The sequence below is a fragment of the Oryctolagus cuniculus genome, chromosome 18 (assembly GCF_051225735.1).
Source record: "Oryctolagus cuniculus isolate XC-2025 breed Fujian yellow rabbit chromosome 18, ASM5122573v1, whole genome shotgun sequence".
In the NCBI taxonomy this organism is placed as follows: domain Eukaryota; kingdom Metazoa; phylum Chordata; class Mammalia; order Lagomorpha; family Leporidae; genus Oryctolagus; species Oryctolagus cuniculus.
The window spans coordinates 66,043,179-67,081,726 of NC_142884.1; the positions used below are offsets into that span (position 1 = coordinate 66,043,179).

Genomic DNA, 1,038,548 nt, shown 5'->3' on the forward strand with positions numbered 1-1,038,548 from the left:
GAAGGAAGACCTTTCTCTCTGTTTCTCTCTCTCACTGTCTAACTCTGCCTGTCAAAAAAAAAATTAATAATGACACTCTCTTAGATAGCCACAATACAGTCATAAACATTAGGAAATTAACGCTGATAAGTTAATTGCACTAAACACAGACTTTTAATCCAAAGGGTCTTGTGTAGAGCCACATGGTCCATTAGTTAAGTTCCTTTAGTCTCTCCTTCTGGAACTATTTTTGAGTCTCTGAGATTCATGACCTTAGCATTTCTGATATCACAGGTCAGCTATTTCAGAGCCCGCCCTTTAGTTTGGATGTATATTTTATGATTCCTTGTGATTAGGTTCAGGTCATGCATCTCTGGAAGGTCTATCACAGAACTGAAGCTGTGTTCTTCCTTTTACATTTTGTTGTGAAATGGTGTCATTTGTATGTGTTCCATTACAATTGATGTTAACTTTGATCACTTGATTAAGCTGATGTCTGTCAGGTGTCCTTGGTGTGAAGTTACTCTTTTAGTAATTATTTCATAGGAGGTACTTTGAAAATATTTAAATATCCCATTCTTCATCATGCATTTTATTCATTTATTTGTATCAGTTCAACTCATGGATTCTCATTTTATTCAATAAGCTATATATAATCTATTATCATCATTTATTCTGATGTTCAAATTTCTCAGAAACCTGGGAGCCCCATCAATTTGGCTTCTACTTCCACGTGGCTTCTTTATTTGACCACTTGTGTGGTTTCTGGCTCAATATGTTCTAAGTGTATCTGTTACGTTCCTTGCCCCAACCTTTGACTCATCCATTTCTCCAAGGATTCTGGGCTCCTTTGAGTGGAGAATGGTATTTAGAAACCAAGGTCAGGCATTAACTGCCATTGGGGTATGACTTCTCCCAGACCCTCTTCTGGTCCCAGTAGATAGAATTAGAGGAAAACGTAGAAGTATGCATGGGCCTTATCTGTGATCTGATTCAAAAGAACCAATTGTAAAAAGACACTTTGACACAATAGGGGGAATCTGATGAGGACTGAGAATTAGATGATGTCAAGAACTTGTTATTTGTGAGAAAGGCATTTTAGGTGTGTTTTTTTAAAAATCCATATCTGAGAGAGGCAACTGACCTACTTAAAAGTGAACTCTGTACCTTCAACGAGGTTAAGTGAGATAATAATATAAATTACATATATGCATATATATTACATACATGTGTATATTTTTATAATTTGAGATTAAGCTGGAGCCCAGATTATAAGTATCTGGAATTTCAGCCCTCTTACGTGTAATGTTTAGAGCTCATTTAATCCAAATGCTCCCTGTTAATGTAAACTTGTACCACAAACCCTGTTTTATAAGACCCAGGAAGGTTCTAACCATGCCTGAGGATAAGACTTGTCTCTGACCTTCAATTTGGTCACATCTTATCCCAAAGATGGAGCTGATAATTTGGGACATCATAATGTATTCTTGGAATTGGCTCAGTTTATGTGATATTTAAAGATGACTTAAGACCAAAGACATTCCTGTCTGTGAACTGCTGCAGGTATGAGTAGAGGGGCCAATACAGACATCAGAACTTCTGTCCCTCACCAGGTAGGGGAGCTGGCCTTCAGCCCCGACAGCTGTTCCCGGCTGGCAAGGTCAGAGCTCATTAACATCCTGAGCAGCTGTGAGAGCAGGCAACTTAATGCAAACCAATGCATCAATTAATCTCTTTGTTGTTGGACAATTTAGATGCTTGTGCCTTCTTGAAGTGATTTGTGATTGTTACAGGCATACCTTAATGTTGGAGTCATCCTGCCTACCCTACCCGCAACCCACAGTGTGCTCTGGAGCCCAAAGGAGCAGGTGTTGAGAGGTGGGGTGGCAAATAGTCCTCTGTTACACACCTGCCACTCAACACGGACAGGACTCTGTCTGCCACCCAGGAACTGTATCCGACTGCAGTGAGCCAGACGTCTAACCTCAATCCTCTTTAACTGGAAGGAAAATACATTTTTCGAAAACTTCAATATTTGGAGCATTGCTAACAAACTTATGTCAGAACATCATGGTTGAGAGCTACTCTAGAGGACTACTTTTAATAAAGAAGAAAGTGAAAAACAATATCCACACACTTCCACGGAATTGTCCAGAGGCCCAGCTCTTGCCAAAGCTGAAAGATCCCTTGGAAATCTTCAGCTTCACACTTAATTACCACCTCCTTTGGCTGTTCCTCTTTTACCACATTTCTCTCCTCCCCCTGTGGTTCCCTTCCTGTTGCCAAACACACTTTCTCTCCCAGACACCATCTGCTTTCGGAATGCATTTGCATCTTCTTCTTCCTTCCCAAAGTGGCCCTACGTTGGGGCCTGTGTTTTCCCCTCACTGGGCTGCTGATGCTATGCTAGTGCATGGATTGGTGAAGGACAGCTGTGGCTGGCGGAAGTGAGATACGGCTGGGAACCCAACACTGACATTTTTTCCTTGACTTGGAAGTGAGTACCCTCTATGTTCCTGGTGCCCCCGCATTCTTCAGCACTTCAGGGCTTGGAGATTAGACTGCAGGATATCTTTAAGCTATTTTTGTTTGTTTGTTTCCACAGTGTGTAACAGTAAAACTGGAAGTCACTCTTCCCAGCACCGTTCACATTCCCAGAGGTAAGTGAACTCTCCAGCCACACGATCGACCCTAGTGACAGCTCACATCAACAGTGTGGTGTGTGTGCATGCTTCTAGCTGCTATGAATCCATCAAAATGTGTACTGTGAATCCGTAGAAAGACTTAAAACAAATCACATCTGCTAAATACAAGGGTATATCAAACAGATCTTGGAAAAATGTAATTAAAAGATAAGTTTTATCTTTTTTTTTTTTTTTGACAGAGTCAGACGGTGAGAGAGAGAGAGACAGAGAGAAAGGTCTTCCTTCTGTTGGTTTACTCCCCAAATGGCCGCTACAGCTGTCGCGCTGCGCCAATCTGAAGCCAGGAACCAGGTGCTTCTCCTGGTCTCCCATGCAGGTGCAGGGCTCAAGCACTTGGGCCATCCTCCACTGCACTCCCTGGCCACAGCAGAGAGCTGGACTCGAAGAGGAGCAACCGGGACAGAATCCGGCACCCCGACCGGGACTAGAACCCAGGGTGCCAGCACCGCAGGCGGAGGATTAGCCTAGTGAGCCACGGCACTGGCCAAGTTTTATCTTTTAATAAGTTTTTATCAAGCGTTTGGCCTAGCAGTTAAGATACCTGCATCTTGTATTTGAATGCCTGAGTTCAATTCCCAGCTCTCCTGATTCAAGTGTCCTGTTAATGCTCACTCCAGAAGTAACAGATGGGTTCCTGCACTCATGTGGGAGACCTTGACTGAGTTCCTGATTCTGGCCCTGACCTGTTGCACACATCAGGAATGAGGCAGTGGATGTGAACTTTCTCTCTTTCAGAAAAAAGTAAACAAATGAATATGTTTACTTTTATGCAACAGGCTTTTCTATTTATGTTTAGTTTTTCAATATATGGCATTTTCTGTGAAATATTTGAAGATCCTTCTGTCTATAATGTGATTATTATTTGAATTAAATATCCTGGGTATCTTTTCATGTCAGTATACAGAAATTTTCTCATTGCATTTAATAACTTGTGTTCCAAAGTATGACTGTACCGCAGTTTATTTACCTAATCCATTAATGATATATTTTCTGATTTATCATTGTTATTACCAATGTGTAACTCACTTTTTTTCATGTAAGTGCAACTCTGTAGGAGAGTTGGACATTCTCATTGATGTATAGATGGCCTCAATGGCCGGAGCTGAGCCGATCCAAAGTCAGGAGCCGGGAGCTTCCTCCAGGTCTCCCATGTGGATGCAGGGGCCCAAGTACTTGGGCCATCCTCCACTGCCTTCCCATGCCACAGCAGAGAGCTGAATCGGAAGAGGAGCAGCCGGGACTAGAACTGGCACCCATATGGGATGCCAACGCTTTAGGCCAGGGCCTTAACCCACTGTGCTGGCCCCATTGACCTACATTTTAAACACTGATAGACACTGTCCACCTCTTTCTACCTAATCACTAACAGGAGCACTACACTCTGTCCCCTGCAAATTCGTATGTGGGGATCGTTAGCCCTAATGTGATGGTGTTAGGAGGTGAAGCTTTGGGGAGTCGGTTAGGTTATGTGTGCAGAGCTCTCACAGATGGGATTAATGCCTTACTAAAGCAACCCCCAGAGAGCTCCCTCCCGGTTCCTCTGTGTGAGAAGATGGACATCAAGGAACCTGGGAGGAGGCCCCCACCAGACACTGACTGTGCCAGAGTCTTGATCTTGGATTTCCCAGCCACTAGACGACAGGAAGCAACTGTTTGCTTTGTAAGCCTCCCAGTCCACAGCATTCCTCTTGCAGCAGCAGCCTGCATGGGCTAAGACTGAGAAGTAACGTTGCCTCCATTTGTAGGTGAGGAAACCCATGCTCCTTGAGTCTGAGCAGTTTCCCAATGTCGCACAGCCTGGAAGTGGCAGAACTGGACCCCAGCCCCTCTCCTATCTCCCAGCATGAAATTCTTGGTCCTGCACCTACTGCCTCCTTGTGGAGGAATACCAAGCCATCCACTGTGATGGACTGAAGTTTTCTCAAAGGTGAGTCTCATCTAAAAATTCTTAACCCAGCTACCTAGGGAATAAAATTGCATCTGTCATATTATATAATGTAGACTGTTATAGAAACATGGATAACAATGTTTGTCTTGGTTTGAGAATTATTAATCTGCCTGCCTTTTCTCTCTTTCCCAAGATCCTGATTGATACAGCCCTACTCCCAATTACACAACAGCACTTTTTCCCTCCTGGAGTTTACCAATAGGGACTCCACTGGGGGTAGAGCTTAACTGTCTTCTTGTTTGGGAGACATCACGGATGCATCTGTCGCTTGATGTATTAACAAACCCCTCAGGATAGTGGCTTTGCAAGAGGAATTGTGTGCATCTTAAAAACAAAGTGATGCATCTTTCCTAACGGAAGGCATGAAAAATTCAAGTCAGTTTTGGACCAGAGGCCATAATAACGAGAAGGTTGTCAAAGTCATTCATCAGGAAGAAGCTAGGGGGAGGTGCGGTTGGATCCCTAAGTCTCTGGGTGCTCTCGCATCTTGGCGAAAGGATCTCCCTGCTCCTCTTGGAAATGACACATCTGAGCAGGGGTGGGAGCTGTCTGGGGTGGAGTCAGAATCCTCGCCTGGCTTCTAGTCTCTCTCCTTCAGTTTGCCTCAGCCCTGGGATCTGCAAAGAGAATCATTTATAGGGGAATTGGCCAGGAGAAGAAGCGGGTGTAGGGAAGGAAGGCAAATGGTGGGTCAAGAGTTTAAAATATTTGAACCTTCTAGAAGTTTCTGCCTGTGTCTGCACTTGAAAGGTTTCAGTGACCAGGGAACAATACTAATCATAACTTTGTGGATTGTTTACTGTGTGCCAGACATTGGTTTGGTACACATGAAACACTTGAACAGTGACTGTTGTCAAAAACAATAACCGGAGACCAAACTCCCGAGTTTCTGTGTGGCTAACTGGCTTCCAAGAGGACTGTGTTTCTGCCGTACGTTGTCTTCATTTTCTCAAAGAGAGTGGAAGCGTACGTGTCCATGGCCTTGCCCACGTCTTCCTGGCAACAACAACAACAACATGGTTGGTCAGTTATCTCTGTGGCTCCTCAGTTTCACTGCTGGAAGTCAGGCTGAAGTGCTCACAGGCAGGCTGGGAGCAGGGCTCCTTGCAGCAGCTAGAGCTGAGAGGACTTGTGCTGGAGGGAAGAAGTTACTCAGCAGATGTCACCATGTGCGCGCAGGTCCACAGTGAGCTCTGAAGCCGGCATGGGCTTTGTACCTTCGGGCTCTTGCGTGACAGGAAGCCTGGATGCTGCCAACTTTGGCTGCTGCCGCTTGAGAAACAGGTGCTAGTCTTCCTGTCTTGCCAAGAAAAGGGGGCTTTGGGACTTGATTCTCTTTGCCTTGGATGCATTGGTGGAGGAATGAGAAGGTACAGAAATTGGGGCATGTTTTTAATTTGGAAATCAGAGATGTAAGAAAATAGATAGAAGGCTACCATCCACTGGTTCACTCCCCAAATACAAGCAATGGCTGGGGCTATCCAAGCTAAAAGCTGGGAACTAGACATGCAGTGCAAGGCTCCCATGTGGATGGGAGGCACCCGATAGCTTGAGCTGTCACCTCTGCATTAGCAGGAAGCTGGAGTCGGGAGCTGGAGGCAGGAGTGTCATCCAGGTACCGTGATGAAGGGTGTGAGCATCTTCACTGGCACCTTAACCGCTGGGCTAAACAGAGCGTAGTTTTTGTATTCCCTCACCACAGTAGCGTTTCACTATCACCAGCCTGAGCCATAACAGTAGCCTCCTACCTGGTCTCCCCAGTTCTAGTTCTTCTCTTTACTAATGGACCAAGCAGGTGGTGAGACTCTGCCCGATATTCCAGCTGCCACAGCCTCAAACACAGTACACCGTTGAGTGTCACTGTGTTTTTGCAAATGCGAACTCCTCTGCTGAGAGTACCCCTTTCCCACTTAACATGGTGGCACACAACTACTTGGCTTCAATGTTCCAGTTCAAAAACTCTGTCCTTGGCGTTGTCCTCTCTCATGCCTCCCTGGGTGGAGTTCATTGTTTCCCCCTTACTGCTTCTCCAACACCTTTTTTCCTTTTCAACGCTTAACAGCCTGCTCTCATGTACACTGTGGTTATTTGCCATCCTCTCTCTCCAGTAGACTGTGAGCTCCTTGTGGGCAGGAGCTGTGACGTGCTCAATCTCATCTCCCTTGTATTGAACAGTACCCAGCTTGCCAGGTGTTGAGTGAATGTTGGATGAAGCCCCAAAGCACAGATGTTTGGGGTATGGGTTCACAGTGCCTTGGGGATCCCAAAAAGTCACCGGGAAAGCCACACACTTCTCAGGCCAGCTTTCCCCTCTCTCGTCCCATTACTGTCTCTCCCACAATGCCCTTTCTTGACCTTTCAGCATGAGTTCCAGAAACTCTATGAGGTACTTTTTCCATCACAGCTTTCTCATTGAGGGGGCTGGTGGCAAGCTGGTGTCATTATCATGATGTGGTCTGATACGTGATGGGGTATTTGTTGGAGGGCAACAAGAACTTACTTGTCCCTATGTGCTTCCACTCCTGTGATAGGTTAGTAGATATAAAAACTTCAGTAATAAAGCTTTAAAAGTAGACTTTATTTTGTGGAGTAGTTTTAGGCTTACAGAAAAATGAGTTCCTATTACACAGAGTTCCATGTGTCTTCGCCTTCACTCGCACCAGCTCCCCACCATTTCTCCTGTTATTAACACCTTGTATTATCAAGGTACCTGTTTTACAGTTAATGAGCTAGTCTTGACTGTTCATGTGTTCAGTTTATGCCTTTTTCATATTTTCTTAGATTTGCCTGCATTTTTGCTTTGCACGATCCTGCATCACATTACGTCACTGGGTCTCCTTGGGGTCCTCTGTGCTGTGACAGTATCTCAGACCTTCCCAGTTAGCCTTAATGGTGTTGAGCAGTACTGGACAAGTATGCTGTAGGGTGGCCCACTGTTGGAATTTCTCTGCTGTTTTTCTCATAATGAGACTGGGGTTCTGCTTATAGGAGAAGGATGTCACAGAGGCAAAGTGCCATTTGCATCATATCAGAGGGATAAACAAATCCTCTGATATATGAGAGTATTCTCACTCTATCCCTCTCTGCCTCAAACTGTGTTCCCTTCTGTATTTCAGTCTCAGTCAATGGCATTGCCTCACACACTTGGTCAAGAAGTTTGGAAACTGCATCCTCTTTTTTCCCCATTGGCCATGCAACTAGTCATCAGTTTCTGAGATCCACTACCCCTGTTCCTTTTCTATGCCCCCTCCTGTCATTTACAGCCCCTCTGGTTAACCCTGTGTCGTCTTTTCCATAAATGATGATCATGTTCCCCAACCTGGTCTCCCTGATTCCATTTTGCTCCCTCTCCATTTTATTCTTCCCAGTGCTATCAGTTGAATATGGTGAGACATCAACTCTGCCTTCAGAAGTCTCAGAATGGTTTCTCATCATGTACAGAGCAACATTCACATTTCTTAGGTAGTATTCCAGCTCCAAATGGCCTCACTTACTGAGGTAAATGTTGGTTCACTTACTCAATAGTTAGTGTTTTCTGTGAATTTATTTACTTCAAAAGGAAAGAGTCATTTTAATAGTATTTTTCCCCATAAGAATCAATGAAACTATGCTTATTGTTGTGTGTGCATGTCCGTGTGTGTGAGAGAGATGTGCAGACTTTACCAGGGTGCGTATTTCTTTCAGGGTCATGACTTTGGCCTGAAGTTGGGTGGCCAGATCCTGTCCACTCACTATAGTTTGTAATTGCCAGGAGCAGGCAATTCCCCTTATGGTTAGGATACCTGTCCCACATTGGAGTAACTGTGATTCAATTCCCCACCCTAGTGCCTGACTCCAGCTTCCTGCCAATGCAGACCCAGGGAGGCAGCAATGATGCTCTCATGTGGAGAGACCTAGGTTATGTTCCTGGCACCCAACTTCTGTCCCAGCCCAACACAGCTCAGGTCTTCAGAAGTATATCACGCAATAAATAACACTGTGATAACCTATAAAAATTCAGTAAATACAAGAGTGGTTGATAAGGGGAAGACTGTGATTGGCTAGAGTTGACAAGAAGGCTTCAGAGCTATTGACTGAATGATTCATCAAGTACTGTGTTCCACCCTTGCTCTGGCCACCTTACGGCCACTGAAGCCACTGAAGCCCGTGGCCCCTATATTTATTCATATAACAATTCCAACATCTAGTCAGGGAGCATTTATTGTATGCCAACCCCGGGGGATGCAACTGCAAACAAGCCAGAGCTCCAGAGAGCAGAGAAAAAGTTGAAAAAGATGACAGAAAGAATGAGTAAGGAGAAAATGTACTTGCCCAGAAGTGTGTGTGGGGTGCAACAAAGTCTCCTTTCTTCTTTTTTTTTAGTAGCTTAACACCAGAGCATCTTATATCCATCACTTCTGTGGTTCAGGAGCTGGAGAGACAACTTCCTGGGGTCCTCTGGCTGAGGGTTTCTCCCAAGGTATCAGCTTCTCCATTCATTTTTGCACTTTGAGCATGAACACTTGAAGAAATCTCAACTTCTTCAAACTTCTATAATGCAGATGGAATTCCTTCTTGTATTATTGTCTGTCACTGGATGTGAAAAACATCCATTTTGCTTGACTGTGTAATGTAGCTGTCCTAAATATTTAAAATTTACTTATTTATGTATTTGAGATTTGGGGTGAGAGATGGAGCAAGTGAATGAGCACACTTCCATCCCTGGTTCTCTCCCTGAGTGCCCGAGACTCAACCAAGCAGAGCTGGGAGCAGGAATCACAACCCAGACCGCCCGTGTGTCTGACAGAAACCCAACCATTTGAGCCATCACTGCCGCCTCCCAAATTCTGCCTTTGCCAGAAGCTGGAGCCAGGAGCCAGCGCTGGATGTGGAACCCAGGTACCCTGATATGAGATGGGAATCTTAACCACTAGGCCAAATGCACATCCCTGCCCTAAATTGTAACAAACAAAACAAATTGGCTTTCAGATTCCTTCTGCCACTTACTCATGCAAGTCCACATCTTCATCATCTTCATTATTAAGGCTAAGGCACACGAGAAATCTGTGGGATTCTTACAGGAATCCTGCTGAGAAATGCGAGAGCAATCTAGACCAGGAACCACTTTTATTCTTTGCTGCCCATTGCTAGACAAAAAGAAGAGCTAATTTGGGTGGGGAAACAAGCAGCAGGGGCAGGAACTCTGGGGCTGAGAGTTCTCAGGCAGGAGTTTGGATAAGTCGCTGGATTAATTCATCAGAAAGATGAATGCCATCTTTGTATATTTATGAATACAGAGCCATTAGCAGCTCCGTGAAGCTGTGCTAGTGTGGGTAAGAGCAGAGACTGTGAAGATTTAGAAACTGTTTCTTTTCTTGAGCTCCTAAATAACAAAATTATTTTCTGAGAGTGGATGTTTCCAGGATGGGAAACATCTACACATCATCTGACCAAATTATCAAATGTAATCAAACCGTTGGTGTTTTCATGATCTTTTAGGAATCCCATTTATCCATGAACATTTCACTCCCACGTGACTCGACTCTGGCAGTTAGAGTTGCCGGGAGCAGAGGTGAAGCACATTTATTCAGGGTTTAGTGGCAAGCATGGTGCAGACATGGGGAGACTGAGACAGTCGGTCAGAAACAAGAACAACACAGGACCAACATGTCATGTAATTCCATATTCTCCATGTGGATTAGGTTTATGTCCTCATCTTGGCTTTGAAGATATATGCATGCACACACACATACAAAATACATGCAATCACACACAGAGTCACTCACACAAAACACACAACACATGCTCACATACTCCTACATACAGCTGCGCATACACAACACACTTAGATTATACAGTCACAGCAAGCACTCAAAATACATAGTCACATACAGTCATTCAAACAACACACAAAGCACACACATACTTATGCCCATTGCATCACATAGATAACATAGTCACAAAGCACATAGGTATAAGACACACACACTCAGTCACATACACACAACACATACTAACAGTCAAAATACACATAGTCACACACAGTCACACAACACACCCTCACATACTCATATACACTCACAGCCGTACGTAAACAACACAGTACAAAACAGCACAGTCATACAGCACACACACTCAGAGTCTCACACTTACAGTCACACAGAGTCACTCACACACACACACATACTCATTCATACAGCCACACATATACAACCCACTAAGTCACAGAATACACATATGGTCACACAGCACACACACTCACATCTACACCGTTGTATACCCCGTGTGGATGGAAGCCTCTGTTCCTCCATTAGGCTCTCCATCTTGCCCTTGTTAATGGAACAGTAAGACTATTTTGAAATGCTCCTTTTGGTATTAGCCCTTCTGTGACTACCTTTATTAGTGCAGGCAGGCAGTATGCACATTGACTTAACACTCTACAGTGTTGCTACTGCTCTATTCTAACTTTTATTATTTCTTCTTTTATCTATTACTATAAAGAGGAGTTATTTTTTTCTTAAATCCTGACATAATTTTAGGTTTTACCTTGTGCATTCCCATCAAAAGTCAGTCCTTCATCTTTCAAAGTCATTGTCATCTCTAGAGGGTCAGCTACAAGGGCCAAGTCCTATCAGGGCCGACACTGGCTGCCATTAACCCCTCTAATATGTCCATCTGCTTTTCTAATGAGGGCAGGGACCCAAGGCCTCCCCAAAGTCTCAGGGTTGGTCTAATGGGGAGATGGGGCAATGGGGTGCTTTTGAGTTGGGCTTTTTCTTGTTCCCTCCTGATACGCAGCCAGGCCAGCATATGAAAGACCAGTGACTCAATGTCTGCTTCCATTCTGGCCCTTTCTCTGAAAGACTTAGCTTCATCAATCAACAAAATGGTCACCACATCTGGATAATGAACCCATGGTCAATCACGCCCCAGACAGCATAACCATGGGGCAAGATTCCCCGGGGGGAAACTTTGTGGTTCACAAAGTACTTCCATGCCCATGACCTCCTGTGAACTCAAGCAGATTCTGGTATAGAAAAGGCAGGTGTTACTAGACCTGTTTTTATAGACATCAGAACTGATGGTTAGGGAGGACTTGGTCCATAAGTAGTAGGACAGCCCTTGAAGGCCCAGGACCCTGTCCTCCACATTATGGCCCCTGGGGCAGGACTTCTCTGTCTTACTTACCTTTGTATTCCTAGTGCTTTTCTCAGCAACTAGGACTTGGGGGCACTCAGATAATATTGGTTGAATAAATGAATGGAGGGATGCATGATTCCCCACAGTGGTGCCTGTGAAAATCTCCAACCTGTTGAAATGTATTGTTGTAAACCACAAAAGCATCCCTGCAAGCTATTTGATTCTTCTTCCTTGTCCTCTAGGCTGGAGGGAGCCCAGGGCCCACAGAGCACATCTGTTTGTGCAGGAGTGCACCCTCCTCGGACAGAACCCTCCAACCCCCACTCATGCTTGTTTTGGTCCCATTGGAGCAGGACCGGTCTGTCTAGCTCAGTTTTGGAGAGTGACTCAGCAAGGAAACGTTCTCTGGAGTGCTTTGTTCATCTTTTTATCTCGGTTCTTAATGACTCTCTCCCCAGTGAGCTTTCTTAACTTGTGGTTGTTATTAATGAGGGAAGGCCATAATTCTTGGGACTCCCATTAGGTTAGGTCCCACTTAAAAGGCAGACTTGTTGCTCAGCATCATGTGGGTCAGGACTGTGTTCAATAAGTCATGAGCAGCTCCATTACTCAGGCTGTTGGAGTCCTCCTGTGGCCTCGAGACTTTCCTAGATGTGAAGTGTTATTTAAAGAAGGAAATGTGGAAGGGGCTGGCCTTTGGACCTGCAGACTGCAAATCCCACTTTGAGCTCCCCTGTGAAACGCTGCTGGGATTTAGTCAAGCCCTTGGTCCTCAGTTTCTCCACCTTTAAACCGGAACTAAAGCTGATTTGTTCCGCATTAACTTCTCGAGGGAATGGTAAGGATGACCTACTTTAGGAGGACAGCATAAACTGAGATAAAAATAAGGATGGGTGTCTCTGACGCTGTGGCCGTGTCACTCAAGCAGAGACTGTACCCCTTCACCTTTAGTCTAGCTGGAAAATACAAGGGGGTCTTCAAAAACTTCGTGGAAAATGCATATTATACAAACACTATGTATGGGTTTCAAAATGTTTTTGTACCTTAATAAACTTACCTTTCAATTCAGTTGAGCCCAAAACTTTGAAGTACCCTTATATGAATAACACTGAGAATTTTCCTCTCTGTTCCTAGTAACCCAGGTTACAGGTGGTACAGTCTTGACTGCCTACATGTGTGGGAGACAGTGCTTAAATGAGTGAATGGATGATTTCTTACATATTCTTCTATATTTCTATAATAAGATATTGTAATTATCAAAGAAAAAATTTATATGGACTCAATATTTCCTTCTCTTTGGAATCATTTTGTCTATGGATTTCACAAATCCTTGTTCTAGAAAAAAGAAAAAGAGAAATTGGGGTTTGTCAGACCCTCTTCCCTCTGAACTCAGACTAGGGGTCCATCTCCATTTTCTTCTTTATGTAGTCTATAGCTTTGTCACTCCCTCATCTTTCATTCCAAAGTGTCTAAGATTTTGTTTTGTCTCAGATATCATCATATTCACCCCAGTGAGTTGTTTACAGTTGTGTTTCGTTCTCCACCCCTAACTGGAGTCCGAGTTCCTCTGTTTCTCTGCTCTCTGGAGCTCTGGCTTGTTTGCAGTTGCATCCCCCGGGGTTGGCATACAATAAATGCTCCCTGACTAGATGTTGGATATGTTATATGAATAAATATAGGGGCCATGGGCTTCAGTGGCTTCAGTGGCCCTAAGGTGGCCAGAGCAAGGGTGGAACACAGTACTTGACGAATCATTCAACAATAGCTCTGAAGCCTTCTTGTCAACTCTAGCCAATCATAGTCTTCCCCTTATCAACCACTCTTGTATTTACTGAATTTTTATAGGTTATTACAGTGTTATTTATTGTGTGATATACTTCTGAAGACCTGGGCTGGGCTGGGACAGAAGTTGGGTGCCGGGAACATAACCTAGGTCTCCCCACATGAGAGCATCATTGCTGCCTCCCTGGGTCTGCATTGGCAGGAAGCTGGAGTCAGGCCGCAGGGTAGGGAATTGAATCCCAGTTACTCCAATGTAGGACAGGTATCTTAGCCATAAGGCTAATTGCCTGCTTCTGGAATGTATTTATTGTACACCAATATTTGCACATCTGTGCAATTTACCATCCTTTAATTATAAGCTCTATCCACAGGCTAATTCAGATTTTGTAGGGTTTAAGGTTTATATATATTTCCTTTTTGGGAAAAAAACATAGTGCATGTGTAATTGTATGCTCTGCATTACCAAATTCTTTCCCAACAGGAGGCTACTTTGCTTTTGTTTGCATGTTGACAAGAATGAATTCATCTTGTACCCCGTGATTGATTGGAATGAGCATTCTGGCTTCTGGCTCCACCTCCTTAGGGCTTCTTTACCATGCACTTCCAGTTTCAGAGCAGTATGACACTTTCCTATTATGAATTAATCCCTGATCCTGGGTTTTCGTGTCTACTGCTCTTTAAATTTTGCCTCATGGCCGTCAGACACAGCAAGTGTCTGGTGTCTCCCCTTGACAAGTGTTTCTCTCAGGCTTTCCTCTTGACAGTCCATCACCAGCCCTGCAGTCTTGCTGGCAGGACCAGATTTGCATCTTTAGGAAGTCTAGAACAGATTAAAACTTACTTTCCAACTCAGACATGGACTCCATTGATTAATCTTCAGGATGTAAAGTAAGATATATTTTCCCTCTACAAGCAAAACAGTGGATAATTAAACATGATGCCCACAGCTTTTGTTCCTAGGCCCTGGAAGAGCATTGCAATTAGTCTTTTCATTGTTGAGCCTGAGTCTGATACCGTAGCAGGAGAAGGCCAGTTCTGCAAAAGTAAGGAATAGGAATTATTGATAGCAGAGGGATAGGCATAAAAGACAGAGTGCTGCAATGAATTAGATGTCATTGAGGGAAACAGGATTGTGTAGACTTGGTTAAGACTTTAGATACAAGGGGCTGGTTCTGTGGTGTAGCAGGTAAATCTGCTGCCTACAGTGCCGGTCACTGGTTCGGAGTCCTGGCTGCTCCTCTTCTGATCCAGCTCTCTTCTATGGCCTGGGAAAGCAGCAGAAGGTGGGCCAAGTACTTGGGCCCCTGCACCCATGTGGGAGACCCGGAAGAAGCTCCTGGCTTCATATTGGTGCCAGGAGCTCCGGCTGTTGCGGTCATCTGGGGAGTGAATCAGCGGATGGAAGACCTCTCTCTCTCTCCCTCTCTCCCTCTCTCCCTCTCTCCCTCTCTCCCTCTCTCCCTCTCTCCCTCTCTCCCTCTCTCTCACTGCCTCCCTCCCTTCCTCCCTCCCTCCCCTCCTGTAACTCTGCCTTTCAAATAAATAAATAAATCCTTAAAAAAGAAAGACTTTAGATACAAGTCAGATAGACCTAAGCCCCATTCTGTGCTACCTGGGTGATTTGGGGGCAGCTCTGAGTTTTCTGAGCCTCTGAGTTCTTCATTTGTGAGATGAAGAAAACAATCCACGAGGGTAGTGAGGATTCCCTTCTCATGTCATTTTTGAGTATGCACTTCAGAAATGTCGGCTACCAGTCCTCACTTACAACATTGCTTTCTCTCTGGGTCTGTCTAGGTGTCTTTTGTCATCCTCGGTTGTATTAACCTTTTCCTAAAATTCATCCTCTTTAACTGTTTTCTAGACAAGTCTTTCTGACACCTTGGGCCAGAACTTGGGTTGTTTTCTGCTCATAGTTTCCACTAGAAGCTTTTCCCACATCGTAATCCCTCCCAGCTACCTCACAGTCTACTACCTACAAAGTATTTTCTACATCTCATTTCTCTGTCTTCAAAACTTCCCTGTGGTGACAACGTCACTTCCTGCTGCTGGGTGCTGCCTCTCTGTCCCCTCCCTAAGCTCTTGCCCGGCCAGTGGCCTGCCTACCAGTGGCTCCCTGGTCTGTGAGGCTCCCTCTGGCAGAACCATGGTGGCCCCAGCATCCTCATTCGGATCATGACTGGACCCACTCCAGAGTGTCCTCGGCCTCATTCCCCCAGACCTTCCCTCTCAGAGCATCCTGTTTTACTATTTCACAACACTTTTCACTCTCTGATAAATTACTTGTTACTTCTCTATTATTTGACTTCCTACCCTAGAATGGAAGCTTTGTGGGGACAGATATGCTGTTGGCTTGGTCTCTTTAGAGTGTGCCTTCTCAGTGGGAGCAATAGCACCCCTTTAGGGGTAAAAAGGGGTTGTTGATGAAGCAGAAAACAACTTTTCTTTTTATGTCTTAAGCACAGATATACACATGGGATGTAAACAGGCATACAGTATGTACATGGCATTAAAATCTGGGGTCCATATGAGAACAGAATGTTGTAAAAGGCTCCATAGGGGACTGATAATAGTCGGAAAGGTTTAGAACACTGCCTTACAATTTAGCGTGGTGATGAGAACAGAGTAGCCTCATAAAGAACATCTTCTAATGACAGAACCAGACCCTTTAAGAGCTGCAGAAGCTGAAATTCAGAGAGGTGAAGTAACGAGCCAGAGGATGTAAAATTCATAGATTACAGAACTGAATCTCAGACCTCGGTTTCCTGGGTCTTGTGTATTTTATTCCAAGCCACATACTGAATGCTCAATATATGCTTTTTGAATTGACTTCAGCATATTAGACATTCCCACAAGAGGAAGCAGAGAAAACATATTTTCTAAGTGACACAGCAAATGATCTTGGAAAGACATTTTATAGGAAAGAAGCCAGCTTATCCCCCAAGGGGCATTAATGATGCATTATATATGGCTCACCTTAAAAATGGGAGTCAGTTCCATCTCCTCCTCTCTTTAGAGTAGGATGGAGGGCCGGTGCCGCAGCTCACTAGGCTAATCCTCCGCCTTGCAGCGCCGGCACACCAGGTTCTAGTCCCGGTCGGGGCGCCGGATTCTGTCCCAGTTGCCCCTCTTCCAGGCCAGCTCTCTGCTGTGGCCAGGGAGTGCAGTGGAGGATGGCCCAAGTGCTTGGGCCCTGCACCCCATGGGAGACCAGGATAAGTACCTGGCTCCTGCCATCGGATCAGTGCGGTGCGCCGGCCACAGCGCACTGGCCGCAGCGGCCATTGGAAGGTGAAACAACGGCAAAAGGAAGACCTTTCTTTCTCTCTCTCTTTCTCACTGTCCACTCTGCCTGTCAAAAAAAAAAAAAAAAAAAAAAAAAAAGAATAGGATGGGAAGGTGAGTAGTGGTTTCAGTATCTTAGTGATTGTTTCATAATATTCAAGGGCCACAAGAAATAATGAATAATTCATTTATTAGGAAGTCAGATTCAAATAGCTGAATAAGAATTTATTTGCAAGTAATTTAGTGTCTGTTGGTCACTGTACATCTTCTCATGCTTTGCAGATTTTTTTGGACACCACCCGCTCATTTCTTGTTCCACACTGATTTCCTGTGGGCACTTGTGTTTTATCACTGCAATTGCTGTAAACACAGCTTGAACAGATTCAGTGTCATTGGAAGAAGTATAATAATCTAATGTTGAAGCTGTGAACTGTCTCAAGTTGGTAGTTTGCACAGCATCTAACAGATGTTTCTGTGATTCCCTTGAAAATTTAATATATCCCATGACACTCCTATGAGATGGCTGTGGCATCTGTGGTGTCTGGGTACATGGTTTGGTAACTGTGGCAATAGACCAAGGCAAGATAAGATGCTGGCTTAAGCTACAGGGCCAGCAGAGGAGTTGGAAAGGAGTGAGAAAACTTGAAAAGTGTTTAGAAATGAAAAATTATAAGCAGGGGAAACTGGTCCAAAAATGTTGAGTTAACAAGATGTGGAGATGGAGGAGAGAGGCTTGGAAAATATTTGGGACCTGGAAGCCTGGAGGACTCCTGTGCAGCAATTGGCTTTTTGAGTCCTTTCCCACACTGCTCCATTTTCTTCAGAACAACAAGTGTCCTCCATGTAGGAATAGGTGCTGGTAGCCACATACATCCCCTGTGATCCATGGTCATCCCAGGACTGGATGGGCCAGTCTAAAGGAATCAGATTCTCTTCCAGTTATTTGGAATTAAAACCTATGTTCATTTTATATGGCTGCTGCAACAAATGACCACAAACTGAGTGGCTTAAAGCAACAGAAATGTATTCTTGCACTGTTTGGGGGCTAGAAGTTAAAAAGTCAAGGTATCAGTAGGGCTGCACTCGCTTGTTCCATACCGCTTTCAGTTCCAGATGTTTCCTGCTGCTCGCTGCCTTGTGTGGCTGCATCGCCACAACCTCTGGCTCTGTAGACGCCTTTCCTCCTCCTCTCCATATGTCTGTGCCTTCCGCGCTGTCTCCAGCAAGGTCACTGGATTTAGGGTCCACCTAATAGATAATTCAGGGTGATCTCATCTCAACACTCATAACCCAGTTATGATTGCAAAGACCTCTTTTCCAAATAAGGGACATTCACAGAATTTGGAGTATTAGGACATAGACAGTTTTGGGAGGCCACCATTCAACCCAGTATACTTAGCAACTAAGAGATGCACAGGAGAGGATGGATATGAGGGGAAGGGAGATGATTCTTTTGTAAGATTTGGGAAGTTGAGAAAAACAGTGAGAAGAGGAAGGAGAAAAGTGTTACAGATGTAGAGAGAGAAGCAGAAATAAAGGAATGTTCAAGCCAGAGAGAGAGACATGAGCTGTGCTTTAAATCTCTGGTTGTTGGTATCACTCTCCCAAAAAGCCCGACTGTCTCAAGTTTACATGAACTAGTTGAATTTAATAAATTCTCTTACTTGCTAGTCTGAGTAGTTTTCTCTAATTTGCCACCAAGCACTTTAATTAAGAAAAAAATAGATGAGTGTTTGCTATGTGTTAAAAAAATTGCTTTGCTTTAGAAACAACACCCTTAACCTTTCTTTCTGGGTTTCTTTCTGTCATGTGTCCTTAACATCTGACTTTGAATAAGGGAAGGTAGGAAAAAAAGATTTAGAATATAAAAAAAACATGTCTTAGATCATAATTTGGAATATTATTCCACTACCTTAAGCCTTCATGCTTATAAAACAGGAAAAATCCCGAGTGTCATTATCACCTCTCAATAGAGTTTGCTATGTGAGAAGCTCCTGAGGCCAAATCATTTTTCTGTCTTGTTCAAACATCTTTTGGTTGAATCAGTTAAATAATAAACTGTTTCAAACAAACAAAAGAGTAGGGAAATTAGCCTTTTATTTGGCAAATCTTCTTAAGACTATGATTTATGTCACATAAACATGAACCAGACATTCTGAGGGAGGCTACTCATGAGGGTGATTAGAAAACATAAATGTTTTTGAAAAATATAAAACAAAAGAAGTCACCCATGCATATTTTCCTCACTCTCTCACAAAGTGAGGAATTAAATTTTTATTCTTACAACATTGCCATCCTGCACAATATGTGGAGCACTTGAGAAAGCTGCATTTCATTTTATGCAGTAATGAACGAAGGCATTGAGGCCAGCTGGAGTTTGTTCAGTGAATCATGACTCAGACCTAAAGAGGAGCAGTATTGGGCCTGGAGGTTAAGATGCTTGTGTCCCACATCAGAGTACCTAGGTTCAATTCCTGGTCCCAGCTCCTGACTTCAGCTTTCTGCCAGTGCAGACCCTGTGAGGCAGCGGTGAAGGCCCCAGCTCCTGCGGCCCACGTGGGAGGCCTGGACTGAGTTCCTCACCCCAGCTTTGGTCCTGGACATTGAATGCATTCGGGGAGCAAACCAGCAGATATGAGCTCTTTGTCTCTCTGCCTCCTCTCAAATGCATGAATGGACACATGAATATGATTAGATATATCATATGAAAATTATCTGATTTACAAAGTGTAATCTGAAAAATAGAGACCTAGAAGGCTGTGATGGATGGTTTTTCAATTTGAAGGACTCATAGAATTAGACATATTATTCTGAGTCACATTCTGGGTTAGTTAAGTGTTTCAAGAAATTGTGGCTTTTCAAATATGGAGCAGCCCGATGCCTGATCTGAAGTGTGTGATCCCTGGAGGGCAGGGGCTGTGTCTTGTTCTTCCTGGTATTTTCAGTGCACAACACTGGGTCAAGTGCTCAGCAGATTCTCAATCAAAAGTTTGATAAACAGAAGAATGTGGCCAGCACCGCAGCTCAATAGGCTAATCCTCTGCCTGTGGCACCAGCACACCGGGTTCTAGTCCCTGTCAGGGCGCCAGATTCTCTCCTGGTTGCTCCTCCTCCAGTCCAGCTCTCTGCTGTGGCCCGGGAGTGCAGTGGAGGATGGTCCAAGTGCTTGGGCCCTGCGCCCTCATGGGAGACCAGGAGAAGCACCTGGCTCCTGGCTTCGGATCAGTGCGGTGCGCCAGCCTCAGCACGCCGGCCTCAGCACGCCGGCCGTGGCGGCCATTGGAGGGTGAACCAATGGCAAAGGAAGACCTTTCTCTCTGTCTCTCTCTCACTGTCCACTCTGCCTGTCAAACAAACAAACAAACAAACAAAAAAACAGAAGAATGAAGAGCAGAAGTTTAAACAGAGGCTGGGTGACTTTTGAGGGTGATTGTAAAAAAGATAAAAGACCAAAGCATGGTGGAAAAGTTGGTCATGAGAGCTTTCATTTATTAAGCCCTGGGCTTATTCGTTATCTTATTTAATCCTCAACAATTCTGCTGCAGCAGAGAGGATGAGCTGCAGGCTGTAGGTGGCAGAACTGGAGTCACCCCTGATGGTAAGAAAAATCTCTTCTTGTGTGTTGAGCAACTACTGTTCTAAGAGTGTGGTACACTTTGATCTCAAACAGGTTTTACAGTGAGGAGTCTGATTTCTGGGTGTCTGCCTCCAAGGTTCTGCCCCGAGGCCCTCTTCTGCATGGGCAGCTTTGGGGGAATGGGGCCTTCAGGGTACCAGTCCTACTGAAACCTTCTGATGAATGAAGGTTCAGTCTTTACAATCTTCACTGCTCGTTGACTGAATTACCTACCCACTCACACCTTCCACAGAAGGAGGCCCCGGCCTCATCTTTCCTCCACAGCTCAGGTCGGGAAGTAGAAAATACCCTGGCTGGTGTCGAGACTCACTAGGCTAATCCTCTGCCTGCAGCGCTGGCACACTGGGTTCTAGTTCCGGTCGGGGCTCTGGATTCTGTCCCGGTTGCTCCTCTTCCAGGCCAGCTCTCTGCTGTGGCCCGGGAAGGCAGTGGAGGATGGCCCAAGTGCTTGGGCCCTGCACCTGCATGACAGACCAGGAGAAGCACCTGGCTGCTGCCTTCGGATCAGTGCGGTGCACTGGCTGCAGCGCCGGCCACAGCGGCCATTGCGGGGTGAACCAACGGAAAAGGAAGACCTTTCTCTCTGTCTCTCTCTCTCACTATCCACTCTGCCTGTCAAAAAAAAAAAAAAAGTGCCCTACAAGTTGGGCAGTCCAGGTAAGGCTAGAGAAGAAGTCTTCATGCTTTCAGTTAGTCTTGGTGCTGTTGGAGAAAAGTAATTTAACAAAAATAACTCCCAAAGTTGATTTACTTTTTTTTTTTTACTTTTATTTAATGAATATAAATTTCCAAAGTACGATTTATGGATTACAATGGCTTCCCCCACATACCGTCCCTCCCACCCACTACCCTCCCCTTTCCCACTCCCTCTCCCCTTCCATTCACATCAAGATTCATTTTTGATTATCTTAATATACAGAAGATCAGCTTAGTATACATTAAGTAAGGATTTCAACAGTTTACTCTCACACAGAAACATAAAGTGAAAAATAATAGATGATTTTTTTTAAATGATGATGAAATCAGATCAGACCTATTGTCATGTTTAATCCCAGTGAGAGTCAAGTTGGGAGTTGATAATTTCTTTTTTTTTCTTTTCTTTTTTTTTTTTTTACAGAGGATCAGTTTAGTATACATTAAGTAAAGATTTCAACAGTTTGCACCCCCATAAAAACACAAAGTGAAATATATTGTTTGAGTACTCGTTATAGCATTAAATCTCAATATATAATTTTTTTTTATTTGACAGAGAGAGACAGAAAGGTCTTCCTTTACTGTTGGTTCACCTCCCAAATGGCCGCTATGGTCGGCACGTTGCACCAATCCAAAGCCAGGAGGCAAGTGCTTCCTCCTGGTCTGTCATGCGGGTGCGGAGCCCAAGGACCTGGGCCATCCTCCACTGCCTTCCCGGGCCACAGCAGAGAGCTGGCCTGGAAGAGGAGCAACTGGGACAGAATCTGGCACCCATATGGGATGCTGGCACCTCAGGCAGAGGATTAACCAAGTGAGCCACAGTGCCGGCCCATTACCTTTTCTTTTAAATTTCAAAAGGAGAGAGAGAGAGATATCCCCATCCTCACTCCCTGAGTCCAAAACAGGGCTGGAGCAGGAGCCAAAAACTCAATCTGGGTCTCCCACGTGGGTGGCAGAGGCACAGCTACTTAACCCATCACCTGCTGCCTGCTAGGTGCACATTAGCAGGAAGCTGGAATCTGGAGTGGAGCTGAGACTTGGACCCAGGCACTCTTTTTTTTTTTTTTTTTTTACAGGCAGAGTGGACAGTGAGAGAGAGAGACAGAGAGAAAGGTCTTCCTTTTCTGTTGGTTCACCCCCCAATGGCCGCTGTGGCCGGTGCTGCAGCCAGTACACTGCACTGATCCGAAGCAGGGAGCCAGGTGCTTCTCCTGGTCTCCCATGGGGTGCAGGGCCCAAGCACTTGGGCCATCCTCCACTGCCTTCCCGGGCCACAGCAGAGAGCTGGCCTGGAAGAGGAGCAACTGGGACAGAATCTGGCACCCGGACTGGGACTTCTAACCCGGTGTGCCAGTGCCGCAGGCAGAGGATTAGCCTACTGAGCCAAGGCGCCGGCCACCCAGGCACTCTTATCAGGGATGTGTGGATGTCCCAAGTGGTGTCTTAACTGCTGTTCCAAACTCTTGCCTAGGGGCCGGTGCTGTGGTGCAGTGGGTTAACGCCCTGGCCTGAAGTGCCGGCATCCCACATGGGCTCCGTTTCTAGTCCCGGCTGCTCCTCTTCCGATCCAGCTCTCTGCTATGGCCTGGGATATCAGTGGAAGATGGCCCAAGTCTTTGGGCCTCTGCATCTGTGTGGGAGACCTGGAAGAAGCTCCTGGCTCCTGGCTTCAGATCGGTGCAGTTCCAGCCATTGCAGCCAATTAGGCAGTGAACCATCGGATGGAAGACCTCTCCCTCTCTGCCTCTCCTCTCTCTGTGTAACTCTGACTTTCAAATAAATAAATCTTAAATAACTCTTGCCTAGATTTACTTTTTAATAAGCCCTCGGTGGGCTCTCCACGTTCAGCTGAGTGGATTTTAACTTCTATGTTTACTTTCCCTCGGAGAGTTTGGCCTGGTACTTAGAACATTCGAGACTTCCATCATTGTGTGGCAGCTGCATGTGGACCTCTGAGGGGCAGCAGCACTGGCACTGGCTGTTGCTCCCAGAAGTCTCAGCAGTCCCTCGAGGATGGGGGATTAGGTGCTGGTCTTAGGTCCAAGGCTGATGTACTGTGTGACCTCAGATGCCCCCTCCCCAATAATATGCACTTGATCTACCTTCTCCCTTTCTGCACACCTCAAGATTAATACATTTCTGATTATGTTTACAGCCTGTCTCACATGCTGTAGACAGAAAGCAACTCGATTTTTTGTCTTCTCATCTCTGAACGTTCTCTGTAGGACAGGTGATCTCTGGGCTGGTGGGTGAACTCACCAAGACGTTTATGGCCCCTGTTAGGTGTCACAACATTGTTCAAATGTTCTATGCAAGATAGGTTATTAAAGCTCTTAATTTAAGGTTAGTAACCTTGAACTGATTAGTAAACCTTTTACTTTAAGGCTGTGGTTTCTCCTTTATCAGCTTGGGTCTGCGGCAGGCAGGAAGCCTAGTCGGGGAATGGAAGCAGAGTCCCCTTCTTTTTTCTGTTGTCTTTTCTTCAGGTTTGTTGATGTCCCTACACCTACACCCTTAGCTGGGAAACTGTTTTCTGGCCCCTCTTGGGTTAGTGGGTGAGAGGGAAGAGAGGAAAAGGCAGCGAGAAAGTCGGTGCTTGTCTGAGCACTAGGAAGCCACGCCTGAAGCTCTCTGAACAGAGTCAAATGCACCTCTCTTTTGCTTGGTCCTTTGCTGCTCCTTAGTCCTTCAGAACCTGAGAATGTTTGTGTCTTAACTGGTTTATGCTGGTATAACAAAATAGAAGAGAGTGGGAACTTTATAAAGACCAGAAATTTATTTCTCACGGATCTGGAGATTGAGAATTCTAAGATCAAGGCACAGGCAAGGTACTTGTCTGGTGAGGGTCAAGTCTCTGCATTCAAGACCACATCCTAGATACTGTGTCCCTGGAGGGGAGGAGTGCTGTGTACTTACATTGCAGAAGGAGAAAGGGCAAGATGGTGGACCCCTTCTGTGAAGCTCCTGCATAAGGGTACTTATTCCCAGTAAAGCAGGGGGAGCCCTCAGGACTTCATGACCCCTTACAGCCCCAGCTGTTACCATCGCGGCATTGGCCATTCAGGTTCATTAAGGTCTGGATGTGTCCCAAAATTCACGTTGAACCACTCAGCTCCCCTTTGCTGAGGTCTCTTTGTACCACCGAATGTCTGTCTCAGAAAAGACCTAAAGTGACCACCAACAATATCTCTTGAGTGGCCCACAAGTGTTCCATAGGAAACGTATACACAGCTTCTACCTTGGTTAATCCTGCAGGAAGAAGGTAGGTTGTTCCCAACAAGCAGTCCTGTTGCTCCACTGTCTGTCTACCTGTGGACCCGTTTCTTGTCCTTTAAAGTTTCCGGGTGAAATCCAGACACATGCCCATTGCTCCATCTGAATTGTGGATCACATGTTAAACTCAGAGTGACCTCCTCAATCTCTTTGCTTTGACCAGGAATTTGGAGGTGTAATTCACAGTTCAGCTGTCTTTAAAGAGAATTCCCTATAACTACCTACACCTGACTCAGACACCCAATCGTCAAAAGGTTCAAGAATTGCTTTTTTTTTTTTTTTGTAAATTCTTGGTCTACTTCAGCTATTTGAAATTTTCTGTTTATCATCCCACAGCTAAAATGTCTATTTAAACATCGGTAACTAGATTTTGTTTGTTTATCTAACTAATATTGTTTCCATTAGATCAGTGCCATCCAAAAGAAATATAACACAAAGCACCGAGGTAATTTAACTAACAGCCAGACTGAAATGAAGAAAAATCAGGTAAAATTACTTTTAGTAATAGTTCTTATTTGGCCCAAGGTATCGAAAACATTCACTTCAACGTAATATCTATTCTTAAAAAATTACTAAAATGTTTTACACTGAGTCATTGAAATCCACAACTTACACTTCTTATTCAAGTGCTCGATGACTCCAGCGACATGACAGCAGTAGTGGACAGCATGGCCGCTCACTAAGTTCATAGGCAAACTTGGCATCTGTCTTTGTTCTTTGCTATGATCTCATTGTCTGACATACAGCATCAAATACATACAGGCATCAAATACATACAGCATCAAATACATACAGGCATCAAATACTTGTGAAAGTGCACTAAAACATCATTTTAAAAAATTACCTGTATCAGGTATAGTCAGAATCATTCAGTTCTGCACACAAGTAGTTGCCCACTTAGTGACTCATTTATTCCACAAGTGTTTAAGCTTCATGAAGACAGAGGTGCTTGTGTGGTCCACCGTTTTGTCTCCATATGGTGGTGATTCATGGAGTCAGTAAGTACTAATTGAGTATCCATAGTGGGCCAGTAACTATTTTAGATGGCAAGGGTAACATGAAGTAGACCTAGCCTCTGTGCTCATGGAGTTCACAGACCATAAAAAGTCACAAGGACGTGAAAGAAGTCAGTGGGGTGATGTGATGGGCTGTAAAGAGGGGGAGAGAGCGGGGCTGCATGGGGAATGAGACATTCCGGGAGGAGCCAGGTGCAGGCATTTGATGAACTCTTGCCACAGCCCTCCTGGTTGCAGGCACAGTGGCCTCTCGTTATGGCAAACACGCCCCATTTAGTCTGCCGTGGACTTTGTGTCCTTTGCCTGTGCTGCTCTCTCCGGGGCTCTTCCTCAGCTGGTGTCGTCTTCTGTCTCACTTCCTGTGCCATCTCCTTTAAGAGGCTGTCGCTGGCAGCCCTGTCCACAATTACAACGCTCCTCCATCCCTCACAGTCTGTAAATGACCTGGTAGCCGTGGGGTGCTAAGGAGCTAGAGACTGTCTGGATCACTTCTATCGCTCAGTGCCTAGGAAGATGCCTCTACGACAGAGACTCGTCATTAGGGGCCAGGAGAGATTTATACACCAGCCAACAAAGGAGGGTCAGGAGCTGGTGTGTCCTTTGGGCGAAGTCGCAGGTGTGAGGGCTGGGAGGGAGCGCAGTGGCTGAGAAGGAAGACGGGTGTTGCCCTGGGTTAGGTTGCCTCGGGCACCCTTGGTTGTGGCTTCATCGGCTTTGAGACTCTGAAGCTGTGGACCATCTCGCCGAGTAAATGGACGTTAACTCTTGCGTTTAACTTAACGGAGCTCATGGATCTCCCGCAGCGGTCAGAGGACCTCAGTTTAAAAATTCCTGTAGAAATGCAGATCCCACCACCTCGTACAGCACCAGGGGGAGTGGGGGCTCAATGAGATAATGCTCGAAGCACCTTTACAAAATGATTTTTCTTACAGTATCACCTGATACTTTATCTTTCCATGTTAGTGTGACGTTAATACAAAGAAAACGGATTCAATGTAGTTCATAGATAAAATTCTAACAATAATTCTCACAACCTCCCTTCTTGCTTCCTTTCCCTTTTTCTTTTCTAGTTCCTGAGGTAAAATTTTTATTAATATTTATTTATCATTTATTTATATTTATTTATTACATCGGAACATCTTTAAAGAACTAGGGCAGGTGCCTGGTAAAGGATAACTTTGGGGAGGAGTGTCCCAGGCGTCCCTAGAAACCAAATTCTCCCGCGCTCAGTAGCGCGGCCCGGCGGTTGCTAAGGACGCTCGTCTTCTCCAATCATCGCGCGGCTTGCTTCGCTGTGCGGCGCCCCGTGGTTACCGTGGCAACGGATAGCAACGGCACTGGACGCCGCCGGCCGGAGACCCAGCGGCTTGCAGCGGGGTAAGCGGGTCGGAGGCGGGGTCCCCTCAGGGAAGGGAGTGTGGAATTGAGGCGGGAGCCGGGGTGCGCCGGGGTCGGAGGTCCTCGCAGAGATCCCGGGGTCAGTATGGAAGCGGGGGGCACGGGGAGGGGCGCCACCTTCCCTCCCGGCTCTGCGCCCCAGGGGCTCCTCACACTTTCCAGACCGCTTGCCATTTCTCTGGTCCCTTCCTCGCGGCCATAAAGGCCACGTGACCCTGGGTGTCCCTTCCTCAGCCAGGCAGGTGGGCAGGGGCCGGCGGCCGCCCGCAGGACGGAAGGCCTAGGTGCCGCCTGAGGCCGCGGGGGAATCATCTTCCGTGTGTCCTCAGCGGGAAAATGGCTGCCACGCCCCCTCCCCGCGCCTTCCAGGTGACAGAGTGGGAAACGCATGCCCCGGGCGTGCGCGGGCTCCTCTCAGCGCGGCGCGGCGCGGGGCCTGAGCAGTTACCGCGAGCATCGGGGCTCCGTGGCCCCTGGTCCCGGGAACGGGCGGCCGTGTGTGGGGTTCGGCCGGTGCAGGCTGCAGACGGCGCCCTGTCCTGTGTGAGTGTGTGTGCGCGCCCGTGTGGCGCGGGGGTCCTGCCCTGTCCTGTGTGAGTGTGTGTGCGCGCCCGTGTGGCGCGGGGGTCCTGCCCTGTCCTGTGAGTGTGTGCGCGCGCCCGTGTAGCACGGGGGTCCCGCCCCTACGGGGCCTTGATCTTTTCCTTCAGAACGCGTGTACCCAGGGTCTTGGAAGCGTTCGTGGAAGATGCATTACGGAAAAACTACGTATGCATTTCAAAATTATTTTTATCAAGATAAATATCTTAATATTTTAAAAGGTCAACTTTTTACCATTATGCTGGGCTTTACTCCTTAAACTGAGGTCCTACGTCAGGTCTGGTGCTTCCCCAGGTGTTTGGCGGGGAAGAATATTGTTAACACAGGATCCGTGTCCCTGATGAGCTAATATGGTAGAGGTACGTTTAACTCTGAGTTAGGTTTAAAAATCAGTGCTTACTTAAGGTTCACGTTGTACAAGGTCAACAATGTTCTGCAAAAGTCCCATACAGTATCCAGGAACAACCCATTCCAGAAATTGAACCACTGAAAAACTTTACTTCTTGGAATACCTATGCCTATTTCATCAAGTTGAATTCCCAGACGGTTCCATTTGTCACCAGCAGTTAGTAGAAGGCGCCATCAGTCAGTCCTGTTCCACCTTTGCCTGTCTAAGTCTTGCCCTGACCCTCATTTCACACGTGGGTTTTTCCTTGGGATTGTTGAGGAGGTCCTCACGGCTGGGGGCGGCGGAATCCTTGGTTCCTGCATGTGTCCCGTGGCTTCTCCAGGCTCCCTGCTGGTCCTGGCACTCACAGCTCACCTGCGTATTCTGCACCATCTCGCCTCATTCTGACAGGAATGGCAAAAATCATCTCTAAACTACGTAGAAGAAGCATATCTGTCTTCTGACTTAGTTGGTATATATAATATAGTTGAAACTCCGTCTTCCTCAATAATGCAGCTTTTTTGGGGTCTTATTGTAGAAGTTTAGCTTTCTCTGCATGCTCATCAGTACTTTGTACTATCCATCTTGTAAAATCTTTTTTGTCTTTCTAGTGGGAAAATAGTGGTTATTCTTTGTTATTTATTTATTTTTGACAGGCAGAGTTAGACAGAGAGAGAGGTCTTCCTTCTGTTGTTGCCCCCCCCCCCCCAAATGGCCGCTACTGCCGGCGCACCGGGCTGATCTGAAGCCAGGAGCCAGGTGCTTCTCCTGGTCTCCCATGAGGGTGCAGGGCCCAAGCACTTGGGCCATCCTCCACTGCCCTCCCGGGCCACAGCAGAGAGCTGGACTGGAAGAGGAGCTACTGGGACTAGAACCGGGGGTTCACTGCAGGCAAAGGATTAGTCTAGTGAGCCGCGGCGACCGGCCATCTCTTTGTTATTAAATTACTTTTTCCTGTTTAATAGCCAGGTGGAGCAGCTTGTGATTATCGGCTATTTATAATCACATCTCTGTGAATTGCCTGTATTCCTCTTTGCCCACTTTTAAATTTAGCTGTCCTTTGCTTACTGACTTACAGGATTACTGTACTGGATAGTGCTACTTTATATGCTATACTGAGAAATAATTCAAATTCTCTGAGAATTTCTTAAGTATTTTTAGCATGTCAGGTTTGTTGATATATACTATAGAGACAGTAAAATTCACCCCTTTTATATGATTTTGAAAAGTACATAATCATATAACCATCCCCACAGTAAATATATAGAACGATTCCATTAGCTCAGAAAGTTTTCTTTTTCTTTTTTTTTTTTTTTTTGACAGGCAGAGTGGATAGTGAGAGAGAGAGAGACAGAGAGAAAGGTCTTCCTTTGCCGTTGGTTCACCCTCCAATGGCCGCCGCGGCCGGCGCGCTGCGGCCGGCGCACCGCGCTGATCCGATGGCAGGAGCCAGGAGCCAGGTGCTTTTCCTGGTCTCCCCATGGGGTGCAGGGCCCAAGCACCTGGGCCATCCTCCACTGCACTCCCTGGCCACAGCAGAGGGCTGGCCTGGAAGAGGGGCAACCGGGACAGAATCCGGCGCCCCGACCGGGACTAGAACCCGGTGTGCCGGCGCCGCTAGGCGGAGGGTTAGCCTAGTGAGCCACGGCGCCGGCCGAGAAAGTTTTCTTGTATCTGGTTGTGGTCAACCCCTTTTTGCTACCCTCAGCTCACAACAACCAGTGATCTGTTTTCTGACTCTGAGAATGTTTTCCAGAGTGTTATATGAATGGCATCGTAGAATATGCAGTACATTTTGTCTGCCTTGCTTATTTAGTATTGCTTTTGAGATTTACCCATGTTATTGCATGTAACAGCAGTACATTCCTCTTTACTGCTGAATACTATTCCATTTCAGTGGGTGTTTCACAAATTAATGAGCATTGGTGTTGCTTCCAGTATTTTTGTGATTATGAGTGAATAAAACTGCTAAAACAATCACATACAGGTCTTTGTTTCAACACATTAAATTTTTTTATTTGAAAAGAAGAGTGACAGAGGAGGGAGAGAAAGGGAGAGACACAGTTCTTTCATCCGCTGGTTCACTCCCTCAGTGTCTGCAAAAGGCCGGGCTGAGGCCAGGCAAGAGGCAGGAGCTGCACTTCCATGCAGGTCTTCCCTGTGGGTGGCAGATGTCCAAGCATTGAGTCATCTTTCACTGCTTTCCTGGACACATTAGCTGGGGACTGGGTCAGAAGTGGATCAGCCAGGACTCCAAGTGGTGTTCATATGCAATGCTGGAGTTGTAGGTAGGGGCTTAACCTGCTGCACTGTAATGGTACCCTTGCCCACTTTGAGTATTTATTTTTAATACTTATTTATTTCTTTGAAAGACAGAGGCACAGAGAGATAAGGAGAGATAGAGACAGATCTTCCATCTCCTGGTTCACTCCCCATTTGGCCCCAATGTCCAGGGCTGGGCCATGCTGAAGCCAGGAGACAGGAGCTTCATCTGGGTGTCTCATGTGGGTGCAGGGTCCCAAGCACTTGGGTCGTCTTCCCCTACTTTTCCATATTAGCAGGGAGCTGGAAGTGGAGCAGCCAGGACTCGAACTGGCATCCATATGGGATGCTGGCACTGCAGGTGGCAGCTTGACTTCCATGCCACAGTGCCAACCCCTCATTTGAGTATTTTTAAATAAATACCAGGAAGTGGGGTGGTTAGACTCTATGGTAAGTGTGCGTTTAACTTTACAAGAAACTGGGAAACTTTTTCAGAGGTGTGGGGTGGGGGGAGGGGAGAGGGAGAGGGCTTCTATCCGCTGGTTCACACCCCAGATGACTGCAATGACTGGAGCTGTGCCAATCCGGAGCCAGGAGTCTTTTCCAGGTCTCTCAGCAGGTGCAGGGCCCCAAGGACTTGGGCCATCTTCTCCTGCTTTCCCAGGCCATAGCAGAGAGCTGGATCGGAATTGGAAGAGTCAGGACTCGAACCAGTGTCCATATGGGATGCCAGTGCTGCAGATAGTGACTCTACCCGCTACACTACAGCGCCAGCCCCGCTCTTCGTGTATCTTGCATATGTCTTATTCAGTTGTTTTCTTAATGATTTGTAAGAATATGCTTATGTATTAGAAAATGATAAATTGCTTTGTTTTGGCTAAACACAAGGTAACAGAATTTTCTCTTACATTTTCTTCTGGAAGTTTCATAGTTTTAGCTTTAGGTCAATAACGAATTTAAGTAACTTTTTGTGTATTGTGAGGCAACGGTGGAGGTATAATTTTTTTCCTATAGTGTTGTTTTGTTCCAGTTCCATTTGTTTAAGGAGATCTCCTCTTTCCACCAAATTACCTGAAACTTTTGTCCAGTCAATTGACAGTGTTGTACAAAAATCAGTTTTGTCTGGTTCTGGTTTAGCAGTGGAATAAATTAGTCTCCAATAATTTCAGTGATAAAATTTTTCTCCTCAGATGAACTGACAGTCACTGCAACGACAAAGCAGTGTCTTGACTTCTGTAGCTTTTTGGAGAGTTTCAAAGTCAAGTAATTTGAGTTGTTCTGCTGCTTATTTTTCACAGTTGATTTGGCTATTTTGATTTCTTTATCTTTCCATAAAAAGTTTAGAGTTAAGTTGCATATATATATATGGGTATGGGTGTGTGTATATACACACACACACACACACACACACACACCCATATATATATATATACCCTGCTGGGATTTTGATTGGATTGTGTTGACTTGTAGATTAGTTTGGGGAAAATTGATTGCTTTACAACATTGAATCTTCCAATTCAGATACACAGTACATTTCCTTTTATTTAGAGTTTCTTTGATGCCTCTCAATAATGTGTTGTAGTTTTCAGCATGCAGATTTTGCAGATGTGTTATTAGCTCTGTATGCAAGTTTTTGTTTTTATGCTATTGGGTATGGTATGTTTTAAAAAATATTTATTTATTTATTTGAAAGGCAGAGTTGCAGAGAGGGAGAGAGGGAGAAAGAGGTCTTCTGTCCGCTGGTTCACTCCCCAAATGGCCGCAAGGGCCAGAGCTGTGCCAATCCGAAGCCAGGAGCTTCTTCTGGGTCTCCCACACAGGTGCAGAGGCCCAAGCACTTGACCATCTTCTGCTTTCCCAGGCCATAGCAGAGAGCTGGATCGGAAGTGGAGCAGCTGGGATGCGAACCGGTGCCCATATGGGATGCCGGCACTGCAGGAGGTGGCTTTACCTGCCATGCCATAGTGTTGGCCCCGAGGGTACGGTATTGCTTTTAAATTTTCAGATTTCAGTTACGCATTGCTAGTACTGTTTGTAAAAGTGCAGGTAATTTTTGTCTTCTGACCTTGTATGTCACACCTTGCCATATTCACTTTGTCTCAGTCACTTTTATTTTGGTAGCTTTTTCATATTGTCTAGACAGATAAACATGTCTGCACATAAAGACAGTCCTGGTTTTTGTTTTTTTTTTTTTTTTTCCTCAGATGTCTGCTCTTCCCTTCCTCTTTTCCTCCCTTCCTTAAGACCTCCAATACAGTGCTTACTAGAAATTGAGAGTGGACATCCATACCTTGCTCTCAACCTTAGGGGAAAACGTTCCATCTTGCATTGTTAAGTATGACATTATATTAGGTTTCTCATGGATATTCTGTATTAGTTTGATGAAGTTGATCAACTTTACCAGTTTTCTGGGGGAGTTTATTCATGAGTAGATGTTAAATATTTTCAAATTCTTTTTCTGCATGCATGAAGAGGATCATGTGATTTTTCTTTTCCTGTGTGTTGATCTGACAGATTATGTAGGTTGTGTTTTTGAATGCTGAGCCTATTTTATGTGTTTCTTTTCCAGTAAGTACTCCCTGGTCATCATGTAATACTGTTTCATATATTGTTGGGTTACATTTGCTAACATTTTGATAAGGATTTTTATAAATGTATTCATGAGGGATATTGATCTGTAGTCTTACTTTTCCAGTAATATCTTTTCTATTTTGGGTGTTAGGCTCATTTTATGAATATGTCTCCTATATTTTGGAAGATTTTGTATAATTCTGTAAATGTTTAATGCTCATGTTAGGGACAAAAGACCGAAGAAACCAAATGGCACTCGAGGAGGCTTCGGGAGGAAAGGCATGGTTTATTTATGTATGCCAGCTTGATTAGACTCAGAGTCAAGTCCAGATCCTTTGTCTTCTCCTACTTTTACACCCTAAATTAGCAAGGCGGTAATCAGGCAGATGGGGGGAGCAGCACTGTCATTTTAGGCCCTCAGGGATTAACGAATCCCAACTGCAAGGTAAGATGGTTTTATGATACAGGAACTAGTAAATCATAACTTGCAGGCAATTTTGGGAGGCACGCAACTGTCTTAGGTATGTGACTAGGCCTTTGTGGCTGGTGGGGATCCAACCCAGTTTCTAACTCAGTACCGCTTTGCTTAGACTCAGCTGGCCCTTTGATAACAAGTGGGAGGAAGTGTGTAGCATTTTCTCGAATTAGATCCTTTACGGCAAGTGGGAGAGGGTTTGTAACACTCACAGTTTTTAAACTATATTAATGGCATTATTTTTTTAGGAAAAGTTTTAAATTTTCATGTAGCCAGATCTGGCAATCTCATTCTTTTGTTTATTAAAGAAAGTCTTTATTAAAATTATTTCTATATTTTGTTCAGTTTTCTATTTGCAGGTGATGTTCAGCTAACACAGCTAATGGGATCAGAGGTAACCAATCCTAATTAAGTCAGATTTATTTTTATTTTCCCCTCCAGGATTAGCACTTCTTATGGTTTCTTTAAAAATCCTTGCAGAACTCCAAGTTCACAAGGTTTTTTTTTTTTTTTTTTTTTATCTTTTCTTTGAAAATAGTATCGCTTATCATCCACATTAAGATATTTATTCAAGGCAAGCACTGTGGCATAGCAGGTAAAGCTGCTGCCTGCAGTGCTGGCATTCCATGTGGGCAGCAGAAGATGGCCCAAGTCTTTGGGCCCCTTCACCCGTGTAGGAAACCCAGAAGAAACTCCTGGCTCCTGGCTTCAGATTGGCACAGCTCTGGCCACTGTGGCCATTAGGGAGTGAACCAGTAGGTGGAAGACCTCCCTTTCCCTCCCTGCCTCTGCCTCTCTGTAACTCTGCCTTTCAAATAAATAAATAAATAAATATTTTAGAAGAAAAGATATTCAATCAGCTGGAATTAATTTTTATAGATGGTATAGATGGTAGAGGAATCTTGGTTACTTGCCCCGGTTGTTTAGCCCTCTTTACTGAAATGCTGCTGTTCTGGGGAATATGAAATTATTACCTCTTTATTGTAAAGATTTTAATGGTAAATGCTATGGATCTTAAAAAACTCAGGGAATACATGGCTTATGAAAAGAATCTGCATGGATTTCATGTTTTTGGATGAAAGTAAACTTAAACTAACTTTTCATAATATGTCTGAATGGTATGTACTTTGAGGCGCTAAGAAAAAATAAGTTTGGAGGGGCCGGCACTGTGGCGCAGTGGATTAAAGCCTGGGCCTGAAGCGCTGGCATCTCACATGGGTGCCGTTTCTAGTCCCGGCTGTTTCTCTTCCGAACCAGCTCTCTGCTATGGCCTGGGAAAGCAGTAGAAGATGGCCCCTTCACCCACGTGGGAGACCCGGAGGAAGCTCCTGGCTCCTGGTTTTGGATTGGCGCAGCTCCAGCCATTGTGGCCATCTGGGGAGTGAACCAGTGGGTGGAAGACCTCTCTCTCTGTAGCTCTTTCAAATAAATAAAAAACAAGTTTGGAAACAACCTCTCAGAGCAACATGAATTCTGCTAAAATTAAAGCAGGAGTGGACATCTAATTCTTCTGAAGCTTGGGTAGAAGAATAGTGAAACCATTGATGCTTTATTAAAAGTTTATGGGGGAAATTCCCCTAAAGAAACCATCAGTTCACAAATGGATACCCCGTTTCAAGAAGAAAAGAGACAATGTTGAAGATGAACCCCACAGGGGCAGAGGATCCAGATCAACTTGTGAGGGGAAAGTAATCATGTTCATGCAGGGATTGAAGAGGACCAGTGATTACTAGCAGAAAGAGCAGCCAACGCTCTGGACAGCTTAGTTGGTTATGCTTACGTAAGTCCGACCGAAAAATTAAAGTGGAGCAGACTGCCCTGAAAACTGTTGCACCCAGATCAGCTGCAGACAGGATAAAGTTTTCAACGGGAATTTTAGACAAATGGGATCAAGATCTTGAAGCATTTCTCCAAAGGATCCTAACACAGGATGAGACACGGCTTTACTAGTTTGATCCTAAAGACAGTGCACAGTGGAAAGCCATGGCTACCAAGACGTGGAAGTGAGGCAGTCAAAGAAAAAGCAGATTGGTCAAGAGCAGGAGTTGTGGCAACAGTTTTTGGGATAGTCAACTCAGTTTGCTTGTTAGCTTCCTGGAGGGTCAATAGCAACTGCCTAAAACAAGACTGTTCTGAGAAAAAAACACAAAGATTTTGCAGCAAAACTCCAGGGAAAGCCTCGCTCCAGAGTCCTCCAGCTCATTCCTCTCCCCAGGCAAGGGCAACCTGCTGAGACATTCTCAGTGGACATCATTAGGTATCCACCTGGAAGTCTTTTGAGTTCTGACTTCTTTTGTTTCCTAATCTAAAAAAAAATAAGAATCTTTTAAGGGCACCCATTTTTATTCTGTTAATACCATAAAAATGGCTGCGTTGCTGTGGCTAAATTCACAGGAGTCGTAGCTCTTTATAGATGGACTAAGTACCTGACATCACCACCTAAGTATCTGGAACTTGGCGAAGCTCATGTTGAGAAGTAATTGTCCATACTTCTATTTGATTTTGTTTTTCCATACACTTTTTGAAGCCCCCTTGGATTCCCTTCTGAGCATGCTCTGTCTGCACCCCACACATGATATATGTTGCATTTTTATATTCCTTCAGCATATTTTCTAATTTCCCCTGTAACTTCCTTTTTTATTAATAAGTTGTTTAGACTGTGTTTTTAAATTCAGCATAATTTGGAGAATTCTTTTATTATTATTTTTTTGATATCTAGCTTAGTTCTGTTTTGACCAATGAGGATACCTTGTCTGATTTCTGTTCTCTTAAATTTGTTAAGATTTGTTTTGCAGTTCAGGATATGGTCAGCCATTTTTTAAGCCTTGAAGAACTTTTGTGTTCCTTGTTGTGTAGGTATACCTGCAACAAATGCTTTCAGCTTTTGTTTGAGAAACTCCACTTTGCTGTTATTTTTGAAGGTTATTTTCACTAATTATATGTAAGTTGCCTTTTCCCCTACTTCAGAACTTCAAGGTTTTTTTTTTATGTATATAGTTTACTTTGAAAGTTACAAGGCCTGTTTGTTGAGTTTTAATTATAATTTAATTTTGCTTCTTGAATTTCTTTTTCTACATGTTTTTGCTTTTTTTTTTTTTTTTTTTTAGGGTGATTTTCCCACTCTCTTAGTGTACTTGTTTATTTTGATTGTGAGCCGTTTATTTTCTTTCTTGGAAAATTGCTTATGGTGAGTTCTTTGAGGACTAAGATGAAGGAGGATTTGCATTTGTCTCTGCCCGGTGCCTGGGGGATCACTGTGAGGTGGAAGCGCACCGTCAGGCATTTGGAGCTCCAAGCTGATGGGGATTCTGGCTGCACATTTATTAGAGCTGGCTTGTGATTCACACCTCTCAGGGGTTTTTGGCTTTTTACTCCCCTTCTGTGTTCACGGGGGAGGAAACTTCCCCTGCATTTAGCTGGGGATGAGGAAACAGAAAGAGTTTATTTTTGGTCCAATCTTAACAGGAAGTGGGGAGTCTCCTGTCACTGCCCCCCCCCCCAACTTTGAGTGGGTCCTGGACCCCTCCCCCAAGCCCTGCGAGGTAGCCACAGAGAGCTCACAGTCCTTGTCTAGGGAGTGATCTCATACAAAACTCCATTTCAGTGCTACACTCGCCTCTCTTGGTTCCTGCTTTCAATTAAATGTTAGCCAGTTAATTCTGTCTGGTCTTGAAAATATTTTAATCAGTATTTTTCATTGATTTCACTGGGAGGTTTGGTTCCACTAAGCTTACATCAAGAAATAATGTATTACCTTTTGATCTTAGTTTTTGGCATAATAGCTTACCCATTCCTTGTAAAAAATAAAGCCAAATGCCTTAGAAATTTAAACCTGGCAAGCCCCTCCTCCCTTTCTCCTCATCCAATCCCATTCCACGGAGGTACCCACTCTGAATGATTTGTATCTTGCTTTATTTATTGAGAGCATCAGAGCAAGTCTTCTGTGAAGTTTGGACATATTGGCATTTGCATAGGTTTACGTGTATGAAGAAGATGGAAAAATTCATGTTTAGCTAATGCCAGTTGAAGAGTATGTTATGTTCAAACTAGGGAGTTAAGTTTTTTTATATAAAATGGACATAATTATTTTATTGTATATTAAAGATGTGATAATAAATGTCTGAAGAACTTGAGAAAAATGATATTTGTAAGGTATTGATGCATTTCATATCTTGCATATGAAGCAAAGTTCGAGTTATTAAAAGGACAACACCTGTGGCTTGTGTGTGAGAAGGATTCATGGAGTTGCAAAGTAGGGGGAAGTTACTGGCCCTGATTAATTAGAGCTGTAGTTTCACAGACTTCAAGAATAGTTTTCAGAATGTTTCTCCACTTCAGCAGCAAAAACAATTAGAACATGAAAACTCTCATCAGGTTTGGAAGAAACCCACAGAGGCTGTTGGTATCGAAACCCTGTTTTAATTGGTATACATTAGGGACCCGTGTGAAGCAGGGATTCTTGACCCTGGGGGTGCGCAGCTTCTGAGTTGATGTTTATGCTCGTCGTGGGGCATCACGTTCAGAGCCTTCCTGATTCCCAGCGGCTCTTGGCCCACAAAGGTTAAAGATCACTGGCTTGATATGAGCTCATTTCAGAACGCAATGGACCGTAATAAGCTCCCTCACAGTGTCCGTCATTAAATGTGAAAACACAGCCCTTTCTGGAGGGCAAACTTTTCCTCTCAGATAATTTCTTCCAAGATCTATTTCCTCATTAACAGTGCAGGGGCACTTAGCATTTGGCTGTTCTTCATACAAATTGCCTTTCGGGCGGTAGGGGGATGGGGGGTTTGAAATGAGGCAAAAACAATGGTAGGATCCTGGCTGGGAGGACTTCAGGCTGGACAGCAGATAAGTGTGCAATTGACATATTGCAAAAATACTTCTTATGCAATTTAATTTGAAAACCTATGCAGGTCATCTTTTTCATTTCTTTGAGGATTTGAGGTGCTTTAGTTGTCTTTTTTTTTTTTTTTCAGGGTCCTGTTTATCCCTTGTGGTGGTGGGAAGGAAGAGGGGACTTGGCAAAAATGTTCTGTGCTTGATTGAAAGGCTTGTCAGAAGTGTACGCTGTTGTTAACGTGGTGATCTTCATCTTCAGATGAACACCAAAAAATTGATTTTTTTTAATTAGTGGGAAACGACTAAAACAGAGATCTTTCATAGTTTCACTGGCAATTCATACATCCTCTGTATCTTCTTGTTTGCAAATGGCATCTCCTTGCTTTAGTAAGCAATCTCAAGTGTCTTCACTGTAAGGTTGCTCTCATAACATTATGATCTGACTGCATCTGTGTCTGCTTTTATTTCTTTAAACTGCTATTGTAAACCCAAGTTAAACAACTTCGTCTAATTCTATGTTCCATACAGCTATGCTATTGGTGCTTGCTTTTTATTATAAACAATCCACCCAAGTTTACAACAGTGGCTTTGAAAAATCCCTAATTAAAATAAATTTCAAAGTTAAGCTATTTTTATTCATGCCTGAAGACAATTACCAATAGTGGTAGCTTTTAAAATAATAACAGTGTAGTAAGCATATTTCAAAACCAGAAAGGCAGAAATTTGTGTGTAGGAGAGCCAAAAATTAGTCTTGCAATGCTTTGGAATGTGCTGCATAATTAATTGTACGTAATGTCGTATATTATATGAAACCCCAAAGATTTCGGTGGGAAGTGGGGAGAAAAAAGGGCCTGCATGTATTTCATTTCTGATATAATCCCTTTCACTCTCAGAGGGAATTAAGGTTTAATAAAAAGGAATAACAGGGGGATGTAATCTAAGAATATTAATGAATAACTTCAGCTCTGCCAGAGTGAGGTTCAGTAATGAATAGTAGGTTGTCAGTTGCTAAACCATGAAATATTGCAGAGAGGGAAAAGGCAACATACTCTTTCGCAGTATGGCTCATGATGTTAAAACTGTTAGTGGTAGAGAATTCTGCACTTGTTAATCATCTGTGTTTTTACATCGCCCTTTGTAATTACAATTAAACAGATGGTTCAGGAAAAGATAGTGTGTTCTTAGCAATTAAAACCATAGCAAGCAGCTTTCCCTCTTCCCCAACATACAATTAAACTGAATAGAATCACAGAAGCCAGTGGGTTCTTCCGCGGAAAGGTTCTGTGGAGATTCGAATAGATGTGTTCTGCTCCCCAGCCTTTGATTCCTTGCCAAACTGAGTGTTTTGCAGCTGGCAGAGGTCTTGCAAACATGGGTTTTATGAAGTAGTTACCTCTTCTCTGCTTGCTCCCCAAAGCCTGTTCTTGCCATACATTGATTAGTAAAATATGTTTTAGACTAGCATCTCTAGTTTAATGTCTAGCCACCATTGGGTTATATCTAATATGGCTTGCTAAATTCTGGGAGCTCAGCTAATGCATGGAATTCCTCAAGGGCACAAGGAAATTAGTTCTTTTCTTTTTCTTATCAAAAAAGCTAATGTTGACATATTTGCTTGTGAAAAGAATTCTTTCAGAGTTTTGTATCAAAAGAATAAAGATTCCACGTTGGGGCCTAGGGAAATCACCTTATCTGCGGATTCCTATGACAACAAATTAATTAGATGAGATCTTTCAACAAGTATTCAGCACCCAGAGAAATATTTTACCGGTTGAAATGTGGCTTTGTGGCCAGTGGTCCCCACCTTTGAACTCCACCTTAGCATTTGAATGGCTCTTCCTAAAAACAGTGGAGTTGGAGCCTACTGTGCGGTCTCTTCACAGATGAATCCATGGAGATGTGTTTTGTCTTTATGATCATAAATAGGCCCAAGCTTCCCTTCAGTGATTTTAGGTGCGGGCTTTTGTGCCCACAAGTAAGCAGTTATTTGCTGGTGCAATTAACCATCTGCACCTTATTATGAGGGTGCAGCTGGCTAATTATGCTCAGCACCATAGGGCAGGTTCAACTTCTCATCTGTATGGGAACTGTATTTGCAACAAAGGACACTGACCTTTAAAAATGAGTGATTAAATGTAACCAGTTCGTATTTCGGTCACCACTCATGGATTTCTTGGGGGTTTTTGGTTTGTTTTTCTCAGAAATGAAATTCACATAGGGGTGCTGGATAATTTTTATTTGGATAATTAGCACAGACATTTAGAGTCAGGGACAATGAGCTTCCTGCTCTGATTTCTCATTTTGGAGCGTGCTGTGTCAGTGTGGCTGAGCATGAATTCCTGAATTTGTCTGAATGACGACCTGGAGCATGGCTGAGACATCAAATGGGGGTAAGTCTGTGGATTCGCCAGTTGAAAATAGTTCTTCGCAATAGTTGTATATTATACTTGTAATTTACTGGCTGGTTGTTTGAGAGAAGAACAGTATCATTTAACTGGAGACTTAGAAGGACTGTTCCAATAGGAACTTATAGTGATTGTTTCCCGTGCTGTAAGGTGTCCGGAGTGTAACAGATCTTCCCAGGCAGGCGAATCGATTCATTCACAGGCTTTTATTGGGGGTTCCGCTCCAGGGTGAGGTTCCCCGGTCCCAACAGAGCAACAGAGCGGGGGGCCAGGGAAGTCGCGCGTCAGAGAGTGGGAGTGCTCCTTTTATAGATTCAGGTCATGGGAGTTAAAGGTTGAGGCGGGTCTGATCCTCATTGGTTGACCTTTAGGCACCCGCAGGGACCTTGACAAGGACTTTCTTCCCGGGAAGTAGGCCTCTCCATTCCTGGAAGTGTAGGCCTTCCCTCCTTGTGGATCCCAAAGCTACCATGTGCCAGATTTCTAAGCCTGTAAAATGTAGGACAAGACTTCAGTCAAAAGGCAAAGGTGTCCAGTCTGCATGGGCACAGTGGAAAAAACCTTGGGCTGGGGATTAACAGGCAGTGGCCGCTCGGGTTCTGCCGCAGCCCACTCTTAGGTTAATTGCCTTAGGTTCTCATGGAGTCTGGACTTGGCCAGGGCTTCCCAGACCAGGGTACCTATTTGAAAATACCAATGCTCAGGACCTACCGTATCTGAATCTCTGCATGACCCTGAGCTAAGTCTACCTTTGGAAAAAATTTTTGGAGTGACTAATAAGTTTTAACAAATGTTTAATTTTTAAAGTAAACTTTCCTTGGAATTTTTAGTTGTTAAGTATAACATGCATATAAGTATGTGAAACATATATATCACATTTAATATATAAAGGGAACATGGGTATAACCACTACCTGAGCCAAGATTAAAACGTGGATATCAGGGGTGTAAGGTCCCGGGTTTCGGCACCAATGTAAGTCCGCCACAAAACACACCAGACACCGGAGTAAGGGAAAGGCTTATTGAGTAAAACCCAGCAGGCTGCTCAGAAGGGGTGAAGAAGGAAAAAGAGAGAGGAGAGAGTAAGAGAGAGAGAGACAGAGAGGAGAGGAGGGCAGAGAGCACAGAGAGCCACGTGGTGGTCAGGAATAGCTTCTTTTAAAACTTTGCCTGAGGGCGGGCAGGGAAGCAGGAGCATCGAATCCCATTAGGATGAGGGTGGAGCTTAACACCGGTGATTGGGCAATGTGGCCACCTGGCTTCCAGCAATGGCAGTAGGGGCTAGAACTTAGGATGGTGTCCGGGGATAGATCGCGCCATAGATAAAACTTCGCCATTTTCCTAACACGGGGCCAGTGCTGTGGTGTAGCAGTTAAAGCCACCGCCTGCAGTGCTGGCATCCCATATGGGTGCTGATTTGATTCCCAGCTGCTCCACTTCCAGTCCAGCTCTCTGCTGTGTCCTGGGGTAGCAGTAGAAGATGGCCCAAGTCCTTGGGCCCCTACACCTGCATGGTAGACCCGGAAGAAGCTCCTGGCTCCTGGCTTCGGTTTGGCGCAGCTCTGGCTGTTGTGGCCAACTGGGGAGTGAACCAGTACATGGAAGACCTCTCTCTCTCGTTCTCTCTCTCTCTGCCTCTCCTCTCTCTGTGTGTAACTGAAATAAATAAATCTTTAAAAAAAATCTGGGTATCCAAGAAAGCTTTTCGATCATATCCCTGACCACTACTCAGAGGTGATGGCTATTCTGATTTTTATGTTGATCCTTCTTGGTTTCTTATATAGCTTTAGAATTTCATATGCATTCCTAAAAATATAGTTCAGTTTTACCTTGGTCTGAACTTTGCAGAAATTGAAACACATGAGTTTTATTTAAAAATGCATGGAAAATGTACATTATCTTTTAATTCCATTTTCCATGAACTTTGGGAGGTACCCTCATGTGTATTCCTATTGTGTGTTACTTCTCTACACGTAGTGTAAAATTCATCTTTGCTGTTGATCTAGCTGCAGATCATCTTTATTGATTTATGATATTCTCTTACAGGATACGATTTATTCTGTGTACTATTGATGAAAACATAGGTTGTTTCCAATATTTCACTATTATGCATAACACTACTATAAATGGTTTTGCTCATGTAACTGTAGAACATGCATGAATTCATTTCTTTGGACTGAATACAGGGGTAAAACTGTTAGGTCACAGGACAGATATTTCTTTAAGTTTACCAGATAAAAGAAATTTGTTTTTTAAATGGCTTTTACCCAGTTACAGGATCACCAACAAATGTTTAGGATTTCCCATTACAGCAGAGAGGAGCCAGTATTCAGGATTATCATACTCAAATTTTGCTTATGTGGTAGATGTGTACAGGCATTCTGGGATTTTTATTTGCATTTTCCTGATTTTTTTCCATAAGATTGAACATAACTCACATATTTATTGGACATTTGAATATTCTGTAGTAAAATGATCATTCTTTTCCTTTTTTTTTCCTGTTGAGTTGTCTATTCAAAATTTTTTTATTGATTGATTTTCATTTTATTTGAAAGGCAAAGATTTTCATTCTGCTGGTTCACTCACCAAATGGTCAAAACAGCAAGTCTGGGCCAGGCCAAAGCCAGGAACCAGGAAGTTCATCCTGATTTTCCCACATGACTTACAGGGGCCCACATATTTGAGCCACCTTCCATTGCCTTCCCAGGTGCATCAGCAGGAAGCAGAATTAGAAGTGGAGCAGCCAGGACTTGAATGGGGACTTGGATATAGGATACCAGTGTTGCAAGTGGCACTTATCCCACTTCATATTTAGATTTTAATTCCATTTTCTATTCTTTTTCTTTTTCCAGTTTTTTTCAATTCACTTTTAGAATAAGCTAAGTCATTTATCCTGTAGAATTCCAACATTATTGTTTTAATTTTAAAAATTTATCATTTATTTGAGAGGCAGATAGAGCTCCCATCCACTGGCTCACTCCTCAAATGCCCCAATAGCGGGGGCTGGGCTGGGACCAATGCAGGTCCCCATAAGGGTGACAGGGACCAAACTATTTGAGCCATACTTGCTACCTCTCAGGGTCTGCATTGGTGGGAAGTTGGAACCAAAAACCAGCACTGGGAATTGAACCCAGGCATTCCTATGTGAGCCAAGAGTATCTTATTTGGTAGATCAGACACCTGCCCCCTGTATTTTTAGTTTTGTATCCTCATGGTATAATTTGTAATTTAACATTTCCCTGTACATTATTTTTTGTTGACTAGAATTAGATCTAAAGTCTTGATCAGATTCAAGTTTGATTTTTTTGAAAGAATAATTCATAGTGGTGTGTGCCTCCTATTCTGTCATATTAGGAGGGACATAACATCTAGTCAATTTTTCTTTTCATGATATTGAGATTGATTAGAGAGTTCAGGTGTTGTCAGTCAAGTTGACTAATCATGTTTCCTACTGAGATTTCACCTAATACCTTTGATATAAGGACTTAAATCCTTCCGGTAGGAGTGTCAATGTGATGATTTTCAAATACTATCATTTGTTGTGCATTCATCAGCTAGAATTTTTCTGTAGAGAACAACTGTTTTACTATTTTATTACCATAAAATTCATTTCATACAGGACAGGAATGATGAATTCTTAGTGTTTCCATCTATTCAATGCTCCCTTGGGTGTACCTGCTGTCTCTGTCCTCTTCCCTCTCTGTCCCTCTACCTCTGCTTCTCCCTCTTTTTCTCTTCAAAATAATAAACTGATGCTCCAGTGACCTTCAAAGATGACTAATGAGTTTCACTGTGAACTCATGAATTTGTTTATATTTTAGGTACGCCATTTTTAACCAATTGGAGAACCTTTCACATTGACCTCTACGCCATTTTTGTAGTCTTTGATCATTTCCTTACTTTCAGACAAGAGGAGGTGTTTCAGGCTTATCTTGTCTATTTTCTGCCCCAGACTTGTCTTTGTAGATGTTAATATATGGTGGAGCAGATCTTTCCACAGTCTTATTTTGGATTCCCCCAAGGAAATAGAGTCTTTGTTTAGGACTTGAGTGTTGTTGATTAGTTTTGGGAAATACTTGAAAGGGATAGAATTGAGATGGAAGAGTGAGACAGGGAAGGGGATAAAACCAGTTTAAGGCTGTGTTTGTAGATGGGTTACCACTGTGGGAAACCAGGGCTTTGTCCCACTAAGACCCTCTGAAGGGCTTATAGAATGTACCTTGAAATTTTCTGTCCAAATAATTGAGCTTTTATTCACCAATTTCTCTGTGTCTCCCACGATTCAAGCACTACCTCTTTCACACTTCCAAGGCTGCATTTGTGTGGGTGCTAGGAAGTTCCAATCAGAACCCCCAGGGCATAAAGTGTGAAATAACACAGTGCATCTAAGGTGATGTGCTTTAGGGTACATTGTGAGAAGCTCATGACAGACATGGAGGATGTGAGGACTGGCACAGAGGGTATCCAATATATTTTGCTTGTTCCTCTTCTTCAGTATAATCTTGATTATTCTTGACTGTTCTCATAAAATCTTAGACTCAGCTTATCAAGTGCCACCAAAAATTATGGAGTATTTTGGAGACTTGGAGTTTTAAAAAAATTTTTATTTTGATCATTTGAATCTGTAGATCAATTTGAGAAAAATTGATTTCTTTATACTACTGAATTTTCTAACTCATGAATGTGGAATATTACTCTACTATTTAAGGCATTTTAATCTCTCTTAATAATATCATTTTATGAACAGTGTAGCTTTAGGAATTTGAATTTAACTTTTTTTCATTTATCTGTTTGAGAGGCAGAGACAGACAGTCAAAGCTCCCATCCACTTGTCTACTCCTCAAAGGCCTTCAGTGACTTTTAGGTTGATTTTCTAATTTTTTGAGTATATAGAAAAGCAATTTTTGGTATATTTACTTTGTATCTAGAAATTTTGCTAAACTCTTATTGATTCTAATGCTTTTTGACAGTGATGAGCTTTTCTACAAAATTATATATTCATATTATTTGCTAATAATGATAACTTTGTTTCTTCTAGTTCTTTTAATTTTCTTTTAGTCTTCTAGTATTGGATAGGATATTAAATTTCTATTGATCGGAGTGATACTAAGCAGGTGTCTTTATCTTGTTCCTGATAGTAAGTGAAAATTTTTATGTTTTTATTGATTAAACATTAACCTGTAGATTTTTGTAATTTGTAGATAATTCATTAATAGATTATAGAAGCTACTTCTATTTTTAATTTGCTTGTAACTTTTTTAAGCCATGGCTTTAAAATTTTTTTAATTTTTTTGTTCAATAGGGAGAGAAAGGGAGAGAGGGAGAGAGAGAGAAGAAGAAGAAGGAAGAAAGAAACACTCCAATTCACTAGTCTACTTCTCGAATGCTTCCAGTGGCCAAGACTGGGTTGGACCCCAGCTGGGAGCAAGTGATTCAACCTAGGTCTCCCATGTGAGTGACAGGGACCTAATTACTTGAACCATCACCTCCTGCCCCATAGGGTCTGCACTAGCAGGAAGCTGAAATTGGGAGCTGGAATTGGAAACTGAATCCAGGCATTACAATATGAAATGTGGACATTTCAGCAAGTGGTTTTGTTCTAGGTATAATAACACCTGACCCTCTAATAACTTTTAAAAAGTCCTGAGTGGCTATTCAATTTTTATCATATTCCTTTTCTGCACTTATTGAGGTTATTATATGATATCTCTCTTCTAATATGCCAGTGTAGTGAACTGTATTAATTGATTTGCTAATATTAACTCAACTTTAAAGTATTTAGTTAAACACAACATATTTCAGTGTAGTCTTGCTGGATTAATTACTCCCTCATTATTCAATTTTGTCCTGTTATAGTTTGAACATTATCACTGTCATTCCATTTATTTAGCACTTCCCTTGAATCCAACATATACGTATACCTAACCAAGTCTACAATAAATGAATACTTATACCTTCCTCTTGGACTTTAGAGAGATTTCAGAACTTTTTTTTTTAAAGATTTTATTTATTTATTTGAGAGGTAGAGTTATAGATAGTGAGAGGGAGAGACAGAAAGAAAGGGCTTCCATCTGCTAGTTCACTCCCCAAATGGCCAAAATGGCCAGAACTGGGCTGATCCAAAGCCAGGAGCCAGGAGCTTCTTCTGGATCTCTCAGGAGAGTGCAGGGGCCCAAGACTTGAGCCATCTTCTACTGCTTTCCCAGGCCATAACAGAGAGCTGGATTGGAAGTGGAGCAGCTGGGACTAGAACCGGTGCCCATATGGAATGCTGGCACTGCAGACAGAGGATTAACCTTTTGCGCCACAGTGCCTGCCCCAAGAACCCTTTAATTATGTATATTCCCAGCTGAGTGACACATTGTTGATATTATTTATCTTAAATCTGTTTTAATCATTTCAGTTACTATTTATTCACTTACATATTTGAGAAGTAGAGAAGGACAGAGAGCGAGTGAGCAAGCAAGTGCTCTGATTTGCTGATTCACTCCCCAAATGCCTTCAGTGGTGAGGGCTCAGCCAGGGCTGAAGGCAGGAACCAGGAACCTGGAATGTAATCCAACTCTTCCACTTGGGTGACAGAAACTCGATTACTGGAGCCATCACTGCTGCCTCCCAGAGTCTGTATTAGTGGGAAACTGGAGTCAGGAGCTAGAGCCAAGAATTGGACCCAGGAACTCTGATTTGGGACACAGGTGTCTTAACCTTAAGTCCAAACCTCTGCCTCTGTTTTTTTATTTTTAATATTACAAACATTATTATTTTTAAAATCTATTTCAGCACTCATGTTCTTTTTTTTTTTTTTTTTTTTTCTTCACACTTGACTACCCCATCTGTTTCTTCTTGCATCCTTTTTTTTTTTCTGCCTTTTGGGGTCCCTTTCTTCTGCTTGAGTTGCATTCTTCAGATTTCTTTACTAATAAAATGCTAAGTCAATGTTCCCAGGTTTCTTTGCCTAAAATTGTCTTTAATTTTCCCTACTCTTGGAAGATATTTTTGCGGGCTATAAAATTAAAGGATAGAGCCTGGGGAGATTTCTGATGCCATAAACAAAGTGTGTCAAGTTGTTAAGTCAACAACAGGAGTCACTGTGTACTTACTCCTCATGTGGAATCTCTGTCCTTAACGTGTTGTCGAATGTGAATTAATGCTATAACTAGTACTCAAACAGTATTTTTTTAAATTTTTTGACAGAGTGGACAGTGAGAGACAGAGAGAAAGGTCTTCCTTTGCCGTTGGTTTACCCTCCAATGGCCGGCGTGGCCAGCGCGCAGGTGCTTCTCCTGGTCTCCCATGCGGGTGCAGGGCCCAAGGCCTTGGGCCATACTCCACTGCACTCCTGGGCCATAGCAGAAGGCTGGCCTGGAAGAGGGGCAACCGGGACTAGAACCCGGTGTGCCGGCGCCGCAAGGCGGAGGATTAGCCTATTGAGCTGCGGCGCCGGCCTCAAACAGTATTTTATACTTTGTTTTGTGTGGGTGCAAACTGATGAAATCTTAATATATACTAAATCGATCTTCTGTATATAAAGATAATTGAAAATGAATCTTGATGTGAATGGAATGGGAGAAGGAGTGGGAGATGGGAGGGGTGTGGGTGGGAGGGAAGTTATGGGGGGGGAAGCCATTGTAATCCATAAACTGTACTTTTGAAAATTATATTTATTAAATAAAAGTTTAAAAAAAATTAAAAGGATAGTTTTCCCCTGCCATTTTTTGGGGAGTCATTGTTGGTTTTTGTTTTTCAAGACATGGACATTTTTGAAGAGCCCAGTGGTTTTAGAGAATTTCTCTACTTTTCATAGACCCCTTTGCCCTGCAGATACCTTCAAGTTTGTGTCTTAGTACATCAAATGTAGTACACATAGCGTGTATCTACTAAGTTCTCCCTATGCAGCCCTGGGTGGTGGTTCTTCTACTTTTAGTTGTGATTTTGCTGATGGGGGTGCCTTGTTATTTTTGACTGGGTGCTGCCTCTGTTTGTTCTTGGAGTATTATTTGAAGAGCTTCTTGTTCTTTGAAATCTGGGGTAATAGTGCCCTCCCCTACAGGATATTTAGATTTGCTTCTGCCAGGACACCTCGGGATCTTTCAATCTGGGAGTGTGCTAAACCTAGTTCATGGCCTGAAGCTCTCTGGCAATTGAAGCGGTATGGACTTGGGTTGCAAATCTGAATCAAAAGTAACCCTAACATTCTGGGTGTGTGTTGCCTTCTCTTTATTTTTATTCTCTTTATTCTTACTTTGTGACAAGCTTTCCTGACTCCCCGGGGGTGGTGATGGGAGTGGCCAGCTTTAGTTTTGGTTTCTGGCCTCAGGCGCAGCAGGTTATTCTTCCCATCTGAGCAGGCCCTGATAATTGACTTGCAGGTCATTGTCCAGCGAAGACCACCGAAACCAAAGCCCACATTTTCTGGATCAGTAAATGCTCTAAGGGCAAAAGTGCTTTACTTACTTCTCTGGTGGTTTCCTTTAGGGTTTGATCTGCTAATTACTTGCTATCTTGATAGCTCTTTAATGCCTTTAAGGAGATTAAATTTTCTTTTTTCACCTAGAGCTTTTACTCATGTTCACACGCATGGCTGGTTCTACTATTACTTGCCATTACTGGAAATGGAAGTCCTCTTTAATTTTAGCGGAGTATTTTATTATTACCCTCATTAGAGATGTAGGCTATATGTGGATATTTTTCATGTCGTTAATGGGAATTGATGTGAGCATAGCCTGTGAAAGCAACATACTGCTCCCTAGTCAATATTTGCCAATGTGATAACTGAAGGAAGAAAAATGACCTTGTTGTGTGGCAGACAGCTCAAGTACAGTGTTTTGGCATGTAACCAGTCTCTGTCACTGGGTTTTCTTACTGCATTCAGTTATGATAGTCCATGAATTAAAAGAATTACATTTGACATTTTAATAAAAGGTAGACAAGCAGCATTTAACAAGTACTTGCTAGTGAGGGTGTGTGAGTGCAAGCCAGGTTCAGTGTTGGAAGTACTCAGTTAAGCTGGGCAAACTCACTTGCTGTTTGTTCACTTCTGGGAATTGCCACAGCCCCAATGGCTTGTATAGACTGATGAAAGTACAGGTTTCTTTCCCTGCTGATGTCATTGGAGCCATGGAAGGGTTAGTGAATAAATCAGAATTCGCTCTGAAGTGTATAGCTGGCTTTATCAAGGGATTTTAGATATTTTCTGAGAAAGCAAATCTGTTTTGTAGGAAGGATTTGATTAACAAGTAAGACTACTTTTTAAGAACTGCAAATAACTTGTAAATTCTTAGTACTTTGAGAAAATACATGTGAAACATGTATAGAATCTGAAACTGAAGTATTTCCTGTTACCTCTTCTGGACTCGCACATTCTAGCTAAGATTCTCGATCCCTGTGAGCTTCAGCAAAGACCTTGCTATGAGCTAGTTGTATTCACATATGGGCTTCACAAGAGCAGAATTATTAGTGTATAAAATCATCTGTCTTGGTTACTTATTCCAGACATCCATTTTTTTTTTATTTGACCGGTAGAGTTAGACAGTGAGAGAGAGAGACAGAGAGAAAGGTCTTCCTTCCGTTGGTTCACTCCCCAAATGACTGCTACGGCCAGCGCTGCGCTGATCTGAAGCCAGGAGCCAGGTGCTTCTTCCTGATCTCCCATGCGGGTGCAGGGCCAAAGCACTTGGGCCATCCTCCACTGCCCTCCCAGGCCACAGCAGAGAGCTGCACTGGAAGAGGGGTAACCGGGACTAGAACCCAGCACCCATATGGGATGCTGGCACTGCAGGCGGATTAACCTAGTGAGCCACGGTGCCGGCCCCTCATTGATTTTTCATAATTTCCAGATTGCTAATCATTATACAGCAAACTTTCCATCATCAGTACAAATTATTGTTATATTTAGGTACAGAAAGAATAAGCTTATTATCTCCTAACAGAAATGAGGCGTTTTCAACTTGCTTAGAAATAGCGACTCACACCATTGCATTGTGGTTATTTCCAAATATTTTTAATACACTCCAGAAATAAATTTCAAGGAAATATATATGCCTACAAATAGCATTTATCATAGAGAGTCCTGGATTCCAAGCGACAGAAATTTACTTCAATACAGTTTAATCAAAATGAGGAAGGGAGGGGTGGTTGTGTCATAGTAGGTTAAGCCATCTCTTGGGACACAAGAATCCCATATCAGAGTGAATGGTTCAAGTCATGACTACTGCATACTTTGGATTCAACTTTCTGCTAATACAGCTGGTAGTGGTGGGGTGTAAGGGTCAGCACATGATAGCTCAAGTCCTTGGGTCCCTGCTACCCACATAAAAAGATTCAGGTGGAGTTCCTACTCCTGGCTTCTTTCTGGCCTACCCCAGGCTCCTATGGGCATTTGGGGGAGTGAGCAAGTAGATGGAAGATATTTCTGTCTCCCTCTCTCTCTGTCACTCTGCTTTTCAAGTAAATATGTTTTTTTTTTAATGAGGAATTTATTAGTTATTTGGTTAGGATACAGGGATAGCCCACAGGATTAAAAAAGATGGCCTGTAGACCCGAGGGCTTTCCCCAGATTTAGAACTGTCTCAGTGCCTACCATGATTGACTCTTGTTCATCTTTCTTCCCTCTTCCACCTATTCACATATCATCCATCCTGCTCATATCTCTCCTTTTATCTGCTTGGCTTTATTTTATAGAAGGACTTCCCCAGACTGGTGCCGTGGCTCACTAAGCTAATCCTCCGCCTTGCAGCGCTGGCACACCGGGTTCTAGTCCCGGTCGGGGCACCGGATTCTGTCCCGGTTGCCCCTCTTCCAGGCCAACTCTTTGCTGTGGCCAGGGAGTGCAGTGGAGGATGGCCCAAGTACTTGGGCCCTGCACCCGCATGGGAGACCAGGATAAGTACCTGGCTCCTGCCATTGGATCAGCGCGGTGCGCCGGCCACAGCGCGCTGGCCGCGACGGCCACAGTATCCAGCTATCACTCAAGGAAATGGTTTTGATTACCATTATTTGGACCCCATGTTCACTCCCAAGATCATTCAAAGCAGAGGAAAGTAGGATACTTGGTCACATCCGCCAACTTCTATGGACAGGGAAGAATGAGAATGGGAGGGAAGAATTTATATTGGATAGTCAAATCCGTTCAGAAGAGTAGATTGTTGAAGAAAGGAGGGGGGGTGTTTAAAAGCTGTTGGAGTATTTCTAATTGAACATACCATCTTGAATCCAAGCAAGAGAAATAGATTTGAGAAAATAATACACTAAACTTATTTTAGGAATATGAGAAGTATTTTCTCTTGTTAGAAATTTCCATGAATTGTAAGAGTTGATACACCACAGGGACAAAAGTACGATTGAGTTAGTAAGTTTTAGGAAAAGAAATTAATGTTCCTTTGCTTAGTTTTTTTTTTTTCCCCACAAAGGGGCAACAAAGAATTGGTAGACTGCAGCTTCCTGATTCATTGATTGATTGCTCACCTAGCAGAAAGGACCATGATATCTATTCTTCATGTTAAAATGTGAATAAGCCCTCATTGATGTGATGGGTCCAAAGTAAGGAATTTTAGTTAACCATGAATGGTAATTTCAGTGTCTCCTTGTCATTGTGAGTTTCATTTTCAGTGAATAGCAAGAATTGCCTGACACTCCTATGCTTATAAAATAGATGACCCTGAGGTATGTGTGTGTGTGTGTGTGCATGTTTATGTGTCCTGAAGCAAATTCTCCAACTGAGCATTAATCATGTGTAATAGCTGTGGAAGCTGAAGGCATCCTCACTGTGTATTGCTGAAAGCTTACCAGCCTTTCAGGCTCTAATAGTAGCAGAATCAATGGCACATAAAATAGAAGTGACTACATTTTAGGAAGGCACACATTGCTTTAAAATAACTTATTTGCCATGTTTAAATTAGCATATTTGACAAATTGAAGAAGACCATCAAAGATTACTTTTGCAAGTTATGGTCCGCATAGCAGTTCGAGTCGTTTGTGCTGTGGTAATACATTACATATGATGGATGGATGGATGGTAGTTGTTTATGAAGAATTCACTTTGTCAGGAGAGAGTGGTCGTAGCATGCAGTTAGATGACACTTGTGTCAAAGAACATTAATTGTCTCTGATAACTGAAAAGGCTCTGGCTGGATCGAAGGATTCAAGTGATGCCATCAGAGCTCAGTCTCTTGGCACTGCTTTCGTTTGTGTGGCTTCATTCTCAGACAGCTCTGCCCTCCTGGGGGGAAAGATGTTTGCCAGGAGCTTCAGGCTCACAGCCCAGTTCTCAGCACCTCGATAGAAAGCATGCCTCATTTGCAGCAGCTCCAAGCTAATCAGAATTAAGTCTCGTTGGCTTTGACTGATTTGACTTGTGTTATGTGCTCGGTCTTGAACCATTCATTCACTGTTGTTAGGGAGGTGTAATATTGGAATAGGCCACTCCTGGATTGGAGTAAGGAGACTTTCCATAAGGAAAATCAGGGTATTCCAGAAAGAAGGAGGAATGAATACAGGTTTGTAAAGTGCAAAGAAAGAATCTACTAAATGATTCTTAACCATCTTTCTTGAGGGAAAATATAATAAATGGTTCAGTGATTCAACTGCAATTTAGTTATTCAACACATACTGACTTCATGCCAGGCGTGCGTACCAGACATGAATAAGACAGTTGAGGTCTCTGCCCTCATAGAGCTTGATCGCTGGTGGGGAAGGCAAATATAAAGTTGCACAGTTAATTTATGAAATGTGTCAAAAACGCATTGCTATGAAATCTTACAACAACAGGACTTTGAGAATCTCAGTAAAACTCTCTAGATTAAGTGATATTTCAACTGAGACCTGTAAAATTAGTCTAAGTAAGCATGTAGGGGGAGGAAGGATTGGAAAAAGAGAATTCTGAGCGTTTTGCCTCTAAATAGCCCCAAAGTTTGATCAACAGGGAAGCCTTAGAGGGAGAAAAGGGTTGTTTCAGAGACAAGTGTTATGCATATCACCATATTGTCAGGATGTCAATGATGGTGACTCTCATAATCCAGATGGATGCATGGACTGAGATTCCGATAGAAGATTAGGAGCCCAGCCTTGAACTAGATAAAGTTCAGGAGACTCTCAATTTTACTCTGCCTTTTCAAAAAAACATTATTTCAGGTTCTTCAAGTGAGAAGGCTGCAGTAAATGTGCCCTTCCTGACTTGTTTCCTGTGCCACTGAGGTTCTACAAGTTGTTACTCAGTGTCAACACTCTAAGTATCCACGTCAGCTAACATTAGTGAAGTAATTAAGATGGCAGAACATCAGGTCTACATGACTTGGGTTAGGTGGTGGGAATGTACTAATGTTAATGTTAATTTCAGACACATGAGCAATGTTGGAAGTAGATTTCTGCTAGTTCTGGATGCAGTTTTGCGCTTCATTTTTATTATCTTCAGTTAAAAAGATTTTTGTGTTTTATAAAGTTCTTTAGGCATTAATTAAGATCTCACCCCTTATGTGATCTTTACTTTATAAATCAGGGACTTTCTGCTTCTGGTAATGGTAAAGTAGGTTGTTCTGCTTAGGGCAACTAGAAAGGCTGGACAGATAATACACAAAAGCTTTCTTCGAGGCCATGAGGAATGACTTGGGCAAGTCCAGCAGAGGCCAAAGACCAAGGGAGATGGATCCCAAACTTAGAGCCTCATCTTTCCCTAAGAGCACATGGAAATTTAAACGAAGAAAAGAGAAAGAAAGGATTTGGGCAGCCTTTCTGGGCTAAGGCAATGGTTATTGATGACCAGATTCTGCCAAGGATAGCAGAAACCTCATGAACACTCCCTCCTCCTTGGGTTTGGGCTTTATAAAGAGTTGCCTCAAAAGGAGTAAGGATAAACTGAAAGTAGGCCCATGGAGCCACTTGAAATGTAAAACGAGCAAAAATAATGGGAAAATATATTTGCAGAAATGTATCGTTGACTTCTACCCAGAGTATCTAAAGGACTTCCACACATCAATAAGAAAAAAGACAACCTAATAGAAAAAAGTCTTGAGACATGAAGGTTTCACAAGGTGTTTTACAAAAGGGGACATCTAGATGACTAACAAGTATGTGAAAAGATACTTAGTCTCATTAGTAATCAGGGAAATAAAAATTAAAACTACAGTGAGTTATCATGGCACATCCACCAGATAATTAAAATTAAGATTTCTAATAGCAAGTGTTTGCGACGTTAAGAGGCAACCAGATCTCTCCTATACTGCTGGGAGAAATATACCTGGATGTAATCACTTTGGAAAACTGTCCAGTAGCATCTGCCAAAGTTTAAGGTATGTATACTAAGAAGCAAGTTACTGGTTTCTCTGAGATGATGAGATAGAATATTTGCACACAAGTTCCCTGAGGTGGGCTTGTTACTTATAGACAGGCATGAAGGAACAAAAGTCTACATTCGTTGTGAGCTAGTGCCCCATGGCTCAGGAAAGCTGCCCTGAGCAGATGGAGTCTCATCCTACATTACAGCTGAGGGACTCTGGAGAGCTAGCCTGCCCTGATTTTATACACTAGGGTCACAGGAATCACAAGGGTGAAGCATCGAAGGACATCTTGTACTTGGTGGGTAGGGGTCCTGGAACAGAGCCCAGGCTGTTTCTGTATGTCTCTCCCTGTCTCAGGCCATTGCATCCCAGGACCTTCTGCAGTTACTCTTGAGAACTAAAAATGGGAAGGAGGATAACTGAGTCAATGCAAGGCTATGCAAAGAGCTGTCCTGCACGTAGCCAGTGATCCAGCACTTCCTTTCCTAGCTGTAAACTCTGCTTACCTTTGCGTGAAGAGACATTTATGAGAGCATCCATGACATCATCATTCGTGATAGCCTCAGGTTGGAAACAACCCAAATGTCAGTCAATGGTAGAATGGATAAATTGCAATATATCCAAACAGCATACTATTCTACATTTATTACAAAGAACAGACTAAAGCTTTATGCAACCAAATAGACATATGGAGTAGATTTAAAGAAGCTACACACTAGAGAGTACATTTGTGTGATTGCATTCTACTCTGTTGCAAGACTATCATGCTTAGGTATGCATGCTTAAGTTATAAAACAGAGTCAAGTAAGTGATTACAAAAGTGAGGGTAGTAGTTCCCTTGGGGATAGGGGCAATGAGAGACCTTCTTAACCTCGGCGATTTTTACACAGGTGTTCACTATGAATTCCCATCTGAGAAAAGCAAACTATATTGGAACTATAATATTTGTTGATTCCTTTTTTAAAAAGATTTATTTATATATTTGAAAGGCAGAATTATAGAGAGGCAGAGGCAGGGAGAGAGAGAGAGAAGTCTTTCATCCACTAGTTCATTCCCCAGATGGCTGCAACGGCCAGAGCTGTGCCCATCCAAAGCCAGGAACCAGGAGCTTCTTCCAGGTCTCCCAAGTGGGTTCAGGGGCCCAAGCACGTGGGCCACCTTCTACTGCTTTCCCAGGCCATCACAGAGAGCTGGCTCAGAAGTGGAGCAGCTGAGACTTGAATCAACGCCCACATAGGATGCCGGCACTGCAAGTGCAGTTTTACCCACTATGCCACAGCGCCAGCCCCTATTTGTAGATTCTTGATGTAAGTAATGAAAATGATGTGGGAGGGGGCCAGCGCTGTGGCATAGAAGGTTAAGCCTCCACCTGTGGCCCAGTATCCCATATGGGTGCTGATTCTGTCTTGACTACTCCACTTTTGATCCAGCTTCCTGCTGATGCACCTGGGAAAAGCAGCAGAGGACGGCCCAAGAAGAAGCTCCTGGCTCCAGGCTTTGGCCTGGCCCAGCCTGAGCCATTTGGGGACTGAACCAGCAGATGGAAGATTTTCTATCTTTCACTCTCGCTCTCCTTTTCTCTCTTTATCTCTGCCTTTCAAATAAATAAAAATCAATCTTAAAAAAAAAAGAAAATTATGTGGAGTTCACAAATGGTAATTAGCTACCCCCCCCCCTTTTTTTGCAGCTGAAGCTTTCTCTGTTCTTGTTTGTTTTTTTTTTGTTTTTTTGTTTTTTTTTCCTACATGGCCCTTGGCTGGCTGTTTGACTTTTTCCCTGTCTGTGTTGAGTCTGTAGAACTGCCAATTTGAACATGTTTCTAGCACCTGATATTTTTCTGTGGAGAAGCAGCTATTTTGTAATTTGAACTGTTGGAAAAATTACTTACCACTGCATATCTGCATTTTGTTTTTCTTCAACCTGGGTCAAACAAGAGGATTCTTTTTGGAATTTGTCACTCTTGTCTACCTCAGATATAAGAAGTCACACATCCTGCAGAGGCACATTGCTTTCAAGCAATAATCCATGGGGAAGAGAGCAGAGGCCAACGTGAAAGCTATAAAATATAAAATAATCCAATTTAAGGGAGATCAAATAGAAAACCAAGGAGCACAGCAGCCAAGGAGACAGTAGAAAGTCAGAAGATGAAGCAGAATTATAAAATGAAAATTGATCCTTTTACTCAGTGGGTGCTGGAGAACTGTGACTGACAGCGGAAGTCCTGTTGCATTTCCTTGAGTATTTTCCTCATTATTAACTTGATATTTTCCTGATAAAGTGATATTTTGGAGTAAAAAACATTTATCAGCATCCTGGACGATGAGAGCCCCACCTTCACTGTTGCAGTTGTAGAAATTTCAGACTTGGACGTTGAGACAGTCAAGTAAATATACTTCCAGCAAGCAAGGTTCATTGAATGGAATTTCCTTCTCTTTAGTTTTTATTTTTGTTTTTGATCACACTTTTTATTAATATCTAGCACAATTGTATGCCAGATAGTGTACAAAGTGAAGCACTTAGCAAACCTCATCTTAGTTAATCCTGACAAAATTTATGAGATGAGTGGCAGATGGCTTTCAAGATGGCTCTCAGTCCCTGTCTTAAAGTTTATATGTTTGAAAGACAGGCAAAAAGAGAGAGAAAGACAGACAGATACAGGTAGAGAGCAAAAGTGAGCACTTGTTCCCATCTGCTGGTTTACTCTTCAAATGCCCCCAACAGATGGAGCTAGGCCAGGCTGCAACCAGAAGCTGGAAACCCAGTCCACGTCTCCCATATGAGTATCAGGGACCTGGGAACTTGAACTATCCTCTGCTGCTTCTTAGGGCACACCTTAGAAGGAAGCTGGATTCAGAAGTGGAGCTAGGACTCGAACCCAGGCCCTGTCATTTGGGATGCGGGTGCTGCATCAAGCATCCTCTCGCCTGCCGTTTTTATCTGTGTGTAGTCTCTCCCGTATCGAGCAGGACTGATCTGTGTGATTAGTATTGCTGTGTAAATGACAGCGTGAGACTGCTAGGTCAAAAAGGACATTGTAGCTTCTTCAACGGTCCCCTGGGCTGTCCACTCTGGAGGTATCCAGTCGCCAGTCATGATGCTTTGGGGACACTCAAGCAGCCCTGCTGAGAGGCCCCAGAGTGGAGCTTCGGCTCCTGCTGATAGCGAGGAGCAACTTGCTAGCCACTCGAGTGAGCCCTCTGGGAGGTCAGTGTTCCAGTCCTGGTCAGGCCTTCCGATGGCTGCAGCCTCATGGGATATGCCAAGTTGGGAATCACCCAGCCAAGCTTCTTCCAGGTTCTCCAGGCATAGAATGGAGAGAAACAAGCAACCATAAGTATTGGTGTTAGCCCCCAGATTTGGGGGCAATTTGTTAACATGGCTGGCTGTCATTGTTAGAGTAGACTCACTACTGCTTCCATTATTCAGATGAGGAAACTGAGGTATAGGAGGATTAATACCGAGGGCTGATGGAAGCAAGGTCCTTTCTAAGGATTTTGGTATATTACTGCTGACAGATTTTTTTCTGAAAGGAAAACAAATAAAAATTTAAACTGGGGGGGGGGAACAATTTTTATCAATCAAAATTTACGTATGTGTGTTAAAGGTATGCAGGCTACTGAATTGCATATGTAAGTGTGAAGTACGTATTGATGTCTTTTTGAGATTTGTTACATCTTGCACATTGCTCATTGGGTAGAAAGGATTTTGACTGGTTCTGAGATTTATTTGCTTGGCTTATCTGCAGAAAAAGTGGGGTTTCGAGAATGAAAGGACAGAGGACAGAGCACAAGGGAATCTGTTTGGAGACTCTCAGGGTAAAAGGGAAGTCAAGCGAGGTGGATAGCGCTGGGGATAGGGATGCGCCTGCGGTGGTCGTGGTGGTGACAGGCTGCTATGAGGTGAACGCCTCCCTGTAGCACCTGGAGGCTTTCTGCTTTATGCACTCTGAATGTTTATTTTTATTTTATTGAAAGAAACAGACTTTTCCATCCACTGGTTCACTCCCCAAATGCCTACGATAACTGGGGCTGGATCATGGCCAGAGACAGGAACCCAGAACTCCATCTGGGTCTGCCACATGGGTGGCAGAGACCCAGCCACTTGAGCTGTTGCCTGACACCCCTCAGGGCGTGTTGGCGTGGAGCAGGAGTCAGCAGCAGACTGGGACTTGAACCCAGACACTGCAGTGTGGAACGCAGGCATCCCAAACCCAATCAGCGTTCCGACTGCTACTGCAAATGTCTGCCCTGTAATGGGAACTCTTTTAGACTCAGCTCTCTTAGGAGTTCCTAGAGCTGAGTAGAACTCCATCCAGAAAATGAATTTTGTGCTTTAGAGGTTCTACGCCAAAACATTTCTTTAAAGAATCCAAAGGTGAGAATTGTAAAGGCAAAGCATTAATGACAAACCTCATCTTACCTGGTTCACCTTCCTAAGAGGTAGCTGAGGCTACGTTTGCCTGTCCTTCCTCATCACCATTTTCTGAAAGAAGATACTGAACACTTAATGTGGGCTCTGTAAGTAGAAACACCAGAAGGAGCAAAAGGTTGGCATTTAGATTAAGAAAAACAAGACAGAAGAGGGAAATAGTTCCTCTGAGAAGTATTGTGGCATAGAGAAAATTCCCTGTTAATGAGTGAGAGTTTTTTTTTTAACAAATTTATTTATTTATTTGAGAGGCAGAGTTACATAGAGAGAGGGGAGAGACACAGAGAGAGGTCATCCATTTGCTGGTTCACTCCCCAAATGGCTGCAACAGCTGGAGCTGCGCTGATCCGAAGCCAGGAGCCAGGAGCTTCTTCCGGGTCTCCCACATGGGTGCAGGGGTCCAAGCACCCGGGCCCATCTTCCACTGCCTTCCCAGGCAATAAGCAGAGAGCTGGATCAGAAGAGGAGCAGCCAGGACACGAACCAGTGTCCTTATAGGATGCTTGTGCCACAGGCAGAGGCTCAACCTGCTACACCACAGCGCCAGCCCCCAGCAAGTGAGATTGAATGCGCATTCAAGTCAACAAGCGTCCATGGAGCCCCTTTATGTGCCAGTCACCTGTGGTCTCTACAGGTAAGAAGCTTACTTTCTAGAGGTAGAGACAGGTTGGCAAGCAAATAACTCCAAGGTAGTGGTTTGGATGCATCCATTATTAGCGGCATATGCAAAGGACAGAGTGATTGATACTTGGACACATTAGAGAAAGCCTTGCTTCTGTATACCCTCAAGGTGGGCTTTGTAGGATGAATAGAAGTTTGCTAGGAAAGAGGGAATAGGATGTGAGAAGAAAGGATGAGCTTGTACAAAGATACAGAAGGAGGGAGACCCTGGTACATCTGGGGACTGTGGAAAACCATTTGTATGAATGAATTATTAGCTGAACATAGTTACTGTGAAGCTTATGCATCCATCCCTGTGCTGGGTGCTGGGAATACAGTGGCAGAAAACACGAAGTTCCTGTTCCCAGCAAACATCCCAGTGGGTGAGGAGATAAATGAATAACCACGATGCAGGTGTGCATGAGGACACTTGAGATCAGAAAGAAGGGAGCCTTGGGGAGTCCTGGAAGGCTTTCTGCAGGAGGTGACAGCTGAGTCCAGAGAGACAAATGGGAATTTGCTGTATTGGGGTGAGAACAGGGAAGGAGGGAGGGATTCCAGGGCTTATGAGCACGTGACACAGTCCGAACTGCAGGTTGAGCATAAAGCGCAAGGAGGCAGAGTTCCTGGGATGCAAGTCATGTTGAGGAGCTCGAAGGGTATTCTAGACTAAGGGGTGCTAGGCAGGGAAGTGGCGTGATCGAAGCCGTCCTTTAGAAGATCACTGTAGCTGTGTCATGCATAGTGGCTAGGGTACAGGGGAGAGCTGAGAGTAGGGCCTCCATGCTGGGGTCAGGGAGGTCAGTTAGAGGGTTGTTGCGGTCATGCAGGTAAGATGTGACAGTGACAGGTACAGAGGAGGGGCAGCAGGAATGGAGAGTAAGTAGATGCATTTGTGAGATGTCAGGGAGGTGGGGTCACATGGTACGGACAGAGTAATATAGTGACAGAGAGTGGGAACTTGATCCAGAGTGACGGGCTCTTCCTGCTGCGTCTACCCTTTGCTGGTGTAAGCTGTGGCGAGTTACTTGCCTTCTCTGTGCCTTCTATGTGTTGTGGGGAGAGTGATAATACCTGTGAGACCTTGGTGCATACTAAGTGTTTGATAATATTTAGTTATTCCATGACTGGTTCAAGCAGACAGAAACGTTGGAAGACAGCTGAACTTGGGCCCCAGCCAACTGGGTGTGACTGATAATCCATTGGCAGATGACATACAGGAGAAAGCAGGTTTGGGGGAGCATACTGGGCTTGGGGAGCCGGTAGACAGTTTGCCGGGATACCTTGTAGGCCCTGTGTGGACGGAGCTGGAGTCTGAAGGGCTAGGGTGGGGTAAGCTCTGGAGAATTCCTGCAGGAAGAGCAATGGAGGGAGGACCTGAGACAGCTGCTGGGAAGAGAGCTGAGAAGGGTAACACACAAGGTGGGGTGGGTGGCCCAGTGGAGGCTGGCAGCGAAATGTGCAGTGAGCTGTCTAGGCTGCCCTGTGGTTTTCCTGGCAGTTCCAACAGTCTGGGAGTAGGAGAGAAGGAGAGAAGGATCGGAGTGGCTGGATTGGTCCAGTGTTTGGGTTTTCCTGGCTGTGACAGCAAGACAGACTCAGGAGGGCAGTAAGCTCAAAGGCTGTGCGGCAAAATTCACTGAGAGATCTGGGCTGGAGGGAAAGGACCGTGAGAAGTGAGAGGGTCTGAGAGCACCAAGAGCGTCTAGGAGCTGAAAGGCCATGAGCAGGCTGCAATGAGCTGTAGTGGGAGGTGACAGAGAGACAGAGAGAAGCTGGAGGTGACTGCTTGTGACGTGCCCTCTCTACGTATCACACGGCTCAACTTTTTTTTTTTTTTTTAAATGTAGCACATGCTCCTTGTGGAAATTTCAGTTTCAAAAATCAAATCTGCTTAGCAGTGAAAGTCCCTTATAGTTCTAGTTCTTCGTTATAATTATTATTTTTGATTTTGTTCAGAGTTTGCTGTATATTCCCTGTTTTTCTATGCATTATTTCTTAGTATTATTTCAGAGATGGGATAATGTTGTAATACTGTTCCAGAGCTTGCTTTTCTTTTTTATTATACCTTGGATATAATAATTTCTTGTTACCCATAAATCTTTGAGAGTAGGATATTTAAACTACATGGCCAAGGCATCCTGGGGACATTAACGCGTGTGGTCTGTTTGCATTGATTCGATCCTTTGTTAGTTCTTGGAGCTGTAGACAAGGTGATTGTGATACTTCTCTCCCTTCAGCCCCCACTCCTGAATATTGACTCTAGTTTGCTGGTTCATTGGAAATTCACAGGAATCCATTATACACCCGGCACTGTGCCTTATAGTTTCTATGCCACAGAGTTTATAGTCTATTAAGATTAGAATAAGCACACACAGAACTGCCAAGTAGAAAGTTTTAGGTGCCATAAAAAAAGAAAAAAGTAAGGTCCTGGAAGGTCAAAGAGGCTGAATAATCACTTCCAGATAGGATCAGAAATTGCTCTGGTCAGGAAATGGCACTGGAATCAGGGAGGCATCCATGCAGGGAAGGAGGAAGGACACTGGAGTTAGGATGGACAGTGAGAGCAAAGTTTCAGGAAAAATAACTTCACCCTTATGGGTACAGAGCTGCAAAAGCACGATCCAGGTATAGCAGACGGGAATCACAGCATATGGGTAGTGTGATAAGGCACAAAGGAAAATGGTCAAACTTTTTTTATTTTAAAGATTTATTTACTTATCTGAAAATCAGAGTAACAGGGAGAGAGAAAGAGAGAGAGATCTTCCATCTGCAGTCTCACTCCCCAGTGGCTGCAACAGAACCAGGAGCTTTTTCTGGGCCTCCCACAGCTGCCCACTTCTGATCCAGCTCTCTGCAATGGCCTGAGAAAGCACTGGAAGATGGCTCAGGTCCTTGGGCCCCTGCAGCCTCGTGGGAGACCTAAAGGAATCTCTGGCTCCTGACTTTGGATAGGCGCAGCTCTGGCTGTTGTGGCCATCTGGGGAGTGAACCAGCGGATGAAGACCTCTCTCTCTGCCTCTCTGTAACTCTCCCTTTCAAATAAATAAATCTTAAAAAAAAAAAAAAAGTGGAGCAGCCAAGACACGAACCAGTGCCCATATAGGATGCCATTGTCACAGGGAAGGGCTTTACTTGGTATGCCACAACACTGGCCTCTAAACATGTTTTTATATGCTTTTCTCCATTTGTATATCCTCTTCAGTGAAATACCTCTTTATACCTTTTATTCATTTTCTAATTGGATTGTATACTTGGCAGAATAATGTCTCCCAAACATCTCACCACTACCACCAAATGTCTAAATCCTAATCCCTGGAACCTGTGATTGGGTTAATTATAGTTACCTGGGGCAGGAGAACTAAGGCTGGAGATGGTGTTAGCATTGCTCATCAGGTAACTTTAAGAAAGGGAGATTGCACTGGATTATCGGGGTGAATCCAGTGTTGTAACAAGGGTTCTTAAAAGTGTAAGAGGGAGGCAGAACTAGAGGAGGAAGTCAGAGTGACAGCCTGAGAAAGACTGCCTGCCATTGTTGACTTTGAAGGTGGGGGGAGGGGATCACAAAGGAACACAGAAGCCTCTAGAAGCAGGGCTGGCAAGGAAGCAGGTTCTCACCCACAGCCCCAGAAAGGACGCAGCCCAGCCAGCACCTGATTGAAGCCCAGTGGCACCCATATCAGACTTCTTACCTCTAGAATTCTAAGCTAATACATCTGTCTTGTGTGTGCCAATTTGTTGTACCAGCAGGAGGAAACTAATAGAAATGTGGGGTGTTCTGCTGTTTGAGTGCCTTTATGTATTGCAGGTAGGAGTGCATTGTCAGACCTGTGGTTTGCAAGTTGCTGCCCTTTCCATCTTAACAGGGCCTTTTGAAGTACAGAGGTTTTACCTTTTGGTAAAGTCTCCTTTATCAAACATTTTCCTTTCTAGATAAGGATTTTGGGGACATATCTGTGAATCTTTTCACAAACCCTAGGTCTGGAAAATTTTCTCTTGTTTTTCTTTCTAAAAATTTTATAGTTCTATGATCTACTTAAATCTGTGATACACTTTAAGTGAATTATGTATGAAGTGTGAGGTTTGGTTGAGGTTTAATTTTTGTTTATAGATATCCAGTTGCCCTAGCACCATTTGATTAAAGGCAACATATTTTTCCACTGAATTGATTCTGCATCTTTGTTAACAATCAGTTGGGCATGTTTGTTTGGGTCTATTTCTAGAGTTCTCTGTTTTATTCCATTGAGATATGTCTCTCTTTCTGCCAATAACACATAGTCTTGATTCTTCCTTCCTCATTCTTCATAAAGATTGTTTTTAACTATTCTAGGGCCAGTGTCTTTCCATATAACCTTTAAAATAAGCTTGCCTGTTTTTTAAAAATATTTGTTGGTATCATAATTGAAATTACACTAAGCCTGCACGTGAATTTGGGATTTAACATCTTGACTCCGACTGGACTTCCAGTCCATGAATACAGATCACTGCTGGGTGTGATGTTCTTTGACTTCTTCCATTAGCATTCTGTCATTTTTGGCATAGAAGGTCTATATATGTTATGGTTAGTTTATGCCTATTTCTTCTTAGAGGAGGATGAAATTTGTAAATGGTATTATATTTTAAATTTTGGGTTCTGCATTTTCATTGTCAGTAGATAGAAATATGCATTTTTTTCATTTTCAATTATCTTTATATACAGAAGATCAATTTAGTATATATTAAGTAAAGATTTCAACAGTTTGCACCCACACCGAAACACAACGTGTAAAATACTGTTTGAGTACAAGTTATAGCATTAATTCACATTGAAAACACATTAAGGACAGAGATCCTACATGGGAAGTAAGTGCACAGTGACTCCTGTTTTTGACTTAACAAATTAACACTCTTTGTTTATGGCATCAGTAATCTCCCTAGGCTCTGGTCATGAGTTGCCAAGGCTATGGAAGCCTGTTGAGTTCACCAACTCTTATCATATTTAGACAAGGTCATAGTCAAAGTGGAAGTTCTCTCCTCCTTTCAGAGAAAGGTACCTCCTCCTTTGATGGCCCATTCTTTCTACTGGGATCTCACTCGCAGAGATCTTTCATTTAGGTTTTTTTTTTTTTTTTTTGCCAGAGTGTCTTGGCTTTCCATGTCTAAAATACTCTCATGGGCTCTTCAGCCAGATCTGAATGCCTTAAGGGCTGATTCTGAGGCTAGAGTGCTGTTTAGGACATCTACCATTCTATGAGTCTGCTGTGTATCCTGCTTCCCATGTTGGATCGTTCCCTCCCTTTTTTTATTCTATCAGTAGTATTTGCAGACACTAGCCTTGTTTATGTGATCCCTTTGACTCTTAGACCTATCAGTATGATCAATTGTGAACTGAAATTGATCATTTGGGCTAGTGAGATGGCATTGGTACATGCCACCTTGATGGGATTGAATTGGAATCCCCTGGCACATTTCTAACTCCACCATTTGGGGCAAGTCAGCTTGAGCATGTCCCAAATTGTACATCTCCTCCCTCTGTTATTCCCACTCTTATATTTAACAGGGATCACATTTCAGTTAAACACCTAAGAATAATTGTGTATTAATTACAGAGTTCAACCAACAGTATTAAGTAGAACAAAAAAATACTAAAAGGGATAAAGTATTAAGTTGTACATCAACAGTCAGGACAAGGGCTGATCAAGTCACTGTTTCTCATAGTGTCCATTTCACTTCAACAGGTTTCCTTTTTGGTGTTCGGTTAGTTGTCACCGATCAGGGAGAACATATGATATTTGTTCCTTTGGGACTGGCTTATTTCGCTCAGCATGATGTTTTCCAGATTTCTCCATTTTGTTGCAAATGACCGGATTTCATTGTTTTTGATTGCTGTATAGTATTCTATAGAGTACATGTCCCATAATTTCTTTATCTAGTCTACTGTTGATGGGCGTTTGGGTTGATTCCAGGTCTTAGCTATTGTGAATTGAGCTGCAATAAACATTAAGGTGCAGACAGCTTTTATGTTTGCCAATTTAATTTCCTTTGGGTAAATTCCAAGGACTGGGATGGCTGGGTTGTATGGTAGGGTTATATTCAGGTTTCTGAGGAATTTCCAGACTGACTTCCATAGTGGCTTTACCAGTTTGCTTTCCCACCAACAGTGGGTTAGTGTCCCTTTTTCCCCACATCCTCACCAGCATCTGTTGTTGGTAGATTTCTGTATGTGAGCCATTCTAACCAGGATGAAGTGAAACCTCATTGTGGTTTTGATTTGCATTTCCCTGATTGCTAGTGATCTTGAACATTTTTTCATGTGTCTGTTGGCCATTTGGATTTCCTCTTTTGAAAAATGTCTATTGAGGTCCTTGGCCCATCTCTTAAGTGGGTTGTTTGTTTTGTTGTTGTGGAGTTTCTTGATCTCTTTGTAGATTCAGGTTATCAATCCTTTATCTGTTGCATAGTTGCAAATATTTTTTCCCATTCTGTTGGTTGCCTCTTCACTTTCCTGACTGTTTCTTTTGCAGTATAGAAACTTCTCAATTTGATGCAATCCCAAATGTTAATTTTGGCTTTGACTGCCTGTGCTTCCAGGGTCTTTTCCAAGAAGTCTTTGCCAGTACCTATATCTTTTAGGGTTTCTCCAATGTTCTCTAATAATTTGATGGTGTGGGGTTGTAGATTTAGGTCTTTAATCCATGTTGAGTGAATTTTGAAGGTAAAAGAAGAAATATGCATTTTTTAAAATATGTTTACTGTGTCGTCTACAACCTTACCAATTACTTCTAGGAGGTTTATTGTAGATTTGGAGGGAATATATTCATAGACAGTCATGTCACATGTGAATAGGGACAGTTTTATTTTTTTTTGCTCTGGATGACTCTCTTTTTTGTTCCTTGGTTGGTCTTACACTGTTGAGTAGAATGTACTGTGAGTGACAGCCATGATGAGAGTTGATATCCTTGCTTTTTTCCTAGTCTTAAGGGAAATACACTCTGTCTTTTGTTATTTAGGATGAAATTAACTATTTTTTTGGTATTTTTTATTAGGTTTCTGTATACTCCCAGTTTTCTGGAAGTACAGTTTTTAAAAATCCATTTATTTGCAAGACAGACACACACACACACAGATTCCATCTACTGGTTCATTTCTCCCAAATGCCCACAACAGCCAGAGCTGGGCTGGTCTGAAGCCAGGAGCTGGGAATACAATCAGGGTCTTCCACATGGGTGTCAGTGACCCACTTACTTGAGCCATTGCTGCCAGGGTCTGCATTAGCAGGAAGATGGAGTCAGGAGCTAGAGCTGGGTAGAAACCAGGTACTCCCATGCGGCCTGAAAGCACCTTAATCGGCACTGTATTCACTAGGCTAAATGCTCTCCCATCTGAGAACTGTTTGTTTAATCATGAATAAGTGTTGAATTTGTCCAATGCTTTTTTTGCATAAATTGATGTGATGCTATGATTTTTCTTCTTTAGCATGCAATATAATGGATTACAATACTTGATTTTTGAACAGTGAACTAGCTTTATGTCTCTAGAATAGATCTATTTGGTCATGGTATATAGTTTTTATATATTGCTAAGTATTTTTTTAAGAATTTAATATTTTGTTAAAACTTTTGCAGTTAATATTTATGAGGAATATTAGTTTTTACTTTTTGTTCTTTATTTGTCTTGTTTTATCTCAGGTTTAATAAAACGGATACTGAAGTGTTCCCTTCTCTTCTACTTTCTGGAAAAGAAAGAAAGATTGGTGTTAATTCTTATTTGAATTTTGCATAAAATTCTCCAGTGCAATTGTCTAGTCCTAGAGATTTCTTTTGGGGAGAGTTATAAAGTTATAAATTCTATTTCCTATTTGCTAAGGAATTATTCAGATTTTCTATTACACAGTGGATGAGTTGCTTGATTTTATTTACTTTTTCTTTTTGTGGAGTTAGGAACTTAGATGATAGATTTGAGACTTATTTTTCAATCCAAGCTTTTAGTGCTATAAATTTCCCTCTTAAGACTGTTTTAGCTTTAGTGGAAAACATTTTTGAAATGTTATATTTTCATTTTTCATTCAGTTTATTGTATGTTTTATTTCCCTCAAGACTTTGTATTTGATTTATGTGTTATTTAAAAGTGTGTTGTTTTGTTTACAAGTGTTCAGAGATGTTATGAGTTTTTAGTTTGAGTTCATTGTGATCAACCAGAATACTCTGTATGACTTCAGTTCTTTGCATTTTTTAAATATACACCTGAATACTAGACATTTGTGCATTTTCTTTTTTTTTCAAGATGTTTTTATTTATTTAAATGACAGAATTATGGAGAGAGGAGAGACATATTCCATCTGCTGGTTCACTCCCCAGATGGCTGCAATATCTGGGGCTAGGCTAGGCCAAGTCATGAGCCAGGATCTTCTTCTGGGTCTCCCACATGGGTGCCGGGGCCCATGGACTTGGGCCATCTTCTACTGCTTTCCCAGGCCAGAGCAGAGAGCTGGATCAGAAGTGGAGCAGCCAGGACTCGAACTGGCACCCATATGGGATGCAGGCACTGTAGGCAGTAGCTTTACCTGCTAAGCCACAGTGCCTTTATTTTAAAACTTATTTCTTTCAGAGGGAAAGAGAGAGAGGGAGGGAGAGGGAGAGGGAGAAGGAGGGAGGGAGGGAGGGAGGAGGAAAATGAACAAGAACACACTCATCCACTAGTTCACTCCCCAGATGTTCACGTGTTCACAATGGCTGGGACTGGACCAGGCTGGAACCAGGACCCAGTAACTAAATCCAAATCTTCCTCGTGAATGGCAGGGACCCAGCTTTCTGAGCAATCACTCCTGCCTCCCAGGGTTCATATTAGCAGGAAGCTGGAGTTGAGCAGAGGCAGGACTTAGCCCCAGGCATCTCCACCAGCATAGTAACTGCTATACCAAACACTGCTCCTGATTCACCCTTTTCTGTTACGTGATGTCCTTTTATGTCCCTGATAATTTTCCTTGATTTGAAGTCAAAGTTATCTGATATTACTATTGCTATTCCTGATTCCTTTTAACATTTGTATTATATACATTTTACATCCTTTTGCTTTGAAGCTACCTAATACCATTATACTGGAAATGATTTCCTTAGCACATAGACAATTTCCATTTAATGTAATTATTGATAAATCAGAGCCTGATTCTGCTATTTGTTTTCTCTGTTTTGTTTTGCCTTCCTGTTGGTTTCTTTAACATTCTTTGCAACTCCATTTTCATTTTATCTGTAGTGCCTTTCAACGTTTTGCCTTTTTAGTGAGTGTTCTAGGTGATGCATCATATACTCACACATGACTGGTGTCGACATTTTATCAGTTTAAGTGAAGGACAGAAGCCTCCCTTTATGTCACTTTATCTTCTCAATTTATTTTCTTGTTGTCTTAAATATTTTATCTATGTACACTTAGAGCCACATCAAAGAGCATTATAATTTGCTTCAACCATCAGAGGTAGTTTAGAAAACTCAAGAACAGAAGGAAAGATGATTGCATTTATACATACTCTTGCTTTTTCTATTATTATTTATTTCTTCTTGATTTTGCAGGATGCCTTATTAAAATTATTTCTGTTTAAAGGAATTTCTATTTTTCGGAATAGTTCTACTATTGACAACTTCCTTTGTTTTCCTTTTCTGACAGTGGACTGATTTTTCCCTTGATTCCTGAAGGATATTTTTGCTAGATATAGAATCCTGGGTTGTTTTTGAAGCAATTTTCTATTGAAACCTGGGCATTTGCAGTTTTAACGCTATGCGATTCTGGATCTTACTTGAATCGTCCATTATAGCGTCCTTACTCTGACGCTGCTTTAGTGGCAGAGGGTTGTCCTGTTTCTTCTACTGAGCATCTGTGGGCACGTGGGAATGGAAGGACTTCTTGTTACTGCCAGGTAGGTGGGAGAGTTTAGCTCCCCACTAGGCTTTTGCTGGTGCCACCTGGGCTCAGAGGATAGGTTTGCCTGCTCCTGTGGCTTCTGCCGACACTGCAGGGTAGAGAGGTGTTCTTGTTCCTGCTGGGTGACAGTATATACCCTGATTCTCCACCAGACTTCTCTGCACCACTCTGACACCACCCCATTGAGACAGGGGAGAGTTGCCTGGTTACCACCAGGTGGAGTGGCTGTCCAGCCTCGTCCATGGCCTCCACGAACACCATGGTGTGTGTGGGGATCATTCCTGTAACTGCCTAACAAGGGTGGAAGTCTGTACTCTTCACTTGGCCTTTTCTGATACCACGTAGGCAGAGGTACTGGGGCGCTGTATTACAGCCTGATGCCAGTTAAGGTCTAGGTTCCCAACTCTGCCTTTGTTGTTAGGGTTAGAGGTGTGGCTGTAATTTTCCTCTGGTCTGCAGCTTGAGTAGAATGGTTTTTATCCAATTAGTTTTCTGTCTTTCTGGGCTGCTGCTTTTCTGGTTTTTGGCTAGAGAGGGCATGATTTTCCTGTGATTTCCTGTGCGTTGTGCCTGTTTCCAGATGGCCGACTTGTCCAGAATCTAGCCTGGAGTATACGAGACAAACAACTCAGCATTCTGTTTCCTGGGTCTGAGAGTCTCCAACCGGTCTTCATTCTTCTCTCAACCTTTAAGTAATCTGTCTATTATCTGAGTGTTATTCATTTCTTTGAATCGTAATTCAAACAGGGTCCACCTTTGCATTTGTTTGGTGTGAGACTCTTAATTTATGAACAGTCCTCCCCACTCCATGCAGTGGAGCCATTCCACAAAGTAGGTCATTTTCCTTCAACACGTCCACGTTCTGGATTTGGATTGTTTCTTAGGAAAGAGATATACCTGTTTCTCCATTCACTCTTATCTCCTTGTAACCTGGCTGGCGGGTGTAGGGGCTTAGTTAGGTTTAGTTCTAGGTTTTTGCTAAGAGTTCTACGTAGGTGGCGCTGTGTACTGCATCACATCAGGAGGCAGATAATGCCTATTTCTCAATCTTAGCGCTAAGATTGATTTCAAGGGCTCAGGTGTTGTTAGCCCGACTGAGCCATTATAAAGTTACACAGTAACATCCTACCGGATTATTTTAGCATTGATGATCCTTCATTTCATTAGGAGCTGCAAAATAGTGATTTGCTTTTTTTTTTAATTCATTAGCTGGAAGTCTTCTATGAAGAATGATTTTCCTTCATCAACTAGTTGGTAAGTCTACAATGTAATTTTTTACCAAAAAAAAAAGTGCAGGATACATGATTGATTATTTCCTTTTATTATTTCCAAAATAGTCTATTGCCCTAGCAACTTCCAAAGATGACTAATGATATTTTTATTACCATTGAACTCAGATCTTTAACAATAAATCCACAGTAAACATTTTTATTCAATGCTCCGGTTGTCCCGTCTTTGACAAATCTGAACTCTTCGAGGTTGCTCTGGGTTCTTGACACAACTCTAGTAGCCTTTGTTGACTTCCTTGTTTCATGGAGCGGCAGAATGTTCTAAGTCATCTTGCACACTTCATGCCCTCAACCTCAGATTTCCCATTTCCCCAAGTCACCGTTGTTCCTTTTAGTGCTGCGTGATGTATGGGAACAGTGTAGCTCCCAGGACTGTCGTTACTGTGGGGCTTTCTCTGCTCTGGGCTTTTTTTGAGTGGGCTGGTTATTTAAAAAGAGAAAATCATCCTTGGCTTGCACTTATATTTTCAATTTAAAATTACAAAATTTCTTAATATAAAAATGTTTTTGGTTTTGTACTTTTAAAATGCTGAGATGCTTGATTCCTAACTATATTGATTGAACTACTTATTTGTTTAAAATAGTATTACGAATATTATGATCAGTGTTAAGACTATTCAGTAAGTGGTAAGATTTCTCTGCCGTTCTATATATTTTAACAGCATGTAACATTCAGGAAATACATCCAAAATACTATTTAAAGGTCATTTAAAAGAACTGTTTTTTTCTTTGTTGTTATGAAACCAACTTTAAATATAGCACAGTTATTTCAGTTTGTTTCTAATTTTTGTTAAAAGATTTATTTTTTTTTTATTTGAGAGGCTGCATTACAGAGAGAGGAAGAGATGGAGAGAGAGAAAGGTCTTGCATCTGCTGGTTCACTCCCCACATAGCTGCAATGGCCAGGGCTGCACCCAGGCTGAAGCCGGGAGCTTCTTCCAGGTCTGCCACGTGGGGGAAGGCACCCAAGTACTCAGACCGTCTTCACTGCTTTTCCCAGACCATTAGCAGGGAACTGGATAGGAAGTGGAGCAGCCGGAACTCGAACTGGTGCCCATATGGGATGCTGGCATTGTGGGTGACAGCCTTACCTGCTACACAGCACCAGCCCCTGTTTCTGCTTTCTGCTTTACTAAATTTTTCTCGTTTCTTTTTTTTTTTTTGATATATACAAAATTTCCATGGTTGAGAAGTCAACATTAGATAGCTACAGAGGAAACTTTCATCCCTCTCACATTTACCCTGATCTCTCACTCCTCCTATAGATCACCACTCTTATTGGCTATGTCTTTTTTATTTATTTATTTATTTTTATTTTTTTATTTTTTTGACAGACAGAGTGGACAGTGAGAGAGAGAGACAGAGAGAAAGGTCTTCCTTTGCCGTTGGTTCACCCTCCAATGGCTGCCGCGGCCAGCGCGCTGCGGCCGGCACACCGCACTGATCCGATGGCAGGAGCCAGGTACTTATCCTGGTCTCCCATGGGGTGCAGGGCCCAAGCACTTGGGCCATCCTCCACTGCACTCCCGGGCCACAGCAGAGAGCTGGCCTGGAAGAGGGGCAACCGGGACAGAATCCGGCGCCCCGACCGGGACTAGAACCTGGTGTGCCGTGCCGCAAGGTGGAGGATTAGCCTAGTGAGCCACGGCGCCGGCTGGCTATGTCTTATTTCATATTTTGGCCAGTGTATTATTTGGGTAGATTCCTAGAATAGGGATAACTGGAGCACATGAACATGCATATGTAGTTTTCATGACCTTTTAGCTCATGTTGTTGGTTAATAGAAGATTTTCAGATTTCCAAGTGAACAGGCCTTTTTGGTTTTTTGTTTTGTTTTGTTTTTAAAGATTTATTTATTTATTTGAAAGGCAGAGTTAGAGAGAGAGAGAGAGAGAGAGACAGAGACAGAGAAAGAGAGCTTTGATCCGCTGGTTCACTCCCTAAATGGCTGTAATGGCCAGGGCTGGACCCACCAAAACCAGGAGCTGGGAACTTCTTCTGGGTCTCCCATGTGGATGCAGGGGTCCAAGGATCTGGGCCATCTTCCGCTGCTTTCCCAAGCATTAGCAGGGAGCTGGATGGGAAGTGGAGCAGTCAGGACTTGGACCGACATCCATATGGAATGCTGGCACTGCAGGCAGTGGCTTTACCTGCTAAGCCACTGTGCTGGCCCTTACCTTTCTGATTTTTGTCTTGTTTTTAATTTCTGGTTTATTATATTGTGATCTAAGTATTATTTGTAATATTTCTAGGTTGTAGAACCAGATTTCTTTGTTTCCTAATATAACCAGTTTCTTGTGACTATGGTTGTTTTTGCCTTAAAGGAGGTATATTTTCTATTATTAGCATGTAATCTTTGATATGTGTTCCTAGACTTATTTAATGCATTATACTATTCAAATAAATTATGATTTTATTTATTTTTTGTCTACTTGACATATCTGTGCTGAGAGCACAGTAATATCAGGTTAAAAATCTCCTGTTATTTGTATATCCATAGCTCCTTGTAACTCCTGTAATTTCTGCTTTATATTTAATGCATATAAACTCATAACTGTTACATTTTTCAATTATAGCTTTTAGCACTATAAAATATTCTTCTTTGTATTGTTTAATGCTTATTTTAGAATTCTGATTTTAAATTAAGATCACAACCCTGCTTTTTAATTGCTTTTGTCATTGTCATCACTCAGAGATAGAGCAGACACTCCAACCAAAATTTGGTTTGGATTTCAAGGCTGATGATGCTACATGCACTTAAAAGATATGAAAAAGTTATTATTCACATAATAGGCTTGCTGAGGAGAACAAGGCAGGCCCCCAAGTAGGTTCAGAAATAGCTTGAGAGTACAGAGAAAGGATACTGGTTGACTTTTACCTGGTGCAGTCTGGACCTTGTGTTGTCAAGCTTCCCATCAGAGATGAAGAAAGGAACACTTAGGCATTCTTGGTAGCTTGCTCAGCTCGGGGAAGAAGGGAAAAGGTAGTGATGGAACTTGAAAGCTCTTAACAGTCAGATATCAAAAATGGCATCGGGGCCAGTGCAGTGGCGTAGTGGGTAAAACTGCTGCCTGCAGTGCTGGCATGCCAAGTGGGCGCCGGTTCAAGTCCCAGCTGCTCTACTTCCAATCCAGCTCTCTGCTATGGCCTGGGAAAGCAGTAGGAAATGGCTCAAGTCCTTGGGCCCCTGCACCTGCGTGGGAGACCCAGAAGAAACTCCTGGCTCCTGGCTCCTGGCTTTGGATTGGCTCAGATCTGGCAGTTGCGGCCATTTGGGTAGTGAGCCAGAGGATGGAACACCTCTCTCTCTCTGCCTCTGCCTCTCTCTAACTCTGCCTTTCAAATAAATCTTTTACAAAAATGGCATCAGACTCTTGCCTTTTCGGTCACTACTTTTAGGTGTGTCTGTGGTACAAGCCATAAAATTGGATTTTCCTTTATTCTTGAATTTGAAATATTTTCATTGTAACAGACAAGTGAAGCCCATTTGCTTGATGTTTTTGAAGTCTCAATTCAGTCATTATTTTGTATGGTAATCAAAGTGTCTGTTACATTTGATTTGTTTAGTGTATTTACATTTTCTAAAAGTTTCTTTTGGTATCTACAAAAGTTTGGTTTTTGTATATAAAGGATTTTAGCTGTATTTTTTATATATGTAGAAGCCCTATTTAGTAGTGTTTTTATTCATTGTCTAATGTTGCATAAGAAAGTACCTGAAATTGAGTATCTTAAAGTAGTGACTGTTTGTCTTGTCACAGTTTCTGTGAGTGAAGAATTTGGGTGTGATTTAACTGGATTCCTCCTGCCCAGGGCCTCTTGTAGGCTGAGTGAAGCGCTCTTCAGTCAATCACTCATAGGTTCAGTCATCCCAGGGTTCCAGAAGGGCCAGAAAGTTTTGCCTTCAAGCTAAGTCATATGACTGTTGGCAGTCCTCACAAGACCCACCTTCAAGTTCACTCACGCTGCTACCAGCAGACTTGGCTTCCTCACCACATGGACCTTTCTGTAGGTTTCCTAAGTACTCTCACTACATGGTAGCTGGTGATCTGAGAGAGGGAGAGAGGGAGAGGGAGGGAGAGTGCACACACATGCCAGAGGGTGTGTGTTTGTATAACCTAATCTCAGAATGACAGTCCATCACGTATTGCTGTATTTGTTAAAAGTGAGTACTTAAGTACAGCCCACACTCGGGAGGAATTATAAACATACATGAATTCTAGGAAACCGGGGTCCCTGGCTGCCATAGTGTAGGCTTTATACCAAAATGCCCTTAATCCTCCTTTATACTGTCTGGTCAGTTTGACTACTACCTGCTATATAGCAATAGTCAATGATCTTACTCTAGTTTTGGTTTGCTTCTCTTCTTTGATTTCTAAATTGTTATCTTTGTACTTTCTCAGAAAACAGAATGCTTGAATACTGTTTTCCTCATGCACTGAACTTCAGCTTAAACTTAGCTCTACAATTACATACATGAAAATATTTATTGTCAGATCTTTTGCTGAAATTTCATCTTCTTATTGGATGAAGTCTTACCTCTAGTAGATCCCTCAGGAAGGGAACACATTTATAGTATTCCTTGAGTTATTTCTGTTAACACCTTTTTTTTTCTGTTGCCTTAATAATTGAAGGAGAACTTTACTGCATATAAGAACATTGGCTTACATTTTTTAAGTTTGTGGAAAGTACTGTTCCAACATGTGGAACAATATTCTTCCATTTTGGGAAGTGTTTCTTAGATTACACTTATAAAATATCAGTTCCATTCCAACACTTTCCTTCATCGTGGGCTCCAATTATAGCATGTTGAATCTTCTTTGACTGTATTCTGTTTCATTGGTTGCCATCTTAAGACTTTCTACCATAAAGACCCTTTTTCTTGTCTTACAATTTTATATTCTTGGGTATTTTATTGATTTACTTCAGTGTACCATACTATGTTTTCATTCAAGTCTATTTTCCTTTACACAACTCTTGCTCCTGTGCTTTGATCTGGTACTGCTTTACTACCTTGTGAGATTTTTAATGGCTTCAGGATTTCTTACATGACATTTTGTCATGTACTTTTAATCGGATTTGTCTCTGTTTTGTTTTTCACAAGTGTTGAATAGCCTATCCTGCTACCAATAAAAACAGGAATCCTTACCTTGTCATAGATGGGCCCCTGAAGTGGCCAGTGTCCTTTCCAAAGGGAGATACTATATACCATTAATTTGGTTATATTCAGTGGCCATGTAGAGGCTTGTTTAAGAGGATGAGCTTCAAAAGATTTCTAGAAACTTCCTGTTGCCTATCTCATCTCATGCTACAGTTTTGGGGTCTCAGCTTTTTTTTTTTTTTCTTTTCTTTTGCCCAGTTTTTTGCCCAGCTGTGAAGGTCTGAAGACTGTTTATTCTGTTTGAAGAGTTGATTGTCATGAGACAGAACTCTCAGATAAGCATATAAATTAGTAAACTCTTTAGCATATCTCTTGGGCAGAGCTTGTGCCAATCATTGGGAAGATTTAAGTGGTACAAATGTAGGAGCAGCTTACCTTTTCCTGTCTTCCTGATTTTGGTCTAGAATCCATGATTCTGCCAATAGTGGATTCTAGAATTTGGGATAAAGATAAATCTAGACCAGTCACTGAATAGAATCCTTCATTTAGGATATTTGTTCCAAACATTTGATCTGTATTTTCTAAACCTTTCTGTATTTGGAAAATCTTAAAAATAAAAAAAAGTGACCTGAAGAATTAACTGTATTTGTTCTCTTCCTTTGTTTTTATTGTTTGTTTTCCTTATTTTTTTCATTTTATTTATGTATTTTAAAATTTTTTTTCCACTCTTAGGTGAGCAAGGAAAATAAAAATGACAAGTAAAAGACTTGAAGAGTCCATGGGGGCTGTTCAGATGGGGCTAGTCAAAATGCTCAAAGGATCTCAAAGCAAGGTTTTGCCACCCCTGAGTCCGAAGGTGGTTACAGAAGACGAAGTGAACCAAATGGTAATGTATCAGGGGGTTTCTATGTGAAACGCTTTGTGCAGTCTCCTAGGAAGATGATGGCTGCTACTTGGCATCCTCAAGATCCCAAACAGAATTACTGACTGATTACTATCAACTTACTTAGAATTATAGCTTGCTACGGAGCATAGGTACTTTTTAAAAGCCTGAGAAGTTTTGAAATTGTGGACATATTTCAAAGTAGAGGTCTGAATTGCTTAAATCCATCAGCTGAAATAAGACTGTGTCTCGGTCTGTTTTCTGCTGCTGTGGTAGAATACAGCAGACTGGGTGATTTATTTTGCCTCCCGGTTCTGGAGGGTGAGAAGTCCCAGATTGGATGACTATATCCTGGGAAGGCCTCATGCTGTGTCCTAGCATGGTGGGATAAGGAGGGAAACAAACAGGTTTGTGTGGAAAAAAGAAAAGGGGGCCGAACTCCCACAACAGCTAACCCAGTCCTGCAAGACAAGAGCAGTTCATTTATAAGGGCTGTGCTGCTATGGCCCCAGTGTCTTCCACTAGGCCCCAGCTCCCAACCCTGCTGCACTGAGGAGTTAAGGCTCTGACACAGGGACTTGGAGGGACACACTCAAACCATAGCACTAAACAAACTATTGAGGTTTTCTAAACATTACATACAACCATGTGAAACTGCCATTTGCATAATTCAAAAATAAAGATTAGAATTTCACACCATTCAGCCTAATAATTTATTACTTGTTGGTTGGCAAAAGGTATTTTTTGTATATACTTATAGAAGATAGAGCATTAAAATGACTGAATGGTACCTAGGAAAGTGACATAATTTTCTGTCCTGTTAAACACAGTTTATAGGGAGCAGACATTGTGGCACAACAGGTTAAGCTACTGCTTGGGACATCTGCATCCCATATTGAAGTGCTGGTTCAAGTCCTGGTTCCTCTGCTTTGAAACCTGCATCCTGGCAGGCAGAACTGATGGTTCAACTTTGTGGGGCCCTGCCACTCATGTGGGAGACCCAAAAGGAGTTTCAGGGTCCCAGCTTCAGCCTGACCCAGCTTAAATACCTGGCTGTTGCAGGTATTTTGGGAGTGAACCAGCAAATGGAAGATCAATTTGTCTCTGTCTCTGTGTCTCTCTCTCTGGGTCTTTCAAGTAGATAAATAAATAAGATTAAAAATAGAAATCTTTAGCGTTTTGATTACTTATTGATCATTGAATTATCAATCGGGTAAATGATATACCACTAAATATTTTTTAAAGTCTTGACATACACCTAAGCAGTATGTTGCTGCACAATGGTCACCTCACATATAAACTAGGCTTTGGAACCATGTGAATATTCTAGAACAACATTAACTAAGTATAGTGATTCATTCTGGTTAACCAATGTCTTATTGGGTTAGTCTTATTTAAATGATGTTGTTTTTTTTCTCATAACATTAGAAAATGTTAAAGCATTTTGTGTTCTTACTTGGCTGCTGGCTCTGATGATTAGAGTTCTTTCAAAACAAGGTCTAAATGTGCACTTTTAATTTCTGAAAAGCTCAAACTCATTTCTTTTTTTAAAATATTTTTTGAAAGATTTATTTATTTTATTTGAATGACAGAGTTATAGAGAGGCAAAGGCAAAGAGACAGAGAGAGGTCTTCCATCCACTGGTTCACTCTCCAAATGGTCACAATGGCCAGAGCTGAGCCGATCCAAAATCAGGAACCAGGAGCTTCATCCGGGTCTCCCACACAGGTGCAGGGACCCAAGGACTTGGGCCATCTTTTAATACTTTCCCAGGCCATAGCTGAGAGTGGATCGGAAGTGGAGCAGCAGGACTCCAACCAGTGCCCATATGGGATGCTGGTACTGCAGGCAACAGCTTTACCCACTATGCCATAGTGCCTGCCCCTCAAACTCATTTCTAAATATACAATCCCATTACCAAGATCTGTTACGTTTTGTACAGTTTCTATTTAACGTGGTAGTTAGGCACTCAAAAGTTTTGTGTGTTTTAACTTCAAAGTATGAGTTTTTCAAACTCCTTAGGTAAATGATTTTGCAACCTTAGAATTTCATGCTCAGATGCCTCTTTTGAGCATAAATACTAAACTCTTTGGACATGTTCCTGTGCAATTTCTTAATTTTTTTTCTCTAGGGTCCCTTTGTGTGATTCCTTCAAAATTATAAGGAAAAAGCAGCCACATGTCATTTTAAATTATTGTGCAAAGACCTCAAAAGTGCATGGGTACTTCTCTTGTATAATTTAGTTATTTTAAATATTTCATAAGGGAAGTTAGTGGCATTCCAGAATTATCCTGAAAGCTGAAAACACAAATTATTCATTGCTGGCACTTATGAACACTTTCTCAATGTAACCATTTATGAATCTTTGGCTCTTGTTCTTTTGAATTCTAGCTGACACCCTCAGAGTACCTGAAGGAAATGTCTCTCACCACCGAGCAGAGATTGGCAAATACACGTGTGATCTGCAAGCCACAAATCATCGAACTCTTAGATATGGGAGAAACAACACATCAAAAGGTAGCTGCTTTCTATCTACATTTAGTAGACCCTATAACATGCCAGAAGTTGCAGAACGATAATAACTAAATAGCATTATTGTTTCTGGGCTAACTCTTCACTGGGTTTGTTTTATACACTTCTTTTATACCTCTGTTGATCTTGAGATCTGTGATTTGATATGGTGAAAATTATAATTAATAAGTGCAAACCTCATTCAAAATAGCTTTTAGATAGTTAGACTTACTTCTTACCTACTTCTGGGATACTATTGACATTGTTGTTTACAGGTTTGAAGTAATTCTAGGAATTGTGTTAGCCAAGCCCAATTAAGCTATCATCTTCACATAAAACACAGTTATTTCTTACTTGAGAGGGAAAGAAAGGAAGAATGCATATTTTTAAAAATTAATTAGAAATTATTCTCTATTCTTGCTGATTTCTAATAACAATGTGTCCTTTTAGTCTCTATTTTAGAGTGTTCCTGTATTTTAATGTAAACTATATGTTCTAGGCTTTAGGAGCATATTTTTTTTTAAAGATTTATTTATTTATTTGAAAGGCAGACTTACAGAGAGGCAGAGGCAGAGCGAGAGAGAGAGAGAGAGAGAGGTCTTCCATCCACTGGTTCACTCCCCAAATGGCCACAACAGCTGGAACTGTGCAGATCCGAGGCCAGGAGCTTGGAGCTTCTTCTGGGTCTCCCATGTGCGTGCAGGGGCCTAAGGACTTGGGCCATTTTCCATTGCTTTACCAGGCTATAAACAGCTAGATCAAAAGAGGAGCAGCCAGGACTCGAACCGGTACCCATATGGGATACTGATAGTGCAGACTTCAGCTTTACCCACTATGCCACAGCACCAGCCTCAGGAGCATATTATTTAAGATTGTGTCTTCTATTTTTAAATTAACTTCTCAAATCATATGCTTCACTTATGTACAGAAATTATGATACAAACGTTCATCAGTTGGACTGATGGAGAGGAGTCCCCCTCTCAGAGGACTCCCCCATTCTTCCTGTTTTCTTTTTTTTTCTCAGAGTTACAGCCCACAGGAGAAATGAGTGCTCGAGGCCCTTTCACTCTCACTCCTACAGCCTCGTCTTCGCTGTCGAGGATCCGTATAAAACTCGCTTTTCTGAGCGTTGCTGGCTTTGATTATTGTTTCTTCCCTCTGCTACAACCACCCTGTAAAGTTGGGTGGAGGGAATGAGGCCTTTCCCAAAGCTAATTCATCCTAGTTAATGTTTATTTCATCTCTCCTGAGACCATAACAAAGACCAGACCATGAGTAATTTTCAGTGCATACTACTTGTATGTGTGTTTTAATGTGTGTGGACTCCTGCTGTGAAGCATGTCAAAATTAGGAGCTTCACAGTGTTAGATTACCTCTCCTCTTTCTTCTCTCAACCCTGTTGGTTAATTCTATCTCCGATTCCGGAGTTTTATCGTTTATATGTTAGGACAATTATCCTCTACTAATTTCTTCTACAAGAGCTTATGAATCTTGGTTTTATGTGTTTGATAATATTTGCATATCGCCTTTATACTGAAGTACAGATTTCTGGTCATTTTGTAATTTTCTTGCGGCTGTAAAACCTCTTTTTGGTAGCTGTAAAATTTCATAATTGTAAGATTATAGAAGCAATTTGAGCCCTGTGATGATGTTTTATTCCCCCAGATAAGACGCTTGTTTCTGCTAACACATGGGTACCAGCAATAACTTCTTTCTTTTTTTTTAAATATTTATTTATTTATTTGAAAGACAGAGTTACAGAGAGGCAGTGGCAGAGAGAGAGAGATGGAGGGAGGGAGGGAAAGAGAGAGAGAGAGAGAGAGAGAGAGGTCTTCCATCTGCTGGTTCACTCCCCAGATGGCCACAACAGCCGGAGCTGCACCAATCTGAAGCCAGGAGCCAGGAGCTTCCTCCGGGTCTCCCACGTGGGTGCAGGGGCCCAAGGACTTGGGCCATCTTCCACTGCTTTCCCAGGCCATAGCAGAGAGCTGGATGGGACGGGGAGCAACTGGGACTTGAATCAGTGCCCATATGGATGCTAGCACTGCAGGCGGTGGCTTTACCTTCTACACCACAGTGCCAGCCCCAGTTTACCCTTTTTCTGTGGTGCAGCCTTTTTTGGGTCAAGGAAGTGAGAAAGTCCATCAAAGCCCCTTGACAAGTCTTGGAATTCCAAACACTCTGTCTCTCCCTGGTCCTGCTATATTTTAAAAAATGCTATACTGGATCTTGGCCACCCATTCCTTTAATGCACAGAGGAAAAACTTTCCCAACTTTCTTTGTTCATTCCACTCCCCACCTGCATTTACTTGTTTTCTGCAGACTCTGCCATTGATTCTTTCCTATCTTGTTTTGCTCTGTAGTGCCTCCAAGCTGATAAATCTTGATACAGCTTTTCTGGTTATCCTCATAAGGGAGTTGGTCCAATTTACCTCACTCGCCATTAGTAGAAATGGCATTCTGGGGTTGATGTTCTTATTAGAATAAAAAAAACCGGAGACCTAAACTTCTTCTCTCTGTCATATTATAAAAGCTGATGACAATTACCTCGTAAGTTTTTTTTTTTTTTAATTTATTTGACAGGTAGAGTTATAGACAGTGAGAGAGAGAGACAGAGAGAAAGGTCTTCCTTCTGTTGATTCACTCTCCAAATGGCCGCTACGGGCAGCGCCGCACCGATCTGAAGCCAGGAGCCAGACGCTTCCTCCTGGTTTCCCATGCGGGTGCAGGGGCCCAAGCACTTGGGCCACAGCAGAGAGCTGGCCTGGAAGAGGAGCAACTGAGACTAGAACCCGGTGCCCATATGGGATGCTGGTGCCACAGGCAGAGGATTAACCAAGTGAGCTATGGCACCGGCCCCCATGAAAAGTTTTAACTACTAATGCTTACAGTAGTTTCTCTTTTTTGAGTGTTTCCCATGTTTTTTCTTAGTTTTATTATCCACAGGTCTGTATAGTATATTCTTACTGTCTCACTTGATGAATAATTTACCCTTTCAATTGCAGTTTTCAGGAATTGACCTGGATCAAGCATTGTTCCAGCCCTTTCCATCAGAAATTATATTTCAGAACTATACTCCCTGTGAAGTCTATGAGGTTCCACTGGTTTTGAGGAACAATGATACAGTGAGTACATTTGCCGGGGTAGGTGAACTTGTCCATGACGTATGAGAAGGGCTGAAGTAACACAGGATCCTGCTGGCTCTTAGAAGAGTTCTATAATTCAGCAGAGTTAGGGAAGTAGTATGAAAACTTGCTCTTCAGTTTTAAGCTTAATGAAAACAAGGATATGTATTTGTTGCTGTATGTTCAGTTCAAATGCTGTGTCCAATAAATAGCAAACTTCAGATATGTGTGCTATGTTCTTGTTGAATCAAGTGTTGACTAGATAAATGGTCTGGACTGCTCTCGTATGACCAGTTGGGCTGGGTTTTCATTTAAAACATGGCAATCACCATAAATGTTCATGTACTCTGCATTGGAGACACCATTTCTCTGGTTCAACTGTAAACTATCTTCATATGAATTACAGTTGTTGAGCATTTGCGTTTATTTTCTGCAAATTATATTTTTAAAAAAATATTTATTTACTTGAAAGTCAGAGTTACAGAGAGAGAGGAGGAGAGGCAGAGAGAGAGAGAGAGAGAGAGAGAGGGAGGGAGGTCTTCTATCTGCTGGTTCACTCCCCAATTGGCTGCAATAGCTGGACTGAGCCTATCCGAAGCCAGGAACCAGGAGCTTCTTCCCGGTTTCTCATGCGGGTGCAGGGGCCCAAGCACTTGGGCCATCTTCTACTGCTTTCCCAGGCCATAGCAGAGAGCTGGATTGGAAGTGGAGCAGCCAAGACTTGAACCGGCACCCATGTGGGATGCCCACACTGAAGACGGTGGCTTTCCTTGCGACGCCAGAATGCTGGCCCCACAAATTATATTTTTTGAAAACTTACTTTCTCATCTAAAAAATGTGAATCATTTTCCCCTTTTCTCCTCTCCTCCCTTCTGAATCAGACAGCCCCCAGATTTTGTCTGCGGGTCATTGTAGAAGGCTTCTCTTGCTGTCTGTACCTTGTTTCTTTATGACTGCATCTGAGAATTTCTTCTCCAGCCTCATGTCTGTTTCTTCAGAGATAAATTAGTGCTTGTTTCAAGAAAAAATATTAGATGCCTGAGGATTTCCTTGACATCTAACAACAGTGAAAGAAAGAAAAATATGTAAGGTCAGCTGGAAGCAGAGTTAAGTGTGGGGAGGAATCAGACGGGGAGGAAGGCATCTGAAGCTAGGTGGAAAGACAAGTGGGATTCCATGGAGGAGTCTAAGACTGTGGAGTCACGAAAAATCTGGCTAAGAGAAAAGAAGTAAAGACTATGCAAGAATCCAAAGCAAATGGGAAGACTTGTTATATTTGGTACAGTGCTCATTAAAGGAATCACCGATGCCTCTCAGAGATCAATAGGGTGATTTAGTGGCAGCGAAGTCAGACTCTGGAGAAAATGGTATATTTAGGTTTTGTTTTGTTTGTTTCTTGCTGCAGTTGTGTTAGCAAGAGAGCCCCGGGGCCGGAAGCTGAAAGCCTAGGCAGAGAGAAGGAAATCAATCAGAGGCACTCAGGGTTAGGTTCCCGGACCTTAAGCAGAGGCACTGGACATGAACGTTAGGACCTCTGTGCATTTACGGCTGCCGCTCAGTGCGGTTTCTCACATCTCATTCTCCTGTCCTTTTCTCTGTTACTTTTCGACTCTTGCTGCTCGGGTGTTTTTAGGCCATTAAAGCCAGAGAGGAACACACTCAAAGGCTGTTTCGGTCACTCCTCCCTGACCTTAGAAAAGATCATTAGTGGGCGCAAATGATGAAGTCCAGGGAAAGGGGTGTGAGTTCTGCCATGGGACGCTCAGTCCTCGCAGACAACCCAACACGTCTTGGTGAGATGCAGCCAGAGCACTGGCGCCATGGGAAGAGGTTCCCTGTCTGGGGAAGGTCTACCTACCAGCAGGTGCACAGCTTCCTCTAGGCTAAGGGTATTGTTCTTGGGTAGGCTGCTACTGGAGCCTCCCACTGGGTGACTGATGCGAGCCTGCTTGTCTGCTCCCTTAGTTCTCAGCATCATCAGGAACCACTGGGAGGGCTTCGGGGCACGGGGGAGGTCAGTGCTTTGTGTGCCATTCACCCTGTGTTTGTTTCCTCACTGGCACGTAGAGCAAAAGGTAGAATCTGTTTGGTCCTTTTTTTCTGTCTCTCACATACACATGTTGGGGAGAGTAAGCCATGAACACCCTATATGCTGCATTATCATTCTACTTGGGATACAGAATAAGCTCCCAGACTCCAGAATCAAACTGATCTGCATTCACATCCCAACCTTGCTGTCTCTACCCGGAGGCCTTGGGCAAGTCACTTCACTTCCCCAAAACTTGGGGACAGTAATAGTACCCCCAATTTCAATAGATTGTTTTGAATATTAAATGAGATAGTAGATATAAAGCATTCAGCTCTGTGCTTGTTATACAGTAAACAATAAACTATTAATATATTAGTGTTCCCTTTCTGGTTTTTGATCAGCAGTTATACTCCTAGAAAGCTTACACTGAATCCTTACGCACATCATAAATACCACTGCACAGCAAAGCCAGTTCTATTCCTACCAGATCTGCACACCTCTCTTTCTCATCTCCCGCCCGCCCCTGCTGTAGTCTTAAGATCTGTCTGAATCCTTTCTGCATTGACTCTTCCCTTCCCCACCCGGATTAGAGCTTTGAGAAATTTAGTGAGTTGTTCTTTCCTTATTTTTCACAGGAGATTTCTAGGTCCTGCTTTAACTGTAGTTAACTTTCTTTTGCCCCTTTGAGTCTTGGGAAAAAAAAAAATTCCCTTTTCCTTGTGTCCATTTTACCTTCACCCCCGACCACCTCAATTCTTCTTTATAATTGCATTTCTTTTATTTTCTGAGCGACCTGAGCTGGAATTGGGTATGGGTGGGGCAGACTGAGGATGGGAATAAGACTTTAAAAGATGGAAACTGCTTGAAGCTGCCCTGAGGCTGACCTGGGCGGTGCTGTACTGTTTTTAGCTCTGGCTTCATAGTGTTGCCTGTTTAGGACCGTCCCACAGCGAGGCCAGGGCTTGCCTCCGAGCGCCATTGTTTGGTAGGGCTGTGCCTTTTGGACATGCGTCTGTATCTTCATCTCCAGAAGGGGAGTGAGAACGAGGCACAAAGGTTGTGGGGAAGATAGAGAGACACGGCCACATGTCATGGATGGAGGTCCATAGAGGGCCATCAGTCGGCTTTCTATCCAGATAGCAGGTACCAGAGAGAAGCTTCTTATCACAGAAGGAGATTTATCTGGGTTCGTGCTTTGGTGGCTCACAGGCCAAGAGCAGGCAGGCCGCGTCTGTCTGACCATCTGGTGAAGCTGGAGGTTGGCAGTGGCAGAGCACACAGAGAGGAGCAGTCACGTGACGGGGCAGGGAGAGAAGCCAGGTCCAGCTCAGCTTGCTTAACCAATGTCCTCAATACTTCCTTGGCAAGGGAGACACCATGATCATAACCAGCGTCCTCCCAAGAACTACCCTCCCAGGGTCCTTCTTCAGGGACCTAAAGGCCTCCCACTGGGCCCACCTCCTGACACCATAGCTGGGTCAAGCCTCCACCCTCCTTGGTACCATTACGTTATGACTTTGGAAGCCTAAACACCTGCATGAGCTGAGAAACCAAATATTGTTCAAATTGTAGCAGAAGGGGTACAGTAAGTATGGTTGTTTTTTTTTTTTTTTTTCCCCAGAGCAGTTCTGAAGTGTTAGGAAATCCAGTTTAACTCCACTGTGTTGGTATGGTTTTAGCAAATTAAGTAGTCTTTGAAGATATTCACATTTAAATAATAAAATGAACACAGTTAAAATCATAATAAAAATAAGTAATGATAATAATGTTAATAAAAATTCAAGGTAAAGGGCTCATTTTGTGTGAGGCACTGGGATAAAGAGAGGTCCTGTCATCTCCTTCTACAGTCGAGGGAACAAGTTCAGACCTTTCCAAGGTCATGTGTCCAGTAGAAGTTGACAAGGATTTCAGTGTATGTTTAGTTCCAAAATCTGTGTCTTTTATTGTGCATTTTTGCAACCGCAGTGTCAGTGTCTTCAAATGTTTTTCTTACAGATTCCAAGGATGGTGAAAGTTGTTGAGGAAAGTTCACCTTACTTTAAAGTTATCAAGCCTAAAGAGATTGGCCACAAAGTGGCCCCAGGGGTGCCGTCCACATTCCGAATCCTCTTCAGTCCAGAGGAAAACAAGGTAAGAAGAAACCTGCTAAGAAGTTGGCAGAGTACGTGTCAGTAGCAGCCTGCGCCTCAGTTCTGAATACTCACGGGGGTGGTGGTGGTGTTGATATTGGCGTTGGTGCTGGTGGTTGTGTATACGGCAGTGGTGTTGCTGGCACTGATGGTGATGTTGCTGCCGGTGGTAGTGGTGGTGAGAGAAGTGCCCAGGAGTTGGTGAGGAAGGGATGGTGCACCATTGGGAATGAGGAAACAGTTGTCAAGTAGCGCTGAGGGATTTTATGAGCTTCAAGTAGCCAGTGTGTAAGGAAGGCGACCCATGCCTTACCCCAGAATATTTACATTTGAGTACGTAGTTAGAGGGACATCAAGAAGGAAAAGATGTAGTCCAGAGACAAAGGATAAAGATTAGAGATTCTTTGGAGTTCAGACCCTCGTTGATTTTGTCTTTCCTTCGCAGGGTCTAAGTAGTTTGGGAAAGAGACGTCAGACTCAAATGTCAATCACAGTATTAGCCTCATTAATTGTAAAGAATGTGACAAAGACCCAGGGCCCTGATAGGATCTCCTGCTCCCCAGTGACTAGCAGATAACTGGTCCCTGGTAAAGAGCTGACCTCAACTGTGGCCTGACCCAAGCATGAGCTGAGGGAAGAGACCATCCCAGTGTACTCACCCCTGTCTGCACGCAGGCAGCCTAGAAAGAGCCTGTGCTAAAAAAATTAGTGCCGGCGCCGCCATAGCTCACTAGGCTAATCCTCCGCCTGCGGCGCCTGCACACCGGGTTCTAGTCCCAGTCGGGGCACCGGATTCTGTCCCGGTTGCTCCTCTTCCAGGCCAGCTCTCTGCTGTGGCCCAAGAGTGCAGTGGAGGATGGCCCAAGTGCTTGGGCCCTGCACCCGCATGGGAGACCAGGAGAAGCACCTGGCTCCTGGCTTCAGATCACCGCAATGCGCCGGTTGCAGCGCGCCGGCCATGGCGGCCACTGGAGGGTGAACCAATGGCGAAAGGAAGACCTTTCTCTCTGTCTCTCTCTCTCACTGTCTAACTCTGCCTGTCAAAAAAAGAAAAAAAAACAATAGCAGCCATGTTCCCCAGAACCCCCTCCCCCACCTGTGGGCCCATTCTCAAACTCTCCTCAATATGGAAGTCCTAGCTCCTTCTAGAAAGAAAAAAGCAGGTGGGAAGGACTTCTCCTGACCCATCACCAGAAGGTCTGTACAAGGCTGAGAGGAACTTGAGGATGGGTTTCACAGTGTGAGTGAAGGAGTGAGAATAGAAAAGATTATATACAGTGCTACCAGTGTGCATCTTCTGTCCTGCGCTGGTGTGCTTGGGATCAGAACACAGTGGAGTCCCACGGGAGCGGCTCTGAGTCCTGGCCCATCTCCCGCACCTCTAACTCTGATCAGCTGCTGTTCATGTGGGGGTCAGTATTTCTTCTTGGCCTACTGTTATTACCGTTCTGGAAACAGGAATAGAGAATTTAAGGTGGTCTGCTAAGCATGCACTCAAGGTAGTGAGTGGTGAAAAATTCCACTGTTACAAAGTGGCTATGTTTCCCCCCTCTTATTACGGTTTATTTCCTAAGTTGTGTTTGCGAGGACACTACTGAAATAAATGAACAGATAAGCAGTTCCACATGCCGAACTTTTTGTTCTGTGTGGTTACAGCTGCTGGTTTGCTCTGGAAGTTCTCTGAGTGGGATCTGTGAGAGGAACAGTGCCTGCATTTAGTTTGGTATCAGATCCCTACACTGTGGTCCCTGCAGGAAGCTGATTATAAAGAGCCTTTGTGTGACCTGAAATGCAGAGTGTGCCCAAGGGGAGGCGCTGCTTTAACTTTCTTCTGTGAGAAAAACTGCCTTTTCTGTGGGATACTGTTGTGCCTGCAGGTGGTGTGGCTGAGGGAGGCACACACAGTGCTTTCTGAGGCGATGGATGTTCTATATCACGACAGGCTTGTGGATTATCACACGGATGGCTTTATCAAAGGTGTGCATTTAATATCTGTGATGTTGTGTATGTATATACATTTCACCTTAAAACTGGATACTAATAGGGGGAGGTATGGGTGAAGATATTGATTAAAACAGAGTGACAGAAAATAATTGTTGAATCTGAGCGATGAGAAAATCAACACTTATTTTACTACTCTGGTTTTTTCTGTGTATGTTTTAAATTTTTCATAATCAAAAGATAAGAGAAAAAGGTAGATTTTATTGCTGATTCTCCCTAGAGCAGATAAATAGTTAAAATGTGTGGTAGGTATTCTGAGGTCTACCTTGTAAATATGAACAGCTAACACTTCCGTTGAGGAGTCATGTACTTGACTGCATTTTATGGCTCTCTTCATACTTCTGTCTCTTTTATTTCCTCTTAGCACTCCATTCATCCAGGATTTCATGTCTATTGGGAAATTCCAATTTTAAAAGGAATAACTAGGTTAAGTCTTGTTGCACTGTTATTTCCTTCACCTATGTGAAAACTTATCAACGACTGCACACATATATGAGGAGACGTAGTAAGAATAATGGCTGCCTATGAGAAATTTATCCAGTTTTGGATGAATGAAGATTTTTGTATTAGATTTGGACCCCAAGCTGTGCTGTAAGCTCGAGAATTCATTTTTCCAAAGATAGAGTGGTTCTTTCCTTTTGCTGACTGAGACACTGTGCGTTTGGTATCTGCATTTGCCCTTGCTGCTGGAAAGCTGACAGGGCCGTGGACGGAATGATCGGCTAGGGTTGGGCATGCAGTCAGTGTTCCATGCTGGCCCAGAAAACAGCAGAGGAGTAACCAGAGCCAGATTTATTTTAGGAAAAATAAAAGTCAGTCATTCACCAAGTGTCGCTGTTCTTCAGTTGGCCAAATTGATAGCCAAAGTGCATGAGTATTCTTTCCTTCCCTATCCCCTGCTGATCTGAACGCACTCCATTCTCATTTACCCTCCTCACATCTGGAGGGTGAGATATGTAAATTGCAGCGTGCCACAGTTAATAAGCCAGTCCCCTTTCAAATGGATTTTCAGCACCCATGTATATTAGCATGTCGAAGATGATAAAGCAATTTACATTTTTTTCCCTGTCATCTATTGATTTGGCTTCCTGGGGATGGAACTTGTTAAAGATGCCAAATACCCAGATAACAGGTGCAGCAAATTCACTCTAGCTTCCCTTATCTCTCCTCACACAGTTTTTTTTTTTTAAATGATTGAATGTGTTATTAATGTAATAATTCTAGTGTGTATATCATGCACTATAGAAATAGAAAAGTCAGTGTTATCATAAAATAGCACTATAAAATTCTGGAGCCTGGCATTTTTCTTAACCTCTTAAATTTGTACCCTTACTATTAAAATGAGTATGAAAAATATTAGACTTTTATGGGGAAGCAAAACAGAGTACATTGTTGGACATCAGAGAGCATCAGTTTACGGTTGTCATATGGACATGGCAGTGATGCTTTGAAGAAAGGATACTGTGATACAGTTTTATTGCTTAACAAAATACCAAATTTATTATCAAAGTGGTTTTCCTGATTTATACTATGAAGTTTAAAAACCACAGCTCTAGAGACCCACGTGCGGGGCAGTGGGTTGAAGCCCTGGCCCTCAGCACCAGCATCCCATTTGGGTGCAGGTTCAAGTCCTGGCTGCTCTACTTCCTATCCAGCTTCCTGTGAATGTTCCTAGGAAAGCAGTGGAAGATGGCCCAAGTGCTTAGGCCCCTGCACACATGTGGGAGACCCAGAAGAAGCTCCTGACTTCAGATCAGCTCAGCTCCAACCATTGCAGCCATCTAGGGAGTGAACCAATAAATAGAAGGCCTCTTTTTCCGTGTGTGTGTGTCTACCTCTCTCTGTAATTCCATCTTTCAAATAAATAAATCTTCTTTTCTTTTTTTAAATTTTCTTTTTTTTTTTTTTTTTTTTTTTTTTAGAATTCTTTTTTTTTTTTTATTTATTTTTTTTTTAATCTTTTATTTAATGAATATAAATTTCCAAAGTACGACTCATGTGTTACAATGGCTTCCCCCCCATACCGTCCCTCCCACCCACAACCCTCCCCTTTCCCACTCCCTCTCCCCTTCCATTCACATCAAGATTCATTTTCGATTATCTTAATATACAGAAGATCAGCTTAGTATACCTTAAGTAAGTATTTCAACAGTTTGCTCCCACACAGAAACATAAAGTGAAAAATAATAGATGATTTTTTTTTAAATGATGATGAAATCAGATCAGACCTATTGTCATGTTTAATCCCAGTGAGAGTCAAGTTGGGAATTGATAATTTCTTTCTTTCTTTCTTTTTTTTTTTTTTTTTTTACAGAAGATCAGTTTAGTGTACATTAAGTAAAGATTTCAGTCGTTTGCACCCCCATAGAAACACAAAGTGAAATATACTGTTTGAGTACTCGTTATAGCATTAAGCCTCAGTGTACAGCACGTTAAGGACAGAGATCCTACATGAGGAGTAAGTGCACAGTGACTCCTGTTGTTGACTTTACCAATTGACACTCCTGTTTATGGCATCAGTAATCTCCCTATGCACCAGTTATGAGTTTCCAAGGCTATGGAAGCCCCTTGAGTTCTCCGACTCTTATCTTTTTTAAATTTTCTTTAAGTTATTCAAGTTTCATATATTTCATATATACAGATTTAGGAACATAATGTCACTATGTTCCTAAAATAAATCTTTTTTTAAAAAAAATTCAGCTTGAGAAGGATAGAAAATGTTCACATATATTCTCTAAGAGTACTATAATAATAAACTAGGTTGCCAGGGTTTTTAAAAAAATTTATTTAAGGTATACAAAATTCATGTATTTCATGTATACAGATTTAGGAACATAGTGATACTTCCCACTCTACCCTACCCTCTTTCCCAGCCCAACCCCACCATTCCTCCTCCTTCTTTTCCTATTCCCTCTCTTAATTTTTACAATGATCTACTTTCAGTTTACTTTATATTCATAAAATTAACCCTACACTAAGTAAGGAGTTCAACAAATAGTATATATTAAAAAAGCACTGTTCAGGCTGTGAACAATCATCAAAGCTTACAATGTCAATTTCATTTCTATACATTACATTTTTAGTACACTATTAATTACCACAGATTGAGAAAACATGTGGTATTTGTCTTTTTGGAACTGGCTTATTTCACTAAGTATAATGGTTTCCAGTTGTATCCATTTTGTTGCGGAAGACGGGATTTCATTGTTTTTTATGGCTGAGTAGTATTCTGTAGTGTATATACACCATAATTTCTTTATCTGGTCATCAGTTGATGGACATCTGGATTGATTCCATATCTTAGCTATTATGAGTTGAGGTGCAGTGAACATGGGGGTACAGATAACTCTCTCATATGCTGATTCATTACCCTTGGGTAAATTCCCAGGAGTGGGATTGCTGGATCATATGGTGGATTTGTTTTCAGCTTTCTGAGATATCTCCGTATTGTCTTCCACAATGGCTGTACTAGTTTACATTGCCACCAACAGTGGGTTACAGTTCTGAAATAAAGTATAGATTTGGAAAAATCCTCCACAACCTATCATTTTTTGTTGGGAACAATAAGGATAGGCTTTGTTTTCTTCCTGCCTGGAATTAGGCACCCCCATTCCTGCCTAGGTCATCCCGCAACCCAAGGCCTAGCATAGTGTCTGCCACATTCGAAGTATGCAGTACACATTTGTTGGGAGAGATAAGTAAGCAAAAGTTGATCTCAAGAACATACATAGAAATTTCTTCACCTTGAAGAAGCCTGCAGATGATAAAACAAGAACATATAAAAAGGGTTCACATATCTTCCAGTGTCGCAAATGTGTTAGATGTTTATTCTTGTTATTGTCACTTCATCCAGGTGAGGGACATCTGAGAAGCCTTCTCCCTAGAAGGGCCTTCCTCTCCATTGTGCATCATGTCCTCAGTGAATTATGTCACTACTTTCTCATTTTCTTGGCTTGATAAATGTCATTGATAAGAAGGTTCATGAGGATCTTAGAAATTTTCTCTATGAAAGACTTTAGATAGCTCAGGACTGAAATTAAGAACTAAGAATGAATAATATTATTTCACTCACACTATGCCAAGACCAGTTCTTTTTTTTTTTTCAAACCTTTCTCTCTGGCCCCTTCCCTCAACCTTTTCTTTTATTTATATAAAGAGAAAGGTTTCCTGTATTTCATATATATACTTGTTTATTTTTTTTTAAGATTTATTTATTTATTTGAAAGACAGAGCTACAGAGAGGTAGAGGCAGAGAGGGAGAGAAGTCTTCCACCTGCTGGTTCACTCCCCAGATGGCCACAGCAGCTAGAGCTGAGCCAGTCCAAAGCTAGGAACCAGGAGCTTCTTCTGGTCTCCCACGTGAGTGCAGGGGCCCAAGGACTTGGGTTATCTTCTACTGCTTTCCCGGTCCATTAGCAGAGAGCTGTATTGGAAGAGGAGTAGCTGGGTTTCTAACCGGTGCTCTTATGCAATGCCAACCACTGTAGGTGGCAGCTTTCCCACTACGCCACAGTGCCAACTCTCTTTTAATTTTTACAATAACATAATTTTCAATTTTCTTTATAATCATAAGATTAACCCTCTATGAAATAAATAATTCAACAAATATTAAGTAGAAAAACCATTGTTCCTCAAGAGTATAGAATAGGGCTTATAAACAATAATCAAACTTCAAATTGTCAATCTCATTCATATACATTACATCTTTCTGTACTCTGTATATTAGTTACTACAAATCAAGAAAAACACATTTTTCTTTTGGAGAATGGCTTATTTCACTAAGCATAAGGTCTCCAGTTGCAACCATTTTGTTGTGAAAGACAAGAGTTCATTCTTTTTTATGACTGGGTAGTATTCCATAGTGTATATATACAACAATTTCTTTATCCAGTCATCAGTTGATGGACATCTGAGTTGACTCCATATCTTAGCTATTTTGAGTTGAGCTGCTATAAACATGGGAATACAGATAATTCTTTTATCTCCTGATTTCATTTCCTTTGGGTAAATTCCCATTAATGGAATGGCTGGGTCACATGGTATATCTTTTTTCAGACTTCTAAGGAATCTCCATACTGTTTTCCATAACGGTTATAATAGTTTATATTCCCACCACCCATGGATTAGGATACCTTTTTCCCCACATCAGTATACCAGGGATAAACACAGATTTTTACTGGACTCATTTTTCAGCCTTCTGCTGCAGACGTCTAAGTGTTGGCCAATGAGGGATAAGCAGGACTTATGAGGCATCTGCTTGAATAGAGTTGAAATGGCAGCAGGGGCCCCATTTGCCCTTCTGCATTCCTCCCTCTGGCCTGCAGCTTGGCTATGAGAGAGAACAATGCCCCAGGAATTACGTGCTCACTCGCTCTCTCATGAGGTGACGTTGAGATTGGAACGTGTTATACTAGAGGTGTTATACTTGAATGGGGTAGAATAGGAATTTAGGAAATTGTGTTTCTGATGACACAGTTAAGCCACCCTACCAATCTTTTTTTTTTTTTTTTTTGACAGGCAGAGTGGACAGTGAGAGAGAGAGAGACAGAGAGAAAGGTCTTCCTTTTGCCATTGGTTCACCCTCCAATGGCTGCCACGGCCGGCACACTGCGCTGATCCGAAGCCAGGAGCCAGGTGCTTCTCCTGGTCTCCCATGCGGGTACAGGGCCCAAGCACTTGGGCCATCCTCCACTGCACTCCCGGGCCACAGCAGAGAGCTGGCCTGGAGGAGGGGCAAATGGGTCAGAATCCGGTGCCCCAACCGGGACTAGAACCTGGTGTGCCAGTGCCACAGGCGGAGGATTAGCCTATTGAGCTGTGGCGCCAGCCACCCTACCAATCTTACAGTACTAACTCTGTACTTGTTTATGTGGGAGAAATAAATCCAGTGAAAGCTGTTCTTATTTTATTCTTTTTCCTATTGTATGTTGCTGAACTGAACCCTGGTGATTATAGGAGCCAAAGACTGTTGCAATGGTTCAGGCAAAAGATGAAGATGGTTTGGACTAGGGTAGTGACAGTAAAGGTGATGAGAAGTAAGAGAAGTCATATATTTCTCATGGTAGACCTGCCAGAGTTTGCTGATGGATTGAAAGAAGGTATAAAAAAGAAAATATAGTTTGACTCCTGTGACTTTGGTCAGCAGCTGGCTAAATTGTGACAGCATTTACTGAGATAGCAGTGAAGGAAAAACAGATTTGCAAGACTGCAGGGCGGGCTAAGGTGAAGAATCAGGAATAAAATGGCATTGTGGAATTAACCATTGGATTTGTTAAAGCCATTAATCATCTTGTCCAGAAAAAATTTCTGTGGAATGTTGGACTCAGAATCCTGATGGGGTAAATTAAAGAAAAACTAGAAAGTAAGGAGGTGGTGAACATGAGTTTAAATAATACCTTTGAAAAATTTTGCTGTAAAAGGTGATAAGAAAAATAGGAAAGTAGCTGGAGGTGATTGTTGGGGTCAAGGATAGGGTTCTTTTTTCTATGTTTAAGATGAGTTTATTCCAGCATGTTCATAACCTGATGTATGCATGTTTGGTAAAAAGGAAAATTGGTGATTCAGGAAAATCCTGGAGTGAAAATGGTTGAGTTCTAGTGCATAGGGGAGGCTTTGGTCTTATAGGGATGGAAGTGAAGGCAGAGTATGTGGGTTATAGATGTGAGTAGCTCAGTAGACCTAAAGGTACCATACAAAGCAAAAAACAATGAAGAAGAAATTGATGATTTATGCATGAGTCATGAGTAATCACAATGAGTATCATTGTGTACTAAGCACAAAACGGCAGCCATTAATCTGGAACTCCCAGATCTTTCCTCATGCCAGAGGTCCATGGCCATTATCTTTTTAGATGGAGAAATGTAGATGTCACTAGGAATTGAGACCCCAACTAAGTGACATGAATAGCCATAACACTAGAGGAGAAGGCCTAGGACACTTGATCAATGTTGTATTGATGTGGATTGGAACTTCAGAACTGATTCTTCCCTTTGGAGGGTGAATTTCAGATTGAAAAGACATTAGCATGATAAATATTTTTAACTACTTAAAGAATTTAGAACAATTTCAGGATCACTAAACATTACAATTGCTGAGTCTTAATCAGATCTGGCTTCATCTGTTTGCCATTCCTTCATCAAGCTGAGGCGTGGAGAAGAGGCAGAAAGAGGAAGTGAGGGCTTAGCCACACCAGCCTTGCCCTTGATCACATAGAGAGTCGTTTATTGCAGTAGAAGACATTATTTTCCTTTGCCTGGGATTTTAAATGCAAAATTATTGCTATACTTGCTTTCTATCACAGGACTAATGTAAAATAGAGATTCATTCTTTTCACTTCTCAGAAGGATGAATCTGTAATTCACATCTTCTGCTGGTCTTTTAAAGTTTGGAGGATGGGCATATTGGAAGGAAGGCTAACAACGACAACAACAAATGGTTGGGAAATTTCATCTGGAGAGCATTGTTGTATGGGAGAACATTTGAGGATATAAAGTAATTCCTGGCTACGTCTGTAATAGTAGAGGGATGTAGTTCAGAATAAATAGATTTGCTTTGAATGGTGACCTGACTGCTCTGAATATTAGTACTGAAGGGAGTACATCAACTGAAGTAATTGCTTGGCTTGCAGGCTGACAGAGCCTCCAAACATCTGAATTAATTTTAAGTCAGTAGAGCAATATATAATAGCATATTACATAATCTAATATAGTCAGGCTAAATGCATAACTTCAGAGATTGGAATACATTTTTAAAAGAGTTGTTTAAAGAGCTTTCTTCATATTCCTAAATGGATATGTGAATTGGCTTTGAAAAAACATATAATTCTGATCAAATTTCAACCCCCCCTCATTTGGGAACTTGAAAAGATTTGAGAACATCCTTCACAGTATTCTAGTTATCTTCCTAAACTGTTTTCCATTGTCTTAAATTTCTTGTGGAACAAAGCAATGGATATATGGATATAGAACAGAATAAGGCAAAACACCTCAGGATCTCCTCCCATCCTAGATTCAGCAGCGTTTTTCATTCTTTCTCTCAAATCTTCAGTTAATAGTAAGTCTTCAGATGCGTCAGGTGCTTTCCAGTTTACAATCCCTAGCAAAGCCTTTGCTAACTGGGCTTGAGCCGAGAAAAAAAATGAACACAGTACTTATCTCTTCAGGATTCTGTTACAATTAGACTAGACTGTTGTCTCATTTAATTCTTTTTTAAATTTTTTTTTAAAAATTTTATTTGAAAGGCAGAGTTACAGAGAGGGAGGGGGGAGAGAAAGAGAGAGAGAGAGAAATGTCTCCAATTGCTAATTCACTCCCGAAATGGTGACAATGGCTGAGGCTGGGCCAGGCCAAAGCCAGGAGCCTGGAGCTTTTGCTGAGCCTCCCACATGGGTGCAGAGGCCCAGCAATTGGGCCATTTTACACTGCTTTCCTGGGCCATAGTAGAGAGCTGCAGTGGAGCAGCCCGGGTCTGGCGCGGAGGGCATCACAGGTAGAGGCTTAACTTGCTATAGCTCATTGCTGCCCCTACCTTGTTAAATCCTGTGCAGTTTTCTAACATCAAGTGTCTTTGTGCAGTTTGTGCTTACTTAGATATGGATAGTATCACTTTTGAACCTGATATTATCATTTAAAACCAGACTCAACTGCAGAGCTAAGAGTCCCATAATTCAGTTTTAATAAAATTTCATAAATACTGTCGATTAATTTTTATTGCTCACTCTTACTATAGGAGTTTTTTTTAAGATTTATTTATTTATTTGAAAGAGCTACAAAGAAGCAGAGAGAGAGAGAGAGAGAGAGAGAGAGATCTTCCATCTGCTGATCCACCCCCAAGACAGCTGCAATGGCTGAATCTGAGCCAATCCAAAGCCAGGAGCCAGGAGCTTTCTCCTGGTTTCGCACACGGGTGCAGGGCCCAACGACCTGGACCATCCTCCACTGCCTTCCCAGGCCATAGCAGAGAGCTGAGACTCGAACCGGCGCCCACATGGGATGCTGGTGCTGCAGGTGGCAGTTCCACCTGCTACACCACAGCGCCGGCCACACTATAGGACTTTAATGTTTGCAATTCCCCTAGCCAGGAACACTGTGTCCCTAGATCTCTCCTTGACAGTTCCTTTCATTGTTTCGATTTCTGTCCACAGATCACCTCAAGGAGGAATGTTTAGTTTGATCAAAATAAAACTTCCCCACATGATCATATTACCATATTTTACTTTCTTAAAATATATAAAATATATGCCACTTTGAAATTATTTAGTTCTATTATTTTATAATCATCAGTATTATTATTTCCCTAACAACAAGAGTATGCACATGTTGAATTTTATTCTATATGCTTTATGCGATTCACAGTGTTTAATTCAATAGTTTAGTAATAATAGGTACCATTTATTGAGTGCTTCCTACCCGCCAGGCACTAGGCTAAGCACTCTATTGCACCAGTCCACGTGGTATCACCATCTCTTGCCTAGGCTATTGCAATGGCTTCCTAATAGGCCTCCCTTTTCCCATTGTAGTCCCCTACTAGGCTCTGGCTCTCATAGCAGCTGGTGCTTTTCCTGAAACACTAATCAAGTTACATCAGCTCTCAGCATCGTGAATGCTTTCAGCCATCCTCCGGTCCTGCCAAGGGCTAGCAACATGCTGTGTGATGAGGCCGTATGTCTCACTTCTTGGCCATACGTCTCACCACCCTCTTTGCTCCCCTCTGGCCATAGCTCCGAAGACTGCCTCTCTGGGAGAACTGTCCGCACACAGATCTTCATTTCTCTCTCACTCAGGTCTCCACTGAAAGGTTGCCTTCTCATAGAAGCCCTTCCACCCAATGTAGAAAAGCTCTCAGGTCACTCTGTGTCCCCAGCTGTGCTTTTTCTTACTCACCACTACCCAACATTGTCTTATTGTCCTTCATGAGCGATGCTTACTGACTTCTAGGCCCTGTTGTAGGAAGTGAGGATACAAAAGTCGATAAAGTGGACAAAGTCTGTGCCCACAGAGCTCTTGAGGGGAGACAGACACCACATGCAATAAGTAGGTAGGATTCATAACATGTTACATGGCATTAGGGCAAACCAAAGCAGGAAGAAAGGCTGGGGAGCCATGCAGCAGGAGAGGGAGAATTAAGCTTAAAATGGGGCAGCCGGGAGAGGTCTTAGTGAGAGCAGACAATTGCATCAAGTCCTGAAGAGATGAAGGGGCGAGTGCTGTGAGAAAGCAGAGGGGAGTGAGTTTGGGGCAGAGGAAACCACCTGTGCAGAGGCTCTGCAGGGGGTCTGTAGCTGCAGAGATGAACAAGAGGGAGTGGAGGAGACTGGCAGGAGAGAGGACAGGGAGCCAGCCACGGAGCCCTCCTGTGCACGGCGGTTCTCAGAGCTGGGCGAGTCTGAGCAGAGAGTGGCCTGAGCTGGGTTACTTTTTGACTGGCCTGGCCTTTATTTGGGAAATAGACTTCAGGAAGAACAAGTGTTGAAACTGAGAATCCCTTTATCCCAGGGATAAAGTTGGAGTAGCTGGGACAGGGTGACATAGGAAGAGATGGCAAGAAGTGACCACAGTCTAAATATGTTTTGAAGGTAAGTCTTAACAAGATTTGCCAAGAAATTGAGAGAAGAGGCAGTCAATGATGTGAAAATCTATGGTTTCCAATCTAGGCCACTGGAATGGTGAAGCTGCCAGCACTGAGGTCAGGGTTGGGGTGAAGGGAAAGTAAGGGTAGGACCTTGGCTGGCTTGGTGGAGCCTTTGTGGGTGCTAGGAAAAGGACCCCTTCTGGGCTGATGCACAGAGTGAGTGGAATTGTATCCCTCATTCCTGCGCCTTGGCAGGGCTTCTGTATGTGTAGCTGCAGGCACTGGTATTCTTCAGGGGCTTTGTTTGGGGGAGGGTAAGTTACCATCCAGTGAGGGGCCAGTTGGGTGGAGTTCAGAGGGACACAGAACAAACTGCAATGTTGAGGCCAGGTCCTGAGCCTTCCTGGCTGTTTTACCTTTGTATTTATATATATATATATATATATATATATATATATATATATATATATATATATATTTTACCTTTGTGTATGTGTGTGTATATATATATATATATATAGGCTGAAAGAAACCCATGGCCATGGTTGCTTCCCACTCAGTAGTAGTTCTAGACCTAGCAGGGTACCTGGCACCTGGCCATGTAATAACTGTGATTGGATGAATGACTTCACTGGAGATGCCCTTGCTTCCTACCTGTTCTGTGGTTTTGTGAGCTCGAGTGCAGAGAGAGGTCTATAGGTCAGTCTAAGACAGGCGTTCTCATTCCTGCTTTACACCCAAAGCCCGAAGAGAGCTTTTTTTTTTTTTTTTTTAAATAAACCTCCACCACTTAATACCACTACTCCATAGTTACTGAAAGGAAATTTGAGTTAAAAGTGATTTTACAGTGATTAAGATCGCCTTGTAGCTAAAACACACGCCAAATGATGGGAAAGCATAAAATGGAGAAAAAAAAAAAAAAAAAAAAACCCGGATAGTTTCCAGGTCCCTTTCGTGGTTACCTCTGAGCTTCTGGCCTGTTTTGAGGGCACTGTTAACGTGCTCCTCATACGTTTAGTTGTGCTTGTAGCTGAGAGCTCACTTTGCAATGTTGCGGGCGAGAGTTCTATTTCTGTATTAAGAAACAACATAGGGACTTTGTTCCGTTTCATTTATACTGCTGACAGGGGAAGACAGATGCCTAGGACCTCAAAATTTTGTTTGGAGTTGTCAGTAATGGCTTTGCACCAGAGGTAGAGTTTAAACTGGGCTGTGTATCCACTATCGATTGCTGCGTAATCAAAGACTATCCCAAAACTCAGTGACTTAAATAATAAGCATTTATTACTGCTCCGGAAACCATGGTACAGCCGGGTGGCTCCTGTGCTCTGGACTGGGCTCATTCACACGTTGAGTAGGCAGCTAGGCTCATCTTGGCTGGGCTTCCTCGCATGTGTGGGATCAGCTGCTGTAGGGTGGTCTAGCATGGCCCTGGCTGGGCGTCTGTGCTTTCCTCCTGCAGTCAGCTGGACCAGGCTTGTTCACATGGCAGCTGCGAGTTTCCAAGAGTAAGACTGGAACTGACAAAGCTTCTCGAGGCTTCCCCTTGAAGCTGCCAGCTTCCATGGGTCAAAGTGAGGGGTGGAGAGACAGACGCCACCCTCGATGGAGGAGCTTCAGGGTCGCCTTGCGGAGAGTGTGGACATCAAGAGAACCTTCCTTGGCATCATGAGTCTGACACGTGGGTGGAACATGGACGTGAATGAATGGTGTGAATCTCCTTTGATCTAAGGACAACTCTTCCTTGACCATGCCCTAATATCTGGGAGATGTGTGAACGATAAAATTCTCTACTGGCTTGTAGGTTTGGACTGTTTGTCTCAGAGAATCTCCAGAAATATGGTAGGTCATTTGACACAGTGCCTGTCTGTTTGTCCTGCATAGTCATCTTGCCCATGCTGGGTTTTCCACACCTAATGATGGTGCACTTCCCTTGCAGGATTATGCCCATATGTTGACGTGCATCACTGACAGAGAAAAGTTTATTGTGCCCATCAAAGCGAGAGGCGCGCGAGCCATCCTCGACTTTCCTGACAAGCTGAATTTTTCCACTTGCCCTGTCAAATACAGCACTCAGAAGATTCTGCTGGTACAAAACATTGGCAACAAGGATGCTGTGTTTCATATCAAAACCCGAAGGTATGTGTTCCTTTGGCCCTAGCGTTGGATTGATTATTGCTAAATCTATTGAGCATAAGTAATTTGCTAGAATTGCATTCCGATGGAGCCGCTTGTTACGATTCTCAACTGCACAAGCTCAGAGCCCTCCGAGATGTGGGATAGTCTTCCTCTTCTTCCTAAGAGGAAAACAAAACTTGAGGTTTAATGTACTGTACGCATTTTTGACTAAATACTGTCACCTATTTGGTTTTTAGAAATGCTGGATGAAAATCCTTCTTTTAGTATAGGGAATGGTCCATTGGAGTTTACAAATAACCATAATTATATTTTGACTGAGAATGTTTATAACTGGTTGGTTAGTTTTATATTGCCATTGTGGCAGATTAGGACAACCTTAGTGCCTTGAAACAGCACAAGCTTATTATTTTACATTTCATCATGTCACCAGTCTCACCGAGCTGAAATCAAAGTGTCAGCAGAGCTGTATTCCTTTCAGATGACCTGGGGGAGTATCCATTTATTTGCCTTTTTCTAGCTTCTCTAGACCGTCCACATTCCTTGGGTCATGACCCTCAGTTTTCTTGTCTGAAAAATGGGGGAAAGTATAATAGCCACTCCCCAGGGTTATTGTGAGAGAAAAGAAATTAGTAAACATAAAGTACTGGCATACAGAAAGTACTACCGTGAAGTGTTTGTTCTCTAATTTTGTCTTCTATGAGCTAATACCAATGTAGTAGGCACAACAGTGGCTCCCAAAATATGTCCATGTCCCATTCCCCAGAACCTGCATCCGTGTTATATTACCTGGCAAAGGGGGATCAAGGTTGCAGTTGGGATTAAATGAAGGGGTTACCCTGGATTCTGTGGATGGGCCTGATGTAATCACAAGAGTTATTGCAAATAGATGGAAGTGAAAGAGTTGAGAAGAATGAGATGTTGCTGCATCTGAAGATGAGAAAATAGATGGCCTGAGAGGTTGTGTCATCTCCTACAGAGCACAGACCAAAGGAGTAGGGGCTTCATGTGAATATTTATGGAGTGGCTACAGTGTAGGCACCATGGGACAATAAAAAGCATGATGGACAATCCTTGCTCTCAAGAAGTTCTCTGGGGCCGGTGCTGTGGTGTAGCGGGTAAAGCCACACCTGCAGTGCCAGCATCCCATATGGGTGCCGGTTCTAGTCCCGGCTGCTCCACTTCCCATCCAGATCTCTGCTATGGCCTGGGAAAGCAATAGAACATGGCCCAAGTCCTTACCACATGGAAGACCCAGAGGAAGCTCTTGGCTTCAAATTGGCTCAGCTCTGGCTGAAGGGGCCAGTTGGGGAGTGAACCAGAGGATGGAAGACCCCCCCCCCCATCTCTCTCTCTTTCTCTGCCTGTCCTCTCTCTGTGTAACTCTGAATTTCAAGTAAATAAATAAATCTTTTAAAAAAAGTTCTCTGAGGAGATAGGAAGGAATAATTTGTTATGGAACATGTATGAGATTCATGGCTGATCCACCAGTGGGGCCTTAGCAACCAACCAGCTTGTAAGAAAGGAAGCAGGGAGTCAAATTCTTTTCTATCATTTTTAGAAAATAGCGTGTGCCTTGCTCTGGGTTGTCAGCTCATATTCAGAAGGGCTATATCTGTGGAATCCTCTGCTAATTTAAGGACATATCTCTCCAGGAATGATTAGTGTTTGCTTCTGCCTGGTTTCCCAAGGTCAGACCTCCCTAGAATATTCTCTCGGTAATGTCTTGGTTCAGACATTCCTGGGATGGCGTTATATATTCACACCACAATGCTGTATCGGATGCTAATTCCAAAGTTACATATTTCCTAGAGAAACTTTTTTCATGTTGCCAACAAGATAATGTTCTGGTAACCCTTCAAGCTCCCTTGGTTTATATGGTATTCGGTGCAGTCCCCCGACTTGATCACCCCAAGGCCTCGTCTCCTGACTCAGCAAGAAAAGCTTTTTATTTTTTCTTTTCAACTTTTATTTAATAAATAAAAGCATTAACAAAGAGCTTTTCCCCCCATAACCTCCCTCCCACCTGCAACCATCCCATCTCCCACTCCTTCTCCCATCCCATTCTTCATCATGATTCATTTTCAATTATCTTTATATACAGAAGATCAACTTAGTGTATACTAAGTACAGATTTCAACAGACTGCACCCACAAAGACACACAAAATATAGAGCACTTTTTGAGCAGTAGTTTCTCCATTAATTCTCATAGTATAACACACTAAAGGCAGAGGTCCTACATGGGGGGCAGGTGCACAGTGACTCCCGTTGTTGATTTAACAATTGACACTCTTATTTATAACGTCAGTAATCACCCAAGGCTCTTGTCATGAGCTGCCAAGGCCATGAAAGCCTCCTGAGTTCACCAACTCCAATCTTATTTAGACAAGGCCATATTCAAAGTGGAAGTTCTCTCCTCCCTTTAGAGAAAGGTACCTCCTTCTTTGATGGCCTGTTCTTTCCACTGGGATCTCACAGAGATCTTTCATTTAGGTGTTTTTTTGTTTTTGTTTTTGTTTTTGTTTTTCTCCCACAACGTCTTGGCTTTCCATTGCTGAAATACTCTCATGGGCTTTTTAGCCAGATTTGAATGCCTTAAGGGCTGATTCTGAGGCCAGAGTGCTGTTCAGGGCTTTTGCCATTCTATGAGTCTGCTTGTATCCCACTTCCCATGTAGGATCATTCTCTCCTTTTTAATTCTATGAACTATCATTAGCAGACACTGGTCTTATTTATGTGATCCCTTTGACACTTAATCCCATCTTTTTGATCAATTATGACATTAAACTGATCACTTTAACAGGTAAGATGGCATTGGTACATGCCACCTTGATGGGATTGAATTGGAATCCCCTGGTACGTTTCCAGCTCTACCATTAGGGGTAAATCTGAGTGAGCATGTGCCGAAATGTATGGCTCCTCCCTCTCTTATTCCCACTCTTATATTTAACTGGGATCACTAAGAAAAGCTTTTAAAAACCCAGGCTTTTAGGTCCTTGAGAACGTGGGAAGACCTAGTATTAACTCAGTGACTTAATTCTGTGGGCTTCGTTTCCTCCTTGTTTTAGAGTCCTGTGAGTCTTCCTTACTTTTGTTCATGCTCAGCTACACATTTATATAATGCATTATTACTAGGTATTTTCTGGTGGAATATTTTAGGCTATCTAGTCTTCCATATTCTATGTAGCAGGGATGCTGTATTTTAGGTTGTGGGCACATCCCTTCAAACAGAAATTGAATTTATTCTTCCACATATTGTGGGAATATAACAATATTCATGTTTGGTATATTTTATATTTGGTATAATATTTATGTCTGGTATAATATTTCTCCTGACTGAAAAAGTATCTTTAATATTACTTATTGCACAAGTCTGCTATAAATACTCTTTTTGTCTGTTTAAAGAATGTTTATATTTTTCCTTCATTTAAAAAAATATATTTATTTGAAAGGCTAAATGACAGGGAGAGACAGAGATGGAGACAGGAAGTTCTTCCATCTGCAAGTTCATTCCCCAAATGACTGCAACAAGCTAGGGCTGGGCCAGGCCAAAGCCGAGAGCCCAAACTCCATCTGGGAATTCCACATGGGCACAGGCACCCAAGCACTCAGGCCATCTTCCACTGCTTTCCCAGGCGCATTACCAGGGAGCTGGTCAGAAGTGGAGCGGCAGGTACTGAAGCTGGCATTCCTGTGTGGGATGCTGGCATCACAAGCAATGGCTTAACTGGCTGTGCAACAACACCGGCCTTCTTTGATTTTCGCAAGACGTTTTTCTCTACAGTATAGAATTCTGAGCCATTAATTATACACATATTTTTCCAGCACTTGAAAGAAGTCACTCAGTTGTCTTTGGCTTACATTTTTCTAATGAGAAGTCTAATATAATTCTCACCTCTGTCTTTCTCTATGTAATTATGTCTTTTTCTTGGGCTGATTTCAAGATTTTTGTCTTCATATTTGGGTTTTAGTAGTTTGAAAATGTTGTGTCTTAGTGCAGGTTTTCTTTGTTTTGTCTTTTGCTTTGGTTGGCTTTTGTTTTAATACTACCCAAGAGTCTGTGGGGGCCGGCGCCATGGCTCACTTGGTTAATCCTCCGCCTGCAGTGCCAGCATCCCATATGGGCACTGGGTTCTAGTCTCAGTTGCTCTTCCTCCAGTCCAGCTCTCTGCTGTGGCCCAGGAAGGTGATGGAGGATGGCCCAAGTGCTTGGGCCCCTGCAACCACATGGGAGACCAGGAGGAAGCACCTGGCTCCTGGCTTTGGATTGTCGTAGCTCTGGCCCTAACGGCCATTTGGGGGGTGAACCAATGGAAGAAAGACCTTTCTCTCTCTCTCTCTCTCTCTCTCTCTCTCTCTCTCTCACTGTCTAATTCTGTCAAATAAAAAAAAAAGAGGCTGTGAGCTTTCTGGATCTTTAATCATTTTTGGAAAATCGAGGCCATTATTTCTTCAAATGTCTCTTCTGCTCCATCTTCTCTCACATCTTCTGCTTCCTGTAGGAAAGCTCTGTGTACTGCAGTTGAAACAGTCTGCACAGGTCAAGTCTCCTCCGGGGAAGGGCATTATCTGTCTTTAGGCTTCAGGCTACTTGCCCTGCACCCTCAGTTGTCTGATGGGTTCAAGAAAAGTTGTTAACTTTTTGTTTAGTTTTTTTTTTTTCTTTTCATCCCAGCTTTCTGCCTCCTAGGTAGAAGAAAGACTGTCTCAACCACTTTAAATAAATCATCCATCAAAGGCATAGGCCTCATTCTTGAGGAAATCCATGTCCCCTGACATCACTCATAAGTGCTTATACAGCCTTTGTCATCTCTTGATGAGCCTCACATGTTTTGACTGAGGATGAAGGGAGCAGATTTTTCTGCTCCACTATGATATATAAAAAAATCCTTTTGTATTCTTTTTTAAAAGATTATTTATTTATTTGAAAGAGTTAGAGAAGGAGAGGCAGAGAGAGAGAGAGGTCTTCTATCTGCTGGTTCATTCCTCAGTTGCCACAACAACCAGAGCTGTGCCGATCCGAAGTCAGGAGCCGGGAGCTTCCTCTGGGTCTTCTCACTTGGGTGCAGCGGCCCAAGGACCCTGGGCTGTCCTCTATTGCTTTCTAAGGCCATAGCAGAGAGCTGGATTGGAAGAGGAGCAGCCGGGACTCGAACCAGCACCCATATGGGATGCCGGCACTGCAGGTGGCAGCTTTACCCGCTATGCCACAGCACCAGTCCCCCCACCTTTTTTTTTCAACTGAAAAAATCTTCCATTAACTATAGGTAATACATAATAAAACTTCCTGTTACATTGGTGATTTTTTTCCTATGGAGAATCCACCTAAGGTAGAAAAACAAGTGCAAGCAACATATCTTCTGGTATGTTTTGTCTGAATCTTTAAAATTAAGCTACATTTATGCATAAATGACAAATTCTTACATATTAGATTCATGTAAATGCAAAGCAAAATCACTTCAAATATTTAAAATAGTGTAAAATTACATGAAAAGATCTAAAATATTTCCTTTAAAAAAGATTTATTTATTTGAGAGGCAGAATTACAGAAAGAGAGAGGGAGAAACAGAGAAGTCTTCCATCTGCTGGTTCACTCCCTAAGTGGTTGCAACAGCCAGAGCTGGGCGGATCCAAAGCCAGGAGCTAGGAGCTTCTTCCAGCTCTCCCACGTGGGTGCAGAGGCCCAAGCACTTGGGCCATCTTCCACTGCTTTCCCAAGCACATTTGCAGGGAGCTGGACCAGAAGAGGAGTGCCAGCCCCCAATCTAAGTTATATCTATCTATAAAACTATGTGACTCATCATATTTTTCTAATATAGAAGAATTCTGATGCTAAATGGGGAACCAACTTATGAACTACCAAGGAATCATAAAGGTATGAGAGATTGGTCCAACATTCCCATTTTACAGATGAAAGAAATAAGGTCTGAAAACGGAAATGACTTGTTTAAGATCTCCCAGTAAGTTAACATTAAAACCTGGATTAGAATAAGCCTGGGCGAATTCTGGGTCTGTTTGCCCTCAGATCCGTTTGTCACCTTGCCCTTGATCTGCTCAGTGTCACTGTGGGGCTGTGTTAGTCTTCGTGGTCTCCTGGGTTGGCTGGATTCCATCTGACTCTGACCACTTGGGGGCACTAGAAGGAGACTGGAAGATAGGAACAAGCCAAGGTATTTGACCTCCTGCAGGGTCTCCAGCTGTGGCTGACTCTCCTCTGTGGCTCCAGCTATTCTCAGTTGAGCCTCCCATGGTTCCAACTTCTGCCAGCTAAGGCTCCTCCCCAGAATCTGATAACACGTCTGTCTTCTCCTTTTGCTTCCTGCTGAGGGCTGGAAATGGCTTACTGCTGTTATTAATCCTGGGCTAAATCCCCATCTTAAATTCAGTCTCTCATCCTTCCCATTTTCGGAGGAACCAAGTCTCTCAAATTCCCTGTTTGCAAGTAGGTTGGTTTTTCTGGTTAGACTCTTTATGAAAAAGTAGTCTTATGCTCTTTGCACAAAATGCATGCTTTCCAACCACGTTGTCAGTCATGAGAGTTGCCTCACATCCTTCCAGTCAATCTCTTTTTGAATTAGCCACAGCTGGCTTCAGATGTTTGCAACTGAGAACCCTGATGGCCACAGTGGGGAAAGGGCATAGCTGAGTATGTGGTCTTACCATGTTGAATCAGAATCTCTGGGGAGATCTTCTGATAATTATCCCCTCCAGAAACTGCACAGGACACTCTGTTGTTCCCATAGTGTTCTTCGGTTGATGTGACTGTTGTTGTTGTGTTTTTGTTGTTGTTTTTTACAGGCAGAGTTAGACAGTGAGAGAGAGAGAGACAGAGAGAAAGGTCATCCTTCCGTTGGTTCACTCCCCCCCAAATGGCTGCCACAGCCAGCGTGCTGCACCGACCCGAAGCCAGGAGCCAGGTGCTTCCTCCTGGTCTCCCATGCAGGTGCAGGGCCCAGGCACTTGGGCCATCTTCCACTGCCCTCCTGGGCCACAGCAGAGAGCTGGACTGGAAGAGGAGCAACCAGGACAGAATCCGGTGCCCTATCCGGGACTAGAACCCCGGGGTGCTGGCTCTGCAGGTGGATTATTAGCCTAGTGAGCCATGGTGCTGGCCTGGTGTGACTGTTAATAGACATGGTAGACTGGTGGACATAGTTGGAAATTTGGATTCAGAAGCCCAGGCTCTGCTTTTGGTCCTGGCATGTTTTATGTTAATATAGCTAGAAACAATATCTTCAAAGGAAATTGTTTTCAAAACATCTTTTATCTATTGAAGTTTTTTAATGGTTAAGTTCATAAAATAGGTTCATGTAAATTATAAAAAGCAGGAGGAAGAGTATATCATTATGTTCTTAGAATTGTATCTACAGGTCACAGTGAAACTGCTAAAAGCTAAAATAAGTTAAAATAATTTTTTTTAAAAATTAAACTTTATTTACACATCTGTTGCCTCCATTCGAATGTGAATATCTGAAATGCAAGGATTGTATCTATTTTCATTTGTATGTTTTCAGCATCTAGCAAAGTGTCTAGAATAAATAAGTACTCTAAATATTTATAGGATTCTTAGCCAACAGTATATCACAAAAGCAAAGCTATGACTGTAAACCTCTGCAATAATTTAAAATTTTTAAAATGCTCCAAGTACTATAAAATATGCATAATGTTTTACACTAATAAAAGGAGCTGCAATGTGTTATAAAAATATACAAAGAACGTAAACAGTTACTGTTCAACTTTATTACAGATTTGATCTAAAATTCTAGAAGGCATCAGAATGACTATAATTATTAAACAAGGATTATTTTTGTGAGGTGAAATAGAGAAGATTAAGAAATAATTTCCAAAATCTAAAATCTCAAGTTAGTAATTAGTTAAAAAATAAAGAGTATCTGAAGAAAAAATACCAATATTTGATATTTAATAAGACCAATATTTAGTCTTCTGATAAAATATTAAAGTATTTTGATGGGACATTTATAGTTCTTAAGAATAGCTTATAATTGGGCCGGCGCCGCGGCTCACTAGGCTAATCCTCCGCCTAGCGGTGCCAGCACACCGGGTTCTAGTCCTGGTCGGGGCGCCGGATTCTGTCCCGGTTGCCCCTCTTCCAGGCCAGCCCTCTGCTGTGGCCAGGGAGTGCAGTGGAGGATGGCCCAGGTGCTTGGGCCCTGCACCCCATGGGAGACCAGGAAAAGCACCTGGCTCCTGGCTCCTGCCATCGGATCAGCGCAGTGCGCCGACCGCGGCGGCCATTGGAGGGTGAACCAACGGCAAAAGGAAGACCTTTCTCTCTGTCTCTCTCTCTCACTGTCCACTCTGCCTGTCAAAAAATAAAAAAATAAAAAAATAAATAAATAAAAGCAAGAATAGCTTATAATTGATCAAATAAAACTCAATCTTTTACATAGTTGGTCTTCACAAAATCAAATCCTTTCATAGACAAGCTAATGAGGATGTGGTATCAAAACCAAACAATTTGATGGACAGAGCTAGCCTTATACTCTTGATGAATAATATCTTTTAGTTCTTTGTTAGAGAATTTTCTGATACTTGATGTTTTCTAGTCCGTTCAGCCCACTTTTACAAAAATGAAGCATAAAATCAAATTGTGGACAATGTTTAGGTAATAGAACGTAACACACTCTACCCAATTAACATCTGATTTATTGAGAAGGGTTGGGTAACTGCAATAGCAGTGGCGTTCCCAGATGATTTTTCTAACTACTGAAGTGATCTCAACCCAGCAATGAGCACAAAGACGAAGTACCCATTACCGCTCTGTGAAATTTCGATTCCTGCAGGTCCTGGAGATGGATGCTGGTGTCACTCCTCTATAGAAAATTAGCTTAGGTTTTGCTTTGTGACAATATCCAATGCCTTTCAAAACTGTTCTTTTGCTGCAAAGAACCACTTGAACAGAAAATAAAAGTATCGTATAGGATGAAAAGTACTAGGAAGAAAATACCACCGTGATGTTCCTGAAGCAGAAATCTAGACTCTTGTCCACTCTTTGGATTCTTACTGAGGCCAGAAGGAAGGAGAGTATGCTGAGACCAGGAGACTCACTGTCATCACCCATGAAGCAGATTCTTGAGATGGTAACAGTTGACTCCTGTTCTACCAAGATGTTTTAAAACATAATGAATGAATGAATACAGATGTTTCTATTTCCCTGTAAGGGTTCATTGTAATTCAGTTCTACAAGTTCTTCTGAAAGGTTCCTTTGACTAAAGAACCATACAGGGGTTGGTGAGAGACACAGAGGTGGATCTAACCATGTGGTTTCCATGTTCAAGGGTAGGCAGAGAGAACAGGAACTTGAAGGCAGGCTTCCTTCCCAGCCCCCTCACCACCCACTTGGTCAACTTCAGCCAAGTTGCCTTCCCTCTTGGAGCATCTGTTTTCTTATACACAAAATACAGATAATCCCTGCTTCCTCAGGTTTTTTCGAGAGTTCAAAGAACCAAGCTATGCAAAGCACCCAGCATAGCACTCAGCATAGAGTATCTGCCCATGAAATCTGTTTTTCATATACCCTTTACTCTGTTCTCAAAACTTGCTAGTGACTGAGAGAGGCGGTCATGAAAACTAACTGTAGTACAAGGTAAACTGTATGTAGAAAGAAGCAAAAAAGTTATGCCTCTGAGAGAAAGAGGCATGATTTATAAGAGGTAGAATCAGGACAGCTTTCTGTGATACAGGTGACCTGGGGAGGAGTGCGGCATGTGGGAAATGGTGAGTGTTCCCGTTCCACCTAGCAGTTCTGGACTGTCAGTGCTGGGGCTCAGTCTGGTTGGAAGGCAAAGCAGGTGCAATGGTGGGGGAGCCTGTGGGTGAAGAGACCAAGGCCCTCCCACCCTGTCCTATCCCAGCACTGACTTGGAGTATGACAGATATCCAGGCTATTTGGACAATGTATGTGTGTAGTCCAAATGTAGAACCTGGTCATGAACAGATTGTGTGAGACTTCAAATGCCTTGGAGTCTGAACTGCATTGCGTAGGTTATGAAAACCACTGAAGGTGTTGGAACAGGAGATTAATGTGCTATGATGAGTGTGTGTGTGTGTGTATGTGTGTGTGTGTGTTTTACAGTATCCCTAGAACAGTGTAAAGGACTGACGAGAGAGTGATAAAAAACTTATCTAAATATCCAAATTTATCCTCAGATTCATCTTCCAGTATCTAAGTGGCTACTAGTAAGGGAAAGAAAAAACAGAAATAACAAAAATAACAGTAAACACATGGATACCACTTGTTACATGCCGGGTGTTATGCTAGGCACTTCGCTTGTATCAACCCCCGCAGACCTCAGTTCCACCCCATGCAGTAGGTGCTGTCATTGCACTGATTTTACAGATGAGGAAACTGAAGGGTAAGTGACTTGCTCAAGGTCACAGCAGCACTGGTTTTGACCATATTCCATTGGCTGCAGGAGCCAGGCTGGCAAGCACCACCCCAGGTGCCTTTACAGAAATGTCCAGCGCTCACTGGAAGACGGGTACCATGGACAGCACACGGGGAAGGGGCAGAGGTGACCAAAGGAGAGAGGTGACCACAGTAGAGAGCTCCTGGTAGGAAGCACAGGAGATCCTGCACTAATAATCTCTGGTCCTGCCTAGTGCCACCCTTGCCAAAACTCTGTGCCCTCATAGCAGAAAGCTTAGGTTTTCTGAAATTTAATTCATCTAAAGGAAGATTTGATGCCTCTAAAAACTGTTGTGATAGAAGTAAATAATCAGAAACAGCTTAGCCTGCCAGATACATTGTACAACACATTACTTTGAAAAACTAGCAATTTAAAGAAGGGAAATGGACCATGAAAATAATTAAATGGGCTGGGTTTCCTATTTAGAAGGGAGAACTCTGTAAGTTATTTAAGGTACTCCATGATCAGATCCAACTTCTCTCCTCCTAATCCTTTGCAGGACAATTAAACTAAACTTTCCTGTTCCAAATACCTTGTTCCCCACAGTTTCTGCATCCCCAAATTCTATTTTCAATACACAGACCTTGTCCCCAGTTTGCTTTTCCAAATGCACTCTCTACCCTTCTCTAGCCTGCTCTCACACACCCTGGTGTGAGGATATGTCCCTCCCTCTTTCCTGTGAAACCCCAGGCTGGTGGCCTCCCTCAACTGAAGCTCCTTGCTCTTTTTTTTTTTTTTTTTTTTTTTTTTGACAAGCAGAGTTAGAGAGAGAGAGACAGAGAGAGGTCTTCCTTTCGTTGGTTCACCCCCGCCAAAAATGGCCGCTATGGTCGGCACGCTGTGCCAATCCAAAGCCAGGAGCCAGGTGCTTCCTCCTGGTCTCCCATGCGGGTGCAGGACCCAAAGACTCGGGCCACAGCAGAGGAGCTGGACTGGAAGAGGAGCAACCGGGACAGAATCCGACGCCCCAACCAGGACTAGAACCCGGAGTGCTGGCGCCGCAGGCAGAGGATTAGCCCAGTGAGCTGCGGCACGGCTGCTCCTTGCTTCTTCTAAGGCAGCCTTCTCTCTATCCTCTCATTGTGGATTTTATTTCTTTTTTTTTTAAAGGTTTATTTATTTGAAAGTCAGAATTATTACAGAGAGAAAAGGAGAGCCAGAGAGAGAGAGAGAGAGAGAGAGAGAGGTCTTCCATCCGCTGGTTCACTCCCTAATTGGCTGCAATGACTGGAGCTGCACCGATCCAAGGCCAGGAGCCAGGAGCTTCTTCTGGGTCTCCCCCGTGGGGGCAGGGGCCCAAGGACTTGAGCCATCTTCCACTGCTTTCCCAGACCAGAGCAGAGAGTTGGATTGAAAGTGGAGCAGCCAGGACTCAAACTGGTGCCCATATGGGATACCAGCACTGTAGATGGCAACTTCACCTGCTATGCCACAGCGTCGGCCCTCTTTGTGGGTTTTCACAAGTCACTCCCTCCCCAGGACTCTTTGAGCCCCAGTGGGTAATGGCTGTAGAGTAAGTAGCCAACTAACCTTGGGTGATGGCCTCATGGCTTGCAGTTCCCCTTTGCACTACCCACCTCTTTTAAATGGACTTTGTTAAACTGTCCTGGAATTACTTAGTGTGAGTATGTCATCACATTCCTTTTGGGATCCTCTTTTCCACTGTGATGCTGTCTCTCCCCTGAACTCTCCAAAACTTGATTTGTATTCCACTGAAGGCATTGTTTTTTCTGCAGATGACACTATTTGCCTACATATTTTAAGTCTGTCCCTAATGGGATCTCAGTGTGTTGAGGACAAGGTTAGATTTTATTCCTTTTTCGTCATCCTATCCCAGTGCCTGAGCGCAGCAGCTTCACCTGATGGACCTTTTTTACGGTCATTTTTAGAAGAGGGGCTGGCATCCTGGCATAGCAGGTTAAGTGTCCGCCTGCAATGCTGGCATCCCATATGGACGCTAGTTCAAGACCCAGTTGCTCTACTTCCCTGCTAATGCACCTGGAAAAGCAATGGAAGATGGCCCAAATGCTTGGGCCCTTGCACCCACATGGGAGACCCAGAAGAAGCTTCAGGCTCCTGGCTTCAGCCTGGCCTAGCCTTAGCTCTTGCAGCCAACTGGGGAGTGAACCAGCAGATGGAAGATCTCCCTCCCTCCTTCCCTCCCTCCCTCCTTCCCTCTGTGTGTGTGTGTGTGTGTGTGTGTGTGTGTTCTCTCCTCTGTAACTCTGACTGGGGGGGGGCATGAAGGGCAAGGACTCAAATCAGAATATTACTGAGTCATTTATGTTTCCCTTACACTCGCTGATCTATTACTGCTATTCTAATGTTAAAACTTAAGTTCTTTCACAGTAGGGAGGAAAGTAGGCTGCACTTCAAGGCCACAGAATTCTGGAGTTGGGCCTGAGCTGTGTGCAGAGCTAGAACCCTTGTCTCCTCCCCTCCCCGTCTCACCCTAGGCAGACATGAGCTCTGATGGAGCATCTCCATGTGTCTTGCAGGCCGTTCTCTGTAGAGCCAACTGTGGCTACTGTTAATGTGGGAGAGTCCATGCAGCTGGAAGTGGAGTTTGAGCCACAAAGCGTGGGCAATCACAGTGAAAGGCTGATCGTGCATTATGACACAGGTATGCTTTATTCTATGTGAAAGTTATACATGTTAAGAAAGATGATGTGTCACCGTCTTGGAGATCACCATGTGCAATGCAGACTCAGCCCTTACAGTATAAAAAGGACAACTCAGCCTGAGTGGGGGTAGTTCTCTCTCTTGAGGTTGCTGTATTCATACCTGAGTGTGTATTTATCCCTTCCCTTCCAGAAAATCCTGCTTTTCTGATCTTAATAAAAGAAGGAGGAGGAGAAGGAAAGACAGATCAGATGGGAAATATGATGAGGCTTAGTAGGAAATGGTTACTTGGGCTGCATTAGAGAAAGCTAAGATGCACTTGATAAAGAACCAGAGCATGAGCGCCTCCAATAGAGAAAGCACAGCGCCCAGGATAAAACTCATCTACCAAGTTCCTCAGAGTTAGAGAGTACGAAGAATATAGGGCTTAGTCACAATGATTGAGGTTATTTACATGTAAATGGAAACTTGAAGTTAGCAACCCCATGGGTTTTCCATTTGATTTATTGCTTAATTTATCTAGCATTTAAAAAATTTAAATCCACATTTGAGTGTCCTTTTATGTGCATGTTTACTAATCTAGGTAAGATCTGGTAAATACTTAGCACATGCAAATATCTTACATAACATTGCACATGAAGGTAGGATGGTGCCTGTTGCCACTAGCATTTTCTTGGAGGCCGTACCGTGTGTACTCATGAAAATTATACATTGTTTTTGCAAATTTTTAAATTATGTTTGTGTAGACAGCACATACATTATGCTGTCTCCAAGCTTGGTTTTCAGATTAATGTGTTACTACTGCCATTTATTATTTCATGATTCTTCTCATTTCTTTCTCACTTCTTTTTATCCACTTATATTGGTTGACCCAGATTATCTGGAGAAAGGCATTGTCAGGAGAAAAGAAGTGCATAGTCCGTGTAAGGGCTCTAAATGACATCTGCGTCACAGTTCAGGGTGGCCGACTTTGTGTATATGTATCTGTGCAGCCTTGCCTGAGGTTCTGTGTGTAAGTGGTCCTGGTTCTGCATTGCCCAGCATAATCCTAGCACAGGACCTGAGGCACAGTCCATTTATGTCTTATGTACTAATGTTTTCCGTAAGTCACTGGTTGCTAGCAAGAGAAAACTTATTTGAACTAGCAAAAGGGGGAACTTTCGGTCATGTAACCAAATGTAAAAACATAGCTCGTAGCACACCAACACTTTTCCAAGGTAGTTTTGCTGTTTTACATTCCCAAGAAAGGGTGTGAGTTCATTCCCAAGAAAGGGTATAAGTTCCAGTCACTTCATATCCTCATTTAGTATTGTTTTATTAGTTTTAGACGTACTAGTGATACAAAGTGATGTGTAACAGTGGTTTAATTCTCACTTCCTTAATGATTTGTGATGTTCAACACCTTTTCATGTGCTAGTCATATATATCTGTTGTTAAGTGTTTATTCAAGACTTCATATGAATGTTTTCATAGAGTGTATATATATTTTTATGACTTGATTATTTTACTCAATGTATATTTTTTAAGATTTATCCATGTTGTTGTATGTGTAAATAATTCCCTTTTTATTGCTGAATAGTGCTGCACTGTGTGGTTCTAAATAATTTATCCATTCTCCTGTCACTGTGAATTTCCATTGTTTGAAGTAAACTTTTTTTTTTTTTTTTTTGACAGGCAGAGTGGACAGTGAGAGAGAGAGAGACAGAGAGAAAGGTCTTCCTTTTGCCATTGGTTCACCCTCCAATGGCTGCCGTGGCCGGCGTGCTGCAGCCAGCGCACCACGCTGATCCGATGGCAGGAGCCAGGTACTTCTCCTGGTCTCCCATGGGGTGCAGGGCCCAAGCACTTGGGCCATCCTCCACTGCACTCCCAGGCCACAGCAGAGAGCTGGCCTGGAAGAGGGGCAACCGGGACAGAATCCGGCGCCCCGACCGGGACTAGAACCTGGTACACCGGCGCCGCAAGGCGGAGGATTAGCCTAGTGAGCCGCGGTGCCTGAAGTAAAGCTTTAATAATTATTCTTATCTATACTCCTGTGGATGGGTGGTCTTTCTACTTTTTACTTGTTGAACATTATGGTTTGTGCTGTGTTGAGGCTATGATTATAAAGTAAACTGAAAGTATGTCGTGAAAATTAAAGGGAAAAAAATGAAAGGAGGGAAAGAAGGGGGATTGAGAGAGAGTGGGAGGGAGAGAGGGAAATATGATTATCTTCTTAGAATTGTATCTATGATATCTTTTCTGTTTATATTAAAATTTTAAAAAGATGTACAAGGAAAAAGAATAATCATTCTTATGCAGGTTTTATGTGCTTGTACATAGGCACACATCTTTATTTAAGTTGGGTGAATATTTAGAAATAGAATTTCAGGGGCCAGTGGCATAACTGGCATAACTGCCTGCTGTACCAGTAGCCCAAATAGGCACTGGTTCAAGTCCCAGCCACTCCACTTCCAATCCAGCTCCCTGCTAATGGGCCTGGGAAAGCAGCAGTAGATGGCCCAAGTCCCTGGGTCCCTGATGAAGCTCCTGGCTCTGGCCTGGCTAGGCCCCAGCTGTTGCATCCATTTGGGGAGTGAGATGAGTAGATGGAAGATCTCTCTCTCTCTCTCTCTCTCTCTCTCTCTCTCTCTCCCTCCCTCCCTCCCTCCCTCACTCCCTCCCCCTCTCTCCCTCTCTTCCCCACCCCTCTCTCCCTCCCTCCCTCCCCCCTTCTTCCCTCTCTCCTTCTAACTCTGCCTTTCATATAAATAAAGTAAATCTTTAAAGAAAAAAAAAGAAATAGAATTTTAAATTTTTTTGTATCAAGATATACTTATCTTTGCTGGTTCACTCCCCAGTTGGCCACAACAGCCAGCAGTGGGCCAGGCCAAATCCAGGAGCCAGGAGCTTCTTCCAGGACTCCCACTTGGTGCCAGGGGCCCAAACACTTGAGCCATCTTCCACTGCTTTTCCCAAGCCATTAGCAGGAAGCTGGATTGGAAGAGGAGCTGATGAGACACAAACCAGCACCCATATTGGATGCCAGCCTCACAGGTGGTGGCTTTATCCACTATGCCACAGTGATGGCCCCTTTATGTACTGCTTAAAGCACCCTCATATTCCTAGATTTCTAAGACTTTTAATCTTGAATGAGCATTGAATTTTCTCATACATTTTCCACATTCTTCTGACATGGCAGTTGTTTTCAAATGCTAAATTCCTGCTACATTCTGGGATAAACTCAAGTTTTAAGTTATCATTTTAATAGATTACTAGATTAGATTTGCTAATATTCTGTTTGAGAATTTGGCACTCAATTTCATGTGAAAATTTGGCCAAAAATTTCTTTTCACATAATAGCCTTATTAAGTTTTGTTCTAACAAAAAATTATTCTCATCAAACAAGGGATTATTCTCTTCTTTTATTCTTTGGAAATTTTTTTTAAATATTCTTGTTATTTTTCAAGCCATCTGCCCAACCTAGCTTTCTTTTTTTAAGGAATATAGGTTTTTAATTTTCTTTAAGGTTTATTATTTATTTATAAGTCAGAGTTACAGACTGAGTGTGACAGAGAGACAGAGACAAAGGCAGAGAGATCTTCCATCCACTGGTTCTCTCCCCAGATGGCCACAATAGCTGGGGCTGGACCAGGCCAAAGCCAGGAGCCAGGAGCTTCATCTGAGTCTCCCACATGGGTGGCAGAGACTCAAGTACTTGGGTCTCCTGATGTTTTTTCCAGGCCATTAACAGGAAAATTGGAAGTGGAGTAGCCAAGACAGGAACTGGCACTCACATGGGCCTCACAGGTGATGACTTCGTCGGCCACCAATTTTGATCCAGTTTCTTACATTGTTTTTCAGTTATTTTTTTCTACTTAATCTAAAACCTTAAATTTGTCAACGTAAAATTTTTCAGAGTAACCATTCAGAATCTTTTGTGATGTCTGTAGGATCTTCAGTGATATCTCCTCTTTCATTATTGATACTGGTAATTTGGACCCCTTCATGTGTTTTGTTAATCTGTATTATTAGGACATTTTTAGTTACTTCCTTCATAGAACCACCTTTTAGTTAATTTTCTTTATGCTTTTTTTCTTTTCAGTTTTGTTAAATCTGCTGTTTGTGATTTCACTGCTCTACTTCTTCAGGTTTGACGTCTTCTAAATCTTAGAGAAATGCTTAGAGCATTCATATTAAACCTTTCTTATATGATATACACACTTAAGACAACAAATTTTCCTCTACAGCTTACCTTATCTTTTGCCCAAATATTTTTCATATTTCATTTTCATTAACACTTAATTGAAAATACTTTAGAATTTCCGTTTTTATTACTTCTTTGATCTTAGGCTATTTGGAAATGTGTTGAGTGGTATTCAAACACTTGGGAGTTTTCTGATTATCTTTTTGTTACAGATTTCTAGCTTAATTTCACAAATGAAATAAATCCTGTATGATTTCAGGCATAGAAATCAGTTGATACTAACATTATGGCCCAGAATATGGTATACTAAATGTGCCCTGCGTACTTGAAAAGGGTAAAATTTCCACAGATGTCAAATAGGTTAAGTTTGTTAATAATCACAGTGCTCAACCTCTATCTCTAACAAATTTTATAGCCTTGTCTTTATCAGTTATTTGGAAGAAGTTATTAAACCCCACAGCTGTGATTATGAACTTGCTTTTTCTATTTTTTGGATGCTAACAGATTTTTGTATTTTTTTTTTTTTGAGGCATGACAGTTGATGTATTGCATTTTGGATTTCTATAGCTTTCTGTTGAATTGTCCATTTTATCATTATGAAGCATCTCTTAATCATTAGTAAGATTTCTGACATTAAAGGCTGGGTGGTCTGATATTTGTATAGTATAGCAGCTTTCTTTTACTTAGTGTGGACGTAATACATTCTGTTCATCCTGATACTTTCAGCCTTTTTGTGTTCTCATATTTAAAGTGTGATGTGTGCAAATGCCACCCTTGGTTGTTCTATAATCCAATCTGGAGATATTTATCTTTTAATTTTACTATTCTGTCTTTTTATGTTGAGTGCAATTACTGAGATATTTGGGTTTCAATCTTCTGCTTGACTCTTAAGTAATTGTTACTATTATAGGGAAATCACTAGCTGAATGTCAACCAAAATCTTTGTGTTATTAGAGTTAATAAAGTCAGAGAAATATGAGTGTTAATAAACTCCATCTGTGATACATTTCTTTCATCTGGATTCCCATGTCTTTGTGAGAAATCATTTTTGTTTATGTCTATGTATCAAAAAATAAAAAAGAAATGTGGGCTTAGAATTGTTTTGGATTACCATATCACAAGATGTTAAACCAGCAATTTGAAAATGAATGAATGAGTCATAGTGAATCATTTTACTCTTGCTAAAATAATAATTGTTGGGAAATATTTTAAATAATACTTACTTTATTTTTGTCCCATCCTTTTTAATATTTTGGGCATATTTTTAATACATTTGACATAGGAATGGAACACTCTAGTGTGTGGGTATAATTTGTAAGTAAGCACATCTACACATGTTGGGGTATAATTTCAAAAATGTTTATTTTGTTGGGTTTGAAGATCACCTGGCTTAGAGCGCTCATAATCAATAGAGTCAAAACCTGTGAAAATACATCAGTGATAATCTGATCCAGTGCTTAGATATTACAGACAAGTAACTGAAGCCCTAAGAAATTAGGTGGCTGAAGACACTGTGGCAAAAAATGACCTACATGAAATATCTCTGTGAGTGAGATCCCGGTGGAAAGAAGGGGCCATCAAAGGAGACACCTTTCTCTGAAGGGAGGAGAGAACTTCCACTTTGCTTATGGCCCTGTCTAGCAACTATCAGAGTTTGTGGACTCAAGAGGCTTCCATAGCCCTGGCAGCTCATGATAAGAGCCTCAGGTGATTACTGACGTCAATTGTTACATCAACAACAGGAGTCACTGTGCACTTGCTCCCCACATAGGACCTCTGTCCTTAATGCGTTATACTATGAGAATGGTGCCGGCGCCACGGCTCAATAGGCTAATCCTCCACCTAGCGGCGCCGGCACACCAGGTTCTAGTCCCGGTCGGGGCGCCGGATTCTGTCCCGGTTGCCCCTCTTCCAGGCCAGCTCTCTGCTGTGGCCTGGGAGTGCAGTGGAGGATGGCCCAAGTGCCTGGGCCCTGCACCCCATGGGAGACCAGGAGAAGCACCTGGCTCCTGCCTTCGGATCAGCGTGGCGCGCCGGCCGCGGCTGCCATTGGAGGGTGAACCAACGGCAAAGGAAGACCTTTCTCTCTGTCTCTCTCTCTCTCACTGTCCACTCTGACTGTCAAAAAAAAAAAAAAAAAAGAATTAATGGTAAAGCTAGTCTTCAAACAGTACTTTATACTTTGTGTGTCTGTGTGGATACAAACTATCGAAATCTTTACTTAGTATAAAGTTGATCTTCTGTATATAAAGATAATTAAAAATGAATCTTAATGAAGAATAGGATGAGAGAAGGAGTAGGAGGTGGGATGATTTGGGGGTGGGAGGGTAGGTCTCGGGGGAAGAACCTCTATAATCCAAAAGTTGTACTTATGAAATTTATATTTATTAAATAAAAGGTTTCTATAAAAAATAAAAAAAGAAATTAGCTGACTGGCCTAAGGTCACATAAGTAGTCCAGAGTCCATTAAAACCCACGCTTATTCTCTTGGCTCCTACAAGCACTCTTTCCACCATCACAATGTCTTCCTAATCTCTTTTATTACTGCATATCTATTTTTAATTCCTTAATTCATTTGAAATGCCAGCTACATGCTACAAGTGGCCCTTGATCTGGATTTCACTTGTGTTCAAGAATTTGGAGTATGCCTGTACTTATAGTCCTGTGCTAAACCATGTTCAATATGTGTATTAAAATTTAATCATTCATGGAGAAATTGGTTCCCACACCCTGAGGTTCTGGTGTCAACTTTGGTGGATGGGTAGTCATTTTCTGAAGATTGCATGCAGAGGTAAACTCTCTGGGATTTTTCATTACAAGAAACAAACTGCTAATAAGAATGTGCCTCCATCTTTGTTGATACTCCTGAGTGAGAAGTTATCAATAATATTTCTTTTTTATTAATATAAAGAAAACAGATTTTATGCATTCCATAGGTACAGTTCCAAGAAGACAACCACACTTCCCTCATTCCCCTGCTTCCCCTCTAATCCCCCTACCTACCTTCCTTTTCTTCATTAGTTTTTTTTTTCATAATTGAGATTTTATTGGTGTTGAGAATCAGCACACACATTTTAATTTGTACACAATTCTTAACATACGTACCAAAAATCTAAAAAGCCATGAATTGTCATTCTTTTTTTTAAAAGTTATTCCAGTGACTTTCCAGCTTCAAATTTGGAGGCAACTCTTCCTTAAGAGGCTATCAAGTACAAGTATCTTCAAATGCTGCTGTTACATAAATCCCACCCATTCACAATATAATAGCATATACATGACACTCAAATTTTCAATCTTTCACGGCACATTAACAAAATCATTAGGAAAACTGGACTACCACAACCGAAGATGTTACAGAGTGCACATGGTTCTGACAGAACAAGGAGTGGTTTTCTGTAGAAAACAATTCTACAAAACACGGGAGAAGTAACTGAAAATATTCAAGACAGATTAAATGCACAATTGAGACTCCAAATCGCCATTTAGTATGCGCTGTACTGTAGGATATAAAAACCACCCCCACCTATGGAATGTTAAGCTGACACCCAAGACAGTCAAAGCCTCCCAGAATTCAATATGCCACTATTTTCTGGTTGTACCAAAAAATAAACAACCAGCAAATGATTTCACCTCTTAAAAAAAATCATTTACACTTAAAAAATGGGATGAGGTGGGCTTCCCTCCTTCTTAAAAATGTTTCTAGAGCTACTAAAAAACTTGCATTTACAAAATAGTTGATAAAAATATTCCTCTGGATTGTACAAGAAGGGAGACAGGGAGCACTGCTAACACATGGTGTATGGTATTAATCGGACTTGGCTTCTTTCTCTTCTGCTTCATCAGAGGCTGGACTCTCCTCGTTTTTCGTTTCTCCGTTTTCTGCAGGCAGGTCTTCTTTAGCTTCTTGGTTAGCCACCTCGGCCTGTTTTCCCTTTGCTCCTCTCTTCCCCTTTGCTTGCACTTTCTTGTCTGATGACTTATCCTTCCCGGCGGCCTTCTTGGGCTTCGCTTCCACCTTCGCGGGGGCCGGCTTCGCCGACAAGCGCGCCGACCTCCTCTTGGGCTCCTCCTTGGCCGCCCCCTCGGCAGAGCTGACCTTCCTCTTGGGCATCCTGGCGGCGCAGAGGGCGCGTGCCGGGTGCCTGCGGGCCGCGGCGCGCCGAGAGCCTTCGCGGAGCTGGGCTGCCTGGCCGCTGCCGCTGCTCCCGCCGCCCGAGCTGCTGGGACCTGCTCTTCATTAGTTTTTGCAAAGACATAATTTTAACCTGCTCTATATGCACAGGCTTAATTCACCACTAATCATAATATTCAAAAGTAAAAAGTAGGAAGACCACAGTTCCACAGGAGTATAAACAAGGGCTAAAAATGACATTCATATCCCAAAATGTCCGTTGCATCCCATATACACTTTTTGGTATTCTATATTAATTGCCACATTTCAGAGAAAGCATGATATTTGTCTTTTTGAGAATGGCTTATTTCAATAAGAATAATGGCTTTCAGTTGTATCCATTTTGTTGCAAAAGGAAAGATTTCATTCTTTATGACTGGATAGTATTCTGTAGTGTACATTTTCTTTAGTCATCAGTTGATGGACATCTGGATTGATTCCATTTCTTAGCTATTGTGAACTGAGCTGCAATAAAGATTGGTGTTCAAATACTCTTTCATATGCTGATTTCATTTCATGTGGGCAAATTCCCAGGAGTGGGATGGCTGGGTCATATGGTAGATCTATTTTCAAATCTCTGAGAAGTCTCCATATTGTCTTCTATAATGACTGTGCTAGTTTATATTTCTACCAATAGTGGATTAGGGTGCCTTTTTCCCCACAAACTCACCAGAATTTATTGTTTTTTGATTTTTGGATGATACCCATTCTAGCTTGGGTGAGGCAATACCTCACTATGACTTTTATTTGCATTTCTCTTATGGATAGTGATTTTGTTTTGGTTATAACTGCCCTATAATATGTCTTGAAGTCTCATATTATGAGGCCTCTGGCTTTGTTTTTGATTTGCTTTAGCTATTTGGGGTCTCTTGTGTTCCACATGAATTTTAGCTTCAGTTTTTCTAGATCTGAGAAGAATGTCCTTGGTATTTTTATCAGGATTGCATTGAACCTGTAAATTGTTTTTGGAAGAATGGACATTTTGGTGATATTCTTCTAATCCATGGAAGATTTTTCCATTTTTGGATCTTTTTCTATTTCTTTCTTTAATATTTTGTAATTTTCATTGTAGAGATCTTTCACATGCTTGGTTAAATTTATTCCAAGGCATTTAAGTTTTTTTAGTAGCTATTATGAATGGTACTGCTCTTACCAGTTCTTTCTCAGTCATTTTTTGTATATACAAAGGCTATTTAAACTTTACCAAATTCTCTTTTGAGTTTTAGTAGTCTCAGTGGAGTCTTGGTTCCCCTGTATATAGAATCATGTCATCAGCAAGCAGGGATAATTTGACTTCCTCCTTCTCAATTTGTATTGCTTTGATTTCTTCTTCCTGTCTAATGGCTCTGGCTAAAACTTTGAGAACTCTAGTGAATAGCAATGATGAAAGTGGGCATGCTTGTCTGGTTTTTAGATCTTAGTGGAAATGCTTCCAACTTTTCCTCCTTCAATATGACACTGGCTGTGGGGTTATCATATATTGCCTTGACTGTGTTGAGGAATATTCCTTCTATACCCAATTTTCTTAAGGTTTTTATCATGGAAGGCTGTTGTATTTTATCGAATGCTTTCTCTGCATCTATTGAGATAAGCATTTGGTTTGTATTCTTCAGTTTGTTAATGCGATATATCATATTTATTGATTTGCATATATTAAACCATCCCTGCATACCAGGGAGAAATCCCACTTGGTCTGGATGAATGATCTTTCTCTTGTGTTGTTGGATTCAATTAGCTAGTATGTAGTTGAGGATTTTTACATCTATGTTAATCAGGGATATTGGTCTATAGTTCCCTTTCTCTGTTATATCTTTTTCTGGTTTAAGAATGAAGGTGATACTGACCTCATAGAAGGAATTTGGGAGGATTCCCTCCCTTTGAATTGTTTTGAATATCTTAAGAAGAATTTAAATTAGTTCTTTTTTAAAAGTTTGGTAGAATTCAGCAGTGAAGCTCTATGATCCTGGGCCTTTGTTTGTTGGAAGCATCTTTATTACTGATTCAATCTCCGTGTTGGTTATTGGTCTATTTAGTTTTCTGTGTCTTCATGACTCAGTTTTAGTAGATTGTGTGTGTTCCGGAATCTGTTTCTTCTAGATTTTTCAATTTATCGACATATTATTGTTTGTAGTAATTATTGAAGATTCTTTTTACTTCTGTGGTACACATTGTTACATCTGCTTTTTCATCTCTGATTTTATTGACTTGGATTTTCTTCTTTCTTTGGTTAGTTGGGCCAGTAATGTATCAATTTTGTTTATTTTGTAAATCCAACTCTTTGCTTCACTGATCTTTTATATCTTTTTGTTTCAATTTTTAAATTTATTTCCTAATTTAATTTTTTCCCTCCTACTAATTTGGGGTTTGGTTTGTTGTTGATTTTCATTGTCTTTGTGATAGATCTTTTATTTGATGCCTTTCCAATTTCTTGATGTAGGCACTAATTGCTATAAGCGTCCATTTTAACACTGCCTTTTGTTGTATTCCATAAGTTTTGATGTACTGTATTGTCATCTTCATTTGTTTCCAGAAATTTTTTGATTCCCCTTTTCATTTCTTCTATGACCCACTGTTCATTCAAGAGCATGTTGTTCAGTCTCCGTGTATTTACTTATTTTCTAGAGTTTCCTAATTTGTTAGTTTCTAGCTTCAGTCCATTGTGATCAGAAAATATACATGAATTTGCTGAGATATGATCTATCCTAGAAAAAGTTCCATACACTGATGTAAAGAATGTGTATTCTGCAGCAATGGAATGAATGTTCTATAGGTATCAATTAGGTCCATTTATTCAATTGTGTATTTAGCTCTGTTGTTTCTGTATTGATTTTCTATCTAGTTGATCTGTCCATTGATGAAAGTGAGATGTTGAAGTCCCTCATTGTTATTTTTTTTGAGATTCATTTTTATTTATTTGAGAGTTAACAGAGAGAGGCAGAGACACAGAGAGAAGTCTTCCATCCGCTGGTTCACTCCCCAAATGGCTGCGATGGCTAGAGTTGAACTGATCCAAAGTCAGGAGCTAGGAGCTTCTTTCTGGGTCTCCCATGTGGGTGCAGGGGCCCAATCACTTGGGCCATATTATACTGCTCTTCCCTGCCATAGCAGAGAGCTAGATCAGAAGAGGAGCAACCGGGACTATAAATGGTGCCCATATGGTATGCTGACGCTTCAAGCCAGGGCTGTAACCCGCTGTGCTGGGGTGAGGGGGGCATTGTTATTGAAGTGGAATCTATGCCCCCCCCTTTAGGTCCATTAACATTTGTTTTATTTAGCTAGGCACCCTGGCATTGGGTGAATATACATTTACAATAGTTACATCTGCCTGTTGAATTGATCCCTTAACCATGACATAATGCACTTCATGGTCTCTTTTAACAGTTTGTATGTTAAAGTCCATTTTGTCTGATATTAGGATGGCTACTCACTAGCTTTTGCTTTTCATTAGCATGGAATATTTTTTTCCATCCTCTCACTTTCAGTTTGTGTGTCTTTGTTGGTGAGGTATGTTTCTTGTAAGAAGCAAATAGATGGGTCTGTGTCTTTTTTTTTTTAAGATTTATTTATTTATTTCAAAGTTATAGAGAGAGAGGAGGAGAGGCAGAGAGAGAGAGAGAGATGTCTTCTGTCCGCTGGTTCACTCCCCAAGCAGCTGCAATGGCCAGAGCTGTACCGATCTGAAGCCAACAGCCAGGAGCTTCTTCCAGGTCTCCCAAGCAGGTGCAGGGGCCCAAGGACTTGAGCAATCTTCTACTGCTTTCCCAGGCCACAGCAGAGAGCTAAATCGGAAATGGAGCAGCCAGGACTTGAACTGGCACCCACATGGGATACCAGCACTGTAGGCGGCAGCTTTACCCACTATGCCACAGCACCAGCCCCAGTCTGTATCTTTTTTTTTTTTTTTTTTGACAGGCAGAGTGGACAGTGAGAGAGAGACAGGTGAGAAAGGTCTTCCTTTTGCCGTTGGTTCACCCTCTAATGGCCGCCGCGGCTGGCACGCTGCAGCCGGTGCACCGCGCTGATCCGATGGCAGGAGCCAGGTACTTATCCTGGTCTCCCATGAGGTGCAGGGCCCAAGCACTTGGGCCATCCTCCACTGCACTCCCGGGCCACAGCAGAGAGCTGGCCTGGAAGAGGGGCAACTGGGACAGAATCCAGCGCCCCGACCGGGACTAGAACCCGGTGTGCCGGCGCCGCAAGGCGGAGGATTAGCCTAGTGAGCCGCAGCACCAGCCCCCAGTCTGTATCTTTTAATTGGAGAATTTAGGCCACTTACACTCAATGTTATTATTGCTAAGTAATGACTTGGTCCTATAATTTTCCATAGGATTTCTATTGTTTGATTTGTATTTCTGTTGTACTTTTAGCAGGAGTTTTTCTGCCTTTACCATCTTTCATAAGGATGACTGTTCTCTGTTTCTGTGTGTAGCACACCATTATCCTTAATTTTCACTTGTAGGGCTAGACAAATTCAATTTCTGGTTTTTTTGGAAGGTTTTTATTTCACTTTTGTTTATACATGAGAACTTTGCTGGGTAGAGTATCCAAGATTGACAGTTTTTTGTTTTAGGGCTTGGGCTGTGTCCCTCCATTCTTTCCTGGCCTGTAGTGTTTGTGATGAGAAATCAGCTGTTAGCCTAATTGGGGATCATCTGAAGGTAATCTGGCATTTCTCCTGTGCACAGTTTAGAATCTTTGTTTTACTGCTGAAAGTTTGACTGTAATGTGTTTCTGATCACATCTATTAGTTCAGTGTGCTTCGTGTACTTGAAAGTCCCTTTCTCCAAATTAGGCAAGTTTTCTGCTGTTATTTTGCTTAATAGACTTTTTAATCCATTCTGTCTTTCTATACCTTCAGGAATTCCTGAGAGAGATGTGATTGGTTGCTTGATAATATCCCATAAATCTTGAGCACCATTTTTAGGTTTTTCTAATTTCTTTTCTTTTCTTTTTTTTTGACTGAGATATTTCCAAGGATTTGTCCTCTAGCTGAGATATTCTTTATTCTGCCTCACCAAGTCTGTTGTTGAGGCTTTCCACTGTATTTCCTATCTGACATATTGAATTCATCATTTATAGTATTTCAGTTTGATTTCTCTGCAGTATCTCTATCTCTCAGCATTAACTAACTGGCATTAAGATGGCACTTTTCCCCTATTGGTATTTGTTGGGGGAGAGGGGGAATAGATGAGCTTTTCTTTTACTGGATTGATGAGAACCCTGTTCCCTTCTCCGGCCAGACTCAAACTGGCGTGGACCACAAGGTTCTCCCTCAGGCAATATCGCCAATAGCACATGGGTTGCCTTAGTCTGCTCTCACCTCACTCTCAGCAGCTGGCATCTGCTCCACTCCCCAGCTGCTGGAGTCACAGGAGGTATCTCCACCCTCTGCTGTGTGTTTGTACTGTCCACACGTCTCTCTTCTTCCTGTAGAATTTCCACTGCGAACTTCTCTCCAACTCTTCCCCTGGTAGTATACTTCCTCCACTTTTCTTCTGTTATCTTCCCCTGGTCAAAATCAGCACGTCTTTTCCCTATTTGGCCATCTTGGAATCCCCTCAATAAATTAATCATTCTGCTGGTGCAGCATAGCGCTCAGGTCTATGGACGCCACTGTTCCTCAGGCAGGATCCAGGCATTGATGGGCGGGTAAAGGGACCCAGTGGGGCCCTCAATCACATTCCTAGCAGTTGTGTCTGTGCCTTCTGTTTCTGCTCCCCCTCCCCAGATATATTGTTGATTGAATGCAGCTAGGAGATTTCTTTGCCTTCTTAACAACCATAGTCAGGTACAGTGCTCCAGCAGTTATGGTGGTTGAGTACAAAACTTCACCAATATCTAATAATTTACCCTTTAATGTGTTCCTGAACCAGAATTCTTCCCTTGTGTCCCCAGCTTATCCTTCTCCCTGTGGGTGCTGGTGAATAGTAAAATCAGATTTATTTAGGCAATTGATTTTACCCCAGAAATAATTTATTTACCTTTTACTTACAGTCTAAAACAAAGAAAGAGCTGAAGTAATGTGATACCTTTTACATGTTCATCCCCCTGGAAGATATTAAGGATATGACTATTTGAGGCTACACTGATGGCAACAAAACAAAAAACAGAATAATACCCCAGTTCTATCATTTCAGTATCCTGAGAAGTGAAAACACTATTTGACTCATAAGAGACAAATGGTCAACTGCTCAAGTCTTGCACTTTGCAACTAGAAATCCAAAGTTTCAAGAAGATATTAGTATTCAAATCAGATTTTTTTTTTTTAAAAAAAAGACATTCTTATTGAACCTTTTGTCACTTGAATGTGTACTAGGAACAGGAATGAGTACAGCCATTTTTTTTAGTGCCTGCTAAGGTTGCTGTCACCTTAGAGGTGACATTAACCACTGGCATAAACAGGAAATGGATATACTTATTCAGCATTTTTTAAAGTAATCTCTCCACACTGAGGAGGAGATATTTCAATTCAGGAGTCAGAAGTTGGCAAGTAGGCATTTTTTCCCCAAAGGAGTGCTGATGTATTGCTACTAAATAGATAAGCAATCACAGTATTAGTACTTCACAGGCAGTTTTATGGTCATTTATGTATTTTACTCTTAGTAAACTTCTGAAACCATAAAGTTTTTTTTTTTCTCATAAAGACCAATAGGGAATATCAAAATATAATATAGTAAGTAATTGAGCGAGTTATGGTACTTTGCAGTTGAAACTGCTAAATATCTATCTAAATGTATCTATGCAAAGTCACCCTCATCAACTGTTTCTCAATTGTGTGATTATTATTATATGAAATCTAAAAAACCATAATTATTGCAAAAGAAGCAAATATTTTAACATGGCTTTAGAGGCAGTGGAAACTTTCCCTGACATGACGTTTTTTTCTTTTCCTTCCCAGTGTATAGCTCAGAATAAGGGGAGTGTAGAATAATCCTGGTTGTCCAGGACTGTTTAAGGAGATGGGCTGAGGTTTCCATAAACCACCTGTCAAGAGAGAACTCTCGGTCCTAGGTGTTAGTGTTTAAAGGAACATTAGAGGATTTGTTTAACTCCTTTCCTTTTAGAGATGAATAAACTATGCCCAGAGCTGTTAAATGACTTCACACCTAAGTAGAGCCGGTGCTTGAACCCAGGTCTCCCAGACGCACTTCCTGCAGGTCCTGCGCTGCTTTCTGTGCGCAGTCAGTGGTACCTGTTCTGGTGTTGCCACTGGTAACACTGTGTGAACTCAGTCAAGTTGAATAACTTCAGTGTCCTGAACAAAGAATGAGCTCTTGCAAGGAAGTTTGGTTTAGCCATTCACTACTATGGCGAATTTTAAAAAAAAATTATTTACTTATTTGAAAGACATAATTACAGAACGAGAAGGAGAGACTGAGAGAGATCTTCCACCTGCTCATTCACTCCCCAAATGGTCACAATAGCCAGGGTTGGACCAGGCCAAAGCCAAGAGCCAGGAGCTTCCTCTGGGTCTCCCACATGGGTGCAGGAGCCCAAGGACTTGGGCCATCTTCTGCTGCTTTCCCAAGTGTATTGGCAGGGAGCTGGATTGGAAGTGGAGCAGCCAGGACTTGAACCAGTGCCATATGGGAAGCGGGCCTGGCGGGCAGCAGCTTTGCCTCCTATACCAGAACGTTGGCCCCACTACTGTAGTGAATTTGACTCTGCTATGACCCAGGAATGAAAACATTGTTTCCATCAGAAGTTCCCTGGAGAATCTGTGACTTCATGCTGTATTTTACCTCATGCCCTCTGTTGTCTGAAAGTACTGAAACCACAGTTTGGAATGTAGTATGTATACAGCTAGCTTCACATTTTTTTTTGTAAAATTAGTTTGTTCACAGTTGCTATTACTTGATTGATAGCAGCAAAACTGGCAAAAGGTAATGAGACCTTCCACAAAATGTATCTTTACCAGGACGTAATAAATGACTGTAGCTAACCTCATCTACCACGATTGCAGCATTCAGCTTCAGAAACCGAAAAGGAGACAAAGTGAGAACAGGAGCTTCTAGGGCACTGAAATGCTGGTATGGAGGCACTGCATCCTGGGCATCCGTGGTTGGAGTGGCACTTCTGTCGCTCCTCTGAGAAACCCTTTTCAAGATTGTCTTTCCACAAGTGGGTGTGAATTCCAAGTACTTCAGCAGCCTTGGGGATAAGAGAAGAGTTATTGCTTCCTCTGCTTTGTGGATATGATGGTTTTTGGAAGATAGTGGTGATATTAAATGGCTCTCCAAAAAAAAAAAAAAAGTAGAAGTAGCTACACTTCTTGAAGGAACACTTTTGCAACTCCAATTGATGACATAGTCTCTCTGACCTCTAGATTTGGGCGATTGTTTTAGGGTCTTTTTTTCCTTTAATTATTTTTAGTCAATGAAATATTTAAAATAATCATAAAAGCACAGCATCTGTTATGTTTAACATACCTCAAGTTGTGTGCCATACATATTTCTTTCAGAGGTTTTAATTTTTGGATAAGTAAAGTTAGATTTGATGCCATTTAGTTATCCTTTCCTAATCTAATTCCCATATCTTATTCCTTAGAGGAGCTGAGTTGGATGCATTTTAAAAATACTGTTCTTACAAATTTACTTGTCCATAACAATATATTTATATTATAATCTCAAGAGTTTTAGATTTCACATAAATGGTATCATCTTTTACGTACCATTTTTCCAACTTTCTTTTTTTCATTCATCATTATGTTTTGAAGACTTAAATATGTAGGTGCACATTGCTCTAATTCATTTTGATGAATGTACCACATTCCAGTAAGTGAAGTGACTACCACTTATCCACTCTCCTACTGAGTACTGAGGCGATTCCCGGTTTGTTTGTTTTTGTTTGTTTGTTTTTTTTTTTTTTTTTTTTTTTTTTTTTTTTTTTTTGCTATTACCAACACTTCTACATTAAACATTTTTGTGAATTGTCTTCTTTGTGGCACGCTGTGAGATTTTCCCATTGGGAAAATACCTACAAGTGCGCTTGCTGAGTCTTAGAGCAATCTTGTCCTGAACTTCACTGGATGTCAATTGGGTGTACCAATTTATACTTCCACCAGCTGTACATGAAAGTTTTTCTTTTTCCATAACCTCACCAATATATTGCCCAAATGATATTGTCGAGCTGATTTTTGTTTGCTAATCTGAGACTTATGAAATGATATCTTGGTTTTTTTTTTTAATTACTAGAACTATCTAGCAGTATTACAAGTTTATGGGAATCCCTACAACTCCTTTTTTACATTAAAGCTTCTGCATGGGTTGTGCATTGCTATGCTCAGAAATTAAACCAATGTTTTGAAAGTAGATATTGAAAGGTCTTGCTTCCATCCTGTCCCATTTACCCTATGCCATTCCCATTTTGTTAGTTTCTTGTGATTTTATACAAATAGATGCAAATATGAATGCATATTCTTATTTTTTCATCCTTACACAAAAATGACATTATATATAAATTGTTCTACATCTTGCTTTCTCCACTTATGTGCATCTGGGAGATCTTTCCTTGTCACTCACTGGGAATTTTTTTTTTCACACCTTCACGGTATTCCACATTTAGATAAAGTACAGGTTGTTAGCCAGCCTTCTCTTGGTGGATACTTTGACTTTTCCCACTCTATTGTAAGTAAGAATAATTTATTAAATTTACATTAAATGCATGCTCTGGCTCACGTATAGGATAAATTCCTAGAAGTGAGGCTAGAGAATGATGAGTAGCTTTGTCATTTTGATAGATGTTTTGATCTGTGCAACCAGATTTGTCCCATGAGGTTGGGAAGAGTGGTGCCATTTTCTGTTCCCACAGCAAATGTGTGCGACTGCCTTTTCCCCCACATTCTTGACAACAAGTTATGTTCTGAAACTTTTCTGACGTAAGGGGGAGTGACTTGTGTCTTTGTCTGCATTTCTTTTGTTATGAGTGAAGTTGAGCATGGTTTCATACAGATAGGGCCCCTTTAGATTTCTCTTTTTCCCTGCAGAATTATTCTATTGGATTGTCTTTTTGAGTTCTCAGAGTTATTTATTTATATATTTGTGTATTTAACCCCTTTTTCTTGGATAGGAATCGTAAATATTTTCTCCAATATTTTTTCTCTTGTTCTTTTGCTTATGGAGTTCTTTGGCATGCAGAATTTCCTTTTTAATTTTTATTTAAAATTAAATTTTATGTTTAAAATGTCTTCTTTGGAGGAATCTGGATTTAGAGTCATAGCTATAAAATTTTCCTCTCTGTTAAGTTATGAAGAAGTTCTCCTGTATATTTTTCTACTTTCATGGTTTCAAACTGAATATTTGAATATTTGATTCACTTGACATTTGGTTTGATGTAGGACAGGAGATATATTTTTCCATGAAGCTACAAAGATGTCTGAACACTCACTTTATTTTTCACAAAGTTCATCTTCACACCAATGATGCAGGTGCTGCCTTTATAATATATTAAATTGCTGTTTGTACAAGGGCTTTTCAGAAAGTTCATGAACATATTATGAAAAAGCTATGCATGGATTTTATTTTTTTGCACCAAAAATTTATCTTTTAATTCCATTTTCCATGAGCTTTTTGAAGTACCCTTGCATTGATCTGTTCTGATCAGTATTCTATTGGTCTGTCGCTTTATGCCCTGGTATTACACTGTTTTAATTACTAAGACTTTATATTTTAATACCATCAGTTTCTTTTTTTAATGAGGTTTACAAAGATTTATTAGAGTCAAAGACCTCCAGCCAGAGCAGCATGGAGGGGGGCTTCCAGGAGAGGAAAAAACCCAAAAGGCCCTGTAGTATTCAGGGTTTTAAGTACCATCTTGGGGACCAAACCCTCAGTTTCTATTTTATGACTTTTTAAAAATGTGTTTTTAATTTTGTCACACTCTTTACAGCATCAATGTCATCTCAGTTTTCTCCTTACATTTATTGCTACATTCATAGATTTCCTATTAGTAAGCCATCATTGCATTTCTGAAATAAACTCTACTTGGTTATGAAGTACCATTCTCTTAAAGTGGTGATATATTATGATTGACAATTATTTAATTAGGATTTTTACATTGATTTTTCAGCAGAACAGTTGGTGTACAGGTTGGCCTATTTTGTTTTATCTTAGTCAGATTATAACAATGTTATACTGAAAAATACATTGTTGAAGAGCTAGTTCTATGAGATTAACAGCACAATAAATACATCAGAAGACAGGATTAGTGAACATGGAAGCATGCCAATAGAAAATACTCATATTGAAGCTCAGCAAGAAACAGAAGGAAAAAAGAGCGAAAAGACAAAAAAAAAAGGCAGGGAAAGAATAAAAAGAACAGACAATAAAAGCATGTGGGACAAAATATCCTTTAAAAATTAAGACAAAACATGGGTATCTGCAGGCCAAAAAAAATTTCAAAAAACTGCAGAATTCTTGATGCATGTTATTTTCACATTCATCATATTGAAGAAATGATCCCCATTGTATTTTAGTTTCCATTGTTTCAATTGGAAAGTCAGTTGTGATTCCAACTGATGGTCCTTTGAAGATAATTTTTTTTTAAATTTTTAATAGAAAAATTTTATTTAATGAATTTAAATTTTGAAAGTACAACTTTTGGATTATAACAGTCGCTCCCCCATAACCTCCTTCCCACCTGCAAACCATCTCATCTCCTACTCCCTCTCCCATCCCATTCTTCATTAAGATTCATTTTTAATTATCTTTATATACAGAAGATCAGCTTAGTATATACTAAGTAAAGATTTCAACAGATAGCACCCACACAGAAACACAAAGTATAAAGTACTGTTTGAATACTAGCTTTACCATTAATTCTCATAACACATTAAGGACAGAGATCCTACATAGGGAGTAAGTGCACAGTGACTCCTGTTGATTTAACAATTGATACTCTTATTTATGATGTCAGTAATCACCTGAGGCTCTTGTCATGAGCTGCCAAGGCTATGGAAGCCTCTTGAGTTCACCAACTCCGACCTTATTTAGACAAGGCCATAATCAAAGTGGAAGTTCTCTCCTCCCTTTAGAGAAAGGTACCTCCTTCTTTGATGGCCCGTTCTTTCCACTGGGATCTCACTCACAGAGATCTTTCATGTAGGGTCATTTTTTGCCACAGTCTTGGCTTTCCATGCTGAGAAACTCTCATGGGCTTTTTCTTTTCTTTTCTTTTCTTTTTTTTTTTTTTTTTTTTTTTTTTTTTTTTGACAGGCAGAGTTAGACAGTGAGAGAGATAGAAACAGAAAGGCCTTCATTCCGTTGGTTTACCCCCAAAATGGCCGCTACGGCTGGTGTGCTGCAGCTGGCGCACCGTGCCAATCCAAAGCCAGGAGCCAGGTGCTTCCTCCTGGTCTCCCATGTGGGTGCAGGGCTCAAGCACTTGGGCCATCCTCCCCTGCCTTCCCGGGCCACAGCAGAGAGCTGGACTGGAAGAAGAGCAACTGGGACAGAATCTGGCACCCCAACCAGGACTAGAACCCGGGGTGCCAGCGCCACAGGTGGAGGATTAGCCTAGTAAGCCATGGTGCTTGCCTCTCATGGTCTTTTTAGCTAGATCTGAATGCCTTAAGGGCTGATTCTGAGGCCAGAGTGCTGTTTAGGGCATTTGCCATTCTATGAGTGTGCTGTGTATCTTGCTTCCCATGTTGTGTCATTCTCTCCTTTTTAATTCTATGAACTATCATTAGCAGACACTGGTCTTGTTTATGTGATCCCTTTGACACTTAATCCTATCTTTATGATCAATTATGAACTTAAACTGATCACTTTAACTAGTGAGATGGCATTGGTACATACCAACTTAATGGGATTTGGAGTTTCCTGGTACATTTCTAGCTCTACCATTAGGGTTAAGTCCGAGTAAGCATGTGCCGAACTGTATGGCTCCTCCCTCTCTTATTCCCACTCTTATTTTTAACAGAGATCATTTTTGAGTTAAATTTAAACACCTAAAATAATTTTGTGTTAATAAAAGTATTCAGCCAATGGTATTAAGTAGAAAAATAAAATAGTAAGCTGTTCCCTGACAGTCAGGACAAGCGCTGATCAAGTCATTGTTTCTCTTAGTGTAAGTTTCACTTCTACATGTTTCCTTTTAGGTGCTCAGTTAGTTGTCACAGAGCAAGGAAAATATATAATATTTGTCCCTTTGGGACTGGCTTATTTACTCAGCATGATGTTTTCCAGATTCCTCCATTTTGTTGCAAATGACTGGATTTCATTTTTTTTAACTGATGTGTGGTATTCTATAGAGTACATATCCCATAATTTCTTTATCCAGTCTTCTGTTGATGGTCATTTAGGTTGATTCCAGGTCTTAGCTATTGTGAATTGAGCTGCAATAAAAATTGAGGTGCAGATATCTCTTTTATTTGGCAATTTAATTTCCCTTGGGTAGATTCCGAGGAGTGGGAGGGCTGGGTCATGTGGTAGGACTATATTCATCCAAACTGACTTCCGTAGTGGCTTTACCAGTTTGCATTCCCACCAACAGTGGATTAGTGTGCCCTTTTCCCCACATCCTCAGCAGCATCTGTTATTAGTTGTTTCTGTATGTAAGCCATTCTAACCAGGGTGAGGTGAAACCTCATTGTGGTTTTGATTTGCATTTCCCTGATGGCTAGTGATCCTCAACATTTTTTCATGTATCTGTTGGCTGTTTGGATTTCTTCTTTCGAAAAATGTCTATTTAGGCCCTTGGTCCATCTCTTAAGTGGGTTGTTTGTTTTGTTGTTGTGGAGTTTCTTGATCTCTTTGAAGATTCTGGTTATTAATCCTTTATCAGTTGCATAATTTGCAAGTATTTTCTCCCATTCTGTTGGTTGCCTTTTCACTTCCCTGACTGTTTCTTTTGCAGTACAGAAACTTCTCAATTTGATGTAATCCCAATTGCTAATTTTGGCTTTGACTGCCTGTGCCTCTGGAATCTTTTCCAATAAGTCTTTGCCTGTGTCTTTTTCTTGCAGGGTTTCTCCAATGTTCTACAATAATTTGATGGTATCAGGTCGTAGATTTAGATCGTTAATCCATGTTGAGTGGATTTTTGTGTAAAGTGTAGGTAGAGGTCTTGCTTCATACTTCTGCACATGGAAATCCAGTTTTCCCAGCACCATTTATTGAATAGACTGTCCTTACTCCAGGAATTGGTTTTAGATCCTTGATCAAATATAAGTTGGCTGTAGATGTTTGGATTGATTTCTGGTGTTTCTATTCTGTTCCATTGGTTTACCCATCTGTTTCTGTACCAGCACCATTCTGTTTTGATTTTAACTGCCCCGTAGTATGTCTTGAAATCTGGTATTGTGATACCTCTGGCTTTGTTTTTGTTGTACAAGATTGCTTTAGCTATTCGAGGTCTCCTGTGTCTCCATATGAATTTCAGCATCATTTTTCCAGATCTGAGAAGAATGTCTTTGGTATTTTGATTGGTTTCACATTGAATCTATAAATTGCTTTCAGAAGAATGGACATTTTGATGATATTGATTCTTCCAATCCATGAACATGGAAGATTTTTTCATTTTTTGATATCCTCTTCTATTTCTTTTTTTTAAGTTTTGAAATTCTCATCATAGAGATCTTTGACATCCATGGTTAAGTTTATTCCAAGGTATTTGATTGCTTTTATAGCTATCATGAATGGGATTGATCTTAGAAGTTCTTTCTCAGCCATGGCATTACCTGTGTATACAAAGGCTGTTGATTTTTGTGCATTGATTTTATATCCTGCTACTTTGCCAAAATCTTCTATGAGTTCCAATAGTCTCTTAGTAGAGTTCTTTGGATCCCCTAAATAAAGAATCATACCAACTGCAAAGAGGGATAGTTTGACTTCTTCCTTCCCAATTTATATCCCTTTAATTTCCTTTTCTTGCCTAATGGCTCTGGCTAAAACTTCCAGAACTATATTGAATAGCAGTGGTGAGAGTGGGCATCCCTGTCTGGTACCAGATCTCAGTGGAAATGCTTCCAGCTTTTCCCCATTCAATTGGATGCTGGCCATTGGTTTTTCATAAATTGCCTTGATTGTATTGAGGGGTGTTCCTTCTATACCCAATTTGCTTAGAGTTTTCATCATGAAAGGGTGTTGTATTTTATCAAATGCTTTCTCTGCATCTATTGAGATAATCATATGTTTTTTCTTCTGCCGTTTGTTAATGTGGTGTATCACATTGATTCGCAAACATTGAATCATACCTGCATACCAGGGATAAATCCCACTTGGTCTGGGTGGATGATATTTCTGATGTGTTGTTGAATTCTATTGGCCAGAATTTTATTGAGGATTTTTGTGTTTTTGTTCATTAGAGAAATTGGTCTGCAATTCCCTTTCTCTGCTGCATCTTTTTCAGGTTTAGGAATTAAAGTGATGCTGGCTATGTAAAAAGAATTTGGGAGGATTCCTTCTCTCTCAATTGTTTTGAATAGTTTGAGAAGAATTGGGGTTAGTTCTTCTTTAAATGTCTGATAGAATTCAGCAGTGAATCCATCTGGTCCTGGGCTTTTCTTTGTTGGGAGGGCCTTTATTACTGATTCAATTTCTGACTTGGTTATGGGTTGTTTAGGTTTTCTATGTCTTCATGGTTCAATTTAGGTAGGATGTACGTGTCTAGGAATCTATCCATTTCTGCTAGATTTCCCAGTTTTTTGGCATACAACTCTTTGTAGTAATTTCTGATGACTCTTTATTTCTGTGGTGTCTGTTGTTACATTCCCTTTTTCATCTCTAATTTTATTAACTTGAATCTTCTCCTTTTTTTGGTTAGTTGGGCCAACGTTGTGTCAATTTTGTTAATTTTTCAAAAAATCAGCTCTTAGTTTCGCTGATCTTTTGTAATTTTTTAATTTAATTTTGTTGATTTCTTCTCTAGTTTGAATTATGTCTCTTCTACTAGTTTTGGGTTTGGTTTGCTGTAGTTTTTCTAGATCTTTGAGATGCATTGATAGCTCATTTATTTGGTGCCTTTCCAATTTCTTGATGTAAGCACCTATTGCTTTAAACTTTCCTCTTAACACTGCTTTTGCTGTATCCCATAAGATTTGATATATTGTGTTGTTATCTTCATTTGCTTCCAGAAAGTTTTTGATTTCTCTTTTGGTTTCTTCTGTGACCCACTGTTCATTCAGGAGCATGTTGTTCAGTCTCCATGTGTTTGTATATGCTCTAGAGATTCCTGAGTTGCTGATTTCCAGCTTCATCCCATTGTGGTCTGAGAAGATGCATGGTATGATTTTGATTCTTTTTAATTTGCTGAGACTTGCTTTATGGCCTAGTATGTGGTCAGTCCAAGAGAAAGTTCCATGTACTGCTAAGAAGAATGTGTGTTCTACAACTGTAAGATGAAAAGATCTTTGAAGATAATCTGCCTTTTTTCTCTGGCTGCATGTAGAATTTTGTCTCTGGTTTTCTTTAGTTTCACTATAATATATTTAGGTATGGATTTCTTTTAATTTATCTCAGCAGGCTTTCTGAAATGTGAGTTGATGCTTTTAATTCTCAAAAATTCTCAGCCATTATATTTTGAAATATTGTCTTTCCTTCATTTCACTTTTCTTTCCTTCTGAGTTTACAATTAAACACTTTAAGATCTTCTCACTCCTTCTGTTTGTCTCTTTTTAAAAGGTTTATGTATTTATTTGCTTGTTCACTCTGCAAATGACTGCTATAGCCCAACCTAGGCCAGGAGCCAGGAACTCCATCCTGGTCTCCCAAGTGTGAGCATGTGTGTTTTGTTGTTTTTTATTTGAGAGGCAGAAAGTGAGAAAGAAATAGACACACAGAGAAATATCCCATATAATGGTTCACTTCCCAAATTCCTGCAACCACGAGGACTGGGCCAGACCTTAGACGGGAGCCAGTGACTCAGTCAAGGTCCCTCACATGGGTGGCAGGGACCAAAGCCCTTGAGCCATTACCTGCAGCCTCCCAGAGTGCACGTTGGCCGTAAGTTAGAATTGAGAGTGAAGCCTGAACTCGAACCCAGGTACTCCGACATGGGACTCAGGTATCCCAGACAGTCTTTTTTTTTTTTTTTTTTTTTAAGATTTGTTTTATTTATTTGAAAGACAGAGTTACAGAGAAAGGTAGAGACAGAGAGTGAAGTCTTCATCCGCTGGTTCAATCTCCAGATGGCAACAATGGCCGGAGCTGCACCAATCTGAAGCCAGGAGACAGGAGCCAGGAGCCTCTTCTGGGTCTCCCACATGGGTGCAGGGGCCCAAGGACTTGAGCCATCTTCTGCTTTCCAGGGCCACAGCAGAGAGCCAGATGGGAAGAGGAGCAGCTGGGACTAGAACCGGCGCCCATATGGGATGCTGGTGCTTCAGGCCAGGGCTTTAACACTCTGCGCCACATCACTGGCCTCCAGACAGTCTTAATTCTATATAAATGCATTTCCTGTTTTGTTTTAATTGTGATTGTTTAGGGATTTGGTTCCATTTTAAAAGTCAGTTTTCTGTTTTTGGAGTTCTTGAATCTTCCTTCCTGACCCTGGTTCCAGATTGGACTTAAATCTTCTCAAGCTTGGCAGCTCTTCCCAGGTATACGTGGTACAGTCATTTTGAGAATGAGGAATCCAGCCCCTGCATGGGCTGAAGATGAGGCTTATGGTTGTAATCCTAGAACTCATTTGCCCTCCTGGTCAGACTGTAGGATTGAAAACTGTGAAGAAGAAAACATCTTGGAGCATCCCCTGCAGCCATGCATATTTTATGTATTTCTTACAACACCAAGCAACATCACTGCTTTTTCTACAACTGCTTCAAGAATATGTTTGCTGATCCTGTCTCATCTCTGGCTTGATTGGGGAAGTGGGTGGTCAGAGAAAAGCAATGCCTAATCTTGTGCAATATTCCCTAAGTTCAGCTTGGGTGGGGGGAAGTAGCCTAGAAGTATCATCCTAGAATAAATCTTAAAGTGTGTTTGTACTTTATTAATTCCTAGGTGAAAAGGTGTTCGTATCTCTCTATGGAGCTGCCATGGACTTGAATATAAGGTTGGATAAGAATTTTTTGACCATCGAGAAAACCTACATAACTCTATCCAGTCAGCGCACTATAACGATTCACAACCGCAGTAACATCATTGCCCATTTCCAGTGGAAGGTATTTGCTACCCAGGAAGAGGAGGAAAGAGAAAAGTATAGGTTTGTAACAAAAATCATTCCTATGCAGTCATTTGGGGGGAACGTAAAACTCGGTGATTATGGAAAATCAGTGACGTTTGTCACAAGTTTTTGACCAGCTCAGTTTTAAATTGTTATACCTCAGTCCCAGTGTATGATGTACTTTTGTAGAGGCGCATATAAATAATCTGAGCTGAGCTTTGTGGAACAGAATATCGCCCATCCCGTTATCCTTACCCTGGTTAGAACAGCAGTAACGGAGCACCTAGATTTTAAAGACTGAAAATACATCTTTCCTTACTGTTCTTTCAAAGCTAATCTGCATGTCTGTTTCTTCTTATAACTTTATCAAGTTTGATCAGTTTTCATGAAGTGTTTCTAAAAATAGTCTCTTTTGGATTGGCATCAATGTAGAACATCTTTTCAGTTAAAAGATATTTCCAAAAAATATGAAGAATGAGCAAAACGAAAGGCTTCAATATAATGGCGTTTATAGTCTTGGTTTTAGTAGTATTGTTCAATCCCTGCAAACCATGTAATTTAATAATGATTTCTTATTCGTATCACTAACCATCTGCTTTTTTAAAATGATACTTCAGGCAGTGGCGAAAATTAATAAAACGTGAAACCAAAATGTTTTAACTAATCTCATCACTGTTACATTTTGAATATTCCTTTTTACTGAATACACCCATGCCTCTTTTAAACTCGATTTTCATTTGATCTTCTCCCAGCCTCCCTAAATTAACACTTTTGCTGCTTTCATTGGAATTTATTTCAACCTTTTTACTTGCCTCTCCGTTTTCATTAAAGATTAGCCCTGGGAAGCTTCAAAGCTTTGTTTAAAACCAAGTTAGTGTGGGATAAAAATAAAAGTCTTAGGTGCTTGGAAACCAGGCAGAAATCCCCCAGTGTGCTCTTCCTAATTGAATCAGAAGGAGCCATGACAATGACAGGACACAGTGGGCCAGAGGCTTTGTCATTCAGACAATGAGCTTTAATCACTGGATCACCACTGTGCCATCTCTAAAGAGGGAGAAAAGAAAATCCTTTCCTGCCTACAAACTTCATTTGGCCTCATAGCATGGAAATGTCAGTGGCTCAAAAAAGCAGCTGTTCACTCCCTGGTTCATCTGTCATGATACTCCAGCCAATGTGTGCTTACCAGTGATAAGACTCACCTAAACATGCTTATAGCTAACATGAAAGAGTGGGCACAACAAAGAAGGTGAAGTAGTATTTCAGTGTTGCGTGTGTCCTGTGAGCGTAGGTTATAAGAAGGAACACCAGCTTTACCTTCAGCCATGTCTCCGTGTTGGACTCTACACACAGCATGTGACTGATGCCATGCCAGTGCCCACAAAGGAAGTTAATTTCAGCAAACTGAAAAAAACAAAGCAAATTGTTATTCGAGATGCTAAACCATACTGAATATAATCTCAGCCACACGTGAATGTCCATTTATTTCCTTCTTCTTCCCCATCACATCGCCTCCCCAGCACTCAAACCCCTGTCTCTTTCATGTTGTCTTTGCACTTGTATTTCTGTTGCATTGCCTCTCTTTTACTATCTCTCTTGATCTTTCTGGCATTTTTTTTGTAACAAGAGACAGCATAGCATAGCATTTACAGAACCATAACTGGGAGTCTGCCTTTATCATCTAGGATCATGTCCCTCTCCTAAACAATAAACTCGGAAAGGAGCTTCAGGTGGTTGAAGGAGAATGCCTGCCTTTTTCACTTTGGGTGACACACAGCAGCACAGCTCCTGTCTTCTCACACTGGGCTGATGAATCTAAGTAAAGACTCTGTTGAAGGCCAGGCATTTGACACAGCAGTTACGTCACCACTTGAAGTGCCTGTGTCCCATAGCAGGGTGCCTGGGTCCGAGTCCATGCTCCTCCTCAAATGCCAGCTCTCTGCTAATGTGCACCCTAGGAGGCGGTAAGTAATGGCTCAGGTACTTGGGTTCCTGCCTCCCTTGTGGAACCCTGCATTGAACTTCCAGCTTCTAGCTTCAGCCTGGCCCCGCCTTGGCATTTGGGGAATGAAACAGCAGGTAGAAGAGCTCTCTCTGTCTGTCTGTCTGTCTCTCCCCATCTGTCTGTCCCTCTGCCTTTCAAATAAATTGTTTAAAACATTATACAGAGTCTATTGAATGCACTGCCCTTTGCTTTCTTCCTTCTCGTCTCCTGAGTGCTGGATACCCAGGGCAAGATGGGAAATGGATGCCATTCTGCCTGACTTCTCAGTTGATTGGAGTACCTCTTCTCTCTGTTCCTCTCTTGTTCCTGCGTCTGTCCCCCAAGCAAGTCTCATGTTCATTTTACCAGCTGTGGGTTCTTGTCCTTGAAGTCAGTGCCATGAAATGCTCCCTCGCCAAACGCAAGGCAAGGACAGAGCTGGTTACACGTTACTAAACATTTAGCTCCTGTCTGCAGAGCTGCCCCTCCGCTGGCAGCCCTGCTCTTGCTGTGGGTATAGCCCCCTCCTCCTCCACGTCACAGATTCTCACACGGTGTTCCAGGTCCGCCGTCAGAGGCAAATGAAGCAGAATACTCTTTGACAACTTGTTTGTGGGCAGAAGTTTGCCCAGCCCTGAGAAGCAGCAGCAAGAGCTTTAGCTGACGGGATGAGCCCTCCCCTGAGCCCCCTGCAAGGCCTGTGCAGAATCGCAGAACTGTCTTCCCTGGGGTGGACTTGCTTGCTCACGATGGTAAGCTGCTGCTTCCTTTTCTCCATTCCATTCGGCAGTCTCTGTAATTAAAAGTGCAGAGAGAAAGGTCAGTGTTGGCCTGGGAAGAACTTGTTCTGAATTGGCTGATTCGCATTTCTGGAGACTCAGACTTCCCCCAGTTCCCCGAGTGTCAGAGACTGAACCTCAGGGTAGATGAGCAGGCGAGACTCAGGAGCCTGCCTGGAGCTCTGCGGCGATAACACGGTCCTGAGGCATTCATCTGCTGGTACGGAGAGGTACTCAAAGTCCCTTGGAAAATGCTGATGACTGACCAGTACCCCGACTCCTGTTCCAGCCATCTGCGTTTCTTGTCCTCCAGCACCTTGATGAGCCACGGTTGTGCTGTCTCTTCTCCCACTGGAGAAGTTTCAGCTCCATGGGGTCCTCTACCCTCTCGGCAGTTTATCATCTCGGTTCCAGGAAGGATGGCCGTCCTCCCTCCCTCCCTCAGTGTGCTAAGGTGAACCTCAGGACACCCGTCCACGTCCGTGCACACGGGGCTGTGTCTAGGCTCCAGACTTGGCAATGAAGATGCCCGCCCCCCTTGGAAGAAGTTCTGGGCTTCCCCACCCCCCATTCTTTGTTTCAGCTTTAGAATCAGAGACAGGGAGGGACCTTCAAAAAACTCTCTTTGCGTTCTCTTTCCTTCTTGATATTTATCTGGAGCTTGCAGAGAAATTAATCTCCTCAGAAATAGATTGCAGTCATGCTTACTTTCCCCCTCAGCCTTTCCTGAGGGATTTTAAGACAGTCCGCAGATTCTTCAATACGCATTCTCATCACGTTTACTGTATTCAGAGACTCCGCATGAGCTTTTAAGGATTTCTGCTCCCTGTTTCTCCAGCAAGGTCATGGCCAGCATCCCAATAGCAGGTGGCTCTAATTCTCGATTTACTCTTACAAACACTCCTAGAATCCTCAGTGGGGCTCCTGCAAAGTGGCCAGTATGGATTTATTTCACAACATTTAGGTAAAGGAAATTGTTGGTTTCTCTAAATAAATCAGTTTTAATTGGGCTTTAGGCCTGCCACTGGGTCATAATAAATCTGTCAGTTGTGTTTGGAAGCCCCTTCTTTTCCCTGAGGTCATATCAGAATCTGAAGACTAATGTGGTGCCTGGTAAACAGCAGGAGGACCTCCGTGCTCAGTTTATAGCAGTTATCACTGAGTTTCTCTCTGTCTAGGGTCACATGATCCGTTTGAAGGTGAATGGCTCCATTTGTTTCATGCCAGCTGTGTACCAAGGTATTTTTCCCAGCTCTAAAGGCTGTGACTCCTAGATTTTTTAATCTCCTCAGCGTCTAGTTACCACCCCTTGTGTGTAAGGGGTCAGGGTTCAGGCCTCATGCGCCCTAAAATAAGGGAGCATTACTTACTCAGTCCTACTGCACCTGAGGCTCAAACCTTTCCCACTGGCTGTGGTCCATTGACTGGTATTTGATGGCTGAACTGTCGCTCCCCCATTTGCGGAGGAACGACACAGGACCCTGTGCTGTTCTTTTGTCTGCTCGGCTCTTCCCGGGTTAGCTGCTGGTCCTTCCCGGGTTGGCTGCCGACCCCTCCACCTCCGTGGAGGGGCGGCTCCCCCTGCCACTTTCCCCCGCTTCCGCGGAGAAGCGGCACACCGCCGGCCGGCTCTCTCGGGGGCTGCTCAGGTGTTCCTTCAGGTGTTCCCTGGTGCATGTTGTCTCTCTCCTCCTTTATAGTCCTCTTCCACCAATCCCAACTCTGCTACCCACACGCCGAGCACGCTGCTCTCCTCCAATCAGGAGCAGGATCAGCTCCTGCAGCTTGTCAAACTGATGAGGCAGCTGCGTAGAGGTTGTTTGGTCTCTTTCTCTCAGCGCCATATTGTGGGAGAGCAGATGCATAGAATAAGTCTTAATTCCAGTAACTTAGTCTAGTCCGAGTTGCTCCCCACATGAACATTAATGGATATTGGTAGCTACCAGATCACTTATGCACCTGCATGGGAGACCAGGAGGAAGCACTGGCTTCTGGCTTCGGATTGGCGCAGCTCCAGCCATTGTGGCCATTTGGGGAGTGAACCAGCAGAGGGAAGACCTTTCTCTCTGTCTCTCCCTCTCACTGTAACTCTACCTCTCAAATAAAATATTTTTTAAAAAATTTTAAAAATGATTTAAGGCCACAGTTTTAGTGAAAGAGATGCTGGTCTGATGTTGTACTCAGTGGTAAGAGGCCTCCCCCTCTGTAAAACAGAACTACCCCCTGAGTATAAGAAACTGACTGTTAGCAGGACAAAATGGCAAATGCGTAGGCTGGGTAAGTTCAGCCAGCTGCAGGTGTTGTTGCGTATTTCCTCCTTGGCCTCCCAGTCCTGGCTTCTCTCTACCGTCAGAGAGCAAAGAGAAAGATACCAGCACATTCTTCCTGCTCTTTGCCTCCTACTGGTTGTTGCTGATTGGGAGTCTCAGTAGCACAGGAGAAGAGCAGCCGTTTGGGAATTTTGTTTTGTTCTCCTATTTTTCCAGTGCAAGCATTGAGTTACTCATGCTCCTCAATTCAGGGCGTATTATCATCCTTGATCCACAGAAGGCATCTCATTCTTTTCATCACATACACCACTTCTGTTAACTCCCCAAACACACCATTCTGATATTTTAATGTATGTCTTTTACTGTTGAATCTGTTCTTGTAAAATGTATATTGGTTTGCAAGATGGATGGATGTCATATTTTGTGTTCAGTTTTCTCTTTTTGTCATTAGGTTCTGTTTTGGATCCATTCAGTGTTGCTGCAGGTATATCTGGTCTGCAGCCTCTGGCAGCTGCAGGCTCCTTCCTGTTGTACAACTCCCACGCTTTACCTACGTCTTCCTCCAGGGACGGCATCCAAGGGCTCATGCTGATGTTTACATACTAGGCAACCCTGGAAAAATCTGTATTGCATCAGTCTGAGAACTGATTAACACTTAATTTTTAAAATGATCCAATTTCTGTTTTAAAAATGAGTACATTGCAAACTTTAGCAAAACTTGTGAATTTAGCAAAACTTGTGAATTTAGCAAAATTTGGAAAATAAAGAAAAAGCAAAAAGGTGAAAGTAAAAGCCAGTTGTAATCTTACAATCCAGACAAAGCCACTAATACTATTTTAGATTCTTTAAATATATTCTTTTCCCACTAAGTGTATTTTTTCTTTGCTTTTGTTTTTATGTAAAAATTGAGACTACTCTGTACATTGCATTTTAAATTTTTTATTTAAATATCTATTTGTTTATTTGAAAGTAGGGTGGGGGAGAGAGTGATATCTCCTATCTGCTGGCTCACTCTCCAAATGCCTGCAACAGCTCAGCGTATGCTATACATTACATTTTATTACCTGCCTTTTTATATTCAGATATTTCAGACATTTGGGGGCAGTCATTTGGCCTTGTGATTTAAGATGTCCACATCACATATCAAAGTACCTGAGTTCAGTTCTCATTCCACCTTCTGATTCCAGCTTCCTGCCCTTGCAGACCCTGGGAGACAGCACGTGATGGCTCCCGTGTTTGGGTCCCTGCCACTGACCTGGGAGAAACAAACTGAGTTCTTGGTTCCTGGCTCCAACCCTTCCCCCGCCCAGCCTTTGTAGGTGGACATTTGGGGAATGAACAAATAGATTGCAAATCAATCTCTCTTATGTGTGCTCTCTCTCGCTCTCTCTCACTCTCTTCTCCCTGCCTCCCAAATAAATAAATTAAATTTGTAAAAATACTGCAGTCATTTAAAAGTGCTATGAAATATTTTTCCTTACTATAATTTCAATAAGTGCTTATTATTCTGTTGATATAGAAGCATATTAGGAGCATAGTAGGAGACAAGGTAACTTACTGGCCAGCATCAGAGAATTCAAACTACAAGAGACCCAGTTGGCAATCCAGTCTCCATCTTTCAGCTGTGTGAGCTAAAGCAAGTTAATTAATCTTTCTGAGCCTTTGTTTAATGATCTGTAAAATGGGAATGATGTTAATAATAGTAATTACCTCATATGGTAGCTATGCGTATTAAATCACATGATGCATGTGAGGAGTTTGGCAAATGCCCAATAACTAATGTTTAATCAATCCGTCATTTTCTAACATCAGATTTACTCACTTTGATGTCAGTCCAGCACTTTAATAAACATCTTTGTAGCTGCATCTTTGTTTACAACCATGATTATTTCTTAGGATTTATTCCTTGCTAGTGAAATTTATTGTTTCAAAGGGTACATAATTTATAAGTCTCTCAGATAAGTATCAAATAACAAAATAAAAAGAAATAGACTCCTTTCTTTCTGCAGACTGAGCCATCTTTAATTTGCCCTGCTCTGCCCAGCAGTGTGGAGGGACTAGTGCAGATCGCCTTGGACGCTGCTTCCCACACAGCAATAAAAAGGAAGCACAGAGCGCTTTCTTGCTCGGAACTAGAACAACTGATCCCATTTCCTTGACTTCTTTATGTTTTGTAACCTGAATGCTCATTAAAAGGAGATATTTGACAATCCCAAGCATAGGAAAATGAGTTAGAAAATGAGCTGGGCCTGAGACAGGAATTCGACAACTTAGGCTCCCACTCTGCATACACGCTGCTCAGTGATTTGTTTGTCACCACTGGTAAATGAGGACAATGCTGGGGGAAATGGTCATTTGTTCCGGAGAAAGGTGCACACAGTTCCTGTGAGGGCTGGGGCAGGGCTGCCCCTTTAATACCGTGATGGATGTTAGAGCTAGGAAAGCGGGTGAGGAGGGGTCTTTAGGTACAGCTTGAACATTTCATGAGCTTGACAGGTTGGTAGTTGCCTGTGGTTGACACAGGAAGAAAACTGGTATTTATGGAGTGCTTGTTTTGTCCTGAGAACTGTGCCAGGTCCTTAATCATATTTAACCCGAACACATCTTTCTCATGGACAGACTCCTAGTGTCTCTGTTTTACAGAGGAAAGTTCCAACCCTTAGAAAAACCAAGCACCTTCCAAAGTCACAGAGCTAGTAGACAGATCATAGAATCAGTATCCAAGCCCAGTTCTTGCCAGCTCCAGATTCTATTTTCTAGGAAACTGTCAGATAAGAAAGAATTAAAATTAAGCAAGTTTAAAAGGCACCAACTCAGCATTGCAGTGTTAGAGGCAGGGTAGATGTCAAACATTTAGAAAACATAATCACCTAAAAGAAAATATCTGTCCAGATATGCATCGGGGCTCAGGAGCAAGAAACAAGTAGGAATGGAATCTGGGTGGGACTTCTTGAAGGGGTTCACTACAGAAGAGCAGGCTGCAGCTCTGAGACATCTGAGGACTGAGAGCATCCATCCAGCCAACCAGCATGTCAGACTCAGAGCAAGGAGGGTGCCCCCCGAGGGTGACAGGTGGTGAGGACATCTCCAGGAGGATGGAGGGGGGGAGGCGCGTCCCTTTACAGAGTTCTTCATGGAAATACCAACATGAGGCTCACCTTTCCTGTATCTGCTTTAGGAGATGTGATGATCTGATCAAGGAGGAAAAGAAAGAGACCGACATGTTCCTTGAAGAGTGCATTGTTGATCCTTCGCTCAGAGAACGTCTTTCCATCCTCTCCCGCACCTTCAAGAATCAGAGGAGGCTGGTCCAGGAAGACAGCATGTTCTTCCTGAACAAAATTTTCACGGTCGATCCCCTGGTGAGCACATAAGTAAAATCTGACCACACAGTTAAGCGTCAGTGGGAGTTGAGGGCTTGTTTTGATGAGAGTACTCTGGGACTGATGTAGTGGGCTTTGAGAGCGAAGATGCCGTCGTCCGTAGAGTCTGATCATCGTCATGAGACACTCAGTGAATGCCAGTGGTAAGAGTGCCCCTAGATCACGTTTATAGGTCACGCTTTCTATACACCAGTCACGGCATTAACCACCTGATGTGGATTAACCAGTTTATCTCATTTGTATGTCTGTTGTCTGATAAAAAGTCTACAAGATGGAATTAAAACCCCAATCTGCAGATGAGGAAATCAAGCCTTAGAGAAACTCCATTGCTTGCTGAAGGCCAAACAGCTGGCATCTGTAATTAGAAATTCATCCCTGATTAGCCTGATGGTAGAACAGGATTTCTCAGCCTCAGCACCAGTGACTTCTGGGGCTGGATAATTCTTTGTCCTATTCATTGTCGGGCATTTAATTCCATCCTTTACCTTTACCTACTGGGTATCAGTGTGACAGCTAAAACTGTCTGCACACACTGGGTCAAGAACTGCATTGTCCTGATTTCACTCAGTATGTATGTACTGACCGCTTGACCTGTACTGGGCAGTGTGTGCGAGGCAAGCACTGAGAAGTGAAACTTGGTTCCTGACCTCATGGTCACATCCAGTGAGAGCTGCCCCAGAATCCGAATGGGGTCTGACTCCAGGCTGGCTCGGTAACCACTCGGCACGGCTGCTTTAAATGAAAACAGCTAGCAGCTTGTACATTCACCGCGTGACAGGTGCTATGCTGTGAGCTTTCCGTGTATTATCTCATACATGGCAGATAAAAAGTGATATGAAGATAAAAGCAGTAAGAAGAGTCGAGAAAGCCAATAGCTAATCCAAACTGCCAAACCGTTGCCATTTAAACCAGTTGGAGAAAAGAACATGGGTACAAGGACATACTGGAATGCAGGGTCTCTTGTGGGAAATGCCACTGACTCAAGCAGAGCCACTCCCCGTTCACCTGCACCTCTGAATTGTGAGGAAGGCATGGAACATGAAAAGGGGGTTGCATGGCTACACGAGTTTGAGAACCGCGAGGGCCCATGTTGGTTGAAGGGTTTCTTGGCTGTTGGGCTCTGCCCAGTCTTTAGTATGCTAATGTGTGTTGTAAATCTCTGAGAGGAAGCTTTCCCCTTGAAGGCATCCCCTGGGACTCATGTTCTGCAGAGCCCGCTGTGTGAATCGCTGGTGAAGACAGGAAGTGTACGCCACTGATTTATTCAGGGGCTGCAGTGTTTCTCGCAGGCTAAGAAATTGCAGAAGACTTCTTGACAAGGGAACCTTGAACTGGATCTTACAGGACAAGACTTTTGGAGAACAAAACTGTAGGTGTGTGTGGCATGGTTCATCCAAGGCTGCATGTGTGCACCAGCCAGTTTGCTTGCCGTGAAGGGTCCATGCAGGAAAATAAAGTTGGATATGGGGATTGAGATAGAATCTTCTGTCATGCCAGAAGACTCTCCAGGACTCGGCTGAACAATGACATATCCAAATACAAGAGTTAGACCAGCAAGAGGTGAAGTTAAGATGAGGACCAAAAGAAACAATCAATCAAGCCCGGAGATGTGGAGAAGATAACAGGAAGGAGATCCTGGTGAATGCAAGCAGATGGCTGAGCTGGGCTGAGGCAGGGCAGATCAGTCAGTTGTGGTCGTCGTAGATGCATCCTTACGGTCCACAGAGTGTGAGATTCCTACCTGCCAGTGCGGGAGACGCAGGCTGATATTGCCGTCTCTGAGTGGATGGCCTTGGAAGCACAAATGTAGCGGCTGAGAGGAGGGGGTAGGAGGCCACAAATGAGCCTGTCCATTTCCTGTTCAGAAGCAGAAAGCCTAGGAAAAATCCCAGGCCTTCCTCTCCGTGTGCTTTCTGCCGTAACTTGAAATTTCATGCTGGAGATGTCCGTGTGTTAAAACATGGCATGGAATATGATTGCTTTTGAATTCCAGATAGGAAGTGAATTGGGCATTTTTATCACAAGACATCTTTTCACCACTCAGAAGAAAAATATCTTCTTTAAATAGCAATACATGAAAATGGTGCTTTTTAAATAATGAGATGAGTTTGTGTGTATTGTATTGGGGAAAATACCAGAAATAGGAAGGGAATAGCATTTATTTTAAATGATAGTGGCCTTACATTTTATGGAATCTATAATGAGTTTATATCATACAGTATTCAGTATTCTTGTGGTAATATGCACTAGCTCATTCTTGACAATTTTTGCAAAATGAAAATGAAAGCGTGAACCTTTCTAGCTGTCTTCCTAAAGTTACTCTGACTAAAACAGCAGAACTCAGTGTCAGTTGTGATACATTATTTATTGATGTTAAATCTTTTTTTCTACTTAAATATCCTGATAGCTTATATAAATATAGTTCTTGTTTGTGAATGTGATATCTTACCCTGTAAATTCCTTTTGAAAGTGTTTGATGGGTGGCTGGCGCCGCGGCTCACTAGGCTAATCCTCCACCTTGCAGTGCCAGCACACAGGGTTCTAGTCCCGGTCGGGGCGCCATATTCTGTCCCGGTTGCCCCTCTTCGAGGCCAGCTCTCTGCTGTGGCCAGGGAGTGCAGTGGAGGATGGCCCAAGTGCTTGGACCCTGCACCCCATGGGAGACCAGGAGAAGCACCTGGCTTCTGCCTTCAGATCGGCGTGGTGCGCCAGCCGCAGCATGCTGGCTGCGGCGGCCATTGGAGGGTGAACCAACGGCAAAGGAAGACCTTTCTCTATGTCTCTCTCTCACTGTTCACTCTGCCTGTCAAAAATAAATTAATTAATTAATTAAAAAAAGGAAAGTGTTTGATGGGAAGATTCTGCCATTTCACTAGCTTCTCGATGTGATTGTGAACCCTGACTATTTTATGCTGTTGAGGTTTGGATTTTCTGCTTCAGGTGAATGAATGCTACAGTAATTTCAGTTGAGAGATTTGTGTACGGATTTACGGAAGAGATGAGATCTGAATTGAATACTGGAGTTAGGATGAGATTTAATGAAGTAGAAAGGGAGAAAGACGATGTTTCCAGACGGGGAAATTAAAAAAACAAAGAAAAAAGGAATCTATTAGACTCGCAATGTGTTAGATCACGATGAATAGAACAGTTCTTCCTTGTTGGGAAGGCGAGTGGAGACCTGTGCTGCCTGGCCAGCTGTTGTGCATTGGCGTACAGCCCACTCTCTACCCCTGCACTGCTCAGCAAACACTGGACCTGAGAGGTGGTAGTGTATGTTTCTTGCAGTGAGCAAGAATGTGTTCAGGTGAGTTTGTGAAGTACTGGTTGCAGCACAGCGGTGGAGTGCAGCCAGCGTTTCCCTGGAACTACACACCAGCAATGGTGTTTTGCAGATCCGAGTTTGGCAAATGGTGCTGAAGGTGTCTGGAACCCACTGCAGGGTTCAGGGTGTGTGCATAACATGCTCAGGGAGATTAAGATGACTCCCTGACAGCCCTTGAAGAAGGGTGGACGGAAGATCAGACTGGTGGAGCAGCTCAGGCAGGGGAAGGTCAGGGCAGTGGAACAGCTCCATAGTCAAGGTCAGAAGTGTACGTGGAGGGTAGGGGGTACAGGGGGCAGGTGCAACACTTACCTGGAACAGCCCAATGGTGGCTGGAAAGGCAAGAACGTGGTGGATGGTTTTTGATTTCCTTGCCATTGAGGGTGAAACATCATGAGGAACCCTGTGTCTCTTCAGATCTGAACTGGAGTGACCGGCTTTCATTGGAATTACCAAGTTAGGAGTCCTAGGTTTAACTCCTGGCTTTGTCCCTAGCACATGTGGCCTTAAGCAGCCATTTGCTCTCCCTTGGCTCCAGTTGCCTTGCACACAGACAGAGTGAGAGTACTGTGGGAAGATCACTCTGATCCTTTCAACTCAGAAACTCTGCTCTTCTGTTTGGGACCCAACTCTGGGTTCATTAAGGTCAGAGAGAGCCTTATCCTTTTTAATTTTTTTAAAGATTTTTATTTATTTGATAGAGTACACAGAGAGAGACAGAGACAAATAGAGATCCTCCATCTGTTGGTTCACTTCCTAAATGGCCACAATGGCCAGGACTGGGCCAAGCAAAAGCCAGGAGCCAGAGGTTCTTCCAGGTCTCCCATGTGGGTGCAGGGGCCCAAGCACTTGGGTCATCTTCTGCTGCTTTCCCAAGCACATTAGCAGGGAGCTGGATTGGAAGTGGAGCAGCCAGGGCTCAACGCAGTGCCCATATGAGATGCCGGCAGTGCAGGGCACAACTTAACCTGCTGCGCTGCAACCCGGCCCCATGAGAGAGCCTTATCCTCATCTGTGCCTTGTGCTAGCCCAGTGCCAACCAATGGTTGAATCAGTGAGTGAATTTCTGTTAATTAATGATGATGAGTTTGGTTCTCAACTTTGAGATGACTGCTGATATCCCAAAAGTTTTGGAAATGTGGGACAAAAATTTGTGTGTGTGTGTGTATTGGAGGGGGGCAGGATTCAGGACTGGAGGCAAGAGATTTGTGAGTGTCCTGTGGAGGGTTTTGTTGAAGCCATGAAAAACTAATGGAAACTCTAAGGGCAAAGTGAAAAAGAAAAGTAGCAGAGCGCCCAAGAGGGCCTCAGGTGCCTGCATTACAGGCCCTGCAAACAGCGTTCAGCTCCCCGCCTGCTGGGAGCCTGTTAGGGCTCTCATCTCCTCCTAGACCTATCTTGCCTGGTTCTGCATCATTTTCTGCTGAAGGTCTCTTCTGAGTGTCACGTAATGGGTCACGTATGCCAAATGGTCACCACTTAATTTCTGACAGCTGAGCTATGCACCACTGATTAGCTTTCTCTTAGAGTGTTATTCCTGTTAATTAGCTTCCTGATATGCATTCAGTTCACAATGGAAGCAGAGAAGAATAGAACCAGGCAGTGTCACCTACTGATCTGATAACCAATCTCTAACTTATATCCTATTCAAAAAATAAAAATAAAATAAAAGACTGGTACAGGGGCTTAGGGACCATTTTGCTTTATGATAGACTCATTAGCTTCTCAGGAAGGAGCCAGCCTTCAAATGAGATAAACTCGACAAGAAAACACAAACCAAAGCACAGTTAGCCCAAGGTCTGAGAAGGAACACAAAATACATGCTTGTTCTTTCGGGCGTACTCTCTATGTCTTGGTTCTTCAAACACATCAGCCAAAACAGAAGGTTTGTGTAGCCCTGATGGTGTTCTCTGCACATTGAGCCTTTGATGGTGACAGTGTTCCTGTTTCAGAAGTTGTTTCAATTTAAAGCAAGGAGAGTCAAGATCAAAAGATGAAGGCTGTCCCTAAAGGGCCCGGAGGCCGTGCCTGGTTTGAATTCCAAGTCACGTTTTGCTGATATCATGTCCGAAGTAGTTTGATTTGGGGCTTAGGAATGAGAGACCCAGAATACTGGGACTGTGAGATCTTCCTCTGTCCTGCTGCCTGGTTAGTACTCCCACTGCCTTGGCTCACTGTCTTCTTGCACTCCTTGTGTAACGTGGCTGTCGGGTGTGTGGCCGGGGCTTTGAGAAGTTAGGCTCCGTTCGTCTCAGGTATTAATGTGGCCACAGTGTTCCCGGCCTGCTTGTTTCCATCAGTGTCTTGGTTTTGTTTGTTTGTTTTTGTTTTGTTTTGTTTTGTTTTTTGACAGGCAGAGTGGACAGTGAGAGAGAGAGACAGAGAGAAAGGTCTTCCTTTTGCCATTGCTTCACCCTCCAATGGCCGCCGCGGCCGGCGCGCTGTGGCCGGCGCACCGCGCTGATCCGTCCATCAGTGTCTTGTTATTTGAACAGAGGGAGGCTGGCAGCTGCTCCCAGAACTGTTCACTGGTGGAGGAGGAATGGGGAGGCAAGGACCCAAAGGGACCCTAAGGAGAAAGAAATTCAGGATAGAGGAATGGAAGGAATGTTGTTTTTAGCTTCACTTGTTAATTTAGTGGTATTCTAAAAGTGACCGGAATTGTTGGTTAGTCATTAAAGCATGAGGTGTGCTACTACTGTTTACAGCAGATTTCTCAGACGTCAGTTCTTCTGATAATATCTTGGAATATTGATGTCATTAGCCCATTTATGCCTTACCTAGGGAAGTTACTGTGTTCCGTAGAATACTGAACATTTGTCAAGCCGCCTGCTTCCATTTAGAGCCCCCCCCCCCCACACTTTGGAAAAGAACTGCAAAATCAAGTCTATTATGCATGTTTTCTGCCTTCCAGAAAAGCAAGTGAAATTGGCTACTTTCAGAAATAAGATATCCTACTGTACTAGATGGACCCCGGCTGTACAGGTTTTTCACATTCTCATTCTGTTATTTCCTCAGCTTAGGTCTCTTGGGTAACCTGAGAGAGAGTCAAAGACAAAAAAAAATAGTCCCGAGAATTGAGAGGCCAAAGAATATCACAAGGTAAAAAGAGAGAATTAAGGTTTTGCTTTCCACGGGCGTCTAGGAGCCCTCTGAGAAATCACAGCACAGATGTGCTGGCCTTGTCTCTGAACTCTGGTGCTGCTGGCTCAGGTCACACTTTCAAGATGCAGCAATTTTCTGAATGTTGAACACTTGATATTTTCTCAAAAGAGAGAGAGAGAGGAGAATCTAAAGGTATTTTCCTGAACTGGCCCTAGCTGATTGGCTGACGTTGGTGGGCAGGGAATACATTTCTGCTTCTGTTAGCAGGTGTCTCCTTCATCCAGGAAACGTTCATCCAGTGTCCCTGGGGAAGCTTAAGCTTAATTTAACTAAGCTTTAAAAAGGGAGAGAAACTTGATAATTTCTTTATCCCCGTGTAAGTAATCATAAACCATGCTTTGTCGTTATCTAAGCCTGCAGGAAACGTGCTGTTCCAGCAATTCAGACCTGGAGAGCACAGCTCAAATTTAGTTTACTTTCTCTTCTCCCAGTCCACATAGCATGTGAGCTCAGCAGAAGCGGGCTGGGTGGAAGCCCAGATGGCTACCAAAGAGGAAAGATCCGGTTTTGTACTGCATCCCCTTCTGCTTCTCATACCATTAGCCGTGAGTCGCGTTGCAAACACGTGGGCGCTGACTCCTTGGAAATGGACACCAGGAAGGAGAAAGGAGGACAGGGATCTGCTGAGAACAAACTGACCTTGAGTTGCCACTTCTGGGCCAGTGTGGTTTCCCTGGTCTTCCGTCTCGGTTCATTAGGACCGTCTGTTCAGACCTCTGAGCTCAGCCACACTGTCTCTCATTGTGCAGAGACTTTGGCTATTGTGCTGGAGAACGAGTGTAGGTGGAGGGAGGCCTGGGGATGTCTTAGAAACAGCAAGGTGCCTCGTGGCTCATTAAATAAGTTGCACTCCTGGGAAAGACATAATTCTGTTCTCTGCGGAGAGAGAAAAGCATGAGCAACACACAAGGCTGCCTTCTCTCTACAGAACCCCGGGGGAATTTTCACAGTATTTGGCTTGGAGGCGAGATCAAGATGGAACACACCCTTTGTGAAGTTTTGTCTGACAGATGGCCATATCTCAGAGCCCTGTTCCAGAAACTTTTATGTTCATTATTTTGAGAATCATAACTTTACTTGATTCACAGTTGCTTGTCCCAGGGGAAATAATAGGGTAGGAAAATCTCCTTGAATGTCAGGGGCCAATTTGATCTTTCCTCTCAGTGCTAATACTTTCTGCTTTGTGGCTTCCATTTATTTTCCCATTTCTCTTAGAGACAACTGCTATTTGCCCTGAGTGACATTATAGAGAGCTATGATTTATTGATCTGGAAAGATCTAGAAAAGCAACCATGAGTAGTGGAAGATTATACCTTCTGACCACTGGTTTCTTTTTCTTTTCTTTTTTTTTTTTTTTAAGATTTATTCATTTACTTGAGAGGTAAAGTTACAGACAGTTAGAGGGAAAGCAGAGAGAAAAGTCTTCCATCCACTGGTTCATTCCCCAGATGGCCGCAACTGTCGGAGCTGTGCCAATCCGAAGCCAATACCCAGGAGCTTCTTCCAGGTCTCCCATGTGGGTGCAGGCACCCAAGGACTTTGACCATCCTCTACTGCTTCCCCAGTCCATAGCAGAGAGCTGAATTGCAAGAGGAACAGCCAGGACTAGAACCGATGCCCATATGGGATGCCACTGCTGCAGATGGAGGATTAATCTACTGGCGCCACTGCCAGCCCCCTCTTGTTCTTTATTACTGTTATTCAGTGATAGAACTATTTTTTATAATTTATATAGAATTTATTTATTTTTAACTGTTATTTAATAAATACAAATTTCCAAAGTACAGCTTTTGGATTACAGTGGCTTCCCCCCCCCCCATAACCTCCCTACCACCCACAACCATCCCATCTCCTGTTCCCTCTCCCATCCCATAAATGATAGAATTTAACAGGGTGTTTTCACTTCCTGAGGAAAAATAATTCCTTATATTGATATTTCTATAATACTTTAAGGGACATGATAAGAAATTTTTTAAAAATGTGTTTATGTAGACAAGAATATGTCCATTTGGGTGAAACTGATGGAATTCACCACATATGATAGCTGCTTTTGTCATCATTGTTCTCCTACTCTGTTCTGAACTAACTGGGCCTTGACCATTGCCTAATCAGGGTTACTTAGCAGTGACCCACTGGTGCATGTCTCAGGAGCTGCGTAGTCTTAATGTTGACTATATTTGCTGAAAGATCCACTGGCGAGTCCTCTTCAGAGGTCCCTGAACTTGAGAGCACAGAGGCTGTCATGCTGTGAGTGTGTTCGCCAGACAGGGGCCCGGCATTGTCCCGGGGATGTCCCAGACTGCTTGTCAGCTGTAGTGGTTTTCAGTTTCTTTTGGACTTTTTTCTGACATCGTGAGAAAGGTGGAGCCTGACCTTCTGTTATTTTGTAACCTTAGCTCAGCCACTTACTCCCAGTCTCCATGAGTGAGATATGTATGCAGCTTCCTTTTGCCTTGACTTCCTTGACTTTAAAACAGAGATGGTACCACTTTACAAGGTTGTAAAGAATGAACCAGACAATGTGTGTAAACAGTTAACGCAGCACTAAGAACAGGAGCTTTCAGCAAATGGTTGCAAATATTATGATTTGGAGCTAGACACACTTGTCTCTTGTCAAATTAAAGTTTGATTAGAAAGTACAACATCTGAGTGGAAGAACCTTTGAAGCACTCTTCTAAATGTAAGTTAGAATTAAACTCTATTTTATTTGATAAATGTATGAATGAGTCCCATTGTAAACTACTTACCAGATAAACCAAGTAAATTAAATATGTATGTAATTCTCTGTTCTTGCACTTTGGAGTTTGATTTGGCAAGATTTGCTAAAGGGAGGGAAGAACAAAGGAAAGAAGGAGGTGGGGAGGGAGGAGGGAGAAGTTTTAAAAAGTTTCCTTTTTTATTTAAGGATTTTTGAGGTAGTTTTTTTATTTTGTTTATTTGAAATAGTTACAGAGAGAGAGTAAAAGACAGAGAGATCCACCATCTGCTGGTTTGCTACCCAGTGGCCATGATACCCATGGCTAGGCCAGGCCAAAGCCAAGAGGTTGGAACTCCATCCAGGTCTTTCACGTGGGTTACATAAATACAATACCTTGAGCCATGTTCTGCTGCTTTCCCAGTTGCATTAGCAGGAGCTGGATCAGAAGTGGGGCACTGGGACTTCAACTGGCACCCATATGGGATGCCACCATCACAGGCAGTGGCTTAATCTGCTGCAACACAATGCCATTACCAAGGGAGATTTTTTTAAACACTTCTTTAATGATTGCCAATATATTTTTAATATTTATTTTATTTATTTGAAAGAAAGTTACAGAGAGAGAGAAAGAGAGGTCTTCCATCGGCTGGTTCACTCCTCAAATGGCTGCAATGGGCTGGGCCGATCCAAAGCCAGGAGTCAGTAGCTTCTTCCTGGTCTCCCACATGGGTGCAGGGGCCCAAGGATTTGGGCCATCTTCACTGCTTTCCCAGATACACTATCAGGGAGCTGGATTGGAAGTGGAGAAGCCGGGACTTTAACCAGTGCTTATATGGGATTCCAGCACTGCAGGCTGGGTCTTTTTTTTTTCCCCAAAAAACCTTTTGTTTAATGAGTACAGATTTCATAAGTACAACTTTATAAATATAGTGATTCTACCCACCATACCCATCCTCCTACCACTACTCACCCTACCTCCTCCCTCTCCCATTTCTAGTCCCATTCTTCCTTAAAAGTCATTTTCAATTAATTTTATATACAGAAGATCAACTCTATACTAAGTATTCAACAATTTGCACGCACACACACACACACACACACACACACAATAGAAACCAAGAACAAGTTTTACAGTTAATTCTCATAATACAACTCATTGAGGACAGAGGTCCTGCATGGGAAGTAAGTGCACGGTGACTCCTGTTGTTAATTTAATAATTAACACTCTTTATGTATGACATCAGTGATGACCTGAAGCTCTTGACATGAGCTACTAAGGCTATGGAAGCCTTTTGAATCCATAATCTCCATCAGTATTTAGACAAGGCCATAAGCAAAGTGGAAGTTTTCTCCTCCTTTCAGAGAAAAGTACATCCTTCTTTGAGGGCCATTTCTTCACTGGGGTCTCTCTCATAGAGATCTTTCATGTAGGATTGATTGATTGATTGATTGATTGATTGATTTTTTGCCATAGAGTCTTGGCTTTCCATGCCCGAAATGCTACTGTGGGCTTTTCAGCCAGACCAGAATGCCTGAAGGACTGATTCTGAGGTCAGAGTGCTATTTAAAGTGATTGTCATTCTATGAGTCTACTATGTAGACTGCTTCCCATGTCGGAATATTATCTCCTTTTTTAATTCTATTATTATTATAAGATACTTGATCTTATCCTTTTAACACTTAATCCTATCTATATGATCACTTTAACACTTAAGATGGCATTGTTATCACCTAGCTCAATGGGATTTGGGGTCCCATGCAGGTTTTTAAACTGTACCCTCAGAAGTAAGTCCATAGGAATGTATGCAGAACTGTACAGCTTTAGTTACAAACTTCTTCCTCCCTCTCTTATTCCCAATCTTATTTTTTACTGAGATCTATTTTCTTTTCTTTCTTTTTTTTTTTTTTTTGACAGGCAGAGTAGACAGTGAGAGAGAGAGACAGAGAGAAAGGTCTTCCTTTTGCCGTTGGTTCACCCTCCAATGGCCGCTGTGGCTGGCACGCTGCAGCCGGCGCACCGCACTGATCCGAAAGCAGGAGCCAGGTGCTTCTCCTGGTCTCCCATGGGGTACAGGGCCCAAGCACTTGGGCCATCCTCCACTGCCTTCCTGGGCCACAGCAGAGAGCTGGCCTGGAAGAGAAGCAACCAGGACAGAATCCGGCGCCCTGACCGGGACTAGAACCCAGTGTGCCAGGGCCGCTAGGCGGAGGATTAGCCTGTTGAGCTGTGGCGCCGGCCATTGAGATCTATTTTCAATTGACTTTATACACAAAGGTTAACTCTACGTTAAGTAAAGAGTTCAACAAATAGTATGAAGAAAAAAAAATACTGTTCCTCGACAGTCAAGACAAGGACTGTTCAAGTCATTGCTTCTCAAAGTATCAGTTTCACTTATACAGATTTCCTTTTTTGGTGCTCTATTATTTATCACAGATCAGGGAGAACAAATGGTATTTGTCCCTTTGGAACTGACTTATTTCACTAAGTATGATGTCTTCCAGATTCATCCATTTTGTTGCAAATGACCAGATTTCTTTTTTTTTTTTTTTTTTTTTTTACCACTGTGTAGTATTCCATAGAGTACATATCCCATAATTTCTTTATCTGGTTTTTGGTTGATAGGCATTTAGGTTGATTCTGTGTCTTAGCTATTGTGAATTGAGCTGCAATAAACATGGGGTGTAGATAATTCTTTTATTTACTGATTTCATTTCCCTTGGGTAAATTCCCAGGAGTGGGATGGCTGGGTCATACAGCAGGTCTATATTCAGATTTCTTTTTTTTTTTATTTGACAAGCAGAGTTAGACAGTGAGAGAGAGAGACAGAGAGAAATGTCTTCCTTCCATTGGTCCACCCCCTAAATGGCCGCTACGGCCAGCGCACTGCACCAATCCGAAGTCAGGAGCCAGGTGCTTCCTCTGGTCTCCCATGCGGGTACAGGGGTCCAAGCACTTGGACCATCCTCCACTGCCTTCCTGGGCCACAGCAGAGAGCTGGACTGGAAGAGGAGCAACCAGGACTAGAACCCGGCACCCATATGGGATGCTGACGCTGCAGGCAGAGGATTAACCAAGTGAACCATGGCGCCGGCCCCTATATTCAGATTTCTGAGGTATCTCTATACTGTCTTCCATAGTGGTTTTTTCAGTTTACATTCCCACCAACAGTGAATTAGGGTACCTTTTCTCCCACATCCTCACCAGCATTGTTGTTTGTTGATTTCTGTTTGAAAGCCATTCTAACCAGGGTGAGGTAAAACCTCATTGTGATTTTGATTTGCATTTCCCTGATGGCTGGTGATCCTGAGCATTTTATCATGTATTGGCCATTTGGATTTCCTCTTTTAAAAAATGTCTGTTTAAGTCTTTTGCCCATTCCTTAACTGCATCGTTTGTTTTGTTATTGCAGAATTTCTTGATCTCTTTCTATATTCTGGTTATTAATCCTTTATCAATTGCATAGTTTGCAAATAAATTTCCCTTCTGTTAGTTGCCCTTCACTTTCCTGAGTGTTTTCAGTACAGAAGATTCTCAATTTGATGTAATCCCTTTTTAAATTTTGGTTTTTATTGCCTGTGCCTCTGGGGTCTTTTACAAGAACTTTTTTCCTGTGTCAATATCTTGCAGGGTTTCACAAATGTTCTCTAATAACTTGATAGTCTAAAGTCATAGATTTAGGTCTTTAATCCATTTTGAATGGATTTTTTTAAACTTTTATTTAATGAATATAAATTTCCGAAGTACAGCTTATGGATTACAATGGCTTCCCCCCCCCATAACTTCCCTCCCACCTGCAACCCTCCCCTTTCTCTCTCCCTCCCCCCTTCCATTCACATCAAGATTCATTTTCAATTCTCTTTATATACAGAAGATCAGTTTAGCGTATATTAAGTAAAGATTTCAACAGTTTGCACTCACATAGAAACACCAAGTGAAAAATACTGTTTGAGTACTAGTTATAACATTAAATCACAATGTACAGCACATTAAGGACAGAGATCCTACATGAATGGATTTTTGTGTAAGGTGTAATGTATATAAGAGTGGGAATAAGAGAGGGAAGAGATGTATAATTTGGAACATGCTCAAGCTGACTTACCCCAAATGGTAGAGTTAGAAACATACCAAGGGATTCCAATTCAATCCCATCAAGGTGGCATGTACCGATGCCATCTCACTATTCCAAGTGATCAATTTCAGTTCACAATTGATCATAATGAAAGGACTAAGAGTCAAAGGGAGCACATAAACAAGTCTAGTACCTGCTAACACTAACCGATAGAATAAATAAAGGGGAGAGTGATCCAACATGGGAAGTGAGATACTCAGCAGACTCATTGAATGGCAGATGTCCTAAATAGCACTCTGGCCTCAGAATCAGCCCTAAAGGCATTCGGATCTGGCTGAAAAGCCCATGAGAGTATTTCAGGCATGGAAAGCCAAGACACTCTGGCAAAAAGATCTCTGTGAGTGAGATCCCAGTGGAAAGAACAGGTCTTCAAAGAAGGAGGTGCCTTTCTCTGAAGGGAGGAGAGAACCTCCACTTTGACTATGACCTTGTCTAAACAAGATAAGAGTCAGAGAACTCAAGGGGCTTCCATAGCCTTGGAAACTCATGACTGGTGACTGGTGCATAGGGAGATTACTGATGCCATAAACAGGAGTGTCAATTTGTAAAGTCAACAACAGGAGTCACTGTGCACTTGCTCCTCATGTAGGATCTCTGTCCTTAATGTGCTGTACATTGAGGCTTAATGCTATCATGAGTACTCAAACAGTATATTTCACTTTGTGTTTCTATGGGGGTGCAAACTGTTGAAATCTTTACTTAATGTATACTAAACTGATCTTCTGTAAAAAAAAAAAAAAAGAAAAGAAAAGAAATTATCAATTCCCAACTTGACTCTCACTGGGATTAAACATGACAATAGGTCTGATCTGATTTCATCATCATTTAAAAAATCATCTATTATTTTTCACTTTATGTTTCTGTGTGGGAGCAAACTGTTGAAATCCTTACTTAATGTATACTAAGCTGATCTTCTGTATATTAAGATAATCGAAAATGAATCTTGATGTGAATGGAAGGGGAGAGGGAGTGGGAAAGGGGAGGGTTGTGGGTGGGAGGGACGGAATGGGGGGGAAGCCATTGTAATCCATAAGTCGTACTTTGGAAATTTATATTCATTAAATAAAAGTTAAAAAAGTGTAATGTATAAGTTGGTTGTAGATGCTTGGATAGATTTCTGGCATTTCTATTCTGTTCCATTGGTCTATCCATCTGTTTTTGTACTAGTACCAGACTATTTTGATTATAACTGCCCTGTAGTATGTCTTGAAATCTGGTATTGTGATGCCTCTGGCTTTGTTTTTGTTATATAAGATTGCTTTAGCTATTTGAGATCTCCTGTATTTCCACATGAATTTTAGCATCATTTTTTTCTATAGCAGAGAAGAATGTCTTTAGTATTTTGATTAGTATTGCATTGAATCTGTAAATTGCTTTCAGAAGAATAGACATTTTGATTATATTGAAACTTCCAATCCATGAACATGGAAGGAAGATTTTTTCATTTTTTGTATCTTCTATTTCTTTAATGTTTTATAATTCTCATTGTAGATATCTTTGACATCCTTGATTAAATTTATTCCAAGGTATTTGATTTTTTTTTTGTAGCTATTGTGAATGGGATTGATCTGAGAAACTCTTTCTCAGCCATGGAATTGTCTGTGTATACAAAGTCTGTTGATTTTTTTGTATTGATTTTATATTCTGCTACTTTACCAAATTCTTCTATGAGTTCCAGTAGTCTCTTGGTGAAGTCTTTTGGATCCTCTATAGATAGAATCATGTCATCTGCAAATAGGGATAGTTTGACTTCTTCCTTCCCAATTTGTATCCCTTTGGTTTTTGTGTGTGGTTTTTTTTTTTTTTTTTTTTTTTTTTTTTTTTTTTTTTTGCCTGATGGCTCTGGCTAAAACTTCCAGGACTATATTGAATGGCAATAGTGAGAGTGGGCATCCTTATTTGGTTCGGATCTCAGTGAGAATGCTTCCCAACTTTTTCCCATTCAGTAGAATGCTGGCCTATTGATTATGTTGAGGGGTGTTCCTTCTATACTCAATTTGCTTAGAGTTTTCATCATGAAAGGGTGTTCCATTTTATTAAATGCTTTCTCTGCACCTATTGAGATAATCATATGTTTTTTTTTCTTCAGTTTGTTAATGTGCTGTATCACATTGATTGATTTGCAAATGTTGAACTGTCCCTGCATGTCAGGGATAAATCCCACTTGGTCCAGATGGATGATATTTCTGATATGTTGTTGGATTTGATTGGCTAGAATTTTGATGATTTTTGTGTCTATGTTCATCAGAGAAATTGGTCTGTAGTTCTCTTTCTCTGTTGCATCTTTTCTGGACTTAGCAATTATGGTGATGGTAGCTTTATAGAAAGAATTTGGGAGGATTCCCTCCCTTTCAATTGTTTTTGAATAACTTGATAAGAATTGGAGTTAGTTTTTCTTTAAATGTCTGGTAGAATTCAGCAGTGAAGCCATCTGGTATTGGGCTTTTCTTTGTTGGGAGGATCTTTATTACTGATTCAATTTCTGTCTTAGTAATGGATCTTCTAAGTTTCCAGTTTGTTGGCATACAGCTCTTTGTAGTAGTTTCTGATGATTCTTTTTATTTCTGTGATATCTGTTGTTACATTTTCTTTTTCATCTCTAATTTTATTGATTTGGGTCTTCTCTGGCCTTTTTTTGGTTAGTTGGGCCAGTGATTTGTCAATTTTGTTTTTTTTTTTTTTTTCAAAAAAATCCATCTCTTTGTTTTGCTGATCTTTTGTATTTTTTGTTTCAATTTTATTGATTTACTCAACTAATTTTAATTATTTGTTTTATCCTACTACTTTTGGATTTGGCTTGCTGTTGTTTTTCTAGATCCTTGATATACATTGAAAGCTCATTTGGTGCCTTTCCAATTTCTTGATATAGGCACTTATTGCTATAAATTTTCCTTTTAACACTGCTTTTGCTGTATCCCATAAGTTTTGATATGTTGTGTTGTTATCTTCATTTGTTCCCAGAAGTTTTTTGATTTCTCTTTTGGTTTCTTCTGTGACCCACTGTTCATTCAGGAGCATGTTGTTCAGTCTCTATGGATTTGTGTATGTACTAGAGATTCCTGAGTTGCTGATTTCCAGCTTCATTCCATTGTTGTCTGAGAAGATGCATGGTATGATTTTGATTTTTTTTAATTTGCTGAGACTTGCTTTATTTCCTAACATATGGTCAATCCTAGATAAAGTTCCATGCACTGCTGAGAAAAATGTGTATTCTGCAACTGTAGGATGAAAAGTTCTGTAGATATCTGTTAGGTCCATTTGGTCTGTAGTGCCAGTTAACTCTGTTGTTTCCTTGCTGATTTTCTGTCTGGTTGATCTGTCCAGTGATGAAAGTGGGGTTCTGAAATCCCCCATTATGGAGGCTGGTGCTGTGGTACAGTGGTTAATGCCCTGGCCTGAAGCACCAGCATCCCATATGGGCGCCGGTTCTAGTCCCAGCTGCTCCACTTCTGATCCAGCTCTCTGCTATGGCCTGGGATAGCAGTAGAAGATGGCTCAAGTCCTTGGGCCCCTGCACCACTGTGGGAGACCCGGAAGAAGCTCCTGGGTCCTGGCTCCTGGCTCCTGGCTTCGGATTGGCGCAGCTCCGGCCATTGCGGCCATCTGGGGAGTAAACCAGCGGATGGAGGATGGAAGACTTCTCTCTCTCTCTCTCTTTGCCTCTCTCTCTAACTCAGTCTTTCAAGTAAATAAAATAAATATTTAAAAGAAAAGAAATCCCCCATTACTATTGTATTTGAGTCTATATGTGTCTCCTTTTAGATCCCTTAACATTTCTTTTAAATAGCCAGGTGCCCTGTAATTAGGTGCATATACATTTATAATAGTTACATCTTCCCATTGAATTGATCCCTTAATCATTACATAGTGCCCTTCTTTGTCTCTTTTAATAGTTTTTGTGTTAAAGTCTATTTTGTCTGATATTAGGATAGCTACACCAGCTTTTTTCTTGTTTTCTGTTGGCATGGAATATCTTTTTTATTCTTTTATTTTCAGTCTGCATGCATCTTTGTTGGTGAGTTATGTTTCTTGTAGGCAGCAAATAGATGTGTTTTGTTTTTAATCTATTAAGCTAGTCTGTGTCTTTTAACTGGAGAGTTGAGGCCATTTACATTCAAGGTGACTATTGATAAGTAACAATTTTGCCCTGCCTTTTTCCCATAAATATTCCTACTTTTTATTTTAGATTTCCTTTGTACTTTTACTAGATTTCCTTCTTTTACCTTCTTTCATACTGATGACCAGTTTTTGTGTGCAGCACATCCTTAAGCATCTTTTATAGGGCTGGATGGGTAGTAACAAATTCTTTCAATTTCTCTTTGTCATGCAAGATCTTTATTTCACCTTTATTCATAAATGAGAGCTTTGCAGGGTATAATATTCTGGGCTGACAATTTTTTTCTCTTAAGAATTGAAATATGCCTCGCCATTCTCTCCTAGGCAAGCTGGGGCTTTAATCTACTGCGCCACAGTGCTGGCCTTGCCAATGTAATTTTTAAAAGACCATTTTAAAGAAGAACAATTTTCTCGTAATCATGTCTTTCACCTCTCCTGGGCCAGTGGCTAGAGGTTCATAGACAGTTTTCAGAACAGTGGCCATCAAGTCACTTGGCTGTTTGTTCTTGTTCCAGAAAGAAACATGGAGTTCCATGTACAGAGATATTTAATATTTGGACAAAAGCCACTATATGGTAATTAGCTTTAGGCCTAAAAATTCAAAGATAATTCCTTCTAGCATATAATTTGATTATTTTACCTATTATGGATCTGAGGGAAGCACAAAATATTAACACCAAGAAAAAAGATATTTAAACTATAACTGAAGGCCATTTGGAAAACATTTTCAACAAGCAACACAATAGTATCTCACAGATTAAGTCCTATATGCTTGGTCTGTTCTTGGGAGCAGGAGCAGGAGCTGGGATGGGGGAGGGGTGATATGTGGAAGAAAAGCAGATGTCAAGGGGCTCTGGATGATGTGGCAGGTATCATAGTACTGTGAAGAAGGGGTCTCGACGTTGGAACCTGTAGGGAAATACTGCAGTGTTCTGGGTTTCATAAATGTTAGAACTGAACAATAATGAAAGAAAGCTCTTCTCAGAGACATAAATGACGTGGAAGTTAATTTCAGAAGTGTTGGAGAAGTAATATGAAATGGTCAAAGGCATACAGGTGAAAGTGGAGTCTTGTTGCTTGTTTCTGGGATTTGCTATGTCATTTGCTGAAATCGCTGTCTTGAATTGTTACTGAAGAGAAATAGAAGTCCTCTAACTTTTATTTGAACCACAATTGAAAATTAAAATGGTCGTGCATGTTCCTAACTCCCTCAAATGACCTGATGATAGCTTCTCTTCGTAAGCAGGTGAGTGGCCACGCTTCTGTGTTTAGAGATACTCGCAGCCCTTATAATACTCATGACCTGCTCCAAGCCACCAGGGGTTTAGAACATGGTTTGGCCTTGAGTTATCTCCTGTGCTCAGGAAATGCTGTATTACTAGCGGCACAATAAAACAGCTGCAGCCCTGTGGACTCAGACTTCCTGGTGCTGGTCTTCCCTCACAAAGCTGAGGGCCTCCCAAACCCCAAGGAGCCGCCACATCCATCGGAGGATCCTCTTACTGCTCCCATCCAAGCATCAGCACTCTCTGGAGTACGTCTGTCACCAGTCATTCCCCAGCCCGTCACTGCTGCTAATCAGCCCTCTGATGAACTTGTCTAAGAGTACTTCGGAGGTCGAACTTAAGTGTGTTTTCTTCTAATCTGCTCCTGGACCCTGGATTCTCTTGCTGGGATAATGCTGAGAGCAGTCTGGCCTACACCAACCTTGGACTTACCCACATGTACTGAGTTTATCTGATTCCCAGAGTTTGCTTTTGGGGACCACTTCCTACCATTCTGGTGAGACTTTTCTAGAAACCATTTTGTAGCATGGTTCCTCTGAAGATCCATGGTGGCCCTGGCCCTTTGGTCAGTAAATTTGTGCAGGAGTAGGCTAGCTGTGTCCATTGTATATACCTGAACCCCACCAGGCTCACATGAATAATAACCACTGGTAGACCATTGGCCTGCTGAAGAAGCAGGGAGTGAATGAGTCACCTTTTCTGCCTGGCCTCTCTGCTTAATCTAGCGATGAGAGTTCCCAATACTTGGTATCATTAGAACACCACCAATCAAAAGGAGCCAGGTCTTTGCCATTTATCACAAGGGAACAGGCTCTTTCTTTGAGGTCTGGAAAACCACCACAGTGAAACATCTGAGGACGTGAAAGTTCTTGGACTTCTCTCCTCCCTCCATGATCTCACAGGTTTCTTGCAGCTTGAAAACTGAGACTTCTTCTGGGGTTCCCGATTAAGAGAAAATAGTGGACATCTGTGGCAGGTATCTGACAATAATTATTCAGTGTACAAGCTACATAGATACTGGGGCTGGCGCTGTGGCTCACTTGGTTAATCCTCCACCTGTGGCACTGGCATGCCATATGGGCACTGGGTTCTAGTCCCGGTTGCTCCTCTTCCAGTCCAGCTCTCTGCTGTGGCCTGGGAGGGCAGTAGAGGATGGCCGAAGTGCTTGGACCCCTGCACCCGCATGGGAGACCAGGAGGAAGTACCTGGCTCCTGGCTTCGGATTGGCGCAGTGCACCAGCCATCCCGGCCATTTGGGGGGTGAACCAACAGAAGAAAGATCTTTCTCTCTTTCTCACAAACTGCCTGTTAAAAAAAAAAAAAAAAACTAAATAGATACAAATAGATATTGGGCAACCCACTAAGAGCCAAGTCTGGTTTGGGTGTGGGAATGGAACACTGCCTGCCCCCACGGAGTCTTCGTTCTCGCAGACTGATGTGGGGATGTGAGAGCCCCTAGGGCCCAGCTTACCTTCACTGCCCTCAATGCTACCTCTTGGAGCCTCTGCGTAGCCCCCTGTGGGAAGTCGGGAGATGCTGAGCAATGCACGGATCAGACCGACTGCTCTTAGAAATAAACCCACATGTGCTCTGGTTTTCTGTTTCCCTCCTCTTGTTTGATGTCTGCCTTTTAAGCCATTTTGTTCTCTTCTCAATTCTTTATTCCAGAAGTATGTTCATTTATAGCCAGGCTGGAAATAGAGTATACATTGGGGACTGTCTGAAGCTGAAGCCTAATTATTTATCAAGTTGTCTTGTCTTAGTTTTTCATTGCGCTGGTGGAACTGTTTATGGATTTTTGGATATGCTTATCGCTTAGACTCATTTGGCCCTGTTTACAAAAACCATAGAGAAAACACAAACATCCCCCCTCCCATTTTCAACACCTTCATCTTAGTCTTTCTGAGTGATGTAAAAAGGACATTGCTTGAGGTAAACAGTTCTTCACCGTGCTCTTCTATGCCACCATGGCAGCCCCTTGACTTCTGTTTTTGCAGTGTGTGGTGTCGATGTCTGTCTCAGTGAGGCCTGGCTTATGCAGGGCCCCTGTGTGTTTCCCCCACCTCCCTGTCCCCAGCACCATTTGTCACACGACAGGCACCCCACGAATGGTTTGAAAGTTGAATTTGCATTTCTCGATGTAATTGCTTTGCAAACTGCCTTTTGGCCTGTGCCTGTGGGTTATTTGTGCGGAATAGTCCCTGTAGCTCGTGACCCGTGTGATTTTGTCAGACCTTAGGGAACACTCTGAGCCAGGTACCATTTGCATCTCCTTTCACAGCCCTGAGAAATTAGTGCAGAGGCCCCAGATGACATGGTACAAATGTGTGTATCCAAGACAGCTGCAAAACCCAGTTTTCTTATCATGATTTTTTGCATGATTCAAGTTAAAGGGAAAAATATCACACTGGATTAGAAGCAGGGTTTGATGTGCCCATTGCTCTGCCTTGGCCATTGCTATGTTTTCATAGAATGTGAGTGTTTCATTATGCTGTCACCTCAAAAGCTTCTTTCTCTTTGGCCCTTCTGGACTTTAGATGGTAACATATATTATAAGATATTTGCGTACCTATTTATCATTGTGCTAAGCTGTGAGCCCCCTGCAGTACTAGCTCGCATCCTTTCTCTGCAGCCCTGGTACTAGGCATACATGGGGCAGACATTGAATGTTTGCTGAATTAAACATATTTTTTAAATGCTCTAAATATCCTAGTTTTCTTTAGTGACTTGTTAGATATTCATAGAGCCACTGAAATCATCTTGGAAGCTTTTTCCCAACTTGTACCACCTCGGAAGTTAACAAACAATACAAGCTTACTATCTTCTGGACAAAGTAATGCTTTCTTGTATTTGTTGTAAAAATATTTTCTTCAAATTTCTTGGAGTTGAACCCTCATACACAGTTGGTGGTAATGTAAATTGGTACCGCCACGATGGAAAACAGTATAGCATCTCCTAAAAAAATAAAAAATAAAAATAGAGCTACCGTATGATCCAGAAAGTCCTCCCTCTTCTGGCTATTTACTCGAAGGAAATCAGTGCACTCCCATGTTCATTGCACATTATTCAGAATAGCTGTGCTAAGAAAGCAGCCTAAATGTTCTTACAGATGAGAGGATAAAGAATCTGTGCTGTGTTAGTACAGTGGAGTATCATTCATCCTTACAGAGGAAGGAGATCTCGCCATTTGTAACAAAGATGAACCTGGGGAACATTATGCTAAGTAAAGTAAGTCGAACACAGAGAGACAAATACTGTATTATTTCACTTTTATGTGGAATAAAAATATAAGACTCACAGAAATAGAGTCAAATGTTGGATACCAGGGGCCAGAGGGTGGGAGAAATGGGAAGATGTAGACTAAAAGATTTAAATGTGCAGCTGTAACAAATCAGTTCTGGAGACCTGACGTGTAGCACGGTGCCTGTACTTCTAGTATTGTGTACTGAAAATCTGCTGCAGGAGTAGACTTCAGGTACTCTTCCCACAGAGACAGAGAGAGAACCTTGTGAGGAGATAGATATGTTAACTTGCTTGACTTTAGTAATCATTTCATCATATGTGCATCTGTGTGTATATATAAACATCACGTTGAGCACCTTAAACACCTATAATTTTTATGAAAAATGCTTCATGGAATTATAATTGCAGCATTTACAAGCAGTACCTTCCTTTCATCACGATGTTTTTGATGATTCGTGTTTTTCAGGAAGGCGATGTCTGGCCCAACTCATCGGCTGAAATCACTGTGTACTTTAACCCCAGTGAAGCCAAGCTCTACCAGCAGACCGTTTACTGCAACATCTCAGGTAGAGACTCTCCCATACAATAACCTCACATTACCAGGTGCCCAGAGCAGAAGCTGGGGTGTGTGTGTATGTGTGTGCGCACGCATATGCACATCTGTATATGCAGATCACAGACAGTGCACAAAATTAATAGCAAAATATTGAAACCAACCTATGCACCACTTGTTTCTTTCTAGAACAGATAAAACTTTGAACAGACTTACAGCGATCATTATGAGTAGGGGAATGGGAAACCATGAATCTAGTTTTTCTTGATGCTTCTCACAGTAAGACTATTACCTGTGACACATCCTTGCAGTGTTATTTTTTGTTCCTTTTGTAGTATTTGGCCACTGGTATTTTTCTTCTAAATTTTTTTTATAAATATTACATGTGCCCAGTAGTATGAGAAGGCAGCCTGGCAGAGCCAAAAGCCACACAAGAGGGGTGTCCAAGTAAGGTGGCAGATATGTGGCATCAGGAAATTGTAAATATACAGAGGAATTAGGTGAAAATGTAAATATATTGAGGATGATGGAAACCAGTATTTCTTGGAGGAGGGAGAAACAACTATGAAAAGAAGGAAGGCTATCAAGAGATGATCCCTTTGGTACTAGAATGGAAATGGTATGCACAGATAGATACAGGCCTGAAGAACTGAGCATCCATTTCCAAAAGACAAGATGTTCATCCCCAAATGCTATTAATAAATCACATTAAATATAATTCAAAGCTGTTAAATAGGGATGCCTAGGGGAATACTGATGTTGTTAGGAGATTCCAGGATGGCGGGCATATGCTGGGCAGGTGCAGCACACCTGGGCCCACCAGTGAGTGGAGCCATTGCTGATGCATCCACCTCTCTGAACTTCAGGAATGCAGTTGGTACTTTACTGCTATCCTATTATTCACACTGCTGATTTTCCCTTTTTAAAATTTACTTATTTTCATTTTACTTGAAAGACTCATTCACTCCCCCAAATGCACACAACAGCCTGGGCTGGGCCGAGGTCAAGCCTGGAGCCCAGAACTCAATCCAGCTCCCACACATGTGGGTGTCAGGGACTCAGGTATTTGAGCCATCATCTTCTGTCTCCTAAGGAGCACATGAACAGGCAGCTGGATCATGAGTGGAAGAACATGGATTCAAACCAGGCCCTCCTGTATGTGAGACGAGCATCCCGATCAGTGACTTAACTGCTGCACCGAACTCCCACCCCCAGTCTTCCCTTTAATACAGATAACCACAAACCCGAGTAGTCTTTGACTTCTGTTTTTTTGCCTTTGCTGCTGAAATTTCCCTTGCCTGTCTTGTACAGTCTCAAGAATCGCTTTGCCACAGTGGTTTCTTGCATTTTGGAACTTTCCTGCAGAGATACAACACGTCACTCAGAAACTTGGAATATCTGGGGTTTTCTTTTTTTATGTCTTGCAATCAGATGAAGCAGGATCATGCTTAGTTAGCATGTGCCAATCATTTTGCAGGAGTCTGATCTCAGTTTTTCCTGACATACTTCCTAGCTATCTTTTAATTCTACAATCATATTTTCAATTTCTAAGACCTCTTTTGTTCCTTATTCCTTTTCATAATGGCTGTTCTTTTATGGACAGTTTCTTCTCTCTGATCTGAGATTAATCATTTGAGCTTTCATTTATTTAAACAAGAGTATCTTACATTCTCTGAATCGCCTACTGCATCTGCTAGGTTTGTCATCCATTCATTTGTGGGATTCCTTCCAGTGCCTCTGATCCATGGCTGTCTGTTTGCATAGATGAATGAAAAAAAAAAAAAGTTGGTTTCATTTTGAAAGTAGCCAGTGCTCCTTGACTGATTGTTGTGTAGGTTTCCTAGGGAAGTATGGCTACTGTGGTCATTGTAAACTTGAGGGGAGAATGTAAGGGTACACAACGAACAAGTCCCTGGAAGCTCGAGAATCTCACTCCTCTGCCACATCTTGCATGTGTTCGGTCTATAGCTAGGCAGTTGTTTTCTTCATGTAAAGTCAAGTCACACAGTCTAAGAATTTGCAGAGGCACGGGCTGCCTGACTCAAGACTGGCTGCCCTCTGCCTCTCCCACTTACGTGTCCCATCCTGATGTTTTCCTCACCTTCCCTAGATACAGCCACACCTTTCATAATAGTCATTTTCTCACTTTTATATGTAGTTTTAGGACTTATGTACTCACTCCTAAGCAAAATAGTATAGTTTTGCCTGTTTTTGAAATTTATTTAAGAATCATATATCTTATGCTATTAGCACAAGAAAATGAAAGTATTCAATAAGTGTTGATTAAATGAATGAGAAAATAACAGAAAAAAGAATGAATGAATCCTATTTTTTTAAAGACTATTTATTTTAAAGGTAGAGTTACAGAGAGACAGAGACAGAGAGATCTTCCATCTGCGGGCTTACTCCCCAAATGGCCACAATGGCTGGAACTGAGCCAATTGGAAGCCAAGAGCTAGGAGCTTCTTCCAGGTCTTCCATGCAGGTGCAAGGGTCCAAGCACTTGGGCTGTCCTCCACTGCTTTCCCAGGCCATAGCAGAGAGCTGGTTTGGAAGAGGAGCAGCCAGGACTCCAACTGGTGCCCATATGGGATGCCGACACTGCAGGCAGCAGCTGTACCAGTTATCCCAAAGCACCAGCCCTGACTGAATCCTAGTTTGAGCTGGTTTTTTGCTTATGCATGAGTGTGGAATTCTCAACAACCCCCGGAATGAAAGCAATCTCTGAGTTTCTGGTTTGACTTAAGTCTGCTTTCACAGTTTAGACCAGCACCCTCCTCCCCGACTTTGTAATGCTCTTGAGGAAGTGCTGCTACATCAGTGTTCAGATACGGGCTGAAAATGCTTCCCTGTCCCCCTGTGCCACAGGTGGTGGGGCCTCCCTCCCATCTGCAGTTCCCTGGGGGATGTCATGCTTGGCGGTGGTCCAGGGGGTTGGCAGCTCTCCAGGAGGTTCCCAAACATAACCCAACTGCTCGTGTTTATCTATTGTTTCCTTTGCAGTTCTGAATTCTGCCACAGAATTCACATCCTGGGTAAACTGAATGGTATAATTTTCTATCTGCATGACATTCTTCTTTATTTTGTTAGTGGTTTATTAAAAGATACAGTTGCCAGGGAAGGGTCTTGTTTATGTAGTAATTCCATATTATCTTCCCTGTAAATTCCATGCAATTCTGTGTCTGTTTAAGAGCTGGTGATGATGATTCCTTACTGTTACCTTCAGTGCGTTGGCAAAACCTCCCTAGAAATACTTCTTAGGAAAGCTGCTTCCTGTGTTTTGTCTTGTTTTGACTGATAGATAGATATAGATATAGATATAGATATAGATATAGATATAGATATAGAATGTGGCAGCAAATACAAATAGATATGCTTCCCCTACATGTTAACATAATGGTCATATGCTTCATACAGTGGTGATAACATTGTTATTCCATGGCACTAACTCGTAGGTGTCATCCTGTTTCATGGTTGTATTGGAATCCATTGCATTTTTAGACCACAGTTTGATTCTAAATTTGTATCAGAATGAAGTAGAATGTAGATTCAGAAGTGTGCATAACACATACTGTGGTAGGCACAGTAGTAGACTCCCAAAGATGTCCACGTCCTTATCCCCAGATCCTGTAAGTCTGTTAGCACAGATGTATTACTTTACATGGTTAAGATGGACGAAAGCAGAAGATGGGACTAAGATGACTGGTGAGCTGACCTGAAGGTAGGGAGGTTTTCCTGGATCATGTGGATGGCTCAATATCATCACAAGGGTCCTTAAATGTCAAAGAGGTGAGCGAAAGTATCGGTCTCAGTATTGCAGTGGTGTGAGATGAGGTGGCTTCGCTTTGCAGATGGAAATGGCAAGGAATTCAGTCTTTGGAAACTGGGAAAATGGATTTTTCGCTAGAGCTCCCAGAAAGGAACACAGCCCCGCAGATACCTTGACATTAGCCCAGTGAATGCCACTTCAGACTTCTGACATCCAGAACTTTAAGATAATAAATGTGTACAATAAGTCATTAAGTTTGTAGTGATTTGTAGCAGCGATAGGGAACACACACACACACACACACAACAAATCATTACCCAATAATCACTGTGTCATTGCCACTGAGATCAACACCAGATTATTTCTAGTCCCCTGAATGTCCCTTCCCAGTCACACCTCTCTGACCCCAGCTGACTCTGAGACAATCACCATTCTGTCCTTTAGGCCCATCATTTCCATGCTGTCATTCGTAGCTTTTAACTCTGGTGTGAGTGTCCCTAAGCAATGCCTGTTTTGAAAAGTACATATTGGAATCGATCTTCATGTCTCATCCATGTTGTTGCTCTTGCTTTGTTGTATTTCATTTTTGCTGTACAGTGTTCCATTCTGTGAACATCCGTTCAGAGATGATAAATAGCAAGAAAGGCTACTGGTCTTGAGGGAAGCCTTGTGGGATGCATGGGATTTAAGATTTAAGATAAGAAGATTAAGATTTAAAATTAATACAACCCTGTTTTCTTTCAAAAGCTTTATATTTTAAGGATTTATTTGTTTATCTGAAAGGCAGAGTTACAGAGAGAGGTCTTCTATCTGCTGGTTCATTCCCCAGATGGCCACAATGACCACGGCTGGGCCAGACCAGGTCTCCCATGTGGATGCAGGAGCTCAAGCACCTGGACCATCCTCTACTGCTTTTTCCAGGCCATTAGCAGGGAGCTAGATCAGAAGTGGCGCAGCCAGGACTCCAACCAGCCCTGAAATGGAATTCTGACATCACAGGTGTCCGAATTTACTTGCTGTGCCACAGTGCCGCAGCCCCAATACCTTGGTATCAGGAGTACAAGGATGTACAAATGCACACTTCCCCTCCTCAGAAGGCATAGAGGTAAGTGAGGGAAACTGAAGTATACAGCAACAGCTACACTGCAGTGCTGCGCAATGAATGAATGAAAACCAGAAGAGAGAATACAGGGCACATATCTCAGTCTTGGGTTCAAGGAAGGCTCCTCAGAGAAAGTGACATAAGATCCCAAGTCCAAGAAAAAAAAAAAGGCTGGGCGTCAGACAGGGGCTACTTCGTGGAAATACACAGAAAGACACTACATGAATATACGTAGCAAAAGGATTAAATGTGAGGAATTACAAGTTCTTAGGGTATGACTGCCATTTGAACTGAGAGAGGGGGAGAGGCCAACAAACAGCTTTGGAAGAGAAAAGGCCATGACAGGAAATGAAGCTGGGGGCTGGGGTGCTAGGTAGGATCCAGTTCATAGAGGGATGCTCTTGAACGCCAGCCCGAGAATACTGGACTTGATGCTAAGTGCATCAGGAATCACCAATGTGCTCTCTTCTCATTCTCTCTGAACCGAATATTTTTTCTGCATTTAAAATCACTACAATTTTCTTAGAAGTAGTTAAATCTGTCTGTTAGATATTTATAAAGACTTACCGATGGTTTGATCTCTGTCTTGAAACTGATCTTTTGTCTGTTTTGACTTTGCAATGAAAAATGTGGAAAATCCTAACTTAATCATAAAGATTACCTTTTGAAAAAACACAAGGGAGGCTGGCGCCATGGCTCACTTGGCTAATCCTCCACCTGTGGTGCCAGCACCCCGGTTCTAGTCTTGGTTGCTCCTCTTCCAGTCCAGCTCTCTGCTGTGGCCCGGGAGGGCAGTGGAGGATGGCCAAAGTGCTTGGGTCCCTGCATCCACGTGGGAGACCGGGAAGAAGTACCCGGCTCCTGGCTTTAGATAGGTGCAGCGCCAGCCTTGGCAGTCATTAGGGGAGTGAACCAACAGAAGGAAGACCTTTCCCTCTGTCTCTCTCTCACTGTCTGTAACTCTCTCTCTGTCTCTCTCTCTCTCTGTCTAACTCTGCCTGTCCAAAAAAAAATAATAATAATAATAATAATCAAAAAACAAAAAACAAAACAAAACAAAAAAACACACAAGGGAAATCTACACAGACTAGTTTTGGGTCAGCTTCTGGGAGCTTCAAAAGGAAGCAACACTTTCTGATTTAAACTGTGGCACGTATCACTGGGTAACATTAACTGGTGCCGCGAAGTCAAATACAGAAAAGCAGTGTGATGGAAACAATTTCAGATGCTCCTGCTTCCTTTAAAGACCCGGTTAAGATGAAACCTCATTGTCCATTTTCATTCTCTGCATAAGTAGGGCACATCTGAATTTTTAGGACAATTCACAGTTTTTTATTTGATTTAATTTTTTAAATTTTTTATTTGTTTAAAGATTTATTTATTTGAAAGGTGGAGTTAGGGAGAGAGAGAGAGAGAGAGAGAGATCCTCCTTCTGCTGGTTCACTTACCAACTGGCAACATGGCCTAGGGCTGGGCCAGGCCAAAGTAGCTTTATCCAAGTCTCCCACTGGGGTGCACAGTCCCCAGGCATTCGGGCCATTTGCTGCTGCTTTCTCTGGGCACATTAGCAGGGAGCTGGATGGGAAGTGGAGCAACTAGGACTCAAACAGGTGCCCATATGGGTTGCTGATGCTGCAGGCGATGTCTTTATCCACTAAACCACAGCACTAGCCCCTTGATTTTTAATATTAATTGAACAATAGAATGAAGATTGAATTAGATTTAGGAAAGAGAAAACTGAACCATATCAATAATTTTTTAAAAAGGGGAATTTTCACAGCAATAAGTGAGTAATCCTCTATATATTGGCAAATTTTCTTTTTCAAAACTCATGATACAGGACCAGTGCTGTGGTGCAGCAGGTTAACACCCTGGCCTAAAGCGTCGGTATCCCATGTGGGCACCGGTTCAAGACCCGGCTGCTCCACTTCCGATCTGGCTCTCTGCTATGGCCTGGGAAAGCAGTGGAAGATGGCCCAAGTCCTTGGGCCTCTGCACATACGTGGGAGACCCGGAAGAAGCTCCTGGCTCCTGGCTTCAGATCAGTGCAACTCCGGCCATTGCGGCCAATTGAGGAGTGAATCAGCGGATGGAAGACCTGTCTCTCTCTCCTTCCCTCCCCCTCTCTCTCTGCCTCTCCTCTCTCTGTGCAACTTTGACTTTCAAATAAATAAATAAATCTATAAAAAATAAACAAAATTCATGATACTACAACCTCTTAAAAATAAGGTTTCTTAGTCCAATGAATAAGAAATCATTTCTTAATAATCTGTAGATTATATTGTTATAATTTATCAAGTATTTGAATAGGAAAATGTAAAGAATAATACATGAATATGTATGCATAATCTAGGTTTGAGAAGACTTGAACAGATGGAAAATCATGTCTGTGTTTTTGGTCAGGAATACCAACACTGTAAATAGATCAATTCTCCCTGTAAATGTAGAGTGCTCTCAGTGATAACATCAATACTTTTTTAAAACGAGTCAAATTGATTCCAGATTTCTTATGGAGAAAATAAATCAACCAAGATTGCCTAGAAAATTCAGAAAAGTGTGATTAATGTGGGAAGACTAGCTTAAAACTTAGTTAAGTATTAAAACTTACTGAAAAGCTTTAGTAAGTGCAAATGTGTGTGTAGTTCTGTGGCACATAAGACAAAATAGGTCTGGACTCTGTTCTCTTCGTCAGGCTTACTAAAGTATCATCATTGTCATTGCCGTCACCACAACCACTACCATCATCAACCTCAACATATCCCCTAAACCCTACCCTACAAAAATTCCTATGTCCCAATGTCACTGATATGTAAGCAAAATAAAACCCAATTCTTAAAGCCACCTTGTTTCTTTTCTCTATTGCTGTATAACCTACCACCCTAAATTTAGTGGCTTAAAACAACCAGCCGTCATTTGCTTTGTTCAACAAATCTGCAGTTTGGTCAGCAGTGAACAAGCACAGTTCCTCTTGTTCTATGAGGTGGCAGCTGGACTAGCTTGGAGGTAGAGGAGGTTGGTAGTGCTACTGGCGGGAACCTCACCTGGGGCTCTTTGCCAGAGCCCCCCTTCCCCCCCGCCCATGTTCTCTGCATGTGACTGCTTGCTTCCTCACAGCACAGTGGGCTGAGTTGTTGATATGAGAAAACTACTGTAGTCTAATTGCAATGTTTTTAGGTTATCTGTCTTTTCCCTCAGACTGATACTAAGAATTATTTATACTTTGATGTTTCCACAGTTTCATTGTGATGGATTTGCCTTTATCCTGCTTAATACTTGATATGCTTCTCCAAAACTAAAAGCTCTTCAGTTCTGGAAAATTCTCAGCAATTGTTTCTTTAGTTTTTTTTTTTTTTTTCCCTTTCATTAACTCGGTTTTCTCCTTCTGGAACTTTTAGATATATGTGTTTCCCATGGAATTTCCGTGCCTCTTAACCTCTCCTTTGCATTTCCAGTCTCCTTGACTCATTATGACACATTCTGGGTACTTTTCTAACAGTGTTTCTTCGAGTTTACTAATTTTCTCTTCAGCTGTATCTACTCTCCAGTGTATACATCTATTCAGTTTCTAATTTCATTGACTTGATTTTTTGTATCATAGGTTATATATAGTTTCAGTATTTTCATATTTTATTCATTCAGTATGGTTTCTACTCTATCATTTACCTCTTCAAAGATTTTACAAGTGCCATGTTAGAGTTTTTTTTTTTTTTTTAAGAATTTTCTATTATCTCAAACTCTTTGGGGCTACCTCACATATTTGTGATAACCACTGGATTTCTTCATACTGGATGGTTGCTTCTGATATTTGAAATGTTGTATTATGAGCTCATAATGGATCATGAATGCTCCTCCAGAGTAGTTTTTTGTATTTCTTTTAATTCTACAATTTTTATTTTCTAAGCTATGGTTCTAGTACCTATAAAAGAGTGTAAATCTGGATCCCAAACCTGTTTACAGGACTTTGATTTCTCTTGGGAGCCTCTTCTCCGCACTACCAGAGTGTGAGACAGAAGGTGGGATTTGTTACGGCTTCCTGAGGGCAATAAGCACAGTTTTTCTAGTTTCCTTTTTGGAAAGAGGCTGTCTTTCCAGAATCCTGGATTTATTCAAGGATCTTATTCAGTTCTCCTTTTCCAGATAGGAGCAAAACCGTACTTCCTCTCTGCGTATGGATTATAAACTAGAGCCACTAGACTGCAATGCCAGAGTACACTTCACCAAGCTCTGAGCCTTCTTTGGAACTCCTTGCTGGCTTATTATGCTGAGTTCCTTCTTTACTTCAAGTATTTCATTCCTTTAGTTTGAGCTTTGAACTTTATTCCACGTTTTTAATCCACCTTATTTTTCTTTTTGTATTTGGAGTTGAAAGATGGACGGAGTCTGCCATGTTGTCAGGTTAACGTAGTTAGCAATTTTCATTTGTTTCTCAAAATAATGTCCTTAGAGAATCTGTATCAGAATCACCCTAGCTACTGATTAAAAATGTAAGTTCTTGAATTTTATCTGCGTTTTATTGAATCAAAATATGTGGAAATGGTGCTGGAGAATATTCATTTTAAATGAAGTAAAAAAAGAACAAGTAACAATGTTACAGTATCCAATATCTATATTGAAGAAAATCGATTGTATTTCTATATACTAACAATGGGCAATGTGAAATTGGAATTTAAAAAGGCAATATCACAGTAGCATTGAGAAATATGAAATATTTAGAGATAAATTTGAGAAAAAGTGTGCAAGACCAGTATGCTGAAAACTATGAGATGTTGATGAGAGAAATTAAAGTCCTAAACAAATAGAAAACTATACCTTGTTCATGGGTCTGTAAATTTAATATTGTTAAAATGTGATTTCTCCCCCAAATTCATCTATATAGAACAATGAAAATAAATCCAGCTGCATTTTTTCTAGAAATTGAAAAGCTGATTCTAAAATTCATATGGAATACAAATAGCCTAGAATAGCCAAAACAACTTAGAAAAAGAATAAAATCAGAGGGTTACTAACACTAGAATTTAAGATAATTTTTAAGTTACAATAAGATCAGTGAAGGTACTTTCCCCATCTCAAAATTCTTCACCCCATCTTTTTAACATATGAGGTAATATTCACCCTTTCACTATAGAAAATAGTATTTATAGATTCAGAACTCAGGGTGTGAATGCAAGTATCTTCAGCGCCATTATACAGCCTACCACAGATCCTATGTGGATATCCAGCTGTCTTAACTCTTTTTTAAATAAAAATATTTATTTATTTATTTGAATGGCAACGTTAGAGTTACAGAGAGAAATGGGGAGAGAATGAGAGAGAGAGAGATTATCCATCCACTGGCTCACTCCCCAAATGACTGCACACGCCAGGAGCTTCATCAGGCCTCCCACGTGGGTGCAGGGGCCCAAGAATTTGGGCCATCTGCTGCTGCTGCTTTTTCAGGCGCATTAGCAAGGAGCTAGGTCAGAAGTGGAGCAGCGGAGAATCTAACCTGCATGCATACTGGATACTGGCATCACAAGCAGCAGCTTAACTTCACCACAACACCAGCCCACAGCTGTCTTAACTCTTAAAGCTGCACAGCGCATACTTCCTTGAAGGTACTCAACACCTACTCTCTCCTAAGTCAAATTTGCATATGAATATAGCTATATAAACACAACAACTTTACATATTAATTTCATTTGAGCCTCTCTAGCTCTTTGAGGTAAGCTGGAGTTCCCATCTTTATTTTACAAATGAGGACGTTAAAGCTTAGAGAACTTAGATGAGTGAGTTGCCTGTGAGGTTTCTGAATCCAAGATTTGAATCCTAGGTTATGACATGTGCTGCCCCCTGCCCTGTGCCACAGTACCCCATAAAGGCATGACTGCTGTGAAGTGGTGCAACTCATATTCTGTTACAGTCACTGGGGGAGATAACCAGGTCACCAGCCCGCTCAAAAACTCCATCCAATTTTCCAATGACATCTAAAAAAATCTGTGTAGCAACCCATCAAAGATTTCTGAATCATAGAAAGCATTTAAAATATACAAATTATTCATATAAAGCTTAATACACTTCTTAATGGGTATGTTGGTATATAGCATGTGACGCTACTAGACAATATTACGTTCAAACCGTCTCTTCATTTTACACTGCCAGAAATCTGAACTGTAACACAAACAGTGAGATAACATGTTAAAGATTCTTAAAGGACTAACTAAATTGGTCCCTGGTTGCCGGTTGCCCTGGGTACCGGATAGAAAAGAGCTCTGGGCCCCATGAAGTACTAAGGCACCAGGGGAGATGTGGGAAGACGAGTTGATAATGCAAAGCGCACAAGCAAGGGAAGCAGGAGACAAACCTGTCTTCTCAATAGAGTGAAGTTGGAAGATTTAACACACATTGTATTTTTTCACTGGAACCTAAGAAAACATAAAAGTGTTCATTTGTGCTTGCATACAATATGTATTATAGCATTATTTTTGTCTAGATTTCTGATCTGGGTGAAACAATTGATGTTGCATTACTGAATGTGAAAATTCTGTTAGAGATGGGAGATTCCCAGAAATACTTACATAGTAAATAATTTTGTGTCAACAACAATGAAATGCTTTTGTTAATGTCTGAGCAAGCTTTGTTTTGCTTTTAATTTATATTGAAATTATACTTAATAATATTTATACTATATAGGTAAAGGTAAGGATCTGTTAGTTTCCTATACGTGCCCTGACAAGTTACTACAAACTTGGTGACTATATCATAAAGATGTCAGCCACCCCACTGACCTGTAGCTGAAAAATCAGTGGTGCACTGTTAAATAGCAAGCTAGCTGGTAGAATTTAACAGAATTTGGTGGGTTTATTCTAAAATTTAAAGATAAAGTCAAAAGGCAAATAAATTTTGCAAATAATGGCAGTTTTTTTAATACCCCCCTTTTTATTATCTTACTACACAAGAATGTAATTCAAGCATTATATTAACCATCTAAAAAATCTTGGGTCATATCTTGGTCTGTTCAGGTTGCCATAACAAAATACCGTAATCTGGTTATTTGTTCCTCACAGAAATTTGTTCCTCACAGTCCTGGAGGGTGGGAGGGCTAAGATCAAAGCACCTGCAGGGCCTAGTGTTTCATAAGGACCCATTCCTCACAGACAGAAACTTCTTGATGTGTCCTTAAACGGTGGGAGGGATCGATGAGATTTCTTGGGCCTCTTTTATAAGGGCCCATTCATGAGGGCTCTGCCCATATTATCTAATCACCTCCCAAAGGCCCCACCTCTTAATACCTTCACCTTGGAGATTAAGATTTCTACACAGGGGGGTGGGCCTTTGGAGCAATGGTTAAGATGTCTGCACTCAAATCAGAGTGTCTGAATTCAAGTCTGCTCTTCTGCTGATCCATCCCCTGAGGGGCAGCAGTGATAGCCCAAGTACTTGGATCCCTATCATCTTCATGGGAAACCCTTATTGGGTTCCAGGCACCTGGCTTCTGCCTGGCCCGGTCCCAGCTGGTGCGGGCATTTGAAGAATGATCCACCATATTGGAGATCTCTTTCTCGCTCTCCCTCTCTCTCCTTCCCTCCCTTCTTCCCTTTATCTCTCTCCTTCCCTCCCTTTCAAATAAATAAAGTAAGTGTATTAAAAATATTTCAACATACGGATTTTAAGAAGGGATACAAACATTCAGATCCCAGGAGAAGGCAAGTCTTTGATGCCCATGGTTTGCCTTTCTGGAGTTTAAGGCAGTGGAATCTATTGCACTAAAGGATTTCAGGATCATTAAAGGGGCTCAGTAGTGCATCTTGCTGCTTCTCATGTGTGAAACCAGACACTGCAATCAGAGTTGAGAAACTACTCTATTTTTAAAATATTTCGTTATTTTTCTCTTCTAATAATGAATCTGTCCATAGAGCTTATTAGTACTTCATGTTTGTCTCTCTTGCTGTCTTTTGCCAAGACAAGAAAAATGTCTGCTTAGAAAACTTTTGGGAACTTAGCATTTTTAATGTGATCCTAAAATTTAGGTGTACTATTAGAAATTCAAGCCTGGGTGTTGCTTACTCGCATTCTTTCTGGGGTGAGGGAAGTGGCCAGCTAGAAACAAGACAAACTCCTTTGAGGTAATTAATAATTTCCAAAGAAACATTGGCTTACTGCTTTATTACAACACATCTCCATTTTTTTTAGGGAAGGCAGTCAAGGTAACAGATGGAGGAAGTTACAGGACTGACAGTTATAAATAGTCTTGCAGTTAATTCCGTGATATATTTGCCGTTCTCTTTCTTTGCCATTCTGAAAGCTGGATCTCAATCAAAATACTTTTACCTTGACCAAAGAGTGGAAATTATTTCCAGGAAATTAGAACTCTGAAATAGTAGAGTGTAGTGACCAACTTTTGACCCACTGAAAGTTTTTCTTATGCTCTGAAGTACTGTCATCACAAATACCCAAACTTTAGAGGAACCGCTTTTCTAGGGATCAGATAAAGTGGGGAAACCCCTTGAGTAAATCACCTGTCCCAAGTGTTGCTCTTACTTGTTATAATCAATGTACTGCAGTATTTGCCTAAAGACTACCATGTTGCCAAGCAGTGGAGGGGACAAAGGGACAAGTATCGCCATCTTTAAAATGACCGTAAAAATGTTACATACAGAGCAAATATATCCCATTCCCTTAAATAATTTGAAATTCAATTCGTAGAAATTTAATGAAAACCACCAAACTATTGGCATTGCAAAGGTGTGATATCCTTGTTGCTGGGGAGCTTTGTAGAGAAAGGAATCCTTCAATACAGTTGATGGTTGTGTGTATGTAATTAGTACAACCATTTGGCGGGGGGGGTGAGGTCATAAGACTATAGCTATCAAAATGTCAAAGGCACATCTTTTTGTTCTGGAAATTCTGCTTCCAATAATGACAAGGTAATCTAGATCAACTCTACCATTAAGAATGACTAGAAAAGCAAGGAAAAAAATATTTTTAAAACCTGTTTTGAAAGCAAAAGAGAACTGAACTACTTACACTATAAAGAATCATAGAGCCAAGATCCAGCAGGATAAAGAAACCAAAGCCATCAGATTTAGGGGCCACATCAGATTTGGGGGGACACGGCCTTGTGGATAGAAACGGCAGAGAGGCTGAAAGGAGAGTTCCGAGGTTGTTGAAGGAGGAAAGGCCCTGGTAATCCGCCAGGCTTCAGCTTGTGACCGGTGAAGCCCTCATAAAGACAGTAGCTCAGATTTGAATCACTTTTCACTAATTTATTTGAATTCAACAGTTATACTCCACTGGGGTTCCAAGAAGATAATTAACTGCTAATGTTCTAAGGCATCTATTGCTCACGAGGAATCACTTCTGCCTTTTATATCTACATGGTAGTAGCTACATAGCCTTTGGGAAGACTTAAGAAAAGAGTCACGGCCGGCGCCGTGGCTCAATAGGCTAATCCTCCGCCTAGCGGCGCCGGCACACCCGGTTCTAGTCCCAGTTGGGGCGCCGGATTCTGTCCCAGTTGCCCCTCTTCCAGGCCAGCTCTCTGCTGTGGCCAGGGAATGCAGTGGAGGATGGCCCAGGTGCTTGGGCCCTGCACCCCATGGGAGACCAGGAAAAGCACCTGGCTCCTGGCTCCTGCCATCGGATCAGCGCGGTGCGCCGGCTGCAGCGCGCCGGCCGCGGCAGCCATTGGAGGGTGAACCAACGGCAAAGGAAGACCTTTCTCTCTCTCTCTCTCTCTCACTGTCCACTCTGCCTGTCAAAAAAAAATAAAAACTAAAAAAAAAAAAAGAAAAGAGTCACTCAGATGATTTGCTGCAGGGATTAGTTATTTAGCAAAATCGTAGTTGAGTATACTTAAATTAGCTTATCTGAGATTGCTGATGTCCCTCGTCACCAAACAGAAGCTGAAGGAAGATATCTTCTTTAGGCTTCATATTATCCCTGTCAATTTTATATACACTGATCAGTACTCCAAATAACCAAGCTTATGAGGAAGTATGATAATCTCATCAAAAGCCAAGGTAAATAATAGAAAATAAATAAATAATGGAATTACCAGACAGATTTTTTAGAAGTTTTTCCAAATAAAAATCAAGCAGAGTTAAAAAGTATAGAAAATCTAATGTAAATTCTAGAACTGAAAAGTTAAGATAACAGATTAAGAACTCAATGGAGTTCTTAGATACAGCCAGAGATAAATCAAAAGAAAATATGTGAGAATCCTAAAGCATATAGAGACAGAAATCTAAAAACAAGAATCAGAGTCAGAAAGAAAGAGTATAGAGCAATATTTGAAGAACTAATGATTAGAAAAGTGTCCAAATCTGAAGAGAGGCATTCATCGACCCATTCAATAGGTGGTGGAACTCCAAGAAGGGTAAATCTGCCCACACCTGGAGCATCATAGTAAAGCTGCTGAAAGTCAAAGACAAAAAGCAGTCAGAGGACAAGACATTGCCTCAAATGAGCAGTAACGTTATCATCTCATTTCTTGACAGAAAAGGTGAAATTATATATCTTCTAGACGCTTGAAGAAAATATATGGAAATTGTTCACAGATACATGTTTGATTTTTGTAGTGAAAATTAAATATCCAATAAGAAGTTAAAAGAATATTTACCTCCCCTAGAGTTGACCATGAAATCATTAAGAAAGATAAGGGTGATTTTAGCTAAAGATATGTTAAAATGTTCCAAATGTACTGTTAGATGAAAAGAAAAAAGTATTATAAAATATTATATAGCATTACTCTGATTTGCATTAACAGTACTTTAATATAATTAACTGTAGAAGTATAGGCACCAACATATCAACACATTATCTTGAGGTGGTAGAATTAAGAGAGAATCTCCACATTCTTTGTAATTTTTTTATCATGATCATGTATTATCAAAGATTTTTCCATTGAAAGGGAAAACAAAGCCAGCCAGCAGTCCACAGTTATGTGCTCTGTGTAGACCCTGGGCCCGTTGTGCTGCGGTTATAACAGATAAGGATAGGTGCCTTCCAGCACCTCTCTATGGAAGAAACTCTGCAAAGTAAGTGTCAGGTAAGACCTCTAGACTCAGATCACAGGTCCTAGGCTCTCCCTAAATCTGGGAACTGTCTGTGTGGACAGTGCTCCTTGGAGCGCCATGGTGCTGTCCTGTAATAAGCACCCATCAGTGGCCAATCCATTTCTGATTTAGAGAAATTACTTACTTTTATTTTTTTAAAAAAACTGCAGAATAATGTTAAGAATTAGATTAAAATTCTCAAAATCTTGATTTTTTTCCCCATTGGTGCCAAGCTATGAGTAATTTGGCACAAGAAAGTCTGCATTGTTCTTGTAGGCCGAGAGATCCGTCTGCCTCTCCGAATCAAAGGGGAAGGAATGGGACCCAAGATTCACTTCAACTTTGAATTGCTGGATATAGGAAAAGTTTTCCTTGGCTCTGTACATTGTTATGAGGTAAGCATGAACTGAGGTAAGCATGAAGCAAGACCTTCCAGCAGGTCTTGGTTTTTCTATTTGTTTGTTTTATATGGTGTGTTTGTGTTTGATACAATGTACAGTCACATACATGTGCTAGCACCCATCTTTATTCAGACCCCCAAATGCTCTGTCTCCTCTTCTTTCTTAGCCATGTTGATAGGAGCGACTTTTTCCATATTCATCAGACCCCTCTAACTTTACCAAAAGCTAAAAAACATCAAGGCCATAACTTAATTAGTTTTACCCTCATCATTTGGTAGATTGCAAAGGAGAAAACCATAAATACATCTTCCCATCTGTTTAGTACTTGTTCTCTGAAAACATAAATCCTACAGATCAGGGGATAGAGAACGTTTTACATTTTCTAGAATGTCCTAATGAGGATAACTGTTTTCACACTTCAGAATTTTCCCCAAATGCACTAGTCTCCAGTCCATGTTTTAAAAAACCAATCATCTTGGCTTCAGAAAGAGTCCTCCCAACTTCTTCTTTTTCAGTTAAATGGAAAATGAAATTTTACAAGATGTACTCATGTGTTCTTCAAGATATAAGTTGCCTGAGGGTCACCTCATCACTGAGTTTGTATCCAGGGCACATTATTATATTCTATCAGACTGTAACCATTGAGACTTTGTTTTAGAAAAGTTCATAAATTATACATGTCTGTATTTTATAGAGGTAATAAAAGTAATTATTTAATGAGTGATGAATAGGCGTCAGTGCCTCATTGTATGTGCACTCTGTGTGTGTGTGTGTGTGTGTGTGTGTGTGTGTGGTTTCTAATTCTTCAAAGCTGTGAGCAATAGGCTATGTTGTACCTACTTCCCAAATGGAAAGAATGAGGTATGCAGAGGTTAATATCATCAATGACATTGCCCTTGCTATGTGTTGAGCACAGTGCTAGTTCTTTGACATATACTCCCTCACTTAGTCCTCACAAAAACCCTACAAGTAATTACAGTTATTATTTTCGTTTTATAGCTCTATAAGCTGAGGCTAAGAGGAGTTTTATTAAGCAAGGTTATACTAAATATATAACAAATAGATAAAATCTCTCTCAAGCATGACAGAGGTTTCTTCTCTTGCTTACATCAAGTCCAAAACAAAGATTCTCAATCAGAGGGTGCTCTAGCAGAGAATCTGGATCCAAGGCTCCTTCCTTTTTCCTTGGCCATTCCTACCATGAAACCTGCAAAATTGCAGTCTCAGCTGTGTCACATTGGCATAGAGAAAAAGAGTAGGGAGGGACTGGCCCTGTGGTGTAGTGGGTAAAGCCACCGCTTGCAGTGCCGCCATCCTATATGGGCAACAGTTGAGTCCCAGCTTCTCCACTTCTGATCCAGCTCTCTGCTATGGCCTGGGAAAGCAGTAGAAGATGGCCCAAGTCCTCAGGCCTCTGCACCTGCATGGGAAGACCTGGAGGAAGTTCCTGGCTCCTGGCTCTGGAATGGCACAGCTCCGGCCATTGTGGCCAACTGGGGAGTGAACCAGTGGATGGAAAACCTCTCTCTCTCTCTGCCTCTCCTTCTCTCTGTGTAACTCTGACTTTCAAATAAATAAATAAATTTTTTAAAAAGAAAAAGAATAGTGAGGTATGTACAGGATATCTTGAGAGGATTGGCACTGGCAGTGGCACACTATGCTGTTAGCTGACTGTGACTGCAATGGATGCTGGGAAATGTGGTCTAGCTGTGAGCACAGTAGAAGAACTGGGTTCAGAGAACTGAAAAGCTGACTGCGAGAAGAGGAAGGGAACTTGGCAAGGTGTTACAGCTTGTGAGTGTTAGTTACGAGACCTTCTATCCAGTTCTGGCAAGAGAAGGCCACCGCAGACCTCAGGCGCTCAGCATCCTACTCTTTGCCCTTGGGAAAATCCAGCCTACAGCCAACTCAGCTCTTAGCCCAGCCTAGACTGGCGTGAGGACAGTGCCCTTCATCCTCCCCTTCACCGGGGTAATTATGGCTCACATAGGATGATGGGAAAGGGAGGCAGAAGTGCTGATGTCGTGATGAAGGACTATACCGAGGCACACAATTTAAATAAAGAAATCAGTTACGTTTGCAGACTCTGAACCTTGCCAAGGTACTTAACTTTCCTCACAGTCAGCTTTGCTGTTCCCTGAACCCTCTTCTACTCTTACAACTAGACCATGTTTCCCAGCCTGCCTTGCAGTCATAGTCAGCCAATGGAACGTGCAATCAGCTACATGCTTGTTGTGCAATGCAAAGTGGCACAGCTGTGTTCGGCATTGTCTTGGATTGCATTTGCAAGAAGGGACACTTAGGGAAAGAAAGAAGAGGTACAAGGTTCTTATTAAATTGCTATCCTAGCTATATTTCATCCAGTGTGAATGTCACTCACATATTAAAGACTGTGTCTTATGGATGCCACTTCAGAAAATCAATTTTAGTTCTGATGCAAAATGCAGGTTTCCTTGAGTGTCCTAACAATTTTTTTATAATTTTTGTTTTTAATTTCAAAGCCAAAGAAACAAACACAGAGAGAAAGACAGGAATTCTTTGTCTGCTGGTTCGCTCTACAGATGCCCAAACGGCTGAGATAGGCAAGGCCGAAGCCAAAATCCCAGAACTCAATCTGGATCTCCCACATGGTTGACAGGGACCCAACTACTTGAGCCATCACCTGCTGCCTCCCAGGTTGCACATTAGCAGGAAGCTGAAATGGGGAATGGATCCAGGATTCAAAACTGAACACTCACCCTACTTCTTACAGATTTCACAGAAGCATCCTTTAGGTGACCACTTCCTACCCTCTCAGATGCTAATAGTAGAGCAAACCACAGCTAGCTAAAGAAATGCTGATGGAGCGATGCATCAGAGTGGACAGTTTTGAGAGCTGTGCCATGGCAGAGAAGGACATGGTAAGGTGCTTCTATGGGAATATTTTGCACTCTCTGCGTATTAAAATGCTGATGCCTCATTGCATCTCTCTTTCAATTTATTACAGTACCTACTTGAGACAAATTTGAGTAGCTAGCTATTGCCCTTAGTCATAGCTGAGCTTAGCAGATCCATAAAGAATAAACCAGAACCCCAAGAGTACACACTATTCCCCAGTGTAATTAAGAAGGAAAACAAATGGAAGGTGAAGTTCTATTATAAATGTTCTCTTCTGCAAGGAGTTGGACTGCAAGGGTAAGAGTATTACCAGTAATCAAAAGGACTCATAATCATGTTCCAAACGATTTGCTAGGTTCTGTATTCCTAAGTGAGTGCTCCTTTGTCAGGGGTAGAAGAATGACATGCATATTTTTTAAAAGATTGTTATTTATTGGTTGGTGCCATGTCTCAAAAGGCTAATCCTCCACCTGTGGCACCAGCACGCCAGGTTCTAGTCCCATTCGGGGTGCCGGATTCTGTCCCGGTTGCTCCTCTTCCAGGCCAGCTCTCTGCTGTGGCCCGGGAAGGCAGTGGAGAATGGCCCAAGTGCTTGGGACCTGCACCCGCATGGGAGACCAGGAGGAAGCACCTGGCTCCTGGCTTCGGATGTGCAGAGCGCCGGCCGTAGCGGCCATTTGGGGGGTGAACCAATGGAAGGAAGACCTTTCTCTCTGTGTTTGTCTCTCTCTCACTGTCTATAACTCTCTCTCATTGTTTAACTCTGCCTGGCAAAAAAAAAAAAAAAGATTTTTATTTATTTATTAATTTGAGGGGTAAAGTTACACAGAGAGGGAGAGACAGAAAGGTCTTCTGTCTGTTGGTTCACTCTCCAAATGGCCACAATGCTAGAGCTGGGTCTATCGGAAACCAAGAGCCAGGAGCTTCTTCTAGGTCTCCTACGTGGGTGCAGGGGCCCAAGCACTTGGGTCATCCTCCATTGCCCTCCCAGGCCACAGCAGAGAGCTGGATCGGAAGGTAAGCAGCCAGGACGTGTACTGGTGCCCTAATGAGATGCCAGCACTGCCGGCAGAGGCTTAGCCGCTCCTACACCACAGCGCCAGCCCCAACATTCATATTTTTGAAAGTGGGGGAACTGTCACCTTCTAGCCAATCTGGGTAAAATATTCCATATGATAGCAGCAGATTTTACAGATTGGGAAACTGGGGCCCAGAGAATCTAAGCTGATTGTGTTTACACAGCTGGTCTATAAGTCAATGGAAAAGCTGGATTTTAACCCAGGCAATTTCATTCCAGAGTCTCTGACCATAATCAGTTTTCTAAATGGCCTCTTTAAAAGGAATGAAGGGTGATGAGCCCTGCCACCAGGGCACTAATAATGAGGGAGATGGAAAATAAATATTAAATGATTAATCAAATAGCAAGTGACAATTATGTGTGTGTGTGCTCTGGTGCGCTGTGGCCATCTCTCTTGGTAGAAATAGTTGTCCTTGTCTGGACAGGCAGCTGGCTCTTTCTATCACACCTGTGCCCTTGATTCTCTCTTCCCTGCTTCTTGAGCGGCAGTTCAAGCCCATGAGCTCACAGAGACCCCATTCCCTTGGTCACCTCACCCCCTTCTCTGTTGACAATAACAAGGAGCTTCCCTGAGGCTGGGCTCTGAGTGTGCCCCATCTCATTTAATACAAATGACACCTAGTTTTCTCCAGAATACCTTCCCACCCCCTTGCCACTCCCATTCTCACTTTTCTCCTCAAATCTTCTCAAAATTAGGAGCCCAAAAGCCGTCAACTACTATTTTTTCTGCACCTGCTCCTTTCCTAAGCATTTGTCCCCTGGATTCTGCAATCAGACCCCATTGGAATTACTATCTTCGTCAAGTTCAGGGATGCCCTCTAATTAAAAACTAAATACCCATAAACTTCTCTCAGGGCTTGTTCCCCTGACCTTTATGCGTGTTTGACCTCCTCTGGGAATCCCCCTCCCTTAGTTAGCTTGCAGGTTCCTAGCATGGCTCACACTTTCCTGCCAACCTCCTGGATGTTTCTTTGAGGTCCCCCATCATGTGTGTCCTCCAGTGCCTGAAGCGTGAGTTGAGAGAAGCTCCTGTATAAACTGAGGGTACGTGACGTTCTCCCTTCTAGGTATAAGGACAACATTGGCAGGGAATAGAGCCGGTGTCTGTGAGGGCCGGGGTAGACCTATGTGTCTATAGTATGAGGTTAATGTGCAGGGGTGGGGTGGGGGGAGGGGTGAGAGTGCCTGGCTGAAGCCCACCGTGGAGGAGCTCGTCACATACACACAAAACCGGTGTGATTAGATGTGGGCAATAGCGTGATTCCAGAGCACTAGAGGAATACAGCTTTTCTGTAGTAAGAATTTCAAAGCAATCATTTATCCAGTGGAGTTTAAGATGAAAATACCCCGATAGGTTGAGACCCAACAGCACCACAAGAGAATCCTGATTGTCTGGAATCCTTAGTTTGGAGAGTTCTTGGCCCTCTATTCGGACTTGTTTTCTATTTCTTCAACTTTTCATTTTTCACTTAACCTCAGGCTTTTTGTGCATGTTTGGACTTTCTCCCACCTTGTGGGCTGACGTGATTACTCATGCCCTGAGTCTAACGCCCGGGCTTCCCCTGCTCACCTTGGGCCTCCCTGGAGCCAACGTGGGTAAACTCCAGTGCTCAGGCACCCTTCACACTTCTCAGCCATTCGGTTTGTTAGCATCCTGTTGGCCAAAGCAAGTCCCGTGGTCAAGCCAGGATCACAAAGGGAGAGGGAAGACCCATATCTCGCTGGAGGGAGCCAAAAGATACCGTGACCCATTTATTCCGGTGTTTCACAAGGACAATAAAAGAAATACCTACTTCCACCCAGTTACTTTATAGAGAGTATCAAAATCAGGTAATTTAAGCTCTTCATAAGTAGAGTCTGTTTTTAAAAAGGTCATTTATTTTTATGTTTTTACTTGAAATGGGGAGGGAGGGAGGGAGGAAGAGAGGAAGAGAGAGAGAGAGAGAGAGAGAAACTCCCTGCTGGTTCACTCCCCAAATGCCCACAACAACCAGGAACTGGCAAGGCTGAAGCCAGGAGCCTGGAACCCAATGCCGGATTCCCATGTCGATGTCAGGTACCCAAGTACTTGAGCCATCACCTGCTGTCTCCCAGGGTGCACATTAGGAACCTGGAATCAGGAGTAGAGGAGCTAGGATTCAAACCAGGCACTCTGGAATGGGATGCTGTTGTCCCAAACAGTGTTGTAAATGCTAATTAAAATGTTCATCCCTATGATCCATCCTTTTAACAAGAGTATAGTACATATAGCTAACTTCATTTTATTTTTTATAAAAATTTATTTATTTATTTTAAAGGCAACGTTACAGAGAAAGAGGGAGAGACAGAAAGAGAGAGAGAGAGAGAAAGATCTCTCTGCTGGTTCACTTCCCAGATGGCCAGGGCCAGGAGCCAAGCGTTTCATCTGGGTATCCAAGTGGGTGCAGGGCCCGAAGTACTTGAGCCATCTTCCTCTGCTTTTTCAAGAGCATTAGTGGGGAGCTGGATCAGACATGAGGCAGCCAAGAGAAGAACCAGTGACCATAGGGGATGCTGGCATTGCAGGAGGTAGCTTAACCAGTTATACCACAATGCCAACCCCTAGCATAATTTTATAAAGAGACAGGGCCAGCGCTGTGGCATAGCAGATAAAGCTGCCGCCTGCAGTGCTGGCATCCCATATGGGTGCTGGTCCAAGTCCCGACTGCTCCACTTCCGATCCAGTTCTCTGCTGTGGCCTGGGAAAGCAGAAGATGGCCCAAGTCCTTGGGCTCCTGCACCCACATGGGAGACCTGGAAGGAACTCCTGGCTTTGGATTGGCACAGCTCCAGCTGTTGTGGCCAATTGAGAAGTGAACTAATGGATGGAAGACCTCTCTCTCTCTGCCTCTCCTTCCCTCTGTATAACTCTGACGTTCAAATAAATAAATCTTTTAAAAAATAAAGAAGAGACTAAAAACATTAAATTACCTTCTGGCTCAGGTCTAATTGTCAAACTTTCAAGGTATCAAACTATATTCATTTCTCCCTGAAAGATGTTCTTAGTCCTAATTCCTGTAAGTTTCTCTGTGCTGGTGTTAATCAATACAGCCCCATGCTTATATGAAAATAGATCAGTGCCCCACTGACATTTTCATTCTTGCCTTTTGCTGGTGTAGGCGATACTGTACAACAAAGGCAGCATTGACGCCCTGTTCAACATGATCCCACAAACTTCAGCTTTAGGGGCCTGCTTTGTTTTCAGTCCCAAGGAAGGCATCATCGAACCGAGTGGAGTCCAAGCTATCCAGATCTGCTTCAGCCCTGCCGTCCTGGGGCACTTCGAGGAAGACTTCCTGGTTAACGTCAATGGGTCACCTGAGCCTGTGAAACTGACCATTAGGTGAGATACATTCATGACCAGTGTAGAAATTAACTAAAAGGTCTTCCTACTGCTTTCTTGAAGTCTGCTTCATGTCTTTGTTGTCCATAACTGTCTTTGTTAATATGAACTCATCACCATAATGGGGTGTGTTGAATTTCCACCAAGATTCCTGTAGTAAACATGTGTAACTTGCACTCTGTGTCTGTAATACAGATGCTATAGAAGTTGTAACCTTATAAAATAAGGACTTAAACCACCATCTTGTTTTTAGTTTGTCTCTTTTAGGGTATATATAGAAAATAAGTTACTGCAGTAACCTGAATAAAATCATCTTCTTGCCTGAGCTTTGGCTGTTAACCACTCTTGCCCTACCTTCATCTTTCATTTTTATTTTAAGGAAAATCTTTGAAAGATCTCAAGTATAATGCTTCCAAGCACTGGAAAAGAGTCCACTTACGGTGTCATTCAGCCAAAGCTAGACACTTGCAGTTTTTATGCTGGGAATCTTTTGATGGGTTCTCCAGCTGCTTGTGATAATTGAAAGTCATTAACAGTAGAGTTTGTCCCCAGGTTCTGAAAAGAACCTCCTTATTACCAACCAGTCGGGCAGACATGCAACTTTGATTCCTAGTGCTTAGAAAGACCATGCCTTTGGAATAGAAAGATCACATCTTCAGAACATATTGCCCTGGATTCTCACAGCAACAGGCTGTTAATTACCATGGAAGTCTGTTACTGGGACTGCTACCAGGGCCTCATTCCGTCCACAAGCTGAGGTCTCCCGTGGAATCTGGGGGTAAAAGACACAGATACAGGCTGCCTGAAGGATCCAAGGAAATGTATTTTTTTAAAAGATTTATTTTATTTATTTGAAAGACAGAGTTATAGAGAGAGGTAGAGCCAGAGAGAGAGAAAGGTCTTCCATCTGCTGGTTCACTCCCAAAATGATTGCAACGGCCAGAGCTGGGCTGATTGGAATCCAGGGGCCAGAAGCTTCTTCCAGGTCTCCCATGCGGGTGCCAGAGGCCCAAGCACTTGGGCCATCTTCTACTGCTTTCCCAGGGCATAGCATATAGCTGGGATGGAAGTGGAACATACTGGACTCGAGCTGGCACCGCAGACCGGGGCTTTAACCTACTGTGCTACAGCACCTGCCAGGAACTGTATTGATCCCATGATGTCTAGTGGAAATTCTGAATCTAAAGATCAGCTCAAAGTTAGTTTTCACTTGTTCTCAAACCCACCTAAGTACCTCTGTTACATGCTGAGCTGTACCCCTCAAAACTCGTATGTCAAAGTCCTAACACCCACCACCTCAGAATATGACTGTTCTTGGAATTAGGACTTTAGATAGGGAATTCAATTTGAGTGACCTGAAATCCAGTATGATCGGTGTCCTCATAAGGCGAGAAGATCATGACACAAACAGAGATGTGGAAAAAGACCACATGAAGACACAGAGAGAAGATGCCCGTTTCGTCACTGAGGAGAGAGGCCCTCCAGAAAAACCAGCCCTCCCAGCACCAAGCCTCCTGACAGCTATAGGAGAAATTTCTGTTAAGTGACCCAGGCTGCGTTACTTGCTGATGGCAGCCAATCAAACTCATATCTCCCCCTAACAGCCAAGGAGAGAGTCCTGTGGCAAGGCCAAGGCAGCCCGTCACAATTGTAATCCTTTTTTGTAACTCCCAAGATTTACCTGAAATATTTACAAGGTTACATTCTTTTTTCGTAATTCATCTGTGTTTATTGTAACAGAAAAAATGGGATCAGTCTTCAAATACTTAAATAACATTGACTTTTTTTTTTTTTGACAGGCAGAGTGGACAGTGAGAGAGAGAGAGAGACAGAGAGAAAGGTCTTCCTTCTGTTGGTTCACCCTTCAGTGGCCGGCGCACCGCACTGATCTGAAGGCAGGAGCCAGGTACTTATCCTGGTCTCCCATGGGGTGCAGGACCCAAGGACTTGGGCCATCCTCCACTGCACTCCCTGGCCACAGCAGAGAGCTGGCCTGGAAGAGGGGCAACCAGGACAGAATCTGGCGCCCCGTCTGGGACTAGAACCCGGTGTGCCAGCGCCGCAAGGCAGAGGATTAGCCTAGTGAGCCACGGTGCCGGCCAATAACGTTGACTCTTCAAGAAGTTGTATTGTATTTATTCCAGCCCTTGATTGACGTCCTTCAAGTATGTGTGCTATAGGAGAAGATGTTCTCTTTCTTTCTTTCTTCCTTTCTTCCTTCCTTCCTTCCTTCCTTCCTTCCTTCCTTCCTTCCTTCCTTCCTTCCTTCCTTCCTTCCTTCCTTCCTTCCTTTCTTTCGGCAGACAGTGAGAGAGAGACAGAAAGGTCTTCCTTTTTCCATTGGTTCACCCCCCAAATGGCCGCTACATCCGGTGCACTGCACCGATCAGGAGCCAGGTGCTTCCTCCTGGTCTCCCATGGGGTGCAGGGCCCAAGCACTTGGACCATCCTCCACTGCACTCCCAGGCCATAGCAGAGAGCTGGGCTGGAAGAGGAGCAACCAGGACAGAATCCAGCCCCTCAACCGGGACTAGAACCCGGGGTGCCGGCACCACAAGGCAGAGGATTAGCCTAGTGAGCCGCAGCGCCGGCCCGGATGTACGCTTTCACGCTGTATGAACTTCAGCCCTCTCCCCACCTGCAGCAAAGCTCATGTCTCATGACAAGTAGAGGTGATTACCTGGAGAAGCAGAAGGTGCAAACTTGCAAACGAAACATTTGCCTCCCATCCACAGATCATCTGGTCCCTTGAGGGCCCTCCACAAACCCCAGCAGGTTAATCCTGGAATCCTCTGAATCGAGCTCTTGACTCCTCAGCATCAGAAAGTGTGGCTGAGAGTCACGCATATCCTCCACAATATCCAGCATACAGGTTTCATCTACAAATGGGGAGATAAAACCGTGAAGGTCAGTTCTTACAGGCATTTGACATAAATCACCAAGAACCTTTATGAATATAGGCACAAAAATCCTCAACAACATAGTAGCAAACCAAATCCAGAGACCTACAAAAAGGATTCTATACCATGAACAGGTGAAGTTTATCCCAAGAATGCAATGTTGGCTTAACATGAAAATCAATCAATGTAATACAACATATTAATAGAATAAAGGACAAAGCCTACATGATTTGAACATCATTCAATAACTACATATATCAAAACTCCACATGGTACCCTATAAGTATGCATAAGTACAGCGTGTCAATTTTTATTTTTAAAAAAGATAATATTGCCGGCGTCGTGGCTCAGTTGGCTAATCCTCCGCCTGCGGCACCAGCACCCCAGTTTCTAGTCCCGGTCGGGGCGCCGGATTCTGTCCCAGTTGCTCCTCTTCCAGTCCACCTCTCTGCTATGGCCCAGGAAGGCAGTGGAGGATGGCCCAAGTGCTTGGGCCCTGCACCCGCACGGGAGACCAGGAGGGGGTACCTGGCTCCTGGCTTGGGATCAGTGCAGCGTGCCAGCAGTAGCAACCATTTGGGGAGTGAACCAATGGAAGGAAGACCTTTCTCTCTGTCTATAACTCTCTCTCACTGTCTAATATCCCTGTCAAAAAAAAAAAAAGATAGTGTTTGTTTATGTTGCTTGTCCCATTATCCACTGCTTTCTCAGGCATGTTAGCAGGGAGCTGGGTCAGAAGCACAGACTTGAATCTGCACTCCAATGTAGGATGCCAGTGTTGGAATCAGTGGCTTAACCGGTATCAAAATACCAGCCCCCCATGTCAATGGTTAAAAACCACATAATTATCTCAATTAATACAGAAGAAAGCATTTGCCAAAATTTAATACCCTGTTAGGGTGAAATAAAAACAATAACTCAATAAAGCAGAAATAGAAGGAAATTTCTCAACATGGGTCAAATGTAACCACTGAAACTATAAAATAGTTTAAGAAAAAAAAAACACGAAAGTATGAAGAGGACCTTGGATTAGGTAATGATTTCTCAGCTGTGAAACCTCAGCACAAGCAACCAAAGGAAAGTAAATTAGCCTTTATTAAAATGTAAAAAAAATGGTGCCAACGCTGTGGCACAGCAGGTTAATGCCCTGGCCTGAAGCGCCAGCATCTCATATGGGTGCTGGTTCAAGACCTGGCTGCTCCACTTCCGATCCAGCTCTCTGCTATGGTCTGGGAAAGCAGTGGAAGATGGCCCAAGTCCTTGGGCCCCTGCACCTGTATGAGAGACCCAGAAGAAGCTCCTGGCTCCTGGTTTTGGATCAGGCCAGCTCTGACCATTGCGGCCATTTGGGGAATGAACCAGCAGATGGAAGACCGACCAACCTACCTCTCTCTCTCTCTCTCTCTCCTCCCTCCCCTCTCTCTGTGTAACTCTGACTTTTAAATAAATAAATAAATCTCTACAAAATATAAAAAATATGACTCAAAGCACAATAAAGTGAAGATACAACTTACAGGATAGAATTTGCAGTTCATGTATCTTATAATGAACTTTTATGTAGTATATTTAAAGAACAGTTACAATTCAATCATAAAAAGCCAAATAGCCCAGATGGGACAGAGTGGGGCAGACCTTTAGCCTCGTAGTTCAGATACCCACATCCCACATTGGAGTACCTGGGTTTGATTTCTTACTCTGGCCTTTGACTCCAGCTTCCTGCCAGTGTGGACCCTGGGAGGCAGCAGTGATAGTTCAAGTAATTGTCTCTGTGCCATCCTTATGGGAAACCTGGATTGAGTTTTTGGCTTCTAGCTCTGGCCCTGGCCCCAGCCCAGCTCCAGCTGTTGTAGGCATCTGGGGAGTGAACCAGCGATGAGAGTGGTTGCTCACTCTTTCTTTCTCTCTCTCCTTCTCAGTATAAATTTAAAAATAAATTAAAACTGGACAAAGTATCTCACAGATGTTTCTGTATATACAAATGGCTCATTTCACATGAAGACTCTCAACATCATCAATCATCAGGGAGATGAGTCCACAGTAGCATTTTATATATCTAATGAATAACAAGAACTAGAAGAAAGGAGTTCAAAGGTTCTAAGAAATGATAATATGGAAATGCTAGCTACCCTTTGATCAGTACACATTGTATATATATGTTGAAATATTACACAGTACCCCATAAATATGTACAATTATTACATGTTAATAAAAATTTTTAAATAAGTATATTTGAACTCTTCCAGAGTAAAACACACACTCACACAATCATACACAATGAGGTTGCTCCTCACACCTATTGGATGACTATAATTTTTGAAAAATGAAAAACAAGTGTTGGTGGAAATGTAGAGGAATTGGCTCACAACAGATGATGGGAATGTAAGATATTGCAACCACTTTTAAAAACAGCTTGATAGGACCTCATATGACCCAGAAGTTCCTCTTCTAGATTTATATCCATGAAAAATGAAAACATGTATCTGCACAACAACTTGTATGTGAATGTTCATAACAGCATTATTCATAGTCAAAGATAAGCAGCATGTTGTATATTCATATCATGGAAGGTTATTTGACCATAAAATGGAATGAAAAAAGAGGGGAGCATTGGTAAACGTGATAGCATGACTCAGCGGACGAACTTTGCAAACACGACAGGTCAAAGAAGCCATTCACGAAAGACCACACATCACATGATTCTGTTTACATGACATGTCCAGAATAGGCAAATCTATATAGATTACAAGTTTATTGGTAGTTGCTCAGAGCTGGAGGTACAGGATGTAGAGTAACAGTCAAAGGGCATAGGGTTTCTTTTTGCAATAGTCAAAATGTTCTAAAATTGATTGTAGCAATGGTTTAGGTATTTAAAAATACAAAATCTATTGATTTTTACACCTTAAGTTGATGAATTTTATGATATTCAAATAATATATTAATCAAAGTATCATTTTTAAAACATTTCCAGGAGCCCGTAATATTAAATAATACTGTCATTTCCTGGGTGAATTTTTAAACTCTCTCTCTCTTTCTCTCCCTCCACCTCACCTCTCCTCTCCTCTCCCTCTCCCTCTCCCTCTCCCTCTCCCTCTCCCTCTCCCTCTCCCTCTCCCTCTCCCTCTCCCTCTCTCTCTCTCTCTCTCTCTCTCTGTCATTGCACATCACTAGCAATGTCTGGATAGGTTAATGTGTACACGGGTTCTCTCCTGTGAATGTAGGAATTTCCCAGGTTTCTGCTCACAGGTGAACTTGGGCTAGTTAAACTCCAGTCCTCTGTGTAGGTCATGTCTCTTGTTCTGTCTTTGGGACTTTCCCATTTGCCCAAATTCCCATACTGGGGCAGTGTTGTTGTTGTTGTTGTTGCTTTGTTTCAGTGGGAGGAGAGGGTAGTTTCTGATTTCTTTGAAAGGGAAAGGAAACTTGACTGTAGAAAGAATGCTTCTGGGGGCTTTATCCCCAAACCAGCCCCCAGTTTCCAAGAGAACTGGACTTGCCTAGGTTTCCTCATCCATTTCGTTTCCTTTAGAGCTGTGTCCAAAACTGTCCCAGCAATTCAAACCACAATCAGAACCTGGCAGACATCTCATGAATCAATGTCTCCTTGTAAAGGGTGAGGACACACATCTAATCTGTGTATGTTGTCTATAATATTGCACCATCTGTTCCCGGCCCCATACCTTAACACTGACTTCACGTAGACCTCGTCAGAAATACTCTCCTGAGCCTCATGGCCTAAGAAATGTCCGTAAAGTTCCTATTGTGGATTCTGGAATTGTGTTTCTTACTCTCTTATTACCAGCTACTCTTTCCTCAGAATTCCATAATTTGGGCTAGCTTGCCTCAAATAATCAGAATAAACATTATATTTTCATTTTTTATCTTTACTTTTCCAATGTTTTGTGACACAGTATTTTAAACAATTGGATAAATGACACTATAAAATTGTATGTTTTTTTGAAATTACCCATGAGCGTTTTGTTCCCTTTTAGCTTTGCATATGCCATGTTATAAAGTTTTAGCCATAGCACTGAAATATTTTGTATTCAACTTGCCTCACTTAGCATATGGTATTCAGTCATTCTTTTCGTCTGTAAATTATAATTGTAACAGGCCACTGCACTGATTCATGGCACAATCTTCACACAGGCTGTCCTAATAGAGTCCCTGTTAGAACTATTGTGACCATATCTAAGCCCAGATGGTATTATTCAGCCACAGTTCCCTCAGTTATTTGCACATTCGAACCAATGTGATTTCTATCTGGTTCTGTCTGCACTGCTTGAATGACTACTTTGTGCAGAATGATGAGCTTCTTTCCTGCTTTCCTTAGGCCGTTTGCGAATTTCAGACACTTTTGATCCACTTGTTACCTCGGCCCCAAAAAGCTGCTTTTCCCAGTCAAGGACAAAACCTTAGGCTTCTTTGACTTCGTTCTCAACCGGAATCCGAATTTCTTTTTTGAGCGCCAAACACTTTTCTTGAAACCACTTCGGATCATCAGATTGAAATAGATGTCTTGAGAAAACCCTTTTTTAAATACTTGAAACTTGCTACTCAGTGTCTGTGCTGTGGTCACTTGTCCCAGGCTTGCATCCATCTCTTGTCCCAGATGGTCAGAGCCGGAGCAGCCGGAAATATCACTCAGGTCCAGTGCACTCAGTGTGGCGTGACACACCTGCTTCACCACGTCTGCAGGGAGATTTGCCCTCGGTGTGCTTCCTGGTGTCTGTCTGTACCATCTGACACTAGAAGGGGACTGTTCAATTCTTACCTCTGATCTAAAGATCATAAAATACATGAATCAGGAAGAAAAATAATTATTACTTTGAAGGTAAATAAAAATAAAAACATGTGTTTCTTTTGTAATAGATTAATACAAATTTTATTTTTTAATTGGTGTTAAATATCTATCATGCTTTCTTTTTTTTTTTTTTTTAATTTTCAGCCTTTTGGCTAAGATCTAGTTCAGTATCTGTTTAGTACCACAAATTTTAGTAGCTTAAAACAACACATGGGTCTGAGTGGACTTACCTCGAGGTTCCGGCAAGGCTGTCTTCCTGGAGACCTTGGGAAGAATAAACTCTAACTTTTTTCAGGTTTTTCAGGCTTCCCGTAAGGCCGTGGCTCATGGTTCTTTTCTGTCCTCAAAGCCGGCAGTAGCTGGTTCAGTTCTTTTCACACTGCATCACTGCGACATCCTCTTGTGTCTCCCAGTTCTGTTTTTCCTTTAAAGATTCATTTATTCATTTGAAAGAGTTAGAGAGAAAGAGAGGACTGAGATCTTCCGTATGCTGGTTCGCTCCCCAGATGGCCGCAAGGGACAAATCCAGGAACCAGGAACTTCTTCTGGGTCTTCCACGTGGGTGCAGGGGCCTAAGGACTTCTTTAAAGACCCTTATGAGGCCAGTGCCGTGGCTCACTAGGCTAATCCTCCACCTGCGGCGCTGGCACACCGGGTTCTAGTCCCAGTCGGGATGCCGAATTCTGTCCTGGTTGCCCCTCTTCCAGGCCAGCTCTCTGCTGTGGCCCGGGAGTGCAGTGGAGGATGGCCCAAGTGCTTGGGCCCTGCACCCCATGGGAGACCAGGAGAAGCACCTGGCTCCTGCCATCGGATCAGCGTGGTGCACCGGCCACAGCGCGCCAGCCGCGGCGGCCACTGGAGGGTGAACCAACGGCAAAAGGAAGACCTTTCTCTCTGTCTCTCTCTCTCACTGTCCACTCTGCCTGTCAAAAAATAAAAAATAAAAAAATAAAAAAAAGACCCTTATGATTACATCTGTGTACCAGGATAATATCCCTACTTTAAACTGAATTATTTAGAGAACTTAATTCCACCTGCTGCCTTAATCCCCATTTGCCACATAACCTAACATAGTCAAAGCTTCTGAGGATTAGGCAATAGACATGTTTGGGATTCTACCTTCCATACCTGAAGTAAGCTAGAAGTTGCAGGATTCCCTTGTTACTTATTTTAGGGAGAGCATCTCTCCAAGATCATGAGGACTTGCACTGAGAATAAACTAGATTAACATTTAGAGGTGAGGATCCCTCAAGGTTTCCTAGTCCAGTCCTCTCTTTGATACATGAGGAAGAGATATGGGCTACTGGAGGTGAAGGTTCTGGCCAAGATTACAGCTGGATGCCAGTATGAACAGTGCCAGGTGGTAGGACAAATGAAGCTGCCAGGTGGTACGGATGGAATTAAGAGGGTGTTTGTTTGTTTGTTTGTTTTGACAGGTAGAGTTATAGACAGAAGAGAGAGACAGAGAGAAAGGTCTTCCATGGGTTCACCCCCCAGTTAGCCGCTATGGCTGGCACACTGCGCTGATCCAAAGCCAGGAGCCAGGTACCCTCTCCTGGTCTCCCATGCAGGTGCAGGGCCCAAGCACTTGGGCCATCCTCCACTGCACTCCCTGGCCACAGCAGAGAGCTGGACTGGAAGAGAAGCAACTGGGACAGAATCCGGCGCCCCGACCAGGACTAGAACCCGGGGTGCCAGCACCGCAGGTGGAGGATTAGCCTAGTGAGCTGTGGCGCCGGCCAGAATTAAGAGTCTTAAGAGGGGGGTGACATTGTGATGCAGCAGGCTAAGCCACCGCCTGCAGTGCCGGCAACCCTTTTGGGTACTGGTTTGCTCCACTTCCAATCCAGCTCCCTGCTAATGTGCCTGGGAAAGCAGGCCCAAGTGCTTAGGCCCCTGCCACATACATGGGAGACCTTGATGGAAGTACTAAGCTCCTGACTTTGACCTGGGGCAACTGTGACTATTTCGGGCATGAAGCAGTAGATGGAAGATCTGTCTCTGTCTCTCCTCCTCTCTCTGTAACTCTGCCTTTTGAATAAATAAATCTCTTTTTTTTAAGTGTTAGGAAAGCATGGATCATCAGGGATTACTCATATCATTGACCTTTGATGCTTCTCTGACCTATAGTTTTTATGTTTTCATGAGTTAATAACTTTACATGACATATGTCTCATGCAAATTAATGACATTTTGTGCCATTGGTCTGGCGATGTATCTGCTCAGCCTTTCCCCATTTTATTGGTAGGAATAAAGATGGGTTAACCACAGCATCATTGCTGAAGCCCGTGGTTTGAGTCTTGGAAAGTGATAAGAACCCCTGTGATAGAACGCCGCCTCATAACGTACATCCTGGATTCTGTAATAGATTTAATGCCAAGTTCTGGTTTTTAGTACTTACGCTCTCCCCAGTTCCTAACTGTTACCTAATTCACTAGATTCTCTCTCTGCTCTCCCGACTTGCCTTCCAGGGGCTGCGTCATTGGGCCTACCTTCCATTTCAATGTGCCTGCACTTCACTTTGGTGACGTTGCCTATGGTGAGTAGTTTTCCATTTTAAATGATTGAATAGGATTCTTTTGCCCTCTGTGTGGAAGAAGGAACATCTACAAAGAATTTCTCTCAGCCTTCTTAAGGGAATTAGCTGGAAGGGTTTAGAATTGTTCTTTCCTGCAACAGTGGCATTTTGGTGCCATTTTCTCATTGTTATCTGAAAGTGTGATCTGTGACCTGGGCACGAACAGCTCTCAGGCTGTCTCCCCTCTTCTAGCAGTAAGACAACAGGGAGCCTGGGAGCTTCACTGCTCTACGTGAGCCCTCTGCGCTGTATGTATTTGTTTGTTTAAGGTAGAGTTACACACACACACACACACACACAGGGGCAGGGAGAGAATCACAGAGATCGTCCATGTGCTGGTTCACTCCCCAAATGGCCAGCATGACCGGGGCTAGGCCAGGCCAAAGCAGGAGCCAGGAGCTTCTTCCTGATCTCCTGCATGGGTGCAGGGGCCCAAGGACTTGGGCCAACTTCTGCTGCTTTCCCCCATGCATTAGCAACAAGCTGTGCTGGAAGTGGCATCCAGGAATTGAACTGGTGCCTACAAGGGATGCTGAAGCCACACACAAGGACTCTATTAGCTAAGCAGCAGCGCCGGCCCCTCTGTGCTATATTTAAGTGCAGATTCTGACTTGACCATCTGGCTTCCTAGAGATGCTTTCCAGTTTGAGGTGAACTCAATGGTAGGTTGATCCTGGAGTTCTGTTGCTCCATATTGAAGGCTTTTATATGTTTCTGTGTTGAATTCTCATTCAGTCACTTCTCTGAGGCATTTCTTCCTGCCTAAACTTCCCCGGTAATAGAAATGATAACAATAGTAGCAGTAGAAGGTCCTTTTTTTTTTTTTTTTTGTTATTTCTTGTATTTCAGCTACTACTAAGTGAATTACATGTAGAACTTTATTTAAAACTTTGGTAATTCTGTGGCAAGGAGGTGCTACCTAATACCCCCATTTTAGAGATGGAAGTGTAAGCTTTGGAATACTCAAATAACTTTCTAAGTTCACACCGTAGTGGCAGAAGTAGTTTTTCAGTTGAGATGTATCTAAATTAAGACTGTCAACAGGGATGCTGTTACCCCCAAAGGGACGAAATTCATTCTTGATTGGTGAAAAAAACAGATGTACAATGGTTTGTCACCCTCCCAAGTCCCATCCTACCCAACAGAATCTTATTCTTTATCTGATACCTTTACTTAATCTGGAAAATTTAAGTCAACTTTACATCATATTAAATTAACTAATATGCTTTGATTTAAAATTAATTTAGCTCTCTTCTAGGAAGTAATAAATAAAAAATGTTGATAAATGCTAGCGTAAATCCATAGTCCATAATCCTTTCCATGTTGCTTCATTGCCACCCAGTTTTTTTTTTTTTAATTTGACAGGTAGAGTTATAGACAGAGAGAGAGACAGAGAGAAAGGTCTTCCTTCCGTTGGTTCACCCCCCAAATGGCCGCTACAGCTGGCGCTGCGCCGATCCAAAGCCAGGAGCCAGGTGCTTCTTCTTGGTCTCCCACGCGGGTACAGGAGCCCAAGCACTTGGGCCATCCTCCACTGCCTTTCTGGGCCACAGTAGAGAGCTGGACTGGAAGAGGAGCAACCGGGACTAGAACCTGGTGTGCCGCAGGTGGAGGATTTACCAAATGAGCCACAGTGCCAGCCCCGCTGCCCAGTTTTACTTTCGTTTCATTTTCACTAGGCCCATCAGTGTTGGGGGAGAATAGTTCCTTAGAAAAAAGAACTTGCTCATAATGCCTTTGTCAGTTAACATTTGAGGGTTCTATGGCTTTGCTTATTCAGCCCACATTTATTTATACAAAGCACCCACCCTTGTGTACATCATGTTGCATAACGTACATGCTGTAGGAAAATATGCATAAATGAAGTCAAATAGCTGTTGCTATAGAATATATAAATGGCTGATGGGATTTTTTTAAATGCATAAGGAATATTTGAGCAATAGACTCTTCTGAAGGAAAATGAAGGTGACCTTTAGCTTGAAAATCATCAGGTAGCCAATTAAGAGAGGCATGCTGACTGGAGGCAGCCGTAGCTGAGCACATGTGAGGCATGTTAGCCTACCCGCAGACCCACGCAGACACCCCCAATGCAGTTCACACTGGGACCAGGGAGGGGCACGGGCACCTGGTGCATGAGAGCAGCGTGTGTTCTGGAGTGTTGGAATGCAGGGCCTAGCACAGGGACATCAGATGAGGTGCCCTGTCTCCTGTTGCCCTGGAGGGCAAGCAGGTAACACAAGTCAGTTACGCCAAGAAATCTCACCCTACTTCATTGTCCAGAATCCACTCTGTTGTTCAGCTCTGAAATTTTTACTGTGAGTGTTATAGACCAACAGCAAGCCAATCATCGAGCTTCCAGAATTCTGAAACTCTTTTATCTAGACTTCAGACACTTAAGAACATCAGGGCCCGTAATGTACTGCATTTCACTGGAATATAGTACACAAGTGGACTTCAAAACCTTCTTGGAAAATTTGAATTAAAGGATATTTATTGGGGCCTGCATTGTGGCACAGCAAGTTAAATCACTGCCTACAATATCGGAATTCCTTCTATGTGCTAGGCTTAAGTCTCTGTTGCTCTACTTCCAATCCAGCTCCCTGCTAATGTGCTTAGGAAAGCAGCAGAAGATAGCCCAAGTCCTTGAGTCCTTGCACCTGTGAGGGAGACCCATATGGAGTTCCTGGTTTCTGACTTCGGCCCAACCCAGCCCAGGCTGTGGTGGCCATTTGGGGAGTGAACCAGCAGATGAAAGATATTTCTCTCCCTCCCTCCCTCCCTCCCTCCCTCCCTCCCTCCCTCTCTCTCTCTCTCTCTCTCTCTCTCTAACTCTGCCTTTCAAATGAATAAATACATATTTAAATAAATAAAGCATATTTACTATGGTGCAAAATTTTTGAAGTCTATGCATAATATTTTTCATAATAGACATTTTCCCTGAGATTTTTGAAGACTCTTTGTATGCCTGGATTTAAAAAATTTTTATACCAAAATAAACTTCTTTTAATTTCATTTTTCAATAAACAATTTTTGATGTCTGTTGTGTAGCCCCAAGAAACCAGTGATTTCCTTAAAATTCTGTGCTTTCAAGTATGTATGATTTCCAGTGACTGTCAATGACCATAAATATATCACAGAAAGGGGGCCTTCAAAGTACAGATTTCAATTTTTAGTGGGATTCCTTCTAACATGAATAATCTCATGTTAGTGTGAACCAAGCTGAGTAGAGGTCACTAGTGATTTCGAGGTCCAGTTTTAAGTGTTGGGAATAGAAGCTAGATTGCCATGTCAGACGTTACTCAGAGTGGAATGAGCATTTGGCCGGGTGGTTAAGACATCCACATTCCACGTCGTGCCTGGGTTTGATACCCGCTCCAGTGCCTGACTCCTGCTAATACAGACCCTATGAGGCTGTGGTGATAGATAGCTCAAGTTATTGGATCTCTGCCCCCCAGACAAGAGGCCAGGATTGAATTCCCTGCCCTCCAACTTTAGCCCCTGCTGGGGACAGTTGCAGCATTTGGGGAATGATAGTTGGGAGCTGACTATTTTTCTATCTGCCTCTATCTCTATGTCTTTCTGCTTCTCTTTTCTCTTCCTCTCAAAATAATTGATTATTTTTAGAAGATACTTAAAGCAATATATGTGTATACCTGAAATAGTGAAGAATTATTTTAAATACCTAGAGGGAAGACTGTGTTAATAAGAAATTAGCATCATTTTCATTGGTGTATTTTTAGGATATGCATTGAAAGAGAGGACAGTTACTGGGGAGTGGGTTTTTAGGGAAAGCTTCTTGAATTTATAGACAAGCTGGTTGTTGATAATATTTAGTTGTGTCTAAGTGAAGCAAAGTTGACTCAAAATGAGGAAACTTGTAATCACATGGCTCTTCTAGTTAGTATTTCCTAAGATGAATAGTCTATGAGCTAATCTGATCTGATGGCTATCAGAAATAAAGCTAAAACTCTTCACCAATGAACACCAATCTCCTCAGAGAGTTTGGCCAATTAAAGATTGATAATACTCTTTTGTGATCTACATTTCCCAAAGATTATGGATTGTAAAACTTTTTATCAAAGGCTTAACACATTCAGATTCTTTATAATTCTTCTAGTACAAGGTGATAGTCCCCAAGTGGGGAAGTTAAGTCTACAATTTCGCAGTCACACGATGGCGATAATCTTTCTTTATAGAAAGATTCAGATCAAGGCATAGCAGGCTAAACTGCCACATGCAATCCTAGCCTCCGATTTGGGTGCCAGTTGGAGTCCCAGTTGTTCCATTTCCAATCCAGCTTCCTGCTAATGCACCTGGGAAATTAGCAGAGGATGACCCAAATGCTTGAGCCCCTGCCACCCACATGGGAGACCTCCAGGCTCCTGGTTTTGGTCTCATCCAGCCCTGGCTGTTGCGGCTATCTGGGGAGTGAACCAGCAGATAGAAGATTTTTTCTGTCTCTCCCTGTCCTCCTGTAACTCTGCCTTTCAGATAAGTAAGTAAATCTTTAAAAAAAAATCCAAATCCATCTAAAGAACTTACATGTGATTACAAGCATATATTCTGAACTTGGTGATTTGGGCACAGTTCATCATGTCCCACTTGCACAGTGTTCCTAGAATATGACGGCAGGAGACCTATCCCCAGCTACAGAGGAAGAATTTTCCTATCAGTTCATATTTAGAGTTTGTCTTCTTTCTTTTGTGATAGAACTGTGGTATAACATTTTCATCAAAGACCATTTCAGATCTGGAGGCCTAGTTGGTGTTCCAGAAATCATGGGAGTGGGAAAGGTGTCCCCATTGTAGGCAATGTTTTCTTTCTAAATCTGAGGCTAAATTTTGTATGTCTAGAAAGGATTCTGTATATGTGTTTATTATTCCAAATTATTTCTGTGAAAAACTACAAAAACACCACCTGATTTGCACGATGATCTGTCAACACATTATCCTTTTGTTTGTGGAGATTTTTATTCCACTAGAAAAATTAAGACCATTGTCTAAAATATCCCATGAATACCAAAAAGTCTGTCAATTGTAATTTAGGTTTTGGTCTTGTATGTTGCTGGATCAACTCACTAGTCTCTTTGGTTAGGGAATATTCTTTGGAAGAGAGCTTGTGGCTAATCCTCCACCTTGCGGCGCCGGCACACCGGGTTCTAGTCCCGGTCAGGGCGCCGGATTCTGTCCCGGTTGCCCCTCTTCCAGGCCAGCTCTCTGCTATGGCCAGGGAGTGCAGTGGAGGATGGCCCAGGTGCTTGGGCCCTGCACCCCATGGGAGACCAGGAAAAGCACCTGGCTCCTGGCTCCTGCCATCGGATCAGCGCGGTGCGCCGGCTGCAGCGGCGGCCATTGGAGGGTGAACCAACGGCAAAAGGAAGACCTTTCTCTCTCTGTCTCTCTATCTCACTGTCCACTCTGCCTGTCAAAAAAAAAAAAAAAAAAAAAAAAAAAGAGAGCTTGTGTTCCAAATGATGTTCCAGCTTTTTAAAGAACTGGAATTTTTCCTTTGCGGCTTTATGATCTTTTTCTGTTCATTGCTTCAGGCCTTTTTAGGGACAAAAGGAAGCAGAATTGAACCCCTTGAGAATGTTGCCCTTTACCTCACTGTTTAAGTTCTGGGAGAAACATGAGGTGCCTTTGAGAATCCCTGAGACATTCTGCCCAATCATGTTGCTAATTACTCCAAAAAAAGGAAAGTCAAATATTGACTTTTTATCTAGTAGACAATAAAGGAAGGGAGCATAAAAGTCTAAAACTGTGAAATACTTGTATTTAGGTAGAATTGTAGATAGAATAGTCACAGGATTGGGAACAACCAGAAACCTAGGAATAACATTCTTATTAGTGAGCTCAGTCTTCAACAAACCAATATTCTCTTCCTTTTGGCTTCTTAACAAGCAGTATGGGGAATTACAGGTGCTAGTACAAGGGATCATTCTAACTAGTAGCTTATAATTGGCTTTATTCTGTGGAAAAATGAGCAAGGTTTGGAAGACCCATCTGAATTTTTATAGGGTCAACTTTCCATAATGCACCTTACCTTAGTGGAACATTTAATCCAAAAATGCCCAGAGAAAACACAGATGAAGCATGTGTAGTTCCAGAAGTCACTATTTTGCAAGTTCAGAAAAGTCAAATGGAGCGATTGCATGATTGTGAATCTGGCCTTTTAACAGTAATGCTGCAATTTCTAAGAATAACCTTTTAAGTACACTTAATTGGACAGTTATTCTCCTTTTTTAAAAAATTATTTTTGCTTGACTTACACATAAAAATTATTATACATATTTGTGGTATACATGTGATATTTTGATACATATAAGCATTGTATAATGTTTAAATCAGGGTAAACATATCTGTCTCCTCAAACATTTACCATTTCTTTTTGTTAAAAATATTCAAAATCCTCTCTTCTAGTTTTTTTGAAGTATATATCACTTTATTTGTATTGATTGTTATCCTATTGAAGTATGCAACACCAGAACTTCTTTCTTCTATATGACTATAACTTAATACCCATTGATCAACCTTTCCCCATTCTTTTTCCATAGAGATCTCTTCTGAGTAGGTTGGCAGATATGGTCTCACAATGGAGACTTGACTGTGTTTCCTCCCATGGTCCTAATGTGAAGACAAAGGCTGAGTGGTGGGGCAGAAGCAGAACAGTTCAAAATACCTTCTGCCATAACAGTCGTTACTCCAGTAGACCAGCATAGTTTATTGTAGCAGGGCTCAAGGTAGAGGTGCATCCAGTGTAAATAAGCATTTTTTTGTTGTTGTCTTATGGTTATAATAATTCTCCTTGCTCTGAAAGTGGCAGCAGATAAAATGACCGCCTAAAGAATCCAAGATCAGAGCTCAGTTGATTATTTGTCGGGCAAGGAAGATCCACATGTCTCAGGAAAGGAGCATGAGGCTCCCTGAACTGAATGCATGAGGGCTGATAGAACAGGACAAAGCAGCTTTGTCCGTGGAAGGCAAAAACCAAGGGCTTCGTTTCTGGTTGGCTTTGAGGCCAATGGTAAGACCTCTCTTGGGAGAGGCCATTATCTGATATTGTAGCATCAACTCTGAGGGCAGGATCTCAGATAGGTCCCGGACAGCTTCTGTCATGTCTTGGCAGGCTCTGGGTCACATGTCTCCTTCCACACCTGGCAAATAAAAAAAGCTCACATAATTTTGTGGGTTTTTTTAATCTGTGTTTTTATTCAGAAAAAGAAATGCAAAATATACTTCTGCAAGACAACTCAGCAAACTAATAATAAAGGCTGTCTCTTTGGAGGGGCCTGGGTGACAATCAAAGGGTTTGTTTTCTATCTACAGTTTAATCTGCTACATAGCAATTACGTAGTGTATAGTCACTGAATGAATACACAGCAAAAGGATGAGTGATGCATGTTATTGGAAACAATATTTAGTGCAAGTTGGAGTTAAACAGCATTGAATTGCATACAAAGTTTATTCAAGAGGTTTGGCAGTTACTAGGAGACGTTGAGGGTCAAGAAAAGCCCTCAGGGGACTTCTGTTTCTTACCTCATATTTGTTTTCCAGGGTTTTCTTACACTTTGATGTGTTCACTCAATAATACTTCCCTGGTTCCCGTGACCTTCAAACTGCGTATCCCTGGGGATGGCCCTGGCCGTCAGAGCATTTCAAATTGCGAGCTGTGCTCAGACAACAAAAGACCATCTTGGACCAAGGAAGAAGCACCCACCATGAAACCACAGGAATTCACCATCACGCCCAACTCTGGCACCATCCGCTCCCAGGGATTTGCAGCTATCAAGGTAAAGTGCGCAGCCTTCCCGCACACGTGTTACACAGCCAAGCAGCGGGACTGTGAGTCACTGGGATCCCCTCCAGCGTTCACTCTGTTAGGGCCAGTGTCAGGGGAAGGGAGTTCCTGTGAACTCAAGTGGAAAAGCAGTCCTGTAGTGTAAGAGAGGACTGCAGCAAAAGAAACCAGGCCCCCGTGCTTTGGGCCTAGAAACTGACTGCTCCAGTGGATGCACCATCTTCGCCGGAACAGTGGCTTCTGGGCATCTTGTAGTGAAAATGCTGCTCTCCACTGAGCACCCTTTGGTACTGATATGAAACAGATTTAAGAACTCAGTGATAAATAGGTTCTTCTCCGCTTCAGACTCAGATCCTTGAAACCAATAAATATCTGGATTTATGCAAAAGATGATATCCAGCTTATTACGACTGATTCTCCAGTTACGACAACTTTTAACACGAATCTAGGCTGTATGCTGAATACAGAGGGGTGATGCTAAGAGGGCTTTGTGCTTGGCTCCACAGGAAGGGCGGGGAGGAGGCAGCTAACTCCCCCTTCCATGCTGTGGCTGAAATCAGGACCTTGCAGTACCTTGGCCATGGCCTCACAGGGCTGCCAGCAGAATTATTTCACAGTTAACCTGGTTTTAGCTGTCTCCCATTACTTTTGCTCCTTCAAACAGTTAGGTCTAGCAATATTGAAGGCTACTAAATTGAAAAGATTTTATACTTTCTGGGAAAGAGAAAGAGATAATACTTCACAGCTAAGGTTAGTCATTTTCTCTTCAGTCGGTACCATCGAAAATTGAATCCAGTTATCATTTTGTCCCTACAGATTTTTTTTAAGGCTTTCTAATATCTCACCTCAAATCTACTCATCCTAAATCTCTCCTGGGAGATTCTGCTCTTCCAAGGGCGTCTCACAGGCCTGGTGAGGTTTGATATCCTCCTATATCACTCCAACTTCTCAAGACTGTCCACTGTGGCTCTCCTGATGAGTGCTGCGGCACTGAGTCTTTATTTTTTTACGCTCAGACTTATTGTCTCCTTTCTCCCCCACTTCTGGATGGCACAGGAAGATGCTAGAAAACATAGCATCTCTGGCAGCCTTGTTCCAGAACTACTTGTTGTTCTTCTAACCACAGCCCCGATATAGAAGCAAAGGGTTACAGCCACACTGGGATGCTCTCTATCCCTCCAAGCCTGGCCAGTTTTCTTTCCAAATCAATGACTTCATCTTCATTTTTCCCTTTATATTTGGAAAAGCTTTCTCCACGCTTCAGTTTTCCCCCTTGATCTGCACTTCAGCCAGGTCTGTGTGGACTCAGATTTGCATCCAATGATTCCCTGTGCAACCAAAACATTTTTAATTAGTATCTGATGCATAATTTATGGACAGAGAAGCCCTAACCCATGCCAGAAGCTGTTTTCTAGACTTACAAGTATCTCTTCCAGTACAAATCATTTCAGTGCAATTAAAAATTGTAACAAGGCTTTCAGAAGTCTCATAGCAGTGGATAAGAATGGAAGCGTGTTCTGGCCAGATGCTGTCTTCAGATAGGCCGTTCTTCAGCACTGCTATTCCCTGCTCTACTAATGAATACAGGAAAGGGGGCAAGATTTTATAAAACAGATTAATTGATTTCTTATGCCATCTTTCTGGAACCGACATGGTTATTTCCACTTATTTTTACGTAAGACAAGTTTCATTGTAGTGTTTTGTCAGTATATTGAGTTTTCATAATTCATACAGCCCAGAGGTATAAGGAATGATTAACATTATCATGATTAAAGTATGTGTAATCTTCTTGTTCTTCCCTGGTGGTTTTTCGTTTGTGCAGGTGGATGGCTTCTTTGATAAAATATCTCAGAAATGAACAAAGCTATTGTATGAAGAAGCCATTTGGTTCCTCACCTGGCCTTCGAAAACACTCAGCATGCCCCGACCCCACTCGTTCAACTGAAGCCATAAAAGGCCACGTGTCCAGAAAGCACGGGGAATCCACACTGACCATGGGGGACCTCCCCTGCTCCCTTCTCTCCTGTGTCGAGAGGGAGCTGGCCTCACAGAGGAACAACGCTTCACGTTTCTCTTTCCAGGTGACCCTGTGCTCCAACACGGTGCAGAAGTATGAGCTGGCACTGGTGGTGGACGTGGAGGGCATTGGAGAAGAAGTCCTGGCACTCTTAATTACAGCCAGGTATCACTCATCTGCTTTCTCTCTTCCACAGCCCACCCCACCCTGCCCCCACCCCAAGTCACCAGAAACGGGCCACCTCCCAGGAGGCAGCTCCCCTGTCAGCCAGTGCACATGGGCTTTTATTCTGCCTTCCTGGGAAGGGAAACTGAACCTGATATGCAAAGGACAAAGGTCCAAAGAGCCAAGGTTTCTAAAGCACCTTCCCTGGAGCTAAGAAGAGTCACGTGTGCTTTGATGAATGCTAAGAACAGTGCTCTCTAAGGGGTCTGACTTTCAAAGCACGGAACTGAAGAGGTTTTAGAAGGAAGAGAGAAAGAGTTGTTAGTTTTATTTTCTGCATAGCTCTCCAGAGTACACAGCAGGAGAGTGCTGCTGTCACTCCTGTAGTGGAGGATCCGTTGAGCCAAGAGGTTCCTGCTCCAGAATGCTCTTACTGTGACTGACATATCAGCTCCTCAGAACCACACCCACTTTTCCCGAGAGAGAGAGAGAGAGAGAGAGAGAGAGAGAGAGAGAGAGAGAGCATTGAGCTGTGCCATTTGCTCGCTGTGTCTCCTTGACCCCGTTACAATCTTGCCAATGGTGGTGACAAGGGCAGTGGTGTCACCCATTAATGATGACAGGATCCTGAATAAAGCCATGAGGCTACACTCTTCCCAAAGAAAACAGGGTCCAGATCTGGGACTTTCGAGTATGTGTATGAAAATGCTATCTATAGGAAACAGAGAAAATGACTTAGTAAAATTGAGAATGCTAATGTGTCAGTCTTGAACTCTCGAACTTAGTTCTTTCTTGAATCTTAGAGAGATATATCTTAAAGAAGGTACAGATAGGCTGCTTGGTGACAAGATAATAATTGTCACCATTTCATGTGTCTTAGGCTTCAATGAAGACAAAACATAATTGCCCTAAAAGAACTTGAGTTAGGGTTGGGAACATACTGTCTTGCTTTGACTTATTTAGTATTCCTTTAAGACCTAATTTATTTGTTTGTTTCCCTGGAAGGTCTTTCATTTGATCCTTTCCATATTCAAGTTTGCCTTTTACTCTAACCTTGTGTTTCTTTTCTCCATAGGCTTGTTCAGATACTTTCGATCCCCTTTCCCATACAGAAATCAGTAGGAAATCCTGAATTAAAAAAAAAAAAGACATAAAAAGGCCTACAAAAGCTATGGGTTTCCTACTAACATCTACTCTGTGACCTAAGTCCAATATTATAAACTCTATCAGTCACAGTGTTTCAAGCAGTAAAGGATTTGCTTTAGGAAGGGCATTGGGTCAACTGACAGTTTTCATTTTAGCTAAAAATGAACAACTCAACTCATTCTAAATCACAAACTTTGGGGACACAGAGAGCCTCTTTCATGAAATCACTTTTGGTATAATCTGTAGGAACTGCTGGCTGACTCTCAACAGAAGAGTTGCTTTTAGAACTTGGACCTGAAGTGACTTGAGAGAGCCCGCAGAGAGAGCTCATCATGCCCTCTGCCACAGGTTCACTTCCTCTTACTGAGTATTCACGTGGTGATGGGCCATGCCCTTCAATCATATTATCTCCTGGATTTTCCCCAATAACACAAGAAGAGCAAATTATGTTAATATTAATACCCAGAATTACCTTCATTTTACCTCTGGGGGAAATGAGACTCCAAGAGAGAGAAAGCAACTTGCCCAAAGTTGCACAGGTTGTACTGGTAAAGCCAACATTTGAGTGAGCTCCCTTGAATTCAAAAGCCAGTACTCTTCACCGTTGTGTTACATATTACAGCGATGACATACAGCAGGTTGGACACTGAGAGCTACAGACACAAAAGAAAACACAAGTCACCTAATCAAAGACCAACTGCAAACACAGGGCTGCAACTCCTGTCCTCCCTGCGCATGACTCCGCCTCTGTCACCCCCTGCCACACCCCCTCCTTATGGAGAACCACAATCAGGGTGCCAGTTCTGGGCCGAGCAGCTGCCTGAGCCTCCCCATCCAACACAGCTGTTGTGCATAGAGTTAGAATTATTACCATTATTTAGACAATGTGAACTGTTGCTAGTCCTTGGGGGACTTTCTGACTGCTCCAAAGTGTCACAGCTGGTGAGGACCTCATGCTGATGGCATTGGCCCTGTTTGACATGGATATAGATCCACTACTCTAAGGAACTTGCAACACGGGGGCCCCTTGCCAAAGGCCAAGTGTGAAAGAATGATGGAAATGTTAGTCATTACCCACCATACTCCATTTAAGGAGTCCTGCTTCTAGTCCTGTTTTGGTTAAAAAGTGGTGACTGGGTGGGGGTGAGGAATGGGGAGAGGGATGGCAAAAGAGATTTGAAAATGATTAATGTAGTTATTAAAGAAAAACTACTGTGTGACAGTGACAAATGTATCTAACTTGGGACTCCGCGTTCAATGTGTAAACAAGCTCTCTGTTTTGAATTGATGGACTCCTTCGAGCAGGTGTATTGTACCTACCCTCCGATTGGTTGATGAAGAGGTGGACTTTGGGCGCTGCTTCCTCAAGTATCCATATAAGAAAATGATTCAACTTGTCAATCACAATGATCTCCCAGGATACTACGAGGTCCTGCCTCAGGTGAGTCCTTGTTTTTTGGTGTTAGTGTTTCTACCATTAAACCCCTTCAATGAGAGTGATCTTTCTGAAGAGCCATGTTCCTGAACACATGACCTTATATAATTCTGATTTTTAACCCTCAAATAATGTGGGGATGGGGTTATAAAGCCACAGCTGGATTACCATCTGCATGAATGAACAGCTGCAGGTGTAAACGGTTGTTAATTTCCCAGGGAAATTGCCCTTGCTAAAGAAGGGAAAGTGTCAATTAAGCCAACAGGCAGAAATGCACCTGCAAATAATTGCCTATGAATTAACCATGCATGAGAAATTAGCTAGGGTTTTCATTTCTGCCCATGGCTGTGACTTGAACAGCAGCACTAAGATATAGCAATGCAATATTTATAAGTGGACTTGTTGGACCAAAAGGCTAGAGGCAATACAGGAATGAGAAAGGAGGAATTATCCTTTAACGTTTTATGAAATGTATCTCTGTCCCTGTGCCTTGCCACCTGGCTAGGTGGGAGACTAGGCAGACTAGGTAGAAGATTCAGAAAGCTCTGTACCCTCTGCAGTAATGGAAAGTTCCTAATGAGATACGGCTTACCAAGAATGCATTTGGGTCTAAAACTTAGTTGTATAAGTATAGTACTCTAACATAAATTCATGCAAAACAATCAAGTGGGGGGTTTTGTGGCTATAAATTCAATGTGAATTTAAAGAGCAGTATGGGGACTACAGAATCAATGCAGGTTTAGGCTGCATCACAGAAATACAGCTCAAAAAAGGACATAGCCACTGGTCAAACAGTCAGCATTTCATCTTTTCATCTTCAGTTCTTGTCATGACATTTTTATAACCAATTCAAGTTTTGAACCTGGACCCTGGAAGACTGGGATAAGATAACTCCCTTTCAGTAGTCAAAGGGCTGTTATGTAAAAGGAGTTAGAATTATTCCGTGGGCTTTTCTGAGGTAGACTCAGAAGCCAAGCGTGTAGCTGATGGAAACTGCATCCCACACTCAGAGCACGCTGGCCCTCATAGTCATCTCAGGATCTCAGAGCAATGCCGCCTCTGGTTTCAGAGCTGCAAAAAGGGTGAATTACTTGCCCTAAGTGGGGGATGTAAGGGAAAGCCAAGCACTCAGTAATCAAGATGCATAATATTTTCATGCCATAATTTAAGAAATTAAAATTAATCGAAAGAATGTATAATTAAAAAAATCATCAAAACGTGGATGTAGATGGGACCAGTATTACTGTTTTCTCCTTTTGCCACAGGCTTCAGTAGGGTTCGTGCTGCACAAGGTGGTCAAGTTAGATTAAGAATGTTAGGCCAGACCAGATGTGGAAAGGGCACAGGGTACTCCGGATGTGTGCAACCTGCATGCTGTGGCTTTGTCCCAAGGAGCTGAGGTACTCAGACATCTTTCTGGGAGTTGTGCAAGTTTATTTGACCAAGGGATGTTTAAAACTTCATTTGTTCTTGCTGCACAAATGCTAGTACTACACTAAAGAACACCTCTCCTAGGAACACACATTGGGAAGTGGTAGATGACATTCATTCATTCATTTCCTCATTAAAATACACACACACACACACACACTGAGTATATGCTTTGGGCTGGAAAGTGGGTGTATAGCGAGGAGAGGTTTCCGGCCCATGGAGAAAATGACTTGTGGATGGTTACAGTGTTGGTCCTCACATGCTGTGGAAAGAACTTCACAGGATGCTCTCTACCTCTACCCTGGAGCACTGATCACACCTGGAGGGGATCAGGATGACTGTGTCAGGTAGATAGAGGGAACGGACATTCTAGGAAGAGGGGCCACAGGTGTACATGGTTGGAGATGGCAAGCAATATATGTATTCAGGTCACCCCAGTGGCATCTGTTGACAGAATGCAAAGTGACAAGGTGGTGGGAAATGAAGCATGAAGGCCAGAGGCCAGGCTGAGAAAGTTGGCAGTGCAAGGCTACTGCCCTGAACCAGTTCACACTGTGGAGAATGTCTGCATCTTGAGCACTTTGGATTTTTGGCCTTGTGCACACTCCACTTAATTCTAAATGAATGAGTGTATTTGTTTTGTACCATGCGTGGCTTGCTCACCCCCTGGCTTGTCTCTCCCACCAGGTGTATGACAGTGCTCCTGGAGTGCTGCTTTCCAGTCCCACCCCTTGCGGGGTCATCCCTCCCCGGAGCACCATGCAAATACCGCTGATCCTGGAGACCCAGGTCATCGGAGCACACAAGTCCACAGTTTACATCTCCATCTTTGGGAGCCCAGACCCTCCTGTGGTGAGAACCAATTTTCTGAACTGCAGTTTAAGTTACTGGACGCTTTGTCAAACATTTTGAGCTTCCTAATTTAAGGCATGTGCCATATTCAAATATTCTGATTGCTTCTAGTTTTAAGTTTTACGTTTCACTCTTCAGTAGTAAAATGCAAGTGCTATATTACTTAGGAAATCTGTTTGCTGATACATCCAAACGTACTCAAACCCCACATGGCCATCCACGCATCCCATATACCTTAGCAGTGGGAAGGGATGTCACTTATCCTAAGAGGCCTTTTATGCCTCTGTTTTTAATGAAGGGGATAGCTGGAAGTTTCTATTGTGATTGATTTTAAAGGCCAGCCATTTTCACCTGTTCCTATATTCTTTCTCTCACGTGGAACACAGGTATGTTACTTGAAGAGTGTCGGGGAAGGCCCAGTTATCTACGTACATCCCACTCAAGTGGATTTTGGGAATATCTATGTCCTTAAGGACTCTTCCAGAATTCTCAACCTGTCTAACCAATCCTACATTCCCGCATTATTTCGAGCATGCATGGTGAGTGAGTCATGTAAACACAGTTTAGGCTTACGGGCAGTAGCCCAAATTTTGCAACAAGTCTTTGAAAATTATTATCATAAGCAGGGATTTGCAAGGTTAAACTGCATTAAACCATGACATTCGCATGTCTAATTCCTCTTTATTATGATCCTTTTGTTGATTAAGAAACACAGTGTGCATGTCTTTTGGTAAACAAGCAAATACTTTGCACATAATCCCAGTTTGGGAAGATGCTACAGAGGTCATCCAGCTTTCCTAATGAACTGTACCTTAATCTGATCCCAGCCCTCCAAAAATACCTCCTAAATATCTCTGTAAGAGTTTCCTTTCATTTGAATCCTTTGGCCACAAAATTGTGTGTTTACTCCATTTTTATTCTTTCTTCCTTCAAAGAGCATTTTAAGATAATTTGTGACTATGTATGAAATACAAGATAGTATTTGCCCAAAGCAGGGTTTAAAAAGCAAAGCAAAGATAGATACAAAAGGATCATAAAATGACTTTAGAAATGAGTTTGTCTCATTTCTGCATATTTCATAATGACATTAAGACCTGCTAGACTTCTATAAGCTAATTTTTTATTTTTTGTACCAGAATAGAAATAATATAGTCTTTTGAAGAATTTAGGAATTTCTAATATAGTAGTTCAAAGTATTCTTTCTTTTATAAATAGCTTTCTAAATTTAAATATAAGATTAAGTTGCATAGCCCTCCTGTTCTCCAATTGCTGAAATTTGAATGACAGCTAACATTTAGCATCAGCATTTGTCATATATTTCTGAAGAATCAAGTTATCAATTTTATAAAAGTCACTCTCAGGAGGAACAGGATTGTAGTTTTCTGATGACGTGTGACAGCTCACTAGAGACACTGGTCCCAGTTAACAGTCATTTGTCATTATCATTATTCACCTTTTATTATTTTTGTCACTCATGAAAGGTAGCCATTTTAATGTATAATCACTGATCTTTTTAACATATGGTTCTGATACAACCCCAATCTTGCTCCAGCACCCTGTGGATTTTGTTTAAAGAATATTATTTAATATTAATTAATTAATATTAATATAAAGAAAAATCCTACAGAAAGATACCTCCACTCGTCTTTATCATTAATTCATGTATTTTATGGAAAGTACAGGGTATTGGTGAAGAGTGGTTTCTTCCCGGTCCGGTACAGAGTCGATGGTGGGAAGGAAGAGTCAACCAACCCATGTAGCACAATGTGGATGGGCACAGGAGGGGCTGAGTGGATTTTGGAAGAAGGAAACAGGCAAAAATCACAAGAAAGCTTAAGGACAAACACAGCAACTGTTCTCAGCACCTCTACTTTCATTTTCAAGTTTCACCAGGTTTCCCTTTCTATGGCAACTTTTGGACTTTTTTTTTTTAATAAGCACATCACAGATCCATTGGGTTTTTTGTTGTTGCTTATTAATATAGTGTTTAACAAGGAGAAGTCAAAAGGTTTGTGAACAATTAAGTTTAAAGCTTATTTGGCTGCAAAAAAAATTCGAAATCCATGCATTGTTTTTTTCAGAATACACATTTTCTATGTGCTTTGTGAAGCCTCCTTGTATATTGAGTGACTCAGCTGGCCATTCACTGGGACTTTTTCTTTCCCACAAAGCTTTCATGATTCCATCCTTAGATACCTCAGTGTCACCTTAAGTCACCAGGCCCAGGGTCCAAGGAGCTAAATGTGTGATGTAATGGTCTACTGCAGGGTGTGTTTTGCCCTCAAGTTTCTCTTGAAAAACTGCTGCTCACTGAGTTGTGGCATAAAGTAGTTTCCGCTGTAGTTCTCATCAAACTCCTTTCATATTTCAGCCGGGCTTGCTGTTGGATTTCCTGGTAATTATGATATGTGTTAACATCATAGAAATTGAATTATGCTAACTTAGACATTAACTGCAGTGGAAAGAAACTGATACACCATTTATTACATTTCAACTTGATATATGGTCCCAAAGCTTCAAACTTGTTCTTACAGAAAGTGTTAAGCGCTAGGAAAGTGTTCCAATAAATAGTTGTTTGTTCTGTAGTTAAATCTACCACAAATTCAGACGCAGGAAGCTCTTCTCTTTCCTTGCTGGCTATCCTACAGCCGGGCTCACTGTCTCTCCACGCACGGCCACACGTCACGGTGACCACTGTGATGAGATTCTCCTTTAGCAGGAAACATCTGTGCATATCAGACAGGGGGGTTAGCAGACAGGAAGCTGAAAGCCCACCTTCACAGTGATGCTGGGGAAATAAATGACACTTGGAGGGATTCTGAATTTCTCCAAAATAAATGCTATGCAAAAAGATAAATAAATAAAAAAACAGACCTCTTCATATACTGTGGAATGAAGAATGAAGATGATATTTACTTTGTTCCTTTAAAGCCTAATTTATTGTAAGCATAAAAAAAGACTGATTATTATGAGAGAGTGATTACTCTGAGGAAGAGTGTCGTGTCCCTGCAGCAGTAGGTTCCCCTTTGCTCTGGGATGCCTGGAATACCAGCTCCATCCCCCCAAGATGTTCCTGGTGGGGGACTCATTTGGAAGGATCCAATAAATCAGCTCTGACCCGGGGGAGGGGCACAGCACAGAAGGTCAGTGGTGTGAGAAGAGAGTATAGCAAGGCCCATTAGACAGTGTGGGCTCTGCTGTGTGCAAGGGCTCTCTCAACAAGAGTTCTTGTGTTCTCCTTCTCCCCCTCCCTCCCTCCCTCCCTCTCTCTCCCTCTCTCTCTCTCTCTCTCTCTCTCTCTGAACAGTGAGAATGTGGCAGTTCCTTCTTTGATGGGTGCCTCTTGCTAGGTGGAGCAAGTGCGTTGCTTAGCACTTGTTTGGAAACATCTGGAATCCTCTCGCTTTTATTCTGGACTCTAATTGAGCCTTGGCTGCGTTAGCTGAAAGCCTCGTTATGGATCGTAGTGACACCTTGGGATTCAGTTGGCCCTCCGCCACCCCTGCAGTGCCTTGATCTGTGGGAAGAGGCCACCATCGTGTGACACTGAGAAGTCCTGGGCCCAGGAGGCAGGAATTGTGATGCATCATCCAAGCACATTTCTTTTCAAACATTTCTTGGTCTTGGTCACTTGCCATACATCATACAGTAATGTGGGAGCAAGGAAAGAACGGGGCTGCCGCATGTCCTTCAGACTGCCAGCCACTGGGTTCTTCCTCAGGTCCGTGGACTCTCCTTCCGTGTTTGTGTGTGGGTTCTGTCTCAGCCCTGAATTCCCAGCACCTAGCAGTGGGCTTGGTGGTTGTGATGGTGACATTAATTATAATTCACACTCACTGCTTCTGACTGTTTGCCACTTTATACACAGTATTGAATTTACGACAACTCAGTGAGGAAAAATGCTGTCTTAATCCCCACTTTAATGAGGCAGGAACAGCAATGGATACAGTTTAAGTAAGTCACCGCAGCCTGTAAGTAAGCACAGGCTTGGTTTTGGCCCTCTGGTGGTCTGAGAAGACCACGCTCTTTCCCCCTGATCGCTGGGTAAGGAAGCGGGTCTGTGAATGGGGAGAGGATGTGGCTTCATGTTCACTGTACTAGACAAGCAGGAGTTGCTGAAAGGCAGGGGACGAGCAGTAAGAAGCATTTCCCAAAGAGGTAAGATCACCAGATAGGCTTTGTTTTATTCCGAGATGTGTTCGTATGTACATATGCAAAGCATCCCCACTGTGTCACTTTCCAACCCACTGTAACTCCTTCAACTGTGTGTCTGAACCAGACTCATAGTCTACGTATCTGCTTTTTTTAAGCCTTTGTAATACAGTTCACATATGTAAATGAGTACAAAAATTCTTCACTACTGTTGCTCTTAAAAGAGTTTTAAAATTCAAAGTTATGCCCTTCTTTTAACAAAATAGAGACAGACCTGAAAGGAGATTGGTGGGCAGGCATTTCACACCCAGAGAGATTTCTCATGCTGGCCCGTGTCCATCTTAAGAGATACTGAAAGTGGTGACCATCACCAGGGAGCTCCTTTTAAACTGCGGGCTGCTGCTCTGTGGACAGCGGGCTCTGCTTATACGCAGCATCCTTCCCGCCTGCCTGAGCTCACACTGCAGACCTAAGAGGGGTCTTCTCCGGAGGGGCTGCGGGGGCTTCCCGGCCCGAAACCTTCTTTTTAATGATATTGATTGATTGATTGATTGACAGAATAGCAGAGAGGGAATGACAGAGTGAGATCCCCCCTACACACAGCCCCACCAAGGCCTTCTGAGAGATATGTCCCTGAGGTACCACACCCCATAGTGTGTGTAAAGGGAAGAGAGAATGAAGTGCTCCTCAGTCTGCAGTGGGTAGATTCGCTGTGTCCTCAAACTGAGCTGTTAGATCTGCAGAAGGAAATGGCTCAAAGAAATCGTGAGGACAAAGGAAAGAAGTGAGCACGAACCAGAGACAGTTACAGTTGTTATACTTCTTGTTTGTTTGTTTTGATGGGTTTTCAAAATTATGGCTTTGTTTACTAAGACATATATTTAGAAGAAAATACTTGCTTTTTGGTTCAAACTCTTGAGGACAGTATGATTTATGCAAAAGGACACTCTGTGTTCCTAACGCATATCCACCCACTTTGGGACTCCACTGTCCCCACTTAGCAGATCACATAACTGGGTTCTCTCAGTCCACGAGAACTGACCAAAGTCACAAGAGAAAAGTCTGCTGGCGCTCAGCGCCCTGAATTGTGGGCTAGCCTCTTTCTATTGCAGCGTGGAAATACCTGACTGTAGAGGTGGAGAACTGGGGCTATTTAACATGGTTTTAGTACAGAAGAATTCCAGAGATGCTTAACCCTACAATCTAATGCATAAAAATCAAACATTAACACAAACATTAGTCCTGTTTGGTCTCCTCACTGATCCATTCCTTTTCTCTCTGCACAGAGGCAACCATATCATGAATTTGTTGTTCTTATACTTAATTTAATGCCCAATGTTGTTTTTTTTTAAAGATTTATTTTATTTATTTAGAGAGGTAGAGCCAGAGAGAGAGAGAGAGAGAGAGAGAGGTCTTCCATCCGCTAGTTCACTCCCCAAATGGCCACAATGGCCAGAGCTGAACTGATCCGAAACCAGAAGCCAGGAGCTTCTTCCGGGTCTCCCACGTGGGTGCAGAGGCCCAGGCACTTGGGCCATATTCTACTGTTTTCCCAGGCACATTAGCAGGGAGCTGGATCAGAAGTGGAGCAGCCAGGATTTGAACTGGCACCCATAGGGGATGCCAGTACCACGGACTGGGGCTTTAACCCACTGCGCCACAGCACCGGCCCCTCAATATTGTTTTACTATAAAATTAATTAGGCCATGCTTTTACATTTAATCATACAATATATGAATTCCTAAAAACTAAATAGTGATACTTTTGAAGTGCTTAAAATATATATAAATAGGGACTGGCACTGTGGCATAGCTGGTAAAACTGCTTGCTGCCTGCAGTGCTGGCATCCCATGTGGGCACCTGTTCGAGACCCGGCTGCTCCACTTCCGATCCAGCTCTCTACTATGGCCTGGGAAAGCAGAAGAGGATAGCCTGAGTCCTTGGGGCTCTGCACTCACATGGGAGACACGGAGGAAGCTCCTGGCTCCTGGCTCCTGGCTTTGGATCAACACAGCTCTGGCCATTGTGGCCAACTGGGGAGTGAACCATCAGATGGAAGACCTCTCTCTTTCTCTCTCTCTCTCTCTCTCTCTCTCTCTGTGTGTGTGTATGTGTAACTCTGACCTTCAAATAAATATTTAAATATATATAAATAATTTTACTCTGTGTGATTCCCACAACTTATTTTTAAGGCTTTGTTGATAGGTGTGTATAAACTCATGCTTGCTGTTACTTATTGATATATTATTTGTTTTTTCACAATGTGTCTTTCATTTTAGTACTCATTTATGCTTTCTGACAAATTCTATTTTGCCTGATAATATTACTTCACTAGCTTTGTTTTAGTAGCTATTTTCCAGGTATCATTTTTCATTCTTCTATTTTTAGTTTTTATGCATATCATGTGTTTAAGATGAATCATTTTTAATTGAGGCTGGACTTTTTAAAATCTGATGATAATCTGTCCATCCATTGGCAGGAATATCTGTTTCCTGTGCTGCTGTAATTAATTTATTAGCTTATGGTGTGGGAGTCAGCAGTTCAAATGGGTCTTTTGTGAGAGTCTGGAGGAGAATCTGTTTCCTTGCCTTCTCTAGCCTCTGCAGGCCACCTGTGTTCCTCGGCTCATGTGCCTTCCTCTGTCTTCAAAGCCTGCGGCGTCATCTCTGCTCTGTGACCTGTGCGTCCAACCTTACACATTGTGTCTGACGTTGATCTCCCTGACTCCCTCTTACAAAGACTTGTTATGTATACAGCAGGACTTACCACCCCAAAACTCACGCAGGCGTTTGAACTCTGCTGTCTTCATGCCAGTGTTTGAAGGATTAAGGGTAGAGATTTGATCTAATTAATGGCATCTGCGATGTGGGTCTGATGGGAGGTCTTTGGATCACTGGGGATGTGCCCCAGTATATTGCCAGCAGGGTGATGATCTGGGTGAAGTCCTGTGTAGCTGTTCTCTCTGCTGCCGGTCTCACCGTGTGATCCTTCCTCTGTACCCCCTCTACCAGGGCCAGCATCCACCAGACAGTGGACTGTGGAGCTGCCCAATCCTGGGCTGTAACCTACAAAATGTAAACAGAAGTAACCTTCTCTTTCTCCAGAAGCTCCTTGCAGATATTTGAGTGAAAGTAACAAAAAGTGAACTAATGTAGGACTTTCATGATTACACTGGGCCCAGACCAAGAATCCAGGATAATCTCTTCATCTCAAGACACATAATTACCCCTGAAAGTCCCTTTCCACATGTAAGACAAAATATCCCTAGATTTCAGGGATTAAGACATGGATATTTATGGAGGGCCATTTTTTTTTTTTTTTTTTTTTTTTTTTGGACAGGCAGAGTGGACAGTGAGAGAGAGAGACAGAGAGAAAGGTCTTCCTTTGCCGTTGGTTCACCCTCCAATGGCTGCCATGGCCTGCGCACCACACTGATCCGAAGGCAGGAGCCAGGTGCTTATCCTGGTCTCCCATGGGGTGCATGACCCAAGCACTTGGGCCATCCTCCACTGCACTCCCTGGCCACAGCAGAGAGCTGGCCTGGAAGAGGGGCAACTGGGACAGAAATCCGGTGCCCCGACCGGGACTAGAACCCAGTGTGCCGGCGCCACAAGGCAGATGATTAGCCTAGTGAGCCACAGCGCTTGCTGGAGGGCCATTATTTAACCTACCACATTTAGACTAACCTTTTTAAATTTATTGTGATCATCACGTGTATATACTAATTACCCTATCACTTTGAGTATTTTTTGTATACTGTACTCTCCTTCACCCTCATTTTCCTCCTTTAGCACCTTGGTCTTTCTCAAGAATAACATAAGGGGCCGGCTCTGTGGCGCAGCGGGTTAACACCCTGGCCTGAAGTGCCAGCATCCCATATGGGTGCCAGTTCTAGTCCCGGCTGCTCCTCTTCCAATCTAGCTCTCTGCTATGGCCTGGGAAAGCAGTAGAAGACAGCCCAAGTCCTTGGGCCCCTGTGCCCACATGGGAGACCTGGAAGAAGCTCCTGGCTCCTGCCTTTGGATTGACGCAGCTCTGGCCAATGTGGCCATCTTGAGAGTGAACCAGCAGATGGAAGACCTCTCTCTCTGTCTCTACCTCTCTCTGTAACTCTATCGAACAAATAAAATAAATCTTTAAAAAAAAAAAAAAGAATAGCATAAGAAACCTATCATGCATTTAGTATTTCTTGACCTTTCCCCACCTCCCTCATTGTTTAAATTTAGTATAGAATTTGAATCCTCTCTACCACACACACACAAAAAATTGATTTTTGTCAGTGATTGATTACCAAAATAATTAGCTGACTTTTCCTTTTTTCTCTGCTTTCTTCTTGGTTTTGTTGTTTGTTTATATTTGTTTTTGTTAAATTATATCCTTTGAGGTGTTTGATAGAGGTCTTGTGATTTATGAGAGTGCACTCTGGCGTGATAGTTTAGCTAAGTATAAGATTCTTTTGGACAGAGTTTTATTTCCTTTATTTCCTTTCAACTCTTTGAAGATTGGCCTCTGGCATGAATTGTTGCTGTTAAAACTCCACTATTAGTCTTATTGTTCCTTCATAGACAGCTTGTATTTTCTCTCTAGTTTTTCTTTTTTTTTTTTTTTTTTTTTTTTTTTTTTTTTTTTTTTGACAGGCAGAGTGGACAGTGAGAGAGAGAGACAGAGAGAGAAAGGTCTTCCTTTGCCGCTGGTTCACCCTCCAATGGCCGCCGCTGCAGCCGGCGCACCGCGCTGATCCTGGCAGGAGCCAGGAGCCAGGTGCTTTTCCTGGTCTCCCATGGGGTGCAGGGCCCAAGCACCTGGGCCATCCTCCACTGCACTCCCTGGCCATAGCAGAGAGCTGGCCTGGAAGAGGGGCAACCGGGACAGAATCCGGCGCCCCAACCGGGACTAGAACCCGGTTTGCCGGCGCCGCAAGGTGGAGGATTAGCCTATTGAGCCACGGCGCCGGCTTCTAGTTTTTCTTAAGACTACATTTTTATCCTTGATTTTCCTAAAATTCTCTTTATTATATCAGAGAATTTTCCTCTTAAATGAAAGCTTTCAGTCATTATCTTTTCTACCATTCATGCTATTTCTTATTTTAAGAGAAAAAAATACACCTATATACAAACAGATCCCTGAATTTGTATAATTTGTATTTATAAATATACATATTTCTAATACTACTATTTGTACCACCCTACATGTCTTATTTTATTTTATTTCTCATACATATTTTCACTGCTCTATCTCTCTGCTGCCTTAGCACCTTGTCAGTAGTATGTCCTAATTTAAAAATTCCTTCTTTGATTTTGATAAGTCTAGGGTTTATCTCATTTATTTACATTTTCAGTTTAATTTCAATTATTATATTTTTAATACCAAGATTTATAATTAGTTCATAGCTACTTATTGATTTATATCTCAGTGGTTATTTTCTCATAATCTTTGTTTTATTTATATTATCATATTCTGCAGTTCTTTGAGGATTTCAGGTGCATTTTCTAATCAGTTTTAGTTTATGTATTGATTGCTTAAGAATTAAATCATTACCTGATTATTTGCACCTGTTCTGAGCATTTGGAATCTTAAGTAATAAATCCATCTGGTGTGGGGTGTGCTTTGACCTCATACTCACTGTTCACATGCCCCCTTTCTAGCATTTTTTACTTTTACCTTCACCCTGGACATAATCACTAGTCCAGAATCAGGTCCCATGGATAGTGGAGAAACCACACCTTCAGTCATTATGGCGGCTGGTGGCTTGGTCTTGTGTCTCCGCACATGACAGTTCCCATTTCACTGCTACCACATTCATCACTCCTGGCACAACTGTGATATGGATAAAAGATTCAGCACTATCACACCTTTGTTCAGCCTTCTGTTTTTTTTTTTTTTTTAAAGACATTTATTTGTTTATTTGAAAGTCAGAGTTACACAGAGAAAAGGAGGGGGAGGAGGGAGAGAGACCTTCCATCTGCTGATTCGCTCTCCGAGATGGCCACAATAGCAGTGGCTAGGCCAGTATGAATTCAGGAACTTCCATCTGGGTTTCCCATGTGTGGCAGGTGCCCAAGTGCCCGGGCCACCCTCTGATGCTCCTCCCAAGCCACTAGCAGGGAGCTGCCCTGGTGGTGGCCTTACCTACTATCCCACATGTCATCCCCACATTCAGCCTTCTTTCGCATACAGAGAAGTTGCCGTGGCTGGGGACATTGTCTGTCATCCTTTGCTTTCTGCAAGATCATTTTGGTTGCCATTTCCCATCCTCAAGCTGCCTCCTCTGATTTCAGAACATACAGGCCAGTAAGTCTGAGGCTTCAGGCCCCTTTTTATGTTCCAGTTATATTTCGTATGGTGTTTATTTTGTTTTTGAGTATACGGCTATGGGTAGTTTTTTTGTTTTTTCAAAATTTTATGTGTGTATGTGTTTGAATAAATGGTGTATTTTAATGTTAAGCTCATTGATTTATAATTAATAAACTTTTTATGGTGCTTTATGTCTTTTCACATGAGCACTTAACAAAGAGATAGTGAAATGTATTTTCAGTTGGCATAAGAGAGCACAGTTCTTTATCTTTACCTTAATCATGGAAAATCCACTAAAAGATACACACATGAAAAGGAAATAAGAAGAAAATAAAATTGTACTTTTATCATAATGGACATTTTTTCTTTTGCTGCATAAAACTCATGACCATTCCAAAACATAGTAGGCTCTTCCTGAGCCATCCTAGGTGACCCATTCAATGACCAGAGAATTTCAGAGGAAATACTATCAAGAGACTTCCAAAAACAAAGGTGTGTGTTGACAGAGAACTGGGGGCTTCCTACCCCAACCTCTTCTGAGAGCTATTTCCCTTTGGTAAAGCTAAATGTGAAATCTAGAAAATGGGTTCCACTAGGTCGTATTGATTATAAACCACACTGAGAGAAGGAAAGCTATTGATTGAACCTTAGTTAACATGATGGGTCAGCACCTTCCCTGAATTTAGAGTGACAGCTCTACTGGTCAAATGTGATTAGTCTGAGCATAAGCTAAAGTTAAAATGAAAGAAGGATATTTGGTTCCTTTATCACTAAAGAGATTTCCAGAAAACTGTCTTGGTTTTCTGCATGCTATGCAAACCTGTCCATCTTCATTCTGTCTGTCCCAGCTCTTAATTAGTTTTAGAAAGTTGTTTTTCCAAATTAATTATTATTCGGGTATATAATTATTACCTATCACCAAAGAAGGAGTTTAAGTTAAAACTTCCTTTTTCTGGGTCACATATGATTTTTTTCATTCAAATCCCACCTTCCCTCCTCCTCAAAAATTTATAACTTCTTCCCCAGCACTAGCATCATCATCAGCCCAACTCACATCATTTTTAACAGATGGATATTATTGTCATTATCAACTAAAGCTTTTACTTTGCCTGTTTTGTGCACTGAAGTAGATAGCCATATTCAATATTAATCCAGTACAAAATGAAATAAAAAATTTATATAGTGAACAAAAACAAGAAGTACATTAAGTAATGTAATATGGATGTTTATTGGTAGTATAAAACTTCCAACACACATCTATCAAGATTGTATGATTTTTATAGAGGAGAAAATTATTCTCTTCCTCAGTCCCTCTTCTCTGTCACAAACTAAAGAGCAAAGACCCCAGCGGTATATAGGATATGGTAGAACTCTATGCAGTGGCACTTGGAGTTTGTCTGTTTTTAATATCAGTGTGATGAAACTGTTCTATGCAATGAGTTTCATGCTTTTGAAAGAAAATTTTTTTGAAATATTAGGGAATTAAGTTGGGATGTAACTGGGAGGGAAGGATAAAATTATCTGAGGGAAACATGGTCATCTTCCATGCTTGGTTTTATTACACAGGACAGTCACTCAACAAAGCATTGTTGAATAAATGAGTGCTGATGTAGTAGTATTCTGTACCATCAAGATTAAGGTTGTCAGGACTAGCGCTGTGGCCCAATAAATTAAGCCACTACTTGTGATGTCTGCATCCCATATCAGAGTCCTGGTTGCTCTACTTCCTGTCCAACTTCATGCTAATGTGTCTAGGAAGGCAGAAGAGGATGACCCAATTGCTTGGATCACTGCCACCCATGTGGAAGACTAGGATGAAGTTTTTGGCTCCTGGCTTCAGCCTGGCCCAGACTTGGTTGTTGCAGACTTCTGTTGCAGCCATTTGGGGAGTGAACAAATGGATCTTTCTTTTTTTCTTTCTCTCTCTCTCCCCCCTCCCTCCCTCCCTCCTTCCTTTTCCTTCCCTTCCTTTCCCTTCCATCCTTCCTTTTTTCTTTCCTTCTTTCTTCTTTCTCTCCCTCTCCCTCTCTTTCTTCCTCCCTCTTCCCCTGGTCTCTCCCTTCCTCTCTACTTCCTTCCCTCTCTTTCTCCATTGCTCTGCCTCTCAAATAAATAAATCTTTAAAAAGAGAGTAAGAGTATTACATTCAGACAGATCTGGAATCAAGTCCTAGTTCAACATGTCCTAACTCTGGGAAAGTTACTTGCCATTCTGAGCCTTGATTTATATGTTTAAATGGAACTAATAGTGTCATCCAGAGGATGAACTATGGCAATATGTGTAGAAAATTCGTATTGAAAAATAAATGTTCAATAAATGATAGCTTTGGTTATCCATGTTGACAGACAAAAAGAGCCAGGTGAAATGGCTTGTGTTTAGACATAAATTCTTGCGACATTATATCTGAAGGTCTTTTATTTTTCATTCTTAGATAAAAGAAAAAATAATGGGAACTCAGAGAGGTCCTAATGTTTTGGAACCAATCCACACAGTACAGGTCTCTGTGGCAAAGGAACTCTAATGCTTCCCCCTACCACCACCCTGCCACTCTTCTTCACTTGTTTCTATAAACTTGTGGCAGTGAAGCCATCTGATAAAATATAAACATCTGTGTTAATGAATACAAATATGCCCTTCCCTATCAAAGCAAATAGGCTTCCTAGCAAATAAACTATTACATAACAATTTTTGTTCATTAGCTTTCTGGTTCTCTAATCTTCTTGAAGCATACTTATTTATTTGTACAGATGCCCCTCAGGACAGTGTAAATCTTGTGTGTGTGCCCAGAGATGTCCTATTTCTCTCTCTGCTACCTTATGTTTGATCTGACATCTTTCATTGGGTCTTAAGAAGGCAGCGACTTCCAGGAAAAATGTCTTAGCCTTTGTTCAAAGATGCCAATCTAGTAACCTAAAAAGATTGTTGCTACATACTCTTGAGAGCAATGTGAGTTACATATGCCTGCCTCCCTAGTACAATCAAAGTCAGTCAGCCTTAGAATTCTCAGGGACCTCTTTCACAAATAGGAAAATCAAGTATTAGATCAATTGCTTGACCAACAGGGACTCTCAGCACATCAGTGACTAAGCCTTTCCTATTCAATCTATCATTCCAAACTGTTTCCTCCTAAGAAAAACAAGAGAAAAGCTGGACAAAATATAAAAATCCTGAGGCTGGGGGAATCAGGAAGTAACCAACCCAGTGACGCCACAAAAGTAAAAGGAAGCGGGGGGGGGGGGGGGGGCAGCGCTGTGGCTCACTAGGCTAATCCTCTGCCTTGCGGCGCCGGCACACCGGGTTCTAGTCCCAGTCGGGGCACCGGATTCTGTCCCGGTTGCCCCTCTTCCAGGCCAGCTCTCTGCTGTGGCCCGGAAGTGCAGTGGAGGATGGCCAGAGTACTTGGGCCCTGCACCCCATGGGAGACCAGGATAAGTACCTGGCTCCTGCCATCGGATCAGCACGGTGCGCCGGCCACAGCACACCGGCTGCGGCGGCCATTGGAGGGTGAACCAACAGCAAAAAGGAGGACCTTTCTCTGTCTCTCTCTCTCTCACTGTCCGCTCTGCCTGTCAAAAAAAAAAGGAAGCGGGGAGATGTGTACCCAGCGTTTAGGGACTACTTGTCACATACAGTTCTAGAAGAGGTTGATTAGTTGGAAGTAGTTTCAAGAAAACTTACAGGTCCAAAGAAATGAAAAGTAGAAGAGGATTATCTTTGGTAAAACCCCTGGACTTGAGTGGGGACGCTGGATGGCCACACTCTCCTTTCAAAGGTGAACTAGAGCGGATTGTCAATCTAAGTTGTTTCAGTGCCTGCTCAGATAAAAGAGGTCCGGGATTGGTAGTTCCCCCGCAGCTTTCTTGGGTGCGATCGTATGTCATAACTGAAGGAAGAAGACATTATTCCAGAACTCAAAGTATACGTGATGTGCAGTAGTTAAACTGATCAGGCATATTGTGAGACAAAGCAACCTAGTAGAAAGCTAACTTTAAGCAAATAGAAGGCAAGATTTAAAATGTTGGTAGTTATTTAAAAATGGTTTTCACATCATGCCTTTTCTAGAGCCACTTGACTTTTTAAATTATGTGTGTGTATAAAGCTGATAAAAAAAACAACTCAAAGCACAATGCAGAATAGCATAAATAGTATGCTACCATTATATAAGAAAAAGTATATATGTGCAAATGTGCATTTTTATCTTTGAGTTGCAAAATATACCTGGAAGGATATGCAGAAAACTAACAATGGCTGCCTCTGGGCACACAGGAGGGTCCTCAAAAAGTTCATGGAAAATGCATATTCTGAACAAACTATGCATGGACTTCAAAGTACTGTTGCATCAAAATAAACTTATCTTTTAATTCCACTTTCTTTTACTTTGTGAAGTAACCTCATGTTATCTGTATTCTTAAGAAAGATTCTAGGAAAGAAAGTAATTGGGAATGAGGCTGAAGCAACAGAGCAGAGTTAAGATTAAATGGGTTCTACAGAGTGGCTATATCCTTTTACGGTGAATTATTTATTCAGTAAGTGTAAATGTGTATGTCTTTCATATAAATAAGATTCCCTTTTAGAACAAACAGAAGTTAAAGATAAAAGATCACTCACATCCCACCATGCAGTAACCACTATTAAATTTTTTGGTGTGTATATTCTGAATTTTGTTGTGTGTACATATGTATCTTTCTCTGTGTTACTGCCCCCTCCCATGAGATATTACTGCTTTCTTACCAGCTGTTTGCACTCAGCAGTGTGAGGGTACTTCAGAAAGTCCTTAAAAAATGGAATCAAAAGATAAGTTTATTTTGATGCAAAAAAAATTGAAGGGAGTCTAAAAAGTTCATGGAAAATGAGTACTAAAAAATCATGCGCAGATTTCTAAGTATTTTTGTATCCAAAAAATTGTCTTTTGATTCTATCTTCCCAAGAACTTCTTGAAATACCCTCATATATTATAGTCATTTTTATCATGGACTATGAAGGAACATTCCTCTACCAGTCTTTTTTTTTTTTTTTTTACCAATTTTATTACACTGTTTGACTCCACCATGTTGATTTGCCTAAATCCCTGCTAATGGATTGTTCCTGGTTTTTCGTTATTGTAAACAATACTCTGTCTTAATGATGGCTCGCAGCCTTAATGTTTCCTGGAAACACAGTTGCTGGGTCAAATGGCAGAAACATAACACAAAATATCGGTGTGTCCTGTGAAGTTTCCAGAAAATTTGTACCGATTTATATCTTGCCCTCCTGTGGAGCTAAAGAATGTCACACTCTCCCAGACCCTTGTCAACATTTTGCTTTTTGCTTTTGCCGTATCTGCTAGATGGGGAAGGGAGGTTGTGGTTATTTAAGTTTATGTTTCTTTGGCTTACCAATGAGGCTGAATATTCTTCATATGCTGAATATTTTTCATATATTTATTACCCAACAAATAATTATTATTATTGAGGCCTGTCTTTATGCCTCTCACTATGCTGACCTTGATGACAGACAAGAGGTAAGTAGAGTGGTTTCTTTCTTCCAAGAGTTTATACCATCACAAAAGAAATGAACGCACTATCAGTACAGCTGGGTTATAATATGTGAAGTTTTCTTAGGGTCAGAACATTGCAGACTTGAAAGCTAACAAGAAGGAAGCCAGAGATTTGGGGGACCATTTCCCAGGAGTAGATTTTTCCACACGGTGATGACCCTTGGTACACTTGGGAAGGGTACGTGTCCTGGTGCCCTGAATAGCAAGCCTAGAAAAGGCACTGGGGCCCTCTTAGGAAGATCTGGGACTGAAACAGACCAGATGCACATGTCTGGTCCACCAGTCTTTATTGCAGGCCGCCACGTTTGCCAGATGCCTGATTGACTCCGCAAGTGGACATGAGATCTTGCCACCTACCAACATTAACTCAAAATGCTGGATTCCCCAAACATAAAAAGTGAGTTCTCATCTGGAGCCAACAACAGAAAGGTGGGGAATGTCCACCACCATCTTGGGTGGTGTGTGTGGACCTGCATTTTTCTTTGAAGGGGTTTCTTGAATTTCACAAAGAGGATAAAAGATTCAATGCCACTGAGCCCAGAATCTTAAGGAAGAGCCATATGGAAACTTCAGCATCAGGAGAACAGGACAAGATCTATGAAGAGAGAATCCTATAAGCAGCACAGACTGCGGGGTGTTCCAGCAGGAAGAATTGGATGTGAAGTGAACACCACTTCCTGAGTATCTACTGTGCTGGACAAAGTGCTGGACGAGTGACACTCACTCCATTGACAAATAGCACATTTAAGTGATGAGGAATCTGGAATCCAGGTTAAAATTATCTTAGGCCGGCGCCGCAGCTCACTAGGCTAATCCTCCGCCTTGTGGCTCTGGCACACCGGGTTCTAGTCCCGGTCGGGGTGCTGGATTCTGTCCTGGTTGCCCCTCTTCCAGGCCAGCTCTCTGCTGTGGCCAGGAGTGCAGTGGAGGATGGCCCAAGTCCTTGGGCCCTGCACCCCATGGGAGACCAGGATAAGTACCTGGCTCCTGCCATCGGATCAGCGCAGTGCACCGGCTGCAGTGCGCTGGCCGCGGCAGCGATTGGAGGGTGAACCAACGGCAAGGGAAGACCTTTCTCTCTGTCTCTCTCTCTCACTGTCCACTCTGCCTGTCAAAAAATAATAATAAAAAAAATTATCTCAAGGTCACTGGTTACAAATGAGTCTGTGGTTGATCACCAGGTCCCAAGACAATGAAGTCCATACCTTTAATCATGACTCTTGACTTCTGCAACCTGTCTCCTGATTTTCTGTTAATTATTTTAAGCATTAGAAGGACGCATTTCAGAAAAGAGAACCATATGACCAGGGACACCATTTAGAAGATGAGAAGGAGAAGGGCCTTGGTGACTCTTCATTGTTATTGTTGCAAAAAAGAACTGGTCATCTGCTATGATAATATTGTAAATCCAGAGAAATCGCTTACTTCACAGGTTGGTTCCTGTTGTCATTTGCGTCCTCTTCATTCCATGGAAGGAAATTCTTGCAGATTTCAAGTGGAAACCAAGATATCTTGAAGAAAAGTGTGCAGTGTTGTTTTCTTCAGGTTGCATCATCATTAGTGCTGCGGAATAACAGGTCTTCTGAACATAGTCACACTCAGTTATCCCTGAAGTGACATGTGCTGTCAACAATAGCGTTCACTCTGCCTTTCGTGGCAAATATTAAATACACCATAAGAAAATGCTTGACAGCTCTGGCGGTTCTACTCGGGGGCCTGAGCACTGCATAAGGAGTCCACTGATGGCCTGTTGTCAAATAAAGATAGATGTTATCGTTAGGTATGTGAGGCCTGAGGGTAGGGCTTACCACTAGTCACCAGTGGTCATGGAATTCTGAATTGCAGAAGGTCACAAAGTTTCCATCTTTTGCACCTATCTGGAAGGGTATGCAGAAACTGCTAACAGTGGCTGCCCGTGGTAACGCAGGGGGACCTCAGAAAGCTCATGGAAAATGCATAGCCTGGAAACACTGCGTGTGGATTTCGAAGTACTTTTGCACCAAAAATAAACTTACCTTTTAATTCCACTTCCTTTTACTTTGTGAAGTACCCTCATGTTATCTGTGTTCTTAAAAGATTCTGAGACAGAAAGTGACTGGGAATGAGCCTGAAGCAAGAGAGCAGAGTTAAGATTAAACAGGTTCTAAAGAGTGACTGTGTCCTTGGAGGTGTCCACTTGCATGGACTTGCAGGTCTGCTCTGCGTGTTGTTCATGGGCTGCTGAAATGACTCTGGATCTTTGGCCTGAACTCACAGGAAAATCAGAGGCAGCTATTGGTGAAGTTTTCATAGACCATTTAAGAAGGCTCATTTTTATCATCTTTGAAACAAATATGTGGAACTCCCTGTTAGTTTTATTTTGCTGAGTAGCAAATAGCACAAATTTAGAGGCTTAAAATAATACTAATTCATTATCCCAGTCGCCATGAGTGAGAGATCTGGGCATGGTCTGGCTGGATCCTCTCCTTAGATCTCAGCAGAAATTAAGACGAGGACCCTTCTAGGCCCCTAGGATTTATTTCCTTGCAGCTGAGTGACAGGCCCTTGTGTACTTGCTGATATCAGCAGAGACTTCTTAGCTGCCACAGAGCCGCCCACAGTTCCCCACTGCGTGGCCCTTTCCGTGGGCCCTCCCGTGCTTGACACGTCTTCACTCAGAAGAGCCCAGACTGATTAAGTCAGGCCCACTGAGGATGACATCCCTACCTTGAATTCAGCTGATCGGCGACATGAACTGCGTCTGCACAATCCCTTCACAGCAGCACCCAGGTGAATGTTTGAGTAAACACCTGGGAGAAGGTCATCGTACCCCAGAAGAGGAAGATCCTGGAAGCCGCCTTAGACTTCCGCCAGCCACAGCCTCCCGTGGGTGACTTCTGGCGGCATTGCATGTTGAGTAAGCTTTCTTAGCACCCATCTACATTTGATCAATTTTGTAATATTTCCAGCAAATACTATTGAGTCCATAATTACATGTCACATGGGGCATTTCAGATTTTTGGTAAAATGATAACAGTAGCCGTTGTTTGTGAGAACTTTGTATGTGCCACACACTGTGCTGAGTTATCTATGTCCTACCTTGTTAAGCCATCACAAGTCTGCATGGAAAGTAGTATCCTCACCCTGAGCTACAGAGGAGAAAACAGACTTGGCACGGTTAAGTGACACGCCCAGAGCCCCACAACTGTAAAGTGGTGAGCAGGGGTCCGGCTCACCTCCCTTCCCTGCAGAGCCCTTCTCTCCATGAGCTGTTATCGTGTTTGCACTGTGATGCTGAAAAGTGATGAAATGTGATGTTTACCTTTGATCTATCCCTTCTTTCGCCAAACTTGTCATCTAATAACAGAAAACATCACAAAGGCCAAGTCCTCTTTAGAACCAAAGGACGTGCCTATAAGTCAAATACCAAAGCGACATCAGGGGGTTGGAGCAGTTTGCAGCCTGGCTTTTGGTAAGGATCATCCAGTACCTTAGCATCTGGCACTTCACTGTGCCTTGTTCTTAGAATCTATGATATATTTGGCTGTCTGGTTTTATGCCAAGCATTGATTAATAAGCTTCATCAAAAAGAAAACTCACCAACTCAGCCCTGGAAAGCAGCTCCAGGTCTTCTCTCCAGAAGAGCCAACCTGTGTCAGCAGGAATCAGAATAGAAACAGACACGTCCATAGAAAGCTAATGTCCCCTGACTCGAAATAGCACTCACGCTGGTGACACGCTCACTTCATTGTCAACAGAGGACTGACCTGTGCTAATGGCTAAAGGAGGAAAACAAATGGTTGGAACGGAAAAGATGACATTGACAGTATCCTCTCTGAAAGGCGTTTTCTTTTTTTGATAAAAAGGAGGACAAAATGACATTGATTTGTGCTTTAATTATTAACAGCCTCATAAATGAGCAAAGCCACATAGAAGGCTCCAAGGCCACAAGATGTGGAAGAAGGACCAACAGAATGAGATTTGCTTGCCTAGGACTTCCTTATTTTCTCTCCCAGCTGGGCCTCCATTTAATCTTAGCACCAGATGAACTTGGAATTCCCACAGGATTTGAAATGTCAAGTTGTTCTCCAGTTTCTGTGTTCTGATGGAATGAGCTGTTCGTCTTTCAGAATCTGAGGTCTGGAAGAGCTGAGGGAAGACCCAGGGATGTGGCAGTGGAGTAAACCAACAAGGTGGTGATGGCAGAGAACAACGAGTGGCACACCATGCCCATCTCCCTCTACTCGGACCCAGAGCTAGACTGCATTTCCCAGCCTCCTTTCAGGTCAGCTGTGGCTGTCTGATGGCGTTCTGGCCAGTGGAAGTGATGTCCCCCTCCCCAGGCGCAGTGCAGAAAATCCTAGCACCTGACCCTCCTTTCTCTTTATTCTCTCATTGGCCAGCTGGATTCCAGTGCCCAGAATATCTTTAGAAGCCACGAGTCAGATAGGTCAGAATCTGTTTAGCTGGGGTCCTTGGGTGATTGAATAGAACAGAAGCTCATCCTCACCCCGTCACCAGTCGGAATTCATGTGAACCGGAAGTAAGCTTCTATTGTGTGAAGCCGCAGAGTGTCAGAGGTCTTTTCTGTTACAGCAGTCACTACCATCTTATCTAAAATAATAGCCTGGAATCAAAAAACTTCAAGCAAGAAAGACAAGTAGTTCTAAGAAAGGAAAAAGACTGATTCTTCAAGCATGAGAATCCTATTTCCATGTATTGCTTTGATTGTGTAGGTCAGACTGGAAATGATATAAGTCAAAGATTTCTGTCTAGTGTAATAAAAATTCTACATGAAGTGAGCTAGCTGGAATCACTTTTAAATAGCTATAGAAAATTGAATTTACATTTATAGCTCTTTTAGAACTCATGTTTATGTCATTTTCTGTGATTAATGTATTAGAATATTTTAATATTTTCACTTTGGGACTATTAAAGTTTTGGGGTGAATTAAGAAGATACATTAGAAATTATTTATCTGATCTTAAATATGACAAAAATATTGTGACATTCAATTTGTGTAGTTTTTCCTGTCAATATTAATTGACCTATAATCCTACATTAGAAGTATCATTATCTTTTACTAAGATTTTAATATAAAATTATAAAAAATACAGACTAATGCTCTGGAAATTCATAGAATTTTCTTAGTGTTTACTTAATATTTTAGTACTCCAGTAGGACTAACTTAGTATAACTAGAAAGTTACAGAGAAAATTGACTCATAAAAGATTCAACTTTTTTTTTCCAGAAGTGTCCTTGAAATAGAGTCAATTACCATACAGATATCTCCACCCAGGTCCTAGTTTATATAATATGATATTTAATGTTTAATTGTTTTCTTCTATTTTTGTCCCTAAAAGTGATCCTATTCAAAGATCACAAGTAATAATAGGACTCTTTTTCAAATGTATTATTTATTTACTTGAAAAGCAGAGAAACAGAGAGATTGAGAGCGAGCTCCCAATGCCACAAGAGCCAGGATGAGGCCAGACAGTAACCAGGAAACAGGAACTCAATCCAGGTCTCCCATGTGAGTGGCAGGAACCCAATTACTTGAGCCTCCTAGGGTCTGCATTAGCAGGAAGCTGGCATCAGGAGCCAGAACTGGGTATCAAACCCAGGTACTCTGATGTGGGACAAAGTTAAGCACCTGTCCCCCAGGATTGTAACTTAATTATAGTTAAATCTCTAACTTAGTTATAGTTGAATCTATAATTTCCACAGTTAAAATTCCTTCATCATCATTTATCTACATCCTCATTATATGTATTTTATAATCTTAAAAAATGTTTTGCATTATTTAATTTAAATTTTGAAGTGCAATTTGTTTATTTGTCACATAGACTTTCAAACCAGGAAGGAAATGTAACTAGCTTTCTGATTTGTCTAACAAAATTTGTCCTCAGTTGTGAACTGGGAAGTTGACATATTGGTTTAAATATTAGATTCTTATATAAGCACCTTTGATCTTGTTCCTAAGAGAAGGACCATCAGGACCCACTGACCTCATCTAGTTTATGAACCTGCAACCGAGCAAAACCTGGATTTTGGTGACATTCCAACGCACGGCCACCTCGGGATGCAATTTCCCCTAGCTGAAATCCAATGACACATCTGCAGGGTATTTTCTTCCCACGTTCAAAGACCATCAGTGCAGCTCCACTCCAAGCGCATCCTGAGCTCGTCGGAAGTTTCTGCTTCACAGCCTACGCAGTGCCTGAGCCCCCACGGAGCTACGTGTGGTTTTGCCTTGCTCCTTTTCCCTTTTCGCTACAAGCACACCATAGAAATTATATGGGAGAAGGATAATTTTAGAGAGAATGTCCTCTAGAGTCAGCTCAAAGAGAAAATGTTGCAGTTGTGTTTAAATGTGTTGTTTCCCTCTGTGTGCTTGTCCTTGGAGGGCTGCTTCTGGGCCACTATGCTCAGAGGAGTCGGAGGAGCTAAGGCAGTAACCGAGGGAGGAAGTGAGCTTTTCCTCCAGCGACCTGCAGAGCTTGACTCTTCCTGTCAGTGTCTGTCCTGGAGGTTTCAGGATGACCACAACATCTCTTCTCTTTCAGCCTTTTCCCAATGCATTATATTGATAATTACTACATATTTTCCCTTAAGATTAACCCACCTGATTATTTCTTAGTGATATCTTTCTCAAAATCAAATAGGACTGTCAGAATTGATTCAAATGGCATAGCAATCAAAATAGGGAAATGGTGTGCTTTATTAATTTTTAGATACTTATATATGCAATTCGAGTAAATTAGAATTTTATTCATCAATAGCACAATACAGTTAGGAATCACACCACCTGTCAGTTAAGCCCGGTTTCACATTTGAAGGGAAGAGGGGATGTGTGTGGTGCATTTGCTTCAAAAGGATTTCAACATCCTCTGCTCTAGAAGAGCAACCTCGATTTCCCAGAGGCACTTTCACCGCAGCCTCCTGATTTGCATTTCTTGTTTACATGTTGATCTCCTTGAATGTCATTACTGCAGGATCCTTGGGGGAAGAAAATGTGCTTTGGGCACTTCAGTGTCTCCCACAACACCTAGCTTCAGAGTCATAAGTATTTGCTAGATTTACTGTACTTGAAAAGTCCTCAGAAACTTTTTCTCATCAAGTTAACAAGAGGGGACTAGGAGGAATGGCTAATAAAAAGTTGAGTGCCATAATCAGAATTATAAGGGCTCTCAAAAGACTGAAAACCTTATAAAAATAATCCAAAATACCAAGAACTGAATTCAAAATACAAAAACCAAAATTAAGAACATAACAGATGTGCTTTACAGCATAGTACATCCAGATGTAGAAAGAATTAGTGAACTGGAAGGTAACTCAGAAGGAACCATGCAAAATGAAGCAGAAAACAAAAGAAAATTCAGACAAGAGGCTAAGAGACGGTACAACAGGAAGTCACGCACATATATAATTGGAGTCCTACAAAAATAGGAGAGGGAGAAAGCAATGTTTAAACAGACAATGGCTGGGAATTTTTCAGAAATAAAAATATCAAACTACAGATTCAAGAAGGATATTAAATTCCAAGAAGGATGCTAAAAATAAACCCATGCACATAGATGGCCTTTTGGTGGACCTGTGCTGAAAACATTCGAAGACAGAAAACAAGCAGCCTGGAGAACTAGATTACCACCAAGGAAATGGAAGTTATCCTTAAAATGCCTATGCATGAGTCACTATATGGACACCTTAACCAAATTTTCAACTTAACTTTGGAGCCTCATTGTGCCATCTGAGATTTTCTTCTGAAGTCGGGAAGCAGGATTTTAAGGGCTACTAAGCAAAAGAGATAGTTTCAATTTTTCTGATATTGCTTCAATAGAGTAGAACAAATACTGATGAGTAGAATTTCCAAAGTAATAATAATAATTTGAGTAGGTAAAACCCAAGACAATTTACTACCATCAAAGGGTTTGATTAAAAGATATTCATTCAGTTACTAAATATTTATCAAGCACCTGCTATATACCAGGCATGGTTATAAATGCTGAGGACTTATGAGTAAACAATAGAAAAGGCAAAAATCCCAGAGCTGGTAGTCTAGTGCAAGAGACAGACAGTAAGCATGATGTATATTAAATGATGGGTTATGCTAGAAGATGCTGGTGAGGAAAGAATAGAATGAGATAAAGGTGACCAGGAGTGCTGGGGGAGGGTTTGCAGTTTGAAACATGATGGTTTGGCATGGGCATTTGACCTAGTGGCTAAGATGCACTCATCACATATCGGGGTTCCTGGGTTCAATAGTCTTCAGCTTCTGACTCCAGTTCCCTGCTAATGCGAACCCTGGGAGGCAGCAGTGGTGACCTAGGTGATCAGGTTCTTGCCCTGGATTGAGTTCCCAGCTTCTTGCTTCAGCCTCACGCCCAGAGCATTGCAGGCATCTGGGGCACGCGCCAGTGGATGGGAGCTCGCTCTGTCTGTTTCTCTCTCTCTCTCTCTCTCCATCTATCCCTCTCTGTCTCTCTACCTTCAGAATAAATAAAAGTTAAGTAAGTAAGTAATGAAAATGTGATGGTTATAGAAGGCATCAGTGAGAGGTATTATTTTGCCAAACAACTTAAGGAAGAAGGGAGGTGAGCTGTGAAGATCTAAGCAATTAAAAGCAACAGACTGGTGGGAGTCACTTCCTATCATCTAATTCAAAATAACCTTGGGATTTTAGTTAAGGAAATTCTGTTAATTATTTTGAAACTACAAATCAGGGTGACTCCCTGTATTGTGTTTATTAATTGAAGCTGGCTGTTTCTAAAACATTAGAAACTTTACATGTGAAAGGCATTTCTTTTAAAAATTTCAAATTCCACAGGGAAAAAAGCTACATCTTTTGTTGGTATCTCAGAATTTGGAGATTAGAGCAGATAATTAGTATAAGCTTGTTAGAGAACTGGGCTGTCATCTTGGGAAAGAGATGTAAAGAATCTTCAGAGAGCATTCAAAAGCAGAATCGTAGGTTTGCTCTTCAGAATCTGATGCCTTTAAAAAAAAAAAAAAAAGAAAGAAAAGAAAAGCCAACAAACATCCAGCTGCTTTGATTCAAAAAAATAGTGTTTGTCTCTGATGTTGAGTTCCGTGGTGCCAGGCATTTGAAGTGCAGAGGGCTTTGACATGTGCAGAATGGAGAGCCAGGAATATCTTCCCTGTTAACTTGCAGTCTTATGTTGCAGGCACACAAAAATTCCCTATGGACAGTTGAACCCACTGAAGGCACGGTTCCCCCAGAAGCTGATTTTCAACTGGCAGTGACCGCCAACCTGAATGACGTAATGACATTCAAAGACACAGTCATCTTGGACATTGAAAATAGCAACACCTATCGGATTCCTGTCCAGGCTTCAGGAATCGGTTCCACCATTGTTTCAGATAAGCCCTTTGCTCCAGAACTCAATTTGGGGGCGCATTTTAGGTAGGGGAATGTCGTGAACTGATTTTTAAAGATATGACACATGTTGCATAAGCTGGCCGCACCTCTGCTCTAAGTGACTAGGACTAGCTTCCTTAGCTCCTCTCCCTTTCCGCCCTCTTCTTCCCTCTCCCCGTTGGGTGCATCGGCCACAAGAAGGTATGTTCTGGTCATAGCTTGGATGTATCCTCCACCTGCATTCCTCTACCCTAGAAAAGAGATGGTTTGTGGGAAACTTACAGTGGTTCCCTGTGGCAAATTCAGAATCTCAACCACAATTTTCCTCTTTATTTCCAATATACTGCTAATCCCTCTGCACTACTGTAAAAAATGTAGGTATGAGTACATCTTAGTGGTAACCTTTCTCTCTCTCTCTCTCTCTCTCACTCTCTCTCACTGTCCACTCTGCCTGTCAAAAAAAAATTTAAAAAAAAAAAGAGTCATCAGTCATCACTAGTGACCCCTGAGGGTCAGTTAAATTTGCACAAATCTGTTGCAATGCAGTGAACAGATGTTAGAAAGGTAGCGTTCCTGCCTCACGGTGTAACCGGCCCTGAAGCCGAGTCAGGTGCAGTATGTGGAGAAGGTATGACCCGCACTCCACACAATCTCATGTGTGCCTCCTTTCTTCTGCTCTGTCTGTAGAACAGGGGGCTTGGCTGAAAACACCAGAAACCAACAGTGAATGAAGTACCAGACAAGCCAGAGAGTTGAACTGCATGTTTTTAGACCGCTGTATTTTTTGAGTCATCCATGCATAAAAATTCTCTCTGCCTGTCTCTTGGCCACAACTTAGGGCATTTTGTTTTTGTTTTGACAGGCAGAGTGGACAGTGAGAAAGAGAGACAAAGAGAAAGGTCTCCCTTTACCGTTGGTTCACCCCACAATGGCCCCTGAGGCTGGCGCACCATGCTGATCCAAAGCCAGGAGCCAGGTGCCTCTCCTGGTCTCCCATGCAGGTACAGGGCCCGAGGACTTGGGCCATCCTCCACTGCCTTCCCAGGCCACAGCAGAGAGCTGGCCTGGAAGAGGGGCAACCAGGACAGAATCCTGTGCCCCATCCGAGACTAGAACCCGGTGTGCCGGCACCATAGGTGGAGGATTAGCCTATTGAGCCATGGCACCGGCCAAGTTAGGGCATTTTGTTACTGCATACCAGTGCTTCTGTTTTCAAATTTCTTTAAGTGCACTCAAATACATTATAGAAAATGATATATTGCAAACTAGACCAAATTACATTGCTAATCTACAAATAGTGTCAAGTGGCCCCTAAAGAATGCTTTGACACTTGTCTGGAATTAAAGGGTTAGCTAACAGTTTTCTAGGAATGTATAAGCAAATGTGGCTTTTAGCTGCTAATTTTCCCTCTGCCTAAATTTATTGTTTGTTTGTTTACATAAAACCATGATGCCTGCATTAGCAGAAGAATCCTCAGAAGCAAGGGGTGGAAAATTTACAGCGCATTCTCTGTTTCTGTAAATAAACTTTTACTGGCACACAGTCAGTATGCCCACAGCTACTTTCATACTACAACAGAAAGCTGAGTAATTGTGATGAGACCAAGTGGCCCAAAAGGCCTGAAATATTTATCATTCAGCTCTTTACAGAAAGAATTTTCCAACCCTTGTCTAAAAAAAAAAAAAATACCTATATGCCACCCCTCTGATTACATATTTTTGGGCAATTCCCTTACATTATCAGGGCTTCTATTTCTTTACGTATTAAATGAGAGTAAATATACTTATGATGATGGAGTTGCTATAATTATTGAAAGATATACTTTGAATAAGCATACCTCATTAATAAGTAGCATATATTATACAAAAGCCTACCATTAGCCATGAAGTTAAACTGCCAGGAAAAGATACTCCAGTGAGTGTGCCCCTTGGACACATATTTATATAGACAGGGTTAAACCTGACAGCTGACAAATATTTCTTCTGATGATTTGTTTGATGCTTCCACCCATCGATTAGCTATAATGTGGCTTCCTAAAGAGGAAGAAATAGGATGAAATCTTAAAGCCTAATAAAATTTTTAAATAAGAAAACAGTACTAGGATGAATTGTTTTACCCTGAAAAAACTCAGCTTTTAAAAATCCCGGGGCCGGCCGGCGCCGCAGCTCACTAGGCTAATCCTCCGCCTAGCGGCGCCGGCACACCGGGTTCTAGTCCCGGTTGGGGCGCCGGATTCTGTCCCGGTTGCCCCTCTTGCAGGCCAGCTCTCTGCTGTGGCCAGGGAGTACAGTGGAGGATGGCCCAGGTGCTTGGGCCCTGCACCCCATGGGAGACCAGGAGAAGCACCTGGCTCCTGGCTCCTGCCAGCGGATCAGCGCGGTGCGCTGGCCGCAGCGCGCCGGCCGCGGCGGCCATTGGAGGGTGAACCAACGGCAAAGGAAGACCTTTCTCTCTGTCTCTCTCTCTCACTGTCCACTCTGCCTGTCAAAAAATTAAAAAAAAAAATTAAAAAAAAAAAAATCCCGGGGCCGGCACTGTGGCGCAGTGGGTTAACACCCTGGCCTGAAGCGCCGGCATCCCATATGGGTGCCGATTCAAGACCCTGCTGCAGCCGGCGCTAATCCTCTGCCTGTGGCGCCGGCACCCAGGGTTCTTGTCCCGATTGGGGCGCTGGATTCTGTCCTGGTTGCTCCTCTTTCAGTCCAGCTCTCTGCTGTGGCCCGGGAGTGCAGTGGAGGATGGCCCAGGTCCTTGAGCCCTGCACCCGCATGAGAGACCAGGAGGAAGCACCTGGCTCCTGGCTTCAGATCGGCACAGCGCGCCGGCCACAATGCGCCAGCTGTAGCAGCCACTGGAGGGGGTGAACCAACGGAAAAAGGAAGACCTTTCTCTCTGTCTCTCTCTCTCTCACTGTCTAACTGCCTGTCAAAAAAAAAAAAACAACAAAAAACAAAAAAAAAAAAACACCGTGCTGCTCCACCTCTGATCCAGCTCTCTGCTATGGCCTGGGAAAGCAGTAGAAGATGGCCCAAGTCCTTGGGCCCCTGCACCCATGTGGGAGACCCCTAGGAAGCCCCTGGCTCCTGGCTTCGGATCAGTGCAGCTCCAGCTGTTGCAGCCAATTGGGGAGTGAACCAGCGGATGGAAGACCCCTTCCTCCCTCCCTCCCTCCCTCCTTCTCTCTCTTGCTCTCTGTCTCTCTCGCTCTCTGCCTCTCCTCTCTCTGTGTAACTCTGACTTTCAAATAAATAAATAAATCTTAAAAAAAAATCCCAAATTAAAACATGGTTCAACCACCTCCAAGATCTTAAAATCTGTTTTTTTTTTGTTTTTTTTTTTGTTTGTTTGTTTTTTACCAAAGAGCCAGGCAATTAGGAGGTCCTTAAGTACTTGTAGAATAAACAATAGGTAAGTGAATGAATGCGCGAAATAGCAACAGCCTGAAAGCATATCAGTCCGAGAAGGTGGTCAGTTCGGATGTGCTGTTATCCCCTGATCTTTGGGAAGACTTAAAGAGTACCCTTTGTTTTTCCTCGGAGTGTCCTTTGAAATGAGTCTGCCTCACAAGGCACATCACTCACTCAGTAGAAATTCAGTCAACACAATTTGAACTCTGCTTCTCCTTCATTAGCTATTTTGCTTTCCTTTCACACCTCAGAACCGTTTCTTGTAAATCAGAGTGTTTATCACATGATCTGTGTCATATGTCCTGCGGTATGTTTGACCTGTTGGGGAAGACTGAGGATAGATGGGGTTGCTTTCCCATCACCCCTGACAGTGGCAATTCTAGGACCAAACTGAGGTTCAAGACTGCAAGTGAATTGGCCCCTTGAGTGGTGTCCACCTGTTCTATCAGTATGGCCATTCCTAGTGGCATCAGAGCCTTGTTTTCCTACATTGTTTAAAATGAATGTCTTACCTTGCTACTCGTTTCTAAATCACCTCTCAAGGAGTAAATCCCAAGAGTATATAGCGCTGACCAGAACAACCCTCAGTCGAGTCCCCTCAATATCTGCCTCTTCTTTCCCAGCCTGGATCCTCATTATTACCATTTCAAGTTGACCAACAAGGGACGTCGGGTCCAACAGTTGTTCTGGATGAACGATGATTTTTGTCCACAAGACAAGCTGAAAAAGAAGGGACAGGTTAAAAAGAGATTCGGTGGTGGCCTGCCCCAGCCCCACTGCCCCCAGAAGCCGGGGAATGCACACAGCCCCGTGTTTCAGCTGCACCCCGTCAGGATGGAGCTGCACCCAGGCCAGACGATCGACGTGATCCTTGAAGGCTACTCTGCTGTTCCCAGGGTGAGAGGACAATGCATTTCGAAGTGATTTTTCTCCTAAGTAAATCTTTGCCATACCACATCTATTTCTTAGAAAAGTCTCCTGGTGTTTATCTGAGAAAGGATGTGTTTCTCAAGAATTTCTAACAGCACTGAGTTACCATGGCAGCATCCATTGCTTTCAAGGTTCAGCCCCACTCAGTCTTCTGTTTGTTTCTGTAGCTAGCATGAACCCAACCTTAAAGGGCCTTTTGAAGCAGATTTTCATTCCTATGGTCAGTGACCAGCCAGCAAGTCTCTGGTAGAGGAACAGCCAATTTTTAGCCAAAGCAAGTTTTCCCATTAATCCTTAGCAACAGTAATTTAATATTTATTCCAAAATGGTATTTTTATAGACATTCTGGGCCACCTCTACTATACAGGTATCAGGACACCTCTGATTTCTTTCATCCCAGGCTGCATCACATTTAAAGATACCATTTTGGGATGGACATTTGGCCTGGCAGTGGGGTGGGGGTGGGGAACATTTGGCCATATTCCATATAAGGCCCATAAAATCATTTTGTCTGGCCCTGTCCCAGAATGTAGGCAAAACTCAAATTCCAGTAAATCCACAGCAGGCTAAGTTTCAAGTTGATAACTTTGTATCATTCACAAATGGTGTTATAAATATCCAAATGGCCCTTGGCAGAAACAAAGGTTCCCCGCCCCCGATTCCTGCATCCTGCATCACAGTGCCTAGCTTTGAGTTCCAACTCTATTCTTGATTCCAGGTTCCTGCTAACACACACCCTAGGAGGCAGCAGGTGATGGCTCAAGTAGTTAGGCTTCTGCTACCCACGTGGGAGGCCTGGATGGAGTTCTCCACTCAGAACTTTGGCCTGGGCCAGCCCCAGCAATTGCAGGCATTTGGGGAGTGAACCAGTGGATGGGAGAGCACACTCTGTCTCACTCACTGTCATGCTCTTGCCCTGTGTGTGTATCTGCTTCTCAAATTAAAAAAAGACATCATCTTTTTATAAATCAATGAAAGAGCCACATTTACCTGCAGCAGCATGCTTTGTTTTCTGCTCTTAATCATTTTATTATCAACATACATTCTGCTTAAACATTTAAACAGATCCAAACCGTGTGTCTGTTTATTTCTGTTTCCTCGTGGGGTTTGAAACCATCAAAAACCTTAAAGGAGTTTTGAAGTTACTTAAGAGTTTATTCTAGTCTCCAAATGCAGACTCTGTGAATAAGAAAGGGAGCTTGATTAATTTCCTGCTTTTGTCACCAAAATAGGAGGTGATAATCAATTTTTTCCTCATAAAAGAGGAAGCAATAAGAAATCTATCTTCCAGCACAAAATGAGAAAGCTGACCCATTTCTTCACTTCTACAGGATCACACATTCCACTTTATTTCATTTACACCAGCGTTTCTTCACAGTGCATATTCACATAAAACCCATTTTCAGTGAAAAGAGAAAAGTTACCTCTGTTTATGGAGCATAGAGTATATAACATCCTCTCCTGTGTCTGGGGGATCCAAACACTGTACGAGGCAGTGAGGATGTAGACAAATAGAGCACAGTGCCTTCTCTCCAGACCCATCCAGCCTGCGAGAAGAGCACGTGGTGGTTATGAGTGAGTTGACAGTGTGGTTATCAAGAGTTGACCTTTGTTTTTTTAAATTTATTTTGTTCATTTGAAAGACAGGGTTTGGGAGGGAGGGTGAGAGAGAGAGAGATGTCTTCCATCCACTGGTTCACTCCCCAAATGGCTGCAATGACTGGGGCTGTGCCAAGCTGAAGCAAGAAGCTGGGAGCTTCTTCTGGGTCTCCCATTTGAGTGCAGGGGCCCAAGCACTTGGGCCATCCTCTGCTACTTTCTCAGACACATTAGCAGGGAGCTGGACCAGAAGTGGAGCAGCCAGGACTTGTCCATATGAGATGCCGACATTGCAGGCAATGGCTTAACCCATTATGCCACAACGTCGACTCCCATGAATTGGCCATATTTTTGAAGACATTAAATCTGAGCTATTTCAGGGACCAAGTTCAGCTTAAGCTTTACGCAAAGTCTCCCTGAATATCCTTGCAAATCATGCTACATAGTTGAGAAGAGACCTGAATTCATTAGCATCCCAAACCAAATCACTTTTTGGTCCTTTCTTCTTTACAAAACTCTAACCTTCCTGGGTCCAAGAAATACTAGTTTCTAATGCACAGTTTTAAAATATGTTATGCTTGAAAGGCAAAACTTTTCCAACCACAATTTTTATCTAGTTTGATAAGAAATCACATACCTACCATTGAACTATAAGACCCAGAAAGGATTTTATCTGCCTTGTTCATCACTGTTTTGTATACTCAGCCCCTACCACAACTCCTGACACGTAATAGATCATGTGTGTGTGTGTATATGTGTGTGTATAAATGGAATGTAAATTGATTGTGTCCTTGAGGCCATTAGAAATAAACACAAATTCCACTGAAGCCATGTTTAACCAACCGGAACACAATGTGTGACAGAGAGCACTCCCTGAAATGCACTGTTCGGAAAACTGTGCTCTTCTCCCATATCCCAGGCAGGAGGTAGCTGGGAAAAAGTTTGGTCTTGGTGGATCATTAAGTTTTCTGAATTATGGCTGTTCCAAAGCGCTGGTGTGTCTCCTCTGCAGATGGTCAGAGAAAAGCTGGTGTGCCACGCCGTCATCGGGACCCAGAAAGGAAAGAGCTTGCTGATGGCCGTGAATATCATCTGTGAGTTTGTTGCACCTGTTATCCAGCTCTCCACCAAGCAGCTCGTTTACCGCCTGGAGAAGGTCGGTGGGGCCGTGCTGGGGAGGGATGGGCGTGCTAGCTGTGGGTCAGCGTGTTCACAGTTTAATTTGGGAAACTAAATTAAGGGCAATTCTGTTACACCCATTATCCAGCTAGTGCTTTTTAAGCTTCAGAAGCCAATACATATTCAACTAAAAATTCTGAACCTAAGCCTCCAATTCTTTGAAATGTAAATTGCTATAGAAATTCTACTTCCATCAACCCTGATGTAGAAAACCACAGTGCACTGAAAATGCATTTTGGTTGGTCATTTAACTAGGTAAAATAAACATCCCAGTAGAGAAAGGATTGGAGAATCATTAATGCTTGTAGCAATAAATCAGAAGTACTACCACTTACGGATCTGTGTGTGCTGGTCGTCAGGCCATATTCATTATACACATTTTTCTGTTTTCCTCTTCTCCCATGATGCACAGAAGGAAACTGAGCTATAATCTAAGCTGTGTAGAATATCTAGCACTCCTGGAGAATAAACAATTGACTTTGAAATTATTGGATTCACTTATTTTAAAGTCTATGGATGTCTATGTCCGTGACTTTCTATGGCTTTTATGGCCTGGAAATCAGGAGACAGAGGAGAGATGAGAATGGATGCTGCTCAAGGCAGGGGCCAGGAGGGCAGGGAGGCAGAGATGTCACAGGAGGCCTTGAAGCGCTCCCAAGCAGATTTCCATGCTAGAATATTTATCATTCAAAACAGACATGTGGCCAGCGCCGCAGCTCACTAGGCTAATCCTCCGTCTTGCGGCGCCGGCACACCTGGTTCTAGTCCCGCTCGGGGCACCGGATTCTGTCCCGGTTGCCCCTCTTCCAGGCCAGCTCTCTGCTGTGGCCCGGGAGTGCAGTAGAGGACGGCCCAAGTCCTTGGGCCCTGCACCCCATGGGAGACCAGGAAAAGCACCTGGCTCCTGCCATGGAATCAGCGCGGTGCGCCGGCTGCAGCACACCGGCCGTGGTGGCCATTGGAGGGTGAACCAACGGCAAAAGGAAGACCTTTCTCTCTGTCTCTCTCTCTCACTGTCCACTCTGCCTGTCAAAAAAAAAAAAAAAAAAAAAAAAAAAAAAAAAAAAAACCCGACACGAGTGGAATGTCTGTTCTGAGTCAGGGACTGTGTTGGTGCTGAAAATCTGGTGAATCAGACCGAGATATTCAAAGCTCAGAGGCTGGTTGAGGTTCCAGACTGCTAACAGATTATCCATATACCATTGTTTCAATTGCAATGATAAACAGTGCTACAAAGAAGATACAAAAGGTGGTATGAGAGCTCATCTCAGGAGCTGTGTCCTTCTTTGTGGTTGTGGACAGATTCCTTGAGCAAGTGCCTCAAGCTGAGAATTGAAATAAAAATAGAAGTTAATCTGTGATGAGGGAGGAGGAAAGAATTTTTGGCAGAAGGAACAGCTCAGCCAGAAGACCAGAGGCAGGAAAGGACATGGTCAGAATAAGGAACCGAAAGGGCCCCTCAGACAGGGACTGTGCCAAGACTGGCCAGAGGTCCCTCCCGAGAGGGGAGCAGGGAGCAGATGTGTGGGGCACGCCTGGGAGGCCTGTTGGGAACTTTGACTTTCCTTCTTGGTAGCCATTGGAGGGCTTCAGGGAAACGAGTGACATGGTCAGATTTACTCATTTCGAAAGTTAGGCCGGCTGCTGGGAGGAATCTTCATTCAGGTTTATCATGTACCAGGCTCTGTGTCAGGTGCCAAAGATGCAAGAGTGGGAATAATCCCTTCCAAATAAATCTCACAGCCTACCGGGAAGACCAAGCATTAATTATGGAAGCCGTTGTCCCATGATGTGGTCTGTGTTGGCATAGCAAAGTACTGAGCATGGCGGTGCCTAACCACCCGTGGGACAATTAACTGGGGTTCCCTGCTTTACCTGGAAGTCTGCAGGTGGATGTTCAAGACCATGTGTTCTGGCCATGGATTCCACGCTATTTTGTTCATTAAAACAAATGGCTGTCCATTGAGCACCACCATGAATGAGGTGCTGCTGGGAGATGAATAAGGGAGCTTATTCATTGAGTAGAGGAGATGAGATGTGCAAGTTCAATTGAAATCAACCAATAACTTTGGGAGCACCTACAGTGTATCAGGCAGCTCCAAAACCCAAGACACAGCAAAGACCCTGGCTTAACGGGCTAGTGGAGAAGGTGACCCCGAAGAAGTAGAAAGAGAGTTTCAGTGACAGGAAGCTGAACTAACACAGTGAACCTGAAGCTAAACAGCCCCGTGAGATGCGTCAGAAGAAAATACCACAAGAGTTCCCACTACCATCACTGAGTCTCATCACTCTGTTTTAAATTCTTCTTTCTTAAGTAATCAAGAGTGGTATTATTGGCAACAGCTGCACTGAACTTGGTGACGTCACATTTTCTTTGAATGCAGCTGTTCAGAGAAGACTCAGTGAATATTGATTGAATAGCTGTTCTGTGTAAGACCTTATATGTTAAATATGTGGCTTAGTTTCTTATTAGATTTTCTCAGCCAGTAAACCCTCATAAAAATGTGGGTGTGGTGCTCCTTTTCCTCTCGTTCTAGCCTTGTGTCTGTTGGAGGAAAAAATATACTTATGCTCAAATGTCTATTGTTTGCGTTTGTCAGGAGATTAAAATAGGCATGTATTTTGAATCTGGTAGTAACTTCTTATCGAGTTAAAAAGTGGCTTGAGTCCCAACTCCCCGTTTATTTGTTTTCTCCATTTTCTTCTTTCCCCGAACGCCAGAAGCTTGAACTCCATAGTGGCACAGTACCTTTCATTCTTTGTTTCCTGCCCACAGTTAATCATATCAGGGGCGACAGAGTGCAACTTCACTTCCCAGCATGTGCAAGAGACCTGTTAGGGCTCAGTATTCAGAATTAATGCTGTGACACCGGTTAACCATTCCAGCTACTCGTTTCTGGCTCAAGGCAGTGCATCTCATTCGTACATCAGAATGTCACGGCACAAGCCCTGACTATGGAAAGACTGCTTCTCTAACGGTTTCCTCAAATTTGATCTGCTTTATGACTGGCCGTTCAGAAGCCACGGAGATGAAGCCACATCCCTGTGGGACTGAAAAGGTCAGCTGAAAGCAGCGGCCAGTTCACGTCCTGGACTTCCAGCGGCAGATTCTGTCTGCTGGTACTTGGGGAGACAACCCAGAGAGAAGGGGTCATTTTAAAATAGAATGGCTTCTCCAGGCTCCAGCTCCATCTCATCACTGAACTCTGAATGGTCTCTTGCCAAAACCAACCAAGTGTGGCTTCTTCACTTCAAAGCCATCTGCAGTGACGCTGCAGCCTTCGGGGAAGGTCACTGTTTTCTGGGTTGCGCAGTCACTTTTCAGTAGTCCACCATACATCAGTCCGCATAACTTATCTAAAACTCTGCAAGGGGGAAAGAAAGTATTTAGGGGTGTGTGTGTGTGTGTGTGTGTGTGTGGAGAGAGAGAGAGAGAGAGAGAGAGAGAGAGAGAGAGAGAGAAAGGAAGCACATGTGCACCATGCTGTTGTTTAACAGTGAATACGAAACTTCTGTTGCCAAAGCTTCCCATGTTGAGAGAACCTCCACTTTGACTATGACCTTGTCTAAACAAGATAAGAGTCGGAGAACTCAAGGGGCTTCCATAGCCTTGGAAACTCATAACTGGTGCATAGGGAGATTACTGATGCCATAAACAGGAGTGTCAATTGGTAAAGTCAACAACAGGAGTCACTGTGCACTTACTCCTCATGTAGGATCTCGGTCCTTAACGTGCTGTACACTGAGGCTTAATGCTATAACGAGTACTCAAACAGTATATTTCACTTTGTGTTTCTATGGGGGTGCAAACGACTGAAATCTTTACTTAATGTACACTAAACTGATCTTCTGTAAAAAAAAAAAAAAAAAAAAAGAAAGAAATTTTCAATTCCCAACTTGACTCTCACTGGGATTAAACATGACAATAGGTCTGATCTGATTTCATCATCATTTTAAAAAAATCATCTATTATTTTTCACTTTATGTTTCTGTGTGGGAGCAAACTGTTGAAATACTTACTTAAGGTATACTAAGCTGATCTTCTGAATATTAAGATAATCGAAAATGAATCTTGATGTGAATGGAAGGGGAGAGGGAGTGGGAAAGGGGAGGGTTGTGGGTGGGAGGGACGGTATGGGGGGGGAAGCCATTGTAACCCATGAGTCGTACTTTGGAAATTTATATTCATTAAATAAAAGATAAAAAAAAAAAAAAAACACAATTAAAACAGAAACTAAAACTAAAAAAAAAAAAAAAAAAAGCTTCCCATGTTTGCTGCAACTTGGTCTGCCTCCTCTTTCCTCCCCCAGAAGCCCAACACGATCCTGGAACCTGATTACCAGCCCGTGGTCATAACAAACGTCTCCACCCTGCCTGTGAGCGTGTTGCTGTCAACAAGCGGACCCTTCTTTCTGTGTGAGAGCGACAAGTCCCTGCTGCCCCTCACCCCTGAGGTAACTGACAAGGGCTGGCCGAAGCCCCTGAGGGGTCGTGTGTGGGAGAATGGGAGGGGAGGATCAGAACACATTGCCCAACTGCAGTCCAGGAAAACCTAAAGGAGCCAGGAAGCCTCGAGGACAGACTGCAGAACATTTAAAATCAGTAATAAACAAATTCCAATAACACTGTCATTAATGGTGCATTTCCCCCTCATTGCAGTCCCGTCACTCCTGCCCTTTACAAACAAGTTAATCTGTAGAAAGCAGTAACTTGCTACCGATGGTAATAAAAACTGAAAATTTTTCCATTTTATATTTTTTATATATTTTTATATATTTATATATATTTCTCATGAGTATGTGTGCATGTGTCTCTCTCTGCCTTTCAAATAAAATGGAAAAAATTTTCCAAAAAAAATGTCACACTTGGGGCCGGCGCCGTGGCTCACTTGGTTAATCCTCCGCCTGCAGCACTGGCATCCCATATAGGCGCCAGTTCTAGTCCCAGTTGCTCCTCTTCCAGTCCAGCTCTCTGCTATGGCCTGGGAAAGCAGTGGAGGATGGCCCAGGTGCTTGGGCCCTGCACTTGAGTGGGAGACCAGGAGGAGGCACCTGGCTCCTGACTTCAGACCGGTGCAGCTCTGGCCCTTGCAGCCATTTAGGGAGTAAACCAACAGAAGGAAGACCTTTCTCTCTGTCTCTCTCTCTCTCTCTCACTGTAACTCTACCTGTCAAATAAATAAATAAAATCTTTTTTAAAAAAAGTCACACTCAACAAGATGAGGAGTTAGCCAAGCCCTTACCAGCAAGCCCAGCTCCAGCCACTGAGAAATCGGAACCAGGCCGAGGCAGGAAGCGATGAGCTCACCCCGGGCCGGTCTGCTGTGGGATACAGTGTTGTCCAAACAGCCCTACAGGATCGTCCCCAGGATCCTTTGCTGGGGGTGAGCACACCAATGAGAATGGCTGGGTCAGGGACAAGTAACACTGAAGTGCTACAGGAATGGAGGACCAAAGGGGAAACCAGCCCACAAGCCATTTTTCCAGCAGCCTGCACTAGGCCAAGACAAAGCTGGTGCTCTTCTCCAGACAAACTGGTCTGGAGTGTTTGGGGAAATCTCGCCCTTCCAATGTTGTCAGTGTTGGTGTCACACAGTAAGGCCCCCTCATTCCTGATTCTGGTAGCTGGGATGCACCCATAGCTGTACTGTCCCCTCCCTGCCCAATGAAACTGTTCAGTAGACCAACTGCATGCCAACAATTGAGAAATGGTGGCCTCTGAGTTGCTGGGATGCAAGAACTGCTGTTTCCTGTGAGCCTTTGGTGAAGTTAAGACATCACTTGATTTGGGGAGTGAACCAACGGAAGGAAGACCTTTCTCTCTGTCTCTCTCTCTCACTGTCTATAACTCTACCTTTATATATATATATATATACACACACACACACACACACACACACACATCACTTGGGACACCTGCATCCATATCAGAGTGCTTGGCTCTGCTAATGATCCAGCTTCCTGTTAATGTGCAGCCTTGCAGGCAGCTGGTGATGGCTCAAGTGCTTGGTTCATGCCATTGACTCAGAGACCTGGAGGAAGTTCTGGGTCCTGGCTTCTGCCTGGCCCAGCCCTGGCTGCTGTGGTCATTTGTGGCGTGAACTAGTAGATAGAAGATATCTCTCTCTCATATATATATATAGATATATTTATTTATTTATTTATATTTATATATATATTTCTCATGAGTATGTGTGCATGTGTCTCTCTCTGCCTTTCAAATAGTTTTAGAAAGAACTACTGTTTCTTGCACTAATTCTGTAGTAGTGTCTCAACATGTAACTTTAATAAAAACACATAATTTTTAAAAATAGCCTCTACAATTAAACAAGAAAAATAACAACAACTCAACAGAAAAATAGGCAAAGGAAATACAGAGTTAACAGAAAAATGAATATGTGGAAATATGTTCAACTTTATTCAAATTAAAGACACATTTAAATTGTGAAATACCTTCTTTAACCTTTAAGTTAACCTTTAACCTTTAACTTCTTTAAGCCATGCTGCATGTCAGGGAGGACAGTGGAAACAGGCACTCTCCTACCATGCTGGGCAGTATGCACTGGAAGTCAATATGGCATAACTATCAATATTTAAAATATCCACAGCCTTTGATCTAGAAGTTCCTCTCCCAGAGATTTATCCTACAGACATAGCAAAATGTACAAGATGACATAGTCATGGAGACAGCAGCAGAATTATCTGATGGACTAAAACACAGCTGCCAACATGATTGCCGCAGCTCTGTAAACATGACATTAAGTGATCTCCCGTGAGAGAAGTGAAATGTGGGATGGTGTGCTATCATACGGTACAAGTGAAAGAATATACGTACAGATGTGATTCCTTATCCATCAAATACCTCCACACAGAGAAGGCACTGGTAACCTTGGCTACGTTAGGCTAGGGGAACTGGTCAGCTCGGGCAGGAGCTGGAGAGTTGGACCCAAGGATGGCTTGCTTTTTGTTGTTCTGTCTGTCAGAGTTTAAGTGGAATGTGTCTAGAATGTTTCTAAATGCAGTCATGCTCGCTCTGAATCAGAAATGACAGTATTCAACAGTGAGAGAGTCCTAGTGAAGTTAACAAGGCTTATCAATAACAACGGAACTCTGTGGCATCTAAGCAGAAGAGACCTACAGAGAGAGAGTGGCTACTAAGCCCTGCCTTCCCCACAGTCACAATTGATACCAGATGACAACAGAGCAATGGCTGCAGAACTCTGAGGAAAAGAAAGTGTGACCCAAGAATTCCATCACCAGCCAAAAATGTCCTCTGAGTATGAAGATAAGAGGCAGGCGCCCTCGGGGTGCAGGACTTGTGGAATAAGCGCGCTCTTGTTAAAGAGCCAATTTGTTAATGAAATATAATCATCCAGAAGAAAGGTAGAAAAACTGGGGAAAGGCTGATCGGGAACACTCCATCCGTTTAACTCTGGAACTGAGACCACACAGCTGCGGCAGTGAGAATTACAGAGAAGAGTGTTTTCAACCCCAACTTGATCAGTTCACTGTAGCCAGCAAGAGTCAGGAGGCAGGGAAGCACAGGCATGCAGATCATGTCTTTTACATCCAGGCATCAATAAGTTCGTGTCTAGAGTTGAGTCTGGTTAATGTTGAACCTTTTTTTTCTGGATTATAAAGACAGTGGTACTAACTAGCACTTGTACCAGAATACCAGGCACTATATGCAAGGCACCGCCCTGAAACGTATCACAGGTTTTGAATAAATTTCTAATTTTTTTCTTTGTACTCTTGGTTTTTTTTTTTTTTACATAAGATTTATTTACTTATTTGAAAAAGTTACAGAGAGAGAAAGAGAGAGAGACAGAGATCGAGAGAGATCTTCCATCTTCTGGTTCTCTCCCAAGATGGCTGCAAAAGCCCAGGCTAAGTCAGGCTGAAGCAGGAGCCAGGAGCTTTTTCCAGGTCTCCCACATTGGTAGCAGGGGCCCAAGCATTTGGGCTATCCTCTGCTGCTTTCCCAGACCATTGGCAGGGAGCTGGCTTAGAAGTGGAGCAGCAGGGACACAAACCAGCACACATAAGGGATGCTGGCATTGCAGGCCGTGCTTTACCTGCCACACCGCAACGCTGGCCTCTCTTTGTATTTTTATGTATAATGTAAATGTTTGTAGATGTATATCATTTCTAAAAAACAAGGCTATTCTACTGGAGAAAAAATTTAAGTCAATTTTCAAAGACATTTAAACACCAAGTACTGCGGTATCAAGAGCTGAACATGTCATGGTCTACAAGAACGGGTTCTACATTGTGGCAGCCTCAGGTGCCAGTGGAAAGATCAAAGGACAGGCGGCTGGCATGGCTGTCAGATGGAATCAGGCCATCGGAAGAGTCATTTACTCAGTGTTGACTCAAGTTGGGTTCCTTCATCAGGTGAAACCCTTTATATTACCGAAGCACACTTAAATACCTGAGCCGTTTAAAGCAAAGGAGAGATCGGGCACTGCAAATTCATTCCCAGTTGCATCCGTCCTGACTCTGGGGCACTTGCTACAAAACCACGAGCTGGCTTTCACGCCTGTTATATGTGGGAATTGAGCAATGCCTTAAAAAGCCAATTCCAAGCCAGTCTCTCTACGGAAGGTGTGACTGCAGACGTGGGCGTCGAGGAACAGGTTGGGATTTGAATCAAAGAGAGAAGAGAACAAGGGAAAATCTAACAAACAAACTGCACAGCTCTGGAGTGTCGTTTCAAATTGAATAGAAAACAGCAGAAACTGTGCTTTAGGAGTTAGACTTGCAAGTGTTAGAAAAAAATTGAAGTACCTGATCTGTCCCTTTCTGGGTCACTCTGTGCAGAGCCCCCCAGTACTTCATAAAGCCTTTTTTTAAATCAATCAAAGAACTTTTCCCACCAACTTGGGAAGAGAATTTAATAATCTAATTTCTTTTTGGTTATGAATATCGTGATATTTACTCATTGTAGATCCCTCAGTACTTACAACCCCACAACTATTGTCAAAATCTCTCCTTTTAAAGAATTCCTCTCCAGATCTTCCTTGCTTTTGTTTTCAACTAATGAAATATATGTGTGTGCATGCAGATAAATATCTCAACTTATGTACTAGCTCTTTACTTACCTGTAGAGAGGTATGTGTGCATGTGCCTTTCATACTGGTATTTTTTGTGTGTATCCCTGTGAATACCTAAATACACATAAATAACTTGAGTTGTACAATTTCATGCGTCAGGTTGGAAATGCATAGTATGAAAGCTGGTAAATCCCCATTGTCTTATTTGTAGCCAATTAAACTGGATATTGGAGGAGAAAAAAGGCTGCTGGTCAAGTTCGACCCTTCCTACAGAAATGATCTGAACAACTGGGTGGCAGAAGAAATTCTAGCAATTAAGTATGTGGAGCACCCCCAAGTAGACAGCCTGAGCCTGCGTGGGGAAGTCCATTACCCCAATCTCTGCTTCGAGGCCACGGAGGTGGATTTTGGCTGCATCCTGAACGACACTGAGGTCATTCGCTACATCAGAATCACCAACTGCAGCCCGCTGGTCGTGAAGTTCCGCTGGTTCTTCCTGGTGGACAACGAGGAAAATCAGATAAGGTACCACCAGCAGAGACCTTCCAGGGCCCTCTGCTGTTCACCTAGGTCCTCTTTCAGGCTTTGCCCTGAGTTTGCTGGATTCTGCACACTGAGCTTTCAGAAGCATTTTCCGTTCTGTCAACTAATTACTGACAGAGGTAACAGTCCCATCACTACCAAGTTAGCAAAACAGCATTCATAAACCTGCTTTAATTTTGAATCACTAGATGTATTACATTAGAGATCATTAGAGAAGTATTACAAAAAAAGTAACCTTTGTAGAGGTGTATTTTAACTACTGTCTGATTATGCTAAGATCAGAACGTGAGAGCTACTCTTACATGTTTAGGTGTGCAATGTGGTGGCGCTGACTTAATCCGAATCTGATGGCAGCTGATGCCCCTCTCCTCCCCGTCAGCCCCTGCAGCCACCTTCCACTCTTTGATTCTGTGACTCTGAATTTTTTAGATAACACACGTGTGTGGAATCATGCATTTCTGTCTTTGTGTGTTGGGTCTACCTCACTGAGCATGATGTCCTCAATGTTTATCCGTGGGGCGGCATTCTGACGAGTTGCCTTCTTTTTAAAGGCTGAATAATGTTCTATCCCATCGTACGTATGAGTCTGTACCACACTTCTTATTCGTCTGTTGATGGAAATTTAGGTTATTTTCTACATGTTGGTTATTAAACTGTGACTGTTGTTGTAGTGAACATGGGAGTTACTGCTAATATCTGTCTGAGATATTAATTTCAATATATTTTATGAACACCCAGAAGTGGGATTGCAAAATCCTTTAGTAAAAATTCTATTTTCAATTGTTTGAGAAAGCTCCTTATTGTTTTCCATAGCAGCCACACCATTTTGCCTTCTCATCAACAGTAAGCAAGGATTTCCGTTTCTCCACGTTCTCACCAGCACTTGCGGTCTTTTCTGCGTTTGATAATAACCATCCTAAGAGGTGGAGGCGGTGTATCCTTGCGGTTTTGGTTTCATGTCCCTGATGACTGGTGACATTGAGGGGTGTGTGTGTGTGTGTGTGTGTGTGTGTGTTCCCTGGGGAAATGTCTGTCCAGCTCCTTAGCTCATTTTTCATCTGGGCTGTTAGCTTTTGCTTGTTTGTTCGCTGATGAGTTGTAGGATTTCCCTACATATTTTAGAGATTATCCCCTTGTCAGATAAGTAGTTTACCTTTTCCCTCTGTTGACTATTTCCTTTGCTGTTTGGCTTTCTAGTTTCATGTGGTCCCACTTGCTTATTTTTGATTTTGTTGCCATTTCACACTCAAAGCACACACTGAGCAGGACCACGTGTTGGGTATGCACCACCCTGATCCCCACGGTGCCTGTTTAGCATAGTTCAGTTCCAGTCCATACCGCAGAGATTCATAAGCATAGAAGAAGTTGTGAAGCGGTGGGAGGTGGTGAGTGCTGTATTGAGAACCAGGAGTAGCATTTCCTTCCTGGATGTTTTGACAGTTCGTCTTTTAGCACACAAATGTCGGAGGACCACTCCTAACTGAGGGAGCCCCACGTTGTCTCCTAGTGGCTGTCAGTGCTTCCTGAACATACTCCTCATCATATGTATGACAGTAACCCTTTTCTTTCCTGTGCTTGTTACCATGGTAACTAACAGCTTGCCCGAGATGTCTTCCAAAGACATCTAATGATGGCCCAGCCTAGCCCTGAAGCTGGCAGCCCATCCTGGGCGTGAGCGTTGGAGCCTTCTCATTACGGGCTATGGACTGTTTGGGTTTGGATGAAATTCTGTCGATGGTGAACATTTAAAATAATTATGGGAAAGTCAGCCAGCCTGGCCTAATGTGCTTCAAATACCAGATTTTGTGAAGTGAACCTGATGTTGCACAGCTAAATGACCTTATTCCTTCTGGGAGCAAGGATACAACTTACTTATTTATTTTTTATTTTTGAGAGGCCGTTTTCATAATTAAAATGGTAACATTTTTGAAAAGGTCCTGAGCCAGTCTTGAAGATGATGCAGTTCGTTTTTCACTGGTCTGAGTGTTTAGTGTCTTCCCCCTTTATTCAGTATCTTCCTATTTCTTGAAGTGAGCCTCTGCCTGTAATTCACTCGTTCCCTCGTTCAGTTAGTCATGCAGGAAACCCTGGATGAGAGACTCTGGCGGACCAGATACTGTGTGACACGGCAAGGATATAAAAACAAAGAACGAGACAAGGTCATCGTGCCAGGGCTGGTAGGGGAGCAGATGTGGAAGCCACGGTGGACACGTGATACGGCTGGCCTCTGAGGAAGGGTGGGGAGGTGGCGGTACCCAGTGCAGTCAGGAGAGGCTCGGCTGAGGAGTCAAGTTGAATGTTGGCAGCTGGAGAGGTGGGGGAGCCTCCTGTCGCAGGCCTAGCACATGTGCATTAGTTAGGATTCCTGGATTCACTCTGCCGCAAGTCACAGGAAACCTGACTGTAAGCAAAAATTAAAATGAAAGGAAATTCATTCATACCTGCAGCCCTGAAGTCCAGATTAATTCTGGCTGCAGGCGCAGATGAAACCAAAGGCTTAGCTGAGGTCATCACGAGGTGGAATTCTCCGTATCTCCTCTCTGCCTGCTTCTCTCTGGTGGCCTCCGTTGCAGGTCACTGTCTTTTCTCTCTCGGTCGCCAAACAGCTGCCAGCAGTCCTTGGGCCACGTCCTTTCCAGCTCAGATCCCCTGGAAATGAGCATGAGCTGTTTGTCCCAGGGCTTCCAGTAGATTCCCTGTCATCAAACTAACCCAGCACTAACACGGCGACACTTCCTGTGCCCCGCCCCCTGGGTCACCGTAGGGGAGAGCCACGCCCTGACCATCATTGGCGTGGCCACCTGCCCCACAACAAGAGGTGTGCCCTCAGAACTACCTGGACAGCAGGGAGCGGGAAGCGGGTGGATTTCTGAGCAAAGACTGGCGCATGAGAGGACGGATGCTGGAGAGCAAGCAACACACACACACACACACACACACACACAGTGTTGGCAGCAGGCACGTCAGCATGGCCAGAACACACACACACACACACACACACACCGAGTGTTGGCAGCAGGCACGTCAGTGTGGCCAGAACACACACACACACACACACACACACACACCCAGTGTTGGCAGCAGGCACGTCAGCGTGGCCAGAACACACACACGCACACACACACACACACACACACACCCAGTGTTGGCTGAGGTCATATGTGTTGTGGGAGATGAGCCACGAGACGTGTGGTGGCAGCAGGGTGTGGAGAGCCCTGGTGTTCCCTAAGGAACTTGAGTTCTTTCTGGAGGCAACAGTGAGATTTGTGTGATCAGTGACGGGGTTAGGGTTTTGGTTTTTGGTTTTGATTTTGGGTTTTTTTGCGGGTTTGTGTTTTTCAGGAAAGCTCTGAGTAGTGTTCAGCATTGCTGACCACCTCCTCCTTCCCGAAACACATTCCTTTCTTGGCTTGCACAACAGGATCCTCTGCTGCTCTTCTTACTCAGTGTTTATTTGTTTTCACCTACTTGAGAGGAAAAGAGAAAGAGATGAGCAGCAGGGAGGGGAGGGGAGGGGAGCGGAGGAGAGGGGAAGGGAGGAGAGAGGCTGAGAGGAGAGGAGACAAGGGAGGAGGGGAGGAGAGGAGAGGGATCTTTCATCCCCAGATGCCCCCATCAGCTGGAGCTGGGCCACTCCAAAGCCAAGAGCACAGAATTCCGTCTGGGTCTCCAATGTGGGAGGCAGGGGCCCAAGCTCTGGAGCCGTCTTCTGCTGCCTCCTAGGGTGCATTTGCAGGAAGCTGGGTCGGAAACGGTGCAGGCAGGACTGAAACCAGCACTCTGGTTGGGATGCCGGTGTCTCAGGCAGAGGTTTCACCTGCTGTACTGCCATGCCAGTCCCTGCTCTTCCTTTTATCCCTCAACAGCTCCATCAGGTGGTGGGACGTGGGGCTCCCACCCAAGCCCTCTACTCTGCCTAGTGGTGGCGCACCCCCATGGCTTCAGTCAGCCTCGGTGAATGCAGGCCCAGACCCAGACCGGTCCCAGACGTCTCTACTGACCTCCAAGGCCACTGCACCCCTGCTCTCCTCTTGGATGTCTCCCAGGCAGTTTGTGTCCAATACGCCCTTCACAGTCTCTGGTGCTCCCGCCCCACACCCGGCTCCTTCCCACCACCCTCTTCCTGCCCCCACTCCAAGGCACCCAAGAAGTATCAGATTCCTTCATCTCCCAGACCCTACCCACCCTATCAAATCTGTCACCAAGCTCAATATGTTAGGACTTCTAAGAACCTCATCTGACCCCCATGTCCATTGCTGTAACTCTGGTTCAATGCACATCACCAGTTGTCTGTGCTCTCCGCACCCCGCCCCACACACGTGCACCACGTCGGTTTTCTCCTGCGGATGCCGCTGCCCTGGCATGAGCCTTTAAGGACCACTAGAGCTTCCTGGGATCAGGTTGCTCTCCAGTTTCCTCCCTCTTCACCACAGTGACCTTCTGTTTACCTTACCTGCTGATCCTGTCTACCCGTCCCTCCCCTCGTTCCTGCTCCCTGCTCAAGCTGCAGCTTCGGTTTCCCTCCCCAGGGAAGCGTCCTTGAGCCCGGGCCCCCATGGAGGGCGCTGGCGGCCCCACGTCGCTGGTAGTGTACATCACATGGGTGCCTACAGCCCAGTGCATGCCTGCCCGTGGGGCCAGCAAGCATGTCTCCCCATCACCGCTGGCACTCCCATGCCTAGCGTGGTCCTTAGCATGGACTAGATCCTCAAAGGACTTTTTTTTAGCCAATCAGCTGCTCCCACCTGAGGATTTGTAGACAGGGGAAGATCATTTCATAGCTGCTTTAAGATGATTTTCTGGCAGCTTCCTGGCACCTGCCAAATGGAAAGGTTCAAGGCATAAATATCACCTAGAATAGACTGAAAAAATGCCATCCGCCCTCCAGACATATTCTCTCTTCACAGGCCATCAGAAAAACATGAACCACTCATTGACTAAAGGTCACTTTTATCAGATAGACCAACACTAACCTTCCTTTTCCAATTAGAATCCTTCGAGCCTTGGTAAAAGAAATAAAGGCATAAGTGAGGGTTTTATTTTTCTTTTATTAGGCAGAGATGAGGATGCCTAGACACTGCCAATATTCTTGTCACAACACACACACCTGCCGTGTGCGTGCGATTTCGTAGGCAGTTCTGACTCACACACTTAAAGCATCTCTCTAGTTTGAGCACACCTTTCCTTTCCCAAGTTGGCCCTTGTGTCACAGAATGAGAAAAAAGAAAGAAGTAAAAATGGACAGGCATGCTAAATAAATATTCAGCAAGAGGAAAAGCCAGCCATTGCCTTAGAAACATGTGGATCCGTGCGAGCTCGTGGCTGCAGCAGGATTCTGGTTTGGCTGTGGTGCTGACAGCCCATCACCTCACACATGTATGTGTGGAGAGGAAGCTGGGATGAAGTGTAAGGGTGGGGATGCGTGCGGACACGGCTGTCACCGCAGGAATGAGCCCTCTCCCGGCCTGTCTGCTCCGTCTAAACGAGCAGCCTAAGAAAACGATGCTTCACGGCACCCGTGTGAGAGAGACGCTCCAGGAAATGCCTGCCCTTGAACCAGCCTGTAAGAGGCCAAACCACAGATCAGCCCTCAGGAAGCCACACAGCCCCTGGCTGAGCCAGTTTCTCTGCCCAGTCTCAGAGCCGTGAGCTGAGGCCAGGCCGGAACTCAGAGCTTGGACGCAGGTGGTGTCCATGGGCAGCCTTGCCTTGTCACAGCCAAGTCAGATTACAAGTGAATCAGATACAGAGCCCAAGGGAGGCCAGGCCTGCAGCAGAGAACACGATGCTCTCGCGTTGACTTCCTGTGATGAACGCTGGTTGTCTGGTACTGGGATTGGGAGCAGGGCGGGGGCGGAGGAGGCCTCGTTTTCTGGATACGTTCATCTGTGTCTGCACTGTCTCTCGGCTTCTGTCACTTCAGAAGTGGATCTTTTCTAGGATGTGTTACATTCCTGGTAGTGGAAGTCCTGGGCTACGATGTCAAACACGGCTGGGCAGAATCTGGGCTCTGCACTCCTAGGCATGTGAACACCTTGTGTTCCATTTACTCTCCTGTAAGATGTGGATGGTGTAGAAACCTAAAACAGCCGTTGTCAGGATTAGATGTGATACATCTACAAAGTGTGCGGGTCCCTGAGCCGCACTAAGCGCTCCCAAGTTGGTGGTCATCGTTAGGTTCTCTGAGCGCCCCTTCCTTTCCATTCCCTGTGCCAAGCACTGCCAAGGGAAGTATTCCCCAGATCTTAAAGAATGGAGCTCTAGGATCCTCGGGCTCCAAATGACAGACCCAGGCTCCTTCTCCTTCTGACAAAAGATAGCAAATCCCTTTCTGAGACTAGGCTGCATTCATCAAGGCCAAAGCCAGGCCGCAACCAAGCGAAGGCAGACCAGAGTCAAGTGTACCTGCCCATCTTCCCTGCCACCTCTCCCTGTAGCCAGGTGTGCACAGACCTACGACTACAGGTAGTTCCCTGCTTTGTTCTAGTGATCAACAAGAAAATCAAAATGTTGAGGAGACATGGGGCTTGTTATTATTCCTTCAAAATAAGTATAACTTTATTGAATCCCAAGGTGGAGAGCCCAGCCTCTGAGTTGGACTCACACTTGGCCATCTTATGACCTTGGCACATGGGCAGGCCTGCCCTGTGCCTCAGCTTTCCTGTGTGAAACAAGGGGAGATAATAGACAGTGCTTCCCACACAGGGACGTGGGGAAGGTTGGATCTGTTTGTACCTGAAGAGCTCTTAGAGCTGTGTCTGGACACTTAATATGTGCTCAGTAAATGCCAGCCACTAATGGCCATTTCTTCATTGGAGAAACGAGGAGATGGACACCTGCAGTATGTTGACACCAGGCCGCGTTTGAGAACAGCTTCCCAGGGGTGACTTTGAGACGTTCTCTCCTGAAGCCAGCCTGAGGCCATCTCAGGATACAGGGAGGCCCCGCGACAGCTGAGGCCCGCAGCGGCCTCTCACCGACCTAAGCCTTTGTCCCTTCCGTAAATATCCCTCTCTCTCCCCGACCAGCCCGGCGCCTCTCCGAGCCCTTTCAGCTCCAGTGCTCCTGTTGTTTCTTTCTCCCTTCCCAGAGACCAGTTTGTACCGGAGACAAAACGTTCTACCCTTGGGCCAGAGGGAGGGCAGCTCTGTGGAGGGCGAGAGGGGTCACAAAGCGGAAGCAAAGCAGAGGCCGCTGCTCCCCTTAGGCACAGTCCAGTCCGTGCACCCCTCGAGCTCCCTTACTCCCCCTACTCTCTCCCTGCTTGTTGCGAGCCAGGGTAACAGATGTCACAGCCCAAAGAATGAGCCCAGTGGGAACGGGGCTCCCCCACTGTAATAATAGTCTTTTATGACTGCTGTAACAAATGTCCATGGCTGGACAGCTTAAAGGATCACAGACCTACTCTCCCTCAGTTCTGGAGGTCAGAAGGCTGAACTTATTTGACTAGGCTCAAACCAAGGCATGAACAGAGAATGTAGCCTAACGGTTAAGACATCCGTGTCCCATGTTGGAGTGCCTGGGTTCTATTCCCAGCTCCAGCTCCTGACTCTTAACTTCCTACCCGTGCCGACTTAGGGAGGCAGTGGTGACTGCTAACGTAGTCAGGTTCCTGCCTGGTACAGCTAGATTGCATTCCCATCTCCTGGCTTCAACCCTGGTCCAGGCAGAGGCGTTGTGCGCATTTAGGGAGTGGACCAGCAGATGGCGCTCCCTCCACCTTCCCTTTGTTCCCTCCCGAGGCTCTAGACTATCCCTCTCCTTGCCTTTTCCAACTTCTAGGGCTGCACTCCTCGTCTCATGGCCCCTTCTCCATCTTTAAACCCCACAGAATGGTATCTTCCGATCTCTCTGTTCAAATTGATACTTCCCCTTCTCCATTCTCTGATGGGTGTAACCCTCTGCCCCTCACTTATACGGACTGTTGTGATAATGTCAGTGGGCTCACCCAGGTAATCTGAGATTATCCCCCCTTCTGTAAATCCTTAGTTTAATCCTTAGTTCTGTAAATCCTTAGCTGCTGTGTTCCTGCCATGGAAGGTGACAGTCAGAGGTTCCAGGGATTCTAATGTGGGTATCTTGAAGATGTGCATTATTCAACCTACCAGACCCACCCACCCCCACACTGACTCTCTTCCACTCCAAGTTAGCAGGTGTCTAGTCTTGACAGGTTAAGATGCCTGCATTCCACATCAAAGCACCTTGGCCCAGTTCCTGGCAGCAGCTCCTGACTCCAGCTTCCTGCCAGTGCAGACCCTGGGAGGCAGTGGTTATGGGCCAAGTAATTGGGTTCCTGCCACTCGTGTGGGAGACCTGGATTCAGTTCCAGGCTCTCAGCCACTGCAGACATTTCAATGAGCCTGCAAAAAGAAGCTCACCATCTCTCTCGCTCTCTCTTGCTCTCTCTAGCTCTCTCTCTCTCTACCTGTGTTTTGTCTCTTTGTCTGCCTCTCAAGTAAATAAATAAGTCATTTAAAATATTTATTTAAAAATAGATCCACTAAAAATGACCTTATTAGGTGTCTTTTGATTTTACACAATAGTAAACTTGTTTAAAATTAACTTTAAAAAATATGTTGGCTTATGTAACTAAAAGCCTATATTCAAACTTCAGACACAGCTTGATCCAGGGTGCAGGCAGTGTCCCCCACACCTGTGTATCTCCCCAACCATGTCTTGGCTCCAGTCTCTGCTGTGTTGGTTTCATGCTCAGTCAGGTTTTGCACACATGGCTGCCAAGATGACTCCAAATCTTCATATGCCAGATTCAAGTCTGGGGGCGGAAGTAGAGGCCCTTTCCCTGAAGTGAGTCCTAGAAAATATCTTGCTGTTACTCATTGACTGTGATTGATTCCTGTGTCCCCTAATTACGTCCTAGAGAACAAAGTGCTACCCCTGAGCCAGGCTGGAAGTTAGAGACTTCCATGTTCCCAGAGGGACATGGGAGGTGCTTGACCAGAGAAAGGCAGCAGAGAGCGAGGGCCCATTGTGTTTACTTTGCTGGTCACAAGCCAGAGAAATGAATGTCTAAATTATGAAGTTGGGTAGTACCTCTTAGGGTTATGACTACTTTACAAGAGTCCAGAAACATGCTAAGGAGGTGTAACCCTCAGCTACTGTGGGAAAGCGACTCTAGATGAGCCTTCACTCGCAGCACAGCCCTGTCACTGTGGAGCCCTGAGCAACCACCATGTGGGCACAGTGTTTGATCTTCCACATGAAAGACAACAGGCCTGTTTGGGGGTCATAGGGTAAGACTGCCAATCCAGTGTGAACAAATGCACATCTTTACCACGAGAAAACACTCTTTTAACAGCTTTGCAGAGCACAAGGAAAATGTCTCATGTGGCAGCACTCTGCTGTAGACAGTTATTGAGGTACAAGGACGAATCCTCAGTCTCAGAGAAATTAGGAGCAACAAAAGGAAGGTTCCACAGTTTGTGGCCAGTAGCAGTAGGTTTAATGGTGTGCTTGTCCTGCGCTGGGTACCACGTTACCCACCATTGTCCTGTTACACGCTCCACAGTGACCCTGGAGAGCAAGGATGACTTTTCCCCTCGTCAGGGGCCCTGGTACCTCTACCCACATGGATCCCAGCTCCATTTCTGCACTGATGGCTAAGTCCCAATCACACCCCTCTCACAACCACTGCCTTCTCCTGACGTCATATCAAAGCACATTGTTCTATTGATTGTATTGCTGTATAGCCATTTTTCATTTGAGTCCACCTATGAATGTTCTTTCCAGACACTGTGCTATGTGATCTAGAGACTACAAAGAGGTAAGACTGCTCCCTGTCTGTGGTACTTGAACTAGCACAGACAAGCGTGGAAAGTGTTTATGGGACACAAGGCAGACAGACAAACACTCCCTGTGGACCAGGCATCTCCAAAGGTGATTTTGCATGGTCTTCCCTGCGGCCTTATTTTATAGCCCTTATTTAGGAAACACTGTTGTTATTGTGATTTTTTTAAAGGTTTATTTTATTTATTTGAAAGACAGAGTTACAGAGAGAGGCAGAGACAGAGAGATGTCTTCCATTCGCTGGTTCACTCCCCAGATGGCTGCAACGACGAGCTTCGCCAATCTGGAGCCAGGAGCCAGGAGGTTCTTCTGGGTCTCCCACGTGGGTGCAGGGACCCAAGGACTTGGGCCATCTTCTACTGCTTTCCCAGGCCATAGCAGAGAGCTGGATTGGAAGTGGAGCAGCCAGGACTTGAACCGGCACCCATATGGGATGCTGGCCCTGCAAGCTGGGGCTTTAACCTGCTGCACCACAGTGCCAGCCCCTGTGCTTCTACAAATAGGGGAAAGGAAGTACAGAGAAGCTAATACGTGCAGGAAGGAAGGGATGGGGAGAGGGAAGAAGAGAAGAAAGATGAGAGGCAGGGAGAGGAGAGGGTGCTGGGAGAGTGAGCAGGAAACACTGTCACTGCCATCAAGGGTTTATAACCAAAACAGGAAAACAAGCAGGTCATAAACACCCGCAGCGCCTGTGCCCCACAGCAGCACTCTGCCACCTCTTGATGCTGCCAATATGACACAGTGAAGAAATCACAGGATCTCCCGGGACAGGGTAGATGAAGAGCCCCAGCAAGGTGTGAGGCACTGCCTGCCCCTTGGCGGAGGGAGGGAGCCTCTGGGTGGAGGCTCCTAGTCTAATCCTGAGCCCCTAACTGAGCATCTCAGAGCTGCAAGGAGGGAAGGCTCCCACCCCAAGGCTGCGTCCCCCAGGGCATTCTTAATGATAAGTACCCCAGAAAAGTCTTCTCATTCTTCATCCAGCATATTTCTGTGTACTGGCAGTGTAAGTGCTGGACACATGGTAAACTCTCAGTGCATGTTGTTTTATTCATTTTCTACCATGAATTTTGTGGCACAGTTGTGTCACCCCATCGTTGTCAAGTAGAGAAATCCAACATGAACCTCAGTGGGTCAAGATCAGGATTATTGGCAGGGTTGCCTTCCCTTCTGAAGGCTTGAGGAGAAATTTCACTTCCTTGCTGGCTTTTAGGGGTTATCAGCATCCCTGTGCTCATGGCCCCTTTCTCCGTCTTCAAAGCCAGCAGCAGCTCTCTGACCTTGCTTCTGCCATCACAGCTCTTTCTCTGACTCTCTCCACTTCTGCCTCCCTCAACACTTCTAATGACCCCTTGGTTACATCGGGCCATGTGGATAATCTAGGCTACTCTGTGTCGAGACTGTTACCTTCGTCACTTCTGCAAAGTCCCCTATGCCCTGCAAATTAACATATGCAGTTCTCAGAGATGGGGGCGTGGGCATCTTTGGAATTATTCTGCCTACATCAGTTATTGTCTTATTTTCCTTTTATTTGGAAAGCAGAAAGAGAGAGAAAGAGAGACAGAGGTTTCCCAACCAGTGGTTCACTCCCCAAATCCCTGCAATAGCTGGAGCCGGGCTGGCTGAAGCCAGGATCTGGGAATTCAGTACAGCTTTCCCACGTGAGTGACAGGAACTCATGTATTTGGGCCATCCCCTGCTGCCTCCCAGGATGCGCTTTGGCAGGAAGCTGGAGTTGGGAGCAGCACCAGGACTTGCATCCTGGTACTCAGATATTGGATGCTGAGCTTCCTTCTGCTACACCAGTCATCCACCCCTGTCTACCACAAGTATCAGTGCAGGACATTGGAGTTGTTAGGATCCTAACCTTCTTTGTGCTTTTCACAGAGTTGTAAAAATTAGATGCCCATAACAGTTAGTACTCAACAGTAGTGGGAAAGGTGGTAGTGGTGTTCATATTCCTCCAGCTCATTCTTGTGTGTTCCCATCCTACTCACCATAAAAGGCTGTAGAGAATATGCATGTGCAGAACACTGTCTGGGTGCTAAGGAGGGATAGGTGGCGCTAGGCACCAACGACCTTCCCCTGCACTTGGAAAACCAGGGCTCCACACTCAAGTGTCCCTTCTGTCTATTGTTTCGTGATGGCTAGCCACAGTGCTAGCCAGAGAACCATGACAGAACCTTGCCTTTAAAATGTTTGCATTGAATCCTTAAATGTTTGGAGAAAATCTTGTTGGCTTCTTTAAGAATCAAGTTGGCCTGAGCAAAAAGTAACCATGGAACTTGATAACAAGCAAGTGGGGATAGCTGTTGTGTTCCTTTCAGGAGAAGAAGTGGGAGGAGAAATTGGCAAGTGCAATCCTGAAGATGAGGTAAAGCCTCAAGGTTCTGAACCATCAAGGACCTTTGTAACTCAGAAAACTGTCATAGTCAATTTTACCAGGCGGGAGGTATTTTATAAAAGGAACAAATAGGACTCACCCAGGGTTCTGGCGTAGGATAGGAAAGGATGTGGAGGCTGGGTGTCTGGACTTTGGGTTCAAGGAACCAGGCAGATGGGTAGTACAGAGAGACGCAGGGGCTGCTGCGGGCTTGCTGGGGAGAGGAGAAAGGATCTGTGGCTGCAGCAGATCGTGCGAAAGCTCAGTGCACATCAGGCACCCCCTCCACAGAGCAGGAATTGTAGAAAGTAGACGCTCAGCCCCTTCAGCATGAGGCGTGTTGAGTAGGAGGGTGCTGGATGACACCAAGTCGACAACAGAAATCATTCTCAGGACCCAGGATAACAGGGATGCACTTAAATATTTTTCTACACAGATTCATAAACGCCTGTCATTCAATTTAGCTCTGTGTTAACCCAGTAGAGCCCCATGGCCCTTAGACCAATCTGTTCATTTAGGGACTTCAGAAAGGAAGAGAAAATAGCAGAGATGAGAATGAAAAGCTGCCTTTCCTGGTCCAAGGAGAACATGCCAGAAGTGGATGGCTTTCTGGCTTTGTCGCCCTCCATCTCTGTCCTTTTCACTTTGCAGATGAGGAGCGGGGGGCCTCAGAATAGCGTGCCTTCTCGTGTTAGCATTCTGCAATTCTAAGAAGAACATCAAGAATGGAACTTCTATTTAAAGGAGAGGCAAAATTAGAGGACTCCACAGAGGAGGCTGAGAAAAAGACGTGATAAGAAAATCAGAAGAAAAGAGCCACATAACCCAAGCAGGAATGTTTTTAAGAGAAGCATAGCAGAGGTGGCCACTCCGTTTCCAGTAACACGGTAGACTGAAATATCAACTGCAATCTTTTTTTACTTTTTAAGGCCTGGAAGCATGGATGAGCTGCCAGGATTTCTCACAGAAGAATTCCTAGGAAGATGAGCGTCTGTATCAGGATGCCACAGCTGCCCTAGCAGAGCGCCGCAGCTTGGGTGGCTTGTTTTCTCACAGCTCTGGAAGTTGTAAACCCGATAGGAGGATCTCAGCAGGCATGGTCCATTCCAGGCCTCTCTCCTTGGCTTGTTGATGATCTTCTCCCTGTGTTTTCACATCGTCTTCCTGCCGTCCATGTCTGCGACCAAGCTTCCTCTTCTTACAAGGACACTGGTCATGTTGGATTAGGGCCCACGCTAGTGGCTTCATTTTAATTAATTCTATAAAGACAACACAGCCACATTCTGAGTCACTGGGGTAGACTTCATTATATGGATCACAGGGAGTGAGGACTCTAGCAATGTTTACAATTCTTTAGCCATCAGAAACTATACAAGGACGCATTGATAGAGAAAGAGGCCCTAGTGGCCAAAGCCCATGAGTCAGGAAGAGTGGTGGCTGCATGGCTGGAAGGTTCTGCAGGGCCAGGACAGATGGAGCATTGTTGGCCTTGCTAAGAAGTTTGACTGTGTTCCAAAATGTGGTGACAGCCACAGGAGGGTATTTGTAAGACAGTGACATGAACTAATCAGAAGAACTGCCAAGGCTCAGGCCCGCAGAAACTAAGAGAGGCCATTCTCCAGAGATTCTCACCATTGGAACTTGCACTGGGAATACTTGAGACGGAAGGAAGATGTTCTCAGACGTGGTGCCCGAGAGGAGAAGATGACTTCTAAGCCAAGAAAATGGCACACTGAGGAGTAAACTTAAATTCCCACTGACTGTATAAAATAACAGCGATGCAGAATCCATGGGATAATGTAACATCAGCATAGGACTAAATATTAGACAATACAGAAGGGGAGAAATGAAAGCTTTTAAGGTCTTTGGGATGCTCAAGAAGAGGAAAAGGGTAAATGTTAGGTAGGTAAACTGATCATGGTAGTTAAGGAAAAGAAATAAAAGTATAGAAGAGGAAAAAGTAAAATGAGAGGGGGAAAATCCAAAAGAAATTTTTAAAATTTGGGAGTGGGTAGCATGCGAAAGATAATATCACAAGCGTTAAATAAAAAGTATAAAATAAAGTGACAGAAAGAAATCCAAATATATTGGTAACTAAAATCAACATAAATAAAACTAGTTCAGAAGAAGATTGTGCTTCTGGATTTTACTTGCAACTATATGTCATGCTTAAAGGACACATCTGAAAAATAAGGACGCAGAAATGTAAAAGTTTAAGAATGGGAAAAAATAGCAAACAAATACGAAGGAAGTCTGAGAAAGCTGAGAAATATCCAGCAAAACAAGATGATAGCTTGGTTTCTATACAACAGCTTATTTAAGGTCCTAGCCAGTGCAGGGAGACACAAAAATAAATAAAAGAGATTAGATATGGAAAGGGAGAAATAAAACTCCTATTTTGTGACTATCTACATAGAAAATACAAAATAATCTACAAACAAATTATTAAAATTAGTAGAACAGTGGGGATGCAGGGTTGAAATGAAACGATAAAAATCAGTTGTATTTCTGTATAACAGCAACAAATAGAAGATACAATTTTTAAGTAGTTAGGAGTAATTCTAACAAAAAACAAATATGTATAAAATAATTTTATTAAAAGTCACTAAGGAAGACCTAAATAAATGATGAGCAGTACTTTTTTCATCAATTTAAATGATCGATTCAGCATAGATGTCATGTCTCCCCAAAATGATCTATAGCTCCAACTCCAGTGGAGATCTTGATAGGCTGATCCTCAAATTTAGGCAGAAAAGTAAGGGGATAAAACTACCCAGCCCTCCCCCAGGCTGGGAAGTCTTTGCCCACCAGATATCAACTCCCACTATAGAAGCAGAATAATGTAAAAAGTGTGGTAGTTACGCACATATGGGCAAATAGAGTTATAGAACAGAATGCAGGGCAGAAACAGACTCATGTCTGGGAACATAACAAAACTGAAGTTGCCAACCAAGACGAGATGGCCTACCCAGCAAGATGATCCAAGGACAATCCTTTATCTAAATAGAAAAAAGCAAAATATGGGTTCCTAAACTCATATTAGACAGCAAGTTAATTCCATATGGGTTAAAGATAGCAATGTGAGCATCAATGTGAACGTCAAACTTTCTTAAAGAAAACATAAAGTAACACTTTGTCTCTAAATAAGAAAGAATCTCTTAAGATAGAAACAGCACAAAACAGTAAGGAAACTATTACAATTTTGCTATCAAATTTTTATTCATCAAGACTGAAAGGACAAGCCGCAATCTGAGAGTTTGTAGAATACATACCACCTTCAGATGATCAGTGGACATAACAAAGAATGCCTTCAAAGGAAAAGACACAACTGAATTTAAAAATGGCAGAGAATGATGAGCAGTTATTTCACAGAAGAGGAAATATGAATGGACAATAAAGAATAGGAAGATGTTCCAGTTCATTAGAAATCTTGAAAATGCGCCGCGGCTCACTAGGCTAATCCTCCGCCTAGCGGCGCCGGCACACCGGGTTCTAGTCCCGGTCAGGGCGCTGGATTCTGTCCCGGTTGCCCCTCTTCCAGGCCAGCCCTCTGCTGTGGCCAGGGAGTGCAGTGGAGGATGGCCCAGGTGCTTGGGCCCTGCACCCCATGGGAGACCAGGAAAAGCACCTGGCTCCTGGCTCCTGCCATCGGATCAGCGCGGTGCGCCGGCCGCAGCGCACCGGCCGCGGCGGCCATTGGAGGGTGAACCAACGGCAAAGGAAGACCTTTCTCTCTGTCTCTCTCTCTCACTGTCCACTCTGCCTGTAAAAAAAAAAAAAAAAGAAATCTTGAAAATGGAAATTCAAACAACAGGTAGGCATCAGCACATCCCACCAGACTGGACAGCATTAAGTGTGGCCACACCGAGTGCTGCTGGGGTCATGGAGAAAGAGCAGCTTAGACATTGCTGATGGCAGTGGAAATTGATACCACTCTTTGGAAAGCAGTTTGTCATTTGCTGCTAAAGTTGAAGGGCGCTCCCAGGGCTGTGCCGGTCTCCTGGCCTGTCTGGCTCTGTGGCACCTTCTTTAATTCTGCACCTGCCACCACTGTGTCCCCAGCAGGGTCCCCAGGTTGGCCCTTCCTCTCAGCTCTCCCAGGCCTCACCTTGCCCAGCAAACCTCCCTGTGGGGAGTCTCAGCCACACTTGCCAGAGGACTTTCTTCCCTCTGGTCCTCACTGGCTAAGCCCACCCCAGGGGTTAACTTTCCATCAGGCTGGGCTTCCATCATCTCATTTCCTTACCACTGACTCAAGAAGAAGAGGAGGGGCTGGCACTGTGGCATAGTGGGTAAAGCCACTGCCTGCAGTGCCGGCATCCCATATGGATGCCAGTTCAAGTCCCGGCTGCTCCACTTAAGATCAAGCTCTCTGCTATGGCCTGGGAAAGCAGTGGAAGATGGCCCAAGTCCTTGAGCCCCCGCACGCACATGGAAGACACAAAGGAAGCTCCTGGCTTTCAATCGGCTCAGCTCTCATTGCAGCCATTTGGGGAGTGGAACCAGTGGATAGAAAACCTCTCTCTCTCTCTCTCTCTGCTTCTGCCTCTTTAACTCTGTCTTTAAAAAAAAAAAAAAAAAAAAAAAAAGAGGAGGAGGAGCCCTTCCATTTTTATAAATTCATAAACAGGAAATACATCCATTGCTTTTCAAGGACAAGCGCTCTGTGCTTCCTTCTGTCAGTGATCTCCTCTCCCTCTTGATACTGGAAAGTTCTGTGTTCCTTTGTAATAATGAAACAAATATCTACCTCCTCGCACTCATTACAAATTGACATCAGTAGTACAATAAAGTCGCCTGTGAAAGAGAACAGTAGACCACCTTACACTCCCTCCTTGAGGTCCCCAGAGCGCTCCCAGGGTCCTCATCATCCAGGCCTCCTGTAGCGCAGGCACCTGGAACCTCCTGTCTTCCTGGGGTGGGGCAGCTGATTTATCAGATCTGCCTCTGGGGCTAATAAGAGGGCTGGATCAGAAACAGGTTCCCTGCCTTTGTATTGATCCTGTACACCCGGCAGGGGGACACCTACTGGGAGGGGAGGTTAGGCCTCTATTTGCTTTGTGCTTCACTTAAATGTTATCCCACTTCTATCTGCAATTCACATTAGTCCAATTTCCTGAGTTACCAGATTTGTGATCCCACAGATAAATGAGTTAGGCTGATTTTCATTTCAGTTTTGAGTGTTAACAAACCTTTGGTCCTGCTTTCATGCTATGAGGGAAGAATTCTAGCCACCTCACTCATATTAAAGATCCATTCTTTTTAAGGCATTTTCCTGCTAATGGAGAGCATGAGCCTTTTGGAGACTCGGCGTGAGCTCAGCTGGCTTTGAAAGAAATCAGTAGAGACGGTATGGGTGCATCTCTGAACCTGCGTCAGTGTTACATCTGCTTGGCTCATTTAGCGATCTCATTCTCAAAAAAGAGCTTATTTAACGTATCTACATGTTCATATCAATTAAAATCCCCCAAAGCTCACTACATCTACAGAAGGCCAGACAAGAAAAGAAATCAACTTGAAAATCCATGCAGTTTTGAAAGTATTTCTCAAGAGCTTTGAACCTGATGATGGGGGGATTTCACAGCCTGCCTGCTAGGCGGCCTTTCTGAGAGTGTGTAGCAGTGGGGCCACCTTCTGGAGCTTTGGTAGAAGTGGCTGTTTCACACAGAAACCCTCTGGCGGGCCTCCAGGTAGATTCCGGTCACCTTCTTCCACCAAGCTCACCTCACCACAGGCTCCTGCTGGAAGGTCACCCCTAGGATAAGGTCGGGGCCAGTGCCGTCTTCCCTCACCTAGATGAGAATCAGCATGGGTCCCTCTTCTCCCCAAGTAAGGTCCCAGGCCATTGTATGTTCTTAGTGGGGGTTGCCGTTACTTTTGACAGCAGAAGGAGTGACCGGCTGTGGGCGTGGCTTGTGTGAAGTAAATCTAGGAGAGCCCTCACCTGTTGATCAGGCAGCTTCTCCAGGAAAGGTGTTGGGGGCTGGAGGCCTGGTGTCCGTTCAACTCAGTTCAGCCTCAGTTTTGTCATCTGAAGACTGAGGCTAACAGAGCACCAACATTACGCAGCTGTTGTGGGATTAATTTAGGCTGTGCTTATTAAGTGCTTACTAGTAGCTGGTGGAGAGTAAGTGGTGAGTCAGGTTGGCTGCAGTCACTTAATCAGAGCTCCTCCCTGGCACAGTTGCTTTTCCGCCATTTGTTTCAATGACCTTCTGGCCACTGCCTTCTCATCGTTGGTTCTCAGCCTCGAGCGCACATCAGAATCACATCAGAGTTAGACAGTGAGAGAGAGAGAGAGAGAGACAGAGAGAAAGGTCTTCCTTTCCATTGGTTCACCCCCCAAATGGCTGCTACCTGGTCTCCCATGGGGTGCAGGGCCCAAGCACTTGGGCCATCCTCCACTGCCTTCGCGGGCCACAGCCGAGAGCTGGACTGGAAGAGGGGCAACCGGGACAGAATCCGGCACCCTAACCGGGACTAGAACCTGGGGTGCCGGCGCCGCAGGCAGAGGATTAGCCAAGTGAGCCATGGTGCCGGCCCACATCAGGAGCATTTTAAATCAGTAGCTGTGGTTGGCCCTCTGTCATCCCTAAGCCTCCCTGGGCAATCCCGATGGACAGCTGCAAGAGCCACTGTTTCAGAACTTTCAATTGCAACTCCTTTGGAGAACCTTTTAGAATATAGTTTTCAGGGGTCAATACCGTGGCACAGTGAGTGAGTTCACCACGTATGATGCTGTCATCCCACATCTGAGTACCAGTTCCTGTCCCTGCTGTTCTGCTTCCAGTCCAGATCCCTGCTGATGCTCCTGGGAAGGCAGTGGATGATGGTGCAGCTACTTGGGCCCCTGCCACCATGAAGGAGATGGAGGTCCTGGCTCCTGGCTTCAGCCTGACACAGCCCTGGCTTTAGCAACCATTTGGGGAGTGAACCAGCAGATGGAAGACTCTCTCCCCTGCCATGTGTCTCACTCAGTCTTAAATAAATAAAGTTTCCTACTCTAAGGTCTGAGTAATTTGAGTTTCAGCTATGCGATTATCTCTTACGAACTTCCGCCTTAGCACAGGTGGCCAGTTGGAAGTACTCTTGGACATAATAATGTCACAGAGCTAGAGAGGTTGCTTTCCATAGTGGGTGTGTGTCTGTAGCTGGCTTCCCTTCTCGTGTGGCAGAGTTAGAATGTGCTGGCAGAGGAGGCACTGGGCCAGCCCCATCTGTTTCTGTCTGTCATTTGCTTACCAGTGTGGGAAGATCAGCAAGTGTAAGACCACAAATCCTGGCAATAAACAGGAAGCGTGGCAGAGACTTTTGTTTGTGCCCAGGGAGCTTAGGGATTTTAATACAATTTAAAACAATATCATCTACTCCATTTAGAAATGAGAATTAGGTAGCCTGAGATAGTGGTTCTTGAGGTGATTTATTGAGGGAAGGCCTCAGGAGAAACTATGAGAGTAAAGACAGCAAGAAGGAGCTGGGCATGGGACGAAAGGGGAGAGATGGGATTTCAGAGTCTAACCTCTGCCTGGTCCTGTGGGAGCGCTGAAGTGTGGACTGCGTCGGAGTCTGTCCCACTCAGACGCAAGGAGACTGAGCTCTTGTAGCCATCACTGTCTTCACTTGGTCCTCTGCCTATAGGTGGAAGGCAGAACCTCACAGCAGCTCTGGGTGGGTGAGGCAGCTCCCATCAGGCCAGGACAATGCCTGTGTTCAGCCACCAACCACAGCACCTGGGGTTGGGGGGGAGGAGTGTATCATCATAGTAAAGTGGATCTAGCCAGTGCACCAACTGCATCTGCTACCACCACTGTACTGAAAGCATACTAAGCAGCATGTGCCAGACCTCTTTGTGCAGTCTGTTTGGTAGACACTCCCAGAGCCCAGGTCGGTGCATCAGGGAGGTCATTGTGTCTGCTGCACTGCCATGCATGGACTTCGGGGGATATCGACGCACATCTGCAGATGCCATGTCAGCCACAGCACACAACACCAGCCTGCACACGCGCCTGTTCTGGGGGTTTTGTTCTGGGAAAACACTGTTTCCAGTGAAGGGAGAACAGGAAATAAGTGTGGTGGATTTTTTTTAAGCTTGCAGCACAATATACTGTATTGATCCTTACCCAAGAGTTCAAAATAAAACATGAAGAGGGGAGCTGCGTATTTCACGCCAGCGCTGCTGCCAAGCTGCGGATCCGCGCACGCCTGACAGCCCCACAGCTCCAAGGGGAGTGTTTTTTTTTCTGGCTCCTCCAGTGACTTTGATGTAGGTAGCTCTGGAATTTGAGCAATATTGATTTTCCTTGTTTGCTACACATTCTCTCTCTCTTTTTTTTTTAATAACTGAATCTACTTCTGTTTGGGTCTGCCCAACAGGAACACAATCGTGTGTCCCTGTGGGTAAAATGGAATCTTATCCACAAAACTCTACCACTGTTCTAGTTAAAATTTTTTGGAGCAGTTTTTCTGATTTGAAAGCTAAGTGAGAAGCTTTCACTATCCCCCGCAGCTCAGCTCAGACTGTTAGCAGAAAGGGCTGTGTCAGCCCTCTGTTTCCAGAGACCTCTCACTTCCCCGGTGTCCAGGTACCATTGGCAGGAGGTGTTATTTCTCCTTGGATGTGCACACTCCACAGCTTCGTGTTTTTCCTTTACAGATATTCCCACGTGCTTTTTTTTTTTTTCTTCACTCAGCACAACATCCTAGGGGGTGCAAATTTTGGATGAGAACATGCTTTTGTGTGGGGCGGTGATCCTGCCAGTCTCCCCAGGCCTCTCTGCTGACCTGGGGTGATTTAATAAGTGCTCAGAACTGTCTTTTGTTGATGTCCACTGTGCCTAGCCGGTACGGCTACAGTGATAACCCCACATTCATTATCAGCTCCATCCTGAGCTGTCATGTTGCCATTCCTATCCACAGCGACTCCTCGGTCTGGCCCTTCATTAGAATCACCTGAGCCCTCCCTACCTGAGACCTGCCAAATCAGAATCCACCCAAGGTGGTGTCCAGGTGTCTTTATTTTAAAGAGTTTCCCAGTAGATTTTCCAGCACCTAGTACAACATGGATCCCTTGCCCAAAATTATGTGGTTTCAGCCTAAGGAAGGTAAAGTCAACTGGAGATAGCTCGTCTGGAACCAACCAAATGAAAGCTCATGAAAAACGATGAGATGTTTTTCTTGCTGCCCCAAGGCCACAGAGGTTGGAGTGCAGAACAACCAAGTTACCCTGCATGTTATCACAGTTCTGCAGGAAAATAAACCCAGACACAGATGGTGCAAGCCCAGTGTTTTCCCAACAGGAAAGTGGATCAAACATCCTTTTTTTTTTTTAATTTATCTATTTGAGAGGTAGAGTTATATATAGAGAGAGGTCTTCTATCTACTGGTTCACTCCCCAAATGTCCATGATGGCCAGAGCTGGATCAATCTGGAGCCAGGAGCTTCTTCCAGGTCTCCCATGCAGGTACAGGGACCCAAGGACTTGGGCCATTTTTCACTACCTTCCCAGGTCACCAGCAGAGAGCTGGATCAGAAGAGGAGCAGCCGTGTCACAGTTGGTGCCCATATGGGATGCTGGCACCACAGGCGGTGGCCCAACATGCTGTTCCACAGCACCGGCCCCCAATCATCCTTCTTAAAAAGAGCAAGCAGGGTTTAGTTCAGAGCCTTTACCTGGCAAGAAAATAACAGTGATTTTTTTTCTATTGATTTTTTTCAGTAGTAAGTAATACTGGGTTTTCTCTTATAGTGTCGATATAAAATTTTCCTTTAGAATAAGTCTGTTAATGAATACTATAATGTACTATTACGATGTAATCATTTGAATGGCTGAAATTAAAAATACAGAATGCCCAGAGTGAGTCAGAATGTAGACCAGTCAGTCTTCTAGTAGACTGCAAGCCGTGGTATAAAATAGCACGTCCACATCCACTTTGGGAAGCAGTCCAGCACTTTCCTGTAACACTGAACATACTTATGCGACACAACCTAGCAATCCCATTCCGAGGGATCCACTCAAAAGGAACAAAAACACAGCTCACACACAGACTTGTACACAAACATTCATAGCAACTTTATGGCTAGCTTCAAAAAGCTGCCAACAGCCCAGGTGTCCATCAGCAAGAGGAATAAATAGCCACACTGTGGACTGCTATTCAGTTTAAAAAAAAAAAAAAAGATTTCTGCTCCATGACACATGAGTCTCCAGAACTCCATGGTGAGTGCAAGAAGTCAGACATGAAAGAGTGCATATTTCTAATTCCATCTCTATGGAGCTGCAGGCAAACTTAATCTACAGAGACAAAAGACAGAGAAGTATCGGTACGGGGGACTGCTTAGCTTGATGAAAACCATCTGTTTGTTAATGTGGGTTAGTCACATGGGCAGACAGACAAGAGTACTTCAAAAATTCAGGGGTGAACGCAGCCAGCCAGTGGCCGCATGGTGAAGACACCAGGTAAGGCGCTCATTTCCCACATTTGGAAAGCATGGGCTCCATACTGACTGCAGCCTCCTGCTAACGCAGAGCCCAGGAGCCAGGGGTGATGACTCCAGGGATGGTGTTTCTGCCAGGAGACCTGCATGGCATTCCTGGCTTCCAGCTTCAGCTCCAGCCAGGGGCCATTGTGAACAGCTGGGCAGCGAACTAGTGAACGAGAGCTGTCTCTGTCTGTCTCTTCTCCTCTCTCTGCCTCTCAGATGGAGAATTTTTTAAAGTTCATGGAAATGCATATTATAAAAGCTATACATGTATTCCAGTTATTTTACCAAAACAAACATCTTTTAATCCCATTTCTCCATGAACTTTTTTAAAAAAGATTCATTTATTTACTTGAAAGGCAGAGTTATGGGTGGGGGTGGGGGACAGAGATATTTTCCATCTGCTGGTTTACTCCCCAAATGGCTGCAATAGCCAGAGCTAGGTCGTGCCAAAACCAGGACACAGGAGCATCTTCCAGGTCTCCCACGTGGATGGCAAGGGCCACCTTTCGCTGCTTTCCCAGGAGCTGGGTTAGAAGTGGAGCAGCCAGGTCACAAACCAGCACCCATACAGGATGCCAACATTGAGGCAGCAGCTTAATCTGTTACGCCACAATGCCAGCCCCATCCATGATATATACGTATATGTAAAATCATCAAACCACATGGTTTCAATGAGTGCTTTGTCTATATAAGTTATTCTTCAATATAATGGCTTTATTAAGTGATGCTCAGTTTGACAGTGGAATTCAGGAAGGAGCACTGAAGAACAGAGTGGAGAGGGACCGTGTCCTAAAAGCAGTGCAGGTGAAACACTGTGAAATAGTGGAAGGGTTTCTCCCCATGGGAAGATGGGGCAGTGGTGGGAGCTTCCAACACTCAGTGGGTTTCCTGCCAAGCCTCTGCAAACACAGGGGGCCAGCGTGAATATAGATAAGCAATGGGGTTGAAACTGTTAGCAAGGGCTCGATACGAGTAGGGGAGGAGTGGAGAGGAGTCCATAAAAAGCGTGTTACTCTGAGGGACACAGGAAGGCTGGGGGTACCTCACCCCCAAGGCCTGGCAAGTCAGTAAACCTGGACCAGGGCTCCAGCAGTAGCTGGTCCAATCACCTGTTTCCCCCATGGTCTACTGCTCAGAGAATTTGAGTGACAGCAGAGCTCACAATGGGCCCAGGACCAGGGTGTGGCAAGCAGGGCACTGAGGACACAACATTTTGGGAGGCAAGGTCAGGGTTGTCTGGGAGCAGCATCTGCAGGCGCTCATCCAGGCCTGGTTCCATAGTCAGCTCCAGGGCGTGGTGAGAAAAGGTTTCCAGAGCAAGTGAGACCTTAGTAAGATCTGGAGAAGGCTGTGCCTTAGAAGCTGAAAGCCCACCAGGAACTGATTTGCAGAAGTTGAGTGTGCCTGTGTCCCTCCCTGGCCCAGCCCTGACCCCTGCCCACCTCGTGCCTTCACAGGTTTGTGACGTGGCCAAGGAAACCCTACAGTACCCTCCTGTCGCAGATCGAGTCCATCCCAGCAACATCTGCATCTGCCAGCTTAGCAGTAGTCCCAGCAACAACGGAGTCCACGGAGATGGATTTAAGTGATTCTATTAAGTAAGTGCAAAGCCAGCACGCATGTTCTTCAACACGCCATCTTACACGCTCAGTACTCGTCCCTTGTTTGTTCATTCAGCCGGTCACCAGTCAACAGTGAAAGGAGTGCTTTCGTGTGTTAGGCCTGGACGAGGCATCTGGAATAGGGAGCTGAAAGTCATCTCCACCCTCGGGGGCATGCGGGGTCCTTACCCTGGGGGACTGAGTCCTTCCCGTCACATTGTCCTCTCCTTATGTCCGGGGTCTGAAGCCAGGATTGGGTCCAGGGTAACAAGCAGAAGGAATATGACAGTTCATCAGACGTTACTTCCACAGGGTAAAATGCTCCCTTAAGTGACAGGGCTTTATCTTGAGCACTTACCACACATCCAGAAATGGTCTGAAAAGCTGCCAGCGCTTCCTAGGACTTTCTGCAAGTTGGACATGGGTTTAATGGCTCAGGAATAAAAAGAAATTGGCCAAGTCAGAGGCCTAGATGGCACATTTGAGGGCAAGGGGCAACAGGGGTGTGGCAGAGGGAAGGGGAAGACAGGGTTGCTATTAGTTGGAATTGCGGGGTGGTGGCTGCCCTGTGAGTGATTCTCCACCTCTTCGTTCAACTCCTCAGGACCATCCTCGGTGACGACGACGCTGGGCCTGAAGAAAGAGAATCCAGAAAGAACAATGCACCTGCCATGATCTCAGAGGTATGGGTGCCTTTCCCCGGGAAAGGGCAAGTCAAGGGTCCTTTTCATACAACACAGGCAGAGTCAGGGGGCAGAGTGGCAAGTGCAGTGCTGGGGCTGAGCTGGCCAAGATCAGTTCCAAGCTAGACACTGCTGCAGCAGCCCCTCCAGGAGAGACCAGGACACCTCACTGCACAGATCTCAGTAACGTCCAAAAGGAGAGAGATTGTCCTCAATAACTGCAGTAAAAACAAAGAGACCATGAAAGGTTAAAAATTCATACCTTTAGATTCTGTAGATTCACACACAAAGATGTTTATTGCTATAGAAATAGTTTTAAAAATGGAAAAAAGTAATGAAAAGTAAATTACTGTATCCCGTGATGATACACAGTCTTTTAAGATAGTGTCTTATGTCACTAGCAGCGGAAAGAGGGGGTGAGCAGGCATCTTACAGACTTGGTAGGTGGAAGTAGGAATCACCATAACCTCTAAGACACACAACATGGCAGGTGCATCAAATGTAAAATTCGTAGTTCTCCTAGAAAATTATTCTGCAGGTACACCTCTCCCGCTATATAAAGACATGTGACTGTACTTGTACACTGCGGCTTTCCTTGTCAAAGCAAGAAAAAGTGGAAGCAACTTAATTTCACCAGTGGGAGACCAATGGATAAACTACACTGCATCTGCATAAGACATTAAATACTAGGAAGTCCTTCTTTGAAAAACCTGAGGATGTTCTCCATACGCTAATTTGGCACAGTTTCTGATATATTTAGTAAAAAATACTGCTTGCAAAATGGTGCATAGTGTGCTAACATTTATGTCAAGGAAAAAGGTACATAAAAACATCTAAGACTTATTTAACACTTATTACACAATTTGAACTGTTCCAAGCATTCTTTCTGCATTAATTCTTTTACTTTCCCAGCCACACTGTGAGGTGGATATTAAGATTTTTTTCTCCATTTTCACAATGAGGGGCCACATCCATGGAACAGTGGAGGTGGAAGCTTGGCCCTCACCCACTAGGTTACGTCATCTCCAGATACTCATATAGACACATGTACCCTTGCGTAGAATGTCTCTGCATGTATGTTTCGTGACGGCAGGAATTGTTTTTCTGCTTTGTTTACCAGTATCTCTCTAGGATCTAGAACTAGTTCATAGCAAGCCCTCAATAAATGTTATGAATGAAGAGAAAGCTAAGTGAAATGTATAAGAAGCTGGACAGTGATTACCTGGGGAGGGAAACTGGAGGGCTAGGGATAGGCATGGGAATCTTGTGCTTTTTCCCCGCATACCCTTTCGAACGTCTTAATCTGCATCACACGTGTGCTGACTGCCTCGCGTTAGTCTTTCACCTGGTGCTTGTGGAGAGTGCTCAGTCATTTGGGAAGGCAGCACTAATGTTATGATGCCAACTGAAGAATCAGAATGCAGCTGTACATACAGTATATAGACATACACCCACATCTACCATATTACCTAATAATCGATTTTGCTTTTTTGTGGAGCTTTCCACATTTTTTTCAGATTTTTTCTTAGATTGTAGACATGTAAGTAAATAAAACACATGCCTTTTAAATGTTAATTCTCATTATTCTATTTTCAAAGACATTTGTCATAGGAAATTGAAGAATACAGGAAAATTAAAGCAAAACCCCTCAATATCTTACTACAGACTTGGTAGGCGGAAGTAGGAATCACCATGACCTCTAAGACACACAACATGGCCGGTGCATCAAATGTAAAATTCGTAGTTCTCCTAGAAAATTATTCTACTTCAATTTTTAGCAAGCAACCTCCCTGATATCTCTATTTACATATGCAAATCTCTGAATGGACTTCGGCTCACAGCTTTGGGAACATGAGGCATATGTAATCTGATGTGAATGGAACTGCTTTTTCACTCAATAATATCTTGTGCACATCAGTCCTGGTCCATAAATAAGTAACCTTGCATCATCCTAAAGTGCCCCCTTATTGATGGACATTTAGTTTGCTTTCAGAGTTCTTTCATTATAAATTAAACTGAAGTAAACATCCTTGTGCATACACTTTGGGCACTTCTCCCTTGGGGAAAAAATGAACTATGTGTGCAACCATACACAACATACACTCTCTTTCTGTCAGGGGCGGGGAAGAGCGCACCGATGACCCCTTTCAGACACTTGCTAGATTTCACTTGCATCTTTCATTCCTAGGGAGCAAAACCTTGCTCTGCTGAGACAGAGAGGACGCAGAGCCAGCTGGAGTGTCCGGAACCCCCATGGATCTTTGAGCAGGATGAGATGCTTTCCATTGGGATAGAAGAAGTGAGTACCACCTCTGGGCCCTAAGCCAGCTGATGCTAACTTTTCTAACTGAGTCCCACATCAGACCTTCAGTCTCACTAGAGCACTGTTGCTGCCATCACCATCAGTATGTTTTCGGGGTGCTGGGCTGGTCCCCTCTAGGCCAACAAGTGAAAAGTCGGAGATTTATGTCTGCAAATGACCTGATTTTAGCTTAGCCCTCGCAGGCCCTTCATGCCAACAGCTGTTCTCATGTAGGACTCTCTCCGCAGGTGTTCGACATTCTGCCCCTCTACGGGGTGCTGCAGCCACACAGCAGCCACCAGATATCCTTCACCTTCTATGGTCACTGTGACATCGTTGCCCAGGCCAAAGCTCTGTGCAAAGTGGAAGAAGGGCCCACCTATGAGATAATACTAAAGGGAGAGGCATCCATAATCAACTACTCCTTCGACACCACATATATTAACTATGGATTACAGGTACTGCAAACCTGAGCCCTGGGCCCTGTCCTCTCCTGAGGCCCTGATCACTACAGCGTCACCATCACCCGGTCCTCGATCCCTAACCCGGACCAATCTCTGACTGCCAACTGTTTGCCTTGACATTTCACCCACTTTTCTCACCTTCTCCTGAAATTCATCACGTCAGACACTGACGTCTGTGACTCCCCTTTCAGCCCACAAGTCCCTCCCAGCCTCTGATCCTTTGCATAGCACTACTTTTGTCGCACCCTTGAGTTTAAGACCCCTAGGGCTTTCCCACCACACTCTACCCTTCAATGCTGTCCCCATTATCCTTCCAGCATCCAGTTTGCAAGTTCACCTGCGAGGGTCCCTCTCAGAGTCCATGGTCCCTGCCCTTCACCACTCCGTGGGGTCTCATCAAAGTCCTGCCTCAGTTACTACAGCGGTTCTTCCCACCCTATGATGTGCACCCAGCTCACCCGGAACATCATCCAAGTTGCAGACTCTGATTCAATAGGTCCAGGGTGGGGTCGGAGAATTTGCTTTGTGAGCAAGCTCCCGGGTGATGCACGTGCTGCTGGCCCCTAGACCCACTGCAAGCAAAGGGTTGAAGTGCACTCAGAGCCTCCACCACTGACCCATGTAAACACCACTGCCAGGTAACATTTCCCCAGATGGCATTCTCATTCCATCAGCCCTTGGCCAGTTAATCCCAGATTTGTTTGAAAAAGCAAGGTAGTATTGAGAAAAGAGCAGGGATTTGTATCCTGTTTAATCTCCAGTGAGTGTGACCTTGGACCCATCAGCCAACCTCTTGAAGCCTCACTGAGATAGCAGAGCCCATCATGCCAGGAGGTTGAGGTCGCTTAAGTAAAGCATCTGGTCACAGCTGTGCCTGGGTCAGAGCAGGCCTTCAAATGTCCAGAGTTCCTCCCTCTGTATCCTGAGGGAGCCATCGTCTTCCACCTGAGGAAGGGCATCCTAAGCCCCTTTATTAACTGATGCTCCTTACACAGTAAACTTCTTTCTCACAATTCCCCTTCATAGCCCATTCATCTGATTGTGGCCAAGCTGGCTTACCCTCTGGCCCCAGTGTAGCCCCGTTCCAACTGGCTGCCCACTTCCTCTTGTCTTATCCCTCTCATCTCCCACTCTGCCAACCCCAAACCTGAGCATCCTGTGAGACCCAGCTCAGCTTCCTCCCCCGCTTACTTATAGCCTTTGCCACAATATAAGTTACCTTCTGGCTTTTGTCTTGGAATAACTGCTAGTAATTCTGTCTATGCACCTTCTCTCCCCAGTTGTATTTCATTTTAGGTACTCAAACACCATATCTATAAAATTTTAATGAGGATTAGGTCCCCATAATATAGCCACTGCATTAGTAATTATTGAATTAATGTGTACTTATAGATAAATGATTGTGCCTAAAATCAGATTCAGCCGACATCTGTTGAGCCCTTCTCCCTCGTGTTGATCAGATAGACTTTTCTTTCCTTCATCACCTCCAGGGTCCTCTGGGCAACTGGATTTGGCTCAGTCTGAGTGTATTCTTTAAAACAGCTCATCTTTGCCCTAGCTTGTACTGAGGGCCCTGCAGCGGGCTTGATTTGTGGTTAGTGGACCTGCTAACCTAACTGGTGAATTACATTAGCAAAAGCCCAGGAAAAAGAACATACCTGGTCTGTGACATCCAGCATTCTCGAATAAATGAAAAAATTCATTCCAGAATGTTCTGAATGCCAAGCCTATTGTTTTTCTTACAAGATAAAATTCAAAAGGGAAGTCTTCTTAGTATAGGAAGCTTACTTTAAGATTGGACTAGAGGGCCGGCGCCACGGCTCACTAGGCTAATCTTCCGCCTAGCGGCGTCGGCACACCAGGTTCTAGTCCCGGTCGGGGCGCCGGATTCTGTCCCGGTTGCCCCTCTTCCAGGCCAGCTCTCTGCTGTGGCCAGGGAGTGCAGTGGAGGATGGCCCAGGTGCTTGGGCCCTGCACCCCATGGGAGACCAGGAAAAGCACCTGGCTCCTGGCTCCTGCCATCGGATCAGCGCGGTGCGCCGGCCGCAGCGCGCCAGCCGCGGCGGCCATTGGAGGGTGAACCAACGGCAAAAGGAAGACCTTTCTCTCTCTCTCTCTCACTGTCCACTCTGCCTGTCAAAAAATTAAAAAAAAAAAAAAAAAAGATTGGACTAGAGACAAGTTCCTGTGGTGAAGAAACGGAGGTACAGAGAGGTGAGAGGCTCACCCCCCACCCCGACCCCCACCAGGCCTGAATTAAGTCTGGTGTTAGGATGAGGGCCAGGTTTTCAGAGTTGAAGGGTTGTCCTCTGCCCCAGTGGGCACCTTTCTGTGGGGCCGAAACGTGCACCATCCAGGGTCTGTTTCACAAAAGTGAACTCCTGTCTCCATGAGGCTCATTGGTCCCTCACCCTTGTCAGGTGGTGGTGGTGCCACTACCCCTCCCTTTCTTCTCCCCTCAAGCTGTTTGACCATGTCACGGAGCATGAAATCACACTGACAAACCTCGGGAAGGTTGGCTTTGACTTCAAGGTTCTAAGTAACCACCAGTCTTCACCAGACATCCTTGTCCCAGGAGTGCCCTTCATCCAGCCTTCCTCGGTAAGTAATGGCAGGAGGGACCCGAATTCCACCCCACAAGTCACTCCTCCGGCCTAGGTGAGCATTCACTGCCAAGAGTATGGGTGTGATTGTCAAGAACTCTCAGAAGCAATTAAAAAATAAATCCAGGCCAATTCATTCATTTATTACACAAGTATTTTATCAAATTCTACATTAGCCAGTTTCTAGGCACCAGGGATGTGGCAGTGAACAAGACAGATACAACCCATGGGTTGTTTTCATGGAAATAAGAATCATTTCTTTCCACTAATGCCCTCAGCCCTCCCCCGTAACTCCCAAGGGCTTCCTCTCTACACTCAACACCAAATCAAAGCAGCTTCCAATTAGCAGCTGTGAGAGAGCCAGCAGGCTGTCATGGGCCAAATTGGCTTTAGAAGCAAGTGTAGAGATGGTTCCTTGTTCATACTTTGTTGATCTGCCAGTTTTAAGGAACTAAAATTTTCTCATTATGAAAATAACATTATTATTACAGAAAAAATAGAAAATATAAAAAAGGAGAGAGGGGTGGACATTGTAGCACCTTGGACACTCACATCCCCGTCAGAGTGCCTGGGTTTGGGTCCACGTCCAGTCCAGCTTCCAGCTAATGCCTGAGAAGGCAGCAGCTGTCACCCCTGTGGAAGACCCAGTTGGAGTTCTGGGCTCCTGGGTTTGGCCTGCCCCAGACCTGGATATTACAGGCATTTGGAGAGTGAACCAGTGGATGGACAATCAATACCTCTCCCCCACCCCCACCCCCATTTATTTCTGTCTCTGCCTTTCAAATAAAATGAGAATAAATTTAAGTTTAAATTTTAAAAAACCAAAAATGAAAATCTCTTATTCTCTGTAATGGTTTGTAAACTAAATCAGTTCTTTGCTTTTTGACAAGTTGACAGAACTTGGTTCTGCTGCCATATATTCCTTTTGAGGGGGTAATTTTTTTTACTTGTTAAACTTCTGTATAGGTACAGATATATTTAGAGTTGTTTTGAGTTCTGGTTCTTATTTTTCTAGAAATTATTTTTACAAATATGCTTCAATACAAAGATACTTTTAAAAAGTCCATGAAAAACATACAGTATGAAGCAGTTATGCATGGATTTCAAATTTCTTGCACAAAATAATCATCTTTTAATTGTATTTTTCTGTGAATTTTGTGAAGGCCCTTCAAATGTTAGCATAAAGTTTGCTCATAATCATCTATGATTTGTAAAATATTATTGATATATCTGTATTTATGAACCATTTTTCTTTTTTTAATCTTACTTTTTTTGGTGACCTATCATTATATTCTCAGTCAGTCTTGCCAGAGTTTTGTATATTTGTAGTCTTTTTTTTTTTTTTGCAAAAAAAAAACTGATGGTTACCCCTCAACCTGTAACCATAGTCTGAATTTTGTATTTCTCATTGCCTTTATTTTAGAGATTTATTTATTTATTTGAAAGGCAGAGTTACAGAGAGGCAGAGGCAGAGAGGGAGAGAGGGAGAGAGAGGTCTTCCATCTGCTGGTTCACTCCCCAGATGGCTGCAATAGCGTGAGCTATGCTGATCCAAAGCCAGAAGCCCAGAACTTCCTCCTGATCTCCCACGCAGGTGCAGGGGCCATGTGTATGGGATGCCAGCACTGCAGGCTCTTACCCACTGTGCCACAGCACTGGCCCCTGTTATTGCCTTTTTAAAAATGGTTTTCCACAAGTGGGAGCTTTTCCTGGGAATTTTCTCAGGATTGGAATAGCCGGATCGTAGTTTATGTTGTCGCTCCCCCTCTTCGTGGAGGAACGACACAGGACCCTGCGCTGTTCTTTCGTCTGCTCGGCCCTCCCCGGGTTTGCTGCTGGTTCTTCCCGGGTTGGCTACTATCCCTTCCACCTCCGTGGAAGGGCAGTTCCCCCTGGCCGCATTCCCCACTTCCGCAGGGGAGCGGCACACCGTCGGACGGCTCTTCTCGGGGGCTGCACAGGTGTTCCTTCAGCTAGATGTTCCCCATAGATGTTCCTGGTGCATGCCGTCTCTCTCCTCCTTTATAGTCCTCCTCCGCCAATCCTAACTCGGCTGCCCACACGCCGAGTACGCTGCTCTCCAATCAGGAGCAAGTCCTACAGTTTATTAGTTGAACTGGAGGCAGCTGTGCGGAAGCTGTTTACTTCTCTCCCAGCGCCATATTGTGGGAGAGCAGATGCATAGAATAAGTCTTAATTCGAGTAACTTAGTCTAGTCCGGATTGCTCCCCACAGATCCCCCTTTCTTTTTATTTTTTAGCGTTGATACGCGCCTGTCTTCGGTGTCCCGCGGCACACACTCTGCTCTACTTGCTAGAGTTGCCACAGGCTCTTACAAGTCCTATCAATCAGGAAAACCGAATCCGGGTCCTCTCTTCGCCATGTTGTGAGGAGGTTTTTAGGCGCTGATGCGTGCCTGTGTTCGGTGCCCTGCAGCGCATGCTCTGCTCTGCCTGCAGGGGACTTACAAGACCTATCAGGCAAACCGAATCCAAGCCTTCTCATTGCCGTATTGTGGGGGAGACTTATTAGTGTTGGTTCGTGCCTATCTTCGGTGACCTGCAGCTCATACTCTGGTTGAGCTGCTTGCTGGCACTTACCGCCTTAAATCAGGCAGACCGAATCCAAGCTTAATATTGTTGTATTGTGGGGAAGCCTTACTGATGTTAATTCGTGCCTGTCTTCGGTGACCTGCGGCGCATAAGCTGCTAGCCGCCGCAGGTGCTCATCGCCTCACTTGATTAGGCAGACCGAATCCAAGCTCTCTAATTGGCATGTTGAGGGGAGGCCTTATTTTTCTCTATTTCTCTATCTCCGGGCATTCCTACCTCTCCCATTTCACTTCTATCTTCCAGCATTCCCATTTCTCTTTTACTTCACTTCCAAACTTCTGTTTCTCTTATCCCTGCGGCTTTCCGGCACCTCGCCCCGCCGGCGGGTTCCTGGCTCTGCGCCGCTTCAGCCCGTGCGCCTCTCTCATCTGCACAGCTTCCCGGCTTTGCGCGGCTCGGCTTCACGCGCTCCGCGGTCTCCACGCTTAACCCTTTCGCGTCTGAACCACGGCCTACGCCAGCCCCGTTCCCTATCTATTCACGCCCCGTGCTCTCTCTGCACGCGGCGGCTTCCGCGAGTAACACAGCGTAGCTTGCGTCTCCACCACTAGCATTCAATCCAAGTTCCCCGGGCTAGCCTGGCGAATTCAACCCAGCGTACGTCTCCGCCCCACGATTTGGCTTCCCGTCCTTTGCTCCCCGGGCTAATCAGACGGATCCCAATCTGGCTTACGTCTCAGCTTCTGGTTTCAACTTTTCGCCCCCTATTCCCGGGCTAACTTGAGAACCCCAAAGTGGCTTTCGTCTCCGCCTCGGCCTGCCCCCCGCGGCTTCAATTTCCCTAACATTTTTCTCTACCCGGTATGTTTCCCCAAGCTTTCCTCCAACAATACTCCTCCCTCATTTCTCCTGGCCTCTCCCCACAGTCCGCATCCGAGTCTGTTTGTTCTAGCTTTCACTTTCGCTTTCGACCTTAGAGATTTCTCCCAGCTTCCCCCCGTAGTCCGTATCCGAGTCTATGCCTAGGCTTTCAATAGCTTCTTCCGGCTCCTTTTTCGTCCGGTTTTTCCCTAGGCTGTTTCGAGTCTATGCCTAGGCTTTCAATAGCTTCTTCCGGCTCCTTTTTCGTCCGGCTTTTCCCTAGGCTGTTTGCTAGTTTCTCTCTCCGGTATTTTCCCATTTCTTCCCGTTTCTTCCCTCCTAAGTTTGCTATCCGTCCTAGGTTTCCTAATCCGAGCTAGGTTTCCTATCCGAGTCACGGCACCATTATGTCGCTCCCCCTCTTCGTGGAGGAACGACACAGGACCCTGCGCTGTTCTTTCGTCTGCTCGGCCCTCCCCGGGTTTGCTGCTGGTTCTTCCCGGGTTGGCTACTATCCCTTCCACCTCCGTGGAAGGGCAGTTCCCCCTGGCCGCATTCCCCACTTCCGCAGGGGAGCGGCACACCGTCGGACGGCTCTTCTCGGGGGCTGCACAGGTGTTCCTTCAGCTAGATGTTCCCCATAGATGTTCCTGGTGCATGCCGTCTCTCTCCTCCTTTATAGTCCTCCTCCGCCAATCCTAACTCGGCTGCCCACACGCCGAGTACGCTGCTCTCCAATCAGGAGCAAGTCCTACAGTTTATTAGTTGAACTGGAGGCAGCTGTGCGGAAGCTGTTTACTTCTCTCCCAGCGCCATATTGTGGGAGAGCAGATGCATAGAATAAGTCTTAATTCGAGTAACTTAGTCTAGTCCGGATTGCTCCCCACATATGTGTGTGTTTGACTTGATGAAATGGTGTGAGAGTCTTCAGGGCTTATTCCCCACCAGCTGTGCATAGGAGATTCCTTTGATGCATATTCTCACCAAAAAACTTGGTAGATCTTGTAGTTTAAAAACACTTTTATTATTATCTTAGTTAGCATTTCCCTGATAACTTACAAGAGTGAGCATTTTTTACTGCTTGTATTTGCTATTTTGTTTTCTCTTTCATGAAATGTCAGGTCATATGTGTTGCCTATTTCTCTGTTGTTTTCTTGTCATTTTCTTACAGCTTCATAGGAGTGGATTTTGGGGGAGGTGTGTGAGTAGAGAATAACCAACATAAATGTCTTTTGGGATTATCTAGTGCATCAAGCTAGAAGTTCATTTGTAAATTTTAAAGTGCTCTCTGACCTTTCTACCACATAGGGTTTTATCAGTTCGCATAATGAGCAGGTGCTAAAGATTTCCTACCTACCTGGAGTACCTGAGGTATTCCAAAGGAATTTCCAGATACAGATCGCCCACCTGGACCCGGAAAATATCACCATCAGTGGAGAGGGGATTTTTCCTCGAATCAGCCTTGATCTCCCCAGAAATCTCAGAGGTACTTCCACACCCATTAATAGTATCTCCCCACTGCGGGACAAATGAGGTGGTTTTGCTTTGCTTCTTTGAAGGTTGATGGCGGGGGGGTGGGGTGGGGTGGGGGGATTTGACTTCCTGACTTGGAAATACTGAGACAAAATATGGCCCGTGATAGTGCCAAAGTAAGACCGCGAGAAATGCTGCCATACTTGCACTGCTTTTAGAGGCACAGGGAATTCCTCCCCAGAGCCTTTCTGCTCAGTGCACGTTCCCTCTGGCCGCAGGCCTCCCGGGGCTTTCTTTCTCACCACCTTGCTCACCGATGTCTTCTTGCTTGAGAAAGCGAATGCTTATATACTTCCAAGAGCAGAATTCTCAGAACATAAACTGTACCAGGAGGAAACCACAGATTCGGAACCCTTCCTCAGTGCCCCACAGTTTGAAGGCTGAAAATCAGATCTATTAGTCTGCCCCCATGTTCAGCCATGGCTTTTCTGGTCCTGCCTGGCCCCAGGGCCATCTGCAGTGCCAGGATGGTACAGAAACTCAACTGAGCACCTCCCTAAGCCGTCAGCCATCCCCCGTTCTTTCTTCCTGACACAGGGCACAGGACAAGAGGTCACGAGAAACCTTTCACTCCTCTTTGTGGAGCTCTCTTCAACTCCCTGCAGTCTACTTTCCCTAAAAATCTTTAGACTAAGTCCTCACTCCGCAGCTCCTCCTCCTCACCCATGCCCTGCACTCACTCACTCGCCTGCGATGACCGTCCACTGAATTCTCACTGTCCACCACCTGAAGCTCAAACATAATTATTAACAAAGCCATGACCGCGTCACACTCTAGTAGCTAGATTTCCTGTCATACGGGTGCTACTCCAACTCTGCATACACAGCTGGCCCTCAGCATCTGCAGTTGCTTGATTCTAAGATTCTCCCCAGTGTCAAAATCTACAGATACCTAAATCCCTTATGCACGTATAAATGGCATAGCATTTGCCTATAACCCACATATAACCTCCCATTTATTTAAGTCATCTCTAGGTTTCTTATAATACCTAATACAATATAAATAATATGTGAATAGTTGTTATTCTGTATTGTTTAAGGAAAGATGACAAGAAAAATGTTTAGCGCAAACATAATTTTTGGTCAAGTATTTTCGGTAAGCAGTAGGTCAAATCCACAGATGCAGAATCCAGGGATTCCAAGGGCTGGCTATGCTTGTCAGGAAGGAAAGCCTTTGCCACATCTGAAAACCTAGGACCCACCTTAGCAGGGCAGTAGGCGTGGTTTGACCAGTAAGGGCTTAAAATCATTTATTTGAATCCTGCTGGCTTTCCTGTGCTACAGCTCACCACTGTCGCTTTTAGAGTGGGCTTTGTAATTATTTATAAAGTTTTTAAGTTGTCTTATAACTGGCTTTTAATTACTTTTCCCTTGCCTCCTAAAGCATTTGAATTTTCCCTGGCTTAATGATAATTGGAGTATCTAAACTCTCCCTACCAATTGCCTACCTTCCCTGATTCAGGATGTAGTAGCTAATTTATATTTAGCTAAAAAATACCTCTATCCAAATAAATTCCCTTTGTTAACACAAATTTAGTAAATATGAAAACTGAAAAGAATTCCCAACTGTCCTGGTTTGTCCAGCAAGGCAGGGGTCCCAGGGTATGTGGGCTTTCAGAGCTAGAACTGGGGAAAGTCCTGTGCAGCTGGGATCAAGATGGTCTCAGGGAGCTGGCACTGTGGCATAGTAGGCTAAACCTCCACCTGTGGTGTTGACATGCCATATGGGTGCTGGTTTGAGTCCAGCTGCTCCTCTTCTGATCCAGCTCCCAGCTAATGGCTTGGAAATGCCAAAGATGGCCCAAGTCCTTGGGCCCCTGCACCCACGTGGGAGACACAGAAGAATCTCCTGCCTGCTGGCTTTGGCCTGGCCCAAACCATTGCAGCCATCTAGGGAGTGAACCAGTGGATGGAAGACCTTTCTGTCTTTCTCTCCCTCTTTCTAGCTTTGGCTCTGCCTCTAAAATAAATAAATAGAATCTTTGAAAAAAAAAAAAAAGACAGTCATGGAACTAGTGACTTAAAATGTCACTACCTTCAAGCCCTTGAGACCCAGTTAGTACCTCACTAAGTATAATCTCCTTTGACTCGGATACAAGTTCAACTTCCTCGCCAATTACATTGCCTACTAAAATAGAGGAAACACGGCTGCTGACGTGTCAAACAGTTCTGTTCCCTTCTCACTTTACCCTGAACTCAGAGTCTGCGTTCAGGGCACAATTCATATTATTCTGACCATCCAATTCCCTTCTCCTTGCAACCTCACAGGCACTGAAAAGTATGAAATCTTCTTGAACCAGGCCAGAAAAAACGTAGAAAAGGAGTACAGTAAATGTGAAACTCTTGATCACTTTGAGATACTAGCTGAAGAAATGCCAGAGGATGAATCTACTGAGGTAAGAATAGTTTCACCTTGCACAGAAGGTGTGTGCAGAAGATCCAGGGGCAAGAAGCACGTGGAAGAACAGAAAGAAATAGCAAAAGCGAAGAAGGGGGAGGTAAAGGAGGCTATGTGAACCCAGAGAAATGAGTAGCTACCTGCAGAACCTGTTAAGGGTTTGGGACTTAATCCTGATACCAAAAGGAAGCCACTGAAGCGTTTCATCCGAAGGCGGGGCATCATCCAATCTGCATCTTTATAAGACCGCTTGGCTGCCTTGTGGAACTCTGAGCAGATAGGGTATGGGGGCCATTGGGAGGGGCATGAGAGTCCATATGGGGACTTTTTTTTAAAGATTTATTTTATTTATTTGAAAGACAAAGTTACAGAGAGAAGTAGAGAGAGAGAGAAGAGGTCTTCCATCCATTGGTTCACTCCCCAAATGGCCTCAACAGCCTGAGCTGAACAGGTCCTAATCCAGGAGCCAGGAGCTTCTTTCAGGTCTCCCACATGGGTGCAGCAGCCCCAAGGACCTGGGCCATCCTCCACTGCTTTCCCAGGGGTGTTAGCAGGGAGCTGGATCAGAAGTGGAGCTGTTGAGACGCCAACCAGTGCCCACATGGGAGGCCAGCACTGCAGGCCAGGGCTTTAGCCCACTGTGCCACAGCGCTGGCCCTGGGACATTTGTTTCTTAAAGAGGTAATGGAATCATTCTAGGCAGCAGGTGGTAGCAGTATAAACAGTGATGATGACATTGGGATAGAGAAAATAGGGTGAGTCCGAGGACTGTTCCAGAGGTGGAATGGTCAGTGGTAGGGACAGATTGGAAATGGGGGGCTAGCCAAGGGTGACCCCCAAGTGCCTTGTTTAGATAACAAGAGGGGAGCACAGAGATAGGAAACCTGGGAGAAGCAAGTTCAGGTGGAGGGGCAAGGAAGGGACTTGAGTTCAGATGCCTCATTGTTGAGCACAAGATTTCTGTGCCTCAAGGAGCTGGAGGCTCTTCCTGGGACATGGGGAAGATAGGTGGGTTGGAAATGGTCACTGTAATCACAAGACGTGATGAGGTGCCCTAAGAAGTGTGTGGAGTGAGCAGAGAAGAGAGTAGCCTCAGAATGAAGTCCTCCAAAAAGTAGAGAAATTAAATTACATCACAAACAGGACCCTCAAGTACATCAAGATCTGCATGGGGAAGAAGGCTCTGGAAACATCAGGAGTGTGGGAGCCAAGTGGGGGGCAGGGGAGGGGGCTCTGGAGGAAAAAATACTGTGATGTGAAAGCAAGAGCCCCACACGTCCCTCACAGCCCCTGCAATTCCTCCCTTAACAATCTGTTGTGACAAGAAGGTTGCCCGCTCCCATGGCTCTTCTATGCAAATGCAAATACACATGGGAACAGTGGCCACGGAAGAATGTGATCCACGGCTGCAGAACCCTCAGACTGTTTAGGAGGGAGTTAGGTACAAGAAAGAAGCGTGTTGTTGGGAAGACAGCCAGAAGCCTGGTTGAGTACAAGTTGGAAAGCCAGGGTGTGGTGCACGTCACAGGCAATCTGCCCGATTTTGCTAAGACAGAAAGTCCTCCCCTTTCAAACAGCTGACCAGTCTCATTCCACACGTGTTCTGAAGTAAACAGTAATTAGTCCTCAAGCAAGAAGACTTGACGACATCATTTGTCCCACACATAGCAATTGGGGTGGTGCTCTGTGTTGGCTAGTCAGTTTACCCAAAGTAAAGCAGCCTTCTTCTATCTTTATGACAGAGCCCCACCAAAGCTAGACTTGTGCGGGCAGGCAGAAACTGTGAGACGGGACTCCAACTTCCCTGGTGCTTTTGCATTTTAAAGAGATGGCTCCAGGGTCCTTGAGAAAGACATTCCTGCCTGGCAAGAGCCTTGGTTAGCTTTTAAAAATATTCGTATGTTTCAAAGAAACTTTCAAAGAAAACTTAAATGACAAGATTTCTAAAGTAAATGCTCTCAATAAGGAAAATTCAATCTCATTTTTCACTGGAGTTTACCTTTACATGCTAAACCTTATAGCAACACCCACTCTCCTATCTCCACATCCATTATTCCTGGCAACAAGACTGTTGTATTAATGAATCACACAGTACATACCCTTTTGAGATTGACCTTGAGATTTTCCTTCAACATAATGCCCTTGAGATCCATGTGAGATGTCACATGCATCAGTAGTTCATTTCTTTTCATTGCTGGCTAGTATTCCTCAGTATGGAGGCACCAGTGTGTCTGCCTTCCCCATCCCTTCATGAGAACTTAATGATCCGAAGGTAGCACCTACCTTCGGTAGCACCTACCTGCTTTCATACGGTGACCCTGTGGAGGGCCACAGACCTTTGCAGTACCTGAGAGTTTTTCAGCCTTCACAGAAACCAGTTATCGCCCCCTGGGGAGTGATATTTACTGGCTTGCTTCCTCTCTTGTTCCAGTTAAGTGCTCATCTCCAGATGGAAGTAGAGCGACTTATAGTCCAAAGCTATTCGCTAGAATATCAGAAAACAGTCATCCCTCTTCCCTTGGAGGACACGTGCTTCAGTCATCGGAATCGCCGCAGGCTAGCCAGGTGAGTGCCTCCGTCTTTGCGTCTGTGCCCGAGGGAAGCCAGCAAGCGGGGCTGCCTCGTGCAGAGCGCATCCTGAAATGATGCGTGGTCATCTAGGAATGGAAACCACACTGCCGTGCCCCAGCATCCAGCCAGCCGGGCAGGCGTCTGCCTCGTAGTCTCAGAAAACTCCAGTTGTCCAATGGACAGGCCCTGCAGCAGGTCCCTAAGGACCCGGACTGCTTTCTCAGATAATGGCAGGAATAGCAGTGTGGACGTCCTCGGGGGGGGGGGGGGGAGCACATTGTTTCTAGTCTCTATTCTCACAGCGCTTAGTTGTTCTCCTCTCTGGAAAATAAAATCATATACTCTAGGTAGAAGAGAGCCTGTCTCTCTCACTTTTGGAGAAGGAGGCTTTGGGGCTTAAAAGTGACTCATAAGAAGAACCTGTTAACCGTTTCAGAATCCAGCTGCCAGAGTACATCCTGGATTTTGGCTACGTTGTCCTTGGTGATGTCCGAACCCACATCATCAAGATCACCAACACCAGTTACTTTCCAGTGTCCTTCCATGCAGAAAAGCGTGTCCTTCATGACACAGGTAACTGGGCCAGCAGCCCCTCTCCTGTCCCACCATGTCATTGCTAATAGAAAACCACCCGGGATAGCATTCATGCTGCTTCGGACATCAGCTGAGCGAATGGTTGGGCCGGTCACTGATACTTTGAGTGGTCCTCCTGCCCCAGCAAGAGCTCTTCCACTAAGACGTCTTGTTTGTCTTGGTCCAGGCTTCAGTACCGAGCTAGATCGTGTGAAGAATCTGCCTTATGGTGAGACAGAAACATTTGAAGTGAGATTTGATGCACAAGGAGCCAATCTCGCCATTGGAAACAAAGAAGTCATTCTGCCCATCAAGGTAAGATGCACCACTGGGCCCACCTGCCCCTCCAGGTTTCCAGTTCTGCCAGCCAATCACCCTGGGATGACCGACCTGATTATTATGTAACTGTGAATCTCCCCCAACCCTGTACCTCAAGGTAATGGCAATTTTATGCCTGCTCTAGGTGGTTGGAGGGCCAACAGTTCATATCCGTCTCCAAGCCAAGTTGGCTATCCCAAATATGACGCTGTCTTGTGGAAAAGTGGATTTTGCCGCAATACAATGTGGACAGTGCATGGTGGAAACAATCCAACTTTCCAATAGTCTCCAAGTCCCTTGTGAATGGTTTGTCCACAGCCAAAAGCCTGTTAACAAGGTAAATGAGTCGTGGCCCACGGGTTCCCATTTCTCCATCTGCATTTCAGCCAGGTGTATGATTCCAGGCCTTTATTCCCATCATTTCAATCTGCACTCAAAGACTCAGTGGTGCAGTGCCTCTTGAATTAAATATGGGCCCTTACCCCAACCTCAAGGCCCCCTCGGGCTGTGTTATTAGTTCAAATGTGATCCTCATCGTCATACTGCTGGTCTCTCCACATTCCCTGATATCTGAGAGATACTCAGGGAATATAGGTGGTGTGAGTGGGGGAGGGAATGAGCTCACTTCCCATAGATGGTCTAATTAACTAATACTTATAAACCAGCTGGAAAGACACATGCCAAAGTACTTAAGACGGAAAGTGCATCCTGGATTAAAGCCAATGGCACAGGTCTTTGAGATCCAGCCCGCTTCTGGAGTCCTGGATCCTGGTGAGAAGTCCAACGTGCAAGTGAAATTCATGCCAAAAGAAGAGGTGAGCTTGAAAGAAACGTGGCTGCTTTCAGATTCTCTGGTTCTCTTGGAGCTTTACTTTCAGGCCATGCTTGCTTGCTTGTCAGGGAAAGCTTAGCGTGGCCTGAGTCCTGCTATTCTGACCCTGGCGAGATCTCACGTGCCCTGAGTTCGCATGAGTTGTGTGACTGGCCTGGAGTCAGCAGACCCATGTATCAGTGTTTATCAGCAAGACCTGCACTTAGAGGCTATGTGTCTTTACACAAATTACTTAACCTTGCTTTGCACATAGGTAAAATAAAACAATCACAGTATTACAAATGAAAAGTCTTAACTGCAATTCTGAAGTCCAATAAGCTCCAAAAATTGGGTGGAAATTTTCATGAGTTTGATACCAAATTCATTTGACAGAAAAATCTCAGCTGACTGAACTGCTGTGAAGCTATTTTGCTTTTCTGTATCATACTTAGATTGCAGAGTCAAAAATTGCAGCTGTAGTAATATTAATGTGTTGATGAAAAGGGACTTTTCCCAGACCCTGCTGAGAGTACCAGCTGACATATAGGTTCTATGCACTGTTTACAGTTTTTAAAATTATGAATTTGAAAGAATCTCAAGTTTCAGGTAAGCTATTAACTGAACTACAACAGCTACCTCCTAGGTTCATTTTGAAGATTAAGTGCACAGTATAAAATAAAAACACACAACATACTGCACTACCTATAGTAAGTGTCTCAGCAGTTCATAAGTCTTATCGTAAGTAGTCATGATAATAAGTAGTCCTCAGTGGCCAGTCTCCCTGAACCCCATAAATCTTTCTTTTGTGATCATCATAAACACAAAGCCACTCCTGACCAAGAACACAGTAAAAATAACAGAACCACAGAGCCAGAAAGGACCTCATAAAATTATTCTGTAAAGTTGTTTGTTCAAAGCATAAGGCATTTGGGAGATATTTTCCTCCACCATATTCTTTTCAAAGAAAGATTGATGTGAATTTTTTAGAACAGCTATGTTAACTCCCATCTTCCTAATAATGAGCTTTGAAGAAATACTTAAGAATCTGTTCAAAGGAAGTGGGAAAGTGAATTACTTCATATCTCATTTTAAAATGAAGCCCATGTTTCTATTATTAACAAACTCTTCCCAACCCTTTGAAAAACTTAATAATGTGTTTATAATTCTTAGAGAGTCTCAAGACTGTCAAGGGCTTTGTTTGAGATTTTAGGGTTTTTTTTTCCATTACTGAATGAGTAAAATATCAGAAAACACAGTAGGAAATAGGTTTGTACAGGCAGTTCCATTAATGTTGACTTGGAATTGATCAAAATTAATCAAATGTTTTCACTAATTGGGAACAGACATTATGGACTGTGTGTACAAGAAATTGGTTAGCCCTAAAACCTACCCAATCCTACCTGCATTTCCATCAGAAATGCAGCCCAGAGAAATCTATGATTTCCACACTAGCAACTCTTAAACATTATAGAGTGTGTTCAGACTACTTCTCGTTAGAAAACCAGGCCTGGGGGATGCCATTCTGACAAAAAGGGTTAAGCCACCACCTGCAATGCCAGCATCCCATCTGAGCACCAGTTCAAGTCCCTATTATTCCACTTCCAATGTAGCTCCCTGCTAATGTGCCTGGAGAAAGCAGAAGACAGCCCAACTACTCCAACCCCTGCCACCCTCGTAGGAGGCCCAGGTGGAGTTCCAGGTTCCTGGCTCCAGTCTGGCCCAGCCCTGGACATGGCAACCATTTGGGGGATGAACCTGCTGATAGAACTTTCTGTCTCTCCTCCCCCACCCCCTTTCTCTGTAACTCTGTCTCTAAAATAAATAAATAAATATTTAAAAAAGAAAAGAATTTTCTTTCTTTGTCTAAACATGAGGATTTTTTCCCTTTAGTAGTTTTCAGTTTTATGTGGCAGGGGAAAATAATCAGGTGCTTGTTTTGGGTTTGTTTTCCAGAGATTCTATAGCCAAACCCTGATGTTCCAGATCGGCCAGAGTGCTCAGAAGCTTACTCTGCTGGCACAAGGCCAAGGTCTGCAGCCACGCCTGGAATTCATTCCTTCCGTTCTGGAGCTGGGGCCGCTGCTGCCTTACGCGCCTGGAGACGAGGCCGAGGTGGTGGTGAAGAATCCCTGCAACTTCCCCATTGAGTTTTACTCCTTAGAATTCGACCAGCAGTATCTCCTAGAGGAGAAGGTGAGCAGAAAGCCACCCTCCGTCTCCCTGCCCATGCCGAGCCCTGCCAGGTGCTTGTGTTCCCTTCTCTGTGGCTTGACCCACCCCCCTTCCCTTGTCAATTTAACAGCCACTTTTCTGTGGCCTTCCATGACCTTCTTCCCTTGCCCTCAGCAGAATGCATTACTTTATGATTCCATTATACATTTTATTCAACTAATTGAAAACTTAATGCATGGTTCATTCTCACATCAAAGAGCTAGATGCAACTACATGCCTATAGCAATTACTTATGTTTAAAGTAAGTTATCTATAGACAGCCTGTAATTGGGTGATTTTTAAAAAATATTTTCTGTATTTGAGTCATTTTTTAAAATACCTTTGCCAGTCTCCATCTTTAGTTGGCATATTTAGACCATTTACATTTAATGTGATTATTGATACATTAGAGTTTCAAGCTGTCGTTTTAGTAGTTGATTGTTGTTCTGTTTACTTCTTTCTGCGTTTCCACCAGCTGCTTCAACACTCTTTAGGATTACATTTTGATTTACCTAACATGCTTTTTCCATATCTCTTTATATAAACTCTTTAGTTACTGCCATAGGCATTACATTATACAAGCATATACATATATAACAGTCATAATCAACTGATGTTGATGATTTTCCATTTCTCATGTGGTTTCAAAAACCATTTCTCCCTTTATCTCACTTTACCCTCCCCCACTTTTCAATATAACTGTCTAAAATATTTCTTTATATCACATATCATTATCATTTTTTGTTTCAACTGTCCAAACACATATTAGAAAACCCCAAGAGAAAAGGAAGTGTATCTTTCTATTATTCTTTCTCCCTTTCTGATAGTCCAAAACTTCTTGTATTTACTTTCCATTTGGAGAGTACCTGTAGCTTTTCTTTCAAGGTAGATCTGATGGTCTTGAAAATATTATAGTTCTCCTTCAACTGAGAATGTCTTTTTCCCCCTTATTTTTTTGAAAATTTATTTTTTATTTATTTGAAAGGCAGAGAGAGTGAGAGAGCTCCAGAGAGAGACAGAGACAGAGATCTTCCATCTACTGGTGCACTTCCCAAATGGCCTCAATGGCCAAGGCTGTGGCAGGCCGAAGCCAGGAGCCTGGCGCTTCTTCCAGTTCTCCCATGTGGTTGCAGAGACCCAAGCACTTGGTTCATCTTCTGCTGCTTTCCCAAGCACGTTATCAGGGATCTGGATCAGAATTGGAGCAGCCAGGTCTAGAACGGTGCCCATATTGTATGCCAGCATCACAAGCACTATGCCACAACACCAGCCCCTCCCCCTTGTTTTTGAAGGTCTTTTTCATTGGGTAGATTTCGGGTTGACAGTTCTTTTATCTCTCAAAAACTATGCCACTTAAAAAAAAAAAAAAGGTTTATTTACTTATTTAAAAGTCTGAGTTACAAACGGGTGAGGGAGAGTCTTCTGATCCAGCTCCCTGCTGATGTCCTGGGAAAAGCAATGGGAGATGGCCAAGTGTTTGGGACTCTTCTACCCATATGGGAGACCAGAATGAAGCTCCTGGCTCCTGCCTTAGGCCTGGCCCAACGCTAGCCATTGCAGTCATCTGAGGAGTAAACCAACAGATGGAAGATTTCTGTCTCTCCCTCTGTCTCTGTAACTCTGACTTTAAAACTAAATGAATAAATATAAATACATACATATTTTTAAAATGCCACTTTGTTATGGCCTCTATAGTTCTATAAGAAATCCATGACATTTGAATTGAATTTTTAAATATATAGGTGAGGTTTCATTTCTCTCTCACTGCTTTGAAGAAATTTTTTTTAACTTTAATTTACAGAAGTTTAACAGACATGTTTTTAGCATAGATTTCATTTGGTTTATTTCATTTTTGGACTTTCTCAGTTTCTTGAATCTATAGATTTTAATCTTTCCTAATTTGGACATTTTTAGCCATTGTTTATTTAAGTACTTTTTCAGCCTCACCCTCTTTCTATTCTACTTTCAGGATTTAAATGGCACTGATGTTAGGAATTTTGATATAATCTCAAAGTTCTCTGAGACTCTATTCTTAATCCCCCCCCCTTTTTTTTTTTTGCAGTTTTCTTTTGTTCAGGTAGGATAATTTCTATTATTTTTTCATGAAGTCCACTGTTTCTCTCTTTTGTGTCCTCTATTCTAACATTTAGCCCATCCATTGAGGGGTTTTCATTGTGGTTGTTAATTATATTCTTTAATATTAAATTTTTCATTTGGTTCTTTTTTAGAGCTTGTATTTCTTTGCCAAGACCTTATATTTTTTCAGTTGTTTCAACTATGTTCATAATTGCTCACTGAAACAATTTTATGATAGCTGCTTAATTCTAACATCACTATAATCTTGGTTTGGTCTCTGTTTTCTATACTCATTCAGGGTGAGGTTTTCCTGGTTGTTGGTATGATAAAGGATTTTCAGGTGAAACCCAGACATTTTTTACATTGCCTTGTGAAATTCTAGACCTTATTTCAAGTCTCTGTTTTAACTGATCTCCTCTGACATTTCTTGGACAAGGGGGAGGGAGCAGTGGGGGCTATGGCCTCTCACTGCCAGGTGGGGGTAACAGTCTAGGCTCTGTCCCTGACCTCCTCTGGCAAACAGTAGGAAGCGTCCTTCTTTACTGCCGGGCAACAGTGGCATTTTTGGATCCCTACAAGACCTCCATGACACATCCCTGAACAGGGGAGAGGGGAGTGTCTAGTTTCTGCCCACCACATGGCCCCCATGCCCACATGGGGATGGAGGGATGGTGGGACTGCCCAGTACCACCAGGTATGATGGAAGTCCTGGCTTTCTGCCAGATCATGTGGGGGGTGGAGGAGGGGGCAAGAGAGAGAGCAAGCGAGCCCTCCTTGTCCCCAGATGGAGGTAGAAGTCCAGGCTCTTCACTGTGTCTTTACTGCAGGTGTGGTGGGAGGTGAGGTCTCATCCTGCACTTGTAGGGAGGATGCTCCCAGAATGTCCCCGACTCACCAGCTCCTTCCCTGCTCAGACCTACAGTGAACCTTGTTCCTTTTAGTGAGAAGTAGTATTTGGAGAACACAGTATGAACCACTTATTGTGACTTCTTCCAGATCCTTTTAGTAGACAGAATTAGGAAACATAGTTGTTAAGGGGGAAAAAATGATGTATAATGATGTTTCAAATTTTACTTTAAGATTATATTATTTTATTTAAATTATTTTATGTTTGTTTCTGTTTTCCCCTGTAGTGAAAATCTTGGAAATATATTTTTATCAGTTTTCCTTAAAATAAGTATGTTTAATAATCTCAAAATAGCAACACAAACATTCCTAGTAAGATTGTTAACTGCTGTTATCCAAAAATACAGCATCACTTCTTTGCTGTAGATATTCCATTTGCCACCCTAATCCATTTTTTGCTCTCTCCTACCTGGAATCTGATCTGTGTGAACCACACTGTTATCTTATACCCTAGTGCCCTACTTCTTACAAACTACTTGTTAATGCCCTACTATGAGCAATAATGAAATTAGCCAGTAATTTCTTTTTTCATTTTTTTTAAAGTTTTTTTAAAATTTATTTAACAGGTAGTATTACAGATAGTGAGAGAGAGAGACAGAGAGAAAAGTCTTCCTTCCGCTGGTTCACTCCCCAAATGGCCGCAACAGCCGGCGCTACGCCAGTCCAAAGCCAGGAGCCAGGTGCTTCTCCTTGGTCTCTCATGCGGGTGCAGGGTCCAGGCACTTGAGCCATCATCCAGTGCTTTCCCGGGCCACAGCAGAGAGCTGGACTGGAAGAGGAGCAACTGGGACTAGAATCGGCACCCACATGGGATGCCAGCACCACAGGCAGAGGATTAACCGAGCGTGCCATGGCACCGGCCCTGCCAGTAATTTCTTTTTCCCTCTCCCCCCATCCCATCCTTTAACTTAAAATGGTGTTATTTTACTTCTAGTTAATACTTGTTGAGTGATCATCTCATATCCGGTTCCCCATACTTTGCCATTGGTATCTGTCTATATTGCCAGAACTTACAGCATTAAGAAGTCAGAACTTAGTTTCCATTGCAGAGTATTAGCTCTACACTTAACCATACTGAGTGTGCAACACCAATCCTTACAAGGAAGCTTCTCCAGGCATCTCTGGGTTGTCTAACGTTCATTCTCTGTGGATTCCTCTGGAAGGGGACCCAGGCACCATGCTCTTGGACTACTCACATGTTCCTAAGTGCTTATCTAAGGCTTTTGAAGATACAGTATTTGCCAGACTCACATTTCCTTTGCTTGAGTATCTTATATATGTTGTTCTATTGTTCTCTTGTAAGGTGTTATATTCATGAGGTCTGATTGTATATTAGTTATCTTTTGCTGCATAACAAATTACCCCAAAACTCAAAACAATATTCACAGATACCTGGTTCTTGTGGGTCAGAAATTTGGGGATGGCTTAGCTAAGGTAGTTCTGCTGTCTTTGGACCTGCCCACACTCAGCCTTTGAATTGTCTGTCTTCTTTACTTCCAGTGTTTAAGCCCTACCCTATTTGGAATCTTCTCCCAGTTTTTCTCAGAATGGGGAATCTGCCTCTATGGAAAGGAGTCTTTTCAGTAGGGACTTTGGGGGTCCTCAGTGGCTCCTGTTGGCACCGTATCCTCTGTTGTGGCTCAGTCTCCAGGAGAAGCATAGTCTAGAACTCAGATCTGCATGTGGGAGGCTTACTGGGAACACTCTCAGGAACAATGCCTAGGAAGAATAGTAAAGCAGGACTGGGCAGAGAGAGAAGATGAATTGTAATGAGGTTGCTGATCTCAGCTGATCCTACAAAGAGCTCTGGAGCCCTGTGGCCCCTTCAGGGTTGTCCCATATGATGCAAGTTGCCCATGCCTTGGGACCCCAATATCAACCAGTCTTTGGCGTATTCCTTCCTTTCCTGACGGATGTGCCATGCTGCCTCTGTCCTGTGTCAAAGTTCCACATGTGAACGAGTCTATTTTGATCTCTCTTCTATTTCATGGATCAGTGTGTCTGCCCCGACATCAGCACCACTGTGTCTGTTGCTACATCATAAAAAGTCCTAGTACCTGGTAGAGCAATTCTCCCCTTAATTATTTTTCACTAATATTTAAATATTCTTGGCCATTTGTTATTCCATGTAAACTTTAGAATGAGCTTATTATCACTGTTTTTCCAACAAGTGAAACTAGTGATCCAAATAAGAATCACATAAAAACAGATTTTTGTACCAATAAATCAAGCTGTATAGGAAGTAAACACTTGATAACTTTCACTGTTTTATAAGTATAGTATAACCTAGAATCACCAATATTTAGAGAAAAAAACAGGCTGCCTACTTAAATTTGAATTTCAGATAAACAACAAGTACATTTTTATGTCTCAATAGTGCATGGGACATATTAACAATAAAAAATTATTGCTTATCTGAAATTCAAATTTAATTGTGAATATCCTGTATTTTATCTGACATCCCTAAAGCACATGCATATACATGTACTTAATGTCATTTTACCTGCTTTTCCCTATATCTTTTTATGAGATAACAGCCTTGCTTAATGAAATATAACCATAATTTTTTAAAGAACTTGTCACTCAAAATGCATAATGGAATCTGTATTTTTTGCCACTGGGGAGAAAGAAAACCTGCATACATTATTTTTAAAACAAGAAGAAAATTATTTTGCATGTATGAGCTGCCCACGCTGAAGTGCAGCAAAATAAACATGCTGAATGCCCACAGGTTCAGAGCTCAGCCCTGCTTTTCAGACTTTTCCAATGGGCCTTGCCCTTGGAAATGTGGAAAACGTCTCTACAAACCTCAGCCTTGGGCAGGAGCTTGGGTTTTACACGCTCAGTGAGCAGCCTCGCCTGGATCTGCAGGGAGGAAGCTTCCCCGGAGGCCAATGGCAGTTCCCGTTCTCCCCTTGAGCAGATCTTGCGAAAGCTGAAGGGCTATGATTCCCACAACACCTTGCTGCTGCCTCCCCGCGCCCCGGGGGAGAAGCTGCCCATGGAAGTGTACGAGTACTTTAAGGAGATGAAGAGGTCAAAAGAGGAGCAGATGAAGGCCAAATACCTGGACAGTATGGCACAGGAAAATGGTGAGAACTCAGCGGGGAGCCTCTGGCCCCAGCCACCGCCTGCTCCCTTTGAATTACTGCTTACGTGGGACGGACCAATTAGTGCCTGGTACCAGGCAAGTGCCAAGTGCCGGCATGTTTTATTTCTGACCCTCACGAAATGGGCCCTACTACCCCATTCTATGGATGCAGAGGCAGGAACACATTCTGCTCTCACAAGAGTCCCATGGGGTATTAACGACGTAAAAAACAGCCAATATAGATAGAAGAACACTGGCCAGATGCTGTGCTGAGGGCTCTGCTCCTGCAGGTGAGGAGCGTAGCACAGGGAAACTCGGTCCACACTGTTTTGCTTTTTGGGTTTCTTTTTTGTTTGTTTGTTTGTTTTGAAGTTTTTTTATTATTATTATTTGAAAGTCAGAGTTACACAGAGAGAGGAGAGACAGAGATTTCTACCTTCTGGTTCACGCCCCAAATGGCTACAATGGCCGTGGTTAGGACAGGCCACAGCCAGGAACCAGGAGCCTCTTCCAGATCTCCCTTGCAGGTGCGAGGCCCAAGGACTTGGGCCATCCTCTGCTGCCTTTCCCAGGCTACTAGCAGGAGGCTTGATCAGAAGGGGAGCAGCCAGAACTCGAAATGGCTCCTGTACGGGATGCCAGCACTCCAGGCCATGCTCAACCCACTGTGCCACAGCGCTGGCCCCAAGGCCCTTAGTTTTAAGTGGCAGAGTCAGGATTGCAGCCCAGGTATATCCAACTTCAGAGTCCGTGACCACAAGCACTCTCTCCAGCCCCTCCTACGGGTGTGCCTAAGTGGTGCAAAATAACACGCCATGTGAGGTAGAAACCAGTAGCAGAGAAGAGGCAGAGGGTGGGTGTTCATGAGGAAGAGGTGAGCTGTGCTGTGGTCCTCAAGGCCAAACCTCAATCACAGAACTGAGTGCACTCTCTTAACCTTGCCATTCCTGGTCCTCTCACCCCATCATCTTTCCCCGGGGCTCTCTTCTTTTTTAAAAAAAGATTTTTTTTTTTTTAATTTGAAAGGCAGAGAGTGACAGTGACAGGCAAAGACAGAAAGAGATCCTCCAACCGCTGGTTCATCCCCAAGATGACTGCAATGGTCAGGGCTGGGTTAGGTCAAAGCCAGGAATCCGGAGCTCCATTCGGGTCATGCACACATGTAGCAGGGACACAAGTCCCTAATCCATTTGCCACTGCTTTCCCAGACACATTAGCAGGGAGCTGGATGGGAAGCAGGGCAGCTGGGACATGAACTGGGGCTCTGCTGTGGATCCAGCACTGCAGGCGGCGGCCTAACCCACTGCGCCATACGCTGGCCCCAGGGGGCGCTCTTGTGTGCTGGAACATTCAAGTCCCCTCGCTAATTTCCTGGTAGGAGCCTGTGGCCGATTACGTTATGTGTGTCTCCCTGCTTCTCTGTGCTCTCATCCTGGAAAGGCACCCAACCTGCTCTGCTCACTCTTCTCTGTGTGGCAGCTGTCGTGTGTGGAATAACTGCCCTCAGATATGGGACGTGAGCGTTTTAACTGCTGAGCTAAACACCCGATCCCTGGGTCCTCCACATTTTCTGAGCCAGTGCATGATTTTGGTGTGAAGTTGAAATGTAGAAACGCTTCGAGCGGAGAGATGCCCGAGACTCCCACTGGCGGAAACTCTCACTTGTTTGGGTTGGATAGTCCTGGGCTATGGTAGCCAAGACAGTGACCGTCTTCTCTAATGTTCCGTTCCTGCTCCGTCTCCTCTTCCCTCCTGCCTCTCCCTCCTGTGTGTTTGCATCCCCTGCACCCCAGCAGAAGATGAAGATTTGTTCTCATCAGAGCAGGGCACCTCACCCAGCACGAAGAGGACGTCACTCAGCCAAGGAATCTCTCTCACATCCAACCTGGGAGAGCGCCACCCTTTGGCTGATTCCAGGACCTACCCAGATGAAGACGAAGATGAGGAAAGCCTGGAAAAACTCATATTTCAAAGTAACCGAGCATTTTAATGTCTGGGGACCAGTTCTCTATGAGCAGAAGTGGGAAGACTATTCAGTACCTTGTCACCTTTCTCCATCAAATTCCTCCTCCGAACCTCCTAATGCTGTTTCCCAGCCCATCCCCGCCCCACCCTGCCCGCCGCTACTCGCCCTTGGAGCAGCTCTGATCTGTGTGGTCCCCCTAGGATGCAAGCCCAGAAGCTGAGCTTAGTGTCCGGCATAGTCTTCTCGCCATGGTTCTTTGCATCTCACCTAGACTAAGGCTTAACTTGAAGGCCTCACTCTTTAATGCCAAAATTCCAGCAGACTTGGGGAAGTTGTAGGGTCACGTGGTGGGGCAGAGGGGGTGACATTCTTCCTGGTTTCCCTCCAACTGGACCCTCCCCCTTGGCCTCCCAGCTTTGTAGGCCCTTTTTCTGGCATCTATTTTCCCCAAGGTGTACGAATGTTGACACCACATTCAGAAATTAGACCCAGCTCATCTGGCTTATGGAAACAGTTTGTTTGCCAGTCATTGTGAACCATGGCAGAGCCTAAGGCACCTTGTCATGGGCTCTGCTCAGGGGATAGGAATCATGGGCAGTGCTGCTGACATTCCCCAGAGTTCTATGAACTTCTCCCTTTTAGTCTCGGTCAACGGGATGAGTAGCGGAAGGCAGGAGAATGTGATGGCAAAACTGGGATTAAAGACAGCAGTTCCTGGCTCCATGCCTCACATTTAACCCAGCCTGGCTCTGACGACCTGCCCCCAAGTGACCCCTGGTCTCTGTGGCAGCTCTTCACCCTGCTATGCCTCCTAGCTCTGCCCCCCCACCTCACCCCACCCCTGCCATGCCTGGCCTCTCCCAGAGCCTATTCCAGACACCCTACCAAGAAGGAGGCTTTCATACCATGATGCTTAAGATGGGAAAACCTGGAAACCATCCAGATGTCCATCAGAATGGGGTTGGTTAAAGTAATGATAAATCCATACCGTGGGGTTTATTCCACAACCAATCAGAAAGAATGAGATCTCTGTTTAAGTAAATGGAAAGATGTCCCAGATACAACATGTAAAAAAGCCAGTTACACAACAGAATCTTTAGAGTATGATCCTATTTTGTGAATGAAAGCAATGTGTTTGAGGTGACTGTATGCATTTGGCTGCATAGTGCTTGGCATCCTCTAAGTATTATTCTGCAATTTGCTTTTATTTCTATTGTACATATTGCTCCAGACCAATGCTTTTGATATAACTCAGAGTTTGGCAAATTTTTCTTGTGAAAGGAAAGACAGTAGATATTTGGGGCTTAGAAGGTTGTGTGCAACTGGAAGCAGCCAAAGATAATACGTCATCTAAGAGGTATGGCCGCATTCCAATAAAACTTTATTTACAAAAACAGGCAGCAGGACACATTTGGCCTATGGGCTGTAGTTTATGAGCCTCTGCTATCTAAGTCATAATTTTAATGATTCTTATTTGTTGATTCTATAATATGAATATGCCATCACTTGTCTTTATGTAGCCGTTTCCTTTAATGTTACAAATTCAGCTGTGTAATGTTTTGCCACTAGAAAAAAATTCCCCTTTCTCACAAATGCTCTTTGTATTTTTCAGCCAGATAAACTTCCCCAAAGTTGAATTAAAATCAAAGATATCTGTATTTAATGTATTTAATGGCTCTGGGCAAATTATTATCCAGAAAGAGTACTCTCATGCATTCTACAGGTGGTGACAGGTGTGAAGTTCACCAGTGTAAAACATCAGTGTTAAAAAAGAAAAATCCATCCCATTCACATCAGCATCCACACAAATTCTGGGTGTACATGCAGGCATGCACACTTGCTCACGCACACACATGTGCACGCATGGACACACGTGCATTTTATTTGCAGCCGACAAGATTCAGAGCATTGACAGCCACTCCGCAGATGAAGTCGGAGAGGTGGAAAACAACCCAGTGAGCAGGGCGATCGCGCGCCACCTGGGCATCGACATTTCTGCCGAGGGCCGCATGGCCAAGAACCGCAAGGGCATTGCCATCATCATCCACGGGACCCCGTTGTCAGGTATGCCCCAGTTCCGGGAGGAGGTTCAGACCAGAGATGCCACACCTCCGTCACAGCTGTGTGGTCAAGGCAGACATTTGAGTTTTCATTTGAGGAACAGAGTGATGTCGAGCAAGTACCCCAGAGCCAAACAGCTTTGGGAAAATTATTTAAGTTCTCTGTGTTCAGTTTTCTAGGCTGTGAAATGGCATGAAAAGTATCTATTTTATAGGGTAGTCATGAGAAGTTAAAACAACAGTGCTAATGCTAAGATTTTTTTAAAAAATATTAAATTTCAAAACTAATAATAATAATAAGCTAGTAATTTTTGACAAAGAGAATGTGCTTGCAAATCTTGTGAAGGCCATTTTCACGTTGCACTGAAAGCACTGTCAGAAAGATGGTCAGTGGACAAGAGGGAAGGAAACACGAGGTAGCCAGAGAGGGAACCCTGACCATGCTCCTACCTAGAACAAGCCACAGGCCCCCCTCTAGAGGAAGGTTCCATCGCGTCTGCAACTTCAGGTGGCAGCATCACAGAGAGGAGTGGCGCTGCAGCCCGCAGAGCCTTTCCATTTCTGTGGAGCTTCACAGTTTTCAAAAATATCTTCAAACAGAGCACATTAGTTCATGTAAAACCAAGGCTACTCACAGTAGGTTATTTTGCCCCTTTGGGGATTATGACGACGTCAGCATGTGTAATTTTTGATGGCAGTAAAGGACTACTTTTGCTCTGTCATCAAATCACCTGCTCTGACTCTGACCCTGCTTTCCCCTTCTAAGGACCCTGTGATTAGATTGTGCCCACCCACATAATCCAAGATGATCTCCCTCATCAAGATCCATAAATTCATCACATCTGCAAAGTCTGGCTGTATAAGGCGATTTGTTTGCAGGTTCCATTGATGAGCATGTGGGCAAGTTTGGGGGCCATTATTCAGCCCAGCTCACAACCCATTTCTTTTTATCAAAAACACAAGTGACGTGCTTACAGAAGCAAACTTAACAACCATAGACTGACCGTAATATCTCCAGATGAGTGGATTATGGGTCTTTTTCTTTAGACTGATATTTCTGAATTTTCTGCTTTCTTTTTAATAAAAGAATGGTGAAATGAAGGGGGAAATTAACACAAGTTATTCTTTGACCCAAAAAAAGTCTTCACATTAGATTCAGACGCAGTAGGAGCTTAACAGTATTTAAAGGCCATGTGATGGAACCTGTTTTTCAAACTGGAGGAAAACGCAGTGAGGGTGGTGGTAGCCACAGCACACACACCTCAGAGGTAGGAGTAGGAACATGTCCAAAGCTCTGACTCCTGGCCTGAGTCTTCCTTCTCTTTGCTGCTGCCACCTCTGGCCACACAAGGTACTTAGAGGCAGAACACTGAGAAAGATCACTATACAGGGTCCTCTGTTCGGGAGACTTCTGTCCAGGATACTGAGCCAGTGAGAAGCATGAAATTCAACTTCCCGGCCTTTTTTGCAGGAAAGACGGCCAGTGCCATCAACATGGCCAAGTACTACAACGCAGCGTGTTTGAACATTGACTCTGTTGTGCTGGAAGCCATGTCTGACAGCAGTAACATCCCAGGGATCCGGGCTCGTGAGCTCTGCATCAAGGCTGCCATAGAGCAGTCCATGAAGGAAGGAGAAGAGTTTGGTAAGCGCTCATCTCCCTGCCTTCTCGTGGGCAAGGGGCCAGCATGCCCGCTGGTCATGACCGGCTTCCTTGTGCCACCACTGAGCTTTCCTCCCCAGCCTGATTGAAGACTGGCTTGAATGCGCTGCCTGTTAGTAGCCCTGAGAACTCTGCTCGCCAAATACAGTGGGTCTCCTGCCCTCCCAGCACAGGTGCACTCTGGGCACTGAAGGAGATGCAGCCCACACCCTTGGTGTGCTGACACCTGGGGGTGAAGCAGAGGGACGTCATGTTGCCATAAAAGTACCAGCCTCAATGCAAGAGCAAGTTTGGTTTAGCCTTTTGGATATAGTGGGATAAATATATCATTAAAATTCATTGCAATTTTTTAATGTGACTATTAATAAGTTTTCTAATTACATAATATATGGCTTAATAGGTGGCATAATATGTTGAACAGAACTGACCTAGTCCATGGTTTTGAGAAACTGAGCAGTGAAGGAAAAGGAAGAGATGGAACGGTGATGAGAGGTCAGGCCACAACAAAACACACCAAGCACCAGAGCACGGGAAAGGGTTATGTCGGGGGGGGGACCTGACAGGCCGCCTCCCCGTGCACGAGCGTACAGCAGCCTGGACTGGAAGAACAGGGCTTTAAAAAAAAGAAAAGATTTATTTATTTATTTGAAAGTACACAGAGAGGAGAGGCAGAGAGAGAGAGAGAGAGAGAGAGAGAGGTCTTCCATCCGCTGGTTCACTCCCCAACTGGCTGCAACGGCCGGAGCGGAGCGGCGCCGATCCGAAGCCAGGAGCCAGGAGCTTCTTCCAGGTCTCACACACAGGTGCAGGAACCCATCTTCTACTGCTTTCCCAGGCCATAGCAGAGAGCTGGATTGGAAGTGAAACAGCCGGGACTGCAAACAGCGCCCATATGGCGCTTCAGGCCAGGGCTTTAACCCGCTGCACCACGGCACCGGCCCCATGAACAGGTTTTTATATGGCTTTGCAGAGGTAAGGAAGTGGGAGCAGCAGATCCCGTTAGGGTGGGGGTGGAGCTGACGCTTGTGATTGGGCCATTTGGTCACCTGACTTCTAGTAAGCCTGGCTGGGCTTAGAATGAAGCTTATTGTACAAAATAGCAACAGAGCCAGAGCCTAAGATGGCGCCACAGATAAGACTGTGCCATTTTACTAACAGGTGATATCTTGAAAGAAATAAAGGGTTAAATGAAAGCATTAATTAGCACTGAATCTAGAAGAACCATTTTGTTTTTTAAGTTTGGAGGAACGATGCTATGGACAGGGAAAAGTTAGAGGCACGTGAAAGCCACTGAAGAGGTTCCCCAGCTGGCGGGTGGGGGAGGGGAATGGGTAGGAAGGAGCAGGAGCCACAGCCCAGTGACAGGGAGGCTGGGCAGTCATTATCAAGGCAAGAGAACTGGTGGCAAACGCTTCTGGATCATGTGGCAAGCCCCAAGAGGGATTTGGGCAGATGGGGCCAGGGTGAGCATGGACCAGCCAGTCCTGTCGCTGGAGAACTTCAGTGCAGTTACTCCACGGACGGCTTTCGACTCGGCAGGCCTCTGCTGCGTGCTGGATGGACCTCTTGTTCCCATAATCCACTTCTGGGTTATACTAGGGAGGAGCAGCATGAAAAGATAGAGCAGAGTGAGTTGTAGTGACAACTCTGGAAGGAACTGTGGGGGGTTTCCTTGCCAAAATGGTCAACCTGGAGCAATGAGTCTTAATGAAGTGTGCCCAGCATCTGTCCCTGTAGCTCTGTCGTGGGGCTACAGTGGCCTATCAGAGCCCCAGGAGCCATGATGAGACAGGACTTACTGGGGGATAGGGGGGGGTGCTGTCAGGAATTTATCTCAGAGGTCAAAGGCTTTCTAGCAAGGGTTTATCTGAACAGCTTTCCAATGACCACGGCAAACTCTGAGCAGTGTCCCAGTGGATGGGGCGTTCTTAATGGTGGCCATCTGACTGGAAGAGGGGCTGGAGGCAGAAAGAGGAACAGTCTTGAAACCGTGTTTGCGGGCAGACACGTGGTTAGTAATTAACTCCTTTGTTCCTCTGCCCTGCTGAGGGGCAGAGAATGCCCGGCCAGCCTACCCATTAGCCTCAGCACAGCGTCTCACCAGGAAAGGTCGGAAGTTGGATTTCCAAAGCAGGGCTGCAGTGCAGCAGCTTCAGGAAGTATTACCCTGTGGGCTGGAGCGGGGATTCAGTGGGCACAGGGAGACTGGAACCTGCTGGCAACATGAGCAGTGAAGACCCCGGGAGCTCCCTCCCCCCGCCACCACTGAGCTCCCCACTGACCCGTTATCCAGAGCTCAGTGGATGCAGCCTCTTCTCCCAAGCCAGCCCAGACCGCTGCAAAAGGAGATGGCTGTGTGCCCCTTAAGAGAATGTCACCGTCATTTCCTTACTAGCCTAGTATGACTTTTTTTTTTTTCTGACAGGCAGAGTTAGACAGTGAGAGAGAGTTATAGACAGTGAGAGAAAGACAGAGAGAAAGGTCTTCCTTCCATTGGTTCACTCCCCTAATGGCTGCCAATCTGAAGCCAGGAGCTGGGTGCTTCCTCTAGTCTCCCTTGCGGGTGCAGGGGCCCAAGCACCCAGGCCATCCTCCACTGCCCTCCTGGGCCACAGCAGAGAGCTGGCCTGGAAGAGGAGCAACTGGGACAGAACTGGTGCCCCAACCAGGACTAGAACCCAGGGTGCCGGCGCCGCAGGTGGAGGATTAGCCTACTGTGCCATGGCGCCAGCCCCTAATGTGACTTCTAATAAAAATTCTCCGTCTCCTTGCAGCCCAGGAAACTGCTCTGGGCCAAAACATCCTGGGACAAGCACGACTGAGCTCCGAGAACCTGGGCAAGCTAACCTCAGAAATCACGTTGCTGACCCCAGAAATGAAAACTGGGAAGAGCTTGCGCGGGAGCCTGTTGCTCTCCAAAGGCAAGGCGGACAGCCATGGCTCTGGGTCGCAGAAGCAGCATCACCCACACCAGTCCGAAACGCCACAGGTACAATCAGGGCTCTCGGGAAGGAGGGCCGGGACCCTCCCTCCTTCCTTTCGGTCTCCTGCGGCCGGGTCAGCACCCTTCGCTCCTGCTGGCCTCCTCGCCAGCCAGGCCAGCCTGAGCATTGTCACCGCACCCCTCCTTCCAAAAGGAGCGCTCACTCCGCGGGTCCTCAGCAAGCACCTTGTATCTTCCCTGCGCTGGGCTGGGTGCTGGCGAAGCAAAACCCTGCACCCAGGCGGCACTGAAGAAGGCTCTGATGAAGCAGAGAGCCACACACAGATGTTTACAGTAAAATGAGGATCAGCGACAAAAGAGGTTTGTGAAGGAGATTCAGCTGAGCTGTAGCAAACCGACAGCATTCAACCATTTGGGGGAGCCTATGACAGCAGTCTCCTATAACCCAACCTAATACCGCAGGCGTGCTAAGTATGAACCCATTAATACAAGTTGCAGGAGGCTTTAGGGGAGTCTTCAGAAGTCACAGTTTGGGCAACGTAAAGGCTTAGAGTAGTTCCTGCAGACTGAGATGCTACAGCCAGAGAAGGTGGGTCAGGTGAGTAATGAGTTGGAGGTGGGAAAGTGGAGTCAAGTGAGTAAGATTTAAGACAATTTGAAAAGAAAGGCAAAAGGGCAGAGTGGTTTTACAGGGGCACGAGCAAGTCTCTAAAGAAAAGAGCTTCTGGAGAGGTAAAAGGTGACGGCCAACCAAAAGGGAAGGAGGTGCCCAGGGGAGGGAGGATGAGCAGGACTGGTCACAGTGAAAGGAGGGAGGAGGCAGCTTGCTCTGGGGTCAGAAAAGTTACGGACACAGCCGAGGGTGGGAGAAGCAGGATGGAGGAGGGGGACTGAGGAGGTCTTGTTCTGTGGCTCTGTGATGTGTGCCGGTGGCAGGGTCTTCTGCAGGAAGTAAGGAGGAGGTGGGCGTACAGAGCATGCCGGAGGGCGCTGGAGAAGCCCTGACATCTCCACTGCGACCAACAGAACCAGAAACTGGTGATGGGCAAAGAAACAACAGCTGAGACTGGAAACGGCCCAAGCAGTACCGGAGACCTTACTTCACAGTTGAGAGCTTTTCCTTAAGGGCCTTTGGCTCCCGCATCCAGAAGTGGAAAAGCTGCATCCCTTCCAGGGAGCGGGTGTGTTGGGGATGGGGGTTACGAGAGCTGGTAATGCCACAGTGCAGGTAGAGCACTTTCTTTTTTCTTTCTTTCTTTTTTTTTTTTTTTTTTTTTTTGACAGGCAGAGTGGACAGTGAGAGAGAGACAGAGAGAAAGGTCTTCCTTTTCCGTTTGTTCACCCTCCAATGGCCACTGCAGCCAGCACATTGCACTGATCCGAAGCCAGGAGCCAGGTACTTCTCCTGGTCTCCCATGGGGTGCAGGGCCCAAGCACTTGGGCCATCCTCCACTGCACTCCCTGGCCACAGCAGAGAGCTGGCCTGGAAGAGGGGCAACTGGGACAGAATCCGGTGCCCCGACCGGGACTAGAACTTGGTGTGCCGGCACCGCAGGCGGAGGATTAGCCTATTGAGCTGCGGCGCCGGCCCCAGGTAGAACACTTTCTAAGAGAAGGACGCAGAGGGAAGAAGCAGGAAGGCATTCATCGTGCTCTCCAAGCAGGACTTTAGATCTGGAAACCCGTGATTGACCAAGTCCATGCAGTTAGCTAGAGACAATACTCACGTCTCCTCAGTGGTCACTTAATTTAAGCCCTCAAGTTTCAAGTGGACCCTCTGTACTGCCCTGGTAAATTTGCCTCCATCTATTCAAGATGACTACTGTGTTGATCTCGTCACTCTTGGAATTGCCAAGACCCATTTCTCTTCAGATGTCAAGGGGCAAGCAGCAGTGACCAGAAGATAACCACCTCATCCCTCCACCTGCAGCTCTGCCCGCCAGCCTGCACCCCAGCCTTCCCCACAGCTGAGAAGCTGCCCTCCCCTCTCCCAGAGCTGGTCTCTCATGTGTGCACCGGGACCCCCCTTCTCTCTTACCCGAGGGCTAAGTCCCTGCAGCTGTCCCCTCTCCCCCACCTTCCTGCCGTCAGTATCTAAACATGCCGTCTTGCCCATCCTTCACTGAAAAGACTCAGTTCTCCATGTCCACTTCCAGCTATCACCTTGTGTCTTAGTCTATTTTCCATTGCTATAGCAAAATACCCAAGACAGGGTTATTTACAAGGAAAAGAAGTTTATCTGGCCCACAGTTCTGGGTGCTGGGAAGTCCAAAAGGCTGGGCCTGGTGTCCGCTCAGCTTCTGGTGAGGGCCTTGTGGCTGCATTGTAAGATGGCGGAGGGCATCCCTGGTGAGAAAGGGCAACAGGGCCAGCTCAGGTCTCTCTTCTTCTCAAGCCACAAATGCCATCATGGGGACCCTACCCCCTTGACCTCATCTCATTCTGATTACCTCCCAAACGTCCCACCTCAAACTACCATTAATGTCAATTTAGGGGTTAAGTTTCCAAATAGGAACTTTTAAGGAGATGCATTCAAAGCATAGCACCGCCTCTCTCAGCTCCCCTTCCCTGCTGTTCCTCCAAAGAATGGCCTCCAAGTCCTCACACCACCCCGACTCACCTCTGCAGCCTCCTCACCTTCATCCACTCCTGTCTTCCTCATTGCTTGCTGGGCTCCAGCCACACTGGGCTCTTGCGTGCTTCCCGCATTCCCTGAGCACACCTGTGTCGGCATTCTCTCAGTAGGGCTCTTCCCCCAAGACCCATCCCACTCTGCTGTGTGCATAGCCACTCTCCAGCCCCCTCATTGTTCTTCTTGCCCTTGCCTGGTTGCTCTCCCCCAAGAACTCATCCCTATCTGAAATTATATCATTGATTTTGCATGCAAGTGCTCCTCCACACTGTCCCCCATGAGAACACAAGGACCCCCAGAAGCTGTGTTTGTTGTCAGCTCCCAGTACCTGGAAGTGCCTGCTGCATGTTGGCTGCTCAGCAACTATTTACTGAGTGAATGCATGAATGTGTGTGGCTAACCACACACCCAAAGGACCCTCCACAATATTCCTCCTGGAAGCTTCCAGCAATTCTTCAAGCAGAGAGAAGTCTCCTCTTCTACAGTGCAATCCCCATTGTACGGATGAGCGAATGAAGCCTGGAGAGAGATGATGTTCTCTAGGTTATGGGGCTTGCAGGTGCAGGAGTTGTTGAGACATAAAGCTGCGTTCTCACGCCCGACTCTTCTCCCACTCCGCAGATTTCCTGCAGCCCTCTCCTCATGGGGCCCACCCCACGCCGGCTCAGCGTCAGCGCCAGTGTGGGAGGTGAGACAGGGCTGGTGAGCTGTGTGCTGCCTGAGGAACTTCTCGTGCAGATCCTGGCCGAGCGGATACAGGTGCGTGCACACCCACTGCACAGAGCTATGGCACGTGGCGTGCATACACTGTCCCCAGGCTGCGAGCTGAGATTCTGGGCTGCAAGCTTCCCTCAGCAGCTCAGAACCTGGGGCCTTGAATAGAAACATGAATGGGTTTCTTTGCCCCCCTGACAGCTCCAGTCAATCCCTGACCTTGGCCCAGTCTGTAGTGGCCTGAAGCCATCACCTTCTTACAGACTCGGCAAACAGATTACACATTTAAAAAAAAAAAAAAGTAGTTTTTTTTTTTTTTTAAATTATAATGTGTAGCTCTTAAAAGTTGCAATTTGGAGCTATGGTAGTTGCTATCAAAATATGGTTTTAAGATACTATTTACTGAAAACGGATTATGAAATAGTATGTATTTCATAATACATGAGCACCTAAGCTCAATAGGCTAATCCTCCCCCTGCGGCACTGGCACACCAGGTTCTAGTCCCGGTCGGGGCGCCAGATTCTGTCCCAGTTGCCCCACTTCCAGTCCAGCTCTCTGCTGTGGCCAGGGAGTGCAGTGGAGGATGGCCCAAGTGCTTGGGCCCTGCACCCACATAGGAGACCAGGAGAAGCACCTGGCTCCTGGCTTCGGATCAGCGCGGTGCGCCGGCCACAGCATGCCAGCCGCGGCGGCCATTGGAGGGTGAACCAACGGCAAAGGAAGACCTTTCTCTCTGTCTCTCTCTCACTGTCCACTCTGCCTGTCAAAAATAAAAAATAAAAATAAAAAATAGTATGTAAATCACAATTACATTTCTATATAAATATTTGTAAATGTGTGTCACACACATAGTCAAAACTCTTAAGTGCAAGTTAATGATGGTTATTTTTGGGTAGCAGGATGACAGATTTCTAGTCTTCCTCATACATCTCTGAATTATTTTGCAATGACATTATTTTACAGGTAGAAAAACATCATCTTTCCATTGATAAAAATTGTTTTAAATAAATATTCTGTAGTTAAAACAGTTGGGGTGGGCATTTTGTCTAGTGGTTACAATGCCATTTGGGATGCCCGTATTCCAACTGAAACTGATTCCAGTTTCCTGCTAATGTGCACCCTGGAAGATAGCAGGTGATGACTTAAGTCATTGAGTCTCTGCTGCCCACTTAGGAGACCTGGATTGAATTCTTGGTGCCCAGCTTTAGCCTGGCCCAGCCCCATCTGTTGTGAGCATATAGAAAATGAACCAGCAGGTAGGAGCACTCACTTGCTCTCTGTCTCTGTCTCTCTATCAAATAAGTTCAATAAATAAAACTTTAATCTAAAAAAATAACAAACTCCGTAGAGTTTGGGAGGGCGTATCAGTTAAGCCTATTACTTATGGTTTATAAGCAGAAAGCCAGATTGCTCGCCAGGTCCTGGATCGTGTGAACAGTTAGTTCCTGGCAGCAGTGGCCAGTTTATGGGCCACACTTCGAGTAACACTGCGCTCAGTGGAGGCTACTCGTCAGTGGCTAATGTTACCAGCAGCATCGCGCCCTGAGGTAGTGTGGCCGTGAAGGTCAATACAAATGGCCCAGCCACCATGGCCGACCACTGCCGCTCTCGCTGCCTGTTGGTCCCTGTTTGCAGGCATCTTTCCTTTGCATCTTATTTTCTGGTACCTCGTGAACCTTTCCAGATCTTTGACCTTTTGTTTGTTCCTTTACATCTGTAGAGACAGAATAAATCCTTCATTCTACAAATAAGTACAGTAAAGATGTTCATGGCTGATCAGATACCTTTATTCTTGTCTTTTATAACAGAAACTTGAATCTACCAAGCAGAAAGACATGGAGTATTTTTATCTTTAATTTTTTTTTTTAATTTGAGAGGCAGAGAGATTAAGACACAGAGACAGAGAGATCTGCCACCCACTGGTTCACTCTCCAGACCTCTAGGAGCTGGGAACGTAATCCAGGTCCCCCACATGGATGGCCAAGACCTTGAGCCATCACCTGTTGCCTCCGCAGGGTGTGCGTTAGTGGGAAGCTAGAATGAGGAGCAGGGCTGGGACTCAAGCGCAGGCACTCTGATAACAGGATGCAGCTGTTCCAGCCAGCGTCTTAACTACTGAGCCGAGTGCCCCCCACTTAAGAGCAGTTCAGTGGTGTCTTCAGTGGGGCCTGCCGGTCTACAACGAAGGCGTGAGCGGCTTCCTCCACAGCAGACGGATAATCGCGTGGCCATGCTGACCACCCTTGCCCTCTGCTTCCAGATGAGCGACTGTTACCGAGGGCTGGTGTTTGACAGCCTGGACACCCTCTTTGCTCGGAACGGGACTGCCGCCCTCCTCTGCCTGCTCAAGGCCATTGGCAACCGGGAGCACATCTACGTCATCAACATGGCCCAGGATTACATGGCCATGAAGGCCCAGGAAAAGGCCAAGAAGGAACAGGAAGGCAAGGCCAGTCCTCGCCACGCTGCCCTGCCCAAACCCCAGCGGGTCTCTCCTCTCAGCGGGGCCTCTGGCGTGTCCAGCGGTTTCCCTGATGAAATAAGTGAAACTCGCGCCTTCGCCACGTGCTCCCGGCCCAGGGACTCGGGCTTCAGATTCCTGCTCTGAGATGAGGGGCTGCCCAGGGGAGCCTTTGCCCTTGGCTTTTCTAGCTTCAGAGGCCACCTATATTCTTTGGCTTATGGCTCCTTCCTTGTGCCCTCTGACTTCTGCTTCCACTGTCCCGTGTCCCCCTGCTGCTTCTGTCACATCACCCTCTCAGACAAGACCCTTAAATTAATCACCACTGCCACGGAAGGTGACAGCGTGCGGGTTCCAAGGTTTAAGACGTGGGCGTCTTTGGGGGCCATGGTTCAGTCGATCACAAGTGGAGCCCACGTTGCGAACAGTGATGATTGAAGGAAATCCCGCCGGGGACTGGGAGTGCCAGCTCCTTCCCCAGGTGTCGCTCCCTGTCCCAGTCCCTCGGCCTGCATTGACGGAGCACTAAGCTGCCCAGGGGCTCTGCCTCACCTTCCCGTCTCTTCTCCCCGCACAGAGCACAGACGTAGGGAAGCTCTTCAGAAAGAGAAGGAGCGTCTCCAGAACATGGATGAAGAGGAGTATGACGCCTTGACGGAGGAGGAGAAAATCATGTTCGACCGAGAGGTTCAGCGGGCGCTCCAGGAGAGGAAGAAGAGGTGGGAGGCAAGGGGGGTCAGGGTGGAAGCCATCCCTGTGGAAGCGGCTCGCTCGCTCGGGAGGCAATGGGGCGTGGTACGTCCTCAGTCCCAGGCTGTCTTCCTGGAAGGCAGCAGCAGCCCTTGGCAACCCTGGACACGACCTGCTGAGAGAGGGAAGACCGGGAAGACACGCTAGGCCCACCCTGGGGAGCTCAGCCTTTGCTCTCTATTCTCTCTGAAGGGCATTGTCAGGGCTGGCGCTGGGAGAGGGGCTTCTGTGCAGTCCCAGGGTCCCACTGGTTCCCCTGGGAAGTGTACCCTGGCTTATAGGTCTCTGTGCCTGCATGTCCAAACGCAAACGTGATGTGCAAAAGATCAGCGATGGCTTCTTTGTATCACACACACACATACGCTCACACTACCGTAGAGTGTGGTGACTGGCTTCCATAGGCAGAGAGCCTCAGCAGCGGGGAATGACTAGGGATTCCTGGAGATGGAAAGAGGCGGCTTAGGTATTTTCAGAAGTTCCGTCTGCTTACGTGCTGGTACTCGGGGCCTGGCCTTGGGGGCCTCTCTGCTGTTAGTAGCAGGGACAGGCCCAGCTGCAGGCACAGCACCCAGGGAGGGAGGAGGTCAGCGGAGTGGAAGGTGGCCCTCAGCCCCAGCACCAGGCCCCCACGCTGGTCACGGTAGGGACTCCTGTTAACAACCCCGTGTCTGAATGTTCGTGTGACAGCAGGGGAGGCTGGGCTTAAACTCTGTAAGTTGCTTTTTTAAAGTTGTGACCACAAAGCTTATTTTCAGCACTCGATTAGCCTTCCCTTGAAAGAAGATTGGACTAGAAATACAGATTAATTGAAAATTCCTCCTCGTTTAGTTCATCGATCAAGAATTTTGTGGGCCTTTCTTTTCTTTTTCTCCTTTTCTTCTCTGCCTTCCTTCCTTCCTCCTCCCCTCCCCCCCTTCACCCAGCACGGTTTCTTTCTTTGTCCCTGAAAGCTGTGTCCAGTGCCCCACCACCGGAATCCCCAGTGGGGCAGGGGCTCAGGCAGGGGGGCCCTCATCTGCCCTCTCTGCCTGCTTTGGCCAAGGGAGCTGGAGAGGCTGGCCAAGGAGATGCACAGGAAGAAGCTCCAGCAGGAGCTCGAGCGCCAGAAGGAGGAAGAGGAGCTGAAACGGAGGTTCAAGAAACCCAAGCAGGGGCCAGTAAAGGAGGAGGCCACCGCAAAGAAACCCCAAGCTGCAAACAAGCAGGTAGCGTCCCTCGCCTGCCCTCCCCACCGCAACCAGCCATCAAGCCAGCACACGTGCCCTCCAGAACATCCACCTGATCCTGTTTGGATTCTTGCAGCGGGGCACAGACCAGGAGGAAGGGGCCCATCACTGGCTGGCAGTAGCCGCAGTGCCGTGCCTGTGCCGAACACGACCACCTCATGGCAGCATCCCGCTCCGCCATGAGGTTCCGAGAGACGAAGGCACAGTTCCGTGCCTTCACCCAGTTATGTCTGACCACAGCCTTTGCTCTTTGCACTGCTTTCTGCGTGGTGCTACCTAGGCTAACGTTTGCCTCCAGAAAGTCAGGAAGACCATGGAACCCACGAGTCCCATTCAGACTGCAGCCTTGTCAGCAGTCAAGGGAGATGCTCCGGCATGAGCTTGTCCTTGCTCAGCAGTCGCATCGCTGCCCACTGCGACATGGGACAGGCAGCATGGCTGCAGCAGCCCCCAGGCTGGTGGGCATGGCGTGGGGTGCGACTGGCAGCGTGGACTGCAGCCCTTGCCGCGCTGTTCTGAGGAGGGGGCTGAAGCCAGCCTCCCAGGTGTGGCACACGTTGGTCCACAGAGCTGAGTGACAGACACAGTGACAAGGGCTGAGTGGATTTAAGGGCAAAAGAACAGGTAGCAAGGGGTTCCAACTGGGGAGAGTCCTGAGCTAATGGAGCTGGGCACAGGTTGGGGATGTGTGAAGTCGTTCTCCCAAAGGGAGCCTGTGAGCTTTCAGGTGGAGAACAAAAGGAGGAACCTGGCAGAGTTCCAGGGCCTGGTGCCTGCCTCTCCCAGGTGATTTTGTTAATGAAGCCAGGAGATAGAATTGGAGCAACTGCATGTTTCAGCCATTGTTTTTGCAATTAACAAGGTCAATTTCTTCTTTAAAACAAGTGCAGAATCTTCTTTGAAGAAGTTATCTTCCAAACTTGCTTTTAAACCTTTATTTATTTATTATTTTTTTATTTTTGAGAGAGAGAGAGAGAGAAAACTGCCTTCCACTCAGCCAGGGCTGGGCCATGCCAATACTGGGAGCCAGGAACAGTCCAGGTCTCCCATTTGGGTGGCAGGAATAGAGTGACATGAGCCATCACCACTGCTTCCAAGGGCCCACATTAACAGGAAGCTGGAACCAGGAGCTGGAGCCAGGAATTGAAACCAGGCATTCCAAATGCCTACCCCCAAACTTGCTTTTAAATGACAACATTTCACCATAATTAAAGTAAAAGCTACTTGTTACACAGTTAACCTTAAATTGTGTGCACTGCCTTCATCAGTGTCCAGGTAGAATTTGTTGGAACCACATGGGAACATGTAGATGTCCCCATTTTGCTCTCAGCTCAGCTCAGATACAGGGCAAGTACCTTCACATGCTCGGGCAGGATGGCAGGCCATATCACAGCCATCTGGTTGGGGACCAGTGTGTGTCATCTGAGCTTAGCTTAAAACAACGAATCATATTACCTGGGGAAATTTCTGGAGACTCTTCTTAGATGAATGCAGTTGCCTGGTCTGCAGTCTAGCTCCAGAGAAGCTGCTGGGACTTGACACATTCTCAGAAGCGAAAGAGTGCCGACAGGAGAGGCAAGGTCTGGAGGTGGGGAACCACTGGCCAGGACCTCTTCAACATTACCTCTCCGCTCGTTCACTCCTCTCCCTCTGGGCTTCCGGTCACGCACGCACTAGGCCTTTCTGCACACTTTCAAGCACAATTTCTTCTTTTTTTAAAGATTTATTTATTTTATTTGAAAGAGTTACACAGAGAGAGGAGGGGCAGAGAGAGAGGTCTTCCATCCACTGGTTCACTCCCCAGATGGCTGCATTGGCCAGAGCTATGCCGATCTGAAGCCAGGAGCCAGGAGTTTCCTCCGGGTCTCCCATGTGGCAGGGGCACGAGGACTTAGGCTATCTTCTGCTGTTTCCCCAGGCCATAGCAGAGAGCTGGATCGGAAGTGGAGCAGCCAGGTCTTGAACCAAGACCCATATGGGATGCCGGTGCTTCAGGCCAGGGCGTTAACCTGCTGTGCTACAGCGCCAGCCCCTCGAGCACAATTTCATTTGTCTCCTAGGCTCTGCATACTTTTGTCGCCCCCTGCTTCACCCTGGATATTCCTTCTGGCATATCGTCTAGTTGGCTGTATTTCTTTGTGAGGACTAATCGCTGCTTAAACCCTCCTAATGTTCTTGTGTTAGAAAGCCATGGGGCCGGCATTGTGGCATAGTGGGTAAAGCTGCCGCCTGTGACACCAGTATCCCATGTGTGTGCCAGTTCAAGTCCTGGCTACTCCCCTTCCGACCCAGCTCCCTGCTAACCTGCCTGGGAAAAGCAGCAGAAGATGTCCAAGTCCTCGGGCCCCCGCCACCCACGTGGGAGACCCAGAAGAAGCTCCTGGCTTTGGCCTGGTCCAGCCCCAGCCATTGAGGCCATCTGGAGAATGAACCATTGGATGAAAGATTCTCTCTCTATTTCTCCCTCTCTCTCCATAACTCTGATTTTCAAATAAATAAATAAATCTTAAGGAAGGAAGGAAAGAAGGAAGGAGACAGGAAGGAGGGAGGGAGGAAGAAGGGAGTCAGGTAAGGAAAGAGGGAAGGAAATTATTTTCTTACTGTTTCTAGTTCTCTTCCAAATCTTCAATCTTGGCTTTTAATTCCCCCAGAACATTAAACACATTACTTTAAAGTCCTTGTCCGATCGCACTGACACATGGAGTCCCTGTCAGTCTGTCCAACCGTCAGTCTTTTGCCCTTGATGTAAGCTTACGTGGTCTTGTCTCTTTGGGTGCCAAGTTCTTTTTATTGAGGGCCAGATACTGGCAGCAGGTACAGAAGCCTCGAGTTTGCTGACCTTCTCCTGTCGATCCTTCAGAATAGCAGCTCTCAACCGGTACCAGGCCCCAGGCAGATCCCCCACAGGGAGGAACCTACAGGGCAATGCTGGATGAAAAGTGCCCGGAGAGGTTCTCAGGCACAGCGTGAGTGTGCACAGAGGGCCTGAGTGCTGTGAGGCCTTCTCCTGAAACCACACGTCCCTTTGCCGGGCCGTATGCAATCTACGTCTCCTTCTAAGCTTCCTTCTCCCTGAAGCGCCTTGTGTGTGTCTTACCTTCCAGCTTCTCACATCCACCAAAGCAGATATCAAGATGGATTCCCTCGAAAGGAAAGTGTCTGTTAGGGAGCAAGCGGCAGCCGAGAAGGAGGAGCCGAGCAAGAAGAAGAAAATGGCGGCGGACGGCAACACGCTCGGGTTTCCTCTCGTCCAGGAGCAGGAGGACAGCGAGGGGGACTTCCCCAAGGACACCGACAAGCAGCTGGCCCAGAAGTTCAAGGCCTACGAGTTGAGTCTGAAGGACATTCAGAACATCCTGGCGTCCTGGGACCGGAAGCAAGGCATCCCGCTGCACCACGCGTGGCTGGAGGAGGCGCCCCACGAGCCTGACGACCAGCGCCAGGTGCCCTCGGGCGGGCGCCGGGGCCGCAAGGAGCGGGAGCGGGAGCGCCTGGAGAAGGAGCGAGCCGAGAAGGAGCGCCAGGAGCGGGAGCGGGCCGAGCGGGAGCGCCTGGAGAAGCTGCGGGCCCTGGAGGACCGCAGCCACGACGAGGGAGACGGGGAGGAAGAGCGCGAGGGCAAGAAGGACCTGGGCGTGCCCTTCATCCACATCCAGGTCCTGGACGCGGAGGGCTCCAGCTGGAAGCAGGCCCTGGAGAGTGACAAGCTTCCCAAAGGCGACCAGGTGCGGCTCGTGGCTGGGGTGGGAAAGAACAAGGCAGGTAGCAGGTGCCGGCCCTTCTACTGAGAAATCCATGACCCCTGAATTCCACTCATCCCTTACGCCCACCCCTAGTGGCTTACGGCCCTTCTCCCGTGTGGCAAAAGAAAATCCATAGAAACTGCCTCCAGTCTCGATTATTCCATCTCACCTCATAAAAAGCCGCTGGTGCGATTGGTTTTTAGCACTGGCGTTAAGAGATGGCAAGGCAGCTTGCTCAGGGGCGAAGCAAGAAACCCACACACTCCGAAGTCTTCTTCCACAAGCCTCCCTCAGACAGAAATCCTCCCGTCACGGCTGGCAGTGGCGCGGAGGGGAGTTCACTGCCCGATTGCACGGTCAGTTAAGCAATCAACATTAAACTGTGGGAAAGGCCTTGACGAGATAAGTGCCGGAGCACACAGCCCATAGCGAGAGCCCCCACCTGGATCCAGAGTGCGCTGCTCTGGAAAGATCCGCACGTCCCTCATGCCCCTTCCCCGAAACACGCCCATCGCAGTGGCCTGGCCCAAGAACGCGGGGACAGAGGCGCCAGGGAGGGAGGGAGCCACCTGTGCTCCCTCGGGGAGGCAGCTGGCCTTCGCCCACCCTCTGCACGGGAAACTGACCACAGGCCTCTCCCTCAGATCCTCGAGATCCTGGGCCTGGGCTCCTGTGGGCCGCCCATCCCGCCCCCCACCTTATTCTCAGTGATCTCCTACCCGATGAAGCGGCTGTCGCCAGCCACGACGGACATCATGAAGCACTTCGTGTTTGTGACCCCACCCTCTGATGATCTGTCCCTGCTGGACGAGAAAAAAGAAGCGGAGGCAGAAGCAGAGCTTTTAACAGCCGCCATCACCCTGAAGGTAAGGGGCCAGCAGTGAGACCCAGCACCCGGGCGGACTGCAGACGCCAGGGCAGAAGCTCCCCCTCCGCGTGGCCAGCGGATTGAGTCTGGGGACCCTGCAGGAGTTCCCCCCGCTGCACTTTCTCTGGGTTCGTTCATCACCTGCCAGGAGAGAAATGCAAGTGAGGGCTTCTCCCCTTCCAGCCTTTCTAGACTGGGAGGGAGGGTTTAGGGAAGCTGTCACATGACCCTGAAGCTCACCAGCAAGAAAGAATAAGCAAGATGAGCTCTTAAAAAAAAAAAAAAAAAAAAAGATTTATTTATCTGAAAGATTTACACAGAGAGAAGGAGAGGCAGAGAGAGAGAGAGGTTTTCCATCCACTGGTTCACTCCCTAGTTGGCCACAACAGCCAGAGCTTTGCTGATCCGAAGCCAGGAGCCAGGAGATTCTTCCAGGTCTCCCACGTGGGTGCAGGGGCCTGAGGACTTGGGCCATCTTCTACTGCTTTCCCAGGCCACAGGAGAGAGCTGGATTGGGTATGGAGCAGCTGGGACTCAAACTGGCACCTATATAGGATACTGGCACTGCAGGTGGCAGCTTTGCTCATTACGCCATAGCGCCAGCCCTACGAGCTCTTTTTTTAAAGATAGGAAAATGTATCCTGAGGCTAAGGTGATTCACACAGTGCATTAGATTATAAGAATCAACAGACACGAGTTAAGGGAACACACACCACTAGAGAAAGAACATATTATTTGAAAAATTATGAATGGAAGATTGGATAAAGTCACTTTTTATTGCCTCACAATAGAATAAATAAATTCCAGCTGGAATAAAAATATAAATCAAAATTAAATCATGTAAAAATGGAAGAAAATATACATTTTATTTAATATATGAAGAAATATATACATTTGGAATATGGAAAAATATACAATTAATAGAGTGAGTCACAGAGGAAAATAAATTTGACCAATAAAATGAAGTTGTGTGTATTCGAATTATAGAAAGTTTTTTTTATTCCTGGTAATAATGGTGGCCCCAAATTTAATGTCTCCACACTGCTTCCTAAAGACTTACACATCAACAAAAACCAAGTAAAACCCAACCGCAGGCTTTGCCCACAGCATGACGAGGTGATGTAGACTTCTCTAGGCTATAGTTTACAAGTAGGCAGCAGTCAGTGTCGGCAGGCAGCATCAGGAGGCATCACAGGGAAAGCGAGCTCACGGTGAAATCTAAAATAAAATATAAAAATCTGCCATCGTCATCAGAAGCAGATAGTATACCAATCCCTTACTCTGAAAAGCTGCCCATGGGAAGAGAAGTTAAGCAACATGTAACCTATCATTATCAGAGGAACACTAATTATTCTCCCCCAATTGATTAATTTCTAGTAGAATGGAAGCTTAAAATTACAGGGTTAAAAGTGAGAGAATCAGAAAATCAGGGTTTTATTATTCCCAGTAACGTAATTGATTAAGGATCATCAGTGGGTACAAAAAAAAAAAAAGCAGAAGTTGAGCGGTCGCTGGGGAACAAGACCCCCACAGCAGCCAGAACGTGCACATGCAGGCAGTCGGTGGGTCCACCCAAGCCGCTGGGGCATGCCTGGCATCTGTAACCTTAGATCAGCCTGACAGTATTTGTCCCCTGTTGCGCGGGAGCGTGGAGTTCATGGCATCACCTATGAATCTAACCACACTTTTAAGTCACATTTTCAGTTTACAGGGAATAAAGAAATAAATTAAATAACAATGTAAGAATAGACAGAAAAATGTAGACGGTGGGATAATTTGGTAAGAACACAGATGCAGCCTCTCCAAGTGTAACTGGGAGAGGGTAGGATGGTCTAGAATAGAAGACACTAATGGAACATAACAGTGAAACACAACATAGGACCCTTGATGAGATGCTTATTTAAGAATGGTTATTAAAAGGCATGTCTGAGACAAATAGGAGAAGTTTAATATGGTCTGAGGGCTAGAATAATGTTGTGGGATTACTGCAGCTTTCCTAGGTGTGATGATAACATTGTGGCAATGCAGGGCAATGGCCTTGCTCTGGAGAGATGAGGCCTTTTATAGGCAGTCTCCATCTGCAACTCAGTTTCAAACGGGGAACTGGTATCAGCTGTTGGAGCTGTTACTGTAACAGGCCTTCAGCTTGCAAGTGTTCTAAAATGAACAGGTGGAAATGATAAACTGAAAGGCAGGGCCAGCGCTGTGGCATAGTGGGTTAAGCTGCTATCTGCAGTGCCAGCCTCCCATTTGTCCCATATGTTCAAGTCCCGGCTGCTCTACTTCCAATCCAGCTCCCTGCTGATGGCCTAGGAAAGCAATGGAAAATGGCCCAAGTACTTGGCCCCCTGCTCCCACATGAGAGACCCAGAAGAAGCTCCTGGCTCCTGGCTTCGGATTGGCCCAGCTCCTGCCATTGCAGCCATTTGGGGAGTGAACCGGCAGATGGAAGATCTGTCTCTCTCTCTCTTTCTTTCTCTGTGTCTATCCCTCTCTCTCTATGACTCTTTCAAATACATAAATAAATCTTCAAGAAAAACCTAAAAAGCAAAAAAAAAGAGAGAAATTCAAGAACATCAAGATGCCACTAGAAAAATGGGAACTTGGTATTAAATATGGATGATTTGTTTGACTGCTTCTACTTCTTCCCACAAGAGTGAGAGGTTATTTTTCAAAGTATCAGTTCTAAGAGCAAGGAGAAAGTGAGAGGAGATGGTATTGAATGGGATAGCCCAAGAAAATGCTGGGAAGGAGGCAAGTGGACGTAGTAACTGACCTAGCAACGCCAAAGCTGCCAGAAGCCTAGCTGACCAGGGTAGGATATTGCTAGGAGTTAAGTTTCTAGTTCTGCACGCTCCCTGTCAGCTTTGAGTTTGCTCTAGGATTTGGGTCCCTTCTCAGGGACTAGGGCACTAAGGATAACGCTGGCCTTGTCACTAACAGGGGAGGATGCAACTCCAGACACGTGCAGCACCGTCACCCCAGCCTCCAGCATGCTGTAGGCATCTTTGTCTTTGTTCGTGCATACATAAGATAGGTCTTTAAGATCTCATGCTCATTTTTAATCAAGGTGACAGAGGAGCAGACCGCCTCATCCAAGGGGGGCAGACAGAAGCTGAAAGAAAAAATAGAACCGAACCGCGAGCCTCAGAAGGACAAGCGCCGCATGGCCTTCAATAGGAAAGGCCTTTCTGGGGGAGCCACGGGAGCCGTCGCCCCCCTGTCAGACATCGAGCAGAACAGCTTCAGTGAGCAGCACTCCCAGGAGAAGTTCACCAGGTGGGCCTTGGAGCGAGCTGCACCCAGGGGGCGGGCACGAGGACGCCGCCGTCCTGCCCACGCGGCCCCATGGCCGGCCGTGCCCAGCCCCAGCAGACGGGACTCCTCCTGAGCAGCTCTCCTGTCTTCTCTCGGCTGGAAGGAAGTGCTCTCGCTTTAAAAGCTGTGTGGTCGTTTGCAGGCTGAATCACTTTCGCTGGATCGTGCCGGCCAATGGCGAGGTCACACTGCGAGTGCACTTCTATTCTAATGACATCGGGAACTTTGACCAAATGTTTAACTTCGAGATCCTCGGAACTCGCTGCCAGTACCAGCTGTACTGTCAGGGCGTCTGCACCTACCCGCACATTTGCCAGGACCCGAAGTAAGTGTCCTTTATTTCGAAGAGGTTGACTGGGATGTTTCAGCGTCCCCACCTCCCCCGACCCGCGCCACGGTACTTTGGCAAGAGGGCTCTGAAATAATGACATGGAATTGGGACAGCATCCCAGACCCTGTTGCTGTATCGGGCTTCAGTGTCACACGGATGACGTGATTCCACAGAGCACTACCAGACTGAGATACGCAGGAAGTAAGAGGGTGACAAGAAGCATAAAGCTAGTGTGCTCGTTTAATAATTAAGCAAATTTAAACTAATTTCGTATTTACAATAGGACTTTTTGTCCTGTAGCTTGAATCCAAGTGTCCACCAAAAGGAACCGTTTAGCAGTTCTCACCATAAGGGTTCTATGGTGACGTCAACTCAGAAGCTAACTGCTACTGCCCTAGTTTTCCATAGTGATCCCAGCCGGTCACAGCAGAACAGAACCTCCAAGCAGCTCTGTTCTCACTGTCTCCTCTAGAGGTGTCGGGGATAGGGGCAAAAAATCTCAACCAGGTCTTCAAACTAAGAACCACTGTTTTCAGACTCCTGCACATTTCACTGAGCAGATGTGTTGGGGTCACGTAAACAGCACATGGTACCATTGAACTTCCGTTGAGGCAGCCTGCCCTTGTCTTCTTTCTCCTCTGTGTTCAGGCTGGTGTTCCCTCAGTGTAAGAAAGACATGAAGATAAACGAGGTCATCTTCAAGAAGTACATTGTTAGCATGGAGAGGTATTGCTTCGGGCCCCTGCTTTGTGGAAAGTCAAGAGATAAGTAAGTACCGGGAGCAGATCCCATGCTCCTGGGTCAGGAGCCTTTACTAACCCTGCCTCACTTCTCCAAGCCATGGACCAGGACAAGCGGATTCTTGGGTCCTAAGTTTCTGCCAAGCACCCAGAGGAATAGTGCACCTTGGTGGGGACCAGGTTTCAGAGGGTGGAATCAAGAGTTCCCTTCGGGATCTGTGAAGTTTGAGGTACTTGGGAGATGCCGCTACTAGCCAAATGTAGCAGGAACTGGGCTGTATGCTGTGGCTTCTCAGGAGACACCTGTCTTCAAATCAACAAAAGTTGTGGGTGTGGATGGGGCCACCTCAGAGGAGGGCCTGCAGTAAGAAGGGAAAGGCCCAGGAAGGAGCCAAAGAAAAACTCCAGTGCACTCAGGCGGAGAGGAGGAGCTAGCAAAGGAGACAGTGAAGAGAGCTTCTCAGGAAAGGGCGGTGTCTTGGGGCCAGGAGAAGAGGTCCTACCTGTGCCAGGTGCTGCAGAAAGATGCAGGTGTTGACGTCCACAGGACTCAGCAACGTAGAGGCCACTGGGACCTTAGCAAGACTCTTCCCGGGGCTGGTGTTGCAGTGCAGTGAGCTAAGCCACTACATGGGCTGCTGGTGGCCCATGTCAGAGTGCCAGTTCACTTCCTGGCTGCTCTGCTTCAGATCCAGCTCCCTGCTAATGCTCCTAGGAAAGCAGCAGATCATGACCCACGAACTTGGGTCCCTGCCAGGCAGGGAGTTGAGACAGAGAACCAACCTCTCCACCCTGTCTTCATTTAATCCAGCCTTCGCTGTGCTACATAGAGAAGGTTTGTTTCTGTGCTTCCTCGGTGGCCTTAGTGGCCCGTCTTTGTCCTTCACTCCCTTGTGACCCCCCAGTTTATTTCCTGAGGTGCTGGTCTACGAAGCGAGGGCGAAGGTGAAGAAGCTTTGCTGGCGATGATGGAGAGGATCTTCAAGGCCCAGTAGAAAGGCTTGGGAGGGAGAAGGAGTGGGATCAGGTTGATGGACTTGTACAGACTGCAGTCCTGGCTGGGGCGGGGAGTCGGGGAAATGGCAGGTGTATAGAGAGATGTGTGTTTGGGACAGCACTGTTATTAACTGGGATGTGAGGCTTCATCTAGGAGAAAGGTGATTATGGTGGACTAAAACAGGGTCCAGTACAACGGAGTATTGCCCATTTATTCCTTTCAACCCTGCTGAGGCTCAGTGCCCTCATCTGCAAAGTGGAAAGACACCAGCACTGCCGTGTAGACAATCTGTAGACGTGCGTCCACGGAGCAGGGTGACACACCTGAAACCACGAGTGCCGCGCTGCGTGGTGGTGCTGATGAGTCAGACAGGAGGGCCCCCACCCTTTGGCAGTCCCTCACACACAGAGTGCACCTCTCTGACTCCAGCATGGTCTGTCATTCCCTCTCCTTCTGTCCTCTGTTATAGTCCATCCCTAGGGTTGTGCGGACTGTTTCTGACTTCCCAGCCTTTGCCATAATCTCCGATGATGGGCACCTTCACACCTGGTGCCTTCCCCTCTGCTTCCTTTTCTGTTCAGTTGCCATTGCCAATACCCACAGTTCTGGACTCTGTGGATCTCTCCCTAAGGGACGAGGAATGGAAACAGCCTCGTAATAGTGAGCAAAACCGAAGGAGTCCATGTCAGAACAGCAGTGTGCTGTGCAGATGTGGGAGGAAGGGGTGCACTGGGACGTCTGTCAGGTGGAGGTGCAATAACAAGCTAAGCAAACGGTCGTCTCTCCTGGGGACGTAAACACATAGGAGGATACGTCTGCATCCTTCCCAGTTAACAATAATAGCAACTAGCGTTCAGTGGGCATTTGATATCTGCAGCCGTTCTAAGAGCTTCAGGCACACAGTCTCGCTTAATGCTCAGCAGTCTCAAGAGATATTATCAACCGGTGTTAGAGATGCAGAGGCCACAGCTGGGGCTGGTCAGGTGGCAGTATTCTCAGAGCCGAGTCTGCAGAGCTACAGGTCTCGTGTCCATGGCTGCCTTGCCGCTGCCTGAGCGTAAACGGCCCTTTTAAATTGCCTTGCCTTGGAGCTCACAGTCTGCTCTCCCTCCTGGAATTATTCAGTTGTCAAAACCACATCCCAGGCCTGCACTGCAGCTCAATAGGCTAATCCTCTGCCTGTGGTGCCGGCACACCAGGTTCTAGTCCCAGTCGGGGCACCAGATTCTATCCCAGTTGCCCCTCTTCCAGGCCAGCTGTATGCTGTGGCCCAGGAGTGCAGTGGAGGATGGCCCGAGTGCTTGGGCCCTGCACCTGCATGGGAGACCAGGAGAAGCACCTGGCTTCTGGCTTCAGATCAGCGCAGTGCACCGGCTGCAGCAGCCATTGGGGGGTGAACCAACGGCAAAGGAAGACCTTTCTCTCTGTCTCTCTCCTCTCTCTCTCTCACTGCCCACTCTGCCTGTCAAAAAAAAAAAAACAACACATCCCCGTTTTTGTTCCCTTCCAGGTACAAGTCTTCCTTGTTCCCAGACAATGTGGAGACACTGACGATCCTCAACAATTCCCCCATGGTGGTGGAGGCATTCTTCTGTTTTCAGAACGACGTCAGAGCGAGCACCTACTTCCTGGAGCCCATCAACATGATTCTGAAACCCAGCGAGAAGCAGGTAAGCAGGTGCCCCAGGCAGGGCTTTCTCAGGGCGCCCGAGGCCGTGGCATCCTCGCCATAAATGTACTTTGTTTCCACTCTTCCATTAGACCCTAAACGTGTGGGCCTACCCTACTGCAGTGGGTACCTTTGAAGACAGCATTGTCTGCTGCATCAAGGAGAACCCCGAGCCCGCCATCTTCAAACTAAGCTGCCAGGGAATCCGCCCAGAACTAGAACTGGAACCCAGGCAGTTACATTTTGACCGGCTCTTGCTGCACAGGTGAGAATTCTAGACTCCAGGATTACTACGTAATTTAAGGAACATTTAGTCCCATGGTGACCAACTCATTCTGGTTTACTCTGGGTTTTACTGGCTTTTGACTGAGAGTCACATCCTGGGAAACTCCTTGTCCCTGGGAAGACCAGGATGTTAGTCATCCCATTTAGTTCACAGGTTGCTAACTTGGGTTCAGTTGATGGACTTAAAATGAACTGGACCCCTCCAAGATCAGCTGCCCAAGTGTGTGCATCTTGGCATTTTTCTCAGAAGAACTAGCTTCCTTCTGATTCTCAAAGTAGCCATTACCTGAAAAGATCACAATTTGTGCTCTAGAAATTAGCATACAAAACTACAACTTACATATCCATTCACTGGAATTATAGAATCATTATTTACATATATTATACATATTTTACATAGGAATTACATTATTTTGCATACATTTCTGAGCTTCTGAGAGAGACTATCATTAGGATACGTATCAATGAGGCCTCTTCCCTAATAAATATTGATTAGTGGAAGGTGTAATAATTGAAGTAACCAGAAGTGCTTTTTCTGGTCTCTGTGGTGAGATCCAAATTAGACACAACTATAGATGTCAAGCAGGTGTAGTCCAAAGTCTTGCCAAAGTCTTGTAACTTTGGGGCCATCACTTAACCTCCCTTAAAATTCATTTTCTTTATAGGATATCTCAGATTAATAATATAAACTCCATCTATTTTACATGTTAGGTTAATAACCAAATAACAAAGCCATGCAAGGGCAATGTATAGTAAGAGAAATAAAGAGAAATCTTGAAAGCAACTAGAGGAATATGAGCTATGTCTGACTTAACATCAGTAATGGAAGCCAGAAGACAAGGGAATGACATTGTCGATGTACTGGGAAAAAGTGTTATCAACCCAAAATTCTGTATCAAAAATATCTTTTAGAAATGAAGGTAAAATACCTTTCCAGGTAAACAAAACTAAGATAATTTATTACCAGCATACATGCATTACAAAATATTCTTTTGTAAGATTTATTTATTTATTTGAAAGAGTTACACAGAGAGAGAAGGAGAGGCAGAGAGAGAGCGAGCGAGGTCTTCCATCCACTGGTTCACTCCCCAGATAACCGCAATAGCCTGAGCTACGCCAATCCGAAGCCAGGAGCCAGGTGCTTCTTCTGGGTTTCCCACACGGGTGCAGGGGCCCAAGGACTTGTGCCATCCTCCAATGCTTTCCCAGGACACAGCAGAGAGGTGGATTGGAAGTGGAGCAGCTGGGCCTCAAACCTGCGCCCATGTGTGAGCCAGCTTAACCCGCTATGCCACAGCACTGGCCCCACAAAATATTCTAAAGGAAGGTCTTCAAACTAAAGGAAGTAACATCAGAAATCCTAAATTCAGAGATATAGGATTTAATGAAGGGTATTGAAAATGTTAAATATGTGACTTAATATAAAATATTTCACTTTGCCTTTCTTGATTTACGTTCAAAGGTGATTAACTAAAGATATTAATATTGTGTTGTAGAATTTATGTTATGTAGATCAATCTATGTGTGTACTTATGATATATATCAACAGTGCCTCATACAATGAGTGGTAGAGTATAAAAGGAATTACTACAAAAACAAGAATCTTACATCTTATATGAAATGATAGAATATCAATTCTTTTTTTTTTAAAGATTTATTTTATTTGAAAGAGTTACAGAGAGAGGTAGAAACAGAGAGAGAGGTCTTCCATCCACTGGTTCACTCCCCAGATGGCCGCAACGGCCAGAGCTACACCAATCCGAAGCCAGGAGCCAGGAGCTGCTTCCGGGTCTCCCACACAGGTGCAGGGACTCAAGGACTTGGGCCATCTTCTACTGCTTTCCCAGGCCATAGCAGAGAGCTGGATCAGAAGAGGAGCAGCCGGGACTAGAGCCAGCACCCAGATGGGATGCCGGTGCTCAGGCCAGGACGTTAACCCGCTGAGCCACAGCGCCAGCCCCTAGAATATCAATTCTAAAGTAGCCCCTGATAGGTTATGGATGCATATTGCAATCCATAGAGCAACTACTAAAATAAAAATAGTGCCATGCCATTGAGCTAGCACAAAGGAATGTATTCCTAAACCAGACCCACAGAAACAAGGTGTTTCCTAGTATCGAGCTTTGCTAGCAATTTCAAGGATATAAAAAATCGTAAGGTAGAGATGAAGGAGAAGGCACCTGGAACATCCTTTAGGATTATGCAGATTCTTTCTCTCCATATCAGGCCCAGATAAATAGCTTGGCCTCTAAGTGAGGTTTGTGTGTGACTTCACTCAACAGGGAGAATTGGTTATGAAACATATTTAGATTGTATTACATTTTGTTTATTTATTTATAAGGCAAGAGAGATAGACATAGAGGGCGACAGAGCTCTCTCGTCCGCTGGATTGTCACCTCAAAAATCTGGGCGTGGGCCAGGCCAAAGCTGGGAGCCAGGAACTCAACCCTCTGTCTCCCACGTGGTCTCCGTGAGCCATCGCCTGCTGCTTCCTTCCCAGGGCGTGCATTAGCAGGAAGCTGGAAGTGAGAACAGGGCGAGGACTGAGACCCCGGCATTTCTGTGTGTGATGCAGACATCCCCAGCAGTGTCTCAGTCACTGTGGCACGTGCCTGCAGCTGTAAGATTTTATATACAGGGCATCACCTGGGATCCATAAACCCAGTCCCAGAAACCCAGATTCCATACAAGTTTATTTACATAAGAAATCCTGAATCAGGAACATCCGGTTAACATCCTTCCAAGCGATGATTTGTCTCTTAGGAAATACCGTTAGTCTGTTTACTATCAGATCCAGTTAGCATGTTTACAAGGAGGTTAGACCAGGGTTCCTGCCTTCTTTTTCTGGGAGCATCTCCCCAGAATCAGGAAAGGAATGGATTATAAACCAGATGTAAAAACTCATCCACCCCAGAAACATAGCAAAAAAAAGAAAAGCCAATAAAGGAATTAAAACAATATTTAAGGATATTTGATTAAACTAAAGAAAGGCAGGGAAGAAGAAAGACATGAAAAAAGATAGGACCAAAAAATTCCAGACAGAAGAGGGTTTTTTAAAGATTTATTGATTTATTTGAAAGGCAGAGTTACAGAGAGAGAAAAAGAGGCAGAGAGAGAGAGAGGTCTTCCATCTGCTGGTTCACTCCCCAGATGGCCACAACAGCCAGAGCTGTGCCAAGCTGAAGTCAGGAGCCAGGAGCTTCTTCTGGGTCTCCCACATAGGTGCAGGGACCCAAGGACTTTGGCCATCTTCTACTGCTTTCCCAGGCCATGGCAGAGATTGTATCAGAAGTGGAGCAGCCGAGACTCTGACCAGCGCCCATATGGGATACCTGCACTGCAAGTGGCGGCTTTAATACTACACCACAGCGCTGGCCCCTAGAACAGATTTTTAAGACAAAAAATATTACCAAAGATTAAAAAGAATGTATTTCATAATAGTATAAGGGTCAAATCGTAAGGAAGACATAATTATTTTTTTAAATATTTTATTTATTTGAAAGAGTTATGGAGAGAGGGGGAAAGAGAGAGAGGGAGAGAGAGAGAGAGTGAGTGAGTGAGTGAGTGAGTGAGTCGGTCTTCTATCTGCTGATTCAGTCTCCAGATGGCCGCAACAGCCGGAGCTGTGCTGATCCAAAGCCAGGAGCCAGGAGCTCCTTCCGGGTCTCCCACGTGGGTGCAGGGATCCAAGGACTTGGGCTATCTTCTGCTGCTTTCCCAGGCCATAGCAGAGAGCTGGATGGGAAGAGGAGAAGCCAGGACTAGAACTAGCACCCATATGTGATCCTGGCGCTTCAGGCCAGGGCTTTAACCCACTGTGCCACAGCACCGGCCCCAAGAAGACATAATTATCAAAAATATATATATCCCGCCGGCACTGCAGCTCAATATGCTAATCCTCCACCTGAGGCTCTGGCACACCAGGTTCTAGTTCCGGTCGGAGCGCCAGATTCTGTCCTGGTCGCTCCTCTTCCTGTCTAGCTCTCTGCTATGGCCAGGGAGTGCAGTGGAGGATGGCCCAAGTGCTTCGGTCCTGCACCCCATGGGAGACCAGGAGAAGCACCTGGCTCCTGGCTTCAGATGAGCGCCAGCCGTAGTGGCCATTGGAGGGTGAGCCAACAGAGAAAGGAAGACCTTTCTCTCTGTCTCTCTCACTGTCCACTCTGCCTGTCAAAAAAAAAATATATATATATATATATATCCCCATAACAGAGCTCAAAAATACATAAGGCAAATACCAGTAAAACTAAAGAGACAACTAGATAAATTTGTAATCATGGTTGGAAATATTAATATTCATTTCTGAATGCTTAAGAGGACTACTAATCAAAAAAACAAAGTAGTGATAAAAGGATCCGAGCAACTGTCAACTGCCTTGACCTAATGAAAGTGGCGAGCACACTAAGCAACTGTAGAATCATGCTTGTTTCAGGTGTACGTGGAGCATTCACTGTGGAGTGCTGAGCATCATAAAGCACGTCTCATTACACTTTACCTGCTTAGGGTAGGTGTTTAGCCTGGTTCTTAAGGAGCCCGCATACTACATCAGAGTACCTGAGTTCAGGTCCTGGCTCCAGCTCCTGACTCCAACTTCCTGCTGATTCAGGAAGCTCTGTTGCCCTGGGAGGCAACAGATATGTTCCAGTTAATTGGATTCCTGACAGCCACATGGGAAACCTGGATTGAGTTCCAGCTCCCAGCCTTTTGGGTGCTAATCCAGTAGATGGGAACACACTCTGTCTCTCCCTCTCAAATAAATAAATACATAATTTTTTTTTTTGACAGGCAGAGTGGACAGTGAGAGAGAGAGACAGAGAGAAAGGTCTTCCTTTGCCGTTGCTTCACCCTCCAATGGCCGCCGCGGCCGGTGCACTGCGGCCGGCGCACCGCGCTGATCCGATGGCAGGAGCCAGGAGCCAGGTGCTTTTCCTGGTCTCCCATGGGGTGCAGGGCCCAAGCACCTGGGCCATCCTCCACTGCACTCCCTGGCCACAGCAGAGAGCTGGCCTGGAAGAGGGGCAACCGGGACTAGAACCCGGTGTGCCGGCGCCGCTAGGCGGAGGATTAGCCTAGTGAGCCGCGGCGCCGGCAATAAATACATAAATTTTTAAATGTTACGTAATTAAAATTATACAAATTATATTTTCTGGCTATAATGCAAATTATAAAATTATTGAATTATAGCCAGGCTTCTCAATTTCAGAGAAGGAAAATTCAAATATGAAGAGAGACTAGAGTGTAGCATATAACATTGAGTTGGAGCTGGAGGTATCAATATGAAGTCATTATTTTTAATATTCAGCCATTTTTAATTAATGGACAGATATAGGATAAACACAGATTTCCAGCTCTGTAAGCTGAGAGGACTTGAAGACAGTGAAACACCAGGAACAGTAAGCACACCAACATTCATATCTTGACTTCGAAACATCATTCTCCACGTAAAATAAACAAAGCACCACATGATCGACTCTTTCCAAAGCTGGGACAAGAAAAATACAAGAAGCTCCAGATGAGCTGGACACTTTTGGTTTAGCCAGAAAGTAAAGAAGTACTTACAGAGTCACAGAGACCTAGTGCAAGGACACAGGTGCCAACCTGAAGGGCCTCCCCGCTGGCTCAAATGACTGTCAAAATAAATGATGACTGTGATAATAAATGGATTGTAACCCATTAAATAAGACACCACTGGTGAATTATACTGATATAAAAAAGTAAATTAATAAATGAGTGCATGAAGGAGAATGGAATGCTCTTCTGGCCAGTGGAATACAAAGTAACAAATACAGAAGGGTTGATGGAGTTAGATTATGATCAACAGGTGGTAAAACTAGTATGCAGACCTTTAACCAGGAATAAAGTATTTAGATAGTCCCAAAATTCCTCCCCCAAGTTAGTTACTAATTATAACAGAAAAGACACTAAATCCACGTGGAGAAATCTGTTAAGAAGCACATTAAGCAAGTCATCAAGCCGACATCACTAATATTGGGGCAAGCAGATATCGTGGAACTCCTGATACAGTGCACTGAAAAGGATACAACAGCAACTCCCCAGTACTCCTGCCAGAAGTGTAGATCCCAGATCTAGACACAGAGGAACAGCAGACAGACCCAGCTGAAGAAGCCTCCTGAAAACTGGCTGCCATGTAATCTTCAAAATGCCAAGGCTGAGAAAGCACAGAGAACAGCAGAAGAAAGTTTTCAGATTAAAGGAGACTAAAGAGACACGACAATTGAACAAAATGCATGAGCCTGGGTTGAATCCTTGACTGGGAAAAAAACTATTTGGAGAGCTGGCATTGTGGCATAGAGGGTAAAGCCTATGCCTGCAATGCCAGCAACCCACATGGGTGCTGGTTCAAGTCCCAGCTGTTGCACTTCCAATCCAGCTCCCTGATAATTTGCCTGGGAAAGCAATAGAAAATGGTCCAAGTGCTTGGGCCACTGCACCCACATGGGAAACCCAGATGAAGCTCCTGGTTCCTAGCTCAGCCCTGGTAGTTTCAGCCCTCTGGGGAGTGAACCAGCAGATGGAAGATAGCTCGCTCGCTCGCTCACTCTTGCTTTCTCTCTGTATTTCTGCCTTTCAAATAAATCTTGAAAAAAAAAAAAAAAGGTTGGAACAATGTTGAAATGTGAATATGGATTAGATAATAGTATCATATCAGAGTTAAATTCCCTGCATTTGGCCGGCGCCACAGCTCACTTGGCTAATCTTCCGCCTGCGGCGCCAGCACCCCAGATTCTAGTCCCGGTTGGGGTGCCAGATTCTGTCCCAGTTGCTCCTCTTCCAGTCCAGCTCTCTGCTGTGGCCCAGGATGGCAGTGGAGGATGGCCCAAGTGCTTGGGCCTTGCACCCGCATGGGAGACCAGGAGGAAGCACCTGGCCCCTGGCTTTGGATTGGTGCAGCGCGTCGGCCATAGCGACCATTTAGGGGGTGAACCAATGGAAAAGGAAGACCTTTCTCTGTCTTTCTCTCTCTCACTAACTCTGCCTGTCAAAAAAAAAATTCCCTACATTTATTTTTTTTTTAATTTTTATTTTTGACAGGCAGAGTGGACAGTGAGAGAGAGAGACAGAGAGAAAGGTCTTCCTTTGCCGTTGGTTCACCCTCCAATGGCCGCCGCGGCCGGCGTGCTGCGGCCGGCGCACCGCGCTGATCCGATGGCAGGAGCCAGGAGCCAGGTGCTTTTCCTGGTCTCCCATGGGGTGCAGGGCCCAAGCACCTGAGCCATCCTCCACTGCACTCCCTGGCCACAGCAGAGAGCTGGCCTGGAAGAGGGGCAACCGGGACAGAATCCGGCGCCCCGACCGGGACTAGAACCCGGTGTGCCAGCGCCGCTAGGCAGAGGATTAGCCTAGTGAGCCGCGGCGCCGGCCTTCCCTACATTTAATAAGCACTCTTTTCCTTAGGAAATATGCACTGACATTTTTAAAGGTACGGAAGCAAAATATCTCCAATTGAATTTCAAAAGGTTGAGCCAGAGTCCAGCTCCAGCAGGTCCAGGGGTTCCTGAAAGTGTAAGAGTTGTCGGCATAGGGAGGAATGAGAAACACTCACAGCAAGGCTGAGCATGGCTCCGATGAGAGAGTACCAGACTTTATTTTTATACCCTAAGTTACATCCGCTGTTCATTTTATGCATTCTTTGCTGTTCTCATAAATTCTGCAAATGTCCACTCATTAGTGATCCTTACAGAGGTAATGATTTTTCCTTATGATAACAAAGTCTGTTTCCCATCCGCTTTAAACCATTGACCTTGTATTACATGTAACCCCTCCCTAATCCTGATTTCCATGGCCATGTAACAATTTCTTTGATTTTAAAGGTTTACTTAATATTTGAGATACAATAGAACAGAGACTCAAAGTGATGCTAAATTATATAATAATCGATTACAAAAAACATAGTGGTTATTTTGCAAAGAATCAGAACATCTACTTACAACAATTGATTACAAAGATTGGAACATCTACCTTTTAGTTTAACTCTGCTAGTAACCATTAACACCCTGCTCAAACAAACCCATTCATTATGCATGTCCTTTCCATAACCCTTCACAACTGTTTAATTTTAGTAACTCATTTAAGACGCTCCTTAATTTTGATAATTACTTTATGTTCTTTCCACCAGGCCACACAAACTAAGGTATTTACCACTGTTTGTATTTCTCCCAGCGACTTAAATTGCTAATTCTCATTTACAAGTCATCAGTCTATGATAAGACGTACTCTCAAGTGGATTAAAGCAGGAGACTGAAGACCTTCCCCAAGGTCCCCCTTACCCTGAATCAGGTCTAACTACATACCATATGCCCTACAGTTTGGAGTTCCCTCTAGGCTTTTACTGCAGATAACTGAAGCATCAAAAGGGGTTGGATTACTCTAGGAGGATCTAGTCCATCAAGCAGCTCAACTGTCAGTGGTCGTTTTGAGCAGAGGTTGTCTCTCACAGATTTCCAAGAATATAGTGATCATCAGTGAGATCCCCAGGAAACTCCGGGTTTTTGCATCAGTATCAGTAAATCTAAAACCACTGCAGCTTGTCCTTCTCACGCCCTGCAGAGACAGACCTTCTGTGACCTTGTCAGACAGCCAAAGATGCCTTGGCCTCTTCAGGTTGGGGGGTGGGGGGGGGGTGCTGTGGATGGGGGAAGGGAATGTACAAAGCAAAGCAGGCAAACATAAGCACTGGCAAATCTGGATAAAGAATAGGGTTCTTCAAGAGGCTTCCATAGCCTTGGCAGCTCATGACAAGAGCCTCAGGTGATTACTGACGTCATAAGTAAGAATGTCAATTGTTAAATCAACAACGGGAGTCACTGTGCACTTATTCCCCATCTAGGATTTCTGTCCTTAATGTGTTGTACTATGTGAATTAACAGTAAAACTAGTATTCAAACAGGTGGTTATGGGGGGAAAAAAACCACTATAATCCAAAAGTTGTACTTTCGAAATTTATATTTATTAAATAAAAGTTTTCTTAAAAAAAATAGAGTTCTTACAGCTTTGCTCTAAGTTTTTATGTTGCATTGTTCACTTTGGGATAATTTAGGCTAAATTATATGTGAAAAAAATAAGATTCATAAAAATTAGTCCAGCCCCCTTAAACTAAGAGATCTAAAGAAAACAGAAAAGAAGGGTTAATAAGTTTGTGAACACCCACACGTGAAAGAGGAACTGTGATTCTAAAACTGACCGTTTCTTTTGGTCTGTGCAGAAAAGAGTCCAAGGTGGTGCTTCTCCGCAACACCATGCCCCTGCCTGTGGCCTGGCGGATCACCAGCCTGGAGCACCTGGGCGAGGACTTCACCGTGTCCATGACGCAGGGCATCATCCCGCCCAGGGCGGAGTACGGCCTGCACGTGTACTTCCAGCCCTCCAAGCCTGTCAACATCAAGAAGGCCATCCGGCTGGAGGTGAGGCTTCACACAGCCACACGCTCCGTCACATGCATGTGTGCACACTGGGCTCCCGTGCGCGCATGCACACACACACACACACACACAGCCAGGTCTGCTTGTTATGTGCTCCCGTTTGATCCCTGTTTGAAATCCATCAGCCACATCCCAGTGTCAAGGACAGCACTCAGTGTGGAATGAATGAATGATGTGCCTAAACCTAGGTAAGCATTGACTCCTGATTTCACACCCTGAACAGTCACCTGTAAGACTCCCATCTTAGTAAATGTCACCCTCCCTCCAACCCCACTGCTCGCAGTAGACACTTTGGAGTTGCTTTTCCCCGACAGCCACCCCTCCAAGCTTTACTGGTTCTAGGTCCCAGTGTGCCTCCTTCCCATCGACTGCACCTTCTACACTGCCACCACCACCCTGGTCAGGCAGCCTGTGGCAGCTCTCAGCTGGACTTCTGCAGAGGCTTCCCAGCTGCCACCCCTCTTCCTACTCTCCTCAAGAGTCCCTGGTAATCTTTGCCACACCAGCGAGGTCTGGTTACCCTCGTCTGATGCACTTTGCTGGATGCCCACCACAGTCAGAATCAAGCACAGGGTCCTCCCTGGCCTCCAGTCCTGCCTGCCTCAGCCAGGAGCTTCGCCCAGGCCATCTTCCCCTGCTTTCCCAAATGCAATAGCAGGGAGCTGGATAGAAGTGGAGCAGGCAGGTCTCAAACCAGCACCCATATGGGATGCCAGCGTCACAGGCAAAGGCTTAACCTGCTATACCACAATGCCAGCCCCCAATTAATTCTGATTTTAAGAAAAGACCCCATAGGGCTGGTGCTGTGGCATAGTGGTTAAAGCTGCCACCTGCACTGCCAGCATCCAGCTGCTCTACTTCAATCCAGCTCTCTGCTATGGCCTGGGAAAGCAGTAGAAGATGGCCCAAGTCCTTGGGCCCCTGCACCCATGTGGGAGACTCAGAAGAAGCTCCTGGCTCCTGGCTTTAGATCAATGCAGCCTAGGCTGTTAGCCATTTGGGGAGGGAACCAGCAGATCAAAGACCTTTCCCTCTGTCTCTCCCTCTCTCTATCTGTTACTCTGTCTCTCAAGTAAATAAATAAATTTTTTTTAAAAAAGGTTAATGGAAAAATGTAATTAAAAGGTTCATTTTTAAAAGAATATAGTGACAATCATGGAAATAATTGAAACCCAGAGAAAAGGACAAAGCAGGGCTGCTGCTGTTGTCCCCAATCCAACTTTGTCTGCACCAGCATTCCCCAGAGGGAGTTATGGGGGGGCGATCATTCTACCAGTGCTCACTGAAAGTAAACAACCTGTGGTGGACCACGCTGCTAAAACACTCCCTACCGGGTCCCCCTGTGACTCCCACACATGTTCCGTGGGTCAGGCCTCACGGGTCTCTCCCTGGCTGAGGAGCTGTCTCACCCTTCCAGGTTCTAGACGCAGAAAACCTTGTTGGTGTCGTTCAGATTGAAAACATCCTGATCTTCGCCGAATCCTATGACATCGCCTTGGACATCACCTTCCCCCGAGGTTGGTCGAGCCCTTGGAAGAAGGGGGAATGAGAAGTTGTCTCGTTTTGTGCACTTGACTTCTGGTGGGCTGTTAGCACTGGAGAGGGGCTGGTGGGGATGAGGACAGTTGCGATCAATAGCAAGGCAAGCCCCACGTTGGGCTCAGCCAGCATTACCGCAGGTTGTAATTTCTCCAGCTGGAGACAGCAAGAGGGTGGGCATCAACATGCAGCTTGCAGAGCCCTTCCCCGAGAAGTCCCTTGGGAGTAAGCAGCTCGCCTCCTGCCCCGACCAGTTTCCTACCACTGCCCTTAACAGATTGCTAGGAGCTCTCTGCCTTACAACAGCACACTTACGGTCAGGTAGTTCTGCAGATCACAAGTCTAAAATGGGTCTTGCTAGGCTGACATCACAGCAGCAGCAGGACTGTGTGCCTCTCTGGAAACTGAGGGGAGACCCCACTGCTTTCCCTTCCCAGCTCCTCATGGCCTCCCACACTGCTTTGCTTCATCCACCTTCAGAGTCAGCAATGTGAGGCCACATCCTTCTTACACTGCCATCTCTCTGGGTCACCCACTTCTGCCTCCTCTTCTGCTTCCGAGGCTCCTTGCAGTAATTATGTCAGGCACACCTGGATGGCCTGAGTTGTTCTCTCTGTTTTAAGCACAGTTGAGTAGCAACCTTAATTCCATCTGCTACCCTAATTGTCCTTGCCTTGTAAGGTGGTTCACTCACACGTTCCAGGGCTTGGTCTGGCTGTCTGGCTGGGGGTGGGTTGTCTGTCTGCACTTACCCTGGTACCTGGGTTACACGTCTCCCTTGAGTACTCTGTTTTCCGTTATCCCTCCTCTGCCTGATTGGTTTCCTTCTCAACACGATTCACAAAATGTTAGAGCTATGTACTAGCTTAAATGTCATTTGTCTGATGTGCATAGATCTTCATCACATAATTATTTGTTAAGAATGAGATGCTGGAGGTAACCTAAATGTCTCCGCAGAATGGAATTATATTACTGTGGATTGTTGTCAGTTATGGAATAGCCATATCAAGGACTATTATACAGTCCCTAAGATCACAATTATAAGGAGTTTTTAATTACTTGGGGAGTAATATCTCAATTCTGTAAATTGCACACTTTATACAATATTTTTTAAAATACTGGAAGTTTTGGGGTGTGCATTTGCTCTAGCGGTTAAGACGCCCATGTGTTCATTCCCCAGCACTGGCTCCTGGCTCCAGCCTCCTGCTAGTGCAGACCCTGAGAGGCAGTGGTGATGCCTGAGTGACTGGGTCCATGCCGCCTACCTGAAAGACCTAGACTGAGTCCCTGTCCGCTGGACTGAGCGTGGCCCAGCCCTGGCTATTTTGTGGAGCCAACCAGCCAGTGGGAGAGTCTCTCCCTCTCCTTCTCCCTCTCCTCCTCCCCCTCCCTCTCCCTCCCTTCCCCCTTCCCTTCCCCTTCCCTTCCCCCTTCCCTTCCTCCTCCCCCCTCCCTTCCTCCTCCCCCTCTCCCTTCCACCTTCCCTTCCTCCTCCCCCTCTCCCTATCCCTCTCTCCCCCTCTCCCCATCTCCCCCTCTCCTCCTCTCCCTCTCCCTCTCCATCTCTCCCTGTCAGAGAAATAAATAATATAAAACCTTGAAAGTTTTAGCTGGCAGTCGACATGAAAGGATGATAATCCTAGGATGGGATCCAGAGTGAGGCTGCACAGCCCCCAGCTGAGCTGGGTACAAAAGCAGCGTCTATTGATTGTCAAGACCCAATTGCAAGAGGCTTTTCTAGCCACAGTACTTCCCAAAATAAATTCTCTTGAAGAGTCACCATGGGTTTTCCATGTGAACCTCAGCGGAACACTCCCCTGCTGCTCATTCCTGTCCCCGCTCACCCCACCTCATCCTGGCTCTGGCCTCTGCAGGAGCTGAAGGAGGACTGGACTTTGGCATAGTCAAGGTCATGGAGGAGGTGAAGCAGCCTCTACAACTGAAGAACCGTGGGAAATACGAGATCATGTTCAGGTAATGCAAATCCCGCCATTGTGCACGTGGCCATCCGCAGCCACTCACGTGAGAAGGGTCTTGACTGGGAATTTGTTTAAATCGATCAGGGAAGTCAATCAGAACCATCCCTGCTTGCTTTTTTTTTTTTTTTTTTTTTTTGCCTCCTTTAGTTTCAAAGGAATGAAACCCCACGTGCTCAGAGAGTAGAGATTATCACCCTGCTCTCAACACCCACAGCCTGTCAGCGACCTTTGAGGTCTGGGGATGGAGGGGAAGACTGGAGGGAAGAGGCTGGGAAGGGACCTACAGGAGTGGAGGGAGAGACTGTAGGGAAGAGGATGGAAGGGGACCCTACAGGGATAGTGGGGGAGACTGGAGGGAAGAGGCTGGGAGGGGACCTACAGGAGTGGAGGGAGAGACTGCAGGGAAGAGGCTGGGAGGGGATCTACAGGAGTGGAGGGGGAGACTGGAGGGAAGAGGCTGGGAGGGGACCTACAGGAGTGGAGGGGGAGACTGGAGGGAAGAGGCTGGGAGGGGACCTACAGGAGTGGAGGGAGAGACTGGAGGGAAGAGGCTGGAAGGGGATCTACAGGAGTGGAGGGGGAGACTGGAGAGAAGAGGATGGAAGGGGACCCTACAGGAGTGGAGGGAGAGACTGGAGGGAAGAGGCTGGAAGGGGATCTACAGGAGTGGAGGGGGAGACTGGAGAGAAGAGGATGGAAGGGGACCCTACAGGAGTGGAGGGAGAGACTGGAGGGAAGAGGCTGGAAGGGGATCTACAGGAGTGGAGGGGGAGACTGGAGGGAAGAAGCTGGGAGGGCACCCTACAGGGGTAGAGGGGGAGACTGAAGGGAAGAGGCTGGGAGGAGACTCTACAAGGGTGGAGGGAGACTGGAGGGAAGAGGCTGGGAGGGGACCTACAGGAGTAGAGGGAGAGACTGGAGGGAAGAAGCTGGGAGGGCACCCTACAGGGGTAGAGGGAGACTGGAGGTGAGGGGCCTGGCATCTCTGTTCTACAAGTTGCCTTTCTACCTAAGATTTCATGGGAAAAAGGGTTCTCTGATTTTTAAAAAAAAATTTATTTATATTTATTTGTTTGTTTATAATTTTAAGAACCACAGTAGTGTAGATTCCAAATATCAGTTTTGTAGATTACATATAGTTCCACCTTGTGTTCATCCCTTGGAATTAAAAATGAAAAACCAGGGGAGCATGCGTGTAGCCTAACAGTTAGGATGTCCATCTGCACCATTGAAGTGCCTGGATCTGGCTCCTGACTCCAGCTTCCTGCTAATGACCCTGGGCAGCTGTGGCACTGGCTCAAGTGTTAGGGTTCCCTCTTGCCCTAGCCCAGCCCTAGCCATTGAAGGCATTCGGGAAGTGAACCACTGGATGGCAGCACTCTCACTCTCTCTGCCTCTCAAACAAGTAAATATAAACATAAATGAAACTAAGCTAAATAAGGGAGCTCCCTCTGAAAGGAGAGTGTAGTGCAGAGTGGTGGGGGCGGGGGAGCTGTTGCTCAGGCAATGTCACACAGCCCTCCTGACAGTGCCAGCACTCAGCCAGCTGATTTCTGTGAAAGGACGTCCGTCTCCTAGGAGAATTGCGGTGCACAAAAAGGGACTTCCCCCTTTCAGACTGGAAAGAAATTCAGAGACTTCATGACACTTTCATTTTAGCTGGAAGAAATTACAGCTAAGTGAGGTCAGGTTCAGCACTCCCATTGGTTAGAAGTGACGAAACTGTAAATTGAAATAATGAATGCAAGTGACAGGCAAATATACCCCGGGAAAATCCAGTGTCCCTTTGGGAATTAATGCTAAATGCCGTCTTCCACACTTGGGAATCTGGGTTTAGTTTATGACAAGGGCTTTAGCCCTGCTCTTTTTGGTTGCCTGGGGCGGGGTCACCCTGGGGTTGGAGAAGCTGATGGGGGTGGGTGGTAGTTGAAAGAATGTTCAGGGAAGTGAGGGAGCACAGGCACCCCACATGCAGCAGTCAAACTCTCTCTCTCTCCTTCTTGTTGGAAAAAAGGAACATGGTGTAGTCCATGCTCCAGGGAAAAGGGAGGCACTGGAGCAGAGCTTGAGCCCAGCCGGCAGACACGGGGGCGACATTTGCCCTCCTGACTCCAGGGGTGCAGGATTTCCTTGCATCTGGCCCAGTCCTCCTGCCATTCCCATGAGTTAGCTTCACGCTGAGGGTCCCACCTCACCCCCAGAAAGCCCTAGACCGTCCTTTGCCTTGGTCATTTGTCTTCTGCCGCCCACCCACTGTCTCTCCTTAGACCCCCTGGCTTCCCTGCCGCTGTTCCCTGCGTGTGCTGCCTTCAGTCAGAGAGAGAGGAAGAGAGAGACGGTGGGGGTGGGGGGATGGCGAGATGGAAGGGAGGGAGAAGTTAGTTGGTGCTGCCCAGTATCACGTGTCCCTGTTGGAGAGAGCTTTTCGGCAAGGGCACCTCCTTACTGTGGGATCAAGGGCGGCCATCTTTGCTTTGAGCATCGGTGGGCAGATCCTGGCTAAGGAGGGAAAGTCACAGCACACAAATGCGGTGGACGCCGCTGAGCACATCAGTTGACCAGGGCGGGAGACGTGGCAGGCATCCAATGTAGTCTCCCCACTAGCATCCTGGGCTCCCTGGACAGGGAATTCAGGCGTTTGTTGTTGCCTTTCAGCTTTTCCGTGGACTCCTCGGGGATTTCAGTGACCAACTTAAATTCCATGATCTCTGTCCAACCCAAAAAGGGCTCGCTGACCATAACAGAAAAGCCCACAAATGTGCAGGTGTTCTTTTGTGCGAAAAAGGAAGTAAAGATCGAGCACCAGCCTGTTCTGCGCTGTCAGGTGAGAGGCCTCTGGGAGGAGCTACCTCAGGCAGGACAGGGGCTTCCTGGAGAGAAGAAGGGACATGGTCTAGTCCATGCTGCAGGGGGCAGAGTGAGGCAGACAGGGTACTCCAGGGTTTGGTCCCAACCAGCAGGTGCAGGTGGATGGGTCAGGTGCCGGTGTTCCGTGACCTCAGAAATAGAGCAGGAGAGAAAATATGCCCCCAGGTCTTGAGGGAGCATCAGAGACCAGGAACTGAATTCTGTCATCACGTGCAAGAGCTGTCGGGGAATTGAAAACAGGAGGCAAAGCTGGCCGTGTTGACCCTTGGCTAACGCACAGTGTGCTCTGTGTTGGCGTTTGCTGATACTGCTGTGGGCGCACCAGTATGAAGAGAGTAGAACCAAGAACCTGGCTGCCTCTCGAGGATGGGAATGGGGCACGAAATGGACAATCATGGGAATTTCATGGCCCTTCCGGTAGCTGACAACTTCCCAACCTTCTTCTCCTAGATTGTGGAGCCCAATATTGCAGATGGAGGTGAGATCATCGCCAACATCCCAATTAAGTTTTCCGTGAATGCAGTGTACTCCAAGTACAACATCAGCCCCTCGTCCATCATCAACTTTGGGGCCTTGATCTGTGGCACACGTAAAAGCACCACGTTCACCATAGAAAACCAAGGCATCATTGACTTCAAGTACGCCCTGTACAGGCTGACAGGGGAGAACCCCACTCATCAGAAGAAAGCGTAAGGCAAAGATTTACTTAACTCATGCCACTCCCTGGTGAATCAGTGCTTTATATTTTACTTAGAGCTTTCATACTTTTATCTAAGTTCACTGGATTCTCTTTTGTGAGGATAAAACTAAGAGTTTTTTTTTTTTAAGTTTTTTTATTGACTTTAAAGGCAGAGCAACACAGAGGGTAAGAGAGAAGTCATGCATCCATTTTTCTCGCCCCAAATGCCTGCAACAGCTGGGGCTGGTACAAACTGAAGCCAGAAGCTGGAAACCCCATCTGGATCTCCCACATGAGTTGCAGGGACCAAAGCACTTGAGCCATCCTTGCTGCCTCCCAAGGTGTCCATTAGCAGGAAGCTGGATTGGAAGCAGAGGCAGGACTCAATCTCAGGCACTCAGACATGGAATGTGGGTATCCCAGGCAGCACCTCAACTGTGCTGTGCCACAATGCCCCACCTTAAACTAGGGTTTAGAAATGGCTCACTCAGAGGTGGGCATTTGGCCTAGTAATTAATAAGACATCATTTTATACATCACACCCCCTATCAGGGTGTGTGGGTTACAGGGCCATGCTCCAGCATCCAGCCTCCTGGGAGGCAGCAGGTGATGGCTCAAGTACGTGGGTCCCTGCCTCCACTGTGGGAGACCTAGATTGAGTTCCTGGATCCTGGATTCAGCTTGGCCCAGCCCAGACTATTGCAGGCATTTGCAGAATGAACCAGCGGAGGGGAGATCTCTCTCTCTCTCTCTCTCTCTCTCTCTCTCTCTCTGTTTCTCTGCTTCATAACATATAAAAATAAATGAATTCTTATTTAATTTTTAAAATTTTTATGGAAATGCATATCCTGAAAAAACATGGATGGATTTCATTTTTTTAAGATTTATTTATTTGAAAGAGTTACACAGAGAGAGAAGGAGAGGCAGAGAAAAGAGAGAGAGAGGTCTTCCATCCACTGGTTCACTCCTCAGTTGGCTGCAACAGCTGAAGCTGTGCCAATCTGAAGCCAGGAGCCAGGAACTTCTTCCAGGTCTCTCACGCAGGTACAGGGGCCCAAGGACATGGGCCATCTTCTACTGATTTCCCAGGCCATAGCAGAGAGCTGGCTTGGAAGTGGAGCAGCCGGGACTCGAATTGTGCCCATATGGGATGCCAGCACTGAAGGTGGCAGCTTTACCCACTATGCCACAGTGCCAGCCCCAGATTTCATTTTTTGATATCCAAAATAAACTTATCTTTTAATTCTATTTTTCTACAAATTGTCGTTCTAACATCAAAACTCTGTGTTCTTCAAAAGGTGGCTGTCAGTCAGTCCATCAAAAATAATTTACTTTTTCAGTGCTTTGGATTTCCATTGGATTGTCAGATTACTTTTAGGCAAATCAGGGCTGGTTTTACAAATTCCTGAAGTATTTTTGACTTTCCAATGAATTGTTTAAATCGGATGTGCATTTTTACAGTGCTCATAATTGTTTTTATTTTTTTTTTGGTTATCATTTTCTATTTGGGGATATTTTGAACCTATTAAGAATTTGGGGAGAGCAGCAAGATGGCAGAATAGGAAGGGAGCACACTGATAGTCTGGGAAGAGACAGTTTAATAAAAGTGGAGATACTGCAGGTTCAAGGAAGAGTAGGGAAGAAACAGCAGAGGAAACTCTTCCGGAACTAGTGATTCACAGTGGACCTGCGTGGAGAGCATGGGAGCCCACAGTTCGGGACACCAGCAGCAGAATCAACACACCAGCACTGGAACGCGAGGTGAGCCGAACCTCAATAGCCTGAGACACCGGTGGGCAAGCGGAAAGAGGAGACTAGAGGGAATGAGGCTTGAAACCCTGTGGGGAAAAGTTCACTAGGCTAACTAGAGGAGAGAGGGAAAAAAAAAAAGTGACCGATAGGGACAAGAGTTTCTCTCTCTCTGCTCACCTCTCAAAGGCAAGCAAGACAAAGAGCAGGTGCCATCTTGGACATACGTCATAAGCAGGGCGACCTCAGGTCTGCACCGGCCCTCAGCCTAGCGGAAAAACCTGACTCTGGCGGGGGTGAAATAACAGGAGATTAGGACCTAGTGAATGTGTGGTGCTAATGAACTGAGACTGTGAAAACAGAGATGCTGGGGGAGAGAACTCACAGAATTCACGTGAGTACTCTCCAGAGATGCTACAATTCGGTAACCTTGGCAACCCAGTGGAAGACTGCAGGAGAATTTGAGCCCACACTGAGGGCAGAACAGATTCCCTGTGTGGTCCTTGGGAAAGAGCTTCTGATCTCTGGCTCCTGTGGGTATATCATTCACCTGCTAACTACCTCCAATTCCGCTCAGCTGTGCAGTATTACTTCCCTTTTTGAATCAAAAAAAAAAGAGAGAGAGAGATGTACCATGCCTAACCTGGGAGTGTCACCTTTGGCACACCCTTAACCCTGAGAAACCAAACAGAGCTCTCAGGCCACACCCATCTCAAGCCTCTAAGGGTCCATCAAAAGCAGACAGTCCACTTAATACAGTCATAGTATAACAAGAAAAAACACCACAGTTAGGGAAGAAGAATCCAAAGATATCTCCACAATGCCAAGCAACAAATGCAAAAACCGAGGAAACAAGAACAAGGAAGACATTATGACACCCCCAAATGAACAAGACACCCCAAGTCAAGATTATGAAATTGATGAGATGGAAGAAATGCGAGATATGGATTTCAAAAAATTTATGATAATAACAATTAGAAGTTTTCAAAAACAAATGCTTGGGGTACGGAATTCCTTACTGGACAGGATAGAAAATCTCCTTCCAGAAAATGAAATCTTAAGGAGGAATCAAAATGAAACGCATAAACTAGTAGAACAGGAAAGTGTGATAGTGAAGATAAATCAAAATGAAATGAAGAACTCAATAGATCAAATGACAAACACATTAGAGAGCCTTAAAAACAGAGTCAGTGAAACAGAAGAGAGCATATTGGACTTAGAAGACAGAGCACAGGAAAGTATACAGTCAAACCAAAGAAAAGAAGAGGAAATTAGAAATCTAAAAAATATTGTTGGGAATCTACAGGATACTATTAAAAAACCCAACATTCGGGTTCTAGGAGTTCCTGAAGGCATGGACAGAGAGAAAGGATTAGAAGGCCTTTTTAGTGAGATACTTGCCGAGAACTTCCTGGGTTTGGAGAAGGACAGAGACATCCTAGTACAGGAAGCTCATAGAACCCCTAGTAAACAGGACCAAAAGAAATCCTCACCACGACACGTTATGTTTCACCACAGTGAAACATAAAGAAAAGATCGTAAAATGTGCAAGAGAGAAACGTCAGATTACTCTCAGAGGATCTCCAATTAGACTCACAGCAAACTTCTCATCGGAAACCCTACAAGCTAGAAGGGAATGGCGAGACATAGCCCAGGTACTAAGAGAGAAAAACTGCCAGCCCAGAATATTATATCCTGCAAAGCTCTCATTTGTGAATGAAAGTGAAGTAAGGACCTTTCATAGCAAACAGAAATTGAAAGAATTTGTCGCCACTCATCCAGTCCTGCAAAAGATGCTTAAAGATGTGTTACACACAGAAACACAGAAACATGGTCATCAATATGAAAGAAGGTAAAGGAAGGAAACCTCACAGCAAAAGATAACAGGGAATTCAAAGCATATATTAGAAAATATCTTAGGCAAATGGCAGGGCAAAGTTACCACTTATCAATAGTCACAAAGAACGTTAATGGCCTGAGCTGTCCAGTTAAAAGACACCAATTGGCTGATTGGCTTAAGGAACAAAACCCATCTATTTGCTGCTTACAAGAAACACATCTTTCCAACAAAGATGCATACAGACTGAAAGTGAAAGGCTGGAAAAAGATATACCATGCCAACAGAAATGAAAAAAGAGCAGGCGTAGCCATCTTAATATCGGACAACATAAACTTTAACACAAAAACTGTTAAGAGAGACAAAGAAGGGCACTATATAATGATTAAGGGATCAATTCAACAGGAAGATATAATGATTATCAATGTATATGCACCTAACTACAGGGCACTGGTTTATTTAAAAGATTTGTTAAGGGAATTAAAGGGAGACTTAGACCCCAATACAATAGTACTGGGGGACTTCAATACTCCACTCTCAGAAATAGACAGATCAACAGGACAGAAGATCAACAAGGAGACAGTAGATTTAAACGACGCTGTAGCCCAAATGGATCTAACAGATATCTACAGAACTTTTCATCCTACACATAAAGTATTTACATTCTTCTCAGCAGTACATGGAACCTTCTCTAGGATTGACCACATACTAGGCCATAAAGCAAGTCTCAGCAAATTCAAAAGAATTAGAATCATACAATGCAGCATCTCAGACCATAAAGGAATGAAGTTGGAAATTAGCAACTCAGGAATCCCTAGAGCATACGCAAACACATGGAGATTGAACAATATGCTCCTGAATGAACAATGGGTCATAGAAGAAATTAAAAGAGAAATCATAATTTTTTGGAAGTAAATGAGGATAACAGCACAACATACCAAAACTTATGGGATGCAGCAAAAGCAGTGTCAAGAGGAAGGTTTATATCAATAGGTGCCTACATCAAGAAATTGGAATGGCACCAAATAGATGAGCTTTCAATTCATCTCAAGGATCTAGAAAATCTGCAGCAAACTAGACCCAAATCTAGTAGGAGAAGAGAAATACTTAAAATCAGAGAAGAAATCAACAGGATTGAATCCAAAAAAAATTACAAAAAAATCAGCCAAACGAGGAGCTGATTTTTTGAAAAAATAAACAAAATTGACACAATGTTGGTCCAACTAACCAAAAAAAGAAAAGACCCAAATCAATAAAATTAGAGATGAAAAAGGAAACGTAACAACAGACACTACAGAAATAAAAAGAATCATCAGAAATTACTACAAGGACTTGTATGCCAGCAAACAGGGAAATCTATCAGAAATGGATAGATTCCTGGACACATGCAACCTACCTAAATTGAATCAGGAAGACATAGAAAACCTAAACAGACCCATAACTGAGACAGAAATTGAAACAGTAATAAAGGCCCTCCCAACAAAGAAAAGCCCAGAATCAGATGGATTCACTGCTGAATTCTACCAGACATTTAAAGAAGAACTAACTCCAATTCTTCTCAAACTATTCAGAACAATCGAAAAAGAAGGAATCCTCCCAAATTCTTTCTATGAAGCCAGCATCACCTTAATTCCTAAGCCAGGAAAAGATGCAGCATTGAAAGAGAATTACAGACCAATATCCCTGATGAACATAGATGCAAAAATCCTCAAAAAAAAAATCTGGCCAATAGAAAGCAACAACACATCAGAAAGATCATCCACCCAGACCAAGTGGGATTTATCCCTGGTATGCAGAGATGGTTCAATGTGCAAAAAACAATCAATGTGATACACCACATTAACAGACTGCAGAAGAAAAGCCATATGATTATCTCAATAGACACAGAGAAAGCATTTGATAAAATACAACACCCTTTCATGATGAAAACTCTAAGAAAACTGGGTATGGAAGGAACATTCCTCAACACAATCAAAGCAATTTATGAAAAACTCACAGCCAACATCCTATTGAATGGGGAAAAGTTGGAAGCATTAACACTGAGATCTGGTACCAGACAGGGATGTCCACTCTCACCACTGCTATTCAATATAGTTCTGGAAGTTTTAGCCAGAGCTATTAGGCAAGAAAAAGAAATTAAAGGGATACAAATTGGGAAGGCAGAACTCAAACTATCCCTCTTTGCAGATGATATGATTCTTTATTTAGGGAATCCAAAGAACTCCACTAAGAGACTATTGGAACTCATAGAAGAGTTTGGCAAAGTAGCAGGGTATAAAATCATTGCACAAAAATCAACAGCCTTTGTATACACAGGCAATGCCATGGCTGAGGAAGAACTTCTAAGATCAATCCCATTCACAATAGCTACAAAAACAATCAAATACTTTGGAATAAACTTAACCAAGGATGTTAAAGATCTCTATGATGAAAATTACAAAACCTTAAAGAAAGAAATAGAAGAGGATACCAAAAAATGGAAAAATCTTCCATGCTCATGGATTGGAAGAATCAATATAATCAAAATGTCCATTCTCCCAAAAGCAATTTACAGATTCAATGCAATACTAATCAAAATACCGAAGACATTCTTATCATATCTGGAAAAAATGATGCTGAAATTCATATGGAGACACAGGAGACCTCGAATAGCTAAAGCAATCTTGTACAACAAAAACAAAGCTGGAGGCATCACAATACCAGATTTGAGGACATACTACAGAGCAGTTATTATCAAAACAGCATGGTACTGGTACAGAAACAGATGGATAGACCAATGGAACAGAATAGAAACACCAGAAATCAATCCAAACATCTACAGCCAACTTATATTTGATCAAGGATCTAAAACCAATTCCTGGAGTAAGGACAGTCTATTCAATAAATGGTGCTGGGAAAACTGGATTTCCACGTGCAGAATCATGAAGCAAGACCCCTACCTTTCACCTTACACAAAAATTCACTCAACATGGATTGAAGACTTAAATCTACTACCTGACACCATCAAATTATTAGAGAGCATTGGATAAACCCTGCAAGATATAGGTACCAGCAAAGACTTCCTAGAAAAGACCCTGGAGGCGCAAGCAGTCAAAGCCAAAATTAACTATTGGGATTGTATCAAATTGAGAAGTTTCTGTTCTGCAAAAGAAACAGGAGAGTGAAGAGGCAACCGACTGAATGGGAAAAAATATTTGCAAACTACGCAACAGATAAAGGGTTGATAACCAGAATCTACAAAGAAATCAAGAAACTCCATAATATCAAAACAAACAACCCACTTAAGAGGGTCCAAGGATCTCAGTAGACATTTTTCAAAAGAGGAAATCCAAATGGGCAACAAGACACATGAAAAAATGTTCAAGATCACTAGCCATCAGGGAAATGCAAATCAAAACCACAATGAGGTTTCACCTCACCCCCGTTAGAATGGCTCACATTCATAAATCTACCAACAATAGATGCTGACGAGGATGTGGGGAAAAAGGGACACTAACCCACTGTTGGTGGGAATGCAGACTGGTCAAGCCACTATGGAAGTCAGTCTGGAGATTCCTCAGAAACCTGAATATAACCCTACCATACAACCCAGCCATCCCACTCCTTGGAATTTACCCAAAGGAAATTAAATTGGCAAACAAAAAAGCTGTCTGCACCTTAATGTTTATTGCAGCTCAATTCACAATAGCTAAGACCTGGAACAACCCAAATGCCAATCAACAGTAGACTGGATAAAGAAATTATGGGACATGTACTCTATAGAATACTATACAGCAGTCAAAAACAATGAAATCCGGTCATTTGCAACAAGATGGAGGAATCTGGAAAACATTATGCTGAGTGAATTAAGCCAGTCCCAAAGGGACAAATATCATATGTTCTCCCTGATCAGCGGCAACTAACTGAGCAACAAAGGGGAAACCTATTGAAGTGAAATGGACACTATGAGAAACAGTGACTTGATCAGCTCTTGTCCTGACTGTTGATGTACAATGTAATACTTTATCAATTTTAGTTTTGTTTTGTTTTGTTCTAGTACTATTGGTTGAACTCTGTAATTAACACACAATTATTCTTAGGTGTTTAAATTTTAACTGAAAAGTGATCCCTGTTAAATATAAGAGTGGGAATAAGAGAGGGAGGAGATGTACAATCTGGGACATGCTCAATCGGACTTGCCCCAAATGGTGGAGTTAGAAAAATGCCGGGGGATTCCAATACAATCCCATCAAGGTGGCATGTACCAATGCCATCTCACTAGTCCAAGTGATCAATTTCAGTTCACAATTGATCACACTGATAGGTCTAAGAGTCAAAGGGATCACACAAACAAGACTAGTGTCTGCTAATACTAACTGATAGAATCAAAAAGGGAGAGAACGATCCATTATGGGAAGCGGGATACACAGCAGACTCATAGAATGGCAGATTTCCTGAATAGCACTCTGGCCTCAGAATCAGCCCTTAAGGCATTCGGATATGGCTGAAGAGCCCATAAGAGTATTTTAGGCATGGAAAGCCAAGACACTCTGGAAAAAAAAAAAAGACCTAAATGAAAGATCTCTGTGAATGAGATCCCAGTGGAAAAAACGGGGCCATCAAAGAAGGAGGTACCTTTCTCTGAAGGGAGGAGAGAACTTCCACTTTGACTATGACCCTGTCGGAGTAAAATCAAAGTCAGAGAACTCAAAAGGCTTCCATAGCCTTGGCAATTCATGACTAGAGCCTAGGTAGATTACTGATGCCATAAACAAGAGTGTCAAATTGTTAAGTCAACAACAGGAGTCACTGTGTACTTACTTCTCATGTGGGATCTGTCCTTAATGTGTTGTCCAATGTGAAGTAATGCTATAACTAGTACTGAAACAGTATTTTACACTTTGTGTTTCTGTGTGGGTGCAAACTGATGAAATCTTAACTTAATATATACTAAATCGATCTTATGTATATAAAGATAATTGAAAAATGAATCTTGATGTGAATGGAATGGGAGAGGGAGCGGGAGATGGGAGGGGTGCGGGTGGGAGGGAAGTTATGGGGGGGGGGGAAGCCATTGTAATCCATAAACTGTACTTTGGAAATTTATATTTACTAAATAAAAAGTAAAATAAAAAAAAATAAAAAGAATTTGGGGGGTCCAGAGCTGTGGTGGAGTGGGTAAAGCTGCCACCTGCAGTGTAGGCATCCCATATGGGCGCTGGTTCAAGTCTCAACTACTCCACTTCCAATCCAGCTCACTGCTATGGTCTGGGAAAGCAGTAGAAGATGGCCCAAGTCCTTGGGCCCCTGCACCTGCATGGGAGACTTGGAAGAAGCTCCTGGCTTCAGAGCAGCACAGCTCCTGCCGTTGCTGCCATCTGAGGAATGAACCAGCAGATGGAAGATTTTCCCTCTCCCTCTCCCTCCTTCCCTTCCTCCCTCCCTTCCTCCCTCCCTGTAACTCCGCCTTTCAAATAAACAAATAAATATTTAAAAAATAAAGAATCTGGGGTGCCAATATTGTGGCATGGAGGAGTAAGATGCCTCCTACAATGCCAGCATTCCATAAGGGCACCTGTTTGAGTCCCAGCTGCTCCACTTCCAATCCAGCTCACTGCTATGGCCTGGGAAAGCAGTAGAAGATGACCCAAGTCTTGGACCCCTACTCCCACATGGGAGACCTGGATGAAGCTTCTGGCTGTGGCTCCAGCCTGGTCCAGCCTTGGCTTTTGTGGCCATTTGGGGAGTGAACTAGCAGATGGAAGATCTCTCTGTTTCTCTTTCTCTTTCTCTTTCTCTTTCTCTTTCTCTCTCTCTCTCTCTCTCTCTCTAACTCTGCCCTTCAAATAAATAAAATAAATCTTAAAAAAAAGATTTTGGGATGAAACTGGCTAAAGTGTGTCTCTTCCAAATTTAGTTTTAATGTAATTTTTTGTAATTTATAATTTGTAATATTTATAATAATTAAAATTTAATTCTGTTTTACTAAATTATTTAAATTTATTTTTCATTTTAGCCTACACAAAAAAAGGATAAACATCATTCTCTCTTGTCATTAAGCAAGTGAATACTAAATATATAAAATTCTCAGAAGTTCCAGATACACCTCATATCTATTTGAATGTTTTAGGAAAAGTAGTCTCTAGGCAAATTAATTATTGGATAAATAGCTTCAAGTGAAGTGAACAAGTCCCGAAACCTGTATTTGAACAACAGCCTATACAAAGCCTTAAAGACATCATGACTACAAATGTGAAGAAAAGGGACGGAATTTAATTTATTTGCCACTTCACTGTTTTAAATGAGAGCAGATAAAAGATTTGATGTCAACAGCTAATTTTCCACACATTGCTTTTCAGCGAGCTCAGATAAGCTCTTAAAAAGTATTCCTTCCCTGCAGTTGTGAGTCATATTTAACAATCATCGTCACCGCATGCTGTCCTTGCGTTCGTGAAATGGGCTTGGTCAGGGATGAACAAGCTGACTGTGCCACTTTATTGCCCTCTTGGGCAAAGGAGGTCCCCACTCCCCATTGCTGGGAGAAGGGGCCCTGCAGGCAGGCGGGCAGGGCACGGCACGTGCAGTGCCACCACCCCGCCCTGACAGTGTTTTCCTGCTTCTTCCATCAGAGCCACTCACATAAGACACGCGAGGACCCGGGAAAGTGAGAGCTTCTACAAGACCGGCACCAAAGCAGCCAAGTTCTCCGACTCAATTCAGAAAGAAGTCAACATCACCAACCAGGTGGGCGCCCTTTCCTTGCTCACAGAAGCCCGGCGAGGCTGCCTTCCAGCTGGCCCTGGCCATCCAGGGCCTCCCCAGGGTAACAGGATTTGACCCTACTGGGGCGGGGTTATTAACGCTTAGGCTGAAGTCTCAGTTTCGTGTTAATTAAGCCAGGAGGTTATGAGCTTTGATTTGGACACTTTCTCTTACTCTAAAACCTTCACCGGGTCCCTCATTAGCTGGACTTTGTCTCAGCCTCTTGTACATATGGTAATCTTGTACGTATGTCTCCAAGAAACCAAAGTCCAGAAAGAAGCCTTTCTGCCCGGTTGGCTGATCCAGAGATCAGCAGTGCCCGGGACACTTCCTGGCACACAGGAGATGCTCAGTAAACACTGCCTGAGCTAGAGCCACAGCAGGGCAGCCTGCAGGTGTGGCTGTGCGGTCACATTTCACGACACCAGGCGCTCCATCCACACAGACGCCCGTGTGAAGGGTGTCCTGTAACGGCATGCAGCGTGCCCACCTGCCTGGCTACCCAGAACAGCCATGCTAAGAGTTTAGGGAAGTTCCTGACAAACTGCAGAGTCCAGAACCGGTGTCTGGGCGTTGTCAGAAGACAGTGTGACTACAGAATATGCCCAGGGGTGGGCATTAGGCACTGTGGTTGGGGTGCCTATGTCCTGTGTCAGAATGCCTGGGTTAGAGTCTGGGTTCCACTCCTGAGTCCAGCCTCCTGTAGATGCACGTTCTGGGACCAAAGTGGGCAAATGCCTGCTTCTGTCTCAAGCCCACCCCGGATCTCGGGTCTTACCCTTCCTCACCCCATCCCATCACTCACGCCCCTGTGTGAGCTCCCCCTTCCGCTGAGACACTCCTTTGTCAGCATCCGCACACCCAGATTAGGGGTTGCAGAGCTCCAGGCCTGCAGGGCGCAGGTGCCGCCTCATGGTCTTCCCTCCCTGTCCCTGTCCGCACCAGCTCACAGCTCAGGTGGGAGGTCTCAGGCTCCGGCACCCACTCTGCTGCTGTCCCTCCCCATTGTCCCGCAGGCCCGCTTCTCCCATGGGATGTTCACCGTGTACCCCGGCTTTGGCTCCATCCCTTCCGGAGGGCAGCAGGTGATCACCGTGGACTGTGTGGCAGACCCCGTGGGGAGATGTGAGGAGTTCATCGTCATCGATATCACCGACCGAGACCCCACGGACCAGCCTGGCGGCATTACTTACACGCTGCTGGCCGAAGCCTGTCTACCAGGTACTTGCCATGCGTACTGGGCAGCACCCAGCAAAAAGCCTTTGTCTGTGACCCCCTCTCCCCACTTGACACTCATTCCTCTGCAGATGTCCGGCAGACATGGCTGCGCTGCCTCCTTTGGGAACGTAGGTCTCCCTCTGATGTCTGCAGCCCCTTGTTTCCTTAGAGACTTAACAAAAAGAGTTCACACCTAGGAGAGGACTCTTCCTGACTCTGGCCCTGGGTTCTCAGATGAACGGAGCTGTCTGAGAACCATGCTGACGTGGGGAGTGGCTCAGACACAGGAACACTGAATCACACTCATGGTCAGGCCACTCCTGTGGGCAGCCTGTGCACACGAGAGTGTTAACCCTCCAGAGGGCAACTGAAGTACAGGGAGAACTCGTGCTTCGGCTCCAGGTCCCCTGAACCAAAGTGGGCCAAATGCCTCCTATGCCCACCCCGCATCTTGGGTCTTACCCTTCCTTACCCCGTCCCATCGCTCACGCCCCTGTGTGAGTTCCCCCTTCCGCTGAGACGCTCCTTTGTCAGCATCCACACACCCACATTAGGGGTTGCAGAGCTCCAGGCCTGCAGGGCGCAGGCCTGCCTCATGGTCTTCCCTCCACTCCCCCAGCCTTTGTGACCGACAACAATGCCTCCATCTTTGAGGAGCACCAGATCTGCACCAGCCCCAACCTGTACCACATCCTGCAGACCATAGAGAGTGGGGGGCTGTTCGTGGAGGACGAGAACAAGTTCATCTTCTGCAACGTCCTGGTGGGCCACCAGGCCAAGGCACGGTTCAAGATCAGCAACATGGGAAAGATCGCCTGTGACGTCAACATTGTGGTGAAGCCCATCTCCAATAAGGTAGGAAGTTCCCAAGAGGCCCGGGGCCAATGCGATGGGCAGATAGCCAGGCAGAGAGCTGCAGGAGTCCTGCTCTGGAGCCTCGTACCTGAGCAGGAGTTAGCCTGGCCCTCGGGCCTTTCACAAAGTTATTTGAGGTAACTGTGCACATCCCCTAGGCCAGGGACCTCATATGTTTGTTGCAGTGTGTGTCTCCCCTGCGCACCTCTGTGATACAGTGGTGCACATGAATGAGCAACTCATCCACCCATTAAATACTCACTGCATGCCTGAAGCATAAAAGGGTTCCCAAAAGCTCCTGGAAAACGCATATTGTGAAAAAGCTCTGCATGGATTTCAAAAACTTGTTGTACCAAAATAGACTTATCTTTTTCAAATCTAGCTAGTTATTTCCTGAGAGGCAGAGAGTGCGCACACTAGCTCCCATCCACTGCTTTAGTCCCCACATGCCTGCAACAGCCACCAGCTGGGCTGGAAGGCAGGAGCCAGGAACCCAACCCTCGTCTCCCAAACGGGTACAGGAATCTGATCACACGAGCCGTCACCGCTGCCTCCCAGGTCTGAATGAGCGGGAAGCTGGAGTCAGGAGCCAGAGCCCAGAATGCAATCTAGGCACTCCAGGTGGGCCCTGGGCGTCTTCACCACTAAGCCAGACACCTGGCCCTGCTTGTCTTTTAACTTCACTTTTCCACCAAGTGTCTGGAATCCCCTTGCAGACAGGCAGCAGCCTCAGGCGGGCCTGCCTCAAGTCCCGCGTCCATCTGGGCAGCGAGATTTGGGAGACATCAGGCTGCAAGGGTAAGGAGACACGACGGACAGCTACTGAGCCTGCGTAGCGGGCACCGTGCTGCGTGATGTACATGGACTGCCCCGTTCTACCCTCATAACAGCTCTTTCAGACCTTGAGTCATCATGCCCACTTACAGTTAGAGAAACCGAGGTTCAGAAAAGCTAAATCCATCTCCAGAGCCTGGTAAATTCGGGCTTGGTTAAAGCCAAACTTTATCCACTTTAAGGTAAATAAAAAAAAATACAAGTGTCCATCTCAATCTGCCAGACTCAAAACTGCCTCCTCTCTGAATCTGGTCAGCTGAAATCCTTTCTGCTCTCAAAGGAACGAACGTTTCCAACCAAATGCTCAGTAAATACTGCAGCCTTATCTCAACCACTCCATCCTCTGCCTAGAGGTGAAGTGTGGGCACCGTGGTCCATGTGACCAACACTTAATGGCAGTGGGAAAGTCCCCAAGGCCTGTGCACACACAGCGGGAGACGTGGGGGGGCTGTCTAATCCCCAGTGTGACCTCCCTCTGTCCCTGGTGACATCACCCACCATTCCGTGTCCTATCTGGGACACTTAGGAGCAGCTTCCTGTACTGAAAAGATAAACAGTGAACAAGCCAGATCTCTGAGGAGAGCCTTCGCAGCAGGCCGTTCATCACCAGCACACGTCCTCCTCCCCTGGCTGCCCCCTGAGAAAGGCCAGGACACCTTCCCGCCCTCAGCTGACGAGCAAGAGGGAATGTTGGTTGTGACTCCCACCTGTGTCCCCTGAGAGTAAAACGTCCTGTCTTGGCCCCGCCAGGGTTCCTGCAGCCCCAGATCCCTGCCGCGGGCTGGATCAGAGAAGGTGCATTGGGAGTTTGTTCCCACCCAGGCTCTGGGGGTCGCAGGGAGCAGAAACCCACTCAAGTCAGCCCAAACACAGCAAGGTTTGCGGCGAGCAATTTACGGCCCAGTGCGCAGGCCAGAGCTCTTCGGGACAGAACTGACACCTGAGGTCCAGCTTTTAGAAGCCCAGCTGCTGCTCTGCCCTCTCTCAGGAGCCACGTGTCTCTTCCTTGGGGTATTTCCACTGCTACATTCCCTAACCCGGCTTCCTCGTCGTGCCTGGGGTTCACCAAGCTCCCAGCTCAGCTGCGCATTAGCAACCAGAATCAGTCTTGGGCTTCTGGGTCGACAGGGGATGGGGCAGGTGGCAGAGAGAGAATCTTAGCCGACTGACATGATTTATCACTTTGAGTCTAGTATCATGGTCTGGCCAACCCCAGCAGGTGTTGCCTATGGACGGGTCCCACAGTGTGGAAGCCATTCCTTCCAGGGCCCAGGACTCGGCAGGCAGTGCAGCATGTCAACCAAAGGGCCTGCAGGAGAGCGAGGTCACAGCCAGTGTGAACGCCAAGTAGCTAACACACCCTTGTCTCTGCTCTGCCTCACCAGGCCATTGCCCGCATCGTTGACATCTTTGACGTGGAACCCAGTAAAATGTGCGTGGGCAGTCGCTCGCACGCCTTCGCCACCGTGTCCTTCACCCCACAGACCATGCAGACCTACCAGTGCATCTTCGAGGCCACCTTGGACGGCTTGCCCAGGTACCGCTCCCTGCTGGCTCCCCCGTGGCAGGGCTGCGGGCCACACTCTATGGGATGTCATTGCCGCCATGCCAAGCTGACAGATCTCCATCTTCCTGTTCCCTGCAGCAACCTGGCCAGGAACCGAGGCCTTGTGTTCGATATCGTCGGTGAGGGGAACCTCCCTCGGGTGACGGTCCTGCGGCCAATTCTCCATAACCAGTATGGAAACCCCATGCTCCTCTTTAAGAGGCTTCTGCTTGGCCATTCTGAGAAACTGCCTCTCATCCTCAAGAACAATGGCACCATCCCTGCCCAGGTAACACCTGCAGGAGAGGCGCCGGGTGGAAGGGGAAACAGCGCGTTTAGAAACTAAACTTCCGACACCGGGGTCTCTGCCATCCTGGGTGTGTGAGGGCTGCTGTGGTGGCCCTCAGCCAGTAACCTGTGTGTGAGACACGAGGCATCCACAGGGGAATCCTGCATGTTCCCTCCAGGAACGTAGGGAACCAGGCTACACAGGTCGCTGATCAACCGTCTAAGACAGGACGCTGGTAAACCAGGTGACATGGGACACTGATAAACCATATTAGACAGAATACTGATAGACAAGATGATACGAGATGATGGTAAACCAGGTGACACAGGACACTGATCAATCGGGTGACACGGGATATTCATAAACAAGGTGATACAAGACACTGAGAAACCAGGTAACACAGGACTCTGATAAGCCAAGTGACACAGACACTGATAAGCCAGGTGACACACAACACTGATAAACCAGATAAGACAGCACACTTGTGAACCAGGTGACACCGGACACTGGCAAGACAGGTGACACAGACACTGATAAACCAGGCAAGACTGGACACTAGTAAGTATGCAAAGCCATATACCAAGTTGAAGAGCTAAGATTATTGTGTTCTGTGCACCTTCTTTATTTGTTTCTGCATCTTCTTCTTTGTTTGTATTGAACATTTGTAATAGGAAAGAAACAAGAGGCCTAAAATCTTGGAATTCACCAGAATTAATGTCAAATCAATTTTGGTAAAGTTCTAGATATGCTTTCAAATATTGCACCTCGGCCCTTCATCTCATCTTTCCTTCTGTGCTGACAGAAGACCATCTCAAAAAATGTCCCCTCTGGCCAGCGCCACAGCTCACTAGGCTAATCCTCCGCCTGTGGCGCCAGCACACCGGGTTCTAGTCCCAGTAGGAGTGCCAGATTCTGTTCTGATTGCTCCTCTTCCAGTCCAGCTCTTTGCTGTAGCCCAGGAGTGCAGTGGAGGATGGCCCAAGTGCTTGGGCCCTGCACCCCATGGGAGACCAGGAGAAGCCCCTGGCTCCTGCCTTTGGATCAGCGCGGTGCGCTGGCCGCAGCGGCCATTGGAGGGTGAACCAACGGCAAAAGGAAGACCTTTCTCTCTGTCTCTCTCTCTCACTGTCCACTCTGCCTGTCAAAAAAAAAAAAAAAAAAAAAAGAAAGAAAAAGAAAAGAAAAAAAAATGTCCCCTCTGTTTCACAAATTCATTGTATTTCTCACAAATTTTTTTCTAGGATTCGTTCTGCACACTTTCTCTTGAGCTATCTCTGATCAGTTCGTTAGCTTTCCTTTTAGTTGTTCCAAATCTGCTGTTAAGCCTTTCTACTGGGGCTGGCACTGTGACATAGGTTAAGCCTCTGCCTGCGGTGCCAGAATCTCATGTGGGCACCAGTTCAAGTTCTGGCTGCTCCACTTCTGATCCAGCTTGCTGCTAATGTGCCTAAGAAAGAAAGCAGAGGAAGATGACCCAAGTCCTTTGGCCCCTGCACCCGCACAGGAGACCTGAATGAAGCTCCTGGCTCCTGGCTTTTGCCTGGCCCAGCCCCAGCCATTGCAGCCATTTGGGAAGTGAACCAGCGAATGGAAGATATCTCTCTCTCATTCTCTTTCTCTCTCTCTTCTCTCTCTGGATTTCTGCTTTTCAAATAAATAAATAAATCTTTTTTAAAAATAAAGTACCCAAAAGAACACAATGTTTACAAAAAAAAAAAAAAAAACCTTTCCATTAAGCTCTCAAGGTACTATATTTTTTTTCAGTTCTAGAATTTCCACAAGGTGGTTTTTCAAGTCTGTATAATCAGTTTTTGTGGTTTCTATCCAGTTTCATGCTGGAATGGTCAGACTTGGCTTTCATTTCTGGCACATGGTGATCATAGCCGTTTTGCAGTCCATACCCAGCCAAAATCGAAAGCTTCTGCGGATCTGCTTCTCATATCCGCTGATTCTCATTCTTGTCCACACTGTGCTGTCTCTTCACGTGCCTGGTTACCTTTTGATCACGTATTGGGTATTATACTTGGAAAGATGTTCAGAAGTAAATGACAAATAGATTTAGAAATATCCAGCTCACCTCTCATCTTACGGTGCAGGCCTTTGGGTCCCAGCCCAGAGGTAAGACAGCACCCCCATCCTTGACAGGCCCTGGGCTCTGCCCCCTTAGCATCCAGAGACCCCCAAAGGCACAGAAGCCTCCGCCTCTGCCAGATGGACAAATGCCCCAGCAAGGGAACAGCCCAGGAAGCTTAGCTGACCCTTGTGGACTTCCGTGCGTTCAGAGAACTGATCTCTTAACTCCCGCTTATCTTTTTAGCTCTTTGGTGCTTTTAATTTCTTTATGTATTTGGTCTGGTATTTTGTTGTTGTTGTTGAGTTCAGTTTGTCTAGTTGGCCATTACCCTGCATTGTCCCAGTATTGTGACTTTACAACATGTTTTAACATCTAGTTCAGTGAATTCCTGTCCACTCCCTATTTTTGTGATTTCCCTTAACATTGTTTGTGTACTGGTTCCCCAGATGAACTTGAGAATCATTTTATATAATGTTCCTCAAAAAACCCATTAGGTAGCCTATGAATAATTTGGGGAGAATTTCTACTTTAGGGTCTCTGGCCTCTCCATCAGGAACAGCATTTAGGAGTACCACCCATTTATTTGGATCTTTTATGTAAATATTCTTATATATAATTCTTCTGTCTAGTTTCTTATTTAAAGTTATTTCTAAATATATAATTTTTATCTCAGAAACTTCTGTGTGGTATCACTATTTCTTCTTCATGCCTCATTTGAAAAATGTATTTATGTATTGTTTATTTGAAAGGCATAGAGGCAGAGAGAGAGATAGACACACAGAGATCTTCCATCTGCTGCTTCTCTCCCCAAATGCCCACAACAGCCAGTGCTGGGCCAGGCTGAAGCCAGGAGTTGGGGACTCAATCCAGGTCTCCCACCTGGATGACCCAGACCCAAGTACTTGAGCTGTCACCTGCTGCCTACCAGGTGCACTAGCAGGAAGCTGGAATCAGAAATGGAGCAGGGACTTGAACCCAGGCACACAGACATGGTATGCAGACATCCCAAGCAGCATCTTACCCACAATGCCAGAGGCTCACCCCTTGGTTCTTTTTTTTTTTTTTTACATTATGCAGTTTTGTTCATGTTAACACCAGCTACCTTCTAAAATATTACCACCTTCTAAAAATATCTACTGCTCTTTCGTACCTAAAATCAGTTATGTAGCTCTAGTCTTATTTTCCTTCCGATGGGCTGGAAACCATCCCTGTTCTCCAACTGGGACAGATGCCTGCCTTGTTTTTCTGCTCCTCTTGGTAGGATGATCAACGTGATACTATCAGATAACAAATGCAAAGTACCTGGGAGACACTGGCTTTGAGGAATTCCCATTTGTGCAATCCCTCGTGGAACTGTCAGTATTCCTTTCCATTGCATTATTCTCATAAATATTCGACACTGCCTCTGTCCCAAGCAGAAGTCTTATAAACCTTGTTCTTTTTTTTTAAGATTTATTTTATTTATTTTGAAAGAGTTACAGAGAGAGGTAGAGACAGAGAGAGAGGTCTTCCATCTACTGGTTTACTCTCCCACTGGCCACAATGGCAGGAGCTATGCCAATCCGAAGCCAGGAGCCAGGAGCTTCTTCCATGTCTCACACATGGGTGCAGGGACCCAAGGACTTGGGCCATCATCTACTCCTTTCCTAGAACATAGCAGAGAGCTGGATGGGAAGAGGAGCAGCCGGGATTAGAACCGGCGCCCATATGGGATGCCAGTGCTAACACTCAGTCCTGCTTTCCTTCTGCCAGCTGCATGTTGACCTGCAGGACCAACTAGGAGTCTTCTCCCTCAAGGGCAGGCCTACGACCTCCTACATCTACATCATAGAAGAAAACAAACCAAATGAGAAAGGTAAGCGTGGGGTGGGTGCTTGCACAAGGCAGTGGGTCTCAGTAGCTGGTTTGTTAGTGATCTTCCAGGACCCAGCCAGAGTAGGATGCATGCCCTGTCTCGTTACCAGCTGCCTGTAGCCAAGGCTCGTTCTAAATGGCCTCTTCCCTCTTTTCTGTGCAGCAAAGAAGGCTCACACGGCCTCACTGGTGGTTTCTCCTGGAGATACGGCTGAGTTTGATGTCTTTTTCCACTCGCACAAAGCTGGCAGGATGGCAGGCACCATCCACCTGTCTGTGGTCAACAACCAGTACGAGGAGACCATCGTCCACGTGGTGGGAGAGGGCTACGAGGACGACGTCACTTTGGACAACATTCATGGGCTGGTGGCTGCCGGCAGCCAGGACCCCTCAGACGTCGCTGAGGTCATAGAGTTCTCTGAGGAAAACACCACGGATGACTTGGTGGCAGGTGAGAGAAACAGCAGTGAGGCAGCACCAACTATTGACTCTTGGGTCTCACTTTAAATGCAAATGAAATTTACCATCAGGCTGGCTAGCTTCCTGAGAATCCAGGGATGCGCCCACAGGCCTGCCTCAGCCACTGCATCCCCCCCTCCGCTGATTCGTGTGTTCGCCCCACTGAGCCCTGGAGTTACAGAGATTAACAAGAAAGTCTGTTCTTATGGAGCTCCTGTAGTTTATACCCAGGAATTCCATCTCCGTGACGAAAGGCTTCCTTGGAGTTTCCTTTGTCTCTGTCTTGTAACTGGCTTATGTTGGCGTTGTCTGTTTCATCAGAAACATGAATCCTAGACATCCTAAGAGAAACACTGGTCTTGTGTAGTTAGACAGGATCAAGGTTCGTTGAAGCTTTGGAGAGCTTTTCCCTGCAGCCCCAATACTCAGTGAGCAAGCAGTCTGGGAACCCCGGGACTTCCGACACCCGACATGGCCTCACCGGGGAGTCTGCAAGGAAGGGGAGCTTCTGACCCACCCTGACCTACAGAATCTTAATCTGCATTTGAACGAGAACCCTGGGCGATTTGTGCTGGGGCAAAGCTTAAGATGTGCAGCTCTTCATTTACTTGACATATTCTTGAAGTAGGAAAACACTTACTTCACTGTGATTATCAAAAGGCACTTGTTACACACCCTAACTGTGTCACGGGTCATTGCGAAGGGAGTCACAAACACACTCTAGCAGTTTTCTGGAGGCTTACTTACTCTTCCAGAATGTACCATGGGCCTCTCTACAACGCAGACTGAAGTCAGCACTTCCCACGCATCTGGTGTTTCACCCTGTTTGAGGTTCTAGTCCTGCCACCAGCTCTCTTGTCACCATTCAAGCAGAAGCCAGTCGCAAACTCGTGTGGAAATCAGATTTCATAGCTATAATAGGGTTGCCAGAGTTAGCAAGTCAATATACAATAGTCCCCAATAAATTTGAATTTCAGATAAAAAATCAATAATTTCTAGTATAGATACATGCAAAAGCATTCCATGGGGCAGGCTTATCCTAACTCATTGTAATTCAGACTTAACCAAGCCTCCTGTATTTTACCTGGCCACCCTAACACTTAGAAGTATTGTCTCACTAATAGATAATAAATTATTTTTATTAATTAGCAATTAATAAGTGAGGTTGAGGGCCTACCAATTCTCTTGTACAAATGGAAGTGAGGGCTAAGGTAGAGGGTGGATGGGTGTGTGGATGGATGGATAGATTCCTTTAGAGAGAAAATCTTAACTACTCAGCATTCCAAGGGCTCCAGATTTTCCACAGCCATCCCTGGAGAGAAGATTTGTGTGAGAGGGAGGCACAGTATCAATCGGGAATGGCCTCTTTGGGGGAAGCAGGCCTTCAGAGAGGCCAGGGAAGACTCACCACCCTCTGATTCTAACCCCTAGCTGCCCTAGTGGACCACATCCAGTTTGGAGACTGCCACATTGGAAACAGCTATAATGTGAGCTTCACAATTACCAATCACAGCCAAGTGAACGTGATACGGTTTGAATGGCCTCTTTTAGCAACAGTGTCTTTCTCCCCACAAGTAAGTCAAAGCCTTGCTTGTATTCCCAACTCCCATCTGATATGAGCCTGGTCCTGTGAATGCATGGAGTGGGGTGGGTGCATGTTGACCTGGGAGTCAGCCCGTGAAGGATCCCTCACTCAGACCTGGCACTGGAGGACGCTGTGTGCCCCCTAGCCCAAAAGAAGAAGAGCCGAGAATGACCTGTGCTGAGACTTGTTAGGCAGAGGTTGGGGAAGTCCAGGTCCCAGTCTTCTGACCCTGGAGTGTGGCTCTGTGTCCACATAGCTGTGTGTTCTTCACCAAACACTGAAATGGGGGTGGTGGGTCTGGTGGACACCTGAGATTTTGAAAATGTCCCATCTTTCTCTTCAAGATCCACAGTGTCCTTTAGCCCACTAATTCCTCGTTAAATTCGTTCCACCTGAAATTTTCTAACCCTTCTTTTCGCATCTCCGAAAACACATTTTATGAATTACTGACCAAAGCCAGATAAATTCACTGCTCCCTGCTCTGTACACTGCCACCAAGTCTGTTCATGGAACTTTAGGGGATGTAGCAAGCATGGTTGTCCCCTTCGTCACCCTTAAAGATTTGCATGCTATCAGGAATGAATCTTGTTTCCTGCAGACAGGCAGCTCATTTTAACCCCTTGACATATTCCAGCCCCAACATGGTCCTGAGTCATAGCTAGTGTAAGCCGGGTGCCTACTGCATGCCAGGCAGGGTTCCCATGAACTTGACTAAGTCATTGATTGACACAACCCTATGAGGTAAATACTACTGCTCCCTGCATTTTACCCATGAGGAAACAGACCATGTAAACTACTAGGGGAAATTACTTTTGAACATGATCTGCGTTAGTCAAGGAAGACAGAAATTTTTGTTATCCATTTATTTACATATACACACAGACATGCATGTGTTCATTGTGAAGTACTGAGCTTTCTTTTCCCCTTACTTTCCAGAAGAGAGAGAATGTTTTTATGTCAAAGACATAGTAGAACTGTTATATATACAGTGTGTGTGTATATATATATATATGTGTGTGTGTGTGTGTGTGATGTTTATGCATGCTAAACCATATACATGGGTATGTCTATGTAGTGTTTACGTGTGCTAAATCATAATTGATTTCAGTCTACAGACCAAGTAGCATTTCCCAAATCTGTAGTAACTTCAATTCTCAAACTCTTTGGTCTTAGGACTCCTTTATATTCTTTTTTTTTTTTTTTTGAAGATTTATTTTTTTATTTGAAAGGCAGAGTCACAGAGAGATAGGGATAGAAGCAGAGAGAGAGAGAGAGAGAGAGAGAGAGAGAGGTCTTCCATCTGCTGGTTCACTCCCCAAATGGCTGCAACGGTTGGAGCTGCGCTGATCCAAAGCCAGGATCCAGGAGCTTCTTCTAGGTCTCCCACGTGGGTGCAGGGGCCCAAGGACTTAGGCCATCTTCTACTGCTTTCCCAAGCCATAGTAGAGAGCTGGATCAGAAGTGGAGCAGTCAGGACTCAAACCTGGGTGCTCATATGGGATGCTGGCACTGCAGGAGGCAGCTTTATCCTCTGTGCCAGCCCATCCTTTATACTCTTACTTCTGAGAGACTTCAGAGAACTTTCCTTTATGTGGGTTATGCTTACCAATATTTACCATATTTAAAATGAAAAGTAAGAACATGGGGCCGGCACCATGGCACAGTAGGTTAATTCTCCACCTGCGGTGCCGGCATCCCATATGGGCGCCAATTCTAGTACCAGCTGCTCCTCTTCCGATCCAGCTCTCTGCTATGGCCTGGGAAAGCAGTATAAGATGGCCCAAATGCTTGGGCCCCTGCACCCATGTGGGAGACCAGAAAGAAGCACTTGGCTCCTGGCTTCAGATCAACGCAGCTCCAGCCATTGTGGCCATCTGGGGAGTGAACCAACGGACGGAAGACCTTTCTCTCTGTCTCTCCCTTTCACTGTCTATAACTCTACCTCTCAAATAAATAATCTTTTTTTAAAAAAGTAAGAACATTTTAAAACATTTATTCATTTTGAAATACAATAAGAAACCATTACATGTTAATATAAATGGTCTTTTTTATAAAAATGGCTTTTTGTTTACTTTTTAAAACAAAAAATTGATAGCAGTAATTATACATAGTGATGAAGCACAGTACATTTCTTTTTTTAAAAAGATTTATTTTATTGGCCAGCACTGCTGCTCACTGGGCTAGTCCTCTGCCTGTGGTGCCAGCACCTCGGGTTCTAGTCCCAGTCGGTGTGCCGGATTCTGTCCCAGTTGCTCCTCTTCCAGTCTAGCTCTCTGCCGTGGCCCAGGAAGGCAGTGGAGGATGGCCCAAGTGCTTTGGTCCCTGCACCCGCATGGGAGACCAGGAGAAGCACCTGGCTCCTGGCTTCGGATCAGCACAGCGCGCCAGCCATAGTGGCCACTTGGGGGGTGAACCAACAGAAGGAAGACCTTTCTCTCTGTCTCTCTCTCCCTCACTGTCTAACTCTGCCCATCAAAAAAAAAAAAAAGATTTATTTTATTTATTTGAAAGACAGAGTTAACATAGAAAGAGGTCTTCCATGCACTGGTTCACTCCCCAAAAGGCCACAGCAGCTAGAGCTGAGCTGATCCAAAGCCAGGAGCCAGGAGCCAGGATCTTGGGTACAGGGGCCCAAGGGCTTGGGCCATCCTCCACTGCTTTCCCAGGCACATTAGCAGAGAGCTGGATTGGAAGTGGAGCAGCCAAGACTCAAACCAGCACTCATTTGGGGTACCTGTACCACAGGCAGAAGTTTAGCCCACTGCGTCACTGCACCACTGTGCCACAACGCCAGCCCCATACTATTTACTTTTCTCTGCCTGGCTTATTTCACTTAACATAATGACCTCTAGTTCCATCCATTTTGCTGCAAATGGCAGGAAACTTATTTTTGTTTATGGCCAAATAACATTTCATTATAAAAATATGCCATATTTTCTTTATCCATTCATCTGCTCATGGCTACCTTGGCTTTATCTTGGTTGTTGTGATTGGTGCTTCGGTAAACACGGGGGTCTGGGTGTCTCATCAATGCTATGATTTCATGTCTTTTGGATACATACCCACTAGTGGAATTGCTGGACTTTATGGCAGTTCTGTTTCTAGATTTTTAAGGAATTTCCATACTGTTTCCCAAAGTGGCTGTGCTAATCTACATTCCCACCAACAGTGTATAAAAGTTTGCCTTTCATGCATCCTCACCAGCATTTGTTATTTTGTCTGTTTGATAATAGTTACTCTAACTGGAATGAAGTTATATAACTGAACATACGACTATAATTTCAAAAATACTGGGTGATAAGAGTGGCATTATTTTACATTTTTATAAATCTCTCCTTAATATCTGACTTAATAGAAGATAATCGGATTCTTATCTCTGCTTTTGCATTCATTTTGATGAGATATCATATATAACCTCTAGAAAACCCCAGTGTATGCCCACGAGGAAAGAGTGAAAAAGTCAAATATTTTTCTTTTTCAAAAATATTGATTTATTTATTTGAAAGGCAGAGTTACAGAGAGGGAGAGGCAGAGGCAGAGGCAGAGAGAGAGAGAATCTTCCACCCACTGGTTCACTCCCTAAATGGCTTCAACTCCCAGGGATGGGCCAAACCGAAGCCAGGAGCCTGAAACGTCATTTCAGTCTCCCACATGGGTGCAGGGGCTCAAATATATGAGCCATCCTCAGTTGCCTTCCCAGGCACATAATCCAGGAGCTGGATCAGAAGTGGAGCAGCTGGGTCTCAAAGAAGTACCCATATGGGATGCCAGTGCTGCAGGTGGCAGCTTTGCCCACTACACCATAGCGCTGGCCCCGATAATACCTTTCATTTTTGATGAAATAGTTTTGACTTATAGACTCCCTGAAGAGGTCTTGGGAACCCCAAGGGCCATCAGGACCACATTCTGAGAACTGCTAGTTCCCTACACTCACTTGTGCAGGAGTCACATTGATTATTCATATTTAAGTCAACCTGCACATACAGACTGAGGCAATGTGTGTGTGTGTGTGTGTGTAAGACTTCTGGCTGCACCCCTTCTCTAGAGGGTCATAATCAGGTACCATAAGTCCTCAAGATTGAATTCCTAGAAATGCTAATGCCAGGCTCCTCCTCAGATGGGCCACCTGCACCCTGGATGTGCCAAGGACATAGCAGTGACCATGAAGTCAGACGTGCCCATCAACCTGAGGAAGATGGGGATCAAGTGCAAGCTCTCCAGGATCGTGTTTCAGCTGCCGTCTGACCAGATCCCTGACTGGGATGACCGCATGCGCACCGTCAAGTGGGTGGATGTGCCCAAAAACACACCCGGGACTTTCACTGCGAAGCGAAAAGTGAGTGCACACAGCAGCCCCAAATCTGAGCAGACCTCCTGTGCCCAGGTGCCTTGGCTCACAAGTCCAGTTTGTCATCATTTCCCTCTGTAATGGAAAAAAAAGAATGCCCTCGTCCTACTTGACCTCAGTTTCAAAAGCAACAAGCTGCACTTCCACACCCCTGCGGGTCCCACCTGTGGCGGCCGCCCTCCCTGGGAGAGCTGCAGCCTCTACGCCTTGCAGCTGGCTGAGTGAGTCTTTCTGCCTTTCCCTCCAGAAGCGTCCTGGCTCCTCTCGTTAGTGGTTCTTTGTTCTCTCACTGGTCCAGAATGAGATAAGTCACAGTCTTAGGTTCGTCACAAGATCTCATCTTTGGTGAATGCACGTCCCCCTTTTCTTTATGCCATGGTTAGTTTCTTTTTAATGATACAATAAACAGAGAACAAACCCCATCCAACATGGGAAGTAAGGCGCTGACTGCCTGTGCGGTTCTGAGCCCATCCATCCCTCTCCCTCCCTCCTGGAAGTGATCTTGTCTTGTTCGTTCCCTTTGGTTTTGCCTTTCGCTTCTATTTTTCCCTAATTGTAGTTTTTAGCTTTCGTTGTACGTTGTACGGAGGTTATTGCATGTGATTGCCCCTATCGCTGCATGTGCCTGTAGAGTATCCACTTCACTGCCATATAAAATTCCACTATTTATCCTTTCTCTTTGGAAGATTATTCTGTGGGCAGTGTTTCTGTGTGCATTGTTCACATGATATGGTGGTCGTTTGCAAGAGTTTCTAGTCCTGGAAGTGGAGCTGCAGAGTCAGAGGAGATGTGGATGTTCAGTTTCCAAGATAATGAATGCCACGCTTTTTCCAAAGTGGCCATACCACCGTGTATTCCTGCAGTCAGAGACCTCATGGAGCCACACCCACTCCGACGCTTGTCCTTGTCAGACTTCCTTAGCATTCGAGTGAGTGGGAAAGAGCCTCACTATGATCTAGTTTGCATTCCCCTGATCACTAATGAGGGTGAGTATTTCTTCACATGACTGCTGGCTGTGCCGTGTATGTCTTACATGAACACCTTTTCATGCATGCGTCCACCTTTTGATGACGATGCTTGTCCTTTGTATGAGTTGTTTTCTTTTTGATATACTCTTCTGTTGGCAGCATTTGTCTACAGATACCCTCACCAACTTAATAGCTTACCTTTCCACTTTCTTTAATGTATCGCTTGATGAACAGAAATGTTTTTAATTTTAGCATAGTCTAATTTATTCTCCTTTTATAATTATTACCTTTTGTGTGTTATTTTTGAACCCTTTCCTTCACAGAAAGTTACGTGCCTAAACTGTAAGAGCTTTGCTTTGGATATTTAATCCCGTGGCCCACCAGGATTTTATATATGATATGAGGCAAGGATATAGTTGCATTGCATATTTTTCGTCTATATAACTAATCTTGCCAAATCTGGGGGTAGGTGTCTGGGGTATTTATTTATTTATTTACTCATATTTGAAAGACAGTTATGGATAGAGGTAGAGACAGGGGAGGCAGGGGTGCTAGGTCTTCCATCCACTGGACCACTCCCCAGATGGCCGCAACAGCTGGAGCTAAGCTGATCTAAAGCCAGGAGCTTCTTCCAGGTCTCCCTCATGGGTGCAGGGCCCCAAGGATTTGGGCCATCTGCTGCTGTTTTCCCAGGTGCATCAGCAGAGAGCTGGATTAGAAGTGAAGCAGCCAGCACTGCCAGGGGATGCTGGCACTGCCGGCTGGGGTTTTAACCTGCTGCGCCACTGCGCCAGCCCAGATTTTGTTTGTTTGTTTGTTTGTTTTTGAAGATGTATTTATTTATTTGAAAGGCAGAGTTACACAGAGAGAGAAGGAGAGGCAGAGAGAGAGAGGTCTTCCATCCACTGGTGCACTCCTCAATTGGCCGCAACAGCCGGAGCTGCACCAATCTGAAGCCAGGAACCAGGAGCTTCTTCTGGGTCTCTCATGCAGATGCAGAGACCCAAAGACTTGGGCCATCTTCCACTGCTTTCCCAGGCCATAGCAGAGAGCTGGATCAGAAGTGGAGAAGCCAGGACTCGAACTGGCGCCCATATGGGATGGGATGCCCACACTGCAGGCGGCGGCTTTACCCATTGTGCCACAGCACTGGCCCCTGTTTTTGTTTGTTTGTTTGTTAAAGATTATTTTATTTATTTGAAAGACAGAGTTAGAGAGAGAGGTAGAGTCAGAGAGAGAGGTCTTCCATCCGCTGGTTCACTCCCCAGATGGCTGTGATGGCCGGAGCTGTGCCGATCCAAAGCCAGGAGCTAGGAGCTTCCTCCGAGTCTCCCACATGGCTGCAGGGGCCATCTTCCACTGCCTTCCCAGGCCATAGCAGAGAGCTGGATCAGAAGAGGAGTAGCCAGGACTAGAACCGGCATCTATATGGGATGCCGGCACTTCAGGCCAGGGCTTTAACCTGCTGCGTCACAGCGTCTGCCCCCTGTTTTTGTTTTTGTTTTTAAGATTTTACTTATTTGAAAGGCAGAGTGATAGAAAGGGAGACACATGGAGAGAGAGACAGAGAGAGACAGAGAGAGACAGAGAGAGAGAGAGAGATCTTCTATCTGCAAGTTCATTCCCCAAATAGCACAACAGCCAGGGGTTTGACCAGGCGAAAACCAGGAGCCAGGAACTCCGTCTAGGTGCCCCATGTGGTTGGCAGGAACCCAAGCAGTTGGACCATCATCCCCTGCCTCTGTGGTGCATTAGCAGGAAGCTGGCTCTTAAGCACAGAGTAACCAGAACTCGAACTAGGCACTCGTACATGGGATGCAGATGTCCCAATCAACAGCTTGCACTGTACTGCAGTGCCCACCCTGTCCTGTTTCTTAGCCCCTGTGTTACTCGTCTGCCAGGACTCCAGTGCATCATGACATCTTACATGGCCCTAGAATGTTCTTGCTCTCTCTGCTCTGTTTCCTTGTCAGTTTGTCTACACTTGTGCCAGTTTTACTCTGCGTCGTTTCTTCTACAGCGTCATAGTCAGCTTTGGTATTTAGAGGGGATGTCCTTCCTACCTAGGGTGTTCTAAAACGTCTCAGTTATTCTTGGCCCTTTATTTTCTTATGTAATTTTAGAACTCATCATTACGTACTGTGAAGACCCCTCCTGGAAACTTAATTGAAATTTGGTTGCTTCTATAGGTCAGTTTAGGGAGAATTAATGATTTTATAATATTAATTTGTCCTTTCCATTTGCAAGGTTTATCTACTTATTTGGATTTGGATTTTCTTTAATGTATTTTTACTACTATTTATTTTCTTTGATGGCAAGAGGGCTCTTTATGGTTTTCTTTACATTTTTATCATAATAAGACTTTTCAGGGTTTCTCATTTGCTCTTTTATCAATTTGATTAAATTATTTCCTTGGGAATTTACCCTTCAACTAAGTTTTCATGTATGTTTTATAAGATTAGTTATACCATTTTATTGTTATCTGTTTAAATCTGTAGGAGTGGTGGCAATGCCCCCTTTTTATTTTTAAGATGTATTTATTTATTTTAAAGGCGGATTATAAAGACAGAGACAGAGAGAGAGGTCTTCCATCTGCTAGTTCACTCCCTAAATGGCCCCAATGGCTGGAGCTGAGGCAATATGGAGCCAGGAGCCAGGAGCTTCCTCCAGGTCTCCCACGCAGGTACAGGGGCCCACGCACTTTGGCCATCTTCTGCTTTCCCAGGCCACAGCAGAGAGCCGGTCAGCAGTGAACATCCAAGCCTGCAGGCAGAGCTTTTCCTGCTACACCGCAGTGCCAGCCCCCCCTTTTATTTCTAATATTAGTTATTTGCATTTTCTCTTTCTTGACCAGTCTCACAACAGATTTTTTTAAATCTTTCCACATAACTAATTGTGCTGGTCCTCTCTGTTTTAGGTTTGTTTTCTGTCTCATCAGTATCAGTCCTAATGTGGTGGTTTTCTTTCTTCTATCTTTTCTGGAGTCCATCTGGTCCCAAAACCCAGTGCCTGCAGACATGGTGCTCTCAGCGTTCTTTGCTACTCGGATTCTTCCTTCCCCACCCTGTGAGTCACTGCGTGTTGGCCTGAATCCCTTATTCTGGAGCTGGAGTTTGTAGGGTGGTGTGAATTCGCGTGGGTAGCAGTGCCACGCTCCCCATCACTGCCGTGAGGCAGTGTCTCTACGCGACTCAGCATCCGGCTGCCTCTGTTGCAGGTGATAGAGACGGATCCTGAACCTGCCCATTCCGTTCTGGAGGAAAACTACCGAGACCTGCAGCTCCAGATCAGCGCCAACGTGGATTTCGCCTCATACCAGTGCCAAACGGATGACGTGTGCTTTAAGGAGACGCTGGTTTACCAGACCCGAGTATTTGAGTACGTCACCAAAATCCTCACAGCACTAGTCAGAGAAGCCCTTCCGTTCCATCCTTCATCCACTTGTCATCAAATATTCAATGTCTCTGACGGCACCTTGCAGGCATCTCATCTGTGTAGCGTGTGCCAGTGTCGTGTTAGTCCAGCGAAACATTGAGATCCATTTAGAAGCTCCCTAAAGAAGCCAACATTTTTCATAGCCACTCCAAGAAATCCTCTCCATGGTCCTTGCAGAGAGTGAGTCCAAATACAGCAGTCACCATACTCAGAGAACCCCAAAGTATGGCTTCCCTCCAGATAATCCCAGCTCTTCCAGTCCACATGTGATTGACCAATAGAGGTGATTTTTACAATAGCGTTTCCTGACAATAAAACTGGCTTTTCTCCTTTCTCAAGTTCCCAGGGGAACAGAGCTAGAAAGTCGGTTCAGAGTCCCGTTTGTCTTCTGTGAATTGTCGATTGCAGCATGACGCCATGTGCATGCAGGGAAAGAGGACCTAATGCAGACCAAGATCTGGAGAGAGAGGGTCAGGGAAGCTTCCCGGCCAGGGTGGTGCCCAGCTGAGTTTTGGAGGACAGATAGGAGGAAGCCCGCTGGAGATACGAGAAGGAAGGGTCTGCGGGGCGGGGAGGGCAGCATCACAAAGGCAGAAATGGAAACCACGGCCAGTTCACGGTTTGCATTTAAGTGTCCTCTTAAGTTATTACAGAACCATAAGATAGAGGCATGGAGTGGGATCTTCTCCTGATGGTCGTTTCCCCCAAAGCAGGGGTCACCAAGCTATGGCCTTTAAAAAAAAAATTGAGTTTTCTTGGCAAACAACCATGCCCATGCTTCCACAAAAGCAGCATTGAGTCATTGCTACAGAAGCCTAATGGCACACAAAGCCAAAAAAAACCTTATTATCTAGCTCTGTATAAAATTGTTTTCCAGCCACTTCCCTAAACCAAGAAGTCTTATGAAAAGTACTCTGGAATGCATGGGAGAGACTCTCTCCTTCTCTCCTTCTCTCCCTCTATCTCTTCCTTCCTCCCTTCTTCCCTTCCTTCCTCCCTCCCTTTCTCCATCAGTAAATTAAGGGGAAAAAAGAAAAAAGGAAAGTACTCTGTGCCACTGAGATTTATCCACTTTTTAAAATTATCTTTAGTATAAAAGAGTCACACAATAAACACAAGCCCACATGGTCAGCCCCCTTGATTTCAGGTATCCCTGCATGGATTGGATAATAGACGTCTAACCTCTGCATCTCCAGCCTGCATCTACCCACCACCCAAACATCCCAGCTCTCACCACTCTCCAAAAGCCAGGAAGTTTTTCCCTAACACCGTCATTTTCCTGTATGAAGGCCTCATCTTCTTGCTATGACTGCGATCACATTTAACAGTGAAAAGGCTTCCATCTCCACACTCTTGTCTTAACGCAGGGAAATTTGAGGCAAGAAAAGCCTCTGCTGATTCAGAATTCGAGTTAGAAGCAACTAAAACCCAAATGTGTGTCTCAGTCAGCGACAGTGTCACAGGCAGGGGTCAGATGACTTCTGACCACAGAGACGCTGTTCCGGATGGGAGATGGTTCAGGAAGGGAGGGCTCAAGTGATTTGTACCAGAGAGAGAAACTGTCAGAGATTCTGTTTGTCTTATGGAAACTTTTCAGCTTGCCTTGATGCCAATGCAGAACTCACTGCATAGGATGTTGGCCACGTACAAAGTGATTTAAGTGCTAAACATTTCCATATTTTTACTTTTAATATGGAATTTTTGTAGCAACATATATCTTTTAGGTGTCATCTTAAAAGGAAATATAGCTAGTATACCAAATGCATGGTTTCAGATACAGTTGCTTAAAAATTGCCTTTTAAAAAAAAGATTTAAGAAACAAAGTGACTTGCCTTCAAAAAACAAAGTAACAGGACAGGTGATACCCAGACAGGACAGAAATCACCTGCCTGCCTTCCTCAGTTCTATTCCCTGGTTGGTTTGCAGGCTTGACCTGGCTAACTCAGGACGTGTGCAGCTAGAATTCAGCTGGGTCTCTGAAGATGCTGCAAAGGCAGTCAGCTTTGCAATGCCAGGAAACCAAGGTAAATGCAACAGCAGGTAAAACCCAGGGCCTGACCTGAATCACCATCAGTAGAAGGGTCTTGTCTGTAGGCCCCCAGATTTTAAACCCCTCCTTAGAATAATGAGCCCCAAAAAGTGTGTTCACAGCCCATCCTGCTAGGGCGCCTTCCTTACCCATCCTCTTAACCTAAATGAAACCAATCTGGGGACTTTATGGAGTTAGTAAAAATCTTTTTCCTGAGTGTCCCATGAGATATATGAGCCAAGGCCTCCTCCCACCCAGTGCCCAAGGTTGAATACACCTGCTGGAAGGGTTAGCCTGCAGACCACACCGAGGGTCCCTAAGGACTTGTGAATGGGCTGCCTCCCTACCACCTGCCCCCTCACTGCAAGTGCAGATTGTGCCCCACCTGCCGTCTGCCTCCAGGTTCTGTTCAGAAAGATCAGCTTAGTCAAATCACGCCACGCTCGAGCAGCACTCTGGACAGCAGCGTGGACCACTGGACAGAAGGCTCTCCTTCGCCCTTCTCCGTGGAGCCCTCTGCAGGCGTCGTGCCTGTGGGGAAGACTCAGAAGCTCAAAGTGAAATTCTCCCCCCTGGACACTGGCGATTTCGAGAGCACCCTTTACTGCCAGTAAGGAAATCTGGGGGTGGGACTCTACAGCCCTTACCCCTCTTCTGTCCCATCCCTGGCCACCATTCTTTCCAACCCTAGACCCCACCAGAGCCCCTGATGGTCACTTTTCTGTTTGGAGAGATTAGACTTGGCCAGCTTTGGGGAACAAGGAGAGTGTGATCTTTTACTCATCAGAGGCTCCCCCTGCATCTGCATTACTTCCCCTCTCCCAGCCACGTGTGGGAGTCCACCAAGCAACAGAAAGCAGTTGACAGCTCAATGGGTTCTAAGCCCTGGGGAAGCATGAACTTGGGCAGTTGCCCAAGTTGACGTTCCTGAGGCTTGATTTCCTTATCTATAATATGCAAATAGCAGCACCCCTCTTGTGGAATTGTTGGGAAGATTAAATGTGTTCATTCAAACAGAGAACTCAGAACAGTGCCTGGCATAGAATGAGCTCTGCAAACATTGAGTATGTGGAGGAGGGGACTGGCTCTGGGCCTGGTATATGGTAAGTGAGGAATCCATGCTGCCCAGGCCCAGAGAGAGAAGATCTTGTCTCATGACGTCTGACAGTGAAAGTCCCTCATGTGGTGTCCTCTCCCAGAACTGCTCTGGGGGAACTGATACCTTGCAGAGGAATTCCGCAGGGTAGCAGAGCCTACAAGAGCTGTCAGAGCCTCCTGAGGCCCCTACAGTCACACCCCAGAGACCCCTCCATACCTGGGCCAGCTCACCTTGGTCCTAGGAGTCTGCTCATACCCAGGCTGCCTTCTCCAAGGAGCTCAGGATGCTTTTCTAAGGATTTCCAGGTTACTTTTAAATCCCACTGAACGCCTGTGAGAGGGCCCAGAGTGTCCCTCATTTTACAGCAGAGATTTTTCTCACCACTGATGGAGGAATCAACTTGCATTCGTGCTTAGGTCCATAGAAGGAACCCAAATTCAAACCCCTCATGTGTAGCCTATTCATGCATACACCCATTCAGCAATTCACAAATGCCCACTATCTATCATGTACTGATCAAGGTGTTGAGGTGATGTTGTTGACCAAGACAGACCCAGCCTCTCCTCACATTCTGGTGGTTATAACACTCATCTCCAGCTAACTAAAAAAGCAGCAATTGGAGCAGATGTTTGTCCTAGCAGTTAGAGACACCCACACTCCATAACAGAGTGCTGAGTCTGAGTCCCATCTCCATTCCTGACTCCAGCTCCCTGCTAATGCAGACCCTGGGTGGCAGCACTGATGGCTCAAGTAATTGGGTCCCTGCCACTCACATGAGATGCCTGGATAGAGTTTCTGGATCCCAGTTTCAGCAACTAGAAGCAGGTGTTTGGGAAGAGAACCAGCAGAAAGGAGCTCTCTGTGTCTCTCTGTCTATCTGCCTCTCTAATTAATTAATTGATTGATTAGTTTTTAAAAAGAAAATAATAACTGTTTACAAAACAAAGCAGAAATAAAAATAACCATGTCTCCTCAGGATTCCCAATCTGCCCCCTGGAATGCAAGGTCCAGTCCTAGTAGTAAAAGGGCGGAGCTTCTTGCCTGTCTGTCATTTCGACCTGAAGGACTCCGACTACATCAGTGGTCATCGGCGCAACCCAGAGCTCCGAGGATCTGGGGCTGCCCCTCTGGATCCAAACACCCGGGTGATTGAGTTCACTAGTGTGGGCATAGGAGGCAAGAATCTCCGGTGAGTTGCTTTGATGTGCATCAGCTAAATTCGTAGCAGTCACTGTTTCTGACAAACTCAGAGGAAGAACTCGGAGAAACAAGCTAGGCTTGATACCCTACTTAGAAGGCTGAATTTTGAGAACATTCAGGTTATTCTGTGTTCTCAGTTGTGACATTGGCGAGATGAGGGAAGAGAGAAAGCTATAACCCTGGACCACAGTGGGAAACCAGGGCAAGCAGGCCTTTGGCAGAATTGTTCCCCCAAGTCCAGAGAACCCTAGCCCTCCTTTGGATCCCCAGATGGGGTGGACTTTTCATTTCTATAGTGACAAAATACTCAGAGCAGTTCTCATTCTCGGATTGGGCACTGTACTGGGGCCAGGTTTCATGCAAATTCTCTTAATCCTTAATCCCCTCTCTCACTCTCTGCTGTCCTTCATCTTCCCTTGGCCAGGACTTTCACAATCCTGAACCTGACCAATAGCACCTACTCCTTCTTCTGGATCTCTGAGGAGCAGGAGAGTCTGCAGAACCCTCCGGCCTTCACGTGCCTCACGGAGAAGGGCTTCATCCACCCCGAGAAGAAGGCTGAGGTGTGTGCCAATGAGCCCTCAACCCAGGGCTGAGATCATCCTGGCTGTCTCTGCACAGCAAGTGTGTCATAGACAGCAGGTGAAGTCAGAGAGCCCCAACGAAGCGCTCATCACTCAGCAAGTATTTGCCGGTGTCCACCATATGCATTTGGCAACCCTGATGAACAAGATAACCTAAGCGCTCTTGGCTGGCCACGGAAGAGAGAGCTCTAGGATTTGCAGTTTTTAAAACTGGAGAATATTCCAGCAGCAAGGTGTAATCAGACATCAGTGCCTGGGGACTCTGGGACCCATGCAGTAGCCTGAAGTAAAGACAACTGTGAAAAGATAAGGGTTTATTTTTACTTAGGCCAAAGGGCAAGATAGGGTAATGGAGTCATGTCCCTTGGCTTAGTCTGAAATGTTTACATAGTAATTTAAAGGGGTGGGGTAAAACCTATAGAAATATGATTTTGCTGGCCAGAAGGATCAGTGGGTTCCACGTGAAGTCAATTCTGCAGAGACTCTTGGAAGTAGAAATAAATCTATCAAACAAAAGGTCTGAATTCAGATGCCTTCAGAAAGGTTACACAAGAATAAAGTAGACCAAGGGGACAATGACAGGGAACCCTGGGTACCACACCTGTTTGGCAGGTGATCATCACCCAGACAAGTGGGCCCAGGGTGACCAACTCTCCCAAACTTTTCTTGAGAAGCAAAAGTTCCAAATTTTTACATCAATCACCCTGTCTTCACGTTGGTAGCTAGTTAAAAATTGTTCAGCACTTCCCAAACTGAACAATAAATGTTTGTAGACTCTCTACTTGAGTTTGACCTCTGCATGTTGTCAGTATGCAGGCCATCTGGTTCAGCATGACAGAATCTAGGAAATGGGTCCAACACAAAGAGGATCCTATTTGGAAGTGGGCCCCAGAATTGTATCAAAGATGCTGCCCAATTCCTAGAGAACAAGTTGCAGAGACCATGATCTTTTGCTGGTCTTTGGGGGACAGTGGTGTCATTGAATGTTACACATCTCCAGAATTCTGCCCCTGCATCATCGTGGCATGGCCTGCAACCTGCATGTTAAACCCATCTAGTTCCTTCCTGGCCAAATATGATTGTTCTTCCATTAAGTCCTGATGGATCAATCACAAAGAAACTCATTCTAGCAACCTCAAGGGGGGGGGGGGCGGCAGCATTTTAAGATTGAACTTTGATTCTAGATCTCTCTGCTTCTCTCTACCCATCTACTCCATTCCATTTTTACTGACCAGTTCTCACTCATTTATTCGCTTATTTTTCATTTGCCCTATAACCTCACTTAGCAAATGGATATTGGCTTGCCAGGCTCCAGCTCAACTCCATGATATCCCTGCCCGCCAGCTCCACTGCCAACTGGCCTAGCCATTTTATTTCTGATTCCAAATCTGTGAGAAGAAAAATCTCTTTGGCCCTGCTCATCATCTTGTGTCGGGCTACGTGTGAAGCTTTTAACAAACACATGGATTGTCTGTCTTTGGGATAGTGCCAACTCTTCAGTTTCCTTTCTACTGCAGTACCACCATTCTATCCAGAGACATGGCACAAAATACGACAGCCAGCAGAGGCTGCAGTGGGGCAGACTCCCTTCGAAGGGCATGTGGGCAGGACAAACATGTTGATTTGCCAGCACAGCCATGCATTTATGCCCTTACTGAGACTGCAGAAAGATAACACTTACCTGGTGTTGTCAGCCACCATGGCCCTCGGGCTGGCAAGTCTCCCCGAGCACAGGGAGCCTGGAAATTGAAGTGCCTCTCACGGCTCTCTTCCAAATTGTCTTCTTAGATTGTGTTCCAGTTCATACCTCTCCATCTGGACATCACAGAGGCATTATGGACTTTCTTAATCCCTGAACACAATATCTCAGTCCCCTTCCTGCTGGTAGGCAAAACCACTGACCCGCTCATCTCTCTTGACAAGTCACACCTCAACTTCAGTGCTCTCCTCATCGGTAAGTATATTACATCTTCCTAACTGCAGCAAAATATTTCAGGGAACTAACTTTGTAAGTAGAAAAATGGGCCAGCGCCATGGCTCACTAGGCTAATCCTCTGCCTGTGGCGCCTGCACCCCAGGTTCTAGTCCCGGTCGGGGCGCCGGATTCTGTCCCGGTTGCTCCTCTTCCAGTCCAGCTCTCTGCTGTGGCCGGGAAGGCAGTGGAGGATGGTCCAAGTGCTTGAGCCCTGCACCCGCATGGGAGACCAGGAGAAGCACCTGGCTCCTGGCTTCGGACGGCGCAGCGCTGGCCACAGCAGCCATTTGGGGGGTGAACCAATGGAAAAGGAAGACCTTTCTCTCAGTCTCTCTCTAACTCTGCCTGTCAAAAAAAAAGTAAATAGAAAAATATTTATTTAGCTCATAGTTTTGGAAATCCAGGTCCAAGATTGGGTGGCACCATTGGTTTGGCCTCTAAGGAGGGCAGAGGCTGGCCGTGGCAGAGTGCATGCAGGGGAAGCATCAGCCAGAAGCAGAGGGTACATGAGTACAAGCGCAGTCTTTTCTAACAACCTTCTTGTGAGAACTTACGAGATGACCGGAGACCTACCACCCGAGGCCACGCCCCCAGTGACCTTCAGGGCTTCCTATTAGGCTCCACTTCCTAAAGTATCTACCACCTCTTAACAGAGCCACCCTAGGGACCAAGCCTTTGACATATGGGCCTTCGGGGGACTCTCAGCATCCCAACTTCTCTCCAAACCATAGCAGTAGGCTGCCCTGTCAGTTTCTGTTAGGAGGCGTTGTGACCTGAGCTCCAGCAGCAGACTTGGGTGGGGAGCTTTTCCTGGTGCCTTCCACAAGCACATCAGAAATATGTCAGCCTACCACTTTCTAGAAAACCGTAAAATACTTACTTTGAGTCTAATTTCAATCAAACGTCTTTTAAACTCACACACTAATAACCTAAGGAAATACCAGAGCCTGGGTAAAGAGCCTACTTGGCAGGTTCCTTCAGGTCCCGGACAGACCGTTTATTTCAAGTCCTGCGTCAGCCCTGTCCTTTCTGCCTGTGCCCCCGCATTATGAGCGTGTCGTATGCTTCTTGATCCACCATGGTCAGAGTTATTGATATTATTGAATTCAACAAACATCATTGAGCCACAGCACGGCACAGGCACTTTTCTCTGGGTTGGAAATGCACTGGGATAAAGCACCAAGTTCCTACACTCGTGCTGTTTGCGTTCTAGTAACAGGAGGTAGACCACCAAAAAATACATACACTACATAGTGTGTCAGATAGGGACAAGCACTCTGGAGGAGAATACAGCAGGGTGGGAGGGATAAGGCATGCAGTGGACACTGGGGAGGTGACACTTGAATAGGGACCCAAGGGTATAAAGGAGGTGATGGTCAGCTCCCCGGTAGCCCTCTGCATCATCCTCACAGTGGGGGTGGGGGTAGAATATAACTAAAACCAGATAATTCTGAGATCATTCCTTTGCTTTTTTATTTATTAAAGAATGGTATGCTCTTTTATTTATAAACAATTTATAGTAAGTCAATTTGTATGGTGTTGCATGAAAAAAATAGTTTAAAATCTCCCCATCTGTCTCATCCTTCCCTCTCCATCAAAGGAAATCAATGTTAGCAGTTGGATGTACATCCCTTTCATATTTCTCATATTGATACATATGGGGATGGAGGAATTATGACATTTACTAAAGTTTGAACTGATAAGCGATATAACGTAAGAGTAATAGCAAAAACAGTTTAATCCAGGAATGCAAACATGTGTGTTTTGATATAATCATTACCTCAATAGACTAAAAAAGAACAACCCTGTGATCATATTAATATGTTCTGAAAGGGCAAACTGCCAAAACTTAGCAGACATTCATAACAATACTCTAACAGCACAATAGGGATTGAAAGAAAAAGTTAAATAGCAACCAAAATCAAGAGGCAAATGTTAGTATAGTATAAGCCAGTAGAGGAACCAACGTTGTAGTGCAGCAGGTTGAGCCACTGCCTGTAAAGCTGGCATCTCATATGGGCGTCAGTTCAAGTCCCCCAGCTCCCTGCCAATGTGCATGAGACCTTATGCACGTTAAGCAGCAGATGATGGCCCAAGTACTCCCTGCTGCCCACATGGGAGACCTGCCTGGAGTTACAGATTCCTGCTTTCTGCCTGGCCCAGCCCTGGCTGTTATAGCCATTTGAGGAGTGAGAAAGTAAACCAGCAAATGAAAGATATTCATTCTCTCTCTCTCTCTCTCTCTGTGTGTGTGTGTGTGTGTATGTGTGTGTGTATGTAAATCTGCCTCTCAAATAAAATTTTTTTTTTATTTTTTTTGACAGGCAGAGTGGACAGTGAGAGAGAGAGACAGAGAGAAAGGTCTTCCTTTGCCATTGGTTCACCCTCCAATGGCCGCTGCGGCCGGCGCACCACGCTGATCCGATGGCAGGAGCCAGGTACTTATCCTGGTCTCCCATGGTGTGCAGGGCCCAAGCACTTGGGCCATCCTCCACTGTACTCCCTGGCCACAGCAGAGAGCTGGCCTGGAAGAGGGGCAACCGGGACAGAATCTGGCACCCCGACCGGGACTAGAACCCGGTGTACCGGCGCCGCAAGGTGGAGGATTAGCCTAGTGAGCCGCGGTGCTGGCCCTCTCAAATTTTTAAAATCTTTAAAAAATAAGCCATTAGGACTACTTCAATTAAAATGAGGCATTAGGTGGCCAGCGCTGTGGTGTAGCAGGTTAAAGCCCTGTCCTGAAGCGCCGGCATCCCATATGGGCGCCAGTTCTAGTCCCAGCTGTTCCTCTTCCGATCCAGCTCTCTGCTATGGCATGGGAGGGCAATGGAGGATGGCCCAAGTCCTTGGGCCCCTGCACCCGCGTGAGAGACCCAGGGGAGGCTCCTGGCTACTGGCTTCAGATCGGTGCAGCTCTGGCCGTTGCAGCCATCTGGGGAGTGAACCAGAGGATAGAAGACCTTGCTCTCTGCCTCTACCTCTCTCTGTAGCTCTGTCTTTCAAATAAAATTAATCTTTTTAAAAATGAGGCATTAGGCAAGAATACTTATTGAGCATTTTGAGAGTTTAGCAAATGTGATAAAACAACAAAATGGAATAATTGGCATAAACGTTGGGGGAAACGAGAAAAAATGATCTTATTTTGCTGTTACTAATGACTTTATACACATAAAACTTAAAGAATTCTAGAGAAAAATAACACATTACTAGAATCAACAAGATAATTTGACAAGGCAGTTGGATGTAAAACAAATATGCACAAATCAATAGTTTTTCATATTTTAGCAAGAAGCATCTAGAAACAGAAACAAATCCATTTAATATTGGCAAAACCTACAATCTCTAATAAATGTAGCAAGAAAACACAGGACCTTGGGGCAGGCATTATGGTGCAGTGGTTTAACCCAGCACTTGGAGCACCAGCATCCTATATCCGAGTGCCGGAGATGAAGTCCCACCCACCCCCACTTCCAGTCCAGCCTCCTGCTAATTTACACACAGAGAGGCAGCAGACGATGGCCCAAGTACTTGGGTTCTTGCTACCCTCATGGGAGACACGGATCGAGTTTCTAGTACCTGGCTTCTGCCTGGCCCAGCCCTGACTGTTGCAGGCATTTGGGGAGTGAACTGTGGTTGAAAGATCTCTCTTTCACTTTGCCTTTCAAATAAGTGAAAATAAATATGCTTTTTTAAAAGAAAAGTACAGTATTATTAAAATGCTCCCAAACAAGAGCTGAACACTTGTCAGTTCTCCCAATATTAGGTGCAAATTTCATCACGTTCCAATTAGAATCCTAGCTAAGGTTGCCAAATAAAATACAGGATGAACAGTTTTTAATTTAGGTAAAACTGAATCATTTTCAGTGTAATTATGGTCCATGCAATATTTGGGACATCTCTGTATATGCTAAAAATTTTTTTACTTAATCCAGCAACCTTTATCCCAAAAGGATTGAGTTTAGGTGGGAAAGTAGATGTTCTTCAATAGCCAAAGGAAAAACAAAATAGTAAGAGTAAATGTATTAGGGCTCTGCACAGGAAACTCGTTGCATACCCAAGGTCAAATTCAAAAGAATTCACTGCAAGGATTATTTACAGAGAGGTAAGCAATTAAAGGGTTGAACCAAGGAGGGTGAAGCCCCATCAAGGAATTCAGGAATATGTTACAATTCCTGAGTCTGAAAGAGCACGGGAAGAAAACAGCATCACTGGAAGCCCAGACCTATGACCAGGGCAGGACGGGCATGCAGAGCAGGCAACTGATGAAGTCAAGTTCTAGACAGAAGACCTGAAATCTCCCCGTGGGAGAAAGGTCACGTGCAGATCAAACAGAAGGCAGAAAGGTATCAAAGCCTGAGAAATTTGGAAGGGGAAAGGAAAGAAATCTCTCTGTAACTCTGACTTTCAAAATATTTGAAAGAGTTCTAGAGAGGCAATAGCAGAGAGCATGAGCGTGAGCGTGAGCAAGAGAGAGAGAGAGAGAGAGAGAGAGAGAGAGTGAGTCAGTCCATCCATTGGTTCATTCCTCAGATAGCCACAACAACTGGAAGCCAGGAACCAGGAGCTTCTTCCAGATCTCCCACATGAGTGCAGGGACCCAAGGAGTTAGGCCATCCTCTGCTGCTTTTCCCAGGTGCATTAGCAGGGAGCTGGATCAGAAGTGGAGCAGTTAGGACTTGAACTGGTACCCATATGGGATGCTGACACTGCAGGAGATGGCTTTACCCACTAAAGTGCCGGCCCCATAAATAGTTATTTAAAAAATAAAAAGGATGGAGCCGGTGCCGTGGCTCATTTGGTTAATCCTCCACCTGCAGCGCCGGCATCCCATATGGGCTCCGGGTTCTAGTCCCGGCTGCTCCTCTTCCAGTCCAGCTCTCTACTGTGGCCCGGGAGGGCAGTAGAGGATGGCCCAAGTGCTTGGGCCCTGCACCTGCATGGGAGACCAAGATGAAACACCTGGCTCCTGGCTCCGGATCGGCACAGCACTGGCCTTAGCAGCCATTTTGGGGTGAACCAACAGAAAAAAGGAAGACCTTTCTCTCTGTCTCTCTCTCTCATTGTTTAACTCTACCTGTCAAAAAAAATAAAAAATAAAAAGGAAGTAGGCATCCCCTGCCTATGGGACATCTGGGGTCCCTCAGGAGGCCCCTCTGAGGCCACATGTTTCCTCCCCAGGCCGAGAAGCCAGGGAGACTGTGCAGATCATCAACAAGGAGGAACAGGGCTTCAGCTTTGCCATCCAGGATGACTCTCGCTACTCTGAAGCTTTCAGCAGCTGCCTGGTGGTTTGTCCTATGGAAGGCTGGATCCCGCCACTGTCCAGGTAAAGGAAAGCAAAGACCTCAGGATGCACCCTCCCAGGAGGAAGGGAGAGAGGCCCTCCAGCCAGGGGACCCCTTTAGAGTGCACTCCTCGTAACCTGTCTTCCAACTCTAGACAGCAGGGTCTTGTGAGTGGAGAATCTGAAGTCCTTGTCCCTAGTGTTTGCTCTGGTGTTTGTGTTCTTTGTCTTGCTCTCTGGTGTTTGCTTGCATCCCCGGAGTGATGCCTGGCCTGGCACATCTTACAAGTTCATCATAATTTGCAGTGCCTTTGGGCACCTTTTCTCATCACATGTCCGCTCCTCTGGCAGGCACATTTTTGTTTATCAGGTTTTAACGGGTTAATCTAACCAGCTAGTCTGCCATCTTGTTTCCCAACCAGGTTCCCAATTGATATCTTCTTCACGCCAAAGCTGGAAGGAGATGTGAACTTCAATTTGATCTGCAACGTGAAAAAGAAAGTCCACCCTCTGACGCTGAACGTCAAGGCCGAGGGCTACACCATGAGTGCAGAGGTCAAGTGCAAGGACAGGGCTGGCACCACCACGCTCTTGACTCCTAACCAGACCAACGTCGTCAACTTCTATGAGGTAGAGGTGTAAGAGCCCCTCCACTCCCAGCTCGCTCTCGCTCGCTCGCTCTCTCTCTCTCTCTCTTTCCGCACTGACTGGGGAAGGTGGTACAAGTGACTTTCAGCTGAATCTCTGTGTTTCAAGTGCGAAGGAGACCAGCAGAGCAGAAGCATGCCAGAAGTGGCTCATGTCGCTGTGATGCGAAGGTTTTTCTTACTAGAAGTTTGGGGGACTGGGGAGGCAATGAAGAGAGGTAAGAATGTTTGTATGAGTGTAAAACATACAGGAAGGATGTTTGACTGCCGAGGGAGGTCTGAGAATTAAGCTGCCATCTTACTCTGGAGGTGTGAGGAGACCCCGTGCCCACACCCGTAGCTCCTGCGGGAATACGGAACCTGGCTACATCAAGTTGGTGACCCTTAGCGCCCCAACATTATCCACCGCGCTGTCTTCCTCAGGGAAGGGAATGCTAGTCTGCCTTCACTACCCTGTTCTCTGTCTCACAGGTGGAGTTAAATGAATGTGTCCAGTGTGAGTTCAGCTTTATCAACACTGGGAAGTTCAACTTCAGCTTCCAGGCGGAGCTCTCTGGCTCCAAAGCGCTGCTGCAGTACTTGGAATTTTCACCCATCGATGGCACTGTGGATGTGGCACAGACAGTCCACGCCACCCTGTCTTTCCAACCATTTAAGAACTGTGTCTTGAAGGGCCTCGAACTCAGAATCAAGGTGAGACCATTTAACGGTCAGACGCTGACCACACTCGGCCTACTGCCTTGACGGGCTGATTCTCCTACACAGCCTTGGTCTTTTTCGCCTGTCCAGAAGCTCCCGGAGGTGGTTATATTAGAAACAGCCCCAATGTCAGAGCAAAGGCCTTTGTGGTTGAGGTGCCTGGTGAGTAAGTGGTGACTAAAAGGTGGTTGACCATCCATGCACTGGAATACCGATCAGCACTCAAAAGAAATAAGAGAAACAGATGGGACAAGGGACAGTATGCACATTTTCCAGGATAAATTATTGAATCAAAAAGGAATTGTGACATCAGCAGGAGTAGCAGATAAATTTATCTAAAACAGTTACCTCCTGTAGAAATGAAAGCACCAACAAAAGTCAAAATCAACTTTTTCAGAATTCTGGATATTGACCACAGGCTTCCAACAATCTTAAGAGCATTGGTTCAAGAAAAACGGCTGAATAGCCATAATAGCAGCTTTGTGGTATTTTAACTTGCCCAATTCCCACTGTCTTCTCCCAGTTCTGCAGTAATCTTGAAAAGCAATGCAGCCAAAGTAGAACGAGACAGAGCAGGCCTGGGCCTCCCCCAAAAGCCCAGCTCTAAAACAGTTATCACTGTGTGTCCTGTCTGGACGTTCCCTGGAAACCCCCACAGAAAGGGCTTGCTTTGATTTGACCTGACTCACAGCTTCCTTTTCTCATGGGGCATTTGTCAAAAACAGCCAGTGGCCATTGTTTAACACTGCAGCTGCCTGAGGTGGAAATGACCCTCGAGCCAACAAGAAGCTGACACAAAAAACTTTTAAAAGGAAAAACTAGAGAAGGAGATGATAGTTACCTATGGGGAACTGTGATCCAAACATGGTAAAAGTAACCCACACATTTTAAATTGCACACCATTCTGAGTCATGTGATGAAATAGCCTTGTTGAGAGGTCTTCCAGAACTTTAATTTTTTATAAAAAAAAAAAAAAAATCAGATGCCCGTAAGATCTTTCTGCTCTAATTGGCAGAAGAGCTGAAGGTGTTATCTTTCAATCCGTTTTAGGGAGTCAGCCATAAAACATAAAGACATTAAAAACCTTGAATAAGAAAATGTTTTTAAGTTTATCAAGCAGTTTATGAAAATTTGTGCCAGTGACTTGTTATTTATTCTAATGATGTTTAGATTAAATGATGCTTAAAATGAACATTGATTCCTTAAATCAATTATTGATTTATGAAAGTTTATATTATGAAGAGTTTGTGAAGAGCAAATCAAGGTCATGTGCCAGTGGTTCGTGTTCCTGGGAGAGTAGACGGCAAAACGTGCTCTCTGTAGGTTTCCACTCTCATCCTTGGTATCATTGGCATCTCTGCCCTCATTCTTGTCATCCCCTGAACACCAGGTGACCATCTACCTGCAGCCTCTGTCTTCATTCCAGAGTGAATACAAAGGCAAAGAGCTCTTCCCCACAAGACTTGGCCTCTCAATTTAAGACCAGACACTGCCCTCTTCTGTGTACAACCTGATGACCAGAACTCTGTCCAGGGGCCCCTCCCTGAGATGCAAGGGAAGACAGGAAATCTAGGGTTGTTTTTTAACCAGTTAGATTGGCAAGCAGTCAGAGTCTGGCTGGTAAGGAAGCCGTGGGGAGCGGGTATTGGGTTAAAATCAGCCACATCCACCGTGACACCCAGCCTTCAAGCTGAACCATTGCTGCAAAAGCAGAGAGAAGAGCCAACGTCGGGTCTCATTGCAAGAGCAGCTTTTCTTAAATAGACAAACCTCTAGCTAACTGAATCGGAATCTGGAGAGGGGGCCCCGGGACCTGTATTTTTAAAGCCCCAAATCCTTTCCTCCTTCACCTGTGGGCTTCAGTGCCCTCTCTTTCCCCTGCTCATCACGTTCCCACCGTCCTTTCCTCCCCTGCAGATCAGCCACGGCCCAACCTTTCTGTGCAGCCTTGCAGGCTGTGCTGTGAGCCCGGCTGTCCATTTCTCCTTCACCAGCTACAACTTCGGGACCTGCTTCATCTACCAAGCTGGGATGCCTCCCTACAAACAAACCCTGGTCATCACCAACAAAGAAGAAACGTCCATGAGGTAAGCAGGCTGCCCAGAGCGTGCAGATGGCTCTGTAGCTCCCTGTGGGTCCTACGGAGCCCACACAGGTGAAGTCCTCCCAAGACAAAAAAGGTGAGACACCGTGGCCATAAATGCTGGGCCCCTATTCTAATCACTGATGCTACAGCTGGGTAGCCGTGAGCTATATGAGCGAGAGAGAGAAAATCTCTATCTCAAATAAATACAAAAGAAAACTTTAAAAATCCTATCTACCTATGCTCTTGCTTGCATAATTTGATGTAATCTCAGTTGTACTTTAAAGCATTGACTTCTGTCCATTGCCTAGCCAGACTCCTTCCCTAAATACCTGTAAAGGAGATGAGATGAGGAGGGTGCTATGGGGAGGTCTAGGTGTCTTACCACCTGGCTGAGGAGTGAGGTAAACTTGATCTTTCAGGATCCCATCTAGTCAAGCAAGTAAAGTAGTAGTAACTCACCTTTACAGAATATGTCCTCTGTGACGTGTTTAGTGGCTGCTTTAATCACTTTTATCATTTTTGAAGATTTATTTATATATTTATTTGAGAGGCAGAGTTACAAACAGAGAGAGGGAGAAACAGAGAGGGAGGTCTTCCATCCACTGGTTCACTCACCAAATGGCTACAACAGCTGGAACTGGGCTGATCCAGGGCCAGGAGCCAGGACCTTCATCTGGGTCTCCCACATGGGTTCAGGGGTCCAAGCACTTAGCACATGGACCTTGTTCTGCTGCTTTCCCAGGCACATTATCAGAGAGCCGGATTGGAGTGGAGCATCCAAGACTCAAACTGATGCCCATAGCAGATGTAGGCGGAGACTTAGCCTACTATGCCACGGTGGCACTCCTTGCTTTAATCATTTTATCTCATTTAATCCTCCCAACAACTCTTTTTATTTAAAGATTTATTTATTTGCTTTGAAAGTCAGAGTTACACAAAGTAAGAAGGAGAGGCAAAGAGAGAGAGAGAGGTCTTCCATCCACGGGTTCACTCCCCAAATGGCTGCAACAGCCGGAGCTGCGCCAATCCAAAGCCAGGAGCCAGGAGCTTCTTCTCGGGCCCAAGGACTTGGGCCATCTTCCACTGCTTTCCCAGGCCACAGCAGAGGGGTGGATCGGAAGTGGAGCTGCTGGGACTCTAACCAGTGCCCCTATGGGATGCCGGCACTACAGGCAGCGGCGGCTTTACTCACTACACCACAGTGCCAGCCCCCCAACAACTCTTAAGAACTAGCTATCACTACCCCCATTCTACATATAAGGAAAGAGAGACTGAGTGGACTGGGTAGCTTCCAAAGCCATGTGGCAAGGTAGTGATGGAGCCTGGCTCACTCTCCTGTCTGTCTGACTGTAGAACACATCCTCCTCCTCGTTGCCCCCCTTCATATGCAGGGGCACAAAACCATGTGACACACTAGGAAACAGAGCATCAGGGGCTGGCGCCGGGGCTCATTTGGTTAATCCTCCGCCTGCGGCGCCAGCATCCTATGCGGGCGCCGATTCAAGTCCTGGTTGCTCCTCTTCCAGTCCAGCTCTCTGCTGTGGCCCGGGAGTGCAGTGGAGGATGGCCCAAGTGCTTGGGCCCAGCACCCGCATGGGAGACCAGGAGGAAGCACCTGGCTCCTGGCTTCGGATCAGCACAGCGCCGGCTGTGGCGGCCATTTGGGGAGTGAACCCGGAAGGAAGACCTTTCTCTCTCTCTCTTGCTCACTGTCTATAACTCTACCTGTCAAATAAAAAAGAAAAAGAAAAAAAAAAAAGAAACAGAGCATCAGTACAGTGGAAATAACAGCGAGCAGAGGGGTGTGAGCCTTTGAGTCTTGGGACTCAGTTCTGCCCAGGTCCCAGGACGTGATCTGGGGGAGCAGCGTGACTGGGCCTAGGAGGGCACGGACTGGGTCTTTGCTGAGGCCACTCCACGTCTTGGTGACTGCCATGGCTCTAGGACAGCGGGCACGAAGTGCAGCAAGTACCCAGCCCATAGACACAGGGGACAGAACCCGCCCCTCTGGGCCAGTCTTCTTCAAGCTGACACACCTTCCTCTTGGTTTCCTCCAGCATAGATTGCTTGTACACCAACACCAGCCACCTTGAGGTGAACTTCCATGTGGACGTGCTGAAGCCAGGAAAGGCACTGGAGGTTCCAATCGTCTTTTATCCCCGGGAAAGTGTCAGCTACCGAGAACTCATCCCTTTTGAAATTAACGGACTCTCACAACAAACGGTGGAAATCAAGGGGAAAGGCACTGAGTTGAAGGTAAGAAGCAGGTAGGGAGGCCCTTGGGGTCGGCACCCTCCTTCCTGCCTTTCCAGGAAGGTGCATTTGCCAACCGCAGCCCACAGATCACTCCCCTGTCCCCAGGTCTCTGTCCCCCAGGCTACGGGATGTGAGTCAGTCAGCCCCACTAGGACGATGTCCCCAGCCATACAAACAGGCGAATTGTCAGATCAGACTCAGGTGGGACACAGATCCTATCCAATCCCAAACCTCACTGTGACAAAGGACACACATGACGACAGGTGCTGGGGAAGCGTTCTTCGTGGGAGAGTTCCAGGTGACCAGGTGCAGCTCTCCAAGTCCATCCTCTTCCTATCCCACTGGGCCACATTTGGCTTTAGGTTTAATAGGAGACATTTTGTTAAGCGAGGTACACAGACATAAGTTTCAATTATGGGATGTCTTTCCTTAACACTTTTATTGATTAACAGTCTCAAGCCAATCGCAAATCCCAGAGTTATACTTGACCAAGGGCATCCCTTCCACCCAAATGGAAAAGGAATAGTTATATCCAACTGTCCACCTCTTTGTTCACAGGGTCCTCAAACGTTTAAGGTGTTTATCTGGTGGGAGTGTTTGTGTTGTAGTAGCAGGTTTGGGAAGACTGAAACCCTTCCAAGATTCTCGATGCATGGCTGTTTCAGCAACCAAGGGGAAAAGGGAGGGTGTATTCCTGGCAGCCTTCCCATCCAAGCCACGGAGGCTATGAGACATTGCCGCCTGGTGTGTCTTGGGCCAAGCCAGCGACAAGGTATCCTCTGGTGCCATTGAGTCATTTGCTTGCCATTCCATTTGTTTATTCAGCACTCCGTGTGTGCAGAGTCCTTTCAGTAGATCCAGATCACTCAGTCCAGGAGCTTGCTGGTTGCTGGGGGACTTTCTTGCCTTTGCAGACAAAATAGAAACATGTGGACGGGATTTCAAGACAATGCGGGGGGCTCATACTAGTTACAATCACTTGTAAGTCACTTATAAGATGCCTGCATCCCATATTGGAGTGCCTGGGTTCAAGTCCTGGCTATGTTTCTAAATCCTGCTTCTGGATATTGTACACCCTGGGAGGGAGCAGGTAATGGCTGAATGCGTTAGTCCCTACCATCCACAAGGGAGACCTGGATTGAGTTCCCTAGTCCTGGCTCAACCTAAGATAACCATAGCCGTGGTGGGCATTTGGGGAGTAAACCAGCAGATGGAATCTCTGTCTCCTTCTCCATCTCCTTCCCTCTACCTCCCTCCCTCCCTCTCTTCAAATAAATCAAAACTTTAAATGAAATAAAATAAATACCACTGAGGGAGGATATGGCTTAGTGGCTGATTGAATGACAGTGACCAGTAGGTTCTGCACAGTGTAGCTCAGTGCCAGCCTGAAGGGTAAGGCTCAGCGTGACCTTGGCCCAATCCAGGCCAGTGTTCCCATCAGTGCCTTGGGGAGGACTTGGAAGTGCATCTCTGTCTCTCCATCTCTACCGCCACTATCTCCATCTCTACCTCCCCGCTCTCAACTCCTCACACTTCCCCTCGTGCCCTCTTCCAACCCATCCTCCGCAGAGGAGCAAGCCAGAGCACTTGCACAGACGACACTGGACTGGGTCACTCCACGCTTCTCTGATTTCCCATTTCTTCCCGAACAAAGCCCAGCCTCTCCTTTCTTGCCCCCACCAATGGCCTGCGCAGCCTTGCAAGACCTGACTACCTCTCTACAGTCACCCGCTCAGCTACTGGCTCTCCACAGGTCTGGGCTCAGCCACTCAGGGCCTTTCCACAGGTTGACACCTTGCCTTGGGGTGCTCCCCAATCCACACCCACCTTGACTCAAACTGGCAAGGCCCCACTTTTGTTTCGCGCCCCCGTGAGAACATGCCATCTTCAGGAAGAAGGCCTCCCTGAGCCCCTCGTCTAGCTTCAACCCCCTGCAAGGTGCTATCAAGATACCCTAAGTCTTACCTTCATAACACTCAGCGCCATTTGGGGTTATTTTTCTGTCCTTCTATTTATTTTTAATTAAATAATTTTTGTCCTTTTATTTTTTTAATTAATTAACTTTTGTTCTTTTATTTGTTTAATTAATTGATTGATGTGGGGATTTTGTTTTTAAGTTGAGAAGCAGACAGAGGGGCCGGCACTGTGGTGTGGTGGGTAAAGCCACTGCCTGCAGTGCCCACATCCCATATGTACACCGGTTCGAGACCTGGCTGCTCCACTTCTGATCTAGCTCTCTGCTATGACCTGGGAAAGCAGTAGAAGGTGGCCCAAGTCCTTGGACCCCTGCACCTGCATGGGAGACCCGGAAGAAGCTCCTGGCTTCGGATTGGCACAGCTCTGGCCATTGCAGCCAACTGGGGAGTGAACCAGCGGATGGAAGACCTCTTTATCTCTCTGCCTCTCCTCCCTCTCTGTGTAACTCTGACTTTCAAGTAAATAAATAAATATTTAAAAGGGTGGGGGAGGAACAGAATTTTCATCTGCTGGTTCTTTCCCCAAAAGCTCACAACAACTGGGCCTGGCCCATGCCAAAGCCAGGAACTGGAAACCCAACCCAGGTCTCCCATGTGAGTGGCCAGAGCCCGGTTAATGGAGCCATCACAGCCACCACCCAGAGTATACGTGGGCAGGAAGTGGGAGTCAGGAGCCCAGGCACTCCAGAGTGGGATGTGGGCACGTTAACTGCTGGACCAAATGCCTTCTCCCTCAACCTAGGATTAATTATTAGTGGTTTCACAGGCATTTCATGTACATTGTGAATGAAAGCTTATCTAATATGAAGAAGTTATGTTACTGGAAAAGAGAGAACCACCCTTGCCTAACCATTGGGGAACATATCATAATGTTTCTTTTTCTTATTAACTAATGAACCCCTCTTCCTGCTCTCTTTCTTGTCCCACAGATTTCAGTCCTAGATCCAGCCAATAGGATTGTGAAGCTGGGGGCTGTCCTGCCGGGACAGGTTGTGAAGAAAACAGTTTCCATCATGAACAACAGCCTCACCCAGGTCACATTTAGCCAGTCGGTCCTGTTCTCGATTCCAGAGCTCCAAGAGCCCAAGGTTGGTGATTGGGGTGGGGGTGAGGGTGACGGTGGGGGTCCCAGCAGCTCTTTCATGCTTCTTGATGATAAGGACGACCATGTTAGCAATACTAACAGCTCACGTTTCTTGTGCATCTAGAATGTGTCAGAATGTTCTGAGAGCTTCCTGTCATTTTCCTGAAAACAGTGAGGGGCCAGTACTTTTATTCTCTTTAATTATTCTACCTTTTCACTTTCCATGTCACTCAGTGTCATTTGTCCGTCTACACCTCCACTGTAGAGAAGAACTCTCTGTGTCTGCTCTTTCAGGGCGATATTATAAACAACTTTGTAACATTCGTGTAACTTGACCTTTGTACCCATCCATGACTACTTGAGACAAATCCCTAGAAGCCAGCTTGTCTGGTCAAAAGGGAACGTGTGTTTCAATACACATTGTCATTCTGTCCCCTGAAAAGCTAGTCCACTTCGCACTCCCATCAGCAGTGGGAGAAAGCACCTGCATAGCTAAATCCATGTCCTCAAGGTCTCTGCGTGGAGGAGCTGCCTGTCCTGGCTGCCCGTCATGCAGTCCTCAGTACTCGGTGCCCTGTGAAAATGGACCCAAGGGCGGGCTACATCCCTTCCTTCCTTCCTTCCGCTTCCTCAGTAAACACATGCGAAGTGCTGGAAGTATACAGGTGAATGTGACACAGAGCTTGGTCTGGTGGAGTTCACGGTCTTTCATTGTCACAGACACATTAGCATTCCCAGGACAGCATAGGAACTACAGAGGCGGGAGGTGAGTGAGGAGCGGGCTGTGGAAGAGAGGCCCATACTGCATTTCACAGGACCACGCGGGGTCTCCCAGGCCCACAGACTGGAAAGGGACATTCTCAGTGGGCACAGGCCCAAACGCTAGGGTCAGTGCTTTTGGAATGGTCGAGGGGATTCCATGAGGAAGGTCATCTAGGGGTTGCAGGATGCAGGAAAATTGGCTGAGAGGGGCCAGCCAGAGCAGGAGACCCCGCAGCACCTCACCCCAGAGCCCATGCCGCTCACCTCCCCATCCTGGAAGGAGAAGGCGAGTTGCTTCCCTTTCCTCATTAATCCAGACTTAACTCCTGGGTGTCCATGGGCCGGGTTCCTTGGCAGCTCGGCCGCACCAGCTGCGTGCCTGAAACCAGCTCCTGAGGTCAAGGAGCTCGCTTCCCTCCCTGCCGCCACTCCTCAGTCCCGCAGCCCACCTGTGGGTGACTGCCGGAGCCTGGCTCCAGGGGGAGCTGGAGGACAGGGAGGGGGAGGGGTTGGCTTCCTTACAGCCGACTTGGATCTGGGTTTTAGCAGGACTAGGAGGAAGGAGAAAGCCAGCCGAATCTGTCCCGTCGGTTCTGGAACTTTAAGATGCAGGTGTCCCCTGGGGTGCTCCTGAAACTACAGGGTCAGAGTTCTCCCGCGGAGCCGGGGCTCCTTCAGGGGCCTGGGCCAGAGACAGGAAGCTGTTGTCTTAACAATTACACGGAGAAATCTGACAGGCCACCGGAGAAATCTGACAGGCCACCGCGGGGACGAACACGGGAATTCTGGGTGTTTGCTCTCTCCTGCTACCTGCGGGGAGGAAGGAAGAATGAAAGACCCACAGTGAGTTAGCGAAAGAGCAAGGCAGGGAATCAGCGCCCATCAGAGGCCTGGCCAGGCAGCACACGTTGTGTCAGCTGACCTTAATCTTCACGGCAGAGCAGTCGCTGAAAGTCCCTGAGCTGCTGGGAGAGCAGGGGCGAGATCCAGGGCGAGATCCGAGCCCTGGGCGGGCGCAGCTCCCACTGCAGCCTCGGGAAGTCAAGGCGCCAGGAGCCTCCCTGCCTCCGCGCTCAGCCCTGTTGTTTTGTCCAGGTCATCACCTTGGTGCCCTTCCAGAACATCACCCTGAAGCCCAAGGAGGTCTGCAAGCTCGAAGTCACCTTTGCCCCGAAGAAGCGAGTCCCCCCGTTCTCCGAGGAGGTGTTCATGGAGTGCGTGGGGCTCCTGCGCCCCCTCTTCCTGCTCAGCGGCTGCTGCCAGGCCCTAGAGATCTCCCTGGACCAGGAGCACCTTCCCTTCGGACCGGTCGTGTACCAGACGCAGGCCACCCGACGCATCCTCATGTTGAACACTGGCGACGTGGGTGCAAGGTAGGGGAGCGCCTTCCAGCCCAAGGCTGCAGCGAGGGTCTCATTCCTTGGATGTGCCCCGGTCCGTGTGCTCATTTGGCAAATGCAGCCGCTTCTTCTTTTAAAACATTTCTTTATTTTATTTATTTGAAAGGCAGAGTCACAGAGAGACACAGAGAGAGAGCTCTCCCACCCACTGGGTCACTCCCTAAATGTCCACAATGGCTAGGGCTGGGCCAGAGTGAATCTAGGAACCAGGAGCATCATCTGGGTCTCCCACATGGATGCAGGGCCCAAGCACTTGGACCATCTTCTACTGCTTTTCTCAGGCGCATTAGCAGGGAGCTGGGTTGGAAGTTGAGCAGCTGGAACCTGAACTGGCATCCATATGGGATGCTGGTGTCACGGGTGATGGCTTTACCAGCTATGCCACAGTGCCTACCCCAAGCTACTCCTCTACTGTCCCTTCTACATCCAGCAATGTCTCACCAGGATGATCACTACTAATATTTTTTTTTAACTTTTACTTAATGAATATAAATTTCCAAAGTACAGCTTATGGATTACAATGGTTTCCCCCCATAACTTCCCTCCCACCCGCAACCCTCCCCTTTCCTGCTCCCTCTCCCCTTCCATTCACATCAAGATTCATTTTCAATTCTCTTTATATACAGAAGATCAGTTTAGCATATATTAAGTAAAGGTTTCAACAGTTTGTACCCACATAGAAACACAAAGTGAAAAATACTGTTTGAGTACTAGTTATAGCATTAAATCACAATGTACAGCACATTAAGGACAGAGATCCTACATGAGGAGTAAGTGCACAGTGACTCCTATTGTTGACTTAACAAATTGACACTCTTGTTTATGGCATCAGTAATCACCCTAGGCTCTTGTCATGAGTTGCCAAGGCTATGAAAGCCTTTTGAGTTCACTGACTCTGATCATATTTAGACAAGGTCGTAGTCAAAAGTGGAAGTTCTCTCCTCCCTTCAGAGAAAGGTACCTCCAATCACTGCTAATATTGATAAGATTGCGGCCAGTGCCACAGCTCACTAGGCTAATCCTCCACCTGCGGCGCCGGCATTCCGGGTTCTAGTCCCGGTTGGGGCACCAGATTCTGTCCCGGTTGCCCCTTTTCCACTCCAGCTCTCTGCTGTGGCCCGGGAAGGCAGTGGAGGATGGCCCAAGTCCTTGGGCCCTGCACCCACATGGGAGACCAGGAGGAAGCACCTGGCTCCTGGTTTCGGATCGGCGCAGCGCACCGGCCGTAATGGCCAGTTGGGGGGGTAAACCAATAGAAGGAAGACCTTTCTCTGTGTGTCTCTCTCTCACTGTCTAACTCTGCCTGTCAAAAAAAAAAATAATAAGACTGCAAGCACTTGCCCAGTGCCTGTTGTGCCCTTTACGTGGTTCATTTCAGTGAATCCCAGCAGCAACACTATCACACCAGCACTTCCACAGATCCATTGGACAGATGAGGGAACTGAGGTACAGATATTAAGTCACTTTTCCAAAAACCGTGCACGTAGCAAGGACTTACTGTGTGCAGGTGCACTGTGGAGCAGTCTTACGTATAGCAGCCCGTTTAGTTGTCACTAACTAAACGAGGCAACTATCATCCCGTTTCACAGTTGAAGTTGAGGCCCAGAGAGGTTAGGTTACTTAACCAAGAGCACACAGCCTGAAGTGAAGAAGGTGGGGTTAGAACCCAGGTGTCCAGGACAGCTCTTCTTTCCCAGCTCTTCCTCCTGGCTGCTCAGTCACGCGGACATAACTGTGCAGGCTGTGCACGCCACGCTCCAGGGGCACCCTTCACCCCAAGGACTGCAATATGGCAGCCCTGGTACTAGAGGCACTGGCCTGCAGTTGCTATCCTCAGCCTCCTAACTAGATCGAGTGCCCAACCACAAGAAATGACCACACCGGGTCATCGGATCCTGATGCCACCAACAATAGACACTACTCTCTCATGAAGAGGTTGTCACCACCCCCTGGACTGGAACTGGGAGGCTTCTAGTTCCAGCCCAGCCAGCTTGCTCCCTGTGCCACCTTGGGAGTACCTCTGTGCACATTCGCGTGTGTGCTCCCTGATGGGCCACTGGTGGGTAGCAAGGTCAGGTGCACTTGCCACCCCGACTCAACTGTGGGAGGGATTGGAGGCACCTTACCCAGTGAGTGACTTTGGCTCATGTTCTCCCACCTGCCCCCGCTCTCTGACCACCTCCTCCTCGGTCCCAGGGAGCAGGCAAGGGCAGGAAACCTTGATGCTAAAAGTCCAGCCACAGTCTTAGTCTCAGTAAGCATTGAGGACACACTCACAGTGTTAGTGAGCTGCCTTCCTTGTCTTCTTTTGTCTTGGAAAAGGTTTAAATGGGATGTCAAAAACTTTGAGCCTCACTTCTCCATCAGCCCCGAAGAAGGCTACATCACTGCAGGCTCGGAGGTGTCTTTCGAAGTGACCTACCACCCCACCGAGGTGGGGAAGGAGAGCCTCTACAAAAACGTGCCTTGCTTCATCCAGGGAGGCAGCCCTCTGAGCCTGACCCTATCAGGACTCTGTGTGGGACCTCCTGCAGTCAAAGAGGTGAGCAGGTGTCCCCAGGGATGGGCCAGGGGCAGGAGGGAGCCCAGCAAGGAACACCCAGCCTGGGTGAAGGCATCCAGCATTCAGACCTGCTCCCACCCACCAGGGACCTGGAACAAGCCATTCCCACGGCTGCAGTATGTGTCTCCTCTGTCTGTCCAGTTCATCCCTGTTCGTTATGCAGCTCTCAACGCAAGCATTACATTCTCAAGGAAGCCTGCATTGATGACCCTTCTAGGTCAAATTCTGTTGCCAAGATTTGTGAAGTAAAAGGTTAACACCCTTCTTCTTTAGGGTTAAAAAAAAAAAACATCAGTGGCTTTGGGTTAACCCTCTGCTAGCCCTGTTGCTGGAAACCTAACCGTACTGCCAACTGTGTTCCCTGGCAACACTGCTTATGATAAAAACGACAGCTGGTCCCTACGATTATAGTTCAAGAATGTTATATGAATGGAGTCATTCAGGTGCTTTGAACACGTATGCTTTCTGTTCTCTTGGGGAAGCATTCTGCCCAGTCGTGGAATGACTGGGTCCCATGACAGGTGTGTGCTTACCTTTTCAAGAAACAGTCAAGCTGTTTTCCAAAGTGCCTGAGTCCTTTTACATTCTCATGGCATTGTCTGACATTCCCACTTGCTCCACATCCTTGTCAACACTTAATATGGTCAGTTCTTAAATTTTAGCCGTTCTAGTAAGCCTGAGGTGGTATCTCACTGGAGTTTTAAATTTCAGTTTCCCTAAGGACTGATGATGTTGAGCACCTTTCAGGTACTTATTTGCCATCTGTACGTCTTCTTTGTAATAAAGATTCTATTTTTGATTTGGTTCTTTGTTCTCTTATTAAAAAGGTTTTTAGATCACGTTGTATATTCTGGGCACAAGTTTTACATCTAGGTCTACAGGAATCTGTCTGAAGTTCATTTTTGTATGTAGTGCACGACGCGGATCAAAATCCACTTTTTTATATATGGTTATCCAGTTGTTCCAGAACCATATGTTAAAAGGGCAACCTTTATCCACGGAATTGCCTTTGTGCTTTTGTCAAAATTCAATCGCTCATATATGTGCAGGCCTACTGCACTTGTCTGGTGTTCTATCCGACTATCTTCACACAAACGCCGCACTGCCCGTGGTGCGTACTCCAACAGCTGTTCCCACCTTTCCCTGTCCTTGGCCTGTAGCTAACATTCGACACCTTGAACCTCCTCCCTCAAACGCTTGTTTCACCGGGGTGCAGGACACCACAGTCCCCTGGTTCCGCCTGCCTCGCCGCCTGCTCCTTCTCACCCTCTCTTCCGCTTCTTCTTCACATCGGAATGTGCCCGTCAGGTCCTTAGATTTCCTCCTCCTAAATACACTTACTTCTTGCTGATCACACCTAGTTTCTTGGCCTTAACAGGACATGGTGGTGCTGCCAACTCCAAGCCTGGGCTTTTCCCCTGAACTCCAAGTTTGTAAACCCCACTTCCTGCTTGACTAATAGGCATCGCTCCTGATCTCTTCCCCAAGCCTGCTTCTTCCGCAGTCAGTCAACGGCATCTCCGTCTTTCTAATTGCTCTGGCTAAGAGTCTGGGGGTCATTCTTGCACCTTGTTCTACTTGCACCTACCACTCCCTGCATCAGAAAATCCTATTGGCTGTTCACAGTACAACTGGAATATAACCACTTCCCACTGTCCCTGGTGCTGCTGGTGCTGTCCAAGTCACCAGCGTGCCCCACCTGGAGCATCGTAAGTGCTGTCTTCTAACTGATCTCTAACTTCTTGTACACCTGCAAGCATCCAGAGCGATCCTGAATCCAGCCTGGTCTCTTCTCTACTCAAAGGTTTCCTATAGCCTCCTCTTTCAGCGGAGAGCAGGGTCTCTGCTGTGACTCCCGGATCCCCGTGTGCTCTTGTTTCCTGTTACTGCATTCCCTCCGGCCCACTCCGCGTTTGCCACACTGGCCTCCCTGTCATTTGTGAAAATTCAGGGCCTTTGCAGTGCCACTCCCTCTGCTGAGGACCCTTTCCACCCAGGTCTCCCCTGACCTCAGCCTTCTTGGTCTTCAATTGAATGCATTTTCTCAGCGAGGCCTTCCGGTATCACACTGTTTACCATTTTGAGCCCGCGACACATCTGGCATTCCCTCTACCCTGCTTCAGCTTGCTCTGTAGCCCTTATCCCTACCCTACAGACTCGTTTGTTTATTTATTGTCTGTCTTGCCCTACTGGAATCTAATTTCTTTGAGGCAAAGAACAGTGCCTGGCACATAGAAGAAACCCAATAAATGTGTGTTGAATAGGTGAAAGGAAAAGAAAATTCTCAGTTGAAACTCATGACGGAAGCGCTGGTCTTCTGGCCCTGAAATCAGACCTGGGAAAAGGGCCATGGAAGCTGAGTGCCTGTTCCCTTCCAGGTGGTGAATTTCACCTGCCAGGTGCGCTCCAAGCACACGCAGACCATCCTGCTCTCAAACCGCACCAACCAGACTTGGAATCTGCACCCCATCTTTGAGGGTGAGCACTGGGAAGGGCCTGAATTCATCACGCTGGAGGCCCATCAGCAGAACAAGCCCTACGAGATCACCTACCGGCCCCGAAACATGAACCTGGAAAACCGCAAGCACCAGGTAGGCTGAGACCTGCCCACCAGCTTTCTGGCACAGCTGGAGGAAGGCAGTGTGGGAGGGGTTGGAGGAGTTTTAGGGTTCAGAGCTCAGAGAGGAGCTCAGTGGGTTGCACCACCACCTGCAGTGCTGGATCCCACATGGGCGCCAGTTCAAGGCCTGGCTGCTCCACTTCTGATCCAGCTCCCTCCTGGTGGCCTGGGAAAGCAGCAGAAGATGGCCCAAGAGCTTGGGCTCCTGCACCCACATGGGAGACCTGGATGAAGCTCCTGGCTTCTGGCTTCAGCCTAGCCCAGCCCTGGCTGTTGTGGCCATTTGGGGAGTGAACCAGCAGATGGAAGATTGCCTTCTCTCTCTCCCTCCCTCCCTCCCTCCTTCCCTCATTCTGTGTAACTCTTTTTTCCAATAAATTTTTAAAATTTTTTTAAAAAGAACTCAGAGACTGTTAGAAGCACCCAGATTATGTTGGAATAATGGGGAATCCTGTAGATTATGCAGCTTTGCCTCCTCTTGTGCATACATTTCCTGATTCTCTTCTCAGAGCAGAGGGCTCTGTCCTGAAATGGAGCCCAAAACCAAGCAGCAAGCTTAACTGATAAGCAGCAGCAAGGTGACTATAAAAAAAAAAAAAAAAGGCAGTGGCCACCATCTTCCACCCTGTAAATACAGGAGCGTCTTCTTCTGTCTTCGTTACGAACCCTTATTCAGATCCTGTCTATTCTGTTTGCCTTCACTTTGTACTATGTCATTAGCATTCTTCTACTGAACTGTGTACTCTCTGTGATGACCATTTTTAATGACTGCCTAAGATCTGGGTGAACCAGAAATCCATGACTTATTTAACATTTGCCTGTTGTTGGATGTTCCGCTCCAATTTTTTTTTTTTTTTTTTTTTTTTTTTTTGACAGGCAGAGCGGACAGTGAGAGAGAGAGAGAGAAAGGTCTTCCTTTTCCGTTGGTTCACCCCCCAGTGGCCGCTGCGGCCGGCGCACCGCGCTGTTCCAAAGCCAGGAGCCAGGTGCTTCTCCTGGTCTCCCATGCGGGTGCAGGGTACAAGCACCTGGGCCATCCTCCACTGCACTCCCGGGCCACAGCAGAGAGCTGGCCTGGAAGAGGGGCAACCGGGACAGAATCCAGCGCCCTAACTGGGACTAGAACCCAGTGTGCCGGTGCTGCATGTGGAGGATTAGCCACGGCGCTGGCCCAATTTTTTTTCTTTTTTTCAAAAAAGATTGATTTTATTTATTTGAAAGACAGAGTTACAGAGAAAGGTAGAGGCAGAGAGATTTTCCACTCGGTTCACTCCCCAGATGGCCACAACGGCCAGAGCTGTGCTGATCCAAAGCCAGAAGCCAGGAGGTTCTTCCGGGTCTCCCACATGGGTGCAGGGGCCCAAGGACTTGGGCCATCTTCTACTGCTTTCCCAGGCCATGGCAGAGAGCTGGATTGGAAGAGGAGCAGCCAGGACTAGAACTGGCACCCATATGGGATGCCGACACTTCAGGCCAGGGCGTTAACCCGCTGCGCCACAGCACCAGCCCCTCCAATTTTTTTCAATATTGTGAGGGATATATATGTGTCTATATATAATTATATATATAGAGAGAGAGATGCATACATATATATACACACATATACATATATATACACATACATATATAATTATACATATATCTCATATATATTTTATGTAGTTTCTTCCTAGGGAGGGATTTTTCTTCAGCAAGTTCCCAGGGTGGGACTCCTGGTCCAAATGAACATGAACACTTTCATGACCCTTGCAACATTATTACCAAACGAGTTCCAAAAGCATCATGCATTTTTGCAGAGCTGTGGCTAAGCCTTTGTCCCCACCACAGACAGCTCATGAAGGACCACCTGCGTTGTTCTGATCACGTTTCTCCTTCTCCTCAGGGCACCCTTTTCTTCCCCCTCCCGGATGGGACTGGCTGGCTGTATGCTCTGCACGGGACTGCTGAGCTCCCCAAAGCCATGGCCAATATCTTCCGTGAAGTGCCATGTAAGACACCCTACACTGAGCTCCTGCCCATCACCAACTGGCTGAACAAGCCCCAGAGGTGAGGAACTGGAGAAAGGGGTCACGGCTGGGAGATGAGGGCTTCCACGGTCCATCTGGTCCTTTCGCTGCCCAGGCCTCCACAGGGTGCCGTGGGCCCATGGACAGAGACAAAGCTCCCTGAGGAGGGCAGCATGTCCTGAGCCCGAGCCCCTGGATCGATTTTCCTGTACAGTGCTCTCTTGTCGTTAGTCTCTTAGAACAATTAGTGCCCAGTAAGTGTTAGCTCTTGTTGTCATCATGATGACAGCCATCACTGTTGTTATTGAGTGCTCTGTCTTATCACCTAAGCCACTAGCCAGAGAAGGAAATCCCTTGGATCTTGACCTTAGAAGGAGAGTGGAATGCAAGGACCAGAGGAGCCCGAGGCCAAGCAGCCCAGGCCCTTTCTTTCCCATGGACAGAGCCGAGGACCAGCAGAGGAGGAGTAACCTACTGACAGCCACTGCTTAGCCTGGAGGAGAAAGGCCCCCATCTAAGGCTGAACCCCCGTCCTGCCAGTCAGTCCTATGAGCTACACATCTTGTCCTCTCTCCCCTGGCCTCTGGTACCTGGTTAGTAAAATAGAGGTGATAGTGATGGATGCTACAAGGAGGACATGCCTGTGACCCATGTAGAGCACTCCCCCAGTACCAGCACGGAGCAGGTGGCCAGTAGATAGCATTACTCTTATTGTGAGCGACAGAGTGCAGCCCGCAGCCCTGGTCCCACGCACTTCCCACTAACGCAAGGGTGCACATGGAACCTTCCCTCCTCTCCTGTGGGCAAACAGCCTAATCTTCTCTCCCCTCTTGTCCCATGCCCCCAGATTCCGGGTCATCGTGGAAATGCTAAAACCAGAGAAGCCAGACCTCAGCGTCACCATGAAGGGCCTCGATTACATTGACGTCCTGTCTGGCTCCAAGAAAGACTACAAGCTGAACTTCTTTTCTCACAAGGAGGGACTGTACAGTGCAAAGGTATCTACATGTCCAAGACACAACCCTGGACCATGAGCCTGGTGCCAGGGAATAACAGGTGGCCCCCGACAGTCTCGCTCCTGGGCACAACAGAGTCCTTCATGTCGCTCCCCCTCTTCGTGGAGGAACGACACAGGACCCTGCGCTGTTCTTTCTGTCTGCTCGGCCCTCCCCGGGTTTGCTGCTGGTTCTTCCCGGGTTGGCTACTATCCCTTCCACCTCCGTGGAAGGGCAGTTCCCCCTGGCCGCATTCCCCACTTCCGCAGGGGAGCGGCACACCGCCGGCCGGGTCTCTCGGGGGCTGCACGGGTGTTCCTTCAGCTAGATGTTCCCCATAGATGTTCCTGGTGCATGCCGTCTCTCTCCTCCTTTATAGTCCTCCTCCGCCAATCCCAACTCGGCTGCCCACACGCCGAGTACGCTGCTCTCCTCCAATCAGGAGCAAGTCCTACAGTTAATTGGTTGAACTGGAGGCAGCTGTGCGGAAGCTGTTTACTTCTCTCCCAGCGCCATATTGTGGGAGAGCAGATGCATAGAATAAGTCTTAATTCCAGTAACAGTCTAGTCCGAGCTGCTCCCCACACTTCACACATGAACTGTTTCACCTACGTCATTCTTTGTTCAAGAGGTATCTATTGGACATATCAGCCCTGTGCTTTATACTAAGTGCTGGTAGCACAGCCTTAGCCAGAAATACACAGTCTCTTTTCTCATGGAACACACAGTCTAGTGGAGGAGATGGACATTACTCAAATAACTGCAGTATGTGTATAAAATTACCTAATGAGATACTTGCATTAAAGGATGGGAGAATGTAGGAATCAGCTCCCAGAGGAGGTCAGGGCTGGAGACAATAAGACACTTACAGGTAGTATTTGAAGCTATAGTTTAGCATGAATTGACACCGGGAAGATCTTAAAGAAAAGAGTATCAAGGAACACACACACATACATGAACACACAGAAGAGACCCAGAGACATGTGAGCTCCATCACAACTCATCAAATCAGCACTCAGAGGGCCGGCACTGTGGCATAGTTGGGTGAGCCTCTGTCTGCAGGGCCAGCATCCCTTATGGGCACCAGTGCAAGTCCTGGCTGCTCCACTTTCTAGCCAGCTCCCTGCTCATGTGCCTGGGAAATCAGCAGAGGATGGCCCAAGTGCTTGGGCCCCTGCAGCCACATTGAAGACACTCCTGGGCCCTGGCTTTGCCCTGGCCCAGCTCCGGCTGTTGCAGCCATTTGGGGAGTGAACCAGCAGATGGAAGATCTCTGTCTCTCCTCCTCTCACTCTCTATAACCCTGCCTTCCAAATAAATAAATAAATAAGAAAAAAGTCAGCATTCACAGACAAAATTTTTAAGAAAATCTTGAAACCAAGGAGTCATGAAACATCTGAAGGGAAAAAAGCAAAAACCATAAAATGGAAATAACAGCTCTACAAACAAGAACCCCTAATAGAAAAGAATTATTAATGCAAAGAATTATTAACGCAAATAGAAGATTTTTGGAACTTGTATTCTACAAAATTAAAACTACAACATTAAAAGTTGTGGCACAGACATTTGACTGCACAGCTGACAAGCTGGTCAAGATGCCGGTGTCCCGCACACCAGGCTCTGGCTCCCATTTCCAGATCCTGGGAGGAAGCAGGTGATCGTTAAGTACTTGGGTCCCTGACACCCAGGTGGAAGGCCTGGGCTGAGCTCCCTCGCCCTGGCTCTGTCCCAGGCCATTGTGAGCCCTTGGAGATTAAATCAGCAGATGGGAATGTCCTCTCTCCCCCCACTCCTTCTTCAATAAATTAATTTTTTTAATTTTAAACTCTTTTAAATTCACAAACTTTTTTAAATGAAATTCCTTTAACTTCTTATCCCTTCTGTTTTCTTTTTTATTAAAAGATGTATTTATTTATTTGAAAGTCAAAGTTACACAGAGAGAGGAGAATCAGAGAGAGAGAGAGGTCTTCCATCCGATGGTTCACTCCCCAATTGGTCACAACGGCCAGAACTGCACCGATCCAAAGCCAGGAGCCAGGAGCCAGGAGCTTCTTCCGGGTCTCCCACGCAGGTGCAGGGGCCCAAGGACTTGGGCCATCTTCTTCTGCTTTCCCAGGCCATAGCAGAGAGCTGGATCAGAAGTGGAGCAGCCAGGTCTCGAACCGGTGCCCATATGGGATGCCAGTGCTTCAGGCAGGGGCATTAACCCTCTGAGCCACAGTGCCAGCCCCTCACAAATTTTTTTGTAGATTTATTTATTTGAAAGGCAGAGTTACAGAGAGGCAGAAGCACAGAGAGAGAAAATCTTCCATCCACTGGTTCACTCCCCAGATGGCCACAGTGGACGGAGCTGGGCCCATCCAAAGCCAGGAGCCAGGAACTTCCTCTGGGTCTCCCACGTGGGTGCGGGGAACTAAGCACCTAGGCCGTCTTCTACTGCTTTCTCAGGGCATAGCAAAGAGCTGGATCAGAAGTGGGGCAGCCGGAACTCAAACTGGTACCCATATGGGATGCCAGCACTGCAGGTGGTAGCTTTACTCACTATACTACAGCGCCAGCCCCAAAGTTCACAAATTTATTTTTAAAGATTTATTTTTATATATTTGAAAGGCAGAGTTACGGAGAGAAGTAGAGACAGAGAGAGAGGCCTTTTACAAATTTTAAAACTAAAAATGAATCCAGAACATAGGAGTGGGAATAAGAGAGGGAGGAGATATATAGGATGGCACATACTCGCTCAGACCTACCTCCAATGGTGGAAGTAGAAATGTGCCAGGGGATTTCAACTCAACCTTACCAAGGAGGCAGGTACCAAAGCCAGCACACTTGGTAAAGTGATAAGTATAAATACACAACCAATAAATAAGATAGGGTAAGTGTCAAAGAGATTACACAAATAAGACCAGTGTAAGCACATAATGAAGGATAGAATCAAAAGGGAGAGAATGATCCTGCAGGGGAAGCAGGACACACAGCAGACTCATAGAATGGCAAACGCCCAAAACAGCACTCCTGCCTCAGAATCAGCCCTTGGGAGATTCGGATCTGACTAAAAGGTCCATGAGAGTCTCACAGGCATGGAAAGCCATGACATGGTGGCAAAAAACTATCTAAATGAAAGATCCTGGTGAACAAGACCCCAGCGAAAGGAACAGGCCATCAAGGAGGGAGGCGCCTTTCTCTGAAGGGAGGAAGGAACCTCCACTGTGATACTGCCTTGACTAAACAAATTCAGAGTTGGTGAACTCAAGGGGCTTCCATAGCCTAGACAGCTCATAGCAAGAGTCTTGGGTGATTGCTGGCATCATAAATAAGAGTGCCAATTGTTAAATCAACAACGGGAGTCACTGGGTACAGGCTCCCCATGTAGGATCTCTGTCCTTAATGTGTTTTAATATGAAACTTAAAAACAACACTACTAGTCAAACAATACCCTATACCTGGTTCAGTTGTGTGAGTGCAGCCCTTGAAATCCCTGCTTAGTATATACTAAGTTGATCTTCAGTATATGAAGGTAATTGAAAATGAAACGTGATGAAGGGCGGGATGGGAGAGGGAGTGGGAGAGGGGAGGGCCACGGGAGGGAGGGAGGTTGTGGGGGGAAGCCACAACAATGCAAAAGTTGCATTTTATATTCTACTTAAAACTATTGGTCGAACTCTGTAATTAATACACAATTACTCTTAGGTGTTTAATTAATGCTATAACTAGTACTCAAATAGTATTTTACACTTTGTGTTTCTGTGTGGGAGCAAAATGTGGAAATCTTTACTTAATATACGCTAAATTGATCTTCTGTATATAAAGATAATTGAAAATTAATCTTGATGTGAAGAGAAGAGGAGAGGGAGTGGGAGAGGGGAGCGTTGTGGGTGGGAGGGAAGTTATGGGGGGAGGAAGTTATTGTAATCCATAAGCTGTACTTTGGAAATTTATGCTCATTAAATAAAGAAAAATGAATCCAGGAGGAAAGTACAAGAATACAATGAATAAAAATCAAGTTGATAGGTAATTTAAAATCATTATTGAAAAATTATCTGCAATGAATCTTTCATGTGACCCCAGCATAGGAAATAGCAAGAAGATGAACAGAATAAGGCAGTAAGAAATATTTCCTCATTAGGAGGAAGTGAATGGGGAGATAAGAGATATTCATCAATGGAACACGTGAACAGAAAAATATAAGCAAAGATATGGATTAAAATGTAAAATAAAGACTTTGAGTAAAAATGACAGAGAACCTGATAGTGATACAAGTTGAAATTACCAATAACAATCAAGTTTTAAACAAATGATTGTATTTACTGAAATAAGCCAATCCCAAAAAACAAATACCATATATTTTCCCTGATCTGTGGAAACTAATAGAGTACCAAAAAAGGTAATGTGTATGAGCGAAACTGACATTTTGAGAACTGATTACTGTTCAGAGCCCTTTTCTCTATTGTTGAGGAACAGTGTTTTTTTTCTTCTTCTTTTTACTATTTGTTGAACTGTTTACTTACTGGAGGGTCAATCTTTTGATTATAAAATAAACAAAGTTGGTTATTGTAAAAATTAAAAGAAAGAAAAAGGAAGGGGGAGGGTGGGAGCATGGACAGTAGGGAGGGTAGAAAATACCACCGTGTTACTAAATCTTATATATCAAATGTGAAATTCGTTCACCTTATATAAATAAAAAGATAAATATAAAAATCAAAATATTAAAAAACAAAAAATAAGTTTAAAAAAAAGAATCAGAAGCACTTCCATTTCTGGTTTAAATGGAGTAACTACTTCTCCCACCTCCAGCAGCCATAGCACTACAAGATGTCTGAGGCAGCCCTTCTCAGGCATTGGATGCCAGGCAGGGCACCACTGCACAGCACCAGAGGGGAGAAAAACTCATGACACAAGGCCCCCGCTTGTCTTCAAGGAGGACAGAATTTGAGAATCTCATCAAGTTGAGAGGTCTGGAGAAACACCTTGAGATTTCCACAGATGTATTCCAACAAAGCACAAAACCAGACCTACACAAATGTAAAGGGATATGTCATCACTTGAACTGTCCCCTAGAAGAAAATTGATACTCATAAAAGGGACGATAGCAGAATCTAGAATCTCTGCAGTGATCACCAGCATTGTCTACTACAGAAAGGAAACTTAATAGACAGGAAGAAGCAGGAAGATGTGGCCTATAGTAAAGAAAAAAAGCAGTCGCCGGAACCCGGCTCCAAGATGAGTTAGACGTTGGATTCAGCAGGAAAAGACTTCAAAGCAGCTGCAGAACATGTTCAAAGAAGTGGACGGGAAATATCTCAAACAAAGAAAATGTTGTCTTAATCAGTGGATAAGGAATCTCAGCAGACAAATGGAAACTATAAAAAAAGGAAATTCTAAAATTAAAAACACAATAAGCAGAAATGAAAATTATTGTATGTATTTATGTGCAGGCTGGAGATGCCAGAAGAGTCAATGAACTTGAAGCCGCTTTGGTAAAAAGTTTCTAATTTGCAAAATAGAAAAAAAGATTGAAGAGGAATGAATGGAGCCTGAGAACCTGTGAGAAAATATACAATGATCGAATACATGTATAAAAGAGTCCCAGAAGAGAATGGAGTGAGGGTGAGGCAGAAAATTATCCGAGAAAATAATTCTTGAAATTTTCCTGATTTAAGTTTAAAAAAAAATTTTTTACAAATCCAAGGAACTTGGCAAACTTTAAGCAGGAGGGACTCAAAGAAAACCATGCCTGTGCACATCACAGTATCATTTTCAAACTGCTGAATAAAGAACAAAAGAGAAAGAGAAAGCCATAGAGCAGCCAGAGGGGAGAAAAGTCGTATTGCACACAGGTGACAACCGTGGCAGTGACCGCTGCCTTCTCTTAGGAATAACGGAAGCCGTCGGTAAGTGCTGGGAGAGAAAGGAAACCATCAGCGTCCTGGAACCCTCTATCCACTCAGCCCTGCAAGCTGAGGCTGAGCTCAGCCTTTTCAGATGGAAGAGCGTGAGAATTCACTGCCACCGACCTGTGTTACTGCACTCCGCGTCACTACACATCCTTCAGTCTGCAGGGAGACGAGGCCAGGAGCAAACTCGGGTCTTTGGGAAGGAAGGAAGAACACTAGAAGTGGTAAATAAGTAGGTAAATATTTTCAAAACATGGTTTTTCCTCCTGGGATTTTCTTAAAAGACAAATACAAGTATTTATGATGCTGTAAGATGGGTGTTATGTATATAGAAGTAAAAGTTACTACAATAGAGGCCAGCACTGTGGCGCAGCAGGTTAAATCCCCAACCTGCAACACTGGCATCCCACATGGGTGCCAGTTCAAGTCCTGGCTGCTCCACTTCCAGTCCCATTCCCTGCTAATGTGCCTGATAAAGTAGCAGAGGATGGCCCAAGTTCTTGAGCCTCTACACCCACATGGGAAACCTGGAAGAAGCTCCTTGTTCCTGGCTTCAGATCGGCTCAGCTCCAGCCATTGCTGCCATTTGGGGAGTGAACCAATGAATGGAAGACCTTTCTCTCTCTGTGTCTCTATCTCTATGTAACTGTCATTCAAATAAATAAAATAAGTCTTAAAAAATATTATGTCAATAAAAGCACAAAATATGGGGTGGATGAGGAAGTGAAATTATATTTTAGCAAGGTTACTTTTACATTTGTGAGGTGAGAAGTGTGAAGTAGGAAGCACGGAGGGCCCACTGTTAACTGGAAGTGATAAAGGACTCGATAAGTGTTGATACGTTAAACATTCATGTTGTTATCTGTAGAGCAGCCATTAGAAATTTCTTTTTGGAAATACAACTAGGAACCCAGTAAAGGAAATGAAGTATATTCCAAAAGATCACCTATTCATCCAAAAGAAGGCAGGAAAGTAGCAACGGAAAAAATAAAGGCAGAAGCAGATGGAAAATAACTAGCAAGAAAGTCAGACTTCAACCCAAACTGGTGAGCAGTTACTTTAAATGTAAAAAGCTAAGCACTCTAATTAAAAGACAGGGACTTTCAGAAGCACTTGAAGTTTAAAAAACAGGCAGAAGCTGAAAGTAAAAGGCCAGACCATGTAAGGAACTATTACCACCTGATAAGAAGGAGATGAACAACCCAATTTGTTAAAAAGGGCAAAACACTGGAGCGGACTCTACTTCACGTGTGAATGACTGGTTAGTACATGAAAATATACTGGACATCATCCGGCACCAGAGGAAGAACTTTATGAGGTGAACAGAGTATCAGTGAGTCCATTGTAGGGTAAGGGCACAACTGAGTGTAGGTATACATGTGAGCTCTCGAGTCGGTCTAACCTGGGTCCAAATCCGGTTCTGATACTTCTCAGCCTACAACCTTGGACAAGACACTTAACATGGCTGACCTTCAGTTTCCTCATCTTAAAAAAAAATGAGGGGGAATAATAGCAATGCCTACAAATTGTGTGGATTAAATAAATAAGTGCTTCTAGTGGCTGGTACGTAGTAGCCCTTCATTACGTATTAGATGGTGTCATCGTCAGTGTTGCAGTGGCGGTGGTTGTGAGCTATTTCAACAGCAACAGGAATTGAAGGAATAAAGCCCATTACTACCTGAGCTTATCGAGGTCTTGCTTATCTCCCGGGCCTGGCAGCTGTCTCCACAGGAGGGAGTGCTGGCACCAGACACTGCTATTCTAGCATCTTCTTGGGCAAACCCAGGCTTTTAATCATCTCCCACTGGGAAAAGCCAGAGCAGAATGCCTACAAGAAAGGCTACCGGGCAGGGATCCAAATGGGCTGGGAGGGCTGCGTCAGCCTGGTTCTCATGCTCCATGTCCCAGGCATGGCTAACAGAGAGAAGGGGCTTCTGGAAATGTGCAGAAGCCCCCTGGCCAATCCTACCCTGCTCTCCCTCTCCCTGTGTACCCAGGTGATCTTCCGAAACGAGGTGACCAACGAGTTCTTGTACTACGTGGTGAGTTTCAGGGTCACGCCATCCGGCATCATCAGAACCCTCGAGATGACAAGCCCCGTGCGACAGAGCGCATCAACCTCCATCAGGGTGGAAAACCCTCTGCCCTACTCGGTGACCTTCGCCACGGAATGCCGCGTGCCCGACATCAGCCTGCCCTCGCAGTTCTCCGTGCCTGCCAACTCGGAGGTATGAGCCTGGCTGCCAGGACTCCCCTGAGAGCTGGGGGACAGGCTGCAGCCCACGGGGCCCTGGAGCCTCGTTCTGCACCTGCTAAGAGTGGGCCAAGGCTGGCCACGCTGGGAAAGGCAGGGGACTCCCCTAGTGCCCAAGTCCTCGCGTGAGCCAGGAGCGCGTAGCTTTCATTTGGCTGAAGTGGGCTTCTTGGTTATGAAGCTTGTCTCTAGTATCTGTTTGCCTTGTTCAGCCAACGATTTTTTCTATTCGTTGTTTTGGGGGGTGGGGGAGCAGATTGCTAGTTTATAATAGTAGCATGTGTGTGATGGGGGCCAGCGTTGTGGCGTAGCAGGTAAAGCCGCTGCCTGTGGTGCTTTGCCTGGGAATATGCAGCACATTTTTTTAAAGAGAGATACATTTAAATTATGAGGATACAAAGAAGTAGAAAATATGAGGCTTAAAAAAATATCTGCAGACTAACCAGAAGGCAGCTGTGCTAACGTTAGATGAAATGGACTTTCAGGCAATAACACTATTTCAGACGAAGAAGGTCACTTCGTACAAGAGCTTCAAGTCACCAGAAGAATGCTGTAGTTCTGATTTAACTAAAAGCAGCTTCAAAGCATATGAAGCAAAATGGGACAAAATGCAGGAGAAACAGATTCATAATCATAGTGGCATAGTGGTCTCTCTTTATCTGTGGTTTGGCCTTTCCTGGTTTCAGTTACTTGTGGCTAGCCACGGTTTAGAAAATATCCAGTGAAAATGTTCGGAAAGCACCGACTCATAAGTGTTAGTGTGCAGCATTCTGAGCAGCATGGTGAAATCTTGCACTGACCTGACCCAGCTCACCCCTGTGTCCAGCGTACCCACGCTGTATATGCTGCCCTCCCATAAGTCACTCAGTGGCCTTCTTAGCCATCACATCCACTGTCGAGGTATCACTGTGCTTGTGTCCACCTGGCTCTTATTTAGTTTAATAACGGCCCCGAAGCGCAAGAGCAGACGCGAAAGAGGCACGGGGACACAAACGACGAAAGGATACATCCACCCTCGGGCTGTGCGGCAGTGCCGGATGCTGGTTCATGATTTCTGGCCATGGAGTGACCCTAGTTCATTCCAACTACAGTCAAAGGTTTCTTGTGGATCCTTTCTGAAGCAGAGTATGTATAAATAAGCATATATACGAAGGCTTTTGTGTGTGCGGCACACTTACGTACCTGGCTTTCTTTTTCTTTTTCTTTTTAATTTATTTATTTGAAAGTCAGAGTTACACTGAGAGAGAAAGAGAGGCAGAGAGAGAGGGAGAGGGAGAGGGGGAGAGAGAGAGGTCTTCCACCTGCTGGTTCACTCCCCAATTGGCCACAAAGGTGAAAGCTGCACAGATCCAAAGCCAGGAGCCAGGAGGTTCTTCTGGGTCTTCCATGCGGGTGCTGGGGTCTATGGACTTGGGCCACCTTCTGCTGCTTTCCCAGGCCATAGCAGAGAGCTGGATCAGGAACGGAGCAGCTGAGACTCAAACCAGTGCCCATATGGGATGCTGGCACTACAGGTGGCGGCTTTACAATCACTACAGCACAGCACTGGCCCATACATGTATTTCTTACAAACAGTATATAGGTGACACAGATTTTCATCTCTTCCGTAAACATTGTGACGCCGGAGTTCTTACTCACTTTCTTGCTTTTCACTGGATCACTTAGATCATTTATATTTAATGTAAATACTGACCTATTTAGGCTGTATGCTGCAAAATGCTCTTGATCGATGTGGGTTGTTCTGTTTTCTGTTTCTCTTTTGCCTTGTAACTATCACTTCCTGGTACATCTTCATTGTTTGCAACTGTGCCATGCTGTTCATCACTCGCGTTTTTAAAAGAATAGCTTTGATGTAGTCCTACCATACGCCTTTCTGTAGTTCATGTTAGCTTTTTCACTGATCACAGGAGGATGAGGTTGCCCATGCGACGAGATCTGCCTCTTCCTTTGTTACTGTAAAGATTAAAAAAAAATCTTGAACTTTTACAATTTGTTTTCTCTGCTTTGCCACCCATCTGTATCTGAATTTTGTCTTTGCTTTCCTATTAGTGTGTCTGTTGTGGTCAGATAGATTCTGCTTTCAGAAACTGCTCTTCGTGCAGGGTTCTGTCTCAGAGTGGAGCTTCAGTCCCTTGGCCTCTGCTGCCCCACACCGTCTAAGCTCTGTGTGGCATTTTCAGCTGACAGCTGGAGGCAGAAGTCTCCCGTGCAGTTAGGCTGCCACTGTCGGATTGTCCAGTCCGGTTTCCCAGGGCGAGTGGAACGCTTCCGTCCAGGGGCAACTTTTGGCTTCTCTGGGGTTCCTCTGGCCGCCAGGGCCGATGCTGCTTTGCCTTCCTTTCACTTCCTGCTGCACAGGAGCTGATACTGCATCATCCTCATGACTCTTAGTGGTTTGGCCTTACCCACTCATTAGGGGTCCAAGAGGTTATTTTTTTTTTTTTTTGACAGGCAGAGTGGACAGTGAGAGAAAGAGACAGAGAAAGGTCTTCCTTTGCCGTTGGTTCACCCTCCAATGGCCACTGTGGCCGGCGTGCTGCAGCCGGCGCAGCACGCTGATCCAATGGCAGGAGCCAGGTGCTTCTCCTGGTCTCCCATGGGGTGCAGGGCCCAAGCACTTGGGCCATCCTCCACTGCACTCCCTGGCCACAGCAGAGAGCTGGCCTGGAAGAGGGGCAACCGGGACAGAATCCGGCGCCCCGACCGGGACTAGAACCTGGTGTGCCGACACTGCAAGGCGGAGGATTAGCCTAGTGAGCCGCAGCGCCGGCCTCTCTCTTTTTTTTTTTTTTTTAATTGCGCTGTGATTTTATAAGTAGATGACTTCATTTTTAGGAAGTATACATGGAAGTACTTGTGATATTTAGTTTGTTCTAGGTGTTGGCCATGGGTTTGTATTATTGTTAACCTAGTTGATCTGTGTGTTTTGTGGGGGAAATTTGGGGAGATTCTAAACCAGGCTGCTGCTACTTGTTCAAAACCCAGGACTGGTTTTTATGTATGAAGTAAGTAGAAGTCACTTTCCATTGTTTTCCCAAGTCAACAGAAATCATCTCAGACTGTTTTACTCAGTGAACTGGGGTGGATGATCTGGGTCCTGACTCACCCATGGGATTACTCAGGAGGCCTCAGCTCCCTGCTGGCCCCTGGCTTCAGGCTTCAGTTCCTAGCGCTCTCCCCAGAGCGCCCTCCCCCTCGTGGAGGAGACCTGAGAGAGAGAGAGACCACCAGGGAGAAAAGAATGCATAAGTAAGTCTGAAGCCGTCTGCCCTCCAGAGGGACATGCCACCTCCTCCGTGTGTGTCAGTGCTCACACAGACCAGCCCTGGCACAGTGTGGGGAAGGACCACAGGAGGAGGTGGGGTGACTGGTGTCCGTCTTGAGCCCACCTGTCCTAGGGAGAATTTTTTTTTTACATGACCTTGAAATTTTTATTCAGTTAGTCCCATAAGAACAAAACATTGAGTAACAGACACAAAAAATATTTGCTTTCTTTTCCAGCTTGACTGTAAGACTTTCTTCCTAATTGTCTTTTTTTTTTAACTTTAATTTAATGAATATAGATTTCCAAAGTACAGCTTATGGACTACATTGGCATCCCCGTCCCCCCCGATGACTTCCCTCCCACCCGCAACCCTCCCCTTTCCCGCTCTCTCTCCCCTTCCATTCATATCAAGATTCATTTTCAATTTTCTATATATACAGGAGATCAGTTTAGTATACATTAAGTAAAGATTTCAACAGTTTGCACCCACATAGAAACACAAAGTGAAATATACTGTTTGAGTACTCGTTATAGCATTAAATCTCAATGTACAGCACATTAAGGACAGAGATCCTACATGAGGAGTAAGTGCACAGTGACTCCTGTTGTTGACTTTACAAATTGACACTCCTGTTTATGGCATCAGTAATCTCCTAGGGAGAATTTAGACCTTTAGGATATCAAGATTTCCAGTCCATAATCAAATCCACTTATTTAAATCTTCTTTACTTTTTTTTTTTTCACCTAGAGACTTGGCTTGTTAGGTTTATTCTTAAGTTTATATATTTTCATGCTACTATATATGGCATTCTTATAAATTTTCATTTTCTGTTAGTCACAGACTTAGAGAAATGGAATTGGTTTTTATATATTGACTTTGTACCTAACCATCTTATAAAATTCACTTAATAACTTTATAGATTCTTGAATTTTCTATATGTACAGTTATACACCCTGAAATAATTACAACTGCGTTTTATCCTTTGAGAACATTTCCCCTTAAGCCTTGTCGTCCTCTCTAGAACCTCCAGAACAATGACAGAATAGCAATCGGGAGTATCTTTCTCTTGCTCCTGATCTTGAACAGAAAACATTCAAAGGCTCATTCATTACGCCATTTGGTGTAGGTTTCTATTCTATTCCTAGTTTGCTAAGAACTTTTGTAAAAAGGCCAGGAATGGTTGTTGAGTTTTATGAAATAGTTTTCCTGCATCTATAGAAATGTGATTTGATTGTTTTCTTAATCTGTCAAGGTGGTGACTGCTTGGTTTTTCTAAAGTTAAGCCAACTCTGTATTCATGGAATAAACCCGACATAGTCCTGTGGTATTCTTTTTTTTTTTTTTTTTTCGACAGGCTGAGTGGACAGTGAGAGAGAGAGACAGAGAGAAAGGTCTTCCTTTTTGCCGTTGGTTCACCCTCCAATGGCCGCCGCAGCCGGCGCACCGCGCTGATCCAATGGCAGGAGCCAGGTGCTTCTCCTGGTCTCCCATGCGGGTGCAGGGCCCAAGCACTTGGGCCATCCTCCACTGCACTCCCTGGCCACAGCAGAGAGCTGGCCTGGAAGAGGGGCAACCGGGACAGAATCCGGTGCCCGACCGGGACTAGAACCTGGTGTGCTGGCACCGCAAGGCAGAGGATTAGCCTATTGAGCCACGGCACTGGCCCGGTATTCTCTTTATTATATTGTTAGATTAAAGCAGATAATATTTTTATTGATATTTTTGTAACTCTTGTTCAGGAGGGACATTGGCACTCAGTTTTTTTCTTTTTCCTATTGTTGGGTTTTGATACACTAGTGTTTGTAGAATATGATAATTCTTTTATCCTTGATTGGTTGGTATAACTTACAAGTACAACTTTATGATCCCAAAATTTCTTTAAGGTGAGATTTTTTTTGATTATCAATTAAATTTCTGTGAGTGTTATAGACTATATAGGTTCTTTATATCTTCTCATATTTGTTTATACCTTTGTCCATTTCATCTGATTCATTTTTTTAAAGATTTATTTATGTACTTGAAAGTCAGAGTTACATAGAGAAGGAGAGGCAGAGAGAGAAAAAAAGAGGTCTTCCATCTGCTGGTTCACTCCCCAGATGGCCGCAATGGCCAGAGCTGCGGCAATCCGAAGCCAGGAGCCAGGAGCTTCTTCTGGGTCTCCCACGTGGGTGCAGGGGCCCAAGGACTTGGGCCATCTTCTACTGCTTTCCCAGGCCATAGCAGAGAGCTGGATCAGAAGTGAGCAGCTGGGACTAGAACCTGTGCCCATATAGGATGCCAGTGCTGCAGGCGGACGTTCAGCCTCCTGTGCCACAGAGCCAGCCCCTCCATGAAATTCTTGAAGACTTTTCATATGCAGGGGTTTCAAAATTATTACACCAAAAAAATTGTCTTTTAATTCTATTTTTCTACACTTTTTTAAGTATCCTCATATATCCTTACATTCTCTTTTCTATACAAATGTAGATAAACATAAGCTTACACTGGATATGTATTTCTACAGTCACTTTTCTTCCATTTAAGAATATTATCCACACCTCTCATTTTTGGTGCTTAAAGCTGAAGTCTTTTTGATGGCTATATACTATTCCACTGACGTGCCAAAATAATGATTTCTTTACTTAATCTCCTATCCTTAATGCATTTGAATTATTTCACTTGTTTTGCTATCACTAGAACTGGTCTTTGGTCCTGGTTTGATTCTGCCATGGCCAATAACAGGAGACACCTCCCCAAACTGATGACAGAACCCAGGAAGCTGTTCTGAGACTGTGAGCTAAGAAGGAGCTGTGTGGCGTCAGCCCTCCTGCACCCAGTCCATATGGGTGCATCTCAGCAGGGGACCCGGTAGCCGCTTCTAGATTCAGAGTCTAGAAATAGCTAGAGGAGGAAGGCTAGCAGGCATGCAGGGAGGGAGAGTGGGCTGCTGGGGCAGAGGGGCCCCTGCTCGAGACCGGTGTGAGGAGCTGCTCGGGAAGCCCCATTGCTGCCACCCACCCCCAGTGGGGTCTCATTAGGCTGTGAGTGGCGGAGCCTGGCTCACACGCCCCACACGACAGTCGCCTCCATCCTCTCTTTCAGGGCACCTTCTCGTTTGAGTTCCAGCCCCTGAAAGCTGGGGAGACCACGGGGAGACTAACCCTGCACAACAGCGACCTGGGCTACTACCAGTACGAGCTCAACCTGAAGGCCGTGCCGGCGCCCCCTGAAAAGCCCGTGCACTTCCAGACCGTGCTCGGCAGCAGCCAGAGCATCTTCGTCAAGTTCATCAATTACACACGGCAGAAGACAGAGTACTACTGCAAGGTGAGCAGCCCCTGCCCCGCTCCCTGCCTGCCCTCCCCAGGAGTCTGAGCCCAAACCGGGCATGTGAAGATACCACGCCGGAGAGCCAGCTGCCTCACGCCCTAGTGACAGCCTCCTGGGGGCCCTGGATCCTGCCTGGAGACTCCCAGCTGGGAACCAACAGCACCCAGGCCCGGGGTCTTCCCATCTAGGTTTCTGTTTTAGCCAGCCAGGGTCAGGGGTGGAGAATCTTACTTCCCACAGCATACTCAGGCATCAATAAAGGGAGCCGGTAGAGCTTAGTGGCCGTGAGTATGGGCTGTGTAATCAGATATGAATTGGCATTCTGGTCTCACCACTTACTCTTTGTTTGAATAACTTACTTAAGTTCTCCAAACTGATCTAGAAGTGGGGTAATTCCTCTGCCTTGGTCTATTTTCTGTGGCTGTACCTAAATACCGCAGACTGCGTGATTTATAAAGAATAAAACTTTGTTCAGCTCCTGGTTCTGGAGGCTGAATAATCCAAGGTCAATAATACAAGGTCAAAGGGCCCCCTGCAACAGCGACAGCCAAGAGGCCAAGGTTCTGGGTCACTTAGGTCGTGCCGCCGTAATGACCCCAGTGGCTGGCTGCTGTGTACCCAGTAAGGATCCACAGGGGACTCAGCCAGCGAGCAACGCCCACTTCGTGTTTCCCATCATCGGTGGGGGGGGGGGGAACCCCGTGGGACTGACTGGCAATTAATGCTCTAGCATGGAAGTGACACCTTTCACTTCTGCTCACAACCGCTCGTCCAGAACTAGCCGACACGTTCACAAGGAGCCAGAGTGTTCCATCGTCCACGTGCGTGGCTGGAAAGGAGGGGTGGATCTTGGGGAGAAGCCCGGGCGACTGCCCTGCCCACAGACCCTGGGCACCTGTCTTTGGGCACGTTGTTAACCTCTTGGTCTTGAAGCGGGAAGAGAATGAGTAACGCGCCCCCTGTAGGCGAGTTGGTAGCACACAGCTTTATAATCGGCCCAGGCTCACACGTTAGGTTTCTGCATGTCCAGCAGCGCCAGAGCTTCTGGCACATTCTTCAGGATCCTGTTTGTTCCCCCCAACCCAGACAGACTGCCCGGACTTCCACACGGAGCGCGTCATCAGCGCGGCGGCCGGAGCCCAGGGCGGCACGGAGGTCAGCGTGGAGGTGTGCTTCGAGCCCAGCCGCCTCGGGGAGACCAAGGGCGTCCTGATTCTGTCGTCGCTCATGGGCGGGGAATACGTCATCCCCCTCTTCGGGATGGCGCTGCCCCCCAAGCCCCAGGGGCCCTTCCTGATCCGAGCCGGCTACAACATCGTCATCCCCTTCAAGAACGTCTTCTACCACACCGTGAACTTCTCCTTCCTGGTGGAGAACCCCGCCTTCACCGTCCGCGCCACCGACTCCACGCGGCCCAAGAAGATCAACAACATCACCGTCTACTTTGAAGGAAACCCGTCGGGCAGCAAAACGCCCATCACCTCCAAGCTGATCGTCTCCTGCCCTCCGGGTGAAGGCAGCGAAACTGGCATTAAGTGGGTCTATTACCTGAAGGGGATCACCCCATAGCGGCCGGAATCATCCAGACGCTGGGGAGGGGGATGAGATTCTAAAGGGGCCGCCTCTCCTTGCTCACTCTCAGGGCCGGTTGTTTCCACGCTGGATGTTTTCCAAATGCAGTGTGAAGTGCATATTCCCTGTCAGTCACTAGAGCTACACACAATAGATGACATTTTAGATAACCGAGTCCTTATGAGTCCCCGAATTTTATTTCTTGACACACAGCCGCAAAGCTCAAGTGTTCTGCAGCAGGCCTCCTTTTTATTAAGAAAACACAGGTGTCACGCTCCCAGCTGTCTAGCACACAGCACTTCGCAGTTTCTTTAAAAAAATATATTTATTTGAAAGGCAGAGATACATAGAGAGAGGGAGAGAAAGAGAGAGAGAGCTTCTGTCTACTGGTTCACCCCCAAATGGCTGCAGCGGCTGGAGCTGGGCCAGACTGAAGCCAGGAGCTTCTTCCAGGTCTCCCTCGTGAGTGCAGGGGCCCAAGCGTTTGGGCCATCCTCTACTGCTTTCCCAGGCCACAGCAGAGAGCTGGATTGGAAGTGGAGCAGCCAGGACTCAAGCCAGCACCTATATGGAATGCTGACACTGCAGGCAGAGGCTTAACCTTCCACGCCACAGCACCAGGTCCCCCTCACAGTTTTCTTTATGAAGTCCATACTGGCGTAAAGAGCCCTTAGTCATGTCTCTGTCTTGATGTGATATTTGGTTGTGCTTTCTCATAAAAGTCAAGGAAGTCATTATTTTCAAAGCAATGAACACATATGGCAGGACAACCTGGGATGCTCCCTTTTTTTTTTTTTTTTTTTTTTTTGAACAGGGAGAGTTAGAGAGAGACGAGAGACAAGAGAAAGGTCTTCCTTTTTTCCATTAGTTCACCCCCAAATGGCTGCTATGGCCAACGTGCTGCACTGATCCGAAGCCAGGAGCCAGGTGCTTCCTCCTGGTCTCCAATGTGGGTGCAGGGCCCAAGGACTTGGGCCATCCTCCACTGCCTTCCCAGCCACAGCAGAGAGCTGGACTGGAAGAGGAGCAACCGGGACAGAATCCGGCACCCCGACCGGGACTAGAACCTGGGGTGCCAACATTCACTTTTTCTCTTGGCTTGTATCCCATCAGTCTCCAAATTCTGTACCTGTATCCCAAAGAAAGTTCTCACTGAGGGTCAGGTCCTAAAGAAAGGCCCAGGGGGACCCTGGCTCCTTCTGTCCTCCCGAAGCCCTGGGCACAGTAGTCCACGTCCCCCATCTGCATATGGAAATCGCCTAATTCTCATGCAGAACCCACCCCTTCCCAGGTTCCGATATGATTGATGTGGGGAAGGGCATGGCCATCCTGTGTGTGTTGTGTGTGTGTGTGTGTGTGTGTTTATAGTACCACAGCACTGAGAACCAGTACCACGCACAGTTCAAACCCTCACTCTGCCACTCGAGTCGGGAATCCCTCCCAGGGAAGGTCCACATCCCAGTTGGACACAATGGAACTACAGCTATTTTGTGTGCACATAAAGAGTGACAATTAATTCCTGGCCTTCCTCAAGCACCACTCTGGAAGCCACGCCTCCAAGGAGCAAGGAAGCACAGCCCCAGCCCAGAGCCTTGGCTCCCCAGCCGCCCCTCCCCCAGGCCTTGCAGTGTGTGTTAGTAGGGTCAGTCACCTGTTGGTGACACCTGCTGAGACAAAGGGGGTCAAGGACCCGCCCCAGTGGACTTGCTTCTGCAGACAGGCCTGTGCCAGAGGACCCCCTGCCTGCAGCTCCTCCCTCCCTGCCTCTCTTTCCACCTACAAGAGAGGGAGGAGGCATGGAAGAAGACGGCCACTCGGGAATGCATGCAGTAAGGAAGAGGGGCTCCAAAACGGTCCCTGGGCCAGCAGCAGCACCTGGGGATTTCTTGAACATTCCGACTCTCAGTGCGCACCACAGGCCTACCGAGGGAGAAGCGACAGGGCTGCGCCTGCCAGAGGTGTTTCGTGACGGATCGGGCCCCTTCTGCTTCTCTGGTGCCTCCCCACGACCTTTAGCCTAGCACATGTCCATACAGATCCACTACTAAATTAAGCTTTTTCAAAAATATTTGTAAACTCAGACCTGTACTTACCTAGTAAGTCGCGTTTGTGACCACAGAAGATGGCATTAGTAGGTGTGAAGAGAAAGAGCTGTGGCCCCCGCTGGGCGTGGCACACTGAGTCCAACCATTCCTGCAGGGAGACACCCATCAAGTCAGAGGTGACAATATGACGAGGTCAGCGAAGGCCGCCCGGTCTCACGGCGCCCCAATTGCAGGCCTCCCTGACCTCTGAAGCCTGCAGCCACCTTGCCTGAAACCCCTTTGCTGCTGGAGAATCTGTTTCTCCCAATTCGAGATCTGGGACAATGTTTTATGTCATCACCAGCGTCCTCTTAGCTGCTACTAAGGTTTGTCCCAGAACTATTCCCAGTTCTGTCCCAACAAGCCGACACCACACAGATGCTCAGGTGGATAAGCACTGGGAGATGATGGCCAGTGGGCCGGCAGCCTCATCGGTTACCCGCTGCGCCCGAAGAACCGGAGTGAGGTGGGGCTGGCCAGTGTAGAGGGGCCGGTTGGCTTCCTCTGCAGCACCCCTGCCCGCCTAATCGTGCACACATAACCTCAGCTAGTTGGCATTTTTTTAAATAATTATTTTATTTATTTGAAAGAGTTACAGAGAAAGGTAAAGGTCTTCCATTCCGCTGGTTCACTCCCCAAATGACCACAACGGCCAGAGCTGAGCTGATCTGAAGCCAGAAGGCAGGGTCTCCCATGTAGGTGTAGGGGCCAGGCCATCTTCTACTGCTTTCCCAGGCCATAGCAGAGAGCTGGATCAGAAGAGGAGCAGCCAGGACTCGAACCAGCACCCCATGGGATGCCGTTGCTGCAGGCTGGGGCTTTAACCCGCTGTACCGCAGCGCCAGCCCCAGTTGGCATTTCCGGAAACATCACTTCTTTGTGGGAGCTTCTAATCTAAAACTAGGATAAGGGATTGGTTTGGGCCTTGAATAAGAAACTGATTTCCCAGCACCCTGATCCAAAATGTAATTTCAGGAAGAGAGAGTTCCTTGTGGTAAAAAAATTTTTAAATTTCCTCCTTGTTTCAGTTATTAAAAACCATAACACGCTAGAACCCACTGGGGAATTCAGTTCACCTTTAAGAAAAATTCAAACCAAAAACCAAAGAAACAGATGAACAATTACATTAGATAGTAGTGGAAACGAATACACATTGAGGAAATAGACCCAAATCACTCCCATGAATTTAACTTTTCATTATTTTGCATAAGCCATCATCAAAATCCTAACAGCACAAACTTTGCCAAACATTCGGAAAAGGCTTTTGGTAGCAACACTTTATACAGAAGAGAGAGGAGGAAACCATTCTGTAGTACATCCTGCAGCTGAGTCTGTATTTTTGGAAGCTTTCACATTGTTGGCTCACCTAACTTCATTCATCAGATTGTGCTGGAAAGATTTTAACAACTGAAACTCCACCGGTATGGAAAAGGCTGCTTTTCATAGGTTTGTCCAAGCATGGTTTCTCCAGGACTTTCTGGGCTTTGGATTAGCCCCTGTATTTGTTTCCTGTGGCAACATAAATTACCGCAACCCTAGCTTCGTAAAACAACACGATTTATCATCTCACAGTTTTCATGGGAGGAATGGACTGTCTAGGGTTCTTAGCTCAGAGTCCCACAAGGGTGACTTCAAGGTGCCAGCCAGCTGTGTCCTCATCATGAGGCTCAAGCTGGCAAAGATCTGTCTCCCTGCCCCCACGCGGTGTTGGGGAAATTCACCCTTGCATCCACATGACTGACATCTCCATTTTCTTAGGACCTGATGTCAGCGAACTGCTCTCAGCCACTGGAGATCCCTCTGAGGTCGGGTCCTTACCATGCGGCTGACCACGAGCAGTGATGACATGATGGTTCACTCCTCAAGGCCAGCAGGAGCTTCCTTCCCCCATTTCAGATCTCTTCTAACCATTGTAAGGACTTGCCTGATTAGATCAGGCCCACCCAAGATAGTCTCCCCCTTTTATTAACTCAGGGTCAACCGATTAGGGACCTTAACTACATCTGCAGACTCTCTTCTGCCATATAATGTAGTGGAATCATGTGAGTGATAGCCTATGATGTTTGCAAGTCTTGTTCACACTCGAGAGGACTGTACACGGCATGTAGCCAAAGGGGAGAACCCTGGGAGCTATTCTAGAATTCTGCCTACCATATAATATGACTACTCACTAACTATATATATGTGTGTGTGTGTGTGTGTGTGTGTATACTGTCATTTATTGTGTTTCTGATCTTTGTTGTGAGAATAATATTTGATTTTCAAGAGCGTTATAAGCTTTAGGTATGTGCTTTTCACTCATTAGAGAAAAGCTCCTCTCGTGTACTCTCAAACTGCTCCTATTTAAGATTTACTGGTCTAGCCTTTATCCTAAGTCCCCGTCCACGCTGGAAGCATAAGGGAGGAACTGTGCATCTCCCAGTGTCTTAGCCTGATCCCTGCTGCTATAACTTAATACCACTGACGGGGTATGTTGGAAGGAACAGAGGCTTATTTGGCTCATGATTCCGGAGGCCGAGAAGTTCCAGGGGCCTGGCGTCAGCATCTAGCAAGGACCCGGGTACCAGACCATCCCATGGTGGAAGGCAGAAGGCAAGGAGGGGCTGACTCCTTTCCTAACACACCCCCTGTGACAGCAGCTAACCCTCTCCTGCGATGCCATCCATCCTCTGGGCCTCCCCCCCAACACACACAGCGCCTTTGGGGGCGCCTATGACTCACAGCTCCCTGGTGCTGCACTTTAACTGCAACCCAGCCACAGACTGGTATTTAAAGTTTCACCACCTGGCAGCCATTTCTGTCCCACCTTTCAGTTAACTTTCAAAGCACCTGAAGGGGCTGCTTCCAGCAGCTCCATCCGCATCTGGGGCTTCTGCCCTCCGGGGCCCGGCGTCTCTTCAGGATCAGAGCCTGTTGCCACCGGCTGCTACTGGTCCCTGAAATGGTAGTAGACAAGTAACACCGGCCTTAATTGAGTTTATTTTAAAGAGTCAGGAAAAAAAAAAAATATATATATATATATATAGCCATCCAGTTAAACCCATAATTTCACGGTATAAGCAAGCCTAAGGAAAGAAATTTAGATTTTTTTAAGTGAGTTGATTAAAGGAAAATATCAGATAAAGAGTATTACGGGTGGCTAATGTGAAATTAACTGGTAAGCGGCAAAGGACTGAACTTTTGAATTCGCTAAGTTTGGAATAAATTATGCCAATTATGAATCAGGCTCCTAGAAGCCCCGCGTTCCCGAGAACGTCTACACCACGTGCCAAGCCGGCAGCTGAATGGGCGGGACCCAACCCGCGGGGGACGTCGCAAACCACACACTTAGGCGGCGGCGGGGCGCTCAGAGCTGGACCCTAAACCGAGGGGCGGGGACTCCGGGGGCGTGGCAAATCCACCTGCGGCCGGCGTGCGGGGGCGTGGCCGGCTAGGGGAGGGTCCTCGCGGCGGAAGGCGGAAGCTGGGACGGAGTCATGTGACTCGAGCAACATGGCCGCTACCCCGTGAGAGCCGCCTGAGCCGGGCGGGATTGAGTTGCGCGAGCCTTTTAGGCGGCAAGGGTAAGGCGTGAGGGAGCGGGACCTGGGCCGGGGTTCCGAGGCGGCGCGCGAAGGCGGAGCGAGACAGACGGCCCGGGGCGGCGTGGTACATGAGCCGGCGCCGGCGGCAGCTTGGAGCCGCAGACTCCCGTGGCCCCGGCGCTGTCCCGGCCGCCGCGGGCTGAAGAGTCGGAGGCTGCAGGACTCCCTCGGAGCTGCCAGCATGAACCCGGAGAAGGATTTCGCGCCGCTGACGCCCAACATCGTGCGGGCCCTCAATGACAAGCTGTACGAAAAGCGGAAAGTGGCAGCGCTGGAGATCGAGAAGTAAGAACTGCTGGGACCCCGCCCTGGCCGTGCATCCCCCGCCCGCCCTCTTCCCTGCTGGGAGCCCTCGAGCCTTCCTGGGCGGTGTTGCTTCCCCAGGGTGCAGGCCCTTAGCGCAGTGCTTAAGAGCAGGCGGTATGGAGTCCTATCGGGGAGTCCCGGCTTTGTCCCCGACCTGTTGTGTGATGTGAGCCAAGTTCTTCAGCCCCAAAGGGCTGCAGTGAGAATGAAATGACACCGTGTATGTGTAGCGCTTAGCCCAATGCCTCGCTCGTGTGGTCCCAGCAGATCAGAGAGTGGCCGGCGAAGGCACAGATGTCAGCAGCGGGAGATTTTTGCTAGTGATGTAGCCCCGCCTGCTTGCTTAGCCAGCCTCTGAGAAGTGAGAGGGACTGTGAAGTGACCAAGAGGAGAATCAGATCGGAAGCCTCGCGATTGTATTATGTCTGTCAAACGACCCTTCCCAGCAAGTGGGGCTAGAGTAATCCGAAGCCTTACTGTGCGTGTGTGTAACCAGGATCTGATACCTTTGTCGTATTCCCCAGTGTACAAAAGGGGATGTTTAACTGGGTATGTTTTATTGAGGTGTTTGTAGCTGGTATTTGACCTTTGTCTATTTCCCCAGCCAAGTCTTAGTTACAAAGGCAAGTGGGGCTGTGACTTCAGAAGAGCAAGAAGAAGCAGGCAGTGAAACTGGACGAAGCCGGACTGGGAGTTAGGAGACTGGCAGCAGAAGTCTGCCCTGTCCAGTGGGGCAGCCAGTGACTGCGGATGTCGTTTAGATGCTTAAAGACAAATAGGGTTTAAAATGTAGTTCGTCAGTATCACTTTCTGTAGCAGCCACTGGTCACTGTCGGCTGCCTTGTGGGGCCTGCACCTGTGTGACAGCTCCATCGCCCCAGCGTGCTGTACTCTGTGCCAGGTTGTGATGCTCACCTTCGGGCCTCCAAAAGATTCCTTAACTCAAGCTTTCTTAGCCACAGCACCACTTTTTTTTTAAGACTGATTTTATTTCTTTGAAAGGCAGAGCGACAGGGAAAGAGGAAGAGACAGCGGTCTTCTATCTGCTGATTTACGCCCCCCCCCCCACACACACACAGAGCCACAAGGGCTGGGGCTGGCCCTGGGCCAGGCCTGAGCAAGGAACCAGGAACTCCATGGGGTGTCCTACAGGGTGGCAGGGGCCCAGGCATCTTCCACTGCTTTCCCAGGTACATTATCAGGGAGCTGGATCAGAAACGGAGCAGCTGGGACTTGAACCAGCACTCATATAGGATATGGGCATTGTAGGTGGTGGCTTAACTACTGCGCCACAGCACCAGCCTCAGCCTCAGGACTATTGAAATTTTGGGACAAATAATTCTTGACTGCAGTGTGCCTCATAGGGTTTTTAGCAGCATCTCTGACATCTACCCACTAGATGCCAGTCGCACACCATCAGTTGTAACAACTGGAGATGTCTCCAGACATTGTCAGATCTCCCTGAAGGTAGAAAATTGCCCCACTTGTGAGCCACTGCCTTAACTGCTTTGGATTTTAGTTTCCTTCTAAACTAAGGGGTTTGGTTGTTGATAAAACTCTCCATTCAGCTCTAATATTTAGTATGTCCACGACCATCAAGCTGCTTCTCTCATCAGGAACCACTTCAAAAAATTTTTTTTATTTATTTTTAATTATTTGAAAGGCAGAGAGAGAGAGAGAGATCTCTCATTTTCTTATCATTCCCACAAGAGCCTGGGCTAGGCCAGGACAAACCAAGGAGCTGGGGATCCCCTCTGGGTCTACCATGTGGGTGACAGGGATGCAGGACCCTGAGCCAGCACCTGCTGCCTCCCAGCGTGTGCACTGATAGGAAGTTGGAGTTGAGAGCAGAGCCAGGGCTCACACCCCAGCACTCCGATAGGAGATGCGGGCACCCACGCAGCATCTCAGCCATTGGCACCAAGCTCCTACCCTGGGTACCACTGTGCTGACCTCTCTTTTTATAGAGTGTTTTGTTTGCACCCTGACTCTCTAACGCTGGCCGGTCTTAATGGGAATGAACAGGTGACCAGAGATGGCGTGTGAACGTGGTTCCCTGTGCACGGGTTTTGCTGCCATTGGAGCCGCGGGGATGCCTGGCTTCGTGCATCACGTGCTCTGCGTCTCAGGAACATCTGCTTGAGCAAGGCTGGAGTCACCGCCGAGTCCTTAAATGAGAGTCTGCACCGCAGCATCCGTGCCCCTCCCGCACGCTGTGCACAGGCTCTGCTCTGCAGATACTTCTGCCAGGGTCTTGTCTTCCGGGGTGGGGGTTCACTTCATTGGACATTGCCCTTGATTTGTGGGATTCAGAGAAAAGCCCAGGGGCAAGGACCTTGTCTTATTTGTGCTCGGCACTTAGCACAGTGCTGGTGACCTCCGACAGCTGGTATCCACCTGAATGAGCACCATAGGTTTTCAGTAGGGAAGCGCATTGCAGTCTGGGGACCAGTGTGGCCTGGGGATGGCCTGCGAGTTTGTTGCAGAGAGGCTCTCCAGCTCCACCCCAGAGCCTGGGAATCAGAATCTGCACCTTAGCAATTTGGGGTGACTTGTGTGTACCTTAACATTTGAAAAGCACTGGCCTCAAAGACCACCGGCGAGGCGTAGTCAGCTCGGGGGTGAGGAGTGCCCAGATCGGTACTTCCTCAGAACGGAAGTTTCAGAACAGCTCTGGGCCAGCTCCGATTCACTTATCTGAGCGGCGCCAGGGTTGCGCGTGCCTGAGTGCTTCCTGTATGTCACATATGTGTGGATTACTCGAAGAGCGTCTTCATTTGGCCTGGTCAGAGTGACAGCCAGACACAGACTGTTGATTATTGTTTCCTATAGGCTGTAGACACCCCATCAAGGAAGAGTTGGAACCTTGGCAACCGGCTGGGTGGTGAAAGGGAGTCAGCCCGCGCGCTCTGGAAGTGACGTGCTAGTGCTGTTCTTAGGAAAGTCGCTCTGCCGAGACGCCGGGTTTGTTGAGAGGCTAGGTGGCGTAATGGTTCAAAGCAGGCGGTGGAGCTACTTAGGGAACAACCCATGCGCTTCAGGCTCTCATTTACAGCCAGCTGGGGGACCCTGGGCCAGGTCATTAGCCTGTGTGCTCCCATTTCTGCATCTGTAACATGGGAATAGCAGCAGAACTCATACAGTGGTCGTTTGATTTTTTTCTATGATTTATTTTTATTTATTTTGAAGAGTTACAGAGAAAGGGAGAAACAGAGATTTTCCATCCAGTGGTTCACTCCCCAGATGGCCACAACAGCCAGGGCTGGGCCAGGCTGAAGCCTGGCTTCAGAAGAGCCAAGGGCTTCTTCCAGGTCTCTCACATGGATAGCAGGAGTCCAAACACTCGGGCCATCTTCCACTGTTTCCCTAGGCCGTTAGCAGGGAGTGGATCAGAAGTGGAGCAGCTGGGACTCGAACCCACACCTATATGGGAGGCCGGCATCGCAGGTGGGAGCTTTGCCTGCTATGCCACAGCGCCAGTCCCTGTTTGATTCTTGAGATAATGTTGCAGAGTAGTTAGTGCAGCCCCTGGGCCCATTGTAATTCTTACATAACACGGTGGTGTCACTTAGGCGAGTTAGTCCTCTCGGGAGCATCAGAGAGTATATTTGTACAAACTAAGACACTACAGTGTCACTCACTTTAAAGACATTGGGAGTCTCCAGCCCAGGACTGCCAGCAGCCTCTAGAAGCTGGCAAGAAAGTGAGCCACAAAGTTTGTGTAATTTATTAGAGCAGCAAATAGAAAACTGGTCTGACCCCGTTGTTACTGTTGCTAAGTCTGCACTCGACCATTGCTGTTCCTAAATCTGCCGCCCCTCCTAGATGATGGGGGCCAGGCCAGCCTTCCTGTCCTTGTCTGCTCAGTGCTTGCCAGCACTGGGCAGGGGCTTGTCCCTGGCTCTCCCATAGCAAAGAGCAGGCCCCAGCTGCTTTGTCAGCCTGAGCTCAGCAGTCGGCCAGGTTTGATCTGGGCTCTGCATATCCCAGAGCCAGAGATGGAGGTTGGTTTGTGGTGTTCAAGGAGGCGATGGTCTCAGCCTGCGCGGTGCAGTCAGTGCTCTAGCTCGAGTGCTGCGCGTCAGAGGAGTGGAAGGGAAGGACGCTGGTGACTGCTGCTGGGTGTGGCAAGTGCGCCTGCACTGCTCAGAAAGCCCGGCTGGCCCTGCATGATGTGATCGTGTCGGGCTGCACAGGCCGGCGGCCCCCGTAGCAGAGTGTGCGTCTCACTGGTCTAGAGGCTGGGAAACCCAAGATGCCGTTCAGAGGCCTCAGCTCTTGGCTTGTAGGCAGCTGCCATTGCCCACCCACGTGTGCTCCTGGCACCTGTTCTTGGGGGGAGGGGGCTCCAGTCTTCCTGTAGCAATGCCCTGCCTTTCTGACTTCCTTTAACTTTAGTTCTTTACAGGCCCTCTCTCACAGTCACGTGCTGGGATGCTGCTTCAACCTGCACTTGCAGGTGGGGACAGCTCAGCCCCTAATGGCGTGCGTGTGGGAAGCGCTGTCTGCCCCATCTGGGCTGCGGGCGGGGATGGAGGCGCTTCCCCTGGTAGGGCCGTTGTACACCGCTCTCGTACACCGCTCTCTCTCCGTTTATTTTGCATGGCTGCCCTGTGAGCTCGGGGCTGTTTAGTCATCTCACAGATGAGGAAGCAGAGGCTCCTGCGGGTGAAATCATCTTCCCCCAGCTCGACCGCCAGACCCCGGCGAGAGAGCCTGAGTTCAGAGGCCTCCCTGCCGCGGCAGTGGTTTCTCGTACCAGAGGGGAATGTACATAGTTTCCCAGGACGCTGTTGTGACGTAGCAAGTGAAGTTGCTGTCCGCAGCACTGGCATCCCATATGGGCACCAGTTTGAGCCTGGGCTGCTTTACTTTACAGAGATCCAACTCTCTGCTATGGCCTGGAAAGCACCAAAAGATGGCCCAGCTCCTTGGGCCCCTGCACCCACATGGGAGACCTGGAAAAGCTCCTGGCTCCTGGCTTTGGCCTGGCCCAACTCTAGTCATTGCTCCCTCTCCTCATTCTCCTCTCCCCTCTTCCCTCTTCCTCTAAAATAAAAACACAGCCTTTCAAATAAAATTTTAAAAGAAAGTAATTTGCCATTGGGCAGCCCGTCTCCCCAGGTGACAGAGCCAGCACTGCCGGTGGTGTCCCCGTGAGTACCTAAAAGTGACAGTAAGAGGGTGCTTCTCCTGATGCTGGGATCTTGGACACTGGCAGTGCAAACACAGGGATGCTTGAATCTGAGCGGAGCCCTTCTCGGTCGAGGGTCCAGCGTCCCATCTGCCATACCCCTGTGCCTGATCTCACTTGAACTTCTGAGTTCCAGAAGTCAGCAGATGAAGGTGCCTGGGAGAAGGCTCAGGTCACATCCCCAGGAAGCCCGTGGGGTCTGCAGGCCTGAATTATGTCCACTGCCTCCTGGGGCTGGGGCAAGGGGCCCTTGAGCTGTGATCAGATCAGGTGGAACCGTCCAGTTTGCCCTGGCTCTGTGGAGCCCACCCCCTCTACAGGGAGGCACCATGCATTACTGGGTGGCTTGAGGCAGTTCCGGAGTTCAGGTCAGACCTTCCTCCAGGGCCACTGCTGACCAGCAGACTGCTCAGCGCAGGAGTCTGTCAAGCCCATGGGGTTTGGCCTGGCTCACAGCGTGTTCCGCAGTGAGAAGTACTACAGAGTTCAGCTTCTTGGTTTCACTTAAGGCGAGGGGAGGTGGGGTCTGTGGGGTCCACGTTCCCACCCAGCGTGCGCGTTGGAAAGGTTCCCAGAGCCCGCTCCCCCCTTAGCCTCCTCGTGTGTCTCCTGCCTGGCCCCTGTGAGCACTTGCCTTCGTCTCCTCTGGGCTAACCGCTCTGTGCCTCAGTGTCCTCATCTTGAAGAGAGTTGCAGCTGGAGAGCCTCACGCTGAGTGGAGGACGCCAGGCGCTGACACCCGTGCAGCCTGTACGCGCCGTGGTGCAGCTGTGAGCGCCCGCAACAGGCAGAGCTGTAGACTGGGGTCGGTGGGGTGCTTGCCAGGGATGAGGGCGAGAGGTAAGGAGCGTGGGGTGACAGCTGATGGGTAGAGGGTTTCTTTGGAGAGTGGCAGAGGTATCCAAAAATCAGTGGTAGTGATGGTCGCAGTTGGGTGAATGTACCTGTATTCCTTGCAAGAGTGACTTCATGGCTCGTGAGTCATATCTCAGGTTGTTGGGGTTTTTTTTTTTTTAAGATTTTATTTATTTTTATTTGAGAGGTCGAGTTACAGACAGTGAGAAAGAGAGACAGAGAGAAAGGTCTTCCATATGCTGGTTCACTCCCCAAATGGCCAGAGCTGAGCCAATCTGAAGCCAAGTGCCAGGAGCTTCTTCCAGGTCTCCCATGCAAGTTCAGAGGCCCAGGCACTTGGGCCACCTTCCACTGCATTCCCAGGCCATAGCAGAGAGCTATATTGGAAGAGGAACAGCTGGTACTAGAACTGGTGCCCACTTAGGATTCCAGCACCATAGGCAGAGGATTAACGTACTGTGCCACAGCGCCGGCCCCGTATCTGTTTTTAAGGTGTGAGTGTCAGTGGTGCTTAGTTGCAGCGTGAGTGGGGAACACTTGTTATGGGATCGCAGTAATTGTCACCTGAGCTCAGAACAGGCTTTCTGCTCCATCTCCGCCTCTTGTTTCTCCACTGGCTCTGTCCAGTGAAGGAAGGTTCAGGGTCTGTCTTGCCACTGAATCCAGACGTAGCCTGTTCAGAAGGTCTTCATTGCCATTTTCCCCAGTCGATGAGTGGGGATGATGCACAAGCGAGACCCAGGGATGCCACAGCATGCGGCAAGCACATGGCTGAGGCATTTACCTAGGATGTGCCGTCTGAACACAGGTGTCACGGAGTGGCATGTAGGGGTCTGGGTTGGCTCGATGGATTGGCAGTCCCAAGTCCATGCTGTGTGCTTGACAGTACAGGAATAAGCACCGACTCTGGGTTAATCTTTGCCCCCTCCTTGGAGCAGGTGCCTGCCAGAATCAAGTGTGCGAGCACAGCCCTAGGTGGTGTCTAAGATCACCCTGTTTCCCAGATTCTCGCTGCGCGCTGCTGCCGTCACTTGAGCACGCGCAGTGCTGAGCGTGTGGTGTGCATGATCTGCTATCTGTCTCTGAAAACTTTGCAAAGTCCTAGTCATTGCTAATACCACTGTTGCAGGGGTGGAGGGTGGGGGTGGGGAGCAGGATTCTCAGTGCAGTGGGCAAAGCTTCTGCCACCTAAGACAGCAGTGGTGACATCTGGGCGTACCCAAATGAAATGGGATCAGAGTGCCTGGCGCTCGGTGGGCATCCAGCCAGTGGGAGCTCTGATACTTGGCGAGGGGGTTGGTATAACATAGCGGGAAAGATTTCAGAGCTCAGGGCCAGAAAAACCTAAATTTGGTTTTTAGGCCCGGTGTCTACACATTGTGTGGCCTTCTGTATGTCTCTTAACTTTTCTGTGCCTTGGTGTCTCCCAGCTGTAAAATCGGTATAATAGTCCCTAACTTTGTGGTTTCTTTTAAAGTTTAAATTAGATGCTGCATGCAAAGTGTCCAGTCAGCGTTCAGCCAGTGGTTGCCTAGTTTCTGCTTTCATAGTAGAAGACCAGCTCTGGGGCTTTGTTTCAAAGACGTCCCAAATACACAGCTCCTCTGCCCTCCCTGTGTGTGGAGGAACCATGCAGAGACATCTCAGTGCTGTGCAGCCTGGCAAAGAGTTTGGAGAAAGCAGCGTTTCCTGGGGCGCCTCTGTTGTGCATAGCGGCATTGCTGTCAGTGGTTGGTTGTGTTCCATCCGCAGCTGAAGGGATGTGGACTGTGTAGATGTCAAGGGTCAGACCCTCTGGAATCCTTCAAAAGGGACTTACTCTCTCTGAAGCTGGTTCAAATCTGGAAGCTGGGATGATGATAGCTGTGGGAAGAGATTGTCCTAACAACAACTGACCCTTGAGTATTGTAGAGAGTGCTTAGGATGTGATCTGCGTGCCAGTCCACACGTGGCCTGTGACTGTCACTGTGCTGCATAGACGCCAAGGGTCCAGTGCAGGCCACGGCTGTGGTCTCAGGTTGTCCCCAGGTTGTCCTTGGCTGACACTGGTCCACGTGTATCCTCCGCTCTCTGTGGCTCCTTCTCCAGCAGGGAGGGGGAAGCCAGTGGGGCAGCTTGGTGATACTGCAGGTGGTGGTGCAGGTGTGGCATGGCCCGTGGTAGGGCCTGTGTCCTCTGGGGAGCAGGTGTTTCTGCCACACTGTGGCTCTGCCCTCGTGTCGGGTGTGAAGGCTCTGAGCCACCTGCTGGGTGCCTCACCAGCCACAGTTCTTCCGCACTTTTTGGAGGAAACCAGGCAGAAATGGATTCTCTCTTTTCGTATGTATGGAACAGTAATGCTTGTGACCCTGTGCCAGTGAAGGTCCCCAGGGATTTGTGATCACAGGCGTTTCCGGGCCAAATAGTAACTTCAGAATGAGCTCAGCCTCAGACCCTCAGTGCCGGCTGCAGCCTGGATGAAAGGGGAGACTGTGTGTAGTCCTTTGAAGAGAGGCTGCACCTGAGACCGGGGTACCTGGTTTTCAACTTCACTTAGCTGTGCTTCCCCTGTGGTGGCCTTTTACTCGCTGCACTTTCCCTGTGAAGTAGAGACAAGCCCACCTGGCTGGAGGGGCTGGTTTTGGCGCACCTAGCCAGGTGCACTTCAGGTCGCGTCCCGTCGTGTGGGCATCTTCCCCCAGCCTCCAGCCACAGTCCTGGTAACCCATGCCCTCTCCATGTGCATTTTGGCTTCCCAGGAAAGGTGCCTTTGCCCCTGCCAAGTGGGATTGTGAGGCGGCAGGTTGGGAGCCACACATGACACTTGTTACTAACCTGCAGGTGAGGCCAGGAGGAGCTGTGTTACTAAACCTGTCACCTGTGACCTCTGCTCCCGCCAAACCAAGCGCTCACTCTTCCTTGCCTCTGAGCCTTTGTGTGGTGTCATCCAGGACGAACACCTGCTCGTGCTCAGAGCCCTCGCGAGCCACACACTGGCCGTTCTCCTTCTTGCCAGCCCCTCCTCATCTTGCAGTTGTCTACGATTTTTTTGCTCAGTTTTGCATCGTGACCCTTAAATAGTCTCTTGTTTCCTCTCCCCCACCCCACCCTGACAGAGAGCCACCCAAGGGCCTGCCTGGGAGGGGTGACCTACCTGGTTGCTTGGGGTGAGGCTGTGGTTGTGGGGAGCCTGTGCTGCAGCCAGGGCTGGGTCTCCTGGGCCCCCTCTGCTGCCCGAAGCCGTCCCTGCTCCGATTGCTCCTGCGGAAGCAGGTCCTGGCTGCCAGGCAGCTGCGCAGGAGAGTTGGGGGGTGGGGGGTGCAGCTGCTCTCAGTGGCTTCGCTCTATCCCCTTATTCTGGACTCTTCAAGAATAGGGAGCCACAGGCTTTGAGTCCTTGTTGAATTTGGAGTATTTTTCTTGAAGGTATTTACAGTTCAAGCTAGAAACAAGTCGTTGGCAGTTCTCAGCCTGTATTTCGTGAATTCTTTTGGTGTTGTGAAAGTCAAATTCAGTCTCAGGATGAAAAAAAGATCTGTTAGCTGCTGCATTGGCCGGGAATCGAACCCGGGCCTCCCGCGTGGCAGGCGAGAATTCTACCACTGAACCACCAATGCTCCAGCTGCCAACAGCTGTGCAGGCACCTCCCTTTAACCCCACGCTGGGCCCCCTGCCTGTGTGCTGATTCATAAAAGATCAGACAGTCTCAGATGCTGCCACATCACAGCTGCACACACGGAAAGCTCAGGCTCCAGAGCGAGAGAAGGCAGGAAGCAGAGGGTGAGTGTGTGCATGTGTGCGTGTGCGTGTGTGTGTGTGCATGCATGCAGTTCATGTGCCTTCAGACCTCGGGCCAGAAACAAGCTCAACTCCTCCCTTCTCGGTAGCAAAAGCACATCTGACACCTTGGGTCCTCGGATCCCCTTCCACGTGGATCTGTTGTCCTGTTCTCAGGTTTCTCACCAGCTTCCCGCTGGAGCCTGGCCAGGGCTGAGCGCAGCCAGCGCCGAGGGCGTGCCCTCCAGGTGGAGGCTGGAGGGCCAGGCATCCCTGGCCCAGCCGTGCTTCTCAGGAGAACCCAGCTGCTCTTGGCAGCATGGGCCGGGATTCATGGGGTCCTTGGCTGCTGCAGACCCTTTGTGGTTGGGGAAACAGCTCCTCAAGAAAGATCTATATGGGAAGAAACTGTTCAGGAAAAGGTAAAATAGCAGCCCATCATTGCATTGGCCGGGAATCGAACCCGGGCCTCCCGCGTGGCAGGCGAGAATTCTACCACTGAACCACCAATGCTCCAGCTGTTCTCAGGAGTGTCTGCGTGGCTTTCCTCCAGGGGCTGTCTCTGTCACCACGCAGACAGCTGCTCTGGCAGATCCTCGGGCCCTACCCCGCTGGTGTGTCCCTTTCAGCAGACCAGACAGGCTTAGGGAGAACCATCCCTGCCCCACCTGTTACGCCACTGTGCAAGTTGAGGCCTATGCACTGGTTTCAACTTCGTCCTAGAGGCCCTTGATCCATCCATAGCTCTCAGCCCCATAAAGAGAGAGGAGGTGCCTCCCAGGTTGTGCGTGCCACCCCTTCCTTAAACAGCCATTCTGCTCCTGCACCCACCAGCTGGGGAGCCAGGCCCCTGTGCAGCTTACTGTCTTAAATTTTTTTTAAGGTTTATTTATATGAAAGGCAGAGATACAGAGAGAGAGAGAGGGGTCTTCCATCCGGTGGTTCACTCCCCAAATGTCCCCAGTGGCTGGAACTCTGCTGATCTGGAGCCAGGAGCCTGGAGTTTCGTTCAGGTCTCGCATGTGGGTGCTGGGGCCCAAGCCCTAGGCCATCTTCTACTGCTTTCCCAGGCCATAGCAGAGTGTTGGATCAGAAGCGGAACAGCTGGGAGTCAAACCAGCTCCCACATAGCGTGCTAGCACTGCAGGAGGCAGCTTTACCCACTATGCCACAGTGCCGGCCTCCTGTCTTCAATCTTAAAACTGTTGTTCAGATCTTCTGAACACTGGGTGGGGTCTCTGTCTCAAAGGTCTGTGCGTTTGGTTTTGAAACAGCTCTGACTGCTGGGAGGATCCATATAAGAGCTTCTGGGCGTGATTGTCCTTAGAATCCCTGAAGCCCACTTGAGAGCCCATATCTGCATCAGGTGGGCTGTGCGCCTGCCACGAGTGGCTGGCAAGCAGTGAAGGGGCAAGTCCAGGCAGTTGCCTTAATAAGCCTGTGACCTCCAGGCACCTGCGTGCCTCCACGGGCCCTCCTGGTGCCTCCTTGGAGCCTCCCCCACCCCCCCACCCCCGCCCAGGCATCTCCAGGCCTCTTAGGACTCTTGCAAGTGCTCTTCCAAAGCCCGAAGCTTTCCTGTTACCACGACAGGAATTCCTCTCTGTCTCACACACACCCCCGCCACCCACCTGTCCTGGCTTACCTCCATGCTGTCTGCCCTCTGGGGCCCCACAGGAAGTGGGCTCATTGCCTCTTGCTTTGCCCCCACAGCACCTTCTGCTGGGACCATCTTCCTTCTCCCCTGCCTTTGGGATCCAGCTCAAATCCCACTTGGAGGAAGCCTCCCCTGACACCCAGCCACTGAGATGCTGTGAGTTTGCAAAGGGCAGCGCATGGCCTTCACGTCCACGGGGCTCTGGAAGCTGACACTGGCCTGTTAGGGAACCAGACCTGCCTCTGCTGCTCTCCCCCAGGCGAATGCTTCCTCCCGCAAAGCTTGTTGGGAAGTGCTGGCTTCTCCTGCCTGGCATGCAGTGCCCAAGTCAACCCCTTGGATGCACCAGCTGCTCTTCCTTCCCGTACTGCGCGGGCTACTCCTGTTTTTCTGTTGGGCTCCAGAAACAGCCCTCCCTGCCCGCTCCCGCTGCCGCCTCCGTGTTTCAGGTCCTGCTTCCCTGGCAGCCGCAGTGCGCCTGAGAGCTCTGCTTCCTGGCCTCAGTCTCCTGTGAAACCGGCGCCCAGTCCGGCTCCTCCACGGTACCGCCAGAGGAGTCTGGGGACAGCAGAGGTGTGGACGTGTTGCCCCATTGCTGGGAAACTGTCACTGGGTCACCTTTTCCCTAACTCTCGCCAGGCACTCCTCCCACACCTATTTCCCTGAATGTGCCGTGCTAGCCTCGTCCTGCGTCCAGGATGGCCTACTCTCCTTTCTGTACCTGGGAGCCGCCCAGTAACGCTCTTGCCATCTGACTCCAGTGGCACCTTTCTGGCAGCCCTGCTGGAGGCCCACGGAGAGTTAGCCCATTGGATGGCCTTTGTCCTTTTGCTTGTCAATTTGAGAGGCAGATGGACTTTGCTTATCTGCTGGTTCACTTCCTAAATGTGCGCAATGGCCAGGGCAGGGCCAGGGTCAGAACCAAAAGCTGGCTGCTCTGCCTGGGGCTCCCCAAGGAGTGGCAGGGACCTAACTACTTGAGCTGTCACCACCGCCTTCCAGGATGTGCAGTGGTCGGAAACCAAAGCCAGGAATTGAACTCACGCACTCTGAAATGGGACGCGGGCATCTTCAGCACCAGGCTAAATGCCTGCTCCCCTTGTATGTTCTTGTCTGATATCACCTGTGCCCCTTTGCTGCAATTACTTGCTGGTATGTGGATCCTGCCTGTTAGACTGGGCCTGGTGGAGCTGTGTGTCCCTAGCTGTGTCGCTGGAAATAATGGCACAGATGCAAAGAAACAGTGGACGCATGAATGGAAAGCTGGGAAAGTGTGGATTAAAGGCGGTCGATGAGCTGATGCTCTGTGGTTTTTGGTCCACAATGAGACATTTGTGTTCTCTTGGATTCCCAGAGGTGAGATGGCGCCGTACTTCCTCATTCCATTGCACACAAAGAGAAACTGATACCCAGAGTAGGGAAATAACCCCCACACACCCAGTGCCTCCTGCAGAGTGGGAAGACTTGCCTGCCATTTCTCCTTTCCGTGTAGGTCGTCGCCTTCCCGTGGAGCCCACAGCAGGGACAGCCTGGTGCTGCCCGACCCACAGCCCCTCTCCTCTCTCTGCAGGCTGGTGCGGGAGTCCGTGGCCCAGAACAATGCCGTGCAGATCAAACACGTGATCCAGACCCTGTCCCAAGAGTTCGCCCTGTCCCAGCACCCCCACAGCCGGAAAGGGGGCCTCATCGGCCTGGCCGCCTGCTCCATCGCTCTGGGCAAGGTGGGCCTTTTCCCTGAGGGACAGATGCACCTGTGGGAGCCCAGCTTCTGACCACGCCAGCCCTCAGAGGCCTGAGCATCGCCAAGGGCCCCGGGGTCAGCAGGCTGGCAGGCTGCTGCCCTGGGGTCTGACCCACTCTGAGCTGCCTGTGCCCCACCCCGTCGCAGGACTCAGGGCTGTACCTGAAGGAGCTGATCGAGCCGGTGCTGACCTGCTTCAACGACGCAGACAGCAGGCTGCGCTACTACGCCTGCGAGGCCCTCTACAACATCGTCAAGGTGGCCCGAGGCGCCGTGCTGCCCCACTTCAACGTCCTCTTTGACGGGCTCAGCAAGGTAAGCTGGAAGCTCTTTGGCTGCGCCAAGCTCGGGCCACCACCCAGCGGGACCTCTGGAACTGTGTGTGATTGGGTCTCTCTTCCCACTTGCAACAGAGCAGACCCACATTGTCTGTTGAGTCTAATTTTTTAAGTGAGCATGTGTTTGTGTTTAATTCATACATGTTGCATCTTGTGAAAGCGTCAGTCTGCCACCCAGGCGAGGCACGGGAAGGGGTGGTTTGCACAGCACTGCCCTCCGTGGCAGGCATGGCGGTGGGGGTCCCAGGTTCCCCCTGAGGAGGGCAGTGGCTTCTCTGCCTCACAGTGCTCCAGCACAAGCTCTGCTGGGGAAGGAGCTTTGAGGTTCCCGATGCTCCTCTGCGCCTCTCCCAGCTCTGGGGGGAGGCGTCCCCTCCCCAGCGCAGCACAGCCCTGCAGCCCAGAGGTAGAGTGTCAGCCTCACTGCTGCCCTGTCCCGTCCTCTGCGAATGGAGCGGGGACCCAGGGTCTTACGATCAGAGACCCCGAGGTGTCTACAACCACCTGACCCAGGTACAGCAGGGCAAGGCAGGCCCTGGGCACACTGGGCCACCTGCTTCCTTGGCCACAGTCCATTTTGCCCTCTGGCCCTTCCCAGGCCTGTCTCACATTTGGCCACAGAAAGAGGTGCCCTTAGATGTTCCAGGCCTGAGGCTAGCCCTGTGGTGTAGCAGGTTAAGCCACCACCTGCAGTGCCGACTCCCGATATGGGCGCCGGTTCAAGACCCAGCTGCTCCACTTCTGATCAAGCTCGTTGCTAATGTGTGTGGGAAGGCAGCAGAAGATGGCCCAAGTACTTGGACCCCTGCATCCTTGTGGGAGAGCAGGAAGAAACTCTTGGCTCCTGGCTTTGGCCTAGCCCTGTCCTGGCCATTGCAGCTATTTGGGGAGTGAACCAGCAGATGGAAAACCTTTCTCTCTCTCTCTCTGCCTCTCCCTCTCTAGAACTCTGACTTTCATATAAATAAACCTTTATTTAAAAAAGAAAAAGTTCCAGGCTGCACCGGGGCCTTGGCCATAGGTTTGCAGTGGATTCCTTGTCTTACCTTTGACCGTGACCGTGGCCTCCGTGTTCTCTATTTCTGTGCCTCCTAGTTGGCTGCTGACCCAGACCCCAATGTGAAAAGCGGATCCGAGCTCCTAGACCGCCTCTTAAAGGTATTTGTTCTCTCTGTCCTCACTTTCATTTATAGAATCGATGGCTTCTGTCTGTCTCTGCAGCGTAGATTTTCTGTCGTTGGACTTTTCCTCATTGTTTTTAAATGTACACTCAGCAAGGTTTCTTCTTTGGTGTACAGTTCTATGGCAAGAGGGTAGAGCTGTGTCACCACCACAGCCAGCATGCAGGGCTGTGCCGTGGCCCTTGTTTAACACCCCACGCAGAGGGAAGAAGTGTGCCTGTCACCTGCCACACCGCCCTTCCCCGGCGGCACAGCTGAGTGTGTGTTCCGGCTACACAGAGTGGGGTTTTGCCATTCCTTTGGTTGCCTTGACTTTGAGTCCTGTGTTCGGTCCACCTGTTTTGCTTGTCCTTTGGCCTGGGAAAAGATGGAGCTTCCAGGGACCTGTCATGCCTGGCGTGGGCTCTGCTGTTTCCCTGCACAGCTGCCTGGCCTGTGGAGCCAGCTGCGGGCGTCAGTCAGCTCAGGCGGCCCTGTCTCTGGCGTTCAGTAGCTCACTTGCCTTTGATCCACAGGACATTGTGACCGAGAGCAACAAGTTCGACCTGGTGGGCTTCATCCCCTTGCTGCGGGAGCGGATTTACTCCAACAACCAGTACGCGCGGCAGTTCATCATCTCCTGGGTAAGCTTGGGCCCAGTGCTGTCTGTGGCCAGCAGGAGCCCTGCTGGGGTCACGTCTGCTCCCTGGCACACCCTGGCAGCGACGGCTGCGGGGAAGCCACCTTGTTACCCTCCGGGGCAGTGGACACCTGATAATCCAGAGACATTTTTCCAGCTCTGCCCCGCAAAGCCCGTCCTCTGTACCCTTGAAAGCCAACACTGCCGTTTGCAGTAGCCACACCCTGTCCTTCCCATCGTCACTTCTCCCGGGGCCTCTGAATGTCACCATTCCCCTCTGCTGTGGGATGCTGAGGAGGAGGGGGTCCTGGGCTGCTGTGACTCTGCCCCCGGCTGCTTTGCGTCCTGCAGATCTTGGTTCTGGAGTCTGTGCCCGACATTAACCTGCTGGACTACCTACCGGAAATCCTGGACGGACTCTTCCAGATCCTGGGGGACAATGGCAAGGAGATTCGGAAAATGTGAGTGGACAGGGCGGTGGTGCTGCCTCCGGGACCCTCAGGGTGCCTGCAGCCCCACTGGCCGCGCCCATGGCAGGAAGGCGCAAGCTTGACTCTTCCTCCTGGCCCGTGTGCTTCCATCCCCAGCCTCTGAACCCTCCCGCCTGGCAAGGCCCACGGTGTTTGCCCTCCGAGTGGCTAACCGCCAGTAGACATGGGCACTGGCTGAGCCCCCACTCTCCACGCTGATGTCCTGTTTCCATTTTAGGTGTGAGGTGGTCCTCGGGGAATTCTTGAAAGAAATCAAAAAGAACCCCTCCAGTGTCAAGTTTGCTGAGATGGCCAACATCCTGGTGATCCACTGCCAGACCACAGGTGTGTGTGCCAGCCCTGGGTGCCCCCACAGAAGCCCCCATCTCTCCCTGTCTCAGTGTCCATGAGGGGCAGGAGGAGCCCAAGCGGGTGTTAGTCGGTGCAGCACTAGACCATGGGAGCAGCACAGTTGGGTCTTTGTGAAAGAGAGATACAGGCTTTCTGTCCACATGGAGACGCTTTCATTAGGTCTGACCGGAAGTGGGTAAGATCTTGAGACCTTGCTGGCAACCTTGGCCTTAGCACTGAGAGTCGATGTGCTTGAAGGTTGGCACTTTCTGTTAGCTTGTGCTGGGTACCATGCCCTCACAAAGCATAATTGCTTAAAACAGCAGTCACTGATGAGTCGTGAGTCCAGGGGTCCTCTGGTGGGCTGGGCTGGGCTTGATCGTACACATACAGTCAGTTGACATGCTGGCCGGAGCTGGCTGGTCTGGGATGGCCTCGCTCATGTCTGCCAGTTGCCAGCTGGAGCAACAGGGGCACCTGGTTCATGTGTCACATCATCCAGCAGGCTGGCCCAAGCACAGTCCTGTGGCATCAGCAGGGTTCCAGGAGAGAGGTTGGAAGTGAGCAAGGTCTCCCGAGGCCTGGGCTTAAGCCAAGCGTACCGCCACTTCTACCACGTGCTGTTAGCCAAGGTCGCAAGGCCAGTTCAGATGCAATTGAGGAAATCAGCTTTACTTCTTGGTTAAAGGTCGTGGAGATGAGGGGTAGTGAGTCAAGGCTCCTGTCCCGGTCTGGCCTAGGATGTCACTCTGTTCCGGCCCGTGTCTGTAGCGCAGTGCACAGCAAGAGTGTTGGTGAGGCTAGAAGCAGTCAGGTCCCAGGCTCCTGCTGGGCCCGAGTCCCATCCCGCCTGTGTGGTCGGTCAGAGGGAGCGCTCAGCCACTCGGCCGACCCCTGCACCTGCCGGCTCTCCTTCCAGATGATCTGATCCAGCTGACCGCCATGTGCTGGATGCGCGAGTTCATCCAGCTCGCCGGCCGGGTGATGCTGCCCTACTCCTCGGGGATCCTGACCGCTGTCTTGCCCTGCCTGGCCTACGATGACCGCAAGAAAAGTATCCTTTGCCCTGGGAAATGAGAAACCAGGGCAGCTGCAAAGAGATGGGCCCTGAAGTGGAAGTGGGGGTTTCTTTAGGATCCTTCACACTCCATAGGCCCTCACATCCAAGGACCTGGGAGCTGACTGTCCCTGGCCTCCCCTGGGTGCTCACAGATCTGGAGCCATCCTCTTGAGCTCATACGTCTACCCCTTTGGTAGGCAAAATCCTGTTGGTGAGAAGGCCACAGCGAGGAGAAGGGACCCTAGGAAAAGAACGAGGAGCTCTCCAGGGGCACCGATGTGGCAGGGAGATGGGGACAGGGGTCAGGCTGCCTGTCTGCCCACTAACAGCCTCTGGGAGGACCAAGCAGCACGTGCCAGGGGACTTGGATGAGGCAGGACTCCCCTGCTGGGCTACTCCTTACCTCACTGGGCTCAGGCATCAAGGAGGTGGCCAATGTGTGCAACCAGAGCCTAATGAAGCTGGTGACCCCCGAGGACGATGAGCCGGACGAGCCGAAGCCGGTGGTACAGAGGCAGGCAGAAGCCAACCCCGACAGCTCCGTGGCAAGGCCGGAGGGGTCGGCCAGCGGTGAGTAGGCTGCCCCCACCCCTCACTTTGGATGGTCCCTGGGAGCCAGAGAGCACAGGACTTGCCTAGGGCCTCTCTTAACCGACCAGGGATACCTGCACACGACTGACAGAGGACCTGTCATCCACACTCCATGGCTGCACACCGGGAAGCCGAGCTGCATGACCAGGGCCTGGCTGCTAGTCAGTGTGGCTTGGGTTTGAAACCCAGGTGTTTTGTATCCAGCACCGGCCTCTGAACTTTCACTGCCTTGGATACCATGACATGCTGCCTTCGTCTTTTTCTGGGTGCAGTGGTGGTTTTCGGTGCTAGAGGGTGTAGACCATGGCAGGAGGCCCACTGCTTGGTTCGTCAGTTCTGAGCTGTGCACCTTCAGCCTTGTACCTGCCTCCCACCATATGGGTCCCCTCCAGGACAAAAAGTTAAGAAAACTCGCTGCAACTCACTTGGTGGTTGGGAATTCTATTCTGCTGTCCTTTCAAGCTCTTAGCATTATTTTCTTATTTATCTGCAACATGAAGAAAAGCCCTTGTATGCTTATTGGGGTCGGGAGATTGACTCTAAATGTTACCGGGAGCTCTGACACTTTGTGTCTGCTGGGCCCCAGTCTGTCCTCACCAGGGTGGCACTGATCAGCTTTGCAGTGATGACCCTCTTTGCAGAGTTAGCCAGAAATTAACTTGATCTTTCGGGATAACAGAGTAAGGTCTGGAACATGTCCCTGCCCAGGAGGCGAAAGAGTTACTAAAGCTCTTCTGAGCAGAATGTCAAGTATGCGTGGCTGTAGGGCCTCCTCCATGGGTTTGGCTGGTAGAGTTGAGCAATATTCCTTGCTCCTTGCTGGACTGGTCTCAGGTGTCAGGTTACAGCTATGCCAGAGCAGCAAAACTGCTGGAGGCACAGCCGTGCACAGCTGGAGCATTGGTGGTTCAGTGGTAGAATTCTCGCCTGCCACGCGGGAGGCCCGGGTTCGATTCCCGGCCAATGCAGCAGCTTGAAACTTTTTGGCAGGTCCAAGAAAAAGAAAACTTGGAAGAAATAAGAATGAGCCTTCCAAGGCAGTGACTTTCTTACTAGGAGAAACCAGAATCTCAGGTCTGGACTTATTTTATGAGCCTTCACTGACTCATGAGGTTGGGTGTTTTGTTTTGTTTTTGTTTGTTGCTTGTCATATTTGGGAAGTAGAGAAAAATACAAAGCAGCAAGACTATCCCCCGCCAAGAGATAGATAATCAGTATCAAATTCCTGGCATATTTTTAAGTTTATATATGTATATAATAACATTTACACATGTACGTATATATGATATAAATTATATATTGGACTTTTTTGTTGTTTGCTGATGGGCTTTTATTTTATCTTGTTTTGCTTTTTCTTGGCATAAGAGTTGGTGCGTCTCACTCAGTGGAGTCAGAAAGTAGCATAAAGGCTGCCTGGGCGGGGGACAGCAGTCCTGGAGCTGCTGTTGACAGATTGTGGCTTCTTTCGGGAAATATTCGAGAGTTCCATTGTGGTGAGGATTGCACAACCTTGTGACTGTACTAAAAAGCACCCAGATTGTACACTTGAAGATGCTGGATTGTGTGTTGAGTGAAATACTATCAGTGTGAATTACATCTCGGGTGTTTTAAAGCGAGCCCCTCTTCGAGCCCAGTGGAGCCGCAGTGCCTGCCCATCGCCTTTCTGCTGATGTGGCAGCACGTCAGGCCCTCTGGGAAGAGACTGCTCATTCTGAGATTGCAGCAGCAGCCAGAGCATTGGTGGTTCAGTGGTAGAATTCTCGCCTGCCACGCGGGAGGCCCGGGTTCGATTCCCGGCCAATGCAGCTTGCTACTTAGCTTTTTAGGTCGTTTTCCTCAGCATTCTTCTAACAGCTGCCAGCTTGGGAGATTATGATCCTAAATTAGGATCCATTCAGGCAGCTTGGCTCTGGGTTTTACTGCCTCGTAAACAGCATTTCAGCAGATGAAAATCTCACTTGATTGTCATTCCCAGAGACGGCAACTGCTAATTTGGGGCCTTGGTACCGACTCTCAGCCCCGCTCAGCTTGTAGCTAATCACCAGTCTCTGAGCAGGGGGCCCAGGAGAAGGTCCCAGCAAGCCAAGAGACAGGTGATTGAGTGTGTCAGCCAGCAGGTTCATCCCAGCCCTGCTCACTCTGCGCCAACCCTGGACCACCTGGCTGAAGACAGGGGCCTCCTGCCTGGTCCTCCTCGCTCAGTGTCACTCTCCCTGGCTTAGTGTGTGTCACGTCCCCAGCACCTTGTCCTGGGTGAGACCTCCTCTGACCGTGGGCCTCCAGGCCAGGCAGCCCCTCTGCACTTGCTGCAGCTCCCCTTTGGCTGTGCCACGTGGGAGGGAGCCGCAGAGCAGAGTCCCTTCCCTGATTCTGAGTTCTCACAGCACCTGAACATGTCAGGCCCGCTCCCCTCCATGGCGCTCCTTAATGGTCTCAGGCACCACGGCAAAGGTTCTGGAGTCCAGACAGCCTGCCTGCAGTGGTCTCTCAGCACCGCTTGGCCGCCTTTAGACCTGGCGCCCTGGACAGCAACTGCTCGGCCTGTCTAAGGCTCCGATTCCTTGTTTGTTAGTCAGGTAATGGTGATAATGCTTAACCTGGAGTGTGCTTGTGTCAAACAAGATTGGCTTGTGTGTGGCACGTGGCAGACACCTAGCAGCGGGTGCTGTAGTATTAAGTTGTTTTAATACACATGCTGTGCTCGACTTACAGTGGGGCTCCATTTGTCATCTGTTGACAGCACAGTAGGTGGAAAATGCCAGGCTATAGCTTAGCCTGGCACACCTTAGCATGCTCAGAATGCTTACATTAGCCTACAGTTGGGCAAAGTCATCTAACACAAAGCCTATTCTATAAGTGTTGATTGTGTCTTGTAACCTTTTTAATCCTTTATTTTTACTTTATTTGAAAGAGAGGCAGAAGAAGAGATATCTTCCATCCACTGGTTCACTCCCCAAATGCCTGCAACTGCCAGGCCTGGGCCAAGCTAAAGCCTGGGGCCCAGAACTCCATCCAGGTCTCCTGCCTGGGTGGCAGGGACCCAACTACTTGAGCCATTACCTGCTGCCTCCCAGAGGGAGCATTAGCAGGAAGCTGGGCTGGGAGCAGAGGAGCTGGGGCTTGAACCCAGGCATTGCAGTGTGGGATATAGATGTCGCAAGCAGCATCCTCACTCCTGCACCAAACGGCCAGTCCTCATATAATTTACTGAAGACTATTCTGCAAGTGAGACACAGAATGAAGGTGTAGGTGTGCTCTCCCACCACGGGCAAGTGAAAAGTCACAGGTTGAGCCGTCCAAGGTGGGGACCATCTGGAAATGGTTGTACCAGAGCTGTGGACTTGGCCAAGCAGTAAGAGGCAAGGCTTTTGTTCCCTTGTTTCCTACCGGCATCACCCAGGTGGTAGTGGGCTCCAGGTGGGCTCTAAGTGAGCTCTCATAAAGGGTAGGGGTTGGAAGTTCATGTGGCAGAGGAGGAGCTAAGCTAAGAGTAAGATTCCCAGTGGAGGGCTTGTGACCTCGTGAGTGCACCTGCAGAGCTGTGACCAGACTGGTCTGTTAGCGCCTGCTGTGGTCACTGCAGATGCAGGTCACCACACCCAAGACCTGCTTGCAAGGAGCTCAGAGATAGTAGATGAGTGACTGTGGTGACACCTGCACAGTCTCGAGGACCAGGGGCTCTACTGCAGGCAGCAGGCCCGATCCATATTGAGTGTTCCAACTGCTTCTCTGGCCCCTTAGCTTCAACTCTCCTCTACCCCCATATTTTGCTTCTTATATAAAGGAAATGTGTATTCCTTGTAGAGAGATTGGAAAGAGCACAGAGTTCTCGCCGTAATCTCACACAGAAATAATCGCAGCCAACTTCTGAGAATATTTTCAGTCTTGTTTTTGTTTTTTAGATTGATTTTATTTATTTGAAAAAGAGAGAGAAAGGAGAGAGGGAGAGGAAGATGTTGCATCTGCTGGTTCACTCCCCAAATGGCCACTGAGGCTGGGGCTGGACCAGGCCAAAGACAAGAGCCAGGATGAAGGAGCTTCGTCCAGATCTCCCACGTGGATGCAGGGCCCTGGGACCTCTGCTGCTTTCCCAAGCGCGTTAACAGAGAGCTAAGTTGGAAGTGGAGCAGCCAGGACTTGAACCAGCACCCATAAGGAATGACTGGCACTGCAGTGGCTTAACCCATTATACCACAATGCCAGCCCTTTCAATCTTTTTTTAAAAATACCTGTACTTGCTATTGGTGGCTTTCTGTTTTATTGTCCTGCCCAAAAAAAAGAGAATCATGGGACATGGATTTATAACCTGATTTTTTAAGTGTGCAGCTTGGTGGTTTCAGTGAATTCACAGTTGTGCAACCATGGGGCTGTCGCTGTGGCATAGTGGGTAAAGCCACCGCCTGCAGTGCTGGCATCCCATATGGATGCTGGTTCAAGTCCCGGCTGCTCCACTTCCGATCCTGCTCTTTGCTATGGCCTGGGAAAGCAGTAGAAGATGGCCCAACTCATTGGGCCCTGCACTCATGTGGGAGGCCCAGAGGAAGCTCCTGGCTCCTGGCTTCAGATCAGCGCAGCTCCGGCTGTTGCAACCAGTTGGGGAGTGAACCAGCAGATGGAAGACCTCTCTTTCTCTGTCTCTCTGTCTCTCTCTCTCTCCTTCTGTGTAACTCTGACTTTCAAATAAATAGTAAATAAATCTTAAAAAAAAAAAAAAAAAGTTGTACAACCATCATCACTATTGGATTCCAAAACATTTTCCATCCTACCAACAGGCAGTTCCATACCATTAGCAGACATTCTTAATTTCCCTCCCCTCCAGCCCCTGATAGCCTGTATCTCCATTCTGTCTCTGGGCCTGCCTGTTCCAGACACTTCACAGAAATGGGACATGCACTGTGCACCCTTTTGGATTTTCTTCCTCCACATTGTATGTTGTTTTCCAGGCTCATCTGTGTTGTGTCGGAACTTCATTTCTACCCGTGGCTGAATACTATGCCATTGAATGGAAAGACTCCATTTTGTTTATCCATTCATTAGTTGGTGCACTTGTGGGTTATTGCCACCTTTTTTTTTTTTTTTTTTTTTTTTGGACAGGCAGAGTGGACAGTGAGAGAGAGAGAGACAGAGAGAAAGGTCTTCCTTTGCCGCTGGTTCACCCCCCGCCCCAAAGGCTCCTGCGGGCGGCGCGCTGCGGCTGGCACACCACGTTGATCCAAAGCCAGGAGCCAGGTGCCTCTCCTGGTCTCCCATGCGGGTGCAGGGCCCAAGCACTTGGGCCATCCTCCACTGCACTCCTGGGCCACAGCAGAGAGCTGGACAGGAAGAGGAGCAACCGGGACAGAATCCGGCGCCCTGACTGGGACTAGAACCTGGTGTGCCAGCACCTCAGGCGGAGGATTAATTAGCCTGTTGAGCCACAGCACTGGCCGCCACCAATTTTTTTCTTAAATGACAACCATTATGTGTTAAGTACCTCCCTTTTAGCCAACACTGTGTACTTGGCCATATTAATAAACCTGGCCTCTGGAACAGGCACTTCAAATATTTCTTTTGTCTTGAGGGTGCATTTGTTTTTTTCTGTTTACTCTTTTTGAGAGGCAAAAGAACACAGACAGAGCTCCCTTCTATTAGCTCACTCCCCAAATGCCACAATTGCCGGGACTGGGCTGTGTTGAGGATGGAACTGGACCGGGGGCAGAGCCAGCAGCCAGGATCACACTCCTAGTCTCCCAGTCCAGTCCTCCCACAGGGGTGGCAGGAACCTCATTATTTGAGCCATCACTGCCGCCTCGCAGGATCTGCATTGGCAGGAAGCTGGAGCCAGGAACCGAACCCAAGTACTTCAGTGTGGGATGTGAGTGTCTTAACTGCGAGGCTAAACATCTACTTTTGGGATGCATTTTATGGTTTTCTTTTTTGTTTATATTCTATTCCTGTACCACACTTATGTTATATCATTCCATTAGATAGATATGCCACAATTTATTTAATCAACTGCCTATTTGCAAATCATTTGGCTTCTTCTGATTTTATCTTAATCTTACAAACCCTACTAAAATAAACTGTCATGTAGAAAGCATATCTGCTAAAAAGAGCTTTCATACAGAAAAATCCTACATGCATCCATAATCACTTTTTAAGGGTAAATTCCTAAACTTCTAAGGCTTTGGATAGATGCTGCCTAGGGCCTTCCAGCATGCTCTTCCTGATTTCCAGTCCACAAGCTTGAAGCTGCCTCCGAGGACTGATCAGTGGTTCCCTGGAAGAGAGGCCAGGTGGAGGAGTGTCCTGCGCTGGGATGTGGGGTCTCACCAGAGGGAAGCATCAGGGGGAGTCAGGGCTGGAAACGTGGGCGGCAGGACACCAGCAGGACAGACAGACCTCCCTGCTCTCAGAGCTGGCCCTCCTGCAGGAGGAGGCAGAGGGTAGACAGGGCAGCCAGGCAGGCGTATTTGGCAGCCTGTCCCAAAAGCCCTAAATGTTGGATTTCTCCTTAGGAAATAATTATGGGTGCAGGTGATATGAGTGTTTTCTCTGTAGAAGCTCTTCATAGCCTGTAAATACAGAGGGGCTCCCTGGGGCAGGCCGCTGAGAAGGAACCGGCTTTGATTCTGGGTGCTGGAAGGAGTCACTGGAGGGGTGTGAGCAGCGGAAGGTCATGGTCGGACCTGTAGTTCGACAGAATAGAATCACTGGCTGCTGCGGGCTCACTGATGCAGGCCAGGACTGTGGTCCTTCGGAGGGAGGTGTGAGAGAAAAAGGAGTCAGATGAGTGGGAGAGTTGCCATTGACTGAGACGGGGAGGGGAAGCGAGGAACGGGTGTGTGTGAACAGGAGGGAGACGGGTGGGTGCAGAGCGTGCTGCGTGTGACGCCTGCTCAGCCCCACGGAGAGCAGGCGTTCACGTTCCAGGCTGGGGAGGAGAATTTGAGAGTCATCAGCATATGGAACCGTGGCCCTGGGACTGAATGAAGATGCCAAAGGAGGCAGGAACAGAGGGAGGAGATGAGGGCCCGGCACACTTAGGATGGTGGGAGGTGGCCCGGGAGTAGAAGGAACCCGAGCAAGGCCAGTGTGGGGCTTAACAGCGTGGAGCGCATTAGTGATTGGTCTGGTAGCCTCAGCAGAGTGGTGGGGTTAAGACTTCACGGGGGCAGGGTCCTGAGAGAGTGGGAGTGAGAACTAGAGCAAGATGCTTAGGAAGATTGACCTGGGGGGGTGGGGGCTGACAGGGCAGTGGAGGTCGGGAGACCCATTTTGTCTTAAGGGGAGAAACCACTGGGTGTGTTCATTTCCCATCACTGCTGTCACAAATGACCACAGGGCTGGCTCCTGCCAGGGCATCCCAGAGGGTCCCTCTCCTTGTCCCATCAGCTTCTGTCCCACCCGCATTCCTTGGCGCACAGCCGCATCCTAAATTGTCATTAAAACCTGAATGCCAGAGACTGCACTGTGTGGCTTGAGCGTGGATGCTGGGGGCCGCTGCCTGTGGCTCACCACGCACCGCTGTGTGCCTTGAGCTGGTTGTGTAACCTCTCCGTGCCTCAGTGTCCCCGTCTGTAACTTGGGAGTGGTGGTACTCCCTGTTGCCCACAGTCGTTAAGAGATGAAAGAGGCTCATAAAGAGTGTAAGGTGAGGCCCCACACCGAGAAGTAACGGCAGTGAGACTAGCACAAGGCACCCAGGCTCTTCACCCGGCTGCGGCATTTATCCCCTCGAGACCAGTCCTCGTGACCAGCCCCATGCTCTCGCCCCACCGTGATTATTTGGAGCAAGTTGCTGACCCCATACCATTTCATGTGTAACCGAGTGTATTTCCAAAAGGAAGAAAATCCTTTTATAAAAATTGTCACAGTAGCACCATCGTACCTCAGGAAAGAAAAGTGAGATCTCTGAAGCTACCAGGATCCATTCAGGATCCACTCTTCCCCACGGCGTGCGCCACGGCTGATGCGTCTCGGTTTCCCACGTTGCCTTTTTTTCTCCTTCCTTGTGGTTCACTGTTTAAGAAAGGGGTCACTCGTCCTGTAGTGGTGCCGGGGTGTCTGCCGTGGTCATCTGTCCGCTGTGCTCTCTCTGGGTTAGTAGTCAGGGCTCCTCAGTCACGCTCAAGTTCATGGCTTAAATGAAATCCACAAGCAAAACACTATGAGGAAAGACACAGATACAATGTATTCCTGTCTTTACCTTTGCTATGACAAAATGGCAAAGCCAGAAATATACAAAGAAAAGGTGTTTATTTAGCTCACAGTTCTGGAGGCTGAAAACCCGGAGAGCCTGGTGCTGGCTCAGCCAGGGACCCCCTGGCTGCAGCTCATTGTGGCGGATGGCGTCACGGCAGGTGTGTGCGTGCAGGAGAGCGCATGATGAGACGGAAGCTAGAGAGAGGCAGAGATCCAGTTTTGTTGTTTCATAACAACCCACTCTCCAGGGAACTAACTGGAGTCCCTTCCAAGAGCAGCACCCCCAGTGACCTAATTACCTTGCACCAAGCCCCACCTCTTAAAGGGCCCACCACCTCTCACATCACCATACTGGGGGACCAAGTTTTCAGCACATGAACCTTGGAGGACAAGCCACAACCACACTGTAGCATACACTTTTAATCTGAGAACTGGTATAACCAGAAAATGGTTAAAAGTTACAAGACACAGATATTTCACCATTGAAGAAGTTAATATCCAACACAAGGCGGGGGGGGACCCTCACGAAGAGAGGGAAACCCAGTGGAAAAAGAATGTGAAGTCCGTGAGGAAGCCAGGCGCCCCCTGGGTGACAGATGCCTCCCTAGTTTCCAGGCATTCATGCAGCTAAACGTGAGCCCATTCCTTATCGTAACCAGTGTGTGGTGCAGGTCTGTCGTTACCTCTGCTGTGCAGGAGAGGAGAGGGAGGCAGGGTCAGGGGACTTGGCCAAGGCCAAACAGCCTCGTGCTCATGAGCTGTCCCAGAGGGACGTGGTACAGACGGCACCGAGAGCCGCTCAGCGCAGCTGGGGAGCCAGGGATGGCAGGGTGTTGTGTTTACTCTCACGCTGGCCAGCAGAACGATCCCGATACATCCCTGGGTGATGCTCTGGGCAGGTGACTGCCCCTCGTTGCGGGAAGCACGTGGGAATCGGTAAAACCTTCCTGAAGGGCAGCCTGGCCACAGGGGGCCTCGTGCAGAAGGAAGCATGGGAGAGGTGTGCACGCGGAATCAGGAGACGTTCGACGTTCTAAATTCATTTGAGGCGCATTCCTGACATCATAGCATTCATCTCTCTGTGTGTGTTTCTGGGGCCTGGGGTACTGGCACCTGCTTCAGTCTGTCCTGCCCGGCGTTCTTGGCGCGCTTGCCTTTCCCCGCACTCTGGACCAACAGGCACACGTCAGGTGCCCGGACATGGCGCTAGAGGGAGGAGCACCTGACAGACCCAGGCTGCTGCCCCCTCTGCACCTCTGAGCCTGGAGGGAGAGGCGACAGTGACAGCTCCTCTGTGTAAGATGGAAATAAGGGCCCCCTCTTCTGGGGATGGAAGGGGGTCCATGGCCCACCTTGCCTGGGGCAGCTTGCAGGTGTACCAAATGGAAAGGGCAAGGGGCAGAATCTACACCGTGACCCCACTCACGTTTACAGGATAGAAAGCAGGGCCTGAGGCAACTCGCTTTATAGAGAAGAGGTTTATATCGCTCAGTTTGGGGGATTGAAGTCTGCGGTCTGGCGGCTTTATTGGCTTGGTCCCTGATGAAGGTGGCAGAGTACATGCAGAGGAAGGGTCACAGAGACTGGGCCCAGTCTCAGGCAAGAACGACCATCCAAGAAAACACCCCCAGTAGCCTAAGCACCTCCCACAAGTCCATTTCCTTAACTGGGTTCAATTTCCACCCTCTTAGTACCATTAACTAATTCTTTGGGATTTAAAGTCCTGTATGAGGTTGAGAGAGAGCCAGATCACTTTCCAACTACAGCGATAACAGAAGATGGCGGGGGTGGGGGGGGGGGGACACATGGTAGTGCAGTACGTTAAGCCACCACTTGGGTGCCTGCTACCATATCAGAGTAGCAGTTCAAGTCCCAGCCCCTCCGCCATCCAGCTTCCTGCTAATGCATTCTGGGAGGCAGCAGGTGATGCCTCAAGTGCTTGGCCCCTGCCTCCCACAGGGGGGGCCTGGGTGGAGGCCTAGATTCCTGGCTTTGGTCTGGCACAGCCCCAGTTGTTGGAGGAGTTTGGGGAGTGAACCAGTGAATCAAGACCTCTTCGCTCCTTCTCTCTCTCTCTCTGCATTTCAAATAAGTAAATGTATTTTTTAATCTTTAAGGAATGCTTTATTGAGATATAACTCACCCAGCTTCAAGGGTGCAGTTGAGCACATTTGTCTGTTACAGAGCTGTGTGAGTTATTTCAGAGCAGAGCTCGCTCGTGCTGCAGCGTGTGTCAGTGCTGCGTTTCTCTCTATTGCCCAGTAGCGTTCCTTGCATGGCTATGGCACGTTTCCAAGTCTCCATTCATCAAATGACAGACATTCAGGTTGTTAGATATTTTGGCTATGGCAAATAATGCAGCTATGAACGCTGAGTAGCACTTTTTTCAGTTGCATACCTGGAAGAAGAATTGCTGGGTCCTGTGGCAGTGCTGTACTTAACCTTGGGAAAGCTGCCAGACTGTTTTGGTGACCACACCATTTTACGTCGTGTAAAAGCGCCACTTCACCCACATCCTCCCCAGCACTTGTTATTAGCTTTTTTATTTTAACCAATCCTAGTGGGTGTGGGATGGTATCTCCTTATATCTTTGATATGCATCCTCTGTTAGCTAACTATGCTGAGGACCCCAAAGTTTATATTTGTGTTTTTTAAATTTTTATGTATTTACTTAAGAGACAGAGAGAGAGAGGCAGGAAAGAGCTCCCACCCACTGGTTCACTCCCCCAGGTGCCCACAACAGTTGAAAATGGGCCAGGCTGGGGAAGGAGCTCCCATGTGGAGGATGGGGACCCAACTACTTGGCTCCTCACTGCTGTCTCCAGGGTGCACATCAGCAGCCGTCTGGAATTGGGAGCCAGAGCTGGGAAGCCACTCCAGGCACTCTGATACGGGCTGCTGCCATCAACCACTGGGCTGAACGCCCACCCCTGCAAGGTCTTTTTTAGCATCCATTGGCCTTGGAGCCAACATTCCCTTCTGAGAACCCCAGATGTGTTCAGTGCTGATGTCCCTCCCTGGAGATCCTGGTGCCTTCAGACTCACCAGCGGTGTACTTGCCCAGAAGTTCTGAGGAATGCAGAGGCAGCGGGGCCTCAGGGCTCTTTGCAAGGTGGATCAAGTTGTAGGGACTGAAGATGGGCATCTTGTGTGTTGTTGCAACCAAGTCCTTGCTTATCCACGATTCCAGCAGTCTTTCCTCTTCCTCTCCAGGAGGTCCAGATGGCTCCTGTGACTCCATCAACGTCTTCACTCCAGCTAGGTAAGTGGTTTGTTAAGCATGTGTGTTTGTGGAAAGCAGGTGCAGATCTTGCCTGGGGTTAGGAGACTTCAGGGAAGACCCAGGGCAAAATGCTCGTGGCCACTCTGGGCAGCCCTCTACAGGCCTGAGGGGCTTTAGGAGGGAATCTGAAGGACGGAGCAAGCCTGCCCCTCCCAGTTCCGTGAGCAGAGAGCCCTGGGGAGCGAGTGGAAGGTCCTAGAGATGAGTAAGTGCAAGTTGTAAATGGACAACCCAGCGGCAACAGTGGGACACCCACAGAGGCCAGCACTCAGCAGCTTTTGCTTGTCCAACATAACATGGAGCTTTCAGGACTGAGCATAAGGGGAAGGCTGCACAGACCAGCTGAGTCCAGAAATTCCAGTCGCCAGGGCCTGTCATTTCCAGGTTGGCTGTAATGACACAGCCTTCCACAAGGGGGCAGTGCAGGCTAAGCAGCATAGAAATCCCCTGCCTTGCTTCCCTTCCTGCAGAGTGATGGGGTTTCCTGGGGAGGGAACTGCCACAGCTCCACCCGCGTCTGAGGCCCCTGGACTTGCCCTGGGTCACATTTTTATGGGGGAGGGGGGATGTTGACGCCTGTGGGGCTGGAGTGGGTGGTGATTCTGGGGTGGGGGGGTCCTTCCATCTGGAGGAGAGGCTCTTCCCTTGGGCCCCCTCCTCCGTTCGTGTCCTTTCTGAGTTTAGTCCTGTCTCCGAAGCCCCTGGGTATGTTTCCAGAGCTGCACGTACCGACTGTGAGCACGCACCCTAGACCGCTGCCGCCTCTGGTGAGCAGGTCAGGGGCTGCTGGTCAGGCCCGTGTGCAGCGCCTTGTCCCACATCTCTGGAGCAGGCCCAGAATGCACCCCTGACGCCAGGCTGCTCTAGTCGGGGGGCTGAGAAGAAACCAGGAAGTTAGCAGGAAGGGGGTGATGGCCGTGAGGCTGAAGTCACCAGAAAGGAGGGTGGTCGCTCTGCAGAGTGCTGGGGGGAGTGCCGCGAATCCCGGCCTGCGAGAGCCCTGGCGTCGCATCACAGATGGCACTTGTGTTTCTGTGCCCTGGGGTCCGTGTGAGGGTGAGGAGGGACAGAGAACGGGGCTGCTGCCGTGTAGCGCGTGTGTGGGCCGCCCCGCCACCCCGTAGACAAGGATGAAAGAAGGCTCAGCCGGGAAGCCGGTCTCACGAGGAGGAAGCCAGCGGGTTCGAGGTTGACTGACAGGAGAGAGCGGAGGGAACGAATGGCTTCTGGGAGTGTGGCTGGAGCCAAGCTCTGGAAGCCCCGGTCTGTTTCCAGGCTGGGGCTGGAAGGGGGCACCGGTGGGAGCGGGGCTGTGCTCCAGGCAGCCCGGAGAGCCCCCTGGGAGGGGAGGGAGGCAGGTGTGGGCTCCGGAATCCGGAGGTGGGGGAAGCATTCTGCCCAGAGGCTGTGGCGCAGGCGTTTCGGCGGGCACGGGAGGATCAGACCTGAGAGTTGGGAGCTCCTTCTGGCAGCCGAAAAGCCTCTCGCGGACTTGTCACTATCATCTGGGCCACGGGGATTGTCACATGCCAAGGGGGTGGCAATAGAAAGCGGGGAGGGTGGGAGAGGGAGCTGAGGTGGGGCGTGACGGAGGGACTGATGGATCCGCTGCCTCCCTCGGGCGCCTGTGCTGCCGCCGGCCAGGGCAGGCCTCCAAGAGGCCTCCGTTCCTGCTCTAAGGCCAGGAACCACGTCACTGGAACCACGGGGTTTTTTTTAGACCTGTCATTCAGGAGCCAAGGCGGAATCCTACCATTTCCAACATAAAAAACAAACATCATCTGGCGCTTTCTGGTTCCAGTAGATGGAAGTCCCCTCACTAAGAGGAGGGCAACCTCGGGCACTGTGAAAGCCCAGCAGAGTGCCTCAGCCTTAGCCCTGGCCCCGGGCCCCGCGCCCCACCGCCTGCTTCCTGCGGTCGGTGCTGCCAGTGGGAGGCTGAGCCTGGGCAAGATGACGTCACCCAGGGTCACCGAGCAGCTGAGCTCGCCCTGCCATGTTCCAGGTGCTTTGCCAGCCCACGGTACTGTGTGGTCATTTGCATTAAATTCAAGCTAGCCAAGGGCAGCAGACGGAGTGGGGGCTCCTGATAGCCTCCATGGGTGCTGGTCCTGAGCGCCTTGGCAGTCATTGACCCTTGAACCTGTGAGCACTGAGGGCCTCTTCCCTGCAAGCATCCGTGCACACAGCATTCTGAATTGATCCCTAGCGCTCAGGGCCCTCCTTGAAGGCGATCCATGCACTTTACACCCTAGATTCCCCCCTGGGTCCCCTGTGCCAAGGAGAAAAGGGACTGCCTGACCCCTTGAATGTCTGCCTCTTCTCTCTTTGCTGCCGCCCTCCTCTCCCAGGGATGCTGGCAAAGCACCGCGTGGCTCCAGGCTTAGCTGCCAGGGAGAGCCCCCTGGAGAAACAGGGTGACAAAGTCTCTGTATGTGTGGGTGGAGATCATGGGGCAGGGGGGGTCGCCTGGTTGGAATTTGGGAAGTTGGAAGCTGAACTCCTTGGGGAAAGATGGAAAGAGGAGAAGCCAGGATGAAGGAAGCAGGCTCCAAGCCAGGGCCAGGGCTGGTGCCATGTGCTCGCGCCAGGCGCCAGGTGCAGGCCTTACCGCACAGGAGTGCTCCCAGCAGTGGACCAGCTGCCTGCTCGTGGCCTGGGGCAGTAGCTCAACTCCTCCCTGCCTCGGTTTCCTCATCTGCAAACTGGGTGTCATGATGTCACCACCCACAGAGGCGGCTGGGGTTTCACCGAGTGCAAGTGTGCGGTGAGCACAGAGCAGCGCTGGCGCACAGAAGGCTCCTTCCCTGGGGTAGCTGCCGTTACTACTAGGACACTGCTACTGTTCCCACCTCACAGAGGAGGAAACAGACCCAGGGAGGGTAGCTTCTTCCCCAAGGTCACGCTGCGAACTGGCAACCACGGGGAAGAGAGCCAGCTGACTCCAGGGCCCGGATGTCTCCGTCCATTTTCTGTTGCTAGCACGAAAGCTCTGGGAAGACCCAGGCAGTGCTGCCGACAAGGGCCTGGTGCTACCTCAGCTCAGGGCAGACCAGAAGGGCAAGCGAAAGAAACTCGGCGGTGCTTCCTCGCTATGGAGCAAGCCCGCTTCCGGTCACTCTTGCAGCCCTTCGGGAAGAGACCTGGGCACCTCTGGGAGGCCCCGCCTCTTGGCACTGCCCCCTCCACAGGAACAGTTGAGGCTGTTTGGGGGAGGGTCGGGCCACAACGCACTGCGTTTGCCTGGCGTTGGGCTCCCGGCCTCATTGGACATTGGGGTTCTCACACGGGTGCCAGCGCCTTGCCGAAGCAAGTGACTTTGAGTACAGTCCTGGTAGGGGGCCACCCTCCACAGGAGCAAGCACAGCAGTCAGGACATCCGTGCTCCCCAACTTTTAGCACCTGCTCACTGGAAACACCTAGAGCGGTCGTCTCGTCTGTTTTTTAGAAAAGCAACTTTGAATTCCGAAGCAGCCCTGTTTATGGGATCGCCTGCTAATTTGATGAGAGGTGTAATCCGAGTGCCGTAAGAAGGGGAGTGCCGGCGCCCGGGGAGAGCCGCTGCACTGGTTATTTAGCCGCTGTGTGGGGAGCATTGTTCGCGGAATCTGTTTTGGAACGCTGCAGCAGCGCCACGCACTGGGACACCGCAGTGGCGGTACGCGGAAGACATTGACCGTGAGGCGCACTCCGAGAGAACACTCCGGGAACGCTGGCTTTTGTAGACGCCTTGAAATAGCTCGGCAGCCCCCGGGAGTGATCGTCTAGACTTTCTGGAACCGGTGCAGAGAGGCATCCCCAACTGTGCATGGCCCTGTCTGCCTCCTGCCGGGGGAGGTAAGCCAGGGCGGAGGGGCCCAGGGCTCTGCCTCCCACCGAGCCTGCGCCAGGGCGCGTCCTCTCCCCACCTCTGAGGCCAGCCTCTCCGGTGCCCTGGGGCGCACCTGCTTCCCATGGTCTCCCTCTCGAAGCAGGCAGAAGAGAGGCACGGGAGAGCAGCTCGAGCCCAGAAGTGATTGTCCACACGTGGCCTGGCGGCCTTGGGCTGTCCCTTACTGTGGTTCTGGCCCTGAGTTTGCACACCTGTGCATTTTGGGGTTGGGTTCCGGGGACTGGGAGGTCCCTTTCCATTATGAAGTCTTCGGCTGGGTAAGGCCAGCACCTGCCTCGCCAGCAGGCTCAGCTGCCCACATCGGAGAAGCTTGCTGAAGTCGGCATTCGCTGTGGGGAAAGCGGAGAAGGGGCAGGGCTTCCAGGCACACAGGGCTCCACCTCTTCTGAGGCCGTGACACAACGCCGCCTGACGCAGGTGCCACTACGGGCAGGCTAGCAGCGCCTCTGACCTTCGGTGTGTTGGAGCCTGGTTTGCCCAGGGTCCATGGCCTGACCTCACAGGGCCTGTCGGGATCCGCGCCGCGCCCCGCTCAGGTCAGCACCAGACCGTCCCAGCAGTCGTCTTGCTCCCACTGGGACTGCGTGTGCCTTTCCAACAAGAGAACACACGGAGCGCGCCAGAGAGCCGCCGTCCCTGCCAGGACACGATGGGGACGATGCCCCCGTGGCCTCCACTGTTAGGGATCAGTGACACGTGGAGGGAGGACATCCCAGAGTCCCCCGGCTCAGGTTCAGGCCGTTGGCTCCACCACTTCCTGGCTCTGGAACTTGGGCCAGGTCACTTAATGCCCATGCTTCAATCCCCTCCGGGGTGGAAGCGCCGTGACCGTGACCCGGGTGCTGAGGCAGTTAGGGCACAGCGTCTGCTGGCAGCAGCTCTGTGTTGTCACAGCCCTTACCACCCCTGCTCACACACACACCGCGAGGGTCAGCTGAGGCTTCCCCCCAGCCAGCGTCGCCCTTAGTCCCCCAGGGGAGTAGATGCAAGCCCACCCTCCATGGGGCTGGGCACGCCAGACACCCTGGGCCCGTGTGGCACCCAGATGCCTGCGGCCTCTGCTGGATGGGGTCTCACCATGGACCCTGGGTCTCAGGGTTAGGAAAGAACTGGCCAGGGTGGAAGGCACCTCCGAGGCCTGAGCTCCAGCCACGGGATTCTGCGGCTCTGAGCAAGGAGAAGAGCTGCGCGGGCCGCCCCAGGAGGGGCTCTGCGGGAGGCCGGCCAGGCCTGAGTGAGCAGCGCATGCTGGGCAGCAGCCCAGGCAGAGGGGTCGTCGCAGACGATGGGAAAGTGCTGAGGAGGCCTGGCATGGGCGCTGTGCTGGGGCTGCGGCAGCCACGCGGCCACTGAGCACCTGAGCCGCGGCTGGTCTGAACACCCAGCTGTGCCGTCAGCGTTTCGAAAACGCGCACGGGGTTTCAGAGGCTTAGCAACCTTTATGTTGACTCTGTTGACCTTTATGTTGACTCTGTTGCCAAAATGCTAACACTTCAGATATATTGTGTTAATTAAAGTGTCATTAAAATTAATTTTACCTGTATCTTTTTCCTTTTTTAATTTAAAGCTGAAAGAAGTAAAATCACATCTGTGGCTCACGTTGTTTCTGTTGGGCAGCAGACTCGAGGGTGCTGGGTACACCCCGGCTGTCTGCGTGCGCGTTAGCTTCCTCGTCTGTCCCAGGCTACTGAGGAATGCAGATGTTTGGGTACCCTCGGAAGACAACAGGCGCTTCCAGCCTCATGGCTCCTGGGGAAATCTTGGTGCCCTCCCTGAGGCTGTGCACTCACATCCCCAGATCTTAGGGCCCTCGGAGGATGGCCGTGCCTGTGTTGCCCCGGAAGTGGACATCAGGGGCATCTTCAGACTGCATTAAATAGCGATTCCACTTCACGTTACAGAACTCAGAACGATGCCCTGTAGGGATTCACATCAATGAACTTGAGAGCGGCTGCAGGCGAATGAGGAACCCACAGCCGTCGAGTTCCTGATGCAGATGAATAATTGAGCAGCCTGCAAAGGCCACGGAAGATCGCTTTATTGAGGCAGGCAGCTGAGCGCCTGGCCCCACCCTCCGGAAACGCAGCCCTGGCCCACACTGTCCCGTACAGCAAGTGCAGTGTGATGGGCAGTGCGGGGGGAGCCGGGCCTCCCTGATGCCTCAGACCCCTGAGGCCCCTGAGTAACCAGGGTGACTCAGCCTCCCAGCGGCACCCAGGCTCCTCGGGCCACTTGCTGCGACGTCCTCCCGGCTGGAGACCAGCACGGCGTCAGTGCACGGGAGCCAGCGGATTCCCCGCGCTGGACGGCGGCAGCAGCTCTTTCTGAATGGACTTTGTGTCTCCTGGGCAGAGGCAGTTCCCAGGCGTCTCCACAAGGCCAGCTGTGGGGCCGAGTGCCTGCGCAGGCCACAAGGAATGTTCTGCGATTGCTCAGGGAAGGGGCTGCTGGGTGTCAGGGGTGTTTCCGGGGCCTTCCCTGCGCTGTCTGGACGTGGTGGTCTTGTTTGATCAGCAAAGGGCCTGAACCTAAGGCCCTGAGGCCTGGGGTGGGTGTGCAGAGCAGCTCAGTGACCTGGAAAAGATTTTTCTCCTCTGGTCAAGCCAGGCTGGAAAAAAGGGGACATGAGGAAGAGCCCCCAGATGACCCTCCCTGCTGATGTGGCTAGCACAGGTCCAGCCATGCTGTAGGTTCCAAACTCAGGAGGGGGAGGAAGGAAACAGAGAGAAGGAAGTAAGGCCTCCCTTGAGTCCCTGGGCTGGTAGAAGACGCGTCCCCAGATGGAGTGTGCACCAGGCCTGGGGCAGCAGGGAGAAGTAGGAATCTGAGCGCGTGGGCTTGGATAGAACCACGGCTGGATGGGAGAGGGCAGCAGGGGCCTTCACACAGCTCTGCCTCCTGGTCTTGTCCACAGTGCCGACAGGGCCCCAGTGACCCTTGACCTCGACGGGATCGTGCAGGTGCTGAACTGCCATCTCAGTGACACGGCCATCGGGATGATGACCAGGATTGCCGTCCTGAAGTGGCTGTACCACCTCTACATCAAAACGCCCCGCAAGGTGAGTCCCGAGCCCGTCCCCCTGAAAGCCCTTGTGTGCCAGGGGCCACCTCTGGCTCTGCTTTGGACTTCCAGGGCCTGGCCCACGCCCGGAAGGGTCTTGGAGAACCCCTGGTGAGCAGAGACATGACTGGTGCTGGGACGAGCCCTCGGTGGGAGGACAGGGGATCTGTGCGGCACCGTCTGTGCCAGACCCGGACCTGGAGTGAGAGAGCAGAGCTCACGGGGGCTCCTGGCTTCTCTGCTCCCCAGATGTTCCGGCACACGGACAGCCTCTTCCCCATCCTGCTGCAGACGTTGTCAGATGAATCCGATGAGGTAGGTCCCCGACGCCTCCTCTCATTACAGGACATCAACTGCCCGGCGTCCCCTGCAGTGACTCCTGGGGTCTCACAGCTCAGATGTGCTTATTTTATTGTAAATTAACACCCAGAAATTGCCCTGTTTCTCGTGCCTGTGCAGGTGCTAAAGGTGAAGCTGTAACTGAGCCCCTTGGCGTGGGAAGGGAGGCTGTCTCAGAGCGCTCCTGGCGCACACAGGGACAGGGCAGAGGAGGGGCACGGCCTTGGGGTCTGGCTCAGCGTCGCCACCTCTCAGCTCCCTCCCAGTGCTTCCTGGGGTGTGAGGATGAACCAAGTAAAATGCTGACAGCCCCACCAGGCACACGCTGCACACTCAGGGAGCCACGGGTGTCACTCATTGCCGCTGCAATTCTGTTTTGACCTCTGGTTTGAGAATGTATCCTCAGCTTTTCTTTGGTGGGGTCACCAGGAGCTGTCTGGAGGTGCAAAAAGGGGAAAGCCGAGCCCAGTCCCAGGCAGCATGAGTAACCCCGAGGGGAGCCTGTGCGGAAGCTGGCCTGCAGGCTACAGTGCTCGGGCTCCATTGTGTACCGGAGTCAGGGCAGGGGAGTTGTGCTCCAGCGCTGCCCCGCTCCCAGGCGAGGGGCAAGCTTTGCAGAAGGGCAAGGCCCCTCCCTCTGGCTCCTGCAGCTCTCGGCTGCCTGTCAGCTGCTCCTTCCCTCTCCTGGGCCGTGGACAGAGCTGTGTCTGCAAGCATCAGTGGATTTCTGAATTGACATCCCTGTGCAACATGGAAGTGAGGAAGGCCTGGGGTGGTGGGCACGGGAGGACGATGCTCACTGCTCCCTGTGGAGGGAGGCCCCTGCTTTTCCCAGGGCTGATTCAAGAATGGTGGGGGCCTCAGCTGTTCTGCAGCCAGGTTTGCTTGTCTGAGCCAAAGCTGAAGAGAGAAGCAGACAGGCAGGTATCTGCCTCTGGGTGCTCTGAGGTTCTCTGTATTTCCAGAAAAAAATCCCAAACAGATGGTCTGTGAGCGTGCTGTTGTCCCCTCAACCACGCATGCGTACACACACAGCCTCGCCTCTCTCCCTGCACCTCCCCCAACCCCTGCCCAGCCAAGGCCCAGGTGGATGTGGCCCAGTTCTGCCTGCGAGCTGGGATGACTCACTGCACCGTCAAGGACCTCATTTCAATACAAAAAGGGAGAGAACTCTGCTGATTGGCTCCCTCCCCAGGACTTCACTGGAAGCAGCTGAGTTTTCATTCCTTGAAATTGAGCTGTTTGATCGCGTCCAGCCTCAGCGGCTGACACTGGCTTTGTGTGCGTACGCACTTCCAGGCACGGAGGAGATGCAGTGAGTTACACAGCTGTGCTGGGGTCCCGCTGTGGAAGTGCCAGATGTTGTCAGGGCTTTAGGGCACGTCTGTGGGCCTCCGCTGGGGGAGAACTGAAGCTGCTCTTGGGGACCTTGGGGGAGGGGGGGCTGTAACAGGAGTGGAGACTTCCTCTCTTTCCTCACGAGGAGTGATTTGGGGAGTGTGCCAGTCGTTGCTAAGTCCTGATTCTGCCGCATCTGGGTCCTCACCAGAATCACTGTCCGCAACGTCACCTGCCCAGTCTGGCAACACTGGGGATGGGCTGTGCACTTGGCAATGGGAGCACAGCCATGAACATGGCCAAGACCGCTCATGGGGCTTCCTTGGGAGGGTGTCTGCAAAGTGTGAAATGGGGCAAGCTTTGCAGATGGACAAGGCCCCTCCCTCTGGCTCCTGTAGCTCTCTCGGCTGCCAGTCAGCTGCTCCTTCCCGCTCCTGGGCTCCGAGGCACTGTGGGCTGTGGACAGAGCTGTGCCCTGCTGGGTTTCTCAGGTGTTTCCAGACACAGGTGTGGTCTTAAGTTGGACTCCCCTGGCATACAAGACCTGGGGCCACAGCCAGTCCATCCCAGGTGAGGCTGCTTCCTGTGGCGCCTCCTCCTTGGTTAGCGGAATTGAACCCAGCACTCCCCGCCAAGGGTCTTAGAGACCTAGGGCCCTCGAGGCACAGATTCCCTCGCATGAGTCTGTCTGTGTAAAGTTGCTGCTGAGCGGGGAACCGTGGGAGGGCCTCAGTGGCGGCAGGACCTGTTGAGTCCTCTTGGCAGTGCTGTTGTTTCCATTTTGCGTTTCCGGGCCCAGGGGCCTCTGGAGCCTAAGGCACTTGTACACACCAGGACAGGGTGACCCGCCCTCAGAGCCACATCAGCTTGACTCCATAGCTGCCCCGCTGCACCACTGCCATGCCCGGCTGTTACCCCGGCTGCCCCACCGCGCGCTCAGAACCAGCTGGGGGTGGGGAGCTTGAGTTTAGTTGGCATCTGCAGAAGGCTCTCTGGCCTTGTTCTCCTCTCCCACAAGTCCTTGGGCAGAGTTGTCAGTTTGTGCTGGGTTGATGTGTGTATTTTGAAGTAGCTCCCTCGTCAGCCCCCAGATCCTCTGTCCATTTTTCTTACTGCTTTACAGAAATTCGTTGTATATTGGTGACGTTCCATTTGTCATGTGTGTCAGGAATGTCTTCCTGTCCCACTATGATTGTGTAAACCACTCTGTGGTCTCACTGAGATACGCTGGCCCCAGAGACAGGGTGTACTTGGGCACTGATGATGCAAGAGCCGGGCACAGGGCGGGGCAGAGCCACAAGCGCCGTCCCCACTGCTGGTTTCCGCAGTCCCGCTGGGGTGTCTCGGGTGCCGTCGTCCCCGGTTCCACCCCGGCGACAGCTTGGCCCCCTCGCCCATGCCCTCCCGGCGCCCTCACTCGCCTCCGCCGCTCTGTTAGGGTAAGTGGCTGCTCCCCCGGTCCCGCCTGCGCCTTGCTGACATTATCCGAAAATCCCTTCTGCCAGAAAAAACCTGCAGGTGTCAAGTGAATACTCTTGGCACTGGAGTAGAAATCCTCCCATTTAGCTGTGGATCCAATTACTTGTTTTTTAAGTGAAACTGTGACCCTGATTCCCACAGCGTGGGATGTGGGGCGCATGCTCAGCACTTCCTGCCGAGCCCTCCTGTGGAGGTGGGCTCGCTGCCCCTGCCCCGGCTGCCAGCTGCCCTGCCGACAAGACAGCCGTGCCCCCGGCTGTGAGCACCCACAGGACAAGGTCCCCTCCGCGTCCTGACCTTGGGGCTGGCTGAGAGCAACCCCCTGCTTGCAAGCATAGCTGCCCCCCACCTGCATGCAGAGTTCTCAGGGTGCTCTCAGGCTCAGGAGAGACCCGGGAAGGATGTCTGTGTGCTCCGAGGGAGCATGGACTCCCTGGTCAGGCAGCTGCTGGGCCTGAGCTGGGATCCTGGCTCTGACCCCTCCTCTCCAGGGACCTCAGGTGGGCCGTTTAACCTCGCTGGCCCCGTGAAATAGGCTGATGACTTACACACCTGCCTCAGAGACTTGTTGAAAGAGAAGGTGTGACGCGCCGTCGGGTCCTGTCATCACGGGTTCACCCACTGCGTTGGGTGCCGCCACCCGGGAGAGGGTTCATCCCCAAGGATGTCAGCCTGACGTCCCCCAGGACTGCTGCAGGGCCTTCTCTTAGGTGTTGGTCGTGCATTGTGCTCCTGGCTTTGAGTGGTTTATGATGGTGTGATTTGGACGGTGTGCCTTTCCCATGATAGTCTCTCGTAGGTCAGAGTGTGGCCAGGAAGCTAAGAGCAAGGGCTTTGGGCTCAGGCAGTCCAGGAGTCCAGTCCTGGCTCTGCCAACCAGTGGCTGGTTTGCCTCGATAGTGACCTAGCCTCTCTGCACCTCAGTTTCTTTATCCATGAACAGGGAACAGTGACATTCACAGCACCTCCCCTCTCCCAGGATCAAGAAAGTCAAGTGCTCAGCACAGGACCTGGCCCATGTGGACTCAGTAGACATGAGCCCCTCATGGTCTGGGAATCCCTTCTGTGACAGCGCCAGGGCGCTCCTTGTCTACCCTGAGCCCTCCCCACCTCAGCCTGGGCAGCCACAGCCACTCTCTTTCCGCTCTGTTTTCCTACCTGTCTGTGAGGCCTCAGGACCGCTGGGTGTTTGAAGGAACTTGAATTCCATCTCCAGGACTACGTGGGCAGCAGGACCCAAGCCCCCTTCCTGCCGCTCACCCAGCACCCCTGCATCAGAGCAGCACAGAGCAGGGGGGAGGCTGCATTCGGCAGCAGCCTGGCTCGTTAAAGTCCTAGTGTCAGCGGGTTCACAGCACCGTTCCCCGCTTGCAAGCAGAAGGGCTCCAGCTGGCTGTCCTGGGTCCGAGGAGACGGGGAGAAAAGGCACTGTCAGCTGCCACAGCCTCTCAGAAGCAAAACCTCTGCAACCCACAAGGCAGCCCTGCCCTGCCCTGCCCATCCCAGCCAGTGCCTGGCCCAGCCGGCAGCATGGGCGGGGCCCAGAGGCAGCCTTCCTGGGGTCTTAGCCTTTGGAGAAGGGAGCCTCAGCAGGAGCCCACTTTTCCGGCCCTTAGCTTAAATCCTCTAGAAGAAATTGCTGGAGGGGTTCGTGGCGCCTGTGATGGGCGTAGAAGACAGGGAGCTGCCTTCCTGGAAGACCTGGAGGGTGGGCTTCCAGGCATTATTTAGGGCAGTGGGGGGCTTTGTAGCATGGAGAGCAGGGCGGCTGTCACACAGGGTGGCCCAGGCCTTGACTTGGGAGGAGTTCTGAGGACCAGGTTAAGGGCATCTGAAAGGGCTTTTTAAGTGCTGCTTCACAGACCCCTTGGGTGCTCTGGCTGCCTTCTTGTCCCTAACACACGGGTTGTCTCAGAAGTGCCCAGACCTAGGGACAGGAATCCAGGGCTGCACCAGCGTTTACTGAGACCTGGGGGAAGAGGACGTGGGTGTCTTGTGGGGCCCTCAGCTCTTCTCTTTGGTCAAGGCCCGGCCCAAGGGCCAGTCTCGTCTGGGATGCTCGGGGCCCCCAGCAGCAGGATGGGCACTGGATGCACGTGGGGGTGGCCGGCTTTGCTGGGGGTGGGGGCAGGGGTTGCGTTCATGGCACAGATCCTGGGAGAAATGGAACAGAAAAACTGAAGCGCTGCTCACATCTCAGAGAATGCGCCCGGGCCAGCTGAGCCACCAGGAAGGGGCAGCACAGGGCTCCCCTCAGGGACTGGAGGAGTAGCTCTGGGGCTGGGCTGTGACCACACTGTGCTGCCACTCCTGGCCGGCAGCCTGAGCCCTGGCTCCTCTCCCTGGGGGCAGGAGCAGCCCTGCTGCCCCACTGCACCCCTCCCTAGTCCCCTGTCCCACCCAGCCCACAGAAGCACGCCCTTGGCTTTGCTTTCCCCAGGAGTTCCTGTCACTAGGCTCTGTGGGTTGACCCAGTGGGGTTGGGGGCTCATCTTTCTGCTTTAAAGCAATTTAGTGACAACAGAAACTGGTGTGGAACCTTCCCAGGGAGAAGCCACAGCCCCCGAAAGCTGTGAAGTCCCCAGGGCTGCTCTCTCCTGTCCCCAGTGTCTGCCATCCTTGAGGATGGCCCTTTCCTGTGAGGGCAGCGTGGACAGCCAGTGATGGCCCTGACAGCCTCCCTGCAGGCTTCCTTGGGGACCATGGCAGTGCCGCGTGTGGGACCCCTGTGCCTGGGGGAGGAGAGGTGACACTAGAGCTCGTGGTGTATGTGGGCACTGGGGTGCCTCCATTCTCCCATCATGACGTGGAGGAAGTTCAGGTGTGAGGAGGGTAACTCGCCCAAGTCCCACGCTGCAGCCCAAAGAGGTTGTTGGGTCTGTGAGATTCCAAAGCATCTGTAGCCCCACATGGGTCTCACTGTGCCGCAGAGCAGGCTCCAGCCCAGGCAGGGGGTGCTGCTTCCTCCAGGCCAGCACCCGCCTTGTACCAATGGTGCTCTGACCGGGTCTCCCATCTGAGTGTCAGGGGCTCATGTACTTGGGCCATCACCTGCTGCCTTCCTAGGCGCGTTAGCAGGGACCTGGGTCAGCAGATCAGCCTCAAACCAGTGCTCATATGGGGCGCTGGCATCACAGGTGGCGGCTTAACCCATTGCACCACAGTGCCAGCCCCCTCACATTTGATTCTGACCTCAGGGCCCCATGGCTGCCTCTGGGGGCCCCAGCTCCCGGGCCAGAAGCCTTCTGCAACCTCCTGGTCAGACTGCTACCGAGAGCTAAGGCCGGGGACCAGCAGTGGGCGGGGCTGCCAGGGGCGGCTGAGGAATAGCACACAGCTCTGTGTGGGGCCAGGCGGGCGCCCTGCCTCTCCCCTCGGTTTCCTCTGCGATGCTGGATCCGAGCGGACGGCCGCAGGTCCCTCCCAGCGCTGCATCTGTGTGGTCCCGACTCCACTCCCTGGAATACTAATGCTGCCTGCTCAAAAGTGGACAGTCTCCATCAGAGTGGGACTTGTTTGCCCCTCTCATTTGCTTGCCTCACTTTTTATTTCACTCCAATTTTCATTCCATCCACTCTCCAGAGCAAACAAAAACAGCCTCTCCCCCCGCCTCAGTTCCGCAGATTTCTTTAAAATCAGATCCTGCGGTGAGGTAAGATCTCAGCCCAGGGAACGAGGGGCAGTGCGCGGACAGCCAAGCGCCTGATTCCTCTGCCAGGACTCACTCGCATGGGGGGTGAGCCAGGCGGCCTGTACAGCACGGAGACCCTGCCCAGGGCCTGGGGTCCACAGCCCGGGACACTCGCTCTCCCTGCACTGCCCCTGCGGCTTCCTCTGGGGACTTCTGAGAGAAAATGGAAGGAGGGGAGCAGTGAGCAGAGAGGAGAGCCACCGGCCAGCAACCAGCGGGCCCTGGGTGCCAGTCGCGCCCCCAGGCCTGCCCTCTCTGGAACTGCCGGGCCCCAGCTCAAGCTGCCGCACCGCCTCGCGGTCCAGCAGAACTGGCAGCCGCTGCTGGGGCCCTGGGGAGGACTTTGTTCTGAAATGAGCCCAAGCAGCAGACCCTTGCCAGGAAGGAGAGGGGCAAGAAGGGCACCTGCCCAGCGGGCATCTGCTCGCTTCATTCTCCCAGATTTTCACGCTTTTGCCCTCAGTACCCCATGTCGGCCACCCTGGAGTAAAGGGGGTTCCCGTGGCAGCCGTGGGTGACCTTGGGCAGAAAGTGAGCTGCCCGGAGCCAGGGCTGCCAGCACACTGCTTTGTAAATCCACTGTCTGGGCCTTGCCCCAGACCGCCTCCATTGTATCCTCGGGTCGGGCTGGGCCGCCGACACCCTGGCGTGTTTCACAATATCCCAGGGGGTTTGAATGCAGCTGCACCAGCGTGGGGTCCTGTTTGGAGACTTGGGCCCTGCCTTTGGCCGCTGCAAGCCCAGGTGACCAAGCCGCAACCTCTCGTGTTCACCCCACACTCCTAGTATCGTTAGAAATTAAATTTCTTCCAAGCCATGTGTTGGTTTTCTTCCTCTGATGGTGGCTAAGGCCGAATGCCCTTGCTGGCAGGTCACAAGGCCCGCAGGCCAGAAGGGGAGTGTGGGTGAGCCCAGAGCTGCTAACAAGAGCCATGTGTGCTACTTACTCTGTCCTGGGCCTGTGCTCGGGCACCTGTGTGGTCCTGGTTCATCTCCATGCCACCCTGGGGGGCCAGCTCTGTTGTTTGCCCTGCTTTACCACAGGGGAGGTTGAGACCCAGAGAGGCTAGTGACTTGTCAGGGGCTCAGCCCAGATGCCCCCTTGTTTGTCTCACACATACACACAACACACACATCCTCTCCTGCACACCAAGGCTGGGCCAGGTCCCTTGGTGTCTTTAACGTCTGTCTTCCACTCACCCTCTGCTGGCCCCTTAACTGTGAGCCCTGTGTGGGCGGAGTCTGGCCAGCCCTCAGCAGATGCTAGAAATATTGCAGGAGAAAGTGACCAAATGCAAGGTTGGCTGGGCGTGAACTGATCCCACCCACACCTGCCGGAGCCAACAGGAAGCTGGGCCTGCAGGGAAGAGCCTGCCTCAGGACCAGGGCTGTGTGTAGTGTGCAGGCAACCGGGATTGAGTGGAGCCCTGGAGTACATAAGAGCCCTCTCTCCTGGTTGCCATGGCCCTGGGCTCATCGCCTGGCAACAGCCATCACCCGTGTAAGCGTGCCGCACCTTCAGTGCAGCAGGCCCGTCTCTGTCCCTGCCTGGTTCATGGGAGAATTTATAACCCTGAGAGAGCGTGTGACACAGCAAGGGCTGGAATCAGGAAGGAGAGCCTGGGGAGTGAGAGAAGCAGGCTCGGGGCGGGCCTCTAGGTCTTAGCCCGCACTGGTCTTGCTCTTCTGCTGTGCCCCGGGAAGGATGGGAGCTCACAGAGTGCGCTCAGCTGCCAGGCCCCACGCTGCTCGTGCACTGCTGGCCCAGTGCGAGGTGCTGCACGGAAGATTGCAAGTCTCCCTGGGAAAGCAAAGCAGCCAAATCCCAGAGGCCTGCATTCAGAGTCAGCACTGAGATCGGTCCTATTGGGGTTTCAGGTTATTTTTTGCTTTACCAGGATGTAAAAGGTGTTTCCTCAGAGTGCTTTCCTTTGCAGAGGGGAATAAACCAGATCTGAGCCTCCTCCTCTCCCAGCTGTAAACCCAGATGTCCTTCTTGGAGGCGGCACTCTCTTCTCAGTTTGCAGAAGGCTGCTGGGAGCCTGTTGGCAGCCACAGCTTTTCCCAGGTCAGAGCCCACTTGCTGCCTTCCACAGCTCATGCCTACTGTATCCTGGTGGCAGCTGGTGCTGCTGTCTTGTCCACTGCTCTTGGCCTCTGGGACCCGCTGTGGCCTTCAGCATGGCTTCCTGGGCAAGTTCTCTAAGTTCCCAAGCCCCGGGCAGTGGGAGCGTGTCTGTGTATGGTCAGAGACCCAGGAGGCCTGGCCTGCTGGGCTGCTCCCCCGTGGAGGACGGGCCACGCCTCTGTGGAGGGAAGCAGGGGTTTCTGTGAATGCCAGCCCCGGTGCTTCCACGCGTGAGGTCAGTTCCCCGCATAGCCGTGAGCAGCAGCCCACCCTGACCCATACGGCAGGCCAGGCCCTGCGCCCACCTGCTCCGGGCTCTGGTCATCGCAGCAGATAAGCCTGGGCAGTGGCCTCCCCAGCCAGGCCTCAGCTCCCAGGGCCGTTAGCCTGAATTCACCTCTGCGCCAGCACCAAGGGTGTCCCTTAGGAACATTCCTCCTGCAGGACTTGGGGGGAGGGCTCTTTGGGGCTTTCCTGTCACCCTGAGCAGGGCTCCCCTGCATGAGCTGGAAGGCCACGCCAGTGTCGTCTAGGGCCTCAGCAGACCAGTGCCCTGTGCTGACTGTGGACACAGGTTCTCCAAAGCTAAGTGGCCGAGTGACGCAGGAGGCCTCTCCACCCCTCCTGCCCAGCAGAAGCTGTTCAGGACCACCCATCTTCCCTCTCCTGCCCAGCACCGCAGGTCAGCGAGTGTTTAGTCAGTGTCTGCCGAGTGCCCGCCCCAGGACCCCACGTTCCGGATCCTTGGGCAGAGCTGAGGACAAACCTCCAACCGAGGTGGCCGAGGAGCCGCTGCAGCAGCTCGGGGAGAGTGGGAGTGGCGAAGGCAGCCCCCAGCCCCGAGTGCTTTTCCAGGGTTGGGCTGTGGGCGAGGTGAAGGGCAGAGAGCACCTGCACTGAGCAGTCCCAGAGGGAGGGAAACGGCTGCCGGCCCAGACGCACTGGGACCACGGCCCACGGCGTCCCCTCTCGGACTGCGGCTCCTCTCCCACGCCACTGCGTGCCCTTTGTTTTGCCAAGTCACTTCCAAGAAGGAGGCCTGCTCACCCTTGCTGGCCATGCCCTGGAGGGCCAGGGAGCCCCCAGCCCGGGCCCGAGGCTTCCCTTGCAGTGCTTTACCCTAAGCTCGCCACACCCATCTGCCTCCAGCCCTGACCCTGCGCTCAGCTGATGGCCAGCTTGGTCCACCCCAGAACCAGGGACCAGCCCATGGGCCCTCCCCACCCCCCGTCGTCGCCATGGTGACGGCAGGCACCTCTGCTCCTGCAGAATATTGCTTTCTTGTAACCTCCCTCCCTCCCTCCCTCGCTTCCCCCCTTCTCTCTCACACAAAAAGAAAGCACAAGTGTTTTATATTCATTTTGCAAAAAGCTGCGTAGTGCATACTAATTGGTGTGGCTTCCTCCTGCTTTCTCTGAGCTTTCCCCATCCTTGGAGCCAGAACGCCAGGCCAGCTGCCCACATGGGCGCAGCCAGCCTGCTCTCTGGAAGGGGAGCTGGACTTGTTCTTCTAGAGATTGAGGCAGGAGTATCCGGGCAGCGTGTCTGTAGCTCCAGGGCCTTTCCTCCTGGCCTCCAGCAGGTGCCCAGTAGGTGAGGCCACAGAGATCACCTCTTCCTTGTCTCTGAGCTCCCTGCTCATACACCAGCCGCCGTGGGGTCTCCAGGTGGGTGGACCACCAGGGCCTCTCCTCCACCCTGGCCTAGGTCTGTGCAGGATTGTCACCCCAAAGCCTTGAGATCTGAGTCAGGTTTGCTGGTGAGCTGGGAGAGAAATGTCAGAGCCACCTGGAAGCCCCCAGGGACTCCACACACACACACATATATATATATATATATACACACACACATACACACACACTCACACTCACACACTCCCCACTGCCTACCCTCGGCGCCTCCCTGTCCTCAGCTTGATTTAAAAGACAGGAAAGGGCACCGTGTGCACTCACACAGGCGTACATGCACACGTGGTGTTGTCCCAGGCAGGGCTGTGGGCTCTCTGCCAGCCCCAGGGACCCAAGACAAATCCTTTGCTATGAAGGCACGAGAGGAATGGCCGGGATTACCGAGGGTCCCTGTAGACAACATTTCCGGCCTTAACTGTGCAATTGAAGTGCGATTTGCATTCATTTGCCATTTAGTGTTAAACTTTCTACAGGAAGAGGATCCCACATGCAAACTTCGCAGCCTTGCTGGCTGGGCTTGCACATGGGCCGGAGGTGGTGGCACAGACAGGGGCCACGCACATTCTCTTCAGTGGGGAGAGTCGAGTCAGAAGCCCTGCCTGTGGGCCCCACCGTCCCTGCCCAGTCACTCAGCCAGGGCCACTGAGCAGTTCAGCTGTGGTACCCAAAACCTTGACATGGAAGTGGGGAACCAGCCTCTCTCTACTTGTTTTTGAAGCGTTGCTCACAAAGCACAGTTGTCCCTGGGTTCCAGGCCCCAAAAGGATACCCAGATGCTCAAGTCGCTTGTATCGGAATGTGTAACATTCGTGTATAATCCGTGCACATCCTCCTGCATCTTTTAAATCCTCTCTAGACTATGCCTTGTACCTGATGTATAAATACTCTGTAAATAGTTGCTTTACTACATTGTCTAGGGAATAATAACACAGAAAAAGTCTGCATGTTGAGTACAGATGCAGTTCTTTCGTGGTACTTTTGATCCACAGTTGGCTGAGTCCAGGAATACAGAACCTGCCAACGCAGTGGGCCGGCTGCATCTCCTGGAATCATCAGGATGGCAGTAAAATCTCCATTGGAACCTGTGGGGAAACTGAGGTTCCCCGTCACTTGAAAGCAAAGCTCAGACGTGTCCGACTGTTTCACAGCCTCTTGATGGTCCCCTGCCAGTCCACCACCTTGGCCTAATTCCGTCCATGCCTCCGCCTCCACCCTGTGCCTGCTCCAGGGTTGGACACAGGCTTAATTTCCTGGAATGTGCCATGTTGCTCACTGCATCCATGAATGGCTTAAGCTAGTTAAGAGGATGCTTTGAATGCCTCGAGTATTTCCCAAGCCCCCCAGCTCCCCCCAGGAGTGCTCCCAGCAGTCCCCCACACTGCTGGCTCCCGTGGCACATGTGCTGTGTCATCAAGGACTGTCTGTCCCTGCCTTCCCGAGAGTCTGACCTCATCAAAGGCAGGACCTGCCCTCTGTGGCCTTGCATATCCTGTAGCCAGCCCAGGATCAGCCCACGGCAGCTGCTTGGTAGATGCTGGGGAGAGGAGAGTCGTGTGGGTGAAGTTAACTGGTCCAGGCCCTGGTGGCTGAGTGGCAGAGGTGGGGTTGGAAGTCAGGGACTGCCTGGCCACAAAGCCCAGTGCAGTAGTAGTAACAGGCTCAAGTTTGGGAATCAGAGCTGAGTTCAAAGTGGACTCACTGTGGCCTTGAGCAGGTGAATCCTTGTGAGTAGAGTGTAAGGCGAGACCAGTAACAGTACATGAATTCTACGGGGAGAAAATACAGCTTCCTCCTCTGACCTCCCTGTCCCTGCGAGCTGGCACTGGGGCCTCCCTGGGTGGAGATGAACTTGCATAGGACAGGCCTCTGGGGGTGGTTTGCGGGGAGGATCTTCCCAGGCATCTTTTCCAACAGGAAAATAAGCACCGGCTGGCCCCTGGCGTGGGTCATTGTGTCCACCGTGGTGTCAGGCATCTTGCCCAGTGCCGGCCTGGCCCCACCCTGCTGGCTCGCCCTTTGCTCACTTGCTGCATTTGATCGCTGGGGTTTGCTGCCCGGAGACCGAGTGCCTCGCCCCCTGCACACAGACCTGAGAAAAGTGGGCAGCACGGATGGCGCAGCAGGGCCGGCCAATGTAGAGTGCTCTGAAGACACCCGGCTGCCTCCCCGCACCCTCTGCGCTCTCCTGGGAGTCTGACTGAGGTGTGAGATCAAGACCCCTGACCTCACACTGTGGGCAGAGCAAGAGCCCATTGCTCTGCAAACACCAGACTGGGAGTGTCAGTGTGCCAGTTTGAGGTTTAGGCTTGATCTTCTGTTTGTTTGTTTATGAAATTCAAGTTGTTAGTGTTCTCACAACTATCACTATCTGATTCGGAAAGAATCACGAGAAACCCTGAACCAGGAGCAGTCACCCCGGGAGGGCCCCTCGCCCCCCAGCCCCTAACCGCCACGAATGGATTTGCCTGTTCTGGACATTTCCTAAAATACGTGGCCTTTCGTGACTGTCTTTCACTTGGCACGTGTGCTAGGGTTGCCCACATTGTGGTCTGTATCAGGACTTCGTTCCTTTTATTCCACGCTAAGCCACACTCTGTTGATCAGCTGGTCGGTTGATGGGCCTTTGGGCGGTTTCCACATCCTGGCTTTTTTAGGAGTAAGACTGCCGGGAACCACCCTGTGGGAGCCTGTTGCCACGTGGACATTCGTGTGCAGCTCCCTGGGGAACCATCTAGGAGTGGGAGTATACCGCGGGAACTCTGGTTAACTTCGGGAGGAGCGGTAGACTGGGCTCTTGCCTCACTGTTTACTCTGGTCGTTCCCCCGCCCGCTTTCCTGGCCTCGTCTCCCCTCCCTGACCTTTGGCAGGGAGCTTGCGTGGAAGACAGAGCATCAGGCAGCCCAGGCTGCGTGCGGCCCGCCGAGGCAGGTGCTTGGGCTGCTCATCTTGCTGACGAGTGATCGCTGCTGTGCCGTCTGCTCTCCCCACCCCACCCTCCTTCTGTTTCTCTCCATTGCTGCAACAAAGAGCCTTCCACGGGCTCCTCCCTCGATGGGTGCAGACGACTGGGTCCTCCTGCGTCAGGACCTAGATGCACTCAGGGGCCCCAGCTCTCACCTAGCACAGGGTCAGCCTTGTTCTTGCCATCCACAAAGCAGCCCACGCAGCATCACCCGCCATGGATCCAGCGAATGAAAACGTTCCTAGAGCAGCCACAATCACTACACCTACGCATGGAAGGGCCGACGAGTGCCGGGCTCCTTGCGAGGGCTGTACGTGCTACTGACCAACTCGCCACTCTGCCTGCCAGAGACGGTGGTAGAGAGGTGGTTCCGACTCACTCCTGCAGCCCCAGCACAAAGTCAGGGTTCACCCGTGTGAGAGCCGTGGCCAGCCTGGGGGAGGCTAGGCTGCAGCTGATGAGGAACTACTGCCAAACGTGAGACACTGCTTGGAGAGGACCGAGGGGCCAGGATGCGCTTGCACGTGAAAGGGCTCATGGGTGTACCAGGTGTACCAGGGCTGGAGAGGTCCCAGCTGGGTGAGACACTGGCATGCTCTCTGCACCAGCAGGGACCACTTCAAGCTTCTAGGAGGTGTGGGCCTGATATCTTTTATTGCGATAACATTTTAAAGTGGGCAGTTCTTGGGCTGGGTGTTTGGTGCAGCAGGTCAGATGTCTTGCATCTTAACATCTACATCCCATTGAAGTGCCTAGATTCCGGTCCCAGTGCCTCAGCTTCCAATCCGCCTGCCTGCTAATGTGCACCCTGGGAGGCAGCAGGTGATGGGTCAAGTACTTGGGTCCCTGCCACACACGCGGGAGACCTGGATTGAGTTCTGGGCTCCTGCTTTCAGCCTGGTACAGTCCCCGCTATCATGGGCATTTGGGGGGTGAACCAGCAGATGGAACATACCTTTCCTCCCCACCCCCCTTCAGTTAAATAAAAATAAATAAATAAAAATTGTTTAAAAACAAGAAGAGCCCTAATGTATAAAAGACACTACAGGATCTCTTCCTGTAAGTGGTCTTAGGTGATGGTTCACTACTCACTTGACCCAGAAAACCCCACAGAATCACAAATCAGGGGTTCACATCTTCATGTTCACTTTAAGAACACCTGAGAAACGGCCCAGGCCATCGAGGGTGTGCGTGTCTGAACAGCCACCACAGCGCTGAAAGATGTCACATTAAAGAAGCAACGTGGGGGCCAGTGCTGTGGCACAGCGGGTTAAAGGCCCGGCCTGCAGTGCCAGCATCCCATATGGGCGCCAATTCAAGTCCCAGCTGCTCCACTTTTTTTTTTTTTTTTTTTTTTTTTTTGACAGGCAGAGTGGACAGTGAGAGAGAGAGACAGAGAGAAAGGTCTTCCTTTGCCGTTGGTTCACCCTCCAATGGCCGCCGCAGCCGGCGCGCTGCGGCCAGCGCACCGCGCTGATCTGATGGCAGGAGCCAGGTACTTCTCCTGGTCTCCCATGGGGTTCAGGGCCCAAGCACTCGGGCCATCCTCCACTGCATTCCTTAGCCACAGCAGACAGCTGGCCTGGAAAAGGGGCAACCGGGACAGAATCCGGCGCCCCGACCGGGACTAGAACCCGGTGTCCCGGCGCCGCAAGGTGGAGGATTAGCCTAGTGAGCCGCGGCGCCGGCCTGCTCCACTTCTGATCCAGCTCTCTGCTAAGGCCTGGGAAAGCAGCAAAGGATGGCCCAAGTCCTTGGGCCCCTGCACCTATGTGAGAGACCCGGAAGAAGCTCCTGGCTCCTGGCTTCAGATCAGCTCAGCTCTGGCCATTGTGGTCATTTGGGGAGTGAACCAGCAGATGGAAGACCTGTCTCTCTGGCTCCTCCTCTTTCTGTATCTCTATCTTTCAAATAAATAAAAATAAATCTTAAAAAAAAAAAAAAAAAGCAGCAACAATGTGGAGGCTGGTGCTATGGCACAGCAGGTTAAAGCCCTGACCTGCAGTGTCAGCATCCCATATAGGCGCCGGTTTGAGTCCCAGCTGCTCCACTTCCGATCCAGCTGTCTGCCATGGCCTGGGAAACAGCAGAAGATGGCCCAAGTGGTTGGACCCCTACACCCACAGTGGAGACCCAGAATAAGCTCCTAGCTCCTGGCTTCAACCTGGCCCAGTCCCTGCCATTGCCGCCACTTGGGGAGTGAACTAGTGGGTGGAGGATTCCTTTCTGTCTCTCTTCTCCCCCTCTCTCTATAACTCTGCCTTTCAAGTAAATAAATAAATCTTTAAAAATAAAATAAAACGCTGAAGATATACAGTTCTCTGGCACAAGAGCAGAAATGGTGCTTTGACCTTTGATCTTCTCCCCCAGGATGGCACAATGCAGTCCATGCTCCTCTCTCAGTAGTGGGCGGTGAAAACTCCCAGGGAGCCCCACGATCACAGTGGGAAACAGCCGGTCTTCACTAGTGGGCTACGTTACCAGGTCCTGGTGTTGGGTAGCTTAGGGGCATTAAATGCATTGTCTTTTTTTAAATTTGTCTATGTATTTATTTGAAATGCCAGAGAAAGGGAGGACGAAAGAGAGCTCTTCCATCTAATGGTTCACTCCCCCAATGCTCACAACAGCTAGGGCCAGGCTGCTCCTGGCTTATACTCCAGAAGCCTCCAGAGAGGCTAAGAGCCAGGAATTCCATCTGGGCCTCCGATGTGAGTGACCAAGACTCAGGTGCCCATCTCTGCTGCTTCCACACCCCTTAGCAGGGAGCTAGATCGGGGGCTGTCTGGATAGGCAGCCCCGGGGACCCTGTGACCCAGCACTAACTTGCACTCGCACTGGACTATCCTTGTGCCCCTCCTCTGCCTCTGAACTCTCTAAGGGGTCAGTGAGGCTGGGGAAGCCTCATCCCACCTAGACCTGGGTGGGAACACTCTGGAGGTGACATGTCCAGATGTTACAGTCCCCAGTCCTGTAGCCCAGAACCACACCCTACAGGTAGCTGTGTCTCTGACCTCACCTTGCAGTGGGAGCTCACCCTCATCCTGTGCTTGCTCCCCCAGGTTATCCTGAAGGATCTGGAGGTGCTGGCAGAAATCGCCTCATCCCCCGCAGGCCAGACCGAAGATCCAGGATCACCTGATGGCCCTGACCTCCGGATCAGCCACCCGGAGCTTCAGGTGCCCACCCCAGGCAGAGCGGGCCTGCTGAATACCCCTGGTAAGTGTTCCCTGACATCCCAGCCCCGGGACTGCACTGCTCATGTCCGGTCTGGTCCTGGACCAGGCCAGTCCTCTGAGCTGTGGTTCAGAAGCCCCAGGGCCCTGCCAGGAGCTGAGCACTCAGTGGGTTTCCTACGTGTGAAGAGAGGCCGAGAGGCCTTCTTGCTCCTCCCGGCTCACATTCCAGCAACCTCAAAGAGGCCCTCCTGACCAGTTCTCTTCTCTGCACCCTTGATGCTTCCAACTGTTGGCTACGGCTCAGCGCAGACCACCGAAGGCAGCCGGTGGTTGCTCCCCGGGCAGCATCTCCCAGCAGTGAATCTGGGGGCTTTGGTCTTGGATCTCCCAGGTGGAAGAAGACAAGGCAGCCATTTCCTCCTCACTGAGCAGCACAAAGAGCTCTCACCGTGGCAGGCAACCCAGGCCAGAGACGGGATCACTTGAGCAGGCTGTTTCTGTGCCGTCCTTGAAGTGCAGGTGGCCCAGGCGTTTCTAGTGCTCCTGCCTCGGCTCCTGTCCAGACAGCAGGGGCCTCTTCTCCCAACACCCAGCTCCTCCCCACAAGGCAGGGGCCACCCCCCCCCCCCCAGCAGCCACTTGATCCGGGCACATGCATAGGCCACAAACGGGTAGGAAAGTACTCAGCGAGGCACAGGTGTCTGTGCATGGGGTCCCTGTTGACCCCCAGATCCCAAATCCTGGGCAGCTCATCCTGATGCAGAAGCCAAGCCTCACACAGATCTGGGGCCTGCAGCCACAGCCCCAGCTTGCTGGACCCCCATCCTCAGAGCCACCATGGCCCTGTTTGGCCCAGAGAACAGGCCACTGCCTGCAGAGTTCAGGATGTCGCTGAGGTCCCCCTAAAGACCTGACTGTGCCTAGGACATGCCAGCTCCAGTTCCATTAGTCCTTGTCTGAAGGATGTCTCCCCACGACACTCAACGTCAGGGGCTCCCCAGGCCTGGCAGCACAGAGTCACCTGGGAGCCCAGTCTTCAAGCTGCTGCCTGCTCTGCACTCTCTGCCCGTAGCTAGCTGTTTCTCGCAGAAGCAAGTGAGGGGCTCCAGCTGCCACCAGCTCCCTCTCTCCTGTTTGCCAGAGCTGTTTGCTGACCCCAGGACCCCTGTTGGACTCCCAGGCTCTGTCCCCAAGTCTGAATTGTAACCCCCAGGATGGATGGCAGGAGTGCCAGGACTTGAGAGTGGGGCCCAGAGGCGTGGGAGCTGAGGGCTGCAGGGCAGAAGCGGCAGACTGGGTGTCAGCCCATGGCGTTCCCTCCCAGGCCTGGAGCCATAGCGTCTCCATCTTTAGTGTTAGCAGCACAACCTTGGGGCGGGGCCAGCACACCTTGATCTCCCAGAGCCTCTGAACACTGTCCCTTCGTCTCCATGGTGTTGATTTCCTCTTCCTCTTGGGTGCTGAGAAGTTGGTGACAGTGACATGAGTTTCCGCTGGTGGAGGGGTGGGCCACCACTCTGCTGTAGGCACCCAGGCCAGAGAGGGTGGCACGTGAGTCTTGGCAGCAGGACAGGCCCTGAGGGCCCTGCTGCCCTTCCAGCTGCCCTGGGACAAGGGCTGGGGAGGCTTTGCACAGCAAGGGCTGTGAGCCCCAGCACCTGCCTGATGCGGCTGAGGCGGCAGAGGTCCTGCCCAGCTCGCCAGGGCTGTCAGACTGGCTCATGTCAGCCAAGGACTCACTCAGCATTCATAGAAAAACAAGCAAGTGTGCCAGCCAGGAGAAATGCCATCCTGGAAACCCCAAGGAAGTGCCTACAGCCAGGAGCGCCTCTGGCTTCAGAGCCACGAGCTCTGAGCCTGAAGCCCACGAGTGGACTTCAGGGAGTGTGAGGACCCCCAGGCAGAGACACGTGTATTCACACCGCCAGCTGGCATCACACTTTGCAGGCTGGGCCGTGATTTGAAAAGGCCAAGGTCAAACCAATAATAAGCGGACGTGGGAAACCCAAGCTCTCCTGTCCCACTCCCCACCTTGGGAAGCACAGAGCAGGCACCCCAGGGGCATGTAGGGCAGTGGTTAGATCAGAGAGCGCACAGGAAGTAGACACTCGTTCCTCTGCCAGCTGCTTTTCCCAGGCTCCCTCAGGCATGCAGGGGCCCCTCTGTCTGTCTCTGACCGTGCACACGGACAGACACTGCAAGGCTGACCCACTTCCTGTTTGGATTCCGCTTTCCTCTGGTTCCCCAGGGCACAGCTCTGAGAGCCTGCAGACTGCCGTGCCGCAGCCCTTTAGGATAGATCGCCCAGCCCCCATGGAGGAACTTTCTAGAAAGCAAAAAGGCATCAGGAGAGAGCCAAGCAGCCCCGCCAGCACACTGGGTCTGTAAATTGAAACGGTGCAGCTCGCACGCAGCGCAGGAAAGCAAGACCCATCACACGCCTCAGCAGCTGCCGTGCTGGCCTAAATGCACACAGCAGTGGTCCCCGGGGCCCTGAGGCAGAGTCGCCTACATGGGATTCGCCTCTCGCCTGGCCTAGCATAAACATCTCTCCCTCTGGCGCAGAATGGCAGAGGCCCAGGCCTCGGTTCTCCCTCGCTGCTGGCCAGCTGCAAGCCCAGGCTGAAGAGACCACTTCAGGGGCAGCAGAGCTGGGCGCCATCTAGGCAGGTGTCCCTGGCACCCTGCTTCTCTGCCCATCTCCACCTGGCGGAGGCCACGCCAGGCTCCAGGAAGAGGTGAAACAAACAGGCCCGCAGACCCACCCTGACCTCAGCCTTCTGGGATCTGTCCCTTTGTCCTCCTGGGGCCTGGAGGGCTCTCTGCTGCCCGGGAGGGAGCAGCTGGGCCTGGGGAGACCTGCCCCGACCTGCAGCATCCTTGGCCAGGCATAGCAAGTGTGGCACTCGAGCCAGAGGTTCCCTGGGACGACGGCCCCTGAACCCCAGTCTCTCCTGGCCCTCCCTGCCTGCCACGGAGCCCTTTCTTGATGAGATAAGAGCCGCTGCTGGCCTCATACCCTGCAGGGCCCACTGGCCCAAGGTGTCTTCACCCCGCCTCTAAAGACGGGCAGAAGTGTTCCAGTCAGGTTTCATCCCTCATAGCCCCGGCCAGCGTGGTCAGATGTCGGCAGGAACCCGTATCACCAGAGCAGCACCCGCTAGAGCACCTGAAAGCGTGTCCCCCTCCCCCCCGCCGCCGCAATGGAACAGTGGCAGTGGTGCCGGCCCCCGCGGGCGTCTCGTCAGGAGCAGACCCTGTGCTGACACCGAGCGCCAGCTCGTGGGGAGCAGCCCCGGTGCCGCAGCCGCCCTTGCCTGGCTGGCACTCTCCTCACCCCACACGTGGAGCACCGGCCCCCGGGCACCCCACCCTCGCCGGCACTAGAAGCTTCTGCTGCCTCTCAATTCTTGGGGGCCTCACTCGGGACTCCCCCACTACCTCACACCATGGCAGCACCTCATTCCCGCTCCTGCTGCCCCCCTCTACTTGTTCCAGCCACCCCTGGCCATTTCCCGTCCCCTAGCAAGCTTCGCCTGAAGAGCCAAACCGTGTTCAGGGAGGCAGACAGGAGCAGGGCCGCAGGGCCACCAAGAGCTGGCCTCTACCCGCCTGTCCTGTGACCACAGGCAAGTGTCCTGGCTCGCCGACCCTCCTGCTCCTCTGTAAACAGCGCAAGGGGGCTCTGATTGCCTGCATGGTGAGGCTAAGGTCGCTGCTCCATGGGTGTGAGGGCTGCCTGTGTTCACTACAGGACCACCACGTGCTGGGAGCCCCTTCTGCAAGGCCTTCCCCAGGGCCAGCTCAGGGTGCCCCTCCTGCTTCTGTTCCTCCCCTCCCTCCACCTTGCCTATGTGCAGGGAATTCATGCCTGTTGCCTCCCTGCTGTGATCTCAGCCCCCCCACTGCTCAGCACGGCCCAGAGTTCATCAGCAAGACACGCGCGCTCAGCCACCCAGACCCCCAGCATGGCCTTCTGCCAGCATTGCTGGGCCACAGGGCCCATCCCACTCATCCCTGAACCGCAGCATCAGGGCCCAGGGAGGGCTAGTACCCACTTTTCAGAGCTCCTTACAGTGACCGGAGGTTGGTGCACAGGCCCCAGAGACAAGTCTCAGACCGCCAGCACCTCTGCCCAGGAAGGCGTCCTCTCGCGCCCTTGCTGCCGGCGCGCTCTCGTCACCAGATGGAAAGCCGCCCCCTGCCAGCCAGGCCCCTTCCTGTTGTCCGGTCTGACGGAGGGCTAGGTCCTCCTGCTCCTCCTCGGCCGCCCTGGGGCGCTGCATGTGGCCCCAGCCCCCTCTGCACCCTGCAGCAGCCGCAGCTCTTTGCTGCTGGCAGACTGCTGTGTGGCCAAAGCTGCCTGCCAGCCGGAGCTCTCTCCCGGGCCTGTGGTGCCCATCGGCTTTGCTCTTCCTCTGAACTGAGCAGCTGGAATGGGGAAGCAGATGATGGCCCCTGCGCCGTGTCCTTGCCGGCCCCTGCTGGCCCACAGTTAAGAAGGGGATCGCCTCTCAGGTCGGGCCCCAAGGCTGCTCTTGCTGCTGTACCTTTTATCCACCTGGCCTTGGAGTCTGCACCCCCTCCTGTACACCTTCCCACCCCACCCCCACCCCCACATCCCAGCTTGGCCTCTCTGGCTCCAGCTGCCTGATTCAGTGTTGAAACCGCCCCTTCTGCCCTCTGGCCCCTCGGTTCTATCCCAGATGCCCCATGATGCCATCCCTCCCAGGAGCACGGCCTGTGGCAGACCCGGCCTTGAGCTCCCTAGCTCTGCACTGGCTCTCAGATGAGGATCCAGCCTCGGGGAAGGCGTCCCCGCCTCCACTGCCCTGCCAGTCAACAACGCGCCCCCCGCCCCCCCAGGAGCCCTGAGCAGCCTCTCAGAGCGGTAGGTCTCATGTCCACTCAGAGTCCCAGCTCCTGGGCCCAACCCCAGCTGGAGGGAGGGTGGAGACGGGAGCAGAGACCTTGCTGAGCCAGAGCCAGGCAGCTCTTGTGTTCACATCTGGTGCTGTTGAACTGTAACTCGCTTCAAGTATTGAGGCCAGAGCTATTTTTATCCTGACATGCGAGGTTCCTTCACGTCATAGCCACAAAACTCAATCCCAAACCTCCCCGGGAAGGTTGTTTGTGAGACGTTCTGCAGATTCTCATGTCGCCACATCAGGTTTCACTTAGGAACATCTGCAGGGCTGGCTCCCCCGCCGCCGGGCTTTGTGTGCAGAGGGCTCCCCCCAGCATCTGTCTGCCCCTGGCCACCCAGCTGGTCACGTGAGCTTCCTGCCAGAGCCCGGCAGGTTCCTCGCTTGCCCGACCTGGGAATGCAAGGCCAGGCAGCTCCCAGCTGAGGGCCTGGCTCTCCCTGCATGCCTTGCCTCCTCTGCAGGTCAGGGAAAGGGAAATCCCGCCCTTCCTGGGACACAGAGCCAGGTTGTTCCAGCCCTCTCCTCGCCACCTCTACCTGCTGGTCCCTAGCCAGAGCAGCTCCCCGGCCTCTCAGTAGCCCAGGAGACCATGCTGTCGGCCAGTGCGGGAGCCCCAAGCAAGATGCTGAGCCCCTCTCCCAGCTCTGCCCCTTCCCCCTGAGCACGCAGCACCCAGCCCACAGCCACTTTGATCCGAGCGGCTGACTTCACACCATGTTAGTCAAGCATGAGGGCGAGGCAGGTGGGCGGAAGGAGCGGATGGAGGCCCTGGCGCTCCCTGGGGCCGAGCCGGCAGCAGTGAAGTGGGAGCCTGCAGTTGAGAGGCCTGTCCTTCCTGTGGTAGCACCCCTGGGGCGCGTCCGTTCTCCCCCCACCCCACCTCCGCCTGCTCAGGTTGCATCCCCAGCCATCCGGGCCTGAAGAGCTGCTGAGGCCGGGGGAGATCTAGCAGGCCCTCGCCTTGCCCACGCGGGCGGTGAGCCAGCGCCTCATCCATGCCCTGCCCCCCGCGGCAGGATCCCTGACAGCCGCATCCCCCGTGCTGCCTTCCTGTCCCCTCCACCAAAGGACTGCCCTGCCCTGGCCTGGGGAGGCTCCTGCTCTGGAGGGCAAGAGTCCGAAACCACCGTGGCCACGCCGTCAGCAAGGTCTCAGGGACGGCAGTGGCCCCAGCTTCTTGTTTGTAGTCCTGGGGTCGGGGAGCACTGCGACCAAGCACAGGGCCCTTCCCACAGGCACTGTGCGACAGGAATGTCATCACTTGACGCCAGGTGATCGCCCTCCCCAGGGTGGGAAGGGGTGTCACGGGTGACCCCCTCTCTCCCTGACAGCATCCTGACAGAGCACTGAGAACGTGTCTCAGATCTGAAGTCTCCACTCAGACACCTCCAGATTGTCCCTCAGCCCCTAGTCACCTGCTCTGAGACTCGAATGAGAATGGCCTCCCCATGCGGTGCTGTGGTGGGGGAGCCCTCTGCACACAAAGCCCGGCGGCGGGGGAGCCAGCCCTGCTGCCTCTATTTACTGAGTGCAGCCAGTGCTACAAGCCCAGCACATGGCACGTTCTGTCTCATTTACGGCAGGCTCTTATTGCGCCCACTTTACAGATTAGAAAACTGAGGCTGAAACACTGTGCTCAGTGCTTATGTCCCTGTGAGGCTGGAATAGCTCAGCACCCAGCCCTTTAGGAATGGAGTCACTGGCTCCAGCTGATGAGGATTTCCTTGTGGTCCCTTTGTCCTTGGTCCTAAGCAGCCCTAGGCCTAGAAAAGAGGCGGGCCAGGGGTGCACATAGAGAAAAGGGGACAGAGCTACAAGGAGCCTTCACAGACAAGCGCCTAGGAGAAGCCTGCAGTTACCTGGGTTCCAGGCCGCTCCTCCTCCAGGGCGGGGGCTGCAGCCTGTGCCCCCAGCCAGGCCACCAGGGGTGCCGGCAGATGCATCTCTGGAATGTGGGGCCGCCTCAGCAGCTGTATCTGCAGGCACCTCTTCAGAGATCAGCCCCAGCTGGGCCTGGGGAAACTCAATCCGTAAGAATGTGACACTTGATTCTGCAAACAGCCCCTCTGGGCCGGGGAGCAGAGACTGTTTGCCATTCCAGAGTCACTCAGGACCTCCCGAGCCAAGCTGTCCCGGGCAGGGACCCAGAACAATGCCGTCCAAACAGCAAGAAGTTAAATGAGGCCTGCCCTTGAACTGCGCTCCCACTCAGGGCTCGCCACTCACACGGTCACGGGCGCCGTCTGGGAGGTCCTCAGGATTGAGGACGTGTGTTTGGAGCTGTGGCTCCTGGTAAGGGGTCCTCATAGAACAATCCCCAGCCACTTCCCCATAAGGACCACGGGAGATCTGAGTTCCACACGAAAGGCAGAACTTGGAGGAAGGGGCTTTACCACTGCTTTGTGGCCACTGGCATCTTAGTAGCCCATCCATCTGTTCTCTGAGCCCTCCTTAAAATACTCCGGATACACTTCTTCGGGCGCTTCGGGCCCATACTTCTCGAGCTGATTTGCCTCCCCACAGCCAAGGTTGATTGCCAGAGACCTCACGCACTGTCTGAGAGAGGTACTGACCCAGACAATGATGGTGTGGTGTTGCCTCTGCATCCCCCAGGGTCCCCCTGAGACTCCAGAGAGAGCCACTTTACACTTTTAAAAGAAAAAAAGTTAAACATATGAGCCAGAAATTCCATTCCTAAGTGTGTATAACCAAGAGAAATGAAAATAGATACCCATGGGAAAACTCAAAAGAATGTTCCTAGCAGCATTATCTGCAGCAGCCAAAAAGTGGGAACAACCGAATGTCCACCACCTGATGAACGGGCAGAGTCCAGTGTATCCCCACAGTGGAATATTACTCAGCCATAGAAACCACAGAACTGACATCATTTGCAGCGTGGATGAACCTTGAAACACACTGAGTGAAAGAAGCCCCAGGGCCGGCGCTGTGGCATAGCGGGCAAAGCTGCTGCCAGTAGTGCCAGCATCCATATAGGCACCGGTTCGAGTCCTGGCTGCTCCACTTCCGATCCAGCTCTCTGCTGTGGCCTGGGAAAGCAGTAGAAGATGGCCCAAGTGCTTGGGCCACTACACTCATGTGGGAGACCAGGAAGCTTCTGGCTTTAGATCTGCCAAGCTCCAACCATTGTGGCCATTTGAGGAGTGACCCAGCAGATGGAAGATCTATCTCTTTCTCTCTCTCTCCCTCCCTCCCTCCCCCTCCCCCTCCCCCTCCCCCTCTCCCTCTCCCCCTCCCCCTCCCCCTCCCCCTCTCCCTCTCCCTCTCCCCCTCCCCCTCCCCCTCTCTCTTCCCCTCTCTTTCTCTGCTTCTCCCTCTCCCTCCCCCTCCTTCCCTCCCTCCCTCCCTCCCTCTCTGTAATCTGCCCTTAAAATAAATAAATAAATCTTTAAGAAAAGAAGGAAGCCGCTTGCTGCACAGTCCCATTTATAGGTAGTGTCCAGAACAGGTGAATCCACAGAAAGAACGACGAGTTGTTTCCAGGGCCTGAGGAGGAGGGAGCTGGGTGAGGACTGCTCGTGGGTACCGGGTTTCCTGTGGGGGCTGAGGAAACTTCTGGAACTCACGGTGCTGAGTTCACAACTTTGTGAGTATTCTGGCAGCCACTGGGTTATGTTTTGAAAGGGCAAACTTTACAGTGTATGGACTGTGTCTCTGAGCGCCTTGGGCAGACTGAGCCTGAGGAAGGCTCATAGAGGAGGCTCATGCCTCCTCTTTCCAGCAGTGCTGTTGAGGTTGGTGTGTACTAGGAAGGGAATCCCCAGAGGGTGTGTGAGCGCACACTGTCAGGACAGGCTTGGTGGCCACTGCTTGATGGGCGCCTCGCGGGCCGGAAGCGGTGGCGTTGTCTGCCCCCCTGGCATTTTCAGCTGGGACCCACGACGGAGAGCGACGCTGTGCTTCTGGCTGCAAAGCCAGCTCAGGGCTTGAACATTGTCAGAGTTCTACCCTAAGAGAACATCTTGCCTGAAGATAAGGGAAAAAAGAGTTTGATTTCCAGATTGAGACACTCATTTTGTCAGTGTTTGCTATCTTTAATACAGCACTGTGTACATCATTTATTTCTTCTCAAGTATCTCTGGGAAGGAGCTTGGCTTTTTTTCTCTCCTGGGTTTGTCCATTTTGTCAGCCATCAAGACTGTATGCCTGGGGCCGATGCTGTGGTGTAGTGGGTGGAGCTGCCACCTGCAGTGCCAGCATCCCATAAGGGCACCGGTTCAAGTCCCAGCTGCTCCACTTCCAATCCAGCTCTCTGTTATGGCCTAGGAAAGCAGTGGAAGATGGCCCACCCATGTAGGAGACCTGGAGGAAGCTCCTGGCTCCTGGCTTCTGATCAACTCAGTTCCAGCCATTGCAGTCAACTGGGCAATGAACCAGCAGATGGAAGACCTCTCTCTTTGCCTGTCCTTCTCTCTCTCTGTAACTCTCTCATATAAATAAATAAATCTTAAAAAAAAAAAAAAAAAAAAAAAGACTGTGCCTGTGCCTGTCTTACCCTGTTACTCTGACTCTTTGTCCTTAACTGGCCAAACCTCAAGTGTATTGAATGTATTGGATAGCAAGTGGAAATTCATGGGATTCCTTTCTTTTTTTAGATCATAGCACCTTGCAGGGTCTTAGACATAAGAAACATTCACAGAGTGGCCTGGGGTTGCAGGTGTGGTGCACAGGGAACTGAGTGTTTTTGTAGATGCAAAGCTGTCTTTGCTTGCACACGCTCATACAGTCCTTGCTTCTTCTTTATTTTTTTTTTTCCTCCTGTTCCACGGCCACGGCCTCTGCCTGCCTAGGGATTTCCCTCACCTTGTTACACACAGACCCTCTACAAACTGCATTTTGAAATCCGTGGTTGTTTGCACTTTCTATGGGTCTCTGCACTCAGAATAAAACCTGGGTCTGTCCCTTTCTCTACAGGTACCAAAGGCTTAGAATGTTCTCCTTCCACGCCCACCATGAACTCCTACTTTTACAAGTTCATGATCAACCTTCTCCAGCGGTTCAGCAGTGAACGGAAGCTCCTGGAGGCCCGAGGCCCTTTCATCATCAGGTCAGCCCCAGATCCCACGGCTGTGCGTTTTCCCGCCACGTGGGCTGCTGAGCAGCCGCCGCCTCTTCCCTTCTCTCTGCTTCCTCTGCTGGTTGCTGGTTCCCGTGCTGCGCTGCTGGTGCCGCCAGCGTGCGGCAGGGCAGTGTTGATAGTTTTCAGGACTGCAGAGTGAGCTTTAGCTTGTGGACTTGCTGCTCTCCCTTGAGCTGAAAGGTCCTCTGCCTCGATGCCATCGCCAGTCTTGGAGAGGGAGGTTGGCGAGCCAGATGGCACAGGGCGCTGGACCGTGCGAAGGGCCCAGCCACCAGCAGGAGTTTTAGCCAGGGTGGGCAGAGTCAAGTTCTTGGGTCATCTCAGTTCAGTCCCATTCGGTCCCAGGGCACCAGCCCCAGTGGCCCTGGTCTTGGGAAACGTCATTGCCAGCAACGTGGCTGGGCCTGGCCCTTGGCCTCTGACTTGGCTCCAAGGAGCAAGGTCACTCAGCCTCTCCCTCGGGCTAGTGAGCATGAAATCAGGGGTGCAGATTCCTTCAGGCTTCCCAACGGAGCCAGGTGGAAGAAGCTTCCGGAATTGCACAGGTGCACCAGATGCTCTTCAGCAGTGGTTCTGGGCCTGCATTAGGTCACGGGAGGGGCTTCGAAAAGAAGCTGCCTGTGCCTCCCGCTGAGCAGTGAAATCAGGGCCTGGGGATGCTATGCATGTGGTCCTGGGGCGAGGGGCTTGAGGACTCTTAACCAGGCCCCGCCTGCACCAAGAATCAAGACAGGAACGAGTACGGAGGGCTTGTTTCCCTATAAACCAGAAAGCTGAGTCTGTGGCCAGACTGAAGACTGGGTTCCTTACCCAGAGGTCACCAGGGAGTCACTTAGGGGCTTGAGCAGGGGAGTGAGGGAATCAAAATTCAAGTCTGAAAGAGATCAGGTTAGAGGGGCCGTGTGGGTGTGCAGAAGCCAGGGGGGTGGCCGTGATCGAAGCAAGCAACACAGCCCTGTGCTGGGGCAGATGCCGGTGTTAGTGGGAGTCGGATTGACTGGGAGCCGTCACACTGGGGACCCGTCGCCGGGGAGGGCGAGGGCGAACAGTCGCAGGAGAGACGCCCATGCCCTGGTGAGCAGCTGCGCGTGTGCTTGTGGTGGGAGCCCTGGGAGAGCAGCACATTAGGCTGAGTTGTTCCGGGGACACTGAGAGAATGCGTGTGTGTGCTGGGCTCTCGAAAGGGGAACCAGGCTGCAAGTCTGGAAGTTGATGGCACAGTCGCTCACTCAGTCAGCGGCTCTCTACCAGACCGCAGCCCTGTGCGTGGAGGTCTGGATGGCTCTGCCCGTGGGGGGAGCTCCTCAGTGAGTGAGAAGAGGGAAGGGAAGGGGGTCTGAGGCCAACCCTCAGGGGCTCCAGGAGTAGAGTGAAGAACCCACAGAGGAGGCTAAGACCCTCGCCTCCACCCTGGCTGCCTGTGCCTGCCCCCACCCAGTCGGCACAGTCAGAACCATCTCCCAACTTTGCCAAGTGGCCCTGGGGAGCACAGCACCCCTGCCAAGACCCACTTACAGAGGGACAGAAACAGATTCTTCACCGCATTCGCCAGAAGAGAGAGATTTCCATATTTTTTCTTTCCAAGAAGGTGCATAGTTTCCACAAGGGGATTGAAGTAGAGATCAGAAGTGGTGCTCGAGACCCAGTGGGAGATGATGGGTGCTCCCACGCCGGCCACAGCTGACTTGACATGGTGTACCAGAGTGCGGAGGTGCCAGGCTTTTTTTTTTTTTTTTTTTTTAAGATTTATTTTATTTATTTGAAAGAGTGACAGAGGTAGAGAGAGAGAGAGAGAAGTCATCCATCCTCTGGTTCACTCCCCAGATGGCCAGAAAAGCTGGAGCTGTGCTGATCCGAAGCCAGGAGCCAGGAGCTTCTTCCGGGTCTCCCACACGGGTGCAGGGGCCCAAGTACTTGGGCCATCTTCTGCTGCTTTCACAGGCCATGGCAGGGAGCTGGATCAGAAGTGGAGCAGCCGGGACTTGAACCAACGCCCATGTGAGATGCTGGTACTGCAGATGGTGGCTTTAACCTGCTGTACCACAGTGCCAGCCCCAGAGGCACCAGTCTTAATCAGCTCTCTTCACAGGGAGCCGGTGGGAAGAGAGGCCTGTGGGAAAGCGTGTCACTAGTGTCTTCTCTGGAGGACTGTACAGGACAGGTTGGGCCTTTCTGGCCTCTCTCACCTGCCCAGTCAGAGTCTTTGGGAGCCAGAGCTCAGTGGCAGCCACATCGCCAAGCCACACAGAGCAGAAGTGCAGGTAACAAGGCATGCTTGGTTCTCCCCTCTGAGTTCAGGTCCAAGGTTTCTTGGCTCACAGACTCCAGGGCGGTGACTGGCAGCATCTCCTGGGTGCGCTGGGCTGGTGGGGATCCTCATTTTGCAGAAGGGAAAGCTCTGTCCAGGCTGGAGGAGCACACAGCCTGAGGCTTTGAGGGGCCCTGAGCAGCGGGCACGTGGGCGCTCCCAAGGCCAGACCACCCGGGGTCCAGCTCCTCGTCAGACTCAGGTAGCTGGCGAGCGAGGGAGGACCCTCCACAGCCTCCAGAAGCCTGGTGTCTCTGGTATGGCGATTGCTCTTCTGGGGCTTCAGCCTCTTGGGGGCCGTGCTGGGTTCTCAGAAGCCTGGAGCCCAGGCCTCCTGGCCAAGCTTCACTCCCACTCAGCCTGGCCTCAGAGGTTGCTAGCCCTTGACACCAGCACGAAGATCCTGGGGAGCCAGGACAGGAGGAACCCTGTAGCTGAGCCGCTCCCAAGGGAATGGGCCTCTCCCGGTCCTTTGCCTCATTTTTCCAGCTTGCCAGCCTGCAGCTCTCCTTACGTGTGTTATCTGCAGCTATTCAGGCTGGGTTCCTCTGGGCAGAGGCTGCCTGCGAAGCCAGCTTGCCCAGCCACTGCTGACCAGCCCCCAGGGTCCATGTCCTGGCCCCCTAGCCTGGGCTCTCAGGGGCACAGCACAGCATATAATGGGGAGGCCCTCCAGCAGAGGCTTGTGGGACCCCTGGGGTGCCAGCCTGCCCTCCCGCTTCTCCGTCTCGTTTCCTTTTCTGATGAGGACTGGGAAGAGCAGCAGGAGAAAGTCAGCTGAGCCTGACGGGACCCACAGTGAGCAGACTCCTAACCCCGTCTTCAGTGTCGCACAAACCCTCAGGGGTGTCTCCCAGGCCCAAAGGCCAAGCTCTGAGAAAGCAAGGAAAGGGATTCTCTCCCGCCCCCCGCCCCGGTTGGAAGCCGTTATCTGCAGCGTGCTTTGCTCAGGGCCCGGGAACAGCTGCCGTGCACGGGACAGAGGCACCCCGCGCTCCTGAAGACAGGCACCTGCTGGAACTTCTCTGTGTTGTGGAAGACGCACGGTCTCCCTCAGGACCCCAGGAGCACTTCCTGTCCCACACGCGGCTTTCCCAGGCCCCGCCTCCGGTGGGCTGGGAGGGGGGTGGGAATGGGTCACCTGGACTCCAGCCAGGCCTGGGCGGGTCGGACGTCCTCTCCCTGTCCACATGGCTTCCTTATCTGGTGGACATAGCAGTTTAGACTCACGCTGAGCCTGGGAAAGCAGTGGCTCTGAAACACTCCGTTCTCATCCAGCCTCGCTGAGACCTGCTCTGGCCCCAGGCCCTTCTAGGGACCACAGGGGCTGAGGCCAAGCCACAGACTGAGCAAAGACGTGGCAGGGGGTGCTGTGAGGAGGCTGGCGCTGCAGCCCCAGCTCCGTCCCATCCCATCCCCTCCCCCAGACCTCGCAGAGGTGAGGCAGGTGGGCCTCCACAGCAGTCAAAGCCCAGGGATGCATATAGTGTCTGCATCAGACTTGGGTTCAAGCCCAGCTCCTTCCATTGTTGGTTTTTCTTGATTGGCACACAGCTGTGTGTGTATGATCCATGAAGCAGAGGTGATGTCAGGCCTGCCTGCTCTTTTTGCCGTGGGACATGTAAGGCTCTGCGTGGTCCCACGCGGCGCTGGCGCTTTGTGGTAGAGGGGAGCTGTGCTCCAGCCTCCTGGCACAGCCGTGGCTCCTGCCTCCCACGATCATCTGTAGGGAACAGAAACCAGACCCACGCGAGAGGGTGAACTCTTTAAACCCTCTGTGCCCAGAGCTGACCCAGCGCCCAGGGCACCCGCCAGCAGCCGCCCCGGCCCTGCTAAAACAACTGTGCACAGAGTAGGTGTTGGTGTGCACTGCCCTCCTCCAGCCCCGTCCCACCCGCCATGCTAATGCAGGCAGAACAGACCCAGGCCTTGTCTGCCCATGAACCGTGGCCCTCATACGCGGGAGAAAAGGAGCCGAGGGAGAAAAGCCAGCTTCTTTGATAAACTGTGAGATGAACTCCGGCATAACCCAACAGCTGGGATCCTTACAAGCCCGCTTCTGTGCCGGGAGGCGAGCTGCGCCTGCCAGGACGGCCCTCTGGCTGCAGCGCCGCGCCTTCCCCCTCCTCTTCCTGCTGCCTTGCACGGAGCGCCTGCCAGAGAAGGCTTTCATTTCAGCGAGCAACTGTGCTGCCAGCGCCCAGCTGATGGGAGAGGGCGTCCCAGCACCTCCCGGGAGAAAGGGGCAGCCCTGAGATGAGACAGACAGTCGGAGGGGCCGGGCCGGGCCCCCAGCGGGAAGGGAGGCTTCCTTCGTCAGGCCCCTGCTGCGTGCCACCCAGCCATGCGCCTTCCAGTTCTTTCTGGTCCTCTGGTGCTCTTTCCGATACCCGTCTCCGTGGTACTCAGGCAGGCAGCCTGTGCCATTCCGCAAATGCTCAGAGAGCACTAACAGGCTCCCCTGCTGCTGCCCCACCGGTGCCGCTGCTGCCTGAGTTTGCATAGCACCCTTGTGTCGGGGCGGGGGAGGTGACCGGCCACTGCCGCCGGCAGCTGCTAAAACTGGGTGGGTTTTAATGTGGGGACCGGGGAGGGGGGTGCCTTGTGAGAAGAGGCTCTCTTCCATGCTGTAATTGGGAAATTCCACTTTGCTGCCCTCTGGGACAGGGCCACCGGCTGCGGCCAAGTCCCCTCTGTGTCTGGGGCAGTCCACAGTGCACATGGGCCGACCCCTCCCAAGCCCAGCTCCCCTCCTCACACCCTGTAACCCTGCCAGGCTGCCTGGTTTCGGGGACCCCCTTACCCCAGGAGCCTTTGCACATGCCACCCTAGCGGCCAGCGGGCACTGGCAGCCCCCAGCCCGTTTGGCCCATGCTAATGGAAGGTGCGCGATGATGATGAACTGGAGCGTGGGCTGCCTGAGTGACGGGGTTTCCGAAGAGCCGGCTTTGCCTCAGGCCCAGAACGTCTAAGAGGCCCGCTCCACTCCCGTCTCGCCCTTAATGGACTGCACGCATTCTCTCAGGGTAAAAGTCAGTTGCCACGGCAGACACGTCCCAGCCGCCCTGATCTCCCTACCCGGGTTTCAGGCAGCTGCGGTCTTTTGCTGGTCTTAGCTGTACTGACCGGGTCCCTAACTGAGGGTGGGGCAGGACGTGGACCAGGCTCGCGGATTCTGCCAGGACGCCTGACTTCCCGCAGCAGAAGCTGCCCTTCTTGCTGGCTTTAATTAGGTCTGTCAGCTCCTTGTGTGAATCTCCCGGAACTTCCCACAGTCCCACCCCCACCCCGCACCAGGGGCAGGGGTGGGGGGTGTGCTGGAAGCCATTTTGTACAACAGGCTCTCGACTTCTGATCTCCAGATTGGAGACCCTGCTGCAGGGCTGGAGTGGCAGGGAGGCCCAGAGCCCCAGGCGGACATGCGGGAAGCCTTCCTGGGAGAACAAGCCAGACGCCCTCCAAAGTAAACTCGTGTCCTGGGCTCTGTCCCCAACCCCTGCCAGCAGTCACCTGCCGAGAGGGCCTCGCCCTCCTCGTTAACCCGGGGTGGCGCGTGGGGTTCAGGGCCCTGGGGGCCAGCCCTGGCTTTGCTCTGCCTCCTCCAGGCAGGCCCCTGGAGGAGGACACTCACACACACTGGCGCTGGCTGTGAGAAGGGCCATCTTTTCTTCTGGAAGATGGAAACCACCTGTGATGGGCAGGGTTAGGCCAGGCTGGGATTAATGAGGTCCTCGGGGGCAGGGTGGGGAGTGGGAGCGTGAGCTGGAGGGAGCCCTCCTGCACGCAGGCCCTGGGAGCCCGCAGCTTCAACGAGCCCCAGCGCCATTTTCCAAGGGTCTGCTCTCCTTGATCAGGGCCTGTGGGAGGTGCGTGGCCACAGGTGAACTTGGAGGGGGGGACGTCCCTCAGGATGGCCGTGTCACCTCCTCCACTGAGCCAGGTGTTGCCCTGTTTCCCGGAGCCCCTGGGGTGGAGGGCAGGGCTCGGCAGCAGGCTGGTGCGAAAGCCCCTCATCAAGTGATGGTGGTGACAGCGTGGCCCCTGTGCAGCCTCCCACAGAAGCACACACTTTGTCGTCTACACAGCTTAGAAACGTCCACTCCCCCCATGGCCCCCAGCCCAGGCAGCAGGAGGGCTGAGGGTGACCATCAGGAGCTGTTTCCTGCGCCTGAGAACTCGGCTGTGAATTACTCTCCAGCAGAGTTTGTTTGCAGATGGCGCCTGCGGGCCTCTCTGGGTCTGGCTGCTTGTGCTTGACCAGAGTGTGCCAGGGAACTCGGGGAGTCTGGAGTAACTGAGACAGCCTGGTTAATGAGCAGGTAGGCGGAGTGCATTGAAGTGCAGCATCTCAGGTGCCGGTGCCTAGAGGGTCTGAATTCCCCGCCTCCAGGGTGGGGCTAGGGCCTGTGTCTGAGACGGGACAGGCAGGCAGATGTCCTCGGGACAGGCAGGCAGATGTCCTTGGTGCTCCGGGCTCTTAAGTGCCTTCTTAAGGCCGCTGTGGAGCGGACCTGTCCGCTGTTGTAGGGCTTCTACCTCAGGAAGCGCTTCCCCTCTCCCTACTGGGAGCTTCCTTGGGGACCCCCATGGGGTTCTCCTCCCCTCACCAAGGGTCCCCTGCGGCTCCACCGCCCTGGCCCCGAGTCTGGGCCTGTGACCGTGGTGTTGGGATTTCTGGCGGGGGTCCTCTGTGGACCCTGGAAGCCCCAGAGAAAGATGTCCCTCTGCAGGCCTGGGTCTTGTGTGGGGGAAGGGAGAGGGCCAAGACAGTGAGACGGGCATGGCCCCGCCTGCTTCATTCACACCATCTGCAGAGCGGCACCAGAACCCACAGCTGGCAGGGCCCAGGGACTTCATGTTGTCCCTTTCAGAGAGGCACAGAAGCTGTCCCACGCCACGTGCAGCTGACCTGACAGTGTCTCCCACGCACTGTGGCGGGACCCCAGATCTGGCAGCCAGACTCCGGGAGAACCTCAGTCCTCTTTAGAAAGCAGCCGTGCGGCCGTGACATCCTCCTGATGTGACCCACTCCTCTGCCGGCTGCCGCCCCTTGTCCCCAGGTCTCCTCGGGCGGGGGTGAAATGCTGAGTGAACCATCTGCCTGAAGCCCGGGAGGCATCATGTCCTCTCCCCCAACAGGCTCTTTGAGACCACAAAAGCGAAGACTGCTTATGGCCCCTGCCCCTCCCCAGCTGAATCGGAGGGGCCCTTCTTTCAGGCCAGCCTTGTTTTGTCCCCCGCGGAGTGGCAGAGACGTGGCCATCACATCATGTGGCTGTCACATCTCTGCAGGTCAGGATCCAGCCCATGGCCCCTCCACACCTCGCCCGCCCACGCGCTGGCCTGTGCTCTTTAGCCAGCACGGCCTCCTTGGAAGCCCCGGCACTGTGACAGTGGACCCCTGCCGCAGGAGAGCTCCCTTCACTCTTGCTGTGGAGGGCACATCTCACCCTCCTCCCCCGGGGGCTTTGTCACAGCTGCCCCTCTCTTGGAAGCTGAGCAGAGAGGAGCGATCCGAGTGAACGCGCATCGGGGCCCCCGTGGTGGGCCCTGTGAGGTCTCTTTTGGCCTCTCACTTTGTCCTCTCGGAAGCTGCTTCTTCAGGGCTAAGTTTTGGGCCTCTCTGTGGTTCCTCCAGAAGCTGGGATCACCTGCAACAGCCCCGCCTGTAACTCACATGTAACTCACATGTAACTTGCACGGAACTGGGAGGTAAGCCATCAGGGCCGCCTCATTGTTCCTCAGACAGCACCTTCTCTAGCCTGGTAATGGTGCCTGTGGATCCGTTTCACCCTCAGCCTTGTAAAGTTGTGATCTTGAGGGTGAGCATTTGGCCACATCCCAAATCAGAGGGCCTGGGTTCAAGTCCTCACTCCACTCACAACTCCAGCTTCCTACTAATGTGTACCCTGGGGGGTGGCAGGTGATGGCTCAAGTACTGGGGTCCCTGCCACCCACGTGGAGATCCTGGATTGGCTTCCTGAGCTTCCAGCTCCAGCCTAGCCCACCCAACCCCAGCCATTGCAGGCATTTGAGGAGTAATCCAGTGGATGGGAGCTCTCTCTGCTTGTCATCAGGTAGACAGAGGTATAGATATATAAATGCACACATGTACACAGACTGCGTGGGTGCCTTTCTCAGTCGACCTGCTGCTGGTATGTCCACTGCTCCAGAGAACATGCCCTGGAAGCCCCCACCATGTCCTGTGAAGTTCTGACTTGGTTTCACCATGGTTTTTCCATCTTGCCTGTAAAACCTGCTCCCTGTCTTAATTATTTAATGCTTTGGGCCTCAGTAGCCCAGATGTGCCTTCCCTCCATCTCCTGATCAGGGTAGTGGGGCAGCCTCCCCCCGACCGCTGCCTCCCCAGGGGTGTGAAGCCTTCTGTGAACACACTTAACCAGCGGACTGTTAGGAAGCTGATGGATCACAAGTGCACCACGGCTCAGCTCCGCTCGTTCCAACACAGCTCGTGCGCAGAGGGAGAAATGAAACACTCCTAGCACCTTTCATGTCTCCTCCCAGTGACTGCCCTGCCCTCCTTCCCCAGGAAGCCCTATCCTGGCTTCTAATGTTGTCAGTGCGTCTTGCCTGGCTTTGAAGTGCGTATAAATGGAGCCATGCAGCTTGTGCTCTTTGGCAGCCTGGCTGCTTTTCATCGGCGCTGGGCTGTGGGAGTCACCTGTGTGGCTGCAGTAGTCCACACTGCCCCAGAGCATCCCACCGCTCACCTGCTCTAGTGGAGGTGGACTGTGGGGACTTTCCGTTCGGCCCTACTGTGAATCATGCTGCTTTGACATTGCCGCATGCGCGTGCACGTGTCTGAGAGATGTGTATCTAGGAAGTGCTGGCTTGGCGGGCGGGCAGGTGGGCGTATGTTCACCTTGGGAGACCCTGTCCAGAGCACTCGTGCCAGTGTGCAGTCCTTGCCGCAGTGTGGAGAGCTCCGTGACTCACATCCTCCCCAACACTTGGAACCACTGTAGCCATTCTGGTTGGTGTGTAGTGCAATCACCTGATGCCTCCTGGGCGTCCTCTTTTGTGACTAGCCTGGGCAAATCATTTTCCCATTGGATTTTTAGTGTTTTGATCTGTGGCGGTGCTCTGTAGGTTCTGGATTCGAGTCTCTCTCCGCTGCGTCACATGCTGTACCCCTCCCTTCACGGTGTCCTCTCCTGAACAGAGCTTCCTTTAGTGTGGTCCAGGCACCTCATGTTTCTTTGCACCGTGCACTTCTTGGGCTTCGTGTACTTTCCAAGGAGACTAGACCCCTGGGAACCTAGCTGCAGAGCCACCTGTTCTGGCTGGTGTCTGTGAAGCCTGCCCAGTGCCCTGGACACTGAGCCATCTGCCTGAAGCCAGGGGGCATCATGTCCTCACCCCCAACAGGCTCTTTGAGACCACAAAAGCAAAGACTGCTTATGGCCCCTGCCCCTCCCCAGCTGAATCGGAGGGGCCCTTCTTTCAGGCCAGCCTTGTTTTGTCCCCCGCGGAGTGGCAGAGACGTGGCCATCACGTCATGTGGCTGTCACATCTCTGCAGGTCAGGATTCAGCAGAGAGCTCTGAGTGACCCAGGCAGGGTCCGTGTACCCAGCCTGGCAGGGATGGCGGTGGCCAGGGGGTGGGGCTGTGAGGTCCCGAAAGCGGCAGTGGCAGCACCGGCTCTCGGGGAAAGGGACCGTTCCCATCGCAAGCCCCCAGACTGTCGAGCGCAGGGCCCACCACGTGGCTGCCTGCCCGAGCACAGTTTTCTTAAAGGAAAAATGAAGACCAGGGTCATCGCCCCTCCCTGATCCTGGTGAGGATTAAATGGTACCACGTGTGTACAGGGCTTAGAGGCGAGTCTGGCCCATAGTGACTGTGCAGAAAGGACTGCAGGAGTAACCATTCAGAAAGTACCATGGTAGGAACTGCGGTAGGCATCACAGGAATAGTGTGGCACGCGGCTGTGACGGTAGTAATTATGTATTAAGTATCTCAGTGGGTGTGCGGCAGGTCCTGTGGTTCCGTGGAGTTACAGGTGCCAGAGGTCATGTACCCACCTTCAGCTTCAGGAGGGACAGTTCATGGGACAGAAGTCCAGGCAGTGGGCACAGGGAGGCAGCCCCAGTGGGGAGGTGGAGCAGGCCCTGCAAAGGCCAGCATGGCTGTGGCACAAGGCAGGACTCCCTCACCACCCAACAGCCAAATCCTCTGCTGGTCCCCAGGGCAGGGGCAGGTGAGGCTAGTGTGTGACCCAGCCGACCTCCCTGGGGACCGCACTGGAGTAGGGGTGAGGCGGGGCAGCACAGGGGGAGTTCCCAGCCTTGAGGCTGACCCCTGCGGGGAGACCGCCTTCCCAGAGAGCAGAGCCTGAGGGTTGGCAGAGCAGCCACGTCCTCCTAGTGGGAACGTGTCCAGGAATGGCCCAGTCAGGCGGTGGCCAGAGGGATCCTAAGGACCAGCGAGGTTCTTTGACACAGCAGGAAACTGAGGCCCTCGTCCTCCAGTGGGCTGGACTGACAGGGGCGGGGCTTCCCCAGCCCTGAAGGCATTTGGGGAGTGTGTGTGATGGGACATTTCAGAGGCCAAGCAAGAGCCCTGGGGAGTTGGCGAGAAGAGAGCTCCCCTGGCTGGGGCAGCGTCCATTCTCTAAGTCCTCTTGGGGCGCCCCAGCCCTGGGCACAAACAGGACCAAGGCCGTGGTTCCTGCCTTCACCAAGGTTGCTATCTAATGGGCACACGTGGGTGACAGATCACAAAGAACCCACGAACCAGGGTTGTGATGTTTGCCCCGAAGGGAACACATGGTTGGGCTTGGGGGTCCTGGGTGCGGGCCTGTGGGAGGGGGTGTGCCCCCAGTTTCAGCAGAGCGGGAGCTGTGACCTGGATCCGCTGTTTCCTCCAAGCGTAGAATGCCCTAGTTTCCCCTCTCCTCCGGCTGCGCTGAAGCTGCGCCAAGAGTGGGCTTTAAAGGCTGCCTGAGATGTGGCTGGGAGCCAGCGATCCACAGAGCCGGTGCAGTTGTGACCTTGCTGAGAATGCTTATTGAGGAAAACCAAGGGGTGGGACTTGGGTTGTTGGGGTTTTTTTTTTTTTATTATTCTTTTTAAAATTGAAAAAATCTGTTTGGTCTGTCCCTACCCCTACCCCTCCCAGTCTCCCACCTGGCACGGCCCTCACCCTCACGCCTGCCTCCTCCAGCCCGCCCCAGTCCCTTCCCTCCCCTGCGCATCAGGAATGAAAAATACCAAGTGGTAGAAATAAGGAGCCTGGCCGTAGCCCGGGAAATTAGGCCACAGCTGTCGGGCGGGGCCGGAGCCCCTGCCTCTCTGAGGGTGGAACTGCTGGGGGCAGGGTTCGCCCATCCCCCATAAGGATGGCAAAGTCCACCTGGCGGCCATGAGGGCGCTGCTGCTGTGCCGGCCTAGAGAGCACCAGTGGGGGGGGGGGAGGATGCAGGGATACCATGTGTCCCTGAGCAGCCCCTCCCCGTGCTCACCACTGGGGGCACCACCACAGGCAGAGCGGGCCCCTGTCCTCTGGGGTTAGTCATGCTCACAAGCAGCGGGAGGGTGCTCCGTGGGAACAGATGGGGTGGAGGTGGGGCGCCCAGCCCACCGGAGCAACTTCTGGAAAGAGATGATGTCTGCATTGGAACCTGCCACAGGCAGGAAAGAGGTGCTTCTGATGCAGCGCGGGGCTTTGCCCAAATGCCCGAGGCCACTTCCCAAGCCCTCTGGAGAACGGGGAGTGGCTGGGAGCCTGGCATTGAGGAGGAAGCCAGCCCCGAGGTGTGCAGAGCCACGGGTGGCCTGAGCGGGTGTGGGGATTCCAGGCCCCCGAGAGGAGAAGCCGCTGATGCACAGTCCCGCCCGAGCCTCGGGCTGCAGGCTGCATGAGCCGCGTGGAGGCAGCTGCTCTGGAGCCCAGCACCGAGCCCCCCAGTGCCGTGCCCCCCAGCGCCGTGCCAGCTCCCACAGCTTCCCTTCACATGGAAGGGAAGGGGCCTGGGTTCTCCAGGGGGATTGGAGGAAATGCAGGGGAGACCCTCACTCCGTCCCCAGGACAGCTGTGGTCTTACACCCTCTCCCCTGCCATGAGCCTCATAAAATGTCAGCGACCCAGTTAGGGAGGTGGCCCGTGGAGCTCGGCTGACAGAGTGGTGCTGCTGGAAGCAGACCGAGCTGAAGGAAGGTGGCAACCTCAGCGCCTCAGACGGCCCTTCGGGAGCCTCTGGCTTCCTTCTGTTGCTTCCGGTAGCCGTGAGTTCAGCCAGCGCCCCTTATCTACCGTTTCTGCTGGCGAGCATCCGCCTTTTCCTTCCTGCCGTGGAAGCTGAGCCCTCCTTCCCTGGTGGAAGGGGCCGCCTCCTTGAAGCCCCGGAAGCAGGCCCCTGCCCACCTCTGCCTGTCCTTGAAGCCTGAGTGACTGTCCTGTCCACCCCTTTCTCCTCGTGGCCCCTCAGGAGCCTGGTCCATACATTTGGCCCTGGGCAGCAAAACTTAGAGCTGATGTGGCTCCTGCGGGGACCCCCCCCCCGACCAGGAGACAAGTGGTGGAGAGGTAACGACAGACAACAGAGATGCCGCTGCTTTCTGCCCTGCTGCCCCCACACACTGCCAGGGTCACGACGCTCCCCTCTGGGTGCGACTCTGGGTCGGCTGAGACGGGGCCAAGGAGAGAACGGCGCACCTGCCGAGTTGCCTGTCTCCTGCGCGGCTCCAGAGATGAGTGTCTGTGATCGCAGCTCTCGGAAGGTCACAGCCTTCACTTCACTTTGTGGAGTTGTGAGAAAAGTTCAAATCTCTCTTCTCTTCTCCTGGGCACAGCCCAGCATCAGGCTTCCCCAGCCCGCGCAGAGGTTTTTGGGAGAGAAAAGATGGCCCATCAGAGATACGCCAAGGCAGGAAGCAGCCAGGCTGCGCCCAGGCAGCACCGGCCCAGCCACTGCAGCAGCCTCGAAGGAGGGGCCACCCAGGAGTCCATCACTGTGTCTCTAGCTGTGACTGTCCCCACCCGCCACGTCCCACGCCTGTCCCTCTTGCTCATCCCTGACTTGGCTCTGCCCTGACCCTCAGGAAGGACATCTGCCAACGCAGCCCCGGGACCCTTTGTTCTTAAAATCAGAAGGAAGAGACTGTAGGAGGCACAGTGAAATTTAGATGGCCCTGGGGGGGGGGGGGTGCCATCAGACGCCGCTGTGGCTGCCGCACCCCTGTAATGGCGGGCGCAGCCGTTCTGTTCTAAGAGGAGACGGGCCCAGTCTCCATTGATATTAAGCCTTCCCTCCTCTCCTGGCGATCTATTTCAGGAGAAAGCCTCCCCTCGGTAGTGGGCTCTCCTGCCTCGAGTGGAGCCAGGCGCGCCTTATGCTAATCACTCCTTGCAAACAGGCAGACTTTGTAGGAGGTTTGCCTGGTTTTAGATGAAACATACGCCTTTGAAGCCAAGAGCCACAGTAGCTAAAAATACCATTTCCCGGCTGTTGATCCTCCCATTTGTAAAATGCATGTTTCCATTGTTAAGTAGGCAGCAGCCCCTCTCAGGGAAGCTCCGCCTCCCCAGCCCTGGGCAGGAGCCCCTAGCACCCCGCGGCTGCCTTCCCGGCCCTGCTGGGGCCCTGACGTTCCCGGGGGAGTCCAGGAGCGTCTCAAGTGCTCAGGAGTCTAGAAACTGTCTCGCTTCTTGTTAGAACGATGGAGCCGCGTGAAAGACAAGCTGAAACGCGGCTGAAGACCGCGGTACAAAAAGCGAAAGGCCTTTACGACCACTGCCTCCGGAGAAGCAGCCTCTGGGGTCAGATTCGTGTTCTTCCTTCCAGAAGCTTTTCTGTGCATTCATTAACACGGGGCTTGGTTCGCCAGCTGCGGATTCTGGACTCGGGGTCTCTCTGCGGTTTGCCTGGTTTCACCCCTCGCAGTCGGCGCTAGGCCCGGCACAGCTCCCTCAGACTCTGACGTGGCCTCTGGGGCACTGGGCCTCCTCACGTGTGGGTGTTCAAATCCAGCCCTTGTGAGGCCGCCTGATAGCTGATGGCTCTGCTCTGACGGACAGGGGCGTGCAATTTGTGGGGAGAACCAGACCCTGGCCCCCACCTGGACCCCGCCTGGACTGCCAAGAAGGCCTGGCCTGTAGCAGAGATCTGGGCTACTTCTTCCCCAAGAAGCGGCTTCCAAGGGCACCTCACACGTGGGGCCTTTCCCACTCCCGTGCGTTTAATCCAGTGGAGATTTCCTGAGCTGACCAGGAACACTGGGACGGAAAGCCTATTTCATGCATCTTAAAACTCTCCGACAACGGTTGATCACAAAGGGAGTTTTTGAGCCTTCTGGCAGGCGATGGGGGAGGCACAAATAAGAGCCCCCCCCCCCTCCGTGTGGCCTCAGATACCTGGAGGAGCCCCCTCCCTGCGTTCTTTGTCCCACTTTGCTGCAGTGGCTCCTTTCAGACTCTCATCTTTTCGCCATTTCCCAGGCGGCTCTGCAGGGAGCCGTGCTGCTGTTTGCTCTTTGTTAGGCTGGTGGGTCTTAGTGTTTAACTTCCTGTTCTGTTTTCTCCCCTTATCTCCGTGCCCTTTAAATGGGCACTTGTGAAGAGCTACTGAAAACCATCCCAGTTCATAAAATCCCACAAAGCCCCAGACTAAAGATGTGAAGACCAGAAAGGCGCTAATCGCTCTAATTCCTGGGGTGGGAGTGGGGGTGGGAGTGGGGAGGCAGGGCCCTGCCACGGTCTGTGGACGTCAGATGGAGCTGAAAAGGCAGGAGTGGTTTGCACCGGACCCAGCGCCCATGGGCAGAGCTTCCTCCTTCTGGGATGCAGATGCTGCCCGAGGAAGGTCGGGAGACAGGCTGGGCAGGCACGGGACTTGCCCATGAGTTACCTTTTTCCTTCTGTGTGAGTGGAGGTGGTCGGGGCTGGGCATAGGGAAGCAGTGGCATGCCAGGCAGAAACCAGGACCTGGGGTCTGGGGAGGCGAGAAGAGAAGAAAGACACGAGAAGCAAACGCCCGGGGCTTCTGCCAGGCTGGTGGCCACACAGGCTCTGAAACTGCTGCTGAGAGCGCCCCACTTGCACCCAGAGTGGTGTGGTGGTACCAAGGCAGCAGGCTCTGGAGAGGCACTGTGGGGGCGCCGAGTGAGGAGACCACAGCCACAGGCCTCCTGCAGGGGCCCTGCACGTAGCAGGTGGCTCCAGCCGGCTTCAGTCAGGGTCAGGGGTCCTGCAGTATTCCAGGCTTAGGGGTGCCCCCAGCTCTGGAGGGTGAGTATGCAGCCTTCCAGCTGCATAAGATCTCTGGTGGGACTGGTGGCTCTTGGTGAGGTGAGAGGTATAGAGCTAATGGCCAGGCACACGGAGCCCTCAGGCACGCGGTTGGAATGCAGACGCCCACACGCTAGTTCCTTGGGAGGGAAGTCGCCACAGAAGCGAGCCCTTGGTGGGTGAGTCCCTGACCACGCAGCACGCACACCACCAGGGACAGCTCGCTTGGCTGAATAGCGAGGGTGGGGAGCAGCCCTGCCTCGGGACCACGGCCACGTGCACACCAGGGCTCTTGCACCTGTAGCAGGCATGTGCTTTGAGGTTCGCTGGGCCTCAGCGTCAGGACTGCTCCAGGTGTACATGCCGTGGTTGCCCAGGTTTCGGAATCATAGGAGGAGGTAAAGGAGAATATGAAGCCACAGCATGGTGGCATGGTGACAGGAAGACCAGACATTGGCAGGTACAGGGAACCTGTACCTAGTGCTGTGGTTTCACAGCTTGGACGAAAAGCTGGGCCAGGAGGGGAGGTTTGTCCTGCTGTCGCCACAGCACACAGGACTCTGGCCAAATGGGAGCCTGAACTCTGGGTCGCTGACAAGTTCTAGCCTTGCCGCAGCCCTGGCCGTGTGACCTTGAACCAGTCCTTGGGTTCAGTGTCTGCGTCTGTCCCGAGAGGGGGTTGGAGGACCCGACCTGGTTGGAAGCAGGTCTGGGGCCAGGCTGTGCCAGCCCCATCGCAGGCAGAACCTCAGCAGGGGAAGCTCAGTGTATCCTCAGGAGGAAATCCTCCCACACAGGTGGGCGCTCGGGGCGTCGGAGGCAGAGAAAGTTAGGGGTGCTCTAGTAGGCAGCCAGGGAGACTCTGGGACGGGAAATAGCCCAGGATGCTTTTCCATGGTAGCCACAGCCCAGGGCTCACTAGTTTTGACCATGTCTCCCCCGAGTCCTGGATTTACCATTAAAATCCCCCTACCTTGGGGCAGGCACGGGGCGCAGCATCCCATATCAGAGTGCCTGGGTTCGAGTCCCAGCTCCACTTCCAGGTCTGGTGTCCTGCTGAGGCACACCCTGGGAAGCAGCAGGCGGTGGCCCCAGTACTTGGGTCTCGGCCTCCCGTGTGGGAGACCTGGACTGAATTCTAGACTCCCAGCTTCCACCTGGCCCCAGCCCTGGCAATTGTGGGCATTTGGGGAGTGAATTAGCAAATGGAAGATCTCTGGCCATCTCTCTCTGTCTTTCTGCTTTTCAAATAGGTGACAATAAAGAAAATTTTTAAAATTTTAAATCCTCCTGGCCTGGGACTCACACTCAGGAGCTACAGCCCCCAACAGAGGTTCCTGGAAACCTGCTGTGGGGTCACCTCATGGACCTGCCTCTCCTGGGTCTACGTTTGAGTCCTGGCTGTGAGAGTTGCTTCCCTCCCATCCCCTTGGCGACAGGCCGTCACCCCCACAGGGCAGGACTGAGTGTGGAGCAGCCCAGCACCGTCCTGAGCAGGTGTGGTCAGAGCAGACACTAGGAGGAGTGGCCCCAGGGTGGAGGGTGGGCTGGAGGAACTAGTTTGCAGATACCCCGCCCCGAAACCACAGAAAACTTCCCGAGAAGCTGGGGCTCCTGTAAATCAGAAGGCCCCAGTGACATCTATAGCAAAAGTGGAATGACATTGTCCAACCCCTGTGCCAGGTGCGACTTGGAACCTGCGAGTTGGGCATGTGGCGTGTGGCAAGGCCAAAGCTGAGAGCCTGGGTGCTGGGCCTGGGCACTGGGTGCAGTGCCACCTGGCCCGCGCACACGACATGCCTCCTGCAGAGAATGCGTTCCATGACAGATGCTATTTGTGGCCTCTGCTAGGAAGGAAATGCTGGCTCTGGCTTAAAGGAAATCCCTGGGCAGCAGAAGACAGGAGCTTGGCTGCACCCAGGGCCAGGGCTCAGACATGTGTCAGCGCTTCTTGACGTTGATCATCGTGAAGACAGCAGGATTTCCTCTAGTGACCTGGCCCTTTGTTTTCATGCCCTCGGAGTTCAGAAGATGAGACATGAAAACTCAGAAGCCATGCACCCCCTTCCCAAGGTGGGGTGGCCTCCACTGCAGAGACCAGAACGCCTGCCTGTTCTCTGGGACCCAGCCTTGTCCTCCCTACACTGCCTTTCCCCTACATGGGACAGAAAGTGCAGCCTCTTCCTGGGACACAAGCCCAGACCTCACTGTGGTCAGACATGTACTGAACGCTCTCCAAGGGCCTCCTTGCAGGTTCTGACAGCTCCTCAGCCAGAACAAGACTCTGCCCCCAAGCCCAGATAGCACAGTGCAAGATCCACCTGACTCTGAGGACCCTTAGCACGTAGCTCCTCAGGCAAGCTGCACTCCACAGCTGAGGAGAGCCAGGCTACCCGTGCCTCCCTGACTTTTTATTTTAATTATTTTGTTAATTTATTTGGAAGACAAAATGACAGAGACAGAGAGGTCTTCCATCCGCTGGTTGACATCCCAAATGGCTACAGCAGCCTCGTCCAGGCCAAGCCAAAGCTTGTAGCCAGGAAGTCCATCTGGGTCTCCCACATGGGTGCAGGGGCCCAAGCACTTGAGCCTTCTCTTGCTGCCTTCCCAGGTGCATTAGCTGGAAGCTGAGTTGGAAGTGGAGCAGCAGAGACTCAAACCGGTGCTCCCATGGGAGGCCTAAATTGCAATAGCAACTGCCCACTGCCCAGGGGGGCCCAGGCGTGACCAGAGCTGAAGGAAGCTGAGCGTTTGGGCATGGCTGTAGAAAGAAGATGGTTGGGACAGCCAGAGCGAGAGGCAGGAGAGGGGCAAGGGTGCTGGACCATGGCTCGAGCAGAGGCTGGAGGGGGACTGGAGAAGCACCTCGTGTGGCCGGTAGGGGCTGGGCTGGCCAGGGTGATGAGAGTTGGGAAGTAAGGCTAAGCAGGCCGTCCCCTTCTCTTCAGCTGGAGCGTTTGGTTTTCTGTGGCAGCTCCCCGCAGTGACACTCTCCCTGGAGGGCTCACGCCAGCCCAGGTGCCTGTGACTGCCACTGAGCCTGGCACTGGCTCCTCCTGGACAGGGGGACAGACGGCTAAGGACAAAATTCCCCTCTCCCCTATCGTCCACCCATGGCCCTCCCTCCCTCAGTCTCTTTCCACCTGCTGCCAGAAAGACCCAGAAAAACAAATCGTCATACCTCCGCCTCCTACCCCCGAAAAACTTTTAAGTGTACAAGACACATCGACTGCATTAAACACGATGAATTTTTAAGGCATGAGTTGGCAGAGTTACCATGGTGCCTCTGCCCTGAGGGGCACACTGGCGAGGATTGATTGAAATAAATAAAACAGATTTACAATGTTCATGCTTGGGAAGCCGAGAGTTGGAAGGGAGGAGAGCGAGGAGGGGCAGGCGCAGTGAAACTCCAGGGCTTTCTGAACTTCGGCAGGGAGGCCGCTCCTTCCTCTCCCCACCCCAAGGCTCTTGTGACCCGAGAGCTGCTTCCTCTGTGAATTCCTGAAGGACCCCAGCTGGTGTGCAGGGCTGCAGGCCAGGAGGAGCCCCTGTGCCGGTGGGAATGGCTCTGGCCCTCTGCATTTTCTGGCCTTGACCTTGGGTTGCACTTGGGCTTTGTTGGCTATGCAACTCCAGGCTGCTCCTAAGGAAGCCCCCGTGTCGCCTTGGCCCTGGGCCACTGGAGGGGGATGTGCACACCTATGAGCAGCCCATGTGGAGGAGGAAATGAGGACTTGTCACTCTGCACAGTCCTGGCCTGGTCAGCAAGCCGCAGGCAGCTGGGGATAGACAGGAAGGAAGGCAGCCTGGAGTAGAGGGAGAGGGGAAGGAGGCTGAGCAGAGAAGCCAGGGTGGGGCAAATGACCCGGCGCTGCCTGGGGAGTGCGTGAACACCAGGCTCCCGGAGCTTGTTGCCCTGCAGTGGGCTGGGGTGTCCAGCACCCTGTGCTCTCCTCAAATGCAGCATCCGCGCCAGCCTCTGAGAGGTGCCGGAGCCAAGGCTGCCTGCCCAGCCACCCACCAGACCCCTCTTACCTGTCCAGACCTGGCAGTGGCCATCAAGGGGGCTCAGCTGCCCCCCAAAAGCTGGGTTTGCAGCCTGGTGCTGCCTGGCTCCATGGGGCTTGGAGAATTGGACCTGCCATTCTCTTGGTGAGAGAAGCCATTAGGTGGTCTTCATGCCGGAGAGGAGTAACGGGGGAGGGGGGTTCTGCTGAGTGGGACAGCACACAGACCTTCCTGGACCAGGTGACACTGTTTGTGTGGCCCGGCCTAACAGGCACCAGTGACATCTTCCACACTCCCTGCCTCAGGTGGCACTACCAAGGCCCAGTAGGGAAGGAACAGTGCCTTGATGGCAGGATGCAGACGGGCACAGGCCAGGCCTGGGGGCAGGGGAGATAGCACCCGGGAGAGATCACTGGACAGGGCAGCCCAGCTCTGCGCCTGACGCCCAGTGTTGGCATCTCTTTCTGCCCAGAGTCCCCGACTGGTCAGCTGTTCTGTGCTCTGCTACTGCAGAGCTGGTGCTGGTGCAGTGAGCTTCTGTTTGGGACAGTCAGGAATGTCACTGGCCCTTAGAGGGGTGATGGCTTTGACCTCCATCTCGCCTGGAGTCACCTGGAGTCCACGCAGTGCCTGCCCACGCCCCTACCCAGGAGCTGCAGCTGACCCGAGGGGCAGCACTGTCAGGCAGCTGGTCTGGGGTGTTCCTGCACCTCATCTTTGTCTCCTGCCCAGGCTGAGCACCCTGAACATGGTGCCCAGGGCCAGACACCTCATCAGTCTCTGCCCTTTGTCACTCTGTAAGGCTGGCCTGTGGAAGGGCAGGAGGGAGGGGAGGGAGGGAGGCGGCCTGTACCACAATCGCAGGCAGGGTTGGGGTGCCAGCCTGCCCCTCCTGGGTGTCGAGAGCCAGAGGAGCCGGGACTGAGAGGCCCCAGCTGAGGAACCTCGGAAGGATGGGCTGACAGTGGGAGAAGGGAGCTGTTTCACCCTGCCACGGCCGGTCCCGCTTTGAGAGATTGAAGGGAGTCAGGTCATGGGAAGAAGTCTTTTCTCTTCCCAGAAGCCACAGGCGCAATCCAGATTCCCCAGGGCCAACCATGGTGGAGAGACACAGGCTCAAGTCAGGCACTGCTTGCCCAGACCTCCGCCCACCAGGGCCCACACCGGCCTGAAGGAGCCTTCCTCCCAGCTGTCTGAAGCCCCACACCCTCAGGACTATGCCATGTGCTTCCCCCAGACTCCCAGGGTGAGCCCTGCAGCCCCGGAGCCGGCCAAGAGGAGAGAGGCCTCTGGCCATGGAAGCTGCTGTTTCCTCCCTCGATGGCAGCCACCCTTCACCCTTCTGCTCTGCCTTTTTTTTTTTTTTTTTTTTTTTTTTTTACAGATAAAGTTAGTGAGAGAGAGAGAGAGAGAAAGAAAGGAAGAAAGGTCTTCCTTCCATTGGTTCATGCCCCAAATGGCTGCCATGGCTGGAGCTTCGCCGATCCAAAGCCAGGAGCCGGATGCTTCCTCCCGGTCTCCCATGTGGGTGCAGGAGCCCAAGCACTTGGGCCATCCTCCACTGCCTTCCCACGCCACAGCAGAGAGCTGGACTGGAAGAGGAGCAACCGGGACTAGAACCTGGCGCCCATATGGGATGCCAGTTCCACAGGTGGAGGGTTACCAAGTGAGCCATGGCATCGGCCCCTCTGCTCTGTTCTTAACCCCAGGAGTTCGAGGGTTGTCCTCCAAACCACGGCTTGGCTGTGCCTAAGATGGTGGCCTTCTAGTTGCCAGAGGAGAAGCCCCAGTGTCCCCTTTCCCACAGCCTGGACAGGACAGAGAAGGCAGCACTGGCAGTAAAATGGTGTGACGCCATCTAAGCCCCGGACTCCATCTTAGGCTCTGGCCCCTGTCGCCATCTTGCACAGTAAGCTTCATTCCTAAGCCCAGCCTGGCTCACTGATGTCTGGTGACTAAAAGGCCCAACCACAAGCGTCAGCTCCACCTCCCCACCCTAACGGGATTTGCTGCCCCCACTTCCCTACCCCCTGCAAGAGTATAGCAGGACCTGCTTCCTGCACATGTGCACGCGCTCTCTCTCTCTCTCGACCTCTCTCGACCTCTCTCTCCTGCGCTCTCCCCCTCTCTCTCCGGCCTGTCGGGTTTCCCTACCCAACAGTAAACCTTAATTCTGGTGTTTGGTGTGTTTTGTGGTGGCCTTACAAGCACCAGGCTCCTTGCAGCCTCTGCTCTGTCTCCCTCCTCTTGCTGTGAGGCCACATGACCGGACTAGAGCCACCTGGAGGCCCAGGAACCTACAAGGCTGGGAGGTTCCAGGCAAGGAGAGCACCTTCCACCATAGGCCACCTCCGAGGCCAGCAGCTGTCCCATGCTGGGCCTGCTGTGTGGTGAGGCTTGGAGGTGTTGGCAGCTGAAGGGACAGTGACATGGAGGCATATGTTGGCCTGGCAGGTAACTCCCAGAAGGAAGCCAAGGAATCTGGGAAGGATTGCTGACAATGTGGGCAGGGCAGACTGCCTTTGGCCTTGGTAACTTCGGACACTGTCCCAGAGTGCCCGAACCCCTGTGCAGGCCTGGGCCGTAACCTCTTGCAGCTGCCCCAGAGCAGCGTCTCCATTACTAAGGGAAACGGGCACCCCAGGGATCTCAGAGCAGGCTGTAGGCGAGGTGCTCCCTGGAGGGCTCGCAGTGTGTGGCAGAGGGAGCCCCTGCAGAAACCAGAGCTGGGAGTTGGGGAGCAGGTGCCTGGGCCACGGTGTGGGGCTCCAAGGAGAGAGGCAAGCCACAAGCTTGGGGCTCTGGCCCGGCACCCTGACGGCCAACAGTCCCACTGCAGCCAGTGAGTGAGGGGGGTGCCTGTGTGGTCCTGAGCGCACCCCTCCCTTCCCTGGGTCATAGCTGCACAACCAGGTCCCTTCGCTTCCTCCTGGCCCCCTGTGGGTTCCCTCCCACTCCACCTCTCTGCCTCATCCCCAGACACTTTCCAGGCCATTGTCTCGTGGTGAATAGCATTTTAATACGGGCATTGCAAAACAGGGGCGAATGTTCAGTGCTTGCAAGCTGTGTTCCATTACTGACGCTGTGCAGCTCAAGCGGGCCAGGGAAGTGATGACGCGGCAGCCTGCGAGGCGGCCATCTGCCAGCACCCCACCCCCAGCCTGGGCAGGGGCGCCCCAGGGCCCGCTCACGAGGAGCACTGAGGAGGGTTCTGGAAGCTGCTTCCTCGGAGTCCGAATCTTCCACTCGTCCCCAGCTGTGTGTGACCAGCAGCCCAGGATTCTCTGGGCCTCAGGTTGCCCTGCCCTGCCCAGGCTGTGTGAGGACCCAGCAGGAAGCTCAGGGACAGCTCAGCTGGACACCGGCTCTGGCGTTCATGGCACTGCCTTTCCTTCCTCGCCCATCCGCATCTCAAGGAGAGGCCCTGGTGCCCGGTTCTACTCACCCTAGGGCAGCCCCCGAACCTGGGGAGGACCCAAGGCGCTGCCACTCTGCTTGTCTGTCACCCCCTGACTAGCTGCAAGCAGGCCCTGTGGTGCCTGGCGTCTCGTCAGGGGTCCTGTGAGCTAACTGCACTGTCACTGCTGTCCCTGTCAAAGGCCTTGTCTCCCCAAAGCTGGGGTGACACAGGTGCTGCCCTTGGCAGAGCCCTGTGCTGGCCCCAGGGCAGCCCCTGTAGGCTCCCCTTCAGTGGCAAATGGGGCACTGAGGCCCTGAGGCTGGGCCACGCAGGTGCCCCACTGCTGCTGCTCCCTGGGTCCCTGTTGCTGGCTTGTCCCCTCCCCCTGCGGGGCTTCCACTAGCAGTATGCAGAGGAGACCCCTTTGAGGAGGCTGGGGGAGGTGTGGGGTGGTGGCTGCCTCAGGCTGTCATGAATGCCCTGGGGTGAGCTGACCTCCGGGTCTCCGCCAGCAGGGAGGGAGAGAGCTCCCGAGAAAATGAGCGAGGCAGCCCAGCCCTGGCCTTGCCTGGCTGGTGATAGGGTCAAATACAACGTCAGAGATCACCTGTTTGCAGACAGGTACAGCACGCGGGAGCCTACAGCGGGTGTGCATGGGTGTGCAGAGTCGGAGTGGGACTGTGTGGGGGCCCGTCCGGAGGCTTTTCAGTGGGACAGCGAGGTTCCTCCGTGCAGTGACGTCCAACAGCAGTGGCTAGGCAGCTACCGAGGGCCAGGTTGCCGCCTTTGTTTGAGGCATTTGAGGGTCACAGACAAGGCTCTGCCCTTCGCAGCACACCATCTAGAGGGAGGCACAGACAGGAACCCAGGAAACAGGTGCATCAGCACGATGAGTTCCGGACGCGACTGCCCTGAAAGCAGTAGGACTGCATTAGAAGTGGGGGTGGGAGGAAGTACCAGACCGGTGGCCGGAAGGAGCTGTCCATGCACTAGCTCCCCAGTAGAACGGGCCGTGTCTCTGGGGCCACTGCAGGTGTGGCAAGGTCAGGAACAGAAGAAAAGTCAAGAAATTAGAGCGTCAGGAGTAGAAAAGGACGAGTGTCAGCGGAGGCTGGGAAGGAGCCCGGCTGAGGGTGTGAGCCCCGCAGGCTGCGGGGAGGTGCTGGGCTCGCGTTAGAGCTGGCAGGGAGCCGGCAGCAAGGCCCGGGCCAGGGAGGGCCAGGCTCGGGCTGGCACTTTTTAGGGTTGCTCCAGGTAGTGCATGGAGTGTAACCTGGGCGGGGGGCGGTGAGAGAAGCAGCAGGGAGGAAGATTGGGCATGTCTCAATCTCAAGGTTGACCAAGTTGGGGCAAGCGTTGTGGCACAGCAAGTCAAGCCAACATGTGTGACACCCACATCTCATATCAGAGTGCAAGTTTGAGTTCTGGCCCCTCCACCTCAATCCAGCTTCCTGCTAATGCACCCCAGGAGGCAGCAGATGATGGCTCAAGTGGTCGGGTACCCGCCACCCATGTGAGAGACCCAGACAGAGTTCCAGGCTCCTGGCTTCAGCCTACTGCACACTTGATTGTCGTGGGCACTTGGGAGTGAACCAGTGGATAGAAGATACCTCTCTCGCTCTGTGTCTCTGCCCTTCAAATAAAAAAACAAAAGCTTGACCCAGCGAGAGATAGCAGACACTTGTCCCAAGCAGTGGTGGTTGAGACAGGGTGAGGAGCCCCAGGCAGGAGGTGCTGTGAAGGCAGAGCCCTTGGCACTGCCATTGGACCCACGGTGACTTCCTGGTTTCAGCTTGAGTGGCTGGGTGGACAGTGATGCTGTTTATGGGTTAGAGCTAGGGGTTACGTCCACAGGGATACCAGGTCCTAGGTCATGGCACTGCAAAGCTGAAAATGCCTGTTAGGCGGCAAGGCAGCTGGCACAGCCAGAGCACCGTGGAGAAACACACATGGGAATCTCTGATCTCCAGATGGCTTTGAACACATCCATAGTACCCCATGGGACCACCAAGGGAGACTAGAGAGAGGAGGAGGAGGCGTGATCAGTGAGGTCAGAGGAAAACCAGGAGAGGGCAGGGTCAGCACTGTCCAGGGAAAAGCATTTCCAGAAAACGCCACCACCCCGACGTCTGTAACCGTCAGCAGGCCCTGCTCCCTAGGATACTGGGAGGCCTTGGCACCCTCCTCGCCTGGACCCCTCCCCCACTTCGGCTGCTGCAAGTCCCAGCCGGGGCCCCAGAGAGTGCTGCCTGGCAGCACTCAGCTGTTGGCCTCTGTCATGGAGACGGCAGCAGCTGCAGGTGACGGGCATTTGTCTGAAGGCTCCCCTTCCTCCCCAGCCTGCCCTCCTGGAAGATTTCTGTCGCACGGCCCTGGAGACAGTTCCTCTGGGGGTGGGAGGCCTGGGTAGGCACGGGCAGGCCGTCTGATTTCTGCAGGATGGCCGTCACCTCCCATCCTCGGACTGGAGGTGCCCTGGCCAGACCCTTCCTGGGGTGGCTGTCACCTCCACGGTGGGGGACCCAGCCCCTGTGCCGTGCACCCACCTCTGGGCATGGAATATGCTTCGTTTCTGGTCTTTAAGCAGCCCTCTGAAATTTTCGCCTCTTCTGCCTTAGCCATTGACCACAAGTGAGAGATGAAGCCATCATGGGCAGAGACATTGAGATCACACAGCTGGGGGTTGGAGTCACTGGGTTCTGGGATCCTTGCCCGGCTGTCTGGGCAGTGGCAGAGGCCTGGTAGTGTGCAAGCAGGGAGAAGTGGCCCCTTGTTCACATGCGCAGCCCCTCTCCCCGGAGCCCCTACACCACCCACTTCCCAGCCCCCACCATGCCTAGGCCTGGTTTGGGTTTCTCTCGTGGTGTCTTGCCCAAGCCTGCTGGTTCCAGCTGGGGCTTGGCTGGAGACAGCCTGCCCACTGTTTGTGCTTCGTGGTTTGGCCTCTCCATTACCAAATACTCTGGGATTTTTCCGGGGCTGGGCGTGGGGCAGAATCTCCTCCAGCCTGGCCCCAGGACCTAGAACCCAGAGCCATGGCTGGTGTTCGGAGGAAGCAGCAAGCCAGGCCCCAGTGAAGTCACTGACTTCCCTAGGAGTTCAGTGACCCAGGGGAAGCGGACGTGTTCCAGGCGTGCTGCCTCAACATGTGGCTTCACAAGAGACCCTGAAGCCTGGGGCCTTGCAGAGCCTGTGGGTGTCTCCCCAGAGCAGGGACAACATCAGTCCCAGACAGGAGCCAGCAAGGGCCGGACGCCACCTGCCGCCCTCTCAGCAGCCCCTCGCTGGCTCCCATCCTGCTCCTACCCACTTCCTTCTTGGCTCCAGGAAGCTTCTGTATGCCCAGGAAGTCATTGTCAGGGAGCCTGCAGGCGCTCTTCCCCTCAAGGCGGGGCACGGCGGTGATGGGGTTCTCAGGCTCCCTGAGCCCGTCCTGGACATCTCTCGTCACTGCTGACGTCCCCTTTCCCCAGGGCCCCTGGGAAAGCAGCCTTGCTTCATCCCCTGGGCTGCTTGTGTTCCTTTTCATAACGTGGAGACGCCTTCCTCCAAGCCCCATCCTCCTCTCCCCGGGACTCTTCCTAGAAAACACGCGGCCATAGGAGGGCCAGGCACAGCCTGGGCCAAGCCACTTCCGCTGCCCCGGAGCTTCCTCCTTTGTTCCAGGAAGATAAAGCATGGGTTGTCTTGAGGCGTGTTCATTCCACACGCACCTGCTGCACCCCTGCCACCTGCAGGCGTCACTGCTGGGGCGCTTGTGGGGAAGGGGGCTGCAGGGCAGTGAGACCTGACCTGGTGTGGGGAATGTGCGGAAGGAGGTGGGTTCTGGGGAGAGGAAAGGCCCGGAGTGGGCAAGAGCGCCTGGGCCTGTGAGGGCCGTGCTCTGTCCCAGGGAGGGGAAGGAGCAGGTGTCCCCAGGACACCAGAAAACGGAGCCAGGGCTTCCCCTGTCCGGCTGGCCTGAGCCGTAACCACCACTCGCCTGCCTTCCAGGCAGCTCTGCCTCCTGCTGAACGCAGAGAACATTTTCCACTCGATGGCAGACATCCTGCTCCGAGAGGAGGACCTCAAGTTCGCCTCGACCATGGTCCACACGCTCAACACCATCCTGCTGACCTCCACCGAGCTCTTCCAGCTGAGGAACCAGCTCAAGGACCTGAAGACTCTGGTATTCCACGGCCGGGGCTCTGGCCTTGCTTCAAGGCAGTCAGCGAACGGGCACCCAGCCTGCCCCTGGCTGGGCCCAGAAGGCTCATGGGGAGGAGATGGGGATGACATCACGATCATCCAAGGTCCAGGGTACAACGAGGGTCCCTTAGGAAGTGGCACCAACCACCAAAGAGTTGCTCGCAGACAAGGTCTCTGTAGCTATGCTGAGTCCCCTGCCCTCCCTGAACCGCCACCCACCCAGCCCCTACATCCTTACAGACAGGTGGGTGGTGCCACCTTCCCAGGGTTCAGCCTCTGGGTCATAACCTCATCAGGGAATCGGGTTCCTTGCTTTAGTCTTCCAGGCCCAGGCTCTCTCCCTCCAGCAGCTGCAAACATCTGTCTCATGAGGTGGCTGTCATAAGCCAGGGGGTCACGTTGCCACCTGTCCCAGGCCTTGGCTGAGAATCACAAGGGCTGGTCAGAGAGCAGGGAGACACCAGGACCCCGCACTGACGCAGAGACACAGGTCGCAGGCCCCTCAGCCCAGCTGAGGACCGTGGGCCAAGGGCCTCCAGAGACAGGCGCCGTCCTGCACGCCGGGATCAGGAGCTGGATCCCATAATCTGGGCCTCGGTCACCTCCTCTGGGCCCCCTCCCGGGCAGACCCTGGCGTCTGAAGGACGTCCGGGCTCGTCTGGGGGCATCTGGGGCCAAGTGGTTCGGAACGATCCAGGCCACAGCCTCATCTTCCTCCTGTGGTTCCTCCCAGGCATTCACAGAGGCCTTAAGAATCTTCCTCAGAGACAGGGGCTCCCCCAAGCGTGGGTGCGGCTCCAGGGCCATTCCTGAGTGTGCTAAGCCACGAGGCGGTCCGGGGAGCAAGGCGGGGTGGCGTTTGAGGATGGCGAGGCAGACCCCAGCTGGGAGAGCCTGGCCCGAGGAAGCTTCCCTGCCGCCCGCCCCCGCTTGGCCCCACGGCTCGGGGACCACGGGTCTAGGGAGGACAGAAAGGCAGCACAGAACACGGCCGATTCCCCGCCAGGCCCTCGCTGCCACCACGTGGCTGTGGGACCAGGAGGTAATGACAGGGTCTGAGGAGGAGCTGTCAGCGTTTCCTTTGTGACAGCTCGTTCCCAGCTGGGCTGCCAAGCGCAGCGGGCATGCTGAGCTGGCTCCCTGGCCACTCCCAAGGCCGCCGGTTCTCCCCATCACCCAGCGGCCTGCCTCGCACCGTTCTCCCCGGAGAGGAGCAGGGCCTCCTAACTGTTCCCCTTTCTCCTCTCTCAGGAGAGCCAGAACCTGTTCTGCTGCCTGTACCGTTCCTGGTGCCACAACCCAGTCACCACGGTGTCCCTCTGCTTCCTCACCCAGAACTACCGGCACGCCTACGACCTCATCCAGAAGTTGTATCCTTCCTCTCACTGCTGTTTCGGGGCAGGAGGGGCTGGTGATCCTTTCCCACCCAGCGAGCGGGCCCAGCTGCCGACCTGAGCCCTCCCTTCCACACGGCCTCCGGGGCTTGACGTCAGGGCCACCCGGCGGCCCTGTTTGCACTGTTGTGGGGAGCCCTCCAGAGGGGCACTGGCCTGAGAGCTGCACTCAGGAAGAACGGGTGCTCTGTGCACGCTGCCCTTCCTGCTGGCCACAGCCGGCCCCAGTGCCTGGGTGGGGGTGGGGGTGGCCCGGGAGTGGAAAGGAGCTCAGGTTTTGGGCCTGGGGGCCACAGAGCCAGTGCCCAGAGGCTCAGTAGAGGACACAGAGGGAAGCAGGCTGCACGGCTGCTCTCAGAAAGCGGGGCGAGGGGAAGGCGCATGGTAGACCATCCACTCCGGGGAGAGCAGAGGCCCTTCCTGCGGGTCCCCCCACTCAGGCTGCGGGGCCCCGATAAGAGCCTTTCTGAGCCCAGGACGGGGCAGAGGAAGACGCGGGCAGAATCCAACTGCTGCGCTGGGGCTCGGCGGCACTGCTTCCCGTGTAGAGGGGCAGAAAGGTGGAGGGAGAGAAGATCTGTGTCCTCGATGTGTGCCCACTCCTGCTGGTGAGCATCGGGCCCTGTGCCCAGGAAACCAGGGCCAGCGGTGCAGCTGCCCCTCACACACACGCGTGCGCGCTGTGCTGCCCACGTGGGCAGGCTTTCCTTGACTGCCCGCCCAGCGGGGACCTGGAGGTCACTGTGGACTTCCTCACGGAGGTGGACAAGTTGGTGCAGCTGATCGAGTGCCCCATCTTCACTTGTAAGAGCCCCGCATCTTCGCGTCTGCCCTAGGTCCACCCTGAGCCCTGGCCGGCCTGGGGGGGGTGGGGGGTGGAGCCAAGCTCGGGGGCAGGGCAAGGAGGGATGCTTCTGGAATGTCAGGAACATAGGACTGGGGAGGACCGTCCATCACGCTGAGACCAGCTGAGCAGGGCTGGGCACAAGGGGTTAAAACTCGGGTCCTGCCTGTCTCCCTCAGGGTGCATCTCGTGGACACAGGCCAGTGCTGCTGGCAAAACCCACACAATGGTTGATCCCACACCCTGCCCCTCTCTCCATGCGCTGCCCCCAGCCCTGACTGAAGCTGCAGGGCCCCCAGGCTCCCTGCAGGTGCTCCTGTTCCCTGGGAGCCCTGCCCTCATCTCTGAAAGCGGAGCTGGGCTTGCTGTGAGTTGCTGGGCAGGAGCTGCCTGGTTAGTAACACCCAGGCTGCACGTGCAGCAGTGACAGCTGGCTAGGGCGAGCGCGGCTCTTGGCGCCTCAACACAGCAGCGCCTGCTCCCCAAGCAGGCAGCACTCCGAACGACCTCCGTGCTCGCCGCGTGGGAGAGAAGCAGGAGGCAGCCCTGCCTGTGGCCACCTCTCCTGCCAAGCTGGTTGCTGCAGACTCCTGCCCTCTGGTAGAGTCTCCGACAAAGCAATGCAGAGGCTGAGGGACCCCGGCCTGCCTCCCACTCAAAGGGCCAACTTCCCCAAGCAGCAGGCACCACAGCAACTGAGGCCCCGGCCCTCAGCTGACTGCACAAGATCCAGGCCGTGTGCAAGCCCTCCCTGGAGGAGCTGCGAGACTTTCTCAGGCCCAGGGCTCTGTTGGAGAAAGGTGGTGACAGCAGGGAGCCCCCACGCTCAGCACCTGGCCCAGTCCTCAGTGGCCTGGCCCCTGCTGCTAGCCAGTTCAGGTGCAATGCAGTTGCCCCCAGGCCTGAAGAGGAGAAAAGACTTGAAACAGGCCCAGGCTACGGCTGGAGCGGCTGGAGCCGTGTGCATAGGAAAAACAAGCCACTGCCTCTGCTTTCACGCAGTACCCACCACGGGGACTTCAGTGACCCCAGCACGCAGGAGGCTTCTAGCCCAGGCCGCTGCTACGCTCTCACCGGAAGTGCTGTCAGGGCCCAGTCCTCATAGCTGCCGCCTCCCCTGCAGTGGGTCTGTGCCTCTGACCCACTCGTTCTAAGTCACGGTTCCCACACCCCTGCTTGGGTTCAGTGAACTTGCTGGAGCTGCTCATGGGACCCAGGGAAACACTTAGGTTTCTCCTCTTTCTGTAAAAAATCTTATAAGGTGGCCAGCACCGCAGCTCACTAGGCTAATCCTCTGCCTACGGCGCCGGCACCCTGGGTTCTAGTCCCGGTCGGGATGCCGCTTCTGTCCCGGCTGCTCCTCTTCTAGTCCAGCTCTCTGATGTGGCCTGGGAAGGCAGTGGAGGATGGCCCAGGTGCTTGGGCCCTGCACCCGCATGGGAGACCAGAAGGAAGCACCTGGCTCCTGGCTTCAGATCGGCACAGTGCACCAGCCGTAGCAGCCATTTGGGGGGTGAACCAATGGAAGGAAGACCTTTCTCTCCGTCTCTCTCTCTCACTGTCTAACTCTGCCTATCAAAAAAAAAAAGATTTAAAAAAAAATCTTACAGAGGATACAGACAGAGAGATGCACAGGGCACGGTGTGGGGCGGGGACAGAGCTTCCAGGCCTTTCTGGGCCCTGCACCCTTCGGGAACCTGCACGTGCTCAGCTAACCGGAAGCTCTCTGAGCTGTGTCCTTTGAGATTTCTGTGGCGATTGCATTCTGTACACACGATTGATTGTATCATTGGTCATTGGTGATCAGCTTAGCCTTCACCCCTCTCCCTTGAGGGGTGGATTAGTAGGAGACTGACCCAACCCTCTAATCCTGCCTTGGTTCTGGTGCCCAGCCCCTATCCTGAAGCTGCCTAGGGGTTGTCAGCCACCAGTCAGCTCATTAGCATACAAGAAGACATTTAACATTTCGGAGACTCCAGAATTTCTGGAGTTGTCCTCCTGTGTCAGGAAATGGGACACAGACCAAATACATTTCACAATATCACAAACAGCAGCCAGGCTTGGGGCAGGAAGAGGGGCTGTGGGAGGCCCAGCCCTGGCTTCCGGGCTCAGCAGAGGCCCGTCTGCCCTGACCCCCTGCAGCTGGGGGGCTGCTGCTGGGGATCGTGGCCTCTGGGCAGAAGTTGGTGGTTCCTGCTGCACCTAGAATGCCCTGCACTGGGCATAGACACACAGGAAGTAGACACAGGAGAGGCTCAGAGTAGGGACGTAAAAGCCCATTGGGCCTTGGGCAACTGGGACACCTTGTGGCAGAGCCGGCCACCAGTGGGCCCTGACACCTTGTGTGGAGCGGGCGCTAGATGGAGACCGGGGTGGGGGTGAGGGGGGAGGTAGCAGACTTGGTGCCTGAGTTGAATATCCAGAAGCCCCTCCCACACGCTGCCGGGTGCTGTGTCTTGCTACACACACAAGCATTTTTCCATCCTGCCCGCCCTTAAAGCTGCCCTAATCCGCTGTCTTTCTCTGCAGCTCGCCCTATTTATAGCTCTGTGTTGGCACGTGCCGAGCCAACCGGGGAATCTGTTACATTGCAAGCCCCCAGCCCTCCTAATACCAGGGAGGCAGCTGGGGGTGGGGGATGGCAGGCTCAGCCGTGGGTTTGGGGGCTGTGGCGCTGACGGGGCTGTGGGCAGGTGGGTAGGTAGGAAGAGAGATGAGATCATGGCAACAGTTGAGATGCTCGTGGGGAAGGTGGGAGCAGGCCTGTGCCTCCCTCCGAGCCAGGGCCACCTAGCTGGCCCTGCCAGACTGGGTCCCCAGGCTCTGGGTCCTGTGACTCTGGCCCTCTCCTGGCCAGATAAGCAGGGGTTCTGGGTTGGATGTACTCCCTGGCAGTACCTGACCCTTGACCCCTGCCCTCTGCCCTGCCACAGACCTGCGCCTGCAGCTGCTGGACGTGAGGAACCACCCGTACCTGATCAAGGCCCTGTACGGGCTGCTCATGCTGCTGCCACAGAGCAGCGCCTTCCAGCTGCTCTCACACCGGCTCCAGTGTGTGCCCAACCCCGAGCTGCTGCAGACCCAGTGAGTGCTGACCCGCTGCGCCCTCTGCTCCCACGGGGCATGGAGGTCATCCACCGAGCAGGGATGTCCAAGGGGCCGCTTCTCTGCCTCAGTTTCCCCCCACCTTGTCACTACCGCAGTGACCCTGTGCACCACACTGCTACTTTCCCTTCTGTCTCCTGTCCATGTCAGAGCACCGAGCTGGCGGTTCTGGGAGTGTTTACCAGGCAGGAGGTGGTGGCACTGCCTTCTTCAGACAGTCAGGGTGCAGTGTGCTGACCCAGGACTTAATCCAGAAACTCAGAGCGTGTCCCAGTCAGCCCAGCAAAGGACCGGGAGAGAAACTTCAGGAAGGGGGAGAATTCCTGCCGCAGCTTAAAAACAAGGGCTCAGGTGGCAGTGGGGCAGGAGAGCTACGCAGGACTGGCTCCCGGGCACCTCCCAGACCTCAGAAAGCCCCACCCCCATCCCACGTGTGACAGAGGCTCAAACCTGGGCCATTGAGAGACCCCAGCATCCCTGGACAGGCGGTAGGTGGGGTTGCACCCTTGGCGACTTGGGAAGGACAAGTCCATGGCCGCCCCTAGGCAGGGGGTCCAGGCTTCCACCCTGAACCCACTGCTGGCCCTGGCTGCCGAGCCTGCTGGGCTGTGTCTATATTTGGTAACCCTTGGAGGCTTTGCCTCATCCACAGGCATTTGGCATCCGAGATGGAAAATTTCACTTGTCAGGTCGCCATGGAAACGAGCAGAGCCACTGAGAAGATTTACGCTGAATGGAGCGCGCCCAGCTTGCATCAGATGCCCTGTGTGTCTAGAATTCCCTCCTGGGCTGTCAGAGCCCCTCAGCAGGCCTGACGCTTCGCTCCCACGAAGGGTTAGGGCGTCTGCCCTGGGATGGACACAGGCAGCCTTGGGATGTGGCTGCCCAGCCCTCAGGGTCCTGACCAGAGCCCCCATGCCCTCGGTGCCCTGGGGCTTTCGGTTCCCTCCACCCCTCTCACCTGGCTGTGCGGCACCTGATAGGTTGCTGCCCCCTGGCAAGTATGGCTCTGGCCAAGGCCCAGCTCCTGCCTCCTGTCGAAGTCCCCAGACCACAGCCCTCTAGGGTGGCAGGATGAGGCCTTGGTGCCGGCTGCTGTCTCGGCTACTCAGGGCACCCCCCAGCTGATCGCCAGGCGATGGGCTCCAGCACACTGAATGTCCTGGGGCACAGCGACGCTACCTCTGCATTGGGTCAGACTGCAGCTCTGAGCTGCGAGGCCTGAAGCACACCGGGCTCCCTGACCTGCCCTCCGCATCAGCCTTTCCGGCGCCCTGTGGGTGTTAGGGGGCCTGGAGCCACTGAGGAGGGGAAGAGGCAGAGGGCTGCTTCCCGCCACCTCTGGCCGCCCCACAGGAACCAGCCTGTCTCACTGGGGGCCCTCTTAGCCAGAGACAGGCTCTGCCCCGCAGAGAGCCAGTGCCCCTGTCAGCTCTGCACACCCCATCTTCTTGTCTCGGGAGAGGTGGGGAGGCTCAGAGCGGTCGGGCCCCTCCTCACGCTCCCCAGGCCACCGCAGGACAAGTTCGCAGAAGGAAACTGGGGAAGAAATGCAGATTTCCTGAGAACCCACCATGGGCGGTGCGAGGAAGGTTTGGGCCACAGGCTTGAGGTCTGGGCAGAGCGTGCTGTGTGCGCGGACTGCTGCAGGCTTGCACTGGGGTCTGGGAAGCCTCATGCCCTGTCTAGGCTCACAGCTTCTTCAGTACGTGTGCACTTGGAGTGCGTGGGTGTGTGAGATTCTCCCGGCCCCCCAGTCTTAGCTTAACAGCCTTTCTCGGTAAGGATCTAGGAAGAGAGATCACAGATAGGGGCACAGGCGCAGAGTGGGAGGAGGGGGCCGCAGGGACAGCTGGGGGAGGGGTCAGGTTGCAGGGCTGGGCACCGAGGGACAACGGACACCCTGGGAAGGGGGCTGAGGACAGTCCCAGCCCTGGGAGGGGCGGGCAGCTGTAGACAGCATCAGGTTGCCTGACAGCCCTTCGAGCTGCGACAGCTGGGGGCGTTTACACGCCCCCAGCCCGGCCCTCAGGAGCCACAAGGACTCCAACCACCACGCCCCCCCCTCCAGGCTTCCAGGCCACTCTCGAGGGACCACCTGCAGTGAGGCAGGCAGGAGCCTCTGTAGAAGCTGTGGCCAGCCGAGGGTGGGGTGGCCAAAGAGGGCTCTGGAGTCCCGGCCCCGTGCTGCAGCAGGGCAGCCTGGGTCACCAAGTGCAGGGCGGTGTCGGAAACAGATGGAGGCCCTGAGCCGTGGCCAGTCTGACGGGCAGTGAGGAGGCCCTGGCCTCCATGCTCCAAAGGCCGGGCAGCATCCTGGACCCCTACAGGGACACTTCTTGCTCCCAGACTCAGGGTCTGCCCATCATGGGGGCCTAACTGCTTGCTGCCTTTAAGGCCCAGAGAGCAGGATGCAGCCCACTCCTCCCCAGCCCCACCCTGACCTCGTGCCCAGCTTGCCTTCCATAACTAGCATCTCCCTAAAACCCTCTCTTGCTCCCTCTCCTGGACCTGAGGCCTTGCTTGCCAGGAGCACTGTAGGGAGCAGTGCGCAGACCCGTGGGCACCCAGCATCAGGTGACACACTTGGTGTCACCCTGTGGCCTCAGTCTCCAGACTCTGATGTCTCCAGCTCCTGGCCATGCCCTGGCCTGAGCGCTCCACGTTCCAGTTGTCCCTCAGCCTCCTCAGAAGCCCCGGTTGCTGTCTCAGGACTGGGGCACCTGACCCACAGGGTTATGGTGCCAGGGGGGTCCATCCTCCATTGCAGACATGTGGGAAGCACACATAGCCGCCCACAGTCTGGCCCCTAGTGCCAGCCCCATTCAGCTGCTCTTGGCTCTGTGGGAGCAGTGGTGCCTGAGCAGTGGCTTGCGAGGCCAGGGAATAGGAGCCACAGGAGCCACGCAAGCTGTTCTCAGGTGGTGTCTCCAGCTGGAAGAGGGAGGGGGTGCAGGAGGACCAGGGGTGCAGGAGGCAGCCTCTTGGGGTGGGGAGCGGTCCCCCTGCCCTGGTCCCATCACAGCAGCCTAGCAGGCCGGCAGATGCCCATCAGGCTGTGAGCTTGGGGTTTCTGCGCTGGGCCAGGCTCACTGCTGAGGGCGTCAGTGCAGGGAGTTCCATGGGGTTTCTCCCAGAATGACTGAGCACCGGGCCCTGGCTGAGCGGCCCCAATAGCTGCTGATCAGGTGCCCAAGCTGGGCCCCAGTGCTGGCTGGGCCCTTCCACTCAGTGTCTGGAGAGATCTCTCCAAAAGCCCCAGGAGTGGCTCCCCCACCCCTGTACAGACAGGAAAGAGTCACCCAAGGGCAGGCGGCTAGGACAGGTCTGTGTAGCCTCTGTGCTCGGCTGCTGCGCGCCCCCCATGTTCAGAGGGGCCCCAAGGGCATCCAGTCCCCATGGGCCGGCTGAGCGCTGGCCTTGCAGCTACAGGGGCAGCGTGCACACTACACTTGTGCAGCCACCGATGCTGCTGTGGACAACTGCTAAGGAGGCGGTGGTGGCCTCCAAAGCACAGGGGTCTGCAGTGAGTCGGGGGGGGGGGGGCGGGGGACAGCTTCCCTGGGGACAGCAAGTGGCCGCAGGCGGCAGTGCCCAACGCTCAACAACAAATGTTCCGCCAAGCCGCGGAGGTTCATCATGGTCCCAGTTGTTCCCAGCACTAGCTCTTCCCCAGAGAAAGGGCCAGGCTGCCTCCCCCTTCTCCCTGGACCCTGTTCCAGGCCCCAGCTGGCTTCCTGGCTGGCTGCTAGCCCTGGCTTTCACCCCAAAGGGAGCCACTCGTAAACAGGAAATGCTTCACGGAGCAGTGCCTGCTCTGGGCGCCACGGCCAGCCCGCAGGCTCAGGCAGCATCCAAGCGTCAGTGGCTGCTGTTCCCACCAAGTACGGGAGACGGGGTGCTCCAGGCCTCCCCACCTCGTGCCTGTTGAGAGGCAGGCAGCCCACAGCAGCAGCCCATGCTGGTGTGCTGACGCCGAACCCCTGCCCCCTCTTCCCAGAGACAGCCTGCAGGCGGCCCCCCAGTCCCAGGAAGCCAACACCCCCAGCATCGACTATGCAGAGCTGCTACAGCACTTCGAGAAGGTCCAGAACCAGCACCTGGAAGTGAGGCACCAGCGGAGCGGGCGCGGGGACCACCTGGAGCGGAGGGTGGTCCTCTGACAGCCCGGCCCGCAGCTGGGCCACTCCAGTGGCCCTATGACCGCTCAGGGCCTTCAGGCCGCCTCGTGAAGGGCACCAGGATCTGCCTCTCGGGGGCAGGGCTGGACCTGACCACCAGCCCGGGGCAGGGGGGAGGACGGAGGCTGTCGCGCGTGCTCCTCTCAGCCCAGCCCAGTCTGCTGGGCCCCAGGGCCCAGGGCTGAAGCTGCACCCCGGCATTCAGACAGAGCGTGCTTTCCCGGCTGGACACAGCCACAGGCACCTCTGGATTGGTCTCCCCTGCCTGCCAGGCACTGGCCCTGTGTGCACGCTTGCATGTGTGAACACATGTGGCTGCACGTGAGGCCAGCACAAAGACTTCTACTGAAGGATGCTCCCCCCACCCCACCCCTGCCCCAATAAAGAAATGACAGAAACCTCAGCCTGCACCTGCCTGCTCCTTCCTAGCTGGCACCTGTGCCCTGCCTGATGCTGCAGCTGCCCCAGGCCTCACCTGTCCTAAAGACCGGCTCTCATGGGGGTCCCTGCACCCCCATGTGGTCGGTGTGGACCTGGGGCCCAGCTCCTGGCATCTAGGACCTGTGCCTTCCTCCTGTCCTGCCCTGGACCCCTGAACTCTTTTCCTGTTCCCTAATACGGTTTTTCATTGCGTGAGTCCCAGGGACCAATGGGACACGGCCCCCCTCCAGGCAGGTGGGAGTGCGCCTCAGGAGCTTCTGGTGAGAGGGAAGTGCCGAGCACGGCGGGGGGGAGGGGGGGACCCTAACCCTCCGTTTCCAGCACTTGTAAGCCAGGGTTCACCTAACCTGCCTTTGGGAAGCCTTGGCTTGGCTTCATAGTGAGCTCCTAAGCGGCTGCTGCTGGCTCTGGGGCAGTGGAGAAGCAGCTCCCGCCTGCGTCTCCCCAGAGCCCCAGCACTGCCCCGCCCGCCCCATGGCGGTGGGTTCCCTGCCCGCAGTCCCCAGGACGTCGGGCTGAACTTGCCTCTGCCCACGCGTACGTGCCTGCGTCGCATTACACCTTCGTCCTGCTGCTCCCACATCAGCCCCCTCCCAATCTATCAGGTAGGAGGCACCCCCATCCACCAGCCGAAAGCCCGGCCTCCGGGTCTGGGTGGATTCCTCCCTCTTGGCAAAGAAGTCAAAGGAGGTGGGGGTGGGGTCCGCCCCGGGAATGAGATGTCCCAAGGCGGGCGGCGGCGCCCGTGACACCCTGAACCCCTGTTCTTTGAGGCGGAACTCATTGAGGGCCGGCCCCGTTCCGACGCGGGGCAGAAGGTGCCGCTCACTGCCTGGCTTTGAAAGCGCGGGAACCCGCCCCCGCCCGGCCAGAAGGGGGCACTGGAGCCCCTGCCCGGGGAGGGGGCAGGACCCCCCACCCCTGGCACTCCCGTCGGGAGCTGGCCGGCCCCGCCCCAGCGGCGCCCGCGCGCGCCTGCCCCGCTCGCCCGACCAGTCTGGCCGCGCCGGGGCTCGGATTTCAAAGCCCGGCTCCGGGGCGCGGACGGGCCCGCGCCCGCTCGGCCTTTCCCACAGCCCCTCCCCGCGCGGCGCGCCCCTCCCCGCGGCCCTCCTGCGCCGCCCCCACGTGACGCCCGCGCCTCGGCGGCTCGGGTTACGGCCGCCGCTCAGTCCCGCGCCCAGGCTGCGCCGCGGCTGCCCGCCCGCGCCGCGCCCCCCGCGCCGCCGCCAGCCCCGCGCGACATGGCCCGCGCCGCCCGCCGGCGGCCCCACGCTCCGGAGCGCTGAGAGCGGCCGGGAGGCGGGAGGCCCGGCCCGGAGCGAGCGCCCGCGCGCGGCCCCCAGCTCCCGAGCGCCCCGCCGCCGCGGCGCGGCCCGGCCCGGCCATGGAGACGGCGGAGAAGGAGTGCGGCGCCCTGGGCGGGCTCTTCCAGGCCATCGTCAACGACATGAAGGTGAGCGGGGCGCGCCGCGGCGTCCGTGTGTCCTTGCCCTCGCGTGTTCTGCCTGCGCCTGCGGGGCCCTGCCCTCGCGCGCCCGGCTCGGAGTGTGAGTGCTTGGGTGTCGGGGTGTCCGTGCGGCTCTGGGGTCGCCCCATGGGGGTCCCGACCCGAGCCTGCGAGTACGCCGGGTTTCTGCGCCGCAGACCTCGGAACCACGCGTGAATGGGGTTTGGTTCCAGGGCCGACTCCGCTGCCCTTTAAGGGGTCTGGGGTCTCCCGGGCCTCCGCCCCCTTCCACCACCGTGCCCCCCCTCCCAGCCTCCGACGGCCCCGAAGCCCAGACAATGCTGTCACCGCCAAAGCAGGGAAAAAACTAATAAAGCGGAGAACCGTTAACTCCTTCCCGGCCTCGGCCTCTGCTCCCGGCGCCCCCCACGCAAGCCCCTGGAAGCCCCAGGGTTCCAAGGCCTCCAGGCTGAATGCCCGTGGGCGCCGGGCGCCGAGGACAGGCCCTGGGGGGAGGCGGGGAGAAGGTTGGGGAGCCACCCCAGGGGAGCGCTTTTCCTACCCCACTGCGGGCCTGGGCTCTCGGCTCCAGCCCTCCCCCTCCCTGACACTCCTCCCTCAGCCCCCTCCCCCGCTGTTACCCAAGGTCAGGCTCACCCTACCAGGTTGGGAAACTGAGGCCCGGGAGTGGCTCAAGGTCATTAAGGAGAGTGTTGCGCCCTGCCCCTGACCTCAGCCCTCATTGTTCAGCTGTGAGGGAGGGGGGTCTCCCTCAGAGGGGTCAGGGCTGGGCAGGGCTGCCCAGGGCTAAACCGGCAGAGGGTCCAGCTCCCAGAACGGACCGGGCCAGGACCCTGCAGCTCCATCTGCCACGAATGAGCAGGGCTGCAGGCTGGGGAGGAGCGGGGCAAGAGTTGGCGGCCGCACAGCCCAGCACCCAGCACACTGACAAGTACACAGCACAGTCCCACCAGCCCCCCCCCTTGCTGGGGCAGGCCCTGTGGAAGAGGGAGGGAGCAGCACCCCCCAGGCAGCCGCCAAATCCCTGCCCTCTCCACCCCAAGGAGGCCTGGGGCCTGCTGCTGTCGCCGGGGACTGGGTGAAGAGCATGGGGGTGCTCCTGCCCCATCGCGAGTGAACACTCCCTGGCACCTCCTCCTGCACACACCTCTGCAGGCCCTGTGGACAGCAGAGCCCCGGCCCTGGGGTCCCTCTCTGGCACTGGGCAGCACAGAGCACCCCCCCTCCGCCGGGGGAGGGACCTCCGCCCCCTCCTGCTCTGGGTAGCCACACGGGAGGCGTGGAGGCAGCAGCTTTTGCCCTGAGCGGAGATGCAGGCCCGATCCCTCGCTCTCCAGCCAATTTGCAAGGAACCTGGGGACGAGACAGAAGCAAACGGGCCCAGATCCTAGCCAGGGCTTCTGGCTGGACCGCAGCAGGCACAGTGGGAGAGGCTTCACCTGGGGTGACGTTGAGCGCCGAGATGGCCCTGCCTGTGACGTAGGCGTGCGTGCAGGGACCCTAACCGGGGACGGGGAAGGAGCTGGCTGTGTGCATCTCAGGGGCAGCTCCTGGCCGTTTCCCCAACAGCAGGGCTTCCGTAGGGGGAGGTGGCCGCTAGCCAAGTGACTGGGGACAGGGAACTGGTCTTGCGTCCTGAACCTGTTCCCCAGCCCCCCTCCCTGGCGCTCTGGGCAGAGAGACGGCCAAGGGAAGGAGGGGAGGGTGTGGGCTCAGAGGTGGGGAGGGGCTGCCCTTTGCTGCCCAGAGGGGCTTCAACCACAGGGGCTTCAACCACAGGGGCCTCAGCCTGGTAGGGAGAGTGGGTGATAATCATTGCCTTCCCCCAAAAGTGGGGGTGTCACCTGGACACGGGGTTGGGGGGCCGGCTGGGTGGGAGGTGCCCCAACAGAGAGGTGCAGCTGGACCATGCCCCCTTTTGGCCATCGCGCAGTGCCCCTGCATTGTGGGCTGGGCACTGAAGTCAGGGCCACCCCGAGAGCCCTCTCTGGGATCGGAGCCTGCGTTGCTGTCCCACACCCCATGTCTCCCGGGGACACAAGTCCCATCCCCAGCACAGGGGCCCCTGCAGGGACAAGCACTTCCCCTCCCCTTCCAGAGCGGCCTCGGGCCTTGGGGCTCAGGGCTGCTCCTTCCAGCCCCGCAGGGCCTTCCTGGACATTTGGTGCTTGTCCACCTGCACCCAGGGCCAGGCCTGGGATCAGGCCAGTGGCCTAGGCTGCTCACCTGACCTCTCTGATGAGCTCCCCATTCAGTTTGCTCATCTGTGAAATGGGGGCAGTAGCCACTGTGACCCCTGCTGTCACATGCTGCCTCACTGGGACCCTTTCCGTCTCTGGGGTCCCTGAGGCATTGCCAGGGAGAGGGAGAGGCCGAGGTGCGCCCGTCCTTGTGCTGGAGGGCGCCTGGGCCTGGCCTCTGCCGTTGTCTCCCACTCCCCGCCAGCAGAGCCCTCACAGGGGCTGGGGCTGGGGGAGGTGGTGCAAGGCCTGGGGCTGCCTCCCAGGCCCCTCCACCCTGAGCCAGGCCCCAGGGGGCCAGCCCACCCACAGCTTCCCCTCTTGCTGCAGCCTCCAAGCACTCTCAAATATTTGCTTTCCCTGGACACTGGCAGAGGCCAGCGGGGAGGGGGCAGTTTCGGAGATGGCCTGGAGCCGCCGTATTTCTCGTCATCCCTGCAGGCCCTCAGCTGGGGTCGCCACCTTCCCCTCACCGGGAGGAAAGCCCTGGCCCCAGCACCCGTCCTGCTTGCTCCACAGGGCTGGGGCCTGCCAGACCCTGGGCGCAGGGAGAGCGTGCAGGACAGCAAAGCCCCTCCGTCAGACTGGACAGCTCGGTCGCCTGGAGCCCGACCTCCCTACTGGGAGCCCCCTCCCAGTGAGGAGCCCCGGGCCAGGATGGGATAAAGGCCACACTGTTTCCCCTCGAGGGGAGGGCTTGGGCGGAGAACGGTGGCTCTGTTGGCCGCACAAGGCCCCATTCAGCCCGGGGCCTGCTTGTCCCTGGCCAGGCCCTCGGCAGCCACGGCCTCCCTGGGCCTGGGAGCCACTGCTGCTGGCCTGCCAGGAGCAGCTTCCGGGGCCCAGGGGAGGCCCCGCTGGACACCTGGCATCGCCTTGAGCCCTGCCTCCTTCTGCCCCTAAGGCAAGTGGGCAGGTCAGAGGGCTCCCCCCCACACACAGGATGCCCCTCGTGGGGCTCGCCGCAGACCCCCTGCTGGGCCCTGGGAGCCTGGAGGAGTGGGGACCTGCTGTTTGCCTTTCCATCTTCTCTGTGAAGGTGGCGCACACAGGCGGGAGGGGATGCCTGGTGGCCCAGCCCCTCTGAACTCCAAGGGCCCAGGAGCCTTCTCCCCCCACCCCGGGGGGAGGGGACAGGAGACTGTGCAGAGTCTAGACAGAGGCAGGGAGAGCCCCGCCCCCTCCCCAAGCTGCGGGCACCTCCCCGAGGGTCTCACGTCCTCTTCCGTCCTCTGGCAGAGCTCCTACCCCATCTGGGAGGACTTCAACTCCAAGGCCACAAAGCTGCACTCCCAGCTGAGGTGAGGCTGCCGGGCGACCCCGCGGGGGAGGGGCGGGGCGGGCAGAGGAGAGCACGGCCCCTCTCTGACCCTGCACCCCATCGCCCATCTCCCAGGACCACCGTGCTGGCGGCCGTGGCCTTCTTGGACGCCTTCCAGAAAGTGGCTGACATGGCCACCAACACCCGAGGTGGGGAGGGGTGCGGCCCGGGGCGGGCCTGGCACCTGGAAGGGCCTGTGGGTGTGGGCCAGGGAGAGGACGCCAGGCCCGAGGTGGGTCCTTGGCGTCCCTGGGTCTGCTCCAGTGGAGTGAGCCCCTCATCACAAGAGGCGTGCACGGAGGAGTGGGTGAGTGGCGACCAGGATGTCACACCCCACGTTCCCTTCTGGCCGGGGTCAGCTCGCTGGACCTGGCGACCATGGCGGCTCACCCCTCTGTGTTGTGAGTCCGATCGATCATGGCTCCTTCCCGCCATTCCCACGGGGCCCAGGAGCAGGGCCCTGAGCTCCGGCACCGTCTTCGCTGAGAGCCAGACACAAGACCACGGTGCACGGCCCTCTCCGGTCTGCCGCTGGCAGCCCTGGCCTCTCCCCACTGGGCGAGAGGGCAGCTCCAGGCCTGGCCAGCAGAGCCCCCGCAGCCGCAGGCGGCCAGGGTGGCAGGGGTGGCCGGGCCCGGGAGGAGGCGTGAGAGAGATGGGGCTGCGTAAACATGGAGGAGCCTTACCCTGGTCCTTGTCCCCACCGGGCCGGCGGTGCTGGCCGCCGACGCCGCTTTCGCGGGCCCGGGCGCCCCCTCGTGGCCCAGGGCCGGGACTGCAGAGGCCCCGACAGGCCCCTTCCCACGCCGCGCGCTTGCCTCGCCAGGGGCCACGCGGGACATCGGCTCGGCGCTCACACGCATGTGCATGCGCCACCGCAGCATCGAGACCAAGCTGCGGCAGTTCACCAAGTGAGTAGGCCGGCCGGGCGGCGGAGGGTGGGCGGCAGCCGTCCGCCGGGAGCCGCGGCCCTGACCCGCACTGCGCCTGCCCGCAGCGCGCTGCTCGAGAGCCTCATCAACCCGCTGCAGGAGCGCATCGAGGACTGGAAGAAGTCGGCCAACCAGCTGGACAAGGACCACGCAAAAGGTGGGGGCGGGCCGTGGGGTGGGGGCCCCTGCACCCGCAGGGCCTGGTTCTAGCGCCCCCTCTCGCTCCCGCAGAGTACAAGCGAGCCCGGCACGAGATCAAGAAGAAGTCCTCGGACACGCTGAAGCTGCAGAAGAAAGCGCGCAAAGGTAGCGGCCCCAGGCCCCTGCGGGGCGCCCCCAGGCAGCACCCTGGCCAGCGGGGCCCTCTCAGCCTCCACGCAGGACCCTCCAGCCTGTTGGGTGGGACCCAGGGAGCCGCCCTGCCCCCCAGGTGGGCCCAGGACCTCCCTGTGGGGAGGCCGAGGCGGCCCCAGGCCAGGAGCGGCTCTGTCCATCGGCTGTCCTTCACACATTCTTTCTTCTCTGTCTCTCCTCTCCTCCTCCCTCATCTTCCTGTAGAGCTACTTGGTAAGTCCAGTGTCCACCCCTCCAGCCGCTCCTCCCGTCCTTGTTGCATTTGTCTGTCTCCCCCAGCTCAGGGCCGTTGGAAGGAGCCTCTCCCGGCCAAGGAGGAGCGAGGAAAGCGGTCGGTCCACCGAGGGAGGGGCCTGGGGCTGGGGCGCCCAGGGCCCCTGGCCAGAGATGAGTCTGGGGGCCACTGCTGGGTCAGTCCGCCAGGCCGGGAGGAGTCGGCCGGCTGGGGTAGGGTGGGAGGGCACAGAGCCCGGCTGCCCCGCCAGCCTGGCCCCCACCATCCCGTGTGGCCTGCCTGCTTCCCCTGTCTCCTCTCCATCATCCTCTCTCTGTCTCTCTCGCTGCCTCTCAGTGCTGTTGCTGTCTGTGCGTTGCTCCCAAGACCCAGCTCCTAGCTCTCCCGCCCCCCGCACCGCTGCTGGCCTGGCCGACAGCTGAGCCCCGGCTCTCCACTGTCCTGCTTCCACCCCGGCTCCCTGTCCCGCAGGCAGTGATGCGTCCTGGGCAGTGCAGGCCCCCAACTGGGTTTCACGTGCTCGTCTGTCCACCCTGAGTCCCATGTGGCTTTGCGGCTCTTGTGTCTGTCCTGTGTGTGTGTCTGTGTTTGTGTCCGTCTGTCCTCTCTGCCTGCTCTGGTGGGACCAGCCCCTCCGTAAGCCCCAGAGTCCTGCTGACCCTCCCCAGTCCCCCGGCCCCCACGCCAGCAACACCACTGCGGGGGCCTGAGCCACGGCACAGTGAGCTGGGCCCGCGTCCCCAGCGCAGCCTCGCCTCCCCCCATCCAGGGAAAGGAGACTTGCAGCCCCAGCTGGACAGCGCCCTGCAGGACGTCAACGACATGTACTTGCTGCTGGAGGAGACGGAGAAGCAGGCCGTGCGCCGGGCCCTGATTGAGGAGCGAGGCCGCTTCTGCAGCTTCATCGCCTTCCTGCAGCCCGTCGTGGTGAGCAGGCCCCGCAGGGTGGACCCGGCCTCAGCCTCTGGTCTGGCAAGAAAGGCCACTCCTCGGGGACCCGTGGCTGGGCCCCTGCAGGGGCTCAAAGGCAGCTCCCAGAGCCCACTGTGCGATGGCTTGGTCTAGACAGATGGCACGCAGCCCCCAGGCTACATGGGCCCAGCGTCCACCAGCTCTGAGCAGCACTGGTCATGGGGCGGGGGGGAGGCCGGGAGGGCAGAGCCGGCAAGTGGGACACTGCTTCCTCAGAACGGCGAGCTGACCATGCTGGGAGAGATCACCCACCTGCAGGGCATCATCGACGACCTGGTGGTGCTGACCGCTGAGCCCCACAAGCTGCCTCCCGCCAGCGAGCAGGTACGGCCAGCCCTGGGGCTCGGGCCGGGAGGAGAGGTGCCTGCCCTTGGTTGGGAACAGTGGAGGGCACAGCCGGGAGGTGGGGGGCACAGGCCCCAGCTCCACTGCAGCCAGACCCCTGCCAAACTCGGCCTGGCACCATCCATGCCCAGAACGCCCCCTCGCCCCCTACTTCTACATACCTGCCCAGCCTGCTCCCACATGGAATGCACTCCTTAGGCGCCTACCGTGTGCCCCGCCTTTTCCACGGGTCATCCCATCAAGTCCTCCCACAGGTGCCCTAAGACACCCCGAGTCACAGGGGAAAGTTGGCCAGGTCCAGGAGCCAGCAGAGCCCCAGGGTGGCACAGGTACTGCGGCCTGGCCCTGCCGCCCCTGCCTCCTCGGGAGCACCTGTTCTCCGTGTTTCCTGCCTGACCTGGGCCAGGCTCAGAAGCCAGACCCCCCATGCGTGTGAGCCAGAGGGGCTCGGAGAGGGCCGAATCCCCTCCAGCTTCCCCCTGCCTCCTGCCCCCAGCTGAGGAACTTACATTAAGGCTTAGGGAGGGGTTTTCTGGGAAGAAAATGGAGTGTCCAGAAAAGGATCCTGCTTCCGGGGGGGGGGGGGGCTGCCTCCATGACCCCCATCCCCGTCCCTGCCCAGGTGATCAAGGACCTGAAGGGCTCAGACTACAGCTGGTCCTACCAGACCCCGCCCTCGTCACCCAGCAGCTCCAGCTCCCGGAAGTCCAGCATGTGCAGGTGAGTGGGGGTGGGGTCCGGGGGGCGGGCAGGGACGCTCTGCACAAAGCTGCTTCAAGAACGGCTGCGGGGCCCCAGACGTCACGTCACCTCTACAGCAGGGGCTCAGCCAGCGTGGAGGAGAAGCCGCCTCACCGCCCGAGACTGCTGCAGGTGCGGGCCCTGGCGGGCGGGGAGGGCTTGGCGGCGGCTTCGCTTACTGTGCGTTGCTTCCTTGACTCCTACCACCACCCTCTCAGGTGTGGTGTTGTCTGCATGTCGCAGAAGCGGGAACTGAGGCAGAGTCCCAGCCTGTAGCCACTAGACTCCACTGTGCCCAGCACCCCGAGGGGTAGTAAGAATCAGATCAGGGAGAGGTGCAGAGGCTTCAGGGGACGTAACCCTGAGACCGCGAGGTCAACAGCACTCTGGCCTGGCTGATTCCTCAAAGCCGATGCCCAGGGAGCTGTTCCATGCAGCCCCCAGGGGTCTCGCTCAGCCACCAGGCAAGCCTAGGAGCAGGGGCCCTCCCTTGGGCTGGCACCGAGAACACAGTGGAGGGGCCGTGTACTGTTCAGGTTTCTGGGGAAGGCTGCCCCAGGCCAGGCACCCCTGTCCCCAGCACCATCCCTCTGCGGGGCACGGTTGACCAGCAGACCGGGAGCCAGTGCGGGAGCGGAGGGACTGCAGGGTCCTGTTTGGGTTTGGGAGGAAGGCAACCTTTGTGGCCAGAAACACTGCCCTTGGGGGAGAGAGCTGTGCAGAAGGTGTGCGCCACGCGGATGGAGCCGGGTCAGGGTCAGGGCAGTGGAGCGACGAGGGTGACAGTGGTTGCAGACCCTCCTGGAAGGTGCCCTCCACGCGAGGCAGGGAGCCCGTCACCAGGTGCTGGATGTCAAAGAGCAGTTAGATGGCAAACACCAAACCAGGCGGGCTGTCTAGGGTGATCACACACTCTGCCTCTCCCTGAGGCCACTGCTAGCCTAAGGCACACCCTGGACACAGCACTGAGGCCAGGGCGGGGCGGGGGGGGTCCCCTGCTCTGGCCCTGCCCTGCCATCCCAGAACCCAGCTCCTCTGTAGCACCTGGATCTCAGGACCTTGTCATCTGACATTGTCTTTTCCTTCCTTTGCCCCTCACCCGTCTCCCCAACCCTCGTCTGTCACCCTCCCCGCCACACACACCCCTTGTCTCCCTGTCCGGCCGCTGTGCCCTCCTTCGCTCCCTCAGTGCCCCCAGCAGCGGTAGCAGTGCCAAGGGTGGCGGAGCCCCGTGGCCTGGGGGTGCCCAAACATACTCACCCAGTTCCACCTGTCGCTACCGCAGCCTGGCCCAGCCAGCCACCGCCACCGCCACCGCCCGCCTCTCCAGCGTCTCTTCCCACGACTCTGGCTTCGTCTCCCAGGATGCCACCTACTCCAAGCCCCCCTCACCCATGCCTTCAGACATCACCAGCCAGGTGAGTGGGCGTCGGGCTGGCCACTGCCGGGGCCGCCGCAGCGGCTGCGACTTGATTCCGTTCCTTGACTGCATTCCAGTTTGCATCTCAGCTTTTAGACCCACTTTATCCGTGTATTTTAGATGAATCTTATAAACAGCATATGCCTAAATTTCCTGCTTTTAATTCAGTCAGACAACAATCTCTCTTTTTTTAATCTATTTGAAAGGCAGAACAAGATAGATCTTCCATCTGCAGGTTTATTCCCCAAATACCCACAAAAGCCAACACTGGGGAGACCAAAGCCAGGAGCCCAGAACTCCGTCCAGGTCTCCCACACAGGGGCAGGGGCCCAAGCACTTGGGCCATCATTCGCTGCCTTCCCAGAGCAGCAGCCAGGACTGGCCTGAAGCTCTGATGTGGGGTGCAGGCATCCCCGCGGCCCTGGGCTCTGGGTTTTAGTCGGCACTTTCAGTCCGTTGATGTTTAATGTGATCTGAACTGCGTGGACGCTCCTACTTTGTTTTCTTGCCCTGGTGCGCTTGTGCCTCCTGCACGTCTTCCCTCGCCTTGCCTTTTCCCGTATCTGCTCTCCCGGGGCGCAGCACCCACCCACCTCCTGAGTGAGTCGGAGACCGCCGTCCCTGTGAGGTGTCCTGCTCTCCTACTTGTAGTGCCCATGAACGACAGTGGTCTGCTCCGTTCAGTCCTTGTCGATGCCGTCGGCCCTGCGTGTCCCTGGGTTCCACATCCACAGCTCAGGAGCTGAGGGGAGAATACTGCACCTGCACTGAACACAGATTCTCTCGTCATTCCCACAGAGGCAATTGTGTTGGCCACTGTAAGCGATCTAGAGATGCCTTGAAGTAAACGGGGCGACGTTCTTGGGTTCTGTGCAGGCACCACGCGTGTACTGAGCCACGGGGACCATGCCTGGGCTCTGCTGTCCCCCGCAGGGTGCCAGGCCCCACATTACTCGGGTGTCCCTGCGTCTCGAGACCCTCCTCCTGCCTGAGGCAGAGAGCGTGGTTAGCCAGCGCCGAGTCCCTGTTTATCTGGAAACCTGCTTCATTTTGGGGTTCATCTGCTGGTGGTTTAGCCATGACCACGAGCCCGGGGTGACAGTGTCGCCACCTGGCTCTCTGAGTGAGGTGGCATCTTTGGCCTGTTTCAGGCTGTTCTGTGTTTTGCTGTAAGGAGTCCACAACATGGGTTTGTTTCTCCTTAACCCGATTTGCTCTCGGACTTCCGAGCCGTTCTCTCCCGATTCCACCCTCACGGCTCGGGGTCTCTGCTGCCAGGATTCCAATTCAGCGTCCGACCGCCTCCGTCCGTAGCTCACCTCCGTCTTCCTGTGTCTCCACTCTACGTTCTGGTTAGTTTCTTGAGATCCCTTTTCCAGCCTGCTTGCTCTCTTGCTTTTGAACTACCCGCAGAGGACTGTGTCTGCTTTGAAATCGTTTCAGCCGTGTAGAGAGTTGGGAAAGAGGACACAGCTCCCCCGCCCCTTCCCGCAGTCTCCCCAGTGCCGACAGCTATGTAAGCACCTGTGGCCTTTCTCAGGTGTTGCCTGCATCCTGTCTGTGTCACTGGCCCAGGCCCAGCCCTCTTAAGTGTCTTTTGTGACTGAGCCTTTTAAATATTGGTCAGGTATTTTGCAGAATGTCTCTCAGTTTGGATCTGTCATACCTGGCGTAGAACGAGGGGTCAGGCAAGTGAAACAGTTCTCTGCAGGAAGTTCAAAAGCAAAAAAGAGAAACAGCAGGCTGGAAAAGGGATCTCAAGAAACTAACCAGAACGCAGAGTGGAGACACAGGAAGACGGAGGTGAGCTGGAGGTGAGCTACAGACTGAGGAGGTCAGACGCTGAACTGGAGGCCCCACAGCAGAGACCACCTGCGAGGAAGACAGGTGGTTGGCGAGCAGCTGCGACCCTGCTGGAGGCAGCCACACCCCCATCACCGTTCCTGGGAGGCAGCAGTGCCCAGTGCCGGCACAAGTGTGTGCATGTGGGGGACCCACAGTAAGTTCCCAGCTGCCAGCTTCAGCCTGGCCCAACCCTGGCTCTAGTGGGCATTTGGAGAGTACGCCCCGCCCCTGCTCTGCTTTTAGAATCAACTAAATAAGCAGAATGAGAGGGCGTTCATCTTTGGCAAGAGGACCCCAGAAGTGGTGGTGTGCCGCGTGGTGCCACCGCTGCCTCACCTGATCCTTGATTAAGGCGACGTCTGCCAGGCTTCGCCCCTGCAGAGTCCTCGCCTGCCCAGGCCCACGGTACCCTGGGGAAGGGCCGCTTTGAGACGAGGCACCTACCCTGTCGCTCCCCAGTCCCATCATCCGCCGGTGAGGCTTGCCCGTTACCATAGTGACTTTCTTCTTCCTGTGTTAATAAAAATTTCGTAAAATGCTATCCCTTCTCCACACTTAACTTACACACTCATTTACTTGTACCAATATGGACTCAAATACTGCTTTTATTCTGTGAGTCCTGTCCATCACCATGGAGTCTCTAAAGAATTTTCTTAATTGACGTGTTTTGTGCATGCACAGAACTAAATACATCTTAAGTGTGCAGCCCAATAAAAGTGCACAAGCCAGATACCCGAGCCCTGTGCCCTACAAAGGTAACCACTCTCTGGACTCGAGTCGTTTTTGCCTTCTCCATCCTACATATACATAAACACGTATGTGTGTGTGTGTGTATACGTATATATACACACATATATATATACATATATATATGGAGGGTCTTCAGAAAGTTCATGGAAAATGTATATTTGAAAACACTTTGCAGGATTTCAAATGTTTTTCCACCACAATAAGCACCTTTTAGCTCCGTCTCCCCATGACCTTGTGAAGCGCCTCCTGTCACGTACGCCGTGGAATCACGCAGCGTGCGCCCTTCCCCTCTGGCTTCTCCGTTCCCCCGTGCTTGCCTGGAGGTGTGTGCTGTTCTCACCGCCGTGTAGCATCCCTCTGTGCAATGCCGTCAGAGGGCTGGTCTGTGTCTGCCGGGGCACTGCAGATCTTTGGCTGCAAAGCCGAGTCACTGAGCCACAGGACGCACCCACGTCCCGTTCCTTTGTTTTTTTGTTTTTGTTTTGTTTTGTTTTGTTTTTGACAGGCAGAGTGGACAGTGAGAGAGAGACAGAGAGAAAGGTCTTCCTTTGCCGTTGGTTCACCCTCCAATGGCCACCGCAGCCGGCGTACCGCGCTGATCCGATGGCAGGAGCCAGGTGCCTCTCCTGGTCTCCCATGGGGTGCAGGGCCCAAGCACCTGGGCCATCCTCCACTGCACTCCCTGGCCACAGCAGAGGGCTGGCCTGGAAGAGGGGCAACCGGGACAGAATCCGGCGCCCCGACCGGGACTAGAACCCGGTGTGCTGGCGCCACTAGGCGGAGGATTAGCCTAGTGAGCCGCAGCGCCGGCCCGTCCCGTTCCTTTGCGAGCAGCTGTCCCAGCCGACACTGCTCTTCGCGATATGATGGCAGTGCCGTTGGACGTCTTTTGAACACCAGCTCACACTGTTAAAGGCCATTTGCGTATCCCGTTTCCTGAAGCGCATGCTGAGATCCTCGCTTGTTTTCACACTGGGCTATCTCTTGTTGACTCGTAGTAGCAGTATATATATATTTTTTTAATCTCACTTTGGCTGCCTGCAGAGAGAGCAGGTTGCCAGCAAGGATGGCGATGTGGTTGAGGAGCTCTCGGCCAGCTCACGGACCCAGTGCCGACCCAGCCGCTGTCAAAAGCTAGAGTTGAGGGAGAGAGCGTTTGCGGTACCCCTCGCCGTCACACAGTCAACGTGAGCTGCAGGACAAGCCTACGCGTGGGACAGAGCGTGGGAGATGGGTCTGCTCTGTAGCCATGGCCCATCAGCACAGCTTAAGTGGGACATCATTTTACAACCTGACATCGGTATTTTACACAGTTTAAGTTAACTAAGGAGGTTTTCCTCCCCCAGTGACAGCCTCACCTTTTGAGAGTTCCAGGGATCCAGCTGGACGCCTCAAGGTCAGACTGTCCGAGCTGCAAACCATTAGGTCAAAATAAAATTAGTAATACATTTCACTTCAGCTTGCCAACTCAAGCTGTGGCCCAAATCCAATCAGAGCTAAGGTGATCACACACATTTAAAAACAGGCGAAGTTTTAAGTCTCAGAGTTTTAAAGTAGGAACAACACACATGAAACTTCCCCCAAGATGCATGAGGTTTTGTTACCCAGGGCAGTTAGAAAACACAAAACCTTTTTGAAAAAGGATCAGCACAGGACATCAGCCTGTGATTTTGCAGCTGCACAGGACAGTAAGGTGGTGTTTTTTCTTCTGGACTTTTAAGAGCTAGGAACGGCCGGCGCCGCGGCTCACTAGGCTAATCCTCCGCCTTGCGGCGCCAGCACACCGGGTTCTAGTCCCGGTCGGGGTGTCGGATTCTGTCCTGGTTGCCCCTCTTCCAGGCCAGCTCTCTGCTGTGGCCCGGGAGTGCAGTGGAGGATGGCCCAGGTGCTTGGGCCCTGCACCCCATGGGAGACCAGGAGAAGCACCTGGCTCCTGGCTTCAGATCAGCGTGGTGCGCAGGCCGCAGCGGCCATTGGAGGATGAACCAACGGCAAAGGAAGACCTTTCTCTCTGTCTCTCTCTCTCTCTCACTGTCCACTCTGCCTGTCAAAAAATAAAAATAAAATAAAATAAAAAAAAGCTAGGAACTAACTTTTCAAACAGTCCTCTAAAACCTCTAAACTAGAGAAAAACATCCTTTAAAGGGACATAACAGTATTTAACTAGTAGTTACTTCAGAGCAGTTTTTGAGCACTGGAGACATCAAGTTACTTTACACCAAAGTGCTGTGAAACCCTAGAAAGCTCAGGGAAGGCTTTAGTGCAAAGACAAAACACAGCTCCGGGAACTTGACTGTAAGTCATTTTAGAGTCACACAGGGATGACAGAAGGCTGCAGAGTCTCGACAGTGGCAGCCCCACAACTGCAGCCTCCTAGGGAGCGGAGCAGGGCGCTGCGCACCTGCCGCCCTCACCCCAGCAAGGCAGACGCTGCGGAGCAGGGGCCTCTAACATAGGTGGGCAGAGAAAGGGTGGCCAAGCCTCTGTCTCCGCGGAATGGCGGCAGAGACAAGGCCGAGGGAGCACGGAAGCTGGCCAGGCGCCGAGCCCCCTGCAGGGCGAAGCTGCTCGGACAGGACTCGCCACTGTCTCTGCTCCTCCTCGGCTGGCTCTGCTGGATCCATGACCGACAACGGCTCAGAGAGAGGTTTCTGTCTTCACGCAAGAACTGAGACGTGAGAGAGCGCAGCAGGGAGAGAGGTAGCAAGGTTTCCCAGGGAAGGTGGGCACTTACCCAGACAGGGCCGGAGCGCGCCTGTTCAGACTGGGGTAAACAAGGCTACAGCTATGCGGAGAGCACACCTGACAGACCTGGTGGGCCTCCCAGTAGAGGACCGGGTGGTGGAAGGAGGGGATGACTTCTTAGAGTGTAGGTAGTGGGGGCGGGGGATGGACACAGAGGAGGAAGAGGAGACAGAGAAGGTGAGATGGACACAGAGGAGGAAGAGGAAGGTGAAGGTTTGGTAGCCGGGTGCCAAGGCGCAGGAGGAGGGGCATGATCGGCCGGATCCGAGACAGGCTCGGACTTGAAGGCTCGGGAGCTGGCCAGCTTCTTCCCCGAGGAGCAGACTCATAAGTGACAGTGAAGGGCGATTCCGGAGGAATAAACACCTGTGTCTAATCCCGGAGAATGTGGGGGTCAGAGGCCCCATTCTGGACCGTGACTGTTGGGTGGGAGACACCTGAGAACTGAATGCTCACCTGTTCCTGTGGTGGGGAGTGGGTGGGTTTAGAGAATCACAAACCGCAGGAGAGACAGGACCCCCCCCCCAACTCCCTTCACCTTCCAACAGTGAGGCTGTCCCTTAACCCCAACATTCCTGGGGCTGGGAAGGCTCAGGCCACGAGGGGCCAGCGCTAGGATTTTCAGACGGGCAGACAACCCTCCGGGTGGGACCCAGAACTCCCCTCGCTTCCTGGGATGGAGCAGTGGAGGGCGGAGGTCCTGCATGACCTAGTCACCTCACTCGCCTTCGCCCGCCCTGTGGCTGTAAAGTAGAAAAGACTTGGGGGGGGGGGGCAGTAGGGATAGAAAGGATGGGGTTCAGCCTGTCCAGACAGGGCGAGGGGTCTGAAGCCAGCACTCTGTAAGACTACATTTAAATTTCTTCTTTCACCCTGCACCTTTTATTGTTCTAAATAGTATTTTAATGACCAGAAGTTCTTCATTGTAATGTGGTGCGATGTACCCATTGTTCACATTGTTGGTACCTTTGTGTCGTGCTGGAGATACTTCCGCATACTCCTAGGTCCTTGAGAAGCCTTCCTGTCTTACCTTTTTGATTCAGACATGCAGCCTGTGTGCGCGTGGAGGTCCTCTGTCCCATGCGGCTCTGTGACTGACCCCTGACTCACAACCATTTATTGAAAAGACAGTCTAATCTCTCTCAGCCAGTTTGCGCTGCTTTAACAAGATACTGGACGCCGCGTGGTCCACAGTGTGGAGAGCAGCAGAGGCAGTGTCCTGGCGGGGCCGGCTTTCTGCTCACACGTGGCCTCCCCTGCCCGGGTCCTCCTCCTTCGTCCCAGATCCCGGCCTCTTGAACTAATACCAGTGCCCTGGGGGCTGAGTGTGACCCGGGAACTGGGGGTGGAGGAGTTGCACGGAGAGCATAGTGTCCTCTCCCCGCCACTCTACAAAGTCGCCTTTGACTTCAGCTGGCGCTGCGAGTGGCTGCCCCCCCCCCCCGAACTCTGTGCTCTGCTCCTCTGGTTGGCCTGTCCTGTGCCAGTGCCACTCCGTCTTCATTGTTGTCCTCTGCAGCAGTTCCTGTTGCCGGTTGGTTATCATTTTCTGGTGTCGGCCTGTCTGGTTTGCGCCCTTTGCATTGCCTTCCACATGTCAAGATCAGCTTGTCAGTCTCACCAGAAAAACAAGACAAAACACCACTCCTGGGATTGTGGCTGTGACTGTGTGCGTCGTCTGCATTTATTTAAGTTCAGCCCCTTCTCCATGATGTGTCTGTAGTCCTCTTGTAAAGAGCTTGCATATCTACCAGTAGATTTTTCCCCCTAGGAATCTGATGCTTGCTGATGCTATTATGTTGGCTTGGTAAGGATTATTTTTTCCTGTTTGGTAGCTGTTCAACTGATTGTTTTTTCTGGCCTTGTATCCAGTAACTTTGTTAAAAACCACCTATTCTAACAATGTATAAATTCTTGAATGTTCTACACACTGGTGTATCACATTGTTGCTAACAGTGGTCACCCCGTTTCTCCCCTTCCAGTCCTTGTAAATGTTATTTCTTTGTCTTGCTGTGTTGCTGTAGCGAAGACTTCCAGCGCTAGAAGTGGCGATCACGGGCATCCTTGTCTTTGTCCCAGCTGCAGAGAGAAAACCGTTGGCGTTTTTGTAGATACTCTTTGTGAGGTCGAAGAAGCTCCTCTTGTTTGTCGTTTACGTGTTTGGGCTTTTCTGTTTGTTTTCCACGAGTGGGTGTGGAACTGTCCATTGAGTTTTCAGGACGCCTTCTCTGTGCAGTCTGAATGCACTCCCTCCTCCAAATCCCCCCTGGAGCCTTGTTTGCTTTGACTGGAGGTGATCCTGGGCTGTCACAGCCTGCAGGAACTCTGGGGACCAGAGGCAAAGTTGTTGCGACCATTTGCTCGTGATCCCCTCGCAGCCATGGTGGCTTCACCACACTGTCCTCGGTGACACAGTGCTGAAGACAGCACCTGCCCTGGGAACTCCACCAGCACACAGGCACAGGAGTTCGTGGCCCTGCCTCTACCACTGTTTCTCTTTCCTTCGTTGTCAGTTTGGAGCGAGAGGGCCTCCCAGGTACCTGGTGCCTGCTGCCACTCGGGACAGCAATTTCCCACTCACACTCTAGCCAGCTTTCACTGGGCTCCTGCCCCGTCCTGTCGAAGCCACGCCACGCTCTGCTCCTCTGCACAGCCAGCTCTTTCCCGGCTCTGGGCATCACCTGCCCTGGGCTTCCTCTCATTTCACTTCACCCCACCTGAGGCTGCAGCCCTGACTCCTCCCTGATCTCCAGGCTTGTCAGTAACAGGTGTCCACAGGGCATCCATGCACAGAGACTAAGAGCAGGCGGCTGAACAAGCACAGGATGGCCCTAGCATCCCTTTGAGGAAACAGTGACACCACTGACCCAGCTGCCATCCTTAGCATCTTTCTGTCTCTGGCCCACTGCCTCCAGGCCAGCGGCACCAAGTCCTGTGGCTAATCCTCAATATGTATGGCTCTTGGATGGGGCCTCTGGCACGGCAGTGCGCCTACTGTGTGCTATGGGCCCTGTATTCTGCTGCCGACGCTCCCCCGGCCGCAGCCCTGGAGCGAGGGACGGGATGCTGAATGAAGCAGCCCGCTGCATGCAGGCGCTGTGACCAGAGCTGTTCTCTCCTCTCCTCTCCTCTCTCGTCCCCTCCCTGCCGGCCGCTGCTCGCCTGTGCACGGCAGAAGTCCTCCAGCTCTGCGTCCTCTGAGGCCTCGGAAACCTGCCAGTCCGTTAGCGAGTGCAGCTCTCCCACCTCGGTCAGTGCCCCAGCCCTGCCCCAGGACCGTCCCCAGCGGTCCTCCCCACGCCACCCCCACAGGGAGGGCCCGGCTCAGCCAGGGGGGCACTCACGGAGCCTGTCCCTGAGAGTCTGCCTCCAGGGTATCCCATCTTCACCCCAAGCCTGGTGGGACGGAGGGGTCCCAGCCACGCTCCAGGTTCCATCCTAGCCATGGTAGTGAGCCAGGGGCCTCGCACAAACCTGCATACCCTGAGAGCTTTAACCACAGTGAGGTCCCCTTGGCCATGGCAGCAGGACCAGGATCCCCCTGACCTCCCCGCCGTACCCCCAGGACTGGACCAAGGCTGGCCCCCACGAGCCGCCCTCAGGCACCACGCTGCAGCGCAGGAAAGACAGGGTGGAGCTCCTCCGAGACACAGAGCCGAGCCCGGCCAGCGGAGGCACCCCGGGCCCCCGGATGTCCCCTGCCACCATCGCAGCCAAGGTAGGTGGCATCTCTGCAGCCGCCTGGTCAGTGCAGATGGCCCAGCATGGGGGCTGCAGGGCCAGCTCTAACCACCCAGTGGGGCTGCCTGGAGTCCCTGGTGGAGGGGGCAGCAGGGAGCGAGGCTTCAGCCTGCAATGTTGCCGCTCCCAGCACGGTGAGGAGGTGTCCCCTGCGGCCAGTGACCTGGCCATGGTGCTGACCCGCGGCCTGAGCCTGGAGCACCAGAAGAGCAGCCGGGACTCACTGCAGTACTCGAGCGGCTACAGCACGCAGACCACCACGCCCTCGTGCTCCGAGGACACCATCCCCTCCCAAGGTAGGCCAGGGCACTGCCATCCCCACGCGCTGGGCCACTGGGCCTCGGCAGTCCCACCCCTCGCCTGCCAGGAAAGCTGTACCTGCTGCCCACGAGGGCCCTGTCTTTCCTCCGGGCGGTTGGGGGCTCACCGCATCCCCTGCCCCCCACCCCCAGGCTCTGACTACGACTGCTACTCTGTGAACGGGGACGCGGAGAGCGAAGGCCCGCCCGAGTTCGACAAGTCATCCACTATCCCGCGCAACAGCAACATCGCCCAGAACTACCGCCGCCTGATCCAGACCAAGCGCCCAGCCTCCACGGCCGGGCTGCCCACCACGGGGCTGCCCTCGGGCGCACCCCCCGGCGTGGCCACCATCCGCCGCACGCCCTCCACCAAGCCCACTGTGCGCCGCGCCCTGTCCAGCGCTGGCCCCATCCCCATCCGGCCGCCCATCGTGCCCGTGAAGACACCCACAGTGCCCGACTCCCCCAGCTACGTGGGACCCACGCGGGCGGGCAGTGAGGAGTGCGTGTTCTACACCGATGAGGCCGCCTCGCCCCTGGCACCAGACCTCGCCAAGGCCTCCCCGAAGAGGCTCAGCCTGCCCAACACAGCCTGGGGCAGCCCTTCCCCCGAGGCAGCCGGCTACTCAGGGCCAGGAGCCGGGCTGGCGGCCGAGGACGACGACGAGCAGCGGCTGGCCGCCAACCGGCACAGCCTGGTGGAGAAGCTTGGGGAGCTGGTGGCAGGTGCCCATGCCCTGGGGGAGGGCCAGTTCCCCTTCCCCACAGCCCTGTCGGCCACCCCTGCAGAGGAGACACCCACCCCGCCTCCAGCGGCCACCAGTGACCCCCCAGCTGAAGACATGCTGGTGGCCATTCGGCGCGGGGTCCGGCTCCGCAGGACCGTCACCAACGACAGATCGGCTCCCCGCATCTTATGATGGCGCCACCTCCCCACCCTCTCTGGCCCCGGTGCGAGCAGGCGGCCTGGTCTGTGAGCAGTGGCCACCCAGAGCGGAGACCCAGCCAGGGGCGAGGACAGAGCCAGGGAAGAGGCAAGGCCGCTTTGTGGAACGAGACACCCGGCTTGGATTTCCGCGTTTCAGCAGGAAGCGACTTCAACAAACCTTGCCTGGTCCGAGCCTGCAGGCCGTGAACTGGTTTATAGCCCCTGCCTCGTCTGCCCCTCCACGTCCTCCCTGCAGGGCCCCGCCTCTCCCCAGCAAGTGCACAGTAGAGGGGCCCAGCCAGCCTTCCTTACCATCCCAGCCCTACCCCGGCCTGGGGTCCGCACCGGAGCCAGCTGCTCCCAGAGTCTCCCCTGAATGCTGGCTCCCTCCCCGCCCCTGCTAGCACCTCACTCACCTCCCTTCTTGCCACTCTGCCTGTCCCAGGCCCCTCCAGCTGGAGACAGGAGGCTGCAGAGGGGTGAGGGGTCAGGTTCCCAGTCAGGGTTAGGGAGTGGGTTGGAAGTTGGTGGCCGGGGCCACTCATGAAGGGGAAGTGTTGAGGCCCTCAACAGGGCCTTCCAGGGGGCTTAGGGGCCCCTAAGGGAGCTCCCCTCTCCCCACGAGGTGGGACAGGCTGGGGTGAGGGCCAGGTGGGGCAGCAGGGACAGCAGTCCCGAGGCCCTGGGGTCACCTGGCCAGTGGCACCGCTGTTTGCAGGTATCCAGTTTTCAGCTGGGTCTATAAGGCATTAACTGGTGGCACTTTGGAGTCGCAGTTTCAGCCACCTCTGGAGGTGGAGCCTGGTGTAGAGGGTGGGGGGTTATTTTATGAATATAATAAAATGGAGCGGACTCCGGATGAGGACTACGTGGAGACGAGGTGATGGAACAGGGTATATGTCTGCCAGTGCCTGAAGCGCAAGGCGCACGGTGGCCTGCTGGGCCCACAGCAGGAGAGGGGTGGGACGGGCGCCCCAGAAGCCAGAGGAGCTGGCGCGCTCTCCAGTGTCCTGAGCATAGCCAAAACAAGGGTGGGGAGCGGAAGGGCCCCCAGGGCCTGCCTGCCGTGGTCTGAGTGGACTGCAGGCTCAGGGTCAAGCAGTGAGTCCGGGAAGATTGGCTTTGACTCTCTGTTGCCAGAGGAGATGCCGTCCCGGGATGTGGGGCCGGGGAGGAGCAGGGCTCTTGCCCGAGCCACCAGTGTGAGCAGGAGAAAGCATGTGAGCCTAGGGCGCGTGGAGGGATTCCAGGTGGACCCACAGGTCGGTGGAGCAGCAGGGATCTGAGGATGACAGGGGTCGCAAGAGTAGGCTGTCCTTGGTCTGGGTGGCGTAGTTGGAGCTGACCCCCTGCCCCAGGCTCTAACTCCTAGGAGTTCTTGTGCCATGAACTGGAATTCCAGCGGGGGAGCCAATGCCCCTGCGTGGACAGAACTCCCACAGGGCTCCCAAAGGCTGGGGGGGGGGGGGGGGGCTTGGAAGTCATGAGGGCCTAGAACTGCCCCGAGCACTCGGGCTTGCAAGCACAGGCTGACGCCAGGGCTCAGAGGGCAGGGTTTCTGGTGCACCTTTCCCCCCAGGGTTGCCTCAGGGACCGCCAGGTGGGCTGCCCAAGGAGGATGCAGGATGTGAGGGGCAGTGGTGGGCAGGCCTGGCCTCTGCTTCCAGGGGTGTGGCCGGGCCTAGACAACCCTGTGAGAAAGAGCTCGTGGTGGGGGCGGGGGGTCCACAGGGTGGGGCCCTGACTGATGGGAAGGAAAGCTGTGGCTTCCCAGAGAAGGGGTGGATGGCACAGTTCTCCCCTCCCCCATCCACCTCCCTGCTCCCCTCCGGGTCCTCCCAGGCTGTATATACTCCACCCTCCCCCCACCCCGCCCTCCCTGTGACTGCCCCGTGCTGCCCTGCTGTCCACTTAGTGACCACCTTGTAGGCCCACCCCCTGGGATCCGAGCCAACCATCCCACTTCACAGACTTTGGTTGGGGGAATTCTTTACTTTTCATTTTCTTTCTCATTTTGTACAGAGAAATATTCTTTTCAAAAGCGTCTTTGGACTGAAGTAACTTTTCTGGTGCTGTTAACTTGTTCCTTTTTTTAATTTATTTTTCCACCCCAGGCCACAACTCCTGGTTCCTACTCACCCTTTCTCATCTCTGCCCCTCCATGCACCTGCACCATTTTGTTTCTTTTCTGTCAGTTTTTGGAAAAATTCTCTCCTGCCAGCCCCCTTCACTCTGTCCTCCCCTTGATTTCAATAGTCACTGCTACAAGTAACAAATGCACTGTGAAGATCCCAGTATTAATAAAGTTGTACTGTAATTAACACCCCTGGCTCTCTCCCCTAGCCTGCTTGCCACCCCAGCCCCTTCCCACCCCGGACCCCAGGCTGAGGGCAACCCAGGCACCCCAGGTGTCAGGAGTGGCCACAGCTTGAGCCTGCACCTGGGACTTGGAGATACCGACGCCACGACAGCCGGAGGGAGGGGGATGAGAAACAGACCAGCGCCCTTGCAGACAGCCCCGGGCGGGCGCAGGCTTTGCAGCTGAGGGCAGAGCTGGAAAAGACGCCAATGCCTCTGTCCCTGCCTAGGGTTCAGTCCACTCCACGTCTATTTCCTTGGAACCCCAGACCACAGGACAACCCCACCCCCTCCTCCCATCTGCCCTGGAGGGACTCCTCAAGTTTGCCTGGAAAGGCAAAGCAAAGCAAAGCAAACGGAACAAAGCAGGTGTTTAATAGAAAAAATACGAGAACTGGGAGAGCATCCACTGTGGCAAGACGTGGCATCAGCGCCGCGGCCCGAGTCCACCAGCCTCTGGCCAGCGCCCTGGCTGCTGCAGGAGGCGCGGCACCACTTCCACGCAGGTGAGGCCGCAGCCCCGCAGCCCCGCCAGGCCAGGTGAGGCCGCCTCGCTCTTCCCGGGGTTCTCTCCCTGGGCCCACAGCACCCGCACCACCACCACCACCCGCCCAGCTGAGACCCCAGCCCGGGTCACCAGGGCAAGAGGCCTCTGCCCCGGGCCCTGAGCCGCTTCACGGAGCCTGGAGTTGAGCGCTGGAGCCGGGAGCGCGGGGCGCGCAGGGGGCGGTCAGCCGCGGGGCTGCGGGCTCGGCACCTCGCAGTCCTGCCAGTTAAGGACGGAGCTCCGCTTACCTGTCGGAGACGAAAAGACAGGATAGACACGCTCGGCTCCCACCTCCCAGAGACCCAGCACGGCTTCCGGAAGTGGGCCTCATCCCGGGAGCGGAGGGTAAGCCCAGAGGGCCCAGGTGTGTCCGCTGACCCGAGCCCGGCCCCACCCGCAGGGGGCACCTTACAGCAAGAGCAGTAGAGCAGCTCCATGACCCGGAAGCAGTTGTCCAGCAGGGCTTTGGGCCGCACCAGCTTGAGGCTCAGCCCCGGGGCGTTCAGGAGCGACAGCACTGCCTCCACCTTGGGGCTGACCTCCACATCCTGGAAGCGAGGAAACAGATCAGGGCAGTGAGGAGAGGTCACACCACAGGCCAACCGTGGGGCCGACCCCGCAGCCACCTGAGTCGTGGAAGAAGCCCGAGGCTGCCTGTGACCACGGCCTGTGGGCTGTTTCAACCCCTCCTCTCCCTGCAAGTGCAGGGAGGATCCCAGTTGCCGTCCCTTGCCCAACCACAACACGGATTACTCTGCCTTCCCATTCTTTGTAGAATGACCACAGGATGCAGGCCAGAACAGGGAGGAAGAGGAGGCGTCCCGGCTATGACCGACCACCCACCACGAGGCGCCCCCCCCACCCCCCGCCTGTCCTTGAGGAAGCTACGATCTCCATCGAAGTCAAAGCACTCAAGCAGACCCTCATGAAGGACTGGGCACAAGAGCCACAGGGAGGGCAGTGTCCAGCACCAAGCTCAGGGGCTGGCACTGTGCGGTAACGGGTTAAGCCACCACCTGCAGCGCCAGCATCCCATGTGGGTGCCAGTTTGATTCCCGGCTGCTCCACTTCCAATCCAGCTCCCTGCTCATGCACCTGGGCAAGCAGAACATGGCCCCTGCACCTATGTGGGAGACCAGGAAGAAACTCCAGGCTCCTGGCTTCGACCTGGCATGGTTCTAGCTGTTGCAGCCATTTGTGGAGTGAACCAGTGGGTAGAAGATTTCATTCTGTCTATCATTTTCTGTCATTCTGCCTTTCAAATCTTTTTTTTTTTTTTTTTTTTTAGCAGATGACCGGGGCCGGCATTGTGGCGTAGCGGGTGGAGCCACCGCCGGTGATGCCACCATCCCACGTGAGCACCAGTTTGAGTCTCAGCTGCTCCACTTCTGACCCAGCTCTTTGCTAATCTGTCTAGGGAAGCAGAAGATGATTCAAATCCTTGGGCCCCACATGGGAGACCCAGAAGAAGCTCCTGGCTTCAGACTGACCGAGCTCTGGCCATCACAGCCATTTGAGGAGTGAACCAGAGGACAGAAAATCGCTCTCACTCTCGCTCTTGCTCTCTCTCTAACTCTTGCAAATAAATAAATAAATATTTAAGAAATAAATAAAAGCTGATGACAGGCCACCAGCGTGTGCGGAGAGGTGGGAAATGAGGCATGTGACTGCTGTATGGCTCCAGAGTTCCTGTTTAGAGTGATGGAAATGGTCTAGAAACCAATGGCCCTGACCAACCCTGTAAGTGTAATTAATGCCACTGAATCGCACACATAAAAACGGTCAAGGGGCAACTGTGTGGCCTAGTGGTTAAGAGCATCCGAGTTCAATTCCAGGCTCCTGCTCCTGACTTCCAGCTTCCTGCTATAGTGCGCCTGGGAGCCAGGAGGTGATGGCTCAAGTACTCGGGTCCCTGCCACCCAGGTGAGAGACCTGGAGTGCATTCCTAGCTCCTGACTGCAGCCCCCACCCAGCCCCTGCCATTGCAGGTATTCGGGGAGTGAACCAGCAGATGAGATCTCTCTCTCTCTCTGCCTCTCAAGTAAATAAATTTTAAACAGCGAATGTAATTGTCTAAGTTGCTCTCTCCCAGCATAGCCCCCACCATCTCCATCTAGGACCTCATTTTTAATTCATTTTGTTTTTTTTTTTAGATGAATATTTAAATATTTATTTTATTTTTATGGAAGAGCTACAGAGAGAGGGAGAGACAGAGAAAGAGAGATTTTCCTCCTGCTGAGTCACTCCTCAAATGGCTGCAATGGCCAGAGCTGGGCCAGACCAAAGCCAGGAGCCAGAGCTTCTTCCAGGTCTCCCAAATGGGTGCAGGGGCCCCAGCACTTGGGCTATCTTCCGCTGCTTTCCCAGGAGCACTAGCAGGGAGCTGGATTGGAAGTGGAGCAGCCAGGACTCCAACTGGTGCCCACATGGGATCACCGGCATCAGAGGTGGCATCACAGGTACCCGCTATGGCACAGTGCCAGCCCCCATATTTCATTTTGGTTTTAAGGGAGTATAATGAAACCAAGGAGGAAAATGTGGCACAGGAACAACACAACCCGGAATGCAGAGAGTTAGAATGAAATCGTCAGATCAGAGTTTTAACACTGGGGAAGATTTCAGGCTTCATCTCAACGCTTTCCCTTTACAAGGGAGAGACGGATCCAAAGCCCAAAAGTAAAGTGACTCATCCAAGGTCAGGTCGTGGAACCAGCTGCAGCTGGAGCCCCGCGTCCAGTCCCAGGCTGGACCCTCTCCACTGCTTTTTTTTTTTTTTTTTTTTTTTTTTTGACAGGCAGAGTTAGACAGAGACAGAGAGAAAGGTCTTCCTTTGCTGTTGGTTCACCCTCCAATGGCCGCTGTGGCTGGCGCGCTGCGGCCGGCACACCGCGCTAATCCGATGGCAAGAGTCAGGTACTTATCCTGGTCTCCCATGGGGTGCAGGGCCCAAGCACTTGGGTCATCCTCCACTGCACTTCCTGGCCACAGCAGAGAGCTGGCCTGGAAGAGGAGCAACCGGGACAGAATCCGGCACCCTAACTGGGACTAGAACCCTGGGTGCCAGTGCCGCTGGCGGAGGATTAGCCAAGTGAGCCGCAGCGCCGGCCCCTCTACTACCTTTGAGAAGCTTAGTTTCTCCAAACTTAAATCCATCTCTCTCTCTCTTTTTTTTTTTTTTTTTTAATTTTGCTTGAAATACAGAGATCTTCCATCCACTGGTTCATTCCCCAAATGCCTGCAACAGCCATGAGCCCAGAACCCATTTCAAGTCTCCCATGTAGTTGACAGGGACCAAAAAAATTTAACTGTCACCTGCTGCCTCCCAGGGCACGTATTAGCAGGAAGTTGGATTGGAAGTAGAGCCGAGACACTACCCAGGCACTCTGGTATGGGATATGGGCATCCCAAGCAGTGACTTACCCACTGCACCAAATGCTTGTTCCAATAAGTTAAATCCATTTTAAAAGCTGAGTCAATAGAAGAGAGATTTAAAAACCAGCTCAGTGTGAACGAGAAATAGCCAGATATGCAACAATTTTGACAGAGAGAATCCAGGCTTGGGCACCTCACCTCCCACCCTCAGTGCCTCAGAATCTGCCAGAGCCAGAAATGAGCATGGAAAAGTCCCTCCCCCCAGGCCAATTTAACAACCCATCTTGCCCATGGGCACAAGAGAGCCACCAGGGAAATAGCTGGGCCTGCGAGCCCTGTGGGACCCAGAGCCTCCCCTCCAGTCCCATCCTGGGGAAGTTCTAGGCAGCTGCATAAACACTTGCCGGTCCCTAAGCCCTTTCATCTTCGGAAACTCAGTGGGTACTTCCATGGCTGGGCTGAACCAAGCCAGGCAGCTGACACAGAGGGACAGCAGGTGCATCTCAGGTCCCAAGGAGCAAGATGGGGGTATGAGAAGGACCCGTGGGCACACCCACAGCCTGCACGGCCCCCGATGCTCCTGTTACTTTACTTTTCAATGACTCAGACGTTTTAGAGGTCAAGTCCATGAGCCTGGGGAAGGCAGTGGTCGGGGGGTGGAAGGGGCAGCCTTTTTTTCTAAACTAAGTAAATGTTAAAAGTAACTCAAGGGGCCAGCACTGTGGCGTAGCGAGTAAAACTGCCACCTGCAGTGCCAGCATGCAACATGGGCACTGGTTCAAGTCCCAGCTGCTCCTCTTCTGATTCAGCTCTCTGCTATGGCCTGGGAAAGTAGAACAAGATAGCCCAAGACCTTGGGCCCCTGCACCCGCATGGGAGACCCAGAAGAAGCTCCTGGCTCCTGGCTTTGGATTGGTGCAGCTCAGGCCATTGTGGCCAACTGGGGAGTAACCAGCAGGATAGAAGACCTCTCTCTGCCTCTTCTTCTCTCTAGTGTAACTCTGCTTCAAATAAATAAATCTTTAAAAAAAATTTTAAGAAGTAACTCAAGTCCATAAGCTCACATTAGCTTTACTCTCGGTGTTGTATACTTCTGTGGGTTTAGATGAATGGGTGAAGCTGTGTATCCACCATTAGCGTATTTTACAGCCTAATTCACGGCCCTAAAAATCCTGAGCGCCCCCTCATCTTCCCTCCTGCCCCTCCCCGAAAAGAACCAGAGAGTTTGCTCGGTGACCCAGGAACTGGGGTGAGAGACACGGCCTGGAACAGAGTTTCAGGGGATGTCCTGGTCCCAGCCTGCCCTCCCCGCCCCCGGCAGCCCTCCCACCTCTCTCCTGCATGCCCGTCCAGACCTGTCCAACCCCTCCCTCCAACCTAATCACCTCCCTAGGCCAGAGCCCTCGGACCCACATGCACGCGTGCGCACACAGGCCCGCTCACCAGGAGGTCCTGCTGGACGTTCAGCAGCAGCGTCTGCACCTCCTGCAGGTACTTCCAGGATGGGTGGCCCTCGAGCAACACTTCCTGCACCGACTCGGCAGCGCTGAGACTCACCAGGACCCACAGATACCGCAGCTCCCGCTCGCTTACCCGGGCCCTCTGCTGCAGGGGACAGGAGAAACCACTGGAACCCCCTGACCCCTGCCCCGGGACCTGCCCCTGCGTGGGGAGCAGGCCACAGGCGTCCATTGTGGATGGCGGGCAACCCGGGGCCTGAGCCAAGCACCGGCCTGTTGGAGGGGCTGGGGAAAAGCCGGTGGCTAGCACCCCCACCCACCCAGGTCTCCCAGGCTGGGGCCCATGGCGGTCACGGGGCTCCTCACCAGCCTGGTGATGTTGGCGATTCTCAGCACCCCCTCGTAAGGCACGCCGATCCTGTAGTTGATGGGGAAGTAGTGTTTCTAGGAGCCACAAGGACACACCGCGAGGTCACAGGCGGAAGTGGCCCAGGCAGGCTCCCCTGCACTCCCAGGTGAATGTTGATGGGCCAGGGGAGGAGCCCAGGCCCAGCCCTGGGTGGCAGAGGTGGTCCTCTGGTGAGAGGGGCTGCCTGGCTCCCAGGAGGGACAAAGACAGCTCAGCCCGCGCGCCTCTGGGACACGGGGGAAACAAAGCACACAGACCCCGCGTTGCTTCAGACCCAGGAAGAGGACATGCTACTTTCAGAACATCGTGGTGGCGGCAGCACACAGCTCTGCAAGCATGCAGGACAGCACGGGGCCGTGTCCCTACGTGGGAGAACTGCATGGCACGCGATGCTATCTCAACGAAGCTATTAACAAGAATAACTGCACAGAGCATGCTGGGGGAATCTCAACGTGCCAAGTCCTTGATCTGATTTTCCCAGCTAATAAGTGCCTGGGATTCTCCCAAGGGTTCCTCGAGTCCCTTCCTTGGTCTCAGGGTGAATGCCATGAGAAGGTGGGGCCAAAGGTCAGGTCAAGAAGAAGGGGTGGAAGCCCTATGGATGGCAGGAGGGGTCAGGACATGCAGAGCTGGCACTTGGGGTGCGGGTTGGAGAAAGGCAGTGAAGGGAGCCATGGTAGTAAGCTTGGGGCTGACACAGGCCCAAGGAGGAGGGGTCCTGGATGTCCAGGGCCCCACCACAGGTGAGCCCCAAGGCCTGGGTTCTGGGGCTGAGCTGGTGCCGTGTGGTTACCATGTACTGAAGCCGGTTCCTGTACTGCAGCTTGTCCCGCAGGAAGCCGGTGACGGTGCAGTCCTTGCTGTCAGTCAAGGGCCACACCTCCAAGCCCTTGTTCCCCAAGACCATGCCCAGGAGGATCCCAAGATCTGCAGACCACACGCGACAAGAGCTCGTGAGCACCCAACACTGGGTCCCACACCCCCGAGGGCTGCCACCAGCACTCCCAGCCCAATCTGGAACGTGCTTACCAGGACAGCCTCCCGTCCCCTCCCCCTCGTGCCCAACCCCTTCCAGGGCAGCCTCGGCCCTGGAATAGGGGACGTATTTTCAAAGCCTGTGGCTGCATTTTCCATCCAGGGGTTCAGATGTGGATTCGGGTTGCCATGACTCTTTGTTAATCTAAGTTGCTTTCTTCCCTGCTCTGTCTAACCTTGGCATCCCTCCCAATTCACTGCACCAGTTTGGTGGCTCAGGCCGGCCAAGCAGATCCCACAGACGCTGCTTCCTGCAAACAGTACCAGCTTTTACCACTCAGGGGCACTATGACCTCAAAAACAGCCTTTGGGACTTCTGCAAACCTGCACAAACAGAAACCATCTGAGGATTCACAGCTATGAATAAGGGTCAAGTGGACCAGAGTAGAAAGAACCAGAGGGCAAGATGCACCCCCAAATCAACCTCATTCATAAGATAAATCAGCCTTCAAACAATCAGAAGACATTTTTCATCCATCAGAATGGAAAGGTTTGATGTAGTTTTTTTTTTTTTCAAATATTTATTGACTCATTCTTTCATCCATTTGTCTACTTAAAAGGCAGAGCAACAGAGACCGAGAGAGAGACAGAGATTGTTCTTCCAGCTGTTGGTTTACTCCCCAAATGCCTGCAACAGCCAAGGTTGGGCCAGCCCACAGTCAAGAGCTTGGAGCTCCATCCAGGGCTCCCACATGGGTGGCAGGGGCCCAAGCACTTGGGCCATCATCTGCTGCCTTCCAGGATGCGTTAGCAGGAAGCTGGATAGGCACTCTCATATGGGATATGAGTGTCTCACACCTCGGCTTACGCTGCTGCACCACAAGGTTCACGACGCTCCTCCCTGGCCCCTGCCCCCTGCCCCCTGCCCCTGCCCTCTGCCCCCTGCCCCCTGCCCCCTGCCCCCTGCCCCCTGCCCCCTGCCCCCTGCCCCCATGTTTCTTTTAATAGCACTTAATGCTGGCAAAGTGGTCAGGCAGGTGCTCTCATCTTGGAAAGCGATTTTGTTATTAATGGACTTAATGATGTCCACACCCTGCAACCAACTAAGCCTTACAAACGCCCACAGCCTTTGACCCACTGGACTCATTTCTAGGAATAAATCAGAAGGAAAACAAAACAAAAAAAAGAGATAGAAATGAAAGATTTGTGGGCTGGCGCCGCGGCTCACTAGGCTAATCCTCCACCTGCGACGCCGGCACACCGGGTTCTAGTCCCGGTCGGGGTGCCGGATTCTGTCCCGGTTGCCCCTCTTCCAGGCCAGCTCTCTGCTGTGGCCCGGGAGTGCAGTGGAGGATGGCCCAGGTGCTTGGGCCCTGCACCCCATGGGAGACCAGGAAGAAGCACCTTGCTCCTGCCATCGGATCAGTGCGGTGCACCAGCCGCAGCGCACCGGCCGTGGTGGCCATTGGAGGGTGAACCAACGGCAAAAAGGAAGACCTTTCTCTCTGTCTCTCTCTCTCTCTCTCTCACTGTCCACTCTGCCTGTCAAAAAAAAAAAGAAAAAGAAAAAGAAATGAAATGAAATATTTGTGAGTAAAGACTGACACTGCAACATGCTGTTTATAACGGTGAAAATCTGTAGATGACCTAGACGATCCCTAAAAATCACCTTGTCAGAGAATGCTCGTGATGTGTTCATATGGTAAGAAAAACACGAGGGAAGCTTTTTAAAAGCCGAATTCAACACTGTATCTGCTGCGAACACAGCCTGCCTAGAATTTTGTTAATGATACACCTGTGTGCTTGGGAAATGCCATGGAAAGGAAAATACTAAATCTCTACGGGAGATGTTTAGGAGCTTTACAGATTATAGGACATTTTTTATGTTCTACTATCAGCATCTGTCACAACTAGAGTCAGAAGCAACTATTATCCCCACTACTCAACACTTTTTAATTTTTTGCAAGGACAGCCAGGCTGGCCGAGTCACTACTGCACTGATCCACTCTTGGTTACGAGAAGGAATTGAATTCCGGGCTGGGCTCTCTCCGACTCACTTATCCTTGCACCCCCAGTGGCCAGGGCCACATAACCTGTTGGCCGGCGCTGCCTCGCCTCCTCCTCCAGCCCTGCCCTGCTCAGTCCTGTTGACCGGCCTTGCCCCTGCTGGACCCCACGGCCTTCACCTTGGGTGCTCAGGCCCCTCAGGGCCTTGTGCTTGGTGCGGCTGCAGCCAGGCAGCCCTCCCCCGCTGCAGAGCCCCATCTTCTGCAAGTGTGCATCCCACCCTGCCTTCCCATGCCCTTGACACAGGATCGGGCCCGAGGAACAGAGACACAAGCTGAGCAGATGTGCACTCTCAACATCTGCTTGCTTGCTGGGTGCCCTGGGAGCCAGGAAGTTCCCCGATGGGTTCACAACCCCACAGGCCAGGGTTGTTCTGCCTCTGGGGTTTTGCTCCCCTTCAGCCCTGTCCTGGGCATCCCATAATATTTGAGACCTCTTCCAAAGCCTCACCAAGACCCTTTGCCGCCACCAGCAGGGTCTCTTCCCCATCCCTGACACAGACGCCCACAGATCTCCGTCTCCAGCACCACCAGCCACATTCACATAATGCCTTGAGTGAACAGCTTTGTCCTCAGCGGGATGAACACCCTAACAGCGCTGCCCACACCGTGGTCAAGTCAACTGGGCCATGGCCCCTCTACCTGAACCCCCCGGGGAGTGGGTAAGGCACAGATTGGCCGGCCCCACCCAGGGCCTCCAATTAGCAGTTCTGGGACACAAAGCTGCCGCGTTTGCCTTTCCCCCAAGCGCCCAGGTGAAGCTGTGGCTGCTGGCCCGGGACCGGCCCTTTGAGAGCTATGGGCCTAGAGCAAATGTTACAAGCTGGTGTCCCAAGGGCCACACCTGGTCCATGGAGATTTCACAGAAAAATCCAAATTTCCATCTTTACTTTAAAAACCAATGTCTCTGTCCACACGGGGTCTTCTTTTCCATGTGGCAGTGGCCAAGGCTGCCCACTCCACACCCAAGCCCTACCCTAGCCGCCCTTGGCGGCCTCCAGGGTCTGGCCACTGTGGTCCTGAGACAGGAGCGGCAGCGCAGCCTGGCATGGGAGGGCACAAGGGCCACCCTGAAGCCCTGCCCTCCCCGCAGCCGGCAGCCTCCCTCGAAGTCCACAGTCCAACCATCGCCTCTCAGCTTGAGCTGCTTCTCTGCTACCTTCACCTGGAGAAACAGGGGAGCAGGCGGGGACAGCACAGCCACGGCCACCAGGCCACGCTTCCCCACCAGCCCGGACCCTGCCCTCCACGGCGAGGAACCTGCAAGGCCGAAGTAGACGCTGAGGGGGTCAGTGAGGCAGGAGCCCCTTTCCTGGCTCCCGGCAGAGCGGGTGGGGAACGTGTGCCCTCCCCAGATGCCCTCTGAGCAGTGACAAATGAGGTTTGGCACCGGCACCGTGAGCCCTGCAGCCACATCCGAGCCTGTGCAGTGCCCTGAGGGGCAAGCCCCGCCCTGTCCCATTCATGGGGATCCTTGCAGATGTGATTGTGGGAAAGACCTCAAGGCCAGATGCTGCCAGGTTTAGGGAGGGGCCTCAGATCTCGTGACTGATGTCCTCGTGAGAGGAGCAGAGGACACGGAGACTCGGAGGGAAAAGCCAGGTGCAGCTAGGGCTAAAGGTGGGAGGGATGCAGGCTCACGCCAAGGGAAGCCAGGGGCCACCAGGAGCTGGGAAAGGCAAGGAAGCCTCCTCCCCAGAGCCTTCAGCAGGAGTGGGGTCCTGTGCACCCCCTCATTGCAGACTTGTGCCCTCCAGCACTGTGAGAGGATTTTGTTGTTCTATGGGAGGTCTATGCAAGGGTAATGTTCCCCAGCCCCTCTCCCAGGCAACCCCTGCCCTGCCCCGCCCTGCGGCCCCTCCCCCTCTTGCACCTCCCCATCAGTCCTTGTCAAGTCCTACGCTCCCCTCCTGGAGCTGTCTGCTACCACGCCCGTCACTCTCACTTCCACTCAGGAACGGACCCTCACGCCGATTCCCGCCAGATGCACTGACCGGCAGCCAGAAGCCCAAGCCACAGCCCCTCCCCGCAGCCCACGAGGCCTCCAGAGCTCGCTGCCCTCTGGTGCGGTGAAGCCAGCATTCACTGCCTGGCTCTCAAGGCCTCCATCACCTGGGTCCAAACCAGCTTTCCCACCCGGCCTCTCCCAGTCCCACCGCTGAGCCTCTGCGCATGGTCTGCCGGCCTGGAACTCCGTCCTCAGCGCCGCATGTCCACCTGCCCTGCCTTCCAGGCCACTTCACCTGGCGGCTCCCCCACACGTGACCTGGAAGCTTCCAGGATGCTGGGTGTGGCTGGGGTGTCTCCCTCCACAAGGACGAGGGGTGGGCCCTGCTCTTCTCTGAATCCCCCGCAGGCTCCAGCCCCCTAGACTCATGAGCCCCAGCACACAGGTCCTGAGCACCTGACGCGTGCTAGGCATGGGAGACAGGGCACAAGGCACACGAGGCCGCCGCTGTCAGGGCAGTGACTCTCCAGTGTGCACATGGGAGGCACCAGAAAAACATGTTGAATTTGAGGCCATTACACTACATCTTAGATGCTGAAGGGCTCTCGGTCTGGCCTCCCACCCAGCAGGCAAGAGGGGTTTCCAGATCCTTCTCTGTTTTTTTCTGTCCTTGTTTCAACTTATTTCTCTTTCTGCCACAACACTGCTTTGCAGTGTGCTGTGCTGCGGAGGGAAGGGTGAAGGGACAGGGCTGCTCTTCCAAGCACCTGGGTCCCTGGCTATTTCTGGAGCCTCCACCCACCCCTGCTGGCCACACCCAGGGAAGCGGAAACCCTCTCTCTGCTGCCGGTCCCTGGAGCACTCACTCCCCAGAACCAGCGCCTCTGAAAAGGTGAGCCACCCACCCTGTCCCTGAGACCACCCCACCGACCGTGCCCACCCAGCCCGAGCCTTGCGCCCAGCTTGCCCAGCTGAGCCTGGGGTCAGGCAGGGCACAGGGCAGCCATGGGAGTCCCCAAGGACACCTGCAGCCACACTGGGAAGCATCTCAACTTCTCACCAGCAAGAATACCCTGGTTGCTGTAGTTACGGCAGAGCCTGGCTCTGGGCCAAAGCCCAGGGGGTGGGGGTGGGGGGCAGGTAGTAGGGGAGGGGAGGTCAGGTCCCTGGGGAACCCCAGTACTCACAGCGCAGCCAGGCGATTCCCCGGGGCATGGTGGTGTGCTGGCTCCCCTGAGAGCAGAGGCGCTGTCGGCGGCGCTGTGTCCACAGAGGCCCGGGCAGGGCCTACATGGCCTCAGGTGAGTGACAGTGGCCACCAAGTCAGCAAGGGCTGGCCCAAGGGTGCAGCCAGGCAGCGGGCAAGTGCTCCTGGGCAGGCAGCCACCCTATCTGCCTCGCAGCGGGGAGGGCAGCCGGGGCGTGGCTGCAGCCAGGCCCATGACAGCCCAGGAGCTGGCCTGACACAGCGGCCTCGGGGTCTTCCTTGCAGAGGAGGAGGAAGAGGAGAGGCCCAGCAGGCCCTTGGAATCTGGGGCTGGGTGGCGCTTTCTCTGATTCCTCCGACTGCAGCTGCTCAGTGTGAAATCTGGCTCTGGAGAGAGAAAGGGGGAGAGAAGCCGATTATGTAAGAGCAGCACTGCCACTCAGCCATCAGCGAGGCTTGGAGCATCCCTGGCGCGGGCTGCACCCACCGCTGGCAGCGGGACCCTCTGCCCTGGCCCCAGGGGACATACACAGGAAACGCTGGCTGCCCAGCCCAGCAGTGAGTCCTGATGACGCCTTTGGCAGCCAGCCGTGGGCCTGAACAAAAGCAGATCAAGGAATGCAGTGGGAGCTCACACATCAAGGGGGCTGCCTGGAGGAGGTGGGATTCCAGGAGTGACCAGGTGCAGGGAACTTGGTAAAGCGGAGGCTGATGATTCACCCACCCTCCACTTAACCTCCACGCTGAGTTCCATCCTCACACCCGGGCACTTCAAAAACCTCACGGAAAATGTGTATTATGAAAAGAATACACGGATTGCAGGATTTTTTTTTGTACCAAAATAAACTTATCTCTTAACTGCATTTTCCCATGAACTTTTTAAAGTACTCTTCTATTAACCCAAATCCATTTCCTCTGTTAGTAGGGCTGCCTGGTAAAATACCGTGTGTCCAATTAACTATGAGTTTCAGAAAAACATGCTTTTTTTAGTGTTGTTAGTATAAGGGTGTAATGAATACTTTTATTTTTAAAGATTTATTTATTTGAAACAGAGTTACAGACAGGCAAAGAGAGAGAGAGAGGTCTTCCAACCACTGGTTCACTTCCCATTTTCCACAATGGCTAAAGCTTGCGTCAGTCAGAAGCCAGGAGCCAGGAGCTTCTTCGGGGTCTCCCACATGGGTGCAAGGACCCAAGGTCTTGGTTTTTTTTTTTTTTTTTAAGATTTATTTTATTTATTTGAAAGACATAGTTACAGAGAGAAGCAGAACCAGAGAGATTGGTCTTCCATCCACTGGTTCACTCCCCAAATGACCACAACGGCCAGAGCTGAACTGATCTGAAGCCAGGAAGCAGGAGCTTCTTCCAGGTCTCCCACATGGGTGCAGGGGCCCAAGGACTTGGGCCATCTTCTTCTGCTTTCCCAGGCCACAGCAGAGAGCTGGATCAGAAGTGGAGCAGCCAGGACTTGAACTGGCACCCATATGGGATGCTGGCACTGCAGGCAGCAGCTTTACCTGCTACACCACAGCACCAGCCACAAATACTTTTTTAGTATAAGTATATCCCAAATATTAGGTGGGACATACTTATGCTAAAAAATTTTTTCATTGTTTGGGGCCGGCGCTGTGGTATAGAGGGTAAAGCCACTGCCTGCAGTGCTGGCATCACATGTGGACACTAGTTCAAGTCCCGGCTACTCCACTTCTGATCCAGCTCTCCGCTATGGCCTAGGAAAGCAGTAGAAGATGGTCCAAGTCCTTGGGCCCCTGAACTGGCGTGGGAGACCCAGAAGAAGCTCCCGACTCCTGGTTTCAGATCGGTCTGGCTCCAGCCATTGCAGTCATTTGGGGAGTGAACCAGCGGATGGAAGACCTCTCTCTCTCTCTCTCTCTAACTCTTTCAAATAAATAAATCATTTTTGAAAAAAATTCAGTTTATCTGCAATTCCAAAATAACAGAATTTGTCCTTTGTTTCTTTTTAAACTCAATTTGGCAACCCTATTGTGATAATGGGAAAGCTCTTCCTGAGACTTGAAAACATGCCGGACCCAAGGCTGCGGTCTCTGTGTTCCTGGAATCCCCACGACAATCTAGTGGGACCAGAAAATCCCATTCTTATCAAGGACAAATCTTAGGCCTGGAAAGGTTAAGGAAGTTGTGTAAGGAATTCAAATGCAGCCTTGGAGATGGTCCCTCTGGGAAGTGGACCCCCACAAGGGGCTCAGCGCTGTCACGTGGCCAATTGTCCCTCCCTGCGCTCCGTACTGTGGATGAGAGTGAGCTTGCTGGCGACAGCGTTGGCTCAGAAGTTCATCTCTGCCTAGGTTCTAGTCCATTCTCTTGCCTCTACCCTGTGTCCCTGCTGGCTGCTTGACGGCATGAGGGGAGAGCAGGTGTGAAGTGGGGCCTTTTTCCCTGTGATGTCCTTTGCAAGAATTTACTCAAGTGCCAACCATGACTCTAGAGGGTTCCCAGCAGGCAGCCAGGGCTTTAGACAGAGCGCATGGGTTGTTCAAATGTGTCCATGTATCCCTGAATGCCGGCCCCAGCTGCTGCCACCTCCTCCTCCCCCTCCCCCTCTTTCTCCCTCCACCCCATCCACCTCCATCCTGACCCGAATAAACACTAACCTGACTCTAACTTGTGGTTGTCATTACTTGGGGTTTTCTTCAGTATCCCCCCTTTTTTTTAGACAGGCAGAGTTAGAGAGAGAGAGAGAGAGAAAGAGAGACAGAGAGAAAGGTCTTCCTTTTCCATTGGTTCACCCCCACAAATGGCTGCTGCGGCCGGCACGCTGCACTGATCCGAAGCCAGGAGCCAGGTGCTTCTTCCTGGTCTCCCATGCGGGTGCAGGGCCCAAGCACTTGGGCCATCCTCCACTGCCTTCCCCGGCCACAGCAGAGAGCTGGCCTGGAAGAGGAGCAACCGGGACAGAATCCGGCGCCCCAACCGGGACTAGAACCCGGTGTGCCGGCGCCGCAGGCAGAGGATTAGCCAAGTGAGCCGCGGCGTCGGCCCTTCAGTGCCCTTTCCAGCGTATCGCTCTCAGAGTTTGGGCAAATGCACATTCAGGGAACCACCACCATAACGAAACTAGAAAGCCCTCCCACCCACTGAGAACAAGTCCCAGAGTGCTCTGCACGCTGCTCCGCCTCCCACTCCAGCCCTGGGCAGCAGCTCCTCTGTTCTCCACCCAGCGCTTCTGCCTTTTCTGAAATTTCATATCCATGCAGTCGGAGGGTGTAGCCGTTTGTTCTGGCTTCTATCACTTAGCACACGCAGCCTGGTGCACATGTTAGCAGTTCCCTCCTGCTTTTTTGCTGAGTCATATTCCATTGAACAAGCGGATCGCTGTCTGTCCATCTACCAGCTGAAGGGCATCCTGGCTGTTCTGTTTATAATTATGAATAAACCAGAAATCTTGGCGTATAGGCTTTGGTATGGATGGAGGTTTCTAGCTCTCTTGAGTTTATCTGTAACTTTCTGAAAATATCATGCATTCATTTGTTTGAAAGGCAGAGAGACAGAGCTTCCTTCCTCTGGTCCACTCCCCAGATGCAACAGCTAGCTCTGGGTGGGGCCAAAGCTGAAAGCCAGGAATTCAGTGCAGGTTTCCCACTGATCACTCAATCCCTCACCACTGCTTCCCAGGGTCTCCATTATCAGGAAACTGGAATCAGGAGCCAGAGCCAAGGGCATGGACATCGTAACAGGTGCCTAAACGTGAGGTTAAACGTCCACCCCTTATCTGTATCTTGGAGTCCCGCTTTTCCCACAGTCCTCCAGACCACCTGGGCCCTGCAGGCTGCCCACAGGGGCCACACCATGGCTGTGGCCTCCTTCCGCTCTGCCATGCACAGAACTAGGGGTCCCACAGCCCAGACAGCCCCACACAAGACACACAGCAGAAGCAGTCCTGGACTCACGGACTCTCGTGGCAGCCCCTCACTCGGAACGGCCCCCGGCGCTGAGCCTCACTGCACGTCCTGCCTGCCAGACCCTGACGGAGGAGCCAAGAGGTAAGAAATGGGGTCATGGTCATCTTCATGCCAAACTGGCACAGTCCCAATCAGGTGACCCCACCCAGATACAGATACAGAACAGATACCAAGGACATCAAGTCCTGACTGCAACGGGGCCGGATGGGGGCAGGGCACAGAGAAAGGCAGGCTGCTGGCGCAATGGCCTGGGGCCCCCGCCCTGGCAGACAAGGACTCCTAGGGGCGCTGCGAGTCTTCTGCTCATGGGAGAGTGGCCTTCCCCACTTCGGGGAGGGCCGGAGTCCATCTGTCTCTTGGGGAGTGGGAGGGGTGTAAAGCACCCGCGATGATGCCTCTCACACCACGCCCACTCTAGCTCTGGGCTTCGAGTATCATCGGGCAGCTCGCACAGGCAAAGTTGTGCAAGACGGCAGAAGTGGGCGGCGGAGTCTTCCTAGCTCAGAGGGGAGAGCATTTTCGCAGTCATTGTGCCAAGGAAAAAGTGAGTGTTGATTCCACTGAGTCAGGACTTAGGGTACCAGGGTCAGGGAGAGGGTAGGCGTGAGGTGTGGCAAGGGGCTAAGCTGGCAGTGCCTGGCAGTACCCGGGCAGCGTCCTCCTCACAGCATCACAGCGAACTGATTCTGTCACTCGGGCTGTAGCTGTAACTTAGATTTTTCTAAAAAATTAAAACTAGGGTAGGGCTGGCACGTGCTACAGCAGGTTAAGCTGCTTCCTGCAACACTGGCACACGACCTGAGCATCAGTCCCAGCCCCGGCTGCTCCACTTCCAATCCAGCTCTCTGCTCATTTGCCTGGGAAAGCAGCAGAGGATGGCCCCAAATGCTTGGGCCCCTGCCACCCACGTGGGAGACCCGAATGGGCATCCAGGCTCTTGGCTTTGGCCTGGCATAGTGGCATAGTGGCCTGGCACAGCCACTGCTTAGGACGCCAGCATCCTAAGCTGGAGCACTGGTTCAAGTCCCAGCTGCCCTGCTTCAGGTCTAGCTTCCTGCTAGTGCATCTGGAGAGGCTGCAGAAGATAACCCAAGTGCTTGGGTCCCTGCCGCCCGTGTGGGAGACTGGATGGAGCTTCTGGCTTCTGATTTCTGTCCAGTCCAACTCTGGCTGTTGCAGTCATGTGGGGAGTGAACCAGCAGATGGAAGATGTCTCTCTCTGACCCCGGGTCTCTTTCTTTCTATTACTCTGCCTTTCAAATAAATATATCTTTAAAACAAATATTTTTTAAAAGAAGTTTAAAACAAGATTCTGGGGGCTGGCGCTGTGGCTCACTTGGTTAATCTTCTGCTTGTGACACTGGCATCCCATATGGGCGCCGGATTCTTTCCCGGTTGCCCCTCTTCCAGGCCAGCTCTCTGCTGTGGCCCGGGAGTGCAGTGGAGGATGGCCCAAGTGCTTGGGCCCTGCACCCGCATGGGAGACCAGGAGAAGCACCTGGCTCCTGGCTTCGGATCGGCGCAGCACCGGCCGTTGCAGCCATTTGGGGAGTGAACCAATGAAAGGAAGACCTTTCTCTCTGTCTCTGTCTCTCTCACTGTCTATAACTCTACCTGTCAAATAAATTAAAGGAAAAAAAAAAGTTTCTGTGTGGTCCTGGGCTGTGGCAGCCAGGCTGGACGGCAAGGACAGGCTCACCCTGGGAAGTCACTGCCCCTTCCTTTCCCAAGCCTCCTGCCATGGTTCCTCTGTCCCGTTCCTGAGCACCAAGATCACCTCCCCAGGCAGGCAACAATGGAACCTGAATTGGAATCCTGGTGATTTAACTGAGCCTGGGCACCAGGCCTGAAGAGGAGGTGCAGGTAGTGTTCAGGTCACCCACAGCCACTCAGCCATGTTGTCAGAGCCCAGGGTGTAGTAGCTGAAAACAACACTCATGTATTATTTTTCACAAGCTAGAGGTTGGCTGGGCTTAACTGATCCAGGCTTAGCTCTGCCGATCTACACTGGACTTGGCCGATCGAGGCAGGGCTCAGCTGATCTAGGCTACTTGCTCATGCTGGGGCGGGGGGGGGGGGTTGCAGGAGGCTGGCTGGCCTAGATTGGCTACATCTGGGATGCCTCATTCCTAGCAGGCTGGCCTAGGCTTGTCCTCACAGCAGACGCAGGGTTCCAAGGAAGGGAGCAAATGAGTCACAGCACCTCCAAGCCTAGGCTCAGCACTCTCACATCATCCTCCACATGCTATTGGCCAAACAGACTCAAGAAGCGGGTGGAGGGTGGGAAAAGACACCACTTGCCGATGTGAGGAGCTGCAAAATATCATTGCAAAGGGTACTGAAGGAATGAGTGTGTGTGTGTGTGTGTGTGTGTAGAATGGAGGCCACTTTTGCAACCAGTCTGTCATACTCGCCCACAATATGCTTCTCCCCAAAGAGGCCAGACCTGACCTAAGTGTCCCAGGGGACAGACGAGCAGATCCCCTGCCCATTTGCCTGTCAGCAGGACAGAGCCAAGAGGGCCTCAGAGTCGCCCCATACAAGCAAACCCATGTCCTAGAGATGAGGTGGTGAGACAGAGGGGGTGAGCTGGCCCAGGTCCACATGGCTTCCAGCCCCCCAACTCCATTCTCCTCTTGTGACATAAGCCACTCTGCCCCCAGAGAAACAAGAAGCAGTCACAAGGAGTGAGTCATAGATTTCTCTGCAAGGAAGAGGTGGGAGCAAATTGGACTGAGTTTAGGCCAGAGGAAAAGGCAGACAAACAAAGGCAGAAACAGGAATTATTAACGCTGGTTTATTCCATTAGCTCAGCATCTCTGAGCGCTTCTCACCCACCACCCCTCTTCTACCGGGAGGAATAAGATTCCAGATCTGGGTGCATGAATAACGGTGGACGCCTCCCACCTGCACGTAAGGTGGCCTTGGGCAGACTCTGGCTAGCACTTGGGGCTCCCATTCCCAACAGTCCACTCTGCACAGGAGTCCCTGTGGCTCCACCACTGAAATCTGGGCTTGGTGTGTGACTTGCTCTGACCAACGGGATTTGCTCACTCCTGTGGTGGGAGGACTTCACATCCTGCAAATCCGGGCAGTCTCTTGGAGGAGGTGTTGATGTCCCATTCTAGACCAGCTAGCTAGTCCCAGGTAAGCCAGGCCAGAATTCCTGCAAACCTATAGGATCAGCAGAAGTGGTAACTATTTGCTTATTTTGCGCCACTAAGCTTTGGGGTGGCTTCAGCACTGTGAAATGAATTGCTAACAGCACAAAGGTGCAGTTCTCCGCAGGCTGCTCCGTAGAAGGCACTTCAGCCTCAGCCCATTGCATTTTCTGGCTAAGTGGCTTCTCCCTCAGAGTGAAGCTTAGCCCCTGGTCCACTCCCCAAATGGGCACAGTGGCCAGAGGCTGGGCCAGGACCAAGACAGGAGCCAGGAGCTCCCCCCCCCCGAAACCTTTTATTTAAGGAATACAAACTTCATGTGTTTCATAAATACAAATTTAGGAATAGTGATTCTTCCCACCATACCTGCCCTCCCACCCCTCTTCCTCCTCCCTCTCCTATTCGCATTCTTATTCTTTGCTAAGATCTATTTTCAATTAACTTTATACACATTATATTCTATGATACACATTAACTTTCTCGTAAGTATAGAGCTCAACAAATTGTATGGAAAAAAAAACTGTTCCTCAACAATTGAGACAGGGCTGTTCAAAGTCATTGCATTCAAAGTGTTAATTTCACTTCTATAGATTGCCTTTTAGGTGCTCTATTAGTTACCACAGATCAGGAAAAACATGGTCTTTGTCCTTTTGGGACTGGCTTATTTCACTAATTATGATGTTTCCAGTTGCATCCACTTTGCTGCAAATGACAGTTTTTTTGTTTTTGTTTTAGGAGCTTCTTCTGGGTCTCCCAAATGGGTGTAGGGACCAAGCACTTGGGCCATCCTCTGCTGCTTTTCCAGGTGCATTAGCAGGGAGCTGGGTCAGCGGTGGAGCAGACAGAACTAAAACCAGCACCCACATGGATGCTGGCCCTGCAGGTGGTGACTTACCTGGCTGTGCCCCAAGGCGGGGCACCCCCGATTACTTTAAAGATGTCTTTTTTTTTTTTTTTTTAAGTTGCTGTCTTTGGATGAAGAGCTCAACAAAGTGCACTAGGCTAATATGTCTCCTAAGTCTTTGAGATATAACTTGCCTGCTTTAAAAAAAATTTCACCTTTTTAATGTGTACAGTTCACAGGGTAGGCATTGGGCACGGCAGTCAGAAACCGCTCGGGACACCAGCACCCCACATCAGAGCGCCTGGATCCAAGTCCAGGTTCCACTTCCAACCCCAGCTTCCTATTAATGTGCACTCTGGGAGGCAGCAGAAGATGGCTCGAGCACGTGGGTCCCTGCTGCCCACATGGGAGACGACCCAGGTTGAGTTCCAGGCTCCTGGTTTTAGCCTGGGCCAGCCTCAGTTGTTTTGGGTATTTGGGGAGTGAACCAGGAAATGAAAGATCTCTGTCATTCTACCTATCTGTGTCTCTGCCTCTCAAATAAAAATCAATTTATAAAAAGTGTCCCATTCAGTGGGTTGGTTTTTTTTTTTTTTTTAGTGCCCTTACAAAATTGTGTGGTAACCACCACTCTCTAATTCCAGAACATTTGCATCACTCCCAAAACAAACCCTGTATTCATTAGCAGTCACTCCGCGCCCGCCCTCTCCCCAAGTCCCTGGCAAGCACTAGTATTCTTTCTGTCTCCGTGGATTTCCCTGAACCGGCCATTTCGCATAAGTGGAGCTGCAAGCTACGTGATCTTCAGTGACTGGCTTCTTCGGTTCCTTTTCTCCTTGTTGCATGTTATGAACTCAATGTTTCTGTCTCTCCAAAACTCATATGGTGAAGTGCTATCCAGTAACGTGATAGCCCTTGGACACAAGAGACAGAGCCTGCAGGAAGTTATTAGGGTTACATGCACTCATGAGCGTAGGCTCCCACGCTAAGATCTCCGCCCCTTTAAGAAGAGACATCAGGGGGCCAGCACCGTGGCTCACTTGGTTAATCCTCTGCCTGCGGCACCAGCATCCCATATGGGCGCCGGGTTCTAGATCCAGTTGCTCCTCTTCCAGTCCAGCTCTCTGCTGTGGCCGGGGAAGGCAGTGGAGGATGGGCCCTGAACCCGCATGGGAAACCAGGAAGAAGCACCTGGCTCCTGGCTTCAGATCGGCACAGCACCGGCTGTAGCGGCCATTTGGGGGGTTGAACCAACAGAAGGAAGACCTTTCTCTCTATCTGTAACTCTACCTGTCAAATAAAAAAAAAAAAAAAAGAGAGAGAGAGAGAGAGAGAGAGATCAGAGGAGCTGATGCTCTGGCACAGTGGGTAGAGCGCTGCCTGCAATGCCAGCATCCCATACAGGTGCTTGTTCAAGTCCCAGCCGCTACACTTCTGATCCAGCTCCCTGCTAAAGTACCTGGGAAAACAACAGAAGATGGCTCAAGTGCTTGGGCCCCTGCATCCACATGGAGACCTGGAAGAAGCTGCAGGCTCCTGGCTCTGGTCTGGCCTAACCTTGGCCATGTGGCCATCTGGGGACTAAACCAGCAAATGGAAGATCTGTCTCCCCTCTCCCTCCCCTCTCTCTCCTCCCCTTTCCCCTCCCCTCCCCCCAAGCTCATTTGTACCCTCCCTCCCTCTCACCTGCATACTCCCCATCTCCCATGTCCTCCCAGAGAAGCGGGAGTGGGAGTGAAAAGGGAGATTCTGGTGCTTGAGCCACTCTGTCCATGGAACTTGGCTGTGGCAGCCCAATCATATATCAGCATTTGACTCCATTTTAGGGTCAAGTAGTGATAGGAATATTTGTGTACAAATTTTTGTGTGGACATATGTTTTCAGTTCTCTGTGCAACTGCTGGGTCACTTTGCAATTCTATGTTTAACTTCTTCATTTTTGAGAGGCAGAGAAAGAGAAATAAACAGCAAACTCCCATCCACTGGTTCACTCCCCAAATGCCTGTGATGGCTGGGGCTGAGCTGGGGCAGAAGCAGGCAGCCAGGAACTCAACCCAGGTCTCCCACGTGGATGGCAGGAACCCAGGCCTGCATTAGCAGAGAGCTGGAGGCAGGAGTGTGGCTGGGTCCTGAATCAAGCTACTGTGATGTGGAGGTGAGCATGTTCACTGGTCTCTGCCTGCCAGAAGTACTGCCCACCTCTGTATTGATGTTCTTGGGGAACCTCCAGTCTGCTTTCCAAAGTAGCTGAACCAGGCTACTCTCCCACCAGCAGTGTATCAGGGCTCCAATTTCTCCATATTCATGCCAACACTTGCTTTTTCTTTTTCTTTCTTTCTTTTTTTTTTTTTTTTTATGTACTTGAGGGGCCGGCTCTGTGGCATAGTAGGTTAAGCATTCAGCACCAGCATCCCACACGGGTGTCAGTTCAAGTCCTGGCTGCTCCACTTCTGATCCAGCTCTCTGCTGATTTGCAACAGAAGATTGTCCAAGTGCACAGGCCGCTGCACCGGCATGGGAGACCCAGAAGAAGCTTCTGGCTTCAGATTGGCCCAGCTCTGGCTGCTGCAGCCATTTGGGGAGTAACCAGCAGACAGAAGACCTCTCTCTTCTTTCCCTCTCTCTAACCCTGCCTCTCAAGTAAATAAATAAATCTTTTAAAAAATGTACTTGAAAGGCAGAGGGGAGACCAGCGCTGTAGTGTAGCAGGTAAAGCCACTGCCTACAGTGCCAGCATCCCATATGTGCACATTTGAGTCCCGGCTGCTCCACTTCCGACCCAGCTCTCTGCTATAGCCTGGGAAAGCAGTAGAAGATGGCCCAACTCCTTGGGCCCTTGCACTCAAGTGGGAATACCTAGAGGAAGCTCCTGGCTCCTGGCTTCAGGTCAGCACAACTTCAGCCATTGCGGCCAACTGGGGAGTGAACCAGTGGATAGAAGACCTCTCCTCCCACTCCCCCTCCCCCTCCCTCTCTCTGCTTCTTCTTCTCACTCTGTGAAACTCTGACTTTCAAATAAATAAATAAATCTTTAAAAAGAAAGAAAGGCAGAGAGATAGAGATCTCCCATCTGCTGCTTCACTCCCCAAATATTTGCAATAGCCAGGGCTGGGCCAGGACCAAAGCCAGGAGCCCAGAGTTCAATCCAAGTTGGCAGCTGCTAACGCTTAATGCCCACAACCATTCATTTATCATAACTTGTTAACTTGGGGCTGGCACTGTGGCATAGTGGGTAAAGCAGCCGCTTGCCATGGTGGTATCCCATATGGGCGCCGGTTCTAGTCCCGGCTGCTCTGCTTCCGATCCAGCTCTCTGCCATGGCCTGGTAAAGCAGAAGACGATGGCCCAAGTCCTTGGGCCCCTGCATCCATGTGGGAGAGCCAATAGAAGCTCCTGGCTCCTGGCTTTTGGCTCCTGGCTTCAGATTGGCTCATCTCCGGCTGTTGTGGACATTTTGGGAGTGAACCAGCAGATGAAAGATTCTCTCTCTCTGCCTCTCTGTAACTTAACTCTGTCTTTCAAATAATAAAACAACTTTAAAATAAAAACATTGTTAAATCATCTTGATTTCTGATCAAGTACTTTCCTATGAGGCAAGCAGAGACATTAGCAGGTCAACAGCTTTGCCAAGATATCTGATGTGAATGAGATAGTGTGGTTTCATCCTATGTTGGCCTCCTCTGAAATCAGATAGACTCCTGGCCTGTGTGGTTTGTTTTCCAAAGCTTGTTTCTCAAACTTGGATTGTCTGCGTTCTCGACATGTACTGTTTTTTTTTTTTTAATTAATTAATTTATTAGTTTTTTGACAGGCAGAGTTAGAGAGACAGAGAGAATGATCTTCCGTTGGTTCACCCCCTAAATGGCCGCTACGGCTGGTGCACTGCGCCGATCCGAAGCCAGGAGCCAGGTGCTTCCTCCTGGTCTCCCATGCGGGTGCAGGGCCCAAGCACTTGGGCCATCCTCCACTGCCTTCCGGGGCTACAGCAGAGAGCCGGACTGGAAGAAGAGCAACCGGGATAGAACCGGCGCCCCAACCGGGACTAGAACCTGGGGTGCCGGCGTGGCAAGCGGAGGATTAGCCTAGTGAGCTGTAGCGCTGGCCTTAATTTTTTTATTATTATTATTATTTTTTATTTGGCAGGTAGAGTTATAGACAGTGAGTGAGAGAGACAGAGAGAAAGGTCTTCCTTCCGTTGGTTCACCCCCCAAATGGCTGCCACGGCCGGCGCTGCGCTGATCCAAAGCCAGGAGCCAGGTGCTTCTTCCTGGTCTCCTACGCGGGTGCAGGGCCCATGCACTTGGGCCATCCTCCACTGCCCTCCTGGGCCACAGCAGAGAGCCGGACTGGAAGAGGAGCAACCAGGACAAAATCCAGCACCCATATGGGATGCCGATGCCACAGACAGAGGATTAATCAAGTGAGCCACAGCACTGGCCCCAACATGCACTGGTTTTAACACCATCAAAGCCACCTAAGTGATTCTTTTTTAATCATATATACTCCTGGATCTAGAGACAAAAAGCATTAAAGAGCTGTTGAAAAAATGCTTAGCTCCAGACCGAGTCTTCCTCCTATGGCAGGAGCTCTTAGCTCGGGTGATCTTGTCCCCCGGGGGATCTTTGGCTAGGTCTGGAGTTAGTTTTGGTTGTCACATACTGGGAGTTAGCACGCCACTGCCACCCAGCAGGTAGAAGCCAGGCTGCTACTCAACATCCTGCAATGCACCAAGCAGCTCCATAACAAGGAATCTTCTGGTGCAGATGTCGACATGGGCCAAAGTTGAGAAGCCCTGTTCCAGAGAAATATGAAGCGCTGAAAGAGAACTGAACAAGAATTTCCTCACTCTGGAATCCAGTGTTGTTTCTCTCCCACGCGAGTCACAGGGACCCAAGAACTTGAGCCGTCAGCACTGCCTCTCAGGGTGTGCATTAGCAGGAAGCTGAAATCAAGAGCAGAGTCGGCACTCAAACCCAGGCTCTCCGATAGGAGATGTGACCGTCCTGAGCACTGTCTTGACCGCTACAGTAAATGTCCACCATTTTATGTTTGAATTATGCATTTCCCTTATTGCCACTGTTTTTGTACCATCATGGACATCTGTGAAAAAAACACGTGATTGTGAGAAAGAAAAAGAGGGAGGCCAGCCATGGGACTGGTCCACGCGACCCTGCAAACAGCTCCGGCTTCAGAGAAGCTGTGGAGACGCTTCGGAAAGACCTCAGCTTTTGACCTCTGACCTCGCACATCCGACCTGTGTGTGACAAGCAAGCGCACTCCAGAGTGGAAGAACAGAGTGCGAGAGTCTACGTGGGCAGTGGGCAAAGGGACTGGAGCAGGCCTTTGTGCCAGAGGCAGCTCTGTAGCTCGGCTGGATAAAAAGGAAACAGAACTAAGCCACGCAGAGGGAGGCAGAGTCAGTAGTCAGAAGGTCTTTAGTTCGAGAGCTCCAGGGACAGAAAACTCTGCAGAGGGGTTATCTTCTGTCTGCATCAAAGATGGTTAACTACCACCACGGAAAGACCTATCTGAGTTCACAAGGCCAGGAGTAACTGGAACTCTCACACGCTGCTCTGAGAGTGTAAGTTGATACAATCATTTTGGAGGTCTGGCAATTCTAATCAAAGTTAAACATACACTTTCCCTATGATCCAGAATTTTTTTTTTTTTTTGACAGGCAGAGTGGACAGTGAGAGAGAGACAGAGAGAAAGGTCTTCCTTTGCCGTTGGTTCACCCTCCAATGGCCGGCACGCTGCGGCCGGCGCACCGCGCTGATCCAATGGCAGGAGCCAGGTGCTTCTCCTGGTCTCCCATGGGGTGCAGGGCCCAAGGACTTGGGCCATCCTCCACTGCACTCCCGGGCCACAGCAGAGAGCTGGCCTGGAAGAGGGGCAACCGGGACAGAATCCGGCACCCCAACCGGGACTAGAACCCGGTGTGCCAGCGCCGCGAGGCGGAGGATTAGCCTATTGAGCCACGGCGCCGGCCAGAATTTTTTTTTTTTTAAGAGATTGATTTATTTACTTCAAAGGCAGTTACAGGGCAAGAGACAGAGACAGGCAGAGAGACAGAGAAATTTTCCATCCAATGGTTCCATCCTAATGGCTGCAATGGTTGGGACTGGACCAAGCAGAAGCCAGAAACCTGGAACTCCATCTGGGTCTCCCATGTGCATGGCAGGGACCCAACACTTGGGTAATCCTCCGTTGCCTTCCTCGGAACATTAGCAGGAAGCTGGATCAGAAGCAGAGCAGTCGAGACTAAAACCAGTGCTCTGATGTGGAATGCCACCATCCGTCACAGTGTAACTTAACCTGCTGTGCCACAACGCCACCCCATGACCCAGTAATTCTACCCCTAGTATTCAACATAAAAAAAAAAAAGTATGTCCACAAAAGGAATGAACAAGAATGTACACTGCTGCTATATTCATATTATGAACAGCATGTAGTTCCAATAAATAAGAAACAGTCCAAATATCCATCAAGGACTGGCTTATACACATACAAGGAGCGATAAAATCATGACGGAACACCACTCAGCAATAAGAGGAAATGAACTCCTCATCCACGCAATGATGTGGATGAATCTCGAATACAATATTTTTGAAGGAAAGGGGCAAGACACAAAAGATCACCTGGTACATCAATTGCATTTACTTGCACACAAGAACTTCGAGCAAGGTGAAAAACGAGTCCATGGTGATAGCAATCTGAAATATGGCTGTCTAGAGCAGGGATGGGCAGCAGGAACTGACCAGCGAGGGGCCTGCAAGAACTCTCTGGGCTACTGGAAATGTTCTACCCTTTACTGCAGGGGTGGTCACTTGGGTACCTAACCATCTGCTCTGGGTTAGAAGCGCCCTTCTTTCACGTCCACCTGGAATCTCAGAATGCGACCTCGCTGGGAAACAAGGCCTTTGCAGATGTAACTAGTTAAATTAGGATTAGCGTAGACTCCAGTGTTTGGTTCTGTTTGTTTTTTTGGTTTTGTCTTTTTACCTTTTTGCTATTTTAAGGTAGACTCTAATCCAAGGATGCTGTCCTTACAGGAAGAGAAAATGGAGACACACAGGGAGAACCACGTGACCGCCGGGGCACCGATGGGGTGAGACCGACCCCTGCAGGCCGCAGAGCGTGGTCGGCAGAGACCGGGCAGAGGGAGGAGAGGCCCTCCCCTGGAGCTGCAGAGACTGTGGCCGGGCTACTCCCTGACTTTGGATCTGCAGGCTCCAGACCCAAGTCGGGACACTGATGTTCTGAGACACCGAACTTGCGAGACTCGGTTACAGGAGACACAGGAAACTAAAACACCACCAGACGGAACGCTGAAGATCTTTGTGCCTTAGTTTAAGTAAATTATACTCCAAATTCGAGAACAGAAAAGAGCTCACGGGAAAGGGCAAGCTGTTGATAAAGCTCCAATCTCACCCAGGCTTCACCAAATTAAACAGAACACTTGAAGGAGACGGGCCCATGTCATTCTGATTTCCCACACGGTGGCCCCATCTCGGCGCTGGCCAGCCAGCCCCCTCCCGGCGGCTGCCCCTTCATGCTTATCCCCATAGCCAAAGTGGCCCCTGTGGCCTCCAGACATGAAGCTGGGTGGCCTGTGGGCATTTTAGAGATGCTCTATGCTAGCAGCTCCAGCTTCAAGGCAGCTGCCGATGTCCAGAATTAAAGGTCCAGTTAGGGGCCACGAGCATCCCTGTTCACTCACAAACTGATTATCTCAAATGCAAACCTGAAGGCGTCGTCAGCTCTACTCCTTTACTTTCTACAGCTCACACACTCACAAAAAGGAGGGTTTCTGTGTGTGTGTGTGTGTGTGTGTGTGTGTGTGTTATGATTTCACTTCATGGAGGGAGCTCCATTCCTTGTCTAATCACCTTACAAATATCTTTTTTTTTTTTTTAAAGATTTTTATTCATGTGAAAGGCAGAGTTACAAAGGCAGATGCAGAGAGAGACAGACAGACAGAAGTCTTCCATCCACCAGCTCACTCCCAAAATGGCCACAATGGCTGGAGCTGGGCTGATCTGAAGCCAAGAGCCTGGTGCTTCTTCCAGGTCTCCCACACAGGTGCAGGGGCCCAAGGACTTGGGCCATCTTCTACTGCTTTCCCAGGCCACAGCAGAGAGTCGGCTCGAAGTGGAGCAGCTGGGACTTGAACCGGCACTCATATTGATGCTGGCACTGCAGGCAGCGGCTCTACCCGCTACACCACAGCGCCAGCCCCAGCAATTTACAGATATCTATCTGCATATAGGTCAGGGGCAGCAAAGGTTGGGGCTGCACTAAATGCAGAGAATACTTGGCTCAATCCCTACAGGACATTCTAACCCTTGTAGACTCCCCACACTTGTCAGGTTTCCAGGCATCAACCCTTTGGGTTCTCCCAACAGGGCTGGAGATGGGAACTACTATCATCTCTTCTGTGAGGACACTGAGGGTCAGAGGGGCGAGCTAAGTTGTCTGAGGTGACACAAGCAGGAAGCTGCGGAACAGGGATTTCAGGCCACCTGGGCCAGAGGTCATGGTCTTCACCACGGGGCTGCCCTCTTCCTCTGCACTGGACACCACATCCTGCACCGACCAAAAACGCACAAGCCATTCTTTGTTCCTGACCCACATGCTTTTAACTTTTGTTTTTAATGCTTCCTGAAAAACATTAAGGCAGTGAGCCCCCCCTTTAGTCTGAGGACTGCCTCCAAAACATTGAGCAAAACTCAGTGTACCGGGATAAAGGCCGTCTGGCTCTGCTTGGGGGATTTTAAGTGCATTACAATATATTTTAAAATGAAGGTTAACAAAACGACACAGCTGGATTGGAAGGCACTGAGGGCCAGCACCGCGGCTCACTAGGCCTTGCGGCGCCGGCACCCCGGGTTCTAGTCCCGGTTGGGGCACCGGATTCTGTCCCGGTTGCCCCTCTTCCAGGCCAGCTCTCTGCTGTGGCCAGGGAGTGCAGTGGAGGATGGCCCAAGTGCTTGGGCCCTGCACCCCATGGGAGACCAGGAGAAGCACCTGGCTCCTGCCTTTGGATAGGCGCGGTGCGCCGGCTGTGGCGGCCATTGGAGGGTGAACCAACGGCAAAGGAAGACCTTTCTCTCTGTCTCTCTCTCTCACTGTCCACTCTGCCTGTCAAAAAAGAAAAAGAAAAAGAAAAAGAAAAAGAAAAAGAAAAAGAAAAAGAAAAAGAAAAAGAAAAAGAAAACGAAAGAAAGAAAGAAAGAAAGAGCTGAGATTAGAACCATGTGGCTTTCCCTCAGCGGGTGGGAAACCTCGGCGTTTATCACCCACTACACCAGGAGGGAGTTTCCAGGAGCTGGGTCTCCTGGCTTCAGGAAAGGAGCCCAAGGCAGTCAGTACTGACTGCGCATGTGCACAGACCTGGCTGGGGTAGTCCACAGGAGACACTGGCTCGGTGGAGCTTCTCCTATTGGGTGGGCACAGGATGCTACAGGATCCAATTATTCCAGGAATGCAAAGATGGGCCAGTTAGGAAACTTCTTCATAAAATGGAGCCTAGGAGATCTGCCAATGCTGAGTGAGCATTCAACAGAATTTAATACCTTTTCCTGAAAAAAAAAATGGGATTAAAGTAGAAATTGAAGGGTAATTCTCTAACATGATAAAAAAAAAATCAATCTCTTAGGGCCAGCATTGTGGCGTAGCAGGTAAAGCCGCTGTCTGCACTGCTAGCATCCCACCTGAGGGCACCAGTTCAAGTTCCGGCTGCTCCACTTCCAATCCAGCTCTCTGCTGTGGCCTGGGAAAACAGTGGTAGATGGCCCAAGTCCTTGGGCCTCTGTATCTGCATGGGAGACCTGGAAGAAGCTCCTGGCTCCTGGCTTTGGATCGGCCTAGCTCTGGTAGTTGCAGCCACCTGGGGAGTAAACCAGAGGATTGAAGACCTCTCTCTCACACTCTGTCTGTAACTCTGCCTTTCAAATATAATAAATATTTTTTAAAAAAATCAATCTCAGATGCAGGCTACCATTTTGCCTAACTTAGAATCACCAAAAAATGTTCCCACTAAAGACAAGAGGAATCCAAGTGTACTCACTCTCGTTGCACAGGAGGGACTTAGTCAACACAGCTACATAAGCAAAAGAAATTAGAGATACAAGAACTGAATGTAAATAGTACAATTTTCATTTATAGATGATGTGATCATGAACCTAGAACATCCAACAGAATTAACAAGGAAATTACTATGAACAATACCTGGTCAGGAAACACTCCACCAACAAAAAACACAAAAAAAAATGTGAAACACAAAATGCCCAAAATATATACTAAAATACTGCAGGACAGAAATGCCCTAAACAAAATGGGAAGACATACTCTGATCTCGGATAAGAATATTTAACATAAATGCATAAATGTACCCATGCGGGAAACCCAGAAAAAGCTCCAGGCTCCTGGTTTCATCCTGGCTCAGTGCTGTCTGTTGTGGCCATTTGGGGAGTAAACCATCAGATGGACAATCTCTTATCTCTCCCTCTCTCTCTGTAATTCTTTCTTTCAGATAGAATAAATACAATTTTTAAACCATTTTGTGTTTGAAGTTTTTTTTTTTTAAGATTTTATTTATTTATTTGAGAGGTAGAGTTAGAGAGAGAGGGAGAGAGAGAAAGGTCTTGCATCTGCTGGTCATTCCCCAAGTAGCCGCGATTGGCTGGAGTTGGGCCAATCCAAAGCCAGGAGCTTCTTCCAGGTCTCCCACATGGGTGCAGGGGCCCAAAGACTTGGGCCATCTTCTACTGCTTTCCCAGGCCATAGCAGAGAGCTGGATCAGAAGTGGAGCAGCCAGGACTTGAACTGGCATCCATATGGGATGCCGGCACTGCAAGTGGCAGCTTTACCCACTATACCACAGCACTGCCCCATTTTTTAAAAAAAATAAAGATTTATTATTTTAAAATCACAGTTACTGAGAGAAGGAAAAATTCATCTATGTGTGGGTTCACCCCCCAGATGGTTGCAATGGCTGGGGCTGGGCCAGGCCAAAGCCAGGAGCCAGGAACCAGGATCTCCATTTCCTTATACTTGGGGTTTTATTTATTTTTATTTTTTAAAAAATATTTGTTTATCTGAAAGTCGAAGTGGGAGAGAGAGAAATCTTCCACCTACTGGTTTCCACCCCAAATGCCTGCAACAGCTGGGGCTGAAGCAGGCCAAAGCCAGGAGCCTGGAACTCCACACAGGTCTCCCACATGGACGCAGGAAGGCAAGCACTTGAGCCACCATCTGCTGCCTCCCAGGCACGTTATTAGCAGGAAGCTGGATTGGAAGTTGAACAGCCAGGACACGAATCAGCACTCCAAGATGGGATGCCTGGCTTCCAGGTGGTGGCTTAACCTGCTGTGTCACAATACCCGCCCTGACGGTTTTCTTAAATTTCATTAAATCTGGTGTGTGTGTGTGTGTGTGTGTGTGGCGGCAATTAATTATGGTTTTAATTTTCACTTCTCCAAAGAGTAATGAAATTGAATATTTTTGTTTTTCTTTTTGAGGCAGAGAAAGAGAGTGCGAGACTTCCATTCTCCACCTCCCCAAATGCCCACAACAGCTGTGGTTGGATAACACTGAAGATGAAAACCAGGAGCTTGCTCGCTCGCTCGCTCGCTCTCTCTGCCTCTGCCTCTCTGTAACTCTGCCTTTCAAATAAATAAATAAATCTTTCAAAAAATAATTTAAAAAAAAAAGAAAAAAGAAAGAGAGGTGTATATATGGCATCAAAAGTCTTGTGTTACAATGGCCATGTATGGCTGGCTGGCTAATTTCATTAAAGCCAAAAACTGAAACAACTTAAGTGTTCATCAACAGGAATACTGAGCAAAAAACTATAGACACAAAAGAAGACAGGTATATAAATTTTAAAACACACATACACTCAGGCCAGTGCTGTGGAACAGCAGGTTAAGCCACTGTTTTCAAGGCCGGCATCTTGTGTGGGCGCTGGTTCAAGTCCCGGCTGTACCACTTCCAATCCAGCTCCCTGCTAATGCACCTGGGAAAGCAGGAAGATGGCCCACTTGCTTGGGTCCTTGCACCCATGTGGGAGACAAGGAAGAAGCTCCTGGCTTTGTTCTGGCCCAGCCCCAGTCATCACAGCCATTTGAGGTGGTGAACCAGTAGATGGAAGAGTTCTCTATCTCTGTAACTCTGAATTTCAAATAAATCAATACATCTTTAAACACACACACCCACACACAGAAGGGTGAGTGTTTGGCCCAGTGGTTAAGACGACAGTTGGGATGCTTTCAGTCCTGGCTCCTCTGCGTCTGTTCTAGCTCCCTGCTAAACACGCATCCTGCAGGCAGCGGATGATGGCTCAACTCTGGGTTCTGCCACCCACCTGGGAAACCTGGTTGGAGTCCCAGCCTCCCAGGCTTTGGTCTGGCCCAGCCCTGGCTGTGGCAGACATTTGGGGTGTGAACGAGCAGATCGAAGATTCTCTCTGCATTTCAACTAAAATGAAAATACATTTTTAAAAAATTAAAAAACAGGAAAACCAATCTATGATGTAGAAACTGATGACAGTTACTTTTTGGGAGGAAGGCGGGGTACCTGGGTACCTGTTGGGAGTCTGAGGGGGCTTCTACATGCTGCCAGCATCTATTGCCAGGCCTGAGTGATGGTTCCAAGGGTGTGTTCACTTTGTGATAACTCTCCAAGCTATGTACTTGAAATGTATTAACTTTTCTCTGTATGTGTTACACTTTCATTTTTCTTATAGCAACTGCAGTTAAAACACCAGCATATACGTGTGTGTAACTAGACATTAGATTTTAATGCTCAAATGGAAAAATTAGAATAGTCTGAAAAAACTCAAAAAATAAGGGGAGTAGCGCTTCCACATATTAGAAGATATTTTTAAAATATTATAAACTTTAACAAAACAGTGGGAACATGAATGAAATTGAATCGAGAAGCCAGCGGCAAAGAATAGCAAGTTCTGGAATAGACCCAAATATATGTAGTGAAGAGAGCCTGCGAGAAACAGCTTATGATAAAATAGCTTCTCGATTTAGCAGAGAAAAGGGAGCCATCTGGAAAGAAATAGGCTGAGCATGCGCCAGGACGCATGCATCAGGATAAATTCCAAATGGATCAAACTTTGAATGTAAGATAACAGAAGGAAACAGGCATATACTGTCATCTGAGAGAGGGGAAGCTCTGTGAGCCTATGATTCAACACTATGAAGTCACAAATGCAAAGACTGATAAATCTGATGGCATCAGATCAATCAATCAATCAATCAATCAGGGCCAGCATAGTGGTGCAGTGAGTTAAGCTACTGCTTACAACTCCAGCACCCCATATGAGTGAGCTGGTTTGAGTCCTGGCTGCCCCTTTTCCAGTCCAGCTCCCTGCTAATGTATCTTGAGAAAGCGGTAGGTCATGGTCCAAGTGCTTGGACCCCTGCCAATGTGGGAGACCCAGATAAGAGTTCCTGGCTATTGGCTTCAGCCTGGCCCAGCTCTGGCTATTGTGGTCATTTGGGGAGTGAACCATTGGGTAGAGGATCTCTTTTTCTGTCCCTCTCTGTGTGTTGAGCTGCCTTTCAACTAAACAATACATAAATCTTCTTTTAAGTCTAAAAAGAGTCCATAAATAAGAAACGCTATATTGGACACAATTTGTATCAAAGTTTAAAGGCTAAATCCCAATATTCAAATGGCTTCCAGAAAACAGAAAAGCCCAGCTATCCAGTTTTTGAAATAAGCAAATAATATCAGTAAGATGACCACTGAGAAGAAATAGAAATGATCTTTAAAAGTGTTATAGACTGGAGCTGGTGCTGTGGAACAGAGGGTTAAGCTGCCGTCTGCGGGGCCGGCATCCCAGGTGGGTGCTGGTTCAAGTACCACCTGCTTCACCTGTGTCCCGGCTCCCTGCTAATGCACCTGGGGAAGACGCAAAAGATGGCCCAAGTACTTGGCCCCTGTACCCACATGGAAGACCTGGAAGAAGTTCCTGACTCCTGGTTTCAGTATGGCACAGTTTGGGCCATTACAACCATTTGGGAATTGAACCAGCAGATGGAAAATCTCTTTCGATATATGTCTCTCCCTCTCTCTCTGTAACTCTGCCTTTCAAACAAATAAATAAATCTTAAAAAAAGGGTGCATTGAGTGACTGCTCTTCATCTGTCAGATGGGTAGAAAGCCAACAATGACAATGTATTGGTGATAACGTGGGAAAACAGCAACTTCTCATCCAAAGCTGATGTGGGTGCACCTCCGTATTAATCCTATGGGGTGCAAACTGGCAATCTCTCTCCAAATTACAGATGCAGATGCCTAGCTAACTGCTTCTGAAATTTTATCTTGCACCTGTGATACACATCTGCAAAACACCAGAGTTGCCAGGTCATCTCAGCAGCCTCTGAGATAGCAGACTGAAAACAACACGGCCGTGCAGCACACCATCCAGCACAGGGCGACGCCCTCAGTCAAAGAAGTAAGGCTGGGGGAGTGTGCGTTTTCTCAAAACAGCGTGCAGTGGGGATTGGAAAAGCATTTTGCATACATTTTCGTACATGCTAGTACCTGCATACAGACTCTATCAGAATAATTTGCATTAAAGTAAGACAGAGTGGCAGCTTCTGGGGCCAGTGCTGTGGCACAGTGGGTTAAAGCCCCAGCCTACAGCACTGGCATCCCATTTGAGTGCCAGTTCGAGTTCTGGCTGCTCTACTTCCGATCCAGCTCCCAGCTAATGTGCCTGGGAAAGCAGCAGAAGATGGCCCAAGTCCTGGGCCCCTGCATCCACATGGGAGATCCAGAAGAAGCTCCCGGCTTTCTATTGGCTCAGCTCCAGCCACAGTAGCCCTATGAGGAGTGAACAAGTGGATGGAACACCTTTCTCTCTGTCTTTGCCTCTCTCTGTAACTTTGTCTTTCAAATAAATAAAATAAATCCTTAAAAAAAAAAAAAAAGAGTGGCAGCTTAGACACCTCTAAGACAGTGTATCTTTATACAAAGATGCTTGTGAACCCAAATAAATCTGAATTTGGTGGACTTTTTCTTTGAAATATTTATTTGAAAAACAGAGTTACAGAGAGAAAAAGGGGAAGACAGAGAAATAATCTTCCATCTACTTGTTCACTCCCTAAATGGCTATAACAGCCTGGGCTAGGCCAGGCTGAAGCCAGCAGCCTTGAACTCCATCTGGGGGAGCCCACATACTTGAACTATCTTCAGCTGCTTTCCCAGACACATTAGCAGGGAGCTGGATCAAAAATAGAGCAGCCGGGACTTACATCAGCACTCATATGGGATGCCGGTGTTGAGGCGGTGGCTTAACCCACTGTGCCACAATGCCGGCCCCTTGGTGGACTTTTTGTCAGGGAGGTAAAGTTGGAAAAATGCATATATCTGCAAGTCCAGAGATCAGGGGGAAACAATTTATGAGATTCCTCAGCTTTCCCAATGATCAGCTTTAATAAGAATAGACGCAATAAACTAAAAATAGTCACCTGGCAAGGATGGAGACTGGCTGGTTCGAGGACAGGTGTGGGAAGAAAGCGTCTCACGAGAGTTCTTTATTAAATGGTGACTGAGCCGTATGAATACTATCTAGTCAAACATTAAACTACAAATGAAGAGTTGCAGCCCTGAGTCCCTGAGCCCCCAGCTTCCGTGCCAGCAGAACTTTGTCACCGATAATCAGCAACATGAAACACTGATGAGGAGTTTTATTATCAGTAGTAGCTCACTGGCTGGCATTTACCAGAAACACCTTATGTTGGTATTACTGCCATAATACTGGCAAGAGAGAAGGAGCTTGGACAACGCACTTAACCTCTCCCTGAAGCCTCACTTCTCTCCTGGGCAGAGCACAGGTGAGGGGATCGCTGGGAGGTACACGCGTGTGGGCAATTCCCGGCGGCCTAGCACAGGCTGGGCACTGAGCAGCTGCTCCCGGCCACGCCTCAGCTGAAGACCATGTCAGACCTGAGCAGCCTGGCTTCTCACCAGGAGGGGCTGCGAAGGCACCGGCTCCTGCGCCACGCCCTCCACCGTGATTCAGTAGGCCTGGGGCATATGAGCTTGCATCCCTCTCAAGCTTCTCCCAGGTGATGCTGGTCCAAGATGTGTATCTGAAGCGTGGGCATTCGGCAGAGCAGGTGGAACAGTGCTCGGGACACTCACTGCCTAGGTTTGAGTCCCGGCTCCACTCCCAATTCAAGCTTCCGACTACCGTACACCCTGGGAGGTAGCAGGTAATGGCCCAAGTACTTGGGTCCCTACGCTCATGTAGACAACCCAGATTGAGTTCCTGGCTCTTGGCTTTGGCCAGGCCTAGCCCTGGCTTTTGCAGGCATTTGGAGAGTGAACCAGATATTCAGCCTAGAGGTTAAGATCCCACATCCCATATTACAGTACCTGAGTTCGAGTCTTGGCTCTGCTCCTGATTCCAGCTTCCTACTAATACAGACCTGGGAAGGTAGCATTGATGGGTTCCTGCTTTCAGCTTTGGCCTGGCCCACCCCTGCCATTGCAGGCATTTGGATAGGGCACTAATGGCTGAGACTTTCACTTTCTCTCTCCCTCTCTCCTCCCTCTTTCTGACCCTCAAAATTATTTTAAAAGAACCACATTAAAGTTGCTGTGGCCAGAGCAGGGCCCCTCAAACTGTGGAAACAAGTCCCCTGGACTCTTGCTGAAACATGGATTCTGCCTCAGAGAACCCGAGGCAGGACTCTGTGTTTCTAACAATCTCCAGGGTGTTGTAGATACTGCTGGGGTGCAGACCACACCTCGGGACCAAGGTCGGGAACAGACTCCAGTCATTTTACTGAAGAGGAAATGGTGCCTTGCTCAAGGCTACTTGGACAGTCATGGTGGAGACCCACAGAGGCCCTGGGCAGCATGGCTACTGTCCCTCATGAGTGTCTTCCCTGCTCACGTCCCAGATCCCTGCACACAGCTTCCGGAGCCAGCTAGTGAGGCCGAGCTCCGGGAGACAGCGTGGGAGCTTACTGCCTCTTCTGAGAAGTGAGCCCTTGTCAGGAAGCCTCGTCCACTCCGCCAGGCTGTTCTTTCCCAAAACGCACTTTCGGCAAAGGCATTTCTTTGGCTGAATCACCTGCCCTGCCAAGGACTTAATCTCTAGGCCAAATACCTGGTTCACTTGTCAGACTCAGCTGCAGAGTGCCTCTGAACATGTGTGATCTGATGGGGGGGAGGAGAAGCCGAAATGAGGGTGGGGGAGCGGAGCTTGAAGTGCGGAGGAGTCGCCTCATATATGGCTGGGCTCTCTCATGACCCCCAAAACTTCCAGATTTTCACCCCATGCATTTTTTTCCAACTCACTCTAACATGCTAACAGTCTACTAAATTAGACTTACCGGGGTTACAAAGGAACTTCCTTTCAGGCTGCCTGTCCCTCGGAGGCGCTGAGCTGCCAAACTTTCACAGGTTAGGGTAATTACTCTAATAGAGGGAAGGGTGTGGAATTCAGCAATCACAGGTCTCCAGGGTAATGAAGGCAGAAGGACCTTGCCCGAGCTCAGGGGACATAGCTTTTGGGAAAGCACAGCGTGGACTCTGATACCTGAGCCACGTTCACAGGTGGGTACCCAGCCTCCCAAATCTCAGCCCCCAGTGCCTTCAGGCTGTGAGTGGTTTGTGGGCCTGGCTTTGCCACTAAGTTGCTGTGTGATTTGAGTAAATCACAGATTCTTGGAGCTGGAAGAGACAACCCTCGGGGACCACTCAGATTTGTGATCCCCGAACCCCAAATTCTAGACCACAAAATGCAGGGCCCCAAACAGTCTGAGGCCACCCAAGAAGCAGCGCCTGCGATAAGGAAATTGTTTCCTGTGATCTATGGTCAGGGCCCCCAGCAGAAACCTGGGAGAGAGCCAGAGACACAGGACGGGGAAGGGTACTCATTTTGTCATTTTGTCATTTTTACTTACCTCCTTTTTTTTTTTTTTTTTTTTTTTTAATGTTTATCTATTTGAAAGGTAGAGTGACAAAGACAGGGGGAAAGACAAAGAGCTTCCACCTGATGGTTCAATCCTCAAGAGGCCACGATGGCCAGGGCCGGGCCATGCTCAAGCCAGGAACTCCATGCAGACCTCCCACGTGGGTGGCAGGGGTCTAAGCACTTGGGCCGTCTTCCGCTGCCTTGCCAGGTGCACCAGCAGAGGGCTGGATCGGAAGTGGAACAGCTGGGACTCCAACCCCAGTGCTCCAGTATGGGATGCTTAACCTGCTGCACAATGCCCACCCCTATTTCCTGTTTTTAAACAGCACCATGGTGTCATCGGTCCACCTTGAGGCAGAGAGGCCAGGCTTTGCACCAGGGGGTGTGGAGAGAATTGACCCCCCCTCAGCAAGGTGGCTCAGAGAAGACCAGGAGCCTACCACTCTGCAGCAACAGCCATGACATGGGCGCCACACCGGGAGCTGGTTGGTGCCAGCCCTTTCTTCCAGCTCTGAGAGCCCCTCAAATGTGGTTCTAAACAAGAGGCCTCCAAAAACCACAAGTGAGAATGGGAGGGAAGAACACAAGCATTTTTTCATTCCCAGAAGAATCCTGGAATCTGCAGTTGGAATCGGCCCTGACTGCTGGCATGGGCGTCCCACCCCCAGTCCCTGCGCAAGTCAGCCGCCTCCTCCTAGAGCGCTTTGGCTTCCCTCTCCCTGGAATGTTCCACCCAGACGACTGCCGGTTTGTTACTGTCAACCCAGATATCACCTCCTCCGAGATGCCTCCCCTGACTCCGCTAGGACAACTCCTATCACATCACGTCCCCTGTGTCACCTTCTGTACAACACAAGGGCACACTGATTCCTCCCCAGGGTGTCCATGTGCGCCTGTCTCCCCAGGGGGCAGAGCCTAACACCAGCTTGGCACACAGGGGACTCTATGACATCTGGCAAATAATATCTGTGTGAATGGTTTGGACTTCGTGGCAGACACTGAAATGCCATAGAGAAGGAGAACCAGGTCACTTATATACTTGGCACCTGCAATCAGAGGAAAACAGGGCCCAGGCCAGGATGGGGAAGGAGAGATGGTCCTCGGCTGTCTGATTTCTCCCTCCCCTCCTGGTCCCCTGCTCAGCTCCTATACCTCAACATAGAGGCAGAGCTGGCATCAGCCTGGGGAGAGGTGCAAAACTCCCAAGACATCCAGGGCGTCTGGGTTCCCATTCTGCTATAGATCTGAGCCTCCCCCACTCACAGGTCCCTGAGATGGACACAGTGATCACGCCAGCTTCACCACGTTGCTGGCAGCACCAGCCTTGGAGCCAATGTGCTCAAACACGCATATTACAAACCGAACCCAGGCCAGGGGACATTTGTGCCCCATTCCCGCCCCTGCCCCTGCTCCCCGACACCAGGAAAGAGAGTGGACAGCAGAGGCCCCCATGGGTGCACCTTGTGGGGATCTGCTGCTTGCACACCCCAGTCAGCCCAAGGCTCCCTGGAGTGGCTCAGCTGGGGCAGAAAAAAATCTTTTGACAAAATCCATTATTAATTCCTGATAAAAACTCAGTGAATGGGCGCTGGTTCTAGTCCCAGTTGCTTCCTTTCCAGTCCAGCTCTCTGCCGTGGCCCGGGAAGGCAGTGGAAGATGGCCCAGGTGCTGGGGCCCCTGCACCCGCGTGGGAGACCAGGAAGAAGCACCTGGCTCCTGGCTTCGGATCGGCGCAGCTCTGGCTTTGCAGCCATTTGGGGAGTGACCAACAGAAGGAAGACCTTTCTCTCTGTCTCTCTCTCTCTCTCACTGTCTGTAATTCTACCTGTCAAATAAATAAATAAAAATCTTAAAAAAAAAAAAAAAACCTCAGCGAATTATGAACGCAGGGGAACTTCCTCAACCTGCAAAGGGGCGTCTGTGGAAGAGTTCGAGCTAAGATGGAGACAAGGTGGGGGTGTCCGTCAGGCATTTGGTGCAGTGGTTAAGCTGCCACTTGGGATATCTGCATCCCACACTGAGTGCCTAGCTGAAATCCTGGCTCCACTTCCAACCCAGCTTCCTTCTGCCACCCTGGGAGGCAGCAGGTGACAGCTCAAGTGTGTGCGGGCTCTGGCACCCACAAGGAAGACCCACATTGAGCGCCACACTCCTGGCCTCAGCCTGGCCCCTATTCAGCTGTTGCAGACATTTGGGGAGTGAACCAGCTGATGGCAGATCTCTCTGTTTGTCTGCCTTTCAAATACAATGAAAGTAAATAAATGAATAAAGGTTGGGGTGTCTGTTCTTAACACTTCCATTCAGCATTGTACTGGAGATTCCAGCCAGCGCAAGGCAAGAAGAGATGAGCTGTGCATACCGGACAGGAAGAAGCAAAACTTTTTATTTCCAGATGACAGGGCCATCAATGTAGAAAATCCTCTTAAAGCTCTTAAATGAATTCAGCAAGGTTGCAGGACACAAGACCAACATACAGGGCCTGCGCTGTGGCATAGCCAGTAAAGTTGTCTGTGGCACTGGCATCTCATCTGCGCACCAGTTTGAGTCCTGGCTGCTCTACTTCTGATCCAGATCTCTGCTAATGTGCCTGGGAACAAGCAAAAGATGGCCCAAGTGCTTAGGCCCCTCTAACTCTGCCTTTCAAATAAATAGATGGATCTTAAAAGAAAAAAAAATTTTTTTTTCAACATACGGGGTAGGTATTGTGGTGCAGTGGGGCACCCACATTACAGTGCTAGTTCAAGTCCCAGCTCCTCTCCTTTTGATCCAGCCTCCTGTTAGTGCATCTGGAGCAACAGCACATGATGGCCCAAGTACATGGGTCCCTACCACACACATGGGAAACCAGAGGGCGTTCTGGGCTCCTGGCTTTGGCCTGGCCCAGACGGGCTGTTGAGGTCATTTGGGGAGTTAACCAGTGGATGGAAGATCCATGTCTCTCTCTCTCTCTCTGCCTTTCAAATAAATATATTTTTTAAAAGATCAACATACAAACATCATTTGTGGCCGGCGCCAGGCTCAATAGGCTAATCCTCTGCCTAGCGGCACCGGCACACCAGATTCTAGTCCAGGTTGGGGTGCCGGATTCTGTCCTGGTTGCCCCTCTTCCAGGCCAGCTTTCTGCTGTGGCCAGGGAGTGCAGTGGAGGATTGTCCAGGTCCTTGGGCCCTGCACCCACATGGGAGACCAGGAGAAGCTCCTGGCTCCTGCCATTGGATCAGCACGATGCGCCAGCCACAGCACACCAGCCGTGGCGGCCATTGGAGGGTGAACCAACGGCAAAGGAAGACCTTTCTCTCTGTCTCTCTCTCTGTCCACTCTGCCTGTCAAAAAAAAAAAAAATCAACATACAAACATCATTTGTGGCCAGCGCTGTGGCTCACTAGGCTAATCCTCCGCCTTGCGGCACCGGCATACCGGGTTCTAGTCCCGGTTGGGGTGCCGGATTCTGTCCCAGTTGCCCCTCTTCCAGGCCAGCTCTCTGCTGTGGCCAGGGAGTGCAGTGGAGGATGGCCCAAGTGCTTGGGCCCTGCACCCCATGGGAGACCAGGAAAAGCACCTGGCTCCTGCCTTCGGATCAGCACGGTGCGCCGGCCGCAGCGGCCATTGGAGGGTGAACCAACGGCAAAGGAAGACCTTTCTCTCTGTCTCTCTCTCTCACTGTCCACTCTGCCTGTCAAAAAAAAAAAATCATTTGTATTCCAAATACTTTACCAAAAGCTGGAAAGAACACAAAAGCCCATCAGCAGGTGAGTGGGTAAGAATTATTAAGGTATAGCCACACGAGAGAATAACACTCAGCAGTGAAAAAAAGGAAGTATTGATGCACATGCAATGGAGAGAGAGAGAGAGAGACAGAGAGAGAGGTCTTCCATCCATTGGTTCACTCCCCAGTTGGCCACAGTGGCGGAAGCTGCACCGATTCGAAGCCAGGAGCCAGGAGCTTCTTCTGGGTCTCCCACGCCGGTGCAGGGGCCCAAGGACTTGGGCTATCTTCTTCTGCTTTCCCAGGCCACAGCAGAATGCTGGATAGGAAGTTTAGCAGCCGAGATTTCTACTGGTATCCATATGGGATGCTGGCCCTGCAGGCAGTGGCTTTAACTGCTACGTCACAGCATGGGCCCATGCCTCTCCTTCTATCTCTGTGTAACTCCAACTTTCAAATAAATAAGTAAATAAACTAGCCAAATTCATAAAGACAGAAAGTGAAATAAAGTTTACAGGGTCTGGGGAGAGTGGGGAGTGTGAAGCTCTTGTGTTGTGGGCAGAGCTCCTGTTGGAGAGGGTGAAAACCTCTGTGACTAGACAGTGGTGATGGCCACTGTGAAGGCAGTCAGGTGACTAAACTGTACCTTTATTTTTTTTTTTTTTGACAGGCAGAGTGGACAGTGAGAGAGAGAGAGACAAAGGTCTTCCTTTGCCGTTGGTTCACCCTCCAATGGCCGCCACAGCCGGCGCACCGCGCTGATCCGATGGCAGGAGCCAGGTACTTATCCCGGTCTCCCATGGGGTGCAGGGCCCAAGCACCTGGGCCATCCTCCACTGCACTCCCTGGCCACAGCAGAGAGCTGGCCTGGAAGAGGGGCAACCGGGACAGAATCCGGCGCCCCGACCGGGACTAGAACTCGGTGTGCCGGCGCCGCAAGGCGGAGGGTTAGCCTAGTGAGCCGCGGCACCGGCCCTAAACTGTACCTTTAAAGATGGCTGTAATGGGGACTGACATTGTGATGCAGCAGGGTAAGCCACCACTTGCGATGTTGCTATCCCACATTGGAAAGAGGAGGGTCTTCTGCCCTTCTCAGTCTCCCAAGGAACTGCTATCCTCAAAGAGGCTCAGGACAGCCCTGCTTCTCATAAGGTGGACAGCTCCCCACTCCCATGATCCTCTGCTCCACAGACCTGGGATCCCCAGCGAGTCAGATGTCCGCCCCTGCAGCCACCACCATCTGACCTCAGCCCCTTTGCATCTGCTGTTACTAATAAGCAGAACACCCTCCCCCTTCACCCACCGACTCTCAGAGGCCTCTCCCCCTCCTCCCATTTCCCCCTCCCTCTCACCCACACACGTGTACACACATGCATGCACACACATACTCAGATTCTCTCACTTTGGCCCTGAGACACAGGAGATGCCTGCCTCCCCTCTGTCCCAGCTGCCCCTCTCCAGGGGTGCTGCCCTCTCTGTGCCCCAGGCCCTTGGTCCCCTTCTCCCTTTACCTACTCCCGTGTCCTGTGCATCCACTCTGTGTCTTGGTGCCAAGCTGGGACCCCTTGATGGCTCAGACTTTGCCTGACTCCTTCTGCTTCCTGGCTCTTGCCGTCCGGTCTAGACCCTGGGTACAGCCGATCAACTGCCAGGGACTCGGGCCGAACCAGTTGCCTTTTCACTAATTCAGGAATGTCCCTAGCAGAGAACAATGAGCAAAGTGGAATTCTTGGGGAACAGAGCAGCTTTGTTTCAAACTTTTGGCCAGCAGAGGCTCTGTCCACGGGGCTGGCCTCATCATTACTAACTTTGGCTTCAAGACTTTTCCATGCATGCTGGCTGGGACGTCCCTGTCCCTCCCAGGCCTGGCTAGTGGACTCCCCAGATCTGGTGCGGGGGTCTTTGTTCTGTAACATCTTTCAGAATAGTGGAATCAATCATTCATTCAGAGTTTGCCCCATCTGCCTCCCCTCCTAGAATTCCAGGCACCTAACTCAGAGCCTCATTGTGTGAATTAATTATGGCAGGGAGGCCCACAGTGGAGGCTGGGGGTGTCTTTTCATGGGTAATGACACGCCCCCAGAGCCACTTGGAAAGAGAAGGTCTGGGGTGGGGGCGGCGGAGGGGAGGGCAGTCACCAGCCTCCTCTCCCAGCCCAGCCCTCCTTCCTGGCTCAGGCCCTGCCTCTGGGCTGACTCAGGGCCTCTGCTGGCTGCACTCACGTTTGTTTTTAATTGTCATTGTTTCTCACATCCCAGATCGGTGAAAGTGTGTTGGCAGAAGTGAAACAATGTGATACAGGGATTCGGACTTGTGACTCTGCAACTCTCCTCTTACAAGAACATCAGAAATGACCACCTACTCTCCCCACACTGTCCTGGCTACTCTTGCCTTTTCACACCACCGAAGTCAACACCTATCCCTCTCGTCCTCTTTGTCACACTAACACACATGAGCAGGGTTTCTAGGGGGCATCCAAAGGGCTCTTGGAAAATGCGCATTATGGAAAAAAACATGCATGGATTTAAAAAAAATGTTGCACCAAAACAAATTTCTGTATTTTTTTAAGCTTTGCTTATTTGAAAGGCAGAGTTACAAAGAGAGAGATAAGGAGAGACAAAGAGAGAGAGGAGCTTCTTCCTAGTGTCCCATGTGGGTACAGGGGTCCAAGGACTTGGGCCATCCTCTGTTGCTTTCCCAGGTGTACGGGTAGGGAGCTGGATCGGAAATGGAGCAGCCAGGACTCGAACTGGCGCCCACATGGGATGCTGGTGCTGCAGGCAGTGGCTAAACACATTGTACCATGGCACTGGACCCCAAGTTTACCTTTTTTTAAATTAAGATGTATCTATTTAGGCCGGCGCCGTGGCTCAATAGGCTAATCCTCCGCCTTGCGGCACCAGCACACCAGGTTCTAGTCCCAGTCGGGGTGCCGGGTTCTGTCCCGGTTGCCCCTCTTCCAGGCCAGCTCTCTGCTGTGGCCAGGGAGTGCAGTGGAGGATGGCCCAAGTCCTTGGGCCCTGCACCCGCATTGGAGACCAGGAAAAGCACCTGGCTCCTGGCTTCGGATCAGCGTGATGCGTCAGCCGCAGCACACTGGCCGCAACGGCCATTGGAGGGTGAACTAACGGCAAAAAGGAAGACCTTTCTCTCTCTCTCTCTCTCTCTCTCTCTCACTGTCTACTCTGCCTGTCAAAAAAAAAAAAAATTTATATATTTGCTTGAAAGACAAAGTTACAGAGAGAGAGGACAGACGAGACAGAGATTGTCCATCCATTCATTGGTTCATTCCCCAAACGGCCAAAACAGCCAGGGTAGGGCCAAGCTGAAGCCAGGACTCAAATTGGCACCTATAAGGGATACGGACATCACAGGCAGCAGCTTGAACTGCTATGCCATAATGCTGGCCCCCAAACTTATCTTTTAATTTCACTTCTTTTCACAAAATTTTTGAAGTACCCTCCTACACATAGAAAGTTTGCCCGTTTGTTTTTAATGCAATCAAATTACCATATTGATATAATTCTGTAATGTGCTTTTTTTTTCCTCCCACTACAATTCAGGATTCTATTTTTTTTATCTTGCAGACACAAACATGCAGAGACAAATATCTTTCAATAATAGGATCCAAGCAGGCATGCTGAGTGTTGTAGATATTTTTAGCTCTCTCTCCTTTCTCCCCTCTCTCTGCTTCTTCTTTCTTCCTTCCCCTGCAACCCCAGACAAGGCACTGTGATGTGAAGGCTTGGCTACTTCTCTTCATGCTCACATATCCACCTAAAACACAGACACATGGATACAAGGATGGTGTTTTGGGTCATTTGGAGCTATTTGCTTTATAAAAGTGGAATCAGAAGTGAGTGTTTAGCCTAGAGGTTAAAGTGCCCAACTCCACACTGGAGCACCTGGGTTTAATTCCCGGCTGTGTCTCCTGACTCCCGTTTTCTGCTAATGCAGACCTTGGGAGCCAGCAGTGATGGCTCAAGTGATTGGGTTGCTGCCACTGATGTGGGAGCCTCACATTGAGTTCTGGACCCCTGGCTTCATTTTTGTCCAGCCCCAGCTGTTGAGGGCATTTAGAGTGTGAACCAACACAAAATCAGTCTCTGACTCTCAAATAAATAAAAAGTATTAACAAAAATGGGATTGAATTAATATACATCCCTATTTCTTATTTTTCTCAATAATAACATCACTCAGGAAAATCTCTCCACATCCTTTTTAATTTTTTTTAAATTCATTTCTTTTATTTGAAAGGCAGAGAGACAGAGATAGATCTTCTATCTGCTGGTTTTCTCTCCTAATGCCCATAACAGCCATGGCTAGACCAGACCAATGCCAGAAGCCCAGAACTCAGCCACAGCCTCCCACAAGAGTGGTGGGATCCAGGCACGTAAGCCTTCATCCAGTGCCTCCCAGGATGCACCTTAGCAGGATGCTGGAACAGCAGAGTGGCCCAGACTCAAATGAGGAACTCTAATATGGGACGCAGGAGTCCCACGCAGCAACTAAACCAACACTCACCTTTCTCCACAGCTTTTTTTTTTTTTTTGGACAGGCAGAGTTAGACAGTGAGAGAGAGAGACAGAGAGAAAGGTCTTCCCTCCGTTGGTTCACCCCCAAAATGGCCAATCTGAAGCCAGGAGCCAGGTGCTTCTTCCTGGTCTCCCATGTGGGTGCAGGGCCCAAGCACTTGGGCCATCCTCCACTGCCTTCCCAGGCCGTAGCAGAGAGCTGGACTGGAGGAGGAGCAACTGGGACAGAGCCGGTGCCCCAACCGGGACTAGAACCCGGAGTACCGGCACCGCAGGTAGAGGATTAGCCGGGTGAGCCGCAGCGCCGGCCTCTCCACAGCTTTTGAAGCTGCATAACATTCCCATTGAGGGCTTTTTACTTTTTTCCACATGAGGAATAATGCACAGTAGCTTCCTGCTTCCCTGTTTGGTTATTGTTACTGACTCTCCCTTGTGGTGTTTGTTTCTCCCTCTCCCCAACTTGTATTTATTTTCATTTTATGTGAAAGGCTGAGAGACAGAGATCTTCCATCAGCTGGCTCGCTCCCCAAATGCCTGCAACAGCCAGAGCTGGGCCAGGCCACATGAGTGGCAGGGACGCAAGTATATGAACTATCACCTTCTGTTTCGCAGAGTACACATGAGCAGGAAGCTGGAAGGAAAAGTGGGGCCAGGAATTGAATCCAAGCACTCTGGTATGGGATGCCAGCATCCCAAGCGACACCTTATTCACATGCCAAAGGTCCACCCTTTTTCTGGCTCTCTGCCTTTCAAACAACTGCAAGCTTTTAAAATGGTATATTATTTGGGTCCGGCTCTGTGGTACAGCGGGTTAACGCCCTGGCCTGAAGCACTGGCATCCCATATGGGTGCCAGTTTGAGACCCAGCTGCTCCACTTCCAATACAGCTCCCTGCTATGGTCTGGGAAAGCAGTAGAAGATGGTCCAAGTCCTTGGGCCCCTGCACCATGTGGGAGACACAGAAGAAGCTCCGGCTGTTGCAGCCAATTGGGGAGTGAACCAATGGAAGGAAGAACTCTCTCTCTCTCTCTCTCTGCCCCTCCTCTCTTTGTGTAACTCTGCTTTCAAATAAATAAATCTTTAAAAAAAAAATGGTATATTATTTTCCTATAACCCATGCACATCCTCCCATAAATGTAATCATCTCTAGATTACTTATAATACTGACTACAATGTAAAAACTACGTAAATTTGCAGTTTCACAGTACTGTTTTGGGAATAAGGACAATAAGAAAAAATCTACATATGTTCCATTCAGATACAATATTTTTAATATTTTCTTTTTAAAAATTTTTTTATTTTTTTATTTTTTTGACAGGCAGAGTGGACAGTGAGAGAGAGAGACAGAGAGAAAGGTCTTCCTTTGCTGTTGGTTCACCCTCCAGTGGCCGCTGCGGCCGGTGCACTGCGCTGATCCAAAGCCAGGAGCCAGGTGCTTCTCCTGGTCTCCCATGCAGGTGCAGCACTTGGGCCATCCTCCACTGCAATCCGGGGCCACAGCAGAGAGCTGGACTGGAAGAGGAGCGACCGGGACTAGAACCTGGTGTGCCGGCGCCGCAGGCGGAAGATTAGCCTATTGAGCCACGGTGCTGGCTATTTTTAATATTTTCAATCTGTGGTTGGTTGAAGCTGGATGTCTAATCACAAAGCTCTTGCTATTAATCTTACATTAGTTTGTTAAGATATTTTTTAAAGATTTATTTTTTGTTCTTTGAAAAGTAGTTACAGAAAGAGAAGGAGAGACAGACAGAGAGATCTTCCATCCCCTGGTTCATTCCCCAAATGGCTGCAATGGCCAGCGCTGTGCCAAGCCAAAGCCAGGAGCCCAGAGCTTCTTCTGGGTCTTCCATGTGGGTGCAGTGGCCCAAGCACTCGGGCCATCCTCCACCACTTTTCCAGAAATGTTAACAGGGAGTGGATCTGAAGTGGAGCAGCTGGGACTCGAACTAGCATCCACATTGGATGCTGACATCACAGGTGGCAGTTTTACCCGCTATGCCACAACTCCAGTGCTTGTTACAACATTTAAAAAAAAAATTTCAAGGGGCCAGCATTGTGGTAAAGTGGGTTAAGTTAAGCCACTGCCTGTGACTCCAGCATCCCATATGAGTGCCAGTTTGTTTCGGCTGCCCTCCTTCCAATCCAACTTCCTGCTACTGTAACTGGAAAAGCGGTGCATGATGGTCCAAGGCCTTGAGCCCCTGACACCCACATGGGAGATCCGGATGGAGTTCCTGGTTCCTGGCTTTAGTCTGGCCCAGTCATGGCCCTTGCCAGCATTTGAGGAACGAAGCAGTAGATGGAAGATCTCTTTCTCTGTTACTCTGCCTTTCCAACAAATAACTAAAAAAAACAAAGTAAGTAATGTTTAAAAAAAAAGAAAAAGAAAAAGAACTGCTCCTTCAAGGCCTGAGCAACCCATTCTGGGAGGGACAGCCATATAAAGAATTGTGTCTCTGACTCAATAAAACAGGCAACACTTCCTGCCTTTTGGAATTAAAGAGATGCATGTGGTAATGGACACATAGGTCTGAAATGTGCTTATTGGTAAAAACAAACAAACAAACAAACAAAAAAACAAACTCCGATTTTTCTGGACTGGTTCTACTCGGCATAAAACTGCCTGACCCCTAAGAGGCAATCTGTTCAGAAATGGCCCACAGACTTGCCCCTTGGGAAGGTGGGAGCCAAGGAATCACTCAAAAGCCCTACAGGAGGACAAGACTCAGCTCAGCAGCAGGTGCTCCCTGAGTGGTTGAGCGGATCGCTCACCAACGTGCTGAGCTGGGGACAAGGACCCTACTGCATGTGTCTGTGTGTTGGGTCCCAGGTACCTGTGGAGGCAAGAAAGTGCTGTGAGCACAAGCCCAGGGCTGGTTTCAGAACCTCAGCTTTCTCATCTGTCAGATGGGGAGGAAATGTGCAGTTACCAACCCGGGGTGCCGGCAGTGGTAAGCTCTGATCACTCATGCGTGGCACACACAGACAATAAAAGCTGCACCCTCACTGCGACTGGACAGCCCAGATGGACTCCCACAAATCCCATTTCTCCTGAAGTCAGGCTCTCCCCCAAAAAGAACGTCGCCAAGAAACTAGAAAGGAAACAAAACTAAGACATTAAAATACAGCCACCTGTCTGGAGGGCATCCAAGGCCTCAAATCTCTATTCTGATATGAATCTGCACCCTACTGGCCTGGAAGCCTCCCAAGGCCGCCTCCTTACCTACTCCTCGTCTCCACCCACAGGCCCTGGAAAGAAGCCCTTCCCTCCTGAAGCCGTTTCCTCTGGCCCTGAGCAGCACCAGCTTGCCCCAGCTCTTGGTAGGATCAGCCTGTACTGCTCGAGGCCTTGGAGAGTCCTCCTCCTGCCCTTGGCCTCTCCACAGGGATAATCAAACCTGCAGGCAGTGCTCTTGTAAGGATCAGATATGACAGCTGGTGGTGCTAACTGGTGGTGCTCTAGGGGAGCAGAGCACTGTTTTATTCTTTGCCCCATCTTCTGTGACTGGCTCAGAGTAAATGAATCACAAATCCATGAGCTTGAAAATGTACATACAATCTCTGGAAGGACCCATAAAAACGTGGTCTCAGCGGCCTAGGGTATGGAATATGCAGGGAGAAACTACTCTCCACTGTAAGCCGATCCGTATCCTTTGAATTTTTTAAACTCTGCGGGGCTGGTATTAACGGTGCAGCAGGCTGGACAGCTGCCTGCAACTCCAGCATCCTATGTGGGTGATGGCTGGAGTACCAGCTGCTCCACTTCTAATTCAACTTCCTGATAATGTGCCTGGGAAAGTGGCAAAAGATGGCCCAAGTCCTGGTGCCGCTGCATCCACCTGGGAGACCCAGTTGGAGTTACAGACTCCTGGCTTCAACCTGCCCAGTCCTGGCTGATGAGACCATTAGGGGAGTGAACCAATGAAAGGAAAATTTCTCTCTCTCCCTCTCTCTCTCTCTCTCTCCTCTCTCCTCTCTTCCTCCCTCCCCCTCCCCCTCCCCAACTCTGCCTTTCAAATACATTTTTAAAATTTTGAAACACAATACTGGAAACAGACATTAGCCTACCAGTGAAGATGTCCACGTATCACATCAGAATACTTCGGTTCGATTCCCTGCTCTGGATCCTGACTCCAGCTTCCTGCTCATGTGCACCCTGGGAGGCAGCAGTTATGGCTCAAGTACGTGGGGCCCTGCCACCCACATGGGAGACCCAGATGGAATTCCTGGCTCCAGACTTCAGGCCCAGCTGTTTTGTCCATTTTGGGAGTGACCCAGCAGTTGGAAGATTAGAGTCTCTCTATCTGTCTCTTTCTCTCTCTGTTTCTCTTGCTGTCAAATAAAATGAAGGAAAAAAATTGGGGACGGGGAAGAATGTTCTAAGAAGCATTTTAAAAATTAAACTATTCAGTGTTTGTTATGGGCTTTGAAACAGACCGTCCATGGTTTGAGCCTCAGATCCACCTCTCTAACACCTGACCCAGGGGCCAGTGCTGCAGTGTGGCAGGTAAAGCTGCCGCCCGTAACACTAACATCCCACATGGGCACCAGTTCCAGTCCTGGCTGCTTCACTTCCAAGCCAGCTCCCTGCTAATGCTGCTGGCAAAGCAGCAGGAGATGGTCCAGGTGCTTGGCCCCCTGCACCCTCATGGGAGACTCAAGAGAAGCTCCTGGCTCCTGGCTGTGGCCTGGCCCAGCCCTGGCTGTTGCGGCCATTTGGAGAATGAACCAGTGGATGGAAGATCTCGCTCTCTCTGTCTCTCTCCCTAATGCTGCCTTTCAAATAAATAAAATACATCTTTATTTAAACAACAACAACAACAACAACAACACCTGACCCAGGACTAAGAGTCACATCTTACAGGGTTAAGGATTCCAGAACTCACTGCTGAGTCAGAAATTATGTCGCCTACATGATTTCCATGAACAAAGAAAGGAGTGGCCTTGGTATCACCCCTTAGGAGGTGGTGGGGAATGGAAATGGTGCTGAGCAGGGTCAGAAGCCACCCTCTCTGGGAGGCTTTCCTGCCTGTGGGAAAACACCTGGCCCAGCCCAAGCTCATGCCAGCCTCTGTGCATCACCAGTGTCACCGAGGCCTAAGACTGCCCCTCCAAGGAGGCAAGGAGATGGCCTACAGAGCCCATGCCCACTGCAGCAGAGGGAAGGAACCTGAAGTGCAAGGGGGGCTCAGAGGACCACCCCACTGTCCCAGGGTATCCCTTTCCAATCTGGGACCTTGAGGGAGCCCCTGAGCATAGCACTACAAAGACCCTTCCTCCCCAGGGCAGTGGTAAGGGCCTCAGCAAACAATAGAACCTCAAGGGCAGAGCAGGGAGAAGAAAACCCCTCAGGCTGCTGAGTGCAACACAGCCTCCCTGACTCAGTTTCCTGTTCTGCAGTATGGGGCTAACAACCATACTTCACTGCTTGGGCTCTCAGTGAACCCAGGAGACTGGGGCTTAGCACAGAGGGACATGACAGCTCCCCGGCACCTTCGCCCTCTGTGAAGGCTGCCCCAGTTCACTGGGTTGTTCTGAATAAACTGGTGACTTCGCAGGCTTCATCCACCACAGCTATAAACATGGTTGTAATCCTGCCTCGCATCTGAGGCCAGCCAAAGCCAGCACCACTGGGGATGGTGCTCACTGCCAGTGAGGTGCTAGCCTGGAGCTGGACAGAGAGAATCACGCGGACAAGGTCTTGGTACCCAGAGTTGGGCTGGAAAACGCAGTTGCCAAAAAGGCAAAAGGAACTCAACAGCTACAGCAAAGGCCTTGAGCCCTTGAAGAGACTTACAACAAAGATCCGCTTTAATGGGAGAAGGGAGGTGTTGAGTGGCGTGCAGCCTGGTTCCCAGTCAAGGTCAATGTTGCCTCCAGATCCTGGGACCCAAGCAGCTTGGTCTGGCTCCTCAGAAGAGCCAGCACTGAGGTTGTAAAGCCCCCAGAGGGAGGGGGCAATGCTGAGTCATGGACAGCAGCAGGCAACAGCAGTTAAATACATTCCCAGGAATGGGCTGCCAGGGGTGGGGCGGCAGGGAGAGGCCTACTTGGGGGATTTCCATCTAGCACAGAGGGCTCTGGCCAGACTGCCTGGGTTCAAATTCCAGCCCCACCACCTACTGGCTGACCTGTACGGGGTGACTTCACCCCTGGGCCATGTTTCCCATATGATAGCAGCATCTACCGCACGGGAGTGAGGTGGACAAGGATTTGGGATTCAACCTATTCAGCATTTACCAGTGCTTGGCCCAGAGTCAATGACAACAGCTCTTTTACTGTCACTGAGGAGAGAGCTAGGGGCAAGGCTTCCCACCTGCCTGCCCCTTCCCTCTGACCTGGGTGCCACCTTTATACAGGCCTGGATTGGATCACATCCAAGAGGCACAGGGCCTCAGAGACCCCTGGCTCCACCCCCACTTCGTGCAGGAATCTCCTCTGCAAGTTGCCCAGTCTCTCCTGGCGTATCACCATCGACAGGGAGCTCACCACTCCATGAGCCACATTCAGACAGAGCCGATCACAAGGTCTCTAGGCTGAGCTGCAATTTCCACCCGCACACTGCCCCTTCTTGGAAACGACTTGCCTGCCAGGGACTTTCCAGTGGCCGGAATTCACCCATCCCACAAATACTAGGAACCCAGCCCCTCCTCTAGGAAGTCTCCCTGAAGCTCAGCCTTCCCCACCTCCGAGCAGCCCCAGCAGAATGGTGCAATTCTGTCCGCGGGGGTACAGACACTCCCTCTGATATCTGGCTCTGTTGTTCTCTGTTCAGTGGCACCCACCCAGAGGTAAAGGCCTGGGATTTCCACAGATCTGATGCAGACAAGAGCAGTCACAAACATTGCCTCCCCCATGCCGGTAAGGGAGCTCCCCCTCATTTTGAAAAAAAAAAAAAAAAAAAGGATTTATATATTTATATATGTATATATAAAAACATGGATTTATATATACATATATAAATATATGTATGTACATATATAAATATATATATTTATACATCAAAAGTACCATCTAAACTATTTTTTCAGTGTGCAGTTCATATGGTGTGAAGTACACTCACGGGTGTTACTGTCATCATCCATCTTCAGAACTTTTCATATTGCAAAACTGAAACTCCATCCACTTTCCACCTTCTCCGAGCCCCAGGCAACCACCATCCCACTTTCTGTTCCTATGGGTTTCCCTACTCTAATTACCTAATGTAAGTGGAAGCAGACAGGCTTAGTCTTTCTAGGTCTGGTTTATTTCACTTAGCACAGTGTTCTCCAGGTTCAAGCACACTGGCACCTGTGATGGGATTCCCTCCATTTTAAGGCTGAATTAAGTTTCCTCGTGGAGATGGATCACATTTTGCTCACCCATTCATACTGTCTGTGACGTTTCTTCCATCTCTTAGATATTGCAAATAACACTGCTAGAAAAAAGGGTATACAAATGGCTCTATGAAACTCTGATTTGGGGGCCAGCATCGTGGTACAGCAGGTTAAGCCACCACCTGTAAAGCCAGCATCCCATATAAGTGCCAATTCAAGTCCTGGCTGCTCTATTTCCAATTCAGCTTCCTGCTGGATTGTGCCTGGGAAAGCAGAAGATGGCCCAAGTGCTTGTTCCTCTGAATCCACATGGGAGACACAGAAGAAGCTCCCGGCTTCAGCCTGTTGCAGTCATTTAGGAAGTGAACCAGCAGATGGAAGATCTCTCTAACTCTGCCTTCCATATAAATAAATAAATCTTCAAAAAACTTTGTAAATCATATATATGATAGAGTTCATATTAAAAACATATAAAGAACTCCTATAACTCAATAACAAAAAATTAAATAACCTAATTAAAAATTGGCAAAGGATGTGACCATTTTGTCAAAGATGGCACACAAATGATAACAAGCCTATAAAGAAATCATTAGTCATTAGAGAAACACAAGGTAAAAGCAAGCCAAATTTCCTCCAGTGGATGAATTAATAAACTATGGTACATATATGAGGGGTCTTCAAAAAGCTCATGAAGAATGCATATTATGAAAAAACTATACATGGATTTCAAAGATTTTTGCACCAAAATAAACGTATCTGTTAATTATAATTTTCTACCAACTTTATGAAGTCATTCCATATATACAATGGACTAATATTCAGCCCTAAAAGCAAAGAAATCCTGCCACACACTACAACATGGATGAACCTTCAGGACATTATGCCAAATGAAATTGGGCAGTCCCAAAGAGATTGTAGGATTCCACTTACATTAAGCACATGGAGCGGCAGGTGTTGTGGCATGTAGGGTAAAGCTGTGGCCTGCAACACTGGCATCCCATATGGGTGCTGGTTGATGTCCTGGCTGCTCCACTTCCAACCCAGCTCCCTGCTGATGTGTCTGGGAAAGCAGCACAGGACAGTCCAAGTCCTTGGGCTCCAGCACCCACGTGGGAGATGCAAAGAAGGCTCCTGGCTCCTGGCTGTCGGCCATTTGGGGAGTAGGCCAGCAGATGGAAGATCTGTCTCTCCTTCTCTCTGTAACTCTGCCTTTCAAATAAATAAATAAATCTTAAAAAGAAAAAAAATGCGGAGGAGTCAAAGTCACAGAGAGAGTAGAACAGTGGTTCCCAGGGGTAGGGAAAGGAAATTGAGTGTTTAACCGGTAGTTTTGCAAAATGAAAAAGCTCTGTTGCTCAGCAACCACAATGTGCAGTACTCAACAGTACCAAACTGGACACTTGGAAGTGATTAAGGTGGTTTAAAAAAAATCACAACCAAGATTTTAATGACATGAGAAAGTAGGAAGACAAAGAAGCAGGAAAGTTGACAGCTCTTGGGAAAGAGGCTGGTAGGGCTGGAGTGAAGGGACTATTAAGAAGACAAATGGGGGCCGGCACCGTGGCGCAGTGGGTTAAAGCCCAGGCCTGCAGCCTCAGAATCCTATATGAGTACCGGTTCAAGTCCCGGCTGCTCCACTTCCAATCCACCTCTCTGCTAATGCATCTGGGAAAGCAGTGGAAGATGGCCCAAGTGCTTGGGCCCCTCCACCTACGTGGGAGACCCAGAAGTGGCCCGGTCCAGCCTTGGCTGTTGCAGGCATTTGGGGAGTGAACCAGTAGATGGAAGATGGAAGCTTTGTCTTTCTCTCTGTTGATTAGCCTTTTGATTAAATAGATTTAGAAAAAAAGACACATGTGGGCAAGTGGGGGTTGGGACTTAGTAGCAAAGTCTTGGGCTAGGTATGGACTTTCTCATGTTATGAATGGTGGTGGCCTCTCTGGAAGCTTTGGAGCAGTGGCCTGATCTCTCCCAGCAGCTACCAGGACGTCCTGAATCTTCTCCCTGTAGTCAAGTCCCAAACCATTCATATCCTCCCACTCTGACCTAGAGGGCTGATTTTCAGGCATGGGCAGTGGGCCCTCCCTGGCTGCAACACAGACTGAACTCCCCAGCCACCCGTAGGGAAGGTCAGGAGGGAGGTTCCTGGTGGACTGCAGCCCAGTTCCCAGGGAGCACCACCCACCATTCATGGGACACAACTCTCACACACAAGCACACATGACAGCTGGAGCCCAGAATGTCCCTGGGATTGTCCCAGGCCTGGAGGTCACAGTTCTCAGAACTCCATGGTGTCTCTCTTGGGGTCAAAGGCCCAGATTGCCCATTTTAGACAAGAGGTCTTTTTCTTCCAAAGCCAGGTCAGGGAGGGCCACAGGATAGACCGTGGCCTCCAGAGACATTCCACAGATCCCTAGATGGAAAGAGCTGGAAGAAGTCTAATTGCCCTAAATTCATCTGAGGCTAGAGAGAAAAACATCCCTGCTGGTGGGGCTGGACCAGAAACTCAGGACCCTGGATGGAGTCTAAGACCATAATTCCTAAGCCAGGCTTTGCTGCACTAGGCCTACCCTGAGAATCCTACCCTTGGCAGGGTTTTGTTTGTTTGTTTGTTTTAGATTTCTCTATTTATTTGAAAGTCAGAGTTAGAGAGGGAGAGATTCAGGGAGAGTCAAGAAAGAGAAAGAGCTTCCATCCACTGGTTCACTTCTCAAATGGCCACAATGGCCAGGGATGGGCCAGGCTGAAGCCAGGAGCCCAGAGATTCCTCCAGGTCTCCCACATGCAAGATGGGGCCTGAGCATTTGGGCCATCTTCCTCTGCTGTCCCAGGTGCATTAGCAGGAAGCTGGATTGGAAGTGAAGCATCCAGGACTTGAATTTGAGCCCACCTGGACGTCAGCCCTGCAGGTTGTGACTTTAAGCTGCTGCACCTCAGCGCTGGCCCCTCTCTGCAGCTGGGGTAGGTGTTATCAAAGCCCTGAGACTGGGTGGAAGGCTGAAGGAAATCCAGGCATCTGATACCATCCTACACCCCCCAAGGCTGACAGAACACACAGCTCAAAACCTGCTTACATCCCCACATCACTGAGATCAAGTGCAAATTCTCCATTGATTTTCAAGGTTCTTCAGAATCTGCTCCCCACCCCAACTGCTCTCTTTATTTTTTTAGAAAAGTTATTTATTTTACTTGAAAGTGAAAGAGAGAGAGAGAATATCTCCCATACTTTTGTTCATTCCCTATATGCTCCCAAGAGCCAGAGTTGTGCCAGACCAGAGCCAGGAAGCAGGAACTCAATCCAGGTCTCCCACCTGGGTGGCAGGGTGTGCATTAGCAGGAAGCTGGATGGAAATCAGAGCCAGGACTCCCAGACATCTCACGCAGTGTCTTAAGCACCATGCCAAACACCCACTACTCCCTTCCCAAGCCCAGCCTGCAGCCCTCCTGAGCTTGCCGCCCTCCTCCAAGTTCCATTCAGCTTTTATGTTTTCTTCTACTCTCTGCCTAATCAATTTCTTTTTTTTTGTTTTGTTTTGTTTTTTGGCAGGCAGATTTAGACAGTGAGAGAAAGCGAGAGACAAAGGTCTTCCTTTCCATTGGTTCACCCCCAAAATGGCCGCTACGGCCGGTGCTCTGAGCCATCAATTTCTACTCAAGCATGAAGCCATTTACTGAGTGCTCAGGCAGATGCTTGTCCCCTCTGCTTCAAAGGTGTATGCTCCCGGTGCCATGGTTCACTTGGTTTATCCTCCACCTGCGGCGCTGGCACCCCATATGGGCGCCGGGTTCTAGTCCCAGTTGCTCTTCTTCCAGTCCAGCTCTCTGCTGTGGCCCATGAGGGCAGTGGAGGATGGCCCAAGTGCTTGGGCCTGGCACCCGCATGGGAGACCAGGAGGAAGTGCCTGGCTCCTGGCTTCGGATCGGCGCAGCACCGGCCATAGCGGCCATTTGGGGGTGAACCAACAGAAGGAAGACCTTTCTCTCTGTAACTCTACCTGTCAAATAAATAAATAAAAAATCTTAGAAAAAAAAAAAAGGTGTATGCCTATTTCAAGGGCAGGGAGATTGAATTTCCACTTTGTCCAGGGCAGTGGCTCAGAGTAAGGTGGCTGAGACATGAGAAGGGTGGCATCAAGATCCGACAGCAGGGGCACAGCAGGTTAAGCAGCCACTTGGAACGCAAGCATCCCGTACTGGAGTGCTGGTTCAAGTCCCAGCTGTTCTAATTGAGCTCCCTGTTTAAAGTGCCTGGGAAGGCAGTGGGAGATGGCCCAAGTACTTAAAGCTCTGCCACCAAAATGGGAGACCTGGACGGAATTCCTAGCTCCAGGTTTTAGCCTGACCTAGCCTTGGCTGTTGTGACCATCTAGGGAGTGAACCAGCAGATGGAAGATCTGTCATTCTGCTTTTCAAATAATCAGATCTTGGGGCCAGTGTCATGGTGCAGTGGGTTAAGCCACCACTTGAGATGCTGGCATCCCATGTGAGTCCTGGCTGCTCCACTTCCGATTCAGTTCCCTACTAATGTGCCTGGGAAAGCGGATGGTGGCTCAAGTGATCGGGCACCTGTCATTCATGTGGGACACCCAGAGGGGAGTTCCAGACTCATGGCTTCAGCCTGTCCCAGCCCTGGTGGTTGCCACCATTGAGAGTAAACCAGAGGATGGAAGTTCATTCTCTTCCTCTTTCAAGTAAATAAAATAAATCTTGAAAAATAAACCTTGAAAGCCGGAGTCACGGCTTACTAGGTTAATCCTCCACCTATGGCACCGGTACTCCAGGTTCTAGTCCCGGTTGGGGCACCGGTTCTGTCCCGGTTGCTCCTCTTCCAGTCCAGCTCTCTGCTGTGACCCGGGAAGGCAGTGGAGGATGGCCCAAGTGCTTGGGCCCTGCACCCGCATGAGAGACGAGGAGGAAGCACCTGGCTCCTGGCTTCAGATCGGTGTAGCATGCCAGCCGTAGCGGCCATTTTGGGGGTGAACCAACGGAAGGAAGACCTTTCTCTCTGTCTCTCTCTTTCTCTCACTAACTCTGTAAAAAAAAATAAATCTTGAAAGAAAAAAAAAGATCTGCTAGCAAGAGTAGGGTAAGGGTCTGGGAGTCCCTTCAGAAGGAGGCCCCCAGCCTCTGCACAGATGCACCTAATACAGAAGTCTTCAGGAGGCAGCACTGTGGCTCAGCAGGTTAATCCTCTGTGACCCTGGCATCCCATATCCCTTATGTCTCTTCCTCTCACTGTAACTCTCTCAAATAAATAAAATCTTTAAAAAAAAAAATCTTCAAACAGGGGACCAGCTCTGTGACATAGCAGGTAGTCACTGCTACCTGCAGCACAGATATCCCACATGGGTGCCAGTTAGTCCTGGCTTCTCTACCTCCAATCCAGCTCCCTGCTAATATGCCTGGGAAAGCAGTGGAGGTTGGCCCAACTACTTGGGCCCCTGTACCCATGTGAGAGACCAAGAAGAAGCTCCTAGCTCCTGGCTCTTGGCTGTTGTCTGGCCATTGTGGCCATTTGGGGAGTGAACCAGCAGACAGATGATCTCTCTGTCTCTCCCTCTCATTTTGTAACTCTACCTTTCAAATTAACAAATAGATCTTTTTTTAAAAAAAATCCTCAAACAGGCAATGCAACTTTTCTTTCGTCACAATGAGGCTGAGTAAGAGGCTAGGAGAGGCTGGTGCTGTGATGCAGTGGGTTAACGCCCTGGCCTGAAGCACTGGCATCCCATATGGGCAACTGTTCTGGTCCCCGCTGCTCCTCTTCCGATCCAGCTCTCTTGCTGTGGCCTGAGAAAGCAGTGGAAGATGGCCCAAGTCCTTGGGCCCCTGCACCCACGTGGGAGACCCGGAGGAAGCTCCTGGTTCCTGGCTTTGGATCAGCACAGCTCCAGCCGTTGCAGCCAAGTGGGGAGTGAGCCATCGATGGAAGACTGACCCTCTCTCTCTCTGCTTCTCCTTTCTCTGTGTAACTCTGACTTTCAAATGAATAAATAAATCTTAAAAAAAAAAAAAAAAGAGGCTAGGAAGGGCTGCTCCTATGGCACAGCCGGTTAAGCCACTGCCTGGGACACAGACACCAACATCCTGAAGGAGCACCATTTCAAGTCCCAGATGCTCCATTTCCAATCAGGCTTCCTGCTTCTGTGCCTAGGAAGGCAGCGAAAGATGGCCTGAGTATTGAGTCCCTGCCGCCCACATGGGAGACATCGAGTTCCAGGCTCCTCCTGGCTTTGGCCTGGCTCAGCTCCAGATGTTGTGTCCATGGGGAGTGCACCAGCTGAAAGAAGATCTCGTTCCTCTGTCTCTCCCTCTAAATCTTAAAAAGAAAAGAGGCTAGGAGATACCCTTGGCCTTCTGGATTCTGCATAGCTCCTAAAATGGTCCAGGCAAAACCGCAGGCTTAGAGGAGCCCTGTGGGTGTGCTTATTAAACAACAGACTTTGGACTAGGTGCTTCACACACAGTATCTGTGGGTCCCAACATCTTTGGTTTTATAAACGCAGTTTTACACATGAACTCACTGAGGCACAATGAGGTTGTTAGGTAAGAGTTTCAAGGTCAGGCAACTTCATGATAGTCTGCCGTCAAAGCACAAGCCCCTAACCACTGTGCTAGACTGACTCTTCTTCCTGAAAAATCCCCACAGAATACAAGTCCCCACCCACCCTACCAAGCCACCAAGAATCTGGGAAATTAGGAAATCTTTCCCATCATTCTTACAAGTGAGCTGACCCTGTGTCATTTCAGTGGGCTACAAAATTCTTGCCCTAGGTCCCAAGTATTCTTTCTGGACAGAGAATAAACATCAAGGAGGGCAGATAGACAGACAAAAAAAAAAAAAAAAAAAAAAAAAAAAAAAAAAGACAACTTCAAAGATCAAAAGAAATTATTTCTACAGAGTTCTTCGTAAAAGTCGATTAACTGCTAAATACCTGAAGTAATCCAACTTCACATCCCGGGAGGGGGTTGTTAACGTGGCAAAACCGTGCAAACTTTCAAAATGACATGTAGTTAGCTGGTTTAGGTGCATTTATAATAAATGTAAAGTATAAAAGCAGAACACTTAATTTCAGAAACACCATCTGAATGAGGGCAGCTGAGCTATGCCAATTTACTTTTTCCTTTCCTTTAAAGAATTTTAAGCCAATTATTTTTTGACCAGGTAACTCATGCAAGGGGTAATTCATGCACATGGTATATCAAGTTCTAAAGACTAAAGTCAGCAGACAGTGGAATGACTCCCAGTAATGCATGCCAATCATTTTGGAATGCAGGTTTATCAACTTATGGTTATGTGGATTTGCTTTTTTCTGCAAGGGTGATGATGGCAGAAGTTAAAAGTGAAACCCAGAGCAGACAATTCACACCACTGGCTAAGACACACTTAAGACATCCTTAGCTGGCCCTGTCATTGTCACATCTAACCTAAGTCCCTCCGCTGTGATCATGAAGAAGCTGTGCTATCAGTATGGAGAAGCCAGGCAGAGGAAAGCAAGCCATGAGAGAAAACCAATTAACTGGCTTCTTACCTGCTCGTGTGCCAGAATGCAGTCTTCTCAGGCTTGCTGGCAGCTTTTAAGGGTCTCCAGGGTCCAGAGCAGGTGCCTAGGAGCCGTGTGCAGTGGGTACTAGGGAGAGGCTGCGGCTGCCCCCAGCCCACAGTCCACAGTCCAGGCTTCCCGTCTGATGAGAAGGGTGAGACACAGGCCACTGCAGCTCTGACTCAGAAACTGGAGCCAGCAAGGGCGGGGCAGGGCCACGTGGCCACAGCCTGCCTTTAAGTAGGAGGGATCCTCAAACCTGGAGAAGCAGCCAAGGGACTGCTCTGAAGGAAGACAACAGCAAGCTGTGGTGGATGTCCCCGAAAGCCCAGTCCTTCCTGGTTCCCAGACAGGTTGGACTATTTTCAGCAGCTACACAGGCCCCTCTCCAGAACACAGGGATCCTAATACAAATCATCTCTCACAACTTAGTAAGGCCATAGTCCTTGTGTGTTTGAGTGTGGCTGGGGGTGGGATACTTGATGGAGAAAAGGGCCTGATTCTACCACTGCTCAGGATCAGAAGTTGGCCAGCCTACCAGCTTACAGGTGGGGAATGAGATCAAACAGCTGGATACCAAAGTTAACCCTAAGGCCTCAGACACAGCCCTCACAGCCATGCCTGCAGACCGAAGAGAAACCCTCAGGCTCACCTCCATTCACACCGGCACACACCGGCTTTACCTGGGTCAGAGTGCTTGAGTTGACAGCACTGCCCAGAAGAGCAGCTCCATTATGGTCTCTACTGAGCTTTCACAAGTCCTCAAATGTCTGGCCAGATTTCATTTGTAGCTAGCTGCAGCCAGCCCCACAAAGGATCCTTTACTTCTTCCACTACCAAACATTACAATGGGGTGGGTGGCCTGTGATCAAAGGATCACACTGAGAGTTGGCAGGGTTTCCCTGGATGTTAGCACAAAGCCTTTTATTAGAGGACCCTTAGCCCCCAAGACTCCAGAAATGCTGACCTCCACATGACAAGAGGTCTCATTCTGAATGTCAAACAAAACCTGGTATTTATTCAAGAACTGCTTTCTTAATTAGGTGAACAAATGGATTCCTGGGTTAGCCCTGAACTTCCAGCAGTGCATTAACGTCCACGATTAAATGTACCCAGCTAGTTTCACCCCTACCCTGTCCCCTCGGTACCACCCTATCCCCAGTGGCCAAGGACACACCCTCTGCCAGGCCCTACTGTGGAGCTCTGCCAAGGTGTTGATTCATTGAGAGCAGAGGAGACAAACATTCAAAATGGAAGCGGCGTCAGGTCTCCCAGGCCAACACTTTGTTACCATGACCCCAGGAGATGTTTTGTTCTTGCCAGTTTACAGACAGGAAACCAAGAGCATACTCAAAGGTTGGTGAACACATCCAGACTCCACATTCAGAGTTCCCCATGGACTGTATTCCCACTTGACAATCTTTTTTGAAAGACAGATTTTATTTTGAAAGGCACAGTTAGCGAGACAGAAAAGAAAGGTCTTCTATTTGCTGGCTCACTCTCCAAGTGGCTGCCAGTGGTCAGAACTGGGGCGATCTTAAGCTAGGAGCCAGGAGCTTCTTCCAGATCTCCCACGTGGGTACAGGGGTCCAAGCACTTAGGTCGTCATCTGCTGTTCTCCAGGAGTATTAGCAGGGAGCTGGATCAGAAGTGGAGTGTCTGGGACTTGAACCAGCACCCATATAAAATGCAGGCATTCCCACTAAGCCAGAGCACTGGCCCCAGGAATCTTTTTTTCTTTTCCGATGACTTCATGTGGCAAAGTTGCCTTTCTCCAATTACATCAGGCACTTAATAGCATTAGTCCCTAATAACCCACCGTAACATCATTACTGTACACACGTATATTCAGGGCCCAAAATTAACTTTGGAAAACTCTCTTCAAATGACCTAACTAAAAGCAACTCTCCTTCATTTGATTTGCAGTCAGAGAGGGCAGCTGAGTTCTCCTGGGTAGTCTGTGGACTGAAAATTCAAGGATCAAGTTCTGAAAGGCAGGATCAGAGATGGGCAAGTCAGGTGGGCTTACCTCTAAGATTACAAACTGGGTTCTGACAGAGCTGCTGGGTAGGACAGGAGGTTGTGTTGTGGGTGGACTGCTGAATAGGCCCTGCAGCTACTTCCAGTTGGACTTTCCCAACTTATTTCCAAAACCAGAACTTCCAAACTTTGTTTTGCTATCTTTCTTTTTGCTTCACTTTGAACAAGCAGCATGTCTTTTTATTCCCCATCATAGCTACTGATTGCCAGGTCACTCATTCACACAAGAACGTGAAATGTACACAAGTCCAGGCTTCTCCAGCAGATTAATGGTAGTCAGGGCAGGAACCAAGTCTACGCTGACAAACAGATGATTCTCATGTCTAGCGGGAGAAAAATCACTGGGACAGGTTCTCCATCATCACCTGATCTAAAGCCCTTGGCTGCCCACTTCCCATTTCGTTTTTCAGACTTGAGACCCTCTGGTTTCCCTTGAAAAAAGTTTCAAGGCTTTTGATCTAATGAAACAGAAATGGTCTTAGGCTCTCTCAAAATGTATCTTCAGGCTCTCGGTCACCTCACCACCAGTCTCAGAGGTGCAGACTGTCAGATTATGAATACCCTCCCCTCATCTTTGGTGAGGAATAGACCTGGGAGGCAGCAGCACATGAGTTGTTCACTGATAACTTGTGGAATAATAGCTCCTTGCTAAGTACCCAGAAATGTAGTCGAAAATGGCCCAAAGATTTGGGGCCCTGCCACCCACATGGGAGATCCTGGCTCCTGACTTCAGCCTTGCCCAGCCCTAGCCAGTGTGGCCATTTGGGGAGTGAACAGCTGAATGGAAGATCTGTCTCTCCCTCTCTCTATAACTCTGCCTTCAATAAATCAGTCATTAAAAAAAAAAAAAAAAAAAAAAAATTAGGGCTATGGCTCCACAGGTTAAAGCTGTGGCTTGTAGCACCAGCATCCCATATGGCCATCAGTTTGAGTCCCAGATGCTCCACTTCTGATCCAGCTCCCTGCTGGTACGCCTAAGAAGCGGAGGATGGCCGAGGTACATGGGCCCCTGCACCCATGTAGGAGACCTGAAGGTAGCTCCTGACTCGGCTTCAGCTGGCCCAGCCCTTGCCATTGCGGCCATTTTGGGAGTTGAACCAGGAGATGGAAGATCACTCTCTCTGTAACTCTGCCTCTCAAATAATTCTTAAAAAACAAAACAAAACAAAACAAAACAAAACAAAAAAAAAAAAAACCAAAAAAAAAACAAATACAGTAACCTTTTGGTATGTTAGCAAGTCTCCTAACGTTGGCTTTTCAAGCTTCTCAATGAAGAGTGCTTGGGTATACTGGTTCAGACTGGTAAGGACCACACTTACTGCCTGAACATTTCAGTTCACTCAAACCCCGTTTGAGCACTACACATTGGTCTATCTGATCCATTAGTGTAAATGAACCAAGTAGGTGTTTAATAAATCCCTACCATGTGCCTGTCCTGGAATGAGCCATCTGTTCCCCCCCAATACTGTAATTTTTTCAGAGGTCTAATGTCAGTAGCACAGATTTTTCTTCTGAGCTATAGCCCTTGAAGATTAATTTTAAGGGTAAAGAAAACTTAATATTTATATACAATATTCTAAGGGCAAATGAACAAGTGAATGACTTTTGAAAAAAAATTCCTTCTGTCTTGAATGGAAAATTCAGAATGTTTAAAAAGTTGAAAGGTTGATCCTATTTGAAGAATGTTCCCCATTTCTGGTTTCCTTCTCACAAGCTCAAGAAAGCCTACAGCCAGGGAGCAGCACACATCCTGAGGACCAGCACTCTCCCTGTGAGACAAGTGAACCCCACAGCCTTTCCCAGCCCAGCAGCTGTTATGCTAGCAATACATTTACACAAACCAAGAAAAGCAACATTCCATCCACAGTTCAACTTGAACCCCCTTCCCCACAAGAATGCTATTCTTGGCAAGAGATCTTCTAAAGGAAACAACATCTGCAGAACCTCTGCCCATAAGGTCAGGGGAGAGCTGAGGCAGCTGAAATCTTTTCAGTCCTTTCTTAGACCCAAGCTGCAGGGACTTACAGAGAAGAGGGATGGGCATCAGTCTGACAACCACCAGCAGATGCCTCAGTGTCCTGGCATCATGCCTGTCAAGCTCTACAACACTGGGTGTGTTCACCAAGGCTAAGGACTTCCTTTACCTAGCTGCTCCATCAAACCAAAGGAGCCAATTAAGTCCCCTTAACAATTTCATAGATAGGATCTGTATTTAAGCCTCATCCAGTCAACAACTATTTAGGAAAATTCCTTTTGAGCATCTTGAGGCAAATTCTTCCTCTCACATATTCGAGCCTAATTCCCTGCTGGCATTCAAGAAATATACCTTGCCTTCCTCCTACAGACAGCAAGCAATGATGGACAATCTGTGGAGGAAACTCAGTGGGACAATTCCTGATTGTCAAAGAGACTGTTTTTTTCATGTAATTCCTACTACGATATAATATTTCAAACTTCAGTTAGGATAAAGAGGCTTAGTTTCTCACACTTAACTGCATATCACCATACAATTTTGACAGAATGGATTTAGGGCCACAGGAACGAATAGGTCTTGCAATGAGGCTTTCTAAACATAATTCTGATGTCCTATCCACTGTGCAGATCCATGAGCTCAGCAAGAACACGTTTAATTTCTGACAAGATTTAGGTCTCTGCTGACTGATCTAAAACCAAGTTAAAGGTTTAGGTGTTTGGTACAGAGGTCAAGTCACTGCTTAGAACATCCACTGGAGTGCCTGGGCCCAGTCCTGGCTCATCTACTTCTGATCCAATTTCCTGCTCATGAGAGGCAGCAGATGATGGCTTAAGTATTTAGGTCCCTGCAACCTACATGGGATACCCAGACAGAGTTCCAGGCTCCTGCCTTCTGCATGACCCATCCCCTATCTGTTGTAGGTACTTGAGGTGGGAACCAGTTTCAGTGCAGATGAACTGCCTAGAAGGTAAATCTTGAGCTTCCCACACAGCTGGAAGAAGAGGAATTTTCCAGTGTGCTCAAGCATTTCTGAAACGGAACCACTTCCTGCCAACAGGCTCGCAGCGCTCTTTTCTTATACCCTGAGGATCTTATGGAACCTAAGATGTGTGTGCACTTCAGAGACAGGCACCCCCTGGTTACCCATATGCCTTTAAATAGGGCCCACATATTCCAAATTTGTTCCCAAGGGCAGGTTAGTATCTGGGTCCTTCTGTACTTACTGACCTCTCCTAGTAGTCATAGGACCAAAGATCTTTTCAGGAGCTGTAGAAGTAAAGAGAATGCCTGTTAAATTAGACTATCATGCTGGTATTCATGCTTAACCCATCAATTCAAGACCGAAAGTAGAAGGAAGGAAGCTCTAACAGGGATAGAAAAATCAGTCACTCTTCCTCAATATCCAATGGGAGAAGAGCGGATGTCCACATGGTTACTGAACCCAAGTTTCAGTTGCATGGCAAAAAGAAATCAGGAAAAGTCACAAAACCATCACTGAGTTGGGAAGAGTAGGCAGCCACAGGGTGCTAGAAGTCTAAGCAGGTACTCAGAAGGAAGGAGGATGCTCGGTTCTTATTCCAAGATAGGCTTCAATCTCTTACCTAGATTCTTTTGAACAGAAAAACACACATGGACACCAGCCACCTTAAAAACTAGGTTTGTATTTCTGGGTAGGTCCTAGAGTGGAAGAACTCAAGAGCAATACTATATCCAACCTGGTTCCCACCAATGTGTGCCTCCCTCCCTTCCACAAAGGACATTGTACAAAACTCTATTTACAGGAAAACCAGTTAAAAATTAGGCATGTGTACAAAAGTAGACAAAAGGCAGATGCAAGGATGGCCTTGAGGAAGAGGGAACAACATGTTCCACACTAGAACCCAGATGTATCATGTACTAGGCAGGGAGAAGTGCAATAAATCTCAATGCCAATTTTAAGGGTGAACCAGTCATTCCAAGGGAAGACATGAGGGGGGAAAAAGCTGTTGGTTTTAACGGCAAAGTCTTAATTAATTCTCCTGTCACCTTTCTCCTGCCATATGGCAGAAGCGAGGTGGTGGTGGTGGTTGTGGCGACAGGAAAAAGAAAATACAAAGTCTCTTGGCAGCCCCACATATACAGCAAGGAAGGGCTCAGAAGGCGTAACGGGTCCGGATGTCCTCAAGCTTCTTAGACACCTCAGGTGGAGTTCGGTCCAGTTCCTCAGAGACATTCTTTTGTTTGTTGGGCTCCATGGAATTGAACTGCTCACAGAGGTCTCCATCAATCACATTCTAAGACATGAAGTAATCAGAAGGAAAAAAGGTTAAATGCACAAAGTAAATAGAACAAGAGGCCAGCATTGTGGAGCAGTGGATTAACCTGCTGCCTGTGATGCTGGTATCCCATGAGTGCTAGTTTAACCCAGTTGTTCCACTTCCAATCTAGCTCCCTGCTACTACACCTGAGAAAGCATCAGAAGACAGCCCAAGTGCTTGGGCATACACAATCTACATGGGAGACCCAGATGGGAGTGTCAGGATCCTGGCTTCAGCTTGACCTAGCCCCAGCCACTGCAGCCATTTGAGGAGTGAACCGGGGATGGAAGATCTCTCTCTGTGTAACTGCTTTTCAAGTAAATAAACACATCAAAAGAGAAAATTAAAAAAAGAGAATGCTTTGTATTCTCCCCAGTGAATCACTCTACTTTGTAGAGTCGGGAGCACATTCTCAGTCCTTAGTAGTCAGAGTTCAGAATAGCAAAACTAGGTGAAGCTTTTTCTTTGGCTATGATATGACCTGAGGGGAGAAGATTCTGAATATAATCACCAAGCACCCCTCCCCCAATCCAATCCCTTGCCACTCCTTTATGCTGCATTATTCTGATTTTTAAGGAGATGGAGGCTAAAAGAAAAGATCAGCTGAAAGGGCTGATTCCCTCAAGCTACCTTTACAGGGAAGTAATAGGAACGAAAGCTTAGGTGGTCCCGTCCACAGAGAGGGGGATGCTCAGACCGCAGGTGCATTTCAACATGCTGGAAGAAGTCATGGTCCTGGTGGAAGAAATAAAGAGCCTGTCACTAAAATAAAAGTGATTTCAACCACTAGTGGATAGTATTCAGAAGCACAGTGAACAAGTCATTGATTTCCCCATGCAAACAAATGGTAAATATCTAATCACTCTTCTGATGATCAAAGGTTCTTCATATATGACAGGACAGCTAAAACCCCAAAGAATGTACTGTATTTGTAGCACAAAAGAGAACATCATGGGTAAGAGCAATTTTTGAAGTCATATTCCAGACCCTAGACTATCAGGCTAGAATGATTCCATAAGGCACAATGTGCTCCAGCATGGGGCCAGCGCTATGGCATAGCGGGTAAAGCCACCGCCTGCAGTGCCAGCATCCCATATGGACACGGGTTCAAGACCCAGGTGCTCCAATTCCGATCTAGCTCCGCCATGCTTGGGAAAGCAGTAGAACATGGCCCAAGTCCTTTGGTTCCTGCACCAGTGTGGGAGACCTGGAAGAAGCTCCTGGCTCTGGACTGGCTCAAATCCAGCAGTCGCGGCCATTTGGGGAATGAACCAGCCAAAGGAAGAACCCCCATCCCGCCTCTCTGTAACTGCCTTTCTGATAAATTAATCTTATAAAAAAGAAAGTGCTCTAGCAGATATCTAACTCCCACTTCTAGTCACTGTAGTTCAGCTTAAAAACTAATGTCTTGGTAGGGGCAAGGGGAGGAATATTAGGATTCCTATCTCCCTAGGAAGGTGACACCTGGCACCTTGTCAAATTCCCAGAACTTTCCTAGTTACAAGATTCAGCCCAGATTAATATGGGTTCTCACTTCATGGGATGTGAATGGAACAAGGATGCCAATTCCTCCAGATAAAGTGGTATAGACAAGTGACTCTGAGCCTCCAGGGATCAGTGTGGTCTTCTGTAATGACAGCACTGTCTCCCCAACATGGTAGTTCATGATCACCTCTGCCTGCAAATCAGAAACAGATAAACAATGATGAGTGTCTTTGGAAATAGGTTCTGGATTTCCAAAAGCAAGGCAGTGACCTCAAAGGTACCTGTCATCTTTTAAGAAATCAAAAATTACTAAAAGCTAACAATACTTCCACAGGAGGTAGCAGGTAACATCTAAATAGTTGGGTTCCTGGGGCTGGCACTGTGGTGTGCATAAAGCCACCGCCTGCAGTGCCAGCATCCTATATGGGTGTTGGTTCAAGTCCTGGCTGCTCCACTTCTGGTCCAGCTTTCTCTGCCTCTACTTCTCTCTGTGTGTTAACTTAATCAAATAGAAGTCCAGAGATGCTCTCTTAAACATGACTAAAGAGGAAAAACTGGTTAGTACTGGGAATTAATCTGTACAACTAGGTTTTCCAAGGAACTATGTATTCTTCAAAGAGTTTTACACTGACTGACGTTTCACAAAATTTTCTAAAAGCAGAATAGTGAAGTGGTCACCTTATATCAAACCTAACATTCCTCCATTACAGGTTATGTATCAACAGCTATGGGATTTCCAAGAAGGAAGGATCATGCATGGGAGAGCACTCAGCATAGCTAATGTGCATTGTGAAAAATTCACTAAAAACTGTCAATGAGGGCAACAGGAAAAGTAGTTAAGTGTGCCTTTCTCACATGAGCTCTTTGTGAAATCCTACCTTTTGTGAGGCCCCATTGAGCAAGCCCCGGTCCCACAGGGCTTTGTTTCCTGTAGGATCCTCATCCACTTCATCATTGGTGTTAGGTGGGAGTCTCACCTACAAGAAAATGACACATACCATAGGGCTGGACCCTACACATCTCACCTGGGTCACCAAGGAACATACTCGCCCCAGGTCCTCACCTACAAGAATGCTACCTAAACAGAAGTCTGAGCCCAAGTCTCCTACACCTGTTCTGATGGATGAGAGCTGTCTAAGAGTGAGAAACCCAAGAAAATCATCCCAAAGACAGGTTTTATTACAGTCAAGAGCAAAAATAAAGACCATACAACACAGACAGGAGAAATCAGACTAGGCTTAAAAAGAGAAACCAAAATTCTAGCAAAATGTGTAAATGAGTATAATCATTAAATCTTGCTTCATGGAGAGAAGAGAGGTAAGCTGGGAAAAATCAAAAAGACAGAAAGCTTGAGGAACACAAAGATGTTTTTTAAAAGTCAGCCTTAGTAGGGCTGAATTTCTCATCTACTTTTACTTTCCTTCTTAAAGATCATAATCCTGAGTCCCACCCTGGCTTTACCCAAAACAATGAACTGAGCCAGCTTTCCCACACATCACTGTAACCCAAATAAGCACCAACTCACCACACAAATGTTGCCAAATTTGTCTGCACCAGCCACAGTGTCGTAGTCAAGGAGGCTAGCTGTGGTGACCCATCGGGGATAGGTGTCATCGGCGAAGATGATGAGCTGGTTCTCATTGCGCTTGTAGCGCACCCAGATGAAACTTTCTTGAACATCAGACACAATTACTCTGTGCCCAATAGTCTGGATCCCAGATATATAGTTGGCAATATGCTGGGAAAGACAAAAAAATAGCTATGGGTGTAGCCTGGAGTTCAGAACCCACAGAAAGTCCAGCTTTCCCTGACTACAACATATACAGAGTCTACAGAATACTACTCCATCAAAGAACACCAGTTAAAAACAAAGCCTTAAGGTGAGAAAAAGAGCTAAGTAATTTTAACTCTCATAGTTAAATTCCATACAGAAGAAAAGAGTATAGAGAATTGGCTCTTGTTTTGAAGAAGCCAAAAAATGAGATCACTTCTCAAGACTATAAGTCCTAATGCTGAGGCTGGAACTGGGGATGATAAGAGAGTCCTAAAAAAGGCACATGATTTTAGGTGTTCATTACCCCACTACCTAGATCCCAGTCACGAGCATATATACCTTATTCTCACACTTTCGGAGTAATTTCTTCTTCCCCAGGTCATAGACTCGTAAAAGCTTCCCCACACCAATCAACACCCTTCCCTGGAATGGGGCGATGGCAGCAGGGACTTCTTCCACCGGGGTCTGTGAGAGGGAGAGCAAGAAACACAGCTATTAGAATATACAGACCCATGTCAGTCCCACCCCCTTGACCCAGAACTGCTTGTTTCCACAGGCACCTGTTGGGAAGACAGAGAGGGATCCTGTTTTTCTCATCAACACAATATAGAAGTCTCTATGAAACAGAGTCTGAGTAAACAGGTCTCACACACTGTAATTTATCCAGCTGTTAGATCAACACCAGAAATGCTAAGAAGCCCTGTGCCTGACAAATGCTGCTCTATAGCCTGTGCTCAATTTTTAACTTTTTTAAAAAGATTTTATTTATTTATTTGACAGGTAGAGTTACAGACAGTGATAGAGAGAGACAGAGAGAAAGGTCTTCTGTTGGTTCACTCCCCAAATGGCCACAATGGCCGGAGCTATGGCAATCCGAAGCCAGGAGCTTCTTCCTGGTCTTCCATGCAGGTGCCAGGCCCAAGGACTTGGGGCATCTTCTACTGCTTTCCCAGGCCACAGCAGAGAGCTGGACTGGAAGAGGAGCAACCAGGACTAGAACTGGAACCCATATGGGATGCCGGCGCCACAGGCAGAGGATTAACCTAGTGTGCCATGGTGCCAGTCCCTCAATTTGTCACTTTAAAGCACACAGTTCAGGGGCTGGCACTGTGGTGCAGCGGTTAAGTCACCACTCCCAATGCCAGCTTCCCATATTGGAGTGCTGAAGTCCTGGTAACTCTGCTCCAATCCAGCTTCCTGCTAATGCACCTGGGAAAGCACTGGAAGATGGCCCAAGTATCTGGACCCCTGCCACTCGTGTAGGAGACCCAGATGAAGTTCTAGGCTACTAGCTTTGGCCTAGACCAGCCCTAGACATTGTAGCCATTTGGGGACTAAACCAGCAGATGGAATACTTCTCTCTCTCTCTGCCTTTCAAATAAATAAATACAATAAAAAAAAAAAAGATTGTATTTATTTATTTGAAACGCAGAGGAAGAGAGAGAGAGAAGTCCTCCATCCACTGGTTCACTCCCCAGATGGCCAAAACAGCCGGAGCTATGCTGATCCAGAGCCAGGAGCTTCTTCTGGGTCTCCCACTGGAGCGCAAGGGCCCAAGGACTCAGGCCATCTTCTACTGCTTTCCCAGGCCACAGCAGAGAGCTGCACTGGAAGGCGAGCAGCCGGGACTTGAACCAACACCCAAATGAGATGCCTGCATTGCAGGCGGTGGCTTTACCTGCTACATACACCACAGCATTAAATACAATCTTAAAAAAAAAAAAAAAAAAAAAAGGAGGGGTCAAGGGGACAAAAGGATATCTTCCAATCACTAATTCACTCCACAAATCACTTTAAGTCAAGGGTAGGCCAGGCCAATGACAGCAGCCCAAAACTCAATCCAGGTCTCCCACATGAGTGGCAGGGACCAAGAGCTTGAGGTATCATCTGCTGCCCTCCAGGATGTGCACTAGCAGGAAGGTGGAATTAGAAGCACAGCCAGGACCTGAACTCAGGCACTCTGATATAAGATACAGGAATCTGAAGCACAACCACCATGATGTTGACTGTTTACAACTATTAATCTTTTAAGATTTATTATTTTATTTGAAAGGCAGATTTACAGAGAGGGAGAAAGACAGAGAGAGAGAGAGCGAGAGAGAGAAAGTCGGAGTCTTCCATTCACTGGTTCACTCCCTAAATGGCCACAATGGCCAGAGCTGTGCCAATCTGAAGCCAGGAGCTTTTGCCAGGTCTCCCACACGGGTACAGGGGCCCAAGCACCTGGGCCATCTTCTACTGCTTTCCCAGGCCATAGCACAGAGCTGGATGGGAAGTGGAGCAGCTGAGACTGAACTGGTGCCCATATGAGATGCAGGCACTGTGGGCGGCAGTTTTACCTGCTATGCCACAGTACTGGCCCCTCTATTAATCTTTTAAAACTGGTGAATTTTGGCCACAAATTGCTGACTGCTTTATAGACAGTAAACAAGGGGTCAACTCAGTGTGTGCCTTATCTCCGCTGTGCGCAGTTAGCACTCAGGCTTCCTGTAGGACTCATGGGCACTGGAGCATCCCTGAAACAGGAAAGCCCTAGCAGTTCTCATGTACTGCCAAAAGATGGGTTAGAAACAACAATGGGTGAGAGCTGTGGAACAGCAGGTTAAGCTACCACTTGGGTTGCCTATATCTCACATCAGAATGATTGGGATTGAGTCCCACCTCCAATTCCAATCCAGCTTCCTGCCACTCATGTGGAAGACTTAGATCAGCTTTCTGGTTCTGGTACGGCTCAACTCTCGCTGTTGCGGGCACCTGAGGTAATGAGTTAGTGGATAAAAGATTTATCTCTCTCTCTAGTCCTCCTTCTGTTGCTCTGCCTTTCAAACAATTTTTTTTAAAAAGGAAAGAATCAACATACTGACCACAAGGCGAACTGACTCATAACACCAAAAAACTGTGGGAGAATTCAGTAGAATCTAATAACCAAGACAATCACAGGCTAGTTCCTTACCTTGTGCAAAAACTCCAATTTTTCTCCATTGTTAACAAGTTTGTAAGTATAGACAAAGCCTCCTGCCACAGATCTTGGGTTCAGAATCAGGTCCTTGGCCACACCCACCAGCACATACCAGTCTTCACCAGTGTTGGAGAACCTGCACACAGCCACACTGCACACAGAGGAAAAAACAGGAGTCAGGCCTCAGTCAAAGCCAGAGAACTCACCAAACCTTGGACTGTCCTGAACCCTTTACCTAAAGGCTGCTTCATTCTGTTCCAGCTGGACAAGGTCCAGGGTGTTCCCCTGAATAGGATTCATCACTCGGATCACAGATGCCCACTGGCCATTGCCAGCTTTGGGAGCTCCAAAAATGGATTCCGGCAGGTTTTCATTGAGGAATGCTGCTGCCATCTCCGCAGCCAGCTCCCGCTCATCCTCCCCTGCTGCTTCCACCATCTCCTAAATCCAAAAAGCAAAGGAACGTCAGTGTGGCCAGGAGAGAACTGCATGGGAAGTGGAGTAATGAACACTTTTCAGACTCAGCTCCTGCTTAACATTGCAAGACTGTCACAAACAAGGCTAAGAAGGAAGAATACTGAAGAGAAAAGCAGTTACCACCAGTTACATACAGCTACATATTAGAAGAAAATACCCAAAAAAAAAAAAAAAAAAAAAAAAAAACATTAGCTGTAGCAAACATCAAACTAGAAGTCTACGAAACAAACATGGGGCAGCAATGTGGATCATGGGTTAAGCTGCTGCTTGCTCTACCCCATCCTTTCCTGAAGCGCTAATCTGAGTCCCAGCTACTCTGCCTCTGATCCAGTTTCCAGCTAATGTACCTGGGAGGCAGTGAAGGATGGCTCAAATATTTGGGCCCCTACCACCCACATGGGAGACAGGACAGGGATCCCGGCTCTTGCCTTTAGCTTGGCCCACACCTGGCTGCTGGAGCCATTAGTAGAATGAACTAGCAGATGGAAGACCCTTCTTTCTCTCTCCTTTTCCCTCCCTGGCTCTGCCTTCCAAAATTAAATCAATCTTAAAAAATAAAAATTAAACATGAAAGCTCCATTTTTTTTTTAACCTAACCTACCTGACTTCCCTTGCTAGGACTACTCATGTTTCAGAATGAATACAGTTCTAAATGTTTGTGGCTATTTGGTTTTTCCTGGGAAATGATTTCTACAAGTGGTGTTGTAGGGAATCTAAAAGCTGTCTCCTAGGGGCTCATATCTAGGAAAAATGTAACAACTCAGTTTGAAACCCACGGACTGACTAAAACTGACTAAAGAACTCTTCCAGAGGAGCAGCTGGAATTTCAAATAAACCCAAGTCAGCGTATTAGTCCTGGATCACAGCAAAGCCTCTAAAACCAAAGAGCTTAAAGAACTTCAAAAATTTTACAGAAATAACAAGGAATATCATCAACAATTACAGGAGTTTCAACTTCAACACAATTTTACACATGCACTTTTTAACCAAACCCCAGAACGTCAGTCCTATTACCTCCGCCATCTGCTGCTTCCTCTGAGCTTTTGTGGCCTCAGTGTAGGCATTGTGGTCTGTCTCAATGATGATAAGGTTGTTACTCTCAGGATGGATGACAAATTTCCTGGGGGTGTACTGCAGTGGAAAGGCTACTTGATTGAAGACAGCACCAAGCTTCTCCAGCGCCAAAATCCTGTGACAAAGGCCAAGGGGGTTAACTCAGGACCTGGGAGCCATTAGCAATGAAACGAGCAAGCACAGCAGCCCCTGAGACGTCAGCAAACAGCAGCGTTCTAATCTAAAAGCAGTCTACAAATAAAACAAGGAGATCGACACCCCACCACTACTCACGGGGATTCTGGGTTTTTAACCCAATAAAACACATATAATGATTATCAAAGAAATTTTCTGTCACTCCAATAATAATGGGACAGTGAGAATATTTTAATTATCATTGAGAAACCTGGAAAAACAACTCAAATAGTTATCTGATTATAATGGTGGAGTTTTAACTGTCGTATATATATTCACTAAAAGGGAAAAATCTTCAAAGAGAATGAAACAGAAGATGACAGCAGATATGAAATGCCAAATAAAATTTTGGAAGCTGAAAAAACATGTGGAGCCAATAACAAAATGAGCGAAGAGTTAAGACAAGATCTCAGATTTCCCAGATGCATCAACAAAGAAAACAGAAGCCAAATGTAACTTACTCAAATAACAAATACTTTTTTCTAGACTTATTCACACACATGTGGAATAACACATGTATCAGAGTTTTCACTGCAGCACTGTTCAAAGCAAAACAGCACCACCTAAATAAAGAATACCTAAAATATGGCATATCCATTTTTTTAAAAAAAAATTTATTTATTTTATTTGAGAGAAAGAGTTACAGGCAGAGAGAGGGAGAGAGACAGAGAAAGGTCTTCCATCTGCTGGTTCACTCCCCAAATGGCCAGAATGGCTAGAGTTGGGTTGATCTGAAGCCAGGAGCCAGGAGCCTCTTCCAGGTCTCCCACACGGGTGCAGGGGCCCAAGCATCTGGGCGATCTTGCACTGCTTTCCCAGGCCATAAGCAGAGAGCTGAATCAGAAGAGCAGCAGGGGCTGTGCCACGGCATAGTAGGTTAATCCCCCGCCTGCGGTCCTGGCATCCCATGTGGGCACCAGTTCTAGTCCTGGTTGCCCCTCTTCCAATCCAGCCTGCCGCTATGGCCTGGGAGAACAGAAGTTGGCCCAAATCCTTGGCCCCTGCACCCACACGGGAGACCAGGAAGAGGCAGCTGGCTCCTGGCTTCGGATTGGGGCGGTTCTTGCTGTTGCAGCCATCTGGGGAGTGAACCAATGAAAGGAAGACCTTCCTGTCTGTCACTCCCTCTCACTGTCTTTAACTCTACCTCTCAAATAAATAAACTCTTTAAAGGGGGAAAAAAAAAAAAAAAAAAAAAGAGCAGCAGCCAGGACACAAACTGGCACCCAGATGAGATGCCAGGTGCCACAGGAGGAGGCTTAGCCTACTACACCACAGCACTGGCCCTAGCACATCCTTCTTCTTCTTCTTCTTCTTATTATTATTATTTTGACAGGCAGAGTGGACAGTGAGAGAGAGAGACAAAGGTCTTCCTTTTGCCGTTGGTTCACCCTCCAATGGCCGGAGCACTGTGCTGATCCGATGGCAAGAGCCAGGTACTTATCCTGGTCTCCCATGTGGGTGCAGGGCCCAAGTACTTGGGCCATCCTCCACTGCACTCCCTGGCCACAGCAGAGAGCTGGCCTGGAAGAGGGGCAACTGGAACAGAATCCGGCGCCCCGACCGGGACTAGAACCCGGTGTGCCGGCGCCGCAAGGCAGAGGATTAGCCTAGTGAGCCGCGGCGCCGGCTGCACATCCATATCATTAACATGACACTTTGTAGGTGTAAAACAAATTATAAAATCTAACACTGATAATGAGCAATTTCAAAGAGCTAAGTAAGAAAAGAATGGCTTAAACAACAAATGTAGTACACAGTTATATAAACAGCATAAGAAATGTACATATATTTACTAGTATATATATAAAATTCCTGGGTAAAGATACACAGGCAACTAGTAACAGACTGCCTACTGGTAAACAAGTGAGTGGCTGGGGGGCCAACAGTGTGGTGTAGTGGATAAAGCTGCTGCCTGTGACAGCAGCATCCTACGTGGGTGCCATTTTGTGTCCTGGCTGCTCCACTTCCTAACTAGTTCCCTGCAAATAGCCTGAGAAAAGCAGTAGAAATTGGCCTAGGTGTTTGGGCCCCTGCTACTCATGTAGGGGACCCTGATAAAGCTCCTGGCTATTGCAGCAATCTAGGGAATGAACCAGTGGATGGAGATCTTTTAACTCTTTCAATAGAAATAAATAAATAAATCTTAAAAAAAAAAAAAAAAAACTTTTTAATAGAAATGAACAGAGGTCCACTACAACAGGTATTCATTTTGAATAAAGATGGTCTCTTTCTCAGCTCTCTCCTCACGCATTTCCTGAGACTTAGTCTTTGTGGCCCAGATACCTGGGATGCTGTGGGGACAGAATAGAGATGACTTCCCCCCCAAGGAACTCATATTTTCTGTCATGCATCAGTAAACCGGTAATAGCTCTCTATCTCCTAAAACCAAATGGCGGGACCGGTGCTCTGGCACAGCAAGTAAAACCGCCGCCTACAGTGCCAACATCCCACATGAGTGCCACTCCTGACTGCTCCACTTCTGATCTAGCTCTCTGCCGTGGCCTGGGAAAGCAGTGAAAGGTCCAAGTCTTTTAGGACCCTGCATCCACATGGGAGAGTGGGAGATGGCGAAGAAGCTCCTCGTGCCTGGCCTCAGACTGGCGCAGCTCCAGCTGTTGTGGCCATCCGGGGAGTGAACCAGTGGATGGAAGGTCAGTCTATCTCTCTCCACCTCTCTGTAATTCTGCCTTTTAAATAAATAAAATAAACCTTAAGCAAAAGAAAAAAAAAGGCAACTGTGGAAAAAAATGGCCAAAAGACATTTTTGATGTGAAAATAAATTCTAAAACTTTTGAAAATTCTCCACTACTCTGAAAGAGGAGTCTCAGGGAGGGTATATTACCAGGTAACCTAGTCCTATATTTGATTCTTCCCTACTGAAACTGTAGCAGTCAATGAGACAGAATACAGAAGGGGAAACTAAAAAGTTGCAAGGAAGGACAGAAAAAGACACAACAATCCCAAAAGGAAAGAACTGAGAAACTAGAAAAATAATAAAATAAAAATTTCAAAAAATAAGATATTAACCAACAGATTCAAGAAGCCTAAGATACATCAAGCAAGACAAAAAAAGTGGAAGGGGCATCATAGCACAAGTCAAGCTGCCACTTGGGATGGCTGCATCCCATATCAGAATTCTCTGGTTCAAGTTATACAAACTCAGCTTCTGATCCAGTTTGCTGCCAATGCATCCTGGGGGGCAGCAGGTGACGGCTGATGTCTTTGAGCCCCGCCACTCACACGGGAGACTCTGGTCTCCTGGCTTTGGCCTGGCCCAGCCTTATCTGTTGTCCTGCATGTCAGGGACTCAAGTACTTGAGCCATCACCCACTGTCTCCCAGGGTATGTGCTGGCAAGAAAGCAGAATCTGAGACAGAGCTAGCACTTGAACTCAGGCACTCCCAAGTGTGCTCACTCTTAAAGTCAATATTGTATGAACAGCTGTTAACTTGGAGAACCCCTAAGTAAATTTAGTATTAATGTTAAAATTTAAGATATAACACTACAATGATGCAACAACATGAAAAGGCTACTAGTAATCCAAAACTTACTGCAAAACTAACTTATTGCCATCGATGGAAAACAAGTATCTCAATTCTCAAGACTGTATTGTAAAGAGGCCAGCGCTGTGGCAAAGGTTAAGCATCCGCCTGTGACATTGGCATCCCACATGGGCCCCTGTTCAAGTCCGCTGCTCCACTCCTGATCTCACTCCCTGTTGATGGCCTGGGAAAGCAGCAGAAGATGGCCCAAGTGCTTGGGACCTTGCACCCTATAGGAGACCCAGAAGCTCCTGGCTCCTGATTGGCCCAGCTCCAGCCATTGCGACCACCTGAGTAGTGAACCAGCAGCTAGAAAACCTCTCTGGCCGGCACAACGGCTCACTAGGCTAATCCTCCGCTTTGCGGCGCCGGCACACCGGATTCTAGTCCCGGTTGCCCCTCTTCCAGGCCAGCTCTCTGCTGTGGCCACGGAGTGCAGTGGAGGATGGCCCAAGTGCTTGGGCCCTGCACCCACATGGGAGACCAGGAGAAGCACCGGACTCCTGGCTTCAGATCAGCGCGATGTACCAGGCGCCAGCACGCCAGCCGTGGCGGCCATTGCAGGGTGAACCAACGGCAAAGGAAGACCTTTCTCTCTGTCTCTCTCTCACTGTCCACTCTGTCAAAAAAAAAAAAAGAAAAGAAAAAAAGAAAGAAAGAAAACCTCTCTGTCTCCCTCTCTGACTGTAACTATGCTTCTCAAGTAAATAAATAAATATATTAAAATCTAGGTTTGAAGGTCTACACAGAGCTAAAATTCTAAACACCAAAACCCAGCTCCCAGGTACTTAAGTCCTGAGGCAAACGAAGATTTCAACTGCAACACAACAGTCTATGAAGAACATCAGGCTCTGTGCCATCTCTCCACAACCTCCTCCAACATCAGGCCGAATCAATTTGAGCCCCTGGCAGAAAGGTTTCCTGTAGGGTTGCATCCATGGGACTCACTCACCTCAGGGTATTTGTGGAGATGGCCACAATACCCTCTGGACACTGTTCAGATGCAAAGCCTGATGCAAATTCCAGGGTCTCATAAGACAGAGGAGTCAGATGGAAGCGAGACTGGTAAGAATAACTCAACCATGAGCGGCTTGACATGGCCAATACCTGAGAAGGAAAAACCACCTCCAGTAAGACTGGGAAAAACTGAAACATGGTATACGCACCGAACACCTTATTCCCAAATTTCAGTCCACAGAACATCAAGGGATTTTAGAAACCTAAAGGGCTACCTTAAGAAGTCCAGAAGAGGCAACATACGACTGCATGTATGCCAAATCCCTGGGTTACTAACCATATGACCTAGCCTAATCAGTGCCTTTAAGCCTGTCTCCACATGCCTAAAATGGAATATTCTCATGAGGCTGGACACCTGCAAGAATTAAGAACCAGCCCTGTGCTCAGCAAGATTAATATTCTTAATTTCAAAGGATATAATATTTCCAAATCTCCATCTTATATAGCAAACTATGATATTAAGACTGCGATAAACCTGACAAGATTACTCAAGGTAATGGTATCCTAGACAGGAGGTTACCAGCTACTCCTTACCACTATTTGCCCAGGCTTATAGTTGTAGGGATCAATACATATAACCAAATCATGACAAACTGCCATAGAAACCAAGTTAAGAAGCTCTGGATTAAGGAACACATGACTTCCACATAAAGGAAACCAATACGGAGCTAGAGTCAAACCAACCAATATACTGGGAGTACAGCTTACACCAAAGGGATTATTCTCTGCCAGAACCACAAGCATCTGAATGTGCTGCTTGCTCCTTTTTATTACTTACAGCTTCTTGGCCTTGCATCCGAACACGAAACAGCTTCACAGGACGGGACCCCAAGTACCTAGTGCGAGTGTCAGACAGATCTCCAGTGACAGGGTCCAGGACAGTTCTCAGCAGCACACCATTCTAATCAAAAGCAAAGGAATGAATGAGGGCAATTCACGATGGAAGCTTACCACCTGTGAGGAAAGCCCTTGATTAGCAATTAATAAATAAAGAGTACATGGAAAGAAATGACCTGGCAGTTTAAAAGATTCTAGTGATTAGATGTTACGCATTACCAAGTTACTCATTCATTCATTCACAGTTACAGAGCACATATAGGAAGTGAAAAATACTGGTGGTGCACTATATATATATTGCCATACATGTTAAACTTTATACATTCTAAAACAGATTCACAGTTAAAAATAACCAAGGAGGCCAGCGCTGTGGTGGAATGGGTAATTCCACTGCCTGTAGTGCTGGCATCCCATATGGGCACCAGTTCAAGCCCCAGATGCTCCACTTCTGATCCAGCTCTCTGCAATGGCCTGGAAAAGCAGTAGAAGATGGCTTAAGTCCTTGGGCCCCTGCATCCAAGGGAGACTTGTAAGAAGCTCCTAGCTCCTGGCTTTGGATTGGCCCAGCTTCAGCTGATGCGGCCATCTGGGGAACTAACCAGTGGATGGAAGATTTCTCTCTCTCTCTGTGCCTCTGCCTCTCTAATAAATAAATAAATCTTAAAAACAAAAACAAAAAATCAAGCCTGTTAACTCTTGTCTCCGAACAACATTTCCCCAAAGAAGAAATGACTAATTCAGGGCCAGCGCAAAAATGTTCCTGATGTATGAAACATCCTGTCCAAGAAAGATGATGGTCCCAAAAGGAACAAGCCCTTAAGAGAAATGACTAGGGACCGGCACTATAGCATACCAGGTAAAGCCACTACATGCAATGCTGGTATCCCATATGGGCACGAGTTTGTGTCCTGGGTGCACCACTTATAAACCAGCTCCCTACTGATGACCTGGGAAAAGCAGCAGAAGATGGCCTAAGTATTTGGGCCCCTGCTACCCACATGGGAGACCTGGATGAACTCCTGACTTGGCCTGGCCCAGCCCTGGCCATCGCGGACATCTGTGGAGTGAACCAGCAGATGCAAGACTTCTCTGTATTTCCCCCTAATTTTGACTTCAAATTGGAAAAAAAAAAAAAAAAAAAAAAAAAAAACCACACACACACACACACACACACACTAAAAAGAGAGAGAAATGACTTATGTGTGACTATGGCAAAAATGCCCCAGATTCATGTGGAACATCTTGTACAAGGCACAGAAACCTCAAAAAATAGTGGGGTCATATTAAAAAAAATAAAAGAACCAACTTCAAAGAACTCTAATTTTTCTAAAATGAGGCAATTTACCATCACCCTCCCACCAAGACTGTTTGAAGCAAAAACATACAAAAACCCAAGTTTACATTACTTAATTAACAAAAACCCACTTCAACGCTCCCCACTGAAGGGAGATTGCTAGGACCTTAACTCAAACCCTAAAGAGATGAACAAAGGGAAAAAAAGGATGCATTTATCTCTTTCTTGTGTGAACTATATTTAGGGTAACCGAAGAAATGAACTCTTTAAAGAGGTCTAGCTAGTTAAACATAAAAAGAAACAGAACAGGGGCTGGCGCAGTGGCCTAGTAGGTAAAGCAGCCACCAGCATTGCCAGCATCCCATATGGGCGCTGGTACTAGTCCCAGCTGCTCCACTTCTAATCCAGCCCTCTGCTATCACTTGAAAAAGCAGCAGAAGATGGCCCAAGTGCTTGGGCCCCTGCACCCATGTGGGAGACCTGGAAGAAGCTCCTGGCTCCTGGCCTCAGATGGGTTCGGCTCCAGCCACTGTGGCCATTTGGGGAGTAAACCAGTGGATGGAAGGCCTCTCTCTGCCTCTCTATAACTCTGCCTTTCAAATAAAATAATCTTAAGGAAAAAAAAAAAAAGGAACATCAAGATTTCCTAACCCCTAAAGAAATACTAAATCTAGGCAATGTGTACTATCAGCTGTCAAGAAAAATGTTGACAAGGAGCTCTGAAACAGGTAACGGATTCAAACATCAATCAAAGTAGGAAAACTTCTTTAAGTGATGCCAACATAGAATAAACAGCACTACCTAGAAAATACTATTGCCTCCCCTCCAATTCCAAATAATTAAATCTCATCAACTTCTTTGTCTATGTTATCCAATACAAAAGCCATCAAGCTACAGGTGGCCATTAAGTGTTGAGATAATTCTGTTAAATGTAAACTGTCAAATTTCAGTTTTCAAAGACCTATTATAAAAAAATAAGCAATTTTATATTGATTACATATTTAAACTGCAATAAAACATTAAAATTAATTTCATTTGTTCCTTTTTCTAGCTACAGAACTACAGAAAGGGGGCTGGCACTGTGGCACAGTGGGTTAAAGCCCTAGCCTAAAGCGCCGGCACCCAGTATGGGCGCCGGTTTTAGTCACGGCTGCTCCTCTTCTGATCCAGCTCTCTGTTTTGGCCTGGGAAAGCAGAAGAAGATGGCCCAAGTCCTTGGGCCCCTGCACCCACGTGGGAGACCCAGAGGAAGCTCCTGCCTCCTGATTTCGATCAGTGCAGCTCCAGCCATTGCGGCCATCTGGGGAGTGAACCAACGGATGGAAGACACCTCTCTCTCTCTCTCTCTGCCTCTCCTTCTCCTTCTGTGTAACTCTGATTTTCAAATAAATAAATCTGTAAAAAAAAAACTACAGAAAGTTTAAATTATACATGCAGCTCACCTTGTATTTCTTTCTTTCTTGTTTTTTTTTTTTTTTTTTTTTTTTTAAGGTTTATTTAATTGTCTGAAAGGCAGAGTTACAGATATCGTCCATCCATTGGTTCGCTCCCCAAATGGCTACAACAACTGGGGCTGAGCTGCGCCCAAGTCAGAAGCCAGGAACTCCATCAAGGTCTCCCACGACGGTGGCAGGGGCCCAAGTACCTGAGCCATCTCCTGCTGCGTTCCCATGCACAATAGCAGGGAGATGGATGGGAAGTATAAGAATTGGAACTTCAACTGGTACTCATATATGATGCCAACACTGTATCTAACTCCATCTGTGCCACAATGCCAGTCCCAAGCCTTGTATTTTTGTTTGTTTTGTTTTTTGACAGGCAGAGTGGACAGTGAGAGAGAGACAGAGAGAAAGGTCTTCCTTTGCCGTTGGTTCACCCTCCAATGGCCGCCACGGCTAGCATGCTGGCGGCTGGTGCATCGCGCTGATCTGAAGCCAGGAGTCAGGTGCTTCTCCTGGTCTCCCATGGGGTGCAGGGCCCAAGCACCTGGGCCATCCTCCACTGCACTCCCTGGCCACAGCAGAGAGCTGGCCTGGAAGAGGGGCAACCGGGACAGAATCCGGCGCCCCGACCGGGACTAGAACCTGGTGTGCCGGCGCCGCAGGTGGAAGACTAGCCTAGTGAGCCACGGCACCGGCTCCAAGCCTTGCATTTCTAATGGTCTAGATCTTTCTACTAGATTAAGGAAGCAGAGAATACTGCAATATTACATAAAAAGTGACTCTTTCAGTAGGCACCGTGGCTCACTTGGCTAATCCTCCACCTCTGGCACCGGCACCCCAGATTCTAGTCCCAGTTGCTCCTCTTCCACTCCAGCTTTCTGCTGTGGCCCGGGAAGACAGTGGAGGATGGCCCAAGTCCTTGGACCCTGCACCTGCATGGGAGACCAGGAAGAAGCACCTGGCTCCTGGCTTCGGATTGGCGCAGCGCGCCGGCCGTAGTGGCCACTTGGGGGATGAACCACGGAAGGAAGGCCTTTCTCTCTGATTCTCTCTAACTCTGCCTGTCCAAAAAAAAAAAAAAAAAAAAAAAAAAGACTCTCTCAAGGCAAAAGGTGGGAAATTCTACAAAACCAATAATCAGCATACAGCACAGTCCCAAGATGTCACTTGGGATGCCTGCATTCCAGATTGCAGTGACTGGGTTTGAGTCCTGACTCTGCTCCTAATTCCAATTTCCAGCTAATATGTGCTTAAAAGACAGCAGGTAATGGCACAAGTGCTTGAGTCCCTACTTTGTCACCCGGAAGGGAGAACCAAACTGAATTCTGAGCTTCCTGGCTGTTGTGGGCATTTGTGGAATGCATCAGAAGAGAATAGGATTTCTCTTTCTGCCTTTAAAAAAAAACAAAACAACCCCCAAACTAAAGATATACAAGGAAGAGATTTAAAAAGAACAGCAGAGGGGCCAGCGCTGTGGCATAGTTAAGCCTCTACCTGTGGCTCAGGCATCCCATGTGGGCTCCAGTTCAAGTTTTGGCTGCTTCACTTTTTTTTTTTTGACAGAGTAGACAGTGAGAAAGGTCTTCCTTTGCCGTTGGTTCACCCCTCAATGGCTGCCACACCGCGCTGATCCAAAGCCAGGACCCAGGTGCTTCTCCTGGTATCCCATGGGGTGCAGGGCCCAAGCACTTGAACCATCCCCCACTGCACTCCCGGGCCACAGCAGAGAGCTGGCTTGCAAGAGGGGCAACTGGGACAGAATCCACTGCCCCGACCGGGACTAGAACCCAGTGTGCCAGTGCCGCAGGCAGAGGATTAGCCTATTGAGCAGTGGCGCCAGCCAAGTCTGCTTTACTTTCAATTCAGCTCCCCGCTGGTAGCCTGGGAAAGCAGTGGAAGATGGCCTAAGTGCTTGGGCCCCTGTACCCATGGGATGAAACTCCTGACTACTGGTTTCATTCCAGTCCAATCCTGATCATTGCAGTCATTTGGGGAGTGAACCAGCAATTGGAAGACCTTTCTCCTTCTCTTTTTCCCTGACTTTCCCTTTAAAACTGTGTACATGGAGGCTCATTAGATTAATATCTTTAGTTTTATTTTTTTAAAGACTTTGTTTTCCATCCACTGGTTCACTCCTCAAGTGGCTGCAATGGCCAGAGCTGGGCCAACCCAAAGCCAGGAGCCAGGAACTTTTTCTGGGTCTCCTACATGGGTATAGGGGCCCAAGCACTTGGGCCATCCTCCACTGCTTTCCCAGGTCATAGCAAAGAGCTGGATTAGAAGAGGAGCTGCCAGGACTCAAACCAGCACTCATATGGGACGCCTGCACTGCAAGCAGAGGATTAACCTAGTACACCACAGCACTGGCTCCTAGTGTCTCTAATTTCTATGTTTGAGGATTTCTAGATTAGAAAGTAAAATTAAAAACCAGAAAGTACCTGGGCTAGATAAAATTGCTGAGTAAATAAGCATTAAGGAAAATAAAAAACGCTATCAAAAACCTCGACTCTGATCATTAGGTTTCTGCTGTTCTTTGGCAAGAAGAGCTCAGGCTAGTTTGACAACAGGGAACACGTATAGGTCCTTACTAACGCAGCCAATTGTGATCTGTGAGGTAATTCATTTCAAGAGCTGACTACTATGGGACTCACAGGTGACCTTGAGAATGCAATGGCTTCGTAGCAACTGCAAAGCGCTGTCAGATGTGAACGCTCTACAAATACTTTTTCTCTCTCCAAATATTCCTCAGGTTTCATTTGTTCTAATTAAAGAGCTGAGAAAAGTGGAATGGAGAGCAATGCCATTCATTTTCCTACACTGAGTCTCTGATACCAAGTGCACAAAAATGCCTGTGTAGGACAATGGAGTACAAGGAACCTACAGACAGGCTGATACCAACAATGTGAGTTTCTGGATTTCTTACCTGTAGCCCAATATTCAAGTATAGGAATCCAATAGAGCCCCTCTCACCCAGCTCATCCTGCTTCTCCGTTCCCCCCATTTCCACAATACACAAGGACTCAGGCTGGGCTGGGAGAGCCTGCATGCTCAGAGGTTGCAAACAGTCCTGGGGCGGGAAGGGAGAGAAAATCATAAAAATCACAATAAATGATCAATTTTAGAAAGACATCCCTAAGAGGAATCTAATTCTAGGACTGAAGTACTCTAGTGGGCAGAGAAAACCCCAAGACTGATTTCTAAGGGGGGGGACATCTGGGCATAAGCTTTGAGAGTAACATGCCTTATTATGTTAAAACATACAATGGAAGAGTAAATAAGCAAAGGACACCTCCCTCAAAGCCATCAAAAGCCCTGGAGCAAGTCAATTGCTCCTATGCAAACACAGAGGGATAAAACATACCCAACTCAGCCCGAGATCCTATATCCAGAGGGGAAAGCAACTGTTTGGTTTCTTTAAGCTTCTTTGCTGATTTTTAAAAAACTACACAGGGAAACCAAAGCTTATGCCAAAGAAATATCTCATAGTCTCAGTTGAGCATCCTCAAACCACAGCGGAGGATGCCTGGGCTATGTTGCAATGGTAACCAATAGACATAGCAACATAGACTGTGGAGCCCAGTCCTGCTAATCTCAAGAGACACCATGCACAGGCCAGGTACTCGGGTTAAACCAGAAGATCCTTGAATACAAGGGCATCACTCACCGAGGGGTCCAGGGAGATAATTCGGACAGTATTGTCTACCAGTCCCACAGCCAGGAAACGAGACCGCTGTTCTCCAGGAGGCACATTGGCCAGACTCATGCACACCACATCTGCTGACATCTCTTTCCGTTCTGTGTACTCATTCAGCTGTCCTGACTAGAGAAAGGAAAGGTCACAAAGTACAGGGCGAAAGAAATACCCTAATTCACCCACAAACCCTACACCCAGGAGACAGGAAGGGAAGCAGACTGTTTAAGGTTTCTTTCAGCTTTCTTTCATTACTCTAAATAGAGACATCCAAGAATTTCCCAACCCAAGAGCCAAAGATTGAACTTCATAAGCTAACCATAAACAAAATTACTTTCTCCCACTGACAAGACAATCAAGAGACCTTTGACAAGTTCAATGTACCACAAATTTTCTAAGCAAACCAGCTGTCAAGAAACAAAAACTGCTCATTCATGAGAAAACCTTGAGTGAAAGGAATTCATATGTGATAAACACAAAGCTGTAACAAACACTAAGACTATGAAAACTGGCTATGTTGGAGATTTCCTAAGAGCAAAAAAAAAAAAAAAAAAAAAAAAAAAAAAGAGAGAGAGAGACAGAGTTATCTACCATCCTTCCATATTAGAAGAGCAAAGGAACAACTCAGACACAAATTCAGATTGCAGACACAAATCTATGCCAAACTTCAGTTGGAAAAGTAGAGTGCGAACTGCATTAAGACAACTGTCTCATTGCTAAGAAGATATTTCTAATTCTAATTAGAATTAGGTATCACCTTATTCTTTCCTCTTTTCTATAAAAATGCCTGGTTTGCTAATGGACACTTTCACTCCTCAATACTTTTTGTGAATATAATATAGATGCCTGGACTACAACTCCCACAGTGGATGATAAAAATAACATACAGGATCCATCTCAAAATAGACCAGCTCTCCTCCTGTCAGGGCAATCACCACTTGTCGCTGGTTCACCGCACACTTCACAATTGTCTTCTTTCCAGGAGTCTTCCACTCGTTGACTCTCTTGTCTGCCCGTATGTGCCGAATGCCATCTGGGTACACCTAGAGGCAAAAACACTCATCACTGACAACAACCTGCAACACCTATCAGATCTGATACCCCATCCTTACCCAAAGGAGATGTTAAGACATTGAATGTGAAGCCCATGAAGAGTAAACTACAAAAGCACCAAGGAAGGTGGTGGAAGATGCCAAGAGCCTGGCACCCACCACATAAGGGGCCCAGATATAGTTCCAGGTTCCTGGCTTTGGCCTGGACCAGCACCAACCATTGCAGCCATTTGGGGAGTAAACCAGCATATGGAAAATTTCTCTAACTCTGTTTCAAAAAAGAAAGGAAGATGAAAAATAATGTATTAGAAAAAAAACTATTGGGGCTAGTGCTGTGGTGCAGTAGGTTGATTCTCCACCTCCAGCACCAGCATCCCATATGAGCACTGGTTCTAATCCCAGCTGCTCCTCTTTCAATCCAGCTCTCTGCTATAACCTGGAAAAGCAGTTCAATTTGGCACAAGCCTTGGGCCCCTGCACCTACGTGGGAGACCTGAAAGAAGTTCCTAGTTTCAGGTCGGCCCATCTCTGACTGCTGCAGCTGTTTTGAGGAATGAATCAGCGGATGAAAGACTTTTTCTGTCTCTCCCTTTCACTATCTGTAACTCTACCACTCAAATAAATAAAATCTTAAAAAAAAAAGAGAACAGTTTCTTTAAAAAAAAAAAAAAACCCTCTTTGATAAAAATGAAAGCATTTATGGTATGTGTCAGTAACATAGAAATGGCAGAAAGGATGTCATGCACCAAAATTCTAAAACTGGATTATTATTATTTTTTTTTGACAGGCAGAGTGGACAGTGAGAGAGAGAGAGAGACAAAGGTCTTCCTTTGCCGTTGGTTCACCCTCCAATGGCCGCTGCGGCCGGCGCACCGCATTGATCCGATGGCAGGAGCCAGGTGCTTCTCCTGGTCTCCCATGGGGTGCAGGGCCCAAGCACTTGGGCCATCCTCCACTGCACTCCGTGGCCACAGCAGAGAGCTGGCCTGGAAGAGGGGCAAACGGGACAGAATCCAGCGCCCCGACCGGGACTAGAACCTGGTGTGCCAGCGCTGCAGGCAGGCGGAGGATTAGCTTATTGAGCTGCGGTGCCAGCCAAAAAGCTGAATTATTTAAAATCTGAAAGAACTGGGGTCGGCGCTGTGGCGTAGTAGTTTACGCATCCACTTGCAGCACTGACATCCCATATGGGCAAGAGCTCAAGTCCCAGCTGATCTTTTTCTGATCAGGCTCTCTGCTTATGGCCTGGGAAAGCAATAAAGAAGGGCCAAGTGCTTGGGCCTCTGCACCTGCACAGGAGACCCTGAGGCAGCTCTGGGCCTCCTGGCTCTAGGCTTGGGATTGGCCCAGATCTGGGCACTGCAGCCATTTGGGGAGCGAACAGTAGATGGAAGATCTCTCTCTCTCTCCCTTTCTTTGTCTGTAACTCTGCCAATGAAGTAAATAAATTAAAAAAAAAAAAAAAAAAAAAAGATTTATTTATTTATTTGAAAGCCAGAGTTACACAGAGAGGAGAGGAAGAGAGAGGTCTTCCATCCGCCTGGTTTACTCCCGAATTGGCCGCAATGGCCAGAGCTGTGCCGATCTGAAACCAGAAGCCAGGAGATTCTGGCCCATGCAGGTGCAGGGGCACAAGGACATGGGCCATCTCCTACTGCATTCCCAGGCCACAGCAGAGAGCTGGACCTGAAGTGGAGCAGCTGGGACTTGAATTGGCGCCAATATGGGATGCCAACACTGCAGGTGGTGGCTTTTACCCACTATGCCACAGCACCAGGCCCAAATAAATCAATCTTTAAATAAAATAAAATAAAATAAAATAAGGGCCGGTGATGGGGTGCAGTGGTTTAAAGCCCTAGCTTGCAGTGCCAGCATCCCACACGGGCACTGCTTTGAGTCTCTGCTGCTCCACTTCGGATCCAGCTCTCTGCTTTGGCCTAGTAAAGCAAGAGTGCTGGCTCCTGGCTTTGGATCAGCTCAGTTCTGGACACTGAAGTCATTCGGGAAGTGAACCAGCGAATGGAAAATCTTTTTCTCTCTCTCTCTCTGGCTCTACTTCCCTCTGTAACACTTTCAAATAAATAAAATGAATCTTTTAAAACAAAATCTGAAAGAACTAATTCTTAGGCCAGTTCTCTATGTTAACAAAGGTGAGAGTGAAGAGAGACAGGAACACAGCAGCCTATAGCCAATGAAGGCAAAGAAAGGACAACACAAGCTAAGTAGGAAGTAAGCCCTGAGACTCCTCACCTGCACCAGGGCATCATCTCCCAGTAAGGAGCAGGACAAGGTTGGGGTGGTGCCCAGAAATCCCGAATCAGTCACTTCTTCCACAGTCTCTCCAATGGATAGCACAAGAGTGGCATTCACGAAAGACACAATGATGTAAGCATCAAACTCATCTGAAAAAGCAAAGAAAAAATTTGGTCAGCTAACAACTCATTAGGATTAAAAGCCAAATGAGATACTAACAGCTCTCTCTTCAGAAATTTTCCAAGGTACTTCTCTGTGTAGTCACCACACACCACAGAACACAGCATGATTCTGAAGATATGGACAGTCATACCAGCCTACAAAGATACTTGCTTCCTCTGATGCCTAAGGACACTTAAGAACATATGAAAACTAGTATTCTGATACATTTGCTGGAGAAACAAGAAAGGACAAAGCAAGGGAATCAGAAGAAGGAAGATATTTTGAACACTACGATATTTATATATATAGAAAAAGTGAATTAGAACTTGTTTATTATGCAAATTGCCAATAATAACCCATAAAGAAGATACTCATTAAAACTAGGAAGGAACCCTAATTACTTTATTTTTTTTTTAAGATTTATACATTTATTTGGAAGTCAAGAGTTACACAGAGAGAGAGAGAGAGAGAGAAATGTCTTCCATCTGCTGGTTCACTCCCCAACTGGCTCTGATGACCAGGAGCTACACCAATCTGAAGCCAGGAGCTTCTTCCGGGTCTCCCACATGGGTCCAGGAGCCCAAGAACTTCGGCCATTCTCTACTGCTTTCCCAGGCCATAGCAGAGCTGGATCAGAAGTGGAACAGCCAGGACTCAAACTGGTGCCTACAGGGATGCCAGCACTGCAGGCAGAGGCTTTACCTGTTACACCACAGCGTCAGCCCACTTCTTTAAGCTTACATAGAGGGCTAGCAATGTGGCATAAAGGGTAAAATCACTGCCCACAATACCAGCATCTGTATAGGCACTGGTTCACATTATGGCTGCTCCACTTCCAATCCAGCTCCCTGCTAATAGACTGAGAAAAGCAGAAGACACTCCAAGCATGTTAGGGTCCTTGCCACCAACAACACGGGAGACGCAGATGAAGTCCCTGGCTTCTGCCTGTGTCAGCCCTGGCCAATGCAGCCATCTGGGGAGTGAATCAGCACATGGAAGATTTCTCTCTGTAACTCTGATTTGCAAATAAACTAATTTTTTAAAGCAGTTAATACAGGAACACAATGAATAAAACATAGCTTAATCTTTGAAGTGACTAAGTCATTCTAGGGTTGGAAACTATTTCCAATGGGAATGATACTAAGAACACCAGACAAGGAGGAAGTGTGGAGCACCTGAGAGGGAGTTGTTTATGCTGTCAGTCCTTGACCTCTCTGACTTTTCACTATTTAAAAATACAACAATCCCATGGTCATGAACAATTCTACTAGGATTTGCTGTCTATAATGAAATGCAGTTGTATTAACAAACAATAATGAGCTTCCTAAAGTCAGGTGACCGGAGGTATACAGGTAATTCCATGTTTCTCCTGCAGATTCCATAGTTAAAGGCCATCTGTTTCCCATATATCCCACTCTAAAATAGCTTGTGTGTATGTCTCCCACAAGCAGCACAATGTTTAATATAAAAGCTTCACAAACAATGAATAAAGGCATTTTTATTTTTAAAGAGTTGAGATTTTCCTGCTTTATATCTGAATCTTTAATCTTCTCCCCCTTTTTAAGCCCCTTAATAAGAAGCCAGGTAAATAAGGGAGAAAATAACAAGAAAAGGTAATAAATTATAGTGGCAGGCCGGCGCCGCGGCTCACTAGGCTAATCCTCCGCCTTGCGGCACTGGCACACGGGGTTCTAGTCCCGGTCAGGGCACCGGATTCTGTCCCGGTTGCCCCTCTTCCAGGCCAGCTCTCTGCTGTGGCCAGGGAGTGCAGTGGAGGATGGCCCAAGTCCTTGGGCCCTGCACCCCATGGGAGACCAGGAGAAGCACCTGGCTCCTGGCTTCGGATCAGCGCAGTGCGCTGGCCGCAGCGCGCTGGCCGTGGCGGCCATTGGAGGGTGAACCAACGGCAAAAAGAAGACCTTTCTCTCTGTCTCTCTCTCACTGTCCACTCCACCTGTCAAATAAATAAATAAATAAATTATAGTGGCTAATCTCACTTATAGCAGTAGCAGCCACAGGATCTTTTGTGCCTGAACCCTTGTCAGAGTTCATTCAGTATCAACTCCTGATCCAAACCTCCAAAAAGACACTCTGGTACTGACAGCTCCAAATGAAGTCTAGGTGAACTAAAGTTGCTAGATTAGCTCAGCAGAATCAGTATTCTTCACAGGAGCTTAAGTTAAGATGCATCATTGGTGTCACCTCTAGCAGCATTCTTACTAGCAGGATATAAAAGCAATTTGGGGGGCTGGCACTGTGGCATAGCAGGTAAATTTGCCTCCAGCATTGCCAGCATTTCATATGGGCGCCGGTTCAAATCCCAGCTGCTCCACTTTTGATCCAGCTCTCTTTATGGCCTGGAAAGCAGAAGATGGCCCATGTCCTTGGGCCCCTGCACCCACATGAAAACCCCAGAAGAAGCTCTTGGCTTCTGGATCCGGATCAGTGCAGCTCCAGCCACTGCAGCCAATTGGGGAGTAAACCAGTGGATATAAGACCTCTCTCTGCCTCTCCTCTGTGTAACTCTGACTTTGAAATAAATAAATAAATCTTAAAAAAAAACAAAAAAAGCAATTTGGAAGGTTGTCATCAGTACTAATGATAAAAGTAATTTATGAAACTGCTTCACATACAGTTAAGTATTGTTTTGTGAAGCTTTTGTTTCAGTTAACAATGTAACTATATACTTTTGTGGCTGAAAACCTAGGATTAAAGATCTATCCCAATGAGTGAGGAATCCAGAGAGTAAAGAATTAAGGAATTAATGGACAAGATGTTTTGTGCTTAATTATTTTAACTGTGAAGACATACACATTCTTTGAGGACATCTTATAAAACAGCTTTGTAGACTTAAGCACTGCTCACTATCATGAGTAAGGACTTGGTTGTCCTTCAAATGCATGTCTGAATAACTCAAAACCAAAACCCAGGATCAGTGTTGCAGTACAGTGGGTTAAGCTGCCACCTGCAATGCCAGCTTTCTATAAGGGTGCTTGGTTCAAGTCCTAGCTGCTCCACTTCCAATCTTGGTCCTTGCTAACAAACCTAGAAAAGCAGGTGAAGATGGCTTGGGCCTCTACACTCACATAGGAAACCCAGAAGAAGCTTTCGGTTCAGCTTGGCCCAGCTTGGCCCAGCTTGGCTACTGTGGCCATGTGGGGAGTTAACTAGAGGATGAAAGATCGGTCTCCCCCAACTTCTGTAACTCTACCTTTCAAATAAATAAAATTAAAAAAACAAAATCCAGGGCTGGCACTGTGGCATAGCAGGTTTTAAAGCAGCCGCCTGCAGTGCTGGCATCCCATATGGGCACCATGTCAAGTCCCAGCTGCTTCACTTCTGATCCAGCTCTCTGCTATAGCCTGAGAGAGCAGTAGAAGATGGCACAAGCTCTTGGGCCCCCGCACCCACATGGGAGACCCAGAAAAGCTCTTGGCTTCTGACTTCAGACTGGCGCAGATCCAGCCACTAGGGCCATATGGGGAGTGAACCAGCGGATGGAAGACATCTCTCTCTTCTTCTCTTTGCAACTGCCTCTCAAGTAAATATTTAAAAAAAGAAAAAATCCAGCTCCACATGACACAAACTCAAAAGCTTTACTCTAATGCTCAGCTTTTGAACCAGAAATTGCTAATCTTCAAAAGTAACAAAAGTTGCTTTATTTTGTTATACAAACACCATATAATTTCCCAAAGCCCCAGACTGCTGATATATAAAAGATGGACTGAAATAAATTGGGCAAATCAATGAGTGATAAAGCAGCCACTCACGTCTGAAAACTGCTTTCCATCAAATTCGCTCAAATTATCAACCATCACTCTGTCAACAACACACTCTAAATTCTACTCTTTCCACCCTAGGAGATCATACGTTGAAAGTTGGATAAGAAAACCAAGCTTGAAATGAAGTCACTGACTTAAGAAGTATAAATACCCACAGTCTTTTCGTAGGGACTGCAAGTCTCAAGTTCTCAGAGGAGAAGCAACTAGGGCATGAGAAGTCATTGTTAGGCCACAGTTACTAGACTTCTATCTGAGCACTGCCATAGCAGTTTCCCTTAACCTCGGAGTTCAATAAGCAACTCATTCCAAAGGGTACAGTGAGCCACCATCCTGTACCTTATTCTCATTTCACATTCGGAAGACCTAGTGCTTATTGTGCCTTAGCACTTTCCTGAATATACTCAAGTGCTTTGTCTAGGTCCTTATCTTTCAGTCAGCACACCTGGAATGTACAACTCTAAAGGATAGTAGGAAACTAAGGTTTTCTGGCTACAGACTCTCTCAAGTTTAGTCAAAGATAACCTAGTCATATTTTCCAAGTTCTGTGGGACAAAATGGAGACACTGATTCTTGCCTCTGACCAGATGGATGTGCACCACAACAGCATCCAATTGCAAAGTTACCCTCTGAAAGATGCCCTTAGGGCAGCCTCAATATTTTGTCTAGGTCCCTCTCCCTGGATAACTCTAAGACCCCACAGTAGATCCTAGCAGTAGGTACACACCTGTGGTGATCAGCACCTTCACCAGCCACCTGTGGAAGAGAAAAAAAGGCTTGGTATTGGTAGTATGCATCACCAAGTACCAGCCAAGGTTAGTATTTGCCTAGAAGACTGCAGCACGGGTGGACAGAGGAATGTTCACTCATCAGTAACTTAGAATATCTGGAAAGAAAACGTACAAAAAGAAACTGGCCTGTTTTTGTGAATGATTTACCAGATAACGGTATCTAAGATTAAAATTTATCTGGATACAGTTCTTTCTTGGACTTTACTATTTAACAGAAAACTTTTCAGCTGTAGGTTCTGTCCTGTAGCATACTGCTTATCATCAAGTGAGCAAACATTTCTCTAAAGAGTCTGCCCTAATCCTCAAACACAGGACCATTCACTGTGCTCCAGCCCCTCCCAGCAACTGCTTGTGCCTTTTATCACACTAAAACAATAGTTTTGTATGCGTGTCTTTGTTTTTAGTAGGCAAGTACATTGACACAGAAGTTCTGTGTTTTTTACTCTGAGTCCACATGTATACTCAAATGACTATAGGATGGAGGTACAGAATTTATCCTGAAAATAACCAGCCAACACCCACAAAACCCTATAGCAATGTCTATCAAAATAAACATTACATTGGATTTCAGGAGACAGAATTTTGCGTCCCTATTATCTAGAGGTGTTATCTTGAAAGAGTCAACGCTTTATTTTCGTCCTTTTCATAAAAATGAGGGGTTAACTTCTGTAAACCTAAATCTGTTTTAAAACAAAAAGTTTATCTAAAAACGTTAAGAGGAAAAAAAAGGGCAAACTAGGTTATTTCAAAGCATGCTTCTAGTTTAAACCATCCAGGCAATGTTTCTAAAAGCAATAATCTATCAATAAGCTAGCAAGCCAAAAGTGAATACCAACACTGATCACCTTCTCTATGTCAACATTAAAACCAAATACCTAATAAGTATCTACTCAGCTAAAATGAAACTACCAATTTGCTATTCACTTTCCCCATCTTTCTACAGAACTTTTATGTCACTGATGCTTACAATGAAAACAAAATTCACAAAAATGTGCAATAATCTACTAATGGAAAGAGGTTTTCCTCCTACACATTTCCCAACACCCTTAAATTTGTTCCACACAACTAGAACATCCAAGTTTCAGGCAGAATCAAAGCTATTTTCTTGAAAAAGCTTTGTCTACCAGACAGGGTGATATTATTCACTAGGCACACATTCCTCAGGAACAAGTAAATTGAGTTCTAGGATCAGAAAAGACCTATAACCCCACAGTGAATCAAAGGGAAAAGGAGGAGTGAATTTATTTCTACAAAATAAATCCAACTGTCACAAGACTTCCCCTGCTCTTGCAGTGCTTTCAGGTAACTTTTTATTGAGGAACTCAGACTCCCACTCCCTTTGCCACGCACCCTAAAATGATCTCATTTAATCAATCTGCTTTTGTTAATAAGAACAGCTGACTAATGAGCATCAGCAAATCTGAATTTCACTGTGGTTTTAGCACAATGAGAGAACAGTTAAAGAAAAAGGAAAAAGAAACAACTTTCCCTCATGTCATACCTCTTACACAGATGGAATCAGTGTCTTTATGAACAAAAACTCAAAGAATATCACACCTAATAGCTCTAAAGTACTGAAATGTTTGCACCGAAATAAGAACAGCTACTCGATGCTCTCCTTATTCACCTGCGCAGAAAGCATCAGGTGAAGGCATCCTGAAAGCCTTAAAACTGTGCTGTTAGGCCAGATAAAGTTTCTGGTGTCAGATGAAGTGATACAGAAATATTATAGGGGGCTGGCACTGTGGCGCAGCTGATTAAATCCCCAGCCTGTAGTGCCGGCATCCCATATGGGTGCCGGTTTTGAGTCCCGGCTGCTCCACTTCCAACCCAGCTCTCTGCTATAGGCTGGGAAAGCAGTAGAAAATGGCCCAAGTCTTTGGGGACCTGTACCCACGTGGGAGACCTGGAAGAAGTTCCTGGCTCCTGACTTTGAATCGGTTCAGTTTTGGTCATTGTGGCCATTTGGAGAGTGAATCAGTGGATGGAAGACCTCTCTCTCTCTCCACCTCCCTCTGTAACTGCATTTCAAATAAATAAAAATAATCAATCTTTATAAAAAAGAAAAGGAAACATTATGAATGCAGTCTCTTGAGTCCTCTATGTCAATGGCACCCAGACCCTCATTATAACTACTAAGAAAAGGCTATTTACCTTCTATGTGCCGACGCACTGTCCAGACAGCATTGGGGTTACCGGGTAGCTCAGAAACAGCCATTTCTGACACCTGATAGGAGAGGAGAGCCACACATCAGTGAGAATTGAACTCAGCTACTTGCTTAGAACTACACTAGAAAAATAAGGTCCCAAATAAACCATTCACATTATATGCTATAATCAAAAAGATGGAACTATCTAGTGAAACACCAATCAAAAACCCCAAAAGGCAATCCTCGTGACAGATTTCAGCAAAAAGTTATGGCATGTCTGGAAGGATACAGTTATTACAGCTAAAATCATATGCTTCATTTGGGGAGGGCACAATTGCATCCTCTTCAGGAAGTCAAGTAATCACTGAAATTGAAATTCAAATAGGCCATCTAAAATAGCATCCTAATATTTACCATCACAGCTAACATGGGGCCAAATTCCATCTCCAAATGCCACAAATAAATACTCCCACACCCTCCTGACTGGCAGTCATCTATCCCTTGCATAAGCACTCATTAAATCAACTGCTTTGTGTTTGCTGTTAGATGTTTATGCTACTTAAAGAGAAAGTTAATAATTGTCTTAATATTCCACAGGTTCTCCAACTTAAGAGTCAAAGAAACACCTAACATGAATTCAAAATGATCTAGAGGGAGAAACCAGCTGTGAGATATACGAAAACTCTGTGTACTATCTCTGTAATTTTTCTGTAAATATAGAACTGTTCTAGGGACAACTGATCGACCAACAGATAAAACGTAACTTGGGGGCCAATGCTGTGGGGTTACAAGTACATAAAGCCACCACCTGTAGGGCCAACATTCCATATGGGCACAGGTTTGAGTCCCCGCTGTTCCACTTTGAATCCAGCTCTCTGCTATGGCCTGGGAAAGCAAAAGTTGAGCCCCTGCGCCTGTGTGGGGGACCCAGAAGAAGTTCCTGGCTCCTGGCTTTGGGGAGCAAACCAGTGGATGGAAGACCTCTCTCTGACTACCTCTCTAACTCTGCCTTTCAAATAAAAAGTAAATCTTTTTTTTTTTTTTTTTTTTTTGACAAGCAGGGTTAGACAGTGAGAGAAGAGAGAGAGAGAAAGGTCTTCCTTCCGTTGGTTCACCCCCCAAATGGCCACTACGGCTGGCCGAACCGAAGGCAGGAGCCAGGTGCTTCCTACTGGTCTCCCATGCGGGTATAGGGTCCAAGCACTTGGGCCATCCTCCACTGCCTTCCTGGGCCACAGCAGAGAGCTGGACTGGAAGAGGAGCAACCGGGACAGAACCAGTGCCCCAACTGGGACTAGAACCCAGAGTACCAGCACTGCAGGCGGAGGATTAGCCTAGTGAGCCACAGCGCCAGCCATAAGAAGTAAATCTTAAAAAATAAATAAATAAATAAATAACTTGGATTTAAGTCCTGGCTCTGCTTCTGATTTCAGCCACGGCACAGCCAGGAGCCAGAAATTTAATCTAGGAATATCATGTGGGTGGCAGAGACCCAACCACTTGGGCCATCACTTACTGCCTCCCAGTGTACACATCAGCAGGAAGCTCACTAGGCTAGGTTCTAGTCCCGGTTGCTCCTCTTCCAGTCCAGCTCTCTGCTGTGGCCCACATGGGAGACTAGGAGGAAGCACCTGGCTCCTGGCTTCGGATCAGCGCAGTGCGCCGGCAGCAGCAGCAGCCATTGAGGGGTAAACCAACGGAAAAAGGAAGACCTTTCTGTCTCTCTCTAACTCTGCCTGTCAAAAAAATAAATAAATGAAATTAAAAAATAAAAAATTAAATTTCTGGCTCCTGCTAGAGTCTTGTCATTGCAGGCACTTGGGGAGTGGCCCATGGTTGGGAGCTCACTCTTGCTCTTGAATAACTAAAATTTATACAACCATTCTAAAATAAAAAGTTTACTAAATATTTTTTAACAATCTAGAAATAATAAATTAGTTTACTATGTTGTACTGTTTAACCAAATTACATAGGCTAAGTTAAGGAATACTAAAGATGGAACTACTCTTCTCTTAAGTTAACTCATGTAACAGCAGCAGGAAACCTAAGAACTTCATCAATAAAATAGAAGTGTCAAATATGCTACAACTGACACCAAATGTAAAAGTGACCATCACCCTGCTCACTGAGACCATAAAATACCCAAAAAACAAAGTACAACAAGAAGATATCTAGGAACAAAGTAATGTTAAACTTAAAAGTAACAAAGATGTGTTGAGGAACAGTGTTAAAAGAGGGGAGGCAGAGAGACACAGAGAATGAGGCACAAAGAAAATTACTTTCTATTGGCTGGTTCACTCCTCAAATGCCTGCAATAGCTAGGCCTGGCCCAAGCCAAAACCAAGTTCAGAATTCAATCCATTTCTCTGATATGAGTGGCATGGATAAAGTTACTTAAGATATCATCTGCTGCCTCCCAAGGTATTTATTAGAAGGAAGCTGGAATTGGAAGCAAAGCCAGGACTTGAACGCAGGCACTCTTAATTCTTAAAGAATCTTAACTCTTAATGAGATCTTTTATACTATCATAAAACTTTGTTAAAGCATGGACACCTTCTTTTGTGGACGCTCACTGAGCAGTCAGCTAAGTGATCAAAATGGACTGCAGAGGGGCCAGTGTTGTGGCACAGTGGGTTAAGCCATGGCCTGTAATGCTGGCATTATAAGGGCACCCGTTTGAGAACTGACAGCTCCATTTCCAATACAGCTTCCTACTAATATGCCTGGGAAAGCAGCGAAGAATGGACCAAGTGCTTGGGCCCCCGCACCCATGTGGGAGACTCAGAAGAGGCTCCAGGATCCTGGCTTCAGCCTGGCACAGTCCTGGCCATTGTGGCCATTTGTGAAGCAAAACAGATGGAAGATATCTCTCTCTGTAGATTCACCTTTCAAATAAATAAATCTTAAAAAAAAAGAAAGAAAGAAAGAAAGAAGTTATCAAGTTCCTTGACATAACACTTACTGAATAGTACAAAAGAGTACATCTTATTCTTAAGTACTTCATATACATCAATTCATTAAATTCCACACAGTCCTTTAAGGCAGGTATCATTAAGCCAACAATACAGAAGAATCAAAGCCTAGTAACTGCCATTAAATGGTAAAGTCAGAATTCAAAACCAACATTATCTTGGCTTTATTTCAATAAGAAATTATAAAAAATAAATAGGCCGGCGCCGCGGCTCAGTAGGCTAATCCTCCGCCTAGCGGCGCCGGCACACCGGGTTCTAGTCCCGGTCGGGGCGCCGGATTCTGTCCCGGTTGCCCCTCTTCCAGGCCAGCCCTCTGCTGTGGCCAGGGAGTGCAGTGGAGGATGGCCCAGGTGCTTGGGCCCTGCACCCCATGGGAGACCAGGAAAAGCACCTGGCTCCTGGCTCCTGCCATCGGATCAGCGCGGTGCGCCGGCCGCAGCGCGCCGGCCGCGGCGGCCATTGGAGGGTGAACCAACGGCAAAGGAAGACCTTTCTCTCTGTCTCTCTCTCTCACTGTCCACTCTGCCTGTCAAAAAATTAAAAATTAAAAAAAATTAAAAAAATTAAAAAAAAATAAATAAATAAAAAGAATCAAAGCCTAGTAACTGCCATTAAATGGTAAAGTCAGAATTCAAAACCAACATTATCTTGGCTTTATTTCAATAAGAAATTATAAAAAATAAATAAATAAAAGGAAGCAGGGGCAGGCGCTGCGGCTCAATAGGCTAATCCTCCGCCTGCGGCGCCAGCACCCCAGGTTCTAGTCCCGGTCGGGACGCCAGATTCTGTCCCAGTTGCCCTTCTTCCAGTCCAGCTCTCTGCGATGGCCCGGGAGTGCATTGGAGGATGGCCCAAATCCTTGGGCCCTGCACCTGCATGGGAGACCAGGAGAAGCACCTGGCTCCTGACTTCGGATCAGCGCAATGCGCCAGCTGCGACCATTGGAGGGTGAACCAATGGCAAAGGAAGACCTTTGTCTCTGTCTCTCACTGTCCACTCTGCCTGTCAAAAACAAAAACAAACAAACAAACAAAAAAACAAAAACACAAAACCAGGAAGCAGGCCTTGCAAGAACTGTACCATGCCAAAATCAAACCCTGAGAACAAACTGCAGCTTTAATGTGCTCCTAACAAGATCAAAATCAGGGTTTGGCTAGAAGCATTAACACTAGAACCACAAAAAAAGGATTCACCAAATACTTCATGATGTATGCACTTTGATGAAACACTGCAGACACATTACAAATGAGGCAACTGGGGCTGGCATTGTCGTACAGCAGTCTGAGCTGCAGCTTGAGATGCCAGCACCCCATATGGTGTGAATTCCAGTCCAGGCCGCGTCACCTCCAATTCAACTCCATGCTAATGTGCCTGTGAAGGCAGCAAAAGATGACCTAAATACTTGGGCCCCTGACACACAGGGAACCTGGAAGGAGTTCTGGCTTCTGGATGTGACCTTCCCCAGCTACTGTGGTCACTCAGGGAAAGAACCAGCAGACGGAGGAGCTCTCTTTCTCTGAATGTTTCTGTTGCTCTGCTTTTTAAATACACAAAACTTCAAAAAAAATTTTTTTGAAGCAACTGAAGAGCATGTAATAATAAGGTATGAATTTAGTGGATGAAAACTGCAAAGTATTACTGTGTTAGTTGCTAATATAGTATCTGAAAATTCTGAATGAAGACTACAAGCTAAAACAGTGAAATGTTCCATACAGATTTCCTAGGCTCTGTGCCACTGGCTAGTGAGCCTTAAACTATCACGTAAAGGAAATCTAAACTCTACTGAGAAAACAGGGAACAAAATGCCTTTGAAACATTAAATACAAGGATACACCAAAGGAGCCTACGTTGCAGCAGAGCAGGTTAGGCAGCTGTCTGCAAAGCTGGCATCTCATGGGTGTTGGTGCATGTCTGGCTGCTCTGCTTCTAATCCAGCTCCCTGCTAATGGCCTGGGAAAAGCAGCAGATAATGGCCAAAGTGTCTGGGCCCCTGACACCCAAGTGGAAGATCCAGATGAAGCTACCGACTCCTGGTTTTGGCCTGCTTCAGCCCTGGCTGTCACAGCTATCAGGGGAGCAAACCAGCAGATTCCTGTCTCCTTCTTTCTGTAAGTATGGCATTCAAACAAATAAATCTTAAAACACACACACACACACACACACACACACTTCAAAAAGTTCATGGAAAATGGAATTAATGGTGTAAAACAATTTTGAAATCCACGCATATAAGGGGGTCTTTTAAAATTTCAAGAAAAAAATGCATATTATGAAAAAAACCATGCAAGGATTTCAAACTTTTCTGAAGTTAAATTAATTTAAAAAAATTTTTTATCCAGGGGGCCGGCAACGTGGTGTAACAGATAATTCCACTGCCTGCAGTGCTGGCATCCCATATGGGCGCCGGGTCTAGTCCCAGTTGCTCCATTTCCAATCCAGATTTCTGCTACGGCCTGGGAAAGCAGAAGATGGCCCAAGTCCTAGGGGCCCTGGAACCCACACAGGAGACCCAGGAAAAGCTCCTGGCTCGTGGCTTTGGAATGGCCCAGCTCCAGTCGTTGCAGCCATTTGGGGAGTAAGTAAACCAGTGGATGAAAGACCTCTCTCTCTCTCTCTGCCTTTCAAATAAATAAATCTTTTTTAAATTGTTATATCCAGTTATGACAAGGGGCAGAGACAGAGAGTACATATACTCCCCCATCCACTGGCCCTGAATTACCCTCCAAATGACCTCCAAGAGTTTGGGAACTGGGAACACCTCACTGGAAACCATAACTGTTGCTTCCCAGGGTCTGCACCAGCAGGAAGCTGGAATCAGGAGCAGGAGCCAAGAGTTGAACCCAGGCACTCTCATGTTGGATGGGGCACCCTAACCAGTTTCCTAATAGGCCAAATGCCTAAGTCCATTTCTCATGAACTATTTATTTACTCATCAGAGGAAAGCCAGAAACTGCTATGTCAGTGCTTCCCTCCAAACTCAAGAACTCTAATCTTACCTCCAGTCCATGCCTTAAAACTCTCAGAGATGACCGGGGTCCCCTACCACAGGCCACATACAGCTGAGGGGTATCTTCATTGGCCAAATCAGCTATCTGCACAGAGAACAAAGGGGAAAATGTGGCTAAGTTTTCAAACCCAACTGATTCTCAGGACAAATGACTTTTGAGCTTACCAATCTCTTATTGGATCCTTGCCCTGGGATATGAAGAAGAAAAGCTCAAATACTCCCAACAGTAAACAATTTGAAGAGCAAATTTTTCCACTAAAAAAGGAAATGGCATTAAAGGAACTGTCATATTTAGTAAAACAAAATACTATATACCCTCCAAGTAAAATTCAGCACTTCCTTTCTTACTTATCAGAATCACAATTCTGTCATTCACAAAAATTGTATTTACTCACGTAACATTAAAGCTTGCAGATACTCAAGCTTGCAGATACTCAAACTAGCATTTACCCTCATCACTACTGCAAAATTCTATTTATCAGATGTGTTTGTTGTCAGAATGCACAGGATCCTATGTGCTCTTCTGATGTTGCTGTCCAGTTTTTGGTTAACTTTGCACCTAGCTAATCAAGCTCTAAATGAGAAAGCCATATTTTCTTGTCGGTATCCTACACATCTAGCTCTTTCCAGTATAGTATTTATTGACCAATAGGTGACAGGAGGTGTGTCATTTGTATTAGTTTTGACAAACTGAGCAATTTAATGAAAATTCCTCTACGGACTAGATAGAGCCTACTTTAACACAGTAAGTATACGGGTTCACACTGATCTCTCCAAAAACAAAAAAGGTTAACTCAACTATTTTAAATGCACCATCTTGCTACTTATGAAGGTACATAATTTTTCACAATCAAAAATATTCTGCTGGCCCAGTTATTCTATATTGTCATATGCACTTAAAAACACTGAGAGAGGCCGGCGCTGCGGCTCAATAGGCTAATCCTCCACCTAGCGGTGCCGGCACACCGGGTTCTAGTCCCGGTTGAGGCGCCGGATTCTGTCCCGGTTGCCCCTCTTCCAGGCCAGCTCTCTGCTGTAGTCAGGGAGTGCAGTGGAGGATGGCCCAAGTGCTTGGGCCCTGCACCCCATGGGAGACCAGGAGAAGCACCTGGCTCCTGCCTTTGGATCAGCGCAGTGCACCAGCCACGGCGGCCACTGGAGGGTGAACCAAGGACAAAAGGAAGACCTTTCTCTCTGTCTCTCTCTCACTGTTCACTCTGCCTGTCAAAAAAAAAAAACAACAACAACAACAACAAAACACCACACTGAGAGAGCATTCAGATGCCTCAGGCTAATAGAAGAAGAGATCCTGTAACAAAAACATGTCAAGGAGCCTGGCCATAAAAAATCTTGTTAACTTCCAGCTAAACTTATTTTTGATCTACAAGCTATTTTACACAATTATTTCTTCAAATTCCAAGGAAGTAGAATAAGAAAAAACACACTAAGTCAAATTAGGAATTACTCATACTTATACTTATTTCCTGTTGTACTCAGAACTAACCGTCTCTTCTCAAAATTCTAAGGGAAGTAGAGTGCCTGAGCTCTACCTTGTTTCCCCAGTACACAGGGCATACCACTCTTTCATTAGAAGCACGATTAACTAGATTGGTGAATCCCAAATGGTTATTACTCAAATCCCAGCCATCCAGGGAGAATGGTAAGGTAAATTTCCTGGCTGCTACAACTGAGCACCAGTAGTTCGGGGGACACAATGTTGATACTAGGTCACTTCAGGTTCCTCCTTCAGGACGCATTTAAAAACTTTTTTGCTGATAAACTCCAATGTTTCTGCTGTATCTTTAAGAAATGTGTTGAAATGAGACGAGTATGGTTATTCATAGAGTGCCAAATAATAGAAGATCAAGTTCAGACTACTATATGAACCAACTTACTATAAAAAGAAAAAGAGCAGATACCATATACAAGTGTATCTATGAATTGCAGAAGCAGAGAAAATGCTCAGAAGCAATCATAAGAAGCAATGGCTTCAGCAGAGGTGAGGGTTAAACGACTGGGAGCAGACCTTTCACTTTTCACCTTTATGGCTAGAATGTTTACATTCAATGGCTTGGGGTTTTACAATTAAAGAGCTGTGGCACAGGTTAAGCCTCCACCTAAAGTGCCAGCTTCCCATAGGGGAGCTGGTTTGAATCCTGGCTGCACCACTTCTGATCCAGCTCCCTGCTAATGCACTTGGGAAAGTAGCTGAAGATGATCCAAATCCTTGGGCCCCTGGAATCATGTGGGAGACCCAGAAGAAGCTTCTAGCTTTGGCTTAGTCCAGCCCCGGCCATTACAGCCATTTGGGGAATGAACCAACAGATGGAAGATCTCGCTCTCATTCACTCCCCTTCTCTTTCTGCATTTCTGCCTTTCAAATTAAAAAAAAAATCTTTAAAAAAAAAAAAAAAAAAAGGGACTTACTAATGGTTTTTCATTCCCAAACTTCTACTTCTAATTGCTTCCCCTTTACACAATGGTGATTCCACAGAAAAGCTAATAAATCTATTTCTTATGCTAGATCTTAAATGCACTGGAGGAAAACCTTAAGCTCATTAAATTTTTGACTCAAAAGCATTCGGCTGGCAATGCTAATTGTGAAAGTGACTAGAAGGGTCCACACCTGGCAAAACAGAATGGGAGAGAGGCTATCCAACTCATCAACCAGCACAAGGTTTTTGAGTGGTCTTGGCTGAAAAAAGAAGGTGTCTCCTTCTTCCAGAGGCATAGCAGAAGAAAACTCAGGTTCTTCATCATCATCTCCAAGATGTGCAATTTGATATAAGTAACTGAGGAGAAGCAGAGAGAGACTATTGTTAAAACATACTGTGAAGATAATGTATGACCACAACATAATGCTGGTGCTATTTGGTGATAAATATATAAAGATTTATTTATTTACTTGAAAGTCAGTTACACAGAGAGAGGAGAAGCAGAGGCAGAGGCAGAGAGAGAGGGAGGGAGGAGAGGGAGACAGAGAGGTCTTTCATCCACTGGTTCACTCCCCAGATGACCGCAATAGCTGGAGCTGTGCCAATGCAAAGCAAGGAGCCAGGAGCTAGAAGTTTTTTCCAGGTCTCCCATGTGGGTGCAGGGGCCCAAGCTCGTAGGCCATATTCTACTGCTTTCCCAGGCCATAGCAAAGAGCTGGATCAGAAGTGGAGCAGCTGGGACTCGAACCGGTGGCCATATGGGATGCTGGCAATGCAAGTGGCAACTTTACCCACCACACCACCGACCTGGCCTCAGCTATTTGATTATGTTAAGAAATAGCTATTAGGGGCTGACGTTGTGGTGCAACAGATTAAACAGCCACTTGCAATGCCAGCATCCCATTTGAGCACTGGATCAATCTGTGCTGCTAATGCACCTGGGAAAGCTTATGGGGCCCTACCACTCATGTGGGAGAACTGGATGAGTCTAGGCTCCTGGTGTAGGCCTAGCCCAGGACTAGCTCCAGCCACTGTGGCCATCTGGAGAATGAACCAGCAGAGAGAAGATTCTTACTCTGCATCTCCCTCTCTTTTTACAATTCTTTCAGATAAATGAATAATCTTCAAAAAAGAAATCAGTTGTTTTATGAATTGATAATTGAGATTTGTTTCAAAACAATTCAAGGATGTTTGGGAAATGTGATACAAGTAAAACAAGGCTGATCATGGATTATGCATTACTGAAGATAGATGACAGGCATATATACAGATTTATTATTCCTGCCTCTCTTGTTAGAAAATTTCCAAAACAGACAAAAAGTAAAATCTTAAATGAAAAATAAGACTCAATGAGAAAATTTTGACAAATTTATCTGACGATGCATATATAAAATTTTGACAGTATGCTGTCATCCTCTATAAAAATTACATATAAATATTAAAATGTAAAAATACTATTACAGGGGCTGACACTGTGGTGTAGCAAGTTATGCAACCCTGTGGTGCTGGTATCATATATGGGTACCAGTTCAAGTCTCGGCTGCTCCATTTCCAATTCAGCACCCTGCTGAAGTGCCTGGGAAAGCACTGGAATATGGCCCAGGTCCGTGGGCCCCTGCACCCATGTGGGAGAGCCAGAAGGGGCTCCTAGCTTCAGACTGGCCCAGCTACAGCTGTTGCTGCCATTTGGGGTAGTAAACTGAAGCAGACTGAAGATGTCTCTCCCTCCCTCTCTTTCAAATAAATAAATAAATCTGGGAAAAAAAAAAAAAAAAAGCACATACAGCAAAATGACAAGGTGATTAACCTGGGAGATTAGGATTATGAGTAATTTGCTCTTTTATCCATTTTCTAAAAATTACTACATTACCAGAATTCTTAAAAATAAGAATTTCTACAATACCAGTATTTACTAAATGCTCATAGTACTAAAGTGCTTAGTGTGTGGCATATGTAATCTTATTAAATACCCACAAAGCCCAATAAGGTGAACACTATTACTAAACCTACATGATAAATAAGAAGCCTGAGGAATACTTCTGGAAAACAATCAAGATTCTCATGTGCACTGGTATAAATACGACAGCATACTGCCTGGCTTATCATCTAAACTGCCACCCCACAATACTGCCATTATGAAAAGGAACATAGAAAATTGTGTTGTATTAGCACAGGCTAAGCTTAGCCTAGCAGTTAAGACAACCATGTCTCATGTGCAAATACTTGGGTTTGACACCTCACTCGGGCCCAACTCTGGCTTCCTACAAATGCAGATCCCAGAAGGCAACTGCAATAGCTCAAGTAGCTGGGTTCCTGCCATCAACATGGGAGACCTAAATTGTGTTTCAGCTCCTGATTACATCCCCCACATCCCCTCAGCCTTTAAGGAGTAAAAATCAACACTTAGGAGCTATCACTCTCTCTACGTCTCAAATAAAAATGCTAGGGCCAGCACTATGGTATAGCAAGTTAAGCTGTGATACTGACATACCATATGATGAGAGCCATCTGGAGTCCCAGCCAATAAACTGAGGTGGCTTCCTGTTAATGCACTGAGAAGCAGCCACAAATGGCCCAAGTGTTTGGGCCCCTGCACTCAGAAGCTCCTGGCCCATGACCTTGGACTGGCCCAGTTCCAGTGGTCATTGCAGCCATTTGTTGGGGGTGAACCAGAGGATGGAAGATCTCTCTGTAAATCTGCCTTTCAAATAAAGTAAGTCAATCTTTAAAAAAAAAAAAAAAAACTGTGTGAAAAGTGTAACCAGGTATTAACCAGGAAATGGAAAAACAAAATGAACAGTAGGGACAAAGTCAATGCAAGGGATTGAAAGGCATGTTTGAAAGTAAGAGAACTGAAGACAAGGCACAAAAGGCACAGAATCCCAGACAACATCTTCATTAAATCATGAGGAAACTGAGCATCAGATCACCAAGTAAGTTCACATATACTTCAGCAGACACTGTCAAGCTATCATGTTATCACATATAAAGAACCTGAAGTCTCTGAATTCAAATTGAAGCTGGAATTCAGATTTCCATTTGGCAATCAAGCCATTAAAAATTTTAACACAGGTATAGGAAAAATCATTTCATCAGTGATGTCTCATACATTTGATAAAGGCTGACTACAAGACAAAGAAATGACCCAGTCTGCATTAGCATCACAAAAAAGGAATACTGAAATAAAAAAACAGAATCTGGTTCAAACTGGTAGGATATCAAAAAAAGGGGGGAAGATTTTTACAATTCAGTTGCTAGAATAGGCTCATCCTTAACAATTAACAGATATACTGAATTTGGGAGGGTTGGTGATGTGGGTTGGGCAGCTGTGGGTACTAAGAGCTTCTAACTGTACAAATACATGCGTGCTAGTTAATAAGAAGCACTCAATAAATATTTATTCAATGAAATGTACAGCCAAAAGCACTGTTAAAGATAATTGTGCAGATACAGAAGAACTGATAGAAACTACTGAAGGAAGACAACAGAACAGAGTTAAGGTGGATAAGAAGGCAAAACTTGTGGGGGAAAAAAAAATATTCCTGTGAAAAGCTCCCCAGCCTGCCTGCTAACCTTTACAATAACCAGGATAAATTAGGATAACAAAGGAATTACTTACTGGTTTCCAAATTCTGATGCTACAAAAAGGAAGCCTGTTTTAAGCACACACATGGCCGCAGCAACAGGCACAGTATCAAAATACTTGAGCCGTATCTCAGTTACCTGGAATGAAAACATTTAGGCAAATAAAGCACACTACAGAGGGAAGCCCAGTATTATGACATCACAGACCAAGAAGCAAGTAACATACTGTACTCAGTATCTAACTAAGGGCCAAGCAATCTACAAGCCATAGGTTAGCCATGCTTATGTGTAATTTACTGTCCACGGATGCTTTTGAACTATAAAGGTATAGGTGAATAGGTAAGATACAGACCACAACACAAAACCAGCAAATATTTACTAGCTGGCCTTTGTTGTTGGTTTTTTTTCCCTTTTTTAAATGAAATAAAACATACAGCTAGTTTGAAGAGTAGCTGACAGTAAATCAGTTTTTGTTTTTAATTTTTCAAATGCTGTTTGTATATCCTCTGTATTTCTCTCCCATTTTTCACTGTCAAGGACTAAGGTATAGACAAAGGGATTTGTAAGTTACATATAGGTATTAATACTAAAAGTATACAAATACTCATACACTTCGAAAAAATAATCTCATTCCAAGAAAATATAGAACAGATCCAACATGGCTGAATAAGGTATAGCAACAATAACACGTTACGGCCACTTGGGGAATGAACCCGGGAAAGGGCGGACCTTTCTCTCTGTCTCTCCCTCTCACTATCTGTAACTCTACCTCTCAAATAAAGAAAATCTTTAAAGAAAGTTCATATGGAAATCACAAAAGGCCACAAATAGTTGGAGTGATCTGGAACAAGAAAACCCAACCTGGATGAATCATAATACTCGATTTCAAAGCGTCCTACAAAGTTACAGTAGTTAAAACAGCTTAGTAATGGCATAAAATCCAACGTGTAGCTCAATGGAACAGAAGAGAGAGCCCAGAATTTAATCCACATAGATAGCCAGTTGACTACTGACAAAAGTGCTCAGACCACACAGTGGAGTTAAGGATAATATTCTCAAAATGGCGCTGGCAAAACTGGATGCATATACAAAGAAGAACGAAAGTAGATCCGTATCTCTCTTCACATACAAAAATCAACTGAAGATACATCAAGGACCCAATTTAAGACCTGACATTATGGACATTATGAGGTTGCTGGAAGAAAACGTAGGGGAAACACTCAAAGACATTGGTGAAGGAACAACTTCTTGGATGGGAACTAGCTGGCCTTTGTTTAAAAAGCTTGCTAATTCATGTGGCCGGCAACATGGCAGTGAGTTAAGCAGCCACCTCCAACAACGGCATCCCATATGGGTACCAGTTCAAGTCCCAGATGCTCTACTTTCTTTTTTTTTTTTATTTTTTTGACAGGCAGAGTGGACAGTGAGAGAGAGAGACAGAGAGAAAGGTCTTCCTTTGCCGTTGGTTCACCCTCCAATGGCCGCCGCGGCCGGCGCACCGCGCTGATCCGATGGCAGGAGCCAGGAGCCAGGTGCTTTTCCTGGTCTCCCATGGGGTGCAGGGCCCAAGCACTTGGGCCATCCTCCACTGCACTCCCTGGCCACAGCAGAGAGCTGGCCTGGATGAGGGGCAACCGGGACAGAATCCGGCGCCCCGACCGGGACTAGAACCTGGTGTGCCGGCGCCGCTAGGCGGAGGATTAGCCTAGTGAGCCACGGCGCCGGCCCAGATGCTCTACTTTCAATCCAGCTCCCTGCCAATGCCCATGAACAGCAGTGGAAAATGACCTAAGTGCTCAGGCCAGATCTCAGGGAGATCTGGAAGAAGCTCCTGGCTCCTTTGGCATGATCCAGCCCTGGCTGTTGTAACCATTTGGGGAGTGAACCAGCAGATGGAAAATCGCATTCTGTCTCTCTGATTGATTCTCCCTCTCTCTCTGTATCTCTTTCAAATACTAAATAAATCTTTAAAAATAAAAGCTTGCTAATCCATGATTTAAGCAGCAAACAAATTGCCCAATTGTTTATAGAGCTCCTCTATATGATGAAAGAAGGAATATGCCATGTGTATTATCAGTTTTCACCAGACTTGGGAGGCTCTTATTTATACCAATTATTACCACTTGAAAATAATCACTGGGGGGCCAGTGTTGTCATGCAGCAGGTTAAGAAGCTGCCCAGGATGACCACATCCCATAAAGCTACACCCACTTCCAATTCAGCTCCCCGCTAATGTGCCCAAGAAGGCAGCAAAAGATGGCTCAAATGCTTGGTCATTGCAACCCTAGACTGAGTTCTAGGCTGCTGGCTTTGGCTTAGACAAGCCCTGGTTGTTGCAGGCATTTGGCGAGTGAACCAGTGAATGGAATTTCTCTGTTGGCTCTGTGTTCCAAATAAGTAAATACATGGATTTTTCACAAAAAAAAAAAAGTAGCATTACCCAGTCTTGTTATCATTACATAAGAGTACCAGACAAGAGGTCCATTAAACAGAGAGGAAAACCTATATCGATATATCAATCCCAAAGACAACCACTTTCTAAAGCACTGTAATTTCTGTATTTTTACCTTGTATTTAATTGTTCTATCTCATCTCTGAAAGTAGTATTAACGAAAAAGTTGGTTTGTAAAACAGCTTTGTAAATCTTAAATGCATATACATTTTTTTTTCTTTTTTATCTGAATGAGCAACAGATAACGTCCCATCCACCAGTTTGCTCTCCACATAGCTATAACAGTCCGGACTGGGTTAGGCCAAAGCCAGGAGCCAGGAACTCAGTTTGGGTCACCCACAGGTGGATGGCAAGGGTCCAAGTAGTTGAGCCATCACCTGCTGCCTCCCAGAGCACACAAAGCAGGAAGCTGGATCATAAGCAGAAGCAGGATTTGAAGGCATCCCAAGTAGCGGCTGAACCTGCTGTGCCAAAATACTCAACTCACAGAGTTGTTTTCTTGTTCACAAGTTGTGCAACCTCAGTCAGTGCTCATAGCCTACAGGTAACAAAGCCAGGCAATGGTTTAAAGCTGCTGTTTACTCTGGCATGGGTACACTATGAAAGGCCCACTGAGAAGAGCCCACCATAAATCCATTACCATGCTCCATATACATTTCTTTTTTTCTATTTATTTACTGGAAAGGCAGAATTGCAGAGACAGAGAAAGAGAGAGGTCTTCCATCCGCTGGTTCACTCTCCAGATGATGGCAATGGCCAGAGCTAGGCCGATCCAAAGCCAGGAGCCGGGAGCTTCTTCTGGGTCTTCCAATAGGTACAGGGGCCCAAATACTTGGGCCAAATCCACTGCTCTCCCAGGCCATAGCAACTAGTTGGATTGGAAGTGGAGCAGCTGGGACTTGAACCTATGCCCACCTAGGATGCAGGCACTATAGGCGGTGGCTTTACCCACTAAGCCACAGCCCCTTCATATACATTTCTAAACCATGATAGTGAGAACCCAGCATGGTAGCACAACAGGCCACTGCCTCTACCACTGATGTTCCACTCAAGAACACCAGTTCAGTTCCAACTACTGCACTTCCAATCTAGCTCCCTGCTAACGTGCCTGGGAACCAGTGGGTGACGGCTCAAGTATCTGAGTTCCTGCCACACACACAGGAGATACAGATGCAGTTCCTGCCTACTGGCTTCAGCCAAACCCAGTTCTGACTTTTGTAGCCATTTGAGGAGTAAACCAGAGGACGGATGATATCTCCTTCTCTTTTCCTGATGTTCTGCCTTTCAAATAAATCAATCTTAAATAAGGTCATGAAAATTAAAAATGGAAAAATTTAAGCACAACACACACCCTGCACTGTTCCCCACTTTATCTATGGTCTACTCACCATATCTTCATCTGTTTCCAAAGTGATCTTGAAGATATCACCCTGCTCAGTTTGGGCCAAAAAGAAGAACATCGATTTGGTCTTATGGGTGGCAGAGCAGACAAAAATCATTCCTCTTTCAGGGTCATCCAGGTCATTCTAGGAAAGTTAAATTGTAGACAATCAACATCTTAGAAGGATTACTTTCCTATTTCTGATATGCAGCACCTTACCAATAGGGAATACAAAGGACACCCAAAGCCCAGAGTCTAGATCAAAGCAATAAAACGATGGCTAAAAATTCTTACCTGCTATAACATAACAAATTCTGGGTAACCAAATCAGAGTCACAATTCTATTCTACAGCCTGATCAGACCAGTGAGGCAGAAACTATCTCCAGAGGAAAATGTCAGAGAAGAGACATGAAATTTAAATTGTCATCATTTCAGGCTATGAATAAAACACTCAACATGTCACCTTACCATCCAAGCTCCACATCCACTTCCTTGATTCCAAAATGCACCCCTTTAGACATGATATTGAATTAAAGAAAAGTTTCTAATACTTTTTATTTCTCTGAGTTAGCCCTTCATGAAGTCTGACCTGTTGCAAAGCCAAGTACCAGCTATAGTTAGGTGTACAATAAATTGTCCAACTAATTTATCAAGAATTTAACTTTCCAAATTTCTTTTCAAGTTTTCTACAACTGATACAATTTTATTCAAATACCGTATACTAAATCACCTAAAGAAGTCCTAAAAGGTTTAATCCCAGGACCAATATTAAAAAGCAGCCAACTCATAGTAGGAGGAGAGATTTTATTAATTGATTCAGGGGGAAAAGTCAATACCAAAACCTCTGGGTGAAAAAATGTTAGGGAAAAGGAGGTTTATAAGTCTCAAAGGTCACAGATGAAGCTCTGGCTCCCAGCCTCAGCCTAGCTCAGCCCTAACCCATGTGGACACATCAAGAATGAACCAAAGGATGGAAGATTCTCTCTCTCCCTCTAACTCTACCTTTCAAATAAATCAGTGAAATTTTTGGAGCCCTGAGGAGAGTTATAGATGGAGGTTTGTTTATCTCTTGCCATACAAAATGATTCCTTGGTTATGACTCTAAAATGCAAGGAGTTTAATGCAGAAGTGTATCAGGGAGGCCGCCTGCAGTGCTGGCATCCCATATGGGCGCCAATTCGAGACCCGGCCACTCCACTTCCAATCCAGCTCTCTGCTATGGCCTGGGAAAGCAGTAGAATATGGCCTACATGCTTGGGCCCTTGCACCCACAAGGGAGACCTGGAAGAAGCTCCTGGTTCCGGATTGGTGCAGCTCCAGATGTTGCTGCCAATTGAAAGGCGATGGAAGACCCTCCCGGCTCTGTCTCTGCCTTCGCCTCTCTGTAACTCTGCTTTTCAAATAAATAAGTAAATCTCTAAAAAAGTACACATGGGTCAAAACACTGCAGATTGTATATGTTACCTAATGGAAGAGATAAAAACATTTACAAAAACAATCCTCTTGGGGCCAGCACTGTAGCACAGCAGATTAAGCCACTGTCTGCTCCACTTCTGATCCAGCTTCTTGCAATGTGCCTGGGAAAGCAGCAGAGGATGGTACAAGAGCTTGGCCACAGCAGGTTAAAGCCCTGGCCCGATGGGGCCGGCGCCATGGCTCACTTGGTTAATCCTCCGCCTGCAGCACCAGCATCCCATATGGGCACTGGGTTCTAGTCCCAGTTGCTCCTCTTCCAGTCCAGCTCTCTGCTGTGGCCCGGGAGGGCAGTGGAGGATGGCCCAAGTGCTTGGGCACTGCACCTGCATGGGAGACCAGGAGGAAGCACCTGGCTCCTGGCTTCGGATCAGCGCGGCACGCCAGCCGCGGCGGCCATTGGAGGGTGAACCAATGGCAAAGGAAGACCTTTTTCTCTGTCTCTCTCGCACTAACTCTGCCTGTCAAAAAAGAAAAAAAAGCCCTGGACCAAAGCACTGGTATCCCGTATGGGCACTAGTTCTAGTCCCAGCTGCTCCTCTTCCCATCCAGCTCTCTGCTATGGCCTGGAAAAGCAGTAGAAGATGGGCCAAATCCTTGGGTCCCTGCACACACGTGGGAGACCCTCAAAAAGCTCCTGGCTTCAGACTAGTGTAGCTTCAGCTGTTGCAGCCATTTGGAGAGTGAACCAGAGGATGGAAGACCTCTATCTATGCCTCTGCCTCTCTGTAACTCTGCTTTCAAATACATAATAAATTTTTTAAAAAATGATATTATCAAGGTTGTACATCATTTAAAAAAAATACATTATGAGAAAGGTAAAAGTAGCATACTACTAACTGGTGAACCTAAGTGAAGGGGGGGGGGGTTCACTATCCTATTGCTTTGAAATTTTAAATTGGAATTTTTCAAAATAAAATGCTAGAAAAATAAGCAAAAAAAAAAAAAAGACAAATATATCATAAATAACAATCTCCAACAACTTTGCCTGGTTTCTCCAAACTAGAAGCCTTTAGGAATCTCAAGTATAGCTGTCCATAGCTCCTCTGAAAAGAAAACTGCTGCTTTTTAATGCCTTTTCTCAGTCTTTTGCTTTTACTAAGATATGTACCAGCTTTATTAAAAGTAACATTTACAACCACTTGGGACACCCACATTCCTTAACAGAGTGCATGTTTGAGTCCTACCTACCAACAACTGCCAGCTGACATGTGTGGAGAGTGGCTTACTTAAGTCCTTAGATTTCTGCCACCTTTGTGGGGACACCAGAATAGACATCCTGTCTGCTGGTTTTGACCAGGCCCAGTATTGGCTATTGTGGGCATATGGGACGTGAACCAGCCGATGGATGATCTCTCTCCCAGTCACTCTGCCTTTCAAATCAGTAAATAAAATAGAAACACACACATACAAAGAAACTAAAACTTGATTAACAGATTACATTGTAATCACAAAAACAAAATCCATTTCACAAACACAAACACCTCTCCTCTATGGAAAACAAAAACCTTACCCGTCTCCTAGGAATTGGACATCGGATATCAGGCTGATCACCAAAGTTCTTGTAGGTGATATAGTTTTCAGAGCAAATCAGTACTCCACTTGGACCATCTGACCCTCCTGGAACTGTGGAAAAAAAGAAAAAACTTTACCAGTGGTGACTTGACATAACAATAAATGACTCTTTTTTTTTTTTTTACAGGTAGAGTTAGTGAGAGAGAGACAAAGAGAAAGGTCTTCCTTCCATTGGCTCACTCCCCTAATGGCTGCTAAGGCTGGCGCGCCGATCCGAAGCCAGGAGCCAGGTGCTTCTTCCCGGTTTCCCAAGCAGGTGGCATGGCCCAAGCACTTGGGCCATCCTCCACTGCCATCCCGGGCCATAACAGAGAGCTGGACTGGAAGAGGGGCAACCGGGTCTAGTACCCGGCTCCCCAACCAGGACTAGAACCCGGGTGCCGGCAGCGTAGGCGGAGGATTAGCCAAATGAGCCATGGTGCAGGCCAAATGATTGGCTTTCAACTCCTGTCCAGCACAACTTTTTCTTAAAGATTTATATATTTATTTTCAAAGAGTTACAGAGACGGAGAAACAGGGAAAGGCCTTCCAACTACTAGCTTACTGCCCAGATGTCTACAGCTGGGCCAGACCAAAGCCAGGAGCCAGGAGCTTCATCCAGGTCTCCTGTATGAGCCTGTTGCCTTCACAGGTGTTATTAGCAAGGAACTGGATCTGAAGTAGAGCAGCCAGGACTCAAAGGGGCACCCATATGGGATGCCGGCATCACAGGCGATGGCTTAACCCACCACACCACAACACCAACCTCAAGTCCAGCACAACCCGATGAAGGTAGTGTGCCTAAAGCTGAGAAACATTCCAAGTGTTTCTTCTCCCTGGTGTCCACGTTACATAAGAATGAACACTAAATTTATATAGAAAATTTGGCTAACTTCAGACTGAATGTATCTAGCCCCAAAACTCAGTTCTCAACTTAAGACCTAATAAACAATCTTCTCCTGGACATATCACAAATACTTCTAAAATACAGGGTAATCATAAACAAATTCAAGTTCCTTGACAAACCTATTCCACATCCCAGGCTTTTTACCTGGAAGAATACTACCACAGATCAATAGACTAAACCAGAAACCTGGGTGTCATCCTTCAATTCTGTTTCTATTCCATAGCCTGATTATTTTACCTCCTTAGCAGCTCTCATACTGTCAGCAATTCTTGGTTTAGCAATTCTTGGTTTAGTGAGTTTCCTGACCAGTCTCAGGCTTCTGTCTTAATTTCCACCATCCCATTACCAAAATATAAGCAAGGGTTAACTTTATTCCCCTCTTTAAACTCCTTTAGTAGCTACCACCCCACCACTATTGCTATTTCAGCCCTCTAATTCTAATAATTCAATGAGCCTCCAATTCTTTGAATGATCTATCTTCATTATTTATTTGGTCCTTTGTGCATACTACAAGAGAAAACATCCCTCTCCCAATCCCCCTGAACCCAGCTAACCCTCATCAATCCTTGGGTCTTATCTTACAAGAGTACTTCTTCAGAGAACTTTCTCTAAAAGAATCACTTCCTTTCCCTAGCTGAGTTTCCTTCCTTCCTTTCTTCCTTCCTCCCTCCCTCCCTCTTTCCCTCCCTAATCTCCCTCTCACCCACCCACCCACCCACCTATTCACCTATCTTCCTAATTTCAGTACTGGGTGGGATCTCTGCTAAATTTTTAGTTATTTGTCTGTATTTACCACTAGACTCAATCTTTCAGAGGGAGGTACCATATCTAATTTTCCTCCACTACAATTGCTGGATCCAGTAGACTGACAGCACACACTGACTGTAAACAGACATATATTGACTGTAAACAACCAGTTTGTTAAAATTGTTAACCAATTTGTTAAAGAGGAAAGCCTCTACATATGAAAGCTAGAGTAATATATTATAGCAAGTAACAAAATGAGTAATTCATTTTAATATTCATTTGCTCTATGTATTAATGAATAACATCTGTGATTCAATATGGAGACAAGTGCTATATTATTTCTCATCAAAATCTTCCCCAAGAAGGCATATTTGGTTTTACTTATCAAGTTGAACTATTTCAAAACAGAATTCTATCACTCTTCTCAAAGCCTGCAGAAATATAGATGACCACAGACATAACTGTTCTGCACTACAGTATCATGAAAAAAATATTTTCTTTTTATTCATTTATTTGAAATGCAGAGACATGGAAGGAGACTGAGACAACACAGATCTCCCATCCACTGTTCCACTCCCCGAAAGTCTGCAACAGCAAGGGTTGAACCAGAATTCAATTCAGGTCTCCTACAAGGGTGGAAAGGTCCCAAGTACTCGAGCTATCTATCACCTGCCTCCTAGGTATTTACCAGTTAAAAGTTGGAATCAGGAGAGATTCACACTCAGGACCTCCTACATAGAATACAGGAACCCCAAAATATTTCCTAACTACTGTATCAAATGACCATCCCTATACTGATTTTCTACAGTGCCAGCATGCCATATTAGGCACCAGTTCAAGTCTCAGCTGTTCACTTCCAATTCAGCTCTTTGCTACAGCCCAGGACAGCAGTGGAACATGGCTCAAGTGTTGGGGCCCCCAAACCCACATAGGAGATACAGAAGAAACTCAGGGCTCCTGGCTTCAGCTCAGCCCAGCTCCGGGCATTGCAGGCATTTCAGGGAGTGACCAGCAGATGCAAGACCTCTCTATTTGTAACTCTGCCTTTCAAATAAATCTTTAAAAAAAAAAGATGGGGCCAGCACTAAACTAGGCTAATCCTTCGTTTGTGGCACCGACATCCCATAAAGGCACCAGTTTGTGTCCCAGCTGCTCTGCTTCTGATCCAGCTCTCTGCTATGGCCTGGGAAAGCAGTGGAAGATGGCCCAAGTGCTTGGGCCCCTGCGAAGTTATAGAGAGAGAAGGCCTCCATCCCACTCTCTAAATGGCCACAAAGGCCAGGGCTGGGCCAGGCCAAAGTCAGGAGCCAGGAGCTTCTTCCAGGTTTCCCACAATGGTGCAGGGGCCGAAACACTTTTTCTGCTTTCCCAGGTGCCTAAGCAGGGAGCTGGATGGGAAGTGGAGCAGCCGAGGCTCAAACCAGGACTCACACGGAATGCCAGTGTTGCAAGCAACAGCTTAACCTGCTCCACCACACCACAGGCCTTCTTACACTGATTTTCTAACAGTGTATCATCTCTGACCTTACAAAAGTCCTACTTTGCTATGTCACATTTAAAAATATCATACATAAGTTTATGAATTTTTCATCCATAACCCTATTTATTAACTAGCCTGTCAATTTTTACTAGTGTCTTTCCCCAAAGTCACCTTAGACCCATAAAGTACTACAGTAGCTTTTATTATTTTTATAATCCCTGGAGAAGTTTGTTTTAAAAACCAACATTTGGGGCCAGCATAGCCCCATATGTGGCGTAGTGGGTAAAGCCGACACCTGCAGTGACGGCATCCCATGTTGAGCCGGTTCAAGTCCCAGTTGCTCCACTTTTTTTTTTGACAGGCAGAGTGGACAGTGAGACAGACAGAGAGAAAGGTCTTCCTTTGCCGTTGGTTCACCCTCCAATGGCCGCCACGGCCGGCGCACTGCACTGAACCGAAGGCAGGAGCCAGGTGCTTCTGGTCTCCCATGGGATGCAGGGCCCAAGCACTTGGGCCATCCTCCACTGCACTCCGTGGCCACAGCAGAGAGCTGGCCTGGAAGAGGGGCAACCGGAACTAGAACCCGGGGTGCCAGTGCCACAAGGCGGAGGATTAGCCTAGTGAGCTGAGGCGCCGGCCTCCGGTTGCTCCACTTTTGATCCAGCTCTCTGCTATGGCCTGGGAAAGCAGTGGAAGATGGCTGAAGTCCTTGAGCCCTGCACTGGCATGGGAGACCCAGAGGAAGCTCCTGGCTTCGGATTGGCACAGGTCCTGCCGCTGCAGCCAACTGGTGAGTGAACCAGCAGATGGAAGATCCTGCTTTCTCTCTCTCTGCCTCTCCTTGTCTCTCTGTGTAACTCTCTCAAGTAGATAAATAAATCTTATAAAAAAAAAAGCAATACATATCCTTCACACACTAATAAAAACGTCCCTAACATTCCTGATCCTCCAATCTTTTGGAAAACAAATTTTTGACTAGTACTCTAAAAGGGTACAGAGCTGCTCTGAGAGAAGAGTACCTGTAATAAGGAAGTTGCCATGTTCTTCCAAAGGTTCACTGTATTTTCGGACCACATGATTTAAACCAAGGTCTAGCTCATAGAAAGTTAGTGTCTGCTGGGTATTAGCAGCTGCTTCTCCTGTTGGATCATTGTCTGCTTCCTGTACAGGAGCACAGTAGCACAAAGACTGTTCAGTATAAAAGAATTTTTAGATCTGAAACAACAGAACTCATTCATTTTTACAAACAAGGAAACAAGACGCCCATAGAAGCCAAATGGTTTGACAAAGTTCATGCTACTGTATAAAGGCAGCGCTAAAACAAATACCCCGATCTCCCATTCTGGATCCAGTAATCCCTCTACTAGAGGATACAGCCTTTCTTTCAAGGAAAAGAATGGCAAGCTCTGTCTTCCCCTGTGAAAAAATACTCCAAACACAGCTTCATCTTTTTCACACAGCTTCTCTCAATAAGCTTGTTTCTACAAGGAAACTGTTTAAATCAGAACCAAGGTTATTATATATAATCCATCAACCTGTGTGAAGCATTTCAAATAATTTCAGTAAGATTCTGAATATGTAGAAGTTCTGTCAGCAAGATAGATTTAAGATATACACAATGGAAAAAAATATCTTGGGAAAATACAGAAGTGACTGGAAGAAACCCAAAGAAGAAAAAGGAAAGTCATGGTCCCCATTACCTCATAGTCCATTTCCAGACAAGCAAACATCGGGTTTTCAAATCCCACATCTACTCCAACCACATGATATACTAAAGTGTTCGCTTTGTGGGCCTCCAAGGGAGATGAAATGGTAAGACGGGCTGCAGCATCTCTGTTCAAAATATACACCAATTTCTGTTTCTCAATAGCACCTACAGTTGGAAGAGACAAAACATACAGGATTTCCAGATAACAAGAAGAGATACTTAGATACTAGTTTCACAAGAATTTCTTGGAAAAGAAAAAAAGGGGTAAGGGGGATCATTATTCCTATGAACAGCCAGCACTAATTGAAGCATATTAACTCAAAATTCTGCTATCATTACAGCAGATAATAACTTCATTTTTGCTATATATCCCTAACTCCTCAAAAAATTTTAATTTCCTGGATTTAAGTCTACAGGAAAATTAAGCAGTAATTCATAAAATTGCCAGCTTTTCTTTTTAATTAGATCTAGTCATCTAAGCATTGCTTATAGAAGGTTGTCTTCTAGAAGCCTGATCAGATACACAGAATTTTCTTCAAGAATTTATCAGAGAAGAGACATGAATGTGAATCATCACTTCAGACTAATGAAAACAACCATATTCACCATCTAACAGTGTAAGATCATTTCACTAGTTTTTTCACTATTAAACAACTGAAAAACATCTATTCTCATCTCAATAAGTAGTAGGAAAAGCACATTAAGCCCTTCCCCTGGGGCCAGTGCTGTGGTGAAGCTGGTTAAGCCACAGCCTACAGTGCCAGCATCCCACATGGGCACCAATTTAAGTCCAAGCTGTTCCAATTCCAATCTAACTCCCCACTACTATGCCTGGGAAAGCAGCAGAAAAAGGCCCAGGCTCCTGCACCCATGCAAAAGAGCCAGAAGAAGCTGCTGGTTCCTAGCTTCTGCCTGGTCTAGCCCCAGTCATTGCAGCCATTTGGGGAGTGAACCAGTGGATGGAAGATTTCTCTCTGTAACTCTGCCTTTCAAATAAATATGTAAATCTTACTCCCCCCACCAAAAAAAAAAAAAAAAACAAAAAAACAAAAAAACAAAAAACACTCCTCTGTTTTAAGAGGTTTTTTTTTAAAAAAACAACTTTAAATCAGAATAAATCCAAATATGATGCCAAAATTTTATCCATGTTAAGTGATGCAATGCCACAGTACCAAGATGATAGCACTGTTATCCTAAACTCAGTATTTACAACAATCAAAAATGCAGTCAACAGAGAAAGTAGAACAAGTCACTCACTAATCATAACGGCTCGCCCTTTGGGATCCACAGCTAAGAACTGGCCAGGTACGATGCGGCGGCACCCACTCTTGCCAAAGGTTTCTTGATGAATTTTCTCAAACATATTCTTAGACGGCTGGTATTCCAAGATAACAATCCGACCTGAGTCACTGCCAACTACAATGTAGTCTTTGGTACCACCTGTAAGCCTAAAGGCCATGAGCGATCGGATAACACCAAACACTTCCACAGTGAGAAGAGTGTGTACTTTGCCAGTATTGGGATCTGGACGAAGCAGCTCCAAGATCTTCCCACGGGAAACAACAATTTCCTGTTGTTTGGTTCCTAACAAAATACAAAGATCATCAACAACTAGAACTACTAAAAAATTAACCTGAATATTAAAACGCCACTAAAGAATAATAATTCTGTGACTTGGGAGGCCAATGTTCTAAATTTACTCTCTTGAAAATGTACTTTACCCAAAACTAAAATGATCTTACAAAGCTGCTATCAAACAAAGTTTTAGGGGCAGGAATTGTGGCACATCAGGGTAAGCCTTGGGTTGAAATGTCCTCATTACACATCAAAGTACCTGGCATTGAGCACTGCCTATACTTCCAAGACAGCTTCCTACCAGTGCATCCTCAGAGGCAACAGATGATGACCCTAATACCTGAGTTCCAGTTCCTAATACCTGAGTCTCCATGTGGGAGACCTGGATAGAATTCCTGGCTCGTAGTTTTAGCCTGGTCCGGCCTGGGCTGTTGTGGGCCATTCGAAAGTTAACCAGCAGGTGGCTGGCGCCACGGCTCACTAGGCTAATCTTCCACCTGCAGCACCACTACCCCGGGTTCTAGTCCCGGTTGGGGTGCCAGATTCTGTCCCGGTCACTCCTCTTCCAGTCCAGCTCTCTGCTGTGGCCTGGGAGGGCAGTGGAGGATGGCCCAAGTCCTTGGGCCCTGCACCCACATGGGAGACCAGGAAGAAGCACCTGGCTCCTGGCTTCGGACTGGCACAGCACGCCGACCACAGCAGCCATTTGGGGGGTGAACCAATGGAAAAAGGAAGACCTTTCTCTCTCTCTAACTCTGCCTTTCAAAAAAAAAAAAAAAGAAAGAAAGAAAGAAAGTTAACCAGCAGGCAAAATATATCTTTCTCTCTCTTTCTCACTCTGCCTTTCAATTAGTAAGTAAATAAGTAAGTTTTTTAAAGTTTTTAAAAAATCATCACAGGGCCAGCAACTGCAGTCCCAGCATCCCATATGGGTGCTAGTTCGTGTCCCCGCTGTTCAACTTCTCTGGCTCTTACCCTGGCTCCTAGCTTCAGACCAGCACAGCTCTGCCTGTTGTGGCCAACTGGGAGGTGAACCAGCAAATGGAAGACCTCTCTCTCTCTCTCTCTCTGCTTCTCCTTCTCTCTCTGTATATCTTTTTCAAACAAATAACTGAATCTTTTAAAAATGTATTTATATAAAAAAGAAAGATCAAATACTCCAAAGTGCTCTGTAAACTCTAAATCGTTATATATGTTGTAATGTTCACTAACAGGGAAAAAAAAAACTGGGGCTGGCAGTGTATGCAACAGGTTAAGCCACTGCCTGTGACACCAGCATCCCATAAGCGCCAGCCAGAGTCCTGGTTGTTCCACTTTCAATCCAGTTTTCTGCCTATGGCCTAGGCAAGCAACTAAAGATAGCCCAAGGGCTTAGGCCCCTGCCACTCACATGGAAGACCCAGAAGAAGCTTCTGGCTTCAAATTGGCCAGCCCTGGCCATTGTGGCCGGCCATCTGGAAAGTGAAGAAGCAGATGGAAGATTGTTCTCTCTCTCTCTCTACCTCTTTCATATAAAAATAAATAAATTTTTAAACCAAAGAAAAAACACACAAAATCTTACAACCTGGCTTAATTTGTCCAAAAATAACCTTCACAACTTCAGTTCACTATGTATGGCACAAAATGGTGAACAAACAGCAAATGATCTGTTTATACACAAGCAGCAACACATACATAAACAGCACTATCCCGCCCCTCATTATATAAAAGTTCTATCTCCTCATGCACCAAACCAATGTTCAACTTCCTTTATTTTTTTTTTAAAGATTTATTTTCTTTATTTGAATGTCAGAGTTACAAAGAGAAGGAGAGGCAGAGAGGTCTTCCATCTGCTGGTTCACTCCCCAACTGGCCACAATGGCGGAAGCTGCGTCAATCCGAAGCCAGGAGCTTCCTCCGGGTCTTCCCACACAGGTGCAAGAGCCCAAGAACTTGGGCCAGCTTCCACTGCTTTCCCAGGCCATAGCAAAGAGCTGGATCGGAAGTGGAGCAGCCAGGAAATAAAATGGTGCCCATATAGGAATGCTGGAACTGCAAGAGGCAGATTCACCTGCTACACCACAGCGTTGGACCCTTGTCCAACTTCTTTGAAAATATACTTTACCCAGGGCCAGTGCTGTTGCTTGGTGGGTAAAGCCACCGCCTAAAGTGCTGGCATCCCGGGTGGGCACCAGTTCGAGTCTCTGCTGTGGCCTGGGAGGGCACTGGAAGACAGCCCAAGTCCTTGGGCCCTTGCACCAGCACAGGAGACCCGGAAGAAGCTCCTGGCTCCTGGCTTCAGATCAGCGCAGCTCTGGTCCTTGTAGCCAATTAGGGAGTGAACCAGTGGAAGGTGGACCTCCCTCTCTGCTTCTCCTTTCTCTGTGTAATTCTTTCAAATAAATAAATCTTTAAAAAATATATATACTTACAACCTCCCTGATAATCTGACAACACTTTTAGATATTCTTTTTATCCAAACTGATGTCAAACTCAAAATCATTGATCATATCTTCTATATCTTGTTATGCTTTATATGAAAAAGCATAACCTGGTACCAAGTAGGTAACAAACAAATGCACAGCTCTGGTAACGATCATTACACTAGAGCTAGGGAAACGCACTGCAAATTAAGTTACAGATAACGAGCCTCAATGTAACATAAAATTTTACATATTACAAGTGAAATTTCGATTGTTCACATTTAACAGGTTATCTTGTAAATTTCCTCCACCAAGAGATAAGCAAGCTATGTATTAATTCAGAACTTACCAGAGAAGTTGCCATGAATGGCAAAGCTAATGCCAGTGGCTCGTTGCAAGGTCAAGTTATACAGGAACATGGTGGTGGCAAAACTGTGCTACCCAGAACACTAGGTCTTGGTTACACCGATAGTACTAAGTTAAGCTAAGAGGACAGAAAAACAGAAAAAAAAAAATCACAGGCAAATTGTTATTTTAATAGACAATTCTACTAGGAAACTTCAGTTCTAGGCAACAAAGCAAGGCCAATCAAGGAAAAATATATTTACAATGAGAAGTGCTTTCTATGTCAGGCACCATGCAACAGACTTTGTCTAATCTTACAAAAATCCTTTAAGTACACAGCTTTCTACTCATTTTATAGATAAGGGAATTGGGGATCCAAAGTTAAATCAACTCCGAAGGTCACAAAACCAGTGAACTGCTAGGAGCTGGGACATACACCATTAAGTAACATTGTCTATTTATCATTTTGTCACCAAAACTGAGGCCTATATTTATTTTCATTTGAATGGGTTATATATACACATGGTTCCAAATTTAAAAGCAGGGCAAAAGGTTCCCTCTAACTCATTCCTGAGCTACGCAGTTCTTCCTGGAGGAATACATTTTACCAAGCTATTTGCTATCCTTTCAGGTATTTTTTTTTATAAATAAGTAACAACATACATTCACACCATGTTTTATCTTCCTTTTTAACCAAAAGTTGGGTACTGTATTTTTCACACTCACACCATAGGACAACTTTATCAACTTTGAGATAAGCAATATAAGACTTCCTCATTTTTATTTTACAGAGTAAACTAAGTAGGAATATTGTAATTCAATCAGTGCCCTGCTGATGAGCATTCTGGAGAGCACAAAGAAAATTCCTTGTATGTGGGTCATTTATACAAGGAGTCTTCAAAAAGTTAAAAGAAAATGCATATTCTGAAAACAACTGCATACACTTGACAATTTTTCGACCAACATAAATTTATCTTTTAATTCCACTTTCCCACAAACTTCATGAAGTACCCTCATTTGTGCAAGAGTATATCCCTAATATCAATTACTAGAAGTTTAACTGCTTGATTGATGGATTCACACAATTTGAAACTTTTGATGGATGCTGCCAAATTATCGTTCAAAGAGGTTCTGCTATCAATTTACATGCTCAGCAATTTATGTTTCCCCACAAAGGGCCAATTTCAAACAGACATTCAGTCTTTATTCTTCTAACAGTTGAAAACTGGTTATCTTAAAGTGCTTTCATTTGCAAATCTTACAAAGCTCTACATTAGAGAAGTGGCTAGAATTTAAAACTGAGGCCTACTGAGCATCAAAAACTGAACAAAACTCAATTCTTTTCACTCCAAGAGGCCTCTCTACTAACCTATTAAGTTACGAAAAAGGACTCCTTTTCAGCAGACAGGACTGAAATCTGCACAAAGTGAGGTGCCTCTACCTGAAGGAAATACCCCAACTATACAGTCACACTGAAAAATAAGTCCAATTATCATTCCCTAAGGTACTTATTCGAAAACAAAAGCAAACGATCTTGAGAAATCCAAAGCAACTGCTGTGCACTTAACATAAAATCTGACTGTTGTTAATTCAGAAAACTAAGTAAATGTCCTCAAAAATATTTCTAGGTTCAGCAAAAGCAAAGTGACAAGATCAATCCTCCAGGCTCGAAACAGCTATTAACAGAGAAAATTTCCCACTTGAGACTAAGGAATGCCTTTAAAAGTCTTCTAGGATCACAAAGACGGCAGAAAAGGAAGCAAGGAGACACAGGGAACCAGGAGTCACTTCTGAAATCCTGAGCAGGTCCTCCCACACTATCCTGATTTCTCGTAGCTGACTTAGAACCCAGTCTGCGTCCCCAGACCTCTGTACCAGACGCCACCCATTAACCCTAGGAATTCATGTCCTCCAATCCTGGCTGCACCCAAGCTCACCAGCCACACTTCTATCCTGGGTAAAGGAGCAAGGTGCATTGTGGAGGAAGCCATGACAAGAAGTTTCCAGAAAGTTCATGAAAAACACATTATTGAAAAACAAAAACTATACCCACGAATTCTGGAATTCTTTTTTTGCTTTAATTCCATTTTCTAAGAATTTTCTGAAGCAGCCTCGGCATACCGAGCACCATAACGGGCAGGACGCGTGGGAAGCCTGGGAACGTCCTCCACGCGCCTATCTCCTGTCTGATCCCTACAAGACGCCCCTGCGACCGCCCGCTCCGTCTCTCCGTGGTCTAAGGCAACATCGTCTCATTTAAGCTCTGCCAAGTCTTCAAGACAGATAACCCTCCCCGTTTTGCAAACGACAAAATTAGGATTCAGAGGCGGAAACAAGGGGCCCAGCCGCCTAAACACAAACTCAAACCAGTCTTGGCTGCAAAGACCGTTCCCGTTATTCGCGCTATTTTAACGCGCTGTTTCCCCGTCTTCCCGTCGTGTACCGTTTACTCTCTCCCGAGGACGACCTCCGTCTCCTCTCACCCCCACCCCCCGTTTCAGCTCAGAGGCCGCAGGACTAAAAGCAAGCTAACCTCTCATTTTGAGCCAGTACCGCTTCCCACCCAATAGCCTGGAGCGGGTGACGATTTCAAGGAGCCGTTTTCGCGACCCACGCGTTGTCTACACAAATTCGCCCCCTGCTCGGACCTCTCGGGCCTAGCCTGCCTGAGACCTGCACCAGAGTCGGGCCCCGCTCCTACGTGGCCGCTCTCCCCCTTCCCAAACCAGGGGAAGTCGCGAAGCCACTTTTTTACCCTGCAGCGGGAAGGATGGCGTAGATATCCAACGGATGCTGACTCCCTTCAAGTCTAAGCCACCGCCAACTCCAAAACGCCGGCATCCGCCATTAGCCCTCTAGATGGGGACCTTCCGATGGCGCGCGACGGAAAAAGAAACCCAATCAGCGCCTGAAAAATGTTTACATAAATAATTTTAAATGCTTCTTTCTTGCCTCCGTACAGCGTTAAAAATTATTTACGCACACTATATTGCCGTAAATTTTTCCCGGATAGTAGGAAATTAATAGTTTTTTTTAAAAGGAGACATTTAAAACTGTATGAGTTCGTCGGGCACTTCTATGGGCAGCCCCGAAGACCCGAAGCGCCAACGGGGAGGGGACCTCGTGGGGCCGGAAGCGCTGCAAGGGGCCCAAGATGGCGGATCTCGAGTCTCCTCCGAAGTTGTCAGGGGTGCCTCAGCCCTGTGAGGTGGTGGGAGGAGGCTGCTGCTCCGAAATCTCCACCGAGCTCATTCGCTCTCTGACAGAGCTGCAGGAGCTGGAGGCTGTGTACGAACGGCTGTGCGGCGAGGAGGTCGGCGGCTGAGCCTTTTTTTTTTTTTTCCAGGAGGATCCAGGGGCAGTGGGCTTAGGAGCTATTGGTCTTGGGAAATTCGGGCTGTGGGAAGCGCACTCTTGGTAGCAGGAAAACAAAAAAAAAGCTCTCACCCGAGAAGCGGGTGTGTGTTTGGGTATTTGAAGAGACTTGTCGACTCCTTCACTCTGTCGGATGCCGCCCCAGCCTGTTGGCTTTGCTAACTCGGCGATCTTCGCCTTCTCGCACCCATCTAGCTCCCTGGCCCATAGTCACGAGTTCCTCCACTAGAGTAAAGAGTATATACCAAGTTGCATGACTCTCAAAATAAGAATTGCATTGGCTTAGTAATTTAAACATGACGAACTTTCATCCCGTTATCTTCAACAGGAAGTCCTTTAAGACTTGTAGGGAATGGTTTGAGTATACAGTTGTCGCATTTCGGTTAAATGAACAACTCGTAGAAGTTTGAGCTTTTGAAGATTGAGCTGCAGCTGTCAAATCGTGGACAAGTCATTTCATCTGTTACCCCCTGACAATCTGTCAAAGGAAAAGCGTGGGCCTTTAAGTCCCTAACGTTCGTTCAGTCTCCTGACTCACTTTCCTGTGGCAACTTGATGCTGTCAACTCACTTTCTATTGTCAGTTGGGTTCCTTGCAAGAAAGAGAGCTAACCTCTGATCTAAACATTTAGCAGCTATTTTCCAATCTAAAATTTTAAGCAAAGTTCCACACAAGAAGCAGTTTCAACCTCTGAATAAGGGAAGTCATTGTATATTTCAAGATACTAATTTGCACCAACTCTTGCAGTTTCTGATAACCTTTTTTGGCAAGGTGTATTTTAAAGTTCAGTACTTTTTTTTTTTTTTAAGATTTGTTTATTTGACAGGCAGAGTTACAGAGAGAGAGAGAGAGAGATCTTCCATCCACTGGTTCACTGCCCCAATGACCACAATGGCCAGAGCTGCACTAGGCTGAAGTCAAGAGCCAGGAGCTTCATCTGGGTCTTCCACGTGGATGCAGGGGGCTACTTTCCCAGGCGCATTAGCAGGAAGCTGGATCAGAAATTGAGCAGCCAGACTCAAACCCTGCACCCATTTGGAATGCCAGTGCTGCAGATGTGGCTTTTACCCACTATGCCACAGCATCAGCCCCTAAAATTCAGTACTCTTGATTTAACATTCCTTAGCTTGCATTCACTGGGCAGTCAGTACTTTGAGGAAAAAATTAAGGAGATCTTACAAACAAAACAATATTCTATATTGGTGTTTGATGACTGGGGGAAGTTTCTCCAGATCCTATTGGGCTATTTTAATAGAAATGTATAGCTAACCTTTACTAATGTATTACTGATACTATCGTGGGGGTGGATTCCAAATAAGAGGATGAGTTTGGTCCCCCCCCCCCAAAAAAAAAAGAAATGTATAGCTAAAATTAAAGGTTGTTGAACTATCTGGACATACTGTGTTCAATACTTTGTATCTTAGCCTGCTTGACTCACCCAACAGTCCTATAATGTAGGCATTTCTCTATTATGGATGAAGAAACATAAGGTTAGATGAAGTGAGGGAGCACAGGAAACGACCTGAGAATTATATTTATCCCCTCTGACTTTGTACCAAAAAGAGATTTTTTGCATGTGTGTGAGGCACCTTTTGGGAAATTTCATTTATTCAGCTGTTTCATTTTAAATCCCTTCTTATGTTAATCACTCTGCTAATGCATAAAAATCCTGTGTCCTCCCATTATGACACTCATCTGTTAGATGGAGTAAAATATAGGTAGCAGACATCATGCAGTGTGGTCAGTACAGAAATGAAGTTTTGTTTGTTAATGTCCAAGGGCAGTGTAGTGGAAAGTAAGGAGAAATTTGAAATAGGTTTACCCATCACTAAAAGTATCTTTGTAACCATTCTGATGACAAGAAGCTTCTCTGTGTTTCAGAAAGTGGTAGAGAGAGAGCTGGATGCTCTTTTGGAACAGCAAAGCACTATTGAAAGTAAGATGGTCACTCTCCACCGAATGGGGTAAGTGTATGCATCTTAGCAAGATCTACTGTAAGTGCCAACAGTGTTCTTTAGGTAAGTTATTATGTTTCCTAACTTTCTGTAATAAACTGCCAGTTGAATTTGAAAACTAGAAGAGTCTTACTGCAAGGAAAAGTGAGTATCTAAGTGTTCAGTGGTTCTCAAAGAGTCCTTGGAGCAGCAGTACAAGCATCACCTCTGGAAACTCTTTAGAAGTGTATATTTTGGAGTCCCACTCCAAACTTATTGAATCACTCTGGGGATGGGGACAGGAATGTGTATTTTAACAAGCCTACCAGATGACTCTGATTTACAACTCAAGTTTGAGAACTGCTGTGCTTTGAATTCAGCATCCTCTCAGACTGTTGGTTAGTACACATTATGCTTGCTTAGCAATTGGGAATCTTTTCTCCACTTCTTTAGCCATCCCTACTTAGGGATGTCTTTGTAATTTTAAAATTTGTTTTGTTAAATATAGACCTATATTTACAGTAAAACACTCAAGAAACAATTGTTTGTAGAATGAACTGAACTATGAGTTGTAGAGAGGGACAAAAGAAGTAGAAGACATAGTTTCCATCTACATAAAAAGTTTTTTGTCTCTTACGCCTATGGATGTGTGTGTGCTGACCATGTGTGTCTCCAGTCCCAACCTGCAGTTGATTGAGGGAGATGCAAAGCAGCTGGCTGGAATGATCACATTTACCTGCAACCTAGCCGAGAACGTGTCCAGCAAAGTCCGTCAGCTTGACCTAGCCAAGGTAATTCCATTGAGATTTTGATGTTTGAGTTAGTAGAGTGCAGTAAAAAAAAGCCACATACATCAGAGAAGCACCATCTAATAGAAATTTAATATGAGCTACCTGAACCAGACAAACTCCAAACCAATAGCTGTTACAATTGTAGACATAAAATTCCTCAATAAAATATCAGCAAAGCAAATCCAACAACTATACAAAAAGGATTATATATATGACATGTAGAATTTATTCTAGCAGTGCAGGTTTTATTTAGCATTTGAAAATTAGTTAATATACCGTATCAATAAAGGTCCAAAACCACATGACCATCTCATAAGCATAGAAAAAACACCTGACAAAGTTCAATGCCTCTTCATAATAAAAACAATCAACAAATAGACTAGAACTTCATCAACCAGGTAAAGGGTAACTGAAAAATCTAGCATCATATTTCCTAGTGACAGGTGTGATGCTTTCCTCCTAAGATAAAGAAGGAGGTCTGCTCTTGCCTTGTCTGTTAACATTGTACTAGAAGTTCTAGCCAAGGCAGTTAGATAATAAAATGAAAGAAAAGCCATCTACATGGGAGTGGGCATTGTAGCACAACAGGTTAAGCTGCTACCTGGGATGCATGTACCAGTCCTGGCTACTCCACTTCTAATTCAATCACCTGCTAATGTGCCTGGGAACCAGCAGATAATGCTGTAAGTACTTGGCTTCCTGCCACCCATGTAGGAGACCAGGTGAGATTTCTGGCTCCTGGCTACAGCCTGGCCCAGCCCAGGCTGTTGTGGCCATCTGCAAAGTAAACGAGTGAATGGAAGAATTCCCTCTTTCTGTTCTCTCTCTGTATCTGAAATCTTCCTTTCAAATAGTAAATGAAATATTTTCAAAAAAATGTTTAAGTCACCCAGATTGGAAAAGAAATCTAGATGAACTTCCTAAATTATTTTATTTTAAATATTCACATAGCCATTTTTTAAAAAGATTTATTTATTTGAAAGGCTGAGTTGCAGAGAGGCAGAGACAGAAAGAGAGTTCTTCCAACTGCTGGTTCACTCCCCAAGTGGCTGCAGTGGTTACAATGGAAAGAGCTGGACCGATCCAAAGCCAGGAGCCAGGAGCTTCTTCCAGGTCTCCCATGTGGATGCCAGGGGCCCAGGGACCTGGGCCATCTTCCACTGCTTTTCCAGGTCATAGCAGAGAACTATATTGGAAGTGGAGCAGCTGGATCCTGAACCAGTGCCCATATGGATGCCAGCTCCACATTTACCTGCTGCACTACAGCACCAACCCCTTGTAGTCATTTTTAAAAATTAAAAAGGAGAGCCAGTGCTGTGGTGTGGTGAGAAAAGCCACCACTTGCAGTGCTGGCATCCTATATGGGTGCTGGTTCAAGTCTCAGCTGCTCTACTCCTGATCCAGCTTTCTACTATGGCCTTGGGAAAGCAGTAGAAGATGGCCCAAGTGCTTGGGCCCCTGCATCAGAGTGGAGACCCAAAAGAAGCTCCTGGCTCCTGACTTCGCATCAGCACAGCTCCATCTGTTGCAGCCATTTGGGGAGTGAACCAGCGGATGGAAGATTCTCCCCCCGCCCCCACCGCCTCTGCCTCTGCCTGTCTGTGACTCTGCCTTTCAAATAAATAAATAAATGTTTAAAAAGTTAAAAAGGAATAAGTGAGAAAATATTTTTTTAAGATTTATTTATTTTACACAGAGAGGAGATGCAGAGAGAGAGAGAGGTCTTCCATCCGATGGTTCACTCCCCTACTGGCCGCAATGGTCAGAGCTGCACTGATCCAAAGCCAGGAGCCAGGAGCTTCTTCCAGGTCTCCCATGTGGGTGCAGGGGCCCAAGGACTTGAGCCATCTTCTACTGCTTTCCCAGTCCATAGCAGAGAGCTGGATTGGAAGAGGAGCAGCTGGGACTCGAACTGGCGCCCCTATAGGTACCCGCTGTGTACCACAGCGCCGGCCCAGAGAAAATATTTTAATATATATTTTATTTAACCCATTATATCTATAATACCATTTCAACATGAAATTAATATAAAATATTAGTTAGATACTTTACCATCTTTAGTTTTGTACTAAGTCTGAAATTCAAAGTGTCTACTACACATACACATCTTAATTTGTACTAACCCCATTTCAAGTGCTCAATGTCCACTGCTAATGTTGGATACTATACTGGATAGCACAGGGTCTGGCTTTTTGAACAAGTCAATCCCAGCCTTAGTTTGTCCCCCATGAAATGGCATGAGTCTTCCTGATCTATTTGTTTAGGTTCAGCAAAAACTACTTTATCACACTAACCACACATTTAACTTACGTATTTGAGAGACAAATGGGGGGAGAGAGAGAGAGAGAGACCTCCCATTTGCTGGTTCATTTCCAACATGCCTGTGACATCCAGGGCTAGGCCAGAGCTGGGAGCCAAGAGTTAAATCTAATTTTCTTACATGGGTGGCTGAAGTCAATCACTTGAACCATCACTGCTGCTTCCCAGGATCTACATTAGCAGGAAGCTGGAGTCAGGAGCCAGAGACAGGTATTGAACAAAGACATTCTGATAAAAGATTTGAGTATCTTAACTGCTAGCCCAAATGCATGCTCCCCTACTTATAAATTTAACAAAATAAGCCAAGGAGAAATATGGATTATGCCTTTTCCTGCTTTGTTAAAATGAATGATTTGACCACATTAATAAAATTGTATGGAACCTGTCAGGGGTCCTGGTCATCGTCAGCAGTAACAGCTTTGTGAGTGGTAATGGTGGTGTTTGTGAGTTTGCCAGTGAAAGCTGAAAAGGACCTGTGGTTAACCAGATTCATCTCCCAAATCGCCCTACCTTCTGGAGAGGTTTGTTTAATTATTTGTTTATTCATTTATTTACTAGAAATGGAGACAGAAACAAACAAACCAAGTTCTTCTATCTGCTGGTTCACTCCCCAAATGCCCACATTAGCCAGAGCTGGGCCAGGCCTAAGTCTGGAGCCCTGTACTCAGTTGAAGTTCCCAAGTGGGTGGCCCAGACCCAGGTACTTGAGCAGTCACCTTTTGCTTCACAGGGTGTACCTCAGGAGCACACTAGAATCAGAAGTGGATGTGGGATTTGAATCCAGGCAACTCTGAAATGGAATGTGGTTGTCCCAAGGTGGCGTCTTAACTTCAGTGTCAAAAACATACTCCTGAAGAGTGATTTTTGAAATACTAAGACACTGTTTCTAAGCATGAAGTCTTTTTTTTTTTTTTTTGCAGAACCGCCTCTATCAGGCCATTCAGAGAGCTGATGACATCTTAGACCTGAAGTTCTGCATGGATGGAGTTCAGACTGCTTTGAGGAATGAAGATTATGAACAGGCTGCAGCCCACATTCATCGCTACTTATGCCTGGACAAGTCAGTCATTGAGCTGAGCCGCCAGGGTAAAGAAGGTCAGCATCCAAGCAACAGCGTCCCTGTTGACTCCTAGTTGAGTTACAAGCATCTGTAATCTGAGCTAGACAAACTCAACGGATAGAAAGGCATCTACTGACACATTTCCTTGTCTAGTAGTAGGCCCTGTATAGGTCCTATACCATCAGAGAACAGATATTACTCCCAATTTATTATAAGATTTTATTTATTTATTTATTTAAAGATTTATTATTTATCTGAAAATCAGAGTTACACACAGAGAGAAGGAGAGGCAGAGAGAGAGAGGTCTTCCATCCTCTGGTTCACTCCCAGTGGGCCACAACGGCCAGAACTGTGCCGATCGAAAGCCAGGAGCCAGGAACTTCTGGGTCTCCCACGCGAGTGCAGGGGCCCAAGGACTTGGGCCATCTTCCACTGCTTTCCCAGGCCATAGCAGAGAGCTGGATCAGAAGTAGAGCAGCCGGTATTCGAACTGGCACCCATATGGGATGCCAGCACTGCAGGCGGCAGCTTTACCCAGTATGCCACAGTGTCAGCCCCGATATTACTCCCATTGTATGGACAAGGAACTGAATCCAGATTGTTGGGGCAATAGATGTTTGTACTTGCCCTAATTGCCTACTTACAAGTGAAATTCTTAGCCTTGTATTCTGGGCATTCCAGGATCTTGACTCATCCTGTCCTTCTGGCCTTATTTCATGTTATTCATGCAAATGTATATTATCAGGGTACAGATTTTTAAAGATTTATTTATTTGAAAGAGTTACAGAGAGAGAAGGGGAGAGACAGACATCTTCTATTCACTTGTTCACTCTTCAGATAGTTACAATGGCCAGGACTGGACCAGGCTGGAGCCAGGAATCTTCATCTGTATCTCCTACATGGGTGGCAAACACTTAGGCCATCTTCTACTTTTCCCAGTCCATTAGCAATGAGTTGGATCAGAAGTGGAGTAGCCAGGACTTGAACCCGCACCCATATGGGATGCCAGCACCACAGGTGAGAGCTCAATAGGCAAATCCTCCTGTGCTAATCCACTGTGCTATGCCACAGTGCTGGTCCCTAGTATACAAATACTTGTTGAGCTGAGGCAGGTGTTGTGGCACAGCAGTTTAAGCCAAGCCTGGTTCATCCCCAGCTATTGCAGGCTTTTAGGGAGTGAACGAACAGATGAAAGATTTCTGTTACTCTGACTTTCGAATTAAAATATCTTTCAAAAGAATTACTTGTTGAGCTGGGCATGTATCTTTATTGTTTAGATAGTATATTACAGCATCCAATAATTGCATCTTATGTTCTCAAGCAGGGGCCGGTGTTGTGGCATAGCATGTAAAGTTATCATGTGTCACGTTGGCATCCCATATGGGCACCGGCTTGAGTCCCAGCTGCTCCACTTCCTTTTTTAATTTATTTTATTTATTTGAAAGCCAGAGTTATACAGAGAGAGGTCTTCCATCCACTGGTTCACTCCCCAGGTGGCCGCAACAGCTGGAGCTGCGCTTATCTGAAGCCAGGAGCCAGGAGCTTCTTCTGGGTCTCCCACACGGTTGCAGGGTCCCAAGGACTTGGGCCATCCTCCACTGCTATCCCAGGCCATAGCAGAGAGCCGATCCAGCTTTCGGCTAATGCACCTAGGAAAGCAGCAGAATATGGCCCAAGTGTTTGGGCTTGTGCTCCCACAGGGGAGACCCAGAAGAAGCTCCTGGCTCCTGGCTTCATTTGGCCCAACCCTAGCCATTGCAGCCATTTCAGAAGTTAACCAGTGGATAGAAGATACCTCTATCTGTCCCTCTTTATAACTCTGCCTTTCAAGTAAACAAAATAAATTTTAAAAATAAATAATGGCCCAGTGCTGTGGCATAGCATGTAAAGCCACCACCTGCAGTGCTGGCATCCCTTTATGGCACCAGTTTGAGTCCCAGCTGCTCCGCTTCTAATCCAGCTCTCTGCTATGGTCTGGGAAAGCAGTAGAAGATGGCCCAAGTCCTTGGGTCCCTGCACCCATGTGGGAAACCTTTCTTTGCCTTTCAAATAAAATAAATACATCTAAAAAATAAAAATAAAAATAAATAAGGAATAAGTTCTCAAGCAGAGGCAGTCCATTATTTTTCAAAAATTTAATTATTTTAATTATTTATTTTAAGGGCAGAGTTACACAAAGATAGAAGCAGAGAGAGAGAGAAAGATCTTCCATCTGCTGGTTGACTCCCCAAATGGCTGCAATGGCTGGAGCTGGGCCTATCCAAAGCCAGGAGCCAGGAGCTTCTTCCAGGTCTCCCACACTGGTGCAGGGGCCCATATAGGGATGGTGGCTGGCACTGCAGGCAGTGGCTTTACCTGCTATACCACAGTGCCGGCCCCAGAGGTAGTCTATCACAAGGACCTTCTTTGCTTCCAGTTACTATAGAGTATGTTGAGTTAGGTAAAAAACTGAATAGTGGGATCAGTGCTGTGGTGTAGTGGGGTAGGCCTCCACCTGTGGCACTGGCATCCTATATGGGCACCAGTTCTAGTCCTGGCTACTCCTCTTCCCATCCACCTTTCTGCTGTGGCCTGGAAGAGCAATAGAAGATAGCCTGAGTGATTGGTTGGGCCCCTATGCACACATGAGAGACCTGGAGGAAGCTTCTGGCTCCTGGCTTTGGATTGGCCCAGCTCCAGCAGTTGTAGCCATTTGGGAAGTGAAGCAGCAGATGGAGACCTTTCTCTGTCCTTCTGCCTCTCAAGTAAATAAATAAAGTCTTTAAAAAAAAATAAAAGACTGAATAGCAACACTGAATACTGTAGAAATGTACTTTGCTCAGTGATACTTAAACTGTTACAGTATTTGATTGTTACAGAAAAATTCTTAATTGTAATTGATGATTGTTGCCATAATAGTGTATTGCCTGTATTTCTACCTCTAGTCATGGGCTTTATGTGCTAGATTTTGAAAGACAGAGTTACAGAGAGGCAGAAGCAGAGAGAGAAAGGTCTTCCATCTGCTGGTTCACTCCCCAGATGGCTGCAATGGCCAGAGCTGAGCTGATCCAGAGCCAGGAGCTTCTTCTGGGTCTCCCACAAAGGTACTGGGGCCCAAGGACTTGGGCCATCTTCTGCTGCTTTCCCAGGCCACAGCAGAGAGCTGGCTGGGAAGTGGAGAAGCTGGAACTTGAGTCGGTGCCCATATGGGATGTGGGCGCTACAGGCGGCAGCTTTACCCACTATGCTATAGTACTGGCCCCACACAAGTCTTTTTAAAAGAACATGGTGGCCAGCACTGAGGCTCACTAGGCTAATCCTCCACCTTGCGGCGCCGGCACACCAGGTTCTAGTCCCAGTCGGGGCGCCGGACTCTGTCCTGGTTGCCCCTCTTCCAGGCCAGCTCTCTGCTGTGCCCTGGGAGTGCAGTGGAGGATGGCCCAAGTCCTTGGGCCCTGCACCCTCATGGGAGACCAGGAGAAGCACCTGGCTCCTGCCATCGGATCAGCACAGTGCGCCAGCCAGAGCACCAGCTGCAGTGGCCATTGTGGGGTGAACCAACGGAAAAGGAATACCTTTCTCTCTGTCTCTCTCTCTCTCTCACTGTCCGCTCTGCCTGTCAAAAAAAAAAAAAAAAAAAAAAAGAACATGGTTTATTTGCACAAAACTGATCAGTTTTAAGAGATCGTTAATGCCCTTGAAGTGGTTTTGGTGGGTGTGAAACATGGTGGGAAGTTGAATTGGTCCCTCTTATTATAGTATGGAAATTAAGTCTACTTAATTTATCAATTCATGTTCATACCCTGATTTTATATACTTGTATCTGTCAGTGAACACTGTGATACTTGAAAAGGTTATTTTTATTTGAAAGTGAGAGAGACAGATATGTATAGAGAGATTTCTGTGTGCTTGTTCACTTCCCAAATGCCCACAACAGCTGGGAATGTACTAGGCCAAAGCCAACACCCCAGAACTCAATCTGGGTTTTCCACCTGGGTGGCAGGGACCCAGATTCCCAAACCATCACCTGCTGCTTTCATGGAGGCACATTAGCAGAAAGCTGGAATAGGAAATTAAGTCAGGACTGGAACCCAGGCACTCGAATATAGGATGCAGGCATCCTAAGTGCACCAAAATAAACGTTATAGTTGAGTTCCATTTATCGGGGCAGGCATGTGGCCTAGCAGTTATCATATGGATTATGTTGCTTGCATTCCACGTTAGAGTCTGTGTTCAGCTCCTGCCTCTTGCTTCTGAATCCAGCTTCCTGCTGATGCAGACCCTAGGAGGCAACTGTGATGTCTCAGTTAGATTCCTGCCACCCATGTGGGAGACCTGGATTGAGATTCTGATTCCCAGCTTCAGCCCCAACCCTGGCTGTGAACCAGCTGTTATGAGCCCTTGTCTATCTGTTCTGTCCTTTTCTCTCTCTGTGTCAGTCTCTCTCTTTTCCCTCCCTCCCCTTCCCATCCTCCCTCTCTGCCTCAAGCAAAAAAAATTTAAATTCCATTTTCATGAGCTTTTTGAAGTGCCTTCATATTTGAAGAATGAATTCCTGTGGTGAACAAAGCATGGACCTGACAGGGTACTATTTACATTAATTCTCATTTTCTCTCCATTGAGCAGGGAGCATGATTGATGCCAACCTGAAATTGCTGCAGGAAGCTGAGCAGCGTCTCAAAGCCATTGTAGCAGAGAAGTTTGCTATTGCCACCAAGGAAGGGGATCTGCCCCAGGTGGAGCGCTTCTTCAAGATCTTCCCACTGCTGGGTTTGCATGAAGAGGGATTAAGCAAGTTCTCAGAATACCTTTGCAAGCAGGTACAGACGCTGGTTGCTTGACAGGATTATATCATGATTATCTGCCTGCAGATTGGGGCCCAGCTGTGTCCAGTTTCTGTGGCTACTTTGTCTTTTCTGAATATGGTTGCCTTTTCTGTTCCTACTATGGCCTAGCAGGACTGGATGCATGTATCTGTGCAACACACCCATTGTCAGCCTACTGTGTGCTAAGCATGGCCTAGATACCAGGTGATTCATGCTTATTTCCAACAGATGAGGTGAAAATATAGGAAAATTAAAATTCAAGTTCTCTGACCAGTTGGATCACCCTTTTCAAGCTGTCAGAAATAACTATTTTTTTTAAGATTTTATTTATTATTTATTTGAGAGACAGAGATACAGTCAGTGAGAGGGAGAGACAGAAAGAAAGGTCTTCCGCCAGCGCCGCAGCTCAATAGGCTAATCCTCTGCCTGCGGCGCCGGCACACCAGGTTCTAGTCCCGGTCGGGGTGTTGGGTTCAGTCCCGGTTGCCCCTCTTCCAGTCCAGCTCTCTGCAGTGGCCCAGGAGTGCAGTATAGGATGGCCCAAGTCTTTGGGCCCTGCACCCACATGGAGACCAGGAGAAGCACCTGGCTCCTGGCTTCAGATCAGCGCGGTGCACTGGACTGGCTGCAGTGCGCCGGCCACAGCAGCCATTGAGGGGTGAACCAACGGAAAAGAAAGACCTTTGTCTCTGTCAAAAAAAAAAAAAAAAAAAAAAAAAAAAGTCTTCCGTATGCTGGTTCACTCCCCAAATGGCAAATGGCCACAACAGCTGGAGATGTGCCAATCCAAAGTCAGGAGCCAGGAGCCTTCTTGTGCGTTTTCCATGTAGGAACAGGGGCCCAAGGACTTGGCTGTCTTCTACTGCTTTACCAAGCCATAACAGAGAGCTGGATCAGAAGTAGAGCAGCTAGGACTCAAACCGGCGTCTATAAGGAATGCCAGAGCCACAGGTGGAGGATTAACCTAATGCTCCATAGTTTGTTTGTTTGTTTTTTTCTTTAAGATTTATTTATTCATTTGAATTCAGAGTTACAGGGAGGCAGAGGCAGAGACAGAGAGAGCTTGTATCTGTTGGTTCAATCCACAAATGGGCATAATGACTAGAGCTGGGCCGATCAGGAGCCAGGAGCCTCCTCCAGGTTGCCCACATGGGTGGGTGCTTGGGCTATCCTCCACTGCTTTTCCAAGTGCATTAGCAGGGAGCTGGATAGGAAGTAGAGCAGCCAGGACCTGAACTGGCGCCTATATGGGATGCCAGCACTGCAAGCGACGGTTTACCCACTACACTACAGTGCCAGTCCCAGAACTATCTCTTTTTAAGAGGGTTCTTGGTTAGGTTGAGTCTCAAAATAAGCCATACTGACCCCAAAGAGGTGAGGTCACCTAGAGTTCAGTCCTGGGAAAGAAATAGGTTTTGGTTAACATTTCAGGGCTTTCCCATCCTGACCCCTTAGATGAAGAGAAGCAAATCCAGCAGGCCTGTATGCAGAGGGTTTCTGGTTTTGTTTTGTTTTGTTATAAAATTTACTTAGTTATTTAAAAGAGTTACACAGAGAGAAGAGACAGAGAGAGAGAAGAGAAAGAGATGTTGTATCCACTGGTTCCCTCCCTAATTGGCTGCCACAGCCAGGGTTGGGCCAAGCTGAAGCCAGGAGCTTGTAACTTACTGGGTCTCCCAGGTGGGTAGCAGGTGGCCAAGCCCTTGAGCCATCTTCCACTGTTTTCCCAGACACATTAGTAGGGAGCTGGAACGGAAGTGGAGCAGCCAGGACTGGAACCTGTACCTATTATGGGATACTGCCATTGCAGCTTAACCTACTGTGCAGTAACTGCAGCCTGGGCATTTTAACTATATATTGATGTGGCCATCCCCTTTCATTCTCTCCCCCAGAAAAATTATCTAGAATGGAACATTATTCTGCCTTTAAAAAAATCCATAAAAACTTTTCAAATGAGACAATTCCATAAGTGCTGATGTATTTTACTAACATGTGACTTGTTAAATTAAACAGTCTGCTGTCATTCCTGTTTAAATGGGGTGGGAGGGCATTTGGCTCAGCAGTTAAGTTGCCACTTGGGAAGATGGCATCCCATACTGGAGTGCCTGATTCAAGTCTCAGCTCCTCCACTCCTGATCCAGCTTCCTGCTAATACACATCCTAGGAGGCAGCATCTGAAGGCCCAAGTACTTGGATCCCTGCTGCCCATGTGGGAGACCCAGACTGAGTTCCTGGTTCCTGGCTTTGGCCTGGCCTAAGACCTGGAAGAAGCTTCTGGCTTCGGCCTGGCCATTGAGGGCTTCCGGGGAGTGAACCAGTGGATGGAAGATCTTCCTCTCTCTAACTCTTTCAAATAAATAAATACATCCTTAAAAAAATAAAAAAAATAAAAAAAAAAAAAAGATGGGGCTGGTGCTGTGGCTTAATGAGTTAAAGCCATGGTGTGCAGCACTGGTATCATATATGGGTGCCAGTTCAAGCCCTGGCTGCTCGTGGGTGGCAGGAGCCCAAACACTTGGTCATCGTCCACTGCCTTTCCCTGGTCATTAATAGGGAGCTGGATTGGAAGTGGAACAGCCAGGACTTGAACCAGTGCCCATATGCCATGGGCTTTACCCGCTATGCCACACTGGCCCTCAGCCCTGGCTACTATGGGTATTTGAGGATTGAGCCTACAAATGGAAGATTTCTCTCTGTCTGTATCTGCCTTTCAAATAAAATGAAAATAAATAAAATAAAATGAAGGAAGTGGCAGTAAAGATGCATGATTGCATAAGCATAGGATATTTTGGGAAGGGGGAATTAAAAGACCAAGAGATCTAGGTAAGAAGAATCACTTTGCTGAAAACTTCTTTGTTCCTTCCAAACATTTAAGTGTTATTTTACTCATTCTAAAAAAAATAAGTAAAAATTTTTAAACAACTGCTTTATGGCATTTTTTATCAGTACTTTGCCATCTGAGACCTAGAAATGAGTTCTGCCTTCCACAGTACCTAGATTCCTTGTCAGACTCAACAAAGCACTGTGATTGATAACAAGTTACACTTGGAGAAAATTATTGAAACTAGGAACTCTTTCCCTTTGCTAATGACAGTCCGTATTTTTCAAAGAAAAGAAAACCATTCTTTTTATCTCTGAATGGAAGAAGGAGCCACCTCCATGCTCAAGTCTCTTGTCCTGCCTGAGGGGAAGTTCTTCTATGTTATGTGGGAAACATGAGAAAAAGAAAGCCAATGGGAGGCCCTTTTGGACAACTGAGACATATTTGGTATGAGATTGGCCTTTGGTCTAAGAAATACATGTGGATTTTTTTTACTTTGTTCAGGTGGCCAGTAAAGCTGAAGAGAACCTGCTCTTGGTGCTGGGGACAGACATGAGTGATCGAAGAGCTGCGGTCATCTTTGCAGACACACTCACTCTCTTGTTTGAAGGCAAGCTTTCTCCACTTGGGAGAGACTGGAGACATTTCCAGCTGACACCCGCATACTAGGCTTTCTTCTCTCCCTTCTTGTAGCTTGTGTATCTTGATTTATTGGAAAGTTAACATTTGGATTCAGTGTATGATTAGGAAAGATTAGTCCCTGATATTTTGATCTTCTCTTTCAAAACTTTATGGTAAATTCAACCCCAAAATAAATCACCAGAAAGAGAATGATGCTGATTTCCAAAGATGCTACTGTAGAAAACATTCATATGTAACTTCTCAAATGCCTGCTGATATACTAAACACTGCGTATTTACAAACATGCTTAGCAACCTCTACCACTAACCGAGCTATTTACGTTCATTTGGGGAGGTAAAGCAGCTAAAAAGGATTTGATTAGGCTCTGGGTTAGTCCTGTATGGGAGAAAGGAGTTTATTTTGTAGGACAAACATTTGGAAGCCAATCTTTTCACTTCCTTCTTTCTAGGGATTGCCCGCATCGTGGAGACTCATCAACCAATCGTGGAAACCTATTATGGGCCAGGGAGACTTTTTACCCTGATCAAATATCTGCAGGTGGAATGTGACAGGCAGGTAGAGAAGGTGGTAGACAAGTTCATCAAGCAGAGGGACTACCACCAGCAGGTGAGCAGGGGAAGCAACTGGCCATTCAGAAGCAGCTTTAACCAGGCACACTAAGTCGAATAAATTGAAGGGAAAAAAATGAAGAAGGGTGGTGCAGGCAGGAAAAAAATAAGTGCTGAGCGCAGACTGACCTCTGCATCTTACACATCGATACCAGCTTACTTTCAGCTTGAAGTGTTGTCAAGGCGATTGTGTCCTCAGCACAAGACTCAGAAGGAACTTGATCTTCCTGAGAGAACAGGAAACATTAGACCAATTATCATAGAAAGTGCAGCAGCGCCCCCTGGTGACAACCTGAGAATTTTGTTTCCCAAAGTGGTATTGAATGTCAAATAATTTGAACTTTCCCCTTAGTTCCTTAAGTGGTAAACAAAATGTTTGCTTTGTCAAAACCTAATGTTTCCGTTCTTTTAAGCAGAAAAAGTAAAAGTATGACATATAAATAGAGATGGCCTCATACAATTTTATTTATAGAATCCCCAAACTAGTAGACAGCAGTCTGTTGGAACACCATTGGCATTACTTTAAGTGCAATAATAGAGGTGAGCATTAGCATGTAAACCAAAAGCAGATCTTTGGTTCATCATCCTGAAAGCCCACCCCTGACCTAAAGGAGAGGTAAACCTAATGAGCAAACTAACCCTGAAACCCAAAGTTTGGAATGACCAACAAGAGTATTCTCATTTCTGTGGCATATTGCAGTTCCGACAGGTCCAGAACAATCTGATGAGAAATTCCGCAACAGAAAAAATTGAACCAAGGTAATAATCCTCTTTTCTTCCACCCGTAGGAATTTGAACTATAATGTGGTTCGTGTTTTTTTTTTTTAATTTATTTTTTTTTGACAGGCAGAGTGGATAATGAGAGAGAGAGAGACAGAGAGAAAGGTCTTCCTTTTTGCCATTGGTTCACCCTCCAATGGCCGCCGCGGCTGGCGCACTGCAGCCGGCGCAACACACTGATCCAAAGCTGGGATCCAGGTGCTTCTCCTGGTCTCCCTTATGGTTGCAGGGCCCAAGGACTTGGGCCATCCTCCACTGCACTCCCGGGCCATAGCAGAGAGCTGGACTGGAAGAGGGGCAACTGGGACAGAATCCGGCGCCCTGACTGGGACTAGAACCCGGTGTGCCAGCACTGCAGGCGGAGGATTAGCCTATTGAGCTGCGGCACCAGCAATGTGGTTCATGTTTTTAAAGTAGTCTCCCAACTACTTTTATTTATTTCGTAGTGGAAGATATATAAACAGAAGTATAGATGTAACATATGTGTGGTTCAAAAAGAATAATAGATTATTGCTGGTAGTTTTTTAAAATTTATTTATTTGAAAGTCAGAATTATGGGGGGATCTTCCATCTACTGGTTCACTTTCTTTTTTTTTTTTTAAGATTTATTTATTTGAAAGAGTTACACAGAGAGAGGAGAGAGAGAGAGAGGTCTTCCATCTGCTGGTTCACTCCCCACATGGCCGAAATGGCTGGAGCTGCGCCAATCTGAAGCCAGGAGCCAGGAGCTCTTTCTGGGTCTCCCACACAGGTGCAAGAGCCCAAGGACTTGGGCCATCCTCCACTGCTTTCCCAGGTCACAACAGAGAGCTGGATTGGAAGTGGAGGATCCGGGACTCAAACCAGCACCCATATGGGATCCTAGCACTACAGGTGGCAGCTTTACCTGCTATACCACAGTGCTGGCCCCTGGTTCACTTTCCAAAGGGCCACAGCTTAGGATGGGATCCTGGGACATTCTCTTAAATGGGCTGGGCTAAGCCAAAGCCATGAGCCAGGAGCTTCATTCAGGTCTCCCACATGGGTGCAGAGGCCCAAGAACTTTGGTCATCTTCTGCTGCTTTCCGAGGCACATTAGCAGGGAGCTGGAGCTGAAGCAGAGCAGCCGGGACTAGAACTGGCGGCCATATGGGATGCTGGCACTGCAGACAGTGGCCAGTGCTGGGAATGACCATTTAAGAGTATGTCCTAGAATCCCATCTGGGCTACATTAGAGATTGGAAAGCTATATTTTCTTTCACATGAGGCATAATTTATATTTAAACCACAAAAGGTGTAGGCATTGTGGCGTAGCAGTTTAGGCTGACACTTAAAACTCACACATCCTGTATCAGAGTGCCAGTTTGAGTCCCAGATACTCTGCTTCCAATCCAGCTTCCTGCTAATGCATCCTGGGAAGCAGCAGAATATACATCAAACGCTTGGACCCCTGCTACTCAATGGAAGACCTTGATGGAATTTCCAGCTCCAGGCTTTGGTCTGGCCCAGCTCTGGCTTTGAAAGCATTTGGGGAGTGAACTAGCAGGTGGAAGATATGTCTCTCTGTCTCACCCTCCCATTCAAGTTAATGAGTGTAAACATAAAAGAAGCACAAAAGAAAGTATACCTTACCAAACTCTTACTTAGGCCTTGCATAATGTTAGAGATGAAAGACTCAGGTAAAACATTTAAGTGAACAAAGTGGTTGACAGCTGTGTCTGGCTGTAACCAGGCAGCACAGCCACAATGACTGCATGACCAAGCTGACCTTTGTGGGTCCACTGGGGAGGGGAAGTTAGGGATTTTGGTGCCCTTAGTGCTGATAGCTGAGGGATCCAGTGTCCTCCTCATTGCTTCTGCTCTGTGTGTCACAGGGAACTGGACCCCATCCTGACTGAGGTCACCCTGATGAACGCCCGCAGTGAGCTGTACTTACGATTTCTCAGGAAGAGGATCAGCTCAGATTTTGAGGTGGGGGACTCCATGGCTTCAGAAGAAGTAAAACAAGGTAAAAGATGTCTCCCATAGTCTGGAAGGGCTAGATACATGTTTGGCATTTCTGCAATAGTTACATCATATATCTCTTACTAGGGAAACAAAAGGCTTGTTAGCCTCTGTGGGCCTGTGGGCAAATTGACTCCCAGGAGAAAATCTTAATTTACCACATTTTAGAATTGAACTGGACCTTTGAGACCATATAATTATTTTACAAAGAATACCAGTTTTAAATGACTTTCCTCAGCTTTTTGCCCCACAGCACACTGTCTTATCAGCTCCAGTTTAACTGTTTGTTGCTCAATTTTAGGAGATGGAAAGTACACATGATAGATCATTTTAACAATATAAAAAGGTATAGATAAGTGCACTGAGGAACTTCTAGGAAAGATAGAAATATTCCAAAACTGGATTGTGGCTATTGTTGCACAAGCGTATAAGTTATACACGTATAGTAGGTGAATTTTTTGAAATATAAATTATACCTCAATAAAGCTTTTCTGGAAGGCTTTTTTAAAAGATTTATTTATTGGCTGGCACTGCAGCTCAATAGGCTAATCCTCCGCCTGTGGCGCCGGCACACCAGGTTCTACGCCGGGTTCTATCCCGGTTGCCCCTCTTCCAGTCCAGCTCTGCTGTGCCCCGGGAGTGCAGTAGAGGATGGCCCAGGTCCTTGGGCCCTGCACCCGCATGGGAGACCAGGAGAAGCATCTAGCTCCTGGCTTCGGATCAGTGCGGTGCGCTGACCACAGCACGCCGGCCGCAGCGGCCATTGGAGGATGAACCAACGGTAAAGGAGGACTTTTCTCTCTTTCTCTCTCTCTCTCACTGTCCACTCTGCCTGTCAAAAAAAAAAAATTATTTATTTATTTATTTGAATGGCAGAGTGACCAAGTGAGATCTTTCATCTACTGGTTCACTCCCCACATGGCTGCAACAACCAGAGCTGGACCATGCTGAAACCAGGAGCCTGGTATCCACATTTCCCATGTGGATGCCAGGAACTCAAGTACTTGAGGTGTCATCTGCTGCCATCCCAGGCCCATTAGCAGCCAATTAGATCAGAAGCAGAGCAACCAGGACTTGAACTAGCACTCCAGTATGGGATGCAGGTGTCCCAAGCGGTGCCACAAAGCCTGTCCCCTCCATAAACCTTTTTTTTAAAAATAGCAAATAATGTAAAGAAGGTCTTCCACCTGCTCCCAGTTTTTCTAGCCACAATTTTTGAACGGATAGATGATATTGTACAAAAAAGTGTACCACAGTGTAGTTTCACTTACAGATTAACTCCAGGTTAATTCATGTTCATGTTGATAATAACCATTGGTTAGAGGTGTAGCTATGTGTGACAATTAAACTTCAAATTTAATCAAAATTAAATTTTAAAATCCAGTTCCTGAGTCCAATTAGCCCCATTTCAAGTTCTCATTAGCTGCCACAGCTAGTAGCTACTCTATCAAACACAGATACAGAACACTTCCACTGTTACAAAAAACTCTGTTGGTCTGTGCTGGTGAACAGAATGGAATGTTCTATATCTATTATATTTGCCTTTGCCTTGAAAACTTAGATCTCTTGACTCTTGTTACAGATTGAGTATTCCTTCTCCAAAATGCTTAGGAACAGAAATGGTTTTAGATTTTGGAGTATTTGCATATACATAATGAGATATCTAAGGAGGGGGCTCAAGTCTAAGCATGAAGTTCATTTAAGTTTCATATATACCTTATTCACATAACCTGAAGGCAATTTTACACATTTTTAGTGTGGCTGTATTTTAAAGATTTATTTATTTATTTATTTGAAAGTCAGAGTTACACAGAGAGAGGAGAGGCAGAGAAAGAGAGGTCTTCCAACCGATGGTTCACTCCCCATTTGACCGCAGCAGCCGGAGCTGTGCCGATCTGAAGCCAGGAGCCAGGAGCTTCTTCTGGGTCTTCCACGTGGGTTCAGGGGCCCAAGGACTTGGGCCATCTTCTACTGCTTTCCCAAGCCATAGCAGAGAGCTGGATGGGAAGTGGAACAGCCGGGACTTGAACCAGTGCCCACATGGGATGCCAGCATTTCAGGCCAGGGCGTTGCACTGCTGCGCCACAGCACCAGCCCCTGTGTGACTGTATTTTGACTGACATGAGGTCAGGGATGGATTTTTTACCTTGGCATTTTTGTCAGTGCTTGAAGTTTTGGATTTTAGAGCATGTCAGATTTCCAGATTAGGGATGTTCAACCTGTACTTAACACTAGAAAAGGAGTAAAACGTCTTTTGTACATAAGTGTTCACTGTAATATCCAATTACTGTGATCTCCAATAATGGCAAAACATTTGGATATTACCTAGATGTCTAAAAATAGAAGAGTCATTAAAAGAAAAAGCAGAAATTAGTGTGGGGAGCAACTGGGACTAGACTGTTACTCGAATTAAGACTTATTCTATGCATCTGCTCTCCCACAATTTGGCGCTGGGAGAGGAGAAAACAGCTTCTACACAGCTGCCTCCAGTTCAACCAATAAACAGCAGGACCTGCTCCTGATTGGAGGAGAGCAGCGTACTCGGCGTGTGGGTAGCAGAGTTGGGATTGGTGGAGGAGGACTATAAAGGAGGAGAGAGACAACATGCACCAGGAACACCTGAGGAACACCTGAGCAGCCCCCAAGAGAGCCGGCCGGTGGTGTGCCGCTCCCCCGCGGAAGTGGGGAAAGTGGCGGGGGAACCGCCCTTCCACGGAGGTGGAAGGGTCGGTAGCCAACCCGGGAAGAACCAGCAGCACACCCGGGAAGGGCCGAGCAGAGAAAAGAACAGCGCAGGGTCTTGTGTCGTTCCTCCACAAAGAGGGGGAGCGACATAATGGTGCCGTGACTCGGATAGAAAGCTTAGGAGACATAATGGTGCCGTGACTTGGATATGAAGCCTAGGCAGGGTTCAGTGTCGCTCCTCCACGAAGAGGGGGAGCGACATAATGGTGCCGTGACTCGGATAGGAAGCCTAGGAGACATAATGGTGCCGTGACTCGGATATGAAGCCTAGGCAGGGTTTAGTGTCGTTCCTCCATGAAGAGGGGGAGCGACAAATTAGCCACCTGATACAATGCTACATAACCATTAAAAATAACCAAAAAAAGTACAAGAGATATGTAAAATATTTATGAAATGATTTTTAAGCAAAATATAAAACAATCTTTATTATGATCATAACCATGTAAAATATGTACAGATTTGGAAAAATGATTAGAAAACAGCCTGAAAAAAATGAAAAGGGTTGCTGTTTCCCACAGGGATGAAAAGTGAGTGTTCCTGTCTTGATTATCCCTTAGAGCACCAGAAGTGTCTGGACAGACTCCTCAATAACTGCTTACTGAGCTGTACCATGCAGGAGCTCATTGGCTTGTACATTACCATGGAGGAGTACTTCATGAGGGAGACCGTCAATAAGGTAGGACATAGGACACAGCTCTTGGAAATGGGGCGTCCTCTCTAAGAAGCCAGCCTGAAAGAAATGGCCAAGACATGTCATATTTCTTGATCTTGCTTTGAGAGTACTCTTGCATGCAGACTGAGCGGCATTGCTTTTTATGGATAGAGGGCATCTTTGGAGTTGTCAGGCTCTTTGTATATCCAGCTGGGACTTTCCCAAGGCTTACCAAAGAACAGCTCACTTCCTGGGGAGCCTACGTGTTCCCTGCCTCCCTGGAGGTTTGTGAGTGAGGAGTCTCTGGAAAGTGGGGACTCTCATGATGACTTACATCCTGCTTATGGATGTCTCCATGGTAAAAGCCCTAAAAATTTAATTTCCTTACAATGATCAATAGGGAAGTGAGCTATTTTGGCAAGGAGGATTCACACCAAGCTGTGACATAATAAATTGCTTTGAAAGAAACAAAGGTAAGGTACAGAAAAGGCAACAGAGTCAGGGTCTGTGTAACTGGGCCAAGCCAGAACGTGACATGCAGGATTGGGACCCTCACTGGATGCTCTGCCTTTTTGAGTAGGCTGTGGCTCTGGATACCTATGAGAAGGGCCAGTTAACATCCAGTATGGTGGACGACGTCTTCTACATTGTTAAGAAATGCATTGGGCGAGCTCTATCCAGTTCCAGCATCGACTGTCTCTGTGCCATGATAAACCTTGCCACCACAGAGCTGGAGTCTGATTTCAGGTACAGTTGACTCCCTTTCTTTTTTCTAAACACAAAGACCCTGGTTTTGTTTACTTCTGAGACTTGTGTATTTATTCATTTTTTTCCTAGTGATTCTAGCTTTATATGGGGTTTAAGCTTCTGTTCCTAGCACAACATCCTTGGTTCCAGGCATCCCTCTACATCCTGGATATCTTTAGGGCTAAATACCTGCTGTGGATTGCACTGAAGGGACTCTTGGCCCTCAGACCTAGAAAAGAAAACAGACGATTCAGGTGAAACCAGCAGTTATAATAATAAGCATGGTTACCATTGCTATAGGCCAGGCACTGTGCTAATCTTTTGGTCCTTTTCAGTCCTAATAATAACCCTATGAGGTAGGCACTGTTAACGATATTTTATAGATGAGGAAATGAGCTTAGAGAGATTCATCCCTTGTCAAAGATCACATACCCTCGAAGTAGTGGTATACAGGGTCCAGAACTGACTGACTCAAAACCCAGTCTGTCAGCTCCCACTGTGGAAGTGGCTTTCACAAAGCTGTACCACCTCCTGTTGGAGCTCATCCCTCTGTTCTTATCATCTCAGCATCCTTGAGGAGTGTTAGCCACTCTTGTACCCCAGCTCCTACATTCTCCTACAGTATTCCCCTAAAGGAACAATGGGTGTTGCTGGGTCAGGGTGGTGGGTCCTCTGGTCCTGCTGACCTAGCGGCTAGGTTGAGCACTGCCATTCTGCCCTCAGGGATGTTCTGTGTAACAAGTTGCGGATGGGCTTCCCGGCCACCACCTTACAGGACATCCAGCGTGGGGTGACAAGCGCCGTGAACATCATGCACAGCAGCCTCCAGCAGGGCAAGTTTGACACAAAAGGCATCGAGAGCACTGATGAAGCCAAGCTGAACTTCCTGGTAGGTAACCCCTGGCTCAGTTTCTGTTGAGGGGTTAAATAATGACCTCTGGACCACAGTACAATCAGCTTTGAGCCGGAGACTTTCCTCCAGTGTCTGTATAGAAGGAAAACTTCTTTTAAGGAGAGTTCCTCTGAGAAAGCTCTAGAATCATTTCTCACTGAGGGACTTTGAGCAGCCTGAGCCAGGATATGCACTGTTCTCTGCCAGGTGGCTGGGCTTTTCAGTTCTCTCTGTGTGCTCATTCCCAAGAGCACTGCCCAGTGTTCAGTGACCCCATGGCTTGCATATGGCAAGAACTGAAAGGTACATCTTCCCCAGGCCACCAGCCCATTTTTCTGAGGGGAGACCTCCAGCATGGATGGGTGCCAGTCCTTCCATCCTACCAGGACTCCCTTTCTAGCAATTTCCTCTGGAGAGGTGACCCCTTATTAAAGTCCACAGTTATGCAAATGTGACTATGAATAAGTAGTGAGTCTTTCTAGTTGTGTGACAGCTGGAGAAGGAGCAGCTTGGAAGGATGAAAGCTTCTGTACAGGTACCAACAGCCAGTTTGTGAGGGGCCAAGAGAAGACAGGAGCTCATGAGGACTCTTGCACACACTCGCATGGCAGACAGGAACAGCACTCTCACAGGTCCATTCCTTCCCGTTCCCCACATTGGCCAGCCTCTGGGGCTTCTGAGCTCCTGACTTTTTGGAGCCTGAAGGAAACATCTAATAGAGCTCTCAACCATCAGTCCACAAATGGGGTTGTATGCAAAAATGTGTGCATACATTCTTCTTGAATCAGGGTCTTAGCTTTTATCAGACTACTAAAGGGTTCTGTGACCCCCAAATTTTTTTTTTTTTTTTTTTTTTTTTTTTTTTTTTTTTTGACAGGCAGAGTGGACAGTGAGAGAGAGAGAAACAGAGAGAAAGGTCTTCCTTTGCCGTTGGTTCACCCTCCAATGGCCGCCGCGGCCGGGGCGCTGCGGCCGGCGCACCGCGCTGATCCGATGGCAGGAGCCAGGGGCCAGGTGCTTTTCCTGGTCTCCCATGGGGTGCAGGGCCCAAGCACCTGGTCCATCCTCCACTGCACTCCCTGGCCACAGCAGAGGGCTGGCCTGGAAGAGGGGCAACCGGGACAGAATCCAGCGCCCCAACCAGGACTAGAACCCGGTGTGCCGGCGCCGCTAGGCGGAGGATTAGCCTAGTGAGCCGCGGCGCTGGCCCATGACCCCAAAAATTTAAGAGATCTTGATTTCATAGACAGAAACCCAAACTTGCTAGTATCTACCTTGCCCCCCTACAGGGAAAATACAACAACTAATCAGATTCCATATGAAGGCTATTTAGGCAGTTCTGATCTCTTCCTATCATTGAAAATACTAGGCATGGGTTCTGTTGGTCTGGAATGTCATGGTTATTGCCCAAAAAAAAATCTATTGCTTTTGAAGTATAGTACCTTTAGTAACTGCCAAAATGTCTGACAGCCAGCATCATAGGATCATGAATTGACTTACTTTTTTTATTTTGTTTGCATTCTACCTCGTTTTTGTTTTTAAACAAAACTTCCATTCTTTTTTTTTTTTTTTTTTTTTTCATGCTTAGAAACATTCATTGACTCCTTGATATGTACCACATCAAAGTCAGATGGTTCTCCTGGTCATTTCTGTGCAGCTTACTAAATCTTGTTGTTGTTGTTGTTTAAGATTTTTATTTATTTATTTGACAGGTAGAGCTACAGACAGTGAGAGAGACAGAGAGAAAGGTCTTCCTTCCATTGGTTCACCCCCCAAATGGCCGCAACGGCCAGCACTGCGCCGATCAGAAGCCAGGAGCCAGGAGCTTCTTCCTGGTCTCCCATGTGGGTGCGGGGGCCCAAGCACTTGGGCCATCTTCTGCTGCTTTCCCAGGCCACAGCAGAGAGCTGGACTGGGAGAGGAGCAACCAGGACTAGAACCAGCGCCCATATGGGATGCCAGTGCTGCAGGCGGAGGATTAACAAAGTGTGCCATGTCGCCAGCCCAGCTTACTAAATCTAATCCACCCTAGCTTTCCAGTCCTATGCCCCACTGCTTGACTGTGTTCATCCCCTAGGCTGGCCAGCTTGTGTTAGCTCACTTGCTGCTCTGTGAGGACCTCCCACTCAGACAGTTCCCTTATTTAAGAGCCCAGAAGATAAGGCTGGAAAAAAGGTGATGCTAAATGCTTGGTGACAGGTTTCCAGGTTTACTGACACCAAGTGCTTAAAATGTCATCACTCTCACTGCAGGGCCAGTTTTTTATGTCACCTTGATTCATTTGCCTGTCAAGACGAATTCCCCAACTATACTGACATATCAGTTGCCACGAGTGGGATAAGCCCAGTGAATCTAGCTTACAAGAACTGACAGTACAAGGGGAACTAAAATCAATACTGTTTGAACCCAAATCCATTTTCCCCTGTGACAGTTATCCTTGGTGCCCTTAAATGCTTGCAAATATTTATGTGTGGCCTTCATCCTTCAGCTGTCAGGACAGTGCAGTTACTTCCCTGCTAACTTGTTATGTTAGCCACCTCGTGTCGTGGCACATTTAGCCTTACCCATCTGCAATCAGGGTGTCCTAAACAGAATTGCTGGTACGGTTTTTCAGTATTGACTGTAGGACACAGGCAGGAGAAGCAGTCTGGGGAAGACAAAAGATTTCCTAATCTCAGTCCCTTGGGCTCTGGGATACCCTGTTTAATCTGAAATGTTGAAGTTTCTGACCATTTATTTATTTTAAACAGGTTTCTCTCTCTCTCTCTCTCTAAGATTTTATTTATTTCTGTGAGAAGTTAGAATTACAGAGAGATGGAAAGACAGAAAGGTCTTGCATCTGTTGATTCACTCTCCAGATGGCCACAACAGCTGGAGTGGGCCGATCCAAAGCCAGGAGCCAGGAACAGCTTCTGGGTCATGTGTAGTGGGTAAAGCTTCCACCTGCAGTGCTGGCATCCCATATGGGCACCAGTTTGAGTCCCAGCTGCTCCACTTCCAATCCAGCTCCCTGCTATGGTCTGGGAAAGCAGTAGAAGATGGCCCAACTCCTTGGGCCCTTGCACCAGCATGGGAGACCCAGAAGAAGCTCCTGGTTCCTGGCTTCGGATAGGCGCAGCTACAGCCATTGCAGCCATCTGGCAAGTGAACCAGTGGATGGAAGACCTCTCTCTCTCTCTGCCTCTTCTTCTCTCTGTGTGTAACTCTGACTTTCAAATAAATAAATAAATCATTTAAAAAAAAAAAAAAGACTCACAATGGCTGGGATTAGGCTGGGTCAAATCCAGGAGCCTAGAACTTCATTCAGGTCTCCCATGTAGGTGGCAGGGGCCCAAGCACTTGGGCCATGTTATGTTGCTTTCCCAAGCACATTAGCAGGGGGCGGAGTCAGAATTGGAACAGCTGGGACTTGAACCTGCACCTGTATAGAATGCCAACATCACAGACAACAACTTAGCCTGCTATACCATAATACTGGTCCCTGACTCAAGTCTTAAAGATTCACTCTGTCCAACCTCAGCCCAGCCTTCCTGACCATGCCATCCAACATACCAGATCAGGGACAGTGGGATCCTCTCACTGTAATGCCTGCCATTTACAGCCTCTAGGTTTCTGTGCTCAAATCACAGCTGTGCTCAACATGGCATTCACTTCCTGAAAGACGCCTCAGTGCCACTCCATTGTCTACAGGACAAAGGCCCACTATTCAGCACAGCACCCGAGTCCCAGTCAGCCCTCACCAGCCTCTGTAGCTATGTGTCTAGCTACTTCCTTTCACATGTCTGTGAACTGACTCTGCTGATCTCCAAATAACTTCTGTGGTTTTCTACCAGTCTTCATTTGCTTATATGCATTATCCCTACTCTAGAACATGTTTACTCACTCATTCAACAAATATTTATTGAGAAACTTCTGTATATCGGTACTGTTCTGGGTTCTAAAGCTGTGCCGCTCAATGTGGTCACCAGTAGACACAGGTAGCTATTTGAGTTTACATTTAAGTTGAAAACCCAGTTTCTTTTTTTAAACTATTTATTTGAGAGGCAGAGTCACACAGAGAGAAGGAGAGCCAGAGAAGGAGCAATCTTCTCCTCCTGGTTCATTCCCCAAATGACCAAGCTGAACCAGGAACCTGTAACTCCATCTGGATCTCCACGTGGCTGGCAGGTGCCTAAGTCCTTGGGCTATCCTCTGCTGCCTTCCCAGGTGTATTAGCCAGAAACTGGATTGGAAGTGGAGCAATGAGGACTCAAACCCAGCATTCAGATGGAATGCCAGTGTTGCAGGTAGTGGCTTAACCCACTGTACCACATTGCCAACCCCAAAAATCCAGTTTCTTAGTTGTACTAGCCATATTTCAGATGCTCAAGAGCCACACATGACTGGGAGCTACCCTAATGGACAGTACAGGTTTAGAATATTTCTTTTTTTTTTTTTTTTTTTTTTTTTTTTTTTTTTTTTTTGACAGGCAGAGTGGACAGTGAGAGAGAAAGACAGAGAGAAAGGTCTCCCTTTGCCGTTGGTTCACCCTCCAATGGCCGCCGCAGCCAGCGCGCTGCAGCCGGCGCACTGCGCTGATCCGAAGGCAGGAGCCAGGTGCTTCTCCTGGTCTCCCATGGGGTGCAGGGCCCAAGGACTTGGGCCATCCTCCACTGCACTCCCGGGCCACAGCAGAGAGCTGGCCTGGAATAGGGGCAACTGGGACAGAATCCAGCGCCCCGACCGGGACTAGAACCCAGTGTGCAGGCGCCGCAAGGTGGAGGATTAGCCTATTGTGCCGCGGCGCCAGCCGGTTTAGAATATTTCTGTTATAAGAAAGTTTGGAGGATAGCCTTTAGCCTCGTGGTTAAGATGCCCATATCCCAGATTGGAGCATCCATCTGGGTTTGATACTAACTCCAGCTTCTGATTCCAACTTCCAGCTAATGCAGACCCTAGGAAGCAGTGGTGATTCAAATATTTAAGTACTTGCCTCCCATATGGAAAACCCAAATTGAGTTCCTAGCTTCCAGCTTTGGCCCAGTCTAGTCCCAACCCCTGTGGTATTTGGGGAGTGAACCAGCAGATGGGAGCTCTCTATTTCTGTCTCTCTGCCTTTCAAATAAATTACTTAAAATTTTCTTAAAAGGAAACACAGGGAACTGGACAGTGCTATACTACAGAAACAGCATTGAAGGTGACAGGCTAGATCCCTACCTTCATGGGATCTCATTCTAGTGGAAACATAGATAGGAACAAATAACCAAGGAATATCATGAAGTCCTAGGTACTATGACAAAGGTATCAAATAGGACAATGAGCTGAGAAGAGGTTGATGGGGTAGAGTGCACTTGCCCTCCATTCCCATCAGGATTATGTTCAAACTTGTAAGTTTCATTCAACTGCCAACTCTTCCATGTAGCCTTCTCAGACCAAAGCATTTTTTCTTTCCTCTAAATGGTCGTGGCAGTTTGTGCCTTAATTTTATCACATGCTGCATTTTATGATTGGGTTTCTGCACTTAGTCTGTGAAGTAGGTGACTTGAGAAAGAAGGAGCCCCAGAGTTGGAACAGCTAGTTTCTAAATCTTGCTCAGCTTTGTGATCTTGTCACTCTGAAATATTTTTTTTAAGATTTTTTCTTTTAATTTGAGAGGCAGAGTTACTGACAGAGAGTAGGAAGGACAGAGAAAGATCCCGCTCGTTCACTCACCAAATGGCCAGAACGGAAGATCTGAAGCCAGGAGATTCTTCTGGGTCTCCCACATGGGTGCAGGGGCCCAAGCACTTAGGCCATCTTCTACTGCTTTCCCAGGCCATTAGCTGGGAGCTGGATCAGAAGTGGAGCAGCCAGGACTTGAACCAAAGCACATATGGGATTGCTGGTGCAACAGACGGAGGCTTAACCTACTATACCACAGCACTGGCCCCATCACTTTGAATTTCTTTGTGAGCTTGTCACTACTTAACATAATACATGTATTTCTTTACTATCTGACATCTCTTCTGGAATGTCAACATTAGAAAGAGGAGGGCTTTGTATTTTGTTGACTGTTTTCTCCTCAATGCCTGGCACATCATAAGCACTCAGTAAATATTTTCTGAATTAATTGTTGGTGCCCAGTAGTGAGCCATTTCACCTTTTAAGGAGTCTAATTTTCTTCTCCTACAAACTGGGCCCAGTAACACTTGTGTTGTAGGAGTACTTGGCAGAGTCAGTAAGATAACAAATGAGAAAACGCCTCACAGTTGGCAGGCTCTCTGGAAGCCTTTCTGATCAATGTCAAACTTTGCATCACTGACCTGGACTTGGCAGTTTTGAGCACTAGAACTTATCCTGTCTTTGTGTGCCTGAGCCATCTCTGCTCTGTAGGTAACACAGAGCAAGAAGACCTGAAATCCAACTTAGTCTCAGTGGCATTGTTGCCTTGTTGCCAGCATTAGGACAAAGTATGAGGCTGGTTCACCATTCTTGGTAACCCAAGATCTGAACATTTGCCTGGTGACGGTGGAGCAGACTTTCCTTAGCCTGCATCTAAACTCCAGCCAGCCCTCCTGTGAGCCTGATAGACTACAGCTGTCAGCCAGTTTGGCATTGGAGTAGGTAGCGAGTCTGCAGTGCAAGAAGTCATGGTCTTTCTTCATCTCCTAGGTGACGCTGAACAACGTGGAAGTCTGCAGTGAAAACATCTCCACTCTGAAGAAGACGCTTGAGGTATAGGAAACACTGCCTATCAGCTTTCAGCAGCCTCTCCATACACTCATCCTGGTAGGGGCTGGAGCACTGTCTGACATGAGGCCACTCTGCCGGGATTCAGTGGTGATCCGCATGGAAACAAGGAAACTCTGGACCAGTGGGGGAAATCCCTGGCCCATGAGTTGGAAGATCAGAAGCAAATTAGAGCTTCTATCTCACACACATTTGGCGTGTGACTTTGGCAAGTCCCTTAAGTCTCTGAGCCCCACTCAGTTCTCTCATCAATCAGTAAGATACAGAGCTCCATCTTGCCCCGCTTGGGTTTGTTAGGTGGCCTAATGAAAAAACAGTGCTGACAGCACTTTATAACACAGTCTTTTATGATGGAGCTGTTGTAGCAAACCCTGTACAAAGCTGGTTGGTGTTGTTTTTTAAAGGATGACAGAAGGGTACAGGGGAAATTCCTTGGGTTTTGAAATCACATACCCTAGAGTTCAAACCTCCACTTAACCACTGACCAGTTATCTGTCCCTGGACAAGTTCTGTAACCTCAATCTCCTCATTTGTAAAACAGGAATAAAGACCTGTGTCCCTCAGGGCTGCTGTGAGATGAATGGCAGAATATAAATCACTTGGTACATGAAGTGCATGCATGCAGTGTTCCTTATAAATTGCGCAGTTAAAAATGATGGTGTGGAGCAGTCCCTTTGTTAAATATTAGAAAATGAGGGGCCCAATTCTTCCTGACTTCTAGGCTGAGATTTTGAGAAAGGAGAGGGGCCTGGATGGTAGTTACTTGAAGAAGGTGCTTTGCAACAGAGGCAGAGGGATCAGCGCACACCTCAGCTGACCTGTGGGCACAGGGCAGAGCAGTTGGAGGGGAGGGAGCCACAACACAGGAAAAAAAGGATCTAATGGGGCTCCTGGGGGAGGCTCAGAAAGAACTGTCAGATGTGAACTATGTTACATATTTACCCTCACTGAGGCCTTAAAGTGGAATAAAATAAGCAGTATTCAGATTGTCCCAACAGCATACTTGTTATGTGTTCAGCAAGGTGGCTGTCATTGTTTTTAGGTCATGGCATTTTAGGTGGTATTCCTCTGCATCAGTCAGTTGGATTTTCAAGTAAAATTTTGAAAAATGTTAGACATTCATAACTGAGCCAGTGGAATTAGTTAAGTGAAAGAGAAGATGGATAGCAAAGAGCTGGGCAAACAATTCCTGTAAATCCCACCCCCTTAAATTTGCATTTCACAGAGTCTTTCTCAGCAGCCATTGAGATAGGCAGGACAGGTGATGTGCTGTCCATTGTACAGATAAGGAAGTGAGTGTGGGAGCTGCTGTGGGAGCGGAGGCCTGCTTGCTAGATCTGTCCTGTTGCAATTCTTGCTCACTGCCACCTCTGTGGCCCTAGTAAGGAGGCTACAAAAAGTGGGGGCAGCTCTTGGCAACTTAAAACACTGTGAACTTCACACAGCTCCCCCTGTGGCATTCTCTACACTAGGCTATCGTGTCATGATTAGGAACAGGCACTTCAGAGCCAGAACTCCTGGAATTCTCACCAGAACTTAATGTTACACAACCTACTAATGTGGCACTGGGAAGTTATCAACTTCTCTGCACCTCAGTTTCTTCTGTCTGTACAATGGCAATAATTATAGTATGTACTTCATAGGATGGGTAATTTTCTTAAAGGTCAAAGTATTTCCAGTATCTTTTTGTTTCCTTGATTTGTTTTTAAAGGATGATAGGTATTTTAATGAAAGTAAAATTTTAGAACAGGACCTGGCACACAATAAGTGCTTAAATCTTAGCTACGCCTATGAGGATTTCCCTTTGGCAGCCCAATAAAAGCATTCCAGAAGCAGAAACAGCAATGGCTGGTGCCTCCTTAGTGTCTACCACGTGCTAGGCACTGGGCGCAGCACTTTGTCCATCATCTCATACAATTCTCACAAGAACCATGGGAGCAGGAATTTGTGTTCCCATTTTATAGACAGGGAAATTGGAGCTTTTAAACTTCAAATCATTTGCCTAAGTTCAGTCAACTAATATATGATTGAGTCAGGACTTGAACCAATGAACGTAAGAAATCTGGCTTTAAAGCTATGAAAAAATGTTCAATATTTTGTCTTTGCTTCCCCCTGACACCCTTACATTACCAAAGGGGAGGTGGGAGCCACAAGGGGAGTGACCAGGACGGAATCCAGGTTCTGTGAAGGCCATCCAGGGCTCTTGCCTACTCTGCTCCCTGGGAAGGCTGGAGTAGGAGAAATGGCCAGCTGTATATTGGTCTCCAGTGCCTCTGCTCACTCTCCCACAACCCAGGCATGCTTGGGAGTCTTACAGCAATGTTCTCTCTTAGAGTGACTGCACCAAGCTGTTCAGCCAGGGTATTGGAGGGGAGCAGGCCCAGGCCAAATTTGACAGCTGCCTTTCTGACTTGGCTGCCGTGTCCAACAAATTCCGAGACCTCTTGCAGGTAAGCCCCAGGCTCAGCTGCTGAGTGGGTCCTGTGCCTGTGTGTTGCTCTGGGAAGACTGTTAATTTGCTTTTTGTGGGTTCCACTGTGGATAAGGGAACAGGAAGAAGGGGTGACAGAGTAGCATGCAGAGTTGCGCAAGTCCCTTGAGACTAAAGGCTCCTTTAGTTTTTTAGCTGTGCATTTGTCACATTTGATGAGAATTGCCACAATGACAAGAGCCTTCAGAAACATGCTCAGAGGAAATGGATCCTCCTGGTTACCTTGACCTTAGCCACAGGTGTTGCTAAGCACCAGGCACTCTGAAATTTCTTGAAAGAGTTTACCAGAACCACCTCAGGGCGTCATCTCTACCCTAGACCTGGATCAGCACAGATCTGGAAAAAGCCATGTTGTTCTCAGCTGCTTTTATTAGCATTACCTGTTATGTTTCCAACAAGGCCTGCAGAAGGCCTCAAAGCTGGAAGAGCACCCTCAGTCCAGGGATGAATAAAGCAGAAGGGGAGGGCATGGGGCCTGTACCTCGTGCGTCTGATCTGTCTCTGCCTTGTCCTTGTGCAGGAAGGGCTGGCAGAGCTCAACAGCACAGCAGTCAAGCCGCAGGTGCAGCCTTGGATCAACACCTTTCTGTCTGTCTCCCACAACATCGAGGAGGTCAGCCTGGCCACAGGCAGCCGTCAAGCCCAGGATTAGCGTTCACTCTTGCCCTCAGAGACTAGGTCCCTCCCAGGAAACAGCTGGTTCCCACCATCGTGAGGGCTCAGAGTGAACCTCTAAAGGGAGTTTGTTTTAATCTGACTCAGTCTCTGTTATTGAGGCTCTTTTTGTCTCACCTATCATAGACGTAAGAGGTTGTTTTTTCCCCCTTAGTGATTTCTGTCCTGTAGAATTTGAAATTCAAGGGGCAATAAAAAGTGAGGAGCCATACCATACTTTGTGGGCCACTGCTGCAACCCAGGGTTGTTTGCTGGTCACAGGTATGATGCAGCAGCAGTTTCTGTTAGCCTGAGTGTCCAGGTTGTTTTTTTGGTTGTTGTTGAGTTTTCTAATTAATTAATTTATTTGAAAAGCAGAGTGACAGGGAGAGAAAAAGAGAGAGAGAGCTTCCATCCATTGGTTTACTCTCCAAATTGCCTGCAACAGCCAGTGCTGGGGGAGGCCCAAGCCAGGAGCCAGGAACTCTATCCGGGTCTCCCATGTGCATGGCAGGAACCCAAGTACTTGGGCCATCAGCTCCCTTCTATGCACATTGGCAGGAAGCTGGATTGGAAGCAGAGGAGCTGGGACTCAATCCCAAGCACTCCGTGATATGGGTTGGGGGCATCCCAAGCATTGGTTTTTTTCTTTTTGTTTTTCATTTACTTATTTATTTGATAGCAAAGAAAGCTCCCATCTGCTGGCTCACATCCCAAATACCCATAATAGTCTGGACTGGCCTAAGGCCAAAGCTAGAAGCCAGGAAGGCAGTCTTAGTCTCTTAGCTACTGGTGAGCCATCACCACTGTTACCCAGGAAGTTAGGGTGAAGTAGTCAGAGGCACATATTGCACTCAGGCACTCCAGAATGGGATGTGGGCTTCTTAACCACTAGGCCAAATGCATACCCTCAAGCTGGTTTTAAACTGAAGGAGTCTGAAGCCACAGGGAGGAAGGTCCTCTTACCATCAATTTCTCAGAAGTCTGAGGTTGGCAGGGTTGAATAATACTTAGAAAGAAGCCATGGTAACCCCTTTTGCTTCCTGACAATAGGAAGAGTTCAATGATTATGAAGCCAATGACCCTTGGGTCCAACAGTTCATCCTTAACCTGGAGCAACAAATGGCAGAGTTCAAGGTGAGCAGGGTCTAGGGGTCAGCTTACAAAATTACTCACCCTTGTCCAAACTAGGAGTCTACAGCTTCTAACCACACTCCTGCTAGAGACCCTGAAAGCCCTTCGAAGCCCCAGCCCTCAAACGCTGGCCTGTGGCCTCACTGGCCCTGTGAAGACTCCAGTGTAGAGATGAGGGGCTGGACAGGACTTATGCTAATGACAAGCTTTTTATATGCAGGCCAGCCTGTCCCCAGTCATCTATGACAGTCTGACTGGCCTCATGACCAGCCTTGTTGCTGTTGAGTTGGAGAAAGTGGTGCTGAAATCCACCTTCAATCGGGTAAGTTCAGGAGTACAAGGGTCCACAGCTCTTGTTGTATTGCCTGGGAGGAAGACAAGCCATGCCATGTCGCCTCAGGACTTGTGTCCCCTATCTGCTCCCTGTAGACCCTATGTACCTAAGCCTAGTCCTGCCTGTTTCTGAGGCCCTAAAACAAATACCACCTGAGACCCTGCTACATTTGCCACCCAGCTCTGGGGGCAATTGGAGGGCAATTCTGCTGGGCCAGAGGGCCCGGCCTTAAACAGTGACTGGGCTTTGTATTGTCCTACAGCTGGGAGGTCTACAGTTTGACAAGGAGCTGAGGTCACTCATCGCCTACCTTACCACAGTGACTACCTGGACCATCCGAGACAAGTTTGCCCGACTCTCCCAGATGGCTACAATCCTCAACCTGGAGCGGGTATGTGGGGCTCCCTCAGCCTAGCCAGAGAAAAGTGACTGGAAAGAGGCAGGCAAAAATGTGTACCCTTGCCACTCCCTCAAACCTTGTCTCTGCCAGTAGCCCAGCCCTCTGGGGTACCTTTCCCTTCTTGGTACCCCTGCTCTGCCCCTAGTGGAATCCAGGGCTTTCCTCAGGAATAGCCCCCACCTTGCTGACTGGCCTCTGTATTCTTACCCACAGGTGACAGAGATACTAGATTACTGGGGTGCCAACTCCGGCCCACTGACCTGGCGCCTCACCCCTGCTGAAGTGCGCCAAGTGCTGGCTCTGCGCATAGACTTCCGTGGCGAGGACATCAAGAGGCTGCGCCTGTAGCTGCAGGGTGGGCGCCCGCGGCCCATCACCCTTCAGGGCCTGTTCCCTAAGTAGCCATGGTCAAAGAGCTGGGCAAGACTGCCTTCAGGGAACCCTGACAGCCCAGGCCATTCCACCTCTGGCAGCAGGGAAACAAGGCCTGGACTCTTTCCACGCATTGCTGTCAGACCTGGCTGGGCGGTGCTTTGGGGCAGCGTTTCCACACCAAGGGAAGTGGGAAAGCCGAAGCAGGCAGCATGCGGTCCAGGCCAGCTCTCTGTGTGGGTGGTCACTCTCGCATCCCCAAACACATTACCCTGCCAGCCTTAGAGGACTTGAGTGCGTTTGGGGACCTGGGAATTAGGTTTGACTTCAAGAAGAGGTTGTGATGTGTACAATCCCTGAATAAAGACACTCCTTGAAGAGACGCCAGTGTGCTGGTTCCAAGGAGAGCTGGCTGCTGCAGGGCAGGACGGGTCCACCATCTGCACTGAGTATGCAGGCAAAAGCCTGAGGCCTCAGCCTCCTCCCATACCCACAGCTGTGCACGGCCAACTCCAGGGCCCACATGGCAGTAGGAACCCTCATCCAGTCCTGGATCCTCAGCCCCACCGGGTTATCCTGAGGCAGTTTCCCACAGTGCCAAGGGAAGTGGGAATTGCTCCCAGCAGAAACAAAAAGCTTTGAGGACAACTTTGAAGGGCCAAGTGGAATTTATTCCAAGAATATCAGTCCTGAGAACCCACTGCCCATAGGCACTGGGTCACTTGGCACAATCCGTAGTGTTGCTGGTTAAGGCCTAGGTTGGCAGGGACTTGCCACAGGACCACCGTGACTCATTGCCACAAATCCCCCAGGACTGAGGAGTGAAGAATGTGAGGTCTCTCGACTCTAAGGCCGACCACAGGAGATGTCTCAAGAGCCTAGCCATCTGTGAAGGCCGGCTGCCATCTGCTTCTAACACGGCCCTAGCAAGCAATGAGAAGGCCAGGCCCAGGCTGGGCCATGGGATTTGGAAGGCCACGTGAGACACAGAGCTTGGAGACTTCTTTGGTCCAGATGATGCAAAGGCCAAGCCTTGGCCACTGTGAACCAAGAGGTACTGTCTTGCTCCCAAGCACTGCCTCAGCCTGCCCACGTGTTGCTCAAGTCTGCTTTCTCCAGGAGCAGACTGGCAGAGGTGAGTGGAGGAGGAAGCTGAGAACTCCCATGGAGGAAAGAAGGGCGGGTCCGCTGTAATCCAGGTGTCTTCCTGCAGATGCCAGCCTGACGGGAGTATCAGAGGGAGGCCTCACTCTGTCAGCGTCAGTCGCAGGCCTTGACTGTCCACTTCTACCAGGTGGACACTGAAGTTCCCGAGGCCCTGAACAGGACAAACATTGTTTAGGGAGCTCTTACCAAATCTCATGCCTCCTGGAGACAAGTGAAACTGCAGGGCCGGGGGACTTGTAGAGGTAGCCCCTGGTTAGCTAGTGGGCCCCTCAGGAAGGTCTCTCGGCCAGGGGACTTGTAGAGGTAGCCCCTGGTTAGCTGGTGGGCCCCTCAGGAAGGTCTCTCCGCCAGGGGCACTTGTAGAGGTAGCCCCTGGTTAGCTGGTGGGCCCCTCAGGAAGGTCTCTCGGCCAGGGGACTTGTAGAGGTAGCCCCTGGTTAGCTAGTGGGCCCCTCAGGAAGGTCTCTCGGCCAGGGGACTTGTAGAGGTAGCCCCTAGTTAGCTGGTGGGCCCCTCAGGAAGGTCTCTCGGCCAGGGGACTTGTAGAGGTAGCCCCTGGTTAGCTAGTGGGCCCCTCAGGAAGGTCTCTCCGCCAGGGGCACTTGTAGAGGTAGCCCCTAGTTAGCTGGTGGGCCCCTCAGGAAGGTCTCTCGGCCAGGGGACTTGTAGAGGTAGCCCCTGGTTAGCTGGTGGGCCCCTCAGGAAGGTCTCTCGCCTCCATCAGCTGCCAATCCAACACCATCAGTTACCTCAGTCTTGGCCAGGACGGCCTCCACAGCCTCCTTTTGCCGCGGCTCCTTGGTCAATAGATAAAGAAAGCCCCCACCGCCTGCCCCTGCCAGGCTCTGGCCATGAACGTAGGGCGCCAGGACATCCATCATCCGCCGCACACCCAGCGGCTCACAACCTGGAGCCATGCGCTTCTTCTGTTCCCAGTACGAGGTGAGGTACTGGCCCAGCAAAGGCAGCATTCCTGGAGTGGGGGCACAAGCAGGTGGCACGTCTTGGCAGTACACTTACCCCACACCCTTGTGTAAATTGAATATTAAGTGCCAAGAGGCAGTTATTAAGGAGTGTGAAGGTAAAGACCCCAAGTTCCAGAGCTGGCTGGGAGGAGGAGTAACTGAGCCCACTGCAGTGCTTGAGGACTAATGTGGACAAAGCAGCTGACACGGTGACCAGCATAGTGTTCAGTGAACTGTGTGGCCACACACTTGAACCCCTGCTCAGGCTAACTCCCCTGAAACTGAGCTACAGGCTCTACAGGCCGAGCCTCCTCTCCCATCAGTTTCCTGGGAAACGGGCCTGGTGCCCTTTCCCAGGATACAAGTTTTGTCCTCAAATATGATTTGCACCTTAGTGTGAGATGCTGGAGAGAGCACACTGTAGGCCTCCGTTCCCAGGGGCCTAATATCCAGGGCCTGTGCCGAGGCTGCAAAGGCCCTGGCCTCTGAGACCTACAAGCCGTGTGGCCCTTGCCCCTGGTGCTTGGAACTTCCCCTGGAAGAGGCTCCTCACCTTGGCGGAAGGCTTCAGCGCACTCCTCAGCTTGCCGCACCAGGCTGCGGGCGTTCTGCACCACCGCAGGCAGCCGGGCGTACCAGCTCCTCAGCACGTCCTACAGATGCAGCAGCAAGGCGTAATGGAGATCCGGGCCCAGCCAGGCAGGCTGCCTTCCTCCCTCGTTCTGGGGCCAGGACTCACCTGCAGCAGATTCCGAGCCAGACGCGTCTTGCCGGTGTACACCAACAGCAGGTGGTCATTGAGCTTCTGGACAAAGCCCTCGGGCACAGTGATCTCTTCCACCTCCACTTTCAGTGGCAGCTGAGCCTTGGAGCGCCCCACCTTGATGCCAGGCATTAGGCCACCCACCTGGTCCTGCCAGCCACCTCCTGCAAGCCCAGGGCCCCTCGCTATTGGAGCACATCTGGCCCAACTTCACTCTCCTCACACAAGCTCCTGGCCTGCAGCCCTGGCTGACCACAGCATGGGAAGATAGCTTCCCTAACTTCGGTTGGGACAGGTGGGCTGTGCGGCTTCTGCCCAGCCCTGGGAGCAGGCTGTTCCCAGCAAGGGGAAGAGCTGTACTACAGAGCCAGACTTGGAATCATAGGTCAGAGCTGATCTGTAACTGGAATGAGAAGGAGAAAGCTTTTACACTGACCCCTCCCCCTAGAGGAGTCATAGCCAGGGAAGTGACAGAGCACTTTGCCTGTAGCCGAAGCCTCCCCCAACCGGGTCTCCTCTTTTTTTCTGATCCAGAGTGTTTGTGTTGGAAATGAGCTTTTCAGCACCTCCTGAAAGCTATGTGTATACCTTACTTTAGTTAGGAACAGTATGGCTCTCTTCTTTTTGTCTCCCCTTGCAGCTATATTAAAATGACTGAAGTTGAGCTGCCTTGGGACAGGGATTTCACATCTGGGGTAGGGCCTGAGAAGATTTAAAGTGTAAAATGCAAATGGCAGAAGGCATCTGAAACTTTACAGCCAAAACATAGTGGCAGTGGAGGGCCCAAAAGGTCAAGGACTCCTAAGTGAGCCCCTCTCCTTCTGAGCACTTAACACCGTTTGGAATAATTTATTCACTTGCATGGTTAATGATCATCTGCCTCCAGTAAATCATATAAGGGAGTTCTTGTGCCGATCTTATTTTCCCATGACATTTTGAGGCTCCCCTCATGAGACTTTGGAGGGAAAGGGCCCTGTTTTTGCTCATGTATCCCTTAGGCCCAACACAGAGTGGATTCTGAATAAACAGCTGTCATTTGACCAAATGAACTCCAAGGGGACACCTCATCAGTGGCGTGGTCTCCCCATCTGCCCCTTTTACAGGCTGTGAGTCATCTCCGTGAAAGGAGGGGGCTGGGCCACAAAGCCACAGAAGCAGCCTACGCAGACATCTGCACGTCTTGTGGCAGTCCTCCCAGAGCTGTGCCAGAGACAAGGCCTGGGCAAACAGAACACCTCAGGGTCTGGAACCAGACAAACTGCTGGCTGCTCTACCCTGGGCATGGATTCCAGGTGGCCAGGAGGAGACGGAAGCCTGGTGCTAACAATGTTCCCCTAGAACATAGCCTCTACTGGGTCCTCAATGGCCACAGGTGACCGGGCAAGGCAGCTTGCCAGAGGGCAGATTGAAGGTCCAGCCCTAATGCTGACCCAGCTGTGCCCAGCAGGCCCTGAAAGACAGACAGCGTGGGTGGTGGCAGTCATGAGTCACAGCAGCTGGTGCAAACGGTCCTAACACATGTGAAAGATGCAGCATGGAATCGGCGCTTAGTGGGTGCTCACAAAGCATCAGCCTCTTTGAGGGAGAACAATTAAAAGTTGCAAACCACCAGAGAAGGTCTGAGTGTTAAGAAGGAAACTACAGCCATTTTAAGGAGCAGCAGTTCTGTGGTTGCTGGCAAATCATGCAAATCTACGGGAGCCCTCAGAGGCACCGGGGAAAGTGCCAGTGTCCAGTGTCCTCCCCCTGACCTGGGGCAGCCCCGTACCTGTAGTGAGTACCTGCTCCAGGTGCAGCACTGCGTGGATCAGGGCCTCGGTGCCCACTGCTTGACCTGCAGCCCGCTGCAGCGCAGCCAGGGCAGCACCTGCCAGGATGCTGCTGGTACCTGCAGGATCAGAGGGAGGCACCATCATGAGCAGGCCCTGTCCAGCCCAATGCTGCTGCACCACCCTCTTCTATCAGAGCCCAAGGAAAGGGGTCACGGGAAGGCTGGAGTCCCACGACAAAGGGGTTGGTAGGCAGCAGCGGGACACTTACCGAGGCCGGAGCCATGGGGCAACTCAGACCAGGTGTGTAACTCAAAGCCACCCCCAAAAGTATGTAGCAGCTGCTCCCTCAGTGGGAGCTCAGAGCGGATGTGCACTATCCCCGCACAGATGAAGGCCGCCTTCAGCAGGGCCCCTGCGGAGGGACAGGCACAATGCAAGGAATTCGGCCTCCTTGGATGGCCAACCCCCTCCTGTTTCCCAACCCAATGGAGGCTCATCTGGTGGGACAGAAACCCAGCAGCAGGGCAGGCCGCACTCCCATGCCACAGAAGGGCCTCTGGGCTCCCTGACCTGAGCAAATGTCTCATCCCTGCTTCCTGTGCCCAGAGTGACTTCCACCCCTCTCTTTCAGGGCCTCTCAACCAGACTGGCTAGCCCTCAGGCCAGGCCCCAGGGGCCTGCTGCCCTCTGTGCAGGGGTCTCCTGGTCCTGCCCCCATCCTCCAGCTGGCTGTGTGTGCATCCCCACCTGCAGATATTCTGGGGTGCCCTGACCTGGGGCATGGGGCTGGCAGTAATCCTGCAGCTCATCCAGGCTCCGGCACACTATCTTCATGGCCATCTCGTCCTGCTGAGGCCCCACTGCCAGCCGCAGCTCGGGCTCCAGGATGCGGCGTGCCCTGGCCCCGATGGGCCGGCGGCCATCCACTCGCACGGCCAGGCCCAGCACTGCCCCGCCAAGCTCATAGGCAAGGGGTGGTGTGTCACTCCAGCCCCCTGTGACAGGTCAGTAAGGCCAAGCCGTCACGGGGGCTGCCAGCCCAGCTCTGGGGCAGTTATCCTCACCCCACCCCCACAAGGCTCACCAGAGAAATCCACACGGGCCGGGCACTCAGCCACCACCCACTGCCCAGGCGCTGGCAGTTCCACTGGCTCCTTGGAGACAAAGTGCTGGGCCGTCATCACGGCCTGGCGGATCAGGATCTGCCCAGCCCCCTCGTAGTGGCGGGCAGCTCGCACCAGCAAGGCTGGCCTGCCAAGAAGGAAGGAAGGGATGCCGACCCGGAGTCCAAGAGGGGGGCAAACTGTCTGGTCTGGGAAACCTGACTGCCCTGGGTGACCCCAGGGTGTCCCATCTCTCTCTGGACTTCCACCATCAGAGACCACTTCCTGGATGGTAGCAGCTTCTCAAAAGGTCTCACTTCTGTCAGTACCTGCTCAGCCACTTGTCCCTCTCCTGAGCAAGTGCCTCCACGCCCCCTGCCAGGTCTCCGCACTCCAGGTATGAGAAGGGCCGCATCCACTCGGGGTTGGCGGCTGGCCCACTCCGTAGGCCTCCCTGGCCCTCTGCCATGCATCCCAGAACGTCTGCCACACAGGCCAGTGCCCGCGCTGCCACGCCCGGGTCTCTCGCCCCAGCTGCAACTGAAGGATCAGGAGTTAGGGGCAGCAGGAGAGGAGATCAGCTCCCCGTGCTCTCTGTCCCCAGAGGCTACACAACAGTCCCCAAACACTCCAGACCCTCGTGCCTCCTGGCATCCTGCCTGTGAATGTACCCCTGCTCCCTGCCTGCAAAAGATCTCATGCTGCCAGCCTCAGCCTAGGTGTGCCCCTGGAGCACCAGCTGGCACACCCACGGTGGTCAGAGCTCAGGCTCAAGTCTCAGCGCCCCTGCCATAGCCGTGCGGCTGGGGATGACGGAGTTAAATAAGGATAATGTTCCTCACCCCAGGACTCAGTGATGGAAGTGCTGCTTTGGAGGCCAAGGCTCTGAGCCCCCAGGCGGCGCACCTCTCTTAGGACACCTGCTCCCATACTGGAATGCCTGGGTTCAAGTCCTGGCTCCACTTCTGATTCCAGCTGGGCGGCAGCAGGTGATGGCTCAAGCACTTGGTTCCCTGCCACCATTATGGGAGACCTGGATTGAGTTCCAGGCAGTAGCTGGGCCCAGCCCTGGCTATTAGCTGCATTTGGGGAATGAACTAATAGGTGGAAGATTTCTGACTGTCTCTGACTCTCTGCCTTTCAAAGTAAATTTTAAAAATAACAATAATAATAGTAATAATAAAAAAGATAGCATACATGTGTGTATGCTGGTTCTCAGAGGACCAAAGACTCAACCCCTGACCTAGAAACTGCCAGTGTGTCTCTCCCCTAGTTAGACTCTCCCCTCGTGCTGACAGCTCAAAAGGCAGGTGACCCTGGTCCGCATCCCCAGCTCTAGAGCCCAGCACACTTACCCTGGTCCAGCCTGGCCAGCAGGGGCCCAGGACAGCCTTCACGGACAGCGGCCCGGATCAGCGGGCGCAGACTGAGGTCCTGCCGGGCCTCTAGCACGTGCTGTGCCTTCCGCAGGGCCTGGCAGAAGAACAGGTTCCGGCGGGAGACCAGCGTGGCAGCCCGATCCAGGCATGGCTGCAACTGCTCCCAGGACAGGCGCCAGGAGGCTCGCCAGGTCCGCAGAGTCTCCCCTCCATGCTCCTTAGGGTCCAGCATCCACAGCATGTCCTGGGGGCCCAGGGCCCTCGAGGGGTGGAGCACAGGAAAGAGGCGGGCACTGGGAAGGCAACGCTCTGCAGGGGGTGTGTCTGGGTCCCACAGATCCCATTCTCTGATGTGGGGAGAGGACACATTAGCAGGAGGAAAGCCTGGGTTCCCGCCCCCTTCCCAAGCCCTGACACCTGTCAACTCTTAGGCACAGGATGGGCGTGACACAGGTCAGCGATCTGGGGAGGGAGACCAGATCTCTGCTCCCTTTCCCAGGCCGCTGAACAAAAATCTCAAAAGTCTGAGCACAGCCAGACATTTGGAGTCGCCCAGGGGAAAGTGCTGGAGAGACTCGAGCTGCCCCAAACTAGCCCAGGCCCAGGGAGATACTGAGCGGGGTTTGGGACTGAGCTGGGGGCGGGGGAGGTGCAAGCCTTGAAGAGGTGGCCGGCGAGGCCAAGGTCTACAGAGGCTGCGGAGCTCTCCACCATACCGGATGCCCGTCTTCTTGAAGAAGTCGCTCCAGGACATGTTGAGGTACGTGCCTGGACGCTGTCTCTGGGACAAGAGGAGGAAGCAGTCAGGGCTGCAGGGCCCACAGGAAGGGGTTGGGGACACCAGGTCAGGTGGGCCAGGAGCTGCTGGGGTGGGGACATGGAGAGAGACATGGGCACATGGGGGAAAACTGCCTCAAACCCAGGAGCCTGGACCCAGGTGCCTGGAATTCGGAGCAGCGCCCTGGTTCCAGGCCCGACTCAGCAGGCTCCGGGGCCCACCATGGCCCACCGCCCTCTCTGAACCTCAGTCTCCAGCCTGCAACACGGGGGTAAACTCTCCTGGCCACACAGTCCCCACAGCCTATTCTTCAGGCCAGGGTCCACAGAGCCTGCAGCGCAGTGGGGGCTGGAACCTGGGGGTCCCCAAAACCTGAAGATGAGGATGAGGGGACAGAAGGCAGTGCCTACCTCCCAGCTGTCCAGACGGCCAACAAGGGTGAAGGCCCGGCCTGGGTAGCCATGCAACTGTGTGTGGTGTCCCTGCAGGATGAGGTCACGCAGCTCCAGGCCACGCAGGGCCTCAGACTGAGCTACGTCCAGTCCACTCATGAAGCAGCCAGCGCCGATGTGAATGGGGCCCTGGCAGGGAAAGAGGGCCGATGTCCTGGGTGGGCAGGCTCCCCAGGTGCCCGCAAAACACACAGGCCAGGGGCTCCGCCTCCCCTCCCCCCAGCACGCCTCTCCACCTCACCCGCAGGTGGCAGTGCCACAGGACGCTCCCGGGCCCCAGTCGGACAGGGCCCTCCAGCAGGCAGCTGATCACACAGCTCCCAGGCTCCAGGAGCTCTGGCTCCTGTGAAGCCAGCGAGAACCACAGTGAAGAGCGAGGGCCAAGGGCCGGGGCCACCCCACTACTCCCCCACAACCCAGCACCTGGGGTTAGAAAGTCAAGGTCCCTACTCTCCAGGCCTTTCAGCTAGCAGATTTCCCTGTGGACATGGCCTGGCCCCAGCCGGAGGCCTATCCCCATCCCACCTGTGCAACCACTTCTCACCCCACCCCCCTGAGGATTACCTCTTCCGTCTACTTGCCCCCTGCATTAGCACCATGGCAGTGACCTGGGCCATCACTTCAGATGTCCCCAAGCAGACCCCATAGAAAGGCCTTCTTCAACTTTCCATAACAGCACCCCGACTCGGCCACTTACTGACCCTGTGATCTTGGGCAACTCACTCAGCCTCCAGTGCCTCGTGTGGAAAAGGGGGACCCCAAACCTGACGCTCACAGGGCATCTGCTCCAGCACCACATCCCACATCCCACCTGGCCCCAAGCACCCAGCACAGCTCACCTCCACCTGGGAGTGGATGATCTTGGCCCCAGGGCCACTGGGCAGCGTGAAGTTAAGCAGAAACTCACTGGTTGAGGTCATGTAGCTATAGCTGCCTTCGGGGACATAGGCTGCAATGACATAAGATGGGACCCCAGCCCCATGCCTGCTGCAGCTCTGGGCCACGCTGACCCCCTGCCAGCAGACACACCCTCATCAGACGACAGCAGGGCAGGATGGCAATGGGCCCTTTGGGCCAATGGGAAAACGGAGGCTCAGGGGTTCGGTGATCTGCCCCAAGTCTCACAACAGGAAGTAGGCAGGCTCCGACTAGAGCCTGGGACACAAAGAGCTCTCTCCACAGGGTGCTCTGGGTGGGCCAAAGGGACTTGCCCAGTCCATACACGGGGTGGCTTGGTCTGAAAGCAAGGGGGCAGCCCCATTTTAGGGGGTCCTCACTCCCATCGAGAGGCAGTACATACTCATGGTGAGGGGCTGATCTCGAAGCTCCCGCCACAGCTGGGCCCGGGCACCCTGCAGGTAAGCTGCTACAGCCGCGTCACTCTGCCCCATCTCCGGGGGCCTCCCCACCAGGAAGTCCTCCCTGCTCACATTCCGAGCCATGCAGAGCAGGATGTCGAAAAACAGCGACAGCTGGGGCAAGGACAGGAAGCACAGCTGTTTGTGGGTCAGAACTGGGCCCCAGGTTCCCAAGGCTGAGCTGGGGCAGTTCCGTCTGCAGAGATGCTGACCCACGGAGGGGAGGGCAGGTCTGCAGTCACACAGCACCTTACCTCCCGGGCCAGGCACCCACCGTCGCCCTCCCCAATCACCTGGACAGGCCGGGCTCCAGAGTCCAAACCCATGTAGGTGCAGGCGTCCAGGGGTGGGCTCACATGAGTGGCCAGGAGGCGTTCGGCGGTCTCCACAGAGAAGAATACAACTCCAGAGACCTGGAGGGGCCCCTACAAGCGTCAGGTGGGGGGACCCCCTAGGCCAGGCCTGAGCACAAGCTGGGAGGGTGCAGATGCCAAGTGTGGCTAGGGGCCTCGCAGGGCAAGGACTCTCGTTTTCTAAGCCACGCCTGCACCCAGACTCCAAACGAACCCTGAGTGCACTCCGACCAGAATTTCTGGGACCCTCCCTCCATGTTCAGCTTTTACCTTGCACTCACTTCTCCATCTCCTCACAGTCCAATCCCCGACCCCTCCCCTCCATTCCCACCCTTGGCCCGCATTCTGGAAGCACCCCAAGTCTGGTTCTAGACCTACTCCCAGCTACATCCCCACTTGCCCCCACTGGTTCTAGGCCACCTGGTTTGGGACAAGACCCTGAGTCCCAAAGTCAAACGTTTCCCCAACGTGGGCTCCTCCTGCTCACTGAATGCCGGTTCCAGGGTTCCCTTACATTCCAGTTCTAGCCTGCCCTAGGATCTTCTGCAAGGAGTGGGGCTCTGCTCCAGGGAGGCAGATAACCCCCCACTGCCCCTGTTCCAGAAGGTCCCCCAAAGACCTCCAATCCAGGCCCAGCAGCCATACCAGGGGCACCCGCCCATCGGGCTTGACACACCGCTGTATCTCCGCCTCGGTGCCCTGGTAGTAAATGTCCAAAACGAAGTCCTGTGTGGGGAAAAGAGGGGGAAGGGCGTGGGAGAGGGGCCGGCAGGAGGGTAGCGGAGGAGGTGTCCGCAAGCGTGTCCCCCTCGCAAGTCTGACGGGTACTAGCACACCCACGGGGACCCAAGTGACACAAGTGACTGACAGTCCCACCAGCAACAGTAGACAGCGGGCTCTGAACGGCTCCCCAGCCTTGGAGCCGAGCACAGGGCCTGGCAGCCGAGCACAGGGCCTGGCAGCGTCACGGGAAATGCATTTCTGGCATAAGAGTAAGTGAGCCTCAGAGCTGTTCCCCGGAAGAAATTCCTCAGGCTCAAGATCACACCGGAGAGTTCCGATGGCGAGCTGCCTGGCGCACGGGACTGCAGGGCTGGCCCAGGCCGCTTGCTGCCCGCACCACTGCCCCAGCACCCTACCTGGGAGTCAGTGAGGTACACGCCGTGATCCAGAGCGTAGGCTGGACTCCCCGGAAAGGCAATCACTCTGGCTCCCCGGAAGCTGTCCCAGCAGATCTCTGTGGGGCAGCGGCAGTGAGAAGGCTCCCAAGGGCCCGCACCCAAGGCAGGGAACTCTCAGCCAGGGGGCAAGAGCCCAGGGCACCAGCACCCTGGAGCCTCTAAAAGAGAAACACAGTTTCCAAAGCCCAGTGGACAGTATCCTCGGAGAATGACAGCCCCTTCCCTCCCAGGTGTCTCCCATAAAGCCCCATGGGCACAAGGGGCAGGGCTGACTGCATCCACCTGCAGACAAGCAGACCGAGGCCCAGCAGGGGAAGCCCTGCCTTTTGATCGGGGCTTCATTCTCCACATCCTACAGCCTCCCTTCTGAGCAGGGCAGAGGAGCAGGCCCCAAGATAGGCAGAGCCCACACCAGCTGTGGCCAGGGAAGGCAGCCCCAGGCCCCTGCAGGCTCACCAGGGTTTCCAGGAACAGACAGCAGCATGTCAGTGCTGCAGACCCACACGCCTGGCGGGCAGCCTGGGCCCAGCTGCAGGGAGAGACAGAATGCAGATGGTGGCCTGGCCCAGCCCTTCCTCTGCTCCCCACAGCCCAGCCTCAGCCTGTTCCACGGGCTCCAGCAGCCACCTGGTCCACAGGGCTCTGCTGCTAAAGTAGCAGGAGACTCCTGAACCCACAGTGCCCATGCCACGCCGCCACCACCCCCAGCTGGGGACCCACTTTCCCCCAAGATGTTCCAGACTAAGTTCTGAAGCTCTAACTCACTCTAGATGCCTCCGAAACTACTCTTGCTGGGGTCGCCCACTGAGACTGCAAAGCACATAGCGGAGGTGCAGCCTCACCCGGAAGGTCATGATGTCCAGCAGGGAGTCCAAGTTGCAAACTAAGGCCTCCTCCGGGGCCTGGGGACTTTCCACAGGGAGGCAGGTGAAGGCCCGGCCACAGTCATCAAAGGGGAAGTCTCGGCCCTGGGTGGAAGCAGGAATGGGTAAGGCAGCCCTTGCGGCAGTCAGGAACAGAGGTGACTTATTAAAAATGCCATCCTGATGTTTGCTCTTAAAGTTTTAAAATATTTACTTAGGTCTTCATTGCAGGAAGCTGGAGTCAGGAGCAGAGTTGGGTGCTGAATCCAAGTACTCATAGACAGGACTTTAAAAAAAAAATAGATACATACATACATATATACATACATAGATGGACACATAGATACACAGATTTGAAAGGTAGAGTAACAGAGGGAGGGAGAGAGAGAGAGAGAGAATCTTCCATCTGCTGGTTCACTCCCCAAATGGCTGTAATAGCTGGGGCTGGGTCAGGTCAAAGCCAGGATGGTCTCCCACATCAGGTGCAGGGGTCCCAGTACTTGAACCATCTTCTGCAGCTTTCCCAGGTGCATTAGTAGGGAGCTGGATTTGAAGTGGAGCAGCTAGGACTCAATCTTGTGCCCATACGGGATGTTGGCACCACAGACAGCGGCTTTACCTACTATACCACAATGCCAACCCCTTAGTGTTCTTTTTTCCAAAAAAGATTCATTTCATTTATTTGAAAGGAAGATTGACAGAGAGAGGGGAAGAGACAGAAAGAGATCCTGCATCTACTAGTTCACTCCCCAAATGGCTATAATGGACTGGGCTAGGCCAAACCAAAGTCAGGAGCCAGGAACTTCATCTGGATCTCCCACAGGAGTACAGGGACCCAAACACTTGGGCCATCTTCCACGGCTTTCCCAGGTGCATTAGCAGGGAGCTGGATCAGAAACAGTGCAGCCAGGACTTGAACTAACACTCTGATGTAGGATGTTGGCATTGTAAGCAGCAGCTTAATCTGCTGCACCACAATGCCAGATCCTTCTTTTTCTTCTTCTTTTTAATGTTTAATGAAAGGCAGAGCAACAGAGAGTGACAGAGATCTTTCATCCACTGGTTCACTCCCTAAATGCCCACAGCTAGCAGGCCAGGCCAGGTTGAAGCCAGAACCCCAGAATCCCATCCAGGTTTCCCATGTGAGTGGCAGGGTCCTAAGCACGTAAGCCATCTTCTGCTGCCTCCCAGTATGCATTCGCAGGAAGTGGATGGGAAGCAGAGGAGCTGGCACTTGAACCGGCACTGCAATATGGGGTGCAGGCGTCTCAAGCCACGATTAACCCACTATGCCATAAGGCCCATCCCTCTCTCCTTATTTCTTACATGTTGATTTTTTTTTTTTTTTTTTTTTTTGACAGGCAGAGTGGATAGTGAGAGAGAGAGACAGAGAGAAAGGTCTTCCTTTTTGCCGTTGGTTCACCCTCCAATGGCCGCCGCGGCCGGCGCGCCGCAGCCGGCACACCGCGCTGATCCAAAGGCAGGAGTCAAGTGCTTCTCCTGGTCTCCCATGGGGTGCAGGGCCCAAGCACTTGGGCCATCCTCCACTGCACTCCCTGGCCACAGCAGAGAGCTGGCCTGGAAGCGGGTCAACCGGGACAGAATCTGGAGCCCCGACCGGGACTAGAACCCGGTGTGCCGGCACCGCTAGGCAGAGGATTAGCCTGTTGAGCTGCGGCGCCGCCCTACGTGTTGATTTAAAATCATTCCAACCAAAAAACTAAGAGCAAGGAAAATAAAATGAAAGCTAATTAAAATAAAAATTTACAGAGTGGCATTGTGGCACAGTGGATAAGGCCACCACCTACGATGCCAGCATCCCATATGGTTGCCAGTTCATGTCCCTGCTGCTCTACTTCCAACCTAGCTCCCTGCTAAATGCCTAAGAAAAGCAGCAGAACATGGCCCAAGTGTTTGGGCCCCTGCTACCCACGTGGGAAAACTGGACAAAACTACCTGGCTCCTGGCTTCTGCCTGGCCCAGTGTTGCCCATTGTGGCCATCTTGGGAATGAACCAGCAGATGGAAGAATTCTGTCTCTCCCTCTCTCTATAAATCTTTCAAAATAATAAATCATTTTTAAAAACTGAATTAAGTTAACATTTAGTTTAAAAAAAAAAAATAAGCCAGGCACCACAGCTCACTTGGCTAATCCTCCACCAGTGGCGCCAGCACCCTGGGTTCTACTCCCGGTTGCCCCTCTTCCAGTCCAGCTCTCTGCTGTGGCCCGGGAAGGCAATGGAGGATGGCCCAAGTGCTTGGGCCCTGCACCGGCATGGAAGACAGGGAGGAGGCACCTGGCTCCTGGCTTCGGATCGGCCATTTACGGGGTGAACCAATGGAAAAAAAAAAAAAGGGAGACCTTTCTCTCTGTCTCTCTCTTTCTAACTCTGCCTGTCAAAAAACAAAACAGGGAGGCGGGTGTTAAGCTTAGTGTTTAGGATGTTAAGATATCTAGGCCTCATACTAAAGTCCTTGGGTTCAGTTCTGGCTCTCGCTCTGGCTCCTGACTCCAGCTTCCTGCCAGTGCAGACCTTGGGAGACAGCAGTGATAGCTCAAGTAACTATGTTTCTGCCACTTTTTTTTTTTAAAGATATTTATTTGAAAGTCAGAGTTACACAGAGAGAGGAGAGGCAGAGAGAGAGAGAGGTCTTCCGTACACTGGTTCACTCCCCAGATGGCCGCAACGGCCGGAGCTGCGCCGATCAGAAGCCAGGAGCTTCTTCCAGATCTCCCACACAGGTGCAGGATCCCAAGGACTTAGGCCATCTTCTATTGCTTTCCCAGGCCATAACAGAGAGTTGGATCAGAAGTGGAGCAGCCGGGTCTCAAACTGGCGCCCGTATGGAATGCCAGCGCATTAACCCACTGTGCCACAGCTCCGGCCTCGTTTCTGCCACTTTTGCAGAAGATCCAAGTTGTATTCCCAGCTCCTGGCTTTTGGCCCAGCCTCAGCCATTATGTAGCCATCTGGGAAGTGAACCAACTGAAGGGAGCACTCTCACTCTCTCGCTCTCGCTCTCGCTCTCTCTCTGCCTCTCAAATAAACTCATTGGTTTTCTTAAAGAAACTGAGCTCATTCTATCAAACTCTGTCACTGGCCTTTCTCACTTAGCAACAACAATGCACTCACCGAGCACTCAGAGCGAGCCAGGCCCTGTTGGAAGCGCTCACACATACCTTCTCAGCACAACCAGCAAAGCACGAACTGTGGTCACCTCATTTTATGGATGAGGAGACTGGGGCCTAGGAAGGGTCAGGAGGCTTGCCCAAGATCCCAGAGCTGTTAAGTCTCCTTCTGGGCTGACACATCGAGCTCGGCGGGCTTCTGATTCCCTGTCTGACATTCCACCAGGAGCAGATGCTGCAGGTGCCATCCAGTTCCCAATGTGGGGATGTCTGAGATGGGTTCTGACTCTGAGTCTTCTGGATTTACACAATGAACACGTGGCACACACACACCCAGGCACAGCACCCCTGAAGTCCACTCAGTCCTGAGAAGCAGGGACCATGACTTTCCCGTGGCCCGTACCCCGAATTCCACTTACCATGTGCAGAATGAGGATCCAGGCCGAGTGCAGGACGTCAGCCGTGACCACCTGTCAAAGGCAGGAGAGCAGTGCTGAGAGGCCTGGGGCAGCCCCGGCCCCTCGGGGCAAAGCAGCTCAGCAGCCCAGTGGCCCTGCACCTGGGCTACCTCTCAGCTCCCTACTTTTTTTTTTTATTATTGTTATTTACTTATCTGAGAGGCAGAGAAAGAGAAAGAGCAACCAAGCTCCCTTCTACTGGTTCTCTCCCGAAATGTCCTCAACAGCCAAGGCTGGACCAGGGTGACCTTGGGAGTCAGGAACTCAATCCAAGCTTCCCTCACGGGTGGCAAGATCCCAACTACTGGAGCTACCACCTGCTGCCTCCCAGGGTGCACATTAGCAGGAAGCGGAGCAGAGACCTGACACAGGCCCTCTGGTGGGATGCAACTGTCTCAACATTGTCTTTCATATATATATATATATATATATATACACACATATATATATGATTTATTCTATATATTTTATATTTTATATATTTCATATATATATTATTTATTTTACTTATTTCAAAGGCAGAGTTACAGAGAGACAGGAAGAGACAGAGAGAGAAAGAGATCTTCCATCCGCTGGTTCACTCGCCAAATGGACACAATGACCAGGGCTGCGTCAGGCCAAAACTAGAGGCCAGGAGTTTCTTCCAGGTTTCCCGTGTGGGTACAATGGCCCAAGGACTTGGGCATCCTCCACTGCTCTCCGAAATGCATTAACAGGGAGCTGGGTCACAAGTGGAGCAGGTGGAACTTGAACTGGTGCCCATATGAGATGCCAGCACCACAGGCGGTGGCTTTACCTGCTATACCACAATGCTGGCCCCTCAGCCAGTGTCTTAACCGCTTCACCAAATGCCTGTCTCCCTGCTCCCTGTTTTGGGCAGAGGTTGCAGGCAACAACCTGGGACTAAATGGGTGACTCAGGGGAAGTCAGCTCCATGACAGTCACACAGTGGTCCCCTCCCCTGGCACCTCCATTGCCAGAATGTGTCCCTGTCTGTGACCATCTCCCTCTGTATGTCAGCGTTGTGGCAGACAAGATAACTGAGTGAGATGGCTGGTGAGTGTGGACAGACCCAGGGGGACACTGACTCACAAGCCCAGCCCAAAGAGGGCAGCCACATAGCAGTTCCAGCGAAGTGGCCACATGGGAAGCAGAGCTTTGCCAAAAGAAAACAAAGAGCTGCACATTGAGATTCTACTTCCGACCTAGAAGCACTACAAAACCCAGCCCTGGGGCCAGGGCTGTGGCACAGAGGATCTAGTCGCTGCTTGCAATGCCACATCGCACATCGGAGTGCAGGTGCAAGTCCTGGATGCTCCACTTCTGATCCAGCTTCCTGCTAATGCGTCTGGGTAGGCAGCGGAAGATGACCCAAGTACTTGGGTCCCTGGCACCCACATGGAAGACCAGGATAGAGTTCCTGGCTCCTGGAGTTCCAGACCTGGCTGTTGTGATCATTTTGGGAGTAAACCAGCAGATGCAAAATTCTCTCTCTCTCTCTCTCTCTCTCTCTCTCTCTCTCTCTCTCTCCTAACATTCTGCCTTTCAAAAGAAAGCCCTGCCTTCTGCTCTCACCTGGATGGTGAGGCCAGGAGAAGTCTTCCCAGTTTACAGAAACAGAAGCCAAATGCTGAACTGGCCAGGGCGATGGAGCCGGAAGAGCCAGGGATGTTGGAAACCCCACACACAGAGAGCCGGGCTGTGGGGTGGCGGTTCAGGGCACTCACCGTGAAGCCCGCCCGGGCGCTCAGGTGTTCAGCAGCCACCAGCAGGGCATTGAGCGTGGCTCCTCCGCTGCCCACACGCATCTCGGGGTCCTCCACCGCCAGCAACAGTGTCCCAGCGGGGATCTGCTGGCGCTTCTGCCGCACCTCCAGCTCTGCGGCCAGAACCTGCTCTGGGACCTGCTGCCTGGGTCTCTGCCCTGGCCCCAGGCCCCTGAGCAGGCCGACTGAGGGTCACCGCTCATTTCTGTGACTCAGTAGCTTTTCCAATGGTGGCTTACGAGATCGCCACTCAGTGCTGTCAGGGAAGTACTACTGCTCCCATTTTACAGATGAGAAAACTGAAGCCCAGTGAACCGACAGGACAAGTGAGAGGTCATGCGCTGGGGAGTTGGGGGTGGGTATGCAACAGTCTACAACAGGAGCGAGGTGGGGAGGGGGAGCCACCTACCTTTCTGAAAGACCTGGACGCTGTCCTTATACTGGCACGTCAGGACGAGGACCGTCCAATCAACTCCCTGCGGCTGCTCCATTCTGGCCAAAACGGAGGGCCTTCCTAGGGCGGTGGTACATGGAGGATGGGAATATTATTTATGTATTTTCATATGCTTAAACGGCAGAGACACAAAGAGAGACGTTCCGTCTGCTGGTTCACGCCCCAGATGCCTGCAACATCCAGAAGCCAGGAGCCTGGAACTCCATCACTGGGAAGCTGGAATCAGAAGCAGGGCCAGGACTCAAGCCCAGGCTCTGATACGGGACGTGTGTGTCCCAAGCAGTATCTTCACCACTACGCCAAACACTCACTGCTGAATAATTGTTAAACTATAAGACTCTGGTGTATAATTCCATGAATTGTTACAAAGATTTCTGTAGCCATCACTATTTGTACCTCAAAAAAACTCCCTCATGCTATCCCTTTATAGTCCTATCTTTTCCATCCCTAACTCTTGATAACTACCAATTTGTCCCCCATAGCTATAGTTTCATTCTCTCAAAAATGTCAAATAAGGGCCGGCACTGTGGCACAGTGGGTTAAGCTACAACCTGTGACACCGGCATCCCATATCTGCACTAGTTTGAGTCCCAGCTGCTCCAATTCCAATCCAGCTCCCTGCTAATGCACCTGGGAAAGCAGCAGAAGACAGTCCAAGTGCTTAGGACCCTGTCACCCATGTGGGAGACCAGGATGGAGTTGCAGGCTCCTGACTTCAGCCTGGCCCGGCGCCAGCTATTGTGGCCATTTGGGCAACTTGTGGATGGAAGAATATCTCTCTCTCTCTCTCTCTCTCTCTCTCTGTAACTGCCTTTCAATAAATAAATAAACAAAACCTTTTTTAAAGTCACATAAATGGAAGATAAGCTTTTGAAATTAGCTTCTTTCATCCAACATAACGCCTCTGAGATCCATCTGAGTTGTCGCCCAGATCAACAGCCTGACCCCTTTTTTGCCAAGCAGTATCCCCCGCAAGTACACACTGCAGTGTTTCTCTGTCGCCCATGGAAGAGAGCTGGCGGCCTGCAGGTTTTGCAATCATGAAGAGAGCTGTCAGAAACCTCCAGGGGCAGCTTTACGTGAAGATCAGATTCATTTCTTGGGCTGGCGCTGTGACATAGTGGGTAAAGCCTCCACCCGCGGTGCTAGCATCACATATGGACACCAGTTTGAGTCCCAGTTGCTCCACTTCTGATCCAGCTCCTGCTATTGTGCCTGGGAAAGCAGTGGGAGATGGCCCAAGTGTTTGAGCCCCTGTACCCACACAGGAGATGAGACCTGGAACAAGCTCCTGGCTCCTGGCTTCAGATCAGCGCAGCTCTAGGCATTGGGGTCATTTGGGGAGTAAATCAGTGGACAGAAGGTTTCTCTCTCTGACCCTCCCTCTTCCTTTCAAATAAATAAATCATGAAAAAAAAAAAAAAAAGACTTCATTTCTCTAGGTGGATCCCGGGGGAGTGGGATTGCGGGGTCATGCGGTAGCCCTGCAGTGACCTGCAAAGTGTGGGTGCATGTGACTTCCTAGGGAAGTCAGACAGGGCTACAGTTGGCCCTAGCATAAGCAAAAGGGCTGCCCTTTCTGTACCACCAGACCTTCACCACTCGGTCACTGGCTGTGAGGTGCAGGGGAGGGAGAGAGAGAACACTTCTAACCTCTGAGGGTGGTTCCTTGGAGGAGGAGGCAGGGTGCAAGCCGACATGCACATAATGAGCTGTGAGGGGGTACACCAGCCTGCTCACAGGGATCCAGGCAGGGTGCCAATGGCACCCACACAGGCACCTCCCCTTTCAGATGCTCCAAGGCAGAGGGGCTGCACCCCACCTGTCAGCTGTCTTTTGCCAGAGCGCTCTCAGGAAGTGGGGTGGGGATGGCGGAGTGAGGCTAACGGGCTTTACCCCCACCCATCCTCCTCCCAGCTGGGCACTAGAGCCCCTGATCTCCCCGAGATATCCATATACAAGGCCTCAGGAGTGCCCCACAGTCAGCAGCACCACACCCTCCGAGCACTGAACAGCAGGACCCCGCTGCTGTCTCACGAAGCAGCGCCCTCATCACCTTTTCTTGCAGCCCCCAAAGCTCAGTCAAGGCTAACTGTGCGCCACCAACAGAGATGGACCCTGGGTGTGCACCCAGTGGGCAGTTCCCACCCCAGCCAAAACCAACAGGAAACCCAAACCTCAGCAACAGTCCCTTCTGATGCCAGACTCTTCTGCCACCGAGCCTGTGGTTAAGGCTGACACGTCACCACCACTTAACAACACCCACACTCCCTCAAGCCTTCAGGAAAAGCCTCCACCAGTAACAGAAATTGCATTGTTCCCTACTCAGCCTGGAACGGAACTCCAGATCCCAGCCAGGCACCTGCGGGCAAAGGTTTTCTCCAGAATGGCACCTGGTCTTTCCCAGAAAGGGGGCAGCGAGGAACTCGAGTGACCACCAATTCCCTGTGTGGCCTTGGCACCCCAACCCTCTGAGGTCTCCTGCAGCTACAGGGAGCACAGCTGACAGATGCCTCCAGGTGGATCACGTGGAGGCTACAATCCCCATAACTGGCTGGGAACAGTGACTGAGCGCAGACCCATTCCTGCAAGACTCTTGCAAGAGCTGAGACTCCTCTGACAGGCAGCTTTGCTCCAAGAGCCCCCAGCTGATAATGTCTTAGGACGGCACTGCTGTCTGACTCTTCCCTCCTCAAAGCGCTCCTGGATCCTACAGCCCAGAGTGACATCTTTCCTGGCCGCCCCAGCTTCCTCCCCTTTCCCTTCCAAGAAACTATCCCAAATCTAACACCACCGTGGCAATTGCTCCTCCAAAGACCCAAACTAACATAAGGAGTATAATATCACTCATCCCCTCTTGGCACCCTCAAAGGAAAAGGCACTGCGACAAACTCTGATGTCCGGGAAGACTGTTTATCTGCAAGGATGAAACTAAGAGGGTAGGTGCAGGGTGTAATCATTCAGACTGTTTAGGACACCCACTTCCCATGTCAGAGTCCTGGCTCCACTTCCAACTACAGCTTCCTGCTGATGCGCACCCTGGGAGGGGGCAGATAATGGCCCAAGTACTTGGGTCCCTGCCATCCACATGGGAAAGCTGGACTGAATTTCCAGCTTTTGGTTTTGGCCTGGTCCAGCCCCAAGATGCTGTGAGCATCTGGGGAGTGAACCAGCAGATGGAGGAGCTCTTACTCTGCCTTTCCAATGAAATAGATTAATTAATTAAAAAAAAAAAAATAAGGCAGGACCAGCACTGTGGTGTGGTGGGTAAAGCTGCTGTCTACAGGGCTTAGCATCCCATATGGGCACTGGTTTGAGTCCTGGATGCTCCATTTCCAATCCAGTTCTCTGCTGTGGCCTGCAAAAGCAGTAGGGGATGGCCCAAGTCCTTGGGACCCTGCACCCATGCGGGAGACTGGGAAGAAGCTCCTGGTTCCTGGGTTCAGACTGGCACAGCTCTCGCTGTTGTAGCCATCTGGGGAGTGAGCCAGTGGATGGAAGACCTCTCTCTCTGCCTCTGCCTGCCTGTAACTCTGCCTTTCAAATAAGTAAATAAATCTTAAGAAAAAAAGAGAGAGAGAGACAGAAAGATTAAGTAATTTGCCCAAGGTCACACAGCTAGTAGGCAGCTAAAATTAAATCTAAACACCTTTCTCCAGTATCCATTCTCTTAACCACTATATTGAACCTACTTTGTAGAGCTGAAACAAGTGCAAAAGGAATAAACATATAATGTGTTCATTATGCACTAGCTATAATTAAGAAAAAGCCTAATCCAATCAAGGCAACACTAAAATAAGGATATTTGTGATAACAGGAAGTGGGATTGAGCTCACCCACTCTAGACCATAGCTAAAACCTTATGATTTTTTAATTGATTTTCATTTTTTTATTTGAAAGGCAGAGAGACAGAGACAGATAGAATGAGATGTTTTCCATCCACTGGTTCACTCCCCAAATGCCTGCAACAGGTGAGGGTTTAGCCAGGCTAAAGCCAGGAGCCAGGAATTCAATCAAGTGGCAGAGACCCAGTACTTAAAGCCATCACCTGCAGCCTTCCCACAGTGTACATTAGCAGGAAGCTGGATTGGAAGTAGGGCCAGGACTTGAACTAGATACTCTGACATGGGAGACAGGCATGCCAACCAGCATCTTAAATAGTCCCAGACACTGTGCCAAACATCTGCCCAAAAAACACTATGATTCTTTTCATCCAAGATAGAAATTCAGCACAGCAGTTAAGCCACCTCTTGGGATACTCATATCCCATACTGGAGTGCCAGGGTTCAAGTCCCGGCTGCTCCACTTCCAATCCAGCTCCCTGATAATGAGCCTAGGAAAACAATGAATGATGGTCCAAGTATTTGGACCCCTGCTACCCACATGGTAGCACTTCACCACAGGGTTAAGTTCCTGGCTTCTGGCTTTATCCTGGGCCTGGGCCTGGGCCTGGGCCTGGGCCTGGGCCAGCCCCAGGCACTGTGGCCACCCTGGGGAGTGAACCAGGAGGTGGAAGATATCTGTGTGTATGTGTGTGGTGTCTCTCTCTCGCCAACTCTTACAAATAAATAAACATTTTTACAACAAATGTGTCATAAAAACTGCAGGGATTTCAAAGTTTTTTGTACCTAATTTCATTTTTTCCACAAACTCCTTGAAGTGTGCCCCTAATATTACTTTACCGAGGCCAACGTGGGTAGCTGTGTGGCCCAGATTCTTCCTCCGGTGGTGGTGACAAAGTCTGGCCACAAGCAAAGGCACTAAAAGAGCAAGGAAGAAATGCTCCAGGGGGAACCCAACAGCCCAGCCTTCATCTCAGCACCGTCTGACAATTCCTGGCCAGAGAGGGGTGCACAGCCCTATTCAAACCAGCAGGAGGGCCGGCGCCGCGGCTCACTAGGCTAATCCTCCGCCTAGCGGCGCCGGCACACCAGGTTCTAGTCCCGGTCGGGGCGCCGGATTCTGTCCCGGTTGCCCCTCTTCCAGGCCAGCCCTCTGCTGTGGCCAGGGAGTGCAGTGGAGGATGGCCCAGGTGCTTGGGCCCTGCACCCCATGGGAGACCAGGAAAAGCACCTGGCTCCTGGCTCCTGCCATGGGATCAGCGCGGTGCGCCGGCCGCAGCGCGCCGGCCGCGGCGGCCATTGGAGGGTGAACCAACGGCAAAAGGAAGACCTTTCTCTCTGTCTCTCTCTCTCTCACTGTCCACTCTGCCTGTCAAAAATAAAAAAAAAAAAAACAAAAAACAAAAAACAAAAAACCAGCAGGAGTGGATGAACCTGGGCGCTAGCACAGAGCACAGCGTCTCTCCCGTGCCTGGGTGATCCTGGGCAGGTTACTCCATGTCTCTGAGCTGGTTTCCTAACCTGAAAACCAAAGCCAGACATCAGCTTCCTAGGACTATTGTTGGCATTAAATAAAAATGTGAACGATGCGGCACATGGCAGCAGCTCCGGGGGGTGGGGGTGGGGCGACCGTGTAGAGGAGCAGAAGTTTGGCCTGATCTTGAAGCGAAGTCTCTAAAATATTCTTTGGGTCAAAGGTGGCCCCAGGAGAATAAAAAAAAGCCAGGGAAGGCTTGGAGAAACCAACCAAGGCTGAGTGGCAGATCAGACAAAAGGGTCTTTTATGGTAGGTAACACAGAGGCTAACACTTAAGGAGTACTTTTTTTTTTTTTTTCAGGCACTTTCCCCAAAGCCAAGTGGCAGTTCCTGTGACCCACCCCCAACAGCCCTTATCAAAAGCTTATCACACGCAGGCAATAGATAAGGAGACTGTGGCTTCACTGCCCAAGGTTCAGCCCAGCTAGTACCTGCAGGCCAGGTGGGTGCAACCCCAATGCAAGTGCTCTGAATTCTGCTGTAGAAACAGGACCTCCCTCGTGGAGTCTCTGGCCCCTGTCACCCTCGATGTTTGCGTAGAAATCTTAGAATACCGGGCCTCCAAGCATTCCAACATTATGCCCATTCTCAGAACTTCATCCGCTGAGGCCAAGATGAAACACTTGAGCCCTCAGGCTAAAGCTGTTCAAACATGGGACAGGGTGGGTGGCCCGGAGCGGAATAAAACAATAAGGCCTCTTCATAGAGGCCACAGGAGGTGGAGCAGAGACGGAGCATTTCAGAGCTTTAAAGAGAAAAGCCGGGCTCAGGGAGGGCAGCTAAGAACCAACTGGAAGTAAAATGATGTTGTAAGTTACATAAACAGCATGCCACGAGATTCCTGCAAAAGTATGAACCGTGGCGGGGTACACTGAGGCAGGAAACGGCCCCAAGGAACAGTCGGCGCCGCGCCGGCTTCCTGCGCCCTACTTGCCTCTGGTGTGAGGGGTCCTGGGAGCCCGCACACCTTCCAGTCCCCGGCGTCCGCAGGTCCCGCAGCACAGGGCAAGTCCCCGTGGCTCCGGCTCAGAGACCCAGGCCAAAGAAAACGGAACGGAAGAAGCCGCCTGCAGTAGGTGGGCTCCCGGGGGGCGCTGACAGGGTTCCCAGAGATTCTTCCCGGACTCCCGCCCAGAAGCTGGGCGGCTCGAGGCCCGGTTCTGCGTGCAGGTCCGGGATCGCCCGGGTACAGGTGTGCTGGGGCCACCCCTGCCGGCGCACGGACGTGTACCTGCCGCCCCAGCGCTCGGCGGGGCGGGCTCTTTAACGCGGGCGCGCGCCCTTCGTGGCGCACCCTGGGAAATGTAGTTTCACCCTCCGCCCCAGGCTGGCGCTCAGCCCTGCAGCAGGCAAAATGGGTGCTGCCGCGGGGACCCGTGGGTATGGTCAAGGCCGCGCTTTCTCACAGGAGAGAGAGCCTCAGCGGATGGCTGAGGGAGATGAGGCTAGAGGGCCGCTCTGTGGACCCGCCAAACTACAACTCCCAGAGGAGCCAATGCGTCTTAAAGACACAGGCAAGACACAGGCCCTTTTTTTTCTAGGACTACAGGTTTGTGTATGTAGGGTTTTGTTGTCTTTTTTTTTTTTTTTTTTTTTTTTTTTTTTTTTTTTTTTTTTTTTTTTGTTAAACTCACCGGAGCCCGAGGCCGCCTCTATTCTCAGGAGAAAAATCCACTCGGGGATGGGGAAAAAAAAAAAAGCACAGCTGTTGCCGACGCGTAAGAAGCTACTATGGGATGGGCGGTTGGCAGTGCTTTCGCTGGTTTCTTCACGTGGGTGCTTCGGGTAGAAACTTTCCAGCTCTGCGGTGGGAAGAGGATCTGCAGGGCTTTTACAAAACGTGTGAATGGCGGCATTGTTTGTCATATCCGAAAATTGAAAAACTAAACTAGTCCATCCATGCAATGAAACACTGTGCGGCAGTCAGAACAGCGCAGAGCTGTGTGGGCAGGAAGGAACCACGTGCCAGGCAGTTAAGGCAAAAAAGTTAAGTCGTACGTTTAGGTAGCTAGTCAAGTCAAAAATATTGTGTATGGGGGCCGGCGCTATGGCGCAGCGGGTTAAGGCTCTGGCCTGAAGCGCCAGCATTCCATATGGGCGCCGGTTCTAGTCCCCGCTGCTCCTCTTCCGATCCAGCTCCCTGATATGGCCTGGGAAAGCAGTGAAGATGGCCCAAGTCCTTGGGCCCCTGCATCCACGTGGGAGACCCTGAAGAAGCTCCTGGCTCCTGGCTTCCAATCGGCTCAGCTCCAGCCGCTGTGGCCAATTGGAGAGTGAGCCGGCGGATGGAAGACCTCTCTCTCTCTCCCTCTCTCCCTCTCTCCCTCTCCTCTCTGTGTAACTCTTTCAAATAAATAAACTGTGCCAGTAGTTCCCGGCTGCTCCACTTCAGATCCAGCTCCCTGCTAATGTGCCTGGGAAAGCAGAGGAGTATGGCCCAAGTGCTTGGACCCCTGCACCCACATGGGAGACCTGGAAGAAGCTCCTAGCTCCTGCCTTGTTGTATTCATCTGGGGAGGGAACCAACGATGGAAGATCCCTCTCTCTCCCTCTTTCTCTGTAACTCTTTCAAATAAATAAAATAAATAAATATATTGCAATTTTTCAAGATTTATTTATTTGAAAGTCAGAATTACAGAGAGGCAGAGACAAAGAGAAAGAGGTCTTCGATCCAGTGGTTCACTCCCCCAAATGGCTGCAACGGCCAGAGCTGGGCCAATCTGAAGCCAGGAGCCAGAAGCTTCTTCCAGGTCTCCCATGTGGGTGCAGGGGCCCAAAGACTTGGGTCATCTTCTACTAATTTCCCAGGCCATAGCAGAGAGCTGGATCCAAAGTGGAGCAGCCAGGACTTGAACCAGCACCCATATGGGATGTCGGCACTGCAGGCAGTGACTTTACCCGCTATGCCACATCGTCAGCCCCAATAAATATATTTTTAAAAACTGCGTATGGACATGTGAGTATAGTAAGCCTAAATACAGGAATAAGACTGTAAGGGAAGGCATCTCGGGCAGAGACTAGTGAGGGTGGGGCCGGGAGAGGAGAACCTGAGCTTTATCTGTATTATTTGAATGTTTTTCTTACAAGAACATATTTTTTCAAATCTGTCAATGGAGATAGGGGAGTCTACACTACCTCTGCATAACTTTGCCAGTCCCTTGGCTACTGTGTCTCCCTGTCTCCACCTGTAAAATGGCCTAACAGTAGTGTGAAATGCCTGAGATTGTTGTGATGATAAGATAAATGCTTGACTCAATAGTAAATGCTCAAAAAATATTAGCCACTAGTATGATTATTTTTGTTATTGCTATTCCCATCCTGCTCCACTAAAGCAACATTTTTGGTTTGTTCACTGTTAAATCCTCAGGTCCTAGAACAATGCCTAGGTCACTATAGGAGGTTAAAAACAGTTTGTTGGGGCTGGCGTTGTGGCACAGCGGGTTAAGCTGCCACTTGCGACACCAGCATCCCTTTTGAGCCCTGGTTCAAATCCCAGCTGATCCACTTCAATACAGCTCTCTGCTAGCAGGCCTGGGAAGGCAGCAGAAGATGATCCAAGTACTTGGGCCTCTGCCACCCATGTGGGAGACCTGGACAGAGTTCCAGGCTCCTGGCTCCAGCCTTGCTGAGCCCTGGCCGTTGCTGCCATTTGGGGAGTGAATCAGCGGGTAGAAGATCTCTCTGTCTCTCTCCCTCTCTAACTCTGCCTTCCAAATAAATTAGTAGATGTTTTTTTAAAAGCATTTGTCAAAGGAATGATTGAAAAGGAGTCCCGCTGCCGGCCTCTTCCGGACAGTCTCCCTCCTCCAGGCCGTCTTCTCCCACGGGAGCCATTCCCCTTCTTCCTTGGCCCAGGCCTCATCCTTCTCTGCTTCAGTGCCTGCTGTGTCTTCTGCGAACTCTGGGAAGTGATGAGCTGTTTCCCCTGCTGCTGTTCTCAGCAGTGCGGATCCCAGACGCTGCGGAACGGAGCGGGAGGCAGGGGGCCTGCAGCTGCGTCTTTGGCAGGGGCTCAGGAACACAGAATGTGCCCCCAGGGAGCTCAGAGGTGCAGGGTTTCGCCCCACCTCCTACGGCAGCGGTGGCATGAGAAGCAAAGGTACTCAAGGAAGATTTCAGTAACAGGAAGTCCACAGTGCAGTCTGTCAGCGACGGACAAAAACGTGTCTGTGATGCGCACGAGGTCCCACGGTCTAGGGGACCATATGAAGCATTCGATCTTACAGGGTAGAGTCAAGTGGTTAAATCCGAGTGTTTGACATCAGGCACATCCTGCCAGCAAGCACTCAATCTCACAGGGCCTCAACTTCCTCTTCCCCAAGTTAATAAGTACTTGTCGGGTTGTTTGGAGGATTCAGTGAGGTCATGGACACACAGAGTGTGGTACAGAGTAAGCGTCCGACTGCCTTATTATTAAATACACTGCCCAGTGTGAAGGCACAAGTGTGGAAAGTCTTTTTTTTTTTTTTTTTTTTTTTTTTTTTTTTTTGACAGGCAGAGTTAGACAGTGAGAGAGACAGAGAGAAAGGTCTTCCTATTCCATTGGTTCACCCCCAAATGGCCGCTATGGCTGGTGCACTGCGCTGATCCAAAGACAGGAGCCAGGTGCTTCTCCTGGTCCCCCATGCGGGTGCAGGGCCCAAGCACTTGGGCCATCCTCCACTGGACTCCCGGGCCACAGCAGAGAGCTGGATTGGAAGAGGAGCAACCAGGACAGAATCCGGCGCCCCAGAACCATGGTGCCGGCGCCGCAGGCGGAGGATTAGCCTAGTGAGCCGCGGCGCCGGCCTGGAAAGTCTTCTTGATGAAATCTTCAGTATCCTGATGAGATATGCAGCTGCCACTAGTAGCAGGAAATTCCTCTGGGAGCCAGGACTACCCCCCCACACACACTCACACACACAAGAGATACCTTAGATGCAGAGCCTGAGAAAGGGATTCCTGTGCAAATGGTTTCTCTCTCTCTCTCTCTTTTTTTTTTTTTTTTTTTTTTTTTGACAGGCAGAGTGGACAGTGAGAGAGAGGCAGAGAGAAAGGTCTTCCTTTGCCGTTGGTTCACCCTCCAATGGCCGCCGCGGCCGGCGCGCCCCACTGATCCAAAGGCAGGAGTCAGGTGCTTCTCCTGGTCTCCCATGGGTGCAGGGCCCAAGCACCTGGGCCATCCTCCACAGCACTCCCTGGCCACAGCAGAGAGCTGGCCTGGAAGAGGGGCAACCGGGACAGAATCTGGCGCCCCGACTGGGACTAGAACCTGGGGTTTCTTAGGAGAGTGAGGAACAGGGCAGGAAAAGAAGCCTAGCAGAGATGTGGGTTCACCTAAGTCCTTCCTCGGTCTGATCCTCCAGGGAGCTCTGGAGCATGAAGCGCATCACAAGATTTACCCCTCACTGAAACAAGGCAGCTGGGCTTTGCACCGCGCAGCAATCATTCATGGACTATGGCCTCTGAGAGGTGGGGGAGGGGAGGCCAAACCTTCCCAGGTGTATGTGGGCAAAGCAGCTCACAGGAGCTGAGGACAGTTCTCCAGAGAAGAGTGCAGCCGTGAGTCCAGCCAACGCTCATAGCTGATGGAGGCACAGGGTGTTGTGATGAAGCAGGTTAAGCCTCCGCTTGAGATACCTGCACCCCATATCAGAGTGCAGGTTCAAATCCCAGCCACTCCATTTCCAATCCAGTTTCCTGCTAATACACATGGGAAATGCAGGTGATGGCTCAAGTACTTGAGTCCCTGCCACCCACACTGAAGACCTGATGGAGTTCCTGGCTCCTGGCTTCAGCCTGGCCCAGATCTGGCTGTTGTGGCCATTTGGGGAGTGAACTAATAGATGGAACATATCTCTCTTTCTGTCACCTTAGCTTTCAAATAAATACATCTTTTTAAAAAAAAAAAAAGGCAGGAAACTAGTGCACTATCCTTGTTTTTGTTTTGTTTTGTTTGAAGATTTATTTACTTACTTGAAAGTCAGAGCTACACAGAAAGAGGAGAGGCAGAGAGAGAGAGGTCTTCCATCTGCTGGCTCATTCCCTAAATGGCTGCAACGGCCGGTGCTGCGCCGATCTGTAGCCAGGAGCCAGGACCTTCTTCCAGGTCTCCCACATGGGTGCAGGGGCCCAAGGACCTGGGCCATCTTCTACTGCTTTCCCAGGCCACAGGAGAGAGCTGGATCAGAAACGGAGCAGCCAGGACTCCATCCGGCACACATATGGGATGCCAGCACTGCAGGTGGCGGCCCTACCCCCTATGCCACAATGCCAGCCCCTGTAACATCCTTGTAAAAAGATGTCCCTGGGAAGGATGCAGTAATAATGACTACAGTGTGGCCTGTGAAGAGATGGGAGCCGAGTGAGGAAAAGGAGGAAAGGATACTAAACGTTTAAACTTTCCTTCTGGATCTTCCAAGAAGAAGATGGGTTTTGGGTGGTATTATTATTATTGTTATTATTATTATTTATTTTATAACACTTTACTTGAGATCTCCCCTGTTTATGGATTTTTAAAATATTTATTTATTTTTATTTGAGAGGCAGAGAGAGAGAAAAAGAGATCTTCCTTCCTCTAGTTTCACTCCCCAAATGCCCGCAACAGCAGGGACTGGACCAGGACAAAGCCAGGGGCCAGGACCTCCATCCAGGTTTCCTATTTGGATGGCATGAAACCAAGTACTGGAGCCATCATCTGAGTGTGTATTAGCGGGAAGCAGAGGCAGGACTTGAATCTATGCTCCCATCTGGGATGTGGGCATCCCAAGTGGCAGCTTAACCCACTGCACCACAGCATCCGCCCCTCTTAACAGATTTAAGTGTGCGATATAGCATTGTTGACTACAGGCACAATGTTGTACAGCCGGATATGGTTTCAATAATCAAAACACAGCCTTAATAGAATAACCAAACAGCCATCCCTTTATAGAGAGCTATTAAGTGTACTTATCATTAAGTGGCTCCATCCCCCACATCTGACCACTGCCAATGCCAAATATCTCATGCAGTCATTCCCAGAGGGTGATTCTGTAGGGTTTTAGCAAGCCTTGTTGCAGAGGAGGTGCAGACATAGTTATTTTCTTTTCCCAATTTTTATTTTATTTTTTGTCTATTTATTTTATTTACTTGAAAGGCAGAGTGACAGAGAGGGAGAGACCAAGAAAGAGATCTTCCATCTATTGGTTCACTCCAAACATCCAGGGCTGGGCCAAGCTGAAGCTAGGAGTCAGGGACTCCATCTGGATCTCCCATGCGGGTGCAGGGTCCCAGGTACTTGGGCCGTGTCCCACTGCTTTCCCAGGCACATTAGCAGGGAGCTGGGTCCAGCAGTTGGACTGGAACCAGCAGCCATAAGGAGTGCTGTGTCACAGGCAGCAGTTTAACCTGATGCACCACAACACTGGGCCATCTTCTCCCAACTTTTAAAAATCAATATGCTGGGACTGGCGCCGTGGCTCACTTGGTTAATCCTCCGCCTGCGGCGCTGGCATCTCATGTGGGCACCAGGTTCTACTCCCGGTTGCTCCTCTTCCAGTCCAGCTCTCTGCTTTGGCCCCAGAGGGCAGTGGAGAATGGCCCAGGTGCTTGGGCCCCTGCACCCATATGGGAGACCAGGAGGGGCCATGTGGCTCCTGGCTTTGGATCGGCACAGCACCAGCTGTGGTGGCCATTTGGGGAGTGAACCAATGGAGGGAGGACCTTTCTCTCTGTCTCTCTCATTGTCTATGACTCTACCTGTCTAATTAATTAATTAATATGCTAAATAAATAAAAAAAATGGTTATCCATACAAAAAAAATGAAAGACTGGGGCCAGCGCCATGGTGCAACAGGTTAAAGCCCTGGCATGAAGCACCTGCATCTCATATGGGCACTGGTTCTAGTCTCAGTTGCTCCTCTTCCAATCCAGCTCTCTGCTATGCCTGGGATAGCAGTAGAAGATGGCTCAAGTCCTTGGACCCCTGCACCCATGTGGGAGACCTAGAAGAAGCTCCTGGCTCCTGGCTACAGATCGGCACAGCTCCAGCCGTTATAGCCGTCTGGGGAGTGAACTAGTGGATGGAAGACCTCTCTCTCTCTCTGTCTCTACCTCTCTCTGTAACTCTTTCCAATAAATAAAATAAATCTTAAAAAAAATAAAAGACTAATATCTGTTTCCACATGAGTGAACTTCAAAAACATGCTCAATGAAAGAGGGCAGATACAAATGATCATACACTAGATGATTCCATAAATGTCTAGAATAAGTAAATTTATAGACCTCGAATGCGGTTGCTCAGGGTTGGGGGTAGTGGGAAGAATGGGAAAAGTGACTGCTTAATGGGTACAAGGTTTTATTTTGGGGTAATAAAAAGTATTTGGATCTAGATAGAAGTGCTGGTTGTAAAACACTGTGAAGGTACTAAATTCACTGAATTGCATGCTCTAAAATGGTTAATTTTGTGTATTTTTCACCTCAACTAAAAAAAAAAAAAAGAAGTAGGTGTGCTTATAGCTACTGGAGTGTCACTGCTTATAGAACTTCTCTGTGAACTGAGCTGGGGGAAAATACCCATGTGCATGGAGACTGGGCTAGCCTATAAGCTGGTGACGCATGAGGATGGGAACCCTTTTCTAGAGGAACATGGCATGGGCCCCAGAGGGCAGTGCACTTTGCAGAGGGCTGATCTGGTGCTTGGAATGTTCATGGGAACTGTGCTGCCTGAACTGAGTCCTGGAGTGCTAAGATGGGCACAGAAGGAAGAGTAACATCTGTTTTAACCAGCCTCCTTCTTCTGCCTTTCGTGTGATCTTTAAGGAGCTGCTTCTCTGATCTGTGCAGTGTAGAACCACAGCCTCCCTTGACACAATTAAAGGACAAAAAATGAGCTTGATAGGTTGTTTTTAAATATTTATTTATTGGCCGGCGCCACGGCTCACTAGACTAATCCTCCGCCTGCGGCGCCAGCACACCGGGTTCTAGTCCCGGTCGGGGTGCTGGATTCTGTCCCGGTTGCTCCTCTTCCAGGCCAGCTCTCTGCTGTGGCCAGGGAGTGCAGTGGAGGATGGCCCAAGTGCTTGGGCCCTGCACCCCATGGGAGACCAGGAGAAGTACCTGGCTCCTGCCATCAGATAAGCGCGGTGCGCTGGCCACAGTGGCCATTGGAGGGTGAACCAACGGCAAAGGAAGACCTTTCTCTCTGTCTCTCTCTCACTGTCCACTCTGCCTGTCAAAAAAAATTATTTATTTATTTGAAAGGCAGAGTGACAGAGACAGAGAGAGGAAGAGATAGAAAGAGATCTTCCAGCTATTGGTTCACTCCCCAAATGTCTGCAAAGACCAGGGCTGGGCCAGACAAGCCAGGAGCCTGGATCTCCATCCAGGGTTCCCACATGGGTGGCAGGGGCCCAACTACTTGCCATCTCCTGTTGCTTTCCCAGGCACATTAGCAGGGAGCTGAATCAGAAGCACAGAGCAGCTGGGACTCAAATTAAGCACTACAGTATGGGATACAGTGTCCCAAGTGGTGGTTTATCCCATTGTACTCTGACACCTGCCCCTGCATTTGCAATCTGGGAGATGCTACCAAGTTGCTCTCCAGAAAGGTTGTACAGATTTCCAGTTACACCAGCAGGGTGTGAGCACTGCTGTTCCCCACACTCCTGCCAAGATGGCTCAGGCTCTTCGATCTTTGCCCATCTGATAGGTGAAAAATGATATCTTAATGGGGCTTAATTTGCATTTCTTTTATCAAGAATGATGCTAGTGGTTAAGATGCCTGCATCTGACATCAGAATGCCTGGATTTGAGGCCAGCGCCACGGCTCACTAGGCTAATCCTCCGCTTTGCGGCACTGGCACACCGGGTTCTAGTCCCGGTCGGGGCGCCGGATTCTGTCCCGGTTGCCCCTCTTCCAGGCCAGCTCTCTGCTGTGGCCCAGGAGTGCAGTGGAGGATGGCCCAAGTGCTTGGGCCCTACACCCCATGGGAGACCAGGAGAAGCACCTGGCTCCTGCCATTGGATCAGCGCGGTGCACCTGCTGCAGCGCGCCAGCTGCGGCGGCCATTGGAGGGTGAACCAACGGATTTGGACCCCAGCTGTGGCCCACCAACTTCAACTTCCTGCCAGTGTAGACCCTGGGGGACAATGGTGATGGCTCAAGAAGTTGAGTCCCTGCCATCCATGCTGGAGAACCAGATTGAGTTCTGGCTCCCCAACCCGAGGCATTACAGGCACTTTGGTGGCGGGGGGAGGGCCAGAGGATGGCCGCTCTCTCTCTGTCTCTCAACTAAATAAATTTTAACAAAGGAGAGAGAGAACCTCTGCATTTTTTCGCATCAGAGTTCTTCTGGATTTCCTTTTCTGTGAACCATCTGTTCATATCCTTTGCATATTTCTTACTGATTTCTTGGCCATTTTTTTATTTATTTGTAGAAGTATTTAGTATCGGGCCTTTGCCTCTGATCTAAATTGCAACAAATTTCTTCCATTTTTCTATTGCCTTGGCTTTTGTTAGCCAGATATGAAGTAGGAGGCAGAGATCTGACTAAAACGTTTTTTGTTGTTATTTTAGTTGTTTGAAAGGCAGACTGACACAGAGAGCCAGCTTACATCTGCTGGTTTACTCCCCAAATACTCACAACGGGGTTGGGCCAGATCAAAGCCGGGAGCCAGGAACTCAATCTGGGTCTCCCATGTGGGTGGCCATCTTGAGCCATCACCTGTTGCCCCCCAGGGTGCACATAAGTAGGAAGCTGGAATCAGGTGCAGAACCTAGAGTAGAACCAAGTACTCCAATGTGGGGTGCAAGCATCCTGGTCGGCATTTCATCTAATGCATCAAATGCACCTCCTGCTCCTGGGGCACAGAGGGTTAAGCCACGGCCTGTGGTGCCGACATCCCATATGGGCGCCAGTTCGAGTCCAGCTGCTCCACTTCTAACCCAGCTCCCTGCTAATGCACCTGGGAAAGCAGCAGAAGGTGGCTCAAGTTCCTGGAACCCTGCCTCCCATGTGGGAGACCCAGAAGACACTCCCGGCTCCTGACTGCAGCCGGGCCCAGCATTGGCCATTGTGGCCATTTGGGGAGTGAACCTGCTGATGGAAAACCTCCCTCTCTGTCTCTCCTTCTCTCTCTCTCTGTAACTCTGCCTTTCAAATAAATAAATGAACTTAAAAAAAAAAAAAAAGCAAAACAAAACAAAAATACAACTGCCTGCCTTCCTGGATTCTTTGAAGGAAACCTCAGACATCTTATTATTCCATAAATATTATTCCAGTATATATATCACTAAATGAAGACTATTTTTTAAAACTAACCATGCCACTGTTAGCATATCTAATCATTACTTAATATTCAACAGTCAGTGTTCAGATTTCCGCAATGTTCATATCATTTATTTTTTATAATTTTGTTTGAATTAGAGGTCAATAAAAGCCCACAACACACATGTTGCAATTAGTTGATGCATCTTTATAATTTAGTTTCTTTTTTTTTAAATTCAGTGTATTCATTTAATTTTTTTTTTTTTTTTTGACAGGCAGAGTGGACAGTAAGAGAGAGACAGAGAGAAAGGTCTTCCTTTGCCGTTGGTTCACCCTCCAATGGCCGCCGCGGCTGGCGCGCTGCGGCCCGCGCACCGCGCTGATCTGATGGCAGGAGCCAGGTACTTACCCTGGTCTCCCATGGGGTGCAGGGCCCAAGCACTTGGGCCATCCTCCACTGCACTCCCTGGCCACAGCAGAGAGCTGGCCTGGAAGAGGGGCAACTGGGACAGAATCCGGCGCCCCGACCGGGACTAGAACCTGGTGTGCAGTGCTGCAAGGCGGAGGATTAGCCTAGTGAGCTGCGGCGCCAGCCTGGTGTATTCATTTAATAATGGCCACATTTGTCTTAAATTCTGTGGATTGCTTTCTCCTGGTTTCATTCTGGTATCTGTATTTTCCAAACCATGACAATTGTCAGATTTAGGGTAATATATTTTTTCACACTATGAGGGGTCTTCAAAATGTATGGATTTTAATTTTTTTGCACTGAAATAAAGTTAGTCTTTAATTCCATTTTCCATGAATGTTTTTGAGGTATTCGTGTATCGTCAGAGAATCATGCACCTTGATCCAGAGTCTGTTATCCATCTCCAAAAGAAGCTAGTTGTCTTCATTTGTCGTGATTTTGGTAGCCAGTGATGGTTTTTGCTCAATCCATTAATTTATTCAGGATAAACTTAATTTTTTAGCAGATGGCTTCCCAGTTGTCCCTGTACCATTTATAGAATAATTAACCTCTTCCTCCCCACATGGATTTGAAATGCAGCTTTACCATATGCCAAATTTCTATGTTTGTTTGAGTTTATTTCTGGACTTTCTAGTCTATTTCATTTATCACATTCTTTTAACTATAACTTTAAAATGTGTTTAATATCTGGATGGATAACATTTGGTTTTTCAAAAATTTCCTGCCTAGTCTTGCTTATTTTTCTAAATTAATGTTTACATCACTCTATCTTGTCCTTCCTCCCTACTTCAAAGAAAGCTGCTGGTATTTGTATTGAGATCACAATAAGTTCATGGATTAATTTTACTCCTTTTTAAAAAAATAACTATTTTCATTGTATTTGAAAGGCAGGGAGTCAGATATAGAATCTTTCATCTGCTGGTTCACTCCCCGAAAGCCTGTAACAGCCAGGACTGAGTCAGACCTACGCTGGGGTCTCCTATGTGGGTGGCAGGAACCCAAATACTTGAGCCATCCTCACCTGCTGCCTCCCAGGAAGAACATTAGCAAGAAGCTGGGGAAGAGGGCACTGTGTTATGGGACTCAGGCATTTTAACCACTGCACCAAATGCCCACCCCTTAACTTCTTCTTCTTCTTTTTTTTTTTTTTTCTTTGACAGGCAGAGTGGACAGTAAGAGAGAGAGACAGAGAGAAGGGTCTTCCTTTTTGCCGTTGGTTCACCCTCCAATGGCCACCGCGGCCGGTGCGCTGCTGCCAGCGCACCGTGCTGATCTGAAGCCAGGAGCCAGGTGATTCTCCTGCTCTCCCATGGGGGTGCAGGGCCCAAGTACTTGGGCCATCCTCCACTGCACTCCCGGGCCACAGCAGAGAGTTGGACTGGAAGAGGGGCAACCAGGACAGAATCCAGTGCCCCGACCGGGACTAGAACCCGAGGTGCCGGCACCGCAGGTGGAGGATTAGCCTATTGAGCTGCGGCGCCGGCCAACCCCTTAACTTCTTTTTGACAGTCTTCCTGTTCAAGATTTCAGTATTACTTTCGCTTAATCTTTACAACTCCAAAAGTAAGGTGTTGAGGCTGGCATTGGGGTACAGTGGATTAAGTTAATGCCTGCAACATCAGCATCCCATATAAGCTTCGGATAGAGTCCCGCCTGCTCCGATTCTGAGTTTCTGATCCAGCTCCCAGGTGTTGATGCACCTGGGAAAGCTGAATATGATGGCCCAGGTGGCTGGACCCATATTTCCAGGCTCCTGGCTTCAAGTTGGCCCAGCCCTGGCTGTTGTGACCATTTGGGGAGTGAACCAGCAAATGGAAGGTCTTTCTCTTTCTCTCTCTCTCTCTCTTTCTTCCCCTCTCTGTCTGTAACTGTGCATTTCAAATAAAGAAATGAATATTTTTTAAAATAAACCTTTTTAAAATATCTAATCCAATTTTACAGATGAAAGAACTGTGTAACTTGCTGCATCAAACAAACCACTAGTGGGAGCCACCTCGTTGGGCTGACTTTCAGCTTCTGTCCCTCAAACCCAAGGCGGGGCGGGAAGCCCGGGGCAGGAAGGAGCCAAGTCCTCCTCAGGCCTTGCTACTTAGTTGCTATCTGCCTCCAAAACTATCTGGGACTGCTTCTCTTGCACAAAACAGTTCACCCACAAAGCTAGGCTTTTAAATAAATGGCACAAATATGAATTCCTCACCTGGCGCTAAGGCAGTTGGTGAAAAACCTCCTGGAGGAAGGAAAACTCGGGAAAATTTGAGATGCAAAGGGAGGACCAAAATCACCACTACCAAGGGGACCCAGGTGAACCCGACTCAGCATTTAATTGGGAGGTAGTGAGGGGGACGATAAAATCTCTCATTGGAGCTGAGGGACACAGAGGGTCTGTCTTGCCCAGGAAAAGACATTTAAATTCTTTCTGAATAATCTGTAAGCAGATTTGGAAGAAGGTTATACACTCGAAACGGCTCATTTAACCTCTGACTGTGAGGGAATGCAGCCATCGCATGGGACTCAGGTGCAGAGGCAAAGTTTTTGCGAGAAAGGCCTGGCAGTTGGTTTTATGGGCAGAACGTGGGGCTGCACATGGGTTACTGGGGGGGGGGGGGGGCACAAATTTGAAGGAAGTAGAAAAGCATGAGTCAACCTTAGTCAGGGTCCGATGCCTCTGGCGGCCACTTGACTACTCACCCAGGGACTGCTCGCCCAGGAATAATTACACTTTTGACCTTCGGTGGATGGACCAGGGGGGAAGCTAGAGCCTGGGCCTGGATGACTCAGAATAGTAACCCACTTTGTCAGAGAGAAGCAAAGCCAGGCAGCAGTTACAGTTAACCAGGAAAATCCTACTGCAACAGGGAGGAGGGCCCAGCGTGAAGCGAACAGAGGTATAGAGGCTACTGGATGTTTTCAAGGGAGAATGAAAGCGTAGGGAAGCAGGCAAGCAGGGGCTCTCAGCTGTGTCTGTTAGCCAGCAACTAATGATGTTAGGATCATATCCTCCTATGGAGACCGGGAGGCAGAGGCCCTCTCCTTGATGATTCCATTTGAAAGGGATGTCTTTCAGGTCGCTGAGAAAGACACTCTTCTTAAAAAAAAAAATTTACTTAAGAGGCAGAGTTACAGACAAAGAGGGAAAGACACAGAGAGAGGTCTTCTATCTGCTGGTTCATTTCCCAAATGGCCTCTGCCTGGAGCTGGGCCAATCTAAAGTCAGGAACCAGAAGCTTCTTCTGGGTCCCCTACATGGGTGCAGGGGCCCAAGAACTTGAGCCATCTTTTACTGCTTTCCCAAGCCATCAACAAGGAGCTGAATTGGAAGTGGAGCAGTCAGAACTCGAACCAGCACCCATATGGGATGCCAGGGCCCCAGGTGAATACTTAACCTACTACGCCACAGCACTGGCCCTGAAACTCTTAAATTGTAGGAGATATGAATATCATACAGGAGTACGTCTCAAAGGCATGGAAGAAGGCTTCATAGTTGTGAGCCCTTTTTAATAAATGCTTTTATTATTTTATTATTTTATTATTAGTCCCAACCGGGACTAGAACCCGGTGTGCCGGCGCCGCAAGGTGGAGGATTAGCCTATTGAGCCACGGCGCCGGCCCAGTAAATGCTCTTAAGAATGGGTGTCAGGGCCAATGGTGAGGTGTTGACCAGAACAAACAGTAAATTCTTTTGGCAACCTTGGGCTTTCTCAGGCAGGCATTTTGGGCTAGGGTCATCCTAGGACCTTGAGCTGTTAGAAGCTGTTAGTGTTTAAGTCTTTTAATATGCAGGGAGGAGAGTGGATGAAATCACTTGTGTTGAAGTCTGCAGGTTTTATAGGCCAAAGCTGAGGCTTGGTTGGGAAGAGGGCTCAGTGGAGGAGGCTACCAAGGAGGGGGAAGCTTCTGGGATCCTGCCTGAAGGTGATGCTCACCAAGTTTCCTTTTCAGCAGCGATGGCTCAAGTGATGGTGTTCCTGCCACCAGTGGGCAGCTCTAAGAACAGGGGAATTATAAGTAGTAAGGAGGACCTACCTGGGGAGGTATAGGAGCCACTCTCAAGTACTTGACAAGCCAGGAATCTGCCTTCCCACCTCTCACTCTCCCAGCCTGTTCAGGCCAGAGTCCACCTAGATGTGGCAGAGTCTACTGAGCTGACCTGGCCCTAGAGGTCCAAGATCACATTCCCTGGCTTGCAATCAGAACCTGGTAGGTAGCACCAGGCATACCCCAGCTGTCCTGTTCAAAACGGAAACCCTTCCCAGCTTTAGGGAGAATGTCAAGGGCAAAGGTACCTTTCAGGCAGATTGTAACCAGGTATAAAATTACATAAGCAAATAATTTATACTACTCAAATTAAAGCCTGGAAGCTGATGCTTCTGGACTGCTGGCTTCCAGCTTGCCCATGATCTCAGGTACAAAGAGCCTTATTCCTTATCTCAACCTCTTTTCCAGAGCAGGAAGACCTAACCTCACCATGTCTGGACCTCAAGGACCATCACGATGAAACAGAGAAGAAACACGTTGTCTGGGATCTAATGACAAGCCATGGCACCTGACACCAGAGACCTGCAGCTCTTTGTTGCACCCCCTTCCTTACAGCCACTTTACAAGCCCGCAAACACCTTCACGTAGTAGAGCAGTAGTCATTGAGACCTGGAAGTCTGCCACACTGTCACCTGTTGACAGACTAAATGTTCTCTTCCCTTCACCCCAAAACCTTGTCCTCGCTATTTTGACTAGGTTTGGTAACAAGATGGCTCATGGAGGGGCCGCCTTGCAGCTCAGTGAGTGATGCCACAGTCTGCAATGCTAGCATCTCCCAGGGGCAATGGTTCATGTCCCAGCTGTTCTGCTTCCAACTCAGCTCCCTCCCAATGTGCATGGGAAGATGGCCCAAGTGCTTACCCCGCTGCTGCAGAGGAAATACAGCCACAACCAGACACAAAGAAAGAGAAGCAGACCCCTCCTCCCAACACAGACCTTGAGAAGTGGCTGCTTGAGGGGCAGGTGCTGTGCATAGCAGATAAAGCTGCCACCTGCGGTGCCAACATCCCATTTGGGTGCCAATTCACGTCCCGGCTGCTCCACTTCCGATCCAGCACTCTGCTATGACCTGGGAAAGTAGCAGAAGATGGCCCAAGTTCTTGGGATCCTGCACCCACGTGGGAGACCCAGAAGAAGCTCCTGGCTTCAAATCGGCGCAGCGTCAGCCGTTGTAGCCAATTAGGGAGTGAACCTGCAGATGGAAGACTTCTCTCTCTTGGCCTCTCCTTCTCTCTGTGTGTAATTTTGACTTTCAAATAAATAAATAAATCTTAAAAAAAAAGTGGCTGCTCGCAATTAACTAGTGAAGCAACTGCCCACTGCTATCTTGTCTATGGAGGGAAGATGTCCTAAGTTCTGCTTCTGCAAACTCCAGTCATAAATCTGTCCTAATAAATCTGCCCCTGGTATCTCTTCTACAAACATACCAGGCCCACCGACCATTGGAAGTGTGGTCCTAAGTCATGTAGGCTGCAATTTAAACCCGCCAATGCTGTAACAGCTAAGGTATGATGCTGATAAACCTATAAATATTGTAAGAAACTTGAAATTGTTGCTCAGTTCTCAGGAAATGATTCCAGCTGAGCCCGCTGGTGTAATAAGCTACTTCAACCCTCCATTGTCTCTGGCACCTGTTTGAACAAAGGGAGTCTTCCCACCTCAGATTTCTGTAACACTGCCACCCACGTGGGAGGCCCAGATGAAGTTGCAATCTCCTGGTTTCAACCTGGCTCAGCCCAGGCATTGTGGCTATTTGGGGTCGTGAACCACTGGATGAAAGTTCTCTCTCTCCCCTTCCTTCTCTCTTTCTCTGTAATTCTGCATTCAAATAGATCAATAAATCTTAAAAAAAAGAGAGAGAGAGAGAGATGGCTCATCTAGTATCTTGCTTTACAGTTTGCTCTAATTCTTGCTCTACTGTGTGCAACGATTTACTATCAAGAAGAGCAGTCCTATGATGGGCCTTTATTATTTTTCTTAGATTTATATATTTGTTTGAAAGGCAGAGTGACACAGAGAAGAGGAGGGAGAGAGAGAGAGAGAGAATGAATGAATCTTTCATCTGCTGGTTCATCTGAAGCTGGACCAGACCAAAGCCAGGAGCCAGGAACTCCATCCAAGACATGGGTCCATGACAGGGACTCATGGTTAAGACACCTGTGCTGGGTAAGACACGCTGTGGCATAGTGGGTAAAGCCACTGCTTGCAGTGCAGGCATGCAATATGGGTGCCGGTTCTAGTCCCGGCTGCTCCGCTTCTGATCCAGCTCTCTGCTGTGGCCTGGGAAAGCAGTAGAAGATGGCCCAAGTCCTTGGGTCCCTGTACCTGCATGGGAGATCTGGAGGAAGCTCCTGGTCCTGGCCTCAGCCTTTGCGGATGGAAGATCTCTCTCTATCTCTCTGCTTCTGCCTCTCTGTAACTCAGCCTTTCAAATAAATAATAAATAAATCTTTAAAAAAGAAAAAGATTTTTAAAAAAGACACATGTGTTGCACATCAGAATAAGTAGGTTTGATTCCTGACTCCAGCTTCCTGCTAATGCAGATCCTGGGGAGGCAGCAGTAATGGCTCAAGTAATTAGATTCCTGTCACCCAAGTGGGAGACCTGGATTGAGTTTCCCCCTTCCTAACTCCCCTTGTCCAGCCCCAGCCCCAGCCCCAGCCTTTGCAGGTATCTGGGGAGTGAACCAGCAGATGGGTACTCTCAGTGTCTCTCTGCCTGTCAAATAAACAAAAGGAGTTTTTAAAAGCAGGAAGAGGGGACAGCACTGTGGTGTAGTGAATAAGGCCACTGCCTGCAGCGCTGGCATCCCATAGGACACTGGTTCAAGACATCTGGCTCCTGGCTTCGGATTGGCACAGCTCCAGCTGTTTCGGCCCTCTGGGGAGTGAACCAGCAGATGGAAGACCTCTCTCTAACTCTGCCTTTCAAATAAATAAATAAATCTTTAAAAAAAATGGAGAGGCAGGTGCAGGGTTTGGAGGGGAAGGAGGATGCATTCCGGTGTTAAATTGGATTTGGAAGCTGCATTCCAGTCCTGGCTCTTCAGAGACTATTATTTTAGGCCACAGCAGGGCCATCCTTGAAAGACAAAGCCAGAACTCTGGCCAACACACCAGTACCTCCGGTTCTCAGAGGCCGCCCCTCCTCCCCACAGCATCACCTGGCAAATGCAAACGCCCACCCTACAGTCAAGGAAATAGGAACTGCTGCCGAGCCAGCGAGCTGTGTGTGAACAAACTCCCCAGGCCAATCTGAAATACACCGAAAGAGAGCTGAGCAGGCTTGGAGGGTGACTCACTGTGTCCACCCGGAGCTTCATAGAGGGTTTCAGCTCGGTTTGCAAGTTGGGGAAAAGATTGTGCGAGGAAAAGACATGAAAAAACGCGCACTTCACCCTACACAGTAGGAAGCTGAAAGAGAGAGGCGGGTAGGGGCTCTAGGAAACCCACGGCACTGGTTCCCAGGTGTGGAACACCAGTTCTGGCGAGGCCACACCCTACGCCCATGCTGTTACTCAGGGCTCCCTCTCCTCGGGCCTGTGGGCCAGCGGCCCCACCGCTGCTCTGGCTTGCAGGACCAGGACACGAAGTCAAGCTGGTGGTGGCTTTTTGCGAGCACAAGTGGGAACAGCTCCCTCGCTGCCTGGGCTTGGCCGCAGCTGGCCACAGCCACGTCTGAGGGGCATCCTCGGCTGAATGGCACATCCCTGAGCATCCAGGTACCAAGCTCGGGTACGAGGCACTGTACACCCCAAGTTCTGGGCTTCAGCCGCCCACAGCCCAGCCTTCAGGGAACGGCGACTGCCTGCACCCTCCCCCTCCCTCCCTGCGCCTGGACCCCCCCCCGTACCCCGGCCCAACTACAAAGCCCACAGTTCCCGGGGCGCGCGTGCTGCCTGATGGGAGTGGTAGTCCCATGTGCGCGGCGCCCCTGGCGGTCCGGGGCCAGCCGGACTCCATGTCCCAGCATGCCGAAGCGCGCGCGGGAGGGGTGGGAGGGGAGAGGCTGGGAGGATGTGAATGGGGAGGGGGCAGTCGCCCCCCTTCCCCCACCCTTCCTTCGAGCTGGGCAGGGGTGGGGGGAGGGGCTGGGCTGAGGCGGCGGCAGCAGCTCTCGGGGAGGGCTGGGCTGGGCTGGGCTGGGCCGGGCGAGGGCGGGACTGGCCCGCGGCTGGCGGACGAGAGAGCCGCGGAGCTAACGGGTCCGGACGCTGGCGGCGGCGGCGGCGGCGGCGGCGGCTTTCTACACGGGCGGAGGCGGCGGCAGGAGCGGCGAGCATGGCCCGCGCGGCGCCCGATGCTGACTGAGGTGCGCGGGCGGGATGAAGGCGGGCGGGATGCGAGACGCCCCGGGCCCCTAGCTGCCCCAGACCTCCTCTGCGCGGGCAGCTGGCTCGGCCCGGCGGCCCAGCCTGGTCCGGTCCGGTGCAGCCCGACAACTTCCCCCGGGTCGGGGCGCTGGACTCCTCCGTGTGGGCGGGGGTCCGCTTGCGTTGGCCTCAGTCCGGATCCCCGCCTTCTGCTCCTGCACAGCATGCCGCTCCAGCCTCCCTGGCGCTTCTGTTGCACTCCGTGCCGGCAGCCCCCAGCCCTTTGCCTTGAAGAGCTTCTGCTCCTGGTCCGACTTCCAGTCCGCTACCTAGTTAGTACCCCCAGCTCCGAGGGGTTCCGGCCTCTGCCCTACCTGGGGACCCCGGCCCGGCTCCTCTTGGCCAGAGGCTGGCTGCTCCATCAGCGCCTCTCTGCTCGTCCCCTTTCCCCACATGGCACTGCCCTCTTCACCCTCAGTGGCCCAGTTCTTTCTAATAAGACCTAATAGCTTGACCTCTTTCTCACTTTGAAGGCAACAGTGCAAGCCAGAAACTTGGTCAATGCGCCAGTCTTATGGAAGCTGGGCTGAGCCTGGTCTCTCCTGTTCCTTCCATGCCTTGCAATGGAAGAGTTGTTTGTTCCCTCCAGTCATTCCTCTGTGCCTGTACTAAACTTCCCAGCCCCTGCCGCAGCCCAGACTGTCTCCCCATTAGCTTCCTACCACTTCTATTTCTCCCTCTTCTCCCCGGGTTCCACTTTTGGCCCTCTCTGCCTGTAAAGGAAACACCCCCTTCCCATTGCTTGCTTGCTCATTCAAGTTAGCCTTTCGATTTCTGTCTCTGGCCAGCTGCATTCGTCTCCCATCTTGCTTTCCAGCGGCATGCAGGACCAGAGAACAGCTTCAGCTGGTGTTTTGGGGAGTGAGGATGGAGAGGTGCTGGTGGTGGAAATAGACCTGCAGCCCATTCACCCAGAGCTGCAGAGGGGGTTGAGGGTACTCCAGGATCGCAGGAAACAGCCATTCCCAGCCAGTAACTCACAGCCCAGCCTTGTCTTTGGGACAGATGTGGAGAAGCTGGTTGGCCATCCTTTCCTCTTAGGCCAGATGAGCTCTGCAGTCCCGTTGAAATGGAAGGCACTGGTGCCTGTCTTTAAGGAGATGGTGGCATAAGAGGAGTCTGGGAGAGCACACTCCTGTGCCTCATCTTGCTTCTACTGCTGACTTTGGAGGGGGTCGCCCTTTCAGAGAGGGATGCCTGCTGGGTGCTCTGAGCTCTGGGTGCTGGAAGCACATGTCTGTGGGTGGTGAGCTCAAGTTTAGTCGTGGTGCTCAGGATGTGATGGGAAGAGGGAACAAAGGCTCTGAGAGTTGGCACGGACTTGCTTGTATAATTCAGCTTTGTGTTTTGTCATCTTCTTTCAGTGGATTTTTTGTTTGTGGCTCCTTCTATCCCAATCTCCTGTTTCCCAGTGGGAAGGAGGGGAAGGAAGGCAGAGAAACCTGTGAACTATCAGGGAGAGAGGGGATGCTCTGGGAGTTCAGTGGGGTCCCGGATGAGCAATCTTGATCTGAACCAGATGGTTCCCGGCTTCGGGACCCCCGCCCACTCCTCCTCTGTGACTGTAGCTAGGATGCTTTTAGCCTTGTAACTTGAGATAGTAGAGAGGCCAGGGGGCCAAGTGTCTGTGCTAGTGTTTATGTCGGCATCTGCACACTGGAGTACAAGCCTGCTGGAGGCCTGTGAGAGTGACCCTATCCTGGAGTGTATCCTTATGATGGGCTGTGGCATGCAGAGGGGCCCCAGGGAACTTTTTGAGCCAAAGTCTCAGATATGGCCCACTTCAAAGCTCCTAAGAACCACTCAGTGTGACTGCATGGGAGCATCCGCCTCTCTGCTGCAAGCCAAGCCTCGAGATCTGAGGAGTAGGGCCTGGGGAGAGGGGTGGAAAACGGGTTCCCTTGTGTCATTCTGTACCACATTCTGCCTTGTCTGGTTAGTATCTGTTAGTATCTGCTTGATTTCCACCCTGTTAGATGTGGATAGTGTTCAAATGTGTGTTAGATGTGGATAGTGTTCAAATGTGTGTTCATTTCTGAAATACCACTGACTAGCTCAGAACTTGGCACATGGTTGGTGTTCAGTAAATGCTGGAGCTAAAGCAGAGGGTCTCATGGTTAAAAATTTCGGGCAGGGTTCTTCACACTTGACCAGGCATCAGAATCCCCTAGGGAGCTCATTAAGGCACAGATTACTGGGCCCCATTCCCAGAATTTTCTGATTGATCAGTCTGAGTGGCGCCTGGAATTGGCATCCCTGTCCAGCTCCTTGAGGCTAACGCTTCGAGAAGTACTCGCTGAGCCTATTACAGTTGCTTGGGAGGTTAATGCAGGCAGATGTAAAGTATTTTTTTTTTTCTTCCCATTTTATTTGAAAGGTAGAGAGACAAAGAGAGATGATCCATCCACTGGTTCACTCCCCAAGTGCCCACAATAGCCAGGTCTAGTCTAGGCCAGGCCAAAGCCAGGAGCTAGGAACTCAGTCTAGGTCTCCCACGTGAGTTGTAGAGACCCAAGCACTTAAACCATCATCTGCTTTCTTAGGGTGTGCATTAGCAGGAAGCTGAAGTTGGGAGCATAGCAAGGATTTGAACCTGGGCACTCGAAGGGGATATGGGTGTCCCAAGCACTGTCTTAACTGCTGTGCCAAACACCTGCCCCAGATGTTAAGTCTTACGAGAGGCCTCCTTCTGCCTTACTTCTTCCCAGTCAGTCTTATTCTGGTAACTGCATAGGTTTGGGCTTTGTTTTTTTCCCATGCTGATGCTGCTCAGGGTTGTTGTTATAATGAGAGGAAGACATGTTGGGAGGGCGGGAATGGGGGGAAGAAACACTAAATCCCTAAAAGCTGCACATATGAAAATTTGTATTCATTAAATAAAAACCTTCAAAAAAAAAAAAAAAAAAAAAAGACATGTGGTACCTGGGCCAGCAGTCCTACTATAAGCACTGTGTTGTCATGGTTATTTGAAAGAAGACCGCATGACCAAACAGGACATTAAGAAGCCATGACTTTGGAAAAGGATGGCTGCATGCACAAAGTGAGGCAGATGCTGAGGAAGCCCTCCCGGGCCTGTGTCTCCCAGACTGAGTGGCTTGGGGTCACTGGGGGTGAAGTCCTGCCATCCCTGTACGCTAAACAGGAGCTCAAGGATCTGAGGTTTACACACGGAGGAGGAATCACTTACTGTGCTTTGCAAAGCATCTCCCATCTGTTGTTTTACAGGCCAATCACAGGTTTATGAGGCAGATAATATACCCAGGAAGGATTCCTAAGGAACAGAGAGGTTCGCTGTGAGTCTCACAGCAGCACCAGGACTTCCGATTCCAACCCTCCAGCCAAGCGTCTGCTAAACCAGTTGCTACTGATATCTTGAATAATGGCTGCCATTCATTGAGTGCCTTCTGCTAGCCAGGAATTGTGCCACTAGATGTTCTCATGTGTTAGCAAATTCACACAGTGACATTGAAAGATTGGCAGCATTGTCCCTGATTCAAAGATGAAAGATGAGATGTACTAAACTTACCAGGCTTGCCCAGAGTCAAGTTGGAGAATCTGTGATTCAAACTCAGGTCTTTTGTTCCTTTTTTTTTTTTTTTTTTTTTTTTTTTTTTTTTTTAGATTTGCTTATTATTTAAAAGGCAGAATTACAGGGTGGTAAGAAGTTGGGGGGAGGTAGTGATTTTCCATCTGCTGGTTCACTCTCCTAATGGTCACAGTGGCCAGGGTTGGGCCAGGTTGAAGCCAGGAGCCAAGAGCTCCATACTGGTCTCCCATGTGGGTGGCAGGGACTTAAGTATTTGGGTTATCTGCTGCTGCTTTCCCAGGTGCACCAGTAGGGAGCTGGATCAAAAATAGAGCAGCCAGGACTTAAACTGTATGGAATGCCTGTGCTGCAGGAATGGCCTAACACACTGTGTCACAGGACTGGCTCCAAGGGAGTCCTAGTTTTTATGCCCCACCTTGGGGGAAGAAGAAAGCTCATTTCTATGGCTTGCCTTGAGGGGAAAAGGGGAAGAGGAGACAACAGAAAATCAGAGAGGAACTTCACTTCTGACGTTGCTTCTTCTTCTTCTTCTTCTTTTTTTTTTTTTTAAATATTTATTTATTTGAAAGAGCTACACAGAGAGAGAAGGAGAGGCAGAGAGAGAGAGAGAGAGGTCTTCCATCTGCTGGTTCACTCCTCAATTGGCCTCAACGGCTGGAGCTGCACTGGGCCAAAGCCAGGAGCATCCTCTGGGTCTCCCATGTGGGTGCAGGGGTCCAAGGACTTGGGCCATCTTCTACTGCTTTTCCAGGCCACAGAAAAGAGCTGGATTGGAAGTGGAGCATCCAGGACCTGAACCGGCACCCATATGGGATGCTAGCACTGCAAGTGGCGGCTTTACCCACTATGCCACAGCGCCAGCCTCAGACATTACTTCTGAGATCTTCACTTTGGTGTATTGTTTTCCGAGCTCCAGTATAAGCAAAGCGTTGCTCAGATTTTGGCAGCAGAAGACGTCCTTGGAGGGGGCTGGTGTAGTGGTACAGTAGTTTAAGCAACAGCCTGCAGAGCTGGCATCCCATATGGGCACTGGTTTGAGTCCTGGCTGTTCCACTTCCAATCCACCTCCCTGCTAATAGGCCTGGGAAAGCAACAGAAGATGACCCAAGTACTTAAGCCCCTGTACCCACATGAGAGACCCGAATGAAGTTCCTGGCTCCTGGCTTCATCCTGGCTAGTCCTGGCTTTTGTGGACATTTGGGGAGTGACCCAGCAGATGGAAGATCTTTCCCTCCCTCTTTCTTTCCGCCCCTGCCTCTCTATTACTTTGCCTTTCAAATAAAGGACTAAATCTTAAAAAAAAAAAAAAAAAAACAAAAACAAAAAAAAAAACCTTCCCTGTGAAGCTGTGAGAACTACAGAATCAGATGGATGATATGGGACCCAGGTCCCTTCCTGGGTCTCAGAGTGGATGTGACAGGAGCAAAAGGCCAGTGCAGGTGTCACAGTTACCAGGCCCTGGCTGTATGCAGTAATTTTGTCACTACCACCTGGGATTTACATCCCAGGGAGGAAAAATGTCTGGTTGGCCCAATCTGGACCATGTTCCCTCCTTTGGAAAGAAAAGTGCTGGTGGCATGGTAGGCAGCCCGCTGAGCTGTGTTCAAAAGCGAAAGTGCTCAGAAAACAGAAAAAGCATGCTGGAAGAGGTCAGCCAGCAAGGTGCTAGACAAGGATTTGAGTTGGCAGGTGGTGGAAGGTGATGAGTACTTAGTGTGACAAGTTTCCAGACTGGGCAAGGCAGAGTAGTATGCAGCAGGGTGTGGCAGGGTCATAAGGGGACAAAGAGAGAAGGGAGGGAGGACACAGAAAACTAGGTAGGGTCCAGGTAGGATGTAATGAAGGCTGGAACTTGGCAGTAGAAATGGAAAAGAGGGGTGCTGGTTTGAGTCCCGGCTGCCTCTGACTTTCAAATAAATAAACAAATCTTAAAAAAGAAGAAGAAGAGGGGCAGTCAGGAGGAGGAAGAGTTTGCAGGAGAGGATGGCATTCCCTTGCTTTTGGAGGAGTTGAGTATAATCTCCACAGCACACCAGAACCCTGGTGAGCTCTTGACCCTGACCCTCAGCTGCCTGAGGAGGTGGAGCCGCAAGCCCCGGAGTCCCTCTACATCCTGAGAGTAGCTGGGGCTTTGTGGACCGCCCAGTGCTTTTGCATCTCTCCCCTCCCTGCTTTGGCCCAGGATGGCCCTGCCCTTCCTTTCCCTTCTCTCAGTTTCTAAGCTCCAGCTTCTCTCCCTCCCCAGTGTTCCCCACATAAGCAAACCCAAAACAGCTAAAAGTCCTGGCTCAGCTCACTGGGGACCTGGGTTTTTTCTCCCTCTCTGCACAGAGTGCTTGTTAACAGTAAGTCCTGGCTAACTATTAAGTGGGCAGTGACGTTTTGCAAGGAGAGGGTCTGAACTTTGCCTGCTCTCTGGGGAAGATAGGCTTTTCCTCCAATTGTGCTGCACACACCAGGGACGCCTGCCTGTGTCCCTAACCAGCCATTTTCAAGTATTTATTGTTGCTTATTTATAAATCTTTGTTGTAATTGTAACATATTCTAAGTGAAACATATGTTGCCATTCTGATCTCTCTTGGGCTGCAGGGCACAGACTGGCCTGTGGGCCATCCCAGCTTTCTAGCTGTGAACCGGGGAAGTTTCCTCCTCCAGGAATGAGTGGGAGGAAGGGAACTTTCTCCCCAAAGCTTCTCAGAGCAGAGGTCATCTGCCTGGAATGAAGAGGACTGTTTGCCTCAATTCAGATAGATTTAATGTTACCCTCTCTTAGCACAGTAGATATTACCATGTTGCAATAAGGTGGACGAGGTTTACCTAGAGAAAAAAATTCTAATTTTTCTTTATTTTGATATGGATGCTAAAATTTTTTGAAGTTATCTTTTTTAATTTATTTGAAAGGCAGAGAGACAGACAAGACAGTCAGACAGACAAAAAGAGATCTTTTTTTTTTTTTTTTTTTTTTTTTGACAGGCAGAGTGGACAGTGAGAGAGAGAGACAGAGAGAAAGGTCTTCCTTTGCCGTTGGTTCACCCTCCAATGGCCGCCGCGGCTGGCGCGCTGCGGCCGGCGCACCGCGCTGATCCGATGGCAGGAGCCAGGAGCCAGGTGCTTTTCCTGGTCTCCCATGGGGTGCAGGGCCCAAGCACCTGGGCCATCCTCCACTGCACTCCCTGGCCACAGCAGAGGGCTGGCCTGGAAGAGGGGCAACCGGGACAGAATCCAGCGCCCCAACCAGGACTAGAACCCGGTGTGCCGGCGCCGCTAGGCGGAGGATTAGCCTAGTGAGCCGCGGCGCCGGCCCCAAAAAGAGATCTTTAAATCCACTGATTCATGCCCCAAATGGCTACAACAGCTGGAACTAGGCCAGGCCAAAGCTAGGAGCCTGGAGCTTAATTTTTCACTTGGGTGGCAGGGACCCAGGTACTTGAGCGATCACCTACTGCATCCAAGGGTGTGAAGTAGCAGGAAGTTGGATCAGAAACAGCTAGGACTCAAAACCCAGACACTCCCATATGGGATGAGGCCGTACCAAGTGATCGACCCAGCTGCTGTAGCAAAGGCCTGTCCCTAAATTTTTATATGTACAACAATAATGTTAACACAAGACACATAGTTATGGTAACAGGGTTTTGGGAAACATAATGGAGTCCTCCAGCCAACTCCTTCCTTCGGGGGTTGTGACCCTCTGCACGTGGGGAAGCCCGGACATAGTGGTGACTTCTGCTGAGGGGAGCGGAGTCCGCAGGACCTGGACTCCTGCCCTGGAGACATCCTTCACCTCACCTAGCTGTCCTTTCTTTTTCACCTCTGCTGGGTTATGGCCTTTGACATGATAGCAGCCTTTTCCCTTGTCTCTTCCTCCTCTTCCTGTCTAGGAACAGGTTGAGGGCACACCAAAGGACACAGAAGGTAGCCCCACGTCTGTGTGATTAGGGCTGGAGGACTTCAAAGAGGCCTTTCCTGCTCCTGAAAGAATGGCACTGGGCGGCTCCAGGGACCCTGAGTTGCTGGGCACGACCAGACCCAGGGGCAGGCCTTTCCCTGCTCTGCCTTTTCTCTCCTGAATCCTTCAGGTGGGAGGTCCTGGGCCTGCTGGCAGGGAGCAACCTCCTGGCCTCAGCCGGTCAGCAGCTTTCAGAGGAAGCAGATCAGCCACAGATGCAAATAGCTAATTGGTCTGGAGGGAACTGCTCTGGTGAGGAAAAATCAACAAGTTATTTATTTTTGTGCCTAAAGGGAATTTGGAAGGGATGTGGCTGGCAGTGAAGAGGGGAGGGTGAGAGGTGGATTGTGGGAAGAGACACAGTAAGGGAACTGCCAGGGTATGATGGAGGTCTTCCTGTTTTTGTCACCCTGGCCACTCTACTCCGTGTGACCTCCTCCACTCCGACTCCCTCCTGCCTTTGCAAGGTTCTCTTGAGTTTGAAAGGGACATTGGCAGAATGTTGAGCCTCCACTGCCCCATTAGTGGGATCCTTCCAACCCTCATTCCCATCCAAGTGCAGTTCAAGACAAAATGTTGGTCCTTTGTGGATGGTGAGTTGGAACCAGGGTGGCAAGAGGAAATGAAAGCTGCTATGGGCGTGTGTGGAGTCCTCGGACTGTGCAAGAAAACAGACAGCAAGCATAGGTCACTGGGTGGGAAAGGTCATGATGAGGGTGGGCGGGGAGAGTGCCCCTGAAAGCCTCTCACTGCCATTTCTGTCTCTCTTGGATTCCCAAGGGGACAGTGTGAGTTCTGGGTTTCAGTTGCCAGACCACAAGGGAGTTTCCGTGGGGGTGGGGTGGGGTGGGAGGGCTGTTTAGCCTCTGGCTGGTTCCTGGGGCTCTAACTTGGCCCAGGTATGGGCTAAGTGCATGGTACCCGAGGGCTGTAAATAGCTTGTGTCAAGGAGTTTCAACCTGAGGCCAAAGTGGTAACAGTTTAATGAGGGAATTTCCTTAGTGCCTGAAAAGCAATTTACAGTTGACACTAGACCAACAGTGGACAAGCTTGTAGAATGAATATGAGTTTTTGCTAAAAAAAATTTATTACTTAGTTATTTGAAGGGAAAAAACAGAGAGAGAGATATCTTCTGTCTGCTGATTGTTTCCCCAAATGGCTGCAATAGCTAGGGCTGGCCCAGGCTAAAGCCGGAAGTCTGGAACGCCATCTGGTTTCCCACATTAGGGGCAGAGGCCCAAGTTTTTGGGCCATTCTCTGCTTTCCCAGGCACATTAGCAGGAAGCTAGATCAAAAGTGGGGTAGCAAGGACTCCACCAGTGTTCCATGGCTCAGAGAGGAAATGCTGGCTTTGCAGGCAGCAGCTCAGCCTGCTGCACCACAGTGACGTTCCCGAGTTTTAATTTCTCAAGTGGCATTTCTGTCGCTTTCCAAAGAGAATGCGCAGCTGTCTGTCTGCTTCCCCCACTTCAAGCCTAGGTAAAGATTTTGGAGGAACTCTGTCTCCTGCATCTGTACTGTCCTACTAATTCCTGCCCCTCCTGAATCTTATCAGCTTGCTTTGCCATTCATCCTTCTAGCAGGGAGAGAACCTGTAGGCTCTCTGTTGGCAGCTCTGGAGGTCCAGGTGGGCTGTTTAAGAGCCCAAGAGCCTCAGGGCATGGCTGTTTGGCCCTTCCAAAGGGGAAACAGCTTGTCGCTCAGGGCTAAGGGGTCTGATGGTTTTTATTGTCCAGGCTCAGTGTGGTGGGGCTCAGTGCTGTGTGTCTCAGGGCAAGCTGCTGCTCCTCTCTGGGCCTCCTCAGAGTCCTCATCTGTGAATAAAGAATCTGAAGGTCTGTTCAGGGATTTGCTCTCAAACCCTCTGTTTGACAGAGACGTGCCACATAGTGTTGGGGGTCCAGGATGCCAGCATGGGGTCCAGAGCTGGAAATTGCTTTGACCCTTCTTAACTTACTTGACTGAAACAGCAGCCAGCCTGCTCCATCATCTCCTTGGAGAGCCTAGGCTCTTGGCAACCCAGGAAACTTAACCCCCATTTTCAGTGGTTCTTCATCTCCACCTCCCACCTTTAAATCTGGCTATGTCCTGAGTGCAGGCAGAAAAACCTGTCTGGTCTCTCATTCCTCTCATCTTAACCCTGGTCACTGATTAAGCCCTGGGGGGACTGTTAATAAGGTCCCTCTGTGTTTCTGTTCCAAATTCCTCCTACTTCTCCGCACCCTGCCCTCTGCTCTAGCCAAATTTTATCCAAAGCCAGGGTGGAAGGTGGAGTCACAGGCTGGACACACAGTCACAGCGATGTCACATGACAAACATTTGCTAGGGGTGGAGAACCTGTCTGGGGGCCGGCTTGGTGGCACCTCCCAGTCAATTAGAAGGCTGCTTATAAAACCTGAACTGGGAAGGCAGGAGTTGTTTGGGGACCTCAAGGAGACCAGTTTGAATACAGCAAAGGGTTTCTTGAGTCTTGTCCAAGGAGGAGGGCAGGATAGAGGGGTCTGGCCAAGGGACAGGGCCCCAGGCCCTACCCTGGCGGGGAGGAAGGCCCAGCTTTCCAGCAGCCTCCGCTGGACTGGGCTGGTCACAGGATTGTGCTTGCAGGAAGTGTGGGCGGCTTGTTAATGACTGTTTGTTCTCACAGGCCTCAAGGCTGCCAGGGGTCAGCCTGATAACAGTGCAGAGATAGGCTCCTGGAGTTTGTACTCCCGACAGCTGTCTTCTCCAGGCGGCCCCACAGGCTCTGACAGTCTCCTGTGCAGCTCTTGCTGTCATTTCTCCCTCCTCAAATGCACAGCCCTTGGCTCCAGCCCAGCTGGGTTTCCCTGGCCTGGCCAGGCCACCAGCTTCCTTTCCCATCTGGGGTCAGATGAGGCCTGTGCTGAGATGCAGTGTTGGCAAGGCCAGGCTGATTCTGAGCCTGACCCAGGAGTTTGAAGCCACCCGAGGAGTGGGACAAGGGCTCTGGCTGAGTGGCAGCTCCCAGACTTTTCCTGTTAGCCAGCTCCTCAGCCAGTCAGACTTGTCAGTCTGTCAGCCAGCCCCCCTTGGCCCCCCAGCACTAGAAGATGTGCCTGTTTTGCTGGGGGAGTTGGAAAGGGAGGTCGGATGGAATTTGCATTTGTGAAGATCAGTTGTGCTTTCCTGTGGAGAAGGAATTGAAGGGGTCTCTTTAGTAGATCTGTGGCAGTAGTAGTTAGTAGTTAGGAGGCTACTGTAGGCCACAATGGTTCCTTGGATAGAACTGATAGTTGTAGACATGGAGAGAAATAGAAGGATTTGAGAGGGATTTTAGGTATAAGAACCAGCTAGGCTAATAGTAGATGGGCTGTGGGAGGTTGCCAAGGAGAATCAAGAATGACTTTAGGTTTTGGGCTTTGATGGATGGTGGTCGTTTTCCCAGAAACTGGGAATATAGAAAGAGGAGTTTGGGGGCACAGGTTATGCATGAGTTTGGTTCAAGGCCGGTTGAGTCTGAGGTGTTTTGGGGTCCCTCTAAGGTCCCTCATGTAAGGGAGACTATCCAGAAGTTTGTGGGATTATTGTGTTGTAGGCAGGCATAGAGGATAGAATTAATTAGGTTTGTGAGCTGGAAGACTACCTCTTCACCACGCCCCTGTGTGACCTCATGCCCCTACCTGGCCATACCTGTGTGCCCACCGACCAATCAGGCTAATTAACCATTCCCCTTTGGAAGTGGATTAAAGGCCTGGGACACTGTGGGCCCAGCCCTTTCTGGCCCTTTTGCGTGCTCCATGCTTCATGGCCTACATGCTCCTTCACGTGGCTGGCTCCTGGTACTCGGTATAAATCCAGATTTCCTCTCTCTTTTAGATAGGTCCCTCACTCTCCTATGCATTTCTCCCACTGAATAAAACCTAAAAAACTTACCACACTGCCTCGTTCATTTATGCCAGTATTCAGAATTCTTCTCTGAATATTAAGCAAGAACCTACAAAGGCTTATTAATATTGAGAATTTATTAATAAGCACGTGATAATATAAATGGCACCCCATATTCTGATACCAATTGGGTCTGGTGTCCCAGCAGGTATCCAGCATGATTTGAAAAAGCCAGAAATGACTCTTACAGTTTGAGAAATAGTTTCGGAAAGTCTTCCCCCTAAAACCCATTGCAAGAAGAGGAGTGGAACCTGGTAGGGTCCAGACTTCCACGTATGCACATTCCATGTCCAGGATGCTGTTCTTTTCCCTGACCCCTGGTTCAGAGCATGGCTGGACAGCAAAAGGCATAGCCCGCTCCCATGCTGAGTTTCCGCAGTGCCTGGGGAACTCTGGCAGTGGGCAGTGCTGACCCCAAGCCACCCTCACCGTCTGCATGACTGGGCAGTGCCCCTAGCTGGAAAAGTACTTGGGTTCTGGCCAGAACTGAGCCACTGCCAGGAATCCCAGAATGTCAGTGCACAGGCCACTTCTGTTCTTGTGGACCTCTGAGCTGGGTTGACCTGTCAAGAATTGGGGTTTTATTTTTTTAATTTTTAAAAAGATTTACTTATTTATTTAAAAGGCAGAGTTACAGAGAAAGAAGGAAGGAGAGGCAAAGAGAGAGATCTTCCATCCACTGGTTCACTCCACAAATGGTTGCAATGGCCGGAGCTGGCCCAGTCTGAAGCCAGGAGCCAGGAGTTTCCTCTGGGTCTCCCACATGGATGCAGGAGCCCAAGTACTTGGGCCATCTCCCTCTGCTTTCCCAGGTGCATTAGCAGGTAGCTGAATTGGAAGTAGAGCAGCCAGGACTTGAAACAGTGTCCATATAGGGTGCCTTACCCACTATGCAACAGCACCAGCCCTAGGATGGGGGTTTTAAATGTAAGTCCTGCATAGCTCTTTTGTATCAGATGGCAAGTGATGTGGTAAGGGGTTTTTTAAAGTTCTTTTGAATGAAATGGAAGATGGTTATACATGTGTATGAGGTTGTATCAATGGGACTTCTTCGGTTATAAATGTTAAAACTGGCATTCAGGGAAGATGGTGCCACTTTTGTTTCCCATCTGATAGGAGGCACCTGTCTGCAGTACAAGCCACTGTCCTCACAGCTTCTCTTCTCAGGATTCTCACACAAAAAAACCCTGGGTTCATTCTGAATTGGTACCCATGTCCTGCCCTTGCCCAAGCTCTGTGGCTGTGAACTTTTGATCCTGATTGGCTAGGCCAGGGTTATGTAGCACAGAGAAGGAAATTTGGGGGAGAAGTGGTTGTCCAAAGGAAGAATGGATTGTCATCCACTACAAGGTATTAAGGCAGTGCCACACATGTATTTGGACCCATGGAGACCTTGTGGTGGTTCAGCAGCCTTATTTATATGTCAGAAACACCAAGACAACCACCGTGTGCTCATTTTACCTGTGAAAAACTGAATGCTAGGGGGCCAGCATTGTGGCACAGCAGGTGAAGCTGCCATTTGCAGTGCCAGTAACCCATATCAGAGCACTGACTATCCTGGCTGCTCTGCTTCCAATCCGGCTTCTTGCTGATGCACCTGGGAAAGCAGCAGATTGTGGCCCAAGAACTTGGGTGTCTGACTCTCATGTGAGAAACTAGGATGGAGTTCCTGGCTCAGACCTATCTGTTGTGGTCATTTGGGGAGTGAACCAGTAGATAGCAGATATTTCTCTCTCTATCTCTGTGTGTGTGTGTGTTTCTCCTCACTGACATACTATCTTTCAAATAAATAATAAATCAATGTTAAAAAACAATGGTAGAATGTAAACCAGAAGTTAGAATCATTGAGTCATTTCATTTACAGATCAGGAAGTTGAGAAGCATGGCCAAGATCCCCAAACCAGTATATGGATTGAGGCAAGAGCCCAAGTGGGAAGCCAGCACTGTGGCATAGAAGGTGACCCTTCACCTACAGTTCCAGCATCCCATATGGGTACTGGTTCAGGTCCCGGCTGCCCCGTTTCTGATCCAGCTCCCTGCTAATGCTCCTGGGAAAGCAACAGAGGAAGGCCCATGTGATTGGGCCCCTGCACCTGTGTGGGAGACCTGGAGGAAGCTCCTGGTTCTTGGTTTTGGCTGGTCCAGCCCTGGCCATTGTGGCTATTTGGGTAGAGAACCAGTAGATGGAAGATTTCTCTCTCTGTCTGCCTCTCCCCTTCTCTCTCTGTATATCTGCCTTTTAAATAAATAAATAAATCTTAAAAAGAAAAAAAAAAAGAACTCAGGTGGTCTGACTTGGCTGGGGACTCTTGCAATTTTTCAGAAAGAAGCTCCTTGCTACCCATCCGGAAGGAATTGTTCTTTACCTGGATTGTGCGATAAAGAGCTGACACAGGCAGTTTATGGCAAATGTTTCTTTTATGGCCCAAGGCAATCTCTGTGGCAACTGCTGTTATGAAAGGGTCTGTCTGAGGTGGGAAAGACACTCACCAGGCACAAGTCAATAAAGGAGGCATTGACCCAGCTGTCTGGATTTTTCCTTGGGACTGTCTCCATCCACTGTCATCCATCATTTGGATTTTTTATTCTTTAAGTTTTTTCATCTATTTGATAGGCAGAGTGATGCAGAGAGACAGAGATCCTGTCCACTGGCTTGATTTTCCAACTGCCTGTGATAGCCTGGGCTGGGCCAGGCTGATGCCAGGAGCCAGGAATGCCAACAAGGTTTCCACATGGGTGATGGGAACCCAAGTACTTGAACCATCATTGCATTAGCATGCAACTAGATTGGAGTTTGAGGAACTGAGACTTGAACTGTTACTCTATTAAGGGATGCAGCTGTTCCAAGTGGTGGCTGTGCTTTCTGGATTGTATAGGGGGTTTCCTAATGGGAAAGTTGTGCCCCCGTGTCTTCTCCTTTGAAAGAAAATGCCTAGAGCAGTGGTGCCATGTTCAGGTACAGAAAAGTGAAAAAATAACTCTCTTTTGGCCTCATTGCTTATCATCTCCCTTTGTGAAGGTACAGATATTTGACCCACTTGGCATACCCAGGAATGGCGTGTTGTAGTGATAGGTTAGCAGTGTGTTCTGGGTTTTGAGCCTCTGACTTAGCAAGAACCCTCAAGTTCATTCTTGTCCAGGCTTCTTTTCTTGAGTGAGTCACTTTGCTGGGCTGCTGGTCCAGAAAGAGGAGGCTGTCCCGTGAAGGGCTGGGCTGTTTGAGAGTGTGGTGTTGGCAGCAAACAAAGTACTGGAGGTTTGGCAGCTCTGGGGCACTTCCACCTGGAGACAGGAGAACTGGGTTCTCAGGAAGTGAGGTGGGCCCCATCTGACCCTCTCTCTCATGCATCTTTCCTCCTGCTCCTCAGCTGACAGCCACTTCTCTCTTGAGCTGTCTGCCAGCCCACACTGATCAGAGTGCCCTGCCTGCCTCTCCTCTCAGCACCCAGAGGCCCCTAGTCTCTGCCTGTTTCTGCTTGAAGCTGGCTTTTTTTTTAAGATTTATTTTAGGGCCGGTGCTGTGGCTCACTAGGCTAATCCTCCGCCTTGCGGCGCCGGCACGCCGGGTTCTAGTCCCGGTCGGGGCGCCGGATTCTGTCCCGGTTGCCCCTCTTCCAGGCCAGCTCTCTGCTGTGGCCCGGGAAGGCAGTGGAGGATGGCCCAAGTGCTTGGGTCCTGTACTCCATGGGAGACCAGGATAAGTACCTGGCTCCTGCCATCGGATCAGCGCGGTGCGCTGGCTGCGGCAGCCATTAGAGGGTGAACCAACGGCAAAGGAAGACCTTTCTCTCTGTCTCTCTCTCTCTCACTGTCCACTCTGCCTGTCAAAAAAAAAAAAAAAAAAAAGATTTATTTTATGTATTTGAAAGGCAGACTGAAAGAGAGAGAAGGAGAGACAGAAAATCTTCCATCTGTTGGTTCACCCTCAAATGGCCACAGTGGTCAGGGCTGGGCCAGGCCAAAGCCAGGAGCCAGGAACTCCTTCCAGGTCTGCCACATAGATGACAGGGGTTCAAGTACTTGGGCCATTTTCCACTGCGTTCCCAGATGCATTAGCAGGGATCTGGGTTTCAAACCAGTGCTCCATTATGGGATATGGCAGCTTAACCCACCGTGCCACAATGCAAGCCCCTTGGGGCTGATTCTAAAGTCTCCCAGGCTGGGGCCATACTCCCTGTTTCCTTAGGCTTGGCCATAGTGTCTCTTTTTGTCCCTGCCTCCTTCTTCTCTGTGAGCCCAACTCTTAGTGATAATCCTTGGGTATGTAGCACTTCACAGCCTGAAATTACTTATTTAATCTTTACAGGAACTGGGAACTGTGTGAGGTTCATAGGACAGGCATCATCATGTGCACTTCATGGAGAGAGGACCTGAGTCACAGAGAAGTATGGTTTGCCCAAAGGTGCATTCTTGGCAATAGCATAGCCAGTCTGGCATTGAGGCCCTCTGGCATTAGTCATTAGTTCACGGTGAAAGGTCAACTTATGGGCATGCATCAGGGTAAGGATGCCCCAGCCTCACCAGGAAAGGCAAAGGACATAAAAGCAGGCTGTTGGCTCCATGTGCTCCCAGACCAGCGTCACCCCTGCACAGTCGCAGGCCCTGACAGCACCATCGGTGTTGGCAGAACTTGTGTAGCCCAAGATACACGATAAAGTCTAACAACAAAGCCCACTCCCTGGAGGCCGTTGTAACGGACCGAGGGCCGTGGATCCCTCTCCTTCACGTTCCCCAAAGGTGCAGTAGTTCATCTTATGCTGGATCATCTAGGAACAGAGCTTCTAACATGGGCCAGATGTCTGAGGATGTGTCACTGCTTGAGGGTGCATGGGTTCACTGGAAAGGACCCCCGACCTCCCCTAACCCAGCTGCTCTCATTGTGGAGGGATAGAGGCAGTGCAAGGGGAAGATCCTCTTTGGCTTCTCCGTAGCAGCTGATTTTGCCACTTGCCAGAGGTGCTAAAGTGATTACCTAGCAACCAGGGCCCAGCCGGAGTAGGTCACAGCGTGTTAGCAGCTCCTCCATGAAGAGGATGACTGCTCAGCCAGAGCCAGAGAAAAATGAGGGCAAGTGGGTGCTGGGGAGGTCAGGCCAGGGCTGCTTCCCAAAGCCACCTGTGGAGCTGGCACTGGAAGGGACCAGCCAGCACCAGGCTGGCCACAGTCTCTTGACTGCTCTTCTAACTGGAACTCTGTGAGAGAGGAGATGTCCAGAAGACACAGCAACTGAGCAGGGCCTGACTCTGGCCTCTCCTCCGTCCTTTTACTCCACTGGTCTCTACCTTCACACCTGGAGAGTGGGGCAGGGCGTGGCATCCGTCTTTTTTGGTCAGAGCATGGACTTTGACACCTTCTCCAGGTTGCTACAGGTTAACCTTTCCAAACGACCTTACTAAACATAAAGGGAGAACAAAAGAAAGCTAAAGCTACGGTATATGAAGAGTGAATACAGCCTGGCTCCTAAAGTACAGATTACTGGTTTCTTCCCAGGGCTTTGGGACCATGTCCTGCTCTACCACTCCCTGGTGACATATGCCTCTAGGGCCAGCGTTCCTCCACATGCCTTGTTGCCAGACTCTCCGGCCCCTAGCACTGGCCTGTCCTCCTGTCTCCACACTCTCTAGGACCTACACCATTGCCACCCAGCTTCCTCTCTCCCATGGCCCATTTGCTGTGGGAGGCAAGAAGGGGATGCTGCAGTCCCTGGATTCCCCAGGGGGTTAGTACCTACATAACTAGACCTGCTAGGAGTGCAGTTAGAATTCTGAGTGAGCTTTGTAATAGGACTGCTTCTTGACAAGGAGCTCAGGCCCAGCGTAGCTCCTAAGCTGCTGCACAAAAGGCTGGTGGTTCTCCAGCGTCTGATCTTGGCAGGAACTGTAGAAGTCTTCCCCACCGGTTCTTTCCTCCCACTGGGTCCCAAGAATAGAAACTGATAAGAAGTTGGCCTGGCTGATGGAGGTTTTTTGGGTGTGTTGGGTGGAAAGATTGTTCTGTGTTTGGGGAAAAAAAAAAAAAAAAAAAAAAAACCACTTTGAAGTCATGTGGTCTTGGTGAAGGAAGTAGATAAGAACCTGGCCACAAAGCTGAATCTCCCGGCTTGCAGCACCAGCTCTGCTTTCTGGGTGGGGCCTGGAAACACACTTGTCTCCAAATGGCAGAGTGCTGCCCACTGGCACCCACAGAACCCCGCTTCATGCCGTATGTTCAGGTGAAGCCACCAGAAGTCCAGAGACTCACCGCCTCAGAGAAACGTGGGTGCAGGACAGATTCAAAGAGGGAGATTCCGTCATCAATTTCAGCCTGCTGACCCCACCCTGCTGCCATGTAGGGAATTTTGCACAGCACAAGGTAGGCCTCCACCCCGCAGCCTCGACTGTCACCTTTACTTTATTGCCTGGTCTCTGTGGCTGGGGCAGATATTCCACCTGGAGAGAGGGTCGAAGGTTATTCAAGAAACCGCTTATTCCCTCTCCCCCGTCATCTGGAAAGGGCACAGTGAGAGTCTCTTCTAAAACCTCTCAAACCCAGGCTAATGAGTACATGTGTGGGGGAAAGCCAGGGACTGGAACAGGTTGTGGGCAGGATCAAATTGTCCTAGATCCTGAGAAGAGCCAGGAGGGACTTTGATGGAGGAGAGTGGCCCTTCCCCCCAGGCACACAGCTGTGCTCACTTCCTTCCTAAAGCCCCGATCGGTGCATTAGCTTGTCTTGGCTTTGGGATAGGCCATGGGAGCAGGTCACCAGCTCCACCTCATTAAAGAGTTGGGACCGGGGACCAGTTTGTGGCACAGTGGGTAAAAAGCTACCGCCTGCAATCCCATATGGGTGCTGGTTTGTGTCCTGGCTACTTCACTTCTGATCCAGCAACTTGATAATGCGACTGAGAAAGCAGTGGAAGATGGCCCAAGTGCTTGGGCCCCTGTACTCACATGGGAGACCCAGATGAAGCTGCTAGCTTTGGCCTAGACCAACCCTGGCCATTTGTGGAATAAACAGATGGATAGAAGATCTCTTTCTCTCTCTCTCCCTACCCCCGACCCCTCTCTCTTCCCCGCTCTCCTCTCTTCCCCTCCCTCTCCCTCTGAGTCTGCCTTTCAAATAAATTAAATAAATCTTTAAAGAAACAAACAAACAAAAAACCAGTTGGTACCTGGAGTGCTAGTCTTAGAGGCCAGCTGCCCTTTGACATACCCTGGGGAGGGCAGCCCTCCTGGGGGAAGGTTGCGGATGCCAAGGAGCCCTGGGTGGTAGAGAGACTCAGAACAGGAACCTCATTACTCTGCCCCTCAGCAAGACAGGAAGCTGGCCTAATTGTCAGGGAGGGCCCTCAAAGCCGCAGACAGAGGGCTTGCTCCGGGGTTGGTGATACAGCCCCCGATGGAGGGGCTAAGGCTCTGCCCTTGCTGGCCGCCACTCCTTGGTGGGAATCAATAGATAATTGTTGAATGCACACGCCCTCGGCTTTTCTCTTGCAATTCGAGGCATACTCAGGCAAGCACAGGAGAGGAGGGCCCTGACAGCTTCTCGGTGGCCCTTCGGTAAACATCCGTGATGTGACTGAGATCAGAATTATAAGCGGAGATGAATCATAAGCCAAACCACCTGGTGCTCTGAACCCTGTCTTTAAAGGAAACTAGAGCAGACTCCCAGTGCCCCAGTGCAGTTGACCTTGGAGGCAGTCGGAGGGTGGAAGTGGGAAATGAAGGTCCAAACCCCCAAGGGTCCAGGCTCTTCTCTGGCTTTTCCTTGGCTGCCCTTTGTTTACCCCACACCCTGCTTCCTCCAAAAGTCTGCAAAGCCACCTACGTGTCTCTTCCTACCTCCTGCCTTTCTTTTTTTCTTTATTTTTTTTTTCTTTTTGACAGGCAGAGTTAGACAGTGAGAGACAGAGAGAAAGGTCTTCCTTCCGTTGGTTCACCCCCCAAATGACCGCTACGGCTGGCGCTGCGCCAATCCAAAGCCAGGAGTCAGCTGCTTCCTCCTGGTCTCCCATGCGGGTGCAGGGCCCAAGGACCTGGGCCATCCTCCACTGCACTCCTGGGCCACAGCAGAGAGCTGGCCTTTAAGAGGAGCAACCAGGACAGAATCCAGCGCCCCAACTGGGACTAGAACCTGGGGTGCTGGTGCTGCAGGCGGAGGATTAGCCAAGTGAGCCGCGGCGCCAGCCCTCTCCTGCCTTTCTTAATGTCTAGGGCTTTCAGCCCTAGAGAGACACCCCTCATTAACTTTGTCTTCTCGAGAATCTCGCCGCGGTGGACGCCTGTGGGCTGGACCACAGGGGCTGTTTAGGAGCTGCTCACGTTAGGCTTCTCTTCTGCGTGGTCTCATGAAGTGGAGGCTGGGGAAGAGGTGACAGGGCTAGGATCTGTGTGCTCTGTCAGAGGATGGGCATGGCGCTCTTCTGTGCTCAGCCTGAGGGCAAAGGTCAGCTGAGGCAGAGCTGGCCCTGAGGCCTCAGCCTTCTCCAATGCCAGGGAGGTGGAGTGAGGGAGCAGTGCCTATAGTTGGCCTGGAAGGAAGCTCTAGGGCCCAAGGAAGGCTAGGGTGCCTGGGTGCCTGTCCAGGGCTGGGGTCCAGGAGTGGTTGCCCAAGTTGAGGCTGGGGCCAGCAGAACTGTGGCCCTCAGTCTGCCCAGATAGCCACTGAGCTAGGAGCTTTATGCCTCCAACCCTCCTAGAACCCCTCTGAGATGGGTGGCATTCCCGTTTTATAGGTAAGGACACCCCGGAAAAAGGTCGAATAGTCAAAATAGTAGCCGACAGGGGCAAAGCCAGACTCTGAGTCCAAGTTTTTCTAGGCGCTTTTTTCATTTTGAGAGGCTTAGAGCTGAGGTGAACAGACCTGACGACCTGGAAAGCCCTAGCCCGGGCCAACTGCAGCCAGAGGCCTGCGCTTCTTACAGGAGTGACAGAAAGCTCCGTCTGAGCTGTGGCTGTGACGGCCTAGAGAGCAGGGCACTTGCATCATTGCTGCAGTCCAGGCAGCTGCCTGAGCTACACACACGCACGCACACACACACACGCACACACACCCTCCCCATGGCTCAGATTTGCTAAATCTGGCTTACCCTGATGCCTCGGGTTTGGTGGTGGTCCAGGAGAAGCTGGAGAAAGCTCTCATTTCCAGACTGTCAGCACCAGGAGGTGGGGCAGAATGTCATTTGCAGTCCCTCTACAAACTTATATAATTGATAAAAACAGTTTCAAAGAATTTCTTCATAGCAATTATTTCTTCTGGGGTTACGTATGGAGAAGAGACTCATTTGGGAAAACATGTATTGATGCCCACTGTTAAGAGGCAGGAATCCAAAGCATGGTCTCTGTGCCCTTAGAATTTATATTTTAAGTGAGGGAAATAGATACAAAAGATCAGTATAGGATCTTAAATAAATGTGGGCCACATTTGGCTTCTGATCCAAATTAGTTCATAATCCCAGGAGGGTGGCAGATCATGAGCAGTGAGGCTTGGGAGATCCTGGTTTGTGGGTCTCTGAAATGCTATCGTTGTTATGAAACCTGACTGTGACCCCATGAATAGGGGTGCCCCATTTCTTTTTCTTTTTCTTTTTCTTTCTTTCTTTTTTTTTTTTTTTTTTTTTTTTTTGACAGGCGGAGTGGACAGTGAAAGAGACAGAAAGGTCTTCCTTTGCCGTTGGTTCACCCTCCAATGGCCGCCGCGGCCAGCGCGCTGTAGCCGGCGCACCGCGCTGATCCGATGGCAGGAGCCAGGTACTTATCCTGGTCTCCCATGGGGTGCAGGGCCCAAGCACCTGGGCCATCCTCCACTGCACTCCCGGGCCACAGCAGAGAGCTGGCCTGGAAGAGGGGCAACCGGGACAGAATCCGGTGCCCCCACCGGGACTAGAACCCGGTGTGCCGGGGCCGCAAGGCAGAGGATTAGCCTAGTGAGCCGTGGCGCCGGCTGGGTGCCCCATTTCATACACTATTTTTTTTAAAGCTTTATTTATTTGAGGCAGAATGAGAGGGTGGGAAAGAGAGAGAGACATATCTTCCATCCACTATTTCTCTCCCAAAATACCTACAACAATAGGGGCTGGGTCAGGCTGAAGCCAGGATCCAGGAACTCCATCTGGGTCCTCTACATGGTAGCAGGAACTCAAGTACGTGAGCCATCAGCCACTGCCTTCCCAGGCGTCTTGGCAGGGAGCTGGGTCAGTAGTGGAGCCTTCAGGACTTGAACCCGCATTTTGATTTGGGATGTGAACATCTCAGGCAATGGCTTAACCTACTGTGCTGCAATGCCCAACCACCCATCCCATGTACTTATTTATTTATTTAAAGATTTATTTAGTTATTTCACAGGCAGTTACAGAGATTAGGTCTTCCATCCACCGGCTCACTCCCCAAATGGCCACAACAGCCAGATTATTTATTTATTTATCTATTTATTTTAAGATTTATTTTATTTATTTGAAAGAGTTACAGAGAGAGATAGACAGAGACACAGGTCTTCCAACCACTGGTTCACTCCCCAAATGGCCGCAATGGCCAGAGCTGAGCTGATCCGAAGCCAGGAGCCAGGTGTTTCTTCCAGGTCTCCCATGTGGGTACAGGGGCCCAACGACTTGGGCCATCCTCTGCTGCTTTCCCAAGCACATTAGCAGGGAGCTGGATCAGAAGTGGACCAGCAGAGACTCAAGCCGGTGTCCAAACGGGATGCTGGTGTTGCAGGCCAGGGCTTTAACCTAATGCGCTACAGCGCTGGCCCCAGACTATTTATTTTTTTAAAAGACCTGTGGAGAGGGAGAGAGAGAGAGAGAGAGAGAGAGAGAGAGAGAGAGATAGTTAGAGATCTTTCATTTGCTGATTCACTCCCCAGATAGCTGGAGCCAAGAGCCAGCTCCCAGTCTCCCATATGGGTAGCAGCGGTCCAAGTAGTTGGGCCATCTTCCAGTGCTTTCTCAGTCCATTAGCAGGGAGCTGGATAGGAAGTGGATCAGCCAGGACATGAACTGACACCCATATGGGATGCTGATATCACAAGGGGCAGCTTTACTGGGTATGCCACAATGCTAGCCCCTCATATACTTTTTTTTTTTTAAAGTTTATTTATTTGTTTGAAAGGCAGAATGAGAGAGGGAGAGAAAGGGAAAGAGAGGAAAAGGAAGAGGGAGAGAGAGGGAGAGGGAGGGAAGGAGGGAGGGAGGGAGGGAGGGAGGGAGAGAGAGAGAGAGAGAGAGAGATCTTCCATCCATTGCTTCATTTTCCAAATGTCTGCAATGGCCAAGACTGGTCCATTGTGATGCAAGGATCTCAGAACTCCATCCAGAAGTGGCCTGAGCCGTCTTCTGTTGCTTTCCCAGGAACGTTAGGAAACTGGATAGATTTGAAAGGGAATAGTGGGTATACTAGCAGTGAAGGCAAAAAGGAGTGAGGGCAGATCCTTCATGATATATTAGCAGCTGCAAGGAAGAGGTAACAAAGATCAGAGAGGCAAGAAAGTGATCACAGCCGGCGCCGCGGCTCAATAGGCTAATCCTCCACTTAGCGGCGCTGGCACACTGGGTTCTAGTCCCGGTCGGGGCGCCGGATTCTGTCCTGGTTGCCCCTCTTCCAGGCCAGCTCTCTGCTGTGGCCCGAGAGTGCAGTGGAGGATGGCCCAAGTACTTGGGCCCTGCACCCCATGGGAGACCAGGAGAAGCACCTGGCTCCTGCCTTCGGATCAGCGCGGTGCGCCGGCCGCAGCGCGCCAGCCATGGCGGTGATCACAATGACTTTGACGTCAGAGGTGATTGGCAGTAATAGAGATAATCCAAGAGAACCAAGATGTCGTCTTTTTTTTTTAAATAATTTTTTTAGATTTATTTATTTATTTGAAAGAGAGAGGGAGGAAAAGAAAGATCTTTTCATCCACTGGTTCACTCTCGAAGTGGCCACAACAGCCTGGGCTGGGCCAGGCTGAAGCCAGGCTCTTAGACCACCATCTGCATCTCCCACATGGGTGGCAGATGCCCAAGCACTCGGGCCGTCTTCAGCTACTTTCCTAGGTACCTTAGCAGGGAACTGTATTGGAAGTGAATCAGCTGAAACTCCAGTGTTTCAGGTTTTCAGCCAGTGTTGCAGGTGGAGACTCAACTCCCTGCACTGGCCCCTGGGTATCCTCTTTTGACTGGTGAAAAATCTTGGCCTTGTTGGTTGCAGCCTGGACTGGAATTTGGCTCTTAAATCTACCACTCAGTTGATGTACATTGAAACTTTAGGCTGATTGTTGGGGGAGGGCCAGGGACTTGAAGAGAATCAGATGGGCCTATCATCAAGTGTGTCCATCTGGCCAGCAATGCATTTCTCACTAGCCACGTGAAAGACTGAATGGGTCAGGTGGTATGGAAGAGGGCTGGCAGCTGACAGTGCCCTCATCAGTGAAAGCGTGCTCAGACTACATCTGAGTGAGTGATCCTGTTTGTGGAACAACACACCCCAGCCCCCGCCCACCCCAGTGTGGACTAGAATGAAGGCAGGGGTGGGGAAGGGAGAATAGTTTTCCTTGGGTCTTTTGCTCAGCTTGCCCCAGGGTATCTCAGTCTGCTTCCTTTGGTGTGCTGGCTGGAGATCAGAGATGGTTTGATATCCCTTCCCAAGAGACTGGTATTGGCAGGGATCCCCAGGGCCCTGGTACGAACAGTTTAATCCAGTGGCTCTGTAAATTTATACTCTAAACACATAGCATTAATACATGAAAAGATAACATTCTAAAAATAGCCATGCACTCCTCCCCTCCACCCCACACAATAATAAACATCCTTGTGGATGAGAAGTGGAGCAGGAACACGAGGATGACAGCAGGGCGAAAGCTGCAGGCCTGCTGGGCTGTGCCTCTGAGAGCAGAAGTCTGGGGTAACAGCGCTCTCGGGTGCTCCACGAGAGGCTTGGGAGTAGAGCCAGCGTGTGCCTTGAACCCGCTGCCTGAAAGTAGGCTGGAAAGGGTTGCCACTGACCATTTCCTGGGGCTGAGGCTTATTTTAGCGATGGTTACAGCTCGGACCCAAGCTGAGCTGCTGCCGCAAAATTTGATTCTAGACCAGGATCTCAAGGAGACACCGTGAGTTTAAACCCTTCAATGGGGAGAGAAAATGAAATGCAAAAGTTAAGATGAGCTTGTGTTTGAGTTCTGTAACAGATGAAGAAAACCAGTGGAAGCAAAGAATCAATAAAAGAATTTACCTCAGAAGAAATGAAAGTAACAGAGCAACAAGTAAGTAGGTTTAGGACCTTCAGCTAGATAAGGGAACACTACATACATTACAGGAAGAAGAGACTGTGAAGCAAATGTGTTTATTAAAGAGTAGCTATTAAAAATTCTGGAGGGGCCATTGTTGTAACGCAGTGGGTCTCACTGCCATTTGCTACACCGGCATCCCGTACTGGAGTGCCAGCTTGAGTCTTGGCTGCTGCATTTCAGATCCAGCTCCCTGTTAATATACCTGGGAAGGCAATGAAAGGTGATGCAGGTAATTGGGCCCCTGCCACCCACATAGGAGACCCAGATGGAGTTCCTGGGTCCTGGTCCAACCCTGGCTGTAGCGTGCCTTTGGGGACTGAACAAGCGAATGGAAGAGCTCTGTCTTTGTCTCTCTTCCCTCTGTCCCTTTCACCTTCTCCATTGCTCTGCCTTTCAAATAAATAAATAAGTCTCTTTTTTGAAGGTTTCTTTATTTATTTACTTATTTACTTATTTATTTTATATGGTGAAAAAACATATATTTAGAACTAGCCAGCTGGACTCCGTTCAGATGATCCCAATTTTGTTGGCAACGTCCAGAGCATCATAGTCAGGAGCCAGCGCACACACGCCTTCTTCTCTCTGTCAGGGCTGATCAGGGTGTCGACTTTGGCCACGTCAATGTCATAGAGTTTCTTCACAGCTTGTTTGATCTGGTGCTTGTTGGCCTTGACATCCACAATGAACACCAGTGTGTTGTTGTCTTCTATTTTCTTCATGGCCGACGCCGTGGTCAGGGGGAACTTGATGATGGCATAGTGGTCAAGCTTGTTTCTCCTGGGGGTGCTCTTCCGAGGGTATTTGGGCTGCCGTCCAAGGCGTAGTGTCTTGGGCCGCTGGAAGGTGGGGGACATGCGGATCTTCTTCTTCTTGTGGCTGTGGACGCCTTTCGGCACTGCCTTCTTAGCCTTCAAGGCCTTCGCTTTGGCTTCAACTTGAGGAGGGGCAGGAGCTTCCTTCTTCGCCTTCAGTGCCATCTTGGTGAAAAGGGTACTTAATTTATTTTTAAAAGATTTATTGATTTATTTATTTGAAAGAGTTACACAGAGAGAAGAGAGAGAGAGAGAGAGAGAGAGAGAGGTCTTCCATCCACTGGTTCACTCCCCAGATGGCTGCAATGGCTGGAGTTGCACCTATCTGAAGCCAGGAGCCAGGAGCTTCTTCCGGGTCTCCTGTGCGGGTGCAGGGGCCCAAGGACTTGGGCCATCTTCCACTGCTTTCCCAGGCCATAGCAGAGAGCTGGATCAGAAGTGGAGCAGCCGGGTCTCAAACCGGCGCCCATATGGGATGCCAGCGCTTCAGGCCAGGGCAGTGACCCGCTGCACCACCGTGCCAGCCCCTATTTATTTATTTTTAAAGTCAGAGTTACAGAGAGAGAGAGAAAAGAGTGATAGAGAGAGGAGAAATATCTTCTGTTTACTGGTTCATTCCCCAGATGGCTGCAACAGCCAGCACTGGGCCAAGTTGACAGGAGCCAGGAGCTTCCTCTGTATATCTCACGTGGGTGGCCTGAGCCCAAACACTTGGGCCATCTTTCGCTGCTTTTTCCAGGCCATTAGCAAGGAGTTGGGTTAGAAGTGGAGCAGCTAGGACTTGAACCGACGTCCATGTGGGATGCCGGCATCATAGGCAGTGGCTTCTGCCTGCTATGCCACAATGCCAGCCGCAGTAGATCTTTTTTTAAAAAAGAAAATCTTAGGGCTGGCGCTGTGTAGTGGGTAAAGCTACCACTTACAGTGCTGGCATCTCATATGTGCACCCTTTCGAGTCCTGGCTGCTCCACTTCCTATCCAGCTCCCTGCTAATGCATCTAGGAAAGCAGTGGAAGATGGCCCAGGTCCTTGAGCCCCTATATCCACATGGGAGACCCAGAAGAAGCTCCTGGCTCCTGGCTTTGGATCAGCCCAGCTCTGGCCATTGTGGCGATTTGGGGAGCAAACCAGTGGATGGAATATCTCTTTCCTTCTCTCTGTAACTCTGCCTTTCAAATAAATAAATGTTTATTTTTTTAAAAAAGGAAGATATCCCCAAATTCTAGAAATGAAAAATAGTATCATTAGAATTTGAAATGATAATTGTAGGTTAAACACAGGGAATTCATGAACTTGACAGATAATACTGAGGGATTCACCTGGAAAGCTGCACACAGCTGGAGGACAGAATGAGAGCCTGTAGCGTGTGTCTGGTAGGGATTCCAGAGAGAGATAAGGCAAGGCAAAGGAATAACATGGAAAAGCTAATGGCTCAGAATTTCAGACTTGAAGGAAAAGCACAAACATCACACAGAATCAATAATTTGTCACTAGATAGACTGTAGTAAAACTGCAGACAAGAATAAAGAGAATGAATGGTAAAGACTGCCGAGGGAAAGAATTCCAAGGAAGTTGAACTGACATACAACATTTCATAGACATTAGATGGCAGAAAAGAATAGAGTGAGAGACCAGGCTGGAGTTCCTGAATCCTGGCTTCAGCTTAGCCTACCCCCCTACCCCTGACTGTTTCCTACGTTTGGGGAGTGAATCAGAGAATGGAAGATGTCTCTTTTTCTCTGTCTCTCTCTTTCATGATGCTTTTTGAATAAATAAATAAATCTTTTTATTTTGAAAAGAGACAAGACTGCAAACTGATTAGATACAATAAAGACTTACTTTAAAAAATCTTGGAAAAAAAGTCAAGGCTTGCCGGGGTTGCCTGTAATCTCCTGGGGACTGGGTCCTTGCTTGCCTGTACAAGGTAGGATGATTTTGGCAGGAAAAGAAGAGAGAATGGCTGCCACAATGGCAAACCACACAAACAAAATTCAGTATCTAATTGGACTTTTAATTTTAAGAAAAGGAAAGCTGGAATTGGTAACCATATACCCAAGGAAGAATAAGGTAAAGAAGGAAACCGTGCCACGTCTCTGCCTTGCTCAAGATAATGGTACTCCTGAAAACCGTAGACCTCATCAGGTAAAGGTCTGTTTGGCAGTCACTTAAGATAATCACTGAAAGAAGGAAAACACTATCTCCAAACCAGGCAGGGGAAAGAGGGGTAATGGTCGAGCTAATGCGTCAGTCCAACAAAAGTCAGGAAAAGAAACTGAAGAGAAAGAAGTAAGAACACGAAGCTAGTAAGGGCAGACCAAATGTGTGAGTGTGGTGGATTAAACTCGTGTATTTAGAACAGTAGACCATCAGATCAGATACAAAGCAAAGAATGGTCTGGCGGATGGGAAGAATTGGCCCACAGGAAACAGGACTGCACCAGCACCTGGAGCCCCGTGGGCTTCACCCCACAGGTGTTCTGTGGTGCAGAGCAATTCTGTTCCTTGGCCCAGTTTTCCTCCTGTCTCCTGAACTCTGGGCTGTCTGCCAGCCTACTGAGATAACCTTGTTTTTCTAGACTTTACTTCCTGCCTCAATGTAAATATGCAGAGCAAATTACTGGACTACACACACACATGCACACACACTCATCCCACGTGGCAGGCAGCTCCTGGAGGGAGCAGGCCTGGGGCAGGGCAGGTTGTTGTCCTGAAGGAACACGTGTCCCCAGCCTCCCCTCTCCTTCCCCTCTCCATGCCCCAGGGCCCAAGCACAGCTCCCCTTCCAGGCAGTTTTTTTAGGGTGCGGCACTGATCCTCTTGCAAGGTAGACAGATAGTTTATTTCTCTAGGACTCAACTGGAAGTTAGAGTTCTAATCTTAGGTTTCCAGAAAAGTGTCAGCTCCTGCCTTCTGGTGTTCTGGTTGCCCACTCTGGGCAGCACCAGAAGTACCAGAGCTGAGACTTCAGGGCAGGTATTAAGTAAGGCTGGGTGCCCTGCAGGAGGCTGGCGCTCTGTGGTGTAGACACAGCCTGAGTCACTAGGATGGCCCTGAGAGGCCCATGCCTGAGGCTGGGAGTGTCGCAATGTGGGATGTTGCAATGCTATGACTCCAGCTAACCAAGCCTGAGGGAGGGGATGAAGCCAGTCTGAGACCAATCAAGGACGTGCCTCACTGGGCGTGCGGGGTGTGTAAGGGATGAGCTTTCTGTCTCTTTCCCTGGATAATGACCGACCCCCCAGGGCTGCTCTGTGAGTTTGTGGTTGCCTAATGCTGGAGGCAGAGAGAGCATCAGGCTGCTGCGTTGCCAGGGATCAGAGGGACCCTTTCGATGGGCGTCCCCTAGTCAGTGGGAACAGCTTGTTTGGAAGGCAGTGGGCCAGCGGAAGGAGCACTAGATTTGGAGTCTTCAGACCTGGCTTGGCTTTAAAGCATTTTCACTTCCGTCTGGCTGACCTTGTCAGTCTGTGGACTCCTGAGAAGACCTGGGGAGGGGCTCAAAAATGCTCAGAGACTCAAAAGTAACTGAGTAATCGGCGTTAACTGTGTGTGGTTGGGAACAAGGCTGTGGGATGCCCCCTCAGCTGTGTGTGAGTGGGTGGAAAGAGGTGCGCCATCAGTCTTTTTTTTTTTTTTTTTTTTTTTTGGACAGGCAGAGTTAGACAGTGAAAGAGAGAGCGAAAAAGGTCTTCCTTCCCTTGGTTCACCCCCGAAATGGCTGCTACCTGGTCTTCCATGCAGTTGCAGGGCCCAAGCACTTGGGCCATCCTCCACTGCCTTCCTGGGCCACAGTAGAGAGCTGGACTGGAAGAGGGGCAACCGGGACTAGAACCTGGCACCCCAATCCAGCGCCCCAACTGGGACTAGAACCTGGCATGCCGGTGCCGCAGGCGGAGGATTGGTCTAGTGAGCCGCGCCATCAGTTTTGAGCTGGGCTTTTTTCCTGCTCCCAGAGGCAAGCAGCCCCCACTTCCCCGTCCTCAGCACCTTCTGTTGACATTTCTCTGCCTGCCAAAAAGGTTGTGTTCACCTGTGCTGGCCTAAGGCGGTGCTATCCTGTGCTTCATTCGGTTAATTCGATGGCTGGTCTCCTGGGATCTGACCAGGCACGCCTCTGCCAGTCTCCAAAACAGTCCCTACTTCTCATTCGACTGCTCCTTCCCTCTAGCTGCAGGATGGTAAGGGCCCACTCTGAGCTCCGATTGGTTCCTGGTATGGGTGGACATTGCCCAAGTGTCTCCCTCTGACTGGTGGACGGCTCGGTGAAGAAGGGGGACATAGCCTCATTCATGCCTCAAGGCCCCTGCTGCCCCTGACCTTCTGAATCTTGGCTGCCCGTTTCTTTTCAGCCTCAACGTCTTGAGGTGGACCAGCCATTCAGGGGATGTTTGTTGTTACGTAATCTCCCCAAGTTTGCGAAATATGACTCGAAGCTTCTTATAGGACCACAGCCTTATCTTGCCACATTTCCCTGGTTACCTTGCTTCTCTCTTAGATGACTATTTGCATCCAGTCTCTCAGTAAATTTTCCAGTCTGATGATAAAGAGACCCTGTTTGTTGTCTGTGCCCTCTTGTTTCATTGTCTAAACCTGCCACATCTATCAGCTGTTGCAACTGTGAGTTATTTCCACTTGGGAGCTACTGTGAATAATACTGCTTTAACTCACTTGTGTACAGGTTTTGCGTGGACATAGGTGTGCATTTCTCTTGGGTGTTTGCCCAGAAGTGGGATTTCTGAGTCCTGTGGTAACTGTGTTCAACCTTTTGAGAAACTGCTAGGATGTTTGACAAAGTGACTGCACCATTTCACATTCCCACCGGTGACCAGCAGTGTGTGAGGACTACAGTTCTCTGTATCTTTAGTAGTGCTTGTTGTCATTTGTCCTGGTGGGTGGGAAGTGGTATCTCATGCTAGTTTCAATTTGCATTTCCCTGCATACTAATGCTGTCCAGCCTCTTTACTGGGTCTGGTGCTGTGGTGTAGTGGGTAAAGCTGCTGCCTGCAGTGCCAACAACCCATATGGGTGACAGTTCAAGACTGGCTGCTCTGCTTCTGATCCAGCTCTCTGCTGTGGCCTGGGAAACAGTGGAAGATGGCCCAAGTCCTTGGGCCCCTGCACCCACATGGGAGACTTGGAAGAAGCTCCTGGCTCCTGGCTGCAGATTGGTGCAGCTCCAGCCATTGTGGCCAACTAGGGAGTGAACCAGCAGATGAATCTCCTGTTGTCTCTCAGCCTCTGCCTCTCTTTAACTCTGTATTTCAAATAAATAAATAAATAAATATTTTAAAAATTTATTTATTTATTTGAAAGTCAGAGTTACACAGAAAGAGAAGGAGAGCCAGAGGCAGAGGGAGATAGAGAGAGAGAGAGAGAGAGAGATACCTTCCATCCTCTGGCCTAGTACCCAAATGGCCACAATGGCTGGATATGGGCCAGGCAGGAGCCAGGAGCCAGGAGCTTCTTCCAGGTCCCCCACGTGGGTGCAAGGGCCCAAGTACTTGGGCCATCTTCCGGTGCCTTCCCAGGTGCATTAGCAGGAAGCTGAATTGGAAGTCGAGTAGCCAGGACTCAAACCAGTGCCCTTATGGGATGCCGACCCTGCAGGCAGAGACTTAACCTTCTGAGCCACAGCACTGGGCCATGTCCAGTCTCATTTCGTTCGCTATTGGCCCTCCGACCTTCACCTTACCTCTGCAGTATCCGTTGTGAAGGGCACCACTGACTTCCATCCTGTGGTCGGTGCGAAGTCCAGCAAGATTTGACAGTGTGCGCTCCTCCTCCTTTCCGGGAACTTTTCTCCTGGCTTCCCAGACGCGGAGCTGGTTTCCCTGGCCTCACCGCCTGTTTCTCCCCTGACTGTTTGTTTGCCAGCTTCTCTTTTAGACATCAGGATGTCCCAGGCTCTGTCCGAGGCCTCCTTCTCTCATCTCTCTCTCCTTTGTTCCTGCCTGTAGTTTTAAAAATGAACTGTGCTCTGCTGACTCTCAGCTGTGTCCCTCCAGCTCTGCTCTCACCCGTGCTTCAGACATATGTGTCTTCCTCCTGTTGTCAAAAAGGCATCTTAAATTTACCCTGTCACACACAACACTCCTGGTTTTTCCAGCGGACCTCAGTAATTTCCGGTCTTTTCTGTGTGCACCTCCTCCCCCACATTGCTCAGGCCACGGCCCGGGTCTCCCTGGTTCCTCTCTTCCTCTCCCCCTTATCCCACCTCCTCTGTCCACCCCATCAGGTAAATCCTATAGAATATTTACCAACACTTCCCACGCCCCACCCCTGTGATACTGCCATCTCCCTTTGGTTGCACACAGCAGCCGGAGTGGTCCTGCAAGAAGACATGTGAAATTCATCATCACACTTTCCAAGTAGTATACGTCATACATGTCCTTTCGCTCTCTCTCTCTCTCTCTCTCTCTCTTTTTAGATTTATATTTATTTATTTGAAAGGCAGCATGACACAGAGAGAGGGAGAGACAGAGAAAGAGATCTTATTTCACTCCCCAAATGGCCACAAAGGTCGGGGCTGGGCCAGGTTAAAGCCAGGAGCCAGGAACTTCACCAGGTCTGCGACATGGTGAAGACAAGAGTCCAAGTACTTGGGCCGTCTTCCACTGCCGTCCCAGGAACATCAGAGCAGGGATCTGGATTGGAAGCAGAGCAGCCAGTACTTGAACCAGTTGGGATGCCAACTTTGCAGGCAGTGCCTTAACCTGCTATGCCACAACACCAGTCCCCATATATGTTCTGTTTAAAGAATAAATGGGGGGACTGGCACCGTGGTGCAGTAGGTTAATCCTCCGCCTGCGGCACCGCCATCCCATATGGGCGCCAGTTCTAGTCCCGGTTGCTCCTTTTCCAATCCAGCTCTCTTCTGTGGCCTGGGAAAACAATAAAAGATGGCCCAAGTCCTTGGGCCCCTGTACCCACGTGGGAGACCAGGAAGAAGCACCTGGCTCCTGGCTTTGGATTGGTGCCGCTCCGGCCATTGTGGCCATTTAGGGGAGTGAACCAACGGAAGGAAGACCTTTCTTTCTATTTCTCTCTCTCTGTCTGTCTGTAACTCTACCTCTCAAATAAATAAATAAAATCTTAAAAAAATTAAAGAATAAACATGGATCCAGGTAAGTATTCTCTGGCATTCCCAAAGCCCGTGGAGGTCCCTCCTGGGCTCCTCAGGAATCTCCTGAATTTTTGATTGTTTTATGGATTTTCCCTATTGTTTTGTTATCTGTATGTAAAGGTGTATACAATGTCGTGCTCAGGTTTGCATTTTTTTAAGCTTTTTATGGATTCATGCTTTGGGCTTTCATTCATGAATTACTCTTTTTGTTCAATATGCTAATTTTTTGGTCATGTTCATCCCTATTGGTGTCTAAAACTGCAGTGCATTCATTTTTCCATGTGGCAATAGTGTATTGCAATTTATCTATTTTATTCCGATGGACCTTTGCGTTTCGAGTTTTCGGCTATTCCATTCTTGTACGTTTCTCCTGGTACACATTTATGTTCATATGTACCTGGTAATTGACTTTCTTAGAGTCTATTACACACCTACTTACCTGAATGCCTAAAATTAAAAAGATTGAGACTCTTAAGGACGTGTAGTAAATAGAACTGTCATGTATCACTGGTGGGAACGTAAAATGCTGCATCCACGTGGGAAAAGCATTTGATAATTTCTAGTAAAGTTCAACATACATCTATCTACCATGTGGCCCAGCAATTTTACTCCCAGGTGTTTATTCAAGAGAAATGAGAATGTGAGTCCACAAAAAAGACTTTGTACAAGAATTTCATGGCAGTTTGACTAATAATGACTAAGAACTGGAAACAACTCAAATGTCCCACTGTAGAAAAAAAAAATAACAAAACTACTGATGCATACGCCATGAACAAATCTCCATACCATTATGCTGAGCAGAAAGAATCTGACACACAGAGGGCCATAATGCATAGTTCCACTCTGCGAAGATCCAGCTTCTAGTGACAGAAGTCAGAAAAGTGAACTGACAAGAAGGGAAGTTTCTGGGATGGTGGAAGTAATCTGCATTTTAAATGGGTTAATCACTCTGGTTTATGCACATGTGACTTTCATCAGGCCTAGCCCTGAAATATTTTTGCACTTCATTATATTTGAATAAAACGTTCACAAAAAAATTGCATTATCCCATTGGGGTGAGTTTCCTAAGTGAGATTGAACACTGTATTCAGCATTGTTGTTGGGGTTCAACTTAAGCTTTCTTTTTTTTTTTAAGATTTATTTATTATTTGGCCGGCGCCGCGGCTCACTAGGCTAATCCTCCGCCTGCGACGCCGGCACGCCAGTTTCCAGTCCCGGTTGGGGCGCCGGTTCTGTCCCGGTTGTTCCTCTTCTAGTCCAGCTCTCTGCTGTGGCCAGGGAGTGTAGTGGAGGATGGCCTGAGTGCTTGGGCCCTGCACCCGCATGGGAGACCAGGAGGAAGCACCTGGCTCCTGGCTTCGGATCAGCGCAGCATGCCAGCCGCAATGCACTGGCCATAGCGGCCACCTGGGGGGTGAGCCAACAGAAAAGGAAGACCTTTCTCTCTGTCTCTCTCTCTCTAACTCTGCCTGTCAAAAATTTAAAAAAAAATTTTAAAAAAAAGATTTATTTATTATTTAAGAGTCAGAATTGCATAGAGAGAGGGAGAGACAGAGAGAGATGTATCTTCCATCCACTGTTTCACTCCCCAGATGGCTGCAACAGCTTAAGCTGAGCCAAGCCAAAGCCAGGAGCCAGGAGTTTCTTCCAGGGATGAATGGCAGGGTCCAAGCATTTAGGCTGTCTCCTGCTGTTTTTCAGAGGCCATTAGCAAGGAGCTGGATCAGAAGTGGAGCAGCTAGGACCTGAACCATCGACCATATGCAATGCTGGTGTCAGGGGTGTGGCTTTACCAGCGACACCATGATGCCCGCTCCAAGCTTCTTTTTTTTTTTTTTTTTTTTTTTTTAACTTTTTAAAAAATATTTACTTGGGGCCAGCTTTGTGGCAGAGTGGATAAAGCTGCCGTCTGCTGTGTTTGCATACCATATGGGCGCCGGTTTGAGTCCTGGCTGCTCCACTTCTGATCCAGCTCCCTACTGATGCACCTGGGAAAGCAGCAGAGGATGATCCAAATCCTTGGGCCCCTATCCTCACATGGGAGACCTGAAGGAAGCTCCTGGCTCCTGGGTTTGGATCAGCCCAGCTCTAGCCGTTGTGGCCATTTCGTGAGTGAGCCAGCAGATGGAAGACCTGTCTCTCTCTCTCTCTCTCTGTAACTCTGTCTTTCAAATAAATGAATAAATCTTTTTTTTATTATTATTATTTTATTTTTTATATTTTTATTTTTTTGACAGGCAGAGTGGACAGTGAGAGAGAGAGACAGAGAGAGAAAGGTCTTCCTTTTGCCGTTGGTTCACCCTCCAATGGCCGCCGCTGCAGCCGGCGCACCGCGCTGATCCGATGGCAGGAGCCAGGATCCAGGTGCTTTTCCTGGTCTCCCATGGGGTGCAGGGCCCAAGCACCTGGGCCATCCTCCACTGCACTCCCTGGCCATAGCAGAGAGCTGGCCTGGAAGAGGGGCAACCGGGACAGAATCCGGTGCCCCAACTGGGACTAGAACCCGGTGTGCCGGCGCCGCAAGGTGGAGGATTAGCCTATTGAGCCACGGCGCCAGCCTTAAATGAATAAATCTTAAAAAAAAAAGAAAATATTTTCTTTAATTATTTGGAAGGGAGAGAGAGAGAGAGAGAGAGAGAGACACCCTGAGAGACAGAGATCTCCCATTCACTGGTTCACTACCCAAATGCCCCAGCTGGAGCTGTGCCAGGCTGGTTCTCCCACATTGATGGCAGGGACTCAAGTACTTGAGCCAACACCTGCTGCCTCCCAGATTGCACATTAGCAAGAATTTGGATCAGAAATAGAGGAGGTGAAACTGGAACCAGTTGCTTCAATATGAGATTCAGGCATCCCAAAAAGTGGTTACCCACCATGCCGAGCGCCTAGTTAGCTTTTTAATATTGGGCTGTGTGTGTGCTTTTTATGAATGATCAGAGTAGCCATGAAGGAGAGAGTCCCTAGTTAGGCAGTGAGGGGCGTGGGGCATGCACAGGTGGAGATGAGATGTATGAGGGTCACCTCTGGGTTGTTTTTTTTTTTTTTTTTTTTTTCTTTTTGACAGGCAGAGTGGACAGTGAGAGAGAGAGACAGAGAGAAAGGTCTTCCTTTTCCGTTGGTTCACACACCCACCCACCCCCAATGGCTGCTGCGGCTGGCGCGCCGCACTGATCCGAAGCCAGGAGCCAGGTGCTTCTCCTGGTCTCCCATGCGGGTGCAGGGCCCAAGCACTTGGGCCATCCTCCACTGCCTTTCTGGGCCACAGCAGAGAGCTGGACTGGAAGAGGGGCAACCGGGACACAATCTGGCACCCCAACGGGGACTAGAACCTGGGGTGCCAGCACTGCAGGCGGAGGATTAGCCTATTGAGCCATGGCACCGGCCCTTCCCTGCTCCTTCTAAAACACATTGTTGAAGCTAAGAATTTTCCTTTTCCCAGCATGGGAGTCTGGTTACCTCAGATGCTCGTGTATTTAGGATCCCAAGGAGCCAGTGACTTCCTTCAGAAGCTTCCTGGGCCAACCTGTCCCAGCCCCCATCTTAAGGAGCCACTGTGGGGCTGCCCACCCAGAGTACAGGGCTCCCCAGCCAAGGCCCGTCACTGCCAGCACCTGCTCAGCGTGCAAAGTCACTGCCTCCCAGGGCCACCAGCCTTCAGGTCACAGGAAACTGGGAGCAGGGCCCTACGAGAGAACACAGTCAGGTTCTCTCTGCTACACCAGAGCTGGAAGGATTCTCCTTAGGCACTGAGCATGGAAATGGGCCAAGGGAGAACTGGAAGAGAATGACCTGGCATCCTGTGCAGAGACTGTTCAGCCAGAGTCCATGCCTAGAGTGTGATCTGCTAAATGGGTACAGTGGAACACTAAGCCAGTGCTACTGAAGTCTCTGTGGATCAGAGCCAGGAGCCCCGAGTCACAGGGCAAAGCGTACTCCTGACCCTGCGAAGCCTGCTTCTGTCTCTCCTTCCCTCTCGCCCCGACCCCTGGGGAGTTCCCAGGAGCTCATGGGTTTCTTTGGGTGCCCTGGCCCATTCCAGGCCTTGCAGCCAGATAGATCGGAGCCAAATCTCACTTCCACTCAGGAAGTCATGACCTCAGTCGAGTTCCTCCACTTCTGTGTGCATCATTTTCCCACCCACAGAGATGTCCTCTCTATTACAACATGCAAGTTCCATTCCCTGATGGCTTTGTGGTTTGGCTTGGCTCCAGAAATTTGAGATGCCACCAGAGGAGGGGGTGGCTGGAGTTCTTGAACTTAGAGCCTGAGAGATGGTGTCTGCTGCTGGTGGCAGCAACCCGAGGACTCTGGAAGGGCTGGCTAGAGCTTCCCACAAGGAGGGGTTGCTGGGTGGGACTGTGAGGTCCAGGGTCCAGCCAGGTAAGGGGCAGAGTTGGATTTGGAGAGGAGATGGCTTGAGTGATTCCATGGGTGGAGCCAGGGTTCAGGGACTCCGCTTGCTTTCTGACTCTTGCTCTGGCTCCCCTGCAGCTGGCACGAATTCAAACTCCTTCCTTTAGAGTTGATCCCCAAACTGCCCTGCTAATGGAACCTTCTTCCTGTTCTTGTCTGCCAGGGCAGCATGGGGCCCCAGGCTGTCAGTGCTACCGGAGAGCCTGGAGTTGGTTTCCTCTGTAACATCCCAGAAGGCGGGTTGGTGGTGGTTCCATGCCCAGCATCCTGGTCCCTGACACAGTTCGGTTCTCTCTGCTGCAGCAGAGCTGGGAGGATTGTTAATGGTTCACTGAGCTGGCCCAGAATCGCCTCATCTATGATCTGCACTCAGAGAGAAAAGGGGCAAGTCCCAGGGTCAGTTCACAGCCCCTCTGCTCACCGGGAGGGCTTCCCACAAGCAGGGAGAGCTCCCTGTCTGACAGTCGGTATTCAGAGCCTACTGGGATCACCTGAAATTTACACACAGCTGGACTAGAACTTTCTAAACCTGGTCTTTCCAGAGACTTGACGCACAGCTCTGGGGAAATCACTTTATCACATCCCTTGTTTACCTTCTGGCTAATAAGTGAGTCCTGTGAGGCTGGGAGATTTTTAGAGCGATAGTATCTGTGGATAGTTACTGGGGAGAGCCTTTTCTTTTGTCTACCCTTTGGTTAAGTGGGCGTCTCCTCCACTGCTAGCTTTGTCCCCTCTGGGACTGGGGGGTGGAGCTGGGGGAGCGCCTGTGTGTGTGATTTATCTGCACATTCTTTCTCTTCTCTGCAATTTCAGGGTCATGCTGCGGCAGCCAGGCGCCTGACAAGTGAGGGGGAACCTGCCAGGGGATTACTGCTAGTGCAAGCTGACGGCTGGCCTCAGGGGAGTGGGGATGGGCAGAACAGCCGCCGAGCCTGGGCCAGCATCCCCGGGAAGGAGGCCTGAGCCCTGGCAGGGAGCTCGGCACATGCTTGGCTGACCCAGACTTCGTTGGATGCAGCACCCCGCCGAGCAGCAGCTGTTCTCAGCCCCAGAGGACCTCACAGCGGGTGGAGGAGCTTTGTGACCCCTTGTGCAACTGCGGATGGGGCTGTGAGCACCGAGAGAAGGGACCAACCCCTGCCATGGAAAGAAGAGAGCGGAACCCAAGACAAAGAGGATCTTGATCTTTGAATCAGGATTTTCTGATATCCACGGAGCTTCCTGGTTCTCAGGACTGGGGTCTGATCCTCTCCCGTGGGAGAGGGGTTGGGCCAGGAGGGCCGACCAGGGCGGGGACGACTCTCGCATGGAATCCAGGCACCCCGAAGCCCATGTGCTCTCTGTCGTGGTTGGAGTTCTAGGACTTCCCCGCTGCAGGGGACGAGGGGCTGCCTCGGCGTCTGCTCATGAGCCACAAGGACCCCGACTGCTCCAGACTGGACCATTTCAAGCTGCCAAAGAGGGGGCCCCCCAGAGCTGGCACCCAGCGATTCCAAGGGACTAGAGGGCTGGGATGGACTGACCTTCCCCTGGGCAGGGCAGTGGGAGAGGCAGAGCCTCTGTGGCCCAGCTAGTGACTGAGAGACCTGATGAAGCCCTAACCAGGTGCCCAAGTGGCTCAGGGATAGAGGAGCCCCTTCTGCCTACATGCGCTCTCCTTAAGTTCAGGGAGAGTGTGGCAAGGGACCCTGCCTGGGGCTCGTGTCCCTATGCCCTTTGCACGTGCTGCCAGAACAAGGAGGCTGCACCGTGGCCAGCCCCTCAGTGGGCTGGGAAAGGAGTGGCCACGGTGATAGCCGCTCACCTGCCAGCACCATGAAGTGCTCCCTGCGGGTGTGGTTCCTCTCCGTAGCCTTCCTGCTGGTGTTCATCATGTCCCTGCTCTTCACCTACTCTCACCACAGCATGGCTACCCTGCCCTACCTGGACTCGGGGGCCCTCGGTGGGACCCACCGGGTGAAGCTGGTGCCCGGTTATGCTGGCCTGCAGCGCCTCAGCAAGGAGGGGCTCACAGGCAAGAGCTGCGCCTGCCGACGCTGCATGGGTGACGCTGGCACCTCCGACTGGTTTGACAGCCACTTCGACAGCAACATTTCCCCCGTCTGGACCCGAGAGAATATGGATCTCCCCCCGGATGTCCAGAGGTGGTGGATGGTGAGAGCTGTGGTCCCTCCTCTCCAGGGGTCTGTCCCCTCTGTTTCAGAGTCACTCTTAGAGCCTGCACTTGGATTTGGGCTCTCTTCTGGCTGCCCTGATAATGTAGGAGGGCCATTAGCCCAGAGCCATATACCAGGATCACAGATTATTGAAGGACAGAGTGAGCTTTAGTCTGGAAGGAGAGAGAACTAGTATTTTTGGTGCCTGAAGAAGCCTCGTGTAGACCAGACCCTCCAGCTCAGTCAGGTAGCACAGGACAGAGTATGGGTGCCAGGAGAAAAGATGGAGAGGGCCTTGGCAGTGGGGAGAGGCCTTCCCTGTCCTCAGGAGCAGCCACCCCTTGGCTCCAGCAAGTGCTGCTGTGCAAGGATGCAGCCCACGCTGCTGAATCTTCTGACCTTTTAAGAGAACCCAGAAATCCAGATTTTTTTTTTTGTAAATATCCTAATTTCTAAGTGTTGGCTCCAAGTAATTGTAAACACCAATAAGGCCACTCCCTTGATTTTTTAAAGTTGCTGGAAAAGATTTTCATCTAGACTAGGGTAAGAAAATACTGTAGACCACCCCAGGGGCTAAGGGAAGGGCTGGGGGCCTGGGCAGCTGCTCCTCCCCATCCTTCTGAGTCCTGGTGCCTTTCTGCTTCTTTTCATTCCCTCCACCTGGCGCTGTCATCTCTGGAGATTCACTCCCCAGGCTCCACAGGGCCATCTGGTGACCACCTGTGGCAAGGGTGGACCTATGCCAGTTCTTAACCCAGGCTCCCTGCGTTCCCACTGAGCCCTTGGAAAGCAGCTCATGGTCCCTGGTTTCCCAGACTGGCAAATGGGGAGCACGACGACTTTGCCTTTTTCGCATGCTCAGGGAAGCTGCAAGGGTGAGCACATGTGATGAGGCTCATCCTAACAACTGCAGAGAACCTGTCAAAGTCCCCAAGGACTGAGGTCTGCAGAGCCAAGGTCACTAGGAGCCTCACCAGCCATTCCCAAGACAGCCTGGAGCCCTTGAAGGGTTCTGTCTGTTGTGGGCACAGCCTTCATTTTAAGTGGAAATTCAGAGTTCAGAATGCACAGGGTTTGCCCAGCGGCATGGTCTCAGTGGTGGCAATATGGGGCCAGGACAGGATTCCGGATAGGCCTTCTGTCCACAGGGACTGAATTTGGTTGCTGTTTAAGCACCAAGCATGTTCCTCGGCTGAGACGCATCTTTCCTCTTCCCCCACAACCACTGTCTTTTGCCATGAACTTGAGAATTCTTGTCTCAGAGCCAGGCTCCCTATCCAGGAAGATCCATTCTCTGAGCAGCCACTGCTTACTGCAAACTGATGGAGCTATGGCTCAGTCCACAGAGCATCTTACAGCCCTAGTTTTGACTTTACCAACTGGTAACTCAGGGGCCAAGGCCAGCCCACCTAATGTATTTAAAATGTCTGTGCTGGTTGCCAGCATTTAGAACTCAGGATATTTCACAAGAAGTTCATATTTTCAGCTTCTCTTGAAGAATTGGAAAATTGGGCCTTTCTGAGCTCACCAAACCCCCATGGCAATAATTGGCTGAAATTGCTCCTTTTTTTTTTTTTTTTTTTTTTTTTTTTTTAATTTTTGACAGGCAGAGTGGACAGTGAGAGAGAGAGACAGAGAGAGAAAGGTCTTCCTTTGCCGTTGGTTCACCCTCCAATGGCCGCCGCTGCAGCCGGCGCACCGCGCTGATCCGATGGCAGGAGCCAGGATCCAGGTGCTTTTCCTGGTCTCCCATGGGGTGCAGGGCCCAAGCACCTGGGCCATCCTCCACTGCACTCCCTGGCCATAGCAGAGAGCTGGCCTGGAAGAGGGGCAACCGGGACAGAATCCGGTGCCCCAACCGGGACTAGAACCCGGTGTGCCGGCGCCGCAAGGTGGAGGATTAGCCTATTGAGCCACGGCGCCGGCCTGAAATTGCTCCTTTTGAAGAGGCACCTGGCCTGTTTGTAAGGAGCCCCACCTCTGGCTTCATTTCAGTGACGTCTCTGCCTCACTTCTTGGTTTTGATAACCAGCTGTTTGATTCCTGTTCTTGCTGGTGTTGGTGAGTGCATGGGACCAGTTTTATTCCAGCCATTCTCACTTTGGAAAAAATCCATCCTCCTGTCTACGTTTCCCCTAGGGCTCAAGGAATGGTTCCAGGTATCCAGTGAATGTAGCCCTGGATGCGGCTTCCGTGACCCCGCCTTCCTGCGAAGTCTCAGGGGTGCCCCCTGTAGGCTGGTTGGGAAGGATCCTCTGTGGGAAGTTGCTCTTGGTGGCACAGGCCTGCATGCCCCTGGGAATGTGTTGCATAGCAGCACTTTGACCCCTGAGCCCCTCAGCTGCATCAGAGCAGCTCCATGATTAGCAGGGCACCTGGCGGTGAAACTCAGCCAGAAACGAGAGGGCAGGGTCCTCACTGCCCAGAGAATCCTTGCTCTGTGACAGGCCTGGTCTGTGGCTCAGACACTGGACGGTAAGGCAGGGTGGGGGGGTTGGCCAGAGGCCTTCCCTCCTCTCACTCTCCCTCCCCTCCACAGATGTTGCAGCCCCAGTTCAAGTCACATAACACCAACGAGGTGCTGGAGAAGCTGTTCCAGATAGTGCCGGGCGAGAACCCCTACCGCTTCCGAGACCCCCACCAGTGCCGGCGCTGTGCCGTGGTGGGGAACTCGGGCAACCTGCGGGGTTCCGGCTATGGGCAGGATGTGGACGGGCACAACTTCATCATGAGGTGAGCCCCTGTGGAGCCTGACTGGCCTCCGTGGCCCTGTCTGGCAGGGCTTGGATTGCCAGCTGTTGGGGGTGCTGTGGGACCCTGACTCCCAGAGCTGTGACATACTGCCTTGTCTTCTCTCTCTTGTCTATTTGCAGTGGAGACATAGAATTCCAAATCTAAATATTGTTTAAGTCCCAGACTCAGTTTCCATGGCTTTGAATTCCTCTGAAATTAGCTGAAACTAAACACCTGGCCAGTGTTGGATGAAAACTCCCACCCATTCCCCCCAAAAGTTGGTCCAGCAGTGAGGGCCCCAAAGCAAGCTAGCGTCTTTCTTAATAGCAGTAGTTTATCTTGGCAGGCTCACGGAAGACAAGATGTTCTGTGCAGAAAGAGGAGCTGTCTAGGACTTGCTCTGGGCGGCGTCTGCTTCCCCTCATCTCCAAAGGCTTAGGTTATTTGGGGTCTCATTTATTCCAGAGGCATCTGTGCCCAGCCTTAAGGAAAGAAGGGTTGGAGGGCATTCCATCTGGCAGTGAAGGCCTGGGAATGAACAGAGAGTGGAAGGCAGACTTGTGACCTGAACGTGGGCTTCTCTCTGCTTCTGAACCTGTGTTTTCTGACTTCTCTCCTTGGCTGAGGACAGGAAATACCACAGTGGGGCTCCTTCTGTTCCTCTCCTTGGTGGAGAAGAGCCTTAAGAATAAACATCTGAAAACACCCAGTTTTCACTAGCCTTTCCTAGGATGAGCATTGTAGAAAGACCAGGTTTCCCAGGAGGCAGAAGGAAGGGCTTTGTCTTAGAAACTGTTGCTGTCTCCATAGCAACACCAAGGCAGCAATATGTCTCTGAGGCTTTCAACATTCCTTGCGTGTTGGGAATTAGTGGCAGGTCAAGGAGAAAGGAGGATGCTAAAGTCCATCAAGGACCCCGAAACCACCTGAGGTTGTCCCCCATCCTTCAATTCCTGAATGGTAGGGAGGCAAAGTGGAAGCTGGAGATGGGCCTCTCTTCACCCAGACAGTGGCTGAGTTTTGGTGAATGGGGCATCCACCACTCCAGTGCAGCCCTGGGGCATTAGGGAGCCCTGAAGCACCTGCCTCCTAGGCCGCCTGCACCAAGTGGGAGCTTTCATTAGGCACCTCAGTCATGGGTAGGAAGCTCCAGGAGAAGCCCTGAAGACCCAAAAGGCTTGGCTGCTTCTGACACCTGGTGGCACCAGTCAGGCAATTACAAAAAGAAGGTCACAAACACTCCCTCCCAGGGGGCAGGCAAGGAGACGGGGTATTTTGGAGTGGACCCCAGAGATGCTCTTAGGAAAGGGTCAGTGACCCAGCTGGTAATTGGCTGTCTATGGGTCGATAGGAGCCTGGTGGCAGTGGAATTGACCCTGCATGTTAGTTTGGAACCAACTAGGAGGGCTACCATCCTGGAAGTAAGATGAACACAAAACCTCACTGGCAGGGCTGAGCTGCGTTTTGGTGACATTGAGGCACTACCCCCTGTCCCCTAACTCACCGCCTTCTCCCTCTCTTCTTCCTCCTCCTCCTTCTATAAGTCCTCTGGGCCCTGCTGCCTGCTCCAAAAGGCATTGAGCTGTTTGTACCTCAGCTAGCCAGCAGATCCATCCACAGCTCCCAAAGCAGCACTTGGTGGATGTGGTTATGCCATAAGTACAAGAAGGAATGAAAGGGACTGAACAGCCTCAAACCAAACTGTCAATAAGAGTGCATGTCTACTTTGCCTGTGTCCCCGTGCCCAAGAGCTTCTTTGGCTGCTGGGGGTAGCCAGGGGCAGATAGGTTTCTGGAAGGCTTTGCCTCCCCCACCCTCTTCTCAGAGATTTCAGCTCACCTTCTGGCCCCTTTCCAAGGTCTAGCTTCTCCAGAATGAATCATGCCTCACAACAAAATCTTGTCCCCAAAAGAATGCCATGTTCCTTCCCTTTCCCTTGGAGGCTATGAAACATCTTTTTGGACTTCTTGCTCCATTCATTGCCAGACCCTTGAAAGCTGGCGCCTTGCCAGCAAGCGGGAGAAAAGTGAGCAAGCAGCAGGGCCACCCGTAGTGAGGCAGCAGAGAGAGCCTGGCTGACTTTTCTAGGAGGGACTGTGACAGCTTCGGCTGCCAGTTCAGTGGAGAAGGCAGATGGTAGGTCTTGAGAAACCAGCCTGGGGCACTACGGTCCTTGATCTGCAGGGCCAGCTTTGCCACTGTGTCTCTGCCGAGATGTAGTTTCTCAGATCTTCATGGGAGTGAAGTTGGCCTCAGCTCCTGCCCAGCTCCAGCCCCAGGCAGCTGAGAGACGTTTCCCTACCAGCTCTGACCCCTGCCCCCACCTGGGATTCCTCTCCAACTGCTCTGTTCCCAACATAGCCCCCTGACTTGGAAACTGCATGACAATAACTGTGTGGAGCTGTAGCCACCCTACAAAGTGTTAATAATTATCATGGATGGGAAAGAGACCCATGGACTCCCCTGGGAGATAGCATCTCTGAACCCTAAAGACCAGGAGATGAGCAGGCACCCAGACGGTAGGCAGAGAGCTGTTCATGGATTTGGGGAGAGAGGTGGGATTTAGATCCTTGTCCTGGGGAACAGAGCATGGTAGGTTCTGTAGAAGATTGTGGGCATCTGCTTGAACTGGGCTAGAACTGAAGTGGTAAAGAACACTCATTCACTAGCGGGACTGCATGGCCTCCCACTCTGAGGCACCCTCTACTCCAGCAAGTGAATAGAAAGAGGGGCAGGAAACGCAGTAATGTGACCAGCAGGGGTGGGGCATCCCGGACACACTGTTTCCACATCCTGGACAGCACAGCCTATTGTCCTGGTCAGCACTGGCACTGGGTGTGGAGCAGCAGGAAGTCAGTGTGGGAGCCCATACAACACAGAAGTCTTCACCCAGCCCAGCTCAATGGTGCCAGCCACTGGAAGAACAGGGAATGTTTCTACTGAATTTATTACAGGACTGGCAGAAAAAGCCAGCTGGTGACTTCGCTCCCCACTGTGTCACCAGAGGAGCACCAGGTTAGGGTCACCCCACCTTAATAGTTATGATTCCACGAGGTAGTCTGCATAGGACTGGAATGTCTTCATAATGTTCATAGCAGAAAAGACAAACAGGTTTGTGTTTATTTACCTGTTTAATAAGATGCTGACCTGAAAGGGGAGCCTTGATTTTATTCATCTTGTATTTTGCACAAATTGGAAGAAACTGAACACCTTTGTGACTTGTTAGGATTTCTGGACAGTGGACTGCATATCACCAGGGATAAAGCCCAGGACGGGTTCTGTCAGAACTCAGGACATACCCCCTGTATGTACACCTCCTGGCCTTGGAGGGACAGGACTTAGGGCACAGGAGCAGAGTGGCTAAGGGTGGCATAATAGCTCCTAGGGGCCGAACTTCTTACCGTTTTTTCATCTGCCAGGAGAGGGGAACGCTGTGGAAAGCTGTTCTTTTCCTTTTTGAAAAAAAAAAAAATCATAGGGGCAGACACTGTGACACAGAGGGTTAAGCTACTTCTTGCGACACCCACATCCCATGTTGGAGCGCTGGTTTGAGTCCTGGCACCTGCGCTTCAGGTCTGCTTCCTGCTAACATGCACCATGGGAGGGAGGCAGAATGGAGTTCTGGGCTCCTAGTTTCGACTTGGCAATAACCCTGGCTATTGTGGACTGGAAGAATGAGCCAATGGATACAAGATCTCTCTCTCTCTCTCTCTCTGCCTTTCAAATAAAAATGCAAAAAAAAAAAAAAAAATGCACACACATACTAAAAAAAATCATAAATTACCTGCAGCTTATATGTTCAAGGTGTATATGCAGCATAAATGAATTTCATGTTTAGAGTTGCTTCTGAGTTCCAAAATCTCTCATTATGTTTATGCAAATATTCCAAAATGAAACCCCAACATCTCAAGCTTTTTAGATATGGTATGCTCAGCTTACTTGTTATTAAAAAAGAACATATATATATTCATATATGTATATACATGTATATATATATATGTATACACACACACGTAAGAGTCAGCTTACCTAATCCCATTCCATGAGAGTAACTTAACAACTTTAATATACCTCTAAATTTTTTTCTATTCATATACAAAAGTATGTATTTTTTTTTCTTTTTCTGTGTTACAATTTCTCCCTACTTAGTAGGTACTAGAAACATATTCAAAGAAGTGAGGGCAGGGGGAGACAGTGTTGTGGTGCAGCAGGTTAAGCTACCTGCAATGCTGGCATCCTAGTCTGATGCCAGTTTGTGCCCTGGCTGCTCCATTTTCAATCCAGCTCCCTGCTAATGTACCTAGGGAAGCAGTGGAAGATGGCCCAAGTGCTTGGGCCCCTGCACCCACATGGGAGACCCGGAAGAAGCTCCAGGCTCCTGGCTTCGGATCCACCCAGCTCTGGCCGTTGAGGCCATTTGGGGAGTGAACCAAGCTCTGCCACATTGTGGCACAAGTGCTTCACCTCTCTGAGCCTCGGGGAGCTCCTGTGCAAAGGGTGGGGCTCACAGGATCCACCCCGCGGGGCTGTGGGCAAGCGCTCAGGGGGTCACACATCTCAAGTGCCTGGCGTGGAGCCTGACATAGCCAATGGTGACATTGGCACAGCCAGGGCTGCTGTCTGTGACACCAGCGGCTGGAAGATTTCTCTGTCTCTCCTTCTCTGTAACTTTCTTTCTTTCTTTTCTTTTTTGTTATTTATTTATTTTTATTTGAAAGGCAGAGTTACATGGAGAGAGACAGAGAGAGAGGTCTTCCATCAGCTGGTTCACTCCACAGATGGCCGAAATGGCCCAAGCTGCACCCATCCGAAGCCAGAAGCCTAGAGCTCCCTTCAGATCTCCCACATGGGTGCAGGGGCCCAAAGACCTGGACTATCTTCTGCTTTCCCAGGCCAGAGCAGAGAGCTGGATCTGAAGTACAGCAGCCAGGAAGGACTTGAACTGGCACCCATTTAGGATGGCGGCACTGCAGGCGCTGGTTCCACCCACTATACCACAGTGCCAACCACTGTAACTTTCTTTCAAAGAAATAAAGAAACCTTAAAAAAAAAAAAAAGTGGGATACTGTATAAATATACTAAAAGGTGTTAAAGCAGTTCCTTACAATTTGATTGATTCTACTTTTTAGTAAGGTAAATAGTACTTCAGTGAATATCCTTGGACACGTGTATTTGCACACCTTTGCAACCATCTTTATAGAACAGGTTCCTAGCAATGCAATGGCTGGGTCACAGTGTATACGTCCATGAATGTGTTCGATGTATAGCACCAAGTTGTCCTCCGAAACTGTCATACTGGTTTCCATGGCATTTTATTCTCATGCCACCCTCTTATCTCTGCAGGATGAATCAGGCACCAACTGTGGGCTTTGAGCAGGATGTTGGCAGCCGAACCACCCATCATTTCATGTACCCTGAGAGTGCCAAGAACCTGCCCGCCAACGTCAGCTTTGTGTTGGTGCCCTTCAAGGCCCTGGATCTGCTGTGGATTGCCAGCGCCCTCTCCACAGGACAGATCCGATTGTGAGGCTTCTTGCTGGCTGGGAGTGAAATATGGGTGGCAGGACCACCTTGGGAAGGGTCTTTGCAGGGACTTAGTGTGGAAGTCCTGTAATGAACATTTTGGTCAAGGGGGCCTGGTGAGGAAGAAGGACTCAAACTGTTGAGTGAGCTGAGGGCACCGCTTTCCTTTGTCACTTCTAGTGCCCTGGTGGTGGGAAGAGCAGTCTGGCTTTGTTCTCTCCAGGAGGAAACACCTGGCTGGCAGAGCTCTGCCTTTTGAGAACTTTGTTTGGGGGCAGTTGCCTCATCACAGCCGGGAACTGTGAGAAATCCAGTTCACCAAGCATTTCCTCCCACTTAATTTCTGAAACAGCTTTATTGAGATACAATTTGCAGGTCATGGCATAGAGAGAGTATTTTCACTGAGTGGCATAACCAAATGCACATTTAATTTTAGAACATTTTCATGTTCTAGACATCTTTAAAGATACTCCTGTACCCCTTACCCACCCCATCATCCCCAGGCTTAGACAACCACTGCAAGGCTCTGTGCCTCTGTCTTACCATGTAGTGTTGTGTGGAAAAATATAAAATCTACTGTGTTAACCATTTTTAAGTGTATAGTTGAGTAATGTTACACAGAGTCACCTTGTTGGGTATCTGTGAGCTCTGTCTGGGCTTTTCATCACCTCAGATGTGAACTCTGTACCCATTAAGCAATGTCTGCAATCCCTCTTCAACCTTTGGTGACCTCTATTACTCTTTCCACCTCTGTCATCTGACTATTCTATGTGCCTGATATAAGTGGAATCATATAATACTTAACCTTTTGCATCCTATATCACTTAGCATAAATGAGCCCAAGGTTTGTGTCAGAATATCATTGTTTTTAAAGGTTGAATAGTATTCTATTGTATGTGTAGACCACATTTTGCTTATCCATTCATCTGCCTGTGGGCATTTGAGTTGTTTCTACCTTTTGGCTCTTGTCCCCATATATTTTGTAAACATACAAGTTAGAACTTCCTGACTTACCTCCCTATTTTTATTCTGAATGCCATGGGGATCCACTGAAGGTTTCTGAACAAGCATTGCATTGGTGATCACATTAGGGGAGAACATTCTGGAAGCAGATCAGTTTGGGAGTTGTGAGGCCCTCATCACTCAGGCATGAGGGGGAAGAGAGGCATCTCAGTGCCAGGGGGCCATCTGAAAAGTTATCTTTCTTTTTGCTTGTAGCACCTACGCCCCAGTGAAGTCCTTCCTTCGAGTGGACAAAGAAAAGGTAAGCTTCCCACCTCCTACCCTATCTTCAGCCCCACCTCAATGCAAAATGTAGACCTGACTCCTAGTGTGCTTGGTCGTGTCTCAAGTATGCCCCTGTACCCTTCTAGAACCTTCAGAGTCCCCATGAGCTGGTATGCCTGATCCCAGCAGAGGCCAGAGGACCAGAATCACAAGTTAGCTGGCAGGCGTGGAAGAACTGACAGAAGCTGCTCAGAGCCTGGCTCAAGTCTCTGACCCCCAAAACCTCTAATGCACCTGCTCTCTTTTCCCCCCCAGGTTCAGATCTACAACCCAGCCTTCTTCAAGTACATCCACGATAGGTGGACCGAGCACCACGGGCGGTACCCTTCCACAGGGATGCTGGTGCTCTTCTTTGCCCTGCACGTGTGTGATGAGGTGGGTAGGCCCTGGGCTGGGAGGAGAAACAGCAGAGGCAAGGCAGCCCTCCTCAGATCTTGGCAGTGTCCTCACAGCAATTCTGTTTTGTTTTTAAAGATTTATTTGAAAGAGTTAGAGAGAAAGGAGGAAAGACAGAAAGAGACAGAGATCTTCCATCTGTTCGTTCACTCCCCAAATGGCTGCAACAACCCCAGGCTGGCCCAGGCCAAAGCCAGGTGCTTTTTTGGGGGGTCTCCCATGTGGGTGGTAGGGGCCCAGGGACTTGGGCCATCTTCTGCTACTTTCCTAGGCACATTAGCAGGGAGCTGGATCAGAAGTGGAGCAGCCAGGACTCAAACCTGTGCCCATACACAATGATGACACTGCAAGCAGTGGCTTAACCTAGTGTGCTACAGCACTGGCCCCAGGAAGAATGTGTTTGTAGGTAGAAACTAAATGGCCCTCATTTCCCCTGTTTATAGGCTGTTTAGAGGCATTTCCCAAACTCCATCATGATTTTACCAAATCTGAAGTCACTTTATTAGAAGGCTAACTAAACATGCTGAAAAAGGAAATAAAATACCACTACCACAATTGGTACCACTTGCGGTAAACATAAATAGAAGGGCTTTAAAGAGTATAATTACACTTGAGCCGAATGGCCAGGCGGAGCCCCTGGCCTACCCTTTGGGTTGAAAACGCCGGTCGCTCATGCCAGGAACCGCATTTCACTAGCGCCCAGGCTGCTGTGCCATCAAGGTTAGTGGTCAAGGCCAGCTCACACACTGCCAGTCGATCTTCACTTGACCAGGTTTTAAATGAAGGCATTCCAAAATTAGCAAGGGTTGGAAAGCAAGCAGCCCTGAAAACAGAACCGCGGCTCTTAGGCCAGGCCTGGGTCTCCCCCACATCCTCCCCGGTGCCCCCACACCAGGAACTGAGCTGTCAGCGGCTGCAGCCCTCTTCTATCCCGCAACCCCAGGCGAGGCTGCGGGCCCGGTCAGTCACCCACGGTCCCGGTGCGCGGTAACCCTGCGTCCCCTTCCCCGCAGGTAAACGTGTACGGATTCGGGGCCGACAGCAGGGGCAACTGGCACCACTACTGGGAGAATAACCGGTACGCGGGCGAGTTCCGGAAGACGGGCGTGCACGACGCGGACTTCGAGGCCCACATCATCGACATGCTCGCCAAGGCCAGCAAGATCGAGGTCTACCGAGGCAACTGAGCCAGGCCTCGCCGCGGCCCTTAACGGCATGGCATTTCCGCGAGGCGCGAGCGCGCATTCCCGCCCGGGACTCCGGGCCTGCCGGAAGGGAGGGAGCCTCGGCGTGCGCGCGGCGCCCAGCCCTGGGCGTTCCCAGGCAATCGGGAGCGACGGTAGGCCGCGGTCTGAGCCAATCATGCTGCAGTCCAGCGAGCGCTGCCTGTCCTCCCTCAATCATGAGACTCCGGGGGCCGGGCCGGCCCTTACACCAATCAGCGCCGTAGTCAGGCGGAGCTTTTGATTATTCCAGCCAATCATGAAACTCAAAGAGAACTTCCGACGCTGGACCCCGCCTCCTCCAATCACTGGCCTTTGGAGGCGGGCAGGCGGCCCCTTATTTCCCCCGTCCCTTATGCTTTTGGATAGGATTTTATTTTCCGCTTTTTAAGAAGTAGAGGTTGTTTCGGGCCTTGATGAAATACTTTTCTCAGGCTTTACAAGAAACAAGTCTCAGTCGCTGGCCGGCCTGACCCTACCGGGAGCACTGAAGAAAAAAAATGGCGGGAGGGCTCGGGGCGGAGCCCGGGCCGGGTGGGCGGCGCTGAGGCGGCCGCGGAGGGGAGTCGGCCGAAGCTGTCTTGTGGAGAGGGGGTCGTTGCCAGGGAGTGCGCTTCGCCCCAGGAGGCCTAGTGTCCTATTAAGTCGCTGCAGGCCTCCGAGAGTTTTATACGTCACGTTTCCCTTCTCTGTCAGGCGCAGATGGGTGAGTGCAAACCCACCAAAGAGAGGCGGTCCCGGGTGGCGCGTGGGCCCTCCTCCCCCAACCGCCCCGAGGTCGTGTGGTGTAGCGTCTGGGGTCTGCCTCCTGCAACACAGGTGTAAGAGACAGGGCGGGGGGCCAGGAAGCCCTGTCACATCTCATGTAAGGTGCTTCACACTCACTCGTGCCCTCGGCCCCTCCGCTTCACCCACCACCATTTTTAGTGTCTCTCCTTAGGCCCTGGGCCTCACCAGCCTACTTGTTGCTCTGGAAAAAAAAAAAATCAGATAACTTGCCCGCCCACACCCGACCGTCACACAGGTGTACGTCTCAGGGAGGCTCCAGGCAGCGAGGGGCGGCACGCCGGCTGGCTGACCCGGGACGAGCAGGCGTAGGCAGCTTCTTGCCGGCGAGGCGTGGGATGCTTTAGCTAACCTGAAGCCATCAGGTATGGCTGACCAACACTGATTGTTCTCCGATTCCAAGCTGGCCCTGCAGAGAGGCGAGAGCCTCGCAGGGGAGGAGCAGCACCGTCCTCTGTCCCCTGCAGCCTCCTCCCTGCGCACATGTCCCGCCGCATCTCACTTCCTACCTCCTCCCTCTAACCCACTTTCCTCTGCCAGCTCTGGATGGGCTGGGAAGCTGACAACCAGGGGTACAACTGAAAGCTACTTGCGTGACAGAACGCAGCCTAAGCCCCCAAGTGGCTGACTTTTTAAGGCTAGGGGAGTTTAGGAGGTCAGAAAAAGGCTTCTGTGAAGCTCTCAAACCCCTGAACAGCCCCCGCTTTCCAACTGTGTCATCACACATAGCACCCTTTCACTTAGTGAACTGACACCACCAAGCAGCCTCTCGGCCGTTGGTTTAGAGCCTGCAGCCGGCTTGGAGGACAGCCACCTGCTAGCAGGGGAGAACCTTACGGTTGGGCTGGGGGAAGTGGGCACCCCGAAAAATTAATATATTGAGAAGTTAGTTTGAGCCTGTTCTCTTCCCATTTGGAAAAGCCAGAAGTATAAAGAACGGGGTTGGTCAGTGAGGGGCGCTTTAGGAGTGCCTCGGGGCTTTCCTGCCACCATTTCAGAGCCAAGGCACCAGCCATTCTTGCCAGTCTCGCGTCAGTGCTTCCTGAGAGACTGTTTTGAGTGTTGAGAAGAAAATCAATGCAATTATGCCAAACAGTATTGAGCAGAATAATTTATTTCTGTTTTGTTTCTTTTTCTTCTTTTGTTTAAACCATTAACCCTCATTTTGGAAGAGGTAGTTCCCAGCATCCAGCCCAACATCTTTACTGCAATAGTTATTTAAACATTTTTAAAAATTTCCTTCCCTTTCTCTTTCTGAATTAAAAATGAACAACATCAACACTATAGAGTCATTGGTCTGTTTTGAAATGTGTCCTGTCATGGAAAGAAGGTGTATCTGAGAATGGGAAGTTACAATAGATGAGAATGTGGGGGAGCTCACAAAGGAGGGGGCAAAATAACTTTCAGACATTCTGCACTCTAATTTCCTTTAAAAGAGGAATTAATTGGAAAGAATTCTGGCAGCAACTTCCCACGGTGGCTTTCCTGTAACTACTAGTCTTCATCAGGCGCCAGTACCTTTAATTGTGCCATAGCTCGGCCATCCCTGCCTCTCTGGAAATGAGTTCTAGGCCTTGGTTTTCTCTTACCCTGACTCTGACATGACTGTCTCCACATCCTGTTCTTACCTTGCCTCAGGGCTGCCTATATATATATATATATATATATATATATATATATATATATACATACACACACACACACACACACACACATATATACATATATATATACACATATATATGTATATTTTTTAAAAACATCTATTTATTTATTTGAAAGGCAGAAAGAGGTCATCCATCTGCTGATTCACTCCCCAAATGTCCGTGATGGCTAGAGCTGGGCCAAACCGAAGCCAGGAGCCTGGAGCTTTTTCTGGGCCTTCCACAGGGGGTGCAGGGGCCCAAGGACCAGGGCCATCTTCTACTGCTTTCCCAGGCCATAGCAGAGAGCTGGATCAAAAGTGGAGCAGCCAGGACTTGAACTGGTGCCCATATGGGATGCCAGCAGTGCAGTTGGCTGCTTTACCCACTATACCACATCGCCATTCCCAGGCCTTCCTGTATCTTCATGAAACAGGGGCACTAGTCAGCTTTACATCTCTTTGCTGCCAGACCCCATTCTCCTGTGTTCCAGGGACATTTGCTTAGTTTTTTTCAGGTGGTGGGCAAGTTAGATTCTGCTGCTGCCTGGCAGCCAGTGGTGGGGGACTCTCAGGACACAGGAAGTCACATTCAGGGATTCTGTAGAAGACAGAGCCCCAAATAAGGTTCTGGAGCCCAGCTGAATCGACAGGGTTGGGGCTGTTTTGTCCTTTATCCTCTTGTTTGGCCATGAGGTTAGGCCAGCCTTGCAGTTCGTTAATGGCAGGCAGAAGGAGCTGTGGGAAGCCAGGACCATCCTTTTCTCCTTAGGCCTTCCTCACAGTGGGGCCATGTGACCCAGGGTGATGCCAGGAAGTTTAGTATCATGGGACCTTTATGGTCCTGTCAACAATGCTGGCATCCCATACCAGAGCACTGGTTCAAGACCCTGCTGCACCACTTCTGATCCAGCTCCCTGCTAATGCTCCTGGGAAAGCAATGGAAGATGGCTCAAGTACATGGGCCTCTGCCACCCAAGTGGGAGACCCAGATGGAGCTCTGGACTCCTGGCCTCAGCCTGGCCCAGCCCTGGCTGTTGTGGCTGTTTGGGGAGTAAACAAGTGGAGCTCTCTCTCTCCCCTCCGGATAATTAAGTCTTTAAAAAATGAAGCTTACTGTCAATGAAGCATGTGAGGGATCTGAAAAGTGAGGTAGAACTGACCCTGTGCTCTGTCCATAACATTCTCTCCTCAGCTAAGAATAAGGGTGGGGAAGGAAGAGGCAAAGTTAAAGCTCATCCTGTTTCTCTAAAATCTCCAGGAGCCCTGCTTAGCTGCTGATCAGGCCTAGGGCCCCTCAATACGCTCTTTAGCTGGTGCTGCTTATAGCTCTAAGGGCTGTTTTGTTTAGAGTTTAGAGTTGGTGACGGCAACACGAAGAGGAAGAGGTCATTTCCGGAGGCCAGGTGTCCTTGCTCAGGACTGTGGCCTAGGACCAGGAGTCCTATGCCTCTAAGGACAGGCCTGGGTATTGTGGTTTGGAGTTGGGAAGCATGGGGAGAGGTGATCATCTTCAGAGACCATCGCTGAGGTTTATTATATGCTTCCTAGGACAAGGTGGCAGTTCATGCCCTCCATGACATTTCAGTGGAGGTTATCTAAGTGCTGGACACTGTATAATGCCCGTGGGGTGACAAAGGTGCTCCTCTCAGTAGCAGGCCAGCCAATGGTGTAGCGTGGCATGGTAACCATACATACTACTGTGATTGGCCCCTGCTATGTAACTATCTTCCCTTGTGGGACTGAGGAAATGATTTTTTGTTGTTGTTAAGATTTATTATTTATTTGAAGGCAGAGTTACAGAGAAAGAGGGAGACACACACACACACACACGCACAGAGAAGTCTGCCATCCACTGGTTCACTCCCCAAATGGCTTCTTCCAGGTCTTCTATATGGGTGTAGGGGTCCAAGGATTTCTGGTCCATCTTCTATGGCTTTCCAAGGCACCTTAGCAAAGAGCTGGTTTGGTAGTGGAGCAGTCAAGACTCAAACTGGCGCCCATATGGGATGCTGGCACTGCAGGAGGCAGCTGAAACCACTGTAACACAATGTTGGCCTCAAACCAGGAAATGATCTTAAAATTAGCCTGTGGTCGCACTGAATATGCCATCAGGTGATCTAGGATCAGAACTTGGTCTGCCATTTTCCCCATGTAAGTGCTGACCCACATGGGCTTTCAAATCTCTGAGCCAGTATCTGGGATCTCCTAAAGGTCCAGTATTTCTCTTCCCAATGGACTGTTGCTCCAGTAATGGATTCCTGTGGGAGGGCTTGGAAGGAGATTGCTTCTACATGCCTGAGTCACCTTAGATGGTTGCTCCTCAAATGTAATCCACTTGAAAAAGAGCTTAAGGTCTGGGGGCCAGGCTTGTGGCCTAGGAGGTTAAACTGTTGGCTGTGATGCCAGCAACCCTTATGAGCACTGGTTCAAGTCCTGGCTGTTCTACTTTGGATCTAGCTCCCTGCTAATGCACCCAGGAAAGCAGCAGAAGGTGGAGACCTGGATGGAGTTCCAGACTCCTGGCTTCAGCCTAGCCCAGTCCCATCCAATGTTGCCATTTGGGAAGTTAAACAGCAGATGGGAGATCTCTCTCACTTTCTTTCCCTCTCTCTAACTGCCTTTCAAATAAATAAAATAAATCTTTGACAACAACAGCAACCCAGTCTTTCACCTGAATTTGGTCTAGAGACTAGATGTGAATCCCCATCATTGTGACTTGGGTTTCCTCTCAGCACATCTGGAATTTTACTTCCACATACACCAAGCAGTACCTTAATATGCTGTGTAGCATCTATTTCATTTCTATTGTCAACTTGAATAATATACAGAGAGTCTCCAAAAATTAGTTCATTTTTTAAAAAATCATTCCCAATCCTTTTTTTAAAATTTATTTATTTGAAAGAGTTACACAGAGAGAGGAGAAACAGAGAGCGAGCGAGCAAGAGAGGTCTTCCATCCAATGGCTCACTCCCCAATTGGCCGCAACAGTCTGAGCTGCGCCAATCAGGAGCCAGGAGCTTCCTCCAGGTCTCCCACGTGGGTTCAGGGGCCCAAGGACTCGGGCCATCCTCCACAGCTTTTCCAGGCCACAGCAGAGAGCTGGATCAGAAGAGGAGCAGCCGGGACCAGAACCGGCACCCATATGGGATGCTGGCACTTCAAGCCAGGGCTTTAACCTGCTGTACCACAGCACTGGCCCCCTAGTAAGTTCATTTGAGGGTAGCATTACGATGGGAATTTCAGGGACCTCTATGGTGATTAACTATTATCCCACATTCTTGTAGGTCAAATCTCTATGCAGCATACTGTGTCTTTAAATATGCCATTAGGTTCAGCTTTCCTGCCATTACCTTGCTAGGATTCCATTCTTTATTTTTAAAGATTTGGAAAGGCAATGTAACAAACTGGTAAACTCCCCCAAATGCCCACAACATCCCAGGTTTCCCTGGGCTTCCATCTTCTGACTCCCTAGCACATTAGCAGACACTGGATTGGAAGCAGAGGCAGGACTCAAACCAGGCACTCTCATATGGGATATGGTCTTCCCAAGCAGCAGCTTAACCTACTGTGCCAGAATGCCTGCCCCTCGAATTCTTTTTTTTTCCAAATGACATCAAATTGTCCAAGTACCTTATAAAGAGATTATTCTTCCCCAGTGATTTGCAAATGTATGTATGTTAGGTCCATTTCTGTGTTCACTATTTTGTTAAGATGTATATATGTGTATATGTGTGCATATTTAAAAATATTTTAGAAGTTACAAAAATCGCCTTAACTAAGTGATCAAAGTTAACATCAGTATGTACTTACAATACATGGTTAAATAAGTGAATCAGTGGAGAAGCCACAAATGTCTCTCCGGGAGGAATTCCAGATATTTATGTAGCTATTCCCCCACAAGAAAAGGTCATGGTTCCCCCTCCCTGGGTATGGACTGCTCATAGTGACTGCTTTCCAAAGAGTACAGTAGAGAAAGGGGAAAACAAAGTAAACGTTAGGCTGAGAAACCCCACCAACACCACCTCAATCAGATGATCCAAGTTGCTACAGTTTGAACATGCTGTGCTGCCTGAACTCATGAAGGGTTTTAAACCCCAGGGGTTATGGGGAGATCCTTAGGTCACTGCCATGTGCCCTCATAAGGTCGTTCTCACAGAAGGTGGTCATAATTAGCTCAAGTCAGGTACACCAACTTTTTCTCCACTTCCTGGCTCACCAAGTGATCCTTCTGTATTCTTCTGCCATTGCCATCACCAGGCCTCACCAATTGGCTAAACCAATGAGGACCACTGGATCTTGGACTGTGAACCTCCAAAACCGTGAGCCAAAATAAACTTTCCTTGTTAAGGAGCTTCTCTCAGGTCTTGTTTTAGTGATAAAAAGCTTACTAATGTAGAAAATGGCGGTGGGTGGATTTATGTTACTATTAACTACCTGGAAATATGGAGGAGCATTTGGAGTTGACTTACTGGAAAATGTTGGAAAAGTCTGAACTAGCAGGCTAGAGAAATCCTGGAATTCTGTAGGCAGAATGTTATGGGTGATTCTGGTGAGGGTTTAGAAGTCCAGGATGCTGATATAAACTTTGGATGGTATAGCTCATGCTGTTGAGGTCTCAGGTAGAAATGAAGACTCTGTTGGAATTGGACTTAAGGCCACCTTATTAGATGGTGATGAAGAACCTTTCTTGTGTCCTGGGAGATTGTGGAAGGCTGAACCTGATGATGGTGGACCTGTGTTTGGTGATTTCAAGACAGCAAAGTATTCAAGCTGCAGTGTGGATGTTACTGGCTGCTGTTAAGTTTTCCAGTGAGAACCAGGAGTGAAAAGGAGCAGGTCAGAAGTTTGGGAAATTTGTAACCTGGCCAGAAGAGAGAAAAAGAGGAGCTATTCCTGATAGGGTAGTGTGTGGTTGGTAGAGAAACAGCTAGCTAAAGATAAGGGCACAGATAAAAGTCAGCTATGTTTTTTTTTTGTTTTTGTTTTTTGCCAATGTTAAATACAGGTTTATTTAAGACATTGCATTTTCCACTTAGATACAGTGCTTATAAAGTGCAATGTTATTTCTTTTCCCGGTGCACATGTTCCATATTCAAGTATTGAGAATGCCCAGTAATTTACTATAGCAGCTGAACTTTAAAACTGCCACAGAATTTGCTACAAATTTGGGTCCTTCCATCTTTTACTGTGTGGAAAAATGCTGCATCTACAATGGGATTGGCTTAATCAACCTCAAAAGTCAGCTATGTTAAGAGGAAAGACAATGGCAAACACCTGAAAGGCATTTTGAAGCTCTGAAGGCTATGCCTACTGTTATAGGCCCAGAGGCCAAAAACAGCAGAATTGTCTTGTGAAACCCTGGGGCATTCTCCCAGAACCTTTCCAAGACCGTGTTGGATTAATTAGTCGGTGTTCAGCCAGCGAAGCATTCTGGGACTATGGCTGTTTCTTGGGCCCAAGTGTACCATGTGCTGGTGGCAGACCTTGGCATCACCCACCTGATACTGGGATTGCAGTTGTGCCGAATTCAAGAGTTATGGGGTCATGGCAGCTTCCAGAGAGATTTCAAAGGAAAACCCCACAGCCCTAACTGTTGTGGGCATTTGAGGCATGAACTAGCAGGTAGGAGAGCTCTCTCAGTCTTTCTTGGCCTTTCAAGTGAATTAGAAATAACTTATTAAAAAGCAAAGCCTGGGAGTCCAAGCAGGGGTTGTGATGCTGGGGTGGAGCCCTCTGGTGGGGTGATAGTGGAGCAATAGGAGTGATGCGAGGCACAGAGGTAACAGCACTATGAGGTACCAGTGAAGGACAGCTGCAGCACTGGCATCCCATATGGGCACCATTTCAAGTCCTGGATGCTCCACTTCTGATCCAGTTCCCTGCTAACATGCCTAGGAAAGTAGTGGAAGATAGTCCAAGTCCTTGGGCTCCTGCAATATATATAACACTTACCAAGCCCCACTGAATGCAAAAAATATAGTGACACAGTCTGACTTGCTACTAAGACTGGCAAAGTTTTAAAAACTGGTAATACAGACTTGGCAAACAGGTAAGATAATCAATCTTTTTGGATCACTGCAATAATATAAATTGGGCTTAACTGGCAATGTTTTAAAACTTTAAATATTCCCATTCTTTGACCCAACAATTCTATTTCCAAGAATATGTCCAGGAATGATTCTCATCAGTGCTTTAAAATAAGAACAAAGATAACAGCACAAGCTGGACGCCCCCAGCCGCCTGCCCAGACACCTCTCACTAAGAGCTGCATGTTGGGAAGTGTGCAGAAGCATGATGCATAAGTGTGAATAGGATGTTCACATTTTTGTAAAAGTGCCTAGAAGGGAATTGGGGGGGGGGGTGCTGAAATTGTGGTGTCGCAGGTAAAGCCACCACCTCTGATGCCAGTATCCCAAATGGGCACTGGTTCGTGTACTAGCTGCTCCAGTTCCCATACAGCTCCCTGCTCACGGCCTGGGAAAAGCAGATGGCCCAGATTGCCACCTATGTGGAAGACGCAGAATCTCCTGGCTTCGGCCTGGCTCAGCACTGGCCATTGGGGCCACTTAGGGAGTGAATCAGTGGATGGAAGATCTCTCTTACAAATAAATAGAATCTTTAAGAAAAAGGGAATTTGGTGGAATGTTCACCAAGCTGTTACCAATGGTCATCCCATTGTGGGGGGAACAGTGTTTACACTTAAATATAAATACATACACACACATTTTTAATGAGCATATTTTAGTCTTATAAGCAGCACAGAAATAAAACCAAGTCATGATTAGTAAAGCGTATCTCATGATTAAAATTTCTAACAAATGATGCATATATAGCTATAATTTCTCCATCCATATTCATACAATGTAAAAGAACACGCAAAGTCTTCTACTCCGGATGAACGGCACACACATTTTTACTTGGTTGTAACTTCCTTTCCAAGGCGATGCTCAGCCTCAGGTACTGTCTGATCCCCACAGATAAGAACTAACTCAGCCAGACATGTGTTCAGAAAACTAACCGGTGCCTCCTGGCTGCTATGACTGAGGACCAGGGCCCTGAGCAGATGGAATAGCTGGAAGGAGCAGCAGGAGGAGATGGCCCAGACCCTCCAAGGATTCGTTTGCCCCTGCCAGACCAATCTCATGTGAACAGCGAGATTCACTGACATCTGTGTTTCTCCCCAGATTGCTTGCAAAACAGTAGCCAAGATGTTCACCAGCGAGAAACAGGGAGAGCTTTTGTCAGAAACAAGAGAAGTAAAAAGGGAAATTTGGGTTTTCTCAGGTTATTAGAAGGAAGATGGTATCAGGGTCAGGAACCAAGAAAAGCAGCTCAGGGGCTGCTCAGCTGCCATGTCCCACGTTCAGCATGCTGGTAGTTCACACCCGCGTCCTACCAGGCTCTCCCATACCACCTCTACCTCTGTTGTTTCTTCACAGAACACCTAACACCCCTTGACAGAAAACAGGCAAGGAGTCCTGGGGCCAGTGATTATCAGTAGCAACCCGATTGCTATAAAGATGAGGAAACTGAGTGTTTAAAAAAGACCATTTTCCAAAATGCAGATTATTCCTTCAATTCCCCCCATCATTTGCACAAATTTTTGTCAAGTCCAAACATAATTTAAAATGAGGTAGGTAGTTTCTACACGCGCCGTCTTCTCGGGGACAGTCAAGGTCTTGGCTGTGAAAGCTCTCATCTCCCAGCAGGGCCTGTGCCAAGGGTGGACACCAGTGACAGGTAGAACGTCTCAGTTGGCTATTTTCTCAATCTCATCCAAATCATCCGTGTCCAGTCTTTCTATCTTCTTATCTGGGGGGAAAAACAAGGGTCAGAGGGAGATGAAGACAGGCTTAGTGTGGAGACGCAGCTGTGGTGTGACTGAGAGGGACAGCCCAGCCGGAAGGGGAAGACACGGGAACACGCCCCGCTCAGGGACACAGCGATACTTCATTTCACCCAAGGACTTCCAGGCCCTGGGCAGCAGGCAGAGCCCCTTTCCCCAAGCCCGGCCATGCCATTTGGCTCCCTGAACTCTGCAGATGTGCTCCCTAAGAACTCCCATAAGGTAGGAAGGGAGAGGAGATGCGCAGTGCAAAGGCCTCTCAGAGCCGTGGGGAAACACCCCCCCCACCTGCCCAGGAAAGGGCACGGGGGGACCCTGCAGGGACTCACTAAAATGCTCCTGGATTCTGTTCAGGATGTTCATGCTGTGCTTGCTGTCAACCATGTTCACGGCCAGGCCCCTCTTGCCAAAGCGGCCGGTGCGCCCGATCCGGTGCAGGTAGGTCTCATTGTCTGGGTTCCCATCCTTGTCCACGGGAAGATCAAAGTTGATCACGACAGACACTTGTTCAACATCGATACCTGCGTGAAGGGGGTTGGAGACAGACGGGAGTCAGGGATGGAAAAAGTCAGTGTTGCCCACAGTCAGGCCACTGCACTTTCACTTGCAGTGAGGGAAACAGCCTGGGTCAGGCCACCTCTGGGATGTGAGGACACACACTGGCATGTAGCAGAAGCCAGAGGAGAAAAGAAGAGCGTTGGCAGGTGTCAACACAATTGCAAAATCAGTAAGGAAGCCCCTGCAGACGCAAGTGTGTCCAGGTACGGCTAGAAGCTCAGGTGACTGTACGTTTCCTCCCACCAAACCACGACTCTGGGCTCTCTGCAGCTTCTCATCCCGAGGGGGTCCCAGTCTCTCTGAGAAAGCATGTCACCCCAACCCCACCCACCTTGCCTGGGCCACCTGAGTTTCCGTGGTACAAGGCTTTCTCTGGCTAACAGGGCCTGGGACCCCAAGCCTGGCAGGTAGGACACACTCTCTGCTCACCGCGGGCACACACGTTGGTGGTCACCAGAACCTTCTCTTTGCCCTCTCGGAAGCGCTCAATCACAGCTGCTCTCTGCTCCACCACCATTTCTCCGCTCAGCAGGGCCACCTGGTGGCCTTCCTTTGACAGCTCTGCTGCCAACCAGCTGGCTGTTTTGCGGGTCTGGAGTGAAAAAAATGGTTTTCAATATAAAGACCTATGGGTAAGAAAATGCAGATGCTTGCAAAGAGTGGTCTGTTGCCAATCAAATACACAACAGCTCTGTGCTGAGTTCACTCAGCACAACAGGCTTAAACTGTCTCATAGAGAATGTCAGACCCATGATTGGTTTTGGAGGGACAAATTAAGTGCTCTTGGCTTTTTGTTCAGCAAGCGTACACATTGAGCCCAAGATCTTTATTCCAAAACAGTCTACGTTCCTTATGCTTAACAGTTACTTCAGGGATGTTAACCTGAGGTGTTTCCCAAGTGATCTCTAAGAAGTGGGTAGAGGTAAGGATTCCACCCTCACAACAGCTTCCCCTGGTAACTCACTGCAGCCTGAGGAGCCTAGGCTCAGGGGCAGGAGGAGGCGAGTCATCATTTCCTGCCTGCTCTGCCTGCTGTGCCCTTCCCACGGTGGGAAGCTGGGTCCTCCCCAGCACTAAGGGGGGGTCTCCAGGCAGTGGGCCAGCAGCCCAGCAGGCACCTGCTGCTGCTACTCACGTGGCAGAAGATCATGGCCTGAGCGATGGTGATGGCCCCATACAGGTTGCACAGGGCCTGGAACTTCTCATCTCTGTTGTTGCACAGGACGTAGTACTGCTTGATGGTATCCAAAGTCTCCTCCTCGCGCTTCAGTTTGATAATGTTCGGGTCTGGGACCACTTTCTGGGCAAACTTCCACACAGAGTCTTCAAAGGTCGCAGAGAAAAGGAGCATCTGGCAGTTCCTGGGCAGCATCCTGCAAGGCAGGGCCCGGGCATCTGACGTGACCCTGAGGCTCTCAGCAGGAATAGCAGCCCCACAGCTCGCCCGCTTGCTTGGCTGTGCCCCCAGGAAGGCTACAGGTGCTGTGCAGCATCCCAGGGAGGCCCAGGGGAGCAGCTGAGCCCCAGGTCTCCTCTCTTAACTCAGGCTGGGAGTATGCTCAGTGCTGATCAAGCGAATGCTCTAAGTCCCGAGCAGAGAGCCTGAGAGGGCTAGAAGAGGTGTCTGAAGCACGGGACAAGAGGCTGCCCCGGTTCCTACCTCTGGATGCGGATGCTCTGATCCTGGTGGCCCTGAGTGGCTATCATCACGTCAGCCTCGTCCAGAACAAACACCTTGATCTTCTTGGGGTCAATGAACTTGAGTTTGGAGCACCAGTCCAGGACAGTCCCTGGGGTGCCAATGACAATCTGCTCACTGATCTTCTGCCCTCTTTCCACTGTGGAGACAAGATGCTTTCTTCAGGAATTCCCATGGTAAATCTCTGGAAATCAAAATCATGCGAAACAATCCAGAACTAATAGAAGTTAATTCCAAATTGCAAGACTCATATGAAGATTTGTAATCTCCAGTCTTGACTTTTTCTGTGACACAGGCACAATGCTAATTATCTCAATATGAAATAAACTCTAAAGTCTACTGTTAAAAGTCAGAGAAGGACAGGACATGATGAAGTGGGTTAAGCTGCCACTTGGGATATCCGCTTCAGACACAGAGGTCCTGGGTTCAAGTCCCTGTTATGCTTGTAATCCAGCTGTCTGCTAATACATTCTGTGAGGTATTAGATGATGGCTTAAGTGTTTGTGTTCCTGCAAAAGACCTGGATTTAGTTCCAAGCTTCTACTTAGCCTAGGCCAGCCCTGGTTTATTGAGCGTTTGAGGACTGTACCAGTGGATGAAATATTTCTTTTTCTGCCTTTCAAGCAGGAGAAAATGAAAAAATAAATATTTTTAAAAATACTACTGAACAAGTTACATAAGACATTTTACACCAAAAGTGATATACATGCTGTACAGACATGCCCATCTAAGAGGTAAACAGTAGCTTCAATTTCTGTTTCCATGATCACAATGCAACTCGTCATCTTTTCACATTTATCAGCCATCTGAATAGCAGCCATGTGAATCCTAGTTTTGTGAAGTGCTCATTTTCCTATTATATTGTTTGCTTTCTTATTTTGTAGAAGTTTTACATATTCTGATAGCTTCCTAATGACCTATTTTAAATGAATCAAGATCAGGCCCTCCTGATCTTGATATATTAATTTATTTTGAAAGTTAGAGCTACGAGAGGAGACAAAGAGATCTTCTACCTGCCAGTTCATCCCAGATGACCACAACAGCCAGGGCTTGGCCAGACAAAAGCCAGGAGCTTCAGCCAGGTCTCCCACATGGGTAGTGGAGGCACAAACACTTAGGCCATCCTCTGTTGCTTTTCCCAGGCCATTAGCAGGGAGCTGGATCATAAGTAGAACAGCTGGGACACAAACCTGTACCCACATGAGATGCCGGCACTGTAGGTGGTGGAATTACCTGCTAAGCCACAACGCCAGCCTCAAGTCCTCCATTTTAACCCATACCTTCTACATTATAAACTGCAGAACACGTGGAAGAACTAGAAGAAGCATTTCCTCCGTTTTTTAAAGATTTATTTATTTGGAAGGGGGAGAAAGATGTCTTCCATCTGGTGGTTCACTCCCCAAATGACCACAATAGCCAGGGCTGGGCCAGGCAAAAGCCAGGAGCCAGAAGCTTCATCGAGGCCTCCCAATGTGGGTGCAGGGGCCCAAGTACTTGGGTCATCTGCTGCTGCTTTCCCACACACATTAGCAGGGACGTGGATTAGAAGTGGAGCAGGGGCTGGTGCTGGGGCACAGTAGGTTAAGGCCTGTGGCACTGAATCCCATATGGGCACTGGTTCAATTCCTGGCTGTTCCACTTTCAGTCTGGCTCCCTGCTAATGACCTGGGAAAGCAGTGGAAGATGGTCCAAGTGCCTGGGCCCTTGCACCCACGTAGGAGACCCAAAAGAAGTTCTTGGCTCCTAGCCTCGAATTGGGAGAGCTCCAGCTGTTGTGGCCATTTGGGGAGTGAACCAGCAGATGGAAAACCTTTCTCAGTCTCTCCCTCTCTAACTTTGCCTCTCAAATAAATCTTTAAAAAAAAAAGTGGAACAGCCAGCACCTATATGGCATGCCAGTATTGCAGGCGGTGACTTAACACACAGTGCTACAGCACTGGACCCATAATTTCTGATTTTAACAAGAGTTTGTGAACTGGGACTGGCATTGTATGGCATTGTAGAAGATGGCCCAAGGGCTTGGGCCCCTGCCACCAATGTTCTCTTTTTTTTTTTTTTTTTTTTTTTTTTTTTTTTTTTTTGACAGGCAGAGTGGACAGTGAGAGAGAGAGACAGAGAGAAAGGTCTCCTTTGCCATTGGTTCACCCTCCAATGGCCGCTGCAGCCAGCACACCGCACTGATCCGAAGCCAGGAGCCAGGTGCTTCTCCTGGTCTCCCCTGCGGGTGCAGGGCCCAAGCACTTGGGCCATCCTCCACTGCATTCCCAGGCCACAGCAGAGAGCTGGCCTGGAAGAGGGGCAACTGGGACAGAATCCGGCGCCCCGACCGGGACTAGAACCCTATGTTCTGGTGCCGTAGGTGGAGGATTAGCCTAGTGAGCCGCGGCACTGGCCCCCTGCCACCAATGTTAAGAGACCTGGATGGAGTTCCAGGCTCCTGCCTTTGGCTAGTCCCACTGGGAAGTAAACCAGCAGATGGAAGATCTCTTTGTCTTTCCCTGTCACTCTTTCCAATAAATACACCTTTTAAAAACAAACAAAGATAAAAACAACAAAGCATGAGAACTGTAAATGTTCTCCATTAACTTTCACTAAACTGGAGCTCACTTTCAAAGAAAGGGATCTGCCTCCATCCTCCCAAACCTAGTCCTAAAATTCCTCTTTGGTAAGCATGTTCTAGAACTCTGGATGCTGAATTCGGAGCACTGTGTTCCCAATGAAAAACTCCAGGCTTTTAGAATTCCATGAGCCAAGCAGGGACTTTTTAACAACTTGAAATCTTAAGATTGGAAAGGACTGCTAACAAATTAGCAAGTATTTAAATGCACTGGCTAAAAGCAATGCAGTTAGGCTCTAGGGTCAGACTGAACTAAAAAGTTGAACATATGTCAACATATCTTCAAAACTGAAGACACAACCACCCTCCCCTGGCTTGGTGCTGAAGTCTCATCCCGCATACTCACATTTATTGCCTCGAACAGCATAAGCAAGCTTTAGTTCTGGATGAAATTTGCCCATCTGCTCAATCACTTTACCAGTTTGAAGTGCCAGCTCATATGTTGGGGAGAGGCACAGACACTGACAGAGAAATCATAAAGGATGAGTTTAGTAACAGCAGGCTCTAAAGCAACAAGTGCACTGGTGTTTCCACCACTTGAACAGTGTAGACATCCACATCCTCCCCAGTCAGGTACACCTTCCTCCTGTAGACTGAAGTCTTCAGCAGGGAGCTCTGGCATGGCAGAGGCTTTTGGAAGCCATTAATATTTTTGTTTTTAATTTTCATATCCTTTATTTGAGAAACACACACACATGGCAGTGGCGGTGGGGGGGGGGGGGCAAATCTCAAATGCCCACTGGTTCACTACCAAAATGTCTACAACTGTTGGGGCCATACCATCTCAAAGCTAGGAGCTAGGAACTCAATCTGGGTCTGCCACCGTGGATGGCAGAGACCTAAACACTCAAACCATCCTCTACTGCCTCCTAACGTGCACCATGAAGCTGGAATCAGGAGTGGAGCCAGGACTTAAATCAAGGCACTCCAATACGGAATGCAAGTATCCCAAGTAGCATCTTAACCACTATGCCAAATGCTGGCCTGCAAGCCACTCTTGGGCTACAGCTTCCAGATAAACTGGACCAGGTCAGTGCCTGGTACAATGACCTGATTGATGTCTGCCTAAGCCACAGTATAAGGTGTCACAAACATTCAGAGCTCCTGTTAATCCTCCCTTCCCTCACAGATGGTGCAGCTTTTCCCAAGGCAGGCAAGTCAGCCCAGGCTTCCAAGCCCTCACCTGAGGGTGTCTGTCTGCTGGTTCCACTCGACTAAGCATGGCCAGGACGAAAGCAGCTGTTTTCCCAGTACCAGACTGAGACTGGGCGATGAGATTCTGTGGGCTAGATCAAGGGAAAACAGAAATCAAATTATGCTGATAAAACACAATAAAGAATCAGGTGGAAGGAGCAGCTTTTCCTTTATTCTTCTCTATTTTATCTAGGCTTCCTGTACTGAGCACAAATTATAGTGACTTTTTTTAGTATGTTGTTAAAAAAAAACAAACCTGTAAGTAGCAAATAATGACTGTTCTAGATAGGTTACAGCATGAAATCCTCAAGACTCTGCCACAGATAGAGTGCCCTAGTTGTGTGCCCTAAAGGTCCCACAGAAATCAAAGTAAGCTCCATGCTTAGACAAGTCCCCAGTGACTTTCTGTAGAGCCATAAAAAGCCCCGGGACTCAGCTCCTTCTGGGCATTCTCTTTTTCCATCTTTATAGATGATGCAAAATACCAGGCCACAGGTATGTTTTAGAGAATTCTTACATTCCAGTACCCAGTGTCATGGGAACAGGTGGCCTTCTCATGAAAAGAAAAAAATAATCAGTTGATTGGGAGAAGTTGCTGCATACAGTATGACATCATTTACCAGGGAAGATGTGTAGAGACCTATGTAATGAGACTACCTCTTGACGGAGCTCATTCAGTGGTGTGGGAAAGGAATGGAGGGGAGGGCAGACAGGCTGTCACTGGCTTCCTGGTTTCTTTCTTGGCAGGAGAGGGATACATAGGTGTTCTTGATATTCTCTCCAAACCTTTTCATAAGTCTTAAGAACTTACAACTAATTTTTAAAAATGCAATTTTAAAATTTGCAAGGAATTATCTGTGAATTTTTATTAAGTAGGAAAGGCAGAAACTACCTAGTTTTTTTTTTTTTTTTTTTTTTTTGACAGGCAGAGTGGACAGTGAGAGAGAGAGACAGAGAGAAAGGTCTTCCTTTTGCCGTTGGTTCACCCTCCAATGGCCGCCGCGGCCAGCGCGCTGCGGCCGGCGCACCGCGCTGATCCGATGGCAGGAGCCAGGAGCCAGGTGCTTTTCCTGGTCTCCCATGGGGTGCAGGGCCCAAGCACCTGGGCCATCCTCCACTGCACTCCCTGGCCACAGCAGAGGGCTGGCCTGGAAGAAGGGCAACCGGGAAAGAATCCGGTGCCCCGACCGGGACTAGAACCCGGTGTGCCGGCGCCGCTAGGCGGAGGATTAGCCTAGTGAGCCGCGGCGCCGGCAGAAACTACCTAGTTTTATGTGATTTTCTTTGCACCTGCCCAAGCTGTTTCAATGAAGAAACATGTTGCCCCAAATGGTGTATGTTGTTCTCAGGAACACTAAGAGCTATTTATGGAAAACTTTAGTTAGACCAAATCTGGAAGAGGGGCAACTGGGACTGCATACTCACGGTTCAGCAAGCATCATGGGTAATGCATTCTCTTGGATCTTGGATGGTCGATTGAAGCCCATGGCATATACTCCCTGGAGAAGCTGTGGTTTCCTAGAAGTCCAGAGAGAGAGAGTGGGTGGATTCCTAGTAGCTGAACTTGTTTAAAGGCCGAGAATATTAACTACATCTTACAGGGAATGATACTTCCCACCACTATCAGATATATTTTCCAATGCCTTAAAAACAAAACAAAACCACCAACTTTCACTACTAAATTTTAGGTTTCCTCTCCCTCTACTAAATCTTAATATGAAACTACTATACAACTCATAAAATAGACTAGTTTCCTTTTATGAAGAAGTCCATGCTTTCAGCAGACCCACAAATCTGGTTGGCCTTGGATGGTAACTGTTGCCTGCACACTGCAAATATATTATTAATACACTGACAGTATTTACTAATTCATAGTATAATCAAACTATAAAAGAAATCTATACCTGCATGGGAAATCCGGAAGAAGTTTCTGGCTCCTGGCTTCGGATTAGCACAGCTCTGGCCGTCGCGGCCAAATGGGGAATAAACCAACAGATGGAAAACCTTTCTCTCTCTCTCTCTCTCTCTCTCTCTCTGCCTCTCCTTCTCTCTGTGTAACTCTTTCAAATAAAAAAAAATTTTTTTTGACAGGCAGAGTTAGACAGTGAGAGAGAGAAAGAGACAGAGAGAAAGGTCTTCCTTTCTGTTGGTTCACCTCCCAAATGGCTGCCACGGCTGGCGCACTGCCAGCCGTCAAATAAATAAATCTTAAAAAAAAAAGGCCGGCACCGCGGCTCACTAGGCTAATCCTCCGCCTTGCGGCGCCAGCACACCGGGTTCTAGTCCCGGTCAGGGCGCCGGCTTCTGTCCCGGTTGCCCCTCTTCCAGGCCAGCTCTCTGCTGTGGCCAGGGAGCGCAGTGGAGGATGGCCCAAGTACTTGGGCCCTGCACCCCATGGGAGACCAGGAAAAGCACCTGGCTCCTGCCATCGGATCAGTGGGGTGCGCTGGCCGTGGTGGCCATTGGAGGGTGAACCAATGGCAAAGGAGACCTTTCTCTCTCTCTCTCTCTCACTGTCCACTCTGTCAAAAAAAAAAAAAATCTAAAATACCACTTCCTATACTGATATTGAAGTTGGAGAATTTCAGTATTTTGTGATTTTATGATTTATTTATTTTTTGGAAGGCAAAGTGAAAGGGAGGAGGAGAGGGTCAAAGAGATATCTTCCATCTGTCTACTGGTTTACCTCCCTCCCCTACAAATACCAGGCCAGGCAGAAACCAGGAGCCAGGAACTCCATCTAGCTCTCCCATGTGGAAGCAGGAACCCAAGCAGTTGAGCTATCATCTGCTGTCTGCCAGGTACATTTATAGAAAGGTGGATCAGAAGTGTGGACTAACTAGAACTCAGTTGGGCACTCTAACATGAGATGCTGGTGTCTCAAGTGGTAGATTAACCCACTGTGCCACAATGCTCACTCAAGAATTTGTTTTAATTTCTCAGTGCACAGAGAAACTAAGCCACAGTTCTTGGTCCTTCCAAAGCCAGCTGTGCAAATAGGACAATCAAGAGATATAAAAAGGGGCTGGGGCTGGGGTGTGGTGGGTTAGGCCTCTGCCTACGGCACTGGCATCCCCTGAGTCCCGAGTTGAGACCTGGCTGTTCCACTACTGATCCAGCTCTCTGCTAATGCCTAGGAAAGCATCAGAGGATAGCCAGGTGCTTAGGTCACTGCACCCATGTGGGACACTTGGAAGAAGTTCCTGGCTCCTGCCTTTGCATTGGCTCAGCTCCAGCCATTATGCCATTTGGGGAGTGAACCAGCACATGGAGGACCTTGCTCTTTGTCTCTCTCTCTCTTTATAAAGCTCTGCCTCTCAAATAAATCTAAAAAGAAAAAGATATAAAAAGCTGATCGAGTCTGATCTAGTAGCTGATACATAGTAAATAGGAAGGGGTAGTTTGGTTATCATCTTGAACTTTACAAATGTTTATATTATGTTGGTCTAAATCAAATTCTTTTTTTTAGATTTTTATTTATTTATTTTTCTGACAGGCAGAGTGGACAGTGAGAGAGAGAGACAGAGAGAAAGGTCTTCCTTTGCCGTTGGTTCACCCTCCAATGGCTGCCACGGCCGGCACGCTGTGGCTGGCGCACCGCACTGATCCGAAGCCAGGAGCCAGGTGCTTTTCCTGGTCTCCCATGGGGTGCAGGGCCCAAGTACTTGGGCCATCCTCCACTGCTCCTGGGCCACAGCAGAGAGTTGGCCTGGAAGAGGGGCAACCGGGACAGAATCCGGCGCCCCGACCGGGACTAGAACCCGGGGTGCCGGCGCTGCAGGCGGAGGATTAGCCTATTGAGCCGCAGCGCCAGCACTCAACTTCTTATATAAGCAACTCAGCCACACAACAAATAATCATTTGAAGTTACTCATACATTGCATTTACAGTAAGTTCTCTACTAGTGCTAAACCTACAGGGTATTTAACAAAAGCCATAGCAGATTTTTAAAGACTTATTTATTTATTTGAGATGCAGAGTTACAGAGGGAGAGACAGAGAGGTATTCCATTTGCTGGTTCATTTCCCAAATGACTGCAACACTGGAGCTGGACCAATCTGAAAGCAGGAGCCAAGAGCTTCTTCCAGGTCTCCCACATGGGCGCTGAGGCCCAAGCACTTGGGCCATCTTTCGCTGCTTTAGCACAGAGCTAAAGAGCCATTAGCACAGAGCTGGATTGGAACTGGGGCAGCCAGGACTCAATCCGGCACCTGTACGGGATGCCAGCGCTGCAGGAGGCGGCTTAGCCCACTAGGCCACAGCACCAGCCCCGGCAGATTGTTTCTCTCAAAAAGTCAAACCAAGACAAGAATTCTGTTCTCTAAACCATTGCTGCAGTTTAACAGGCTTACAAAAGGCACTTCTTCAGGCATGTGTTAGTTCTCAGACAGAAAGAACTTTGAAAACATATGTGTGTTCTTTTTGGAAAAAAATAGTGGTTTTTCTGATTTGGTTGTGAAGGAAATAAAGTCATTACCTAAGCAGTACTCATGTGACATAAAAGCTTTTACTGGTTCTGGTTCTTTTTTTTTTTTTTTTTTGACAGGCAGAGTTAGACAGTGAGAGAGAGAGAGACAGAGAGAAAGGTCTTCCTTCCGTTGGTTCACCCCCCAAATGGCTGCTACGGCTGACGTGCTGTGCCGATCCAAAGCCAGGAGTCAGGTGCTTCTCCTGGTATCCCATGCGGGTGCAGGGCCCAAGCACTTGGGCCATCCTCCACTGCCTTCCCAGGCCACAGCAGAGAGCTGGACTGGAAGAGGAGCAACCGGGACAGAATCTGGTGCCCCAACTGGGACTAGAACCCGGGGTGCCAGCGCCGCAGGCGGAGGATTAGCCTAGTGAGCCGTGGCGCTGGCTTATTTTCATTTTTTCAAACTCAAAGTACAAAACAGATCAAGTACACTGAGCACTCTGGGTTCCATTCTTTGTTTCCTTTGGCTAACAACAACTAAATCGGAGAATTCATCTTTAAGAGAACAGCTTACCAGTGGTTGCACTGAGACCTCCAGTCTTTAAAATGCAAGGAATTGGCCGGTGCCGCGGCTCACTAGGCTAATCCTCCGCCTAGCGGCGCCGGCACACCGGGTTCTAGTCCCGGTTGGGGCGCCGGATTCTGTCCCGGTTGCCCCTCTTCCAGGCCAGCCCTCTGCTGTGGCCCAGGGAGTGCAGTGGAGGATGGCCCAGGTGCTTGGGCCCTGCACCCCATGGGAGACCAGGAAAAGCACCTGGCTCCTGGCTCCTGCCATCGGATCAGCGCGGTGCGCCGGCCGCAGCGCGCCGGCCGCGGCGGCCATTGGAGGGTGAACCAACAGCAAAGGAAGACCTTTCTCTCTGTCTCTCTCTCTCACTGTCCACTCTGCCTGTCAAAAAAAAAAAAAAAAAAAAGCAAGGAATTTAAAAAACTCACTGATACTCTGAGGAGCACAATGTCAGTCTCATGAGATGACGAAGCACATCTAGTTGTCCTGATTTTTTTTTTTTTTTTAAGATTTGAAGGGCAAAATTAGAGAAACAGAGATCTTCCATCTGCCGGTTCACTTCCCAAATGGCCACAAAGGCCAGAGCTGGGCTGATCCGAAGCAAAGAGCCAGGAGTTTCTTCCACGTGGGTGCAGGGGCCCGCAAGTACTTGGGTCATCCTCCACTGCCTTCCCAGGTACTTCATCAGCAGGGAGCCAGATTGGAAGTGGAGCAGCTGGGACTTGAACCTGGCGCTGCAGGTGGCAGCTTTATTTGCTACACTACACCTCAGCACCAGCCCCCGCCCCCCATATGGTTTAAGAACAGAAGCGGAGATGACAGACTTGTTGAATAAAGAAATACATATAGAAAAGTATGACTTTTATAAAAAACTTATATAAAAGTTTACTTTTTAAAGTATAACTTTAAAAACATTTAAAAGGTACACTTTTTTTCTAATTTTCCTCCGTGAGTGAGAGAGACAGAGAGCTAGGTAAAGAACTCCCATCTGCTGGTTCACTCCCTAACTACCCACAACCTGGGGCTGGGCCAGCTGAAATGGAGCCAGGAACTCAACTACTTGAGCCATCACTGAGCCGTCCCAGGGTGCACATTAGTAGGAAGTTAGAACCAGGAGTCAAGCTAGGATGTGAACCCAGGCACTCTGATATGGAAAGAGGGTGTCTTAACCACTAGGCTAAATGCCCACACCTAAAAGTCACACTTAAAAACTTGTCCTTCAGGCCGGCGCCGCGGCTCACTAGGCTAATCCTCCACCTTGCGGCGCCGGCACACCGGGTTCTAGTCCCGGTCGGGGCGCCGGCTTCTGTCCCGGTTGCCCCTCTTCCAGGCCAGCTCTCTGCTGTGGCCAGGGAGCGCAGTGGAGGATGGCCCAAGTGCTTGGGCCCTGCACCCCATGGGAGACCAGGAGAAGCACCTGGCTCCTGCCATCGGATCAGCACGGTGCGCCGGCCGTGGTGGCCATTGGAGGGTGAACCAACGGCAAAGGAAGACCTTTCTCTCTGTCTCTCTCTCTCACTGTCCACTCTGCCTGTCAAAAAAAAAAAAAAAAAAAAAAAAAACTTGTCCTTCACCATTATTTCATTATCAACTAGTTAGCTCCTTTTGAAGTGTCTCTTGGTGGTAACAGCTGGCAGGAACATGGCCTCTATTGGCCCACAGTGGGCATACTACATATTTTGCAGAACAAAAGCATAGAATCATTTTATTCCACCACACTGTTATTCATAAGCTCTATTGAAGAAAAAAAAAAAAAAAAAGATTTACTGGGCCAGGCCAAAACCAGGAGTCAGGAACTTCATCTGGGTCTCCTACATGGATGGCAGGAGCTCAAGCACTTGGTCATCTTTTGTTGCCTTCTCAGGCACACTATTATGAAGCTGAAATCAGAAGCAGAGCAGCTAGGACTTGAACTGGCACTTTAATATGGGATGCTGGCCTTACAAGGGGCAACGTAACCCTCTGCACCACAGCATAGGCTATCACCAATTTTTTCCTGTCTATGATTTGGATTTATTCTAGTAAGCACCAAAAATGATAGGGATATCTTGTGTTCCTCATAATACCCAGTGCAGTGGCATATATATAAACCAATGTTCGATAATATCTCCTAACTCACAGAAAACAAAACATGTGGTACAGCTTTTAACAATTCTCTGCTGGCCAGTGCCATGGCTCACTAAGCTAATCCTCTGCCTGTGGCGCTGGCACCCCGGGTTCTAGTCCCAGTTGGGGCACCGGATTCTGTTCTGGTTGCTCCTCTTCCAGTCCAGCTCTCTGCTGTGGCCCAGGTCCTTGGGCCATGCACTGACATGGGAGACCAGGAGAAGCACCTGGCTCCTGGCTTTGGATTGGTGCAGCGCGCTGGCCACAACGTGCCAGCCGTAGCAGCCACTTGGGGGGGTCAATCAACGGAAAAAGGAAGGCCTTTCTCTCTGTCTCTCTCTCTCTCTAACTCTGCCTGTCCAAAAAAAAAAAAAAAAATTATCTGCCTTTAAAATAATGTCATTAAAAGCCATACTAGGGGCCGGCGCTGTGGCTCAGTGGGTTAACACCCTGGCCTGAAGCGCTGGCATCCCTTATTGGCGCTGGTTCTAATCCCGGCTGCTCCTCTTCCGATCCAGCTCTCTGCTATGGCCTGGAAAAGCAGCAGAAGATGGCCCAAGTCCTTGGGCCCCTGCACCTGCGTGGGAGACCCAGAAGCAGCTCCTGGCTCCTGGCTTTGGGTTGACGCAATTCCAGCCATTGAGACCAAATGGGGAGTGAACCATCAGATGGAAGACTCTCTCTCTCTGCCTCTCCTTCCTCTGTGTAACTCTTTCAAATAAATAAATAAATTTTTTTTTAAAAAGCCATACTCAGCACAATGCCATCCACATGTTCTCTTTTTTTAATTTTTTTTATTTTTTTGACAGGTAGAGTTATAGACAGCGAGATAGAGACAGAGAGAAAGGTCTTCCTTCCATTGGTTTACCCCCCCAAATGGCCACCAAGGCCGGCGCTGCACTGATCCGAAGCCAGGAGTCAAGTGCTTTCTCCTGGTCTCCCATGTGGGTGCAGGCGCCCAAGCACTTGGGCCATCCTCCACTGCCTTCCCGGGCCACAGCAGAGAGCTGGACTGGAAGAGGAGCAACCGGGACTAGAACCCGGCTCCCATATGGGATGGCACTGCCGCAGGCGGAGGATTAACCAAGTGAGCCACAGCGCTGACCCCCACATGTTCTCTTAACTGTAGGATCTGGATGTTCTTTCCTGAATTCCAGAACTACTGAAGGATGCTAGCTTCCACAGGTACTGGGAATTCAGGCTCCTCTGACAGACTTCTATAAAAGCAGAGATTATTCTTAAGACTTCAAACCCTACAGTCTAACAAAAGGGCTTACCTAATAAGAAATGTTCCTGACATCCAGAAATCACCTGTCAGCCAATATTTTATTGAAAGTTCTAAGAGCATAAAAGAAAAAAGACTTTCAGCTATAATGAATAAATCTGTGGCACTTAAGATCTCTACCAAGAGGAGAACTGGGGAGCCAAAGACAAGGATAGGAGACCACCACAGGAAACTATTCTTTCTGACTTCTGAATCCTGTGAACTGTTACCTATTCAAAGAAGTAAATGCATTCACATTTTTAATATAAAAGTAAATAATAATACTCCTACAAGAATTTCTTAGCTGCTGCATTACACAGGGAAGGACTGACAAGGAGGAGCCTTGAAAGGAATGAATACTCACAGCCGCAGCTCCTCAAAAGACTTCACAGAGTAGAGGGGGGAGTTGGGATCCCGCTGTAGGACTTCCACTTGGTTTGTGTTATCCACGAGGTTGCTTCTGATCAGCTTGTTGAGCAAGGACTGGGCAGCTCTGTCCTCTGTTAGGAGGAAACCAGATTTTCTTCACGCTCATCTGGAAAACCCCATACTTGTAAAACCACTCCATCCCCTTCTCGGTACCAGCAGCTTAGCAGCCAAGCATGGGTGGAATCTCACACCAACAAGTCTCACTTTAAGTTCCTGTCTACTAGATTCAAATAGGCTGTGCTGCCCAGCAACTCACTGTTTCCATATTCCACTGGTTTGTTCTTAACTTCTAACCCCTCCACATTCTCACTCATGACCTTAGCTATACACCCACCTGAACCTGTATCCTCCATCTTCCCTCCTGTGATTAGGATAAATGACTTGTGCTCTTATGGCTCAGCCTGCTTGTCCAGTAGATTCTATCCTTTCCCACCGACAGGCCATTTGTCCAAACACTGACTCTCTTGCATTATCATTTCCTCTTTTACTGGTCATTCCCACCAGTGAACCTGCTCTCAACAAAAATCTGCATCCTCCTTTGCCCCACAACCCCATCTAGTTACAAACCCATTTCAATACTCTCTTTGCTGGAACATTCCCTAAAACATCTGTCTACACTCGTCCCCCCTTCTCCATTTCTCTTTGAATGCGGTACACTGAACAGGATTCATTTTAACCTGGCACAACCTCAACAGCCCTTATCAACGTCACTCATGGTGTCCACAAAGGTCAATTTCTAGTTCTTCCCTTAATCAACTTAGCACTTAAATTGCACTCCCTGCTTCTGAAACTTTGCCATCAGGGACAACACACTCTTTCAGTCCCTCTCTGTCACAATGACTGGTCCTTCTCAATGTCCTTTGCTGAGTCCTCCATATCTCACTGGTCTTGCAACCAGAGCACTTCTGGCTCCAGGAACGAAGGCCTGTGCCCTATTTTGTCTCTTGCCACAGAGCTTCCAAGAGTAGTTACCTTTCTCGTCTTCATCTGTCTTCTCTGCTGAGGTACTGGTTTTGACAACACCTACACAGGAAAACAGATGTCATAATTAGGCAAATATTAAACCCACCTAAAAGGTAGAAAGGACAGTGTAAATATTAAAATTTATTTTAGTGATCAGAATATAGTTATTATTTATTTATGTTTAACATTTTTATTTCTAGAAGTTTTTAAGTGCTTAAGAAAAATTTAAATTCCTAGGAAGTTTGAACATCACAGTGGTGCAAATAGGTCCTTCTGACTTATCCTACTTTAAAATACAGCATTACGGATGGGTGTCTGGCTTACCAATTAAAATGCTGCCTGCAACATCTGCATCCCCTATCAGAGTGTCTGAGTCTGAATCCTGGCTCTACTCCCAATTCTAGATTCCTGCTAAAGCACACCCAGGGAGGTCCATGCCAGCCACATGAGAGCCTAGGACTGAGTTCTGGGCTCCTGACTTTGGCCTGCCCAGCCCCAGCTACTGTAGGTATTTGGTAAGTGAACCAGCAGATAGAATCTTGCTCACCCGCAAACAAAAAATAAATTAAAACTATAAAAAATATAGTTTTACATTAGGAAACACAATTTGCATTGTTTTCCTTAACATATAGGCAAAAATCCTAAAATTCTGACTAAAATCTCTGCGCCGAGGCAGAAACGGAGACTGTCATGGTTTGCTGACAGAGGTTTAAGATGGTATAATACCTATGGAGAGGGGCCAGTACTCTGGCATAGCGGGTTAAAGCAGTACCGCCATCCCATATGGGCGCCAGTTCAATTCCTGGCTGTTCCACTTTAGATCCAGCTCTCTGCTATGGTCTGGGAAAGCAGCAGAAAATGGCCCAAGTCCTTGGGCCCCTGCACTCGCATTGGGATACCCAGAAGAAGCTCCTGGCTTCGGATCGATGCAGTTCTGACCATTGCAGCCATCTGGGGAGTGAACCAGCAGATGGAAGACCTCTCTCTCTTTCTCTGCCTCTCTGTAACTCTGCCTTTCAAATAAATAAATAAATAAATAAATCTAAAAAAAAAAAAAAAAACCTATGAGGCCAGTGCCGTGGCTCACTAAGCTAATCCTCCGCCTTGTGGTGCCGGCACACCGGGTTCTAGTCCCGGTCGGGGAGCCGGATTCTGTCCCAGTTGCCCCTCTTCCAGGCCAGCTCTCTGCTGTGGCCAGGGAGTGCAGTGGAGGATGGCCCAAGTGCTTGGGCCCTGCACCCCATGGGAGACCAGGATAAGCACCTGGCTCCTGGCTTCGGATCAGCACGATGTGCCAGCTGCAGTGCGCCGGCCGCGGCGGCTATTGGAGGGTAAACCAACGGCAAAGGAAGACCTTTCTGTCTCTCTCTCTCACTGTCCACTCTGCCTGTCAAAATAAATAAATAAATAAATAAATAAATAAATAAATAAACCAACCAACCAACCAACCAACCAACCTATGGAGGATTCTCTGAAAATAGATACAAACTGCAAATGCATATATCTTTAACCTAGCAAGTCTATTCTGGGAGGATTTATCCTACCAACACATCTGCACACACATAAAACAATTTCTGTTTATTGTTATCCCATGAAAAACTATTTATGAAAGTAAAAGACTGCTTAAGTAAACTACAGTGTTTCAACACAAAAATACAATGTTATGCAGTCACAAAAAAGTGAGGAAACAACATACTAACATGAAAAGCTTGCCAAAGTACATTGCTATGAGCAAACTAGGGACACTGTGTATTTCATGCCACCTTTTGCTGAGGGGTGGGGAAAAAGTGGAGGAGAGATAAAGAGAAAGTAATGAAGACAATGAGGAAGAGACTGAGTATTGTATTTACTCTGCATAATCAAACTGGGAGGATATTAAAGATTAATAGTGGTTGGTTACAGGATGTAGCTGTGTTAGGGGTTGAGCTGCATCCTCTCAAAATTCCTGTGTTCAAGTACCAATCCCCAGTATCTCAGAATATGACATTTTGAGGCCGGTGCCGTGGCTCAACAGGCTAATCCTCCGCCTTGCGGCGCCGGCACACCGGGTTCTAGTCCCGGTCGGGGCGCCGGCTTCTGTCCCGGTTGCCCCTCTTCCAGGCCAGCTCTCTGCTGTGGCCCAGGAAGGCAGTGGAGGATGGCCCGGGTCCTTGGGCCCTGCACCCGCATGGGAGACCAGGAAAAGCACCTGGCTTCTGGCTTCGGACTGGCGTGATGCGCCCGCCGCGGCAGCCATTGGAGGGTGAACCAACGGCAAAAGGAAGACCTTTCTCTCTGTCTCTCTCTCTCTCTCACTGTCCACTCTGCCTGTCAAAAAAAAAAAAAAAAAAGACATTTTGAAACAAGTCCATGCAGATGTAATTAATAAAGGTGTGGCCATTAGAGTGGGCTTTAAAATTTTTATTTGAGGGGCCTGAAGCACTGGCATCCCATATATGGGTGCCGGTTCGAGACCCGGCTGCTCCACTTCAGATCCAGCTCTCTGCTATGGCCTGGGAAAGCAGAAGAAGATGGCCCAAGTCTTCGTGGGAGACCAGGAGGAGGCTCCCGGCTTCAGATAGGCACAGCCCTGGTCGTTGGCGGCCAATTGGAGAATGAACCGTTGGATCGAAGTTTCTCTCTCTCTCTCCCTTTCTCTCTCTGTGTAACTCTTGACTTTCAAATAAATAAATCTTTAAAAAAAAGGTTTTTTTATTTGAAAGACAGACCACCACAGAGGGACAGAGAAAACAGAGATCCTCCATCCACTGGTTTACTCTCAAAATGGCCACAAGAGCCAGTCTAAGCCAGGACTGAGTAACTCCATCTGGGTCTTCCACATGGATGGCAGGGGCCCAAGCAGTTAAAACATCAACTGCTGCTTTCCCAGGTAACCTAGCAAGGAGCTGGATCAGTACAGTACCAAGGACTCAAACAGGCACTCCAATATGGGATGCTGGCATATCAGAATGGGTAGCTTAACCCAATGCACCATAACACTGGCCTCTGTATAAAAAGGGGAAATTAGAACATAGGCACACATGGAGAACACCATGTGAAGATGAAAGCAGACATTGGTGTAAGCAAACCTAATTTACTAGTTCTGGGCGAACAGAGGCACAAATATAACTTGGACCTGGTTTGCAGTTACTAGTGACTCACCATTGGTTTCTGGTTTGACTTTCTCTTCCTTGATCTGCAAACTGCTTATCTGAAGAGGAATAAAAGGAAACAGAATTAAGCAAAATGTCCCAATCCAAACTCTCTTGTGAAAGTCTAATAAGAACTCGTCAGTCTCTCTGCGCAAAAAAAAAAAAAAAAAAGTAAAAACTACATAAAACTTAAAAAAAAAAGTCTGGGTCCCAGGAAGCAGGCCTTGTGACAGCAGTTTAAGTCACTGCTTGGGACTCCTGCATCTCATATTGGAGAACGTGGCTTGAGTCCTGCCTCTGCTTCCCAAGCAGTTTCCTGCCTGTAAGGCAGATGATAGATCAAGTATTGAGTTGGAATTGGGCCATCTTCCACTGCTTTCCAAGGCCATAGCAGAGAGGTGGACTGGAAGTGGAGCAGCCAGAACTCAAACTGGCACCCATATGGGATGCTGGCACGGCAGGCGGCAGCTTTACCCTCTACGTCACAGCACTGGCCACCCACCCCCCAAAATATTTAAATCCATGCATATGATGAGTCTTCAAAAAGTTCATTGGGGCTGGCACTGTGGCACAGCGGGTAAATCCACCGCCTGCCGTGCCCGCATCCCACATGGGTACCGGTTCAAGACAAGGATGCTCCACTTCCAATCCACCTCTCTGCTATGGCCTGGGAAAGCAGAAGATGGCCCAAGTGCTTGGGCTCCTGCACTCATTGGCCCAGCTCCAGCTATTGCAGCCATTTGGGGAGTGAACCAGCGGATGGAAGCCTCCCTCTCTCTTACTTTCTGCTTTTGCCTCTCTGCAACTCTGCTTTTCAAATAAATAATAAATAAATCTTTAAAAATATTTCATGAAACTACATACTATAAAAAACCTATAGGCCGGCGCCGCGGCTCACTAGGCTAATCCTCCACCTGCGGCGCCGGCACACCGGGTTCTAGTCCCGGTCGGGGCGCCGGATTCTGTCCCGGTTGCCCCTCTTCCAGGCCAGCTCTCTGCTGTGGCCAGGGAGTGCAGTGGAGGATGGCCCAAGTGCTTGGGCCCTGCACCCCATGGGAGACCAGGAGAAGCACCTGGCTCCTGCCATCGGATCAGCGCAGTGCGCCGGCCGCAGCGCACCGGCTGCGGCGGCCATTGGAGGGTGAACCAACGGCAAAGGAAGACCTTTCTCTCTGTCTCTCTCCCTCTCACTGTCCACTCTGCCTGTCAAAAAAAAAAAAAAAAAAAAAAAAAAAAAAACCCTATATATGTATAGTCTGGAATTTGGGTACATTTTAGGCAGAGAATGATTATGTGACAGGCTGCCAATAAAAACCTTGAGTCTCTAAAAAATTTCCCTAATACCACCTCATATGTTGTTAAAATCGCTGCCAAAGGAGTAAGTCTTCTCAGCTCCACTGGAAGGGGGCTCTTGGAAGCTCATGCCTGGTTTTCTCGGAACTTTGCTCCATGAAACTTTTCCTTTTGCAAATTTTGCTTTATATCTTTTCACTGTAATAAATCTTAGCTGTGAGTGTAACCATGAGTCTTAGTCAGTCATCAAACTTGGACACCTCTTGGGCACCCCCAACACAGGTATTTACCAAGCTGTCTCCTAACCTCCTGAATGCCTTTCCTCCCAAGATTCCTGATGTTAGCACTTCAGTCACAACACCTGTCAGATCCAGCTTGAAAACAGTACTGTAACTTTATCTCCTTTCTCCTCCTTTTCTATTATAATGCCTCACATCTGCTGCCCCACACAGGCCCTCCTTCTCTGGGCTATCAGAATCACTTCCACGCTGCTCTCCTTAGTTTCAGGCATCATTCCTTCTAATACATTTTGTTCTCTGCAGTCCGTGTATTTTTCTAGCCTTCAGATCTGATGTTGTTAGCATCTCAATGAAAAACCCCTAAACCTACCTGATTAAAGCCTCTCCTGTGTAGTTACTTAAGGTCTGAAACCCACCCTGCAATGTTTCTTATGTTGCTTCTACCTCAACCCAGTAACCTTAAGCTGCAGTAAAAATGAGTTACTTTTAAAAAATTTTATTTAGGCCAGCGCCGCGGCTCACTTGGCTAACCCTCCACCTGCGGCACCGGCACCCCAGGTTCTAGTCCCAGTTGGGGCGCCGGATTCTGTCCCGGTCGCTCGTCTTCCAGTCCAGCTCTCTGCTGTGGCCCGGGAAGGCAGTGGAGGATGGCCCAAGTGTTTGGGCCCTGCACCTGCATGGGAGACCAGGAGGAAGCACCTGGCTCCTGGCTTCGGATCAGCGCAGCACGCCAGCCGTGGCGGCCATTTGGGGGATGAACCAACGGAAGGAAGACCTTCCTCTCTGTCTCTGTCTCTCTCACTGTCTAACTCTGCCTGTCAAAAAAAAAAATCATTTATTTATATGAAAGAGTTATAAAGAAGGAGAGGCAAAGTCAGAGAGAGACAGAGAATTTTGCTCCTTAAATGGCTGCAATGGCTGGGGCTGGCCTCGGCTGAAGCCAGGAGCCAGAAACTTCATCCAGGTCTCTCATGCGGGTGCAGGGGTTCAAGGACTTGTGCCATCCTCTACTGCTTTCCCAGAGCATTAGCAGGGAGCTGGATCAGAAATGGAGCACCCAAGCCTTGAACTAGTGTTCATATGGGATGCCGACACTCCAGGAGGCAGTTTTACCCACTAAGCCACAGCACTAGCCTCAAAAATGAGTTCTGATTCCTGGTTCTATGAGCAAGTCCAGCAATTGTGCACACTCTTCCTAAAATGCCTTCCGATTCTACCTCTATCTTAAATACAACTTATTCTCTAATACCTTGCTAAATGTAAACTTCTTTACAAGAAATACCCCAGAAGGGTTTGCATTGTGGCACAGTGGGTTAAGCTGCTGTGTGTGTTTGGTATCCGGTATCAGAGTTCAAGTCCTGGCTTCTGATGCAGCTCCTTGCTAATGCACCTGAGAGCGCTGATGATGGCAAAGTTACTTGGGCCCCTGCCACCCACAAGGGAGACCTAGATGGAGTTCCTGACTTCAGCCTGGCCCAGCCCCAGTTGTTGTAGCCATTTAAGGAGTGAACCAGTATATGGAAGATCTCTCTGTCACTCTGCCTTTTGAAAATTAAATAAATCTTAAAGGAAAACAAACCAACCAACCAGATTTCCTACTCATAAATGTCCTCTACTGAAAGCTTATTTATCACATAATCTTTTCATCACTTTCACAGAACTCCCCCTACCGTTGCCTTTCTAATCAGACCATAATGCTGATTCCTGTATTCCACTGGACTTGGTTCACCTCAGACACTTGCTGATAAACTGAAAATCTTCCCAAAGCAATAAAAAGAGAAGAAGTGTAAAAAGTCATACAAAGCACTGGCTGTAGTTCACAATATCTGTATTTGATGAACTAACAAAAGAGAGGAGCTGGAAGATGCCAAACATAAAGCAATGACTATGAGAGGGAAACATTAGTTACTTTGATTTGATAAGGACATATTATATATACTTACTGAAATGTCACACCGAACCTGATAAGTATGTACAATTAAAAAAAAAAGTTATATAAGGCTTAAGACTGTAAAAAAAAAAAAAACTGTATTCTTGAAACAAATAGTCCATTATCACTAAAGAATCCTCAACCTTAAGTCCTAGATATAAGAAACTCACAATTTGCAATAGAATTAAATGGGTCTTCATAAATCAAGAAACCAATATATGAAACTAAATGTCACTTTAAACATCAAGGAAATAACTTGTAGTACCTCCCTCCAACATCTACAGTAGATTGAAACATTAAACCTGACTCTGTTATTCTGTAAAGAGCCACAAACTGCCAATCACATTAAGCAAGGATCTAAAAAAATGTTAAACATAAAGCAACACAAGGACACTCGGAAACCACAGTGGAAAAGAGAATCAGCATCTTCATTTGCCTTTTCTCACGGCCGTCAAGAGAAAAAGGCGCATCAGGGTAAAGATGGCAGCAAACACAGCAGGGACAGATATACTACAGCGTCGTCTTTAGCCCAGAAGAAAAGTTGTTAAAAGCTCGATACTGGTCTCGGGCCTGAGGAGCAAATCACGGCTAAAGGGCTGCCCGCGGTAAGTTCCAGGAGTGTGGTGGCTACCGAACTACCCGATCCCGCGCTCCCAGTGCTCCAAGCAGGGTCCGCTTGGGCCCCTACGGTGTTCTCCCTGCCTGGAGCTGAAGTCACTGACCGACTTGACAGCCGCTTCCTGCTCGTCCACCGCCAGGGCCCACGAGTCGGTGGCCATGGTTCCGGAGGAGGGAGGGCGACTTGAAAAGGAACGCAAGGCACCACGCGTATATCCTAAGCCTGCGGCCACCGACCACTCACGCCGACCGGAAGCGGCGGTGCACGAAAATGACGTCACCAATCTGCGCCGTGCCGGCCCCCTCCTAAAGAGTAAATCTCGTGCGTTTTGCTCGGACTTGGCTAGAGGCATCCTCATTCCACCCCGAAATGCTCGAGCTTGCGAAGTGAAACTCTTAGCCCTCACCCCAGACTGAAATAACCCAAAACTTACTTTTAAACCTGCCGCATTTTACATTAAATATATGCGGACGGTAACGTTTCAAACAAAGTCCTATGAGAACCATAGGATGCCAGTTCATATGACAGGTAAAGAAAGAAAACACAGAGGCCGACCTTGTGGCATAGCTGGTAAAGCCGTAGCCTGTCAAGCCGGCATCCCACGTGGACGCCGGTTTGAGTCCCGGCTGCCCCACTTCCGAACCAGCTCTCTGCTGATGGCCTGGGAACTGGCTCCTGGTTTCTGCTGTCCAGACCCCTGGCCATTGCAGCTATCTGGGGAGTGAACTAGCGGATCTCTCTTTTTCCCTGTCTCTCCACACTCTGTAACTCTTTCAGATAAATAAAATCTTTTTTAAAAGCGTGCTTTAACCTCCCCACCACCACCAATAAAATACACACACATAGGACAGTGTTTTCTCTTATTTAAGGTCCGTCCAGGCTTATGCATAGGCATCACTGCACATATATTCTACAGTGTCCAAGGCAAATATGCATGCAATTTTAAATTTAACCTTTCAAAATCTTAAGTCGTTTTTAAAAGACTTATTTACTTATCATTTATTTGAAAGGCAGAGCCACAGTGAGGGAGAGGGAAATCTGTCTTGGGGCTAGGCCAGGCCAGGCCTAAGCCATAAGCCTGGAACTCCACTCAGAACAATCTTGTGAGTGGCAGGGGCCTAAGAACTTGAGTCATCATCTATTGCCTTCCCAGCTGCAGAAAGCTGTGGCCTCCAGGACTCCAAACAGCACTCTAAAATGGGAGCAGGCACCCCAAGCAACTGTGGCCCCTGTAGTTTTTTTATTGGCATTATTATGAATATAATGGCCAAATATAATGGCCGTACAAGTCCATCAAACTCATGTCACACATTACCTAAGTCCTCTCCTCCTCCTGCCTTTGGAACAGAGCTTTCTCCATTATCTCAGTATTAACTGATAACACGTTGATGAACATTTCCATATCATCAACAAATCAAATCGTCTGTTTCCAGTTTACATTTTGTCTCTCCTCACCAGAATATGAAATCTTCAAACAGAGCAAAGATCACAGCGAACTGGTGATCTCAGAAAAGTTCACGGCATATGGTGTGTTCTCAATGAATCTTTTTTTTAAAGCATTGAAGAATACACTAAGATTTTATTGAAATTGGATTACTCTAGGCTGCATTTTTAATCACAACAACTATGTCAAAATGTATGAATGGGGGCTGGCACTGTGGTGCAGCGGGTTAAAGTCCTGGCCCGAAGCTCTGGCATCCCATATGGGCTCCAGTTCTAGTCCTGGCTACTCCTCTTCCAATCCAGCTCTCTGCTGTGGTCTGCAAAAGCAGTAGAAGATGGCCCAGGTCCTTGGGCGCCTGCACCCATGTCAGAGACCCGGAAGAAGCTCCTGGCTCCTGCCTTTGGATCAGTGCAGCTCCGGCCATGGCAGCTATCTGGGAAGTGAACCAGTGGATGGAAGACCTCTCTCTCTCTCTCTCTCTCTCTCTCTGTACCTCTCTCTGTAACTTTGTCTTTCAAATAAATAAAATAAATCTTTAAAAAATGTATGAATGACTTCAGCAGATAATTTGCAATAGCAGATAATCAGCACATGAAAAGACATTGCTGGAATGGTTAAAATCAAAGATTGATACATTATGTCTTGGTAAGATGTGGAGCAACAAACTTCTGGGGAAAATGTTAAAGGGCTTTATATAACTGTATGACAGTTTCTCAAGAAGAAAAATATACACCTACCCTATAGTCCAGCAATTCCACTTTTAGCTATTACCCAAGAGAAAGAAAACATATATCCACAAATAAACTTATACACAAATATTCCTAGCAGATTTAGTCAATAGTCACACACCAGAAACAAACCAAATGTCCATGAACAGGAGAATGGACTATGATATGTTTATTTCATTGGACTGTTATTTAGCAATAAGAAGGCACTACTGATATGCACAAATAGATTGATCTTGAAGCCTTTATGTTGAAGGAAAGACATAAGACACAAGAGATACAATCTATATGGTCTATGAGATTGAAGAATAGGAAAAATGAAATCTATACTGATAAAAGACTGCATCTGGAGGGGAGAATTTTGGGTAGCCACAATGGAACTGACTGACAGAATCATTATATTTCTTGATGGGGGTTCTGACTGCATCTGAGAATACTTCAAAATGTTCATGGAAAAATGGAATTGAAATAATAAGTGGGGCCAGCATTGTGGTATAGCGGGTTAAGCCAACACCTACAACATGGCATACATTATGGGCACCAGTTTAAGACCTGACTGCTCAACTTTCAATCCAGCTCTCTGTTAATGCGCCTGGGGAAGCTGAGGAGGATGGCCCAAGTACTTGGGTTCCTGCACCCATGTGGGAGACTCAGAGGAAGTTCTGGGCTTCTGGCTTTGGCGTGGCCCAGCCCCGGCCATTGTAGCCATTTGTGGAGTGAACCAGCTGATGGATCTCTGTCTGCGTTTCAAATAAATAATCTTAAAAAAAAAAAGAGAGAGAACATGCATTTTCCACAAGCTTTTTGAGGATCTCTATGAATGTGTAGATTTGTTAACCGGAACTTAGTAAACTCAAATAACTCTATATTTAAAATATTATTTTGTTGTATATAAATGATTTCTCAATACTGACTGAAAATCAAAAAAGGGATGAAATACACACAACATAATGAAGGATTTGCCATTTCATAGTATTTCAGTTGAAAGAATATAGAAACAAAGTTATTACATAGTACATGATTCTATTTATTTAAGTTCAAAACAGGTATATCTAATCTATACAGATAGAAGTCAAAAATGGGCCAGTGCCATGGCTCAATAGGCTAATCCTCCGCCTGCGCCGCCGGCACACCGGGTTCTAGTCCTGGTTGGGGCGCCGGATTCTGTCCTGGTTGCTCCTCTTCCAATCCATCTCTCTGCTGTGGCCCGGGAGTGCAGTGGAGGATGGCCCAAGTGCTTGGGCCCTGTACCCACATGGGAGACCAGAAGCACCTGGCTCCTGGCTTCGGATCAGTGCGGTGCGCCAGCCGCAGCAGCCGTTCAAGGGTGAACCAACGGTAAAGGAAGACCTTTCTCCCTATCTCTCTCTTTCACTGTCCACTCTGCCTGTCAAAAAATAAAAATAAAAAATAAAAAAAAGAAGTCAAAATTGGTGGAGCCCGGCATTGCGGTGCAGTGGGTTAAGCTACCAGTTCGAGTCCTGGCTGCACCATTTCTGATCAAGCTTCCTACTAATGCATTTGGAAAACCAGCAGTGGAGGACGGTCCAAATGACTGGGTCCCTGCTGCCCAAGTGGGAGACCAGATGGAGCTTCAGGCTTTTGCCTTCAGCATGGCCCACCATGGACCGTTGTGGCCATTTAGGGATTTAGGGAGTGAATCAGTGGATGGAAGAACTCTCTGTCTCTGCCTTTCAAATAAAGAAAGAGAATAAAGTGGCAGGGGCTCAAACACTTGGGCCATCTTCCACTGCTTTTCCCAGGCCATTAGCAGGGAGCTAGGTCTATAGTGGAATAGCTGGCAGGCCAGCACTGTGGTAAAGTGGGTTAAAGCCCCGGCATGCACCACTGGCACCCATATGGGTAGTGGTTCAAGACCTGGATGCTCCATTTCCGATACAGCTCCCTGCTAATGTGCCTGGGAAAGCAGTGGAGGTGGAGGATGGCCCAAGTCCTTGGGCCCCTAAACCCACTCTGGAGACCTGGAAAAAGCTCCTGGCTCCTGGCTTCAGATCAATACAGCTCCGGTTGTTGGGGCGATTTGTGGAGTGGACCAGCAGCTGAAGACCTCTCTCTCTTTCTCTGTCTCTACTTCTCCCTGTAACTCTTAAAAAAAAGAGTGGAGGGCCGGCGCCGTGGCTCAACAGGTTAATCCTCCACCTAGCGGCGCCGGCACACGGGGTTCTAGTCCCGGTCGGGGCATCAGATTCTGTCCCGGTTGCCCCTCTTCCAGGCCAGCTCTCTGCTGTGGCCAGGGAGTGCAGTGGAGGATGGCCCAAGTGCTTGGGCCCTGCACCCCACGGGAGACCAGGATAAGTACCTGGCTCCTGCCTTCAGATCAGCGCAGTGCGCCGGCCGCAGTGTGCAGGCCGCGGCGGCCATTGGAGGGTGAACCAACGGCAAAGGAAGACCTTTCTCTCTGTCTCTCTCTCTCACTGTCCACTCTGCCTGTAAAAAAAAAAAAGAAAAAAAAAAAGAGTGGAATAACCGGGACATAAACTGGTGACCATATGGGATGCCTGTGTTGCAGGTGGCAACTTTACCAGCTATACCACAGTAGCCTCAATAAATAAAATCTTTCAAAAACAAGAATCAGGGGACCAGCACTGTGCCTAAGCAGGTTAAAGCCCTGGCCTGAAGCGCCGGCATCCCATATGGGCGCCGGTTTGAGTCCCAGCTGCTCCTTTTCCAATCCAGCTCTCTGCTATGGCCTGGGAAAGCAGTAGAAGGTGGCCCAAGTCCTTGGGCCCCTTCACCCACGTGGGGGACCCGGAAGAGGCTCCTGGCTTTGGACTAGTGCAGCTCCAGCTGTTGTAGCCATCTGGGGAGTGAACCAGTGGATGGAAGACCTCTCTCTCTGTCTCTACCTCTCTCTGTAACTTTGTCTTTCAAATAAATAAAATAAATCTTTTAAAAAATACAAAACAAAAATCAGAATGGTGGTTACGTGGGAGATGGGATGGAGAAAGCAGAATTTGTTGCAAAGGAACATGAGGGAACTTTTAAGGGTGAAAAATTTCTCTGTATCTGGATTGGATTGGATTGGTATCAAAGTTCATGGAATTGGTTTATTTGTATTACAAAGACATAATATATTTATATTCTACTCTATGTAAAGTATACATCAACTAAAAATAAATTCAATAAAAAAGTCAAAGTTGGCCGGCGCCGCGGCTCACTAGGCTAATCCTCCGCCTTGTGGCGCCGGCACACGGGTTCTAGTCCCGGTCGGGGCGCCAGATTCTGTCCCGGTTGCCCCTCTTCCAGGCCAGCTCTCTGCTGTGGCCAGCGAGTGCAGTGGAGGATGGCCCAAGTGCTTGGGCCCTGCACCCAACGGGAGACCAGAAGTACCTGGCTCCTGGCTTTGGTTCAGTGCGGTGCACTGGCCAAAGGGTGCTGGCCGCGGCGGCCATTGGAGGGTGAACCAATGGCAAAGGAAGACCTTTCTCTCTGCCTTTCTCTCTCACTGTCCACTCTGCCTGTAAAGAAAAAAAAAAGTCAAAGTTTAGAAAAATAGGAGGAGGGGCAGCAGTGCTGTGGCATAGTAAGCTAAGACTCCACCTGTGTTGCCAGCATCCCAAATGGATGCCAGTTTGTGTCCCGGCTACTCCTCTCCTGATCCAGCTCTCTGCTGTGGCCTGGGAGTGCAGTGGAGGATGGTGCAAATGCTTAAGCTCCTGGCTCCTGGGTTTGGATCAGCCAGCTCCGGCCAATGCAGCCATTTGGGGAGTGGACCAATAGATTGAAGGCCTTTCTCTCTGTTGCTCCCTCTGTAACTCTACCTCTCAAATAAATACATAAAATATTTAAAAAAAATAGAAGTGGATGTTTAGCACGGCAGATCAAGCACTGTTAGGATACCTGCGTCCCATACTGGGGTGCCTGGGATCAAGTTCCAGCTCAGCCTCCACTTCCAATGTTGGCCCAAGGAATGAGTCCCTGCCCCCACACACGAAACCTGGATTGAGGCCTAGCCTCTGGGATTCCGTCTGGCCCAGGGACAGCTGTTGAGGGCATTTGGGGAAAAATCAGCAGATGAAAGGTGTCTGTCTCTCTCTCCCTCTCCCTCCCTTTCAAATAAAATGAACAAAATTTCAAAAGATAGTTCAAGGGCCAGCGCCATGGCTCACTTGGTTAATCCTCTGCCTGCAGTGCCAGCATCCCATATGGGTACCGGGTTCTAGTACCGGTTGCTCCTCTTCCAGTCCAGCTCTCTGCTGTGGCCTGGGAAGGCAGTGGAGGATGGCCCAAGTGCTTGGGCCCCTGCACCCGCATGGGAGACCAGGAGGAAGCACCTGGCTCCTGGCTTCGGATCAGCGTCGCTCCGGCCATAGTGGCCATTTGGGGGGTGAACCAATGGAAGGAAGACCTTTCTCTGTCTCTCTCACTGTCTCACTCTATCTGTCAAATAAATTAAAAAAAAAAAAAAGATAGTTCAAAAAAAGAAGAGACGGTGGTAAAGATGTTTTCTGAGCTCTTAACCAGTCATTAAAACAGAGGGCATGCAACACACCAGACTACAGAAGAATGTCAATGTGGTACTGTCTTCCCAAGTGGCTAATCTAATTCTGAGCATCCTTGTCAACAAACTGTTAGTTTAGTCTACACTGTTAGGAGTCAGAACAATGTTTTAACTCCTTGACAAGCAGCAACCCCCAAGAAGACTCCTATTTGTTTTCTGAGGAGCAGTGCTCCTTCTGGTGCTTGCTGTTAACAACTGCTTCTGAAAAAGACTAGAGTTTGAGGTACCTCTCCTTCCTCCCCTTTCTTATCTCATATACACCAAAGCTTTCCATCTCAATTGAAAGCAGCAACACCCAAAGGCAAGTGTAAATTTTTCAAGGCAGAAGATCTCTTAGAACAAAAGTTGAAGTCTGGACAACCATCATCCTTTTTGTTTGCCATCTCATCATGGCACCCAGAAGAGGATTTCTACAGCCAAGGGTGGTCTCCCTGAGGAATTGAGAGTAGCATTTTTGTTTGTAATGGATTTGTATTTACTGAATTTCTTTTATTTCACTCCCACCTGTACTACTGGGAGGTTGACTGGTGTTTAATTCAGGCTAGTGCTCTCAGGCAGTCCCTGAGGTAGGATTAACACTATTCTCTTAGCTGACACCTACACTGCAAAGGAGTGGGGAGGCACCCCACAAGGCAGCCCCACAAGGCTAGCTGGGTTTTCCTCAGAGTCCAGTTCTGTTAGACTTGGCTGCAGATGTAGCAAACAGTTAACGTTTCAGAAACTCCCTCCAGTGATCTTGAATCACGTCATCCAACTCCCATACCACCCCTAATGCTACCTCCTCTTGACCACTGAGGAACTCAAGTTCAGAAACCTTAACTTTCTCAACATCAGACAGCTTAATTAAGTGGCAAATATGGGATGTGAATTCAGAACTCCTCAGTTCCAAGGAGGGAGGGACAATTAAAACAAAACTCAATCTGGGGCCGGCACTATGGTGTAACAGGTAAAGCTGCCGCCTGCGGTGCCAGCATCCCATATGGGCGCTGGTTCAAGACCCAGCTGCTCCACTTCTGATCCAGCTCTCTGCTATGGCCTGGGAAAGCAGTAGAAGATGGCCCAAGTCCTTAGGCCCCTGCACCCACACGGGAGACCCAGAAGAGGATCCTGTCTCCTGGCTTCAGATTGGCGCAGCTTCAGCCATTGTGGCCAACTGGGGAGTGAACCAGTGCATGGAAGACCTCTCTCTCTCTCTCTCTGCCTCTCCTTCTCTCTGTGTAACTCTTTCAAATAAATAAATAAATAAAACAAAAAACAACTCAATCTGTCCTGGGCCCAGCGCATTGGACTGCAAACTCCTCCTTGTGGACAGCTGGCCAAGGCCAGAGGAGCCAGCCAATCAGCAGAGCACGATACCCCTTCCCCCAGGCACTTCTCAGCCTGGTGAGGGAGGTGTCAATGGGACTTGAGCACTTGATGAATTTTGTTGTCATCACTCAACTCAGTGTCCTGGGCTCACCACTGGCTTACTGGCGCCTTTGGCCATAGTGGGCATGAGGCATGATAAACAGTTGCATCAAGGAGTGAACTAACCAAGCGGAATGATTGGCAAACAACTGTCAAGACTATTCTTTCTTTTTTATATATATATATTTTTTATTTTTGACAGGCAGAGTGGATAGTGAGAGAGAGAGACAGAGAGAGAGGTCTTCCTTTTTGCCGTTGGTTCACCCTCCAATGGCTGCCACGGCTGGCGTGCTGCGGCAGGCGCACCGCGCTGATCCGAAGGCAGGAACCAGGTGCTTCTCCTGGTCTCTCATGGGGTGCAGGGCCCAAGCACTTGGGCCATCCTCCACTGCCTTCCTGGGCCACAGCAGAGAGCTGGCCTGGAAGAGGGGCAACCGGGAAAGAATCGGTGTCCCGACCAGGACAAGAACCCGGTGTGCCGGCACCGCTAGGTGGAGGATTAGCCTAGTGAGCTGGGGTGCCAGCCAAGACCATTCTTTCTGAGCCAAAGAGGGATTTGAAGCCCTGGGCCTCTGGATTGGGGCGGAGGTGGGGATGACAGGGTGGGAACTCTGGCTCTCAGAACTTACTTTCTATAGGCAGCTGCAAAGATTCAGAAAGTAATTTAGGAATAATGCCAGGAGCCACACTAACTTTTTATTTGGGCCACTGAAGTCTAATGACCAATTTCTAATGATCAGATGACCTATAAAGTGTGTAAGAATCATTTTTTTTTTCACAAGAAATGTAAAACATGTTCCACAATCACTCGTTAAGATACATCAACAGGGTGGATTTCAGTGGTGATAAAGTTGGACATACTTCCGACCCCTACTGAAATTAAATACGAGGGAAAGCAGCTGCTAAACAAGTGATCCTACAAGGACCATGAAGCGTACACAGCAGAGTGGTTGAAAACATGGACCCTGGAGTCAGACTGCTGGGGCTTGAAGCCTAACTTGCTACTTCTCGCTGCAGGGCAAATTACTGAGCCTCTATGTGCCTGCTCCCTCACCTGTAAAATGGGAATCAAAACATTCGTGAGGAGTGAATGAGTTAATCATGTGGCTCTTTAGAAGACTGCTTGACATAACAATGTTGAAAAAGAAAATACAGGGCACTGGAATGTTATGATAGAGGGGCACACCTTCCTGAGAAGCAGTTTGTACCTTAGAAATAGGAAAGATTAGAGGAGCCCATGTTCTGACACAGCAGGTTAAGCTACTGCTTGCAAAGGCTGGAAACTTAAATTGGAGACCCAGTTGGAGTTCTGCTGCTCCGCTTCTGATCCAGCTCCCTAATGTGCCTGAGAAAGCAGCAGATGATGGTCCGAGTGCTTGGGCCCCTGCCACTGTCCTCTTCTCTTAGAAGGAATCTAGAGACCAACTACCAAGCTATGAAGATCAAAGACCAGGTGAAGGGACCCAGAAGTCCCATGAGTCCAGGCACAAGCTCAGAGAAGGCAGCAATACAAGTGAGGCTCAGAGAGCAGCTGAGCCATTGAGCCAACTCCCAAAACTGTGCAAAAGCTGCTGGTTCAAAGCATTGTTCTGAGGTGATTTCTGACATAGCAATGGCTTGTTCACACAGAAGGACCTGGTGATTGTTGACTGATGGGCAGGGAAGGAATCCACAATAAATCCAAGGTTTCTGGCTTGAGCAAAAACAACTGTAACACCGTTTTGTGAGGTAAAGTAGAGGAAGAGCTGAGGGGAGATCCCGGTTTTTATGGAGTATGGTGTTTGGTGGCAGTATGAGATGATGGGTTTCATACAGGCCATGTTGGTATAGACATCCCAGGTGCAAATGCTATTGCTTCTACAATCCTAGAGCTCAGTAATTAGGTCTTGGTGTAGATTTGGGAGTCACTAGCAGGCAAACAAAGCCACAGGAAAGAACAAGATTGTGGCCGGCACTGCAACTCACGTGGCTGATCCTCCACCTGCGACGCCGGCATCCCAGGTTCTAGTCCCGGTCGGGGCGCCGGATTCTGTCCTGGTTGCTCCTCTTCCAGTCCAACTCCCTGTTGTGGCTCGGGAAGGCAGTGGAGGATGGCCCAAGTGCTTGGGCCCTGCACCCACATGGGAGACCAGGAGGAAGCACCTGGCTCCTGGCTTTGGATCGGCTCAGCACGCCAGCTGTGGTGGCCATTTCGGGGGTGAACCAGTGGAAGGAAGACCTTTCTGTCTCTCTCTCACTGTCTAACTCTGCCTGTCCAAAAAAAAAAAAAAACAACCACACACACAACAAGATTGCTTGAGGCAGAGGAGAAGTGGTATAGAACAGAGTGAGCCATGAGCAGTGGTCTTACTTAAGTGAACATAAGAGCTGGCCAAGGAGACTGAACTGAGTTCAGAGGGAAGGAAGATTACTGAGTGGGGAATGCCAGTTTGGTGGCCAACAAGAGTGGCTACAGGGATTGTCCATGGTGTAAACGCTAAATCACATATGATGATGGAAGTGTTTTTAGGATTAGCAACATGTAGGCCATCAGGAGTGCTGGGGTAGAAGTCAGGCTGCAGAGCCATGAGTAATGGGATTCAGTACATAGAAGCCACTCAGACAAGAATTGGCAATCAAGGATAAATGTACGGGGTAGAGGATGAGGACAACAGAGTTGAATGTTGTCAGGTATGTTTAAACATCAATTGAGAAAAAGGTAATGGGATGGGAAAGTAGAAAATATGAGAGGCGAATCAGTGGAGCAAGGCCTTAAAAAGGACAGGGAATGAACTGGGAGAGAAATTCAGATAATAAGGAAACATCTCCCATTGGAATGGGCAGGAGAGGGGACAACAGGTACACTTGGAGAAGGTCTGGTGAAAGAAGGTTAAGGAAGTTTATGTTCATCATTTACTGGAGTAGGAAAATTATTTGCTACGGCTGAGGGAGATGATTGGGTTGGAAGTCTAAGGTGAATTAAAGTCTTGAAATGGGCACAGCAGAATGTGTAATGTGGGGAGTTACCCAGAAGAGCCATGGGAAAAGAAGCATTGCAGCTCTGACGCTGTCCCCTCCACTAATGTCATATATAAAGTCTGGTTAATTGAACACTATTTAATTTGTTTTTCTGATATAATCCTGCAATGTGTAAACACTGGGACCTGGTCTATTGCTAAACCTAGACTCAAATGGCATTGGTTTATCTGGACAATTTGTAGACAAATTTAGCAGGTATGGGGGAGGAAAATAAATCGACCAGAGGACAATAAACCTACCATACTGCACCATCTAACTTAACCAGGGGCTTACTCAATGGAAGCAGGGAAGTTTGCTTTTAGAGATAAGCTGAAATCTAAGGCCATCTGTCTATTCAACTGGGGAATCCCCAGGATGCTGGAAGCCTATAGATGAGGATATCAGGAAGTCATGAAGACTCCCAAAGCACGTAGCAGTGCTTCTAGAAGAGTTCTGTCTAGACATCCCCACCCCTCTGCAACCCATGACCACAGGGTCATGCTAGAGTCACATAAAACAAAGATCTGCTCCTCACTTCTTGACTCTGTCTACGAGATATGGCTGAGCCAGAGGGGATAGTGTCTCAGCTGAGCAAGCTTCATGGAACATTTTTTTCCTCTACCCACTACTCCTGTCCCCCATTTCACAACTTGGAACTACTGTGAAGAAGGCCTTTGATGAATACAAAGCCAGAACAGTTTCTAAGTCAAGGTAGAAGCACCCAATATTTTCACCTAGGCTCTAATTTCACAACAGGTATTTGAAGTCATTATGGGGACACCTGGTCTCAAATATAAAATTAAGGAAACAGGGTACGGGGGCCTCTTGGCATCAGCCCCTCAAGTTGCCCTCACCTCCACTGTCACTCTTGGAAGATGCTACAAACAGATTTGGACCACGGAATAGGGAACATTTATTCTCAAGATGAAAAGCAAAGTCAAGTAAAATTGCAGGACGTTCCCAGGTATCTGGTGTCCATATTCAGGACCAAGAGAAACATGAAGAGTGTCCCTGAAATCAATAACAGCTTGGGTATGCATGTGTCCCTGAAATCAATAACAGCTTGGGTGTGTTGGACAAAGAAGGGCCAGTTCTTTCTTTTAAAGGTGACAATGTGACATACAGCTAGGTATGAGATTTAACCCTGATGTTACCCGTGCCTTCCAAACCTCCTGTTATTTTTTCCCTGGATGATTTTGCATAGTCAGTCTAATTTTGAAGAGCCTCAGTTCAGTTTGGAGTAACAATAAGAGGGGTAAGAGCCTACTACTCCTTCTCTATCCCTTCAATAGTCCTTCATCTGTGTTCTCAAAATAATGATATCTCAGCACTGCTGGGTGATGGAACTCATGCAATGAAATCTGATTTTTCAACTGCCAGTCTCTTTTTCCTCCAATATATTCAATATCCTTGTGTACCTCTGCTAGGCCAATTTTCCCAAAAACCAGTTTCGTAACTTCCTTGCTAAGATTTAACAATCTATGACAATTTACTTTGAAATTCAAATACAATTTTCCATGGTTTGAATATAGTATTCTCTCTCAAATTCATGATGAAACTTATATACCCAATGCAACAGTACTGAGAAGTACAGAGTGATCGACAGTGTTGAGAATTATTAGGTTATGAGGGCTTACATGAATGGAATCAGCAACTTTATAGAATGGCTGGAGATCAACAGGTTCATCAATGCCCTTCAACCTTTCTGCCATGTGAGGGAGGACACAGTCCTCCTCCCCTCCAGAGAAGGCAGCCACAAGGCACTACCTGGGAATTAGAGAGCAGCCCCCAATAGACAACAATCTAATCTACAGCCTTACCACCCTGAACGTGCCCGATCTCGTCTGATCTCGGAAGCTAAGCAGGGCCAGGCCTGGTTAGTACTTGGATGGGAGACCGCCTGGGAATACCAGGTGCTGTAGGCTGGGCCGGTGCTGCGGCTCACTAGGCTATCTACCTGCAGCGCTGGCACCCCGGGTTCTAGTCCCGGTTGGGGCACCAGATTTTGTACCGGTTGCTCCTCTTCCAGTCCAGCTCTCTGCTGTGGCCTGGGAGTGCAGTGGAGGATGGCCCAAGTACTTGGGCCCTGAACCCCATGGGAGACCAGGAGAAGCACCTGGCTCCTGGCTTCAGATTGGCGCAGTGCACCAGCTGCAGGGGCCATTGGGGGGGGTGAACCAACGGAAAAGGAAGACCTTTCTCTCTGTCTTTCTCTCTCTCACTGTCCACTCTGCCTGTCAAAAAATTAAAAAAAAAAAAAAAAAAAAAAAAAAAAGACAACAATCTAGCCAGTACACTGATCTTGGACTCCCTGTTCTTTTATTTATTTAAAGATTTATTTATTTATTTGAAAGTTGAACTGGCGCCCATATGGGATGCTGGCGCTGCAGGGGGCAGCTTTACCCGTTACGACATAGCACCAGCCCCCTCCCTATTCTTTATAAATTACCCAGTCTCGACTGTTATAGCAGCATAAAAATGGACCAACACACCATTCAGACAATCAGATATTTATTTTGTACCTGATGAGACTTTTCTCTGCCCACACAGCCAGGCTGCTCTGCTCACTATCCCACCAGTATCCATGGTAATCCTGGTAAACTTGCTTTTAGTCTTGATATTCCCATCTCCTGCTTAAGTGCACTTTTCTTGTCACTTGAAAAAAAAAAAAAAACTAGGGAGAAGACCTATCTCCAAACCCTGTTTCTTTTCCTTTCCTAGGACTAGAAGAATGGAAAGTAAATGCTTCGTATGTACTGGGACTACCTTCCTTCTGAATAGTTAGCCCGCATCCTCTGGCTTACCAGCAGAAAAGGAATACGAGTAACCCTCTGCCACTGAGCAGGGCCCTTGGCTTATGGAGACATCCCAAATACTCATGCTGAAGCAATGTCAACTCTGAAATAGAATAATAATATCTGGTCAGAACTAGCCTAAGGAATAACATGTGACTCTTCATTTATATATGATTACTATTACCAACAGCCAAAAACATACTGTTCTTTCCTTCTTATGCTTATTATGTCTAAATAACATGAATACTTCATAATTAAGTTCAATTGACATTGATAAAGAATACATCAACGTTTTAGCTTTTATGCATACAGGTAATGAAAGACACTAAGTAAAAAAGAAAATCCACTATTTATGAATAACAAACAACTAGAACGTTGCATCAGACCAAAATTACCTTTTTCCAAGTTTCTCTGTTTTAGAGTAGTTTTTTCAAATATAAAAACTTACTAAAATCAGTAAAGAATGCCTGGAGACTGAAGGGCACCAAGCACAATACATCTTTACCTCACTGATGTATGTCTCTAGGCTGCACAAGGTCACTGAGGCAGCTATGGACAATTGAGCCCTGGGAGCCAGGCAACAGCAAGAATAAATGTGGACTGTAGTGACACTGAAGTGACATTCCAGAGCCATACACAAGTGGATTTTACCTTTTTTAAAGGCACATTTTCCGTTGGGAGTCTACCCAGGAAAACAGGTTTACTCAAACTACAGCATATACTTCTGAAGACCCCAAGAAAGCCATCTAGTGAATTCCTAGAGATCCAAAACCCCAGAGTAAGAAATGGTGATCTCTACTTCTACAAGACACAGATTTGCTCCCACTATTAAACAGCCTGTAGCACACTACTTCCCACTCTGCTCAGATTTAGGGCTACAGATGTTGTGAGGAAAGGGGGAGGGTGTGAAGCCTGCCGCCTGAGGAAGAGTCCATACTTCTTTAAAACTTCAGGAAGAACATACACTTTCTTCTCACAAGGTTCTCAAGATGGATCAGAGTTGACCAGAAGCACACAGAACACTATACAGTGAAGTGCCTCCTGCGAAACGGTGCAGATTTGGCAGTCTGGGGGGTTTCTGTCATTTCAGAATTAAGGAAACCACCTGGAGGCTCAGAAAGGCCTCCTCTTTCCCAGGAGACCGAGCTGGCCCTAACACACAGAATATTTACAAGGAAGATCTGGGATCAAAACAGCCCTCATCAGTGGCTGGCATTGCAGCATGGCAGGTAAAGCTACTGCGTGCGATGCTGGTATCCCATATGGGTGTGTAGGTTCGAATCCCGGCTGCTCTACTTACAATCTAGCTCTCTGTTAATGGGCCTGGGAAAGCAACCAAAGATAGCCCTAGTACTTGGACTCCTGTACCCATATGGGAGACCCAGAAGAAACTTCTGGCTCCTATCTGACCCAGCACTAGCCACTGTAACCATTTGGGGAATGAATCAACAGATGGAAAATCTCTTTCTCTCTGTCTCCACTACTCTCTCTGTAACCCTGCCTTTAAAATCAATACAAATCTTTAAAAAAGAAAACAATCCTCATCACATGAAATTCCTCTTCTAGCTCCTATACATAAAGTGGCCACAGATTCCTTTGGCTGAGGTTCCACAATGCTCTGGTAACTCAGTTTCAACTCATCTTTGCTTGGTCACTCTGTGGGTATCAACAGCCTTGGCCAGGCATGAGGAAGTGTCCATCACTGCTATGTACTCTAACTGTTCTGCACAAAGAAGCCAAGTAAAGGACAAGCAAAGGCAATGGTGATTATACTTGCCTTGGACACACGAATGGCTGTAGTCGATCTAGTCTCACAGCTGCACTTATACGTATCCCAAGCACTGTGAACACAGATATTCAGAATCCCTTTACAACCAAGACAACAAATGTTTGGGCCAACATTGTGGTGTAGCAGGTAAAGTTGCAGCCTGTGACACTGGCATCCCATATGGGTACCAGTTCGTGTCTCAGCTGCTCTGCTTCCAATCCTGTTCCTTACTAATGGCCTGGGAAAAGCAGAAGATGGCCCAAGTGCCTGGGCCCCTACCAGCCACATAGGAGATCTAGATGAAGCTCCTATCTCCTGGCTACAGCCTGACTCAGCCCTGACTGTTACAGCCATCTGCGGAGTGAACCAGCAGATGGAAGATCTCTCTCCCTCTCTCTCTGACAAACTTTGAAATAGATCAATAAATATTAAAAAAAAAAAAAAAGCCAAATATCAAAAGTCATTTCCCTGCACTGACAAAACTTGCCTTCTAAAATCTGAAGAAAAGCAAGCACTTGTATCTATTGCTGACACATTTAGAGCTGTTCTGAGGCTGGCTATTAGAGACGTAAACCACAAAATTCAGTAGGGACCCAAACCTCAACTCACCTCTTTTGTTTTTACTTTGGGGCTACTAAAGGGACAAGGTGATGTCAGAAATGTAAAGATGATGTAGAGACCTCTGAGACCACCTTTTGACCACTAATTCTCCACAGAAACAGCTCAAGCACAAGTAAAGGACCCACCAGTAATCAGATACACACTATACACAGATGGCACCTGCTAAAAAACACAAGTTAGAGACCTGCAAACTAAGACCACATACCAGGACCCAGAAGTAGGCATTCTGATCTTTGCTTAGCAGATCCCATTCCTTCCTGTTTGTAGGGACTGGGACACGGGGCCAAGTACCACCTAAAAGAACGCCTATGTCCAAAGCAAAAAAGAGCTCACAGGCCTCCAATGCAGCTTCAGGCCTCCTCTAAACATAGGGGCTGGCTTACCCACCTATCCTACTTGGGCCTCTCCCTAATGCTTCAACTTCACCACTATACTGCCACTTCAAATGGGAGGGAGACTGCCCTATAGCTCCAAGCCATAGAACAGGCAGGAGCTGCTCTACGGTACTCTGGGCAAGAAACTGGCCACAGCATCTACATTAGCATAATGATGGGCCAAAAAAAAAAAAAAAAAGACAAAATTTGCAAAGGGTAAATTTCTGTGTATTCACGCCTAATCTTCCAGAGTTTTGTCAACAATTTTTCTACCATCCCCCATCATTTGCACAAATTTTTGTCAAGTCCAAACATAATTTAAAATGAGGTAGGTAGTTTCTACACGCGCCATCTTCTCGGGGACAGTCAAGGTCTTGGCTGTGAAAGCTCTCATCTCCCAGCAGGGCCTGTGCCAAGGGAGGACACCAGTGACAGGTAGAACGTCTCAGTTGGCTATTTTCTCAATCTCATCCAAATCATCCGTGTCCAGTCTTTCTATCTTCTTATCTGGGGGGAAAAACAAGGGTCAGAGGGAGATGAAGACAGGCTTAGTGTGGAGACGCAGCTGTGGTGTGACTGAGAGGGACAGCCCAGCCGGAAGGGGAAGACACGGGAACACGCCCCGCTCAGGGACACAGCGATACTTCATTTCACCCAAGGACTTCCAGGCCCTGGGCAGCAGGCAGAGCCCCTTTCCCCAAGCCCGGCCATGCCATTTGGCTCCCTGAACTCTGCAGATGTGCTCCCTAAGAACTCCCATAAGGTGGGAAGGGAGAGGAGATGCGCAGTGCAAAGGCCTCTCAGAGCCGTGGGGAAACACCCCCCCCACCTGCCCAGGAAAGGGCACGGGGGGACCCTGCAGGGACTCACTAAAATGCTCCTGGATTCTGTTCAGGATGTTCATGCTGTGCTTGCTGTCAACCATGTTCACGGCCAGGCCCCTCTTGCCAAAGCGGCCGGTGCGCCCGATCCGGTGCAGGTAGGTCTCATTGTCTGGGTTCCCATCCTTGTCCACGGGAAGATCAAAATTGATGACGACAGACACTTGTTCAACATCGATACCTGCGTGAAGGGGGTTGGAGACAGACGGGAGTCAAGGATGGAAAAAGTCAGTGTTGCCCACAGTCAGGCCACTGCACTTTCACTTGCAGTGAGGGAAACAGCCTGGGTCAGGCCACCTCTGGGATGTGAGGACACACACTGGCATGTAGCAGAAGCCAGAGGAGAAAAGAAGAGCGTTGGCAGGTGTCAACACAATTGCAAAATCAGTAAGGAAGCCCCTGCAGACGCAAGTGTGTCCAGGTACGGCTAGAAGCTCAGGTGACTGTACGTCTCCTCCCACCAAACCACGACTCTGGGCTCTCTGCAGCTTCTCATCCCGAGGGGGTCCCAGTCTCTCTGAGAAAGCATGTCACCCCAACCCCACCCACCTTGCCTGGGCCACCTGAGTTTCCGTGGTACAAGGCTTTCTCTGGCTAACAGGGCCTGGGACCCCAAGCCTGGCAGGTAGGACACACTCTCTGCTCACCGCGGGCACACACGTTGGTGGTCACCAGAACTTTCTCTTTGCCCTCTCGGAAGCGCTCAATCACGGCTGCTCTCTGCTCCACCACCATTTCTCCGCTCAGCAGGGCCACCTGGTGGCCTTCCTTTGACAGCTCTGCTGCCAACCAGCTGGCTGTTTTGCGGGTCTGGAGTGAAAAAAATGGTTTTCAATATAAAGACCTATGGGTAAGAAAATGCAGATGCTTGCAAAGAGTGGTCTGTTGCCAATCAAATACACAACAGCTCTGTGCTGAGTTCACTCAGCACAACAGGCTTAAACTGTCTCATAGAGAATGTCAGACCCATGATTGGTTTTGGAGGGACAAATTAAGTGCTCTTGGCTTTTCGTTCAGCAAGCGTACACATTGAGCCCAAGATCTTTATTCCAAAACAGTCTACGTTCCTTATGCTTAACAGTTACTTCAGGGATGTTAACCTGAGGTGTTTCCCAAGTGATCTCTAAGAAGTGGGTAGAGGTAAGGATTCCACCCTCACAACAGCTTCCCCTGGTAACTCACTGCAGCCTGAGGAGCCTAGGCTCAGGGGCAGGAGGAGGCGAGTCATCATTTCCTGCCTGCTCTGCCTGCTGTGCCCTTCCCACGGTGGGAAGCTGGGTCCTCCCCAGCACTAAGGGGGGGTCTCCAGGCAGTGGGCCAGCAGCCCAGCAGGCACCTGCTGCTGCTACTCACGTGGCAGAAGATCATGGCCTGAGCGATGGTGATGGCCCCATACAGGTTGCACAGGGCCTGGAACTTCTCATCTCTGTTGTTGCACAGGACGTAGTACTGCTTGATGGTATCCAAAGTCTCCTCCTCGCGCTTCAGTTTGATAATGTTCGGGTCTGGGACCACTTTCTGGGCAAACTTCCACACAGAGTCTTCAAAGGTCGCAGAGAAAAGGAGCATCTGGCAGTTCCTGGGCAGCATCCTGCAAGGCAGGGCCCGGGCATCTGACGTGACCCTGAGGCTCTCAGCAGGAATAGCAGCCCCACAGCTCGCCCGCTTGCTTGGCTGTGCCCCCAGGAAGGCTACAGGTGCTGTGCAGCATCCCAGGGAGGCCCAGGGGAGCAGCTGAGCCCCAGGTCTCCTCTCTTAACTCAGGCTGGGAGTATGCTCAGTGCTGATCAAGCGAATGCTCTAAGTCCCGAGCAGAGAGCCTGAGAGGGCTAGAAGAGGTGTCTGAAGCACGGGACAAGAGGCTGCCCCGGTTCCTACCTCTGGATGCGGATGCTCTGATCCTGGTGGCCCTGAGTGGCTATCATCACGTCAGCCTCGTCCAGAACAAACACCTTGATCTTCTTGGGGTCAATGAACTTGAGTTTGGAGCACCAGTCCAGGACAGTCCCTGGGGTGCCAATGACAATCTGCTCACTGATCTTCTGCCCTCTTTCCACTGTGGAGACAAGATGCTTTCCTCAGGAATTCCCATGGTAAATTCTGCTCCCTTGCTGAGAAATCCTGATGCTATCATGTATTTGAATGCAAACGTTTTACTGTCTACATTAATATTTTAATGAAAGGTTAGACTACCACTACAATATAATGGACAGAAAAACAGACAAAAATTCTGAAGACATAAGCTATAAAAAATAAAAAGAATGAAACCTTTTTGGTGGTTTTCTTTTCATTATGTATAATCATCTAATTATTTCAGGTTTCTGGTATACTTATGTTTTTCTAAATTTCCTTTTTTGTTTAAAAGATTTATTTATTTATTTGAAAGAGTTACAGAGAAATAGAGAGGTCTTCCAGCCACTGCTGGTTCATCCCCAAATGGCCACAATGGCCAGAGCCGAGCTGATCTGAAGCCAGGAGCCTGGAGCTTCTTCTGGATCTCCCTGAGTGCAGGGGCCCACGGACTTGGGCCATCTTCCTTGCTTTCTCAGGAACATTGGCACAGAGCTGGATCAGAACTGGAGCAGCAGGGACTGGAACCAGCACCCACATGGGATTCTGGTGCTGCATGTCATGATTTTTTTTTTAAGATTCATTCATTTTTATTAATTTTTACTTTTTTAAAATTTATTTATTTGAAAAGCAGAGTTACAGAGAGGCAGAGGCAGAGAGAGACAGACATAGAGAGAGATAGAGAAAGAGATAGAAAGCTCTTCCATCCACTAGTTCACTCCCCAAATGGTTGCAACGGGCCGGAGCTGAGCCTATCCAATGCCAGGAGCTGGGAGTTTCTTCTGGGTCTCCCACACGGGTATAGGGACCCAAGGACTTGGGCCATCTTCCACTGCTTTCCCAGGCCACAGCAGAGAGCTGGACTGGAAGTGGAGCAGCTGGGACTTGAACTAGCACCCATATGGGATGCTGGCACTGCAGGCAGCAGCTTTACCAGCTAAGCCACATTGCCAGTTCCACAGGCCAGGGCCTTTTTTTTTTTTTTTTTTTTTTTGACAGGCAGAGTGGACAGTGAGAGAGAGAAAGGTCTTCCTTTACCGTTGGTTCACCCTCCAATGGCCGCTGCGGCCTGTGCACCGCGCTGGTCCAGAGCCAGGAGCCAGGTGCTTCTCCTGGTCTCCCATGCGGGTGCAGGGCCCAAGGACTTGGGCCATCCTCCACTGCACTCCCGGGCCACAGTGGAGAGCTGACTGGAAGAGGGGCAACCGGGACAGAATCCGGTGTGCCGACGACACAGGTGGAGGATTAGCCTAGAGAGCCACGGCACCAGCCAGGCCAGGGTCTTAACCTGCAGTACCACAACGCCAGTCCCCCACCTTTTTAAATTTTTAAGATTCATTTATAGGGCCAAGGCTATGGCATAGCAGGTAATGCTGCCATTTTTGCACCAGCATCTCATATGAGCACTGGTTCAAGATCCAGCTCCCTACTAATGTGCCTGGGAAAGCAGCAGAAGATGGTCCTAGTCCTTGGGCCTCTGCAGTCACATAGAAGAGTCAGAAGAAACTCCCAGCTCCTGGCCTCAGTCTGGCCCATCACCAGCCATTGCGGCCATCTGGGGAGTGAATCCGTGGATGCAAGATCTTTCTCTGTCTCTTCTTTCTCTCTGTAACTCTGTCTTTCAAATTAAAAAATAGTTTTAAAAAAGAAATAATTATAATGTCTGCACATTACTGTCAAATGGTTCAAGTAAAACATGTATACAAATATATAGAAAAAATCAAATACAGCAAAATGTTAGGTGAGAGCACATATGTATTCATTATTATATCAACTATCAAGTATCTTTTGAAATATTTGAAAAATCAAAATAAGTAGTTAGGTTAATGATACAGGATCACATCTTCATACTCACATTTATTGCCTCGAACAGCATAAGCTAGTTTCAGTTCAGGGTAAAATCTGCCCATCTGCTCAATCACTTTTCCGGTTTGAAGGGCAAGTTCATATGTTGGGGAAAGGCACAGACACTGGGAGGGAAAGAGTGCAGCATTAGAATTCAGAACAATAGGCCTTTGCAAAGAGGAATTACACAAGATTCAGTCATCGCTCCAGCTGAAGGTGAAGCAACAAATATGCAAATTTTTTTAAGATTTATTTATTGTAAAGGCATAGTTACAGAGAGGGAGAGGGCAAGACAGAGAGAATAAGATTTACTTTCCATCTGCTGGCTTCACTCCCCAGATGCCTGCAACAGCCCATGTTGGGGCAGGCCAAAACCAGGAGTCAGGAGTTTCATCCAGGTCTCCCACTTGGGTGGCAGAGGTCCAAGTACTTGGGCCTTCCTAACGCTGCTTTCCTAGGCACATCAGCAGGGAGCTGGATCAGAAGTGGAGCGGCTAGGACTTAAATGGGCCCCCACAAGGGGTGCTGGCATCGCCAGCAGGACTTAAGCCATGCCACAAAGAGGGCACCAAAGAATATGCAAATTAATATGTAAACCATTTGACTCTTCAAGCTGCAGAGTCAGTAATTCTTCTCAGGGGTCAGGACCCTGCTTAGTAAAAACAAGTGAAAACAGACATTCCCCTCTGGAGTGCAAAACACCCCCAGGAGTAAGGAACTGAAATTCCAACTAGAGATTAGTTTCCTTTTCCTTTGCTAAGAAAGTTCTAAGAACTTTCTTTTTTTTTATGTAAAAAAAAATCCATATATATTTATAGGTCTTAATAGAGCAAAACATAATTCAAAGTTGAGAATATTGCTCGTCCAACCAGTAAATTTGAAATTATTTAACTTTTAGTATAAAATGGTGTTTTTCCAAAAAGTGGATCTGCATGGAATTCACCTTCCCTTCTTGGTCATGCTCTCAGAGTACATGTTACAGACATCGTAATCAGCTGCTCTCATGCTTAAATTCACATGAACATGGTAAGCACAAAGGAGCAACCGTCTTTTATGTAGTAGCGGAAAGAGTCAATAATCCTTTCACAAATGAGACTATTTCATTTCCTCCCAACTTGGATTCACCATAAACACGATCCACCAATGATACTGGGAACCTCAGCAATGATATCATTCAGCTGTCTTGCCTGAACAGTCATCTCCATCTGGAAGACGTAGCCTTCAGGAACACATTTCTCTATTAACGTCTGTAGAACTTATTTTCGATACACTCTGAAACTTCCTGTTAGATCAGATGCTCCTGGTCTCAACAAAATCTAGGTAATAAAATTGGCCCCAGGGCTGGTCATTTTGCTTTTCAGATCCCAACCATATACACCTCATTTCCTTTGTAGTGAGTTCCAGAGACAGTATCAACATTTCCTGCCTTTTGTTTCGTGGTGTGACAGATCATTATAATGACGCAGTTTCTTGCAGCATGTTCCACTCCATGCAGTTCCTAGTCCAGCTTCTTCTCGCGAGGTCTCAGGAGAATTCTGTCTGACCCGTAGATATTCCAGCTGTTCAGCCACATCTCGTTCCATCTGGGCTCCCAGCATCTGTGATTATGATTTCATAGCTGATTCCACTCTCAGAGAAGCTTTTCACCAGCAGCCACACAACGAGCAGCAGGTTCTCACGCTCATTGTAGGTCGGCAAGAGCACGGGATACTTGTCCTGTCGCCAGCCGCATCCCTCAGGCTCGCGCCAAAATCCAGTGAACTCCTGACTCCCTTCCGTGGAGGCCATGGCGGAACTGCCAGAACTTTCTAACAGAAGCCAGATAAAGGAGCCAAGCCTGTCAGCAATATCCCAGAACTGGCAAATCATGGGAAAGGGAGCAGTATTCCTGTTACCACTGCAAGATTAACCATATTGTTTGTGTTCAACTTGCAGAGCACAAGTTTATGTAAAAAGTAATACACAGGGCCCTCAGTTGGTTCAGCAGCTTATACTGCTCAAGACATGTCCGCTTATGATTCCAGCTTCCTGCTAATATGCACCCTGGGAAGCAGTGCTAATGGCTCAAGTTCCTTGGTCCCGGCCACTAGTTAGGAAACCCAGATTAAATTCTGGGCTCCTGATTTCAGCCTGGGCCAGCTCCAGCTGTTGCAGACATTTGGTGGAGTGAACCAGCAGAAAGAATATCTCTGTCTGCTTTTCTTCCTGTCTCTGTCCCTCTGCTTTTCAAATAAATAATTAATAATAATAATAATAATAATAAAATAACGCAGTTTGGCTTTCTGTCCACCAAATGGACTTTCCCTCCTAACTATGCTTACGTAGAAAATCCAGGGGGCTGGTGCTGTGACACAGCAGGTAACGCCACAGCCTGCAGTGCTGACATCCCTTATGGGCACTGGTTCGAGCCCCGGCTGCACCAATTCCAATCCAGCTCTCAGCTATGGCCTGGGAAAGCAGTAGAAAATGGCCCAAGTGCTTGGGCCCCTGCACCTGCGTGGGAGACCTGGAAGAAGCTCCTGGCTCCTGGCTGCAGATTGGCCCAGCTCCAGCCATTGTGGCCAATTGGGAAGTGAACCAGCAGATGGAAGACCCCGCTCTCTCTCTCTGCCTCTCCTTTTCTCTGTGTAACTCTGGCCTTCAAATAAATAAATAAATCTAAAAAAAAAAAAAGAAATCAAAATTTGCCAGATCCTTACCTGGGGGTATTTGTTCGCAGGTTCCACTTGGCTGAGCATGGCCAACACAAAAGCAGCTGTTTTACCAGTACCAGACTGAGACTGGGCAATTAAATTCTGTGGGCTACACAAGAGAACAAACTGTTTAGGAGCTTAATTTCAAATAAACCTTAGTTAATAAAAATGAAAAATAAAACCCAATAAGTTAGTTTAAAATTCATTTATAGAAGACGACATTGGCTTCTGCAACAATTACATATGCTAGGTTCACAAGTATAGCAGACTACAGAGAGAAAATTTTGTGGTGGGATTCAAAGCATTTCATGTCTGATCTGCTCTCTATACAGCTGATTCTTTTTTGTTGTTGTGGTTATTCAATAAACTCTTTCATTATTCTAGTTCACAGATTTTTCCATTATAACACCTGTGAGTACTAACACTAAGTAAGGAGACCCCTCCTCAAATTATACAGTAACTAACACGGAGTTTAACATGGAGTAAATGCTGGGTGAAAGGCATTAAAAATTAAGATACCAGGGCCACAACTGTGTGTAGAGAAACACTTTAAGCGCTGGTTTATCAAAACAACACCATTTTAGAAAATAAACAATTCTGAAAACGTATAACAAAACTCAACAGTAAACAAAAAGCAAAATCAAGCAAACCAAATACCTGGGGTGGACATGCAGACTTCCAGGCTTTTGGCCCTAGGACCTGGAAGTGGGTTTGTGGGTTTCATAGAAATTTGTCTGTAGACGGGCTGGTGCTGTGGCGCACGGGTAACGCCCTGGCCTGAAGCGCTGGCATCCCACATGGGCGCCGGTTCAAGTCCCAGCTGCTCCACTTCCGATCCAGCTCTCTGCTATGGCCTGGGAAAGCGGAAGATGGCCCAAGTCCTTGGTCCCCTGCACCTACGTGGGAGACCCGGAGGAAGTTCCTGGCTCCTGACTTCGGATCGGCGCAGCTCCGGCCGTTGCAGCCAATTGGGGAGTGAACCATTGGATGGAAGACCTTTCTCTCTCTCTCTCTGCCTCTCCTCTCTCTGTGTAACTCTGACTTTCAAATAAATAAATAGATCCTTAAAAAAAAAAATTTCTCTGTAGAAAGGAATGTTAGGGCCTGGCGTGACCATGGTGGCCCTGCTCTGACACTGCGGTGTTCCCAACTCCTGTCTCTTCACTGAGGAAAGTAGTATGTCTGACACAGCTGCCTGGGCCTGCTCAGTGGGGCCTATATTCCCAGTCCTTTTGAGAACAGACCCAAATCCCAAAAAGGCATTGCATCCCTGAGGCAGCCCAGAGGCAGCAGGGAGACAATCAGCGTGGGCCCTAGGCTGTGCGGGAGCTGCCCAAGTAGTTTACAGAGAGCAGGTGGGCCTTGGTGTTGATCACCCAGTCTTCCAGGGAGAGCATGTCATCAATGGAGACCAGAAGGTAGAAATACTTTAGTGCCTCCGCTAGGAAGAAACTCTGCTGTTTGTTGTTGTGGCTGGGGATGAAGCTCTACACATCCATAATCCTCAAGGAGCCGGCCTCTGTCTGGTAGTATTTCTCCAAAGCCATTACCACTTCCTATAGACTGTGTCATGGGTCTGGTACCACAGGTACATGCAGCTCTCAACCACCTCAGATGCAGCATGTAGTAGCTCTCACTCAGCTGGGTGGCCTCCTCTCTGTTAGAGTTGAATCAAAAGGCCCTGGGCTCTAGTTTGGAATCTGGGTGGGCGCCGGTGCTGCGGCTCACTAGGCTAATCCTCTGCCTGCGGCGCTGGCACCCTGGGTTCTAGTCCCGGTTGGGGCGCCGGTTCTGTCCCAGTTGTTCCTCTTCCAGTCCAGCTCTCTGTTGTGGCCCGGGAGGGCAGTGGAGGATGGCCCAAGTGCTTGGGCCCTGCACTCACATGGGAGACCAGGAGGAAGTGCCTGACCCCTGGCTTCGGACTGGCGCAGCGTGCTGGCCATAGCAGCCATTTGAGGGGTGAACCAACAGAAAAAGAAAGACCTTTCTCTCTGTCTCTCTCTCTCACTGTCTAACTCTGCCTGTTTAAAAAAAAAAAAGGAATCTGGGTGGACATACAATTCCTGGCACATCTTGGTAATCTGGGATGCAAGATTTCAGTGATCCACACTGATTTTTAATTTTTTTTATTGTTTTATTCATTTATTTGAAAGGAAGAATTACAGAGAGGCAGAGAGAGAGAGAGAGAGAGAGAGAGAGAGAGAGAGAGGTCTTTCATCTGCTGGTTCACTCCCCAGATGGCCGCAATGGCCGGAGCTGCACTGATCCAAAGCCAGGAGCCAGGAGCTTCTTCTGTGTCTCCCACGCAGGTGCAGGGGCCCAAGGACTTGGGCCATCTTCTACTGCTATCCTAGGCCACAGCAGAGAGCTGGATCAGAATTGGAACAGCCAAGACTCAAACCAGAGCACATATGGGATTCCGGCACTGCAGGTGGCAGCTTTAACCCACTGCACCACAGCACTGGCCCCTACTGATTCTTTTAAAATGTGAATCAGCTCATGTATACTTCTCCGCTCAAAAGCATTCCCATCACTGCTTATTTCATTCAGAATATAAAGTAAAATCTTTTTTTTTTTTTTTTTTTTTTTGACAGGCAGAGTGGACAGTGAGAGAGAGAGACAGAGAGAAAGGTCTTCCTTTTGCCGTTGGTTCACCCTCCAATGGCCGCCGTGGCTGGCGCGCTGTGGCCGGCGCACCGCGCTGATCCGATGGCAGGAGCCAGGAGCCAGGTGCTTTTCCTGGTCTCCCATGGGGTGCAGGGCCCAAGGACTTGGGCCATCCTGCACTGCACTCCCTGGCCACAGCAGAGAGCTGGACTGGAAGAGGGGCAACCGGGACAGAATCCGGCACCCCGACCGGGACTAGAATCTGGTGTGCCGGCGCCGCTAGGTGGAGGATTAGCCTAGTGAGCCGCGGCGCCGGCCTAATCTTTATAGCATCCTACAAGGGCCTTACCTGATCTGCCTTCCCATTATCTCTTGGATCTCATCTCCTGCTACTCTCTCTACCTCCCCCCATCTACTCCACCATAATGACCTCAATGCTACAGAAAACATGTCAGCCAAGCCCCCTGTAGAACTTCTGTACTGGCTGTATTCTGCCTAAGACAAATGTCCCCAGTAAGAGCACCCTAATTCTCTCCTCTCCTTCAAGTCTTTGCCTAAGTGCCTCCTACTTGATGAGATTATACCCTAATGAGCTGACTGAAAAGTGAAAGTGTAATCTACTTTGAAATGCCTTAAAATAAACAAGATGTAGGCTTCCAATGGCAGGATTTGGAGCAGGGATGGGAAGAATCAGGTTTGGCTCCTTTAAGGTCACAAAAAACAGTCCCCATAGTAGCCCAAGCAGTAGGGTCTCTCCCTCTCTGTAATTCTGTCTTTCAAATAAATAAATAAATCTTTAAGAAAGCCAAAATTTTGGCCGGCGCCGCGGCTCACTAGGCTAATCCTCCGCCTAGCGGCGCCGGCACACCGGGTTCTAGTCCCGGTCGGGGCGCCGGATTCTGTCCCGGTTGCCCCTCTTCCAGGCCAGCCCTCTGCTGTGGCCAGGGAGTGCAGTGGAGGATGGCCCAGGTGCTTGGGCCCTGCACCCCATGGGAGACCAGGAAAAGCACCTGGCTCCTGGCTCCTGCCATCGGATCAGCGCGGTGCGCCGGCCGCAGCGCGCTGGCCGCGGCGGCCATTGGAGGGTGAACCAACGGCAAAGGAAGACCTTTCTCTCTGTCTCTCTCTCTCACTGTCCACTCTGCCTGTCAAAAAAAAAAAAAAAAAAAAAAAAAAAAAAAAAAAGAAAGCCAAAATTTTAAAAAGTAAAAAATTAATTTGAAAAGCAGAGTGGGAAAGACAGAGAGAGCTTCCATCCCTCAATTTACTCTTTAAATGCCTACAATGCTGGAGCTGGAGCAGGTCAAAGCCAGGAACCAGGAACTATCCTCTTCTCCCATGAACCCAAGTACCTGGGCCATCATCTGCTGTCTTCCAGATGCATTAGCAGGAAGCTGGATCAGAAGTGGAGACAGGACTCAAGCCCAGGCACTCCAATGAGATGCTGTCTCTCAAATAGAGGCTTAACTCACTGTACCACAATGCCCATCCCTTTCACATTGTTTTCTAAATTTTCTAAATATAGTATGTACTATTTGCATAATTCTTAAAATCAATTCAATTTTTTTTAAAGTTTTTTTTTTTATTTTATTTTTTTATTTTTATTTTTTTGACAGGCAGAGTAGACAGTGAGAGAGAGAGACAGAGAGAAAGGTGTTCCTTTGCCGTTGGTTCGCCCTCCAATGGCCGCCGTGGCCGGCGCGCAGTGGCTAGCGCACGGCGCTGATCCGATGGCAAGAGCCAGGAGCCAGGTGCTTTTCCTGGTCTCCCATGGGGTGCAGGGCCCAAGCACCTGGGCCATCCTCCACTGCACTCCCTGGCCACAGCAGAGAGCTGGCCTGGAAGAGGGGCAACCGGGACAGAATCCGGTGCCCCAACCGGGACTAGAACCCGGTGTGCCGGCGCCGCTAGGCGGAGGATTAGCCTTGTGAGCCGCGGCGCCGGCCCAAAATCAATTCAATTTTTAAAACACAGAAAATTAAAAATAGAAGACAGCTGTATTAGGATACATACGGTTCAGCAAGCATCAAAGGCAAAGCGTTCTCTTGGATCTTGGATGGCCGGTTGAAACCCATGGCATAGACTCCCTGGAGAAGTTGCGGTTTCCTAGAGAAACAAAGATGAAAGCCACAGTCTCTTTAGTTGAGGAACACAGCAAAAAAATTTTTTTCCCTCTTTTAATGTTCCACATAGTTGGCCGGCGCAGCGGCTCACTAGGCTAATCCTCCGCCTAGCGGCGCCGGCACACCGGGTTCTAGTCCCGGTCGGGGCGCCGGATTCTGTCCCGGTTGCCCCTCTTCCAGGCCAGCTCTCTGCTGTGACCAGGGAGTGCAGTGGAGGATGGCCCAGGTGCTTGGGCCCTGCACCCCATGGGAGACCAGGAAAAGCACCTGGCTCCTGGCTCCTGCCATCGGATCAGCGCGGTGCGCCGGCCGCAGCGCGCCGGCCGCGGCGGCCATTGGAGGGTGAACCAACGGCAAAAGGAAGACCTTTCTCTCTGTCTCTCTCTCTCACTGTCCACTCTGCCTGTCAAAAAAAAACATAAAAAAAAAAAAATTAAAAAAAAAATGTTCCACATAGTTTATAGGTAACGATAATTGCATTATGATGAACTCAACATAATGTGTGGTGCAGTGAGTTAAGCCTCATTTGTAATTTACTTAATAGTTCAAATAAAATTCCTTTATTAAACATATGTTAGTTAAAAAATGTTCTGTGTGAAAAAAATACATATAATAGGTCTGGGAGAGACAGAAAGTAAACAAATACTCACAGCCGGAGCTCCTCAAAAGACTTCACAGAGTAGAGGGGGGAGTTGGGATCCCGCTGTAGGACTTCCACTTGGTTTGTGTTATCCACAAGGTTGCTTCTGATCAGTTTGTTAAGCAATGACTGGGCAGCTCTGTCCTCTGTCAGGAAAAAGAACAAATAGTTTCGAAGGTCCATAAACCATGAGTTGATGAACTCATCAACTGCCACTGGTATTTTAAGTAATAGCATGTAATTGTACCAGTACAAGGCACTTAACAGTTTAATCTCTAATTATAATTAAAAAGTTTTATTAAAAAGGTTATTATCCTCACATCACACGACACAGGACCCTGTGAATATTTTAACAACCCTCCTTTCCTGAGGGTGTCTGTTCCTCTAGTCCCAAATATTTATTCCCCTAGTTTGCATGCAGTATAAATTTATTGTTAACAAGTGCATGCCAACAATGAAAACTGGAAATAACAGTCTGTATCTTGATATGGTATAAGTTTTTCACAGTTTGTCATTCACATTAAATGTGTCAAGATGCCACTGTGTTTAACTTCACTAGACAATGAGGATACAACCTAAAATTCCTTTTAAAACACTCCATATGAGAAAATCATTCAGGGAATTTACTGCCTGAAGTTCATCAATGTTCAATGTAAAAATTTGTCTAAAATGTAAATTATTAGAATTTCTTCACTAATTGACTGTTGAACCTTTATAGCAGCACTGTAACTCCTGCTGAAGTCAAGTTGGATATAAAAATGAAGCCTCCCTAACAATCCATTTTCTTAGAACTTCATTTATAAGCTCTATGACTGTGTTACCTTTTTCTTCTTCATCTGTGTTCTCTGTATTAGCATTGGTCTTGACAACAGCACCTTTATGAGACACAAAATGACCATCAATCAAAACCATATCCCATAATCAACAGCTGTGGCAATTCAAATTCTGACACTAGGGGCCGGGGCCAGTGCCGTGGCGTTAATAGGCTAAGCCTCTGCCTGCAGTGCCGGCATCTCATTTGGGTACCAGTTCGAGTCCCACTTGTCCTGCTTCCAGCTCCTTGATAACAGGCCTGGGAAAGCAGCAGAAGCTGGCCCAAGCATTTAGGTCCCTGCACCTGTGTAGGAGACACAGAAGACGCTCCTGGCTTTGGCCTAACCCAGTGGGGAGTGAACCAGTGGATGGTTCTCTCCTTCTCTCCAACTCTCTCCCCTACTCTCTCTGTATCTCTGCCTTTCAAATAAATAAATACATCTTTAAAAAAATCTATTACACTATAAATGTAAAGCCCTGGAGAAAAAAAATTAGTTAGGAAACCCAGACACTGATTAAAAAAATTTCAAAGTTTCTAAATCAGCTAAGGTATGAAACACTGTTGCTTCAATTTCAATTATTTTTTCTTTTTTTTTTTTTTTTTTTTTTTTTTTTTGACAGGCAGATTGGACAGTGAGAGAGAGAGACAGAGAGAAAGGTCTTCCTTTGCCATTGGTTCACCCTCCAATGGCTGCCATGGCCGGCGGGCTGCAACCAGCGCACCGCACCGATCCGATGGCAGGAGCCAGGTACTTATCCTGGTCTCCCATGGGGTGCAGGGCCCAAGGACTTGGGCCATCCTCCACTGCACTCCCTGGCCACAGCAGAGAGCTGGCCTGGAAGAGGGGCAACCGGGACAGAATCCAGCGCCCCGACCGGGACTAGAACCCGGTGTGCCGGCACCACAAGGTGGAGGATTAGCCTAGTGAGCTGCGGCGCCGGCCTCAATTATTTTCTATTCCAGGTCCTCCCACGTTACTTCAAAATCTAACATTTAGTTCTCTCATAGTATCAATATCTCCAAAGTATTACAGAAAGATGATTATTAAGTCAATGATCAGAAACAGCCGGCGCCGTGGCTCAATAGGCTAATCCTCCACCTTGCGGCGCCGGCACACCGGGTTCTAGTCCCGGTCGGGGCGCCGGATTCTGTCCCGGTTGCCCCTCTTCCAGGCCAGCTCTCTGCTATGGCCAGGGAGTGCAGTGGAGGATGGCCCAGGTGCTTGGGCCCTGCACCCCATGGGAGACCAGGAAAAGCACCTGGATCCTGGCTCCTGCCATCGGATCAGCACGGTGCGCCGGCTGCAGCGGCGGCCATTGGAGGGTGAACCAACGGCAAAGGAAGACCTTTCTCTCTGTCTCTCTCTCTCACTGTCCACTCTGCCTGTCAAAAAAAAAAAAAAAAAAAAAAAAAAAAGAAACCACCTTGATGCTCAACAGTGGAGTATCTATGCAAATCACACAATGCCATTAAAATTCTAGGTGTATAAACTGCTAATTAGTAGAAACTTAAAAACAAGTTATAGTGATGGAAAAGTATTATGTGAATTCAGAGTAGGGTAAATGCCAGATTTCTCCCCTGTAATATTAAATACATCAACAAAAATTTGGTGTTGAGCCTAGACTTTTGATATATTTTGATAGATTTTGATATGATTTTAGATAATTAGAATAGGTAAACTCTCAGGTTACTCATAATCATTCCAAACTGATGAACATTTTAAAAAGTAACAAATAATAGTTGGCAATATAGTGCCAAAGTCTGGAATAAATTTAATAGTTTATAAACCAATTAGGTAGGCTCATTCTTATAATAAGCACTTTGTGATTACAATCTAGTTTGTTAATTCCCAAATGGAAAGACTGCCAGTATCTGCCAGTCCTCTGGTACAAATACAGTTTTTTTTTTTTTCTAGGCAGTTGTTATGCCCAAACAGAAATACTCAAGGAAATAGCATTTGTTTTCAAACTAGCTTTTACTCACCATTGGCATCCGGTTTGATTTTCTCGTCCTTAAGATGCAAGTTGCTCAACTAAATGGAGAATATGGAGGGAGGAAAGTGTCAGGAGAGTCACTTACAAGATGTTAAAGTCAACAGAGGCTTCCCAACAAACAGGGAGAAAACAGCCCCTCTCTCAAGACTGATTCTTAGGTTGCTATTCTGGGTTCCTTTTGTTTGCCAAATGACTGAATGAAAATAAACAAAAATGCCCATAAATGTAGTAAGAAAAAATGATTACTGAGCCGCTTAAAATCCATTCTTCCTAATTATAACCCCTAGAGAGAATTATAATTGATGAGTTTGCTTAACTCCTGATTACAAAGACTCTCAGGGGAATATCATTGTTAGAGTTGTCACTCCCTCACAGTCCAAACAAGAGGACACTGAAGATATCCCAAAGAATGCAGTCACACTGCAGACACAGCCAAGGAGGGAGCACTGCACTGACAGCACCCGCAGGAGGGAAGCAGTACAGTGCAGGACTTGTTGAAGCCACGGCACACAGCATGCTGACACACAGCCAACATCTAAGTCACCTTATGCTTCGTGTCTCATACTCTTAACTGGAAACAGCCCCGAGGATCACTGTGTAATCACAATACTCACCAGGCTGAAGTCGGGATAGAAAGGAAGAGATAGATCAGAGAGGCATTTCAAAGAAAGGATTCTTAGGACTTAGATCAAACAATGGGAATTAGGGATCTCCTGGCAGGACTCCTCTCTCCCCTGTAAGAATGCAACTATCCTGGGGCAGGCATTGAGACATAGTACATGAAGCTTAAACAGATAACTGCATCCCAGCTGCTCTGCTTTTTTTTTTTTTTTTTTTTTTTTGACAGTGAGAGAGAGAGAGACAGAGAGAAAGGTCTCCCTTTGCCGTTGGTTCACCCTCCAATGGCCGCCGCGGCCGGCACACCATGCTGATCCAAAGGCAGGAGCCAAGCTTTTCCTGGTCTCCCATGGGGTGCAGGGCCCAAGCACTTGGGCCATCCTCCACCGCACTCCCGGGCCACAGCAGAGAGCTGGCCTGGAAGAGGGGCAACCGGGACAGAATCCGGTGCCCCGACCGGGGCTAGAACCTGGTGTGCTGGTGCCGCAAGGCGGAGGATTAGCCTAGTGAGCCGCGGCACCGGCCTGCTCTGCTTCTAATCCAGCTTCCTGGTAATGCATCCTGGGAGGCAACAGATGATGGCTCAAATGCTTGGGCCCCTGCCACCCACAAGGGAGACCTAGATGGCATTCTGGGCTCCTGGCCCAGCTCTGACTATTGCAGGCATTTGGGGAGTGAATCAGCAGATAAAAGTTATCTCTCTCCCTCTTTCTCTTTGATACTCAGCCTTTAAAGTAGATAGAAATAAACAAACATAAGATCTGGACATTCCACTCCTGGGAATTTACTCAAAGGAATTGAAATCAGCATACAAAAGAGTTATCTGTACCCCCCATATTTATTGCAGCTCAATTCACAATAGCTAAAATATGGAATCAACCCAGGTGCCTGTCAACTGAAGAATGGATAAACCACATTGGTGGGGGGAGGGACCAGTGCTGCAGCATAGCAGATAAAGCTGCTGCCTGCACTGCCGGCATCCCATATGGGTGCCAGTCTGAGTCCCAGCTGCTCCACTTCCGATCCAGCTCTCTCCTATGGCCTGGGAAAGCAGTGGAAGATGGCCCAAGTCCTTGAGTCCCTGCACCCACATGGGAGACCTAGAAGAAGCTCTTGGCTCCTGGCTTCGGATTGGCGCAGTTCCAGCTGTTGCAACCAACTGGGAGTGAACCAGTGGATGCCAAGACCTCTCTCTCTGCATCTCCTTCTCTTTCTGTATAACTCTATCAAGTAAATAAATAAATCTTAAAAAAAAAAAAAGAATCTATGGGATATGTACACCATGGAATACTACAGTGGTAAAAAAAATGAAATCTTGCTGTTTGCAAAAAAATGGATGCAAATGGAAAACATTCTAATTAGTGAAATAAGCCAGTCCCAAAAAGACAAATACTATATGTTCTCCCTGATCTGTGGTAACTAACAGAGTACCCAAAAGGTAATCTATAGAAGTGAAATTGACACTTTGAGATGCCATGACTTTGACAGTCCTTGTCTCAACTGTTCAGGAACAGGGTTTTTGGTGTTTTTTTTTTTTCTATATTATTTGTTGAACTCTCTACTTAGTGTAGAGTTAATCTTATGTGTATAAAGTTAATTGAAAATAGATCTTAGTAAAAAATAAGAGACTAGAAGAGGGAGGAGGAAGAAGGTGGGAGTACGGGTGGGAGGGAAGGTAAGATGGGAAGAATCACTATGTTCCTAATTTGTATTTATGAAATGTATGAAGTTTGTATACCTTAAATAAAAGGTTTCTGGGGAAAAAAAAAAAAACAGAACACAATTCCTGAAATGACAGAAGATAATTCTATTTTTAATTTACCTCTGGGTCTAGTATAAGGCAGGTAAACTAATAAAATATGTAGCAAGACCTAAGACATCATTTAATAAAGGGTAAAAGAAGGAAAATTAGCAAAATTGGGGTTGGTGCTGTGGTGTAGTGGGTAAAGCCACTACCTACAGTCTCGGCATCTGATATGGGTGCTGGTTCTAATCCCAGCTGCTCCACTTCTGATCCAGCTCTCTGCTATAGCCTGGGAAGGCAGTAGAAGATAACCCAAGTTCTTGGGCCCCTGTACCTACTTGGAAAGCCCAGAAGAAGCGCCAGGCTTCTGGCTTTGGATTGGCCCAGCTCTGACTGTTGTGGCCATCAGGGGAGTGAACCACTGAATGGAAGACCTCTTCTCTCCCCCCGCCCCCACAACCTCTGCCTCTCTGTAACTCTGCCTTTCAAATAAATAAATAAATAAATCCCCTTTTTTTTTTTTGACAGGCAGAGTTAAGACAGTGAGAGAGAGAGAGAGAGACAGAGAGAAAGGTCTTCCTTTTTCCATTGGTTCACCCCCCAAAATGGCCGTCACGGCCAGCACTGCGCCGATCCGAAGACAGGAGCCAGGTGCTTCTCCTGGTCTTCCATGTGGGTGCAGGGCCCAAGCACTTGGGCCATCCTCCACTGCCTTCCCAGGTCACAGCAGAGAACTGGACTGGAAGAGGAGCAACTGGGACAGAATCCGGCGCCCCAACCGGGACTAGAACTCAGGGTGCTAGCGCCACAGGGGGAGGATTAGCCAAGTGAGCCACAGCGCCAGCCAAATAAATAAATCTTAATAAATAAAATTATTTTTTAAAAAAGAAAATTACCAAAACCAAATTTTTATTTTTTAAAGGACCACAAGATTCTGTATGTATTGAATTTTATTGCCCTCCTCCCAAGAACCAAGGAAAGAGGGGGGAGGTTGGGGAGAGAGTAATTAAAATTTGTTTTAATGAGTGATTAGTTCAGAATAGAAGAGCCCTGCTTCACTTCACACAAGCTGGTAAGAAACTTCTAGTGTCTATGTGCTTTGGTGTTGGAGAAAGGAGACTCAGAAGAACACATTGGGGCCGGCACCACGGCTCACTATGCTAATCCTCCGCCTTGCGGCACTGGCACACCAGGTTCTAGTCCCGGTCGGGGCGCCGGATTCTGTCCCAGTTGCCCCTCTTCCAGGCCAGCTCTCTGCTGTGGCCCGGGAGTGCAGTGGAGGATGGCCCAAGTGCTTGGGTCCTGCACCCCATGTGAGACCAGGATAAATACCTGGCTCCTGCCATCGGATCAGCGTGGTGCGCCGGCCGCAACGCACCGGCCATGGTGGCCATTGGAGGGTGAACCAACGGCAAAGGAAGACCTTTCTCTCTGTCTCTTTCTCACTGTCCACTCTGCCTGTCAAAAAAAAAAAAACACACACACACACACATTGGATAGACTGGCAAGAAAGGAAACTGGCAAAAAAAAAAAAAAAAAGCATAAAGCGCAATCATTATAAAACAGTAAGAGTTCATCTGGGGTAGACATTTAGCCTAATGGTTGATTCCAGATGAGGTACCCTCTCCTACAGCCAAGTAGCTGTGTTTGATTCCCAGTTTCAGCTCCTGACCCCAGCTCCAGCCAACACAGACCCTAGGAAGCAGTGACAATAGTTCAAATAATTAGGTGGTAAGGCTTTCCAAGCCTACACACAGAAGTGGCACTGCGGCAAAGTTTGCATTACCTGCTGTATGGTTAGTGAACTAATGCTAAAACTTATGTTGAAAGCAGTTAGTTCAGATACCATTCTTCGCTCTATTTCTTTGGACCAAAAAAGCAGAAAGCAATTTCCTTGCACCCTCATTGGAAATCATTTTATGATACAGAAAACCAACCAAAAGGCAAAACAAAAACAACAAAATTCCACCTTTCACAAATTGACCAAAGCCTTCTCTTATAATATCCACATTTTTTCAATGCTTTTAACTAATATGTTTTTAAGATGTTAAAATAATAGAAAACTGGGGCCAGTGTTGTAGCACAGCAGGTTAAGCTGCTGTTTGTGATGCCAGCATCCTACAAGGGTGCTCAGAATCAAGTCCCAGCTTCTCTACATCAAATCCAGCTTTCTGCTAAAGTGCCTGGGAAGGCAGCAGAGGGTGGTCTGGCTGTTTAAATCTTTAAAAAGATTTATGTATTTATTTGAAAGGCAGAGTGATGCACACACACACAGAGATCTTCCATCCATTGGCTCACTACCCAGATGGTTACAACAGCCAGTGCTGAGCCAGGCAAAGAGTTTCTTCCAGGTCTCCCACGTGGATGGCAGGGACCCAAACACTTGGGCCATCTTCTGCTGCTTTTCCCAGGCAAGGACTGGATCAGAAGAGGAGCATCTAGGGTGCGAACTGGTGTCCACAGGGGATGCCAACGTCGCGGGGGTGGCTTTACCCACTTTGCGACAATGCTGGCCCCAAATAAATAGATCAATAAATCTTAAAGCTACTTGAGAAAGGATTCTTGAGACATAGGGAAAATCTAATGTTAAATGACATATGCTAAATAGGGATTACCTTAGGCAAAACACTGAAGCAGGAGACTTAAAAAGTCTCATCAATTTTGGGGTCCCTTTTCCTCTAAACTGAAAAAGTTGTCTCCAAGCAGAAGAGGAGCCACTGGGGAATGCGAAAAGTAAATAAGCAGAATCTAATATTCACTTACCTAAAATGAAAAAGAGAGGAAGCTTGACAAATACTTAAAATACATACTGAACAATGTGTGCTCTGTACACATCACAGACACCTACTCAGGCAGCCTCTGCGTGGTGGCTCGATGGGAGGAGTTCCACAAGACAGGAGTCAAGGGCATCTTGACTCATTTCTTTGGTTTTACAATGCTCTGATCTATTACCATTTACTTGGGCATGGTTAAGCAGCATGACAAATACTATTTATGTTCAACTAATTTGCACAAAAGAGATAATTCATTAAGATTGCTGCAAAGAAAGTGAGATATAGGTAACAGCACCAACAACGGTGGTGGCTGTTAAATCAGGCATGTCCATAATTCAAAGGGGTAGTTTCTATGATTATTCTCATCCTACAGATGAAGAGACTAAGGCAGACAAGTTACATAATTTGTCTAAGATCATAACAACTAAGTGATAGACCCAGGAAAACAAATCAAAGTCTGTCTCTGAAGTCTAAGGTCTTAAATTCTACATAACAGTGACTCTCATCGTTAACATCAAGTAATTTCCAAGTAAACATAATGGTGCTGCTGTTTTGGAAAACAGCCTCCCAATTTCTCCACAGTTAAACACAGAGTTTATCATATAATCTAGCAGCCCCACTTCTAGCTAGAGAACTGAAAACATGTCCACACAAAAATCTGTCACAAATGATCACAGCAACATTCTTTAAAAAAAAAAATGTATTTATTTATTTGAGAGGCAGAGTCCCAGACAAAGAGAGGGAAATACAGAGATCCACTGGTTCACTCCCCAAATGGCCACAATGGCCAGCGTTGGGCCGACCCGAAGCCAGGAGCCAGGAGCATTTTCTGGTCTCCCACATGGGTGCAAGGGCCCAAGCACTTGGGCCATCTTCCACTGCTTTCCCAGACCATTAGCAAAGAGCTGGATCAGAAGAGGAGCAGCCGGCACCGCGGCTCATTAGGCTAATCCTCTGCCTTGTGGCGCCGGCACACCAGGTTCTAGTCCCGGTCAGGGCGCCGGATGCTGTCCCGGTTGCCCGTCTTCCAGGCCGGCTCTCTGCTGTGGCCTGGGAGTGCAGTGGAGGATGGCCCAAGTACTTGGGCCCTGCAGACCATGGGAGACCAGGATAAGTACCTGGCTCCTGCCTTTGGATCAGCATGGTGTGCCGGCCGCGGCGGCCATTGGAGGGTGAACCAATAAAGGAAGACCTTTCTCTCTGTCTCTCTCTCTCACTGTCCACTCCGCCTGTCAAAAAATAAAAATAAAAAAGAAGAGTAGCAGACAGGAGCATCCCATATGGGATGTCGGTGCCACAGGCAGAGGCTTACCCTACTCAGCCACAGCTTTTCAGCCCTAGCAATAAAACAGAATAAAGTACTGTAATGATACACGTTAGCATATTGAAAACATTATGCTCAGTCAAAGAATCCAGTCACAAAGGATGACTTAGGAGGTGCTGTGTGATACTATGTTTCAGAAGAAGCAAATCGAAGGTAGCTTATGGGTTGCCAAGCCTAGGGTGGTTTTAGAGAAATGGTTTTAGTGACTGCTAATGGTTAAAGAATTTCTTTTTAGGGTGATGTAAATGCTGTGAAATTTAATATGCTGATGGCTGTGCAATTTTGTGTATGAATCTATTGAAAACTAGCGAGCTATATATACTTTATTAATTTATTTGAAAGGCAGAGTTACAGAGGCAGAGGCAAAGAGAAAGAGAAAGAGGGAGCGAGCGAACGAGAAACTCTTCAATCTGCTGGATCACTCCCCAAATGACCACAATGGCTGGCGCTGGGCCGACCTGAAGCCAGGAGCCAGGAACTTCTTCTGGGTCTCCTATCTGGGTGCAGGGACCCAAGAACTTGGGCCATCTTCTACTGCTTTCCCAGGCCATAGCAGAGAGCTGGATTGGAAGTGGAGTAGCCAAGACTCCAACTGGCACCCATATGGAATGCCAGTGCTTCAGGCCGGGGCTTTAACCTGCTGCACCACAGCACTGGCCTCAGAGATATATACTTTAAACAGCTGAAGTGTGTAATATGCAAATTACATCTCAAATACTATTATTTAAAAAAAAGTAACACAGGGCCGTCTTTCTGACAGCAGGTGAAGCAGCAACCTACAACACTGGCATTCCATATGGGCAACAGTGGTTCTTGTCCTGGCTGCTCCAATTCCGATCCAGCTCGCTGCTAGTGTTCATGGGAAAACAATGGAAGATGGCCCAAGTCTCTGGGCCACTGCCACCCACATGAGAGACCCAGAAGAAGCTACTGGCTCCTGGTTTCTGCTTGGTCCAACCCTGGTTGTTGCAGCTATTTGGTATGTGAACCAGGGAATGAAAGATTTCTCTCCCTTGCTCTCTCTCCTATCTGTAACTCTGCCTATAAAATAAATACACTTTAAAAATTTTAAATAAAAATTAAAAATAAAATGTAGGCTTTTATTATTATATTATAAAGTACAAGCCTAAAAACAAAAACAAAATATAAAAACAAAAGGGGTTAAATGTTTTATATCTGAGTTTTATTATCACAGGAAAAATTATTCTGAGTTTCTGTTTTGTGTGTATGTGTGTGTTTTAAAGATTTATTTATTTATTTGAAAGGCAGAGTTACAGAGACAAAAAGTAGACATTTTGGGGAGCAGCTGTGTGGCATAGCAGGTTAGGTCGCCTATAATGCCAGCATCCCATAAGGGCGCCAGTTCCAATCCATCTCCCTGCTAATGCGCTGGGAAAGCAGCAGAAGATGGCCTGAGTGCTTGGCCCCTGCTACCATGTGGGAACCAGGATGAAGCTCCTGGCTTCGGGATGGCTCAACCCCAACTGTGTGGCCATCTGGGTAGTCTAGTGAACCAGCAGATGGATATAACTCTCTCTCTCTTCTCACGCTCTAAAAATTAAAGGGCGAGTCCAAGAGATCCAGCATTTAACTAAAAGAGCTCTATAAAAGAGGGACTAAATAAAAGATGAAGGTGAGGAAATCAGCAATGAAGAAAATTTCCTGGCCGGCGCCAAGGCTCACTAGGCTAATCCTCCACCTAGCGGCACCAACACACCGGGTTCTAGTCCCGGTCAGGGCGCCGGATTCTGTCCCGGTTGCCCCTCTTCCAGGCCAGCTCTCTGCTACGGCCCGGGAGTGCAGTGGAGGATGGCCCAAGTCCTTGGGCCCTGCACCCCATGGGAGACCAGGAGAAGCACCTGGCTCCTGCCTTCGGATCAGCGCGGTGCACCGGCCACAGCGTGCCGGCCACAGCGGCCATTGGAGGCAAAGGAAGACCTTTCTCTCTGTCTCTTTCTCACTGTCCACTCTGCCTGTCAAAAAATTTTTTTTTTCCTATAACTGAAGGACAAGAATGCTCCAAATTTAAGAGACTTGTCTAGTATACAAGTAAAATGGATGCAAACAGACCCATACCAAGCAAGACATGTATCACTTTTTGTATCTGCTGAACAAACAGGATACTCCAGACTTGGAAAGGGAAAAACAACTCACATGAGGAATCATAATTGTCTCACACATCGCAACAAATACAGAAGTCTAGAAGGCAATGGAAAAATGCCTTTAAAATCTGGCAGGAAAGTAATTTTCAACCTACAATACTATTATCCAGATGATAGGACAAAATAAGGTATCTCTATACATGCAGTTTTTCAACAAAAAAATTTCCTTCCCATACACCTCCAAAAAGCTGACCAAAGGCTGCACTAAAATAAAGGAACAAATCAAGGAAGATGAAGACAGGGATACAGAAAGAAGAGGCTCTAACCCAAGAGAAAAAAGCAATTGCCAGAACAAGGCGAAACTAAATATTCTCTGTTCCCCTTCACCTCCCAAAATGCACTGCACTCTATACACAAGGGTGACTAGTTCAGTTTGAAACAAACTAACAGCCTGGGAGAGATGTAATTGATAGAATACTTAATTGGCTGAACATTTATTTATTTGGAAGGCAGAGTTACAGAAAAGCAGAGGCAAGGAGAGACAGAGATCTTCCATCTACTGGTTCACTCCCCAAATGGCCCAACAGCTGGAACTGGGCCAATTGGAAGCCAGGAGCTTCTTCTGGATCTCCCACATGGTTGCAGGGGCCCAAACACTGGATTGGAAGTGGAGCAGCCAGGACTCAAACCGGCACCCACATGGGATGCTGGCAAACATCTTGAGATAAGCTTAGGCAACTAGGCAGAGAGATTGGAATGAACTGATAATACATACAAAATACATGAAGCACAAACACAAAGCAAATAAAAGTTCAAAGGAAACAGTTTTATAGGAAAGTAGTTTTCATGAGTTGGTAGTATAAACATGGAATACTCTAAAATCACAATATTACAATGAAAAATGGCACAAAGAAAAGTGTGCATGTGTGGTGGGGGAAGACACAGGAAGAAGTCACAAGTCAATAAATATTTAAAACTGATTACTGAGGAAGTAGCAAAACAGGCATGTTATTTAGGAAATGAAGAGTAAATATTGCGGCTGGCGCTGTGGCACAGCCTGAAGCGCCAGCATCCCATATGGGCGCCGGTTTGAAAACCGGCTGCTCCTCTTTGGATCCAGCTCTCTGCTATGGCCTGGGAAAGGGTAATTTGCCAAAGTCCCTGGGCCCCTGTACCCACGTGAGAGACCTGGAAGAAGCTCCTGGCTCTGGATCAGCACAGCTCCAGCCATTGCGGCCATCTGGGGAGTGAACCAGCGGATGGAAGACCTGTCTCTCTGTCTCTACCTCTCTTGTAACTCTTTCAAATCAAATCAAATCAATCTTTAAAAAAAAAAAAAAAAAGAGAGCCGGCGCCGTGGCTCAATAGGCTAATCCTCCACCTTGCGGCGCCGGCACACCGGGTTCTAGTCCCGGTTGGGGCGCCGGATTCTGTCCCGGTTGCCCCTCTTCCAGGCCAGCTCTCTGCTATGGCCAGGGAGTGCAGTGGAGGATGGCCCAGGTGCTTGGGCCCTGCACCCCATGGGAGACCAGGAAAAGCACCTGGATCCTGGCTCCTGCCATCGGATCAGCGCGGTGCGCCGGCTGCAGCGGCGGCCATTGGAGGGTGATCCAACGGCAAAGGAAGACCTTTCTCTCTGTCTCTCTCTCTCACTGTCCACTCTGCCTATCAAAAAAAAAAAAAAAAAAAAAAAAAAAAAGAGTAAATATTGTCCATCCATCTCAAGAGAAAATTAAGTTGCCTCTCAGAAGGAAAAAATTCTTAAGAACCACAGTTTTAAAACTATTTGACTATAAATTATGTACATGCATAAACTGTTTTATCAACTACAAAAAAATAAGACAAAGGCTTACAGAAGTAAGTACTAACAGAAGTAGATACAAAGCCCACCAGAACACAGTGCTGAGGTTTGAGAAATTAACGCGTAACACATATTTTGCTTACTGTGTGTCAGTCCCAGAAGAACAGAAGGAAGCTAAGAGGACCAGGGGAGGCTTTCCTGGCTGCCAGACCCCCCTACCGCAAGGCGAGCGCAAGCTGGAGCAGTCCGGCAGGCGGGCGATTTAAGGATGGGAGCGCTCACCTGCCTTCCTGAGCCGGACTGCTCAGGCTCTACCATTCTCCTCCCCAGAACCCACCCCTGCCACGACCAGTCTAGGGGCTGTTCTTTCCCAGGGATCAAGTCCCCATCCAGAACTGGTCCCTTGACCCTTTTATGGCTGAAAGCAACCCACCGACTCAGCCGCCGCTTCCTGCTCGTCTACCGCCAGAGCCCACGAGTCGGTGGCCATGGTCCCCAGCGCGGGTGGGACCCTCGATGTGGCGGATTCGCCCGCGGGCACGACGCGGCCGTGGGCTCCGGGGCGTCGCGGCGAGCCCGGTTCCGGCCCCGGCCCCGCAGAGGGGGAAGTCATTCGCTGCCAGTGCTGGGCACCGGAAACGGCGCGCCGCAGTGACGTCAGAGCCCGCGCCCCGACAGCCGCCGCTCTCCGCTCCAGGCTGCGGCTTCCGCTGCCTCGAGACCCCCGCTCTCTACCCCTCCACGGTGCAGGCTTTCTTCCTGAATTGAGGGAGTCCTCTTAATATGCACCAACTCAAGTCAACCGACTTCCCAACCATCGCGGCATAGCGTGGTGGCACAGAAGACGCTCACACAGATCCCACAGACCCTAACAGAAATGTAAACAAGCTGCTGCTTGGGTTAATGGCGTCTCATTTCAGAGTGTCAAGTGCAAGTTCTGGGTCCTCCGCACTTCTCATCTAGCTTCCTGCTAGGAGTGCACCTAGGAGACAGCCCAGGCCCGGGTGCTTGGGTTCTTGCCATATTAGTGGGAGACCCAGATGGAGTTAGGGGCTCCTGGCTTCGGCCTGGCCCCGCCCTGGCTATTGCCAAGGAGTGAACAAGGTGTGAACCACCAGATGGAAGTTCTGTCTCCCCCTCTCTGTCATTCTGCATTTCAAATAAATAAAGGCTACTTTTTTAAAAACTATTTCTGCAGACAAGCAAAAAAGTAAACAACATAACAGATATCTAGGTTTCCACCACAAGGCTTAAGAAATAGATACGCATCGAGATCCTAGACTCTCTTACGTTCACCGCCAACACGTCTGTTCAACGTGAGATTCTTGAAAGAACCCGGTTCCCAAAAGGAGGGCGCCGAGAAAGGAGAGCTGGGGAATAAAGGCACCCGGATTTGAATTCAGTCTCCGGCAATTGCTCCCCAGTGGGCGCAGGCGGCCTCGGCTTCCCGCGAAACCCCGGCGTGTACCCACCTAGCTCACAATTCTGCACGGCGCCGGGCTCACCAACAGGGCTCCGTGTATAGTCGCTCCCATTATTCCTTTCCCCTCTCCTCGGGGGTGGGAGCGAGAGACGCCCAAACAGGGGCGAAAACGGCCTCGCTTCTACCCGCACAGATACTCACATCGGCCACCGGCAGGGTGAGCGGAAACCGCCCCATGGCTCGACCTCGGAAACGGCCAGTCGCCCCAGCCATCGCAGCTCAGCATGGCGGTTAGCCTCCCCAACCGCCGTTGGCAGCCCCGGTGGAGCCCGAGTCTCATTGGCAGAAGCCAGTCCCGCCAGCCAATCAGCTGAGGGGAAGGCACATACAATTCCCGGGCATGCGCACACGAGGACTTTGGGGCCAAAGACCTGTGCTGGCTTCCCGCAGAGGGCCAGACGCCCAACTTCCTGAGGGCAGCGCAGTATCTGGTTTCTTTGATGTTAACTTTCAGAGACTGTGTAGTGATTGGTTATGCTGCAGCCTGCGGCACTGGCATCCCATGTAAGTACCGGTTCAGGGCCCGGCTGCTCCACTTCTGATCCAGCTCCCAGCTAATGCACCTGGGAAAGCAGCAGAACATGGCCCAAGTGGTTGTACGTGTGTGGGAGACCCAGAAGAAGCTCCCTGCTCGGAGTCATTTGGGGAGTGAACCAGCAGATGGAAGACCTCTTTCTGTGTGTGTCTCCCTATCTGTTATTCTGCCTTTCAAATACATAAATATTTTTTTTAAAGACTAACATACAGGGGCTGGCGCTGTGGTGCACTGGGTTATCGCCCTGGCCTGCAGTGCTGGCATCCCATATGGGCGCCGGTTCAAGACCTGGCTGCTCCCTTTCCTATCCAGCTCTCTGCTATGGCCTAGGAAAGCAGTAGAAGATGGCCCAAGTCCTCAGGCCCCTGCACCCACATGGGAGACCTGTAAGAAGCTCCTGGCTTTGGATTGGCGCAGCTCCAGCCATTGCGGCCAACTTGGAAGTGAACCATCAGGTAGAAAACCTCTCTGCCTCTCCTCTCTTTGTGTAACTCTGACTTTCAAGTAAAATAAATAAATCTTTCAAAAAGAGTAACATAGGGCCGGTGCCGCTGCTCACTAGGCTAATCCTCCGCCTTGCGGCGCCGGCACACCGGGTTCTAGTCCCGGTTGGGGCACCGGATTCTGTCCCGGTTGCCCCTCTTCCAGGCCAGCTCTCTGCTGTGGCCCGGGAGTGCAGTGGAGGGTGGCCCAAGTGCTTGGGCCCTGCACCCCATGGGAGACCAGGATAAGTACCTGGCTCCTGCCATCGGATCAGCGCGGTGTGCCGGCTGCAGCGGCCATTGGAGGGTGAACCAACGGCAAAGGAAGACCTTTCTCTCTGTCTCTCTCTCTCACTGTCCACTCTGCCTGTCAAAATAAATAAATAAATAAATAAATAAATAAATAAATAATAGAGTAACATACAGAAACCATTCAAATTGTGAATATAATGGATAAGGTAAGTGCGCCTGCCAGGTAGATAAGTTTTTTTCTTTGTATCTAAACTAACAAGTGTAGACACATCCTGTAGTCCCTCAGCAAAATCTCAGGCCCCATCCAGAGCTATTAAACCAGCATCTGTATTTTTAAAAAATGATTTATTTATTTGAAAAGAAGAGTTACAGAGAGAGGGGGAGAGACATCTTCCATCTGCTGGTTCACTCCCCAGATGACCACAACAGTGGGGGATGTAACCAGGACTCAAACCACAGCCTAATGGATGCCCACATTAAGCCACAATGCCAGTCCCCTCTTAGAGCTGCTTGAAACAAGCATTCAGGCACTTTCATTTGACCAGACAGCAACTCACTGAACATTCTAGGCCCATTTATAGATGCAAATATACTAAGCGAGAAAATATAGGACTATGTCCGTCCAAAACTAAGTATGTTAGTTGTGCTACCTTGAACCCCTGTTAGCCTCTTCAGGCCCCAAGGTGGGGTTCCACAAATGTTCTACTGGAGAGCAAGACACATGTACAGCACTCAGTGCCACCTGCAGGCCTATTTGCTTAGCCTAGAATAAATTAGGAATTTGCCAGAGGCTTCCTAACATATATAAGTTGTGTATTGCATAGACATTCTAACATGTAATTGACATTATTTACAAGGGAAAAATATCCCAGAGAACTGGGTGATTACAAAAGAATGTGACTCTGGTGCTTCAATTACAATTTCTCTCTCTCTCTCTTTTTTTTTTTTTTTTTTTACAGGCAGAGTGGACAGTGAGAAAGGTCTTCCTTTGCCGTTGGTTCACCCTCCAATGGCTGCCACGGCCGGCGCACTGAGGCCGGCACAGCACATTGATCCGAAGGCAGGAGCCAGGTGCTTCTCCTGGTCTCCCATGGGGTGCAGGGCCCAAGCACTTGGGCCATCCTCCACTGCACTCCCTGGCCACAGCAGAGAGCTGGCCTGGAAGAGGGGCAACCGGGACAGAATCCGGCGCCCCGACCGGGACTAGAACCCGGTGTGTAGGCTCCGCAAGGCGGAGGATTAGCCTAGTGAGCCGCGGCGCCAGCCTACAATTTCTCTTAATGTATATCCAACCAGTTATTGGATGAGTGAAAAATAAAATTTGTCTCTATTTTTTTCAGTTAAGGTGTTATAACAACAACAACTTGGGCAGCAGAGCAAAGTTACTGAGATTACAACCTAGTCTAATTAAGTGAGCTCTTTCCACATGTGGGTAAAACATGTGCAGCCGGCGCCGCGGCTCACTAGGCTAATCCTCCGCCTTGCGGCGCCAGCACACCGGGTTCTAGTCCCGGTCGGGGCGCCGGATTCTGTCCCGGTTGCCCCTCTTCCAGGCCAGCTCTCTGCTGTGGCCAGGGAGTGCAGTGGAGGATGGCCCAAGTCCTTGGGACCTGCACCCCAGGGTAGACCAGGATAAGTACCTGGCTCCTGCCATCGGATCAGCGCGGTGTGCCGGCCGCAGCGTGCCGGCCGCGGCGGCCATTGGAGGGTGAACCAACGGCAAAGGAAGACCTTTCTCTCTGTCTCTCTCTCTCACTGTCCACTCTGCCTGTCAAAAACAAAAAAATTTAAAAAAAAAGAAAGAAAGAAAAAAAAAAAATCTGGCCGGTGCCGTTGCTCACTAGGCTAATCCTCCGCCTTGCGGTGCCAGCACACCGGGTTCTAGTCCCGGTCGGGGCACTGGATTCTGTCCCGGTTGCTCCTCTTCCAGGCCAGCTCTCTGCTGTGGCCCAGGAGGGCCATGGAGGATGGCCCAAGTGCTTGGGACCTGCACCCCATGAGAGACCAGGAGAAGCCCCTGGCTCCTGGGTTCGATCAGCGCGGTGCGCTGGCCGCAGCAGCCATTGAAGGGTGAACCAACAGCAAAGGAAGACCTTTCTCTCTGTCTCTCTCACTGTCCACTCTGCCTGTCAAAAAAAAAAAAAAAAAAGAAAGTACAATCTGTACATAAAGGTCATTCTGTGGTGGCATAGAAATTTCAATCAATTTTCAGGTGGTTTAGGCTAAATGTGTTATTTGGGACCGATTTATTTTTAAGGTTTATTTATTTATTTATTTGAAAGGCTGAGTTATAGCAAGACAGAGGCAAAGAAAGAGAGGACTTCCACTGCTGGTTCACTCCGCAAATGGCCACAACGGCGGAACTGAGCCGATCCAGATCCAGGAGCTAGGAGCTTCTCCCAGGTCTCCAACCTGTATGCAGAGGCCCAAGGACTTGGGTCATATTCCACTGCTTTCCCAGGTGCATTATCAGGGAGCTAGATCGGAAGTGGAGCAGCTGGGACTTGAACTAGCACCAAGATGGAATCTGGAGCTGCAGGCTGGGGTTTTAACCCTCTGCATCACAGAACCCACCACTTGGAGCCAATTTGGATCAAAATAAACACTTGTCTCTCTTCCTATTGCTTTTATCTGTGTTCCCTAACCCTCCTTAAAACGCATGTAAGGTTACATGGGGATCAAAATCTTAGCTCAATGGCTGCTGCATACTAAGTGTCAGTTATTATTAGTTTCTATGAACTGGGAAGCTGAATCAAGTCAGTTTTTACTGGCTTTTGAGCTTGACCTATTACTTTTTCAGATTTATTTATTTGAAAGAGCATTACAGAGAGAGGCAGAGGGAGGGAAGGAGGGGGAGAGAGAAATGTCTTCCATCTGCTGGTTCACTCTGTACATGACTGCAACAGCCAGGGCTGAGCCGATCTGAAGCCAAGAGCCAGGTGCTTTCTCAGGTCTCCCACTCGGACTTGGGCCATCTTCCACTGCTATCCCAAGCCATAACAGAGAGCTGGATCAGATGCAGAGCAGCCGGGACTCACACCGGCATCCCCAAACCGGCACCCATATGGAATGCCGGCGCTGCAGGCCGCGGCTTCAACCCGCTGCACCACAGTGCTGGGTCTTGACCTTCTATTTGAAAGGATACATGTTTACATGAAGAAGTACTTTCTGAAGAGTCTGTAACAAAGTTATGATCAGCAGTACAAAAACCATGTATTTGGATATACCAGATGATGTAGGTAATAACGTAAGTATTAAGAGGACATGAGTTTGGATCCTGGTTCTGCAAGTTGGTATTCACTGAGAAGATAGTTTCCATATAAATCAACAGGAGACATCAGCTTATCTAATACACAGTTTAAATAAAATTAAGTAAAATGTTCAGTACATTGCATGTAAATATTAACTATTATTTTTCAGAGGCAAATGGAGGTCCAGATGCCCGCCCAGTTGTCCCTCAACCACTGTTATTTCTTTCACGCCAAATTTTAGAAAGTCTTACAAGTCTATGATGGGCACCTTAAGTAAAAATCTTTAAAAGTCTGCACTTCAATTAACAGAAATATATCAGCACCTGTGACCTCTACCAAAAACATATTACCATCCCGCCTTCTAAGTGACGTCAACTATCGGTATTTTGCGTACGGAAACCAAAATGTCTGCCATCAGGAGCCGCATCCGTGCCTTTCCCGTGACGCACCCGCGCCCCGTCTTTCCCAGCCATTGCATCAGCCTACTTGGAGACGCCGTCCCAGAAACAGACTGATAACGGTGATTCGTACTCAAGTTGATTGGCATATTCTTAGACCAATAATATCCCGTGAGGAGTAGGGCGCAGCGGGGCACTTTCCATTGGCGCACTCTGATTGGGCGCGCCGGCGCCGGTTGCGGCCAATCGTGGGCCGGGTTGGATACTACTGCGCTACGGCTGCAGCAGGTAACCTCGGGCGCCTGGCCGGTGTGGGGGCTACTGAGGGAGGAACTAAACGACCCTGAGGAGAAGGAGGCTGCTCCCCACAAGTTCTGCGGCTGGGCCAGGGCTCTGATAAAAAGCGCGGCGGCCGCAGAAGGCCCCTGGCCCGGCGGCGCGCGGCCGGAGGAACCCCGGCTTGGGCAGGAGCGGGGCCGGAGCGTGGCTTGTCAGCCCCCTGGCGTCCTGGAGGCGAAGCCGCCGCGGGTGGACTTGCTGAGGACCGCGACCTTGGGGGGATCACCGTTGCTGTCGGGTACCCACCCTGAGCTGAGGTTCGCTCCCCTGGGGGAGGTGTGTGTGGGTGGGGGATAAGATAGAAGGGTGACCCAAATGGGTGGAGTCTCGCTATCAGCCATCCCCTAAATTCTTAAAAAAATTAACGTTCCAATCCAGGCCTTCCTGGACCATCGTGTTAAGCTAAGTGCTCTTCCAGACGGTCTGCCTTACCCCGTTGTACTTTGAGAGTTAATTTGGAACTTGGTACTAAAGGCTTGGTGCACTTGGTCATGAAATAGGGACTTGGCGACCATGTGGCCCTGTGCTGAGGGGACACGGTCGTGGTAAGCCCCTGCCGGTCCTGATTCCCAGGGGACAGGACTTGGGCACTAACCAAGCCACCAAATGCATGTGAATATTATGAAGAGAGACAGGGTTCTTTGAGACAAAAAAAAAAGGGGGGGGGGGGACCTGGCCTGGAAGAAGGAGGCTGGCTTAATTAAGTGTCTTTGGAACTGAGATATCAAAAATGAGAAATTGACACGGGGAAGGGAAAGGAGTCAGACTGGGCCAGACGGCTTACCTGGCACAGGAGGAGCAGGCTGCAAGGTCCTGCAGCTGCCAGCAGTGTGACTCCCGCTGGGGAGTGGAACCCCAGGTCTGGCCTTTGTGCTGCCGTGGATGGCTTTCCAGAGTTTTATGTTGAATAAATGAATGGGCGGTGGTGATGGGGACACAGCTTTGAATAGTCCCAACCTCCGTAGGGCTTCCTGTCAATGTTTGGCTCCTTTAACACAGCACTGCAATTCTTTCTGTACGTGATGGCCTTTGAAAGGCACAGACTCTCATTCATCTTAGTTCCCAGCCCCGTAGTATGCGTTCATTGTGTTGAATGAGTAAGCAAAAATGGGGAAAATTTTTTAATTATTTATTCATTTGAAAGAGCTACAAAGAAACAGGCGGTGAAATGCAGAGAACTTCATCCACTGTTTCGGTCCCCAGATGGCTGTAATGACCAATGCTGGGCCAGGCTAAAGCCAGGAGCTTCATCCGGGTCTTCCATGTGGGTGGCAGGGGCCCAAGTACTTGGGCCATCTTCTGCTTTTCCCAGGCCATTAGCAGGTAGCTGGATCGGAAGTGGAGCAGCCAGAACATGAACCAGTGGCCCTGTGGGATGCCAGGATCGCAGGCAGTGGCTTTACCTGCTACACCATAACACTGGGCCCCGCAGGCTGTCTCATATACAGATAGCTCCATTCCCACATCCACTTTTGCTAACACAAGCCCCACAAAGATATCTCAAGTTTAGAGGATGCTGGCTTTGGAGATAAGAAACTTACTCTAGGCGTGTAGATTAACAGAGTTGGAAGGAGCTTTGGAGATCATCGGGCAGGCCCTCCTTATGTAAGTGAACTGAAGTGACTCCCTGAAGGATTTGGAACTCGGGTCTTCTCTGGTTGGTTTCCTTATTTGACTTTAAAACCGAGGGGCGGGGGGCAGCTTTGTGGTGCAGCTGGTTAAGCCATCCTATATCAGAGTGCTGGTGCAGCCTGGCCAGACCTGGCTGTTGTGGCCATTTGGAGAGTGAACCAGTGGATGAAAGATCTCTATCCCTTCTCTGTGTCTGTCACTCCTTTCAAATAAATAACTTTTTTTTTTAAAGATTGTGACTGTGTTTTTCTTTATTGTAAGATTTATTTATTTATTTGAAAGAGTTACAGAGAGAGATCAATCTGCTGGCTCACTCCTCAGATGGCTGCAACATCAGGCTGGGTCAGGCCAAAGCCAGAAGCCAGGAGCTTCGTCCTCGTCCCCCCCTTGGGTGGCAGGGGCCCAAAGCCATTAGCAAGTAGCTGGTTCAGAAGTAGAACATCCTGGACATGAACTGGTGCGTGTATGGGAAGCCAGTGTTGGAGGTGGTGGCTTTACCCTCTGCACCACAAAGCTGGCCCCTGTGACTGTCTTTTTCTAACTCCCGACCTAGGGACTGGTACAGGGTAGGTGTTTGGTACATATGTGTCGAATGAATGAATATATGAACAAACCTCCTGCTCTCTTGGTGAGTTGTTGTATTGAGCCTGTTGAGGCTGGCATAGGAAGGAAGGATTGACGGGACTGCTGTCTGCTGGTACAGCAAGTTTTGCTTTGATGATGACTTTAACCTTGGACGTTACAACATAGGATTTTAGGACCAAACAGATGGCTTGGCTTGAGAAACTGGGAGTCTTGTGCAATGCCTACTTATTTTTTAGTTTCAATTCTCTTAATTTTCTTCCCATCTTTTTTTCTGGCTAGTTCTCTCTGCTGACTTTCAAGATGGACTCATTCCTAACCGCAAGTGAAATCCGGCAGCGGTTTATAGATTTCTTCAAGAGAAATGAGCACACCTATGTTCATTCATCTGCCACCATCCCGCTGGATGATCCTACTTTGCTCTTTGCCAATGCAGGCATGAACCAGGTAAGGGTTGTTTCCCACGTGAACAAACAGCCTCGGGGACAGGGACACAGCATACGAAAGTGTAGCCTCTGGACTCAGTGTTTTGCTCTCTCACTTACTTTGTGATCTTGTGGAACTTCCTTTATGTTGCACATCTCAGTGTCCTTCTCTGTGAAATGAGGAATAATAATAGTGCCTTCCTGGAGGCCACAGTGAGGAGTGAATAAGCCAATGCATGCACAATGCTTTTATTTGGAGTGCATTATTGAATACTAATAGACACTCACACAAGAGCTGTCATTTTAAATTTTTATTAATTTTTAATTATGATGATGGGAGGCCTCCCCCCTATGGGTGAGACTTGTGAGACTGCTGTCTTGTTGTAGAAGATTCTGCTTTTTTTTTTCTTCTTGAGAAGAAGCTGTGCTAAAGATACACACACACACACACACATATTGTTTATTTTTCATCTATTTAAACACAGTATAACAAAGAGAGATCTTCTGTCTGCTTGTTCCCTCCCCAAATGCCTGCAATAGGGCAAAGTTGGAGCCTGCAGCTAGGAATGCCATCCAAATCTTCCGTGTGGGTGGCGAGGGCCAAGCACTTGAGGCCTCCTCTGCCGCCCTCCAGGATGCATTAGCAGGCAGCTGATTGGAGGTCCTGGAGCAGCCAAGCTTCAAACCTGTACTCCGATATGGGACCACAAAGCATGCCTAAGGATTCGTGTTTTAAATTTCTTTCATATATTTTAAAAGCACAGGGAAAGAGGCACAGAAACAGGCAGAGAGAGAGAGAGATTTCATCCATTGATTCACTCTGCAAACGCCTGCAGTAGCCAGAGCTAGAGCAGGCTGGAGCCAGGAGCCAGGAACTCAGTCTGGATGTCCCTACCTGATTACGTGAGCAGGCACTGCTGCCTCCCAGGACGTGTGTTAGGAAGAAGCTGGATTTAAGGGTAGAGCCAGGACTTGACTCCAAGCACTCTGAAATGGGGTGCAGGTGTCCTGACCAGTCTCTCAGCCACTCAGCCATATGCCTGCCCCTGTATTGCCTCTTGGTGAGGAATACCTGACTTTTGTTGTTGTTGTTATTACAACCTGAAATAGAATTTACTGGGGATATGCTCTTTTTTAGGTACTGTGTTACCTGCTGGGCATACAAAGATAAGGGAAATAATTTTTGCTTTTATGAAGTACATGATGTAGGATAAGACAGTTCAGTTGAACAGTTGTGTTCTTGCAATGATTTAAGCGTTCCATATCATTGCTGCCCAGTGTGGTAGCTACCAGCCATGTGTGATTATTGAGCTAGTGTGACTGAGGAATCGAATGCTTACTTTTTTCAAATACTAGTTATTTTAATTTTAATTTTTTTTTTGACAGGAGAGTGGATAGTGAGAGAGAGAGAGAGAGACAGAGAGAAAGATCTTCCTTTTGCCATTGGTTCACCCTCCAATGGCCACCACGGCTGGCACACTGCGGCCAGCGCACCGTGTCGATCCAAAGGCAGGAGCCAGGTGCTTATCCTGGTCTCCCATGCGGGTGCAGGGCCCAAGCACTTGGGCCATCCTCCATTGCACTCCCTGGCCACAGCAGAGAGCTGGCCTGGAAGAGGGGCAACCGGGACAGAATCCGGTGCCCCGACCGGGACTAGAACCCGGTGTGCCGGCGCCGCTAGGTGGAGGATTAGCCTAGTGAGCCGCGGCGCCGGCTAATTTTAATTAATTTTACTTTACATAATCACAAGTATCTAGTGGCTGCCAAGTTGAACAGCACCAAATTGACAGGCCTAGGAGGAAAAATAAGGCAGAGCTACATGAATAACAGTGATGAATCAAAGTATGACTTCATAATCCAGAGTAAGGTAACACCCTCTCTCTACACATCCAGTCACTCACCAGATTGTACTGATCCACTTCCTTACTATGTCTCAAATTTCTCCTCCTCATCACCATTACTACCAAATGAGCATATCAATTTTTTTAAAAGGATTTATTTATTAATTTGATTGGCAGAGAGAGTGATCAGTCTTCCATCCGCTAGTTCACTCCCCAAATAGCCACAATGGCCGTGGCGGGCCAGGCTGAAGCCAGGAACCAGGAGCTTCTTCCAGTCTCCCACGTGGGTGCAGGGGCCCAAGGACTTGGGCCATCTTCCACTGCCTTCTCAGGCACATTAGCAAGGAGCTAGATCAGCTGGGACTCAAACCAGCACCCATATGGGATGCCAGCACTGCAGGCAGAGGCTTAACCTTCTACACACAGCGCCAGCCCTGAGAATATCAGATTTAGAATACGTTTTCCAGAAAGATAACATTAGCCCTGAACGTCAGACATTTGTGAAAAAGCACAGGTTTCACGCGTGAACCTGTGGCTGCTCAGATTTGGTAGGCTGTTCCGCTGCATGATAATATCACTGTATGGGCAGCGGTGAGGAATAGAAGGAAACCAGGTCCAGAGAGAGGCTGCTCCGAAATAAGCTGCCTCTGCTTCCTTTGCAGCCGACCTCCTGCTTCTGTATTCCGGCCTCACTAAATCCAAACCGCAGTTTGTGTTCGTTTTCCTGCCAGCTTGTGGCCACCTGACATAAACTGAAGCACTTTGAAAGTTGAACTGTGCCCCTTCTGTTTTCAGTTCAAACCTATCTTCCTGAACACCATTGACCCAACTCACCCCATGGCAAAGCTGAGCAGAGCTGCCAATACCCAGAAATGCATCCGGGCTGGGGGCAAACACAACGACTTGGATGACGTGGGCAAGGATGTTTATCATCACACCTTCTTTGAGATGTTGGGCTCCTGGTCTTTTGGAGATTACTTCAAGGTAAGCCCAGAGCAGAAGAACCATTGGGGTTTTGGGTAAAGTGATCATTTTTGTAGAAGAGGATAAGGTCTAATTGTACTTGTTGTGATACATGGAGTATTATCTAGGAGCTTCAGGAGCAAAGGACATTTATGAATTCTAAGACTTCCTAAAATGTGATGATTTTTTAAAAAGATTTATTTATTTTACTTGAAAGGCTGAGTTAGAGAGGAGAGAGAGGCAGAAATCTTCCATCTGGTGGTTCACCCCCAACATGTCTGCAGTGGCTAGAGCTGGGTCAGATTGAGGCAAAGAGCTTCTTCCAGGTCTCCCATGTGGGTGCAGGGCCCTAAGCACTTGGGCCATCCTCTGCTGCTTTCCCAAGCACATTAGCAGAGAGCTGGATTGGAAGTGGAACAGTGGGGAATCAAACCAGTGCCCATAAGAGATGCCAGCATCTTAGGCGGCCGCTTAACCCACTACACCACAGTGTCAGCCCTGATGGTTTATTTTTATATTGAATTTCTGGGGTGAATCAGTTCTGAATGTGGTTGAATTTATAGTGAAGATGTTATAGTTTTGAATCCATTCTCAGGGTCTTGTCTTTTCTACTCATCCTAAGTAGATGCTGGTTTGTTCATGTTCCATATCTTTTGTAGGAATTGGCGTGTAAAATGGCCCTTGAGCTTCTCACCCAAGAGTTTGGCATTCCCATTGAAAGACTCTACGTTACTTATTTCGGTGGGGATGAAGCAGCAGGTTTAGAACCGGATTTGGAGTGCAAACAGATCTGGCAGAATTTGGGGTAAGAACACAACTCACTTGCTGAGCGTATGGAGGAATGAAGTGATTCCTGACCACAGTGCCCAGGAGGGGTCTCATGATTGGGGGCACACTGCCATTTCCGTTTTGAGATGCAGATAGAAGTGACTTGCGGTAATTTACCTTTGACGTCGTCATTGCTTCTTAGTCCGTTTGATCACTTTTTGTTGAAAGCCGACTCAAGAATCTCCAATTTTTGCTCTTTATGTATTTTTTAATTTACACATCTAATGCGTATGTTGTAAAAATTTAAACCATAGAAATGTAGAAAATAGGAGGTATAAGATCCCTAAAGTTAATCATTGTTGATAGCTGGATACCACAGAAATAGTCTCCCAGACCTTTTTCATATTCCTGTATCTGTGTGAATGTGTACATGTGTCTTTCAGCATAGTGGTATCCTTCATATGACAGTTTGTTTTCTAGAAATGTACTGACTTCAAATAGGATTGTGAAAGGGGGAGTTTTGTTTTTGAATATATTTGAGACAGAGAAAAAGCTCCTACCTGCTGGCTTCCTCCTCAAACGTCCACCACAGCTTGAACTGGGCTAGGGCAAAACTGGGAGTCGGAAACTTAATTTAGGTCTCCCACATGGGCAGCAGAGACCCAACTACATTACTCATGCTATTGTCTCCAGAGTTTGCATTACCAAAACGCAGGAGTCAGGATCCAGAGCTGAGTATTGAATACAGGTGTCTTTTTTTTTTTTTTAAATTTATTTATTTTGAAAGGCAGAGTTACAACAGAAAGAGAAGTAGGGAGAGACAGAGAATTCATCTATTGGTTCACACCCCAAGTAGCCACAATGGCCAGTACTGGGCCAGCCTGAAGCCAGGAGTCAGAAGGTTCTTCTGCATCTCCCATATGGGTGCAGGGGCCCAAGCAATTGGGCCATCTTCTGCTTTCCCAGACATATCAGCAAGCTGGATCAGAAGTGGATCAGCCAGGTCTCTAACTGGTGCCCATGTGGAATTCTGGCATCACAAGCAATAGCTTTACCTGCCACACCACAACACTGACCCAGAACCCAAGGACTTGAGCCATCACTGCTGATCCCAGAGGTGCCCTTTAATGGGAAACTGGATTGGAGCAGATAGGATTCAAACTCAGGCACTTTACCAAGTGGTCTCTTAGCTGCTGCTTCAAAAACCCACCCCCGTTGTTGTTTTAAAAAAATCATTTTAAACAATTGTAAAGTATGATCATGTGGTAAAAAAAAAATAGCGTTAGATAGACTACATGTGTTCTGTGCTTTGAACTTAGCAGAATTCATGAAATGCTGTCAAGAGGACTCTTGAGTGTGGAGTGTCACCCTCTAGAGAGAGCAAGATGTCTGTCTCATTTTCTTGTTGTTACTGATCTCTTTTATCCTTTGGTACCCGTTGTCTTACTTTATGTGGAAGCAAGCTGCTTCTCTGTTTTATTTTTATTTGTTTTTTAAAAGATTTACTTTTAAATTTACAGAGTTACAGAGAAAGAGAGAGAGAGAGATATCTTCTATCCACTGGTTTCACTCCCCAAATGGTTGCAACAGCCAGGGCTCAACCAGGCTAAGCCAGGAGCCTGGAACTCCATCCAAGTCTTCACATGGGTGGCAAGGACCCAAGTACTTGTGCCATCACTTGCTACCTTCTTAAGTTGTGCATTAGCAGGAAGCTGGAATTGGAAGTCCATTGAACCCATGGACTCCAATAATAGGTTATGGGCATCCCAAGCCCATTCTTAATCACTAGGCCAAGTGCCCACACCTAATTCTGATCATTTTCAACATAAATGTTCTATATGTCACTTTTTAGGCTTTATCCATATCTTTACATATTTTTAATGAATTATTGAGTTACAATTATAGCCTATATATACTGTGTGTTCTGTGTTAGTCATACTTTTTAAAAAATTTATCCTAAGAGCCGGCGCCGTGGCTCAATAGGCTAATCCTCCACCATGCGGCGCCGGCACACCGGGTTCTAGTCCCGGTTGGGGCGCCGGATTCTGTCCCGGTTGCCCCTCTTCCAGGCCAGCTCTCTGCTATGGCCAGGGAGTGCAGTGGAGGATGGCCCAGGTGCTTGGGCCCTGCACCCCATGGGAGACCAGGAAAAGCACCTGGATCCTGGCTCCTGCCATCGGATCAGCGCGGTGCGCCGGCTGCAGCGGCGGCCATTGGAGGGTGATCCAACGGCAAAGGAAGACCTTTCTCTCTGTCTCTCTCACTGTCCACTCTGCCTGTCAAAAAAAAAAAAAAAAAAATTTATCCTAAAGATTTATTTATTTGAAAGGCAGAGTGTCAGAGAGAAACAGAGATCTTCTATCTGCTGGTTCACTCCCCAAATGGCTGCAATAGCTGGGACTGGACCAGGCCAAAGACAGGAGCCAGTAGCTCCATCTGGGTCTCCCACATGGGTAGCAGGGGCCCATGTACTTGGGCCATCCTTCCTTGCTTTGCCAGACACATTAGCAGGGAGCTGGATCAGAATCGGAGCAGCTGAGACTGGAGATGGCACTCTGATACAGGATGCGGGCTGCCCCTCTGTGGTAGTCACTCTTGAGCGGTTGAGTTCTGTCTCTGTTGTTGGTTTTGTATGCAGTCTTAGCATTAGTAATTGCCCAAGACTGAGACTTCCTTTACAGCCAATCATAAGGATCTCTTCTGTGGGTTAAAGTCAGGACAGGATCCTTGTCAGTGCCATAACTGGGCTTATCTTCCTGCTCTTTGCAGCCTGGATGACACCAAAATTCTCCCCGGCAACATGAAGGATAACTTCTGGGAGATGGGTGATACAGGCCCATGTGGCCCCTGCAGTGAGATCCACTACGACCGGATTGGTGGTCGGGACGCTGCACATCTTGTCAACCAGGATGACCCCAATGTGCTGGAGATCTGGAACCTTGTTTTCATCCAGTATAACAGGTGGCCTTGAGGTGGTCCTCCCTTCCTACCAAGAGCAGAACCTTTCTTGAGCCAAGCAGAGAAAGAGAGGGTCAACTGCATGGCTGGTTTCTCTGCCAAAGGCTCCTGTGGGATCTTCATCTTTGGGGGCAGTGAGGAGCCAGAGGCGCCCTGGAGTCTGGTGCAGCTCTTTAAATCTGATTGTCAGGTTTCCCTCTGATCTCTGGGGTGGAACCTGGCCTATTTCATAAGCCAGTCTTACCCACAAAATACCCTCTTGAGGGCTACTCCTGCCATGTATTCTTGCTTTAATTTGGGCTGCTGTTTTAAAGCTCATTTCCTGGAAGCTTGCCTCACTTGAAAGTAGACCTGCAAATACCTCTCCCTCCCTTCTCCCTCCACTCCACTTTTCCCACCAAAGCAGGCAGAGGCAAATGGTAAATAGTCCCAGCCTGCGTACTATGCCATGTAAATCAGTTTCAACCCACAGGAACTGGAGAGCTGGGAGCCTGAGTCCCTGCTTCAGCCTCCTTTTCTTTTGGACCACACAGGGAGACTGATGGTGTTCTGAAACCTCTTCCCAAGAAAAGCATCGACACGGGTATGGGCCTGGAGCGACTGGTGTCCGTGCTGCAGAATAAGATGTCCAACTATGACACTGACCTTTTTGTCCCTTACTTTGAGGCCATTCAGAAGGTACTGTCCCTGTTGCAAACATTGTAAACTTCTGGAGTTTCCTGGCGGAACTCTTAGCAGGGATGTCAAGACTAAAATGACCATGTCCTTTGCCAGCCACCGGTACCCGTTATCATCTGCCTACTTCATTGTTAATCACATGAGGCTGAAGGCAGAGGGCAGTGTATTTTGTTGAGTGTAGGGTCTGAATGGAGGCTCTTTACTCCCCCTACTGTCCCCTTTCTTGGGGTTATTGGATCTGGCAAGATGGTTGTCATCCTTTCTCCTAGTGCTCCTTCATCCTCTGGGCACCTCCCTGGGCGAGGCAGCACCGGGACTGCCTCCCGCTGAGCTGACTCCTGGTTTTTATCTGTAGGGCACAGGTGCTCGGCCGTACACTGGGAAAGTTGGTGCTGAGGATGTCGATGGCATTGACATGGCCTATCGGGTGCTAGCTGACCATGCTCGGACCATCACGGTGGCTCTAGCTGATGGTGGCCGGCCTGACAACACAGGGAGGGGGTAAGTATGTTGCACATAGAGCAGTGCTTGTACTGACACCATGAATTTGGTGACTTTGGAACTTAAAGCCAAATTTATTATTATCATTTCTTTTATATTATGGGTAGCAGGAAGGAACCCCCCCCCCCCCCCTTTTAAGGGACCAAGGGATTTTCAGCTTATGTTGATGCGTTGCCACTATATTAGATCTTTGCTATTCAGTTATTATATTTAAGGTTGTATGGTAGGATATTTACAGGGACAGGGGCACTTTTTTTTTTTTTAAGATTTATTTGTTTATTTAAAAGTCAGAGTTACACTGAGAGAGGAGAGGCAGAAAGAGACAGAGAGAGAGAGGTCTTCCATCCTTTGGTTCACTCCCCAGTTGACCACAATGGCCAGAGCTGCGCCGATCTGAAGCCAGGAGCCAGGAGCTTCCTCCAGGTCTCCCACATAGGTGCAGGGGCCCAAGGACTTGGACCATCTTCCGCTTTCCCAGGATCTGAAGTGGAGCAGCCGGGTCTCAAACCGGCATTCATATGGGATGCCTGTGCTTCAGGCCCAGGTGTTAACCTGCTGCGCCACAGCGCTGGCCCCTGGGGCAAGTATTGATGAGCCCTGGGAAACTCCATTACTGACACGCCAGACCTGGGGTCATGGAGATCTGGTCTGCACTTCCTTTGGGAAGCCAGACAAAGAGGGAACACAAACCAGATTTTATTCTAGCGAGTGCAGAGAAGCAGGTTTATGATAAAAGAACGTCTGTGAAAGAGAAAGACAAAACGTTGGCCATGTTGCTTTGACTAGAATTCAGTAGAAGCCATAACAGAATCCCCAGCTAGGAATGTTGTCTACCACGGGACTGCATTCTGCCTCTTACAGGTATGTGTTGAGACGAATTCTCCGCCGGGCTGTTCGATACTCCCATGAGAAACTCAATGCCAGCAGGGGTTTCTTCGCTACGTTGGTAGACGTTGTCGTCCAGTCCCTGGTAGGTACACTTCCCTGCTACCTCTTCGGTGCAAAAGCAGTGCCTGAAGAAGGACAGGGTGGGAGATGGCTCACTGTCAGCGGGCATGACGGGTCATGGACTAGTTTCTGATTTCATGAGGCACCACACCTGTTTCTCTTTGTCAGGGGGACGCATTTCCTGAGCTAAAGAAGGACCCAGACATGGTGAAAGACATCATTAATGAGGAAGAAGTGCAGTTCCTCAAGACTCTCAGCAGAGGGCGTCGCATCCTGGACAGGAAAATACAGAGCTTGGGCGACTGCAAGACCATTCCCGGTAGGGCCCAGTTTGTGTCCTCCTCTGTCCCAGTGTCTCATCCTCCTGGGACAAGAAAACCTTTTTTCACAGACTGACCGTGGACTCCCGTGTTTCTCAAAGTTGAACATAGTTTGGTTAAACTGCTTTTGCTGTAAAATGGAATTTAGAGTAAAATTATAAGTAATATAAGTAATACATGACTGTAGTAAAGCCTTCAAACATGTAGAAGTATGAAGTGAAAATCTCTTTCCCACACTCAATCCTCAGATGTAACAACTCTTAAGATTCAAGGCATAAGTATCAGGATTTTCCTCTGTTTGCCTGCAAATGCATGTAGGTGCCTGTGTGTATATTTTTCAAGCAAAAATGGGGACATTGGTATATACTGTTTTGCAACTTGCTTTATTTTTCATCAGATGGGAAAATGAATTTCAAAGATTTTTTTAATTGCAGTATAATGTATAAAGGGGAAACACGATGGGTTTTTCACAAACTGAATGTGCTAGTGTTCAGATGAAGAAATAGAACGAGACTTCTTAGGCTTCTCCCTGGTCAGTTCCAAAAGATTTCTGATGGACTTTGTGACAGGCACACAGGACCAGCACTGACTTGCCTTTGTCTCTCATACCCCTGTCACTCCTAGCAGCCGCCAGGGAGGGCTTGGCCTGGACAAGAAGGGGTTGTCTGTTCCTGTGTTGACACTGTTGCTTTGTGCTGTACAGGAGATACTGCTTGGCTTCTCTACGACACCTATGGCTTCCCAGTGGATCTCACTGGGCTGATTGCCGAAGAGAAGGGCCTGGTGGTAGACATGGACGGCTTTGAAGAGGAGAGGAAACTAGCCCAGGTAAACTACTCGGAGAGTGAACAGGAATCCTAGCACTTACCAAGGCAGGTTGCCGCGAAGCAAGCATGAGTTTGGTTTCCTTAAAGTCTTTCTTTTTTTTTTTTTTTTAAAGATTTATTTATTATTTGAAAGTCAGAGTTACACAGAGAAAGGAGAGGCAGAGAGAGAGAGAGAGGTCTTCCACCCAATGGTTCACTCCCCAATTGCTGCAACAGCCAGAGCTGTGCCAATCCGAAGCCAGGAGCTTCTTCCAGGTCTCCCACGTGGGTGCAGGGGCCCAAGGACGTGGGCCATCTTCTACTGCTTTCCTAGGCCACAGCAGAGAGCTGGATCGGAAGAGGAGCAGCCTGGACTAGAACCTGCATCCATCTGGGATGCCAGCGCTTCAGGCCAGGGCGTTAACCCACTGCGCCACAGCGCCCATTATCTAGTTGGCAGAGTGTGAGGATGCTGCTTAGCTTCCTGCAGTGCAGGAGGACAGCCCCTGTGATGTTGCGTGAACTGACCCAAAATGTCACTGGTTCTGAGACTGGAAACTGTTGGCTAGCTTTACACCGGGAACAGTGTGGAAGTTGGAGTTCGTCAGAGTAAAGGTAACTAACGCTTTTCTCGTACTGGCAGCTGAAATCACAGGGCAAGGGAGCTGGTGGGGAAGACCTCATCATGCTGGACATCTACGCTATTGAAGAGCTCCGGGCCAAGGGCCTAGAGGCCACAGACGACTCCCCAAAGTATAATTACCAGGCGGACTCCAGTGGTAGCTATGGTATGTACTGTGCTCCTTTGTCTCTGTGTTGTCTATCCCCCGGTAGGGGCTTTTTAGAGGCCAGATCAAGGCTCGGCAGATCTCTGACAGCCTCTCCCGTAGTGCTGCAGGAGTTGTGCTGTGTACTTCTGTATCCATGGCCATTCCTGGCTGCTAGTTTTCTTAACTCTTGATTTTGAAATAATTACACTTGCGGCCGGCGCCGTGGCTCACTAGGCTAATCCTCCGCCTTGCAGCGCCGGCACACTGGGTTCCAGTCCCGGTCGGGGCGCCGGATTCTGTCCCGGTTGCCCCTCTTCCAGGCCAGCTCTCTGCTGTGGCCAGGGAGTGCAGTGGAGGATGGCCCAAGTGCTTGGGCCCTGCACCCCATGGGAGACCAGGATAAGTACCTGGCTCCTGCCATTGGATCAGCACGGTGCGCCGGCCGCAGCGCGCCAGCCGCGGCGGCCATTGGAGAGTGAACTAACGGCACAGGAAGACCTTTCTTTCTGTCTCTCTCTCTCACTGTCCACTCTGCCTGTCAAAAAAAAAAAAACAAAAAAAAAAAAACCAGAAATAATTACACTTGCAGGAAGTTGTAAAAAAATTTGTAGGAAGGCTCCACGTATCCTTCTTCCAGCTTCCCTCAACTATAACATTTTACAAGAAATCAGGCAGTTTGTGTTGATACACTGGAATTTTGCATCAGGATAGTCACATTCTAAAGTAAAGAAACAAATAAATAGGCAATTCTGTTTTTGCTTTTTTGACCTGAGAGGGCACTTACACTGAAACCTGTCTAAGGAAGCCCACAAAATGAATGTTGTACATTCTTTATTTTTTTTTTTTTATTTTTTTTTATTTTTTATTTATTTTTTTTTTTTTGACAGGCAGAGTGGACAGTGAGAGAGAGAGACAGAGAGAAAGGTCTTCCTTTGCCGTTGGATCACCCTCCAATGGCCGCCGCGGCCGGCGCGCTGCGGCCGGCGCACCGCGCTGATCCGATGGCAGGAGCCAGGAGCCAGGTGCTTTTCCTGGTCTCCCATGGGGTGCAGGGCCCAAGCACCTGGGCCATCCTCCACTGCACTCCCTGGCCACAGCAGAGGGCTGGCCTGGAAGAGGGGCAACCGGGACAGAATCCGGCGCCCCGACCGGGACTAGAACCCGGTGTGCCGGCGCCGCTAGGCGGAGGATGTTGTACATTCTTTAGAAGATGACCTTGAGGCCGGCGCCGCGGCTCACTAGGCTAATCCTCCGCCTTGCGGCACCGGCACACCAGGTTCTAGTCCCGGTCGGGACGCTGGATTCTGTCCCGGTTGCCCCTCTTCCAGGCCAGCCCTCTGCTGTGGCCAGGGAGTGCAGTGGAGGATGGCCCAGGTGCTTGGGCCCTGCACCCCATGGGAGACCAGGAAAAGCACCTGGCTCCTGGCTCCTGCCATCGGATCAGCGCGGTGCGCCGGCCGCAGCGCGCCGGCCGCGGCGGCCATTGGAGGGTGAACCAACGGCAAAGGAAGACCTTTCTCTCTGTCTCTCTCCCTCACTGTCCACTCTGCCTGTCAAAAAAAAAAAAAAAAAAAAAAAGAAGATGACCTTGAGGCCGGCGCCGCGGCTCACTAGGCTAATCCTCCGCCTAGCGGCGCTGGCACACCGGGTTCTAGTCCCGGTCAGGGCGCCAGATTCTGTCCCGGTTGCCCCTCTTCCAGGCCAGCTCTCTGCTGTGGCCAGGGAGTGCAGTGGAGGATGGCCCAGGTGCTTGGGCCCTACACCCCATGGGAGACCTGGAAAAGCACCTGGTTCCTGGCTCCTGCCATCGGATCAGCGCGGTGCACCAGCCGCAGTGCGCCGGCCGCGGCGGCCATTGGAGGGTGAACCAACGGCAAAGGAAGACCTTTCTCTCTGTCTCTCTCTCTCTCACTGTCCACTCTGCCTGCAAAAAAAAAAAAAAGAAGATGACCTTGGACTTGGGAATTTATTACCATTTTATTGGGACTCACCAATTTTTTTGCTCAGTAGCTAGGAGCTAGGGTGACCAGCCATCCCAGTTTGCTCAGAACTGTCCCAGTTCTGACACTGAAAGGCTGCATCCCAGGAAGCCCCCAAGGCCTAGACACCGGACCATTGGTCATCCTGCTGAGTGCTTGTTCCCTGGTGGGAAACCAGCATGCTGACTCCTTTAGTGGAGTCTAATGGGTGCTTCCAAAATACAGTCAGACAACTAGGACCCAGGAAAAGTTTGAGAAATTGACTCCAGCAAAAGCCAACCACGACGGTGTGGATGAAGTCGCTGACCCTGTCTTCTCCCCTGTGTGCACTTCCCTCGAGCAGTGTTTGAGAGCACCGTGGCTACAGTGCTGGCTCTGCGCAGGGAGAAGATGTTCGTGGAAGAGGTGTCCACAGGCCAGGAGTGCGGAGTGGTGCTGGACAAAACCTGTTTCTATGCCGAACAAGGAGGGCAGATCTACGACGAGGGCTACCTGGTGAAGGTTGATGACAGCAGCGAGGACGTGAGCCAACACTTCTTCCTTGTTAGCTGGGGAGGGCCAGGCATAGAGCCCCGTAGCTTCTCATGGTTCCTCAGACATTGGGGAGCAGACCCGACACTGGGTTGGGTCCCATCGTCAGCGTCTGTAAAGCCGAGGGAGCTGCTGTTTGTACTTCCTTCTTTCCTAGCTATGAGATAGCCTTGGAGGAGGATTCTTGCAGCCTAGGCACCAAGGTTGATCTTTGGTTCATACAAGGTTTCTTGATAAATAGGGAGAGGCAGTTCTCTGAAGGGCAGACATCCTAGGAGAACACTCAGCCTGTGGCTCTGCCACTGCTAAGTTTTATCTTGGATGAGTTAGCCTGTCTCCCCAGGCTTCAGGCCCCTTAGATGAATTGAATTCTCTGATGCTCCTTAATATTATGTGTGTGTCTGAGAGAACGGATCTATCTCAAAGAGACGTTTGCCTAATGGTTCTCTCCTTGGCTCCTCTTAGAAAACCGAGTTCACAGTGAAGAACGCTCAGGTGCGCGGAGGGTACGTGCTGCACATCGGAACCGTCTACGGCAGCCTGAGGGTAGGGGACCAGGTCCGGCTGTTTATCGATGAGGTGAGTGGCGCCCCAGTGGGTCTTCTTAGTGGTCACCTCCCTCTGTGCTTGAAATTGGCCCCTCGGCGTTGGCCCTGCTAAGTGAAACTAAGTAGAGCGCACGAGTGTGTTTTGGTGCATCTGTGAATTGTGAGGGATGTAACTAAGAGCTACAGGCATCTGTCCCCAGTGATTGCATAACTGAGTTCTTTAACAGCCTTGTGAACTTGTCTCGTGGATTGCTTTTCTAAGCTCAGATACTTGTCAGGACCCAAGAGCCTGTGTTGGTTAAGAGCTGGGCTCTGTTGTGTGTGACAGAGGCTCCAGAATAGCAGCAGCTTGAAACAAGGCAGCAATGCAGAGTTTGCACCTAAAAGCCCAACCAGATACAGGGTCGTAGGGCCGAGGCTTTCCTCCCTTGTTGCTCCACCATCATTCCTGGAGTGTTGGCCTTGATTTCGTCATCCAAGAAAGGAGGGGTCAGGTTCTACAAAGGGTCAGATACTAAATAATTTTGGCTTTGTAGACTATGCTTTCAATGAGTTCCTCAGCTCTACTGTTTAGTGAACAGGCAGCCATAGACAATATGTAAGCAAATGGAGGTGGCTGAGTTCCATACACCTTTTTATCAACCAGACTACAGTTGGGATTTGGCCCATAAACCATAGTTTGCCAGTTCATGTTCTGGTGTTGGAAGAAGGGGAGAGGGGAGGGCATGCTCCCTTGCTTTCAGAATATGTGTCACTCCTGCTCTCAACCTCCTGACCAGAATTGAGTCATGTGGCACAGGTATCTGCAAGGAAAGCTGAGCCGTGCCTTCACTGTAGGCAGCCATGTGTCTAACTGGAGAGTCCACTACTGCGGGAAAGGGGGCGGTACTGCGGCACGGCTAGCAGTCTTACAGACCTCTCTGGCCACTTTGGCGCTTTACAGCCCCGACGGAGACCTGTCATGAGCAACCACACAGCAACCCACATTCTGAACTTCGCCCTGCGCTCAGTGCTCGGGGAAGCTGACCAGAAAGGCTCACTGGTGGCCCCTGACCGCCTTCGGTTTGACTTCACCGCCAAGGGGGCCATGTCCACGCAACAGATCAAGAAGGCTGAAGAGATTGCTAACGAGATGATTGCCGCAGCCAAGGTAGGCTGGGTCTTGTCTCAGTTCTTGGGTTATGAGCCCCACTCAGTGCTTCCTGCACCACCACTTTGTATTTGGAGGTTCAGCCGTCCAAACGCTCTCACTGCGCTGTACTGTATTCTGCTCTGCACACAATTTGTTTCAAGCAGTGATTCTCAAACATTGCTTTTTAGGGGGCGAGAGGGGCTGTTTGGTACATAAAGAGGGAGGTCTTTGATTGCCTCTCCTTAGGCTACCCGGAGCCCTTCCAGTTGAATCTGTTTACGTAGAGCACATGCATGTACCGCTTGGGTCACAGCTTAATGGAGCAGGTGCACGTGCCCACCTTGATCCTCCTGCCTGTTCCGTGGTGCGTTATCTCAGGAGGCTGAGGGCACGTGCCGAGCCCTGTGAGAACCCTGGCATCTGTTTGTGAGAACCGTGCTCTTGCTGCAGCTTCCTGCTGCCCATCCGGAGAAGATTTTTCCCAGCTTTTTTTCTGTTCTTTCTGTGGCAGCCTGTCTACACCCAGGACTGTGCCCTGGCAGCAGCGAAAGCCATCCAGGGCCTGCGGGCTGTGTTTGATGAGACCTACCCCGACCCCGTGCGAGTTGTCTCCATCGGAGTGCCAGTGTCCGAGCTCTTGGAGGACCCTTCTGGGCCTGCCGGCTCCCTCACCTCTGTTGAGTTCTGCGGGGGAACGTGAGTACCGCAGGAGGAGCAGCAGTCGGTGGGGCCTCCTGCCTCTTGTCAACCTGCCACCACCCTCCAGGGACGCAGGGGATAGGCCAGCCCCGCTCTCAGTGAAGTCCTCAGAAGAGCATTGCCGAGAACCTTAGCAGTTTAGTGCCTGAGCCAGGCCCTCCGGTGCTTGATGTTAACGTAGCCTGGGTTTGTGATGAAATGGTCTTCCTAGGAGGACAAGGTAAAAGTACTGTGTTAATGCTTACCACACAGATACTTGCTGTGGTTCCCTGGGCTGACGCTAGGATGTGTCAAGGCCCCGGGGTGCTCACCGAGCTCCTGACCTGGTGCCAGCCCCTCGCCACCCCAGGCACCTCACCTCATGCCCTTTCCAGCCTGAGCAGCATCTAGGGATGAGCTCAGCCCCTGAGTGGGCCACCGGCTAGGCCCAGCTCCCTTTGCCTGGGAGCGCGGTTAGCATGGCCTGGAAAGTTCTGATTCCAAAGGAAGCCCACTGAAAGGCACATTCAGAAGGTCACGGTTGGCCCCATTGAGGGCCTGCAGGCCTCAGGCAGGTGGACCATGAGGCTGGAGGGATAGGATCCGGGGGGACCGTGTCCCAGGCCCCTGCCCAGCTGAGGGAGCCTTCACGTGAGTCCCACTGCCTGAGTACCAGTTTGCTGTCACTCTTTAGACCACAGGGACAGCTCTCAGAGACTTTACCATGCATGCTTGCAGAGTAGACTGGGAGTTCGTGAGCATTTGAGATTCTCGAACAACTGGAGAATAAAACCTATTTGCTTAAGGGGTTGTGGTAAGATTTTAAAAAGAATCCTCCAGTATTCTCTCCTAGCAAACAGAGATACAAAAAAGGGCTCATGTTGCACCAAAGGAAGGAAAATTCACATTTAGCCTAGTTCTGCACTGGATATTAGCAGTAGTATTATTGGATTAGGTATTAGGGATTACACAGCACTTGACTGCGTTTGGTCTTCACCGCCCCCACAAGAGGGCGCACTATCCCCACTTTATATATACGAAGGCTGAGGCTCAGAGAGATGGGGTCTTGCTCAGTGTCAGAATGCTCTCAAAGTCGGGCTTTCTCCCCCTCCTCCCCTTCTTCCTGCGTCTCTAGTCCTTGATTAGCCAGAGCCATGTTCTGGAATTCCCTTAAGCACGATGAGCCTCCACCCAGCGTTCCTGGCAAGAGCTCCCCAGGAAGGGATTGCCTCCCAGGGGGCAGGGCGGGGGCACCTGGGCTTCTTCCTCACAGAGGCTTTGTGTCTGCCCTTCAGGCACCTGCGGAACTCAAGTCACGCTGGAGATTTTGTGATTGTGACTGAAGAAGCGATTGCCAAGGGTATCCGGAGGATCGTGGCCGTCACAGGTGCCGAAGCCCAGAAGGTGAGCCCACTGGGCTGCCGTGCAGCTCATTTGAATGAGGCGAGAGGAGCCCTGCCTGAGAGTCCAAAGGGAAGACCGTGCTGCCCCAGAGTGTCCCTAGATACGCAGCCTGGCAGAGCAGAGCCGCCACTGCACAGCTTTCCTGCCTGTCTGTGTTAGTCACCCTTTCATTGCCGTCACAGGATGCCCGGGGCAGCCTAACTTCGTAAAGGAGAAAGGTTTAGTTTGCTCACAGTTCTAGAGGTTCCCAGCCCAGGAGCCCCACTGGCTCCGTCCTGGCGTTGGGCTTCTTGTTAGCAGAGCCCTAAATTGGCACAGAGCCTCACATGACAGGGGATGGAGAGTGTGCCCTGTCTGTGCCACCCTGGTCTCTTTCTCCCCACAAGGCCAGCAGGAGTCAGTCGTGAGGGTCCCACCCTGCTGGCCTCTTCCTGGCTCATCACTTCCCAGAGCAAAGGTCCCACCTCTCAACGCTGTAATGAGATGAAGTGTCCGCCTTCTTAGGGCCATTAACAAGACCTTGGGGACTCAGCTGAGTTCAGGGGGACAAGTGTTCAAGCCACAGCACAGCCTTTCTTTCTTTTTTTTTTTTTTTATTTGACAGGTAGAGTTATAGACAGAGACAGAGAGAAAGGTCTTCCTTCCATTGGTTCACTCCCCTAATGGCCACCATGGCCGGTGCTGCACCGATCTGAAGCCAGGAGCCAGGTGCCTCATCCCAGTCTCCCATGCGGGTGCAGGGCCCAAGCACTTGGGCCATTCTCCACTGCCCTCCCGGGTCACAGCAGAGAGCTGGACTGGAAGAAGAGCAACCAGGACTAGAACCGGTGCCCATAAGGAATGCCGGCGCCGCAGGTGGAGGATTAACCTAGTGCGCCATGGCGCGGGCCACACAGCACAGTCTTACACTTAATCGTTTGAAACGTGCGAGTTCAGCGCTGACGCATCTGTGTCTAGGAGGGGAGGCCGTGGCCGAGCTGCGGCTTCAGGTGTCTCCTTGCCTATCCCTGTGCCCCTGAGGCTGCGTGCCTAGTCTGAGGTGCGGGCAGATAGAGGGACAGTTGCCCTGGGGTGGCAGAGCTGGAGAGCTGGGATTTCAGGGGGTGCCAGGGGCCCCCGATTCGCCAGTTCTCAGCCACACCCTGAACTTGAGTGTGCACTCTGCTGGCCAGGTGTGTGAGGAGGGTGCCCCTTTGTGGGGTGCGAGGCTGCCTGACCCGAAGAGACCTCTGGTGTCTTGGGGTGTGTTGCTCTGGAACCTGCCATCGACTGTCCACAGTGAGGCTGGATGGAAGCTGCCTGTCCTGGAGGTCCCAACTCTGACTGTCCCCCTCCCAGGCCCTCAGGAAAGCGGAGAGCTTGAAGAAATCACTCTCAGTCATGGAGGCCAAAGTGAAGGCCCAGACTGCGCCCAACAAGGATGTTCAGAAGGAGATCGCCGACCTCGGAGAGGTGAGGGCAGCCCCCTCCCTGCTCAGGGACCTGCCCGGACCACACCTGCCTAAGGAACGAGAGCTCCCTGCATCCAGGCGGGTCCTGGTTCCGTGTGGCATGGGCCTTGGCTGACTCGCCCTGCTGCTCCCGGTGCTGCTGGCATGAGGGGCAGTGGTGAAGGTGCCTGGTGGTCACTGGTACCTGGGGCTTCTGGTGAGCCCACCACAGCCTGTGTTCATGGCTTGGAAAGGAGCAGGGCTCACAAGGGAGCCCCGTCTGTGCAGCTTCTCCCTCTCCACTCAGCTTGTTCCAGCTGCTGCGGTCGCTCACCATGTGCCCAAGGCCCCTGCGTACCGTCGTGTTTGTTTTCTCTTCTCCTGGACACTGCTCAGGGAGGACTCGGGTTCCAAGCCCGAGTGGGTGCGCGGGCTGGAGCCTCGCGTCAGAGCTCCGTGCAGCCAGATGCAGATGGTCTTCTGTTCTGGGTCTAGGCCCTGGCCGCGGCAGTCATCCCCCAGTGGCAGAAGGATGAACTGCGGGAGACTCTGAAATCCCTGAAGAAGATCATGGATGACCTAGACAGAGCCAGCAAAGCCGACGTGCAGAAGCGAGTGAGTCCTGCGGTGCGGCAGGCTGGACAGGAGCCTAGAGGACCTCCTCAGCGGGCAAGACTATGTCAGGGTGTTGGGGTCTGGGCCTTTGGCCGGAGCCTGACTTCCGGACTTACCCTCTTGCAGGTGTTGGAGAAGACAAAGCAGCTTATCGACAGCAACCCCAACCAACCCCTCGTCATCCTGGAGATGGAGAGCGGCGCCTCGGCCAAGGCAACCCAGGGGCTGACCCTCACCATCACGTGTTCCCTTCCCTGCGGGTCTCATCAGCCCAGGGGTGGCTGACGGGTGGGCTTAGTGGCTCCGAGCAGAGTGGGCTCCTGAGGGCCCCTGTCCGGGGTTGAGGTTCAGCTGAACCCTGGAGCGAGCGGCCGGCTGGGGGGCTCTGGCTCCTGGCTGGAGGGCGGAGCAGCTCCCTGGAGGCGGGAAACAAATCCCCGAGCCAGAGTGTGGCAGGCCCCCTCCTGGGGCGGGGGGATGGGACACTCCGAGGGCTGCGCTTTGCAGGCTGCTCTGTGGCGAGCAGGGCTGTGGCCTGACCCCAGTCCTCCCACAGGCCCTGAATGAAGCCCTGAAGCTTTTCAAGACGCATTCCCCTCAGACGTCTGCCATGCTCTTCACGGTGGACAACGAGGCTGGCAAGATCACGTGCTTGTGTCAAGTCCCCCAGGTGAGAGCCGCCGCAGCCAGTGGGGGATGCCGCCTGGGGTTTTCAGAGGGAGCTGGGTTCCTCGGGTTGTTTGCCGATGCCCACGGATGTGGGTGCAGCCCGGTTAGAAGTAGTGGGCCTCCTGCCCACCTGCTGGTCACCTTCACCGGGACCCCACCCTTCCTGTCTCGCTGGTGAATGTGTTTAACTGTAATGGCTGTTGCCCAGCCTTGCCGCTGGCTTGGACTCATGCTAACGGTGGCCACTGACTGCCTCCTGTACCAGCTGTGGCGTTTCTCAGCCTCCAGCATCGTCACCTGGGGCAGGCGTGGGTGTCTGTGGCTCCCATCCTTTTCCTTTCTCTCCATTCATCCTGCGATCCCATCCTCTGTCCTGACTCCCACTTCGCCTTCCTGTGTTCCAGAATGCAGCCAACAGGGGCCTAAAGGCCAGTGAGTGGGTGCAGCAGGTGTCGGGCCTGATGGATGGCAAAGGTGGTGGCAAGGACATGTCTGCCCAGGCCACGGGCAAGAATGTGGGCTGCCTACAGGAGGCACTGCAGCTGGCCACTTCCTTTGCCCAGCTGCGCCTGGGAGATGTGAAGAACTAGAGCAGGGGCAGCTTCCCTGGGAGCCATCTCCCCGTCACCCATTTGCATCAGTCCAGCCCAGAGATCTCCGTCTGCCACAAAGACTCCTGAATGCTGGGACCTGCAAACAGCCATCCGTCCTCCTAACCCAGCAGTAACTGGACACCCCTGGGAGCTGTCCTGTGCCTCGGTCCCCCTTGACATTTCTGCCCGGAGGCCTGCACATTGGCACTGCCCGTCTAGAACCACTGGCCCAGGATCGCTGTCTACCTGTGTCAAGTTCACATCCAGAAATGCAGTTCTTTGCTGACCCGAGGCTTCTGGGTCTGCAGGTGGGCACTTGTGCTGCAGAGAATAAAGGACCATGTGCAATACTCATTGATGCCTTCTGGTCATTACCTCCCAGCATGCACCCCTGCTGACAGCTCTTGGCTACCCGAGGGTGTGTAAAACATGCTGACTCCAGCTCAGTCCAGCCCTAAACCCTTGAACTCAGTGTTTGTGGAGACGGGGGTGAGATGGAGAGAGAGGCTCTAATAATTCAGTGGTCCGAGGGGTTACAAAGCAAAGGTGCGCCTGGAGAACCTCCATTGTTTTTTTCTTTTAAAGATTGATTTGAAGGGCAGAGTTACAGAAAAGCAGAGAGAGAGAGGTCTTCCATCCACTGGTTCACTACCCAAAGGGCTGCAATGGCCGGAGCTGTGCTGATCCGAAGCCAGGAGCTTCCTCCAGGTCTCCCACGCGTGTGCAGGGGCCCAAGCACTTGGGCCATCTTCGACTGCTTTCCCAGGCCATAGCAGAGAGCTGGATTGGAGCAGCTGGTCTTAAACTGGTGCTCACATCGGATGCCAGCCCTGCAGGCGGCGGCTCTGGCTCATGTCCCTCCCCTCCCTCTGAAGCTCTTCATGTGGGGTCAGGGTATGAGGTTGGAGGGCAGTCTCTGGTACAGAAGATGTTTAAGGTGCAGCTATTGCCTCCTACTCTAGTGTCTGCCCATCACTCCCACTTGACCCACTTGACCCAAAGACACTGGCTGGTCTCTGAGTCCAGTTTACCCAAGTCTAAAATGGCAGAGTTTGGAAGGTGCCTGTGCCGGCCCCAACGGATGTCATGTCCTCTGGATACAGCGGCTGGCCCCAGAGCCCAGGTCACGGTGCTGCTGACAGTGGAGGGAGAAGGAAAAGCAGGTGCATGCTGGGGTGAAGGGCGGTTCTCAGGGTGGGAAGGGGAGGCAGAAAGGGGGTGTTGACGTCCGTGTTAATGATACAAAGAGACTTACATAAAGCCAGTGCTGGAGAGAGATTCCATCCATCATATAGGCCTTCGTGCCAGCCAGGGGCATGGGAGTGAGCAAGGCCAACTCCCCGGTGGGGACATATAAAATAGTCCCACAGATTAGTGCAAAACTAAGATAACTACAGCCTGCATAAGTGAGAAGACTAATTGCTCGGGTAGGACCTGGCCTGGGAGACAGTCAACCGGCCCGTCCAGCCCTGGGCAACCTTGCTGCGGCTTCAAAGCCTTGGCGCCGCAGCCGTTCTCCCTCCACGGCGCCAGGAGGCAGTGCAGCCGCGACTGCCTGCGGCTCTCCCGACAGCCCCCGCGCGAGCGCGCGTCTTCAAGCGGGCGGAAGAGCCGGAGCGCGCGGTAGAACGACGGGCGGAAGCGGTGTGCTCGCCAGGTGCCGCCATGCCCGGGGACCACCGCCGCATCCGCGGACCAGACGAGTCGCAGCCGCCGCAGCTGTACGCCGCCGACGAGGAAGAGGAGCCCGCCGCCCGAGACCCGACGCGGCTGCGGCCGGTGTACGCGCGCGCCGGGCTGCTGAGCCAGGCCAAGGGCTCGGCCTACCTGGAGGCGGGAGGCACCAAGGTGCTGTGCGCCGTGTCGGGCCCACGCCAGGTCGAGGGCAGCGAGCGAGGGAGCGGCCCTGCCGGCGCCGGCGGCGAGGCCCCGGCCGCGCTGCGCGGCCGCCTGGTCTGCGATTTCCGCCGTGCGCCTTTCTCGGGCCGCCGGCGCCGGGCGCCTCCGGGCGGCGGCGAGGAGCGCGAGCTGGCCCTGGCGTTGCAGGAGGCGCTGGAGCCGGCCGTGCGCCTGAGCCGCTACCCGCGCGCGCAGCTCGAGGTGTCGGCGCTGCTGCTGGAGGACGGCGGCTCGGCGCTGGCCGCCGCCCTCACGGCCGCCGCCCTTGCCCTGGCCGACGCGGGCGTCGAGATGTACGACCTGGTGGTGGGCTGCGGCCTGAGCCGCGCGCAGGGGCCCACGCCCGCCTGGCTGCTGGACCCGACGCGGCTGGAGGAGGAGCGCGCCGCCGCCGGCCTCACCGTGGCCCTCATGCCGGTGCTCAACCAGGTGGCCGGGCTGCTGGGCAGCGGGGAGGGCGACGCGACCGAGACTTGGGCCGAAGCCGTGCGGCTGGGCCTCGAGGGCTGCCAGCGACTCTACCCGGTGCTGCAGCAGTGCCTGGTGCGGGCCGCCCGCCGCAGGGGCGCCGCCCTGCCCTGAGCCGGCGGGCGAAGTGGAGCCGCGAGCGGACAGAGCGTGCGGAGATGGACAGTTGCGTTGGAACGGCTGTCGACAGACGAACGTTTGACGATCTTTCCAGTCCCCAGCCAGAAGCCAGCGCAGGAAGCCGCGGGCTGCTTGCTTACTCCCGAGCTGGGAAGGACTTGAGCCGGCCTGGCCCGGAGCGCGGGATCTGTGTGACTCCGGAGACGATGGACAGGGCGCTGCGCCTTCTCACAGCGGGACTGAAACAACAAAACCGTTTTTTTTGTATTCGAAATACGCGTGTCGTGGTTCTTGGTGCAGGATTTTCAGAGAGAGCAAGGCTCCCTGGCGGTGAGGCTCAGGACAGCACTGCCCCGCCTGTGTCGTGTCCCTTGGACCGGTGAGCCGACCAGACGGGCCAGAATCCTGAAGCAGCTGCGGGTTTAGAAGTGGGCCGTGTGCTTGGCAGGAAGACACGCCGCCGCCTCCGGTGCCCGTGAGGGCGGCTGCTGCGCCGGGAGGAGAGTTGGACGGCCCGGGAGCACTCGGGGGGCCCGGAGCTCATGGCTGTGCCGGGAGAGGCCCCAGCGCAGGGTTCCCGAGAGCTGGAAAGGGTTTTGCTGGGGGTGGAAGCCGGATCCCAGCCTTCCGTGGCCAGGGCCACTGCAGTCCAGTCAGGCCTGCACTGCCGCTGAGTGGGCGCCTGGGCTGCCTTCATCTGCCCGTTGTCCGCCTGAGCCCCTGGGGAGAGGGCGGGTGAACTGGCTTCTGGGAAAGCAGAGGAGCTGGCTACGCTGTATGGCAGGAGGGGAGTCTTCCTTGAACCCTGCTGGCTTGGGCTTAACAGAATCGAGGGAGCCAGCGGAGACCACAGTGGGGAGGGCCGGGCACCCAGCTCTGGATGACCTGCTAAACTTGTCTTGAAGGGCTGGCCTGGGGCAGCCCAAAGACCAGGGTGAAGTTCTGGGGTCACACCACAGTCCTTTGGCAGAAGAAATGCAATTTTTATTTTTTTCTGTTCTGACAGCAGATCTGCAAACACACAGTGTCACACCAGTGAAAGACGAGACAGGAATGGACAGGACAGAGAAAGGATGTCCCTGTTGGAAAGGACAGTCGGAAGCAAAAGGGGCCCATGTAGGGCAGAGACCCAGGACTTTACAGCTCCGTTTCCTGGGCGGGGAGGGGAGACTGGGAACACAGGTGTGTTTCCTGTGCACCACTGTGCCTGGAGCAGCTGTTGGGGGCCGACTGCAGCCTGATGCTGCACACCCGGCAGCCCTGGTGGTGTGTGGGGAGGGGGAAGGAACAGCTGGGGCGGTGCTGGGGGAGGGGATGGTTCAGGTGCCCCTGCAAACCAGGGTGGTCTCAGGCAGCCTGTCTCCCAGCCCCACCAGCCCTAGGACCACCATCTGGAAACCCCCTCCCCCCAGGGAGGGGCTCTCCCACTGGTCTGGCCGAGCCCTGTGCCTCCGTTTGCACTGCCCCAGCTCCAAAATGGGTGCCACTAGGAGGCCTTCAAAACAATGCAAGAAGGTGCCTGGCACTGGCAGGCCAGGGAGGATTCCCACCTACTCACTGCCCTCCTGGTCTGATGTGTGATTCTTCACCTGTGGGAAAAAAAAAGCAGGACTGGCTGAGAGCTGGGAGAAGGAGGACCGGCGGCCAACACAGTACCCAGCCCATCGTGTCAGGAGCTAGACTCCCTGAGTGTCTGGGCATCCAGACCAACCAAGCAAAAGAGCATTCTCCATGTGGCCTGCTCTCAGGGCAGCAGTGCAGGCCCGCTGGAGCCCAGCAGACCCAAGGGCAGAGCTGGGATAAACAGGGTGTTGCCTCTGAGGTAACAGTCCTAATCCCCACCCCCACCCCCACCCCACGCTCCTGTACAGGCCTCAGTCTGATCGTGCACACAGGGAGACACGGGGATCCCAGCAAGTGGAGATGGGGAGGAGGAGCCAGGCCACTTACTGCCTGCTCTGTGCTGGTGCCTGCCTTGGCACTGTCCCTCTGCGCACCGGGCCTCTGGCCCCTGGGCTCCCACTGCTTTTCAGTGCCTCGGCACCAGGCGCTCTCACTGCCTGGACCCCTGGTCTCTTCACTGTCCGTCGTCCCTGTGCAAAGGGAGGCACCAGTCAGTAGAGGTCCCAGCTGGTCTAGGGAGCCACCTGATGCCCAGCTCTGATTAGGTCCTGAGGCACATGGCCTGGGCAGTGTTCTGTCTCCAGAAAGTTGCTGAGAGGGTGGGGGTGATGGGACAGCCCTGGAGCCACAGGAAGAGCCAGAGCAAATGGGGAGAGGACCACCCAAGGAGAGCCTGGAAAACCGGAGGCAGGGTTCTAGGCACCCCCCACCCCCACCCCCTATCTTCAGGAACTGGGCGTGGGCTGGGCTTACAGCGGGGGTCTGACCTGCAGACTGGTGCCTCTGCGGGTCCATGCGCTCCAGACTCTGCAGCAGGCTGTCCACCTGGGCCTTGATCTGGCTCAGCTCCTCCCTGATGGAGTGCAGCTCCCCAGTTTGGGCTGCAGGGAGAGGGGCCAGGGTGGGTGGCCACCCGACACAGAGGCTGAGGGCAGTGCTGCCAGAGCTCCCTGGCCTGTCCTCACCACGTGTGCGCCCGCCCAGCTTCTCCCCACTGCCCCCTCACTCACGCTGTATCCGCCTTGGGGGCAGCGGGCCGTTCCTGGAGGCTTTGTGGGGGCCAAAGCTGCCCTTGACCCCCATGCCCGCATGGGTCCTCCGGATCCTGACGGGCACGTGGTTGATGAGCGGGGGGATCCTCTGGTTTTCGTACACCCTGCGAGGACAGGGCAGAGGGAATGCAGCTCGCCCAGAGGGCTGCCAGGTGGGACCCACCCACCTGTAGGGGACGTCTTCTCCGTACAGCTTGTAGTTCAGGTCGCAGTGACCGCTGCTGCTGTGGAAGTGAATGAGAAGGGGCCACTGTCCCGGGCCAGACTCGCTGGACCTGGACTTGGGGGAAACACGCATGCAGCTGTCCCTAAGAACGCTGCACTCCTCACCGGAAGAGCCCCCTTCGGACCTTGCCCAAGGCCTCCCCCTGGTTGGCCTCTGATAAGGGGTGGCTGCAGAGGGCAGGAAGGTGACGACGCTGGCTCCTGGCCAGCCAGGCACAGCCTCCCCTAGACGGCTCCACTGCTGATCTTGGCCTGGCAAGGGATGAAGGGCAGTGTTAAGCCAGATCCTAAAGCCACAGTGGGAGTGTGGGAACCTTTAATCCTTGCGTGGGAACAGCCGGATGAAGGGCCAGTAGGCAGGCAGGCTCAGCCACCTTCCCGCCGCTGCAGGCTCTGGGGAGTAGGACCACACTCCAGCCATGCCCCTTTCTCGCTGCAGGGGACACAGTAGCCCCGTGTCCCCCCTTCCCGGGGGTGTGGGTGGGGGCGGGGGCGGAGATCTGAGCAGGGGGACTGGGTGTCTCCGGTCTGAGCTCCCCGCTGGGCTGGGGAGGGGCTGCACCAAGGGTGGTGAAGTGCTGGGACAGCTTTAGGGGACTGTGGCCCACTCCCCAGCTCGGGGCCTGCCCACGGAGGGTCCCCAGCCGCGGCCGGGAAGCTGCTGCGGATGCTGGTCGGAGGAGACAGCAGAGCTAGCCTGCGGGTCTCAGGGCCGGGGAGGGCCTGCGCCGCCTCCTGCCAAGGTGGGGCCAGGATCCCGGAGGACGCTGTGGCCGGGAGGGAGCGCGAGGTGACGCGTCTGGAGGAAGCAGCCCGAGCTTGTAGCGCCCTCGTTCGCCACGCCCCTCCCCGCCAGCGACCACCTGAGCTGCAGCGAGAATGAGCCCTCTGCTTGCATTGGTGGTTCAGTGGTAGAATTCTCGCCTGCCACGCGGGAGGCCCGGGTTCGATTCCCGGCCAATGCACACTTGCTTGTTCTCTTTTTCTTTTCCTTCTCCCTCAGTCCTATTTACCAGGATGACTGGTTTGGTTTTGTTTTGTTTTGTTTTGTTTTGTTTTGTTTTGTTTTGTTTTTGGACAGGCAGAGTGGACAGTGAGAGAGACAGAGAGAAAGGTCTTCCTTTGCCGTTGGTTCACCCTCCAATGGCTGCCGTGGCCAGCGCGCTTTGGCCGGTGCACCGCGCTGATCAAGATGACTGTTTTAAGTGTAATCCTGAATAAAGGAACCAAATTAGAGCAACTGCTGCCCAAGTTGAGACAGACAGGGTTTGGGCCAGCCTTCCCTAGTGCAGCAAGGGGTGCCCGGGCGCTTCTACCTTTGCCTTCTTGTCAGTGCCCAGGCCCATCCCCAGGCCAGTGCCTGCACCCTTTTGGTGCTAGGGGAGCAGCGGCCGCAGCTGCCTCTGGTTTGGATAATGGTCAGTCTGCAAGCCGGAAGGCTCTGTGGGTGGAGGCCAGGCCGCCTCCTCAGGTATCCTCAGGGCCAGGCTGTGGGGCCAGGGGAGGGACGTAGGTGGCCAGTCCTCACTCCATTTTGAGGCCCAAATCACGTGGCCTGAACTTGGCCAGATCTTAGGGAGCAGCCACTCAGCAGCTCAGCCAGAACCCCACACCAACAGTCCCCGCTCTGGGCACTCTCCCCAGGGGCCAGCACCACAGCCTGCTACCCACTGCTGCCCAGCACCCACTGCAGTCCCCTGGGGACAGCTGGTCCCGAAGAGGCGGCCTCCACCCATCTCTGTACCATGTCTCCAGCGCCAGAGACCCCTCTGAGTAGAGCCTGAGTCCCCGAGGGACAGTGTGCCACTCGCCGTGGCTTCCAGGTCCCCCAGGTACAGAGAATCCTAGGGAGGGCTGATGCCACCGGACCCAAGACTGCTGGGGAAGGGAAGGGGTGGAAAGAGGGAATCTGAGGGCAGCAACTGGAGGTGAGGAAGAACCGAGGGAGGAGTGCTCGGCCCCCAACATGGAAACACGGGTGACACCTTCCATCAGACAGAGCGCTACAAAACTGGCCAAGAGATCCCCTCCCGGATGAGTCTGCCTAGGAAACCACGCGGGGTACATTTGAGCCAGTGTCCCTTGAGGTCCACCTGGAGGGTCAGAGGCACCCTGCTTCTGGGGGGATGAGCCCAGCCACAGGCCGGACGGAGCTGGCGCCGTGGGCAGCGGGGTGTTTACAGCAGCTGCAGCAGGAGGTGCTGCAGCCATGACAGATGCCCCCTGAGAAGACAGAGGCCGCACACACACCCTTGTCCGGTCTGTGAACGCGGACGGCGCGTTTGCTGGCAGAAGTTGGTGAGTTCCTTTCTGAAGATAGTTGAACATTTCCTTAGACTTGTTTTCAGCTTCCCCATGGAGGGGCAAGATGCATCCAGGAAGACTCCGCTTGCTGTTTCCAAATGTCTGAACCACAAGCCCCCCACGGTGAGGCTTCCCCGGGAGGACCCAGACCCCTGATGTCGGTGGGAAAAGGGGCGCCCTGCCCCTGCTGCAGGGCTGGGTGTGCATTCTGTCCCCTGAAACGGGTGCTGGGATGCACTGGGGGAGCCCCTTTGTCTACAGACAAAATCTGAGATGGAGGGAGCTGGGCCCCTCAACCCTCAGCAGCTGAGTGGGCAGTGTCCCAGAGGAACTCGGAGCCTGGAACAAGCCAGAAAGCAGCCTCCCTCCCGGGCAGGCCCGCAGGGAAGACTCACCCGAGGATGGCTGTGCTCCGTGGCCTCTTCTGGCCTGGCCGAGCAGGGCCGAGCCTGGGCTCCCGGGCCATGTCTACAGGAGAGCGAGCCAGAGGGGCAGAGCCTGAGGGGCCCAAGGAAGCAACACATGCCACATGCTCCCTGGCTGGCTGGCTCTTCCCTGCCCCTCAGCCCTGGAGGGGGCACCCACCCTGTGGATGGACAGCCTGGCCTGGCCTCCGAAGGCCCCACAGTCTCCTACCCAGGCCTGGTCCAAACCTCAGGGGTCATCCCAGGGTCCCCCTAGACAAAAAGACACATGGTGCCTTTGGCACCCTTCAAAACAAAATTACCCCAAGGGCAAAAAGTGTGCCCTGCTGCTTCCTTCAGCCCCAAACCCATGGCCCAGGCCCTGGAACTCGGGGTGGTACCGTCCAAAGGCAGGAAGGGCTGCCTGCGATCCTCGTGTCCTCCAAGGAGACACCCAGCCTGGTCTGGGTTAATTTGAGAGTGACCTCCTGCCACCCACCCAGGACAGACAGCTTCTGGCGGGCTGCCTGCTAACTGGCCTGCCCACTGCCAGGCCCACGCCTTACACCTGCCCCTGGCTAAGCCCCTGCGCTGGCTGCTGCTCAGAGAGCCAGCATGGCTCTGAGTAAGAAGCAACGGGAGCGATTTTTACAAAACAGTTTGAAGTGCACAACATCATTGCCTTCGGATAGACAACCTCCCAGGCCCAAGACCCAGGTCGTTCACCTTGACCATAGAGAAAGTATCGCAGAGCGAGGAGGGACCTGGAGCAAGACCGAGCAGCCACCCTGAACACCCCCTCTGGCTCAGTGCTATTGGGAAGAGCTAGCCCAAGCTCTTGACCTCTTGACAGGTTAGAAAGCCAGGAGTATTTTACTGAATCCTAGTAAAGTCAATCTAACATATCTGAAATTCAAATGAAGAACCCCTCACCCTTATTTATTTATTTATTTTAAATTTATTTTATTTGAAATATAGAGACAGACAGGCAGGCAGACAGATCTTTCATGTGTGAGTTCACGCCCCCAAATGCTCACAACAGCTGGGGCTGGGCCAGATTGAAGCCAGGAGCCAGGAATTCAACCCAGGTCTCCCATGTCAGTGGCAAGGATTCAATCAACCACTAAAGCCATCGCTTGTTGCCTTCCAGAGTGGGCGTTAGCAGGAAGCTGGACTTGAGAGTGCAGCTGTGACTCAAACCCAGGTTCTCCACTATGGGACATGGGTGTCCCAGTCTCTACCCCATTCCCAAACACACATTTGCACCCACACACACACCTCTTTTTTAGAAAATATTTTTACGGTGGTGAGTTGCATATACCAGCTAAATGCTAGCAGGAGATAGTTTTGAAAATACAAAGGTGTCATGGATTCTGCTGACCAGTTTCCACTGCTGCTGGCGCTGAGCTATGCCCGTGCCATACCCCTCTGGAAGGTTGCAGGGAGCCTCCCCCAGTCACAGGTGTGGGGCCAGCTGAGGCTGATGGACGAAGTGGACACCGTGCAGGCAAGGATTTGAGCCAACTCTGGGGGTGGAGCGGAGGACCCCAGACTCCCCTGTATGAACTGGACAGAGATAGGGGCTGGAGGGTGCCCCTGGCCTCAGAGCAGTCCTAGATTTTCCTGTGACCTGGAAGGCAGCTCGCTGGGCATCTATAATCAGCCAATCGCCTACCCTACTTGGGGAGGGGGGTCTCTGCAGCAATGTTTGGGATCATGTCAGAGGTGGGAGGGACGGCCTGGCTGCTGTTAGAACCAGGAGATGTCCATGAGGACAGTTACCAGCCAAGGGTCCGAATCAGGGCTCCTACCCCAGAACCATTGCTGTCTAATGCTGGCATTACAGGACCCCAGTCCCATATTTCCCACTGCAAGGCATGTGCAAGGCATGGCTGCATGGGTATGCAGAGGAGTCCTGGGCTTAACTTCTGCTTGCTGTCGCTGTCTTGAACTTCATATTTTTTGAACAAGGGGCCCACATTTCATGCTCCACCAGGCGCCACAAGTCCTGTGCATTGGCCTCGCTACCCAAGCGACCTGGAGCAGATGATCCAGGAGGTTCCTGCAAGCTCAGAAGCCCTGCAGTGTTCTCACATCTTAGGGGCTGCAGCTTTCGCTCTGAGCAAAGGTGAGGACAGCCCGGGACAGCCCCCAGAGGGACCCCCCACGCCTCTGCCTGCCCCTTCTACAGGGGTGTCAGGGCTTCTGAGCTCCTTCGTCATGGGAATCTCTAAGCAATTCGTTATAAGCAGGGGCACGTGGTCTCCCCCGCCCCAGAGGAGCAGCCTGGGGAAAAGGCAGGAGAAAGTAGACTGTGGGCTGCACGGGGGCGCTGCTTGCCCACGGCAAGGGTGTCCACCGTGCAGGATGGGGGGAAGGGAGCACACCCCACGCATGCTGAGTCAGCAGTGGGATGTCCTGCTTCGCAGCCGTGTTCTCTCTGCTGTGGCGGGGCCATGGCCTGCCCACCTGCAGGATGCTGGGTGGCAACCACACCCTCTGGAAAGCAAAGCACGAATGCAGCTGGGGGCTCCCCCATGCTGCTCACTAGCCTCCACCCCCCAAGAATCGGGCTGCCGGCCCCTGGCCTGCTGTGGTCCCATCGTCTGAGCCCTTCCCGCGAGTAGTCAGGGAGGGCCAGCACTTCTGCCACCTTTGCAACCGCAGCCCACACGCAGCCCTCGCACCAGGTGCTCAGGAATCAGTCTGCTAGGTGAGGCAGGCAGCAGAGTCCTGGTTCTCTCCCATCAGCCCTACAAAGGCTTTTCCTTTAGAGGTGCTCGGGACAGGTACGGACCCCAGGCCTCCTGTTCCCAAGAAGCAGAAGAGGAGACACAGGGCTGCAGGGTGAGACGACAGAAGGCAAGGGTCCTTCTCAGTCCCTGCCAGAGATGACTGGTTTTCCTCTTGGCAGCCCCAGGGCCAGGAGAGGCCACCCCAGTGGGCCCTGCGCGGCTCCTGCCCCCTTTTCTCCCAAGATGGCGATTGGAAGCTCACGGCAGACCTGGGACTGGAGTTGGCAGGGTGAAGCTCCACCCCAGGGTTCACAGGGGAGGGCAGGGCCGGACCTGGTGTGACAATGGTCCTAGTACTACAACTCCACCTGCAGGCTGATCCCACAGGGAGCCCTGGGCTGTGACCTGCACCATGGAGGCCGTTATTCCTGTCCCCTGCAACGCTGGGCTCACCCTGTAATTCAGATCTCTCCCTTATTCCTTCTCAGGATAAGCAGAAGCAGTTCCTCTCGTTTGTAGAGAGTTTATCCTTTCCAAAGTCCTTACACTCGTTGGTATGAGAACCCTATGAGCGGGGGGCGTTCCCGAAACACCGGCAGCACGTATCTGAGTGGCAGTTCAACTCCCGGCTGCTCTGCTTCCGAATGCAGCTTCCTGCTAATGTACCTGGGGGGCAGAGGATGCTGGTCCCAGTAATTAGGCCCCTGGAACTCGCGTGGGAGACCAGATAGAGTCTCTGGCTCCTGGCTTCAGCCTAGTCCAGCCCTGACTGTTTCAGTCATTAGCAGAGTGAGCCAGTGGAGGGAAGATCTCTCTCCTGTCTCTCTGTCACTCTGCCTTTCAATTAGAAAAAAAAGTTTCAAACCATTTAAATATAACAAATAATTAAGAATCCCACGAGGCATGAGGAGTAAAAACATTTACTCCACACTTCTCAGATGAGTCAGGAGGCTCCAGGAAGTGAAGTGACTTACTCAGGGTCATGAAGCCTTTTACCCACAGCAGTTAGTTTCTGTACAGATGTATTTGTTCTCATTGTTTAAATTTGAAGGAGAGAGAGAGAAAAGCACACACACACACACACACACACACACACGGAGAAACAGATCCATCACTGGCTCATCCCCTGAAAGCCCACATCAGTCAGGGCTGGGCTGGCTGAAGCCAGGACCCTGGAACTTGGTCTGGGTCCCCTGCATGGGTGACACGCAAAGTACTTGAGCCACTGTTTGCTGCCTCCCAGCGTGCACACCATCAGGAAGCTGCAATTGGAAGAGAAGCTGCGACCGGACCCAGGTACACTTACATGGGATGCCGGCGTCCCAAGCTTCAGCCCGACTCCAGGTGTCGTGCTTTTCCCGAAAGCCAAGCACTCACTCGCCGTCTCCCCAGCTCCTAGCTCCACACCAGTGTCCTTCAGCCTTCTCCAGGACAGCGCTGCCGTGTGGGCTCTTCCAGAGCCGATTCTCAGAGCTCTGCAGAGCTCCTGGAAACCATCAGCGTCTGTGACAAACTCCTTTTCTGCCCAGAACTGCCAGAATCGGTTTCTCTTGCTTAAAACTGAGAACCTTGATGACAAATATAGGGCCATGGGTGGATGGAGAAAGAAGCCCTGAAGGAAATAGGGGCCATTTAAGGCTGGGAAGTGGCCAGAGGACAGTGAAAATCCAGCTAGCATTAAGGGACAGGATGCTAGAAGCCATCACAGGCCACAGCAGACAGTTAATCCTTTGCAGTCCCCGAGAACAAAGCGCCCATCAAAGGCAGGGCTTTGGGGGACCCAGAGGCTCCTGGCATAGAAGGACACAAAGATCCCACTGCAGCCAGGATCTGCCAGGCAGGGTGGCTGTGCCATGAGCACCTGGCAGCTTAAGTGAGAAGAAAGACCAGCTCAAAGTCCAAATTCTTGACTCAAGTCACCGTTAGAAAACCTAAGAATTTTAGTGGCAGCTAAGAGTCGAACAGAGTAAAAAAAAAAAAAAATACACACACACACACACACACACAGCTTGATCCAATGGCTACAAAGTGACTGTCAGGTGGAGTTATATACAGGAAAGACTGAAGATCAGAGACCACTAAAATAGGGCAGTATGGGAAGGTACATAGACTTTTTTTTTTTTAATTCAAAAGGCAGAGCTAGACGGACAGAAAAAGAGAGGAGAAAGGCCGGCGCCGCGGCTCACTAGGCTAATCCTCCGCCTTGCAGCACCGGCACACCGGGTTCTAGTCCCGGTCGGGGCGCCGGATTCTGTCCCGGTTGCCCCCCTTCCAGTCCAGCTCTCTGCTGTGGCCAGGGAGTGCAGTGGAGGATGGCCCAAGTGCTTGGGCCTTGCACCCCATGGGAGACCAGGATAAGCACCTGGCTCCTGCCATCGGAACGGCGGCCATTGGAGGGTGAACCAAAGGCAAAGGAAGACCTTTCTCTCTGTTTCTCTCTCACACTGTAAAAAAGAGAGAGGAGAAAGAGAACTCCTGTCTACTGGTTCACTTCTCATGTTCCCACAACAGCTGGATCTGGCTGGAAACTTAATCCAGGTCTCCTACATAGTAGAGGAACCCGGTCATCACCATTACCTCCCAGGGTCTGGGTCACTGGGGAGGTAGACTCAGGAGTGGAGCTGAGAATTGAGCCCAGGTACCCCAGTGTGGGACACTCGCATCCTACCTGGTGGCTTAATGACTGGGCCAAACACCTGGGTCTCATGGAGCTCCCTTGCTGGCCAAAGCTATCCTCTGTCACTCTGAAGATCCCGGCGGCAGAAACCCACTAGCTCTTCTCCCGGTATCCCTCTCCTCCAGGGCGCACCTCTAGGTGGAGCCCCCAGCCTGGCCTGCGGTTAGGTGTGACCAGTTATGAACCAGAGCGAGGAATGAGATCTTGGCAGCCGGGTTCCCCTTCTGCTCTGCGCTCGAGTGGGGAACAGATTTCCCTTAGCGGAGCTAGCATTCCCTCAAATATCCCAGGAGGAGTCTCCTTGTGCACTGTAGCCTGATCTCCTTCATTTTTCTCAGTTGTTATCATTAGGCAGAGAGAGAGAGAGAGATCTTCCATCCATTGGTTTGCTCCCCAAATGGCTCTTCTGGGTCTCCCAAGTGGGTATAGAGGCCCAAATCCTTGGGCCATCTTCCACTGCTTTAAGGAGCAGGATTGAAAGTGGAGCACCCAGGATTCGAACCTGGTGCCCACCTGGGATACCCACACCACAGGTGGTGACTTTTGGCTAAGCCACAGTGCTGGCCCCTACCTTTCAGTTTTCTCCAGACTTAAGTCAGTGAATGTAACACAAATAGTCACTGTTGCCAAGTTGCCAACACGTTGTTGTTAGGCAGAGAGAGAGAGAGAGAGAGAGTTCCCATCTATTGGTTCATTCCCCAAATGCCCAAATACCTGCAACATTTCGGACAAAGCCAGGAACCCAGAACTCAATCCATGTCTCCCCAGAAGATACAAAGACCCAGTTATTTGGGCCATCACCTGCTACCGACCTGGACACACATTAGCAGGAAGCTGGATCAGGGAGCAGGAGGAGCCGGCACTGGAATCCAGGCACCCCGGTGTGGAATTTCAGCTGTCCTGACCGCTGGACCGAAGCCCTGCCTCACCAACAGGTTTTGACCTCCCGGTCTTTACCAGCAAGAGCCAGTGAAGAAATAACTGAAGAGAAGCACGGAGGGAGTTAGGGCTCCCCCAGGTGGCACAGCCTGCAAGGGGCAGTGAGAAAGAGGGAGGCCGGGGAGCGAGCCGAAGGGCACAGAGCGGCAGAGGAGGCGTCTTGATGCCCCAGCTTGCCCAGTCCGCACACCCTGAGGCCAATCGCCTGCCCCTCGCTGCTTCTGGCCATGAGGATCACGAGGGGACCGGCGCATTCCTCGGTTTCTCCGAGCACGGCCAGCGGACCCCCAGTCTTCCCGCGCCCGCTGCCTGGAACTGAGGGGCCACGACACCTGCCTGCCACACACCCACTGGGCGCCCGGATGGGATTCGCGATCTGGGCTCGGCTGCCCCGCCGGTGCCAGGGCTCACAGCCCCAACTCCTGGTCACCTTGGAGGGTGTCCTCGCGGGCTGGGAGCACCCTCGGGGGCGGGGCCTGGGGCTCGAGGGGCGGGGCCTCGGGGGCTGCAGGGGCCGCGGCCTCAGGCTCCACAGCTGCGCGTGCGCGGGCCTGGCTCCCCAAAGGACACGCGCGCACACCTGGCCGCTGCCCAGCTGGCTGGTGGCCGCTGCTTGGCGCGCGGGGCCGGCGGAGGTGCGCTACGCGGCGCACAGCTGCTGCAGGCGAGGTTCTACGGCATCACACGAGGGCCTGCTCTCCCAGCGCCCACGGGGCAGCAGGTGAGTGTCAGGCCAGCCTCGACCCCTGAGGCCTGCTCTTCGCCGGCGACCTTGGGCCGAAGTCGGGACCGGCTTCGTCCTTTTGGATAGTTGATATGGTTGAGCGCCCTGAGCCACGGCACCGAAGACCTTGCCGTGCGTCTCCGGCTGAACAGGCTGACGGCGCCACGGAGAATGGAGAGGCTCAGGAAGGCCAGACTGGGATTGGTTCCCAGCTGTGTGAACCAGGGCAAGTTACTCGACCTCTCTGTGCTCCCGTTTCTTTAATTGTAGAATGGCTGTAGGAATCTCTGCTCTCAGGGAGGACGTGTGGGCGTTTCAACGAGTTGATAAACGGCAGGTGTTTAACAGGTGTCAAGTGTTATTACACCGCGTCTGATGAGATGGAGACCAGTCTGAATTCCACCCCCCCCCTTCAAAATGAGCATTTGCGAGGCTGGTGTTGATCTATAACTTAGTTTAATCCTCGGGGGGAGGGGGGGCGTGCAGCTGACCCGGGCAGCTTGGCCCAGATGGAGGAGGGCGGTGACTTCGGACTGCTGACCCTGGCTTCTGCTGCTGCGGCCCCTGATTGAAGCCCACCTTTCCAGTCGGGGACCCCAGGCTGTCCTCGCCCCCGCCAGACTCTTCTAGCACCCACTCCCCATCCCCACTGGCCTCACTGCCACCCCCTGCCCAGCTCCCTGCGTGGGGCAAGACCCGAGATCCCTGGATGCTGGGATGCAGTCCGAGGCTGGCCCTTTTTCCAGTCAGGTGGGCGGACAGGCAGGCAGGGTTGGTGCACCAGGGGGTTGGCTGGTGGAGCAGACTGGCCAGAGACCTCAGCGTCCTGGATCCCATCGGGAAATGTGCTCCTGGGCTAGAAAGGAAGAGGAAGAGAGCGAGGGTTGGTGGCAGCACAGGCGGTCCTGGGAGGGGACTGGGGCATTGGGTCCGGAAGTGCCCCTCTGGCAGCTCCCTCCAGCAAGTGCTGCTGGGAGCCAGTGCGGTGCCGGGTTTCACCTCTGCCCTCCGCGGTAGCTCACTGGGCTCTGAGCAGTCAGGGAGCCGACAGGTCCCAAGGTAGCTGCTTTCATGGTGGGAAGAAAGGGGCCTTGGAGAAACCCCGGGCTGGGATGTGGCTGCTGTCCCACCTCTGTGTGCATTTGCTGTTTGATTATGAGCCCTGGGCATCAGCACACACAAGGCCCTGTGTTCTCAGACACACTGGGCCTGTGACTTCTATATCCTCGCAGCCCGGAGCAAGCCAGCAGTACCCCAGGCGACAGGGACCAGAGGAGAGGGACAGTTATGATGGCTTCAGGTTTTACCAAACTGGCAGATGTAACGGTTTCGGGTTTTACAGCGCTGGTCATTCCAGTTGAAAGCAGCTGAGGCCTGCAGCTCCACACAGTTGCCAAACCTGCTCGGCCAGGATGTCAGGTGTTCAGGGTAGAGGAATGAAGTTAGGAGTCTGGGTCACTTGTTAAACCCTCTACCCTCGAGGGGCCATCTGCATCTGGGAGGCCCAGTGCTGCAGCCCAGGGTTCCAGATCCACCCCCAAGCCCTGGTGCTGCTCCCAGATCACTGTACTCCTTCTCAGCTTAGCCAGCAGGGCTGGACAGACCCCCTCCCAGCCCCCAGTACAGCACACGCCAGGTGGCAGGGCCAGACCTGGAACAGACGGGCCACGTCCTTGATCCTAGAAGGGAGGGTGGACTTCCTAGATGGTGGGCCAGGGACACAGGCCTGGCTGCCAGCAAGGAGGGGCCAGATATTTGGAGCCCCTGGTGGCCACAGAGCCTGAGCCCTTCCACTCCTGCCACCCCTTGCCCCAGCATTCCTGGGTTTTGGAAACCAGGAATCTAGGTCCTCGTTATAGGGTGGATGTGTGCCTGAATGGCATAGGTGAGCAGGTGGCTGAGGAATGCCCAGACCCAGGTGTTGGTCCAGGCATAGCACAGGTGGGGCAGTGCAGGGAGGCGAGTGGATAGCGGCTTTAGGGAAAGGAGGCATAGCCGAGGGGACAGTGGGGACAGAGAGATGGCTGAAGCCTTCTGGAGTTCCCTCTCTCCTGTGGGGTGTTCCTGCTCATCCACATCTCCCTCCCCTCAGCGTCATGCCCACACCGGTTGGGCCCAGACTTCCCTGCACCTGGGTACCAGGTGAGGCTGGGTGGCGGCTCTTCAGCGGGGGTGTGAGGCTCAGCCAAGCGGCCCGGGGAGGGAGGGCACCCCAGACTCACCCCTGGTTGTCAGGCTGCCCGAAGGCAAAACTGGTGAAGGAGTGGTGCTCCCCCGTGGTCCAGCGGAAGGAGTCCTTCGCGGTCTTGTAGGTGAGCCCTGGGCCGGGGTAGCCAGGGTTGGCCCATCGCCTGAGAGCCGTACCTGGGCCCCACTCTGAGCCCAGTGACCCTGAGAAGCGGGCTCGTGCCTGCTGTCTGGAGTCTTTCTGACCCCAACCCCTAGACTCTTCCCAGCGCCCCCAGAGCCCCTGGTGATCCCCCTTCCCTCCTCCTTCTCCGGGAGGGGTTGGCAGCCTGACTGTTGGCCCCGCCTGCCAAGCCCTCACTCCCTGCCTCCCCCCAGCCCGTGGTTCCCGGGTTGCCTCAGCACAGGCTGCGGCACTCACCATAGCTCCAACCGGTCAGCCACTCACCAATCCAGAAATTCCTGGTCTCAAAGTCGGTGTCGGTCACCTCGTTGGTGGTCTCCAGGCGGCCCAAGTAGAAGGCGAGGATGTCCTGCACTTTCTGGCTCTGGATCTGGGCTAGCACGCCACCCTGTTCCTGTAACTCCCACCCGGGTCACACTGGCAGGGCCCGCAGAGCCTGAGCCAGCCCTTTGTGCCCACCCTGTTGCTCCACCACGGCCACGAATGGCCAGGCTGTCATCAGCCCCACCCCTGACAGCCTCCTGCCTCTAAGCTTGGGCTGTGGGGCGGGGGGAGGATCCCCTTCCCCTGCCCTGCCTGCTTCTCCTCTCTCTCTGCTCAGAGGCCCAACTGGGAGCCCACGGGCCCAGGCCAGGTTGTACTCTCAGAAGGGTTTTGTTCGTCCTGCACAGTGTGTTGAATACATCTAAGTTGATTGCCAGCATCCGTGAATAGACACGGGCATCTCCGGTTCCCATGAGACCCCTGGGTTCTGGCCACCCTGAGCTCGCATTCCTGCGGGGCGGCCAGCCGCAGCTAGAGCCCCGTCCATCAGAACAGCTCCCTTAGGTAGAAGCAGGATGGGGCTGGGCCCTGGGCCTGTCGGGTCAGTAAGTGACCCTCTGGCTTCTGGGCCTCTGACTCTCTGTGACCATTGATTTCTCCTTCTGAAGCGAATGGGATCAGAAATCAGAGGACCCATCTGTCAGTGCAGGGGCCCTCTGTGAAGACCCTTGCTTGAGATCCTGGCGTCTTTGGGAAGGCAGGGGTCAGCCATCACCTGGCATTTCATCTTGGCTCCGTAATAAGTGTCTGCCTCCGAAGACACAGTGAAGCAGTCTCCATCGATCCTCAGGTCACAGGTGTGGAAGGGAAAGTGCACCTTGGCTGGGGGGGAGGGAGCCTGAGTTTGTGTGTGGATCTTGGAATCATGACCCTCTCCTGCTGTGCCAGGGGGCTAAGCTCAAAGTGCCCCCTCCTCTGACCACCTGCTGCAGGCTGCGGAGTGGAGAGTGCGTGTGCATCAGGGGTGTGCTGGTAGAAATATGAGTGAGTTCAATCACTTTAAAAAAGCAGTCCCTGGTTTCTGGCATTTGCCAATTTCTGTGGTGTAAATGCCTCCCTCCCCACCGCCAGGCCATCTTCAAACTCCTGATGTGATGGCATTGAGCGAGGAGGCAGGAAGAGATGGGAAGCGGCTCGGCAGGGGCCTTGGGGCAGCACTCACTGGCACACTGGGCTCCGCCGTAGCCGACCTGGCAGACGCAGGAGCATTCCTCCTCCCGGAACTGGCCGTGCACGCACCGCACACCACACCGCACTGCCGAGACAGAACAGTGCACTCAGCACCCACCCTGCAGCCCCTGTGCTGCCCCCTACAGGCCTTGAGCATCTGGGAGAGGCCCACCACAGCAAGAACTCCCTGCTCAGAGACGAAGCCCACCAGGGCTTCTGGTGCTGCCGTGTGTGTTGTCTTTGATGCCCATTATAGAGAGAAGCAAAGTAGGGTGTGGGCGGTCACCTGCCTGTGGTCACTGATCAGGGTAGGTGGGTGGGGGCAGTGGGAAAGGGTCCACCTTCTTCCCCCAGTCCTGGAGCCTAAGGGGCCCTATTGGATTCCACTTTGGATCCCCCGTGTAGCCCAGGGTCTGGCAGATGGCCTACGTGCCGTGGACGCTTGTTCACTGAATGCATGCAGAGTGCAGAGCCAGTAGGTACATGGTCAGCGCCCTCGAGGCCTTCATGCACTTGGTGCCCTGGCCCCGGGGCACACCTGGCAGCAGGTGTGTGCTTGGCCTCCCTCCTCACCCCTCCAGGCTGTCTGTGTGTGCACTGGGTCTCCCGCACAGGTGTGGCCAGGAATGCCAGTGCTCCTCACCTTGGCAGTATCTGCCCGTGTAGCCAGGGGGACAGTGGCAGCGGCAGGTGCTCGTGTTGAGTTGTCCGCCGTTCCGGCAGCTCACGCGGCATGGATTCCTGGGGACCTCTGGGCAGGTGAGGAGGGAGCTCTGAGAAGGGGCCTCCTCCCAGAGCGCTGAGGGCCTGGGAACAGCTGTTCAAGATGCAAGACCCACCCTGCGACCACCAGCCCAATCCCTCGTGCGCCTGCTGCCCCAAAGAGGATGAGCAGGGGGGAGCACTTACCACAGAGCCCCCCCGCGTGGTCCCAGGCTTTGAAGCAACCGGAGAGGGTGGCCGTACAGAGCGAGCACCAGGCGCCCTTCTTATAGGGGCTGATGGTCTTCCCGTTGACCTCCCAGTTGCCTCTGTGGGAGCAAGCACCAGAGGGGCTGGCAGGGCCTGACCTTGGACAAGGCGTGGCCAGGGACTTGCTGCCTGCCTCGCTGGCCCCTTTGGCTCCTCTGGCCCAGTCAAGGGTGTCAGGGAGCCAAGGGAGACAGGGTCTCCAGCCTAACCCTGGGCAAACTTTCAAAATCTAGGGCCAGGCTTCCAGGAAGAGGCATCCATGAAGGAGCCCATGGACAGAATCTCCTGCATCCTCTCCCATTCTGCTTCTTTCTTCTCCCACCAAGGATGCAGACTGAGATGTAAAGAGGCCCTTTGGGTGTGTCTCGCCCTAAGAGAAAGGATCCCACCCAGCCCCACTGACAACCCGGCGGTCCTAGGAACTTACCCGGGGGCATAGGCGCAGACGAAGGCTTCCATCGCCACCTGATCCACAGAGCACGCATGCCACCCGCAGCCCAGCTGGCTTGAGGTGGCCCAGACGAGCTGCAAGAGATGCAGTGGCTCAGAAACCCTATCACAGACTACCCCTACTCCAAATCCGAGGTTCAGTGGCACAGGCCATGCACGCCAGGAGAGGGGAAGACATGACTTTTGTCACCATTCAGGCAGAGGGACAACTTCCTTACCCACCCTGGGGGCTTCAGGAGCAGTGGCTGGGCAGGGCAGGGCTAGGGATAGGAGGGCTGTCTGAGTGGAGGGGTCAGAGGGTGAGGGTTAAAGGTTATGGGTGGGGGGGGAGGATGGCAAAAGAAGGATGTGGATGTCGCGGTCTTGTGATTGATTGCAAAGATGGCTGTGACTTCTCGCCATAGCCCACTGTTTCATTTTTCATTTTTATTTTTTGAGAGGCAGAGAGGAGACAGAGGGCCTCTGTCTCCTGGTTCACTCCCCAAATGCCCACAACAGTCAGGCCTAGGCTGGGACTGGGCCAGGTTGAAGCTATGACCTCCACCAAGGACTCCCATGTGGATGACAGGGACCCAAGCACTTGAACCATCCCCGTGTAAGGCCCTGGCACCCATGTAGGAGATCTAGAGGGAGCTGCTGGCTCCTGGCTTCTGCCTGGCCCAGCCCTAGCCATTGTTGCCATTTGGGGCATGGGCCCACAGATGGAAGATCTCTATCTCGCTCTTTCTGTAATTCGGTCTTATAAATAAATATACTATTTTTTTAAATGATATAAAGAGGTGAGATTAATGAAATAAAGATGAAAAAGAATGAAAAGAACACTAACACAAAGCTGATTTGTTGAAAATACTAATAAAATAGACAAACCTCTAGGAAGATTGGTAAAAAACAAGAGAGAAGGCACAAATAATCAATACTGGGACTTTTTTAAAATTTGACTTATTTATTTGAAAGGTGGAGTGACAGAGAGCAACAGAGATCCATTTACTAGTTCACTCCCCAAATGCCTGCATTAGCCAAGGCCAGGCTGAAACCAGGAGCCAGGAACTCTGTCTGGTACTCCCACATGGGTAGCAAGGACCCAGGCACTTGCGCCATCATCTACCGCTCCCAGGGCGTGCACTAGCAGGAGAGTCTGAACTTGACCCCGAGTGTGCCTGCATGGGATGTGGGCGTCCGGAGCAGCAGCTTTACCTGAAGTGGCAGAATGCTTGCCCCAGTACTGGGAACTCACAAGTGTGGGGAGCAACCTGGACTGGACTGAGTTACTGGAATTAAGACTTATTCTATGCATCTGCTCTCCCACAATATGGCGCTGGGAGAGGAGGCAACAGCTTCTACCCAGCTGCCTCTCACCAACTTGACAAGCTGCAGGACCTGCTCCTGATTGGAGGAGAGCAGCGTACTCGGCGTGTGGGCAGCCGAGTTAGGATTGGCGGAGGAGGACTATAAAGGAGGAGAGAGACGGCATGCACCAGGAACATCTAAGGGGAACACCTGTGCAGCCCCCGAGAGAGCCGGCCGGCGGTGTGCTGCTCCCCCGCGGAAGTGGGGAATGTGGCAGGGGGAACCGCCCTTCCACGGAGGTGGAAGGGCCGGTAGCCAACCCGGGAAGAACCAGCAGCAAACCCGGGGAGGGCCGAGCAGACGAAAGAACAGCGCAGGGTCCTGTGTCGTTCCTCCACGAAGACGGGGAGCAACATAATGGTGCCGTGACTCGGATATGAAGCCTAGGCAGGGTTTAGTGTCGTTCCTCCGTGAAGAGGGGGAGCGACAACAAGGGACATAGCTGCAGATACAGTCAAGATGTTCAGCAATCTTGGTTTAACTCTAAGTCTCTGTTAAATAATGAATAATCATGACCAATAAGTTAGAAAACATGGAATGTAGCTCTCTGCTATGGCCTGGGATAGCAGTGGAGGATGGCCCAGGTCCTTGGGCCCCTGCACCCATGTGGGAGACCCGGAAGAAGCTCCTGGCTCCTGGCTTCGGATTGATCGGCACAGCTCCAGTCGTTGCAGCCAACTGGGGAGTGAACCAGTGAATGGAAGACCTCTCTCTCTCTCTCTCTGTGTAACTCTGACTTTAAAATAAATAAATATTAAAAAAAAAAAGAAAACATGGAGTGGATAATTACCTAGAAAATAGAACGTGTCAAAACTGCCTCAAGAAGAAATAGCTGGATCAGTAGATACAATCCATTCACATGTGAACATACACACACAGCCCAAACAAACAAAAAAGTCAAGGAAGGGCCAGTTTTATAGGAGAGGAATAGCAAATATAGAAATTGTTCCAAATAGGCAATGAAGCTAACAACTCCAACTCACTTTGCACAGTCAGTGTGGCATTGCTATACCCCCACATAAGGGCAGTAGGAACAAAAAAAAAAAAAAATTAAAGGTAATTCTAATACCAGTAGTAACTTACATATCAAATCCAGCAATGAATTTAAAGCAACGCACACACACACAATCCTGCATCACATTATTGCATATCATGTGATGAACCAAGTAGGCAGGCATTCAGAAATATTTAACCAGTAGGGCTGGGGTACTTGCCAATTAGAGCGGATCCTGGGCAGGAGCACGGGCCCATGGAGACCACTGCTGCGCCAGGCATTAACCCCTTGCTTCCAGATCACGGGCAACATCCAAGGGGCCCCTGGGAAGAAGCTTGGCCAGCTCTGTTTGGGAACTCGAGGTAGCAGCTCTTGCTTCTAATACCTGCGTATTTTAATATTTGGGGACCTGTCATAGTGTATTGGGCATAATTGAATTACAGCTGTGCAAGTAGAAATGCAGAAAGGGTTAACATTTAAAAAATGAATGTTGGGACTGTGGTTACGCTCTTTTTAAAAAAGAGCTATATTTTAGAGATATACATTTAAGGTTTTATGGATAAAATGATACAATGTCTGAAATGTGCTTAAAATGATGAGGAGAGGGAACTAGGCAGGGATACAGCTAAAGCCACAAGGTGGTAATTGTTAAACTGGAAGTTCATTATACCATTCTGACCACTTTTTATGTTTGAAACTTTCTATAATAAAATGCTTAAAATATATGACCAGGAAGATCTGGTGATATGTGACGGCTGTGTGTATACACACACACACACACATACACACACGCACACAGAGTATTCATAGATTCCATCACTTTAACAGGTGAAGGTAGAATCATCTAATTACTTGAATAGAGGCAGGGAGGTGTTAGATCAAATGCAGGCCCAGTCATTTAAAAAATGCTTAACAGGGCGCACCCCTGTGGCGTAGAGGGTTAAGCTGCAGCCCCGCAGTGCCAGAATCCCATGTAGGTGCTGGTTTGAGTCCCGGCTGCTCCACTTCTCATCCAGCTCCCTGCTGATGTGCCTGGGAAGGCAGTAGTGGGTGGCCCAAGTGTGTGGGCCCCGTACCTGTGTGGGAGGCCTGGAAGAAACTCCCAGCTGTTCTGGCCATGTGGGGAGTGAACCAGCAGATGGAAAACCTCTATGTCTCTCCCTCCCTTGTTGTGTAACTCTGTCTTTCAAATAAATAAATCTTTAAAAAAATGCTTAGCAGACTCAGAAGGAAATGTTTGTAACTTGGAAAATGTTTTTTTTAATTAAATTCATAGAAAAGAATCAAGAGCCATGAATAACTGAAAATTTTGAAGAACAATAATAATGTGAGGATTTTCCTATCAAAACTTTTTATAAAGTCATAATAGTTTTTTTCTTAAGATTATTTATTTGAGAAGCAGAGTTAAAGACAGAGTGAGACAGAGAAAGAGGTACTCCACCCACTGGTTCACTCACAGATGGCCGTGACGGCTGGGGCTGGGCCGACCTGAAGCCAGGAGCCAGGAGCTTCTCCCAGGTCTCCCACTGGTGCAGGGGCCCAAGGACTTGGGCCACCTTTTACTGCTTTCCCAGGCCACAGCAGAGAGCTGGATCGAGTGGAGCAGCTGAGACTCAAACTGGTACCTGTATGGGATGCTGGCACTGCAGATGGAGGTTTAAAATACTGCACCACAGCGCTGGGCCCAGAGCCATAATCAATAAAACAAAATTTGTGCAGGAATCAACAAAAAGGCCAACACAATGGAACAGAGAGCTCAGCAACAGAGCTGTGTGGCTATGGATTCTGAGGGCGTCACCCATCAGCGGGGAAAACACCGAATACTCAGCAGAAGGTACCCAAGATGGAATTAAGTCCTTACATCACACCATACACAAAGTCCTGGGCAGAACGACAACCTCAGGTTGAGAAAGGAGGCTGGGGCTGGCGCTGTGGCTCACTAGGCTAATCCTCTGCCTAGCGGCGCCGGCACACCAGGTTCTAGTCCCGGTCGGGGCGCCGGGTTCTGTCCCGGTTGCCCCTCTTCCAGGCCAGCTCTCTGCTGTGGCCAGGGAGTGCAGTGGAGGATGGCCCAGGTGCTTGGGCCCTGCACCCCATGGGAGACCAGGAGAAGCACCTGGCTCCTGCCTTCGGATCAGCATGGTGCGCCGGCTGTGGCTGCCATTGGAGGGTGAACCAATGGCAAAGGAAGACCTGTCTCTCTCTCTCACTGTCCACTCTGCTTGTCAAAAAAAAAAAAAAAAAAAAAAAAAAGGCTGGGCGTTCGACCAGTGCTTAAGCTGCTCCCAGGTCCCAGCCTTCCCGCACTGGAGGCTCCTGATTCCAGCTTCCTGCTGATGCAGACCCTGGGAGGCAGCAGTGACGGTTCAGGTAGTCAGGTCTGTGCCGCCCGCATGAGAGACCTGCCTTGAGTTCTGAGCTTTCAGCTTTGGCCTGGCTGTTGTTGGCATCTGGGGAGTCAGCTGGCAGATGGAAGAGCTGTCTGCCTGTCTCTGCCGTTCATATGAAATGAATAAATGAGTTGTTAAAAGATTTTAAGATATGGGCAAAGGCTATGAACAGATAACCAATGGAACAGGTATTCAGGTGCCAATCACAAACAGAGTGAGGTTTTCGTACCCTTGAGATAGGCAGAAAGTAAGGAGGCTGACAGAGCTTGGGGTCTGGTTTGCAGGTTTGAGCAGCTGGGGTGTCCACATTGGCAGTGCCCGGCAGAGTTGCAGGTGCATACTGTGTATGACCAGCTGGTCCCTTCTGAGTCTCTCCAGAGAAACCGGACACGTGCACAAGAGGCCCAGCGATAGGACTTGAGTATCGCAGGGTGCCTTGTACTGGTAAAAATGTGGCGCTAAGCTGGATGCTGGCCTTTGTGGACCAGAATACATCTTTTTTTTTTTTTTTTTTTTGACAGGCAGAGTGGACAGTGAGAGAGAGAGACAGAGAGAAAGGTCTTCCTTTTGCCGTTGGTTCACCCTCCAATGGCCGCCGCGGCCGGCGCGCTGCGGCCGGCGCACCGCGCTGATCCGATGGCAGGAGCCAGGATCCAGGTGCTTTTCCTGGTCTCCCATGGGGTGCAGGGCCCAAGCACCTGGGCCATCCTCCACTGCACTCCCGGGCCACAGCAGAGGGCTGGCCTGGAAGAGGGGCAACCGGGACAGAATCCGGCGCCCCGACCGGGACTAGAACCCGGTGTGCCGGCGCCGCTAGGTGGAGGATTAGCCTAGTGAACTGCGGCGCCGGCCCAGAATACATCTTACAGCGCGGTCTGGCGTGACATTCACAGCGTGCGAAAGGACACACATGGAGAGAGCCTTCATGGAAGGTTTAAAAGTACAGCCCATCTGCGCAGGCGGAAAAGCTGCGAGGCCTGTGGACGAGGAGTGGCAGTACGAAAGCCCGCTTGCTGCTTGTTTCTTTTACAGTGCTCTGGCCGACCTCGCACCTCAACAGTGCCACGGACTTAACGGCTGGCACTCAGCAAATGTATGTTGAAGAAAGGAAATAAGGAAATTTGCTTGGGAGTGATACACTTGACCTTCAGGATGTCCCCTCTTAGGAGGGGTGGGAGGGAATGGGCAGGAGTTTAGTAGCATCTACATCTAGGTAGTGGATCAGACGAGGTCCATTTTTAAATTTGTGTGTGACATAATGGATACTTAAAGTTGGAAAAAGCAAAACTAAACAATTTGGAGGAAAATTTAGGACAAACCATAGCCTCTTTTGGGATGACCCAGCCGGCACCAGGACCTGGGAGCTGGTGTCCTGGCCTGGCCTCTGACACACTCACCTGGGTGTAGTGGGTGCAGGTGGCATTGTAGGCACACTCGGCTGCTGCGTGGCTGTACCACTGCCCCTCGGCGAACCACAGGCTGACCACCTGGACAAAGGATGCCGAGCCCCTGGGCAACAGCTGCACGTTCCAGCCCACGTGTGGGACCGGCGCTGGGCTGGGGGCCGCAGTGCCGCAGAGGGCTGCCCTGGCTTGAGCCAGCTGGGCCAGGCTCTCGCTCCAGTCCTGGGGGTAGCACACATGGAGACATCAGCGGGAGTTGTTAGTGTGAAGAATGAGACCCGTGGGCCTGGCCTCCGTGATCTGACTCCCTCGTTGTCTTGGAGTTCCCATGGGTGCCGGGTCATGTGGAGGGAGAGCACTGCACGGGAGTCCTGCTTGGCTGCCTCACCCTCTGAGCAATCGCTGTCCCTGAAACGGGGCCAGGGAAGCCCAGGCAGGACCCATCAGGGGCTCTCCAAGGTGTGTGGGAAAGCGCAGGTGGTGTCTGAGCCTGGCCACACCCAGGGCAGAGCTTCCTCCTTCCTGAATCCTTAGGCCCTGCTCAGTAACAGAACAGGCTGGGGGGGGGGGGGGTTAGTGATGGGAGGGGCTTGTGCCTTTTCTTTCCCACCTGCGGGTGTGAGCCCTGGGCAGCAACCAAGCCTTGCCACGGTTTTGTGTTTGGCTAAGAGTGAAGCGCCATTCACTGGCAGTGTCCCTCCCTCGATGTGCTGTGTCACTCCCTGCTGCCTTTGTGCCCCGCCCCTAGGATGGGAGTCTGTAGGGGCCCCAGTGGGAACCAGGGGTGGGAGAGGTCTCCTGGGCCCCAGCTCTGTGGTCCCGGTGAACAGAATTCTCAGGAGCTGCCATGTCTGCGCTCCCCACCTAATACAGCAGCTGACCTCCACCCGCTCAGTCCAGCTGTGTGACCTCCAGCCGTCGCCTCAGCTCCGATACTCACCGTCCTCATCTGTAACATGGGACAGCAAGGTGCCTACCGGCTAAGATGATTGTGATTAAACGAATGCTGGGAGGAAGGTGCCCTGCTCGGGGCTGGCCCCTCAGCAGGCTATCCCGCGATGTGGTTTCACTTCTGGTGGGCGAGAGTGGGGGTCTCCCTGGGGCCCCACAGCAGCCGCCACCAGCCTGTGGGCCTGGGTCTCCAGTCTGCGCTGTGAGCAGGGCATGAGTGCTGGGAGCCCCAGAGGCAGCACAGAGGGAGGTAGCAGAGCGCCCTCAGTGGCGCTGTCTTGCAAAGCAGGGTTTTCTGCAGCTTAGACAAGGGCGCACTGCCACACTGGTCCCAGCATCCCCTGCAGGAGAACCCCACGCCAGGTGTCACAGCTGGGAGCACCCTGGCTGAGGAAGGGCAGGCAAAGCGGGGGGGAGAAGTAACCGTCCTCCTGGCTGCCCCACCCCCACCTCCTGGGAAACTGACCCCAGAGCTCTCAAGGTCACCTCTGTGGCCGCCAGCCTTGGAGGAGTTTATGGGAGGCAGCCATGGGGAACCCTGCCGGCCCCCACATGGTCCTGACCTCCCTCCCTAGCCGGTTAACCCAGCTGGGACTGCTGAGATCCCAACTCTGGGGCCAGAGTTGGTGAGCCCCAACTCCGCAGCCCCACGGGATGGTGCAAAACCCTACACCCCCTGCTTCTGCCATGCAAGCAAGGATGAGTAGGGAACTTGGGAGGGTTCCCTCCTGGTTGTCCAGATACACCCAGGAAGGAGCACTGGGTCCTGGCCACACAGAAGGCTGTCCCAGCCCAGCGGGAGGCTTCTCCCTCCCTGTCCCCTGTCCCTCCCATCCTGCTGGCTCCTTTGTGAGCTCCATCCACAGCTCCTGATCTCCATGGCAACGGGAAGCCAGGGAAGGCCCGAGGCAGCCAGAGGGGCCTGAGTTCTGAGCCCCTTGAGGAGGAGGAAGTGGCAGAGCCCCCAGCCATCAGGGCCCCCATCCCGCTGTGGGCTCGGTGACTGCTGTCCCCTCCCGCCCTGCCCTGCTGCCGGGACGGGGGTGGGGGTACTCACCAGTCTCTGCATGTTGGCCGCAGGAGGCTGGACCCGGCTCCGCAGGCGGTTGTGCAGGGAGAGGAGCAAGAAGCTTTCCTTCCTGCTCAGGCCTGGAGCCAGGGAGAAAAGGCTGGGCTGCGGGCGCGGCTAGACCCGGCACCCGTCCCCATGGCACCGGTTCCTAAAGTGCACCTGCCTTTAGGAAAGGAGACCTAAGATGGGAGTCTGGGGTGGGGGTGGAAAGCAGAGCACAGAGATGAAGGGCGAATGAGAGATGGAGAGACTCAGTAAGACAGTGCTTGGACTGAGTGCTGGGGTTGGGGGTTGGAGCAAAGGGGCTGGGGCTGGGCTTGCCGCAGCTCCCTGCCCAGGACCTTCTGGGCCGTTGAGTCTCTTGCGGGGCCTCTGATGCAGGCTCCAGCCGATACTCCTTGACCCCGATCCCAGGCCCACCCGCTTCGTTCGCCTCCCTCCCCAGCCATCCGTGCATCCTGACTGCTGAACTTTCCGGGTGGGTCCCTGGTTAAATCACCCCAGGGCGGCCCAGGGCCTGGCTTGTGCAAGTCCCCTTCCCGAAATTCACACGGCTCCCCTGCCTCTGGCCTCTCTCAGGTGTCCCTTACCTCCGGGCATTGGAGCTTGCTCCTGCGGCTGCTGCAGCCTCACCTCTGCCCAGGCCATGCCAAGCAGAACCAGGAACACTGGGAGGAGGCCAGGCTGGCGGCCCCGGCCTCCCAGCCCCGGGCAGGGCTCTGGCCGAGGAATGGGCCTGTTAGGCACTGGGAGCATGGCCCGGCTCAGCCGTCCAGCTCGCTTCCAGACTGGATGGAGCTATTCACAACCTCGAGGAGTCAGGCTGGGCTGGCAGACAAAAGGGGGAGGCTGATGAGTAATCAGTGTGTCCAAACAGCCTCCCTTCAGTGCTGGCATGAAAAGAGCTTCCCAGGACGCCTCTTTGCCCCGGCCTCAGAGCTGGCCAGCCCGCCCCACCGACAGCAGGCAGAGCAGTGTGCGCTGACCCCCTGGCCCCTGCTAATCATTGCAGGATTATTAGCACCCTCAGGGAGCCCCTGGAGACTCTGCTGATTGGCCCATAGACATTCCAGGGCTTTGGATGAGAGACCGATGGTGGTGCCCTGGCTGGGACGGTGTCCTCCAAGACCATCAGGGGCTTCCACTCCCAGCCTCAGCCCCCAGTGAGGAGGCTGGGGCCTCAGCTGTGTGCCCTGTGGGTGGGCAGGAACTGGGCGAGACCCCAGGGGAGTTCTTTCCTTTCTTAGGCAGCTCATATCTACCCCCAGTCATGAATTAAACATAGGCAGGAGGTAATCGCACACCACACAGGTGCCACTAGTGGGTTCCTAGGACAGTGGGCTGGGACTGCGCCTGCGCAGGGGTGGGGGTGTGCCTTTGCATTTAGTGTGATGGGGGAAGGGGGAAGGGGTAGGCTGGGTGAGTCCCAGTGAATGCTACCCTCACCCACGTGACTGTGGGCAGGAGCGGGCAGAGCACGTGATGTGCTTGGCTGACTCCTGTACTGTTGGGAACAGGCTGCCCCTAAGGGAAGCAGGCCCCAGAGAGAGTGGTGATTGCTGTGGTGCTGGGGCCCATGCAATCCCAGCAGAGAGAGCTACCCTACAGCCCACATTTTCTTGGAAAATGCCCACATTCTTCCCTCCCACCATCCTTTGGGATGACTGCACCGTCCCAAAGGACGGCCTTGCAGGCCCACTACTTCCTCCTTGGCTTCTGACCCCTGAGCCAGCATCCTGTTTTAAGCCAGGTTTCATCTCCAGGGCTTGGCTGCAAGTGGGACCCCTGCTGGGTGGTGGACACCATCATGGGTGTCAGGGAGCTGAGGTAAGGCCGGGCCCAAGACTTGGAAGCCAGCTGGCCTGTGTCTCCATGATATCCAGAGCCTCAGGGATTTCTTCCACGAGCAAGATGACCCAGCCATCTCAAACTCACTGCATGCAGATCCTGTCAGTGCGTAGCGGTAGCTGCACTTTTGTTTATCAGTTCTTCTTTATTTATTTGCATTTTATTTGACGGGCAAAGAGACAGACAGAAAGGAATCTCCCGGGTACTGGTTCATCTCCCAGATGCCCACAACAGCCAAGGCTAGGCCAAGTCAAAGCTGGGAGCCGGGAAGAACCTCTGGATCTCCCACATGGGTGGCAGGGAGCCACGTACTTGGGCCATCATCTGCTGTATCCCAGGGCGCACATTAGCAGGAAGCTGGATCAGAAGGGGAGCTGGGCAGGACAGGACCAGGCCAAAGCCAGGAGCTAGGAACCCCACCTGGGTCTCCCATGTCTGTGGCCAAGACTGAAGTACTTGAGCTGTCATCTGCTGCCTCCCAGACACAGTATCAGGAAGTTGGATCAGAACTTGGACTTGAACTAGGTGCTCTGGTATGGGGTGTGGACATCCTAAGCAGCATCTTAACCTCAGCACCAATTGCCCACACTGACAGCCAAGTTTTTTTTTTTTTTTTAAAGACGTTTATATACCACGTTCACAGTCACATTTAAGTTAATTCCATTGTCACAGCAATGCTGTTTGATAGCAGATTTTGTGCTCGTTTTGTAGGTAAGGACACTGCGGCCAGCGTGTGACATGCCCGAGGTCCCCCAAGTACCTGGCGCACCCCAGCCAACCCCGAGTCTCTGCTTTCACATTCCCAGTGCTTCCATCACATCGCAGATCTCAGCACAGCTTTCGTAGCCCTGCTCCAGCCGGGCAATAAATGACCCCCTTCCTACTCCTGGGCTCGTTGTCACGTGCAGCATGATGTCAGGCACTTGGGACAGGTGGGAGTATGCCAAATGCTGCGACAGGACCAGGCCAAAGCCGGGAGCTAGGAACCCCACCTGGGTCTCCCACGTCTGTGGCCAAGACTGAAGGACTTGAGCTGTCATCTGCTGCCCCCCAGGTGCAGCAGCAGGAAGTTGGATCAGAAGCAGAGGAGGGACTCAATCCCACTTTGCTATGGAACGTGGGCATCCCGCGTGATGGCTTAGTCACTGTGCCACAATGCCTACGCCCCAGATTTTAAAGTTCACATTTTGTTAGTGGACACAGTGGGTCCCTCTCTTGGGGGTGTCACCAAGTAATCAGCCTCAATCAGGAGTTGTCAAAGGAAAGCCTTGCTGTGACCATAAAGGCAGAAGCAGGAAGCTATAGTTCCTGAGAAGAAACTACCTCTCCAAGAAGCAATTTCCTGGGGTTTTTATAGCAAGGGTTTGGCAAGTGCCCAGGACGTAGGAAATGGGGAGTGGGAGGGCCCCTCTTGTTCAAGCAAATACACCTTCATACCTTGCATGTGCAAAAACACTAGTCAGCCTCCTTCTGGTGTTACCTTTCCCTGGTTTGTGATGGTTTGGCCTCTCTGATACAGTGTTACAAGATGAGCTTTCCCACACCCTCCTCTGAAACACAAGGTCAGGAGCCCAAAGTGTTTCAGGCCCTGATCAGTGCCTCCCCCACCCCAGGTTACAGCTTTGCTGAATTTACTTCATCAGGCGTGCCTCTATTTACCCACCTCTCTCCAGCTCAAGCAGGGCTGATGCCTCTTCTCTCAGTATTTCTTTCTTTCTTTTTTTTAAAAAAAAAAAAGATTTTATTTATTTATTTGAGAGATACAGTTACAGGCAGTGAGAGGGAGAGACAGAAAGGTCTTCCATCCTGCACTGATCTGAAGCCAGGAGCCTCCTCCCAGCCTTCCACGCAGGTGCAGGGCCCAAGCACTTGGGCCATCTTCTGCTTTCCCAGGCCATAACAGGAGCTGGATCCGAAGAGGTGCAGCCAGGACTAGAACCAGTGCCCATACAGGATGCTGGTGCCGCAGGCAGAGGATTAACCTGTGCCGCGGCACCACCCCCAGTATTTATTCATACATACATACACACACACACACACACACACACACATATTATTATTTGAAAGGCAGAGCAGCAGAGAGATACACAGATAGATCTTCCCTCCACTGGTTTTCTCCCCCAAAGCCCCCAGCAGCCAGGGCTGGCCCAGGCCAAAGCCAAGGGCCTGGAACTTGATCTAGGTCTCCTGTGTGGGTGGCAGGGACCCAAGCACTTGAGCCATCACTTGGCTGCCTCCCAGGGTGCACATTAGCAGGAAACTGGATTGGAGGCAGAGAGGCCAGGACTCAAACCACCACTCCAGTATGGGATGCGGGCAGCCCAAGTAGCGGCTTAACCAGCTGTGCCACAACACCTGCCCCGATGTATTTTTTAATTCACACATAAAAATTGACCATATTTATCGGGTATCATGTGATGTTTTGATACATGTATATATTGTGTAATAGTCATATCAGGGTAAACCTGTATCTCCTCAACTTTTTATCATTTTTTGTGGTGAAAACAATCTTTTAGCTTCTTTGAAATATACAGTATATTATTATTCGCAGTCACCCTACTCTACAATTGAACTGTATCATGTATATTTTGTTTAGCTTTTTACTTTCCTTCACCTTGCTATGGTTTGGATAACAGATTGAATATCCTCCAAAGACCCATGTATTAGGAGCTTGGTCCTCAAAGTCTTTTGTTAATGGTTAATGAGTTAATGTTAATGGGTAATGGATTAAGAGTGCAGATTTAGGCTGGCGCCATGGCTCAACAGGCTAATCCTCTGCCTGCGGCGCCGGCACCCCGGGTTCTAGACCTGGTTGGGGTGCCGAGTACTAGTCCCGGTTGCTCCTCTTCCAGGCCAGCTCTCTGCTGTGGCCTGGGAGTGCAGTGGAGGATGGCCCAAATGCTTGGGTCCCTGCATCCACATGGGAGACAGGGAGGAAGTACCCGGCTACTGGCTTTGGATGGGTGCAGCGCTGGCCTTAGAGGCCATTTGGGGAATGAACCAACGAAAGGAAGACCTTTCTCTCTCTCACTGTCTATAACTCTCTCTCTGTCTCACTGTTGAGCTCTGAACTCTGCCTGGCAAAAAATAAAAATAAAAAAACCCCCAAAACAGTGGAGATTTAATTGTGATTATGGTGTCTGGGGCGGGTGGTTGGTTCAGGTGATGCTTGGGACATCCACATCCCATATTGGAGTGCTTGGACTTGAATCCTGGCTCCACTCCCCATTCCAACTTCCTGTGGTTGTGCACCCTGGGAGGCAGTAGGCGATGGTTCAAGTTCTTGGGTCCCTGCCACCCACATGGGAGACCAAGTTGAAGCTCTGGGTTTCTGGCTTTGGCCTGGCCCAGCCTCAGCTGTTATGGGCATTTGGGAAGTGAACCAACAGATGGAAGACTTCTCTCTCTTTCTCTCAAATAAATAAATAAATCATTAAAAAAAATTATGGTGTCTAGGAGGTGGGCCCCGAGGGGGGAGGTCTTTATGTCACTGGGGGTGTGTCCCTGGAAGGCAGTTCTCTGCACAGGGTTGATTATAAGGGCCAGGTTGGGCTTAGCTGCTCTGCCTGCTACCTGGTTCCACCTGTGTCACCACTGTTGTCCCACAGCCTCAACAGCTGAACCTATGCGGCTCACCTGATCTTGGGTTCTGACCCCCCAAAACGGAAGTAAAACAAATCTTCCTAAGTAGCTCCTCTCAGGTATTTTAGTTTAATGAACAAAAAGTGGACTAATCCAAACCTATTTGTGTCTCTCTCTCTCTCTCTCTCTCTCTCTCTCTCTCTCTCTCTCTCTCTCTTTCTCTCTTTCTCTCTTTCTTTCTTTCTCCCTCCTCTCTTCTCTCTCTCTTAAAAGAGTTATTTATTTGAAAGAGTGACAGAGAGAGAAAGATCTTCATCCATTGGTTCATGCTCCAAGTGGCTGCAACAGCCAGGGCTGGGCCAAATGGAAGCCAGGAGCCAAAAACTCCAGTCTGGTTTCTCACATAGGTGACAGGGGCTCAAGAACTCAGGCCATCATCCACTGCCTTCCCGGTACATTAGCAGGAAGCCTGATGGGAAATGGAGCAGATGAGACTTGAACCAGCACTCCAGAATGGGATGCTGGCATTTCAGGTGGCAGCCTATCCCGCTGCACCACTATGCCAGCCATTATTTGTGTCTTTTTATTTATTTATTTATTTATTTATTTATTTGACAGGCAGAGTGGACAGTGAGAGAGAGAGACAGAGAGAAAGGTCTTCCTTTGCCGTTGGTTCACTCTCCAATGGCCGCCGCGGCCGGCGCGCTGCGGCCGGCGCACCGCGCTGATCCGATGGCAGGAGCCAGGAGCCAGGTGCTTCTCCTGGTCTCCCATGGGGTGCAGGGCCCAAGCACTTGGGCCATCCTCCACTGCACTCCCGGGCCACAGCAGAGAGCTGGCCTGGAAGAGGGGCAACCGGGACAGAATCCGGCGCCCCGACCGGGACTAGAACCCGGTGTGCCGGCGCCACAAGGCAGAGGATTAGCCTAGTGAGCCGCGGCGCCGGCCTATTTGTGTCTTATACATAGCATATAGTTGGTTCCTTTTTTTTTTTTTTTAAAGATTTATTTATTTATTTGAGAGGCAGAGTTACAGAGAGGCTGAGGCAGAGAGAGGTCCTTTATCCACTGGTTTACTCCCCAAGTGGCCACAACAACCGGAGCTGTGCTGATCTGAAGCCAGGAGCCAGGAGCTTCTTCCGGGTCTCCACGTGGGTGCAGAGGCCCAAGGACTTGCAGGCCATGGCAGAGAGCTGGATCAGAAGTGGAGCAGCTGAGACTTGAACCGGCACCCAAATGGGATGCCAGCATTGCAGGCAGCAGTTTTACTTGCTATGCCACAGCACTGGCCCCTATATGTTTGTTTTTTTTTTTTTTTAAGATTTATTTTATTTATTTGAAATATAGAGAGGTAGAGTCAGAGAAAGAGAGAGAGGTCTTCCATCCTCTGTTTCACTCCCCAAATGACTGCGATGGCCAGAGCTGAGCTAATCTGAAGCCAGGAGCCAGAAGCTTTTTCTGGGTCTCCACGTGGGTGCAGAGGCCCAAGCACTTGGGCCATCTTCCACTGCTTTCCCAGGCCATCTGAGGAGTGAACCAGCAGATGGAAGATCTCCCTCTCTCTCTACCTTTGCCTTTCAAATAAATAAATATTTTTTAAAGTACACTGTGGGGAGCAACTCGGACTAGACTAAGTTACTGGAATTAAGACTTATTCTATGCATCTGCTCTCCCACGATATAGCGCTGAGAAGGGAGTAACAACTTCTACGCAGCTGCCTCTTGCCAACTTGAGTGATGACCTGCAGGAGCTGATCCTGCTCCTGATTGGAGGAGAGCAGCGTACTCGGCATGTGGGTAGCAGAGTTGGGATTGGTGGAAGAGGACTATAAAGGAGGAGAGAGACAACATGCACCAGGAACATCTATCTGAAGGAACACCTGTGCAGCCCCCGAGAGAGCTGGCCGGCGGTGTGCCGCTCCCCTGCGGAAGTGGGGAAAGTGGCAGGGGGAACCGCCCTTCCACGGAGGTGGAAGGGTCGGTAGCCAACCTGGGAAGAACCAGCAGCAAACCTGGGGAGGGCCGAGTAGACAAAAGAACAGCGCAGGGTCCTGTGTCGTTCCTCCACGAAGAGGGGGAGCGACATAATGGTGCCATGACTTGGATAGGAAACCTAGGAGGGAAGAAGCGGGAAAAATTGGAGAGAGCCTAGGGAAAAGCCGGACGGAAAAGGTGCCGGAAGAAGCTATCAAAAGCTTAGGCATAAGGCCGGCGCCGCGGCTCACTAGGCTAATCCTCCGCCTAGCGGCGCCGGCACACCGGGTTCTAGTCCCGGTCGGGGCGCCGGATTCTGTCCCGGTGCCCCTCTTCCAGGCCAGCCCTCTGCTGTGGCCAGGGAGTGCAGTGGAGGATGGCCCAGGTGCTTGGGCCCTGCACCCCATGGGAGACCAGGAAAAGCACCTGGCTCCTGGCTCCTGCCATCGGATCAGCGCGGTGCGCTGGTCGCATCGCGCTGGCCGCGGCGGCCATTGGAGGGTGAACCAACGGCAAAGGAAGACCTTTCTCTCTGTCTCTCTCTCTCACTGTCCACTCTGCCTGTCAAAAAAAAAAAAAAAAAAAAAAAAGCTTAGGCATAGACTCAGATACGGACTGTGGGAAAGAAGTTAGGATTGAAAGTGAAAGTGAAAGCAAGAAGAAATTTAGACTCCGATACGGACTATGGCGGGGAAGCTAGGAGATTAAAAGCGAAAGTGAAAGCTAGAAGAAACTTAGACTCGGATACGGACTGTGGGGAGAAGCCAGGAGAAATGAGAAGGGAATATTGTTGGAAGAAAAGTTAGGAAACATACCGGGTAGAGAAAAATGTTAGGGAGGATGAAGCCGCGGGGGGCAGGCTGAGGCGGAGACGTAAGCCATGTTGGGATTCGTCAAGTTAGCCCAGGGAGCAAAAGGCGAAAATCTAAAACCAGAGGCGGAAATGTAAGCCAGGTTGGAATCCGTCAGATTAGCCCAGGGAGCAAAAGACGGGAAGCCAAACCGAAGCGGAGACGTGAGCTAGGTTGAATTCGCCAGGTTAGCCCAGGGAACTTAGACTGAATACCGGTGGCGGAAACGAGAGCTAGGCTGTGTGATTCGCGGAAGCCGCCGCGCGCAGAGAGCGCGCGCGGGGCGCGAATAGATAGGAAACGCGGGGCTAGCGCGAAGGCCGTGGTGCGGGCGAGAAGGGCGCAGAGACTGCGGAGCCCACGTGAAGCCGGGAAGCCGCGCAGAGCCGGGAAGCCGCCACGGGGCGAGGCGCCGAGAAGCAGCCTCGGGGCGGGCGCCGGGAAGCCGCGGGGGTAAGAGAAACAGAAGTATAGAAGTAAAATGAGACAAATAGGAATGCTGGCAGATAGAAGTAAAATAGGAGAGATAGGAATGCCCGGAGGTAGAGAAATAGAGAAAAATAAGGCCTCCCCACAACACAGCAATGAGAGGGCTTGGATTCGGTCTGCCTGATTAGTAAGACGATAAGCACCTGTGGGCGGCTGCAGGTCACCGAAGACAGGCACGTTATCAACACCAATAAGTCTCCCCACAAGACGGCAATGAGAGGGCTTGGATTTGGTTTGCCTGATTGGTAGGGCTTGTAAGCACCTTCAGGCAGTTCTAGCAGAGCAGAGCATGCGCTGCAGGGCACCGAACACAGGCACGCATCAGCGCCTAAAAACCTCCTCACAACATGGCGAAGAGAGGACCCGGATTCGGTTTGCCTGATTGGTAGGGCTTGTAAGCACCTGTGGGCAACTCCAGCAAGCAGAGCAGGGTGTGTGCCGCGGGGCACCGAAGACAGGCACGTATCAACGCCAAAAAATAAAAAGAAAGGGGGAATTGTGGGGAGCAACTCAGACTAGACTAAGTTACTGGATTTAAGACTTATTCTATGCATCTGCTCTCCCACAATATGGCGCTGAGAAGGGAGTAACAACTTCTACGCAGCTGCCTCTCGCCAACTTGAGTGATGACCTGCAGGAGCTGATCCTGCTCCTGATTGGAGGAGAGCAGCGTACTCGGCGTGTGGGTAGCAGAGTTGGGATTGGTGGAAGAGGACTATAAAGGAGGAGAGAGACAACATGCACCAGGAACATCTATCTGAAGGAACACCTGTGCAGCCCCCGAGAGAGCCGGCCGGCGGTGTGCCGCTCCCCTGCAGAAGTGGGGAAAGTGGCAGGGGGAACCGCCCTTCCACGGAGGTGGAAGGGTCGGTAGCCAACCTGGGAAGAACCAGCAGCAAACCCGGGGAGGGCCGAGCAGACGAAAGAACAGCGCAGGGTCCTGTGTCATTCCTCCACGAAGACGGGGAGCGACAGTACACTATTACCCTGAACATGAAAGAGTGTCCTTCAGATAATGCTTACATAGAAACCTTGTTCCCAGATAGCTTTCTTCCCTTGTGCTATTACATTCATGCAAACCACATCTCTCTATGTAATACAAGTGATAGTTTTACAGTTCATATCTTGTTCATTTCTCTTCCAAATCAGTTAAAGAAAAGAGTAAAAACAATACACTGATACTGACTTAAGTTTTTATTTCTTCAAGGGGGGTTGAGTTTCTGTTTGGTGTGGATTTTTTTTTTTCAGTGCAGAGAACTCCCTTTAGTACGTTTTATAAGGCAGGTTTGCTAACATCAACCCCTCCCAGCTTTTCTATTATTATGTCATTTTCACTCTTACACTTTATTTTTAAAATATTTATTTAGGGGCCAGTGCTGTGGCATAGTGGGTTAAGCCGCCACCTGCAGTGCCAGCATCCCATATGGGTGCCGGTTCGTGACCAGGCTGCTCCACTTCCAATCCAGCTCTTTGCTGTAGCCTGGGAAAGCAGTAGAAGGTGGCCCAAGTCCTTGGGCCCCTGCACTCACGTGGGAGACCTGGAAGAAGCTCCTGGCTCCTGGCTTCAGAATGGCACAGCTCCAGCCGTTGTGGCCAATTGGGGAGTGAACCAGCAGATGGGAGACCTCTCTCTCTCTCTGCCTCTCCTTCCCTCTCTGTGTAACTCTGACTTTAAAAGAAATTCTCTTTTAAAAAATTTTTATTTAATGGCAGGTGTCGTGGCACAGCAGGTTAAGCTGCCTCTTGGGACACTCACATCCCATTAGAAATGCGGGTTCAAATTCCAGATATTCTTTGCTTCCAGTCTGCCTCCCTACTAAACACCTGGAAGGCAGCAGATGTTGGCTCCTGCCCACAACGTGGGAAACCCAAACGGAGTTCCTGGCTCCTGGCTCCTGGCTTTGGCCTGGCCTAGTCCTGGCTGTTGTGGGCATTTGAAGAGTGAACCAGTGGGTGGAAGATTTCTTTCTTGCTCTCTCTCTCTCTCTCTCTCTCTCTCTCTCTCCATCTCCTTCTCTGTCACTTTTCTAAATAAATAAGCAAATCTTTAAAAAAAATATTGATTTGGGCTGGCACTGTGGCATAGTAGGCTAAGCTTCCTCCTGCAGTGCCTGCATCCCATATGGGTGGCGGTTGGAGACCCAGCTGCTCCACATCCCATCCAGCTCCTTGTTTATGCACCTAGGAAAGCAGTGGAAGATGGCCCAGGTGCTTGGTCCCCAGTACCTGCGAGGGAGACCTGGAAGAAGCTCTTGGCTCCCGGCTTTGTTCTGGCCTAGCCTGGACCATTGTGGTCATTTAAGGAGTGAACCAGCTGGTGGAAGACCTCTCTCTCTGTCTCTGTCTCTCCCTCTCTCTGTAACTCTGCCTCTCAAATAAATAAATAAATTAAAAAAAATTGATTTGAGAGGGAGGTAGATAAGGAGTGCTCCTATCTGCGATTTCTCTATCCAAATGCCACCTCTAGCAGGGAACTCAGAACCCAAAACAGGTCTCCCGCATGGGAGGAAGGAGCTGAATTCCTTGAGCCATCTGAACTGGCTCCCAGGGTCTGAATGAGTAGGAAGCTGGTTTGGGATTAGGGCTGGTTATTGAACCTATGTACTCCAGGGTGGGATATGGGCTCCCTAACCAGTGTCTTAGCCGTGAGTCCAAACATTCACCCCTCACCTTCATTTTTTAAGGTTAGCTTTCTGGATGTGGAATTCTTGGGTTAGTAGAGTTTTTCCTTTCAGCATTTTAAATATGTTGTCCCACGGGCCTTCTCCCAGTGTCATTTCTGGCAAGAAGTCGGTTGTTCGTCCTGAGGCTTCCTGGTACACAGTGTGGAATTCCTTCCCTTCCAGCTTCCATGATTCGTCCTATCTGGTCGTATCTAGATGTGGATGTCTGCGTACATCTTAGGTGGAGTTCATTAAGCTCCCTGGATGTGTAGATTGTTCTATAACATTTGGGAAGCTTTAAGGCACTATTTCTTTTCTTTTCTTTCTTTCTTTTTTTTTTTTTTTTTTTTGGACAGGCAGAGTGGACAGTGAGAGAGAGAGAGAAAGGTCTTCCTTTGCCGTTGGTTCACCCTCCAATGGCCACCGTGGCTGGTGCGCTGCAGCCGGCACACCACGCTGATCTGATGGCAGGAGCCAGGTACTTCTCCTGGTCTCCCATGCGGTGCAGGGCCCAAGCACCTGGGCCATCCTCCACTGCACTCCCGGGCCACAGCAGAGAGCTGGCCTGGAAGAGGGGCAACCGGGACAGAATCCGGTGCCCCGACCGGGACTAGAACCCGGTGTGCCGGCGCCGCAAGGTGGAGGATTAGCCTAGTGAGCCGCTGCACCGGCCTTAAGGCACTATTTCTTTCTTGCTTCTTTTTTAAGATTTTAAAATTTATTTGAAAGGCAGAGTTACAGAGAGAAGGAGAGATAGAGAGTGAGAGAATGAATCATCTGGTTCACTCCCCAGATGGCCACAATGTCCAGCACTGGGCCAGGCCAAATTCAGGAGCTTCTTTGGGGTCTCCCATGTGGGTGGCAGGACCCCAATAACTTGAACTTCTGCTGCTGCTTCTCCCAGGCCTGGACTGGAAGTGGAGCAACCAGGACTTGAACTGGTGTCACATGCAGTGGCTTCACCTGCTGCGCCACAATGCCAACCCCAAATCATTTTTTAAAATGTCTTCCTTCCGTTGATTCACTCCCCAAATGGCCGCTATGGCCTGCACTGCGCCGATCTGAAGCCAGGAGCCAGGTGCCTCATCCCGGTCTCCCATGCGGGTACAGGGGCCCAAGCACTTGGGCCATCCTCCACTGCCCTCCTGGGCCACAGCAGAGAGCTGGACTGGAAGAGGACCAACCGGGACTAGATCTGGTGCCCACATGGGATGCTGGTGCCGCAGGGAGAGGATTAACCAAGTGAGCCACGCACCGGCCCCCAAATAGGTATTTCTTAACGTCCCCTCTGTCCCTTCCTCTCTTTCTAGGATTCCCATTAACCCCACAGGGCCCCTGCTCTGTCAGTGTCCATGTTCTGTAGGGCCCTGTAGTAACTCAGACTCCTCCCTTCCGTGGTTCTGCTGGATTCTGCTGTGAGGGAACCAGGATCCGAAGAGGGGCCAACGTGGTGGTGCAGCTGGTTAAGCCACTGGCTGTGACACTGGCATCCCCTATGAGTGCCAGTTCAGGTCCCTGCTGCTCCACTTCCTGTCCAGCTTCCTGCCAGTCTGGGAACAGAACAGAAGATGGCCCAAGTACTTGGGCCCTTGATACCCATGTGGGAGACCCAGATGGAGTGTCTGACTCCGGGCTTTGGCCTGGGCCAGACTTGGTCATTGCAGCATTTGGGAAGTGAACCAGTGGACAGAAGATCTCCCTCCCCCTCTATAAGTCTGTTTTAAATAAATAAATCTTTTCAAAAAGAACATCCTAAGTAGAGACTCTCAGCTGAGATAAGAGCATTGGAGCTCCCTTGTCTGTATTTGGCACAACAGTTCAGATGCCACTTGGGGGCCGGCGCCGGGGCTCACTTGGCTAATCCTCTGCCTGTGGCGCCGGCATCCCATATGGGTGCTGGGTTCTAGTCCCGGCTGCTCCTCTTCCAGTCCAGCTCTTTGCTGTGGCCCAGGAGGGCAGTGCAGGATGGCCCAAGTGCTTGGTCCTGCACCTGCACGGGAGACCAGGAGGAAGTGCCTGGCTCCTGGCTTCGGATCAGCACAGCACAGGTCATAGCGCCATTTGGGGGGTGAACCAACGGAAGGAAGAACTTTCTGTCTCTCTCTCTCTCGCTGTCCGTAACTCTACCTGTCAAGTAAATAAATAAAAATCTTAAAAAAAAAAAAAGATGCCACTTGGGATGCCCACTTCCTGTATCAGAGTGCCTGGGTGAGTCCTGGCTCTGCTTCCAACTCCAGCTTCCTTCCAATGTGCACGTGAAAGGCAGCAGGCGATGGCTCAAGTACTTGGGTCCCTGCCACCCACCTTGGAGACCAATTGAGATCTAGGCCCCTGGCTTCAGCCTGGCCCAGCCCCAGCTATTGTGAGCATTTGAGCGGTGAACCAGCAGATGGAGAATCTCTGTCTCTCTCTCCACCTTTCAAAATTAAGTGCATAAACACATAAATATTTTATCTCTGTCTCCTCCCAGCCCCCATCTTATTGGTTCTGTTTCTCAGGACAGCCCTATTTCAGGCACCTAGGAAACCAGGACTGGCCCAAAGCCTTGCTCTTCATCACCTACCACAATCTGGGATTCTTTCTTTCTCTCTTTTAAAGGTTGATTTTTTTTTTGAAAGGTATAGTAATAGGGAGAGAGAGAGAGGGAGATCTTCCAAGCATTGGCTCAATCACCAAATGGCTGCAACAGCCAGGGCTGGGCCAGGCTGATGCCAGGAGCCAGGAGCTTCATCTAGGTCTTCCACATGGGTGGCAGGAACCCAAGCTTGGGCCACCATCTACTGCCTTCATAGGCACGTTAGCAGGAAGCTGGATCAGAAGCAGAACCACCTGGACCTGGACTGGTGCCCTGAATTGGGATGCTGGAGTCACAAGCAGCAGCTGGACTTGTGGAGCCACAACCTGGGCCCCCATCATCTGGGATTCAGAGGGGCTTGGGCCACACGATTTCCCAGATGGCAGGGGCGGAGGGTCCCCGAGTCCGTGGAGCCTTTCACGGGAACAGGGGCTGGGAACAAAGGCACAGCCCTCTTTCTCGAGCCTGCACCAAAGGAGACTCATCTCAGTCCCTCCTCTGCACAGAGGCCACGCCGGAGGGGGACCTTCAACGGGAGGCCCAGTCCTCTCTGGCTTGGGTTTGTAGTTCATTCTGACAGTGTCCGCTGGCCCTCAGGGGCCCAGGTACCCCAGGATGCCTCAACCCACAGCGCACAGCGCCACCTGCTGTTCCATGCGTGTGGACACAGGCTGGGAACTGTGTCCCCTCCGTGGGCCTGGGAGGTGACTCCTGGCAGACAGAACTGAGTAGCTGAACAGGGCTGGACAGGACGCCGACATCTGATGAACACTGAATGATTCTGCGCTGCACTCTTCCTTAAGCAGCGGGGCCGTCTGCTGCTGCTTTCCCAGGGGTGGCAGGAAGCCGGATCATGAGCAGCGCAGTCTGGACTGGAGCAGGCACTCCAATACCAGATGTCCAGGTTGCGGTCGGAGGCTTATCCTGCTGTGCCACAACCCTGGCCCCTAGTGGCATAGGTCTAGAGACAGGCTAAAAATACACTCCCACCTATTGCAAACTCTGTCCTTGATAGATAGAAACAAGGGAGATGTTTGCAAAGGAAGGAAAGTGAATCCAAATTTCCTACGGAAAAATTACTCAAGAAAACAAGATCCATTCTCTGAGGGGTGCGGTGCACTCGGGAGTCAAAAACCGCACGAGCAGCACGCACTTCCGATGCCCTGTGGAAAAAGAGGAGCCACACACACACATAAAGCCCCACAATCCTTCAAAACAGCGCTGGTGGTCAGAGAGCCCAGCACGGCCAAGACGCGGCCAGGAGCCCAGGATGCAGCATTTCAAGGCGGGCAGCGGAGGGGCGGTGACGGGAGACGGAGAGAGAAACGCGCTCCCGGCAGTGCTGGCCGCGTGCGGCAGCCTGGGGTGGACGCGGGGTCACTGTCCCATCGCACCCCTCCCGCAAAGAGGGTTTCTAGCAGATTCCTCTGCCTGGTCGCCGAGCGGCTCAGGAATCACGGGCGACGACTCCCTGGACGTCACCTAGGACTCCCCTAGTCTCTCCTCATTGTTAAACCCTCGCGGGCGTCCAGCGCAGGAGCCCAGCGCCGACTGTGCGGGCTGCGGGCCGCCCCGGGGACCGGGAGCCCCTCGCGCGCGGCTGGAGCCCGCGTCCCCGCACGGCGCCTGCCCTGCGGGCCAGGCGTCCCCGACGCGGCTGTCCCTGAGAAGTGAGATCCGTGCGGGAGCCCCGTGCCCCCGCCACTGCGGAAGTCCAGGGCCGCGGGCGCCCGGGGATCCCAGGGCCGGGCCCCCACCGTGACGCCGCCGAGCGCCCCGGGGGCGGAGCCTCGCGAGACCCAAACAAGCCCACGCGGCGGGGGCGGGGCCTCCGCGATGACGTCACGGCGCGCTCGTGCGCGGCTGAGGTCGTGCGCCCGCCGTACCCTTGCGGAGGGGCCGTAAAGCGCGGAAGGTCGCGGGCTCTGGGTTCCTGGGAACTTTGAGTTCCTCAACTTCGCCCCACCTCGCGGCCCCTGGTCCTCGGTTCCGGCCTGAGGCGACCCCCGGCCACCGTCGTGGTCGCCTGCTCGCCTCCGCCGAGCGGTGTCGGAGCGGGAGCCCGTGGGGCCCGTGAGGTAAGGAGACAGCCGCGGGCCGCCGTGGCCTGGCGTCCGCGCGGCCTTCTCGCCCCGGGACCCCCGGGCGGCCGTCTTCCGTGTTCGCGTCGCTCCGGGGTGGTTCCCCGGCCCCGCTCCCGGTCTGTCCGCCGGGTCCTCTGGAGCGCGCGTCTGGGCGCCAGGACTCGGTCTGTCCCCGGCTGTCCGAGCCCCGGGCCCGCGCTCCGGCTCTTCTCGGCGCCCTTCGTGCCCCGGGCGGCCGGTGGCCTCGCTGGTGGCTGCGCCTCGGGCTTGCACGCCGCGCCGCGCACAGCCCCCACCCCCGGCGCGTGGAGCCGGCTCGTGCGTCTGGCAGGTGCATTGCTTTCCCGCGGTGCAGCGCGCGGCTCACCTGTGCTTTAGGACTAAGCGGCCGTGCAGGGCGGGGCGGACGAAGTGGCGTGGAGGAGCGCAGACCGGCGCAGCGAGCTTCCTTGTTCACGCGCGCCTCTTAGTGCTGCTGTGACGGTTCCCAGAGCTGAGTCAGGTTCTCAGGTCTGAGTGTATAGGCCCAGGCGTGTAGACGGGACAGACGGCGTTGGTGGTGGGCATTCGGGTCGGGCGGGAGGGTCCGGTGGTCAGTTGAGACCACCTGGCACCCGGGACCCGCAGGATCATATTCACTGGTCATGGAAACCTGGAATCTTTGGTAAAGATTTACTTATTTAGTTGAAAGAGTTACAGAGAGAAGACAGAGCCTGAGAGATCTTCCATCGGCTGGCTCACTCCCCAGATTGCCGCATTGGCTGGAGCTGGGCGGGAGAGAAACCCGGGAACTTCCTCGGGGTCTCCCACGTGGTGGCAGGGACCCGAACACTGGGGCCGTCACCGGCTGTTTTTCCCAGGCCGTCTGCAGGCAGCTGGATCGGAAGTGGAGCAGCTAGAACACGAACCTGTGCCCACATGGGATGCCCGGGTTGCTGGCGGTGGCCTTACCCAGCCCCAGACCGGGAACGAGTGTCCCAAATATTTCTTCTGTGGAGTCGAGAGAGAAGTTTGTGTTAATGCTCCTGGTCTCCCCGGGGACCAGCCCTGGCTTCGTGCACGGTGCTGTAACCACACAGCTAAGAGCTGTCACCTTGCTCTGATTGGTACAAGGAGATCTGAGCAGAACCAGCCCCGGGCTCAGAGTTGTTGGGCACAATTTATTTTTTGTAGAAAATATTTTATAATTTTCCAGAATTTTAAATACTTGTAATGTTTAACAGGTGATGTGTTTCTTTGTGACAGCACGTTTTCTCTACTGACTGTCCCTTTTTTGCTATCGAGGTTTGCTTTGGTTTTGCTGCTCAACCTGCTGCAGGTGGCTCTGGGGCCCTCCTGTCCCTGGTTTACCTCGAGTCCTTTTTTTCTGCCCTCTTTTGAAGGTCACCAGGAGCACAAGGTCAAAATGTTTTCCGTGGTTCTTGGGTATCTTATGCTTTTAACGTCACTTTTATTCCATCTTGAGCCTCATCCTGCCTCTTCTGCCTGCTCTTCAGTTTCCTTTCTCCTGCTGGGGAGGTGCCCTTTCCTTGCTCTCAGGTTTGTTTGAGCAGTGAGTAAATCGGAGACTCTGGGGCCAGACCTGCAGTATTGAAACCTGGCTGTGACGCCCACCAGGATTCTGGGATGCTGGGCCTGTTGCTTGTCTGTGCCCTGTTTTTTGAACTACAGGGTGGAAATGCTGGTGTCTTTCTCATAGTGTTGTGAGGCATGAACTCATTTATATATATATAGGAGTGCCTGGCACACTGTGAATACCTGCAAAAGCATTAGCTTTTCTCTTACTACTTCTTAAATGAAGCTCCATATTTTTCCCTTAAGATTTATTATTTAAAAGGCAGACCTACACAGAGAGAGCGAGCGAGCGAGCGAGCGAGCGAGCTTCCAGTGATTCACTGCTCAGGTGGCTGCAGTGCCCAGGGCTGGGTCAGGCGGAAGCCAGGAGCCTGAACCTCCATGCAGATCTCCCATGTGGGTGCGGGGGCCCAAGCGCTTGGGCCAGGGAGCTGGATCGGAAGTGGTACAGCTGGGACACGAACTGGTCACTATGTGGGATGGCAGTGTTGCAGACACTGGCCTCGGTTTTTTGTTTTAAAAATTGTTTTGGTTATTTAGGTATCTGCTCAAATATGAGGGCCTGGCTTTGAATTCTCTTGAATCAGTTTTCTCCCCCACCTGTCTCCTTTGTTTTCTCTTCTCTTTCATTTATCAACATAAGAAATTACTTCAAAAAGTTCATGAAAAAGGGAATTTAATGAATTTTTTACTCTACTATCAACTTACCGTGCAGTTCCATTTTCCATATAGTTTTTGAAGTTCTCTAGATATTTCTTGGGTGTCTCTGGTGAATACTGTGGAAGCTGTGAGTTAGAATTCATCCTGAGAGAGTCCCATAGTTAGGGGGGAGTAATAACCAGCAATGCCATGCCAGTTGCCGTGTTCTCCTTGCATGGTGATTTGGTCTCTGCAGCAACTGTGTGACGTGGGTATTCCTGCCCGCATTGTAGGTGAGGGGCCTGAAGCACAGAAATTGAGCAGCACTCTAAATCACACAGCTAACGAGAGATGGGGGAGGTGTGTGTGTGTGTTTGTTTTTTTTTTTTTTTTAAGATTTATTTATTTAAAAGGCAGAAGTACAGAGAAAGAGGGAGAGGGAGAGACAGAGAATGAGAGATCTCCATCCACTTGTTCACTCTCCAAATGGCTGCAATGGCCAGGGCTCGTCCAGGCCAAATCCAAGAGCCAGGAGCTGCTTCTGAGTCTCCTATGTGGGTGCAGGGGCCCAAGCACTTGGACCATCTTCTGCTGCTTTCCCAGGTGTGTCAGCAGGGAGTTGGATCGGAGGTAGAGCAGCCAGGACATGAACCGTTGCCCATATGGGATGCCTGGGCTGCTGCGGTTTCACACACTATGGCACAGCACCAGCCCTGAGGGGGATTTTCAAACCCAGACGTCTGCCTCCAACACCTGGATCCCCAGCGGGGTCGCCCTGGTGCAGCGTGGTGGGTTCTGTGCCGGGGAGACTACAGACTCGCCAGGTGAGACCTGAGGCAGTCGGGACAGGCTTAGCTACCCGCAGCAGAGATGGAGGGAAGTAGACCTAAGGCAGATGGATTTAGGACGTAGACGTGTTGGGCCTTGATGACTGACTGGGTAGGGGACTTCAGAGAAAGGGACGGGCCCACTCAGGATTCAAGTGTGTGGTGTCCCTGGGGGACAAAGGCAGTGAGTGGGTTTGTGTGTAGGGTGAGACGGGTTTACCTTCAGATGTGCGATCCGGAGGAGATGGCCATTCTACATTAGATTTGCAGGCCTGAAATTCAGAGTTGTGGCGGGTTAGGCCATGAGTCCCAGTAAAACAGGCTGTCCCTGTGGGAGAGTATGTGGAAGGAGAGGGTAACTGGGTCTCAGAGCCATGAGGGACCGCAGTGCCCAAGGGGTGGGCCTTGGAGAGGAGCCTGCGATGATGCAGTCAGGGAAGGAGGTGTGGAAAGAAACCCAGGGACCGTGTCAGGAGGAGGGAGGGGTCAGTGGTATCAGCAGCTGCAGTGAGGTCGGCTGTGACCGATGGTGCCAGGAGAGTATCCTTGCAAACTGGCAACGGCGAGCACTGTCAGTGCGGTGTGTGGGACAGAGGCCCAGCCGTCCAGCTGCTTTTGGTTCAAGGGAGAGCATGGGGACATGGGAAAATGAAAACATAAACAACCCTTCCTGTATAAAAGGGTGTTTACTTCATAAAGTTCTTTGAAAAATAGAATTACGGGCAGGCATTTGGTGCAGTGGTTAAGCCACTGTTTGAGACTCACATCCCGTGTTGGAATGCCTAAATTGGAGTTCTGGCCACGGCTCCTGACTCTAGCTTCCTGCTAATGCAGCCCCTGCGAGGCAGCAGTGATGGGTCAAGTAGTGGGGCCCTTGTCACTGATTGTGGGAGACCTGGGTTGAGTTTGTAGTTCCCGGCTCTAGTTCTGCTGTTGCAGGTGTTTGGGAAATGATTCAGTGAGTGAGAGCTTTGTCTTTCTGCCTCTCAAATAAGGAAAAAGGAAAAAAAATTAAGTTCTTATTTAAAACAAAACAAAGCAGTGCTGGCACTGTGATGCAGCGTGTTAAGCTGCTACTTAGGATGCCATCACCCGTATGCTGGAGCGCTGGTTTGAGTTCCGGCTGTTCTGCTTCTCATCCAGCTTCCTGCCAATGTGCCTGGGAAGGCAGCAGATGATTGCCCAATTACTTGGGCCCCTGCCACCTATGCAGGAGACCTGGATGGAGTTCCTTGCTCCTGGCTTTGAGCTGACCCAGCCCTGGCTGTTGTGGCCATTTGGGGGTAAACCAGCTCTCTCTGTCTGTGCCTTTTAAATAAAGAAATAAACTTTAAAAATGGAATTTAAGAATAAGGGGTGGATGTTTTGATGAAGTGAGTTAAGCTGCTGCTTGGGATGTCTGCATCCAATATTGGAATGCCTAGTTTGAGGCCCTCTCTCTGTCACTCTGCCTTGCTAATAAGTCCTAAAAAAATGTTAATCTGCTGCAAAAACTTTGTGAAATTTATGTATGAGTTAATGTTTAGCATAGTGGTTAAAACACTGCTTGGGAAACCCACATCTCACATCAGAGTGCCTGGGTTTTAGTTCCAGCTCTGCTTCTAGTCTAGCTTCCTGCTAGTGCACATCCTGGGAGTCAGCAGTGAGTGCTGATTCCCACGTGGGAGATCTGAATTAAACTCTGGACTCCTGGCTTTATAGCCTCCTGCAATCCTGGATGCATCTGGGAAATGAGTCAACATCTGCCTTTCAATGAAAATGAAAAATATCTATGGATAGTTATTTTTCATAATGTGTGTTTCTATGAGCTTTTTGAAGATGGCTCATGTTAATTTGTCACAAAGTAAAAAGGCCAGGTTGCTAAGAATGAATTTTGCTTAAGAAACCCTGCCAGCAGAGCGTACAGTGACTAATGTAGAAGGAGAGGACTTGAGACGAGGGTGATAAGAGACAAACACACATCACGGCACCCTGTTGCTGTACACACTACAGTTCTGCGAAGATATCGTTAATGCTGGTTTGTGATCTCAGTGTGGTAGGAAATACTAATTTCTTCCTTTATTTGAGTTTCTGCAAAGACTCTAAGTTGTATAAGTTAGAATTTCAAAAATTATTAATTGAAAAAAGTTGGAAAACTTTTGTTTCATTTTAGCAGTCAGGTGGGAGGGACGAGTATATACCATCCGGGGGAAGGGAGGAAGACATGGGGTTCAGGGCACTAGTGGAGAGAGACTTTCCTCCAGGTAGAGAGGGAAAAGATGGTTGCAGTTGCAAGAAGCTTCCTAGGAAGGGCTTCAGGAAATGCGATGAGACAGGCTGTCTGCTTGGAGTGAAGGAAGCCAGGAGCTGGGTGCAGCGTTACTCTCAATGGAGGAAGCTCTGGGCTCAGAGCCTGAATGTCCACGGAGACCTGCCTGTGGCTCACCGTGTCCTGGCCTGATAGCCTGAGCCCCCACGGAGCAGGGTCTTATTCTGTCATGACCGAGTGGGAATGGCCTGGAAGCCAGGAGGGAGTTGGTGAGGTCAGGGGAACAGGCTTGCCCTGTGGCAGTGGCCATTCCTTCAATTAAACCACATTTCCACTGGGACCAAAGGTTGAGAGGGTGTCTATGAAGGGGCGGGTGTTTAACTTGGAAGGGCTGTTCTGGTGGGCTCGGTAGAGGAAGGCTGGCTCTGGAGAGAAAAATTGGTCAAATAGGGGGCCAGTGCTGGGGGATAGCAGAGTTAGAGATGCGCTCTTGTCTGCGCTGCAGTGCGGACTGCGGGTCTAGAGGCTGGCGGTGTAGTCTGTTGCTTTGATACCCATTTGTCGTTTTTCCCTCTTACCATAAGGCCTCATCTTCCTGTACTTTAATTATCCCTAAACTGGGCAGTGTAGTCTTCAGTTTCTTGAAACTTGAACAGTCTTATGTTTTGTATTACATTAATTTTGTTATATTCAGCATGTAATTCTATATTGTCTACTGGACCATGTCAGCCAACTAGCCAGAGTATTCCATAATCTGGCTTTACTTTTCTTCAATTCTTCCTGCCCAACACTTACCATAGACATTCTTAACTCCACACTAGATTTCTTTCTTTTTTGGCAAGGCAAAGCAAGAGAGATCAAGAGAGAGAGTGAGTGCTGTGTCTGGATCAAGCCAGAGCCAGGAACTCCATCTGGGTCTCTCACATCAGTTGCAGGAGCCCTGATTTGCTTCCCAGAGTGTGTATTAGTAGGAAGCTAGATCAGAAGTAGAATAGCCAGGATTTTTTTTTTTTTTAAGATTTATTTTATTTATTTGAAAGACAGAGTTACAGAGAGAGAGAGAGGGAGGTCTTCCATCTGCTGGTTCACTCCCCAGATGGCCACAACGGCAGGAGCTGCGCTGATCCCAAGCCAGGAGCTTCTTCTGGGTCTCCCACGCGGATACAGAGGCCCAAGGACCTGAGCCATCCTCTACTGCTATCCCAGGCCATAGCAGAGCGCTGGATTGGAAGAGGAGCAGCCAGGTCTCGAACTGGCGTCCATATGGGATGCTAGTGCTTCAGGCTAGGGCTTTAACCTCTGCACCAAAGTGCCGGCCCCGGGATTTTTTTTTTTTTTTTTTAAGATTTATTTATTTATTTGAACATCAGAGTTACATAGAGAAGGAGATGCAGAGAGAGAGAGAGGTCTTCTATCCACTGGTTCACTCCCCAGTTGGCTGCAATGGCTGGAGCTGCACTGATCCAAAGCCAGGAGCCAGGAGCTTCCTCCAGGTCTCTCACATGGGTGCAGGGGCCCAAGGACTTGGGCCATCTTCTACTGCTTTCCCAGGCCATAGCAGAGAGCTGGATTGGAAGTGGAGCAGCTGGGTCTCAAACCGGCACCCATATGAGATGCCGACACTGCAGGTGGTGGCTTAACCCACTACGCCACAGTGCCAATCTCAGTAGCCAGGATTTGAAACGGGTACTCTGATCTGGGTTGCCAATGTTCTAAGTGGCATTTAATGCTGTACCACAACTCTCACCCTACACACTGGGTTTCTTACTGTTCTCTGCAAGTGTACATACATCATGGTCAGATTTGTTCTTTAACTTTGTTATGTTTTTCCCATTCACCTTTGTCAAAATTTGACTCTTTCAAGGATCAGTTTACATTGTAATTCCTATAGATCCTTTCCCTGGTGGTCCCAGCCTTTAATCTTCTTTCCATAACTTAATGTAGTTATTGTCAGGCCGGCGCGGCTAATCCTCCGCCTAGTGGCGCTGGCACACTGGGTTCTAGTCCTGGTCGGGGCGCCGGATTCTGTCCCGGTTGCCCCTCATCCAGGCCAGCTCTCTGCTATGGCCCGGGAGTGCAGTGGAGGATGGCCCAAGTGCTTGGGCCCTGCACCCCATGGGAGACCTGGAGAAGCATCTGGCTCCTGCCATCGGATCAGTGCAGTGCGCCAGCCGCCGCGTGCCAGCCGTGGCGGCCTTGGAGGGTGAACCAACGGCAAAAGGAAGACCTTTCTCTCTGCCTCTCTCTCACTGTCCACTCTGCCTGTTAAAAAAAAAAAATGTAGTTATTGTCTTGTGGAATTGGGTGTTAGTAAACCACCCGTGTAAATGCAAAGCCTAAAATGGGGGCCCATGTTGTGGCATAGCAGGTTAAGCCGCCAGCATCCCATGTGGGTGCCAGTTGGAGTCCTGGCTGCTCCACTTCCGATCTAGTTCCCTGCTAACATGCCTGGGAAAGCAGCAGAAAATGGCTCAAGTGCTTGGGCCCCTGCACTCATATGGGAGACCTGGAAGAATCTCCTGGCTCCTAGCTGCAGTCTGGGCCAGCTCTGGCTGTTGCAGCCATTTGGGGGTAAACCAGCAGATGGAAGGTCTCTGTCTCTATCTCTCCCCCACCCACTACTCTGTAACTCTGCCTTTCAAATAAAATAAGTAAATCTTTTTTTTTTTTTTTTTTGACAGGCAGAGTGGACAGTGAGAGAGAGACAGAGAGAAAGGTCTTCCTTTGCCGTTGGTTCACCCTCCAATGGCCGCCGCGGCTGGCGCGCTGCGGCCGGTGCACCGCGCTGATCCGATGGCAGGAGCCAGGAGCCAGGTGCTTTTCCTGGTCTCCCATGGGGTGCAGGGCCCAAGCACCTGGGCCATCCTCCACTGCACTCCCTGGCCACAGCAGAGAGCTGGCCTGGAAGAGGGGCAACCGGGACAGAATCCGGCGCCCCGACCGGGACTAGAACCCGGTGTGCCGGCGCCGCTAGGTGGAGGATTAGCCTAGTGAACTGCGGCGCCGGCCAAAATAAGTAAATCTTAAGAAGAAAAAAAGCACCCTAACGTGATGAGAGTTCTTACCCTTTTTTTAAATTTTTATTTGTTTTACTTGAAAGAGTTACACAGAGGAGAGGCAGAGAGAAAGAGGGAGAGGGGGAGGAGCAGAGGGAGGGGGAGATCTTCCATCCGATGGTTCACTCCCCAATTTGTTGCAACGGCCAGAGCTGTGCCGATCCGGAGCCAGGAGCCAGGAGCTTCTTCCGGATCTCCCATGTGGGTGCAGGGGCCCAAGGACTTGGACCATCTTCTACTGCTTTCCCAGGCCACAGCAGAGAGCTGGACAGGAAGTAGAGCGGCCGGGTCTTGAACCAGCGCCCATATGGGATGCTGGCACTTCACCAGAGCATTAACCCACTGCGCCACAGCGCTGGCCCTAGTTCTTACCTTTTCTAGGAAAAGACATTTATATTTGTATCTGCAGCACATTACTCCTTTGGTTGGGCTCTAATCCTGCCTCTCTCTCCTTCCTGAGGACCCCATTCTCTCTACTTTTATGGTGTCTTTTTCTTTTTCTTTTTCTTTTTTTTTTTTAAACTTTTTTTTTTTTTTATTTTTTTTTATTTTTTGACAGGCAGAGTGGACAGTGAGAGAGAGAGACAGAGAGAAAGGTCTTCCTTTGCCGTTGGTTCACCCTCCAATGGCCGCCGCGGCCGGCGCGCTGCGGCCGGCGCACCACGCTGATCCGATGGCAGGAGCCAGGAGCCAGGTGCTTTTCCTGGTCTCCCATGGGGTGCAGGGCCCCAGCACCTGGGCCATCCTCCACTGCACTCCCGGGCCACAGCAGAGGGCTGGCCTGGAAGAGGGGCAACCGGGACAGAATCCGGCGCCCCGACCGGGACTAGAACCCGGTGTGCCGGCGCCACTAGGCGGAGGATTAGCCTATTGAGCCACGGCGCCGGCCTGGTGTCTTTTTCCACAGCACTGAAGTGTCCTTGATACCTTAAACACCAAATAGATAACTTTGCTCTACCCACATTCTATTTTTTAAAAAGATTTGTTTTATTTATTTGAAAGGCAGAGAGAGAAAGAGAATCTCCATTCATTGGTTCTCTCTGCAGATGGCTGCAACAGAAGGGTCTGTGCCAGGCTGCAGCCGTGCCTGAGCTCTCTCTCGGTCTCCTGCACGGGTGGCAGGAGTACATATGCTTGGGTCATTTTCTGATTTCCCACGTGCATTAATGGAACTGGATGGGAAGCAGGGATGCCAGGCCTGGAACCGGCGCTGAGATATGGGATGCGGCTGTTGCTAGCAGTGGCTTATCCTGCTAACATAACGCCAGTCCCTCTATTCCACTTTGTTCTGTAGCTTCTGTGCCATTTTTCTGATTCCCTTCAGAGTAGAACGTAGAAGGGCTGTTTTACTCCCTTATCACAGCTTCAGTTTGCTTTGCTCGATCTGTTGTCCCTGCCTGTCCCCTGACAGTGTTTTTCTTCAGGACACGAAAGTGTCCTCTGTGTTGTCACATCCTCGTTGGGTACCTGATCATCCTGCTTGACTGCTCCACACTGTCTGTGGTTACCCCTTCTTGAAACGTTTGGCTCTTGGCTTTTGGATCACACCTCTGCCTGGCTTTCCTTATGCCTTCCTGACTGCCGCTGCTCCTCTGTGGCCAGCTCTGTGTTTCTGGCCGCTCTCTCTGAGTCTGCCACCTTGTCTGTATTCCTTTGTTTCCCAATCTGTGACTGCTGGGGAAGCTCTTTCTTCTGCTCCTCTCAGCTCCAGGGCTCTAGTAATAAGAATGTGTTTATGCTAATGACTTGCAGACCTCTGCCCAAGTTTCCAGCTTTTGTAGCTAGCACTTGGTTGGTGTTCCCATTTGGATTCCTGGTGGGTACCTCATACTTTGACCTAAGAATGTAATATTTTTGCACACATACCCTCTCCCCCACTCTTTTCCTCCCTGTCTCCATTTCTTCTTCCCTTCTTATTCCTAGTCTTTTACACTATATTAATTGGCATCAATTGTCTGTTAAAAAACTTAGCTATCATCCTTACTTCTACCTTTCCCAACTGTAATATCAAGTTGGCAAGTAATTTCTATCAGTTTATTATTTTATTTTATTTGTATTTTTTTTTTAATTTGAAAGAGCGCTTACATCTTCTGATTCACTCTGCAAATGCCTGCCACAGCTGGTGCTGGGCCAGGCCAAAGTCAGGAGCCTAGAACCCAATCCAGGTCTCAAGTGGGTGGTAGGAACCTAACCACTTGAGCAGTCACCTGCTGCTGCCTAGGGTCCACATTAATAGGAAGCTAGAATCAGAAGCATAGCCAGGACTCAAACCCAGGAACTCTGATTTGGAATGTGGGCCAAATGGCACCTGAAACACTATACCAAATACTTACCCCATGAACACTCTTATTTCTGTTACTACTTCTTCTTCTTCTTCTTCTTCTTTTTTTTTTTTTTTTTGACAGGCAGAGTGGACAGTGAGAGAGAGAGACAGAGAGAAAGGTCTTCCTTTGCCATTGGTTCACCCTCCAGTGGCTGCCGCGGCCGGCGCGCTGCGGCCGGCACACTGCACTGATCCGATGGCAGGAGCCAGATGCTTCTCCAGGTCTCCCATGGGGTGCAGGGCCCAAGCACTTGGGCCATCTTCCACTGCACTCCCGGGCCATAGCAGAGAGCTGGCCTTGAAGAGGGGCAACCAGGACAGAATCCGGCGCCCCGACCGGGACTAGAACTTGGTGTGCCGGTGCTGCTAGGCGGAGGATTAGCCTAGTGAGCCGCGGCGCTGGCCTACTTCTTAACTGTCAAGTCACTTTTCTAGTGTCACTTCCTTAAAGTCCTTTCCTGACCATTCTGGTTTACTTATTTGACAGGCAGAGTTAGACAGTGAGAGACAGAGAGAAAGGTCTTCCTTCCGTTGGTTCACCCCCCAAATGGCCGCTACGGCCGGCGTGCTGCACTGATCTGAAGCCAGGAGCCAGGTGCTTCCTCCTGGTCTCCCATGCGGGTGTAGGGCCCAAGGGCCATCCTCCAGTGCCCTCCCGGGCCACAGCAGAGAGTTGGACTGGAAGAGGAGCAACTGGGACTAGAACCCGGCGCAAACATGGCATTCTGGCGCCACAGGCAGAGGATTAGCCAAGTGAGCCATGGCACCGGCCCCGACCATTCTGTTTTAAAAATGCCCTGGGTTACCGTATCCCATTAGCTTTATTTACTTGTTTGTTGAGTGTCTCTTCCCCTATTTGCACATACTCTCCAGTATAAGTTTCTTTCTTTCTTTTTTTTTTTTTTAAAGATGTGTTTTATTTATTTGAAAGAGTTACAGAGAGAGGTAGAGCCACAGAAAGAGAGAGAGAGAGAGGTCTTCCATGCGCTGGATCACTCCTCAAGTGACTGCAATGGCCAGAGCTGAGCCAATCTGAAGCTGGGAGCCAGGAGCTTCCTCTGGGTCTCCCATGCAGGTTCAGGGTCCCAAAGACTTAGGCCATCTCTACTGCTTTCCCAGGCCATAACAGAGAGCTGAATCAAAAGTGGAGCAGCCGGGACTTGAACTGGCACCCATGTGGGATACCGGTGTTGCAGTTGGAGGATTAACCTGTGCCACAGCACCAGCTCCCAGTATAAGTTTTTTAAAGGCAGCAGTGTCCTTATTTTTGTTTACTTCTGAATATAGTAAAATCTCAAAAACTTAGTAGGGCCGCAGATATTTGTTGAATGAGTGATTACTGTTCTTTGTTAAATTATTTTCTTTACTTATGCACTGAGTTAAAGAGAGTGAAATAATGTCCTTTTTTCTCTGTCTAGTTTGGACTCCTGGAATCTCAGCTACGTGAGAGCCCGGCTCCGCGCTCTTAGCCGACGGGATGTTCTGCCGATGGCTCTCGATTATCCGGAGGCGGAGAGCCAGCCCAGCACGGCGGAGGTGCTCCTCAGCGAGAGGCAGTACGTCAGCGGCCGAGGCACGTGCTGCCGCTCTGCCCGCGCAGGCCCAGGTGGTCATCTGTGGGGGTGGCATCATGGGCACGTCTGTGGCCTATCACCTCTCTAAGATGGGGTGGAAGGACGTCGTCCTGTTGGAGCAGGGCAGGTAAGGCTCTCACTGGCCTTGGCTGTGGCGGAACAGCACTCACTGTGTAGGGTTCTGCTATTACGCCTTCTTTCAGGATTATGTCCCACTGACAGCTAATTAAATGTTGCTCAGTAGCATGAGAAGACTCAAGGTTAAATCTGTTTTTTTTTTTTTTTTAAATATTTATTTGTTTAAAAGGCAGAGTAAATGAGGGAGAAGGAGAATCAGAGAGAGCTTCCACTTGCTGGTTCACTCCCTAAATGGCTGCAGCAGCCAAGGCTGGGCCAGGCCAAAGCCAGGAGCCTATAACTCCAACTGGATCTCCCACGTGGGTGGCAGGGATCCAAGCACTTGGGCCGTATTCCACTGCCTTCCCATGAGTTTTAGCAGGGAGATGGATCAGACATTGAGCAACTGGGACTTGAACTGGCACCCATATGGCATGAGGTATCACAGGTGGCGGCCTAACTCACCACGCCACAATGCCAGTTCCAAGGTAGAATCTTTTGTACTTTGTTTAGTGATGCCTAATAATGATTGTGCTTTCTGGTTTTTAGAGAGGTGGCAGATTTAATGAAACAAGTGTTTTTGAAGGATATATTTGGTTTTATGTTGCTCTTTTTGTTATAGTCATTCAACAGCATAAATCCTGGGGCTCAAGAGCTTTCTCTAAGCAGAAGTGAACCTGGCTACATTCTCCCTTTATTTTTATTACTTTTTTCTGTAAATAATTTTAGACTTACAGAAAAATCAAGTTCCTGTATTCCATTCACCTGTCAATAATATCTGACATTAGCCGGCGCCGCGGCTCACTAGGCTAATCCTCCGCCTAGCGGCGCCGGCACACCGGGTTCTAGTCCCGGTCGGGGCGCCGGATTCTGTCCCGGTTGCCCCTCTTCCAGGCCAGCTCTCTGCTGTGGCCAGGGAGTGCAGTGGAGGATGGCCCAGGTGCTTGGGCCCTGCACCCCATGGGAGACCAGGAAAAGCACCTGGCTCCTGGCTCCTGCCATCGGATCAGCGCGGTGCGCCGGCCGCAGCGCGCCGGCCGCGGCGGCCATTGGAGGGTGAACCAACGGCAAAGGAAGACCTTTCTCTCTCTCTCTCTCTCTCACTGTCCACTCTGCCTGTCAACAACAACAACAACAACAACAACAAAAAAAATCTGACATTATGAATCTTGCAGCTAATGAACCAATATTAGTGGATTAGTATTAACCTCACTTTATACTTAATTAGCATTATCCTGGATTCCATACGTGTTTCTGGCTCCTGACTCCCATCTTCCTGCTCATGTAAACCCTGGAAGATTTTTCTCCTTTTTCCTTAATAACCTTATTCTGTTACAACTTGCCGTTGAGGGCACCACATAACATTTCATTGACATCTCTCCCTGAACTCCATGAAACTGTGACAGCTTCTCAGACACCCTTTGTTTTTGGAGACCTTAATGGTTTTGAGTTTTCTGTAACATTTTAGTCTTTGATAAGATTTTTGATAGACCTAGATACTATCCAGATCTAAGTAGGTACAAATTACACAAAGATACTTGATCTTAGAAAACTCCACAGAATTCTGGCCGGCGCCGCGGCTCACTAGGCTAATCCTCCGCCTTGCGGCTCCGGCACACCGGGTTCTAGTCCCGGTCGGGGCGCCGGATTCTGTCCTGGTTGCCCCTCTTCAAGGCCAGCTCTCTGCTGTGGCCAGGGAGTGCAGTGGAGGATGGCCCAAGTACTTGGCCCTGCACCCCATGGGAGACCAGGATAAGTACCTGGCTCCTGCCATCAGATCAGCGCGGTGCGCCGGCCGCAGCGCGCCAGCCGTGGCGGCCATTGGAGGGTGAACCAACGGCAAAGGAAGACCTTTCTCTCTGTCTCTCTCTCTCACTGTCCACTCTGCCTGTCAAAAAAAAACAAAAAACAAAAAACAAAAAAAAAAACTCCACAGAATTCATCAAGGCGGGGCTGGCATTGTGGTGTAACAGGTTGAGCTTCACCTGCAATGCCCTTGGTTCGAGACCTGGCTGCTCCCTGCTAATATGCCTTGGAGAACAGTGGAAGATAACGCAAGTGCTGGGCCCCTGCACCCACATGGGAGACCCGGAAGAAGCTCCTGGCATCGGATTGAGGCCATTTGGGGAGTAAGCCAGTAGATGGAATATCTTGTGTGCTCTCTCTTTATCATTATCTTTCTCTCTGTAACTCTGCCCTTCAAATAAAAGAATAACTCTTTTTATTTTTTTTATTTTTTTATTTATTTATTTTTTTTTTTTTGGACAGGCAGAGTGGACAGTGAGAGAGAGAGACAGAGAGAAAGGTCTTCCTTTGCCGTTGGTTCACCCTCCAATGGCCGCCGCGGCCGGCGCGCTGCGGCCGGCGCACCGCGCTGATCCAATGGCAGGAGCCAGGAGCCAGGTGCTTTTCCTGGTCTCCCATGGGGTGCAGGGCCCAAGCACCTGGGCCATCCTCCACTGCACTCCCTGGCCACAGCAGAGGGCTGGCCTGGAAGAGGGGCAACCGGGACAGAATCCGGCGCCCCGACCGGGACTAGAACCCGGTGTGCCGGCGCCGCTAGGCGGAGGATTAGCCTAGTGAGCCGCGGCGCCGGCCCAAGAATAACTCTTAAAGAAAAAAAAAAGTAAGCTGCAGACCTGATGCCCCATTCACTGTAAGCATTTCAGAATATATGCTCAAAAACACAGGAGCACCCTCCCATATAACCACCCTGCAACCATGTGCATCAGGAAACCTTGGATATAACAGTACCATTAGGTTCCTAGACCTCTCTTAGATTGCACCGTGCATCCCAGTCCTATCCATTTCCTTTCTGACCAGGATCTTGTCCAGGAATATGAGTTGTTTGGTTGCTGTGTCTCTTCAGCCTTGAAAGTTCTTCAGTCCTTCTTGCCCCTCTTGTCTGACAGTTTTAAAAAGTACAAGCATTTTGCTCTTTGAGGTAATCCTCAACCTGGATTCAACTAAATGTTTTCTCGTGATCAGACTCAGATTATATAATTTTTAAAAACACATGCGAGGGGCCGGCGCCGCAGCTCAATAGGCTAATCCTCTGCCTGCGGCACCGGCACACCAGGTTCTAGTCCCGGTCAGGGCGCCGGATTCTGTCCTGGTTGCCCCTCTTCCAGGCCAGCTCTCTGCTGTGGCCAGGGAGTGCAGTGGAGGATGGCCCAAGTGCTTGGGCCCTGCACCCCATGGGAGACCTGGAGAAGCACCTGGCTCCTGCCATCAGATCAGCGCAATGTGCCTGCTGCGTCACGCCGGCCGCGGTGGCCATTGGAGGGTGAACCAACGGCCAAAAGGAAGACCTTTCTCTCTGTCTCTCTCTCTCACTGTCCACTCTGCCTGTCAAAAAAAAAAAAAAGAAAGAAAGAGGCTTGCTTCCCTCCCTTCTTCCCTCAGGTTGATTTATTTATTTGAAAGACAGAGCAGCACAGAGAGAAATTTTCCATCTGCTGGTTCACTCCCCAGCTGGCTGTAAAAGCTGGGTCTGGCCTGGGCAGAACTTTATGCGGCATGAAGCCGGGATCCAGGAGCTGCATCTGGGTCTCCCACATGGGTGGCAGGGGCCTAAGCTCTTGGGCAATCATCCATTTTCTTCCCAGGCACATAAACAGGGAGCTGGCTCAGAAGCAGAGTACTCAGGACTAGAACTGGCATTCGATATGGGAGGGCAGCATCAAAAAGCAGCAGCTTAACTCACTGTACCACATCATCCTTGAGAGTAGATTTTTCATAATGTAAATATTTCTTCATGGAAGGCCTTAGGGAATTTTTTTGTTTGTTTAATTTGTTGTTCCAAGATCATTTAATACATTAGAATTGACATTTATGAGGCTGGCGCTGTGGTGTAGCAGTTAAAGCCGCCACCTGCAGTGCCAGCATCCTATATAGGCACCAGTTCGAGTCTTGGCTCCTCCACTCCTGATCTAGCTCTCTGCAATGGCCTGGGAAAGCAGCAGAAGATGGCCCAACCCCTTGTGCCCCTGTACCCACATGGGAGACCCAGAAGAAGCTCCTGGCTCCTGCTTCCGATCAGCACAGCTCCGGCTGTTGTGGCCAATTGGGGAGTGAACCAGCGGATGGAAGATGTCTCTCTCTCTCTCTTTCTGCCTCTCCTTCTCCTCTCTTTGTGTAATTCTGACTTTCAAATAAATAAATCTTTAGAGAAAAAAAAAAAGAATTGACATACAGTATTTTGAGCTTGAAAAAAATTTTTTAAATAATCTGCTTTTGTTATCTTAATAGAATAGTTGTGGGTTTGTTTGTTTATGAGGCAGCATTGGAGGTGGCGGGGAGAGAGAGCTTCTGTCCATTGGTTCACTTCCTAGATGGTCACAACTGCCAGGGCTGTGCCCTGGTCTCCCATGTCAGTACAGGGGTCCAAGCACCTGGGCCATCTTCTGCTGCTTTTCCAGGTGCATTAGCAGGGAGCTGGATGGGAGCGGAACAGTTTGGTACCAAACTGCACTCATATGGGCTGTGCTACAATGCCGGCCACTGAGCTTGACTTTTTTTTTTTTAAGATTTTATTTATTCATTTATTTTTTAAAGATTTATTTATTTGAAAGGCAGAGTTACAGAGATACAGAGGCAGAGGGAGAGAGAGAGAGGAAAAAGAGGAAGAGAGGGGTCTTCCATCCGCTGGTTCTCTCTCCAAATGGCCCCAACGGCCAGAGCTGGGCCAATCTAAAGCCAGGAGCCAGGAGCTTTTCCCCCCCCTCCCCCCAGCCTGACCTTTTAAAAAAATTGCACTGGGTCTGGTACTTGGGCCTAGCCAGTAAAGCCTCTGCCTGTGGCGCTGGCATCTGATATTGCTGGTTTGTGTCCTGACTGTTCCATTTCCAGTCCAGCTCCCTGCTAATGTGCCTCGGAAAGCAGCCGAAGATGGGCCCAAGTGCTTGGGCCCCCTCACCCACATGGGAGACCGGAAGAAGCTCCTGGCTCCTGGCTCCTGGCTTCGGATCAGCCCAGCTCCAGCTGTTGTAGCCATTTGGGGAGTGAACCAGTGGATGGAAGACCTCTCCATCTCTGCCTCTCTCCCTCTGTAACTCTGCCTTTCAAATAAAATAAATAAATCTTTAAAAAAAAATTAAGCCTAGCTTCTTAAAAGGTTTGGTCCTTCCTTTTGTTAGTCATTGTCCTTTATTATCTCTACCTCCCTTCTTCTCTTAGAGCAGTGGTTCTCTACTCTGGCATTGTCTGGGGAACGTGGACCAAATACTAATGCCCAGGCTTCCCAGAACAAACCAGAACCTCTGGAAGTGTTGCTTAGTGTCTGTGTTTTTTTATTTTTAAAATTTCCAGGGATCTCTATTGTATACTCAAGGTGGGAGCCACTATCAGAGCTGCTCAAGGGGAGCTGTCCTGGTAGAACTGTCACAAGAGGTATAGGCAGCAGCCAGAGTTCACGGAACTCCCATCCCAGGTCGAGTTCTACACAGTGGCTGTGCTGTGTGTCAGTCCTCGGTGTGCTGCCAGTCTGACCTGAGAAATACACTCATTCCAGTCAGGTCAGTAAGCCAGAACAGGTTAGGCAGTTGATGAGTGCCAAATGAGTTGGAAAAAATGACCTGCTTACAACTACCACCGGCTTTTTTGACTTATGAGTCCTTTGTAAAACTGGGTATTTGGGCCTAAGCAATGCTTACTACAAATTAGAGATCGTTGTTTTGCTGTGAGTTTATTTTTGAGTAGACAATGGATTTATGTGACTCAAAGTTGAAAACATAGGAAAGAATATGTGGGAAAAGTCTTTCTTTCATTGCTGACTTGATGACAATGGTTTCCTTCTGTGGAGGCTGAGTCCAGACCCCTTCTCTCCATACACACAAATGTGTATCCATGGTGAGGGGTGTGGAGGAGTCATAATTTATTTTTTTCCTTTTCTTACACATGTGGTAGCTCACCTTAAATACTTGTCTTCATTTTCATTTTTATTATTATTTCATTTCTCATTCTTCAATAGCTGTATAATATCCATATATAAATGAAATGATTCAGGATTTTAGTCCCATATCAATAGACATTTAGATTATTTGAATCTTTTAGTATTTCAGACAATTCTATAATGAGAAACCATTTTTTTTCCAAAGATTTATTTATTTATTTGAAGGGCAGATTTACAGAGAGGCAGAGGCAGAGAGAGATGGTCCTCCATCCACTGGTTCACTCCCCAAATGGCTGGAATGGCCAGAGCTGGGCTGATCCAAAGCTAGGAGCCAGGAGCTTCTTCCAGGTTTTCCATGGGGGTGCAAGGACCCAAGGCCCTGAGCCATCTTTTACAGGTTTCCCAGGCCATAGCAGAGAGGTGGATTGGAAGTGGAGCAGCCAGGACTTGAAGCAGTGCCCATGTGGGATGTCAGCACTGCCAGCAGCAGCTTTACCCACTGTGCCACAGTGCTGCCCCCATGAGGAACCTTGAACTTGTATTCACAGCTATGCGAGTCTACTTAATAGCACTTTGCATTCGTCCTCCAGACTGGCTGCTGGCTCCACGCGGTTCTGTGCTGGCATCCTGAGTACCGCCAGGCACCTGACCATTGAACAGAAGATGGCAGACTACTCCAACAAACTCTACCAGCAGTTAGAACAGGAAACAGGGATCCAGACAGGTAAGCAGGTCATCTGCTGGTTTGACTCGGTATTGTATTTGGTCCCGTACTAGGTTTGACCGGGGATTTGGTAATGAAGACTTGGGTTTTGGCCCAGGCTCTGTCACTAGCCAGGTGTTAGGCAGCTCCCTTAGCTTGTTGAGCTGTCTCCGGTTTCCCTATAAAATAAGGGAATTCAGTCAGAGCTTGTAATTCTTGTATTATGAATTGGTCCATTTAAAAATAGTAAACTTGGCAGCTGAACAGGAGGAAAAGAAGTGTAGGTGCTTGACAGTGAAACTGTAGGTCGACCCACTGATGTTTACCAGTTGCTACTAAGTATGTGGTTTTTGTTTGTTTGTTTGTTTGTTTGTTTTGACAGGCAGAGTGGACAGTGAGAGAGACAGAGAGAAAGGTCTTCCTTTGCCATTGGTTCACCCTCCAATGGCTGCCGCGGCTGGCACGCTGCGGCCGGCGCACCGCACTGATCCGATGGCAGGAGCCAGGAGCCAGGAGCTTTTCCTGGTCTCCCATGGGGCGCAGGGCCCAAGCACCTGGGCCATCCTCCACTGCCTCCCTGGCCACAGCAGAGAGCTGGCCTGGAAGAGGGGCAACCGGGACAGAATCCGGCGCCCCGACCGGGACTAGAACCCGGTGTGCCGGCGCCGCAAGGCGGAGGATCAGCCCAGTGAGCTGCGGTGCCGGCCAAGTATGTGTTTTTTTATAAAGCATAGACATGTATTTCTTACCTGTATCATTGGTGGAAAAGCTAAGTAGTACTGTAGTAAGTAGGAACTGTTCCCAGAACAACAAGACTGATTCTACAGCTTGACCCCATGCGATAACAGGTGGAAAGAGAGCCTGTCAGTGGTTACAAGCTCATGGTTACAGAAGCCCAGAGACAAGCTAGCCAGAAACTTCACTCTCCTCACCCTGAGGGACATCACTGAGTCACCATGATGTTGTTGACGTCAGCCTGGCAAGAGCTGAGAGGCAAGGGCTATAGAGTGAACATGGGAAAGGTACCTCTGTGCTGTCTCCAGGTTTTACTGGCAGAGCTGCCTCTGCATGTGGGGACTGTTGGACACAGTTCCTTTTACGTGGAGTGAATTTCATGGCAACAGCTGCTTGAATCCAGAACTGATTGGGATTGGAGTCAGAAGAGGATCCACAGAAAGGGCCAGAGATGGAGCGGCTGAGTCCAGTTACTGATGCTTTTTTGAGCCCGCATTGCTCAGCTGGTTGGATTTGAGAAGAATCAGTGTCATAGGCTTCTGTTTCACAAGGTTGGTTGTAGGTCAGTCTGGAACTCCTTGCTCGGCCTGATTGGTCTTGGATGCTGTGGAGCAGGGTGGGTTGAATCCCCGTTCAACCTCCTGAGGAGTGAGGCCAGGGAGTGTCGGGGGAATCCAGAATCTACCAGTCCCATGGAAGTATACCAGAGATGCCCTGGAAGATGACTTGGGGGGCCTATGGCCATGGGGAACTCTCTGTTGACTGGTGGTATTCACGTGTGATACTGTGATAATTGTTTCTCAGTGGACTGCTTTTCAATCACTGAATAAAGATGAAATGACATGCACAGTTTAGAGTTAATGAGAGGAATGGTACATGCTGATCCTCTGAAAATAATTCACCCAGATAAAGTGTGTGTTAATGACTTTTTAATCTGAAAGACTGGACCATTCTGATTCTACAGCCTTTGTACTGAATATGAGTTTCTGAATTGCTTCTGTTTGCATGTGATAAATTTTAAAGTGAATGGAGTAAATGTGATCATCTAATTTTTTAAAGGATTTATTTGAAACACAGAAGGAAGGAAGGAAAGAGAAAGAGATCTCCCACCTGCTGGTTCACTCCCCAAATGACCCTAACAGCCAGAACTGGGCCAGACATGGGTGGCAATAACTCATGTACTTGAGCCATCTTGCACTGCTTCCCAGGTACATTAGCAAGGGTCTGGATTGGAAGCAGAGTAGCCAGGACTTGAACCAGTACTCAGATACGGGATGCTGGTGTTCCAGGTGGTGGTTTAACCTGCTGCACTGCAGTTCCTGCCCCTTAATAATATTTTATTTTATTATTATTTTTATTTGACAGGTAGAGTTATAGACAGTGAGAGAGAGAGACAGAGAGAAAGGTCTTCCTTCTGTTGGTTCACCCCCACAAATGGCCAGGAGCCAGGTGCTTCTTCCTGGTCTCCCATGTGGGTGCAAGAGCCCAAGCACTTGGGCCATCCTCCACTGTCCTTCCGGGCCACAGCAGAGAGCTGGACTGGAAGAGGAGCAACCGGGACTAGAACCTGGCGCCCATATGAGATGCCAGCACCGCAGGCGGAGGATTAGCCAAGTGCACCACGGCGCCAGCCCCAACCTCAATAATATTTTGAAAGTATATCCTATATTGTTTGATCTTAAAATAAGAAAAGGTCATTCTTTTTCAGTGAGTGTTGAAGATCCATTAGCTGCAGATGCATAGGTTTACTTGCAAGCTCTCTGTTCTCCATCAGTTCATGTGTCTTATTTTTTGCCAGTATCATGTTGTTGTTTTTTTAAACTTTTTTTCTATTTTTTTTTTTAAGATTTATGTAATTATTTGAAAGGCAGAGTTACAAAGAGGCAGAGGCAGAGAGAGAGGCCTTCCATTTGCTGGTTCATTCTCCAAATGGCCACAACAACTGGTGCTACGCCATTCTGAAGCCATGAGTCTGGAACTTCTTACAGGTCTCCCACGTGGATACAGGGGCCCTAGGACTTGGGCTATCTTCCACTGCTTTCCCAGATCATAGCAGAGAGCTTGATCAGAAGTGGAGCAGTCGGGCCGGCGCCGCGGCTCACTAGGCTAATCCTCCGCCTTGCGGCGCCGGCACACCGGGTTCTAGTCCCGGTCGGGGCGCCGGATTCTGTCCCGGTTGCCCCTCTTCCAGGCCAGCCCTCTGCTGTGGCCAGGGAGTGCAGTGGAGGATGGCCCAGGTGCTTGGGCCCTGCACCCCATGGGAGACCAGGAAAAGCACCTGGATCCTGGCTCCTGCCATCGGATCAGCGTGGTGCGCCGGCCGCAGCGCGCTGGCCGCGGCGGCCATTGAAGGGTGAACCAACGGCAAAAGGAAGACCTTTCTCTCTGTCTCTCTCCTCTCACTATCCACTCTGCCTGTCAAAAAAAAAAAAAAAAAAAAAAAAAAAAAAGTGGAGCAGTCAGGACTCGAACTGGTGCCCTCATTGGATGCTGGCACTGCAGACTGTAGGACCCCAAAAGCGGTGTCCTCTTGTGACGACCCCAGAAACACAGACTCCAGACCAGACGATGCAATAGAGCAGGAGGTAATTTTATTTCATTTGCGCAAATGGGCCCCCTACTGCTGCAAGCAGCAAGCAAGTGAGAGGAGCCCCGAGCAGCTATCTCACACAGCTTTTAAAGGGCAAAACCACAAAATTAACATATTATAGGCTGGCGTAAGTTCATTGGATAATTTTCAGTAGCGGGCCTTGTATGGCAGTCTAAAAGTGGTAATGTCGGTGGAAAAGTACTAGGTCAAAGGGATACATTAGGGGAGGGGGTTTCTAGGAGAGAGGAATAGGTTGCTACGTGCCTTGCAGCTTTCTTTGTTAACCTTGAGCAAGCGTAGGGAAGGGGCTTATCTACAAGGCAGGAGTTCTGTGTATCTCTGGTTAGTAGCTGACTGCTTTCTCTGTGAACCGGTTTACTCCCCATTTCCCAAGGCCGTCTCTGGAACGGTTTGTCTCAGGAGCCCCATTTTTTTATGGTGGCTCTTGGCTCCTTTCACAGACGTTTTTACCTGCTATGCCACAGTTTCGGCTCCCAGTATCATGTTTTTTAATTACCATAGATTTGTTTTGTATTTCAGTCAAGTAATATAATACTTCCTGCTTTGTTCTTTTTTGCACAAGATTACTTTTGGCTATTTGGGATCTTTTGTGGTTCCAAATATATAGGTATATGTATATGTATATACCTATATATATATATACACACACACAATTATATATAAATAAGCTTTGTGAAAAATCTCGATGTTCTGATGGAAATTGCATTGCATCTCTATATCACTTCGGATGGTGTGGAGATTCTAACAAGGCTGATCCTTCCAGTCCATGAATACAGATGCCTTCCCATTTTTTTGTGTCCTCATCAATTTCTTTCACCAGTGTTTTATAGGTTTCTTTGAAGAGACCTTTTGGTTTTTAGTTAAATTTATTTGTAGGTATTTTTTTTCTTTTTAGCTATTGGAAATGGGATTGTTTTCTTTACTTCCTTATCTGGTAATATGGTATTGGTGTAAAACCATGCTACCGATTTTTGCACATTGATTTTGTATCCTGCAGTTTTGCTAAACTTGCTTATTTCTAATAGTTTGTTGGTGGAGGCTTTGGAATTTTGTATGTATGAGATCATGTTGCCTGCATGTAGTGACAAATTGACTTTTCCTTCCCAATTTGAGTAGTTTTTGTTTCTTTTTCCTATCTAATTGCTCTAGCTGGGACTTCTAATGCTATGTAGAATAAAAGTAGGCATCCTTATCTTATTCCAGATCCTAGAAAGACCTCAGCTTTTCCCATTCAGTATGATGTTGCCTCTTGGCTTGTTAATATGTAACCCTTATTTTGTTGAGATATATTCCTTCTTTACATAATTTTCTCAGTTTTTATCATGAAGGGATGTTAAATTTTATTTTATTTTATTTTATTTTATTTTATTTATTTATTTAACAGGCAGAGTGGGCAGTGAGAGAGACAGAGAGAAAGGTCTTCCTTTGCCGTTGGTTCACCCTCCAATGGCTGCCGCAGCCAGCGTGCTGTGGCGGGTGCACCGCGCTGATGCGATGGCAGGAGCCAGGTGCTTCTCCTGGTCTCCCATGGGGTGCAGGGCCGAAGTACTTGGGCCATCCTCCACTGCACTCCCTGGCCACAGCAGAGAGCTGGCCTGCAAGAGGGGCAATCGGGACAGAATCCAGCGCCCCGACCGGGACTAGAACCCGGTGTGCCGGCGCCGCTAGGCGGAGGATTAGCCTAGTGAGCCGAAGCGCCGGCCGGGATGTTAAATTTTATCAGGTGCCTTTTCTGCCTCTATTGAGATGTATGGATTTTGTCTTTAATTCCATTGATGTGATGCAGCGTGTTTTCTGCCTTGTGTATGTTGAACCATCCTTTGCATCCTGGGATGAAACTCACTTGGGCATGGTAAGTAAGGTTTTTAATGTGCTGTTAGATTTGGCTTGTTAGTGTTTGGTTGAACTGTTTTGTTTTTTACAAACTCTTGTGTCGAGGGATGACTTTAAACAGATTGCAGTGAGGAGCTGCTCGGCACTTACGGAACCCCGACCCAGCAGCAGGTCGTCCACGAATGGTTTAGTGCCTGCTCCCCATGAACATGAGTTGCATGAGAGATTTTTTTATTTTTAAAGATTTTATTATTTGAAAGACCAGAGGCAGAGGCTTCCATCCACTGGTTCACTCCTGAAATGCCTGCAACTGCCAGAGCTGGGCCGATCCAAAGCCGGTAGCCAGGAGCTTCTTCCGGGTCTCCCATGCTGGTGCAAGGGCCCAAGTAGTTGGGCCATCTTCTGGTGCTTTCCCAGGCCATAGCAGAGAGCTGGATCGGAAGTGGAGCAGCTGGGATTCGAACTGCTGCCCATATGGGATGCTGGCACTGCAGGCGGAGGTTTTACCCGCTACGCCATAGCGCTGGCCCCAGGATGTTTTTTTTTTTAAGATCTTATTTATTTGAGAGGCAGAGTTACAGAGAGAGAGGGAGTGACTGAGAGGTCTTCCACCTGCTGGTTCACTCCCCAAATGGCTGCAGCAGCCAGAGCTGGGCCAATCTGAAGCCTGGAGCCAGGAGCGTCTTATGGATCTCACACGTGGGTGCAGGGGCTCATGCACTTAGGCCATCTTCAACTGCTTTCCCAGGCCATTAGTAGGGAGCTGGATGGGAAATGGAGCATCTGGGACTCGAACTGGTGCCCCATGTAGGATGCTGGTACCACAGGTGGTGGCTTAACCTACTACTCCACAGTGCTGCTGTCCCCTGAGAATTTTTGCTTTTATGTTTATCAAGGATACTGGTCTGAAGCTTTCTATGTTTGTTTTATCCTTGTCTGATACCTGGTTTTAGCTTTGTAAAGAGTGAGTTTGGAAGAATTCTCGTCAATTTTTTTTGGATCAATTTTAGAAGAACTGGTGTTCTTATTTAAATGTTTGGTAGAATTCAATAGTGAAGCCATCTAGTTCTTTTTTTTTTTTTTTTTTTTTTTTTGGACAGGCAGAGTAGACAGAGAGAGACAGAAAGGTCTTCCTTTACCGTTGGTTCACCCTCCAATGGCCGCTGAGGCCAGCGCACCGCGCTGATCCGAAGCCAGGAGCCAGGTGCTTCTCCTGGTCTCCCATGCGGGTGCAGGGCCCAAGCACTTGGGCCATCCTCCACTGCACTCCCGGGCCACAGCAGAGAGCTGGCCTGCAAGAGGGGCAACCGAGACAGAATCCGGCGCCCTGACCGGGACTAGAACCCGGTGTGCTGGCGCCGCAGGTGGAGGATTAGCCTACTGAGCCGCGGCGCCAGCCGCCATCTAGTTCTACGCTCTTCTTCGGTTGGAGACTTATTACTTAGTCTCTTCACTCATCATTTTGGTCTTTACTAAGTATTTATCTGTTTAGATTTCTATTTCTTTATGATTCCATCTTGGTAAGGTGTATATATCCAGGAATTTGTCCATTCCTTCTAAGTTATTAAATTTGTTGGTGTAGAATTATTCATAGTAATCTCTAGTGATCCTTTATATTTCTGTAGTGTTATAACATCTGTGGGTATTTTAAACTTTGGTAAATCCTGTCAAATTATCCTCCAAAAATGGTTGTATCCTCTTACTAAAAATCTGTGACAGGGGCCGGTGCCGTGGCTCACTTGGTTAATCTTCTGCCTGCGGCGCCGGCATCCCATATGGGCGCTGGGTTCTAGTCCCGGTTGCTCCTCTTCCAGTCCAGCCTTCTGCTGTGGCCCAGGAGTGCAGTGGAGGATGGCCCAAGTGCTTGGGCCCCTGCCCTCCATGGGAGACCAAGAGGAAGCACCTGGCTCCTGGCTTCAGATCGGCTCAGTGCTGGCTGTGGCAATCATTTGGGGAGTGAACCAACGGAAGGAAGACCTTTCTTCTGTCTCTCTCTGTCTATAACTCTACCTGTCCAAAAAAAAAAAAAAAAAAAAAAAAGTGTGACAGTGCTTCTTTTTAGTTTTCTCAACATTGGCTGTTATTTTAATTTTTAGTAACCTGGGAGAGGGAAAAAGTTATCAGGTTCTGATTTACATTTCTTTGACTTAAACATTGTTTTATAGGTCTGTATAAAAAATATATATATTTAAAATATTTATTTATTTATTTCAAAGGCAGAGTTACAGACAGGCTGAGAGAGAGGTCTTCCATCCACTGGTTCATTCCCTAAATAGGTGCAATGGCTGGAGCTGGGCTGATCCAAAGCCAGGAGCCAGGAGCATCTTACAGGTCTCCCATGCAGGTTCAGGGGCCCAAGCACTTTTGCCATCTTCTACTGCTTTCTTAGGCCATAGCAAAGAACTGGATCGCGAGTAGAGCAGCTGGGACTCGAACTGGTGCCCATATGGGCTGCCAGCACTGCAGGTGGCAGCTTAACACGCTACGCCACAATGCCAGACCTATTTGTTTTTTGAATTGACTTCTAATATCATATATTTACTTTTTTTTAAAGATCTTATTTTAATTATTTGAGAGGTAGAGTTACAGAGAGAGGCAGAGAGAGAGGTCTTCCATCCACTGGTTCACTCTCCAGATAGCGGCAAGCTCCTAGGCTGACCTGAAGCCAGGAGCTTCTTCCAGGTCTCTCATGTGGGTGCAGAGGCCCAATTACTTGGGCCATCTTCCACTGCTCTCCCAGGCTATAGCAGAGAGCTGTATCGAAGAGGACAAGCCGGGACACAAACTGGCACCCATATGGGATGCTGGCGCCACAGGCAAAGGCTTAATTACACCACAGTGCCGGCCCCCTCTATTTATTTTTTAAAAAACTGATTTATAAGAGTTCTATTTTATGACTGTTTAAATTAAAATTTATTGACATAAAAATTGTATGCATTTATGGAGTGCCATGTGATGTTTCCATGTATGTATATGTTGTGTTCAAATCAGGGCAAGTATAACTGTCTCAAACATTTATCATTAGTGGTGAAATATTAAAAATCCATTCTTCTGGCTTTTTTGAAACATAAAATACATTATCAATATCTGTAGTTATCTGACTGTGTGCAGTAGAACAACAGAACTTGTTTCTTCTATGTAACTGTGACTTAATACCCCTTTTCTGTTCTTCCCAGCTTCTGGCAACGCTTCTACTCTGAGCTTTATGAGATCAACTTTTTTAGATTCTGTGTATAAGTCAGATTATGTAATACTTGTCTTTCTGTCCATAACTTATTTCATTTAATGACCTCCAGTCCCATCTATGTTGTTGCAAATGACAAGATTTCATTCTTTTGTTTAGGGCTGAATAGTATTTAATAATGTGTGTGTACCACTTTTTTTTCCTTTGTTACAGTCTGTTAAAACACCATTGCTATTCCTTAGGACAAGAACACAGATCACACCTGTAGAAACTAGGAACTACATGTAGAACAGAAACAAAATTGTAGCTGAAGCCTGACTGCTAATCAGAGCAGGATTCTGAATGGACTCAAGTGATAAAGAGAAGCTAGGCAGAGCAGGGGACAGTGTCCTCTGAATCAAACTTCATGTGCCATCATGATTATCTCCCAGGACTTTATCAGCCATGATGAGACGTCTGCCACATTTATAAGATACAGTTGATCAAGGCCTGCATTGTGGCACAGTGGGTTAAGCTGTTGCCTTCCACGCTAGCATCCCCTGTGAGCGCCGGTTTGTGTCTAGGCTGCTCCACTTGCCATCCAGCTCCCTATTGACACACCTGGGAAAGCAGCAGAAAGTGGCCCACGAATTTGGCCCCTGCCACCCACATGGAACACCTAGATGAACCTCCTGACTCCTGACTTCAGCCTGGCCTAGCCCCAGCCATTGTGGCCACTTGGGGATTGAATCAGTGGATGGAAGGCCTTTCTCTGCCTCTCCTCTCTTTGTAACTCTGGCTTTCAAATAAATCTTAAAAAAAAAAAAAAAAAAAAAGTCACATGAAATCACTCAAAGGCAAACTTAAGAAGAGAGACACAGCCTTTTTTGATGGGCTGCATGTTCTTGTTACTTTCAAAAACTGTTAGTTATTATTTTCTTTTAAAGATTTATTTTGCGGCCAGCGACATGGTGCAGTAGATTAAGCTGCCATCTGTGATGCTGGCCTCCCGGATCAGGGCACTGGTTCCAGTCCCAGTTGCTGTGCTTCTGGTACCGCAGAATAAATAGAAGGGGAGACACAGCGAGATCTTCCATCCATTGATTCACTCCCCAAGTGGCTGCAGCAGTTGGCTGTGCCAGGCTAAAGCCAGGAGCCTAGAACTCTATGTGGGTCTTCCACATGTGCAGGGACCCAAGTACTTGTCTTCTCAGGCACATTAAGAAGAACCTGGATTGGAGTGGAGCACCTGTGCTTGAACTGAAACTCTGATGTGTAGGATGTGGTGCCAGCATTGCAAGGGCATCACGTTGTTGCGCCACAACACCAGACCCTTTGATTTTCCTGAAGAATGATTTAGACAAGAAAAACCACTGGAGATGCCACAGTGGCTCTTGAGTTACGCTGCCAGTTGTGATGCCAGCATCCCATGTGGGCGTCAGTTTGAGTCCCAGCTGTTCTAATTCAGCTCCCTGCTAATGCACCTTGGAGAGAGGTGAAAGGTGGCCCAGGGAGTTGGGCCCTTGCCACCCCCATGGGAGACCTGGTTGGAGTTCCAGGCTTCTGACTTCAGCCTGGCCCAACCCTGGCCATTGTGGCCATTTGGAGAGTGAACTAACTGATGGAAGATCTCTTTCTCTCTCTTTCCCTTTCTCTGTAACTCTTTCAAATAAGTAAAATAAACCTTAAAGTAGTACATAGGGGCTGGCGCTATGGTGTAGTAGGAAAAGCTGCCACCTGCAGTGCCGGCATCCCATGTGGGCACTGGTTCTAGTCTCAGCTGCTCCAGTTACAATCCAACTCTCTACCATGGCCTGGGAAAGCAGTGGAAGATGGCCCAAGTCCTTGGGCCCCTGCACCTATGTGGTAGACCCAGAAGAAGCTCCTGGCCTCAGATCGGCCCAGCTCTAGAGAGTGAGCCAACGGATAAGAAGACCTCTCTCTCTGCCTCTGCCTCTCTGTGTAACTCTGCCTTTCAAATAAGTAAATATTTTAAATATATATATTTATACACACACACACACACACACACCCCTATAAAATGATGTTTCAGTGAACATGTTGGAGTGAACCAGCAGATGGAATACCTCGCTCTGCCTCTCTGTAACTCTGCCTTTCAAATAAATCTTAGCAGATTTGGCAGTTACTTTGGATCTGTCACTGGTTATCCTAACCAGCATGCAACACCAGGAATTGAGACAAATGGCACTGAAGTCATCTTGAGCTCATCCTTTCATTTGAAAGTGATCTATTTGGAGTGGAGGCATTGTTTTTAAGAAAGAAAATCTCGGCCGGCGCCGCGGCTCAACAGGCTAATCCTCCACCTGCGGCGCCAGCACACCGGGTTCTAGTCCCGGTCAGGGCGCCGGATTCTGTCCCGGTCGCCCCTCTTCCAGGCCAGCTCTCTGCTGTGGCCAGGGAGTGCAGTGGAGGATGGCCCAAGTGCTTGGGCCCTGCACCCGCATGGGAGACCAGGAGAAGCACCTGGCTCCTGCCATTGGATCAGCGCAGTGTGCTGGCTGCAGCAGCCATTGGAGGGTGAACCAGCAGCAAAAGGAAGACCTTTCTCTCTGTCTCTCTCACTGTCTACTCTGCCTGTCAAAAAAAAAAAAAAAAAAAAATCTCAGCAGGTTTCTTAGAAGTAAAAAAAACTCTAAATAACAAAAAAGACTGAAATTCCAGTTCCTTCAAACTAGGACCTTCTTGTCACGGCAGTGAAGGATATATTTATCAGGTGTTTTCAGGAGAAATCAAGGAAATACTTATGATACCCTGTAGTTTGTTTTGTAAGGATACCCAATTAATTAAACTTTGTTTTCATAAGAACTAAGAATCATTGCATTTGAGAGATTGTCATTGACTCAAGTGTAGTAATGGTTATAGATCAGGTGTGTTGATTCCAAACCAAAGAAACTCACTGTGGCTAACTTGGGCAAAAAAAGGAGCTTGCTGGGGCCCGGCACTGTGATGTAGTGGGTAAAGCCTCCGCTTGAAGCACCAGCATACCATATAGGTGCCAGTTCGGGTCTTGGCTGCTCCACTTCGATCCAGCTCTCTTCTATGGCCTGGGAAAGCAGTAGAAGATGACCCAGGTCCTTGGGGCCCTGCACCCACATGGGAGACCTGGAAGAAGCTCCTGAGTCCTGGCTTCGGATCAGCGCAGCTCCAGCTATCGCGGCCATCTGGGGAGTTGACCAGTGGATGGAAGACCTCTCTCTCTCTCTGCATCTCTGTAATTCTGCCTTTCAAATAAATAATCTTTTTTTTTTTTTTAATGTAAGTGCCTTTTTAAAAAAAAAAAAATATTTACTTGAAAGAGTTACACAGAAGAGAGGCAGAGAGAAAGAGGTCTTCCATCTGGTGGTTCACTCCCCAATTGGCTGCAACGGCTGGAGCTGCACCCATCTGAAGCCATGAGCCAGGAGCTTCTTCTGGGTCTCCTACATGGGTTCAGGGGCCCAAGGACTTGGGCCATCTTCTACTGCTTTTCCAGGCCATAGCAGAGAGCTGGATCGGAAGTGGAGCAGCCAGGACTCAAACTGGCACCCATATGGGATGCCGGCACTGAAGGCAGCAGCTTCACCCGTTAATGTCACAGCGCCGGCCCCAATAAATAAATTGTTAAAAAAAAAATGTAGCTTGCTGGAAGCACATTGAGGGCCTTGAGAGTTGGCAGAAAACTCTCCCCTGGTGGGGTCTGCTGGCCAGGGCACTGCAGCTCCTTAGATGGAACCTCCAGCCATTCACCGCCTGGCTCAAGAGCAGGTATTCCGAGGAGTCTAGTTGACTAGGTTAGGTCACACGCCAGCTGCCAAGGATTTCCCTCTCCAAGGCTAGAAAGAGGAAGGGTGAGATTTTCTAAAAGGAATGAAACAGATATGAGCTCTACATTGCATCCCCAATAGGTTTCTTCACCATGGTGTCTTTATTTCGATGATGTACTTTGTGATATCATTTGATCCTCACAAAACTGTGAACTGCGAAGGGCGGGCTGGGGAATGGAACCAGGGTTAGAGCATCTGACGCACTTCTCATTTTCATTGGAAGCTCAGCAGAAGCTCAGTTACTTAACACGGACACCTGGTGGCGGTCCAGGACTCAGGACGGGTCTTCTAGCCTGTAATCCAGTGGGTTTTCCGCACCCCTGTTTGGTCTGGTTTGTCTCAGTTGGGGCTGGTTTTTCTTGCAGGTTATGTGAGGACAGGCTCAATCTCTCTGGCCCAAACTCAGGACCGGCTGATCTCCCTGAAGCGCATCAATTCAAGGCTGAAGTATGTAAGAGGCTAGAAGCCTGTCCCGACTTTACCAGCTGACCTCTGCAGGAGGGCCAGAGAATGTCATTGTCCCCTTGTGTTCTGTGGCAGTGTTATAGGCATCCCTTCTGAGATCATCTCCCCTAAGAAAGTGGCTGAACTCCACCCCCTGCTCAATGTGCACGATCTGGTCGGGGCCCTGCATGTCCCCGAGGACGCGGTGCTGTCCTCCGCTGACGTGGCTCTCGCCCTGGCCAGTGCTGCCTCTCAGAATGGTGAGCGGGTTTCTGCATTTTCTTCTTGGGGGTTGGGAAGGAAGAAGTTTGTTGAAGGAGAGGTTATCTAAAAGGTACTCTTCACTGGTGTAGTTAGCACCTGTTTCGGAAACCAGACCTTGAGATTTAAAAATACAATATTTGTGAAGTGTTCCTCAAGACCAGATCTTTCTTGTAAGGTTGTAAGGAGCTGCTTTTACTGCTAACTAATGCACTTCCAACGTTAGGGGATTTTTTTCCTCCACAAAACATAAGGTGCTCCAAAGTTAGAACATTCCTTGGGGTGTAATCCACACCGTAACTGTTGGAGTGAATGAGGGGAGAATTTGCTAGCATACAGGATGTTCTGTATTTTGGATTAACTTGCTTCATAATGTGGATATTGTCTCCTCCCTGCCCCATCTTGTAAGATTCCTGGAATTTAATTATTGTGTACTAAAGTCTGATTTTAACTTAACCTGCTATTTTTGATCTTGGACAAGATCCATTTATAGTCTGAGATTGTGGTTCCTAGGCATTTCTGTTTTGTAAATTAAAGCATTGACCTGATTTTTCTGTTGGGATGGAGAATCTGCTGCACTTGCCTTAGCTGTGGAACATTAGATGATGCTTCAACTCTGCCTCCATACAGGTGTTCAGATTTATGACCGCACTGCTGTTCTTCATGTCATGGTCAAAAAAGGTCAAGTTACTGGTGTGGAAACAGATAAAGGACAGATTGAATGCCAGTATTTTGTCAACTGTGCTGGTCAGGTAGGTTAGCAACAATACTGGGTTGCTGCTTTTTCTTGTTTAATGAGGATGTTCAGTTAGATACAATATTGTGACAGGCTAAACAGACAAGAGTCTATCCTGGGACTACATTGTTTCTTATTTGGGCTAGAAAACCCCAAATTCTTGTATTCTAAATCAGAAGCCTGTACTTATTCCTCCAAGAAGCATCTTTGACCTTTTCCTTCCTCCAGGCTGGGCTCATGGGTGCCATCCTGGCCAGGAATACCAACAAGCAGTGAGGCACTGACGGAAATGTTCGCGGTGGGGTCTTGCTGTTGTGTTGTATTGCATTCTGCAACCTCGCAGCCAGAATGTTAGGCTGTTTTATTCCCTTTCCAGAGCACTAAGCGACATCTACTTTCAAGGCCTTATACTCCACGATCTTAAGATGACCTAGGAAATACTTTCTGCCATATGAAGTTCATTTAATTATTAGTATTGGGGTTTGTGGTTGAGGTCAGGCATTTTATTAAAAGGGCCTCCTTTGACTAGCTGGTAAGTCTGTCTTCTTTTGATCTAGAAGAATTTTTATGGTTTAAAAGGTATAGTGTTGCTCCCCATCCAAACACTTGCACTAATGCAGGCTGAAACTTGGCTTCCCACACTTGACACTGTAGCAAGAGCACACAGAAGCCACTTGAAATTAAACTGTTTTCAAGAGGCTGAACTTGCTCATTTGTATTTCTGTTCCTCTTTCCACCCAAAAATGAATCTGTCCATTTGTAGTGGGCATACGAGCTGGGTCTGTCCAACGAGGAGCCGGTTAGTATCCCGTTACATGCCTGCGAACACTTCTACCTCCTGACTCGCCCTTGGGAGACCCCTCTGCAGAGCAGCACACCAAGTGAGGACTTGCACTTTTTTTTAAGTCTTGTTTTCTTGCCAGTCTCCTGTCCTCTATGAGGAGAACTTTCTATAAGGACAGATTGTGCCTGGAGCATGTTACAGGGAGGTGGACCCAATTCTAACATTTCATTAATAACTCTTTATGAAGGGATGGCCAAAATGGGCTTTCCATTGAGCAGTTTTTTTGTTTTTGTTTTTTGCAGACTAACTTTTTTCTTAGAGGTCATTGAGAACATTTGGAGTGTAACTTGGGAGTTTTTAATTCCAGTGCTATAAATTGTAGAAGTGTCGTAAGTAAGCTATCAGCTTGGCTCTAATGGCTGTAGGAGAGGGTCTGATAGCATTTCAGAGGTCCCGATGCCTGCTGGTCTCTGCAGTCCGCATTTCTATATGGACTTTGCTTGGCACAGTGGCAGTTAATGTGGTTAATAGTTGTAAGGATTTGTCCAGGTATCTAGGTGCCTGATTAGGCTCCAGATACTCAGAGCAGTAGTCTCTGCTGTACATCTGAGTGGGAAAATCCTCCCCCATGACCTCTAAGGGTGTTTTACAGTGAATGAATGTCTGTGTTCATTAGACACTGTTTGTTAATAAGGCTATTAACTGTGTTTTTGGTTTCTTTTTCTGTCCATTTGGAAAGCTGACTTGCTCCTAAACCCTGGTTTTTCTCCTCTGCACCCTGCTCCCTTTTCACTTCTGTCTCTCAGCTGTCGTGGATCCTGATGGAAGAATTTATATTCGGAACTGGCAGGGTGGCATCCTGTCTGGAGGCTTTGAGAAGAACCCAAAACCAATTTTCACTGAGGGCAAGAACCAGCTGGAGATTCAGAATCTACAGGAGGACTGGGATCACTTTGGTGTGTGAACTGGGATTTTAACCATGGGCCGTGTGTTGTCTAAGGTGTTATATTTTTCAAAGCATTTGAGAAATAATTCCTTACTGAGTCTCTCTAACAAGCCTGTGAGGGACACTGTGAGTAAAAGGACTGGCCCAAGGTAGCAGCTGCTTGGTGGCAGAGTGTAGGGTTAATGGCTCGCTGACAGAGTTTGGCTCGCTGTTTGCCTAGAATGACTGCTGAAATCTTAGGCGAGTGGGAACCCCCTTTTGAGAGCACCTCAGCTAACGTGGAAGGGCTTGTTACAGAGCAGAATGATTCTGTTAATGTCATCTTTTATTAGATTATAAAATTATTTGTTGAACAATGTAATCACATGGTTCCAAATTCAGGATGCGAAAGGGTCTCTAATGAAGAAACTCCCACCTATCCTTGATGAACTTGCTTTTTGTGTTTTTTAAATGAAGTTCTTATCAGAATTTTAAAATTTTCAAAGAGGATAGAATAGTATGCCCCCCTCCCAGCTCCAGTCTAGTTTTAGATGTCAACATTCTGCCAGTAGGTTGCTCCAGGTGACACAGGTACTTTCCAACAGGCCAAAGCCCTGTCTTCCGCAGCTATTCCAGCATTTTCTTTCAGTGTGGTCTCTAGAAGACACTAGAGAGCTTTCCTGCTCAGAATGACCCCTTGGCGATGCTTGTTGTAGCCACATGTGTCACTTGCTATTCTGTGACTCCTCTAGATCCTTTCTAAAGAGGCTTTTTTAAAGAAAAATTTTTTAAAGATTATTTTATTTATTTGAAAAGCATTGAGAGAGAGAGGAGAGACAGATATCTTCCATCCACTGATTCACTCCCAAAATGGCCACAATGACTAGGGCTGGGCAAGACTGAAGCCAGGAGCTTTTTTTCTCAGCCTATAAAGGCTAAGCATTTTCACGTGTCTTGTAATCCCATCAGGCTTTCTGTTTTCTGATAAATGTTCCAGATAACTCTTCAAAAAAATCTTTCAGGCTGGCATTGTGGTGTAGTAGGCTAAGCTGCCACCTATGATGTTAGCATCCCATAAAGGTGCTAGTTCATGTCCTGGCTGCTCTACTTCTGCTCCAGCTTCCTGCTAATGTGCCTAGCAAAGCAGCAGAAGATGGCCCAAGTGCTTGGGCCCCTACACCCACGTGGGAGACCTGGAAGGACCCCTGGGCTCCTGGCCTTGGTCTGGGCCAGCCCTAGCCATTGTGGCCATTTGAAGAGTGAACCAGCAGATCAAAGATATTTCTTTCTCTCTGCCTTTCAAATAAATAAATCTTAAAAAAATTTTTTTAAATGTTTTATTTGAGAGGCAGGAAGAGACAGCAAGCAAGCTTCCATCCACTGGTTCTCTCTCTTAATGTCTGCAATGGCTGGAGGTGGGCTGCAGCCAGGACTAGGAGCTGGAAACTCAGTCTGGGTCTACCATAAAGGAGTCAGGAACCCAGTGGGTCTGCATAGTGGGAATCAGGAGCTGGGGCTGGAAACTGAATCCAGGAACTTGGATGTGGTAGGAAAACATTTTAACTGCTAGGCTACGTCTCTTTTCCTCCCAAGAGATTTTCTTCAAGGAGAGGGAATGAAGAAATATAACAAGATGAAAGTTTAATTCTCTAAAGACGGGCTTGTTTTTATCACTCAGAGCCGCTGCTGAGTTCCCTCCTCCGCAGGATGCCAGAATTGGAGACCCTGGAAATCCTGAAGTTGGTGAACTGCCCCGAGACCTTTACACCAGACATGAGGTGCATCATGGGCGAGTCTCCTGCGGTCCAGGGCTACTTTGTCCTGGCAGGAATGAACTCTGCTGGCCTCTCGTTCGGTGGAGGAGCTGGAAGGTAAGTCTGTCTTTCAGTCATCTGTAAATACTCACCAGCTTGCTGGACTGTCTCTTCTAGAATTACATATTGCTAACATGTAGTTCACTTAATGTAGTGTGATAACAAGAGGACACTTGTAGTTTGAGAATTGTCCCCTTCAAATTCACCTTGGGAGGCTCTCCCCATATTCTGTAAACAACATGCAAAACATTTGGGACCTCTTCTTTTGGAGTTAGCCACAGAGCTTGAGGTGAATTCTTGGTGCTTTACTTGTGTGTTGGAGTTCAAACATAGCCAGGTGCTGCGAGGAAATGGCTGGATGCTCAAGCTTGGTAATGCAGGTTTTTTTATTTTATTTTATTTTATTTTATTTTATTTTATTTTATTTTATTTTATTTATTTTTGACAGGCAGAGTGGACAGTGAGAGAGAGAGACAGAGAGAAAGGTCTTCCTTTTGCCGTTGGTTCACCCTCCAACAGCCGCCGTGGCCAGCGCATCGTGCTGATCCAAAGGCAGGAGCCAGGTGCTTCTCCTGGTCTCCCATGGGGTGCAGGGCCCAAGCACTTGGGCCATCCTCCACTGCACTCCCGGGCCACAGCAGAGAGCTGGCCTGGAAGAGGGGCAACCGAGACAGAATCCGGTGCCCCGACCAGGACTAGAACCCGGTGTGCCGGCGCCACAAGGCAGAGGATTAGCCTATTGAGCTGCGGCACCGGCCCGCAGGTTTTGTTTTTAAAGATTAGGTGCTAATTACAAGTAAGTCACATAATCCTATATGATTCCATTTACAGTGTAGTAGTCATATTCATAGAGACAGGAAGTATAGTAGTGGTTGCCAGGGAGAGAGTTTGAAAGAGATCTTCCATCTGCTGGTTCACTCCCCAAATAACCACAATGGCCAGGACTGGGCCAAGCCAAAGCCAGGAGCTTCATCCAAGTCTCCCACGTGGGTGCAGAGGCCCAAGGAGTTGGGCCATCACCCACTGCTTTCCCAGGCACGTTAGCAGGGAGCTGGATCAGAAGTGGAGCAGCCAGGACTCTGACACTGCCAGCCCCAAGAGAGTTAGTGTTTAATGGGGACAGAGTTTCTGTCGTAAGAGTTCTGGAGATGATGGCAGGGATGGTTTCACAGCACTGTGAATGTACCTAGTGCCACTGGACTGTACACTTAAGAATATTTGAAGATAGTAGTATTGTGTGTATTTTGCCATAATTAAAATAGTTTAACTGAGGCCAGTTTTCCTGGCTGACATATAGAGTTGCTCTGAAAACAGTTACATAAAAGGAATTCTCAAAATGTCTGGACCACAGATGTGGTCAGACAACTGTGTAATCTCTCACTAGGACTGATCACAGAAAGAACTCACTGGTTGTATAGAGTACACTTAGAAGTGTGTTTTGATTTGATTTCTTCATACATTTAGCTTATAGCTTTTTTAATAAATTTATTTGAAAGACAGAGGTCCTCCATTGTCTGGTTCACTCCCTAAATGTCCGCAGCAGCTAGGGCTGGGCCAGGCCAGAACCAGGAGCTTCTTCCAGGTCTCCCACAAGGGTGCAGGGGCCCAAGGACTTGGGCCATCTTCTGTTGCTTTCCCAAATGCATTAGCAGGGAGCTGGATTGAAAGTGGAGCAGCCAGGACTTAAACAGGTGCCCATATGGGATGGCAGTATCACAGTGGTGGCTTTACCTGCTATGCCATGATGCCAGCCCATAACTTGTGTCTGAAGTGCTCTAGTGAATGTTACCATTACAGTGGAAGTCCTCCTGGTAGTCTTACAAGAGCAGTACATGGACGCATGTTTCTTATTCCAGGAGAGTTAGGGAAATGCATAGAGCTGTTCAACTTGGACGACATCGGATCTTTTGTTTGTTCTAGATTTGTAGAACACTGTTTTTTTCCTTCTGAGAATCACACCTGACAATCTCATCTGAATAGGTACCTTGCTGAGTGGATGGTACATGGGTATCCCTCAGAAAATGTCTGGGAACTGGACCTGAAACGTTTTGGAGCTCTCCAGAGCAGCCGCACCTTCCTGCGCCATCGGGTCATGGAAGTCATGCGTGAGTGAAGCTTCTCCCCGCGGCGCCTGCTAGCAGTGTCTTCCGTGGCTGTTGGATCATTCTCAGGGGCAGCTTGTTCCTCAGTTCCTTAATGACTGCCATGAGTTGGGCTTCTGATATTTGACTGTTTCAGACCTGAGTAAGGGGATTTATGTTCCATGTGACATTTAGGGAACCTTTTTAATATACAGGACCTTGGTTACTTCTGGGACTGGGAAGGTAGAATAGGATGTGCAGATGGTTTGCTGCAGCTTCATGTATGTGCTAGCCATGCCGACCTCTGTCACAGTGCATGCTCTCACTCCCACATGGTTTTGAGATCATTCCTTTCTTTTCAAGGCAAAGAATTTACCATGTTATTATTTTTTTTAAGATTATTTATTTGAAAGAGTTACACAGAAAGAGGAAGCGATAGAGACACAGAGATGGACAGAGATCTTCTATCTGCTGGTTCACTCTCCAAATGGCTGCAACGGCCAGGGCTGAGCCAGGCCGGAGCCAGGAGTCAAGAGCTTCTTCCTGATCTCTCACATGGGAGCCCGGGCCAAAGGACTTGGGCCATCTTCTGCTGCTTTCCCAGGCACATTAGCAGGGAGCTGGACTGGAAGTGGAGCAGTCAGTTCTCAGATCCGGTGCCCATATGGTATGTCAGTGTTACAGATGGTGGCTCTCTCCACTGTACCACAACAATGGCCCCTGCTATGTTATTTTCAAAACCTTAGGCTTCTCCGAGTGACTTTGGTCATTAATCCACCATATGGGGGCAGGCGCTGTGGCGCAGCGGGTTAAAGCCCTGGCATCCCATATGGGCTCCGCTTCTAGCCCTGGCTGCTCCTCTTCTGATCCAGCTCTCTGCTATGGCCTGGGAAAGCAGTAGAAGATGGCTCAAGTCCTTGGGCCCCTGCACCTGCATGTGTGACCCGAAAGAAGTTTCTGGCTCCTGGCTTTGGATTGGCGCAGCTCTGGCAGTTGCAGCCGTCTGGGGAGTGAACCAGCAGATGGAAGACCTCTCTCTCTAACTCTCTTCCAAATAAATAAATCTTTTTTAAAAAAAGAAATCCACTATATGTTAGCAAGGTGGAAACCGCACTTCTCATAAATAAGTTATTTTTGCTGTCTTTTTAAAAGATTTGAAAGGTAGACACACACAGTACTTTCATCTACTGGTTTACTCCCCAGATGACTGCAACAGCCTGGCTGAAGCCAGGAGCCAGGAACCCTATCCTGGTCTCCCATCTGAGTGGTAGGGACTCCAGTACTTGAGCAATCCCGCTGCCTCCCAGGTGCTTTAGCAAGGAGCTGCATTAGAAGCAGAGTAGCTGAGACGCAAACTGGCTCTCCAGTCCCAGGCTGTACGCATCCCAAGCAGCGCCTTACCCTGCTTACCCTGCTGTGCCACACTGGCCCCAAACGTTTTTGCTCCTCTTCTCCTCGTTCTTCTTTCCTACTTTGAGGATTGGCCTCTTGATCTTAAAGTGCTGTTCCTCTTTGTCTCTGATTTAGAGACAGCTTTTGTATCAGGAAGTAAACCAAATCACGTAGGTTCTGACAGGTTTTAATAACATTTTCCAAATTTTGCCAAATGACATCTAAATATTTTGGGTACATGTATGATCAGGACTACGTTTCCATATTGGATGTAACCGCCATTACAAATGACCCGTTGGTTAAGTACCTGCTTTTGGCCTGTGAGAGATGAAGGGTATAGGACTGTACCTGCAATGTGTTCAACTGCCAAGGCTCTTTAATCTTAGAAAATGTTTCAGTTGAAATGTTGAACTATTAGATTCCCCTGCCCGTCCTCTAGAACCTGTGGGTAACATCATTAAGTTTGAGCTTCTCCGTGGTGATATGCCACTTTCGGTGGCCTTCTGTGATTCTCATAAAAGAGAAACTGCAGCATGTTAGAAAATGCACAAGGGGAAGGAGAACTTAGAGCATCGGGAGAGGACGACAGGGGCACAGTACAAGGACCCAGTGTGGCTTCTGTTTCAGCCTGACCCCCACTCCCCAGTACCCGTCTTTGGTTTGGAATAAAAAGCGTGAGATCAGGGCTTGTCTTGGTAGAGATTAGAGATCACTCTCTTTCTGGCTGTTTTTACTTATTGCTGTTGCAGATTGGACATTAAGAGAAATGAATTCTGACCCTAGCTTTGTTATGTGAATAATGTCACTGGGACAATACAGTGCAGCCTCTCAGATTTCAGAGCCACCAAATCAAGGTATGCTACGTACCCTTCACTTCAGAAATGGGTTAAATGTTGGAGAGGACAGCCTGTGAGATCTGAGACCCCAGCTCCACAAGGTGCTGGGAAGAATCAAGTGCCATTTTCCACACTGTTACTACTTGTGTCCTACTTAGATAAGGCCTTCATCTGTGCTATGTGAACAGACCAAGAGTTGTTACTGTGTAGCTCTATAGAGGGATAACGCCAGCTCTTGCAGTATTGTCCCTTTTTTTCCTTCAGCATGCTTGTTATACTAGGTCGTATTTGATAAACTAGGCCACACTGGCCTAGAAATTAGGCTGTTTTGAATAGGAATGACTCCAGAGTCTACTGGATGTGCTTTGACTGACAGACTGTTCTTGTCTCTTCTAGCTCTGATGTATGATCTGAAGGTTCCCCGTTGGGATTTCCAGACTGGCAGACAGTTACGGACATCTCCTCTCTACGACCGGCTGGATGCACAGGGAGCCAGATGGATGGAGAAACATGGATTTGAGAGGCCAAAGTACTTTGTTCCACCTGACAAGGGTAAGAAGCCTCGTTTTTGCTCATTTTTTCCTGAGTTAATAAAAACTTATTTGTAAATTCATACAGCTAGAATGTGTCCGCAGAGTAAATAGTAAAACCTACCAGACTATATGGGAGATGGCCTCATGTAAACATCTTCCTTTTTCCTCCACTTTTAATTTTTCTTGTAGACCTCCTTGCACTGGAGCAGAGCAAGACTTTTTATAAGCCAGACTGGTTTGACATTGTGGAGTCTGAAGTCAAGTGTTGTAAGGAAGCTGTGTGTGTCATTGACATGTCCTCTTTCACAAAGTTTGAGATAACAGTAAGTATTTGGGAAGCAAAATAACAGATTAGGAAATTTTGCATATTTATTGAATACCTCCATTTTTCATCTGTCTCTTCAAAAATGATTCTCTAAGATACTAAGATATACTAAGATATAGCTCCTTGTTTCTGACTTTTAATTTGCCTCAGAGGCCCATTTAGTGTAAGAATCAATGACAGACCGGCGCCGCGGCTCACTAGGCTAATCCTCCACCTGCGGCGCCAGCACACCAGGTTCTAGTCCCGGTCAGGTGCTGGATTCTGTCCCGGTTGCCCCTCTTCCAGGCCAGCTCTCTGCTGTGGCCAGGGAGTGCAGTGGAGGATGGCCCAAGTGCTTGGGCCCTGCACCCCATGGGAGACCAGGAGAAGTACCTGGCTCCTGCCATCAGTGCGCCGGCTGCAGCGCGCCGGCCGTGGCAACCATTGGAGGGTGAACCAACAGCAAAGGAAGACCTTTCTCTCTGTCTCTCTCACTGTCCACTCTGCCTGTCAAAACAAACAAACAAACAAACAAATCAATGGCTAGCTCTTCCTGGAGCTGCTCGCAATGGAAGAAATCCAGGCAGCTGAGTTTTCACAGCAGGGGTGTTGCTGCTGCACTGTACCACCCAGCAGGTGTTCTTGTTCTCTGCTCCTCTCCCTCCCCTACAGTCTACTGGGGATCAGGCACTGGAAATCCTGCAGTACCTCTTCTCCAATGACCTGGATGTGCCCGTGGGCCACATCGTGCATACCGGCATGCTCAACGAGGGCGGGGGCTACGAGAATGACTGCAGCATCGCACGCCTGAACAAGCGCAGGTGAGGTCAGGCCCTGTCCGGTCTGTTCCCCCGAGGTACTGCTGTATTACGAGGCCTGCAGTGGAGAGGGTGCCTAGGAGACTTCTCCAGGAGACCATTATCAGCCCGGAAACTGCAGACCCATTTCCTCAACTCACGCCAATTCACTGGCAGCCCTGAACAACAAACCTCCATGGGGAAAATCCCTGGTGAAGAAGTTATCGTCCTGGGAGAAGATGCCTTATCTTCATGTTCCTGCGTCTACTTTCTTGCCACTCACAGGGCCATGGAATTCTGATTAGTCCTTGCCTGGTATACCCCAGGATGGTGCCACTGGCCTTCCCTAAAAGCTAAGCGATTGTGGGATTCTCATTGCTTTGAAACCTAGATGAGAACATGATTGCTCTCTGTTCCTCTGTCTGCTGCCTGGTTTTGATTAATTTGGGGTCTCACTTGCAGTTTCTTCATGATCTCTCCAACTGACCAGCAGGTCCATTGTTGGGCCTGGCTGAAGAAACACATGCCAAGTGACAGCAGCTTGCTTCTGGAAGATGTCACCTGGAAATATACTGGTGAGGGGCCCTGGCCAGGTGTGCCTTTTCTGTTTGCCGCTTTTAGATGTGACCTGCAAAAAATGAGTGTAGGAATTAGCATCAAAGAGGCCATCTGGTCACAGGGAAGACTTTTTTTCTTTTTTTAAAAGATTTACTTATTTGTTTGAAAGGCAAAATTAAAGAAATTAGAGACAGAGACAGAGATCTTCCATCTGCTGGTTCACACCCTAAATGGTCACCATGGCTGGGGATGTGCCAGACCGAAGCCAGTAACTTCTTCAGGTCTCCCACGTGGGTACAGGGGTCCAAGGACTTGGGTCACCTGCTGCTTTCCCAGATGCATTGTCAAGGAGCTGGATCGAAAGTGGAGCAGCAGAGTCTCACACCGGTGTCCATGTGGGATACAGGCACTGTGTACGGCAGCTTAACCCCCTGTGCCAGCGCCGACCCCAGGAAAGACATTTCTAATGCTCTCCTGCTTTTTGAGAAGTGGGTCAGTGCTTTGGTTTGTTTTTATCCTTTGCTGTATCCCTCTAGAGCTAACATGCAGGAGCTCACCTCTTTGTTGATGAATGAGTAATGTTACAGGTATTTTTTAATTTGTTACCTAAGTATTTTCTCCTAAATCCCTCCCCCCACTTTTAAGGAGCACATAATTTTTAAGGATGACTTGATTTCCTCAGCAGTTTTCTGGGGGATCAGCGCCTCTTCTACTTCATTCTAAGCTTAACCCTCTCTCCTCTGTCCCTCCCACCTGACTCCTGTCCCTTTCCCATCAGCCTATGCTCTCCCAGGCCGTTCATCACAGTGGTTGGCAAACTGCGGCAGCTTACTGGACAGCAGCTGTGTTCCAGCTGCATTGGGGTAGCCAGTCTGAAATTTGCACAAGCTGCTCTCAGCAACAGCAGAGGACAGGGTGGCTGGGCAGCTCTCCTGCAGAGTCGGATTTGGGGTGGGAGCTTTTTCCATCCTGAAGGGAGGCAGAAGAGAATGGGAATTATGGGTGTGGGGTATGCCTTGGGGTTGTGTCCCACTGGCCAGGACTTGATCTCATGACCATAACCACAGGAGGGTACAGCATTTCACCCTCTTGTGCACCAGGGAGAGGAAAAGGCCATCCAGGCTCTCTCATGCCCGTTGTCTAGCTGCAGCAGCAGGTGTTGCAACAGGGGTGTATTTGCTAGAGTCAGGGTGCTTGATATCTATCCAGCCTTAGGTTGCCTGAGCAGCAAATGGACACTTTTGTGGTCTTACTGCCCAGGCCTGGCTATAGGTGAGGAAGTCCGGCAGAAGCTTCCCACTGGCTCAGTTATCCCATGGAGCAGATGGACATCTCTTGTTCTCTTCCCTTTAGCCCTCAATCTGATTGGCCCTCGAGCTGTGGATGTGCTGTCTGAGTTGTCCTATGCTCCCATGACTCCAGACCACTTCCCAAGTCTCTTTTGCAAGGTGGGTCCTAGTAAAGTTGTGTTTTGTTTTTGTTTCACTTATTTGAAAGACACACACACACACACACACACAGAGTTTACTGCCTAAATGGCCCTGATGACCCAAGCCAGGAACCGGGAAACCAGTTATTGCCCCATCACCACTCCTCCCGGGAGTCTGCAGTAGTGCAGTAGTTGAATCAGGAGTTGAAGCCAGGTAGCAAACCCAGGCAGTCCAGGGTGAGATACAGGCATCTTTACTAGTGTCTTACCCACTCATCAAACACATGTCCTTTAGGTCTGTTTTCAAGTGGGCCGAGAGTATTTCTTTTGTAGTGTTGACAGTTACATTTACTGTGGTGTTAGCACTGTGACAAAGTAGATGATCGTCTTTATTTTTCACCTTTCAAGCTCGTCTCATTTTAACAAGTATTAGGGTAACATTTCTGAATACTGGGTTTGTTACTTACTGGTTTCTGTAGTACTTGGTTAAAATTTTACATCACTGGGGCCGGCACTGTGGCATCGATTAAGCTGCCTCTTAGAATGCCAGCATGTTGTATCAGAGCGCCAGTTAGAGTTGGGGTTGCTCTGCTTCTGTGCAGGTCCCTGCCACTCGTGTGGGAGACCTAGGTGAGTTCCAGGCTCCTGGCTTCAGTCTGGCCCAGCCTCGGCTGTTGGAGCCATTTGAGGAGTGAACTGATGGATGGAAGATCTCTCTTCTGTCTCTCCTGCGCCCTGTCACTCTGCCTTTAAATAAACATGTGTGGCCGGCGCCGTGGCTCAATAGGCTAATCCTCCACCTTGCGGCGCCGGCACACCGGGTTCTAGTCCCGGTCGGGGCGCCGGATTCTGTCCTGGTTGCCCCTCTTCCAGGCCAGCTCTCTGCTATGGCCAGGGAGTGCAGTGGAGGATGGCCCAGGTGCTTGGGCCCTGCACCCCATGGGAGACCAGGAAAAGCACCTGGCTCCTGGCTCCTGCCATCAGATCAGCGCGGTGCGCCGGCTGCAGCGGCGGCCATTGGAGGGTGAACCAACGGCAAAGGAAGACCTTTCTCTCTCTGTCTCTCTCACTGTCCACTCTGCCTGTCAAAAAAAAAAAAAAAAAAAAAAAAAAAGTGTATGTGTGTGCATATATATATATATATATATGTTATTAGGATTATGAGACTAACTACAAACTGTCCATCAAAATCAGATCCTTTCTCTCTACTCACTGGTTCCTTTCTTATGCAGAGAGAAACTTCTGTACACCTGCCGTCTTTGGGGAAGAATGGTGTAGGTGAATACAGAATTTCCTTTCTCATAAGCGGCTACCTTAGCTGAATGACACAAATTATAACAATCAAAGCAGTGATAACTAAATGCTGAGCAACTGACTGGAGACCCAAACGGATATATTTCAAGAACTTCTAATAAGCAACCATGGGACAGTTATTTACTTATTTGAAATTCTGAGTTACACAGAGCAGAGGAAGAGACAGAGATTTTCCATCTGCTGATTGACTCCCCACATGGCACAACAGCTGTGGCTAAGCCATGGTCAACCCAGGAACCAGGTCTTCCACGTGAGTGGCAGAGGCCCAAACACTTTGGCCATCTTTCACTGCTTTTCCCATGCCATTATTAGGGAGCTGCATCGGAAGTGGATTAGCTGGGACTTGAACCAGTGCCCACCTGGGATGCTGGCATTGCAGGTGGCAGGTTAGTCCGTCACACCATGACACTGACCCCAGTACTTTTTTTTTTTTAAGGATTTATTAATTTGAAAGGCAGAATTAGGTGAAGGCAGACACAGAGATCTCTCATTCACTGGTTCACACCCCAAATGGCCACAATGGCAGGAGCTGAGCCTCTCCAAAGTCAGGAGCCAAGAGCTTCTTCTGGGTCTCTTCTGTGGGTGCAGGGGCTCAAGGACTTGCACCACCTTCTACTGTTTTCCCAGGCCATAGCAGAGCGCTGGATCAGAAGTTGAGCAGTAGGTTGTTTTTGTTTTAGAATATTTTATTTATTTGAAAGAAAGAGTTACAAGTTACAGAGAGAAATAGAGCCAGAGAGAGAGGTCTTCCATTCCGCTGGTTCACTCTCCAAATGACAGCATCGGCCAGAGCTGAGCTGATCCGAAGCCAGAAGCTTCTTCCGGGTCTCCCACGTGGGTGCAGTGGCCCAAGGACTTGGGCCATCTTCCACCATTTTCCCAGGCATAGCAGAGCTGGATTGCAAGTGGAGCAGCTGGGACTCGAACCAGCTCCCTTATGGGATGCTAGCACTGCAGGCTGGGGCTTTAACCCACTGCGCCAGCCCCGAGCAGTAGGGTCTTGAACTGGCACCCATATGGGTTGCTGGCACTGCAAGAGGCAGCTTTACCCACTACGCCACAGCACTGACCCTCCCAAATGCATTTTTAATTTTAAACTGTCACACAGTAATTAATTTCAGCTTGGCTAAAACTCCTAAAATGGTGATTTTCATGAGAAGAAATGTAAAGGCTGTGTTCCATTCTCACTGCCTGGAAACGGATGACTTTCAGGATGAAATCCTTTCATTAATGTGAACGAATTTCCTTTGGGCTAAACAAGGGGTACGGGCTAACAAGGGTTCCCCAGGCATCTGTTCCTTTGACACACCTACAGCCTCCCCTGGCTGGTCCCCAGGCTGACTGTTCCCTTTGTCTGTGCAGGAGATGAGTGTGGGCTACGCAAATGGGATCCGGGTGATGAGCATGACGCACACAGGAGAGCCGGGCTTCATGCTTTACATTCCCATAGAGGTGAGCACGTTGTCTTCCTCGCCCAGAGCTCTGGAGCACTGGCAGCACTGGAGCTCCAGCTGACTGGGCTTTGGGAGTTGAGGCTGGCTGCACTGAAGACATTTTATCATTTTGAAGTTACCCCATTTTTTTCTTCTTTCGGCATAGCTGATATATTTACATGGCCTAAAAATAGAAAGCTCCAAAAAGAATTCAGAGCCATCTGACCAGTTCTCCTGGACTACCACCAGTGTGTTAGTGTTAGCTTTTTCGTATATATCACACTGGAGATTATGCATATGCAAGCAAATTGAAAGATTGTTAGCACCCTTAGAAATACAGATGGACGCATACTGCTGTTGTCATTTTGGTTTCTTTCACTTATCATAGACCTCTTTGTATGTCTGCATTCCAACAAGATTTTTCTTATTGAAGTGCCACAATATTCCATCTTATAGAATTGACTTTTTAAAACCAGTCTGGTTCCAATAGACATTTCTGGTGTTTCTAAGTCCTTTGCTGGTATAAAAATTCTGCACTCGATTAAGAGTATCTTTTTCCATATTGTATGTGCCAACAGAGTTGTCAAACTTACGTCTGTTAGGTGCAAAATAGTTTGCAAGTATAATTTTTAATTGTCCTTACACGTGAGGTTGGGCAATGTTATTTATTTATTTTTTAAAGACCTATTTATTTATTCAAGGGGGAGAATTAGAGAAAGAGAGAGAGCCCTTCCATCCTCTGGTTCACCCCCCAGATGGCTGCAATGGCCAGAACTGGGGCAGTAGGAAGCCAGGAGCAGCTTCTGGATCTCATGTGTGCACAGGGGCCCCACTGCCTTCTCAGGCCATAGCAGAGCTGGATTGGAAGTGGAGCCATATAGGTGGAGGGGGTGAGCGAGAAAAGAAATGTTAATAGTAGTAAGATGAAGGGATTATTCGGCGCATGAAGAACTGAACTAGGTCACTGCGGTGGTCTGCCTGTGCTCACTGGGCGGCTCTCAGGTGCCGCAGTTGTGGTGTCCATTTGGAGACCTGGGGCCTCCGCAGCCTCGTCTCACGTGGAGGCCCTGGATCCAGCCTCTGGGCCTCCTGGACTAGCTCCGTTCTTAGGATCCCCCGTGAGTCCAAGAGGTCATTGTGCCGTGCCTGAATTACTTTTAAGCTGGCTTTGTGCTTTTGAGAAGCGGTTTTCCAGTACTACACGGAGGCAGATGGCTTGGTATCTACCAGTCTCTGGTGTTTAGTGAGAAAAATGAATAGATGATGGAGACCCACACTGTCCTCTAACAGTGGGCACCTAGCATCAGGGCTTTTCTCCTTGGCCGTCCTCTTACCTACAGTGCAGAGGATTCAGCAGGACAAGGGAAAGCTCCAAACCTGCCAGAGTTGCTGGTCGTTATTCTCATTTGTGTGCTGGTCTCTGGTGGCCTCCTCTGCCCACCTTTGCTGATTTAATTGTTCCACACACACACACACGCTGCAGGTAAGTGCTGTCTTCAGCTTAGCGCTGCAGGAGCTGGGATACAGCAGGTCAAGCCTCTGCCTGCAGTGCTGGTGTCCCACGTGGGCACTGGTTTGAGACTGGCTGCTTTGTTTCAAACCCAGCTCCCTGTTCATATCCCTGGGAAAAGCAGCAGAACATGGCCCAACTGTTTGGGCCCCTGCGCCCCCACACCAACGTAGGAAATCTGGCAGAAGCTCCAGGCTCCAGCCTGGCCCAGCCCTGGCCATTGAGGTCAGAGAGTAAACCAGCAAATGGAAGATATTTGAAAGGCAGAGTTAAAGAGAAGGTCTTCCATCCGCTGGTTCACTCCCCAAATGGCTGCAACAGCTGGAGCTGTGCCAATCTGAAGCCAGGAGCCAGGGACTTATTCTGGGTCTCCCACATGGTTGCAAGGGCCCAAGTCCTTGGGCCATTTCCTACTGCTTTCCCAGGCCATAGCAGAGAGTTGGGTTGGAAGTAGAGAAGACAGGACTCGAACTGGCACCCATATGGGATGCCAGCACTACAGACTGCAGCTTTACCCGCTATGCCACAGTGCTGGCCACAACTTGGCCTTTTCAACAAATTAAAAAAAAAAAAAAAATTGCAGAATCAGTGAGGCTGATCTTTTCCTGTGTTGTCTTCTGCTTTCACAGCAGTAAACAGAGCATGTGTAGATAATGTTGACTTGAGTCTGGAAAATGTTCACTTAAAGTAGCTTGCAAGGCTTGATCGTGTGGATGTGGCTAGTGGGCTGTTTTAGAAATGATTATGATTGGTCATTTGGTGGGGGCACTTGTGTGGGTTATAATTTGGTAACTGCTGTGTAGTGGGGTGGGCATTTGGCACAACATTGTTAAGTTGCTGCTTGGAATGCCAACATATCCCATGTGGTGGGAGGGTGTGGGTCCACTTCCATTCCAGCTTCTTGCCAGTGTGCATGCCGGGAAGCAGCAGGTGATGGCTCAAATTTGTGGGAGATCCAGATGCAGCTCCTGCCTTCGGCCTGGCCATCACTGTTTTGGGCATTTGGAGAGTGAACCACTCTTTCAAATAAATGATTGCTGCATGTTAAAATCATTCTACTTGACATTTTAAAGATGTGATAAAGGCATCCTGCTTTCGTGGAGCAGTCGGGTTGGGGTGACCTCCAACTCTTTTCTCTGGGCTCTAATGCCAGGACTTGTCAAGGATGACCCATTCTGGGAGTTTTACAGCCTGTCCATTCTAATAGCGTCAGCTATCACCACTTCTAGAAAACGGGAAAACTGACCTCTCTAACGTCTCTCCCTGTAGTACGCTCTGCACGTATACAATGAGGTGATGAGTGTCGGGCAGAAATATGGAATCCGGAATGCTGGGTATTACGCTCTTCGCAGTCTCCGAATTGAGAAGTTTTTTGCCTTCTGGGGTCAGGATTTAAATACCCTCACCACGCCCCTGGAATGTGGACGGGAGTCTCGGGTGAAACTGGAGAAGGTAACGTGTTGGACCTCCTCTGCCCCACGTGCGACGGGAAGAAGAGCTGCCAGGGCAGGGAGGGTGCCGAGTAGCAGCACCAGGCACTAAGACGCGGAGGGTGTCTGCAGGGTGAAGCCCTGTCTTCTAGGAAAACAGACAGTTGGCACTGCTCCAGCTTCTGAGCGGACTCTGGTGATTCATGTGGCAGACAGACAGATTGCAGTCATCCTGCAGTCAGCTGCGTAATTAAAGAAAAAAAAATTTTTTTTTTTATTTTTTTGACAGGCAGAGTGGACAGAGAGAGAGACAGAAAGGTCTTCCTTTGCTGTTGGTTCACCCTCCAGTGGCCGCCGCGGCCGGCGTGCCGCACTGATCCAAAGGGAGGAGCCAGGTACTTCTCCTGGTCTCCCACGGGGTGCAGGGCCCAAGCACCTGGGCCATCCTCCACTGCACTCCCGGGCCACAGCAGAGAGCTGGCCTGGAAGAGGGGCAACCGGGACAGAATCTGGCGCCCCAACCGGGACTAGAACCCGGTGTGCCGGCGCCGCAAGGTGGAGGATTAGCCTAGTGAGCCGCGGCACCGGCTAATTAAAGAAAATTTTAATGAAAGTCATCATTGAAGAGAACGTGCTGAGTCTCTTTCCCACCTCTGAATCCCACCGAGTCGCCTGCCAGAAGCAGCAGTTTCCTCGCTGAAGTGCAGCGCACCCACGCAGGGGTAGCCGTGCTGTACTCTTTGTGCTCAGGTGCTGATACTACACACTTGCCGTGTTGTGCCTTTCCTCTGTCCACAACAAAGTATCTTGGCAGCTGTTGCCTGTGGTTCAGAGTATAGCTGTGGTCTCTGAGCACATTACATGACCTCTTTTTCCATTTCTCTGACATGAGTAATGAGTAACACGTAACTCATTTCAGAAAACAGGAAAAATGTACCAATTACATCATGGCCCGTATTTCATCCGTCCAGACCACTGTATTGCACTCTAGTCTTGCACACGCATTGTTTTGTACACACATGGACTTTTTGTTGGGATTATATAAAAGTATTCTTCTAAAAATTCCTAGCAAGTATTTTTGAGTACTGACTTTTCATTCTGAATAGCTTTGTTTTGTCTTCTGTTTGAAATGTGTTTAAAGGAAAAATGTGTGCTTCTTGTTACAGAAATTCTGCTGGTATTTTTGTATCACATTTTCCAAAGGCTGGCAGGGTGGGGCAGAGGACTGTGCTCAGCTATACTGTGGCACACGCTCGGGGTCTTCTAGCGGATGGACAGACGCCTCAGTGTGTCCTCTCCCCTAGGGCATGGATTTCATCGGCCGGCACGCTCTGCTGCAGCAGAAACAGAACGGGGTGTACAAGCGCTTCACCATGTTCATCTTGGATGACCACGACACAGATCTGGACCTCTGGCCTTGGTGGGGAGAGCCCATTTATCGGAATGGGCAGTATGTAGGCAAGACCACCAGCAGTGCCTACAGCTACACCCTGGAGCGCCACGTCTGCCTGGGCTTTGTGCAGAATTTTTCTGACACTGGGGAAGAGCAGGTGGTGACAGCCGATTTCATCAACCGGGGAGAGTATGAGATTGACATTGCGGGACACCGGTTCCAGGCCAAGGCCAAACTCTACCCTTTCACCTCCCTGTTCACGCACAAGCGGCGAAAGGATGATGTGGAGCTGAGTGACTTGCATGGGAAGTGAAGCAAGGGCAGCCTCGCCGCCTCCTGTCATCTCATCCTGAGCAGCACTAGGGAGCGTCCCGTCCCGTCCCGTCCCTCTGACCCCATCCTTCCCGTCGTTCATTCCCTCGGTAGAATTTTCAGCCTGACCTTACTGCTTCGCCGCTTCTCTGGCCGTTCCACCTCCTCCTCCCCATCACCTGAGGCTCTTCTCCCCTTCCATGTGTGCACTCAGACTCCCATGGTGGCTGGGGGTCTGACAGGACAGGGACAAGCTCTGGTTGTGGAGGTGGGTTAGGGTGACAGTCTCATCTGAAATTGTCACAAAGCAAGCTGGAATTGCACAGCTCTCAGGGTGAGAGTCTGTCTCCTTTGGGCTAACGCTAGCAGGGTTGCTGTGTGTGTGTGACATAGCCCCAGGGAGTAGCTGTGCCTTTTAGCCAGGCAGACCGTCTCCTGTTCCATCGTGCTGTGGCTGGCATCCGATACCTCGAGCAAGAGGACGGTCATCTACCTCACTGACAAGAGGCATCGCAGGGACGCTGTCTGGCCTGCAGCAGAAGCACACAGCTAACCTGGCAGCATCCTCCTCCATCCAGCACCAGTGAGTGGGGCCTTGGGCCAGGGCGGTCTGCCTGGAGTTTTCATCCTTGTTAATCTCTGTATTAAAAACTTTTGTTTCTCAGTGACAAGCCACAGTGCTTGAAAGGGAAAAACCATATTGCCTTTCTGTTGCTCTTCTAGCTGATGCCCAGCAATGCCTGTGCTTTCCTTTCCACTATTCACAGTTCCAGCGCCCCAGCCTGACTGTCCGCTCTTTCGATCTGGGAAGAGGGTGAGGGCAGCTGTCTTCCTAGATGGTTAGCCAAACTTCACTGCCTTGTGACTTCCAGAGAGCTGCTGGGACCTCAAGGTGTGCTCCGCCCAGCATAAACACAGCCACACAGACATGATGGCATCGGTCCTCTGAGTTCTGAGTACAGAGTGTAAGTTACACAAGGCTAGAGGACGGCTTCCTGTCTTTTCCTTGATCCAGCTATCCTGGCATATCCTCTGAATTAGAAAATGATGTGGGGTTCCCCAAAAGTGCCCTGCATATTTTTTAAGATCAAACCTGGATGTTAAGACAATTTTCCCTGATTTTTTGAAAGTACTAACTGGTATTAAACTGTAGCCTTTGTTGTCCTGGTGAGTGAAGTGAGGTGGAAGCATACATGTGTATTAAAGGAAGTCATTTCACTTTATTAGAGAAACTTAAAATTCTTGAGTGTCAGCCTCTGGCACTTTTTGATTATTATGTTATCTACTGAGACTGCTTCCTTCCAGACCTTTCTTGCCAATATTCTTGTAGTCCACCTATATCTGGTAACTGACATCAGTTGTGTACCTTTTATTTTATTTTGACAGGCAGAGTGGACAGTTAGACAGAAAGCTCTTCCTTTGCCATTGGTTCACCACCCCACCCCCCCTGCGGCTGGCATGCTGATCCGTAGGCAGAAGCCAGGTGCTTCTCCTGGTCTCCCATGGGGTGCAGGGCCCAAGCACTTGGGCCATCCTCCACTGCACTCCCGGGCCACAGCAGAGAGCTGGCCTGGAAGAGGGGCAAACGGGACTAGAACCCAGGGTGCCATTGCCGCAGGCAGAGGATTAGCCTACTGAGCCATGGCACTGGCCCATACCTTTTATTTTGGAGGGAGGGTTGGTTTATTAAAGCAGCATATGATTAGAACTGTTCAAGTGTCTACCCAGCAGGGAGATGCTGTTTCTAGGCAACCAGAGAGCCAAGCAGTGAAACAGCAGTTATGAAGGAGTCGGGAAGCAGGGAAATGCGATGCTTTCAAGTCCTGGCTTCCTGTCCGCCCATGTCTCATTGGTCCTTCCTCTGGCTGAGAAGGGTGAGTGAGGCAAGGAGAGCACTTGACTGCTCTGAGACACCTTGTCTGTAAAGGGGCGTCATGTGATGTCCTGGAGCATCAGTGAGTGCCCTGAATTCATCCGTGAAGTGACTCTTGATTCAAACGTGGGCAGTGTAGATCTGCTTGGTCCTGATGTCAGCTCTCTGTGTGATCCTTCCCTGTCTCTAGTGTAACTGCTTTGTCTATGGTGTCAAGTGGCACCTTCCTACCCACGGATGTCACATGTTAGAACATTCTGGACTCTTGACTAGGTTGGGAGAACCAACCAAAACGCCCTCATTTGGGTGTCATTTCCATTCTCGGGCAGTGAGGCCTCATGGGTTTATGTGACCACTCACCATGGGGAGCCAGCGAGTCTCACACCCACAGATCTTGCCTTTGTGAATGGGTGGCTTCAGGTGACTGATGCTTCTCTCTGGAATGGGTCCAGCATCCCAGCTTGGCTGTGGGGCAGTGCTCCTCACTGTCTTACCTTGTCAGCAGAACCTGGAAACAGAAAATGTATTGGCCTCAAACAGATGCAGACCCAGGGGTTTAAGTTTTCTCTGAGATGTCTTTAAGTACTCATTGCCGTAGGAAGATCCTGTTTCGTGACAGCACCAAGGTCATCGGACTTGAGCTTGCCTCAGAAAGATGTCCCTTGTGTGCCACACTGCAGTCAGAACAGCTCTGCTTCAGGAAGTTGAATTGGGAAGCACCTGGAGTGGCAGTCACATGCCACCTCCCGGCAGGCAGGTTCAGCAGCAGTGCTCTGCCAGAGTGCCTGCACCTCAGAATGTGAGCTATCCCAGTGAGCCAGACACCCAGGTCACTCGGGCCAGAACCTACAGCCCAGCTTCCCATTTCTTCAGCTTGGTTCTTACGGAAAATTTACTTCATTGTTTTCTTCCAAGACAGACAGACAGAAAGTATTCTTCAGCCTGGGCAATACACACTACCCTGCCCTTGCATGCACTTGCACGCTGGTCGTGGGTGGGGGTGCTGGTATGAGTGGCTTCACTACAACCCAGAGCCATGATTTCTGGCTGTTAACCCTCTGCATTTGCCCCAGTTCTCCCCATCTTAAAGAACTAAGACAGAGGGAATCCCCTCCTACCTGCAGCCTAGTTCTAGCCCAGCAGTGGCACTGGGTTTACTCCCAGGGGAGAGCTGCTTTCAGGCCAGTGTAGTCTGGAGTCCTCTGCAGTACTGATGACACAGGTTTGGTCAGCACTGAAGAATTTTCTTTGTACATTCTGCTGCCCCCCCCCCCCCCAACATTGATATAAGCAATATTTTTTATCAATGTAACACAGACATGTTGTTACGGGTAAAGAATGTTGAACTCACACCCATGCAGGCACACAGACTCAGGAGTGCTACAGTTGAGGGGCCTATGGTAGAGGCTTATTAGCCAAACCCTGGTCTGTGCAGTAAGTTCTGAGTGAGCTGGGGGCCTGTCACACCTCCCTCCTCACCACCACTTTGCTTCTGTGTTAAGGTGCTAAGCTGTCCATCTCGTCCGTCAGCGTGGGCTTGCCTGGCAGCCCCTCATCACTACCAGCACACGGTTTCTCTAGCGGGCTGGGTGTTTCTGTACATCCATGCCTCCTCTTTGTCCAGTAAGTGTAAGTGAACTCCCTGCACAAGGCATCTCGTGTTGAATCATGCATTTCTACACAGGACATTTTCCTCATGATGTTTCCATGTACCTCTTTTTAATCCTTTGCAGACATCTCCCACTTTCTTGTTTCTGTCTATCAAGGACAGATACTGAAGGGGTAGGGACAGTGTTTTTAGCACCCTACGCCATGATTTCCTTTGCACACTGTGACCTGGGGCATGGAGCACCTCCCTTTGCTGAGCCAGGTTCTAGTGCCTTAACACTCCAGAATGTCACGGGTGGGCAGACACAGGAACACTGAGAAAGTTCCTGTCCGGCTGGGTTCCTGTCTCCCCGCTCAGCCCTCAGCCCGTGGGGGAGGGGGACGTCCTAGCAGCACTCCCGGGGCAGCGCGGGGACCCGCAGAGACGCACTGTAGTGCCTGCCTGCGTGCGTGCGGGCGTGTGCAGTGCACGGCCCTTCCATGCCTGTGTGCACGGGGAACGGGGCCCTGAGACGTCAGAGGCATTGAGTAACTGGGCCCTTCCCTCAAGGGCCTGGGTGACCCTGGCACACGGGTGACCGCCCTCTGCCCTCTGTGAACACACTAACTCTGAGCACCGTACTCCCATCCAGCTGGGTTAGATGAAGATTTTCCGTACATGTGTCACTGGGTTTGTAAGTGAATAAAGACGCATTTTAATCACTCGCACCATGTCCTCTGGTGAGGTGTTCTTTATCTGCCGGATCTTGCTGTTATGAGTTTATGTATTTGCCATCACGAATGCAGTGCTAGCCTCCAGCCTCCCTCTGATGCCACTGTTGCTGTCACTGGACATGACTGCACAGAAGCTGACACACGTGGCCCACCCATGCACGTGAGCCCAGTGATCTGTTCTACCCATCTTGCACACACAGGTTGACTCACTGTATTTTCTCATTGCTGCATGAGAATCCCATGGGACCTCATCTCGTAACAACTTGATCACTCACAGCACACTTGGAGGCCACATGTACATCAGGAAGCTGGCAGCTCTGCCACTGCTGCTCCTCACCCCCAGAGCCCATGGGCTGTCATGAGTCCGAGCTCTGCTGTGATACAGCCGAGACGCCTGTGGAAAAACCACCCCCCTGGACACAACTCCTGCTGCACGGGGGCTGCTGCCTGTCATCGTACAAAGCTCTGGTGCTGCAGTCTTGAGGGGCAGGAGCCAACCCTGATGATGATAAAATGATCTTGCTGAAGAACACTGGCCCTGGGGCAAGCACTGTGGCGTAGCGGGTAAAGTCCTTGCCTGCAGTGCTGGCAGCCCATATGGGCACTGATTCAAGTCCAGGCTGCTCTGGCCTGGGAAAGCAGTGGAAGATGGCCCAAGTGCTCGGGCCCCTGCACCCACGTGGGAGACCCAGAGGAGGCTCCTAGCTTTGGATCGGCAAAGCTATGCTATTGTGGCCATGCGGGGAGTGAACTAGCTTTCTCTCCCCATTCCCCGCTCTTCTCTCTGTGTGTAACTCTGAATTTCAAATAAATAAATCTTAAAAAAAAAAAAAAATACTGACCCTGATCTCAGAGGTCAACTGGGAAAGGCAGCAGCTGCTACTGAAGCTGGTCCACACAGAGGACAGCCCCCGCCTGTCCTGGTAACAACCCCTAAGGTCAGGGACCACCACCAGCAGGAACTTCTCAAGTAAACCTCCAAAGACAGCAAGGAAAGAAAAACACTTAACTCTTAGTCGTAGAAATACAAGCTATGGGGCCGGCACAGCGGGTTAACACCTGAAGCGCCAGCATCCCATATGGGTACCAGTTTGAGACCCGGCTGCTCCACTTCCCATCCAGCTCTCTGCTGTGGCCTGGGAAAGCAGTAGAAGATGGCCCAGGTTCTTGGGCCCCTGCGCCCGTGTGGGAGAGCCGGAAGAAGCTCCTGGCTTCGGATCAGCGCAGCTCCAGCCATTGCAGCCAACTGGGAAGAGAACCAGCAGATGGAAGACTCTGTCTCTCTTCTGTGTAACTCTGCCTTTCAAATAAATAAATAAATAAATCTTGACCGGTGCTGTGGCTCACTAGGCTAATCCTCCGCCTTGCAGTGCCAGCACACCGGGTTCTAGTCCTGGTCGGGGCGCTGGATTCTGTCCTGGTTGCCCCTCTTCCAGGCCAGCTCTTTGCTGTGGCCTGGGAGTGCAGTGGAGGATTGCCTAGGTCCTTGGGCCCTGCAACCCCTGGGAGACCAGGATAAGTACCTGGCTCCTGCCATCGGATTAGCGCAGTGCGCTGGCTGCAGCGCGCCGGCCGTGGCGGCCACTCGAGGGTGAACCAATGGCAAAGGAAGACCTTTCTTTCTGTCTCTCTGTCCACTCTGTCAAAATAAATAAATAAATAAATAAAAATAAATGAATCTTTTTAAAAAAAAAAATACAAGCTATTCTAAACCATTAGCTTAAAGCAACTGCGGGGTGTCCCAGAGAATGATAGTTCCTAGAGGCACTGAGCTGTTCTCCCTCTTTCTCTTAACAACCAAAGGCAATAAAAATCTTTGGGTTCCAGGTGGCTAAAAGCCAGAAGAAAAAAAGACTGCCAGTCAAGAGATCATAAATCCAAGTTAAAATTTTTGAAAAAAATATTAGCTATAGCAAATACAATGCTAGTCCTAGATTAGTGATTTATAAACAGATCCCTAGGGTGGGAAAATAAAAGGTAACCAGCTATTTTAATACAAATGTAATAGTAACCAGCTATTTTAATACAAATGTAATAGCGCAGGCAGAGGCAGCATTGTGGCACAGCAGGTAAAAATGCTGCCTGCAGTGCAGGCATCCCATATGGGCACCAGTTTGAGTCCTGGCTGCTCCACTTCCAATCCAGCTCTCTCCTATGGCCTGGGAAAGCAGTAGCTTCTTCCGGGTCTCCCATGTGGGTGGCAAGGGCCAAAGACTTGGACCATCTTCCACTGCTTTCCCAGGCCACAGCAGAGAGCTGGATTGAAAGTGGAGCAGGGCCGGTGCCGTGGCTCAATAGGCTAATCCTCCACCTTGCGGCACTAGCACACCGGGTTCTAGTCCTGGTCGGGGCGCTGGATTCTGTCCCAGTTGCCCCTCTTCCAGGCCAGCTCTCTGCTGGGGCCCGGGAGTGCAGTGGAGGATGGCCCAAGTGCTTGGGCCCTGCACCCGCATGGGAGACCAGGAAAGGCACCTGGCTCCTGGCTTTGGATCAGCGTGATGTGCCAGCCGCGGCGGCCATTGGAGGGTGAACCAACGGCAAAAAGGAAGACCTTTCTCTCTGTGTCTCTCTCACTGTCCACTCTGCCTGTCAATAAATAAATAAATAAATAAGAAAGTGGAGTAGCTGGGACATGAATCGGCGCCCACATGGGCTGCTGCCACTGTAAGTGGCAGCTTTACCGGCTACACCACAGCGCAGGCCCTGCGTCTATCATCTTGAGAAGGTAAATAACACTGTAGCCTAGCCAGGTTTCCCATTTGTATATCCACCCCTGTGTAATCTGTGTTGGCTACACTGACACAATACATTAAAGGGGGGGGGGGGGGGCAGCAGGTTAAGCTGCTGCCTCTGGAACCTGCATCCCATGAGCACTGGTTCAAGTCCCAGCTGATCCACTTCCAATCTAGCTCCTTTCTAATGTGCCTGAGAAAGCAGTACAGGATGGCCTAAGTCACACATGGGGGAGACCTAGATGAAGCTCTTGGCTTTGGTTGGCCACTGCAGCCATTGGAAGTAAACCAGTGAATGGAAAATTTCTTCCTCTGCCTCTCACATAATTAACTAAAAATTTTAATTAAGTTTTGGGCACTGACAAATCTGGCTTGGTAAAAATGGGATCCCATGAATCCCAGTTAATATGATCCAACATAGGCTGAAATGAGGCTTTCAAGGATGAAAATTATTAAATTAAACCTAATTGATAACAGGGTTATTGGCCCCACTACTTCTCCACTTAAAAGCACAACTGTGCCATCTTCTCAAACTTGAAAACAAAACCATACAAAGGGCACGTTAGGATGGATTACTACAACTTCAACACTGTGATTTCATCCATTTGGGGCCCCAAACCTATTCAGTACTTAGTATCTAAATTGCTGATCCTGTTCAATCAACAACCAATAAATATTTTACTCTTAGAGATTTGGCTGCCCTTTTTTTCCAGTGCCTCTCAGCTGCACTGCCGTCACCTCTGCAGGGACTGTCCAGGTTTCCCATGGGGACCTCCTCGGCTTTGTCATCACATGCAGTCTGCAGCCATACTGTGGGTCACAGCCTCTTGTGGTCTCCTGCTATACCTTCTAGAACACAGTGGACTCTGAAACGGAGGCTCCCACAGACCCAGAGCCTGTGACTGCTGTGCTGGAGTCAGTGGGAACTGCACTTCACAGCCATGTCTCCTGAGGCTCCATAAGACAGGGTGGAACCAAACCTGGGCCTTCCGGTACATTCCACCTGCAGGGGGCGGGGCAGCCCCCCATCCTCGGTTCCTTGCCTGATGCCAGAGTGCAGATGGAGGTCCTGCTCCCCCAGGACCTCTGACTACCTGGAAAACCTCTTGGGATTCACCAGTGCCCAGTAACAGCAGCTCAGAGTTGCGAGTGCACGGCTGACCACCACCCCTGATGGAGCTGAGTGTAATGTCACTTTCCACCCTTCAGCCAGGAAGTCCAGAAGGTTCCTATTAAAGGATGCGAATAAGGAACAACACTCGGCCCCACTCCAGGCAGTCTTCCTAGTGTGGTCAAAAGATGAGCAGCATCGTATTTGTCATAAACTACTGTCTCAGCACCTAACAACTATCCTCTAGGTTTTTTTTTTTTTTTTTTAAAAAGGAATCTCTTGCCTCACAGACACCCAAAATCATCACACATCTCCATGTACACTGAGATCACAATACAAGGTCCTGCTGGGGCTGGTTTTGTGGCACAGTGGGTTAAACAGCCACCTGGGGATGCCAGTATTCCAGACAGGAATGCCAGTTCAAGTCCTGGCTACTCTGCTTCTGATCCAGCTCCCTGCTAAGGCACCTGGGAAGGCAGCAGATGATGTCCTTGGCCCTTGCCACCCACATGGGGGACCCAAATGGAGGTCCTGGCTCCCAGCTTCAACCTGGCCCAGCCCTGGCCGTTGTGGCCATTTAGGAAGTGAGCCAATGATGGAAGACTGACATCCTTCTTCCTCCACCATGCTGCCTTTCAACTAATAAAGTTTAAATAAGTAAAATATAAAAATTGATGCTTATTCAGAGTTACAGATATTACATACCTGTCAGAATACACTATGACAGGCTCTTGAAATGGGCATTTCCGGGGCCGGCACCGTGGCTCACTTGGTTAATCCTCTGCCTGTGACACCGGCATCCAATATGGCACTGGGTTCTAGTCCTGGTTGCTCCTCTTCTGGTCCAGCCCCCTGCTGTGGCTTGGGAGGGCAGTGAAGGATGGCCCAAGTCCCTGGACCCTGCACCCATGTGGGAGACCAGGAAGAAGCACCTGGCTCCTGGCTTTGGATCGGCACAGCGCCAGCCTTAGCGGCCATTTGGGGAGTGAACCAGAAGAAGGAAGACCTTTCTCTCCTTCTGTTAAGAAAGAAAGAAAGAAAGAAAGGAAGGAAGGAAGGGAGGGAGGGAGGGAGGGAGGGGCATTTCCAAATTCCTGATAGGTCACAAACATGATGTTCTCACACAACTCCTTTTCAAATATCAATACAGGGCCGGCGCCGCGGCTCACTAGGCTAATCCTCCGCCTTGCGGCGCCGGCACACCGGGTTCTAGTCCCGGTCAGGGCGCCGGATTCTGTCCCGGTTGCCCCTCTTCCAGGCCAGCTCTCTGCTATGGCCCGGGAGTGCGGTGGAGGATGGCCCAAGTACATGGGCCCTGCACCCCATGGGAGACCAGGAGAAGCACCTGGCTCCTGCCATCGGATCTGCGCGGTGCGCCGGCCGCGGCGGCCATTGGAGGGTGAACCAACGGCAAAGGAAGACCTTTCTCTCTCTCACTGTCCACTCTGCCTGTCCAAAAAAAAAAAAAAATCAATACAATAGGGGCTGCCACTGTGGCATAGGTTAAGCCCCAACCTGTGGTGTTGGCACCCCAAATGGGCACCGGTTCGACGGAAGATCTGTCTCTCCTCTCTGTATTTCTGCCTTTCAAATAAATGAATAAATCTTTAAACATTTTTTTCAGTACAATTAATAGACTACCAAAAGTTCTCCAGTTTATCTCAGACCTTAATCTAATTTTTAAAGTAAATGTTCTCCCTTCACCCCATCCCACAAGACACACACACCCCAGGACTCATTAGATGTAGATTGTACCACAGGTCAGTCAACTGCTTATCTAATCATGGTCTCTTTTGAACTTAACTTCCGCCCAAAATAAACCCTTCAGGTACAGCTGATTGCCTGTCTAACTTACTATTGATTTGGATGCTTTCAATGGTTTACAACCAAGGACCAAGCCCTTAGGCAGACCACTATTTCAACCAATCATGACAAATGCTGAGGCCCTCATCAATTCAATTTGGTACATATTTGAAAAGGATTTTTTTTTTTTTGAAGATTTATTTATTTGAGAGGCAGAGTTACAGACAGAGGGAGAGACAAAGAGAAAGGTCTTCCATTTGTTGGTTCACTCCCCAAATGGCCGCAATGGCCAGAGCTGGGCCAATCTGAAGCCAAGGGCTTCTTTCAGGTCTTCCACACAGGTGCAGGGACCCAAGCACTTGGGCCATCTTCTACTGCTTTCCAGGCCATAGCAGAGAGCTGGATAGAAGAGGAGCAGTCAGGACATGAACCAGTGCCCATGAGGGACACCGGCACTGCAGGTGGAGGCCTAGCCCACTACACCACAGCGCCAGCCCTGCAAAGGATATTCTAGTTCCACATACCCAACAAGTCAGCCTGACCCAAAATCTCACAGCAGGAGCAAACAGTGCCTCAACCCAAGACTTCCAGGCTGGAAATGACATCATCCGTACACTAAACCTCTAAGACACAAGTGGACGAGACAGGTTTTCTCTTGTGAACCCACAGCTTAGCCTGGGATCCTGATACACTCCTTGCTATCTGTTCAAATATCCACCAGGACACTTCCACACCGAAAGGGATCTAGGAGGCAGGCTACCACAGTCGGACTACTTTGCCCAGGAGGCACCAGGCCGGTATCAGTGAGCCTTGAGAACCGCCAGGGAGAAAGCCCCACACCCTGACGTTCTTCTACCAGCTCTCCACAGCTGCCCTCCTGTGTCTCGGCTGTCTCCCAACACGACCACCACAAGCAGACGCTTCCTGGAGTAAGTCACTGGGCGGCCACCCTGCAAAGGATACCTGTGTTACATTTCAAGCACTGCTGAGGCCGCACAGCAGCCTGCAGTGAACTCTGGTAAGTTCACGTGGCCATGGCATTCCTGGTGAATGCAGCTGGCCTGTCTCCATCTGAACCTGGCCTCTGTCACCCTTGACAGTTTCTGGTTTTCCACTTTCTCCACCTGGCTGGATCCAGATACTTGCTTACGCAAATGCCTCCTGCAGAGCACTTCCCTATGGACACAACCTACTGGACTGGCCCTGCTAACTCCCACATCTTACACGGAAAGTGACCTTCAGTCCAGTGTGACCTCCCAGAACTGGGCCTTTCTGCTCTCAATCCCCCAGCTAAAATCCCCTGCAGGAAGTCTGTCTGGATAATACTCTAGACCCCAGTAAAGTTGTTGGTCCTTGTATCCTTCTCGCTCCGTCTGCCCTCTACGACCTTCATGGTCATAGCCTCCAGGCTTGCCATGTACTCCCCAGGCCTGTAACCTTTATTTTCATCTTGCTCCTAGGCATTAAAAGGGTGCTCTCCATCTTAAAGGTCCTAAATGAAAACAGATTTTTAAAAATAATTTATTCTGGCGGCCAGTGCTGTGGCATAGCGGGTAAAGCTGCTGCCTGCAGTGCTGGCATCCCTTATCGGTGCTGGTTCGAGCCCTGGCTGCTCCACTTCCGATCCAGCTCTCTGCTATGGCCTGGGAAAGCAGAAGATGGCCCAAGCCCTTGGGCCCCTGCACCCACGTGGGAGACCGGGAAGAAGCTCCTGGCTTCGGATCAGCACAGCTCTGGTTGTTGCAGCCAATTGGGGAGTGAACCACTGGGTGGGAGATCCCTCTCTCTCTGCAACTCTGATTTTCAAATAAATAAATGAATCTTAAAAAAAAAAAAAAAAGTAGCATTACAAACAGTCAAAGACTGTGCCAGGGGGCCTGCCCCTCGACTAGTAATTTTTAATTTAAGACATTCTGACTGCAGAGTCAGCACTGTGGTGCAGGAGGTAAAGTTGCTAGCTACAGTGCTGGTTTCCCACATGGGCGCTGGTTCAAGTCCCAGCTGCTCTACTTCCAATCCAGCTCCCTGCTAAAGGTGCCTGGGAAGGCAGCAGAGGATGGCCCGAGTGCTGGGCCCCTGTACTTACGTGGGAGAACAGATGAAGCTCCTGGCTTCAGCCTGGTCCATCCCTGGCTGTTGTGGCCATTTGGGGGGTGAACCAGCAGATGGACCTCTCTCTGATTCCGCCCACCTCCTCCCCTCTGTCTCTCCTCCTAACTCCGTCTTTCAAATACATAAATAAATCTTAAAAAAAAAAAAAAAAGCTGCATGATTATAAAAGTTAGTCTAGGGCTCAGCACTGTGGCACAGTTACACTGCTGCCTACAACACCAGCATCCCAGAGAGGTGCCGGCTAGAGTCCGAGCAGCTGTTCCACCTGTGGTCCAACTCCCTGTTAATGAGCCTGGGAAAACAGCAGAAGATGGCGGCCAAGTGCTTGGGCCCTGCACCCCCGTGGGAGACCCAGATGAAACTCCTGGCTTCACCTGGCCCGGTCTGGGCCACTGCTGCCATCAGGACAGTAACCAGAGATGGAAGATTTATCTTTCTCCTTCTCTTTCAAAAAAAAAATTTTTTTTTTAAATTGATCAAATTTAACCTCCAGCTGAGAAACAACTCGTAACTCTTGTCTGAAAATCCGACTCAGGGACACAGCGGATGAAGCTGCACACACGCCAGCATCCCTGACCGAGTGTGGGTTCCACTCCTGGCTGCTCCATTCAGACATACTGCTTCGTGCTACAGCATGCTGAGAGGGGTGCAGCAGACGAGGAACCAAGCGCTTGGGCCCCTGCCACCCCCGCCCACGGGAGAGATCTGCATGGAGCTCTGGACTCCCAGTTAGAGCCTGACCCAGCTCTGCACGTTGGGAGTATTTGGGGGAACAAACCAACACATGGACGACATCTCTCTCTCTGTGCCTTTAAAGTAGCCACAAACGTAAACAACAGACACACATATAAAAATAAATAAGTATCAGACACTGAGCCTCCACCTCCGGTGACTCTGATCCTGCGGGTCCCGGGTGCCCGGGGTCTCAGCAGGGCACGTTCTCCCACCACTGACCACCGGACCCTCCCGCCCGACCCGAATGCCCACCATCAACGCCGTCTGTCCCGTCTACACGCCTGGGCCTATACACTCAGACCTGAGAACCTGACTCAGCTCTGGGAACCGTCACAGCAGCACTAAGAGGCGCGCGTGAACAAGGAGGCTCGCTGCGCCGGTCTGCGCTCCTCCACGCCACTTCGTCCGCCCCGCCCTGCACGGCCGCTTAGTCCTAAAGCACAGGTGAGCCGCGCGCTGCACCGCGGGAAAGCAGTGCACCTGCCAGACGCACGAGCCGGCTCCACGCGCCGGGGGTGGGGGCTGTGCGCGGCGCGGCGTGCAAGCCCGAGGCGCAGCCACCAGCGAGGCCACCGGCCGCCCGGGGCACGAAGGGCGTCGAGAAGAGCCGGAGCGCGGGCCCGGGGCTCGGACAGCCGGGGACAGACCGAGTCCTGGCGCCCAGACGCGCGCTCCAGAGGACCCGGCGGACAGACCGGGAGCGGGGCCGGGGAACCACCCCGGAGCGACGCGAACACGGAAGACGGCCGCCCGGGGGTCCCGGGGCGAGAAGGCCGCGCGGACGCCAGGCCACGGCGGCCCGCGGCTGTCTCCTTACCTCACGGGCCCCACGGGCTCCCGCTCCGACACCGCTCGGCGGAGGCGAGCAGGCGACCACGACGGTGGCCGGGGGTCGCCTCAGGCCGGAACCGAGGACCAGGGGCCGCGAGGTGGGGCGAAGTTGAGGAACTCAAAGTTCCCAGGAACCCACAGCCCGCGACCTTCCGCGCTTTACGGCCCCTCCGCAAGGGTACGGCGGGCGCACGACCTCAGCCGCGCACGAGCGCGCCGTGACGTCATCGCGGAGGCCCCGCCCCCGCCGCGTGGGCTTGTTTGGGTCTCGCGAGGCTCCGCCCCCGGGGCGCTCGGCGGCGCCAAGCTGGGGGCCCGGCCCTGGGAGCCCCGGGCGCCCGCGGCCCTGGACTTCCGCAGTGGCGGGGGCACGGGGCTCCCGCACGGATCTCACTTCTCAGGGACAGCCGCGTCGGGGACGCCTGGCCCGCAGGGCAGGCGCCGTGCGGGGACGCGGGCTCCAGCCGCGCGCGAGGGGCTCCCGCGTCCCCGGGGCGGCCCGCAGCCCTCACAGTCGGCGCTGGGCTCCTGCGCTGGACGCCCGCGAGGGTTTAACAATGAGGGCCGTGCGCACGAGAAAGGAGCAGAGACTAGGGCAGTCCTAGGTGACGTCCAGGGAGTCGTCGCCCGTGATTCCTGAGCCGCTCGGCGACCAGGCAGAGGAATCTGCTAGAAACCCTCTTTGCGGGGGGGTGCGATGGGACAGTGACCCCGCGTCCACCCCAGGCTGCCGCACGCGGCCAGCACTGCCGGGAGCGCGTTTCTCTCTCCGTCTCCCGTCACCGCCCCTCCGCTGCCCGCCTTGAAATGCTGCATCCTGGGCTCCTGGCCGCGTCTTGGCCGTGCTGGGCTCTCTGACCACCACGCGCTGTTTTGAAGGATTGTGGGGCTTTATGTGTGTGTGTGGCTCCTCTTTTTCCACAGGGCATCGGAAGTGCTGCTCGTGCGGTTCTTTTTTCTTTTTTTTAAAGATTTTTCATTTATTTATTTATTTGAAAGAATTGCAGAGAGCGGTAGAGGAGCAGCTGGGACTAGAACCGGCGCCCATATGGGATGCCGGCACTGCAGGCCAGGGCTTCAACCCGCTGCGTCACAGTACCACCCTACTTGTTTGGTTCTTGACTCCTGAGTGCACCGCATCCCTGAGAATTGAGCCTGTTAGGAAATTTGGATGCACTTTTCCTCTCTCGCCATCTTCCATCAAGGACAGATATTGAAGAGGTAGGGACAGTGTTTTTAGCACCCTACGCCATGATTTCCTTTGCACACTGTGACCTGGGGCTTGAGCACCTCCCTTTGCTGAGCCAGGTTCTAGTGCCTTAACACTCCAGAATGTCACGGGTGGGCAGACACAGGAACACTGAGAAAGTTCCTGTCCCCCCACACAGCAGCTCAGCCCTCAGCCCGTGGGGAGGGGGAGGGGGAGGCGCTGCTGCGGCTCCTTCCACGGGGACGTCCTAGCAGCACTCCCGGGGCAGCGCGGGGACCCGCAGAGACGCACTGTAGTGCCTGCCTGCGTGTGTGCGGGCGTTTGCAGCACGCGGCCCTTCCATGCCTGTGTGCACGGGGAACGGGGCCCTGAGACGTGACCCTGGCACACGGGTGACCGCCCTCTGCCCTCTGTGAACACACTAACTCTGAGCACCGTACTCCCATCCAGCTGGGTTAGATGAAGATTTTCCTTACATGTGTCCCTGGGTTTGTAAGTGAATAAAGACGCGTTTTAATCACTCGCCCTGTCCACTCGTGAGAGGTTCTTTACCCTCCGGAACTGTGTGGTCACGACTAAGGTATTCGCCCTCACAAAGGGTCAGCACCGAGCCTGCGGGTCCCTGAGTTGCAGCTTCATTTCCACGCAGGAAGCTGCAGTAGGTTGGGGTTCAGGAGAAGCCCCCCTCGTGGCCGTGCAGCCCTGCCTCCTCTCCCTCCTGTCCTGTGCTAGGGGCTCTCACACTGCCCACCTTCAGCGTGCAGCACTCAGATTTTAGTGCCATTTTAGCACTGCCTTCTACATCCACATAAATATAACTCAGGACCCAGCAGTGTCTACACACTCCCCGGCAAGGATGTAGCTGTCCAGTGGGCCGGCAGCATTGTAGTACAGTGGGTTACCGGTGCCAGTTCAAGTCCCAGCTACTCCACTTCCGATCCCTGCCACACACGTGGGAGACCTGGATGGAGTTCAGGCTTCTGGCTTCCACTGGCCCATCCAGGCCATTGTGGTCATTTGGGGAGTGAACCAGCAGATGGAAGATTTCTCTCTGTCACTCCCTCTCTCTTTAACGCTGC

General features: G+C 48.7%; 16 protein-coding genes, 7 long non-coding RNA genes, 9 other non-coding genes and 1 pseudogene across 86 annotated transcripts; 15 read left to right on the forward strand and 18 right to left on the reverse strand.

The window, feature by feature from the left end:
- Positions 1-26,566: 26,566 nt before the first annotated feature.
- HYDIN (HYDIN axonemal central pair apparatus protein) lies at positions 26,567-435,829 on the forward strand. Of its 4 annotated transcripts, none has more exons than XM_051847253.3 (87): positions 26,567-26,811; positions 70,836-70,880; positions 76,746-76,899; positions 79,288-79,413; positions 82,413-82,532; positions 86,557-86,691; positions 101,200-101,399; positions 114,326-114,450; positions 140,749-140,950; positions 149,120-149,303; positions 171,751-171,850; positions 188,018-188,136; positions 195,235-195,458; positions 205,631-205,698; positions 213,291-213,526; positions 215,616-215,716; positions 218,168-218,303; positions 220,416-220,580; positions 220,967-221,119; positions 245,727-245,965; positions 249,951-250,224; positions 252,869-253,012; positions 257,346-257,489; positions 262,299-262,612; positions 286,751-286,891; positions 287,499-287,577; positions 289,766-289,876; positions 290,128-290,337; positions 292,807-292,944; positions 297,668-297,845; positions 300,160-300,287; positions 302,721-302,854; positions 303,297-303,433; positions 303,621-303,748; positions 303,897-304,088; positions 304,417-304,566; positions 306,516-306,755; positions 312,679-312,847; positions 314,640-314,819; positions 316,703-316,876; positions 318,344-318,517; positions 321,310-321,524; positions 324,733-324,870; positions 327,087-327,270; positions 327,865-328,006; positions 329,080-329,242; positions 332,368-332,988; positions 333,651-333,872; positions 336,945-337,153; positions 337,335-337,517; positions 338,172-338,291; positions 340,771-340,930; positions 341,022-341,194; positions 350,438-350,636; positions 352,072-352,171; positions 354,068-354,167; positions 356,828-356,996; positions 357,491-357,729; positions 367,914-368,028; positions 369,063-369,267; positions 369,884-370,119; positions 372,339-372,490; positions 372,599-372,788; positions 376,615-376,717; positions 376,880-377,167; positions 378,607-378,749; positions 382,878-383,096; positions 387,294-387,454; positions 389,438-389,535; positions 389,943-390,150; positions 391,616-391,828; positions 392,264-392,402; positions 394,212-394,377; positions 399,577-399,724; positions 400,105-400,312; positions 400,801-401,022; positions 402,946-403,115; positions 405,172-405,370; positions 408,276-408,434; positions 410,288-410,565; positions 412,915-413,134; positions 415,534-415,746; positions 417,658-417,821; positions 418,629-418,779; positions 426,665-426,895; positions 433,269-433,493; positions 434,583-435,829. In XM_051847253.3, exons 3-87 carry the CDS (start codon positions 76,765-76,767, stop codon positions 435,063-435,065), a joined length of 15,351 nt encoding a protein of 5,116 aa, XP_051703213.3. In that variant the 5' UTR covers positions 26,567-26,811; positions 70,836-70,880; positions 76,746-76,764; the 3' UTR covers positions 435,066-435,829. The 4 variants fall into 4 exon arrangements, with proteins under 4 accessions (XP_051703213.3, XP_069918821.2, XP_051703216.3 ...); XM_070062720.2 differs by having other exon boundaries at positions 314,643-314,819; XM_089320456.1 differs by lacking the exon at positions 26,567-26,811 and adding an exon at positions 40,076-40,360.
- On the reverse strand, positions 122,297-122,761 carry LOC100338481 (non-histone chromosomal protein HMG-14). Its single transcript, XM_017342352.4, has one exon. The coding sequence runs from the start codon at positions 122,744-122,746 to the stop codon at positions 122,441-122,443; it is 306 nt and encodes a 101-aa protein (XP_017197841.3). The 5' UTR covers positions 122,747-122,761; the 3' UTR covers positions 122,297-122,440.
- LOC149121009 (uncharacterized) lies at positions 211,522-217,511 on the reverse strand. The gene is made up of 3 exons (XR_016225408.1): positions 217,335-217,511; positions 214,380-214,862; positions 211,522-212,890 (listed from the first exon to the last, which is right to left on the reverse strand). It is a non-coding gene; the product is annotated as an uncharacterized LOC149121009 (long non-coding RNA).
- A 4,770-nt stretch (positions 435,830-440,599) lies between the features above and the next one.
- On the forward strand, positions 440,600-541,180 carry VAC14 (VAC14 component of PIKFYVE complex). Of its 5 annotated transcripts, XM_017342353.4 has the most exons (20): positions 440,601-441,021; positions 452,561-452,660; positions 454,075-454,225; positions 454,393-454,560; positions 455,679-455,741; positions 456,280-456,387; positions 456,735-456,844; positions 457,092-457,198; positions 458,124-458,258; positions 458,682-458,834; positions 470,253-470,301; positions 477,129-477,273; positions 477,525-477,590; positions 493,961-494,117; positions 503,938-504,070; positions 531,059-531,233; positions 532,505-532,623; positions 533,372-533,451; positions 536,425-536,575; positions 540,597-541,180. In XM_017342353.4, the coding sequence occupies exons 2-20, from the start codon at positions 452,656-452,658 to the stop codon at positions 540,757-540,759; spliced, it is 2,238 nt and encodes a 745-aa protein (XP_017197842.3). In that variant the 5' UTR covers positions 440,601-441,021; positions 452,561-452,655; the 3' UTR covers positions 540,760-541,180. The 5 variants fall into 5 exon arrangements, 4 of the variants coding, with proteins under 4 accessions (XP_089176583.1, XP_089176584.1, XP_017197842.3 ...); XM_002711713.6 differs by lacking the exon at positions 452,561-452,660; XR_016225407.1 differs by lacking the exons at positions 452,561-452,660; positions 477,129-477,273; positions 477,525-477,590; ... (5 more) ...; positions 536,425-536,575; positions 540,597-541,180 and adding exons at positions 473,771-474,159; positions 475,782-477,116 and having other exon boundaries at positions 440,600-441,021.
- Positions 450,617-450,687, reverse strand: TRNAG-GCC (transfer RNA glycine (anticodon GCC)). Its single transcript has one exon. It is a non-coding gene; the product is annotated as a tRNA-Gly (tRNA).
- TRNAG-GCC (transfer RNA glycine (anticodon GCC)) lies at positions 451,290-451,360 on the reverse strand. Its single transcript has one exon. It is a non-coding gene; the product is annotated as a tRNA-Gly (tRNA).
- Positions 459,753-459,823, forward strand: TRNAG-GCC (transfer RNA glycine (anticodon GCC)). Its single transcript has one exon. It is a non-coding gene; the product is annotated as a tRNA-Gly (tRNA).
- On the forward strand, positions 460,590-460,660 carry TRNAG-GCC (transfer RNA glycine (anticodon GCC)). Its single transcript has one exon. It is a non-coding gene; the product is annotated as a tRNA-Gly (tRNA).
- Positions 466,650-468,801, reverse strand: LOC127491375 (uncharacterized). The gene is made up of 2 exons (XR_011384100.2): positions 467,106-468,801; positions 466,650-466,976 (listed from the first exon to the last, which is right to left on the reverse strand). It is a non-coding gene; the product is annotated as an uncharacterized LOC127491375 (long non-coding RNA).
- Positions 541,181-542,372: 1,192 nt separating the features above from the next.
- MTSS2 (MTSS I-BAR domain containing 2) lies at positions 542,373-563,921 on the forward strand. Of its 7 annotated transcripts, none has more exons than XM_051847269.3 (14): positions 542,373-542,674; positions 546,169-546,230; positions 546,326-546,399; positions 547,077-547,161; positions 547,248-547,339; positions 547,414-547,488; positions 548,541-548,698; positions 548,960-549,067; positions 549,711-549,808; positions 551,019-551,247; positions 559,765-559,839; positions 560,155-560,307; positions 560,461-560,626; positions 560,783-563,921. In XM_051847269.3, exons 1-14 carry the CDS (start codon positions 542,606-542,608, stop codon positions 561,550-561,552), a joined length of 2,214 nt encoding a protein of 737 aa, XP_051703229.1. In that variant the 5' UTR covers positions 542,373-542,605; the 3' UTR covers positions 561,553-563,921. The 7 variants fall into 7 exon arrangements, 6 of the variants coding, with proteins under 6 accessions (XP_051703229.1, XP_051703231.1, XP_051703230.1 ...); XR_016225412.1 differs by lacking the exon at positions 559,765-559,839 and adding an exon at positions 549,907-549,961 and having other exon boundaries at positions 542,471-542,674; positions 551,115-551,247; positions 560,783-561,837; XM_051847271.3 differs by having other exon boundaries at positions 542,471-542,674; positions 551,115-551,247.
- On the reverse strand, positions 551,469-555,340 carry LOC149121010 (uncharacterized). Its single transcript, XR_016225413.1, has 3 exons — positions 555,203-555,340; positions 553,539-553,605; positions 551,469-552,016 (listed from the first exon to the last, which is right to left on the reverse strand). It is a non-coding gene; the product is annotated as an uncharacterized LOC149121010 (long non-coding RNA).
- IL34 (interleukin 34) lies at positions 563,533-625,086 on the reverse strand. 13 transcript variants are annotated; one of them, XM_070062746.2, is made up of 7 exons: positions 624,890-625,086; positions 575,883-576,289; positions 570,500-570,633; positions 569,664-569,741; positions 569,281-569,442; positions 564,878-565,013; positions 563,533-564,713 (listed from the first exon to the last, which is right to left on the reverse strand). In XM_070062746.2, exons 2-7 carry the CDS (start codon positions 575,908-575,910, stop codon positions 564,649-564,651), a joined length of 603 nt encoding a protein of 200 aa, XP_069918847.1. In that variant the 5' UTR covers positions 575,911-576,289; positions 624,890-625,086; the 3' UTR covers positions 563,533-564,648. The 13 variants fall into 13 exon arrangements, with proteins under 13 accessions (XP_069918847.1, XP_069918853.2, XP_069918848.1 ...); XM_070062752.2 differs by having other exon boundaries at positions 569,664-569,715; positions 624,890-625,074; XM_070062747.2 differs by lacking the exon at positions 624,890-625,086 and adding an exon at positions 607,018-607,174.
- A 5,471-nt stretch (positions 625,087-630,557) lies between these two features.
- On the reverse strand, positions 630,558-692,258 carry SF3B3 (splicing factor 3b subunit 3). 5 transcript variants are annotated; one of them, XM_089320459.1, is made up of 27 exons: positions 691,949-692,087; positions 690,563-690,665; positions 689,198-689,332; positions 686,129-686,455; positions 684,864-685,036; positions 684,183-684,324; positions 679,989-680,101; positions 677,009-677,146; positions 673,203-673,306; positions 669,775-669,940; positions 667,138-667,233; positions 661,174-661,246; positions 654,285-654,436; positions 651,870-652,025; positions 650,956-651,111; positions 650,215-650,358; positions 644,497-644,619; positions 643,654-643,808; positions 638,923-639,097; positions 637,667-637,872; positions 637,426-637,582; positions 634,812-634,937; positions 634,224-634,436; positions 633,577-633,675; positions 632,748-632,891; positions 631,844-631,948; positions 630,558-631,189 (listed from the first exon to the last, which is right to left on the reverse strand). In XM_089320459.1, the coding sequence occupies exons 3-27, from the start codon at positions 689,265-689,267 to the stop codon at positions 631,049-631,051; spliced, it is 3,654 nt and encodes a 1,217-aa protein (XP_089176585.1). In that variant the 5' UTR covers positions 689,268-689,332; positions 690,563-690,665; positions 691,949-692,087; the 3' UTR covers positions 630,558-631,048. The 5 variants fall into 5 exon arrangements, 4 of the variants coding, with proteins under 4 accessions (XP_089176585.1, XP_051703225.1, XP_089176586.1 ...); XM_051847265.3 differs by lacking the exon at positions 690,563-690,665 and having other exon boundaries at positions 691,949-692,258; XM_089320460.1 differs by lacking the exon at positions 690,563-690,665 and having other exon boundaries at positions 691,727-692,062.
- LOC127491423 (small nucleolar RNA SNORA42/SNORA80 family) lies at positions 676,129-676,265 on the reverse strand. Its single transcript, XR_007920083.1, has one exon. It is a non-coding gene; the product is annotated as a small nucleolar RNA SNORA42/SNORA80 family (small nucleolar RNA).
- Positions 677,351-677,441, reverse strand: LOC127491429 (small nucleolar RNA SNORD111). Its single transcript, XR_007920089.1, has one exon. It is a non-coding gene; the product is annotated as a small nucleolar RNA SNORD111 (small nucleolar RNA).
- LOC127491430 (small nucleolar RNA SNORD111) lies at positions 685,379-685,457 on the reverse strand. The gene has a single exon (XR_007920090.1). It is a non-coding gene; the product is annotated as a small nucleolar RNA SNORD111 (small nucleolar RNA).
- Positions 692,259-692,318: 60 nt separating the features above from the next.
- Positions 692,319-727,822, forward strand: COG4 (component of oligomeric golgi complex 4). Its single transcript, XM_002711714.6, has 19 exons — positions 692,319-692,506; positions 694,450-694,532; positions 695,179-695,293; positions 698,533-698,707; positions 703,278-703,471; positions 706,803-706,908; positions 707,389-707,546; positions 708,249-708,307; positions 710,182-710,315; positions 713,614-713,732; positions 714,289-714,455; positions 715,179-715,344; positions 721,978-722,040; positions 724,389-724,505; positions 725,067-725,159; positions 726,254-726,337; positions 726,555-726,656; positions 726,931-727,059; positions 727,282-727,822. The coding sequence occupies exons 1-19, from the start codon at positions 692,348-692,350 to the stop codon at positions 727,414-727,416; spliced, it is 2,358 nt and encodes a 785-aa protein (XP_002711760.1). The 5' UTR covers positions 692,319-692,347; the 3' UTR covers positions 727,417-727,822.
- Positions 727,823-728,089: 267 nt separating this feature from the next.
- FCSK (fucose kinase) lies at positions 728,090-752,029 on the reverse strand. 8 transcript variants are annotated; one of them, XR_016225410.1, is made up of 24 exons: positions 751,695-752,025; positions 745,337-745,441; positions 744,889-745,040; positions 743,123-743,173; positions 739,554-739,679; positions 739,168-739,240; positions 738,670-738,767; positions 738,176-738,256; positions 737,471-737,590; positions 737,120-737,291; positions 736,659-736,768; positions 736,061-736,162; positions 735,778-735,948; positions 735,306-735,370; positions 734,566-734,936; positions 733,540-733,750; positions 733,192-733,358; positions 732,881-733,102; positions 732,376-732,519; positions 732,104-732,223; positions 730,312-731,785; positions 730,126-730,225; positions 729,357-729,580; positions 728,090-728,758 (listed from the first exon to the last, which is right to left on the reverse strand). XR_016225410.1 is itself a non-coding variant. In XM_008257599.5 (24 exons), exons 2-24 carry the CDS (start codon positions 745,416-745,418, stop codon positions 728,687-728,689), a joined length of 3,222 nt encoding a protein of 1,073 aa, XP_008255821.3. In that variant the 5' UTR covers positions 745,419-745,441; positions 751,695-752,029; the 3' UTR covers positions 728,090-728,686. The 8 variants fall into 8 exon arrangements, 6 of the variants coding, with proteins under 6 accessions (XP_008255821.3, XP_089176589.1, XP_089176588.1 ...); XR_016225411.1 differs by having other exon boundaries at positions 730,312-730,499; positions 732,855-733,102; XM_008257599.5 differs by having other exon boundaries at positions 730,312-730,499; positions 751,695-752,029.
- LOC149121011 (uncharacterized) lies at positions 729,062-729,476 on the forward strand. The gene is made up of 2 exons (XR_016225415.1): positions 729,062-729,190; positions 729,253-729,476. It is a non-coding gene; the product is annotated as an uncharacterized LOC149121011 (long non-coding RNA).
- A 50-nt stretch (positions 752,030-752,079) lies between the features above and the next one.
- On the forward strand, positions 752,080-758,881 carry LOC149121012 (uncharacterized). The gene is made up of 2 exons (XR_016225414.1): positions 752,080-752,309; positions 758,650-758,881. It is a non-coding gene; the product is annotated as an uncharacterized LOC149121012 (long non-coding RNA).
- A 6,959-nt stretch (positions 758,882-765,840) lies between these two features.
- On the forward strand, positions 765,841-767,770 carry LOC138846577 (uncharacterized). Its single transcript, XR_016225416.1, has 2 exons — positions 765,841-766,365; positions 766,897-767,770. It is a non-coding gene; the product is annotated as an uncharacterized LOC138846577 (long non-coding RNA).
- Positions 767,771-770,568: 2,798 nt separating this feature from the next.
- ST3GAL2 (ST3 beta-galactoside alpha-2,3-sialyltransferase 2) lies at positions 770,569-823,230 on the forward strand. Of its 2 annotated transcripts, none has more exons than XM_002711715.6 (7): positions 770,569-770,799; positions 808,659-809,999; positions 812,541-812,734; positions 818,078-818,257; positions 819,476-819,521; positions 819,800-819,919; positions 820,954-823,230. In XM_002711715.6, exons 2-7 carry the CDS (start codon positions 809,661-809,663, stop codon positions 821,125-821,127), a joined length of 1,053 nt encoding a protein of 350 aa, XP_002711761.1. In that variant the 5' UTR covers positions 770,569-770,799; positions 808,659-809,660; the 3' UTR covers positions 821,128-823,230. The 2 variants fall into 2 exon arrangements, with proteins under 2 accessions (XP_002711761.1, XP_017197847.1); XM_017342358.4 differs by lacking the exon at positions 770,569-770,799 and adding an exon at positions 788,354-788,607.
- A 7,088-nt stretch (positions 823,231-830,318) lies between these two features.
- LOC100339723 (ATP-dependent RNA helicase DDX19A) lies at positions 830,319-871,320 on the reverse strand. 2 transcript variants are annotated; one of them, XM_089320470.1, is made up of 13 exons: positions 870,129-871,320; positions 868,361-868,454; positions 850,391-850,439; positions 847,259-847,309; positions 846,222-846,357; positions 838,934-839,026; positions 837,498-837,600; positions 836,661-836,775; positions 833,659-833,836; positions 833,134-833,371; positions 832,428-832,590; positions 831,770-831,961; positions 830,319-831,406 (listed from the first exon to the last, which is right to left on the reverse strand). In XM_089320470.1, the coding sequence occupies exons 6-13, from the start codon at positions 838,993-838,995 to the stop codon at positions 831,345-831,347; spliced, it is 1,113 nt and encodes a 370-aa protein (XP_089176596.1). In that variant the 5' UTR covers positions 838,996-839,026; positions 846,222-846,357; positions 847,259-847,309; positions 850,391-850,439; positions 868,361-868,454; positions 870,129-871,320; the 3' UTR covers positions 830,319-831,344. The 2 variants fall into 2 exon arrangements, with proteins under 2 accessions (XP_089176596.1, XP_002711762.3); XM_002711716.6 differs by lacking the exons at positions 868,361-868,454; positions 870,129-871,320 and adding an exon at positions 854,565-854,717.
- On the forward strand, positions 867,363-867,481 carry LOC127491405 (5S ribosomal RNA). The gene has a single exon (XR_007920071.2). It is a non-coding gene; the product is annotated as a 5S ribosomal RNA (ribosomal RNA).
- On the reverse strand, positions 871,321-898,927 carry LOC100340393 (ATP-dependent RNA helicase DDX19B). Of its 7 annotated transcripts, XM_070062742.2 has the most exons (13): positions 897,578-897,797; positions 887,326-887,399; positions 886,771-886,819; positions 884,795-884,848; positions 883,984-884,119; positions 883,224-883,316; positions 878,610-878,712; positions 875,921-876,035; positions 873,874-874,051; positions 873,349-873,586; positions 872,643-872,805; positions 871,985-872,176; positions 871,321-871,621 (listed from the first exon to the last, which is right to left on the reverse strand). In XM_070062742.2, the coding sequence occupies exons 6-13, from the start codon at positions 883,283-883,285 to the stop codon at positions 871,560-871,562; spliced, it is 1,113 nt and encodes a 370-aa protein (XP_069918843.1). In that variant the 5' UTR covers positions 883,286-883,316; positions 883,984-884,119; positions 884,795-884,848; positions 886,771-886,819; positions 887,326-887,399; positions 897,578-897,797; the 3' UTR covers positions 871,321-871,559. The 7 variants fall into 7 exon arrangements, with proteins under 7 accessions (XP_069918843.1, XP_002711765.1, XP_089176598.1 ...); XM_002711719.6 differs by lacking the exons at positions 887,326-887,399; positions 897,578-897,797 and adding an exon at positions 898,769-898,927; XM_089320472.1 differs by lacking the exons at positions 887,326-887,399; positions 897,578-897,797 and adding an exon at positions 898,617-898,746.
- Positions 876,826-877,908, reverse strand: LOC103348517 (dolichol-phosphate mannosyltransferase subunit 1 pseudogene; annotated as a pseudogene).
- Positions 898,928-901,627: 2,700 nt separating the features above from the next.
- On the forward strand, positions 901,628-927,009 carry AARS1 (alanyl-tRNA synthetase 1). Of its 2 annotated transcripts, none has more exons than XM_070062736.2 (21): positions 901,628-903,833; positions 906,381-906,545; positions 909,160-909,348; positions 909,987-910,132; positions 912,865-913,056; positions 913,587-913,731; positions 914,087-914,232; positions 915,094-915,202; positions 915,349-915,499; positions 916,204-916,328; positions 916,950-917,094; positions 919,399-919,577; positions 920,052-920,165; positions 921,078-921,284; positions 921,778-921,962; positions 923,240-923,348; positions 924,687-924,800; positions 925,274-925,393; positions 925,520-925,606; positions 925,950-926,063; positions 926,467-927,009. In XM_070062736.2, the coding sequence occupies exons 2-21, from the start codon at positions 906,402-906,404 to the stop codon at positions 926,650-926,652; spliced, it is 2,907 nt and encodes a 968-aa protein (XP_069918837.2). In that variant the 5' UTR covers positions 901,628-903,833; positions 906,381-906,401; the 3' UTR covers positions 926,653-927,009. The 2 variants fall into 2 exon arrangements, with proteins under 2 accessions (XP_069918837.2, XP_069918836.2); XM_070062735.2 differs by having other exon boundaries at positions 903,774-904,141.
- Positions 927,010-928,251: 1,242 nt separating this feature from the next.
- EXOSC6 (exosome component 6) lies at positions 928,252-929,416 on the forward strand. The gene has a single exon (XM_051847020.3). The coding sequence runs from the start codon at positions 928,321-928,323 to the stop codon at positions 929,134-929,136; it is 816 nt and encodes a 271-aa protein (XP_051702980.1). The 5' UTR covers positions 928,252-928,320; the 3' UTR covers positions 929,137-929,416.
- A 1,142-nt stretch (positions 929,417-930,558) lies between these two features.
- LOC149121013 (uncharacterized) lies at positions 930,559-934,812 on the reverse strand. Its single transcript, XM_089319092.1, has 5 exons — positions 934,742-934,812; positions 932,148-932,210; positions 931,985-932,041; positions 931,851-931,921; positions 930,559-931,766 (listed from the first exon to the last, which is right to left on the reverse strand). Exons 1-5 carry the CDS (start codon positions 934,810-934,812, stop codon positions 930,697-930,699), a joined length of 1,332 nt encoding a protein of 443 aa, XP_089175218.1. The 3' UTR covers positions 930,559-930,696.
- On the forward strand, positions 932,937-933,007 carry TRNAG-GCC (transfer RNA glycine (anticodon GCC)). The gene has a single exon. It is a non-coding gene; the product is annotated as a tRNA-Gly (tRNA).
- Positions 934,813-941,642: 6,830 nt separating the features above from the next.
- Positions 941,643-1,026,929, forward strand: PDPR (pyruvate dehydrogenase phosphatase regulatory subunit). 6 transcript variants are annotated; one of them, XM_002711720.6, is made up of 18 exons: positions 941,643-941,822; positions 983,420-983,702; positions 990,176-990,309; positions 1,002,820-1,002,901; positions 1,002,995-1,003,158; positions 1,003,790-1,003,911; positions 1,004,659-1,004,776; positions 1,005,486-1,005,635; positions 1,007,283-1,007,475; positions 1,009,399-1,009,523; positions 1,012,124-1,012,279; positions 1,012,450-1,012,583; positions 1,013,237-1,013,385; positions 1,013,824-1,013,936; positions 1,015,273-1,015,367; positions 1,018,025-1,018,114; positions 1,020,875-1,021,057; positions 1,022,340-1,026,929. In XM_002711720.6, exons 2-18 carry the CDS (start codon positions 983,479-983,481, stop codon positions 1,022,739-1,022,741), a joined length of 2,634 nt encoding a protein of 877 aa, XP_002711766.3. In that variant the 5' UTR covers positions 941,643-941,822; positions 983,420-983,478; the 3' UTR covers positions 1,022,742-1,026,929. The 6 variants fall into 6 exon arrangements, with proteins under 6 accessions (XP_002711766.3, XP_089176602.1, XP_051703247.3 ...); XM_051847287.3 differs by lacking the exon at positions 941,643-941,822 and adding an exon at positions 971,075-971,327; XM_089320474.1 differs by lacking the exon at positions 941,643-941,822 and adding an exon at positions 971,721-971,843.
- Positions 942,267-956,157, reverse strand: LOC100348818 (C-type lectin domain family 18 member A). 3 transcript variants are annotated; one of them, XR_016225417.1, is made up of 12 exons: positions 955,860-956,157; positions 955,255-955,346; positions 953,241-953,468; positions 947,090-947,187; positions 946,600-946,721; positions 946,334-946,441; positions 945,711-945,775; positions 945,236-945,342; positions 944,434-944,590; positions 944,048-944,144; positions 943,133-943,224; positions 942,267-942,681 (listed from the first exon to the last, which is right to left on the reverse strand). XR_016225417.1 is itself a non-coding variant. In XM_008257609.5 (12 exons), the coding sequence occupies exons 1-12, from the start codon at positions 956,023-956,025 to the stop codon at positions 942,644-942,646; spliced, it is 1,371 nt and encodes a 456-aa protein (XP_008255831.3). In that variant the 5' UTR covers positions 956,026-956,157; the 3' UTR covers positions 942,306-942,643. The 3 variants fall into 3 exon arrangements, 2 of the variants coding, with proteins under 2 accessions (XP_008255831.3, XP_089176603.1); XM_008257609.5 differs by having other exon boundaries at positions 942,306-942,681; positions 944,461-944,590; positions 945,683-945,775; XM_089320477.1 differs by having other exon boundaries at positions 942,497-942,681; positions 945,683-945,775.
- Positions 1,012,605-1,036,433, reverse strand: LOC108176745 (uncharacterized). Of its 3 annotated transcripts, XR_016225418.1 has the most exons (4): positions 1,036,246-1,036,433; positions 1,024,974-1,025,121; positions 1,020,852-1,021,277; positions 1,012,605-1,013,989 (listed from the first exon to the last, which is right to left on the reverse strand). It is a non-coding gene; the product is annotated as an uncharacterized LOC108176745 (long non-coding RNA). The 3 variants fall into 3 exon arrangements; XR_016225419.1 differs by lacking the exon at positions 1,020,852-1,021,277; XR_001793461.4 differs by lacking the exon at positions 1,012,605-1,013,989 and having other exon boundaries at positions 1,017,331-1,021,277.
- Between the last annotated feature and the right edge of the window lie 2,115 nt (positions 1,036,434-1,038,548).

Coding starts and splice junctions, on each gene's coding strand:
- HYDIN (XM_051847253.3), top strand. CDS start 76,765: ATGACAAGTAAAAGACTTGAAGAGTCCATGGGGGCTGTTCAGATGGGG. Junction 82,533..86,556: donor TTTTGAGGAACAATGATACA/GTGAGTACATTT, acceptor TTTTTCTTACAG/ATTCCAAGGATGGTGAAAGT. Junction 253,013..257,345: donor TCGTTTACCGCCTGGAGAAG/GTCGGTGGGGCC, acceptor TTCCTCCCCCAG/AAGCCCAACACGATCCTGGA.
- LOC100338481 (XM_017342352.4), bottom strand. CDS start 122,746: ATGCCCAAGAGGAAGGTCAGCTCTGCCGAGGGGGCGGCCAAGGAGGAG.
- VAC14 (XM_002711713.6), top strand. CDS start 440,918: ATGAACCCGGAGAAGGATTTCGCGCCGCTGACGCCCAACATCGTGCGG. Junction 456,388..456,734: donor GGCAGTTCATCATCTCCTGG/GTAAGCTTGGGC, acceptor TGCGTCCTGCAG/ATCTTGGTTCTGGAGTCTGT. Junction 477,591..493,960: donor TGTCAGATGAATCCGATGAG/GTAGGTCCCCGA, acceptor TTGCTCCCCCAG/GTTATCCTGAAGGATCTGGA.
- MTSS2 (XM_051847269.3), top strand. CDS start 542,606: ATGGAGACGGCGGAGAAGGAGTGCGGCGCCCTGGGCGGGCTCTTCCAG. Junction 547,340..547,413: donor GGACAAGGACCACGCAAAAG/GTGGGGGCGGGC, acceptor TCGCTCCCGCAG/AGTACAAGCGAGCCCGGCAC. Junction 547,489..548,540: donor GCAGAAGAAAGCGCGCAAAG/GTAGCGGCCCCA, acceptor CCCCCCATCCAG/GGAAAGGAGACTTGCAGCCC.
- IL34 (XM_070062746.2), bottom strand. CDS start 575,910: ATGCCCCGGGGAATCGCCTGGCTGCGCT. Junction 569,443..569,663: donor TCGCCAACATCACCAGGCTG/GTGAGGAGCCCC, acceptor TGTCCCCTGCAG/CAGAGGGCCCGGGTAAGCGA. Junction 564,714..564,877: donor GCTGCTCTACTGCTCTTGCT/GTAAGGTGCCCC, acceptor CGTCTCCGACAG/GTAAGCGGAGCTCCGTCCTT.
- SF3B3 (XM_051847265.3), bottom strand. CDS start 689,267: ATGTTCCTGTATAACTTGACCTTGCAACGAGCCACTGGCATTAGCTTT. Junction 654,437..661,173: donor AGTGCGTCGGCACATAGAAG/GTAAATAGCCTT, acceptor TTGCTTTTTCAG/ATGAGTTTGATGCTTACATC. Junction 637,873..638,922: donor GGAAGCAGCAGATGGCGGAG/GTAATAGGACTG, acceptor TTTTGGATTTAG/GAGATGGTGGAAGCAGCAGG.
- COG4 (XM_002711714.6), top strand. CDS start 692,348: ATGGCGGATCTCGAGTCTCCTCCGAAGTTGTCAGGGGTGCCTCAGCCC. Junction 694,533..695,178: donor GTCACTCTCCACCGAATGGG/GTAAGTGTATGC, acceptor GTGTGTCTCCAG/TCCCAACCTGCAGTTGATTG. Junction 708,308..710,181: donor ACAGAAAAAATTGAACCAAG/GTAATAATCCTC, acceptor TGTGTGTCACAG/GGAACTGGACCCCATCCTGA.
- FCSK (XM_008257599.5), bottom strand. CDS start 745,418: ATGGAGCAGCCGCAGGGAGTTGATTGGACGGTCCTCGTCCTGACGTGC. Junction 732,224..732,375: donor GCCCCATGGCTCCGGCCTCG/GTAAGTGTCCCG, acceptor CTGATCCTGCAG/GTACCAGCAGCATCCTGGCA. Junction 730,226..730,311: donor TGGCTCGGAATCTGCTGCAG/GTGAGTCCTGGC, acceptor CTGCATCTGTAG/GACGTGCTGAGGAGCTGGTA.
- ST3GAL2 (XM_002711715.6), top strand. CDS start 809,661: ATGAAGTGCTCCCTGCGGGTGTGGTTCCTCTCCGTAGCCTTCCTGCTG. Junction 812,735..818,077: donor GGGCACAACTTCATCATGAG/GTGAGCCCCTGT, acceptor TTATCTCTGCAG/GATGAATCAGGCACCAACTG. Junction 818,258..819,475: donor TCCACAGGACAGATCCGATT/GTGAGGCTTCTT, acceptor TTTTGCTTGTAG/CACCTACGCCCCAGTGAAGT.
- LOC100339723 (XM_002711716.6), bottom strand. CDS start 854,621: ATGGCCACCGACTCGTGGGCCCTGGCGGTGGACGAGCAGGAAGCGGCT. Junction 846,358..847,258: donor GACAGATGAAGACGAGAAAG/GTAACTACTCTT, acceptor TCCTCCTAACAG/AGGACAGAGCTGCCCAGTCC. Junction 833,837..836,660: donor TGCTGTTCGAGGCAATAAAT/GTGAGTATGCGG, acceptor TTGTCTCCACAG/TGGAAAGAGGGCAGAAGATC.
- LOC100340393 (XM_008257607.5), bottom strand. CDS start 897,757: ATGACTTCCCCCTCTGCGGGGCCGGGGCCGGAACCGGGCTCGCCGCGA. Junction 884,849..886,770: donor AATCAAACCGGATGCCAATG/GTGAGTAAAAGC, acceptor TGTCTCATAAAG/GTGCTGTTGTCAAGACCAAT. Junction 878,713..883,223: donor CCTTTGATGCTTGCTGAACC/GTATGTATCCTA, acceptor TCTCTTGTGTAG/CCCACAGAATTTAATTGCCC.
- AARS1 (XM_070062736.2), top strand. CDS start 906,402: ATGGACTCATTCCTAACCGCAAGTGAAATCCGGCAGCGGTTTATAGAT. Junction 923,349..924,686: donor CAGGTGCCGAAGCCCAGAAG/GTGAGCCCACTG, acceptor TCCCCCTCCCAG/GCCCTCAGGAAAGCGGAGAG. Junction 924,801..925,273: donor AGATCGCCGACCTCGGAGAG/GTGAGGGCAGCC, acceptor TTCTGGGTCTAG/GCCCTGGCCGCGGCAGTCAT.
- EXOSC6 (XM_051847020.3), top strand. CDS start 928,321: ATGCCCGGGGACCACCGCCGCATCCGCGGACCAGACGAGTCGCAGCCG.
- LOC149121013 (XM_089319092.1), bottom strand. CDS start 934,812: ATGGCCCGGGAGCCCAGGCTCGGCCCTGCTCGGCCAGGCCAGAAGAGG. Junction 932,042..932,147: donor GTCCGAAGGGGGCTCTTCCG/GTGAGGAGTGCA, acceptor TCACTTCCACAG/CAGCAGCGGTCACTGCGACC. Junction 931,922..931,984: donor GGAGAAGACGTCCCCTACAG/GTGGGTGGGTCC, acceptor CTGTCCTCGCAG/GGTGTACGAAAACCAGAGGA.
- LOC100348818 (XM_089320477.1), bottom strand. CDS start 956,025: ATGCTCCCAGTGCCTAACAGGCCCATTCCTCGGCCAGAGCCCTGCCCG. Junction 947,188..953,240: donor CCTGCACCCACTACACCCAG/GTGAGTGTGTCA, acceptor CATCTCTTGCAG/CTCGTCTGGGCCACCTCAAG. Junction 942,682..943,132: donor CCGTTACATCTGCCAGTTTG/GTAAAACCTGAA, acceptor CTTCCTTTCTAG/CCCAGGAGCACATTTCCCGA.
- PDPR (XM_002711720.6), top strand. CDS start 983,479: ATGTTCTGCCGATGGCTCTCGATTATCCGGAGGCGGAGAGCCAGCCCA. Junction 1,009,524..1,012,123: donor TCGGGTCATGGAAGTCATGC/GTGAGTGAAGCT, acceptor TGTCTCTTCTAG/CTCTGATGTATGATCTGAAG. Junction 1,021,058..1,022,339: donor CTCGGGTGAAACTGGAGAAG/GTAACGTGTTGG, acceptor CCTCTCCCCTAG/GGCATGGATTTCATCGGCCG.